Genomic DNA, 1,153,433 nt, shown 5'->3' on the forward strand with positions numbered 1-1,153,433 from the left:
TTTCTTTTAAAAATGGCTTCAAGATATTTATGTTACTTTATTAAGTAATAATTTAATGGATATTTATAAAAATACTCCAAACACTTTTACAAATTTGCTAACACAATCTCTAAATTTGGATGATCACTGGGTAGTTGGATTATCAGATATTTCATTTTCGTTACTGGAAAGAAATAATCAAAATATTGTCAAACGTAGAAAACGAAATACCTCAAATGTCGACACACAACCTACAGTACATGGAAAATCAAAAATAGCAAAGCATAGTGCAAATAATGAATATGAAGGCGTTAAGTTAAAATTTCATGAACTCTTAGAAAACTCTGATGATTTTATGATAGCAAACCCCAATCTGAATCATAAAACAAAAATTTTTAATAAATTAAATGTTACTCCAAAAAGTAATGTATCCACAGAAAAAAATGATTTAGGTGATACAAAATCAGATTCTTTAAATAAGTTAAAGAATGATACCTCACAAACAAATTTTAAAATAGAAAAGAAAGATAATAAACATACTAGTAGACATGAATTGGAAAACGTTGAAAAAGATTCAATTTTAACATCAACAAGCCACATTATGCAAAACTCTTTAAACAAATTTTCAGATAATATGACACATTATTTTACTAAAGCTTTATCACCAGATATAAATGAAATTGTATTTATTTACACTGATATAATTAAACCACGACATGTGGGTAATAAAAAAACTAAATGTTTAAAAATATTTTCAACATCAACATTGAAAAATTATATTCATTTTAATCGAATTGAATATTTTCCTATTGAATCTTATAACATTAATAATATATCTATAATGATCCGTAATGATGAAGCACGAACAATAAATTTGGATGAATTCATACCAGTTTATTGTACTCTGCACTTTAAAAATAAAAATGTATAAAATAAATGTTCAGTAAAATAATAAATCATTTTTATTATAACCATGGATGTGTTGTATACAAATTATTATAATAACCAGTCTGGAAATAATGTGCAAAATATTGGTGAAATATATCATACACCAAGGTTTGTGCAATATGGACATGGTATTGGATCACTGTTTTCATCTCTGTTCTCACACCTAAACCCATTCTTGAGGACAGGATTAAATTATTTAAAAAATAAGTCATTAGATATTGGGAAAGAAATGTTGGAGGAAATCGGAACAAAACCTGTGAAAGATATTCTATTTAATCAGGGGAGAAAAATGATGAATAATATTAAAGAAGCTACTATTGAAAAAATAAAAACAATGCAAAAAGGTAAAGGGAAGCATATACAACTTAAACGTTTAAAACAAAAACCTCATAATAAATCCAAACGTTGTAGAGGAAAGAAGTTCAAAGATATTTTTGGAAATTTAAAATGTCGGGATTTGTAGAATGTATGAAAAGTGAATTGGATTTATTTGAATCTCCCCCAATTCAAACTAGTGTAATTAAAACAGAAGAAATATGTTATAATCCAATTGCTACATTGGACAACTCTAGTACTATTGAATTTGTATCATTGGGGAATGGTGAAACATATAGAGACCTTAATAGTATTTATCTCAGATTAGTCGTTGAATTTAAAGGAAGTGGAGGTGTTGTTAATAACATGTTACATTCCATATTTAGGAATTGTACAGTTCATCTTAATAATAAAAATGTATCTCAGCCTGACAACAATTATCACTATAGAGCATATTTCGAAACATTATTAAACTATGGAAATGACGCTACATCTACACATCTAGAATCGTGTGGTTGGTTTACTGATGTTAATAAAATTAACTCATTAATCGAGAAAGAAAATCCTGGATTAGATAAAAGAAAAAAAATATTTAAAGATGGAAAAAAGGTGGAGCTTTTTGGGAAACTTCATGTAGATGTATTTAATCAGCAAAAGTATTTGCTTAATAATGTTGATCTTAAGGTTACATTAAATTTGGAGAAGCCAGAATTTTATATTTTAGAAAGTGGAGAAAAAAATGAATCTCATCTAAGGATACATGAAGCTAATTTATATATAAATCATCTTACTATCAATAGTAGTATATTAATGGCACATCATAATGTATTACAAACCAAAAATGCTATTTATCCATATAAGAGAGTAGAAATTAAAACCTTCACTTTACATCCAGGAAATCACTCATTAACTCTAGATAACGTTATACTTGGACAACTACCAAACTTTTTAATTTTTGGAATGGTATCTAACAAAGCATATACTGGAGATAGAAAAGAAAATCCATATAACTTTCAACATTTTAATTTACAAAGATTTAATTTGGTTGTTAATGGAGTACAATTTCCCGCACAGCCAATAGAATTTAATTACAACAACGGTGGAATATTAAGCACTCGTGGATATCAAACTCTATTTAAAGGCACTGGAATTCATCATTTCGATAAAGGCCATCAAATTACAAAAGAACTTTTTGATAACGGTTATTTTTTACTATCATTCGATTTAACACCAGATCATAATAATAACTCAAATTGTGGAAATTTAATAAATCAAGGAACTATTCGAATAGAAGGACGTTTTGGAAAACCAATTACGGAGGCAATTACCTGCTTAGTATATTGTGAATTTGACAGTATAATAGAAATTGATAAGTCTCGCAATATAATTCAAACGCTATGAATTCAACAAATATTTTATACACTTTAAATTCAAATATTATAACTCAAAACAAATTTAAAGGTGTTTTTGCATGCAATAAATTACCAACGAAAGCAGTCACAAAACCATCATTCTATATTGCTAATACTGATCCATCTTATAAAACTGGACAACACTGGGTTGCTTTTTACTTTCCTGTAAATAAACTAGCTGAATTTTTTTGTTCTGCAGGTCAACCTCCAATTAAACCATTTATTTAATTTTTAAATCGAAATTCTAAAACATTTGTCTACAATAATATGCGAATTCAAAGTGAAACTTCAATGTTTTGTGATGTTTATTGTTGTATTTTTATTTATTTAAGATGTAAAAATTTAACTTTTAATAAAATTTTAAATATTTTTAATTATTTTAATTTACATGAAAATGATATGTTAGTTTTAAATTTATATAAATATTTTTATTTGTTTTATAGAAAATAAAAAGAAAGAAAAATATATATTATTTTGTTTTTATTTCAAGTTCTTTTTCCACATTTAGTAAAACTTCCAATAAAATTTTATCCTGGCCGTCATGCAATGCAAGGAATAGTGGAATGTCTATAGGTGGCAGTATTAAAATTTCTTGAATTTCAATTTGGTATAATTTGATCCAATTTTAAAGTTGTTGGATGTATCCATAATTCTGAATATGTTTTTTCTTGATGACTGTCTTTTATTTACTAAAATTATTTCTTAAATTCAAAATTTAGAAGAGCCTATCCAAATTTAAAATTGTAGGAAATTGTGAGTCGCATTAGGTTACAATATTATGAGAAGCAGAAGTTAATAACCTGCAATAGTTTGATATTCACATTTCAAAGAAAATATTAAGAAATTGTGTGCTTTAATCAGTTGGTAATAAAAATAAAACAAAGTTTAATGATTTTTATACAACATTTATTTTCAAATCATTTCATTTCTTCAAAATTTACTTATATTCATAAACTATTAGATAATTTTTTTAAAAATAAATACAACTATAAAGTTTTATATACGTTTTGATAACAAATAATATTTGTTCATTATATTCTCTACATTGCATTTTAGTTTATTATACATCATACAACTACAATTATCCGGACCCTCAGTAGCATCATTCCTCGACCATGGACAACTTGTATAATGAACACCATACATTGAATTTATCATCTCATCGTGATTCCGTCTTTTATCCAAAATTAAAAAGTCATCTATCAATTTTTTATGCTCAGGAAAAATGAAATCATCAAAATCATTTAAAAATATAAGAATTTTTTTAAACATTTTTTTGAATTCGACTAACTACTACAATATTTTTAGATTGAATGAACAAATTTTTTATTTAAATTGAATATTTATATAAATTTGTTTACATATATTTACATCTAGAATATTAATTAATTCTAGATACTTTTGCTGCTTCCCAACTAAAAAACGGTTGAGAATTAGGAATGAAAAAGGTTTCATCGAAATCCTTATCCTTTTCAGCGGCGGGGATTGACTCTTCCAATTCTAAAACGTTATTGTTGTTTTCCAACTTCTTCGTTAGTATAAATTTTTCAGTAGCAACTCCTTCAAGCACGCTATCATTCAAATTGTTGTATTGTTTTGGGAGGTATAAAAATACATCTTCAAGTTCTGCAATTACAATGTTTCCATATTTGGTCCTATGACGAAACAATGATAAAACCTTATGTGGTTTTGATGACTGTAAATCTTTAGTGGATATATATGGTTCTGTCTTCAATTTATTAAAAGCCGCAATAATCTCGGCATTTGTAACTTTTGCAATGCTCATATTCGTGGAGTTTTTAGAATGAATGATTACATTTATATATTTGAACTGTGTATTTATATTTTTAAGTTATGATTTCTACTCAAATATTTTCCAAAATATATTTAATTTGAAAAACACTCAAGGAGGTGTTTTACATTAATACATTAAAACAACTCACACTCAAAGAGAGGAAAACAAACCAAACAACACAATTTACAAAAATATGAAACTCAAAACTAAATTTTCTCTCACAAATTCTTGAAAAAAATCATCTTGCAAATTTACAAGTCACACGAAAATTAATCTTCCCTATAATTAAAATTGTATACCCTAATGAAGACTAATTAAAAGAAAATAAACCCTCCTATTAAAACTGCATTAAAAGCCTCTACACAATACTACAACAAAACTAATGAAATAAAAAAACAAAATCAATTCCACACAATACAACACACAAAACATTTTTTTCTACATTAGTCAAATTACCTGAAGCAAGAAAACAAACATTTACAAATTGTCGCTGCCTTTTCTCTGCCAACAAACTCATCTTGCTGGCTTTAATTGAATGGGGACGCAGACAAATTCTGCTACAAACTCATCTTGCTGGCTTCAAATGAATGGGGAAGCAGAAAAATTCTGCCTCCCCATTTCCATACTACTTAAATATATTGGCCCATAATCATAGTCAAACACTAAAGTCGGATCTTTTTAAAAACAACTTTAAAATAAAAACCTGCTTTTTATTAATTTGCAATCATAGTCAAAATTAAAGTATGTTTTAAATTGAACCGTCTTTAACTGGGTGCCACCGCAAATGTAGGAAATGTTTTCATACAATATACAACAAAAAACAGACAAGTGGCAACGCTGAACAGCTGACATACAAAAATAAAAAAAACGTGAACAATAAAAGTAACCGGGACATTTAAAGAAAGAAAGTTGTTTGTTGTGAAAAAATGGAAAAGATAAGATTAATATCATAATTACGATATTGTGATACTAATTTTATTGATAACTGTTCAATAATTGCAAAATCTCTACCAATATCTTGTAACTTAAACATTTTTTACTTTGTGACGAACTTTTTTACTCGGCGAAGAACATCTGATGCTGTTGCTAAACGAGTTAAAAACAACTTCAGTTAGTTTTATATTTAAAGTCGACTTCAGCGCCAGAAGTATACTTTAACTTGTCTATGATAGACCTAAAGTCCACTCTTAAGTAAAGTCGAGTTTAATTCTCTTAAAATGTACTTTATTTTTGACTATGATTATGGGCCATTGTTAAAAACAACAAACATATAAACTAATAGAGGTTATGTCACATGCAATTACATATGTACGTTTGAACATGGAAATTATGAATCGTATGTATAGCGTGAATTTTGACATACACATGGAATTCCATATGTATCGAATACATATCCCAATACACAAGCAATACATGCCATCTGACCCCCCTATTAAAGATGTTACTAAAAGGGGGATCAGACGGCATGTATTGCTTGTGTTTTGTGCCATGTATTGGGACTTTTTCCACATGTAAACATATACATACCGTGTGATCCATATGAAACTTTGTGTATGTAAAGGGAAAATCTGGTAACTCCTGTAATGAGAAGACGTATTTTTTTAAGCGGAAAAATTTTAAAGGAAGATAGAGGAAAATAAATATTTGTCAACCCAATTTGACTCGAATTAATTCGGTTGCAATTGGAGAAGTCTTAGGCATATGGGCCCTATGGAGTGTGATGGTGAAAAGTACGATGCAGCAACGGCTGTTAATAATATTGAAAATGACAACAACAACCTTTCTAAGAGAATGCGAACTGATGGATCGCCTACGAGGTTGGATGTATCCTCGTTGAATTCTGGAGCTATATCAATCCCCTCGACAAATTCCCATAACAGATTTGCTATACTTGGAGACTTAATGATTGAGGGTGATGACGGTGACGGCAGTCGTAACAATAACAGGCGTAGTAATAACAGCAACAACAATATTGGCAGCAACACTGGTAGATTGGAAAACAATTCGTTTTGCCCTCCAATTATTTTGTACGACGTGAACGTGAAGACCTTAGTGGATCAATTGGAGGCAAAAACACCGAAAATACTTTTTAAAATAAAGAATATTAATAGGCATAAGACCAAACTTTTTATTTCAGACATTAATGTGTATACTGAGATGATGGCCCTCTTGAAAGAAGGCAAAATAAACTCCTATTCTTTTACACCAAAAGAATTACGACAACTGTCTTTTGTAGTACGTGGTCTTTACTACAAAACGGAAACCGATGAAATAAAAGCAGCTTTAGATGCAGCAGTGCCAAATGTGATTGCAAAAGTCACAAAGTTCCAAACAAAACATTCATATAAAAATAAAACTGAAACGGGACTGTTTCTAGTTTCATTAAAACCTGGAAAGGGATTAAATGACATTACACACGTAAGATATGTACTGAGCCAAAAAATCGTTTGGGAGAAACCCAAGCGAAATGAAAATGAAATTCAATGCCGTAGATGTCAACTATATGGGGACATATGGCCAAAAATTGTAATCGAGCTTTTAACTGCGTCAAATGTGATAAATACCACGAACCTGGAAAGTGTACCAAAGATAAAGAAACAGTAGCTGATCCCATATGTGTCAATTGCGGACAATCAGGCCACCCGGCAAATTGGAGGGGGTGCCCAGCATATCAAAAATACATTGCGAATAAAAAATCGAAGATTAAAGAGGCACGCGATAGGAAAGATGCAGCCGCTAATAATGTAGGTAGGCTCATTCAATCTTCAACAATACCTGGCAGATCATATGCCAGCCACTTCCATCAATGTTTGAATCCGGTATCGGACCCTAGTCAAACAAGCAATAGGCCGCCAATCATAATGCAGTTTTTGGAGCTTGCCAAGGTTTTTCTGGAATCTGAAAAGAAGACATTGGAACAAGAGATTCAAGAGTTTCTTGAAAATTATTCGAAAATGTCAATGGATGTAGCCAGGTCGGAATTTAAGAGGCTACTAACAAAAGTACAGAAGTCTTATGACCAGTAGAAGTCTCAAGTTTTTAACATTTAATGTTCGCTCGCTTGTTGATACAAGTCGACGCATAGATTTTCAGAATACACTTTTTTACAATAAAATTGATATAGCGTTTGCACAAGAATGCCATCTTCGGCGTAGAACTAACATAAAACTTAATGGCTACAATTTTATCTACGACCACTCCCCAATTGGCGTGGCAGTTGCAATAAAAGAATCAATTTCATATAGTCAATTTATCATAAAAGATATGGATTTTTACTGTTCCTTAATTCAAATTGAAATTATTGTAGATGGTACTCCAAGAAAAATTCTATTGGGCTCAGTCTATATTCCATGCAATTTAAGTGGCTCAAAAATCGAAAATGGTCTGTCTAAAATTTTAAATGCGTCAAGGGGATTTGATGGCTTGTTGCTAGGAGGAGATCTAAATGCAAAAAACCAATTATGGGGTTACCATACGCATAATAGCAATGGAAGATTGCTATATAATTGGCTCCAAGACCACAGCGTCGATGTAGTACGTCTGACAGACACAACACCATCTTTTCCAAATGGTTCTTCGTACCTAGATCATTTTTTAATTAGTGCGAATATGGTCAACTAATTATAAAATCTCCAGCCTTGCCACGTTTTCGGATCATTTCCCCATCATGTTGGAACTAAAGTTTAATGAGCTAGACTTTGTTTTGAGGTCTCCAAAATATTTTACGTCCTTCCAAAAAACCAACTGGCAGCATTTTCGACGTGATTTGGGAATTGCTACGGTCAGCATAATGCCACCAGAAAACCGTAATCTACAAAATAATGAAATTGATAAATTGATAGAAGAATTTACGTCATGTTGCAATACTGTCACAAACCTACATTCAGAAAAAATTGCGCTTGGAAAACATAAAATTTATATTTCAGAAAAAATAAAGAATTTCTTTCGAATAAAGTATAGATGGCAGAAAGACTTAAAGAAAATGTATCACAGAGCTGGTAATAGACTGGGGACAAATTATATCCTACTCTCAAAGCAAATTCAACTACTAAAAATATTAATAAAGGAACTTGTTAATATGGAACAGGCTGACAGATTCAACCATCGACTGGAGAAGATTAAACCAGGCCCATCAGCATTCAGAGAAGTCTACAGTATCATTGGTAATAAGAAATCCACATTTTGTGAGAAACTTTGTGTGGATAATAGAACGATTGTGAACGACAATGAAAAATGTGAGCTGTTTCGTCAACATTATTCAGTTATGTACACCGAAAAACTTCCCGTGAAGCCTGTTTCTGATCATGAGGAGGAAAACTATATGAACATATTTTAAAACAGAAACTTGAAAATGAGTTGACAATTGATCCAGTATCCTGCTTCCAATTTGGCTTTAGACAAGGTCATTCAACTCAGCACGCCCTGTTAAAGTTCCATGGAGATGTGACCCGCAGTCTGAGAAACCAAAAATGCACCGTTGCTGTTTCGCTGGATATTCAGAAGGCTTTTGATACAGCTTGTCACAAAGGCATTGTGTATAAACTGGTTGATTTGGGAATAGATCCGTACTTAGTAAAGTTATTCATCAGCTACTTTTCTGAACGTAAATTTTTTATCCAACTGAATGAGTCATCATCGGAGCTTGGCGTTTTGGCACCATTTTTTTAATCTATACTTACACGATTTTCCACACGAAATAGGCGATTCAAAGGCCATTTTATACGCAGATGACTGCCTTATTTTCACCCACGATGTATCTCCCATCACAGCCCTCAATAAATTCTCAAACCATCTTAAGGCGATCCATGAGTTTTATTATAAATGGGGTATCCAGATTAATACCACTAAATCGGAAGCCATATGTATAAGAAATGCCTCTGGCACGTGTCCAAGGTATGTTGTTCCAGAAAGTAAGTGGATACGACTCTTCCTTAATGGAAATGAAATACCATTTAAACAAAGTATAAAATACCTCGGCATTACCTTTGATAAACTTCTGAAATTCAATAATCACGTAAGAGCAGTATTGACTAAATGCCGAAGAATAGTAGGCATGTTTTCTAGGCTAATGAACAGCCGTTATCTACCACAAAACACAAAGCTTCTTATATACAAAGTGGCCATCAGATCCGTCTTGATGTATGGTTTCCCGATTTGGTTTACGATTTCCCCAATAGTGGCCAAGGAGCTGGAAGTTTTTGAGCGTGGGGTTCTGAGGAGATGTATTAATAGGAATTTTGAGACATACACCAAACGCTATTCCAATAATTACATATATAACAAATCTGCAGTTGTGCCATATTGCCAATATGCCTTCTCACTACAGAAAAACTTCATTGAAAAATTAAATTCCCACGATAATGTTTTGATGAAGGAAATATTTGAATTAGAGAATGACAGAAGCTGGTTACAAACCAATTACCTTTCCCCTGTTGGTATCCTAATGGAGCGAAATATACCTGATCTACAGGCAATGCAGTTACCAGATTTTTATCAAAAATCCACACCGGGAACACATAGGGGATGAGTTCCAGTTTTTGAAGAGGATAGATTGAAATATTTTAAATTACGAATGATGGAATTTAAATTACAAGTAACAAATTGATTGAAGATTTTAGGCATATTTTGATTAATATATATATAACTTTCACGCAATGTGATTTCGACTTTAAAATCAAATATAAATATTTAACTGTCTGTGATAAAATGTTATGTTTTTAATTGTTATACATTGTTCAACATTGTATGTAAATTAGTATTAAGTGTTATTTAGTTTTAGTCTCTTTTTTAACAGATTTACTCTGTAAGATACTGTTAATGTCGAGAGCAAACATTATTTATAAACTTACCCAAGAGTACAAATAGTACAATCGATACAAATTAATTTTTTATTTTGCAAGTTGCATTTCCATTTAAAAAAAATGTTAGAGTAAGACGAATATAGCTCTAAGAATATCATATGTTTTTGACAATTGTGCCTAATTTACTGTTTTCGAAAGTCTCAATAAAAAATATTATTATTATATTATTGTGTATGTAAAATACATGTGTATTACTCGTGACATACATGCCGTCTGAACCCCCTTTAACTCATATGAAAAAACGTGTACATGTGAACCTTAAGCTAAAAAGTAAACAAATCTATGTGTTATGTATTAAACCGCATTGATTTCGCTCTGTTTTAAGTGAGAGTTGTTATTGAAAACAAAGAAGAAGACTTTAGCAATTTAAAAAGTGTTGCCAAAACTTTAAGATCATTTCCCACCAGATTGCACTTAAAATAACGCCAGAAACCACTAAATCTTTAAATAAAACCACTGATTAAAACCGCTAAATTTTTATTTAACGATTTATGAAGCAAAACTGCTTTAAAAACAAAAATAATTAAATTTTAAATTAAAATGTGTGTCATAAACGTTATGTGTGCCAATCCATTAGAAATTATCATTTGGAGTATATTTCTGAGGTACCAATTAAATTTAAAAACATTCTTGAGACTTCATAATCGTAGCAACACTTTTCATGGCGACGAAGGCAATTTTTAATAAAAATTAATTTGATTAAATTAAAATACATCTATTTTGCAAACAAATTCTGAAGTTTGATTTTACAATATTAAGCTGACTAATAACTCGCTCCACTTCCGCATTTGACCATGGCATACAAATAATTTGCGGAATTCTGATACTGCAAAAGCTTAAACCAAAACAATGTAGTATTTGAAAGATTTGTCCAGCTAATAATGTAGATGTTATTGAAAATTGTCTGGACAACATTCAAATTGTTCCAAATATGGAATAACATCTTTTTTTATTGAAATACATTATTTATTGAAAAACTATCTATTTTTGACAAAATGTCTCGGTTTTTAGAAGCAAAAAGTAAAAACAATTACCTTAGAATCAATTGCTTCAACAGCGATATACATACAAAAATTAACAACACATCGTTGTCTTATTTCTGATTCCTTTTCAGACATAATATTTCCATTGCATTTGTATTTTCGTATTTCAGTTTCAAACTGATAACCTAAATAACTATTAGGCTTAATGTAATTTTCAAAACATTCGATTTGGAACTGTCTTTCTGTTAAGTCATTAAAGCGATTCGATTTTTTAGATATGTGCAAAACACCATTTATCGGCAACACAATGAAAAATCGGCATACACTTAAAAAATATTCGTAAAATTTTATTTTTTTAGTTTCGTTTAAGTAAATACAAGATATAAAAAAGAGCTAAAAACCGCCAACTGAAAATATTTTGCAGATAGAAAAACCACTTAGCGGTTTTTTCCGAAAAGTACCCGCTAACTACGAAAAAATACCTCCAGATCTAGTTGAAAAACCACCGTTTTGGCAACACTGAATTTAAAGCAGTGATAAAGGCGAATCTATAAATGTGACGACAGAAGAACAGCTGATTATTTTTTTATTCAGTTGTTTAGACAAGTGAACTGTCAATTCACTTTTGTTTGTTGTGGCGAAAAATACAACAAACCCAAAAGCAAAAACAACCACAGGCAACTTTGACAGTTCACTTATCTTTTTAGAAAAACAAAGTACCTGTTGTTTTTGTATATGTTGTATTTGTTGTAGTTCTGTCGTCACCTTCTATAAATTCGTCTTGGCAGTGATGTTCACGCCATACAACAATTGTTTTAAAAATTTGCACACATTTGTTATGCTCTTTTAAAGACTTTTGTTCATTCATCGCTGAGCATGCGAAGAAAACACATGTGGCGGACCATCGTAAATTTTTTCAGAAATTTACTAAGCATTGTTGTTGGTTGTTTTTGTTCGAAGCATAGTTCAACTCAACACAATAAAGCAAAGTCAAAATTTAAGAGAATTACAATGTACATTTTTCATTTCCTTAAAATTTAAATTACATTCATTTAATAAATTGGTTTTATTTGACAAAAATTCTAAATTTAAACTTTCTTCATTTTGATATTATTTTAAGTGTTTAACATTATGTTTGCTGGGTAGCTCTCTCACCAATACATCTTCATTTTTATTTTTGAACATCAATGACAAGGCGAATTTATACAAGGTGGAGTCAGTCAAACAGCTGATAATTTTTTTGGTTTTAACAACTGTCAAAGCTTGTTTTTATATTTAAATATCTACATATTCTAAGCTTATTAACAAAATATTTATTGTTTACATAAATAAGTAAAGCCCTCACCAAGGTGCATTTAATAAGGTGCCATCGGCAGCACAGCTGATTATAGAAATAGCACGCACAAATGTCAAACTACATATATAAAAAATATCCGCTCGTTCGCCCGTATGTCAAACTCTATATATAAAAAATAAGTGAATTCGCCTGTATTTATTTCAATTCGCCACTGCTGTCACCTTGTTAAATACGCCTTGGCCCTCACTATTTAATTATCTACACTATATTAAGTTTAAATACTTATTTGTTTAATTTTTCATTTTGGTTTTTTGACATTTGTTAAGACCAATCGTTGTTTTTGTAGAACTGACACCACCTTGTATGAATTCGCCTTGATCAATGATTTAAAGCAGTGAGCTGAAGATGTGTTAACAAGGTGGCAGCGTAACTACAATAATACAAGAACAATAGTCATTTTTGTTTGTGTAAAACCGTGTAAAGTGTCAAACAAAAACGCCCTTTTATAAATGAAATAGTTTTTTTTAACACTTTTAAATATTTTATACACATAAAGTGGTGACAAATACTCACTTTTTTAAATATAAAATAATCTTTTTAATCTTATAACAAATTTAAAAATGTTTGTAAACAAGCAAAACACGAGTAGAGCAAAAAATAGTCAGCTGGCGTTACGCTGCCACCTTAAATATTCCTCGAGTGAGCTCTCAAATGAGCTCTCTTGTTTTTGTTTTGACATGTACGAATTTCGTACTACGAAAGCACACACCAAGGTATATTAATTATAAGGTAGTGTTATCAGAACAGCTGATCGTTTTTGGCTACTATGTTCATTTTTCGCCGTAGTGCAGTATAAATGTCAAACTTTGTTTACATTTTGTAAATGTCAAACTTTGTTTTGCTGTTAAATTCGTTTATGTTTTAAGAACAATAATAATACTACACGAGATTAGTTTTATTTTTAAAAACATCAAATTAAATTACAAACAGATTCAAATTTATAAACATTTTTTGTTTGACAAAAATTCGCTTTGATTTATTTGTGAGCTGTTTTTGACATTTTTCGCCTTTAAATGCAGGCACAATGTCAAACTACATATAAAAAAATATAACCAATTCTGAATTCGCCGATGACACTACCTTTTAATTCATTGGTAGGCAAAAAGAGGCATTTAATTTGTGTGCTCTTTTGGGTAAAAAACATCAACAACATCAAGAAACTGAATGAATTGTGTGTATTTTTACGCTCTATTACGCTCTTTTGTTCACATTCGGGTTGTTTGACGAAAATCATCGTAACCTGAACAATATGAACGCCTACCATGGTTTTAATTCATGAATGAAAAAAACAAGATTACGACATCGACAATTCCGTTATTTTAGTGTACTCTTTTACTCTTTTTTCGTGACGTCAGCAATGATTGTTTTCTTATGTTTTGAATGTAAAATACTTACTTTTTATATGAAATTGCAAAACAAATAGTGAAAAATAAATAAAAAAATTAATTAAAAATTAAAATGTGGTGTGCAGTCAAAAATTGCAATAATAACTAGGATCGCCCGGTGGCCGAAATTCGACTACTTTTAAACGCTTTTTACCACTTTTATGGAAAGAATTTAAAAAAATATGACGTTCTGCAAATTTAGAGAAAATAACCTTTTCAACCGTATATGTTTCATTAATATTGGTGGACAATAACATACTTAAAAGTGTACCACAAAAAAAAGTGTGGCCTATTTATATATAATAATAAAAAATCAAAATCGTGAACTAAAATATAGCAAAAATATTGAAAATTAATAAAGTAAAATATGTCTAATAACATAAAACCTAAAATACATTTTATTTTATTAAACATAAATAACTTTTAAATATAATTATTGACTTTTCCATTATAAATCACATACAATTTTCATATAATACAATCAGTTTTAGTCAATGTTGACGTCACTGAGCTTAAGAGAATTTTTTAAGAATTTTTTTTATTTCATTCATGGTTTTAATCAAAGTAAATTAATAAAGTAGACTCAGTAGAACAGCTGACTATTTTTTTTACTTTGGTCTGAACTGTCAATTCACTTGTGGTTGTTGTGGCGAAAAATACAACAAGCCCAAAAGCAAAAACAACAACAGGCAACTTTGACAGCTCAGACCTTAAACCAAAAACAAAATTGCTTGTGGTTTTTGTAAATGTTGTATTTGTTGTAGTACTGTCGCTACTTTATTAATTTACTTTGGTTTTAATTAATATACCTTGGCACACACATTGTATAAAAACAGTCAGTCTCGCATGAACATTGATAGAAGCAGGTTGTGTTACGCTCTTATGCTTGTTTATTTCAGCTATTTGTTTTTGCCAGAGAATAATACTCATACAATATCTAAAAACTGTAGTGGTGTGAATTTGCATTTCGCTGATTTAAAGTCACTTAAAAAAATATATTTTGAAGGTGTTTTTTTTTATTTTATAACTCCCATATGCATAAGCAATTTTTAAATTTATCAAAGGTTTGTAAAACTAAATTTCCATTCAAAATTGTTCTTATAAAACTTTGACAACTTTAAAAACTGTTTATGCATATGGGGATAAATATGTAATTGTACATAAATAACTATAATTGTGACGGTTTTCAAACTTCTTATGAATCAATTTCTTATCACTCCATGAAGTTTAATCAAAAATGGGACGGGTACAAATGGTGAGTTACCTCCCATACAAAGTAAATTGTTATTTCTAAATATTTTGAGAAATATAATTGCAAGATTTTTCAAATTTTGTATAAATAGCTCTTTTATCATTTTGCATAGTTTCACTGAAAATTTTCGGGATTGGAATAGTGGGCGCACCCAATACAAAGTAAATATTTAATTTCGAATATTTGGAGAACTATAATTGTAAAAGTGTTTAAACTGTTTTACGAATTAATTTCTTATTACTGTGCGGAGTTTAGCTGAATATAGACGGAATTAGATTAGAGGGCGTAGCACCTCCCATACAGAGTAAATATTGATTTCGAATATCTGGGGAACCAAAATGGTAGGGGTCGGAAAAGGAGGTGAGTCACCTCCCATACAAAGTAATAATTGCAAGGTTCTTCAATACAAAATAAATATTTAATTTCGAATATTTGGAGAACTATAATTGTAAAAGTGTTTAAACTGTTTTACGAATTAATTTCTTATTACTGTGCGGAGTTTAGCTGAATATAGACGGAATTAGATTAGAGAGCGTAGCACCTCCCATACAAAGTAAATATTGATTTCGAATATCTGGGGAACCAAAATGGAAGGGGTCGGAAAAGGAGGTGAGTCACCTCCCATACAAAGTAATAATTGCAAGGTTCTTCAATCTTTGTCTGCATAGCTCTCTTACCATTTGATATAGATTGACTGAAAATAGTCGGGACAAAGTAAATAATTAATTTTGAATATATGGAGAACTATAATTCTAAAAGTATTTAAACTCTGTATCAATCAATTTATTATCATTCTACGGAGGTTATCTAAAAACTAAAAATTTATTCCTGATTACTGTTCGAAGTTTAGCTAATCATGATCGGCTTAGTAGGAATAACCCCTCCCTTATAAAGGAAAGTTAAAGCAAAACTTGGTATTTACATAAAAGGTTTAAAAATGGGCAGTGGAGTGGTATCTCCAATACCAAATTAGTTAGTTTTTTTTCGAATATCAAGTGAACTGCAATTGAGGGATTCTCAATATTTTAATGTGTACTTAGGTTTTATCAGAAATCCATTCATATTTTTATTTTACTAGGGTAGGGGTAGCGAAGAGCATAATAATAATGCATCCACAACAAAGGTGAAGTGTATATAAGATTTGGTATAGCCGAATATAGCAATATTGCCATAAATTTGTTTAAATATGTAATCGAGGCAAAATACAATAAAAGTTTCCAGATCAACCTTAATAAGAAGAACCTAATATCGTCCACAACACCAATAGCCCAGTAAACGTATTTTTCAAATTCAATTTATATATACTTTTACAGTAAAAAGTATCTTATTGTCATTTTTTATTAAAACTCCATGGTAAAATGAATTTAAATATTTCCCAATATTATTTTTTTTAAAAAATTAGAATTACCATAAATGTTGCTAAAGTATTTTAAAACATGTTGCTGGCAGTATATTATAACGACAGGTTTTACCACCTTATGCTGGGGTAGAGCTCGCGGCTCCCAGGGTTCGTTACAAAAATTTTTTTTAAGCCAGGGGATTAAAAGATAGTTTCTTTTCATACAACGTTATAAATCGTACTTTATTTTCTTACAACACTTTATTATGACGCTAGCCACCTACAGACGGAAAATAGAGCGACCCGTAGTACACTGTTACGGAGAGAGGCACGGTGATAGGCTTCCCGTATTACACTCTCACGGAGAGGGAGGCAATTCGATGACGGGGAAAGGCTTCCCGTATATACACTCTACACGCCTTAAGCCGCAGGGATTCTCTCCGTTGACCGCGGCACCACCACGGGCGTCAACAAGAGGGAGTTGATTGAGTAAGCTGGGCACGGGTATAATAGAAACCTTTAGTAACTCTTTACCAGAAAAAAGGCAAACTAAGAGAGAGGGTATAACCTCTATTCTCTGAGTTTGAGATATTATTTATTTGCCACAGGTATAACCCCTACACATCTAAATAAGATCTTACCTCTTCGCCGGCTGCTGGCTGCCTGACTGTTTATTAACAAATGCCCTTCTTTTATAGCAGATCAACCATGCATACATACACAATAACTAATAACACAGCGGTGTAACTGTCCTATGGTTGCAAACTAAGTGTACTGATATTTGTTTTGTTTTCCCTACTTACTACTAGGTGGCGTTACTTAAACTAACTACAAATAACGTTTTAAACTAATTTGAATAATAACAAATAAAAAACAAACGTTTCGACAAATTTGAATAATACAAATAAAAAAAATTTAATTCATTTATTTCATATATTAATGTGAAGCAAAAACAAGTGCCTACGACTTCAGCTCGTCACATCGTCTCTCTTCTCAAAAAAATAAAACCAATGAACCATTACAGTATGTTGACGCTATAATTTCCAACCCTGGTTATCATAATTCTATATTCAACGCCATTTTCCGCCTAAACAAATTTTAACGCCTGGTTCGGCTTGCGTCTATTAAGAGCCTCTTTGATGGCTTGTGACACCGCACTTGGTAGTTCCAGATGGCCCTGGTTACTTCCTTTATTAGAGTCCGTCACACAATGGATTTCTTCTGATAGACCCGACGATGAAGGCCATGTTGAAATCGTCGATGTTGGAGTAGGAGACGTTGTAATTGGTGATGGTACAACCGTTCTTGATGGAGTCAGTGATGCTTTATTTGTTGACGGTGACGATGATGACGAAGTTGACGATGATGAAGATGACGACTTTGTTGACGATGGCGAGAAGGAAGATGATGATGATTTTGATGAGGATGCTGAAAGGGGAGTGGTCGCTTTTCCAAAATGGCTTACCCTTGGTGGTGTAGCTTCGGTATTTACCAATACAAACTTGGGTGGTGACTCTACCCAGACGTGCGCCCGTGGTGTTGAAGGTTTGGATTGGTATGAGGTTGAGTTTGTCGATTGTGGCGACAGTTGACACTTCTTTAGAGGTGAACGATCTCCGAATGCTAGTGTTGGCGGTTGGACTTCAGAAACCTCAGGAGTTCCTTTAATCTGTGGCCTTATTTTAAACGTTTTTGGCATGGGGACTAAAACTCTTACCCGCACTGTAGTAGTATAAATATGGGGTTTCTGGCGTGATTTAGAGGAATTTTTTTCCTCTAAACTGGCAGTGAAGAGGAATATTGAAAAATTGTTATGAGGAATTTTTGGCAGAGAAGAGGAATATTGAAAAATTTGATGAGGAATTTTTGGCAGAGAAAAAGGCAGCGAAAATTTGATGACGAGGAATTGTTGGCAGAGAAAAAGGCAGCGAAAATTTGATGACGAGGAATTTTTGGCAGAGAAAAAGACAGCGACAATTTGGAAATTTTTGTTTTCTTGCTACAGGTAATTTGAGTAATGTATAAAAATGCTTTGTGTGTTGTATTGTGTGGAATTGATTTGGTTTTTTTATTTCATTAGTTTTGTTGTACTATTGTGTAGAGGCTTTTAATGCAGTTTTAATAGGAGGGTTTATTTTCTTTTAATTAGTCTACATTAGGGTATACAATTTTTAATGGGATAATTTTTTTGTTTTTATTCGCATTTAACATATTCATATCTAGAATACTTTTAAAATTAGTATATGGCTCAATATTTACACAACGAACGTAAATTAACATTCTTCTCAATTTGAAATTACAAAATGAAAATAGAATTTTAAAGCATACGCCACTTAAATTGTACATCATAATGGCAAATATAACCACAAAAATTAAAAATCTCCTCAGTATAACATAAAATCTAAACAATTTTCGTAGAAGCAAATATAACCACGAAAAATCTCTTTATTCAAATAAAAATTTAAATAACTATAACAGGTCTCACTAAGCCTTTAATTCACAAGTCTCCACTCTTTTTTCCACCAATAAAGAGCACAAGTGCAAAAAAATAAACAGAGAATACTCTTTATGAGTTTCTCAAGTGGTAATCATAGTGAGCGCAGGCTTAGCATGAACGGCAGAAATGCATATGTGTTTGTGAATGTTGAAGAAAATTCGAAAGAAAACAAAAATACAAGAGTTGATGACAGCTTGTATTTGACCGCCAAACAAAGTGATCGAGCTCGTTCATTATCCCCCGCTTTGTTTACGAAAGGTGTTTGTACAACAAAAGAAAATTTGCCGTTGACAGCTGTTGATGGAAATATGGTAACCAAAAGTAAACTTTTAGTAGCGCCTGAAGGTATGCTAAATAATTCACCCCCTAAAACAAAAACCTGCACAGTAAGTACAAACCCAATTAACCATAGTACGGGAGCAATACCTAAAAATGTTCAGCCCAAATATAGTGCACAAAAACCACAAATCCAAGTGGGAATTGATAGGTACATTACCGTACTGAAACGAGGACCCAGCCCAAGATCCTCAAAAATCGCATCAACCGCAAAAATTCCTAAAGATAGGGAAATTGATAGGAAAACTACCGAAAACAGATTTTCTATTTTGCAAGATGAAGCAGCTGACCACCCAACATTACCCAAGTCGTCCAAACCCCCTCGTATTTATTTGAGAGAGCAAAATTCGAATGCTCTAATTAAGAATTTAATCTCGTTGGTCGGAGAAAATTCTTTTTACGTTGTACCTTTTAAGCGAGACTAAGATACAGGTAAATCATGAAAATGATTTCCGTAAGGTTGTTACCGAATTTGAAAACAATAAACAAAGTTTTTACACATACCAATTGAAGAGTAGCAAAGGGCTTCAAATTGTTATTAAGGGTATTGACTCTTGTGTAGATCCTGAAGATATAAAGGCTGCTTTGGAACATAACAAGTTTAAAATAAAAAATGTAGTCAACATTAGAAATCGCGAGAAAATTCCCCAACCAATGTTTAGAGTTGAACTAGAACCAGGTGATGTTAATCTCAAGAAAAATGAAACACACCCAATTTACAATTTAAAATATTTATTGCATCGTAAAATTACGATAGAAGAGCCACATAAGAGATCGGGACCAGTCCAGTGTTTAAACTGTCAAGAATATGGTCATACTAGGGCATATTGCAAACTACCCCCTGTTTGCGTGGTGTGTGGAGAATTGCACGGTTCTACCCAATGCGATAAATCCAAAAACGACTCAAAAGTAAAAAAATGCAGCAATTGTGGCGGAAATCACACAGCAAATTACAGAGGATGCCCAGTATATTCTATAGTTAAAAGAACATTAACACAGAAACCCGGTATTTATCCTGTGCAATCAAAGAACCTAGTTGATACCCATTATCCCCAAATCTCGCAAACCATGAATAATAAAGGTTCATACGCTAGTGTTCTAAAAACGAATCCAACTTTTGCTCAAAACCCAGAAGTTCATTTCGAATAAATGGATACGTAATATATGATACCAAAGATCCCAGAGGTAGAGCATGCGGAGGCTCGGCAATTTTAATAAAAGCTCGAATCAAACACTACTTAATGTGTGATCTTTGCGAAGATTATCTTCAAGCTACTACAATCTGTCTTGAAGATTTTCATCGAAACTTAGTGATTTCATCGATATACTCACCCCCTAGATTTTCAATTACAGAAAGTCAATATAATAGATTTTTTAAATCACTAGGCCCCCTTTCCTGGCTGCTGGCGATTATAATGCTAAGCACACATTCTGGGGATCACGACTGATTACCCCTAAAGGTCGTGTTTTGTTTGATACAATTTCTAAAATGGGTTTGAATGTGATTTCGAGCGGATGTTATTGATTTTAGCGTGATGAAAAATATCCCTGGAGAAATGATTCAAGTTGAATCCTCGATGGAACTATCTTGAGATCACTCACCCACTATTGTTACTTTATTGAGCCCCCGAGAAATTGTATCCCCGACTGGTACTTTAGCGATGACAGACACAAGAATTGATTGGCTCAAATATAAAAAATACCTCAGTACACATTGCTCGGAAAACATACCGCTAAGAACACCAGAAAACATCGATCACTCTCTTATCAATTTCGATAAAAATCTCAAACTGGCTGCTCAACATGCTACCCAAACCCCCCGACAAATCAGATATAATAGAATTTATTCTGCAGATGTCGAACGGCTCTTAAATGAAAAAAGAAGAGTTCGAAGAGAGTGGCAATTGCACAGATCCCCCCAACTCAAATCGAAGCTTAAAGATTGTATAAAAAGACTTAAAAAGCTCTTGGAATTTCGAAAAATGGAATCATTGAATAAATATTTAGAAAGCCTGGACGCAACCCCGCAATCGGATTACTCATTATGGCGAGCAACAAAAAGTCTTAAAAGACCTGTCATATGTAAGCCCCCCTTGCGAAATTCAAGTGGTGGTTGGGCAAGAAATGATACTGAAAAAGGGAATCTGTTTGTTAATCATTTGAAAAACGTATTTACACCGAACACATCAAATGAAGCAATTGAGTTGCCACCTGTTGTACCCCATTTTGGAGCAGTCGTGCCCCTACGTTTTGAGATTCGAGAGATCGAAAAGGCTATTGTTGATTTAAACTCCAAGAAAGCACCTGGTATTGATAAAATCAGTAACAAGATGCTTATGGAGCTACCCCGGATAGCAATAAAAATAATTCTTTTTATTTTTAATGCTATATTACGCCTTGAATATTATCCTCCAGAATGGAAGGTTTCACTGGTTACCATGATACCTAAGCCGGGAAAAGATCACACAAAAGTAGAATCATACAGACCAATAAGCCTATTGTCCAATATATCAAAGCTATTTGAGAAGATACTTATGAACAAGTTGCACCCGATGTTAATTGAAAACAATTGTATTCCGAATCATCAATTTGGTTTTAGAAGAAAACACAGTACTATCGAACAAACCCATAGACTTGTAAATATTGTAAGAAAAGCGTTTGAGGAAAAGAAATATTGTTCCGCTCTCTTTATTGACATTTCTCAAGCATTTGAGTCAAAATTTTAGTCAAAATTTACCCGCAAACACACATAAGCTATTGGAAAGCTATTTAACTGGTCGAACATTTAAGGTTAAAGAAGGAGACTTTTTAAGTAGTCCCCAACCCATTGAAGCTGGAGTCCCACAAGGCAGTATCCTGGGACCCTTTTTATATTTGATATATTCGTCTGATATGCCAACTAACAATCGTACTCATACATCAACATTTGCTGATGATACTGCTATTCTAAGCATTCATGAAAACCCTCAAGAAGCATCTCGTTACTTACAAAATCACATATTTGAATTAGAAAAATGGTTAAAACAATGGAAAATTAAAGTCAATGAGCAAAAATATACCCATATAACATTTACATTGCGTAGAGAATCATGCCCCCCTATTCATATCAATAACCAAACAATAATTCAACAATCGGAAGCGAAATACCTCGGAATACATCTCGATCGTCGCCTTACATGGAAAAGTCATATAGATGCAAAGTTGACTCAAATGAAATTGAAATCAATTCAAATTAATTGGCTTATTGGCAGAAACTCCACGCTTAGTTTAGATTGTAAACTTCTACTTTATAACATGATCATAAAACCGATATGGTGTTATGGCATACAGTTATGGGGCACGGCCTCAGCGTCAAATGTAGAAAAGATTCAAAGACGCCAAAACAAGTTTCTAAGAATGATCACAGTTGCCCCCTGGTATATCAAAAACGCGAATATACACAAAGATGCCCATTGTAAAAACTGAAATCTCGAAAAATGTACAAAAATATTTAAAAAAAACTTGAAGTTCACCCAAACCCGCTGGCCCGCAACATATTAGATAACCGTGGTCACACTCGATTAAGAAGGAGGGACACAGCAGACCTAATCTAGAAGGAAGAATGCCAATTTAACCAAAACAACCATGAACACAAATTTTTTTTGTCCGGCACTGGCTGGACTAATTAAATAATAATATTAGATATAAGATTTGAACCACTTATTGTTAGTTCATTAAATAATAAAAGATACAATAAATAAATGATGAAAAAAAAAATAAAATAATCACCACAATAATATGTTGACGGTCTAAATACAAAAACACTGGTTATTATTTAAAAACAGCTGATACGATCTTACGGAGAAACTAACTACAATATAAAAGAATTCAGAACGGCACAGAACAGAAACGTTACAGAACGCAAAGACTAATGGAGCCTTTATTCTCAAAAAACGGTATAATAATAATTTCAATATATGTATATGATCAGAAAATATACAAGAATTGGAGCGACCTACAAGAAGAATAAGAAGTAACTAGTAAAAACATATGATACAAAGAATGTATTTTGTAGCTGGTGGTGAATTTGAAAATATTGTTACGTAATTGTACTTGAATTCAAATATAACGATTTTAACGGCTGATTTAAAAGTAGCCTAATGCTTTCAAATAACAGTACTGTAATAGCAAACTGTAACATAACTGTGGGCATTACACAGTACAACACATGATTTTGGGACTCAATTCTGACAATTGCACGTGAAAGTAGCCCCAAAAATAAGAACTTCTGCATCATTAGTTTTGTCAAGTTGGCTGCCGTATTAATTTAATGGCCATACGAATTGTTTTCCTCAAGGTGGATTTTAGAGTAGTGTAGCTCATGAATGACCTAGTTCAATTGAGCTATTCACTCAACTGAGCGAAGTGAATCATTCATCATACTGAGCGTTTTCATCTCAGCACTGAGCGGTTTTGTTTTATGCTCATGTTTCTCTCAGTACTCATGAAAGAGCTGCACAAGCACATTCATTTGTCACCTTCAATGTTTCACTTTACTCGTCAATTCTGTAACATTCTTTCGCTCACTGACATTGAAAAGTGAGTGAGTATTGTGTCCTACAAAAATAAAACGATCATTCGAATGTAGGTTTGTTATGTATGTATATGATCGTATGCTGCCGCGTATATATTTTTGTTTCAAGAATTATTAGAGTTATTCAAATTGTTTTTGTTTTCATGAAGGAATTTGTATATGTGTGCTATTGAATGAATGTGAATTTATTTATGGTATGGTGATGTAGAATGAAATAAAGAAAGAGTATTGCTACAGTTTTTAAGTAAATTTCATAAAATAATAATGAAAATGGGAAATACATAATTGTTATTGATAAAATAATAATTGTAATTGAAAGTATGTAATTAGTAAAAAAACAAGTAAGAAAATATGGTCGGTCAAGCCCGACATTTTTCATTTAAAATTTCAATAATTTATATTTTTGAGTGATTTGGGCCTTATATGGGGGCTATGACCAATTATGGACCGATCACCCTAAAATTAGGTAGTGTGATTTGTGTCTATATGAAAGTTTACTATGTTGAATTTTGCGATTTATGCACGTTAAAGTGATTTTCGGAAGCGGGTCTATATGGGAACTATGACGAATTATGGACCGATCGTAACAAAATTTGGTGACATGAATTTTGTATATATAAAACTTATTTGGAGCTCAATTTGTGGAGATACATTTATAAATTAAACATTTATGACCGATAGAGTACAATTTCGGAAGGTCATTTGTATGGGGACTAGGTGAAATAATGGACCGATTTCAGCCAGTTTCAATAGGCTTGGTCCTTGGGCCGAAAAAATAATATGTACCAAATTTGATCGAAATATTTTGAAAATTGCGACCTGTACTCTGCGCACAAGGTTTACATGGACAGCCAACCAACCAGACGGACGGACGGACGGACATCGTTTAATCGACTCAGAAAGTGATTCTAAGTCGATCGGTATAATTTAAGGTTAGACTAATATTTTTGGGCGTTACAAACATCTGCACAAACGCAGAATACCCTCCCCACTATGGTGGTGTAGGGTATAAATACTATTTCAATAATACATTAGTGAGATTATATCTAACAAAACACATAATTAAAAAATACAAAGTACTGACATTCTTAATAAAATTAGCAATATTATTTCAATCACTTTTTTTAGAAACCATATATCTTATGCACTTTTTTACTATACATACTTCTACATCAACAGAACATTTGTCAGCTGTCATGAGCGACCTATAGTGGGTTTTACGCTGTTTTTTGGAATGACAGTTTTAAGTTATTTTTTATTTCGTAAAACAATAAAATCTTATTCCTTAAATTCAGAAATTCTATTTATATATTGTTAAATCATAAAATAATTAAGTTAATGTTGAAAATATACAAATTGTATCACAAAACTATTTTTTCTTTCGTATTTTTAGTAGAAATTTTGTTGATCATATATAAGTTGTAAAAGTCAGGTAAAAAATATATATTTTGCCAATTGATAACTAACATTATGTAAATGGGAAAACACCCAAAAAATTGCAACAATATTCATTTTGGTTTAGTTATTGTCACATTTTTATTTTGGATCACAATTATCATATCATCAACATATTTTTCCTTTTTCAAATTCCAGTTAATATCTTCAGTTTTTTGGTAATTTTATTATTTTGTGGTAAAAGAATGTTCTGCTTAACAAATATTGCCTAAACATTTGGTTAGCATCTGAAATTAGAAATAATAAAAAATTAACTCTTTTTTCCGCAAAAATATTAGTTTAAATAAAATACAATTTGATTTTTTAAAATTTTAATCAATTATTTCACGCATAAATCTCTAATTGTCAAAAGACTGTGTGTTTTTACAACTAACAACAGAAATAATTGATTTAATTCACTACAAGCAATTCTCAAAATGAAATGGTCATTATACAACATACTAAGCTAATGAGCTAAAAGAGCTACCTAGTTCATTTCAATGAGCTGAAAAGAGCGGTCACATCACTGAGCTAATAAACCCAACTCTAGTAGATTTGTATCACTTTTTCTATATTTTAGTACGGTTATATATCGTATACCGTACGGAATATCTCCTTTGTGGCTGAAGCAAAGTTGTAGATATTGAATAGTAGAAAAAAAGTACGGAACATACCTACCCGAAAAAGGTGCATCCAGTGCCTTAAAAATCGCAAAAATGCCCATTTTTTTTAAATTTTTTTACCAATTTTTCACCTTTTTTGCTCAATAACTGGATTACAAATCCAATTATGGACTGATCACCATGAAATTAGGTCGTGTGATTTGTGTCTATATAAAAGTTATTTATCATGAATTTTGTATGTATACCATAATTTTTTACAGATTTATGCACTTTAAAGTAGAAAAGTAAAAAAGTAAAAAAAGTAGAAATGTAAAAAATAGAAAAGTAGAAAAGTAGAAAAGTAAAAATTATAAAAGTAGAAAAGCAAAAAATTATAAAAGTAGAAATGTAAAAAAGTAGAAAATTAAAAAATTATAAAAGTAGAAATGTAAAAATGTAAAAAGTAGAAAATTTTTAAACTTGAATTGAATATATTATTCATTAGTTGTTATGCAATTGTAGAAATTTTTAATATTTATAGTTTGAAATATTTTGTAGACCAATTATTTTATGTAGACTTGATGTAAACTTTGAAAATATTGGATTTTTGAAGTTGTGGTTAAAGTTGTTGTTGATTTAATTTTATGTTTTAAAAATGATAAATTTTATTATCTGCTTAATTAGCTTTTTGAATCTAAAATATTGTGTTAGAAATGTGAGATTAAAATTTGTTTGACAAAGTTAGGTTTGAGTGGAGAATTTTATAATAGACTAGCAGACCCGGTGCGCTTCGCCACCCCAATTAGAAGAAAGAAATAGTACTATTAAGTCTCCGTTTGTGAATCTAATTGTAAATGTCTAATTTCATATTTCTGGGTCCATTATTATAGAAAATGCAAAATGTGTTCCTAATTTTAAATTTTTATGTTTATTATTATAAAATATTCAAAAAGTACCATTGCAATAAGGAAATAGTACCATTGATTATCACTTTTAAATTCGCATTCACTAAACCATAACCCGTCAAGTTTGAATTTTAGATTTGTATATCATTTCCTATATTATCAACTAATTTTGTTTCTATAATACTTAGATTTAATAAATTATCACAAAACCGAAACCGATCGGTTTTTAATTTTTTAAAACCGAAACCGTGGTTTTGAAATTCTTCGATTTTTTGGAAACTCTAGGTCCATTATTATAGGAAATTCAAAAAAGTACCATTAGAATATATAAAAAGTACCAAAAATCCCCCACTTGTGGTTTCCCACTCACTCGGGTCCATATAAGCTTAATTTCATGGCTTTAGGTTCATTGGTGTAGAAATTACAAAAAGTACCATTCGAATAAAGAAAAAGTACCAAAAAGTCTCCCCTAGAATTCTAACTCACTTAGGACCATGTAGTATGCTTAATTTCATGTTTTAAGTCCATTGCTATAGAAAATTAAAAAAAAGTACCATTAGATTAAACAAAAGGTACCATGAGGTATCCGCTTGAATTTTCAATCACTTAGGACCATATACGCTCAATTTCATATTTCTAGGTCCATTATGTTATAGAAAATTCAAAAAGTAACATTAGAATATAGAAAAAGTACCAAAAAACACCCACTTGTAGTTGCTCACCCACTCGGGTCCGTATAACCTTTATTTAATGTTTCTAGGTTCATTGGTGAAGAAATTACAAAAAGTACCATTTGAATAAAGAATAAGTACCAAAAAGTCTCCCCCTAGACTTCTCACTCACTTAGGACCATATATGTTTAATTTCGTGTTTCTAAGTCCATTGTTATAGAAAATTCAAAAAAGTACCATTAGAATATAGAAAAAGTACCAAAAAGCAGCCACTTGCGGATTCCCACTCACTCTGGTCCATATAACCTTTATTTCATATTTCAAGGTTCATTGGTGAAGAAATTACAAAAAGCACCATTCGAATAAAGAAAAAGTACCAAAAAGTCTCCCGCTAGAATTCTAACTCACTTAGGACCATGTATGCTTAATTTCATGTTTTTAAGTCCATTGCTATAGAAAATTAAAAAAAAGTAGCATTAGAATAAACAAAAGGTACCATGAGGTATCCGCTTGAATTTTCAATCACTTAGGACCATATACGCTTAATTTCATATTTCTAGTTCCATTATATTATAGAAAATTCAAAAAGTACCATTAGAATATAGAAAAAGTACTAAAAAGTATACACTTGTGGTTTTCCAGTCACTCGGGTTCATATAAGCTTTATTTCATGATTCTAGGTTCATTGGTGAAGAAATTACAAAAAGTACCATTCGAATAAAGAAAAAGTACCAAAAAGTGGCCCCCTAGAATTCTAATTCACTTAGGACCATGTATGCTTAATTTCATGTTTTTAAGTCCATTGCTATAGAAAATTCAAAAAGTACCATTAGAATATAGAAAAAGTACCAAAAAGCACCCACTTGTAGTTTCCCACTCACTCGGTTCCATATAAGCTTTATTTCATGTTTCTAGGTTCATTGGTGAAGAAATTACAAAAAGTACCAATCGAATAAAGAAAAAGTACCACAAAGTGTCCCCATAGAATTTTCACTTACTTAGGACCATATATGCTTAATTTCATGTTTCTAAGTTCATTGTTATAGAAAATTCAAAAAAGTACTATTAGAATAAACAAAAAGTACCAAAAAGTCTCCCCCTAGGATTCTCACTCACTTAGGACCATATATTCTTAACTTCATATTTCTATGTCCATTATTACAGAAAATTCAAAAAGTACCATTCGAATATAGAAAAAGTACCAAAAAGCAGTCACTTGTAGATTCCCACTCACTCCGGTCTTAATTTCATGTTTTTAGGTTCATTGGTGAAGAAATTACAAAAAGTACCATTCGAATAAAGAAAAAGTACCAAAAAGTCTCCCCCTAGAATTATCACTTACTTAGGACCATATATGCTTAATTTCATGTTTCTAAGTCCATAGTTATAGAAAATTCAAAAAAGTACCATTAGAATATAGAAAAAGTACCAAAAAACCCACACTTGTGGTTTCCCACTCACTCGGTTTATATATAAGCTTTATTTCATGTTTCTAGGTTCATTGGTGAAGAAATTACAAAAAGTACCATTCCAATAAAGAAAAAGTACCAAAAAGTCTCCCCCTAGAATTCTCACTCACTTAGGACCATATATGTTTAATTTCATGTTTCTAAGTCCATTATTATAGAAATTTCAAAAAGTACCATTAGATGAACAAAAAAGTACCTATAGTACAGTTCACACATTTTGGTACCTAAATATTATCCCCTATTCCTAACACTAACTTCACTCAAATACATATCAGCTAACTTTAATGTCGATAACTGAAATAATTTAAATTTTAAAAAAGTACCATTAGGAGAAAAGTACCAATTTCCCTTTTCTTACTTGAACACCCCTCAAGTTTGAAATTTAAAAATATTCCATTTTGCCAAAATTGTTTATGCTACAGGCATGTATCAAAATATTAAAATCTGTGTTAATGTGCCCAAGAATAAATATGTTTTAAAAAAAGTACCAAACTGTTTACCCGGATTTGGCCCAATATACACCTTGGTACTCGAGTTCCAAATAACACCCTGTTAGTTAATTTTTGTATGAATCCAGGAACCAACATTAAAAAAAATTATCAAAATTGGCTTAATAATTTCAAATATAATGTATTTTCCCGATTTTATCCCCTTTTTGGTACCTTTTTTATCCCCATTGAGGTGGTACAATTTCATTCAAATAAATTTCTGTAACGTGGTGGGAGCTCATAATAAAATATTCGTATGTCTATGTCAAATTATAGAAAAACATATTTTATGAAAAAGTACCAAAAATTAACACAATTTTTATCCCTTAAAGGTTCGAATTTCCAAAAAGTACCAAACTTATATTTTTTATTTTTTGTTAGTTAAAGAATACGATTTAAAATTTATTTCTATGTTTATTGGTTTAAAAGATACATAGGGTGCAAAAAAAGTACCAAAATACAGTTTTTACCCGTTTTCTCCCCTAAAAGTTTCGAATTTCCAAAAAGTACGAAACACCTGTCAGCTTATTTTTTAAATGGAGTAACATGATATTTTATGTTTTTTTATATCTTTATTAGTTTTGGAGATATAAGGTTACCGAATTTACCCGTTTTTACCCTTTTTTACCCCCTAAACGTTCGAATTTCCAAAAATCCCTTCTTATCGGATCGTTTTGGGGAGGGAGGAACCCACAGTTAAAATTTCGTGATTCTAGCTTCAGCCGTTTGGGCTGTGCGATGATGAATCAGTCAGTCAGTCAGTCAGTAACGTTACTCTTTTATATATATAGATGTTGTGTTGAAAATTCTGGAAAATTCTTTTTGAATCCTTATTATTATTTCGATCATTAATGCTCTTGAGGTAGTTTAATATTAAAATTTATATTTTTGTATTTTGAAATCTTTATTTGATTTTGAATTAAAAATTATTAATCTATTTTTATTATTCTTCATTTCATTAATTGATAATTTTATTTACTTTATAGGGGATTTCATTGATTGTTAAAATTATGTTTTAGTGGAGTTATAATAAGTGGAGACTTGTAATTATTTTTAATGAGACCTTGTTATACATCTAGTATTGTTGTTTAGGGTTTAAAAAGTAATTTCAATAACCAGAATTTTATTAAGTTATTATTATATAGTTGAGATGACTCGACAGGCTATTTGGTAATGAGCTAATCTATCAATTAGGAGGTTGAAAGTTCAATTCCCAAATAAAGACTAAAAACTAAGTTTGAATATAATTTATTATTGATTTGTAGCAGTTAAATAATTGGTAATTGTTTCTTAAATTTTGGATGAAATTTGGATTAAAATATTTATTTTGTGAATTTATTTTTATATCTGAGACCTTGTTCTGAAATTAAAATGTTTGAAATTTGTAAAACTGGTGTAGGGATTTATTTTATATTGTTTTAAGTAGGTAATTCATATTTTTTTCTTAGAATTTGCTTAAAGTAAAGACTTTTATTAACATTTTATTTTCGTTTTAAAGTTATATTTAGTGGAGACTTGTGAATTAAAGGCTTAGTGAGACCTGTTATAGTTATTTAAATTTTTATTTGAATAAAGAGATTTTTCGTGGATTTTAGATTTTATGTTATACTGAGGAGATTTTTAATTTTTGTGGTTATATTTGCCATTATGATGTACAATTTAAGTGGCGTATGCTTTAAAATTCTATTTTCATTTTGTAATTTCAAATTGAGAAGAATGTTAATTTACGTTCGTTGTGTAAATATTGAGCCATATACTAATTTTAAAAGTATTCTAGATATGAATATGTTAAATGCGAATAAAAACAAAAAAATTATCCCATTAAAAATTGTATACCCTAATGTAGACTAATTAAAAGAAAATAAACCCTCCTATTAAAACTGCATTAAAAGCCTCTACACAATAGTACAACAAAACTAATGAAATAAAAAAACCAAATCAACTCCACACAATACAACACACAAAGCATTTTTATACATTACTCAAATTACCTGAAGCAAGAAAACAAAAATTTCCAAATTGTCGCTGTCTTTTTCTCTGCCAAAAATTCCTCGTCATCAAATTTTCGCTGCCTTTTTCTCTGCCAACAATTCCTCGTCATCAAATTTTCGCTGCCTTTTTCTCTGCCAAAAATTCCTCATCAAATTTTTCAATATTCCTCTTCTCTGCCAAAAATTCCTCATAACAATTTTTCAATATTCCTCTTCACTGCCAGTTTAGAGGAAAAAAATTCCTCTAAATCACGACAGAAACCCCATATTTATACTACTTATATTCATGACAATTTTAGACAATTTCTCCTCTTGAAATCACGAAAATTACATGTGTAATTTTGTCTCGTATGTGTAATTTAGGCATGAGGCATGTGTAGTTTATAATTGTCTTGGTGGCAACACTGCATGCAATATTAAGAATCAAGAACATAGTAAAGTCAAACTTTAATAATGGCATTTCAACGGGTATGGTATTATTAGATGTAAAAGCTGCATTTGACTCAGTTTGGCACGATGCCCTTCTATTTAAAATGGGTAATGCAAACTTTCCCACACACCTTATTAAAATAATTAAAAGTTTTCTTAAAAATCGTACATCTAGGAAATTGTTCCTCAAATAAGCTCACTATTACTGCTGGTTGCCCTCAGGGCTCCTGTCTTTCACCCATTTTATATAACATCTACACTTCAGATTTTCCAGAGTTAAATGGTTGCAATACATCCATATTTGCTGACGATACTGCCTTATTATGCTCTGGAGAGTTAGCCGAGGATATAATTAACAATCTAAATTCATCATTAGAAATTGTGCGTAATTATTTAACTAAATGGAAAATAACCATAAACTGCTCAAAAACTCAGGCCATATATTTCACAAGGAGAAGAAAGGAATGCTATACCCCACAGCGATGTATACAATTTCAAACATCTGATATCTTATGGGAACCAAAAGTTAAATATTTAGGAGTATTATTGGATACAAAATTGAACATATTTCTTATACCATCAACAAAATCAATATAGCCACAAGAATATTATACCCTTTTATTAACAAAAAATCAAAATTAAGCTGCGAAAACAAAATTATAATATTTAAAGTTATATTTCACTCAATAATGTTCTACGGTGCTCCAGTCTGGTCAAATATAGCGAAGACGCATATTAAAACTCTACAAATAGCACAAAACAAATTACTCAAAATGATATACAACCTCCCATCAGAGAAGCAAGCCGTCTTATTTTTTTCGGCGGCGGCTGAAGGGGTAGAAATGGTCGGCGGCGGCGGCTTATCGGCTTAACGCCGAGTCTTTACCGGCTTAAATATTTGTTCGGCTGCGCCGACTTTAATGAAACTTTTTTTAATTAGCATGTATTGCTTTTATATAGCAATGTCTATTTTTTACTATTTTATAAAACGGAATTGTTTTCGATATATAATTCGGTTATATACCGAAATTTAGAGACATTTATCAGAGGAAATATTCAATATTAAATCCTGCATATTAATACGGTTGAAAAATAAAACAATATTAAAATCATTCAGTATATCCAGAAATCATCTTCAAAAATATATTTCTCACTGTTTAATAATAACATTTTTATTTTTGCTTTATATTTTCTCCGATACCCGGCAATAGAGAAAATGCAAAGTGTTATAGGAATTTTAATTTGTTCCAAAAATATATATTGTATTATTTCCAGTAATATATATACCAGGTACGGGTGTACTACTAATAATTTTTTCCTGGGATATATAATTATTCCTCTTCTAGCCTGGTAAAATTTAAAATAATTGAAAAAAAAATATTTTAGTATTTTAATACTAGTTGTATTTAGTGATACTAGGATCGCCTGGTGGCCGAAATTCGACCACTTTTAAAACACTTTTTACCACTTTTATGGAAAGAATTTTTAAATATTTTTTTATATTGTGCACATCTAGAGAAAAAACCTTTTAAACCTTTTTTAATCAATATTGGTGGACAAAAACATACTTAAAAGTGTACCACAAAAAAACGTGTGGCCTATTTATATATAAGACTAGGATCGCCTGGTGGTCAAAATTCGACCACTAATAACGAAAATATACAGTTACTTTTGAGTATACACAAAAATATTTTTCACGTTTGTGTACAAATACACGTGTATTTAGATGTGTATAAACATGTTGTTGTTGTTTTTCAAGCAAATTTAAAACGCTTTTTACCACTTTTATGAAAAGATTTTTTTTAAAAAAAAATTATATTGTGCACATCTAGAGAAAATAACCTTTGAAACCATATATGTTTAATCAATATCGGTGTACAATAACATACTTAAAAGTATACCACAAAAAAACGTGTGGCCTATTTATATATGACTAGCTAAAACCCAGTGTGCTTCGCTACCCGTACCGTAAAGATTTACAATATATTTAGTCTATCTAAAATTAGTTTCTGTTCATGTGAAAAAAATGAATTTTCTAGATTTAGTCCGCAAATTTGTTGTTCATTAATTGCCTTACTGTAAGTCGAGTGCCATTACAAATACGCAAACAATCATACAAACAAACACACATTGACTTTATATATATGTATATAAGGGTTTCAAATGTATACATACAAATTTTAACAATTACTTAATATTTTTGGTAGTCCGCGCATTTCTGTACTAAATATTAATATTGATAGCTGCTATAGCTGTCCCTATATATAATTGTTCATCACATCTATGGGAGGTGCCACGCCCACTGTTGCTATTTTGCCCATTTTTGGCGTAAATATGTAGTTCATACACAATTTGAACGCTTTACATACTACAATTATACAGATAGATATGAATTTTAGTATTTAGATTGTTTGGAAGGTGTCACGCCCACTATTTTAGTCCGCCCATTCTTGTCCTAAATATTAAAATTGATGGTAGAATATCCGTACAAAATGTACGGATTCTATCTCTTATTGTATCCCCATATATTAGATTTTTTAAATAATCATCATATGGGAGGTGCCTCGCCCTCTGTGGCTACTACTCCCATTTTTGCCGCAAATATTTAAACAAACAGTGGAATTGCTCATGCAAAATTTGAGGACTATAGCTATTATAGTTTCCTAAATATTTGATTTTTAAAATTAACTTTGTATGGGAGGTACCACGCCCACTTAAAATTTCAAAACAAAAAGTAGCCTATAGCTCCTTCCAGACATACATAAATATACTGTAAAAATTTCAAGCAAATCGGTTAAGCCGTTTACATAAAAGTACTTAAAAATCGACTCAGCCGATGAAATCAGCTAGAAAATAAGCCGCCGATGAGCCGGTAGTTTCAGCGCGGCTCGTGAAAATTTAGCGGCTGCTCGGCTAGCCGCAGGTCGCGCCGTTACGGCTTGCTACTCTGCCTCCCATGGCATTTTTCAACTTGGAGACTGCACAATATAAGAAATGGTAGACGAAAAATTACAACGCATTAAAAACAATTTTGACCAGAGATGTCAGTTTTCTCAATATCAGCATATCAACAATATGATATCACCTTTAATTTAGTTTTTTTTTTATTTCTCCTTTAGGTTTTTAAGTTTTACTTTATAAAATATTTTTTTTGTTTACATTTAAATGGGTGTTTTTTTAATTTTTCCTCTTGATTGAAACTGTTATGTTTTAGTTAGACAAAATACTATTTTAGAGATGAAAAGATTTATATATGTATATCTAAACTCTCTATATTTAAAAATGGAATATTGTATATATATATATGCCTTTGTACAAATATTATTATAAATAAAGAATTGAATTGAATTTATTTAAATAAAGTAAAATTGTAACTAATGTAAGTAACACAATATGTTTGTTTCTATACGATTTTTATATTATACTTGGGCAAGCACACACTTCGCTACTTAATGGTGTAATGATCTATGTAATTTTGGAAAGTGCGTGTTTAAGCCTAGGTATACGCACAATTCCCCTAACTCCCCTCTAGCTTTTCATTTTCCTGTTTTTCAATATCACTTTAAGGTCATTCCAGGTCATTTTATGTCAGGTTCATTATTGTGAATGACACTTTTTACTTTGTCATAAAACGCCACTGCCCTCTGTACGTCATTAACCTTTTGTATAGGTCTCAATAAAAATGTAAACATTTGTGTAGAGTTACATACACGCTGATTCTTGTTTATTTGTTTACTTTGACAAATGAAAATATAAAACTAAAAGTTTTGAAAAAAAATCTTTTTAATGGTAAAAGTGTTAAATTGCTCTATATTTTTAAAGAGGAGACGTTACCGTCACAAAGCCTGCTTTTGTTTCGCAGCCTGCGGAGAAACAAACGTTGGGAACTAGACGAAGTTCGGGAACGTCTTGGTGTACCATAATTATACTGGATGTAAACAAAATTAAACTAAAGAAGTTAACTAAAACGAGACCTTGAACTTGAAACGCTTGTGTACATTAGAGTGACAATCAGTTGTATGTAAAAAATTTTTTATTAAAATTTTGAAGAGTGCCGGGTGGAATATTGTGACACTAGGCCTAAATGTTAAGTGCTGAAAATTTGAGCCAAATCGGGCAACGATTTCTGGACGCGCATCGAGGTCAAAGTTCAGATATATGCAAAATTTTACTGTTAATATGGAATAAATAGGTGAAACTCGCTAACTTTCTGCATTGTTTTCTAGAAATATGTAGATATATTTATATTAATGAATATTACATTAAAAAAAATTTTGGAAATTAACCCTGTATCTCCTTTGGTTCAAAATGACCCAAATACTGTATTATCGCCAAAATTAGAGAAAAATGCAAATTTTTCAGTTTTTGAAAAAATTTTGCTACTAAATAAATACTTTTGCAATTGAATGCAAAAGAATCGAAATATGTACGTAATTATCGTTGTAATGAGATATAAATGACAAAATTTGATTAAAAAATTTTAAAGTTATTACAAATTCGCCATACCATTAACGTGTTTCAGGCCACTTGAACAAAAAATTTAGGAAAACAATTAAGATATTTTGAGAAAAATTAAAATAAAAGCCCATTTTTACTTAAAATATGTCCATATTTACTAGTATATGAGTTTTTGTCTTCGTAGGATACCGTTAACCTATTCGCAGGTATGGCCAAAAAAAAATAATTTTTTTTAACGGCATTTTGAAATTTTTAACAATTTTGTTAAACAAATTTCAGATTTTTGCGATCATCACATTGGGGTTTATTGAGATCAAAATAGGGAATAAAAATATGAAAAAATTATGTCAATACCTCTTACAGTTTTTCCGTACCTGCGATTTAAATTTTGCGTTTTTCAAGAAAAACTAATTTTTTGTCCATATTTAGGCGAATGAGTCCAATTTCCTTACTGTTATAAATTTTAAGTAAAACCTATTCATAATATTATAGTCCTTGTAATTTTAAATATGTTCTGAAAGTTTTACTAAAATCGGAAAACGATAACCTTTGAATCGTGAAGGTCAAAGGTCAAATTTTTCAATATTTGGAATTTCTAATGAAAAGATATATATTTTTGTGCCGATTTTCATGAAACTTGAGGAAAATATATATTGGGGTATAGCATTTACAACAACAGTGAAAAAATGGATTTTAACCTTTAAGAGGACTTGGGGTCAAAATGGATGTGTTTTTCGTGATTTTAAAAGTTGAGGGTAATTTGGACCCCAAGTGCTGCTAAGGGTTAATTTCCATTTTTGTGCTGTTATTTTAAATTCTGGACTTTATGTTATATTTTCCTTAAGTTGCATTAAAATCGTCCCAAAAATATATAACATTTCGCTATCTTTTCATTAGAAATTCAAAATATTGAAAAATTTGACCTTTGACCTTTACGATTTAAAGGTTAACGTTTTCCGATTTTAGTAAAACTTTCAGACCATATTTAAAATTACCAGGATTATAATACTATGAATAAGTTTTACTTAAAATTTATAACAGTGAGGAAATTGGGCTCATTCGCCTAAATATGGACAACAAATTAGTTTTTCTTGAAAATCGGAAAATTTAAATCGCAGGTACGGAAAAACTGTAAGAGGTATTGACATAATTTTTTCATATTTTTATTCCCTATTTTGATCTCAATATACCCCAATGTGATGATTTCAAAAATCTGAAATTTGTTTAACAAAATTTTTAAAAATTTCAAAATGCCGTTAAAAAAAATTATTTTTTTTGGCCATACCTGCGAATAGGTTAACGGTATCCTACGAAGACAAAAACTCATATACAAGTAAATATGGACATATTTTAAGTAAAAATGGGCTTTTATTTTAATTTTTCTCAAAATATCTTAATTGTTTTCCTAAATTTTTTGTTCAAGTGGCCTGAAACACGTTAATGGTCTGCCGAATTTGTAATAACTTTAAAATTTTTTAATCAAATTTTGTCATTTATATCTCATTACAACGATAATTACGTACATATTTCGATTCTTTTGCATTCAATTGCAAAAGTATTTATTTAGTAGCAACATTTTTTCAAAAACTGAAAAATTTGCATTTTTCTCTAATTTTGGCGATAATACAATTTTTGGGTCATTTTGAACCAAAAGAGATACAGGGTTAATTTCCAAAATTTTTTTTTATGTAATATTCATTAATATAAATAAATCTACATATTTCTAGAAAACAATGCAGAAAGTTAACGAGTTTCACCTATTTATTCCATATTAACAGTAAAATTTTGCATATATCTGAACTTTGACCTCGATGCGCGCCCAGAAATCGTTGTCCGATTTGGCTCAAATTTTCAGCACTTAATATTTAGGCCTAGTGTCACAATATTCCACCCGGCACTCTTTGAAATCTAAAAAAAAAATCGGCTGTCACTCTAGTGTACATGTAAAGTGTGTTTATGTTATTTCAAGGTCGTCAAGGAAAATAAACAAAAGGCTAACAGCCGGTGATGCGTAAATAGCTAATATAAATATCGATTGATTTTAATAAATTATGTGAATATTTTATGTGTTTACAGTGTCATTGAACTCAATACTGGACGTTAAAGTATGTTTTGGTTTTCTATTACGGTTATAATAGAACTTGGAAGATGTTGAATAACAGTTGTGGTAAGTCTGAGAAATGTTAACTGATATTTATTTGTCCCTCATACCTAAACAATTTTTCCCTCCATAGATGTTTTTCATATCTTCAACTAACTACATGGCTTGTGACAACACTTTATTGGGTCTATCTATAAGAGTAAAGTACCGAATGAATATATTATTTTACTTACTTTTTCCTTAAAATTTATATATTTACTGAACTAATGAAAATCTTTCACCGGTATCCACACATTTTCGTATAAGATGTCTACGTACGATTTACATTATAGAATCTAATAGCAGCTTTATGAACTGGTGAGTAAATTTTTAAACCAAAATGTTCATAAATAATGTTTAAATTTATTCAGCTTTAAATTATGTATGTTAATTGAGATTGTTTACTCAGTTTAATAGGGTGTTTAGATGATCTAATTATTTTGAAACTATGATATTTTTTTATTGGTACTAGATTAGTTATTGTATTTCTCGAATTGTCCAATTTTTCCTTAGTTGAAATCAATTACCAAATATCTAAATATCTAAAAAAAAATTGTTTCATTTATTTTGTCACCCCATATTCATAAAAAGAAACTTAAACGTAAACAATGTTTTAAAGCAAAATGTCTATACAAAATTTGATTTTAAAACGTTGTTTAAATTTAAAAATTGTTTATGAATAAGGCCTTAAAATGTTTAAGAACAAAATAATGGTGAATAAAAACATATTTTAATTCACTTTATCATCGATTCGAATTAACGAAATATTGTACCATTCAAAGATCGAGTGAATTCTAATTTGATAAAGCAAAATTGTAGAAAGTAAAATATTGGTTTTATGGGATGTATAATAAGTTAGTTACAGTTTGATTGAAATCATACAATCATTTATAAGGTCTTCTAAGTTTTAGCATATTCGATTTTGTTTGTTTGATAGCATGCTAGGAATTTTAAAAGAACTATTGTTATTTATCATTATAATGAAATAATGAGATGGGAAAAATAGTTATTAAACTTAGTTGCCGTAAATTTGGTGGTTAGACTTTACACATTGGTGTATTCTTTTATTTAATCATAAAATCTGATTCTCCCCTTACTAGACCGAACCCACGGAGTTGCTGTTTAGTTTTCTAGCGAGTTTAACGTGATGTAAAATTTTAACTATGTGCCAGCAAAAAAAATTCTAGAAAAATCTAAAAACTAATTTCCTACAGAATTTTTTTTTTATTATTTTGGCCATTTAGGCTTAATATTACAGAAATAAATGAAATGAAAAAATATGAAAATGAATCTAACAAAACTATTTAATATAAAAATTCGAAGAAAAAAATCTTGTATTATTATACCATGTTCACACGACGGCATTATTCGTCATTCACGCTCTCATTCGTCATTCAACCCCCAATTACGAACTGAATTACATGATTCGCCATACAAAATTTCAAGTGCGAATTACCTTGTTCGTACGTAATTCAGTTTGAATTACCTTATGAATTACAAACGAATGACTGTCATCTCTAATTTTTATCGATTATTTATGTATCAAAATCAGCTATCCAAACAAAAATGTCAAAACAAAACAAAATAAAGAAAAATATTTTTGTATTAAATAAATAAATTAAAAGAAATAAAAAGTCTGATTAAAGTTAAATTCATTTGTAGAAGTAGCAGCTCTGCCATTCTTTCAGCCCACACCTGTAATAAAGCCCGCTCGCTGCCCTGGTCCCAATTACTTGCACTTTTTCTTTTTTCTAATAATGAAAATAATAATTAAATTATATTTTTTTAATTAATAATGCTACAATTTTATGTTTTTACTTACCTTTTTTATCCATTGCCAAATTACAAATTTAAAATTCGCACCAAACAAAATAAACAAAAAAACAAAACGTGTAAACAGAAGAAAAAAAAACAAGAAGAAATAAATAAAATGTCAAGCTGAATTACGAATGTTGTTGTGTAAACAGGTTGATTCGCAATCGTAATTCAAAACGCGAATTAAGTAATTCAGACTGCCGTGGAAACATGGCATTAAACGCTTCTATTAGTAAATAAACAAATGAAACAAAAGACTTAACGACCAAGTGTGAAAAAGTTTGATTATTAGGATATGGAAAGAATTATAAATTATAATGGGAAAAAAATTCTAAAATTTTATATAAGAATATTTTCATTAATTCTTATTAAGGGAATATTTAGATTTGAAAAAAATAAAATATGTGTAACGATCATTTTTCAGTCACGTTCGTATAGTTTTTTTTTTTTTAGTAATTTTAAAATCTACTAATAAATTTTAAAAGTTTTAGTATAATTCAATAACAATATAATATGTTAGTTTCGATAAGTGTTATTGTTTATAAATGAATAATTTTCTCATTTTTATACCCTTCACCTTCGTGAGAAGGGTATATATAAGTTTGTCATTCCGTTTGTAATTTCTACATTTTTCATTTCCGACCCTATAAAGTATATATATTCTGGATCCTTATAGATAGCGGAGTCGATTAAGCCATGTCCGTCTGTCTGTCTGTCTGTTGAAATCAGTTTTCTGAAGACCCCAGATATCTTCGGGATCCAAATCTTCAATAATTCTGTCAGACATGCTTTCGAGAATTTTGCGAGAATTTAGCAAAATCGGTCCACAAATGGCTGAGATATGAGGAAAAAACCAAGACAACCTCGATTTTTTACCTATTTTTTTACCTAAAGTGGTGGCCACGAATTTAAGACAAATACTTGAATTTTTTTCATCAACTGAATTTTAAGTGCGATGGAGCCAAAATAAAAGGTCCTCTAAGGGTATGAAATTTATTATTAATGTTTCTAGTTTCTGAAAAATGTTTGGAAAAATCGATACAACATATATGGACAAAGATATGTGGAAATACGTTGACCCACCTCAGCGAACATCCGCTGTTAATAACATGATATGACCGAAACTATTGGAACTAAAAATACGAAATTTGGTCCGAATATTTTATAATAATAAAATTATAATGATATACATGTGAGAAAATATGTTTATTTAAAAAAAAATATTTTTGGTCAAGTTGTAGACAAATTTTATGTGTTCATGGTGAATATGTATGAATTGACACAGTCGAATAAAACACACTTGTGTGTTAAAACAGTCCTCATGCATACATATTTGTGGAAATATTTGAAAAAATAATTGTCAATTACATGGAATTTAGCAAACAATTTTTGTCTTAAATTCCTGGCCACCACTGTATATCTGGATTACTAAGACATTAATATAGACAATATGGATATCTAATGATAGATATTTCAAAGACATTTGCAACGACGTATATAAGACCATAGTAAGTTGGACCTACAATGGGTCAAAATCGGGAAAAAAAATTTTGAACCCGATTTTTTTTTTTTTTTTAAAAAAATTGAAAAAACAAAAAAAAAATTTAAAATTTAAAAAAAAAATTTTTTTTTAAATTTAAATTTAAAAAAAAAAAAATTTTAAATAACAATCGAAAATTTTTTTTTTCCAAAAAATTCAAAAAGCAACTGGTTGATGTAAATCGATGATGATGATACTGGTAGTTTTTTTATGTTTGACTCTTGGGATCAGTTTATTTTTAAATTTTTGTTTCAGTTTTTATCACATTTTTAAATAATATGAAAACTGTATAATTTAAAAAAATATAAATATTATTGGGGTTTTCCTTTGGAAAATTAAATAAATTTTGTTTGCATAGATTGAAAAGATAATGAGTGTTGTTTTCTTATTAGATTTTGCTGTCATAAATGGATATAAACTACTTTCACAGGACAATACAACAGAAAGAAAACTTTTCAAATCTCATCAAAAGGAATTTATTAGAGTCGAAAATAAACTCTAGACATTTAGTCGTATGGTTTACGACATACTTTAACAAAAACATTTAGATTCGACTTGATTAGCTCCTCAATATGTTAATGCTTACAAAATAAACGCCGCAACACAGGCATGGTGTTATAAATATGACACCTTCCGGGACTTGCGTTAATTAAATAAACATTAATATATTGTAAAATATAGCATTTTTTAAAAAATGCTCGTACGTTGTGCGCCAAAATGTGACAAACCTTTACTAAGTGTGGAGATGGCACGCTGGTGGTTGCACGACGCTAGCTCGTCGGATAGGGTAGGTTCTTTCCACAACAGTTTGGTCACATTTAAATTGTTCGTGCCAGATTGAACAAATTAAATAGAAACACATAACACTCACTAGAACACTTAGGAAATGGAAATTCTTTTAATCGGACGGACAAATGACAGCAATGACAGGCAATCTATGCATTTGACTGATCTTTAGAGTCTTTGAAGGAACAGATGTTATGACCTTCACGGGTTGCCCTCCCCTGGTATGACATTTTGCAGTCAACCTTGGCTCCTGTTCACCCGTACATGAAATGCTAGGAACCCCTAATACTAACTTACCATTTCAATTTACATGAATTAATTTAGTTATGGTTGATATTAGATAAATGAAACGAAAATTAGTAAATAATAATATTTAATGTATCACTCTTAAGTTATAGATATATCCCTTTAAATATTTTTAAACAAATTTCTAGCTTTATGCTTGGAAATTTGTTGGGTTTTGTTTTTGCTGTTGTCTTTCAACGGGGTTGAAAGAAATAGAAACCAAAGTTATTTATACGTGTGTATGTATGTACATATATAAATAACTTTGGGAATACAAAAAATGCAGGATGCACTTACTTGGTGTATTGGTTTAACGTAAGTAGGAAAAATAAAAGATTTATGTTTTCTCAAACGTTATAAAAGTTTATTTTGCAAATAGGGGTTGGTTTGTTGCTGCTGATGCTGCCGGTGGTTTTTACAAACTGTAATGGCGCTTAAGCTGATTGACAGGACTTAAATTGTCAACTGTCAATCTTCCTAAGCGCCATTCACAATAGTGCAAAAGAACCAGAGGCATAGCGAGCGAGGGTCACATTATTTATAGGAGAGGCTCCATATCGATGTCAAGTAAGTCGTCATCGCTGGGCTCGTCCTGGGCCTCGACATGCCGGCCCCCTTGCACGGGTGCAACTAAAATGGCTTCGCTTAGGCGGTTCATTGTGGCGACCATTTGACGAAGCAGCTGGTGGGTTGTGGCCTGTCCGACGGCTTGCTGTTCCAATTGTCGCTGCAACATATTAGGCCTCCTTCGTGAGCGCCTTTGCCGTGAGGTTAGAACTTGAAGGGCCTCCGACTCTCGACTGTTGTCACGGGTGCGCTGGTGGACTTCATCGTCAGCTACTCGACGCGCAGTGCGTTGCAACCTCTGCAGTGGTTGAGGTGAAGTTACACGATTATGGATCTGTAGCCGATCTTGGACAGAGCGCCTTTGAGTTGGGGGAACTACATCAGACTCCACACGTCGTTCCTTGTGGAGTAGAGTGTGATGTTTCTGTCCACATCGACCACATGCGGTAGTTGAATTACAGTCCCTTACGTGGTGGCCTTGTGATAGGCAGTTGGAACAGTACCTGTGAACTCTCACACTGTACGCACGTTGACGGACCGAAAACCCTTTAAAGATTCTGCAAGAACCTAGTTGATGGGCTTGAAAGCAAATCAAGCAGATTTCCGCGCGTCTAATGGGGTCCATTTTTATCTGAAAATACACAAAAAAAGGGGAAAACCAAGGAGAAAAAAAAGGAAATTAGGTAAACAATATTTGAAATAGTGATTACATATGAGGACATATAATAGTAAAAACAGAGAAATAAGCTACTTATCCGAGATTGGCAACCAACAAAGTTTTACAATAGGCCTAGTAACCAAACCATATTGGGTTCGAATATCAGCTACTCTCACTCGTTTATCAGATCCATGATAAATATTCTCAATGCGACCCAAACGCCAGTCACTAGGAGGAAGTAGTTCATCCTTTATTATGACGAAATCTCCTACAATCAATTCCTTCTTTGGACAACGCCATTTGTAGCGTTTGTGCAGTTCTTGTAAATAATCTGCTTTCCATCTTTGCGCAAATCGATGGTGAAGAGCCTTTAGTTTCTCCCATCGGTTAAGAAGGGAAATATTTAAGTCATCCTCTGCCATTTCCGGTGGAACCATTATAGGCGCACCTCGTAGAAAGTGTCCGGGAGTTAATACGTTTAAATCCTCAGGGTCCTCGGTCATCGGAGATAAAGGACGAGAGTTAAGAACGCCTTCAATTCTAACTAAAAGAGTAGAGAATTCTTCGAAATTAAATTTTTGATTTCCTACAACCTTCCTAAAGTGAAGCTTGAAGCTTTTAACTCCAGCTTCCCACAGGCCTCCCATATGCGGTGCACTAGGGGGAATGAATTTCCACTCGAAGCCGTGGAGAGCATATCTTTCAGATATGTCCTTTGAAGCTTTCTCTAAGAACATCGCATATTCAGCAAGCAATGCTTTACTTGCGCCTACGAAGTTGGTACCGTTGTCAGACATCAAACGTTTCGGTAACCCTCGTCTTCCGACGAACCTATCAAATGTGGCCAGAAAAGCCTCAGATGAAAGATTAGAACATGGTTCTAGGTGTATAGCCCGAGTAGCAAAACATACAAATATACAGGCGTAGCCTTTCATGTATGGAGAATTTCTCAAATGGCCGGCTTTTATCTGAAACGGACCAGCAAAGTCTACACCAGTAAAGGTAAACGGTAAGGAGAACGTAGTTCTCTCAGCTGGTAAGGCTGCCATTATCTGAGATAAGACTTTCTGTTTATAACGAACGCACGTCAAGCATTTGTTCACGCATTTTTTAACTGCTCTCTTTAGGGCGGGTATATAGAATTGGTATCGCACCATACTCATCATAAGAGAGATATCAGCGTGCATTAGATTCTTGTGCATAAAATCAAGAATCATTTCGGATAAGTTTGATTTGTATGGAATGATTATTGGGAATTTTTCCTCATAGCTCAAAGATGAATTAACTAAGCGACCGTTAACTCTTAGAAGTCCGTTTGAGTCTAGGAAAGGGTTTAATGTTATTAACGAGCTTTTTTTTGAGATAGATTTGAAGTTGGACAAATCTTTATATTCGTCAGCATAATAAGCTCTTTGAGTTAATCGAATTAATGCGATCTTAGATCTATTGAGCTCGTTCTGCGTTAAAGGTTCAGCTCGATTTGTACTCTTGTTGGAGGCTAAACTGCAGAAACGATAAACATAGGCTATCACGCGAAGTGCTCGGTGATATCTTGTGAAACTGTTGATTATATAGAATTCATCACCAATTTCTCTTTTTGCTCGCGTAATCTGACACCTTGAAGGTGGAGATTTGTCATTAGTCAATATATTTTGAGCATTTGAAGCATTGTTGGAAGGCGAGGAATGGACTGAATCGGTTATGCAATTAACTTCTATTCTTTTCCTTTGTTCTGGGGGTTCTTGGAATGGTTGGCTAAAAGTTGGCCAATGTTCTTGAGAACTAAGAAGCCAAATTGGTCCATGCCACCATAATGGATTATTCAATAACTCCTGTGGCTTGCATCCTCTTGTTCCGAGATCGGCCGGATTTTCGGAAGTGGATACGTGTCTCCATGTGGCATCCCCAACATTTTCAATAATTTTAGAAGTTCTATTGGCTACAAAAGTTTTCCACGAAGATGGATGTTTCTGAAGCCATGCAAGAACAATGGTGGAGTCAGTCCACAAATGAACGGATGAACTTGGGAACAAGTTATTAAATAAGACATGCCTTACTAACTTGGAAAGTAGTAAAGCGCCACACAATTCCAAACGTGGAAGACTAAGTTTTTGTAACGGTGCTACCTTGCTCTTAGCCACTAATAAATGTGTGCTTCTATTGTTCGGATTCTCAGATCTTATGTAAAGAGCGGCACAGTATGCTCTCTCTGAGGCATCACAAAAACCATGCAACTGAATAAAGTTTTCAGGTTGAAAATTAACCCAGCGTGGTATTTTTATTTCTTCAATATATTGGGCATTTTCGATAAAAATGTTCCATTTTATAAAAATATGTGACTTAACACTCTCGTCCCACTCGACACCATCTTGCCATAATTCCTGAAGGAGAATTTTGGCTTGAATAATTATAGGCGTTAGCCATCCTGCCGGGTCAAAAAATTTCGCCACGCAAGATAAGATTTGGCGTTTCGTTACCGTATTTCCTATACAAATTTCCTCCATTTTGTAACTAAAAGAATCACTCATAGCGTTCCAACGAATTCCAAGAGTCTTTGTGGAACTTGAATCCTTAAATTTTAAGAAATCGTCATTCAAAAGATTATCTTTTGGAATGTGTTCCAATAATAGTGGATGATTTGCAGTTATTTTCTTCAATGGGAAGCCAGCAGAATTAAGTGCGGTGCACAACTGTCTCTGAGACTCTACTGCTGTTTCCAAAGTATGTCCCCCTGATAACACATCATCTACATATGTCTCATTTCTCAATATTCTTGACGATAAAGGATTATTAGTTTCCGTGTCATCTGCTAACTGTAGAAGTGTTCGAATTGCTAAGAAAGGTGCACAATTTATACCAAAAGTTACCGTAGCTAATTCATAATCTTCTATGTTGCCTGTATTGGTATTGCGGAACAATATTCTCTGATAGGGTTTATCATTAATCATTATTTGACGATACATTTTTTCAATATCACCATTGAAAACAAACTTATACTTCCGCCAATTCAAAATTATAGTCATAAGATCTGACTGAAGAGTTGGCCCACTATATAAAATATCATTTAATGAATATGAACTTTGTGTTTTACGTGATCCATTAAAAACTACTCGGACTTTCGTTGAAGCACTCTCAGGTCGGAAAACTGCATGATGAGGCAAATAGTACGAGAAATATTTACCATTTTCATTTATTTCGGCAGAATTACATTTTTGCATATGACCCAAATCAATATATTCCCTCAAAATGTCATTATAAATATTAAGGTAGGATTTTTTTTCCAAATTCATTTCCATATGAATATATTGCTTCCTTGCTTGATAGCGAGATGAAGCCAAAAATATTGATTTAGGAAACTCTTGCCTGAATGGTAATTTTACCACATATCGCCCATCTTCTCGTCGAAAAGTGGTTTTCTCAAAAAGTTTCTCACAAATTTTGTCTTCTTCGGATAAGACAGAATTATTGGAAATCTCTTCTGTTTCCCAAAATTTCCTAAGCTGAATACCTATATCGATTTCCTCTTTTGCCTTTTCACTTACATCGACCGCAACGAGTGAAAGCGAGTTTATCTTGAATGGGCCATAAATAAACCAACCATAAACTGAGTTCTGTGCAATCATATTTCCCAAAATATTTTTTCGAATTCCCTCAAGCAAAATATATGGTATGACGTCGCTTCCCAATAACAAGTCAATATGAGAAGAAACATAAAATGTTGGATCCGCCAATTTTAAGTCACTAATCTCGGTGAGATTAGGATTAGAAATTGAGGCTGATGGCATCAAACTCGTTAAGTTTGAAACAATCACAGCTTGAGTATCAAGCTTAAAATTATGTTTCTCTGCACATAATGTTATGTTACAAAGTTTCTTCGAATTAGCAACTATTGTACCTCCTAATCCACATATCTCGAAATTTGCAGATTCTGTTTTCAAATTCAACCTATTTTGAATTCGTTCAGTCAAGAAAGACCTTTTCGATGCAGAGTCAATCAGTGCTCTAACCGTAAATTTATCACCCAAATGATTAATTTGCACCAAAGCAGTTGGTAGCAAAATATCGTCATGATTAACCGACAAATGAGTTTGGACATTCGTCGGAGTTGCATTACTGCACGAAGGGCACTGTAAATCAACATCAACATTTCCCGATGTTATATCATTTATCGGTTGTGTTGATTCCGTATGAAACGAATTTACCGGTCTATTTCCACCCTGATTACTTCTTCTAATCTGTTCACTATTATCGTTTTGATTCAAATGTAATAAGCTGTGATGTTTATTTTTACATTGCGTACAGCGGAATATACTCTTACAATCCTTGCTGACGTGAGTTAGTGATAGACAGTTGCTACATATATTGTTCCGTTCTACATAGTCAATTCGTTGTCTGACATTAAAGTCTGAAAACCTTTTGCATATTCTGAGATTATGATTCTCGTTGCATAATCGACAGGAGTTTTGATTATTCGAACCTGATCGCTGAATCGAATTTTTACCAGTATTATTTCTACTAGTTCCCGGTTTCGAATCACTCTTATGACTACTTTCATTCACATGAATTTGCTCACGTGCTCTCTCTATCCTTTCAACTACCCGATGTCTACTTTTTAAGAAATTATCCATCTGAATCCAGGATGGCATTTCGGAATCACTTTCTAAAGATTCCTCCCAGGCAGTAATTGTCTGTATTGGTAATTTACTACTACACAAATATACCAAAATTGGATCCCATTGATCAACACGAATACCATGACCTATTAACATCGCAAGGCAATCACATATAGTTGTCCTTATTCGATTAATATCATTGCTAGTTTCATTAGTAGCGGGCTCTATGTTAAAAAGAGCTTTTAGTTGAATTTCAACCAAAAATTTCTTATTCTCATATCTTGCTTTTAAAGCATTCCAGGCCGCTAAATAATTTTGTTCCGTTAAGGGATATTTTTGTATTATTGCTAAGGCATCTCCAGAAGTTTTATTAAGTAAATGGAAAAACTTTTCAACCTTGGAGACTCTTGGATTAGTATGATAAAGTACTGAAAACATATCCCTAAAGGATGGCCATTCCTCATAACTACCATTAAAAACCTTCATGTCACAAGCCGGTACTCGGACACCAATTTCAGACAGGTCAAATGTAGTATTTGTTGGAAAGAATGTGGAGTTACCCAAAATAGAAGAATGCTGTGGACCGTTCTGTGTATTTACTGAACCCTTTGCGGCCTTCAGAAGGTCGTTCATATTTGCCTTCGTCCACTGATACTTTTCTTTACATTCCCTGAATCTAGTTCGTGCCAATTCCTTAAATTCCTGAGATATTACAGAATCTAAAGTACTATAAATTGTCTCATAGGAAATTCGGATGGTTTTCCAATCCTCTTCTAAGGATTCCAGTTTCGCTTCTACTAAGGATTCTGTCAAATCCTCAACATTCAATTTCGCGAAGTTTTCGCATTCATCAAACAAGTTATCTGTTTCGATGACAAATTTCGAATGAGCTTGACTACCCATATTGATGTATTATGTTATTAATGCGATAATACAATATTTTAAATGATATATAACCGCAATTGCGTTACAAAGCGGAATTTTTGATAATATTATTGCTAAAGATTTTGAAATGTTAGCTGGCTGAGATAGCTTGTAATTGCCACAAATAGTAACAATAAAGCAATGTTTTGTAAACAAAAAAGTGTAATTACTCACTACTAAATAAATGCAATTTAATAGCAATTCTTATTTTTAGTAAACTAAAAAATTATGGAATTAAATTCACGTAATGTGAACTTTAATATTTTATTTTTCCTTTTAAATTTATAAATAAACCGCTGGCACCTTAAATGCGCGGAAATTACTTTTTATAAGTATATTATATTATAAATTATTAATAATTTCACGTAATGTGAACCAAGTTTGTTATTATACCGCTGACAATTTAATAAATTGCGCGGAAATCACAAATAAATATGAATTGTTTAATTTGTTTATATTAACCGCTAGCAGTGAGAATGCGCGGAAATTATAGGTAAGGAAAATAATAAATTAAATAAAATATTTTTATTCACTTTCGCAAATCAACCGCATTAAACAATATATGTTATAAAATTTTATTTAGATTGTTCTTTTCACTTGCTGACAATTTTCACACAGAGTTGCATGAAACCGTACTGTTTTTGTCTTGTTTTGTTACTATAATATGCAACTAATAAAACAACAATACTTATTAATATTTATTTGTGATTTGTATAAATTTATAGTTAAAATTTTGATATTTACAAAAAAAGAAATATAAAAATGTTTATATGTGTTCTAAAATTATTGTATCACTGGTACAATAAAGGTTTAAAAGGGCCATAAACAAATTTCTAGCTTTATGCTTGGAAATTTGTTGGGTTTTGTTTTTGCTGTTGTCTTTCAACGGGGTTGAAAGAAATAGAAACCAAAGTTATTTATACGTGTGTATGTATGTACATATATAAATAACTTTGGGAATACAAAAAATGCAGGATGCACTTACTTGGTGTATTGGTTTAACGTAAGTAGGAAAAATAAAAGATTTATGTTTTCTCAAACGTTATAAAAGTTTATTTTGCAAATAGGGGTTGGTTTGTTGCTGCTGATGCTGCCGGTGGTTTTTACAAACTGTAATGGCACTTAAGCTGATTGACAGCTTAAGCGCCAATGTTATTTAAAATTTATACCCCATATAAATTTTAAATAACATTTTTTTTTTGTAGAAATATAATTTAATTATGACGAATATAATTCTCTTTTTTTAATAATAATTAATAAATATTAGTTTAAAATACTAATAATTTTATATTTAGGTTGTATACGTACAAATATCACACTACACATACAAGTTAACGTACGCTGTGCATTGGGCACACGTTCGTCTCTAAATTTAAATTTAAAATTCACACATTTATAGTTCTGCATTTATTGCACAAAATTCACACATTGGAAGTACTGCATTTGCATAAATTCTGTACATTAATTTCGGGAGTCTTGTTACAGATCTCCTCATTGTGTGCTTTAATGTGATTGGTTGGTTTAGCAATATTTTTGTGTGCGATATTTTGCAGACTCGGCAAAACGTTTTGGGTCTTTTTTTAAGTAATCAAAATTTTAAGTCAGTCTAAGATCAGATTCAGACCCACATAGTGGTGTCGGCGTAAAAAGCTCGTTTTCAACTACTAAAGATTTATAAATAAAAAAGATACAAACTGTTTATAATAAATTACAGTTAAATACTTACAACTCTTAATAAAAAGATACAAACTGTTTATAATTAATTACAATTAAATACTTACAAGTGTTAATAAAAAGATACAAACTGTTTATTATAATTTACAATTAAATACTTACAACTAAGATAATAAACTGAACCAATATCCTGTTTTATATTGAAAAATCCAGACCCACATAGTGGTGTTGGCGTAAAAAGCTCGTTTTCAACTACTAAAGATTTATAAATAAAAAAGATACAAACTGTTTATAATAAATTACAGTTAAATACTTACAACTCTTAATAAAAAGATACAAACTGTTTATAATTAATTACAATTAAATACTTACAAGTGTTAATAAAAAGATACAAACTGTTTATTATAATTTACAATTAAATACTTACAACTAAGATAATAAACTGAACCAAAATCCTGTTTAATATTGAAAAGTGAAAAAATTAATTTGTTTATAATAATTTAGAATTAAATGCTTACAACTGTTAATAAAAAGATACAAACTGTTTTATAAAAGGTGTAATTAATAAGATCATAAACTGAAAAATAAAGAAGATAATAAACTGAACAATTATCCTGTTTTTATTGAAAGGCGAAAAAATTAATTGGCGCCCAACGTAAAAAAAGAATAATTTAAAAAGAAGTCCTCATAGAAGAAGAAAGCTGAGAAAGTGAACGAAGTGGTCCTTAAGATGTCGCAGCAAAGTATGCAGTTGGTCATGTAAGCGATTCTTGCCGTTTTAAATGTATCCTGTTATTTATCTTTTAATACGCTTCTAACATTAACAATAAATTAAGTGAAACTAATTATAAATTAAGTAATTATTAACGATAATTGAATAGAAAAGAGCCAAATATCAATTGAATTAGCTTATGAAGTGTGACATTTTTTTTGTAATCGGATTTGAATGTTGACTCGATTATCTGCCTTGTGAAGCTAGTTTTTAACCTACCGAATACAGTTTGTCTTGACTCGTTTATGATTTCTATTGAGGAATCTATTAGGGAAGCGGAGGACCTCATTGATCGACTAGGAAATCTTAGCATTGAAAGTAGAAACAGTGGCACAATGGATGCTAATACCCTACAGACACTTCTTGCCGCTGCGGTTAGGATGGCGACAGAACAAACCCGCGGTCAGTTTCAGGGAATGGTCGAAGAGCTTAATCGGAAAATTGATGCTCTCCAGGTTGCTCCTGCCGTGGAGGAATATAGGGATATAGAAATTGTTCAGGGGGTTTCATGCGAGGAATCGCTTGACATAGTTAAGTCCGTTCCCGAGTTTAAAGGTGACACTTCTATGTATGTCTCTTGGCGTCAAGCGGCTGTTACGGCCCACAAATTATTTGAACCGTACCAGGGCAGTTCTGGGTATTATCAGGCGGTTGCCATACTTAGAAATAAAATCGTAGGGAGTGCTGACTCTGTTTTGAGCACATACAATACAGTTTTAAATTTTTATGCCATTCTCGCCAGGTTAGATTTTGCATACTCCGATAGGACATCGATATATACGTTGGAACAGGAACTCTCTACTCTAAGGCAGGGCCAAAGGCCAATCATTAACTTTTATGACGACGTCGAGCGTAAATTGACCCTAATTATTAACAAAGTCATAATGTCTCATGAAGGAGATGCTGCATTGATTAAATCTCTGAATCAAAAGTATAGAATGGATGCATTGCGCGTGTTCATATCGGGGCTTAGAAAACCTCTTTGTGACACCCTTTTCTCCTGTAAGCCAACTGACTTACCGTCTGCTTTGGCGTTGGCACAGGAATTAGAAACAAACCAGAATAGGTACAATTTTGCTACAGTTTATAATAACGGACTTGGCAAAGTTCAGCCAAACTATACCTCGCAAACGCATCCGAGATTCACTACTCGCAAAACTGCATTTCCCAATAACCAGCCGTCTGGCAATTATCCAAGACAAGTAACACCAAATTCGCCTTTTAATAATCAAATGCAGCAACCCTCCAACCAGACACAACGATTCTACCCACAGCCTCGTCCGTTCTCCCGGGTAAATGTTCAACCATCAGGTACTCAAGGTTTTGGTTTCCAACCTAACACCCAAATGGTCGATGCAGATGTCAGTATGCGTACGGTCAGATCCAACTTTCAGAGATCCCGCGACTTGAGAGGGGATACTAGATCGGACAGGCAAAATGTTCGTGAAGCGCAGAGAATAAACCAACTTGACCACGAAGAACAGGACCTTGACGCCACCAATAATGATCTTTTACAAGAGGACCATACTTCGGAAAATATACCCTTTGAAGACGAAATTAATTTTTTAGGGGTGGCTCAATTCTCCCCTACATCGAACGAACAATAGGTGACAGAACCATAAAACTTTTGGTGGATACTGGAGCCACTAGAAGTTACATAAGAAATTTCCAGAATCTGAAAGGTATAAAGAAAGTTTCAAAACCATTCCTTGCTAAATCTCTGCATGGTGCCAGCAGAGTCGAACACGCGACTCTGGTAAACGTTTTCAACAAAACTGAAACGTTTTTCTTACTTCAAGACCTGAAATTATTCGATGGCATTATCGGTTTTAACTTCATAAAATCCATTAAAGGTATAATCGACACGGAACAAGACATACTTCATTACGAGGGAGGACATGAAAGGTTAAAGTATTTAAATTTGAATGCAATTAATAATCTGACAGTTGAGGCCATCCCTAGGGAGGTTGAAAACAGGTTTTATGATATTATTCATGCAAATTCAGCTGTTTTTGCTAATCCAAATGAAGCTCTTCCTTACACAACTAATATTTCTGCCACAATCCGAACGAAAGATGAGGAACCTATCTACTCTAGGTACCAATCATATCCTATCAGCATGATTGACTTTGTCAACAAGGAAGTAAAAAAACTTTTAGGGGATGGTATAATTAGGCCATCGCGATCCCCTTACAACAGCCCAGTCTGGGTGGTGGATAAGAAGGGAGTAGATGAAAATGGAAACCAAAATAAGCGTCTTGTGATTGATTTCACTAAATTGAACTCAAAAACTATTTGCGATAAATATCCTATACCAGATCCATCCGTAATTCTGTCAAACCTCGGGAAGGCACGTTATTTCACAACACTTGATTTGAAAAGTGGCTTCCATCAGATTAATTTAAGAGAGCGAGATCGAGAAAAGACAGCATTTAGCATTAATAATGGCAAATACGAATTTTGTCGCTTGCCATTCGGTTTGAGGAATGCGCCTAGTATTTTTCAACGAGCAATAGATGATATATTGCGCGACGAGATAGGGAATTCTTGCCACGTCTATATAGACGACATTATTGTGTTCTCCGACTCTGCGCAGAAACATATTGAGGACGTTGACAGGGTTTTGAGGAAGTTGCTTCATGCGAATATGCGAGTGTCACTCGAAAAATCTAAATTTTTTAGGACCTCCGTCGAGTATTTGGGATTCGTTGTTTCAACTAAGGGCATTAAAACATGTCCAAGTAAAATAGAGGCAATAGTAAAATACGAGACTCCTTCAACCTTAAGGGGTCTAAGATCCTTTTTAGGACTTGCAGGTTACTACAGACGATTCGTGAAGGACTACGCAGCCATCGCGAAGCCGCTGACTAGGTATTTGCGTGGAGAAAATGGACATGTGAGCACCCGACAATCTAAATTGGTGAAAATTCAACTCGATGAAGAGGCTTTGGCCGCTTTTGAGAAGTTGAAGAAGCTCCTTGCTTCTGAAGATATTCTTCTTTTGTATCCTAACTTCGAAAAACCGTTCGATCTTACTGCGGATGCATCTTCTCATGCAATTGGCGCCGTTCTTTCGCAAAACGGGCGTCCAATAACAATGATTTCAAGAACATTGACCCCCGCAGAAGAAAACTATGCTACCAATGAGCGGGAATTATTAGCCATTGTATGGGCACTTAAAACTCTCAGACACTATCTGTATGGGGTCACAAATCTTAATATCTTTACAGACCACCAGCCCCTAACTTTTTCTGTTTCCGAAAGAAATCCTAACTCAAAAATAAAACGCTGGAAAGCATTCATAGAAGAGTATTCACCCTCATTTTTTTACAAGCCAGGAAAAGATAACGTCGTTGCAGACGCATTATCGAGACAGTTTCTACATGTAACCACAGACTCATCGTCCTCTGATTCTATTCAAGCCTGCGCTAGTGAGCTTTCGCTAACTGAGGTTATCCCAACTGTTGAAAATCCGATCAATGCTTTCAAGAACCAAATTATTCTGGTGCAAGAGAATGGTGTGGAAAAGAAAACTAGGATAATTTTTAGGGATCGCATCCGGCATCGCATTTCATATCAAACTATTGAGGATCTGCTTCATTCAATCGAATCCGCAATTAATCCACGAGTCGTGAATGCAATATATTGTGACCTGCACACTTTGGCGCAAATTCAACATTTTTTGATATCCAATTATCCATCAGTTAAGTTCCGTTACACTACCAAATACGTCACTGACGTTTTTAATCCCAGTGACCAGTTGGATATACTTGTCACTGAACATAATAGGGCACACCGATCCATCAAAGAGAATATCACTCAAATCCTTCAGGATTATTTTTTTCCTGATATGAGAAAACAATTAAAGCAAGTAATAGCTAGTTGCAAAACATGTCGAGAGGCGAAATACTCGAGACACCCCCAGAAGCAACGAATATCTGAAACACCAATACCATGTTCTGTTGGAGAGATATTGCACATAGACATCTACACCACGGATAAAAAGTTTTTTTTGACATGTATAGACAAATTTTCAAAATTCGCTATTGTCATGCCCGTCGCATCAAGGGCAATTATTGACATAAAACCTGCCCTTCTGGGAATATTGAATTTTTTTAAGAACACCAAAATGTTGGTATGTGATAATGAAAAATCTCTAAATTCCGAAACAATAAAATCACTCGCCAAGAATAGTTTCGGTACTGATATTTATGCGATCCCACCACTCCATAGCACATCTAATGGACAAATAGAACGTTTCCACAGCACATTGACGGAAATCGCGAGGTGCCTGAAAATAGACGAAATCGCTATTGATGCAGTTGATCTGGTGTTGCTCGCCACCTCAAAATACAATAGGTCGATCCATTCCACTACCGGAATGAAACCAATTGATGTGGTTCATACAATACCAGAGGATCTGAGGGAAACAATTCGCTTGAGAATCACAAACAAACAGGAATCTGATTTGACTTATCACAATAAAAAGACAGTTTCTAGAACATATAATCCAGGCGATAAGGTCTATGTTAAGGCCAACAAACGATTAGGCAATAAATTTAGCAAAGCCTTCGTAGAAAAAGTGGTTCAGCAGGATTTGGGAACTACACTGAAAATTGATAATAGGATAGTTCATAAAGACAATATTAAATTTCTTGTTGCAGTTTGATGACATTCCTGACGACTTGTCGAGCGTCCACCATCCTCAACTACACGGCTTCCGATTACATTCCTTTACAAGATGGGGATGTTGCCATCTTTAATGACTTTGGGGTTTTGGCTCACATAACAAATTTGACCTCATTTGGTGAACTGACGACGGATACAAGAAGACTTTTGGATTTATTCCCTAAGTCTCACATGAAGAAATTGTTGGAGACTGACCTTGACCAGATTGTGAAAATGATGCACAACTACACGGCTTCCGATTACATTCCTTTACAAGATGGGGATGTTGCCATCTTTAATGACTTTGGGGTTTTGGCTCACATAACAAATTTGACCTCATTTGGTGAACTGACGACGGATACAAGAAGACTTTTGGATTTATTCCCTAAGTCTCACATGAAGAAATTGTTGGAGACTGACCTTGACCAGATTGTGAAAATGATGCACACACTTACCGTTCACCACAGGCATGCACGCAGCATAAACTTAATTGGGAAAGCACTGAAATACATTGCTGGAACTCCTGACTATGATGACTTTAGCGAGTTCAGTAACACTCAGGAGAAATTGATCTTGGCAAATAATAAACAATCAATAATAAACACTGAAATTCAGTCTCAAATTAATAACTTGACACGGACTGTGAACTCCTTACTAAAGGATTATAAAGCCCGTGAAATAGATTCAGGTCATCTTTACGATTTATTGAGTATTCGAAATAGAGCCATTATTAGGGAACTGGACAATGTGGCGTTGTCGGTGGTACTAGCCAAGGCTCAGATAATAAATCCCGTGTTGTTGGATAGCAAAGATGTCGAGTTTGTATTGAAATCCGAAGTAGTCTCTGATGTAAGTATAAGTGATATTGTTGCGAACTCGAAGTTGAAAGTGGTCCAAAATAAGGATATTATAGTTTTTTTGATTAAGTTTCCTGTCATTAGATTGCATTGTAAATTACAGAGAATATATCCAGTTGTTCACCAGAACAAGGTCCTATTATTTGAGACAACCAACATCGCTAAGTGCGAAAACGTACATTTTATGTTGAAGAATTGTAAAAAGAGATCCATTGCGTCATTTTGTCAGATATTAGAGGATGAAGAAAATTCATGTCTCAAGGGTTTGCTAAATAATAACACATCTTCATGCAAAACAATTTCTGCGCATGAAATACCATATCTTGTAACGGTTGATGATGGTATAGTCATTATAAATGATCAACCTTCACGCATAAATATTCAAAGGGAAAATAAAACCCTTTCTAAAGGCACATACCTCATTACATTCGAGGAAGAAGTCATTGTTAATGCATCAAAATTCAGAAATAACCGAAAAATAACTTACTTAAAACCAGAATCACCTATTGCATATACGGTTAATTTTTCAGAACATTTGTCAGTTTTATCGCTTCCATATCTTAAGGAATTGAACATTGAAAACAGAAACGAGATTTCACGTCTGCACTCTGGGGTCAGAGGATCCTTTTACACATCTGCCTCACTTTTCGCGCTGGTGATCGCAATCTGTGTTTTGCTTTTGATAGCCAAAAGACGGAAGGCAGTTGAGATCACTAACGTAATTCGCGAGATCGAACAGACGGGGACGTCTGTATCTTAGGGTGGGAGTAGTTAACGTACGCTGTGCATTGGGCACACGTTCGTCTCTAAATTTAAATTTAAAATTCACACATTTATAGTTCTGCATTTATTGCACAAAATTCACACATTGGAAGTACTGCATTTGCATAAATTCTGTACATTAATTTCGGGAGTCTTGTTACAGATCTCCTCATTGTGTGCTTTAATGTGATTGGTTGGTTTAGCAATATTTTTGTGTGCGATATTTTGCAGACTCGGCAAAACGTTTTGGGTCTTTTTTTAAGTAATCAAAATTTTAAGTCAGTCTAAGATCAGATTCAGACCCACATAGTGGTGTCGGCGTAAAAAGCTCGTTTTCAACTACTAAAGATTTATAAATAAAAAAGATACAAACTGTTTATAATAAATTACAGTTAAATACTTACAACTCTTAATAAAAAGATACAAACTGTTTATAATTAATTACAATTAAATACTTACAAGTGTTAATAAAAAGATACAAACTGTTTATTATAATTTACAATTAAATACTTACAACTAAGATAATAAACTGAACCAATATCCTGTTTTATATTGAAAAATCCAGACCCACATAGTGGTGTTGGCGTAAAAAGCTCGTTTTCAACTACTAAAGATTTATAAATAAAAAAGATACAAACTGTTTATAATAAATTACAGTTAAATACTTACAACTCTTAATAAAAAGATACAAACTGTTTATAATTAATTACAATTAAATACTTACAAGTGTTAATAAAAAGATACAAACTGTTTATTATAATTTACAATTAAATACTTACAACTAAGATAATAAACTGAACCAAAATCCTGTTTAATATTGAAAAGTGAAAAAATTAATTTGTTTATAATAATTTAGAATTAAATGCTTACAACTGTTAATAAAAAGATACAAACTGTTTTATAAAAGGTGTAATTAATAAGATCATAAACTGAAAAATAAAGAAGATAATAAACTGAACAATTATCCTGTTTTTATTGAAAGGCGAAAAAATTAATTTACACTACAGTTAACATATAACGTTGTTGATCACGTTTTCCCCAGCCTTGGATTTGTTTGGTGTTGTCTGTGCTGTGTGGTGAATTCAATCGCTTCTATATGTGTTTTTGTCTTGGCTATTTCTCCTTGGTAACCTAACAGTAGATGGCACTGTGACATTGGCAAATTACCTTCATAGGAAACAACAAAATTTATCAATATTTCATATTTTTTTGTTTCGATTGGATAATTTGATTTTATACAAATGTCACAATATAATATTTAACATATAATTATTGAAATAATTATATTAAAAAAAAACATTGTTCAGTTGTATAAAATTGTAATGAACATGTATTATTACATCATACAAAAATGGAACTTAAAAAAAATTTCAAATTCTTTCTTACCTTATCTAAATATTTCACTTATTTAATCACTTAATTAAAAGTATTATGATTTATTTAATCAACATTAAGTTAAAGTTAATATTATAACTTTTAATTTAAATAAAGTAAAATTGTAACTAATGTAAGTAACACAATATGTTTGTTTCTATACGGTTTTTATATTATACTTGGGCAAGCACACACTTCGCTACTTAATGGTGTAATGATCTATGTAATTTTGGAAAGTGCGTGTATAAGCCTAGGTATACGCACAATTCCCCTAACTCCCCTCTAGCTTTTCATTTTCCTGTTTTTCAATATCACTTTAAGGTCATTCCAGGTCATTTTATGTCAGGTTCATTATTGTGAATGACACTTTTTACTTTGTCATAAAACGCCACTGCCCTCTGTACGTCATTAACCTTTTGTATAGGTCTCAATAAAAATGTCAACATTTGTGTAGAGTTACATACACAGCTGATTCTTGTTTATTTGTTTACTTTGACAAATGAAAATATAAAACTAAAAGTTTTGAAAAAAAATCTTTTTAATGGTAAAAGTGTTAAATTGCTCTATATTTTTAAAGAGGAGACGTTACCGTCACACGACATTGAGAAGATGTACCGCCAAATATTAATTCATGAAGAAAACCGTTCTTATCAGTACATTTTGTTTCGCAGTGAGGACGACGAACCCTTAAAAACATACCAACTTTAAACTGTCACGTTTGGCATGAATTGCGCCCCCTACTTGGCGGTAAGAACTCTCCAAGAATTAAGTAAAGATTGTAAAAACACGTTTCCACTAGCTTCAGCTATTTTAAAAGATGAAATTTATATAGATGATATTTTGTCTGGCGGACATTCTCTAGAAGAGGCTAAAATTAAACAAATGCAAGTACTTGAAGCATTAAAATCAGCATTAAAATATGAAAAAAATAACTGCCAATCATAAATGTCTTATTGAAAATGTGCCCCGGGAAGATCTTCTTGATGAAGAATTTTTGAAAATCGATACCTCCAGTACAATAAAAACATTTGCAATGCACACACATTTTGGAATGCAAACACATTTTACTATGTTGTATATCCCATAAAAACTTCAACATAATTGCCAAATTATTTGATCCCATAGGCAGGTTGGGACCAATTGTACCGCATTTATTAATTCGATGGAATACTTTTCTGACAAATCTTCCAGATATTGCAGCAATAAACATACCAAGATGGATAAATTTTTCTCCGCAATACTTGATAGAACTTCACGGATTTTGTGATTCATCTGAAAAAGCCTACTGTGGCTCCGTATATATGCGTACGATATCACCCAATGGACAAACTTATTGGCCCATAATCATAGTCAAAAATAAAGTACATTTTAAGAGAATTAAACACGACATTACTTAAGAGTGGACTTTAGGTCTATCATAGACAAGTTAAAGTATACTTCTGACGCTGAACTCGACTTTAAATATAACACTAGCTAAAGTTGTTTTTAACACGTTTAACAACAGCATCAGCTGTTCTTCGACGAGTAAAAAAGTTCGTCAAAAAGTAAAAAATGTTTATGTTACAAGATATGTGCAAAGATTTTGCAATTATTTAACAGATCAATAATATTACTAGCAAAATATCCTAAATATGATATTAATCTTTTTTTTTCCATTTTTCCACCACAAACAACTTTCTTTCTTTAGATGTCCCTGTTACTTTTATTGTTTACGTTTTTTGGTTTCTTTTTTAATTGTATATGTCAGCTGTTCAGCGTTGCCACTTGTCTGTTTTTTGTTGTATATTGTATGAAAACATTTTCTACATTTGCGGTGGCACCCAGTTAAAGTCGGTTCAATTTAAAACATACTTTAATTTTGACTATGGTTGTAAATTAATAAAAAGCAGGTTTTTATTTTAAAGTTGATTTTAAAAAGAACCGACTTTAGTGTTTGACTATGATTATGGGCCATTGTAATTTTCTAGTGGCAAAAACAAAAGTCGCTCCGCTCAAAAAAATAACCATCCCCAAGTTGGAATTATGTGGAGCAGTGTTATTGATAAAAATATTTAAAAATCTTATCGCTAACTTTAAATTCGAGTATGAAATATTCATGTGGACTGATTCTTCGATTGTTCTTGGCTGGCTTCAAAAATCACCGGAAACTTTAAAAACATTTGCCTCTAATCGTGTAAAGGAAATTGTATGCACAGTCAGTCCCATGCATTGGAAGCACATCAAATCTGAGGAAAATCCCGCAGACCTTGGTAGTCGCGGTTGCTCCCCCCAGGAACTAATCGATAGCAAATTTTGGTGGCATGGTCCATCTTGGCTAATTCAGCCTGTCGAAAACTGGCCCAAACCTAGAACTATCGATCCAACTAATGATGAAGAAAATAGTAAAAGGAACACAGAATCTGAAGTAACTGCAAATTTTCATTTGCAGGAGAATCAAGAGGAATCAAAACAAAACCAAACTAATAAATCAGATTTACTGCCAGTAGATATTCTAGAAGAATTTTCAACATTAGATAAAGCTCTACGAGTTATTACCAATCGATTTCGTTTTATAAACCGAATTTTAAAACGACCATTCTGCACCGAGAACTTCATTACTGCACCAGAAATAAGCATTGTAAAGGTCAGATTGATTTTGATAGCACAAAAAATACACTTTCCAAAAGAATACGTACATCTGCAAGAAAAAATACCGATAAATCGGAATAGTAGACTTCTCACACTTAACCCTTTTATTGACCAAAAAGGCTTACTACGTGTCGGAGGTAGATTAGCCAATGCAGAGTTAAGCTATGACGAAAAGCATCCTATAATAATACCGGATAAATCTAGATTTTCGAATCTTTTTGTTGAATATTCTCATCGCATTCTGCTCCATGCTGAACATCACATAATGCTGCGTGCTGTAAGGCAAGGCTTTCACATACCAAGGGTCTCAAAAATTATACGTAAATGTATCAGAAATTGTGAAACTTGCACCATCTATAAACACAAGACACAACAACAAATTATGGCTTCTCTTCCCCAGAGCGAATTAAATTTTCGTTGCCATTTACATACACTGGTGTGGACTTCGCGGGTCCTTTCTTAATAAAATCATCTATTTTGAGCAATGCGAAACTCATAAAAGGATATGCTGCGGTATTCATATGTTTCTCCACCAGAGCAGTTCATTTGGAAACATGTTCCGACTTCTCAACAGAAGCGTTTCTGGCATGTTTCGCTAGATTTGTGGGGCGTAGGGGCCTTCCAAAAACCGTATTTACCGATAATGGTCGCAACTTTGTAGGAGTAAGTTATTAACTATTGAAATTGCATAACGAATTTCTGCAATCTGCTGAAAAGGCCTTAGTTGAAAAATATAGCATACATGGATTTAACTGGTCATTTATTCCACCATATGCACCCCACATGGGTGGGCTCTGGGAGGCCGTAGTTAAAAGCATGAAAAGCCATTTAAAAAAGCTCGCAAGTAACCTCAATTTCACTTTTGAAGAATTTACAACACTTCTAGTCAAAATAGAAGCCATTTTGAATTCAAGACCCATGTCACCAATGACTCAAAATCCCACTGAACTGCTCCCTTTGACTCCAGTACACTTTCTTCGTGGCGCATCACTCATCGCTCCTCCAGAGGTACTGGAAGAACTACCGCTAAAAAATATAAACTTGATAAAGCACTGGGAGCGTTTGAAATTTGTTCAGCACATGTTTGCACGTATATGGAAAAATTAATTCATCACTGAATTACAACGCAGATCAAAATGGAAATCCGAAAAATATAATATAAAACTTAATGATTTTTTATAATATAAAACTTAATGATTTTGATCCACAATCATCTACCAGATTAAGAAAAACCCAAAAAATAACTTTGCCACAATAAATGCTGATTTCACTTTACATATATCATTCTTTTCTTTCTTTTATCCTTTAGCTTCATCATGATCAGAAAGCCACGTTGTCAACTATGTTTCAACAATCAGCTAGTGAAGTACTGTCGGATATTCATGAACATGACACCTACAGAACGAAACGGGTTCATTCTTCGAAAAGGGTATTGTTTGAATTGTTTGGCCATATCACACGATATTTATTGGTGTGAATCAAAAAATCGAGGTAGCTCAAACTTTCCCAAATTTCAAGAAAGTGATGACCATGGACGGATATGATTATGCAATTGTTGATGACAGTGCCACTTACATTTCCGACAAGCTTCATCCAATTGTTGGAATATGGAAACTAAAAATTGTAGACGATTTTCTATTCAACCTGCCTGTACCCGTTGATGATCCATTGTTACGAGAACACTTCCGACCCATTAAGCCGCTAGCTCACCCGTTCTTTAGTCCATGCCGTGTAGTATATGGAGTTCTAGGAAAATCTACAATAGAAATCATACTAGAAAATGAAATAATTCAGCCCTATCCAGTACCGCAATTCTGTAACTTTTTATACTTTCCTACCGATGTCGTTAAGTAACGAAAACTATCGGTTGCTTTAACGAATTTAATATTCACTATTTGAAGTTAACGATATCTCTCGGTAATAAATTTTAACGACGAATATAGTTAAAAATATAAATGTCAATATTTTTAAAATTGAAAAATCATAAAAATATTTACTATTTTTTCGTGTTTGCAGATAAATTCGTAGTCATGTGAATAAATAATCGCATTTATATATAAAAATCAAGCATCAGCTTACCCAAATATGTTCGCGAAACCGAAAACAAAAGAACAAGAATTTTTTTCTAAAAATAAAAGTAACCCAGTGTAATACATATGTCTATGCCACCACAAGTGATCATTAATTCAGAATTTAGATATGTGTTGTTATAAGGACAGTCGACAAATTCAGATGAATTTCCTTCTTAGAATACTGTCTTTAAAACGATTTTATAACTTTTATATAAGTTTATAATCGTATCACATCGCCAAAAATGGAATTTGAATATAGGGATAAACATTATACACTCCAGACATGTGTTAATTATGGATATTATGCCGCAAATAAAAGTTGCTCTTAAAATTCGAATATTATTTTCTAAAATTAATATAATTGGTCAATTCACAACGTATCTTATCATGTCATATAGTCCTAATATTTCACAGTGGTTTGTATTGCTTTCCAAAATAAATATAATTGGTCAATTCACAAGGTCTCATAATGTCCTAATATTTCACAGTGGTTTTTATTGCTTTTCAAGCTAAAAAAGTCCTAAAATAATACTACTATGTATGCTATGTTTATTGTGTTATCGTAACCAGTCAGCAGAGACCTGCGCCGAATGCCTAAGAGTCGGTTAAGCCGAGCCGCCGAGACGAGATATGTTAGGACATTATGACAATATGACTGATAAGAGACCTGGTGAATTGACCAAATATATGTCCAAATTTATCTTAAAAATATAATTAAAGCATGTTAATTTTTATATTAAAAACCCAAATCAGTCCGTATCAAACAAACACAAAAAAGTTGACCAACCGTACTTTCAAAAAACAACTTATTTCGAATATTTATGTTACAAAACTAACTCCTAAACAATTATCGTTATGGCTTAACTAGAACAATTTATTTGTCGTTAACCTACCGACAAATTTCGTTATCTACTAGGGTATTCAATCGATTAACCGTTAATCGGTTAACCGATTAATTTTGGACGGTTAACTGTTCGAATAATTTGAAATTGCCGATTTTCAAATAACAAATAAACCGATTAATTTGTGTCGATTAACCGATTACCGAAATTCTTTTTTTTTTGCACATTAAATTTTTTTTTGTATTTATTTTTCCATTTCAATTCAAATACAAATTTCAAATTAAAATTAGATATTTTTTGAACATCCAATAAACATGTTTAGTGAGTATGTATAACAACTGACATATTTAATTTACATGTATTTGAAACTTTGTTTGTATTTACATGTATAGACGAAACTTTTTTTTTAAATGAGTCTTTTATCATAACTGAACGAAACTATTAAATTAATCAACATAGACAACAACTAGATAGGTAACTGATAGTCAAAAACCTAAGTCTTTTGTCAAAAACCTAATTCTTGAGAATGTATTGCATGTATTTTGTTATTGTATCACCCGTATGTGTGAAAAGAGAGTAATTTTTCCATATATATTACTCTCTCCTTCCGTTCTATGTGTTTATTCTATGTTAATCAATATCCAAAAAGGAATATTCTTGATTTCTCCAAAATATGCAATCAGCGAGAGAGTTTTTTCCAAGAAAAGTTTTATAAAATCTAAAGAAAAAAATCGTTTAAATTATATTCTTTTTATAAAAGATTATTTCAGAAGATCTCACTAAAACTATAAAAAACTCACACATCGCTCATTTGCTGCAACAACGTCATAATTCAAAAAAAGTCGTTTCGAGAAAAACATCTTTGAATATTTTATGACATTTTACTATTTCTTAAATAAATTTTCAACAAGTCATGCGATTTCAGAAATTTAAATAGGAGATCTTAATATCTTTCTAACCTGTATTTAACCCAAATTTTTACTTATCAAATATACGAGAAAACATGAATTTTTACAATGTTTACAACAACAAAACACCCTCACACAAAAAATAATTTATTTTTTGAAAACTGTTAAAACTATATGAAAGATTAAAGAACAGCGCATATTTTGTATTACTCAGTTCAATAAACACGGATTTTGAGTAATGACGTTGTTGCAGCAAATAGGCGATATGTTTACAAAAATGATCTCAAATACCTTATTTGCCATTTTTTATGTTTTTGTATACAAAATTCGTTGTTGTATTTTCAATTTGAAATGAAAATATAAATTATTCGGTTAATCGAATAATTTCAAATTAACCGATTATTAACCGATTAAATCTAAACCTCGATTAATTATTTGCTCGATTAACCGATTAAACCAGAAACCCGATTAATTGAATACCCTATTATCTACCCACTATTTTTAACGAAAATAATCGGTAAAATTTAATTCGGAATATCTCTTAACGATAAATATTGTTAACTAACGAATTTTGATTACTTAACGACAAAATTTTGTCGTTAAAAAGTTACAGAATTGCGGTACAGATATACCTAGAGCACAGAAAACTATATTTGGATACGTCATTCAAGGTAGTTGGAATGGTTGTCGGTGTAAAACTCATTCTGCCCCGGGAGTATGTTGAACGGTTTTCAAATAGGATTTAAAAGCAACTTCCGCCGAAATGGTGTACGGTCAAAACATAAGACTACCTTTAGAAGTTGTAGTTTCGAACATGGAAGTAACATCATTTAATTTTTTAAATAATTTAAAAGAATATTTTAGAAATGTTCGTTCTAATTTATAACATTACAAAAACAATAATTCAGATGTTATATCCCGAAAGATCTCTTAACTTGCAAATATGTATTTGTAAGCGTAGACCAAAAAAGATCCTTACAACAACCATTTGAACGACCGTACAAAGTAATTGAAAAAGATAAAAAAAATTCAAGTTAGATATGGACGGAAAAATCAGAACGATTTCTATCGATAAATTAAAACCTGCTTACATTGAAAACCCAAATACAGAAAAGACTCAAAATAGAACTAAAAAGAGAGTAACATTCAATTTATTAAACATTAATCTTTGCGAAGGGGGAGTATTGTAGTAGGTCTTTATATATATTTCATATTATTATAAACTTTCTTTCATTTAATTTATTACTCACTGAGATTATGAATTTTGTTAATTATTTAATTGTCATATAAAATATGTAAAATTTTCATTCGAAACTATTTCTCAATGATACAACATTAAAAATATTATTTATAAAAAATTAAAATAATTAATTCTGATTATTTAACATGAAATAAATACCCACAAATCTTATTGTCATGGGTTTCTTGTAGTACACGGCTTCTTAGAGGACTCGCAACACAAAGTTTTCATGGGTTAGGGTCATCATCGTTGATATTACGTTTAAAATGACGATGGTGATTTCGCCACTTCTTTCTTTCGTTTTTCGAGCCAAGGGCACGTATTCGAGATTGGGTCAGTGTTTATAACATTCAGGGTATCACACTAAATGACATAGGGCATCGGCAACGACATTTTGTTTCCCCTTACGATACTGCACGGTAAAATTAAATTGTTGTAATTAGATTGCTCACCGAGCTAGTCGTCCAGTAGGACTCTCGATTGAATTCAGCCACTTTAAAGACAAATGATCTGTTATGATAATGAGTTTATAACCTTCTAGGTGGGATCTCATTTTCCTTACACCCCATATTATGGCTAGGGGATTAAAAGACAGTTTATTTTCTTACAACGTTATAAATCGTACTTTATTTTCTTACAACACTTTATTATGACGCTAGCCACCTACAGACGGAAAATGGAGCGACCCGTACTACACTGTTACGGAGAGAGGCACGGTGATAGGCTTTCCGTATTTCACTCTCACGGAGAGGGAGGCAATTCGATGACGGGGAAAGACTTCCGGTATATACTCTCTACAAGCCTTAAGTCGCAGGGATTCTCTCCGTCGACCGCGGCACCAAGAGGGAGTTGATTGAGTAAGCTGGGAACGGGTATAACCACAGAATCCCACCAATACTCAATTATCACAGTTTTATTAGGTGACAGAGGTATAATAGAAACCTTTACCAGAAAAAAGGCAAACTAAGAGAGTGGGTATAACATCTATTCTCTGAGTTTGAGATATTATTTATTTGCCAGAGGTACACATCTAAATCAGATCTTACCTCTTCGCCGGCTGCTGGCTGACTGACTGTTTATTAACAAATGCCCTTCTTTTATAGCAGATCAACCATGCATACATACACAATAACTAATAACACAGCAGTGTAACTGTCCCATGGTTGCAAACTAAGTGTACTGATATTTGTTTTGTTTTCCCTACTTACTACTAGGTGGCGTTACTTAAACTAACTACAAATAACGTTTTAAACGAATTTGAATAATAACAAATAAAAAACAAACGTTTCGACAAATTTGAATAATACAAATAAAAAAATGTAATTCATTTATTTCTTATGTTAATGTGAAGCAAAAACAAGTGCCTACGACTTCAGCTCGTCACATCGTCTCTCTTTCACACTCCTTTAGAGGTGAACGATCTCCGAATGCGAGTGTTGGCGGTTGGACTTCAGAAACCTCAGGAGTTCCTTTAATCTGTGGCCTTATTTTAAATGTTTTTTGGCATGGGGACTAAAACTCTTACCCGCACTGTTTTCTCATGACACAGAAACCCTGCGCGTTGGTACTTCTGCTCATTCTCCTGCACATAACAGAAACCCTTCCTTTTCGGTGGCTTGGGTGGATCGTAACACTCATCCTCAGAGTCTAACGACGGTGGTGACCTTGGTGGCAATGGTGACGGAGGAGATGGAGGATACTTTTCAATTGTCTGGTCGAAACGACCAAAAAATGTGCGTCGCAGTTCCTCCCCCATACCGCTTTCGAATCCCATTGACTGGAGATAATCGTCGTATTCCGACAGGGTGGGGCTATCTGCTTTCTCAGGTTCACTGTGGCCCGAGGAGTACCTGTCCTGATGTCTTCGGATACCTGGGCTATGGAAGGTCATACCTACGAATTCGACCTCGCTATCCGTGTCGTCTCCTTCGGATTGACTTTGCGGGCCTGCTGTGCTTGAAGCCTTGGTGTTTCGGCCGGCAACTAGGCTGTGGAACATTCCTTTGGTGATTGAAACTCCCCTCACTCATTCTATATACGGGCGTGGGTTTAGACGCTGCCTTACGAACGTTATTTTGTCGCTTGCTAGTGGATGGAATATCGTCGTCTTCTAAGAAAATGGTATGTCTTATTTTACCTTGTTCCCGTTCCCAGAATTTGCGAAACTTCTTGCGGGTTTCTTCGAACTTGTCCGACATGACTAGATTTGAATCAAATTGATAATAGAGAGAAAAAACTATTAATTGATTTAATCAGTAGGTACTACATTAAGTAAATAACATATAAGTTCAAATTGTATAAGGTTTTGATTCGCTAACGTGTGTCCTACGAGGTTCTCTATCTTTACAATTCTCTAATTCTACTATTACGGGGGATACAAATCCTTTAATGAGGTATGGAGCTCCAAATTTCGGGGCCAACTTGGCTGCGAAATTTTCACAAGCTTTAAACAAGGGATGTTGTCGCACCACTATTTCGAAGATTTCTTTCATTCCCTCGTCCCGTACATCGTGGTGTGGGTTAGGGGCACCGGTTCATACCGTAACTTCGTCGTAGAGAGCTTTTGGTAATCGGGGTTCTGGTCCTTGGGTAAGGTATGCTGGAGAATAACCCGTAGCCTCCGATGTGCTGGTGATCATCGCCAACATTATTTCGGGCATTGTTTTTATGGTTCGATTTACACGTTCCGTGAGGTTTTCCTGAGGGCTGTAAGGGGCAGTACATTGCTCTGTCACACCATATTCAGCTAAACATTTCCGGAAAATGTGTGATGTGAACTGCGTACCGTTGTCGGTAATAATGACCATCTTTATATATATTTCATATTATTATTATAAACTTTGTTTCATTTAATTTATTACTCACTGAGATTATGAATTTTGTTAATTATTTAATTGTCATATAAAATATGTAAAATTTTCATTTGAAACTATTTCTCAATGATACAACATTAAAAATATTATTTATAAAAAATTAAAATAATTCTGATTATTTAACATAAAATAAATACCCACAATTGGCGATCCTGCTCTTTGAGAATATAAAAAGTTTTAAATAAGAAACAAACTACTTTTGCTGGATTTGGCTCATCAATTCTCTTCTTACCAAAATATGTATATATTTAAAAAGAAATCATCATCCTGGATATTTCATCAATCAATATTTCACCAATCAATATTTCGTCAATCAATATCGTAAAATATTTTATTCGTCAAGATAACGAATTTTAAAAGCAATTTTCAAGAAGACAAAGTCAAGATCCAGAAACCAATTTCCCTGCCTCAAATATCCTTTTAATAAATCAAATATTTATCATCAAAAGAAAATATATCAAAATAAGTATACTTTCCATAATTCCGTTAGCATCATTATTAAAATATACTACTAAAAAAAATCGCTTAAAATATTTTTTATTGTTACTTGTTTGTTGATTTTTATTATTTGTAAACTTTTTCTTCGGAAATCACCAAGTTCATCTCGTCATAATTCTACAACACAACCCGACATAGAAAACAATAATTCATATAATGTTAATACCGAAACTAGGACCCCATCTGAAATTAACAATCGTCCTTTTTTGACATGTCCTCAATCTAACGTTGAAGTTTGTGCAACCACTATTAAACTTCCCCAATTTTGGACAAATTGTCCAGAAGCGTGGTTTATTCACGCTGAAATGCAATTTGCAACTAAAAGAGTAACACAAGATTTAACTAAATACGAATATATTATTACTGCGTTACCTCAGGATGTTATCATAACTGTACTTGATATAATTCAAAATCCTCCTTCAGGTGACCGTTACGAACATTTAAAGAAAATTCTTATTGATCGTCATTCCATGAGCGAAACTAGAAAATTAGATAAAATCTTATCTGATTCTGAGATCGGAGATCGTAAGCCATCTGAATTCTATCGATATTTAACCTTACTTGCAAATTCAAATTTTAGTTCAGATGTTCTGAAGAAACTGTGGTTAAGAAAATTACCAAAAAGTTGAAATGTTGCCTTGACTGGTTCGAATTTGACAGATAATAACGAACTAACACGTTTAGCTGATAATATATGGGAAGTATTGCACAGTAATAAAATTACTTGTGTTAGAGACGCTACTCCAACACAATCCAATTCATCGAACATAGAAAAAGTAGTTGAGAATCTGGTACAAGCTACTACCAATATTTGTAATAGCTTCAATAACCTTTCATTAGATATCGCCTCAATTAAGAACAGGTTAGATGGACAACAGTATAGACATTCAAATACACGTTTTAGTAGAAGTAGAAGTCGATCTCGTTCTAGATCTAATAACAAAGACTGGGTTTGTAGATTTCATTATAGATACGGAAGTGAAGCAAGAAAGTGTGAACAACCTTGCTCTTACTTCAAACAAAAAGATGATTCAACAAACTAATAAGTCCCATTATCGGAGCGTGGGAATTTGGACTTATCAACACATCGCCCATTTGTATACGACAAAAGCAATAAAAATTTATCATTGCTAATATTGAGAAACCTATAATTGGTGCGGACTTTTTACACAAATATGGACTTTTAATAGACATAAAGAACAAAACATTAATTGATCCCTTAACAAAATTGTCTATTAACACCTTGTCACATTACTGCAAAATTTCTTTGCCATAAATTTTTACTGTTGATGATCAGTACACTAATTTACTTAAAAACTACCCTTCATTAATATCTGAACTTGATTACACAAAACCAGTTAAATGCATTGAACACATTGAAGACAGCAGGCTACACGACTACACGAACACAAATTCTGCTGGCTGGAGTTGTAGTCGTGTGGCAGCTACTGAATTATTTTAAAGACGACAGCTACAAAGTAAACAGTTGATTTATAATTCAGTGGTGCCACTTTAATAAAAAATAACCGTACAAAATTCCAAAGTAATTAAGATTTAAACAATTATTTTGAGTAAACATATATATATGGGGCATTTCACGTCAAGTGAACCAACTTTTGAAATCGATGTCTTCCGATCGCGATGAAATTTGCACCAATGTTAGTTCTATTGGATAGTAATTCGGACACCATTTTTCAACAAGATCGGTCAAGAACTCTCTGAGTTATAGGAGGTCAAAATTTGACATTTTGGCCAAACAGGTGTTTTTTTTATCCATATAACTTATTACCTATTGTTCTTAGCAAAATGTGTCCCAAATAGTTTAGATAGCTATTTATGCAATCTTTCGAAAAAAAAATTAAAAAAATTTAATAAAATATTTTTGATTTTTTTTTTTAAATCAAAAATATTTTTGACTTTTTTTTTCAAAATGGGCCCTTTTTTTTATTTTTTTTAAGAAAGCTTAGGTCTTTTCCTAAGCGACCTATATGGTCGCTTAGTGGGATGCGAGTGGGATATCTATCAAAAAAAATATTTTGTAACTCAAGATTTAAAATTTTTGAATTTTTTTGCAAAATCAAAAACTTTGTTGACTTTTTTTAAAAAAATGGACCCATTTTTTAATTTTTTTTTTTGCTCAGAAGAAAGCTTATGTGTTTTCCTTTAACACCCTTTTTGTCGCTTAGTGGGATGCGAGTGGGATATCTATAAAAAAAATGTTTTGTAACTCAAGACATACAATTTTTTACTTTTTTTTGAAAAATCAAAAACCTTTTTGACTTTTTTTTTCCAAAATGGACTCTTTTTTTATTAATTTTTTTTTCTCAAAAGAAAGCTTAGGTCTTTTCCTTTAAAACCTTTTTGGTCGCTTAGTGGGATGCGAGGAGGCCGACCGCTATTAATTTTCCACCCCCAAAATTTGTCTGAGTTTTGTATCTTGCGGCTTTTTTAGTCAATCCTAGAGGTAGTTTTCAGCGCACGTGATTTTCATTGTTAAAATATCAGGTGCCCCAGAAACAAATTTTTGGAATCAAGTGGAAATTTATTTCTCCGAAGTACCAGTTTATTTATTATTTTATGACATTTGACTTTAAGAAGTGGGTGGAGAGGTAGAAGTTGACAGGTAGGTTATTTATATGGTGGTTTATTTTTATTATTATTTGTAACATTTGGTTAAACTAGGTACTTTAGTATGTAAGCCCTTCTTGACCCTAATAAAATATTTTAGACTCATTCATTAAAACGTACTACCTATATGATCTTAAAAAACTATTTATTGTCATTCTGAAGACATACGGAAATCAGTTTTTTAGAAACAGCGTTAAAGTTAAGACGTGTGTTATTTACATAAATACTTACAAAATTCAAAATGTCTACGACTTCTAAAAATGTTAAGGTTGAAAATGAGATTTATTCGTCTTTTTGTTTTAATCCCTTTAACAAAATGAAGCACAGATCATCAGATATGCGAAATATTTCCGACGGCTTATTAAAAAAATTCCCTACGCTGTCAAAACGATTGAAAATTTGTGGATCATGCATCCCACTAAGCGACCAAAAAGGTTTTAAAGGAAAAGACCTAAGCTTTCTTTTGAGAAAAAAAAAATTAAAAAATGGGTCCATTTTTTTTAAAAAAAGTCAACAAAGTTTTTGATTTTGCAAAAAAATTCAAAAATTTTAAATATTGAGTTACAAAATTTTTTTTTTGATAGATATCCCACTCGCATCCCACTAAGCGACCATATAGGTCGCTTAGGAAAAGACCTAACTATTTGGGACACATTTTGCTAAGAACAATAGGTAATAAGTTATATGGATAAAAAAAACACCTGTTTGTTTCAAAACTCTCAATAACTCAGAGAGTTCTTGACCGATCTTGTTGAAAAATGGTGTCCGAATTACTATTCAATAGAACTAACATTGGTGCAAATTTCATCGCGATCGGAAGACATCGATTTCAAAAGTTGGTTCACTTGACGTGAAATGCCCCATATGGTTATAATTAATTATGTACCTGTTATTAATTTACATCAATATGGTTATCAAAAACTTCTCTTAATTAAGTTAAAACAAAATATTTTTTTTAAGCACTCATTTGATTTACATTTTTTTTATTATATTAGCAACACTATTTCTGCTTTGTAGTTGACAGAAATAGAAATTAGTTTAATTCGGCTACAGCGGCAAAAGCAATCGTGTGGTCGTGTAGCTGTGCTGTCGTCAAAAGAATCGTCTTCATATAAACGTGTGTGTTCTAATTTTGACAGATTGCAGTTGGTAGCCTGCTGTCTTCAATGTGTTCCATGCAAAACACTCAACAGTACATAGATTGACAACTAATGGCCCGCTAACATATAACAAACCAAGAATTTGATTTTCTGGTTAAATCTGTCGACCTTCTAACTCATGTGTAGCATCTGCATTGCATTTAGTTCCCAAAAAAGACCCTAATGATTTGCGACCTTGTGGTGACTTCAGACGATTAAATTGTATTACGGTTCCTGACAGATATCCATTACCACACATATATGACCTCAATATAAACATGACTAATAAAAACATTTTTTCAAAAATTGATTTAGCACGAGCTTACCATCAGATTACGATGGCGGATGAAGATATTTCCATTCGGCTTATTTGAATTTATACGGATGCCATTTGGTTTAAGAAACTCAGCTCAAACTTTCCAGAGATTTATCAATGAAGTTTTTAATGGACTCGACTTTGTTTTCGTTTATATTGACGATGTACTGATCGCTAGCGAAAACGGAGATGAACATATAGATCATTTAAAATTAGTTTTCGATAGTTTAGACGAATATGGTTTAAATATTAAACCGGGAAAGTGCACTTTCGGAGCACCAAATATAGATTTTCTTGGTCACAATATATCTAGAGAAGGGGTTAAACCATCAGAAGAAAAAATATCCGCAATACGGAATTTTGAACGACCAAAGACTGTTAAACAAATGCAAAAGTTTATAGGAATGGTAAATTATTATCATAGATATATTCCAAAGTTAGCAGAATTATCTAGTCCAATCCACACAATGATTACACATGCATTAAAAACTAAATTAGTAGAATGGGACAATGAGAGTTGTAAGGCTTTTGAAAGTATTAAAGATCAATTCGCTTCATTTTAATAACGAAGCTAAATTGACTTTAACTGTTGATGCTTCTAATATAGCAATTGGTGGTGTTCTACAACAAATCCATAATGGATTTCCGAAACCATTATCTTTCTTTTCGAAGAAATTATCTCCACCCGAGACTAAATATAGCACTTTTGATCGTGAACTCTTAGTAATTTATTTAAATATTAAACATTTTAGACATATCTTAGAAGGAAGGTCATTTACAGTTTACACAGACTCATTTGCAGTTTACACAGACCACAAACCACTAGTTTTTGCTCTAAATTCGAAAACAGAAAGAAGTCCAAGACAAACCAGACACTTGGAATATAGTAGCAGATACATTGTCTAGAGCTTTTGAGTTAGATGCATTTCCACATTCAGATATAAATTTTAAACTTTTACATACCGAACAACAGAAAGATGCTGAACTTAAGGAGATTTTGGAAGACAATGACAAACATCTTAATTTGAAACTTGTAAATATTTCATTATTTAATTCAAATTTGTGGTGTGAAATTTCTTATGAGAGACATAGACCTTTCTTGCCTAATATTCTACGAAAAATAATTTTTGAGAAATTACATTCAATTGCCCATTCAGGCAGTAGGGCTACTCGTAGACTGATTTCACATCGTTATTTTTGGCCCAATATGAATAAAGATATCAATCTGTGATCTAAACAATGTGTCAGTTGTCAAAAATCTAAAGAACATAGATATACTAAATCACCTAATATGAAAATAAACATTCCTAAAGGCAGATTCGAACATATACACCTTGATATAGTTGGTCCACTACCTCCATCCCGTAATCATCGATACATTTGCTCGGTCTTCGATCAGTTTTCAAAGAGGATTTAAAAGCAACTTCCGCCGAAATGGTGTACGGTCAAAACATAATTTTTTAAATAATTTAAACAATAATTCAGATGTTTATATCCCGAAAGATCTCTTAACTTGCAAATATGTATTTGTACGTGTAGACCAAAAAAGATCCTTTTTTGAAATTGAAAAAGATAAAAAAATTTCAAGTTAGATATGGACGGAAAAATCAGAACGATTTCTATCGGTAAATTAAAACCTGCTTACATTGAAAACCCAAATACAGAAAAAACTCAAAATAGAACTAAAAAGAGAGTAACATTCAATTTATTAAACATTAATCTTTCCGAAGGGGGAGTATTGTAGTAGATCTTTATATATATTTCATATTATTATTATAAACTTTCTTTCATTTAATTTATTACTCACTGAGGTTATGAATTTGTAAAATTTTCATTCGAAACTATTTCTCAATGATACAACATTAAAAATATTGGCCCATAATCATAATCAAAAATAAAGTACATTTTAAGAGAATTAAACTCGACTTTACTTAAGAGTGGACTTTAGGTCTATCATAGACAAGTTAAAGTATACTTCTGACGCTGAAGTCGACTAATATAAAACTAGCTGAAGTTGTTTTTAACTCGTTTAACAACAGCATCTGCTGTTCTTCGCCGAGTAAAAAAGTTCGCCACAAAGTAAAAAATGTTTAAGTTACAAGATATTGGTAGAGATTTTGCAATTATTGAACAGTTATCAATAAAATTAGTACCAAAATATCGTAATTATGATATTAGTCTTATCTTTTCCATTTTTCCACAACAAAAAACTTTCTTTCTTTAGATGTCCCGGTTACTTTTATTGTTTACGTTTTTTTGATTTTTTTTTTAAATTTTGTATGTCAGCTGTTCAGCGTTGCCACTTGTCTGTTTTTTGTTGTATATTGTATGAAAACATTTTCTACATTTGCGATGGCACCCAGTTAAAGTCGGTTCAATTTAAAACTACTTTAATTTTGACTATGGTTGCAAATTAATAAAAAGTAGGTTTTTATTTTAAAGTTGTTTTTAAAAAGAACCGACATTAGTGTTTGACTATGATTATGGACCATTAATTCTGATTATTTAACATAAAATAAATACCCACAAATCCTATTGTCATGGTTTTCTTGTAGTACACGGCTTCTTAGAGGACTCGAAACACAAAGTTTTCATGGGTTAGGATCATCATCGTTGATACTACGTGGAAAATGACGATACAGTTGACCATTAATAATACTATAATCAGAGTCATTTTTTGGTGATTTCGCCACTTCTTTCTTTCGTTTTTCGAGCCAAGGGCACGTATTCGAGATTGGGTCAGTGTTTGTAACATTCAGGGTTGACGAGATAGGGCATCGGCAACGACATTTTGTTTCCCCTTACGATACTGCACGGTAAAATTAAATTGTTGGAATTCGACTGTCCATCGAGCTAGTCGTCCAGTAGGACTCTCGATTGAATTCAGCCACTTTAAAGACAAATGATCTGTTATGATAATGAATTTATAACCATCTAGGTAGGATCTCATTTTCCTTACACCCCATATTATGGCAAGACACTCCTTTTCAGTGGCAGAATAATTATTTTCTGCTTTATTCTGGTGGCGGCTAGCATATGCAATGACTCTTTCAGCTCCGTCCAGCTCTTGTAGAAGGACAGCTCCGATTCCATAATCGCAAATATGCATCTGTCTGGAGGGTGAATGTTTGATTAAAGTCCGAACATGCTAATACCGGTGCAGTTGTTAGTTTCTCCTTCAGTAGATCGAACGCTGTCTGCTGGGCTTCTCCCCACTTCCAGTGTTTTTCGTTTTTTAATAATTGTGTGAGACGGTGAGAGATCTTGGCGAAGTTTGGCACAAATCTTCCATACCAGGAGGCAACTCCCAGGAAACGTCGGATTTCTTTTATATTTCGCGGAGTTCTTACTATTGGCTTCCAAAGGAATTTGCCAGTAACCATCTTTTAGGTCTAGACTACTAACGTAGTTTGCATTTCTAAGTCGGTTTAAAATTGTATATATTATAGGTAATGGATAAGCATCGGGTACTGACCTTAAATTTAGTTGACGGAAGTCCATGCATATTCTCCAGTTACCATTCTTCTTAGCAAGGGTTATAGGGAAACTATAGGTGCTGGTGTAAGGTTCTATACATCCTTTGGCAATCAACATATTTACTTCCGCATCTATGATAGCTTGCATAGCAGGATTTCTTTGGGCATGTCTGATTTTTATCGGGCGATCATCTTTCATAATCCTTTTAATAAATCAAATATTTATCATCAAAAGAAAATATATCAAAATAAGTATACTTTCCATAATTCCGTTAACATCATTATTAAAATATACTACTAAAAAAAATCGCTTAAAATATTTTTTATTGTTACTTGTTTGTTGATTTTTATTATTTGTAAACTTTTTCTTCGGAAATCACCAAGTTCATCTCGTCATAATTCTACAACACAACCCGACATAGAAAACAATAATTCATATAATGTTAATACCGAAACTAGGACCCCATCTGAAATTAACAATCGTCCTTTTTTGACATGTCCTCAATCTAACGTTGAAGTTTGTGCAACCACTATTAAACTTCCCCAATTTTGGACAAATTGTCCAGAAGCGTGGTTTATTCACGCTGAAATGCAATTTGCAACTAAAAGAGTAACACAAGATTTAACTAAATACGAATATATTATTACTGCGTTACCTCAGGATGTTATCATAACTGTACTTGATATAATTCAAAATCCTCCTTCAGGTGACCGTTACGAACATTTAAAGAAAATTCTTATTGATCGTCATTCCATGAGCGAAACTAGAAAATTAGATAAAATCTTATCTGATTCTGAGATCGGAGATCGTAAGCCATCTGAATTCTATCGATATTTAACCTTACTTGCAAATTCAAATTTTAGTTCAGATGTTCTGAAGAAACTGTGGTTAAGAAAATTACCAAAAAGTTGAAATGTTGCCTTGACTGGTTCGAATTTGACAGATAATAACGAACTAACACGTTTAGCTGATAATATATGGGAAGTATTGCATAGTAATAAAATTACTTGTGTTAGAGACGCTACTCCAACACAATCCAATTCATCGAACATAGAAGAAGTAGTTGAGAATCTGGTACAAGCTACTACCAATATTTGTAATAGCTTCAATAACCTTTCATTAGATATCGCCTCAATTAAGAACAGGTTAGATGGACAACAGTATAGACATTCAAATACACGTTTTAGTAGAAGTAGAAGTCGATCTCGTTCTAGATCTAATAACAAAGACTGGGTTTGTAGATTTCATTATAGATACGGAAGTGAAGCAAGAAAGTGTGAACAACCTTGCTCTTACTTCAAACAAAAAGATGATTCAACAAACTAATAAGTCCCATTATCGGAGCGTGGGAATTTGGACTTATCAACACGTCGCCCATTTGTATACGACAAAAGCAATAAAAATTTATCATTGCTAATATTGAGAAACCTATAATTGGTGCGGACTTTTTACACAAATATGGACTTTTAATAGACATAAAGAACAAAACATTAATTGATCCCTTAACAAAATTGTCTATTAACACCTTGTCACATTACTGCAAAATTTCTTTGCCATAAATTTTTACTGTTGATGATCAGTACACTAATTTACTTAAAAACTACCCTTCATTAATATCTGAACTTGATTACACAAAACCAGTTAAATGCATTGAACACATTGAAGACAGCAGGCTACACGACTACACGAACACAAATTCTGCTGGCTGGAGTTGTAGTCGTGTGGCAGCTACTGAATTATTTTAAAGACGACAGCTACAAAGTAAACAGTTGATTTATAATTCAGTGGTGCCACTTTAATAAAAAATAACCGTACAAAATTCCAAAGTAATTAAGATTTAAACAATTATTTTGAGTAAACATATATATATGGGGCATTTCACGTCAAGTGAACCAACTTTTGAAATCGATGTCTTCCGATCGCGATGAAATTTGCACCAATGTTAGTTCTATTGGATAGTAATTCGGACACCATTTTTCAACAAGATCGGTCAAGAACTCTCTGAGTTATAGGAGGTCAAAATTTGACATTTTGGCCAAACAGGTGTTTTTTTTATCCATATAACTTATTACCTATTGTTCTTAGCAAAATGTGTCCCAAATAGTTTAGATAGCTATTTATGCAATCTTTCGAAAAAAAAATTAAAAAAATTTAATAAAATATTTTTGATTTTTTTTTTTAAATCAAAAATATTTTTGACTTTTTTTTTCAAAATGGTCCCTTTTTTTTATTTTTTTTAAGAAAGCTTAGGTCTTTTCCTAAGCGACCTATATGGTCGCTTAGTGGGATGCGAGTGGGATATCTATCAAAAAAAATATTTTGTAACTCAAGATTTAAAATTTTTGAATTTTTTTGCAAAATCAAAAACTTTGTTGACTTTTTTTAAAAAAATGGACCCATTTTTTAATTTTTTTTTTTGCTCAGAAGAAAGCTTATGTGTTTTCCTTTAACACCCTTTTTGTCGCTTAGTGGGATGCGAGTGGGATATCTATAAAAAAAATGTTTTGTAACTCAAGACATACAATTTTTTACTTTTTTTTGAAAAATCAAAAACCTTTTTGACTTTTTTTTTCCAAAATGGACTCTTTTTTTATTAATTTTTTTTTCTCAAAAGAAAGCTTAGGTCTTTTCCTTTAAAACCTTTTTGGTCGCTTAGTGGGATGCGAGGAGGCCGACCGCTATTAATTTTCCACCCCCAAAATTTATCTGAGTTTTGTATCTTGCGGCTTTTTTAGTCAATCCTAGAGGTAGTTTTCAGCGCACGTGATTTTCATTGTTAAAATATCAGGTGCCCCAGAAACAAATTTTTGGAATCAAGTGGAAATTTATTTCTCCGAAGTACCAGTTTATTTATTATTTTATGACATTTGACTTTAAGAAGTGGGTGGAGAGGTAGAAGTTGACAGGTAGGTTATTTATATGGTGGTTTATTTTTATTATTATTTGTAACATTTGGTTAAACTAGGTACTTTAGTATGTAAGCCCTTCTTGACCCTAATAAAATATTTTAGACTCATTCATTAAAACGTACTACCTATATGATCTTAAAAAACTATTTATTGTCATTCTGAAGACATACGGAAATCAGTTTTTTAGAAACAGCGTTAAAGTTAAGACGTGTGTTATTTACATAAATACTTACAAAATTCAAAATGTCTACGACTTCTAAAAATGTTAAGGTTGAAAATGAGATTTATTCGTCTTTTTGTTTTAATCCCTTTAACAAAATGAAGCACAGATCATCAGATATGCGAAATATTTCCGACGGCTTATTAAAAAAATTCCCTACGCTGTCAAAACGATTGAAAATTTGTGGATCATGCATCCCACTAAGCGACCAAAAAGGTTTTAAAGGAAAAGACCTAAGCTTTCTTTTGAGAAAAAAAAAAATTAAAAAATGGGTCCATTTTTTTAAAAAAAGTCAACAAAGTTTTTGATTTTGCAAAAAAATTCAAAAATTTTAAATATTGAGTTACAAAATTTTTTTTTTGATAGATATCCCACTCGCATCCCACTAAGCGACCATATAGGTCGCTTAGGAAAAGACCTAACTATTTGGGACACATTTTGCTAAGAACAATAGGTAATAAGTTATATGGATAAAAAAAACACCTGTTTGGCCAAAATGTCAAAACTCTCAATAACTCAGAGAGTTCTTGACCGATCTTGTTGAAAAATGGTGTCCGAATTACTATTCAATAGAACTAACATTGGTGCAAATTTCATCGCGATCGGAAGACATCGATTTCAAAAGTTGGTTCACTTGACGTGAAATGCCCCATATGGTTATAATTAATTATGTACCTGTTATTAATTTACATCAATATGGTTATCAAAAACTTCTCTTAATTAAGTTAAAACAAAATATTTTTTTTAAGCACTCATTTGATTTACATTTTTTTTATTATATTAGCAACACTATTTCTGCTTTGTAGTTGACAGAAATAGAAATTAGTTTAATTCGGCTACAGCGGCAAAAGCAATCGTGTGGTCGTGTAGCTGTGCTGTCGTCAAAAGAATCGTCTTCATATAAACGTGTGTGTTCTAATTTTGACAGATTGCAGTTGGTAGCCTGCTGTCTTCAATGTGTTCCATGCAAAACACTCAACAGTACATAGATTGACAACTAATGGCCCGCTAACATATAACAAACCAAGAATTTGATTTTCTGGTTAAATCTGTCGACCTTCTAACTCATGTGTAGCATCTGCATTGCATTTAGTTCCCAAAAAAGACCCTAATGATTTGCGACCTTGTGGTGACTTCAGACGATTAAATTGTATTACGGTTCCTGACAGATATCCATTACCACACATATATGACCTCAATATAAACATGACTAATAAAAACATTTTTTCAAAAATTGATTTAGCACGAGCTTACCATCAGATTACGATGGCGGATGAAGATATTTCCATTCGGCTTATTTGAATTTATACGGATGCCATTTGGTTTAAGAAACTCAGCTCAAACTTTCCAGAGATTTATCAATGAAGTTTTTAATGGACTCGACTTTGTTTTCGTTTATATTGACGATGTACTGATCGCTAGCGAAAACGGAGATGAACATATAGATCATTTAAAATTAGTTTTCGATAGTTTAGACGAATATGGTTTAAATATTAAACCGGGAAAGTGCACTTTCGGAGCACCAAATATAGATTTTCTTGGTCACAATATATCTAGAGAAGGGGTTAAACCATCAGAAGAAAAAATATCCGCAATACGGAATTTTGAACGACCAAAGACTGTTAAACAAATGCAAAAGTTTATAGGAATGGTAAATTATTATCATAGATATATTCCAAAGTTAGCAGAATTATCTAGTCCAATCCACACAATGATTACACATGCATTAAAAACTAAATTAGTAGAATGGGACAATGAGAGTTGTAAGGCTTTTGAAAGTATTAAAGATCAATTCGCTTCATTTTAATAACGAAGCTAAATTGACTTTAACTGTTGATGCTTCTAATATAGCAATTGGTAGAGTTCTACAACAAATCCATAATGGATTTCCGAAACCATTATCTTTCTTTTCGAAGAAATTATCTCCACCCGAGACTAAATATAGCACTTTTGATCGTGAACTCTTAGTAATTTATTTAAATATTAAACATTTTAGACATATCTTAGAAGGAAGGTCATTTACAGTTTACACAGACTCATTTGCAGTTTACACAGACCACAAACCACTAGTTTTTGCTCTAAATTCGAAAACAGAAAGAAGTCCAAGACAAACCAGACACTTGGAATATAGTAGCAGATACATTGTCTAGAGCTTTTGAGTTAGATGCATTTCCACATTCAGATATAAATTTTAAACTTTTACATACCGAACAACAGAAAGATGCTGAACTTAAGGAGATTTTGGAAGACAATGACAAACATCTTAATTTGAAACTTGTAAATATTTCATTATTTAATTCAAATTTGTGGTGTGAAATTTCTTATGAGAGACATAGACCTTTCTTGCCTAATATTCTACGAAAAATAATTTTTGAGAAATTACATTCAATTGCCCATTCAGGCAGTAGGGCTACTCGTAGACTGATTTCACATCGTTATTTTTGGCCCAATATGAATAAAGATATCAATCTGTGATCTAAACAATGTGTCAGTTGTCAAAAATCTAAAGAACATAGATATACTAAATCACCTAATATGAAAATAAACATTCCTAAAGGCAGATTCGAACATATACACCTTGATATAGTTGGTCCACTACCTCCATCCCGTAATCATCGATACATTTGCTCGGTCTTCGATCAGTTTTCAAAGAGGATTTAAAAGCAACTTCCGCCGAAATGGTGTACGGTCAAAACATAATTTTTTAAATAATTTAAACAATAATTCAGATGTTTATATCCCGAAAGATCTCTTAACTTGCAAATATGTATTTGTACGTGTAGACCAAAAAAGATCCTTTTTTGAAATTGAAAAAGATAAAAAAATTTCAAGTTAGATATGGACGGAAAAATCAGAACGATTTCTATCGGTAAATTAAAACCTGCTTACATTGAAAACCCAAATACAGAAAAAACTCAAAATAGAACTAAAAAGAGAGTAACATTCAATTTATTAAACATTAATCTTTCCGAAGGGGGAGTATTGTAGTAGATCTTTATATATATTTCATATTATTATTATAAACTTTCTTTCATTTAATTTATTACTCACTGAGGTTATGAATTTGTAAAATTTTCATTCGAAACTATTTCTCAATGATACAACATTAAAAATATTGGCCCATAATCATAATCAAAAATAAAGTACATTTTAAGAGAATTAAACTCGACTTTACTTAAGAGTGGACTTTAGGTCTATCATAGACAAGTTAAAGTATACTTCTGACGCTGAAGTCGACTAATATAAAACTAGCTGAAGTTGTTTTTAACTCGTTTAACAACAGCATCTGCTGTTCTTCGCCGAGTAAAAAAGTTCGCCACAAAGTAAAAAATGTTTAAGTTACAAGATATTTGTAGAGATTTTGCAATTATTGAACAGTTATCAATAAAATTAGTACCAAAATATCGTAATTATGATATTAGTCTTATCTTTTCCATTTTTCCACAACAAAAAACTTTCTTTCTTTAGATGTCCCGGTTACTTTTATTGTTTACGTTTTTTTGATTTTTTTTTTAAATTTTGTATGTCAGCTGTTCAGCGTTGCCACTTGTCTGTTTTTTGTTGTATATTGTATGAAAACATTTTCTACATTTGCGATGGCACCCAGTTAAAGTCGGTTCAATTTAAAACTACTTTAATTTTGACTATGGTTGCAAATTAATAAAAAGTAGGTTTTTATTTTAAAGTTGTTTTTAAAAAGAACCGACATTAGTGTTTGACTATGATTATGGACCATTAATTCTGATTATTTAACATAAAATAAATACCCACAAATCCTATTGTCATGGTTTTCTTGTAGTACACGGCTTCTTAGAGGACTCGCAACACAAAGTTTTCATGGGTTAGGATCATCATCGTTGATACTACGTGGAAAATGACGATACAGTTGACCATTAATAATACTATAATCAGAGTCATTTTTTGGTGATTTCGCCACTTCTTTCTTTCGTTTTTCGAGCCAAGGGCACGTATTCGAGATTGGGTCAGTGTTTGTAACATTCAGGGTTGACGAGATAGGGCATCGGCAACGACATTTTGTTTCCCCTTACGATACTGCACGGTAAAATTAAATTGTTTGAATTCGACTGTCCATCGAGCTAGTCGTCCAGTAGGACTCTCGATTGAATTCAGCCACTTTAAAGACAAATGATCTGTTATGATAATGAATTTATAACCATCTAGGTAGGATCTCATTTTCCTTACACCCCATATTATGGCAAGACACTCCTTTTCAGTGGCAGAATAATTATTTTCTGCTTTATTCTGGTGGCGGCTAGCATATGCAATGACTCTTTCAGCTCCGTCCAGCTCTTGTAGAAGGACAGCTCCGATTCCATAATCGCAAATATGCATCTGTCTGGAGGGTGAATGTTTGATTAAAGTCCGAACATGCTAATACCGGTGCAGTTGTTAGTTTCTCCTTCAGTAGATCGAACGCTGTCTGCTGGGCTTCTCCCCACTTCCAGTGTTTTTCGTTTTTTAATAATTGTGTGAGACGGTGAGAGATCTTGGCGAAGTTTGGCACAAATCTTCCATACCAGGAGGCAACTCCCAGGAAACGTCGGATTTCTTTTATATTTCGCGGAGTTCTTACTATTGGCTTCCAAAGGAATTTGCCAGTAACCATCTTTTAGGTCTAGACTACTAACGTAGTTTGCATTTCTAAGTCGGTTTAAAATTGTATATATTATAGGTAATGGATAAGCATCGGGTACTGACCTTAAATTTAGTTGACGGAAGTCCATGCATATTCTCCAGTTACCATTCTTCTTAGCAAGGGTTATAGGGAAACTATAGGTGCTGGTGTAAGGTTCTATACATCCTTTGGCAATCAACATATTTACTTCCGCATCTATGATAGCTTGCATAGCAGGATTTCTTTGGGCATGTCTGATTTTTATCGGGCGATCATCTTTCATAATTATTTTGTGTGTTGCTATATTTGACAGCCCAGAAAGTGTACTGAATTTCGGCTGCTCGGTTTCCAGAAAAGATTTAATAACTTGCTGCTCCTCAGGACTATGTTCTGGAATAGTACGATATCCTCCATTTTCGGAATGGGTAATGAGTTCAAGCGGCTGTTCTCCGCTGTCAGAGGGTTCCGTTGAGGTACTTCTAAACTCACAGTTCAAGCTCAATCCAGCACAATTTATCGTAGTATTAAAGGTTCGTAGAAACTCTAGGCCTAATATCATTTCTTCAAAAAGTCTGGCATTATATAAAAAATGTACATTTTTGTTGTATTCCCGAAGGTGACACTAACTTGTACGCCTTCCGAAATTTGCTTTCGTATTCCGTCTGCCAATATTACTTCCAGCTCTTCGTTTACCTTCTTGAGGTCACCTTCAAATTGGCTTAAAAAGTCGGCTCTTTATAAAGTTTATCTATTGTAGAGGTTATCAATTTGTTTTGTATCAAGATTGTCACTATAATACGGTACTCTTCGCAGCGTAGTGCTGTTTTATTTACTGAGGTGGGGTGCTTTGGAGGGACGTTGCGCCTCAGTTCCGTCGCCCTCCGAAAGAGTTTTCCGAATTACTACCATTGTTGGGACATCTTCCAATGTCGTGACCATTAGCTCCGCAAGCTTGGCATCTAGGACGTTGTTGTCTGCTGGAAGCAGCTGCATTTAACCGGCTAGCGTTGTGAGTTCCGGTAGGGATGAAAAATCTTTCCTTTTAATATATAATTGGTAATCTGGATGGCAATTTTTAAATACCCTCTCCAATTTCTGAGCTTAGAGTGCCTCATACGATTTTGTAGGGACAGAAGATTGTCCTTAAATTTTTCGTTTCGTCGTTGTGTGCGACTTTGAATCTCATCTTCTAATTTCTCGTAATATCTTGGTGGGAGAAAAAATTGGCTAAAATCGAGTTTAAAATCATTCCAACTATCCCAAGATTTGTTATTATTTCGGAACCAGATAAGGGCACGATCTCGCAAGAATTCAGGCATTAATTTCGGCAATATGTCCAAGGTCACACCGTATATACTAGGGTATTCATTCGACTAATGATCGTTCGATTAATCGAATAATTTCTTACGAATAATTATTCGAACAATTTAAAAATGGCCATTTTCGAATAACGAATAATTCGAACAATTTTATGTAGAATAATCGAATAAAACGAATAAATGTTCATATATATTTAAACTTATTAAATTGCTTAAAATTTTTCATAATTTCCAATTTAAATAAGTAATAATGACTCACAAAAATTGTATTGTTTCTGAAATTCAACAAATAACTAAAGACAAAGGGACTTTCGATCACTGTAGATGAGTGTTCCGATAGCTCCTTCTATAAATATATAAATATTACTGCAAGAAGTTACAATTCTAAAAACAAATCTTTCAAAATTTTTAACTAAGGACTTGAACCAATGAAAATAAAAGATACGGAATAAAATAATTGTTATTTAGCTGGCGAAATATTAAAAGAATTGCAATTAATAATCAAAATTTTAACTTAGATTTGAAACGGTCGTCGAAAGTGATATTGAGGATGACATTTATAATGATTACATTGAAATAGATGAAGGCAGGCCATGATCTTAAAATATATGTATATAAGTGATGTTATTAACCGCGTACGTAAGTGTTGCAAAATATTTAATAAATCGAATGATAAACACAAAAAAAAACATGGAGTTTGTCTTATACATGATTTTGAACATCGTTTGTCAAACATGGTAGTAGACTTTTTGCGTATTTGTAAATGCGTCAATCATGCACTGCCTGACTTCAAATTAGCCACGTTCACTGAGAATGATATTAAACTTTGGACAGATTCCCTTTAATGTGTAATTCCCCAAAACCACTTTATTAAACAAAGATTCCGCAACCTTGATAGAGCTTGATGTGTACAATATGTTAAAAATAATTTAGAAATAGTGAATAATGAATTTACTAAAGAATTAGTTACTCAATTTAAAACCCGAATTAATGAACGACATAAAAAAGTTCTTAGTACGTTTATATTGTATTTGAATTCAGGATCATGTCCAACTAGCTCAATTTTTTTAAAGCATAGCTCCAAAACGGAAACTAAAGGGTTTGCTAGTAAATTTTTTGTAGATTGTTCGGAGTAAATCTGATCAGAATATTTCTGTTGAAAATTTAATGATGGACTTTGTTTTCGATTGTTTTTATACCCTCCACCACCATAAGTGGTGAATGAGGGTATATATAAGTTTGTCATTCCGTGTGTAACATTGAGAAATATTCATCTGAGACCCAACAAAGTATATATATTATTAATCCTTTTGAAATTCTAAGTCGATTGAGCAATGACCGTCTGTCTGTCCGTCTGTCCGTCTGTGTAAAACACGCTCACGTCCAAAATACGCAAACAAACTTAGTAGAGTTGCAAGCAAAATGTTTATTATTGTCCTAAGCAGTTTGGTATTGAAAATCAGCGAAATCGGTACAGTGGAACCAAAGTTATGAATGAAAATGTGGGACAACCTCAAAAAAATTTATAATTTTCACATATTTTTGGACAGTTTTTGTAAATATATTGCAGCTAATATCATAAAATTTTGCACTCGTTACTTTTATGATAAAAGGAGTAACTCTGGTGAAAATTATAAGAATCGGTTCATGATTTCTCCTAGCCCCCATACAAATTTCTTCCCGAAATATGGTTCTATGGTCTATAAATGCCTACAGAATAGGAATATCCACATAAAATTCAGCAAAAATAAGTTTCGTGGTAAAAGAAATTATATTGCAAAATTTTTCGTGGATCGGCCCATATTTGACCATAGCCCCCATATAAAGTACACTTCCGAAAATCTCTTAAATAAGCATAAATGTCTTATAAATATGGCTATCAAGTTGAAATTCGACATGAATAATCCCAATATATACCAAAATCGCTGTACCTAATTCTATGAAGATCGGCCGATAATTGGTTATAGCTCCCATATAAGGACCCTTCCGAAAAACACAATAACCTACATAAATATCTAAAAAAATATCAATATCAAAACAAAATTTCACACACATCCGTAGTATATATTTAGAAATCATACTACTGGATTTTGTGAATATCGGTCCATATTTGACCATAGCTCCCATATAAGGTCCACTTCCAAAAATCAGTTAAGTACTCATAAATCTCTTACAAATACATTTATCATGCTAAAATTCGACAAAAATTATACTCCTATACATAGATATCACTGTATCAAATTTTATGCAGATTGGCCGGTAATTGGTCATAGCTCCCCTATAAGGCCCATTTCCGATAAAAGATATTAACCTTAAAAAATATTAAAAACATATCGATATCAAAATGAAATTATGCACAGATCAGTAATTTGTATCCAGTAATCATACTTTTGGATTTTGTGAATATCGGTCCATATTTAACCATAGCTCCCATATAAGGTCCACTCCCGAAAATCACTAAAATCCTCATAAATTTCTTACAAATATAGTTATCAGGTTGAAATTCAAAACAAATTTATTCAATATATACTAAAATCGATGTACCAAATTTTATGATGGTAGGCCCATAATTGGTCATAAACTCCATATAAGAACCACTTCAGGAAAACACATTAACTTGCACAAATATCCATAAAAATGTATACTGAACGAACATTTTACACGGATCAGTAATTTGTATCCATGGATCGTACTAGATTTTTTAAATATTGGTCTATAGTTCGGCATAGCTCCCATATAAGGTCCACTCTTGTTAATAGCCTTGTTTATATTGAATTCTACAAAAATAGCCCTTAAATACTTAGGATCATAATAGGTCATAGCAGCCATATATTAAACCAAAATAGTACACAGATCAGTAATTTGTATTCTGAAATCATAATACTGAATTTTGTGAATATTGGTCCATAATTGGCCACAGCTCTCATATAAATACATCAAAATCACATAAAAATATTTTATGACAATCGAATCATAATAGGTCATAGCTTCCACATAAGTTGCACAACCAAATATTTTGAAATTTGTCTAAATATATTTTATACTCTGTTTCTTCACTTGAGGTTAAAAGGGAAAAATGTTGATCCAAACGTATTAACTAATTATTAATTATATAAATTGTTAAATTTCATACGTTCTAATAGGAATTTCAGTTATAAATTGCTGAATTAGATAGAATTTTTTGTACATATGAAATAAAATATCTTCTACGTAAACTAGTCTTTCTAACAATTGTTATATTATTTCAGTTTTTATACCATCATATTTAGGTGGAGGGTATTTAAGATTCGGCACGGCCGAAAAAATAGTACTCTTACTTGTTTAACATTATCAATACTTGAATTGTTAACTTTAACGTTATTTTTTGTTATTCTTTAACAATAAAATATTAAAAAACCGACATCAAAACTTCATTCTTTACTTTATTAAAAAAATTTAAATTATTCGAATAATTCGATTAATTTTAAACGTGTGATCGAATTATTCGAACAAGATAAAATCTCTTGTTCGAATTATTCGTTTTATTCGAACAAGAGAAAAATTGAATAATTCGAATACCCTAGTATATACACTTGAGTTCTTCTGCACGTTCAATGAATTCTAATGGATCACGAGTTCCATCGAAATGTATACCCCACTTCCTTATATTTTCCATTACTTCCATTCTGCACTCCGATTTCGTGGTTCCGACTGCTGCACAGTGGGGGATCTGAAAAAAAAGTGGAAATAAATCTGTAACTTCTAAACGAATAACCCGATTTTAATAAAATGTCCCATGGCTATAGAGGAGGTGTCGATAAGTTTAAGTTTCGAATTTGGGCTTAAACAACCAAGGGGGGCGGAGCCACAATGCCCCAAAGTGGGGCACCTCGGCTATATCAAAAATTAAAAATGAGCCATATATTATCTCTTATAGTTTACGAGTTATTCGCACTTGAAAAGTAAAATTTTATTTTTTTTGCCTACCTTGGTCTGCCTTTTTGCTAATAACGGATCCAATTCTTTCCCGATTTTTAAAAAATATCTACTGAGTCAAAAGTTATGTGCATTCAAACTTAAAAAAAATAAAAAAGTCGTTTTTTTGCCATTTTTTTTTTCGAAAAAAGTACCTACATTAATTTTAAATTATACAGAAAATGAGAAAAAAATAAATAATGTGTTTATATTTTTCTGAAAGATAACATTTCGGGAAATATTATAAAAGCAAAATAATATCAAAATTCGTATTATTGCGTGGTCCAGAGCCTTCCGAAGTAGACCTATTTTTTATGTGAATTTCAACTTTAGACAACACATTCTAAAATCGCATAGCTGCTTTCAAAAAATTAAGACCAGTTTTGTATGTCCCAATCTGTTCTTCAATATCATGCAAAGGGATTTCATAGCCCCGAGCTTGGTACCTTCAATAGATCCAAAAATCAAAAAAATCCCAATTTTGGGATTTTTGAAAAGTTTTTTGGGAATTGTGGGATTCTCAATAACAAATCTAAATCCAAATTTTCACTTTTGCATTCCGACAAAAAATGTCTATATAATTGTAAAATTTAATTAAAAAATATTCATAAACCAAAAAGTTATAGCAGTTTAAAAATTTAAATTTTCAACAAAAAATTAAAAAAAAAAAATTATCTTTTTTTTTGCAAAAACTCTTCTATGAAGTTTTTAATTTTCAATCTATTTAAACATTTTTGAAAAGAAGATGTAATTTCCAAAATATTGATGTATAATATGTCTACCTTATTTTGTCCACGTGTCACAGTAATGAACGAAATATAATGTCTAGTGAAATTTCATCACCAAGTTATTTTCTTCCATAACAACTTCAATGTTAGGTACTTATATAATACATAAGTACAAACATCCCAGTATGCAAAATGATTCGAAGTTATGTCGAAAATGAATCATTTTTTCGTAAAATTTAATCGATATCGACTTCGATATAATGTCGAGAATGTGCGTGTTTTCCTAAGTAGAGTGCAGGGCGATAAAGAGTCGAAAATTATTTATTATTCTGATTCTAATTTTTATCGATATACTATACCTTTTTCGGTATTAAAAATGTTCTAAATTGATTCGATTTCGATTAAATATATGAACAATTTCGTATACTTTATACCATCGAGCAATTTCGTCTTGAAATAATGCATATTCAATACCTTTATTATTATCCAATAATGTTGCGTTAGATGTGTTTTCATTTTCAAATGCAATAAACTCTGCACATATTTCCGATGTTTGCTGATTATGGGATTCGAATTGTCAAAAACAACATCAATAATTGGCTGCGCTTTTCTTTTAAGACGTCTTTGATCCATTTTTCGTATTAAACTATATTTTTATGAATATGTTATTGATAGGATAAGAAATAAAATTTTATTTTCTCACAAATTGATAAAAGAATAATATGTATGTATATGAATTTGTCAATATGTGCAAAAATAAAATTTGACATTAAAAAAAAACTCGAACATTATTCGCCATTTCTATAAAATATTAAAATACGATATTCTAAAAAATGTAGATTGGATAGAGCATCATAATAAATTCATATTTTCGATTTTAATTCGAAATAAGTTCGATATAAAGAACTGACTCGAAATGTTGCATACTGGGATTAAGCGATTGCAACTCTTTTTTAACAATGAATCACAGGTATAATATGAAATACCTGGGATATCCCTAAAACATATTTCATACATAATACTATTTTTTTACTACAGGTAATAGAACAGGTAGATTTCATAGCATACATTTCATGTGAAATATTTGATAAATAAGCAAAATACTAAAGAAACAAGTAAGTTTTTTTGGGAAAATATTTTTTATTTTTAAATTTATAATTAGCTTAATTTAGTAAAATAATCAGAAACAGAGCAATCCATATCTAAAAGATAAAGCAAATCTTTAAAGTCATGACTATTTTCAAACGTCAAACTTCTGTAGCAAATCCAACGTTTCCTCATAGATGATAAGACTGGATCTGATGATAAAATTAGATTATTCAAAATGTCTTCATTTTGAGATTGTCGAGAACACTTTCTGGAGCTGAACTGCTGAACATACTTGAAGTCCCTATTTCTCGATTCTTGGGGTTCTTCTGTAAGTTCTCCTAAGGACAAAATATTATGTTCAATTACGATTTTTCCATGACATAATACTTTATGTATTGTTGGTGTCATTTCTTTCCAAGGGTACAACGATAATAGAAGTTTTGAAATTTCTGTGGAATACTCGCCAAATTTTGTTGCATTCACTTTGTGCTTACTATTTATTGCCATTAAAATAATATTGACTTTTTTCAGTAACTCCATATTAATTCCGGTTATATCTGAGGTTGTTTCAAAATCTTTGAAAAATCGTCTAGCTGTGTTTCCATCATTTGTGCTTCCATATCCTACGAGTGGTTTATCAATGTTTAATCCAATCTGCTTTTTGAATTCTTCTTGAATTCTTCTTTTCTCCGTGGCTCTCATTTTCATCAGTTCTTCATTTTTATTTACTGATTTATTGATATTTTCTGGTATGCTTCTATATTTTAAATCATATGCCAGATGTAGAAAATGTTCAAGAAATCTTATACGGGCATGTAGAGGAGATATTCCGAATTTGAGCACTTCCTCGTTAATTTTTCTTTCCTTGAATATATTCGAAAATTCCGATTTTTTTTCACCACATATGGAACAGTTCCAAGTAGATGATGTTCCTGTTATGGCGTTGCTGACTTTTCCATCGATCATCGTTAGTTTCATATTAAAAGAAACGTTGAAGGAATATTGAGCTATTTGGATTGTAACCGGTACCAAGTCTTTAATTTCAGATTCAATTAAGTTGATCAAATCTTGTGTCGTAATCTTTGTTTCTTTTGTATATTCGAAACATATTGGCCTACAAAAGGCTTTCGATCCAGGAGTTGAATTAATCCATATATCCTCAAAACTAGTTGATGGAGAATCACTGGCAGCATACGTCCGAATTCTTAATGGAACCAATGATGACATAAATACACTTTTATACTCTGATGATGTTTGACTCGATGTAGTTTGCTTATATTCCGAAAGTGATGATAAGCCATCACATCCCCACTTACAGATTAGTTGCAGATCATAAGTATTTATTTTGTTTAGCTGTTCTGTAGAAAAGTCGCAAGCAATCCTTAATGCTGTATTTTCGAGTAGAGTGGAGAGTCCAATTCTAGCTTTCCGATCAGTAACTTCAATAGGTGATGGTATAATACTCTTTTTCTTTTCCTGAATTGAGCCATATGATGGTAACACTTCAACTCCTTTTCCCAACAATGCCTTTCTTAAAGTTATATAATTATCACGGCTTAGTCCCAGCTGCAACATAAGCGCAATAGCCTCTTCTTCGGTAAAAGCAGTATTAGATGATGGTGTAGGTATGCTCTTAACAATTAGTTTTAATCGTCTAGGCGATGCATTCGGAAGAAGATCAGCGGAAAAACAGCTTCCAAAGGCTGTTTTTCTTGCTTTAACATAGCCTTAAATGTATCCGAAACTTCCTCAGTAGACAGGGTTGATAGTGAATCCGATAACCGCTTTTTCTTGGATTTTGGGCACAATTCCATGTATTCCTTACGGGGAGCACCAAAGGCAGACGTGGACACATAAAATTCTATATTTTCATCCAACCAATCACAATATTTGGATTCAAATTTCGTAGCAGAAAATTTTACGGTTTTCCATTTTATGTCAAAGGATTTAACAAACTTTTCGATTTTACATAATTCCGTTTTATCCACTTTATTATTATGCGTACGTTCGATAAATTTCAATATGAGGTTGACTTTATCTTGAAATCGATCAGTTTTATGTTTAAGTAAAATGGAGGACAAAGTTTTTTTTAATGTGATCGTCATCTTTAGCTAATTATAACTGATGTCAATTGTGGATTGAGTATGATTATATATTAATTATTCTTCATGAGTTTCATATAATAGGTTACCTGTAGTCAACGTTTATATTAGTGAAGGTATATTTGGAAATTTACCTGTTCTATTACCTGTAGTAAAAAATAGTATTATGTATAGACTTGCCACCTTTTGAAATTTCCAAAACGGGACACCACTAAATGATCAGAGAACGATGGAAAATGACCTAGCGTGGGTTATAGGACTTGCTGAGTACATTACAAATTGTGTCAAAAAATTTCAGAAACACCTTCAAATTCAGAAGTTATTCTGAAAAAACCGTTTACAGTGATATTTTTCAACTTATCGATTTGTAACTCAGTCAGTTTTTGTTCAATTTTTATTTTTTTAACGTGTTGGGAAAGAAAACTTATTACGCTTCAAAATGACATGCATTTATTGATACATTTGTAAGTTATAAGTGAAAGCTTATAAAAATTTATATCAATGTATAAAGAAAAGTTGTTAATAAAACATGGTTTTAATTTTTCAAATCGGATGAAAACTGTAAAAGTTATTCAACTTTTCATTAATACCTTTTTGAGTATTTCTCCCCCAGCGCATATAAATGTAAAAAAAACCTTTTTCGAAAAAGTTTAATAACTTTTGCAAATATATAAACCGATTTTAATAAGTAATATATCCTTTTTGTCTATATAAAATTGTCTTTAAAGCACTGTGCACTGTACCTACCCTAAAACACTTGTTTCAAAATAACTCAAAATTTTGAGGGTGTTCAAAATCTTTGAAAACGGTTTTAGCATATCCTCACCTAGGCATACAACCTCCATTAGGTCGCTTTTCAAGTTCTGACAAAAAGTGTTATTTTGAAGCAGTGTTATTATCCTACATATTTTATTTATTAAAATCAACAATAACACATTAATTTTAATTGTGTGAAATCTGGAGAACTATTACTGTGAAAGTCTTTGAACTTTATACAGGAGTAAATAGTTATTTTCGAATATCTGGAGAACTATAATTGTGGAAGTCTTAAAATTTTGCCCTAATATCTACATTTTTTGGGTGAAAATGTTATTGTGTTAGTGGGCGTGGCATCTCTCATACAAAGTAAATAGTTAATTTCGAATATCTGGAGTACTATAATTGTGAAGTATTTAAACTTTGTATGAATCAAATTCTTGTCACTATACGGAGATTAGCTGAAAATTGGCGAGACTAAATTTTTTAAAGTAAATAGTTATTTTCAAATATCTGGAGTACTATAATTGTGAAATTCTTCAAACTTTATATGAATCAATTTCATATCACGACATGAAGTTTAACCAAATTGGGAAGAATCGGAACAAGGTTTAAGTCACCTACCACACAAAGGAAAATAAATATTTTCAGAACTATAATTGCGAGATTCTCAAACTTGTCCGATAGCCCACTTATCATTTTACATAGTTTGGCTGTAAAATGGTCGGGATTGGATTAGTGGGAGTGACACCCCCATACAAAGTATATAGTTAATTTCGAATATCTGGAGTACTATAATTGTAATGTATTTAAATTTTGTATGAATCAAATTCTTATCACTGTACAGAGTTTAGCTAAAATAGTCTAGATCGGAACAGTGGGTGTGAAACTTTCCATTCAAAGTACATAGTAAATTTTGAATATCTGTATAATTAAAATTGCGAGATTCTTCAAACTTAGTCTGAAAATTTTTTTTTTATATTTTTACCTAATTTACCTCATTAAAAAAATAGTTTATAAAATCTTTAAAAAAAATTTTATTTTACTACGTAGGAGTAACGAAGCGCAGGGGGTTATTTAATAAAGTTTACCTATTTCAGTCCATAATTTAAAATTTATATTTTTAATCGCTGATAATTTTTATTATTATTTGAAGTAATAAATTCAACAAACTCAGTCCATTTCAATGGACCAACAACTCACCTTTAACTAAAGGTACAAGCATCCTAGAGCGAGTATCGTGCCATTTATTTTTCATGAAAGTTAAATAATGTTTACTAATGAGTTTATTGAAACTCATAGAAGTTAATGCACTAAGTACCTATGTATATTGTTAAATAGTGATATTCAGTTTTTAGAAAATACTATATTTCAGAAAATAAAGCATCCTTGTTTATCGGTATTTCCAATTTTTGATTTTTTTATATTTTTTGTGGTAATTAATGAAAAAGTTATGTTTTTTTTTTAAACGGGGCAAATGGCGTCCCGTTCAGAGTATCGCCGGGACACGGGACATTCGACTCTAAAACTGGTCTGTCCCGTCGAAAACGGGACGGTTGGCAAGTCTAATTATGTATGAAATATGTTTTAGGGATATCCCAGGTATTTCATATTATACCTGGGATTCACTGTTAAAAAAGAGTTGCAATCGCTTAATGTTTGTACTTATGTATTATATAAGTACCTAACATTGAAGTTGTTATGGAAGAAAATAACTTGGTGATGAAATTTCACTAGACATTATAATCATTCGTTCATTACTGTGACACGTGGATCTTTTTTCAGAAATGTTTAAATATATTGAAAATTAAAAACTTCATAGAAGAGTTTTTGCAAAAAAAAGATAATTTTTTTTTTATTTTTTGTTGAAAATTTAAATTTTTAAACTGCTATAACTTTTTGGTTTATGAATATTTTTTAATTACGTTTTACAATTATATAGACATTTTTTGTCGGAATGCAAAAGTGAAAATTTGGATTTAGATTTGTTATTGAGAATCCCACAATTCCCAAAAAAACTTTTCTATTGAAGGTACCAAGCTCGGGGCTATGAAATCCCTTTGCATGATATTGAAGAACAGATTGGGACATACAAAACTGGTCTTAGTTTTTTGAAAGCAGCTATGCGATTTTAGAATATGTTGTCTAAAGTTGAAATTTACATAAAAAATAGGTCTACTTCGGAAGGCTCTGGACCACGCAATAATACGAATTTTGATATTATTTTGCTTTTATAATATTTCCCGAAATGTTATCTTTCAGAAAAATATAAACACATTTATTTTTTTCTCATTTTCTGTATAATTTAAAATTAATGTAGGTACTTTTTTCGAAAAAAAAAAATGGCGAAAACTCAGTAAATATTTTTTAACAATTCTTTCTTAAGATTATTAATAAATTTGTTGTTAATTCAAAAAAATGATACTTCAAGAAAATCGGGAAAGAATTGGATCCGTTATTAGCAAAATGGCAGACCAAGGTAGGCAAACAAAAATAAAATTTTACTTTTCAAATGCGAATAACTCGTAAACTATAAGAGATAATATATGGCTAAAGCAATGTTTTTTGTAGATCTCTTCTAGTACATTCCATATATATAAAAATCTTTCAAATCGGATCGCAAACAAAAATTTGGCATTGTGGCTCGGCCCCCCTTGGTTGTTTAAGCCCAAATTCAAAACTTAAACTTATCGACACCTCCTCTATAGCCATGGGAAATTTTTATTAATATCGGGCTATTCGTTTAGAAGTTACAGATTTATTTCCACTTTTTTTTCAGATCCCCCACTGTGTGCTGTCTGACTAAAACCGGCGGTTTTAATGACTTTGCAGCGGGAGAAACTGCTAGTGTTTCATGTTTCGTTTGAATTTCTATCAGGCATTTCATCTTTGTTGTTCTCCACTAATGAACTTAGCCATCGTTTTCGAAGCTCATCTACAGTACCGGCTGGATAAAGTTGAAATTCACTTAAGTAAGCTGCTAATTCATCCCGTTTAAGGGAGTAGGCCCATGAGGTTTTTCACATCACTACGCACTTTTATTTATTTTTTCTCGGATTATATAATCCTCACACACAGTTTATTTCACAGCTCGTACAGTTTAATTTTTACAAACAATGTTTTACTAAAACATTGCGGCTCCCAGGTTCGTTACAAAAATTTATTTTTAAGCCAGGGGATTAAAAGACAGTTTCTTTTCTTACAACGTTATAAATCGTACTTTATTTTCTTACAACACTATATTACGACGCTAGCCACCGACAGACGGAAAATAGAGCGACCCGTAGTACACTGTTACGGAGAGAGGCACGGTGATGACGGGGAAAGGCTTCCCGTATATACTCTCGCGGAGAGAGAGGCACGGCGATGACGGGGAAAGGCTTCCCGTATATACTGTCGCGGAGACAGGCACGAAGATGACGGGAAAGGCTTCCCGTATTACACTCTCACGGAGAGGGAGGCAATTCGATGACGGGGAAAGGCTTCCCCTATAAAGTGTTTGTGTTTGTAGGTCTGTTTCTTTTATTATTTGTTTTTTTGTTGTTGTTTTAAATGAAACACTTTTTTTGTTTGTTTAGTTTTAGGCCCTAATTGTGTAATTCATTTGCATTAAACGCTTCACCTACGCTGGCATTGCGTATAGTCAACTCCAAAATATTACGATGTCACTTCTATTGTCAAATCTCTACGTAGCCGTGGTTGCCATTGTATAAGTTGATACTAAAATTTAAAATAAAAACATACAAAAAGATGTACTTATATCGTGTTGGCAATGCTGTAAGCCAAACAGCTGTATGGCATTTATTTACTTTTGAATGCATAAAATATTTGTTCAAAGAAGACACAAAAAAATAACAAAATAAATATTAAAAACATAAAAGTGAAGTTTTCTGCTGGGGTAGAGAACGATACTTGTGGAAGCTCAGTACCGGAATTCTGTAACTTTTTAACGACAAAATTTTGTCGTTAAGTTATCAAAATTCATAAGTTAACAATACTTATCGTTAAGAGATACTCCGAATTGAATTATACGCATTATTTTCGTTAAAAATAGTCGGTAAATAACGACATTTGTCAGGTTAACAACAAATAAAATGTTCTAGTTAAGCCATAACGATAATTGTTAAGAAGTTAGTTTTGTAACATAATATTTGAAATAAGCCGTTCTTTGAAAGTACGATTGGTCAACCTTTTTGTGTTCGATAGATACAGACTGATTTGAGTTTAAAAAATATACAAATTAACTTGCCTTAATTATCATTTGCTTTTAAAAAATAGTATTCGAATTTTAAGAGCAACTTTTATATGGGGCATAATATCCTTATTTAACACATTTCTGGAGTGTATATTGTTTATCCCTATATTCATATTTCCTAGTGAGCAATTTATTTAGCGATGTGATACGAGTATAAACTTATATTAAAGCTAAAAAATCGTTTTTAAGACCGTTTTCTTAGAAGGAAATTCATCCGAATTTTTCGACGGTCCATATAACAACAAATATCTAAATTCTGAATCAATGATAACTTGTGGTGGCATACACATATGGATTACACTGGGTTACTTTGATTTTTAGAAAAAAAAACTCTTGTTCTTCTGTTTTCAGTAGGTTTCACGAATATATGTATTTGGGGGAGCTGGTGTTTGATTTTTAAATATAAATGCGATTATTTATTCACACGACTACAATTTTATCTACCAACACGAAAATACATTGAACATTTTAATAAATAACAATTATTTTTTAATTTTAAAAATATTGAAATTTATATTTTTAACTATATTCGACGTTAATATGTATTTGGTAAATTGTTGTCGTCACCAATTAAAAAATAAGTCGATCGTTTAATTTAATAAAAAACTTATATTTATTTAATTTAATTTAAATACAAAAAGGATTTTAAGACGTGTGTTGTCTTTTGGAGGATAAATTGGAATAGAAAAAGTAATAATGTAATAATGGTTATTGTTTTAGTTAGTGTTGCTGAAAACACTAACATTGTACCAGCTACCGGTTTGGTACCAACTAGGTACTGGGTAGTAAAACAGTGATGCCACAACATTCCCCCGGCCGGAGGGAGCTCACCTGAACCTTAGAGGTAGCGTGACCCGTCTACCACTTGTAGTCGTTTGGGGCTGTAGCATTTCAGGTGACGAGTTGACAGCAGGGCTAGGATATGTTGAAGCAAAACTAGAGTTGAGATCATTTTCAGGAACTTGTTGATTACTATTAGGTAAGGTTGTAGCAATATCAGGTGTGTTGTGTTGGGAAACTGAGGTAGGTAACTCATTGAGATCAGAATTTGACACAAAAGCAGGTTTTAAACGATCAATACTGACGTTGCCATGACGACCTCGTATTGAAATTGTAAAATATTTGTCGAATTTTTTAATCACCAAATATGGACCATCATACGGATGTGTAAGTGAAGGTCTGATTGAATTGTTCCGGACGAATACGTGTGAAGATGCTTGAAGATTCTTCGAGATGAATGTTTGAGGTAAAGAATGATGAACTGTATCAGTTGGTCTATCGCTGGTGCTATTCGTTGTTGTTTGTTGAACAAATTCTCCAGGAATTGCTAGGGTTGAACCATAAACTAATTCGGCTGGCGACGCATTAATGTCGGGTTTAAAAGCAACTCGCAATCCAAGTAAAATTGTTGGTAAATGGTGTACCCATTTTGCTGGATTATGACACAAGATTGCTGCTTTAAATGTTCGGTGCCACCTCTCAATAATCCCATTCGATTGTGGATGGTAAGGAGTGGTACGTAAATGCGTAGCACCAATTGTTCTGACCAATTCTGCAAAAACTGACGATTCGAATTGACGTCCACGATCCGATGTTATTCGTGACGGTACGCCAAACCTAGAAATCCATTGAGACAAAAGGGCTTTAACGATGGTATCCGCTGACATGTCAGGGATAGGAACGGCTTCCGGCCATCTTGTAAAACGGTCTATCATGATAAGACAGTATCGTTGTATAATGGAAACGGACCAACGATGTCGATGTTAATATGCTCAAAGCGCTCTTTTGGAGGATCGTATTTGACGGGAGTCAAATACGATCCTCCTTCGCATTCCGGGCCAACAAAATCTGACGGTGAGCAGCTTTGTGGTAGCTCGAACGCCTGGATGCGACAAATTATGGATTGTTGAAAGGATTTGTTTTCGAAAATCTTTCGGAATATAGGGACGAACGTCGTCGTTGTGTCACAAACCAGTTGGTCGTTGCATCCTGTGATTGAAAAATATTTTAATTTCAGCGAATTCATTTGCATACCTGAATTTTGAAGGAATTGTTGAAGCTCTTCATCATTTTGTTGTGCTGCTGCTATGCGAGAGTAGTCCACAACGGTGTTGATCGATTCGATACGAGAAAGTGCATAGGCTGTTGCGTTTTCTAAACCAGGCGTATGGCGAATATCGGTTGTGAATTATCTGATGAAATCAAGTTGACGTATTCTGCGTGGCGAAGCTTTTTCAAGTTTTTGTTGAAATGCGAAGATAAGCGGACGATGGTCGGTGACGATATAACACGATCGGCGTTCAATCATATATCGAAAATGGCAAACAGCTTGGTACATTGCTGCTAGCTCTCGATCATATGTAGAATATTTTTGTTGCGTATTGGTGAATTTTTTGGAGTAAAATCCGAGAGGTTGTAAATCGCCGTTGACTTGTTGATGTAGGGCTGCCCCCACAGCAGTATCGGATGCATCGACATAAATCGCCAAATCGGCTTCAGCAGCAGGATGTGCTAAAAGCGTTGCATTTGCTAGCTCGTTTTTACATCGGTTGAATGCAGCTTCTGTTGAAGGAGACCACACAAGCGGTGTTCGAGCATTCTTTTTGTTGCCGACTATAAGCTGTTGTAACTGAGTTTGATACGAAATTGCATGTGGCAAGAACTTTCTATAAAAGTTTATCATGGCGATAAATCTTTTAAGTTCTTGAGCCACTTTTGGCTTCGGAAAATCTTGAATAACGGCTACTTTTTCAGGTAAGGGACGAATTCCATCGGCGTTGACCAGATGACCAAGAAATTTAATTTCGGTTTTGCCAAATTCGCACTTTTTTAGGTTGATGGCTAGGAGGCGACGAAAAACTTCAGCCAAATCTTGACGATGTTGTTCTATTGAAGACGATGCAACACAAATGTCGTCGATTTATGGGAAAACAAAATCTAGCCCACGTAACACCTCGTTAATAAGCCTCTGAAACGTTTGGGCTGCATTGCAAAGCCCGAACGTCATGAATTTAAATTCGTATAGACCGAATGGAGTGCTAATGGCCGTTTTCGGGACATCATCGGGATGAATTGGCACCTGGTGGAAGGCTTTCTGCAGGTCAATTTTTGAAAAAATTGTCTTACCTCGCAAATTTGTCGTGAAATCGGCAACGGATAACGATCCGGTAAAGTCTGGGCATTCAAGGCACGATAATCGCTGCATGGCCTCCAAGTACCGTCACTTTTCTTAACTAAGTGCAACGGACTGGACCAGTTGCTTTTAGATGACTGACAAATACCGGCTTTTAATAAAAAATCTAATTATTTTTTCGCAGCGGCTAGCTTTTCTGGCGAAAGACGTCGAGGACGACAGAAAACAGGCTGGCCAGTCGTTTCCATTCGATGGGAAATCGTTGATTTTGTCGTTGAACCATATGGCGAAAGTCGGGTGACGTCAGCAAAATTTTTCAAAATGTCGGCGAAAGGTTCTGTCGAATCGAATGTTCTGATTACAGCTGCGGCCGAAAATGTTGATGACGTAAGCTGGGATATAAGACCAGTGATGTTGTCGATAAGACGGTTGCGTCGTAAGTCGATAAGCAAATCGTAAAATTTTATAAAATCGGAGCCGATGATCGGTGACGTAACGTCTGCTATCACAAATGACCAGTGGAAATCACGGCGCAGGCCAAGGTCAAGTTTTATACGCTTCTCCCCTATTACCTTAATTGGTGAACCATTTGCGGCGTACAGCATGACGGCAGTAGGACGGACATCAAAAGACTTCGAAGTCAGTGGCAAGACGGAAACGTCGGCGCCGCTGTCTACCAAAAAAAATTTATTTGTATACTTATCTCTAACTTGCAAGCGAAAAATTTGGCATCGGGTGGAGGAATCTTCGCAGGAATCCTTCACCTGCCCATCAAGTCACTGGCTGGACGATGAAGTGTCAGAAGCAACCACGTGGACGTGACGCTTCTTATGGCGACAGGGGCTTCGACATTTTTTTGCGTTGCGACCATATTTTTTGTGGTACCAGCATTCGTCACCTGTTGCGTTGCTGGAGTAGGCAGGGCGAGATTGCGAACGATTACGTGTCGTCGTTGGTCTACGTGAGCGTGAGCGCGTTGAAAGCTGGTCGAAATTTTTGCCTAATTCGATTACGGAAGCGTGTTGCCAGCGACACGTTTCATCTCGAAATATAATTCGGATGGTTTTTTGTCACCGAGAGGGAGGTCGGATAAAAGGCGGTTCAGCCGACGCTGTTCACGTACTCGTACCTGTCGTTTTGTGGAAGCGTTGCGATTACCTCCGCCAGTTGCGAGATCACATTTGGGTCCAACGCTGCAAGTATAGTGGCCGTTTTTTGCTTGTCTGTCACAATGCCGGATGCCGTGAACCAAAAATCCATTGTTGTAAACCACGCTTCAATGTTGGTATTGAACATCTGTACACAGACAATCTGGCATACACCACCGAAACATTTCCAATAGGTGATGCTGAAATGCACCTATCCGTGCCGGCTAATGTGGTGGCTGCATCTGGTGTGCCACCGTCTTCCATTTTGTTTTAGTGAACAAAATTTATTAAAAAATTGTTGAGCAATTTGCCCAAAAAAGATGGCGGCAAGTGACGCCTGTTGATTGCCGTGCAAAATGGCGGAACACCAGCTCGAAATTCCAATTAGCTAAAAAAATCCTCAATTTGCACGTCTCGGGGTCACCAGTTTGGTAAATTGTTGTCGTTACCAATTAAAAAATAAGTCGATCGTTTAATTTAATAAAAAACTTATATTTATTTAATTTAATTTAAATAAAAAAAGGATTTTAAGACGTGTGTTGTCTTTTGGAGGATAAATTGGAATAGAAAAAGTAATAATGTAATAATGGTTATTATTTTAGTTAGTGTTGCTGAAAACACTAACATTGTACCAGCTACCGGTTTGGTACTGGGTAGTAAAACAGTGATGCCACATGTATTACCGAGAGAAATCGTTAACTTGAAATACTGAATATTAAATTCGTTAGAGCAACCGATATTTTGCGTTACTTAACGACATCGGTAGGAATATATAAAAACTTACAGAATTGCGGTACTGGGCAGACATTTGATGCTAGTCCAAACCTAAAGTAGTTACTAAGTATGTTTATTTCAGAAACAATTATATTTAAAAATGTTTAAATATTTGTTATTTTTTTTAAGAATATTTGACCACTTTTTAAACTAAAGCCTAGTACTCTGTTCATATTTGCGAAAAATCATGGTTTTTTCATGCGAAAAATTTTATATGCTGTTTGACAGCCAGCTGTTGCTTTTAATTTCGTGCGAAAGAAGTGCTGCGTATGTTATTTCGTGTGGAAAAATAAGGTTGCCAGATGTATTTCACATGTTTTCCACAATAAAAACAGAGTACAACTTTTGCGAAATTATTTCGCATATATTTCATTCCAAATATTTTATATGTAGTTTGACAGCATTTCGCACGAAATTTTGAACAGAGTACCTAGCTTAACGCGAAGAAAATTAAAGCGTTAAATTTGACAATCAAAGTGACAAAAAAAGTAAGCGTTGCGTTCTCTAAAATGTACAATTTCAAACAACTGCAATCACAATAACGTAAGAATCAGATATTACAACGCGAGCAGTCACTTGCTTGAACGCAGTGATTTGCAAACTGTAATTTAATGCAACGCAAAGAAAATGGAGGCGTTGCGTTTTATAAAATTAGGACCTTAATTTGTAATATTTGTGTTATTGAAATTCAAGTTTTGTTTTATTTTGTTTAATTCACTGTTTTATGTAGTACAATGTTTTTGGTTAATGTTTTTTGATGTTTAGTATTACACAGTTCAAACTAGAGTGAGTCTTAGTTTTATTAAGAAACAAAAATAATTTAATAAAAGAAAAGGAGAATAAAACAATGAAAAGAAATTATAAAAACCGTTGGTCCAGTGATGCTAACCTTCAGTGCTGGTGGGTCCTGCAAAGGTGTAACCTAAAGCCGTCTTCGTAGCAACCACGTTTCCTATTTCCAATTCAATGGCTCCATCGCGGCGTATAAACGGGAACACATCACAGCCCAATTCCAATTCAATTTGGCTGTTGGCTCGAGGGTCCATGTCAGCAAGGGTGTCTTCTGTAAATTCTTCATATGGATTGTCCTTGATAGGAGCTGAATAGGGTCGACGGGGCAAATCTTCTGTAATGAGAGCTAGTATCTTTTTATAAAATTTTGACCGGTTATTATGAGCTTTCATATGAAATTGAGCGAATCGAGTTCCGTTCTTATCAATTGACGACAGGTTGAGTCTTTTCACTGTAGATACAGCAATTCGTGAAATGCCGAGTGACTGGGTGAGCAAAGCTCTTACAGATGACCAGTTGTCCGACTTTTCTTTGGGGGCGATTCGTACGGTAGCAGTTGGTAAAAACATGTTGGGCCAGGTCACGGGGTCAATTGATGTTGTTTGGGTCATTTGCGGTTTGGTTGTGGTGGAGGTTACTCGTTTGATCTCCGATTTTTTGTAAATGGGTGTGGGTTGAGGCTGCTTAAGATCGTAGGACTTTCTTAGTTGTGGAGCATCGTGCAATAGGGTGTTGTGACGTTTTGTGCAAACTCGACATCCATATTCATTTGGGCAGTTCTTCAAGTCATGGGAACGGGCGAGACAGTTTAAGCAATACCGTTGAAACATGACTACGTCATATCCTGTAGAAAACGTTTGCATGTTCTTAGTGCATGATCTTCCTTGCATAGACCACTTGACCATTTCCATTCTGGGTCTCTGGATTGAATTATAGATGACATAACTAGGGAGTAAAAGACGATAAATTTTGAATTTTGTTAATGAATGATTAATTATGAATCAATTGCTGAATTTACAACAATTTGTGTCGTGTATCTTGTATTAAATACAATTTTTGTTTATTAGTTTGTGAACACCCATTGTATATTGTATGAATGTTTTTGAAAGCGTAGTATGTATAACAAGTAGACCGACTCTCATTTTTTCAAATTACTCTCTCACGTATATGTGTGCTCAGAGAAATTTATAGCTGTAAACCAATACAACTTCTTAAAAACACACAAAATAAAAGTGTATAAGTGTATTTAATTTTTGTATGAAAATTTCCAACAACAAGCTTAAACTATTGTATTTGAATTCAATAATACACTCGATACAATGATACAAGGGGTTTTGTGAATTCAGCAAATACAACGAGTTTTGTAATGGGTCGTGTACATTAGGGTTGCCCATAATAAACGAAAGTTGGATTTTGGCCATTTTCACCCCCCCCCCCCCGGTTTGGTGAACATTAGTAAAAAAATCATCCTGAAAAAAATTTTAGATCAATCGGTTGGGGTTAAGACGTGCCGCAAGCCCTCTGAAGTTTTGAGATGCATTTACAAGAGGAAAAAATACATTTTTTTTCAGTTTTTGTAAAAATTTTGCATTAAAAAAGAAATGTGTACGTAATTGTCGTTCTAATGACACATAAAAACAGAAATTGTGTAACGGACACTCGTTAGATTTAGTTACAATTTGGTCACAAATTTGATTTGGTTCATTACATGACATCCAGTTATATCATTTATTGCCACCTAGATTTTACTACAACTATGTCTCACTTTATGTTATTGCTTACGACATTTAAAAAGTAGTTAAATGATTGACATCTTCACGTATATCAATACTCATTGCGAAATATATATATAAGCTACCAACCAAGGCGTATTAACAAGGTGAGTGCATAAAATCAGCTGTTGTTGCAATTCTTTCGTGTTTTGAAAACAAACTTTTGGCATAAAAATGATTTGTAACTGTAAGGGTATGATCGCACTTGGAATGCTTGAATAGACTTAGCTCGTCGGAACGGGGAGGGTTTTTGATCATCCCAAACACCACTTTGCAACACAACAGAAACTAAAATAATTCATTCCAAGATTTGCCTCGCTATGTGCGTTAATAAAGGACATGCTGTTGATTAAAATGTATACTATATCTAATTAAGTGATCGATGTTAATACCACTATGAACACTATACATAATACAAAACCCGCCCATCTATCACTCAGATACATCAGTGTTCATAAAAAGGATTGTTTTATATCTTCCCTTATAAAAATTTAGTTATTTAACCTACCATCCGGTTTATAAATACTGTCGTCAACATTTCCCAATAATTCTTTTACTCAAACTTATTCATTTTCACAATTCTTGTTTTATTCTCAACAATTTTCTATAATAAAATCTAAATCTATGAATAATCGAAATTTCATTGGGATTTAATATTAATAAAATATTTATAATTAATTGAAATTTAGTTTAAATTTATAAAATTGAACTTTCTTTAAAAAAATTTCAAATGATCCTTCTTAAAACAAAATTAACTAAATTAATTTTATATATATAAATAAATCGATTGCATGTTTAATATTATATTGTATATTACTGACTTACGGTTTTGTTTACAATTGTTTACCCATATTTTCATTTGGTTACTTAATCTATAGCGACGATTTGAGCTCAAATGCATCCACTTCATATAGTATGATCTGTAATTCAGAATGGCGATTAATATTGTTCAAAAAAAAAATAATATACAATAATTTAAACATGCTAAATTAATAATATGTATATAATTTAAATCAATGTTTAAAAATGTATACAAAATATATCAAATAATGTTTTCACATTCATTATTGTTCAATATTTTACAGATATTTTCCAAAAAAAACAAAACATGTAATTAATGTAAACATTGGTTAACTCTTTATATTTATAAATTACTTGTAACAATAAAAGAGAAAACTTTAAAGAGAACCAAAACTTAACAAATTCATTTAGCAGTGATAAATTTAATGTTACTTAATTTATCTGTAAATTACTTGTAACAATAAAAGAGATAATTTTAAAGAGATCCAAAGCTAAAAAATTTTTTTAGCAGAGATGAATTTAATGTTAATTAATTTAATGTTAATTGCTATGTTAAATATTATTTATTATCATGTTAGTAATAGGAGTACTTAACGTTGAGTTTCCAATATCATTATTGGTTGATGACGTCACAGCATAATATATATTTCAAGTTGTTTCTTAACTACAGTGTGACACATTAGCAAATGTACAAATTAAATTTTTGTATGACAGCAAACATTTTTATTGCAATAATTGCATGATGATTTTGGTAGAGTAAATTGATTGTATAATTGTGTCCATGAGTTATGTAAACGATGTATTGCATGTAAACTTTAAAAAAAAATCTTTTGGTAAAAGATTAAGAACTATTATTGAAATAGTTTACAGGTTGTAAATAATTCCACCATATCAAGGAGTTATTGTACATAAGGTTGCTGATGTTGAGGTTTTAATTACATCAAGTTGAATTGTACATTCGTCTTAATGATCATTAGTTTCGGACCACATTTTCAGGCTGATTTCACAGATTTTACCGAATTTTGTTTTTTTAAAGAAATGTTGTCCAACTAATTGTATGACAATTATTAAAACCCTATAAAAAGTGTATAACTTAAAATAGTTTTATCTATCTCCAACAAAATTTGTAACTATAAATGCTTACCAGATTCTGGGTTTTTTTCCACAAATATAAAAAAAGAATTAATGACAAATTAGCTTGAACTTAATTTATCAAATAATTAACCAATCTCATTTAATAAGAGATTATTGATTATATAAAAGTTAGGTTATCTTCAAATTTATATATTAATAGGCAATCTTATCGATGTGAGAGTCAGATGAAAAAGAAAATCAAAATTTACACGCCATTAAAATTGTACATATTCTTATTAGTTATAAGCTATAAGGCAGTGGAGGAGACGTAATTGAATGAAACGTTCATGAAACATAATTGAAAAAAAAAGTGTGTAATGCTGTAAATATCTCACAGTCGTGGCAATAAAATGTGTCTCTTTTGTCATTTCATTGATGTCAATGATTGCTGACATTAGATTTAAAATATGATTTTTGACACTAATTATACCCTTCACCTTCAAGGGTATATATAAGTTTGTCATTCCGTTTGTAATTTCTACATTTTTCATTTCCGACCCTATAAAGTATATATATTCTGGATCCTTATTAGGGATGCCAATCCCGAAATCCCGGGATTTGTGAAAAACAATCCCGGGATTTTGCGAGATTTTTTAATATTTTAGGATGAAACCTAGAAAGCTAAATTTCAGCATACTTATAATACTAATATAAAACAACTAAGAGTGGTATATTCATCTTTTATACCTACCATCAATATGTAGTTTTGGTCTTCTATGGGGACTTGAATCAGTATTTATGAATGAATGAATGAAATTTATGTTAATATCATTATATATAAATTATTTATTGACAATAAAATATTTTCTGATATAGAGGTTATATTATTATGGACTGGCCCTCACAAGAGTTGGTAGAAAGATTAATTTTCATATGCAACTTGTTTATTCAATTTTATCACTATATTAATTATTATAAGACAACTATGAATGTTAAAGTCATTTTCTGAAGGGGACCATGTATGGGGACTAGGGACAAATGTAGCCCGGTTTCCTCAATACTTTATATATATTTTAATTCAATCCATTAGTTTTTGCTTTGTTATATTTCTACTTAGTGTATTAACGAAATAAATAGTTTTTATTGTTGAACTTGATGTTTTTTGACATTTAATTAAAATCCCGAAGTCCCGAAAAATCCCGAAATCCCGAAAAATCCCGGGATCCCGAAAAATCCCGGGGTCCCGAAAAATCCCGGGATCCCGGGATTTACATTTCTAAAATCCCGAATCCCGGGATTTGTAAAACCCAGTCCCGTTTGGCATCCCTAATCCTTATAGATAGCGGAGTCGATTAAGCCATGTCCGTCTGTCTGTCTGTCTGTCTGTCTGTCTGTCTGTCTGTCTGTCTGTCTGTCTGTCTGTCTGTCTGTCTGTCTGTCTGTCTGTCTGTCTGTCTGTCTGTCTGTCTGTCTGTCTGTCTGTCTGTCTGTCTGTCTGTCTGTCTGTCTGTCTGTCTGTCTGTCTGTCTGTCTGTCTGTCTGTCTGTCTGTCTGTCTGTCTGTCTGTCTGTCTGTCTGTCTGTCTGTCTGTCTGTCTGTCTGTCTGTCTGTCTGTCTGTCTGTCTGTCTGTCTGTCTGTCTGTCTGTCTGTCTGTCTGTCTGTCTGTCTGTCTGTCTGTCTGTCTGTCTGTCTGTCTGTCTGTCTGTCTGTCTGTCTGTCTGTCTGTCTGTCTGTCTGTCTGTCTGTCTGTCTGTCTGTCTGTCTGTCTGTCTGTCTGTCTGTCTGTCTGTCTGTCTGACTGTCTGTCTGTCTGTCTGTCTGTCTGTCTGTCTGTCTGTCTGTCCGTCTGTCTGTTGAAATCAATTTTCTGAAGGCCCCAGATATCTCCGGGATCCAAATCTTCAACAATTCTGTCAGACATGCTTTCGAGAATTTTGCTATTTAAAATCAGCAAAATCCGTCCATAAATAACGGAGATATGAGCCAAAAACCCAAGACAACCTCTGAAAATTTCATCAAAAAACACAATGTATTGCATGCTTTGACAAAAATGCAACAAAACGTATGTTTTTGGATGTGCATGCTTTGCGTATTTTGTTTTTTTTTGTGTTTTGTTTCTTTTGGCGTTGTTGTTGTTTTTTATACAACTAACGTTTGTTTGGTTGTGTGTTGGTTTTTTTGACAAAAAAGCAACAAATCGTATGTTTGGATGTTTTTCTTTTGTGTTTTGTTTCTTTTGGCGTTGTTGTTTTTTATACAATTAAACGTATGTTTGGATGTGTGTTGGTTTCATTGGCTTGCGTATTTTGTTTTTGTTTTTTCTTTTGGTGTTTTGTTTCGTTTGGCGTTGTTGTTGTTTTTTGTGTTCTTGATAAATTTGATGCTGTACGCTGAAAGTGGGCAATGTACATACATATATACTAATTATAAAAAATAATAATGCATCCACAACAAAGGTGAAGGGTATATAAGATTCGGCATAGCCGAATATAGCACTCTTACTTGTTTAATGCTCATTTATGTAATTATTTTAATTCCAACATAAATATTTGGGAAAACTGGAAATATAGTAATTTTCATTATGAATGAAATTTTGTTCAAACGATTTTTTCTCTTTTATTCTTTTTTTTGGAAACATGAAAACGAATAGTGTTTGTTGTATTTTCCATATTTGGGAATTATTTTCGCAAACGCCTAAATGTATCAACAACTACAATGGATAACCAAAACAACTTTTGGTAAGAATTAATGAGCTGAAATTTTGTTTAAATAATTAATATTAAAAAATTTTATTTGTTGGAATCATTTTGAAGTTTTTCATGTAAATTTTATAAACTTTACTTAAATAAAAATATTTTTTTGCATAGCTAGATTAATATTGTGTATGTTACGTAACCTTTTCCGTTCGTGATTGGGAATTGTGATGCCGCCTCAACTAGCTCTGCACCGGCGTGGGAACTCAACCCGCATACACAATACCCATGGTTCGTTACAACAAAACCTATCTCATCTACACTTTCTAAACAAACAACAAAAATAAAAACTACCATGATGATTTTCAACTTCGAACATCGATTATATGGGTTAGATGTCATACCCATTTCAGCGTTGCCCACCCTACCATAGTCATTCATATATGAAGACCCCTTTCATTTATGTGCCAACTACTCACCATAACATTAATACTTCACCATTTCGTACAACTATCCTGTAACTAAAAACATAACTTTAGAAACACATATTGTTTTCAAAACATTTATTACAATAAAATTACTAAAAACTAAACAAAACATATAACTTAATCTAAATTGTCTGTTTCATCTTCTATCTTATATACTAAAAAAAATCAATATCCGGTAAAATGTTAATTATTAATGTATATAAACGAATTTGAATTTAGTTATTAACCACTTATTATATTTCCTCTTGTTTTGCTTATTTGGTTTAAAAATTCTGTCTTTCTTATTTTTGTATATTTTCAATTTCTTTCTTCAAGATTCGATTTTTCTTTCTTTTTGAAACAATGAATATTTGGTTATACCGATAAAACTTTAATATCATTGAATCTATTTAATCATTTAGTCACTATCAAATTTCCTTAACCTTAATAATACTTAACACTAACTTTAAACACAATAAAATTAAATAAAACTTATACTAACACATATCTTAAACTCTATACATGATTTCACCAAAAAAAAAAAATAACAACTAAATTCAATATTGTAGGTATTTATTTATTCAATGTAATGTACTCCCTTTCAACTATTTCGTTTTAATCTTATATCTATCAATTCCTAAAGGAGCTCCCTGAAGAATTTTATCTTTTGTATTTGGCTTATTTCCTTTTCACATTAGCGCCTTTTTTTACCCGTTTCTTCACTATATTTTGACTAATTTAGTTGTAACCTTTTACATATAATACTTTAACAACATTAAACTTATTATACTATCAATTTTAAATAACAAACATAATACTACACATAATCTATACTAACTTATACTACCCTATTGTTTTGTTTTGTTATCTCGTCTAATTTGGCTTGACTATTATCATATAAGACAAATATTGGTTTATAACTTAGATTCCTAGTGGATCCTGAGACTCTTTATATAGACTATAGATGGCATTCCATACCTTTATTTATTTATGATGTTGCCACTGTATTAATAGGCCTACACGGTGTTACCTTCTGTTGCATACACGGTGTTGCTTCTGGTGTTATGACTGTTGTTTCTAATATTTTAAATTACCAGTTGGCCTTTATTTTGGGGATCTTAGGATTTATCTTCCTTCAGTTTCTTTTTCATCCACTGGCAATCTTCTTCGCGTCCATGAATTTAATTCTTCGGATCGTCTGATTATTTTAGGGTGTTTGGAACATTTGATCCTTCCTATGCTCCTTTAATTTCTTTCATTTGAAACTGTTTTCTTATGTTTTTCTTTTTTTTATATTCTGTTTTTCATAGTGTTTTTATTGCTAGCCAAATTCAAACTAAACTTCTTTTAACTTTCTTAAATATCCTCTGCCTAAATGTAACGTTCAAAACTAACAGCAGTTTTTTTTCTCTTAACAAACAAAAAAAACTATATATAAAAAAACATAACGTACATAAAACAACATAGACTTGTACACAATAGTGTCAATGTACTTTTGGCCTTAGCCTTGAAAAATTTTTATTTTTGTAATTTGGAAGAGAAATTTTCAATCAAAATTTTTTTAATCTTTCTCTTCAGTTTTAGTCTAGCATCTTTTCAAGCTTTGGTACCACTAATATTATACATACAACTCTGTACTACATACAATCCACATTTTATTTTTGACATTTCAGTATAAACAAAACAGGCATTGGACTTTTATAGTAAACAATTTATTTTTCATTAACATTTAATTTAAATCAACACAAAAAAAACAAACAATACAAAATACATCCAACTATATAAAACATCAAGAACAACGAACATTAAAGAAAACAAGTTTTAAACAAATAATAATTCAACATAATATAAACAACTAAAACAAAACCTGTAATAAACCAAACAAAATTAAAACATCACACAACTCTCGGCCACGTACATGACACAGCGGTGAGACACCAAACAAGAATTGCTTCTGGACTACCTCAACAAAACTCTGGCGTAACCAAACTTGTTGCAGGAACGACAGTGTGAGGTACCTACTATGCCAATGCTTTTACAATCTTCTCAGATATTAGTGCAGCGCCCAACGTAGGCTACACCCACTTTACCTCATCAGAAACATCCAGTGAGTTAGCCGGGCAATCAACTTTAATATTATTAGGGAAATATAATTTATTTTATATGCGTTCGAATTGATACTTTTGTCAAAATTTTCTTTTCTTTTCAGGTACGTGTGGATACTAAGGACATACCAAAACAACAGCTAAAACAAATGTATAATTAATGAACTGAAAATTCAAATATTTACGCCAAAAGACGATCAACTTAACCTAATATTGCACAAATTTTAATTAATTAATATTTTTCTTAAAATCGCTAAGTATGAAATTTCTTTTATAAACCTCTTGGCCAGGAATGAATCTCACTGTTCGTGCTCCTCTGTTGTACCTTAACGCACTTCTTGTGTATACATTATGGAGATTTTCCTTGATTTTTTCTCTGATTAATCTAATTTTATCAGATCTCTCCATATCGATTTCATTGTCCTCTAGTGCTTTTAATTTTTTTGCCAGTTTATAATCAGCTCCACAGGTAAACATGTTATGTCCGAACAGAGCAAAAAATGGACTAACTCCTGTAGCTGAGTGTATGCTAGTACGTAAGGCTAACTCTATAGATGGCAAGTTTATATCCCAGTCTCTGTGGTCATTTTCCATATACGATCTTATAGCAGCCAGAACGCTTTGATTCACTCTCTCTGAAGCGTTTGATTGTGGAGAGTATACTGCTGTCCTTAGATGTTCGATATTATACAAGTCAATCATTTTTTTGAATTCCTTAGAAATGAACTGTTTTCCGTTGTCCGAATGTATGACTTCCGGAACACCAAACTCATGGAAAACCTGTTCTACAAGAAATTTTATTACATTAGAAGCCGTTGCCTCTTTCATAGCCTTCAAAAACACAAATTTTGTCATGTGATCTACTGTAATGAATATATAAGAATTTCCTTTCTTCGAACGTGTGTATTTCCCTAAAAAGTCTATATAAACTTTTTGAAATGGCCGCACTGTCACAACTTCCTTTCCTATTTCAGGCATTAGATTTTTATTAGTTGGTTTAGATTCTTTGCATACCCTACAATTGTTGACAAAATTTCGAACATGTATGATCATATTAGGCCAATAATATTTTATACGCAAACGGTGTAATGTCTTTTTAATACCTCCATGTGATTTATCCTCAGGTTCATGAGCTTCTCTTATTAAAGCATCGGTCAGTGAACTGGGTACCCATAGTTTCCATTGGAATTCATCTAGTTCTAAGTCAGAAATCAATTTATTTCTCTTATAAACTAATCCATCGACTACTTTAATATCCGGCAGTTTATCCTCGTTTTTAGATATTGTCTTAACTAAGTCTTTGTATTCATCGGATTCGAATTCTGTTGTTTCAAAACCTAAAATATCGTCTCTCTCTAATTGTATTTCCTCAATCATTCTAGATAGGGTATCTGCAACTACATTTTGAGCTCCTTTTCTGTGTTCTATATCGAAATCGAATGATTGCAGTTTTAACGCCCATCTGGCTAATCTACCATTTAAGTCTCTTAATGACATGAGCCATTTCAGGCTAGCATGGTCTGTAATTACTGTAAATGGCATTAACTCTACGTACTGTCTAAATCTCTTGATTGCCATCACTGCCGCCAAACATTCTTTTTCGGTGACGCTGTAATTCATTTGTGCGGGGTTTAATTTCTGAGAAAAAAATGAAATTGGTTTCTCATTATCTTCATCATCTTTCTGAAATAAAACCGCACCGATACCATAATTGGATGCATCACACTGAATAAAGAAACTTTTTTTAAAGTTTGGATGTGCTAGGACTGGTGCAGTAGTTAGTGCATGTTTAAGTTTTTGGAAACTATCTATAGCTTCATCAGTCATTAGAAATTTAGTACCTTTTCGTATCAGATTAGTTAGAGGAGCTGTAAGAGTTGAGAAGTTTTGGATGAAACGGCGATACCATCCCGCAGTACCAATAAAACTTCTTACTTCTCTTACTGATTTGGGTAATGGTATATTTTGAATAGCTTCAATTTTATTTGGGTCCGTTTTCATGCAGCCTCCTCCTACTATGAATCCTAGATATTGTAGTTCTTTAAAACAAAACTTCGATTTCTTCAACCCTATAGTTAGATTGGCCTTCTTAAGACAATCTGCAACATTCTGCAATATTTTTAGGTGTTTATCAAAATTTGACGAAATTACCAATAGATCGTCAAGATAGACGAATACATTTGATTTTAATTCTTCAGGAATTACTCTGTCCATTAGCCTACACAGCCTTTGTGCAGCGTTGCACAATCCGAAAGGCATCACCACATATTGGTACAACGGCCGCCCAGGTATTGTGAAGGCTGTGTACGCTCTGGACTTTTTCTCAAGCTCAATTTGCCAAAACGCAAATTTTAAATCTACACTACTTATATAGTGTGTCTCGTCCAATCGACTGAGTATACCTTCTATGTTTTGGATGGGGTAAGCATCTTTGATTGTCTTTTCATTAAGTTTACGGGCATCTAAACACAACCTGTTTTTACCTGGTTTCCTCACTAATGTGCACCTATTGCTCCAAGGGCTTTGACTTAGTTCTATAACTCCCAATTTTAACATCTCGTCAACCTCTGCATATATAAGCTCCTGAACAGCTGGTGAAACAGGCTAATATCTATCCTTACTTGGGGTAGTGCCTTCAACGAGAATGATTTCGTGAACTTCCATTTGTGTCCTCCCTAAGCCATTTTTCTCATACGTACTAAATGATTCCTTGACTTTTTCTAATCGTTCCTGTTGTTCTGCCGAGAGATTATGTTGCTGGACTTTATCCAAGTTCAATGGAAAGTTTTGCATTAATATATCTGGTTCTATCTCTTCTATCTTAAATATTTCAGGTGCTATTTGAAATTGCTTCCAAAAATTTATTCCTAAATATATTTCTTGCAATAAATCTGGACATAAATAAAACTCGATTTCCTTAGATTGGTTCCTATATTCAATTAATAACCGTGTCTTTCCTAAAACATTATAATTTTTTCCACCAGCTGTTTTGACTTCCGTCACAACTGGAATAACTTTCACCTTCATTGCATCAACTAATTCTAAACAATTTTTACCTAGTATGCTAATAGAAGCTCCGCTATCTAGCAGTCCTTTCAAAACTATGTCACCTACTCTAATATTCGCAAATGCCCTAGGATCAAAATAGTTACTATTGGTAATTGCACAACATTTACGGACGGACTCATTTATGTTCTTAAATAATAATTTCTTCTTTTTAAATCTGTCCCTAGTTCGTCTAATTTCTTCTAGTCTATGTAAGTTAAGTTCAGGTCCAAATATTCTTTTCCTTACTTCTCTATAATTATTTTGTCTCTCTTTATATGAACTATTATCTAGTATTTTCTTTCCCTTTTCATCAACTTTATTTAATTCTCTTCTCAAAATAGTTATTCTATCACATTTTCAGTTTGTACTCCTACTTGTCTGAATTCCTTGCATATGTGGCGGATGTTTGTGTCGAGCGCGATTCCGCCGACTTTATCACACTCCTTTCGCGGTTTTCCGAACATATTGGACATGTTGTTGTTATGGCTCCAGATAAACCACATTTGTAACAGAACAAGTTCCGTTGCATCGAGTTACATTCTTTAAACAAATGACCGGGTAAGTGACAGTTCCAACACACACAGCTAATCTTTTCCTTCATCAATGTATTTTCCATTCCTAATTTCGGTTTATTCTTAGGATATACTTCCTCCAAAATTACTTCCTCTTGATCTTCAACTACCATCTCATCTACTTGTCTTCTCTGGTTGTATCTCATTGGTTGTTGAAGTGTAGCGCCTGATTCCCTTCTACAATAGTTTCTCTCTATTTCCTTGCACTCATCCCTTAGATGCTCTACAGAAAATATTTGCATGGGGTATACTATTTGAGAAACATTCTGTCTTAAATTTCTTTTTATGATTCTTATAACTTCATATTCTGGCAATCGTGTTCTCAAACGCGATCTAAGTTTTCGCATTGCCTGAAAATAAGAATCTATAGACTCGCCTGGTTTCTGCCTTCGTTCTTCAAAATCACGCATAAACTCATACTCACTACGATTTGAGCCATATTGTAACCTCAAAGCTTTTTTCAAATCTTCCCAAGTATCTATCGATTTTTGTTGAACTAATAACCAGTACCAGTCCTTAGCATCACCCTTTAGAAGTTTGTGGAATTCGCCACGTAACTCTTTCCACGGACAAGCATGGTATTTTTGTAAGTATTCTACACGAAAAATAAAATCTTCAATATATAAACGTTCAGTAGTTTCGTCGAAGCAAACATCCCATTTGTCCACTCTACATGAATCATAATGTGGATAATGTCTCTGCTGAGCGTTATTTCTGTCGACCGAATTATTTCTCCACTCCTGTTCTGGTAAGATATTTGTTGATAAGTTTATATCACTATTTGAAGACATCTGCTGAAAATCTAATCTTCTTTGTGGGTTATGATGAAGTTCCATTCGCTTCTTTTCTGGAGCCCTAGTTAGATCTGTTATCAATGATTCACTTTCTTCACTAGCTAATGAATTCATTCCCTCTGAAGTTTTCTCATTTAGATTAATTTTCCTTATTTCCCTTAATATTTCAGCGAAACCTTCCTGTAGGCCCTCTTGGATTTTTCGGTCCATGTGACTTTCCAGTTCACTTTTGTATTCCCTGTGAGATTCCCTAATCAGATCCCTAATCAACCCAGAATACGCCCGGGGGCTTTGTCCAATTGACATTCCCTTGTGTAATTGTGGAATTGGAGGTGGTGGTACATTATAATTTATACCAGGTAATGGATTACCTAACTTTGGAATGGCACCAGTTGATTGTCCCGTAGCTACACTGTTAGATGATTTCTGATTTGGTAAGTAAGTATTTGGCGTGTTAATAGTCTCAGACATGTCTATAATATTATCTGTTTCCCTTTCAGTGTTAGTTGGAGTTCTAGGTAATGGCATATTGAATAGATTTATGTTCTTCAATTTCAAACAAAAAAAAAATATTTAAAAAAATTGTATCTATGTAAATCAATTAAACAATTATATAAAATCTAGATTTAAAATAAGCAAATACGTGAACTAAATTAACCAACATATAACTAAATACAACACATTCAATACAGAATACAATTTTCACAAATCACAATAAACATATAAAAGTTACAGGAATAGTAGTTTTCCGATTTAATGGTGAAAGTTTATGGTAGTAGTTGGCATATTAAATTTATCTTTTTAACGCTTTCCTATAATAAACGATGTTCTTTTTAAATTGAAATATCCATATTACATTATTCTGAATTTGCAAACTAAGTACTTTATAATTGTACTTAGGACAATTCAACTAATATTGATAAAAAAAAAAAAAAAAAACTTGAAAATATAAGAGTTACACTCGATAATAAAAAGAAATTAGGATATAATATCAAATCAAAATATGCAAACTAACATATACACAATGCGAGGACAATTTCGATTTGACATTTACTTATCTAATTTAGATTTTTCCTACATGATTCTAATGTTCCCTACATCCATGATTTGATTAGCATATGCAATCTAACAATACTTTCCTTTGTTAGGACATCTGCAATCAGATAATCTAATAGAAATACGCAAACTAAAGTTCTTTCAACTTTAGGACGATTTCTATTCGATTACCAAACAAAAAGATTCTCTTCTGCTTTACATTGGGCGCCATTTATTGTTACGTAACCTTTTCCGTTCGTGATTGGGAATTGTGATGCCGCCTCAACTAGCTCTGCACCGGCGTGGGAACTCAACCCGCATACACAATACCCATGGTTCGTTACAACAAAACCTATCTCATCTACACTTTCTAAACAAACAACAAAAATAAAAACTACCATGATGATTTTCAACTTCGAACATCGATTATATGGGTTAGATGTCATACCCATTTCAGCGTTGCCCACCCTACCATAGTCATTCATATATGAAGACCCCTTTCATTTATGTGCCAACTACTCACCATAACATTAATACTTCACCATTTCGTACAACTATCCTGTAACTAAAAACATAACTTTAGAAACACATATTGTTTTCAAAACATTTATTACAATAAAATTACTAAAAACTAAACAAAACATATAACTTAATCTAAATTGTCTGTTTCATCTTCTATCTTATATACTAAAAAAAATCAATATCCGGTAAAATGTTAATTATTAATGTATATAAACGAATTTGAATTTAGTAATTATATTTACTTTAATCGATAGGTTATTAACCACTTATTATATTTCCTCTTGTTTTGCTTATTTGGTTTAAAAATTCTGTCTTTCTTATTTTTGTATATTTTCAATTTCTTTCTTCAAGATTCGATTTTTCTTTCTTTTTGAAACAATGAATATTTGGTTATACCGATAAAACTTTAATATCATTGAATCTATTTAATCATTTAGTCACTATCAAATTTCCTTAACCTTAATAATACTTAACACTAACTTTAAACACAATAAAATTAAATAAAACTTATACTAACACATATCTTAAACTCTATACATGATTTCACCAAAAAAAAAAATAACAACTAAATTCAATATTGTAGGTATTTATTTATTCAATGTAATGTACTCCCTTTCAACTATTTCGTTTTAATCTTATATCTATCAATTCCTAAAGGAGCTCCCTGAAGAATTTTATCTTTTGTATTTGTCTATTTGGCTTATTTCCTTTTCACATTAGCGCCTTTTTTTACCCGTTTCTTTACTATATTTTGACTAATTTAGTTGTAACCTTTTACATATAATACTTTAACAACATTAAACTTATTATACTATCAATTTTAAATATCAAACATAATACTACACATAATCTATACTAACTTATACTACCCTATTGTTTTGTTTTGTTATCTCGTCTAATTTGGCTTGACTATTATCATATAAGACAAATATTGGTTTATAACTTAGATTCCTAGTGGATCCTGAGACTCTTTATATAGACTATAGATGGCATTCCATACCTTTATTTATTTATGATGTTGCCACTGTATTAATAGGCCTACACGGTGTTACCTTCTGTTGCATACACGGTGTTGCTTCTGGTGTTATGACTGTTGTTTCTAATATTTTAAATTACCAGTTGGCCTTTATTTTGGGGATCTTAGGATTTATCTTCCTTCAGTTTCTTTTTCATCCACTGGCAATCTTCTTCGCGTCCATGAATTTAATTCTTCGGATCGTCTGATTATTTTAGGGTGTTTGGAACATTTGATCCTTCCTATGCTCCTTTAATTTCTTTCATTTGAAACTGTTTTCTTATGTTTTTCTTTTTTTTATATTCTGTTTTTCATAGTGTTTTTATTGCTAGCCAAATTCAAACTAAACTTCTTTTAACTTTCTTAAATATCCTCTGCCTAAATGTAACGTTCAAAACTAACAGCAGTTTTTTTTCTCTTAACAAACAAAAAAAACTATATATAAAAAAACATAACGTACATAAAACAACATAGACTTGTACACAATAGTGTCAATGTACTTTTGGCCTTAGCCTTGAAAAATTTTTATTTTTGTAATTTGGAAGAGAAATTTTCAATCAAAATTTTTTTAATCTTTCTCTTCAGTTTTAGTCTAGCATCTTTTCAAGCTTTGGTACCACTAATATTATACATACAACTCTGTACTACATACAATCCACATTTTATTTTTGACATTTCAGTATAAACAAAACAGGCATTGGACTTTTATAGTAAACAATTTATTTTTCATTAACATTTAATTTAAATCAACACAAAAAAAACAAACAATACAAAATACATCCAACTATATAAAACATCAAGAACAACGAACATTAAAGAAAACAAGTTTTAAACAAATAATAATTCAACATAATATAAACAACTAAAACAAAACCTGTAATAAACCAAACAAAATTAAAACATCACACAACTCTCGGCCACGTACATGACACAGCGGTGAGACACCAAACAAGAATTGCTTCTGGACTACCTCAACATGTATAAAATATGAATGTAGAGAATAAAAGTTTAGAATATTTTAATATTATGTAACAATGTTTTCCGTTAAATTTAAAATTATGTTTTTAATATTTTCATGAGAAAATCTGCAACACTGTTTCTTAATTCGCTGTGGTTTTATGTACACTATATGTCAAACTTTGTTTATGTTTACATTTGTTATTGTAAATAACATAGTAATATTTTAATTCGCCTTGATTTTGACATTTATCGTACATTTTAACAAAAACAATTTGCCTGTTGTTTTTGCATTGTTGTATTTGTTGCCGGGACGCACTCACCTTGTTAATACGCCTTGCTACCAACATTGAAATCAAGGCGTATTTAACAAGGTGACAGCAGTGGCGAATTGAAATAAATACAGGCGAATTCACTTATTTTTTATATATAGAGTTTGACATACGGGCGTACGTGCGAATATTTTTTATATATGAAGTTTGACATTTGATTTCCATTCAAATAATGTATAAATTTGAATGGAAATCAAAGGAAATAATAATGTATCTATTGTGCTAAACTTTATTTAAGGTTGAGAATGTAACCTCAGTACTAAGGATGATTTAGTAAGGGAGAGTTTTCAAAAATTTTAGGATTTAAACTCTTAATGGTTATTTGACTAAAGGTCATATAGCGGGAGGGTCACCTATGGAATCAATACACCTGATTCATTTCACCTAATCCATATATATATGCTGAAAAGAAATTCTTCTTGGTGTCCATCCGTTCAAAAAAACATACATATAATTAACACTAAATGAATATTAAGAACACCAGGCACAATAACAATTTAATGTCAGCGGATTTAAGCGGAAAAAAATCCTCCATTTCCGGCAAGCTTAGCCGCAAACAAACAAAAAAAATACTAAAAGTGCCACCGCTTTAATACCAACCAGTCCGTTACAATTGGTCAAACAATTTTAAAGTTATTAAAAATTCGCCAGGCCATTAGCGTGTTTTAGGCAACTAGAACAATAAATGTAGGTACAAAATTAACATATTTTAAAAATATTAAAATAAAAGCTCATTTTTACTTAAAATATATCCATATATACTTGTGTATGAGTTTTTGTCTTCGTAGGATACCGTTAACCTATTCGCAGGCATGACCAAAAATTAATTTATTTATTTTTTTAACGGCAGTTTCAAAACTCCATTTTCAAATTTTTAAAAATTTTGTGAAACAAATTTCAGAATTTTTTGATCATCTCATTGGGATTTATTGAGAACATAATAGGGAACAAATTATGAAAATATCTCTTATAGTTTTTCCGTACCTGCGATTTAAATTTTGAAATTTTCGAGAAAAACCAATTATTTGGCAATTTTTTTGCGAATGAGCTCTATTTCCTTACTGTTACACACAAAAAAATAATCGAGGCTATATTAACTAAGCTTGCATAGTTAATTTCTTTTGATATGAAAATGAAAAACTAAGTTTTATTATATCTATGCCAATAGGTAATTCAAACAATACTCTTTACCTAATGAACTATGTTAATATAACTATTGGAATTAGTAACATCTTCGAATTTATTTGTACGAAGTTTTTTGTTTATTTAATTGTCAATTGAAAATATTTTTGGTGCAAAAGGGTATGTATATATTAAATTAACTTTAAAAATATGAAAATTTAAATAAATTATATTTTTAGCAATATAATCAAACGCGTGGAGACACGCGACATGTATAGAATGAAGTAAAAGTGTTATTCATGTTGCACAGTGGTATGAGAATAGAAAAAGAGGGAAATAAATCTGTAACTTCTAACTTCTTACGCCGATTTGAATGAAATATCACATGCGCAAAGAGGAAGTGTAGTCGAGTTTTGAACTTGGACCTCATGAGCCCACCAGGAGCGGGACCAGTGGTTCCCAAAGTAGGACACCTCGGGTATGTTCAATTTTTAAAATGATCCTATTTCTTCGTATGTGTTACGATTTAAAAAAAATTACACATATATCTGTGTAATCTCCTCGTAGCTATCAATTATCTCTTATAGCTTAGGAGATATTCGCATTTGAAAATTTAATTTTTACCCACCCTACTCCAGTTTTTTGGTGACCGCGGTTCCAAATATTCCCCGATTTTATCCATTTTTCTTTTATAGAATTAACAATAGATCTATATATCAAATAAAGAATTAATGTTTAAAAATCATGGATGAGTCCAAAGTTATATTCATTTGAATTTAAAAAAAATTAATAAAGGCGATTTTTCGCAATTTTTTTTGGGAAAAAAGTACTTTTATTCTTTTTAAGTTATCTAAAAAATTTCTAACAGGATGTATAATGAATTTGTACTTTTTGAAAAGCTTACTTTACGCCAAATATTTTAAATGAAAAAAAACATTTATAATTTTTGATACCGACGGGAGCAGGTCCATTCAAAAAATGCCTATTTTTTATGTAAAATTCAACTTTAGGGCAAAAATTCTCAAATCGCATATTCGATATCAAAATATAGTAACCTATTTTAGATGGCCCAATAAGTTCTTAATTATTTTGTGAAGGGTTCCGATAACCCCGCCCCTGGTATGGATATTATAGCCAAAACACGAAAAAATCCCATTTTTGGGATACTTGATAACAAATTTCAAAATGTGTTTTCATTTTTGCATTTTAAATAGAAAAATCTACATAACTGTGAAATTTCATTAAAAAATATTCATAAATAAAAATTTAATTTCAATTTGAAAAATTTGTATCTATGCAAAATTCAATAAAAAGCATTTTTTGTCATATTTTTCAAAAAAGTATTCCATGAATTTTTTAATTGTCAAAAGTTATATACATTTTTGAAAAATAGACAAAATCCTCTATCCATTGATATATAACATGTCTGTCTACCTTATGTTTTTTACGTGTCAAATAAATTAGGGAAAACTAAACAACTCGCTGAGAATGGATGTCTTTTTAATAATGTATTTTTTAATAACTTACTTTTTAAGTAGTAAAGTCTAAAAAAACAAAATAAACAAACAAAACAAAAAAACTGTTACTTTTTTGCAATTTGCCCATTTTTTTTTATTCCATGTTTATTTTTAGAAAAACAGAAAAGAATATTGCATTACTGTGTGAAAACCATTATTTGATGTACAATGAAATAACTAAGCAGTGGTGTAGTGAGCACAACGGCAGACTACCAAACAGAAGGTTGCAGGTTCGAATCGGGTCTGCGACTTATTTTTTTTATTTTTATTTTTTTGTGTAAATAAAAATTCTATAAATAACTCTACTAACAAAACAACTTATTTCCTGCCAAAATATAAAGGATTACTTTTGGGACATCGCGAACAAAAATAATGACTTCTTACAGTAGAAAAATAAGTAGTTGAATCGTCAAATTCCCCATATTTTTCGGCTTATTTGTAAGTAAAGTTTTTGCTGTTTAAGTTTATTATTAATAAAACAAAACCTTTAAATCTGACTAATACTGGAACAGATCAAAATATAGAGATGGACAGACATTCCACATAGTAACATTTACATTCATAAGGTTAGATATTAATTGTTTCCAAAATCAATTTTATTTGTAATGTTTTACTCCATTAAGTTTTCATTTTATCAATAAATAAAGATAAATTAAATAAAAAATCAATTTCATTGTCATTAGTAGTAATAGCATAGAAAAAATAGTTAATTTAACTAAACAGATATTATATTACATAGATAATTTACTAAAAATAAAAGTATAAATTAGCTTTGCTATCATTTGTAATTTTGAAAAGTTTATAAGAAAATTTAACAAAAATTTTTGTTGATTTTTCGAACAAGGAAATCAACAAAAATTTTAGGCATATTTACTAAATAACTTTGTAAATGCCATTCTACCCTTGCTCTTAGTTAAATTTATACTATATTTTTAGGCAATATAACCTATAGAATTTTTTGTGTGTATGAATTATAAATAAAACCTATTCAGAATATTATAGTCTAGATAATTCTAAATGTACTCTGAAAGTTTTACTACAATCAGAAAACGTTAAACCTTAAATCGTGAAGGTCAAATGGAAAATTTTTCAATATTTGGCATTTCTAATTTAAAGTTATAGAAATGTTATTTATTTTTGGGTCGATTTTGATGAAACTTAAGAAAAATATACTATAAACTCTAAGGTTTATAATAACAGCACACGAATGGAAATTAAATCTTAATGACACTTGGGGTTAAAATTATCCCAAACTTTTAAAACCATAATTTTTTTTACGGTTTTAGATGTTTAGGGTCATTTTATCCCCAAGTGCTATATAGGGTTAATTTTAATTTATCTGCTGTTTCTGTAAATACTAGTTTATGTAATATTTTTGTTAAGTTTCATCAAAATCGGACCAAAAATATACAACATTTCGCTATCTTTAAATTAGAAATTCCAAATATCGGAAAATTTGAACTTTGACCTTCACGATTTAAGGTTTAACCTTTCCAATTTTAGTAAAACTTTCAGAGTATATTTAGAATTATCTGGAATATAATATTCTGAATAGGTTTTACTTAAAATTCACAACAGTAAGGAAATAGAGCTCATTCGCAAAAAATGGCCAAATATTTGTTTTTTCTCGCAAAAATTTCAAAATTTAAATCGCAGGTACGGAAAACCTATAAGAGACATTTTCATAATTTTTTCACATTTTGATTCCCTATTATGTTCTCAATAAATGAGATGATCAAAAAATTCTGAAATTTGTTTAACAAAATTTTTAAAAATTTGAAAATGGAGTTTTGAAACTGCCGTTAAAAAATTTTTATTTTTTTGTTCATACCTGCGAATAGGTTAACGATAACCTACGCAGACAAAAACTCATATGCAAGTAAATATGGATAAATATTAAGTAAAAATGAGCTTTTATTTTAAAATTTATCAAAATATGTTAATTTTGTTCCAACATTTCTTGTTCTAGTTGCCTGAGACACGTTAATAGCCTGGCTAATTTTTAATAACTTTAAATTTTTTTGCCCAACTTCTGTTTTTTATGTCTCATTAGAACGACAATTACGTACACATTTCTATTCTTTTAAATTAAATTGCAAAAGTAATTTTTTAATGGCAAAATTTTTAAAAAACTCAAAAAAATTATTTTTTTCCTCTTGTAAATGCATCTCGAAATTTCAGAGGGCTTGCGGCACGTCTTAACCCCAACCGATTTACCTAAAATTTTTTCAGGATGATTTTTTTACTAATGTTCACCAAACTGGGGGATGAGAATGGCCAAAATCCAACTTTCGTTTATTAAGGGCCACCCTAGTGTACATGTTCCGTTTGCAGTTCGAATGTGAGCAACCCTAATGTTGTGATCCAATCCGGAGTAAGTATTCGTTACGCGACCTAATTTCCATTCATTGGGCGGTAAATTGTTGTCTTTGATAACGACTAGATCATTCACTTTGACATTTTCCTGTGGAAGCTTCCACTTATACCTTCTATGAAGTTCGCCAAGGTATTCAGTTTTCCATCTTTGGCAAAAGGAATGATAGATAATTTTAAGGCGTTTCCAGCGGTTGACAAGAGTCAAGTTTCCGCTGCTTACATCAAGTTCAGCTGGGGTCAGTAATGGAGTACCAATGAGGAAGTGTCCAGTTGTCATGTCGTTATGGTCATCGCTAGCAGGGCTTAGGGGTCTAGAATTCATTCAAGATTCTATACGGGCTAAAATTGTAGATAAATCTTCAAACTTGACTTTTATATTAGGCAATAATTTTTTCAAGTGCGTTTTAAAGGACTTTACGCCTGCTTCCCAGAGTCCACCCATGTGTGGAGCCCCGGGAGGAATAAATTTCCATTTGATGTTTTGATGGCTATATTGTTGAATGAGTTGATTCTGAAGAGTCTTTTGGAATTCTAAACGATCTTTCTTTAAAAGTTATGCTGCTCCGACAAAGTTTTTCCCATTATCTGAGTACATGACTGCCGGACATCCTCGGCGACCTATAAAGCGAGCAAATGCCGCCAAAAAGGCTTGAGTTGTTAGGCCGCTTACAGCCTCTAAATGTACGGCTTTAGTAGCAAAGCAAATAAAGAGGCAGACATAACCCTTTGTGATGAGGCAGGCTCGACCCGTGAAATTTCGTATATCAAAGGGTCCAGCGTAATCAACACCTGTAACTGTAAAGGATCTCGATATTGTTGTTCGCTCAGGTGGCAGGGAAGCCATGATCTGACTTTGAGTATGTTTTTTTATAAAGTACACATGTTTTTCAGTTATTTATAACCGTTTTTATTAAGAGCTTTAAACGAAAAATCCAAAATTCTGTGCGAAGTACTCGGAGCATAAGTTGGTTTCCACCGTGAATCGTTATTTTGTGTGTGAATTCGGTCAACAATCTGGAAAACGTAGAGTTGTGTGGCAACAAAATTGGATGTCGTTCATTGTATGTGAGCGCTGGTGATTGAACCAGACGTCCGTTGGCTCGGATGACACCTAATTGATCCATGAACGGATTGAGTGTTAAAATACTGCTAGTAGAATAAATCCTTTGTTTGAGTTTCAACTGCTTATATTCGTCAGGAAAGTGTTGTTTTTTTCTTGGTTCTAAATGTGTGTCATCTGGACTTCTGGATTTGGCCATTTATCTTTGGGCAATTTTAGCCATGAAGGTGCAGACCACCATAAGTTGTGAGTTTCTATTTCTTTGGGCGTACATCCCCGACTGGCTATGTCTGAAGGGTTCTCTTTTGATTCTACATGTTGCCATTGACGATTGCCAAATTTATCTACGATTTCTGAAACGCGATTCTCTACGAAGGTATTCCAGGAGCACGGCGGTTTTCTTAACCAGGCCAGTACTATTGTGGAGTCGGTCCAAAAGTAAGTGTAGATTTTTGTAACTTGTAGATTTGGCAGAATTCCTGAGGCTAAATTTGCCAGTAAGAAGGATCCACAAAGTTCCAAACGTGGTAGATATATTTTTTTTTTGTGTAAGTTTCTTTTAATTCTACGTTTGGGGCAGTGAATGTGAATGAGTCTGACGAAATGTTCCATTTGATCCCTAGAGTCTTGGGTCCGTCATTTTTGGATAGATTTAACCAGTCGAGTGATAGTAGAGTCTCACTAGGTAAATCCTGAATGACTTTTGGCTCATTAGAGTTCCATTTCATTAGATCAAAACCGGCTGATTTTAAGACAGCAGCTAATTCTTTTCTTGTTTTAATAGCTTCTTCTATTGTATGGCCCCCTGCTAAGACATCATCCACATACATATTTTGTTTAAGATGAGGGATGAGTCATTTGCACCTCTTCAGCTAACTGCAAAAGCGTTCTTATGGCTAGAAATGGAGCACAATTAACTCCAAATGTGACTGTGAGAAGCTCGTAATCTTCGATGGGGTCATTTGTGGATTTTCTGAATAAGATTCGTTGAAACTTTGTTTGTAATGTCTGCGTTAAATACATTTTGTAATGTCTGCGTTAAATACAAAGCGGAAAAATCTCCATTTTGCTATCAGAAGAACAAGATCTTGCTGAAGAATGGGTCCTGGATATAAAATGTCATTAAGATTATTCTTATTTGACGTTGGGCTAGAGGCATTGAAAACCACTCTAAGTTTAGTGGTCAATCTTTCTGGTTTTATTATTGCGTGATGTCGCAGATAATTATTTGGAGCTTTATCTATATCCGAGGATTCGATTTTTCTCATGTGTCCTAACTCAAGATATTCTAAAATAACTTTGTCATATAATTGCTTTATTTCGGGTTTTTCATTCATGCGTTCCATTCATTCTGAGCCATAGCAATATTGCGTGAAGAGCCTATTTCTTCTGTTTTTTTGAAGGGCAGGGTGACTATATACCGGTACCGTGAAATAGCTCCCAAATGAAATAACTCCCAATGAAATAACTCCCTATGAAATAATTCCCATCAAAAATGAAATAATTCCCAAACTTGAAAAATGAAATAACTACCAAAGGGTAAAATGAAATTACTTCCAATAATCGGCGGTTTCAGAATTTTAAAAATATTAGTCCCAAAAAAGCGAAATAACTCCCAATGAAATAAATCCCAATAGAAATGAAATAATTCCCAATCTGAAGCAATTTATTTAGGTAATCTAAAATAAGGAACTTCAGAAGTGCAATTATTCTTCGCTTACCAAACATTTTTTGCTTTGCGGGCATATGGCGTAGCGCAAAGTTTTACTCCTCTGGGATGTGTCAAAAACTGGCTTCACTCAGAAAAGTATTTTGCATTGCCGGCCTTCGGCCGGGCGCTAAGGTTTTCTCCTCTGGGGTGTATCAAAACTACTTCGCTCTGAAAATTTGTTTGCATTGCCGCCCTTCGGCCGGACGCTAAGGTTTTCTCCTCCGGGGTGTATCAAAATCTGGCTTCGCTCAGAAAAGATTTATTTCATTGCAGAAAGGTTTTATAATATTTCAGAAAGCTGATTTTCATTTCACACCAGATTAAGAAATCGTTGCAACCTGACAAAGGCCGACGATGTAAAAAGAATCTTTTCTGAGCGAAGCCGGTTTTTGATACACCCCAGAGGAGAAAACCTTAGCACCCGGCCGAAGGCCTGCAATGCAAAAAACTTTTCTGAGTGAAGCCAGTTTTTGATATTTATGGGTTCTGATTTTGCAAAGTAGAACCCAACAAAAATGAAATAACTCCCAAATCGGTGAAATAACTCCAAATTCCCAAAATAAAATGAAATAAAACCCAACAAAAAATTCATTGGGAGTTGTTTCATTGGGAGTTATTGCATTATGAAATAACTCCCAACAAAAAATTATGAAATAACTTCCTATTCGTTAGGAGTTGTTTCATAATGAAATAAGTCCTAAGTTGTATGAAAAATTTGTTGGGTGTTATTTCATCTTTTCGTGTGGAGTTATTTCATTTGGGAGTTATTTCACGGTACCCTATATACCTTCCCGTGTCATTTCTACGTATTGTTTGTTTGAAATTGTGTTCCACAATAGTGTCCTCTTCTGACCTCAAAATCTGTTTTGGGGTTTCCTCCACCTCCCAAAAGCGTGTGAGGATTTTGTCAAGGGACGATGTATTTAATAACGAAATTGTTGTTCTGGCTTGAGTAGTTTTTGGAGTTGGTCCTGCAATTTGCAATTTTGCAGTCTCACTGAAGTTTTGCATGTCTAACGTTTGAGGTGGTAAATTAGAGGGAATGGTCTTAAGAACTGGGGCCCAAACTTCTAACTTAAACGATGTGTCCACCCGTGAGCAAAGGTTAAGCAAACATGCTTTGGTTGAGGTTTCGGAAACTGTTTGACTCTAACCAGTAACGTGAACTACATTTCTTTTTGTGGGTAGTTTCAATCGATTTTTTAGTTCGTCTGATACAAATGTTGATTGTGATCCAGGGTCGATGATAGCTCTTGAAGGGTATCTTTAACCTCTAGTTTCTATTTCTACAATGGCAGTGAAAAGCAACGTTTTTTGTTCTGTACGATTTATCGACGATTGGCTATTTTTGCGTAGGGTCAGGGACGTGAGGTTTGGAATACCTGATCTTGTAGTGGACTGTATGTTTTGGGCTTGCGCTGCGGCACTTGTGGTTGGTTGCTCGTCAGCGTTGTTTTGTGGCAAGCTTGTAGGCTGGGTCACCGTTGCCTTGTGCAACAAAGTATTGTGTTTTTGTTTACACAGCCTACAGCTATATTTGCTAGGGCACTCTCTGACGCTATGACTAATCGACAGACAGTTGTAACATGAATTTGTGACTTTTACAATATGGATTCGATCGCTTACATTTTTTTCTAAAAATGTGGGGCATGATCGTAGGGTATGTGACTCTTTACAATGTTGACACGTTATAGGGTTATTAATAAAACTTTTGTCGGTCTTATTTTTGTTATGACTGTGACTCTCTGTTTTCGAAATGTTTGTTTGGAATGAATTCACAATCCTTTGCCGATTTAATATTGCTTACTGATTCTAGGGTCTTAAATTTGTGGGTCAAAAATTTATCAAATTCTTGCCATTTGGGAACTTCGGCGCAATCGTCACGAGAATTTTCAAATTCACGAACAAGTGCCCTGGGAAGTTTTTGTGAGCAAATATAAATTAAAAACGATTCCCATGTTGAAGTGTCAATTCCTAGTATGCCTAATGTCTGCCTACAATCGTGTATTGTCCTATGTAATTTTTTAATTGAGGCTCCAGAGTCTATAGAGGCAGATCCAAAATAATTTTATATTGCTCGTTAGCCTGCATCCATTTTCATACCGGTAAACTAAATTTGTCCAAGCTATGATAAATCCATCGTTCGTTAAAGGGACGTGTGAAATTGCATCTCTGGCCTCTCCCCGGTTTTTTGGGTCAGACAAAAAAGTCTTTCAACGTTGCTAATTTTAGGATTTCTAACGTATATGGCTGTGAACAAGTCACGAAAACTGGGCCATAATTAATAATCGCCAAAAAAGGTGTCGGTGTCGCAAGTAGGGAGTCTTATTGATGAAACCTCTCCTTCTAACGGAGTATTTGACTGGCGTTCAACTTGTTCAATGGTTGTGTCCGTAAGCGCTTGAATTTCAGCATTGACTGACGAAAGGCAATTTTTATATGCCATTATGGCCTTTTGGTATCGCTCCCGTAATTTATTTTTGTCAATTGGGTTATCATTATCCTGATCTAAGTCCCTACATTCTTCGTACTACCTTTTTACTTGTGTCCATATGGAGTCTAATTCTACTCGAATAATTTCCAGCGCGTGTACATTATCTTCAGCGCGCGCTTCTGCTTGAATTTTCTCAAAATCGACTAAATCGATTGTGCAGTTTACGAATTTGTTCAGGGATTTTTTTTTTTTTAAGTTGAAAAAGAGTCAGAATAATAACTAGCGATAAACAATTTGTGTCATAAAAAATTTGAGTCAAATATTGTTTTAATCTTCCCGGTTAATTTTTAAAAATATTAACACAACGGTAACTCAGTTTTTATGTCTGTGAATAGTGATGTCACGGATATTTTATGCAAAAGAATCAAGCAAACATACAAGTAGAAAATGACAAATCTCTTAAATTTTCTCTTTTGTTATTTAAATGTTGTTTTTATTTTCTTCTTGTTTTTTTTTGCTGCAGTAACTTTATGTTCACTTACTTGAGATGCTTGCTTGCGTTGTTATTGCTGTTTTGTGTCTGCTGATTTTGCTGCTACTGATCCAAAGAATTTGGGTCCCGTTATGAGATTTGTATTCTTTTAACAAAACCTTTTTCTTTTTTTGAGGGTCACATAAAACAATTTTTGAAATTTTATTTTTGATCTTATGTTCTTTTTTTTTTGTATTTTCAGGCAGGGTTTAAAATTAGTTAAACGTTTTTTACATTTGACTACCGACTGCGCAATAAATATGAATCGTTTTCATATTAATGTGCACAAATACTGAAAATATACAAACTATAAACCAATGCCATATATGCACAAGCTTCATGGTAGAAATATTTGTCGCAGTTTTTCCAAAAATATTTTGCTTTACAAAATATTTTACGTTGCAGCTAGAAGACAAAATGAAAATTTTTCATTTTTAAAACTTTTGCTGCCTAAATATATGTACAGTGACTCACAAATTTTTATTTAAAAACTTGTTAAAATATAAAATAATTGGGTCAAATAAACAAAATAACTTAACATATTTATTCATTCTTCTATTATGCAAAATAAAAACACAAAAAATTCAATAGTATTAACAAAAATATATAAACATTATATCAAACTTAAAATAACTTCAAAAATTCAGTCTCAAAAGTCATGGTACCTTTCTAAAACTTTAAACAAGTAACACAAATTTGTTTTACCAAATATTGAAACTTTTACTTGTTTAATATTTTGTAGGGTTTCCTTTTAGTTGTATTGTTGCTTTTAACCGGTCTGGCATGGAATGAACAAGCTTTCTGGTCAAATCAGGTGAAATTTTCTTGAATAAGAGCTGCCTTCAAGTCAGATTTGTTACTTTGATGTTTTCTAATCTGTTTTTCTAGATAGTCCCATAGATGTTCTATGGAATTGTGATCAGGACTTTGGGGAGGGGTTTGAAGAATATGGGGAGTATTGTAAATGATCCACATTTTGACGATACCAGCAGTGTGTTTGGGATCATTGTCCTGTTGAAAGTAAAATCGGTCAAGCAGTCCCAGTTTTTCTGCACTTTGGTGTAAATTATTTTTCAGTATGTCCAAATAAACTTCTTTAGTCATAATTTCATCGATTATAACTAAGTTGCCTACACCAGCAGATGACATACAACCCCATACCATCACGCATCCGCCTCCATGTTTCACAGTCTTGCATGTATTCTTCGGATTGAGTTCATCCCCTGCTTTTCTCCATACACGTGGCTTTCCATCAGAGCCAAATATATTGTATTTTGACTCATCTGAAAATATAACGCTGTCCCAAAAATCTATTTCTTTATTTACATACATTTTTGCAAAATGTAAACGTTTTTTTTCGATTTTTTCGTTTACAAGGGGTTTTTTACGAGCTACTCGTGATTGATATCCAGCACTTTTAATAGTCCTGCGAACTGTTTCGGCAGAACCTTTTTGTTGAACGACTTTTCAATATCCAACGCTATTTTAGTTGCCCTTTCAATTGGATTTTTCTTAATAATTGAAGTAACTGCCCGTTTTTCTTTTTCAGTTAGTTTTGCAGGACGTCCACTTCTGGGCTTATTCTCAACTCTCTTCTCGTTTTTGAATCGGTTTATTACTTTCTGAATAGTTGATTTAGATCTTCCAATCATTATAAGATTTACCCTGTTTGTGACTATTTATTATTATCTCACGTTGTTCAATAGTTCTTTTCTAGGTTAGCTTTAGTATATTTGTTTAAAGATTATTCTCACAAATACTGTTAATTAACTTTTTAACTTAATAAAAGACTTCGCCTCAATGTATCATGATGTAAGCGTATGATAACGGTTCAATTCGGTACGAATCAGAGATGTATTCTTGGCAGAGATGTATATATTAGTAAAAGGTACTATGAGTTTTGCGGCGATCATTTGGAGTATCTTTAACTTTTTTTTGCTTATTTATTAAGTTTTTGAAAAAAAAATATCTTTTGCTTATTTATTAAGTTTTTGAAAAAAAATTATCTTTTGAGTATATAATCTAATAAAGGACATACAAAGAAATAATTAACAAAGATTACTTAAATGGTTTCGTCTAATATATGAACAAATTCATGCAAAAACTATTTAAAGTTGGTGGGTACCAAGAGTTTTGTGAATCACTGTATATTTTTGGTTAGCAAAAACAAATGAAATTGCTTGTGTATAATATACAAAAAAATTACTACAAAAACATCATACATGCAAACAAATTGCAGCGTGAAAACCATAAACTGCAAACGATATGCGCAGTGAAAAATTCAAACAATGAAAATATGGAAGATGCTAAAAGTAGACTGCCAAACCATACGAAGTTGAAAAATGTAAAATACGTAATTGTGCAAAGTTAAAAATGTTTAAATCGAAAATGTTTATTTTTAAAATATTTCCGCCGCGTATATGGTTTTGTTTTGCCGCATATAGTCATTGAGTAGAAAAATGTGAAAAAAACTATGAAGTTGATTTGGGTGTACAAAATAAAAAATTGTATTGAAATGTGTGTTAATAAAGAATTTTAGTGCAATAAAATAGAAGTTTTATTTTTTGAGGTATGTAATTGTATGTATTGTGAAAGATAAATTAAATAAGATTCTGGACAAAGGATAGCTAACGGAGGATATTATTATTGAATTTTTTGATTGATTGGTAATAAAAAACAAATACGCACAAAAATCCTTTACAAAAAACAACAACTCAGTGCACATTCCTCGATCTAAAAATAAACCAAAATGTGTAATAAAAAATTATCTGTAACGGTATTCAACAAAAATCAGTTCTACACAAACAATGCAATAATAATATCATCCGCTATCCTTTGCTCATAACCTTCTTGAATGTATTTTCACTGCATTCCTATCCTTCACATACATATTTTTTTTTAGCATTCTATACTTTTTTTATTTTACTCCTGTTACAAACGCTCAGCCAATCATACTCATTTGCATTTCAGATTGCACAAGTTGTTGTTGACTTTTTAATTTTCTACATTAACAGTAAAGAAACAACAAAATGCAATTAATTGCAACGGTACTCCACCACATGTCTAGAAATTCCTTTGCTTTGTATTTGTTCCTATTTTTTGAATGTGTTGTTGTTGCTTTATGCAGCTAGAGGACACACATACAACAGTTGCATTTCAAAATTACTTGATGTAGTAGTTAAGTAGTTGTATTTCCTTTTTCTCCCGCTGCACTCGTGCCTATGTAAAAAATTTGTTGTGCCTTCGTTGCATAATTTGTTCTCTGTTGCTTATTTGTTTTTTTGTTCTCCTGTTAGAAATACTACGAATGAATACATATGAATGAGCATTTAAAAACACAAACAAAGTCGATCATTTACGCTCTCATTTGATATTTGTATACAGTAAAATTTTCTTCATTGCAGAATTATATTTTCAGGACCTTTCTTACATTTCGTATCTCCTGTTATTTATAACCTCTTTGTATTCATTTGTAGTGATAAATTATTCTTGTTTTCATGCATGTGTCCTTCCATAATCTGGTTGTTGCATTTTCTATCCCTTTTTAACTCTTTTCCTTTCTTTTGTTGATGCTTACATTTTCTATCATTCCTCTTTATCCTTTTTTCTCCTGCTACAAAATCACTCACGATCACGATTGAACCTATTTATGTATTTGTTTATGATTTTTGCATAAATTGTTGTTGTATGTACACACATACAACAATTTTATATCATAATTACCTACTTGTGTGTATAAGTTGATGTTGTTGCAGTTAATTTCTTACACATAAAATTGTTCTTCCACAATTATTTTCTATGCTGCTTATTTTTTTGTTTGTTCTCCTGTTACAAATTTTACGAAAGGAAACATTTGAATGTACAACACTTTATTATGATAGATTTTATTCATAAAATGAATGATCCTGTTATTTATGGTATTTGGCTGTTGTTGTCACATTTTGTTGTTGCATTATATATCCTTTTTTAACCGCTTTACATACAAAATTATTTTTTTTCTTACTAATTTTTCTGGACTCCTATTACCACCAGCATGAATACATTTGAATTCGTATTAAAATAGCCAATCAATCAAAAAATTCAATAATAATATCCTCCGCTAGCTATCCTCTTATTTAATTTAATTTATCTTTCACAATACATACAATTACATACCTCAAAAAATAAAACTTCTATTTTATTGCACTAAAATTCTTTATTAACACACATTTCAATACAATTTTTTATTTTGTACACCCAAATCAACTTCATAGTTTTTTTCACATTTTTCTACTCAATGACTATATGCGGCAAAACAAAACCATATATGCGGCGGAAATATTTTAAAAATAAACATTTTCGCTTTAAACATTTTTAACTTTGCACAATTTCGTATTTTACATTTTTCAACTTCGTATGGTTTGGCAGTCTACTTTTAGCATCTTCCATATTTTCATTGTTTGAATTTTTCACTGCGCATATCGTTTGCAGTTTATGGTTTTCACGCTGCAATTTGTTTGCATGTATGATGTTTTTGTAGTAATTTTTTTGTATATTATACACAAGCAATTTCATTTGTTTTTGCTAACCAAAAATATACATATATTTAGGCAGCAAAAGTTTTAAAAATGAAAACTTTTAATTTTGTCTTGTAGCTGCAACGTAAAATATTTTGTAAGGCAAAATATTTTTGGGAAAACTGCGACAAATATTTCTACCATGAAGCTTGTGCATATATGGAATTCGTAAATAGTATTTATATTTTTAGTATGTATACAATGAAATATTATCTTGTTAAATATTTGTTGCAGTTTTCATGTAAAATTATGAATTTTTTTGCAATTTTTTGACTAATATAGTAGTAATTTTAAACTCTGTTCCTATTGCTCTTGTAGAAGATAACGAGTCTTTACAAAGAATTCATAGTGCAGTTACTGACTGTTTAGCTATGCTGGACAATGGATATTTCTGTAAAAGGTTTAGTCAATTTAGTTTATTCAAAATTACCCCACGGAACATTAGCTCAATGGGAACAGTCATTAAATGCCAGTAGAGAGTTACCAAAATGGTCTCAGTTAAGTGATTTCCTTCTAAAAAGATGTGAAGTAGTAGAACGAATTTCTACTATCAAATTTAACAAATCCGCTTTTCATAGTTAAACTGAAACTCAACCTCGAATTCAAATGTATGAAAGTGGAGAAACTCCACTACAAATGCAAAATGTGTGATGAAGATCACAGTTTAAGAATCTGTTCACAATTTCGTAAACTCTCGATTCAAGAACGGGTTGATTTCGTATTCAAGAACCAATTTTGCAACAATTGTTTATTACAATTCCACACTAAGAAAAATTGTTCGAGCAAAAATTCTTGTCTTAATTGTGGTAAAAAACATCACACTTTGCTTCATATGCGCTCCATAAATAAACCCGAAATAATACAAATCAAACGTTTCCAAATGAGAATGCACAACAAAATCGAAACACAAATTCTGAAGCACAAACACAAAATCCCAGAACATTTGAGTTAAATGAAGCTGAAATAAGACCATCGACATCAAATTTTCAAAAAAATTCCCAAGTTCATGCAAATTACGCCACGAACAATACTAAAGTCTTACTCCGAACCGCAATGGTTCAAATATAAAGTAGAAGAGAATTTTTTTCAATAAGAGCTCTTATTGACCCAGGTTCTGAGAGAACTTTCATATCTGAAAAGATTCGAAATCGTTTGAACATCCCACCGAGGAAGTCATACTTCGAAATCGTAGGTGTAGTCGGTCAAAGTCAAGTATCTGAGAAAGAATGTGATTTGACTTTAGTAGCGCGAAAAACCAATTTTCGATTACCCATAACTGTAATAGTTTTACCTAAAGTTACGAACAAAATTTCCTCTGTTTCTTTTAAAATTCCGAACCAGATATTAACCTAGCTGATCCAAATTTGAATATCTCATCCTCAATTGATTTAATACTAGGCAATGATAGCGAACGTTACATAAATCTTGATGGAATTAAGCGAGACGTTTGCGGCTCAGCTTCTGCGTATAAAACCGTTTTCGGTTGGGTTCTGAGTGGTCCTGTTAAAACGCAACCAATATATTCCTTTTCCACATCCGTTAATTCCCCTGAAAACTTCAGTTTGGATGAATTAGTTCGAAAGTTCTGGGAACAGGAAGAAATTCCGTCAGCCCGGCAATTCTCGCCTGAGGATGAATACTGCGAAAAGTTTTATGAACAGACCACAAAGCGCTTACCAAATGGGCGATATATGGTCAGATTACCATTTAGACAGGATTTCCCTGAATCTAGATTTCTCGGTCCATCAAGATTTGTGGCACTAAGTCAATATGCTCGAATGGAACAAACCTTAGCAAAAAATCCGTCATTAAGTACCCAATACAACGACGTTCTCTCTGAATACATGACTCTCGATCATTTGGAAGAAACAACTTCTCGTGAATACTTCGCAGAAAACAAATTCATTCATTCATTTTATCTTCCTCACCATGCGGTCATACGACCAGAAAGTAAATCAACGAAAGTCAGAGTGGTTTTCAACGCTTCCCGCAAAACCAAGTCAGGATTTTCACTAAACGACTTACTACATACTGGTCCCACACTTCAATCTGATTTAATGACAATCATTTTAAATTGGAGATTCTATAAATTTGATTTTTGGTGGTGATATTCAAAAAATGTATCGTCAGATATTAGTACATTCCAAAGACAGGCCTTTTCAATGAATTGTGTTCCAAAAATCCCCCCGGGAGGCCGTTAAAGATTACGAGCTCAAAACAGCATCTGATTCCGAAAATAAATTCCCAAAAGCATCGAACATATTACGCAAAGAAACTTATGTAGATGATATTCTCACTGGAGGTCATTCAATCGAAGATGCTCTCGAATCCCAACAAGAGCTAGTTCAAACTCTCGAATCAGCCGGGTTTCCATTAAAAAAAGTAACATCTAACAACTCCCGTTTGTTAGCTTCTTTTCCCAAAGAAGATCTTTACGATTCGAATTTTCTCAAATTCCATGACACAAGTGCAACGAAAACTCTCGGCATTCGTTGGAACGCACTTACTGATTCTTTCACATATGATTTTGAACCTATATCTCAAGAAACAAAAATAACTTTTTTTTATTTCATATTTTATTTATTGTATCTTCACAAAATAATGTGAACTATCAATAATTTGTTCAAATCTTAAATCTAAATATTATTTTTTATTTACGTCCCACCACAGTTGGACGAAAAATAATGTTTAATTTATAGATCCTATCATCAGCGCAGGTCTGTTGGATTCCTACTTCTTAGTCGGATGTAGCCATTACTTCTCATTAATGTTCGTGCAAGTGGGTTTGGGTGAACTTCTAACTTTTTCAAATATGACTTGTTTTTTTATTTCATTTTTCACCAGGGAACAAAAATAACTAAGCGCCAAATAGTATCATCGGTAGCAAAGTTATTCGATCCAGCGGGTTGGATATCGCCCGTAGTTATCAAAGGTAAAATTCTCATTCAACAACTATGGTTAGAACATATTGATTGGGATAATTTTGTCAGCACCGATTCTCTCCGAATCTGGAACGAAATCATAAGCGATCTCTCGCAAATTAAAGAAATCCAAATCCCACGCTGGATTCAGTTCACTCCCGTTGACACGATTCAAATTCACGGATTTTGTGATGCCTCGAAAATGGCCTATTGTGCAGCAGTATATATTCGAATACAAACACCTACTTCCATAGTATTTTCTCATTTGCCCATTAGCATCTACAACGTTACCTCGATTAGAACTTTCAGGTGCAGTCCTGCTCGCTAAGTTAGTACAACATACCGTATCATCACTCAACCTAAATAATTGTGAAATAGTTCTATGGTGTGACTCATCTATCGTTTTAGGATGGTTAGCTAAACCACCAGCAACATGGAAGGAAATTTATGTTTCTAACCGCATTGGCCAAATTCATAAACTACTTCCCAAGGCAAAATGGCGACATGTTCCCACCCATTTTAATCCTGCAGATCTCGGCTCCAGAGGTTGTAGACCTCAAGACTTAACAAATAACGCTTTGTGGTGGCATGGCCCCACGTGGCTTATTAATCCACCTTCTGAATGGCCACAAAGTAATCCGTTAAACTCATTTAAATCACCCGAAATTAAAATGATAAATCAATCAGAAATCCCGAACTGTTCTCAAACTGTTCCCATCAGTTGCGTTCAAACCACGGTAAATTCGGTGGATGTTCTCCAAAGATTTTCATCATATACCAGAGCATTAAGGGTTCTAGCATATGTTTTTCGATATATACGACGCTTTAAACCGACTTTCGCTAATTCAACAAATCTCTTACCTCATAACGATATTCAACTTAGTCAGCAGGAAGTCAATTCTGTAAAGATTAGATTAATTATGCTAGCTCAGCAACGATCGTATAAACGTGAAAATGAAATGCTCTCTAAACATCCATCTCTTCCCAGAGATAGCTCTTTGGTCACACTTAATCCATTTCTTGATACCACTTGTCTTTTACGAGTAAATGGGCGATTAGCAAATTCATTACTACCTTATAACGAGCGGTTTCCAACGCGATTCTCTCTTTTGTAATTTGTATCTATCTCACTTGCATGAAATGTTAGCCCATGGGGAATGCACATTGATGTGTTGCATGATACAAACTGAGTTTTATATTCTTCGTCTTAAACTCCGGGTTAAAAAGTTGATATTGCAAACCATGTATAATACATAAAAAACAACCTTGCTCTCAAATAATGGCGGCTCTACCAACCGACCGTTGTACACTGTCGTTTCCTTTCCATATCTCAGGTGTTGACTTTGCAGATCCCTTTGAACTCAAAAGTTCTACATTACGGAAAGCATCTATTATAAAAGGGTACGCATGCGTATTTGTATGCTTTGCAACGAAAGCGGTTGACTTAGAACCCTGCTCAAGTCTTTCAGCCCCGCCTTCCAGGCCACATTTGCACGATTTATTGGCCGTCGTTGTCTTCCACATAAACTAGTTTCTGATAATGGTCGAAATTTCGTGGGTGCAAATAGAGCATTACGTAGAGAATTCAATAACTTCATAAGCTCAGTTTCGCAAGACATTGCCCAAAAATACATCACTCACGTCTTCGAGTGGTCTTTTATTCCGGCAAAGGCTCCCTTAGGCCTTTGGGAAGCCACGGGACCCATCCATCCACCAGTGCCACAGGTACCATTACCTACGGTTTTGTAGACGGTTTGTGGCTATGAATTCTACCGAGCGCAATAGAGTAGCAAGAAGACATAATTATTGCGTTAATTGCTTAGCCCGAACACACAATGTGTTCAGCTGTGACAGTCCCGATACGTGTATGTACTGCGGACAGTTACATCACACGCTCCTTCACCCAAACCGGCGTTCACGGGTTTCAACAACACGGCCCAACGTGCACGATCGGCTTGGTGAACGCCGCTTGGTCCTCCATCGTAGCCAACCTCACACTAGGCCAAGATCCAACCACCGTCAACGCACCAGCAAAACAAATGGTCCTCGTCAACGCACCAGCAATACCGATACTCATCGTCATCGTACCACCAGCACTCGCACCACACCACGTATCATCCATCACAGACGCAGCAACAACATCAACTCCAACCAAATACGCACCAGTAGCAATCGTCCCCAACCAGCTACACCCAATCAGCGAATTCTCTCCGAGGCAATCCGGTCGCTAGCAGTAGTCCTGTGCGCTACTTCCCCAAACAATTAGTTTGCACAAGTGCAACGAGGGGCGCCATGTCCAAATTAATATAAAGTTAATTTATTATTGAATTAATTATTGAATTTATTGTTACTATTATTAAGATTATTACGCCTGAATTTTATTATGTATTATTATTATTATTATTATTATATTCCAATTTATAAAAATTAATTATATTTCTGAGTAATTTTGTTAAGTGTACATTTGAATTAATCCACATTTGTAAACCCTTTTTTGTAACTTAACGAAACACTTAAGTTAATCGTTATAACGTTGTTCTAAAAAAGCCTTGATGGCATTGAAACCAAAAATAAAACTCACTTTACTTCCAACAAGCAAACGGTGAGCATTATTAAATAAAATCCCCTTTTATTCATTCAAACACTAATTCCTTGTGATCTTATTTTATTTCTTTTTCCCAATTCCAAAACTTATTTATATTTTCTCAATCCTGAGGAATTATAAATATTATTTATTAATCGAGCAAGATTAATAAATACAAAGGCTTTATGTGCCTTCTATATATGTAAGAAAACCTTTGGGAATAGATGGGGTCTTAAAACATACATTGTACACTGGATGTACACCGCGGTCATAAGACCTATTTTGACCTATGGGGCTCGTGTTTGGTGGAGATTGGTAGATACTAAGACTCACCTTTCTATTCTAAACACGTACAAAGATTAGCTCTCTAAACATCCATCTCTTCCCAGAGATAGCTCTTTGGTCACACTTAATCCATTTCTTGATACCACTTGTCTTTTACGAGTAAATGGGCGATTAGCAAATTCATTACTACCTTATAACGAGCGGTTTCCAACGCAATTACTGGCTCTATGAATTCTACCCCTCAGGCCAGTCTAGAGACCTCCGAGTGAACTCGCTAAATTGCGAGCAACCCACGTAACCTAACCTAAATGCAACATTTCAGGTATTTATAAAGATAATTTTATTTATACATTATATATTAATTTTTTACTACTTACATACATAATCTTTTTCAGGTGAACAATTTTAGTGAAAATAGGTTCGATGGATGCGGTACGTGTAAAGTAAACCTGGAGTTTTGCAGTACAAATCATCACTAGACCCAGGATAGGCTTTAAGCTGCTAGACATCAACCCTCGTCGTCTAAAGATGCCGATTCCACAATTGGTCGAACTTACATGTTTCCATTAGTCGTATCACATAACAGAAACAGAAAAACAGATGGATATGCTGCCACTGATAAATACCCTTCTACACATTTTTTTAAGCATAAAGGTCGTTTAAAATTTATCTGGATCTTGACGAAGAAGAAACTCAATAAAGTTTCACAAAGTAAATCGCAAAATATGATTTTTTACTGTTTTCTTCTTATAATAAGATAATAGTATTATTTTATTTAAAAGTTAATTTTTATATTAAAATTCAACCTAATCAAATATTTACTGTTTTTATATTTGATTAATTATTTGGCTATTGCACTATAGGAAATTTTCCCCATTTTTTGGCCATAATTAATTACAGCCAAACGGCTGGACCGATTTAAATAATTTTTTAGGATTCGAATTTTTGAAGACTCTTAAAAGTCTAAGTCTTAAAACTTTTCCATACACTGAAAAAAAATTTCAAATATAAAAATAAAATTAACTAAAAATTTCTTCCCAACTGTGTTTACCGGGTTGTATCTTCCTGGATCCAGTCCATACCTGTAACTCTTAGGTATTTGCCTAAACTCTTTTCTTCTATTTTGTTTTTTGAGTGTAAACTAACTTTTGATAATAAAACAAACTTAGTTATGTTTAAAATTTTAATTTATTCATCAATTTAATTTTCTAATTCTAAATTATCAACCATAAGACCGCTCGATTCTATTTCTTCATCTTCACTTTCCGATTGCTCTTCATCTGTTTCGTAATTTTCTAAAGAAATGGGATAAGATTTCAGCATATTGATTACTTCTGTAGGAAGCTTAAATTTCTTCTGTTTTTTAATCCGTTTGTTCAGGGAAATAGTGGAAATGAAAGGATCAGATGTATCCAATGCTCTATTAAAAACGTCGGTCAAATTATTCACGCGGCTACTTTTTCGTGCATGCAACAATCTATCAGATTTATATATTTTATGACGCGATTCAGAGGCGTCTTCACCGAAGCATCCAACGGGAAGCACAGTTGATTCAATAATTTGCCTTGAATGCACAAGCCATTCGTGACTGCTCCTCTAAACATTGATTTGGATTTTCTGAACAATCACTTTCATCAATATGTGACAAGAAATATGCATATATAGCAGCTCTTTTTTAATTTTCACCATATTTCTCATGTCATACATTAAATAATTCTGAGTTTTTCACACTGTATTTACCTGAAAAAATGCGTTTTTTGAAAAAGTATGCAAATATATGCAGCTGAAATATGAAAAATTCAGTAGGCAATTGACTGTTCTAAAGAACTGGGGCCTATTTCACTAAGCTACAAGTTCACAATTACAAGTGTTTTTGCCTGTAAAATTGTGAACTTGTGAATAATTGTGTTTCATCAAAATACAATTACAAGTTTGTAGCTACAAGTGAATTTTACAAGTCACAAGTCTACAAGTCATACTTCTACAAGTGGTTTTGTTTCACTAAACTAAATTTGCACTTGTAAACTTGTAGAATTGTAGAAAAAAAGCTTAGGGTCGACGACCCTCAGACAATTTTTTACAAGTTACAAGTGAATTATAAATTGAAATAAAATTTTATTTTTAACTATTTTTTAATAAAAATTAGTTAAAATAAACACAAAATCTAAAAATTTTAATATTAATTAGCATTTGGTTACCTTAATATAGAAAGACCCTAACTCGTGTTTTTTTAAGTCGAAATTTTTATGCTAAATATGATATATGATATTTATCGAAAGAATCAAAAATCTGGGCTTATAAAAAACACGAGTTAGGGCCTTTATATATTAAAGTAACGATTTATTTATTTGTAAATAGAAGTTATGCCACCTAATTTTAAGGCGATTGAAGTAGGGTATCATATGGTCGGGCTTCAACGACTATACTTTCTTATTTTTTTTTGCATTTGGGAATAGCCACTTTGGAAATCTAAAAACATATATAGACAATTCTAAATTAGTACGCAAAATTGCAAAAGTATTTATTTTTTATCAGACCCCGCACATTTTCCGATAGATTGGGTATAAACAAGAGAGATATATTTGGCTGTGCCGAATCTTATATACCCTTCACCAAATTATACTTCAAAATACAAATTTTAAATATATTTAAGTAAACAAAATTTGTTGTTTTTTTAATTTTTTGTAAAAAAATATTTTTCGAATTTTTTTTTTAAATTTTAAAATTTTTGTTTTTTTTAAATTTTAAAAAATTTTTTTGGTTTTTTATTTTTTTTTTGGTGAAAAATAAAAATTCGGGTTAAAAAATATTTTTATACCCTACACCACCATAGTGGGGAGGGTATTATGCGTTTGTGCAGATGTTTGTAACGCCCAAAAATATTAGTCTAACACCCACCTTAAAGTATACCGATCGAATTAGAATCACTTTCTGAGTCGATTAAGCGATGTCCGTCTGTCCGTCTGGTCGGCTGGCTGGCTGTCCATGTAAACTTGTGCGCAGAGTACAGGTCGCAATTTTGAAGATATTTCGATGAAATTTGATACATATTATTTTTTCAAGGACCAAGCCTATTGAAACTGGCTGAAATCGGTCCATTATTTCACCTAGCCCCCATACAAATGTCCTCCCGAAATTGGACTTTATCGGTCATAAATGTTTAATTTATACATGTATATACACAAAATTCATGTCACCAAATTTTGTTACGATCGGTCCATAATTAGTCATAGCTACCATATATACCCGCTTCCGAAAATCACTTTAACGCGCATAAATCGCTTAAAAATGTTGGTAAACACACAAAATTCAACACAGTTAACTTTAATATAGACATTAATCACACGACCTAATCGGTCCATATTGGTCATAGCTCCCATATAAGGTCCACTTCCGAAAATCACTCAAAAATATAAATTATTGAAATTTTAAAAGAACATTTATTTTCTCTTTTACTTAGTGTAGGGTATTATATGGTCGGGCTTGACCGACCATACTTTCTTACTTGTTTATATAAGAAATATTATTGAAATATGTTATATTGCGCTTTTATAGGATATTTCAGCATTTTGAGTAATAATAAGAAATAAGAATTGTAAAATTAATATCACAATATATAGGTACAAGAACTTGTAATTGTAGAAATTGTAGTTTACAAGTGCAAAAAGCTACAAGTGTTGTGAAAATTTTAATGAAACACAATTCATCAGCAATTGTAAGAATTAGACTTGTAATTGTAACTTGTAAACTTGTAGAATTGTAGTTTAGTGCTAACATTTTTTTGTAAGTCCAAATAAAATTCAGTTTCATAATTTTATTATTTCATCGTAAGGTCACTCTAATTTTTCCAATTTAATCGGTCTAATAGCCGAGTTCACCAAGATTTCTCTATATATTAATAAAGTACTCACTTTCAACATTATTTTCCATTTTTTAATTTTTAAAAACTCTATATATTTATTATGAAAATTTTTATTAGAAATTGTATCAAAATTTGCTGCACTCAATCGTTATATGAAAACTTATTTAGAAATCGAACATAAAACAACTGATTAAGTGACAAATAATCAACTTTTTTGCAAAATTTAAAAATATATGTTTACTTTGTTATATTTTTATTTATACTAAAGCATAAAAAATGTATTTTTCAAAAATTTAAATTTTACATTTTGGCCAAGAAATGGGGAAAATTTCCTACAGTGTATTGTACCGAAAAAGTTGAATAATTTTTTTTTAATAATACCGAAATATATTTTGTCAAATCAACTTCTTTCGACTTTTTTTATATTTCAATTTCACAAAACAACTTGTTTTTACATAAGCCTACTCTAATTTAATTAAAACAATTTTGACAAAACGACTTATATGATACAAGCTAATTTGTTTGCTAAAAATACATTTGACAAAAAAGCTTAACATTTTTTGTTGCTGTTTTAAAGAAAACTATTGATTTTTCAAACAAAAGAAAAAGCGTTAATTGTTTATTGGATATTTGTCTATAATGTTTATATATAACATTTCTTTAATTTTCTACACAAAAACTTTTGTTAGTAGTTTTTACAGTTTTTTCGCTCTCCTGAAAAGTTGACGTTTTAGAAAGAAGCCGTTTTGTCAAATGTCCACAGAAATTATATTGTATGTACGTAGTCACAATTATTATACAAATAATGAAAAGCTTACAACTACTAAACTAATTTTGATTTTTTTGAGAAGAAGTTATTTATTTTAATTTATTTTGTATATAAAACATGAAAAACACTATTTATTGCTATTATAATTTTTTTTTTTCCAAAATAAGTAAGCTGTCAAAAACATATGGTAGTTTTATGAAACTTAAATAGAATTTAAATGGCAAAGAATTGGCTGAGAATTTACCTAACATAGAAATTCATAAAAAAGCATGTTGCCTACATAATAACATTTTTATGAATGTAAATAACAGTGCTAGGTAAATTCTCAGCGAGTTGTTAAGTTTTCCCTAATTTATTTGACACGTAAAAAACATGAGGTTGACATGTTATATATCAATAGATAGAGGATTTTGTCTACTTTTCAAAAATGTATATAGCTTTTGACATTTAAAAAATTCATGGAATACTTTTTTGAAAAATATGACAAAAAATGCTTTTTATTGAATTTTGCATAGATAAAAATTTTTCAAATTGAAATAAAATTTTTATTTATGAATATTTTGTAATGAAATTTTACACTTCTATAGATTTTTTTATTTAAAATGGAAAAATTAAAACAAATTTTGAAATTTGTAATAAGGAATCCCGGAATTCCCAAAAAAGTATTGAAAAGTTCCAAAAATGGGATTTTTTTGTTTTTTGGCTATAATATCCATAATAGGTGCTGGGTTATCGGAACCCTTTACAAGATAATTAAGAACTTATTGGGCCATCTAAAATAGGTTACTATATTTTGATATCGAGTATGCGATTTGAGAATTTTTGCCCTAAAGTTGAATTTTACATAAAAAATAGGCATTTTTTGAATGACCTGATCCCGTCGGTATCAAAAATTATAAATGTTTTTTTCATTTAAAATATTTGGCGTAAAGTTAGCTTTTCAAAAAGTACAAATTCATTATACATCGTCTTAGAAATTTTTTAGATAACTTAAAAAGAATAAAAGTACTTTTTTCCCAAAAAAATTGCGAAAAATCGCCTTTTTTAATTTTTTTATATTCAAATGCATGTAACTTTGGACTCAGTCATGATTTTTAAACACTTCTTTCTTTATTTGATATATAGATCTATTGTTAATCCTATAAAAGAACCGCGGTCACCAAAACTGGTGTAGGGTGGGTAAAAATGTTGAAAATTAAATTTTCAAATGCGAATATCTCCTAAGATATAAGAGATAATTGGTTTTATGTAGTGCTCGACGAGGAGATTCTGTAGAGATTTTTTTAAATCGGAACACAAACGAAGAAATAGGATCATTTTAAAAATTGAACATACCCGAGGTGTCCTACTTTGGGAACCCCTGGTCCCGCTCCTGGTGGGGTCATGAGGTCCAATTTCAAAACTTAAACTCGACTACACTTCCTCTTTGCGCATGTGAAATTTCATTCAAAGGGTTCTAAGGGTTTAGAAGTTACAGATTTATTTCCCTCTTTTTTTATTCTCATACCACTGTGCAACGTTGGCCATTTAAGTATCATTTAAAAAAGCACTGAGAAACTCATTTTCGTTTTTAAATAGACCTTCAATATAATTCATATTTAAATACGAAGTCAAAAACTGTCTCTAAGTATTAACCCTTTATTTTTTTTTTGGTCTACAACTCTGTTAGTCTGCTGATCTTTCACATTTCCTTTCTTTTTATATTCTTCTAAACTGACATATCCTAATTTGAATTTTGTTTTATTAGCTTATTAGTGAATCTTAAATTAAACAAAATTTCGATTGCAGACATTTCGTTACCTTAAAATACGAATGTAGCAAAAGTTAACTTTTCAACAGACGGTTTTGAATGTTTAACATTAAATTTCTTCAAAATATTATTGTATTCTCTCCAGTTTTGGATTGAATATAACTGGAGTATTTAATTTTCATAATCCTAAGTCAAATTTATTGTAATTATATTATTAGCTTGTTTGCTTCAGAATACATTTAGCGTATGTTACATTTTTTCACAACAAGTTATTTTCTTTGAATACGACAAAAATCCCACTGGAAATACATAATTTGATAGAGTCAAATTTAAAATTTCGTAATAAAATCTAAATAAAAACCATAAAATCTTAATGAAAACCAATGAATGTGAATAATATTATATATTGGTCAATTAACAAGGTCTCCTATCATGTCATTTGCTTTTCAAGCAAAAAATGTCCTAAAATAATACTACTCTGTACGCTATGTATGTTTATTGTGTTATCGTAATACCATAGATCTGCGCCGAACGAAAAGAGTCGGTTAAGCCGAGCCTCCGAGTCGTGAAATATTAGAACATTATGACAATTTGACATGATAGATGATCTTGTGAACCATAATAATTCACAAACGAAGAAATAGGATCATTTTAAAAATTGAACATACCCGAGGTGTCCTACTTTGGGAACCCCTGGTCCCGCTCCTGGTGGGGTCATGAGGTCCAATTTCAAAACTTAAACTCGACTACACTTCCTCTTTGCGCATGTGAAATTTCATTCAAAGGGTTCTAAGGGTTTAGAAGTTACAGATTTATTTCCCTCTTTTTTTATTCTCATACCACTGTGCAACGTTGGCCATTTAAGTATCATTTAAAAAAGCACTGAGAAACTCATTTTCGTTTTTAAATAGACCTTCAATATAATTCATATTTAAATACGAAGTCAAAAACTGTCTCTAAGTATTAACCCTTTATTTTTTTTTTGGTCTACAACTCTGTTAGTCTGCTGATCTTTCACATTTCCTTTCTTTTTATATTCTTCTAAACTGACATATCCTAATTTGAATTTTGTTTTATTAGCTTATTAGTGAATCTTAAATTAAACAAAATTTCGATTGCAGACATTTCGTTACCTTAAAATACGAATGTAGCAAAAGTTAACTTTTCAACAGACGGTTTTGAATGTTTAACATTAAATTTCTTCAAAATATTATTGTATTCTCTCCAGTTTTGGATTGAATATAACTGGAGTATTTAATTTTCATAATCCTAAGTCAAATTTATTGTAATTATATTATTAGCTTGTTTGCTTCAGAATACATTTAGCGTATGTTACATTTTTTCACAACAAGTTATTTTCTTTGAATACGACAAAAATCCCACTGGAAATACATAATTTGATAGAGTCAAATTTAAAATTTCGTAATAAAATCTAAATAAAAACCATAAAATCTTAATGAAAACCAATGAATGTGAATAATATTATATATTGGTCAATTAACAAGGTCTCCTATCATGTCATTTGCTTTTCAAGCAAAAAATGTCCTAAAATAATACTACTCTGTACGCTATGTATGTTTATTGTGTTATCGTAATACCATAGATCTGCGCCGAACGAAAAGAGTCGGTTAAGCCGAGCCTCCGAGTCGTGAAATATTAGAACATTATGACAATTTGACATGATAGATGATCTTGTGAACCATAATAATTCACAAACGAAGAAATAGGATCATTTTAAAAATTGAACATACCCGAGGTGTCCTACTTTGGGAACCCCTGGTCCCGCTCCTGGTGGGGTCATGAGGTCCAATTTCAAAACTTAAACTCGACTACACTTCCTCTTTGCGCATGTGAAATTTCATTCAAAGGGTTCTAAGGGTTTAGAAGTTACAGATTTATTTCCCTCTTTTTTTATTCTCATACCACTGTGCAACGTTGGCCATTTAAGTATCATTTAAAAAAGCACTGAGAAACTCATTTTCGTTTTTAAATAGACCTTCAATATAATTCATATTTAAATACGAAGTCAAAAACTGTCTCTAAGTATTAACCCTTTATTTTTTTTTTGGTCTACAACTCTGTTAGTCTGCTGATCTTTCACATTTCCTTTCTTTTTATATTCTTCTAAACTGACATATCCTAATTTGAATTTTGTTTTATTAGCTTATTAGTGAATCTTAAATTAAACAAAATTTCGATTGCAGACATTTCGTTACCTTAAAATACGAATGTAGCAAAAGTTAACTTTTCAACAGACGGTTTTGAATGTTTAACATTAAATTTCTTCAAAATATTATTGTATTCTCTCCAGTTTTGGATTGAATATAACTGGAGTATTTAATTTTCATAATCCTAAGTCAAATTTATTGTAATTATATTATTAGCTTGTTTGCTTCAGAATACATTTAGCGTATGTTACATTTTTTCACAACAAGTTATTTTCTTTGAATACGACAAAAATCCCACTGGAAATACATAATTTGATAGAGTCAAATTTAAAATTTCGTAATAAAATCTAAATAAAAACCATAAAATCTTAATGAAAACCAATGAATGTGAATAATATTATATATTGGTCAATTAACAAGGTCTCCTATCATGTCATTTGCTTTTCAAGCAAAAAATGTCCTAAAATAATACTACTCTGTACGCTATGTATGTTTATTGTGTTATCGTAATACCATAGATCTGCGCCGAACGAAAAGAGTCGGTTAAGCCGAGCCTCCGAGTCGTGAAATATTAGAACATTATGACAATTTGACATGATAGATGATCTTGTGAACCATAATAATTCTTCAAAAAAAATTCCGACCACTCTCTGCGGAAATATAGCACATCATGCTTTTTAAATCATTTACTTTGTTGACATCAAGTTTTTTGGTTTTTAATATTGTTAATTTTATTTCAAATATGTTATCCTGTAGTGCGATTCACTAACTTTTAACGAACCGACAATCGTAATGTTTATCGACATAAATAATCGCTTGCAGTAACGATAGTGTGATTCAGTAATTTATTTTTAACGATTGTTTAAGATATGACATCTCTGTCTACAAAATATCAAAATAAGCGAAAAGTAGAAAACCATCATTTGACACACAATGAAATAATTAACCAGTGGTGTAGTGAGTACAACGTTGACTAGCAATCGGAAGGTTGTTGGTTCGACACTTGGCTGCGACTTACTTTTTTTATTTATTTTTTTTAGTAAATACATAATTTTATAAATAATTCTATTAGCAAAACAACTTATTTTCGTCCAAAATGTAAAGGATTACTTTTGGGACATCGCGAACAAAAATAAGTACTTCTTCCAGGTGAATAATTAGTAGTATAATCTTCAAATTCCCCTATTTATCAGCTTATTATTTTATATTTTATTGTAAATATTAATAAGTTAAGTAAACTAAATTGTGTTTCCATTATTTTTACGATAGTTCCAGCTACAAAAGATGAAGATGACCAAGAAAAAATTGCAAATACACTTTATCGATTAAATAAACACAATTTAAATTATTGTCGCTAACATAACGAAAAAAAAACTGCTTTAAGTAACAGCTGACTTCAATCGACAGCGAATGTCGTTAAAAATGTTACTGAATAGCAAATTCGATAAATTTTCGTTATATTTATTTTAACGATACGATTATCGTTATAAAAGTTAGTGAATCGCACTACTGTTATGCTTAGCAAATTTACTTTTTTAACAGTTTTAGAAATCAATTCATCCTTACCAAGCATCAGTCTATAGTCGAATCACAGTGGTCCAAATGTTCAATCTAGCCGGAAAAAAGTCTTTTGAAAAGCCGTATCGACATGAAACTTTGCACGTTTCCATATATATTTCATCAGTATAAACAATCTGAGAAAAAAAAATTTGTTTGGGCATGAATGTGTGTTTTTGTATGTACATTTTTTCTTTGTGGGTTTGTTTGAAGCCTATAAACGGCGAAACAGCTGGACCGATTTTTCTGAAATTTTCACACCGTCTTTCTGTATGTGTGGAAGGAATTAAAGGATACCATCCCAGCGGCGAAAAGAAGTAGTAAGCAGGCCTTCTGGAAGGCCTTATTTATCAGACACAAGGCCTCATTGCTCCATTCCATACTCATATATTTTTTACACACGATGTCCTAGCCAGCCAAGGCCTTCTTCAACAGGCCTGATAGAAGGCCTTCTTCAACAGGCCTGGCAGCAGGCCTTCTTCACAGGCTTGTTTTCAGGCCTTTTGTAAATAAATTTTGTTAAATAAATTGTATCTTTGATTAAGGCTAAACTATGTTTAAAATTTAATAACTTACCCGGCCTAAGCGATATCTTATTTATTTTAATTTTTTTATAATAAAATCCAATAATGACCAAGTAAAAAATTCTCACAACCGCTTTGTTCAAGAATTAAAGCAAAACTATTTTAAGTTTACTTCTTTTTTTCTCTTCACTTTTTGCATTTTTTTGTATTTGTAGTTTTGTCTTTGGAATGTGAGTTTTTAACGGTATTTTCTGCTTGTACTACGTTTGTAGCAACAAAAAGAAGGGAGCAGGTAGGCCTTCCATAAGGTCTTCCTGAGAAGGCAAGCGAGCATGAGTACAGAATCTAAAAAAAGGTCCAGGAAGGTCTTACAGAAGGCCTTATAGCTGAAGGCCTCAAAAATTTCGCCGCTGGGATTCATTTAAAAAATTGAAATGGGCGAAATGCTACGCCAACCTTAAAAATAAAAATATAGCTCCTTCCTTGTAATTGACATGTTAAACTCTAAATGAAATAAAAATCGTTGAGGCAAAAAGTGGCAGCTAATTTTTTACACATTAAAAAGCTACATATACATATATAGATGACGACAACATAAAAACTAAAGCTTAACTATGTTAAATTACCATTTGAAATTCTAATAGAATTTGGACATTGAACAAAAATTTCACATTTAAAACACACATGTACATAATTGCATTTTTTTTCTAAACCTTTTCAAAACGTTTGTTTATTTCCTTTAAATAAACCGGATACTTTTGATTGCAAATAAAAGCCGTTTAGTAGTTTGAAAATTGTAACAACTGTAACAATATTCACTCAATGTTTTTTATACACGTTTATAAATTCGCAGAAATACAGACACACCAGGGATGTTAAAGTTGGTACAATTGTACTTTTTTTGGTACATTTTGACCTTCTAAAGTACCGTGGTACTACCGCGACTCATTTGGTACAATTTAGAAATGTTTTGTATAAACAACTTTTACAAAAACCACAAGCAATTTGTAAACATAATATCAATATTGATATTGTCAAAGAAATTAAAGAAAATGACAAACAATTTTATATAAAATTTTGAGTTTTGAGAACTAAAGTCAACCTTAAAAAGTGTTAATGTGGTTCCTTAAATTTACTCCTTCAAATGTTATTTCAAGTAGTATTATACCTCTACTAGTAAAAATATTCCCGAATGGGAATTGCAAATTTTGATTCAATCAATAACACAGATCAACAGCAAAAAAAGGCGTGAATAACCACTATATAGATTTGATGCACCATAGCTACCTAAGTACAAAAATGGTCAAATATTTCAATTCTATGGAGAGATTTTTTTTAAATTTTTAAGTAAAATTACAAAATTTTGTTAGACATTTCCACACATACTTAATGATAACTCAAAAACAGTTAGTCCGGTATTATTAAAATAAACTCAGAAAATGTTAGATTTACAAATTGAAGCAAACAATTTATTTTTTACGTGAAATAGCAAATTTGTTTGTTTTAAAAAAATTTAAACTTTGAGTGGAAATTTTACATGTGTTTTGTTACTATTTTCACGTAAAAAAATTATTTTTGCTTCAATTTGTTATTATAACTTCGAAACTACTGAGCCGATTGAAACACAATATATATCTTAAAATTTGTACATAGCATGGGGAAAATTATTTCAAAATTCAATCAATCGAAAGAAGAATATTAACTGCTCAATTTTATGTATATCAAACAAAAAACTAAAATTTTGTTGCTATTATAAGTGGCTTTGTGATAAAGCATTAAATTTGAACAATTTCTGCCGTTTTAGATTTTTCACGTAAAAAATATATTTTTTGTTTCGATTTGTTATTATAAATCCGAAACTACTGAGCCGATTAAACGGAATATAGGTTATGTATATTTAAATTTTTCTAAGTTTATTTTGATAATATCGGAGTAACCGTTTTAGAGTTATCATTACTTATGTCGAGAAACATCTAAAAAAGCAAAATTTTTGGTCGGTAGTAGCTAATTTAATTTATTTGTTAAGTTTTGTTTTTTTGTGTACAATTAAATTTTTATGCACTTTTTTGATATTTTAATAAATTAAAAAAAAAAATGGTACCGCGAAGGTCCAAACAGTACAATTTTTTTTTGGAGGGTGGTACAAAATTGGAAACTTCATTTAACATCCCTGAGACACACTTTATAATGTACACGAATTCACTTGAAAAATACAACACACTTTAAGGCACTTAGTTGATGTTTATTCGAAAAGCGTCTCTGATAAACTGACTAACGACTGCAACCTCTGCCAATATTTATAACACTGCATTACCATCTAGAAAGCTCTATTTCTACAATGTTCTTTAACTGAATATTCGAATTCGAATATACGGTCGCAGCAAACAGCGTTGCCAACTTACGATCAATGCACAGTGGTTTAGAAACTTTTTTTTTTTGGAAATAATTCGGTATCTCGGGAACTATTGGAGATATTATTACAAAATTTCACATGGTTAGAGCTGAGGTTTGAGGTTTGAGTTGAATTACATTTGTTCAGCTTCCTAGGGGTAATACGGGCCAGTTTGTGCCCCCTCAAAGTTAGTCACCTCGGGTCTCAAAATTTTTAAAAAAATCCCCAAAAATTCATTTATGATCCGAATGAACTGAAATTTAATATATAAATAGTCCATGAGAAGATCTACAAAAAATACGCTTACATGTGTAGGTTATCTCAGTTGAAGAGATATTTAGGTTTATTTATTTTTTTTTTAATTTTGCTCGATTTTTGTTTGTTTTTTAGATATGGCGGCCCTACGGAGGGTCGAATTTTTTTTTTAAAATATCAGCTATATTGGCAATAAAATTCTAAATAAAATAAAAAAAACTTGGTAACAGTTATCTCGTCCGTGTAAAAAGTTACACGCATCCAAATTTGGAACATGTAAAATGGGCCTAATTTTTTAGGATTTTTCCTAAAAAAGTCCCTATATTTTTTCTTTTGTAGAAACAAATTTTCTTTGGGACTATATACAATTTTATATGTTCCGGAAAGAAAACTTAATGCAAAAGCATGTAAAGTAAAATTGGGCTCACTTAAGCGGACACAGTATCCCCCAGACCTAACCAAACTTGGACAATTTTAAAAAAAATATTTAGGTTTCAGTAAAAAATTCTAAAAAGGCAAAGCACCGATCCTCGAAAATGTTCCGTGCTTGTATAACCCTATATGTTGTTTAAATACTTAGAAAGTTGTTTTACTATCACACGGTAAATAGCGTCACAGTAGGCACTTTTCTAAAAAAACTCAGTTTTTGGAACACATTTTCCCCGTTTTAGGAATTTCGGTATTTGAAAATAAAAAATGTCAAAAATTATAATGTCATTAATTTAAGGACATTTGGATCTAAATTAGTTCCCAATTCTGTTATGATATCTTTAACCGTTAAAATTTTACATTAAATCAAATTTTATATTTTTATTCGTGGAAAATCACCATATGAAATTTTTTTAGTTTTTAAGGTAAATGAAGTCCCAAAATTTTATAAAATTATTTAATGTTACTAAAATATCAATCCTCAGGTCATAATGTTTTCAACAGTATCAAATACTTATATAAAAAGCCTTTATTTACTCCTCAGAAGTTCCACAAACCTTGCCCGCTTTGACAAATTTGTACGTTTTTTCATATAATGCGTGCAAAAATCTGTTACACTAAAATTTCTGTTAAGTCAGTATGTGTTTGAATTCAAAATTTACATTTGATATGTTAATAACATTTTGTACGAATCCCACCCATAGGCCCTGTCTTTGTATGGAAATTGGCTATCTTCTGGCTCCAGCCGTGCTCAGTCTTGGGGTGGTCTTTTTCCAACAAAAACAGATAAAGGATTATCACATAAAAGTAAAATTTTTAAGATAGCTCTTATATTAAGATTAACAGAAGAAAAAATAGGAAACGGAAATAAAAAAAATATAGAACCATTGTGATAATTATTTGACTGTAGATGTCGTTCAGTCACTTCTTTTCCCACCCTCCTATGACAGCTATGATATTAATTGTTGTTGTCCCGAACATAGTTTATCCACTTTTCATATATTGTTATATTGAAAATTCAAATGTTTAAATATTATTGGTTGTTTTTGTTGACAAAAAGTGACTATGATGAAAATTCAAAATTTAAACATTTTGTCAACAGAAATATGTAAAGTATTTTAAAATTTGTATTATTTTTAGAAATTAATAATTTTTGTACTCACATTTACAACTCCAACGTCGGCAAGCGCTTGTTGACAGGAATTTTGCTTCAAAAGTTAAATGTGTATTATGTATGCGTTATGGTATGGTGAGTTGTGGTGAACTTTAGATTTAAATTTTTATAATTTCATTAATAAATATTTTACAAATTCAAAATAATGATATTTTTTTTTTTTTAAAACAAACAAAGAATTTTGATGAATGAATTAGAAAATGATATTACTCATATTGAAAAATATAAATTATGACATTTAGCAAAAATCTGAATTTAAGATTATTTAAAAACAACAAAATTAATATAAATTTAAATAATAGAGGAAAAATGACAATTAAGATATTAGAAGAATTAAGTTTACATTTTTAAATTAATTATGAAATTGATTAAGATTTTAGGGTTTGATTTATAGTGTTAAGTTAGTTTTAAGAATAACTTTGGTTTTAAATTGTTGGTTTTCAAGGTTTTAATTTGTTGTAATTTGGTCTTTAAGTTGATTTTATTTTGTTGTAATATTGGTTTTTAAGTTGAGTTTAATTCGTTGGAATATTGGTTTTTAATTTGATTTTAACTCGTTGGAATATTGGTTTTTAATTTGATTTTAACTCGTTTGTTGGAAAATTTCAAATTTGAAATATATATCGTTCCCTCGAAATATGATGTAATTTATTCGGGTTTTTGTTTCCAAATTCTCCAAACGTAGATATATAAGTAATACAAATAGCAAATTATTGGAATTGAGAGATATGAGATTGATCGGAAGTAGCTGTGGGTATCTTCAATACCCACAGCAATTCTGTCGACAATAATAACAGCTATACGACTTCCCAAAATCACGAATAGTGGAAAATTCATAAAATCCTAGTTTTGAAATCCCAATTTGTAATACAATTTGTGTGCAAATGAAAATGTATTCCTTATATAAATTATATTTTTTTGATAACAAATTGAACGTGTTGTTTGTTTAAAAAAATATTATACAATGAAATTTTTCAAGAAAAATTTTGAAATAACAAGCAATGCTATAAATCAAAGCTTTTAATTAACAAATTGTATTCCAAATACAGGGTCAATAAATCGAACTCACAAAGCAGATTTAGTTCGTTGTCCATCAAAAGAACTAAATCTGAAAAAGGAGATTTATATAATTCATAGATTTTCAAACTAAATCTACAGTCATTTCCATATATCCTTCAAATGGTAAATTGACACGTTCTTTCCCTCTAAATCCTCAAGCTCGTAATAAACATGTCCAACCTTTCTTAAAACTTTCGATCTCACTCCTGTTGGTGCTAGTTTACCACTAAATTTTTTTGCTAAAGAACTTTGAACAAAATTCCTATGGATGACTTCTTCTCCGATTTCGAAATCTCTTTTTCTAGCTCTCAGATTATAAATTCTTTCATTCTTTTTGTAAGCCTTTCTCAACCGTTCTTGAATTGAATCTCTGAGAATAGAAAATTCATCTTGTCGTAACATGCTGTTTACTGACTCTTTTAATAAATTAGTATTTCTTAATAATTTGTAGTCATCACCATGTGTAATCATTGTTTGACCCAAAACAATTTGATATAGTGTTTTTGCAATGGACTGGTGTATACTATTCCTTAAGGCACAATTTATACTACTAATAAATAAATCCCAGTTCTGGTGATTGTCACGTACATATGACCGTAATGCCTCATTTACTGAACGGTTAACCCTTTCGCTGGCATTAGCTTCTGGGCTATGGACAGCAGTTGTTGTATGCTTAACACCAAATTTCTGAAGAAATTTTTCGAAATCCTTACTTCGGAATTGGGAGCCGTTATCAGATACAATTACTTCTGGTACACCATATGTATCAAAAATTTCCGTTTTTAAATATTCGATGATACTAGTAGATGTAAACTTACGTAATGGTTTTAAACAAGTAAATTTTGAAAAGTGATCTAACAAAATAAATATTCCGATATTTCCTTTCTTGGAACGGGGTAATGGTCCTATGAGATCTATATACCACCGTTGAAAAGGTCTGTCTGTTTCTGCCATTTGTCCCAAAGGTGGCCTTAAAATCATAGTCGGTGTTTTAGAAGTTTTGCATTTATCACAACTACCAATAAAATTTTTCACATCAACAGTAAGTCCTGGCCAATAGAAATATCGACGTATACGCTCCAAAGTTTTGGCAATGCCAAAATGTGCTGATTCGGAATATTATGAGCCGTATATAAGACATCATTTCTCAACTCGGAGGGAACTAATAACTTCCACGAATCTGTCTCTACAGTATCAAATGTTGAAAATTCAGTTTTCTTATAAATATATTTTCCTAATATCTTAAAATCTGGAAAGTCAGATTTTGAAAATTGATCTCTTAATCGAGAATATTCAGGTCCATCAAAAGCTTCTGAGTCCATATTAATGGATGGCAATATTTCCAATTCTACTTCCGCTAAAGCATTGTCATCTTGATCAAATGCCCTAGATAAAGCATCTGGCACAACGTTGTCCTTACCCTTTCTATGCTCTATTGTGAAATGAAATCCCTGTAGCTTAAGTGCCCATCTTGCCAATCGTCCCGATAAATCCTTTTGGCGCATAAGCCATTTAAGGCTTGCATGGTCCGTTATGACCTTGAATTCATGTCCCTCAATGTAGGCCCTAAATTTCTTTATCGCTAGAACAACGGTAAAACATTCAAGTTCTGTAACTGTATAGTTACGCTGCGCTTTGTTAAGCTTTTGGGACATAAAAGCTATAGGCCTCTCATTCCCATCATCGTCCACTTGTGCAAGTACTGCACCTACGCCATAAGTACTTGCATCACATTGCAATATAAAGGGTAAATCAAAATTAGCATGAACTAATATAGGAGCTGTAGTCAATTTAGTTTTAAGAGTCTCAAACGCCTTTTGTGCCTCATCTGTCCACTTAAACGATTTCTTTTTCGAAAGTAGTTCTGTTAAGTGAAATGTTATCGTCGCATAATCGTCAATGAACCGCCTATACCAACCGGCCATTCCTAAGAACTGTCTCAATTGGCGAATAGACTTTGGTATAGGAAATTCAGATATAGCTTTTACCTTTCCAGGATCAACACTTAGCGACCCACCTCAAACAACATAACCTAAGTATTGAACCTGTTTTATGGCAAAACTACTCTTCTTAATATTGATTGTTAAACCTGATTTCCTAAGTTGTGTTGCTACTTTATTTAAATGGTCTAAATGTTGGTCAAAGTCCTTCGAAACGATAAGCAAATCATCAAGGTATTTCAAGTCATATGGAATAACGATGTCCATAAGCCTGCACATAGTCTGAGGTGCATTGCACAATCCAAACGGCATCCTAGTGATTTGGTATAATGGCCGGTTTGGAATTGTGAAAGCTGTCTTTGGCCTAGAGGATTCCTCCAGTTTTATTTGCCAAAAGGCATCTTTTAAATCAACTTTGGATATGAAATAAACTGGAGGAAGTCTCGAAATCAGTCCATCGATATTGGGTATAGGATAAGCGTCCTTTATAGTAACAGAGTTCAATTTTCTACAGTCCACGCAAAATCGTACCTTTTCAGGTTTGACAATCAATACTCCAGGTGATGACCATGGAGAACTTGGACACTCTTCTATAACCCCTAAACTTAACATTCGATCAATTTCCTTGCATAAAATTTTCTCTCTCGCCGGTGATATAGGGTAATAACGTTGTTTTATGGGAATGGCATTACCAGTATCTATTTTATGTTGAATTAAAGTTGTACAACCAAGTCCATCTTTTTCAGAATTTGGAAAGGATTTAATTATTAGATCTAGCTTACATTTCTGTATTTCCGTGAGAGGTATTTTATCAGATTCCATTTCACTACACACAATTTCATTAATATCCTCTGAAGTTGAAATTTTTATATCAAATTTGTGCCAAAAATCTATTCCGCAAATAATTTCCTGTTTTATTGAAGGTATTACCAAAAACTCAAATTGTTCTGTTCGATTTCGAAAAGTCACGTTTAAATTAACAGTTCCTGCAATGGCTTGTCTATGTCCATCAGCTGTCCTGACATTACCATGACAACTCTTAAAATCAGTATGTTTCTGAATCTCATTTGCAAGTTTGCCACCAAAAACACTTTTGTTTGCACCGCTATCTAACAATGCAAAATATAATTTATCATTAATAATCAAATTTACAAAAGGCCTATTTTCACCGTCCTTTCTAAAAATGGCAGAAATTTTGTATTTTCTAAATATCTTTAACCTCTTCCAAAAATTCCTCATTCTAACAGTACTTTGCCTAAATTTCTTATCTGTATTCGATATTATATCCGTATGAGTTAGTAGTAGCTGGTTAGTTGTTACATCCGGTAAAGTAAATGTATTTTCATGGTCTATATTTTTGTGCTCAATAGATGAATCTAATTTTTCCGAAGAAGATTGGGATGTCCTCTCTTTTGATGAGGGACATCCTTTTTCAAGTTTCCCTGAATCTTACAATTCGGACAACTAGGCCGGTAAGTATCCTTCAATCCGCACCCATAACAAAAAATCTTCCTTTCCTTCAAACAATTTTTATAACTGTGATCTATTTCATCACAATTCCAACAGGTTAATGGTTTATTTAACGCACAAATATCTGAGTTGGTTTCCTCAACGAAATTTGATTGTTCTGAATCAAAATCTATTTCAGCTACTTGTCGTTTAGAATTAGAATTTCTCATATTATTATTCAATTTTATATCGTTCATAAACCTTTCATGTTTTCGTACCTCTCGTCTTAATTGTGATATTTGAGTTATATTAACGTGTAATAACTCATGTCTAATTTCTGGCTTAAGATTGCGCAATATGGTTTCGCATAGTTCATTGTCAGACATGGGTGAATTCAACTTATCATACAAACTCAATATTACATCTAAGTAATCATCAAACACTTCGTTTGGTCTTTGTCTTCTCTTTCTTATATCCTCGCGAATGTCAAAATCGGTATAATCTGATTTATATTGTCTTCGCAAGGCATTAGTTAAAGAAATCCAATCTATATTATTGTTTTGACGGTGATATCGCCAAAACCAATCTAATGCTTTTCCCTCAAATAGAATATAAACATGCTCACACAATATTCTATAATTTCCATTCAATGTGTTTGAAGCCAAAATATTAACCCTATAAATGAACTCATCTACGTCAATGTCATCAGGACGAGCACTAAATTTGATACGCCAATTTCTAATTATATTTAAAACCTTTTCCGAATTTTCATTAACTGAAAACGTTTCACGATTGGATGGCCGATTGGGCTCCCTTTGAGCTTCAAATTGTCGATTTTCAGCTAATGAATTCTGCGCTTCAGGAAAAGAATTATGCCTAGATCCAGTGTGTGAGGGCAAATTTAAATTTCCTAACATTGAAATTATTTCGCTCGTTATCTCACTTCTAAAACTTTGCAGAGATTGTGAAATAATTTGAAAAATTTGACCATCATCATTAGGGTCTCGAATATCACGATTCGATTCTAATGCTCTTGCCATAGATCTAGTAATTGGACCGGTCAAATTAGGATTCGCCGAATTTCCGATATTAACAAAAAATGAGGTATTAGCCGCACCATCGGTACTATCTGCGGTTAAATCCTCTATACTACGTACAAGTGGCATGGGTAATTCACAACTATCGTTAAAACTATTAATTACAATAAAACTAAAACAAATTAAAATTAATCAAATTGTACCAAACAACCAAATCTAAATATGAATTAAAATCAAATAAACACAAGTAATATGGAATTGACAGATTATAAATATATCAACACTACTCAGTATGAATTGGTGGATAAACTAACTTCAGTTAATAAAGTTATCACAATAACCAGAAATAATAATAATTATAATATTTTCATGAGTGTATGTTTTCGTTTTAAAACAAAAACAAAATTCACCTACATGAAAATATTCAAAGAAATTAAAAAGAAATATGAAGTATAGAGAGAAAGAAAAGAATTATAAATGTATTATTTATGAGTATAGACACAGAGCATTCCATGATCTAAAATTCTCAATTAAATATTATACCCATACAAAAAAAATAAATGGAAAATAAAGTAGAAAATGCATTATTTATGAGTATGGTCACAGAGTTTTCCATGATCCAAAATTCTCAAATAAATATTATAACCTTAAAGAATAATAATAACAAAACAAAATTTAAGTTATCCAAAATTAATAAATTCGTAATGTTTCCATCATGACAGAATCACAAAAACTCGAAATAAATTGAAAATGGACTAATAACGTAAAAAAAATAAAACAAGAGATGAAAAATAAAAGAGAAATGATAGATAAGAAGTAGAAGGAACCTCAACACCAAGATCTAAGTTTGTATTTTACACAATTCTCACAGATACATATAATAACTGGTATGGTGTGCAATGTTGAAGCCCCACGTTGGGCGCCATTAAAAATGTACAAATTTGTCAAAGCGGGCAAGGTTTGTGGAACTTCTGAGGAGTAAATAAAGGCTTTTTATATAAGTATTTGATACTGTTGAAAACATTATGACCTGAGGATTGATATTTTAGTAAAATTAAATAATTTTATAAAATTTTGGGACTTCATTTACCTTAAAAACTAAAAAAACTTTCATATGGTGATTTTCCACGAATAAAAATATAAAATTTGATTTAATGTAAAATTTTAACGGTTAAAGATATCATAACAAAATTGGGAACTAATTTAGATCCAAATGTCCTTAAATTAATGACATTATAATTTTTGACATTTTTTATTTTCAAATACCGAAATTCCTAAAACGGGGAAAATGTGTTCCAAAAACTGAGTTTTTTTAGAAAAGTGCCTACTGTGACGCTATTTACCGTGTGATAGTAAAACAACTTTCTAAGTATTTAAACAACATATAGGGTTATACAAGCACGGAACATTTTCGAGGATCGGTGCTTTGCCTTTTTAGAATTTTTTACTGAAACCTAAATATTTTTTTTTAAATTGTCCAAGTTTCGATAGGTCTGGGGGATACTGTGTCCGCTTAAGTGAGCCCAATTTTACTTTACATGCTTTGGCATTAAGTTTTCTTTCCGGAACATATAAAATTGTATATAGTCCCAAAGAAAATTTGTTTCTACAAAAGAAAAAATATAGGGACTTTTTTAGGAAAAATCGTAAAAAATTAGGCCCATTTTACATGTTCCAACTTTGGATGCGTGTAACTTTTTACACGGACGAGATAACTGTTACCAAGTTTTTTTTATTTTATTTAGAATTTTATTGTCAATATAGCTGATATTTTGAAAAAAAAATTCGACCCTCCGTAGGGCCGCCATATCTAAAAAACAAACAAAAATCGAGCAAAATTAAAAAAAAAAAATAAATAAACCTAAATATCTCTTCAACTGAAGGAGATAACCTACACATGTACGCGTATTTTTTGTAGATCTTCTCAAGGACTATTTATATTTTAAATTTCGGCTCATTCGGATCATAAATGAATTTTTGGGGATTTTTTTAAAAATGTTGTGACCCGAGGTGACCAACTTTGAGGGGGCACAAACTGGCCCGTAATTCAACTCAAAAACACCTCAGCTCTAACCATGTGAAATTTTGTAATAATATCTCCAATAGTTCCCGAGATACCGAATTATTTCCAAAAAAAAAAGTTTCTAAACCACTGTGCAATGGTCAACTGAAAGCTTTTATTTAATAATGCCCACAGATATGTTACAGTTTGCTATTACAGCATTGTTTTTTGAAAGCATTATGCTACTTTTAAATCAGCCCTTAAAATCGTTATATTTGAATTCAAGTACAATTTCGTAACAATATTTTATTATTATTATATTAATTACACCAACAAATTTTTTTTAATTGTTCTTATTATTTTTTGACGACAATTCCACTTGCACTGTTAAATGTCGCTTGAGATATTAATTTTTTAACAAAGTAGCAATTACTTGTTTTTGAAGCAATGTACCAATGCTAGTGTAGCTATTTAAAGAAGAAAAAATATGCCGTTATGTACTATGGACAAATAAATTTTTTGAAACATTTAAAAAAATTTATTTTTTCCGGCTAGATTGAGCATTTGGACCACTGTGCGACTTGATAAAAGGTTGTATTATTATATTCAATATATTTTATTTTACTGAAGGGAATGCATTTAAAATTCTTTGTGTCTGCCTTTATCGAAAAATTTGAAATCATATCTATCCATATGTTCCAATGCCGTTTGACTTGGGATTTCTAAATCTTTTAAATACATCTTTTATCAAACTAAACAGTTGCTTCCTGTATTATTATTTTCTTTATCAGTTATTTTCTTTAATTTTTCATTAAAAAAAATAATAAAATGGTATGACGCACAACAATTTAATATTCAATAGTTGTGTTCGCGTACTTAATAATTAGTAATAATTTGTACAAATTATTACTGGAAGTTACGGGATTCCGTTCGTTTACTTTTAAAAACTTGTAACGAGAGAGCAAGAGAGTGTTAAAAGTGACAGTTCGTATATAGAGAACATGCGTACTTTCCAGTAAAAAATATCCAGTAACTTTATTTGAGAGAGTAAAAATAAATTACTCTCAATCTGAAAAATTACAAAAAAAAAGTACGCGAACAACAATTTGTAAAAATAAGTTGTATTTTACTACAAATCAATTCAAAACGTTTGATTTGTGTTATTTTTCATCTTTTCTTTGCAAACTTGTAAATTGTAATAATTTTGAACTTTTTTTTTGTTTATATTTGCAACCAAAGTATAACAAGTAGTCCAACTCTTTAACAGCAGTACCTAACTATAAGCATGGATTTGTGAAAAAGTACTTAACCCTATACATGTGTTAGTAACAAAATTACACATGTGTTGGTACCTTTTAAATTTTCTCCAGGCAACAGAGTTCTATAAAAATGTTTTAAATTTTAATTTGTATGAATTTTCAATACCAAAAATTGGAACTCTGTCCTATAATTTAAATTCTACAATAACAAAAAATTACATGTCAGAAATTCCAAAAATATGTTTTCTTGATTTGTGCAAAATTGAAACGTTTTAACAATGAAAGTGTGCAAAAAGTGCTTTAAAAAAATAATGAATAATATGTGTTATATAATATGTGTAATAATGTGTAAAAAACTTTATTTTTATCAAAATTTAATAGTTAAAATTTCAAGACATTTCATGGGTTAACATTTCTCTGAACTCACACGTTACCCGTATTTGTGAGAGTAATTTTAAAAAATTGAGAGTCGGACTATTTGGTATACTTTGTTTGCAACCATATGTTTTAAACATATTTTTTATGTTGATATTTTATACTGGAGAAAAAATGTCCAGTAAAAAATATCATGTTCTCTATCTACGAACTGTCACTTTTAACACTTTCTTGCTCTCTCGTTACAAGTTTTTAAAAGTAAACGAAAGTAACTTCCAGTGATAATTTGTACAAATTATCAAGTACGCGAACATTACTATTGTTAGAAATTTTTTTTTTTATTTCATATTTTATTTATTGTATCTTCACAAAATAATGTGAACTATCAATAATTTGTTCAAATCTTAAATCTAAATATTATTTTATATTTACGTCCCACCACAGTTGGACGAAAAATTATGTTTAATTTATAGATCCTATCATCAGCGCAGGTCTGTTGGATTCCTTCTTCTTAGTCGGATGTAGCCATTACTTCTCATTAATGTTCGTGCAAGTGGGTTTGGGTGAACTTCTAACTTTTTCAAATATGACTCCGCTTGTTTTTTTAATTTAATTTTTCACCAGGGAGATACCTTATGAATGTTAATTAAATGTCATTCGTAATATTTTAATTTGGAATCTTTGAATTTTTTCAATATTAGAAGCTGAGACCGTGCCCCATAATTGAATTCCATAGCACCATATGGGTTTTATTATTGAGCTGTACAGCAAAAGTTTGCAATCTAATCTCGAGTTTTTACCAATTAGCCAGTAAATTTGTAGTAATTTTAACTTTATTTGAGTCAATTTCGTATCTATATGCTTTTTCCAGGTAAGAGCTAGACATTTAACTTCAGTTTGTTGAGGTATTATATGATTATTTATTAGGATTGAAGGGCACGATTCTCTACGCAATGTGAATGTGAATGTATACATTTTTGCTCGTTTACTTTTATTCTTTTTTTAACCATTGTTTTAATCACCTTTCTATGTCGAGTATATGGTCTTGTAAAAGTACAGATGCTTCATGGGGGGTTTTCGTGAATGGCTAGTATATCTGTGTCATCAGCAAAAGTAGATATGTGGGTTCGACTGTTTGTAGGCATATCACAAGTATATAGCAAATATAGGAGGGACCCAGTATACTTCCTTGGGGTACGCCTGCTTCAATAGGCTGTGGTGAACTTATGAAGTCTCCCTCTTTAAGAACGAACTTTCGATGACTTAAATAACTTTCTAGAAGCTTGTGTGTGTTCACTGGTAAATATTTGCTGAATTCACAACAATTTGTATCGTGTATCTTGTATTAAATACAATTTTTGTTTATTAGTTTGTGAACACGCATTGTATATTGTATGAATGTTTTTGAAAGCGTAGTATGTATAACAAGTAGACCGACTCTCATTTTTTTCAAATTACTCTCTCACATATACCCGTATATGTGTGCTCATAGAAATTTATAGCTGTAAACCAATACAACTTTTTAAAAACATACAAAATAAAAGTGTATAAGTGTATTTAATTTTTGTATGAAAATTTCCAACAACAAGCTTACACTATTGTATTTGAATTCAATAATACACTCGATACAATGATACAAGGGGTTTTTGAATTCAGCAATTGTTTTAATTTTATCGATAATCCTTCATGCCATACTTTGTTGAAGGCTTGCGAAACGTCGATGAAGAGTGCTGAACAATAGTTTGTCCTTCAAATGTATTGGATATGATTTCTACCAACCTGTGAGTTTGTTCTATGGTGTTATATTTTTCTCGAAATCCGAATTGATGAGTTGGAATACAATCAAAATGATTCACTATCGGCTTTAACTTGTGCATTAACAGTTTTTCGAATAGCTTTGATATATTTGACAATAGGCTAATGGGTCTATATGATTCTACTTTACTGTGTTCTTTTCCCGGCTTAGGTATCATTGTAACTAAAGAAACCTTCCATTCTGGTGGATAATATTCAAGGCGTAATATAGCATTAAAAATAAATAGGATTATTCTTAATGCAATTTGGGGTAGCTCGAGGAGCATCTTGTTATTGATTTTATCAATACTAGGTGATTTTTTGGAGTTTAAATCAACAATAGCCTTGACAATCTCTGAAATCTCAAAACGAAGTGGTTCAGCTGCAGTAATATGGGGTAAAGTAGATGGTAACTCTATTATGTCGTTTGACTCGTTTGGGGAAAATACATTCTTTAGATGACTAACAAACAGGTTTCCTTTTTCAGTATCGTTTCTCGCCCAGCCTCCACTAGAATTACGTAGAGGAGGTCTGCTCATAACAGGTCTTTTTAATTTTTTTGTAGCTCGCCATAGAGAGTAATTTGAGTACTGGGTGGCATCTAAGTTCTCCAGATATTTTTTAATTGAGTCAGTTTTGCGTTTGTGAAGAAGCATACTGAGGCGTTTGCGACATTTTCTAAGCTCCGTTTTATGTTGAGGGGATCTATAGAGTTGCCACTCTCGACGAACTCTTCTTTTTTCAGCTAATAACTGTTCAATGTCTGCAGAATAGTCTATTATATCTTATTTGTTGGGTTATTTGAGTGGCGTGTTCAACAGCAAGTTTTAAGTTTTGTTCAAAATGTTTGAGTGAGATATCGATATCTTCTGGTGTTCTTAGCGATATATTTTCTGTACTGTGTGTGCTAATATATTTTCTATATTTCAACCAATTTATTTTCGTGCTTGATATTGCAGAGTGACCAGTCGGGGATACTATTTCTAGGGGGTTCAATAGAGTAACGAAGGTGGATGAGTGATCCGAGGATAATTCTGAATGAAGATTTAACCTGCATTAGTTCCATTGGTAAATTTTTTGTAACTGCAAAATCAATGACATCGGGTATTTTGCTTGGGTCAGTAGGCCAGTATGTTAGAAATCAATTTAGAAATTGTATTAAACAAAGCGCGACCTTTCGGGGTTACAAGTTTGATCCCCAGTGAGTATCCTTAGCATTATAATCGCCAGGTGTCAGGAATCGGGGTCCTAGTGATTCGTAAAAATGTTCATATTTGTTTTCAGTAATCGAAAACCTTGGAGGTGAATATATCGACGAAATCAATAGGTTTCTGTAGCAATCATCCAAACAGATTGTCGTAGCTTGAAGATAATCTTAATTAACACAATTTACAAGTCTTTCAAAGAAAAGAAGTAAAATAAAACAAAACAAACGTTTTAAATTGATTTATAATAAAATACATCTTATTTTTACAAATTGTTGTTCGCGTACTTTTTTGGATATTTTTTTTCACTGAGAGTAAATGTATTTTTATGCTCTAAATTAAAGTTACTGGATAATTTTTACTGGAAAGTAAGCGAACACACTTAATATGAAAAATCATAATTTTGCATACAAAAAATGTGGTATGTACATACGACAAAATACATGCTCAGGAAGATAAAATTTTGTGACTTAAGCCTAGTACTCTGTTCATATTTGCGAAAAACTGGTTTTTTCATGCAAAAAATTTTACATGCTGTTTGACAGCTAGCTGTTCATGCGAAAGAAGTGCTGCGTATGTTATTTCGTGTGGAAAAATAAGGTTGCCAGATGTATTTCACATGTTTTCCACAATAAAAACAGAGTACTGCTTTTGCGAAATTATTTCGCATATATTTCATTCCAAATATTTTATATGTAGTTTGACAGCATTTCGCACGAAATTTTGAACAGAGTACCTAGCTTTACGATGAAATGCATGTTGAATATCTTGGCACCATTAGAAAGAGCTTGCGAAGTGTATTATAAATTTGTAATAATCTCAAAATCGAAAAATTTCACGACAATCGTATTTTGAGGTAACGATTTATCAGAAATTTTATAATTTTAAAGGTAAGTAAAAGTAATTTGATAATTCGCGGAAAAGGTAAGTAAATGAACATTTAATTATTTTAGTGATTGTAAAACTAATTTTTGTTTTCTTAACTTATACAAGTATATTTGTTAATTATTCTAAAATAAAAACTGAAATCATGAATCTATAAATTTTAAACGTTTTAATTCTAAAGGCAAAGTAGAGTTGAATAGAATGGAATATAGTAGGGATCATCCAGCAATAAATAACATTGGATTATGCATTATTGATGATCATGGTTGGGAGGGCTCTTATTGCAAGTTTAAACCTTATTTGCAACATCGACATTAGATGCAATGAAGTCGCAATTACAGATAATTTCAATTCTTAAAATTTTATGCACTTTTTGCACTTATCTCTTTAATCGAAATAAGTTATTTACCCCACTATTTGAATGCAATTAAATTATTATTCTATGTGGTCTTCATTACAACTCGCGTTAAGTATATTTACCCCCACCCGTTGAAAAGATGTTGTGAGTAAAAGTGAGAATAAAATAAGTATTTGGTTGTAGAAGGGGTCATCAAAGATGTTTAAATTGATGGCAAAAGTTGGGAAAGGGTGACGCAAACAGGGTAAATACATCGTTCCCTGGTATTTTATGTCTTTGTGGTTAGATCTAGTTTTGCAATTTAGTGTGTTAGTTTCTGTTTTTTTATTGTTGTGGTCAATCGTTTGTGAATGCGGGTTGAGAACGCACGCCGTAGGTCTCCTGAGCTTGTCATGGCGGCATCACAAACATCCAAAAGAAAAGGTATCATAACAAACTATTGTAGTATAGTTAAACTTTTTACGAATCAATTTCTTATTACTGTACGGAGTTTTGTGGCTCTCACATACAAAATAAATAATTATTTCAAATATCTGGAGAACTTTTATTGTTAAAGTCATCAAACTTTACATGATTCAATTTCTTATCACTACATGAGGTTTAACTAAAAATGGGGAGGGTCGGAACAAGAGTGAGTCACGTCCCATACAAAGTACAGTCTGGGTAACTAAGATTTCGAAAAAAATTTGTATAATAAATAAAATAAAAAGTGGTACAAAATAGATATTATCAAATATCTACCCTTCACCTTCGTTAGAAGGAATTCTTCCGGCTCGGTTGCTATTTAAAATCGACAAAATCGGTCCACAAATGGCTTAGATATAAGGACCAGGATAACCTCTGACTGGAATTGGTCGGCTGAAATTGGTCGGAATCCGCTATATATTATAGAATCATATAAAGAAAATAGTTATAATTGAATATCTGTTTAATTTTGTTACCATTGTACCCTTAATTAACGAAAGTTGGCCCTTAATAAACATTGGTAAAAAAATCATCCTAAAACATTTTTAGGTTAATCGGTTGGGGTTAAGACGTGCCGCAAGCCCTGTGAAGTTTTGAGATGCATTTACAAGGGGAAAAATGCATTATTTTCAGTTTTTGGAAAAATCTTTCCATTAAAAAAATACCTTTACAATTTATTTTAAAAGAATTGAAATTTGTACGTAATTGTCGTTCCAATGAGACATTAAAAACAGAAATTGGTAAAAAAAATCTTAAAATTATTAAAAATTCCCCAGGCCATTAACGGTCTCAGGCCACTGGAACAAGAAATGTATGAACAAAATTAACATATTGTTATGTTTGAACCTTTTCAAAACCGGATACTTTTGATTGCAAATAAAAGCCGTTTAGTAGTTTGAAAATTGTAACAACTCTTTATTTATTTAAAAATGTACAACAGAATTAAATAGTCACTCAATGTTTTTTTATACACGTTTATAAATTCTCAGAAATACAGACACTTTATAATGTACTCGAATTCACTTGAAAAATACAGCACACTTTAAGGCACTCAGTTGATGTTTATTCGAAAAGCGTCTCTTACTACGTTTATACGTAGCCTATTCGCAAATAAAAATTATTTGCAATTAACTAACTCACTGTTTATAAGTCGGAAAATTTATGTTTTTATGTGATGCCGGATGGTAAACTTTAATAAATTGGTAGTAATGTTTTTGAACAAAATATGATAAATTTTTCATTTTTTAAATGCAAAAATGATAGAATCTAAAATGATAGAATCTAAAATTCATTTTTGTCTAACAATACAATTAATGCAAAAACACAATGAAATATTTAAAAAAAGTCTTAATAAACTAAAAATGTTAAAACATATGGCAATGCTTAAAATCTTATTTGCAAATAGTGTCGTTAATCAGGAATTGTTTTCGTGAGTTAGTTATTCGCAAATAAAAAATTAATTCACTGTTTATGCGGCAAATTTTTCTAAATGCAATATTTTTATTTGCGAATAAGCCGTGCGTATAAACGTAGTATCTGATAAACTAACTAACGACTGCAACCTCTGCCACTATTTATAACATTGCCATCTGCACTCTAGATTTCTCTTTAACTGTCTAGAGGTTTCTAATACATACGCCATCTGTGGTGTACTTTCTACAATGTTCTTTAACTGAATATTCGAATTCGAATATACGGCCGCAGCAAACAGCGTTGCCAATTTACGATCAATGGTCAACTGAAAGCTTTTATTCAATGTTAATAATGCCCACAGATATGTTACAGTTTGCTATTACAGCACTGCTATTTGAAAGCATTAGGCTACTTTTAAATCAGCCTTTAAAATCGTTATATTTGAATTCAAGTACAATTTCGTAACACTGCCCCCCGCTTCAGCCTGTTCGTCCCTTGTCCCTGTTCTAGATGTACGACTTTCATTTTAGATCTCGGGCTCTTATCTTTCTGTATTCTGTACACCACGTCGTTTAATTTCTTAATACAGCAGTATAAGTTGGCCTTCATTAAATCCCTCAGAATTCGCTGCTCGATCGTATCTGGCTTTCATTTTGTCGCTGGTCATTTTTATTCGTCTGCGTACGAATTCGTGAAGTTCGTTAAGGTCATCTTGCTCTTGGGAAGTGTTTTCATTATTTGATGAGGGCTTAATACCGAATTCTAAATCACCAGGCAACTTGAGTTCTGTCCCGAAGACAATTTTTGCAGGTGTTCGAGAGGTCGAGTCATGAACAGCTGACCTGTATGCCAATAGAAATTTTGGTATGTGTTCATCCCAGTCCTTCTGGTGTGCACTGACCACTTTTCTTAAATATTCCTCCAGGGTGTGATTGAATCTTTCGAGCATGTCATCAGATTGAGGATGCAGTGGCGTTGTTGTGGTTTTTCTTATTCCGTATAAATCGCACATTTCCTTGAATACGGCGGATTCAAAATTTCTACCCTGATCCGAGTGCAACTCCAGTGGAACACCATAGCGACACACCCAGTTGTTCACAAATACGCTTACAACCGTTTTAGCTTCCTGATTGGGTATTGCATATACCTATGGCCATTTGCTGAAATAATCCATAACCACTAAAACATAACGCTTTCCAGCATTACTGACAGGGAAAGCGCCTGCTACATTGATCGCAATCCGCTCGAATGGCGCACCTGAGTTATACTGCTGAAGTTGTCCACGACTTCTTCTTACTGGGCCCTTCGCTGCTATGCATTGTGGACAATTGGCTACCAAATCGGCTACTGCTTGCTGACAACCCACCCAATAAAAACGTTGTTTTAGCTTCTCTAAGGTTTTTGTCACACCAAGATGACCACCACTGGTACCGTCATGAAACTCTTTCATTACTTCGTTTATTTTAGAGGATGGTACAACAATTAGATTTGTCACTTTTTTACCGTCAGCACTTTCCCATATACGGTCTAAGCAGCCATTTAACAATTGTAGACTATTCCATAGGGCCCAATATGATTTCATCAGTGTACTTTCGGCCGATATTTCATTGCGGGCTGGCCTTCTGCCTTCTTTTGCCGATATTATTTTTGACAGTATTGAGTCATTTCTATGCGATACAGACCAATCTGCACTGGACTCTATATGCATTAGTCGAACGTCAATGACACATTCCTTTCTCTCGGTTTTTGCGCAATGCTTGCATTCCACGTTGCAAGGCCGTCTTGAGAGCGCGTCCGCATTGCCATGTTTCAAACCCTTCCGGTGCTCGATGCTAAAGTCATAGCTCTGAAGCCGCTCAATCCAACGAGCCAGTTGCCCTTCAGGTTGTTTAAATTGCAACAACCACCTGAGGGCAGAATGATCGGTTCTCAGTTGAAAGTGCTGACCATACAAATACTTGTGGAAATGCTTCACACACTCTAATACTGCCCGGAGTTCACGTCGCGTTACGCAGTAATTTCTCTCAGGCTTGGAAAGTATTCGGCTGTATTAGCCTATGACCTTTTCCGTCCCGTTGATCACCTGCGAAAGCACACCGCCTATTCCATATCCACTCGCATCGCTGTCTAGCACAAACTTCCTTTAACTGAAGGAATGCATGTTCTTGAGATTCACTCCACAGAAACGCTCGCGACTTCTGCGTTAGCTTATGTAGGCTTGCGGCAACACTGGCAAAATTCGATACAAATCGTCGGTAGTACGTGCAAAGGCCTAGAAAACTGCGCAATTCTGCTCTTATTTTATCGTCATCTGTTGATATGCCGTCTGCTGTTACGCGATGCTCTAAATACTTAACTTCTTTCTGGAACAATGCACATTTCTTTACGCTAAGATTTAGTCCAGCCGCAGCTATTCGTTTAAGACTTCCCCATGACAATTATGTCATCGAGGTACACCAAGCATGTCTTCCAGTGAAGTCCTTTCAACACATGTTCCTACGCTCGAATGTGGCTGGAGCATTGCAGAGTCCAAAGGGCATCACATTAAACTGCCATAATCCGTCACTAGCACTAAACGCAGTTTTCTCTTTGTCTTTTTCTGCAATCTCTACCTGCCAATAACCACTTTGCAAGTCCAATGTGGAGAACCATTTTCTTCCAGCTAATGTGTCCAGGGTGTCGTCAATTCTTGGTAGCGAGTAGCTGTCTTTCTTGGTAACGTCGTTCAGCTTTTTATAATCGACGCAAAACCTAGTACTGCCGTCTTTCTTTTTAACTAACACAACAGGTGAGCTCCAAGGACTTGAAGATAGTTCGATTACTCCATCCCGCTCCATTTCGTTAACCAGCTCCTTCACCTTACTTCGTTTTGCTATAGGAATACTTCTGGGCGCCTGCTTTATGGGCCTCGCTTCGCCAGTATTTATTTGATGCTTTACCTTGGCTTTGACTTTTTAAGGCGAAGACCGTGGTATGTTTCTTCAGAAGCTGTTTGGCCTTATTTCTGTCGGGCGGTGCTAATCCTCCTACCCATTTCCTCACATATTCCGCTAGTAGCTCGTGTTCCTTGTGCATCGACCTATTTCGGAATTTGGCTTAACGACTTTTTCAGAGCTGGACAGGTTAAGCACTCTTACAGGAACCATTTTGTCGTTGCAGGGTTTAACGAGGGCTTTTGCTGTTATAAGATCACTTTTTATTTCTGCTGGTTCTACCACCCACAAACCGTTGTCCTCACAATCTCACTCCATACAGGCCCATACTAAAGTTTTTGACTGTGGTGGTAGTCTATGATGCTCGACGGTAACTGGCTTTCTTACTTGAGTCCTATTTTCATATCCGACGTCAAGGGGTATTTCCACATTTCGCCAAATCATAACTTTTTGTCCCATATCCAAAGTAATGCCGTGAGTAATCATGAAATCAGCACCAATGATTACTTCGTCCACAATATCGGCAACAATAAATACATGATTGACGCTAACATTGGCAATGGTTAATTTCACATTTACTTTACCATAGACAGTGGCTGGCTCCCCAGTAGCTGTGCGCAGAATTACCCCACGTAATGGTTCAATTGAGTTCTTCACAAAATCGGGCTTGACGATGGACTGCGACGCTCCTGTGTCTATAGTAAAAATGTGCTTCTGACCGTTTAAGGTGATTCTTGTGACGATTGGTGATTTGACGGCTGGTTGTTTCTTGGAGGCGAAACAGATCTGGTTCGTTTTCTCGGTGCTTTGCAGTTTCGCTGAATATGACCAGATTTACCGCAATTATAACATTTTACTCTGGCTTTGCTATGCTTATCATTAAACGCCTGCAAGACCTTTTTTAATTCGTCGACTATATTTCTCTCGTCTTCAGCAATAACCTCGATATTGCGCACCTTGCATATTTGCGGCTTTGAAATTATTTTCGCCGTTTCTTGCGCCAGTGCAAATGAGACTGTTCCAGCAAATGATGGTTTAGGTGTAGCACAAACTGCGAATGCCATTGACGAATGCCTCTATCTTGATATGGTCCAAAAATGGATTGTTTTCCCCTGGATAAGTGAGCTGTAGCAAACGCTCGATTTCCAACGCAAAATCTTGTAGCGTCTCATTGGGTTTCTGCACTCTACCACGCAATTCCATTCGGTATAATTCTTTTTTATGATCGCCACCGTACTTACGTTGTAGCGCCTCCATTATGTCATCATAACAATTTCTGTTGTTTTCTGACACGCTTTCAAGAACTACTGCTGCATTCCCTTTTAAGGCCTATATCAATTCTATAGCTTTTTCTTCATTGTTCCACATGTTTCTAATGGCAACTGTATCAAACTGGAACTTGAAAACATTAAATGGTGTGCTGCCATCAAAACCAGGGGCCTTTATTCTGCTAGATGCTTCTGAAATAAGACGAACCGGTCCATCTTGGCATTGAAGATTATTAACTTTTATTTGCAGATCGTGCAGTTTATTGTCGACACCAATCTCTAAATCGGAGAGTTTTTTATTGACGTCTATGGCTTGTATTTCTAAACAGCTTTCTAAGTCGGACACCTTTTTCTCAATGCCATCCACTCTGTTGTTTATAACTTCCGATATTTGCTGAAGCTTCTCGTCTGTCGCTCTAGAAGTTTCTTCAAATTTCATTTCCATTATTTTATTTTATTTTCTTCTTTAACTTCAGCAAGAAGTTTCTCGTTGTTTACTTTAGAAGTTTCTTGAACTTCAGCTTTGACTTCAGCTAGAAGTTTCTCGTTATTAGCTCTAGAAGTTTCATTGGCTTCTTTAAATTTCTCCATCATAGCAGCAAACATTGTGGATAAATCCATGCTGCTTGTTGCACGAGTAGAAACTTCCATTTCTTCTTTATACTCAAATTCGTAGGCTCCGATGTCAATATCTCGACGCTTGAATTCATCTATGAGCCTCTTCTGCAACTCTGCTTTGTTACCTGCAGTTAGTAGCTCCAACTTACTCAGTTCTTTCTTGAGTTGTTCAACTTTTAGTTCTTCAAACTTCGTGCTTATTAATTTGCAATCCCACTTCTGACACCAATTGTTACGTTTTAACCTTTTCAAAACGTTTGGTTTATTTCCTTTAAATAAACCTGATACTTTTGATTGCAAATAAAAGCCGTTTAGTAGTTTGAAAATTGTAACAACTCTTTATTTATTTGAAAATGTACAACAACAGAATTAAATAGTCACTCAATGTTTTTTTTATACACGTTTATAAATTCTCAGAAATACAGACACTTTATAATGTACACGAATTCACTTGAAAAATACAGCATACTTTAAGGCACTCAGTTGATGTTTATTCGAAAAGCGTCTCTGATAAACTAACTAACGACTGCAACCTCTGCCACTATTTATAACACTGCCATCTGCACTCTAGATTTCTCTTTAACTGTCTAGAGGTTTCTAATACATACGCCATCTGTGGTGTACTTTCTACAATGTTCTTTAACTGAATATTCGAATTCGAATATACGGTCAACTGAAAGCTTTTATTCAATGTTAATAATTCCCACAGATATGTTACAGTTTGCTATTACATCACTGTTATTTGAAAGCATTAGGCTACTTTTAAATCAGCCTTTTAAATCGTTATATTTGAATTCAAGTACAATTTCGTAACAATGGCGCATATTCATAAATCATATCTAAAGTCGGAACTAGTAAAACAGAAACTAAAAAATAGTTCATAGATAGTTGTAGATCTTATTCACAATTCATAACTAGCTTAGTTACTGCTTTGACATGTTTTATTATTTTCTTTTTGTATACATGTATTAAAATGAAATCAATCAGCTTTTTTTTAATGTATTAGTTAGTTGGCATTTAGTTACAACTTTACCCATGATTAAGTGCTAACTAATTGTGCTGAAAGTAAGCAATTGTGAATAGCTTAAATAGGTACTTAAAAAAGTCAACACTTGGTGATCGTTTATGAATATGCGCCAATATATTGATAAATATTAAAATAAAAGCTCATTTTTACTAAAAAAAATATCCATATTTACTTGTATATGAGTTTTTGTCTTCGTAGGATACCGTTAGGTATGACCAAAAAAAAATTTTTTTTTAACGGCAGTTTCAAAACTTCTTTTCCAATTTTTTAAAAATATTGTTAAATAAATTTCAGAATTTTCTGATCATCTCATTGGGATTAATTGACAATATAATAGGGAATATAAATATGAAAATATCTCTTATAGTTTTTCCGTAATATAAAAAAAATATATGAATTTATGATTATTCATTACAAAAAAATTAGAATATTCTCTTTTGTTAGTTTTTTGAAAAAATTTGTACATTTATAAAATTTTGTGAAAAACAAATATTAGATTTTAAATTAAATTTATACTAATGTAAATACATATAATAAATCATTAATTTATCGCTTTCCATTCCATAAAACAATAATGCGCTTAAAGGGTTAAAAAAAAATTTTAACATTTTTTTTCTAAAATATTGTGTTTTTATGTGCTTATAATAACTCATCAATAAAAAATGTAATATTTTAAAACTACGGCTTCTATGAATTAATCGCCACTTTAGGTACCATTAAACCCACTGTGCTGCGGTTTAAATTTTGAAATTTTCGAGAAAAACCAATTATTTGGCCATTTTATGACTATAATATTCTGAATAGGTTATACTTAAAATTCACAACAGTAAGGAATTAGACCTCATTCGCCAAAAAATGGCCAACTGATTTGTTTTTCTCGAAAATTTCAAAATTTAAATCGCATGTACGGAAAAACTATTGGAGAAAAACTATGGTGAGGGTATATTGGGTTAGTGCTGATGTTTGTAACGTGTAAAAATATTGTCCCAATACCCACTTTAAAATATACCAATCTGCTCAAGATCACTTGCTGAGTCGATTAAGCAATTTCAAAGATAATTGAACAAAATTCTGTACGAGCTCTTCTCTTACCCTCAAGGACGAAGTCTATTAAATTTGGTTAGAATTTTAGTCCATTATTTCTCTTAGTCCCATAAAATAGTTAATATCTCATAAATCTCCAAGTTATATCCAAACCAAATTAAGCAGAAATAAGTTTTATATAAGCTGAACTCGCCTCAACAAATTTTGTGATGATCGGTCCACAATTAGTCATAGTTGCATATAGTCCCACTTCCGAAAATCACTTTAACTAGCATAAAAATGTGGTATTCAAATAAAATTCAATACAAATAATTTATTTATATTCAAAAGTCATATCACTAAATTTTATAACGATCGGTCCATAATTAATCATGGCTCCCATTAAAAGCCCACTTCCGAAAATCATTTTAATTTTTTTTTATTACCTTTATTATAATATTATTCCTGCCTTTAATTTCTAGGCCTTACAATATGTAATTAAATCTTTAAACTAAACAATTATTTTTCTCTCAGTGGAGAATCATATTTGAAAAATTAGATGAGTGGTAAATCAGCTCTACGTAGCCTTGAGCTGTCTTGAGTTACTTTAAGTAGCCTTGCGAGCGGGTTCGGATGATGATGTAAGTTTGATAAATAAGCTTTACGAGTTTTTCTGAATTCATCCTTGACCAAGGGTACATCTAAGTCTCTGTGGATGTTCTCGTTTCTTATGTAGCATGGAGCTCCCGTCATGGTTCTAAGAATTTTGGATTGTGCCCTCTGTATAAGATCTATACTGGTATTGCTTGCTGTTACCCATAATTGGATTCCGTATGTCTAAATTGGTTTTAAGACTGTCTTATACAGGATGACTTTGCAGTTAATGCTTAATTTCGATTCGTGGTGGTGGAGCCAGTGTAAATTAGAAGTTTTTAGTTTCATGTGGATGCGCTTCTATGTGCCGACGCCAAGTAAGACGTCTATCTAAATGAATGCCAAGGTATGTAAAATTTCCTCTCCTAAGTGAAAACGTTATATGCTTGCTTTTGATTTCGTTCACTTGTATTCTCCAATTTTTTTAACCACGTCTCCACGTGCCTGAGATAATTATCAAAGATTCTAGATGCTACATTTAAGTCCACATGAGAACTAAGAATTGCAGTGTCATCTGCATAGGAGGAAATGGTTAATTCTTCGGACTCGGCCAAGTCTGAGGTGTATAATAAGTACAGGGTTGGTCCTAGAACACTTCCCTGAGGTACACACGCATTGATCGCATAGTCGCTTGTCACATAATCGCCGCATTTTATCCTAAACAAGCGATCCGATTGGTAAGACTCTAGTATTTTGTGAGTACTAGAAGGCAACAGGCATTTAATCGTGTGTATTAGACCTTTATGCCATACCTTGTCAAAAGCCTGGGCAACATCTAGAAATATTGCCGAACAGTACTTTTTTAGTTCGAAAGATTTTCATATCTCTCCAGTTAGGCGGTTAATTTGCTCAATTGTTCCGTGATGTTTACGGAATCCGAATTGATGATCTGGCATCATGTTTTGACTATTTAAGAATGTTAAAATTTTCCCTTGGATTATTCTCTCAAATAGTTTAGACAAACAAGGCAATAAGCTAATAGGTCTGTAGGATGATGCCAATGTCAAATCCTTTTCCAATCATTCGGAAATACTCCTAGAGACAAGATCGCATCGAATAATACTGTGAGCACAATAATTGCCACATCTGGTAGGTTTCCTATCATTGAAGGTGTAATTAAATCATAGCCTGGAGATTTTTTTTAGTTTAAGATTGTCATTTATGATCTTCTGAACATCTTCTATACTAACATTGATTAGTTCGGAGTCTGTTTCTATGCGAACAGGTAAATCCCTCAATACAAAATTATTTGATGGGGGGTTTGGTTGGAACACATTACTTAAGTGTTCAGCGAAAACTACGGCTTTATCCTTTGCACTACGTGCCCAGGAACCATCAGATTTTCTTATCGGACTTTGACCCTCTACCGGTGGGATTTTTTAAAAAACGTTGTTATTCAAATAAAATTCAACACATATTACGTTTATAGGCACGACGATTCGCAAATAAATATATTGAAAGTAGAAAAATTAGTCGTATAAACAGTGAATCAATTTTTTATTTGCAAATAGCTAACTCACGAAAACAATTCCTGATTAACGACACTATTTGCAAATTAGATTTTAAACATTGCCATATTTTTTAACGTTTTTAGTTCTTTAAATATTTCATTGGATGGCAAGATAAACAAGCATTTTAAATTCTTTCATTATTGCCTTTAAAAAAATAAGAATTTTCGTAACCAAAGTGACGTATAAACATAGAGTTAGTTAATTGCAAATTATTTTTATTTGCGATTAGGCTACGTATAAACGTAGTCACAAATAGGTTTTATATATACTGAAGTCATGTCATCTAATTTTATAGAGATTGGTGTAGGTTATCATATGGTCGGGCTTGACCGACTATACTTTCTTACTTGTATTTTCATATTTATAATCCCTATTATATTCCCAATAAATCCCAGTGAGATGATCTAAAAATTCTGAAATTTGTTTAACAAAATTTTTAAAAATTTGAAATTGGAGTTTTGAAACTTCCGTAAAAAAAATTTAATTTTTTTGGTAATACCTACAAATAGGTTAACGGTATCATACGACGACAAAAATTCATATACAAGTAAATATGGATATATTTTAAGTAAAAATTAGCTTTTATTTTAATATTATATTATTGTCATGTCGACTGTGATAGAGATTGGACGTGTTCTATTTTTTACTTCGATTTAATTCGTTATCATAATGTTTTTATCGGGAAATAAATATAAATTACACCTGTTTTTTATTAACGCGAAAGGACGCTTATATTTTAATAATATTAAATAAAAAAAAAAAATCAAAACATAAACTAAAAGACAAATAAGTAAAGAAAATTATTTATTTCTTTTTTGAACCTTTTTTGTACATTAACATTAAATAAAGATCAAGAGTGTTAACTAATTTATTTACAACTACTCTTAAATGAGTCTCTTAAACGAAAACAGTGAGCGAAGGTTGAGTGTAAACGGCAGAAATGCATACGTAACAGTTAATGCAGATGAAAAAAATATAAATAAAACAAACAGAAGAATAGATGACAGCTTGTTTTTAACCATCAAGTCTGTTAACCGTGGTCGTTCTTGTTCCCCCGCATTGTCAACAACTAATGATTGTCAAACAAAAGAAAACCCAACACAGCTGTTAATCTGGAGTTACCAAAAAATACAAATACTTTATTTACGCCTGAAAGTATGCAAGCAATATCAGCTTCAGAAACGAAATCCACCACAATTAACTACACTACAATTAAAATTAACCCATTAAGCGGCGCAATACCCAAGATTAGTCAACCATTAAATAAAGATAGTAAATCCCAAATACAGGTTGGAATGGACCGGTATGTTACAGTACTAAAAAGGGCACGAAGTCCCAAGTCTTCGAAAGCGGCACCCTTGGCTAAATTATATAAGGATAGTGAACCTAATAGACTTAATAATGAAAATCGTTTTTCTATACTGGAATGTGAAACAGATGAACCAGTAAATAAAATTACCTCTATAAAACCACCCCCAATTTACTTGATAGAAAATAATTCAAACTCACTGGTTCAGAGCCTGATATCATTAATAGGAGAGAACTCTTTTTACGATATCCCAATCAAGAAAGGCACGATTCATGAAACTAAAATACAGGTCAATAGTGAAAACGATTATAGAAAGGTTGTAACAGATTTTGAAACTCAAAAGAAAAGTTTTTACACTTATCAGCTGAAAGGAAGCAAGGGTCTACAAGTTGTAATAAAGGGTATTGACTGTAATGTTGAACCACTCGAAATAAAGCAAAGCTTAGAAGATAAAGGTTTTAAGACAAAAAATGTGATAAACATTAGAAATCGTGAAAAAAAACCCCAACCACTCTTCCGTGTTGAACTTGAACCCGGTGACATAAGCCTGAAAAAAAATGAAACACATCCCATATATAACCTGAAGTACTTATTGCATCGTAAAATTACTGTAGAAGAACCACATAAACGATTTGGCCCCGTCCAATGTATGAATTGCCAAGAATATGGACACACCAAGGCATATTGCAAATTGCCACCCGTATGTATTATTTGTGGAGAGTTGCATAACACATCCCAATGTAACAAATCCAAGGATGATCCTAAAATAAAAAAAATGCAGCAATTGCGGAGGTAACCACACAGCGAACTACAGGGGCTGTCCTGTCTACTCAATTGTTAAAAAATCACAAAGCCTTAAACCGAAGATTTTCCCCGCTCAGCCATTAAATAACATCAATTTTAACTACCCCCTGTTGCAACAGACATATGACAACAAAGAAACATATGCAAATATACTAAGAAACAACCAAACTCAAACGCAAGTCCGTCAACCACAAAACCAAAATATGAACCCAGAGGTAAGAGAGCAAACGACAATTTTCAATTTTACCAGACTAGAATCTACAATAGAAACTCTTGTGCAATCGGTAAATAACTTTACAAACTCAATGAGTAACATGATGCAAGAAATGCTTAAGATGCAATCAATGTTATTGCAGGCTGTGCTAAACAGACCATGAACTGCCTAAGAATATGTTTTTGGAACGCAAACGGCATTCGCCAACATAAAAACGAACTCGAGTATTTTCTAAAAAGTCATGAAGTTGATATAATGTTAGTTTCGGAAACCCATTTGACGTCTAGAAGTTTATTTAATATAAATGGATATGTTTTTTATGGCACAAATGATCCAAGAGATAGAGCATGTGGATGCTCTGGAATTTTAATTAAAACCCGTATCAAACACCATTCAATGTGTGATATTTGTGAAGATTATCTTCAAGCTACGACAATCTGTTTGGATGATTGCTACAGAAACCTATTAATTTCGTCGATATATTCACCTCCAAGGTTTTCGATTACTGAAAACAAATATGAACATTTTTACGAATCACTAGGACCCCGATTCCTGGCAGCTGGCGATTATAATGCTAAGCATACTCACTGGGGATCAAGACTTGTAACCCCGAAAGGTCGCGCTTTGTTTAATACAATTTCTAAATTGAATTTGAATGTGCTGTCGAGCGGAGAACCAACATACTGGCCTACTGACCCAAGCAAAATACCCGATGTCATTGATTTTGCAGTTACAAAAAATTTACCAATGGAACTAATGCAGGTTAAATCTTCATTAGAATTATCCTCGGATCACTCACCCACCTTCGTTACTCTATTGAAACCCCTAGAAATAGTATCCCCGAATGGTCACTCTGCAATATCAAGCACGAAAATAAATTGGTTGAAATATAGAAAATATATTAGCACACACAGTACAGAAAATATATTTCTAAGAACACCAGAAGATATCGATATCTCACTCAAAAATTTTGAACAAAACTTAAAACTTGCTGTTGAACACGCCACTCAAATAACCCAACAAATAAGATACAATAGACTCTATTCTGCAGACATTGAACAGTTATTAGCTGAAAAAAGAAGAGTTCGTCGAGAGTGGCAACTCTATAGATCCCCTCAACATAAAACGGAGCTTAGAAAATGTCGCAAACGCCTCAGTATGCTTCTTCACAAACGCAAAACTGACTCAATTAAAAAATATCTGGAGAACTTAGATGCCACCCAGTACTCAAATTACTCTCTATGGCGAGCTACAAAAAAATTAAAAAGACCTGTTATGAGCAGACCTCCTCTACGTAATTCTAGTGGAGGCTGGGCGAGAAACGATACTGAAAAAGGAAACCTGTTTGTTAGTCATCTAAAGAATGTATTTTCCCCAAACGAGTCAAACGACATAATAGAGTTACCACCTACATTACCCCATGTTACTGCAGCTGAACCACTTCGTTTTGAGACTTCAGAGATTAATAAGGCTATTGTTGATTTAAACTCCAAAAAGTCACCTGGTATTGATAAAATCAGTAACAAGATGCTCCTCGAGCTACCCCAAATTGCATTAAGAATAATCCTATTTATTTTTAATGCTATATTACGCCTTGAATATTATCCACCAGAATGGAAGGTTTCTTTAGTTACAATGATACCTAAGCCGGGAAAAGATCACAGTAAAGTAGAATCATATAGACCCATTAGCCTATTGTCAAATATATCAAAGCTATTCGAAAAACTGTTAATGCACAAGTTAAAGCCGATAGTGAATCATTTTGATTGTATTCCAACTCATCAATTCGGATTTCGAGAAAAACATAACACTATAGAACAAACTCACAGGTTGGTAGAAATCATATCCAAGACATTTGAAGAAAAAAATATTGTTCTGCACTCTTCATCGACGTTTCGCAAGCCTTCGACAAAGTATGGCATGAAGGATTATCGATAAAAATAAAACAATATTTACCAGTGAACACACACAAGCTTCTAGAAAGTTATTTAAGTCATCGAAAGTTCGTTCTTAAAGAGGGAGACTTCATAAGTTCACCACAGCCTATTGAAGCAGGCGTACCCCAAGGAAGTATACTGGGTCCCTTCCTATATTTGCTATATACTTGTGATATGCCTACAAACAGTCGAACCCACATATCTACTTTTGCTGATGACACAGCTATACTAGCCATTCATGAAAACCCCCAAGAAGCATCTGTACTGTTACAAGACCATATACTCGACATAGAAAGGTGGTTAAAACAATGGAGAATAAAAGTAAACGAGCAAAAATGTATACATCTTACATTCACATTGCGTAGAGATAATAATAAATAATCATATAATACCTCAACAAACTGAAGTTAAATATCTAGGTCTGCATCTAGACCGACGTCTTACATGGAAAAAGCATATAGATACGAAATTGACTCAAATGAAGTTAAAATTACTACAAATTTACTGGCTAATTGGTAAAAACTCGAGATTGAGTTTAGATTGCAAACTTTTGCTGTACAGCTCAATAATAAAACCCATATGGTGCTATGGAATTCAATTATGGGGCACGGCCTCAGCTTCTAATATTGAAAAAATTCAAAGATTCCAAAATAAAATATTACGAATGATAACAGCAGCGCCTTGGTATGTGAGAAATATTAACATTCATAAGGACCTAGGTGTCTCCCTGGTGAAAAATGAAATAAAAAAACAAGCGGAGTCATATTTTAAAAAGTTAGAAGTTCACCCAAACCCACTTGCACGAACATTAATGGGAAGTAATGGCTACATCCGACTAAGAAGAAGGAATCCAACAGACCTGCGCTAATGATAGGATCTATAAATTAAACAAAATTTTTCGTCCAACTGTGGTGGGACGTAAATAAAAAAATAATATTTAGATTTAAGATTTGAACAAATTATTGATAGTTCACATTATTTTTTGAAGATACAATAAATAAATTTTGTTAATAAAAAAAAAAAAAATTTAATATTTCCCAAAATATGTTAATTTTTAATAACTTTAAGATTTTATTTACCAATTTCTGTTTTTTATGTCTCATTAGAACGACAATTACGTACACATTTCAATTCTTTTAAATTAAATTGTAAAAGTAATTTTTTAATGGTAAAATTTTTACAAAAAATAAAAAATTGCATTTTTTCCCCTCGTAAATAAATGCATCTCAAAACTTCAGAGGGCTTGCAGCACGTCTTAACAGCAACCGATTTAAATAAAAAAATTTCAGGATGATTTTTTACCAATGTTCACCAAACTGGGAGGTGAGACTTGCAAAAATCCAACTTTCGTTTATTAAGGGTCACCCTATTATACATATCAAATATAAAAATGGGTGGGATCAGAATAGTGAAGTGCGATTTGTCATTCCAAGTTATATTCGAATATCAAGTGAACTGTAATTGTGGGAGTCTTTAAGCTATGTGTAAATTACGTTGATGCCAGTGTCCTATTATGCCAAAAATTATGGGTTATCGGTACGGATATCGAAATATGCAAAGTAAATACCTATTATTTTCTAACTTTTTATAAATTACTTTCATATCATTGTTAACTAAAAGTTGACTGGATCGAAATTTTTCCACTGTAAAAGCATTTGAAATTTATTTATTTATTTCTGTTTTATAGTAATACAAAGCCATCTAGGCCAAAAAACGTATTACAAAGTATCAAATATTCTGAGTAAATATCAATAAAAAACAATATAAAGCGCATCATACACTATCAAAATACTCATCAAGCACTATGGTAGTATTAGTGAAAATGTGTTTGTATGTGTGACACCGACAACGCTTGATGGAAAATCAAAAACATTTTGATTTTTAGCATGCTTGATGTCACTTTTTGATAGTGTATGGTGTTTTCTCATCAATCACGAAGTCATTTACAAAAATATTTCAAGGCGTTTATATTACATATTTCGCTTATTATTTTGATTTTTTCTTTATTCTCAACATGTTCTCGTTATTGCAATTAAAGTTGCATACGATATTGACATTTTTAAATACATTTTAGTGCAAATAAAAATTAAATATAATTACCGCTATTGGTGTTAACACCACAAAATCGAAAATAAAATGCAGATTGACGAGTCATCAATCAAGTGTACATCAAAGCATCAAATTACACGTACACGAAAGAGACATCAAGCATTTTGATAGTGTATGGTGCCCTTAATATTTATATATCATAATCATTTAAGGGCTCCCCAGCCATTTATAAATGAATTTAATTAAATTTAATTGTAATTAAAAAAAGAGGCAATCGTCCGGATATGGTAACATTTAATTTCAATTGTAAAATAATGGAAATTAATGAAAAGATCTCAAAAGCTTGAGACGAAATACATTATAGCTGTGGGAAAATATACGTAACTCATGCGGAAGACAGTTCCAAGACCTTGCAACTCTTACAACGAAAGACCTTTCAAATAGAGAGTATCTGATTTTAGGTATCAGTATTTGTTTGTTTCTAGTAGATCGAGAAAAAATAAATTTTTTCCACAAATGATTAGGTATGCCACTTTTTATAATACGATAGAAGAGAAATAAGTTACGAAAATTTACAAACTGGTTAAAGTAGCAACCCAAAAAACTCTTAACAAATTCAGAGACATGTTCACGACGTCGCACATTGAATACAAACCTGACAGTAGAATTCACAGTCCGCTCTAATATTTTCAAATTACTAGCAGTAGCACCAGAAAAAGCTTCCAAGCCATACAAAATATGAGGCATCAATTATAGCGCACGTTTTAAGGAAAGAATAAATATTTTTTAAAAACGTAGAATATTTGGAACAAATCAATATTTTCTGTATTGCCGGCCTTCGGCCGTCCGCAGTGACATTAAACTCTGGGGTGTATCGAACACAGGTTTCGTTAAAATCACTATCAAAATTTTCTAACAATATTATTAAACAGTACTATATTATATCTCATATTAAAAGTATTTTGAAGCACTATTCAATGATCAGATCAGATTATTTTCCAAATCAGATCAGATTATTTTCCAAATATTTGAGAAATTTATTATTATATATATTGACTTTAAATTCCTATTACTCTTAAACTAAGAGAGAGCGGACACAACGTTTTTGTGCTTATAATTATGAGAGCTATCAACAAAATTATTAAAATGCAAGCTGTTTCTTGATTTATGTCCTAAACCTGTATAATACACTTTACATCTTCAACCCCTCGCCGACAAACTTCGTCTGTCTGCCTTTCAATTTCTGCATTGTAAAATGGGACTAACATAAGTTACAGTGACGCTGTTCCGTTCCGATATGAATCATTACGGATAGCTAACCCAGACTTTAGTCCTTTTTGCGTGTAACTCATGAAACATGGTAAATGAACTATGAACATTTTGAATCTGCCTGTTAAAAGTTAATGTATGTGCTTGCTGAATACTTTTGTTTTGTTTTTCAGTAGAATTATCAAATGTGTACAAAGTTTTCGGCTAAATATTTTATATTGTTTAATGGAAATTTAATTTTGTGTAAAGTATATATTTTTGGTTAGATATTACAAACATTAGGTGACTTATGTGCATATGAGTATTATTTGGTAAGTGAAGATTTAAAATGTTTGTGAAAATGATTTATCAAAATTTAGTAAGTTTGACATTTCGTCCCCACCGACCAAAATACCTTCATATGTACATATGTATGTATGTACATAAGAAGTTTGCATGTAAATACAACATACCAACATCAGGCACATTGTTTAGTTTTAGGAAACTTTTAAGAGAAGCAAAAACTTTTGAATTTTATGTCGTTGGAGACATGTTTCAATATTAAAAAGTATATATTCTTGGGTTTCTTAACCAATGTGGCGTCTTGTATTCAAATAATTAATTTTAGGATTGTTGAATGAAAACGCATGCACGCAAAAAGTATTGGTACAATGAAAAATCAGCATTTTAATTTTTTAAGTAAAAAATCATATTGCAACCATTTATTACCGTATAAAACAAACACATTTGCAAAAACAATTATAGGCAACTAAGATAAAACTAATTAAAGGAAGCCAGCCGGCTTTATTATATCGCACTCGTTCAAGAAAACTTAACTCAAATTTTTTATTTTTTAGCAAAAAACAATACATAACACTATCTGCAGACTATCTATATAAATGACTTTGTAAGTTTGTTTGTTCCGCAATCACGCCTAAACGGCTAAACCGATTTTATTTAAATTTGGAGTTGAGATCGGTCTTTACTAAATAAAGACTCACGTCAATTGGTTATATCTCCTTTCAATTCTTGAACCAGAAAGGGATAAAAAGGGGGAAAACCGGTAAACGGCTGCACCGATTTGATTGAAACATAGATAGGTATTCCCTTTCTTGGAAGCAATAATAGGCTATATCTTTTTTTCTTAACTGGTCCATAAGGGGATAAAACGGGGCAAAATTTATACAATCCATACAAAGTAAATACAGGTAAGCCTCCATTTACGCGGTACTTTATTTACACGAATTCAATATAACGCGAACTCAAATTAGCAACCATTTTTTTTTACGATTTAACGCGATATTTAGGTCCCAATTTCGTTTTTGTTATGTGACCGATGTATTGTTTTACGCGAAATAAAACAAACCGCCCAACAAACCGCGTAAATGGAGGCTTACCTGTAGTTATTTTCGAATATCTGAAGAACTATAATTGTGGCTATCTTCAAACTTTATACGATTCAATTTCTTAGCACTGTTTGAAGTTTAACCGAAAATGTGACTGATCGGAACAGGGGATGTGATATCTCCCATACAAAGTAGATAGTTATTTTCAAATATACGGTAAACTATAATTGTGGAAGTCTTCAAATCACTTTATATTGTTTGGCTGAAAATGGGCAGTATTGAATTAGTGGGCGTGGCACCTATTATTTCTATTATCTGAAGAACTATAATTGCAATAGTATTTAAACTTTGTACGCTTTAATTTCTTATCAGTATACGGAGTTTGGCTGAAAATGTGCAGGATTGTATTAATGGGCGTGGCACCTATCATACACCGTAAATAGTTATTTTAGAACATCTACCAAATGTAAAAGGCTTCAAACTTCATACATATGAGTTAATTTCTTATCAGTGCAAGAAGTTAATCAAAAATGGGATGAATCGGAACTGGGTGTGAGTCACATCTAGGGTTGCCATATGGCCTGGATTGTCCAGTTTTTTATGTCTTGTCCAGTTTCCAGCTAAAACACAATCTGTCCAGTTAAAAAATAATTTCTTTAATTTTTAAAAAAAAATGTTTTTTTAATTATATTATTTACTAGCTAAAACCCGGTGTGCTTCGCTACCCGTACCGTAAAGATTTACAATATATTTAGTCTATCTAAAATTAGTTTCTGTTCATGTGAAAATCATGGATTTTCTAGATTTAGTCCGCAAACTTGCAAACACTGACGTTGGGCTTTATCAATTGTCATTGCAAATACTAAGCAAATAGGAAACTGTAATCGAATAAAATCAAATGGAATTTCCGAAGTTATAATTCCCAGTTATAAAGGTCGCTCCGATTAGATTGTTCATTAATTGTTCAAATATTTAAACAAACAGTGGAATTGCTCATGCAAAATTTGAGGACTATAGCTATTATAGTTTCCTAAATATTTGATTTTAAAAATTAACTTTGTATGGGAGGTACCACGCCCACTTAAAATTTAAAAACAAAAAGTAGCCTATAGCTCCTTCCAGACATACATAAATATACTGTAAAAATTTCAAGCAAATCGGTTCAGCCGTTTAGCCGTCTATAGATCCCAAACTAAAAATAATAAACACATACATACAGACACACATTCACTTTTATATATATAGATAAGGGTTTCAAATGTATACATACAAATTTTAGCATTTACTTAATATTTTTGGTAGTCCGCGCATTTCTGTACTAAATATTAATATTGATAGCTGCTATAGCTGTCCCTATATATAATTTTTCATCACATCTATGGGAGGTGCCACGCCCACTATTGCTATTTTGCCCATTTTTGGCCTAAATTAGTAGTTCATACAAAATTTTAACGCAATCAAGCAAATCGGTTCAGCCGTTTAGCCGTCTATAGATCCCAAACTAAAAATAATAAACATACATACATACAGACACACATTCACTTTTATATATACCCAGCAAAAAAAGTGAGGAAGAAGATGCAGAATTTTCACAACAAATAGCATGCTTGATGTACTTCCAATTTTGGTGAAAAAGCTATGAATTTTACATCAGTTTGTCATTGGAGGGATGTTGTTCATTTTTGACAACTTTTTACTAAATAAATTCGATGCTTTCGATGCGATTAAATTTCGATTTTAAGGTGTTATTTTAATGTAGGTAGTGGATACCTATATTTTTTGGCATCTTGGATGGAAATATAAATAATAGAAAAAAAGTGATGTAATTGAGCATTTATGAATTGATTTTAATGTAGTTATAAAATTTATGAAACAATGGTTGATTAATTTTAATGATTAAAAAATGTAAAAATTTTTTGTATACCAATTTTTACAGGTTTTAATAAATTTTATAAAATTCAAAAAATGTTGGAAACAATTATATCAACGAAATATTTATAATTCAGTGTCAAATACCCATATTTAAAAACACATCTTCAGAGGTAGAAAAGATTCATTTGCAACTTTAGATGTGATTAAAATGTCATATGTAAAGATGCACTTCCATTATTTTTTGCTGGGTATAGATAGATTAAATAAAATTTTGTACAGAAAAAATTTGTATAGTTATAAAATTGTGAGTGCAAATGTATAGTTAGTTGTATTTTTTCCTTACAGTGATTAGTACCTAGCCAGCAACCGACCAATTAATATATTCTTGGCCAGCAGTAAACTTTCTACTTATTTTGGTTTTTCTGTATCGGCCTGTAGGTTACTATATTCGTATTTGACTGGCCGCCACCAATACGTACATTGCGGTAATGCAAATTCAACGTGTTTACCTGTAACAAGTGGTGTCCCACAGGTTTCAGTTATAGGACCTTTACTTTTTATGCTTTACATTAATGATTTCTTTAATTTACTACAAGGTTTTGAATGTGAGGCTTTTCTCTTTGCAGATGATAGGTATACAACTTTTATTTTCTGGTCATCTTCAGCTTCTTGATGTGTTTCAATATGATATAAATCTTATATTATCTAATGTTTCTGGATGGATGAGAGAAAATAATCTGAAGATAAACCCTGCTATGCTTTTTAAACCGCATGGTTCCGAAGTGCATTTATCAAATGTCTTGGTATTCAGCTGGATAAACATCTAACTTTTTCCCAACATATTAATTTTCTGAGCTCTAAAATTAATTTTACTCTAAGGAAATTATATTCCTTAAATTTGTATTTACCACTTTCTATTCGAAAAACTATTGCACATTCTTTGCTAATGTCTAACCTATTGTATTGTATTGAAGTTTATTCTGGATGTAATGCTCAGGAGTTTAATAAGTGTTTACTACTTTTTAATAGAATAATACGTTATGCTATCAATTAAAAATGCATGATCATGTGTCTGAGTATGTTAGAGATTTCTTGGGTTGCTCTTTTATGAATTTTGTTCAAATCTGTTTGTTATTGTTCTTTTATAAGGTAGTAATAGCTAATTGCCCTGTATATGTTAGAAATACTTTTGAATTTTTGCATTCTGACAGAAATCCTCAAATTCTAATTCCTATAATAAATCGAACCACTTACGAAAGATCTTTTCATGTGCGAGTTGCTAAACATTGGAACTCTCTTCCTCGAGTTCTTAGATGTTTTGTTTTACAATTTACAACATTTAAGACGCAGCTTTTTGAATATGCATCCACTAATTTGATTTAATGTAATTATTACTTTTTTCTTAAAGATTGCAATGAATTTTAAAATTATACAGCGCTAATAGATATTATCATATATGAAGTTATTTACACACACATATGTACATATCGATGGCTTAATATAAAAAAGGCGTAACTCGATTTTTTGTTACTTTACAGGAGAAGGAAAAAACTTAATAAAATCCATAAAATTTTAGATACAAAAAAAGTTTTAATGCAATTTTTTATAAAAAGAGGCAACACATTTTATTTCTCTTTTAATATTTAATTTTGTTTTATTTTAATGAAGTTATCTAATATAGGCCCTTTTTTCATTGATATTTATAAAAAAAAAAATAAGTTAGGGCTTTTTTAAACCTGAAATTTTGAGTTGAAAATATAATATTAAAAAATAATATTATTATAATAATTCAGGTTTAAATAATAAAAGGAAATAATTCATGAAATTAAGAGGATTAAATCAGAAGTGAACTGTGAAAAATTATTTCTTATTAAACCAGTTATCAAAAAAGATGTCAATATGCAGGTAAAAACTTTTCAAATCATGTATCTTGTTTTTTTGGGATTGCTATTTACTGCATATAAAGTGAATCAGGGGGATATATTTAATCACCGACTTTGATCTATGTGGGAGAGATTCGTGACTGACAGTTAAGTCTGTTTTGAAATATATTGATCCTGATGAGTCATACGCCAAGGCTCGTAGAATATTTACAGTAAGATCACCAATACATCTGCTTAAATTTTTAAATTGTGGTTTGAGTACATACATTTCATGAACTTTTATAGTAAGCAATATTTTTACCATTTACGAATCGAAGAGTATCGTTTAGGCATGTTTTCAAAATTTAGAAAAAAAGTCGTTGTGCAAATGGTGAGCTTGTATTGCACAAATTGCAATGGCAAATTCATTTGCTCGTTCCAGTTGAGTATGTCCACTTATTAAAAATGTTTGTTCAATCGTTATTTGAGTTTTCATACTAAAAGCCAACAATGCATTAGAGAATATTAAATTGCGATTTTGGTAGATTTTGGATCTTCACAAGTGTTTAATAACACACTTTGCAAAAACGGAAGATCCTAGACAACATCCATTTGTTTCATCCCAAACATAATTGTCCAATTCGTGTGTTAAAATATTGTATATTGTGAAATTATGTAGTTTTATAAAATGCAGCAAAAATGATAACCAATCAAATACATTCCCACGACAGCCGGTTCTACGCACCGGAATGACCCGAGTTCACTCGGCCAAGGGCTGTCAACTCAGCAAACACTGCTGCTACAACAACAACAACAACCAATCAAATAAAAAAAAATGAGTTAAGGCTTTTTCTTTCAAAAATTCTTTGACTTGACTTAGGGCTTTTTTTGAAATCGTTATAAATCTGTTATTTGCAATAATATCCTCCTGAAATTTTGAGGCAAGGTGCATCTGACATTTGTTTACCGGAATAAACAAAAAACAAAATTTTTAAAAAAAATTTAGTAACGCCTTTTTTATATTAAGCCATCGATATAAGCAATTCATTTTTGTAGTCAGCCTCTTATGTATTAATGAAATTATCTGTAATATTGATTTAAGTTGCCTATTTTAACATATATATTTGCTAGTCTACCAACTATATATGGCCCTATGGGCTCGGTTGGTTTTTCGAAAATAAATAAAATAAATAAATAAAGAGGTAAAAATACCTCTACAAAACGCTTATCGAAAAGATACATGAGAATTTGTTACAATGATGATGATTAATATATGGCTGAAGCTTTGTCAGAGGCATATTTTTATTTTATGTATAACGTAATGCTTAAATTTAGCCCTAGAAAGTGATTCCTGTAGTGATTTGCCTTACAAATCGGTTAAAATATGGAAGTTCTAACTATTTTAAAAAAGATTTCATCTCTCGAAACAAAAACTTTAAAATTAGACGCAAATCAATTTTTAATAAATGATTTTGATAATTTGCCGCAAGATATTTCCAATGCGATAAAAATAACTTACACAATCTATATAAAGGATTGAAATAAGTATTAGTATTATAAATAATCTATACTCATAAGAAAGGAATAGAATGCACTTCGACCTTATAAAGGCTAAAATTTTAATAAGGCTAAATTTTGATGAAAGTTGCAAACATTTTAAAGCAAACGAGTTAGTAAATTCTGTAAATAAAAATACAAAATATATGTGGCAAATAAAATAGTTCTACTTTTTATATAATTTAAATTAATATATGGGGCATTTCATGTCAAGTGAACCAACTTTTGAAATCGATGTCTTCCGATCGGGATGAAATTTGCACCAATTTTTCAACAACATCGGTCGAGAACTCTCTTAGTTATAGGGGGTAAAATTTTGACAATTTGGTCAAACAGGGGTTTTTTCTTATCCATGTAACTTATTACCTATTGTTCTTAGCAAAATGTGTCCCAAATAGTATAGATAGCTATTTCTTCGATCTTTCGAAAAAAAATATTTAAAAAAAAAAATAAAAAATTTTTAATATTTTTTTTCCGAAATCAAAAACTTTTTTGACTTTTTTTTAAAATACGTCCTTTTTTTTTTTTTTTTTTTTTTCTTAAAATAAAGTTTAGATATTTTCCTTGAACACCTACTTGGTCGCTTAGTGGGATGCGAGTGGGATATCTATCAAAATAAATATTTTGTAACTCAAAACATCAAATTTTTGACTTTTTTTGCAAAATCAAAAACTTTGTTGACTTTTTTTTTTCAAAATGGACCCTTTTTTAATCTTTTTTTTTAGGTCAAACAAAAGCTTAGATATTATCCTTGAAGACCCTTTTGGTCGCTTAGTGGGATGCGAGTGGGATATCTATCAAAATAAATATTTTTTAACTCAAGACTTACAATTTTTGACTTTTTTTTTTGCAAATACGATTTTTTTTCCAAATGGTCCCTTTTTTTAAAATTTTTTTTGTAGTCAAAAGAAAGCTTAGGTCCATTCCTTTAAGATATTTTTAGTCCCTTAGTGGGATGCGAGTGGGATATCTATCAAAATAAATATTTTGTAACGCAAGACATACAATTTTTTAATTTTTTTTTGCAAAATCAAATTTTTTTTCCAATATGGGCCCTTTTTTAATTTTTTTTTTGCTCAAAAGAAAGCCTAGGTCCATTCCTTTAAGATATTTTTAGTCCCTTAGTGGGATGCGAGTGGGATATCTATCAAAATAAATGTTTTAACACAAAAATTGTATGTCTTGAGTTACAAAACATTTATTTTGATATATATCCCACTCGCATCCCACTAAGCGATCAAAACCATCTTAAAGGAATAGGCCTAAGCTTTCTTTATAGCAAAAAAAAAAAATTACAAAAAGGGCCCATTTTAAAAAAAAGTCAAAAAAGTTTTTGATTTTGCCAAAAAATCAAAAATTGTATATCTTGAGTTACAAAATATTTATTTTGATAGATATCCCACTCGTATCCCACTAAGGGACCTAAAATATCTTAAAGGAATGGACCTAAGCTTTCTTTTGACTAAAAAAAAATTTTTAAAAAAGGGCCCATTTTGAAAAAAAATTCGAATTTGCAAAAAAAAAGTCAATAATTGAATGTCTTGAGTTACAACATTTTTATTTTAATAGATATCCTACTCACATCTTCCTAAGTGACAAAATAGGTCTTAAAGGAAAAGACCTAAGCTTTCTTTTGAGCAAAAAAAAAATTTTAAAAAAAAGTCCCATATTGGAAAAAAATTTCGATTTTGCAAAAAAAAATTAAAAAATTGTTACAAAATATTTATTTTGATAGATATCCCACTCGCATCCCACTAAGGGACTAAAAATATCTTAAAGGAATGGACCTAGGCTTTCTTTTGAGCAAAAAAAAAAATTAAAAAAGGGCCCATATTGGAAAAAAAATTTGATTTTGCAAAAAAAAATTAAAAAATTGTATGTCTTGCGTTACAAAATATTTATTTTGATAGATATCCCACTCGCATCCCACTAAGGGACTAAAAATATCTTAAAGGAATGGACCTAAGCTTTCTTTTGACTACAAAAAAAATTTTAAAAAAAGGGCCCATTTGGAAAAAAAATCGTATTTGCAAAAAAAAAAGTCAAAAATTGTAAGTCTTGAGTTAAAAAATATTTATTTTGATAGATATCCCACTCGCATCCCACTAAGCGACCAAAAGGGTCTTCAAGGATAATATCTAAGCTTTTGTTTGACCTAAAAAAAAAGATTAAAAAAGGGTCCATTTTGAAAAAAAAAAGTCAACAAAGTTTTTGATTTTGCAAAAAAAGTCAAAAATTTGATGTTTTGAGTTACAAAATATTTATTTTGATAGATATCCCACTCGCATCCCACTAAGCGACCAAGTAGGTGTTCAAGGAAAATATCTAAACTTTATTTTAAGAAAAAAAAAAAAAAAAAAAGGACGTATTTTAAAAAAAAGTCAAAAAAGTTTTTGATTTCGGAAAAAAAATATTAAAAATTTTTTATTTTTTTTTTTAAATATTTTTTTTCGAAAGATCGAAGAAATAGCTATCTATACTATTTGGGACACATTTTGCTAAGAACAATAGGTAATAAGTTACATGGATAAGAAAAAACCCCTGTTTGACCAAATTGTCAAAATTTTACCCCCTATAACTCAGAGAGTTCTCGACCGATGTTGTTGAAAAATTGTGTCTGAGTTACTATCCAATAGAGCTAACCTTGGTGCAAATTTCATCCCGATCGGAAGACATCGATTTCAAAAGTTGGTTCACTTGACATGAAATGCCCCATATGTATCTTCACCTAAAATGCAAAAATTTTTTTCTCCATTCATTCTTGGGAGCATTTGGCTTCCACAAAGCATCTTATACGATTTGTTTTGCAGTTCTTTTTCGCATATTTCCCATGTAAGATTGCACTCCATGTTATTGGAGTATCGTGTGTCTTCATGTACTTCAGACTGTTGTTATTTTTGTATCAGTTTCGTTAAACGGTTGTTGTTCCTGCTAAGTAGGTGATTGGTCTGCTGTAGCGGGTCCAAGGATACATGTAGGATGTTGCCATAAGATCCAGCCTATTGTTATTTTTGCCTTGTGTCAGTTTCGTTAATCGGTTGTTGTTCCAACTATGTATATGATTGGTCTGCTGTAGCTGGCCTAGGATAATGGTGATGCCATCTGTCGTTGCCTACAAACAACGCCCTCTGTGTATTTAGTGTACTGTTGGGGAACCTTGCTAATTTAATTCTTTGATTCCTACCTTTTTCCCAGGGGGTGGCGGGTTGCCTGACCTTTATCATGATGTTATCCTCTTTTCCAGGGGGAGGGGTGGTCAGTTGTCTTCTTGGATGGATTGTTTTAGAGGGGGTTAATTTTAAAAACTCGAAAACCATGATGAAAATTTTTCGTCCTCTGCCAATGATCGAACCTGGGGTGTTTGGTTTTGTAGGCAACACTTTAACCACTACACCATGCCGCCACACAAAATGCAAAATAACGTAACATAATTTTATAGAAAAAAACGTAAAAATATAAAATTAAAACAACTTGTGATATTGAAACAAAATTCTTAAATTAGTATTACAATAAAACAAGAAATATATTTTATAAAAAAGTACACTTTATGATATGCGTCTTACGTTATTTTGAATTGATGTTTTTTTAAAACCAAAATGTATCATCAATATAAATTTGTATGAAGAAATAAAATCTTAAATAAAAAAGGAGTTTTTATAGATACTTATTTAAATTAAAACAAGTAAGAAAGTATGGTCGGTCAAGCCCGACTAAGTAAAAGAGCAAAAACATTTTTCTTTTAAAATTTCAATAATTTATATTTTTGAGTGATTTTCGGAAGTGGGCCTTATATGGGGGCTATGACCAATTATGGACCGATCACCATGAAATTAGGTCGTGTGATTTATGTCTATATGAAAGTTTACAATTTTGAATTTTGTGAGTATACCAACATTTTATTTATTTATTATTCCATATATGTAATATAAAGCCTATAAGGCCAAAATAACATTATTACAAGGTAAATAAAAAATATGCCTTATAATACTAATAAATACAAATTAATCAAAAATTCAGAAAATTCACAAATTTTAATTCACTATTTTTATTTTGTTTTTGTATGGCTCCCCAGCCGTAATGCCAAAAAAAGTACAAAATAATTTGCATTGCAAAATGTTGTAAAAACCTAGACCCAAAATAACAACAAGTGGTAACTGAAATTGATAATTCAAACAAACAGTTAATACCTAATAACACATTGCCACAAAATTAGGATATGCATTTACATATATTTATAAAAGTTTTGACCAATACACCTATAAATCATTCAGGTACTTGAATTCAATAAGTAAGAAATAAGTTTCAATCTGAAAGCATTGTTAGAATGTGAGAAAATACGTAATTCAATTGGTAAGTAGTTCCAACATCGAGCTATCTTATCAAAAACGATCTTTCAAATATTGAGCATGATATCCTGGGGATCCGAATCTGAGGATTTCTAGACGAGTAAAAACAAAAGACCTATATAACGGCAAAGGCATACCCAATCTCATCAGTTTGTAGAATGAAATCATGCAACGAAGCTTAATAAAATTTGGAAAAGAAAATCCCAAAAATCTAGCAACATATTCAGATATATGTTCGCGCCTTTTAACCCCATACATATTAAGCGATTTATGCACGTTAAAGTGATTTTCGGAAGCGGGTCTATATGGGAGCTATGACTAATTATGGACCGATCGTAATAAAATTTGGTGACATGAATTTTGTATATATAAAAGTTATTTGGAGCGCAATTTGTGGAGATACATTTATAAATTAAACATTTATGACCGATACTCCAATTTCGGAAGGACATTTGTATGGGGGCTAGGTGAAATAATGGACCGATTTCAGCCAGTTTCAATAGGCTTGGTCCTTGAAATTGATCGAAATATCTTCAAAATTGCGACCTGTACTCTGCGCACAAGGTTTACATGGACAGCCAGCTAGACGGACGGACGGACATCGTTACACACATCTGCACAAATGCATTATACCCTCCCCACTATGGAGGTGTAGGGTATAAATATAAGGAAACTACCTAAAATAGGGTAAAATACTATTTATTAATTAATTACTCAAAGCGTAAACGTTATTTTGTTTTAGAAAATCATGCACTTGATGATACGTTGTTTGAATTTTGGTTATTTTTGAAAATAAAAGTTTAAATTTTTTACTCATATGTAATGTGATGTAGTGAATCGTAATCAATCAATAATAAAATCAATTTCGTATGGTACCGTAGATACCGATATGTATGTAGGACTGAATTTAATAATTCTTTATGTTTCATGTTATTATTTTGTTTTTTTTGTAAAAAAAAACTTAACTTAAATTTAACTTTTTGGAATTATAAGTGCATTTTTAAATTTTGCAGGTATTTTTTAAAAATCCAGGTAAATTTTTCTGCATTTTTAAATTTTGCAGGTATTTTTTTAAAAATCCAGGTAAATTTTTCTTATGGTCCAGTTATTTGACTTTTGTTATCTGGCAACCCATACAAAGTAATTAGTTATTTCTAAATATATTGAGATCTATAATTGCGCGATTCTTCATACTTTGTCCGAATGTCTTTCTTATTAGTTTACATAGTTTGACTGAAAATGTTCGGGATTAGATTACTGGCACATCCTATACAAAGTAAATTGTTAAATTCGAATATATAGAGAACTCTAATTGTAAAAATAGTTAAACATTTTACGAACATGAGGTGAGTCACCTAGCAAAGAAATTAAAGAGTTATGATTATCTAAGCATCTTGAGAACTATAATTGCTAAAAATTCTTCAAGCTATGTACAGTTGCGAGCATAAAATAGCAACGCTATGCAATGTGATTTTCAACTGCACTGATTTTGCTTAGAAAGGTATCCAATTGTCCACATCTGCTGTTTTTATATTCTTATTGATCATAGGCAATTATTGTATGACATTTTGTTCAATATTTTTGTACGTAAGGATAATTATACAATTTTTAGTTAAAACAGTGGTAAAATTGTGCGAGCAAAAAAAATGGAACTCTACGGAAATTTACTTAATTTTTAAAATTTTGATATTTATCTTAAAGTGAGGGGGATTGTTATTAATGAATAAAGAAGTGGCTACTTAAAATCGGTAAGGATTAAAGCGAGCATAACTTTTAAAGGAAACAACGTACGTTAACATTTTATACATGAAATTAAAGGAAATTTATTATGCTTCAAAAAAACTGTAGGTTTATGTGTCTTTATTGCGAATAAATTTACTGGCTTTTCTTCTTATGCCTCCCATTAATAGCTGCACAACTTTTCTTCCCACTTCTACCGTTATTCCAGCATATTTATTCCACTTTGTTCTCATCAAAATCTGGTTATTTACTGTACCTGCACTCTTTTTCAATTTACGTTTAACAATTGATCAATATATGTATCTCGATTGGACGAAGTTTTGGGCAATGTGTTTAATTGATGTGTTTTGGTATAACACCAATATTATTCTCATTATACCACTTCATAGTTGTATTTGAGTAATGACAACTTGGCTAAAACTTTGTATCAGATGTGTGATGTCTTATAAATGACAGCAATCGAATCGATTTGGCTATCTTATAACACGACCATGTCGGATTTTCTAGATATTTGTGCAAAATTTTTCCATTGTGTCTACATGCATGGCATGGTGCAATTAAACACAAACAAGAAATTTGGTGTTAATTGTATTCATTTACTTTTTTATAAAATCCTTTCCCACTTTTTAATTTTGCTACGATAGTGTAGCAAAGTGCACCGGGTTAAATCTAGTAAAAAAATAAAATGGATATGAATGGATATTTAATTATTTCAAACAGTAATATGATAATAGTTTTTATAAACATTTTAGCATTAAATAGGTATTTTTGCGTTTTATTGCCAATAACGCGTCTCAGGCCACTTGATTAAGAAATATAGAAGAGAAATTAACATATTTTGATAAATATTCAAACGAAATAATGTTTTTACTTTAACTGTATTTACTTGTATATGCATTCTTGTCTTCGTAGCATATCGTTAGCATATTAGGCGTGTTGGTGTACTTTCCAGTAAAAATTATCCAGTAACTTTAATTTAGAGAATAAAAATAAATTTATTCTCAATCTATAAAATATCCAAAAAAAGAACGCGATAAATAATTTGTAAAAACTTGTAAGTTTCTGCTTGTAAGCATTTGATAAGTAATGTTCCCTTCAAAAATACTAAAATTGCTGTTAAAGTTCAAAGAAACAAAAAGTTAATAAAAGTCTGATTTTTGATCAACAAACGCATACAAATAGTAAAAATAGCATTTAAAAGTTATTAAAAATATATTTTTGCTTTTTCGGGTTAAAAAATATGTTTCCCGATTATGATCCGGCTTACTATTTATTGCCTTATATAGACCAAAAATAGGTAAACAATCTAAGTTGTCCTAGTTTATTCATTATATCTCAGCCATTTTTGATTTTCTCTATTTTAAATAGCAACTGAGAGGATATTTTAATGTATGTAAGTACTTTGAGGGGCAAATGAAAAATGTAGAAATTACCAACGGAATGACAAACTTTTATATACCTTTGCCGCTCGTGGTGTCTAATTATGTACATATATGTACATATAAATATATTTTAAGTGTTTTTTAAATATTTTACATTTATTCATTTAAACAATTACATTATTTGTGAAGTTTAAGTTTCATTTTTTTTTGTTTACATTAGAAAATATACAATCATATGTTTTTATCTTAATATTTGTCACTGTATGAAAATTGTCCAATAACAAATATGCAACAAATATACAATATCCATTGAATCTTAATTTAATGAAAATTCCAGAATGCCACCATTATTGACTGAAGATTCAAATTTTAGCCTGACAAATTTTCGAGCTTTGTGACGCGATGTTAAACATAAAGTGGAATGCAATTGGAACTGATGACATACAGATTATTTTTCTAAAATTAATTTTTCCACTAATAAGGTATTTCACATACCTTATATACTCCATCATCACTTCTTCTACGATTCGGCGTAGCTGAAAAATCAGCAGAATTGTGCCAACTCCTAAAATTAGGAATCCGAAAGTTTCATCAGATTATCGACCTATCAGCATTATTCATATATGCTTGTAGATTTTGGATGTTTTACTAATGGAACAGATTTTATTGCGTTTGAACTCAACTGGTATTATATCTCATTTTCAGTCGGGTCTTAGAAGGAATCATGGTATCACCAGTGTTTTATTGGACATTAAGTAGACTATAAGAATTGCTGCAAATAGAGGGGGATATTTCCACATTATTTTGTTGCACTTTCGTTAAGTATTTGAATTAATTGATATAAAAGTTTTGATTGGAAAACTTCTCAATCAGTTTGATTTTAGTTCATGTTGCTGTGAACTTGTCTAGTCTTTATTGACAGATCGTATTCAGTTTATCGAAATTGGTGAGCAACGTATCTTGTACTAGGTTGTTGGAGGAGTTCAAACACTAACATTGCACAGTGGGGCAGAATCAAAAATTTTTTTTTGTTCCTATCCGATTTCAAAGATTTTTTAAATTTTCGGCTAACATGTTTGCGTGTGCTATTTATCTCTTATAATTTCCGAGTTAAAGGCATTTATTTATTTATTCATTTATTTCGTAATATCAAGCCTTCATGGCCAAAAATTGAAATTTTAAAATTTTGCCATACCTTGGTCCGCTTTTTTAAAAATATGGGACGTACTTTTGTACCGAATGGACTCGAATTTTTTTATTAGTTAGACAACTAAATTACGAATAACATACAAAAGATTTCAGAGCAATATCAATTATGGATAAAAAAATAAACGATTTTCAATTTAAGTATTCAAAAAGTTTTTTTTATTAAAAACAACTTTCTTTAAGAACATATAACAAATTTATGTTCACGGAGAACATTTTGATATAAAAAACATGTCCTATTCTTCGAAAATGTCGCGCCTACGCCTTTCGGAATTTGACCTATTTTTTTATCAAAGATGGGATCAGAAAACAAAAAGCAGCTTTGGAAACCTTGTGTGTTCCCTATTTATCGCCAAAGTATTTTCCCAGCCCCAAAGGAAATGTGGACCCTATAGGCAAAATTGTAAAAATACTATTGGTATTTTCGCTAAAATTTTTAGGAATTGCGGGATTGCCTTTCACCTTTTGACAAATTTTTTTACACCTTGTTATTTAAAATGACAAACATAAAAAACATTAAAAATTTCATTGAGTTTTGTTAATAAATAAAGATTTTATTACATATTCATTGAGTTTCTAAAACTAAAATTTTAATAGGATTGCAAATATTAGGAACAATTTGATCCACATTTATTCCGAGCTATATTTTTTGTTTAGATAAGTTAATTTCTGGTCTTACAAAAAAAAATTTCAAGTCAATATCTCAATTAGATTCAAAATATGCCATTTAAAACTCCGTTCTTCAAAAATATTGCACTTTTTCATACTAAATTTTTTTTTTATAAATTTTCTTAATGTGTCCGATTCAGCCCCACTGTACATTTATATATTAGATTTATTGGCGCATATTCATAAGTACCTATTTAGTTATTCACAATTGGTTACTTTCAGCACAATTAGTTAGCACTTAATCATGGGTAAATCTGTAACTAAATGCCAACTAATACAATAAAAAAACAGCTGATTGATTTCCTTTTAATACATCCATACAAAAAGAAAATAAACTAGAGATGTGTTTTTTTTTTGTCAAAAACATTTCGTGCTCTATGTGCCAAAAATGCATTTTGATTAAATCGATGTTGAACTTTAACATCATTTTTCTAAGAAACTACTCGATAGGTTTTTGTGATTTTTATACCATATATTTGTTTTAAAATGATAATTCTAACGTTAATAAAAATCCTGTTTGCTCTATACGATATCTTACAAGCATACCTAAACAAAAGCTGCAAGCGTTTTCTATTTGTAAAAAATTCTCATGCTCAGACAATTTGTATACAGCATTCCGAAATAAAGCCTAGTACTCTGTTCATATTTGCGAAAAATTATGGTTTTTTCATGCGAAAAATTTTACATGCTGTTTGACAGCTAGCTGTTGGTTTTAATTTCGTGCGAAAGAAGTGCTGCGTATGTTATTTCGTGTGGAAAAATAAGGTTGCAAGATTTATTTCACATGTTTTCCACAATAATTACAGAGTACTGCTTTTGCGAAATTATTTCGCATATATTTCATTCCAAATATTTTATATGTAGTTTGACAGCATTTCGCACGAAATTTTGAACAGAATACCTAGCTTAACGAGGCGTTTAATAGTGAAGTTAGTTACAAAACACAATATATGTAAACACATATATACAAAAGGAAAAGCAAATATGCATGAAACTCATTTTTTAAACTTTAATATTTAGTTTTTTTACAAATCACAAAACAAAATTCAGAAACACCAATATTGTAATCGTTTAAATAATCCGGATTATATTTATTTTTTTTGATAACTTTGTTTTTGTTGTTTAACGTACCGTTGACGCTTTTATTTAGTTATGGCCAAGGCAAGGATTTTCATGCACTAATAAATTAAAAATATGCGCTTATAATATGCAGTATAAAGAGAGTAAATATGCACTAAAAATTACAAAAATATGCAATAAAAACAAGTTTTTTATTTGAAATATATTTATTAATACAAGAAAAATATAAATTTCTGGTCACAGTTTCAATATATATGTACATTAGGGTGACAGCCGATTTTTTTAGATTTCAAAGAGTGCCAGGTGGAATAATGTGACTCTAGGCCTAAAAGTTAAGTGCTGAAAATTTGAGCCAAATCGGACAACGATTTTGAGACACGCATTTAGGTAAAAGTTCAGATATATGCAAAATTTTACTATTTATATGAAATAAATAGGTGAAACTAGTTAATTTTCTGCATTGGAGATTAACCCTGCCCAGCAAAAACGTTACTTACTTAGTAAGCAACAAGAATATGTAGCTAAAAAAACAAAACAAAAAATATTGCCTTGTGTGGGAATCGAACAGTCACATTATTTGCTTGTGTTTGATAGTCAAGCTGCTAACTCACTGCTCCATGTACGAGTTATTTTATTGTAAGTTAACAATAGTTTTAACATCAACATATAAATGAATATGATATGAACAAAAAAAGTAATGGCTTTGACAGGTGGCGAACCACTAACCTCCCGTTTTCCAGTCAAACACACTAGATAGCTGTACTAAATACAAAGGTTAATTACCAACCTGTATAAAAATAAGTACTTATTCTAGTAAATAAAAGAATGTGCTGGGTAACCACCACTCATTACAAAATAATGCACATTCCCATGAAGCAACACGAGATGGTGCTTTTAAAAATACTTTTTCCATTCGAAATTAATAAATCTATATCTTCAAATTGAGATCTAATTTCTTCGGCTACTCGATATAAACCATGTGCTAAACATGTTACATGAATAAGTTTTAAATAAAATACCTTTAGACTATTTGCTGCTACAAAAATATATCGAAAGAAAATTAAATATGCACTAAAATGGAAAAATATGCTAAATATATGCATTTAAAAGAAAAATATGCATTTATAACAAAATATGCAAAAATATGCAACAACAAATCGATGCCATTTTGTTTCAAATTCTTCGATTCGGAAAGATAAATTGCCAAAAGTGATTTTGAGTTACTGACTACAAACATGCATTTGCATAGAAATCCTTGCCCTGGTTATGATATTTCAGCGTTAAAGCTAAACGGAAAAAAACGTTCCGCCTTACGCTCTGATTTAGGTAGGCCAGTTAAGCATATCTCCTTGCAAATACATATACATCCCAGCAAAAACTTCGCTTACAAAGCTACAAATAATGCCTTTTTTAATAACATACATTTTAAGTAGTAAAGTCTAAAAAAACAAAATAATCAGTTACTTTTTTTCAATTTGCCCATTTTTTTATTGCATGTTTATTTTTAGAAACATACAAAATAATATTGTATTACTGTGTGAAAACCATTCTTTGATGTACAATAAAATAACTAAGCAGTGGTGTAGTGAGTATTTTTTGTTTGCAAATACAAAATTCTATAAATAACTCTACTAACAAAACAACTTATTTCCGGCCAAAAAATATTGCTTACTTTTGGGACATCGCGAACAAAAATAAGTACTTATTCCGCCGAAAAATAAGTAGTCTAATCGTCAATTCCCCTTATTATTCGGCTTATTTGTAAGCAAAGTTTTTGCTGGGCATAGAGCAAAGTAGCATTAACAAAGCAATAAAACACACATACAAATTTCAGTAAAAAATATATTCATTTACAAAAATCAAAAAATAAAAGCTATTCACAATGTTATGGAATATATCAAAATTATAATAAAAAAAATTAACATCTTAATTTATTTTTTTTGAGAAATATATATTAACAATTTTAATTCAGAATTTTTTTATTTTGAATTTTTTCTGGTAATTGATTCCTGCAATCTTTTTTGAGTTGTTGTTTTTGTAACAGTTCGACTGTGACCGATTGTTCTTTCCTGAAATTATAAGAGTAAATATTTTTAATTATTTGTGTTGTTGTCAGTAGGTGGTAGTGGGATCTGGAGAAACTGCGCCACCTCAGTTGGTCTTAACCACAGGTCTATGGCGCGCAAAATTGTAGACCTGGTGGGACAATTAAATAAGTGCATTGTATCGTGAGGACTTTGATGACAGGCGGGGCAACGGTTTAAAGTGCCAGGAACGATACGTTCTCGGTAGCAGTTGAGGAAACTGCACCAACCGGCTCTTAATTGTGCTAATATAGTTCTTGTGTGCCTTGGTAATTGTCTCTCACAATCCGATATCGCAGGGGGTGTTCATTTAGGACTCTGTTGCATCTGTAGCCATTAATGGCTTCAGTAACCGCCGTTTGATGCAACAATTTCCGAGCACTTGCAATAGACAATCTGTCGACGTCCGATGGTATAACGTCTTGGATGTCGCTGCGAAAGTCCATCCGGATGTGTCGGGGAAGGGGATCCTGCATCAGGATCTGATGGTTGGGGAGACTCGGCAGATGGCATGGCAACAGGAACTGTCTAGTCAACAACACATCATGTTGTCTGACCGACAGTAACCTGGTCTCCTCATGTAGATGATCCACATTCGTCATCATGACACAACCGGTTGCGATCCGGAGAGCATTATTTTGGGCCGTTTGTAAACCTCGCCATTGGGTGTCGCTGAGGAATGATGTCCATACTGGGGCAGCGTAATTGAGAAGAGAGCGACCAATCGCTTTGTATGTCGCTACAATCGTCTCCTTGTTCATGCCCCAAGAGGTGCCAGCTAGAGCTTTAAGGACCTTGTTTCTATTTCTAACCTTTTGGTTGATGTAGGTTGCGTGCCTTGAAAAGTGAAGAAGGCTGTCGAAGACTACCCCTAAAATTTTCGGGTTTTGAACCGACCTTCGACTGAGATGTTGAGCGCCGTCCTTACTTCTTCAGTCCAAGAGGTGAAAAGGGACACCGAGGATTTCGGAGCAGATAACCTGAGTTTGCGTTCCTGAAAAAAGTCTGTTATGGTGGCCAGGTATCGGGTGATTTTGGCACTTATATCGTCGATCTTGACACCTGATGAAATTATAATGCAATCATCTGCATACGACACCATAGAGACATTTGGGGGGGGGTTAAGGAAGATTGGCAAGATATATGTTGAAGAGCATCGGTGATAGTACTCCTCCTTGTGGCACGCCCATCTTTGTCTTGCGGTATTTTGATTTCTGTCCTCTGAACTCGACAAACGCATGTCTTCCACATAGATAGTTGGCTATCCAGCGTTTGACATCATTTGGGAGTGTGGAGTTCACGATGTCATTAATCGAGTGATCGACCGTATCGAATGCCTTGGATAAATCCAGTGCGGCGACGATGGTGAGTTGACACGGTCGTTGCTGATTGAGGCCATTGGCGATCTGGGAGGTTATCTGAGTTAGAGCCGTTGTTGTGCTATGCGCTTCCCTGAATCCATGTTGATGTGTGGCGAGCGGGAAATGCTCTTTCAGGGTGGGTAATAGTAGGGATTCTAAAATCTTTGCTATTGGTGACAATAAGGAGATGGGGCGGTATGATTCTCCTAGGCTAGCTGATTTTTCCGGTTTTAGAATTGGGATAACTCGAGCCACTTTCCAGATATCTGGAATCACCAAATGGTGAATCGAGAGATTCAGAAGGTGGGTGAGATATTCCAGACCTACTATACCGAGCTTCTTTAGCATTACCATTGAGATACCATCCGGACCTAGAGCTTTGGAAGGTTTCGATTTGGAGATAATGAACTCGACTTCACGGGAGGTGAAGGAGCATAGCTGAGGATCTCGAGTAAGATTCATAGTTCTCTGAACTATAGTCCTTTTGGTCCAGTTCTGTGTGGCGGGGTGTTCTATAAATTGCCTGCAGAATTGTGTAGCGCATTTCTTGGCATCTGTATGTTGCAAGTTATTAAACGCAATAGTAGCGAGGTTTTGATTTCGATTATTGTTTCCAGATAGACTTTTGATAGTAAACCATAGCGATTTAGAGTCAGTTGAGCAATGATTCATTTGTTGCGGCGATGTTCGTCGACGATAAAGTCAATTTCAGCCGTCAACTGCTCAATTTGCTCATTAGCTGGGTTGCTAGCACGTAGTTCGCGTTCTTGAGCCAATCGTGCTGCCTGTGATAGAAAATTTGTTATAATATTCGGTATTCTTCCTGCGGGGATAAAGCGCCTTGCCGCCTGAAGGACTATCTTTCTAAATATTGCTTCACCCCTTCTGGCACATGAGGGGCGGCAAGTGACGTAGTGAATCGTCTATGTAGTTCGTAAAGCTGTGCCAGTCAGCTTTGTTGTAGTTAACGAATGTGCGCTTATCTGGCTCCACAAAGTCGCTAGAATTCTTTACTATGATCAAGATAGGGATGTGATCGGAGTTTAATGCCGTTTGGGCTTGCCAGGTGGTATGGACAAGAAGCGACATGCAGACGATGGAAATGTCTGGATAGCTTGAACATCGAGCAGTTATTCTCGTAGAGAAGTCTTCGTTGATTGCAGCGAAGTCCGAGTCGTCTATCTGGTCTGATAATGAAATACCGCGTGGATCGTTTGGTAGCTGGGAGTACCAACTCTCGTGGTGAGCACTGAAATCGCCAAGTATTATTCTGTTATCTCCTTGCAAAATGTGGGCTATGTTGGGATAAGTAGTCCCAATGCTGTTGACGGGTGGAATATATACGTTGACAATTTCTATCTCAATATCTCCAGTTTTTATTGAGATGCTGATTGCTTCCAGGTAGTGATCTGGAGAGGGGAAGGGGGTGGTACTGTCAATGTATAATTGACACTTCGCTTTATTATAAAATCAAGACCACCGCCATGATCACGTTCCCTGTCTTTCCGAATGATGTTGTAATCACTGGAAGCCGAGAGTCTACAATCCCTGGTTAGCTTCGTTTCCTGAATGGCGGCAATGAGAATCCCAGCAAAAACTTTACTTACAAATAAGCCGAAAAATAAGGGGAATTTGACGATTCTACTACTTATTTTTCTACTGAAAGAAGTCATTATTTTTGTTCGCGATGTCCCAAAAGTAATCTTTTATATTTTGGCCTTAAATAAGTTCTTTTGTTAGTAGAGTTATTTATAGAATTTTGTATTTGCAAACCAAAAATAAAAAAAATAAGTCGCAGCCACGAGTCGAACCAAGAACTATCCGTTTGCTAGTCTGTTGTTGTACTCACTACACCACTGCATAGTTATTTTATTGTGCGTCAAATAATGGTTTTTACACAGTAATGCAATATTCTTTTCTGTTTTTCTAAAAATAAACATGCAATAAAAAATGGGCAAATTGAAAAAAAGTAACAGTTTTTTTGTTTGTTTATTTTGTTTTTTAGACTTTACTACTTAAAAAGTAAGTTATTAAAAAAGACATTACTTGTAGCTTTGTAAGCGAAGTTTTTGCTGGGATGTTTGTTATTAACATGCATACAATTGGTGATTTCCACGACCTTATTTCTAAGACAATTACAGTTTGACTGCATGATCTTAAACGATATTTTGGAATCCCCGAAATGCAAAGACCGCCGGGTATGGTGCTGTTGGGGTGGTATATTTAATATACTTGGCAGTTGAGGTGGAGTTCTTGCCGGGGTTTGTTGTTGTAGTAGAGGAAGATGTTGTGGTGTCTGCACAACACTGTGCGGGGTGAATTGCACAGGTGTGGCTGGGGTGGCAACTGTCGCCGGGGGTATGTTTATTCAACAGGGGGCTAAAAAGCTATTACTCCAGTCCTTGTGCGAGCGTAATCCAGAGCATCTTCTCATATGGCACCAATTTTTGCAGCCGTTGCACTGAATTGATGTTATGTTCCTTCTAATTACGTCCTGACAGACAGAACATGTCCATTGATTTGAACAGGGTCTGCTGTGTCCGGGGGGTAGAGTTTGGACTCGGGATTGTGGGATCGTAATTATGGGGGTAGTGCTGGGGTTCTGAGGCTGCGTACTACAACATGATCCTACGAAGCTGGGGTTCCAGTGAGTCCTGAGCACCTTTTCAGGTGACACCAGTTATTACAAACGGTGCATTGTACTGAGGTGGTGTTGTTGACATACTGATCAGAGCCAAATACTGGGACCTGGATTCTGTTCAACGCCGGCTATAATTAAAAGGATTTTGAGGAAAATTGTCGACATATTTTGCTCACCTGGGGAAATAACGTTCGGTTTGTACAGCTGTCGCTGAGTTGACAATCTTTGGCCGAATATGATTTGGGTCGTTCCGGAACGGAGATCCAATTGTCGTGGGAATGATCTTTTTTTAGTATAAATATTTGCTGCAAAATTGAGTTTTTAATTTTATATTGAAGAAATTTTATTTTAGTAAATGGAAGAATCGAAAAATTTAATTAAAATTCTTAAAATGTGAGAATTGCATTTCTACAACCTAAAGTTTTATTTTATTTGTTTTAATTTTTTTCAAATAATTAACGTTCACAAAATACTATGAATTTCTAAACGTTTCAAATATGTGTCTAAATTACTGTGAACGCAATCGATTTATTGGATTTGTGAATGACCAGGCTCAGAAAATATCTGGATAATACTTTTGACCTGTAAATGGTCTGACAAAATTTTAAAAATGCTTTGGACATCATTTGATTTTTTTTTTGGATCACAAACGTAACACTCCACATAACTATATTTTGAATAGTTGGATGTTCTATCATCAGAGTATTTTGTATATACAACTACATATTTCGTTACCTCCATAACTGTTACAAAATTCATCCCAAACGCAACAATAAGTAAATTTTTCCTTATTGAGAAAAATAATTGTATCGGTCATATTGTCAACATTTATTTTGCGAGTATAATAATAAGACAATTCAAAACCTTAGGAAGATTGAAAGCGATTAGCAAATCAAAACATTTAACATTAGAAAAAGATATTATTTTCGGTAATCTACGTCACGTTCTACTTTTGTTTCATTTCTGTAAATATCGAATCTTCAATTTCATCCTCCGTTGGATTATTTTTTATTGAAAATTGTGCGCAACGGTCACATTGGTATTTTCTAGGCTTTGTAAAGGACAAATCAAAATTGAGTTTGAACTGATAGCTATAAAATCCTTCCGAAACTGGGGTGGAGGAATGTTGATCCACGTAAATGGGCAAATGCACGCTAAGGTATTAACCTAAATAAGCGTGTCAAGCATTGACTGAAGCGCTAGAGTTTCTCACTACGAACAAAAAAATTAAAATATGTATACAGTAAGAAATTAGTTACTATATAGCCTAATGCAGCACTTAACGCACCTTTATACAACAGTATTCTATATAAAAGGAAGAACTCTTAACAATTATTTATAACAGAAAAATTTATTGAAAAATATTAGCATTCAACAATATTAATTGCACGTAGAGCAAAATATCCAGCAGTAATCAATTTCACGCCATTGAATGACGAGCAAAAAGAGCAAAATGGCACAAAAAAGTTCCGTATTGAAAGATATAGAGCAAAATGGTTACGATTTATCTCAGCAATGCGACGAGATAGCCGGAAACGGATTGCAGATTTGAAAAACTTTGGGTCGAAAACCTAAGGTGGCATCCTTAGAAATGGCTATTCCAACTGAAAAACTTTTTACTTTTTAAAACTTCGAAGCAGATTTGGGATTTTGAAACATACGAAAGAAAATCAAAAAATCAAGAAAATTTGGATGTTCCTTCAAACGAAGCATTTAAGGCAAAGTATGGTAAAAAATATAAGAATGCAAAGAAACCAGGTATGTCAAAATCGTTGTGGCAAACAAGGGCACATAGCAAAAAATTGTAGGACGTCCGTTAGTAATGATTGTTCTAATGTAGTTAGTTCTAATGGATTCGTAGCCACTCATGAAGTAGTTCAGAATGTTTGTCATAAATCATATTGGTATTTGGACAGTGGAGCTACTTCACATATGACATACGAAAGGAAACTTTTTGAGAATCTTGACACGAATTATACTGGTACTGTGAAACTCGCTGAAGAAAAGGAGATCAGTGTAAAAGGGTTGGGAACTGTGCTGCTAGACGTTATAGTTCAAGGAAAAAGTAAACAGATAAAACTTTTTAATACATTATGGCTTCCTGATTTAGGAAATAACTTGATGTCAACTAGTAAAGCTACAGATGGTGAATGTGTTATAAAAATGGAAGATGAAATGGCACAAGTCAGGTACTAGAATTGATTCATTCGGACATTTGTGGTCCAATGAGGACTGAATCTTTGAGTAGAAGTCTATATTTTGCAACATTTGTAGATGATTTTTAAATTTATGAAATTAAATTTTTAAGAAGCAAATCTGAATATTTTAAAGCGTTTAAAGAATTCAAAGAAGCTGCTGAATTAGAAACCGGTAATCGTATCAAAATGTTAAGAACTGATAATGGTAAGGAAATGATTAGTAGCGAGGTTGGTAATTATTTGAAATTAAAAGGTATAAAACATCAATTGACCGCAGAATATACGCCACAACAAAATGTAGTTGCGGAACGCATGAACCACATTCTTGTCGAAATGGCAAGATGTATAATGTTGGAAGCGAAATTACCTCAGATGTTACGGGCAGAGTTGATATTCACTGCAGCTTATATTCGCCTTTAGGCGGTTAGAGGGTTAAATAATAGTACAACATTGAAATTTGGACTGGGAAAAAGCCAAATGTGAAACACTTGCGTCAAATTGGTAGCAAATCATATGTTTTAAATAAAATCCTGGAAAAGACAAATTTGAGCCTAGAAGTGAAGAATATATTTTAGTGGGTTACTGTGGTAAATCAAAAGCATACACTTTGTGGAAAACTGGTGATAGAAAAATAACTATGAGCCAAGACATAAAAATTTTAAAAGAGAACTTTCCTAAAATACATGTTTCCTCATTAAACTTCAGATAGAATGAAGATTTTGTAGAATTCAACTTAAATTTCAGCCAGAATAATATTCAACAACAAGAATGTAGCAATCAAAACTTAGTAGAAGATGAAATTTTTGAAGATTCTGTTGAGCAACATTCAGATAGTATGGTAGAGCAAAATTCTATGGAAGAGAAAAATGTACAAAGAAACCAGCAATAAAATCAAGTTTAAGATCTTGGAAATTTATTGGCCAACAAAGTGCTCAAATATCTTTTGAAAAAGATACAAAAACATTTAAAAATCAGAGAACAAGAACGAATGGTTAAATGCAATGCAAAGTGAATATAATTATCTGATAAAGAATGGAACTTGGAACCTGTCAGATTTACCACCTGGAGGTTGCAAATTGGTGTTTACCACTAAATATCATTCAGATGGAACTATTGATAAGCGAAAAGCAAGATTAGTTGCCAAGGGGTATTCACAACAGTTTGGTATTGATTATATGGATACATATGCTCCAGTTGTACGTCAAGGTTCCCTAAGATTGATATATGGATCAACCTGATGGTTTTATTGACGACATGAATCGTGATAAAGTTTGCAGGTTAAATAAAGCGATTTATGGCTTAAAGCAAGCTAGCCGACAATGGTTTAAAAAAGATTAATGACGTTTTTATAAAATTTTGATTAATACAGTCGAAATATGATCAGTGCATATACTTTAAACATGAAAATGAAAAACGTATGATTGTAGCCTTAAATGTTGATGACATTGTAATTGCATATAAAGAAGATAACGTTTTTGAATTATTAGTTGTGTTCGCGTACTTGATAATTTGTAATAATTTGTACAAATTATCACTGGAAGTTATGGGATTCCGTTCGTTTACTTTTAAAAACTTGTAACGAGAGAGCGTTAAAAGTAACAGTTCGTAGATAGAGAACATGTCCAGTAAAAAATATCAACATAAAAAATATCTTAGAACATATTGTTGCAAATGTAAACAAAACAAAAAAGTTGAAAATTAACACAATTTACAAGTCTTGCAAAGAAAAGAAGTAAAATAAAACAAAACAGACGTTTTAAATTGATTTATAATCAAATACAACTTATTTTTACTTTTTTGGATATTTTTTTTCATTGAGAGTAAATGTATTTCTACGCTCTAAATTAAACGTTTTAAATTGATTTATAATCAAATACATCTTATTTTTACTTTTTTGGATATTTTTTTTTCATTGGGAGTAACTGTATTTTTACGCTCTAAATTAAAGTTACTGGATCATTTTTACTGGAAAGTACGCGAACACACTTATTGTTTAACACATTGAAGAACAATTTTTACATTAAGGATTTAAAACAACCAAAATATTGCGTTCATTGAATATGGTGATGGACACATTTCTATTTCTCAGCCAGGTTATATAACCAACTTATTTAAAAAGTATAATTTAGAAAGTTGCAAGGAGACAAAGATTCCAATGCAAGTAAAAATAAGTCTGGAAAAGGAACCAAAGATTCCTTGGAGAAGCGGAAAAAGTAGAGGAAGTCAAATACCAAGAACTTATAGTATCGTTATTGCATATTGCGCTATACAGTAGACCAGATATTGCATGTTGTGTAAATATGTTATCTCAATTTTCAACATTGGAATTGCGCAATGCAAATAGTAAAATATTTAAAAACAACTAGAAATAATGTATTAAGCTACAGAAAAACAGGTTTACCAGTAATAGGATTTGTGGACGCGAACTGGGCACAAGACGTAAATGATCGAAAATCACAATCTGGTTTTTGCTTTATACTTGCAGGTGCTGCTATTAGTTGTGAATCTAAAAAACAAAAAGTCATTGCTAGTCAAGTGCAAAAGCAGAATATGTAGCTCTTAGTGAAGCAGCAAAAAAGCTATATATTTGAGATATATACTGAATGAACTGGGATTCAATCCCACTAATGTATACTGTGATTCTCAAAGTGCACAGCACATGGCAAAATTTGGATCACACCAAACAAGAACAAAACATATTGACTACAAATACCACTTTATCAAAGATGTTGTGGAAAATAAAGTTGTAGATATCAAAACTCAAAACTCTTTTTCCTATATTTGTTGTTAGGATGTAGTAGCAAACACTTCAGATAAACAAAAAAAATATTTTGTTTTTACAAACTTCAATTAACCGTTATTCTATGAAGGGAGAAAGTTCAATGTTTTAAGTGCAGTGGTAAACTGAAACACGTGGTGTAATTTTTTGTTTTCTTTGAGTCACATATTACACGAAAATAAATAAACTTTTTAAGTCAGTTAGTTATGGATATTAATGACGATGGAAAGTAGTTAAATTTTTAATAGTGAAATATTCAATAAAAATTATGGTAATAAGAAATTACATAAAAAACTTTCATAACCTAAAAATCAGTGATTTTAACTTTTTATAAAAAAAAATAGTATATAACTTATATAATTTCAACCGATTTCAACCAACCAAAAACGCACAAAATTACAGTGATATTTTGTGCTTTCGAATCATCAATAACTTTCTGCTAGTTTTTGCTTATTTTGAAGAAATCAATTTTTGTTTCAGGATACTTTTACTTCAAAAATTGTGATTTACTCATAATTATATAATGTATATAACATACATAATTTCAACCGATTTCAACGAACCAAAAACGCACAAAATTACAGTGATATTTTGTGCTTAGGAATCATCCATAACTTTCTGCTAGTTTTTGCTTATTTTTAAGAAATCAATTTTTGTTTCAGGATACTTTTACTTCAAAAATTGTGATTTACTCAGAATTTTTTGTAAAAAACAAAAAAAAAATTAAATTATTAAAAACTTAAAAAAAATTATGTTTTTTGTTATTAATTGTATCATTTGTATGAATTTATGTATATAAGTGAATATTTTAGTTTTGGCCAAAAAAAGTGGGTCGCCAGACTTATGTGCATAGTGGGGAGGGTGTAATGCGTGTTTGTGCATGTTTGTAACGCCCAAAAATATTGGTCTAACACCCACCTTAAAGTATACCGATCGACTTAGAATCACTTTCTGAGTCGATTAAACGATGTCCGTCGTCCGTCTGGCTGGCTGTCAATGTAAACCTTGTGCGCAGAGTACAGGTCGCAATTTTGAAGATATTTCGGTAAAATTTGGTGCATATAATTTTTTTTGGCCTGAGGACCAAGCCTATTGAAACTGGCTGAAATCGGTCCATTTTTTCTCCTAGCCCCCATACAAATGTCCTCCCGAAATTGGAATTTATCGGTCATAAATGTTTAATTTATATAGATATCTACACATATTCCGCTCCAAATAAGTTATATATATACAAAATTCATGTCACGATCGCACAGTGGGGCAGAATCGAAATTTTTTGGAAATAAATCTGGCATTTTTAAACGGCTGGTCCAATCGGGAAAAATTGAATTGGGCGTAGCCAAGGGGTATTCAAAGTAGGGTACCTTCGACATGTACAATTTTTAAACACGTGCCGGCTAGATCTTGAAAAAACATGCTTGCGTATGCTATTTATCTCTCTAGTTTCTAGTTATAGGCATTTCAAAATTAAAATTTTGCCATACCTTGGTCCGCTTTTTTAAAAATATAGGGCGCACTTTTGGACCGAATAGACTCGAATTTTTTTTTTGTTAGTTAGACAACTAAATTACCAACAACATACAAAAGATTTCAGAGCAATATCTATTACGAATCCAAAAATAACAGATTTTCAATTTAAAAACTCAAAAAATAGTATATTTTTGCTGTTTTTTGAACAAAAAGGTGACTTAACTCTTTTTTTTATTAAAAAACAACTTCCTTTAAGAACATATAACAATTTTATGTTTTTCTCTAAAGTTTCTTTACGGAGAACATTTTGGTATAAAAAACATGTCCTATTTTTCGAACATGTCGGCCCTACGCCCTTTGGAAATTGACCTATTTTTTATCAAAATTTCAACTTTGGGCCACATGTTCTAAAATCCCAAAGCTGAGATCAGAAAACGTAAAGCAGTTTTGGAAACCCTGATGTGTTCCCTATTTATCCCTAAAGTATTTTCCCAGTCCCGAAGGAAATGTGGACCCTATAGGCAAATACCATTTTTGGGATTTTCGCTCCAATTTTTAGGAATTGCGGGATTCCCTTTGACCTTTTGACAAGTTTTTTTTACACCTTGTTATTTAGAATGAGAAACTTAAAAAACGCTGAAAATTTCATTGAGTTTCGTTAATAAAGAAAGATTTTATTATTGAGTTTCTAAAACTAAAATTTATATCAAAATTTTAATAGGATTGCAAATATTAGGAACAATTTGATCCACATTTATTCCGAGCTATATTTTTTTGTTTAGATAAGTTAATTTGCCACTTTAGAACTCCGTCCTTCAAAAATATTGCACTTTTTCATACTAACAAATTTGTATAAATTTTTTATGTAGCTAGAAAAATCTTATTGCAATTCTAAATGTGTACACTTTTTTCTGACGCGTTAAAAATGGAGTATTTTTGGTTTTGTTGTTACTGTTTTTGTTGCAGTTGAACTAGTTTAGTTTTTTGTTTATATATTGCAAGAGAACAATTTAATGTTTTGTTAAATATACTAGAACTGGAGAACAAATAGTTTTTTAATATGTAAATAAAATGTTTTAAATGTAAAAACTAGTTGTACACTTTCTTTAGACGCTGACTGTAGGTTAACTAAAACATTAATTTCACAAGAATTACAACACAAGTTAGTTTTTATTATTTTCTAAAGATAAAATAAATACCTTTAACTTCAAAATCCATTGAAAATAATTTAATTTTTTAGACTACAGCAATTGCAAGACCGTTTTGAAGTGCACTTTTGCTTTGAATTATTCTTCCAGCGTTTAGCTGCGCTTTGCAAATGAATATTTGCTCATGCTTTCAATTTTATTTTTAAAAAGTCCCGTTAGATTTCCAGTAAAAACCGGTTTGCCATTAAAAATATTTTATATTTAAGAGACAATTTTTTTGCATTTTGTCTAAATATTTTGTGATCGTTTTATTTATTTTTGGCCTATGGGCGGAACCACTGTGCAACGGCTGCAAAAATTGGTGCCATATGAGAAGATGTTCAGGATTGCGCTCGCACATGGACTGGAGTAATAGCTTTTTAGCCCCCTGTTGCATAAACATACCCCCGGCGACAGTTGCCACACCAGCCACACCTGTGCAATTTACCCGCACAGTGTTGTGCAGACACCCCAACATCTTCCTCTACTACAACAACAAACCCCGGCAAGAACTCCAACTCAATTGCCAAGTACACTAAATATACCACCCCAACAGCACCATACCCGGCGGTCTTTGCATTTCGTGGATTCCCAAGTATCGTTTAAGATCATGCAGTTAAACTGTAATGGTCTTAGAAATAAGGTCGTGGAAATCACCAATTGTATGCATGTTAATAACAAACATCCCAGCAAAAACTTCGCTTACAAAGCTACAAGTAATGTCTTTTTTAATAACTTACTTTTTAAGTAGTAAAGTCTAAAAAACAAAATAAACAAACAAAACAAAAAAACTGTTACTTTTTTTCAATTTGCCCATTTTTTATTGCATGTTTATTTTTAGAAAAACAGAAAAGAATATTGCATTACTGTGTAAAAACCATTATTTGACGCACAATAAAATAACTATGCAGTGGTGTAGTGAGTACAACAACAGACTAGCAAACGGATAGTTCTTGGTTCGACTCGTGGCTGCGAGTCGAACCAATACAAAATTCTATAAATAACTCTACTAACAAAAGAACTTATTTAAGGCCAAAATATAAAAGATTACTTTTGGGACATCGCGAACAAAAATAATGACTTCTTTCAGTAGAAAAATAAGTAGTAGAATCGTCAAATTCCCCTTATTTTTCGGCTTATTTGTAAGTAAAGTTTTTGCTGGGATTCTCATTGCCGCCATTCAGGAAACGAAGCTAACCAGGGATTGTAGACTCTCGGCTTCCAGTGATTACAACATCATTCGGAAAGACAGGGAACGTGATCATGGCGGTGGTCTTGATTTTATAATAAAGCGAAGTGTCAATTATACATTGACAGTACCACCCCGTTCCCCTCTCCAGATCACTACCTGGAAGCAATCAGCATCTCAATAAAAACTGGAGATATTGAGATAGAAATTGTCAACGTATATATTCCACCCGTCAACAGCATTGGGACTACTTATCCCAACATAGCCCACATTTTGCAAGGAGATAACAGAATAATACTTGGCGATTTCAGTGCTCACCACGAGAGTTGGTACTCCCAGCTACCAAACGATCCACGCGGTATTTCATTATCAGACCAGATAGACGACTCGGACTTCGCTGCAATCAACGAAGACTTCTCTACGAGAATAACTGCTCGATGTTCAAGCTATCCAGACATTTCCATCGTCTGCATGTCGCTTCTTGTCCATACCACCTGGCAAGCCCAAACGGCATTAAACTCCGATCACATCCCTATCTTGATCATAGTAAAGAATTCTAGCGACTTTGTGGAGCCAGATCAGCGCACATTCGTTAACTACAACAAAGCTGACTGGCACAGCTTTACGAACTACATAGACGATTCACTACGTCACTTGCCGCCCCTCATGTGCCAGAAGGGGTGAAGCAATATTTAGAAAGATAGTCCTTCAGGCGGCAAGGCGCTTTATCCCCGCAGGAAGAATACCGAATATTATAATGTGGGTGAAGTTAGCTACGAAAGTTAGCTCCGTTTTTTAACATTTCTATGTTAATGTATAAACTAACACAGCTCCTACTCAAAGACTGTTAAGTTAACAGAGCTGCTTTATATTACACTCAGTAAACATTTTATCAATAAAAACAAAAAAAAGGGGTTTACCGATCATTCAGCTTTAATATATAATAACATTTTTTTTGGATAAAAAAAAATAAATATTTATTATGAACAATCGTTGATATTTTTGCTTGTACAGTATTATCTCCTTTTGAAATCCGAAAAATTGGCCAAAAATGGAAAGGTGCTCCTTATCTACTTAATGGGGTCGAAAGCCATGTATTCATAGATTTCAGAACTGTATTGCTTATATTCAGAATCAGTATAGCATTTTTGCAGCAGCATTTTCAAAATTATGAAATTGTAAATTATGTCATATAAGGATTTTTTGAAATCCGAAAAATTGGCCAAAAATGGAAAGGTGCTCCTTATCTACTTAATGGGGTCGAAAGCCATGTATTCATAGATTTCAGAACTGTATTGCTTATATTCAGAATCAGTACAGCATTTTTGCAGCAGCATTTTCAAAATTATGAAATTGTGAATTTTGTCATATAAGGATTTTTTGAAATCCGAAAAATTGGCCAAAAATGGAAAGGTGCTCCTTATCTACTTAATGGGGTCGAAAGCCATGTATTCATAGATTTCAGAACTGTATTGCTTATATTCAGAATCAGTATAGCATTTTTGCAGCAGCATTTTCAAAATTATGAAATCGTGAATTTTGTCATATAAGGATTTTTTGAAATCCGAAAAATTGGCCAAAAATGGAAAGGTGCTCCTTATCTACTTAATGGGGTCAAAAGCCATGTATTCATAGATTTCAGAACTGTATTGCTTATATTCAGAATCAGTATAGCATTTTTGCAGCAGCATTTTCAAAATTATGAAATTGTGAATTTTGTCATATAAGGATTTTTTGAAATCCGAAAAATTGGCCAAAAATGGAAAGGTGCTCCTTATCTACTTAATGGGATCGAAAGCCATGTATTCATAGATTTCAGAACTGTATTGCTTATATTCAGAATCAGTATAGCATTTTTGCAACAGCATTTTCAAAATTATGAAATTGTGTATTTTGTCATATAAGGATTTTTTGAAATCCGAAAAATTGGCCAAAAATGGAAAGGTGCTCCTTATCTACTTAATGGGGTCGAAAGCCATGTATTCATAGATTTCAGAACTGTATTGCTTATATTCAGAATCAGTATAGCATTTTTGCAGCAGCATTTTCAAAATTATGAAATTGTGAATTTTGTCATATAAGGATTTTTTGAAATCCGAAAAATTGGCCAAAAATGGAAAGGTGCTCCTTATCTACTTAATGGGGTCGAAAGCCATGTATTCATAGATTTCAGAACTGTATTGCTTATATTCAGAATCAGTATAGCATTTTTGCAGCAGCATTTTCAAAATTATGAAATTGTAAATTATGTCATATAAGGATTTTTTGAAATCCGAAAAATTGGCCAAAAATGAAAAGGTGCTCCTTATCTACTTAATGGGGTCGAAAGCCATGTATTCATAGATTTCAGAACTGTATTGCTTATATTCAGAATCAGTATAGCATTTTTGCAGCAGCATTTTCAAAATTATGAAATTGTGAATTTTGTCATATAAGGATTTTTTGAAATCCGAAAAATTGGCCAAAAATGGAAAGGTGCTCCTTATCTACTTAATGGGGTCGAAAGCCATGTATTCATAGATTTCAGAACTGTATTGCTTATATTCAGAATCAGTATAGAATTTTTGCAGCAGCATTTTCAAAATTATGAAATTGTGAATTATGTCATATAAGGATTTTTTGAAATCCGAAAAATTGGCCAAAAATGGAAAGGTGCTCCTTATCTACTTAATGGGGTCGAAAGCCATGTATTCATAGATTTCAGAACTGTATTGCTTATATTCAGAATCAGTACAGCATTTTTGCAGCAGCATTTTCAAAATTATGAAATTGTGAATTTTGTCATATAAGGATTTTTTGAAATCCGAAAAATTGGCCAAAAATGGAAAGGTGCTCCTTATCTACTTAATGGGGTCGAAAGCCATGTATTCATAGATTTCAGAACTATATTGCTTATATTCAGAATCAGTATAGCATTTTTGCTAGCATTTTTGTATAGCATTTTTGCTATACTGATTCTGAATATAAGCAATACAGTTCTGAAATCTATGAATACATGGCTTTCGACCCCATTAAGTAGATAAGGAGCACCTTTCCATTTTTGGCCAATTTTTCGGATTTCAAAAGGAGATAATACTGTACAAGCAAAAATATCAACGATTGTTCATAATAAATATTTATTTTTTTTTATCCAAAAAAAATATTATATATTAAAGCTGAATGATCGGTAAACCCCTTTTTTTGTTTTTATTGATAAAATGTTTACTGAGTGTAATATAAAGCAGCTCTGTTAACTTAACAGTCTTTGAGTAGGAGCTGTGTTAGTTTATACATTAACATAGAAATGTTAAAAAACGGAGCTAACTTCACCCACATTATAATATTCGGTATTCTTCCTGCGAGGATAAAGCGCCTTGCCGCCTGAAGGACCATTTTTCTAAAGATTGCTTCACCCCATCTGGCATATGTGGGGGGCGGCAAGTGACGTAGTGAATCGTCTATGTAGTTCGTAAAGCTGTGCCAGTCAGCTTTGTTGTAGTTAACGAACGTGCGCTGATCTGGCTCCACAAAGTCGCTAGACTTCTCTACTGTGATCAAGATAGGGATGTGATCGGAGTTTAATGCCGTTTGGGCTTGCCAGGTGGTATGGACAAGAAGCGACATGCAGACGATGGAAATGTCTGGATAGCTTGAACATCGAGCAGTTATTCTCGTAGAGAAGTCTTCGTTGATTGCAGCGAAGTCCGAGTCGTCTATCTGGTCTGATAATGAAATACCGCGTGGATCGTTTGGTAGCTGGGAGTACCAACTCTCGTGGTGAGCACTGAAATCGCCAAGTATTATTCTGTTATCTCCTTGCAAAATGTGGGCTATGTTGGGATAAGTAGTCCCAATGCTGTTGACGGGTGGAATATATACGTTGACAATTTCTATCTCAATATCTCCAGTTTTTATTGAGATGCTGATTGCTTCCAGGTAGTGATCTGGAGAGGGGAAGGGGGTGGTACTGTCAATGTATAATTGATACTTCGCTTTATTATAAAATCAAGACCACCGCCATGATCACGTTCCCTGTCTTTCCGAATGATGTTGTAATCACTGGAAGCCGAGAGTCTACAATCCCTGGTTAGCTTCGTTTCCTGAATGGCGGCAATGAGAATCCCAGCAAAAACTTTACTTACAAATAAGCCGAAAAATAAGGGGAATTTGACGATTCTACTACTTATTTTTCTACTGAAAGAAGTCATTATTTTTGTTCGCGATGTCCCAAAATAATCTTTTATATTTTGGCCTTAAATAAGTTCTTTTGTTAGTAGAGTTATTTATAGAATTTTGTATTTGCAAACCAAAAATAAAAAAAAATAAGTCGCAGCCACGAGTCGAACCAAGAACTATCCGTTGCTAGTCTGTTGTTGAACTATCGTTTGCTAGTCTGTTGTTGTACTCACTACACCACTGCATAGTTATTTTATTGTGCGTCAAATAATGGTTTTTACACAGTAATGCAATATTCTTTTCTGTTTTTCTAAAATTAAACATGCAATAAAAAATGGGCAAATTGAAAAAAAGTAACAGTTTTTTTGTTTTGTTTGTTTATTTTGTTTTTTAGACTTTACTACTTAAAAAGTAAGTTATTAAAAAAGACATTACTTGTAGCTTTGTAAGCGAAGTTTTTGCTGGGATGTTTGTTATTAACATGCATACAATTGGTGATTTCCACGACCTTATTTCTAAGACCATTACAGTTTAACTGCATGATCTTAAACGATACTTGGGAATCCACGAAATGCAAAGACCGCCGGGTATGGTGCTGTTGGGGTGGTATATTTAGTGTACTTGGCAATTGAGTTGGAGTTCTTGCCGGGGTTTGTTGTTGTAGTAGAGGAAGATGTTGGGGTGTCTGCACAACACTGTGCGGGTAAATTGCACAGGTGTGGCTGGTGTGGCAACTGTCGCCGGGGGTATGTTTATGCAACAGGGGGCTAAAAAGCTATTACTCCAGTCCATGTGCGAGCGCAATCCTGAACATCTTCTCATATGGCACCAATTTTTGCAGCCGTTGCACAGTGGTTCCGCCCATAGGCCAAAAATAAATAAAACGATCACAAAATATTTAGACAAAATGCAAAAAAATTGTCTCTTAAATATAAAATATTTTTAATGGCAAACCGGTTTTTACTGGAAATCTAACGGGACTTTTTAAAAATAAAATTGAAAGCATGAGCAAATATTCATTTGCAAAGCGCAGCTAAACGCTGGAAGAATAATTCAAAGCAAAAGTGCACTTCAAAACGGTCTTGCAATTGCTGTAGTCTAAAAAATTAAATTATTTTCAATGGATTTTGAAGTTAAAGGTATTTATTTTATCTTTAGAAAATAATAAAAACTAACTTGTGTTGTAATTCTTGTGAAATTAATGTTTTAGTTAACCTACAGTCAGCGTCTAAAGAAAGTGTACAACTAGTTTTTACATTTAAAACATTTTATTTACATATTAAAAAACTATTTGTTCTCCAGTTCTAGTATATTTAACAAAACATTAAATTGTTCTCTTGCAATATATAAACAAAAAACTAAACTAGTTCAACTGCAACAAAAACAGTAACAACAAAACCAAAAATACTCCATTTTTAACGCGTCAGAAAAAAGTGTACACATTTAGAATTGCAATAAGATTTTTCTAGCTACATAAAAAATTTATACAAATTTGTTAGTATGAAAAAGTGCAATATTTTTGAAGGACGGAGTTCTAAAGTGGCAAATTAACTTATCTAAACAAAAAAATATAGCTCGGAATAAATGTGGATCAAATTGTTCCTAATATTTGCAATCCTATTAAAATTTTGATATAAATTTTAGTTTTAGAAACTCAATAATAAAATCTTTCTTTATTAACGAAACTCAATGAAATTTTCAGCGTTTTTTAAGTTTCTCATTCTAAATAACAAGGTGTAAAAAAACTTGTCAAAAGGTCAAAGGGAATCCCGCAATTCCTAAAAATTGGAGCGAAAATCCCAAAAATGGTATTTGCCTATAGGGTCCACATTTCCTTCGGGACTGGGAAAATACTTTAGGGATAAATAGGGAACACATCAGGGTTTCCAAAACTGCTTTACGTTTTCTGATCTCAGCTTTGGGATTTTAGAACATGTGGCCCAAAGTTGAAATTTTGATAAAAAATAGGTCAATTTCCAAAGGGCGTAGGGCCGACATGTTCGAAAAATAGGACATGTTTTTTATACCAAAATGTTCTCCGTAAAGAAACTTTAGAGAAAAACATAAAATTGTTATATGTTCTTAAAGGAAGTTGTTTTTTAATAAAAAAAAGAGTTAAGTCACCTTTTTGTCCAAAAAACAGCAAAAATATACTATTTTTTGAGTTTTTAAATTGAAAATCTGTTATTTTTGGATTCGTAATAGATATTGCTCTGAAATCTTTTGTATGTTGTTGGTAATTTAGTTGTCTAACTAACAAAAAAAAAATTCGAGTCTATTCGGTCCAAAAGTGCGCCCTATATTTTAAAAAAAGCGGACCAAGGTATGGCAAAATTTTAATTTTGAAATGCCTATAACTAGAAACTAGAGAGATAAATAGCATACGCAAGCATGTTTTTTCAAGATCTAGCCGGCACGTGTTTAAAAATTGTACATGTCGAAGGTACCCTACTTTGAATACCCCTTGGCTACGCCCAATTCAATTTTTCCCGATTGGACCAGCCGTTTAAAAATGCCAGATTTATTTCCAAAAAATTTCGATTCTGCCCCACTGTGCGATCGTGACATGAATTTTGTATATATATAACTTATTTGGAGCGGAATATGTGTAGATATCTATATAAATTAAACATTTATGACCGATAAATTCCAATTTCGGGAGGACATTTGTATGGGGGCTAGGAGAAAAAATGGACCGATTTCAGCCAGTTTCAATAGGCTTGGTCCTCATGCCAAAAAAAATTATATGCACCAAATTTTACCGAAATATCTTCAAAATTGCGACCTGTACTCTGCGCACAAGGTTTACATTGACAGCCAGCCAGACGGACGACGGACATCGTTTAATCGACTCAGAAAGTGATTCTAAGTCGATCGGTATACTTTAAGGTGGGTGTTAGACCAATATTTTTGGGCGTTACAAACATGCACAAACACGCATTACACCCTCCCCACTATGCACATAAGTCTGGCGACCCACTTTTTTTGGCCAAAACTAAAATATTCACTTATATACATAAATTCATACAAATGATACAATTAATAACAAAAAACATAATTTTTTTTAAGTTTTTAATAATTTAATTTTTTTTTTGTTTTTTACAAAAAATTCTGAGTAAATCACAATTTTTGAAGTAAAAGTATCCTGAAACAAAAATTGATTTCTTAAAAATAAGCAAAAACTAGCAGAAAGTTATGGATGATTCCTAAGCACAAAATATCACTGTAATTTTGTGCGTTTTTGGTTCGTTGAAATCGGTTGAAATTATGTATGTTATATACATTATATAATTATGAGTAAATCACAATTTTTGAAGTAAAAGTATCCTGAAACAAAAATTGATTTCTTCAAAATAAGCAAAAACTAGCAGAAAGTTATTGATGATTCGAAAGCACAAAATATCACTGTAATTTTGTGCGTTTTTGGTTGGTTGAAATCGGTTGAAATTATATAAGTTATATACTATTTTTTTTTATAAAAAGTTAAAATCACTGATTTTTAGGTTATGAAAGTTTTTTATGTAATTTCTTATTACCATAATTTTTATTGAATATTTCACTATTAAAAATTTAACTACTTTCCATCGTCATTAATATCCATAACTAACTGACTTAAAAAGTTTATTTATTTTCGTGTAATATGTGACTCAAAGAAAACAAAAAATTACACCACGTGTTTCAGTTTACCACTGCACTTAAAACATTGAACTTTCTCCCTTCATAGAATAACGGTTAATTGAAGTTTGTAAAAACAAAATATTTTTTTTGTTTATCTGAAGTGTTTGCTACTACATCCTAACAACAAATATAGGAAAAAGAGTTTTGAGTTTTGATATCTACAACTTTATTTTCCACAACATCTTTGATAAAGTGGTATTTGTAGTCAATATGTTTTGTTCTTGTTTGGTGTGATCCAAATTTTGCCATGTGCTGTGCACTTTGAGAATCACAGTATACATTAGTGGGATTGAATCCCAGTTCATTCAGTATATATCTCAAATATATAGCTTTTTTGCTGCTTCACTAAGAGCTACATATTCTGCTTTTGCACTTGACTAGCAATGACTTTTTGTTTTTTAGATTCACAACTAATAGCAGCACCTGCAAGTATAAAGCAAAAACCAGATTGTGATTTTCGATCATTTACGTCTTGTGCCCAGTTCGCGTCCACAAATCCTATTACTGGTAAACCTGTTTTTCTGTAGCTTAATACATTATTTCTAGTTGTTTTTAAATATTTTACTATTTGCATTGCGCAATTCCAATGTTGAAAATTGAGATAACATATTTACACAACATGCAATATCTGGTCTACTGTATAGCGCAATATGCAATAACGATACTATAAGTTCTTGGTATTTGACTTCCTCTACTTTTTCCGCTTCTCCAAGGAATCTTTGGTTCCTTTTCCAGACTTATTTTTACTTGCATTGGAATCTTTGTCTCCTTGCAACTTTCTAAATTATACTTTTTAAATAAGTTAGTTATATAACCTGGCTGAGAAATAGAAATGTGTCCATCACCATATTCAATGAACGCAATATTTTGGTTGTTTTAAATCCTTAATGTAAAAATTGTTCTTCAATGTGTTAAACAATAAGTGTGTTCGCGTACTTTCCAGTAAAAATGATCCAGTAACTTTAATTTAGAGCGTAAAAATACAGTTACTCCCAATGAAAAAAAAATATCCAAAAAAGTAAAAATAAGATGTATTTGATTATAAATCAATTTAAAACGTTTAATTTAGAGCGTAGAAATACATTTACTCTCAATGAAAAAAAATATCCAAAAAAGTAAAAATAAGTTGTATTTGATTATAAATCAATTTAAAACGTCTGTTTTGTTTTATTTTACTTCTTTTCTTTGCAAGACTTGTAAATTGTGTTAATTTTCAACTTTTTTGTTTTGTTTACATTTGCAACAATATGTTCTAAGATATTTTTATGTTGATATTTTTTACTGGACATGTTCTCTATCTACGAACTGTTACTTTTAACGCTCTCTCGTTACAAGTTTTTAAAAGTAAACGAACGGAATCCCATAACTTCCAGTGATAATTTGTACAAATTATTACAAATTATCAAGTACGCGAACACAACTAATAATTCAAAAACGTTATCTTCTTTATATGCAATTACAATGTCATCAACATTTAAGGCTACAATCATACGTTTTTCATTTTCATGTTTAAAGTATATGCACTGATCATATTTCGACTGTATTAATCAAAATTTTATAAAAACGTCATTAATCTTTTTTAAACCATTGTCGGCTAGCTTGCTTTAAGCCATAAATCGCTTTATTTAACCTGCAAACTTTATCACGATTCATGTCGTCAATAAAACCATCAGGTTGATCCATATATCAATCTTAGGGAACCTTGATTTACAACTGGAGCATATGTATCCATATAATCAATACCAAACTGTTGTGAATACCCCTTGGCAACTAATCTTGCTTTTCGCTTATCAATAGTTCCATCTGAATGATATTTAGTGGTAAACACCAATTTGCAACCTCCAGGTGGTAAATCTGACAGGTTCCAAGTTCCATTCTTTATCAGATAATTATATTCACTTTGCATTGCATTTAACCATTCGTTCTTGTTCTCTGATTTTTAAATGTTTTTGTATCTTTTTCAAAAGATATTTGAGCACTTTGTTGGCCAATAAATTTCCAAGATCTTAAACTTGATTTTATTGCTGGTTTCTTTGTACATTTTTCTCTTCCATAGAATTTTGCTCTACCATACTATCTGAATGTTGCTCAACAGAATCTTCAAAAATTTCATCTTCTACTAAGTTTTGATTGCTACATTCTTGTTGTTGAATGTTATTCTGGCTGAAATTTAAGTTGAATTCTACAAAATCTTCATTCTATCTGAAGTTTAATGAGGAAACATGTATTTTAGGAAAGTTCTCTTTTAAAATTTTTATGTCTTGGCTCATAGTTATTTTTCTATCACCAGTTTTCCACAAAGTGTATGCTTTTGATTTACCACAGTAACCCACTAAAATATATTCTTCACTTCTAGGCTCAAATTTGTCTTTTCCAGGATTTTATTTAAAACATATGATTTGCTACCAATTTGACGCAAGTGTTTCACATTTGGCTTTTTCCCAGTCCAAATTTCAATGTTGTACTATTATTTAACCCTCTAACCGCCTAAAGGCGAATATAAGCTGCAGTGAATATCAACTCTGCCCGTAACATCTGAGGTAATTTCGCTTCCAACATTATACATCTTGCCATTTCGACAAGAATGTGGTTCATGCGTTCCGCAACTCCATTTTGTTGTGGCGTATATTCTGCGGTCAATTGATGTTTTATACCTTTTAATTTCAAATAATTACCAACCTCGCTACTAATCATTTCCTTACCATTATCAGTTCTTAACATTTTGATACGATTACCGGTTTCTAATTCAGCAGCTTCTTTGAATTCTTTAAACGCTTTAAAATATTCAGATTTGCTTCTTAAAAATTTAATTTCATAAATTTAAAAATCATCTACAAATGTTGCAAAATATAGACTTCTACTCAAAGATTCAGTCCTCATTGGACCACAAATGTCCGAATGAATCAATTCTAGTACCTGACTTGTGCCATTTCATCTTCCATTTTTATAACACATTCACCATCTGTAGCTTTACTAGTTGACATCAAGTTATTTCCTAAATCAGGAAGCCATAATGTATTAAAAAGTTTTATCTGTTTACTTTTTCCTTGAACTATAACGTCTAGCAGCACAGTTCCCAACCCTTTTACACTGATCTCCTTTTCTTCAGCGAGTTTCACAGTACCAGTATAATTCGTGTCAAGATTCTCAAAAAGTTTCCTTTCGTATGTCATATGTGAAGTAGCTCCACTGTCCAAATACCAATATGATTTATGACAAACATTCTGAACTACTTCATGAGTGGCTACGAATCCATTAGAACTAACTACATTAGAACAATCATTACTAACGGACGTCCTACAATTTTTTGCTATGTGCCCTTGTTTGCCACAACGATTTTGACATACCTGGTTTCTTTGCATTCTTATATTTTTTACCATACTTTGCCTTAAATGCTTCGTTTGAAGGAACATCCAAATTTTCTTGATTTTTTGATTTTCTTTCGTATGTTTCAAAATCCCAAATCTGCTTCGAAGTTTTAAAAAGTAAAAAGTTTTTCAGTTGGAATAGCCATTTCTAAGGATGCCACCTTAGGTTTTCGACCCAAAGTTTTTCAAATCTGCAATCCGTTTCCGGCTATCTCGTCGCATTGCTGAGATAAATCGTAACCATTTTGCTCTATATCTTTCAATACGGAACTTTTTTGTGCCATTTTGCTCTTTTTGCTCGTCATTCAATGGCGTGAAATTGATTACTGCTGGATATTTTGCTCTACGTGCAATTAATATTGTTGAATGCTAATATTTTTCAATAAATTTTTCTGTTATAAATAATTGTTAAGAGTTCTTCCTTTTATATAGAATACTGTTGTATAAAGGTGCGTTAAGTGCTGCATTAGGCTATATAGTAACTAATTTCTTACTGTATACATATTTTAATTTTTTTGTTCGTAGTGAGAAACTCTAGCGCTTCAGTCAATGCTTGACACGCTTATTTAGGTTAATACCTTAGCGTGCATTTGCCCATTTACGTGGATCAACATTCCTCCACCCCAGTTTCGGAAGGATTTTATAGCTATCAGTTCAAACTCAATTTTGATTTGTCCTTTACAAAGCCTAGAAAATACCAATGTGACCGTTGCGCACAATTTTCAATAAAAAATAATCCAACGGAGGATGAAATTGAAGATTCGATATTTACAGAAATGAAACAAAAGTAGAACGTGACGTAGATTACCGAAAATAATATCTTTTTCTAATGTTAAATGTTTTGATTTGCTAATCGCTTTCAATCTTCCTAAGGTTTTGAATTGTCTTATTATTATACTCGCAAAATAAATGTTGACAATATGACCGATACAATTATTTTTCTCAATAAGGAAAAATTTACTTATTGTTGCGTTTGGGATGAATTTTGTAACAGTTATGGAGGTAACGAAATATGTAGTTGTATATACAAAATACTCTGATGATAGAACATCCAACTATTCAAAATATAGTTATGTGGAGTGTTACGTTTGTGATCTGATTCTGAATATAAGCAATACAGTTCTGAAATCTATGAATACATGGCTTTCGACCCCATTAAGTAGATAAGGAGCACCTTTCCATTTTTGGCCAATTTTTCGGATTTCAAAAAATCCTTATATGACAAAATTCACAATTTCATAATTTTGAAAATGCTGCTGCAAAAATGCTATACTGATTCTGAATATAAGCAATACAGTTCTGAAATCTATGAATACATGGCTTTCGACCCCATTAAGTAGATAAGGAGCACCTTTCCATTTTTGGCCAATTTTTCGGATTTCAAAAAATCCTTATATGACAAAATACACAATTTCATAATTTTGAAAATGCTGTTGCAAAAATGCTATACTGATTCTGAATATAAGCAATACAGTTCTGAAATCTATGAATACATGGCTTTCGATCCCATTAAGTAGATAAGGAGCACCTTTCCATTTTTGGCCAATTTTTCGGATTTCAAAAAATCCTTATATGACAAAATTCACAATTTCATAATTTTGAAAATGCTGCTGCAAAAATGCTATACTGATTCTGAATATAAGCAATACAGTTCTGAAATCTATGAATACATGGCTTTTGACCCCATTAAGTAGATAAGGAGCACCTTTCCATTTTTGGCCAATTTTTCGGATTTCAAAAAATCCTTATATGACAAAATTCACGATTTCATAATTTTGAAAATGCTGCTGCAAAAATGCTATACTGATTCTGAATATAAGCAATACAGTTCTGAAATCTATGAATACATGGCTTTCGACCCCATTAAGTAGATAAGGAGCACCTTTCCATTTTTGGCCAATTTTTCGGATTTCAAAAAATCCTTATATGACAAAATTCACAATTTCATAATTTTGAAAATGCTGCTGCAAAAATGCTGTACTGATTCTGAATATAAGCAATACAGTTCTGAAATCTATGAATACATGGCTTTCGACCCCATTAAGTAGATAAGGAGCACCTTTCCATTTTTGGCCAATTTTTCGGATTTCAAAAAATCCTTATATGACATAATTCACAATTTCATAATTTTGAAAATGCTGCTGCAAAAATTCTATACTGATTCTGAATATAAGCAATACAGTTCTGAAATCTATGAATACATGGCTTTCGACCCCATTAAGTAGATAAGGAGCACCTTTCCATTTTTGGCCAATTTTTCGGATTTCAAAAAATCCTTATATGACAAAATTCACAATTTCATAATTTTGAAAATGCTGCTGCAAAAATGCTATACTGATTCTGAATATAAGCAATACAGTTCTGAAATCTATGAATACATGGCTTTCGACCCCATTAAGTAGATAAGGAGCACCTTTCCATTTTTGGCCAATTTTTCGGATTTCAAAAAATCCTTATATGACATAATTTACAATTTCATAATTTTGAAAATGCTGCTGCAAAAATGCTATACTGATTCTGAATATAAGCAATACAGTTCTGAAATCTATGAATACATGGCTTTCGACCCCATTAAGTAGATAAGGAGCACCTTTCCATTTTTGGCCAATTTTTCGGATTTCAAAAAATCCTTATATGACAAAATTCACAATTTCATAATTTTGAAAATGCTGCTGCAAAAATGCTATACTGATTCTGAATATAAGCAATACAGTTCTGAAATCTATGAATACATGGCTTTCGACCCCATTAAGTAGATAAGGAGCACCTTTCCATTTTTGGCCAATTTTTCGGATTTCAAAAAATCCTTATATGACATAATTTACAATTTCATAATTTTGAAAATGCTGCTGCAAAAATGCTATACTGATTCTGAATATAAGCAATACAGTTCTGAAATCTATGAATACATGGCTTTCGACCCCATTAAGTAGATAAGGAGCACCTTTCCATTTTTGGCCAATTTTTCGGATTTCATAAAATCCTTATATGACAAAATTCACAATTTCATAATTTTGAAAATGCTGCTGCAAAAATGCTATACTGATTCTGAATATAAGCAATACAGTTCTGAAATATATGAATACATGGCTTTCGACCCCATTAAGTAGATAAGGAGCACCTTTCCATTTTTGGCCAATTTTTCGGATTTCAAAAGGAGATAATACTGTACAAGCAAAAATATCAACGATTGTTCATAATAAATATTTATTTTTTTTTATCCAAAAAAAATGTTATATATTAAAGCTGAATGATCGGTAAACCCCTTTTTTTTGTTTTTATTGATAAAATGTTTACTGAGTGTAATATAAAGCAGCTCTGTTAACTTAGCAGTCTTTGAGTAGGAGCTATGTTAGTTTATACATTAACATAGAAATGTTAAAAAACGGAGCTAACTTTCGTAGCTAACTTCACCCACATAATATTATAACAAATTTTCTATCACAGGCAGCACGATTGGCTCAAGAACGCGATCTCCTACGTGCTAGCCATCCAGCTAATGAGCAAATTGAGCAATTGACGGCTAAAATTGTCTTTATCGTCGACGAACATCGCCGCAACAAATGGTTGGACCACCTGAATAATTGCTCATCTGACTCTAAATCGCTATGGTTTACTATCAAAAGTCTATCTGGAAACAATAATCGAAATCAAAACCTCGCTGCTACTGCGTTTAATAACTTGCAACATACAGATGACAAGAAATGCGCAACACAATTCTGCAGGCAATTTATAGAACACCCCGCCACGCAGAACCGGACCAAAAGGACTATAGTTCGGAGAACTAAGATTAATAAGATAAGATAATTTCATGAAAGAACAATCGGTCACAGTCGAACTGTTACAACAACAACCTGTTCGAACAAAGTGACAGAAAGCTCTATAAAAACCATAATGGATGGGTTTCCAAAAAGGTTCAAAATTTCATCACTAGTGATTAGAACCAGAGAACCAGAACGGAAATAAACAAATCGAAACGTTTGCTATCGTTTTGTTCTTTGCAGTGAGTAAACCAAACATAAACAATGAGAATGATTGTCCCATTTTGTTTTTTATTGTTTTTGCTCATGAGCGCAAACTGTACATTAATATAAACGTACGCAGCTAGAAAAGAAAAGAGTAAGAACAATATTGAAACATTCTGTTAAAAAACGTTTAATAAACGTTTGGTAATTGATTTACTCATTATAATAGAGAACACAGTACAAAAAAAAAAACAAAACGAATAAAAAAAATACGTTTCTCTATCTGTTTTGTACTCAAATGTACGATTGTAACAGTAAATTAAATAATGCAGAATAAAAAAATGCAAATAATTGCTATATATCCCACTCGCATCCCACTAAGCGACTAAATAGGTCTTAGAGGAATAGACCCAAGCTTTCTTTTGAACAAAAAAAAGTTTCAAAAAGGGTCCATTTTGGAAAAAAAATTGATTTTGCCAAAAAAAATCAAAAATTGCATGTTTTGAGTTACAAAACATTTATTTTAATAGATATCGAACTCGCATCTCATTGTCTTTGTAAATTCCCGGGTTCCCGGCTATTCACGAAATATATAATGATAATATAAATTAGGAATATTATAGCCAAAATTCATATAAAAACTTAGTGCTATAATCATCGAATTAATTCTTGTAATTTAATTTGAGCCTTAATCACTGAAATCTTAATTCGTAATTATGAAATGTTAGCCTTTCATTCTAGAAATCCATTCCCATAGTTTTTTTTTGTAAATTAATTATGTAATTCATAACAGAATTCATCCTGTGAATTGTTTTGTTAATTGTAATCTACTATAAATTGAACTAAATTTTTTTCTTCATTCAGTTTTGTTTTGCTTTTAATAATTTACAAAATTAATTGAGAAAAATTTAATCATTCAATAAATTTTTTAAACTATTGTGTAACGGATTTTTAATGGAAATTTAAACGGAAATTTATAATGGTTCAATAAGGGATAAATTCTATAAATAATGAATTCTCAAAGGAATGAATTCAATACACTTTTTAGTTTCACATATTTGAAATTACATACTCAGCAAAAACTTTCATTACCAAGAAATGAGTTAAAATGCAAAATTCTGGCACTTCACTACTTACATAATAGTATATTTACTCATTATTTTATAACTCATTGCTAGTTAGGTCGCGCAGAAGCCGTATCAGTAAAAACAATATGCAAAAGCACGACTCGAAAGTAAGCCGTTATATAACATATAATAAATAAGTCATTATAAGACAATTTCTATATAATGCAGACGGTATGTAATAGTCATTGAAAATTTTTGCTGGAAAATGAAAAAAACAATGTCTGTTGTTATGTAGTAATTGTTTTAAGGGACTACTGTTGGCCTATTTGGCACATATTATGGTGCAATTTATATCAGTACTTCTTTTAATGCCATTTATAGGTATTATACGTATTTTTATGTCTTTTTATCGAAGCATGACCAAAGTGTGTTAATAGGAAATCTTTATTGGTAGTAGGATGTAAATTTAGATGTCCCCGAATGCAGTATTCGTTTGAATCGTTTTTTTCTTTAAAATTTAATTTGTTACTAATATCACTTTTATATATTTTGTATACCAATTTAAATAAAATCAACCAATAATATGACATGAATAAGTTCTTAATATCTATACATTTTTTCATATTCTCAAGTTTTATCGTGCGTTACATCCATACAGTTTATGAACAAATTAATTTTACTTACTGCTTTTTAACCCACACCATGACCGATAAGTGTATTTCTACAATTTTCAAATAGAGTTCTAACTTGTTTTCTTTGTATGTTCGTCAGTTTTTAATTCCCGGGATTCTCGACTATAAATCCCGGGAATCGGGTAGTGAAAAATTTAATTTTTTTTAAATTATTTTTTTTCGAAAGATTGAAGAAATACCTATCTAAACTATTTGGGATACATTTTGCTAAGAACAATAGGTATAGTAAGTAAATATCAAATTTTGACCCCCTGCAACTCAGAGAGTTCTTGACCGATCTTGTTGAAAAATTGTGTCTGAATTACTCCAATAGGTCTAACCTTTGTGTAAATTTCATCCCGATCGGAAGAAATCGATTTTAAAACTTGGTTCACTTGACATGAAATCCCCCATATGTATGTTAAGAATTTCGATCTCAGGCCTTATTGCTAATTAGACCTTAATAGGCTTACGGCACTTTTTGAAAACAAATAAAAAAAACTATCTCACTTTTATCATTATTTTGCTCTTTCGTTAAACGAAAAATAATAATTTGTAGAAACTGTTATAAATTATCAGGTACGCGAATAAAACCATGGTCCGTATAGTGCTCCATGATTGTATGGACGGAAAAAAATTCTCTGGGTACTGGCCGTCCCCCCAATAGAATTGTTCTATGTATTGTAGAAACACGTCATGTAAAATATTATGATGATAGGATAAAGTCAACGCTGAAGTTTTGAGGTGTATTTACAAATGGAATTTTTTTTGTTTTGGTAAAAATTTTGTCATTAAATAAGTGTACGCCATTGTCGTCCTAATAAGATATAAAGGACAAAAAATGCTTATTATCCGTCAAAAAAAGTTATTCAAAATTCGCCAGGCCAATAACGTGTCTCAGGCAACTAGAACAAGAAATGTAGTATCAAAATTAGCATATTTTGTGAAATATTAAAATAAAAGCTCATTTTTACTTAAAATAAATCCATATTAACTTGTATATGAGTTTTTGTCTTCGTAGGATACCGTTAACCTATTTTGGTATAACCAAAAAAAATTAAAAATATGAAAAAATTATGTCCGTACCTGCGATCGAGAAAAACTATTTTTTTTGGCCATATTTTGGTGAATGAGCCGAATTTTCTTACTGTTATGAATTTTAAGTAAAACCTAATCAGAATATTATAGTCCAGGTAATTTTAAATATAGTCTGAAAGTTTTACTAAAATCGGAAAATGTTAACCCAATGGTATCAAAGTGAAGTTTAGAAATAAATTTTGGTTGAGCGTAAAAGTAGATAAAATTATGCATCACTAGCTGTAAAAATCAATCAACTAAGTTGTTTACTTTATTTTCAGTGAGCGGTCAAAGTTAGCAAATTATTGCTGTTTTTAAAAAATGTGAAAAAATTTGACATTTTTAAATTCAAGCGATTATTGTTAGTATTAAATCTATTAAAAGTAAATATTTTATAATGGAAACTTCAACATCAGGTATTAAAGTATATGTATTTTTTTATAAAAACTATGTGTAAATATTTTTAATCACCCCTATCGTGAAAAGCATGTGAAATTTATGTTCCCATGAAATATCTATTTCCCTCGAAGGTAAAATTTATCGTGATATTCCCCTGAACTTTTCATTCACAATAGTTGATTTTGTTCGTAACAGCAGTTTATTGTTTACAAAATTTTATCTAAAAATTTCACAACATGGGGAATTTTTTCACGTGAACAAAGTTTATGAACGAAAAATGGGAAAAGGGAACATATTTTATGTGAAATATTGATTCCCGATATGGGTGATTGATTCGCGATAGGGGTGAATAATTTTGATTAAGAAGGTCAAAAAATGGGATAATTTCCGCTTTTAATGAGCCACAACTATTAAGTTAGTAAAAGTTGAAATTAGTTTTATGGATTTTAGAAAAGTATAGGATATCAGGTTATATTTAAAAAAGTCCAGACAATGCCTGGCCCTTTTTTATTTTAATTTTTGTGTACAAACTCTGGTTGTTATTTATTGAACAAGACCAGCAAATGATAACGATGATGATAATGACGAAAAAGATTATAATAATGAAGATTATGATAGTTGGGATATTTGTGGTGAATTTGATAATTCAGAATAATAAAATATTTTAATATATTTTTTATTAAAAAGGTAAAACGAAACCAAAGATTGTGACAGTCACCTACTTGGACCTAGTTTATAAACCTTTCACTGACTGGGACAGTCCGGTCCAAGTGATCGCCATCTAACTGGAACTGTACTGCGATTCACTAACTTTTATAACGATAATCGTATCGTTAAAATAAATATAACGAAAATTTTTCGAATTTGCTATTCAGTAACATTTTTAACGACATTCGCTGTCGGTTGAAGTCAGCTGTTACTTTATGCAGTTTTTCATTCGTTATGTTAGCGACAATAATTTAAGTTGTGTTTATTTAATCGATAAAGTGTATTTGCAATTTTTTCTTCGTCATCTTCATCTTTTGTAGCTGGAACTATCGTAAAAATAATGGAAACACATTTTTGTTTACTTAACTTATTAATACTTACAATAAAATATAAAAAAAAAATATGGGAATTTGACGATTATAGTACTCTACTAATTATTCAAGTACTTATTTTTGTTCGCGATGTCCCAAAAGTAATCCTTTATATTTTGGCAGGAAATAAGTTGTTTTGTTTGTAGAATTATTTATAAAATTATGTATTTACTAAAAAAAAATAAATAAAAAAATGCAAGTCGCAGCCAAGTGTCGAACCAACAACCTTCCGATTGCTAGTCAACGTTGTACTCACTACACCACTGGTTAATTATTTCATTATGTGTCAAATAATGGTTTTCTACTTTTCGCTTATTTTGATATTTTGTAGACAGGGATATTATATCTTAAACAATCGTTAAAAATAAATTACTGAATCACACTATCGTTACTGCAAGCGATTATTTATGTCGATAAACATTACGATTGTCGGTTCGTTAAAAGTTAGTGAATCGCACTACTGGTGTTGGACCCATTGAAGGTAGAATTACGTTGTCCTTCATTATTGAACACAACATATTGAAAACGACAACTAAAATTTATTTTTATATATTAGGACGATCACGGACACTCACGACAATATGTTTTTTTTTATTAAATAGTTTCAACAATTAGCTACGCGTATTTTAATATTTTTTGCTTTTATTTACTAACTAGAAAATTTATGAAAACGACAATAAAAAAAATGACACTTCTTCTTCATTCTTATACTAAATTCGTAAATCACAGAGAAATGGTAGCAAGACATTCTTGCCAATCTTTAAATTAGATAAAAACAACACAGTTGCAAAAAGTAGTAGTATTCGTCACGTTGAATACTTGACTTTAATATCCTGTAGAGATATTTCTTTTTGGTTATACACCTTAGAGAAAACACGTCGACACACTTGTCTCCTAATATATAAAAGTAAATTTAATTTTGAACAAAGGACATTACTGCGAGGGAACAGTCATAAAATATAAGGGAATTATTTATAAAATAAACCAATTTAAGGACATATGAAAGGGAAATAAAATTTGGACAACAGGTATTCTAATTTATGATTACTGTTACCCACTGAGGGTACAGACGACAATTTCATTATCCATTCTTACTTGTACATATATACACTTCTGGAAAATTCCTCGGGATATTTACGTGAGTATTTATTTATGGTGAGTGATGAGCAGGAATTAAACATTGAGACAACACTGTGTGAAATAATCCCTGGGCAACTCCATCTATCGTCAATCACACACCTCACAAAATATCCCGAGTGAGTATTAGCTAAATTTCCCAAAACAAATAGTAGCCAAGTACAAAACCCAAAAGCTCAACAAAAGGAACAAAATACATTCCACAGTGGGCACTATATAACATATTCAAGAGCTAATGCTAAACATTTACTAATTTTTCTTTATATGATAGATATTTAAAATATATTAACACATATTATTGAAAACCCAACTAACAAACCTAAAATTAATCAAATATAATTGAAATATTAAATGATAATTCAAAATTTAAAATAATTGCATAAGCAAATAATCTTGTGTTGTTACCTAGGTATATATAAAGTATATTAACCAATGTAGATTATCCACGCAATATTAATGTAATATATTAATATATAAATAAACAAAACAAAATACTAAAAATATAGGTATGTATGTATATACATTCATATTTATAACGATATATATTCTAAAATCTGTATATATTAATATATCTGTGTATATATTTGCATACACACATATATAAGATATTAATAAACGTACCAGTTTGTTATTAATAAAAAAAATATAACTTATTCAAATATCTATATATCGTTATAACTACACCTATGTAAATACATACATTTATATACATCTATATAAAAAAAAATCAATAATTAATTAAACATAAATAAGTATATAGGAATACATACAAATAATATAATTAAATACGTAAAATAACACAATAATAAATATAAAACAAATTATATATATATGAATAAATAAACAAATAAATATATCAAAAATACAAATAAACAAACATATGTATATATATAAATAAATATACAATAATATAAATAAATATATATATATATAAGTAAATAAATAAATACATAAATATAACAAAACATAAATTAATAAACATAACATAACACAAATAAATAAATATATAAATAAATATGCATATAAACTAATAAAATAATAATCAAAACTATAAATTAAAACAAACAAATTAATAACATAAACATATACATAAATTTATATAAACACATAGTTAATATAATTAACCTTATGTTTATAAAAATATTATTTTTTTGATAATATATATATGTACATATAATTTAACTATATTAATATTAATTATCTTTATATTTTTTTTGTTATTCTCTTTGTATTTATATTTTTGTATCGTATTTTCTAATATTCATTTTTAGTTTAAGTTTCTTTTTGTATATTAAATAAAACTCGGATGTGAAATTTTGTGAAAACTAATATCGAAATAATGATGTGCTAAATTAATACCAAATGTTGGTCTAGTAGTGAGGTAGAGGTAGGTTGATTTGGGACATCATAGTAAACCTTGAACAAACTAAGATGTCATGGTTGACTGAAATATGTCAATTGGGGAGGGCAGTTTTCAAGGACATCTACATCTCAGTCCTTACTCATAAACTCCAGAATCATATTTAGGCTCAGCTAACTAAACCAAATTTTGGCACGAAAAATTTAAATGTAACCGACTTATTGACAGACACGAATCCACTTATACGACGAGCTAATGCCGCAGCAACCACCAGCGTGCCAAGTCTGTCCATGGAACAAAAAGAGTCGTTACAAGATTCCCCAAAAAGTTTTTATGTATTTATGATTAGTCATTACAAAAATTTAAAATATTCACTTTTGTGGCTTTTTTGAAAAAATTTGTACATTTATAAAATTTTGTGAAAAACAAATTTATACTAACATAAATGCTTTAATTTCCAATTTTATTCATTAATTTATCGGTTTTCATTCCAAGTTACAGCACAAATTGTGAAATATGGTCTTTTTTCCAAAAAAACAAATTCGGAATTTTATTTTTTTTGAGCACTCTAATGGTCATTGAAGCCCTATTATTTTTCAATAAAACTATTTCTAAAAAAACTTTCCAAAAAATTGGTTTAGACTAGTTTTTTAGAACACATATTAGCTCCGTAATAACTTCTTTATGGAACCAATTAAACAACTTAATTTCGTTTTAGAACATAAAATACAAATCCTAATTGAAAAATGTAATATACAATTTTATTATTTAAATACGAAAATCAATTTTGATTTTTTTCACAATATTGATTTGCTGTTGTGGGTTCCAAGCAATAGCTACTGGCTTCGCAAAGGATTATTATTTCGAAGGTTGCAATTTCAAACAAAATTCATTGATCTCAATGCCAAAGAAGAACCAGTACTGGCTGTATTCTAGAATTTGTATAGTTTAATATCACATATACACATCTGCTCAAAATAATAGATACACCAAAATTTATTTTTTAAAAACGAAAAAAAATAATGGTATATTGTAAAATTATAAAAAAAAATCAGTCGATTTTTATTTATAGTTAAAAGGAGAGTAAAAAAATATTTCATAATTAATAATAAATATTATAAAGTAAATTAAATTTCTTAAATTTCGAAAAATTTGGTGCTCATAATAATAGATACATTTTTAAAAATTCTTAATAAATTTTATCTTAAAAAAATTAGTTTATTATTAAAGTAAAGCTAGTATCCAGTATATCCACCTTTGTTTTGTAAAACTTTCTCCACTCTTCTGGGCATACTGGATATCAAGTTCTGACACTTCTCCAATGGAATCTCGTACCATATTTTTTGCGTTTTCTCCCATAAATCGTCTTTATTTTTGAAAACTTCCTTCGAAAGCCTTATCTTTAATTCACTCCACAAGTTTTCTATTGGGTTTAAATCAGGGGATTGGCTGGGCCAGCTTAAAACAGGTACGTTATTCTCCAAGAACCAGTTTTTAACTAATCTTGAACTATGTTTTGGGTCGTTGTCCTGCTGGAATGTCCATATTAATGGCATATTTTCCGATGCATATGGAAGCATTACGTTTTCCAATATGTCTCTATACCCACTAGCATTCATGGTATCTTCTATTCGGAATATCGGACCAACACCATTCCATGAAAAGCAACCCCAAACCATTATGTTTCCCCCGCCATGTTTTACCGTCTTTTTTGTAAATTTAACGTGGAATTCTTTTCCTTTTGGTCGGCGTACATTTCTTTGGCAGTCGTTTCCAAACAAATTTATTTTTGTTTCGTCGCTCCATAAAATATTTCTCCATTTTTTTTCGCCTTCACACCCGGACCATTGTAAGTGCTCTTTAGCAAATTCTAATCTTGTCTTGATATTTTTTTGGCGCATTAGTGGCACTTTTCTGGCAATTCTTCCCGGCAATTTAGCTTGTAAAAGACGACGACGAACTGTTTGTGGACTGATTTCGTTACATAGCTCCGCAGAAATAGCTTTCGATGATATGAAAGGGTCTTTTTTAACCATAAGGACGATCCGCCTATCTGTTTCTGGACTGGTTTTCTTTGGTCTACCGCGAGTTTCTCTTTTTTGTTTTTTAGATAAAGCATTTTGGACAAAATGTAAAGATCTTCCTATGCTCTTTGCTATTTCCCGTAATGATTTTCCTTGATTTCTCATCGTTTGAACAATTTTTTTCTCATCTTCGGTACAATGATGATTTCGTCCCATTTTCTTCAAAAGAGTCCTATTTTTTATAAAATTGTTGCTAAAATTTAAATTATACTTACTGTTTCACGTAAATAGGAACAAAAAATTGCACAAAGAAAAAATTGTATATAAACAAATTACAAATTACTGATGTGTATCTATTTTTATGAGCAAATAAGTTTTTGTAATTCAAATAAATTCGTTTTTAAAAATCAACATGAAAGCAAATAGTTGCCAGATTTTTGACTGACATGACATTGCCAGATAGAAATTTTAATAATATGATGTATTCTTAACGCTTGCGAGGAAATTTTCAATGTTACCGCCATTTAAATTTTTTCCAATTAGGTGTATCTATTATTTTGAGCAGATGTGTATGTATATATAAAAGTGAATGTGTGTTTGTATGTTTATTTGTTGGTTTGGCGTCTAAACGGCTAACCCGATTTGCTATACATTTTTACAGTATGTTCCTGTATGTCTGGAAGGAACTATAGGCTACTTTTTGTTTTGAATTTACAAGTGGGCGTGGTAATTTTAAATATCAAATATATTGGAAACTATAATAGCTATAGTCCTCAAATTTTGCATAAGCAATTCCACCGTTTCTATAGATATTTGAGTCAAAAATGGGAGTAGTAGCCACATAGGGCGTGGCACCTCCCATATGACTTAGTCATATGAGGCACCCGAGACATGGGGTTTAACCGCGTTGACGGTTAGGGCTTTAGCAGCCCTTGGTGGTACTTGGGGAGAAATCCAGAGGTACCTCGCAGCTTTGGTCACTACCAATTATTGCTTTGTGTTTTTTACATTCAGCCAACCTGGGTGCATACAGACTAGTCTGGCCCGGTGTAATCACCTGACTAGCCTGGGTCACAGTAGCACTCGACTCACCACAGCCCGTTACCATCGCTGTGGGAGTAGGGTCCCAGAGATTATGAAGCCCCCGACCGGTTACATGGGGCATGACTTGCGACCTTCCATTGCGTCCATACGGACAAGTTTAGGTTGCATTTTATGCCTGATGTCAGGTGTTGAGTAACTGCCGCCTCACTTACAGACGCAGACCACCAGCCGCCCAATATGGGAAACAGACGCTGGTGGATTTCGGACGGACAATATAGGAGCCCTTTGGGACCAGCCGGACAATAACCATGAAAGCCACCGCTCTCAGTGAGGGGAAAACGCTATCAGACAGAGGGGAGGGTAGTTCTTAGTGTCATGCTCACCGTGTGCCCTTATGGAATGGGAGACCCTAACAGAGACAGCCAACTCAAGTTAAACTGTCCCCTCCAGCATGACCACCACAGATCATCTCATTTAAGCCTCTACATCGCGTCAAAATCGTAGAGGACATAATATATTAAAAAATAGTAAAAAATCACAGGGTAGACATTTACAAAACTGCATCAGAAAATTATGCATTATGAATGGACTTTTATGTTAAAATATCCCTATGTATTTATATAATTTAAAGAGAGCACAACAACATTTCACACAGCTTTACAATATATGATAATTATGCGTTTGTGCAGATGTTTGTAACGCCAAAAAATATTGGTCTAACACCCACCTTAAAGTATACCGATCGACTTAGAATCACTTTCTGAGTCGATTAAACGATGTCCATCCGTCCGTCTGGCTGGCTGTCAATGTAAACCTTGTGCGCAGAGCACAGGTCGCAATATTGAAGATATTTTGGTGCATATAATTTTTCTTTGGCCTGAGGACCAAGCCTATTGAAACTTGCTGAAATCGGTCCATTATTTCACCTAGCCCCCATACAAATGTCCTCCCGAAATTGGAATTTATCGGTCATAAATGTTTAATTTATATAAATATCTACACATATTCCGCTCCAAATAAGTTTTATATATACAAAATTCATGTCACCAAATTTTGTTACCATCGCACAGTGGGGCAGAATCGAAATTTTTTGGAAATAAATCTGGCATTTTTAAACGGCTGGTCCGATCGGGAAAAATTGAATTGGGCGTAGCCAAGGAGTGTTCGAGGGGTATTCAAAGTAGGGTACCTTCGACATGTAAAATTTTTAAACACGTGGCATTTTTTTGTTTCCCATCCGATTTCAAAGAATTTTATATTTTTGGAGAACGCTCGGCTAGATCTTGAAACATGCTTGAGTGTGCTATTTATCTCTTATAATTTTCTAGTTGTAGGCATTTCAAAATTAAAATAATAAAAAAATATACTATTTTTTGAATTTTTAAATTGAAAATCTGTTATTTTTGGATTCGTAATTGATATTGCTCTGAAATCTTTTGTATGTTGTTGGTAATTTAGTTGTCTAACTAACAAAAAAAAATCGAATCCATTCGGTCCAAAAGTGCACCCTATATTTTTAAAAAAGCGGATCAAGGTATGGCAAAATTTTAAAATTTCAATTTTGAAATGCCTATAACTAGGAAATTATAAGAGATAATAAAATTCTTTGAAATCGGATGGGTAACAAAAAATGTTTAAAAATTTTACATGTCGAAGGTACCCTACTTTGAGCCCCCATAGCGCCGCCCCTGGATTATTTGTAGGGCCCATTTTAATAACTTAAACTCGAATACTCCTTGGCTACGCCCAATTCAAATTTTATTCCGATCGGACCAACCGTTTAGAAATGCCAGATTTATTTCCCAAAAAATTCGATTCTGCCCCACTGTGCAATGTTAGGTAAATTCTCTGCGAGATGTTAAGTTTTCGCTAATTAAGTTGCCACCAGTGTTGCCACTACCTCAAAATATTTGTAACCAAGTTTGATTAAAAAAATAACCAAAATGTTAAAAAAGTAACTAAAAAAAAAATTTGCAAACGTCTTTTTAACTTTTTTTAAAAAAAAAGTATGAAATTTAATTTTTTTAATACATTTTACACAGGTTTTTATACTTCAAGTTAAATTTTATGTCAAGATTTCAACATTTAAAATGTTATGAAAATAAATTCTTAATAGCAAAATATTCTGAAAAATCGACAGAAATAATTTTTTTTAAATATGTAAAAAAAATGTTTCCAGTTACTGAATTTTTACTGAATTTAAATCTTTTAATTTTTTTTAAATGTACTTCATTTTATCTAACCTCTACATGAATATCTTTCAAATAGTGGCATAGATTTTCAAATATTACACTTTTGCTGTGGTTTTGCTGAACATTTTTCATATTATCTTATTTGCGTTACTGGCTACAGCAAGAAAACTATTTTATAATTTTTATAAAATAAATTATTAATAAAATTTTTAATATTTGAATTGAAATATCATTGTCGTATACGACATTGGTAGTTTTTATTAGAGTATTTTTAATAAAATCTAAACCAATAGCAAAGGTTGAGCTAAATATTAACAAATAAGAAAGTATGATCGGTCAAGCCCGACCCTACACTAAAAATTTAAAATTTCAATAATTTATATTTTTGAGCGATTTTCGGAAGAGGGCCTTATATGGGAGCTTTGACCAATTATGGACCGATCACCATGAAATTGGGTTGTGTGATTTATGTTTATATGAAAGTTAACTATGTTGAATTTTGTGTGTATACCAACATTTTTAAGCGATTTATGCACGTTAAAGTGATTTTCGGAAGCGGGTCTATATGGGAACTATGACTAATTATGGATCGATCGTAACAAAATTTGGTGACATGAATTTTGTATATATAAAACTAATTTGGAGCGGAATTTGTGGAGATACATATATAAATTAAACATTTATGACCGATAAAGTCCAATTTCGGGAGGACATTTGTATGGGGGCTAGGTGAAATAATGGACCGATTTCAGCCAGTTTCAATAGGCTTGGTCCTTGGGCCAAATACCAATAATATATATCGAAATATCTTAAAAATTGCGACCTGTACTCTGCGCACAAGGTTTACATGGACAGCCAGCCAGCAGACCAGCCAGACGGACATCGTTTAATTCTAAGTAATCAAAATGAAAAATAAATACACATCTACACATCAGGAAAAAAGATAACCAATTTTTGTTATAAAACTGGAGTAGTGTGGGTAAAAATATTGAAAATATAATTTCAAATGCGAAAATCATTGGAGCTATAAGAAATAATTGATAGCTAATTCTTCCTTGCGCATATGAAATTTCATTCAAACTGGACTTATTTTCTCTTTAAATGTCTGCTAGATTTCACTATTCTTTTTGTGTTCGAAAATGGAATTTTTTTAAAAAAAAAAAACATTTAAAACGAACAAACTTAAATATAACTGATACGCTGAACACAGTTGTACGATTTTTTGCTGAACGACAAAAAATAAATTATTTGTTTTGGTTCAGTGTTGCCACACCCTCAAAATATTTGTAACCAAGTTTAATTAAAAAAATAACCAAAATACTAAAAAACTAACCAAAAAAAGTTTATTGCATGTTTTTAACTTTTTTTAAAAAAAATTTGAACAGAAGTATGAAGTTTAATTTTTTTAAATACACAGGTTTTTATTAGGGTGGCCCTTAATAAACGAAAGTTGGATTTTGGCCATTCTCACCCTCCAGTTTGGTGAACATTAGTAAAAAAAATCATCCTGAAAAAATTTTAGGTAAATCGGTTGGGGATAACACGTGCCGCAAGCCCTCTGAAGTTTTGAGATGCATTTACAAGGGGAAAAAATGCATTTTTTCAGTTTTTGTAAAAATTTTGCCATTAAAAAATTACTTTTGCAATTTAATTTAAATGAATCGAAATGTGTACGCAATTGTCGTTCTAATGAGACATAAAAAACAGAAATTGGTCAAAAAATGTTAAAGTTATTAAAAAATCGCCAGGCCATTAACGTGTCTCATACCACGTTTATACGTAGCCTATTCGCAAATATAAATTATTTGCAATTAACTAACTCACTGTTTATATGTCACATTAGTTACGGAAAATTCTTGTTTTTATGAGATGCCGGATGGTAAAATGTAATTATTTGGTAGTAGAGTTATTTATAGAATTTTTATTTACACAAAAAAATAAAAAAATAAGTCGCAGACCCGATTCGAACCTGCAACCTTCTGTTTGGTATTCTGCCGTTGTGCTCACTACACCACTTGTTTAGGTTGCATCCTTTTGGTAATAACTACATTAAACTTATTATACTATTTTTAACAACGTTAGAATTTATTGTTGCTTCCTTTTTTTATGCAACTTTGCTGGAAGTATTTTACTAGATTCTAGCGAGTAAACCGTTAACGGGTCCTTAAATATTGTTTGCCACCAAATTATGCTTGTTATTTTAGCATTAAAAAACACTTGTCAAATTGTCTTCGACATAAGCACTACGTGCATTTTACTAAGAAAACGCAATATATTCCTTCTACGAGGTAATATTTATTAACAATAAAAAGAGATCTTCGTCTCTAATTTAAACTTGAAATTTGTTTGTTTTATTTTTATAACAATTTTGGAAAACTTGGATTGATGCCAAACACCACTGCTTAGTTATTTCATTGTACATCAAATAATGGTTTTCACACAGTAATGCAATATTCTTTTCTGTTTTTCTAAAAATAAACATGCAATAAAAAAAAATGGGCAAATTGAAGAAAAGTAACAGTTTTTTTGTTTTGTTTGTTTATTTTTTTTTTTTAGACTTTACTACTTAAAAAGTAAGTTATTAAAAAAGACATTGTAGATTTGTAAGCGAAGTTTTTACTGGGTATTAGTGGCGGGCCTACGGAGGTTCGATTTTTTTTTAAAACATCTCTTGGAAAATGTAAAAAGTGCCGTATTTTTTAGGTTTTATCCCAAAAAGGCCTATATATATTCCGTAAAGAGAATTTAATGCAAAAGCGTATAAAGTAAATTTTTGCTTAGCGGACACAACACACCCCAGACCTATCCAGACTTGACCAATTTTTTAATAAAAAATTTAGATTTGAGTAAAAAATTCTAAAAAGGCAAAGCACCGAACCTAAAAAAAGCTTCATATTTGTACAAATTTTTTTTACTATCACACGGTAAATAACGTCACAGTAGGCACTTTTCTAAAAAAAACTCTGTTTTTGGAACACATTTTCCCCGGTATAGGAATTTCGGTATTTGAAAATAAAACAAGTAAGAAAGTATGGTCGGTCAAGCCCGACCATATTATACCCTACACTAAGTAAATGAGCAAACAGATTTTTCTTTTAAAATATCAATAATTAATATTCGTGAGTGCTTTTCGGAAGTGGGCCTTATATGGATGCTATGAGCAATTATGGACCGATCACCATGAAATTAGATCGATTGATTTATGTCTATATGAAAGTTATTTATGTTGAATTTTGTATGTATACCAATATTTTTAAGAGATTTATGCACGTTAAACTGATTTTCGGAAGCGGGTATATATGGGAGCTATGAATAATTATGGACCGATCGTAACAAATATATAAAACTTATTTGGAGCGGAATCGGCTCAGAAAGTGATTCTAAGTCGATCGGTATACTTTTAGGTGGGTGTTAGACTAATATAAATACAAACATCTACACAAACGCATTATACCCTCCCCACTATGGTGGTGTAGGGTATAAAAATGTCAAAATTTGTAATATCGTTGTTTTAAGGACATTTGAGTTTATATTAGTTCCTAATTTTGTTATGATCGTTAAAATTTAACATTAATTCAAATTTTATATTTTTCTTTATTGAAAATGACGTAAATGTAATCCAAATAAATGACGTCCCAAAAATTATTTAATTTTACTAAAATATCAATCTTCAAGTCCAAACGTTTTCAACAATATCAAATACTTATATAAAAAGCCTTTATTTACTCCTCAGAAGTTCCATAAACCTTGCCCCATTTGAAAAATTTGTACGTTTTTTTCATATACATATTTCATGCAAAATGTTACTAGTATTGACTTAACAGTTACTAGTGTTGTCTTACTAATATTGACTTAACAGAAAGTTAGGTATAACAAATTTTGCATGCAATATATGAAAAACGTATAAATTTTTCAATTTTCGATATCGTTACGATTGTATATTTAAATATTGAAAAATCTGTCTATAACAACATGTTTTGAAAAAAGTAACCAAAATGAAAAATAAATCCACATCTACACATCAGGAAAAAAATAACCAATTTTGGTTATAAATAATCAAAACGGTAACACTGTTTTGGTTATATGTAAATTGTATGAGAAAACATGAACGCCAACCTTGATTTGGGGCATATCCATTAATTTTGAGTAAATACAGTTATTGCCAATCCTTATTATACATACAGATATTGATAGAAAAATTGTACAAAAGCGGAAAAGTTACAAGTCTTTAAAGTTAATCTTTAAAGACTTTCAGCAAAAACTTAAATAGATTTTGGGACTACCGACGTCCAAACTTTATATCATAACATTTTTATTGCTTACATTTTTGGGTTCTTATTTGTGAAATTGATACATCAACTGCTACTGACAACGACATAACCTCAAAGTTATCTGTCTATAACATAGACATTGATTTTTTAAACAAAATTCTCACAACTTCTAATTATGAAATGCAAATATGTTTAAAGGATTTACAGAAAATATAGATTGTATTGAAATTTTGGCTTAATGTTTTTTTTTTTGAAGGATCAACTTTTCTTTGATTTTTTGCAGAGAATCATGTTAGATTTCTTAAAAAAAGTACGGCAACACCAGAAATCCTAGAAGTTATGTTAAATAACCTATCCAATTTTAAACAGGACGACGTTAACATTGCGCATGCTTATAAATATATATAATAATATTCGATTACCTGTTTCATACATGTATATGAACTGATTTAATTCTTGAATATCATTTTACAACAAAAGTTTAAATGTATTTTTTACAAAATTGTTGATTTAAAATAACCAATTATAAAGATTTTTAAATAGAACATTTGTGTTTTTGAATCAAGTCGAAAATAAAATAGTATAACGTTTTGTGTCATGGGGTGCTTAAGTAGCAAAGACCGTTTAACAAAAGAAGATATGGAATTTCTAAAATCTCATACTCGCTATGATGAAGCCACTATAAAGGAGTGGTATAAAGGATTTAAGGTAAATATTTTAAAGTATGTTATAATATAATAAAAAAAAATATTTACACAGCAAGATTGTCCCAATGGAAGATTAACACCAGCAAAATTTGTGGATATGTACAAAATGTTTTTCCCATCTGGAAATGCAGAGGAATTTTGTGACCACGTTTTTCGTACATTTGATATGGATAAAAATGGATATATTGACTTTAAGGTGAGTGAAAAATGTTACAATTATATTATAATTATTTTGAATTTATTAAATTATCCTTAACCTGCGATTTTAATTTTGACAATCGCCGAAAAATCATACGTTTTTGTAATTATTTGCCAATATATGTAGACTGATAAGTTACATGTCGAATTATTAAAAACAATCATTATACGTATATATGTTGTGTACTTTTGAATGTTTCGTGATTAAAAAAAACAAGTTTTCATATACATATTTACTAACTGAAATGATGAAAAGTTAATACGTATAATTTTATTTATTATCCAGAAAATATGAATAAATTAATCGTCTAATTGTAATTGTCTTGGTTGATGGGTCTCAATATGCTAAGCCTGTTGATACATTTTCACTGACGATGTTAGTGATGAGAGCTTCAGGAAGTTAAGATTATACACAATGGTAATTGGATCACTAACATTAAACTATAATTTATGGGATGTAATTCCATGCAACTCGACTGATGCCTAAAATTTTACCAAACAAATCTATCAATGTAGTGACCAATGGTATACCAAAATTTGGAACTTTTAATCCATATATTTATTAAAAGAAATGCTTAGAAACTTTTGGTTTTGTATACTTTCCTTCAATTTGCATATATAATTTGTACATAGTATTTATTAAATTTTGGATCCAAAAACGTAAAATGACATTGACTCGTATTACCTGTTTGTAAATATTATGGAAATCACTGTTGCGTCACACATAATAAGACAAATAATAGAATTGCAAAAAGGGCGTGTCATCTAACCAATACATGTAAATATTTTGGTTTCTTGGAAATAATTTGTGAATCTGGTAAGGCATGGTTGTGTCACAAATTTGGCTAGGTATGTACAGTAGCCCAATAAAGTCTACATACAGGAATTCAAATTAAATTTCTTTCGATGAAATATATTTGTTAACAAAATAAATTCACACCAAAAAAAATTAAAACAACATCACTTAAGTCGGGTTTAGCAACATTTCCTATCACGTCCAAAATTTCATCGTTATTAGAATTTTTGATTCTGAGTCAAATAACGAATTTTTTTTTAGGTTTTTTGGGCTTTAATGTTCAAAATATTACGAAACTTAATAGCACCGCCCACCCAAAAGTAGGCGTGACCGAGAATAATTTTTTCGTTATTTTACTCAGAATCAATAACTCTAATAACGGTGAAATTTTGGGCGTTATTTGAATTTTTTTTTTTTTGCTATAATCGACATAACCCATGTATTATTATATATCTTACAAAAAAAACTAAAAGAAACTGCTTTAAATTAAAGTAACATAATAATTTTTACTGTATGTAGACTTTCTTGGGCTACTGTATATCTTTAGAGAGAGTGTTCCGCATAACAAATTGGATACAAGTTTAGCAAAATAACTATTTTACAAAAAGTGGGCATGACTACATATAAAGATAAAAAACAGCAGAATAGTTTATTAGTTACTCTCTTACATACACGGGTACATATTCCTATAAACGGACATCACTTTCTTGAAACCATAAAAAATGAGGTTTAAATAATATTTAATGAGCTACAAATATGTTCAATAAATCTTTGTTGAATTCACATTAAAAATTTTAACTTAAACTTCAATTGTAGATTTATAGTTTTTGTAATCTTAATATTACTTGTTTAACCCCAATTTTTAAGGGCGTTTTCCTATAAATGCTCTTTAAATTTTAAGGTATTTTTAATAATGAATTGATTATACATTACTTTGTATCAGTTGTTGGCTAAATTCTTTGCAAAAAAAGGCTAAAAAGTTTCTTAAAAAATTGCTAAAAATTTTTAATTAATAAACACATACATTCTATACAAAAGAACGACTTAAGGCTGGGTTAGCCGACCGTTGATGTAATGTAACCGTAATGTTGACTTAACGTAACACTTTAGTGCGATTATAGAACATTTAAAATGTGTCATATGTTTTTGACATAAACAAACAAATTTTAACAGCTGTTTGAAAGTGTTATCAACAGGATTGTTTTAAATACTGTTCAAGCGATTTTATAATTTTTTTCTGCGATTTTAAAAAAAAATTATTAAACTTTTTTGGTAATAACCGTAAATAAACCGTACACATAATGTATTCATCATCATTGTGAAGAGCTTCGAAGTGACTTCATATATGTTTATATTAACCCATTAGGAGACAATTATAAATATTATTTATTACCTTGTCATACAGACTTTATTTATTAAAGGTCCGATAACTTAAAAATTAATTAATATTGTATTGTACTTTATACTAAGGGCCATTATTACAACTTGCCTTTATGTTCGTAATAGTAATAGTTAACTTTAAGGGTACCTTTTTCTATTGCATAAAGTTTTACCTTCACTATTTCGAACATAAAGGCAAGTTGTAATAATGGCCCTAATTTGTTAATTTAATTTGTGAAACAAAATATTAATTTAATATTTTCAAACTTATTACTTTCGACTATTATTAGTATACATTTTATAAATGCTTGTAAGAACTAATTTGTATAAGTAAATATTACCATAACAATAAAAAGTTTTTTTTTAGTAAGAATTGTGCTAAATTTCCCAATTATTGATAAATTCACTGACATTTATTGTTGTGGGATATGCTAGTTCCTTTGTCCCCTTTTACAATGCAGAAATTGAAAGGCAGACATTTTTCTCATTCTCTTTTGAACTAACCTAAATCTGTGTAATACACACTGTACCTCGTCAACCCTTTTCCCTAAAGGCTTTAGAAAAACTAAAGATATTATACAAATCAAACTATAGAGTGAATGAGAATTACAGACACTCATGCTTTATTTGTAAAAATATCTTAAACAAAACATGTTTTTTATTTATGTATTTACATATATTATTGAAATATTTAAAACATTTTTAGAACATTGAAAATATTGTTAAGCGTTCTGAGCATAAGTATTTTTTATACAAGACTTTTAAAAACAACAAGTTGACAACACCGTTAGTAAATGTCACGTAGAAACGTAAAGAAATTCTGTTTTTAACAGGTTCAGACGTTACAGTTAAGTTACATTTTGTCACTATAACTGCTTTAACTACTTTACACACAATAGAAAGGATCAGCTGTTCCGTTAAGGTTACATTACATTACAGTCGGCTAATCCACCCTTTAAGGTAGGGTCACACATGACCAGTGTTGCCAATTCGTGGTGAACAAAAAGGGCTACTTAGGAAAAAGGCTAAAAAATGCTAAAAAGTGGGTAAAAAAAGGCTAACATTTTTAAATTAAAAAACACATACATTTTAAGCTAGGTACTATAATATCTCTTTATTTATTATTTTACAATTATTATTGCAACACGTTTTTAGTGTTGTCCTTCTTATAATCCGATCTTACAATTAATTAAAACGGAAGTTGTAATTAAATCGATGTTGGTTGCAGTTCGTAACAGCAAAGTGTCATTGACTGACACTTTAGTGTTGCCAACTATCAGACCACTACAATCTCGGCCGACCTGACAAAACAATCGACCTCGATTGTCATTCTTCTTCCATAAATTCATCCTCCAAAAATTCATAATCTTGATATTCAATATCCCCCTTCTCACTTAAACTACTTTTATCTTCTAAATATTGATAATTTTCATATGCTTCCTGTAAATGTTCGGTCAATTCATCTATTATTTCACCGCGCTGTTCTACCCCAAACAGTATCCTAGAAGGTGACTGACCCGTCGTACAGTGAGTCGTATTATTCTCAGAAAATTCTACCTGCGTCAATTTTTCCACCCAATCAGAGTGTTCCATTGGTTCCGTTATTTATTGCTGGTAAAGGACCACAATGGTCCACATGCAATGTGTCAAATGGTACCGGTTTCTTTTCTATACTGTATAAATTTCTCTCGTTTTTTCTATGAGGCGCCGAATAGTATATGCATTTAAGGCAATTTCTTATAAATTGGTTAAGTCTATTTTTAATATTCGGGAATCAATAATTTTTCTTGATCTGATTCATACACTTTTCAATTCCCACGTGTACATATTTCTCGTGTGTCCCCCGCGGCGGAAAACCAGTACATTGCTCATTTCATATCCTTCCACCTCTCTCTCCTCGAATCTAACCTTAATGCGTTGGATGTCCTTGTCCCTACTCTGGGCAATCTGTATATTTACGTCCACATCATAGATATCCACGAAAGCTATCACTGGCGGTGGCGTACGGCTGAGGGCATCAACATGCGACATCAATTTACCCATACGGTGTCATATATCATAATCAAAGTTTTCTAATTCTAATGCCCACCTGGCAATTCTATGGTTAATCGCCTTCTTGTTTAATGTCAATGTTAGTGAGTTACAGTCGGTGACTATTGTGAACTTAATCCCTTCTAAGTATACCCGGAACCTACTTATGGCATATATAATAGACAAAGTTTCCAACTCGAAACTGTGGTATCTTGATTCTGCTCCTGATGTACAGAATAATAAGATACCGGGTGAAACTTCCCATCATCCTGTTTCTGCAGCAGCACCGAAACAAAACCCTTTGAGCTAGCGTCAGTGTGGAGTTCCGTCTCCCGGAGAGGGTCGTACACTACCAGCACTGGTGAACTGACTAGTTTCTCCCTTAACGTCAAAAACGCTTCAGTGCATTCATTTGTCCAAACAAAAGATTTATTTTTCAGTCCCGTTAATGGTTTCGCTATTCTTTAAAAATCAGAAACAAACCTACGAAAAAAGGCCTAAACAGCGTTCCAGCTCTTCATGATTTGACGGTATAGGGTATTGATGTATTGTCCTAACGTGATCGTCGCTCGGACAAATTCCCCTCTGACTTACCTTATACCCTAAGAAATCTAGTTCGTGATAAGCAAATTTACATTTTCTTAAATTCAGTTTCAAACCTGCATCTTTCAGAGTCCGCAAAACTTCACCCAAAATCTCCAGGTGTTCCTCAAATGAGCTGGTAGCAATACTTATATCATCTAAATATACTACTATCTTCCCTTTATCAATGAGGTCCCTTAACACCGTATTGATAAATCTCTGAAAAACTGCGCCAGCATTCTTGAGACCAAATGGCATGTAGCAATATTCATATTGACCGAGCGGAGTCACGAAAGCAGTATATTGAATTGAATCCTCGTGCATAGGCACCTGGTGAAAACTATTTTCTTGGTCAAGAGTCGAAAAATATTTCTTAGCACCTAAGTAATCAAGACAATCTTCAATAAGTGGAAGTGGATAATTATCCTTGAGCGTGATCTTATTTAGTGATCGGTAATCGATGCACATTCTTAGATCCCCATTTTTTCTCTTGACCAATACAATAGGAGAAGCGTAGGGTGACTCACTCGGTCGAATTATTCCCTTATCCATAAGTTCCTCAAGCTTCAATTTAACTTCTGTTCGTTCGCGATAAGAAAGTCTGCGCGGCCCACTATACACTGGCACGTCATTCGTCAATCTAATTCGCATACAATATTCCGTCCGTTTAGAAATAGTTCCCGCTCGTAAAAAATAATTCTCAAATATAAGCGACCTCAACAAATCAGCATCCATTGCAGCCATGTTATTATCTATATTAATGTCGAGCTTTGTCTCAATCGCGCATGCCGTCTGAATTATTTCTTCACATTCAATATTTTCTTCAATAATGTCTAGTTCACTTGTACATAAGACGTCGGCCCCCTCTACATCAAAAGCATTTAGGTTAATTCCGTCCAATTTTTCTATTTTAGATTTTCCCTCCTCAGTGTTCACAATATCTAAATTATTTATAACATTAAATGGCAAAGCTTCTAATACTTCAATATTTTGTTTACTAATTTCTTCCCTCTGATCTCTGTATAGACTAAACGACATAAGCGCGCTGATTACTTTAAAATTCGGTTTGTTTTGTTTTAAATTCATATTCAGTAGTTCACTTTTATTATATATTATTTTTGCCTTACATAAGTAAATATTAAATTTAGATAAAATATCTCGTCCCATCAACATCGGTATCATTGCCTCTTCATCTGGCAGCAAAAATTATGCATTATACATTTGTTTTTAAAATATATTTCCCCTTGAACACAGCCTATGACATTTTGTTCCCGATTCCGCGATACGGCAACACTTTTCCAATACCATCAGGCTCGAATGGGTTGAGAGATTTCTTGACATAACTAATGGGACTACCCGAATCGAGTCAAGAAAAACAATCTATAAGCTCAGTGCGTTTATATCGTTTAGCAAAGGCAACACTTACCATTTGATACACATCTAACTGCTAGTTCTGTCCAACTATGGCCGCAGTAATATTGTTCGTCTTGGGGCAATTCTGGTGGAAGTCACCAACCTCGGCGCACACGAAGCATGAATTGGGTGGCCGTTTCGGCTTTTGGCAGCGACTCTGGTAGTGCCCGAACTGGCTGCAATTATAGCATCGCACGCAAGGCGAATTAATACAAGGTGGTGTCAGTTCTACAAAAACAACGATTGGTCTTAACAAATGTCAAAAAACCTAAATGAAAAATTAAACAAATAAGTATTTAAACTTAATATAATGTAGATAATTGAATAGTGAGGGCTTTACTTATTTATGTAAAAAATAAATATTTTGTTAATAAGCTTAGAATATGTAGATATTTAAATATAAAAACAAGCTTTGACAGTTGTTAGAACCCAAAAGCGAAAAAAAAATTATCAGCTGTTTGACTGACTCCACCTTGTATAAATTCGCCTTGATCGCACGCTGGCATCTGGTGTTTTGGCATCTGTTTTTTCATTCGCGGCGGCCATTTTGTTCTTGTTTGCTGCTGAGTTGATTCCCTTTAAAACTCCTGCACCAGCCTGTCGCCGCTGCTCATACCTGTCCATTCGTTTTATCAGTTCGTCCATAGAGCTAGCCCCGTAGAGGAATGTAATGGCAATGATTATATCGACTAGCTCCTGCTCTTCAATATCCGACTTGGTGGCGATGGACTGCATATCTACTACGTAGCTTAAGCATGTTTCGTTCGGCTTTAATGTGCGCGAACGGAGCTGCCGGTATACCTCTTGCCGTGACACAGTTCGCTTGAAAATTTTAGTTAAGTTTGCCTTCAGTTCATCGCACACAACAAGACCCATACTATTAACATATTTCAGGGCCGTTCCCTCTAGACGGCGAATGCCAAGACACTTTTCTTTAGGGGAGTAGCCGTAAATGTTCGAGTAGTCCTCGAACTGGACAAACCATTTGATGATGTCATGATGGTCGTCCCCACTAAAAGGCGGTATGGCGGCATCGAGCTCTGACAAATCAATTCGCCGTGAATATATAAGTGGTTGTTCACGTGACTCTAGTTCGCGTATCTGTTGCTGCAGCTTTAATACTTCCAAGCGTATCCTTAAATTTTTCAGCTCATTTTCAGCGTCGCAGTCGGCAGCGGAATTATTTGAGCAAGGGACGGCAGACACATTTGTGACATCAGTATGGACGAATAATTGTTTATATATATTTCTGGCAGCAGCAACAGCGTTGGTTGCACTAGCAGCAGTAGCATCGGTTACACTTACAGCAATGGCATCGGTTGCACTGGCAGCAATGCCATCGGTTTCACTTGCAGTAATGGCACATGTTTCACTTACTTCAGTTTTGTTGGCATCGGGGATATTCGCATTAGCCATTTCATTGGCGGCAGAAACCTCGGCACCAGTTGTGGCGACAGCAGCACGTGCATAGTAGGCATATAACTAATTTTGGCGAAATTTTTGGCATATCACCACGTGATGGCCAATGTTGTATAAGTAATGAAAATCATTTTTTTATGTCATTTGGAATCAAAAACATCACGCACCAATACCAATTTCTAAAATAAACCAAACTTTTTTTTCTCTGAAAAATTATGTAAATAATTTTTTTTGCTAGTGTGAGGGATACTTCCCTTTTTTAAAAATTATCGTTTGAAGTATGTCCGCAGTTATTATTAAAATAAAATATATTGTATTTCAAAATTATCGAAAATATTTTATGAAAAACTTTATTGCGTTTGGTGCGTGAACTTTTTTAACAATATATATAGTTATATCCCTAGTGCATAACTAACAATATATATAGTTATATCAGTAGTGCATAACTAACAATATATATAGTTATATCCCTAGTGCATAGGCGCGTTCTTCGTTCCTTTTCATAGCCACCAATGTTTCGTATAATGGCCGCAATTGAATTAACGTGGCAGATTCCGGAAATTGTATTCCTGCAGCCTTTAAAGCATCTGCCATCGCTTGGCGGTTTGGTCTCAAATCCATTTAAAAACTTGTATTGTGTTGTACGGAAGTCGTAACCCACACCTGATGTTATAATGTCTCTTTATTTATTTATTTATTATTTTATAATTATTATTGCAACACGTTTTTAGTGTTGTCCTTCTTATAATCCGATCTTACAATTAATTAAAACGGAAGTTGTAATTAAATCGAAGATGGTTGCAGTTCGTAACAGCAAAGTGTCATTGACTGACACTTTAGTGTTGCCAACCATCAGACCACTACAGTACTCTGTTCAAAATTTCGTGCGAAATGCTGTCAAACTACATATAAAATATTTGGAATGAAATATATGCGAAATAATTTCGCAAAAGCAGTACTCTGTTTTTATTGTGGAAAACATGTGAAATACATCTGGCAACCTTGGAAAAATCTGGCAACCGTGGAAAAATCCACACGAAATAACATATGCAGCACTTCTTTCGAACGAAGTTAAAACTAACAGCTAGCTGTCAAACAGCATATAAAATTTTTCGCATGAAAAAAACATAATTTTTCGCAAATATGAACAGAGTACTAGGCTTTACACAAAAAACAACTTATAATGCAACATTTGGCTATGCCGAATAGACAAAAAAATGTATGTATATAACCAGGGTTTAAAATTAGTTAAATGTTTTTTACATTTGACTACCGAATGCGCAATAAATATGAATCGTTTTCATATTAATGTGCACAAATACTGAAAATATACAGACTATAAACCAATGCCATATATGCACAAGCTTCATGGTAGAAATATGTATTTGTCGCAGTTTTTCCAAAAATATTTTGCCTTACACAATATTTTACGTTGCAGCTAGAAGACAAAATGAAAATTTTTAATTTTTAAAACATTTTCTGCCTAAATATATGTATATTTTTGGTTAGCAAAAACAAATGAAATTGCTTGTGTATAATATACAAAAAATTTACTACAAAAACTCATACATGCAAACAAATTGCAGCGTGAAACCCATAAACTGCAAACGATATGCGCAGTGAAAAATTCAAACAATGAAAATATCTAAGATGATAAAAGTACCATACGAAGTTGAAAAATGTAAAATACGAAATGGTGCGGAGATCAAAATGTTTAAAGCGAAAATGTTTATTTTTAAAATATTTCCGCCACATAGGTATATGGTTTTGTTTTGCCGTGAAAATGTGAAAAAAACTATGAAGTTTATTTGGGTGTACAAAATAAAAAATTGTATTGAAATGTGTGTTAATAAAGAATTTTAGTGCAATAAAAGTTTTATTTTTTGAGGTATGTAATTGTATGTATTGTGAAAGATAGCAATGCAATGAAAATACATTAAATAAGATTCTGGACAAAGGTTAGCGGAGGATATTTTTGTATTTTTTGATTGATTGTTTGATTTTTTAATACGAATTCAAATGTATTCATGCTGGTGCTAATAGGAGTCCAGAAAAATTAGTAAGAAAAAAAATAATTTTGTATTAAAGCGGTTAAAAAAGGATAGATAATGCAACAACAATATGTGACAACAACAGCCAATGAATACCATGTAATAATAAATAACAGGATATAAAAAGAAATAAAATGCAATGAATGCATTTTATGAATGAAATCTATCATATAAAGTGTTGTTGTACATTCAAATATATCCTTTCGTAAAATTTGTAACAGGAGAACAAACAAAAATATAAGCAGCATAGAAAATAATTGTGCAAGAACAATTTTATGTGAAAGAATCATAAAGTCGCCCAAGAAAGTCTACATACAGGAACAATTATTATGTTACTTTAATTTAAAGCAGTTTTTTATGAGATATATAATAATACATGTCTTATGTCGATTTTAGCAAAAAAAAAATTCAAATAACGCCCAAAAGTTCACAGTTATTAGAGTTATTGATTCTGAGTAAAATATCGAAAAATTTATTCTCGGTCACGCCTACTTTTGGGTGGGCGGAGCTATTAAGTTTCATAATATTTTGAACATTAAAGACCAAAAAACCTAAAAAAATATCGTTATTTGACTCAGAATCAAAAATTTTACTAACGGTGAAATTTTGAACGTGATAGGAAATGTTGCTAAACCCGACTGTGAATTTATTTGTTTAACATATATATATCTTTTCTTTTAACTTACAAATACAGCTTTCAGCGAAGGAAATTTAATTTGAATTCCTGTATGTATACTTTATTGGGCTACTGTATATGTAAATGCAAAAAAGGCACAGGTAAAATAAATATAAAAACAAAAATACAACAGGTAAAAAAATGTACCTGCTCTTTACAATTTTATGAATGAATGAAAAAACTAATTTCACCTAAAAATGCCATGTCGACTGTGATAGAGATTGGACGTGTTCTATTTGTTTACTCCGAGTTAATTCGTTATCCTAATGTTTTTATCGGGAAATAAATATAAATTACACCTGTTTTTTATTAACGCGAAAGGACACTTATATTTTAATAATATTAAATAAAAAAAAAATCAAAACATAAACTAAAAGACAAATAAGTAAAGAAAATTCTTTATTTCTTTTTTGAACCTTTTTTGTACATTAACATTAAATAAAGATCAAGAGTGTTAACTAAATTATTTACAACTACTCTTAAATGAGTCTCTTAAACGAAAACAGTGAGCGAAGGCTGAGTGTAAACGGCAGAAATGCATACGTAACAGTTAATGCAGATGAAAAAAATAAAAACAAAACAAACACAAGAATAGATGACAGCTTGTTTTTAACCGCCAAGCCTGTTAACCGTGCTAGTTCTTGTTCCCCCGCATTGTCAACAACTAATGATTGTCAAACAAAAGAAAACCCAACAGCTGTTAATCTGGAGTTACCAAAAAATACAAATACTTTATTTACGCCTGAAAGTATGCTAGCAATATCAGCTTCAGAAACGAAATCCACCACACCGACTACAATTAAAATTAACCCATTAAGCGGCGCAATACCCAAGATTAGTCAACCATTAAATAAAGATAGCAAATCCCAAATACAGGTTGGAATGGACCGGTATGTTACAGTATTAAAAAGGGCACGAAGTCCCAAGTCTTCGAAAGCGGCACCCTTGGCTAAATTATATAAGGATAGTGAACCTAATAGACTTAATAATGAAAATCGTTTTTCTATACTGGAATGTGAAACAGATGAACCAGTAAATAAAATTACCTCTATAAAACCACCCCCAATTTACTTGAGAGAAAATAATTCAAACTCACTGGTTCAGAGCCTGATATCATTAATAGGAGAGAACTCTTTTTAAAATACAGGTCAATAGTGAAAACGATTATAGAAAGGTTGTAACAGATTTTGAAACTCAAAAGAAAAGTTTTTACACTTATCAGCTGAAAGGAAGCAAGGGTCTACAAGTTGTAATAAAGGGTATTGACTGTAATGTTGAACCACTCGAAATAAAGCAAAGCTTAGAAGATAAAGGTTTTAAGACAAAAAATGTGATAAACATTAGAAATCGTGAAAAAAACCCCAACCACTCTTCCGTGTTGAACTTGAACCCGGTGACATAAGCCTGAAAAAAAATGAAACACATCCCATATATAACCTGAAGTACTTATTGCATCGTAAAATTACTGTAGAAGAACCACATAAACGATTTGGCCCCGTCCAATGTATGAATTGCCAAGAATATGGACAAACCAAGGCATATTGCAAATTGCCACCCGTATGTGTTATTTGTGGAGAGTTGCATAACACATCCCAATGTAACAAATCCAAGGATGATCCTAAAATAAAAAAAATGCAGCAATTGCGGAGGTAACCACACAGCGAACTACAGGGGCTGTCCTGTCTACTCAATTGTTAAAAAATCACAAAGCCTTAAACCGAAGATTTTCCCCGCTCAGCCATTAAATAACATCAATTTTAACTACCCCCTGTTGCAACAGACATATGACAACAAAGAAACATATGCAAATATACTAAGAAACAACCAAACTCAAACGCAAGTCCGTCAACCACAAAACCAAAATATGAACCCAGAGGTAAGAGAGCAAACGACAATTTTCAATTTTACCAGACTAGAATCTACAATAGAAACTCTTGTGCAATCGGTAAATAACTTTACAAACTCAATGAGTAACATGATGCAAGAAATGCTTAAGATGCAATCAATGTTATTGCAGGCTGTGCTAAACAGACCATGAACTGCCTAAGAATATGTTTTTGGAACGCAAACGGCATTCGCCAACATAAAAACGAACTCGAGTATTTTCTAAAAAGTCATGAAGTTGATATAATGTTAGTTTCGGAAACCCATTTGACGTCTAGAAGTTTATTTAATATAAATGGATATGTTTTTTATGGCACAAATGATCCAAGAGATAGAGCATGTGGATGCTCTGGAATTTTAATTAAAACCCGTATCAAACACCATTCAATGTGTGATATTTGTGAAGATTATCTTCAAGCTACGACAATCTGTTTGGATGATTGCTACAGAAACCTATTAATTTCGTCGATATATTCACCTCCAAGGTTTTCGATTACTGAAAACAAATATGAACATTTTTACGAATCACTAGGACCCCGATTCCTGGCAGCTGGCGATTATAATGCTAAGCATACTCACTGGGGATCAAGACTTGTAACCCCGAAAGGTCGCGCTTTGTTTAATACAATTTCTAAATTGAATTTGAATGTGCTGTCGAGCGGAGAACCAACATACTGGCCTACTGACCCAAGCAAAATACCCGATGTCATTGATTTTGCAGTTACAAAAAATTTACCAATGGAACTAATGCAGGTTAAATCTTCATTAGAATTATCCTCGGATCACTCACCCACCTTCGTTACTCTATTGAACCCCCTAGAAATAGTATCCCTGAATGGTCACTCTGCAATATCAAGCACGAAAATAAATTGGTTGAAATATAGAAAATATATTAGCACACACAGTACAGAAAATATATCTCTAAGAACACCAGAAGATATCGATATCTCACTCAAAAATTTTGAACAAAACTTAAAACTTGCTGTTGAACACGCCACTCAAATTACCCAACAAATAAGATACAATAGACTCTATTCTGCAGACATTGAACAGTTATTAGCTGAAAAAAGAAGAGTTCTTCGAGAGTGGCAACTCTATAGATCCCCTCAACTTAAAACGGAGCTTAGAAAATGTCGCAAACGCCTCAGTATGCTTCTTCACAAACGCAAAACTGAATCGATTAATAAATATCTGGAGAACTTAGATGCCACCCAGTACTCAAACTACTCTCTATGGCGAGCTACAAAAAAATTAAAAAGACCTGTTATGAGCAGACCTCCTCTACGTAATTCTAGTGGAGGCTGGGCGAGAAACGATACTGAAAAAGGAAACCTGTTTGTTAGTCATCTAAAGAATGTATTTTCCCCAAACGAGTCAAACGACATAATAGAGTTACCACCTACACTACCCCATGTTACTGCAGCTGAACCACTTCGTTTTAAGATTTCAGAGATTAATAAGGCTATTGTTGATTTAAACTCCAAAAAGTCACCTGGTATTGATAAAATCAGTAACAAGATGCTCCTCGAGCTACCCCAAATTGCATTAAGAATAATCCTATTTATTTTTAATGCTATATTACGCCTTGAATATTATCCACCAGAATGGAAGGTTTCTTTAGTTACAATGATACCTAAGCCGGGAAAAGATCACAGTAAAGTAGAATCATATAGACCCATTAGCCTATTGTCAAATATATCAAAGCTATTCGAAAAACTGTTAATGCACAAGTTAAAGCCGATAGTGAATCATTTTGATTGTATTCCAACTCATCAATTCGGATTTCGAGAATAGAACAAACTCACAGGTTGGTAGAAATCATATCCAAGACATTTGAAGAAAAAAATATTGTTCTGCACTCTTCATCGACGTTTCGCAAGCCTTCGACAAAGTATGGCATGAAGGATTATCGATAAAAATAAAACAATATTTACCAGTGAACACACACAAGCTTCTAGAAAGTTATTTAAGTCATCGAAAGTTCGTTCTTAAAGAGGGAGACTTCATAAGTTCACCACAGCCTATTGAAGCAGGCGTACCCCAAGGAAGTATATTGGGTCCCTTCCTATATTTGCTATATACTTGTGATATGCCTACAAATAGTCGAACCCACATATCTACTTTTGCTGATGACACAGCTATACTAGCCATTCATGAAAACCCCCAAGAAGCATCTATACATTTACAAGACCATATACTCGACATAGAAAGGTGGTTAAAACAATGGAGAATAAAAGTAAACTAGCAAAAATGTATGCATCTTACATTCACATTGCGTAGAGAATCGTGCCCTCCAATCCTAATAAATAATCATATAATACCTCAACAAACTGAAGTTAAATATCTAGGTCTGCATATAGACCGACGTCTTACCTGGAAAAAGCATATAGATACGAAATTGACTCAAATGAAGTTAAAATTACTACAACTTTACTGGCTAATTGGTAAAAACTAGAGATTGAGTTAAGATTGCAAACTTTTGCTGTACAGCTCAATAATAAAACCCATATGGTGCTATGAAATTCAATTATGGGGCACGGCCTCAGCTTCTAATATTGAAAAAATCAAAGATTCCAAAATAAAATATTACGAATGATAACAGCAGCGCCTTGGTATGTGAGAAATATTAACATTCATAAGGACTTAGGTGTCTCCCTGGTGAAAAATGAAATAAAAAAACAAGCGGAGTCATATTTGAAAAAGTTAGAAGTTTACCCAAACCCACTTGCACGAACATTAATGAGAAGTAATGGCTACATCCGACTAAGAAGAAGGAATCCAACAGACCTGCGCTGATGATAGGATCTATAAATTAAACATAATTTTTCGTCCAACTGTGGTGGGACGTAAATATAAAATAATATTTAGATTTAAGATTTGAACAAATTATTGATAGTTCACATTAGTTTGTGAAGATACAATAAATAAAATATGAAATTAAAAGAAAAAATGATACCTAACATGTAAGGATCACAAGGTTTCTTATGCCGATTAACAATAAGAATGTGCCAGACTTGGGAAACTTTAACCCCCTCTCAAATGAAATTCAAGTGTTAACTTTCAAAACGCGGATACACGTGTATTTTTTTTTGTCTCCTCTATCAAAATTTATGGGTCGGACCTTGTAATTTTTTTTTGTTGTACAGTGTAATTAGTCATAGCTCCCATATAATGCCCTCTCCCGAAAATAATTCACGAAAATAAATTATAGTGTAGTGTAGTGTAGGGTATTATATGGTCTGGCTTGACCGAAGATACTTTCTGACTTGTTTTTATCATCTTATAACATTTTTATAATTAACATACATGGGCACACTGCATTATATTTATAATGCATTAAGCATTGCAGTATTCAGTAAATTTTGACTGGTATTGAAATTTAGATTACCAGTAAAATTTTACTTATTACTGAAAAACAATCAGTATTCAGTAAAACTTTACTGATTACTGAAAAAAATCAGTATCATTAAATTGAAGTGTATTAAAATTTTATAAATTAATGTTAGGATTTTGAGGATTTTCGACTCACTATTACTAGGAAAGTAAATGAGCAGACCTAAAAAAGAATTAATAATATTTATTTTATTTATTGTTAAAAAAATATTTTTTGATGAAAACAATACCGTCGAAATCAATCAGCTGTTGGAAAATTATTTACTATTTTAAAAGAAAACGTAATACAGTAGAATAGAAAAAAGATAAAACTGTAACTTCTAAACGGTTAGCCCGGTTTGTATGAAATTTTACTTTGAATTTGGACCACCTGGGCTCACCAGGGGCGCGGCCACTGGTCCCCAAAGTAGGACACTTTAGGTATAGTAAATTTTTAAAACGATCCTATTTCTTCCTTTGTGTTCCAATTTCAAAAAGAAATATATAATCTCCTCGTCTAGCACTAGCTATTAATTATCTCTTACAGCTTAGGAGATATTCGCATTTGAAAAATAAATTTTCTAAATTTTTACCCACCCTACTCCAGTTTTTTGATAACAGCGGATCCAAGTATTTCCCGATTTTCTCCAATCTTCCTCTATTGGACTGACAACACATGTACGTGTCAAATTAAAAAGGTGATTTTTCGCTAATTTTTTTTGGAAAAATGTACTTTTTATGTTATCGCAAACAATTTTTAAGACGATGTATAAGGAATTTATACTTTTTGAAAAGCTAACATTTCATAAAATATTTTAAATGAAAAAAAATTTGAAAATTGTTGATACCGAGGGGACCAGGTACATTCAAACAACGACTTTTTTATGTAAAATTCCAGTTTAGGGCAAAAAATCTCAAATAGCATAGTCGGTATCAAAATATATTTACCCATTTTAGATGGCCAAATATGTTCTTAATTATTTTGTAAAAGGTTCCGATACCCATTTTAGATGGCCAAATATGTTCTTAATTATTTTGTAAAAGGTTCCGATAACCTTGCTCCTGGTATAGATATTATAACCAAAAAAATAAAAAATCCCATTTATGATTATTCAACACTTTTTTGGGAATTGCGAGATTCCTGATAACAAATTTCAAAACTTTTTTTAATTTTGCATTTTCAATAGAAAAATCTATACACGTTTTATGCGGATTCAAATTTATGCGATTTTTAAATTAAAATTTTTTTTTATAATTTTAAAAGATTTTGAAAGTTTTGATGGTTTTTAAAGTTTTTTTTTAATTCTTCATTTACATAACCGAGCCCTTAAAGGCCTTACCTTTTTACCATTTTTAAATTAAACCAATTTTGCATCACTGATATAATGGTTATTAGGGTGGGTCAATTTTTTTGACTAATAAGCGTATAGCAAATTCCTAATCTACGGAAAATTCTAAGAACTTTTCCAGAAGAAACCATGGTTCTAAAATCAAAATCGAGCTTCCGCTTTTTTACGAGAAAATTTGGAGCTCAAGACCTCTTTTGCTAGGAGACCTCGGGTATGTTCAATTTTAAAAATAATATTTCTTCGTTTGTGTTCCGAAAAAATTACATATATATAGAATCTTCTCGTCGAGTACTACATTTTTTTTCTATTTTTAATTTATAGGACTAACAAGAAATGTATATATAACATAAAGAAAAAATTGATTAAAAATAATGACTGAGTCCAAAGTTATGCTTAAATTTCAAAAAATTAAAAAGGCGATTTTTCGTTATTTTTTTATTATTATTTTATAATTATTCTTTTTAAGTTATCTAAAAAAAATTCTAAGAAGATGTATAAAGAATATATAGCTACGAGATGTTATATGTAGTACTCGACGAGAAGATTCTATATATATGTAATTTTTTTGAAATCGGAACACAAACGAAGAAATATTATTATTTTTAAAATTGAACATACCCGAGGTCTCCTAGCAAAAGAGGTCTTGAGCTCCAAATCTTCTCGTAAAAAACCGGAAGCTCGATTTTGATTTTAGAACCATGGTTTCTTCTGAAAAAGTTCATAGAATTTTCGTAGATTACGAATTTGCTATACGCTTTACCACGTTTTATGGGCCCGAACAAATTGACCCACCCTAATGGTTATAGTTTGTTTTTTACAAAATCAAATTCTTAATATAGATTCAGATACCGAAAGAGCATTAATGATTCATCGCGGACTGACTGATCTGTTTTCCGGATATCAAGAGTTGCATAAGCAACATAAAAATTCAAAATCGCAAAGTTTAATGACAAATTATTTTGCAAGAAAAGAAGCAATTGAAGTTCCTAAAAATGATATTTTACCATATGTTGACAATATGATTATATCATCAGTGATTCAGATTAATCATGCATACTTTCAGAATTTTCTTAAAAAATGGGTTAGCTCATTTTTTTTCGATCATTGTCACTTTTTCTGTTGTTTATTTTTTTTTTAACGTATTTTGTTTTTATTGTTTAAGTAAATTAAATAACGAATCATTAGTTGTTATATGAAGCTAGAGTATCGTTTTATGCGAATTCAATTTATGCGATTGTTTTTGGTACGCATCGCATAAAACGAGACCTGAGTGTATACATAAATGTAAAATTGCATTAAAAAATATTCATAAATAAAAATTTAATTTCAATCAAAAATTTGTATCTTCGCAAAAAACTCATTAAAAAGCATTTTTTGTCAAATGTTATATATATTCTGGAAAAAAAGACAAAATCCCCTATCCATTGATATACATATAACACGTCTACCTTCTGTTTTTTACGTGGCAATTAATTGGGGAAAGCTTAACATCTAGCAGAGAATTTACCGATTTGCAACAAATTTTTTCAACATTAAACAGTTTACAAACAAACAACTGTTTACTAAATGCAAAAACTGTCCTCTGTCAGGGTTAAATTTTTATTCACATTAGTGTGCTGTTAATGCAAATTAATCATCTGGCATCTCTGCCTCAAAACATAAACATCGTGTTAATCTCACTAAAAAAATAGTTAAATCAATTTAATTATAAAGTTTAATAAACAATTAATTTTTGTGTTAAACCTTTTAATTGGCAATGTCTGCGCAAAAGAGAAGATTGCTATGGGGCAATAGCCCTAAATTCAAGGTGCCTAAAACGTTTGATGGACCCAGCACAAGTACCAACGGATTTCATATTTTATCTGAAGAAGAAGAAGCAGTTGCAATTAAGGAGAAAATGCCTCCTATTATTGTGGATTCAGCCCACAGTTTTTCAACTGTCATTGGAATAATCGGAGACAAGTATTCTTATAAACGTATGTCTTTCGGGACAAACATTTTATCCAACTCGTTATCGCTGTACAACGATGCATTGAATACACTGAAGGAGAGGAAATTCCAGTTTTATACACACGAATTGAAGGATGGTAAAAATTTTAAACTGGTATTGTTTGGCCTACCAAAGCTGGACTCTAAGGTAATCGGCGACGAGTTTGTCAGCTCTCACAATATAAAACCGGTAAGCGTAAAAGAATTGTAAACTAAAAGATCCACTGTTGATGACGCGATTTATCTAATTGAATTTGACCGTCAGCATGTTTCTAAAAGTGAGATCATGAAGATCAGATATTTCTCTAATATTGCTGTATATTGGAGAAAACCGCTAATGGGCAACAAAGGTCCCACTCAATGCGCCAAGTGTGCTATGTATGGTCACGGAGCTAAGAATTGCAATCGCATCATAGTGTGTTCAGCCTGTGCAGTATGTTCCCTTAATAAAGGTAACTGTGAAGGAAATGTAATTTACAAATGCTACAACTGCATAAAAAAGAATCTAAGGAACGTTAATCATCGTGCTGATGACTCAAACTGCCCCAGTCGGCAAGAATATTTAGAGATCCGGCAAAGAATAACTTCTAAAACAAGGATGATCAGCAGAAGAGCTAACGTTTCATACTTTCATGAAGATGAGCATGATTTTCCTCAATTGCCAAGGCAAGAACAAAATAATACTCGTGATTCCCGCGCACATGAAAATCTGTTTTCAGAGGTACTTAAAAACAAAAGTTCCGATAGAAATAATAGTGATGACATTTCAAACGAAAGACTTTTGGAAATATTTTTTGAAGCTGTCGATGCTTTGCAAAGATGTCAAAATAAGTATGACAAACTACGAGTTTTGGGTATAATGCTTAAAAATGCCATATAATTCAATTTGTGTTCAAAATGTTCATGTTATGCATTGGAATGCCCAAGGCATAACAACAGAGTCAGCAGCCGCCCAGCTGGAATACGTCTTGCATAAAAGGAAAATCGATATTATCCTTTTAAACGAGACTTTTTTGAAACCATACCACAAATTTCAACTTGGTGGCTATAAAATTTATAGAGAGGATCGATCTACGCATGGCGGTGGGGTTCTAATTGCGATAAAAGGTAATATTAAGCATATGTTGTTACCGAAAATCAAAACAAGTACTGCTGAGAGCATCTCAATACAAGTTTTGATTAATAGACGCCCACTTATATTTACTTCAGCGTATAATCCAGTTTACTCTACCAACTTCAAAGCTGATTTGGACAAACTTACATCTTTTTCCAACGACTTTTTTATATTTGGTGATCTGAATGCCCAACATACACTTTGGAATTGTATGTCAAATAATTCTGCTGGCAGGGAGCTGTTCAGCCACTGCCTCCAATCCAGCTACTACATATATTATCCAAATGACTTTACCCGCTTCGGACAAAACATCAACGCAGTCCATTCGTCTACAGTATTCTTTTATCAAACTCGTGTCTCAATTTGTCAGTCCTTGAGACACATCCAAACATTTTACAGTCGGACCATATACCAATTTCTTGTGTTATTTCTGGAGATATTCAAAATATGACTTATTCAGTTCCCTTGTATCATCGTGCAAACTGGTCTGTAATCAGAAGCTGGGTGGAAAATGAAGTTAGATGTCAGAACATCGACCAAACTGTTACTAATGCAGGTAATCTGTTTATTTTTTTTATTTTAACAAATTAATATCTATAGTTATTGATGCTTTTAAGAAAATTCCTGTCGGTAGTAAACAATCTTGGCAAAGAGATATCTCTGATACTAGTAAAATGTTAGTCAGAGAAATAAGTACAAACGAAAATATCAAAGATGTAGGGATTTTAATTTGAAAATTGAATTAAAATGTATTCTGAGACTATTAAATAATCTAATTGATTTTCATCTCAATAAAGACCGAAATGAATCTTGGTCTAAATTTATTACAAATTTGCCTCCGGGATCTAAAAATTTTTGGAAATTAACAAAAGCCTTTAAGGGCAATACAGATCTTTTACAGATCTTCATGTAAATGGTGATGTTTTAAAAACTGAAGCTGAAAAAGCAAATTCAAAGGCAGATGTTTTTGAGAATTCACACACCATTACATTAAATAACCCTTCTCCTATGGACAGAGATGTCTCAAAATTCATCTTTGATCTTAATGACAACATTCTTGACAGATCTAGCATAGAACTTACCAATTTATCTGAAGTTAAATCGTGCATATTTTTATTGAAAAATAATAAAGCCCTAGGTTTAGATGGCATAAATAGCATTATCCTTAAGAATATGCCCGATTACTTTTTTGAAATTTTAAGTAAGCTTTTCAATTATTGTTTATTAGAAGGATATTTTCCAACTATTTTTAAGAAGGCTAAAGTAATCCCAATTCATAAGCCAGGAAAGGATCCTAAATTACCGACCAGCTATAGACCAATCAGCATTCTAAGCCTACTGGATAAAGTATTTGTGAAAATAATAAATAAGAGAATTTTGGATTTTTCTAATCTAAATAATATCATTAACCCTCATCAGTTTGGATTTCGTAAGGAGCACTCTACTGTACATCAACTAAAAAGAGTTGTTAATTTTATTGAATGTAACAAAAGAAATCGTAAGAGTACTGGAGTTAATTTTCTTGACATCGAAAAGGCTTTCGATTCTATATGGCACGATGGCCTAGTTTTTAAACTTAATTCCTTCAATTATCCTTTGTATCTGTAAAAAATTATAAAGAGTTTTTTAGAACAACGCTCATTTGTTGTATCTGTCGATAACATGCTATCTAATGATAGACAAATTCCAGCGGGTCTGCCACAAGGGTCGGTATTATCACCTACTCTTTACTCTATTTTTATTTCTGATTTTACTGTTCGTAGATATCATGAAGTAGCTTTCTATGCTGACGATAGTGCTTTTATTTGCAGTGGCAAGGTGTCAAATGCAATAATCAAAAGAATGGAAGATAGTTTAAAATTTTCCCACAAATACTTTGACAAATGGAAAATAAAAGTAAATGATTGCAAAACTCAAGCTATTATATTTCCATATAATAGGTCGCTAAAACGTATTCCTACAAACAATTATATTCTAGGGGTGTTTTAATCCCACTAACAGATAATAACAAATATCTAGGAATCAGTTTAGATACAAAGTTATCGTTTAAACAACATCTAAAATATATTTGTGAAAAAGCAATTGAATGCGGTCGTGCCCTTTATCCCCTACTCAACAGAAGATCTAAACTTAATTTAAAAAACAAGATTCTCATTTACAAAATGTGTATTCGGTCAATTATGTCCTATGGATGCCAAGTGTGGTTTCATAAAGCTGCTGAAACTTATACCAAAAATTGCAAATAATACAAAATAAAAATCTGAAAATAATTCACAACCTACACCCCAGACATTCTACTGATTTACTGCATAGTAACATTAACCAAATAATGTTTAACTCATTTGCAAGGGAACTGAAAAATGCAGAACGTCTACACATGAAATAATAAGAAATTTGCTAAATAACCCCTATATAAAGAGTAATAATTAGTGGTTGTTTTTAAAAACATTTATGTTTTTACAAGGTTTTTTAGACTACTTTTCCTTCATACTGTGATATTAGTAGTTTCTTTATTTAATTATTTAGTTGTTAATTGTTGTAATACTTTTTAGTAAATCCTTAAAACATTGTAACTAATTATTTTATAAAGGTTTCAATAAAGATTTAATAATAATAATAATGCAAATTAACTCTATCGTCTGTCTACGGTATTAGCTTTTCTTAACACCAACATTTCAAAATTTGCGTCACTGAGTTTTTGTCTTCTAGAACGATTTACAATTCCAGCGAAAGAAAATAATCGCTCTACAAGGGCGGACGAGGCCAACGGGGTATTATATTTTAGAAACACATTTTTAATTGCAGTGTGCGTTTTGAAACAGTTTGTTGTTGTTGTTGTTAGACTGTGACCAATTGTTCTTTCATAAAATTACAAGAATATATGTTTTTAATTATTTGTGTTTATGTCAGTAGGTGGTAGTGGGAGCTGGAGAAACTGCTCCACCTCAGTTGGTCTTAACCACAGGTCTATGGGGCGCAGATTTGTAGACCTGGTGGGACAATTAAATAAGTGCATTGTATCGTGAGGACTTTGATGACAGGCGGGGCAACGGTTTAAAGTGCCAGGAACGATTCGGCTCATAATTGTGCTAATATAGTTCTTGAATGCCTGGGTAATTGTCTCTCACAATCCGATATGGGGGGTGTTCGTTTAGGACTCTGTTGCATCTGTAGCCATTAATGGCTTCAGTAACCGCCGTTTGATGCACTTGCAATAGACAATCGGTTGACGTCCGATGGTATGACGTCTTGGATGTCGCTGCGAAAGCATCGAAAGTCCGTCCAGATGTGTCGGGAAGGGGATCTTGCATCAGAATCTGATGGTTGGGGTGACTCGGCAGATGGCATGCCAACAGGAACTGTCTAGTCAACAACACATTATGTTGTCTGACCGACCAGGTTCCTGGTCTCCTCATGTAGATGATCCACATTCGTCATCTTGACACAACCGGTTGCGATCCGGAGAGCATTATTTTGAGCCGTTTGTAAACCTCGCCATTGGGTGTCGCTAAGGAATGAGGTCCATACTGGGACAGCGTAATTGAGAAGAGAGCGACCAATCGCTTTGTATGTCGCTACAATCGTCTCCTTGTTCATGCCCCAAGAGGTGCCAGCTAGAGCTTTAAGTACCTTGTTTCTATTTCTAACCTTTTGGTTGATGTAGGTTGCGTGCCTTGAAAAGTGAAGAAGGCTGTCGAAGACTACCCCTAAAATTTTCGGGTTTTGAACCGACCTTCGACTGAGATGTTGAGCGCCGTCCTTACTTCTTTAGTCCAAGAGGTGAAAAGGGACACCGAGGATTTCGGAGCAGATATCCTGAGTTTGCGTTCCTGAAAAAAGTCTGTTATGGTGGCCAGGTATCGGGTGATTTTGGCACTTATATCGTCGATCTTGACACCTGATGAAATTATAATGCAATCATCTGCATACGACACCATAGAGACATTTGGGGGGGGTTCAGGAAGATTGGCAAGATATATGTTGAAGAGCATCGGTGATAGTACTCCTCCTTGTAGCACGCCCATCTTTGTCTTGCGGTATTTTGATTTCTGTCCTCTGAAACGCATGTCTTCCACATAGATAGTTGGCTATCCAGCGTTTGACATCATTTGGGAGTGTGGAGTTCACGATGTCATTAATCAGCATCGAGTGATCGACCGTATCGAATGCCTTGGATAAATCCAGTGCGGCGACGATGGTGAGTTGACACGGTCGTTGCTGATTGAGGCCATTGGCGATCTGGGAGGTTATCTGAGTTAGAGCCGTTGTTGTGCTATGCGCTTCCCTGAATCCATGTTGATGTGTGGCGAGCGGGAAATGCTCTTTCAGGGTGGGTAATAGTAGGGATTCTAAAATCTTTGCTATTGGTGACAATAAGGAGATGGGGCGGTATGATTCTCCTAGGGTAGCTGATTTTTCCGGTTTTAGAATTGGGATAACTCGAGCCACTTTCCAGATATCTGGAATCACCAAATGGTGAATCGAAAGATTCAGAAGGTTTGTGATATATTCCAGACCTACTATACCCAGCTTCTTTAGCATTATCATAGAGATGCCATCCGGACCTAGAGGTTTGGAAGGTTTCGACTTGGAGATAATGAACTCGACTTCACGGGAGGTGAAGGAGCATGACTGAGGATCTCGAGTAAGATTCTTAGTTCTCCGAACTATAGCCCTTTTGGCCCGATTCTGCCTGCAGAATTGAGTTGCGCATTTCTTGGCATCTGTATGTTGCGAGTTGTTAAACGCAATAGCAGCGAGGTTTTGATTTCGATTATTATTTTCAGATAGACTTTTAATAGTCGACCATAGCGATTTAGAGTCAGTTGAACAATGACTCAGGTGGTCTAACCATTTGTTGCGGCGTCGACGATAAAGTCAATTTCTGCCGTCAACTGCTCAATTTGCTCATTAGCTGGGTTGCTAGCACGTAGGAGATCGCGTTCTTGAGCCAATCGTGCTGCCTGAGATGGAAAATTTGGTCTAATATTTGGTATTCTTCCTGCGAGGATAAAGCGCCTTGCCGCCTGAAGGACCATTTTTCTAAAGATTGCTTCACCCCATCTGGCATATTTGGGGGGCGGCAAGTGACGTAGTGAATCGTCTATGTAGTTCGTAAAGCTGTGCCAGTCAGCTTTGTTGTAGTTAACGAATGTGCGCTGATCTGGCTCCACAAAGTCGCTAGACTTCTCTACTGTGATCAAGATAGGGATGTGATCGGAGTTTAATGCCGTTTGGGCTTGCCAGGTGGTATGGACAAGAAGCGACATGCAGACGATGGAAATGTCTGGATAGCTTGAACATCGAGCAGTTATTCTCGTAGAGAAGTCTTCGTTGATTGCAGCGAATAACTAGGATGATAACTAGTCCCAATGCTGTTGACGGGTGGAATATATACGTTGACAATTTCTATCTCAATATCTCCAGTTTATTGAGATGCTCATTACTTCCAGGTAGGGGTCTGGAGAGGGGAAGGGGGTGGTACTGTCAATGTATAATTGACACTTCGCTTTATGATAAAAGCAAGACCACCGCCATTATCAAGTTCCCTGTCTTTCCGAATGATGTTGTAATCACTGGAAGCCGAGAGTCTACAATCCCTGGTTAGCTTCGTTTCCTGAATGGCGGCAATGAGGATGTTATTAACATACATACAATTGGTGATTTCCACGACCTTATTTCTAAGACCATTACAATTTAACTGCATGATCTTAAACGATACTTGAGAATCCCCGAAATGCAAAGACCGCCGGGTATGGTGCTGTTGGGGTGGTATATTTAGTATACTTGGCAATTGAGTTGGAGTTCTTGCCGGGGTTTGTTGTTGTAGCAGAGGAAGATATTGGGGTGTCTGCACAACACTGTGCGGTGTGAATTGCACGGGTGTGGCTGGGGTGGAAACTGTCCCCAGGGGTATGTTTATGCAACAGGGGGCTAAAAAGCTATTACTCCAGTCCTATTACAACATGATCCTATGAAGCTGGGGTTCCAGTCGCGGTGACTGGTGAGTCCTGAGCACTTTTTCAGGTGACACCAGTTATTACAAACGGTGCATTTTACTGAGGTGGTGTTACGCATTATGCGTTGTTGACATATTTAACAGAGCCAAATTGGTTGGTTGGTTTACGTTGTAGTTCACTACGTGCGAACAATCAAGTAGAGTCGAAGGGACCCCGTTTTGATGAGACCACACCACTCGTCAGATGTAATGTCGTTTACATCGCAATGTAACTAAAATGTGCTAGCTAGACCCAACCTGTAGCTGTGAGATATCTCAGTAGGTCATTGAGTTTAGACCTGGCTACCTCACCAACGTTGGTCAATGTATAATTGCCCATGAATTTATGTCTCTTGACACTCAGGGCTGGGCATTCGCAAAGAAGGTGGAAAATCGTTTCCTCTTTTCCCCTATCCTTAGAACTACGACAGTGGTCGTTAAAAGGGAGTCCCAGGCGATTTGCGTGCATGCCTAACGCCCAGTGTCCCGTTAATACTGCCAGCAACCTTGATATATCCCTTCTATTTCGGGTCATCAGTTGCATAGTACGTTTTTCGTTAAAAGATGGCCACATCAACTTGGCTACTCTACATGTGTCTAAATTACACCATCTATTCTCAGCCTTTGTAAGAAAATGTCTGAAGATGATACCTTTGATAGTCCCCAGTGGAATTGCTACTGAGACCGCATTAGAGATATCTAAGGCAGATCCCATTCTTGCTAGTTCGTCTGCCTGTTCATTACCGTAGTGGTCCGTGTGCGCAGGTACCAAACCAAAGTAATGTCAGATAGACAACCTTGACAGAGAGTTCCTACATTGCCTAACTAGTGAAGATGATGAGAGAAGTGCCGCCTGACTGTCGACAAAAATACCTATATTGCCGCGGGTATTATGATCATGTAGAGTATTACAAGCTGCACTGATTGGAAAAATTTCCACCTGCAAAACACTACACTCATTCGGAAGACGATACGAAGAGCATACCTCAGGTTCTAGGCTTTCAATTTATCACGATATGGTTGCCATGATTTACTGTTATAGCTAGTGTTAAAGGCCCTACGAGTTTCCTTACGTAGTTTAGATAGCTCAGAATTCCACCAAGGATGGAAGCTTTTGTTAGCCTTAGTGACTGGACAGGAAACTTCGAAAGCCTTGACTAAAGTTTTCCTCTATTTTTTCAAGACCAGTGATCGAATCTTCTACAACTGACATATTCTTAAGTTTATGTTTAAGGATCCCATTCTTGGGTTCCAAAATGGTATTTTCTCTGTCGAGTTCTGAAGTCTAATTTCGAAGAGAATCCAGTTATGGTCAGAGAACGACCTTTTGTTGGATACCCTTCACCTATCTACTGATACCATAGACCTATCAGATTCGGTGATGGCGAGGATTAGGCAAGTGTGGCCATCGTTGGGGTTTTGCAGCTTCAAACACTCCACCATCTTATGCGCATCGGATGCCATCTTCGGTAACCAAATACGTGCACGCGGTCTCGTTGGAATTTCTTGAGCAGGGATCAGTTTAAGGCTTAAACCTTCCCATGCACCACTGATCTTAGCGATGCATTTGCTAAGAAAATCCTTTGAGAACTCATCCATGCATTTGATTACCCTGTAGCCCCGGTGAATCTCACCAGAGTCAAAGCGAGGTGCCGTACCAGTCCTATTAGCGAACAAGTGTTCCATAACGAGTTCGGTTAATTTGGACTCGATGGCACCCCATTCTGTTACCACAGGATTGATGGTACCGTCTTTCTCAGTCGCCAGAGCCTCTTTAAAGTCGCCAGAGCCTCGTTAAAGTGATTTTCGGAAGCGGGTCTATACGGCAGCTATGACTAATTATGGACCGATCGTAACAAAATTTGGTGACATGAATTTTGTATATATAAAACTTATTTGGAGCGCTATTTGTGGAGATACATTTATAAATTAAACATTTATGACCGATAAAGTACAATTTCGGAAGGACATTTGTATGGGGGCTATGTGAAATATTGGACCGATTTCAGCCAGTTTCAACAGGCTTGGTCGAAAAAATAATATGTACCAAATTTGATCGAAATATCTTCAAAATTGCGACCTGTACTCTGCGCACAAGGTTTACATGGACAGCCAGCCGACCAGACGGACGGACGGACATCGTTTAATCGACTCAGAAAGTGATTCTAAGTCGATCGGTATACTTCAATGTGGGTGTTAGACTAATATTTTTGGGCGTTACAAACATCTGCACAAACGCATAATACCCTCCCCACTATGGTGGTGCAGGATATATATAAAAAGAGGGAAATAAATCTGTAACTTCTAAACCCTTGTCCGCTTTGAATGAAATTTAACATGCGAAATGAAGAATTGTTGTCAAGTTTAAGTTTTGTATTTTGACCTTATGGGCCCACCAGGGCTGCGTCCAGGGGTCCCCAAAATAGGACACCTTGGGTATGTTAAATTTTTAATACGATTCTATTTCTTCTTCTGTGTTCCGATTTCGTAGCTATCAATTATCTTTATAACTTAGGAGATATTTGAGAATTTTTACCCACCCTACTTCTGTTTTTTTATAACAGCGGGTCCAAATATTCCCGATTTTCTCCATTTTCATTTATTGGACTAACAATAAATGTATATGGCAATTAAAAAAATGAATTGTTTAAAAATCATGACTGACTCCAAAATACAGTGCACTCGCGGTAACGTGAATACTATGGTATTCAAATTATTCGAGTTTTCTCTTGTTCGAATAAGGACTGAGATCGTAAAATTCACGTTTTTCATTATAACTTTTAACCCAAGTATTATTTGATTTTTTTTTTTATCAAGTTACCTTTGTAAAGCATGTCAGTTATTATGTTTAATGTTAATTATGTTCATTTGTTGTTAATCTGATTAAAATGAGTGACCAGAAAAAAGTGCGTACTAAAATCTATATATATAAAAATGGATGTTTGTATGTGGGTATGTGTGTTCCGAATGAACTCAAAAACGGCTAGACCGATTTTGATGAAATTTTCAGGGAATCTTCAGAATAGCCTAGCGGGTAACACTGTAAATTCAGATTTTTAATTTTCGGTCTGTGGGCGGAGGGGCGTGGCAAAATCAAATTTTTACATTATACCGCTAATGCCATCTATACATATATATAAAAAAAGGGTGGACCGATTTTGATAAAATTTTCAGGGAATCTGTAGAATAGCCCAGCGGGTATCACTGTATAGTCAGATTTTTGATATTCGGTCTGTGCGGGGAGGGGCGTGTAAAATCCAGTTTTTACATTATACCGCTAATGCCCAATCTATATATATAAAAATGGATGTTTGTATGTGGGTATGTATGCATGTATGTATGTTCCGAATGAACTCAAAAAAGGCTGGACCGATTTTGATGAAATTTTCAGGGAATCTTCAGAATAGCCTAGCGGGTAACGCTGTAAAGTCAGATTTTGGATATTCGGTCTGTGGGCGGAGGGGCGTGGCATTATCAAATTTTTACATTATACCGCTAATACCATCTATATATATTTAAAAACTGCTGGACCGATTTTGATAAAATTTTCACGGAATCTTCAGAAAAGATAATACTGTAAAGTCATATACATAAATACTTTTTTTTTATTTCCAACGTTCAAACAATGACAATTTTCATTTTCTTGCTTAACATCATTCTAAAAATTAATGATTTGGTGTAAGCGAAAAAAGGAATACATTCCATTCTTTTATATTATCAATCGATGATAAACAATTTAGTTTACTCTTGCAAATTAGGTGCATGATTAAAAAATTTCCATATGAAATCTATTAAAAAAATAATATTTTTAATAACTCTCCGCATATCACTTTTAATAAAAAATAACGGTTTTATTCAAATAAAATTTGTTTTCGAAAGGGCATCTACGTCTAGAGTCACAGAAACGGGAAGAGAACGAGAATCACGGCTTCAGCAAATGCGTCGCAGTGCATCTTCATCGAGTGCTGCAGAAACACCTCAACAGCATATAGTTGTTCACTCCCGAATGGCTCGATCAAGAAAAAGAATCGATTTAAAGTTGCCCGGATTTTATTACAATAAGTATGATGACTACAGGAATCACAAGGATGTACTAATTGGCACAATGAACAAACATTACTTACAATGCAGCATTTTGAAGTTCCATAAGGAATCCCCGGGAATGTGCTTTTCGAACGGTAAAGTTATTCTGCCACCAGTTATTGAGCCTCTGAGCTGCTACTAAGTTACATTTCCGGCGCGAATCCTATTTCCAAACACTTCCTTCAAAATATCCAAAAGTACAACACATGCTTTCAAATGACATCGGCTTGATCCCTCCACAAATTAAATTTCGTTTCCGGACTTCTGCCAAATGCAAATGAATATTCAAGACGTTGTCGACAAAGTATTCCCAAGTCTTACAACGAACTACAACAATTCGGATTGTCTGTGGGAACATGCAATTTTGGCACCAACAAATTATGATGTTAACAAGATCAATAAGCAAATACAATTGAAACTGCCTGGCAAAACAATAAAATACAAATAGATTGACACAGTAATGAACGAAGAACAAGCCGTCGATTATCCTACCGAATTTTTGAATTCATTGGATCACCGGCTTTGTCCGAAACTGTATATTAAAATCTAGATGCAATATAAAACAGATGTTTTCTAAGGGCCAGCAACGCGGACCGGGTTCAGCTAGTTATTAAATATTTTCAACAAAACCCAAGTTGGTCCTACAAAAAGTTGGCCAAACAATCAAAGGTCTGCTATCAAACTGTTTCCAATGTTATTAAACAGTACAGGGAGAACTTGTCCGTTGATATAAAACCTGGTTCAGGTAGAAGGAATGGTCCACATTTCAAAAGAGTTCCCAATACCTCCGGTAGGCAAGCAGCCCGTTTAGGTCAGTACTTGGTACGAAAAGTTAAAGCCAATGCAGGTTTAAAAGCATAAAAGGCTCAAAAAGTTCCTGACAGAAACTCTGCTAAAAATTTAGAGGCCAAAGACAGAGCATGGAAATTGAAGTCAATTTTTATACAAAAAATATACCTGGAAAATATTTCGCAGCATCAATTCAATTTGTTTATGTTGCAGATGCTCAAGGGAATGCTGAAGAAAAGTTTAGGACCCAAAAGCAGACAAAATTTTCCAAAAAGTTCTTGGTATGGCAAGCAATATGCAGTTGCGTCAAAAAAGTCAATCATTTGTTACAAAGGGCTCTATAAATACCGATATTTACATCAAGGAATGTTTACAAAAAAGGATGTTTCCAATCATAAGACTTCTTAATGTGTCCACTTATTTATGGCCTGATTTGGCATCTGTCACTATGCACAGTGCGGCCAAAGGTACCTTTGTCCGGCCAAAAGTCGAAAATGGTACAAAATGATCCCCAAATTTGTATATGGGGGTTTTTGGGGTCGCTGATTACGAATCCGTTATCAAATTCAAAATGGCCGACATAATATGGCGTCATTTCATACGAAAAAAAATTAAATGAATTTTCTAATTGATTGAAAGTTTTGTTTTGATGTTTTGTTTTACAATGGTGAAATGAAATATGGCGATGTTAGAGTGCATTCAACAAATACATGCATACGTATTTGTGTAGCTCTACCTTAGTTCACGTTTTCGAGAGTTTACTGTATATTTCTATAAATGTGGTGCTGTATTTTATGTTATTTCATGTACATTAAAGCGTACCTTACAAGCAAACAAAAAATGCAGCGTAAGTATTTTTGCAAGGTAGTTACCAACAAAATTACATTTTTGCCGAACATAGGGCAACTTGCAATTACTTGCAGCTAACTTTTATTTTATTTGTTAAATAATAATTTGACTTATTACCTCCAATAGGTTAGAGAGCAGGAAAACAAAATTTCACTCAATCACATCAATTTTGTTTAACAAATTTAAAATAAAAAATAATCCTTACATATCACTTTCTAACAATTTACTATTTAGAAATATACATTCAGATTTTGATTTTACGTATTATATTTACCTTCAGCTGTAGAATCCATTTTGTTTCGTTAGATTTGCTTGATTACAAAAACTTTGACATCTGTTTAACGGAAACTCCTTCTAGTCGATCTTTCCTACGGTAGTGTGCCATTCGTGTGAAGGCCTCATTCAAACTGAAATTATGAATGGCATTTGAGGCAAGGGACCTTACTATGATAATTTTTTATCTCCTAGAGCATTTCTTTAACCAACCCAATGACAAAAAACCCCCAACTAAAACATATTTTTTCTACTTTTGGCCGGACAAAGGTGCCTTTGGCCGCACTGTGCTATGGTAAGAAAGGTCTTGAGTGGTACAAGAACAATAATGTGGTATTTGTACCAATAGAGGCAATTCCTCCAAACTACCTGGGGCTGAGGCCACTGGAGAGATATTGAGCTCTTGTTAAAAGAGAATTGAAGCGCACAAAAAAACTGTCCAAAAGTGTGGTAGAATTTAAACGGAGATGGACAACCTGTGCGAACAAAGTGACATAAAGCACTATAAAAACCATAATGGAAGGGTTTTCGAAAAAGGTTCAAAATTTCATCATTAGTGATTAGAACTATAATTTTTTTTTTGTAAATTGTAACAATAATTTCAATCAAATAAAAGAAGATTCAAAACTGTATGTAGGTTCTGCAATTCTTATGAGAAGCAGACATGTTTTTTATTCGCTCCGCGATTTTAGTGGTTTCAGTGAAAATTTAAATAAAAAGGAAAAATTTAGCGATTGGACGCAAAAAAAATAAATATTTCTCTAAGTGTTTAATATAAACAAACAAAAAAAATGTACAATATAACAAAAAAATAGAAATTTGTTTAAAAGTGCTTTGTTTATTTTCTTTTTTCAAATTTCGTTAAATTACTGTGAGCATATGAACTCTCATAATGAGAGTAGACTCAGTTTAAACGGCAGAAATGCCTACATATTTTTGAACGGGGAGGGTGAAAATAGAAGTGCTAACAAAAATATAAGAGATCCAGACTTTAAAAAAAATTATTTAACCGCCAAACCGATTGAGAGAGCGCTCTCTTGTTCCCCCGTGATACAAATACATGAGAACAATATTGCACACACATCATCACCTAGTAATGCTTGTTTAGAACAAAGCATATAAGAAAATAAAAAGTGTACAACAACAAGTACTGCAGTAGATATAACAGAGTCAATAATGATAAATACACAAGCTTATGATAATCCACTAACAACACCTAGTGAGAGTTTTAATGTATTTAACACTGAAAATACCGTGATGGAAGATAATGGTACATCAAGGGGTGCTATACCTAAGGTTGGAAATAAGATAAGTAAAACTAAATCTCCAGTTCAAACAGGTATGCTTAGATATATAAGAATTAATAAGAGAAATTTAAGTCCCCAGAAAAGTTTGCCTTCTGAGAAAAAGCAAAAAATTACTGATAACCCCTTGAAAAGTAACCGTTTTGCTCTCTTGAGTGAGGAAGATTCTAATCATCAAAAAAATGATGATAAATCCATCCGTAAACCGTTAAAACCTCCACCAATATTCCTTCGTGAAACTAGCTCTAATAGCTTAGTGAAATCATTTATTGAACTCATTGGAAAAAATAATTTTCATATTGTTCCAATAAGAAAAGGAGGTGTGCAAGAGACAAAAATAGTTGTATACACTGAGGATTGTTATAGAAAAATCTCTCAACACCTAAATGACAGTAAGAAAAACTTTTATACATATCAACTTAAGAGGTGCAAGGGCTTGATAGTAGTAATAAAAGGTATAGAGTCCAGTGTAGATACAAACGAAATCAAGGAGGCCCTGGAAGAATTGGGCTATCAGACAAAGAATGTAGTCAATATCTGTAATAGAGACAAGGTTCCTCAGCCAATGTTTAGGGTTGAGTTAGAGCCTGATGATGGGAAATTAAAAAAGAATGAAACTCACCCTATATACACTCTAAGATATTTGTTGAATCGTAGAGTAAATATAAAGGAACCTCTTAAGCGTATTCGTCCAGTTCAGTACACGTAATTATTGTACCCTACGCACAGTATGTGTTGCATGCGTAGGCCTGCACTCTTCGTCACAATGTGATATAGTTGAGAATGGTCTCAGTAGGAAATGTGGTAACTGCGGTGGAGATCATTCCGCTAATTATCGCGGATGCCCGGTCTACAAGGAGTTACTAAAAAGATTAAGAGAGAGGCAAAAGCTGTTGAGAGGTGAAATAGTTGAATCAACACCTACAAATTCGGTATCTACATCTAGACCACTAAGCTCTGGAGCAGATTTTTCAAGTGATAAAATAAATGCGGCTCATCCAGTATCACAGGAAAATGGCCAGGGAGCTACAATTAATGCTGGAGCCAGCTCATACGCCAGTATTTTAAAAACGGGTTATCAAAAGCCAAAAGTCCCCCAAAATATGGGAGGGTTGGAAAACCTTATGCAAACACTTACTGAGACTATTTCCTCTCTTAATAAAAATATGACTAACTTCATGTCATCCATGCAAAACACAATACAAGAGCTTCTGAGAGCACAGAACCAAATGATTCAAATTCTATTAACAAGAAAATGAATTTTTTGAAGATATGTTTCTGGAATGCAAAATTTAACATTTTATGTTAAATAAAAGCATCGATGTGATGTCAATTTCGGAGACACATCTTACAAATAGATATAACTTTAATATATCAGGATACTCATTTTATTACACAAACCATCCGGATGGTAAGGCACATGGCGGTACCGGTATCATAATTAGAAACCGATTGAGACACTATGCCCTAGATGCGTTTTCAAAGGATTATATGCAAGCAACATATGAATACCCAGCTGGAGACTTAACTCTGAGCTCTATATATTGCCCACCACGTTTTTCGATGACCAAGGAGAAATTTGAAGAATTCTTTATAACACTAGCAGATCGGTTTCTTGATTTTGTGTCTCCTGGACACCCAACTTATTGACCAACTGACCCTAGAAAAATTCCTGATCTAATAGACTTCGCCATATGCAGAAATATTATTCGGAATGCAATATCCACAGCAATATCCTATGATCTATCTTCTGACCACTCCTGTAATTATTAATTATTGTGAGAGACCCAACATCCCAAGATTTCCTAAGGACTCTTTGTATTTTAACACAAATTGGCTAAAATATAGGAAATATATCAGCAGTCATATCCACACAAATCCTAATTTACAGTGTGAGGAAGACATAGATAGGACCGTCAATGACTTCACGTTATTGATCGTTTCGGCTCTGGAACACTCTAGGTGCCAGATCCCTCCAAAAACTAATACGACTATTTCAAATTCGGATATTGAAAGACTTCTCGAAAAGAGAAGACTCAGAAGAGAATGGCAACATAATAGATCACCTGCTGCAAAGCAGAGGCTGTCCGCAGCAGTACGAAAACTGAAAAGAGCCCTTCATTTAGAAGAGGATCGCATAAACGAAAATTATATTAAAAGTTGGACGAGTACAAAATACAGAAATTTCTCTCTTTGGAAGGCAACGAGGAACATTAAACCACCGGTAGAGGCACAAAGCGCTTTAAGAAAAGCTGACGGAACCTGGGCACGAAGTGCTATAGTAAGAGCCTCAGTATTTGCTGAACATTTAAGTGAAGTATTTCAACCCAACTCCACGGCAAATGAGTTTGAACTAGAAGAATTGCCAGCTTCAACAATGGCTAATGCAGCCCAATTCGATATTAGTCCTGAGGATGTTAATAGAGTAATTAAAAATAAATTAGACTTGAAAAAATCACCGGGATATGATTTAATAACGCCATCAATGATTAAGAACCTACCAAATGTGGCAATAATTGTGCTATCTATATTGTTTAATGCGATCTTGAAACTAGGAATTTATCCAAAAAATTGGAAAATTTCTCAAATAATAATGATACCTAAACCGGGTAAAGATTTAACCCTGGCATCTTCTTATAGACCTATTAGCCTACTCCCTTGTTTGTCGAAGCTATTCGAGTAAATATTCCAGGAAAAGATAATACCTTTTTTGAATGATGGAAACATTATCCCAGTACACCAATTTGGTTTCCGTGAACACCAGGGCAACATTGAACAGGTTAATCGTTTAACTGAAGAGATTAGAAAATCTTTTGAGTTAAAGAAATATTGTTCTGCCGTCTTTTTAAACGTTGCTCAGGCTTTTGACAAGGTATGGCATAAAGGTCTAGTACATAAAATCAAATGTTTACTACCACTATGTACTCATAAATTGCTGGAGTTTTATTTATCGAATAGACTTTTCAGAGTTAAGTGCAATGATTATGTGACGAGAGAATACAAGATTGGAGCTGGCGTTCCACAGGGAAGTGTACTAGGACCTACGCTATATTTGATTTACACCTCCGACCTCCCTACGTGCGATAATCAGTGACCAATCAAAATTAAGCCTTGAATATAAAGTCATCCTGTATAAGACCGTTTTAAAACCAATTTGGACATATGGAATTCAATTATGGGGAATGGCTAGCAACACCAGTATTGATCTTATACAGAGGGCCCAATCTAAAATTCTTTGGACCATGACGGGAGCACCATGGTACATAAGAAATGAAAACATCCACAGAGACCTAGAAGTTACATTGGTAAAGGAAGAGTTCAAGAAAGTCAGTGAGAAATATATTGTGAAGCTGCGAAACCATCCCAATACGCTTGCAAGACAACTTGTGCAGGCCCAAACCCGATCCAGGCTCCGTAGAGCAGATCTACCACCCCGCTAAGATGAGTGACGGTTTACCATTATGGCTCTCTTGTTGAAGAGCAAATAGTTTTAATTAAATTTTTTTAAAAAAGTAAAGAATAAAGTTTTGATGTAGGTTTTTAATATCTTATTTTTAAAGAATAACAAAAAATTACATAAAAATTAACAATTCAGGTATATATTGATAATGTTAAAAAACATTCGAAAACAAAGTCCATCATTAAATTTTCATCAGAAATATTCTGATCAGATTCCCTCCCGAACAATGTGCAAAACAATTGACCAGAAACCCCTTTAGTTTCCGTTTGGAGCTATGTTTTAAAAAATTTGAGCTAGTTGGACATGATCCTGAATTCAAGTACAATATATATAAATTCGGATTTTAAAGTGAGCAACTAATTCTTTAGTATATGAATTATTTACTTTTTCGAAATTATTTATATCAAATTGTATTATACTCGCAAGCTCTATTAACGTTGCCGAATCTTTTTTAAATCACGTGGTCTTAGGGAATTACACAAATCTGTCAAGAGTATGATATCACTGTCAGTGAACGTGGGTAATTTGAAGTCAGACAGTGCATGATTGACGCATTTATAAATACTAGGGTATTCAATTAATCGGGTTTCTGGTTTAATCGGTTAATCGAGCAAATAATTAATCGAGGGTTAGATATATTCGGTTAATAATCGGTTAATTTAAAATTATTCGATTAACCGAATAATTTCTATTTTAATTTAAAATTGAAAATACAACAACGAATTTTGTGTACAAAAACATAAAAAACAGTAAATAAGGTATTTGAGATAATTTTTGTAAACATATCTATTATTTGCTGCAACAACGTCATAACTCAATATCCGTGTTTTATGAACTGAATAATACAAAATATGCGCTATTCTATAATCTTTCATATAGTTTCATCAGTTTTCAAAAAAGTCAATTATTTTTTGTGTGGGAATGTTTTTTTGTTGTAAACATCAAAATTAAAATTCATGTTTTCTCGTATATTTGATAAGTAAAAATTTGGGTTACAGATTAGAAAGATATTAACATCTACTATTTATATTTCTGAAATCGCATGATTTGTTGAAAATTTATTTAAGAAGTAGTAAACTGTCATAAAACATTCAAAGACATTTTTCTCGAAAGGACTTTTTTTGAATTATGACGTTTGTAAAGAATAAAGAACCTGTTGTGTTGTTTAGTGTTCAAAATAAGATTGATCTTCTTTATTTAAATCTTGTTCTTATATACTAATATTTTTACTAATTCTATGAGTGACTTTCTAAACTCACTCAATAACTTAAACTCTACTCAAAACAATTTCAATAAAAGTGCGCTCAATGTATTTTGTTGTACTTGCATTAAACATACACCAAAAGTATTCCAGATGGCACATGTTCTGCATTCCCATTACTTAGGTCAGTTTACAATAGTGACACACTTCAGAAACTGAAAGTATTACTACACAAACAACACACACAAATATAAACAAATATGCGGTTGGTTCAAAGTAACACTTTGTAACAGTTTAGTGCAACCCAATACACTGTATGCTTGCACTTGAACTAAATCAGAGTATGCATTTGTACTCTATAATATGCATACACTACACCCTTACCGCAAAAAAAAAATCTTACAATTTGTTTTGACATATTGTATGATTTCTTGTCTAGGTGGTTAGTGCATTTTCAAGTGGTGTTTTTAATTTGGTTTTTTATATATAAAAAAATAGTGTTTACAATTAATCATATGTATCATAGTGCCTATTAAAAATTTTATGCTTATCTTAAATTTATAAATTTGTTTTTTTTTTTGTATATATTAAAAAATATTGTTTACAATTAGTCGTACATATCATATTACTTAGAAAAAATAACTTATTACATATTTTATTAGTACAAATACTTATAATTGCTTTTCATTATATTTTTTTTATAAATTTTTGTGTACTACTTTGTTTTTGTTTTTGATTTTTATTGTTACATTTAAATTATCAATGAAAATTACTTCATATGGACCTTGGTATGGTGATTCATTCTTTTTTCTATTTCCAGCTTTCGTTAGAACTAAGTCTCCTATTTTAATATCAATGCTATTAGTTTTGTCTAAGGAATCTAAACTTCTATTTTCTTTTACTTTCATAAGTAATCTTCTAGCATTTTCTAATGAATGTTTTAATCTAAATTTCAATTCATTTGCGTAATTTTCATAATTATAAACTGTGTCATTATTCATTATCTGTTCACCTGGTAAGCTAGGTAATTTTCCAAAAATTAATTCAAAAGGTGAATAGTTAGTGTCTATATGTGGAGTTATATTATATGCAAACGAATAATAAGGTACCCACTCACTCCAATTATCATCATTCACGAAAGATAGAAAGTATTCATTTAGAACACGATGATTTCTTTCAACAGTACCTAAGGTTTCATGATGATATGGTGTTGAAAATTTCTGTTCTATTCTTAAAAGTTCACTAATTTCTTTCATCAATTCATTTATAAATTCCGTACCTCTATCAGATTTCAAAATCTTGAATGGTCCATACCTCAGTATAAGATTCTCTGTCATACATTTTGCTATTGACTTAGCTTCCTTTGTCTCCATTGGGGCAGCTATTATGTATATGTAAAAGTCTGCGTTGGTGTATCTGTAACTTGTAATGGTTCTTTAGTGTGTTTTATTTGTTTGTTCCTTTGACAAAGATCACACGTTGATACATGTTTCTTTACCATTTTATACATATTTTTCCATATGTATTTCTGTTTCAATTTTAGTAGTGTTTTACGTACACCGAAATGTCCTCCGCATGGTGTATTGTGATATAACTTTATCAATTCTTGTTTCTGTTCATCATTTGTTATTTGTTGAGGGTCGTTGTATAGAAGAATCTTGACGTCTTTTATTTTACTTTCATTCACTTTATTTTTCATGCTCTCATGGCTTATAATATTGAATATGTTATCACTTCTCTTGAGTGCATAACTCTTGTAATTCAATTTCTCTAGGTTTGATAGAAGTTTCTCCAAGATATTATCTAAATAATATGGATTATCGCTACATATCACCTTTATTTCATTTAGACTTTTGTTGTCTTCAATTTTTATTTCTTTGGTTAACCTTTTTTCTAATACAAATATTAATTTTGTTGCGCGTCTTATATCATTCATAGATGTACAATCCCACATTTTGAGTTGATCAGGCCCAATATGAGAAACATCTTTATTTTCTTCTTTGTTCTGCGTCTCTTTTCTCTTCATTCCTCTTGTTATCACCAGCGTCTTTTTAATTGTTTCATCAATTTTTAAAGGTATCATTTCTTTAAGTAAATCAGAATCTATTTCTATCCTGGATAATGCGTCTGCATTTGTGTTGTTAATTCCTTTCTTGTAAACTATTTGGAAATCATAGTCTGATAATTCCAAACGTATTCTTGTTAGCTTTGAGCTAGGATTTTTATGCGTAAATAGTGCGACGATTTTCTTCCATATAAATATGGGCGAAAAAATTGTATACCCCAGTGTATACCAAGTAATTCCTTTTCTATAACTGCTTTGTTTCTTTCGTGCTTACTCAATGAACGGCTTGCATATGATATTGGTCTGTCTTCACCAATCTCACCTTGTGACAATACGGCTCCTATTGCAAAATCTGATGCATCTGTTGTTAAGATGAAAGGTTTGTCAAAATTTGGATATTGTAAACCTGGTGGACTTATTAGTTTCATTTTAAGAGTTTCGAATGATGTTTGACATTGTTCTGTCCAATCGAATTTTTGACCCTTTTTTAATAATTTGTTTAAATTGTTAGCTATGTCAGCAAAATTTTTAATAAATCTTCTGTAGTAATTACAAAAAGCTACGAAACTTCTGACGTCATCAGCGTTCTTTGGCACAGGATAATTAGTTACTGCTTCAAATTTTTCAGGATCTGGTTTTATGCCATTTGGAGTTATTAGGTGACCAAGATATATTACTTCTGGTTTTAAAAAAACAACATTTATCTGCATTAAGTTTCAGATTATACTTTTGTAACCGATGAAGTACTTTTACCAAATTTGAATTATGGTGTTTCAGGCTACATCCGAAAACAATAATATCATCCACGTAAAGAAATGCTTCAGAATCTAACCCAGACAAAGCAATGGTTAGCATACGCTGAAAACTGTTTGATGATATTTTCAATCCAAAGGGTAATCTGGTATATTGGTAATGACCATTCGGTGTAGAAAACGCTGTACATGGTCGAGATTGTTTTTCTAGCTCAATTTGATGGAATGAACTTGTCATGTCCAACGTTGAAAAATATTTGGCTCTACCCAATTTGTCTAAGACATCTTCAATCCGTGTTAGAGGAAATTTATCGTTTACTATTTTGTCATTTAGTTTCCTAAAGTCAACTACTAATCTCCATTTCTTCAGATCAGTTTGACCTTTTTTCGGAACTAATAGTAATGGTGCATTATATGGACTAATTGATGGTTCTATTATATTACTTTTTAACAATTTCTGAACTTGTGCATTTATCTCATTCGTACTGGTTTGTGGTAAACGGTAATTTTTTATGTATACCGGACTTTTATCGTGGAGATTTATCGTTTGTTTATAAAAGTTGTTAGTAGTTAAGTTTTCATCATCCATATGAAATACTGATTGATACTTATATAATATTTGAAGAAGTTCCTTTCTATAAGCATATTCTAAATCATCCAATTTCAAACGCTCTAATAGTCTATTAAATCGTTCTTCTGCGTTTTTGTTTTCATGATGTTTCATATCGATAGAACATACATCGTAATCTCTCAGTGGAATAGTTTCAATTTTCAAATTTCTAACTATTATAGGTTTATTTGTAACATTTAGTAATTTAATATGTTGATTTCCCTCTTTAGGCACGATTGAATTCGCCAAATATACGCCATTTGTAATTTCTCTGTTTTGTACTACACCGTCTTCATCTAATTTAATCTTAAAAGGTATTATAATTTCGCTTCTTTCTGGTATTCTTACATGATTAACTGAAAATACATTATCATGTATGGGCAGTGTTACAGTATCATTGTTGGTAGTAAATGATAATATATACTTATCATAATCTATATTGCATTTATATTTAGAGAAAAAATCTCTACCAAGAATTCCATCTGTAGTTATTGGAAAATCGTTTGGTACTAGTTGTATTTTATGTTGAATTACATTATTCTCGATTTTAATTTTTATATTTGTGGAACCTATTGATTTAATGACTTCTTTCGAGATTCCAGTCAAGTTACAATAATCATCTGGATCCTCATCATAATGACATACAAAATCTTCCTTACATAGGGATACATCAGCTCCTGTATCTATCATGAATGTTAAAGGATAATTTGTATTCAAAACGTTAAGTTTTACGTAATTTTTGAGGTTAGATGATATATTATAAATTTTTGTTGTAATTACATGTTTTCTTCCGGAGATTCCCGATGTATGGTCTCCGGGCTCAGGTAGTTTCCCTGATCCTCAATATGGTTTATGTAACGATTCCTATTGGATCTATAGTAGTTCCTGTTATTAAAATTTACATTAGTTCTTTGGTTTCGATTTCTGTTGTTGGAATTGTTATTTCTGTTGTTTGAGTTGTTGTTATTAGTATTAGAATTTGAGAAACACATATTGCCGAAGTGATTCAGTTTTTTACATTTGTAGCATTCCTTGCCTTCTGCTGGACACTTATATCCATGTGTTTTTCCACACTTTCCACATTTGTTCAATTCAATGTGCCTGTTTTGATTCGGATTTGAATTTTGGTGAAATACCTGCCTCTGTCTCGTCCTAGATGTGGCATTTTCTGCAATCTCCAGTGCTTCAACGAAAGTTTTGACTCTACTAGCATCAATGGTTGACACTATCTGTGGATCTGAAAGTCCATTTATAAACGTATTATAAGCTATTTTTGCGTTCGAGTTTATGATAGGAATCCTACTCGTTTCGCCTTCCTCAGATATTTGTATTTCATTTAATTCGGATACTAAATTTTCAATCTTAGTGGCAAAACCAATTAAATTATCTCCCCTTTGTTTTATTCCTGTCAATTCGTTCAAAATGCTGTTCGAATTCTTTACTAATTTGTATGCACCCTTCAAGGCATTTATTAATTCTTCTATAGTTCTTGGTATTGAAATCTGCTTTATTCTATTCTGTACTTTTGAATCTAACCTTGAATTGAATATGAAGTTAAAAAATGAATTTTGTTTTTCTACTGGTATAGTTTGTGTTACAATTTCTAAATTTTTTATGAAATTTGTCAATTCATCTTTCTTTCCCGCGAAAATTGGGACCAATTTTATTACTGCTGTCAATTCATTGATTTCCATATTTGCCATTATTATCGCCTTTCTTTTGTCAATGTTAGTTTTCTTATTGGAGTGTTGCTCCAATATGTCTAAAGCTTCCTTTTTCAAATTTTCAAATTCTACCTTCTGATATTCAGTCGGTTGTAGTTTCAAAAAATCGTCTTCCAAATTATTTATTTCTGTGTTCTTTACAGATATTGTGTCTACTGAATATGGTCTATTTAATGATTTCTTCGCATTTGATATTAGTATTAGGAGACTCTCTAATATAGAATCCATACCAATTACCTATGAAGTTTTTTTTTTTTTTTTTTAATGTTTTCTTTTATTTAAATATTTCTTTAATGAAAATATTTTTTTATTGATTCTAAATAGTTATTATTTTCATCTGCAAAGTCTTTTACTTCAGATATCCTAATTAAAAGTGTTTTTTTTATCGAATATTTTATATATTTTAATAATAAAATACACGAGACTACTAAAATTATTATTATTGCCAATTTTATCAAATTTCTACTGAGCATTATACGTATGTATTAATTTCCTTTTTTATCATTCATAATTTATTATATTATTGTATATATTATTATTATTTTTTTTTTTTTATTTGCCACGAGCGACTTCTCGCTTACTGGCCCTCAGAGTGCGGATTAGACGCACTTTTTTTTTTGTAATATTTTTCTGCACCCTTGCTTCTATTGCTGCCTCTATTTCGTCAATCTGGTTCCACATTCTAGTTGCCGCTTCCCATGATGGTGGTGGTGTACTGTTAATGCATCTTAACAATATAGCTTTCCTTCTTTTCAGCTTCTGTGTGTATCCTCATCTTCGTTTGAATCTTCTATTCACTGGCAACTCTTGTTGTTCTTCTTTCGGTTTTGTTCTTTTTTTATATTCCTCTATTGTGAGGGGTTGAGGACCATCCTTCATATTTTTTTTTGACTAATAGTTCTTTGGGTGCTATAGAGCACTCCTTTTTAATTTTTTTTTTTATTTTTTTTTTTTTTTTAGAAAAAAAAAAGGTGCATGTTATTCGAGCACTCTTTAAATTCGCAGGATCGCCATGTAAAGAATAAAGAACCTGTTGTGTTGTTTAGTGTTCAAAATAAGATTGATCTTCTTTATTTAAATCTTGTTCTTATATACTAATATTTTTACTAATTCTATGAGTGACTTTCTAAACTCACTCAATAACTTAAACTCTACTCAAAACAATTTCAATAAAAGTGCACTCAATGTATTTTGTTGTACTTGCATTAAACATACACCAAAAGTATTCCAGATGGCACATGTTCTGCATTCCCATTACTTAGGTCAGTTTACAATAGTGACACACTTCAGAAACTGAAAGTATTACTACACAAACAACACACACAAATATAAACAAATATGCGGTTGGTTCAAAGTAACACTTTGTAACAGTTTAGTGCAACCCAATACACTGTATGCTTGCACTTGAACTAAATCAGAGTATGCATTTGTACTCTATAATATGCATACACTTGCAGCAAATGAGCGACGTGTGAGTTTTATAGGGTTATAGTGAGATCTTCTGAAATAATCTTTTATAAAAATATAAATATATAATTTAAACGATTTTTCTCTTTAGATTTAATAAAACTTTTCTTGGAAAAAAACTCTCTCGCTGATTGTATATGTTGGAGAAAACGAAAGCATGATAAAGAATATTCCTTTTAGGATTGTTTTAGATTTTGATTAATTTAATAGTTTCGTTAGTTATTATAAATGACTCATTTCAAAAAAAAGTTTCGTCTATATATGTAAATAAAAACAAAGTTTCAAAGACATGTAAATTAAATATGTCAGTTGTTATACGTACTCACTAATCATGTTTATTGGATGTTCAAAAAATATCTAATTTTAATTTGAAATTTGAATTGAAAGGAAAAATAAATACAAAAAAATAGTTTAAAGTCAAAAAAAAAAAGTAATTTCGGTTAATCAATCGGTTAATCGACACAAATTAATAGGTTTATTTGTTATTTGAAAATCGGCAATTATAAATTATTCGAACAGTTAACCGTCCAAAATTAATCGGTTAACCGATTAACGGTTAATCGATTGATTAACCTTTTTTTTACCATGTTAGACAAAGTAGTCCAACGATGTTTAACATCATGTACAAGACGAACTCCATGTTTTTCTTGCAACAAAACGTAAGTTTGCAATGTTTTGTGTTTATCATTAGATTTATTAAATATTTTGCAACACTTACGTACTTACTAATAACATCACTTATGTATATATATTTTACGATCATAGCGTTCGTCTATTTCAACGTTATCATTATAAATGTCATCCTAAATATCACTTTCGACGATCGTTTCAAAATCACCTTCGCCATAACTTTCAACACTACTTTAATCTAAGTTAATATTTTGATTACACTAGTTTACAATGTTTTTGCTCATGAATTGAAACATATGGGGATTTGTGTAATTAGGTATTCTAACTTCGGAAAAAATATTAAAAAAAATCCTGGACGTCAAACTTTTGAGATATTTCTTAAAAACGAAACATAAAAATTTACATTAAATTAGTACAAAAAAATTAAAAGTGAATTGTTTAAGTCCTCTTTTTAAAATTATTTTCATTTGTCTCCCTCACGACACTCCCACAGTAGTCTCCTAACATATTCTGATCCCAAAAATCTTGATAATTCGTCTCGAAAATCTTCAAATCTTGATGGAAACGCTCTCCATGTTCGTCACTCATGTGTCCGAGGTTTTCCGGGAAAAAATCCACATGAGAATGTAAAAAGTGAATTTTGAGGGATATATTTACACCCATCAGTTCAAAATTATGTAATAAATTCGCAACAATATCTCTGTAATTTTGACTTTTCTTATTCCCCAAAAATTCTTGAACAACAAGTTTAAAAGAATTCCATGCTGCATTTTCAACGTCGGTTAATAGACACTCAAATTTGGTATCTACCAAAATGTTTCTTATTTGAGGACCCACAAATATCCCTTCTTTTAGTTTAGCCTCAGAAAGACTCGGGAACACGCTGCATAAATATTGAAATGCTGGTTTTGTCTTATCTAAAGCTTTTACGAAATTTTTTAATGTAAATAAGTATTTTTCAGTGTTTGTGTTATAGGAAAACCTTGATTTGACTGAATAATTTTTCCGCAAATAAAACAAAAATGGTTTGGGTTTATTTTACACTTTCTAGAAGACATTTTAAAATAGCTTTTACTTTAGAGTTTTGTATTTAATTTATTAACGTTTATCTACAGGAAATATGTACTTTTAAACAGTATTTATTTTTTTCCCGTTAATTTTTTTTGGAATTTGTCAAAAGAATACAACTCTGAAAGTATCTAGTAGCTTCGCCAGAGTGTTATGTACCCAAAAACGATGTAAATACCTAATTACCACAATTCGGTACACTACAGTATGCATTAGTAGTACTCAGGTCAGGGGAAAAATAAAAACCCATATATCTCAAAATTTGGACATATAGAAGGGAAACAAAAAATGGTCAATTAACTAGCGTCCCTAGCTCTTCTCGAAAATATAAGTTTCATTCCATGAGTAAACAAAAATGTTTGATTTGTAAACTAGTGTTATTAATTGCGATTCTACTAATACTGCGCCAGCATATGTTCATGTTCAGACGCTACAATTTCTGTTTAGAAATCAATTTTAAAATCATTCAGCTTTTTTTACTTAATAACAAATATTTTATTCCGTACCTTTTATTTCATTGGTGGTTCAAGTCCTAAATTAAACATTTTGAAAGACTTGTTTTTAAAATTGTAACATCATGCAGTAATACTTATATCTTCATAGAAGGAGCTGTCGGACAACTCATATACAGTGATCGAATGATTCCCTTTATCTTTAGTTATTTTTCAAATTTCAGAAACAGTAAAATTTTTGTCATTATTACTTATTTAAATTAGGAATTATGAAAAATTTTAATCAATTTAATAAATTGAAATATATTATTCATTTGAATCGATTATTCTACATAAAATTGTTCGAATTATTCGTTATTCGAAAATGGCCATTTTTAAATTGTTCGAATAATTATTCGTAAGAACTTATTCGATTAATCGAACGATAATTGCTTGAATGAATACTCTAGTGAATACCGTCTACCGTGAACACCGCCTAACGTAATGTGAACAAACTCAGAAAGCTCTATAACGTGAACAATTTTTTTTTACTGCATTTGTTTTTTAAGCTGACTGAAACACTGAAATACATACATTAAATTAGATTTTTAAAGTTTTGGGAATCCCCTTATATAAATAATTTGTTTGTATCCTCTAAATGAATTTTTTTTGTATGGCAACGAATGAGTAATTTTATTTGCTATGTAATTTTATTTCAATGTATATTTTCTCGTGATCTGGTTTGTTTTGTAATGCATTATAATCAATAATTTTGGTTTTATATTTTGGCGTAGGCATATTTAGACGACTGTTGTATTTGTAGGCGTAATTATTCATCCAATTGTATCGTGAAAAATGTTCGACTACGCCAGCAAAGTAAAAGAATCATATTGTAAAAGATTACCTATTTTTATTTGATTCTGAAGCAGCCTGTTATAACAACTGATAAAAATCACAGCTGTTTACAAAAATTCATTTAAATTTTATTAACGCGGCATAGATAAAATTTAACTCATTTTTTAAATAAATATGTTGTGTGGGTTTTTATTCATTCAGATGATGATGATTTTTATTACCAGTAACACTATAACTTATTTTACGCCTTTTAGTAGCAGTTTCATCGTTTTCTTCGATTAAAATAATAACCGAGATATTTTGCTTTGGAGAAACACGTAACGGTCGCTTAAGACCGAAAGGTTCTTTGTGTTGTACAATAGTGTGCATAACCAATAAATTTACTGCAGCCTCTTCTAATGGTGATAACATGTTGCATGATTTTCGGCCTTGTGCGCCAGTTTTTTTTTCAACCAACCTTCAACCAACCTTCTCCAGGCTGCTTCAGAATCAAATACGGAATGGTCCAATACAATTTAGGTCGTCTGCGATTTCATTGCACTCTTTTTTATGTTTATTTTATTTAAACCTTTATTAAAACCTCTAGCCATATAATAATAAAAGAATTTCACGTTCAAGAGTGTAAATTTTATATTTTTTCAATGAAATTCGACAATCGCTAACGGGAACAATTTCACTAACATGAACTCCCTTGGTTTTAATTAGTTCACGTTACCACGAGTGCACAGTTTAATTTAAAAAAAGGCGATTTTCCGCTAGTTTTTTGGGAAAAAAAGTCCTTTTTTTTTCTTTTTAAGTTATCTAAAAAATGTATGTATTAAGAATTTACACTTTTTGAAAAGCTAACTTTACATTAAATATTTAAATAAAGACAACTTTGAAAATGTTTGATACCGAGGGGACCAGGTCCATCAAAAAAATCCTATTTTTTATGTAAAATTCCACTTTAGGGCAAAAATTCTGAAATCGCATAGTCGATATCAAAATATAGTATATAGCCAAACATGTTCTTAATCATTCTCCAATTTAAAAAAAACTGTCAAGCGGGGCACCCGGTGGGTTGAACTAGTTCGGGTACGCTGAATTCAGTGGTGCTAACCGTTTTTTTTAGGTTAGCTCGTATTTTCGAGATATACCGTTATTTCGAAAATGGAGGAGGTTGCACAACATATATTCGCGTAACTCAAAATAAAATTACCCTTAAGTAAGGTTCAGCACATTTTTAATCTTCGCAGTCGTTTTAGAAATATAAATTTTGTTTGGCAAAAAAAAATTTAGAAAAATTTAGAAAAAATTACGGTCTTCATTTTTTTCACACATATAGAAAACTAAGTTCCAAATAAAACAAGCCCTAAATGATTAAAATCTGTCCACAACTTTTAATTTTATTCACAAAAGATAAGATACATAACTCGTAGTAATTAGCTACATCGTTGCACTGTTTTCTATGTTTAATACTGCAATAGTCGGCAATGCAGTGTCGTTTTTACAAAACGGAAAGATTCTGTAACTTTATAAAATCAAAAGTTGTAAACAGATTTTAATCATTTTGAGCTTGTTTTGTTTGGAACTTTATTTTCTATAAGAAAAAATTAACAGCGTAGCTTCATTTTTCAATTTTTTATGTCGTTTTAAAAAAACAAAAATTTCGAATTTTAGCTAAAAAATAATTTTTTGTTTGTCAAAACAAATTTATATTTCTAAAACGACTGCGAAGATTAAAAACATGTTAAGCCTTTCTCAAAGCTAATTTTATTGCGGAAGTTACGCGAATATATGTTGTGCAACCTTCTTCATTTTCGAAATAACGATATATCTCGAAAATACGAGCTAACCTAATAAAACGGTTAGCACCACTGAATTCAGCGTACCCGAATTAGTTTAACCCTCCGGGTGCCCCGCTTGACTTTTGACTATATTAAAATTTCCTAGGGAGCAATATAAACCATATTTGGCGATGTAATACGAGTATAAACTTATATAAAAGTTAAAAGTTAAATTTTTAAGACCGTATTCTAAGAAGGAAATTAATCCGATTTTTTTTTATTAATTCTTCATTTACATAACCGAGCCCTAAGGGCCTTATATGGTTAATAAAAGCTACTAGCTATATATAAAAACTACGATTAACAAAAATTTATATATTTAAATTTAAAGTATAGTACATAGTAAATAAAGTACAAAATAAGTAATCATTAAGATTTGAGATCAATAAATAGTAAAAAGTCATAATGAATGCTGGATAAGGTTATTATTGTTTTTCTTTGCTTAACAGTTGATAGTATAGTTTTAAATAATCTTTATATATGTATATGTTACACGTTAAGATAAGCATGCGATTCTGCAAGTTCTAATAATTTTAATTTAAATTGAGGAAGTGTATAAGAAAATTTTCTCAATTCTCTCGGTAAGGCATTCCAAATTTTAGATAAACGAATTTGAAACGATTTCTGAAAGCAGTTAAAGTGTCTAATGGGAAAAATTATCTGAGTGTTTCTAGTCGAGCGAGAAAAATCAAACATGTCAACAATATACCCAGGGTAACCTTTAACAATTTATAAAAAATAATAGCATCCTAATATCAATAAAATCTTCAAAAGACTGTCCTTATAACAACACATATCTAAATTCTGAATCAATGATCACTTATGGCATAGACATATGGATTAAACTGGGTTACTTTGATTTTTAGAAAAAAACTCTCGTTCTTCTGTTTTTAGTAGGTTTCGCGAACATACTTGGGGGAGCTGGTGTTTGTTTTTTATATATAAATTAGTTTATTTATTCACACGACTACAATTTTATCTGCAAACACGAAAAAATAGTGAACATTTTAATAATTAAAAAAGATTTTTTTAATTTATCGAGAGAAATCGTTACCTTCAAAGGCTGAATATTAAATTCGTTAAAGCAACCCATATTTTTCGTTACTTAACGACATCGGTAGGAATATATAAAAAGTTACAGAATTGCGGTACTGGGCAGTCATTTGATGCTGGTCCAAATCTAAAGTATATACATAAGTATGTTATTTACAAATTTATAAGTATTTGTTATATTTTTTTTTGGAATATTTAACTACTTTTTAAACTAACGCCTAAAAAATTTAAGCCTTAAATATGACAATCAAAGTGAGAAAATAATCCAGCGTTGCGTTGTATAAAATGTACAATTTCAAAAAATTGCATTCACAATAACGTAAGAATCAGATGTTACAACGCGAGCAGTCACTTGCTTGACAGCAGTGATTTGCAAACTGTAATTTAATGCAACGCGTTTTATAAAATTAGGGCCTAAATCATATAGAAGGCGCATGTGAACGAACATTAAAATATTTTTTTTAAAAAAATTCATGATTGTCTTCCACCGAAGGGAAGGCAAAAGGGAAAGAAGCACAAACAAAGAGCGTAACAATGCTCTCGTTCTCTCGTTGTTTATGAAATCTTTTAATTCTCATTTATCAGCGTATATGTGCGTGTGTATGTTGTACATTAATGTAATTCGTACAAACTGGGTTTTTACAAATTGTGTTAATATAATTCTCATACAGTTTATTTTTATTTTTGCTTAAGTATACTGATATCCCATGTAACATAGCATGAAGTCAATAGTCACTTTAGTGTCTCTTAGTAACCTATGGTGAAGTCACTTCAAACTTTTTTTGTACTTTATTTTACCCACCAGAAGCGTTGACTACTTTCGATCTGCTATCCGATAGTCGCATTGTAATCAAAAGGGTCAATTGTCCCCTGCTTAGGACATGCACGTGTTAAAGTAACTAGTCAAGTAACCAGTTACAAATCTAGCAAGGTAATGACGCTATGTAACCAGTATGTGAATCCAATGCGTTGCCTACTTTGGACCAGCTATTAGACAGTCCCATTGTAATCAAAAAGAGACAATTGACCCCCTGCCTAGGACATGCCCGTGTTAAAATGACTAGTCACGTGGCTATTGAAGTAACTAGCTCCCACCCTAAATGATGGGTAAAATCACTAGTTCGGTACAGAGAAGCAAGCAGTATCGGCGCGGCTGACGACTAGCCGCTCAGCCAATTTTTTTCAACAAGCCACGCCGCCGCCGAAACACTCGGCTGGTTGGCGGCTCAATTGCTAGCCGATTCTCATTTTTTCTATCGTATTTTATTAAATATTAAGTAACAATTAATTTTTGGTTCTTTTTTAATATCAGTGAATACTAACGAAAATCGGTATTTAATTGAATTAGTGGCAGTGATACCATATATACGCATTTATCTTGTTTTTACTGTTTTGTGAAGCTTAATTAAGATATACATATAAAATCTGAACACATCTATTATTGTCAGGAACCGTAACAGTTATTACTTTTCATAAAAGTTATATTTTTTCACAAAAGAAATATAAAGGGTATTCATTTCCAAAAAAAATACAAATTTTTGTGGATTTTTTTCTTGTGTTTGTTGTGTAAAAGTGTCAAAAAATCAATTTTTTTGAAATGAATACCCTTTATATTTCTTTTGTGAAAAAATATAACTTTTATGAAAAGTAATAACTGTTACGGTTCCTGACAATAATAGATTTATTTGTTTTTTTTTTTTTTTTTTTTTTTATTATTATTATACAATTATAACTGAGCCCAATGGGCCATATATAGTTAACAAATTTTCCACTTTTTTTTAAAAAAAGCTACATTGCAAAAAATTTTTTAATAATAATGATATAATAAAAATTTAGAAAACTTATATCTAATCTTAAAAACTAGGGTATACAAATATTAGACAGAAAAATAAATAGTATAGATAGAGATAAATAAAAAACCAAACAAAAACAAATCTCAATTGCATACTGTATCAATTAGTTATACATAGTTAATAAAAATCATTATTTTCAAGATAATTAAGAATTTTGCTTTTAAAGGTATTATACGAATATTCAAATGTTTTAAGAGAATTTGGCAAACTATTAAATATCCTAGCTACTCGCACATGGAATGAGCGTTCCAAAATTGATGTCAGTCTTGGTATTAAAATTTGGCGATTGCGAATAGATCGACTAAAAGAAAAAAATGAAATCATCCGTGAAATATTTCCATTTCTGAACATGTTATAAAAACAGAATAAAAGTCTAGATTTTATATAGTTTAAAAATGAACATTTTAAAAACCTACAAACATACACCGATACATGAGTACGACGTCGTAAAGAGAAGAGGTAACGAATTACTCTATTAAACAATTTGGTGAGTTTTTTAATGTTATATCCTAAGGTACCACTGTATATTTCAATGCCGTACAAAAATATGGGCATAACTAATGAATGAATTATTATTATTTTTATATACATAGGTAAAATCAAATTAGTATTATAAATCCTTCGTAATGCGTAATTCACCCTGGATATAACAAAATTGATATGTCTGTCAAAATTAAGCTTATTGTCCAACCACAATCCAAGACATTTGATATGATCAACAATTTGAATTGAACTACCATCAATGGTCAGGGAAAATTTCGCCAAAGGTAAACCAAAAACCATAACTTTTGTTTTCAAAGTGTTTACGAGTAACATGTTATTTCGAAGCCAATTACTTATATTAGAAGTAATGTAATTAATCATCTGTTGCGTTACATCAAAAAATTGTCTTTCACCACAAAAAAGAAAAAACAAATCATCTGCATATGCAAATGGAATACAAGACGGAATATTGTCAAAATCTCCAAAAATGTCATTAATTGTAATTAATTTTTAATAAATAAAAATATTTTTATTTTTGGGTATTTATAAAAAGTAGGAATACTGTTGAGACAAATTGACATGAAAATATTTTATAATTTGCTTAAAAAGCTAATTTTATATTGTTTGAATTCGGCTAAGCTGAATTTTTTTCAGCCGGTAGAAAACTCGGCGTAGAGCCGACTAGCCGCCGCCGCCGAAAATTGTTGCTCATAAGCCGCCGCCGAAATTTTTGAATCGGCTTGCTTCTCTGGTTCGGTACTGTCTCCTAGAACTGCTGGGAATTCTGACAAAAAAACAACAATACGTATGTTTGGATGTGTTTTGGTTTCATTGCTTTGCGTATTTTGTTTTTTTTTGGTGTTTTGTTTGGCGTTGTTGTTGTTTTTTATACAACAAAACGTATGGTTGGATGTGTGTTGATTTTATTGCTTTGTGTATATTGTTTATTGGTGTTTTGTTTCGTTTGTAACTTCTACAATTTTTAAAAGTGTTCTTGATATATTTAGGGAGCATAAAAATGCAACGCTATGCAATGTGATTTTCAACAGCACTTATTTTGGTCAAAATGGTATCCAATTGTCCACATCTGCTGTTTTTATATTCTTATTGATCATATGCAATTATTGTATGACATTTTGTCCAATATTTTTTTTACGTAAGGATAATTATTGACTTGATTTTTAAAATTTTGAAAAAAATAATTATAAAAAATTGCTAAAAACTATAATACTGTTACAATATAGTAATTTACTGTTAATACTAATAAATTCAAGGATATGATATCTACAAAGGATAACAGAATTAACGAATGATGCATTTTCTGTTCAATATGGTGTATTTTTCGAAAAACAAGCAAATTTTAAGAATTTTTATTTATTTCTTTACTAATTTAAAATCTTTCGGATATTCTCTATGAAAAAGAAATCAAATAATTGTGGTGGTGTGCCTAAAACTGAGTGTATAAGAGCTCAAGGTCAAAAGGATATGACTAGTTATTGTTAGAAGGATGTTGAAATTCGTGATTACTAAGTTATCGCAATTTTTACTATTTTAATTTAATATTTAAGGGAATATCTCTGACCAGACGGCCTGAGTAACAGATCTAAAAAATTAAATTACGTTGATTGACCTTCCATATCATACGACTGCACTATTTTAAGCATAAAGGAAGAGCATAGGCGCTTAATTTATTTTTGTAAATTATAAATGGTATATTGGATTGGTTTCCCCTTATTATATTTGCATCATTAAATTATCTTTTAGAGGTTGCAATAGTCATAAATGTCCACATGTGTTCGTTTGGGTAGCATCAAATATATGATGTCACCTTCCATGGACCAGGTCACACAGCCATGATTACATCAATTTCTAACATTTTAGTTTTATTTCAATAAAATCCAATTCAAAACTAGCCATCATATTATTTCGGCACTCTTATCATAACACAATTCTTAATTATATAAAATGTTTATCATTTTGAATTTTAAAGTCCTTAAATTTGTTTGCATTAATAGTAAATGATGGTAGTGCAACATTGTTATAGTTTTTAGCAATTTTTTCTATTATATTTTTTTAAAAATTTTAAAAATTAAGTAAATTTCCGTAGAGTTGCATTTTTTTGCTCGCACAATTTTACCACTGTTTTTACTAAAAATTTTATAATTATCCTTAAGTAAAAAATATTGGACAAAATGTCATACAGTAATTGCCAATGATCAATAGGAATATAAATACAGCAGATGTGAACAATTGGATATCTTTTTGAGCAAAATCAGTGCTGTTGAAAATCACATTGCATGGCGTTGCATTTTTTATGCTCGCTACTGTATATACTAATTATTATAAAAAATAATATTGCATCCACAGCAAATGTGAAGGGTATAGCCGAATATAGCACTCTTACTTCTTTTTTCATTTGAAAAATCTACTCCAGAGCTTAGTGGTCTAGATGTAGATACCGAATTTGTAGGTGTTGATTCAATTATTTCACCTCTCAACAGCTTTTGCCTCTCTCTTAATATTTTTAGTAACTCCTTGTAGACCGGGCATCCGCAATAATTAGCGGAATTATCTCCACCGCAGTTACCACATTTCCTACTGAGACCATTCTTAACTATATCACACTGTGACGAAGAGTGCAGGCCTCCGCATGCAACATATTTGTGCTTAGGGTACAATGATTTCGTGTATGTCCAAATTCCTGAGAATTACTACACTGAACTGGACGATTACGCTTAAGAGGTTCGTCTATATTTACTCTACGATTCAACAAATATCTTAGAGAATATATAGGATGAGTTTAATTTTTCTTTAATTTCCCATCATTAGGCTCTAACTCAACCCTAAACATTGGCTAGGAACCTTTTCTCTATCAAATATAATTTTTTTTTTAATTTTCTTTTATTTACTGTATCTTCATTATTTAATGAACTAACAATAAGTGGTTCAAATCTTATATATAATTATTATTTAATTAGCCCAGCCAGTGTCGGACGAAAAATTTTTTTATTCATGGTTGTTTTGGTTAAATTGGCATTCTTCCTTCTAAATTAGGTCTGTAGTGCGATTCACTAACTTTTAACGAACCGACAATCGTAATGTTTATCGACATAAATAATCGCTTGCAGTAACGATAGTGTGATTCAGTAATTTATTTTTAACGATTGTTTAAGATATGACATCTCTGTCTACAAAATATCAAAATAAGCGAAAAGTAGAAAACCATTATTTGACACAAAATGAAAAAATTAACCAGTGGTGTAGTGAGTACAACCTTGACTAGCAATCGGAAGGTTGTTGGTTCGACACTTGGCTGCGACTTACTTTTTTTTATTTATTTTTTTTAGTAAATACATAATTTTATAAATAATTCTACTAGCAAAATAACTTATTTCAGTCCAAAATGTAAAGGATTACTTTTGGGACATCGGGAACAAAAATAAGTACTTCTTCCAGGTGAATAATTACTAGTATAATCTTCAAATTTCCCTATTTTTCAGCTTATTTTTTATATTTTATTGTAAATATTAATAAGTTAAGTAAATAAAATTGTGTTTCCATTATTTTTACGATAGTTCCAGCTACAAAAGATGAAGATGACGAAGAAAAAATTGCAAATACACTTTATCGATTAAATAAACACAACTTAAATTATTGTCGCTAACATAACGAAAAAAAAACTGCTTTAAGTAACAGCTGACTTCAACCGACAGCGAATGTCGTTAAAAATGTTACTGAATAGCTAATTCGATAAATTTTTGCTATATTTATTTTAACGATACGATTATCGTTATAAAAGTTAGTGAATCGCACTACTGGTGTGTCCCTCCTTCTTAATCGAGTGTGGCCACGGTTATCTAATATGTTGCGGGCCAGCGAGTTTGGGTGAACTTCAAGTTTTTATACCCTTCACTTTCGTGAGAAGGGTATTTATAAGTTTGTCATTCCGTTTGTAATTTCTACATTTTTCATTTCACCCTATAAAGTATATATATTCTGGATCCTTATAGATAGCGGAATCGATTAAGCCATGTCAGTCTGTCTGTTGAAATCAATTTTCTGAAGAATCCAGATATCTTCGGGATCCAAATCTTCAATAATTCTGTCAGACATGCTTTCGAGAAGTTTGCTATTTAAAATCAGTAAAATTCATAAATAACGGAGATATGAGCAAAAAACCGGGACAACCTCGATTTTTGATTTATTTTTGATCTATATCTGGATTACTAAGTCATTAATATAGTCAATATGGATATCTAATGATAGATATTTCAAAGTCCATTGCAACGATGTAGATAGTTGGACCTACAATGGGTCAAAATCGGGAAAAATATTTTTTAACCCGAATTTTTTTATCATGAAAAATTTTTTTTTTGTCAAAACTAAAAAAAAAAAAAAAATTTAAAAAAATTTTGAAAAACAATTAAAAAAAAATTAAATTTTGTTTACCTAAAAATATTTAAACAAATTTATGTTAAGGTATAATTTGGTGAAGGGTATATAAGATTCGGCACAGCCGAATATAGCTCTCTTGTTTAAAATATTTATGTACATTTTTCGAAATTTCAGTTTTTACAATGGGCACGTTTAGATCTTTGTGTATATTCTCGTTTTTGATATACCAAGGGGCAACTGTGATCATTCTTAGAAACTTGTTTTGGCGTCTTTGGATCTTTTCTACATTTGAGTAGTGTACAATCTAAACTAAGCGAAGAGTTTCTGCCAATAAGCCAGTTAATTTGAATTGATTTCAATTTCATTTCAGTCAACTTTGCATCTATATGACTTTTCCATGTAAGGACGAACGAGATGTATTCCGAGGTATTTCACTTCCGATTGTTGAATTATTGTTTGGTTATTGATATGAATAGGGGGGCATGATTCTCTACGCAATGTAAATGTTATATATGTACATTTTTTCTCGTTGACTTTAATTTTCCATTGTTTTAACCATTTTTCTAATCCAAAATCAATTATTATAAACAAATTGTAATCTTTTATTTTAATTACACTACTGCATATCAGACGAATGTATCAAATATAAAAAGGTTCCCAGGATACTGCCTTGGGGGACTCCAGCTTCAATGGGTTGTGCAGTACTTAAAAAGTCTCCTTCTTTAACCTTAAATGTTCGACGAGTTAAATAGCTTTCCAACAGCTTATGTGTGTTTGCGGGTATATTTTGACTCAATTTGTATATTAATCCAACATGCCATACCTTATTAAACGCTTGAGAGATGTCGATGAAGAGTGCGGAACAGTATTTCTTTTCTTCAAACGATTTACTCACCATATTTACAAGTCTATGGGTTTGTTCGATAGTACTGTGTTTTCTTCTAAACCCAAATTGATGATTCGGAATACAATTGTTTTCAGTTAACATCGGGTACAACATTTTCGATCTCTCGAATCTCAAAACGTAGGGGTACGGCTGCTCCAAAATGGGGTACAACAGGTGACAACTCAATTGCTTCGTTTGATGTGTTCGGTGTAAATACTTTTTTCAAATGGTTAACAAACATATTCCCTTTTTCAGTATCATTTCTTGCCCAACCACCACTTGAATTTCGCAAGGGGGCTTACATATGAGTAATCCGATTGCGGTGTTGCGTCCAGGCTTTCTAAATATTTGTTCAATGATTCCATTTTTCGAAATTCCAAGAGCTTTTTAAGTCTTTTTATACAATCTTTAAGCTTCGATTTGAGTTGAGGGGATCTGTGCAATTGCCACTCTCTTTGAACTCTTCTTTTTTCATTTAAGAATAACTGTGCGGACTTGTTTATACCCTACACCACCATAGTGGGGAGGGTATAATGCGTTTGTGCAGATGTTTGTAACGTCCAAAAATATTAGTCTAACACCCACCTTAAAGTACAACATTAACTACAATCAGTACAACATTAACTACAATCAGTGTTTGTATTGCTTGCTTGAAATTAGCAAAAGCAACTAATAAAATGCTTTGCTTACAGTTTCAGCAATTGCGTCCAAGTTATAGTCAAACAGCCAAAGTCAAAAAATAAAAAAATGCTTATTAGCTTATAGTGATTCAGTGAGAAGTTATCTGCTTGCGCAGCCAGTCACAGCGATTAAATTCACAAATGCTGTGAACATTTCAGTATTTTTGTTTTTACCTATGCTTTTGCTGTGCTTTTTGCTGCGCTCTTTCACTTACAAACAACTGCTTCATGTTTTTCTTAATGTTCATAAATAATGTACGTATGTGTGTTTGTATGTACATTTCAAAGAGAATGTGCAAACACACATTTAATTTCTGAATACCCAGTCGGACTTTGAGTTAACATAAATCTAACTAATGGTCAATCAGAAATGAGTCACAGGTGACTAAAAAACAAGCTCATTTCCCTTGTAAATCCCTATTCAGTTTTTCCATGTAGTGTCATCACAGCGACAGTACTCACTCACTATGCATAAGTTTCAGCTAACCATAATCTAACTCATTATGAGTTAGCTTGTGGCACAAAAAGTATGAGGGCACTATAAGTTAGCTATGAACTGACTAATTAATGATTAGGTTTTACAAGTTAACTTATAGTTAATTTAAATAAGTCATTCTACATAAGTTTCAGCTAACCACAAGCTAACTCACAATGTGCTAGCTTGTGGTTAGCTGAAATTTTTTTTATCATTGTTTTATTTTACATTTTAATATTAATTTGGTTGGTTTTCATTTTTTCGCTGAATATATAGGGAAATCTAAGTACCCTGAAATTTTGGTTGAAATCGGTCAACCCGTTTCCGCAGTTAGTGTTGACATCAAAGTGTACACTTCCTTTTATATATTAGATTGTACTTTCGTGTGACTACGTTCATTTTCTACTTATCGTATCATTTAATAGATGCAGTTCGAGATAATGTAGAAGAAACCAGGCAAAGTAATTAGAAATGTGCTGAAATTAATAAAAAGCGACATTTTTAAGCCGTTTGCGTATGTCCACCTCAAATTTCTAGACAAACTGATTAAAAATATAAACAAAACAAATATATACAGTTTTAACTGTCATGATCATGAAGAAAAAAAATATAGAACTTATTTTTTCTTATTTGCTTTTTACTCTCTTTAATGCTTCTTTATTTCTGCATCAGCTTTGAGTGAGTCAAAAGTTAGCTTAATACTTATCGATATGAAGTCAGTTGTTATAATAAAATAGCTCATCTATGCACAATTTTGCAGTTATGTTGCTATTTAATCTCGCTACTCTCTTTAATGTTTGTTTATTTCTGCATAGCTTTGAGGGAGTCAAAAGTTAATTGAATACTTATCGAGAAGAAGTCAGATGTTTTAAAAAACAAATAGCTCATCTCTACATCAATATTGAGTTACTTCAGAAGTTAGTTGTAAATGAGTTAGCAATAAGTCAACTTGAATTTGAGTCAGCTCATAAAAGTCCGACAGGGTATTAAAAAAACCTTAAGTAGTTATTTGTAAGTGAAAGAGCACAACAAGAAAGCTTAGCAAAAGCATAGGTAAAAACAAAAATACTGAAATGCTCACAGCAGATAACTTCTCACTGAATCACTACCCTTCCAGCAATTGGAAGTTATATTTTCGATATGTATACTAAAATGTGTCTCTTTTGTGTCGCAAAAATGTTAGTCAGCATATAAAAAACATTTTACAAAAACAAATTACATTACTATCGAATTATGCTCATCTTAATGTACATTTTAGTTATAAACAAAGATCCCTAAAAATTAACTTAATAGGCAATATTAAAAAGTACATTATGATACAAAAACGATCCATTTTAGTATACAAAGGAATATAATTTTTGGTTAGTAACAAATTTTACAATAACAAATTACAGTGGTATCAACTTTTTACTGTTTACATTTTAAAAGAAAGAAGAAGAACATGACAATACTCAGTATATTTATGAATTTTAAAATCATCGGTTGTGTTAAATAAAGTGTGTGTTTTTAACTAAATAAAATTTATAAGTTTTATTAAATAACACCGTGATACAATTTTACATTTTTTTTTGTTGTACTTGAACGACACTATACACATATGAAACCTGAGATCATTAGTTTTTCTTTATATGGATATCAAATGAAAGGGGACAATTTCTAGAAGTAGATAATTTTTTTTATTTTTTACTTTTCAGGACGAAAAGTTGTAAAAAATGTTCTTTGAAAAATGTATCCTTTTATATTCTTGAGAATTTCCAATATATTTTTCTAAAAAAAATATATGTTGAAACCATTCATATACTTTAACACATGCTTAAATTTCGTTCTTATAGCTTTATAAGTTAAGCCTAAACAGAAAAAAACATATTAAGTTCATTATATATATATATATATATTAAGAATTTATTTATATTATAATCAGTGGAGTCGAAGGTCACAGCTACCAGAACTCTCATCCAACTTTATTATATAGTGTCATTTATTGTATTATATAATATTAATAAAATAAAAATAAATAAATAAAATATTAAGTTCATTAAAAAAAATATTTTTATCGATACAGCAATTAAGATTACAAAAATATTAGATAGTACTTTTTGGACTTGAACAAGTCCACATACACATGAAACTGGAGATCGTATATAGTAAATCTGCGTTCTCAGCTTTTAATTTTCTGATCCTTTCTTCTTTTTAAAGGACTTCAAAGTATCAAGGATGTACAAATTTATAAAAAATTAAATAAATATTTTTATAAATGTTTGTCAAATAAAAGAAGACGGTCACCAGAAATGGAAACAATATTTTTTTAATTTTTCAGGACAACAAATTTCAAGGAGAATCCTTAAAACATTTTTTCTTTCATGTCCCAGATAATTTTCCTACTAATTTTAAAAAAGGGTTGAGTCTATTAAAGTTAATTCGTTTTTATTTATCAGGATACATTGTATATAAAAAGTTAAATATCTTATGTAACATCAAGCATCTAGTAGTTTTGAATTGACACGTCAAAATTCTTATAAATAATTTTTAATAAGTGGTAATTTTTAAAAAGGAATATGGAATGTCCTAAAAAAAAATGTTGTGTTGTTTGTGGTTTATTTGTACCTTTTAATAAAGGAAAAAATGTAACAAAGGCTTTTGTGGAAGAGCCTCAAAGGTGTGTTGCTTCACGTAGGTAATTTGTATCCATCAGTGCCAATTATTTATGGTACAGATGTTAAATAAAATTATGAAAATATAAGCGCTATTCTAAAATTAATAAATTATGACCGACATTGTTGCCATTTTAATGGGTTTAAAAAAAGGGTTTGCCAAACACCAATGTTTTTTGTGTCTTTGGGAAGGTCGGCGCAAAGATCTTCATTACACCGACCACAATTGGCAGCCTCGTATTGTTCATCAGCTTGGACAGGATAGCATTGAGAATATTCCGCTCGTGCCGTCATCAAAAATAATACTTCCACCGCTACACATTAAATTGGGACTTATAAGAAATTTTGTTCGTGCACTCGACGTTGACAGTGCAGCTATGGTGCACTTGAAAAATTTTTTTCCCAAATTCAGCGAAGCAAAGATTGACGCCGGTAGGTTCGATTGCTAAATACTTATATTATTGTATTACCCTAAGTAATCTTTTATACTTTAAGGTGTTTTTAATGGACCCCAACTAAAAACATTGTTAAATTGCAAGGAATTTCCAAACCTTCACCCATTGAGAAAAATAGTTGGAGGAGTTTAGATGCCATAATAGAAAATTTCTTAGGTAATAGAAAATCTGAAAACTACGAAGAAATCGTCCGCAATCTCGTTCGCAACTTCGGTGAAATGATTGTGAATATGTCACTGAAAACACACTTCTTAGATAGGCACCTAGATTTTTTCCCCGATAATTTGGGTAATTTTAGTGACGAACATGGGGAACGATTCCACCAGAACCTAGCAATTATTGAAAATCGCTTTAAAGGGAAGAGCACTTGTCGCATGCTCGCTAAATACTGTTGGTCGATATGTCGAGATTCACATACTCCATACAAGCGGCAGAGTAAACGTATTCATTTTTCTCCATAATATATTTTTATATTTCTTCTTTCTTTTATATCTTTATTTAGTATAGCTTAAATATTTTTTTTATTATATAAATTTAATTTTTTTATAATAATTGTTCCTGCTGGTACTAATTGGGAATTTGTTAGAATTATACTAAAATATGAAAGAATAAAATTTAAGTAACTCTTTTGTTTCATTTCCAATGATTGTCTTTTTTTATTTGATACACATATTGACAAACATTTATAAAAATATTTATTTAATTTTTTATAAATTTGTACATCCTTGAAGTCCTTTAAAAAGAAGAAAGGATCAGAAAATTAAAAACTGAGAACGCAGATTTACTATATACGATCTCCAGTTTCATGTGTATGTGGACTTGTTCAAGTCCAAAAAGTACTATCTAATATTTTTGTAATCTTAATTGCTGTATCGATAAAAGTATTTTTTTTAATGAACTTAATAATATGTTTTTTTCTGTTTAGGCTTAACTATAAGAACGAAATTTAAGCATGTGTTAAATTATATGCATGGTTTCAACATATATTGTTTTTAGAAAAATATATTGCAAATTCTCAAGGATATAAAAGGATACATTTTTCAAATACATTTTTTACAACTTTTCGTCCTGAAAAGTAAAAAATAAAAAAAACTTCTAGAAATTGTCCCCTTTCATTTGATATCCATATAAAGAAAAACTAATGAGCAGAACTATTATAATAAATTTTAAGAAATTTGTATATCCTTAAAACTTTGAAGTTCTTTAAAAAGGAGAAAAGATCACAAAATGAAAAACTAAAAACGCAGTTCTACTATATATGACATAAGGTTTCATATGTACAGTGGTGGCCACGAATTTAAGACAAAAATTGTTTGCTAAATTCCACGTGATTGTCAATTATTTTTTCAAATATTTCCACACATATGTATGCATGAGGACTGTTTTAACACACAAGTGTGTTTTATTCGACTGTGGCAATTCATACATATTCACCATGAATACATAAAATTTTTCTACAACTTGACCAAAAATTTTTTTTTTTAAATAAACATATTTTCTCACATTTATATCATTATAATTTTATTATTATAAAATATTCGGACCAAATTTCGTATTTTTAGTTTCATTAGTTTCGGTCATATCATGTTATTAACAGCGGATGTTCGCTGAGGTGGGTCAACGTATTTCCACATATCTTTGTCCATATATGTTTTACCGATTTTTCCAAACATTTTTCAGAAACTAGAAACATTAATAATAAATTTCATATCCTTAGAGGTCCTTTTATTTTGGCTCTATCGCACTTAAAATTCAGTTGATGAAAAACATTCAAGTATTTGTCTTAAATTGGTGGCCACCACTGTATATGGTCCCGTTCAAGTCCAATAATTGCTGTCGCACGGTGTAATAAGTGATAAATTGAAATTAAATTTGTAATTGAAGTGTATGTTAAATGTGTAAATAAAGTGTCAATAAATAAAGTTTTTTTACAAAAGTGTAGAGTTAGTACAATAACTAGTGAATTTTTTAAACAAGGTAAATACGAAATTGGAATTAATTAGTGAAACTTTTTTTATATAATTTTTATATTCTAATTAAAGTCATGTTAAGTTATATCATTATTTTATTTATATTTAATGTAAATAAGTATATGGAGAGTGTTTTCATAACTGGAATGCGATAAAATATTTCCATTTTAATGCAAGAAGCAGAATTGGAAACATTATCTTCTCTCTGGACACTTTTTAGACATAAATTTAGATATAATAATACACTAAATCAGTCATGCCCAAGCCCTATACTCTTGGTACTCTTTTGTTTTTGTAATTGCTCTTAGCTATAGGCTGTGTGTTTTGTATACTCACTAGAGCACTCAGCACCCCAGCAGTTCTAGGAGACAGTACCGAACTAGTGATTTTACCCATCATTTAGGGTGGAAGCTAGTTACTTCAATAGCCACGTGACTAGTCATTTTAACACGGGCATGTCCTAGGCAGGGGGTCAATTGTCTCTTTTTGATTACAATGGGACTGTCTAATAGCTGGACCAAAGTAGGCAACGCATTGGATTCACATACTGGTTACATAGCGTCAGTTACCTTGCTAGCTTTGTAACTGGTTACTTGATCAGCTACTTGACTAGTTATTTTAACATGTGCATGTCCTAAGCAGGGGGTCAATTGACCCTTTTGATTACAATGTGACTATCAGATAGCTGATCGAAAGTAGTCAACGCTTCTGGTGGGTAAAATAAAGTGCAGTACAAAAAAAAGTTTGAAGTGACTTCACCATAGGTTACTAAGAGGCACTAAAGTGACTATTGACTTCATGATATGTTACATGTGATATCAGTATACTTAAGCAAAAATAAAAATAAACTGTATGAGAATTATATCAACACAATTTGTAAAAAAACAGTTTGTACGAATTATTCACAAAACATTTAAAGTGACTACACTCCACATTACTTAGACACTTAAGTGTCAATTGTCTTCACGCTAGATTACTTTGGATGTATAAAGTAACCAATTGTCTTCTCTCTGCACTACAAATTGCACACACGTGTCAAATGACCAAAATATATAAAATGGAGTCAGCCAAGTGATAAGACATTTGTGACAATTACTGTCTTTAAGGGATACATTGACTTCTTGCTTAGCTGCTGGGACTAGCAATACAAAATACACAAAACAACTTTGTCTTATTATTTTTTTTGTCGTTCTTCACTGAATACACGCATGTTGAAAGTAACAACACTTTCGTATGCTTTGCTGGTAAACATTGACGACTGCGATCATCCATGTAGATTTTGTTTTTGTTTATCGTATAATATTTTAAAAATGTGTGTGTTGAAAGTGAGTTTTTTTTCTTTTTTCTTTGTATGAATTGGTTTTAGAAACAACAAATATTGAATAAAAAGTAGCTTTTCTTTAAATGTATTGGTGTTTACTTTTCCATAAGGAACTTGTGGTCACCCCTGCACTAAATGGATAGAATTGGTAGGTATCATATGCGTGGCACGTTTTTTCCCGCACTGTGATACTATTGCGATATGAAAGCGATATCATATTCGATGAGTTTCAACTTCAAGATGATACGTTTGGGACACTTTTTGGATAGTAATTGTTGGCAGGGTATAAGCTAAGAAGCAGTTTTTTATTTTTTGAATTTGCTGTTTGACTTTGCGTGTTTATTTTCTCGTAGTTGTAGTTAAGCAAATAAGTAAAACTGAAACACAGTGAAGCAAAAACAGACTCTGACTACAATTACACCAAAAAATATTTTGTCTTTCCCCTTACCTCAACCAGCAAACACTTTTATTTACTCAGCAAGTACAAATACTTGTTCAACATTTACAACTCAAGCATGCACAACTACAACTACTTCAACATCGTCAAACTCTTTATCAACATCAATCATGTCAACATGTAATTCTCTTTTTATTAATACTCCCACTAACCCTAACAACAATTACTATCCAAAAAGTGTCCCAAACGTATCATCTTGAAGTTGAAACTCATCGAATATGATATCGCTTTCTTATATCTAAATTTATGTCTAAAAAGTGTCCAGAGAGAAGATAATGTTTCCAATTCAGCTTCTTGCATTAAAATGGAAATATTTTATTGCATTCCAGTTATGAAAACACTATGCATATACTTATTTATATTAAAAATAAATAAAATAATGATATAACTTAACTTAATATGACTTTAATTAAAAATTAGAGTATAAAAAATTATATAAAATAAGTTTCACTAATTAATTGGAATACGTATTTACATTTTAAAAAAAAATTCACTAGTAATTGCACTAACTCTATACCTTTAAAAAAAAACTTTATTTATTGACACACTTCTAACAAACACTTCAATTACAAATATAATTTAAATTAATCACTAATTATTTAATAAAACTTTATTTATCACTATTTAATTTGAACATAAGTTAAAACATACACTTTTTATTTAACACAACCGATAATTTTAAAATTCATAAATATACTGAGTATTGTCATGTTCTTCTTCTTTCTTTTAAAATGTAAACAGTAAAAAGTCGTTATTAATGTAATTTGTTATTGTAAAATTTGTCACTAACCAAAAATAATATTCTTTTGTATACTAAAATGAATCGTTTTTTTTATCATAATGTACTTTTTAATATTATCTATTAAGTTAATTTTTAGGGATCTTTGTTTGTAACTAAAATGTACTTTAAGATGAGCATAATTCGATAGTAATGTAATTTGTTTTTGTAAAATGTTTTTTATATGCTGAGTAACATTTTTGCGACACAAAAGAGACACATTTTAGTATACATATCGAAAATATAACTTCCAATTGCTGGCAGGGATAGCATAATAAAAAGAAAACAAAAGTTTAGTTGTGTGGATATATGTATGTAGATGTGTGTAATACACCCCTGCCAACAATTACTATCCAAAAACTGTCCCAAACGTATCATCTTGAAGTTGAAACTCATCGAATATGATATCGCTTTCTTATCGTAATAGTGTCACAGTGCGGGAAAAAACGTGCCACGCATATGATACCTACCAATTCTATCCATTTAGTGTATTATTATTATATCTACATTTATGTCTAAAAAGAGTCCATAGAGAAGATAATGTTTCCAATTCTGCTTCTTGCATTAAAATGGAAATATTTTATTGCATTCCAGTTATGAAAACACTATGCACATACGTATTTACATTAAAAATAAATAAAATAATGATATAACTTAACTTAATACGACTTTAATTAAAAATTAGAGTATAAAAAATTATATAAAATATGTTTCACTAATTAATTGGAATACGTATTTACATTTTTTTAAAAAAAATCACTAGTTATTGCACTAACTCTAAAAAAACTAACCTTTAAAAAAACTTTATTTATTGGTACACTTTTAACAAACACTTCAATTACAAATATAATTTAAATTAATCACTAATTATTTAATAAAACTTTATTTATCACTATTTAATTTGAACATAAGTTAAAACATACACTTTTTATTTAACACAACCGATGATTTTAAAATTCATAAATATACTGAGTATTGTCATGTTCTTCTTCTTTCTTTTAAAATGTAAACAGTAAAAAGTCGTTATTAATGTAATTTGTTATTGTAAAATTTGTCACTAACCAAAAATAATATTCTTTTGTATACTAAAATGGATCGTTTTTTTTATCATAATGTACTTTTTAATATTATCTATTAAGTTAATTTTTAGGGATATATGCTGAGTAACATTTTTGCGACACAAAAGAGACACATTTTAGTATATATATCGAAAATATAACTTCCAATTGCTGGCAGGGAATACACATAATACTACTACACAAACTAACATTAATAAAGAACAAACAAGTGCAGCTCTTAAAATTTATCTTACACTGAATTTAGAAACAACTGATCTTAATACCAATGAGTCGGTAATGGTCGCCTCAAAAGGTGCTATACCTAAAACAACCGAAGTATATTCTAGAAATGGTAATAACAAAACATTCAAAGGGATTGATCGATACTTCACAATATTAAAGCGAAAGCGTAGCCCCAACTCCTCCAAAAATAACCCCACTCCGAAACAAACAAAAAAAGCAGGCACTACTCAAACAATGAGCCAAAATCGTTTTTCTTTGTTAGGTACTAACAATGTCGATGAAGATGCAGTTGAAATTGTTAAGCAGCACAAACCCCCAGCAATTTTCTTACGCGAACAAAACTCTAACATTTTAGTAAATTCAATAACAGCAACAGTCGGAAAAAGTATTTTTTTGTAGAATTTCTGCGCAGAGGAAACGTTCTTGAAACGAAAATTCAGACATTTACAGAAACAAATTTCCGTAAAATTGTTTCTTACCTGGATTCAGAAAATAAAAATTATTACACGCATCAGCTTAAAAGCGCAAAAGGCCCATCAATCATCGTAAAGGGTATTGAAAGCAACGTCCAAATTACTGAAATAGCAAATGCTATAGAAAATGAAGGATACCTTCATTTTCTGTACACAACATTAAAAATAAAAATACCGCAACCACTGTTTAAAGTCGAAATTGCCTTTGAATCTAGCCAATTAAAAGGAAACGAGCCCCATCCAATTTATAATCTTCGCTACCTTCTTCACCAAAGAATTACTGTAGAAGAACCACGCAAACGCAAAGATTATAAAGCTCAATAGAGCTTCTGATACAAACTATGAACAACTTTATATCAAACATGCAAGTCATGATGCAGGAATTGTTAAGAAACCAGGGTATGCTACTTCAAGCATTCGCCTATAAACAATGAACCAGATAAGAATATGTTACTGGAATGAAAACGGCTTAAGCCAACACATTTACATTTTTTTTTAACATTAAAAAACCGTTTTTGAATTAAAGGTTTCTCTATATATGACACAAAACACCCAAGTGGTAAAGCGTGTGGTGGTGCAGCTATAATAATTAGTAATCAAATAAGCCATTTCCCAATGCTGGAATATAAAACGGAACACATTCAAGCCTCATGAATATGCATTTCGGCTATAAACATCACCATATCTTCTCTATACTGTCCCCCAATACACAAAATAACAGATGATCAATTCATAGCGCTTTACAAAACTCTAGGCAGCAAATTTATAGCGGCAGGAGATTACAACGCAAAGCACACGTTCTGGGGCTCACGACTCACAACTCCTAAGGGCAGACAGTTATTTAAAGTTATCTCATCTCTTAAACTTGACGTTATAGTTGACAGCCCACTTATTGGCCTTCAGATCTACAAAAGACTCCTGATTTAATAGATTTTCCAGTCATTAAGAACATCAGCCGCGATCAGCTTTCTACAGTCTCTTTATTCGACTTGTCTTCTGACCACTCTCCCACTATTATATCAATGCTCAATTGGCAAAATATCGAAAAACCTTTTGTTTCCCTAATAAACTTACTAACTGGCTTAAATATAGAAAGTATGTAAGTTCCCACGTATCTCAAAATATTTCACTGAAATCCGACAATGAAATACAAGATGCTATAAACATGTTTTCGGAAACATTATCGACTGCAGAAAAAGTTGCTACACTTTTTAAACGTTACAACGGCTCCAAAAATAATAAATTTTCAACATCCATACAAAACCTTATAAAGGAAAAGAGAAATCTTAGAAGACAATGGCAACTACACCGTTCTCCTACCTTGAAAAGTCAACTAAACCTCTGTCAAAGAACCCTTCGTACTGCACTTATGGAGGACAAACAGTCAACTCTAAAGGCATATTTGGAAGGTCTAGATCCAACAAAATCCACGGATTATAGTCTTTGGAAAGCCACCAAAAAACTTATAAACCCAACTAGATACGAATCTGCTATTCGTTATAGCGATGGTAATTGGGCTAGGTCCCATAAAGATAAAGCCGAAGTTTTTGCCGATCATCTAGTAAGAGTATTTACGCCAAATATTTCTAGCTCAGACATTACTTTACCAGCTATTGAAGACCTTGTTGTTTCCCCAATGAAAATTCGATTCTCGTCCTTAACATCAGCAATTCATTTTCAATTCCATCTTGCGAACTGGTTTCTACCCTAAATCATGGAAAATATCAGAAATAATTATGATACCTAAGCCGCTACCCAAGTGTCATCTTATCGCCCGATAAGCCTGCTTTCAATTTTATCAAAACTATTTGAGAAAGTATTTTTAAACGTATTGAACCCATATATAAAACACCACCACATCATTCCCGTTCATCAGTTTGGATTCCGTAAGGATCATGGCACCATAGAACAGGTTCATCACTGTTATCAGAAAGGCTTTTGAGGACAAACATTGCTCATCACTCTTCATAGACATTTCTCAAGCCTTTGACAAAGTCTGGCATGATGGGCTTTTATATAAAATAGGCTCTGTATTACCCCAAAGTACTCACAAGTTACTTCGGAATTATATATTAGATCGTTCATTTGTAGTAAAGTATAAAGACCACACATCTGACTCAAGAAAAAACGCAGCAGGAGTTCCCTTGGTCCTCTCATGTATATACTTTATACTTCAGATATAACATGATACACACGTCAACTTTTGCAGACGATACAGCGTTTATAAGCGTACATAAAAATCCAGAAATTGCTTCTAGATGTCTGCAGGACATTTCGAGATTAAAGAAATCGAAAAGTGGCTAAACAAATGGAGGATAAAAGTTAATCCAACAAAGTGCGCACATGTTACTTTCACCTTGAGAAAGGGAAACTGTCCCAAACTGAAGATAAATAACATGGATATCCCCGAGCAAAATCATATTAAATATCTTGGAATATACCTTGATCGTCGCCTTACCTGGTCTCAACATATTGAATCGAAATCCACACAACTTAAACTTAAAAAATTACAGCTCCAGTGGCTCCTTTGTTCCCATTCTGCTCTCAACCTAAACAACAAGGTTCTACTCTACAAAGCTATTATTAAGCCAATATTGACCTATGGTATCCAACTATGGGGAACAGCTTCTGCTTCTAATATAGAAAAATTACAAAGACGACAAAATAAAATATTGCGACTAATTACTGGTGACCCGTGGTATATTAGTAACGCGAATATTCATAAGGACCTTAATATTCCATTTGTTCGCGACGAAATAAAAACCTTATGATATGTACGAAAACTGGCAACTCATCCAAATCCTTTTGCACAGGATCTACTCTATTATAATAGACATACTCGACTCAAGCGGGTAGACACATTGGCCCTCGCGGAACAGCATTTATGATGAACACTTTACGCTACGAAAAATGGATTTTCTGTTGCAATGGCAAATACTAGTTAATTTAAGATCTTAATACTTATTGTTATTTTCTCTCATAAGATAGATCCAATAAATAAAAAAATATCAAATTCTGAAAAAAAAATTTAAGAGCCGTTCGACATCTGCAGAATTAATTCTATTATATCTGATTTGTCGGGGGGTTTGGGTAGCATGTTGACCAGCCAGTTTGAGATTTTTATCAAAATTGATAAGAGAGTGATCGATGTTTTCTGGTGTTCTTAGCTGTATGTTTTCCGAGCAATGTGTACTGAGGTATTTTTTATATTTGAGCCAATTTATTCTTGTGCCTGCCATCGCTAAATTACCAGTCGGGGATACAATTTCTGGGGGACTCAATAAAGTAACAATAGTGGGTGAGTGATCTGAAGATAGTACCAGCGAGGATTCAATTTGAATCATTTCTCTAGGGATATTTTTCATCACGCTAAAATCAATAACATCCGGTATTTTTCGTGGGTCAGTAGGCCAGTAAGTAGTTTGGCCGCTCGAAATCACATTCAAACCCATTTTAGAAATTGTATCAAACAAAACACGACCTTTAGGGGTAATCAGTCGTGATCCCCAGAATGTGTGCTTAGCATTATAAACGCCAGCAGCCAGGAAACGGGGCCTATTGATTTAAAAAATCTATTATATTGGCTTTCTGTAATTGAAAATCTAGGGGGTGAGTATATCGACTGGGATCTTTGGTGTCATATAATACATATCCATTTATTCGAAATGAACTTCTGGACGTCAAATGAATTTCAGAAACCAGCATTACATCAATTTGTTGGTTTCTTAAAAAATATTCGAGTTTGTTTTTGTGTTGGCGTATGCCTTTTGCATTCCAAAAACATATTCTTAGGCAGTTCATGGTGTGTTAAGCACAGCCTGGAATAACATTAATTGCATCTTAAGCATTTCTTACATCATATTACTCATTGAGTTTGTAAAGTTATTTACCGATTGCACAAGAGTTTCTATTGTAGATTCTAGTCGGGTAAAATTTAAAATTGGCGTTTGCTCTCTTACCTCTGGGTTCATATTTTGGTTTTGTGGTTGACGGACTTGCGTCTAAGTTTGGTTGTTTCTAAGTACATTTGCATATGTTTCTTTGTTGTCATATGTCTGTTGCAACGGGGGGTAGTTCAAATTGATGTTATTTAATGGCTGAGCGGATAAAATCTTCGGTTTCTGGCATTCTGATTTTTTAACAATTGAGTAGACAGGACAACCCCTGTAGTTTGCTGTGTGGTTACCTCCGCAATTGCTGTATTTTTTAATTTTAGGATCACCTTTGGATTTGTTACATTATATATTGACAACATTTTTTGTCTGATAGCCCAATTCTTCCAGGTCCTCCTTGATTTCGTTTGTATCTACACTGGACTCTATACCTTTTATGACTACTATCAAGCCTTTGGTACTTTTGAGTTGATATGTATAAAAGTTTTTCTTGCTGTCATTTAGGTGTTGAGAGATTTTTCTATAACAATCCTTAGTGTATACAACTATTTTTGTCTCTTGCACACCTCCTTTTCTTATTGGAACAATATGAAAATTATTTTTTTCAATGAGTTCAGTAAAAAGGAAACATAAATTCAAGCCATATGTTTTTTGTTTGAAAAATATTTAATTTTTCAAATATTTTTCAAGTTTTCAAGTTGCATTCAAGTCAAATTCCAACAAAGTGTTCAAGTGCTTGAATTTTTGGGGTTTGGTGCTTACTGGGTTTTGTTTGTTTATTTATATTAACACGTTGACGCTCACCTCAAAATTGACAAATCCACCCAAAAACACACATAACTTTTTTTAGTTAATTATTTAATTTTAAAGGTATTAGATGAAGATTTCATACTTTTATGTTAAAATTTAGCATTTTCTAAAATTTTTTTATAAAAAAAGATAGACGTCTATAGCGTGATTTGTTTTTCATAATAACCATTTCTCTGATATACAAATGACGGCTTTGGACGTCCTGGTACCCAAAGATATTTTTTTTGAAATAACTGAAAAAATTTATTTTTATTAATTTTAATTAAAGTTAATTCATATTTATGTAAAAAATAAAAAGTTAAGTTCAATATATTTCTATTCATATTTAAAGTTTAATATGATTATGATAGTATTTATGTATATTTTATACAGATATGTGAATATTAACATTAAAGTAAGTGATACGGCTCAAAGCATTCGGGGCATAAAGCTGGTTTTTCAGGACATGTTTTACACCTGTATTTTGTATCTTTTCGCAATTTGTTTTTTGTGCAGTTCCTGCAACGGCGAAATGTGTTATCCTTTTAAAGTTTTCTGGTGTCGGAATCTTCTCAATGTAATGTTGATCATTTTAAAAAAGATGTGTTGGATGTCCTTTGTGGTCTGCCATATGTCACATCAATTGCTAGTTGGTTACCATTTAAAATATGTTTTGGTAATCTTATAAGGGATTTTATAAGAGATTCCCTAAACTCAAGGAACTTTACATTTTTATGAAATTTTTTATACAAGTAATACGAATTCCAAACACATAAGTCTAAGATGTGAAAAATTACTTTTTTGTACCAACGGATGCTCTTTCTTGGAGAAGAATAATACGAGACCATTTGATCGCATCTATCTATGCCTGACATGTGGGAATTATAGGCAGCTATGTGATTTGGTTTCATTTTAACTTGATGTCATTTATTTATAGTGGCAATCATAGTTGGATGATACATTGTAGTTATAGAAACTACTTCACGCTTGTCCCTCCATTTGGAAACATAAATATGACCTTTTCTACGCCAAATATGATCGCCTTTTTTTAATTTTTTGGATGTAACGTCTTTCAGGATACCTTTCCTGTTAGCTCGAAGAGTGCATGTCGAATGAGTTTTCAAAAGCAACAGTTGCTTAGACAGTTCAACACTATTGTAAAAATTGTCCATATATAAATTATTTCCTAATTTAATTAGTCTTAAAACAAGGCTATTTGTTTTCGATGACGTGTTAATAGTTCCTGCTTTCCTTGGTATATTTCTAAGTTTAAAACGTATCCGTCACTAGTGGTTAATTCATAAAATTTGATTCCATATTTGGACTTTTTTCCCTTTATATATTTGCGAAAGTTTAATTGGCCTCTGAATAGTAACATGGATTCATCAAGCGAAATATCCTTTTCAGGCGAATAGGCTTTTTGAAAATTTTGTAAAATTGGATTTATTAGTGGAAGAACTTTATGTGGTTTTTCGGCGCTATCTACTTCTTCGTTTTCGTAATGTACGTTCATACACCGAAGTAATTGTTGAAATCGACGTCTTGACATGGTTTTCGGAAATATTGGTGAAAAATATAGAGGGTTCTTGCTAAATAAATGACTTATTATTTTGAGCTTGCAATAAGCACAATCCAAAAAATTTTCTTAATTCTTTTTTGTTGTCTTTTTGAATTTAATTATTTTAGATTTTCTTAAGGTAGGACCCTTTTCGTATAAATTTTGGGCATATTTGTTTGTGGCATCAACAATTTTTTTTAATATATCACTAGTAAATATTTTATTAAACACACCTCTTGGACTTGTCTTAGGATTAATTGTTATTTCAACTCCACATTTTCACTCTTTTTTTTTTAAAAAAAAGAGAAGTAACACTCAGGCAAATAATATGCCTATATATAATTGTGTTACTTTGGAAAGGGGATATAGAGTAGAAGAAAAGGTGGTGAAAGGAGAAGAAAAGCTTTTTAATTGACAACTCTGCAATTGCGCGTTGTTTATTATTAGTGCAGGTTGCAGCGCCTGTGGTGGTGAGATGACGCATTAGTCAAGCCAACAACCTTTATTTAATTAATTTACTTCGGTGGCGTTTTAGTGTTATACCATTCAATTTCATTAAAGTCAAATTCACTAATTGGGGCAGTGTCTTCACGCCATTCACGTTCATTGTCACAATTAAGTTGATAATTATCACTATCGGAAGAATAAACGATAGGAATAATTCTTCGACGATGGGGAACAAATATATCGTCACTTTCATCACTATCAGAAGAAAGATCTTCACTACGATTTTCCCCGCTGGAGTTCATATTGATAAAACGATTTAAAAATAAAAACACAGAAACGCAAAATATACAAAAATGATATGCAAAATTTAAACCTTCCACAATAATACTTGAAATGAGATTAAAGCAAAATAGGTAATAACTAAAAACTTCACTGATATTTAAAAAAATACAGTTAGAATTATCAACAAAACCAAAAACAAACATTTACATTGTCCAAAAGTAAGTCAGACTCAAAGAGAGGCTACAAATAATAAATAAATTATCTACAAAAATTAATAAATCTCATGTTTTGGTGAATTTATTATGTTCATTGCATACACATTATATCAAACATTTGGTCTGATTTGAATCCTAAACTGCTTATACGTCCCTAAATAAAACAATAGTGTATAAGCATAAACACCATTTTTATTGCATAATAAGAGTCTACATAACTGATTCTATATGTGGTCAAAATTTGGTGAAATTCTATTTCCACAAAGTGGGTCAAAAAATCAATTGACATATTACTTTTGTTCTAGATGTCTACTAACACAAAAATTTTAAACTCAATTATTTCGAAATGGCAAACAAATTATACACTATTGTTTTATTAAGGGGACGATATACAATATAAATTCTCTTTCGACATATATTTTTAAGAAATATGTAAACTCATCGCACGAAGGAGGTAAAACTCAACTTAGGCATCATGGTCGACGGCGTGCAAATTCCGACAGTGAACCACCCGAAAATCTTGGGTGTCACTTTTGATAGTCTTTTTACCTGCTCAGCACGCGCCACTGCAATCACGCATAAACTGCGAAATAGGAACAAGGTCCTCAAAGCACTAGCCGGTAGTACTAGCGGTATGGACAAAGATACCTTGCTTGCTACCTACAAGATCAACTATGCTGTTCCAGTGTGGTCGCCTTCGTTGAGTGATACCCAGGGGATAAATATTCAAAGCTGTCAAAATGCAGCCTTAAGGACCGTCACAGACTGCCTTCAAATAACTTCAGAACACCACCCACATGAGGAAACCAAGGTTCTACCGGTCCGGGAACACAACGTCATGTTGACGCAACAGTTCCTACTGGGATGTCACAGGAGGAGTCATCCAAACTTCAACATCACGCAGTTGGAGTCTCCCCCGAGGCATGTCAGACAGGACCTACGGAAATACGAGGAGAGCATACAGTGGTATGTGCAGGATCCATTTGATCGCTGCTCGTATATGACAGCTTTAAACGACATTCACAGAACGCCATCAATTACGCGGTAGCAAGATACCGTATGAATGTCGTACTTGGAGGTCGCCCACCACCGATAGCAGACGCTGAGAAGATTCTGCCGCATAAAACAAGAGTCGTTCTGGCACAACTTAGATCAGGATGGAGCAACAGACTTAATGCCTTTTGGTCCCGAATAGACCGTGCCGTCCTAAACTTATGCCCAGCTTGTGGTCGGGTCTTCATGACACCCTCCACATATTTAACTGTTTAGCCAACCCTACTTCACTACGTCCTATGGATTTATGGACTCATCCTGTTGAAGTAGCACAATTTCTTGGACTTGAACAAAATGCAGAACCCCCAGATTGATTATTGTAAAATTGTTTATGCTGATACAACAACAACAACTAAAAACTAAAAATTTTAAAGCAATGTATACTTTATTGGATATATTACTTTTTTATTTTAAAAAATTTCCTTTCAATGCCGGTTAACCGATTAAACCAGTTTTTTTCGAAGTCGGTTATCCGAAATACCGATTTTCTAAAAAAGGTTACCACCTCTTTATTTAAGTTTCCGGCATTGCGATTATACTGATAATCTAAGTACTCTTCAAAATTTCGTGCGAAATGCTGTCAACTACATATGAAATATTTGCAAAATAATTTCGCAAAAGCAGTACTCTTATTGTGGAAAACATGTGAAATAATCTGGCAACTTTATTTGTTCAACTACGAAATAAAATAAGCAGAAATGAAATGAAATACAAAATGAAAAAAATGCAATGTTAACATATTTTTTCAGTTTCTTTACGGCCGATTTTTGGCCTAATTCGAATATCGAATCGGACTCTAAAGATAATCTATACATGTAAATAACCTTAACTATAAGATTCCACATATAGTAGAAACTGTCGGATCGGATAAAAACATAAAATTGGAATCGTTTTAAATTTTGCATATAATTGAGGTTGCCCAATTTGGGCCTTTGTGATCACGCCCCCTGATTTTCAATAAGGTTTAAATTCAAAACTTAAACTCGGCTGTATCTCTTTTATAGCCTTGGAAAGTTATATTAATATCGGACTATCTCATAAATAAATTTAATATTTTTACTTCACTCCTATGAGATTATAACCTTTCATTTGATATCCATATTGACACTGAAGACTAAAAAAAAATATAAATAAAAAAATCACACATACGAGTGTTGTTTTTGTTTTCGCATTGTTGTTTCTACTAATAGTATTCTCATCACTTAGATTTTTGACAAACTGAGTTAGGTATTTGATATGATAGTTTACGGTCTTGGTATTTTTCTCTACAGTTTTTCATGTGCAAGATTATTATATCAATTATGATAAATAGCTACATGAATGCAGTGTTGCCAATTTAGCCCTTTTTGGGCTAAATTTAGCCCTTTTCAATCTTGTTTAGCCACAAAAAAATTAATTTAGCATTTAGCCATTTTTATTTTCATTTAGCCATATATATTTACTCAAATGAAAATTATATATTTACTCTAATGATCTGAAATTTTTGCTGTTGAAAATTAGTAAAATCAGTTCAAAAAAATTGGTAGGGATATTATGACAAAAATTAACTAAAAATGTTGAACCTATAACAATTTAAGCACATACAAATTGTTGGACCTTCCATACATTAAAAAAATGCCATAACTAATATAGAGAAAATGCACGTTATTTGAATAAAAATTGTTAATAAATATGTTAATGTTTTACGCGCGGGTCCGGGCGTTTATAAAATCATATATAGGGTTAAAGAGAATACTTTTAACTTTATCTGGGCGATGTATTGACGTAAATATAGTACTTTAACAAATATTTTATAACACATGCCATGTAGTATACCGTTTTCAAAGACTACAATCCAACCAATTTAGAAAGAAAAATTCAGTTCATTATCGATAATAATTATTAAGCTATGATCATTTTTATCTGATCAAATATAGAAAATTAACTTTTTTCCAAATTTAAATATTTTGGCTACCTTAGTTTTGATATGTTTACTAACTAATGGCAAAATTTATGTTTTTGCCAATGAAAATCAATTCTGTCCGGCGACGTGTATAATTTTTAGAATATTTTTTTTTCTGCATTACATGAGAGGCATATTTGCCATATATTCACTTATCAAAATATTCTCCATCGAAGTTATCACAAAGGATTACTTTATACATAATTTGTCTTTCATATAAAAAAAAATTGCCTAGAAGCATTTTGCAGGCCAGGTTATAAATACGAGGCTTTAAAAACATCGGCATATAATATACGTGTGGCCCCATATTACGCTATTTTAAAGTTAAGGATCAACATACATATATTCATACATTTTTGTTTGTCTATTCGGCATAGCCAAATGTAACATTCTAAGTTGTTTTTTGTGTCAAATGTATGTATTTTTTTAATTAAAAATGTTAGCCATTTTTTAGCCACTTTTTAGCCCTTTTTAGCCTTTTTTTCTATTTATCCCTTTTTGTTCATCATGAATTGGAAACACTGCATGAATGTGTAGATATTTTTTAAAACGAAGTTTCAGTTGTGAGCAATAATAACAAACAAATATTTTCTATACTGCAATATTTTTTCTAAATAAAATATTTTATTCTAGGAATTTCTTCTTGCCATTGATGTAACATCAAGCGGAACACCAGAAGAAAAATTAAAGTGGGCATTTCGAATGTACGATGTTGATGGTAATGGAGTTATTGATATTCAAGAAATGACAAAAATAGTACAGGTAAGAAATATGTGTATTATTTAGTTAACAATGTTTTTGAAAAACATCGCATGCGATAAAAAAGTGCTCCAAATATTAAATAGGCATATTTGCGTAAAATTTTAAGACTGAATAACATTTTACGAAAAAATATATTACTTAGAGTAAATTTATACTTTCTATAAACATTTTGTTCATAATTTATTTGTAAAAAATTATATTCGTGCTTGAAAATATGACAGTAAAAATTTCTCATAAATGAGTTCTCAGAGGGATCTGGACACTGTGACCAAATCCTACTACCTCAAGTAGGCTTGCCAGATTTGAAATTGTCAAAAAACGTACATCGAAGTTAAAAAAGCAGTACAATTGAGTAAAAAGAAGTACAATTGTTTATTTTCAAAATTTATTTAATTCAATAAAAAAAAACAAAAAATAGTTCGCAACAGTAACAATGAAGAACATAAAAAAAGAGATCATAACTACATATTTCTATTTAATATAAAAAAATTAACTTTAAATTTAATTTAAATCAGTTTTTGTGATTTTAAATCTATTGAATTTATATACGTATATTTCAGACTAGACTAAAACAATGTATATTATGATAGTATTATTGGTTTCTTAATTTAACTGAATAAAAACTCAAAAACAAATTTTCATTGTTTAATTTAATTTTTCATAAATACAATAGGGAAAACTGTTAATGTAGTTTAAACGCACTATTCATTACCTTCATTCCCCACTAGGTTTTTTTTCGTTGAGGTAGTTGGATTTGGTCATAGTGTCCACATCCCTAAAAGAATTCATATCGCTCATTTGCAGCAACAACGTAATAACTCAAAATCCGTGGTTTTTGAACTGAGTGATACAAAATATGCGCCGTTCTATAGTCTTTCATATAGTTTTATCAGTTTTCAAAAAAGTCAATTATTATTTGTGTGAGTGTTTTGGGTTAAATGCAGATTAGAAAGATATTAACATCTAGTATTTAAATCAGGTTTTATTTCTGAAATCGCCACTAAGTTTTATTCCTTGAAGTAGTAGGATTTGGTCACAGTGTCCACATCCCTCAAAGAACTCATAAATTAGGATTTTGTATATTTCACGTTTTCTACCATGAATATAATTTTTCACAAATACAATTGGGAAAAACCGCACTATTCATTACCTGGTTTTTTTTCGTTGAGGTAGTTGGATTTGGTCATAGTGTCCACCAGAGATGTACATTAGTGTGTCCCAAAAAAAATTTTGTTGAGTCTCTAGCATATTTTGAAAACTTGTAGGGTAAAGTATTTTTGAGATTTTTTTCGGAAGAGGTTTAGAGGTCACTTAAGTTGAATTTTTGCCAAAAATCGGGTTTGTCTTTTTTTTTTGAGTTTTCTTCATAAATTTATCAAAGCCCACGATTTTCTTTAATTTCGAGGAAACATTTTAAAAGAAGAATGTCCAAGATTTTTTTTTGCGTGCAAAAACTATTAGTTTTTCTAATGAATTGGCTCGCTAAGGTGCCATACATTAGAATTTTTCGTAATTTTTCCATAAATTTTGTAAATAACGCTTTATAACTTTTAAAACGTTTATGAAAATGAAAAAAACTAACAATGTAGTTTGAAAGATCAATTAATTCTTAATAATGAAAGATCAATTAATTCTTAATAATATTTTTTAATTTCAGATAGGACAATCGTATGGGAGCTAGTAGAAATAATAGCCGATTCTAACCAAATTCAATAGGCTTAGTCCATGTGACAATAGAAAAACTTGTACCAAATTTTATCTTTGAAATTGCGACCTGTAGTTTGATTACACTACGGTGGTGTAGGGTATAATATCATTTTGTGTACATAAAAGTTATCGTATTCTTTATATAACATAAGAACGGTAAAAGCAAATTCAAAAATTGTTGTTCCTAAATTATTAATAATTAATTGATCTTTCAAACTGCATTGTTATGTTTTTTCATTTTCATAAAAAAAATTAAAAGTTATAAAGTGTTATTTACAAAATTTATGGAAAAATTACGAAGAAATGTATTGTATGGCGCCTTAATGAGCCAATTCATTGGAAAAACTAATAGTTTTTGCACACAAATAGAGTTGTGTAGCTCATGAATGACCTAGTTCAATTGAACTATTCACTCAACTGAGCGAAGTGAATCATTCATCATACTGAGCGTATTCAGCTCAGCACAAGGCGAATTTATACAAGGTGGTGGTAGTTCTACAAAAACAACAAATGGTCTTAACAAATGTCAAAAAACAGAAATTAAAAATTAAGCAAATATGTATTAAAACTAAATATAGTGTAGATAATTGAATAGTGAGGGCTTTACTTATTTAAGCAAAATATAAATATTTTGTTAATTAGCTTAGAATATGTAGATATTGAAGTATAAAAACAAGCTTTGACAGGTGTTAGAACCAAACAATCGAAAAAAGAGTAATCAGCTGATTGACTGACTCCACCTTGTATAAATTCGCCTTGGCTCAGCACTGAGCGTTTTCAACTGAGCGGTTTTGTTTTATGCTCATGTTTCTTTCAATACTCATGAAAGAGCTACACAGCACTTTCATTTGTCATCTTCAATGTTTCACATGTTTCACTTTACTCGTCAATTCTGCAACATTCTTTCGCTCACTGACATTGAAAAGTGAGTGAGTATTGTGTCCAACAAAAATAAAACGATCATTCGAATGTAAGTTTGTTATGTATGTATATGATCGTATGCTGCCGCGTATATAAAGAAAAAGTATTGCTACAGTTTGTAAGTATATTTCATAAAATAATAATGAAAAAGGGAAATACATAATTGTTATTTTTAAAATAATAATTGTAATTGAAAGTATGTAATTAGTAAAAAGGATTATATCTACCAAAAAACATAATTAAAAAAATGCAAAGTACTGATATTCATAATTAAATTAGCAATATTATTTCAATCACTTATTTTTAGAAAACATATATCTTATGCACTTTTTTACTATACTGATACATCCACAGAACATTTGTCAGCTGCCATGAGCGAGTGGAATGACAGTTTTACGTTATTTTTTATTTCGTAAAACAATTAATTAAATTAAATTCCGAAATTCTATTTATATATTGTTAGATCATAAAATAATTAAGTTAATGTTGAAAATATTTTTATACAAATTGTATCACAAAACTATTTTTCTTTCGTAATAGTTGTAAAAGTCAGGTAAAAAATATATATTTTGCCAATTGATAACTAACATTATGTAAATGGGAAAACCCCCAAAAAATTGCAAAAATACTCATTTTGGTTAAGTTATTGTTACATTTTTATTTTGGATCACAATTATCAGATCATCAAAATATTTTTCCTTTTTCAAATTCCAGTTAATAACTTGAGTTTTTTGGTAATTTTATTATTCCTGCAATTTATTAATTGTGGTAAAAGAATACGTGTTATACATTTTCCAATTAGAATTAGTAATAATTTAGTCCTTATAGTTAGTGAATGTTCTGCTTAACAAATATTGTCTAAACATTTGGTTAGCATCGGAAATTAGAAATAATAAAAAATTAACTCTTTTTTCTGCAAAAATATTAGTTTAAATAAAATACAATTTGATTTTTTAAAATTTTAATCAATTATTTCACGCATAAATCTCTAATTGTCAAAAGACTGTGTGTTTTTACAACTAACAACAGAAATAATTGATTTAATTCACTATAAGCAATTCTCAAAATGAAATGGTCATTATACAACATACTGAGCTAAAAGAGCGACCTAGTTCATTTCAGTGAGCTGAGCTGAAAATCACTGAGCTTGATTCGCTTTTTTTCTATATGAATGAAATCACTGCATTTGTTGTGTTTTCAATCAACATGTGCAAATTATATTGCTTGCAGTGCTTGCACTCTCACAATTGATTGCCATTTACACAATAATTTTTTAAATGCCGTTAACAATAACAACCTAAAAATGATTACTGTGTTTTGATTTGTATTAAAGGCCTGCACAAGACATTTTGTAGAAAATTTCAAAATTTGATGCTTTGTTTTGTTGTGTCGACGCGCACATCATGTTGTTCAATGTCATCGCGCCGCAAAAACCATGTTGTACCATGAATGAAATTGTACACAACTGCTGAACTGTGAAAATCTGAGAACTATTATTATTTAGCATTATATTTTTTTTTTTTTAAATATTTAGAACAAATAATATAAGGAATTTTAAAAAATATAAATAATAAAGTGTAACACAGGAAAAAGAAATTCATAATTGGAATGAATTTTTTAATAAATATTATTAATCGAACATGAATTTTTTCCAAACTTTTTTCATTCAGAATAAGAACATGTTCATAAATATTATTAATTTGTACATGAAGGAAATTTTTACTTTTTTTACACAAATTTGTTGCTATTTTATAATAAATTGCATTATGTAGTTCAAATATTTTTGTATAATATCCCAATATTGGCCAATATTTCTAAATGTATAGAAAAGTCTGAAACGTATACATATTTTCTCATTGTATAGCTGAAAATCATAATAAAATTAAATATTTTCCAAGAAAAATTTCAAACATTTTTGAATAACATAAAAATATACTAGAAAATTTAAATAATTTTGTTCCAGCCTCCTAGATTTTATTTGAAAACAAAAAATAGGAAAAAAATTCTGTGAAGTTACGCAATAAATGCCCTACACTTTTTCTTCAAATCGTTGGGCAGTTGCTTTTGTTCCATTGGATCATTTTCGTAGATTTATATTTTTGTAGCAATTATGCCGCGAAAGATTCAGAGACACTTCATTAAATTTAAACACGAGTATAATAAACACATTTGTCTTTAATATCATTAAATATATTATAAACTTCACCGTTAAGGATTTATACATTAATTTAATTTTCTTTAATTAAACACCGTCTAATAGGCCAATTGGCTTTGTTCATGAAGTTTTATTTTATTTAGCAACTAGCTGAACCCGGTCCGCGTTGCTGGCCCTTAGAAAACATCTGTTTGATATTGCAAAGATTTTAATATACAGTGTCGGACAAAGTCGGTGATCCAATCTTCAATGTTAATACATGTAGTGGCATTTCGGCTGGTTCCAATGAATTCAAAAATTTAGTATGGAAATTTCTTATTCATGCACCTAATATGCAAGAGTAAACAAAATTGTTTATCACAGACCAAAAATGTTTATGTTACCCAAAAGGCTTTGAAAATTTCATCAAAATTCGTCCAACCATTTTTGAGTCCATACGGAACATTTTTATTAATTTTTATGAAATATAGTGCATTAGAAGTGTAATGTAAAAATTGGATTTCTACATGCCCCTGCCCATAGACCGAATATCAAAAATCTTACGCTGGGCTATTCTGAAGATTCCCTGAAAATTTCATCAAAATCGGTCCAGCCGTTTTTTATACCCTTCACCTTCGTGAGAAGGGTATATATAAGTTTGTCATTCCGTTTGTAATTTCTACATTTTTCATTTCCGACCCTATAAAGTATATATATTCTGGATCCTTATAGATAGCGGAGTCGATTAAGCCATGTCCGTCTGTCTGTTGAAATCAATTTTCTGAAGACCCCAGATATCTTCGGGATCCAAATCTTCAATAATTCTGTCAGACATGCTTTCGAGAATTTTGCTATTTAAAATCAGCAAAATTGGTCCACAAATTGCTGAGATATGAGGAAAAAACCAAGACAACCTCGATTTTTGACCTATATCTGGATTACTAAGACATTAATACAGAGACATAACTGTTATAAGAAATATCTAAAAAAATTTAGCCATAACTGTTATATTGTAGAAATAAATTTTTGTTTCTTTAAGTAATACAATAAGTGTTATTCATAACAAATATTTTTTTTCGTTGCTCATAACTTTTATTTTTGATTTGTATGTTTTTACGTTGCCTTATAAGAGTTATTCATAATAAATATTTTTTTACGTTACTCATAACTTTTATTTTCGATTTATATTTTTTTACGTTGCCAAATAAGAGTTATTTATAATAAATATTTTTTTTTCGTTACTCATAACTTTTATTATCGATTTAACTTCACCTGAAGTATCTCCACTTCAACCAATATCCGATTTTCTGATTGACGAATCGACGAATCTAAATACGTCATCGTTGTTCGGAACATCAATTAGAGTACTTGAAGTGGATTTATCTTCAGAAAATGACAAAGGCAATACATCGCGAGAGTTATTAGCAGCTATAGCTGAAATAGAGAGCTTTAAACCTATGAGACTGGACGTAGAAGCCGATTTGTTGCAATATTAGGAAGAGAAAAATGATACTTTTGCAATTTTTAAATAAATTGGTTCATATGGTCTATACTGCTGGCTAAACGGCTTTCTGTTGAAAGAGCATTTTCTGCTTTGCGTATTTTGTTGACTGAGAAAAGGTGCAACTTGGCGGACAATGCGTTTGCTAAAACATTGATTGTGAAACAAAATTCTTCATAATTAAAAAACACACAATAAAAACCATCAATCTCATACCAAGCTTATTTTTTGCGACTTTAAAGTTTAAATACAATGTATATACTAATAAAATGCAATCAAGGTGACGAAAGAAACTTCTTTTGAGTTGTGAGCATCGAAAAAAATATATTTTTTAGAATAACTCTTATTAGGAAACTTAAAAACATACAAATCGAAAATAAAAGTTATGAGCAACGTAAAAAATATATATTATGAATAAAACTTATTAGGCAACGTAAAAAAATATAAATCGAAAATAAAAGTTATGAGCAACGAAAAAAAATATTTATTATGAATAACTCTTATTTGAAAACGTAAAATTTATTCATAGATTTATGCCTAACTTTTTCAGTCTCAAAAAATTTAATAACAGTTATTTTTGGTCTCTGCATTAATATAGACAATATGGATATCTAATGATAGATATTTCAAAGACATTTGCAACGACGTATGTAAGACCATAGTAAGTTGGACCTACAATGGGTCAAAATCGGAAAAAAAATTTTAACCCGAATTTATTTTTTCAAAAAAAAAATGAAAAAACAAAAAAAAAATTTTTTTAAATTTAAAAAAAAAATTTAAAATAACAGTCGAAAAATTTTTTTTTCCAAAAAATTAAAAAAAACAACCAAAAAAAAATTTAATTTTGTTTACCTAAAAATATTTAAAATTTTTAAGTATAATTTGGTGAAGGGTATATAAGATTCGGCACAGCCGAATATAGCACTCTTACTTGTTATATATATAGATGGCATTAACGGTATAATGTAAAAATTAGATTTTTACACACCTCTCCGCCCACAGACCGAATATCAAAAATCTGAATTTACAGTGTTACCCGCCAGGCTATTCTGAAGATTCCCTGAAAATTTCATCAAAATCGGTGGAGCCGTTTTTGAGTTCATTCGGAACATACATACATACCCACATACAAACATCCATTTTTATATATATAGATAGATAGATAGATAGATGTAATTATTAAATGTCCCGTTAATAATATTCGAGCGGTTGTACCTAAGTCAGGTAGTATTTAAAATATGTATGTGAAACACATTACATTTTTAATTCCATGAAAATTATTGGCATTTTATGGCTTATATTCCACGTATTCCTTTTTAAGTAATAATATAACAGGTAATATTACTAAATATTGTAAAATTTTCCAAAACAACATTGAAAAACCCATTGGTGTACTTTCGTATTTTTATTTTGACCTACTATATAATATAAATATAAATTTTATTATATACCGTTGCCCCATGGTATATAAAAATGCGAATATACATTCATCAAGTGATCATTCTTAGAAACTTGTTTTGGCATCTTTGGATCTTTTCTACATTTGACGCTGAGGCCGTACCCCATAACTGTATGCTATAACACCATATCGGTTTTATGACCATGTCGAGCCCTAACGGCAAAAATAACGTAAGCGAAATTTTTTCAAAATTGACTTTTTAATGAAAATCGATAGAAAACTATCGTGCGCATCAACACCCGAAATAATGAAAATTAAGTGTTTATATATACAGAGATATACAGCCCAATTATGAATAAAAAATTCCGCGGGAGTTTGTTCCCCGGGAGTTTTTTCCCATTGAATTTGAATAGGAAAAATGAGAAAAGGGAAAAAACTCCCGGGGAATTTTTATTCATAATTGGGCTGATAGCAATTTCAATTATATCATAAGCGACACTCACCTTTTTGCTTTACCGCAAAAATAACGTAAGCGACATAAAAGCAAAAAGGGGCAGTAAATGAAAGTAAAGGTAGGGTCAGACTACGCAAATTATTTGACACAAGATGTTTCATGTGTTTGATCAAAACTACATCAAATAATTCATGGGTTGATTTTGTGTTCACACTGTACACATTTATTTGCCATATTTGTTTAATCAAACTACACCGAAATACTATCAAACACACAAAGGGGAAAATATATTTGACTTGTGGTCACATTTATGGTAATATTTGTTCTAAATAATTATTAAATAAAGCTGCAAAACAACTTTAATTTCTTTCATCAATAAAAAAGACATTTCTAGAAAGTAAAATATTACCAGATTTTGCTTTACATTTGAAAGAATTATGAAATTTCAGTACTTTTATTTAAGCGTCAAATATTTTATGTTTCTAGTTTGAACAGAAAATATTTTTGCACTGCAAACAAGAAAACAGCTGAATTTGGTCAAACAAATTTATTTGCCAATATGAAAACATTCTTGTAATGTGACCAATGTGTGACCACTAAACAGCAAATATTTTCCTGCATTTTGGGTATTTTTTTATTTGATCTTGCAATTCATTTGCAAGATCAAACAGCGTCAAATAACAGCTGTTGCATCATGTGTTATCGCAAAAGTAGTGTTGCTATATCTTAAATTAAAAATCGCTAAATAATGAAAACAAATCGCGAAAAGAACACAAGCTTGAACAATTTAATAATATAATTATTAAATGTTTATTTATTAAATTATATTACTATCACAATTCATAATTGAAATTGAATGGAAATGTAATCATCATGGTGTAATGATATACAAGGTGACATTAATCAAACAGCTGATTATTTTTTTGCTCGAGTTTGTTTACAACTTCAATCTTGTCAAAATTTTTTTTTGCTGTAGTTTGTATACATTATGTCAGTTGTTTTTGACACTATAAAAGTTATTTGTTTTTGTATTGTTGTATTTGTTGCCGTAACGCATACACCTTATAATCATTACGCCATGGTAATCATGTTTTATACTTGAAAAATATTTGAAATATTAAATATTTTTCAAACAAAAAACATATGGCTTGAATTTATGTTTCCTTTTTACTGGAGAATGCTATTGAAAGTGTAATACAACTGTAATTCAATTGCTTGACTATAACTCAAGGCTTGAATTACACTTGCTATCAACTCGAATTCCAGTAAAAATGCTTATTGGGTTTTTAATACATATTATTAATCGAACACGACTTTTTCCAAACTTTTTTCATTCAGAATAAGAACATGTTCACAAATATTGTTAAATTTTATGGAAATGTTTACATTTTTTACATAAATTTTTAATTAATTCCAATTCAATCGCATTATCTAAAAATTTATAATAAAAATTTTTGTATGATACTAAAATCAAAAAAGTGAAAAATGCTATTAGACATATTCTTCTTCTGCAGTAAAAACAAAATTAAACAGATCATACTGTTTAAGAATTATTTTTTAATTACAATCAATTCATACTATTTATGTATGTATAAAAAAAAATTTTTCTTTGCTTTTAAATGCAATCTGTATAAAATTTCAGTTAATATTCCATATGTACATATGAGCAATTTTAAATTTTGAAAATAGACAAACTCCATGTATAAATAAAAAATAATCAAACATCAGACTATGTTAAATGTATAAAAATATAAATCGCATAAAATTGCAAAAATCGCAACATAGACTTCATATCTTCAATTAGTTTTTCTCCCAGTATGACATCCTAGGCTGAATGACTTTTATGTGAAGAAGAAGACTTCATTTATTGATGCAATTATTTAGTGAAAATAATTTAAATAACAAATATTCAAGAAATATTGAATATGTTTTTATGTTTAAAAAAAAAATAGTGAATTTGTGTCTTTAATTTAGTACGAAAAATATTTAAATAATCTCCTCTTATTTTTCCGCCATGCTGAGCAAATAATTTTCTGTTTTTTTCTATTTGATCAAACAATTATTTTATGAAAGTGTTGGATATAGTGTGACCACACGGCAAATATATTTACTGATTCTTTTTCGCAGCAGTTTGGTCAAACAAAAAGTGAAAAATTAAATTCAATATATGATAACAAAATTCAATAAATCTCTAATAAAATGATTACTTTACAATTCGAAATAAGTGCTTTAACCTTAAAAATATTTGCAAGATCAAATTATATATTTTTAGGTATTTATGTAGCTAGTGGTCACACTTTGTTCACATTAAGAAAATATTTTGTTTGCCGACAAATAATTTTGTTTGACTAAAATCATCTGTTTTGTTGTTTGCTCTAAATTTTATTTGTGGTCAGATTCAGGCAATGAAATATTTGACGATAAACGTCAAATATTAGCTGTGTGTGACCGTACCTTAAGAGTAGCCGAAGAACTAGAGAGAAAATCAAAAGAAATTGAAATACATAAAGATAGATGTACTAAATATGATCAAGGAAAAAATTAGACAGCAGTCACATCCAAACAGAAGAATTTAAGTTTAAGAATTTTTTTTGAAGGAACAAAAACAAAGGAGGGAAAATGTTTTGTTTTTATGTGCTAGTTTCGACCTTCAAAAAGTTTTGAATATTCCTCATAGTAAAACAAGTAAGAAAGTATGGTTGGTCAAGCCCTACCATATAATACCCTACACTAAGAGAAAAATCATATTTCTTTTAAAATTTCAATAATTTATATTTTTGAGTGATTTTCGAAATGGGCCGTATATGGGAGCTATGACCAATTATGGACCGATCACCATGAAATTAGGTCGTGTGATTTATGTTTACATGAAAGTTATTTATGTTGAATTTTATGTGCATACCAACATTTTTAAGAGATTTATGGACGTTAAAGTGATTTTCGGAAGCGGGTCTATATGGGAGGTATGACTAATTACGGACCGATCGTAACACAATTTGGTGATATAAATTTTGTATATATAAAACTTATTTGGAGCGGAATTTGTGGAGATACATATGGGGCATTTCACGTCAAGTGAACCAACTTTTGAAATCGATGTCTTCCGATCGCGATACCAATTATAGTTCTATTGCATAGTAATTCGGACACCATTTTTCAACAAGATCGGTCAAGAACTCTCTGAGCTATAGGAGGTCAAAATTTGACATTTTGGCCAAACAGGTGCTTTTTTTATCCATATAACTTATTACCTATTGTTCTTTGCAAAATGTGTCCCAAATAGTTTAGAGAGATATTTATGCAATCTTTCGAAAAAAAAAATTAAAAAAATTTAATAAAATATTTTTGATTTTTTTTTTTTAAATCAAAAATATTTTTGACTTTTTTTTCAAAATGGGCCCTTTTTATTTTTATTTTTTTTAAGAAAGCTTAGGTCTTTTCCTAAGCGACCTATATGGTCGCTTAGTGGGATGCGAGTGGGATATCTATCAAAAAAAATATTTTGTAACTCAAGATTTAAAATTTTTGAATTTTTTTGCAAAATCAAAAACTTTGTTGACTTTTTTTAAAAAAATGGACCCATTTTTTAATTTTTTTTTGCTCAGAAGAAAGCTTATGTGTTTTCCTTTAACACCCTTTTTGTCGCTTAGTGGGATGCGAGTGGGATATCTATAAAAAAAATGTTTTGTAACTCAAGACATACAATTTTTTACTTTTTTTTGAAAAATCAAAAACCTTTTTGACTTTTTTTTCCAAAATGGACTCTTTTTTTATTAATTTTTTTTTCTCAAAAGAAAGCTTAGGTCTTTTCCTTTAAAACCTTTTTGGTCGCTTAGTGGGATGCGAGTGGGATATCTATCAAAATAAATGTTTTGTAACTCAAGACAAAGGTTTTTAAATTTGCACTATTTTAATTTTTTTCATATTTGTGTGTAAACCTTAAAAATTAAACTTACGCAGAGAAACTAGACACATTAGCCTTTCCGATGGTATGTAACATACCCAACTAAAATTTCATAGCCTCGATACTGTAATACCCATAATATGTTAACCTCAGGAATAAAAATCACTTTTTTTCTATGGAAATGTTGAATAATTTAATTTTGTTATTTATTTGTAATAATAATTAATTTAATATATAATAATAATAATAATAATTAATTTAATATATAATAATAATAATAATAAAAAGATGAATAATTTAGTAAAATTTAATCTTAATCACAATAGATCAATTTATATAATAACTATTTTTACACTTAATTTATGAAGTTTTTAAATTTTCAAATATCCATACTTTTATCCTCCTTATTTGTCACCTTTATTAGCTGCTTTTTTTTGTCAATCCTTTCTTGGCGTTATTAGATTCAGCTACTGATTTCGCTGCTGGCTTATTTTTTGGCTTTGGAAAGAAATCGCATTGAGTAGATGCAGAAAACTTTTTTAATTTGAGTCTTCCATCGACAAGCGGTATGAAAGCATGGTATTGAGCAGTGACATCGATTGTTACCGCAGCATCGAATCTGCTCTTTAGTGTTTTCAATGTTTCCTCATGATCCTCTTTGCTACTAAAAACTATTTTAGTTTCTTTACAATAATTCTTTGCCCAATGGAATGAAGCAGTCGCATCTAAGATGCGATCTTGATGAGAGCACTGGAGGTTATACTTCGCTGCATTTCTTTTGAGGTTTGCTCCAATACCATCACATGCTCCTTTACCATGAGCAGTAGGATGAAAATGCCACTCAGCTGGCATTCCAAAATCTTTTTCATGAGCTGTAAGATTTGCGAAGCTACTTTTGTTTTTAAAATGTTGACGAGCTCCGTCCGAACCGTAGTATACCTTTTCTACTGTAAATTTTGATTTTAGATAATTTAGTATTATCTTCTGGTACTCATAAACTGCAACGGTGTCATGTTTTAAATCGTCGGATATGATTGCCATACTTTTGTGTTCCAGGTTTTCTTCTCTCATGTAGTAAATAACTACTGTGAATATAGTTGCTTGGTCGTTATTGAAGTGGAATGCTTGTATGGAATCCTGAAGAACATATTTATAGTTCTCTGCGAAATCAAATGAAATAATGAATTCACCAGACTTCAAATGTGTTTTCAAGTCCTTGAAGAATGACCACTGCTCTTTGACTAAAAAGTCATGGGTTCTCAAATTTAGCAATCCTCTACACAGTTCTTCCACAAAATCATCCACATTTAAAATTATGGTTTTCAGTGTGCATCTTTCAGTCTGAAGCCAAGATTCAAATTTTAACTCCTCAATACATTCTCGATCAAAAGAGTTGATTAAATTTTCTTTGATGGATGTGGTTTCCGGGCAATTCGAACATTCACCTAAGTGGCAAGAAGTTGTAGCATTAGGGCACATAGTCAATTTAAGGCAATCGCGGTAATGGTGTAAATCTTCTGATGAATCATCTTTTAAGTAATTTAAGTTGATTTCCTTCAACATCAATTTAACATTTTCATGGTAAATACAAACACATACTGTGTGAGTTCCGCTGCTTCCTGCCAAAACGCAATGTTTTGGTCTCAGTTGTGTAAATTTTGTGAATCCAATTTTGACATCCTCGTATTCAGATTGAAATGTTGCGAATAATTCATTCAGGTTACAGAGAACCATTCTCTTCTGCATTTGAACTTTCTTGCCATCGATTCGTACAGACATCCAGTCTTTCATCCCTTGCATCAGGCGACTCATATCATCTCGCTGATAAAACTGAGATTTAGTATCGCACTCCAAAGTTTTTCCCTTCTTTTTGTTTGGGAGTGTGAGAATCCCATGCTCAGCAACCAACTTTTCGTTGAGACGTTCCAAACTCAGTCATTGTTTTTGCAGAACTCCATGTTCTTGGAGCAAGCGTGAAAAGTTGAATTCTTTCAGCTTCACTCTGTGACGTATTGTATTTCTCTTTTATTTGTTCAAGAACTTCTACTGCATCCTTATGGTATTGGTTTCGACACTCATTCGTTGAATTTGAAAAGTTAGAATAACCATCATCATCAACAGTTCTGTCTTCATTCTCGGAATTACTTTTGTCTTCATCTGGAATAACTTCAACGCAAGGCTCATTACTATTCAAATTCGGTAATTCGTTCAACTTTCCGAGCTCTTTCCTGCATGATCCACAAATTTTCAATCGTTTTGACAGCGTAGGGAATTTTTTTAATAAGCCGTCGGAAATATTTCGCATATCTGATGATCTGTGCTTCATTTTGTTAAAGGGATTAAAACAAAAAGACGAATAAATTTCATTTTCAACCTTAGCCTTTTTAGAAGTCGTAGACATTTTGAATTTTGTAAGTATTTATGTAAATAACACACGTCTTAACTTTAACGCTGTTTCTAAAAAACTGATTTCCGTATGTCTTCAGAATGACAATAAATAGTTTTTTAAGATCATATAGGTAGTACGTTTTAATGAATGAGTCTAAAATCTTTTATTAGGGTCAAGAAGGGCTTACATACTAAAGTACCTAGTTTAACCAAATGTTACAAATAATAATAAAAATAAACCACCATATAAATAACCTACCTGTCAACTTCTACCTCTCCACCCACTTCTTAAAGTCAAATGTCATAAAATAATAAATAAACTGGTACTTCGGAGAAGGGCCATAAAATATTTCCACTTGATTCCAAAAATTTGTTTCTGGGGCACCTGATATTTTAACAATGAAAATCACGTGCGCTGAAAACTACCTCTAGGATTGACTAAAAAAGCCGCAAGAAACAAAACAAAACAAATTTTGGGGATGGAAAATTAATAGCGGTCGGCCTCATATTGCACCCCTCCAGTGGCTATTATCGGTCAGTTGTTATGGTTTTTATTTTTAAGGTTTTAGAAACACTTACACACAAATATGAAAAAAATCAATTTAAAAACATTTGTCTTGAGTTACAAAACATTTATTTTGATAGATATCCCACTCGCATCCCACTAAGCGACCAAAAAGGTTTTAAAGGAAAAGACCTAAGCTTTCTTTTGAGAAAAAAAATTAATAAAGAGTCCATTTTGGAAAAAAAAGTCAAAAAGCTTTTTGATTTTTCAAAAAAAAGTAAAAAATTGTATGTCTTGAGTTACAAAACATTTTTTTTATAGATATCCCACTCGCATCCCACTAAGCGACAAAAAGGGTGTTAAAGGAAAACACATAAGCTTTCTTCTGAGCAAAAAAAAATTAAAAAATGGGTCCATTTTTTTAAAAAAAGTCAACAAAGTTTTTGATTTTGCAAAAAAATTCAAAAATTTTAAATCTTGAGTTACAAAATATTTTTTTTGATAGATATCCCACTCGCATCCCACTAATCGACCATATAGGTCTCTTAGGAAAAGACCTAAGCTTTCTTAAAAAAAATAAAAATAAAAAGGGCCCATTTTGAAAAAAAAGTCAAAAATATTTTTGATTTAAAAAAAAAATCAAAAATATTTTATTAAATTTTTTTAATTTTTTTTCGAAAGATTGCATAAATAGCTATCTAAACTATTTGGGACACATTTTGCTAAGAACAATAGGTAATAAGTTATATGGATAAAAAAAACACCTGTTTGGCCAAAATGTCAAATTTTGACCTCCTATAACTCAGAGAGTTCTTGACCGATCTTGTTGAAAAATGGTGTCCGAATTACTATCCAATAGAACTAACATTGGTGCAAATTTCATCGCGATCGGAAGACACCGATTTCAAAAGTTGGTTCACTTGACGTGAAATGCCCCATATATAGAATTAAACTTATTATCGCTTTAAATCAAAATAAACAAGAAAAATATAAATATCGTAAGCGACAAGTTTTTTCCATAAAAGTAGCCTAATATAAAAAAATATATCGTAAACGCCATAATTAATGCACAATGTGAACAAACTATAACACTAGTTTACAAGGTTTTTGCTCATGAATTAAAACATATGGGGATTTGTGTATTTAGGTCTTCTAACTTCGGAAAAAATATTAAAAAAATTCCAGGACGTCAAACTTTTGAGATATTTATTAAAAACGAAACATATAAAAATGTACATTAAATTAGGACAACAACATTAAAAGTGAAGTGTTTAGTCCTCTTTTTATAATTATTTTCATTTGTCTCCCTCACGACACTTCAACAGTAGTCTCCTAGCATATTCTGATCCCAAAAACCTTGATAGTTCCTCTCGAAAAACTTCAAATCTTGATGGAAACGCTCTCCATGTTCGTCCCTCATGTGTCCGATGTTTTCCGGGAAAAAATCCACATGAGAATATAAAAAGTTAATTTTGAGCGATATATTTACACCCATCAGTTCGAAATTATGTAATAAATTCGCAACAATATCTTTGTAATTTTGACTTTACTTATTCCCCAAAAATTCTTGAACAACAAGTTTAAAAGAATTCCGTGCTGCATTTTCAACATCGGTTAATAGGCACTCAAATTTGGTATCAACCAAATTTTTTCTTCTTTGAGGACCCGCAAATATCCCTTCTTTTAGTTTAGCCTCAGAAAGACTCGGGAACACGCTGCATAAATATTGAAATGCTGGTTTTGTCTTATTTAAAGCTTTTACGAAATTTGTTAATGTAAATAAGCGTTTTGCAGTGTTTGTGTTATAGGAAAACCTCGATTTGACTGAATAATTTTTCTGCAAATAACACAAAAATGGTCTGGGTTTATTTTACAATTCCTAGAAGACATTTTAAAATAGTTTTTACTTTAGAGTTTTGTATTTAATAGCGATTTATTAACCTTTATATACAGGAAAGATGTACTTTTAAACAGTATTTATTTTTTTCCCGTTAATTTTTTTTGGAATTTGTCTAAAGAATACAACTCTGAAAGTATCTAGTAGTACCCAAAAACGATGTAAATACTTATTTACTACAATTCGGTACACTACAGTATGTATTAGTAGTACTCAGGGAAGGTGAAAAATAAAAACCTATATATCTCAAAATTTTGACGTATAGGTGGGAAACAAAAAATGGTCAATTAACTAGCATCCCTAGCTCTTCTCAAAAATATAAGTTTCATTCCATGAGCAAACAAAAATGTCTGATTTGGAAACTAGTGTAATTTTTTTGCTGCCAATAAATAGCTTGAACGAAATTATAATATATCTCACCAAAACATTTTTAATTCTATGTATAAATTTCAAAATAATCAAAAAAACCTGTAAAATTTGTGTTTTGTCGCTTACGATATTTTGGCGCTAAGGGCTCGATATATTTGCTTCGTATTCTAGTGTTACAATGTGTGTACACTGAACCAAATTTCTTATGACAATATCCTTCACTGGCAACACTTGTAAAATAACTCATGTTCGTTTTTTAATTTCGGATGAACAAAATTTGTTATTTGAATATTATAGAAGAAAATTTGAAAGCTAGCGTCACTAATTTGGGCATACAAGACGACTATCAGTTCTTGCACGACAACTACCCAAATCACACTTCTATGGTTGAGCGAGAATGGCTCCTCTACAACGTTAAGAAAGAGGTGCCTCACCCTCCCCATAGGCCAAATTTAAACCCCATAGAACATCTATTAATTATTTTGGAGAAAAAAATTCGGCAGCATAAAATAACTAATAAGCAATTTCTGAAAGGTGCAGAAACTGAAAAACTTGCTTAATCGATGAAAAATCACTTAAGAGACGTAATTGCCGCTAAAGGACACCACATTCAATATTAAGGACATCATACATCATCATAATATGCATTTTATAAATAGATATGTAAATTTATTCATAGGGTACGGAAAATTTTTTGAGTTAATATTTTGGACTGTTTTAATTTTTTTTTGTTACAAAAAAAATATTAATTAGAAATTTTTATAAATCAGGTAATTTTTATTCGAATCAGGTAAATATTTTTCGAATTATAATCAAATATATTTTCAGCTGTATGGGGTACGAATAGAGTTGTCAAATATTCGACATATTCTGAAAACCGGTTTTTGAATAATTCGAAAAAGCTTAATTTTTAAAAACCGGATTTCGGTTTTTTCTATCAGAAAACCGGTTCGAATAACCGGTTTTTAGTAGTTTTTGTCAATTTTAGAATTGAGGTATATTAAATTATTTTTTTATCAAAACAAATTATGTCAAAAGAAAGGATGTATATTATTATAATATTAATAGAATATCAATAGATATTTTATAATAATAATAATTAATTGTATATTTTTCTTTAAATTATTTTTTATTAAAGACGAAACATGGACTAACTGTTAAAATTGCATTGTATAAAAGATTTAATTCAATATTTTTGAAAATTTCTCCAAATAATTAAAATCGCTCGTTGTTGCAATATAAGTTCTTTTGTGTAGATTTTGAACTTCTTTTAATGTTAACCTGAGCTGAGCTTCTAAATTTTGCGAGTCAGTTTTAATATATTCTAAATCAGAGTTTGATGAACTTTCATTTAGTTCTGACCAAAAAGTCAATTAAAAAGTGTTACTGCATACGGTACAACAAGGCGAATTTATTACAGGTGACGTTAAAAGCCATCTGATTATTTTTTGCTCGATATGTTTTCTGGCTTCTATCTGTTAAAGTTTGCTAACATTGGTTTTTTAATTCAAATATAACATTTTTGTGTTAAAATTTGTTTAAAATTAAAAAGGGGAATAGATAATTATTAAAAGTAATCGCATAAAATCTAAAAATTAATTTTAAAAAATATTCGATTTTGTCGAATAATTCGAGACAAAAAAACCGGTTTGTCTAATAACTCGAAAACCGTCCTTTAGTAAAAACCGCTTTAAAAAAACCGGAAAATTGGAAATAAACCGGTTTTTCGAATAATTCGTAAACAGGTTTGACTACTCTAGATACGAACAACTGTTTGAGACAGTGTATATATTTTATAAAAAACAACTTTTATTATTTTATTATATACACACATATTTCATATGTAGATAGCACTTTTTTACTAAGTAATTTGTGTGTTAGATAGCACAATACAAATTTTATGAAAAAAAAGCATTGGAAATATTTTTATCTTTAATCTTCCATATTTTTTAAATGAAGGACATAACTTTCGCACGGGTTTCAAAAAAATATTTATTGACATATAACTTATTGAAATATATGGAAAAACTAAACATAAGTTGGCACATTTCAGAAAAATAAATTAACTAATGCTTCGAAGTTCGATTTTAAGGCGACAAAAATATTCACAGAGTTTCTAATTTTTAATAGGAAAATAGTTTTTTTTAATAGTTTAATGTCTTGTGGAGTAGCCTATCTTTTTAATGACTTGGCATTGAATCGACCAATTTTTGGTGATTTAATGCCAAGACTTACCATTTACTACATCATATTACATATCACTCATTTGCTGCAACAACGTCATAACTCAAAATCCGGGTGTTTTGAACTGAGTAATACAAAACATGCGCTGTTCTTTAGTCTTTCATATAGTTTTTTCAGTTGTAAAAAAATTAATTATTTTTTGTATGAGAGTGTTTTTTGTTGTAAACGTCAAAATTAAAGTTGATTTTTTTGTCACGTGTATTTGACAAGCAAAAATTTGGGTTAAATACTGATTAGAAAGATATTTATCTACTATTTAAATCAGGTTTTATTTCTGAAATCGTATATTTTATTTGACTATAATTTTTAGAATCTTAATTCGATTGGAACAGTTCTAAGCTGGTGTTTTAATACAAGTGTTAGTATTACATCCATGAAAGTAAAAAAGTCTTTTAAGTTCAAGTTTCAAAGAAATTTGGGAAAAAGAGAAAAAATCAAGGTTGGCAACCGAAACGAATAACGGTAACAGTAGCGGTATTAATTTTATTATTATTTCGGTATTATTAGTATCGGTAACGGTATTTAAATTATATCGGTATAAAACGAATATATCGGTATTTATACCGGTATTAAAATTAAATGCATCAAACCTAACAAGCAAAAGAAATAATTCTATTATAGGCTATTCTATTGAGGCATATTTCGGAATTACCAAAATATACTTGAATTTTAAAATTAAGAACATTAAATTTAAATATACAAATTAAATTAACATTGTTAATAATGTTATGTAAAACACTGAAGATATTATGAGAGTATCGTGTGTATCAAGGTACTCACCATCAAATACATAGTATCAAAAAAGTAAGATCGTAATAATGTTGCCATCCCTATCGTCAAGGTTCAAAACTATATTCTACTAGCAGCAAAATTGTTAAATTATGTATTTAATTTTAACCATTTTTCCAAATTTTTTTTTATGATGTTAGTATTGAAACTGGTACGCGAAAATATGTTTAAATAAATAAAATAAATATATTTAAATAAATAAAAAAAATATTGAAGTGCAATTAAAATTATTCTTATTCTTCCGTGTTGGTGTTAGTTTTTTATTTTTCTCCACCTATAAAGAGCACAAGTGCAAACAGAGATTACTCTCTATGAGTTTCTCAAGTACAAATTATAATGAGCGGAGGCTTAGTGCCGATTTACACCATGACTTTTAAGACGTCGTTTTTTCTTAATTCTCTTTTGATATTTTGAGTTTGGGATAAGAGAGGTGGAGTAAAAGCAACTTCAAAAGAGAATTAAGAAAAAACGACGTCTTAAAAGTCATGGTGTAAATCGGCACTTAGTTTGAACGGCAGAAATGCGTATGTGAATGTGGAAGAAAATTCTAAAGATAACACAATTACTAGAGTTGATGGCAGCTTATATTTGACAGTCAAAACAAGTGATCGGCCGCATTGTTTACGAATAGTAAAACAAAGAAAAATTTGTCATTGACAGCAGTTCAAGGAAATATGGTAACCAACAGCAAACGTTCGGTAGCGCCTGAAAGTATGCCAAGTAATTCACCCCCTCCATTAACCCTCCGTTAGTCGCAATCATTTTCAATCGAGACTAGACTATCAAATTGATATCAATGAAGATAAAGCCGCGTTTGAAAATAATCTCAGTACTTTTTATTTCGTAAACATAAAAACGATATTAAATTTAAAGTATTTAAAAGAGTAATATAATTAAAATTGCAGTAAAAATATATTTTTATCAAAAAATAGCTTAAAATTTTACAATAAAAAAATGTTTGTTTGTATCTGGTTGATACAAACAAACATTTTTGCGACTAACGGAGGGTTAAAAACATACACAGTGAGTACGAACCCAATTGACCATGGAATGGAGTAATACCTAAAAATGATCAGCCCAAATATAATTCACAAAAACTACAAATCCAAGTGGGAATTGATAGATACATTACCGTACTAAAACGAGTACGTAAAGTAGCTTCGACCGCAAAAGTACCTAAAGATGGGGAAATTGATAGGCAAAATACCGCAAATAGATTTTCAATTTTGCAAGAAGAAACGGGTGACCTCCCAATATTACCCAAGTCGTTTAAACCCCCTCCTATTTATTTGAGAGATCAAAATTCGAATGCTTTAGTGAAGAATTAAGTTAACATTTCGCACAAAAAAATATCAAAAATCTTTGGATCCATAATTGACATTGCTCTGAAATCTTTTGTATATTACTGGTCATTTAGTTGTCTAACTAACAAAAAAAATAGAGGCACGTGTTTAAAAATTTTACATATCGAAGGTATTGTACTTTTTAATAACATAAACTCGAATACTCCTTGTCTACGCACATATCAAATTTTATCCCGATCGGACCAGCCCTTTAGAAATGCAAGATTTATTTCCAAAACATTTTTATTCTGCCCCACTGTGTACTCCCAAAGTGTTTTTTACCTGGTTACTTTCGCAAAAGTGTGACTATACGATTGAGTATAGTGATGTCGTGTCACAAGTTACTTTTAGTTGAATACCATCAATTGGTACAATTGTTTAAAAATACAATAACAAAATAAATAAACTGTGATCAAGTATAAACAAAACAAATAAAGAGTCTTAACATAAGGAGACCATACGTTTTTTTTAGAGGACAATCATCTATTTTAACTGGCTGTCATCTATAAAATTTCTGTCCTCTATCTGTCATCTTTTTCCATAGTCTGCCATCTTTTGTCATCTTAATTTTTAAAATCAAAACAAATTTTATTTGACGCCGCTCACTGGAGTTTTTTGTCAAATCGTATAGAAAATGTAGTGCCGTGCATGTTCTCTTCACACTCTTACATGTTCTCAGTTCTCTTACTGAACTTTGAAAATAAATGGTAATACTTAAATTCTTATTTTAATACTAGACTTTATGCTATATTTTTCTAAAGTTTCATTAAAATCGGCCTAAAAATATATAACGTTTCGCTATCTATGAATTAAAAATTCCAAATATTGACAAATTAAGGGTTAACGTTTTCCGATTTTAGAAAAACTTGGAGAGTATGTAAAAAATGTAGAATTCAACTTTTTCTTTATGTCATCTATTTTCATTTTTAAAATCTGGTCGCCTTACTTAACAATATTACAACCACTGAATCTGCATATTTTTTTTAAATTTAAATTTCAATTTAAAGCCAAAAATATACAAGTTGAACTCATTAAACTCTTTTTTTCTAAACTAGCTTAAATTAAAAAATGTGTAAGGATTTTATAAAAAAAAATAAATGAATATAAAATAGTGGCCACTTAACCCTTTGTCGACAGACGGTACTTATAAGTACCATAACAATAATAAGCTTACAAAATGAAAACAAAACATATTTAGACCCTTTTTGCCCAAAAGTATTTTGAAGTACACTTTGGAATAATATATTTTTTTTGCTATTGACTTACCCAGAATAACGGTTAATTATTTCATGTTCTCATTGTGGTGTTTATTTATGTTGTAATGATAAAAAATACTGTTTCGTAAAATACCATAAAATAGACTTGTAATAGAAAATGTTATAAAAGTTACAAAACTAATCAATATATTAATAAAATTTAAACAAAAATCTATGAATTTTTTTATCTTTTGGCTGATGCTGACCCAACGGTACCAGGTCCCTTTCGGTTCCTTGCAGGTCCTCCATAAAGTTAAAATTTTGGATATAACTTCCTGAAGTCTTTATTTTCAATATTTCATAAAAAAGATAAAACTTTTTCAACGATTTAAAGTCTTGGTCAACAAGGGGTTAAAATCGGTTCGGATTAAAGCGACCATAACTTTTAAATGAAAAAACATCGAGCCCTTAGCGCCAAATTATCGTATGCGATAAAACACAAATTTTACAGGAGGTTTTTTTATTGAAATGTTTTGATGCGATATAATGTAATTGCGATCAATCTACTCTATTTATCAAAAAAATGTATAACTTTTAAAAATTCATGGAATACTTTCTTGCAAAATGTGACAAAAACTGTTTTTATTGTGTTTTTGCAAAGATACAAAATTTTCAAATTGAAATTAAATTTTTATTTATGAATATTTTTAATGAAATTTTACAGTTATATAGATTTCTTTTGAAAATGGAGAAATAAAAACCAATTTTTAAATTTGTTATCGTGAATCCCGCAATTCCTAAAAAAGTTTTGAAGAATCCCAAAAATTAGATTTTTTTAGTATAACTAGGTCAGTATTTTTAAACAATTCTTTTTTTATTTGACACGTACATTTCTTGCTAGTCCAACAAATGAAAAATGGAGAAAATCTGGTAATATTTGGACCCGCTGTTATTAAAAAACTACAGTAAATTTTAAAATATAATTTTCAAATGCGAATACCTCCTAAGCTATAAGATATAATTCATAGCTGCGACGAGGAACACAATCGAAGAAATAGGATAGTTTTAAAAATTTAACATATGTACCTGAAGTGCGCTAATTAGGGGAACCCTGTCCGCGCCCCTGGTGAGCCCATGTGGTCCAAATTCAACACTTAAACTTCACAACACTTCCTCTTTGCACATGTGAAATTTCATTCAAACCAATCTAACCATTTAGAAGTTAGAGATTTATTTCCCTCTTTTTTTTCTATGCCACTGTGTCGCTTACGTATTATTCATTTAAATTAAAATGTATTTACTATAGTATAGTTTAAAAAATACAAAGTTTAAATGTCATCAGTTTAATAAATGAATACTCCGTTTGATGACGTTAGGATCAGTCGAATAGTCAATAAGATGATAGAAGTTATTGAATTGAGCACTAACTCTACGCATTGGATCAAAGTTTGCATAATTTGAACGGAAATATTGGATCTTAAGTGGGATATAATTCCTTGTTGGTCGATTTGGAACTATGAATTCGATTTTACGAAGTAGGAATTCCGAATTAGTTGTTCCATTCAGTAAATTAATCATGAATGAGATATTCATATATATTCTTCTACTTTTTAGAGTAGGGAGTTTTATGAGTACGATAAAATTAGTTTATTGTAAAATGTAAACATTGACTTACGATAAAATCCTACCCCCTATATTTTTGAAGTTACTAACAATTTTGATATAGTAAAACATCAGTCGGTCCATAACATTTTAATTTCAACAATAAAAAAATTTAGAAAATGTCGCTTACGATAATTTGGCGCTAATGGCTCGATATGTTAACATTTTATACATGAAATTAAAGGTAATTTATTAAGCTTTAAAAAATAGATCACTGTAAGTGTCTTTATTTCGAATACATTTTCTGGCTTCTCTTTTTATGCCTCCCATTAAACGCTGCAGAACTTTTCTTCACACTTCTACAGTTATTCCAGCCTATTTATTCCACTTTGTTCTCATAAAAATCTGGTTATTTACTGTACCTGCACCCTTTTTCTATTTACGTTCAACAATTGCCCATTATATCTCGATGGGACGAAGATTTGGGCAATTTAGTGAATTGATGTGTTTTGGTATAACATCAATATTATTCTCATTATTCCAAATCATAGTGGTATTTGAGTAATGACAACTTGCCAGATCCGGCCAAAACTTTGTATCAGATGTCTTATAAATGACAGCAATCGTTTATCCAAACTCACTTTTATATATAATTATGATGTACTTGTTAAACATGTCAGAAAATATTGACTCTTCAAATCGCAGCTGTGGATTGTCAGCCAAATTAATATTTTTGTATAATTTTACGTATTTATATTTAGTAAAATTTTTGAACTGATATCTGCCGAAAATCAGATTTTGGCTACCTTCCCAGCAAAAACTTTACTTACAAATAAGCCGAAAAATAAGGGGAATTTGACGATTCGACTACTTATTTTTCTACTGAAAGAAGTCATTATTTTTGTTCGCGATGTCCCAAAAGTAATCCTTTATATTTTGTCCGGAAATAAGTTGTTTTGTTAGAAGAGTTATTTATAGAATTTTGTATTTGCAAACAAAAATAAAAAAAATACATCGCAGCCACGAGTCGAACCAATAACTATCCGCTTGCTAGTCTGTTGTTGTACTCACTACACCACTACTTAGTTATTTTAATTCAAAAAATTCTTTTCTGTTTTTCTAAAAATAAACATGCAAATAGAATTTACATTCGGATTGTGCCCTAAAACATTTTGCATTTGTACCAACTAGTCTGTTTCTGTTATCCCAAAGTGTAAATTCATTGCCAAATGCACTTTTTTTTACAAAAGTAATATTATTTGATTCAAAAAATAAATATTTGATGGCAACAAAAATTGTTATTTCCTGCAAATGCAAATCATTTATGTCAACAGCAATTTACAATGTGCCTTTATTTCAGAGGAAAACCTTTAACTACAAAAGTTATTATATTTGCAACAAATAATTTTCCGGTTAAAAAACTTCAAATACTTTCATGTTGTTGCGGTAAAAAAATATTTGAAAATTTCTTGCGACAAAAGGTTTTCAGTTTCTCCAACAAGTTTTTATTCACCCCAAAAATTGTGTGTACCAACAAATAAACAAGCAAACTTAAGATAAGGTCAGACTACGCAAATTATTTTACACAAAATGTTTCATGTGTTTGATCAAAACTACATCAAATAATTCATTTTGTGGTCACACTATACACATTTATTTGCCTTATTTGTTTAATCAAACTGACTAGAATTACTATCAAACACACGAAGGGAAAATAAATTTGTCTTGTGGTCACATTTATGGTAATATTTTTTCTAAATAATTATTAAATAAAGCTTAATTTCTTTCACCAATAAAGAAGACATTTCTAGAAATTAAAATATTACTAGAGTTTGCTTTACAATTAAAATAATTGTCAAATTTTATTTATTTTACTTTTATTTAAACGTCAAATATTTTATGTTTCTAGTTTGAACAGAAAATATTTTTGACGGCAAACAAGAAAACAGTTGAATTTAATCAAACAAATTTATTTGCCGAAAAAAATAAAGAAAAGTTTCTTGTAATCTGACCAATGTGTGACCACTAAACAGCAAATATTTTCCTCCATTTTGGGTGAATTTTTATTTGATCTTGCAATACATTTGCAAGATCAAACAGCGTCAAATAACAGCTGTTGTATCATGTGTAATCGCAAAAGTAGTGTTGGTATATCTTAAATTAAAAATCGCTACATGAAAACAAATCGTGAAAAGAACTCAAAATTGAACAATTTAATAATATAATTATTAAATGTTTATTTATTAAATTATATTAAATTATAGACTTTAAATAAATAAATAAAAAAATTAATTATATTACTATCAACTTATTAAAATTTGTACATAGGTATAATTGTACTTAAAGTCTGCAAAATATCCCTAATATAATAAACAATTTTATTGTATTTGTTTGGATTTTGAACTAAAAATCGCTTTATTCAAACAAAACGAATATTACTATGATAAAATTAACAATAATCAAATAATCGAAATGTTAAAAAGAAAAAATATATTTTTAAAATGTTGAAACCAAAGTATATATGTACAAGTAGTCCAACTCTTTGACAACAGTACCTAACATTATCTTTGTGTTAGTAACAAAAATCTATATTTTTCACCAGCCACACAGAGATTCATAGAAATGTTTTAAATTATAATTTGTTTGAATTTTATATGATTTTCAATACGGAAAATTTAAACTCTGTCAAATAGTTTAAATTCTACCACAAACACAATAAAATTTCAAAAATTAATATGTAAATAAAAATGTTTTTTATATTGTTCATATTGGTCGCGTTTCAGAAATGAAAATGTGCTAGAAGTGTAAAACAATATTATAAAAGTCTGGGTGTTGAAGAATTAACGTTAATTGAACTATATTTAATCTACAATTTTTGCTTAAAATTTCGAGACATTTGATGTGTTTACATTTCTCACAAGGGTGTTGAATTCACACGGTAAAATAGAGAGTAATATTGAAAAATAGAGAGTCGGACTGACTACTTTGGTTAAAAAAAGAAATTCATAATTGAAATGATTTTTATACCCTTCACCATGAGTGGCAAGGGTGTATATAAGTTTGTCATTCCGTTTGTAATTTCTACATTTTTCATTTGCAACCCCATAAAGTATGTAAAAAGAAAACAAAAGTTTAGTTGTGTGTATATATGTATGTAGATGTGTGTAATACACATTGAGTATATTCACCAATTCTATTTTGATTCTTTGTAAATCTTATTCTCTAACAAAATAGAGAGAGTTGTTTATAATGAGTTCTCATATGAGCAGTGTTGCCAAAACGGCGGTTTTTCAGCTAGATCTGGAGGTATTTTTTCGTCGTTAGCGGGTATTTTTCGGAAAAAACCGCTAAGTGGTTTTTCTAGCTGCAAATTTTTTTCATTTGGCTGTTTTTAGCTTTTTTATATCTTGTGTTTATATAAACGAAACAAGAAAAATTAAATTTTTCGAATATTTTTTAAGTGTATGCGAGTATCCATGTGAAAGCGGACAGTAGTCGGATTTACCATCTCCGATTTTAATGAAATTTACCAAATACATAAAATATTCTTCATATCAGTGACTTTTTCAATGGAAACTCATTTCGATGTAAAAATATCGCGATTTGAAATTTGAAAAATTTGTTAAATTTGTCTAAAATTATATGCACATAATTGTGCAAAACTTTGAAACTACTCAAAGACCAGTATAATTTTTTACTCCATTTTAAAGCCAACGATATTGTTCTTAAAATGGTGTGAAAGAAATTGTTTACTATTGTTTTTACATATAAATTTTTTTTATGGTTTATCGATAAATGGTGTTTGGCAAATATCTAAAAAATCTAAGCGCCTTAATGACTTAACATAAATACAGTTCTAAATCGAATGTTTTGAAAATTACATTAAGCCTAAAGCTACGTATACACGGTTGTCACATTCTTACAATAGACAATCTTCAATAACATCTACATTATTACTTAGGTGGACAAATCTTTCAAATACTACATCGTTTTCGGTTAAGCTTTTCTAGTATCAGGATTCCGCAGAAAATAAAACTAGCTGAACTAGCTGATTTTACTTTGCAAATTATTTGTATGCCATGATTAAATGTGGAGCGAGTTGTTAGTCATTGTACAATCTCGCATTGTTTGCTACGAATTTGAAGTTTTTAACTTTAATTGGTACCTCAGAAATATACTCAAAATGATAATTTCTAATGGATTGATCTTAATTAATTTTAATATATAACGGTTTTGGCACACATTTTAATTTAAAATTTAATTATTTTTGTTTTTAAAGCAGTTTTGCTCATAAATCGTTAAATAAAAATTTAGCTGTTTTAATCAGTGGTTTTATTTAAAGATTTAGTGGTTTCTGGCTTTATTTGAAGTGCAATCTGATGGGATATGGTCTTAAAGTTTTGGCAACACTGCATATGAGCAACTCTATCATACGTAAACAGCACAAACAACACCCAATAACAACATTCTACAATGTAGAATGTTTTCAGAATATGAACATGTTCTCAAATATTATAAAATTTTACGGAAATGTTTACCTTTTTTACATAAATTTTTAATTAATTGCAATCAAATTATACTATTTATGTATGTCTAAACTATTTTCATTGATTTTAAATTCAATATGTATAAATACAATAAATATTCAATACATTTAGGCAATTTTAAATTTTGTGAATAGACAAACTCCATGTATAAAAAATAATCAAACATCAAACTATGTGAAACGTATAAAAATAGAAATCGCATAAAAATGCAAAAATCGCAACATAGACTTCATGTCTTCAATTAGTTTTTCTCCCAGTATATCATTTTAGGCTGAATGACTTTTATGCGAAGAAGAAGACTTCATCTATTGATGCAATTTTTTAATGAAAATAATTTAAATAACAAATATTTAAGAAGTATTGAATACGTATTTATTAAAAAAAATAGTGAAATTGTGTCTTTAATTTAGTACCAAAAATTTTTAAATAATCTCCTTTAATTTTTCCGGCATGCTGAGGAAACAATTTTCTGTTTTTGATCTATTTGATCAAACAATTATTTCATGAAAATATTTGATACAGTGTGACCACATGATAAAAAAATCAATTCACTATATGATAACAAAATTCAATAAAACTTTAATAAAATAACTGCTTTACAATTCGAAAAAAAGCTTTAACCTTAAAAAGATTTGCAAGATCAAATTATATATTTTTTTAGCTATTTATATAGCTAGTGGTCACACTATGTTCACATTAAGAAAATATTTAATTTGCCATCAAATAATTTTGTTTGACTAAAATCATCTGTTTTGTTGTTTGCTATAAATTTTATTTGTGGTCAGATTCAGGCAATGAAATATTTGACGATAAACGTCAAATATTAGCTGTGTCTGACTCTACCTTCCGTTTTTAAAAATCATCAAATATTGATAGAATCCAACCAAGGCGAATTTATACAAGGTGGAGTCAGTCAAACAGCTGATATTTTTTTTCGCTTTTTGGTTCTAACAACTGTCAAAACATTTAAATATCTACATATTCTAAGCTTATTAACAAAATACTTATTGTTTACATAAATAAGTAAAGCCCTCACTATTCAATTATCTACACTATATTAAGTTTAGATACTTATTTGTTAAATTTTTCATTTCGATTTTTTGACATTTGTTAAGACCAATTGTTGTTTTTGTAGAACTGACACCACCTTGTAGGAATTCGCCTTGAATCCAACGATGATTTTCATCTCATATTAAATAGCTGCGAAGAGCGGTAACTGTGTATGTAAAGTTACAAAATATTTGGATAAAAAATCTCTTATAGGATGATACTACCACAAAAAAAAAACAATAAAAAAAATAAAAATACTATAATAAATTAATTGTTGATACCCATTAAAATAAAATATACATATGTATATGAGCATTTCCCCTGAATGGCCTACCAGGATCGAAAAATAAAATGTTGATAATCTTCGTGTTTTATTTTTTATAATTATAAAAAACAGTCTAAGGTTTTATAATAGAATGGTTTCATTATTTAATTTTTACTGGAGCCAGACAGAACACATTTTAATTAAGTTCGGTGTCACTAATTTGTAAATAAAAAATAACTTCTGGGTTACAATTAAATAAAGTTTTTTTTTATTTGCAAAATTTCGTACGTAAATTTTTTTCATAAAGAATGGGTTTATTTTCTTAACACGTATCAGAATGATGCATTCGATCTTCTGTGATTTTCTGTGACTCAGAATAACTTTCTGAGTCGATCTGAAACGATGTTCGTCCGTCCGTCTGGCTGGCTGTCCATGTAAGCCTTGTGCGCAAAGTACAGGTCGCAATTTTGAAGATATTTCGATAAAATTTGGTACATATGTATTTTCGACCCAAGAACGAAGCCTATTGAAACTGGCTGAAATCGGTCCATTATTTCACATAACCTCCATACAAATGTCCGTACGAAATTGGACTTTATAGGACATAAATGTTTAATTTATATGGCTATATACACAAATATCGTTCCAAATAAGTTTTATATATCGAGCCCTTAGCGCCAAATTATCGTAAGCGACAAAACACAAATTTTACAGGAGAAGGTTTTTTCGATTATTTTGAAATTTATACATAGAATTAAATATGTTATGATGCGATATAATATAATTTCGTTCAAGCTATTTGTCTATTTTTCAAAAATATTTATAACTTTTGACAACTAAAAATTCATGGAATACTTTATTAAAAAATATGACAAAAAATGTTTTTATTGAATTTTTGCATAGATTCAAATTTTTCGAATTGAAATAAAATTGTTATTTATGAATAGTTTTTAATGAAATTTCACAGTTATGTAAAATTTTCTATTCAAAATGGAAAAATAAAAACGAATTTTGAAATTTATTATCCGCAATTCCCAAAAAAGTGTTGAAAAATCCCAAAAATAGAAATTTTTAGTTTTTTGGCTATAATATCCATACCAGGGTCGGAGTTATCGGAACCCTTTACAAAATAATTAAAAGCATATTGGGCCATCTAAAATCGGTTACTATATTTTGATATCGAATATGCGATCTGAAAATTTTTGCCCTAAAGTTCAATTTTACATAAAAAATAGGTGTTTTTTGAATGGACCTGGTCCCTTCGGTAACAAAAACTTTTAATTTTTTTTTCATTTAAAATATTTTATGAAACTTAGCTTTCAGAAAGTATAAATTCCTTATACACTTATGTACAAAATTCACCGCCATTTCCCTTTTTGGATGTATAAAGGACCGCCACGCTACATTTTTGTAAATTAGGTTAAGTTAAAAAGAGTTATTTTAACTGAAGTATAATTAAAATGAATTATTGTTTTTGTTGAAAAAAATAAAATTTTGTGTTTCAATTATATTTACAACGTGGTAGTCCTTTAAACATTCTAAAAGAAAATGGCGGTGACTTTTGTCCATCAGTGTACATTAGAGTGCTCCAAAAAAATAAAATTGCGAATTTCGACCGTCCCCCCCTCTAGAATTGTTCTATGTATTGTAGAAACACATTGTGTAAAATATTAGGATGATAGGATAACGCTAACTGGTGGCGCAACGACGCTGAAGTTTTGTGGTGCATTTACAAGGGGAAAATATGCAATTTTTTCAGTTTTTGTAAAAATTTTGCCATTAAATAATGACTTTTACAATTTAATTTAAAAGAATCGAAATGTGTACGTAATTGTCGTTATAATAAGATATAAAAGACAAAAATTGGTGAAAAAATGTTAAAGTTATTAAAAAATCGCCAGGCCATTAACGTGTCTAAGGCCACTAGAACAAGAAATGTAGGAACAAAATTAACATATTTTGAGAAATATGAAAATAAGAGCTAATTTTTATTTAAAATATATACATATTTACTTGTATGTGAGTTTTTGTCTTCGTAGGATACCGTTAACCATTCGCAGGTATGACCAAAAAACATTATTTTTTTAACGGCAGTTTCAAAACTCCAATTTCAAATTTTTGGGGATTTATATAATAGGGAATAAAAATATGAAAAAAATATGTCAATACCTCATATAGTTTATCCGTAGCTGCGATTTAAATTTTGCGATTTTCGAGAAAAACTAATTTTTTGGCCATATTTTGGCGAATGAGCCGAATTTCCTTACTGTTATGATTTTTAAGTAAAAGCTATTCAGAATATAATAGTCCATGTAATTTTAAATATAGTCTGACAGTTTTACTGAAATCGGAAAACGTCAACCCTTAAATCGAGAAGGGCAAAGTTAAAATGTTTCAATATTTGGAATTTCTTATGGAAAAATACCGAAATGTTATATATTTTTGGGCCGATTTTGATGCAACTCAAGAAAAATATAACATGATGTCTAGTATTTATAATAACAGCATAAAAATTTAAATTAACCCTTAATAGCACTTGGGGTTAAAAAGACACTCAACTTTTAAAATCACGAAAAACACATTCCAATGGAATGGTGCTAACTTTAATGTTTTTCAGAGTTAAATAAACTCAATCATTAAAATTATTTTTTAAATTTAATAAATCAAAAGCACACTAAAGGGTTAAAATCAATTTTATTATTCAAAAATTCTCAATAAAATATTAATTATGTTATTAAAGCAAAAATCAGGTATAAATACAATATTTTGCCGTTTGAAAAATGTGTTGTCAAAATTGAACTAAATTGTGAACATTTGTTATAATTATGTTTAATTTATAGATCCTATCATCAGTGCAGGTCTGTTGGATTCCTTCTTCTTAGTCGGATGTAGCCATTACTTCTCATTAATGTTCGTGCAAGTGGGTTTGGGTGAACTTCTAACTTTTTCAAATATGACTCCGCTTGTTTTTTTATTTCATTTTTCACCAGGGAGACACCTAGTTCCTTATGAATGTTAATATTTCTCACATACCAAGGCGCTGCTGTTATCATTCGTAATATTTTATTTTGAAATCTTTGAATTTTTTCAATATTAGAAGCTGAGGCCGTGCCCCATAATTGAATTCCATAGCACCATATGGGTTTTATTATTGAGCTGTACAGCAAAAGTTTGCAATCTAATCTCGAGTTTTTACCAATTAGCCAGTAAATTTGTAGTAATTTTAACTTTATTTGAGTCAATTTCGTATCTATATGCTTTTTCCAGGTAAGAGCTAGACATTTAACTTCAGTTTGTTGAGGTATTATATGATTATTTATTAGGATTGAAGGGCACGATTCTCTACGCAATGTGAATGTGAATGTATACATTTTTGCTCGTTTACTTTTATTCTTTTTTTAACCATTGTTTTAATCACCTTTCTATGTCGAGTATATGGTCTTGTAAAAGTACAGATGCTTCTTGGGGGTTTTCATGAATGGCTAGTATAACTGTGTCATCAGCAAAAGTAGATATGTGGGTTCGACTGTTTGTAGGCATATCACAAGTATATAGCAAATATAGGAAGGGACCCAATATATTTCCTTGGGGTACGCCTGCTTCAATAGGCTGTGGTGAACTTATGAAGTCTCCCTCTTTAAGAACGAACTTTCGATGACTTAAATAACTTTCTAGAAGCTTGTGTGTGTTCACTGGTAAATATTGTTATATTTTTATCGATAATCCTTCATGCCATACTTTGTCGAAGGCTTGCGAAACGTCGATGAAGAGTGCAGAACAATATTTTTTTCTTCAAATGTCTTGGATATGATTTCTACCAACCTTTGAGTTTGTTCTATGGTGTTCTGTTTTTTCTCGAAATCCGAATTGATGAGTTGGAATATAATCAAAATGATTCACTATCGGCATTAACTTGTGCATTAACAGTTTTTCGAATAGCTTTGATATATTTCACAATAGGCTAACTGGTCTATATGATTCTACTTTAACTAAAGAAACCTTCCATTATGGTGGATAATATTCAAGGCGTAATATAGCATTAAAAATAAATAGGATTATTCTTAATGCAATTTGGGGTAGCTCGAGGAGCATCTTGTTACTGATTTTATCAATACCAGGTGATTTTTTGGAGTTTAAATCAACAATAGCCTTGACAATCTCTGAAATCTCAAAACGAAGTGGTTCAGCTGCAGTAATATGGAGTAAAGTAGGTGGTAACTCTATTATGTCGTTTGACTCGTTTGGGGAAAATACATTCTTTAGATGACTAACAAACAGGTTTCCTTTTTCAGTACCGTTTCTCGCCCAGCCTCCACTAGAATTACGTAGAGGAGGTCTGCTCATAACAGGTCTTTTTAATTTTTTTTGTAGCTCGCCATAGAGAGTAATTTGAGTACTAATAGGTTAATAGGTTTCTGTAGCAATCATCCAAACAGATTGTCGTAGCTTGAAGATAATCTTCACAAATATGACACATTGAATGGTGTTTGATACGGGTTTTAATTAAAATTCCAGAGCCTCCACATGCTCTATCTCTTGGATCATTTGTGCCATAAAAAACATATCCATTTATCTTAAATAAACTTCTAGACGTCAAATGGGCTTCCGAAACTAACATATCAACTTTATGACTTTTAAGAAAACACTCGAGTTCGTTTTTATGTTGGCGAATGCCGTTAGCGTTCCAAAAACATATTCTTAGGCAGTTCATGGTCTGTTAAGCACAGCCTGCAATAACATTGATTGCATCTTAAGCATTTCTTTCACCATGTTACTCATTGAGTTTGTAAAGTTATTTACCGATTGCACAAGAGTTTCTATTGTAGATTCTAGTCTGGTAAAATTGAAAATTGGCGTTTGCTTTCTTACCTCTGGGTTCATATTTTGGTTTTGTGGTTGACGGACTTGCGTCTGAGTTTGGTTGTTTCTTAGTACATTTGCATGTTTCTTTGTTGTCGTATGTCTGTTGCAACGGGGGGTAGTTCAAATTGATGTTATTTAATGGTTGAGCGGGTAAAATCTTCGGTTTCTGGCATTGTGATTTTTTAACAATTGAGTAGACAGGACAACCCCTGTAGTTTGCTGTGTGGTTACCTCCGCAATTACTGCATTTTTTTATTTTAGGATCTTTGGATTTGCTACATTGGGATGTGTTATGCAACTCCCCGCAAATAACACATACTGGTGGCAATTTGCAATATGCCTTGGTGTGTCCATATTCTTGGCAATTCATACATTGGACGGGGCCAAATCGTTTATGTGGTTCTTCTACCGTAATTTTACGATGCAATAAGTACTTCAGGTTATATATGGGATGTGTTTCATTTTTTCAGGTTTATGTCACCGGGTTCAAGTTCAACACGGAAGAGTGGTTGGGTTTTTTTTCTCGCGATTTCTAATATTTATCACATTTTTTGTCTTAAAGCCTTTATCTTCTAAGCTTTGCTTTATTTCGAGTGGTTCGACATTACAGTCAATACCCTTTATTACAACTTGTAGACCCTTGCTTCCTTTCAGCTGATAAGTGTAAAAAAAATGGCTTCGTAATACTATTTTCTAATACACAACACATGGTTAGAGCTGAGGTGTTTTTGAGTTGAATTACATTTGTTCAGCTTCCTAGGGGTAATACGGGCCAGTTTGTGCCCCCTCAAAGTTGGTCACCTCGGGTCTCAAAATTTTTAAAAAAATCCCCAAAAATTCATTTATATAATAGGGAATAAAAATATGAAAAAAATATGTCAATACCTCATATAGTTTATCCGTAGCTGCGATTTAAATTTTGCGATTTTCGAGAAAAACTAATTTTTTGGCCATATTTTGGCGAATGAGCCGAATTTCCTTACTGTTATGATTTTTAAGTAAAAGCTATTCAGAATATAATAGTCCATGTAATTTTAAATATAGTCTGACAGTTTTACTGAAATCGGAAAACGTCAACCCTTAAATCGAGAAGGGCAAAGTTAAAATGTTTCAATATTTGGAATTTCTTATGGAAAAATACCGAAATGTTATATATTTTTGGGCCGATTTTGATGCAACTCAAGAAAAATATAACATGATGTCTAGTATTTATAATAACAGCATAAAAATTTAAATTAACCCTTAATAGCACTTGGGGTTAAAAAGACACTCAACTTTTAAAATCACGAAAAACACATTCCAATGGAATGGTGCTAACTTTAATGTTTTTCAGAGTTAAATAAACTCAATCATTAAAATTATTTTTTAAATTTAATAAATCAAAAGCACACTAAAGGGTTAAAATCAATTTTATTATTCAAAAATTCTCAATAAAATATTAATTATGTTATTAAAGCAAAAATCAGGTATAAATACAATATTTTGCCGTTTGAAAAATGTGTTGTCAAAATTGAACTAAATTGTGAACATTTGTTATAATTATGTTTAATTTATAGATCCTATCATCAGTGCAGGTCTGTTGGATTCCTTCTTCTTAGTCGGATGTAGCCATTACTTCTCATTAATGTTCGTGCAAGTGGGTTTGGGTGAACTTCTAACTTTTTCAAATATGACTCCGCTTGTTTTTTTATTTCATTTTTCACCAGGGAGACACCTAGTTCCTTATGAATGTTAATATTTCTCACATACCAAGGCGCTGCTGTTATCATTCGTAATATTTTATTTTGAAATCTTTGAATTTTTTCAATATTAGAAGCTGAGGCCGTGCCCCATAATTGAATTCCATAGCACCATATGGGTTTTATTATTGAGCTGTACAGCAAAAGTTTGCAATCTAATCTCGAGTTTTTACCAATTAGCCAGTAAATTTGTAGTAATTTTAACTTTATTTGAGTCAATTTCGTATCTATATGCTTTTTCCAGGTAAGAGCTAGACATTTAACTTCAGTTTGTTGAGGTATTATATGATTATTTATTAGGATTGAAGGGCACGATTCTCTACGCAATGTGAATGTGAATGTATACATTTTTGCTCGTTTACTTTTATTCTTTTTTTAACCATTGTTTTAATCACCTTTCTATGTCGAGTATATGGTCTTGTAAAAGTACAGATGCTTCTTGGGGGTTTTCATGAATGGCTAGTATAACTGTGTCATCAGCAAAAGTAGATATGTGGGTTCGACTGTTTGTAGGCATATCACAAGTATATAGCAAATATAGGAAGGGACCCAATATATTTCCTTGGGGTACGCCTGCTTCAATAGGCTGTGGTGAACTTATGAAGTCTCCCTCTTTAAGAACGAACTTTCGATGACTTAAATAACTTTCTAGAAGCTTGTGTGTGTTCACTGGTAAATATTGTTATATTTTTATCGATAATCCTTCATGCCATACTTTGTCGAAGGCTTGCGAAACGTCGATGAAGAGTGCAGAACAATATTTTTTTCTTCAAATGTCTTGGATATGATTTCTACCAACCTTTGAGTTTGTTCTATGGTGTTCTGTTTTTTCTCGAAATCCGAATTGATGAGTTGGAATATAATCAAAATGATTCACTATCGGCATTAACTTGTGCATTAACAGTTTTTCGAATAGCTTTGATATATTTCACAATAGGCTAACTGGTCTATATGATTCTACTTTAACTAAAGAAACCTTCCATTATGGTGGATAATATTCAAGGCGTAATATAGCATTAAAAATAAATAGGATTATTCTTAATGCAATTTGGGGTAGCTCGAGGAGCATCTTGTTACTGATTTTATCAATACCAGGTGATTTTTTGGAGTTTAAATCAACAATAGCCTTGACAATCTCTGAAATCTCAAAACGAAGTGGTTCAGCTGCAGTAATATGGAGTAAAGTAGGTGGTAACTCTATTATGTCGTTTGACTCGTTTGGGGAAAATACATTCTTTAGATGACTAACAAACAGGTTTCCTTTTTCAGTACCGTTTCTCGCCCAGCCTCCACTAGAATTACGTAGAGGAGGTCTGCTCATAACAGGTCTTTTTAATTTTTTTTGTAGCTCGCCATAGAGAGTAATTTGAGTACTAATAGGTTAATAGGTTTCTGTAGCAATCATCCAAACAGATTGTCGTAGCTTGAAGATAATCTTCACAAATATGACACATTGAATGGTGTTTGATACGGGTTTTAATTAAAATTCCAGAGCCTCCACATGCTCTATCTCTTGGATCATTTGTGCCATAAAAAACATATCCATTTATCTTAAATAAACTTCTAGACGTCAAATGGGCTTCCGAAACTAACATATCAACTTTATGACTTTTAAGAAAACACTCGAGTTCGTTTTTATGTTGGCGAATGCCGTTAGCGTTCCAAAAACATATTCTTAGGCAGTTCATGGTCTGTTAAGCACAGCCTGCAATAACATTGATTGCATCTTAAGCATTTCTTTCACCATGTTACTCATTGAGTTTGTAAAGTTATTTACCGATTGCACAAGAGTTTCTATTGTAGATTCTAGTCTGGTAAAATTGAAAATTGGCGTTTGCTTTCTTACCTCTGGGTTCATATTTTGGTTTTGTGGTTGACGGACTTGCGTCTGAGTTTGGTTGTTTCTTAGTACATTTGCATGTTTCTTTGTTGTCGTATGTCTGTTGCAACGGGGGGTAGTTCAAATTGATGTTATTTAATGGTTGAGCGGGTAAAATCTTCGGTTTCTGGCATTGTGATTTTTTAACAATTGAGTAGACAGGACAACCCCTGTAGTTTGCTGTGTGGTTACCTCCGCAATTACTGCATTTTTTTATTTTAGGATCTTTGGATTTGCTACATTGGGATGTGTTATGCAACTCCCCGCAAATAACACATACTGGTGGCAATTTGCAATATGCCTTGGTGTGTCCATATTCTTGGCAATTCATACATTGGACGGGGCCAAATCGTTTATGTGGTTCTTCTACCGTAATTTTACGATGCAATAAGTACTTCAGGTTATATATGGGATGTGTTTCATTTTTTCAGGTTTATGTCACCGGGTTCAAGTTCAACACGGAAGAGTGGTTGGGTTTTTTTTCTCGCGATTTCTAATATTTATCACATTTTTTGTCTTAAAGCCTTTATCTTCTAAGCTTTGCTTTATTTCGAGTGGTTCGACATTACAGTCAATACCCTTTATTACAACTTGTAGACCCTTGCTTCCTTTCAGCTGATAAGTGTAAAAAAAATGGCTTCGTAATACTATTTTCTAATACACAACACATGGTTAGAGCTGAGGTGTTTTTGAGTTGAATTACATTTGTTCAGCTTCCTAGGGGTAATACGGGCCAGTTTGTGCCCCCTCAAAGTTGGTCACCTCGGGTCTCAAAATTTTTAAAAAAATCCCCAAAAATTCATTTATGATCCGAATGAGCTGAAATTTAAAATATAAATAGTCCTTGAGAAGATCTACAAAAAATACGCTTACATGTGTAGGTTATCTCCTTCAGTTGAAGAGATATTTAGGTTTATTTATTTTTTTTTTAATTTTGCTCGATTTTTGTTTGTTTTTTAGATATGGCGGCCCTACGGAGGGTATTGTTCTACACAAGATTTTCTATAGAAAATGTTGTTCTACACAAGATTTTCTATAGAAAATGTTGTTCTACACAAGATTTTCTATAGAAAATGTTGTTCTACACAAGATTTTCTATAGAAAATGTTGTTCTACACAAGATTTTCTATAGAAAATGTTGTTCTACACAAGATTTTCTATAGAAAATGTTGTTCTACACAAGATTTTCTATAGAAACTGTTGTTCTACACAAGATTTTCTATAGAAAATGTTGTTCTACACAAGATTTTCTATAGAAAATGTTGTTCTACACAAGATTTTCTATAGAAAATGTTGTTCTACACAAGATTTTCTATAGAAAATGTTGTTCTACACAAGATTTTCTATAGAAAATGTTGTTCTACACAAGATTTTCTATAGAAAATGTTGTTCTACACAAGATTTTCTATAGAAAATGTTGTTCTACACAAGATTTTCTATAGAAAATGTTGTTCTACACAAGATTTTCTATAGAAAATGTTGTTCTACACAAGATTTTCTATAGAAAATGTTGTTCTACACAAGATTTTCTAAAGAAAATGTTGTTCTACACAAGATTTTCTAAAGAAAATGTTGTTCTACACAAGATTTTCTATAGAAAATGTTGTTCTACACAAGATTTTCTATAGAAAATGTTGTTCTACACAAGATTTTCTATAGAAAATGTTGTTCTACACAAGATTTTCTATAGAAAATGTTGTTCTACACAAGATTTTCTATAGAAAATGTTGTTCTACACAAGATTTTCTATAGAAAATGTTGTTCTACACAAGATTTTCTATAGAAAATGTTGTTCTACACAAGATTTTCTATAGAAAATGTTGTTCTACACAAGATTTTCTATAGAAAATGTTGTTCTACACAAGATTTTCTATAGAAAATGTTGTTCTACACAAGATTTTCTATAGAAAATGTTGTTCTACACAAGATTTTCTATAGAAAATGTTGTTCTACACAAGATTTTCTATAGAAAATGTTGTTCTACACAAGATTTTCTATAGAAAATGTTGTTCTACACAAGATTTTCTATAGAAAATGTTGTTCTACACAAGATTTTCTATAGAAAATGTTGTTCTACACAAGATTTTCTATAGAAAATGTTGTTCTACACAAGATTTTCTATAGAAAATGTTGTTCTACACAAGATTTTCTATAGAAAATGTTGTTCTACACAAGATTTTCTATAGAAAATGTTGTTCTACACAAGATTTTCTATAGAAAATGTTGTTCTACACAAGATTTTCTATAGAAAATGTTGTTCTACACAAGATTTTCTATAGAAAATGTTGTTCTACACAAGATTTTCTATAGAAAATGTTGTTCTACACAAGATTTTCTATAGAAAATGTTGTTCTACACAAGATTTTCTATAGAAAATGTTGTTCTACACAAGATTTTCTATAGAAAATGTTGTTCTACACAAGATTTTCTATAGAAAATGTTGTTCTACACAAGATTTTCTATAGAAAATGTTGTTCTACACAAGATTTTCTATAGAAAATGTTGTTCTACACAAGATTTTCTATAGAAAATGTTGTTCTACACAAGATTTTCTATAGAAAATGTTGTTCTACACAAGATTTTCTATAGAAAATGTTGTTCTACACAAGATTTTCTACAGAAAATATTATTATAGACAAGATTTTCTACAGAAAATATTATTATAGACAAGATTTTCTACAGAAAATATTATTATAGACAAGATTTTCTACAGAAAATATTGTTATAGACAAGATTTTCTACAGAAAATATTGTTATAGACAAGATTTTCTACAGAAAATATTGTTATAGACAAGATTTTCTACAGAAAATATTGTTATAGACAAGATTTTCTACAGAAAATATTGTTATAGACAAGATTTTCTACAGAAAATATTGTTATAGACAAGATTTTCTACAGAAAATATTGTTATACTCAAGATTTTCTACAGAAAATTAGTTCTACACAAGATTTTCTACAGAAAATGTTGTTTAACACAAGATTTTGACCTATATCTGTATTATGGATATCTAATGATAGATATTTCAAAGACCTTTGCAACGACGTATATAAGACCATAGTAAGTTGGACCTACAATGGGTCAAAATCGAAAAAATATTTTTTTACCCATTTTTTTTTCACTAAAATTAAAAAACAATTTCGAAAAAAAAAATTCCAAAAAATTGGAAAAATAAAATTGAATTTGTGTTTACCTAAAAATATTTAAAATTTTTATTTTAAAGTATAATTTGGTGAAGGGTATTTAAGATTCGGCACAGCCGAATATAGCTCTCTTACTTGTTTATTTTCATTTTTGTGTAATAAATTTGAGAATGCAGAATAATACAAATATTTTAATATATTTTTTATGAAGAAGGTAAAGCGAAACTGTAGTGATGGTCGTTGATTATTACTTTTTTAAACATATATATGGGGCATTTCATGTCAAGTGAACCAACTTTTGAAATCGATGTCTTCCGAAATTTGCACCAAGTTCTATTGGATAGTAACTCACACACAATTTTTCAACAAGATCGGTCGAGAACTCTCTGAGTTATAGGGGGTCAAAAGACATTTTGGTCAAACAGGAGTTATTCTTATCCATGTAACTTATTACCGATTGTTCTTAGCAAAATGTGTCCCAAATAGTTTAGATAGCTCTTTCTTCAATCTTTCGAAAAAGAATATTAAAAAAAATGAAAAATTTTTAATATTTTTTTTTCCGAAATCAAAAACTTTTTTGACTTTTTTTTAAAATGGGCCTTTTTTTCTTAAAATAAAGCTTAGATATTTTCCTTGAACACCTATTTGGTCCTATTTTCCTTGAACACCCACAGATTTTGGGAATCTAAAGGAAAAGAACAAATTGAAACAAATAGAAGTCAATATTCAAGATTATATTGAAATTTCAAGATACTAATTTCACGATCGAGAATCTCCACAGATTACGATAAGTTCTTGCAATTTATACATAACTATTAATTTCAATATAAAACATACATATATATAGATATAAGTTTCATATTTTCACACTTTTTAGAATATAAACATCATAACAGTTTAGTTAAAATATTTTTTTATTATCTACACATTTTTTTTATTATTGTAAACGTCACTACGATAACCAATATGATTCGGTCCCCGGTTAATTCTCCAACACGTTCTAATAACATAAATCATTGGTAGGCAAAAAGAGGCATTTAATTTGTGTGCTCTTTTGCGTAAAAAATAAAATATCCACAACAACATCAAGAAACTGAATGAAATGTTTGTATTTTTACGCTCTCTTTTGTTCACATTCGCTCTCTTTTGTTTACATTCGGGTTGTTTGACGAAAATCATCGTAACCTGAACAATATGAACACCTACCATGGACATAAATCCTCAAGTTTCTGGTAATAGTACTAATAGTTCATCTTTAAATGTTACATCTAATAATTTAAATAGCAATGCACAATTAGAAATTTGCGCTACTTCAGTAAAATTACCTCACCCAGAAGCGTGGTTCATTCATGCTGAAACTCAATTTAACACTAAGGGTATAACTAGAGATAATACAAAATATGAACACCTTATTGCATCGCTTCCTCAAGATGTAATAGTATCGGTTATTGATGTTATTCAGAATCCACCGGATGAAAATCTGAAAACAAAACTTCTTGAACGTCACTTGCTTAGTGAACAAAGAAATCTTGATAAGCTATTGTCAGATTCCGAAATAGGTGATCGTAAACCTTTGGAATTTTACAGATCTTTGATTCAATTAGCAGGGAATAATATTAATTCTGATTTTGCTAAAAGTTTATGGTTACGAAAATTACCAAGAAATCTTAATATTGCGTTGGTAGGGTCTAATGTTGTCAATATTGAGGATTTGCTTAAATTAGCTGATAATATTTGGGAAGTGACAAATAAGGTAGAATTGTGTACCCTAGAACCCAAAGATTCGGTACAGAGTAATTGCAGGTTAGATAAAACAGTGGATAATTTGGTTAAAATTACATCAGCGATGCTTGATAAGTTTACACAACAATCTACGGAAATAGCTGATGTTAGACAATCTTTTCAAAATAGTCGTTCAAGGACACCATTTAGAAATAGGAGTCGTTCTAGGGGACGTTCATCAAATAGTAAATGGCTTTGTCGTTATCATTATCGGTTTGGTGGCAAAGCTAGAAGATGTGAACAACCATGTTCATATGAAGCATCACAACAGGAAAACTAAATTGTCCTATTATCCAGACGGCTGATAATGGACACAATAATTATACACGCCGCACAGAGGGATGGCTTCATACATTTTTTTGCAAAAATTATAAGGAGTGGTCGTAGAGCGCTAAAATTTGGCACCAAGAATTATATGGACCAAACTAAGAAAAAAAATTTTTTATCAAAATCGACCACGCCTAATAGATTTTTTCGCATAAAATTGTTCCTATCCAAGTAAAAGTCTAGAAATTTGGTATAGTATATATTTTCTGAAACAAAAGAAGAACGTGTGCTAAGGCCCTAATTTTGTAAATCACGTCACAAAGTGATATTTATATGGAAAGCAAAAACAAAATTTTAAAAATTTTTTTAAGAATTTGTTTACAAACAAACGCACCAAAATTCAAGCGTTGGTTTGCCTTTCATAATTTGAAAATTTTGTATATAAAACAAAAACAAATTTTTAAAATTTTGTTTTTGTTTTCCATATAAATATCACTTTGGTGACGTGATTTACAAAATTAGGGCCTAAGTTTTATTAAAATCGGCCATGCCCACCGCATACCGCCCATGCAATCCAAATGCAATACATTTTTGTGCAAAAATTATAAGGAGTGGTCGTAGAGCATTGAAATTGGGCAACGAGAATTATATGGACCAAATTAAGAAAAAAATTAAATTTTATCAAAATCGACCTCGACCAACGCCCACGAAACCCATACATAGATAAGAATTTTTTTGATATTTCGTTTATTATTCGACAACAAATTTTATGAATTCATCCTGTTCCGAAAACTTCCGAAAATTATTTTTTTTTTAAATCGAAACAAGACATTCCCTACTTTCATTTTATTAAAAAAACCGCTTAGGGGAAAGTGGGGCACATTAAAAATAAAATAATTTTTAGAGGCTTATAAATATGGCCATATCTTCTTAACGATATCCCCATAATTTGTTTTTTGTATTTATGGAGAAATGGTATATTTTTCAAATATGTTAAAGGTAAATGGTATTATTGGAAAATTATACATAATTAAACCACTGAATTGCGTGAAAATATAAGTAAATTTTTGCTTAACACCCTTGCATGGACTTTACTTCATTTTTTTTTAAAAAAATAAAATTTTTCTTAGAACTATCAGTGTACATTTCATCTTTAAACATTTCTCTACAAAACTGCATCATTTGATTTTTGAAATTAAGTGTTTGAAACTTAAACATTTCTCCACAAAACTGCATCATTTGATTTTTGAAATTAAGTGTTTGAAAAATTGACTTTTTGACACCAAAATCCCTCTGTGCGCCGCACAGTGCACAGTGGTTTAAAAACTTTTTTTTTGGAAATAATTCGGTATCTCGGGAACTATTGGAGATATTATTACAAAATTTCACATGGTTAGAGCTGAGGTGTTTTTGAGTTGAATTACATTTGTTCACCACGGGTCTCAAAATTTTTAAAAAAATCCCCAAAAATTCATTTATGATCCGAATGAGCTGAAATTTAAAATATAAATAGTCCTTGAGAAGATCTACAAAAAATACGCTTACATGTGTAGGTTATCTCCTTCAGTTGAAGAGATATTTAGGTTTATTTATTTTTTGTTTTTTAGATATGGCGGCCCTACGGTGGGTCGAATTTTTTTTTCAAAATATCAGCTATATTGGCAATAAAATTCTAAATAAAATTAAAACTTGGTAACAGTTATCTCGTCCGTGTAAAAAGTTACACGCATCCAAAGTTGGAACATGTAAAATGGGCCTAATTTTTTAAGATTTTTCCTAAAAAAGTCCCTATATTTTTTCTTTTGTAGAAACAAATTTTCTTTGGGACTATATACAATTTTTATATGTTCCGGAAAGAAAACTTAATGCAAAAGCATGTAAAGTAAAATTGGGCTCACTTAAGCGGACACAGTATCCCCCAGACCTATCCAAACTTGGACAATTTTAAAAAAAATATTTAGGTTTCAGTAAAAAATTCTAAAAAGGCAAAGCACCGATCCTCGAAAAAGTTCCGTATTTGTATAACCCTATATGTTGTTTAAATACTTAGAAAGTTGTTTTACTATCACACGGTAAATAGCGTCACAGTAGGCACTTTTCTAAAAAAACTCAGTTTTTGGAACACATTTTCCCCGTTTTAGGAATTTCGGTATTTGAAAATAAAAAATGTCAAAAATTATGTCATTAATTTAAGGACATTTGGATCTAAATTAGTTCCCAATTTTGTTATGATATATTTAAATATCCGTTAAAATTTTACATTAAATCAAATTTTATATTTTTCTTCATGGAAAATCACCATATTATAATTTTTTTAGTTTTTAAGGTAAATGACGTTCAAATACTTACATAAAAAGCATATATCTACTACTCAGAAGCTCCACAAACCTTGCCGCCTTTGAAAAATTTGAACGTTTTTTCATATATTGCATGTAAAATGTGTATACTTACTAGGGTATTCAATCGATTAACCGTTAATCGGTTAACCGATTAATTTTGGACGGTTAACTGTTCGAATAATTTGAAATTGCCGATTTTCAAATAACAAATAAACCGATTAATTTGTGTCGATTAACCGATTAACCGAAATTCCTTTTTTTTGCACATTTTTGTATTTATTTTTCCGTTTCAATTCAAATACAAATTTCAAATTAAAATTATATATTTTTTAAACATAATTAGTGTATATATATAACAACTGACATATTTAATTTACATGTATGTATTTGAAACTTTGTTTGTATTTACATGTGTAGACGTAACTTTTTTTTGAAATGAGTCTTTTATCATAACTAAACGAAACTATTAAATTAAAAAAATCTAAAACAATCCAAAAAGGAATATTCTTTATCATGCTTTTGATTTCTCCAACATATACAATCAGCGAGAGAGTTTTTTTCCAAAAAAAAGTTTTATTAAATCTAAAGAAAAAAATCGTTTAAATTATATTATTTTTATAAAAGATTATTGCAGAAGATCTAACTAAAACCCTAAAAAACTCACACATCGCTCATTTGCTGCAACAACGTCATAATTCAAAAAAGTCGTTTCGAGAAAAACGTCTTTGAATATTTTATGACATTTTACTATTTTTTAAATAAATTTTCAACAAATCATGCGATTTCAGAAATATAAACAGTAGATGTTAATATCTTTCTAATCTGTATTTAACCAAATTTTCACTTATCTTATACTTATACTAGAAAACATGAATTTTAATTTTGATGTTTACAACAAAAAAACTCTCACACACAAAAAATAATTGACTTTTTTGAAAACTGATGAAACTATATGAAAGATTATAGAACAGCGTATATTTTGTATTACTCAGTTCATAAAACACGGATTTTGAGTTTTGACGTTGTTGCAACAAATAGGCGATATGTTTATAAAAATGATCTCAAATACCTTATTTGCTGTTTTTTATGTTTATGTACACAAAATTCGTTGTTGTATTTTCAATTTAAAATGAAAATATAAATTATTCGGTTAATCGAATAAATTTAAATTAACCGATTATTAACCGAATAAATCTAAACCTCGATTAATTATTTGCTCGATTAACCGATTAAACCAGAAACCCGATTAATTGAATACCCTAATACTTACATATTAAATGTAACTAATGAATTCAAACGTATACTGACCTTAAAGAAAAGTTGGTATAATGCATTTTTCGCAGTAAAAACAAATAATATTTATTTTCGTGTAGGTTAATCTTCATTTAGATATATATTATTTGAACATTTTTATCCTTATATTGTAGACCATAATATAGTATTTGGGCCAGTGTGTATTCTATGTAAATTGTTTTTGCAGAGTTATAAAATTTATTGAACACGATTTTTATTTTTTTTAAATGTACCTATCATAATTTCAAAAATTTACAGTGAGTAGTAATGGAACCTATTTTTTACCTACAATAAATTAGTTTATTAGGTAGAATAAAGGTTGCATTTATTCCATAAACTACAGGTGTGAGGTGTCACAGTGGGCACTTTTAGGTGTTAGGTAGGATACACATTATGCCCCTACAATTCCCTATTTAGTTATATGGATTTTCTGTTTTACCTGTAGATTTAACATATGAATGAATTAAAAATATAGAAGAAAATATTATTATTTATTCTACCTATGTGAATATTTTTTAATATATAAATTAATATTTTTTAAAATATTCATCATTATTTTTTAACCGTCATGGCTTTAACATTGCAACATAAAGTACTTTGCTGCGTTTTGTGGGAGACTCCGAAATCTTTGAGAGCCGAAAAAATACAAGCGATAATTCAATATGTTGAAATTGAAAACCAATCGAAAATTGTTAATACCGAAGTATATAAAGTAAATAATTTCATCAAGATATTTGAGTTGAAGATGAAGTCTGTTAACTACAATATACGAAGATTTCAATCCAAATTTGCTACTTGGTTAGAATGTTTTATTGAAATAAAAACAACTAATGCAGGAGCCCCCTGTAAATCATACGAAGACCTGGGAGACAAATCTAAAAAATGAGGCTATCAGATATATTATCTACCCATTCGGATGCTGAAGTCAAGGATTCTTTTAAAGAAGTGCTGAGAAGAAATAAACAACCTGCAGAAGCAACACAAATAGCAGACATTCTTCCTGATGCATCACCGAAACGTCTAAAGCGAATAGTTAAAAGTATTCCAACACCTTCTTCAGAGTCAGAATTTTCTGAAGATGAAGCTATTGCCCTTATGCTGGAACTAGGACTCAGTAAAAATAAATACATTAAACTAAGGAATGCATTATCTGATAAGGGATGTTCGATTCTACCAGGATATAATGCATTATGGGATACGAAGAAGACTATTATACCATCGCCAATTTAAGTAACTAATGATGGAGCAATAGTTGAATTGCCTGCAATCCTGGAAAATACAGCTATAAGACTTCTTGCAACATTTTCGAGAAACCAAGCAAAGGAACTTAATAAATCCAATTTAACACTAATATGCAAATGGGGATGTGATGGCTTATCAACATTGCCGGAATACAAACAAGTATCTGGAACACATACTACTTCTGACTACAAAAGTGTCTTTATGGCATCACTGATTCCACTGCGCCTAAGGAATGATTCAATTGTTGCCTCGACATCAGCCAATAGTATCAACTATGTATGGAGAAACAAAACCCCTGGATCTAAAGCTTTCTGTAGACCAATCAGATTTCAATATCTCAAAGAAAATAAGTCAGTTACAAAAGACTGGGTTGATAGCATTAATCGCTCAATAGAAAATTTGCATCCCCTTTGTATTGAAATTCATGGTTACTATGGGTGAATTCCCAAATGTATGTATGCAATGCAACCTTAAAAAGTCGAGCGATTCTTAAAGCAACCGTGTAAAGTTTGAAAATGTTTCATATCGCAAAATGTATGAAAATGTAAAACCAGGCAGTATGATAAGTTTTTTTTTAAATTTTAACTACGCGTTTGCATGCTTTGTCTTGATAAAGATATGACTGCATTGCATACATACATTTTGGAATTCACCCTATATTAACATACAGTTCGAGCTTCAACTAACGATGATTGATGGAAAAGTATGTAATGCAATAACGGAAACAGATTCCGCGTGGAAATGCTTTTTATGCGGAATGAAAAAATCTGAATTTTCTAAAATTTCTGACGATACCCCAAGTACGACATCAATTAACAAAGATGTACTTCAATACGCTTTTTAGAACACATGCTTCACATTGCATATGATCTAAAATACAGAAGCATACCTGGAAACCAAACGAAGATGGTTAGAAATAACAAAGAACTCATGGAAATGAGAGCAAACGAAAAACGGAGAATTCAAGAAGAGTTTAAAGAGATAACTGGCTTAAATATAGACAAACCACTTATTGGATACGGCACACAGTGGGGGATCTGAAAAAAAGTGGAAATAAATCTGTAACTTCTAAACGAATAGCCCGATTTTAATAAAATTTCCCATGCCTTCAATAGATCCAAAAATCAAAAAAATCCCAATTTTGGGAATTGTGGGATTGTCATTAAATCCCAAAATTGGGATTTTTTTGATTTTTGGATCTATTGAAGGTACCAAGCTCGGGGCTATGAAATCCCTTTGCATGATATTGAAGAACAGATTGGGACATACAAAACTGGTCTTAATTTTTTGAAAGCAGCTATGCGATTTTAGAATATGGCGAAAAAACGACTTTTTTATTTTTTTTAAGTTTGAATGCACATAACTTTTGACTCAGTAGATATTTTTTAAAAAAAAACACCTTTTTTCTAAAATTAAAATAAATATTTATGTTTACCAGCATGCCACACCGGTAATTTCCAATATTTTGACCAAATATTTTGGCTACCTTAGTTTTCATATATTTACTAAGACCCCTTTCACACTAGGCAATTTAGTTGCGCAAGTCTCTTGTGTTTGTAGATGCTAGAGGTAAAGTCGGGTTAAGGAGAAGAAAATTTAGCATGCTGTTTTGTTGTTGGGCAAGAGACTTGCGCAACTAAATTGCCTAGTGTGAAAGAGGTCTAACTAATGGCACTATTGGAAAAATTTATGTTTTGTCCAATGAAAATCAATTCTGTCCGAAGACGTTTATAATTTAAATATTTTTTCTGTGTTACTTAAGCATATTAGCCATATATTCAATTATCAAAATAGTCTCCATCGATTTCGAAGTTATCACAAAGGATTACTTTAGAATTTGGCTTTCATATAAAAAATTAGCATACGAGCATTTTGCAGGCCAGGTGATAAATACGAGGTTTTAAAAACATCGGCATATGATATAGGTGTGGCCACATATTACGTTATTTTAAAGTTAAGGATCAACATACAGGAATAAATATTCTTGTTTTCTTCCATTTGGACGTGTGTTATATTCATACATTTTTGTTTGTGTATTCGGCATAGCCAATTGTAACATTCGGCGACATGAAATAACACCCAATGAAATAACGCTCAATTAGGAAAGTGAAATAAGTCCCAATAAATTAAAACCCAAACAAATTTAATAACTCCCAAATGAAAAAAAAATAATAAGCACCCAATTTCAATGAACTAACTCCCAATTAAAATTACAACGTAATTCCCAATATCGTTAAAAGGTTATTCGGGAATACAAAATTAGTATTTTAGTAAAATTGTTTTATGCTAAATTCCCAATTTTTAATTTGATAAATTCACTGAAATTTATTGTTGGGGGATAAGCTAGTTGTTCCTATGCGCATTTCACTGGTTGCTTATATACGTATATTAAATATAATAACACTATGCGACAAATAGTAGTTTCAGTGATTGGCGGGGGTTCTGTCCACCGGGAAATATTAGATCGGTAAAAAAAAGTTATACGTGTCCCGGCGTTTCGTTGGGTCAGGTCTACGAATCGAGATATATCGATTTGAAATTATTATGTATCGTATAGGAAAAATTTATTTTTTTTTTTGCATTTTTCATGTATTTTGACTAAATGTCCGAATACCGCAAAGTTATGTAATTTTTGGAAAATAATCTAAAATAATCAAAAGTAATCCTTGAAAATAGTCGGATTATTTTTTGATTATTTTCTCGTAATTTCAAGTAATCGTAATCAATTAGTAATCGTGCGAATCGGAACATAAGCGTAATTTAATCATTACTTCACCTTTTGAAAAAAAGTAATCTAATTACTAATTATTTGATTAGTAATCATTATTTAACAGCTATGGTTTCATATATGAATTTATCTAAATTTTTGTGTTTCGGTGTTATTTGTTGACGTAATGCTTGGCAGGATCAAATGTTAATGGAAATACAAAAACAAATTTACATTAAGATTTGAGGGATGACCAATTCTAAGCTTAATTAATGTAACATGTAGAACATGGAGAGCACTGTATTTTTGTATAATGATTTTTTAAGTATAATTGTTGTTCAGTAATAAAATACAACAATTTTCTATTTCCACGGCGACTACTCATAATTTCGTATTCCATTCATAAAAATTAGTTTGATGTCACGTTAAAAAGTTTTTTTTTTTTAATCAAACATTACTGCGAAGCGTTTTGCTTGCTACACCCAGAGTCTCTGGCGGGAATCGAACCCGCAACCCTCAGATTGATAGCCCAACACTCTATCGTCTAGTAGTACAATTATAATGCTATTAAGCTGCATCAAGAATATTTTAAGTCGATCCTAACGGTTTCTAGTTGTAACACAAGTTTTAAAACTCTTAAAAATTTGTCAACAAAATGAAATAAAGCCCAAAAATATTTTATATGAAGTAAACTCCAATTTTTTTTCTTTTTGAAATTACTTCATTTGGGAGTTATTTCATAATGAAATAATTCCCAATTAAAAATAAATTAACCCTTAAAAAAAATGAAATAAAGCCCAATTTTATTTTTTTCCAATTTTATTGGAACTTATTTCATTTTCCTAATTGGGCGTTATTTCATTAGGTGTCATTTCATGTCGCCGTAACATTCTAAGTTGTTTGTCGTGTAAAATGTATGTGTTTTTTAATTTAAAAATGTTAGCCCTTTTTTAGCCTTTTTTCTAAGTATTTAGCCCTTTTTGTTCACCAAGAATTTTCAACACTGAATTAAGACCTGTAGCATATTACAGCCGTTCAACAAGCTCTACGGAAAAGAATTTTCACAGTTACGAACTGGAAACTTTAGCGGTGGTAGAAACGTTAGAAAGGTTTCGTTATTTTGTATATGGTAAACAAGTTAAGGTAATAACAGATTGCAGTGCCGTTAAATCAGCTATGACAAAACGTATAGCTCGTTGGTAGTTAAAAATTCAAGATTTTGATGTGATTTTAGAACATCGAAAAGGTCAATGTATGGAACATGTTGATGCTTTAAGCCAAATGCCAAACGAGACTCCTAATGACATTGATGTTGCTACTCTTAAAATTAATAAAATTAATCTTCATAATGACGACTGGCTATCTATTATGCAAATTCTATAAAAGAAATTATTATAAAACTTCAAAATAAAGATAAGATCCTGTCAAAAGATTACCATTAGAAGAACGGTAGACTATTTCGAAAGAAGAACAACAAAAACTTATGGGTCGTTCCAAAATCTTCGCGATGGAGAGTGGTTGAAGATTGTCACTACAAAAATGGACATCTCGGTGTCGAAAAAACGATGGATAAGCTTTTGAGTTATGTATGGTTCTCAAGAATGAGAAACTTTGTAAAGTCTTATATCAAAGCATGTGCTCAATGTGCTTACAATAACAACAAAGGTGATCGAATAGAAGGTGAATACCATTTTAATGATAGAGAACCTGCACCATTTCATACAATTCACTTGGATCATTTGGGACCGTTTCCAAGATCTAGTAAACGTAATGAACAAATTTTAGTCTGTGAAGAGTACAGCAACGAAATCTTATATATAAATAGGCCACACGTTTTTTTGTGGTACACTTCTAAGTATGTTATTGTCCACCAATATTGATGAAACATTTATGGTTTAAAAGATTATTTTCTCTAGATGTGCGCAATATAAATTTCTTTTTAAAAATTATTTCCATAAAAGTGTTTTTAAATTTGCTTGAAAAACAACAATACAATACACGTGTATTTGTACACAATCGTGAAAAATATTTTTGCGTCTACTCAAAGTAACTGTATAATTTTGTTATTAGTGGTCGAATTTTGACCACCAGGCGATCCTAGTATGTTATAAATGTTTTGAATGGTCATGCTGAAAGAACAAATCGAACATTACTTTCAATGCTTTTACCTACAACACAAAATGATAAACGTTGGGATAAACATTTGATGAACATTCAATGGTCTTTAAACACAATGAAAAACAAAACATCTGGTAGAAGTCCTCATGAGTTACCATTTTGTTATTATCCACGAGATATTTTACAAAACAAGATTCTATTAGCAGTACACGATAACCACAATTTTGACGATGAAGAAATGAAAGCCATATGACAAGCTGCTTCCGAACAAATTAATATAAAACGAAGACAAGCAAAAGATCAATACGTTGTTGGTGATTTTGTACTTGCTGAAAACGAACCTCCGAGTAGTGGCACATCTCGTAAATTAGAACCCCGTTACAAAGGTCCATTTATTATAGTGAAAGTTCTTCACGCAGATTATTTGGGATGTATAAAATAACCAATTGTATTTTCTCTGCACTACAGAGAATACATACGTGTCAGATGACCAAAATATATAAATTGGAGTCAGCCAATTGATAAGACATTTGTGACAATTACTGTCTTTAAGGTATACATTGTCTACTTGCTTAACTGCTGGGTATTGAATAAAAATAAGTTTTTCCTTAAATGATTGGTGTTTGCTCTTCCATAAGGAACTTGTGGGCACCCCGGTCTACATGGTTTTTGGATGTTGGAGAAAAAATATGCATTTGCATATAAATCCGCCAACTGCTTATGAATCAATTAAATTACGTCTGATCAAGTACTTTTACATTTTACTCTTAAAATTCCAATTTTTCTTACACTGATGCAAGTTATAACGCTTTTGCTGGTGTATCTCTTATAAAATATACAATGTTCTTAAGCCAATTTCATATTTTTCTAGAGCGCTGACAAAGTGCACATTGGAAAAAGAGGCTTCTAGCCATAATATTTTGCGTCACAAAATTGAGACAATATTTACTAGGCAATAGTTTAATTTTGAGAATATATCATAAACCATTAACAACTATATTTGGTGATTGCCTATCATGGCATCTGCCCGTATGCAGAGGTGGTCAGTGATCAGTGGGTTTAATTATTCGGTTGAATACATAAAAGGGTATTAGAATACTGCTGATAATTTTTATCGGATGCCAAAACAAACATCACCGAGGTATGTTGCTGAAAGCAACTATATAAACTTTGTAGGCTCTGACAATATGTTGGAGACTAGACGAGATTCAATATTATCTAAAATTTTAGAATCTGTTCTTAGAGGAACTGTTAATGCATTACACAATGAAGAATTTGCACCATATATTGTAGAAATAAAAGTTCCGAAATGTCGGTTGAATATAACTGTCTTTTGTGGGGTAACCGTGTTATTATACCTTCGAAGCTTCGAAAAGTTTGAGATAATAAATAATTTGATCTGGCATCTCCTTCCTAAGAAAATAATTAAGAAAGTAATGTAAAACAAAAACAAAAAAAAAATTATATTATTTATGAACTCACTCAATACACAACAATAATAACACAGCGGACCAGATATTTTGGTGCCCGAAATTTCAACTACATTTTGTACGAGTTTATGAACAATCATTACTATGTTAAATTTTTTTTACATTCAGCTCGCGTTTTCGAAATATCGCGGTTTTTATATTCACACTACATGCCCTATGTTTTGGTGATTTTCTTAAAAATTTTTGGTAATACAAAATTTGGCAAATAACTCGAATTTTAAATCTATTTATATAGTTATTTTATACGTTTTTATGGTTCATCCTGAAAAAATTTTGAAGCCTTTTACCAAAGGTCAAACTTATAAGGATGAAACTGAAAAATGTTAATTTTCAACATCCTTGCGATTTCACCAATACATCCTGGAATTTAGAATAACAAGATTGATGTCAAAGAAAATATAATTTTGTGTAGAATACCAGTACAAAAACGTCTTTTTAATTCTAGTCTCCATTTATGCAATATTGCACAGTGGTGCAGAATGAAAATTTTTTGGAAATAAATCTGGCATTTCTAAACGGCTTATTCTATCTCTCTTATAATTTCCGCGTTATAGGCATTTCAAAATTGAAATTTTAAAATTTTGCCATACCTTGGTCCGCTTTTTAAAAATATAGCTCGGACTTTTGGACCGAATGGTTAGACAACTAAATTACCAATAACATACAAAAGATTTCAGATCAATATCAATTATGGATCCAAAAATTGTTCCTAATATTTGCAATCCTATTCAAATTTTTTTAGTTTTAGAATCTCAATTAATATATAATATGTAATAAAATCTTTATTTATTAACAAAACTCAATGAAATTTTCGACGTTTTTTTTTAAATTGTCATTCTAAATAACAAAATGAAAAGTTGTCAAAAGGTCAAGGAAATCCCGCAATTCTCAAAAAAAATGGGACCGAAAATCCCAAAAATGGTATTTTCTACAATTTTGTCCACATTTCCTTCTGGGCTGGGAAAATACTTTGGGGTTAAATACGGAACACATCAAGGTTTCTAAAACTGCTTCCCGTTTTTTGATCCCAGCTTTGAGATTTTATAACATGTGGCCCTTAGTTGAATTTTTGATTAAAAAAAAAAATAAGTCACATTCCGAAGGGCGCACAGTGGGGGATCTGAAAAAAAAGTGGAAATAAATCTGTAACTTCTAAACGAATAGCCCGATTTTAATAAAATTTCCCATGGCTATAGAGGAGGTGTCGATAAGTTTAAGTTTTGAATTTGGGCTTAAACAACCAAGGGGGGGCGAGCCACAATGCCCCAAAGTGGGGCACCTCGGGTATATCAAAAATTAAAAATTTTTGTTTGCGATCCGATTTGAAAGATTTTTATATATAAGGAATGTACTAGACGAGATCTACAAAAAACATTGCTTTAGCCATATATTATCTCTTATAGTTTACGAGTTATTCGCATTTGAAAAGTAAAATTTTATTTTTTTGCCTACCTTGGTCTGCCATTTTGCTAATAACGGATTCAATTCTTTCCCGATTTTCTTGAAGTATCTTTTTTTGAATTAACAACAAATTTATTAATAATCTTAAGAAAGATTATTAATAAATTTTTTTTTTTACTGAGTCAAAAGTTATGTGCATTCAAACTTAAAAAAAAATAAAAAAGTTTTTTCGCCATTTTTTTTCGAAAAAAGTACCTACATTAATTTTAAATTATACAGAAAATGAGAAAAAAATAAATAATGTGTTTATATTTTTCTGAAAGATAACATTTCGGGAAATATTATAAAAGCAAAATAATATCAAAATTCGTATTATTGCGTGGTCCAGAGCCTTCCGAAGTAAACCTATTTTTTATGTAAATTTCAACTTTAGACAACATATTCTAAAAACGCATAGCTGCTTTCAAAAAATTAAGACCAGTTTTGTATGTCCCAATCTGTTCTTCAATATCGTGCAAAGGGATTTCATAGCCCCGAGCTTGGTACCTTCAATAGATCCAAAAATTAAAAAAATCCCAATTTTGGGATTTTTTAAAAGTTTTTTGGGAATTGTGGGATTCTCAATAACAAATCTAAATCCACTTTTGCATTCCGACATAAAATGTCTATATAATTGTAAAATTTAATTAAAAAATATTCATAAACCAAAAAGTTATAGCAGTTTAAAAATTTAAATTTTCAAAAAAAAAAAAAAAAATGCATCTTTTTTTTTCAAAAACTCTTCTATGAAGTTTTTAATTTTCAATCTATTTAAACAGTTTTGAAAAGAAGATGCAATTTCCAAAATATTGATGTATAATATGTCTACCTTATTTTGTCCACGTGTCACAGTAATGGGATTTTTTAAAAGTTTTTTGGGAATTGTGGGATTCTCAATAACAAATCTAAATCCAAATTTTCACTTTTGCATTCCGACAAAAAATGTCTATATAATTGTAAAATTTAATTAAAAATATTCATAAACCAAAAAGTTATAGCAGTTTAAAAATTTAAATTTTCAACAAAAAATAAAATAAAAATGCATCTTTTTTTTTCAAAAACTCTTCTATGAAGTTTTTAATTTTCAACAAAATAAATACTTATGATCTGCAACTAATCTGTAAGTGGGGATGTGATGGCTTATCATCAAAGTTTTTTTTTTAATGTGATCGTCATCATTAGCTAATTATAACTAATGTCAATTGTGGATTGAGTATGATTATATATTAATTATTCTTCATGAGTTTCATAAAATAGGTTACCTGTAGTCAACGTTATATAGGTGAAGGTATATTTGGAAATTTACCTGTTCTATTACCTGTAGTAAAAAAATAGTATTATGTATGAAATATGTTTTAGGGATATCCCAGGTATTTCATATTATATCTGGGATTCATTGTTAAAAAAGAGTTGCAATCGCTTAATGTTTGTACTTATGTATTATATAAGTACCTAACATTGAAGTTGTTATGGAAGAAAATAACTTGGTGATGAAATTTCACTAGACATGTTAATCATTCGTTCATTACTGTGACACGTGGACAAAATAAGTTAGACATATTATACATCAATATTTTGGAAATTGCATCTTCTTTTCAAAAATGTTTAAATAGATTGAAAATTAAAAACTTCATAGAAGAGTTTTTGCAAAAAAAAAGATAAATTTTTTTTTATTTTTTGTTGAAAATTTAAATTTTTAAACTGCTATAACTTTTTGGTTTATGAATATTTTTTAATTAAATTTTACAATTATATAGACATTTTTTGTCGGAATGCAAAAGTTTGGATTTAGATTTGTTATTGAGAATCCCACAATTCAGAAAAAACTTTCCAAAAATCCCAAAATTGGGATTTTTTTGATTTTTGGATCTATTGAAGGTACCAAGCTCGGGGCTATGAAATCCCTTTGCATGATATTGAAGAACAGATTGGGACATACAAAACTGGTCTTAATTTTTTGAAAGCAGCTATGCGATTTTAGAATATGTTGTCTAAAGTTGAAATTTAAATAATAAATAGGTCTACTTCGGAAGGCTCTGGACCACGCAATAATACGAATTTTGATATTATTTTGCTTTTATAATATTTCCCGAAATGTTATCTTTCAGAAAAATATAAACACATTATTTATTTTTTTCTCATTTTCTGTATAATTTAAAATTAATGTAGGTACTTTTTTCGAAAAAAAAATGGCGAAAAAACGACTTTTTTATTTTTTTAAGTTTGAATGCACATAACTTTTGACTCAGATATTTTTTAACAATTCTTTCTTAAGATTATTAATAAATTTGTTGTTAATTCAAAAAAAGATACTTCAAGAAAATCGGGAAAGAATTGGATCCGTTATTAGCGAAATGGCAGACCAAGGTAGGCAAAAAAAATAAAATTTTACTTTTCAAATGCGAATAACTCGTAAACTATAAGAGATAATATATGGCTAAAGCAATGTTTTTGTAGATCTCGTCTAGTACATTCCATATATATCTTTCAAAAATTTAGCATAATTTTTAATTTTTGATATACCCGAGGTGCCCCACTTTGGCTCGGCCCCCCCTTGGTTGTTTAAGCCCAAATTCAAAACTTAAACTTATCGACACCTCCTCTATAGCCATCGGGCTATCCGTTTAGAAGTTACAGATTTATTTCCACTTTTTTTTTTCAGATCCCCCACTGTGGGGCGTAGGGCCGACATACTCGAAAAATATTACATGTTTTTATACCAAAATGTTCTTCGTAAAGATACCTTACAGACAAATATAAAATTGTTATATGTTCTTAAAGAAAGTTTATTTTTAGTAAAAAAAGATTCAAGTCACTTTTTCGTCCAAAAAAAAAGCAAAAATCAACTATTTTTTGAATATTTAAATTTAAAATCGTTTATTTTTGGATCTATAATTAATATTGCTCTGAAATCTTTTGTATGTTATTCATAATTTAGTTGTCTGACCAACAAAAAAATTCGAGTCTATTCGATCCAAAAGTCCGAGCTATATTTTTAAAAATGCGGACCAAGGTATGTCAAAATTTTTAAATTTCAATTTTGAAATGCCTATAACGCGGATATTATAAGAGATAAATATCACAAGCAAGAATGTTTTTCAAGACCTAGCCGAGCGCTTTCCAAAAATATAAAAAACTTATGTCGAAAGTACCCTACTTTGAGCCCCCATAGCGCCGCCCCTGGATCATTTGTTAGGCCCATTTTAATAACTTAAACTCGAATACTCCTTGGCTACCCCCAAGGAGTATTTATACCGATCGGATGAGCCGTTTAGAAATGCCAGATTTATTTCCAAAAAATTTTGATTCTGCCCCATTGTGTACTAGAGACCAGTACAATAATGTATTATAGAATAATCAACACAATTAAAACCTCCAGTTTTGAAGCAAATGTATTGTATGTGTTTTGGCCCTTAAGAGCTTTACCAGCTAATGTAAATAAAACACAAACATTTTAGTGAATCACTACTTACAACATATGTTTTGAATTTCCGCCATGGTTTTTTTTTTTTTTTTAAAGAGAAGTAACACTCAGGCAATTAATATGCCTATATATAATTGTGTTACTTTCTTTGGAAAGGGGATAGAGTGTAGAAGAAAAGGTGGTGAAAGGAGAAGAAAAGCTTTTTAATTGACAACTCTGCAATTGCGCGTTATGTTTATTATTAGTGCAGGTTGCAGCGCCTGTGGTGATGAGATTTTGTAATAAATATTATTAATAGAATACGACTTTTTTTCCAAACTTTTTTCATTCATATTAAGAACATTTTCATAAATATTATTAATTTGTACATGACGCACATTTTTGCTTTTTTTACATAAATTTAATAATATTTTATAATAAATTGCATTATAATTGTATTGTGTAATGAATTAGTTCAAAAATGTTTGCATAATAGCCATATATTGGCCAATATTTCAAGATGAATCAACAATATCTGAAATTTTAAAAATATCATAAACATCCTGTTAAAAAAAATGTGTCAATTTCGCGCATATTTTTTCATTTTGAAGCTGAAAAACATAAAAAAATTCCAAGGAAATTTTCAAACATTTTTGAACAACATAAAAATATAAATGAAATTGAAATTATATTTTCCAAGCCTTCTAAATTTTGTTTGAAAACATAAAATATGAAAAAAATCATGCTATTTAAGAAAGTATTAATAAATGTTATGAATTGAAATCTATGAAATCAAATCATAATATTTATGTTGAAACTTTTTTCTGTATATAGAACAAGGCGAAATCTAAAAAAAAATTATTCATCTTTTAATCCTCAGTAAATACGTTATTTAATATTATAAAATGCGGTTTTATAACATTAAATAGTGTGCCGATAAAATTAAATAAAAAACACTTAACGTTAAAAAATAAATGAATTATAAGGTACAATTTGTTTTAAAATTTCAAATGTTTCAAATTAAATTGGGGAAATATTTTTAGTATCAAGTTTGTATTGTTCTTTTATTATAATTTTAAAAAATGTAAAACTAATTTTTAATGTTTAACAAAATTACTATTTGACTAAAAAGTATTTATGTTGTATATTTTAATATGTACTTTCAGGCTATTTATGACATGCTTGGAGCATGTTCTTCAAATCGGCCAGCTGATTCTGCCGAAGAACGTGCGAAAAATATATTTTCTAAAATGGATGAAAATAATGATGGTCAATTAACGCAGGAAGAATTTTTAAAAGGCTGTCTTCAAGATGAAGAATTGTCGAAAATGTTGGCGCCCTAAATAATTAATCTCATTTATGTAAACATTACTTTTAAACTAATACTTCTTAATGATAAGCTATGCACAATAAACATGACTACTTAAAACAAACAATTCTGTATGAAAATAATTAAAGCTATAATTGTACTTTCCACTATTTACTTAGTAAGGGTTTAAACGTTTGCCAACACGCTGCAACAACCAAAATCGGAATGGGATGAAACCAAAAGCAAATGAAAGCTTACGTTTTCCATAACAAAATCCTCAAGGCTTTTTTAGTTCAGCGCTAGATTTTTTTACACGCATTTGAAGTTAGTGATTTTGGAACGCTGGCTAACATGAACAAATTTTAATGAAATTTGACATGCGAAAAGAGTAAGTGTTCCCAAAGTTGGACGGACACCTCGGTATGTTAAATATTTAATACAATTTCTTCGTTTGCTCTCTGATCTAAAAGAAAAATACATGTATAGAATCTGCACGTTGAGCACTACAAAAACACTTGCCTTAGCTATCAATTAACTCTTATAGCTATGAGATATTCGCATTTGATAACAGTTTTTTGATAACAACGGTTCCAAATACTTTTTGCCCAAAAAACTAGCGAAAAATTTATTTTTTTTAATTTTTTAAATTCAAATGCATATAACTTTGGATTAAGTAATGGTTTTTAAACAATTCTTTTTTTATTTGACATAAACATTTGTTTTTAGTTCAATAAAAGAAAAAACTGGTGTAGGCTGGGTAAAAATGTTGAAAATTTAATTTTCAAATGCGAATATCTCCTAAGCTATAAGAGTTAATTGATAGCTAAGACAAGGGTTTTTGTAGTGCTCGACGAGGAGATTCTATACATGTATTTTTCTTTTAAATCAGAGAGCAAACGAAGAAATAGTATTGTATTAAATATTTAACATACCGAGGTGTCCTACTTTGGGAACCCCTGGCCGCGCGCTTGGTGGGCCCATGAGGTTCTAATTCAAGATTTTAATTCGACAACACTTACTCTTTTTTTTATTTTTATTTATTTACGAAAAACCAACCGAGCCCATAGGGCCATAGAGGCTGACTACAAAAATGAATTGCTTATATGTACATATGTGTGTGTAAATAACTTCATATATGATAATTAGGGTGGGTCAATTTGTTCGGGCACAAAAAACGTGGTAAAGCGTATAGCAAATTCGTAATCTACGGAAAATTCTATGAACTTTTTCAGAAGAAACCATGGTGCTAAAATCAAAATCGAGCTTCCGGTTTTTTACGAGCAGATTTGGAGCTCAAGACCTCTTTTGCTAGGAGACCTCGGGTATGTTCAATTTTAAAAATAATATTTCTTCGTTTGTGTTCCGATTTCAAAAAAATTACATATATATAGAATCTTCTCGTCGAGTACTACATATAACATCTCGTAGCTATATATTCTTTATACATCTTCTTAGAAATTTTTTTAGATAACTTAAAAAGAATAAAAGCACCTTTTTCCCAAAAAAAATAACGAAAAATCGCCTTTTTTAATTTTTTGAAATTTAAGCATAACTTTGGACTCAGTCATTATTTTTAATCAATTTTTTCTTTATGTTATATATACATTTCTTGTTAGTCCTATAAATTAAAAATAGAGAAAATCAGAAAATATTTGAAACCGCGGTCATCAAAAAACTGGAGTAGGGTGGGTAAAAATGTTAAAAATGTATTATTCAAATGCCAATATCTCTTACGCTATAAGAGATAATTGATAGCTACGAGATGTTATATGTAGTACTCGACGAGAAGATTCTATATATATGTAATTTTTTTTAAATCGGAACACAAACGAAGAAATATTATTATTTTTAAAATTGAACATACCCGAGGTCTCCTAGCAAAAGAGGTCTTGAGCTCCAAATCTTCTCGTGAAAAAGCGGAAGCTCGATTTTGATTTTAGAACCATGGTTTCTTCTGGAAAAGTTCTTAGAATTTTCCGTAGATTAGGAATTTGCTATACGCTTAGTAGTCAAAAAAATTGACCCACCCTAATGATAATATCTATTACCGCTGTATAATTTAAAATTCATTGCAATCTTTAAGAAAAAAGTAATAATTACATTAAATCACATTAGTGGATGCATATTCAAACAGCTGCGTCTTAAATGTTGTAAATTGTAAATCAAAACATCTAAGAACTCGAGGAAGAGAGTTCCAATGTTTAGCAACTCGCACATGAAAAGATCTTTCGTAAGTGGTTCGATTTATTATAGGAATTAGAATTTAAGGATTTCTGTCAGAATGCAAAAATTCAAAAGTATTTCTAACATATTCAGGGCAATTAGCTATTACTACCTTATAAAAGAACAATAACAATCGGATTTGAACAAAATTCATAAAAGAGCAACCCAAGAAATCTCTAACATACTCAGACACATGATCATGCATTTTTAATTGATAGACATAACGTATTATTCTATTAAAAAGTAGTAAACACTTATTAAACTCCTAAGCATTACATCCAGAATAAACTTCAATACAATACAATAGGTTAGACATTAGCAAAGAATGCACAATAGTTTTTCGAATAGAAAGTGGTAAAATACAGGAATATAATTTCCTTAGAGTAAAATTAATTTTAGAGCTCAGAAAATTAATATGATGGGAAAAAGTTAGATGTTTATCCAGCTTAATACCAAGACATTTGATGCATTCAACGAACTCAATAGGTTCATCATCAACTGTAATAGATAAATGCACTTCGGAACCATGCGGTTTAAAAAGCATAGCTTTAGTCTTTGCAGGGTTTATCTTCAGATTATTTGCTCTCATCCATCCAGAAACATTAGATAATATAAGATTTATATCTTATTGAAACATTAAACATTAATTTATATCATTATATTTTAATAATATTAAATAAAAAAAAATCAAAACATAAACTAAAAGACAAATAAGTAAAGAAAATTCTTTATTTCTTTTTTGAACCTTTTTTGTACATTAACATTAAATAAAGATCAAGAGTGTTAACTAAATTATTTACAACTACTCTTAAATGAGTCACTTAAACGAAAACAGTGAGCGAAGGTTGAGTGTAAACGGTAGAAATGCATACGTAAAGGCTGGGTTAGCCGACCGTTGATGTAATGTAACCGTAATGTTGACTTAACGTAACACTCTAGTGCGATTATAGAACATTAAAAACGTGTCATATGTTTTTGACATAAACAAACAAATTTAAACAGCTGTTTGAAAGTGTTATCAACACAATTGTTTTAAATACTGTTCAAGAGATTTTATAATTTTTTTCTGCGATGTTTTTTTTGGTAATAGTACTTACATATAAACCGTATATTTTTACACATATGGTCAATTCACAAGGTCTCTTATCATGTCATATGGTCCTAATGTCCTAATATTTCACAATGGTTTTTATTGTTTTTCAAGCAACAAATTTCCTAAAATAATACTACTTTGTATGCTATGTTTATTGTGATATCGTAACCAACAAGCAGAGACCTGTGCCGAATGCCTAAGTGTCGGTTAAGCCGAGCCGTCGTGTCGTGTTATATTAGGACATTATGACAATATGACTGATAAGAGACCTTGTGAATTGACCAATAATGTATTCATCATCATTGTGAAGTGCTTCGAAGTGAAGTTAATATATGTTTATATTAACCCATTGGGAGACAATTATAAATATTATTTATTACCTTGTCATACAGACTTTATTTATTAAAGGTCCGATAACTTAAAAATTAATTAATATTGTATTGTACTTTATACTAAGGACCATTATTACAACTTGACTTTATGTTCGCAATAGTAATAGTTAACTTTAAGGGTACCTTTTTCTATTGCTTAAATTTTCACCTTTCACTATTTCGAACATAAAGGCAAGTTGTAATAATGGCCCTAATTTGTTAATTTAATTTAGTGGTACGCAAAAAGAGGCATTTAATTTGTGTGCTCTTTTGGGTAAAAAATAAAATATCCACAACAACATCAAGAAACTGAATGAATTGTGTGTATTTTTACGCTCTTTTGTTCACATTCGGGTTGTTTGACGAAAATCATCGTAACCTCAACAATATGAACGCTTACCATGGATTTAATTTGTCTATACAAAATATTAATTTAATATTTTCAAACTTATTACTTTCGACTATTATTAGTATACATTTTATAAATGCTTGTGTGAACTAATTTGTATAATAAGCAGTGTTGCCACCAAGAAAATTATAAACTACACATCCTCATACCTAAATTACACATACGAGAAAAAAATACACATGTAAATAAATTTTCATGATTTCAATAGGACAAATTGTCTAAAACTGTCATGAATATAAAAGGTTTTTCACAGTTTGGACCAAATACGATCACTTTATTGTCAATGTACAATTTTCACTTGCGGTGATTTTAATTTATCCAGGAATTGGATATATTAGGGTATTAAAAGAAGGTTAGCAATCTCTTTTTTTTAATGAACTTTTCTAATTTAATGAATTCTTGAGATCAGTCAAATATGTCAATCCCAAATACGCTTTTAACAAATATTAATCAATGTTCATTCGGAGATTATTGCATTGGAAATTGTTACATTTGTATTAAAAATTTAACAATATTTTAAAAATAGCACACTGTTTGCTTTCGAATTTGAATTTATTCCTATTTTATATAAAGTGAAATACTTTACCAGTAAAATCTTGTAACGTTTATATTTTTAAAATTTGTAGTTATAAATTTGAAATAAAGCTTCCAAAATAGTAAATAGTAAGTCAATTTTATTGTTTATTATTTAAAACACACACCAGGAACCAGACAGACAATAGCATAAACACAAAACAGTTCTTACGGGTAAAAAAATAACTAATAACAATTTGTAAAAAAAATTTTCTCACACAAATTCCTACGTTCTTGTTTTTTTCTGTTAAGATTGGCTAACGTTACCCCGAAATAACTGCAATTACCGTTACCGATATAATAGTTTATATCGTTATCTGTAAATACCGCTACCCTTATTCTATAAACAATTTAAAATTATAAAAATACAAATTTTCGATTTGGGGTTATCTTGAAAATTAACGTTTTTCCAATAACAATTTTTAATAACTTGTAAAAATGTATGGTTATTGAATACTATTTGTTGTTTTATATTTTTTTCATGTTGGAATTAAAAGTCTTTAATATAAACCAAAATTTAGTTTCTATTACCAATATTACGCAAACAAAACTATCAGAAACGGCGAAATGTCCACTTGGAAAACCAAACGTAGCAATCTCCAAATTACTTATCGTATTTTTCTGCAAACCTTAATGTTAATTTAGTTCAAACTAGATTCATATCTTCATACATATAATTCCATTATACTGAGTATAGGAGTAAAATATAGGATAGTAGCTATTCCCTCATATAAACGTACATATTTATTTCAGTAGGTTTTGAAATCTGAACAATCCATAATTCATTCAATTAAAATCCAAAATATAGATAAAAGACACACATTGACAATTTATTTTGGATATAATTGGAATTTAAAATTACACATGAATTACACATTCACTCAATTACAAATGGGATACACATCCAAGTTAAAATTACACACAATATGTGTAATTACACATGAAGTGGCAACACTGATAATAAGTAAATATTACCATAACAATAAAAAATTTTGTTTTTAGTAAGAATTGTGCTAAATTTCCCTATTATTGATAAATTCACTGACATTTATTGTTGTGGGATATGCTAGTTCCTTTGTCCCCTTTTACAATGCAGAAATTGAAAGGCAGACATTATTCTCATTCTCTTTTGAACTAACCTAAACCTGTGTAATACACACTGTACCTCTTCAACACCTCGCCATCAAACTTCGTCTGTCTACCTTTCAATTTCTGCATTGTAAAAGTAGACTATGCGCATTTTACTGGTTGCTTAGGCCAGATCATCAGGAAACCTTTTCCCAAAAGGCTTTAGAAAAACTAAAGATATTATACAAATCAAACTATAGAGTGAATGAGAATTACAGACACTCAAGCTTTATTTGTAAAAATATCAAACCTTAAACAAAAAATCAACAATAAACAGTGAGTTTATCTTTTCTTACATTTTGTTTTTTATTTATGTATTTATATTATTGAAATATTTAAAACATTTTTAGAACATTGAAAATATTGTTAAGCGTTCTGAGCAGAAGTATTTTTTATACAAGACTTTTAAAATCAACAAGTTGACAACACCGTTAGTAAATGTCACGTTGAAACGTAAAGAAATTCTGTTTTTCTACGTTACATTTTGTCATTATAACTGCTTTAACTACTTTAAGGCTGGGTTAGCCGACCGTTGATGTAATGTAACCGTAATGTTGACTTAACGTAACACTTTAGTGCGATTATAGAACATTAAAAACGTGTCATATGTTTTTGACATAAACAAACAAATTTTAATAGCTGTTTGAAAGTGTTATCAACACAATTGTTTTAAATACTGTTCAAGCGATTTTATAATTTTTTTCTGCGATTTAAAAAAAAAATATTAAACTTTTTTGGTAATAGTACTTACATATAAACCGTACACATAATGTATTCATCATCATTGTGAAGTGCTTCGAAGTGACTTCATATATGTTTATATTAACCCATTAGGAGACAATTATAAATATTATTTATTACCTTGTCATACAGACTTTATTTATTAAAGGTCCGATAACTTAAAAATTAATTAATATTGTATTGTACTTTATACTAAGGGCCATTATTACAACTTGCCTTTATGTTCGTAATAGTAATAGTTAACTTTAAGGGTACCTTTTTCTATTGCATAAAGTTTTACCTTCACTATTTCGAACATAAAGGCAAGTTGTAATAATGGCCCTAATTTGTTAATTTAATTTGTGAAACAAAATATTAATTTAATATTTTCAAACTTATTACTTTCGACTATTATTAGTATACATTTTATAAATGCTTGTAAGAACTAATTTGTATAAGTAAATATTACCATAACAATAAAAAGTTTTTTTTTTAGTAAGAATTGTGCTAAATTTCCCAATTATTGATAAATTCACTGACATTTATTGTTGTGGGATATGCTAGTTCCTGTCCCCTTTTACAATGCAGAAATTGAAAGGCAGACATTTTTCTCATTCTCTTTTGAACTAACCTAAATCTGTGTAATACACACTGTACCTCGTCAACCCTTTTCCCAAAAGGCTTTAGAAAAACTAAAGATATTATACAAATCAAACTATAGAGTGAATGAGAATTACAGACACTCATGCTTTATTTGTAAAAATATCAAAGCTTAAACAAAACATCAACAATAAACAGTGAGTTTATCTTTTCTTACATTTTGTTTTTTATTTATGTATTTACATATATTATTGAAATATTTAAAACATTTTTAGAACATTGAAAATATTGTTAAGCGTTCTGAGCATAAGTATTTTTTATACAAGACTTTTAAAATCAACAAGTTGACAACACCGTTAGTAAATGTCACGTAGAAACGTAAAGAAATTATGTTTTTAACAGGTTCAGACGTTACAGTTAAGTTACATTTTGTCACTATAACTGCTTTAACACACAATAGAAAGGATCAGCTGTTCCGTTCCGTTAAGGTTACATTACATTACAGTCGGCTAATCCACCCTTTACACACAATAGAAACGATCAGCTGTTCCGTTCCGTTAAGGTTACATTACATACTACGTTTATACATAGCCTATTCGCAAATAAAAATTATTTGCAATTAACTAACTCACTGTTTATATGTCACATTAGTTACGGAAAATTCTTGGTTTTATGCGATGCCGGATGGTAAAATGTAATTATTTGGTAGCTCTTTTATTGAATAAAATATGATACATTTTTTATTGTTTTAAATGTAAAAACTATAGAATCAAAAATTCTTGTCCGTCTTGCAATCCAATTAATTCAAAAACGCAATGAAATATTTAAAAAACGTCTTAATAAACTAAAAGTGTTAAAACATATGGCAATGCTTAATCTCTTATTTGCAAATAGTGTCGTTAATCAGGAATTGTTTTCGTGAGTTAGCTATTCGCAAATAAAAAAATTAATTCCCTGTTTATGCGGCAAATTTTTTCTAATTGCAATATTTTTATTTGCGAATAAGCCGTGCGTATAAACATAGTAACAGTCGGCTAATCCACCCTTAACAGTTAATGCAGATGAAAAAAATATAAACAAAACAAACAGAAGAATAGAAGATAGCTTGTTTTTAACCGCCAAGCCTGTTAACCGTGCTCGTTCTTGTTCCCCCGCATTGTCAACAACTAATGATTGTCAAACAAAAGAAAACCCAACAGCTGTTAATCTGGAGTTACCGAAAAATACAAATACTTTATTTACGCCTGAAACTATGCTAGCAACATCAGCTTCAGAAACGAAATCCACCACACCGACTACAATTAAAATTAACCCATTAAGCGGCGCTATACCCAAGATTAGTCAACCATTAAATAAAGACAATAAATCCCAAATACAGGTTGGAATGGACCGGTATGTTACAGTATTAAAAAGGGCACGAAGTCCCAAGTCTTCGAAAGCGGCACCCTTGGCTAAATTATATAAGGATAGTGAACCTGCTAGACTAAATAATGAAAATCGTTTTTCTATTCTGGAATGCGAAACAGGTGAACCAGTAAATAAAATTACCTCAACAAAACCACCCCCTATTTACTTGAGAGAAAATAATTCAAACTCACTGGTTCAGAGCCTGATCTCATTAATAGGCGAGAACTCTTTTTACGTTAATCAAGAAAGGCACGATTCATGAAACTAAAATACAGGTCAATAGTGAAAACGATTATAGAAAGGTTGTAATAGATTTTGAAACTCAAAAGAAAAGTTTTTACATTTATCAGCTGAAAGGAAGCAAGGGTCTACAAGTTGTAATAAAGGGTATTGACTGTTGAACCACTCGAAATAAAGCAAAGCTTAGAAGATAAAGGTTTTAAGACAAAAAATGTGATAAACATTAGAAATCGTGAAAAAAACCCCAACCACTCTTCCGTGTTGAACTTGAACCCGGTGACATAAACCTGAAAAAAAATGAAACACATCCCATATATAACCTGAAGTACTTATTGCATCGTAAAATTACGGTAGAAGAACCACACAAACGATTTGGTCCCGTCCAATGTATGAATTGCCAAGAATATGGACACACCAAGGCATATTGCAAATTGCCACCAGTATGTGTTATTTGCGGGGAGTTGCATAACACATCCCAATGTAACAAATCCAAAGATGATCCTAAAATAAAAAAAATGCAGCAATTGCGGAGGTAACCACACACCAAACTACAGGGGTTGTCCGGTCTACTCAATTGTTAAAAAATCACAAAGCCAGAAACCAAAGATTTTCCCCGCTCATTTGTTGCAACAGACATATGACAACAAAGTAACATATGCAAATGTACTTAGAAACTCAGACGCAAATCCGTCAACTCCAAAACGAAAATGTGAACCCAGAGGTAAGAGAGCAAACGCCAATTTTCAATTTTACCCGACTAGAATCTACAATAGAAACTCTTGTGCAATCGGTAAATAACTTTACAAACTCAATGAGTAACATTATGCAAGAAATGCTTAAGATGCAATCAATGTTATTGCAGGCTGTGCTTAACAGACCATGAACTGCCTAAGAATATGTTTTTGGAATGCAAACGGCATACGCCAACACAAAAACGAACTCGAATATTTTTTAAGAAACCAACAAATTGATTTAATGCTGGTTTCTGAAACTCATTTGACGTCCAGAAGTTCATTTCGAATAAATGGATATGTAATATATGACACCAAAGATCCCAGAATTAGAGCATGTGGACGCTCGGCAATTTTAATAAAAACTCGAATCAAACACTACTTAATGTGTGATTTTTGCGAAGATTATCTTCAAGCTACTACAATCTGTCTTGAAGATTTTCATCGAAAATTAGTGATTTCATCGATATACTCACCCCCTAGATTTTCAATTACAGAAAGTCAATATTATAGATTTTTTAAATCACTAGGCCCCCGTTTCCTGGCTGCTGGCGATTATAATGCTAAACACACATTCTGGGGATCACGACTGATTACCCCCAAAGGTCGTGTTTTGTTCGATACAATTTCTAAAATGGATTTGAATGTGCTTTCGATTGGCCAACGTACTTACTGGCTTACTGACCCACGAAAAATACCGGATGTTATAGATTTTAGCGTGATGAAAAATATCCATAGAGAAATGATTAAAATTGAATCCTCGCTGGAACTATCTTCAGATCACTCACCCACTATTGTTACTTTATTGAGCCCCCTAGAAATTGTATCCCCGACTGGTAATTTAGCGATGGCAGGCACAAGAATAAATTAGCTCAAATATAAAAAATATCTCAGTACACATTGCTCGGAAAACATACCGCTAAGAACACCAGAAAACATCGATCACTCTCTTATCAATTTCGATAAAAATCTCAAACTGGCTGCTCAACATGCTACCCAAACCCCCCGACAAATCAGATATAATAGAATTAATTCTGCAGATGTCGAACGGCTCTTAAATGAAAAAAGAAGATTTCGCACTAAAATCGAAGCTTAAAGATTGTATAAAAAGACTTAAAAAGCTCTTGGAATTTCGAAAAATGGAATCATTGAATAAATATTTAGAAAGCCTGGACGCAACACCGCAATCGGATTACTCATTATGGCGAGCAACAAAAAGTCTTAAAAGACCCGTTATATGTAAGTCCCCCTTGCGAAATTCAAGTGGTGGTTGGGCAAGAAATGATACTGAAAAAGGGAATCTGTTTGTTAATCATTTAAAAAAAGTATTTACACCGAACACATCAAACGAAGCAATTGAGTTGCCACCTGTTGCACCCCATTTTGGAGCAGCCGTACCCCTACGTTTTGAGATTCGAGAGCTCGAAAATGCTATTGTTGATTTAAATCCCAAGAATGCGCCTGGTATGGACAAGATCAGCAACAAGATGCTTATGGAGCTACCCCGGATAGCAATAAAAATAATTCTTTTTATTTTTAATGCTATATTACGAATTGAATATTATCCTCAAGAATGGAAGGTTTCACTGGTTACCATGATACCCAAGCCGGGAAAAGATCACACAAAAGTAGAATCGTACAGCCTATTGTCTAATATATCAAAGCTATTTGAGAAGATACTTATGAACAAGTTGTACCCGATGTTAACTGAAAACAATTGTATTCCGAATCATCAATTTGGATTTAGACGAAAACACAGTACTATCGAACAAACCCATAGACTTGTAGATATGGTGAGAAGAGTGTTCCGCACTCTTCATCGACATCTCTCAAGCGGTTGATAGGGTATGGCATGCTGGATTAATATACAAACTGAGTAAAAATTTACCCGCAAACACACATAAGCTGTTGGAAAGCTATTTAACTGGTCGAACTTTTTAAGGTTAAAGAGGGAAACTTTTTAAGTACTGCACAACCCATTGAATCTGGAGGCAGTATCCTGGGACCTTTTTTATATTTGATATATTCGTCTAATATGCCAACTAACAATCGCACTCATACATCAACATTTGCTGATGATACTGCTATTCTAAGCATTCATGAAAACCCTCAACGAGCGTCTCGTTACTTATAAAACCACATATTTGAATTAGAAAAATGGTTAAAACAATGGAAAATTAAAGTCAACGAGCAAAAATGTACACACATTACATTTACATTGCGTAGAGAATCATGCCCCCCTATTCATATCAATAACCAAACAATAATTCAACAATCGGAAGTGAAATACCTCGGAATACATCTCGATCGTCGCCTTACATGGAAAAGTCATATAGATGCAATGTTGACTCAAATGAAATTGAAATCAATTCAAATTAATTGGCTTATTGGCAGAAACTCTACGCTTAGTTTAGATTGTAAACTTCTACTTTATAACATGATCATAAAACCGATATGGTGTTATGGCATACAGTTATGGGGCACGGCCTCAGCGTCAAATGTAGAAAAGATCCAAAGACGCGAAAACAAGTTTCTAAGAATGATTACAGTTGCCCCCTGGTATATCAAAAACGCGAATATACACAAAGATCTAAACGTGCCCATTGTAAAAACTGAAATCTCGAAAAATGTACAAAAATATTTAAAAAAAACTTGAAGTTCTCCCAAATCCGCTGGCCCGCAACATATTAGATAACCGTGGCCACACTCGATTAATAAGGAGGGACACAGCAGACCTAATCTAGAAGAAAGAATGCCAATTTAACCAAAACAACCATGAATACAAAATTTTTTCGTCCGGCACTGGCTGGACTAATTAAATAATAATTATTAGATATAAGATTTGAACCACTTATTGTTAGTTCATTAAATAATGAAGATACAATAAATAAATGATGAAAAAAAATAATATTGAAACACATCAAGAAGCTGAAGATGATCTGCAAAGAGAAAAGCCTCACATTCAAAACCTTGTAGTAAATTAAAGAAATCATTTATGTAAAGCATAAAAAGTAAATGTCCTATAACTGAACCCTGTGGGACACCACTAGTTACAGGTAAACACGTTGAATTTGCATTACCGCAATGTACGTATTGGTGGCGGCCACTCAAATACGAATATAGTAATCTACAGGCCGATACAGAAAAACCAAAATAAGTAGAAAGTTTCCGAATTAAAATAGCATAACTTACATTATCAAAAGCTTCAGATAAGTCAAGTGACATCAATAGCCTACATTACACTTGTCGACTATATGCCTGACAGAATCGGTAAGAGTAATTAAAAGAGAAGTAGTGCTATAATTAGCACGGAACCCGGATTGAAAAGGGTTTAACATTGAATTCGTATTTAAAAATTTCATAATATGCTCTTTTATTATATGTTCTACAATCTTTGACAATACAGGTACTAAGGAGATAGGCCTAAATTGATTTACAGAATCTTTTTTTCTAATGGGTATGACCTTAGTAACTTTCCAATCAGAAGGAAATAGAGACTCTGAAATAATATTATTAACCAAAAGTAAAAGTTGTTCCAGGATAAAAGGGAGGATTAATTTAATAAACTTGAGAGGTAGACCAGCAGATCCGGAAGCATTTTATTTTATTTTGGAAATAGCATTGAGCAAGTCTTCATGATCTATGTTATGAAAGGAGAAACGATTATTAGGAAAAATAAAATCAAAAGGGTCAAAAGAATCAACAGTCCTAAAATCCGAAAATTCCATGTTCAAAACATCAGGATCCAGATCCTCACTATGCTCAGATTCATTCAAACATCCATTTGATCGTAACAATCTCCACATACTTCTTGTATCAAGTCCATTTAATATCTTTATGTGAGCACTGCGTTTAATTTTTCTAATAAGAGATTTTGATTTATTACGTGCCCTACAATAACTTTTCAAGAATAGAAATATTAACATTGTTATAATCTTTAAATTCAATAAACTCATTCCTTGGCCTTAAGTAAATACGTACACTTATAAAAATAAACGAATGGTGCGATATGGCTGGGCATTGCATTTGGCCTGAAACTTCAACTGAGAGCGATGGACTCAGAATTAAATAAACAAGTTTTTTTTTTTTTTTAAATACGTTTATTATAATATTGTTCTTGCCTTTAATGTCTAGGCCTTACAATAAGTAATTTAAATCTTATAACTAAACAATTATTGTTCTCTCAGAGGAGAATCATATTTGATATATTAGATGAGTGGTAAATCAGCTCTTCGTAGCCTTGATCCGTCTTGCGTTACTGTAAGTAGCCTTGCGAGCGGGTTCGGATGATGATGTAATTTTGACAAATAAGCTTCACGAGTTTTTCTAAATTCTTCCTTGACCAAAGGTACATCTAAGTCTCTGTGGATGTTTTCATTTCTTATGTACCATGGAGCTCCCGTCATGGTTCTAAGAATTTTGGATTGTACCCTCTGTATGAGATCTATATTGGTATTACTTGCTGTTCCCCATAATTGGATTCCGTATGTCCAAATTGGTTTTAAGACCGTATTATACAGGATGACTTTGCAGTTAAGGCTTAATTTCGATTGATGGTGGATTAGCCAGTGTAAATTAGAAGCATTTAGCTTCATGTGGAGCCGCCAAGTAAGACGTCTATCTAAATGAATGCCAAGGTATGTAATGTGATCAGACTGTGGGATGTTCACACTGTTTAGTGTCACTGGTGGACAATTTCCTCTCCTAAGTGAAAACGTTATGTGCTTGCTTTTGACTTCATTCACTTGTAAACTCTAATTTTTTAACCACGTCTCCACGTGTCTGAGATAATTATCAAGTTTTCTAGATGCTACATTTAAGTCCACATGTGAACTAAGAATTGCAGTGTCATCTGCAAAGGTGGAAATGGTTAATTCTTCGAACTCGGGCAAATCTGATGTGTATAATAAGTACAGGGTTGGTCCTAGAACACTTCCCTGAGGTACACCAGCATTGATCGCATAGTCGCTTGTCACATAATCGCCGCATTTTATCCTAAACAAACGATCCGATAGGTAAGACTCTAGTATTTTGTGTGTACTAGAAGGCAGTAGGCATTTAATGTATTAGATCTTTATGCCAAACCTTGTCAAAAGCCTGGGCAACATCTAGAAATATTGCCGAACAGTACTTTTTTAGTTCGAAAGATTTTCGTATCTCCCCAGTTAGTCGGTTAACTTGCTCAATTGTTCCGTGTTGCTTACGGAATCCGAATTGTTGATCTGGGATAATGTTTTGACTATTTAAGAATGTTATAATTTTCCCTTGGATTATTCTCTCAAATAGTTTAGACAAACAAGGCAATAAGCTAGTAGGTCTGTAGGATGATGCCAATGTCAAATCCTTTCCTGGCTTGGGTATCATTATAATTTGGGAGATTTTCCAATCATTTGGAAACACTCCTAGAGACAAGATCGCATTGAATAACACTGTGAGCACAATAATTGCCACATCTGGTAGGTTTCCAATCATGGAAGGTGTAATTAAATCATAACCTGGAGATTTTTTTAGTTTAAGATTGTCCTTTATGATCCTCTGAACATCTTCTATACTAACATTGATTAGTTCGGAGTCTGTATCTATGCGAACAGGTAAATTCCCCAATACAAAATTATTTGTTGGGGGGTTTGGTTGAAACACATTACTTAAGTGTTCAGCGAAAACTACGGCTTTATTCTTTGCACTACGTGCCCAGGTACCATAATCAAGTAAGGTAGTAGAAAGACCTGAGGCAACATAGTGCGTTGGTAAGTTATTGTGATGATATGTTAGGCATAAACGACGACAGGTGGAGAGAACAAGATTAGTTTTATCAATATTAAACAAATTCAAATTAAAATAACCCATAATTATGACATACTGGTATTTAACTAACAAGTCACCTAGGCGATTCTCCATTAAATCAATGTTACCATGAGGGAGATAAATAACCCCTAAAAGTAATATTGTGTCAGAGTGACTGATTTCAATAAAAATGGATTCAAATACACCAAAGTCCGTAGATTTAAAAACAACCTTGGCCTTGAACTTATTGGTAATATATAAACCAACTCCACCGCCTCTCTGACCATTGCCTACATTGGTAGGATCAATATCTCCTCGACCTGGCCTGTCACTTCTATAAAAAGTGTAACCAGGAACAGATACAACATTGGAGGATATCTGCGTCTTAAGTAGGGTTGCCAGACGGCCTGGAATGGCCTGGATTGTCCAGTTTTTTGTGTCTTGTCCAGTTTCCAGCTAAAACACAATTTGTCCAGTTAAAAAATAATTTCTTTCATTTTGCAAAATATTTTTTTATTAATAATATTTTTATTAATTAATATTTTGTACAGAAATATTTGAAAATTTATACAATTGTGAGTGCAAATTAGGGATGCCAATCCCGATCCCGAAAATCCCGGGATTTTTCGGGATCGGGATTTCCCGAATCCCGGGATTTGTGAAAAACAATCCCGGGATTTTTCGAGATTAACAAATCCCGAAAATTACGAGATTTTTTAATATTTTAGGATGAAACCTAGAAAGCTAAATTTCAGCATACTTATAATACTAATATAAAACAACTAAGAGTGGTATATTCATCTTTTATACCCACCATCAATATGTAGTTTTGGTCTTCTATGGGGACTTGAATCAGTATTTATGAATGAATGAATGAAATTTATGTTAATATCATTATATATAAATTATTTATTGACAATAAAATATTTTCTGATATAGAGGTTATATTATTATGGACTGGCCCTCACAAGAGTTGGTAGAAAGATTAATTTTCATATGCAACTTGTTTATTCAATTTTATCACTATTTTAATTATTATAAGACAACTATGAATGTTAAAGTCATTTTCTGAAGGGGACCATGTATGGGGACTAGGGACAAATGTAGCCCGGTTTCCTCAATACTTTATATATATATATTAATTCAATCCATTAGTTTTTGCTTTGTTATATTTCTACTTAGTGTATTAACGAAATAAATAGTTTTTATTTTTGAACTTGATGTTTTTTGACATTTAATTAAAATCCCGAAGTCCCGAAAAATCCCGGGATCCCGGGATTTACATTTCTAAAATCCCGAATCCCGGGATTTGTAAAACCCAGTCCCGTTTGGCATCCCTAGTGCAAATGTATAGTCAGTTGTATTTGTATTAGAAAGTGATTCCTTTACTATTATAGAACTGTACAGTGAGTAATCTTTTGAATTGCCTTAAAAATCGGTTAAAATATGGAAGCAAAGTTGTAACTATTTTAAAAAAGATTTCATCTTTCGGAACAAAACGTTTACAATTAGAAGCAAATCAATTTTTAAAAATTATATTGCGTACTTAGAGCCAGTTTTTGACTTCGTATTTAAATATGAATTATATTTAAGTTCTATTTAAATGCGAAAATGAGTTTCTCAGTGCTTTTTTAAGTGATACTTAAATGGCCGACGTTGGTCATTTAAATTCTATTTAAGTTTCATAAACTACCATATGTTTTTGACAGCTGACTTTTGTTGTTTGGTTTTTTTTCACTCTATTGTAGTAAAAAAAAAACAAACAACAGCGTCTTGCTAAAAAAAGCGTCTTGCAAAAACTACAATTCCGATGCGGGGCAATTGGAGCTTCTTTTGTGCATTTTCCTACCAATAATTTTATTGTTTAATAAACTTTTATTTCTTATTGGGCAAAATGTATCAATTTTTGTTTTGGTTGAACAGCTGTTTTAAGCAAAACTATCGATAAATTTTTGATATTTAGTATTGCTACCATACTTTTATCTTATTTAAATAAGACAAATTATGTAGCACTGAAAAACTCAAACTGTATTTAAATACAACTTAATTTTAAGTTAAAATTAACTAAATACGTATTTAAATAACAAGTCAAAAACTGGGCATTAGAGCAATGATATGATTTCGGAGACGAATCGCTTTACAACAAAATTTAATTTTTAAATTTAAAACAATCCCTTTTATCGTGGGATAACTTATCAAAGCTTCCAAAGTTTTAGAAATATCAAATATAATTGACGACATGTTGCTTTTGCCGCAAGATAATGTTTTTTTTTTTTAATTTTTAGCACTGCGATCTTTGATATTTTTTACATTACTACGAAAATTAATCTTTAACCTTTTGAAAGTAAACAATTTTAAGGGCAATATCTTTGCATTTAAAATGGAATCAAACATTATGTTGGATATAATTTTAACAAATTTTTAAATTTTCAAATCCCGATATTTTTGAAGTGGAAAGGGTTTCCGATGATTGATTTGAGGGGTCCTTTGGAACCGTTCTATTGCAACAAATTTATTAAACAATATAAGGAAACTACCTAAAATAGGGTAAAATGCTATTTATTAATTACTCAAAGCATTAACGTTATTTTGTTTATGAAAATCATGTTACGTTGTTTGAATTTTGGTTATAATTTGGTTATTTTAGAAAGTTAAAGTTTAAAATTTTTTACACATATGTAATATGATCTAGTAAATCGCAATCAATAATAAAATCACCTTCGAACTTTTTGACGATATGTTGTTTTGCATTTTAGGTGACGATATGTATGTAGGACTGAATTTAACGTTTCTTTATTTTTGTAAAAAAACTTAACTAAAGTTTAACATTTTTGAACTATAAGCGCATTTTTAAATTGTCCAGTTATTTTTTAAAAATCCAGTTAAATTTTTCTTATGGTCCAGTTATTTGACTTTTGTTATCTGGTAACCCTAGTCTTAAGCCATGTTTCACTCACGCCAACAACATCAAGTATGCAATCTTGTAAAATATTACGAATTTCATCCAATTTAGTAGATCTATGTGACGTATTAAAACTTTGGCAATTAAAATGTCCAATTTTCAAATCATTTAAAGAGAAATTTAGAGCGCAAATAAATATTATCGTGTGACACTGAACCCAAATTAGAGTCATATGACATAATAGAAAATATTACAAAATAAAAATTAGAACTAAAAATAAAATAATGGAATAAATGTTAGTATAAAAAATTTAAATTATGTAAATAGGAACTTTCAATTCAACTGATGAGATTTGTAGGTGTACAACTCCAAAAATATAATATGTAATATGTATTACACTCCAACTTCCGCAAATAACTTCTCACAATCACCATACTCCTTGGTAACGTAGGAGCCATCTTCATAAGAAATTGTAACTCTAGGTATATCAGCGTTGTAAATTTTATATTTTTTAATAATTTTCTTCATCAGCATTTGCTTACACATTTTTTTTCGGTATCTTTTTTCTTTATTGAATCTTTCTTTTTAGAAATTTACAAATAAGTATTCAAACCTTAACCTAAACTAAAACTAAAGTTGTTATTGCCGCTGCAATATCCAACATGAGTGCTCGTTAAATGATTATCTGGCAAGATCCAGTGTTTCCAATCGCCTCAGTCGTCTATGACCCTCAACTGACAGCAACTCCCTGGCGAGGGGGTTTGGATGATCCATTAGTTTTGAAATGTATTTTAGACTGGAGAGTTTGATCTCCTCGCGTATTATGGGGACATTGAGATCCCTATGGATATTACTATTGCCAATGTACCATGGGCACCTGTTATTGTCCTTAACAGTGCTGACTGCTTTCTTTGCAATTTTTCAACGTTAGATGAGGAGGCTGTTCCCCATAACTGAATGCCGTATAGCCATATCGGTTTTATAATTGTTTTGTACAAAAGCACTTTGTATTCCAAGTCTAGAGCAGACCGTGGGCCAATTAACCAGTACAGTTGGACTGACTTTAATTTTATTTGCGTAACCTTGGCTTCAATATGGTGGGACCATGTTAAACGGCGATCAAGATGGATACCGAGATATCGCACATGGCTCTGTTCTGGGATTTTGATATTATTTATCTGTATGGAAGGGCAACTTTCTCGTCTTAAAGTAAAAGTAACGTGAATACATTTTGTTGCATTGACCTTTATTTTCCATTTGTCCAGCCATTTTTCCAAATCGCCGATATGAGACTGGAGTTGTTCAGAAGCTATTATGGGGTTTTCATGTGTACTTAAAAAAGCGGTATCATCCGCAAATGTAGATTTGTGAGTCAGTCCGATCGTGGGCATATCTGCAGTATATAAAATATATAGGAACGGCCCTAGAATACTTCCCTGTGGTACACCAGCGAATATTTTTCGACGTGTTGAGATCACATCCATTGATCTGATTTGGAAAGATCTTTCTTGTATGTAATTTTTAAGCAGTTTATGTACATTCGCAGGTAGTAATCTAGTAATTTTGTGTATTAGTCCATCGTGCCAGACTTTAACGAAGGCTTGAGATATGTCAATAAATAATGCGGAACAATACTGCTTGCTCTCGAAGGTTTTCCGAATAAGTGTAGTTATCCGATGTACCTGTTCGATAGTACTATGTTTCCTTCTGAAACCAAATTGATGGTCAGGTATAATGCAATTTTCGTCAAGGTGCACTATAAGTCTCTCAAGTAACAACTTTTCAAAAAGTTTTGAGAATATTGACAATAGGCTAATGGGACGGTATGATGTCACTTGAGTGACATCTTTTCCCGGTTTCGGTATCATAACTATATCAGATATTTTCCATGAGGATGGGAAATATCCAATACGTAGTATTGAGTTAAATATGAACAAAATAATTCTCAGTGCTGAGTTGGGCAGATTACTTATCATCGTGGTAGTAATTTTATCTATACCAGGTGATTTTCCAGCCTTAAGACCTTTGACCGTCGTCCTCACGGCAGAGAACCGGAATTTTACTGGGGCTGGCACCACATTATTTATGACATTATCTCTAATATATGAATTTGTATCATTAGGGGTAAATACATTCTCCAAGTGATTGGCAAATGCTTCGATTTTTTCTGAAGTATTTTTTGCCCATTCTCCGTTCTGAAGGTATGGGCGTATGGGCGACTCATATACAATAGGGCATTGCATATTTTTCACAGCTTTCCAGAGACTATATTCTGTTTGCTTAGTAGGGTCTAAGTTTCTAAGATAATTTATCAGGTTAGATTCTTTATTAATCTTTAGGGCGACGTAAAGTCTTCTTTGGCACTGATTAAATTTAGCCTTTACGTTCGGATATCGCGATTGTTGCCATTGACGTCTGAGTGTTCTCTTTTCTTTGATAAGAGACTCAATGTTTTTAGGACATTTTGAATATCTGTAATTCCCCAGGGTGACTGGGGGCGTGGACACTTTAACGGCGTTTGTTAAATTCGACAGCGGATTTTATCTCATATTCATTTTTTAATGAGATGTTTTGTGGCAAGTGTGTGCCAACATACATTTTATACTTTAACCAGTTCGTTTTCTTGTTAGGGAAACAAGAGTAAGAGTTTTCCAATTTACTTGGAACTGCTAATAACGTTAAAACTGAAGGCGAATGGTCTGACGAGAGGTCCAGCGAATGGATCACTGAAATAAATTCTCGTTTTATATTCTTGATTACAGCGAATTCAATTAGATCGGGAATCTTATTGAGGTCTGTAGGCCAATAAGTAGGTTGGCCACTAGATATGGCATCTAGTCTGTTAGACGATATTGCTTCTAACAGTTGCCTCCCTCTAGGAGTAATAAGGCGAGAGCCCCAAAATGTATGTTTTGCATTGTAATCACCAGCTGCTATAAATCTTGGACCTAGAGTCCTAAAAAATTCGAGAAACTGCTCTCGATTAATATTATACCTAGGTGGACAATATATTGAAGATATTGTAACTCTACCATCAGGTATATTTATAGATGTGGCCTGGATGTGATCCGTTTTATATTCTGGCATTGGGAAATGCCTAATATCCTTTCTCACTTACACATAAAATTCATTTTGGCTGCCATGGGAGCAAAATGATCATTAAGATATACTCTTGAGTGTACATCACCACTTATTAAATCGCTGAGCTTTAGTGATCTGGACTTATGGTACTCCGCCATTAAATTGTCACGTGTACGAACTCGCTTAAATTTGTCAAGAATCGATTTACTTTTATTCATGAAGCAAACATGTTGAATGTCATTGACATCTATTGATATTCCATAGAAACTGCATAAATCAACAACAATGTTTTCCAAGTTTGAAATGGCAGTAGGTAGACCATTAATTACAATATCTGTAATATTAGCTCTATGGTATATAACATTGGTTATAGCTTCTTGTTCTTTCATTTTATTTTCCACAGAGGTATCCAGCCCTTTGACTTGACTATAACAGCTAACAACATCAGCTTCAATTCTCTCTAATCTTGAAGTAAACTCAGCACTAAGGTTGCAGATTGATGCTTCAATAATCTTTTCAGTTTCAGCCTTATGTTGAGTTAATTGATTTGAAATGGCATCCAACTTAATGTGAAGTTGACTAATTTGCTGACTAAGATCTGTGCTGTTGTTTGGGGCAGTACTACAGTCGATGCACTTAAAGTAAACACCACTTTGTTTAGACATGGAACTGCAAAATAGTTCGGACATTTCAGCACAGCGCAAGTGAAACCACTCCGTGCATTTGTCACATTGTACACTGCCTCCTTTACCAATTTCTTTTTTACATTTTCCACATAAGACTTTTTTACCAGCCATATTTGTTTTGTTTTGAATGACAACAACAAATTATATATGGCAAACAAATAAATAAGGCGCAACCAGTAGCAAGATCAACAGCAGCAACAACAACAAAATTAATGCAAATGGCAGAAATCAGCAACAACAATTTGAAGATAATAAATTTTGTGGCAAAAATATATAAAATACTTATAATTGCAACAGTATTTTATAAAACTCCAATAGAACAGTGTTTAAACAATTGATTTTACACCGAACAGTATTTAATTACGAATTTACATTAAATAAAATAACACCAAAATCATCAGCTGAAGTAATTAGAACTTTACTCTGCCATAGCGTTGCCAGACTTTTCGCATGTCAAATTTCATTAAAATCGGACCAACCGTTTAGAAGTTATAGATTTATTTCCCTCTTTTTGTCTACACCACTGTGCAGCTCCCTCTAGCGTGATTTTTAGGTAAAAATAAATATCAAAAATGGATTCCCCGACCCCAAAAATAGTAAGATACCACAACTTTCCGGGATAATAAAAATAAATAGGCATTGTTTTATCAAATTTTTAATGATTGTTTCTTGTTAGCCAGCGTTCCAAAATCACTAACTTCAAATACGTGTAAAAAAAAATATAGTGCTGAACTAATAAAAGCCTTGAGGGTTTTGTTATGGAAAACGTAAGCTTTCATTTGATTTTGGTTTCATCCTATTCCGATTCGAAAAGTTCGATTTTGTGTCACAGTGTAATCATAACCAATATGTGATTTAATCGAAATTCTGTCCGGTTACAAAAAATTTGTATCAAATAATATTCAAAATTGCGCCACTTTGCCTATAACATTCAATTAATTATAATTTACCCCTTAAATGCATATTGTTGCACTTAATTTTAGATGAACATTAGCTTGAAACTAATTCAGATTCTCCTTCAGCAAAATCAATTGGAGTACGATAGTTTTAGCTAAAGAAATTCTAAATTAAACTAAAGCTATAGGAAATATAATAAATAAAAATCAAATAAATATTTGATACTTTATAGAAAAATTAAAGTAAATGCATGATTAAGGGTGAGAAAATGCACGAAAAAGGGAATAAAGTGACATGTATATTGGGGATTTCATAATCCCCCATCGATATGAAATTTGCACCAAGGTTAGTTCTATTGGATAGTACTTCAGATACAAACAAGATCTGTCGAGAACTCTCTGAGTTAGAGGGGGCCAAAATTTGACATTTTGGTCAAACATGTGTTTTTTCTCATCCTTGTAACTTATTACCTATTGTTCTTAGCAAAATGTGTCCCAAATATTTTAGATAGCTATTTCTTTGATCGGAAGACATCGATTTTAAAAGTTGGTTCACTTGACATGAAATCCCCCATATATTTATTTTGTTCTTTTCATTTACATTTATTTATTGTATATTCATTACTTAATGAACTAACAAAAACTATTTCTAATCTTATATCTAACAATTATTATTTAACTAGTTGATCGCCCGGCTTCTCCCGGTAGTATTTACTAGGGTATTCAATTAATCGGGTTTCTGGTTTAATCGGTTAATCGAGCAAATAATTAATCGAGGTTTAGATTTATTCGGTTAATAATCGGTTAATTTAAAATTATTCGATTAACCGAATAATTTTAATTTTAAATTGAAAATACAACAACGAATTTTGTGTACAAAAACATAAAAAACGGCAAATAAGGTATTTGAGATAATTTTTGTAAACATATTTGATGCAACAACGTCAAACACGGTGTTTTTGAACTGAGTAATACAAAATATGCGCTGTTCTATAATCTTTCATATAGTTTTATCAGTTTTCAAAAAAGTCAATTATTTTTTGTGTGAGAGTGTATATTTTATAAGTAAAAATTTGGGTTAAATACAGATTAGAAATATATTAACATCTACTATTTATATTTCTGAAATCGCATGATTTGTTGAAAATTTATTTAAGAAATAGTAAAATGTCATAAAACATTCAAAGACGTTTTTCTCGAAACGAATTTTTTTGAATTATGACGTTGTTGCAGCAAATGATTGATGTGTGGGTTTTTTAGTGAGATCTTCTGAAATATACTTTTATAAAAAGAATATATGTAATTTAAATGATTTTTTCCTTTAGATTTAATAACACTTTTGTTGGAAAAAACTCTCTAATAGTTTCGTTTAGTTATGATAAAAGACTCATTTCAAAAAATGTAAATACAAAGTTTCAAAGACATGTAAATTAAATATTTATGTCAGTTGTTATACATACTCACTAATCATGTTTATTGGATGTTCAAAAAATATCTAATTTTAATTTGAAATTTATATTTAAATTGAAAGACAAAAATAAATACAAAAAAAATTTTTAAAGTGCAAAAAAAAAGGAATTTCGGTTAATCGACACAAATTAATCGGTTTATTTGTTATTTGAAAACCGGCAATTTTAAATTATTCGAACAGTTAACCGTCCAAAATTAATCGGTTAACCGATTAACGGTTAATCGATTGAATACCCTAGTATTTACTAATGTTAGTTCAAGGCGTATTTAACAAGGTGACAGCAGTGGCGAATTGAAATAAATACAGGCGAATTCACTTATTTTTTATATATAGAGTTTGACATACGGGCGTACGGGCGAATATTTTTTATATATGTAGTTTGACATTTGTGCGTACTATTTCTATAATCAGCTGTGCTGCCGATGGCACCTTATTAAATGCACCTTGTGTTAGTTCTTCAAGTTTCTCCAACCCACTCACACCAGCCTGTTCTTATTTATTTGAAAATAAAATATCTAAATTTGTACAGCATACTTTAGGGAGCTTTTTTATTACAGTTGACTGGACTCACAAAAAAAAGAATTTCCGAGCTTTACCCGGAATTTTTGATTTTTTTTCTTTACAAACCATCTCCTGAAAATTTCGAATCGAATAAAAAAAATCAGCCAAATCGCTCCAGCCGTTCTCACGTGATGACATTACATACATGGACCATTTAATTTTTATATATATGGATTAGTCCAGCCAGTGGAAAATACTTGCAGATTTCTTACAAGTATTTGCAAACGATTTTGCCAACAAGTGTGGAATGTGAAAGATGTTTTTCGGCAGCAGCACATGAAACAAAATTCGTTCCAGAATGGCAAATGAAACCATAGCAAGGTGGTCAATTCCGGCCAAAAATCCATAACATCTTTATTTCTTCATAAAAATGTTTGAAATTTGGTATTTGTATTAACAATAACAATCAAATACAGGGTTTGGCCAAAAATATCAAACAAATTACATGTAAGTGACTAAAATTTAGTCCAAAAAAAAAAGAATAAAATATGTGATCGAAACAAAAATTGGTCATTCAAATTTCGGATTACATATACAGGGTTTGGCCAAACAATCATGGACGTTTTAAAAGTATCGACCAAATTAGGTTATTCATGTAAATGCCTGAAATTTAGTCCAAAAATGAAGAATAGCATAAGTGATTGAAAAAAATGGTCGTACAAATTTCGGAATACATATACAGGTTTGGCCAAACAATCATGGACGTTTTGAAATTATCGGAAAAATTACACTGAGGGAAAAACGACGTTCCAAAATCGACAACGGTTGGTGTCATTTTGACACCATACGGTGTCACGAATCGACAACGCAATGTTGTTAAATTATTCGCAACGTGAGTTGCTTTTTATAAGTGTGTTTTAATTTTATTTACATTAAAAAATTTTAAATATTTTAATAAATAGTGATGCAAATAAATGGTTTAAAAACCAAAATATAAAAGAAAGTGTAATTGTGTTTGACTGCGAATTTGTGTTGATGCAGATGAAGATCCAGGCAGAGAAGACCACCGAATCCAGTGACGACATACAAGTCCAAATGGAAACTTATAGTTTTTATATTTATTTTATATTTAAGTAGTTATAAGTATTGTATTAAAAAAAATTAAAAAATAAAGAAATTGTTATTTATATTAATTACCAAAAAAATAGAAAGGAAAAATTGTCAGGTGTCAAATCGTACACGAATGGTATCAAGTCGACAACTTATGGTGTCAAATTGACAACGGCCTGGTGTCAAATCGTACACGAACGGTGACAAATTGTCAACAGTCTGTTATAAAATCGTACACAAACGTTGTCAAATCGACAACGGATGGTGTCAATTCGGCAACGGAATGGTGTAATTTTTTCGTTGTCAAATTGACACCGTTCGTGTACAATTTGTACACATACGGGGTTGATACACTATTGACACCGAATGGTGTCAAATTGTACACGGATGTGTTAATTTTTTCGCTGGGTGTAGGTTATTCATGTAAATGCCTGCAATTAGTTGTACATTTAAGAACAACACACTTGATCCATCGGAAAAAATATTAGAAATTGCATACAGGGGTTGGCCAAATAAACATTGACGTTATAAAAGTATCGAAAAAAGTATGTAATTTTTGTAAATGGCCGTATACGGCTTCGGCGAGACCTAACTAGCAATGAGTTATTAAATCAATATGTTATTAACCGTGTTTAAATAATGAGTTAAATACTATTGTGTAAGTACTAGGGTATTCGAATTATTAGATTTTTCTCTTGTTCGAATAAAACGAATAAGAGATTTTAACTTGTTCGAATAATTCGATCACACGTTTAAAATTAATCGAATTATTCGAATAATTAAATTTTTTTAAAAAAGGTAAATAATGTAGTTTTGATGTCGGTTTTTTAATATTTAATTGTTAAAGAAAAACAAAAAATAACGTTAAAGTTAACAATGCAAGTATTGATAATGTTAAAAAACATTCGAAAACAAAGTCCATCATTAAATTTTCAACAGATATATTCTGATCAGATTAACTCCCGAACAATCTACAAAACAATTGACTAGCAAACCCTTTAGTTTCCGTTTTGGAGATATGCTTTAAAAAATTTGAGCTAGTTGGACATGATCCTGAATTGAAATACAATATAAACGTAACTAATTCATTAGTAAATTTATTATTCACTATTTCTAAATTATTTATAACAAATTGTAGGGGAGATGGAGGCACGTTTGAACAGGGGCACCTTTGAACAATGTTAATAAAATCTCAGTTAACAATTTTTTCCGACCCTTAACCGAGTTTTTCACATGGCAACCTTGTTTTCTAGCAACGCCAACAACTTTCGCTAGGGTGACCATGTTTTTGTAGTAAATTTAGTAAAATAAATTTATTGTTTTTTATTTTTAAATGTTAATGTTTATGGTTTTTCGTCATAAATAAATCGAATTTATTATATACTAGTTGATCGCCCGGCTTAGTTCTTCAAGTTTCTCCAACCCACTCATACCAGCCTGTTCTTATTTATTTGCAAATAAAATATCTAAATTTGTACTGCATACTTTAGGGATCTTTGACTGTTTTCACAAAAACAGAATTTCCGAGTTTTACTCGGAATTTTTTAATTTTTTCTTTACAAACCATCTCCTAAAAATTTCGAATCGAATAAAAAAAATCAGCCAAATCGCTCTAGCCGTTCTCACGTGATGTCATTACATACATGGACCATTTCATTTTTATATACAGTGGTGGTCAAAACATATGCAACCAGCAACAGAATATTACAAAAGTGATTTAAACTACTTTAAGATGTAAACAAAAATATTCATTTGCTTATAATATTTTTTAATTAATGCTTTAAAAATAAGAATATGAAATTTAATTCAGAATTTTTTGCATTAAAAAGAAAAAAAATTTAAAAAACTACGTATGGGTTGATATTTCATTGGCCAAAACATATGCAACTAATTGCTTTTAAAACATTTCTGTCTATAAAACTTAATATTTCGTGGCAAATCCTATATTTCCAATGACGGCCTTACATCGGCAAGGCTGTGAAGCTATCAAATTGGCAATAAAATTTGCAGGAATAGCGTTCCAAGCATCTACCAATCCTTGAAACATAATATCTGAATTAGTGCAATTTTCGGTGTCGATTCTTTGATTAACGATTGCCCAAATGTTCTCAATGGGATTTAGATCTGGTAATTGTGGTGGCCATTCCATTACCGAAACTCTTTCTTGTGCTAACAACGATTTAACAACATGTGAAGAGTGCTTGGGGTCGTTATAGTGCTGAATAACTCATCCAAGAGGCTTATTATCCTCAGAATTTGGAAGCATTACTCTTTCCAAGATGTCTATATAGATAAATCCATCCATTATTTCATTAATTTAGAGCGATTGGCCAACTCCAGCATCAGAAAAACTGCCCCCATACCATTACGTTGCATCCTCCATGTTTCAGTGTCCTTTTGCATTATGTGCTTGAAGCCGCGTGTTAAGTGGTCGTCTTACGTAACACATGAAATCACTTCCGATGATATTAAATTCGGATTCGTCGCTAAATAGGACAGTAGTCCATTTGTTTTCTGGCCAATTTAAATACTCCATAGCAAACTTCAAACGTTTCTTTTAATATAAGCGGTTTTTGCGCGTAGGGAAATCGTCGGTGAAGCTTGCAGGATGCAACGTAATGGTATGGGGGTTGTTTTTCTGCTGCTGGAGTTGGCCCATCGCTCTAAATTAATGAAATAATGGATGGATTTATCTATAGAGACATCTTGGAAAGAGTAATGTTTCCAAATTCTGAGGATAATAAGCCTCTTCGATGAGTTATTCAGCACGATAACGACCCCAAGCACTCTTCACATGTTGTTAAATCGTGGTTAGCACAAGAAACAGTTTCGGTAATGGAATGGCCACCACAATTACCAGATCTAAATCCCATTGAGAACATTTGCGCAATCGTTAATCAAAGAATCGACACCGAAAATTGCACTAATTCAATATTATTAATAATATTATGTTTCAAGGATTGGTTATGCTTGGAACGCTATTCCTGCAAATTTTATTGCCAATTTGATAGCTTCACAGCCTTGCCGATGTAAGGCCGTCATTGAAAATATAGGATTTGCCACGAAATATTAAGTTTTATAGACAGAAATGTTTTAAAAGCAATTAGTTGCATATGTTTTGGCCAATGAAATATCAACCCATACGTAGTTTTTTAAATTTTTTTTCTTTTCAATGCAAAAAATTCTGAATTAAATTTCATATTCTTATTTTTAAAGCATAAATTAAAAAATATTATAAGCAAATGAATATTTTTGTTTACATCTTAAAGTAGTTTAAACCACTTTTGTAAAATTCTGTTGCTGGTTGCATATGTTTTGACCACCACTGTATATAGATAAAGAAAATAGAACTGTTTATGGTATTTTTGTACATAAACGCTACAAGATAAAAATTGCCGTTCAAAGCTGCCCCGTTTGAACATAATGACTTCATCCATTAAACAAATAAAAAAATATATAAATCGAACTAAAAATAAGTTACTTGTAGACTTAAATTAAAGCTAATTTCCATACATATTAGTTAAATTATATAAAAAGTCAATAATTCAAAACATAAATTGTTATGAGGCGTGAAAACAAAAAGTGTTCAAAGTGCTCTTCTATTATACATCAAGCTCTATCAACGTTGCCGAATCTTTGCTTAATAAAGTGGTCTTGGGGAATTACACAATAAAGGCAATCTGTCCAAAGTTTGATATCATTGCCAGTGAAAGTGGCTAATTTGAATACCCTAGTAATGTCAAAATTTAGTATTTTAAATTTAATTTATAATATTTTTTTTTCATGTATTTATTTGCAATCTATTTTACAATAATAAGCAAATTTCTTAAATATTAATATTAACATAAACTCCAATCCCCATTGGAATTGAAAAAAAATCAAGAAATGTATTTATATACGTTTATAATCTATAAATATATATTTAAATATTTACAAAATCAGTTTAAAATAAAAATTATTACAATATTTACAAAAAACTAGCTTCTGAATGGTAGACATGGTGTCTTTTAAGTCTGTTTAACTCATTACTGTCATCAGGTAAGATAATTGCAATCTGATTGGAATGATTACTAAGCTGGTCAAGGTATCTCGTACTAAAGTTTCTGATTTCCTCCAATTCAATATTCGAGTTACTTGCAGTGAACCAAAGTTGTATTCCATATGTCCATATAGGCTTCAGTATAGTTTTATTAAGTAAAACCTTAATGTGATTTTTTCCATGTTAACCTCAAATCTAAGTGTATTCCAAGGTATTTCACGCAGTCTGAGCAACGAATTATATCATTATTTAAAAAAAAACTTCAGGGCAATTTCCTTGTCTAAGCGCAAATGTAATATGCGTAGACTTTTCAGCATTTACACAAATATTCCATTTTTTAACCATACGGATATATGATTAAGATTGGTTTGAATTCTTCTTCGTTGAGTATTCGTGCTTAAATCCGCTCTGACAACATTTACATAAATCAGTGATATACAATTTTAAATAAAACATAAAAACAATTAGTTCAAATAATATAAATAAAATCAAAGTTGTGTCTACTTAAAAAAGTGTAAATCATACCAATCAAAAATACTCTTATTGTGTTGAAGAATTATCTCACCCCAGTAGCTGTTAATTGCTCACAGTGCAAAGAACCATTGCCTATAACTGTTGAGTACGTTACATTCCAGAGCTGTAAGAACAAATATAATTTTTCACCTTGCACTACTGAGTCAACATACTACAACATGTCGATGGAAATGAAAGCCAACTGGAAATGCCAACAATGCAGAGGAATTATGTCCCCTAATAATCTGTTGTCTATACCGAACAACAACAAACTGGAAAAAACAACGAGATGATAATGATAGTGGAAAACGTTTCAAAGATGCACTTTCATTACAGACCGTAAACAGCAATTTACATGAGCTGAAAACAGATATAAGTTCTTTCAAGTCAACGATCACAAATGAAATAGGTGATATAAAGGTCTGCATTCAACAATTGACGAATAGCTTAAACACTACTCATAATCAACTAAGAGATGGCTGGTGCATTTTCAAAATTAACTGAGGCAATGGCAGGTTTGGCTACACAGGGAAACGAACTGAAGGAGGACAATAAAGAGAAAAACGTACGTCTTCATAACATGGAGTCAAAAGTTAATACTTTAGAACAGCCATGCGCAAAAATAAATTTTCTCACCAATACACTTACTCTCACCAACACATTCAATTCTTTATTTTATTCAGTGCACCTACAAACACACAAATACAAAAACTGAAAAAATAAAGAAAAAGTCATACACCAGTGCTCATGCGTATTCCTAGTTGTCTCGTCTAAAGTTTAGAACAGAAATTGTTAAACAAGAACGTAGAAATAAAAAATGTGAAAAACGATCGCTGCTTCTGTTAAAGTCAGTGTTGCAAATTTAGCCCTTTTCAATCTTGTTTAGCCACAAAAAAATTAATTTAGCCATATATATTTACTCTAATGAAAATTATATTTTACTCTAATGATCTGAAATTTTTGCTGTTGAAAATTAGTAAAATCAGTTAAAAAAAATTGGCAGGGATATTATGACAAAAATTAACTAAAAATGTTGAACCAGTAAACAATTTAAGCACATACAAATTGTTGGACCTTCCATACATTAAAAAAATGCCATAACTAATATAGAGAAAATGGACGTTATTTGAATAAAAATTGTTAATAAATATGTTAATGTTTTACGCGCGGGTCCGGGCGTTTATAAAATCATATATAAGGTTAAAGAGAATACTTTTAATTTTATCTGGGCGATGTATTGACGTAAATATAGTACTTTAAAAAATATTTTATAATACATGCCATGTAGTATACCGTTTTCAAAGACTACAACCAATTTAGAAAGAAAAATTCAGTTCATTATCGATAATAATTTAGCTATGATCATTTTTATCTGATCAAATATAAAAAATTAACTTTTTCCAAATTTAAATTAAATATTTATGTTTACATATTTTGGCTACCTTAGTTTTGGTATGTTTATTAAATAATGGCAAAATTTATGTTTTTGGCAACGAAAATCAATTCTGTCCGGCGACGTGTATAACTTTTAGAATATTTTTTTTCTGCATTACATGAGAGGCATATTTGCCATATATTACTTATCAAAATATTCCCCATCGAAGTTATCACAAAGGATTACTTTATACATAATTTGTCTTTCATATAAAAAAATTTGCAGGCCAGGTGATAAATACAAGGCTTTAAAAACATCGGCATATGATATACGTGTGGACCCATATTACTTTATTTTAAAGTTAAGGATCAACATACAGGAATAAATATTCTTATTTTCTTGCATTCTAACGTGTGTTATATTCATACATTTTTGTTTGTCTATTCTGCATAGCCAAATGTAACATTCTAAGTTGTTTTTTGTGTCAAATGTATGTATTTTTATACCCTCCACCACCATAAGTGGTGAATGAGGGTATATATAAGTTTGTCATTCCGTGTGTAACATTGAGAAATATTCATCTGAGACCCAACAAAGTATATATATTATTGATCCGTATGAAATTCTAAGACGATTGAGCCATGTCCGTCTGTCTGTCTGTGTAAAACACGCTCACGTCCAAAATAGGCAAACAAAGTTGGTAAACTTGCAAAAAAAATATTTATTGTTCTCCTAAGCAGTTTGGTATTGAAAATCAGCAAAATCGGTTCAGTGGAACCAGAGTTATGAACCAAAAAACTTGATAATTTTAACATAGTTTTCGTTATTTGTGCAAATATATTGCAGATAATACCATTAAATTGTACACACGTTATTTTTATGTTCAAGGGACTAACTCTGGCGAAAATTATAAGAATCGGTCCATGATTTCTCATAGGCCCCATACAAATATCTTCCCGAAATATGGTTATATGGTCTGTAAATGCATACAAAATTGCAGTATCCACACAAAATTCAGGCAAAATAAGTTTCGTGCTTAAAAAAAATTACAACTCCAAATTTTTTGTGGATCGGCCAATATTTGACCGTAGCCCCCATATAAAGTTCATTTCCGAAAATCACTTAAATAAGCATAAATGTCTTATAAATATGGCTATTAAGTTGAAATTTGTCATAAATAGTCCCCATATATACCAAAATCGCTGTACCTAATTCTATGAAGATCGGCCGATAATTGGTTATAGCTCCCATATAAGGACCACTTCCGTAAAACACAATAACCTACATAAATATCTAAAAAATATCAATATCAAAACAAACTTTTACATAGATCCATAATTTATACTTAGAAATCATCAGGATTTTGTGAATATCGGTCCATATTTGACCATAGCTCCCACTTCCGAAAATCAGTTTAGTACTCATAAATCTCTTATAAATACATTTATCATTCTAAAATTCGACAAAATTATACTCATATATATAGATATCACTGTACCAAATTTTATGCAGATTGGCCGATAATTGGTCATAGCTCCCCTACAAGACCTTAAAAAATATTAAAACCATATCGATATCAAAATGAAATTACGCACAGATCAGTAATTTGTATCCAGTAATCATACTTCTGGATTTTGTGAATATCGGTCCATATTTAACCATAGCTCCCATATATGGTCCACTCCCGAAAATCACTAAAATCCTCATAAATTTCTTACAAATATAGTTATCAGGTTGAAATTCAAAACAAATTTATTCGATACATAAAAAAAATCGATGTACCAAATTTTATGATGATAGGCCCATAATTGGTCATAACCTCCATATAAGAACCACTTCAGGAAAACACATTAACCTGCACAAATATCCATAAAAATCTATACTGAACCAAAATTTTACACCGATCAGTAATTTGTATCCAAGAATCGTACTACAAGATTTTTTAAATATTGGTCCATAATTCGGCATAGCTCCCATATAAGGTCCACTGTTGTTAATAGCGTTGTTTATATGAAATTCTTCAAAAATAGCTCTGAAATACTTAGGACCATAATAGGTCATAGCATCCATATATTAAACCAAAATAGTACACAGATCAGTAATTTGTATTCAAAAATCATAATACTGAATTTTGTGAATATCGGTCCATATTTGGCAATAGCTCCCATATAAATACATAAAAATCACGTTAAAATATTTCATGACAATCTACTCATAATAGGTCATATCTCCCATATAAGTCCCACAACCAAATATTTTGAAATTTTACCAAATAAGTGGTGAATGAGGGTATATACAGTATTGGCCATAACTAAAGCACCCCCTCAATAGATTTTTTCAAAACATAATTTTTTTTATAAAAAATGCTTTTTTGAATTCTGATTTGTATATATTTTATTAACCTATATTGTTAATGTTCATAAAACATTCATTTAGTAAAAGATAATTTTATGAACAATTAATTTAAAATGATAAATCATATAAAAACACAAAACGCAACGGACAAAACAAAAGCACCCCCTTATAAGATGTTTAAAAATTTGACTATGTTACTGTATAATTGCATTGTGAATTGACGGGACTGTCAACGAATGTATTTAAAAATTCCAGAAGATAAAAATAAAGGAAGGCGTAGTGTGTATAATTTAAGTTTTATACAGTTTATTGTAATAAAAACAATGCCATGGAAAAAGTACTCCAGTGAATTTAAAATTAAAGTTATTGAAGACTGGAAGATGGGTTTATCACGACATGAATTGAGTAAATAATTTTCAATTAACAGATCAGTTTTTTTCAGACTCATTTCAAAGTTTTTGCAGACTGGTCCCATATCAACGGTGCATTGGAGGAAGTCCGCAAAAAAACACGATATTATGATTCCTTGATCAAAAGAGCAATTCAAAAATATCCTATAGCATAATCTAATCAAGTATGAACAAGTTTAAGATTATGCTTTAGCGAAAGAACAATCCGTTGAAGAGCAGTAGAAGTCGGATTATTCAGTTGATGACCAGCAAAAAAACCCATTATATCAGCTAAGAACAAGAAAGCTAGACTGGAGTTTGCCAAAGCGCACATCGACTAGAGTGTCCAAAAATGGATGACAGTACTGTTTACTGATTAATCCAAATACAACTTAAAAAGTTCCGATGGAATAAGGCGAGTACTCAGACCAAAAGGAGTAAGACTGAATCTTAAGTATTGCAAAGGAACAACTAAACATGGAGGAGGCAATGTAATGGTCTGGAGTGTCTTTTCTGGTCAAGGGCCAATTCATAAAATTAATGGGATTATGTATCATTTCATGTACCGTGATATAATGAAAGATGTAATGTTGCCTTATGCCAGTGAAGAGATGCCACTTAAAGGGAGCTTCCAACAGGATAAAGATCCTAAGCACACCTCCAAAATTTGTAAGACTTGGCTACAGAGCAATAAAATTCAAGTTATTCATTGGACTCCTCAATCTCCCAATATCAATCCTATTGAGAACTTGAGGGATATTGTCAATATGAAAATAAAACGTGAAAATTGCCGAAATAAGGATCGGAAATTTTCACGATTTATTCCAAGCCTGGGAAGGAATATTGCAAGACAAGATAAAAAACTTAATATTTTCTATGCCTAAGTGATGTGCTTGTGTCATCCAATGCAAAGGATTTGCAACAAAATAGTAATTAAAATTAGTGTTATATTATATCCATCAAGGGGTGCTTTAGTTTTGTCCGTTTAATTTTCTACCTTAAAATATTTTTTGATTTTATGTTACCACTTATGGAAAGATTAACTTAAAAAGTATTTGTTTATCAATAATAAACATATTAACAAATGAAAATAATACATAATCGAAATTTAAAACTTTGTTTTTATAAAAGAAAATATAATATGAAAAACATTCACTGAGGGGGTGCTTTAGTTATGGCCGATACTGTATAAGTTTGTCATTCCGTGTGTAACATTGAGAAATATTCATCTGAGACCCAACAGAGTATATATATTATTGATCCTTATGAAATTCTAAGTCGATTGAGCCATGTCCGTCTGTCCGTCTGTGTAAAACACGCCCACGTCCAAAATACGCAAACACACTTAGTAGAGTTGCAAGAAAAATGTTTATTATTGTCCTAAGCAGTTTGGTATTGCAAAATCAGCAAAATCGGTACAGTGGAACCAAAGTTATGAATTAAAATGTGGGACAACCTCAAAAAAAAATTGATAATTTTCACATATTTTTGGACATTTTTTGTAAATATATTGCAGCTAATATCATAAAATTTTGCACTCGTTACTTTTATGATAAAAGGAGTAACTCTGATGAAAATTATAAGAATCGGTCCAAGATTTCTCCTAGACCCCATACAAATATCTTCCCGAAATATGGTTCTATGGTCTATAAATGCCTACAGAGTAGGAATATCCATATAAAATTCAGCAAAAATAAGTTTCGTGGTAAAAAAAATTATATTACAAAATTTTTCGTGGATCGGCCCATATTTGACCATAGCCCCCATATAAAGTACACTTCCGAAAATCTCTTAAATAAGCATAAATATCTTACAAATGTCGCTATCAAGTTGAAATTCGACATAAATAATCCCCATATATACCAAAATCGCTGTACCTAATTCTATGAATATCGGCCGATAATTAGTTATAGGTCCCTGTTACGGAACCTCTGACTGCAATGTTCCTCATGAACAGCGGTTGATTTGTTTATCGTCAATTTTATTTGTTAACAGTTTTCTGTGAATGACTGTTTGACACTTGTTTTGTAAGCCGCTCTTTTGTCCTCTTCTTTGAACATATTCTTACTTGTCTATTGCAAGAATTCGAACGCTCATAATTTTCTTATATTTTGTCGAAGAAGGAGGTACAAAACTGCGGTAAGTGTTTTTTATTATTTTATATGTATTCCTTTTAATTTATTTACTTTTTATAGAAATAACTAAATTGTGTTTGTATTTGTTCAACGCAAACCTCCAGTCTTCAGTTGCAGTCAGCGACATTTTTATTTCGCATTTTTTTTTTTGTTGCGAGCCAAGTGTGTGTGTGCTTTTTGTTTTTTTATATGTGCAATTAATATAAAACCGCCAGCCTGCAGCCACTGTGTAAATTAAGGTTAAGTTTTTTTGGAATTTTAAATTAAAAAGATGGCACCACCTGTACGCCGGAGCCCACTTAACCTAAGAAGCACAGCCAGTGCCGACACTGTTACATCTGATCCGCCTGATCATGAACAAAATGTCACAAGTGGCCACAGTGGAAGCACAGCAAACACACCTACAGCCACAAATCAACAAGTGATGCAGCCAGCATCAAACACAAATACAAGTGCTAATGCCGCCAGCACAGAAACGCCTAGAGGAAGCCTCATAGATAAAAATAAGTCATCTGCAAAAAAATCCTCATTGGGACTGTCACCAAGACATCAGACGCCACATGTAAGTCAGCTTCACCAAACATGCAGCCATCGACATCGAAGGACGACACCATCCTACAAGAGATGCAAAAGCAAATGGCTTACTTGAAACGCCAGCTCCATGAGACACAAACACAACTTCAGGAGAGCAGACGCCAATGCCAACAAATGGAAGTTGCCTCATCACAAACGGTAAGTGACCATAACCTCAATTCCTCTGAAATGCCATATAGTTCCGCCATTGACTTTACTACAACAACAATCGAGTCCCGCTATATACCAGCTTCATATACATCGACAACATCAACCCCCATGACACCTATGCAGCCGCTGCTTACTTCTGCCGCCAGCGTCGCCCCGCCGTCGACGCAAGCAGCGACTACTTCGTTTAATACATATGTACCTCTTGTTACAAATAATTTTACGCCGACATCTTTTAATAATATATACTCCAGCCAACAACAACAACCTGTACTCAGCCATTTAAGTCCATACGGAACGCAGTATGTGATGCCGCGCAAACTACAAGATTTGCCAGAGTTTAGTGGTGAACCCGAAGATTGGCCATTGTTTTATACAGCCTATATCCAGTCAACAACTACATATGGATATACAAATTTTGAAAACAACCAGCGATTACAAAAATGTTTGAAAGGTGAAGCCATGGATATAGTCAAGTCGTTACTTATCCACCCTGATAACGTCAGTGCTGTTGTAGATCAACTGAAATTTCGTTTTGGAAGACCAGAACAGCTTATACATAGCCAATTGAGAAAGGTAAAAGAGCTGCCGTTCATAAATGAAAACAATCTAGTTAAATTAGTGCCGTTTTCAACAAAAGTGAAAAATTTATCAGTGTTTCTCAAATCTGTTAATGGCCAACAACATATAGCAAACCCTACACTTCTAGAAGAATTGATTTTAAAGCTCCCCATGAGTAAAAGGTTAGAGTGGGCCAAAATAGCAATAAATATTATTCCGTATCCTACGATTGAACATTTTAGTGATTGGTTAAGCGAAGTGGCAAATTTAATATGCTTGATACAAGATGTTAACAACAATGAACCAAAGCGGAGAGTGCTACATGCAACAGAGAGAGTCCAACAGTGCCCTGTATGTAAAGAAAATCACAAAATATATGATTGTCATAAATTCCTAAATTTTAAAGTGGATGAACGTTGGGCTATGGTGAAAAAGCTTCACGCTTGTTTTTCGTGTTTAAATATAGGACATTCAACTCGAGAGTGCCGTAACAAGAAAATATGTTCTGTAGAAGGATGCCAACGTAAACATAATAAATTGTTGCATGAGCGCACACCTATTGCACCTGTTCCCGTACAACCGAACACTAGTAATACGAGTGAACCTAATCATAATGTCCTAAGCTGCCCCAACGATAATAAAAAGTTGCTTTTTCGTGTACTACCAGTTACATTATATGGTGAAAAATGCAGCATTGATATTTATGATTTATTTGACGATGGGTCCTCTATAACTATGTTAGATAAAGAAATTGCCGACTGCGTTGGTGTACGTGGAAAAAGTAATGATTTGAACATTCAGTGGTTTGGTGGTAGATCAGCACGAGAGCCGTCAATGACCTTCAATCTGAAGGTAAGTGGTGCTGGGAAGAATAAGAGTCACCTTCTTAAAAACGTGTATGCAGTTTCAAATTTGAATTTACCAATGCAAAGCCTGAGTGAGGATGAAATTAAAGTGAGTCTAAAACATTTATCGAATAATTCTATAAAGCCATATACAAACGTAGTGCCAAAGCTGTTAATTGGTCTTGACCATGCCCACCTAGGGTTGCCATCGAGCATAAAAATAGACAATTTATCTGGACCATTTGCGTGCAACACAGAATTAGGTTGGGTCGTATTTGGGCCATTTAAATCACTGTCGCCTGCACCACATTCGTGTCTCTTTGTACATGCTGAAAAAGAGCAAGAGATCTACAAGATGGTTGAAAATTATTTCAATATTGAAAACATAGGCGTACGAGCTGCTCCTCCAATTGAAAGCGATGATGATGTCAGAGCAAAAAGAATTCTTCATGAATCAACAAAGCGTATTGGTAATCGTTTTCAAACAGGCCTATTATGGAAAAATAATAAAATAGAGTTACCAGATAGTTACCAATTAGCACTTAGCCGTCTTGAAGGTATTGAAAAGAAAATGCGACGTGATTTAAACTTTTCTGCAGCCTACAGTGAAGTAATAAATGGATACATAGAAAAAGGTTATGTTCGTAAAGTGCCGCCTGAAGATATCTGCCTGATATCAGAAAAGAAGTGGTATTTACCACATTTTGGAGTAATAAACCTTAATAAAGAAAACAAAAAAATAAGATTGGTTTTTGATGCTGCAGCAAAAGTAAATGGAACGTGTTTAAACGATAATTTGCTAAAAGGTCCTCAATATATTTCGTCATTGACCGCCATTTTATATAATTTTCGAAGCGGAAAAGTTGCCGTCTGTGCAGATATTCGTGAAATGTTTCACCAAGTCATCATACAGCCGAGTGATCGAATATCTCAACGTTTCCTATGGAGAAATGGTGATCAAAGCAAAAAACCAAATGAATATGAAATGTTGGTTATGATTTTTGGAGCCGCATGCTCACCTTGTTCGGCCATACACGTAATGAAGACTAACGCTAAAGAACACAATGATTGTAATCCCAGAGCAATAGAAGCCATATTAGAGCATCACTACATGGATGATTTTGTAGATAGTTTTGACTCAATCGAAGCAAGTTCGAGAAATTCATAAAAATGGAGGTTTCGAACTCAGAGGCTTTATTTCAAACTCGAACAGGGTCTCCCTGGCCCTAGATGGAGCTTCAGCATCCAAAACTATTCCATCCATTAACAACACGGAAAAGGTATTGGGCCTTTACTGGGATCCAGTCTTAGATGCATTTATGTTTAACTTGAAATTAATAAAGTCGATCAAGATGTCATATCTGGAAAGAAAAAGCCTACAAAACGTCAAGTATTAAGCGTTATTATGTCAACGTTTGATCCTCTAGGATTTTTAGGCTATTTTATTGTCGGGGGAAAATTGGTACTACGCAGCATATGGAAACGTGATGTCAGGTGGGATGAGCCGATACCTGATGATATCAACATTGCCTGGGAACGATGGAGGTCACAACTGAAAAATATCTCTAATTTTCGTTTGCCACGATTTTATTACCCCCCTGGTAAGATTAAACAAATCCAATTACACATATTCGTGGATTCTAGTGAAGAAGCATTTGCCGCTGTAGCTTATTGGAGATTTGTTGGCATGGATGGAACTATTGAAGTAAGTTTTATCTGCTCGAAGACCAAATGCGCGCCCTTAAAAAAGATTTCGATTCCCCGCCTAGAATTACAAGCCGCAGTTCTTGGAACAAGAATAAAACAAAATGTGATTAATGAGCATAAAATTGTACCAGAAACGACAGTATTATGGAGTGATTCGACAACAGTATTGAAATGGATATCGAGTAGCCATAGAAATTATAAGTCGTATGTAGCCCATAGAATAGCAGAAATACTAGCGTCAACTAATATTGATAACTAGAAATGGGTCGCCACTAGAGACAACGTAGCCGATGATGCCACTAGAAGTTATAATAATATTGATTTTTCGACGTCATCCCGATGGAAAAACGGTCCAAAGTTCCTGGCACAAAATGAAAACGAATGGCCATGTTATACCATCGAATTGCCTCCCCCTGAGGAACAAGACGAAGAAGAAATTCGTCCCAAAGTTGCACTTTTAGTCATAAAAGATAATTTTATAAATTTCGACAGATTTTCATCATTTACCCGACTGAAGAGGTCGACGGCGTGGATTCTTCGATTTGTAAACCGGTGTCGAAAAAATTGTGATGATTTACAGGATTATGGGCTCACCTCACGTGAACTAGAATCAGCTGAAAAGGTGTTATGTATACAAGTCCAACGACAATCATTTCCAGTTGAATTTGAGTATATCAAAAATGGACAGCCAGTCCAAAAAACAAGTAGTTTGGCACATTTAACGCCTTATGCCGACGATGATGGTATTTTAAGAGTGTATGGACGAATCGATGCAGCTAGTTTTTTGCCTTACAGTTCTCGGAGGGCTATTATATTGCCTAAGGACCACAAGTTTTTCAAGACTCGTGATTTTATATCACCACTGTCTCATGAAACACCAAAATCACGAGGCCACTATCTGTCAAATACGTAACAAGTACTGGATTCCTCAATTAAGGACACTGCTTCGGTCAGTTGTTTCCAGCTGCCAGATTTGTAGAATAAAAAATGCAAATTCGGTTGCACCGCTTATGGGGCAACTGCCACTCGATCGTCTTGAGCCACATGCTGAGCCTTTTAAGTACACAGGACTGGTGGCACTATTTACTTGCCTCACTATAAGGGCCATCCATTTGGAATTAGCTCACGACTTATCAACAGACTCCTGTATAATTGCAATGCGCAATTTTATGAATCGTCGAGGTGTTCCAGCACGAATCCGTTCTGACAATGGGAAGAATTTCGTTGGCGCTGATGAAGAAGCAAAGCGGTTTAGAGAAGTGTTTGATGTGAAACAGATTCAGAACGAGTTGTCTACAAAAGGTGTTGAATGGATATTTAATTGTCCAGCTAATCCCTCAGAAGGTGGTATTTGGGAGAGGATGGTACAATGTGTCAAGAAAGTATTACGCCATACTATGAAAGATGTATCTCCGAAAGAACACGTCCTACAATCTCTCCTGATTGAGGCCGAGAACATAGTTAATTCACGACCATTGACGCACCTGCCTATAAGTCCTCATGAGGAGGAACCACTTACTCCTAATCATTTTATAATTGGAAGAGGAAATGTTGCGGCGACACCTTCTGTAAATGAACCTGGTGTGAAATTCTTCTCCCTGAAGAAACAGTGGCCAGAAGTTTGCGGGATCGATTTTGGAAGCGGTGGATTGCTGAATATTTGCCTACGTTGACTAGAAGAGTCAAATGGTGTGAGCGTACTGCTCCCATTAATGTTGGTGACGTTGTGTTTATCTGCGACCCTAATATCCCACGAAGTCAATGGCGGAGAGGTTTGGTCACTTGCGTTCATCTCGGTGCTGACGGTATTATAAGAAGAGCTGATGTAAAGACTGCATCAGGAAGCCTACAACGGCCTGTATCCAAGCTAGCCGTGCTGGACGTAGATGATGGTGAAGCTGATCGCTCCACGGGGGTGGGGGTGTTACGGAACCTCTGACTGCAATGTTCCTCATGAACAGCGGTTGATTTGTTTATCGTCAATTTTATTTGTTAACAGTTTTCTGTGAATGACTGTTTTTTGACACTTGTTTTGTAAGCCGCTCTTTTGTCCTCTTCTTTGAACATATTCTTACTTGTCTATTGCAAGAATTCGAACGCTCATAATTTTCTTATATTTTGTCGAAGAAGGAGGTACAAAACTGCGGTAAGTGTTTTTTATTATTTTATATGTATTCCTTTTAATTTATTTACTTTTTATAGAAATAAACGTTATTACAAACATAACTAAATTGTGTTTGTATTTGTTCAACGCAAACCTCCAGTCTTCAGTTGCAGTCAGCGACAGTCCCATATAAGGACCACTTCCGAAAAACACAATAACCTACATAAATATCTAAAAAATATCAATATCAAAACAAAATTTCACACAGATCCGTAATTTATATTTAGAAATCATACTACTGGATTTTGTGAATATCGGTCCATATTTGATCACAGCTCCCATATAAGGTCCACATCCGAAAATCAGTTAAGTACTCATAAATCTCTTATAAATACATTTATCATTCTAAAATTCGACAAAATTATACTCATATATATAGATATCACTGTACCAAATTTTATGCAGATTGGCCGATAATTGGTCATAGCTCCCCTACAAGACCTTAAAAAATATTAAAACCATATCGATATCAAAATGAAATTACGCACAGATCAGTAATTTGTATCCAGTAATCATACTTCTGGATTTTGTGAATATCGGTCCATATTTAACCATAGCTCCCATATATGGTCCACTCCCGAAAATCACTAAAATCCTCATAAATTTCTTACAAATATAGTTATCAGGTTGAAATTCAAAACAAATTTATTCGATACATAAAAAAAATCGATGTACCAAATTTTATGATGATAGGCCCATAATTGGTCATAACCTCCATATAAGAACCACTTCAGGAAAACACATTAACCTGCACAAATATCCATAAAAATCTATACTGAACCAAAATTTTACACCGATCAGTAATTTGTATCCAAGAATCGTACTACAAGATTTTTTAAATATTGGTCCATAATTCGGCATAGCTCCCATATAAGGTCCACTGTTGTTAATAGCGTTGTTTATATGAAATTCTTCAAAAATAGCTCTGAAATACTTAGGACCATAATAGGTCATAGCATCCATATATTAAACCAAAATAGTACACAGATCAGTAATTTGTATTTAAAAATCATAATACTGAATTTTTGAATATTGGTCCATAATCGGCCACAGCTCTCATATAAATACATAAAAATCACGTAAAAATATTTTATGACAATCGAATCATAATAGGTCATAGCTCCCACATATGTCCCACAACCAAATATTTTGAAATTTGCCTAAATATATTTGTGTACCCTATTTTATACTCTTTTAACTTGAGGTTAAAAGGGAAAAATGTTGATCCAAAGGTATTAACTAATTATTAAGTATATAAATTGTTAAATTGCAGAATTAGATACAATTTTTTGTACATTTGAAATAAAATATCTTCTGCGTAAACTAGTCTTTCTAACAATTGTTATATTATTTCAGTTTTTATACCATCATATATAGGTGGAGGGTATTTAAGATTCGGCACGGCCGAATATAGTACTCTTACTTGTTTTAATTAAAAATGTTAGCCCATTTTTAGCCTTTTTTTTCTAAGTATTTAGCCCTTTTTGTTCACCATTTATTGGCAACACTGGTTAAAGTTGACATAAATTATAATGACATTAGCAACGCGTACAGAATTAAAAAAAAAACAACAAAATAATTGTCGAGTTCTGCTCGCTTGCTGAAAAAAAGAGAGTTGATGTCCAACATATGTTCGTGGTCATAGAATAAAGGGATATGTATTTGGCAACATTGATAATGAAAACGACTACACCGTATACGTTAATGACGAGTTGACACCGCACAACAGGAAGTTATGGATGGCCAAAACAAAAGCTAGGAAATCTGGTTGGAAATTCGTATGATACCGAAATGGTCATCTGCTTGCCAAGAAAAATGAAAATTCAACTGATGTTCTCATATCAAACTCTTGTGATATTGAAATAATTGCATAAATAAATGGTTATTGTTACTATCATCATCAATTAAAAATTATAAACTATTTATCAAAAACAAATAAAAAATTATATACTTTTTTTCAAATGTAAAAATGTTTATAAATTTGAATCTGTTTGTAATTTAATTTGATGTTTTTAAAAATAAAACTAATTTCGTGTAGTATTAATATTGGTTTTAAAACATAAACGAATTTAACAGCAAAACAAAGTTTGACATCTACAAAATGTAAACAAAGTTTGACATTGATTCTGCACCACGGCGAAAAATGAACATAGTAGCAAAAGACGATCAGCTGTTCTGATAACACTACCTTATAATTAATATACCTTGCTCCATATCTTCATGTAAGTACATTCATAGCAGAGGTTGATAATAAAGACGTGCACAGTTACAACTGTTTGTACAACCCTGCAGTTCATTGCACTAGTTCCGCTACGTCGAATTAGTTAGCCACTGAGAACTACTACTAGTGAGTTTTCAACCCACTCGCAACGTTATTGACTGGTGCATTTAACACGGGGATGTCATTGCAAGTGGCCGATTGGCACACTCTGCATAACACTTCACTATTAAATTCAATAGTTCAAATACTCCTCCTTTGAGAAAAAAAGCAAAAATAATTTTTTCTGAGAGCGGGGTTGAACACATAACCTCTCGTTTTCTAGTCAAATGCTCTAAACCACAGAGCTCTTATTTGTACTGCTCTCTAATTGTTATTAAGAATAACATGTGAGTCTACTCTCTATTTTTGCATTTTCTACATCATCACTGAGAATGAAAACACAAACGGCCACATTCAGCATTACATGTGGCCATCGAAGTGGTATATTTTAGAAGATTTTATTTTTCTTGAATTTATTTCCAAAAACTTATGACAAATATCTGACTATTGATTATTACTGAATATGCTGGTGAAATGTAGTGCAAATGATAACCATTTAACTACCATTTTACCAGCCACGGCGAACTAGTGTGTTGTACAAGTAGTAATATAGCTAGTGAAAGGTTTCCAATTGGCACTTTTCAAACTGCTGGGAAGTTTCTGTGTGTTTACTAAAGTGAGTGAGTATTGATGAGTATTTTGGTGTTTCTGTTATAAGTTCCCAGCAGTTCGAGGAGACAGTACCGAACTAGTGATTTTACCCATCCTTTAGGGTGGGAGCTAGTTACTTCGATAGCCACGTGACTAGTCATTTTAACACGGGCATGTCCTAGGCAGGGGGTCAATTGTCTCTTTTTGATTACAATGGGACTGTCTAATAGCTGGTCCATACATAGCGTCAGTTACCTTACTAGCTTTGTAACTGGTTACTTGATCAGCTACTTGACTAGTTATTTTAACACGTACATGTGCTAAGCAGGGGGTCAATTGACCCTATTGATTACAATGAGACTATCTGATAGCTGATCGAAAGTAGTCAACGCTTCTGGTGGGTAAAATAAAGTGCAGTACAAAAAAAAAGTATGAAGTGACTTCTCCATAGGTTACTAAGAGAAACTAAAGTGACTATTGACTTCATGCAGGGCTGTCAGATGTGGCGATTTCTCGCCAAACGTGGCGATTTTTCATTGCCTTTGGCGACCAAAATTTCCAATTGGCGACATGGCGATTTACAGACTAGTTGGCGATTTATTTGGCGATTTTTAACAAATTATTTGTTTTTCTTGAAATAATTTCATTTCTTTGATATTTATTAACCCAATAATTAATAATTAAAATTAATCACGTATTACCTGATCATATGGATGCAGGTAGCATACACGATCAAATAGTTTGAACAATATTAATTTTTTCTTCTAAAATATTTAAGCCGTCTTAATAACTTAATATGCTCATTAAAATTGGCTATTGGTTCGCCGGATTCTTTTCTCCCATTGGAATCTATCGATTTTGGCACAGAATTTGGAACGGAATTACAAAACATAAAAATGGAGGAATATGATGTAGAAATTTTAAAAGAAAATGGTTTTTTGTACTTAAAAAACTTTTAAAAGAAATGCTTAAACAGTTACCAGAAAATATAACTCTTTTTAAAGTATATAATGAATTTTCAATATTAAAATATGGAAATTTTCGGTAGTTCAAAATTCATTCATTAACTTTATTTAAATCCAAAATTATCTGCAGAGGAATATCAATTGTAATGGTCAAAATTAGCATATATCAATTAAACTTAGATCTTAAAGGTGAAATTTCAACAAATTTGTTAGATTTTTGGCCACAAGTTTACAATTATTGCGATGCAGCTGGAATTGTTAAAAGCAAACTGAAATCTGGGAGTGAATGAATGTTTTGGTGTATTTATTTCATTTAATACTCAAACTCAGACATTTTGGAAATTTTCGGTAGTTCAAAATTCATTAACTTTATTTAAATCCAAAAGTATCTGCAGGGGAATATGAATTGTAATGTTCAAAATTAGCATATATCAATTAAACTTAGATGCGATGCAGCTGGAATTGTTAAAGGCTTAGCATTGGCCGTTCTAAACATGTTAATTTTACCAACCAAATATGTATGTATAATTCCAAAAAAAATATTTTGGCGACTTTTGGCGATTTTTCGTTTAGCTTTTGGCGATGGAGGTAAAAAAAATCTGACAACCCTGACTTCATGATGTGTTGCATGGGATACCAGATACTTAAGCAAAAATAAAAATAAACTGTATGAGAATTATATCAACACAATTTGTATAAAACCAGTTTGTACGAATTACTCACAAAACGTTTAAAGTGACTACACTCCAGATTACTTAGAGACACTTAAGTGTCAATTGTCTTCACGCTAGATTACTTGGAATGTATAAAGTAACCAATTGTCTTCTCTCTGCACTACAAAGTGCACACACGTGTCAAATGACCAAAATATATAAATTGGAGTTAGCGAAGTGATAAGACATTTGTGACAATTACTGTCTTTAAGGGATACATTGACTACTTGCTTAACTGCTGGGTTGGTATTGTTATTATTTGTAGCAGTTATTGTATGAGTGGATAAAAAGAGACTGAGAGTAACATATTGGTTTTCCTATGTTTCGCGCAAGCAAATACAAGTAGATAAAAATGGAATACAATAAGTAACTTATTGTATAATGCAAATAAAAACTCGTGTGTATGATTTATAGAAATTTTACCAACAAATAAGTATGTATGTTTGTTTCTTTATTTGTTTGTGAATTATAGGAGCCTAAACCACTATAAATATATGAAAAAGCATACACTCATAAAAAAAATTGAGTAATCCGTACTTAAATCAATCCGGAGCGGTGTCAATAGTAGGGTAAGTACGGATTTTCTTAAACCGAGTACATAATACTTGATTCAAGTACGGATTCATCAAGCCCAAAAATCTTAATTTTAGCTCTCCCTAAGTACGGCCGAGATTGAATTAATCTTAAAATGAGCTTGATTCAAGAATTCTAAACTTGTTTTAAGCACGAATTCATACTCGATATAATCCAAAAATCGGATTGATTTAAGAATGTCCGAGATTGAATTAATCCCAAAATGAGCTTGTTTCAAGAATTCTAAACTAGATTTAAGCACGGATTCGTACTTGATATAATCCAAAAATAGGATTGTTTTAAGACCGAATTCGTACTTGATGTAAGCCAAACTAAGATTGATTTAAGAAAAACACATTATTTTTTATTTTTAATAAATTTTATTTTGTTTTTTTTTTAATTTTAATTTATTACAATTTAACAATTATTACATTATTTTTTATTTTTAATAAATTTTATTTTGTTTTTTTTTTATTTAAATTTATTACAATTTAACAATTATTACCTTGTTTAAAACTCGTTTGCCACGGAAGTCATCTTCTTCAATTAGCCAGTTGTCAACTTTGGATTCAACAGAAATTGTGTCGTCACCGAAGCCAAACTATAGAATAAGATTTGTTAAAATATATTTGCAAAAATCTGTATTATTAAATTCTTACCTGAATGTTGTCCACTTAAAAGCTTCTTCCTAAATTCGATTTGAAGACCAAGAGGAGGTAGGTATTGCTTCCTTAATGTTTTCACCATTGCAAGCTGTTGTATGTTACCTGAGAAGCTAAAAATGTACAAACAAATGATATAATATGAAAATTATTTATAAATTCATTTAAAATATTAACAATACGATATTAAAGATTTACCCCCATATTCATAAACAATTTTCAAAGGTTTATAAAACAATAATTCTATACAAAATTCGTTTTATAAAACTTTTATAAATTTAAAAATTATTTATTAATATGAGGATAAATCATTAATATCGTATAGTTATTTTTATATTTTTTCTAAGTGACTGTACTTGAATTTTTGCAATAAGAAACATATTTTTCATTTGTGGTACAAAAATACCATCAGTTCATGGACAAAACGCAGTTATTTATAATAATACACAACGACGCAAACAACAAATTGTACACATGTCAATACATATATAGGTGTTTGTGTGCCAAAATATAGAGTCTATAATAGACACACAAACATCAAGCACGAGAATTCTTAAACTAAGAACAAAATGCTTGTATTATTTGTTTACAAGTGCAAATTTTGTTGTTTGCGTCTTAAAAAACCTGATTCTAAACGATATGCGCAACTACATATGTATGTATGTGTGTGTTAGTACAAATGAAAAAATATTTCTTATTGAAAAAAATTGTACGTACATACCACGTTGTACCGTTATTTTGTTTTTAAAGAATTTGTTGCAAATTCAACAGTCTATTTATAAAACACAATATAGTAAGCCAAAAGAAAACATGTAAAAAGAAACTTATCCAAAGTTTTCGATTGACTTGCTGTATTATGTTTTATAAATAGAATAACTGTATTATTTAAAAATAAATCCCAATAATAAATAACTTATAGACTTACCTTTTAAATACCCATAAACACTGGGCTGATGAAACTCCTGGAGAAGCTGGAGCAGGAGGGTGTCTTCTTTGTCCGGAACCACTTCTGCCTCACTCATATTTTTTTCACACAACACAAAAAAACACAAAAGACCGAAAACAATACAGAACAACACGGAACGCACAACACAGACTGATGAAATTGCTTCTTTATTCATGTAACTAACCGACAGCGCGAGTAGAAAATTACTTTGAGAACAGCTCAGAGAGTAAATTTTATACCGCTCTTTTTCTATTATGAATCAATATAAGAATTTTTTTCTTATTTCATGTTATCTTACTCTTAATTTGAAGTTTAAGAATTAACTACTTGATTTAACTTCTCACTTGTACTTAAAACAAGATTTTCTTACTTAATTCAAGAATTTCGTTCTTGTTTTAAGGAAATTTCCGCTTGATTTTTGTAATCAATCCCGTTTATACTTATTCTAAGTACAAATGAGTATGAATCGTACTTAAATTTTTAAATACAATTCTGGCTAAATTTGAGTAAAATAAACTTAAATTTAGAAGTGCTTTTTTCTTTCTGTGTACAAATTTTCCAAAGGGGGCAAGGTTTGTGGAACTTTTGAGGAGTAAATAAAGGCCTTTTTATATAAGTATTTGATATTGTTGAAAACCTTAGGACTTGAAGATTGATATTTTAGTAAAATCAAATAATTTTTTTGGGACGTTATTTACCTAAAAACTTAAAAAAATATAATATGGTGATTTTCCATGGAGAAAAATATACAATTTGAATTAATGTAAAATTTTAACAGTTAAAGATATCATAACAAGATTTGGAACTAATATAGATTCAATTATCCTTAAATAAACCATATTATAATTTTCTTATTTTCAAATACCGAAATTCCTAAACCGGGTAAATGTGTTACAAAAACTGAGTTTTTTGTAGAAAAGTGCCTACTGTGGCGTTATTTACCGTGTGATAGTAAAAAAACTTTGTAGATATTTAAGAAGCATATACGGTTATACAAGTATGAAGCTTTTTCGATGATCGGTGCTTTGCCTTTTTAGAATTTTTTACTCAAATCTAATTTTTTATTTAAACTGGCCAAGTTTGGATAGGTCTTGGCGGTGTTGTGTCCGCTTAAGTGAGCCAAAATTTACTTTACACGTATAAAAATTGTATATAGTCCCGAAGAAAATTTTTTTCTACAAAAGAAAAAAATATATAGGCCTTTTTGGGAAAAAACTTCAAAAATACGGCACTTTTTACATGTTCCAACTTTGGATGCGTTTAACTTTTTATAGGGACAAGTTAATTGTTAGCAAGTTTTTTATTTTATTTAGAATTTTATTGCCAATATACATAGGTGATATTTTAGAAAAAATCTACCCTCCGTAGGCCCGCCATATCTAAAAAACCATTAAAAAATCGAGAAAAATTAAAAATTAATAAACGTAAATAACTCTTCAACTAATAAAGATAACCTACACGTATAGCGTATTTTTTGTAGATCTTCTTAAGCGCTATTTATATTTTAAATTTCAGCTCATTCGGATCATAAATGGATTTTTGACGATTTATTAAAAAAAATTGAGATCCGAGGTGACCAACTTTGAGGGGCAACGCACTGGCCCCCATTAGCGCTAGGAAACTGATCAACTGCAAATTTCGTAGTAATATCTCCAATAGTTCCCGAGATACCGAATTATTTCCAGAAATAAACGTTTCTAAACCACTGCGTGTTGTTCATTTTTAAACATAAATTTTCGCACCAATTCGATCTATTGTGTATACACCTCAACTCACCAAAGTTCACTTGTATATTTGTTTCACCTACAATATTTTATAATACTTGTAGTTACAACAGCTATTTGTGTGCAAAAAAGAAGTTTATGACATACTCAATGCAAAACAATAAATAACTGCTTTTGTTTTTAAGAGTATAGTGTGTGTGCAAAAGCAAAACCATACAACATTAGTTATACTCAATCTCATATTTATACCCATAGTAACAGCTATGTATATGGTATACTTGTTTTGACAATACTTTAAGTTACACTCTTGCACGTCTATAGTTGATAATGTATTGCATAAAATAAATAAACAACAACATGCTATAGTAGTGGGAGATATTAACATTGATATTTTAAGCGAAAATCTAAGCGCGACTCATTATCTAGACATGTTATCATCCAACGGCTTACCACAAAGTATACAGAGGCGTCACGACAAAAAAATATATTTGTCTCTGTTGAGCTGAAAAGCTGGGTGAAGGAGTAAAAGGCTGGATAATTGGAAGAGATGTTCAAACTCTCTTAGCCGAAACAAAATCGTTTAGATTTTGTTACTCAGAACAATTGCACAAATAAATATGGAAAAAAGGAAAGAAATAAAACAAAATAATTAGGATATTTTCGACTTATTTATTCAATTGCTTGAAGGATGGATTCTTACCAAGTAGAAGAAGTAGGAGTAATACAGCGATGTGAACAGGTTAAAGTTTGATTTGTATTCTAGCAAAAAGAAGTATTTACGACTCTACGATTAATTTAGTACTTAATGACAAGTGGAAGTATGCTGCAACATATAACATTCTGCATTTATATATATTGTGGGAAAATAGGAATTGCAGGGATGTGGGGAAAATCGCTAATTGTTGTTTTTGGCGTAAACATTCCGAACGCCTTGCAGTATACAGGTAGGAAGAAAATGGAATACATAGTCGTAAGTACTTGTTTTTGCTATGAGGAAAACTTATAAATTAATATTAGTAATTCAAGAAATTTGGAAATTAGGATTACATTTCAAATGATTAAATAAATAGTACAGTATTATAGAATTCAGTATTATAAATTAAATATATAAAATCAAGGATAACTTCAAGTTAGTTTGTTTTCATTTTGGTTATTGATACTACTAAAGTGCGTTGGAATGGAAAAACTAAATCAGAGAGCTTTGTGTCGTGATTTTCGGTAAATATTATGAGTTTCGTTAAATAGAAAATGAAAACGCAATATTAAGTGAATGGGATAAAGGAATCGAAAAATATGAAATATAGTACGAATTTCACGGAGAAAATAGAAATTCAAATCAGAAATATTTAATTTTGGAAAATATGCAAAATGGATTTTTACATAAGGAATAGTAAAATATTTTAATGGAGTATTGGATGCTATTAAGTGACTGGATCTCTTAATACCATTAGCTATTCGGATATGTAACGCATGACAAAACCCATGGAGTCGGATTTTATCGTTCGGAACAATATTTTCGAGGATTGGAATTCGGATCTCATTATGAATGTAGTTCCTGGATTGGATAATGTGCCATTGCTCTAAGGATTTCGATGAAAAATGCTTGTCCCAAATCATCTGCTTCTGGCTTTCTGGTAGAAACACGATCTTCGATAAAACCTCCTTCCATGAAATACATCGCGGCTTTGCGGTCCTGTTGTCATCACATCTTAGGAAGTTTTTATATAGCGGATGTTTAGGTTGAATGTCCGAAAGAATTTCTTTGGTATTTTTCGACCATTTTCTAATCGAAAATCCAGCAGGAATGTAATCGTTTTTGGATTCTTTCGCTTCTTGGATAGAGTGAGCATCGGCATACATATAACTACGGAGAATATGACTTACTTTTGGATAAATAGCCCTTTGGAGTGAAGTCCGAATAGCTACGAGGAATTAACGCCGAGCGTCACTGCTGATTCGTAATTTTGGACAATTACGTATGGACTGTTATGGAATTGAATTATTTGAATATTAGTATGCTTCGGATAGACTAGGATTTGTCGATCCATTTTTTGGACATCTGCATACTTGGAGAAACGACCATATAGAATTAATAAGTTTAAGCCATTTTGAAGGCTTGGAATAGCATGAAGGATATCATGAGCACTTAAACCATTAGGAATTAGAAATGACTCAGTGCCAGTAGCGCGTAGTTGGGAATATATATCTAAAATGCACTGCGGAAACATTTTGAAGGTATGAACCAAATCAATATATTCTTCAACTAGGCTTTTGTAAATGGATTTCAAGTCAGGAATAAGGAATACAAAACTGGTATATTCTAGAAATTTGGATAATCTGTTTGGAGATTGCTTGGGATTAACTTCCTTAATAGAATGAGAAAGTATAATTCGGCAATTTAAATTACTTTGAGCAGTCTTCAAGTATAGCCTTTCAGAAATTAAAGATTCTATTTCTGCTCTTGCTGTCCCCAGTAAAACCTCTTTATGATTTATGGAAAAACGAGATAGGACCATTTTAGCTCCGGAACTACAAGTGGGCTGTATATTGTTTGAATTGGGTTGAAAGGGAGCTGAATCAATATTAAGATTTGAATTGGAACTAGAACTGGGGGCAGATTGTTATGCCTTTTGATACAATGGATGCAACTATTTTGGCTATAACAGTTTCGGACTGAATGCGTTTTGGAGAAACAATTGAGACACAAACTTTGTCGTTTTATCTCATTGAAGCGCTCAGAATAAGACATTTGCAAAAACTTTGGATATTTGCGTATTAGATGATGTTCGTTGGGACACCATTGACAATAGGACGAATTATTCAACTTTTTAGGATTTAACTCTGAATGTTTGAAAGCAGTTGAACGAATTTCGGAAACGTAGGTCTGTCTTATGAAAGCTGGTGAAAAATCTGTGGAAATTGTGTCACATTTGACTTGAGACCGGACTTGAAAGGTATCAGCCAATTCGGACAACTTCGTGAGAATCTTACAATAAGTAGTATATGTATTTTTGTATTTTTCCCTAAATGTCTCATATTCATTGGCATTGTCGAGTGAAAATGTGTCATATATTGATTTTATGCGACTCCATGTGGACATCAGGTCGGATTTGTGGACCTCAATCGCATGAATAGAATTTATATGATATCGATTATTATTAAAATCAGCATCAAATTCAACAATGCTATCGGCAAGACAATGGAAAAGATTGAGATACATATTGGAAAACGGAAAAATATAACCAGTAGAAAACAAATTCAAGTTTGGAATTTGGACAAAATAATGGAATCAATTGAAATTGGATTTTCTAGAATTTGCGGAACAATTGCAGAAATATTTCAAGAGTTGTAAAAAAAATCAATTAATTGATTAATGCAAGTGGAAAAAATAAATATTTCGGAAAATATTTGTTTAAAGAATTAATTGTTTTACAGAACTGGATTGTTAAAATCAACTGATCACAACTTTTTTGGAAAACAACAACAATGCAATGCAACTAGAATTTGTTTACAATTGTAATTCAATTAACCCTTTGGAGTTCAGAAAAATTAATTAAATAAATTTAAATTGATATTATCTATGTATATGCAGGAATATTGCTTATTTATAGGATCATGGAACAAGGAAGGACAAATAAATTTAAATTTATTTGTTGTATACAAAAAGTAATAGAATAAATTATTTACGGAAATAATAATTATTTATACAAATGTATTCAATTAATTAATTTAACAACAACCGTAAATATTTTCGAGAATTATATCAATTAATTCAAATAATTAATTTTAAACATAAATAAATCATTAAAAAATTTAAAAATAATTTAAACAAGTAAGAGTGCTATATTCGGCTGTGCCGAATCTTATATACCCTTCACCAAATTATACTTCAAAATTTTAAATATTTTTAGGTAAACAAAATTTAATTTTTTTTCCAGTTGTTTTTTGGAAAAAAAATTTTTCGATTGTTATTTTAATTTTTTTTTTTTTAAATTTAAAAAATTTTTTTTAAATTTAAAAAATTTTTTTTAAATTTAAAAAATTTTTTTTTAAATTTAAAAAATTTTTTTTTAAATTTAAAAAATTTTTTTTTGTTTTTTAAATTTTAAAAAAAAAAAAATTCGGGTTCAAAATTTTTCCCGATTTTGACCCATTGTAGGTCCAACTTACTATGGTCTTATATACGTCGTTGCAAATGTCTTTGAAATATCTATCATTAGATATCCATATTGTCTATATTAATGTCTTAGTAATCCAGATATAGGTAAAAAAAATAGGTCAAAAATCGAGGTTGTCTTGGTTTTTTCCTCATATCTCAGCCATTTGTGGACCGATTTTGCTGATTTTAAATAGTAAAATTCTCGAAAGCATGTCTGACAGAATTATTGAAGATTTGGATCCCGAAGATGTCTGGGGTCTTCAGAAAACTGATTTCAACAGACAGACAGACGGACAGACAGACAGACAGACAGACAGACAGACAGACAGACAGACAGACAGACAGACAGACGGACATGGCTTAATCGACTCCGCTATCTATAAGGATCCAGAATATATATACTTTATAGGGTCGGAAATGAAAAATGTAGAAATTATAAACGGAATGACAAACTTATATATACCCTTCTCACGAAGCTGAAGGGTATAAAAATTGTATGTACCCACCGGTCATACATGGGTTAATGAAGATCAGTTGCGTATTGTAAGAATAAAGAGAAAAGGAAAATAGAAAGAAACTGAGTTCTGTTGATGTACATACGCACAAACAAGTGTACTTATGGGAATGATTGTAACCACGCATAAACAAGTGCAATGCTTGTTAAGGTACGGTCAGACACAGCTAATATTTGACATTTATCGTCAAATATTTCATTGCCTGAATCTGACCACAAATAAAATTTAGAGCAAACAACAAAACAGATGATTTTAGTCAAAGAAAATTATTTGTCGACACACTAAATATTTTCTTAATGTGAACAAAGTGTGACCACTAGCTATATAAATTCCTAAAAAATATATAGTTTGATCTTGCAAATATATTTAAGGTTAAATCACTTATTTCGAATTCTAAAGAAATTATTTTATTAATTTTTCACTTTTTGTTTGACCAAACTGCTACGAAAAAGAATCAGTAAATTTATTTGCCGTGTGGTCACACTATATCAAATACTTTCAGGAAATAATTGTTTGATCAAATAGAGAAAAACAGAAAATTATTTGCTCAGTATGGCGGAAAAATACGAGGAGTTTATTTAAATATTTTTTGTACTAAATTAAAGACACAAATTAACTATTTTTTTTTAACATAAATATATATTCAATATTTCTTTAATATTTGTTATTTAAATTATTTTCACTAAATAATTGCATCAATAAATGAAGTCTTCTTCTTCACATAAAAGTCATTCAGCATAGGATGACATACTGGGAGAAAAACTAATTGAAGACATGAAGTCTATGTTGCGATTTATATTTTTATACTTTTAACATAGTCTGATGTTTGATTATTTTTTATTTATACATGGAGTTTGTCTATTTTCAAAATTTAAAATTGCTCATATGTACATATGGAATATTAACTGAAATTTTATACAGATTGAATTTAAAATCAAAGAAAATTTTTTATACATACATAAATAGTATGAATTGATTGTAATTAAAAAATAATTCTTAAACAGTATGATCTGTTTAATTTTTTTCTACTGCAGAAGAAGAATATGTCTAATAGCATATTTTACTTTTCTGATTTTGGTATCATACAAAAATACCCAAAATGCAGGAAAATATTTGCTGTTTAGTGGTCACACATTTTTCACATTACAAGAATGTTTTCATATTGGCAAATAAATTTGTTTGACCAAATTCAGCTGTTTTCTTGTTTGCAGTGCAAAAATATTTTCTGTTCAAACTAGAAACATAAAATATTTGAAGTTTAAATAAAAGTACTAAAATTTCATAATTCTTTCAAATGTAAAGCAAAATCTGGTAATATTTTACTTTCTAGAAATGTCTTGTTTATTGATAAAAGAAATTAAAGTTGTTTTGCAGCTTTATTTATTAATTATTTAGAATAAATATTACCATAAATGTGACCACAAGACAAATATATTTTCTTCTTTGTGTGTTTGATAGTATTTCGGTGTAATTTGATTAAACAAATATGGCAAATAAATGTGTACAGTGTTAATACAAAATCAACCCATGAATTAGTTGATGTAATTTTGATCAAACACATGAAACATCTTGTGTCAAATAATTTGCGTAGTCTGACCCTACCTTTAGTGTGATATACAAACGGACAAACGTATGTAAATTATAGAATTAATAACTATACAATATTAATAAGGAGAATAAATATTGTTTGGAAAGAAACAAAACAAATTGTTAAGAGAAAGGAGTAAAGAAATTTGAAGTGTGTGGAATATTTTTCGATGGGAAAGAATAAATAAACCAAAATCATAAAAGGAATGGAAATGCAATTGAACCAGGAAAACAATAAGAGGAGAAATGAGCTGTAAGATAATGCGCAGAGTTGAAATGGAATATTTATCAAATAAATATATTGGAGAAGAAATGAAATGGAGCAAATATACACGACAAAACGAATGAAATACCCTACGAAGGGTCACTAGAAATAGAAAAATTGTCGGTATATTTTTTCCGTACTACAAATGAAGTAAAAACTCTCGTTAATCTCTCACAGCGTATTCATGTAGTGTAAACCAATGTCGATGTTTACATGTAAATTTTATTTTTATGAAATTCAATTGCCGTCGGCTTTTTGCTTTATTTTTATTTTGGAGAACTATTTTTCACTTCACTAACACTCTTATTTAGCACTTTGTAACAAATATAACCAATGCAAAATATAATGAAAAACAAACTAACCTGTGTTATTGTCAAAGAGAATGGATGGAAAACTATTTGTTGGTAGGAACTCCACAACAACTGAGTGAAATCTCAGAGAATAAGATGAATCTTCCATTGTTAATCCGGTTCGTATTGGACCAAATGTTGAGCTGAAAAGCTAGGTGAAGGGGTAAAAGGCTGGATAATTGGAAGAGATGTTCAAACTGTCTGAGCCGAAACAAAATCGTTTAGATTTTGTTACTCAGAACAATTGCACAAATAAATATGGAAAAAAGGAAAGAAATAAAACAAAATAATTAGGATAGAAGAAGTAGGAGTAATACAGCGATGTGAACAGGTTAAAGTTTGATTTGTATTCTTGCAAAAAGAAGTATTTACGACTCTACGATTAATTTAGTACTTAATGACAAGTGGAAGTATACTGCAACATATAACATTCTGCATTTATATATATTGTGGGAAAATAGGAATTGCAGGGAAGTGGGGAAATTCGCTAATTGTTGTTTTTGCCTCTTTCTCTCGAAACAATTTCAACTGGTTTGGTTTTGTGCTTATTTATATAGTTGTTTGTTTTAACGCACTGTCTGTATTAAACCGCAAATTTGTTTTCTCTTTCTATCGAAACAATTTAAAAAAAGCTGATTTTAGTGTTTTTGAACTGTCAAATTTGAAACCTCTGTATACTTTGTGGGCTTACAATGCACGATTAAAGAATGTACAAGAGAAGACATAAATGGAAATTCACGGACATGCATTGACCATCTCTTTGTCAGTGCCAGTAGCGCGTAGTTGGGAATATATATCTAAAATGCACTGCGGAAACATTTTGAAGGTATGAACCAAATCAATATATTCTTCAACTAGGCTTTTGTAAATGGATTTCAAGTCAGGAATAAGGAATACAAAACTGGTATATTCTAGAAATTTGGATAATCTGTTTGGAGATTGCTTGGGATTAACTTCCTTAATAGAATGAGAAAGTATAATTGGGCAATTTAAATTACTTTGAGCAGTCTTCAAGTATAGCCTTTCAGAAATTAAAGATTCTATTTCTGCTCTTGCTGTCCCCAGTAAAACCTCTTTATGATTTATGGAAAAACGAGATAGGACCATTTTAGCTCCGGAACTACAAGTGGGCTGTATATTGTTTGAATTGGGTTGAAAGGGAGCTGAATCAATATTAAGATTTGAATTGGAACTAGAACTGGGGGCAGATTGTTATGCCTTTTGATACAATGGATGCAACTATTTTGGCTATAACAGTTTCGGACTGAATGCGTTTTGGAGAAACAATTGAGACACAAACTTTGTCGTTTTATCTCATTGAAGCGCTCAGAATAAGACATTTGCAAAAACTTTGGATATTTGCGTATTAGATGATGTTCGTTGGGACACCATTGACAATAGGACGAATTATTCAACTTTTTAGGATTTAACTCTGAATGTTTGAAAGCAGTTGAACGAATTTCGGAAACGTAGGTCTGTCTTATGAAAGCTGGTGAAAAATCTGTGGAAATTGTGTCACATTTGACTTGAGACCGGACTTGAAAGGTATCAGCCAATTCGGACAACTTCGTGAGAATCTTACAATAAGTAGTATATGTATTTTTGTATTTTTCCCTAAATGTCTCATATTCATTGGCATTGTCGAGTGAAAATGTGTCATATATTGATTTTATGCGACTCCATGTGGACATCAGGTCGGATTTGTGGACCTCAATCGCATGAATAGAATTTATATGATATCGATTATTATTAAAATCAGCATCAAATTCAACAATGCTATCGGCAAGACAATGGAAAAGATTGAGATACATATTGGAAAACGGAAAAATATAACCAGTAGAAAACAAATTCAAGTTTGGAATTTGGACAAAATAATGGAATCAATTGAAATTGGATTTTCTAGAATTTGCGGAACAATTGCAGAAATATTTCAAGAGTTGTAAAAAAAATCAATTAATTGATTAATGCAAGTGGAAAAAATAAATATTTCGGAAAATATTTGTTTAAAGAATTAATTGTTTTACAGAACTGGATTGTTAAAATCAACTGATCACAACTTTTTTGGAAAACAACAACAATGCAATGCAACTAGAATTTGTTTACAATTGTAATTCAATTAACCCTTTGGAGTTCAGAAAAATTAATTAAATAAATTTAAATTGATATTATCTATGTATATGCAGGAATATTGCTTATTTATAGGATCATGGAACAAGGAAGGACAAATAAATTTAAATTTATTTGTTGTATACAAAAAGTAATAGAATAAATTATTTACGGAAATAATAATTATTTATACAAATGTATTCAATTAATTAATTTAACAACAACCGTAAATATTTTCGAGAATTATATCAATTAATTCAAATAATTAATTTTAAACATAAATAAATCATTAAAAAATTTAAAAATAATTTAAACAAGTAAGAGTGCTATATTCGGCTGTGCCGAATCTTATATACCCTTCACCAAATTATACTTCAAAATTTTAAATATTTTTAGGTAAACAAAATTTAATTTTTTTTCCAGTTGTTTTTTGGAAAAAAAAATTTTTCGATTGTTATTTTAATTTTTTTTTTTAAATTTAAAAAAAAAAATTTTTTTTAAATTTAAAAAATTTTTTTTTAAATTTAAAAAATTTTTTTTTGTTTTTTAAATTTTTAAAAAAAAAAAATTCGGGTTCAAAATTTTTCCCGATTTTGACCCATTGTAGGTCCAACTTACTATGGTCTTATATACGTCGTTGCAAATGTCTTTGAAATATCTATCATTAGATATCCATATTGTCTATATTAATGTCTTAGTAATCCAGATATAGGTAAAAAAAATAGGTCAAAAATCGAGGTTGTCTTGGTTTTTTCCTCATATCTCAGCCATTTGTGGACCGATTTTGCTGATTTTAAATAGTAAAATTCTCGAAAGCATGTCTGACAGAATTATTGAAGATTTGGATCCCGAAGATGTCTGGGGTCTTCAGAAAACTGATTTCAACAGACAGACAGACGGACAGACAGACAGACAGACAGACAGACAGACAGACAGACAGACAGACAGACAGACAGACAGACAGACAGACAGACAGACAGACAGACAGACAGACAGACAGACAGACAGACAGACAGACAGACAGACAGACAGACAGACAGACAGACAGACAGACAGACAGACAGACAGACAGACAGACAGACAGACAGACAGACAGACGGACATGGCTTAATCGACTCCGCTATCTATAAGGATCCAGAATATATATACTTTATAGGGTCGGAAATGAAAAATGTAGAAATTATAAACGGAATGACAAACTTATATATACCCTTCTCACGAAGCTGAAGGGTATAAAAATTGTATGTACCCACCGGTCATACATGGGTTAATGAAGATCAGTTGCGTATTGTAAGAATAAAGAGAAAAGGAAAATAGAAAGAAACTGAGTTCTGTTGATGTACATACGCACAAACAAGTGTACTTATGGGAATGATTGTAACCACGCATAAACAAGTGCAATGCTTGTTAAGGTACGGTCAGACACAGCTAATATTTGACATTTATCGTCAAATATTTCATTGCCTGAATCTGACCACAAATAAAATTTAGAGCAAACAACAAAACAGATGATTTTAGTCAAAGAAAATTATTTGTCGACACACTAAATATTTTCTTAATGTGAACAAAGTGTGACCACTAGCTATATAAATTCCTAAAAAATATATAGTTTGATCTTGCAAATATATTTAAGGTTAAATCACTTATTTCGAATTCTAAAGAAATTATTTTATTAATTTTTCACTTTTTGTTTGACCAAACTGCTACGAAAAAGAATCAGTAAATTTATTTGCCGTGTGGTCACACTATATCAAATACTTTCAGGAAATAATTGTTTGATCAAATAGAGAAAAACAGAAAATTATTTGCTCAGTATGGCGGAAAAATACGAGGAGTTTATTTAAATATTTTTTGTACTAAATTAAAGACACAAATTAACTATTTTTTTTTAACATAAATATATATTCAATATTTCTTTAATATTTGTTATTTAAATTATTTTCACTAAATAATTGCATCAATAAATGAAGTCTTCTTCTTCACATAAAAGTCATTCAGCATAGGATGACATACTGGGAGAAAAACTAATTGAAGACATGAAGTCTATGTTGCGATTTATATTTTTATACTTTTAACATAGTCTGATGTTTGATTATTTTTTATTTATACATGGAGTTTGTCTATTTTCAAAATTTAAAATTGCTCATATGTACATATGGAATATTAACTGAAATTTTATACAGATTGAATTTAAAATCAAAGAAAATTTTTTATACATACATAAATAGTATGAATTGATTGTAATTAAAAAATAATTCTTAAACAGTATGATCTGTTTAATTTTTTTCTACTGCAGAAGAAGAATATGTCTAATAGCATATTTTACTTTTCTGATTTTGGTATCATACAAAAATACCCAAAATGCAGGAAAATATTTGCTGTTTAGTGGTCACACATTTTTCACATTACAAGAATGTTTTCATATTGGCAAATAAATTTGTTTGACCAAATTCAGCTGTTTTCTTGTTTGCAGTGCAAAAATATTTTCTGTTCAAACTAGAAACATAAAATATTTGAAGTTTAAATAAAAGTACTAAAATTTCATAATTCTTTCAAATGTAAAGCAAAATCTGGTAATATTTTACTTTCTAGAAATGTCTTGTTTATTGATAAAAGAAATTAAAGTTGTTTTGCAGCTTTATTTATTAATTATTTAGAATAAATATTACCATAAATGTGACCACAAGACAAATATATTTTCTTCTTTGTGTGTTTGATAGTATTTCGGTGTAATTTGATTAAACAAATATGGCAAATAAATGTGTACAGTGTTAATACAAAATCAACCCATGAATTAGTTGATGTAATTTTGATCAAACACATGAAACATCTTGTGTCAAATAATTTGCGTAGTCTGACCCTACCTTTAGTGTGATATACAAACGGACAAACGTATGTAAATTATAGAATTAATAACTATACAATATTAATAAGGAGAATAAATATTGTTTGGAAAGAAACAAAACAAATTGTTAAGAGAAAGGAGTAAAGAAATTTGAAGTGTGTGGAATATTTTTCGATGGGAAAGAATAAATAAACCAAAATCATAAAAGGAATGGAAATGCAATTGAACCAGGAAAACAATAAGAGGAGAAATGAGCTGTAAGAGAATGCGCAGAGTTGAAATGGAATATTTATCAAATAAATATATTGGAGAAGAAATGAAATGGAGCAAATATACACGACAAAACGAATGAAATACCCTACGAAGGGTCACTAGAAATAGAAAAATTGTCGGTATATTTTTTCCGTACTACAAATGAAGTAAAAACTCTCGTTAATCTCTCACAGCGTATTCATGTAGTGTAAACCAATGTCGATGTTTACATGTAAATTTTATTTTTATGAAATTCAATTGCCGTCGGCTTTTTGCTTTATTTTTATTTTGGAGAACTATTTTTCACTTCACTAACACTCTTATTTAGCACTTTGTAACAAATATAACCAATGCAAAATATAATGAAAAACAAACTAACCTGTGTTATTGTCAAAGAGAATGGATGGAAAACTATTTGTTGGTAGGAACTCCACAACAACTGAGTGAAATCTCAGAGAATAAGATGAATCTTCCATTGTTAATCCGGTTCGTATTGGACCAAATGTTGAGCTGAAAAGCTAGGTGAAGGGGTAAAAGGCTGGATAATTGGAAGAGATGTTCAAACTGTCTGAGCCGAAACAAAATCGTTTAGATTTTGTTACTCAGAACAATTGCACAAATAAATATGGAAAAAAGGAAAGAAATAAAACAAAATAATTAGGATAGAAGAAGTAGGAGTAATACAGCGATGTGAACAGGTTAAAGTTTGATTTGTATTCTTGCAAAAAGAAGTATTTACGACTCTACGATTAATTTAGTACTTAATGACAAGTGGAAGTATACTGCAACATATAACATTCTGCATTTATATATATTGTGGGAAAATAGGAATTGCAGGGAAGTGGGGAAATTCGCTAATTGTTGTTTTTGCCTCTTTCTCTCGAAACAATTTCAACTGGTTTGGTTTTGTGCTTATTTATATAGTTGTTTGTTTTAACGCACTGTCTGTATTAAACCGCAAATTTGTTTTCTCTTTCTATCGAAACAATTTAAAAAAAGCTGATTTTAGTGTTTTTGAACTGTCAAATTTGAATCCTCTGTATACTTTGTGGGCTTACAATGCACGATTAAAGAATGTACAAGAGAAGACATAAATGGAAATTCACGGACATGCATTGACCATCTCTTTGTTAGGCACAAACATTTACACACACCAATAACTACCCCAACAAACCAAAACTATTTAGAAATAACTTGTAACAAGCTTACCAACATAAGCCTTAAGCTTAGAAAAGTGTTGTGATTACTATTGTAAAAGTCTTATTAAAAATTATTTAATAATGAAAACTGAACACTTGCGATAATATTACTTGTCTGTAGTATATAATAAGCTTACATTCGTAATATTTTTGTAAGCATGGGAATATAACCAAATAATATCTATACTCGTTTTTCATTTGTACTAATTTTTCAGAAATTTATTTATAAATTATTTATTAAGTTTTATTATTTTAATAATTACTTTTTTAAAAGTTTTAAACTTTTTAAAACACTTCACTCTTTGAACAAAACACTAAGACTAAAAACTTCAACAAATAATACTAAATGCACGCACGCGTCATATAACGGGACATCATTCTCAACAACACTTACAAAACTATTGCGTGCATAAGTCACTTGCAATCATAATTGTTAAATTTTTAACTTTTTCTCTTATGATAAGCTTATTCTACAATTTAGTTACATTTTGCTTATGAAATGGTCTGTTGGGTACGTATGTTATCAAAACAAACGTCTCTGACCATTACACTCTCTTATATTGGCTCAGTGAAAACGATGCTGTACAAATAAAAAACAATAACAAAGCAACCCAATATACAAAAATTTGTAATGAGAAAGTATCAAATCAAATATGTACAACCAATTAGCATGAATTAGAAAATATTACAAATCCAGATTAAATATATAATTCAATTTATGAAAAATTTAAAATCATTTATAATAATTCAAAGAAAAATGTGCAAAAGTAGAAAAATAGAGTACCAAATTCATGGATGAACGATACTTTAATAAAAAATTGTGAAATCAGGAATAAACTTTACAAAAAATGGTTATCAAATAAAAGTAATAAATCAAATGAATACCAATACAAGAAATTTAGAAATATTTTAAACAAACAGCAAAATAATTTTAAAAATTCTTATTATAAAAACAAATTATTCGAAAATAGAAACAATATGCGCGTATCTTGGCAAATAATAAACGATATATTAGGCAAAAAATCAAATAATATAGACGATACAATATTAAAAAAATTTCAAAATTTGAATTTACCAGATACAGTGTCGGACAAAACATATTGGACTAAAATAACATTTCATTATTTTGTGAATTTTGTTTTGAATTGTCGATTTAAATTTATAATTTATATTGTAAAAAAACAAAAATATTTTTAAAAAATTTAATTTTTATTGCATTTCTTACTTTTATTATATAAAAGAGCTGAAATTGTATATAAAACATGCGACAAAACATATTGTAAGAAAACGCCGATATTTGGCTGCTAACAAAGGAGGTAGGCCTAGATTGCTCTCTGACGGAGATGCTTGTTTAGTGGAACGAAATATGATAACAAGAAACGCCATAAACGGACAAGAATGTTAAGGCTCGGATTAATTTTTGCAAAACACATAAAAACTGGACAACCAAAGGCTGGAAACGAGTGATATGGTCGGATGAAACGAAAATTAATCGTTTCCAATCTGATGGAATACAATATTGTTGGATGAGGATCGGTGAAACCATTCAACGACACCATGTCAAGCTAACAGTGAAACACGGTGGTGGGAGTCTAATGGTGTGAGGATGTTTAACTTGGTGGGACATTGGTCCTCTAGTTAAAATAAATGGAATTATGAACAACGAGTACTCCGTATTTTGCAGAACAATATGCCCGTTTTTATAGAGGAGTGCGCTTATCCTGCCACAGAAATAACTTTTCAACAAGATGTGGATCCAAAACACACTGCCAAAATTGTGCAAAAAGCCCCAATTTGAATCCCATCGAGAATTTGTGGGCAATTGTCAAAAGAAGACTCTCCCAATACGAACGAGCACCGACCAATTTAGAGGATCTTTGGTCAAGAGTTACAGTAGAATGGGCTAATATTCCACCTCAAACTTTTAAAAATCTCGTGGAAAGCATGCCTACTCGCATAAAAAGTATCTTAAAGAACAAAGGACTTTGGACAAAATACTAAAGAAAAAACGTGCCGAAAATATTCAAATATGGACAATACTGGATAAAAGCGTCACAATTTTCAGTCTTTTTTTTATTAACAAAGCAAAGTGTTAAAATAATAAAAAAAAATATAACTAATTTAAAAAAATTTCATTTAATGTATCCACTTTAGACCACTACTGTATGTCGAGACTGTTTACTAGACAGATTTTTAGTTATTAGCAGGGAAACCGGAAATATGCTCTAAAAAGCGTTTAAGCGCTTTAAATATGCAGTAAAAACTTTAAAATATGCTCTTAAAATTTAAAAAATATGCTCTTAAAAAAACAAAATTTTACATAATTTTTAACCAAAAAATATACTTTTATTTAAAACAAGTAAGAAAGTATGGTCTGTGAAGCCCGACCATATAATACCCTACACTAAGTAAATGAGCAAAAACATTTTTCTTTTAAAATTTTAATAATTTATATTTTTGAGTGATTTTCGGAAGTGGCCTTATATGGGAGCTATGATCAATTATGGACCGATCACCTTGAAATTAGGTCGTGTGATTTATGTCTATATTAATGTTATTTATGTTGAATTTTGTGTATATACCAAAATTTTTAAGAGATTTATGCACGTTAAAGTGATTTTCGGAAGCGGGTCTATATAGGAGCTATGACTAATTATGGACCGATCGTAACAAAATTTGGTGACATGAATTTTGTATATATAAAACTTATTTGGACCGAAATTTGTTTAGATACATATATAAATTAAACATTTATGACCGATAAAGTCCAATTTCGAGAGGACATTTGTATGGGGGCTAGGTGAAATAATGGACCGATTTTAGCCAGTTTCAATATGTCCTTGGTCCGAAAAAATTATATGTACCAAATTTGATCGAAATATCTTCAAAATTGCGACCTGTACTCTGCGCACAAGGTTTACATGGACAGCCAGCCAGATGGACGGACATCGTATAATCGACTCTGAAAGTGATTCTAAGGTGGGTGTTAGAACCATATTTTTGGGCGTTACAAACATCTGTACAAACGCATTATACCCTCCCCACTATGGTGGTGTAGGGTATAAAAATCTATACAATTCATTTCTAAAAAGGTAAAGTAACATAAAATAAACAAAAATAACATGAACTAAAACAAGTATAACAAAAAATAAATACAACATAAAAACAATTGGAACTTAAGCTATGAAAAGGCCTGGAGAGGTATTTTTTGATGATATTTTATATAAATATAAAGTCACTTCTTCAATTAAGGATATTATTGCAATAAATTACAAAATATTGACTTAGATTTTCAAATAAAAATCGTTGTCTATTGGATCCGAAAACATTTTTATACATAGAAAATGTTCTTTCGGCATAAACTGATGTTATAGGAGCAAATTTAAAAGACAATATTTCTTTAACACTTAGAACGGTTAAGTTTGAATTATAACTACAATTTGATATTTAGATGGCGCTATTATTAAAATAGTGCTTATTTTATATTAAAAAAAGCCATATATTTTTCAATTTTGAATTTTAAACAAAGGAAGTAAAAACCTGTAGACAAAAAAATATGACATTAATATGCTCTTAAAACAAATATATGTAAAATATCCAAAAATATGCACTAACAAATCGATGCCAAAATTCTTAAATAGTTCTGAAACGTGTAAATATCTTATCCATGTGCTAACTAGACTCACCAGAAAAAACATGCATTTGCATATTTTGGTTTCCCTGGTTATTAGTAAAGATAATAAGTATGTTTGCGTACTTTTCAGAAAAAAATATCCAGAAACTTTATTTTAGAGAATAAAAATAAATAACTCTCAATCTGAAAAAAAGAGTTTAAAATTACTACTATATTTGTCAAAAAATTGCAAAAAAAAATCATAATTTTACATGAAAACTGCAACAAATATTTAACAAAATAATATTTCATTGTATACATACTAAAAATATAAATACTATTTACGAATTCCATATATGCACAAGCTTCATGGTAGAAATATTTGTCGCAGTTTTTCCAAAAATATTTTGCCTTACACAATATTTTACGTTCAGCTAGAACACAAAATTAAAATTTTTCATTTTTAAAATATTTGCTGCCTAAATATATGTATATTTTTGGTTAGTAAACACAAATGAAATTGCTTGTGTATAATATACAAAAAATTTACTACAAAAACATCATACATGCAAACAAATTGCAGCGTGAAAGCCATAAACTGCAAACGATATGCGCAGTGAAAAATTCAAACAATGAAAATATCTAAGATGCTAAAAGTACCATACGAAGTTGAAAAATGTAAAATACGAAATTGTGCGAAGATCGAAATGGTTAAAGCGAAAATGTTTATTATACCCTTCAGCTTCGTGAGAAGGGTATATATAAGTTTGTCATTCCGTTTGTAATTTCTACATTTTTCATTTCCGACCCTATAAAGTATATATATTCTGGATCCTTATAGATAGCGGAGTCGATTAAGCCATGTCCGTCTGTCTGTCTGTCTGTCTGTCTGTCTGTCTGTTGAAATCAATTTTCTGAAGGCCCCAGATATCTCCGGGATCCAAATCTTCAACAATTCTGTTAGACATACTTTCGAGAATTTTGCTATTTAAAATCAGCAAAATCCGTCCATAAATAACGGAGATATGAGCAAAAATCCGAGACAACCTCTGAAAATTTCATCAAAAAACACAATGTATTGCATGCTTTGACAAAAAAACAACAAAACGTATGTTTGGATGTGCAAGCTTTGTGTATTTTGTTTTTTTTTTGTGTTTTGTTTCTTTTGGCGTTGTTGTTGTTTTTTATACAACTAAAGTTTAGTTTGGTTGTGTGTTGGTTTTTTTTGACAAAAAAACAACAAATCGTATGTTTGAATGTGCATGCTTTGCGGATTTTGTTTTTTTGTGTTTTGTTTCTTTTGGCGTTGTTGTTGTTTTTTAAACTTTTGTTTGGTTGTGTGTTGTTTTTTTTTTGACAAAAAAGCAACAAATCGTATGTTTGGATGTGCATGCTTTGCGTTTTTTTGTTTTTCTTTTGTTTTTGTTTCTTTTGGCGTTGTTGTTGTTTTTTATACAATTAAACGTATGTTTGGATGTGTGTTGGTTTCATTGCCTTGCGTATTTTGTTTTTGTTTTTTCTTTTGGTGTTTTGTTTCGTTTGGCGTTGTTGTTGTTTTTTGTGTTCTTGATAAATTTAGGATGCTGTACGCTGAAAGTGGGCAATGTACATACATATATACTAATTATAAAAAATAATAATGCATCCACAACAAAGGTGAAGGGTATATAAGATTCGGCATAGCCGAATATAGCACTCTTACTTGTTTTTAAAATATTTCCGCCACATATATGGTTTTGTTTTGCCGCATATAGTCATTGATTAGAAAAATGTGAAAAAAACTATGAAGTTGATTTGGGTGTACAAAATAAAACATTGTATTGATATGTGTGTTAATAAAGACTTTTAGTGCAATAAAATAGAAGTTTTATTTAAATAAATAAAGACTAAAATTGGAAATCAAAATTGGGTCATTAAAATATAACAGTTTGGGAAATATTATAAAAGCAAAATAATATAAAAATTCGTACTATTGCGTTTTTATGTGAATTTCAACTTTAGACAATATTTTCTCTAATCTCATAGCTGCTTATTTTGTATGTCCCAATATGTTGTTCAATATTGTGCAAAGGGATTTTTCTGAAATATAACAGTTTGGGAAATATTATAAAAGCAAAATAATATAAAAATTCGTACTATTGCGTTTTTATGTGAATTTCAACTTTAGACAACATTTTCTCTAATCGCATAGCTGCTTATTTTGTATGTCCCAATATGTTGTTCAATATTGTGCAAAGGGATTTTATAGCCCCGAGCTTGGTTGGTGCCTTCAATAGATCCAAAAATCAAAAATCCCAATTTTGGGAATTTTTTTAAGTTTTTTGGGAACTGTGGGATTGCAATCGGATCGCAAACAAAAATTTAATTTTTGATATACCCGAGATGCCCCACTTTGGGGATTGTGGCGCGGCCCACACTTGGTTTTATAAGCCCAAATTCAAAACTGATCAATACCTCCTCTGTAGCCGTGGTAATTTTATTAAAAATTACCACGGCTACAGATTTATTTTCACTTTTTTTCAGTTACAATAGTTTTAACTTACCTGCCTTTCGCTTAAGAGCATTTGGCATATAAGTGCACAAAACTTGTGGTTTGTAAATTTGTTTACCAAACTCCATATAAATTCGTTAATTTAAGTGCCATACATACCTGCACATTTAAGATAAGTGCATAATACTTTTGGAAGCAATAACTGGTTTTCATGAAAAAAATTTCATTTAGCAGCCTAATATAAAATTAAATCAAAACAAAATAAGAATAATACTACTTTGAATACAAAATTATGTTGTAAACTTTTTAATCATTTTAAAAGTAGCTAAAATAGCAAATTTGTCGATATTTTTAGACGGAAACATCACAAAGCTTCATGTAAATTATTTGCCGTTAGCTTTTTTGGGCAGTAAACTTAAATGCATTTACCAGCATCAATACACAAAATATCGTACAAAGTTGGTTGTAGGTAAGTCAAAATTATTGTATAAATAATGTTTCGTAAGTTCTAATTACCATTACCAATTGTTTTAAATAGTTTTATGCCTTAAAATCCGTCAATAAAAATTATTTTACAGTATACATTCACTGTATATATACTGGAACGATCCTAATCAATTAGTAGATTGACTTAGACTATTGGTTGCATCGAAAGGCGCGGGAGGAATTGCAAGAAGCAAATATTAAAAAAAGAAAAATTCGTCAAGTTGTTGGACTTGTGTTGGATAAAAATAATAACATAAATGTTCAAAACAAAAGGATCATAACCCAGCAGTTCTAGGAGACAGTACCGAACTCGTGAATTTACCCATCATTTAGGGTGGGAGCCACGTTTGAAGGTCAAAATTTTTTTCTAAAATTTTTGAAGGCTCAGCGATAAAAATGTGCCAAATGGTGTAGCTAATACAGGTAGGCCTCCATTTACGCCGTTTGTTGGGCCCAAAAAAAGCGTGTAAATCAAATTCGCGTAAAACGAGGTTCTAATTTAGAACGAAATGCGTTTGTGGGGTCAATGATTTTTTATTTCGCGTAAAACAATACATCCGTCACATAACAAACAAGAAATTGGGACCTAAAAATCGCGTTAACCCTTTCGCTACATTGTATCCATATGGATACATTTTAGATTTTTGCACATAACTTCGACATTTATTAATATTTTTAAAAAATAGTTTCTGAGTCTATTTTTGGAATATATTTAGAGATGTTTACAATTTATTTCATTGAATTATCACTATGCGTGTTCGATTGGTAGCAATTTGAAAATGTGTGAAAATAGATTTTTGAATCCAAAATTTTTTTTTCAAAAAAGTTCCTTCGATTTTTTGCATATAAAATTTTTAAAAACTATAATTTTGTAATAAAAATGATATAGAATGCTTAGAAACATATTAGGGAAATACAAAAATAAAAAATATTAAAATAAAAATCACGGGGGGCTTCAGGATAAGCTTCCAGGACTAAAAATTTAATTTGGAATAACGGATAAACCAGGACACGTAGGACCTTAATATTAATATCAGTCAATATGGATATCAATACCAACCATATAATATACTTAAAACATCTATTAACACCTCCAGTTAAAACTTGTAGCGAAAGGGTTAAATAGAAAACACATATGTACATTAGGTATATAACTAATTTTGGCGAAATTTTTGGCATACCACCACGTGATGGCCAATGTTGTAATAGTAATGAAAATAATTTTTTAGGTCATTTGGAATCAAAAACATCACGCACCAACACCAATTTCTAAAATAAACCAAATTTTATTTTCTCTGAAAAATTATATAAATTATATATAAACTTCCCTTATTTAAAAATTATCTTTTGAAGTATGTCCGCAGTTATTGTTAAAATAAAATATATTGTTTTTCAAAATAACTGAAAAAATTTAATGAAAAACTTTATTGCGTTTGGTGCGTGAACTTTTTTAACAACCGCGAAAAAATAATACCGTGGTTTTTCATATTTTTATACCCTCCACCACCATAAGTGGTGAATTATAAGAATCGGTCCATGATTTCTCCTAGGCCCCATACAAATATCTTCCCGAAATATGGTTATATGGTCTGTAAATGCATACAAAATTGCAGTATCCACACAAAATTCAGGCAAAATAAGTTTCGTGCTTAAAAAAATAATAACTCCAAATTTTTTGTGGATCGGCCCATATTTGACCGTATCCCCCATATAAAGTTCATTTCCGAAAATCACTTAAATAAGCATATATACCAAAATCGCTTTACCTAATTCTATAAAGATCGGCCGATAATTGGTTATAGCTCCCATATAAGGACCACTTCCGTAAAACACAATAACCTACATAAATATCTAAAAAATATCAATATCAAAACAAACTTTTACATAGATCCATAATTTATACTTAGAAATCATACTACAGGATTTTGTGAATATCGGTCCATATTTGACCATAGCTCCCACTTCCGAAAATCAGTTTAGTACTCATAAATCTCTTATAAATATCTTTATCATGCTAAAATTCGACAAAAATAATATTCATATACATATAAATCACTGTACTAAATTGTATGCAGATTGGCCGATAATTGGTCATAGCTCCCCTATAAGGCCCATTTCCGAAAAAGATATTAAAATTAAAAAATATTTAAAACATATCGATATCAAAATGAAATAACGCACAGATCAGTAATTTGTATCCAGTAATCATACTTCTGAATTTTTTGAATATCGGTCCATATTTAACCATAGCTCCCATACAAGGTCCACTCTCGAAAATCATTAAAATCCTCATAAATTTGTTACAAAAACAGTTATCAGGTTGAAATTCGAAACAAATTTATTCAATATATACAAAAATCGATGTACCAAATTTTATGATGGTAGGCCCATTATTGGTCATAGCCTCCATATAAGAACCACTTTAGGAAAACACATTGACCTGCACAAATATCCAAAAAAATTTGTACTGAACCAAAATTTTACATCGATCAGTAATTTGTATCCAAGAATCGTGCTACAAGATTTTTTAAATATTAATCCATAATTCGGCATAGCTCCCATATATGGTCCACTTTTGTTAATAGCGTTGTTTATATGAAATTCTATAAAAATAGCCCTCAAATACTTAGGACCATAATAGCTCATAGCTTCCATATATTGAACCAAAATAGTACACAGATCAGTAATTTGTATTCAAAAATCATAATACTGAATTTTGTGAATATCGGTCCATATTTGGCAATAGCTCCCATATAAATACATAAAAATCACGTTAAAATATTTCATGACAATCTACTCATAATAGGTCATATCTCCCATATAAGTCCCACAACCAAATATTTTGAAATTTGACCAAATATATTTGTATAACCTCCACCACCATAAGTGGTGAATGAGGGTATATATAAGTTTGTCATTCCGTGTGTAACATTGAGAAATATTCATCTGAGACCCAACAGAGTATATATATTATTGATCCTTATGAAATTCTAAGTCGATTGAGCAATGTCCGTCTGTGTAAAACACGCTCACGTCCAAAATACGCAAACACACTTAGTAGAGTTGCAAGAAAAATTTTTATTATTGTCCTAAGCAGTTTGGTATTGAAAATCAGCAATCGGTACAGTGGATCCAAAGTTATGAATTAAAATGTGGGACAACCTCAAAAAAAAATTGATAATTTTTACATATTTTTGGACATTTTTTGTAAATATATTGCAGCTAATATCATACTCGTTACTTTTATGACAAAAGGAGTAACTCTGATGAAAATTATAAGAATCGGTCAAAGATTTCTCCTAGCCCCCATACAAATATCTTCCCGAAATATGGTTCTATGGTCTATAAATGCCTACAGAATAGGAATATCCATATAAAATTCAGCAAAAATAAGTTACGTGGTAAAAAAAGTTATATTACAAAAATTTTCGTGGATCGGCCCATATTTGACCATAGCCCCCATATAAAGTACACTTCCGAAAATCTCTTAAATAAGCATAAATATCTTATAAATGTCGCTAGCAAGTTGAAATTCGACATAAATAATCCCCATATATACCAAAATCGCTATACCTAATTCTATGAATATCGGCCGATAATTAGTTATAGGTCCCATATAAGGACCACTTCCGAAAAACACAATAACCTACATAAATATCTAAAAAATATCAATATCAAAACAAAATTTCACACAGATCCGTAATTTATATTTAGAAATCATACTACTGGATTTTGTGAATATCGGTCCATATTTGATCACAGCTCCCATATAAGGTCCACATCCGAAAATCAGTTAAGTACTCATAAATCTCTTATAAATACATTTATCATTCTATAATTCGACAAAATTATACTCATATATATAGATATCACTGTACCAAATTTTATGCAGATTGGCCGATAATTGGTCATAGCTCCCCTACAAGACCTTAAAAAATATTAAAACCATATCGATATCAAAATGAAATTACGCACAGATCAGTAATTTGTATCCAGTAATCATACTTCTGGATTTTGTGAATATCGGTCCATATTTAACCATAGCTCCCATATATGGTCCACTCCCGAAAATCACTAAAATCCTCATAAATTTCTTACAAATATAGTTATCAGGTTGAAATTCAAAACAAATTTATTCAATACATAAAAAAAATCGATGTACCAAATTTTATGATGATAGGCCCATAATTGGTCATAACCTCCATATAAGAACCACTTCAGGAAAACACATTAACCTGCACAAATATCCATAAAAATCTATACTGAACCAAAATTTTACAACGATCAGTAATTTGTATCCAAGAATCGTACTACAAGATTTTTTAAATATTGGTCCATAATTCGGCATAGCTCCCATATAAGGTACACTGTTGTTAATAGCGTTGTTTATATGAAATTCTTCAAAAATAGCTCTTAAATACTTAGGACCATAATAGGTCATAGCATCCATATATTAAACCAAAATAGTACACAGATCAGTAATTTGTATTCAAAAATCATAATACTGAATTTTGTGAATATTGGTCCATAATTGGCCACAGCTCTCATATAAATACATAAAAATCACGTAAAAATATTTTACGACAATCGAATCATAATAGGTCATAGCTCCCACATATGTCCCACAACCAAATATTTTGAAATTTGTCTAAATATATTTGTGTACCCTATTTTATACTCTTTTAACTTGAGGTTAAAAGGGAAAAATGTTGATCCAAACGTATTAACTAATTATTAAGTATATAAATTGTTAAATTTTTAAATTGTTAAATTGCAGAATTAGATAAACTTTTTTGTACATTTGAAATAAAATATCTTCTGCGTAAACTAGCCTTTCTAACAATTGTTATATTATTTCAGTTTTTATACCATCATATTTAGGTGGAGGGTATTTAAGATTCGGCACGGCCGAATATAGTACTCTTACTTGTTTAATGCTCTATTAGACTATGTTATGCCAATTTGCATATTTGCAAAAATTGTCAAAAGTTATATCCCTAATGTACATACATACATACATACATATCATCACCTTAAACGAAATCCGACGTAACTACACAAAAATTCAAAATCGAGTTTTTGATTGATTGAACAATTGCCAAGAATACTCTATTATTATTGATTTATAACGTATCCTGTAAAAACAATAAAAATGTAGTTACGTCCGTTTTCATTTAAGGCTACGATATATACTTTAAGTAAACTTATTTTATTTGTACTTCTAAAAACTTACTTAAAACAAAAGTAAAGTAAAAAAACTCAACTAAAAAAATTATTTCTTATCGAAAATTAAGGAAAAAATGTCAATTCAAACAAAAAAAATATACATAAAATAGATCAAAACATAACAAAAAATTCGAAAATTAACGAAATTTTCAAAAAAGAAATCTGTTATTCGCATGTGTTTTTTTTATTTCTTGTTGTTTGTTGCCACATTATATAAAAATCGCGTAAAAAAAGTAGCGTATTTGCAAAAATGGTTGCTAAAATAAAGTACCGCGTAAATGGAGGCTTACCTGTATGTATCTAAAATTTTATTGCATTATTTTAAGTTTTACTGCCTCCGGATCGCGATTGAATTTTTAGCAGAGATCGAAAATAACTCGTCCATATACCAAAAAACCCAAATTGTGATTTATATTTTTGTGATAAAAATAAATCACTGAAAATAACAGTTAAAAATGTTTTTTTTTTTAAATGGTTTGGTATGACATTTATTCGTTTCTGTTGTTTTTTAATGTTTTGTTGTAAGATAAACAGTTCATTTGTTCTTGTTCTTAATAACTGTTACTTTCTCTTTTATTTACATACAATAACATATTATTAGTAATTTTTGAAAAATTATGAAAATAATATTGTTACGAAATTGTACTTGAATTCAAATATAACGATTTTAAGGGCTGATTTAAAAGCATAATGCTTTCAAATAACAGTGCTGTAATAGCAAACTGTAACATATAACATAACAAACATAACATATCTGTGGGCATTATTAAATAAAAGCTTTCAGTTGACCATTGGTCGTAAGTTGGCAACGCTGTTTGAATTCGAATATTCAGTTAAAGAACATTGTAGAAAGTACACCACAGATGGCGTATGTATTAGTAAGATCTAGAATATTCGAACTTTGACAGTTAAAGAGCAATCTAGAGTGCTGATGGCAGTGTTATAAATAGTTGCAGAGGTTGCAGTCGTTAGTGAGTTTATCAGAAACGTTTTTCGAATAAACATCAACTGAGTGCCTTAAAGTGTGTTGTGTTTTTCAAGTAAATTCGTGTACATTATAAATTGTGTCTGAATTTCTGCGAATTTGCAAACGTGTATAAAAAAACACTGAGTGACTATTTTATTCTGTTGTTGTTGTACATTTTAAATAAATAAATAAATAAATAAAGAGTTGTTACAATTTTCAAACTACTAAACGGCTTTTATTTGCAATCAAAAGTATCCGGTTTATTTGAAGGAAATAAACCAGCGTTTTGAAAAGGTTAAAACGTAACAATTGGTGTCAGAAGTGGGATTGCAAAATAATAAGCATAAAGTTTGAAGAACTAAAAGTTGAACAACTCAAGAAAGAACTGAGTAAGTTGGAGCTACCAACAGCAGGTAACGAGGCAGAATTGCTGAAGAGGCTGATAGACGAATTCAAGCGGCGTGATATTGACATCGGTGCTTACGAATTAGAGTATAAGGAAGAAATGGAAGTTTCTACACGTTCAGCAACAAGCAGCATGGATTTAAGCACAATGTTTGCGGCTATTATGGAAAAGATGGAAGGAATGCAAATGAAACTTCTAGAAACTATTAAAGTAAACAATGAGAAGCTTCTAGCTGAACTTCGAGTAAACAACGAGAAGCTGTTAGCTGAAGTTAAAGAAACTTTCAGAGTAAACAACGATAGACTTCTAACAAAACTTCAAGAATATTCTAGACCCACGGATGGGAAAATTCAGAAGGTGTCTGATGTTATTAACAACAGAGTGGATGGCATTGATAAAAAGGTGTCGGACTTGAATAACGTTCAATGTCAAGAAGTGGCAGTTGTAGAGGCTTTAAATGAGAAACAATGTTATTTTGATAGATATCCCACTCGCATCCCACTAAGCGACCAAGTAGGTGTTCAAGGAAAATATCTAAACTTTATTTTAAGAAAAAAAAAAAAAAAAAAAAAAGGGCCCATTTTAAAAAAAAGTCAAAAAAGTTTTTGATTTCGGAAAAAAAATATTAAAAATTTTTTATTTTTTTTTTTAAATATTTTTTTTCGAAAGATCGAAGAAATAGCTATCTATACTATTTGGGACACATTTTGCTAAGAACAATAGGTAATAAGTTACATGGATAAGAAAAAACCCCTGTTTGACCAAATTGTCAAAATTTTACCCCCTATAACTCAGAGAGTTCTCGACCGATGTTGTTGAAAAATTGTGTCTGAGTTACTATCCAATAGAGCTAACCTTGGTGCAAATTTCATCCCGATCGGAAGACATCGATTTCAAAAGTTGGTTCACTTGACATGAAATGCCCCATGTATATAGTTTTATACACACAAATATTGTTTTTTTTTAATTTAAGTACTATTATTTTAGAGTTAAGAAATAACTATATAAAATATATATTAATACATTTTCAGTCTTTTAAAGATATATGTATAATTATAAAACAGGTATTTCATCATCATCGGAGGAATCAGTACTTGAATTTGCGTAAATATCACATGAGTCTAAAAACTTAAGGATATCATCGGAAATTTCAAAGTCATGGCAACATTTATGTAATCTTTTTAATGAAAATCGAATAGTCAATAATGCATTAAGCATTTTCACTTTAATTCTATTTCTTTGTTTTGTTTTTACAATTTTCATTGTACTAAAAAGCCGTTCAACCTCTGCATTACTTAAAGGAAGTACTAGAAAGTTAAATACTAGATTAACCAAGTCATTAAATGGATTTTCTTGTAGCGCATTTTTAAACTCTCGCACCTCGACCCAAAAGTTGACTGTAGATTCTATATTTGTCCACTTGTAATTTAAAATATTCCGCCATTGAGCCTCAATCTTCGTAATTTCATCAGCAGTATAGTTACATTTTTCACTATCAATGTGAGAGAATATATTTGGTTTTACTATTTTAAGTGTATTATCAACGGATAAAAAATCGATTTTACGAAGGGTTTCCATATTGGCTGGCAATCTTTGTCGCAATTGTTCAATTAGTTTAATTATAAAACTTTGACATTTTTGTCGTATTATTTTTTCAGAATCATCACTAATTAAGCCGTTCTTTATTTTATCTCTCATATATTCTTCAAACGTGTATGAAAAATGTGGCGAAGACATTAAAAAATTTTCAATTGGCGACGATAATGGATCAAATTCTTCGCATTGTATTACAATTTGAAAACACAAACTATGGAGAAGAAACTTTAAATCTGAAAACAGTTTTGTTGGATCCGCTGAATTGCTTTCAAATGATTTATTTACTTTTTGAACTTCGCCCAATACAGGTTTCAAAAAAAGAAGGTACGCCAAATTACCATCAGTATATAAATCATTTAAATTTTTGGCTTTATAGCATTTATTCTTTGACGAGATTAAACCAAAATGGGCTTTTAACTCGAACCATTGATCCACAATACGTTTTACGGCTACTTCAATTGACAGCCATCGAGTTTCGCAAGCTCTCACGAGTTTGTGGGGCTCTTGCCCATTATTTAACGATGAATATATTGTATAATAACAATTTTGTCTTGACGGAGATTTTGCAAACCAATTATAGCTTTCAGATATTAAATACTCTATTTCATTTGGTATACATTTTGAAGCACTGTACTGCCAATTGTACAGAATGGCACACACAAGGCACTAATATAATATTTGGGTTTTTTTGTTTCAATAGTGCTATAACTCCTTTATTTACACCCACCATAGCGTTGGCATTATCAGTACCAAGGCCTTTAAAATTTGTTAAAGTAAGCTTGAATTCATCTAGTGTAATTAAAATTGCTATGGCCTTTGCAGTAGAATCTTCTAATTCAATTAATTTTAACAATGTATTTACAATACTACGGCTGGCTTTACTATAGTACCTTATAATAACACCAAGCTGCTTTTTCACGGATATATCTGTCGATTCATCAATTATTAAACTGAAAAAACTGTCTCCAATATCTGCCCTAAGTTCCTTTTTAAAATACGGACACAATATGTTTTCGATAAGTTTGCTGCATTTGGTTCGTCCCAGTTGCAGATTCCTAGCAATTCCACTATCTGGAAACGTTTTCTTTTGCAGTAGTGTCAAATGGTTGATTGAATTTACTGACGTGTGACAAGCAGTGTATATTGCGTTCTGCAAAGTCGCACGCTTTGTTTCATTATGTGATAAAATAGGACTAAAATTAACAGCTGGCTGCTGTCCAGTGACAAATGGAGCTAAGGCTTTAATATGTTTCTTCCTTTTTAAATGTGCTAAGAGACCAGAAAGTTTTGACTGTAATGTACATAAACAATATTTGCAGCTTAAATTGTCGTCTTTAATAACAAGCCATTTACAAAAGCGTGGGTCATTCAGCCAATCTTTCCGTATTTTTTGTCTGTATAAACTGTAATTAAAATATTTTATAATTCAATAGAGAATTACATTTATTATAATAAACTTGTTACATTTTTTGTGCGGCTTTTGGCTTTGCCACCTCGTTGTCGACTACCGATTCTATGTCATCCAAATCACTGGTGCTCCACTCATCACTTTCGATTTCATCTATATTATTTTGGTCTTGACTTCTAAAATACAATGGTTGTTAATCGTTTATAGATAATGTTAAAATTAATTAAATATTACCTTGTTCTTTTACTAGAACCAGCACTTTCATTGTAATTTTCATCCACAGTCGATTTGGGTATTCTTTTTAAATATCTACTTAATAAAAATACAATATTGTTATACTTATTTATTTAATTAATTTGTCAAGCACTACTTACTTCTCCATTTCATCATTTAATTTTAACAAAATTAAAAAGAACTTGCTGCTGCATTGTTTATGTACAATTTTGTTTTGATTTGTAACATTGAAACAACCCTGTCATTCATTTAACAAAATATACGTTAGTTGATTTTGTTTTAATTTTTTTCCACCACTACATTCTTAGGTTTTATTTATCTAAAACCCAACTGTCAAATTTGTGTGTGAGTTTATTGCAACAATTACAAAAACAAAGCAAAAGTAACAAACTAACACGCAAAAGCTGACAGTTCAGTATCACTTTTTCAAAACAAAATACATATTGTTGTTATTCTGTTATTTGTTCCTTTAATACTGCACAATTTAAACAAACGCTGCCAGATTATTTTCTTGAGTATGTTGGCTTAAAATTGAATTAAAATGTCCCACAAATTTAAATTTAACCTTTTAAAGGCTATTTTTAAATTAAAAAAAGGCTAAAACCAAAATTTCGAGGCTAAAAGGTAAATAAAAAGGCTAAATTTAGCCTCGAAAAGGCTAAAGGGTGGATTAGCCGACTGTAATGTAATGTAACCTTAACGGAACGGAACAGCTGATCGTTTCTATTGTGTGTAAAGTAGTTAAAGCAGTTATAGTGACAAAATGTAACGTAACTGTAACGTCTGAACCTGTTAAAAACAGCATTTCTTTACGTTTCAACATGACATTTACTAACGGTGTTGTTAACTTGTTGATTTTAAAAGTCTTGTACAAAAAATACTTATGCTCAGAACGCTTAACAATATTTTCAATGTTCTAAAAATGTTTTAAATATTTCAATAATATAAATACATAAATAAAAAACAAAATGTAAGAAAAGATTAACTTACTGTTTATTGTTGATTTTTTGTTTAAGCTTTGATATTTTTACAAATAAAGCTTGAGTATCTTTAATTCTCATTCACTCTATAGTTTGATTTGTATAATATCTTTAGTTTTTCTAAAGCCTTTTGGGAAAAGGTTTCCTGATGATCTGGCCTAAGCAACCAGTGAAATGCGCATAGTCTACTTTTACAATGCAGAAATTAAAAGACAGACGAAGTTTGAAGGCGAGGTGTTGAAGAGGTACAGTGTGTATTATACAGGTTTAGGTTAGTTCAAAAGAGAATGAGAAAAATGTCTGCCTTTCAATTTCTGCATTGTAAAAGGGGACAAAGGAACTAGCATATCCCACAACAATAAATGTCAGTGAATTTATCAATAATTGGGAAATTGAGACAATTCTTACTAAAAACAATTTTTTTTTATTGTTATGGTAATATTTACTTATTATACAAATTAGTTCACACAAGCATTTATAAAATGTATACTAATAATAGTCGAAAGTAATAAGTTTGAAAATATTAAATTAATATTTTGTATAGACAAATTAAATTAACAAATTAGGGCCATTATTACAACTTGCCTTTATGTTCGAAATAGTGAAGGTGAAACTTTAAGCAATAGAAAAAGGTACCCTTAAAGTTAACTATTACTATTACGAACATAAAGGCAAGTTGTAATAATGGCCTTTAGTATAAAGTACAATACAATATTAATTAATTTTTAAGTTATCGGTCCTTTAATAAATAAAGTCTGTATGACAAGGTAATAAATAATATTTATAATTGTCTCCTAATGAGTTAATATAAACATATATGAAGTCACTTCGAAGCACTTCACAATGATGATGAATACATTATGTGTAAAAATATACGGTTTATATGTAAGTACTATTACCAAAAAAGTTTAATAATTTTTTTTAAAAATCGCAGAAAAAAATAATAAAATCGCTTGAACAGTATTTAAAACAATTGTGTTGATAACACTTTCATACAGCTGTTTAAATTTGTTTGTTTATGTCAAAAACATATGACACGTTTTTAATGTTCTATAATCGCACTAAAGTGTTACGTTAAGTCAACATTACGGTTACATTACATCAACGGTCGGCTAACCCAGCCTTAAACTGGCAACACTGCTCAGCAGCAATGGAAATAATGCATACATTGTTGTGAGCTCTCCATACAACAATAATAATACAAATGATCCAAAAGATCACAAAAATTATTTAAGTGTAAGAACAACAACAAACGAGAGATCTCCACTCTCTAGTGCCCCAAAACAAAAGAATTGTGTAGAAGACAACATAAAAGAAAATATAGAAAAACAAACAACAACTCAAATGGTTGCTGAAAATAGTAATGCTACTGAGATCAATGTCACAAATAGTAATAATGAAAATATTAACTCTATAAAAACCGGTGATGATAAGCAAAATCAATCGAGTACTACATTAAAAAATACTGGTGACATACCAAAAAATACTCGAAGTATAGTGAAAAATACGGGAAAAATCCTAACAGGAATGGACCGTTACATCACTATAACTAAACGCAAGTCCAGTCCCAGGACATCACAATTGGAATCAAATCCAAAACAGGCGAAGATAAATCATGTAAGTCAAAATCGTTTTGCAATTCTTGACAATCAAGAAAGTAAAAAAATACCCGCAAAGCCTGTAAAAGACTATAAGCCACCTCCTCTATATTTGCGTGAACCTACTACAAATGTCGTCGGTGAACAAATTGTCCCAACTTGTAGGTAAGGAGAATTTCCACGTGGTCTCTGCGTAAAGGAAATATTCAAGATACAAAGGTACAAACTTATTCGGAAAAAAATTTCAGAATGATTGTTGATAATTTCGATTCCGAGAAAAGAAACTATTATATATATCAACTGAAAAGTGCAAAAGGTTTGACAGTAGTCATCAAAGGTATAGATAGTTCTGAGCAAACTGATGATATTAAAAAGGCGCTAGAGTCTGAAGGCTTTGAAGTGAAGTCCATTCACAACATAATAAATAAGAATAAAATTCTTCAACCAATTTTTAGAGTTGAAATCACTTTCAACTCTTCTCAATTAAATAAAAAGGGTGACACTCATCCAATATACGGTTTAAGATATCTTCTTAACCGTAACATAATTGTAGAAGAACCAATTAAGCGCAACGGTCTACCTCAGTGCCTTAATTGCCAAGAGTTCGGTCACACCCGAACATTCTGCAAATTACCTTCTGTATGTGTAAGATGTGGAGATATTCATAAAAGTGAAGAATGTCCCCACTTAAAAACAGATAATATAAGAAAATGTAGTAACTGTGGTCAAAATCACACCGCAAACTACCGGGGATGCCCAGTATTTCTACGCATACAGGAATCAACGAAGGCAAGAAGACCTTTATATGCTCACTATACGGCTTCTAACTTTCCCAGCCTTCCTGATGCTTCTAGTGCTCAATATAGAAGTATCATAAAAAAACAATAATCAAAACAAATCGTATGCCCATACGACAAATGAGGGTTCAGTTACCCAAATGGAAACAAACACTGGTGCTTCTAGTGCTCAATATAGAGGCATCATAAAAAAACAATCAAAACAAATCGTATGACAATACGACAAATGAGGGTTCAGTTATCCAAATGAAAAGAAACCATGGAAATAATGCCCCATACGGAAATTGATGTACTACTCGTTTCTGAAACACACTTTACCATAAAGAACTGTTTCAGAATTAACGGATACTATACTTATGATACAAAACATCCAAGTGGTAGAGCTTGTGGTGGAACAGCTATATTAGTGAGAAACGATATTAGGCATTTCCCAATGCCAGAATATAAAACGGATCACATCCAGGCCACATCTATAAATATACCTGATGGTAGAGTTACAATATCTTCAATATATTGTCCTCCTAGGTATAATATTAATCGAGAGCAGTTTCTCGAATATTTTAGGACTCTAGGTCCAAGATTTATAGCAGTTGGTGATTGCAATGAAAAACATAAGTTTTGGGGCTCCCGCCTTATTACTTCTAGAGGCAGGCAACTGTTAGAAGCAATATCGTCTAACAGTCTAGATGCCATATCTAGTGGCCAACCTACTTATTGGCCTACAGACCTCAATAAGATTCCCGATCTAATTGACTTCGCTGTAATCAAGAATATAAAACGAGAATTTATTTCAGTGATCAAATGATAAAAATTCATATATTAGAGATAATGGCCCATAATCATAGTCAAACACTATAGTCGGTTCTTTTTAAAATCAACTTTAAAATAAAAACCAGCTTTTTATTAATTTGCAACCATAGTCAAAATTAAAGTATGTTTTAAATTGAACCGACTTTAACTGGGTGCCACCGCAAATGTAGAAAATGTTTTCATACAATATACAACAAAAAACAGACAAGTGGCAACGCTGAACATCTGACATACACAATTAAAAAAGAAAAATGGAAAAAAAGATTAATATCATATTTAGGATATTTTGCTAGTAATATTATTGATCTGTTAAATAATTGCAAAATCTTTGCCAATATCTTGTAACATAAACATTTTTTACTTTTTTTTTGTGGTTTATATATTTTTTTTTTTTGCTGTTGTTAAATGAGTTAAAAACAACTTTAGCTAGTTTTATCTTTAGAGTCGACTTCAGCGTCAGAAGTATACTTTAACTTGTCTATGATAGACCTAAAGTCCACTCTTAAGTAAAGTCGAGTTTAATTCTCTTAAAATTTACTTTATTTTTGACTAATAGGCCAATGTCATAAATAATGTGGTACCAGCCCCACTAAAATTCCGGTTCTCTACCGTGAAGACGACAATCAAAGGTCTTAAGGCTGGAAAATCACCTGGTATAGATAAAATTACTACCACGATGATAAGTAATCTGCCCCTCAGCACTGAGAATTATTTTGTTCATATTAAACTCTATACTACGCACAGAGGGATGGCTTCATACATTTTTTTGCAAAAATTATCGTAGAGCACTGAAATTTGGCACCGAGAATTATGTGGACCAAACTAAGAAAAAAATAAAATTTTATCAAAATCGACCACGCCCAACCCCACTGCCCATACAATCCAAATAGAATTTTTTCGCATAAAATTTTTTCTATCCAAGTAAAAGTCTAGAAATTTGGTACATATACATATTTTCTGCAACAAATGAAGGACGTATGCTAAGTTTTATTAAAATCGGCCATGCCCACCGCATACCGCCCATGCAATTCAAATGCAATACATTTTTGTGCAAAAATTATAATGAGTGGTCGTAGAGCATTGAAATTTGGCACCGAGAATTATATGGACTAAATTAAGAAAATAATTAAATTTTATCAAAATCGACCATGCCCAACGCCCACTACCCATACAATCCAGTTTGATTTTTTCGCATAAAATTTTTTATATCCAAGTAAAAGTCTAGAAATTTTGGTACGTACATTTACTGTTCGGTCACGCCCACCGCCCACGAAACCCATACATAGATAAGTATTTTTTTGATATTTCTTTTATTATTCGACAAAAAATTTAAAGTTTTCGTCCTGTTCCGAAAACTATTTTTTTTTGAAATCGAAACAAGACAATCCCACCTTTCATTATATTTAAAAAACAGCTTGGGGGAATGTGGGGCTACATTTTTTTTCTCCATGGAAAATCAAAAATATAATAATTTTTAGAGGCTTATAAATATGGCCATATCTTCTTAACGGTTTATGATATCCCCATAATTTTTTTTTGTATTTATGTAGAAATGCTATATTAGGAAAATTATACATATATAAACCACTGAATTGTGTGAAAATATAAGTAAATTTTTGTTTAACACCCTTGCATGAACTTTACTTCATTTTTTTAAAAAAAAATAAAATTTTTCTTAAAACTATCAGTGTACATTTCATCTTTAAACATTTCTCTACAAAACTGCATCATTTAATTTTTGAAATTAAGTGTTTGAAAAATTGACTTTTTTACACCAAAATCCCTCGTATTGGATATTTCCCATCCTCATGGAAAATATCTGATATAGTTATGATACCAAAACCGGGAAAAGATGTCACTCAAGTGACATCATACCGTCCCATTAGCCTATTGTCAATATTCTCAAAACTTTTTGAAAAGTTGTTACTTGAGAGACTTATAGTGCACCTTGACGAAAATTGCATCATTCCTGACCATTTATTTGGTTTCAGAAGGAACCATAGTACTATCGAACAGGTACATCGGATAACTACACTTATTCGGAAAACCTTCGAGAGCAAGCAGTATTGCTCCGCATTATTTATTGACATATCTCAAGCCTTCGATAAAGTCTGGCACGATGGACTAAGGAGTGAGATCGAAAAATTCTTAACATACATATATGTTTATAAAAAAGAAACCACTAAACTTACAGCTTTAATTTTTTTTTATTTGATTGAAATTATTATTACAATTTACAAAAAAAATTATTTTTATAGTTTTAATCACTAGTGATGAAATTTTGAAGCTTTTTCGGAAACCCTTCCATTAACGTTTTTATAGTGCTTTCTGTCACTTTGCTCGAACATGTAGTCCATCTCCGTTTAAAATCTACCACACTTTTGGACACCTTTTTTGTACTCTTCAATTCTCTTTTAACAAGAGCCCAATATCTCTCCACTGGCCTTAGCTCCGGGCAGTTTGGAGGATTTGCTTCTCTTGGTACAAATACCACATTATTGTTCTTGTACCACTCAAGGGCTTGTTTGCCATAGTGACAGGATGCCAAGTCAGGCCAAAAATAAGTGGACACATTATGAAGTCTTATGAATGGAAGCAGCCTTTTTTGTAAACATTCCTTGATGTAAATTTCGGTATTTATAGAGCCCGTTGTAACAAATGAGTGGCTTCTTTTGCCGCAACTGCATATTGCTTGCCATACCAAGAACTTTCTGGGAAATTTTGTCTGCTTTTGGGTCCTAAACTTTTCTTCAACATTCCCTCGAGCATCAGCAACATAAAATTTTTGACCTGGAAGTTGCGAAAAATCTGCCAGAACATACGTTTCGTCATCCATTATGCAGCAAGAATATTTTTTTATAAAACTTGACTTCAATTTCCGTGCTCTGTTTTTGGCCTCTAAATTTTTAGTAGCGTTCCTGTCAGGAACTTTTTGAGCCTTGTATGTTTTTAAACCTGCATTAGCTTTAACTTTTCGTACCAAATAGTCCGGGCACTGAGCTAACCGGGCTGCTTTCCTACCGGATGTGTTGGGAGCTCTTTTGAAAATGCGTTCTATTTTTTTGGCTTTAGAAACATCATGTGGACCATTCCTTCTACCTGAACCAGGTTTTCTATCAACTGACAAGTTCTCCCGGTACTGTTTAATAACATTGGAAACAGTTTGACGGCAGACCTTTGTATGCTTGGCCAACTTTTTGTAAGACCAAGTTGGGTTTTGTTGAAAATATTTAATAATTTCAGTACGCACTTTTTTCTGGTCACTCATTTTAATCAGATTAACAAAAAAATTAATATAATTGACATTACACATAATAACTGACATGTTTTTCAAAGGTAACTTGATCAAAAAAAAATTCAAATAATACTTGGGTTAAAAAATGTAATGAAAAACGTGTGTTAAGAATTTTTCGATCTCACTCCTTAATACACAAAATTACTAGATTACTACCTGCGAACGTACATAAACTGCTTAAAAATTACATACAAGAAAGATCTTTCCAAATCATATCAAAGGATGTGATCTCAACACGTCGAAAAATGTCCGCTGGTGTACCACAGGGAAGTATTCTAGGGCCGTACCTATATATTTTATATACTGCAGATATGCCTACGACCGCACTGACTCACACATCTACATTTGCGGATGATACCGGTTTTTAAGTACAGATGAAAACCTCGTAATAGCTTCTGAACAACTCCAGTCTCACATCGGCGATTTGGAAAAATGGCTGGACAAATGGAAAATTAAGGTCAATGCAACAAAATGTATTCACGTTACATTTACTTTAAGACGAGAAAGTTGCCCTTCCATGCCCTTCAAACCTATTCATAATATTATAGTCCTTGTAATTTTAAATATGTTCAGAAAGTTTTACTAAAATCGGAAAACGATAACCTTTGAATCGTGAAGGTCAAAGGTCAAATTTTTCAATATTTGGAATTTCTAATGAAAAGATAGCGATTTGGAAAAATGGCTGGACAAATGGAAAATTAAGGTCAATGCAACAAAATGTATTCACGTTACATTTACTTTAAGACGAGAAAGTTGCCCTTCCATGCCCTTCAAACCTATTCATAATATTATAGTCCTTGTAATTTTAAATATGTTCAGAAAGTTTTACTAAAATCGGAAAACGATAACCTTTGAATCGTGAAGGTCAAAGGTCAAATTTTTCAATATTTGGAATTTCTAATGAAAAGATAGCGAAATGTTATATATTTTTGTGCCGATTTTCATGAAACTTGAGGAAAATATATATTGGGGTCTAGCATTTACAACAACAGTGAAAAAATGGATTTTAACCTTTAAGAGGACTTGGGGTCAAAATGGTTGTGTTTTTCGTGATTTTAAAAGTTGAGGGTAATTTGGACCTCAAGTGCTGCTAAGGGTTAATTTCCATTTTTGTGCTGTTATTTTAAATTCTGGACTTTATGTTATATTTTCCTTAAGTTGCATTAAAATCGTCCCAAAAATATATAACATTTCGCTATCTTTTCATTAGAAATTCCAAATATTGAAAAATTTGACCTTTGACCTTCACGATTTAAAGGTTAACGTTTTCCGATTTTAGTAAAACTTTCAGACCATATTTAAAATTACCAGGATTATAATACTATGAATAAGTTTTACTTAAAATTTATAACAGTAAGGAAATTGGGCTCATTCGCCTAAATATGGACAAATAATTAGTTTTTCTTGAAAATCGCAAAATTTAAATCGCAGGTACGGAAAAACTGTAAGAGGTATTGACATAATTTTTTCATATTTTTATTCCCTATTTTGATCTCAATAAACCCCAAAGTGATGATCGAAAAAATCTGAAATTTGTTTAACAAAATTTTTGAAAATTTGAAAATTGAGTTTTGAAACAGCCGTTAAAAAAAATATTTTTTTTTGCCATACCTGCGAATAGGTTAACGGTATCCTACGAAGACTAAAACTCATATACAAGTAAATATGGACATATTTTAAGTAAAAATGAGCTTTTATTTTAATTTTTCTCGAAATATCTTAATTTTGTTCCTAAATTTTTTGTTCAAGTGGCCTGAAACACGTTAATGGTCTGGCGAATTTGTAATAACTTTAACATTTTTTAATCAAATTTTGTCATTTATATCTCATTACAACGATAATTACGTATATATTTCGATTCTTTTGCATTCAATTGCAAGGCGCTACGAACGAAGTCCCCAATGAACAAAGTCCCCAAACCGAAAATGAATTAAAACCCCAAAGTTCTAAATGAAATTAATCCCCAACAAAAAGAACTAAACCCCCAAACCGAAATGAACTAATTCACCAATTGTTTTTCATAACAAAAAAAAAACTTGGAATGAAATAAATCCCCATTTTTCTTATTTTTTTGAAAACAATTAACAAAAATATGCAAATTCAATAAAATTTAAATAAGTTCAAAAGTATAAAAAAATGTACATTTTCAATTAATAAAATCAAAATTAATTATAAATTTGCATTGAATCTTCAACGATTTCTCGGCAAACTGGACAATTATAATTTTGTAAGCCTTTCGATATGGCATCAGCCTGCAGTTTGAGATTGCATTCATCGCAAATTTTTAAATGCTTACATGGCAGGAGCACAATATTTGGGGTTTTATTTCTACAAACAATACATTCATTTTCGTAATTATTTGACGGTGGGTCGTCCAAATCTTCCGACAAATCGTCGTCGGAAGATTCTTCCTTAAAAATATTTTCTTCCGGTATCATGTTTGTACACACACCGTTTTTTATACAGTGTAAGACAAAAATGTGTAAATGATGGTCATATATTTACACTTTGTGACACCATTTTTAAAGTGCAATGTTTATAAAGAAACGTTTTGTGTTTTTTTAAACAATATTTATTAAGGATATTTTAGGACTAAATAAATAAAATATTTCCTTATTTATACTCCAGTAATCTAAAAAAAATAACTGGCACCCATTTACACACTTTTGGCGCAGATTACTAAAGTAACTTTTTTAGTACTTCGAATAACCTGCTTTCGCGTCAATGGCAGCCTGAATTCTGGAGGGCATACTCTCCACCAGTTTGCGACACTCTTCTTGCATTATAGATCCCTAGATATCATGGGAGCGCTCCTAGAGCTGAGTTGTGTTTCTAAATGAATTTTGATAATTATAAACGCGACGTTTTCGCACCAAATTCTCAATCGGATTTAAATTCTGAGATTGTGGGAGTCAATCTAGCAATGTAATTTTGGCGGTTTTTAAAAAATTAAGCGTCTTTTTAGACTTATGTTTGTTGTCGTTATCTTGTAGTATCAAAGTGTTTTCAATTTGTCCACGCCAATCATTCAGACTATCCACATCTGTTGTCTTGATAATGTCTATATACATTTCTGCATTCATATTACTACCAATTTTATGGAGTTTTCCTACACCTTTCGCAGAAAAACAACCACAAAATGGCAATATTCCACCACCATATTTCATAGTCGTCATAAAATCACGGTCTTTTAATGGCGCATTTCGTTTTTGGTAGTCATATTTTGGTCCATCAGTTCTAAAATGGTTAATTTTCGATTCATCTGTACAGATAACTTTTTCCCAATCATCAAAGGTCCATTTCTTAAAAAAATTTACAAATGTTAGTCGAAGAGACTTGTGTCTTTCAGTTAAACGAGGTTTTTTAACAATCTTTATTGCATAAAAACCACATCTTTTGATTTCTCTAAGAGATGCACGTTTTGAAATCTTAATTTGGTAGCATGAAGATAGTTTTGGTTGTACCTCACGGGGACTATTTTCTTCTCCTGATGCAACTAGACGTTATACAGTGAGACCATCTTTTAACAATAGAATTGAATTCCGTCCACAAATTGGTGCTGGAAAAGCCAAACCACATATATTCGCTATGTTCTCAACAGATTAAAAGAAATATTGAATTTGGTGGATATTTTTCGATGGGAGATACCATTTTTCAGCTGCTCGGTAACAGAATTTGCAACTTCGGTGATAATCTTCTTCATATTCAATATTCCTTAAAGAATTGTAAATTGTTAACTAGTAACATGTTTTAACTAACTGTCATTAAAGAAATTGATTAAAATTGTTCTTTTTCTAAATAATAATAAGAAGTTTATTTAACTTTAAAGAAAATGCGACAAAATTGTGTAATTCAGTTTTTAACTTTTTGATATCCTGGTATTTAAATGCCATTACTTGAAATTAATTTTTTTGTATTGCTATACTTCACTAATCATGATCTTCATATTGTGTAAAAAATATTGTCAGATTGGTAAATGTTGAGCATAAAAATTCAAATTATAGATATTTCCATATTTATTTACACATTTGTGTCTCGTACTGTATATACCATTCGGGAAAGGAATGTAGCAACAGTAATATTGCCTTGTTGTAACAAAAGTGCTGCGTCCTTAATTTTATTATTTTTTTCTATGCTGCTCCTTCTCCTTCTTTTTGCAACCGATCCCCCACTTTCGCACATCACTTCAAAATGACGGCTTTTAAAAAACTCTTCTTCTCGAATTACTTTCACGAATTTAAAAAAGTGTCCATTTTTCTCGGCTGAACGTCCAATAACTCCATTATAAGCCTCAACGGCAGATGTCGTCCTTATGTTTTCATTATGCACGCAGAAGTTTTTTGCAGCCAACCTATAAAATTGTGCATATGAAATGAAATACTAAGAAAATTATATCTTTTTACTGTTACCATATTTATCCAATGATTTTCAAAATATTTGAGAAATGGTAGAAAAACGTTGTGGCTGTCCATTAAAAAAATTTGAGGTTTTATATCCTTAAAGGAATTCTTTATTAAATCTGGTGGTAATAACGGTAGTGCTAATACTTTGTGGTAAAGTAATGATGCATTTTTAGAAGATCTTAAAAATTCTTATAGTGGTTTTTGTTTTGTTACGTTTCTCCTAATGGCTTGGCAAAAATGAAACCTAAATTTGTTTAAAAATGTGTTCATTTTAATGCTGCGAATGAATTAAAGGTTTTGGTGTTTGAAATTTTTTCTTATTGTAAGCTTATGAAAATTGTAGTGTTTGAAATTAGATTGTAGTGTTTGAAATTCGCGCGAAATTTTCAATTTTCAACATTTTACACTTCACATTTTTTTCAAACATAAATAATATTAAGACATTAAACTTGAAAAAATATTTTACATTTATTTACATGTATAATATATACTTACCAGCATCCTACAAGCTTACTTCTTGGAAAAACTAAATTTAATGCAGACCTTAAACCCTGTTCGTAGTCGGTTACGCATACTGAAGGATCCATATCAAATATATTTTCTTGAATATATTGAAAAAGTTCTTTATAGGCTTCCTTAGATTTTTTGGTCATCAATATGAAAAATATTGGAAAAATCTAAAAAGAGTTATTACTTAAACCGATATAAAAATATGTTATTTTATCTCCTCAAATTACCTCTTCAAATATTCAATATATATAATAAGTAGCTGCTTAAAGCAACCATATGGTACAATTTTAAAAGTGGCATCAATTAGGTATGCCCTTTTAGTTGGAGGAGCATTTTCTTTTATTAAATCGATCGATTTTAATGAAGAAAACAAGCAGAAGGAGTATCTTTCACCATCAATTGCTGCTGTAAAAAAATGCCTAGGTTTCAATTCGTCTTTCGATAATCCAAACTCGTTCCCCACATTTTCCAGGTTAAATGCTTCAACTACCTGAAGCGCATTTTTAGGGGACGTGATAAGGTTTTTACTTATTATTTTCTGCAGACCTCTTTGCAGTTTAGAAAAAATTAATTTTTTTGTATCTTCCTGATTACTATATACGAAAGTAATTAATATTTTTTATAAAAAACGTTTACTAGTAATTTACTTACCTTTCGCATGTTTTTCTAAATGCATTTCTTATCGTGCTGATATTTGTTTTTGTACCACCGCCTGCCATATCTTGGCAATCCCGCTTTATCGCATTCAGCGCTTTTAGTTCCTTATAAACTTCCTCCTCATGGTCATGGTTATGTTCAATATATTTTTTGGCAAGAACACACCTTCCATCTGGAAGTACATTTACTCTTGCCTTGCACGTTTTTTGCCTACATTCATATTTAATTATATCTTTATACACCGATTTTTTAACATAAATCATTTTTTCACCCGTGGTATATAAAAGTTCACTATTTTTGCGGTAACCGATAATTTTTTCAAAATTCATTTTTTTAGGTCTTCGCACTTACACTTTATATTACAAACTGAATAATTAGTTGAACTCGAGAATGAAGATTGAAAGAAAAAAAATGTTTTCAATAAATCTAACGGTTTCTATACTGAGGTTATAGTATATAATCTCATATTTAAGAAAATGAACTTAGACCCCAAAAATTTTTTAATAAATTTATTTAAAAAAGATGAAAGTGAACTAACGCCCCAAAAAAATTTTGGGGATTTATTTCATTTTCAGAAATTGGGGTGTAATTTCATTATGAATTAAGTCCCTAATTTTAGAAATGAAATAAATCCCCAAAAAATGAACTAAGTCCCTAAATTTCGTTGTTGGTTTTTCCTATATAAACTTTTGGGGCCTTAGTTCATTTTCGGTTTGGGGACTTCGTTCGTAGCGCCCAATTGCAAAAGTGTTTATTTAGTAGCAAAATTTTTTCAAAAACTGAAATATTTGCATTTTTCTCTAATTTTGGCGATAATACAGTTTTTGGGTCATTTTGAACCAAAGGAGATACAGGGTTAATTTCCAAATTTTTTTTTAATGTAATATTCATTAATATAAATAAATCTACATATTTCTAGAAAACAATGCAGAAAGTTAACGAGTTTCACCTATTTATTCCATATTAACAGTAAAATTTTGCATATATCTGAACTTTGACCTCGATGCGCGTCCAGAAATCGTTGCCCGATTTGGCTCAAATTTTCAGCACTTAACATTTAGGCCTAGTGTCACAATATTCCACCCGGCACTCTTTGAAATCACGTCAAGTGAACCAACTTTTGAAATCGATGTCTTCCGATCGCGATGAAATTTGCACCAATGTTAGTTCTATTGGATAGTAATTCGGACACCATTTTTCAACAAGATCGGTCAAGAACTCTCTGAGTTATAGGAGGTCAAAATTTGACATTTTGGCCAAACAGGTGTTTTTTTTTATCCATATAACTTATTACCTATTGTTCTTAGCAAAATGTGTCCCAAATAGTTTAGATAGCTATTTATGCAATCTTTCGAAAAAAAAAAAATTAAAAAAATTTAATAAAATATTTTTGATTTTTTTTTTTTAAATCAAAAATATTTTTGACTTTTTTTTCAAAATGGGCCCTTTAAGAAAGCTTAGGTCTTTTCCTAAGCGACCTATATGGTCGCTTAGTGGGATGCGAGTGGGATATCTATCAAAAAAAATATTTTGTAACTCAAGATTTAAAATTTTTGAATTTTTTTGCAAAATCAAAAACTTTGTTGACTTTTTTTAAAAAAATGGACCCATTTTTTAATTTTTTTTTTTGCTCAGAAGAAAGCTTATGTGTTTTCCTTTAACACCCTTTTTGTCGCTTAGTGGGATGCGAGTGGGATATCTATAAAAAAAATGTTTTGTAACTCAAGACATACAATTTTTTACTTTTTTTTTGAAAAATCAAAAACCTTTTTGACTTTTTTTTTCCAAAATGGACTCTTTTTTTATTAATTTTTTTTCTCAAAAGAAAGCTTAGGTCTTTTCCTTTAAAACCTTTTTGGTCGCTTAGTGGGATGCGAGTGGGATATCTATCAAAATAAATGTTTTGTAACTCAAGACAAATGTTTTTAAATTGATTTTTTTCAAGTGTTTCTAAAACCTTAAAAATAAAAACCACAACAACTGACCGATAATAGCCACTGGAGGGGTTCAATATGAGGCCGACCGCTATTAATTTTCCACCCCCAAAATTTGTCTGAGTTTTGTATCTTGCGGCTTTTTTAGTCAATCCTAGAGGTAGTTTTCAGCGCACGTGATTTTCATTGTTAAAATATCAGGTGCCCCAGAAACAAATTTTTGGAATCAAGTGGAAATATTTTATGGCCCTTCTCCGAAGTACCAGTTTATTTATTATTTTATGACATTTGACTTTAAGAAGTGGGTGGAGAGGTAGAAGTTGACAGGTAGGTTATTTATATGGTGGTTTATTTTTATTATTATTTGTAACATTTGGTTAAACTAGGTACTTTAGTATGTAAGCCCTTCTTGACCCTAATAAAAGATTTTAGACTCATTCATTAAAACGTACTACCTATATGATCTTAAAAAACTATTTATTGTCATTCTGAAGACATACGGAAATCAGTTTTTTAGAAACAGCGTTAAAGTTAAGACGTGTGTTATTTACATAAATACTTACAAAATTCAAAATGTCTACGACTTCTAAAAAGGCTAAGGTTGAAAATGAAATTTATTCGTCTTTTTGTTTTAATCCCTTTAACAAAATGAAGCACAGATCATCAGATATGCGAAATATTTCCGACAGCTTATTAAAAAAATTCCCTACGCTGTCAAAACGATTGAAAATTTGTGGATCATGCAGGAAAGAGCTCGGAAAGTTGAACGAATTACCGAATTTGAATAGTAATGAGCCTTGCGTTGAAGTTATTCCAGATGAAGACAAAAGTAATTCCGAGAATGAAGACAGAACTGTTGATGATGATGGTTATTCTAACTTTTCAAATTCAACGAATGAGTGTCGAAACCAATACCATAAGGATGCAGTAGAAGTTCTTGAACAAATAAAAGAGAAATACAAAACGTCACAGAGTGAAGCTGAAATAATTCAACTTTTCACGCTTGCTCCAAGCATGGAGTTCTGCAAAAACAATGACTGAGTTTGGAACGTCTCAACGAAAAGCAAGAATTGCTAAACAATTGGTTGCTGAGCATGGGATTCTCACACTCCCAAACAAAAAGAAGGGAAAAACTTTGGAGTGCGATACTAAATCTCAGTTTTATCAGCGAGATGATATGAGTCGCCTGATGCAAGGGATGAAAGACTGGATGTCTGTACGAATCGATGGCAAGAAAGTTCAAATGCAGAAGAGAATGGTTCTCTGTAACCTGAATGAATTATTCGCAACATTTCAATCTGAATACGAGGATGTCAAAATTGGATTCACAAAATTTACACAACTGAGGCCAAAACATTGCGTTTTGGCAGGAAGCAGCGGAACTCACACAGTATGTGTTTGTATTTACCATGAAAATGTTAAATTGATGTTGAAGGAAATCAACTTAAATTACTTAAAAGATGATTCATCAGAAGATTTACACCATTACCGCGATTGCCTTAAATTGACTATGTGCCCTAATGCTACAACTTCTTGCCACTTAGGTGAATGTTCGAATTGCCCGGAAACCACATCCATCAAAGATAATTTAATCAACTCTTTTGATCGAGAATGTATTGAGGAGTTAAAATTTGAATCTTGGCTTCAGACTGAAAGATGCACACTGAAAACCATAATTTTAAATGTGGATGATTTTGTGGAAGAACTGTGTAGAGGATTGCTAAATTTGAGAACCCATGACTTTTTAGTGGTCATTCTTCAAGGACTTGAAAACACATTTGAAGTCTGGTGAATTCATTATTTCATTTGATTTCGCAGAGAACTATAAATATGTTCTTCAGGATTCCATACAAGCATTCCACTTCAATAACGACCAAGCAACTATATTCACAGTAGTTATTTACTACATGAAAGAAGAAAACCTGGAACACAAAAGTATGGCAATCATATCCGACGATTTAAAACATGACACCGTTGCAGTTTATGAGTACCAGAAGATAATACTAAATTATCTAAAATCAAAATTTACAGTAGAAAAGGTATACTACGTTTCGGACGGAGCTCGTCAACATTTTAAAAACAAAAGTAGCTTCGCAAATCTTACAGCTCATGAAAAAGATTTTGGAATGCCAGCTGAGTGGCATTTTCATCCTACTGCTCATGGTAAAGGAGCATGTGATGGTATTGGAGCAAACCTCAAAAGAAATGCAGCGAAGTATAGCCTCCAGTGCTCTCATCAAGATCGCATATTAGATGCGACTGCTTTATTCCATTGGGCAAAGAATTATTGTAAAGAAACTAAAATAGTTTTTAGTAGCAAAGAGGATCATGAGGAAACATTGAAAACACTAAAGAGCAGATTCGATGCTGCGGTAACAATCGATGGCACTGCTCAATACCATGCTTTCATACCGCTTGTCGATGGAAGACTCAAATTAAAAAAGTTTTCTGCATCTACTCAATGCGATTTCTTTCCAAAGCCAAAAAAGAAGCCAGCAGCGAAATCAGTAGCTGAATCTAATAACGCCAAGAAAGGATTGACAAAAAAAAGCAGCTAATAAAGGTGACAAATAAGGAGGATAAAAGTATGGATATTTGAAAATTTAAAAACTTCATAAATTAAGTGTAAAAATAGTTATTATTTATATAATCTATTATTTATATGATCTATTGTGATTAAGATTAAATTTTACTAAATTATTCATCTTTTTATTATTATTATTATTATTATATATTAAATTAATTATTATTACAAATAAATAACAAAATTAAATTATTCAACATTTCCATAGAAAAAAAGTGATTTTTATTCCAGAGGTTAACATATTATGGGTATTACAGTATCGAGGCTATGAAATTTTAGTTGGATATGTTACATACCATCGGAAAGGCTAGTTTCTCTGCGTAAGTTTAATTTTTAAGGTTTACACACAAATATGAAAAAAATTAAAATAGTGCAAATTTAAAAATATTTGTCTTGAGTTACAAAACATTTATTTTGATAGATATCCCACTCGCATCCCACTAAGCGACCAAAAGGGTTTTAAAGGAAAAGACCTAAGCTTTCTTTTGAGAAAAAAAAATTAATAAAAAAAGAGTCCATTTTGGAAAAAAAAAGTCTAAAAGGTTTTTGATTTTTCAAAAAAAAGTAAAAAATTGTATGTCTTGAGTTACAAAACATTTTTTTTATAGATATCCCACTCGCATCCCTAAAGACCTAAGCTTTCTTAAAAAAAATAAAAAAAAAATAAAAAGGGCCCATTTTGAAAAAAAAAGTCAAAAATATTTTTGATTTAAAAAAAAAAAATCAAAAATATTTTATTAAATTTTTTTAATTTTTTTTTTCGAAAGATTGCATAAATAGCTATCTAAACTATTTGGGACACATTTTGCTAAGAACAATAGGTAATAAGTTATATGGATAAAAAAAACACCTGTTTGGCCAAAATGTCAAATTTTGACCTCCTATAACTCAGAGAGTTCTTGACCGATCTTGTTGAAAAATGGTGTCCGAATTACTATCCAATAGAACTAACGATCGGAAGACATCGATTTCAAAAGTTGGTTCACTTGACGTGAAATGTCCCATATATACATACATGTGTTGTTAGTCCAATAAAGGAAAACTGAAGAAAGTCGGGAAATATTTGGATACGCTGTTATCAAAAAACTGGAGTAGGGTGGGTAAAAATGTTGAAAATTTATTTTTAAATACGAATATCTTCTAAGCTATAGCAGATAATTGACAGCTACGATGAGGTTTTTTGTAGTGCTCGACGAGAAGATTCAATATATGTAATCTTTTTGAAATCGGAACTCAAAAGAAGAAATATGATCGTTTTAAAAATGTAACATTCCCGAGATGTCCTAATTTGAGGACCCTTGGTCGCTCCCCTGGTGGGTCCATGAGGTCCACGTTCAAAATTTAAACTCGACAACATTTCTGCTTTGCGCATGTGAAATTTCATTCAAACCAATCTAATCATTTAGAAGTTACAGATTTATTTCCCTCTTTTTTTTCTATACCACTGTGTGTTGCTTACGATAAAATTCGTTTACTGTAAAATGTAAACATTAATTTACGATAAAATCTTACCCCCTATATTTTTGAAGATATTAACAATTTTGATATTCTGAGAACGCTAAAACATCAGTCGGTCCATAAAATTTTAATTTCTGCAATAAAAAAAATTTAGAAAATGTCGCTTACAATAATTTGGCGCTAAGGGCTCGATATGTGGGTTCTAAAACATATGAAATATGAATTTAATTTTTCAAATAAAAATTTAGTTTTTTCTTTAGAAAATCATAATAAAAACATTTAAAGGTATGAGAATACATGAATATATGAAATATTTAGATGGTGAAAGGTTGACACCTTTGAAATAATGATGACAAACTTGTTCTTTTATATTGACGGTGATTATCACCATTGAAAAAATAGTAGTTAAGTATGTGTAAGGGTTTTTAGACCTCACAGTTCGTGGTTGCAGTCTGAAACTAGCAATCTAATCTACTTTCAGGTTACCAATAGCCACAGAATTAGTAGACTTGTTCTAGAAGGAAGTCAATTGACTCTTTGGGGACAATAGCTACATTTTGTCGATTGCAAATGGACAATTTACTCTGCATTCGAACCTGTCATAATAGATTGAATAACTGCTTTCTGAAGTATAATACAAAAAAACAAGTGTCAAATTTCCCATCTCTAGATTTCTTAGGACCACTAAAATTACAACTGCCTCCGCCATGCAATACCTCGTCTCCACTCAGCATTACAACGAGTACATTCTTGACGAATGACCCAATACATACAAGTTAGAGTCAACCAGGTGTTTAGACAATAATGATAATTAGTGTAGTTTACGGGTGTATTGAGTTCCTGTTGAAGTACTGGGTAGTGTTAAAGAGTTCCATTCCTCCTCAATTTGTTATTCATTTGTGAAAACTTTACCAGAACCATTATTAAGTTACCATGTTCTTAATAATAGTCATTGAAAAGTTGAATAGGAATAATAAAGTGATGCAGAAATTCCCAATAACGCCATATATTTTTTATATAATGTTTCCTAGACTTTCTCTTCATTAACAAAAATATGATCCTATATTATGGAGACCTATATTTCCATTATTTTCAACATCAAGATACAACTTTAGATCTTATAAATACAGTCCATCTCAGACTTACCACCAGTCTTTTCATTAGTTATTCGAATTTCATTAGACATTATAATATTTTCCTTATCTGATGGAAAATATCTGTGGTTTGCGTCATTATCTTCCTCATCTATTTATAATTGTTAGCCAACAACTGTTAAAACTGTAAGATGTTGAAGAGTTTTCGATAAATTTGTAAATTTTTACCGATATATTATTGAATTTCTTTTACTCTATCGAAAAATGTAACAATATTTTTATCAAGCCAGACTTATGTAGATATATTGATGGTAAATGGTTAACATAACACAACTAGTTAGATATGTGTTTTAAACTTTTCACCATCTGTATGAAAGCTAGGCAGGCGCGGATCCAGATCAACCATTGCACATTGGTCTGGCGAACCACTTTTTTTGGCCAAAACTAAAATATTCACAAATTCATACAAAAGATACAATTAATAACAAAAAAACATAAATTTTATTAAGTTTTAAAAAATTTAATTTTTTTCTTGTTTTTTACTTACACTCTGCCAAACTCTGAGTAAATCACAATTTTTGAAGCAAAAGTTTCCTGAAACAAAAATTGATTTCTTAAAAATAAGCAAAAACTAGCAGAGAGTTATTGATGATTCGTAAGCACAAAATATCACTGTAATTTTGTGCGTAGCCGAATTAGGCTAATTTCTATTTTTGTCAACTACAAAACAGAAATAGTGTTGCTAATATAATAAAAAAATGTAGATCAAATTAGTGCTTAAAAAAAATATAGTTTTTTTACTTAATTAAGAGAAGTTTCTGATAACCATATTGAAATAAATTAATAACAGGTACATAATTAATTATAACCATATATATATTTTTACTCAAAATAATTGTTTCAATCTTAATTACTTTAGAATTTTGTACGGTTATTTTTTATTAAAGTGGCACCACTGAATTATAAATCAGCTGTTTTCTTTGTAGCTGTCGTCTTTAAAATAATTCAGTAGCTGCCACACGACTACAACTGTAATCAGCAGAATTTGTGTTCGTGTAGTCGTGTAACCTGTTGTCTTGAATGTGTTTAATGCATAACATGTGACTCAAATAAAACAAAAAACTGCACTACGTGTTTCAGTTTACCACTGCACTTTAAACATTGAACTTTCTCACTTCATAGATTAACGGTTAATTGAAGTTTGTAAAAACAAATTATTTTTTTTGTTTATCTGAAGTGTTTGCTACTATATTCTAACAACAAATATAGGAAAAGAAGTTTTGAGTTTTGGCCAAAAAATGTGGTTCGCCAGACCTATGTGCATTGGGGGTGTGTGGTTAGTTGTTGGAATTTAAAATTTGTTCTACATTTTTCTCTTTTTTTCCTTTTTATATGAACAATTTTCGGTTTTGGGGGGAGGTAGCTAGGTATTGATCAGAGCTGTAAATGAATCACTCATTTTTGAATTAATTCGCGAATCATTCACACAAAAAAATGAATTGAATGTAATTTGAGTCAATTCAAATGAATTTGGTAAAAATGAATTGCAATTCGTTTCCAATTCAAATGAATTGAATTGATTTTGAATTAATTCAAATGAATTTGGTAAAAATGAATTGCAATTCGTTTCCAATTCAAATGAATTGAATTGATTTTGAATTAATTCAATTCATTTACAATTCATTTGAATTGAATTGATTTTGAATTAATTCAAACGAATTAGAAAAAAAATTAGCAATTCATTTCCAACTCCGAAGCGAAATTCGCAGCATATTTAGCAGATTCTTCAATGTCATTAAGTATGCAGTATAATTAATCGACGGTTAAAAAGTCTTCCTTTAAATATAATGCGCCGTTACCATCGTCAGCTGGTGTTGAAAGATTATTTTCGTACGCCTCTATTCTAAACGTGGATTTCTTTCAGATGATAATTTTGAAAAGCTATTGTTGTTTAAGATGAATGATGCATTCTAATTAAATCTAATTAGCCTTATTTATGAAACTCAATTGTGTTTTGAACGACATACATTGTTATTTTTCCTGATTTTTGATTATTTTTGGAAGATAGTTTTATTTTTTTGAAATAAATATAATATAAATATTAGCAAAAAGTTTATTGTTGGGTGGTCGTGGGTCAAAAAATATCAAAAATTATTAATTGCTTCGTGAATATTAAATATGTTTTGTCGTTCAGTGTATTTCAAAATGAAAATCAGTTCTTCTTGAAGAAATAAACTCCAAACAATATGTTTTCATTGATCAGGCGCGTATACAGGACAAGGCTTTTCAATTTTTGTACTGGATATTTTCATTTTGGTAGGAGAAATCTTTCATTCCCCCTAGAGATCTGCTCTTGAATTTGATTGATTGCAACTCATTTTTGAATCATTCATTTGAATTGCTAATTCTTTTTTCTAATTCATTTGAATTAATTCAAAATCAATTCAATTCAAATGAATTGTAAATGAATTGCAACTCATTTTTACAAATTCATTTGAATTGGAAATGAATTGAAATTCATTTCTGCCTAATTCGTTTGAATTGATTCAAATTTCATTAAATTCATTTCTTCAATTCAATGAATTAATTCAAAATTTAGCTAATTCATAATGAATTAAAATCAAAAAAGAATGATTCATTTACAGCTCTGGTATTGATAAATCCACAACGTAATCATCAAAACATCGAAAAAAATGCGTTAAGGGCTTCCTTTTTCTAAGTAGCTAATTAAAAAAAACATACATTTTAGAACCCATATATGCCGAAGTGGGTAGAAAAATACCCATACCCTGCAGGCTCAGTCAATGCAGATAAAAAAAATTAAAAATATCCACGGCAATATAAATGCCTTAAGTACTGTCTGAATTAAATTTCATCGAAATCGGACAACGGGGGTCAGGCATTAATGGGTTAAGTGTCAATTGTCTTCACGCTAGATTACTTGGGATGTATAAAGTAACCAATTGTCTTCTTTCTGCACTACAAAATGCACACGTGTCAAATGACGAAAATATATAAATTGGAGTAAGCCAAGTGATAAGACATTTGTGACAATTACTGTCTTTAAGGATACATTGAATACATACTTAACTGCTGGGAAATATTTCGTTTCCTACACAAGATAAAGACGCAACAAGATTTAAAAACATTGAATAAACAAAAATATAAAAAAACCTGATGGAAAACTTGATAATATTGATAATTCAATACAAAATATGATATCTCATAGAGAGATGTCTTTAAAAAAGCTCAGCGGTGTCCAGGATCGGTTAATAAAAACACATGTCTTTAGAAAACGTTACAAACTTTTTATTTATACTCTACACTAACTACAGATACTATTTAAACAGGTTCAAAAATACGCCACGTAATTGTGTAGTAGACTCAGAACCAGTGCTCCTGAAATAGCGGGAAATCACCATCCTCTCAACAGCACTCGTTCCTCGTCTCGCGACTGGGGAGCGTAGGAGCAGCACGGGGAAACCACGTGCACTGACCACAATCTCCGGGAATCGCCAAGAATTGTCAGTATCAGCAGAGAAGCCTGCTGACAATACTTCCAATTCCTCCACACTAGTACTTGCACTAGCTATATTACTACTTCTACAACTAACTAGTTCGATGTGGCTGCTAAAGTGGTAGTTAAATGGTTATCATTTGCACTACATTTCACCAGCATATTCAGTAATAAGCAATAGTCAGCTATTTGTCCTAAGTTTTTGAAAATAAATTCAAGAAAAATAAAATCCTCTTCGATTGCCACATGTAATGCTGAATGTGGCCGTTTGTGTTTTCGTTCTCAGTGATGATGCATAAAATGCAAAAATAGAGAGTAGACTCACATGTTATTCTTAATAACAATTAGATAGCAGTACAAATAAGAGCTCTGTGGTTTAGTGGTTAGAGCATTTGAGAGGTTATGTGTTCAACCCCGCTCTCGGAAAAATTTATTTTTTCTTTTTTTCTCAAATGCTGGATTATTTTCACTATTGAATTTAATAGTGAAGTGTTATGCAGAGTGGGCCAATCGGCCACTTGCAATGACATCCCCGTGTTAAATTCACCAGTCAATAACATTGCGAGTGGGTTGAAAATTCACTAGTAGTAGTTCTCAGTGGCTAACTAATTCGACGTAGCGGAACTAGTGCAATGAACTGCAGGGTAGTAACCGGTCTTTAGTAGCTCTTACCTTACTGGCCGCTACGAACCAACTCGCCGCGGTCGACTAAAGGCTCGCCTTTTATACCTTTTGTGTTGTGTGTACAATAGAGTGCTCCAAGATTGTAAGGACGATAAAAATGTTCTAGGTACAGGCCGTCTCCCCCTCTAGAATGGTTCTATGTATTGTAGAAACTCGTTGTGTAAAATATTAGTATGATAGGATAACGTTAACTGGTGCCGCAACGACGCTGAAGTTTTGAGGTGCATTTACAAGGGGAAAAAATGCAATTTTTTCAGTTTTTGTACAAATTTCGGCATTAAATAATTATTTTTGCAATTTCATTTAAAAGAATCGAAATGTACACGTAATTGTCGTTCTAATAAGATATAAAAGACAAAAATTGGTTAAAAAGTGTTAAAGTTATTAAAAAATCGCCAGGCCATTATCGTGTCTCAGGCCACTAGAACAAGAAATGTAGAAACAAAATTATTGTTAAACAAATTTTGTTAAACAAATTTCAAAATTTTTTGATCATCACATTGGGATTTATTCCGAACATAATAGGGAATAAAAATATGAAAATACCTCATATAGTTTTTCCGTACCTGCTATTTAAATTTTGAGATTTTCGAGAAAAACTATTTTTTGGCCATATTTTGGCGAATGAGCCGAATTTCTTTACTGTTATGATTTTTAAGCAAAGGCTATTCAGAATATTATATTCCAGATAATTCTAAATATAGTCTGAAAGTTTTACTAAAATCGGAAGACGTTAACCCTTAAATCGTGAAGGTCAAATGTCATTTTTTTCAATATTTGGAATTTCTCATGGAAAGATAGCGAAATGTTATATATTTTCCGGCCGATTTTGATGAAACTTAAGAAAAATATAACATGAGGTCTAGTATGTATAATAACATCACAAAAATTAACCCTTAATAGCACTTGGGGTTAAAATGACCCTCAACTTTTAAAATCTCGAAAAACACATTCAATATGGATGGTGCTAACTTTGATGTTTTTCAGAATTAAATAAACTGAATCAATCGAGTTATTTTTTAAATCTAATAAATCAAAAATACACTAAAGGGTTAAAATCAATTTTATTATTCAAAAATCCTCAATAAAATATTAAATACGTTATTAAAGCAAAAATCAGGTATAAAAACAATATTTTTCCGTTTAAAAAATGTGTGGTCAAAATTGAACAAAAATGTGAACATTTTTCAAAATGGCTTAAGGTACGTTCAGACACAGCTAATATTTGACGTTTATCGTCAAATATTTCATTTCCTGAATCTGACCACAAATAAAATTTAGAGCAAACAACAAAACAGATGATTTTAGTCAAACAAAATTATTTGTCGGCACACAAAATATTTTCTTAATGTGAACAAAGTGTGACCACTAGCTATATAAATACCTAAAAAATATATAATTTGATCTTGCAAATATTTTTAATAAAGCGCTTATTTGGAATTCTAAAGCTATTATTTTATTAAAGTTTTAATGAATTTTGTTATCATATAGTGAATTTAATTTTTCACTTTTTGTTTGACCAAACTGCTACGAAAAAGAATCAGTAAATTTATTTGCCGTGTGGTCACACTATATCAAATACTTTCATGAAATAATTCTTTGATCAAATAGAGAAAAAGAGAAAATTATTTGCTCATTTTGGCGGAAAAATAAGAGGAGTTTATTTAAATATTTTTGGTACTAAATTAAAGAAACAAATTCACTATTTTTTTTAAACTTAAATATATATTCAATATTTGTTATTTAAATTATTTTCACTAAATAATTGCATCAATAAATGAACTCTTCTTCTTCACATAAAAGTCATTCAGCATGAAGACATGAAGTCTATGTTGCGATTTTTGCAATTTTATGCGATTTATATTTTTATTTTACGTTTAACATAGTCTGATGTTTTATTATTTTTTATTTATACATGGAGTTTGTCTATTTTCAAAATTTAAAATTGCACATATGGAATATTAACTGAAATTTTATACAGATTGAATTTAAAATCAAAGAAAATTTTTTATACATACATAAATAGTATGAATTGATTGTAATTAAAAAATAATTCTTAAACAGTATGATCTGTTTAATTTTTTTTTTAATAGCATGTCTAATAGCATTTTCCACTTTTCTGATTTTGGTATCATACAAAAATTTTTATTATAAATTTTTAGATAATGCGATTGAATTGGATTTAATTAAAAATTTATGTAAAAAAGGTAAACATTTCTGAATGAAAAAAGTTTGGAAAAAGTCGTGTTCGATTAATAATATGTGTTAAAAAACCAATAACCATTTTTACAGGAATTCAAGTTGATAGCAAGTGTAATTCAAGCCTTGAATTATAGTCAAGTAATTGAATTACAGTTGTATTACACTTTATTTCAATAGCATTCTCCAGTAAAAAGGAAACAAAATTCAAGCCATATGTTTTTTGCTTGACAATTACATTTCCATTCAATTTCAATTATGAATTGTGATAGTAATATAATTTAATAAATAAACATTTAATAATTATATTAAATTATATATATATATATGTTAAATTGTTCAAGCTTGTGTTCTTTTCGCGATTTGTTTTCATTATTTATCGATTTTTAATTTAAGATATAGCAACACTACTTTACGATAACACATGATGCAACAGCTGTTATTTGACGCTGTTTGATCTTGCAAATGAATTGCAAGATCAAATAAAAAAATACCCAAAATGCAGGAAAATATATGCTGTTTAGTGGTCACACATTGGTCACATTACTAGAATGTTTTCACATTGGCAAATAAATTTGTTTGACCAAATTCAGCTGTTTTCTTGTTTGCAGTGCAAAAATACTTTCTGTTCAAACTAGAAACATAAAATATTTGACGCTTAAATAAAAGTACTGAAATTTCATAATTCTTTCAAATCTAAAGCAAAATCTGGTAATATTTTACTTTCTAGAAATGTCTTTTTTATTGATGAAAGAAATTTAAGTTGTTTTGCAGCTTTATTTAATAATTATTTAAAACAAATATTACCATAAATGTTTCCACTTTGTGTGTTTGATAGTATTTCGGTGTAATTTGATTAAACAAATATGGCAAATAAATGTGTACAGTGTGAACACAAAATCAACCCATGAATTATTTGATGTAGTTTTGATCAAACACATGAAACATCTTGTGTCAAATAATTTGCGTAGTCTGACCCTACCTTTAGTAATACTATTGTCTAATACACAATACAATGGCCCATAATCATAGTCAAACACTAAAGTCGGTTCTTTTTAAAAACAACTTTAAAATAAAAACCTGCTTTTTATTAATTTGCAACCATAGTCAAAATTAAAGTATGTTTTAAATTGAACCGACTTTAACTGGGTGCCATCGCAAATGTAGAAAATGTTTTCATACAATATACAACAAAAACCAGACAAGTGGCAACGCTGAATAGCTGACATACAAAATTAAAGAAAAATCAAAAAAAAACGTAAACAATAAAAGTAACCGGGACATCTAAAGAAAGAAAGTTGTTTGTTGTGGAAAAATGGAAAAGATAAGATTAATATCATAATTACGATATTTTTGTACTAATTTTATTGATAACTGTTCAATAATTGCAAAATCTCTACCAATATCTTGTAACTTAAACATTTTTTACTTTGTGACGAACTTTTTTACTCGGCGAAGAACAGCTGATGCTGTTGTTAAACGAGTTAAACACAACTTTAGCTAGTTTTATATTTAGAGTCGACTTCAGCGTCAGAAGTATACATTAACTTGTCTATGATAGACCTAAAGTCCACTCTTAAGTAAAGTCGAGTTTAATTCTCTTAAAATGTACTTTATTTTTGGCTATGATTATGGTCCAATATTTTTAAGTTTGTTTCCTATAAAAAGCTATTTTTGATCAGCACTATTGAAATTGACCATTTTTTATGGTTTTAGGAGTTTGGGGTCATTTTAACCCCAAGTGCTATTACTGGTTAATTGTAATTTTTCTGCTGTTTTTGTAAATACTAAAATTTGTGTTATATTTTTCTTAGGTTTCATCAAAATCGGCCCAAATAATATAACATTTCGCTATCTTTCCATGAGAAATTCCAAATATTGAAAAAATTGACCTTTGACCTTCACGATTTAAGGGTTAACGTTTTCCGATTTTAGTAAAACTTTCAGAATATATTTAGAATTACCTGGAATATAATATTATAGCTTTTGCTTAAAAATCATAACAGCAAAGAAATTCGGCTCATTCACCAAAATATAGCCAAAAAACAGTTTTTCTCGAAAATCTCAAAATTTAAATCGCAGGTACGGAAAAACTATATGAGGTATTTCCATACTTTTTTCATATTTTTATTCCCTATTATGTTCTCAATAAATCCCAATGTGATGATCAAACAATTTTGAAATTTGTTTAACAAAATTTTTAAAGTTTTGAAACTGCCGTTAAAAAAATTAAATTTTTTTGGTCATACCTGCGAATAGGTTAACGATATCCTACGAAGACAAAAACTCATTTACAAGTAAATATGGATATATTTTATGTAAAAATTTGCTTTTATTTTAATATTTCTCAAAATATGTTAATTTTGTTTCTACATTTCTTGTTCTAGTGGCCTGAGACACGTTAATGGCCTAGCGATTTTTTAATAACTTTAAAATTTTTTAACCAATTTCTGTCTTTTATATCTTATTAGAACGACAATTACGTGTACATTTCGATTCTTTTAAATTAAATTGCAAAAGTAATTATTTAATGGCAAAATTTTTACAAAAACTGAAAAAATTGCATTTTTCCCCCTTGTAAATGCACCTCAAAACTTCAGCGTCGCAATTTTATTTTTTTGGAGCACTCTAGTGTACAACCATATACACACATGTGTTTTACATATAATCATGATCATACATGCATTAAATATACACACATTTATACATGTGTTGTACTCACAACTTCCCTGAAGGAAACCTGGGGACAAGTGTCTCCAAGTCACCAGTTTTGTCGACAATTTTGGTGACTTTTTAGCGACATTGTCAACGAAGCGTCAACGAAGACGACTCTTCCATCTGATATGAATTCATACCATTTCGTTTTTTAATTTGTTTAATACGACGTCAAATGTTAACAAAATATGCAGTTTCATTATTTACATCTACTTCAGAAAAATACCACAAGTGTAGATTAGAATTACTAAAATGTACTAGTGAATCAGTACATAGTCAATAGTAATATCGTCAGTAGTAGACTTCCAATGACACGCACATGTTAAATGTCTATAGTAAATAGCATTGTCTGGGGTAAAATAAGTCACTAGTACTGGTGACTGTGTCAATAGTAAATCAGTATAGTTTCACTATTGACACTTCCTGCAGGGTTGTTACAAGCATGTGTTTTGTATACGTCACCACCATTGCTGGTAACAATAAGGACTGTTGAGAGCAAAAAGATGCCTGCAGACTTTGGTCGTCACAATACTCTATAAATTTTGACACGGGCGGAATTTTTAATGCGGTTTTTTTTGTTTTATAGGTGTCTTGTTTACCCTTATTTTGGTATATTATTTTGGATATTAGGTTGTGGCGGAATGTAGTTATTATAAGCCATAATTTAAGTAAGAAGTTTTTGATTTGCATATGAAATTTATAACTATTGTAAGCAGAGTTTTTATTGAAGTGAAAAATATTTGATTTAAAAAATATTTCAATATCAAAAACTATTTGATCATAATAACAAAAATAAGTTTTGTTTAAACAAGTACAATACAATTATTAAAAACATAACTCCAACACTTCCCCTTGTTTTTAAATATTATTTCTTTGAAAAGCCTTGAAACCAAACTAGTTCCTTTGCAGCTTCGTTAGCAGCAACTATTTCAGCTTCGGTAGTAGATGTTGATACCATTGCCTGCCTCTGACTTAACCATGATATGGCACCACCTGCATACGCCACCACAACACCAGATGTTGACCGACCAGTAGTAATTCATCCGCCAAAATCAGCATCACTGAAACATTCTAGTGACTTAGGTCCTTTTTTATTATAAACAATGCCAACATCTAAGGTTCCAGCTATGTATCTAAATACACGCTTCACACGTTGCACATCTTCTTTAGTTGGATTCTCTAAAGACCTTGACAAATAACCAACCATCATCTACGTACAACGCAAGTATTATTTTATTTCCATTCTTCTCCCTTACGTACAAACAGGTGTCGGCTGAACTATTTTTAAATCCAAGTTGTTTAATATAATTTGTAGGAAGAAGGAATTTATCCTCTTTCCTAGAAGGGGTTTTGTTGGAAAAAAGGAGTTAATCCTATTTCCTGGGAGTTTTGTTTTTTTTTTATGTTTTTATATATAGATTATTAAGTAAACCCAAGCCAGTCGATAAACGTCAAAGCTGGGTAATACTTTTTATTTATTTATATGGTTAAAGGGACAAATCGGACTATAAAAGTCTTAATATGTCCTCTTTATTTATTATTATTTAAGAAAAACGCCGCTTTTTATTTTTGTTCAACTTGATTAGTCAACAGATCATAAGCGAATGAATTTTATTTTAAACAATATTTATAATAACTAAGGATTAACGGTATTTTAATAAGTAAATGATAGTTGAGTGATTAACATGAGTTATTACAAACATAAATAAAACAAAGAAAAACAAAATAACATTGAGCATCAATTGTATGTACGTATGTAAACAATAATAATTAAACAGTGAGAGTAATGAGTGACAAATTATATAATTAATGAGAAACAATATGTAAATGAGTTGACTATTTAAAACGAGATCAAAGTTACAGTCAAGCATAATTAAATAAATGCACTGATAATAAAAATATATAAATTGAGCAAAAGTTATTTAATATAAAAATAGTAATTTTATAATATTTAAATAATAATGTTGTCTTGCTACAAAATAATAATAAAAATAATGTTGTCTCGCTACACACTCCCCCTCTGACTCATAAATCGTCCCGATTATGGGGCAGCTAATCTCCAAATCTTGTAGGCTGTTTCCTTTTACGATCGGATCTTCTATAAGCTGAATAAGGCGCATTTTTCTGTGTTGCGTTGTTTATTGTTGCATTATCTGCTTGTGATGTATTATTTTGTTGCATTGTTGCGTTGTTTGTTGTTGCATTATCTGCTCGTGAAGTATTATTTTGTTGCATTGTTGTGTTTGCGATGTTTGTTGTATTTGTATTCTCACTTGTTATTTCATCGGAGTTGATTGATTGTGAGTTGTTGTTTATATGTCTTTTCAAACGTCCTCTTCGTTTGATGACATATACTGGCTTCTCAGAATTTCCGCTATATAAAGTCAAATCTGAGGCATGGTATGTTGACAAAGGTATATTAGGGTTATCCACTTCTGCGATAGTATAACATGAGGATCCCTTTTTGTGTATTACTACGTACGGACCATCTCTTCGTGGTACAAATTTTGATGTTAAATTGTTATTTTTCTTACTTAAGATGTGTGTTGAGATAAGTACTCTATCTCCAACTTTAATATTTTCTTGCGGCTTGCGTTTTAAATCAGCATAGATTTTGTTTTTGTCCTGCATTTTTTCTTCTGATTCCTTTGCTAACATTAGGGTATCAGCAAGGCGAAGTAAATGTGGCGTTATCTGTGGAACAAAATTTTCAGCCTTCACAATTGCTCTCAAATCATTTTGAACTTCCATGGGAGTTCTTAGCTCACGTCCAAATGTAAGATATGCAGCAGAATAACTGGTAGTTGCACATTTTGATGTGTTCATTGCAAATCTTATCGAGGGTAACTTTAAATCCCAGGTGGTGTGATCTTGGCCAACACATATAGATAGTTGCACTTTGAGATCTCTGTTTTTTCTTTCCACTGGATTAGCTTCTGGGTGGTAGACTGGTGTGAACGATTGTTGTATTCCAAGACAATAAGTCAGCTTTTGCATTACTGCAGAAATAAATTGGGTGCCATTATCAGAATGAATTCTTCGGGGAACACCATATCTTAAGAAAATTTCGTTTAGTAACGTAAGGGCACAATTTTCAGCTGATGCAATTTTTAATGAAAATAATTCTGTCCAACGGCTACATAAATCCTCCACAATCAAAATCCATTGGTAACCTTGTGGGGTAATTGGCAGTGGGCCAAATAAATCTACGGCTACAATTTCAAATCTACGATTACTGCAAACAGTTTGAAGAAGACCAGCAGGTTTCAAATTGGTTGGTTTGTAACGTTTGCATTATATGCAGGATTTAACATAATCTGTTATTTCAGCTCTCATTTTTGGCCAATAATAGTGAGGAGTTATACGACTTATAGTTCTGTCGATGCCATAATGACCAGCTGTAGGGCTATCATGGTAATTAAATAAAATCATGTTTCGCATAGAATGAGGTACAACAAGTTGTCCATTTTCCGACTCTTCTGAGGAACAAAATCTATATAGAACCCCATCTAACATTATATAACCTCTACTGGTGTATCTAGTTACATTTTCATCATCATTTTCAAATGAATTTATAATTGATTTTATATCAGGATCTTCCATTTGTTCTTTTCTACAATCGGCAGCTCCTTTTCGAGGAAAATCAATATATATTGACATGCATTCACATCTGATATCGTTGTGCGTTTTAAGAAGACATGGAGGTCTTGACAGAGTGTCCGCTACTGCATTTCGATGGCCAGGAGTATATTCAAACTTTATATTATACGTTTGTAGTTGTAACGCCCACCTTGCGAGGCGACCTGTGGGGCTTTTTAAACTAAACAACCATTTGAGGGGTTGATGATCAGTAAGAACTAGGACTTCCGAGCCTTCTATATAACCTCTGAACTTTTGAACCGCCCAAACAACTGCTAGTGCTTCACGCTCTGTTGTGGAGTAATTTCTCTCTACTGGAAGCAGCAAACGACTAGCGTATTCAATTGTATGTTCAGATTCCTTCTCCCCCTGGAATAAAACAGCTCCAATCGCATAGTTGCTGGCATCTGTTTTTATCAGAAAAGACATATTTTCATTTACTTGTTGTAAAATTGGAGGTGATATTAATAGCTTCTTTAAGCAGTTGAAGGCATTTTGATCCTTTTCAGACCATTTCCAAACAGCATTCTTTTTAGTTAAATCTGATAGTGGTTTAGATATATTTGCAAAAGAAGGTATAAATCGTCTATACCATGAACAGGTTTGTAAAAATGAAAGAATTTCTTTTGAATTCCTAGGATTTGGGCGCATCTGTATGGCATTTGTCTTTTCTGGATCAACTTTTAGACCATCAATTGTTAGTATGTGTCCCAAATACTTGACTTTAGGTTTACAAAAAAAAACATTTTTCTCGGTTTAGGTGAAAACCAAATTCTTTAAGTCTTTTAAACGTTTGTTTCAGATCCGAAATATGTGTTTCTAAATCCTTCGAGCAAATAATAATGTCGTCGAGATAAGCCAAAATTAAAATGTTAGGTAATCCATTGCGGAATTTGTCAATTAACCTTTGAAATGTAGCAGGGGCATTCTTTAATCCGAATGGCATTCTATTAAATACGAAAATTCCGAATGGTGTTGTAAAAGCAGTTTTCATTTTATCTTTTTCTGCTACTTTTATTTGCCAGTAGCCAGAACGTAAGTCTAAAGTTGACATAAATTGAGTTGTTTTCGCTGAGTGTAGAAGATCATCAATTCTAGGTAGTGGATATGTATCAGTTGTTGTGATCGCATTCATCAACAACATAATCTCACTGACCCATCCTTTTTAGGTATCATAACTACCGGGAATGTCCATGGCGATTCCATTTCCTCTATTTTTCTTGTTTTAAAACATTTTTCATTTTTGGGGAAATTCTGTATGGAGGATTTGAAATTGGAGCATGTGTACCTGTGTTAATATGGTGTTCTACATTATAAATTGGTATTTCAATGTCTTCAAATATTTCTTTTTCAGAATTTATGGCATCTTCTAAAGTTCTCCTATAATATTCTGATAAATGGGGGGCTTCATATGACCGCAATTTAATTTCAATTGAATTCAATTCTATTGGTTTAAATATGTCATCACAATACTCATCATATTTCACTTTTTTGAGAGGAGGAAAAAGGTTTGAGGTTTTCGGTGACTCCATGTTTTCTGGAATTCAGCTTCCAAAGATTTTCTTGATACCACCTGGCGAGTACTCCTTATTTCCTTTTTCAAACCAGGACAAGAAATCTTTTACCTCATTTGGCATAACATTTTCGGAGAGCGATATATTGTTGATAATTTGTGGTTGGCTTATTTTAAAATCAAAGTTTTTGTGGGGATCGTCTTTAAAATACCATGTGCGCTGGGCTAGGTCTAGAACTATGCCAGTTTCTTCTAAGAAATATATACCGATTCGGGTTCTATTGCCTGTAGCTTTAGGCAGACAGATAAATTTTATTTTCTTTAATCGATTACCAATAATGATATCAACAGTGGTAGAATGAACAATTTCATTGTGTGGAATTCCATCAGCTAAGATAATTTCTGCACACACTTTTTGGAATGTAACACCTTTTTGGATTAACTTTTGATAGAGAAGGAATCCTGCAACACTGGTTCTTGCTGCGGTATCAAAATATGCTCCTCCATTTAAGCCTCCAACATTTATATTCACTACAGGAACATTTCGTCCTACCAAGGAAGTATGGAGTGAATTAAAATCGAGTTTTTCTTCTCTATTATTTGTATTGTCCTTATTACAGGATGGGCAATTTGAGCGGTAAAATCCAACTGCTCCACATCCGTAGCAATTAAGCTTTGTTTCAGATTCTTTAACATGTTTATGTTTTTCAGCCTCAATTTTCTTGAAACAATTTTCAGCTAAGTGGTTTTTCTTTCTGCAGTAAGTGCATCTTAAAACTGAGATTTTCGGATTTTCAAGAGGTTTTCCCTTCTCTACTCTTTCCTGTTTATTTTCTGAAACTATTTGTTCTACTTCTCTGGCTTTATTTAAAAGCTCTTGGAAGTTAGATACACTATCTCGAGATATCTTTTCTCTTAATTGAATATTAAGTTGACCAAATATCATGTTGAGCATTGCTTTCTCTGATAGTTTTTCAGATAATTGAGCAAACAGTCTTCTTTTTCTACACACAAAACTGTCAGTAGATTCAAATATTTTCTGTTTCTCTTGAAAAATTTCATTAAAAATACTCCAATCTGGTTTTGGTGGTGCAAAGGCTTTTCTTAACAGCTCAATTGCATCTTCAAAGATTTTGGCCTCATGTAGAGGCGTAGCCTTCTAAAATTAGTGGGAGACTAATTAGGGCATATGAGTCTGAAATATTCTCTTCTTCTTTGTACACCAGTATTGTAGCTAAAAACAATGTTTGTGGAATTGCGACCACCATTAAAGCGTGCTGTGCAATTGCTAAATGTGGACTTTACATCTTGCCTCATGGCTAGGCCACCTAAAAGTTCCCTGAACTGAACATCTGTTAAAATCATATTAACTGGGGTTTGGGATTGACTAAGGCTTGATGCTGAAATATTGCTTAGAGCCGGTTGAATACCAACGCCATTTTGGATTTGTAGTTCCAGCTAATGATGGATGCGTGTTATTAGGACTATCAGTGACAGTGGAAGTATTACGAAGACTTCGTCTCATTTTAAAAAAGTCCCGTTAAATATTAAAAAAAATGATGTAGGGGATCCTGTTTTTTTAAACAAAATAAATGTGGTTTGGCCTGCTTAGAAACTATTTTGCTCGCAAAAACAACAAAAGAAGTGATTACAAAACAACAACAACAACGATGATGAAACAAATTCAAAACAACAATTGATGAAATGCAACAACGTTGTAGGGTGTATCAACAAATTGATGATGTAACAATCACACTTTATGATTCGTCAAATTCCATATAAAAAATCTTCTCGTAGTCCAAATATTAAATTTACGTTGGGCGCCAGTTGTAGGAAGAAGGAATTTATCCCCTTTCCTAGAAGGGGTTTTGTTGGAAAAGAGGAGTTAATCCTATTTCCTGGGAGTTTTGTTTTTTTTATGTTTTTATATTTAGATTATTAAGTAAACCCAAGCCAGTCGATAAACGTCAAAGCTGGGTAATACTTTTTATTTATTTATATGGTTAAAGGGACAAATCGGACTATAAAAGTCTTAATATGTCCTCTTTATTTATTATTATTTAAGAAAAACGCCGCTTTTTATTTTTGTTCAACTTGATTAGTCAACAGATCATAAGCGAATGAATTTTATTTTAAACAATATTTATAATAACTAAGGATTAACGGTATTTTAATAAGTAAATGAGAGTTGAGTGATTAACATGAGTTATTACAAACATAAATAAAACAAAGAAAAACAAAATAACATTGAGCATCAATTGTATGTACGTATGTAAACAATAATAATTAAACAGTGAGAGTAATGAGTGACAAATTATATAATTAATGAGAAACAATATGTAAATGAGTTGACTATTTAAAACGAGATCAAAGTTACAGTCAAGCATAATTAAATAAATGCACTGATAATAAAAATATATAAATTGAGCATAATAATGTTGTCTTGCTACAAAATAATAATAAAAATAAAGTTGTCTCGCTACAAATTTCCAATTCGTTTATTCCAGCATCTTGGAGCTTGTTTTAGTCCGTATAAGCTTCTCTTTAAATGTCATACTCGATTCGTTCCATCATTAAATCCTTCTGGCTGCTTCATAAATATGTTTTCTTTTAACTCACCATACAAGAATGCTGTAGACACATCAAATTGGGCTAAGTGTAAACCCTCGGTTGCGGCAATACTTAAAATTGAACGAATAGTGGACATCCTTGCCACTGGACTAAATGTTTGATCGTAATCGACACCCTTCTTTTTGTTAAAACCTTTTATCACCAACCTGGCTTTATATTTATCAATCGTATCGTCTGGATTTGTTTTGATTTTATACACCCATTTTCCAGGAAGAAAGCTCTTTGGTAATTCTGTTAGTTCCCAAGTTTGGTTTTCTTTGAGCGAATGTAAGTACAATATCATGATTTATATTATCAATGATAACTGTACGATTACGCAACCGCTTTGTGATAGGCTCATCATTCTCGGAATCTTCTTCACATTACTGCGTTTACTGCTTCGCGTTACGGCATCTTGCACAGCATATTCACTACTACTTTCCATACTTAGGGTTTCATCTTCAGTTTGTTCACTTAGGGTTTCATTTTCTGTTTGTTCACTTAGGGTTTCATTTTTTGTTTGCGCTGCGGCATCTTGCTGCGCATCCTCAAAACCTTCGAAGTCTTCACAATCACTTTGACTATCGTATAATTCTTCTTCGTTGTTTTCTTTTATATTTATAGTTATAGATTTATCATTATTTTTGTTCTTTGTTTTAGTCTTATGTTTAACCTTGTCCACATATTTGCTGCAGTCTGTAACGCTTTCCAAAAACTTAACATCTCTCGACAGTGCAACACTGTTTTTATCTTTAATGTACACGCGATATCTTTCATCTCCATCATAAGCAACAAGAAATCCTTTAATTGCTTTCTTATCTAACTTATTACGTTTTTGACTCGGTATATGAATGAAACATGATGATCCGATAATTCTGAGATGACTTATTCTAGGTTTCTTTCCATGCCAAAGTTCAAATGAACTAACATCTTTGACGGAACTCTTTCCTGTTCGATTTAGAATATAAATAGCTGACTTCACAAATTCATCCCACAGACTATCAGGAAACATAACATTCTTGTTCGAATATTTAAATGTTCGCGCCATCTCTACGATTGTCCTATTTTCTCTCTCGGCCTTACCATTCTGTTGAGGGGTGTATGGAGCAGTTAATTTATGATTAATACCATTCGCTTTGAAAATGTTTTTTATATCATTACTAATAAACTCTCCACCATTATCACTGAGAACTGTTTTAATAGTGTGGCTCTGACTTTTTGCTTTAGCTAGCATTTTTAATAGGGTATCCTTCACATCTGATTTATTTCTTATGATATATCCATACCTGTACTTTGTATAATCATCTTTATATACCACCAGGTATCCTTTAAATGAAGGAGGGAAGGGGCCACAGACATCAGTAGAAATAAGTTCACCAGGAGTTGTTGCTGTCTCACGTCTTCCAAATGGTAACCTGCACGATTTCCCATATACACATGATTCACATACGTCATTATTATATTTAACTTTAACACCAAATTCTTTTTGTATTTTATTCATCACATGTTGCTTATTTTGGTGTCCCCATCTTTCGTGGTATAATTGTAAGATTGAACTTTTATTACGAGCCATGTTCACTTCATTTGTTGTTATTGCAATAATACTTGTTTTGTACAGCGATCCGCCTACTTCACGTTTTCCAGTTAAAACTACTTCATTATTTACTTTAAAATAAAATTTTTGGTGAAACGATTTGAATTCACTTGAAGAACTTTTATCATGTGCTGCCAAAACCGAAAAAAGGTTCCTTGTAATTCCCGGAACATACCAAACATCTTCCAATTTGATCTTGATTTCCTTATTGTTGTTAATTTTCGATAAAAACTCTAGTACCTTTTCCAACAGAATTAAGGGTTTCTTTACCAGCAGCTTGAATAGAGCGTGGTTCCTTGAAGGTTTCATATTCAATGAAAAATTCCGATGAATGTGTCACATGTTTCGTAGCACCATTATCTACCCACCAATCCACTTTAGAAGTCACAGAATTTACTTATTCTGATAGAGATTGGAGAACCACGTTGGAATGTTCAACTTTTTCTTTTTGAAACATACTCGGTCTTCCATCTGAATTCCATTTGCGACATTCTTTCAACCAGTGTCCTTTCTTTTTGCAATAATGACAAATGTCCTCTTTCTTATTATGTGTCTTGAAATTCTTTTTACGATTGAACTCCTTTCTTTGGTTTACCATCAAAGCTTCTTCATTATCACCGCCAGTTTCACTCTTATTTAAATTCCTTTCGAAAAGACACAACTGCATTATTAATTCATCAAGTGTCTTATCTCCGTTTCGGGTAAGCATCATCCAACTTGATTTAAACATCTCAACTGAACTGGGTAAAACATACAGAATTTTGCACACTAATAACAAATCTGGCAACGCATTTTCCTTTTTCAATCTCAAAACGTTATTTATTTCATTAAACAATTTTTTTTTGTGTTCTCTTAGTTGGGCTTCCGTTGACTGACCTTCAAGGGGCTGTGGCTTATCGAGCTTATTCTCAACCACATCTATTGCGCCTTCATAAAATTCATAAAGGTCTCTAACCTTTCTCTTCCATATAGGCCAATTGGTCTCACCAGATAGTTGCTTGATGTTTTTACAAAATTCCATTTTTGAGTCTTGATCTTTCTTGATCTTGAGTTTTCTTGTCTCTTGAATTATCTTGCGTCTTGAAATATCTTAAGTCTTGAATAATTTTTCTTATTATTCACACACAATTATTTTTTAATATTTAAAAAAAATTTCTTTAAATTATTATTTTAAATTTCTAAGACTTCTGGGCACATAACCTATTGCAAGCAGAGTTTTTATATAACTCAACCGAGTTAACATTTTTTACTTTTCTTCCTTTTTTGTAGCACATTTTCAGAAAAAAATTAATTTTAACAAATCTGTGGTGGCCCTAAATATAAGAATTTATGAATATGTTTGTGATTTAGTAAGTTTAGACTTATTCATATTGTAGTTTGTTAAAAAAATTATATTTAATTGAACCATAATGTATTCTCTTTACTTTTAAAATAATTGTAGAGTAACTTCGGGTATTGTGGACTATGCGTCTAATGTGGACCAGTGTCTTTTTTCAGAAACTATTGAAGGTATGATAAAACTGATTTGTCGTACATTTTACAATTTGTTTGAAACGACAATTGCACATTTGCTTTCATGAGTTATTGATATGTTGACTTTTTATTCTTGTATTGAAATTAATGCGCCTGCTCAACATTTTTTTCGGCTCAAGTAAGAAACAAAATTTGGTACAGTTACTTGGTAGAATTTAATGTTTGGTTGTTTTATATAGTTAAAGTGGACACGTAGTTTTGCATATATTTGGTAAGAATTTAAGCACATTTAGATTATTAGGTAAAAATAACTTTTTACCACTGTAACCCAAGTTCGTGTAATGTGGACCACTTAAATTACTTGATTATGTACTACTGGTCCATATTACCCGACAATAACTATGTACTTTGTAAGCAATCTATCTAAGCCAAGAACGCGACTTTTTAGTTTGTATTAATAAAAATATATTGAAATTAAATTTGTTAATCATTCATGATTAGCTGGTTCATGAATTTCATGTATTAAATACTAGTCCACATTACCCTCATATAGTGGTCCATATTACCTTCCAATTTTTTTAATGCTGATTTTTGGGTTCCTTACAATATTTTCACATAAATTTTTTATCCTTTAACGGAAAAAAATTTCAACTGCAAAAACCATTAGAGAATATATTAGCTAATTTATTGCTTCACAACTCTTTTAATATCCATATATATTGTGGCCAAAATTTAGAAAAAACAAAACGGTAGTCCACATTACCCGAAGTTACTCTATATTTTTTTACTTACCTTCTCCACAATTTTAAAAAATTCTTCATTAAATAGAATTTTATTTACACCAATTAATTCAGTTGCATGCAATACTTCTGTACTTAGAGTTTCATTTAAGTCATTTTGTCCACAACTTGGTGGGCTTTCTTCACAAGTAAAGTCTGGATCTTTGATGGAATCATCACTATCAAAATCTGATAAATCACTCATTTCTTATTTTACACTTGGAATTTAACACTTTTAACACTCAAATAGACTTTTGCATGTGATTAAAGAATATGTTTTTACTTTGTAAGTAACGTCCAAAAAATCTAAATTAACCCTTTCACGCACAGTAGTAAACCGCTGTAATTTTTATAGCTATGAGTTCACTACACGCTTTATTTCGACGTACATATATTGATAATTTTTGATGAAAAAAGGAAAAATTGTTTTCGCAGGATATTATCTTTTTGGCAGGCAGTGCCATGAAATTCTTAAAAATAAATTAGTTTTCTTTGGAAATAACCATTTACTGTATCAGTGAACTCAAAATTTCGCTCTATATTGAGAATAATTTAAAGAAAATCTTGGGGCACCGGTGACCGCATACGTGAAAATGTTAATAAACAAAAAATGTAAGTAACAGTTATATTTTGTCAATTGGCTGAATTTTTTTTTAAATATTTTGTTTGAAACGGAAAGGAAACTGTTATTTATATTTAAAAATTTAAAAAATAATTTACATAGAATCAGATAGCTACGCAGTGGTATTGTGGGTAGAACAGTGGACTACAAGATTGACATCGCTGGTTCGAATCCTAGACGTGTTAACTATTTTTTATATTTTTTTTTAAAAAAACTATTTTAAATTTAAAATATTTTATATTCTCAACAAAAACGTCATTTACTATCCTACAATCAGTCATGACAATTTATGACATAATGGATTTCAATTTACTGTTACTGATTTTTTTCAGTATTTAGTAAAAATTTACTGAATACTGATTTTTTTTTAAGTAATCAATAAAAAATTAGTGATTACTGATTTTTTTTTTCAATTTTACTGAATACTGTTTTTTTCAGTAATCAGTAAAACTTTACTGAATACTGAAAATTTTTTCAGTAATCAGTAAAACTTTACTGAATACTGAAAATTTGTTCAGTAATCAGTAAAACTTTACTGAATACTGAAAATTTTTTCAGTAATCAGTAAAAATCTATTTTTACTGATTACTTGTAACATAAAAGCCTTTCTGAGTACATCTTTTTGTCGAATATTTAAAAAATTAAATAAAATGTTGGATCTTTTTATTTGAAATATTTTGTTTTCCAATAAAAAATAATGATAATAGTAGTAAAGAGTTATAATAATAACAAGTAAGAAATTGTGGTCGGTCAAGCCCGACCATATAATACCCTAAACTATGAAAATGAGCAAACATTTTCGTGAATGATTTTCGGAAGAGGGCTGTTGAGTCAGCAACCTACGGCGGAAGCCGATGAGTAGTAAAAGAAACAACACGACTTCTTCGTGTCTATTAGGGAACTAATTTATTTTAACAATATTTTTCTTAAGTACTAATTATACAATTTTTAAAACTAAACTAGACTAAACACATGTTGGAAATGTGTTTGCCTAAAACTATTTATACTTATTATTTACACACACTTAACATAATGATGTGAGGGAAAATAATTTCTGACCTTATCTTTTCCACACACAATATACATTTCACTACCTGCTTGTGTGTGTATGTCAAAGATCGAACATTCTATTAAAAATTAAAGACCAGACTAAGGGCCATTATTACAACTTGCCTTTATAGTAAAAGGTAACTTTAAGTAATAGGAAAAGGTACCCTTAAAGTTAATTTTAACTATAAAGGCAAGTTGTAATAATGACCCTAAAAAGTACAGTTTCACAAAACTGAACATTCTGCCGGCCTTGAAAGATCATACTCTTTATAAATAAATAAGTACAAACATATTTAATAACTACCCTACAAAAGAAGGTAAACAACATCTGCAGCTAGCGGTTGGTTGACACGTTCTGCACAGGACAGTGTTTGATATTGGGATGAATGTAGGGATGGTGACAAGTACTGACATCTTTTGGCACCTTTATATAATAATACAATAGGGTAGATTGGGTTGTTCTACTTTGTATGTTGATATATTTCCAAAGGTTACACTCTTGTATTAATCCATATGAGAAGATTGGTTTGTTCTTCTATGTATGCGATTAGAATTCAGCAACACCTTCTTGCCTTTAAATATAATGGCTTGCAGATATTTTCATGGTTAGGTCATTGTATGCGTTTACCTTTGCATTTGACAATGTCGCCTAAGATCATGTAATCCTTTGCCCTTATGTACCTTCACCGAGTCTTAAGGTAGGGTCACACATGACAAATATTTGACGATAAAGACGTAACCACTAAATAAAATACATTTTAGTTCTTTTATTTATTTCAAAAACTTATTTTACTTAGGTTGATTCAAAACAAAAAATTTAGTTTTATTTTATTTGATGCTGTTTGATCTTACAAAACACTTGTAAGATCAAACACGTCAAACAAATTTGTGCTAAAAAAAGTGGTTACACTTTTTTGACCAATGTTTCCGAACGTTCACCTACTGAATCAACAAATGTCGAAAAAGATTACCCTATATGAAAGTGTTCTGGCGTTAGAACTTCAAAATCATTATCGGACAGAATTTATTTTTTTTCTTTTTGTTAGCGTTATTTAATTTCTTCTTTATTTCTCGAAGGATTTACCACGTGTTAGCTTGTCTTCAGAGACCTTTTCTCTAAGGATTTACCACATTTTGGCTTACCTTCAAAGACCTTTGACATGAACCTAGAGGATTTACCATTCTATTATCACCCTTTGTGAAATATTGGCGTGCCTCCAAAGTCTCCATCTACCTAGAGGATTTATTATTCCTTGATCACCCATTGTGGTATCTTGATTTGCCTCTAGGAGTACTTAATTTTGTAAAAGAACTTAAATTTGACGACCTCCTTATGGACGATCTTTTCACGCTCACTTGCTCATCCTTTGATAGTAACTTTAAAAATGTCATATTGCTCTCTCCTATCAATTTTGCTTTTCAAAATAAAGGAGTATATAAAAAACGGACAATGATGAACCAAATACATCAACAAAAAACAGGAGTTCACAACATCCCCATTCCCTTCTGAGATTAAGGTGCAAACATCTTGTGGTATGCCCTTATTGTCCGAGAAGGTCGTTTCATATCCACCAGTGAGTGTTACAAGTTCCTTACCACTGGTGTGGGGAAAACAGTAACTTCACTGGTGTTTTTTAGGGGTCACCAAATGTTGAGTCAGCAACCTACGGCGGAAACCGATGAGCACATTTCACTACCTGCTTGTGTGAGTATGTCAAAGATCGAACATTCTATTAAAAATAAAAGACCAGACTAAAAAGTACAGTTTCACAAAACTGAACAAGGGCCCTATATGGAAGCTATGACTAATTATGGAACGATCGCCATGAAATGATGTCATCTGATTTATGTCTACATGAAAGTTAATTTATGCTCGTTAAAGTGATTTTCGGAAGCGGGCTTTATATGGTAGCTATGATTAATTATGAAATTGGGTTCTGTGATTTATGTCTATATTGAAGTTATTTGAGTTGAATTTTATGTTTATATCAAAATTGTTAAGAGATTTATGCTCGTTATAGTAATTTTTGGAAGCGGGTCTTATATGGAAGCTATGACTAATTATGAACCGATCGTCATAAAATTAGGTGACATGACTTCCGCATACATAACATTAATTTGGAAAGGAACTTTGTGTAGATACCTATATTAATTTGACATTTATGACGCAGAAAGTCCAATTTCGGGAGGACATTTGTATGGGGGCTAGGTGAAATAATGGACCGACTTCAGTCTGTTTCAATGGGATCGTCCTTGGGCCAAAAAAAAATTTATGTTGCAAATTTTAAGGAAATAAAACTTTGTTTACAAGAATGTATTTATACTATACAACATTTATGGTGTATAGTATAAATAGAGTTGAGTTAAACAAATTTATGAAGCTCAAAAAGAGCAAAAAAGCGCAAAAAGAAATGGATATGTAAATAAAGGACGTACTTTAAAATGGTACTAGGCTTTTTACGAAATATTAGGAATTCTCTAAGGTTCTATTCCATTAAATCTTAAATTTATGTTAAATTTAACACATTTTTAAAAATAATATGGAAACGATATCCAAAGTGGTGGAAACATATAACTCCATTAGAATTAAAGCTATGAAGGCATTTGAACAAAAACCGTTTATTTCATAAAAATGCCTTTAGAAAATTCAAAATTTGAATTTTCGAAATTTGTTACAAAATCATACTTTTCAGTCAGATAATAAAAAGGTGCATATTGAATCACCCTGTTTATAGGGAAAATGTTTACCTGAAATTTTGTCTTCTGAGGTTCTCATGTGTTAACTTTAATGTAACTATTTAAAATTAAAAATTGGCGGCAAAATAAAAAAGACTTTTGGCAGCTATTTCAAAATTAGCAACACGCGTCGCACTGAAAAAAAAAAGTGAAAATAAATCTATAACTTCTAAACGAATTGCCCGATTTTAATAAAAAATGGCTATAGAGGAGGTGTTGATAAGTTTAAGTTTTGAATTTGGGCTTTTAACACCGAGGGGGACCGAGCCACAATGCCCCAAAATGGGGCACCTCGGGTATATCAAAAATTAAAAATGATACCAAATTTTTGTTTGCTATCCGATTAGAAAGATATATGGAATCTACTAGACGAGATCTACAAGAAACTTTAGCCATATATTATCTCTTATAGTTTACGAGTTATTCGCATTTGAAAAGTAAAAATTTATTTAATAAAATTATATCAACACCTCCTCTATAGCCACGGGAAATTTTATTAAAATCGGGCAATTCGTTTAAAAGTTACAGATTTATTTCCACTTTTTTTAGATCCCCCACTGTGCGTCGTTTAAAATTCTTCCTTCAGTCGCGACGGAGAGTAATGAAGGGCATTGATGATTTGTGGCAAGCGGATTTAGTTGAAATGGGAAATTACACTAGTTATAATTAAGGATTTAAATATTTATTAACAGTCATCGATATCTTTTCAAAATTTGCTTGGATTCGACCACTAAAATCTAAAATGGCTATAGATGCTAAAAATGCTATGAATGACATATTTGGTTTAGGCCGTAGACCAAAAAATTTGCAAACAGATGATAGAAAAGAATTTTTCCACAACTTATTCAAAAATCTAATGACAAAATATAAAATGAATCACTATTCTACTTACAGCATTATGAAAGCCTCAATTGTGCTACGTTGTAAATAACATCATGATGAATGGCTTGTTCCAAATATTAGTGGAGGTTTCAAACCCCATTAAGGATACAGTAGAAGCATTAGCCGACATTTTGCTATGACGAACACTCTTTATGAACATCTGTTATCTAAAAATTCTAAGATTTCTCAAAAAATGATTCTTGCAATAAAATGTAAAGTTAATGAACAATATGACAGCAGACTTATGTAAATTTCCTAATAAAATCACAACATAATAAGTTAAATTATAATACAAAAAGGCAATGTTCATACATACGCCTATTTGACCGCAATGTTCCCTCATCAGTTCAAAGCGATGATGATGATGATGTTGATGTTTCCGAAATATAAATGGAGCAAAATTTTAAAAACGGATTAGATTATTCAATCAATAATGAAAAATAAAATCCTAAACATTTGAAACCAAATGCTGAAAGTCGTTTTAAGCGGGAATTATCTTTATTTGAAGCAAGTAGCATTCGGAGAAAAAATTTAGATTGTCTTTTTAATGCTTTATTAACGATAAAACCACCACCTGTTTAAAGCGACAAAGTTTTCTCGGTGTCTGGAAACTTTGAAACTAAAATAAGAAATCATCAATCAAATGCATTTTGAAAACTAAATTTTTTTAAAAAACAAGTAAGAAAGTATGGTCGGTCAAGCCTGACACTAAGTAAAAGAGCAAAAACATTTTTCTTTTAAAATTTCAATAATTTATATTTTTGAGTGATTTTTGGAAGTGGGCCTTATATGGGGGCTATGACCAATTATGGACCGATCACCATGAAATTAGGTCGTGTGATTTATGATGAAAGTTTACTATGTTGAATTTTGTGAGTATACCAACATTTTTAAGCGATTTATGCACGTTAAAGTAATTTTCGGAAGCGGGTCTATATGGGAGCTATGACTAATTATGGACCGATCGTAACAAAATTTGGTGACATGAATTTTGTATATATAAAACTTATTTGGAGCGCAATTTGTGAAGATACATTTATAAATTAAACATTTATGACCGATAAAGTCCAATTTCGGAAGGACATTTGTATGGGGGCTTGGTGAAATAATGGACCGATTCAAGCCAGTTTCAATGGGCTTGGTCCTTGGGCCGAAAAAATAATATATACCAAATGCGCACAAGGTTTACATGGACATCCAGCCAACCAGACGGACGGACATCGTTTAATCCACTCAGAAAGTGATTCTAAGTCGATCGGTATTAGAGATGCTAATCGGGACTGATTTTTAAAAAACCCGGGGTTCGGGATTTGGGAAAGAATACCGAAATCCCGACCCGGGATTTCCGGAAAATCTAAAATCCAGAAAATTATGAGAAACGTACATAATTATGTCTTTACAATTGAAAGTAAATTTTTTATTTAGCAATTAATTTTTATTGGACACTAAAAAGCATAAAATACTTGCATGAGTACATTATATAAGAAGAAATAACAATAAAGTATGTACAATGTACATACGGTAAAAAACAGTACCTTAGTAAAAAAAGTAGTGTTTATTTTAAATAGCTTCTTAAGAATACTATTGCATCTATGGTTTCATCTGTCATTCTGAAACGAATTTTGTTTCCGACATATGCTGTAGGGTTCCATAGCTGAAACAAAAATTCGACTTTTCGACCTTTCAACATTTTCCGTTTTTTAAAAAGTCGACTTTTCGAACTTTTGGTAATTTATGAAATGTCGACTGTTTGACTTTTTAGTTAATCGACTTTGTCCAAAGAAGCTTTGGACCCAAAAAATAATATACTGAAATTTATAAGAAAATTGTAATAGAATTATATCGCTAAAATGCAAAAAAAAATGAATTGTAAACACTATTTAGTACCTACTCGCCACAAATTCCGAATAAGCTAAGTTACATGAAAAACGAAGATACTATCTTATATTAGATTTTATAATTTTTACTTATCCTACAACCGTCCTGGATACCACTTGAATTCAATAAATTGTAATCAAAACCAACCCAAATTATTTGTAATTTTTATCTTCGATTTATTAATCTATATACCGGTAGGTAAGAATCCCTAAACAAGTTAATACAAGAAAAAACAACTCGTCTAATTCCCTTTTCTTTTATTCCCCATAATGATAATTACACTATATGAGTAATTATAATCCTAGAACAAGAAATTATGGTAAATATGGATATATTTTAAGTAAAAATGAGCTTTTATTTTAATATTTATCAAAATATGTTCATTTTGTTCCAAAATTTCTTGTTCTAGTTGCCTGAGACACGTTAATGGCCTGTCGAATTTTGAATAACTTTAACATTTTTTGACCAATTTCTGTTTTTTATGTTTCATTAGAACGAAAATTACGTACAAATTTCTATTCTTTTAAATTAAATTGCAAAAGTAATTTTTTAATGGCAAAATTTTTACAAAAACTGAAAAAAATGCATTTTCCCCTTGTAAATGCATCTCAAAACTTCAGAGGGCTTGCGGCAACCGATTTACCTAAATTTTTTTCAGGATGATTTTTTTACTAATGTTCACCAAACTGGGGGGTGAGAATGGCCAAAATCCAACTTTCGTGAATTAAGGGCAACCCTAATGTGCATATGTGAAAAAAGTGCCATTACAACAAAAAAATTCTAATATTAAAAAGTAAAGAAAAAATTTGTTGTTAAAAAATTAAAATTTTACAGATATTGTTATGTAACACAACACGCACTTATTATACATATATGTATATAAGAAACAAAATTTTCCAACTGAAGAAAAACCCGCTACTTTTTCCCCTATCCACAGTGCACATAACTGCGTACATATATATATATTAGAGTGACAATCAGTTGTATGGAAAAAAATTTTTGTTAAAATTTTGAAGAGTGCCGGGTGGAATATTGTGACACTAGGCCTAAATGTTAAGTGCTGAAAATTTGAGCCAAATCGGGCAACGATTTCTGGACGCGCATCGAGGTCAAAGTTCAGATATATGCAAAATTTTACTGTTAATATGGAATAAATAGGTGAAACTCGTTAACTTTCTGCATTGTTTTCTAGAAATATGTAGATTTATTTATATTAATGAATATTACATTAAAAAATTTTTTTTGGAAATTAACCCTGTATCTCCTTTGGTTCAAAATGACCCAAAAACTGTATTATCGCCAAAATTAGAGAAAAATGCAAATTTTTCAGTTTTTGAAAAAATTTTGCTACTAAATAAATACTTTTGCAATTGAATGCAAAAGAATCGAAATATGTACGTAATTATCGTTGTAATGAGATATAAATGACAAAATTTGATTAAAAAATTTTAAAGTTATTACAAATTCGCCAGACCATTAACGTGTTTCAGGCCACTTGAACAAAAAATTTAGGAAGCAAATTCAGATATTTCGAGAACAATTTAAATAAAAGCTCATTTTTACTTACAATATGTCCATATTTACTTGTATATGAGTTTTTGTCTTCGTAGGATACCGTTAACCTATTCGCAGGTATGGCCAAAAAAAATAATTTTTTTTAACGGCTGTTTCAAAACTCCATTTTCAAATTTTTAAAAATTTTGTTAAACAGATTTTCAGATTTTCAGATTTTTTCGATCATCACGATGAGATGGGACAACTCCAGCAACAGAAAAACTGCCCCCATACCATTACGTTGCATCCTCCATGTTTCAGTGTCTTTTTACAGTATCGTGCTTGAAGCCGCGTGTTAAGTGGTCGTCTTACGTAACACATGAAATCACTTCCGATGATATTAAATTCGGATTCGTCGCTAAATAGGACAGTCGTCCATTTGTTTTCTGGCCAATTTAAATACTCCATAGCAAACTTCAAACGTTTCTTTTGATTACGTTTTGATATAAGCGGTTTTTGCGCGTAGGGAAAACGTCGGTGAAGCATGCAGGATGCAACGTAATGGTATGGGGGTTGTTTTTCTGCTGCTGGAGTTGTCCCATCGCTCTAAATTAATTAAATAATGGATGGATTTATCTATAGAGACATCTTGGAAAGAGTAATGCTTCCAAATTCTGAGGATAATATGCCTCTTCGATGAGTTATTCAGCACGATAACGACCCCAAGCATTCTTCACATGTTGTCATTGAAAATATAGGATTTGCAACGAAATATTAAGTTTTATAGACAGAAATGTTTTAAAAGCAATTAGTTGCATATGTTTTGAACAATGAAATATCAACCCATACGTAGTTTTTTAATTTTTTTTCTTTTCAATGCAAACAATTCTGAATTAAATTTCATATTCTTATTTTTAAAGCATTAATTAAAAAATATTATAAGCAAATGAATATTTTTGTTTACATCTTAAACTAGTTTAAACCACTTTTGTAAAATTCTGTTTCTGGTTGCATATGTTTTGACCACCACTGTATATATATATATATACAAAAAGTCATATATACAAGTGTAAAAATATAAATCACTACTTTTTCCCCTACATCACCGTGCACTTACATATATTTATATATACAAGAAAAATTTATACATATAAAGTGCAAAATATAAACCACTATTTTTTCACCTACCTAATACTGCACATACTTGATACATACATATAGAGTAACTTCGGGTATTGTGGACTATGCGTCTAATGTGGACCAGTGTCTTTTTTCAGAAACTATTGAAGGTATGATAAAATTGATTTGTCGTACATTTTACAATTTGTTTGAAACGACAATTGCACATTTGCTTTCATGAGTTATTGATATGTTGACTTTTTATTCTTGTATTGAAATTAGTGTTTATAAAAAACCGACTTTTTAAAAAACCGGTTTGTCGGTTAACCGAAAATTGGCCTTTTTTAAAAAACCGGTTTTTCGGTTAACCGACATCGAAAAAACCGGTTAAACCGGTTAACCGTCATATATGTGTAAAAACATAAAATGTCCTATAAAGTATACACAGCTTTAAAATTTTTAGTTTTTAGTTGTCAGGAATGGTTAATATAAATAACTATGAATATACAAAAGTGGTAAGTCCATTTTGTTTTGTAAAAATTTCAAAATTATTATCTCAGTCTAATGGAATTGAGTATAAATATTTTACTAACTATATGATACTTGTTTTAATTATTGGTTTATTCATTAAATTTCAACCAAAAAATGTAAATCAATTTTTTAATTAAATATTTGATAATTTTGAAATTTATTATCACCTCGACTTTCTGATATGAAACAGAAAATGTTACAAGTCCCAAAAAAGGACCTATAATATGCAAACGCACTTCTTCTTACTGTTTATTTGTCATTATAAATCATACCAAATATGTAAGTAATAAAACTCCATTATCAGATCTCATAAATATTTCAAATCATGGATTTTAGAACGTTTTTTGTCTCTCCTGTAATATTTCTGAAAAGGACTTTGTACACTAAGCTAACGAAGATTTAGATTAACTTCTAGAATTATGCGGAATTTAATTTTTATAGTTTCATTATGTGCAATTTATTCTGAAAAAGTTTTTAAGAAAAACCCATCGTCCTCTACTATTTAGAATCATTGAAATTCTTAAAAATATCAATCTAAGGGCCATTATTACAACTTGCCGTTATAGTTAAAGTGACCTTAAGGATACCTTTTTCTATTACTTAAAGTTACCTTTAACTATAACGGCAAGTTGTAATAATGGCTCTAAATAGGTTTGTATTGTAAGTCATTAGTTTAGGTTTCAAATCAGACCAATAATGTGTGTACAATGAATATAAAAAATGCACAAAACCATGAGATTTCTTAAGTTTAGACCTACATTTTAAAAACCGGTTAACCGAGTGATAAAAACCGGATAAACCGGTTAACCGAAAATCAACATTTCAAATTAACCGGTTCGCAAAAAACCGAGATTTCGAAGAAAAACCGGTTTTTCGGTTAACCGGTTAACCGGTTTATAAACACTAATTGAAATTAATGCGCCTGCTCAACATTTTTTTCGGTTCAAGTAAGAAACAAAATTTGGTACAGTTACTTGGTAGAATTTAATGTTTGGTTGTTTTATATAGTTAAAGTGGATACGTAGTTTTGCATATATTTGGTAAGAATTTAAGCACATTTAGATTATTAGGTAAAAATAACTTTTTACCACTGTAACCCAAGTTCGTGTAATGTGGACCACTTAAATTACTTGATTATGTACTACTGGTCCATATTACCCGACAATAACTATTTACTTTGTAAGCAATCTATCTAAGCCAAGAACGCGACTTTTTAGTTTGTATTAATAAAAATATATTGAAATTAAATTTTTTAATCATTCATGATTAGCTGGTTCATGAATTTTATGTATTAAATACTAGTCCACATTACCCTCATATAGTGGTCCATATTACCCTCCAATTTTTTTAATGCTGATTTTTGGGTTCCTTACAATATTTTCAAATAAATTTTTTATCATTAAACGGAAAAAATATTCAACTGCAAAAACCATTAGATAATACATTAGCTAATTTATTGCTTCACAACTCTTTTAATATCCATATATATTGTGGCCAAAATTTAGAAAAAACAAAACGGTAGTCCACATTACCCGAAGTTACTCTAATAATACATATATAAAAAACCTGAGACATATACTAAGTTTATACATAGCCTATTCGCAAATAAAAATTATTTGCAATTAACTAACTCGCTGTTTATAAATCACTTTGGTTACGGAAAATTCTTCTTTTTATCAGATGCCGGATGGTAAAATTTAATTATTTGGTAGCTCTTTTATTGAATAAAATATGATACATTTTTTATTTTTTTAAATGTAAAAATTATAGAATCAAAAATTCTTGTACGTCTTGCAATCCAAGTAATTCAAACACGCAATGAAATATTTAAAAAACGTCTTAATAAACTAAAAGCGTTAAAACATATGGCAATGCTTAAAATCTTATTTGCAAATAGTGTCGTTAATCAGGAATTGTTTTCGTAAGTTAGCTATTCGCAAATAAAAAATTATTTTCTAATTGCTATATTTTTATTTGCGAATAAGCCGTGCGTATAAACGTAGTAATAGAAAGTGCAAAAATATAAACCGTTATTTTTTCTCATTCCTCAAATAAAATATGTCTTCAAAAAAAAATCAAGAATCAAATAAAAGTAAAGAATCTCTTTAATTTTAAAGAAGACAACAAACGTAACAACAAGAAATAGAGAAAACAGTAAAAAGGAAAGAAATATTAAGAGAATTTAAAAATTAATAATTGCAATAATATTTGCATTCAGTGCGTTCAAAAAAAAGAAAATAAATACCAACAAATCACATAATTTCGCAGTTACTATGTTTGCATCACAAAATTTCATTCATCAATATCCATGAATGAAATAAACAAGATTGCGCCATCGACAATTCCATTATTTTAGTGTACTCTTTTTTCGTGACGTCAACAGTGCCCCTTTTCTTATGTTTTGAATGTAAAATACTTATTTTTTATATGAAATTTCAAAACAAATAGTGAAAAATAAATAAAAAAATTAATTAAATATTAAAATGTGGTGTGCAGTAAAAAATTGCAATAATAATTATAACTAGGATCGCCCGGTAGCAGAAATTCGACCACTTTTAAACGCTTTTTACCAGTTTTATGAAAAGAATTTTTTAAAAAAATTATGTTCTGCAAATCTAGAGAAAATAACCTTTTAAACCATATATGTTTCATGAATAATGGTGGACAATAACACACTTAAAAGTGTACCAAAATATTGCTATATTTAAATAAAATATGTCTAATAACATAAAACCTAAAATACATTTTATTTTATTAAACATAAATAACTTTTAAACATAATTATTGACTTTTCCATTCTAAATCACATACAATTTTCATATATTACAATCAGTTTAGGGCACTGTTGACGTCACTGAGCCTAAGAGAATTTTTTAAGAGAGTCATGTCGCCATCTGTGTTTATTTCTTTATGATCAAAATCAAAAATGGAAATTATTAACTCTTTGCTCAGCTTCTCTTGATCATACAAGTAATTGGTCTCGTTACCCTTTTATTTTTTCCAAATAAACTTTTTTAAAAAAGGGTATTTATGACGCTTTTTCCACATTGTGTGACACTTTTTGTTAAAACCATGAACATGTTCTTATTCTGAATGAAAAAAGTTTGGGTAAAAAAAGTCATGTTCGATTAATAACATTTATTACAAAATTCATTACAATTATGAATTTCTTTTATCATTTGTATTCTCTTTTTTGATATCGAATAAAATGTATATAAAATTATAACTAGTGGGACAATTTGCCCCCAGAGTATTTCATTAAAATCGTTTTGTGGCCCGGTGATTATGATGATTATTAAAAAGATGTATTTGAAAATGAAATTGTTTTTCTATAAAAAGTTACCTTATTTGGTTTTTTATTGAATTGTTATTTTATTTTAAGGTTTTGTTTACTCCTAAGAAAATAATAAAATAAATAATTTAATTAAAAATTTAAACCCGCCTTTTATATTTAAAGTTTTTTGCTTTTTGTCCTTGTTTTGAGTGCCAATTTTACACTTTTTAGCCGTTTAGAATGTGTTATTTGCAAAGCGAAAAAATAAATTTAAAATTTTTTTTTTGTTAAAATTTTACTTTTTTGGCGCTTTTTACTCTTTTTTTCGTAATTTTTTTACACTTTTTACCCGTTTTTTCTACACACTTGACGCTTTTTTTCATTTCTAAAATAGCAACACTGGTAAGTTCATAATACAATTACGTGCTCTTACACATTTGTTTTTTTAAGTGTTTCTTGAATACTCTTCTTGCAAGTTGCAACCAGCGTTGCCACTGAACAAATTTTATTCCTACCAAATTTTTGTCAAAAAATTACCAAAATCGTTTTAAACCTACCATTTTTTTAAAATTTTTTTATTTAAAAAGTATTTACATATCGTCCCCTCAATAAAACAATAGTGTATATCCATATACAGCATTAATTTTATTGCATAATACGAATCTACACAACTGATTCTATATGTAGTCAAAATTTGGCGAAATTCTACTTCCACAAAGTGATTCAAAAGATCAATTGAAATATTACTTTTGTTAAGATGACCATACGTCCTTTTTTTAGAGGACAATCATCTATTTGATTTCTTGCCGGTCACCGGTTTTTTTGTCAAGTCGTATATTTCTGTTCATTGTTCTGTTCATACTCTTCTGAAATTTGTTAAACAAAATTTGGTATTTGTTTAAGCTTTGATATTTTTACAAATAAAGCGTCTGTAATTCTCATTCACTCTATAGTTTTATTTGTATAATATCTTTAGTTTTTCTAAAGCCTTTTGGGAAAAGGTTTCATGATGATCTGGCCTAAGCAACCAGTGAAGTGCGCATAGGAACTAGCTTATCCCCAACAATAAATTTTATGAATTTATCAATAATTGGGAATTCAGCACAATTCTTACCAAAGTTTTTTTTTAAATTTGCAATGGAGATTTGACACTGCCGTTAAAAAAAATTAAATTTTGTGGGTCATACCTGCGAATAGGATAACGGTATCGTACGAAGACAAAAATTCAAATAAAAGTAAATACGGATATCTTTTAAGTAAAAATATCTTTTATTTTAATATTTCTCAGAATATGTTAATTCTGTTCCTACATTTCTAGTTCTAATGGCCTGAAACACGTTAATGGTGTGTCTGTAAAATTTTGTAACCAGTTTTTGTCCTTTATATCTCATTAGAACTACAGATATGCACACATTTCGATTCGTTTAAATTTTAATTATGATTATGATTAACTTCAAATATTTCATCCGAGCTAAGATTGTTTTCAATATACATACATTTCTGCTTTTATGTATGCCTATACAAATTTTTTGAACTTCAATATGATTATTTTTATTTTTGAAATGAATTTCAATATTATTGTTAATCAGTTCTTTTTTTTTATAAAATTACTTAAAATTAGTAAAAAGTTAGTTTTATACTGGTATATAAATATGACAAACGTGAACTTTCAGAATGAAATTCTTTATTGAGATTATTAATAATATATATGAAGAAAAGCGTCAAGTGTGTAGAAAAAACGGGTAAAAAGTGTAAAAAAATTACGAAAAAAAGAGTAAAAAGCGCCAAAAAAGTAAAATTTTAACAAAAAAAAAATTTTAAATTTATTTTTTCGCTTTGCAAATAACACATTCTAAACGGCTAAAAAGTGTAAAATTGGCACTCAAAACAAGGACAAAAAGCAAAAAACTTTAAATATAAAAGGCGGGTTTAAATTTTTAATTAAATTATTTATTTTATTATTTTCTTAGGAGTAAACAAAACCTTAAAATAAAATAACAATTCAATAAAAAACCAAATAAGGTAACTTTTTATAGAAAAACAATTTCATTTTCAAATACATCTTTTTAATAATCATCATAATCACCGGGCCACAAAACGATTTTAATGAAATACTCTGGGGGCAAATTGTCCCACTAGTTATAATTTTATATACATTTTATTCGATATCAAAAAAGAGAATACAAATGATAAAAGAAATTCATAATTGTAATGAATTTTGTAATAAATGTTATTAATCGAACATGACTTTTTTTACCCAAACTTTTTTCATTCAGAATAAGAACATGTTCATGGTTTTAACAAAAAGTGTCACACAATGTGGAAAAAGCGTCATAAATACCCTTTTTTAAAAAAGTTTATTTGGAAAAAATAAAAGGGTAACGAGACCAATTACTTGTATGATCAAGAGAAGCTGAGCAAAGAGTTAATAATTTCCATTTTTGATTTTGATCATAAAGAAATAAACACAGATGGCGACATGACTCTCTTAAAAAATTCTCTTAGGCTCAGTGACGTCAACAGTGCCCTAAACTGATTGTAATATATGAAAATTGTATGTGATTTAGAATGGAAAAGTCAATAATTATGTTTAAAAGTTATTTATGTTTAATAAAATAAAATGTATTTTAGGTTTTATGTTATTAGACATATTTTATTTAAATATAGCAATATTTTGGTACACTTTTAAGTGTGTTATTGTCCACCATTATTCATGAAACATATATGGTTTAAAAGGTTATTTTCTCTAGATTTGCAGAACATAATTTTTTTAAAAAATTCTTTTCATAAAACTGGTAAAAAGCGTTTAAAAGTGGTCGAATTTCTGCTACCGGGCGATCCTAGTTATAATTATTATTGCAATTTTTTACTGCACACCACATTTTAATATTTAATTAATTTTTTTATTTATTTTTCACTATTTGTTTTGAAATTTCATATAAAAAATAAGTATTTTACATTCAAAACATAAGAAAAGGGGCACTGTTGACGTCACGAAAAAAGAGTACACTAAAATAATGGAATTGTCGATGGCGCAATCTTGTTTATTTCATTCATGGATATTGATGAATGAAATTTTGTGATGCAAACATAGTAACTGCGAAATTATGTGATTTGTTGGTATTTATTTTCTTTTTTTTGAACGCACTGAATGCAAATATTATTGCAATTATTAATTTTTAAATTCTCTTAATATTTCTTTCCTTTTTACTGTTTTCTCTATTTCTTGTTGTTACGTTTGTTGTCTTCTTTAAAATTAAAGAGATTCTTTACTTTTATTTGATTCTTGATTTTTTTTTGAAGACATATTTTATTTGAGGAATGAGAAAAAATAACGGTTTATATTTTTGCACTTTCTATTACTACGTTTATACGCACGGCTTATTCGCAAATAAAAATATAGCAATTAGAAAATAATTTTTTATTTGCGAATAGCTAACTTACGAAAACAATTCCTGATTAACGACACTATTTGCAAATAAGATTTTAAGCATTGCCATATGTTTTAACGCTTTTAGTTTATTAAGACGTTTTTTAAATATTTCATTGCGTGTTTGAATTACTTGGATTGCAAGACGTACAAGAATTTTTGATTCTATAATTTTTACATTTAAAAAAATAAAAAATGTATCATATTTTATTCAATAAAAGAGCTACCAAATAATTAAATTTTACCATCCGGCATCTGATAAAAAGAAGAATTTTCCGTAACCAAAGTGATTTATAAACAGCGAGTTAGTTAATTGCAAATAATTTTTATTTGCGAATAGGCTATGTATAAACTTAGTATATGTCTCAGGTTTTTTATATATGTATTATTAGAGTAACTTCGGGTAATGTGGACTACCGTTTTGTTTTTTCTAAATTTTGGCCACAATATATATGGATATTAAAAGAGTTGTGAAGCAATAAATTAGCTAATGTATTCTCTAATGGTTTTTGCAGTTGAATATTTTTTCCGTTTAATGATAAAAAATTTATTTGAAAATATTGTAAGGAACCCAAAAATCAGCATTAAAAAAATTGGAGGGTAATATGGACCACTATATGAGGGTAATGTGGACTAGTATTTAATACATAAAATTCATGAACCAGCTAATCATGAATGATTAAAAAATTTAATTTCAATATATTTTTATTAATACAAACTAAAAAGTCGCGTTCTTGGCTTAGATAGATTGCTTACAAAGTAAATAGTTATTGTCGGGTAATATGGACCAGTAGTACATAATCAAGTAATTTAAGTGGTCCACATTACACGAACTTGGGTTACAGTGGTAAAAAGTTATTTTTACCTAATAATCTAAATGTGCTTAAATTCTTACCAAATATATGCAAAACTACGTATCCACTTTAACTATATAAAACAACCAAACATTAAATTCTACCAAGTAACTGTACCAAATTTTGTTTCTTACTTGAACCGAAAAAAATGTTGAGCAGGCGCATTAATTTCAATACAAGAATAAAAAGTCAACATATCAATAACTCATGAAAGCAAATGTGCAATTGTCGTTTCAAACAAATTGTAAAATGTACGACAAATCAATTTTATCATACCTTCAATAGTTTCTGAAAAAAGACACTGGTCCACATTAGACGCATAGTCCACAATACCCGAAGTTACTCTATATGTATGTATCAAGTATGTGCAGTATTAGGTAGGGGAAAAAATAGTGGTTTATATTTTGCACTTTATATGTATAAATTTTTCTTGTATATATAAATATATGTAAGTGCACGGTGATGTAGGGGAAAAAGTAGTGATTTATATTTTTACACTTGTATATATGACTTTTTGTATATATATATATATACAGTGGTGGTCAAAACATATGCAACCAGAAACAGAATTTTACAAAAGTGGTTTAAACTAGTTTAAGATGTAAACAAAAATATTCATTTGCTTATAATATTTTTTAATTAATGCTTTAAAAATAAGAATATGAAATTTAATTCAGAATTGTTTGCATTGAAAAGAAAAAAAATTAAAAAACTACGTATGGGTTGATATTTCATTGTTCAAAACATATGCAACTAATTGCTTTTAAAACATTTCTGTCTATAAAACTTAATATTTCGTTGCAAATCCTATATTTTCAATGACAACATGTGAAGAATGCTTGGGGTCGTTATCGTGCTGAATAACTCATCGAAGAGGCATATTATCCTCAGAATTTGGAAGCATTACTCTTTCCAAGATGTCTCTATAGATAAATCCATCCATTATTTAATTAATTTAGAGCGATGGGACAACTCCAGCAGCAGAAAAACAACCCCCATACCATTACGTTGCATCCTGCATGCTTCACCGACGTTTTCCCTACGCGCAAAAACCGCTTATATCAAAACGTAATCAAAAGAAACGTTTGAAGTTTGCTATGGAGTATTTAAATTGGCCAGAAAACAAATGGACGACTGTCCTATTTAGCGACGAATCCGAATTTAATATCATCGGAAGTGATTTCATGTGTTACGTAAGACGACCACTTAACACGCGGCTTCAAGCACGATACTGTAAAAAGACACTGAAACATGGAGGATGCAACGTAATGGTATGGGGGCAGTTTTTCTGTTGCTGGAGTTGTCCCATCTCATCGTGATGATCGAAAAAATCTGAAAATCTGAAAATCTGTTTAACAAAATTTTTAAAAATTTGAAAATGGAGTTTTGAAACAGCCGTTAAAAAAAATTATTTTTTTTGGCCATACCTGCGAATAGGTTAACGGTATCCTACGAAGACAAAAACTCATATACAAGTAAATATGGACATATTGTAAGTAAAAATGAGCTTTTATTTAAATTGTTCTCGAAATATCTGAATTTGCTTCCTAAATTTTTTGTTCAAGTGGCCTGAAACACGTTAATGGTCTGGCGAATTTGTAATAACTTTAAAATTTTTTAATCAAATTTTGTCATTTATATCTCATTACAACGATAATTACGTACATATTTCGATTCTTTTGCATTCAATTGCAAAAGTATTTATTTAGTAGCAAAATTTTTTCAAAAACTGAAAAATTTGCATTTTTCTCTAATTTTGGCGATAATACAGTTTTTGGGTCATTTTGAACCAAAGGAGATACAGGGTTAATTTCCAAAAAAAAATTTTTAATGTAATATTCATTAATATAAATAAATCTACATATTTCTAGAAAACAATGCAGAAAGTTAACGAGTTTCACCTATTTATTCCATATTAACAGTAAAATTTTGCATATATCTGAACTTTGACCTCGATGCGCGTCCAGAAATCGTTGCCCGATTTGGCTCAAATTTTCAGCACTTAACATTTAGGCCTAGTGTCACAATATTCCACCCGGCACTCTTCAAAATTTTAACAAAAATTTTTTTCCATACAACTGATTGTCACTCTAATATATATATATGTACGCAGTTATGTGCACTGTGGATAGGGGAAAAAGTAGCGGGTTTTTCTTCAGTTGGAAAATTTTGTTTCTTATATACATATATGTATAATAAGTGCGTGTTGTGTTACATAACAATATCTGTAAAATTTTAATTTTTTAACAACAAATTTTTTCTTTACTTTTTAATATTAGAATTTTTTTGTTGTAATGGCACTTTTTTCACATATGCACATTAGGGTTGCCCTTAATTCACGAAAGTTGGATTTTGGCCATTCTCACCCCCCAGTTTGGTGAACATTAGTAAAAAAATCATCCTGAAAAAAATTTAGGTAAATCGGTTGCCGCAAGCCCTCTGAAGTTTTGAGATGCATTTACAAGGGGAAAATGCATTTTTTTCAGTTTTTGTAAAAATTTTGCCATTAAAAAATTACTTTTGCAATTTAATTTAAAAGAATAGAAATTTGTACGTAATTTTCGTTCTAATGAAACATAAAAAACAGAAATTGGTCAAAAAATGTTAAAGTTATTCAAAATTCGACAGGCCATTAACGTGTCTCAGGCAACTAGAACAAGAAATTTTGGAACAAAATGAACATATTTTGATAAATATTAAAATAAAAGCTCATTTTTACTTAAAATATATCCATATTTACCATAATTTCTTGTTCTAGGATTATAATTACTCATATAGTGTAATTATCATTATGGGGAATAAAAGAAAAGGGAATTAGACGAGTTGTTTTTTCTTGTATTAACTTGTTTAGGGATTCTTACCTACCGGTATATATATTAATAAATCGAAGATAAAAATTACAAATAATTTGGGTTGGTTTTGATTACAATTTATTGAATTCAAGTGGTATCCAGGACGGTTGTAGGATAAGTAAAAATTATAAAATCTAATATAAGATAGTATCTTCGTTTTTCATGTAACTTAGCTTATTCGGAATTTGTGGCGAGTAGGTACTAAATAGTGTTTACAATTCATTTTTTTTTGCATTTTAGCGATATAATTCTATTACAATTTTCTTATAAATTTCAGTATATTATTTTTTGGGTCCAAAGCTTCTTTGGACAAAGTCGATTAACTAAAAAGTCAAACAGTCGACATTTCATAAATTACCAAAAGTTCGAAAAGTCGACTTTTTAAAAAACGGAAAATGTTGAAAGGTCGAAAAGTCGAATTTTTGTTTCAGCTATGGAACCCTACAGCATATGTCGGAAACAAAATTCGTTTCAGAATGACAGATGAAACCATAGATGCAATAGTATTCTTAAGAAGCTATTTAAAATAAACACTACTTTTTTTACTAAGGTACTGTTTTTTACCGTATGTACATTGTACATACTTTATTGTTATTTCTTCTTATATAATGTACTCATGCAAGTATTTTATGCTTTTTAGTGTCCAATAAAAATTAATTGCTAAATAAAAAATTTACTTTCAATTGTAAAGACATAATTATGTACGTTTCTCATAATTTTCTGGATTTTAGATTTTCCGGAAATCCCGGGTCGGGATTTCGGTATTCTTTCCCAAATCCCGAACCCCGGGTTTTTTAAAAATCAGTCCCGATTAGCATCTCTAATACCGATCGACTTAGAATCACTTTCTGAGTGGATTAAACGATGTCCGTCCGTCTGGTTGGCTGGATGTCCATGTAAACCTTGTGCGCATTTGGTATATATTATTTTTTCGGCCCAAGGACCAAGCCCATTGAAACTGGCTTGAATCGGTCCATTATTTCACCAAGCCCCCATACAAATGTCCTTCCGAAATTGGACTTTATCGGTCATAAATGTTTAATTTATAAATGTATCTTCACAAATTGCGCTCCAAATAAGTTTTATATATACAAAATTCATGTCACCAAATTTTGTTACGATCGGTCCATAATTAGTCATAGCTCCCATATAGACCCGCTTCCGAAAATTACTTTAACGTGCATAAATCGCTTAAAAATGTTGGTATACTCACAAAATTCAACATAGTAAACTTTCATCATAAATCACACGACCTAATTTCATGGTGATCGGTCCATAATTGGTCATAGCCCCCATATAAGGCCCACTTCCAAAAATCACTCAAAAATATAAATTATTGAAATTTTAAAAGAAAAATGTTTTTGCTCTTTTACTTAGTGTCAGGCTTGACCGACCATACTTTCTTACTTGTTTTTTAAAAAAATTTAGTTTTCAAAATGCATTTGATTGATGATTTCTTATTTTAGTTTCAAAGTTTCCAGACACCGAGAAAACTTTGTCGCTTTAAACAGGTGGTGGTTTTATCGTTAATAAAGCATTAAAAAGACAATCTAAATTTTTTCTCCGATTGCTACTTGCTTCAAATAAAGATAATTCCCGCTTAAAACGACTTTCAGCATTTGGTTTCAAATGTTTAGGATTTTATTTTTCATTATTGATTGAATAATCTAATCCGTTTTTAAAATTTTGCTCCATTTATATTTCGGAAACATCAACATCATCATCATCATCGCTTTGAACTGATGAGGGAACATTGCGGTCAAATAGGCGTATGTATGAACATTGCCTTTTTGTATTATAATTTAACTTATTATGTTGTGATTTTATTAGGAAATTTACATAAGTCTACTGTCATATTGTTCATTAACTTTACATTTTATTGCAAGAATCATTTTTTGAGAAATCTTAGAATTTTTAGATAACAGATGTTCATAAAGAGTGTTCGTCATAGCAAAATGTCGGCTAATGCTTCTACTGTATCCTTAATGGGGTTTGAAACCTCCACTAATATTTGGAACAAGCCATTCATCATGATGTTATTTACAACGTAGCTGTCATAGTGGATAGACGTGTTTTAAATCGCTCTCACAATGAAATAACATTGTGAATAGAAATACAATATATATATATATATATATATATATATATATATATATATATATATATATATGGGGGATTTCATGTCAAGTGAACCAACTTTTGAAATCGATGTCTTCCGATCGGGATGAAATTTGGGATATCTATCAAAATAAATATTTTGTAACGCAAGACATACAATTTTTTAATTTTTTTTTGCAAAATCGAAATTTTTTTCCAATATGGGACTTTTTTTTAAAAATTTTTTTTGCTCAAAAGAAAGCTTAGGTCTTTTCCTTTAAGACCTATTTTGTCACTTAGGAAGATGTGAGTAGGATATCTATTAAAATAAAAATGTTGTAACTCAAGACATTCAATTATTGACTTTTTTTTTGCAAATTCGAATTTTTTTTCAAAATGGGCCCTTTTTTAAAAATTTTTTTTTAGTCAAAAGAAAGCTTAGGTCCATTCCTTTAAGATATTTTAGGTCCCTTAGTGGGATACGAGTGGGATATCTATCAAAATAAATATTTTGTAAAAAAAAAAGTCAAAAATTGTAAGTCTTGAGTTAAAAAATATTTATTTTGATAGATATCCCACTCGCATCCCACTAAGCGACCAAAAGGGTCTTCAAGGATAATATCTAAGCTTTTGTTTGACCTAAAAAAAAAGATTAAAAAGGGTCCATTTTGAAAAAAAAAGTCAACAAAGTTTTTGATTTTGCAAAAAAAGTCAAAAATTTTATGTTTTGAGTTACAAAATATTTATTTTGATAGATATCCCACTCGCATCCCACTAAGCGACCAAGTAGGTGTTCAAGGAAAATATCTAAACTTTATTTTAAGAAAAAAAAAAAAATAAAAAAAAATAGCGTATTTTAAAAAAAAGTCAAAAAAGTTTTTGATTTCTGAAAAAAAATATTAAAAATTTTTTATTTTTTTTTTTAAATATTTTTTTTCGAAAGATCGAAGAAATAGCTATCTATACTATTTGGAACACATTTTGCTAAGAACAATAGGTAATAAGTTACATGGATAAGAAAAAACCCCTGTTTGACCAAATTGTCAAAATTTTACCCCCTATAACTCAGAGAGTTCTCGACCGATGTTGTTGAAAAATTGTGTCTGAGTTACTATCCAATAGAGCTAACCTTGGTGCAAATTTCATCCCGATCGGAAGACATCGATTTCAAAAGTTGGTTCACTTGACATGAAATCCCCCATATATATATATATATATAACAAAGATAAGTAACAGCGAATGGACGCTAATCAAATACTTAGTAATATATTAAAAAATTAATTAATTGCCAAGAGTTCGGTCACACCCGAACATTCTGCAAATTACCTCCTGTATGTGTAAGATGTGGAGATATTCATAAAAGTGAAGAATGTCCCCATTCAAAAACAGATAATATAAGAAACTGTGGTCTAAATCACATCGCAAACTACCGGGGAAGCCCAGTATTCCTACGCATACAGGAATCAACGAAGGCAAGAAGACCTTTATATGCTCAATATAAGGCTTCTAACTTTCCAAACCTTCCTGATGCTTCTAGTGCTCAATATAGAAGTATCATAAAATCAAAATAAATCGTATTCCCATGCGACAAAAGAGGGTTCAGTTACCCAAATGAAAAGAAGCAATAGAAATAATGCCCCATTATTTTCATATGCACATGCATTAAAAGAGGGTGTACCAGTACCCGACACTAACTCTCAAAGCTTATTGAAAATTTAATTCAAACCATGAACAGTTCCATGGCGAATATGCAAAATATGTTTCAACAATTGATGCAGAATCAAAGCATGCTCATGCAGATCTTGCTAAAGAAAAAATTAATTCTCTACGAATTTGTTTTTGGAATGCTAACGGCCTTAGCCAACATAAGAATGAAGTACAACAATTTCTTCACCTTCAGGAAATTGATGTACTACTCGTTTCTGAAACACACTTTACCATAAAGAACTGTTTCAGAATTAACGGATGCTATACCTATGATACAAAACATCCAAGTGGTAGAGCTTGTGGTGGAACAGCTATATTAGTGAGAAATGATATTAGGCATTTCCCAATGCCAGAATATAAAACGGACCACATCCAGGCCACATCTATAAATATACCTGATGGTAGAGTTACAATATCTTCAATATATTGTCCTCCTAGGTATAATATTAATCGAGAGCAGTTTCTCGAATATTTTAGGACTCTAGATTCAAGATTTATAGCAGCTTGTGATTACAATGCAAAACATACATTTTGGGGCTCTCGCCTTATTACTCCTAGAGGGAGGCATTTGTTAGAAGCAATATCGTCTAACAGACTAGATGCCATATCTAGTGGCCAACCTACTTATTGGCCTACAGACCTCAATTGACTTCGCTGTAATCAAGAATATAAAACGAGAATTTATTTCAGTGATCCCTTCGCTGGACCTCTCGTCAGACCACTCGCCTACAGTTTTAACATTATTAGAACTTCCAAGTAAATTGGAAAACTCTTACTCTTGTTTCCCTAACATGAAAACGAACTGGTTAAAGTATAAAATGTATGTTAGCTCACACTTGCCACAGAACATCTCATTGAAAAATTAATATGAAATACAATCCGCTTTTTGATTGAGTCTCTTATCAAAGAAAAGAGAACACTCAGACGTCAATGGCAACAATCGCGATCTCCGAACGTAAAGGCTAAACTTAATCAGTGCCAAAGAACACTTCACGTCGCCTTAAAGATTAATAAAGAATCTAACCTAAGAAATTATCTTAAAAACTTAGACCCTACTAAGAAAACAGAATATGGTCTCTGAGTCGCCCATACGCCTTCAGAACGCAGAATGGGCAAAAAATACTTCAGAAAAAATCGAAGCATTTGGCAATCACTTGGAGAATGTATTTACCCCAAACGATACAAATTCATATATTAGAGATAATGTCATATAATAATAATAATGTGGTACCAGCCCCACTAAAATTCCGGTTTTCTACCATGAAGACGACAATCAAAGGTCTTATGGCTAGAAAATCACCTGGTATAGATAAAATTACTACCGCGATGATAAGTAATCTTTTTGAAAAGTTGTTACTTGAGAGACTTATAGTGCACCTTGACGAAAATTGCATTATTCCTGGCCATCAATTTGGTTTCAGAAGGAAACATAGTACTATCGAACAGGTACATAACTACACTTATTCGAAAAACCTTCGAGAGCAAGCAGTATTGCTCCGCATTATTTATTGACATATCTCAAGCCTTCGATAAAGTCTGGCACGATGGACTAATACACAAAATTACTAGATTACTACCTGCGAAAGTACATGCTTAAAAATTACATACAAGAAAGATCTTTCCAAATCAGATCAAAGGATGTGATCTCAACACGTCGACAAATATCCGCTGGTGTACCACAGGGAAGTATTCTAGGGCCGTTCATATATGTTTTATATACTGCAGATATGTTACGAGCGCACTGACTCACACATCTACATTTGCGGATGATACCGCATTTTTAAGTACACATGAAAATCCCGCAATAGCTTCTGAACAACTCCAGTCTCACATCGGCGATTTGGAAAAATGGCTGGACAAATTGAAAATTAAGGTCAATGCAACATATATGCACATAATTGCCAACATTTTTCGTTTTATGTCACACGAAACATCTGAATCAAAGTAGGCTATAGCCTCCTCCGCCAGATACCACAAATGTCTGAAGGGAAGTGTGAGTGAAGTGCTTTCAAAAAGTTGAAGTCCTGATTGGGCGCTTTGACAGCTTCAGTACAGCGATACCAGACTTTCACGTACAGACGAACAATAAACACACAGACATCTCGAATTCCATCCAATTGTGACTTTGCCAGTTTAAATTGTTCTCTGAACATAAATATTTTCAGTGAATAAATTGCTTTAGACATCCATCGTGCGTGGTGAATAGGTATGAGTTCTTTAAACTTATATTCGCCAAAATCGCCTCCAAGGAATAAAACAACTAGTTCCAATAGTTCCTTATAGTCGTTACGACGTTGTCTTTTCTGTAGTTGGACCATGCAAAAAGTAATGATGTCATCTGGAGCAGTAATTAATTTCGAAGCAACGATCTCATCGCTCACTCCAGTTTCGAATGTATTCTGATTGATTTTTTCCCAATTCTGCTGGAAACGGCGAAACATCTTTAGCAAAAGTTTTTCCAATTTTTTCTTCGAACACTGCTCTTAGCACCAATTCATATATGTGATGTCTACATGGAAGATGCATCAAATCTCTCTCTAATAACTGTTCAAGTAAAACTGCAGCTCCTGCAAATTCACCGGTGTTTGATGATGTCGTGTCAAAAGACATGGCTTGAACTCGTTTCGAAAGGTTCCATTCTACCAGTAGTTGATAAACGGCCGCTGCAATATTTTTGCCTTTTCCACAATATAGTTTTGGAACGCCTAATATTTGTTCGATTTCGCCATTTGTTACAATAACCGGAAGGCGATCAATCTTATTCATTCCTGTAATGTCTTCCAGTATTTTACCATCCCAGTGCACTACAAAAAATGCTGTTGCCTTCAACTGTAATAGAATAAAATATTTATATTAGTATTGAAATTAAATTGGTATAAGAAAAGTAACCTTACATGTAAGTTCTCCTTTACAAAATCAGCGATTTTTTGTCGATTTGCAGTACGGTATCTTCGAATTGACGAGCGATTTAATACCAAATTTGATACGTTGTGACCAAGTCCTTCAGCTACTGCAGCCATTAAATGCATTGCATTTCGGTCAGATATCATGCATTTATCCAAAGCAGAAACGATCCGTTCATTGATAAATAACTGTGTTCCTCTTTCAACAACTTCCGAAGCCGACGGTAGAGCGTCCACTTCCAATTCCATTCCACCAGCGCCAACATTGTCTGACGATTCGGTAGATGATGTGAATTGCACTGTACCCATTGCTAAGGTATTACTTTTAGTAGTTGCTCGTAATCGCCGTTCATCTGCCTCTTCTCGTTCCAATTTTCGTTTTTCAATGCCTACAAGAGCCATGTCAATTCCAATCATGCTGCCTGGGCGACCTTTTTTCCTCTGTGCAAGCAAAAACTTTTTATCCTCCTCTATTTTAATCGTGGTGAGTGCATTAACATGAGCAATATCGAAGAGATCGTCTAATTCTTCGACAAACTTATCCTCTTTTACTTTATGCGACGTTCCTCCTCTTGTTGAGCTCTTGTTCAATTTCCTCCACTTCTGGTACAGCTTCTCAATTTGCTTTATGTCCAAAGACTTGTCTCGGGTCGGAATTCGTGCTTTATTCCAGAAAAGGAGCACTTCGTTTGCAGCCATTGTTGTACTTTTTCGCACTTCCAATTTTAGTGTACGAGTGTGAAAAAAAATACACCAAGAACTTCTTTTTTAGACGGCAATTTTGATCCCAACAGCTGCGGAATAACATATTCAATCAAATAAATGTTATGCTGTTGCGATCTCAAATTAATTTTTGTCGTTGATGATGCCATTGCAATTCAAATGCGAACCTGTTCTATTGAAAAATTTAGTTTTTAGGTTTTAGTTTTAATTGTTTTATTTCTTTGTACTCACTTTTTCCAGAACTACTGTTAGTTTTAATTTAAATGAAGAATTATTCACTTTCACAGTTCATAAATTTACTTTAAAATTACAGTTATTTTTTAATTTTTTGTCACAGTTTGTATGTTTTATTTATAAAAGTCATAGAACAACTAAAAGGTCAATACTTTTATGTACATAAAATAAGGTGTATATTTTAAAAAATGTTATGCAAATGTTTCTCAATGAATTTAGGTAAGTTTTTAAAATTCATTGAATATATTTTTACCTATATATAATCTTCGTAAAAAACCAATAAAAATATAACTGAAATTTAAATTTATATATCAGGTCGAAATAATAAACACGAAAGTACATCAATGGGTTTTTCAATGTTGTTTGGAAAATTTGACAATATTTAGTAATATTACCTGTTATATTATTACTTAAAAATTAATACGTGGAATATAAGCCATAAAACAAAAATAATTTTCATGGAATTAAAAATGTAATGTTTTTAAAAATTTTAAATATTACCTGTCTTAGGTACAACCGCTCATTATTAAAGGGGCATTTTATGATTACATTGCTAAATAAAATAAAACTCAATGAACAAGCCAATTGGTCTATTCACTTTTTTGCGTTCTTTGACAATAGAAATGGATGTTTAATTAATGTTAGTAAAATGTGAAGAGTAATTCACGAAATGAAGTTTAGAACATATTTATACTTTGTGTAATTCCATTAATTTTTAATTTGGAAAATTTTCGTGAAAATTCTGTTTTTTTGTATGGGGACCCCCTGAACGGTTGGAGATAGGGGGTATGTTTGTTCTAGAAAAATATTGGGGATACGAAAATAATGGGGGTTGCTCATACATTTTACCTACCTAGGGGTGACTCCTGAGTAGTTATGCACCTTTTTCTATCCATTTACCACCAATTTCGTTCTCACGAACTTTGACCCCCGTGCGGCACGCCAATTTTTAACCGATCGAGCTGAAATTTTTTTCAGATTTTTTTTTATCCTAACCTCACAAAAAACTGCCCTTCGTTTTTGAAACAGATGAGTTTTAAATTTTTTCATACATTGGGGGTCCACCTTAATACATATGTTTGTACAATTGTTTATTGTTACACATATAAATGTGCGTACATACATGCAGGGTTTCGATATTCAGCTCTAGCAACATATTTCTTATATTTGGCTATGCAATAAATATGAAATTATATCATTTCATCACAATCAACTAATATAAATATTCATACTGTTCGTTCGTATTACGTATCGTGCTATAGCACAATTGACATTTCTTCAATAGATGCTATTAGTTGCTGTTATTGCTAAAGCTACGTACACACGGTTGTCAGATCTTACAATATTGTCAGACAAATTTTCAGAAAATGTCTAACAACCGTGTAAACTTACAATTTTTGTCTTACAACGTTGTCAGAAAAAGTATTGTCAGTACATTGTAGGACAATAATATTATCAGACATCTGACAATCGTGTAAACACCTTACGTTGCCATTGCCAGATCATTGTAAGATCATTGTCAGAAACTTTTTATTGTCATATGTGGGAAGTTTATGCATCTGACAATGGCATCATTGTCAGTGCCAAAAACACACGATCATGACCCTATACTCAGTTTGTCCATTTTGGTGAGCAATTTTTGTTTTTATGGGCCAAAGATTTTGAAAATCAGTGGGCTCTCAAAAAATGGTGTCATTAATTTTTGGCCAAAAGCTAATTCAGAATTGGTAATACCGCTTAACTTTATATGGCAATAATATAGCTAAGAGTCCGCCAAACAAATTTTGTTAACATTTTTTTTCCAAAAAATAGATTTTTCGTGCACTTTTTTTGAAAAAAATATAGGAAGAACAATTTTTTTTTTTACTTTTTTTAGAATAACTTCCAGGGACTCCTAATTTGTCACTAACAATATTGAGTAATGTTGTAGCTACGTTAAATCTGAATAACTCTTGTGAACATATCGATGCATTATGAACGTGTCTGTCCCTCTAAATAGCACATTCGTTTTTACTATTTTTTTACTCTAAAACAAAGATTGTTTGTTGAAATAGTATGATCAAGTCCACACTTCTATGTTGTGCTGTATTATTTAGTCGGCACACATTTAAAAAAAAATCGCCAAAATTGATCAAATTGTTCGGAGACCATTCGCAATAAATTATGATACAACTCCGGCTCGTCAGTTCGCAAGTGGATGAGCAATGTAGCGTAAAATCCTTCCTACTGATGGCGAAGTACCCAATCCTTTACCCAAACTTTGCGACGATTTTTTGCTATTTTGCCTTCATCCGTCATGCAATGGCTTTTTTCTGTTCCATAATAATACTTTAAATTTCCAACTTTTTAATAAATACACACAGATGACAATTAATATTGTTTGTAAAAAGATTTGAATTTTCTTCTGACAATGTCTAACAAGAGATCTGGTTACCTTTGCCATACAACAATCTGACAACCGTGTGAACTGACAATTTTTGTTGGCATATACATTTATTGTTTGACAATTGTCTGACAATGAAATTGTAAGGTTTTCTTACAATCGTCTAAACTGACAATTTACCTTTTGGTAATAATATTTCATTGTCAGTACATTGCGAGCACATTGCCAGATCTGACAACATTGTAAAATCTGACAACCGTGTGTACGTAGCTTAAGTGTATAACAACATATCAGTAAACATACCCAATGCACAGTTGGGCAGAATCAAAATTTTTTGGAAATAAATCTGGCATTTCTAAACGGCTGATCCGATCAGGATAAAATTTGACGCAGGCGTAGCCAAGGAATACTCGAGTTTAAATTATTAAAATGGGACCTGAAATTTGGGATGAAATTTGGGATATCTATCAAAATAAATATTTTGTAACGCAAGACATACAATTTTTTAATTTTTTTTTGCAAAATCGAAATTTTTTTCCAATATGGGACTTTTTTTTAAAAATTTTTTTTGCTCAAAAGAAAGCTTAGGTCTTTTCCTTTAAGACCTATTTTGTCACTTAGGAAGATGTGAGTAGGATATCTATTAAAATAAAAATGTTGTAACTCAAGACATTCAATTATTGACTTTTTTTTTGCAAATTCGAATTTTTTTTCAAAATGGGCCCTTTTTTAAAAATTTTTTTTTAGTCAAAAGAAAGCTTAGGTCCATTCCTTTAAGATATTTTAGGTCCCTTAGTGGGATACGAGTGGGATATCTATCAAAATAAATATTTTGTAAAAAAAAAAGTCAAAAATTGTAAGTCTTGAGTTAAAAAATATTTATTTTGATAGATATCCCACTCGCATCCCACTAAGCGACCAAAAGGGTCTTCAAGGATAATATCTAAGCTTTTGTTTGACCTAAAAAAAAAGATTAAAAAGGGTCCATTTTGAAAAAAAAAGTCAACAAAGTTTTTGATTTTGCAAAAAAAGTCAAAAATTTTATGTTTTGAGTTACAAAATATTTATTTTGATAGATATCCCACTCGCATCCCACTAAGCGACCAAGTAGGTGTTCAAGGAAAATATCTAAACTTTATTTTAAGAAAAAAAAAAAAATAAAAAAAAATAGCGTATTTTAAAAAAAAGTCAAAAAAGTTTTTGATTTCTGAAAAAAAATATTAAAAATTTTTTATTTTTTTTTTTAAATATTTTTTTTCGAAAGATCGAAGAAATAGCTATCTATACTATTTGGAACACATTTTGCTAAGAACAATAGGTAATAAGTTACATGGATAAGAAAAAACCCCTGTTTGACCAAATTGTCAAAATTTTACCCCCTATAACTCAGAGAGTTCTCGACCGATGTTGTTGAAAAATTGTGTCTGAGTTACTATCCAATAGAGCTAACCTTGGTGCAAATTTCATCCCGATCGGAAGACATCGATTTCAAAAGTTGGTTCACTTGACATGAAATCCCCCATATATATATATATATATAACAAAGATAAGTAACAGCGAATGGACGCTAATCAAATACTTAGTAATATATTAAAAAATTAATTAATTGCCAAGAGTTCGGTCACTCCCGAACATTCTGCAAATTACCTCCTGTATGTGTAAGATGTGGAGATATTCATAAAAGTGAAGAATGTCCCCATTCAAAAACAGATAATATAAGAAACTGTGGTCTAAATCACATCGCAAACTACCGGGGAAGCCCAGTATTCCTACGCATACAGGAATCAACGAAGGCAAGAAGACCTTTATATGCTCAATATAAGGCTTCTAACTTTCCAAACCTTCCTGATGCTTCTAGTGCTCAATATAGAAGTATCATAAAATCAAAATAAATCGTATTCCCATGCGACAAAAGAGGGTTCAGTTACCCAAATGAAAAGAAGCAATAGAAATAATGCCCCATTATTTTCATATGCACATGCATTAAAAGAGGGTGTACCAGTACCCGACACTAACTCTCAAAGCTTATTGAAAATTTAATTCAAACCATGAACAGTTCCATGGCGAATATGCAAAATATGTTTCAACAATTGATGCAGAATCAAAGCATGCTCATGCAGATCTTGCTAAAGAAAAAATTAATTCTCTACGAATTTGTTTTTGGAATGCTAACGGCCTTAGCCAACATAAGAATGAAGTACAACAATTTCTTCACCTTCAGGAAATTGATGTACTACTCGTTTCTGAAACACACTTTACCATAAAGAACTGTTTCAGAATTAACGGATGCTATACCTATGATACAAAACATCCAAGTGGTAGAGCTTGTGGTGGAACAGCTATATTAGTGAGAAATGATATTAGGCATTTCCCAATGCCAGAATATAAAACGGACCACATCCAGGCCACATCTATAAATATACCTGATGGTAGAGTTACAATATCTTCAATATATTGTCCTCCTAGGTATAATATTAATCGAGAGCAGTTTCTCGAATATTTTAGGACTCTAGATTCAAGATTTATAGCAGCTTGTGATTACAATGCAAAACATACATTTTGGGGCTCTCGCCTTATTACTCCTAGAGGGAGGCATTTGTTAGAAGCAATATCGTCTAACAGACTAGATGCCATATCTAGTGGCCAACCTACTTATTGGCCTACAGACCTCAATTGACTTCGCTGTAATCAAGAATATAAAACGAGAATTTATTTCAGTGATCCCTTCGCTGGACCTCTCGTCAGACCACTCGCCTACAGTTTTAACATTATTAGAACTTCCAAGTAAATTGGAAAACTCTTACTCTTGTTTCCCTAACATGAAAACGAACTGGTTAAAGTATAAAATGTATGTTAGCTCACACTTGCCACAGAACATCTCATTGAAAAATTAATATGAAATACAATCCGCTTTTTGATTGAGTCTCTTATCAAAGAAAAGAGAACACTCAGACGTCAATGGCAACAATCGCGATCTCCGAACGTAAAGGCTAAACTTAATCAGTGCCAAAGAACACTTCACGTCGCCTTAAAGATTAATAAAGAATCTAACCTAAGAAATTATCTTAAAAACTTAGACCCTACTAAGAAAACAGAATATGGTCTCTGAGTCGCCCATACGCCTTCAGAACGCAGAATGGGCAAAAAATACTTCAGAAAAAATCGAAGCATTTGGCAATCACTTGGAGAATGTATTTACCCCAAACGATACAAATTCATATATTAGAGATAATGTCATATAATAATAATAATGTGGTACCAGCCCCACTAAAATTCCGGTTTTCTACCATGAAGACGACAATCAAAGGTCTTATGGCTAGAAAATCACCTGGTATAGATAAAATTACTACCGCGATGATAAGTAATCTTTTTGAAAAGTTGTTACTTGAGAGACTTATAGTGCACCTTGACGAAAATTGCATTATTCCTGGCCATCAATTTGGTTTCAGAAGGAAACATAGTACTATCGAACAGGTACATAACTACACTTATTCGAAAAACCTTCGAGAGCAAGCAGTATTGCTCCGCATTATTTATTGACATATCTCAAGCCTTCGATAAAGTCTGGCACGATGGACTAATACACAAAATTACTAGATTACTACCTGCGAAAGTACATGCTTAAAAATTACATACAAGAAAGATCTTTCCAAATCAGATCAAAGGATGTGATCTCAACACGTCGACAAATATCCGCTGGTGTACCACAGGGAAGTATTCTAGGGCCGTTCATATATGTTTTATATACTGCAGATATGTTACGAGCGCACTGACTCACACATCTACATTTGCGGATGATACCGCATTTTTAAGTACACATGAAAATCCCGCAATAGCTTCTGAACAACTCCAGTCTCACATCGGCGATTTGGAAAAATGGCTGGACAAATTGAAAATTAAGGTCAATGCAACATATATGCACATAATTGCCAACATTTTTCGTTTTATGTCACACGAAACATCTGAATCAAAGTAGGCTATAGCCTCCTCCGCCAGATACCACAAATGTCTGAAGGGAAGTGTGAGTGAAGTGCTTTCAAAAAGTTGAAGTCCTGATTGGGCGCTTTGACAGCTTCAGTACAGCGATACCAGACTTTCACGTACAGACGAACAATAAACACACAGACATCTCGAATTCCATCCAATTGTGACTTTGCCAGTTTAAATTGTTCTCTGAACATAAATATTTTCAGTGAATAAATTGCTTTAGACATCCATCGTGCGTGGTGAATAGGTATGAGTTCTTTAAACTTATATTCGCCAAAATCGCCTCCAAGGAATAAAACAACTAGTTCCAATAGTTCCTTATAGTCGTTACGACGTTGTCTTTTCTGTAGTTGGACCATGCAAAAAGTAATGATGTCATCTGGAGCAGTAATTAATTTCGAAGCAACGATCTCATCGCTCACTCCAGTTTCGAATGTATTCTGATTGATTTTTTCCCAATTCTGCTGGAAACGGCGAAACATCTTTAGCAAAAGTTTTTCCAATTTTTTCTTCGAACACTGCTCTTAGCACCAATTCATATATGTGATGTCTACATGGAAGATGCATCAAATCTCTCTCTAATAACTGTTCAAGTAAAACTGCAGCTCCTGCAAATTCACCGGTGTTTGATGATGTCGTGTCAAAAGACATGGCTTGAACTCGTTTCGAAAGGTTCCATTCTACCAGTAGTTGATAAACGGCCGCTGCAATATTTTTGCCTTTTCCACAATATAGTTTTGGAACGCCTAATATTTGTTCGATTTCGCCATTTGTTACAATAACCGGAAGGCGATCAATCTTATTCATTCCTGTAATGTCTTCCAGTATTTTACCATCCCAGTGCACTACAAAAAATGCTGTTGCCTTCAACTGTAATAGAATAAAATATTTATATTAGTATTGAAATTAAATTGGTATAAGAAAAGTAACCTTACATGTAAGTTCTCCTTTACAAAATCAGCGATTTTTTGTCGATTTGCAGTACGGTATCTTCGAATTGACGAGCGATTTAATACCAAATTTGATACGTTGTGACCAAGTCCTTCAGCTACTGCAGCCATTAAATGCATTGCATTTCGGTCAGATATCATGCATTTATCCAAAGCAGAAACGATCCGTTCATTGATAAATAACTGTGTTCCTCTTTCAACAACTTCCGAAGCCGACGGTAGAGCGTCCACTTCCAATTCCATTCCACCAGCGCCAACATTGTCTGACGATTCGGTAGATGATGTGAATTGCACTGTACCCATTGCTAAGGTATTACTTTTAGTAGTTGCTCGTAATCGCCGTTCATCTGCCTCTTCTCGTTCCAATTTTCGTTTTTCAATGCCTACAAGAGCCATGTCAATTCCAATCATGCTGCCTGGGCGACCTTTTTTCCTCTGTGCAAGCAAAAACTTTTTATCCTCCTCTATTTTAATCGTGGTGAGTGCATTAACATGAGCAATATCGAAGAGATCGTCTAATTCTTCGACAAACTTATCCTCTTTTACTTTATGCGACGTTCCTCCTCTTGTTGAGCTCTTGTTCAATTTCCTCCACTTCTGGTACAGCTTCTCAATTTGCTTTATGTCCAAAGACTTGTCTCGGGTCGGAATTCGTGCTTTATTCCAGAAAAGGAGCACTTCGTTTGCAGCCATTGTTGTACTTTTTCGCACTTCCAATTTTAGTGTACGAGTGTGAAAAAAAATACACCAAGAACTTCTTTTTTAGACGGCAATTTTGATCCCAACAGCTGCGGAATAACATATTCAATCAAATAAATGTTATGCTGTTGCGATCTCAAATTAATTTTTGTCGTTGATGATGCCATTGCAATTCAAATGCGAACCTGTTCTATTGAAAAATTTAGTTTTTAGGTTTTAGTTTTAATTGTTTTATTTCTTTGTACTCACTTTTTCCAGAACTACTGTTAGTTTTAATTTAAATGAAGAATTATTCACTTTCACAGTTCATAAATTTACTTTAAAATTACAGTTATTTTTTAATTTTTTGTCACAGTTTGTATGTTTTATTTATAAAAGTCATAGAACAACTAAAAGGTCAATACTTTTATGTACATAAAATAAGGTGTATATTTTAAAAAATGTTATGCAAATGTTTCTCAATGAATTTAGGTAAGTTTTTAAAATTCATTGAATATATTTTTACCTATATATAATCTTCGTAAAAAACCAATAAAAATATAACTGAAATTTAAATTTATATATCAGGTCGAAATAATAAACACGAAAGTACATCAATGGGTTTTTCAATGTTGTTTGGAAAATTTGACAATATTTAGTAATATTACCTGTTATATTATTACTTAAAAATTAATACGTGGAATATAAGCCATAAAACAAAAATAATTTTCATGGAATTAAAAATGTAATGTTTTTAAAAATTTTAAATATTACCTGTCTTAGGTACAACCGCTCATTATTAAAGGGGCATTTTATGATTACATTGCTAAATAAAATAAAACTCAATGAACAAGCCAATTGGTCTATTCACTTTTTTGCGTTCTTTGACAATAGAAATGGATGTTTAATTAATGTTAGTAAAATGTGAAGAGTAATTCACGAAATGAAGTTTAGAACATATTTATACTTTGTGTAATTCCATTAATTTTTAATTTGGAAAATTTTCGTGAAAATTCTGTTTTTTTGTATGGGGACCCCCTGAACGGTTGGAGATAGGGGGTATGTTTGTTCTAGAAAAATATTGGGGATACGAAAATAATGGGGGTTGCTCATACATTTTACCTACCTAGGGGTGACTCCTGAGTAGTTATGCACCTTTTTCTATCCATTTACCACCAATTTCGTTCTCACGAACTTTGACCCCCGTGCGGCACGCCAATTTTTAACCGATCGAGCTGAAATTTTTTTCAGATTTTTTTTTATCCTAACCTCACAAAAAACTGCCCTTCGTTTTTGAAACAGATGAGTTTTAAATTTTTTCATACATTGGGGGTCCACCTTAATACATATGTTTGTACAATTGTTTATTGTTACACATATAAATGTGCGTACATACATGCAGGGTTTCGATATTCAGCTCTAGCAACATATTTCTTATATTTGGCTATGCAATAAATATGAAATTATATCATTTCATCACAATCAACTAATATAAATATTCATACTGTTCGTTCGTATTACGTATCGTGCTATAGCACAATTGACATTTCTTCAATAGATGCTATTAGTTGCTGTTATTGCTAAAGCTACGTACACACGGTTGTCAGATCTTACAATATTGTCAGACAAATTTTCAGAAAATGTCTAACAACCGTGTAAACTTACAATTTTTGTCTTACAACGTTGTCAGAAAAAGTATTGTCAGTACATTGTAGGACAATAATATTATCAGACATCTGACAATCGTGTAAACACCTTACGTTGCCATTGCCAGATCATTGTAAGATCATTGTCAGAAACTTTTTATTGTCATATGTGGGAAGTTTATGCATCTGACAATGGCATCATTGTCAGTGCCAAAAACACACGATCATGACCCTATACTCAGTTTGTCCATTTTGGTGACCAATTTTTGTTTTTATGGGCCAAAGATTTTGAAAATCAGTGGGCTCTCAAAAAATGGTGTCATTAATTTTTGGCCAAAAGCTAATTCAGAATTGGTAATACCGCTTAACTTTATATGGCAATAATATAGCTAAGAGTCCGCCAAACAAATTTTGTTAACATTTTTTTTCCAAAAAATAGATTTTTCGTGCACTTTTTTTGAAAAAAATATAGGAAGAACAATTTTTTTTTTTACTTTTTTTAGAATAACTTCCAGGGACTCCTAATTTGTCACTAACAATATTGAGTAATGTTGTAGCTACGTTAAATCTGAATAACTCTTGTGAACATATCGATGCATTATGAACGTGTCTGTCCCTCTAAATAGCACATTCGTTTTTACTATTTTTTTACTCTAAAACAAAGATTGTTTGTTGAAATAGTATGATCAAGTCCACACTTCTATGTTGTGCTGTATTATTTAGTCGGCACACATTTAAAAAAAAATCGCCAAAATTGATCAAATTGTTCGGAGACCATTCGCAATAAATTATGATACAACTCCGGCTCGTCAGTTCGCAAGTGGATGAGCAATGTAGCGTAAAATCCTTCCTACTGATGGCGAAGTACCCAATCCTTTACCCAAACTTTGCGACGATTTTTTGCTATTTTGCCTTCATCCGTCATGCAATGGCTTTTTTCTGTTCCATAATAATACTTTAAATTTCCAACTTTTTAATAAATACACACAGATGACAATTAATATTGTTTGTAAAAAGATTTGAATTTTCTTCTGACAATGTCTAACAAGAGATCTGGTTACCTTTGCCATACAACAATCTGACAACCGTGTGAACTGACAATTTTTGTTGGCATATACATTTATTGTTTGACAATTGTCTGACAATGAAATTGTAAGGTTTTCTTACAATCGTCTAAACTGACAATTTACCTTTTGGTAATAATATTTCATTGTCAGTACATTGCGAGCACATTGCCAGATCTGACAACATTGTAAAATCTGACAACCGTGTGTACGTAGCTTAAGTGTATAACAACATATCAGTAAACATACCCAATGCACAGTTGGGCAGAATCAAAATTTTTTGGAAATAAATCTGGCATTTCTAAACGGCTGATCCGATCAGGATAAAATTTGACGCAGGCGTAGCCAAGGAATACTCGAGTTTAAATTATTAAAATGGGACCTACAAATTCCCCAAGTGAGACGCTATGGGGGCTCAAAGTAGGGTACCTTCGGCATGTAAAATTTTTAAACACGTGCCATTTTTTTGTTTCCCATTCGATTTCAATGAGTTTTATACGTTTAGAAAGCGCTCGCCTAGGTATTGGAAAAACATGCTTGCGTGTGCTATTTATCTCTTATAATTTCCGAGTTATAAGCATTTCAAAATTTAAATTTTAGAATTTTGCCATACCTTGGTCCGCTTTTTTAAAAATATAGGTCGTACTTTTGTACCGAACGGGCTCGAATTTTTTTTGTTAGTTAGACAACTAAATTATCAGTAATATACAAAAAATTTCAGAGTAATATCGATTATAGATCCAAAAATAAACGATTTTCAATTTAAGAATTCAAAAATAGTAGATTTTTGCTGTTTTTTGGACGAAAAGGTGAATTAACTGATTTTTTATTTAAAAAAAACATTCTTTAAGAACATATACCAATTTTATGTTTTTCTGCAAGGTAGCTTTACAGAGATCATTTTGGTATAAAAAACATGTCCTATTTTTCGAACATGTCCCCTACGTCCTTCGGATTTTGACCAATTTTTTATCAAAATTTCAACTTTGGGCCACATGTTCTAAAATCCCAAAGCTGGGATCAAAAAACGGAAAGCTGCTTTAGGAACCCTGATGTGTTCCCTATTTATCCCCAAAGTAGTTTCCCAGTCCCGAAGGAAATGTAGACCCTATGGTTAAAATTGTAAAAATACCATTTTTGGGATTTTCGCTTAAATTTTTAGGAATTGTGGGATTCCTTTTGTCCTTTTGATAAGTTTTTTACACTTTGTAATTTGGAATGACAAATTTAAAAAACGTTAAAATTTTCATTGAGTTTTGTTAATAAATAATGATTTTATTACATATTACATATTTATTGAGTTTCTAAAACTTAAATTTGTATCAACATTTTAATAGGATAGCAAATACATGCCCTTAAAAAATAGATTTGCTTTGGATGGGTCTTACTTTGTTCAATAGCAGCTAAAACTAACTACTGCAAAATTTAAGTGCAATCGGATTACTAGAACACGTGCCGGAAATCGATTGAAAGTTGTAAAATTGGGTAAATAATGGTACTTTTTCCGATATCTTAAAAAAAATTCCTATTTAAATACTGTTTTTTAAACATTTGCAATACACCTAAGCTTCTAGAGAAAATTATCTTTCTAACAAGGTATAAAACAATAATTTCGAATGAAAAATAACAAAGTTATACGAGTTTTATCTGACCAAATATTGAGCAAAAAGTGCTAGTTTACTCAAATTTTACTCGCATTTCTATTGTTGACATAGTTGTTTACATAACTCTTGCATACAGTAAGCAAATAATACAAAAATGTCGCTTTTCTTGAATATATGACGTAGGGAAATGCTAATAACTTGGTTATCTCTAACTCGATGTTCATGTTTTATACCTTGTTTATTGAAAATGTTTAAAAACCAGTATATAAATATCAAATTTTTTTAAGATATCGAAAAAGGTACCATTATTTACCCAATTTTACAACATTCAATCGATTTCCGGCACGTGTTCAAGTAATCCGATTGCACTTAAATTTTGCAGTAGTTAGTTTTAGCTGCTATTGAACAAAATAAGACCCATCCAAAGCAAATCTATTTTTAAGGGCATGTATTTGCTATCCTATTAAAATGTTGATACAAATTTTAGTTTTAGAAACTCAATAAATATGTAATATGTAATAAAATCATTATTTATTAACAAAACTCAATGAAAATTTTAACGTTTTTTAAATTTGTTTTAAGTTTTAGCTACTAACGAACAAAATAAGACCCATCCAAAGCAAATCTATTTTTAAGGGCATGTCTAAGATACATATTAGGAACAATTTGATCCACATTTATTCCGAACATTTTTTTAGTTTAGATATGTTAATTTTTGGTCTTACAAAAAAATTCAAGTCAATATCTCAATTATATTCAAAAATATTTACACTAATGAATAATCGTTATTTCGTATTACATACTTGACAATAAAATAACTAGCAGCATCCTAATAGCCAAAAAACAAGAAATATCAATGCAACTATAGCAGAGCAACCAAAGAAATGTAAATTGCTGCCAGAGAAAATTGCTAGCACAACAAAACAAAAACGAATGCTGACGCGCAATATTAGTTCGGCAAAAAAGTGTGTATGCTACTGTAGCACGAATATATATTTTGGTTGTTGTGCTACAATAACGAGTTGACAACTGGTTGTATCTGCTACTAGAAATTGCAAACTAACATTGCAATTTGTATAGTAATATATGAATAGTAACAGCAATTTATATTAGCAGAGTTATACAAAATTATAATAGTAACTATATTTTTAGTATGCAGATGATAAAAATGTATATTTACTGCAATTGACGGCTAATATAGTAGCAATTGTAAACCCTGCATACATGTACATATATTCTGCAGAATTAGGTTTACATAGAAATGTTGGACCATGGAGCCAATTCGAGTCACATAATTGAGATACAGTGCAGTCTCTGGATACTAAATCTGCCGGATTTTGATCTGCAGGAACGTAACGCAAAGAAATGTCCGACAAAGGTTGAGAGTAACGACGAATGACTTCTTATCCAATGTAGGGTAACTTGTGAGTCACACCAGAAGTAGACCTTTGATATAGTATATTTAAAATATTGTTTGATTTGGTTCCAAAATTTAGCAAGTAAATGGGCTCCACATAGCTCCAATCTGGGTAATGTACTAGTTTTAATCGGAGCCACGCGAGATTTGGATGCCAACAGATTTACTGAAACATTGTCGTGTGAGTCCTTACAAACGAAATAAAGACAGCAGCCATAAGCCTTAATAGATGCATCGGTGAATCCATGGATCTCAATTGTTGTTGAATTCGGCATGATTCAAAATATATGTTACCTCACCTTTAATAAGATGTAATGTGGCTAGGTCGTTTGCGCCAGTTATCATGTCGTCCACATATAAATCATTAGTAATGACTGCCTTGCCAACTTCATGACCCTCAGGGTAACGCTCTGCCGCATAATGTAAACTTCGAATGGCAAGATAAGGAGCCGATGCAGTGCCATAAGTTACGGTATTGAGAACGTACATGTTCAAGAGCTTGGAATAGTCATCGCGCTACAAGATGAGTTGTAAATTTCTATCCTCCGGATGTATTAAAACCTACCTGTACATTTTGACAATGTCAGCAGTTAACCCATATTGATGACATCTGAAACGCAATAAAGTTATTAGTAAAGTGTTTTGTATAGTTGGGCCTACCATCATGATCTCGTTGAGTGAAAGCTGTGATGATGATCTGCACGACGCATCAAGAACTACCCGCAGTTTTGTTGAGACACTTTCTGGTTTTAAAACGCAGTGGTGCGGTATAAAATAGTGTGGTTGAGACACGTGTGGGTTTATTTGAGTCATGTGGCCCATCTCCTCATACTCCTTAAGAAATTGGGCGAATTTGACCCACAGACAGAATTGAGAAAAATAACTCCTTTTCCTTTTAAAATAAAACCTTTTCGACGATAAAACTCTGGATCTGCTAGCTCTATGTTAGAGGGCAACTTAAAGTCATGTATTGACATATTCTCATCAGGGTGGTAGCCAGTTATGGAACGAGAGATTAAAAATTCAAGTGACAATTCAAAATTATTTAATGGTGATCTTATGGCGGTCCGAGTTTTATATGGCACTTTTACACCACGTGAGCCAATTCCCACAACATCGACAGTGTTATTAGATTTCTTTAAATTGAATGCATTAGATAAAATTGACTTGAGAACATGAATCCAAAAGCGCTCTTGCCCAATGGTACTTTCCTTCAGAGTCACGAACTAATTCCAATGCAGTTGCCAACATTACTTTGCTCTCTCTAGGCTTCGCATTTTGTTGAAAGGTCCCATGAGCGACTTCAGAACTTGTTGAGGGAACTTCTTCGTCAGGTTGCTTATGCAAAAGCGAGTGATGACGTTGTTTGCAAAACCGACAAGAATAGCGTGAAGGACATTGAGAGTAGATATGCACCTTTGACAAGCAATTAAGACATAAATTTAGTTTTTTTGGCATGGTCAATGCGTTGATCTACATCCAAAACTATAAAACGTTGACATGTCGTAATATAATGGTCCTGTTTTGATCAATGATGGCATACAGGCGATTGGGCCATATTTTTTGTGGTGAAAGAATGTTGTTTTGTATTCGAATCATTATGAGAATGATTCTTTGAATTGGATGCTTGTTGTTCCTTTGTAGCACTTCTACGCTGTGCATCCAATTGTTGACTACGTCTGTCCAACATTGAGCGGCACTCTGACCAAGACGGTAATTTTGTGTAATCGATGAATTCATCCCATTTCTGCTTTGTTTGGTGGTCAACCTTGTTTATAGCCAGATGAATTATGAATGCATCACATATTTGCTGGTATGAACCAAGTTACTTCAACGAAATATACAGAGCTGAAAGAGTGTCCACAATGTTTCTTAATTGGTTCGAAACTGGTTTGGAAGACTTCGGAATATTAAACATTGTAGTAACGGTTTCCAAAAAGATTAATGTATCATTGTCGTAACGGATAGAGAACAAAAATTTTGCATCATTTTTAATTTGTCATATACCGATACACCCCAATTTGGGTTCTTGAGACTCCGCCCCACCTTAGTGTTGAAAGTCCAAATTCAAAACATAAGCCTAACAACACCTCCTCTATAGTCGTGGGAAATTTTATTAAAATCGGATTATTGGTTTACAACTCACAAGTTTATTTGCACCTTTTTTTAATTTTCATTTCCCCCAATGTGACCCAAAATATCGGTTTTAGGTTCTCGCAACCACAATATGAGATTTTGTAACCATCCTCGGATGTAGTTTATTGATAATCTCCTCCATTTGCAAAGATTCATCTTTTTCATTCTTTCCTTTCGAACAATCCCAAACATAGTCAAGTTTCTTAAAACGCTTAATAAAATGTTAGCATATTTAAACAAAAATATAAAATACGAAAGGAAAATTTTCGCGTTAAAAATGGGAAGCTCCATTTTGATTTTAGACACATGGTTTCTTCGGCATACATTCTTAGAATTCATCGTAGATTACGATTTTGATAACCGCTTGTTGCATTTTTTTGGCTCCATACAAATTGACCCACCTAGTGTACATACATGTGTTCTGTAACTGCACACAGTGGTTTAGAAACTTTTTTTGGAAATAATTCGGTATCTCGGGAACTATTGGAGATATTATTACAAAATTTCACACGGTTAGAGCTGAGGTGTTTTTGAGTTGAATTACATTTGTTCAGCTTCCTAGGGGTAATACGGGCCAGTTTGTGCCCCCTCAAAGTTGGTCACCTCGGATCTCAAAATTTTTAAAAAAATCCCCAAAAATTCATTTATCATCCGAATTAGCTGAACTTTAAAATATAAATAGTCCTTGAGAAGATCTACAAAAAATACGCTTACATGTGTAGGTTATCTCCTTCAGTTGAAGAGATATTTAGGTTTATTTATTTTTTTATACCCTTCACCTTCGTGCGAAGGGTATATATAAATTTGTCATTCCGTTTGTAATTTCTACATTTTTCATTTCCGACCCTATAAAGTATATATATTCTGGATCCTTATAGATAGCGGAGTCGATTAAGCCATGTCCGTCTGTCTGTCTGTCTGTCTGTCTGTCTGTCTGTCTGTCTGTCTGTCTGTCTGTCTGTCTGTCTGTCTGTCTGTCTGTCTGTCTGTCTGTCTGTCTGTCTGTCTGTCTGTCTGTCTGTCTGTCTGTCTGTCTGTCTGTTGAAATCAGTTTTCTGAAGACCCCAGATATCTTCGGGATCCAAATCTTCAATAATTCTGTCAGACATGCTTTCGAGAATTTTGCTATTTAAAATCAGCAAAATCGGTCCACAAATGGCTGAGATATGAGGAAAAAACCAAGACAACCTCGATTTTTGACCAATTTTTGGCCTATATCTGGATTACTAAGACATTAATATAGACAATATGGATATCTAATGATAGATATTTCAAAGACATTTGCAACGACGTATATAAGACCATATCAAGTTGGACCTACAATGGGTCAAAATCGGGAAAAAAAATGTTTAACCCGAATTTTTTTTTCAAAAAAAAAAAATTTAAAAAACCAAAAAAAAAATTTTAAAATTTAAAAAAAAAGAAATTTTAAATTTAAAAAAAAAAAATTTAAATTTAAAAAAATTAAAATAAATTTTTTTTCAAAAAATGAAAAAAACAACTAAAAAAAAATTAAATTTTGTTTACCTAAAAATATTTAAAATTTTGAAGTATAATTTGGTGAAGGGTATATAAGATTCGGCACAGCCGAATATAGCACTCTTACTTGTTTTTTTTAATTTTGCTCGATTTTTTTTTGTTTTTTAGATATATTTTTTTTCAAAATATCAGCTATATTGGCAATAAAATTCTAAATAAAATAAAAAACTTGGCATCCAAAGTTGGAACATGTAAAATGGGCCTAATTTTTACGATTTTTCCTAAAAAAGTCCCTATATTTTTTCTTTTGTAGAAACAAATTTTCTTTGGGACTATATACAATTTTTATATGTTCCGGAAAGAAAACTTAATGCACAAGCATGTAAAGTAAAATTGGGCTCACTTAAGCGGACACAGTATCCCCCAGACCTATCCAAACTTGGACAATTTTGAAAAAAATATTTAGGTTTCAGTAAAAAATTCTAAAAAGGCAAAGCACCGATCCTCGAAAAAGTTCCGTATTTGTATAACCCTATATGTTGTTTAAATACTTAGAAAGTTGTTTTACTATCACACGGTAAATAGCGTCACAGTAGGCACTTTTCTAAAAAAAACTCAGTTTTTGGAACACATTTTCCCCGTTTTAGGAATTTCGGTATTTGAAAATAAAAAATGTCAAAAATTATAATGTCATTAGTTTAAGGACATTTGGATCTAAATTAGTTCCCAATTTTGTTATGATATCTTTAACCGTTAAAATTTTACATTAAATCAAATTTTATATTTTTCTTCATGGAAAGTCACCATATTATATTTTTTTTAGTTTTTAAGGTAAATGACGTTCAAATTAATTAAATTCTTTAATTTTATTAAAATATGAATCTACAAGTCCTAAGGTTTTTACCAATATCAAATACTTATATAAAAAGCATATATCTACTACTCAGAAGCTCCACAAACCTTGCCGCCTTTGAAAAATTTGATCTTTTTTTCATATATTGCATGCAAAATGTGTATACTTACATATTAAATGTAACTAATGAATTCAAACGTATACTGACCTTAAAGAAATGTTGGTATAATGCATTTTTCGCAGTAAAAACAAATAATATTTATTTTCGTGTAGGTTAATCTTCATTTAGATATATTATTTGAACATTTTTATCCTTATATTGTAGACCATAATATAGTATTTGGGCCAGTGTGTATTCTATGTAAATTGTTTTTGCAGAGTTATACAATTTATTGAACACGATTTTTATTTTTTTTAAATGTAACTATCATAATTTCTAAAATTTACAGTGAGTAGTAATGGAACCTATTTTTTACCTACAATAAATTAGTTTATTAGGTAGAATAAAGGTTGCATTTATTACATAAACTACAGGTGTGAGGTGTCACAGTGGGCACTTTTAGGTGTTAGGTAGGCTACACATTATGCCCCTACAATTCCCTATTTAGTTATATGGAACATAAGTACATAAGCAACATAAAGTACTTTGCTGCGTTTTGTGGGAGACTCCGAAAACCTTGAGAGCCGAAAAAATACAAACGATAATTCAATATGTTGAAATTGAAAACCAATCGAAAATTATTAATACCGAAGTATATAAAGTAAATAATTTCATCAAGCTATTTGAGTTGAAGGTGAAGTCTGTTAACTACAATATACGAAGATTTCAATCCAAATTTGCTACTTGGTTAGAATGTTTTATTGAAATAAAAACAACTAATGCAGGAGCCCCTGTAAATCATACGAAGACCTGGGAGACAAATCTAAAAAAATGAGGCTATCAGATATATTACCATTCGGATGCTGAAGTCAAGGATTCTTTTAAAGAAGTATTGAGAAGAAATAAACAACCTGCAGAAGCAACACAAATAGCAGACATTCTTTTTAGAACACATGCTTCACATTGCATATGATCTCATTTTCATTTTTTTTTTTTCATTTTTAAATCATCATCTTTATTTACAGTTTTATTTATATATATATTTACAGTTTTCGAGATTTTATTTATATACTACAACGAATTATATTTTTGGTTGATCTTAACAGTTATTTTCTACTTTATAACATTACTTAAAGGAAAAATAGGAAAACCTTTATATGATAAAAAAAAATTACAAATATATTTAGAAAATATATATGTATACAATAGAATTATCATAAGATAATAAATTATATACATATCATTTTCGATTTGGTGAATTATGTTTTAAGGTGCACTCAAGCCGATTCTCTACATTCCCTTATCAGTTGATAAGAAGAATTTGCTATGTTTGTATAATATTTACTGTTTAGTCTTTTTATGAAATCAACAATTAGTTCATAACCCGTTTCGATGTGAAGAAGTTGCGTAGAGTATCTCCAATGTTTGTTATTTATGATCTTTAGACATTTGTTTTGAATTATCTGAAGTTTTCTGAGATGAGTTTTTGCAGCTTTATACCAAATGGGACTTGCATATGTCAAGGTTGGTCTAATCACACTTTTAAATATTAAATTTTTGTTTTTTGCGTTAAGTGTTGAGCGGTTACTTAGTATTGGCAACAAAGCTCTGATAGTTTTAAGAGATTTTTTGCAAATTTCTTCGATGTGTTTTACAAAATTAAGTTTCTTGTCGAGGCACATGCCAAGATATTTAACATCATTTTGAATAATAAGGCTCTCATTTTGAAATCGTAACTGACGGTTTGGTAGTCTTTTGGGAGAATTGTTGTAGGGAAATATAATTGCCTGTGTTTTATTAGGATTTATTTTTATTTTCCACTTATAAAAATATTTTCTACAAGCATCAAATCCTTTTTCCATTTTAGTTAGTAGTGCCTTCGTGAGTTTGCTAGACGTTATGAGGGCGGTATCATCTGCATAGTATGCAACATTCAAGTACGAGGGTGGAGAAAAATCTGAAGTATAAATTGAGTACAATATAGGAGATAATATTGAACCTTGTGGTAAGCCTGCTGTGATTAATTTGGGGGAGGATAATGTACTATTCACAGCAACTACAAATGTTCTTTCCGTAAGAAAATCAGCTATAATCATGCACAAATATTTAGGAATATTAGCCTGGAGCAATTTATATATTAATCCGTTGTGCCAAACAGTATCAAATGCTTTTTCTATGTCTAAAATTATCAGACCTGTAGATTGTTTCTTTCGTTTATTAGACTTTATTATGTTTGTAATGCGATTAACTTGGTGTACTGCACTGTGTTGTTTTTTGAACCCAAATTGCTGTTTAGCTATTATTGACGTATTTTCAATAAAACTCCAGATACGATTTTGAATAACCTTTTCGTATAATTTTCCTAAGTTACTTAATAAACTTATAGGTCTATAACTACTAGGATTGTGCTTAGGTTTACTCGGTTTACAAATCGCAATAATTTTAGCTTTTTTGAAATGTTTTGGAAAGTAGTTAATTTTTAAGCTGCTATTAAAAATAATCATTAATAACTGTCTGGCCTTTATAGGTAAATTTTTAATTAAATTATTCGAAACATCATCTAGTCCAGGAGATTTTGAAGCTTTAAGCGTTGCGATTATTGAGTTAATTTCCGAAATAGATACCAAATTTAAATCCTCCGAATATATTGTTGACTTAAATCTATTGACCTTGTAGTTAACAATTTTATCAATTGAGTGTTTATATGCAGATGTAAGATTATTTGAGGCAGCAAATGTTTCGGACAGCATTTGTGCTTTACCAATATCTGTATTAATTTTTGAATTTCCTTCAGTAAAATGTGGGATTTTTATATTTTGTTTACCTCTTAAGCATCGGCTTATTTTCCAAAAGGATTTATCACCCGGCCTTAATTTTGACAGCATATTTTTCCATTTTTCATTACGATAAATATTTATTTCCTTGTTGATCATAGAGGTTAGGAACTTCACACATTGTACGTAGAAATTAACTTCAGATAATATTGATGTCCGCTGACTTCTTCTTTTAAAAGTTCTACGTGTTTTTATTAGATTAACGACATCTACAGGTAAGCTTGTTTTACCAAAGAAACTCAATTTAGGGGTACAGTGATTTCGTGCTTCTAATATTATTCGAACGAATTTCTCAATTTCTAGGTCAATAGAGGTTTTTGAGCTGTAAATGTCCGTATTTATGTTGATTCTATTGTTAATAATATTTCGGAATGCCATCCAATCCGTATGTTTGTAATCATAATAACTTATATCTAATTCACATGTAGTTGCATTTTGGATTTTACACACAATAGGTCTGTGATCTGACGGAATGTCATATTCAAGAACATCCAAATTAATATTTAATGTACTATTGCTTAAAACCAAGTCAATAACTGAACTATTTCGATTTCTTTGATATGGGAAGAATGTTGGACTGTTAGGATAATATATAAAAAAGTTGTTTGTTTGTTCAAGGTTAAATAGAATATTGCCTGCGGTGTTGTTGTTTATGCAGTGCCATGAAGAATGTTTTGCATTAAAATCTCCTAATATTATAAAATCTTCATTTGATGATGTTAATTTTAAAATATCGTTGGCAAAGCTCCTTTTATATTTTGGCGAGTATGCTGTAAAAATGATAACCTTTCTTCTGTTTATTTCAGTTTCTATTGAAAGGTTTTCTATTCCCAGTGTGTTTGCTATAGGTAGTACTTTATGTTTGACAGATCTGCGGACAACTAGAGCTACCCCACCCCCTCTTGAATCTTGTCTATCATTTCTGTATATTAAATAATTTCTGAAATAGGTTTTATGGTTTTCATTAAGATGTGTTTCGTTTAGAGATGCTATGTGAATATCTTCTCTTTCAAGTAAATTTTCAAATTGAAGTAAGTGTGAATATGTAGTAATGCCATTAGCATTCCAATGAAGAATTTGTATGCCATTGTAATTACCGTAAACCATATGCGTACTTTACCATTGACATTACAACTTGAATTTGTTGTATTTTTGTTGTACATTTTTGCAGATCACTCAACGCTGTTGTAAAAATACTAAAGAGTTCATCTATATTAAAGAGATCGTTGTCTGCTCTTATGCACTCTGCATATGACATGGTGTTAGGATAAGTGTTGTTGTTGTTGTGATTGTTTATGGGGAGATCAGCATTGATGTACTGTGGTAAGTTTTGGCTATTGTTGTATTTACGTGAATTTTTGCTAGTTGCTTTTGCTCTGGTTTCCAAATAAAGAGATCGAAAAGGGCAATTGATATCATTTGCAGAGTGGTCCGTGCGCTCTTTGCCATGTTTTTTGCAGTTGAAACAAGAGAATACTGCTGGTATTTTATTTTGATTCCGTAGTGGGCAATCATTGGTGTGGTGTTGATTGGCGCATAACATACATGCTGAAAGGCGATTACAATGTTCACCTCCGTGACCATACATCAGACAATTCCAACATTGTGTTGGATTATCCTTTTTCTTGGGTTTGTACTTTTTCCAGGATACAATTACATTACATATTGCAGTTACGTTATTTAATGATTTTGGGTTAAAATTTTTCCTTGCAAATTGAACTTTATATACTGCATTGTTGACAGAACTGAATTTTGTATTTATTTCAGTAATGGATGAAGGTGTTAAATTATAACCTAGGATATCATTCTTAATATCTTCAGTACTGATTTTTGGGAGTCCATATAAAAATACTGTATACAGACGATTCTCTTTTGAATTAAAAGTATGAAATTCAATCTTCTTATCCAGTAAAATCTTTTTGCATTTTTCGTAGCTTTCAGTATTTTTCGGAAAAACTTTGGTTCCGATAGATGTGCGTTTATAAATTGAATCTTTTCCGAGTAAATCTTGAAGTTCCTTGAGAGGAATTTTTTCATCGACTACCAATGGAGGAGGTTTACCACTTTTTTCTGCATTTATATTAGATACTGGATCTAATTCCATGTCATTTCGTTCACCTAAAACACTGAACCGATTACTTGAAGTTGAAGGCAGATCGGAAATCAAACCAATAGGAAGTGGTCGGGACAATTTCTGTCTTTTCATTTTGGGTTTTTTTAAGTTTATATTGTTTAATTTGGCCCCTGGGGCCATAGCAGTATTGCTAACACAGCAAGTTAATTGTCACAGGCGCGAGTTCAATAAAAAAAACAGATGACAATTACAATATCAATACTATTTGCGTTATTTGTTTTAACTATGATTTGCTTCTTAATAACAACTAATCCGTACTTATTTAGAGACGACCGTTCTCTTCGAAATTAAGTATCGAACTGCATATGATCTAAAATACAGAAGCATACCTGGAAACCAAACGAAGATGGTTAGAAATAACAAAGAACTCATGGAAATGAGAGCAAACGAAAAATGGAGAATTCAAGAAGAGTTTAAAGAGATAACTGGCTTAAATATAGACAAACCACTTATTGGATACGGCAGTACAAATGATGGGAATACGGCAAGAAGGTTTTTCCAAAATTACGAAATAACATCGACAATAACTGGAATTAATGAGGAACTTCTTCGAAGATGTCATGTTATACTGTCGGCAATAAACAGTAAAAATAATATAAATGGAGATAAATTTGAATCCTATGCCAAAGAAACCTTTAACCTTTTACGTTCCTTGTATGAATGGAGAGAACTTACTCCTACTGTGCACAAAGTTCTTCGACATGGTCGTGAGATTATAGAATCGAATCTTCTCCCACTAAGTGAACTAACTGAAGAGGCACAGGAAGCGAGAAATTCCGATTTTAAACACATACTGTTTTTTAATACAAGAAAGTGTTCCAGGCAGTCGCAAAACGAAGATCTCATAAATTATCTTATGTTGTCTTCTGATCCTGTACTATCTTCAATTAGAAAGAAATGGAGCAGGGACAGAAATTTATCATATGAAAACGAAGAGCTCAAAGAAGTACTAGATCTATTCGATGTAAATGAATATATTGTTGAAATAAAATAAAAAAAAACATATTTAAAAATAAAAAAATTGTGTCTCTAATTAATATCGTATACAAACCATTACATAGAATTCAAACCGGCCCAATTACTGCTAATTTATGGTAGGACCCATATTATGGCCTACAATATAAGGATAAAAATGTTCAAATAATATATATCTAAATGAAGATTAACCTACACGACAATAAATATTATTTGTTTTTACTGCGAAAAATGCATTATACCAACTTTTCTTTAAGGTCAGTATACGTTTGAATTCATTAGTTACATTTAATATGTAAGTATACACATTTTGCATGCAATATATGAAAAAACGTTCAAATTTTTCAAAGGCGGTAAAAACCTTAGGACTTGTAGATTCATATTTTAATAAAATTAAAGAATTTAATTAATTTTTTGAACGTCATTTACATTAAAAACTAAAAAAATTATAATATGGTGATTTTCCATGAAGAAAAATATAAAATTTGATTTAATGTAAAATTTTAACGGTTAGAGATATCATAACAAAATTGGGAACTAATTTAGATCCAAATGTCCTTAAATTAATGACATTATAATTTTTAAAATATTTTATTTTCAAATACCGAAATTCCTAAAACGGGGAAAATGTGTTCCAAAAACTGAGTTTTTTTAGAAAAGTGCCTACTCTGACGCTATTTACCGTGTGATAGTAAAACAACTTTCTAAGTATTTAAACAACATATAGGGTTATACAAATACGGAACTTTTTCGAGGATCGGTGCTTTGCCTTTTTAGAATTTTTTACTGAAACCTAAATATTTTTTTTTAAATTGTCCAAGTTTGGATAGGTCTGGGGGATACTGTGTCCGCTTAAGTGAGCCCAATTTTACTTTACATGCTTTTGCATTAAGTTTTCTTTCCGGAACATATAAAAATTGTATATAGTCCCAAAGAAAATTTGTTTCTACAAAAGAAAAAATATAGGGACTTTTTTAGGAAAAATCGTAAAAAATTAGGCCCATTTTACATGTTCCAACTTTGGATGCGTGTAACTTTTTACACGGACGAGATAACTGTTACCAAGTTTTAATTTTATTTAGAATTTTATTGCCAATATAGCTGATATTTTGAAAAAAAATTCGACCCTCCGTAGGGCCGCCATATCTAAAAAACAAAAAATAAATAAACCTAAATATCTCTTCAACTGAAGGAGATAACCTACACATGTAAGCGTATTTTTTGTAGATCTTCTCAAGGACTATTTATATTTTAAATTTCAGCTCATTCGGATGATAAATGAATTTTTGGGGATTTTTTAAAAATTTTGAGACCCGTGGTGAACAAATGTAATTCAACTCAAAAACACCTCAGCTCTAACCATGTGAAATTTTGTAATAATATCTCCAGATACCGAATTATTTCTCCAAATTCGGTATCTCCCGAGATACCGAATTATTTCCAAAAAAAAAGTTTCTAAACCACTGTGCACTGTGCGGCGCACAGAGGGATTTTGGTGTCAAAAAGTCAATTTTTCAAACACTTAATTTCAAAAATCAAATGATGCAGTTTTGTGGAGAAATGTTTAAATTTCAAACACTTAATTTCAAAAATCAAATGATGCAGTTTTGTAGAGAAATGTTTAAAGATGAAATGTACACTGATAGTTCTAAGAAAAATTTTATTTTTTTTAAAAAAAATGAAGTAAAGTCCATGCAAGGGTGTTAAGCAAAAATTTACTTATATTTTCACGCAATTCAGTGGTTTAATTATGTATAATTTTCCTAATAATACCATTTACCTTTAACATATTTGAAAAATATAGCATTTCTCCATAAATACAAAAAACAAATTATGGGGATATCACAAACCGTTAAGAAGATATGGCCATATTTATAAGCCTCTAAAAATTATTTTATTTTTAATGTGCCCCACTTTCCCCTAAGCGGTTTTTTTAATAAAATGAAAGTAGGGAATGTCTTGTTTCGATTTAAAAAAAAAATAATTTTCGGAAGTTTTCGGAACAGGATGAATTCATAAAATTTGTTGTCGAATAATAAACGAAATATCAAAAAAATTCTTATCTATGTATGGGTTTCGTGGGCGTTGGTCGAGGTCGATTTTGATAAAATTAAATTTTTTTCTTAATTTGGTCCATATAATTCTCGTTGCCCAATTTCAATGCTCTACGACCACTCCTTATAATTTTTGCACAAAAATGTATTGCATTTGGATTGCATGGGCGGTATGCGGTGGGCATGGCCGATTTTAATAAAACTTAGGCCCTAATTTTGTAAATCACGTCACCAAAGTGATATTTATATGGAAAACAAAAACAAAATTTCAAAAATTTGTTTTTGTTTTATATACAAAATTTTCAAATTATGAAAGGCAAACCAACGCTTGAATTTTGGTGCGTTTGTTCTGTTAAGAATTTGTAAACAAATTCTTAAAAAAATTTTTAAAATTTTTGAAATTTTGTTTTTGCTTTCCATATAAATATCACTTTGTGACGTGATTTACAAAATTAGGGCCTTAGCACACGTTCTTCTTTTGTTTCAGAAAATATATACTATACCAAATTTCTAGACTTTTACTTGGATAGGAACAATTTTATGAGAAAAAATCTATTAGGCGTGGTCGATTTTGATAAAAAATTTTTTTTCTTAGTTTGGTCCATATAATTCTTGGTGCCAAATTTTAGCGCTCTACGACCACTCCTTATAATTTTTGCAAAAAAATGTATGAAGCCATCCCTCTGTGCGGCGTGTATAATTATTGTGTCCATTATCAGCCGTCTGGATAATAGGACAATTTAGTTTTCCTGTTGTGATGCTTCATATGAACATGGTTGTTCACATCTTCTAGCTTTGCCACCAAACCGATAATGATAACGACAAAGCCATTTACTATTTGATGAACGTCCCCTAGAACGACTCCTATTTCTAAATGGTGTCCTTGAACGACTATTTTGAAAAGATTGTCTAACATCAGCTATTTCCGTAGATTGTTGTGTAAACTTATCAAGCATCGCTGATGTAATTTTAACCAAATTATCCACCGTTTTATCTAACCTGCAATTACTCTGTACCGAATCTTTGGGTTCTAGGGTACACAATTCTACCTTATTTGTCACTTCCCAAATATTATCAGCTAATTTAAGCAAATCCTCAATATTGACAACATTAGACCCTACCAACGCAATATTAAGATTTCTTGGTAATTTTCGTAACCATAAACTTTTAGCAAAATCAGAATTAATATTATTCCCTGCTAATTGAATCAAAGATCTGTAAAATTCCAAAGGTTTACGATCACCTATTTCGGAATCTGACAATAGCTTATCAAGATATCTTTGTTCACTAAGCAAGTGACGTTCAAGAAGTTTTGTTTTCAGATTTAAATAACGATTTGCATCCGGTGGATTCTGAATAACATCAATAACCGATACTATTACATCTTGAGGAAGCGATACAATAAGGTGTTCATATATTGTATTATCTCTAGTTATACCCTTAGTGTTAAATTGAGTTTCAGCATGAATGAACCACGCTTCTGGGTGAGGTAATTTTACTGAAGTAGCGCAAATTTCTAATTGTGCATTGCTATTTAAATTATTAGATGTAACATTTAAAGATGAACTATTAGTACTATTACCAGAAACTTGAGGATTTATGTCCATGGTAGGTGTTCATATTGTTCAGGTTACGATGATTTTCGTCAAACAACCCGAATGTAAACAAAAGAGAGCGAATGTGAACAAAAGAGAGCGTAAAAATACAAACATTTCATTCAGTTTCTTGATGTTGTTGTGGATATTTTATTTTTTACGCAAAAGAGCACACAAATTAAATGCCTCTTTTTGCCTACCAATGATTTATGTTATTAGAACGTGTTGGAGAATTAACCGGGGACCGAATCATATTGGTTATCGTAGTGACGTTTACAATAATAAAAAAATGTGTAGATAATAAAAAAATATTTTAACTAAACTGTTATGATGTTTATATTCTAAAAAGTGTGAAAATATGAAACTTATATCTATATGTATGTATGTTTTATATTAAAATTAATAGTTATGTATAAATTGCAAGAACTTATCGTAATCTGTGGAGATTCTCGATCGTGAAATTAGTATCTTGAAATTTCAATATAATCTTGAATATTGACTTCTATTTGTTTCAATTTGTTCTTTTCCTTTAGATTCCCAAAATCTGTGGGTGTTCAAGGAAAATAGGACGAAATAGGTGTTCAAGGAAAATATCTAAGCTTTATTTTAAGAAAAAAAAAGGTCCATTTTAAAAAAAAAGTCAAAAAAGTTTTTGATTTCGGAAAAAAAAATATTAAAAATTTTTCATTTTTTTTTTTAAATATTCTTTTTCGAAAGATTGAAGAAAGAGCTATCTAAACTATTTGGGACACATTTTGCTAAGAACAATCGGTAATAAGTTACATGGATAAGAAAAACTCCTGTTTGACCAAAATGTCTTTTGACCCCCTATAACTCAGAGAGTTCTCGACCGATCTTGTTGAAAAATTGTGTGTGAGTTACTATCCAATAGAACTAACCTTGGTGCAAATTTCGGAAGACATCGATTTCAAAAGTTGGTTCACTTGACATGAAATGCCCCATATATATGTTTAAAAAAGTAATAATCAACGACCATCACTACAGTTTCGCTTTACCTTCTTCATAAAAAATATATTAAAATATTTGTATTATTCTGCATTCTCAAATTTTTTACACAAAAATGAAAATAAACAAGTAAGAGAGCTATATTCGGCTGTGCCGAATCTTAAATACCCTTCACCAAATTATACTTTAAAATACAAATTTTAAATATTTTTAAGTAAACACAAATTCAATTTTATTTTTCCAATTTTTTGGAATTTTTTTTTCGAAATTGTTTTTTAACTTTAGTGAAAAAAAAATGGGTAAAAAAATATTTTTTCGATTTTGACCCATTGTAGGTCCAACTTACTATGGTCTTATATACGTCGTTGCAAAGGTCTTTGAAATATCTATCATTAGATATCCATAATACAGATATAGGTCAAAATCTTGTGTTAAACCACATTTTCTGTAGAAAATCTTGTGTAGAACTAATTTTCTGTAGAAAATCTTGTCTATAACAATATTATCTGTAGAAAATCTTGTCTATAATAATATTTTCTGTAGAAAATCTTGTCTATAACAATATTTTCTGTAGAATATCTTGTCTATAACAATATTTTCTGTAGAAAATCTTGTCTATAACAATATTTTCTGTAGAAAATCTTGTCTATAACAATATTTTCTGTAGAAAATCTTGTGTAGAACAATATTTTCTGTAGAAAATCTTGTGTAGAACAATATTTTCTGTAGAAAATCTTGTGTAGAACAACATTTTCTATAGAAAATCTTGTGTAGAACAACATTTTCTATAGAAAATCTTGTGTAGAACAACATTTTCTATAGAAAATCTTGTGTAGAACAACATTTTCTATAGAAAATCTTGTGTAGAACAACATTTTCTATAGAAAATCTTGTGTAGAACAACATTTTCTATAGAAAATCTTGTGTAGAACAACATTTTCTATAGAAAATCTTGTGTAGAACAACATTTTCTATAGAAAATCTTGTGTAGAACAACATTTTCTATAGAAAATCTTGTGTAGAACAACATTTTCTATAGAAAATCTTGTGTAGAACAACATTTTCTATAGAAAATCTTGTGTAGAACAACATTTTCTATAGAAAATCTTGTGTAGAACAACATTTTCTATAGAAAATCTTGTGTAGAACAACATTTTCTATAGAAAATCTTGTGTAGAACAACATTTTCTATAGAAAATCTTGTGTAGAACAACATTTTCTATAGAAAATCTTGTGTAGAACAACATTTTCTATAGAAAATCTTGTGTAGAACAACATTTTCTATAGAAAATCTTGTGTAGAAAATCTATAGAAAATCTTGTGTAGAACAACATTTTCTATATAAAATCTTGTGTAGAACAACATTTTCTATAGAAAATCTTGTGTAGAACAATATTTTCTATAGAAAATCTTGTGTAGAACAATATTTTCTATAGAAAATCTTGTCTATAACAATATTTTCTATAGAAAATCTTGTGTAGAACAATATCTTGTGTAGAACGACATTGTGTAGAACAATTGTTCTACACAAAATTTTCTATAGAAAATCTTGTGTAGAACAATATTTTCTATAGAAAATCTTGTGTAGAACAATATTTTCTATAGAAAATCTTGTGTAGAAAATCTATAGAAAATCTTGTGTAGAACAACATTTTCTATAGAAAATCTTGTGTAGAACAATATTTTCTATAGAAAATCTTGTGTAGAACAATATTTTCTATAGAAAATCTTGTGTAGAACAATATTTTCTATAGAAAATCTTGTGTAGAACAATATTTTCTATAGAAAATCTTGTGTAGAACAATATTTTCTATAGAAAATCTTGTCTATAACAATATTTTCTATAGAAAATCTTGTGTAGAACAATATCTAGAACAATATATTGTGTAGAACAATTGTTCTACACAAAATTTTCTATAGAAAATCTTGTGTAGAACAATATTTTCTATAAACAATCTTGTGTATAACAATATTTGCTGTAGAAAATTTTAAGTATAACTATATTTTCTGTTGACAATCTTGAGTGTAACATTTTTCTATAGAAAATAAAATAATTTTCTATAGAAAATCTTGTCTATAACTATATTTTTTGGACATGTTGTGTATAACAGTATTTTCTATAGAAAATCGTATGAAAAACAGCATTTTCTTTAAAAATCTTGTCTATTATAACAGCATTTTCTATAGAAAATCTCGTATTCAACAGCACTTTCTATAGACAATTATGCGATAACAGACGACTGTTTACAACATAAAGCTACAGTAATATTAAAATTTTAAGTACTCTGGTGATGAAGAAAGTAATTTTTTAATACTATTTTAATACGGAACAAAAATATAATTTTCCATCCCTGTATATAAGATTAAAAGTAAATCTTAAAATAGGAGAACACATATGGAACCGTAACAACAAATCCAATATAGAATCGTTTACATAATCTGTTGAAATTTCATAAAATTTTATAGAAATTGCAAACGGAATGACAATATTACATATCCATATGTATATACATATGGATATGTAATATTGCCTTGCCACTTATGATGAAGGGTATTAAATGAATTAAACACAACAATCGAACAAAAAGCTTTTTCTGAAATGTTTGTTATTTTCTTTCATGTTTAAAAACGGCTAAAAAAATAGAATAACAATATGGGAGTCAAGGCGAATTGTTTAGACAAGTTAATTGTCAATTCACTTGTGATTGTTGTGGCGAATAATACAACAATCCCAAAAGCAAAAACAACAACAGGCAACTTTGATAGTTCGACTATCTTTTAACATAAACAAAGTACCTGTTGTAGTTCTGTCGTCACCTTCTATATATTCGCCTTGCTGGGAGTGATTGCGTTGCTCAATTATTTGTTGACAATACCAACAAACAACAACAAAAATGAAATAAGCGCAAACGCAACGTGCTCAAACAACGTGGTTGTTGTTTTTGTACAATATGTGTTCTGTGCAGTGTTACCATATGTCAAGTTTTCCCTTTTTAGCAAGGTTTTTGAGACGCAAAAAGTTTTATTTAAAAAAAAAAGTTTTTTTGGAAAATTGATATCAATAAGTTGAACCGATGATTTCAAAATGATAGTCCCCAAATTCATTCACTAAATGGGGGGATTGATTTGAATATATTGAAAGTGTCTCCAGCACTAAATTCACATAAATTATCTCAGTTTGATTACATATATGTACGAATTGGGTTTTGTAATTTTAGTATGTACCTACTTAGAAATAAAAAGTTTTCTTCAAAAAATATATAGCAACACTGGTACTGTGTACGCGTGAGAGAGTTGCTCTTTTGAAAACACATTATAAAAAGCTCTCTCTCAAGGCGAATTTATATACCAGGTGGTGTTGACAGCACAGCTGATTAATGTTGTTTCGATGTTTGAGCTGTCAATTATCCTGTGATTGTTGCGGCGAATGCTACAACAAACGTAAAAGTAACAAAAACAACAGGCAAACTTTGACAGCTTAAACCACATAAACAAAAACAAATTGCAAGTGGTTTTTGTAAATGTTGTACTTGTTGTAGAATCGACACCACCTGGTATATAAATTCGCATTGCTGAAGATTGACAAAAAAACACATACATACATACAAATAAAGATTTGTTTGTTATTATACATATACTTGCATGACGTCATGGAAAACAATAACAAAATACATTGTGTTTTGGTTTTTTTGGTTATATCTCAGCCCAGGTCCAACTTACTATGGTCTTATATACGTCGATGCAAAGGTCTCTGAAATATCTATCATTAGATATCCATATTGTCTATATTAATGACTTAGTAATCCAGATATATGTCAAAAATAGGTAAAAAATCGAGGTTGTGCTGGTTTTGTGGGCCGATTTTCTCGATTTTAAATAGCAACCGAGTCGGAAGAATTCCGGATATATTGATATATGAATCATGTATGTATGTTATTTGGGGGCTTCGGAAAGTTGATTTCAACACGCAGACGGACAGACGCTATCTATAACGATCCAGAATATATATACTTTATGGGGTCGCAAATGAAAAATGTGGAAATTACAAACGGAATGACAAACTTATATATACCCTTGCTACTCATAGTGAAGGGTATAAAAAAGGACCGGACATTGTCTGGATTTTTTTTTCTTAAATATAAGATGATATCCTATACTATTTTAAAATCTATAAAACTAATTTCAACTATTACTAACTTATACTTGTGGCCTATTAAATGCGGAAATTATCCCAATTTTGGACCGTTTTTAACAAAAATAATTAAAAATATATACACATAATTTTTAAATAAAAACAAAATTACTCTATAGATTTAATACTAACAACAATCGCTTAATTGTAAAAATGTCAAATTTTTTAACTTTTTTTTCAAAAACAGCAATAATTTGCTAACTTTGACCGCTCACTGAAAAGAAAGTAAACAACTTAGTTGATTTATTTTTACAGTTAGTGATGTAGAATTTTATTTACTTTTACACTATACCAAAATTTATTATAAAAACTTCATTTCTAAATTTCAATTAATCTCCACTTTTATACCATTTGGTTTCACATAGAAACCAAGAGACTTCACATGAAGTTATAAGCCTCTATGTTTCATTGGTTAATCAGTGAGCAATCAAAATTAAGCCTTGAATATAAAGACATCCTGTATAAGACCGTTTTAAAACCAATTTGGACATATGGAATTCAATTATGGGGAAACGGACAAGAAAGTCCGTGAGAAATATATTGTAAAGCTGCGAGACCATCCTAATTCGCTTGCAAGACAACTTGTGCAGATCCAAACCCGATTCAGGCTACGTAGAGCAGATCTACCATATTAAATGTTTATTTAATGGAAATCTAGCATTTTTGAATTCTTTATGCAATTATTTTATATATTTTACGAAATGTTGTCAAATGCTACAATTGTCTATAAAATAAATCAATATTTTTAAAAATGGTATCAAAGTTTTTCTTAAATATGTTTGAATGAGCTTCAGAGGATATATTTCATAAAAACCTGTTAACCGTCATGCAAAAACCGGTTTGTCAAAAACCCGAAACCGGTGGAGTTTACAATGATGAGAAAACCGGTTGACCGGTTTTTGGTTTTGGATACTCTAGTAGTTTCCCCATTTTACTACTACTGGTGTAACCCAAGGACCGAACGGATATCGCCATCCAATAAGAATAAATAATATTCTAAGGCCGGGGCCACGCAATGAGCGACTTGCGGCGAGCGTCAGAGCGATGAGCGTCAAAAAATGAAAACATATGAAATACTACCGCTTAGCCGCTCAGAAATGCCGCTCATTGAATGGCCACTTCAATAGTATTTCATGTCCTCAAAATTTGTTTGACTATGTAAATTTTTGGTCTGTTTTAAATAAATATTTTTTTGGAAATTGTTATGCAAATTCAAATAACTTTTTTATTCAATATCATATTTTTAAATTTAAATTTTTCCTATTTCCATATTATTTCATACATTGTAAATAGTATTCCAATTTTGAATACTATTTACAACAAATTACTCTATACGTAATTATATTAAAAAATTGAGTTGAACATGTCAGAAAATGTATTTTATATCATATTTTTCAATAATCAATATTATTTATAAAAATTCATACTAATATTAAATAATAATATTGATATTTTTACAAATAATGCTTGAGTGTCTGTAATTCTCAAACACTCTATAATTTTATTTGTACAATATCTTTAGTTTTTCTAAAGCGTTTTGGGAAAAGGTTTCCTGAAAATTAAAAAATTGTATGTCTTGCGTTACAAAATATTTATTTTGATAGATATCCCACTCGCATCCCACTAAGGGACTAAAAATATCTTAAAGGAATGGACCTAGGCTTTCTTTTGAGCAAAAAAAAAAATTAAAAAAGGTCCCATATTGGAAAAAAATTTTGATTTTGCAAAAAAAAATTAAAAAATTGTATGTCTTGCGTTACAAAATATTTATTTTGATAGATATCCTACTCGCATCCCACTAAGGGACTAAAAATATCTTAAAGGAATGGACCTAAGCTTTCTTTTGACTACAAAAAAAATTTTAAAAAAAGGGCCCATTTGGAAAAAAATCGTATTTGCAAAAAAAAAAGTCAAAAATTGTAAGTCTTGAGTTAAAAAATATTTATTTTGATAGATATCCCACTCGCATCCCACTAAGCGACCAAAAGGGTCTTCAAGGATAATATCTAAGCTTTTGTTTGACCTAAAAAAAAAGATTAAAAAAGGGTCCATTTTGAAAAAAAAAAGTCAACAAAGTTTTTGATTTTGCAAAAAAAGTCAAAAATTTTATGTTTTGAGTTACAAAATATTTATTTTGATAGATATCCCACTCGCATCCCACTAAGCGACCAAGTAGGTGTTCAAGGAAAATATCTAAACTTTATTTTAAGAAAAAAAAAAAATAAAAAAAAATAGCGTATTTTAAAAAAAAGTCAAAAAAGTTTTTGATTTCTGAAAAAAAATATTAAAAATTTTTTTTTTTTTTTTTTAAATATTTTTTTCGAAAGATCGAAGAAATAGCTATCTATACTATTTGGAACACATTTTGCTAAGAACAATAGGTAATAAGTTACATGGATAAGAAAAAACCCCTGTTTGACCAAATTGTCAAAATTTTACCCCCTATAACTCAGAGAGTTCTCGACCGATGTTGTTGAAAAATTGTGTCTGAGTTACTATCCAATAGAGCTAACCTTGGTGCAAATTTCATCCCGATCGGAAGACATCGATTTCAAAAGTTGGTTCACTTGACATGAAATCCCCCATATATATATATATATATATATATATATAACAAAGATAAGTAACAGCGAATGGACGCTAATCAAATACTTAGTAATATATTAAAAAATTAATTAATTGCCAAGAGTTCGGTCACACCCGAACATTCTGCAAATTACCTCCTGTATGTGTAAGATGTGGAGATATTCATAAAAGTGAAGAATGTCCCCATTCAAAAACAGATAATATAAGAAACTGTGGTCTAAATCACATCGCAAACTACCGGGGAAGCCCAGTATTCCTACGCATACAGGAATCAACGAAGGCAAGAAGACCTTTATATGCTCAATATAAGGCTTCTAACTTTCCAAACCTTCCTGATGCTTCTAGTGCTCAATATAGAAGTATCATAAAATCAAAATAAATCGTATTCCCATGCGACAAAAGAGGGTTCAGTTACCCAAATGAAAAGAAGCAATAGAAATAATGCCCCATTATTTTCATATGCACATGCATTAAAAGAGGGTGTACCAGTACCCGACACTAACTCTCAAAGCTTATTGAAAATTTAATTCAAACCATGAACAGTTCCATGGCGAATATGCAAAATATGTTTCAACAATTGATGCAGAATCAAAGCATGCTCATGCAGATCTTGCTAAAGAAAAAATTAATTCTCTACGAATTTGTTTTTGGAATGCTAACGGCCTTAGCCAACATAAGAATGAAGTACAACAATTTCTTCACCTTCAGGAAATTGATGTACTACTCGTTTCTGAAACACACTTTACCATAAAGAACTGTTTCAGAATTAACGGATGCTATACCTATGATACAAAACATCCAAGTGGTAGAGCTTGTGGTGGAACAGCTATATTAGTGAGAAATGATATTAGGCATTTCCCAATGCCAGAATATAAAACGGACCACATCCAGGCCACATCTATAAATATACCTGATGGTAGAGTTACAATATCTTCAATATATTGTCCTCCTAGGTATAATATTAATCGAGAGCAGTTTCTCGAATATTTTAGGACTCTAGATTCAAGATTTATAGCAGCTTGTGATTACAATGCAAAACATACATTTTGGGGCTCTCGCCTTATTACTCCTAGAGGGAGGCATTTGTTAGAAGCAATATCGTCTAACAGACTAGATGCCATATCTAGTGGCCAACCTACTTATTGGCCTACAGACCTCAATTGACTTCGCTGTAATCAAGAATATAAAACGAGAATTTATTTCAGTGATCCCTTCGCTGGACCTCTCGTCAGACCACTCGCCTACAGTTTTAACATTATTAGAACTTCCAAGTAAATTGGAAAACTCTTACTCTTGTTTCCCTAACATGAAAACGAACTGGTTAAAGTATAAAATGTATGTTAGCTCACACTTGCCACAGAACATCTCATTGAAAAATTAATATGAAATACAATCCGCTTTTTGATTGAGTCTCTTATCAAAGAAAAGAGAACACTCAGACGTCAATGGCAACAATCGCGATCTCCGAACGTAAAGGCTAAACTTAATCAGTGCCAAAGAACACTTCACGTCGCCTTAAAGATTAATAAAGAATCTAACCTAAGAAATTATCTTAAAAACTTAGACCCTACTAAGAAAACAGAATATGGTCTCTGAGTCGCCCATACGCCTTCAGAACGCAGAATGGGCAAAAAATACTTCAGAAAAAATCGAAGCATTTGGCAATCACTTGGAGAATGTATTTACCCCAAACGATACAAATTCATATATTAGAGATAATGTCATATAATAATAATAATGTGGTACCAGCCCCACTAAAATTCCGGTTTTCTACCATGAAGACGACAATCAAAGGTCTTATGGCTAGAAAATCACCTGGTATAGATAAAATTACTACCGCGATGATAAGTAATCTTTTTGAAAAGTTGTTACTTGAGAGACTTATAGTGCACCTTGACGAAAATTGCATTATTCCTGGCCATCAATTTGGTTTAAGAAGGAAACATAGTACTATCGAACAGGTACATAACTACACTTATTCGAAAAACCTTCGAGAGCAAGCAGTATTGCTCCGCATTATTTATTGACATATCTCAAGCCTTCGATAAAGTCTGGCACGATGGACTAATACACAAAATTACTAGATTACTACCTGCGAAAGTACATGCTTAAAAATTACATACAAGAAAGATCTTTCCAAATCAGATCAAAGGATGTGATCTCAACACGTCGACAAATATCCGCTGGTGTACCACAGGGAAGTATTCTAGGGCCGTTCATATATGTTTTATATACTGCAGATATGTTACGAGCGCACTGACTCACACATCTACATTTGCGGATGATACCGCATTTTTAAGTACACATGAAAATCCCGCAATAGCTTCTGAACAACTCCAGTCTCACATCGGCGATTTGGAAAAATGGCTGGACAAATTGAAAATTAAGGTCAATGCAACATATATGCACATAATTGCCAACATTTTTCGTTTTATGTCACACGAAACATCTGAATCAATGTAGGCTATAGCCTCCTCCGCCAGATACCACAAATGTCTGAAGGGAAGTGTGAGTGAAGTGCTTTCAAAAAGTTGAAGTCCTGATTGGGCGCTTTGACAGCTTCAGTACAGCGATACCAGACTTTCACGTACAGACGAACAATAAACACACAGACATCTCGAATTCCATCCAATTGTGTCTTTGCCAGTTTAAATTGTTCTCTGAACATAAATATTTTCAGTGAATAAATTGCTTTAGACATCCATCGTGCGTGGTGAATAGGTATGAGTTCTTTAAACTTATATTCGCCAAAATCGCCTCCAAGGAATAAAACAACTAGTTCCAATAGTTCCTTATAGTCGTTACGACGTTGTCTTTTCTGTAGTTGGACCATGCAAAAAGTAATGATGTCATCTGGAGCAGTAATTAATTTCGAAGCAACGATCTCATCGCTCACTCCAGTTTCGAATGTATTCTGATTGATTTTTTCCCAATTCTGCTGGAAACGGCGAAACATCTTTAGCAAAAGTTTTTCCAATTTTTTCTTCGAACACTGCTCTTAGCACCAATTCATATATGTGATGTCTACATGGAAGATGCATCAAATCTCTCTCTAATAACTGTTCAAGTAAAACTGCAGCTCCTGCAAATTCACCGGTGTTTGATGATGTCGTGTCAAAAGACATGGCTTGAACTCGTTTCGAAAGGTTCCATTCTACCAGTAGTTGATAAACGGCCGCTGCAATATTTTTGCCTTTTCCACAATATAGTTTTGGAACGCCTAATATTTGTTCGATTTCGCCATTTGTTACAATAACCGGAAGGCGATCAATCTTATTCATTCCTGTAATGTCTTCCAGTATTTTACCATCCCAGTGCACTACAAAAAATGCTGTTGCCTTCAACTGTAATAGAATAAAATATTTATATTAGTATTGAAATTAAATTGGTATAAGAAAAGTAACCTTACATGTAAGTTCTCCTTTACAAAATCAGCGATTTTTTGTCGATTTGCAGTACGGTATCTTCGAATTGACGAGCGATTTAATACCAAATTTGATACGTTGTGACCAAGTCCTTCAGCTACTGCAGCCATTAAATGCATTGCATTTCGGTCAGATATCATGCATTTATCCAAAGCAGAAACGATCCGTTCATTGATAAATAACTGTGTTCCTCTTTCAACAACTTCCGAAGCCGACGGTAGAGCGTCCACTTCCAATTCCATTCCACCAGCGCCAACATTGTCTGACGATTCGGTAGATGATGTGAATTGCACTGTACCCATTGCTAAGGTATTACTTTTAGTAGTTGCTCGTAATCGCCGTTCATCTGCCTCTTCTCGTTCCAATTTTCGTTTTTCAATGCCTACAAGAGCCATGTCAATTCCAATCATGCTGCCTGGGCGACCTTTTTTCCTCTGTGCAAGCAAAAACTTTTTATCCTCCTCTATTTTAATCGTGGTGAGTGCATTAACATGAGCAATATCGAAGAGATCGTCTAATTCTTCGACAAACTTATCCTCTTTTACTTTATGCGACGTTCCTCCTCTTGTTGAGCTCTTGTTCAATTTCCTCCACTTCTGGTACAGCTTCTCAATTTGCTTTATGACCAAAGACTTGTCTCGGGTCGGAATTCGTGCTTTATTCCAGAAAAGGAGCACTTCGTTTGCAGCCATTGTTGTACTTTTTCGCACTTCCAATTTTAGTGTACGAGTGTGAAAAAAAATACACCAAGAACTTCTTTTTTAGACGGCAATTTTGATCCCAACAGCTGCGGAATAACATATTCAATCAAATAAATGTTATGCTGTTGCGATCTCAAATTAATTTTTGTCGTTGATGATGCCATTGCAATTCAAATGCGAACCTGTTCTATTGAAAAATTTAGTTTTTAGGTTTTAGTTTTAATTGTTTTATTTCTTTGTACTCACTTTTTCCAGAACTACTGTTAGTTTTAATTTAAATGAAGAATTATTCACTTTCACAGTTCATAAATTTACTTTAAAATTACAGTTATTTTTTAATTTTTTGTCACAGTTTGTATGTTTTATTTATAAAAGTCATAGAACAACTAAAAGGTCAATACTTTTATGTACATAAAATAAGGTGTATATTTTAAAAAATGTTATGCAAATGTTTCTCAATGAATTTAGGTAAGTTTTTAAAATTCATTGAATATATTTTTACCTATATATAATCTTCGTAAAAAACCAATAAAAATATAACTGAAATTTAAATTTATATATCAGGTCGAAATAATAAACACGAAAGTACATCAATGGGTTTTTCAATGTTGTTTGGAAAATTTGACAATATTTAGTAATATTACCTGTTATATTATTACTTAAAAATTAATACGTGGAATATAAGCCATAAAACAAAAATAATTTTCATGGAATTAAAAATGTAATGTTTTTAAAAATTTTAAATATTACCTGTCTTAGGTACAACCGCTCATTATTAAAGGGGCATTTTATGATTACATTGCTAAATAAAATAAAACTCAATGAACAAGCCAATTGGTCTATTCACTTTTTTGCGTTCTTTGACAATAGAAATGGATGTTTAATTAATGTTAGTAAAATGTGAAGAGTAATTCACGAAATGAAGTTTAGAACATATTTATACTTTGTGTAATTCCATTAATTTTTAATTTGGAAAATTTTCGTGAAAATTCTGTTTTTTTGTATGGGGACCCCCTGAACGGTTGGAGATAGGGGGTATGTTTGTTCTAGAAAAATATTGGGGATACGAAAATAATGGGGGTTGCTCATACATTTTACCTACCTAGGGGTGACTCCTGAGTAGTTATGCACCTTTTTCTATCCATTTACCACCAATTTCGTTCTCACGAACTTTGACCCCCGTGCGGCACGCCAATTTTTAACCGATCGAGCTGAAATTTTTTTCAGATTTTTTTTTATCCTAACCTCACAAAAAACTGCCCTTCGTTTTTGAAACAGATGAGTTTTAAATTTTTTCATACATTGGGGGTCCACCTTAATACATATGTTTGTACAATTGTTTATTGTTACACATATAAATGTGCGTACATACATGCAGGGTTTCGATATTCAGCTCTAGCAACATATTTCTTATATTTGGCTATGCAATAAATATGAAATTATATCATTTCATCACAATCAACTAATATAAATATTCATACTGTTCGTTCGTATTACGTATCGTGCTATAGCACAATTGACATTTCTTCAATAGATGCTATTAGTTGCTGTTATTGCTAAAGCTACGTACACACGGTTGTCAGATCTTACAATATTGTCAGACAAATTTTCAGAAAATGTCTAACAACCGTGTAAACTTACAATTTTTGTCTTACAACGTTGTCAGAAAAAGTATTGTCAGTACATTGTAGGACAATAATATTATCAGACATCTGACAATCGTGTAAACACCTTACGTTGCCATTGCCAGATCATTGTAAGATCATTGTCAGAAACTTTTTATTGTCATATGTGGGAAGTTTATGCATCTGACAATGGCATCATTGTCAGTGCCAAAAACACACGATCATGACCCTATACTCAGTTTGTCCATTTTGGTGACCAATTTTTGTTTTTATGGGCCAAAGATTTTGAAAATCAGTGGGCTCTCAAAAAATGGTGTCATTAATTTTTGGCCAAAAGCTAATTCAGACTTGGTAATACCGCTTAACTTTATATGGCAATAATATAGCTAAGAGTCCGCCAAACAAATTTTGTTAACATTTTTTTTCCAAAAAATAGATTTTTCGTGCACTTTTTTTGAAAAAAATATAGGAAGAACAATTTTTTTTTTACTTTTTTTAGAATAACTTCCAGGGACTCCTAATTTGTCACTAACAATATTGAGTAATGTTGTAGCTACGTTAAATCTGAATAACTCTTGTGAACATATCGATGCATTATGAACGTGTCTGTCCCTCTAAATAGCACATTCGTTTTTACTATTTTTTTACTCTAAAACAAAGATTGTTTGTTGAAATAGTATGATCAAGTCCACACTTCTATGTTGTGCTGTATTATTTAGTCGGCACACATTTAAAAAAAAATCGCCAAAATTTATCAAATTGTTCGGAGACCATTCGCAATAAATTATGATACAACTCCGGCTCGTCAGTTCGCAAGTGGATGAGCAATGTAGCGTAAAATCCTTCCTACTGATGGCGAAGTACCCAATCCTTTACCCAAACTTTGCGACGATTTTTTGCTATTTTGCCTTCATCCGTCATGCAATGGCTTTTTTCTGTTCCATAATAATACTTTAAATTTCCAACTTTTTAATAAATACACACAGATGACAATTAAAATTGTTTGTAAAAAGATTTGAATTTTCTTCTGACAATGTCTAACAAGAGATCTGGTTACCTTTGCCATACAACAATCTGACAACCGTGTGAACTGACAATTTTTGTTGGCATATACATTTATTGTTTGACAATTGTCTGACAATGAAATTGTAAGGTTTTCTTACAATCGTCTAAACTGACAATTTACCTTTTGGTAATAATATTTCATTGTCAGTACATTGCGAGCACATTGCCAGATCTGACAACATTGTAAAATCTGACAACCGTGTGTACGTAGCTTAAGTGTATAACAACATATCAGTAAACATACCCAATGCACAGTTGGGCAGAATCAAAATTTTTTGGAAATAAATCTGGCATTTCTAAACGGCTGATCCGATCAGGATAAAATTTGACGCAGGCGTAGCCAAGGAATACTCGAGTTTAAATTATTAAAATGGGACCTACAAATTCCCCAAGTGAGACGCTATGGGGGCTCAAAGTAGGGTACCTTCGGCATGTAAAATTTTTAAACACGTGCCATTTTTTTGTTTCCCATTCGATTTCAATGAGTTTTATACGTTTAGAAAGCGCTCGCCTAGGTATTGGAAAAACATGCTTGCGTGTGCTATTTATCTCTTATAATTTCCGAGTTATAAGCATTTCAAAATTTAAATTTTAGAATTTTGCCATACCTTGGTCCGCTTTTTTAAAAATATAGGTCGTACTTTTGTACCGAACGGGCTCGAATTTTTTTTGTTAGTTAGACAACTAAATTATCAGTAATATACAAAAAATTTCAGAGTAATATCGATTATAGATCCAAAAATAAACGATTTTCAATTTAAGAATTCAAAAATAGTAGATTTTTGCTGTTTTTTGGACGAAAAGGTGAATTAACTGATTTTTTATTTAAAAAAAACATTCTTTAAGAACATATACCAATTTTATGTTTTTCTGCAAGGTAGCTTTACAGAGATCATTTTGGTATAAAAAACATGTCCTATTTTTCGAACATGTCCCCTACGTCCTTCGGATTTTGACCAATTTTTTATCAAAATTTCAACTTTGGGCCACATGTTCTAAAATCCCAAAGCTGGGATCAAAAAACGGAAAGCTGCTTTAGGAACCCTGATGTGTTCCCTATTTATCCCCAAAGTAGTTTCCCAGTCCCGAAGGAAATGTAGACCCTATGGTTAAAATTGTAAAAATACCATTTTTGGGATTTTCGCTTAAATTTTTAGGAATTGTGGGATTCCTTTTGTCCTTTTGATAAGTTTTTTACACTTTGTAATTTGGAATGACAAATTTAAAAAACGTTAAAATTTTCATTGAGTTTTGTTAATAAATAATGATTTTATTACATATTACATATTTATTGAGTTTCTAAAACTTAAATTTGTATCAACATTTTAATAGGATAGCAAATACATGCCCTTAAAAAATAGATTTGCTTTGGATGGGTCTTACTTTGTTCAATAGCAGCTAAAACTAACTACTGCAAAATTTAAGTGCAATCGGATTACTAGAACACGTGCCGGAAATCGATTGAAAGTTGTAAAATTGGGTAAATAATGGTACTTTTTCCGATATCTTAAAAAAAATTCCTATTTAAATACTGTTTTTTAAACATTTGCAATACACCTAAGCTTCTAGAGAAAATTATCTTTCTAACAAGGTATAAAACAATAATAATTGATTGTTGCGGCGAATGCTACAACAAACGTAAAAGTAACAAAAACAACAGGCAAACTTTGACAGCTTAAACCACATAAACAAAAACAAATTGCAAGTGGTTTTTGTAAATGTTGTACTTGTTGTAGAATCGACACCACCTGGTATATAAATTCGCATTGCTGAAGATTGACAAAAAAACACATACATACATACAAATAAAGATTTGTTTGTTATTATACATATACTTGCATGACGTCATGGAAAACAATAACAAAATACATTGTGTTTTGGTTTTTTTGGTTATATCTCAGCCCAGGTCCAACTTACTATGGTCTTATATACGTCGATGCAAAGGTCTCTGAAATATCTATCATTAGATATCCATATTGTCTATATTAATGACTTAGTAATCCAGATATATGTCAAAAATAGGTAAAAAATCGAGGTTGTGCTGGTTTTGTGGGCCGATTTTCTCGATTTTAAATAGCAACCGAGTCGGAAGAATTCCGGATATATTGATATATGAATCATGTATGTATGTTATTTGGGGGCTTCGGAAAGTTGATTTCAACACGCAGACGGACAGACGCTATCTATAACGATCCAGAATATATATACTTTATGGGGTCGCAAATGAAAAATGTGGAAATTACAAACGGAATGACAAACTTATATATACCCTTGCTACTCATAGTGAAGGGTATAAAAAAGGACCGGACATTGTCTGGATTTTTTTTTCTTAAATATAAGATGATATCCTATACTATTTTAAAATCTATAAAACTAATTTCAACTATTACTAACTTATACTTGTGGCCTATTAAATGCGGAAATTATCCCAATTTTGGACCGTTTTTAACAAAAATAATTAAAAATATATACACATAATTTTTAAATAAAAACAAAATTACTCTATAGATTTAATACTAACAACAATCGCTTAATTGTAAAAATGTCAAATTTTTTAACTTTTTTTTCAAAAACAGCAATAATTTGCTAACTTTGACCGCTCACTGAAAAGAAAGTAAACAACTTAGTTGATTTATTTTTACAGTTAGTGATGTAGAATTTTATTTACTTTTACACTATACCAAAATTTATTATAAAAACTTCATTTCTAAATTTCAATTAATCTCCACTTTTATACCATTTGGTTTCACATAGAAACCAAGAGACTTCACATGAAGTTATAAGCCTCTATGTTTCATTGGTTAATCAGTGAGCAATCAAAATTAAGCCTTGAATATAAAGACATTATGTATAAGACCGTTTTAAAACCAATTTGGACATATGGAATTCAATTATGGGGAAACGGACAAGAAAGTCCGTGAGAAATATATTGTAAAGCTGCGAGACCATCCTAATTCGCTTGCAAGACAACTTGTGCAGATCCAAACCCGATTCAGGCTACGTAGAGCAGATCTACCATATTAAATGTTTATTTAATGGAAATCTAGCATTTTTGAATTCTTTATGCAATTATTTTATATATTTTACGAAATGTTGTCAAATGCTACAATTGTCTATAAAATAAATCAATATTTTTAAAAATGGTATCAAAGTTTTTCTTAAATATGTTTGAATGAGCTTCAGAGGATATATTTCATAAAAACCTGTTAACCGTCATGCAAAAACCGGTTTGTCAAAAACCCGAAACCGGTGGAGTTTACAATGATGAGAAAACCGGTTGACCGGTTTTTGGTTTTGGATACTCTAGTAGTTTCCCCATTTTACTACTACTGGTGTAACCCAAGGACCGAACGGATATCGCCATCCAATAAGAATAAATAATATTCTAAGGCCGGGGCCACGCAATGAGCGACTTGCGGCGAGCGTCAGAGCGATGAGCGTCAAAAAATGAAAACATATGAAATACTACCGCTTAGCCGCTCAGAAATGCCGCTCATTGAATGGCCACTTCAATAGTATTTCATGTCCTCAAAATTTGTTTGACTATGTAAATTTTTGGTCTGTTTTAAATAAATATTTTTTTGGAAATTGTTATGCAAATTCAAATAACTTTTTTATTCAATATCATATTTTTAAATTTAAATTTTTCCTATTTCCATATTATTTCATACATTGTAAATAGTATTCCAATTTTGAATACTATTTACAACAAATTACTCTATACGTAATTATATTAAAAAATTGAGTTGAACATGTCAGAAAATGTATTTTATATCATATTTTTCAATAATCAATATTATTTATAAAAATTCATACTAATATTAAATAATAATATTGATATTTTTACAAATAATGCTTGAGTGTCTGTAATTCTCAAACACTCTATAATTTTATTTGTACAATATCTTTAGTTTTTCTAAAGCGTTTTGGGAAAAGGTTTCCTGAAAATTAAAAAATTGTATGTCTTGCGTTACAAAATATTTATTTTGATAGATATCCCACTCGCATCCCACTAAGGGACTAAAAATATCTTAAAGGAATGGACCTAGGCTTTCTTTTGAGCAAAAAAAAAAATTAAAAAAGGTCCCATATTGGAAAAAAATTTTGATTTTGCAAAAAAAAATTAAAAAATTGTATGTCTTGCGTTACAAAATATTTATTTTGATAGATATCCTACTCGCATCCCACTAAGGGACTAAAAATATCTTAAAGGAATGGACCTAAGCTTTCTTTTGACTACAAAAAAAATTTTAAAAAAAGGGCCCATTTGGAAAAAAATCGTATTTGCAAAAAAAAAAGTCAAAAATTGTAAGTCTTGAGTTAAAAAATATTTATTTTGATAGATATCCCACTCGCATCCCACTAAGCGACCAAAAGGGTCTTCAAGGATAATATCTAAGCTTTTGTTTGACCTAAAAAAAAAGATTAAAAAAGGGTCCATTTTGAAAAAAAAAAGTCAACAAAGTTTTTGATTTTGCAAAAAAAGTCAAAAATTTTATGTTTTGAGTTACAAAATATTTATTTTGATAGATATCCCACTCGCATCCCACTAAGCGACCAAGTAGGTGTTCAAGGAAAATATCTAAACTTTATTTTAAGAAAAAAAAAAAATAAAAAAAAATAGCGTATTTTAAAAAAAAGTCAAAAAAGTTTTTGATTTCTGAAAAAAAATATTAAAAATTTTTTTTTTTTTTTTTAAATATTTTTTTCGAAAGATCGAAGAAATAGCTATCTATACTATTTGGAACACATTTTGCTAAGAACAATAGGTAATAAGTTACATGGATAAGAAAAAACCCCTGTTTGACCAAATTGTCAAAATTTTACCCCCTATAACTCAGAGAGTTCTCGACCGATGTTGTTGAAAAATTGTGTCTGAGTTACTATCCAATAGAGCTAACCTTGGTGCAAATTTCATCCCGATCGGAAGACATCGATTTCAAAAGTTGGTTCACTTGACATGAAATCCCCCATATATATATATATATATATATATATAACAAAGATAAGTAACAGCGAATGGACGCTAATCAAATACTTAGTAATATATTAAAAAATTAATTAATTGCCAAGAGTTCGGTCACACCCGAACATTCTGCAAATTACCTCCTGTATGTGTAAGATGTGGAGATATTCATAAAAGTGAAGAATGTCCCCATTCAAAAACAGATAATATAAGAAACTGTGGTCTAAATCACATCGCAAACTACCGGGGAAGCCCAGTATTCCTACGCATACAGGAATCAACGAAGGCAAGAAGACCTTTATATGCTCAATATAAGGCTTCTAACTTTCCAAACCTTCCTGATGCTTCTAGTGCTCAATATAGAAGTATCATAAAATCAAAATAAATCGTATTCCCATGCGACAAAAGAGGGTTCAGTTACCCAAATGAAAAGAAGCAATAGAAATAATGCCCCATTATTTTCATATGCACATGCATTAAAAGAGGGTGTACCAGTACCCGACACTAACTCTCAAAGCTTATTGAAAATTTAATTCAAACCATGAACAGTTCCATGGCGAATATGCAAAATATGTTTCAACAATTGATGCAGAATCAAAGCATGCTCATGCAGATCTTGCTAAAGAAAAAATTAATTCTCTACGAATTTGTTTTTGGAATGCTAACGGCCTTAGCCAACATAAGAATGAAGTACAACAATTTCTTCACCTTCAGGAAATTGATGTACTACTCGTTTCTGAAACACACTTTACCATAAAGAACTGTTTCAGAATTAACGGATGCTATACCTATGATACAAAACATCCAAGTGGTAGAGCTTGTGGTGGAACAGCTATATTAGTGAGAAATGATATTAGGCATTTCCCAATGCCAGAATATAAAACGGACCACATCCAGGCCACATCTATAAATATACCTGATGGTAGAGTTACAATATCTTCAATATATTGTCCTCCTAGGTATAATATTAATCGAGAGCAGTTTCTCGAATATTTTAGGACTCTAGATTCAAGATTTATAGCAGCTTGTGATTACAATGCAAAACATACATTTTGGGGCTCTCGCCTTATTACTCCTAGAGGGAGGCATTTGTTAGATGCAATATCGTCTAACAGACTAGATGCCATATCTAGTGGCCAACCTACTTATTGGCCTACAGACCTCAATTGACTTCGCTGTAATCAAGAATATAAAACGAGAATTTATTTCAGTGATCCCTTCGCTGGACCTCTCGTCAGACCACTCGCCTACAGTTTTAACATTATTAGAACTTCCAAGTAAATTGGAAAACTCTTACTCTTGTTTCCCTAACATGAAAACGAACTGGTTAAAGTATAAAATGTATGTTAGCTCACACTTGCCACAGAACATCTCATTGAAAAATTAATATGAAATACAATCCGCTTTTTGATTGAGTCTCTTATCAAAGAAAAGAGAACACTCAGACGTCAATGGCAACAATCGCGATCTCCGAACGTAAAGGCTAAACTTAATCAGTGCCAAAGAACACTTCACGTCGCCTTAAAGATTAATAAAGAATCTAACCTAAGAAATTATCTTAAAAACTTAGACCCTACTAAGAAAACAGAATATGGTCTCTGAGTCGCCCATACGCCTTCAGAACGCAGAATGGGCAAAAAATACTTCAGAAAAAATCGAAGCATTTGGCAATCACTTGGAGAATGTATTTACCCCAAACGATACAAATTCATATATTAGAGATAATGTCATATAATAATAATAATGTGGTACCAGCCCCACTAAAATTCCGGTTTTCTACCATGAAGACGACAATCAAAGGTCTTATGGCTAGAAAATCACCTGGTATAGATAAAATTACTACCGCGATGATAAGTAATCTTTTTGAAAAGTTGTTACTTGAGAGACTTATAGTGCACCTTGACGAAAATTGCATTATTCCTGGCCATCAATTTGGTTTAAGAAGGAAACATAGTACTATCGAACAGGTACATAACTACACTTATTCGAAAAACCTTCGAGAGCAAGCAGTATTGCTCCGCATTATTTATTGACATATCTCAAGCCTTCGATAAAGTCTGGCACGATGGACTAATACACAAAATTACTAGATTACTACCTGCGAAAGTACATGCTTAAAAATTACATACAAGAAAGATCTTTCCAAATCAGATCAAAGGATGTGATCTCAACACGTCGACAAATATCCGCTGGTGTACCACAGGGAAGTATTCTAGGGCCGTTCATATATGTTTTATATACTGCAGATATGTTACGAGCGCACTGACTCACACATCTACATTTGCGGATGATACCGCATTTTTAAGTACACATGAAAATCCCGCAATAGCTTCTGAACAACTCCAGTCTCACATCGGCGATTTGGAAAAATGGCTGGACAAATTGAAAATTAAGGTCAATGCAACATATATGCACATAATTGCCAACATTTTTCGTTTTATGTCACACGAAACATCTGAATCAATGTAGGCTATAGCCTCCTCCGCCAGATACCACAAATGTCTGAAGGGAAGTGTGAGTGAAGTGCTTTCAAAAAGTTGAAGTCCTGATTGGGCGCTTTGACAGCTTCAGTACAGCGATACCAGACTTTCACGTACAGACGAACAATAAACACACAGACATCTCGAATTCCATCCAATTGTGTCTTTGCCAGTTTAAATTGTTCTCTGAACATAAATATTTTCAGTGAATAAATTGCTTTAGACATCCATCGTGCGTGGTGAATAGGTATGAGTTCTTTAAACTTATATTCGCCAAAATCGCCTCCAAGGAATAAAACAACTAGTTCCAATAGTTCCTTATAGTCGTTACGACGTTGTCTTTTCTGTAGTTGGACCATGCAAAAAGTAATGATGTCATCTGGAGCAGTAATTAATTTCGAAGCAACGATCTCATCGCTCACTCCAGTTTCGAATGTATTCTGATTGATTTTTTCCCAATTCTGCTGGAAACGGCGAAACATCTTTAGCAAAAGTTTTTCCAATTTTTTCTTCGAACACTGCTCTTAGCACCAATTCATATATGTGATGTCTACATGGAAGATGCATCAAATCTCTCTCTAATAACTGTTCAAGTAAAACTGCAGCTCCTGCAAATTCACCGGTGTTTGATGATGTCGTGTCAAAAGACATGGCTTGAACTCGTTTCGAAAGGTTCCATTCTACCAGTAGTTGATAAACGGCCGCTGCAATATTTTTGCCTTTTCCACAATATAGTTTTGGAACGCCTAATATTTGTTCGATTTCGCCATTTGTTACAATAACCGGAAGGCGATCAATCTTATTCATTCCTGTAATGTCTTCCAGTATTTTACCATCCCAGTGCACTACAAAAAATGCTGTTGCCTTCAACTGTAATAGAATAAAATATTTATATTAGTATTGAAATTAAATTGGTATAAGAAAAGTAACCTTACATGTAAGTTCTCCTTTACAAAATCAGCGATTTTTTGTCGATTTGCAGTACGGTATCTTCGAATTGACGAGCGATTTAATACCAAATTTGATACGTTGTGACCAAGTCCTTCAGCTACTGCAGCCATTAAATGCATTGCATTTCGGTCAGATATCATGCATTTATCCAAAGCAGAAACGATCCGTTCATTGATAAATAACTGTGTTCCTCTTTCAACAACTTCCGAAGCCGACGGTAGAGCGTCCACTTCCAATTCCATTCCACCAGCGCCAACATTGTCTGACGATTCGGTAGATGATGTGAATTGCACTGTACCCATTGCTAAGGTATTACTTTTAGTAGTTGCTCGTAATCGCCGTTCATCTGCCTCTTCTCGTTCCAATTTTCGTTTTTCAATGCCTACAAGAGCCATGTCAATTCCAATCATGCTGCCTGGGCGACCTTTTTTCCTCTGTGCAAGCAAAAACTTTTTATCCTCCTCTATTTTAATCGTGGTGAGTGCATTAACATGAGCAATATCGAAGAGATCGTCTAATTCTTCGACAAACTTATCCTCTTTTACTTTATGCGACGTTCCTCCTCTTGTTGAGCTCTTGTTCAATTTCCTCCACTTCTGGTACAGCTTCTCAATTTGCTTTATGACCAAAGACTTGTCTCGGGTCGGAATTCGTGCTTTATTCCAGAAAAGGAGCACTTCGTTTGCAGCCATTGTTGTACTTTTTCGCACTTCCAATTTTAGTGTACGAGTGTGAAAAAAAATACACCAAGAACTTCTTTTTTAGACGGCAATTTTGATCCCAACAGCTGCGGAATAACATATTCAATCAAATAAATGTTATGCTGTTGCGATCTCAAATTAATTTTTGTCGTTGATGATGCCATTGCAATTCAAATGCGAACCTGTTCTATTGAAAAATTTAGTTTTTAGGTTTTAGTTTTAATTGTTTTATTTCTTTGTACTCACTTTTTCCAGAACTACTGTTAGTTTTAATTTAAATGAAGAATTATTCACTTTCACAGTTCATAAATTTACTTTAAAATTACAGTTATTTTTTAATTTTTTGTCACAGTTTGTATGTTTTATTTATAAAAGTCATAGAACAACTAAAAGGTCAATACTTTTATGTACATAAAATAAGGTGTATATTTTAAAAAATGTTATGCAAATGTTTCTCAATGAATTTAGGTAAGTTTTTAAAATTCATTGAATATATTTTTACCTATATATAATCTTCGTAAAAAACCAATAAAAATATAACTGAAATTTAAATTTATATATCAGGTCGAAATAATAAACACGAAAGTACATCAATGGGTTTTTCAATGTTGTTTGGAAAATTTGACAATATTTAGTAATATTACCTGTTATATTATTACTTAAAAATTAATACGTGGAATATAAGCCATAAAACAAAAATAATTTTCATGGAATTAAAAATGTAATGTTTTTAAAAATTTTAAATATTACCTGTCTTAGGTACAACCGCTCATTATTAAAGGGGCATTTTATGATTACATTGCTAAATAAAATAAAACTCAATGAACAAGCCAATTGGTCTATTCACTTTTTTGCGTTCTTTGACAATAGAAATGGATGTTTAATTAATGTTAGTAAAATGTGAAGAGTAATTCACGAAATGAAGTTTAGAACATATTTATACTTTGTGTAATTCCATTAATTTTTAATTTGGAAAATTTTCGTGAAAATTCTGTTTTTTTGTATGGGGACCCCCTGAACGGTTGGAGATAGGGGGTATGTTTGTTCTAGAAAAATATTGGGGATACGAAAATAATGGGGGTTGCTCATACATTTTACCTACCTAGGGGTGACTCCTGAGTAGTTATGCACCTTTTTCTATCCATTTACCACCAATTTCGTTCTCACGAACTTTGACCCCCGTGCGGCACGCCAATTTTTAACCGATCGAGCTGAAATTTTTTTCAGATTTTTTTTTATCCTAACCTCACAAAAAACTGCCCTTCGTTTTTGAAACAGATGAGTTTTAAATTTTTTCATACATTGGGGGTCCACCTTAATACATATGTTTGTACAATTGTTTATTGTTACACATATAAATGTGCGTACATACATGCAGGGTTTCGATATTCAGCTCTAGCAACATATTTCTTATATTTGGCTATGCAATAAATATGAAATTATATCATTTCATCACAATCAACTAATATAAATATTCATACTGTTCGTTCGTATTACGTATCGTGCTATAGCACAATTGACATTTCTTCAATAGATGCTATTAGTTGCTGTTATTGCTAAAGCTACGTACACACGGTTGTCAGATCTTACAATATTGTCAGACAAATTTTCAGAAAATGTCTAACAACCGTGTAAACTTACAATTTTTGTCTTACAACGTTGTCAGAAAAAGTATTGTCAGTACATTGTAGGACAATAATATTATCAGACATCTGACAATCGTGTAAACACCTTACGTTGCCATTGCCAGATCATTGTAAGATCATTGTCAGAAACTTTTTATTGTCATATGTGGGAAGTTTATGCATCTGACAATGGCATCATTGTCAGTGCCAAAAACACACGATCATGACCCTATACTCAGTTTGTCCATTTTGGTGACCAATTTTTGTTTTTATGGGCCAAAGATTTTGAAAATCAGTGGGCTCTCAAAAAATGGTGTCATTAATTTTTGGCCAAAAGCTAATTCAGACTTGGTAATACCGCTTAACTTTATATGGCAATAATATAGCTAAGAGTCCGCCAAACAAATTTTGTTAACATTTTTTTTCCAAAAAATAGATTTTTCGTGCACTTTTTTTGAAAAAAATATAGGAAGAACAATTTTTTTTTTTACTTTTTTTAGAATAACTTCCAGGGACTCCTAATTTGTCACTAACAATATTGAGTAATGTTGTAGCTACGTTAAATCTGAATAACTCTTGTGAACATATCGATGCATTATGAACGTGTCTGTCCCTCTAAATAGCACATTCGTTTTTACTATTTTTTTACTCTAAAACAAAGATTGTTTGTTGAAATAGTATGATCAAGTCCACACTTCTATGTTGTGCTGTATTATTTAGTCGGCACACATTTAAAAAAAAATCGCCAAAATTTATCAAATTGTTCGGAGACCATTCGCAATAAATTATGATACAACTCCGGCTCGTCAGTTCGCAAGTGGATGAGCAATGTAGCGTAAAATCCTTCCTACTGATGGCGAAGTACCCAATCCTTTACCCAAACTTTGCGACGATTTTTTGCTATTTTGCCTTCATCCGTCATGCAATGGCTTTTTTCTGTTCCATAATAATACTTTAAATTTCCAACTTTTTAATAAATACACACAGATGACAATTAAAATTGTTTGTAAAAAGATTTGAATTTTCTTCTGACAATGTCTAACAAGAGATCTGGTTACCTTTGCCATACAACAATCTGACAACCGTGTGAACTGACAATTTTTGTTGGCATATACATTTATTGTTTGACAATTGTCTGACAATGAAATTGTAAGGTTTTCTTACAATCGTCTAAACTGACAATTTACCTTTTGGTAATAATATTTCATTGTCAGTACATTGCGAGCACATTGCCAGATCTGACAACATTGTAAAATCTGACAACCGTGTGTACGTAGCATAAGTGTATAACAACATATCAGTAAACATACCCAATGCACAGTTGGGCAGAATCAAAATTTTTTGGAAATAAATCTGGCATTTCTAAACGGCTGATCCGATCAGGATAAAATTTGACGCAGGCGTAGCCAAGGAATACTCGAGTTTAAATTATTAAAATGGGACCTACAAATTCCCCAAGTGAGACGCTATGGGGGCTCAAAGTAGGGTACCTTCGGCATGTAAAATTTTTAAACACGTGCCATTTTTTTGTTTCCCATTCGATTTCAATGAGTTTTATACGTTTAGAAAGCGCTCGCCTAGGTATTGGAAAAACATGCTTGCGTGTGCTATTTATCTCTTATAATTTCCGAGTTATAAGCATTTCAAAATTTAAATTTTAGAATTTTGCCATACCTTGGTCCGCTTTTTTAAAAATATAGGTCGTACTTTTGTACCGAACGGGCTCGAATTTTTTTGTTAGTTAGACAACTAAATTATCAGTAATATACAAAAAATTTCAGAGTAATATAGATCCAAAAATAAACGATTTTCAATTTAAGAATTCAAAAATAGTAGATTTTTGCTGTTTTTTGGACGAAAAGGTGAATTAACTGATTTTTTATTTAAAAAAAACATTCTTTAAGAACATATACCAATTTTATGTTTTTCTGCAAGGTAGCTTTACAGAGATCATTTTGGTATAAAAAACATGTCCTATTTTTCGAACATGTCCCCTACGTCCTTCGGATTTTGACCAATTTTTTATCAAAATTTCAACTTTGGGCCACATGTTCTAAAATCCCAAAGCTGGGATCAAAAAACGGAAAGCTGCTTTAGGAACCCTGATGTGTTCCCTATTTATCCCCAAAGTAGTTTCCCAGTCCCGAAGGAAATGTAGACCCTATGGTTAAAATTGTAAAAATACCATTTTTGGGATTTTCGCTTAAATTTTTAGGAATTGTGGGATTCCTTTTGTCCTTTTGATAAGTTTTTTACACTTTGTAATTTGGAATGACAAATTTAAAAAACGTTAAAATTTTCATTGAGTTTTGTTAATAAATAATGATTTTATTACATATTACATATTTATTGAGTTTCTAAAACTTAAATTTGTATCAACATTTTAATAGGATAGCAAATACATGCCCTTAAAAAATAGATTTGCTTTGGATGGGTCTTACTTTGTTCAATAGCAGCTAAAACTAACTACTGCAAAATTTAAGTGCAATCGGATTACTAGAACACGTGCCGGAAATCGATTGAAAGTTGTAAAATTGGGTAAATAATGGTACTTTTTCCGATATCTTAAAAAAAATTCCTATTTAAATACTGTTTTTTAAACATTTGCAATACACCTAAGCTTCTAGAGAAAATTATCTTTCTAACAAGGTATAAAACAATAATTTCGAATGAAAAATAACAAAGTTATACGAGTTTTATCTGACCAAATATTGAGCAAAAAGTGCTAGTTTACTCAAATTTTACTCGCATTTCTATTGTTGACATAGTTGTTTACATAACTCTTGCTTTTCTTGAATATATGACGTAGGGAAATGCTAATAACTTGGTTATCTCTAACTCGATGTTCATGTTTTATACCTTGTTTATTGAAAATGTTTAAAAACCAGTATATAAATATCAAATTTGTTTAAGATATCGAAAAAGGTACCATTATTTACCCAATTTTACAACATTCAATCGATTTCCGGCACGTGTTCAAGTAATCCGATTGCACTTAAATTTTGCAGTAGTTAGTTTTAGCTGCTATTGAACAAAATAAGACCCATCCAAAGCAAATCTATTTTTTAAGGGCATGTATTTGCTATCCTATTAAAATGTTGATACAAATTTTAGTTTTAGAAACTCAATAAATATGTAATATGTAATAAAATCATTATTTATTAACAAAACTCAATGAAAATTTTAACGTTTTTTAAATTTGTTTTAAGTTTTAGCTACTAACGAACAAAATAAAGGTAGGATCACACGATTGCCGCAATGAACCAATTTAATACAATTTTTATTGTGCTGAATTGGGGCCCAATAAAGAAATTGTCCCAATCAAATTCTCTGCAGTCACATGATTGCTTCATTTTATATAAATTTGATTGTCGTAAATTGGCGCAAAGCGATTTAGTGGCAATAATTGTCGCATTTCAGTCACACGATTGTTCTAGTTTACGGCAACTCAGAGAAACAGCTGTTGTGCTAGATTTTAAATTTTGTTTTGTTTACATAAATGTAAAAACAATCTATTTTTGAAAAAAATATTTGTTAAATAAAAAAAGAAAATTGCGTCTTCCTTAATTATCATATAAAAAAATTAATAAAGAAATGTTAAAAGATGTATGTGGGTCAGAGAGTGGCTGACAAAAACAATATTTCATTTACAAAAATTAATATTGGCGCTAATTGTCTTCTTTGATTGCCGCACTAGAACACAATAAATATTGGTGTATTTTTAACTTTTTTATTGGTGCATGTTGCCTATCAAGCATTCACATGATTGCCGTACCAGGGTTGCATTTGATTGAGCCAAATAAGCACAATATTGTTGTGGTTTGACATATGAGCCAATAAGTTGTGAAATCACACGATTGACGTATAAAATAGACCAATAATTGGTGCATTGCGGCAATCGTGTGATCCTACCTTAAGACCCATCCAAAGCAAATCTATTTTTAAGGGCATGTCTAAGATACATATTAGGAACAATTTGATCCACATTTATTCCGAACATTTTTTTAGTTTAGATATGTTAATTTTTGGTCTTACAAAAAAATTCAAGTCAATATCTCAATTATATTCAAAAATATTTACACTAATGAATAATCGTTATTTCGTATTACATACTTGACAATAAAATAACTAGCAGCATCCTAATAGCCAAAAAACAAGAAATATCAATGCAACTATAGCAGAGCAACCAAAGAAATGTAAATTGCTGCCAGAGAAAATTGCTAGCACAACAAAACAAAAACGAATGCTGACGCGCAATATTAGTTCGGCAAAAAAGTGTGTATGCTACTGTAGCACGAATATATATTTTGGTTGTTGTGCTACAATAACGAGTTGACAACTGGTTGTATCTGCTACTAGAAATTGCAAACTAACATTGCAATTTGTATAGTAATATATGAATAGTAACAGCAATTTATATTAGCAGAGTTATACAAAATTATAATAGTAACTATATTTTTAGTATGCAGATGATAAAAATGTATATTTACTGCAATTGACGGCTAATATAGTAGCAATTGTAAACCCTGCATACATGTACATATATTCTGCAGAATTAGGTTTACATAGAAATGTTGGACCATGGAGCCAATTCGAGTCACATAATTGAGATACAGTGCAGTCTCTGGATACTAAATCTGCCGGATTTTGATCTGCAGGAACGTAACGCAAAGAAATGTCCGACAAAGGTTGAGAGTAACGACGAATGACTTCTTATCCAATGTAGGGTAACTTGTGAGTCACACCAGAAGTAGACCTTTGATATAGTATATTTAAAATATTGTTTGATTTGGTTCCAAAATTTAGCAAGTAAATGGGCTCCACATAGCTCCAATCTGGGTAATGTACTAGTTTTAATCGGAGCCACGCGAGATTTGGATGCCAACAGATTTACTGAAACATTGTCGTGTGAGTCCTTACAAACGAAATAAAGACAGCAGCCATAAGCCTTAATAGATGCATCGGTGAATCCATGGATCTCAATTGTTGTTGAATTCGGCATGATTCAAAATATATGTTACCTCACCTTTAATAAGATGTAATGTGGCTAGGTCGTTTGCGCCAGTTATCATGTCGTCCACATATAAATCATTAGTAATGACTGCCTTGCCAACTTCATGACCCTCAGGGTAACGCTCTGCCGCATAATGTAAACTTCGAATGGCAAGATAAGGAGCCGATGCAGTGCCATAAGTTACGGTATTGAGAACGTACATGTTCAAGAGCTTGGAATAGTCATCGCGCTACAAGATGAGTTGTAAATTTCTATCCTCCGGATGTATTAAAACCTACCTGTACATTTTGACAATGTCAGCAGTTAACCCATATTGATGACATCTGAAACGCAATAAAGTTATTAGTAAAGTGTTTTGTATAGTTGGGCCTACCATCATGATCTCGTTGAGTGAAAGCTGTGATGATGATCTGCACGACGCATCAAGAACTACCCGCAGTTTTGTTGAGACACTTTCTGGTTTTAAAACGCAGTGGTGCGGTATAAAATAGTGTGGTTGAGACACGTGTGGGTTTATTTGAGTCATGTGGCCCATCTCCTCATACTCCTTAAGAAATTGGGCGAATTTGACCCACAGACAGAATTGAGAAAAATAACTCCTTTTCCTTTTAAAATAAAACCTTTTCGACGATAAAACTCTGGATCTGCTAGCTCTATGTTAGAGGGCAACTTAAAGTCATGTATTGACATATTCTCATCAGGGTGGTAGCCAGTTATGGAACGAGAGATTAAAAATTCAAGTGACAATTCAAAATTATTTAATGGTGATCTTATGGCGGTCCGAGTTTTATATGGCACTTTTACACCACGTGAGCCAATTCCCATAACATCGACAGTGTTATTAGATTTCTTTAAATTGAATGCATTAGATAAAATTGACTTGAGAACATGAATCCAAAAGCGCTCTTGCCCAATGGTACTTTCCTTCAGAGTCACGAACTAATTCCAATGCAGTTGCCAACATTACTTTGCTCTCTCTAGGCTTCGCATTTTGTTGAAAGGTCCCATGAGCGACTTCAGAACTTGTTGAGGGAACTTCTTCGTCAGGTTGCTTATGCAAAAGCGAGTGATGACGTTGTTTGCAAAACCGACAAGAATAGCGTGAAGGACATTGAGAGTAGATATGCACCTTTGACAAGCAATTAAGACATAAATTTAGTTTTTTTGGCATGGTCAATGCGTTGATCTACATCCAAAACTATAAAACGTTGACATGTCGTAATATAATGGTCCTGTTTTGATCAATGATGGCATACAGGCGATTGGGCCATATTTTTTGTGGTGAAAGAATGTTGTTTTGTATTCGAATCATTATGAGAATGATTCTTTGAATTGGATGCTTGTTGTTCCTTTGTAGCACTTCTACGCTGTGCATCCAATTGTTGACTACGTCTGTCCAACATTGAGCGGCACTCTGACCAAGACGGTAATTTTGTGTAATCGATGAATTCATCCCATTTCTGCTTTGTTTGGTGGTCAACCTTGTTTATAGCCAGATGAATTATGAATGCATCACATATTTGCTGGTATGAACCAAGTTACTTCAACGAAATATACAGAGCTGAAAGAGTGTCCACAATGTTTCTTAATTGGTTCGAAACTGGTTTGGAAGACTTCGGAATATTAAACATTGTAGTAACGGTTTCCAAAAGATTAATGTATCATTGTTTCCAAAAAGATTAATGTATCATTGTCGTAACGGATAGAGAACAAAAATTTTGCATCATTTTTAATTTGTCATATACCGATACACCCCAATTTGGGTTCTTGAGACTCCGCCCCACCTTAGTGTTGAAAGTCCAAATTCAAAACATAAGCCTAACAACACCTCCTCTATAGTCGTGGGAAATTTTATTAAAATCGGATTATTGGTTTACAACTCACAAGTTTATTTGCACCTTTTTTTAATTTTCATTTCCCCCAATGTGACCCAAAATATCGGTTTTAGGTTCTCGCAACCACAATATGAGATTTTGTAACCATCCTCGGATGTAGTTTATTGATAATCTCCTCCATTTGCAAAGATTCATCTTTTTCATTCTTTCCTTTCGAACAATCCCAAACATAGTCAAGTTTCTTAAAACGCTTAATAAAATGTTAGCATATTTAAACAAAAATATAAAATACGAAAGGAAAATTTTCGCGTTAAAAATGGGAAGCTCCATTTTGATTTTAGACACATGGTTTCTTCGGCATACATTCTTAGAATTCATCGTAGATTACGATTTTGATAACCGCTTGTTGCATTTTTTTGGCTCCATACAAATTGACCCACCTAGTGTACATACATGTGTTCTGTAACTGCACACAGTGGTTTAGAAACTTTTTTTGGAAATAATTCGGTATCTCGGGAACTATTGGAGATATTATTACAAAATTTCACATGGTTAGAGCTGAGGTGTTTTTGAGTTGAATTACATTTGTTCAGCTTCCTAGGGGTAATACGGGCCAGTTTGTGCCCCCTCAAAGTTGGTCACCTCGGATCTCAAAATTTTTAAAAAAATCCCCAAAAATTCATTTATCATCCGAATTAGCTGAACTTTAAAATATAAATAGTCCTTGAGAAGATCTACAAAAAATACGCTTACATGTGTAGGTTATCTCCTTCAGTTGAAGAGATATTTAGGTTTATTTATTTTTTTATACCCTTCACCTTCGTGCGAAGGGTATATATAAATTTGTCATTCCGTTTGTAATTTCTACATTTTTCATTTCCGACCCTATAAAGTATATATATTCTGGATCCTTATAGATAGCGGAGTCGATTAAGCCATGTCCGTCTGTCTGTCTGTCTGTCTGTCTGTCTGTCTGTCTGTCTGTCTGTCTGTTGAAATCAGTTTTCTGAAGACCCCAGATATCTTCGGGATCCAAATCTTCAATAATTCTGTCAGACATGCTTTCGAGAATTTTGCTATTTAAAATCAGCAAAATCGGTCCACAAATGGCTGAGATATGAGGAAAAAACCAAGACAACCTCGATTTTTGACCAATTTTTGGCCTATATCTGGATTACTAAGACATTAATATAGACAATATGGATATCTAATGATAGATATTTCAAAGACATTTGCAACGACGTATATAAGACCATATCAAGTTGGACATACAATGGGTCAAAATCGGGAAAAAAATGTTTAACCCGAATTTTTTTTTTCAAAAAAAAAAAATTTAAAAAACCAAAAAAAAAATTTTAAAATTTAAAAAAAAAGAAATTTTAAATTTAAAAAAAAAAAAATTTAAATTTAAAAAAATTAAAATAAATTTTTTTTCAAAAAATGAAAAAAACAACTAAAAAAAAATTAAATTTTGTTTACCTAAAAATATTTAAAATTTTGAAGTATAATTTGGTGAAGGGTATATAAGATTCGGCACAGCCGAATATAGCACTCTTACTTGTTATACCCTTCAGCTTCGTGAGAAGGGTATATTTTTTTTTAATTTTGCTCGATTTTTTTTTGTTTTTTAGATATATTTTTTTTCAAAATATCAGCTATATTGGCAATAAAATTCTAAATAAAATAAAAAACTTGGCATCCAAAGTTGGAACATGTAAAATGGGCCTAATTTTTACGATTTTTCCTAAAAAAGTCCCTATATTTTTTCTTTTGTAGAAACAAATTTTCTTTGGGACTATATACAATTTTTATATGTTCCGGAAAGAAAACTTAATGCACAAGCATGTAAAGTAAAATTGGGCTCACTTAAGCGGACACAGTATCCCCCAGACCTATCCAAACTTGGACAATTTTGAAAAAAATATTTAGGTTTCAGTAAAAAATTCTAAAAAGGCAAAGCACCGATCCTCGAAAAAGTTCCGTATTTGTATAACCCTATATGTTGTTTAAATACTTAGAAAGTTGTTTTACTATCACACGGTAAATAGCGTCACAGTAGGCACTTTTCTAAAAAAAACTCAGTTTTTGGAACACATTTTCCCCGTTTTAGGAATTTCGGTATTTGAAAATAAAAAATGTCAAAAATTATAATGTCATTAGTTTAAGGACATTTGGATCTAAATTAGTTCCCAATTTTGTTATGATATCTTTAACCGTTAAAATTTTACATTAAATCAAATTTTATATTTTTCTTCATGGAAAGTCACCATATTATATTTTTTTTAGTTTTTAAGGTAAATGACGTTCAAATTAATTAAATTCTTTAATTTTATTAAAATATGAATCTACAAGTCCTAAGGTTTTTACCAATATCAAATACTTATATAAAAAGCATATATCTACTACTCAGAAGCTCCACAAACCTTGCCGCCTTTGAAAAATTTGAACTTTTTTTCATATATTGCATGCAAAATGTGTATACTTACATATTAAATGTAACTAATGAATTCAAACGTATACTGACCTTAAAGAAATGTTGGTATAATGCATTTTTCGCAGTAAAAACAAATAATATTTATTTTCGTGTAGGTTAATCTTCATTTAGATATATTATTTGAACATTTTTATCCTTATATTGTAGACCATAATATAGTATTTGGGCCAGTGTGTATTCTATGTAAATTGTTTTTGCAGAGTTATACAATTTATTGAACACGATTTTTATTTTTTTTAAATGTAACTATCATAATTTCTAAAATTTACAGTGAGTAGTAATGGAACCTATTTTTTACCTACAATAAATTAGTTTATTAGGTAGAATAAAGGTTGCATTTATTACATAAACTACAGGTGTGAGGTGTCACAGTGGGCACTTTTAGGTGTTAGGTAGGCTACACATTATGCCCCTACAATTCCCTATTTAGTTATATGGAACATAAGTACATAAGCAACATAAAGTACTTTGCTGCGTTTTGTGGGAGACTCCGAAAACCTTGAGAGCCGAAAAAATACAAACGATAATTCAATATGTTGAAATTGAAAACCAATCGAAAATTATTAATACCGAAGTATATAAAGTAAATAATTTCATCAAGCTATTTGAGTTGAAGGTGAAGTCTGTTAACTACAATATACGAAGATTTCAATACAAATTTGCTACTTGGTTAGAATGTTTTATTGAAATAAAAACAACTAATGCAGGAGCCCCTGTAAATCATACGAAGACCTGGGAGACAAATCTAAAAAAATGAGGCTATCAGATATATTACCATTCGGATGCTGAAGTCAAGGATTCTTTTAAAGAAGTGTTGAGAAGAAATAAACAACCTGCAGAAGCAACACAAATAGCAGGCATTCTTTTTAGAACACATGCTTCACATTGCATATGATCTAAAATACAGAAGCATACCTGGAAACCAAACGAAGATGGTTAGAAATAACAAAGAACTCATGGAAATGAGAGCAAACGAAAAATGGAGAATTCAAGAAGAGTTTAAAGAGATAACTGGCTTAAATATAGACAAACCACTTATTGGATACGGCAGTACAAATGATGGGAATACGGCAAGAAGGTTTTTCCAAAATTACGAAATAACATCGACAATAACTGGAATTAATGAGGAACTTCTTCGAAGATGTCATGTTATACTGTCGGCAATAAACAGTAAAAATAATATAAATGGAGATAAATTTGAATCCTATGCCAAAGAAACCTTTAACCTTTTACGTTCCTTGTATGAATGGAGAGAACTTACTCCTACTGTGCACAAAGTTCTTCGACATGGTCGTGAGATTATAGAATCGAATCTTCTCCCACTAAGTGAACTAACTGAAGAGGCACAGGAAGCGAGAAATTCCGATTTTAAACACATACTGTTTTTTAATACAAGAAAGTGTTCCAGGCAGTCGCAAAACGAAGATCTCATAAATTATCTTATGTTGTCTTCTGATCCTGTACTATCTTCAATTAGAAAGAAATGGAGCAGGGACAGAAATTTATCATATGAAAACGAAGAGCTCAAAGAAGTACTAGATCTATTCGATGTAAATGAATATATTGTTGAAATAAAATAAAAAAAAACATATTTAAAAATAAAAAAATTGTGTCTCTAATTAATATCGTATACAAACCATTACATAGAATTCAAACCGGCCCAATTACTGCTAATTTATGGTAGGACCCATATTATGGCCTACAATATAAGGATAAAAATGTTCAAATAATATATATCTAAATGAAGATTAACCTACACGAAAATAAATATTATTTGTTTTTACTGCGAAAAATGCATTATACCAACTTTTCTTTAAGGTCAGTATACGTTTGAATTCATTAGTTACATTTAATATGTAAGTATACACATTTTGCATGCAATATATGAAAAAACGTTCAAATTTTTCAAAGGCGGTAAAAACCTTAGGACTTGTAGATTCATATTTTAATAAAATTAAAGAATTTAATTAATTTTTTGAACGTCATTTACATTAAAAACTAAAAAAATTATAATATGGTGATTTTCCATGAAGAAAAATATAAAATTTGATTTAATGTAAAATTTTAACGGTTAGAGATATCATAACAAAATTGGGAACTAATTTAGATCCAAATGTCCTTAAATTAATGACATTATAATTTTTAAAATTTTTTATTTTCAAATACCGAAATTCCTAAAACGGGGAAAATGTGTTCCAAAAACTGAGTTTTTTTAGAAAAGTGCCTACTCTGACGCTATTTACCGTGTGATAGTAAAACAACTTTCTAAGTATTTAAACAACATATAGGGTTATACAAATACGGAACTTTTTCGAGGATCGGTGCTTTGCCTTTTTAGAATTTTTTACTGAAACCTAAATATTTTTTTTTAAATTGTCCAAGTTTGGATAGGTCTGGGGGATACTGTGTCCGCTTAAGTGAGCCCAATTTTACTTTACATGCTTTTGCATTAAGTTTTCTTTCCGGAACATATAAAAATTGTATATAGTCCCAAAGAAAATTTGTTTCTACAAAAGAAAAAATATAGGGACTTTTTTAGGAAAAATCGTAAAAAATTAGGCCCATTTTACATGTTCCAACTTTGGATGCGTGTAACTTTTTACACGGACGAGATAACTGTTACCAAGTTTTAATTTTATTTAGAATTTTATTGCCAATATAGCTGATATTTTGAAAAAAAATTCGACCCTCCGTAGGGCCGCCATATCTAAAAAACAAAAAATAAATAAACCTAAATATCTCTTCAACTGAAGGAGATAACCTACACATGTAAGCGTATTTTTTGTAGATCTTCTCAAGGACTATTTATATTTTAAATTTCAGCTCATTCGGATGATAAATGAATTTTTGGGGATTTTTTAAAAATTTTGAGACCCGTGGTGAACAAATGTAATTCAACTCAAAAACACCTCAGCTCTAACCATGTGAAATTTTGTAATAATATCTCCAGATACCGAATTATTTCTCCAAATTCGGTATCTCCCGAGATACCGAATTATTTCCAAAAAAAAAGTTTCTAAACCACTGTGCACTGTGCGGCGCACAGAGGGATTTTGGTGTCAAAAAGTCAATTTTTCAAACACTTAATTTCAAAAATCAAATGATGCAGTTTTGTGGAGAAATGTTTAAATTTCAAACACTTAATTTCAAAAATCAAATGATGCAGTTTTGTAGAGAAATGTTTAAAGATGAAATGTACACTGATAGTTCTAAGAAAAATTTTATTTTTTTTAAAAAAAAATGAAGTAAAGTCCATGCAAGGGTGTTAAGCAAAAATTTACTTATATTTTCACGCAATTCAGTGGTTTAATTATGTATAATTTTCCTAATAATACCATTTACCTTTAACATATTTGAAAAATATAGCATTTCTCCATAAATACAAAAAACAAATTATGGGGATATCACAAACCGTTAAGAAGATATGGCCATATTTATAAGCCTCTAAAAATTATTTTATTTTTAATGTGCCCCACTTTCCCCTAAGCGGTTTTTTTAATAAAATGAAAGTAGGGAATGTCTTGTTTCGATTTAAAAAAAAAATAATTTTCGGAAGTTTTCGGAACAGGATGAATTCATAAAATTTGTTGTCGAATAATAAACGAAATATCAAAAAAATTCTTATCTATGTATGGGTTTCGTGGGCGTTGGTCGAGGTCGATTTTGATAAAATTAAATTTTTTTCTTAATTTGGTCCATATAATTCTCGTTGCCCAATTTCAATGCTCTACGACCACTCCTTATAATTTTTGCACAAAAATGTATTGCATTTGGATTGCATGGGCGGTATGCGGTGGGCATGGCCGATTTTAATAAAACTTAGGCCCTAATTTTGTAAATCACGTCACCAAAGTGATATTTATATGGAAAACAAAAACAAAATTTCAAAAATTTGTTTTTGTTTTATATACAAAATTTTCAAATTATGAAAGGCAAACCAACGCTTGAATTTTGGTGCGTTTGTTCTGTTAAGAATTTGTAAACAAATTCTTAAAAAAATTTTTAAAATTTTTGAAATTTTGTTTTTGCTTTCCATATAAATATCACTTTGTGACGTGATTTACAAAATTAGGGCCTTAGCACACGTTCTTCTTTTGTTTCAGAAAATATATACTATACCAAATTTCTAGACTTTTACTTGGATAGGAACAATTTTATGAGAAAAAATCTATTAGGCGTGGTCGATTTTGATAAAAATTTTTTTTTCTTAGTTTGGTCCATATAATTCTTGGTGCCAAATTTTAGCGCTCTACGACCACTCCTTATAATTTTTGCAAAAAAATGTATGAAGCCATCCCTCTGTGCGGCGTGTATAATTATTGTGTCCATTATCAGCCGTCTGGATAATAGGACAATTTAGTTTTCCTGTTGTGATGCTTCATATGAACATGGTTGTTCACATCTTCTAGCTTTGCCACCAAACCGATAATGATAACGACAAAGCCATTTACTATTTGATGAACGTCCCCTAGAACGACTCCTATTTCTAAATGGTGTCCTTGAACGACTATTTTGAAAAGATTGTCTAACATCAGCTATTTCCGTAGATTGTTGTGTAAACTTATCAAGCATCGCTGATGTAATTTTAACCAAATTATCCACCGTTTTATCTAACCTGCAATTACTCTGTACCGAATCTTTGGGTTCTAGGGTACACAATTCTACCTTATTTGTCACTTCCCAAATATTATCAGCTAATTTAAGCAAATCCTCAATATTGACAACATTAGACCCTACCAACGCAATATTAAGATTTCTTGGTAATTTTCGTAACCATAAACTTTTAGCAAAATCAGAATTAATATTATTCCCTGCTAATTGAATCAAAGATCTGTAAAATTCCAAAGGTTTACGATCACCTATTTCGGAATCTGACAATAGCTTATCAAGATATCTTTGTTCACTAAGCAAGTGACGTTCAAGAAGTTTTGTTTTCAGATTTAAATAACGATTTGCATCCGGTGGATTCTGAATAACATCAATAACCGATACTATTACATCTTGAGGAAGCGATACAATAAGGTGTTCATATATTGTATTATCTCTAGTTATACCCTTAGTGTTAAATTGAGTTTCAGCATGAATGAACCACGCTTCTGGGTGAGGTAATTTTACTGAAGTAGCGCAAATTTCTAATTGTGCATTGCTATTTAAATTATTAGATGTAACATTTAAAGATGAACTATTAGTACTATTACCAGAAACTTGAGGATTTATGTCCATGGTAGGTGTTCATATTGTTCAGGTTACGATGATTTTCGTCAAACAACCCGAATGTAAACAAAAGAGAGCGAATGTGAACAAAAGAGAGCGTAAAAATACAAACATTTCATTCAGTTTCTTGATGTTGTTGTGGATATTTTATTTTTTACGCAAAAGAGCACACAAATTAAATGCCTCTTTTTGCCTACCAATGATTTATGTTATTAGAACGTGTTGGAGAATTAACCGGGGACCGAATCATATTGGTTATCGTAGTGACGTTTACAATAATAAAAAAATGTGTAGATAATAAAAAAATATTTTAACTAAACTGTTATGATGTTTATATTCTAAAAAGTGTGAAAATATGAAACTTATATCTATATGTATGTATGTTTTATATTAAAATTAATAGTTATGTATAAATTGCAAGAACTTATCGTAATCTGTGGAGATTCTCGATCGTGAAATTAGTATCTTGAAATTTCAATATAATCTTGAATATTGACTTCTATTTGTTTCAATTTGTTCTTTTCCTTTAGATTCCCAAAATCTGTGGGTGTTCAAGGAAAATAGGACGAAATAGGTGTTCAAGGAAAATATCTAAGCTTTATTTTAAGAAAAAAAAAGGTCCATTTTAAAAAAAAAGTCAAAAAAGTTTTTGATTTCGGAAAAAAAAATATTAAAAATTTTTCATTTTTTTTTTTAAATATTCTTTTTCGAAAGATTGAAGAAAGAGCTATCTAAACTATTTGGGACACATTTTGCTAAGAACAATCGGTAATAAGTTACATGGATAAGAAAAACTCCTGTTTGACCAAAATGTCTTTTGACCCCCTATAACTCAGAGAGTTCTCGACCGATCTTGTTGAAAAATTGTGTGTGAGTTACTATCCAATAGAACTAACCTTGGTGCAAATTTCGGAAGACATCGATTTCAAAAGTTGGTTCACTTGACATGAAATGCCCCATATATATGTTTAAAAAAGTAATAATCAACGACCATCACTACAGTTTCGCTTTACCTTCTTCATAAAAAATATATTAAAATATTTGTATTATTCTGCATTCTCAAATTTTTTACACAAAAATGAAAATAAACAAGTAAGAGAGCTATATTCGGCTGTGCCGAATCTTAAATACCCTTCACCAAATTATACTTTAAAATACAAATTTTAAATATTTTTAAGTAAACACAAATTCAATTTTATTTTTCCAATTTTTTGGAATTTTTTTTTCGAAATTGTTTTTTAATTTTAGTGAAAAAAAAAATGGGTAAAAAAATATTTTTTCGATTTTGACCCATTGTAGGTCCAACTTACTATGGTCTTATATACGTCGTTGCAAAGGTCTTTGAAATATCTATCATTAGATATCCATAATACAGATATAGGTCAAAATCTTGTGTTAAACAACATTTTCTGTAGAAAATCTTGTGTAGAACTAATTTTCTGTAGAAAATCTTGAGTATAACAATATTTTCTGTAGAAAATCTTGTCTATAACAATATTTTCTGTAGAAAATCTTGTCTATAATAATATTTTCTGTAGAAAATCTTGTCTATAACAATATTTTCTGTAGAATATCTTGTCTATAACAATATTTTCTGTAGAAAATCTTGTCTATAACAATATTTTCTGTAGAAAATCTTGTCTATAACAATATTTTCTGTAGAAAATCTTGTGTAGAACAATATTTTCTGTAGAAAATCTTGTGTAGAACAATATTTTCTGTACAAAATCTTGTGTAGAACAACATTTTCTATAGAAAATCTTGTGTAGAACAACATTTTCTATAGAAAATCTTGTGTAGAACAACATTGTCTATAGAAAATCTTGTGTAGAACAACATTTTCTATAGAAAATCTTGTGTAGAACAACATTTTCTATAGAAAATCTTGTGTAGAACAACATTTTCTATAGAAAATCTTGTGTAGAACAACATTTTCTATAGAAAATCTTGTGTAGAACAACATTTTCTATAGAAAATCTTGTGTAGAACAACATTTTCTATAGAAAATCTTGTGTAGAACAACATTTTCTATAGAAAATCTTGTGTAGAACAACATTTTCTATAGAAAATCTTGTGTAGAACAACATTTTCTATAGAAAATCTTGTGTAGAACAACATTTTCTATAGAAAATCTTGTGTAGAACAACATTTTCTATAGAAAATCTTGTGTAGAACAACATTTTCTATAGAAAATCTTGTGTAGAACAACATTTTCTATAGAAAATCTTGTGTAGAACAACATTTTCTATAGAAAATCTTGTGTAGAACAACATTTTCTATAGAAAATCTTGTGTAGAACAACATTTTCTATAGAAAATCTTGTGTAGAACAACATTTTCTATAGAAAATCTTGTGTAGAACAACATTTTCTATAGAAAATCTTGTGTAGAACAACATTTTCTATAGAAAATCTTGTGTAGAACAACATTTTCTATAGAAAATCTTGTGTAGAACAACATTTTCTATAGAAAATCTTGTGTAGAACAACATTTTCTATAGAAAATCTTGTGTAGAACAACATTTTCTATAGAAAATCTTGTGTAGAACAACATTTTCTATAGAAAATCTTGTGTAGAACAACATTTTCTATAGAAAATCTTGTGTAGAACAACATTTTCTATAGAAAATCTTGTGTAGAACAACATTTTCTATAGAAAATCTTGTGTAGAACAACATTTTCTATAGAAAATCTTGTGTAGAACAACATTTTCTATAGAAAATCTTGTGTAGAACAACATTTTCTATAGAAAATCTTGTGTAGAAAATCTATAGAAAATCTTGTGTAGAACAACATTTTCTATATAAAATCTTGTGTAGAACAACATTTTCTATAGAAAATCTTGTGTAGAACAATATTTTCTATAGAAAATCTTGTGTAGAACAATATTTTCTATAGAAAATCTTGTGTAGAACAACATTTTCTATAGAAAATCTTGTGTAGAACAACATTTTCTATAGAAAATCTTGTGTAGAACAACATTTTCTATAGAAAATCTTGTGTAGAACAACATTTTCTATAGAAAATCTTGTGTAGAACAACATTTTCTATAGAAAATCTTGTGTAGAAAATCTATAGAAAATCTTGTGTAGAACAACATTTTCTATATAAAATCTTGTGTAGAACAACATTTTCTATAGAAAATCTTGTGTAGAACAATATTTTCTATAGAAAATCTTGTGTAGAACAATATTTTCTATAGAAAATCTTGTCTATAACAATATTTTCTATAGAAAATCTTGTGTAGAACAATATCTTGTGTAGAACGACATTGTGTAGAACAATTGTTCTACACAAAATTTTCTATAGAAAATCTTGTGTAGAACAATATTTTCTATAGAAAATCTTGTGTAGAAAATCTATAGAAAATCTTGTGTAGAACAACATTTTCTATAGAAAATCTTGTGTAGAATAACATTTTCTATAGAAAATCTTGTGTAGAACAATATTTTCTATAGAAAATCTTGTGTAGAACAATATTTTCTATAGAAAATCTTGTGTAGAACAATATTTTCTATAGAAAATCTTGTGTAGAACAATATTTTCTATAGAAAATCTTGTCTATAACAATATTTTCTATAGAAAATCTTGTGTAGAACAATATATTGTGTAGAACAATTGTTCTACACAAAATTTTCTATAGAAAATCTTGTGTAGAACAATATTTTCTATAAACAATCTTGTGTATAACAATATTTGCTGTAGAAAATTTTAAGTATAACTATATTTTCTGTTGAAAATCTTGAGTGTAACATTTTTCTATAGAAAATAAAATAATTTTCTATAGAAAATCTTGTCTATAACTATATTTTTTGGACATGTTGTGTATAACAGTATTTTCTATAGAAAATCGTATGAAAAACAGCATTTTCTTTAAAAATCTTGTCTATTATAACAGCATTTTCTATAGAAAATCTCGTATTCAACAGCACTTTCTATAGACAATTATGCGATAACAGACGACTGTTTACAACATAAAGCTACAGTAATATTAAAATTTTAAGTACTCTGGTGATGAAGAAAGTAATTTTTTAATACTATTTTAATACGGAACAAAAATATAATTTTCCATCCCTGTATATAAGATTAAAAGTAAATCTTAAAATAGGAGAACACATATGGAACCGTAACAACAAATCCAATATAGAATCGTTTACATAATCTGTTGAAATTTCATAAAATTTTATAGAAATTGCAAACGGAATGACAATATTACATATCCATATGTATATACATATGGATATGTAATATTGCCTTGCCACTTATGATGAAGGGTATTAAATGAATTAAACACAACAATCGAACAAAAAGCTTTTTCTGAAATGTTTGTTATTTTCTTTCATGTTTAAAAACGGCTAAAAAAATAGAATAACAATATGGGAGTCAAGGCGAATTGTTTAGACAAGTTAATTGTCAATTCACTTGTGATTGTTGTGGCGAATAATACAACAATCCCAAAAGCAAAAACAACAACAGGCAACTTTGATAGTTCGACTATCTTTTAACAAAAACAAAGTACCTGTTGTAGTTCTGTCGTCACCTTCTATATATTCGCCTTGCTGGGAGTGATTGCGTTGCTCAATTATTTGTTGACAATACCAACAAACAACAACAAAAATGAAATAAGCGCAAACGCAACGTGCTCAAACAACGTGGTTGTTGTTTTTGTACAATATGTGTTCTGTGCAGTGTTACCATATGTCAAGTTTTCCCTTTTTAGCAAGGTTTTTGAGACGCAAAAAGTTTTATTTAAAAAAAAAAGTTTTTTTGGAAAATTGATATCAATAAGTTGAACCGATGATTTCAAAATGATAGTCCCCAAATTCATTCACTAAATGGGGGGATTGATTTGAATATATTGAAAGTGTCTCCAGCACTAAATTCACATAAATTATCTCAGTTTGATTACATATATATACGAATTGGGTTTTGTAATTTTAGTATGTACCTACTTAGAAATAAAAAGTTTTCTTCAAAAAATATATAGCAACACTGGTACTGTGTACGCGTGAGAGAGTTGCTCTTTTGAAAACACATTATAAAAAGCTCTCTCTCAAGGCGAATTTATATACCAGGTGGTGTTGACAGCACAGCTGATTAATGTTGTTTCGATGTTTGAGCTGTCAATTATCCTGTGATTGTTGCGGCGAATGCTACAACAAACGTAAAAGTAACAAAAACAACAGGCAAACTTTGACAGCTTAAACCACATAAACAAAAACAAATTGCAAGTGGTTTTTGTAAATGTTGTACTTGTTGTAGAATCGACACCACCTGGTATATAAATTCGCATTGCTGAAGATTGACAAAAAAACACACACATACATACAAATAAAGATTTGTTTGTTATTATACATATACTTGCATGACGTCATGGAAAACAATAACAAAATACATTGTGTTTTGGTTTTTTTGGTTATATCTCAGCCCAGGTCCAACTTACTATGGTCTTATATACGTCGATGCAAAGGTCTCTGAAATATCTATCATTAGATATCCATATTGTCTATATTAATGACTTAGTAATCCAGATATATGTCAAAAATAGGTAAAAAATCGAGGTTGTGCTGGTTTTTCCTTATATCTCAGCCATTTGTGGGCCGATTTTCTCGATTTTAAATAGCAACCGAGTCGGAAGAATTCCGGATATATTGATATATGAATCATGTATGTATGTTATTTGGGGGCTTCGGAAAGTTGATTTCAACACGCAGACGGACAGACGCTATCTATAACGATCCAGAATATATATACTTTATGGGGTCGCAAATGAAAAATGTGGAAATTACAAACGGAATGACAAACTTATATATACCCTTGCTACTCATAGTGAAGGGTATAAAAAAGGACCGGACATTGTCTGGATTTTTTTTTCTTAAATATAAGATGATATCCTATACTATTTTAAAATCTATAAAACTAATTTCAACTATTACTAACTTATACTTGTGGCCTATTAAATGCGGAAATTATCCCAATTTTGGACCGTTTTTAACAAAAATAATTAAAAATATATACACATAATTTTTAAATAAAAACAAAATTACTCTATAGATTTAATACTAACAACAATCGCTTAATTGTAAAAATGTCAAATTTTTTAACTTTTTTTTCAAAAACAGCAATAATTTGCTAACTTTGACCGCTCACTGAAAAGAAAGTAAACAACTTAGTTGATTTATTTTTACAGTTAGTGATGTAGAATTTTATTTACTTTTACACTATACCAAAATTTATTATAAAAACTTCATTTCTAAATTTCAATTAATCTCCACTTTTATACCATTTGGTTTCACATAGAAACCAAGACACTTCACATGAAGTTATAAGCCTCTATGTTTCATTGGTTAATCAGTGAGCAATCAAAATTAAGCCTTGAATATAAAGACATCCTGTATAAGACCGTTTTAAAACCAATTTGGACATATGGAATTCAATTATGGGGAAACGGACAAGAAAGTCCGTGAGAAATATATTGTAAAGCTGCGAGACCATCCTAATTCGCTTGCAAGACAACTTGTGCAGATCCAAACCCGATTCAGGCTACGTAGAGCAGATCTACCATATTAAATGTTTATTTAATGGAAATCTAGCATTTTTGAATTCTTTATGCAATTATTTTATATATTTTACGAAATGTTGTCAAATGCTACAATTGTCTATAAAATAAATCAATATTTTTAAAAATGGTATCAAAGTTTTTCTTAAATATGTTTGAATGAGCTTCAGAGGATATATTTCATTAAAACCTGTTAACCGTCATGCAAAAACCGGTTTGTCAAAAACCCGAAACCGGTGGAGTTTACAATGATGAGAAAACCGGTTGACCGGTTTTTGGTTTTGGATACTCTAGTAGTTTCCCCATTTTACTACTACTGGTGTAACCCAAGGACCGAACGGATATCGCCATCCAATAAGAATAAATAATATTCTAAGGCCGGGGCCACGCAATGAGCGACTTGCGGCGAGCGTCAGAGCGATGAGCGTCAAAAAATGAAAACATATGAAATACTACCGCTTAGCCGCTCAGAAATGCCGCTCATTGAATGGCCACTTCAATAGTATTTCATGTCCTCAAAATTTGTTTGACTATGTAAATTTTTGGTCTGTTTTAAATAAATATTTTTTTGGAAATTGTTATGCAAATTCAAATAACTTTTTTATTCAATATCATATTTTTAAATTTAAATTTTTCCTATTTCCATATTATTTCATACATTGTAAATAGTATTCCAATTTTGAATACTATTTACAACAAATTACTCTATACGTAATTATATTAAAAAATTGAGTTGAACATGTCAGAAAATGTATTTTATATCATATTTTTCAATAATCAATATTATTTATAAAAATTCATACTAATATTAAATAATAATATTGATATTTTTACAAATAATGCTTGAGTGTCTGTAATTCTCAAACACTCTATAATTTTATTTGTACAATATCTTTAGTTTTTCTAAAGCGTTTTGGGAAAAGGTTTCCTGATGATCTGGCCTAAGCAACCAGTGAAATGCGCATAGGAACTAGCTTACCCCCAACAATAAATTTCAGAGAATTTATCAAATTAAAAATTGGGAATTTAACATAAAACAATTTTACTAAAAAAAAATAGTTTAGTTCTTATAAAATTATTTTTTTTCAATTCATATTAGTATTTTTAACTGCACAAATTCCCATTATCCTATAATATAATCAATTAGTTTTAGATACTAAAGAATCTGACTCAAACTTTCAGCGTAGTTATACCCTACACCACCATAGTGGGGAGGGTATAATGTGTGTAACGCCCAAAAATATTGGTCGAACACCCACATTAAAGTATACCGATCGACTTAGAATCACTTTCTGAGTCGATTAAACGATGTCCGTCCGTTCGTCCATCTGGCTGGCTGTCCATGTAAACCATGTGCGCAGAGTACAGGTCGCAATTTTGAAGATATTTCGATGAAATTTGGTAAATATTATTTTTTCAGCTCAAGGACCAATCCTATTAAAACTGCCTGAAATCAATCCATTATTTCACCTAGCCCCCATACAAATGTCCTCTTAAAATTGGACATTATCGGTCAAACATGCTTAATTTATATATGTATTTACACAGATTTCGCTCCAAATAAGTTTTATATACACAAAATTCATGTCACCAAATTTTGTTACGATCGGTCCATAATTAGTCATAGCTCCCATATAGACCCGCTTCCGAAAATCACTTTAACTTGCATAAATCTCTTAAAAATGTCGGTATACACACAAAATTCACCATAAATAACTTTCATATAGACATAAATCACACGACCTAATTTCATGGTGATCGCTCCATACTTGGTCATAGCTCCCATATAAGGCCCACTTCCAAAAATCACTCAAAAATATATTAAAACACAAACAAATTTTTAAAATTTTTGAAATTTTGTTTTTGCTTTCCATATAAATATCACTTTGGTGACGTGATTTACAAAATTAGGGCCTAAATTATTGAAATTTTAAAAGAAAAATGTTTTTGCTCTTTTACTTAGTGTAGGGTTATTATATTATATGGTCGGGCTTGAGCGACCATACTTTCCTACTTGTTTTTATACCCTTCAGCTTCGTGAGAAGGGTATATATAAGTTTGTCATTCCGTTTGTAATTTCTACATTTTTCATTTCCGACCCTATAAAGTATATATATTCTGGATCCTTATAGATAGCGGAGTCGATTAAGCCATGTCTGTCTGTCTGTCTGTCTGTCTGTCTGTCTGTCTGTCTGTCTGTCTGTCTGTCTGTCTGTCTGTCTGTCTGTCTGTCTGTCTGTCTGTCTGTCTGTCTGTCTGTCTGTCTGTCTGTCTGTCTGTCTGTCTGTCTGTCTGTCTGTCTGTCTGTCTGTCTGTCTGTCTGTCTGTCTGTCTGTCTGTCTGTCTGTCTGTCTGTCTGTCTGTCTGTCTGTCTGTCTGTCTGTCTGTCTGTCTGTCTGTCTGTCTGTCTGTCTGTCTGTCCGTCTGTCTGTCTGTCTGTTGAAATCAGTTTTCTGAAGACCCCAGATATCTTCGGGATCCAAATCTTCAATAATTCGGTCAGACATGCTTTCGAGAATTTTGCTATTTAAAATCAGCAAAATCGGTTCACAAATGGCTGAGATATGAGGAAAAAACCAAGACAACCTCTATTTTTGACCTATTTTTTACCTATATCTGGATTACTAAGACATTAATATAGACAATATGGATATCTAATGATAGATATTTCAAAGACATTTGCAACGACGTATATAAGAATAAAGTAAGTTGGACCTACAATGGGTCAAAATCGGGAGAAAAAATTTTGAACCCGAATTTTTTTTTTTTTTTTAAAAAATTGAAAAAACAAAAAAAAAATTTTTAAAATTTTAAAAAAAAAAAAATTTTAAATTTAAAAAAAAAAAATTTTTAAAATTTAAAAAAAAAAATTTTAAATTTAAAACAAAAAAAAAATTAAATTTAAAATAACAATCGAAAAATTTTTTTTTTCAAATAATTCAAAAAACAACTGGAAAAAAAATTAAATTTTGTTTACCTAAAAATATTTAAAATTTTGAAGTATAATTTGGTGAAGGGTATATAAGATTCGGCACAGCCGAATATAGCACTCTTACTTGTTTATTATATTAAGTGTCACTCATAATGAGCCTCACTCCTTAAAATGTGTAAAAATTTACGGTGCTTACTTTTATTATTTCTCATTTAAGATTTTACTCGGCATGTGTGCAGAAAATGGGAAAACAAAACAGCAAGCTAAAGCCAGAAGTACTGGAGGATTTAAAACAAAACACAGAATTCACAGGTAAATCAAATAAAACATGTAAGGCAGAACCCAACCTTTTGGTGTTCAGTTTTAACCGAATTGGGGTGTATGCAATCTAAATTTTTTCGTGAACTTATCTAATAATGCCATCTAGCTACCAATTTTTTTTTCATATTTTATTTATTGTATCTTCACAAAATAATGTGAACTATCAATAATTTGTTCAAATCTTAAATCTAAATATTAATTTTTATTTATATCCCACCACAGTTGGACGAAAACTGTTGTTTAATTTATAGATCCTATCATCAGCGCATGTCTGTTGGATTCCTTCTTCTTAGTCGGATGTAGCCATTACTTCTCATTAATGTTCGTGCAAGTGGGCTAGGGTGAACTTCTAACTTTTTCAAATATGACTCCGCTTGTTTTTTTATTTCATTTTTCACCAGGAAGACACCTAGATCCTTATGAATGTTAATATTTCTAACATACCAGGGCGCTGCTGTTATCATTCTTAATATTTTATTTTATAATCTTTGAATTTTTTCAATATTAGAAGCTGAGGCCGTGCTAATTGAATTCAATAGCAACATATGGGTTTTATTATTGAGATGTACAGCAAAAGTTTACAATCTAAACTCAATCTCGAGTTTTTACCAATTAGCCAGAAAATTTGTAGTAATTTTAACTTCATTTGAGTCAATTTCGTAGCTATATGCTTTTTCTAGGTAAGACGTCGGTCTAGATGCAGAGCTAAATATTTAACTTCAGTTTGTTGAGGTATTATATGATTATTTATTAGGATTGGAGGGCACGATTCTCTACGCAATGTGAAAGTCAGATGTATACATTTTTGCCCGTTGACTGTCGAGTATATGGTCTTGTAAAATTACAGATGCTTCTTTGGGGTTTTCATGTGGGTTCGAATGTTAGTTGGCATATCACAAGTATATATCAAATATAGGAAGGGACCCAGTATACTTCCTTGGGGTATGCCTGCTTCAATAGGCTGTGGTGAACTTATAGTCTCCCTCTTTAAGAACGAACTTTCGATGACTTCAATAACTTTCTAAAAGCTTATGTGTGTTTACTGTAGGGTTGCCAATTGTCCCGATTTTCGCGGGATTGTCCCGCTTTTTTTGATTTTCCACATCAAATTACTACTTCATATCTAGTTTTAAAGAACAGTAGATTTTGAATTAGATATTTATTAAATTAAAAAGAAAAATCATTTATTTATAAAAAATTCAATAAATCAAGTAAGTGGAACTGATATGTATGTATATCCCGTGTGTAAATATTTATTCAGATAACAGTTCGTATACTTACAAGTTATTTTTCAATCTACAGTGAGCCTCAAAAGTGAGTAAACAGCAGCGAATTTTTTGATTTTTTAAGATCATGAAAATCATTATAGTCCGACTTAAATCTATATTTTTCACAACCAAAGATATTATTCAAGCCAATCTCTATCAAACCGAAACTTTAAAATTTTAATCATGGATAAATTTTAGAATTTTCATTATCTTAAAAAATATCCAATAATTTTTGGTGTATACTCACTTTTGCGGCTCACTGTATGTTAAATTCTAGAACAGTATTTCTACATACATATGCAAAACTTCCCATATACAAAGGTTTTTTGCCTTGAAATGTCGAATTTTGTGCCAACAAAACTTCATATGAGAGAAGTTTTGCTTTACTTCTTTAATTTGAAAAAAGTTCCGCTGAAGCACACCGATTGCTCAGCAAAGGTGAATATGTTCCATCGGTTTCAACGTTGCGAAGTGGAGATTTTGACACGGAAGACAAATATCGCCCAGTCTAGAGAAAAAAGTTTGAATCCCAAGAAATGGATGCAGTATTACTCCATGAAAATTATTTTCAAACTCAACAAAAGCTTGGGAAATCATTGGGACCTACTCAATCAGCAATTTCAAAACGTTTGCAGGCAGCAGGATTCATCCAAAAGCTGGGAAATTGGGTACCATACGAATTGAAGCTAAGAGACCTTGTAAGACGATATTTTATGTCTGAATTGCTGCTTCAACGCTATAAAAAAATGTTTTTGCACCGTATTATTACTTGCGATGAAAAATGGATCCATTGAGATAACCCGAAGTGTAAGGGATCGTATGTGACGCCCGGCCAATCATCCGAATCGACACCAAATCAAAATATCCATAGCGCTAAGGTCTGTATGTGCTCTGTATTTGGTGGGACCAAAAGGATCCTATCTATTATGAACTGCTGACATCTGACCAGACCACTATAGGGAACCTGTACACAACTGATTCGTTTGAAGCGAACATTGGTCGAAGACATGAAGATGTTATATTCCATTATGACAACACTCGAGCACATGTTGCAGTACCTGTTAAAAACATCTGTTGCCAGAAAGATCGGTAAATGTCATAGCTAACAATGGTCAATTATTTGAATAAATTTATATTGTACAAATGTTTCAAAATAAAAATTTAAAAAAATCCCGCATTTTTTAGCCTTACACCCAATATTTTCCAATATATTTTTTTTATTTTTAGTATGGAAAAATTCCAAATCTAGTTAAAGTAGCAAACAAAACATGTTACGTTTTTTATACAGGACGAACTTTTCTTTTATTTAACTCTATTATAAGATTTGGACATTTATTGCATAAATTTACAATTTGGGGAAAAATCCGTATTAAGATAGTTGAGGTATAATTTATTATATATAAATATTGTTTTATTTTAATAGATAATCCTTCATACCATACTTTGTCGAAGTCTTGCGAAACGTCGATGAAGAGCGCAGAACAATATTTTTTTTTCTTCAAATGTCTTGTAAGTTTGTTCTATGGTGTTATGTTTTTCTCGAAATTGATGAGTTGGAATATAATCAAAATGATTCACTATCGGCTTTAACTTGTGCATTAAGAGTTTTTCGAAATGCTTTCATATATTTGACAATAGGCTAGCTACCAAATGGTAAAAAACTAACGATTGATGTAAAAAAGCAATGCCTATTGGAGATAGTAGCTTTTACTTTGCTGTCATTTGAGATCGTCATTCTATCAACAATATTACCATATTTTTCAAAATTGTGTATTCTTTTTGCTTCTGATTTTTAACTGCAATGCTCAATTTAAATTGTGTTTTTAAGTAGCATGAAACGTCTGTACTAACCAAATTATTTGATTAGCAAATAACGTTTGTCCATAATTTTCAAAATATGTAATTACCAGGGCAACCAGGCAAAAAGTATGCAATATCATATTTTTTACTGTGAGTCGTATAAACATATGAGTTAGTTATTTATCCCAGGGACCGTAACAATTATGACATTTATAATAAAAATCACAACATAATTGTTATTTTCTGAGTTTTATTTTTTTTTGTCAGAAATAATTGTTATTTTCTGATTTTTATTTTTTTTGTCAGAAATAATTGTTATTTTTGATTTTTATTTTTTTTTTGTCAGGAATATTTGTCAGACTTTGAGTTTTATTTTTTTTTGTCAGGAATATTTGTCAAACTTTGAGTTTTATTTTTTTTGTCAGGAATATTTGTCAGACTTTGATTTTTATTTTTTTTGTCAGAAATAATTGTTATTTTTTGATTTTTATTTTTTTTGTCAGATATATTTGTCAGACTTTGATTTTTATATTTATACCCTTCACCACGAGTGGCAAGGGTATATATAAGTTTGTCATTCCGTTTATAATTTCTACATTTTTCATTTGCGACCCCACAAAGTATATATATTCTGGATCGTTATAGATAGCGAAGTCGATATCGCCATGTCCGTCTATTGAAATCAACTGTATGTTGAAATCAACTTTCCGTAGCCCCCAAATAACTTACAAACATGATTGATACGTCAATATATCGGGAATTCTTCCGGCTCGGTTGCCATTTAAAATCGGCCCACAAATGGCTGAGATAACGGGACAACCTCGATTTTTGGCCTATTTTTGATCTATATCTGGATAACTAAGTCATTAATAAGGCATTTTTTTTTACCAAAACATTTTTTTGGTAAAAAAAATTTATGACAAAAAAATTTTTTTGGAAACAAAAAAATTTTTGACAAACAAATTTTTTTGGTAAAAAAAAATGTATGACAAAAAAAATTTGTTGTTAAAAAAAAATTCGGGTTAAAAAATATTTTTCCCGATTTTGACCCATTGTAGGTCAAAGCCTTATATACATACATCGTTGCAATGGACTTTGAAATATCTATCATTAGATATCCATAATGCCTATATTAATGACTTAGTTATCCAGATATAGATCAAAAATAGGCCAAAAATCGAGGTTGTCCCGTTATCTCAGCCATTTGTGGGCCGATTTTAAATGACAACCGAGCCGGAAGAATTCCCGATATATTGATGTATCAATCATGTTTGTAAGTTATTTAGGGGCTACGGAAAGTTGATTTCAACATACAGCCGAATAGACGGACAGACGGACATGGCGATATCGACTTCGCTATCTATAACGATCCAGAATATATATACTTTGTGGGGTCGCAAATGAAAAATGTAGAAATTACAAACGGAATGACAAACTTATACCCATGCCACTCACAGTGAAGGGTATAAAAATAAAAATCAAAGTCTGACAAATATATCTGACAAAAAAAATAAAAATAAAAATTATTTCTGACAAAAAAAATAAAAATCAAAGTCTGACAAATATTCCTGACAAAAAAAATAAAACTCAAAGTTTGACAAATATTCCTGACAAAAAAAATAAAACTCAAAGTCCGACAAATATTCCTGACAAAAAAAAATAAAAATCAAAAATAACAATTATTTCTGACAAAAAAAATAAAAATCAGAAAATAACAATTATTTCTGACAAAAAAAATAAAAATCAAGAATTTAAAAAGCATGTTATTTTATGAAATTATAGTTGAAAACAATCAAAATGGTATGCTTGACTTGACTCTCCGATATTATCCTGTGATGGCTTTTTTCCTTAGAAATTTCAAGAATAATTATTATTTTCGGTCCCTGATTTATCCGTTTCAGATAATTTTACGAATTTTGGCATCGATTTGTTAGTGCATATTTTTGCATATTTTGCTCTTTACTACATATTTTAGCATATTTTGCATTTTATAGCATATTTTTTCATATTTAACTCATAACGGCATATTTTTGTTGCATATTTTTTTTTTCATTATTTTGTTTCCTTGTTGACCTACGCTACTTAAAGAAAAAAATTATAGTATCTGTAATCGACTTATCTTCATTGAATTTTCGTTGACTTAAGGCATCTTAGTTTCCATATAAATATGTATTTGAATTAACCCAATAAGCATTTTTACTGGAACTCAAGTTCAAGGCAGGTGTAATTCAAGCCTTGAATTATAGTCAAGCAATTGAATTACAGTTGTATTACACTTTATTTCAACAGCATTCTCCAGTAAAAAGGTAACATAAATTCAAACCATATGTTTTTTGTTTGAAAAATATTTTATTTTTCAAATATTTTTCAAGTTTAAAACATAATTACGTTTGCATTCAAGTCTATTCAAATTCTAACAAAATGTTCAAGTGCTTGAACTTTTGGGGCTTTGGTACTTATTGCTTATTTAATTTAAATTAAAAATATACAAACACAAATATCAAAATTTAACAAATAATAAAAAATACATAAGGTTGCGTGACAGTTGGGCATTAGTCCCCATCCATACTGTGAAACATTTGCTGCAAAACAATTGAGTTTGATGATGAAAGTGTTCATGAAGTTTTTGTTGAGTATGTCATCCACATTTATTCGTTCGTATTTGTTCTGTACAGAAATGTCAAAAACTGAAAAGCAAAAACTTAACTGTGTGGTCACGAATGCAGTTTCAAAAGAGAATTTAAAAATGTTTTGCAGCAAATGTTCCACAGTGTGGACCGGGGCTTAACAGTTAACCTCTAATATAAGATTAAACTATTCAGCAAATGTTCAGAATATTAATATCCATCGAAAACCTTGAACGCGAGGTTTTTGATAGATTTACAAAAATTGTAACGAATATATTGTTACGTTTCAACCTTTTCAAAACGTTAGTTTATTTCCTTTAAATAAACCGGATACTTTTGATTGCAAATAAAAGCCGTTTAGTAGTTTAAAAATTGTAACAACTCTTTATTTATTCAAAATATACAACAACCACAGAATTAAATAGCCACTCAATGGTTTTTATACACGTTTATAAATTCTCAGAAATACAGACACAATTTAAAATGTACACGAATTTACTTGAAAAACACAACACACTTTAAGGCACTCAGTTGATGTTTATTCGAAAAGCGTCTCTGATAAACTCACTAACGACTGCAACCTCTGCCACTATTTATACCCCTGTCATCTGCACTCTAGATTGATCTTTAACTGTCAAAGTTCGAATATTCTAGATCTTACTAATACATACGCCATCTGTGGTGTACTTTCTGCAATGTTCTTTAACTGAATATTCGAATTCAAACAGCGTTGCCAACTTACGATCAATGGTCAACTGAAAGCTTTTATTCAATGTTAATAATGCCCACAGATATGTTACAGTTTGCTATTACAGCACTGCTATTTGAAAGCATTAGGCTACTTTTATATCAGGCTTTAAAATCGTTATATTTGAATTCAAGTACAATTTCGTAACACTGCCCCCCGCTTAAGCCTGTTCGTCCCGAATAGGCATAGATTCACTTCTCCCATAGGCAGCTAGTCGTTCTAGATGTACGACTTTCACTTTAGATCTCGGGTTCTTATCTTTCTGTATTCTGTACACCACGTCGTTTATAAATCGCACATTTCCTTGAATACGGCGGATTCAAAATTTCTACCCTGATCCGAGTGCAACTCCAGTGGAACACCATAGCGACACACCCAGTTGTTCACAAATACGCTTATAACCGTTTTAGCTTCCTGATTGGGTATTGCATATACCTCTGGCTGAAGTAATCTATAACCACTAAAACATAACGGTTTCCAGCATCACTGACAGGGAAAGGGCCTGCTACATCCATCGCAATCCGCTGGAATGGCGCACCTGAGTTATACTGCTGAAGTTGTCCACGACTTCTTCTTATTGGGCCCTTCGCTGCTATGCATTGTGGACAAATGGCTACCTAATCGAATACTGCTTGCTGACAACCCACCCAATAAAAACGGACTTTATGTTATACTTTCCTCAAGTTTCATTAAAATCGGCCCACAAATATATAACATTTCGCTATCTTTTCTATAGAAATTCCAAATATTTAAAAATTTGACCTTTGACCTTCACGATTTAAGGTTATCGTTTTCCGATTTTAGTAAAACTTTCAGACCATATTTAAAATTACAAGGACTATAATATTATGAATAGGTTTTACTTAAAATTTATAACATTAAGGAAATTGGGCTCATTCGCCTAAATATGGACAAAAAATTAGTTTTTCTTGAAAATCGCAAAATTTAAATCGCAGGTACGGAAAAACTGTAAGAGGTATTGACATAATTTTTTCATATTTTTATTCCCTATTTTGATCTCAATAAATCCCAATGTGATGATCAAAAAATTCTGAAATTTGTTTAACAAAATTTTTAAAAATTTGAAAATGGAGATTTGAAACAGCCGTTAAAAAAAATATTTTTTTTTGGCCATACTTGCGAATAGGTTAACGGTATCCTACGAAGACAAAAACTCATACACAAGTAAATACGGATATATTTTAAATAAAAATTAGCTTTTATTTAAATTTTTCTCGAAATATGTTAATTTTTTTTTTAAATGTTTTGTTCAAGTGGCCTGAAACACGTTAATGGTCTGGCGAATTTGTAATAACTTTAACATTTTTTAACCAAATTTTGTCATTTATATCTCATTACAACGATAATTACGTACACATTTCGATTCTTTTGCATTCAATTGCAAAAGTATTTATTTAGTAGCAAAATTTTTAAAATATCTTGAAAATTTGCATTTTTTCCGAATTTTGGCGATAATACAGTTTTTGGGTCATTTTGACCCAAAGAAGATGCAGGGTTAACTTCCAAAAAAAATTTTTTAATGTAATATTCATTAATATAAATAAATCTATACATTTCTAGAAAACAATGCAGAAATTTAACGAGTTTCACCTATTTATTCAATATAAATAGTATAATTTTGCATATATCTGAACTTTGACCTCGATGCGCGTCCAGAAATCGTTGCCCTATTTGGCTCAAATTTTCAGCACTTAACATTTAGGCCTAGTGTCACAATATTCCACCCGGCACTCTTCAAAATTTTAACAAAAAATTTTTTCCATACAACTGATTGTCACTCTAATATATATATATATATATTTATATAGTGTTTTTGAAACATAATTTAAATGTTAAAAAATAAAGCAAGAATAAGTAAAGAAATCACTATCATTCAAATAAGTAGTATTCTCATAATATTACTCTTATTTTCCAGTCCTAGGAATAAAGATTATGAGTACATTTTTTTGGTACTTTATTTTTTCATTCATAATATTCATTATTTTCTCTTTTTTTTAACTACTTATTTAGTTTTTTTAATTTAAAATATAGCAAGAACAACATTTTTAATGTAAAAAAAATAATGTATGACATGACTTACCAACAAACACGTTCGAAGTTCGATCAAGGCCTTGTTCAAGTTCGATGGTTGTTGTTGTGGGTTTTAGCTGAATTATGAGTTGATTAGAAGGTTTAAACATTTGGTTCTTGGATTAGATCAAATGCATACATACAAATATTGAGCAGAGTCTCACATGTATATATAGTTGGTTAAAATTTTTGGTAGTATTAACACATTTTCTTTTGCTAAATTACTATTTATGAAATTATGTTGTAATTTGACTAATAATTTTATTTACTGTATCTTGTTCACTATTCAAATTTTCTTGGTTTTAGAAAGCACTCATTTGGTTTTTTAACATTAGTTGTTCAAATTTTGACTAAATATAGTGTTTGATAAGTCGACTTTAGCAAATTAATTAAAAAGATCTTGCAAGAATAAATTTATGGTGTTGAAAACAAAACTAAGAATTGAATGAGCATCCAAACGTAAGACCAGTGTAATTGAGATCACTAACATTGTGGTTTTTATTTCTTTTGTACTCATTGGGTTTTTTTTTAGTTAATGATCATTAAAGTTTTTTTTTTTGTTTTTCAAAAAAAAATTTTTTTTATTTCTATTTAAACAAATATTCTTATTTTTGCATGATCGTGTTTTGGATTTTATCCATATGTAATTTGATGTAATAATTGAACTATGTATAATGTCTCGATTTTTCAATTTAGCACCACTATATATATAGATTTTTGATATTATGAAAATTTTATAGATTTCTTTCACTATGCATAAATTTAACTTCTTAATAATGTGGGGCCATCAGGTTCGGTTTTATGATTTGTAGTTAATTAGATGGAGATTATGTAATGTAGAGTGCTCTGCTCAATTGTCGGTCAGAAATGGAATACAGCAGACGATGGAATACAGATGTAATTAAACCTTGATTTTGGAGAAGAAATGTGGTTTTTGAATTGTGTATTGTGTATTTCGAATAGTCCAACCACTCCCAGATCGTCATCCACGGCCGTGGATTATATAAAGTTGTGAACCATGTGGCCGTGGAGGGAAATGTTTTGCAGGTGTCTTCCAGAAATTGTATGGAGCACTGTGCAATTTTATCACCATCAAATTAATTAATTAAATTTTTCAAGAATAATCTACAGAAAATAGCTCCGATAACTAAATATCATTTCAATCAATGTTAAAATATTTAAATGGTCGGATAGATATAGTTTGGTTGCCCATCGGAGGTTTCATGATGAAATTCGGACTTTTTGTGGTTTTGCAAATTTCACATTCTTTAATATATTGCCTGACATCACGAACCATCCCAGGCCAAAAACAATTTCTTCGTATTAGCTCTAGAGTTTACTGAATGCCTATGTTCGCTTCCGTTGGTGAATCGTGATTTCTACGAATAACATCTGTTCGTAGTTTGTTCGGAATCCATAACTTCCACGCTTTTCGGTCCTCTCCTTCATCCCCAGAATAATGTTCAGTGCGAATGTAGAGGTAGTTGTCCACCACTCGTATATCAGGGTATTTGGCTTGGTTTTTCACAATTTTTCTTTTGAGATCTTTATGATCTTCATCACCAAAATGTTCTGACTCTAGATTAACCTCAGGCTCAAGACTTTCGACGGACATGATTGTAGCTTCAGGAATTCTCGACAGCGCATTTGGAACTACATTCTCTTTTCCTTTACGATTAGTTACTGTAAACTTGTACATTTGCAGCTTAAAGACCCACCTAGCTAATCTTCCGCTGAGGTCTGGTTGACGCATGAGCCACACTAAGCTTGAATGGTCTGTCACTACTTCGAACTCCTGCATCTCTAGATAGCATCTAAACCGCTTTATGGCCGCCAATGCCGCTAAACACTCTCTCTCTGTGACACTGTAATTAGGTTGCGCTGAATTTAACTTTCGACTCATGTATGCAATTGGACGTTCTTGGCCTTCATGGTCGAATTGCACCAGAACTGCGCCAATGCCGTAATTACTAGCATCACAGTGGTGGTAAAATTTCTTGCTAAAATCGGGATTGATGAGTACAGGAGCCGTTGTGAGAAGATTTTTAATAGTTTCAAATGCGTCTTGAGCTTCTTTGGTCCATGTAAACTTTTTTTCGTAGATAATACCTCCGAAATGGGAAAAACAATAGTAGAGAAGTTTTGAATAAAGCGTCGGTACCATCCAGCGAGACCAAGAAAACCGCGTACCTGCTTAATATTCTTTAGGATAGGCCAATTATTAATGGCGCTTATTTTATTCGGGTCCGTTGTAATTCCGCCATCGCCAATCACATAGCCCAAATAATTTACCTTAGTGACGCAAAATCTACTTTTAGAGATATTTAATGTCAAATTTGCCTTTTTAAATTGTGAGGCAATGCGAACTAGAATTTCTCTATGCGTTTCAAAATCTTCCGACGCAATGATCAAATCATCTAAGTAGCTAAAGTCGCAATGACGCAGATCAGGTGGAATGATCTCGTCCATTAACCTACACATTGTTTGAGGGGCCTTGCAAAGTCCGAAATGCATCACTACAAATTGATAGAGGGGCCTTCCCAGAACTGTGAATGCCGTCAGTGGTTTAGACTCATCGTCGAGGGCAATCTACCAATAAGCATCTTTTTAATCTAGTTTTGATATTAGGTTGGCTTTTGGAAGTCTTGAGAATATCCCTTCGATACTTGGTAGAGGATAAGCATCCTTTTTCGTTGCTAGATTTACTTTTCTAGCATCTAAACATAACCGGACTTTATTTGGTTTTACAACCAATCTCATTGGTGAACTCCAGGGGGACGTGGAAGGTTCAATCACCCCTAGTGCCAACATTCTTAATTAATTTGGTACGCCCCAACCCTTGTTTTTCGAAATTTGAGAAAAGAGTTATAACACATTCTATGGGAAAGAGGGAAATAGAGATTTTAAGGTAGATTCGGACTTAAGTTCGGACGTTTTTTAATATCGGAAAATTCAGACAGACTATTGGACATTTTGTTATAATATGTAGTATTAGCCGAGCCAATAATCTCGGGAAATAGATTAAAACACTTCCAGAAGTCAATACCTAATATCAACCTCTGTGCAATCGAAGGAATAATAAACAATTTGATCTTGTGTGTTTGGTCTCGAAAAGTAATGTCAACGTCAAACCATCCAATGACATTCAATGAATAACCATCAGCTGTCTTGGCGTATGGCTTGTATTTATAGAAATTTTAATATTTTGAGAAGTCATAACAAGCTAGATCAGAACCTAAGCAACTTACGTTTGCTCCAGTATCAAGTAAGCCTGATTCAGAAAAATAAAGAAAAGAAACTTGAGCATAGTAGCGCATATCGTTCGGGTTTGAAATTATGGAAGAAATTAGAAGTTTGCGAAATATTTTCCAATATTTACGTAAGCGTAGAGTGGACCGTTTTGACTTAAAATTTAAATCTGTAGAAATAGGGCAGACATTAAAAATAGCATTTCTCCTTTTCATATATGCTTCAAAACGTTTATGATAAGGAACAATAGGTCGTAGAAGGTATTAGTGCCGTAGCATGTTCTTTTCAAAATTGTAAATTTTTCAATTGGAAGTTTTTTTATTAATTAATATATTTGTCGAGTTGTCTGAGTATATACAAGGTTTTTTAACGTCTTCGTTAACAGCAAAATTACATAATAAATAAGGAGTTACATTAGTTCCTTTGTTGGAACATTCTTTCGATAGTTTTTTGAAAGATTAGCTTTTTTAGTCAAACATTTTGCACAATTGGGCTTATACATTCCTTTGGCACCGCAGCCATAACAAAATATCTGTCTTTCTCGAAGGCAGTCTTCCCAATGATGACCTAACTCATCACAATTCCAGCATTTGAAATTTACTTGAGTTCCATTAACGGAATTTACTAACGATTCTGATTCAATTGTGGGATCTAAAGTTACCAAATTTTCATCCGCATCTAATTCTACCACCAGCCTACGAGATGCAAAAACCTGTTGACCCCGTGTGATCGTCACTTAAAAAGTTTTCCCTTTTCTGTACTAGCCTACGGAGATCTGAAATAGTATAAATAGATACGTATAGGAGATCCTGCCTTATTTCAGGCCTAAGGTTCCGAAAAGGATTTCAACTAACTCGTTTTCAGGCAACGATGTGGGCAACCTATCCATTATTGAAGAAACATCATCAAAAAATGCATCAAATGTTTTCCCTGTTTTTGTTTTCGATTCCGGATTTCCTCTTGTATCTCAAACGAAGATTTGTAATCTCGATATTTACTACGAATTGCCACACAAAACTCGTCCCATTCTATCGCCTGAACCTTTTTGTGGTAACCCCAAAACCAGTCTCTTGCCTTTCCGGCCAACTGAATATGTAAATTATTGCAAATTATTGAAAAATCACCTCCAAAAGTAGCGTAAGTTAAAGAGCGTACTCTGTATAAAAATTCTTCAATGCGAATACCATTTGAGGATCCGTCGAACTTATAGTTCCAATTCTGTATAATGTTTGTTATCTTATCGGTTTTAAAGAAATTACTAGGTGTAGATTAGGGTGGCCCTTAATAAACGAAAGTTGGATTTTGGCCATTCTCACCCTCCAGTTTGGTGAACATTAGTAAAAAAATCATCCTGAAAAAATTTTAGGTAAATCGGTTGGGGATAAGACGTGCCGCAAGCCTCTGAAGTTTTGAGATGCATTTACAAGGGGAAAAATGCATTTTATTCAGTTTTTGTAAAAAATTTTTTGTCATTAGAACGACAATTACGTACACATTTCGATTCTTTTAAATTAAATTGCAAAAGCAATTTTTTAATGGCAAAATTTTTACAAAAACTGAAAAAATGCAGTTTTTCCCCTTGTAAATGCATCTCAAAACTTCAGAGGGCTTGCGGCACGTCTTAACCCCAACCGATTTACATAAAATTTTTTCAGGATGATTTTTTTACTAATGTTCACCAAACTGGAGGGTGAGAATGGCCAAAATCCAACTTTCGTTTATTAAGGGCCACCCTAGTGTAGATACATTGGAAAACGAAACAGGTTGGTTACTGCGGAGATTATTAAAATGTGTCTCATTTTGTAAATTTGATGGATGTATAAGTAATGGATTTTGAGTATGTGACTGATTAGACGAATTAGGGGTAGTATTATTCCGTGCTGGATTTGGTATTAGATTTAAATTTTGTAACAATTTACTTAAATTATCTTGATCTTGAAATTATATTAGGTATTTGAACAGCTGGTGTGCCCATATCATGGTTAGAACGCAACGAATTTCTATCAGGTATAAACTCGAATTGCCCTTGAATGTGTGGATGCACATTCATTGAAGCAGCTTGTGATTGATTAAATAAATTTCTAATATAGCTTCTGGTATTATAATGTTTCGCCATCGCCCTCGCCCGAGTGTTAGTATGTGTAAACTGCACAGCTTTGGGATGTATATTAAATGATTTCAATTCAGAAAGAGCACAAGGTCTTTTACACGTTGGACATTCTGACGAGGTGGCTAAAAAGTTCTATATACACTTTCTATGATAAGCCTGCGAACATTCAATAATGATAAGACAATCTTGTACCTCCGTCATGACGCTTCATAGACTCATTGCAAATATGACATATTGTTGCTTCATTAGCACAAGCAGATTGAGTTGGTTGAGAAGAAGGTTGTTGATTTGGAGGTTGACTTGAAAGAGCTGTTTGAGGTGAATTAATTAGATGAAAAAAAATTTAGACCAATGGTAGAACCAAATTTCGGTGTATGAAATTTCGTTTAATTATCAAGAGGAATTTTGGTTTAAGAATATAAAATGGAACAAAATGGGCTTACAGTAGGGTATTCAATCGATTAACCGTTAATCGGTTAACCGATTAATTTTGGACGGTTAACTGTTCGAATAACAAATAAACCGATTAATTTGTGTCGATTAACCGAAATTCCTTTTTTTTGCACTTTAATATATTTTTTTGTTTTTATTTTTCCGTTTTAATTCCAATACAAATGTGAAATTAAAATTACATATTTTTCGAACCTCAAAGAAACATGTTTAGTGAGTATAACAACTGTATTTACATGTATTTGAAACTTTGTTTGTATTTACATGTATAGACGAAACTTTTTTGAAAGGAGTCTTTTATCAGAAAATATTAAAAGTATTCAAAATCTAAAACAATCCAAAAAGGACTCCAATGGTATAACGAAGGATTTTATATTCTTAGATAAAACTAAAAAAAAGAACTGAGATATTGGATATTCTTTATCATGCTTTCGATTTCTCCAACATCTACAATCAGCGAGAGAGTTTTATCAAAGTCAAGTTTTATTAATTCTAAAGAAAAAAAATCGTTTAAAAGGAAAACATTTAAATTATATTTTGTTTAAAAGATCATTTCAGAAGATCTCACTAAAATCCTAAAAAAACAGGTGTATACAAAAAGGATTTTAAATACCATATTTGCTATTATTTTTGGTTGAATTGTTATGTTTTGTTTGTTTTTTATGTTTTTGTACACAAAATTCTTGGTTGTATTTACAATTTAAAATTAAAATAGAAATTATTCGGTTAATCGAATAATTTGAAATTAACCGATTATTAACCGAATAAATCTAAACCCCGATTAATTATTTGCTCGATTAACCGATTAAATCAGAAACCCGATTAATTGAATACCCTAGCTTACAGGCAATGTAGATAATTCAATGACAAATTTTACAAAACTTCAGTATAAATTATAGTTCAATGTGTTAAGGGATTTTAAAACCTAAACAAAATTTATTTAAGTTTCCAAAATAATGTCTTATCGATTAGTCGAAAAGAAAAAAATGTATGTCTTCTATAATCAGAATAATATCAATTGTAATCAGAAGGACACAAGAAATATCATATTTTACAGATATTTTTTTAAAACAAGTGATTGAAAATAATGGCAATTGAATAAGGTTTTCTTACTAATGATGAGTGGTTTAAATTCAGTTGACAAAACTATGCGTATAATTTAATAGACATTACAAAACTGGACTATGGAATAAAAATACAGTAAAAAATATCATTGTTACTATAGCAAATCGACTTCAATTCATTTGTGGTACCTCTATGATTGATCTAATCCCCATGGGACATTAAATTACAAGTAGCCAAATTAATGTAAATAATTAAAGGAATAGTTGTCGTAACTCTATCGATTGGTAGCAATGAAATTAAAAACGTTACTTTTACTATACAAGAGATCAACTATAGTATATATCGTTTCACAATCTACAAAAGAATCAAAATAACAATATGGTTAGTATACTCGAACCAATAAACAACCCCAAGTAACTAAAGATCCTATAAGGCCATTATGATTATTTGTAGAAAATTACTCGATAGCTAAAACTTTTAAACTCTATGTCTGAAATGAAATCTACTTACAGAATAGAGCCACTAAAGAACAAAGTTCTTCAGGGCCCCACGTTGGGCGCCAATTATTGTAATGAATACACAGTGATTCGTCGAATATTTTGGAAAAATATCATGTTTTGAATTTTGCAAATTGTCGCAGACAATTTAATTCATAAAATAATCAAGAGTGTAGGACTGCGGGAGCCTTCTTATACTAGCAACAGTCGAGTGGGGGTTCTGTCCTTACTCTAAACAAATTCTGATTCACACTACAATAATAATATATAGACTCCCTTTTTATTTTACCACAAAAGGAAAATTTTAATAAATGGACCAGAAGTAACTAATAAAACAAACAACAAAAATTACTGCCCCAAATTAGTTACTTATTTTTTTAAAATAGAAAGGATTAAACTATACGCTTTTAACATATATGTATCTCCTAGATGTTTTTAGGAGCAATATGCCTCATGACCCTAAACCCAAACCTGTGTTTCAGTGGCAACATTTTAGATCTGAAACCCCTCATCGCAAATTATCAGCGGAATTTAGCCTATCTCATCACTCTTGTAAGAAAACACAAGAAATATTTTAATTCATTTTTGTATTTTGGCTTTATTCAACCCATAAATGCTATTATACGAATTTAAGAATAAAATTAAATACAACTAACTTTATATTGAAATCTTAAGGTAATGAAAAACTGTTAATAAAATTAAATTAACAATATATTAGGATAAAGAATAATAATTTATAAGCACAATTCAATGAAAAAAATAATTTAGAAAATTAAATGAGCGCTTTTATAAACGAAATATATTAATTTTTAAATGTTAAAATTCACGAATACCTATAACTGAGGGTTAAGTGTATTATTTCATTTATTGTAAATCAAAAGAAACAAAACGTAATATTATTAAAAAAAATAAAAAGCAAATCTATCATTAACTCGGAGTAGATTAAGAACAAAAAGCAATAAATTCTCTGGATGTGAGCAAATTCCAGAAAACAGTACAATGTGACAAATTTATGAATGAAAGAATAAGCAGAGATGATAAGTAAAGAGATCACTATCATTCAAATAAGTAGTATTCTCATAAAATTACTTTTATTTTCCAATCCTAGGAATAATGATTATGAGTAAATTTTTTTGGTACTTTATTTTTTTTAACTACTTATTTAGTTTTTTTTGTTTTTATATTTAAAAAAAATTAAAATATAGCAAGAACAAAATTTTTAATGTAAAAAAATTAATGTATGATATGACTTACCAACAAACACGTTCGAAATTCGATCAAGGCCTTGTTCAAGTTCGATGGTTATTGTGAAGGTTGTAGCTGAATTAGGAGTTGATTAGAAGGTTTGGTTCTTGGATTAGATCAAATGCATACATACAAATATTGAGCAGAGTCTCACATGTATATATAGTTGGTTAAAATTTTTGGTAGTATTAACACATTTTCTTTTGCTAAATTACTATTTATGAAATTATGTTGTAATTAGACTAATAATTTTATGTACTGTCTCTTGTTCACTATTTAAATTTTCTTGGTTTTAGAAAGCGCTCATTTGATTTTTTAACATTAGTTGTTCAAATTTTGACTAAATATAGTGTTTGATAAGTCGACTTTAGCGAATTAATTTAAAAGCGGACGATCTTGCAAGAATAAATTTATGGTGTTGAAAACAAAACTAAGAATTGTATGAGCATCCAAACGTAAGACCAATGTAATTGAGATCACTAACATTGTGTTTTTATTTCTTTTGTACTCATTGGGTTTTTTTTTAGTTAATGATCATTAATGTTTTTTTTCTTGTTTTTCAACAATTTTTTTTTTGTTTCTTTTTTTATTTCTATTTAAACAAATAATTTTATTATTGCATGATCGTGTTTTGGATTTTATCCATATGTAATTTGATGTAATAATTGAACTATGTATAATGTCTCGATTTTTCAATTTAGCACCACTATATATATAGATTTTTGATATTATGAAAATTTTATAGATTTCTTTCACTATGTATAAATTTAACTTCTTAATAATGGGGGGTGATGTTAAAATTGTGGGCCATCAGGTTCGGTTTTATGATTTGTAGTTAATTAGATGGAGATTATGTAATGTAGGGTGCTCTGCTCAATTGTCGGTCAGAAATGTAATACAGATGTAATTAAACCTTAATTTTGGAGAAGAAATGTGGTTTTTGAATTGTTTATTTTCTCGAATAGTCCAACCACTCCCAGATCGTCATCCACGGCCGTGGATTATATAAAGTTGTGAACCATGTGGCTGTGGAGGGAAATGTTTTGCATGTGTCTTCCAGAAATTGTATGGAGCACTGTGAAATTTTATCACCATCAAATTAATCCAATTTAGACGTTAGTTCCTTTAAATTGGATACGTAGATAGCTTTTGTTAGCAAAATGACAATATTTTCTTCATAAAAGTATTGCAATGGTTTATATATACCTGGATTTAGAATGTCCACTTCCAGGTTTAAAATTGTTGCTCTTATCTCAATGATCGACAAAATGAAAAGGAAGTTCATAGCTTTTTGCGAACATTATGTAGGTCTTCGTTATGAAGATAGAAAGAAGAAAAGCGAAACTTGGTAAAATGTCATTAAAACACTTGAAAGAGAATTACCCCGAACTGTCGAAGACTGTATTCTACACTAGGAATTGCAGTTTTGATTTAAAGAAGTTTATTAAAACATTCGATTACTGTATGTAGATTGCTATAAGAAAATTATTAAATTTTTCAAGAATAATCTACAGAAAATCGCTCCAATAACTAAATATCGTTTCAATCAAAGTTAAAATATTTAAAGTTTACTAATTATAAAAATTTAGCCGAGACATCAACTAATTGAACAACATTTTGATCTTATGTGTGATGGGCTAACTGAAACCAACACTAATAAAAAATGTTTGTAAAGTAAAAAAGAAATTATCAACAAACTATTTACGTATGTTTATGTACTTAGAAAAGGGGAAAAAATAAAATTTTGTACAATCTATTAATAAGGGAATATTTAAAAGATGTACCCTGAGAGTAAATATTAAATAATTATGTACCATCATAAATAAATTCAAATAATAGATTGTTTGGAAAAAACTTTAAAGTAAACATTTTGATATGTGCCAAAAATTTAAATGTTCACATTTTTTATGCATAAATAAATTAGAAACCGTTGGGTAAAATGACCACTACACAATTGATTAAAATTTTCTAAGAAACACTACGGAAATCTAAAACAAAGATTTAGTTTGAAAATTTTAAAACTTAATTGAACCAAACTATTTTTGTGTAATGCCCAAGTCACCAAAATCGAAATTTAATGCTATAACAACCAATTTTAATTTATGAGCTCAATATTTGTTTTACTTTTTATATATTTTATTTGTACAACTTTAAAATAAAACAATAACCAACTATTTTTAAGCGCATATTTTTATATTTTAAGATTTTTAAGTGCATATTTTATGCGCATTAAACACTTTTTTAGAGCATATTTCTGTTGCCCTGGTAATCACCCTTATCCATCTGATTATATACAAAATTCAAAAAGTTACTTTAAAACAAAGATAAAGTACCTTAAACCCCCACTTGTGGATTCCAACTCGCTCAGGTCCATATAAGCTTTAGTACATGTTTTTATGTTCATTGATGAATAGAATACAAAAATGACCATTCACATAAAGAAAAGGTTGCAAAAGTCTCCCCCTTGAATTCCCACTCACAAAATTCAGAAATTATCATTAGAATAAAGAAAAAGTATTTTGCCCAGACAGGATTTCCACTCGATCGAGTCCATATATGCTTTATTTCATGTTTCTGGGTTCGTTGATGAAGAAAATACAAAAATTACCAGTACAAAAAAGTCGAAGTTTTAATCACCATATATTAGGGTGGGTCAATTTTTTTGACTACTAAGCGTATAGCAAATTCCTAATCTACGGAAAATTCTAAGAACTTTTCCAGAAGAAACCATGGTTCTAAAATCAAAATCGAGCTTCCGGTTTTTTACGAGAAGATTTGGAGCTCAAGACCTCTTTTGCTAGGAGACCTCGGGTATGTTCAATTTTAAAATTACATATATATAGAATCTTCTCGTCGAGTACTACATATAACATCTCGTAGCTATCAGTTATCTCTTATAGCGTAAGAGATATTGGCATTTGAATAATACATTTTTACCCACCCTACTCCAGTTTTTTGATGACCGCGGTTTCAAATGTTTTCCGATTTTCTCTATTTTTAATTTATAGGACTAACAAGTAATGACTGAGTCCAAAGTTATGCTTAAATTTCAAAAAATTAAAAAAGGCGATTTTTCGTTATTTTTTTGGGAAAAAGGTGCTTTTATTCTTTTTAAGTTATCTAAAAAAATTTCTAAGAAGATGTATAAAGAATATATAGCTACGAGATGTTATATGTAGTACTCGACGAGAAGATTCTATATATATGTAATTTTTTTGAAATCGGAACACAAACGAAGAAATATTATTATTTTTAAAATTGAACATACCTAGCAAAAGAGGTCTTGAGCTCCAAATCTTCTCGTAAAAAACCGGAAGCTCGATTTTGATTTTAGAACCATGGTTTCTTCTGAAAAAGTACATAGAATTTTCCGTAGATTACGAATTTGCTATACGCTTTACCACGTTTTTTGGGCCCGAACAAATTGACCCACCCTACCATATATGCTTAATTTCATGTTTCTAGGTTCATTGTTATAGAAAATTAAAAAAAGTACCATTATAATAAAGAAAAAGTTCCATTAAGTGTCCCCTTGCATTTGTACTCACTTAGGACCATATACAGTGGTGGCCACCAATTTAAGACAAATACTTGAATTTTTTTCATCAACTGAATTTTATGTGCGATAGAGCCAAAATAAAAGGACCTCTAAGGGTATGAAATTTATTATTAATGTTTCTGTTTCTGAAATTTTTTTGGAAAAATCGGTAAAACATATATGGACAAAGATATGTGGAAATACGTTGACCCACCTCAGCGAACATCCGCTCTTAATAACATGATATGACCGAAACTAATGGAACTAAAATTACGAAATTTGGTCCGAATATTTTATAATAATAAATATATAATGATATAAATGTGAGAAAATATGTTTATTTAAAAATCATTTTTTTTGGTCAAGTTGTACAAAAATTTTATGTGTTCGTGGTGAATATGTAGGAATTGGCACAGTCGAATAAAACACACTTGTGTGTTAAAACAGTCCTCATGCATACATATTTGTGGAAATATTTGAAAAAATAATTGACGATCACGTGGAATTTAGCAAACAATTTTTGTCTTAAATTCCTGGCCACCACTGTACACTTAATTTCATATTTTTATGGCCATTATTACAGAAAATTCAAAAAGTACCAATATATTACAGAAAAAGTGACATATAAGCTATGTTTCACCTTTCTAGGTTCATTGGTCTCCTCTTTGAATTCTTACTCTCTTATTAGTAGTATTTGTGGATATTCGACTTGAACTTTCCCACATTGAAAATGACAGGAAACACTACAGCGGGAAGTTTTTTCAACATATGTACAGTACGGCTAAAGAATAAATTTTCCCTTTAGTGTGTTGTGCGGTCCACTGGCCAATCGACCACAAAGGGATGTGTTCTTGATAAAAAACGTGTATTACGTAAAAATCTGAGGGCATCAGGAAAAAGTTCCCTAATTTCATCAGAAGACATTCCATTGTAGTACCGATAGAACAGTGAAACGCAACCCACATTGTGACTGTGCTCTAGCGAATCAATAGAGTTGGATACCCTACTGTAACCAATAATCTGCTTCGCCCACTCCTGTACGCGGTCGAGTAGCTCCAAAATAGACTTATCACCATATATGCTTAATTTTATGTTTCTAGATCCATTATTATAGAAAATTCAAAAAGTACCATTAGAATAAAGAAAATCTACCATAATATCCCCACTTGTAGATTTCCTTTCGCTTAGGCCCATTTGTGAAGAAAATACAAAAAGTCTCCCCTAGAATTCTCACTCACTCACTTAGATCTATATATATTGTTACGTTTTAACCTTTTCAAAACGTTTGTTTATTTCCTTTAAATAAACCGGATACTTTTGATTGCAAATAAAAGCCGGTTAGTAGTTTAAAAATTGTAACAACTCTTTATTTATTCAAATGTACAACAATATAATTAAATAGTCACTCAATGTTTTTTTATACACGTTTATAAATTAGCAGAAATACAGACACACTTTATAATGTACACGAATTCACTTGAAAAACACAGCACTCAGTTAATGTTTATTCAAATAGCGTCTCTGATAAACGCACTAACGACTGCAACCTCTGCCACTATTTATAACACTGCCATCTGCACTCTAGATTGCTCTTTAACTGTCTAGAGCTTTCTAATACATACGCCATCTGTGGTATACTTTCTACAATGTTCTTTAACTGAATATTCGAATTCGAATATATGGTCGCAGCAAACAACGTTGCCATACTTACGATCAATGGTCAACTGAAAGCTTTTATTCAATGTTAATAATGCCCACAGATATGTTAAAGTTTGCTATTACAGCACTGCTATTTGAAAGCATTACACTACTTTTAAATCAGCCGTTAAAATCGTTATATTTGAATTCAAGTACAATTTCGTAACAATATGTTAAATTTTATGTTTCTAAGTCCATTGTTGTAGAAAAGTAATTCGCTACATATATTTTTTTATTTAATGAATGAATATATTTAATTTTGAAGAATGATTTTTATATTGTTATTTTTTTTATTTTGTTTATATATTCATGTATAGAATTTATTAATTATTTATAATTCGTTAAAATATTTGGAAATTCATGAATACTATTCTATTTACCGTTACTCAAGGAGAATTATTAGTATAAAGCAGCGAGCTGCAGTGAGCTCTCAAATGAGCTCTCTTGTTTTTATACCCTTCAGCTTCGTGAGAAGGGTATATATAAGTTTGTCATTCCGTTTGTAATTTCTACATTTTTCATTTCCGACCCTATAAAGTATATATATTCTGGATCCTTATAGATAGCGGAGTCGATTAAGCCATGTCCGTCTGTCTGTCTGTCTGTCTGTCTGTCTGTCTGTCTGTCTGTCTGTCTGTCTGTCTGTCTGTCTGTCTGTCTGTCTGTCTGTCTGTCTGTCTGTCTGTCTGTCTGTCTGTCTGTCTGTCTGTCTGTCTGTCTGTCTGTCTGTCTGTCTGTCTGTCTGTCTGTCTGTCTGTCTGTCTGTCTGTCTGTCTGTCTGTCTGTCTGTCTGTCTGTCTGTCTGTCTGTCTGTCTGTCTGTCTGTCTGTCTGTCTGTCTGTCTGTCTGTCTGTCTGTCTGTCTGTCTGTCTGTCTGTCTGTCTGTCTGTCTGTCTGTCTGTCTGTCTGTCTGTCTGTCTGTCTGTCTGTCTGTCTGTCTGTCTGTCTGTCCGTCTGTCTGTCCGTCTGTCTGTCTGTTGAAATCAGTTTTCTGAAGACCCCAGATATCTTCGGGATCCAAATCTTCAATAATTCTAACAGACATGCTTTCGAGAATTTTGCTATTTAAAATCAGCAAAATCGGTCCACAAATGGCTGAGATATGAGGAAAAAACCAAGATAACCTCGATTTTTGACCAATTTTTGACCTATATCTGGATTACTAAGACATTAATATAGACAATATGGATATCTAATGATAGATATTTCAAAGACATTTGCAACGACGTATATAAGACCATATTAAGTTGGACCTACAATGGGTCAAAATCGGGAAAAAAAATTTTTAACCCGAATTTTTTTTTTCAAAAAAAAAATTTTTAAAAACCAAAAAAAAATTTTTTAAATTTAAAAAAAAAAAATTTTAAATTTAAAAAAAAAAAATTTAAATTTAAAAAATTTAAAATAAATTTTTTTCCAAAAAATGAAAAAAACAACTAAAAAAAAATTAAATTTTGTTTACCTAAAAATATTTAAAATTTTGAAGTATAATTTGGTGAAGGGTATATAAGATTCGGCACAGCCGAATATAGCACTCTTACTTGTTTATTTTCATATGTACGCAAGCACACACATTGTATAAAAACAGTCAGTCTCGCATGAGCATTGATAGAAGCAGGTTGTGTTACGCTTTTATGTTTGTTTATTTCATTATTTCAGCTAGTTGTTTTTGTTTTTGCCAGAGAATAATTCTCAACTCATACAACTACAATATCTAAAAACTGTAGTGGTGTGAGTTTGCATTTCGCTGGTATAAAGCAGTGATGTTCACGCCATACAACAATTGTTTGAAAAATTTACACACATTTGTTATTCTCTTTTAAAAACTTTTGTTCATTCATCGCTGAGAATGCGAAGAAACCACATGCGACGGACTATCGCAATTTTTTTGCAGAAATTTATTAAGCATTGTTGTTGGTTGTTTTTGTTTGAAGCATAGCAAACACACGCGTTTCAATTACAATTGAACACAATAAAACAAAGTCAAAAATAAATACAAAATTTAAGAGAATTTCGGACTTACAATGTATATTTTTTCATTTCCTTAAAATTTAAATTACATTCATTTAATAAATTGGTTTTATTTGACAAAAATTCTAAATCTAAACTTTCTTCATTTTGTTATTATTTTAAATGTTTGACATTATGTTTGCTGGGTAGCTCTCTCACCAATACATCTTCATTTTTATTTTTGAACATCACTGGTATAAAGGGTGGATTAGCCGACTGTAATGTAACCTTAACGGAACGGAACAGCTTTATCGTTTCTATTGTGTGTAAAATAGTTAAAGCAGTTATTGTGACAAAATGTAACGTCTGAACCTGTTAAAATAGAATTTCTTTACGTTTCTACATGACATTTACTAACGGTGTTGTCAACTTGTTGATTTTAAAAGTCTTGTATAAAAATACTTATTTTGCCCAGAACGCTCAAAATATTTTCAATGTTCTAAAAATGGTTTAAATATTTCAATAATATAAATAAATACATAAATAAATAAAAAAAAATTAACTTTTTAAGGTATTTATAGATGGCAATACTGTGTACTAATACTTTTCAAAATTAAAATATTATTAAATCCATCCGGTTTGTCAAGAAATTATTTTGAAAAATACATTTCATATGTACACGGTAGTATTCAAAATCTTTTTTTTGTTAATTGTTGATTTTTTTCTGTAAATTTTATATTTTCTTCACAATAATTGTTTGCCTTATTTGTATTTATAAATAGATACCCGATACGTAAGAAAATAAAAAGCTTTTGAATCGTTTTAAAAAAATTATGAATATCGACCGTAAATTAAAAAAATCATTTGTATTTTTTGAAAATCTAATACAATTTTTGTTTAGACTATGAAATTGTATTATGATACATAAGTTTTTGACAAATATTAATACTCAGTATTGTCGTCAGTAAATACCTTTAATGTTATGGTAATATTTACTTATTACACAAATTAATTCATATAAGCATTTATAAAATGTATACTAATAATCGTATTTAAGTTTCAAAATATTAAATTAATATTTTGTATATACAAATTAAGTATACTTAGTATAAAATACAATACAATATTAACTAATAGAACTCAGCTACCTACTACTCTCTTTAATTGTATTTATGGTCTATACCAGAGATGCGCAGCCCGGCGACATGAAATAACCCACCACGAAATAACACCCCAAAAATAAAATGAAATAACCCCCCAAAATTTGGGGCCTTATTTCATATGCAATAAAACCCCAGTTTTGAAAATGAAATAAGACACCAACGAAATGAAATAATTCCCCAAACAGAAATGAAATAACACCCCATTATTGGGGTCTTATTTCATATGAAATAGAACCCCAATTTTTAAAATGAAATAAGTCCCCAAACACAGTGAAGGTGATCAAAAACAATTGGGGGTTTCAAACGGTCTGCTATAAGGTTATATTTTCATAATGTTCGATAGTCTAAACAAATTGTTGTTGTTTTTCAAACAACATTTAACTGGGGCATAAAATAACCCCCCACGAAATAATCCCCCAAAAATTAGTACAGAGAGCAATAAAAACGATTTTTGGGGGTTTATTTCATTTTTTGGGGTATTATTTCATTTTTTGAATTGGGGGATTATTTCATATGAAATAATACCCCAAAAAATCATTATGAAATAAGTCCCCAATATAAATTTTGGGGGATAATTTCATTTTTTAATATACACTGAGCCTCAAAAGTGAGTATACATCAAAAATTGTTTGATTTTTTTTAAGATAATGAAAATACTAAAATCTATCCATCGATTAAAATTTAAAAGTTTCGGTTTGTTGGTTATTGAGTTGAATAATAGATTTGGTTATGAAAAAAAAGATTTAAGTCGGACTATAATAATTTTCATGATTTTAAAAAAATCAAAAAATTCACTGGTGTTTACTCACTTCTGAGGCTGTGTGTATAAAGAAAACTTAAAATCTGTTAATTATTTCCCGATGTATTAACAACCATTTACCATTCACAAAAAAAAAAAGTTGAAGTGATAATTTCGCAGAGTTAAGATCGTGATAATTTCGCAGTGCAAAGAAAGTTGTATAGAATAAAAATTAATTTTGAAATTGAAACTGGGTTCAGAATTAATTTTTTGGGTCAGAATGTCAAAAAGTCGGTATACAATAGTACCAGTAAATAAGAGTACCGGAATAAAACATGCAAGGCAAGAGTAAGTGTGCTAACAGCTGGTAACTGTTTACTTGCCAAGAATTATCTTGAGCACAACCACAAGAACGAAGAAGAATTGTATAAGGAGTTGAAGGTTCTTAATATAATTAAGGACGAATGCGAAGATCTTCCAGGAATATTATGGGCCATACCTCTGCAATGAGCTTAATAAGATTTGATTTGTATGTTAGTAAGTTAAAAAATATTGTTCTATTTCCTATTGTTGCATTCCGAGGAAGCAATTCAATTTATTTCCCACATTTAACCTTCGCTTTCCAAATATCTACCTCACTTGTTAATAACTTACACAGTTTTTATCAACTTTGAAATTGCTTTCAGCTCAGTTATCAAAATTTGCCGATTTTTTAGAAAACAAACAAATAAAAAAAATTAAAGTAAGATTATAGAAGTTTTTTTATATTTTATATTTTTGTGTATATGGGTTTATGAATATATACCGTGGTTTTATTACTTAACTAGCTTTACTTTATACTACCATCAAAAATTATTCAGAAGCTTATCTTAAATACATTCAATTGTTGTCTTGTTAAAAAACACCATCGTATTTTCGGCTCGAGATTTATTTGTGCGATGCAAAGATTTGTACCCAAGGAGTTCAAGAGTAATCTATTGGATATTGAGACTCATGTTTTTTCCGTATCAAAGCCTCCTTTAGTTTTATTGTAAAATTGGATGACTTCAGACTTCTGTTTTTTACCCGAAATATACGAATCACGATGCATAGATGGCTGTAAAATTACTTCTTATAATATGTAGTTTGATATAAAAAATTATTATATAAGGGGCATTTCACGTCAAGTGAACCAACTTTTGAAATCGATGTCTTCCGATCGCGATGAAATTTGCACCAATGTTAGTTCCATTTTTCAACAAGATCGGTCAAGAACTCTCTGAGTTATAGGAGGTCAAAATTTGACATTTTGGCCAAACAGGTGTTTTTTTTTATCCATATAACTTATTACCTATTGTTCTTAGCAAAATGTGTCCCAAATAGTTTAGATAGCTATTTATGCAATCTTTCGAAAAAAAAAAATAAAAAAATTTAATAAAATATTTTTGATTTTTTTTTTTAAATCAAAAATATTTTTGACTTTTTTTCAAAATGGGCCCTTTTTATTTTTTTTTTTATTTTTTTTTAAGAAAGCTTAGGTCTTTTCCTAAGCGACCTATATGGTCGCTTAGTGGGATGCGAGTGGGATATCTATCAAAAAAAATATTTTGTAACTCAAGATTTAAAATTTTTGAATTTTTTTGCAAAATCAAAAACTTTGTTGACTTTTTTTAAAAAAATGGACCCATTTTTTATTTTTTTTGTTGCTCAGAAGAAAGCTTATGTGTTTTCCTTTAACACCCTTTTTGTCGCTTAGTGGGATGCGAGTGGGATATCTATAAAAAAATGTTTTGTAACTCAAGACATACAATTTTTTACTTTTTTTTGAAAAATCAAAAACCTTTTTGACTATTTTTTTCCAAAATGGACTCTTTTTTTATTAATTTTTTTTTCTCAAAAGAAAGCTTAGGTCTTTTCCTTTAAAACCTTTTTGGTCGCTTAGTGGGATGCGAGTGGGATATCTATCAAAATAAATGTTTTGTAACTCAAGACAAAGGTTTTTAAATTGATTTTTTTCATATTTGTGTGTAAGTGTTTCTAAAACCTTAAAAATAAAAACCACAACAACTGACTGATAATAGCCACTGGAGGGGTGCAATATGAGGCCGACCGCTATTAATTTTCCACCCCCAAAATTTGTCTGAGTTTTGTATCTTGCGGCTTTTTTAGTCAATCCTAGAGGTAGTTTTCAGCGCACGTGATTTTCATTGTTAAAATATCAGGTGCCCCAGAAACAAATTTTTGGAATCAAGTGGAAATATTTTATGGCCCTTCTCCGAAGTACCAGTTTATTTATTATTTTATGACATTTGACTTTAAGAAGTGGGTGGAGAGGTAGAAGTTGACAGGTAGGTTATTTATATGGTGGTTTATTTTTATTATTATTTGTAACATTTGGTTAAACTAGGTACTTTAGTATGTAAGCCCTTCTTGACCCTAATAAAAGATTTTAGACTCATTCATTAAAACGTACTACCTATATGATCTTAAAAAACTATTTATTGTCATTCTGAAGACATACGGAAATCAGTTTTTTAGAAACAGCGTTAAAGTTAAGACGTGTGTTATTTACATAAATACTTACAAAATTCAAAATGTCTACGACTTCTAAAAAGGCTAAGGTTGAAAATGAAATTTATTCGTCTTTTTGTTTTAATCCCTTTAACAAAATGAAGCACAGATCATCAGATATGCGAAATATTTCCGACGGCTTATTAAAAAAATTCCCTACGCTGTCAAAACGATTGAAAATTTGTGGATCATGCAGGAAAGAGCTCGGAAAGTTGAACGAATTACCGAATTTGAATAGTAATGTGCCTTGCGTTGAAGTTATTCCAGATGAAGACAAAAGTAATTCCGAGAATGAAGACAGAACTGTTGATGATGATGGTTATTCTAACTTTTCAAATTCAACGAATGAGTGTCGAAACCAATACCATAAGGATGCAGTAGAAGTTCTTGAACAAATAAAAGAGAAATACAAAACGTCACAGAGTGAAGCTGAAAGAATTCAACTTCTCACGCTTGCTCCAAGAACATGGAGTTCTGCAAAAACAATGACTGAGTTTGGAACGTCTCAACGAAAAGCAAGAATTGCTAAACAATTGGTTGCTGATCATGGGATTCTCACACTCCCAAACAAAAAGAAGGGAAAAACTTTGGAGTGCGATACTAAATCTCTAATAACTCAGTTTTATCAGCGAGATGATATGAGTCGCCTGATGCCAGGGATGAAAGACTGGATGTCTGTACGAATCGATGGCAAGAAAGTTCAAATGCAGAAGAGAATGGTTCTCTGTAACCTGAATGAATTATTCGCAACATTTCAATCTGAATACGAGGATGTCAAAATTGGATTCACAAAATTTACACAACTGAGGCCAAAACATTGCGTTTTGGCAGGAAGCAGCGGAACTCACACAGTATGTGTTTGTATTTACCATGAAAATGTTAAATTGATGTTGAAGGAAATCAACTTAAATTACTTAAAAGATGATTCATCAGAAGATTTACACCATTACCGCGATTGCCTTAAATTGACTATGTGCCCTAATGCTACAACTTCTTGCCACTTAGGTGAATGTTCGAATTGCCCGGAAACCACATCCATCAAAGAAAATTTAATCAACTCTTTTGATAGAGAATGTATTGAGGAGTTAAAATTTGAATCTTGGCTTCAGACTGAAAGATGCACACTGAAAACCATAATTTTAAATGTGGATGATTTTGTGGAAGAAAAGATTTTGGAATGCCAGCTGAGTGGCATTTTCATCCTACTGCTCATGGTAAAGGAGCATGTGATGGTATTGGAGCAAACCTCAAAAGAAATGCAGCGAAGTATAGCCTCCAGTGCTCTCATCAAGATCGCATCTTAGATGCGACTGCTTTATTCCATTGGGCAAATAATTATTGTAAAGAAACTAAAATAGTTTTTAGTAGCAAAGAGGATCATGAGGAAACATTGAAAACACTAAAGAGCAGATTCGATGCTGCGGTAACAATCGATGGCACTGCTCAATACCATGCTTTCATACCGCTTGTCGATGGAAGACTCAAATTAAAAAAGTTTTCTGCATCTACTCAATGCGATTTCTTTCCAAAGCCAAAAAAGAAGCCAGCAGCGAAATCAGTAGCTGAATCTAATAACGCCAAGAAAGGATTGACAAAAAAAAAACAGCTAATAAAGGTGACAAATAAGGAGGATAAAAGTATGGATATTTGAAAATTTAAAAACTTCATAAATTAAGTGTAAAAATAGTTATTATATAAATTGATCTATTGTGATTAAGATTAAATTTTACTAAATTATTCATCTTTTTGTTATTATTATTATATATTAAATTAATTAATTATTATTACAAATAAATAACAAAATTAAATTATTCAACATTTCCATAGAAAAAAAGTGATTTTTATTCCTGAGGTTAACATATTATGCGTATTACAGTATCGAGGCTATGAAATTTTAGTTGGGTTGTTACATACCATCGGAAAGGCTAATGTGTCTAGTTTCTCTGCGTAAGTTTAATTTTTAAGGTTTACACACAAATATGAAAAAAATTAAAATAGTGCAAATTTAAAAACCTTTGTCTTGAGTTACAAAACATTTATTTTGATAGATATCCCACTCGCATCCCACTAAGCGACCAAAAAGGTTTTAAAGGAAAAGACCTAAGCTTTCTTTTGAGAAAAAAAAATTAATAAAAAAAGAGTCCATTTTGGAAAAAAAAAGTCAAAAAGGTTTTTGATTTTTCAAAAAAAAAGTAAAAAATTGTATGTCTTGAGTTACAAAATATTTTTTTTATAGATATCCCACTCGCATCCCACTAAGCGACAAAAAGGGTGTTAAAGGAAAACACATAAGCTTTCTTCTGAGCAAAAAAATAAAATTAAAAAATGGGTCCATTTTTTTAAAAAAAGTCAACAAAGTTTTTAAATCTTGAGTTACAAAATATTTTTTTTGATAGATATCCCACTCGCATCCCACTAAGCGACCATATAGGTCGCTTAGGAAAAGACCTAAGCTTTCTTAAAAAAAAATAAAAAAAAAAAATAAAAAGGGCCCATTTTGAAAAAAAAAGTCAAAAATATTTTTGATTTAAAAAAAAAAAACAAAAATATTTTATTAAATTTTTTTATTTTTTTTTTCGAAAGATTGCATAAATAGCTATCTAAACTATTTGGGACACATTTTGCTAAGAACAATAGGTAATAAGTTATATGGATAAAAAAAACACCTGTTTGGCCAAAATGTCAAATTTTGACCTCCTATAACTCAGAGAGTTCTTGACCCATCTTGTTGAAAAATGGTGTCCGAATTACTATCCAATAGAACTAACATTGGTGCAAATTTCATCGGAAGACATCGATTTCAAAAGTTGGTTCACTTGACGTGAAATGCCCCGTAAATAAAAATTCTAACACAGGTAGATACCATGAGTTCACGTAAAAACCTGTCTTCATGAAAGCGAAGGTTAAATAAATAAAAATAAAAATTATATAGATTTTAATTTTAAAAAAGGTCTACTTTTTCATAGGAAATTTGTATATTTTGTCTGCTTTAACTTTTTTAATAAGAGCTATAAGTTTTAAGTTAAAACAAGTTTAGTTGAAAAATTGTGTAAAAAAAAATTGCGCGATTAGAAATTTAAAATAAGTATTAACATCTTAACCTAAACTAAAACTAAAGTTGTTATTGCCGCTGCAATGTCCAACATGATTATTGCCGCTGCAATGTCCAACATGAGTGTTCATTAAATCCAGTGTTTCCAATCGCCTCAGTCGTCTATGACCCTCAAATGACAGCAACTCCCCGGCAAGGGGGTTTGGATGATCCATTAGTTTTGAAATGCCTTTGGGACCATGTTAAACGGCGATCAAGATGGATACCGAGATATCTCATTCTGGGATTTTGATATTATTTATCTGTATGGAAGGGCAACTTTCTCGTCTTAGAGTAAATGTAACGTGAATACATTTTGTTGCATTGACCTTAATTTTCCATTTGTCCAGTCATTTTTCCAAATCGCCGATGTGAGACTGGAGTTGTTCAGAAGCTATTGCGGGGTTTTTATGTGTACTTAAAAAAGCGGTATCATCCGCAAATGTAGATGCGTTAGTCAGTGCGCTCGTAGGCATATCTGCAGTATATAAAATATATAGGAACGGCCCTAGAATACTTCCCTGTGGTATACCAGCGAATATTTTTCGACGTGTTGAGATCACATCCTTTGATCTGATTTGGAAAGATCTATCTTGTATGTAATTTTTAAGCAGTTTATGTACTTTCGCAGGTAGTAATCTAGTAATTTTCTGTATTAGTCCATCGTGGCAGACTTTATCGAAGGCTTGAGATATGTCAATAAATAATGTGGAGCAATACTGCTTGCTCTCGAAGGTTTTCCGAATAAGTGTAGCTATCCGATATACCTGTTCGATAGTATAATGCAATTTTCTTCAAGGTGCACTATAAGTCTCTCAAGTAACAACTTTTCAAAAAGTTTTGAGATTATTGACTATAGGCTAATGGGACGGTATGATGTCACTTGAGTGACATCTTTGCCCGGTTTTGGTATAATAACTATATCAGATATTTTCCATGAGGATGGGAAATATCCAATACGTAGTATTGAGTTAAATATGAACAAAATAATTCTCAGTGCTGAGTTGGGCAGATTGCTTATCATCGTGGTAGTAATTTTATCTATGTCAGGTGATTTTCCAGCCTTAAGACCTTTAATTGTCGTCTTCACGGTAGAGAACCGGAATTTTAGTGGGGCTGGCATAGGGATGCCAGATTCAGATTCGCAAAAAGCTGGACATTGGGTATTAAAAAACCGGACAAATCAAAAAAACTGGACATTAAAAATCGACCGAGAAAATGTTAATTTTGGTTTTGTGTAAATATTTTTTTAAATATATTTATATCCATTGTACACGGGGCTACAGTAAAAAAACTTGGAAAACGACCTACACACAGAGAAAAAATATAGTTGGGCATGGTTACTATAGCCATTTGCATAGTGTTACAAGTTTTTTAACAATATTATAGTCACAGTAACTATTTACATGGTTGTGGTAACCATAATATGGTTAATTTACGTTTCACATGATTGTATCAACCATATATATGGTTACAGTAAACATGTATATGTTTGTGGCAACCATATTTATGATGAATAATTTTATCTAATACTAGCTGACCCGGTGCGCTTCGCCACCCCAATTAGAAGAAAGAAATAGTACTATCAAGTCTCACTTTGTGAATCTAATTGTAAATTTCTGATTTCATATTTCTGGGTCCATTATTATAGAAAATGCTAAATGTGTTCCTAATTTTAAATTTTTATGTTTATTATATAAAATATTCAAAAAGTACCATTGCAATAAGGAAATAGTACCATTGATTATCACTTTTAAATTCGCATTCACTAAACCATAACCCGTCAAGCTTGAATTTTAGATTTGTATATCATTTCCTATATTATCAACTAATTTTGTTTCTATAATACTTCAGATTTAATAAATTATCACAAAACCGAAACCGATCGGTTTTTAATTTTTTAAAACCGAAACCGCGGTTTTGAAATTCTTCGATTTTTTGGAAACTCTAGGTCCATTATTATAGGAAATTCAAAAAAGTACCATTAGAATATATAAAAAGTACCAAAAATCCCCCAATTGTGGTTTCCCACTCACTCGGGAAACACACACACCTAAAGCCATGAAGGCTTTAGGTTCATTGGTGTAGAAATTACAAAAAGTACCATTCGAATAAAGAAAAAGTACCAAAAAGTCTCCCCTAGAATTCTAACTCACTTAGGACCATGTATGCTTAATTTCATGTTTTTAAGTCCATTGCTGTAGAAAATTAAAAAAAAGTACCATCAGAATAAACAAAAGGTACCACTTAGGACCATACACGCTTAATTTCATATTTAGGTCCATTATATTATAGAAAATTCAAAAAGTACCATTAGAATATAGAAAAAGTACCAAAAAGCACCCACTTGTAGTTTCCCACTCACTCCGTTCCATATAAGCTTTATTTCATGTTTCTAGGTTCATTGGTGAAGAAATTACAAAAAGTACCAATCGAATAAAGAAAAAGTACCACAAAGTCTCCCCATAGAATTCTCACTTACTTAGGACCATATATGCTTAATTTCATGTTTCTAAGTTCATTGTTATAGAAAATTCAAAAAAGTACTATTAGAATAAACAAAAAGTACCAAAAAGTCTCCCCCTAGAATTCTCACTCACTTAGGACCATATATGCTTAACTTCATATTTCTATGTCCATTATTACAGAAAATTCAAAAAGTACCATTCGAATATAGAAAAAGTACCAAAAAGCAGTCACTTGTAGATTCCCACTCACTCCGGTCTTAATTTCATGTTTTTAGGTTCATTGGTGAAGAAATTACAAAAAGTACCATTTGAATAAAGAAAAAGTACCAAAAAGTCTCCCCCTAGAATTCTCACTCACTTAGGACCATATATGCTTAATTTCATGTCTCTAAGTCCATTGTTATAGAAAATTCAAAAAAGTACCATTAGAATATAGAAAAAGGACCAAAAAGCCCACACTTGTGGTTTCCCACTCACTCGGTTCCATATAAGCTTTATTTCATGTATCTAGGTTCATTGGTGAAGAAATTACAAAAAGTACCAATCGAAGTAAGAAAAAGTACCAAAAAGTCTCCCCCTAGAATTCTCACTCACTTAGGACCATATATGCTTAATTTCATGTCTCTAAGTCCATTGTTATAGAAAATTCAAAAAAGTACCATTAGAATATAGAAAAAGTACCAAAAAACCCACACTTGTGGTTTTCCACTCACTCGGTTCCATATAAGCTTTATTTCATGTTTCTAGGTTCATTGGTGAAGAAATTACAAAAAGTACCATTCCAATAAAGAAAAAGTACCAAAAAGTCTCCCGCTAGAATTCTCACTCACTTAGGACCATATATGTTTAATTTCATGTTTCTAAGTCCATTATTATAGAAATTTCAAAAAAGTACCATTAGATGAAAAAAAAGTACCTATAGTACAGTTCACACATTTTGGTACCTAAATATTATCCCCTATTCCTAACACTAACTTCACTCAAATACATATCAGCTAACTTTAATGTCGATAACTGAAATAATTTAAAATTTTAAAAAAGTACCATTAGGAGAAAAGTACCAATTTCCCTTTTCTTACTTGAACACCCCTCAAGTTTGAAATTTAAAAATATTCCATTTTGCCAAAATTGTTTATGCTATAGGCATGTATCAAAATATTAAAATCTGTGTTAATGTGCCCAAGAATAAATATGTTTTAAAAAAAGTACCAAACTGTTTACCCGGATTTGGCCCAATATACACCTTGGTACTCGAGTTCCAAATAACACCCTGTTAGTTAATTTTTGTATGAATCCAGGAACCAACGTTAAAAAAAATTATCAAAATTGGCTTAATAATTTCAAATATAATGTATTTTCCCGATTTTATCCCCTTTTTGGTACCTTTTTTATCCCCATTGAGGTGGTACAATTTCATTCAAATAAATTTCTGTAACGTGGTGGGAGCTCATAATAAAATATTCGTATGTCTATGTCAATTTAGAGAAAAACATATTTTATGAAAAAGTACCAAAAATTAACACAATTTTTATCCCTTAAATGTTCGAATTTCCAAAAAGTACCAAACTTATATTTTTTATTTTTTGTTAATTAAAGAATACGATTTAAAATTTGTTTCTATGTTTATTGGTTTAAAAGATACATAGGGTGCAAAAAAAGTACCAAAATACAGTTTTTACCCGTTTTCTCCCCTAAAAGTTTCGAATTTCCAAAAAGTACGAAACACCTGTCAGCTTATTTTTTAAATGGAGTAACATGCTATTTTAAGTTTTTTTGTATCTTTATTAGTTTTGAAGATATAAGGTTACCGAATTTACCCGTTTTTACCCTTTTTTACCCCCTAAACGTTCGAATTTCCAAAAATCCCTTCTTATCGGATCGTTTTGGGGAGGGAGGAACCCACAGTTAAAATTTCGTGATTCTAGCTTCAGCCGTTTGGGCTGTGCGATGATGAATCAGTCAGTCAGTCAGTCAGTCAGTAACGTTACTCTTTTATATATCTAATATGTTGTTCTCAGATTATGATATCCATAAGCCGAGAGCAACATAATATGGTAAGTCCTTCATCATATAAATGGTTGTCACAAACATATACATGTTTACTGTAACCATACATATGGTTGATAAAAATAATGTGAATCGTAAATTAACCATATTATGGTTACCACAATCATGTAAATGGTTACTGTGACTATAATATAGTTAAAAAACTTGTAACAATATTGAAATGGTTACAGTCACCATGTCCAACTATATTTTTTCTCTGCGTGTAGCGAACAACTAAAAACCGTTTTTAGTAATGTTCATCATCTTAATTTTTTAACAGGTTTAGAAAGAACTCGCATAACGTTTTAAAACGTGCATTTTTTGATAAATTTGTATGTTATAAATATCTATATATATAAAAGAGTAACGTTACTGACTGACTGACTGACTGATTCATCATCGCACAGCCCAAACGGCTGAAGCTAGAATCACGAAATTTTAACTGTGGGTTCCTCCCTCTCCAAAACGATCCGATAAGAAGGGATTTTTGGAAATTCGAACGTTTAGGGGGTAAAAAAGGGTAAAAACGGGTAAATTCGGTAACCTTATATCTTCAAAACTAATAAAGATACAAAAAAACTTAAAATAGCATGTTACTCCATTTAAAAAATAAGCTGACAGGTGTTTCGTACTTTTTGGAAATTCGAAACTTTTAGGGGAGAAAACGGGTAAAAACTGTATTTTGGTACTTTTTTTGCACCCTATGTATCTTTTAAACCAATAAACATAGAAACAAATTTTAAATCGTATTCTTTAATTATCAAAAAATAAAAAATATAAGTTTGGTACTTTTTGGAAATTCGAACCTTTAAGGGATAAAAATTGTGTTAATTTTTGGTACTTTTTCATAAAATATGTTTTTCTATAATTTGACATAGACATACGAATATTTTATTATGAGCTCCTCGAGTTATTTGCAACTCGAGTACCAAGGTGTATATTGGGCCAAATCCGGGTAAACAGTTTGGTACTTTTTTTAAAACATATTTATTCTTGGGCACATTAAAACAGATTTTAATATTTTGATACATGCCTATAGCATAAACAATTTTGGCAAAATGGAATATTTTTAAATTTCAAACTTGAGGGGTGTTCAAGTAAGAAAAGGGATAATATTTAGGTACCAAAATGTGTGAACTGAACTATAGGTACTTTTTTGTTCATCTAATGGTACTTTTTTGAAATTTCTATAATAATGGACTTAGAAACATGAAATTAAACATATATGGTCCTAAGTGAGTGAGAATTCTAGCGGGGGACTTTTTGGTACTTTTTCTTTATTGGAATGGTACTTTTTGTAATTTCTTCACCAATGAACCTAGAAACATGAAATAAAGCTTATATATAAACCGAGTGAGTGGAAAACCACAAGTGTGGGTTTTTTGGTACTTTTTCTATATTCTAATGGTACTTTTTTGAATTTTCTATAACTATGGACTTAGAAACATGAAATTAAGCATATATGGTCCTAAGTGAGTGAGAATTCTAGGGAGAGACTTTTTGGTACTTTTTCTTTATTCGATTGGTACTTTTTGTAATTTCTTCACCAATGAACCTAGAAACATTAAATAAAGCTTATATGGAACCGAGTGAGTGGGAAACCACAAGTGTGGGCTTTTTGGTCCTTTTTCTATATTCTAATGGTACTTTTTTGAATTTTCTATAACAATGGACTTAGAGACATGAAATTAAGCATATATGGTCCTAAGTGAGTGAGAATTCTAGGGGGAGACTTTTTGGTACTTTTTCTTTATTCTAATGGTACTTTTTTGAATTTTCTATAACTATGGACTTAGAAACATGAAATTAAGCATATATGGTCCTAAGTGAGTGAGAATTCTAGGGAGAGACTTTTTGGTACTTTTTCTTTATTCGATTGGTACTTTTTGTAATTTCTTCACCAATGAACCTAGAAACATTAAATAAAGCTTATATGGAACCGAGTGAGTGGGAAACCACAAGTGTGGGCTTTTTGGTCCTTTTTCTATATTCTAATGGTACTTTTTTGAATTTTCTATAACAATGGACTTAGAGACATGAAATTAAGCATATATGGTCCTAAGTGAGTGAGAATTCTAGGGGGAGACTTTTTGGTACTTTTTCTTTATTCGAATGGTACTTTTTGTAATTTCTTCACCAATGAACATAAAAACATGAAATTAAGACCGGAGTGAGTGGGAATCTACAAGTGACTGCTTTTTGGTACTTTTTCTATATTCGAATGGTACTTTTTGAATTTTCTGTAATAATGGACATAGAAATATGAAGTTAAGCATATATGGTCCTAAGTGAGTGAGAATTCTAGGGGGAGACTTTTTGGTACTTTTTGTTTATTCTAATAGTACTTTTTTGAATTTTCTATAACAATGAACTTAGAAACATGAAATTAAGCATATATGGTCCTAAGTAAGTGAGAATTCTATGGGGAGACTTTGTGGTACTTTTTCTTTATTCGATTGGTACTTTTTGTAATTTCTTCACCAATGAACCTAGAAGCATGAAATAAAGCTTATATGGAACTGAGTGAGTGGGAAACTACAAGTGGGTGCTTTTTGGTACTTTTTCTATATTCTAATGGTACTTTTTGAATTTTCTATAATATAATGGACCTAAATATGAAACTAAGCGTATATGGTCCTAAGTGATTGAAAATTCAAGCGGATACCTCATGGTACCTTTTGTTTATTCTAATGGTACTTTTTTTAATTTTCTATAACAATGGACTTAAAAACATGAAATTAAGCATACATGGTCCTAAGTGAGTTAGAATTCTAGGGGAGACTTTTTGGTACTTTTTCTTTATTCGAATGGTACTTTTTGTAATTTCTTCACCAATGAACCTTGAAATATAAAATAAAGGTTATATGGACCAGAGTGAGTGGGAATCCGCAAGTGGCTGCTTTTTGGTACTTTTTCTATATTCTAATGGTACTTTTTTTAATTTTCTATAACAATGGACTTATAAACATGAAATTAAACATATATGGTCCTAAGTGAGTGAGAATTCTAAGGGGAGACTTTTTGGTACTTTTTCTTTATTCGAATGGTACTTTTTGTAATTTCTTCACCAATGAACCTAGAATCATGAAATAAAGCTTATATGAACCCGAGTGACTGGAAAACCACAAGTGTATACTTTTTAGTACTCAAGTGGGTGCTTTTTGGTACTTTTTCTATATTCTACTGGTACTTTTTGAATTTTCTATACATAATGGACCTAGAAATATGAAATTAAGCGTATATGGTCCTAAGTGATTGAAAATTCAAGCGGATACCTCATGGTACCTTTTGTTTATTCTAATAGTACTTTTTTTTTAATTTTCTATAGCAATGGACTTAAAAACATGAAATTAAGCATACATGGTCCTAAGTGAGTTAGAATTCTAGGGGAGACTTTTTGGTACTTTTTCTTTATTGGAATGGTACTTTTTGTAATTTCTACACCAATGAACCTAAAGCCATGAAATTAAGCTTATATGGACCCGAGTGAGTGGGAAACCACAAGTGGGGGATTTTTGGTACTTTTTATATATTCTAATGGTACTTTTTTGAATTTCCTATAATAATGGACCTAGACTTTCCAAAAAATCGAAGAATTTCAAAACCTCGGTTTCGGTTTTAAAAAATTAAAAACCGATCGGTTTCGGTTTTGTGATAATTTATTAAATCTTAAGTATTATAGAAACAAAATTAGTTGATAATATAGGAAATGATATACAAATCTAAAATTCAAGCTTGACGGGTTATGGTTTAGTGAATGCGAATTTAAAAGTGATAATCAATGGTACTATTTCCTTATTGCAATGGTACTTTTTGAATATTTTATAATAATAAACATAAAAATTTAAAATTAGGAACACATTTTGCATTTTCTATAATAATTGACCCAGAAATATGAAATTAGACATTTACAATTAGTTTCACAAAGTGAGACTTGATAGTACTATTTCTTTCTTCTAATTGGGGTGGCGAAGCGCACCGGGTCAGCTAGTTATGCATATATTTTATGAAAGGTTAATTTTTGCTTTTCCGTAACTGTTTAAAATTTTGAAATCGATCCAAAAATGTGTGAGTTGTTGTATGTATGTAAATAAAGAATTAAAAGTAATAAATTAAATACTATAAACACTGCCACATTATTTCGTGTTTGAGCTTACGGATTTGGCCTATTCCAAACCTTTAGAGATCTGTAAACAATTTTGAAAATCTAAACATGATTCCTCTAAATTTGATCGTATTAATATTTTGGCTCTAATCAGGTCTAATGACAACCGGTTTTTTTTAGTATAGAGATTGTTTAAAATAGGAAAAGCTCTTTCACATAAACTTACAACTTTTCTAAAATTCTCGAATTCATTCCTTTCACCTTTGGTAAACAAAATAGAACCATATCATTTGACAAATCTCTTGGTATTTATTTATAAGCTCCACGAAAGCAGCAGTAATCGAAACATAGTTCATCGTTATCTATTTTTTCAGATATTTCAAGCTTTGTAAATCTTTCCAAGAAAATAGGACATTTAATAAATTTAAAATGCTATTTTTTAAAAAAGAGGAGTCATCACCAAAGTCGTAACGATTTTCTTAATAGCTAACCGCTGTTTTTAAAAAATTGTCTAATGCCGTCTTAAACGTTTTAAGTTCATTAGGCGAAATTTTTTTCAAAATGGTGTTAACTTTGGTGCCAAGAAATGTGTTAATACATGCACTTTTTGCATAAGTTATTACTGTGTACTAATTAGAGTAAGTAAATTTTCATTTATAGATATTATTGTCGAAAATTTCTATTTAGCTGGATAAATTCAATTTTAGCTTGAAACTGGACAGGCATCAAAAAAGCTGGACAATCCAACCAAGTCCAGCCCGGCTGGCAACCCTAGGCTGGCACCACATTATTTATGACATTATGCCTAATATATGAATTTGTATCATTTGGGGTAAAAAATACATTCTCCAAGTGATTGGCAAATGCTTCGATTTTTTCTGAAGTATTTTTTGCCCATTCTCCGTTCTGAAGGCGTATGGGCGACTCATATACAATAGGGCATTGTATATTTTTCACAGCTTTCCAGAGACTATATTCTGTTTTCTTAGTAAGGTCTAAGTTTCTAAGATAATTTCTCAGGTTAGATTCTTTATTAATCTTTAAGGCGACGTGACGTCTTTTTTGGCACTGATTAAGTTTAGCCTTTAGGTTCGGAGATCGCGATTGTTGCCATTGACGTCTGAGTGTTCTCTTTTCTTTGATAAGAGATTCAATGTTTTGAGGACATTTTGAATGTCTGTAATTCCCCAGGGTGACTGGGGGAGTGGACACTTTAACGGCGTTTGTTAAAATGTCTGTAAATATATCGACAGCGGATTGTATCTCATATTAATTTTTCAATGAGATGTTTTGTGGCAAGTGTGAGCTAACATACATTTTATACTTTAACCAGTTCGTTTTCTTGTTAGGGAAACAAGAGTAAGAGTTTTCCAATTTACTTGGAACTGCCAATAACGTTAAAACTGTACGCGAGTGGTCTGACGAGAGGTCCAGCGAAGGGATAACTGAAATAAATTCTCGTGTTATATTCATGATTACAGCGAAGTCAATTAGATCGGGAATCTTACTGAGGTCTGTAGGCCAATAAGTAGGTTGGCCACTAGATATGGCATCTAGTCTGTTGGACGATATTGCTTCTAACAGTTGCCTCCCTCTAGGAGTAATAAGGCGAGAGCCCCAAAATGTATGTTTTGCATTGTAATCACCAGCTGCTATAAATCTTGGACCTAAAGTCCTAAAATATTCGAGAAACTGCTCTCGATTAATATTATATCTAGGGGGACAATATATTGAAGATATTGTAACTCTACCATCAGGTATATTTATAGATGTGGCCTGGATGTGATCCGTTTTATATTCTGGCATTGGGAAATGCCTAATATCCTTTCTCACTAATATAGCTGTTCCACCACAAGTTCTAGCACTTGGATGTTTTGTATAAGTATAGTATCCGTTAATACCGAAACAGTTCTTTATGGTAAAGTGTGTTTCAGAAACGAGTAGTTCATCAATTTCCTGAAGGTGGAGAAATTGTTGTACTTCATTCTTATGTTGGCTAAGGCCGTTAGCATTCCAAAAACAAATTCTTAGAGAATTCATTTTTTATTTAGCAGGATCTGCATGAGCATTAGAGTGGGTCAATTTTTTTCTCGACAAAGCGGTTATCAAAATCGTAATCTACGATGAATTCTAAGAAGTTTTGCCGAAGAAACCATGGGTCTAAAATCAAAATTGAGCTTCCCATTTTTAACGCGAAAATTGTCCTTTCGTATTTTATATTTTTGTTTAAATATGCTAACATTTTATTGAGCCTTTTAAGAAACTTGACTATGTTTGGGCTTTTTTTAAAAGGAAAGAAAGGCAAAAAAGATGAATCTTTGCAAATGGAGGAGATTGTCAATAAACTACACCCGAGGATGGTTACAAAATCTCATATTGTGGTTGTGCGAGAACCTAAAACCGATCTTTTGGGTCACAGTGGGGGAAATGAAAAATAAAAAAGGTGCAAATAAATTTGTAAGTTCTAAACCGATAATCCGATTTTAATAAAATTTCTCACGGCTATAGAGGAGTTATTAGTGAGCTTAAGTTTAAAATTCAGACTTTCAACATTAAGATGGGGTGGAGCCTCAAGTCCCCAAATTGGAGTGTCTCGGGTATATTAAAAATTAAAAATGATGCCAAATTTTTGTTCTCTATCCGATTTGAAAGATTTATACATATGTAGAATATACAAGACGAGAGTTACAAAACATACTACTATAACTAAATTTTATCTTTTATAGTTTACGAGATATTCACCATTGAAATTTAAAATTTTATATTTTTTACCTACCTTGGTCTGTATATTTGCAAATAGCTGATCCAAATCTCTCCCGATTTTTTTCAAATATATATTTTTTAATTAACAACTAACTTATTAGTATTATAAGGAAAGAATTATTTCAAAGTCGATACCAAGTTAAATTAAAGAAAAATAAAAAGATTTTTTTTTCGCGATTTTTTTAAAAATCCCCAAAAATGGTATTTTTAGATTTTTGACTCTGTTGACGATAGGAGAAAATTTTGCATAAATTTAAAATTTAGATAAAAAATAGGTCTACTTCGGAAGGCTCTTGACCACGCACTTATACAAATATTGAAATTATTGTTCTTCTATAGTACTTCCCAAAATCTTATCGTTGAGAAAAATATAAACGCATTATTTATTTTGTTTTTATTTTCTGTATTACTAAAAATTAATGTAAGTGCTTTTTTCGAAAAAAAATCGAAATTTTTTAAATTTAAGTGCACATAACTTTTGACTTGGTATCGATTTTGAAGTAATTCTTTCCTTATAATACTAATAAATATATTGTTAATTAAAGCATATATATTTAAAAAAATCGGGAGAGATTTGGATCCGTAATTTGCAAAAATACAGACCAAGGTTAGTAAAAAAACATAAAATTTTAATTTTCAATGGTGAATATCTCGTAAACTATTAAAGATAAAATAATGTTATGATTATTAGCTCTCTTCTAGTAGATTCCACATATATACAAATATTTCAAATCGGCTAGAGAAGACAAATTTTGCATCATTTTTAATTTGTAATATACCCGAGACACCCCAATTTGGGTTCTTGAGACTCCGCCCCACCTTAGTGTTGAAAGTCAAAATTCAAAACATAAGCCTAACAACACTTCCTCTATAGTCGTGGGAAATTTTATTAAAATCGGATTATTGGTTTAGAACTTACAAGTTTATTTGCACCTTTTTTTATTTTTCATTTCCCCCACTGTGACCCTAAATATCGGTTTTAGGTTCTCGCACAACCACAATATGAGATTTTGTAACTATCCTCGGGTGTAGTTTATTGATAATCTCCTCCATTTGCAAAGATTCATCTTTTTTGCCTTTCTTTCCTTTTAAAAAAGCCCAAACATAGTCAAGTTTCTTAAAAGGCTTAATAAAATGTTAGCATATTTAAACAAAAATATAAAATACGAAAGAAAAATTTTCGGGTTAAAAATGGGAAGCTCCATTTTGATTTTAGACCCATGGTTTCTTCGGCAAACATTCTTAGAATTCATCGTAGATTACGATTTTGATAACCGCTTGTTGCACTTTTTTGGCTCCATACAAATTGACCCACTCTAATGAGCATGCTTTGATTCTGCATCAATTGTTGAAACATATTTTGCATATTCGCCATGAAACTGTTCATGGTTTGAATTAAATTCTCAATAGAGCTTTGAGAGTTAGTGTCGGGTACTGGTACACCCTCTTTTAATGCATGTGCATATGAAAATAATGGGGCATTATTTCCATTGCTTCTTTTCATTTGGGTAACCGAACCCTCATTTGTCGTATTGGCATACGATTTGTTTTGATAATTATCATTTATAATACCTCTATATTGAGCACTAGTGTTTGTTTTCATTTGGGTAACTGAATCCTCTTTTGTCGTATGGGCATACGATTTATTTTGATTATTGTTTTTTATGATACTTCTATATTAAGCACTAGAAGCATCAGGAAGTCTTGGAATGTTAGATTAGTTCGTTAATTCCTGTATGCGTAGGAATACTGGGCATCCCCGGTAGTTTGCGGTGTGATTTAGACCACAGTTACTACATTTTCTTATATTATCTGTTTTTGAGTGGGGACATTCTTCACTTTTATGAATATCTCCACATCTTACACATACAAAAGGTAATTTGCAGAATGTTCGGGTGTGACCGAACTCTTGGCAATTAAGGCACTGAGGTGGACCTTTGTTTCTTCTACAATTATTTTACGATTAAGAAGATATCTTAAACCGTATATCGGATGAGTGTCACCCTTTTTCTTTAATTGAGTAGAGTTGAAAGTGATTTCAACTCTAAAAATTGGTTGAGGAATTTTATTCTTATTTATTATGTTGTGAATGGACTTCACTTCAAAGCCTTCAGACTCTAACCCAATTTTAAAATCATCAGTTGGCTCAGAACTATCTATACCTTTGATAACTAGAGTAAGTTCGGGTAATGTGGTATACCTATTTTTTATTTGACTATAATTTTTAGAATCTTAATTCGATTGGAACAGTTTTCAGCTAGTGTTTTACTACAAGTGTTAGGTTTACATCCATGAAAATAAAAAAGTCTTTTAAGTTCAAGTGTCAGAGAAATTTGGGAAGAAGAGAAAACACCCATAAACAAGCCATTGAAAAACTTGGCGGGTAATGTGGTACACCATGTTCTTTTAATATTGTATACCAAACCGCAAAACCGATACATAGTATTTTAATTTGTAAATGAGTTGCGTTTTATTTAAATCATCTTTAATGGATGCGGTTAAAGATGCTGATTTTTTACAACTGACTATTTCCATGACCTGCAAAAATGAAGTACACTCACCCAATGTGAATTTTCTGAGATCATAAAACTCTAAAGCTTGGTACCACTACTCCTATGCTCTTAGTTTTAGAGAAAAACAGCTATACCACATTACCCGAACTTACTCTACTGTCAAACCTTTTGCACTTTTCAGTTGATATTTATAATAGTTTCTTTTCTCGGAATCGAAATTATCAACAATCATTCTGAAATTTTTTTCCGAATAAGTTTGTACCTTTGTCTCTTGAATAGTTCCTTTACGCAGAGAGACCACGTGGAAATTCTCCTTACCTACAAGTTGGGACAATTTGTTCACCAAAACATTTGTATTAGGTTCGCGCAAATATAGGGGAGGTGGCTTATAGTCTTTTACAGGCTTTGCGGGTTTTTCTTTACTTTCTTGATTGTCAAGAATTGCAAAACGATTTTGACTTACCGGATTTTTCTTCGCCTGTTTTGGATTTGGTTCCAATTTTGATGTCCTAGGACTGGACTTGCTTTTAGTTATAGTGATGTAACGGTCCATTCCTGTTAGGATTTTTCCCGTATTTTTCACTATACTTCGAGTATTTTTTGGTATGGCACCAGTATTTTTTAATGTAGAACTCGATTGATTTTGCTTATCATCACCAGTTTTTATAGAGTTAATATTTTCATTACTACTATTTGTGACATTGATCACAGTAGCATTACTATTTTCAGCAACCATTTGAGTTGTTGTTTGTTTTTCTATATCTTCTTTTATGTTGTCTTCTACACAATTGTTTTGTTTTGGCGCACTAGAGAGTGGAGATATCTGGTTTGTTGTTGTTCTTACACTTAAATAATTTTTGTGATCATTTGTATTATTATTGTTTATGGAGAGCTCACAACAATGTATGCATTATTTCTGCTGAGCCTCCTTTCACTTGTTGGAGAGTAAGAGAAACTCATACACAAACACTACACTAATTAGGGTTTTATTTATGTTGTTGTTTTTTTTATTACTTTTGCTTTGTTTTTTTCTGATTGTTTGCATTAACAAACAGTTTTTTTTTTATTTTTTTTGGCTGTTTAAATCAATATTTAAATATATTTATAAGTATTTAATAAGCGTCCATTCGCTGTTACTTATCTTTGTATATATATTTTTTTTGTATTCTTCACAATTATTTTATTTATTTATTTGTGAGAGCGATGTAAAAAACGTCTATCCACTGTAAACGGCAGAGAGAAACCGCCGTTCCGCATATGCGACTGTTTTAATGGTGAAATAATGGACCGATTTCAGTCAGTTTCAATAGACTTCGTTCTCGGGCCGAAAAAAAATGTATGTACCAAATTTTATCGCAATATCTTCAAAATTGCGACTTGTACTTTGCGCCAGTCATATGAACATGTAAAATAAAAATAGAAAAAAAAATTGGGAATAATTTCATTCAAATGAAAAAAGTGTTCAACAAACAGGTCAACAAGTATATATGGGCTTAAAGAGGACACTTTGACCTTTCTCCTGGTAGTAAAATTTGTTTAACCCCTTTTGACCCTAAGCACTTTTATTCCACTGAAATTCAAATTTGACTAAATTATAGTACCTGAGAAAAAAATTAATAACACATCAGGTGTAAATGGTGCATTGACAAATCATACCAGTTCTTAAAGACTATTATCCTACCAACATAACAAAAAAAATCATCCAATTATCGATAATAGCTGCGAGTAATGATAATTTACTTCTGATCAAATTTACAAAAATCACATTTTTTATAAAATGACATAAAATATTTGACTTTAACAGCATGCCACGCACACAATTGACAATATTTTTATCCAATTTTTTGGCTACATTAGTTTCAATATGTTTACTATTGAGTGGTATTAAAATTTTTGAAATCGGAGTTAACAAAAAGTTGGACTTTTGGCCGATGAAATTGAGATATGAGCCACCGTGCGGCGTACATATAGATCAATCCCAAGTTCATCCATCGCAGATAGGATGGCGTCGGGCCTAACATTGTTAAAAGCTCCTTCAATATCGAGAAAGGCAACAAGTGAATTCTCCTTATGTGATAGCGACTCTTTAATGGAGCCAACTAACGAATGTAGAGCTGTTTCCACAGATCTGCCCTTAGTGTAGGCTTGTTGGGATTTAGAGATGAGTTTCGTCGGAATGGTCATTCACAGATATACGTCAATCACCCTTTCTAGGGTTTTCAGCAAGAAGGATGCAAGACTAATTGGTCTGTAATCCTTTGGTTTAGTATGAGTCGCCTTACCTCCTTTAGGAATGAAGACTACTCTACATCTAGTCCACCATGTAGGAATATAGGTCCATCTGATACACTGATGTACTGATGTATATATGTTAATGAGCCATGGTATAACTATTTCTTCATTCTTCTGAAGATCAGTAGGAATAACGCCATCCGGCCCAGGGGATTTAAACGGGTCGAAACTTTTGATTGCCCACTGAATATTTTCTCTGTTCATCGGAACAGAGTTATCACATGGAGCAACGAAATCAGCAGCCCCATTCACAGTTTCATCATCGACTGGGAGGTAGCCTGGTAAATTAGTGTCTAGTAGGACCTCAAGTGTTTCCTTACTATTCAGAGTCCATCTACCACAGGGTTTCTGAATATAGCTTGGTACAACCGGAGAGGTTGATAAAATTTTAAGTAATCGGTTAGTCTCAGAGGATCCTTCCACGCCGCTACAGAAGTCCTTCCAGGATTCAATGAGGACTTGTATGCCGGCTGGTTACCCAACCTCTTTGCCTCGTTGAACAGTTTACGACACGTCCTTCTGGCGTGTGCTATTTCCAGATTCCACCCTGGAGGTTTATTCCTACCTCTGCGGGTGATCGGTCTACAGGCCATAGTAGTAGCCGATTGGAACGCTTCTGTAAGTGTCTCAACTGCTACCTTAATATCCTCCCTACTCTCAATAGAGGGCGGGTTTAGTAAAGACCGAGAGAGTACGTCTCATTGCAACTCCCATTTGGTCTTCCTCCTATTAGAATGTTATTAACACTCTTATAAGTTACACTAATATTGAAGTCAATATATTGGTGATCGGAAAAGCAGCAGTCGCTAGTGACAGCCCAATTAGTAATCATGCTGTGGTGCTCAGCACTCACAAGTGTTAAATCTAGCACTCACTTCTGTTTGAAACAATGAAAGTAGGTTCTGAACCTCTATTTGCTACTTCCAAATTACTATTAAGATTGAAACTGAAAAGACCCCAAGTAGCGATAAGAATACTAGTTGCAAGAGGCACATCAATTCTTTTGTTTATGTAATGCATAGACAATTAAGTGAGAGTTAAAAATAGGCAATAAAATATATTCTTATCACTAGTGCTCTTGTTACCCCACGCTGTGATGGAAATATTACCTTGATAAGGTTTAAAGTACACAAGAGTACTTGAGATCTTATATTAGTTCTAGTTAACTTTAAGATTTTTATGTTTAGCTCTTAAGAAGTAAAATTAAATAAATATTTTAATGTCCTACAAACATTCAAAAAGTAAAGACTTGTCTGTTTCTACAAGAATTTTACATTTGGTCCTTTACTTCTTTACTTCTTAAGAAGTAAAATTAAATAAATATTTTAATGTCCTACAAACATTCAAAAAGTAAAGACTTGTCTGTTTCTACAAGAATTTTACATGTACCATGAATAATTTTTACCCTCCTAAGCTCAACACTATTACATGTTTCAGCCCAACACTAATAAAATAGTTAAAAACAAAACGTCAGCTTATTAGGGTTCTACAGTCGATTGTTCGAACAATCGATTTTTTGCTGAAAAAAGTCGAAAAGTTGAAATCGGTTGCTCGGAAAAAAGTCGAACAATTGATTAAGTTATTTCAAAAGTCGATAAAAGTCGAAAAAACTCGACTATTTAGATTGTTCAAAGAATATTTAATTGCAACAGTATACTAAAATTAAATATGCACACAATAACTAAAATAAAATAATAGCATGCAATTTGGTACACTTGAATTTTTTCTAGTGCTTGCAAAAATAAGTAATAAATACACAAAATTCTTCCAAAACTATAAAAACTAAAAGTTTTTAGACATATCGTACATACAGTCAGAGACTAAAGTTTAAATACACCTCAAAAATATTTAAACTTTTTTCTAGTGAATTTTATCGTATTTTTAAGAATTACCGTTATGTTTGCAATGAAATCTATTTTTTTTATTGCATTTTGTTATTTATGAAACTAAACAAAACTGTATACTTTAAGTTTTCCTTAAACATTTACTTTTCTTTAAACAATCAATATTTGAGGTGTATTTAACCTTTAGTCTCTGACTGTATATATATACACGAATTGCAGAAACTTTTCGGAAAGTGTTTTATAATAAACATGCCAAATTAGAAATGTAAATTTGTTTACTATTTACAAATTTAAATCTAACTATTAGAAACAAAATTGATAATTTTATTTAATATATTATCGCCTTGATACATTTCATTTTTATTGCTAAACATTACAAAAGGCGCATCGATAAATGTATTTTTTACAAGAAATGGTAAAAAGTTGAAAATAGTAAAAAAATCGATTTAAATAAAAAGTCGACAATTTGAAAAGTCGTCTTTTTATAAATCTAAAAGGTCGAAAAGTCGACTTTTTGTTTCAACTATAAACCCTACAGCTTATTAGTTTGTTTTTATAGCGACACATACAACAGCTGATTTATAAATAAGAAAATAATAAAGAAATTTATGTTAAAACTTATTTTTTTGTTTAAAATACATCTGTTAAAAAATATAAATTTATACATAGAATGAATTAATACGTATAGTGTGCGTATAGTGTAAACATGGAAAACGACGGGGAAGCTGGGCCATCGAAAAAAGCAAGATATACAACTTTTTCTGACAGATGGAATCAATCACCCGAATATTCCGCATGTATAAAAAAGAAGGATGATTTTACTGCTACGTGCAAATTGTGTCCAACGGAAATCATAATTAAATACGAAGCAACTCCAGAGATAAACACAAGGGCACTAAAAAACATCAAAAAATACTAAATTCTCAAAAATTGTCCATGAGTATTGCCAGTTTTGCTAAACCTAAAGAAATGAACGAAGAAACTCAAATAGCTCGTGCTGAGCTCGTAAGTGTATTCCACAATGTTGTTCATGGCCTTAGCTACAACAGTTTGGATCCATCTACTGTGATAGCAACATCTCGAACAAAATTTCATGTGGGAGAACAAAAGCAGCATCTATAACGCGAAATGTTTTAGCCCCATATGCGCAGCAAAAAGTTGCTAAAGCTTTAAAAGAGAATTGGTACTACTCTGTTAGCAGTGACGCATCAAATATTGGAAATGTAAAAACATATCCTTACGCTGTTCAGTATTTTGATGTCGACCATGGAATATGTAAAAAGATATTGGATTTTTATGTGGATCCAGCAGAAGCATCGAAAGATATTTTCGCCAATATAATACGAATTACTAAAGAAAATGATTTAAAAATTCAGCAAATCTCTTCCTATAGTGCTGACAATGCTGCCGTTAATTGTGGAGTTCGCAATTCCGTTTTTCAAAAATTGACAAATGAAAATGAGCAAATAGTTAAGGCGAATTGCAATTGTCATATCATAAATAATTGTATTAAATATGCTTTGAACGTTTTATCCGTAGATATAGAAAACATTGTAATAAAAACATTTAATGAATTTAGCTCATCTGCTCTGACAACTGAAAAGTTGAAACATTGTTTTGAATTCGCTTTGAACACGTACCGACAAGATGGCTTTCGCTCTTGCCGGCAATAGATCGTTTAATTTATAGTTGGCCTGCAGTTAAAATGTATTTTTTAAAAAAGGGGAAAAGGAATTGTCGGAAAGAGCTATGGGAATTTGTATCCCAAGGAATGTCAGATTCTGAATTGTTAAATGAAGATGAGGAATGTATAGCTGAAGGACTATCTGAGGCTTATTTGTTTTTCATTCATAACATAATGCATGAATTTCATGCATCCATATTGGCTTTAGAAAACGATTCATGCACAATTTTGGATTTACATGGTATAATGGCTAAGCTAATGAATGGTCTAAATCAGCGCATAAATGATGGTTTCTATGGTAGCAAAGCTTTTTTTTATAATTTTTTTTTTTTAAACATACACAAACTGCGAAGCGTTTTGCTTGTCTGCAGTTACACCCAGAGTCTCTGGCAGGAATCGAACCCGCAACCCTCAGATTAATAGTTCAGCACACTATCGACTGGTCTATCGGGGCACCCAAAAAGCAAATGCTATTATAAAAAGACTTTTTTTGAATGAAAAGGAAACTTTTGAGTTAGAAGCTAACCAATTTTTACAAAATGCTGTAAAATATTTAGAAAAAAGATATGATTTTGGAGAAACATCAGTTTTTAAGCAAATTGCTGTTTTAAATATTAAAAACTCGTTGTTGTCATGGAATAATTTAGCAGAGTTGCCAAATATTTTAAAAATATCAAGTTCTATTGATACTGATATGTTGTATGCAGATTACTGCTGCCTTCGGGAAGTTTTTGAAGAATTACCAAAAGACATATCCATTGACAACATATGGGCCCATTTCTTTAAAAAATGTGATAAAAAAAATTTAAATAATTTGTACACCAAAGACAGAAATAGAATGTCGTTTGATCTCATAAGGGCAGAATTAATAATCAGACAAAATTTTGATGAAAATTTTAAAAGTTTTCAGCAGTATTTACTTACACCAGATGCTACGAGTTTGATTAAATCTGTTACTAAAAATACCAAATACATGTGGCAAAATAAATAGATTTAAAATTTAACTATGCTTTAATGATATGCGATGAAGTGACTGTATTTTAAATATTTTTTTTTATTTTTGTTTAGTAATGAAAAGTCTGAATTAAATGTAATTTTATTGTTTTTGTTAATAAAAAGTTGTTTATGTATTAACGTATTTGTATTTTTAACTGATTTATTTGTACAAACACTGAAAAAAGCGTACCAAATTTGTTTAAATTAAATCAAATGAAAAAATTATATAATTTTTCTTTTAATTTAATTGAATTTTAAATTGTCAAGAAAAATCAAGTTTTTTCTTCTGAATGTCAAGAAAAATCAAGTTTTTTCTTCTGAATGTCAAGAAAAATCAAGCTTTTTCTTCTGAATGTCAAGCTTTTTGACGATTTCAAAAATTGGTGTCGCTGCTACCCCATATAATGTGGTGCGAGTTAGCGTCAGCACAGATAAACAAAGGTATCCTGGACTTATTCGCCTTATTAACAGCACTACGGACAGCATCATTTGGCGAATGCACCAAATCAACCATAACAAACTGCCTTCATTGGTTTCCCATGCTGTAATTAGACAGAATGAATATATTCAAAGCGCTTTTAGCCAGTATACAGGACCTAATTTTACCTACGCCTTTAGCGTAGTAGATCTTATAGCACTTCAAACATTGTCCACAGATACAATCCTGATGGTTCCAAGGTTCCGGACCATGACTAGCTCCTCCCCGTTCTTTGCAATTGGGAGGAGCAGTGAAGAGAGTGGTGAAGGTTTATTTGCGTCACCTTCACCATACTCAATTTGTACAACGGTGACGTCGGTGTCCTCCTGGTCAGAATTCAGGAGGGCGTCACGTCCACCGCCTCGTCCATCCGTTCAAAGAAGGTACCAACCAGTTCGGAGACAGAGTTAGCATCTTTAGTGTCGATTGGACCAGCGCATAGAGGTGCCGAATATACTAATTTTGCGGATTAATTGAAAAAACAAATTTCAAGTATCGTGAAAACTGAAAGTACCAGTTTAAAGAGCACAAAATTAATGAGAAATATGAAACGGTATTTTTATAGTCACGTGTTGAAATTACATATTGTGAGAAAAAAACCGAAAAAAGTGATAAAAAAAATTGCGCAAATAAATACTATTTGTAATAAGTAATTTCAACAAATTAATAAATCTAATTATGCAAACATCAAGTTCAGGTATTTATTGATATGTTTTTGTAAAATTTTAATTATTTGTGGCTTTGTTATTAGTTTAATATTGGAAGTGCAAAAAAAATGGATTTTATCAGTTAAAATGGACCTAAAGTTATTAGCTGGGCTCAGCTGGGCAGGGAATTTAATTCAATTTAAAAGCCCGGACAGTTAAGCGTTATTTCAGAAAAAATTAGGTTGCGCATCGCTGCGCCTCATAAGTTATATGTAAATTAGTAACAGATTCACCCGTTAAGTCTACAAACAAAAAGCTCTTTGTGATTCTGATAGACGTTTTATCGCTGTCGCTGTTGTTGTTGTTATTGTCATTGTTTTTCGTTTTATAAGAGATGTGCAAGTGTTGTGATTAATAATACGAGAGTCACGTGCGAGTCAGGCCTGGACCATGCTATATTCTTGTAATATAATGAGATAAACAATAATAAATTTTTACCAATTACTTTTCTTTATTTCAGTTAAGTTTAGTTTTCCATCCGTTGTGTTTCTAATCGCGAATGAATAGCACGCGGGATTTTTACAATTTAACTCTCACGCACTCATGCTTGTTTAAAAGTTTTTTTTGTGATTAATTCGAAGGTTTTTCTTGTGGTTAATACGAAGTTATGCGATAGCAGGCAATTTAGCTTAATAAAAAAATCATGTTATTAAGCGTGATCGCGAGAATTTTAAAGTTTTGTATCGGGAGCCAGTTATCCCTCACGTCCACATCTGTAGTTTTTATATTGTCTCATTTTAAATATTGTGTTATATATATTGTAACGACACGTTTCCGCTGTAAGCTGGGGTAAGCTCAGCTGTGTCCAGGGTCGGTTAATAAAAACACGGGTGGTTAGACAACGTTACAAACTTTTTATTTATACTCTACACTAACTACAGATAATACTTAAAGAGCGGGAAAGCCACTGTCCTCCCAACAACACTCGTTCCTCGTCTAGTCTTGCGACTGGGGAGCGTAGGAGCCATAGAGAAAATATACATAGAGCGGAAACTAGAAAAAAACTCAAACAAAAAAATTACTCAAAAAAGTTATATACGAGTGTTGTTTTTGTTTTCACATAGTTTTTTTACTAATACATTCTCACCACTTAGGTTTTTGACAACTGAGTTAGGTCTTTGACAGCGGAGTTTTCGCTCTATGTGTTCTCTATGGTAGGAGCAGCACGCGGAAAACCAACGCGCACTGACCACAATCACCGGGAGTCACCAAGAATTGTTAGTATAGGCAGAGTACCCTCTTGCTAATACTCCCAATTCCTCCACACTAGTATTTTTAGTAGCCAGTAATTTAAAATATACCAAAGACGTGTACCCACAGCCTTTAGTAGCTCTTACCTTACTGGCCGCTACGAACCAACTCTTTGCTGTCAACTAAAAGCTCGCCTTTTATACCTTTTGTGTTGTGTGTACAACCATATACACACATTTGTTTTACATATAATCATGATCATGCATGCATTAAATATACACACATTTATACATGTGTTGTACTCACAACTTGTTACAAGCATGTGTTTTGTATACGTCACCACCATTGCTTACAACCATGAGTTGTTACAAACATCTGTTTTGCACAGGGCACCACTAGATGGTTTTGATGTAAATCATACTTATCCAGTTAGGAATAGGTGGCGTTACTATACACAAAATATACGTTATATTCAAACCATACAATAATATAAAAGAAAAATATGAAATAGTAGAATACAAGGACTTAAACTAATAATAAAACCAAGCTCAACATTTCAGTCTAGCACTAAATCAACGGTACGTCATAATAAAACAATATAAGAAACAATATCAAAATATAATATAGAATAAAATCACAAATAGCAAATATAAAAATAAGGACTGTTGAGAACAATACGATGCCTGACTTTGGTCGTCACAATATTTCAATGCAATGCTTTAAACTTAGCAGGAACCGAAGTCTTTTAGTGGCAGGTTACATGCATAAATTTAGTGTGTCTCACTGATGTAGTTCTATAGATATTGGAGAATTAATAATTCATTTGTATGGGGGAACCCGATTCCACCCTCGTATACCCTTCCGATTTTGGTGGAACGTGTAGTTTGATTTTTGAGTTACCCACAGCAAATTGTACATAACTATTGTAGTTCTATAGATATAGCACAATTAATAATTATATTATTAGGTGGGTAATTAATAATTATATTATATGGTGGGTAATTGACTTCCCCCTCCTATATCCCTAAAATTTTGTTGCAATGCGCGCATTGGTCTAAGAGCTACACACGTAAAAGGGGCATTTGACCCCACTGTACAGCGGCGTCATTGCATTCCATGCCCTCTTCCGAGAGCATGGGTTTTACATCCTCTGAGGAGGTATCGTCCTTGTTGTCGCTACGGCAGATACGCAGGATGATCGTACCAAATCCATAGTACACCTTCCCTTGTGTCTTCCTTAGCGGCCCCAAGGAGTCCTTGTTCAGGACGACGATCGCCTTTCTGGAAAATTCCTCAGCGTCAGTAACTTTCCAATCGTTAGTTGGAAGCTGTGGGTTACAGCACTGGAAGATCTCCTCCGGGCTAGATGGCTCAGCTGGAATTTTAGCTATGGATCTAGGCATTCGGGGTATCTCACTCACACATACCACTTCAAGCCTAGATCCCGGCCATACTTCACCAAACGATACGACGGCAGTCTTGAGTAGAAACGCTGAGCGTTCATCCACACAAAACATGAGTTTGACGTGACCCTTTTACCAACCAGCATCATCGCATTGAGGAGGCCTGGGTTCTCTTTGAGAACTTTCCAGAACACCCCAGTTTTTGCTTCACCATATCCCAATTTGACAGAGATATGGATCCGTCATTGACACTTCGATCTATAACCGCCCTAACGCGGTTGTCTTTGACAATCTCGGCAAAGGACTTTGCTAGAGATCTTTTTTTTTCAATTTTTATTTTTTATTTATTGAATCTTCATTACGTAATGAACTAACAACAAATATTTCAAATCTTATATCTAATAATTATAACTTAATTAGTCCAGCCAGTCCCGGACGAAAAATTGTTTATTCATTATTGTTTCTTCCTTCTTGTCCTTGGATTAGGTCTGCTGTGTCCCTCCTTCTTAATCGAGTGTGGCCACGGTTATCTAATATGTTTCGGGCCAGTGGGCTTGGGTGAATTTCAAGTTTTTTTAAATATTTTTGTACATTTTTCGAGATTTCAGTTTTTACAAGGGGCACGTTTAGATCTTTGTGTATATTCGCGTTTTTGATATACCAGGGGGCAACAGTGATCATTCTTTAAAACATGTTTTGGCGTCTTTGGATCTTTTCTACATTTGACGCTGAGGCCGTGCCCCATAGCTGTATGCCATAACACCATATCGGTTTTTTTTTTTTTTTTTTTTTTTTAACGTTTTATTGATTTATTGAATCTGTCTATTTTGACCTTACAATAAGTATTTAAATCTTATAACTAAAATTAAAACTATTTGCTCTTCAGCAAGAGAGCCATTATGGTAAACTGTCACTCATCTTAGCGGGGTGGTAGATCTGCTCTACGGAGCCTGGATCGGGTTTGGGTCTGCACAAGTTGTCTTGCAAGGGAATTGGGATGGTTTCGCAGCTTCACAATATATTTCTCACGGACTTTCTCGAACTCTTCCTTTACCAATGTCACTTCTAAGTCTCTGTGGATGTTTTCATTTCTTATGTACCATGGTGCTCCCGTCATGGTCCTAAGAATTTTAGATTGGGCCCTCTGTATAAGATCAATACTGGTGTTGCTAGCCATTCCCCATAATTGAATTCCATATGTCCAAATTGGTTTTAAAACGGTCTTATACAGGATGACTTTATATTCAAGGCTTAATTTTGATTGGTCACTGATTAACCAATGAAAGCTAGAGGCTTTTAACTTCATGTGAAGTCTCTTGGTTTCTATGTGTCGGCGCCAAGTAAGCCGTCTATCTAGATGAATACCAAGGTAGGTGACATAATCAGACTGCGGTATATTAACGTTGTTGAGTGTGACAGGTGGGCAATTTCCTCTCCTTAGAGCGAACGTAACATGTTTACTTTTCAGCTCATTTACCTTTATTCGCCAGTTTTTCAACCATGACTCCACACGTACGAGGTAATTCTGTAGTTGACTAGATGCCATGAGTGGGTTTTCGTCTGAGCTAATAATGGCGGTATCATCAGCAAATGTTGAAATTGTTAGTTTATCGCACGTAGGGAGGTCGGAGGTGTAAATCAAATATAGCGTAGGTCCTAGTACACTTCCCTGTGGAACGCCAGCTCCAATCTTGCATTCTCTCGTCACATAATCATTGTACTTAACTCTGAAAAGTCTATTCGATAAATAAGACTCCAGCAATTTATGAGTACATAGTGGTAGTAAACATTTGATTTTATGTATTAGACCCTTATGCCATACCTTGTCAAAAGCCTGAGCAACGTCTAAAAAGATGGCAGAACAATATTTCTTTAATTCAAAAGATTTTCGAATCTCTCCAGTTAAACGATTGACCTGTTCAATGGTGCCATGATGTTCACGGAAACCAAATTGGTGTACTGGGATAATGTTTCCATCATTCAAAAAAGGTATTATCTTTTCCTGGAATATTTTTTCGAATAACTTCGACAAACAAGGGAGTAGGCTAATAGGTCTATAAGAAGATGGCAGGGTTAAATCTTTACCCGGTTTAGGTATCATTATTATTTGAGAAATTTTCCAATTTTTTGGATAAATTCCTAGTTTCAAGATCGCATTAAACAATATAGATAGCACAATTATTGCCACATTTGGTAGGTTCTTAATCATTGATGGCGTTATTAAATCATATCCCGGTGATTTTTTCAAGTCTAATTTATTTTTAATTACTCTATTAACATCCTCAGGACTAATATCGAATTGGGCTGCATTAGACATTGTTGAAGCTGGCAGTTCTTCTAGTTCAAACTCATTTGCCGTGGAGTTGGGCTGAAATACTTCACTTAAATGTTCAGCAAATACTGAGGCTTTTTCTATAGCACTTCGTGCCCAGGTTCCGTCAGCTTTTCTTAAAGCGCTTTGTGCCTCTACCGGTGGCTTAATGTTCCTCGTTGCCTTCCAAAGAGAGAAATTTGTGTATTTTGTACTCGTCAAACTTTTAATATATTTTTCGTTTATGCGATCCTCCTCTAAATGAAGGGCTCTTTTCAGTTTTCGTACTGCTGCGGACAGCCTCTGCTTTGCAGCAGGTGATCTATTATGTTGCCATTCTCTTCTGAGTCTTCTCTTTTCGAGAAGAAGTCTTTCAATATCCGAACTTGAAATAGGCGTATTAGTTTTTGGAGGGATCTGGCACCTAGAGTGTTCCAGAGCCGAAACAATCAGTGACGTGAAGTCATTAACGGTCCTATCTATGTCTTCCTCACACTGTAAATTAGGATTTGTGTGGATATGACTGCTGATATATTTCCTATATTTTAGCCAATTTGTCTTAAAATACAAAGAGTCCTTAGGAAATCTTGGGGTGTTGGGTCTCTCACAATAATTAATAATTACAGGAGAGTGGTCAGAAGATAGATCATAGGATATTTCTGTGGATATTGCATTCCGAATAATATTTCTGCATATGGCGAAGTCTATTAGATCAGGAATTTTTCTAGGATCAGTTGGCCAATAAGTTGGGTGTCCAGGAGACACAAAATCTAAGCAATTTTTGCGATCAACTAGAGCTTTATACAGCTGTCTACCTCTGGGATTTACCAATCGCGAACCCCAATATGTATGTTTGGCATTGTAGTCTCCACATGCCAGAAACCGATCTCCTAGTGTTATAAAGAATTCTTCAAATTTTTCCTTGGTCATCGAAAAACGTGGTGGGCAATATATAGAGCTCAGAGTTAGGTCTCCAGCTGGGTATTCAAGGCGAATAGATGTTGCTTGCATATAATCCTTTGAAAACGCTTCTAGGGCATAGTGTCTCAATCGGTTTCTAATTATGATACCGGTACCGCCATGTGCCTTACCATCCGGATGGTTTGTGTAATAAAATGAGTATCCTGATATATTAAAGTTATATCTATTTGTAAGATGTGTCTCCGAAATTAACATCACATCGATGCTTTTATTTAACATAAAATGGGAAATTTCCGATTTGTGCTGGTTTAAACCATTTGCATTCCAGAAACATATCTTCAAAAAATTCATTTTCTTGTTAATAGAATTTGAATCATTTGGTTCTGTGCTCTCAGAAGCTCTTGTATTGTGTTTTGCATGGATGACATGAAGTTAGTCATATTTTGATTAAGAGAGGAAATATTCTCAGTAAGTGTTTGCATAAGGTTTTCCAACCCTCCCATATTTTGGGGGACTTTTGGCTTTTGATAACCCGTTTTTAAAATACTGGCGTATGAGCTGGCTCCAGCATTAATTGTAGCTCCCTGGCCATTTTCCTGTGATACTGGATGAGCCGCATTTATTTTATCATTTGAAAAATCTACTCCAGAGCTTAGTGGTCTAGATGTAGATACCGAATTTGTAGGTGTTGATTCAACTATTTCACCTCTCAACAGCTTTTGCCTCTCTCTTAATCTTTTTAGTAACTCCTTGTAGACCGGGCATCCGCGATAATTAGCGGAATGATCTCCACCGCAGTTACCACATTTCCTACTGAGACCATTCTCAACTATATCACATTGTGACGAAGAGTGCAGGCCTCCGCATGCAACACATACTGTGCGTAGGGTACAATAATTACGTGTATGTCCAAATTCCTGACAATTACTACACTGAACTGGACGATTACGCTTAAGAGGTTCCTCTATATTTACTCTACGATTCAACAAATATCTTAGAGTGTATATAGGGTGAGTTTCATTATTTTTTAATTTCCTATCATCAGGCTCTAACTCAACCCTAAACATTGGCTGAGGAACCTTGTCTCTATTAAAGATATTGACTACATTCTTTGTCTGATAGCCCAATTCTTCCAGGGCCTCCTTGATTTCGTTTGTATCTACACTGGACTCTATACCTTTTATGACCACTATCAAGCCCTTGCAACTCTTAAGTTGATATGTATAAAAGTTTTTCTTACTGTCATTTAGGTGTTGAGAAATTTTTCTATAACAATCCTCTGTGTATACAACTATTTTTGTCTCTTGCACACCTCCTTTTCTTATTGGAACAATATGAAAATTATTTTTTCCAATGAGTTCAATAAATGATTTCACTAAGCTATTAGAGCTAGTTTCACGAAGGAATATTGGTGGTGGTTTTAACGGTTTACGGATGGATTTATCATCATTTTTTTGACGATTAGAATCTTCCTCACTCAAGAGAGCAAAACGGTTACTTTTCAAGGGGTTATCAGTAATTTTTTGCTTCTTCTCAGAAGGCAGACTTTTCTGGGGACTTAAATTTCGCTTATTAATTCTTATATATCTAAGCATACCTGTTTGAACTGGAGATTTAGTTTTACTTATCTTATTTCCAACCTTAGGTATAGCACCACTTGATGTTCCATTATCTTCCATCACGGTATTTTCAGTGTTAAATACATTAAAACTCTCACTAGGTGTTGTTAGTGGATTATCATAAGCTTGTGTATTTATCATTGTCGACTCTGTTATATCTACTGCAGTATTTGTTGTTGTACCAGAACACTTTTTATTTTCTTTTATGCTTTGTTCTAAACAAGCATTACTAGGTGATGATGTGTGTGCAATATTGTTCTCATGTATTTGTATCACGGGGGAACAAGAGCGCGCTCTCTCAATCGGTTTGGCGGTTAAATAATTTTTGTTAAAGTCTGGATCTCTTATATTTTTGTTAGCACTTCTATTTTCACCCTCCCCGTTCAAAAATATGTAGGCATTTCTACCGTTTAAACTGAGTCTACTCTCATTATGAGAGTTCATATGCTCACAGTAATTTAACGAAATTTGAAAAAAGAAAATAAACAAAGCACTTTTAAACAAATTTCTATTTTTTTTGTTATATTGTATATTTTTTTTGTTTGTTTATATTAAACACTTAGAGAAATATATTTTTTTTTTTTTGCGTCCAATCGCTAAATTTTTCCTTTTTATTTAAATTTTCACTGAAACCACTTAAATCGCGGAGCGAATAAAAAACACGTCTGCTTCTCATAAGAATTGCAGTTAAAAAAAATTGGTTTTATGATGTTGTAAAGTAGAACTTTATAATCTAAACTAAGCGTAGAGTTTCTGCCAATAAGCCAATTAATTTGAATTGATTTCAATTTCATTTGAGTCAACTTTGCATCTTTATGATTTTTCCATGTAAGGCGATGATTTTTCTAATTCAAATATGTGATTTTGTATGTAACGAGATGCTTCTTGAGGGTTTTCATGAATGCTTAGAATAGCAGTATCATCAGCAAATGTTGATGTATGAGTGCGATTGTTAGTTGGCATATCAGACGAATATATCAAATATAAAAAGGGTCCCAGGATACTGCTTGGGGGAATCCAGCTTCAATGGGTTGGGGATTATTTAAAAAGTCTCCGTCTTTAACCTTAAATGTTCGACCAGTTAAATAGCTTTCCAATAGCTTATGTCTGTTTGCGGGTAAATTTTTACTCAGTTTGTATATTAAACCATCATGCCATACTTTATCAAAAGCTTGAGAAATGTCGATAAAGAGAGCTGAACAATATTTCTTTTCCCCAAACGCTTTTCTTACAATATTTACAAGGGCGACATGAAATAACCCCCCACGAAATAACAGCCCAAAAATCAAATGAAATAACCCCCCAAAATTTGGGGACTTATTTCATATGCAATAAAATCCCAATTTTGAAAATGAAATAAGACCCCAACAAAATGAAATAATGCCCCAAACAGAAATGAAATACCACCCCATTATTGGAGACTTATTTCATATGAAATAGAACCCCAATTTTTAAAATGAAAAGAAAGTTGGCAACCCTTGGAATAAAACGTAATTTTTTCAGTGCTTAAATCGGTATAACCAAAAATATAAAATATAAAAAAACACTTATACAAATATAAAAAACTTTGTAAATAAACAAAACAAAACGTAAAGTGTTGGAAAAAAATAAAATATGCCTAAAAAACAGCTCGTCGCAGTATTGCAAATAAAAAAATTATGTATTGTGATGAATGCGAAAATGAAATCAAAGAAGAAACTGATGATTACATACAATGCGACAAGTGTGCAAAGAACTTTCATGCTCAGTGTTCTACTTTAAGTAGAAGAGAATTTGATAGACTGTTAAAAAATGAAAATGAACTTTTTAACTGTCACTTTTGTAAAGAAGGAGGAGGTGAAATTCGGCAAGAATTAAATACAATTAAAAGAGAACTTAAGAAACTTGATAAACTTGAAAAATTAGATTAGCTGACTGAATCTATTAATTTTATGTCCGCAAAATTCGACGAGTTATTTACAGATGTTGCCGAAAACAAAAAGAAAATAACTGAAATTGTGAAAGAAAACAAAATATTAAAATCAGAAATTAAAACATTGAAATCTTCAGTGAAAATTTTAAACGAACATCGAATTAAAAACGATTGTATTATCAGTGGTTTAAAAGTTGAAGAAAGTACTAGTGCTGTAGAAGCTGTGAAGAATATTTCCAAAGAAGTTGGAGTTTTATTTCAAGACAATGATGTTGAGGATGCTTATTTTCTAAAAAATAAAAGTAAAAATAATGATAAAAAAACAGTTGTGGTCAAATTTGCTTCTAAAATCCAAAAGGAAAAACTTATGTCTATGAAATCTAAGCTTAAAGAAAATGATGAAACAAAAAAAGTATATGTAAACAACTTTAACAGCAAAGAAACCATGAATCTTTTCTCTTATGCCAAAGCCTTGAAATCGATTGGATATCAATTTATTTTTATAAGAAATGGAAGAGTTTTCTGCAAAAAGCGTTTCGTCCATTGAAAAATTTAATAACTTTAAATCGTTGTTAGCTCAATTTCCAAATCTGCCTGATATAATAGCTATTCGTGAGGCCGTGCCCCATAGCTGTATGCCATAACACCATATCGGTTTTATGATGTTGTAAAGTAGAACTTTATAATCTAAACTAAGCGTAGAGTTTCTGCCAATAAGCCAATTAATTTGAATTCATTTCAATTTCATTTGAGTCAACTTTGCATCTATATGATTTTTCCATGTAAGGCGACGATTTTTCTAATTCAAATATGTGATTTTGTATGTAACGAGATGCTTCTTGAGGGTTTTCATGAATGCTTAGAATAGCAGTATCATCAGCAAATGTTGATGTATGAGTGCGATTGTTAGTTGGCATATCAGACGAATATATCAAATATAAAAAGGGTCCCAGGATACTGCTTGGGGGAATCCAGCTTCAATGGGTTGGGGATTATTTAAAAAGTCTCCGTCTTTAACCTTAAATGTTCGACCAGTTAAATAGCTTTCCAATAGCTTATGTCTGTTTGCGGGTAAATTTTTACTCAGTTTGTATATTAAACCATCATGCCATACTTTATCAAAAGCTTGAGAAATGTCGATAAAGAGAGCTGAACAATATTTCTTTTCCCCAAACGCTTTTCTTACAATATTTACAAGGGCGACATGAAATAACCCCCCACGAAATAACAGCCCAAAAATCAAATGAAATAACCCCCCAAAATTTGGGGACTTATTTCATATGCAATAAAATCCCAATTTTGAAAATGAAATAAGACCCCAACAAAATGAAATAATGCCCCAAACAGAAATGAAATACCACCCCATTATTGGAGACTTATTTCATATGAAATAGAACCCCAATTTTTAAAATGAAAAGAAAGTTGGCAACCCTTGGAATAAAACGTAATTTTTTCAGTGCTTAAATCGGTATAACCAAAAATATAAAATATAAAAAAACACTTATACAAATATAAAAAACTTTGTAAATAAACAAAACAAAACGTAAAGTGTTGGAAAAAAATAAAATATGCCTAAAAAACAGCTCGTCGCAGTATTGCAAATAAAAAAATTATGTATTGTGATGAATGCGAAAATGAAATCAAAGAAGAAACTGATGATTACATACAATGCGACAAGTGTGCAAAGAACTTTCATGCTCAGTGTTCTACTTTAAGTAGAAGAGAATTTGATAGACTGTTAAAAAATGAAAATGAACTTTTTAACTGTCACTTTTGTAAAGAAGGAGGAGGTGAAATTCGGCAAGAATTAAATACAATTAAAAGAGAACTTAAGAAACTTGATAAACTTGAAAAATTAGATTAGCTGACTGAATCTATTAATTTTATGTCCGCAAAATTCGACGAGTTATTTACAGATGTTGCCGAAAACAAAAAGAAAATAACTGAAATTGTGAAAGAAAACAAAATATTAAAATCAGAAATTAAAACATTGAAATCTTCAGTGAAAATTTTAAACGAACATCGAATTAAAAACGATTGTATTATCAGTGGTTTAAAAGTTGAAGAAAGTACTAGTGCTCTAGAAGCTGTGAAGAATATTTCCAAAGAAGTTGGAGTTTTATTTCAAGACAATGATGTTGAGGATGCTTATTTTCTAAAAAATAAAAGTAAAAATAATGATAAAAAAACAGTTGTGGTCAAATTTGCTTCTAAAATCCAAAAGGAAAAACTTATGTCTATGAAATCTAAGCTTAAAGAAAATGATGAAACAAAAAAAGTATATGTAAACAACTTTAACAGCAAAGAAACCATGAATCTTTTCTCTTATGCCAAAGCCTTGAAATCGATTGGATATCAATTTATTTTTATAAGAAATGGAAGAGTTTTCTGCAAAAAGCGTTTCGTCCATTGAAAAATTTAATAACTTTAAATCGTTGTTAGCTCAATTTCCAAATCTGCCTGATATAATAGCTATTCGTGAGGCCGTGCCCCATAGCTGTATGCCATAACACCATATCGGTTTTATGATGTTGTAAAGTAGAACTTTATAATCTAAACTAAGCGTAGAGTTTCTGCCAATAAGCCAATTAATTTGAATTCATTTCAATTTCATTTGAGTCAACTTTGCATCTATATGATTTTTCCATGTAAGGCGACGATTTTTCTAATTCAAATATGTGATTTTGTATGTAACGAGATGCTTCTTGAGGGTTTTCATGAATGCTTAGAATAGCAGTATCATCAGCAAATGTTGATGTATGAGTGCGATTGTTAGTTGGCATATCAGACGAATATATCAAATATAAAAAGGGTCCCAGGATACTGCTTGGGGGAATCCAGCTTACATGGGTTGGGGATTATTTAAAAAGTCTCCTTCTTTAACCTTAAATGTTCGACCAGTTAAATAGCTTTCTAATAGCTTATGTGTGTTTGCGGGTAAATTTTCACTCAGTTTGTATATTAAACCATCATGCCATACTTTATCAAAAGCTTGAGAAATGTCGATAAAGAGAGCTGAACAATATTTCTTTTCCTCAAACGCTTTTCTTACAATATTTACAAGGGCGGCATGAAATAAGCCCCCCACGAAATAACAGCCCAAAAATCAAATGAAATAACCCCCCAAAATTTGGGGACTTATTTCATATGCAATAAAATCCCAATTTTGAAAATGAAATAAGACCCCAACAAAATGAAATAATGCCCCAAACAGAAATGAAATACCACCCCATTATTGGAGTCTTATTTCATATGAAATAGAACCCCAATTTTTAAAATGAAAAGAAAGTTGGCAAGAAAGTCGCAGTATTGCAAATAAAAAAAATTATGTATTGTGATGAATGCGAAAATGAAATCAAAGAAGAAGCTGATGATTACATACAATGCGACAAGTGTGCAAAGAACTTTCATGCTCAGTGTTCTACTTTAAGTAGAAGAGAATTTGATAGACTGTTAAAAAATGAAAATGAACTTTTTAACTGTCACTTTTGTAAAGAAGGAGGAGGTGAAATTCGGCAAGAATTAAATACAATTAAAAGAGAACTTAAGAAACTTGATAAACTTGAAAAATTAGATCAGCTGACTGAATCTATTAATTTTATGTCCGCAAAATTCGACGAGTTATTTACAGATGTTGCCGAAAATAAAAAGAAAATAACTGAAATTGAGAAAGAAAACAAAATATTAAAATCAGAAATTAAAACATTGAAATCTTCAGTGAACATTTTAAACGAACATCGAATTAAAAACGATTGTATTATCAGTGGTTTAAAAGTTGAAGAAAGTACTAGTGCTGTAGAAGCTGTGAAGAATATTTCCAAAGAAGTTGGAGTTTTATTTCAAGACAATGGTGTTGAGGATGCTTATTTTCTAAAAAATAAAAGTAAAAATAATGATAAAAAAAACAGTTGTGGTCAAATTTGCTTCTAAAATGCACAAGGAAAAACTTATGTCTATGAAATCTAAGCTTAAAGAAAATGATGAAAAAAGTATATGTAAACAACTTTAACAGCAAAGAAACCATGAATCTTTTCTTTTATGCCAAAGCCTTGAAATCGATTGGATATCAATTTATTTTTATAAGAAATGGAAGAGTTTTCTGCAAAAAAACTGAAATTTCTAAACAGCAGTTAATTCATGACGCGGATGATGTTGATGCAATATTGTTAAACGCAACAACAAACATTGGGGTAGAAGATCTATGGTTATCTCCCGCCCAGTTGAAGTAGAGGATTCGAGTGATGGTGAAGATGGTGCTTCATACGTGTCCCCTTCTTAATATATTTATTGTTTTTTTATATTATAGATTTAAATTTATTCTTTTTGTTATTTTTCATGATAAAAAACCAATATTTTAATAATTTTTCAAATTTTAAAGATTATATTTGTATTAATTGCAATTTCCTTAATATTATCAGTTTTAATATCAGAAGCGTTTCGTCCATTGAAAAATTTAATAATTTTAAATCGTTGTTAGCTCAATTTCCAAATCTGCCTGATATAATAGCTATTCAAGAAACATGGCTCAAACGAGATATTAATCAGATATGTGAAATTCCTGGTTTTGCAAAGATTCATTGTTGTAGAGATGATGGGTATGGTGGTACATCAGTGTATGTAAACAGGAAAATTGATTATGTTGTTAATATTTGTAAAAGTGAAAATTGTGTTGAACTTATAGCCATTACTTTATGTAACTTTATAGTTGAATCCAAACCTTTGCAAATTGTATCTTATTACCGTTCACAAAAATGTAGTGATGAGTGCTTTATTGAACTACTTGATAATTTGTTAGATAAATTAGCCCAAAATCCAATAATAGTAGTTGGTGATTCGAATATTGACCTTTTCAAAAATCCCTCATATGCTGACTTGTCTTTGATGTATCGAAGTTACGACTGTTATAATGCTCATAATCTGATAACAACACCGGAAAGTAAAACTTCCATAGATCATATTTTTAGTAATTTGTATGAGAAACTATATATCGATTCTGTTGAGTGTTCTCTTTCAGATCACAATATATTATCTTGTAAAATGAAAATTAATGTAAGAATCAAAAAATACATTGAAGTATCGAAAACTTATTGTGATTATGACAAGGCTAAAGACCAATTAAGAAATTTATTGCCACGTAATTATTCGTCGTTAAATGTGTACGTTTTGACAAATTCGTTAATTTCTGAAATTGAATCAGCTATAAATAACTCTACTGTAGTTACAAAGTTTAAAAAACCATTGCATTTTGAATTAACTCCTTGGATAAACAAAAATCTGCAAGAGTTAATCTTATATAAACAGAAGTTGTTAAAAATGAGGCGTAAATTGAAAAATAGAGTTTATGTTGAAGATGTTCTAAAAAGAATAAGTAAAATTATTAAAGTGGCTGTAAAAAGATGTAGAAATAATTATTACACTGAAAATTTTAATAGAGCTGGAAATGATTTGAGAAAACATTGGCAATTTATAAACAATACCCTTGGTAGATCTAAATGTCAGGATAACAAACTTATTGATGCGCATGGTAGGAATATCTTAAATGATCAAGTTAAAGCCGATTTATTAAATAATTATTTCCTTTCAGTTGTAAATGAACTTAAACAAAAAATTGAAATAACACCAAGTGATTCTTGTAATTCATTAATGACACTTACTCAAGTAAATTCCCGATTTATTTTAAATGAAATTAATGAAAATGATGTTAGTAATATAGTTTAAATTTTGGATACAAACAAAACTCCAGGCTTTGACAAAATTTCTACTAAATTTGTTAAGGAATGTTTATGTGAAATTTTACCTATTTTAGTTAATATTTTCAACAAAATGATAATAACTTCAGAATACCCCGATGCTTTTAAAATTCATAAAATACTCCCGATTCCAAAAACAATTAGTGCATCTACTGTAGATAAATATCGACCAATTGCAGTACTATCAACAATTGATAAAATTTTTGAAAAAATTATGTGTAATAACCTGTTAGGTTATCTAGAAGAGAATAATCTTTTATATCGATATCAATTTGGATTTAGAAAAGGAGTTAGTACTCAGGATGCGGTATCAAATGTTGTAAGGTGTATTTGTAAAGGGTTGGATGATGGCAGCAGAGGAGTTGCGGGAATGTTTTTGATTTCTCAAAGGCATTTGATCTTGTTGATCATAAGATAATGCTACAGAAGCTGGAATATTATGGTGTTCAAGGTCGTGAACTGTCTTTGTTCAGAAATTACTTTATTAATAGAAAACAATTTGTGCAAATTAACCATTTCAAAAGTAGTCTTGGCACTGTTGAACATGGTTTGCCACAAGGAAGTGGTATTGGACCGTTACTTTTTTCGATTTATTTAAATGATTTAAACAATTTAAATCTTACAGGTCATTTGTTTATGTTTGCTGACGATGTCTGCTTATTTTACCCATTCAACCACGATTTAGTTTTGAAAACAAATATTGAAAGAGACTCAGCTTTAATATTTGAATTTGCTCGTTTAAATCGTTTGCTACTTAATTCCGACAAAACCAAATTAGTTCGTTTTAGAGCCCATTCCGCTAGTTCTAAAAGTAATTTTTCGGTGTGTGTTGATGGAACGTCTGTATGTGAAAGTTACTCAGTTAAATGTATTAGGAATAACATTACAAAGTAACTTATCTTGGAATCTTCACATTAATGAGGTGAAAAATAAAATAGCTCCGGCTGTTGGAATTTTATACAAATTTAAAAATAAACTAAATGTAAAACCAAAATTAATGATTTACAATAGTTTAATATATTCACATCTAAATTATTTAGCAACTGTTTATGCATTCAATAAGAACAATATTGTGCAAAAATCCTTACAACGTATCCAAAATAAAGCTTTAATAATTGTTTATAATCTACCCAGAATGTATTCCACAACACAACTTTATAGAGATATTGTTAAAACTGTTTTACCAATTTCTGCTTTACATGAGCACCAGGTTTTATGTTTGTTTTTAAAAATATGCGGAACACAAATGAATCTACAATAAACTTTTTTCAAAATCAAACTCATTTTAATACAAGAAATGTTTCAAATATTAGAATTCCAAGATGCAAATTGGAAAAAACAAAGCAACGTATTGATTACGTAGGTGGCAATTTATATAATAACTTACCACCTTATTTAAAATCAATTGAGAGAATTTCAATATTTAAATCATTAAGTAAAGATTATTTATATAGTTTAATGGAAACGTTTCTATAGGAATTGCAATAAACATACTATTATAAATTATAAACATATTGGCACATAATCATAGTCAAACACTAAAGTCGGTTCTTTTTAGAAACAACTTTAAAATAAAAACCTGCTTTTAATTGTTTTGCAACTATAGTCAAAATTAAAGTATGTTTTAAATTGAACCGACTTTAACTGGGTGCCACCTCAAATATAGAAAATGTTTTCATTCAATATACAGCAAAATACAGATAAGTGGCAACGCTGAACAGCTGACATACAAAATTAAAAAAAAAAAAAGGTAAACAATAGAAGTAACCGGGACAACTAAAGAAAAAAAGTTGTTTGTTGTGGAAAAATGAAATATATAAGATGAATATCATAATTAGAATATTTTGGTACTAATTTTATTGATAACTGTTCAATAATTGCAAAATCTCTACCAATATCTTGTAACTTAAACATTTTTTACTTTCTGCCGAACTTTTTTACTTGGTGAAGAACAGCTGATGCTGTTGTTAAACGAGTTAATAACAGCTTAAGCTAGTTTTATATTTAAAGTCGACTTCAACGTCAGAAGTATACTTTAACTTGTCTATGATAGACCTAAAGTCCACTCTTGAGTAAAGTCGAGTTTAATTCTCTTAAAGTATTCTTTATTTCTGACTATGATTATGGGCCATTATTTGTACACTTTAAATATGTATCTATATACTTTGCCAACTTGCCTCAAAAATGCCTTCTTGGCGCTGAGGCCAACAATTTGAGAATACAAATATTATGTACTTTGTCTAATAAATAAATAATAATAAAAAAAAAAAATACTAATAAGTCCCCAAACACAGTGAAGGTGATCAACAACAATTGGGCTATTCAATCGGTCTGCTAGTTTTAAACTAAGAAGAATTTTTGTACTATTTTGATTGTTTTATCATAAAATAACAATATTTTTTTTTGATGCGCAAAACCAATTTGTTTAAACTATCATAATATATTAGGACATTGAATCCCCCAAATGTATGTATTTACTTTTGGCAAAATAAAAATTGTTGTTAATACTGTATAGTTTTCTGAACTGTAATCCAACAACATGGACAGTTGTAAATTTGGTTAGCATTTGAAATAGCATCTGCCATTAGCTTCACATCAGGCTTGGCAAAATTGATACCATCGTACTTTTTTTGATACTATTTAATGTTCAAAAGTACCGTGGTACTCCCGAGACTCATTTGATACGCATAAATCATATTGATACCGACATTTCAGAGAAAACTGCCAAAAAATTTATAAAAAGTTTTGTCAAAATTTAAGAGAGCGTTTGGATTTCGATGACGATATTTTGGTCTAGTTTAACAAATTTTCTCCAGAAAATGTTTTGAGTGGAAAAACTAATAGTATTATTCCGTTTTTAATGAAAATGTTTCCAAACGAAAAAAACTCATTTGAGTCAATTAACACTCTATTATAGCATTGGCTGATATAATTGAAATTAAACATTTAGCTAATGAAAATATATGTATGTAATTTTTGGTAAAGGTATCGCGACTAAAAAACGAATTAAATGAATTAGTATTTTAGTCAAATTGTTTTTATGCTAAATTCCCAATTTTATTGATAAATTCACTGAAATTTATTATTTATAAGCTAGTTCCTATGCGCATTTCACTGGTTGCTTAGAACAGATCATCAGGAAACCTTTTCCTAAAAGGCTTTAGAAAAACTAAAGATATTATACAAATAAAACTATAGAGTGATTGAGAATTACAGACACTCAAGCTTTATTTGTAAAAATATCAAAGCTTAAACAAAACACCAACAATAAACAGTGATTTTATCTTTTCTTACATTTCCTTACTACAATTGGTAGGTTTCTTGCCGACACAAACTGTAGTGTGTAAGTGAGTAAAGAAAAAACTAAAATAAAACAACCTGCTTTATTGTTTTCGCAAGAAAATCAAAATAAATTTAATAAATTTATCGTTAAAAGGTTAAAATTAATGTTTTCTGACATTTCTAGAATTATGACTGGAATTTTGGCTATACCTCATTTATCGGATAAGGTCGAAAGAGTATTTTCAATTCAAAACATTATTAAAACAAAAGAAAGGAACAAACTTCATTGCAAAACATTGTCTAATCTTATTCAAAACAAAGATTTACTTAAATCTTTAAATACTTGCTGTTTCAATTTATATGTTTGCAACAAATTACACTATGCAACAAATGAAGACTTTTGGAAAAACACAAGATCATGACAGTATAGGTTCGACTCTACTACCAAAGGGTAGTAAAACCCTATACTCAGTTTGTCCATTTTGGTGACCGATTTTTTTTTATGGGCCCCCAAAGTTTCTGAAAATCAGTGGGGCCTCTAAAAAAGGTGTCATCAGTTTTTGGTTAACAGCTAATTCAGACTTTGTGATACGGCTTAACTTTATGCGGCAATAATATAGCTAAGAGTCCGCCAAATAAATTTTTTTTAAATTTTTTACCAAAAAATAGCTTTTTCGTGCACTTTTGTTGAAAAAATATAGGAAGAAAATTTTTTTTTTTACTTTTTTTAGAATAACGTCCTGGGACTCCTAATTTTTCAATAACAATATTTAGCAAAGTTGTAGCTACGGTAAAGTTGAACAACTCTTGTGAACATATCAATGCAATCCGAACATATCTAGGCATTCTAAATAGCTGTCAAAAATCACTTTGTAGCATACAAATTTTATTTTTTTACTATTTTTTGACTCTAAAACAAAAATTATTTGTTAAAAATTTATGTTCGAGTGTATACTTCTCTATTGTGCTAGAATAACGAAGAATGGGCAAATCATTATCGGTATTGATCACGCAAGACCGGCTTGATGCAAGATATAAAAAAACATTAAAATTTTTGAAAGTGGCCATGGTATGTGAAGCTTCTGAAGAGTAAATATAAGCTTTTTATATAAGTTTTTGATATCGGTGGAAACCTTATGACTTGTAGATTAACATTTTAGTGAAATGAATTAATTTTGTGTTTTTTCGGACGTATTTTACCCTAAAAACTAACAATATTATAAAATGGTGATTTTCCATCAAGAAAAATAAAAACTTTGAATTAATGTAAAATTTGAACAGTTACAGACATCACAATAAAATTTAGAAGTAATATAGATCTAAATGTTCTTAAGTCAATGGCATCACTAATGTTGCCATTCTTTGTTCTCAAACATCGAAATTCCTAAAACGGGGAAAATGTGTTCCAAAAACTGAGTTTTTTTTGAGAAAATAGCCCAATTTGACGTTATTTACAGTATGATAGTAAAAACGTTTTGTATGTGTATAAACAATATATAGGGCTACAAATATGATGAGCTTTTGAGGATCGGTGCTTTGCGTTTTTAGAATTTTTTACTCAAACCTAAAATTTTGTTTCAAAATTGGCCAAGTTTGGATAGGGCTGGGGGCTACAATGTCTGCTTAACTTAGTCAAATTTTACTTTATACGTTTTTGCATTAAGTTCTCTTTCCAGATCATAGAAAAGTCTATATAGCCACGAAGAAAATTAGTTTTTTATAAAAGAAAAAATATGGGGATTTTTTGGGAAAAAACTTAAAAAACACGCGCATAGAAATTCGAAATATATAAAAAGATGTTTCAAATTTGGAAGCGTGTAACTTTTTATAGGGACGAAATAATTGTTATAAGGTTTGTTTTATTTTCTTTAGAATTATATCGCAAATATACGTCATATATTAAAAACAAATTTCGACCTTTCGTAGGCCCATCATATATAAAATACAAAAAAAGATCGAGCAAAATTTAAAAAAAAATTAAACCTTAATATGTCTTGAACTAAAAGAAATAACCTACAGATAAAAGCATATTTTGTAGACCTTCTCAAGGACTATCTATATTTTTAATTTCAGCTCATTCGGATCACAAATGGCTTTTTGGCGATTTTTTTTAAATGTGTGACATTGAGGGTCCACTCACTGATCCCCATTCCGAACACCTCAGCCGAGTAAATAATACAGCACAACATAGAAGTGTGGACTTGATCATACTATTTTAACAAAAAATCTTTGTTTTAGAGTCAAAAAATAGTAAAAACGAAAATTGTTAAGGTACAAAGTGATCTTTATGTGCTATTTAGAGTGACTAGACACGTTCAGAATGCATTGATATGTTCTCAAGAGTTGTTCAAATTTACCGTAGCTACAACTTTGCTAAATATTGTAAGTGAAAAATTAGGAGACCCTGGAAGTTATTCTAAAAAAAGTAAAAAAAAAATTTTTCTTCCTATATTTTTTCAACATAAGTGCACGAAAAAGCAATTTTTTGGAAAAAAAATTTAACAAAATTTATTTGGCGGACTCTTACCTATATTATTGCCATATAAAGTTAAGCCGTATCACAAAGTCTGAATTAGCTGTTAACCAAAAACTGATGACACCTTTTTTAGAGGCCCCACTGATTTTCAGAAACTTTGGGGGCCCATAAAAAAATTGGTCACCAAAATGGATAAACTGAGTATAGGGTTTTACTACACTTTGATAGTAGTGTCGAACCTATATAGTCATGATCTTGTGTTTTTTTCACTGTTGCACTGTGTTATTATCCAAAAATACATAAAAATTGTATATTTGTATTTACATTTACAACTACTTATGATCTCAATTTGTTTTATATCTTTATATATATAATTCTTCTGTACGTGTGTTAGTAACTAAACTCCTCCTTAACGGCTGTGCCGATTTCGATGAAATTTGTTGTGTGTGTTTGAGTGGGTCCCTGGATGGTTTAGATTCACAATTGACCTATATAGGAACAATGAGCATGGCACCTCCCATACAATGTAACAATTTATTATTGCATATGTGGAGTACTATTATAGTGGGAGTCTTCAAACTTTGTGTGTGCTATGGCAGAACAACGTTTGCCGGGTCAGCTAGTTATTTATATAATTTTTGTTTTTATAAAATATGTCTATATGAATTATAAAAGAATATTTCATAAACAAAAATGTTATAATTATAATTAAACATAACTGAATTCAATTTTAAGTTATTATTATTTCTATGCTTTAAATGAATTGTTATACGCTTTTCTTGTTGTTTTGTTGTCAATAAATATTAAAAAAAAATGGTTTTAGTACCCTGTGGTTCAAAAAAGTACTATCAGTAAAATATTTTGATACCGAAAGAAAAAATCATTTACCATCCCTGCTTCACATCGTATTAACTGCGTATTTTGAGATGTTTGCACGGAATAAAAACAATGCTTGTAGCATTCTCTTTTTGTGTTGAAATCTCCTTTAAGACTTTTGGATGAAATAAAAACTATATTTGAATAAGAAATATATTTGGGTTTAATGAGATAAAAAATCGCGCGATTTTTTAGTTTTTACACAATTTTTCGCCTTCGGCGCACAGTGGGTTGAATGGTACCCAAAGTGGCGATTAATTCATAAAAGCCGTAGTTTTAAAATATTATATTTTTTTATTGATGAGTTATTATAAGCACATAAAAACACAGCATTTTAGAAAAAAAAGGTTAAACAAATTTTTTTAACCCTTTAAGCGCATTATTGTTTTTTGGAAAAAAAAAGACCTTAGTTCACAATTTATGCTGTAACTTTGGAATGGAAAGCGATAAATTAATGAATTAATTTGGAAATAAAAGCATACTTAATATGCCATTAAAAAATTAAAAAAAACATATTTTTATTATATGTATTAACATTAGCATAAATTTAACTAATTTTTGTTTTTCACAAAATTTTATAAATGCACAAAAGACAATATTATAAATTTTTGTAATGAACAATCATAAATACATAAAAACACAACTTTAAAAAAAATGTAAGAAAAAAATTGTTTAACCTGTTTTGTATCAGAATATGTTTTTTAGCAAGATGAGTTCTTTCACTATAACTTAAGTAATAAGTAAAACACCTCAATAAACCCGCACGATTTTTTCTGTATATATAAGCTGAAAGTTCATATTTTAAGAGCATTTAATGTAATTTACCCGATCTCGCCCTGAACTTTTTTAAACTAAATCTATATATCGAAAAAACCCCAATAATGGAGCACTTTAAAAAAAAATTTAAAAAATATTTGCAAAACATTTATCTAAACAAAAATTATTTATTTATGTTCTCAATTACCTGAAGTTGATGGTTCCATTTTAATATTTCTACTTTTATCAGATTTAACAAAAAATATAAGCTCTTGAAATACCACAATTTTCAATTTTAACCACAGTTCGCAAAATTTGTAAAAATTATTTGACTTTGAGCGCTCGTTGCCAATAACTTAAGTTACTCACAACTTTAATTTTGGCAGTTAGTGATGTAGAATTTACTTTAATCCAATACCAAACATGACTGTGGCAGATAAAGTTCAGCTTTTGAATTATTCTCCACTTTTGGTACATTTCAACCCTCTGTGCGGCGCACGTTGGGTTCAAATGGTATAAAAGTGGCGATTAATTGAAATTTAGAAATAAAGTTTTTATAATAAATTTTGGTATAGGGTAAAAGTAGATAAAATTCTAGACCATTAACTGTAAAAATAAATCAACTAAGTTTCTTTTCAGTGAGCGGTCAAAGTTAGCAAATTATTGCCGTTTTTTAAAAAAGTGAAAAAATTGGAAATTTTTACAATTCAAGGGATTATTGTTAGTATTAAATCTATTAAAAGTAAATATTTTATAATAGAACCTTCAACATCAGGGGCCTATTTCATTATGCTACAAGTTCACAAGTGTTTTTGCCTGTAAAATTGTGAACTTGTGAATAATTGCGTTTCATCAAAATACAATTACAAGTTTGTAGCTACAAGTGAATTTTACAAGTCTACAGGGGCCTATTTCACTAAACTACAATTCTACAAGTTTACAAGTTACAATTATAAGTCTAATTCTTACAAGTGCTGATGAATTGTGTTTCATTAAAATTTTCATAACACTTGTAGCTTTTTGCACTTGTAAACTACAATTTCTACAATTACAAGTTCTTGTACATATATATTGTGATATTAATTTTACCATTCTTATTTATTATTACTCAAAATGCTAAAATATCCTATAGAAACGCAATATAACATATTTCAATAATATTACTTATTTTTTAGACCCAATCTATCGGAAAATATGCGGGGACTGATAAAAATAAATATTTTTGCAATTATGGGTACTAATTTAGAATTGTCTATATATGTTTAGATTTCCAAAGTACTATGTATTTCCAAAAAAAAAAAAATAAGAAAGATTTTTGATTATTTCGATAAATGGTCCATTCATATATCATATTTAGCAAAAAAATCTCGACTTAAAAAAAACACGAGTTAGGGCCTTTCTATGTTATGGTAACCAAATGCTAATTAATATTAAAATTTTTGGATTTTGTGTTTATTTTATTTATTTCAATTTATCATTCACTTGTAACTTGTAAAATTTTTCTGAGGGTCTCCGTCGACCGATAGACCTCGACGGAGACCCTCCGATAGGCCCCTGGGGCCTATTTCACTAAGCTACAAGTTCACAATTACAAGTGTTTTTGCCTGTGAAATTGTGAACTTGTGAATAATTGTGTTTCATCAAAATACAATTACAAGTTTGTAGTTACAAGTGAATTTTACAAGTCACAAGTCTACAAGTCATACTTCTACAAGTGGTTTTGTTTCACAAAACTAAATTTGCACTTGTAAACTTGTAGAATTGTAGAAAAAAGCTTAGGGTCGACGGAGACCCTCAGACAAATTTTACAAGTTACAAGTGAATGATAAATTGAAATAAAATTTGATTTTTAACTATTTTTTAATAAAAATTAATTAAAATAAACACAAAATCCAAAATTTTTAATATTAATTAGCATTTGGTTACCTTAATAACTCGTGTTTTTTTTAAGCCGAATTTTTTTGCTAAATATGATATATGATTGGACCATTTATCGAAATAATCAAAAATCTGGGCTTATAAAAATTAGGGGCTTTCTATATTAAAGTAACGATTTATTTATTTTGTTTACTATGAAATAGGTTTCATATATACAGAAGTTATGCCACCTAATTTTAAAGCGATTGATGTAGGGTATCATATGGTCGGGCTTCACAGACTATACTTTCTTACTTGTTTTTTTTTGCCTTTGGGAATAGCCACTTTGGAAATCTAAATATATATAGACAATTCTAAATTACTACCCAAAATTGCAAAAGTATTTATTTTTATCAGTCCCCGCACATTTTCCGATAGATTGTATAAACAAGTAAGAGAGCTATATTCGGTTATGCCGAATCATATATACTCTTCACCAAATTATACTTCAAAATACAAATTTTAAATTCTTTTAGGTAAACAAAATTTTTTTCCAAAGTTGTTTTTTTAATTTTTTGTAAAAAAATATTTTTCGAATTGTTATTTTAATAATTTTTTTTTTAATTTTTAAAAAAAAATGTTGGTTTTTTAAATTTAAAAAAATTTTTTTTGATTTTTTAAACTTTTTTTTGATGAAAAAAAATTCGGGTTAAAAAATATTTGTTATATAAGAAATATTATTGACATATGTTAATTGCGTTTTTATAGCATATTTTAGCATTTTGAGTAATAATAAATAAGAATTGTAAAATTAATATCACAATATATATATTAGAGTGACAGCCGATTTTTTTTTTTTAGATTTCAAAGAGTGCCGGGTGGAATATTGTGACACTAGACCTAAATGTTAAGTGCTGAAAATTTGAGCCAAATCGTTACAATCGGCCCAAAAATATTTAACATTTCGCTATCTTTTCTTTAGAAATTCCAAATATTGAAAAATTTAACCTTTGACCTTCACGATTTAAGGTTATCGTTTTCCGATCTTAGTAAAACTTTCAGGCCATATTTAAAATTACAAGGACTATAATATTATGAATAGGTTTTACTTAAAGTTTATAACATTCGGCTAAATATGGACAAAAAATTAGTTTTTCTTGAAAATCACAAAATTTAAATCGCAGGTACGGAAAAACTGTAAGAGGTATTGACATAATTTTTTCATATTTTTATTCCCTATTTTGATCTCAATAAATCCCAATGTGATGATCAAAAAATTCTGAAATTTGTTTAACAAAATTTTTAAAAATTTGAAAATGGAGATTTGAAGCAGCCGTTAAAAAAAATATTTTTTTTTGGCCATACCTGCGAATAGGTTAACGGTATCCTACGAAGACAAAAATTCATACACAAGTAAATACGGATATATTTTAAGTAAAAATTAGCTTTTATTTTAATTTTTCTCGAAATATGTTAATTTTTTTTCCTAAATTTTTTGTTCAAGTGGCCTGAAACACGTTAATGGTCTGGCGAATTTGTAATAACTTTAACATTTTTTAACCAAATTTTGTCATTTATATCTCATTACAACGATAATTACGTACATATTTCGATTCTTTTGCATTCAATTGCAAAAGTATTTATTTAGTAGCAAAATTTTTAAAATATCTGAATTTTGGCGATAATACAGTTTTGACCCAAAGGAGATGCAGGGTTGACTTCCAAAAAAAAATGTTGATGTAATATTCATTAATATAAATAAATCTATACATTTCTAGAAAACAATGCAGAAATTTAACGAGTTTCACCTATTTATTCCATATAAATAGTATAATTTTGCATATATCTGAACTTTGACATCGATACGCGTCCAGAAATCGTTGACCGATTTGGCTCAAATTTTCAGCACTTAACATTTAGGTCTAGTGTCACAATATTCAACCCGGCACTCTTCAAAATTTTAACAAACAATTTTTTTCTATACAACTGGGGCCTATTTCACTAAGCTACAAGTTCACAATTACAAGTGTTTTTGCCTGTAAAATTGTGAACTTGTGAATAATTGCGTTTCATCAAAATACAATTACAAGTTTGTAGCTACAAGTGAATTTTACAAGTCACAAGTCTACAAGTCATACTTCTACAAGTGGTTTTGTTTCACTAAACTAAATTTGCACTTGTAAACTTGTAGAATTGTAGAAAAAAAGCTTAGGGTCGACGGAGACACTCAGAAAAATTTTTACAAGTTACAAGTGAATGATAAATTTAAATAAAATTTGATTTTTAACTATTTTTGAATAAAAATTAGTTAAAATAAACACAAAATCCAAAATTTTTAATATAAATTAGCATTTGGTTACCTTAATATAGAAAGGCCCTAACTCGTGTTTTTTTAAGCCGAATTTTTTTGTTAAATATGATATAATATTGGACCATTTATCGAAATAATCTGGGCTTATAAAAAACACGACTTAGGGCCTTTCTATATTAAAGTAACGATTTATTTATTTTGTTTACTATTAAAAAGGTTTCATATATACAGAAGTTATGCCACCTAATTTTAAGGCGATTGATGTAGGGTATCATATGGTCGGGCTTCATAGACTATACTTTGGAAATCTAAACATATATAGACAATTCTAAATTAGTAACCAAAATTGCAAAAGTATTTATTTTTATCAGTCCCCGCACAGATTGGGTATAAACAAGTAAGAGAGCTATATTCGGCTATGCCGAATCTTATATACTCTTCACCAAATTATACATCAAAATACAAGTTTTAAATTTTTTTAGGTAAACAAAAATTTTTTTTTTTTCAATGTTGTTTTTTTTAATTTTTTGGAAAAAAATATTTTTCGAATTGTTATTTTAATTTTTTTTTTTAAATTTAAAAAAAAAAATTTTTGTATTTTAAATTTAAAAAAAATTTTGTTGGTTTTTTAATTTTTTTTTTTATGAAAAAAAAATTCGGGTTAAAAAATATTTTTTATATAAGAAATAATATAGAAATATGTTATATTACGTTTTTATAGGATATTTTAGCATTTTGAGTAATAATAAATAAGAATTGTAAAATTAATATCACAATATACAGTGGTGGCCAGGAATTTAAGACAAAATTTGTTTGCTAAATTCAACGTGATTGTCAATTACCTTTTCAAATATTTCCACAAATATGTATGCATGAGGACTGTTTTAACACACAAGTGTGTTTTATTCGACTGTGTCAATTCACATTAATAATAAATTTCATACCCTTAGAGGTCCTTTTATTTTGGCTCTATCGCACTTAAAATTCAGTTGATGAATAAAATTCAAGTATTTGTCTTAAATTGGTGTACAAGAACTTGTAATTGTAGAAATTGTAGTTTACAAGTGCAAAAAGCTACAAGTGTTGTGAAAATTTTAATGAAACACAATTCGTCAGCACTTGTAAGAATTAGACTTGTGATTGTAACTTGTAAACTTGAAGAATTGTAGTTTAGTGAAATAGGCCCAAGGGGCCTATTTCGATAAATGGTCCAATCTTATATCATATTTAGCAAAAAAATTCGGCTTAAAAACAAACACGAGTTAGGGCCTTTCTATATTAAGGTAACCAAATGCTAATTAATATTAAAATTTTTGGATTTTGTGTTTATTTTAATTAATTTTTATTAAAAAATAGTTAAAAATCAAATTTTATTTCAATTTATCATTTACTTGTAACTTGTAAAATTTGTCTGAGGGTCTCCGTCGACCCTAAGCTTTTTTTTACAATTCTACAAGTTTACAAGTGCAAATTTAGTTTAGTGAAACAAAACCACTTGTAGAAGTATGACCTGTAGACTTGTGACTTGTAAAATTCACTTGTAGCTACAAACTTGTAATTGTATTTTGATGAAACGCAATTATTCACAAGTTCACAATTTTACAGACAAAAACACTTGTAATTGTGAACTTGTAGCTTAGTGAAATAGGCCCCAGGTATTAAAGTATATAGTAATTTTTTTTATAAAAATTATGTGTATATATTTTTAATAATTTTTTTAAAAAAGGTCCAAAATTGGGATAATTTCCGCATTTAATGGGCAACAATTAATAAGTTAGTAATAGTTGAAATTAATGTTATAGATTTTAGAATAGTATAGGATATCAGCTTATATTTAAGAAAAAAAAAAGTCCAGACAATGCCCGGCCATTTTTTTTTATTTTCATTTTTGTGTAAAAACTCTGGTTGGCATTTATTTAACAAGACCAGTAAATGATAACAAAAATGAAGATAGTAATGATGATAATGATGAAGAAGATTATAATAATGATGATGAAGATAATGATTATAATGAAGCTTATGATAATTGGGATATTTGTGGTGAATTTGAGAATGCAGAATAATACAAATATTTTAATATATTTTTTAAGAAGGTAAAACGAAACCAAAAAAACGCCTAACAGGTTAAACATTTTTTTCCATTTTTTTTAAAGCTGTGTTTTTATGTATTTGTGATTATTCATTACAAAAATTTATAATATTCTCTTTTGGGACTTTTTTGAAAAAAATTTTATATATATTTTTTCACAAAATTCTATATATATATATATATATATATATATATATATATATATATATATATATATAGAATTTTGTGAAAAACCAAAATTAAAACTTAAATTAATTTTATACTAATATAAATACATATAATAAATTTATTATTTGAATTTTTTAATAGCACAATTTTCAATTTTATTCATTAATTTATCGCTTTCCATTCCAATGTTATATCATAAATTGTAAGCTAAGGACTTTTTTCCAAAAAACAATAATGCACTTAACGGGTTAAAACAATTTTTTTTTTACTTTTTTTTCTAAAGTGCTGTGTTTTTACGGATTTATTTTTTTCAGTATCTTTTTTCTTTATTGAATCTTTCTTTCTAGAAATTTACAATAAGTATTGAAATCTTAACCTAAACTAAAACTAAAGTTGTTATTGCCGCTGCAATGTCCAACATGAGTGCTCGTTAAATGATTATCTGGCCAGATCCATTGTCTCCAATCGCCTCAGTCGTCTATGACCCTCAAATGACAGCAACTCCCTGCCGAGGGGGTTTGGATGATCCATTATTTTGAAATGTATTTTAGACTGGAGAGTTTGATCTCCTCGCGTATTATGGGGACATTGAGATCCCTATGGATATTACTATTGCGAACGTACCATGGAGCACCTGTTATTGTCCTTAACAGTGCTGATTGCTTTCTTTGCAATTTTTCAACGTTAGATGGGGAGGCTGTTCCCCATAACTGAATGCCATATCGGTTTATAATTGTTTTGTACAAAAGCACTTTGTATTCCAAGTCTAGAGCAGACCGTGGGCCAATTAACCAGTACAATTGAACTGACTTCAATTTTATTTGCGTAACCTTGGCTTCAATATGGGGGGACCATGTTAAACGGCGATCAAGATGGGGGTTTTCATGTGTACTTAAAAAAGCAGTATCATCCGCAAATGTAGATGTGTGAGTCAGTGCGCTCGTAGGCATATCTGCAGTATATAAAATATATAGGAACGGCCCTAGAATACTTCCCTGTGGTACACCAGCGGATATTTTTCGACGTGTTGAGATCACATCCTTTGATCTGATTTGGAAAGATCTTTCTTGTATTTTTGTGTATTAGTCCATCGTGCCAGACTTTATAGAAGGCTTGAGATATGTCAATAAATAATGCGGAGCAATACTGCTTGCTCTCGAATGTTTTCCGAATAAGTGTACTTATCCGATGTACCTGTTCGATAGTACTATGTTTCCTTCTGAAACCAAATTGATGGTCAGGAATAATGCAATTTTCGTCAAGGTGCACTATATGTCTCTCAAGTAACAACTTTTCAAAAAGTTTTGATAATATTGACAATAGGCTAATGGGACGGTATGATGTCACTTGAGTGACATCTTTTCCCGGTTTTGGTATCATAACTATATCAGATATTTTCCATGAGGATGGGAAATATCCAATTCGTAGTATTGAGTTAAATATGAACAAAATAATTCTCAGTGCTGAGTTGGGCAGATTACTTATCATCGTGGTAGTAATTTTATCTATACCACGTGATTTTCCAGCCTTAAGACCTTTGACCGTCGTCCTCACGGCAGAGAACCGGAATTTTAGTGGGGCTGGCACCACATTATTTATGACATTATCTCTAATATATGAATTTGTATCATTAGGGGTAAATACGTTCTCCAAGTGATTGGCAAATGCTTCGATTTTTTCTGAAGTATTTTTTGTCCATTCTCCGTTCTGAAGGCGTATGGGCGACTCATATACAATAGGGCATTGCATATTTTTCACAGCTTTCCAGAGACTATATTCTGTTTTCTTAGTAGGGTCTAAGTTTCTAAGATAATTTATCAGGTTAGATTCTTTATTAATCTTTAGGGCGACGTGAAGTCTTCTTTGGCACTGATTAAATTTAGCCTTTACGTTCGGATATCGCGATTGTTGCCATTGACGTCTGAGTGTTCTCTTTTCTTTGATAAGAGACTCAATGTTTTTAGGACATTTTGAATGTCTGTAATTCCCCAGGGTGACTGGGGGCGTGGACACTTTAACGGCGTTTGTTAAAATGTCTGTAAATATATCGACAGCGGATTGTATCTCATATTCATTTTTTAATGAGATGTTTTGTGGCAAGTGTGTGCCAACATACATTTTATACTTTAACCAGTTCGTTTTCTTGTTAGGGAAACAAGAGTAAGAGTTTTCCAATTTACTTGGAACTGCTAATAACGTTAAAACTGTAGGCGAGTGGTCTGACGAGAGATCCAGCGAATGGATCACTGAAATAAATTCTCGTTTTATATTCTTGATTACAGCGAAGTCAATTAGATCGGGAATCTTATTGAGGTCTGTAAGCCAATAAGTAGGTTGGCCACTAGATATGGCATCTAGTCTGTTAAGGTAGGATCACACGATTGCCGCAATGCACCAATTATTGGTCTATTTTATACGTCAATCGTGTGATTTCACAACTTATTGGCTCATATGTCAAACCACAACAATATTGTGCTTATTTGGCCCAATCAAATGCAACCCTGGTACGGCAATCATGTGAATGCTTGATAGGCAACATGCACCAATAAAAAAGTTAAAAATACACCAATATTTATTGTGTTCTAGTGCGGCAATCAAAGAAGACAATTAGCGCCAATATTAATTTTTGTAAATGAAATATTGTTTTTGTCAGCCACTCTCTGACCCACATACATCTTTTAACATTTCTTTATTAATTTTTTTATATGATAATTATGGCCGACGCAATTTTCTTTTTTTATTTAACAAATATTTTTTTCAAAAATAGATTGTTTTTACATTTATGTAAACAAAACAAAATTTAAAATCTAGCACAACAGCTGTTTCTCTGAGTTGCCGTAAACTAGAACAATCGTGTGACTGAAATGCGACAATTATTGCCACTAAATCGCTTTGCGCCAATTTACGACAATCAAATTTATATAAAATGAAGCAATCATGTGACTGCAGAGAATTTGATTGGGACAATTTCTTTATTGGGCCCCAATTCAGCACAATAAAAATTGTATTAAATTGGTTCATTGCGGCAATCGTGTGATCCTACCTTTAGACGATATTGCTTCTAACAGTTGCCTCCCTCTAGGAGTAATAAGCCCCAAAATGTATGTTTTGCATTGTAATCACCAGCTGCTATAAATCTTGGACCTAGAGTCCTAAAAAATTCGAGAAACTGCTCTCGATTAATATTATACCTAGGAGGACAATATATTGAAGATATTGTAACTCTACCATCAGGTATATTTATAGATGTGGCCTGGATGTGATCCGTTTTATATTCTGGCATTGGGAAATGCCTAATATCCTTTCTCACTAATATAGCTGTTCCACCACAAGCTCTACCACTTGGATGTTTTGTATCATAAGTATAGTATCCGTTAATTCTGAAACAGTTCTTTATGGTAAAGTGTGTTTCAGATTATTCATTACTAAAAAATTATAATATTCTCTTTTGTGACTTTTTTGAAAAAAATTTTATTTTTATAAAATTTTGTGTAAAACAAAAATTGGATTTTAAATTAAATTTATACTAATATATATTTAATTTTTGAATTTATTATTTTAATTTTTTAATAGCAAATTATGTATGCTTTAATTTCCAATTTTATTCATTAATTTATCGCTTTCGATTCACAAGTTACAGCATATATTGTAAACTAAGGTCTTTTTTTTTTCAAAAAAAAATAATGCGCTTAAAGGGTAAAAAAAATATTTTGTTTTACCTTTTTTTCTAAATGCTGTGTTTTTATGTGCTTATAATAACTCATCAATAAAAAATATAATATTTTAAAACTACGGCTTCTATGAATTAATCGCCACTTTGGGTATCATCGAACCCACTGTGCGGCGCTTGATTACAAAACAATACAGTAATTTACAAATAAATATTTCAACTAAACTTGTTTTAAGTTAACCCTTATAGCTCTTATTAAAAAAGTTAAAGCATACTAAATATACAAATTTCCTATGAAAAAGTAGACCTTTTTCTAAAATTAAAATATTTTTAATTTATTTTATTTATTAAATATGAGGAAATAAATTGAATTGCTTCCTCGGAAAGTATTTTCAACACCATTAGAAATTTAGAGAAAAATAGAAGAATATTTTTTAACTTACTAACATACAACATCAAATCGAATTAAGCTCAATGCAGAGGTATGGCCCTTAATATTCCTGCAAGATCTTCGCATTCGTCCTTAATTATATTAAGAGTCTTTAACTCCTTATACAATTCTTCTTCATTCTTGTGGTTGTGCTCAACATAATTCTTGGCAAGTAAGCAGTTACCAGCTGTTATTAATGTACTCTTATTTACTGGTACTATTGTATACCGACTTTTTGACATTCTGAACCAAAAGAAGTCAGAACCCAGTTATAATCTCAAAATTAATTTGTATTCTTTACAACTTTCGTTGCACTGCGAAATTATCACGATCTTAACTCTGCTAATTTATCACTTCAACTTTTTTTTTGTGAATGGTAAATACAAGTTGTTTATATATCGGGACATAATTTACAGATTTTAAGTTTTCTTTATATATTCAAAAATGAAATTATCCCCCAAAACTTACATTGGGGACTTATTTCATAATTTCATATGAAATAATCCCCCAAATCAAAAAATGAAATAATACCCCAAAAAATGAAATAACTCCCCAAAAATCGTTGTTGTTGCTCTCTGTACTAATTTTTGGGGGGTTATTTCATTTTATTTTTGGGGGATTATTTCGTGGGGGGTTATTTCATGGCGCCATTTACAAGTCTATGGGTTGGTTCGATAGTACTGTGTTTTCTTCAAAAACCAAATTGATGATTCGGAATACACTTGTTTTCAATTAAAATCGGGTACAACTTGTTCATGAGTATCTTCTCAAATAACTTTGATATATTAGACAATAGGCTGATGGGTCTGTATGATTCTACTTTTGTGTGATCTTTTCCCGGCTTAGGTATCATGGTAACCAGTGAAACCTTCCATTCTGGAGGATAATATTCAAGGCGTAATATAGCATTAATAATAAAAAGAGTTGTTTTTATTGCTATCCGGGGTAGCTCCATAAGCATCTTGTTACTGATTTTTCTTGGAGTTTAAATCAACCATAGCCTTTTCAATCTCTCGAATCTCAAAACGTAGGGGTACGACTCATCCACGACTCACAGTGGGGGATCTGAAAAAAAAAGTAGAAATAAATCTGTAACTTCTAAACGAATAGCCCGATTTTAATAAAATTTCCCATGGCTATAGAGGAGGTGTCGATAAGTTTAAGTTTTGAATTTGGGCTTAAACAACCAAGGGGGGCCGAGCCACAATGTCCCAAAGTGGGGCACCTCGGGTATATCAAAAATGATACCAAATTTGGAATGTACTAGATGAGATCTACAAAAACATTGCTTTAGCCATATATTATCTCTTATAGTTTACGAGTTATTCGCATTTGAAAAGTAAAATTTTATTTTTTTTGCCTACCTTGGTCTGCCATTTTGCTAATAACGGATCCAATTCTTTCCCTTTTTTTGAATTAACAACAAATTTATTAATAATCTTAAGAAAGAATTGTTAAAAAATATCTACTGAGTCAAAAGTTATGTGCATTCAAACTTAAAAAAAATAAAAAAGTCGTTTTTTCGCCATTTTTTTCGAAAAAAGTACCTACATTAAAATTTCAACTTTAGACAACATATTCTAAAATCACATAGCTGCTTTCAAAAAATTAAGACCAGTTTTGTATGTCCCAATCTGTTCTTCAATATCATGCAAACGGATTTCATAGCCCCGAGCTTGGTACCTTCAATAGATCCAAAAATCAAAAAAATCCCAATTTTGGGATTTTTGTAAAGTTTTTTGGGAATTGTGGGATTGTCGTTAACAATTCACAAATATCTTTTTCACTTTTGGATTTGCATCGAACGTTTCTTTCTATATAAGTGTAAAATTTCATTAAAAACGATTCATAAACAAAACTTTTATTGCATTTTAAAATTTCCAAAAAAATCAGCTATAATTTTTTATTCGCATATTTTTGAAAAAAGTCTTCAATAATTTGTACATGTTTGAAAAGAGGACATAATTTCCTACACGCTGATATATAATATGTATATCTTTTCTGTTCCGCTAGTCTCATTAATGGCTAAAGGTAGGCAAAAAAATAAAATTTTACTTTTCAAATGCGAATAACTCGTAAACTATAAGAGATAATATATGGCTAAAGCAATGTTTTTTGTAGATCTCGTCTAGTACATTCCATATATATAAAAATCTTTCAAATCGGATTGCAAACCAAAATTTGGCATCAATTTTAATTTTTGATATACCCGAGGTGCCCCACTTTGGGGCATTGTGGCTCGGCCTCCCCTTGGTTGTTTAAGCCCAAATTCAAAACTTAAACTTGTCGACACCTCCTCTATAGCCATGGGAAATTTTATTAAAATCGGGCTATTCGTTTAGAAGTTACAGATTTATTTCCACTTTTTTTTCAGATCCCCCACTGTTGTACCACAGTCGCGACTGGGGTACAACAGGTGGCAACTCAATTGCATCATTTGATGTGTTTGGTGTAAATACTTTTATCAATTGATTAACAAACAGATTCCATTTTTCAGTATCATTTCTTGCCCAACCACCACTTGAATTTACATATGACAGGTCTTTTAAGACTTTCTGTTGCTCACCATACTGAGTAATCCGATTGCGGGGTTGCGTCCAGACTTTCTAAATATTTATTCAATGATTCCATTTTTCAAAATTCCAAGAGCGGTATGTTTGCCGAGCAATGTGTACTGCGATATTTTTTATATTTGAGCCAATCAATTCTTGTGCCTGTCATCGTTAAATTACCAGTCGGGATACAATTTCTCGGGGCTCAATAAATTAACAATAGTGGGTGAGTGATCTGAAGATAGTTCCAGCGAGGATTCAACTTGAATGATTTCTCCAGGGATATTTTCTATCACGCTAAAATCAAAAATATTCTGTATTTTTCGTGGGTCAGTAGGCCAGTAAGTAGTTTGGCCGCTCAAAATCACATTCAAACCCATTTTAGAAATTGTATCAAACAAAACATGACCTTCAGGGGTAATCAGTCGTGATCCCCAGAATGTGTGCTTAGCATTATAATCGCCAGCAGCCAGGGGCCTAGTGATTTAAAAAATCTATTATATTGACTTTCTGTAATTGAAAATCTAGGGGGTGAGTATATCGATGAAATCACTAAGTTTCGATGAAAATCTTCAAGACAGATTGTAGTAGCTGAAGATAATCTTCACAAAGATCACACATTAAGTAGTGTTTGATTCCAGCTTTTATTAAAATTGTCGAGCCTCCGCATTCTCTACCTCTGGGATCTTTGGTATCATATATTACGTATCCATTTTGATATTAGGGTTATTTTCTTTTCCTATTGGTGGGTTTTGAGTAAAATTTTGATTCGTTCTTAGAACACTAGCTTATGATCCTATATTATTCATGGTTTTGCGAGATTTGGGGTAATGGGTATCAACTAGGTTCTTTGATTGCACAGGATAAATACTAGGTCTCCGTGTTTATGTTCTTTTAACTATAGAATATACTGGGCATCCTCTGTAATTTGCTGTGTGATTTCCGCCACTTTTGATTTTTTTTACTTTTGAGTCGTTTTTGGATTTTGCAATATGACCATATTCTTGACAATTTAAACACTGGACGGGTCTCGATCTCTTATGTGGGCTCTTCTAACGAAATTTTACGATGCAATAAATATTGTAAATTGGGTGTGTTTCATTTTTCTTGAGATTAACATCACCTGGTTCTAGTTCAACTCTAAACAGTGGATGAGCAATTTTCTCGCGATTTCTAATGTTGACTACATTTTTTATTTTAAACCTGTTATGTTCCAAAGCAGCCTTTATATCTTCAGGATCTACACAATAGTCAATACCCTTAACAGTTTGGAGACCTTTGCTACTTTTCAATTGGTATGTGTAAACACTTTTTCTATCTTAATCTCGCTTATGTTACCTCGCTTAAAAGGATTAACATAAAAATAATTTTCTCCGACCAACGGAATTTAAGAGAGATTAAGAATTTAATCTCTTAATTAGAGCATTCGAATTTTGCTCTCTCAAATAAATAGGAGGGGATTTGGACGACTTGGGTAATGTTGGGGGTCAGCTGTTTCATCTTGCAAAATAGAAAATCGGTTTTCGGTAGTTTTCTTATCAATTTCCCTATCTTTAGGTAATTTTGCGGTTGATGCAACTTTTGAGGATTTTGGGCTGCGTACTCGTTTCAGTACGGTAATGTACCATCAATTCCCACTTGGATTTGTGGTTTTTCTGCACTATTTTTGGGCTGAAAATTTTTAGGTATTGCTCCCATTCTTTGGTCAATTGGGTACCCGAGACATGGGTTTTAACCGCCTTGACGGTTAGGGCTTTAGCAGCTTTGGAGGTACTTAGAGAGAAATCCAGGGGTACCTCGCCGCTTATGTCACTACCACCAATTGCTTTGTGTTTTTTACATTCAGCCAACCTGGGTTACCAGATTGACCTCCTGCGACACCAGTAGCATACAGAATAGTCTGGCCCAGTAATCACCTGACTAGCGTGGGTCACAGTAGCATTCGACTCGCCACAGCCCGTTACCATCGCTGTGGGAGTAGGCTTCCCGGAGATTATGAAGGTAGTTCTTAGTATTATGCTCACCGCATACCCTTCTGGAATGGGAGACCCTACCGGAGACAGTCAACTCAAGTTAAATTGTCCCCCCCAGCATGACCAGATCATCGCATATAAGCCTCTATATCGCTTCAAGATGACTACCCATCGTAGAGGCTAATATACGTATCGAAAAATTATTTTGATATGACTATATTTATTATTGAGAGAGGTCGCTAAAGTCAGAAAATTTTTCAGGGAAATGGAAGTGCTTTTGAAGATAGATTTACAAAAAAATATTATAAAAAGTTAGGTTTTTAAAAAAAACGTTTTTTGGTTTAATATTTTAAATAACTATGTATACATTCAATAACCAATAAAAATTTTGTTGTGAAATATCCCTCCTAGAATGTCTTTACCTAGCTTTAAAAATTGCATATAAAAAATTATCAAATATCTCACTTTGGTGGGAAATATAAACAAAGTGTGTAAAATGTAGTATTTTTTTGTTATTGTTTTTTATAGTTAATACATTTATTTATTCAAAATAAAATTAACGGAATTTTGCAGCATCTTTGAAATAAATTATTTTTAAAAAATACTTATTATGGGTCATCTATATATATAAAAGAGTAACGTTACTGACTGACTGACTGACTGACTGATTCATCATCGCACAGCCCAAACGGCTGAAGCTAGAATCACGAAATTTTAACTGTGGGTTCCTCCCTCTCCAAAACGATCCGATAAGAAGGGATTTTTGGAAATTCGAACGTTTAGGGGGTAAAAAAGGGTAAAAACGGGTAAATTCGGTAACCTTATATCTTCAAAACTAATAAAGATACAAAAAAACTTAAAATAGCATGTTACTCCATTTAAAAAATAAGCTGATAGGTGTTTCGTACTTTTTGGAAATTCGAAACTTTTAGGGGAGAAAACGGGTAAAAACTGTATTTTGGTACTTTTTTTGCACCCTATGTATCTTTTAAACCAATAAACATAGAAACAAATTTTAAATCGTATTCTTTAATTATCAAAAAATAAAAAATATAAGTTTGGTACTTTTTGGAAATTCGAACCTTTAAGGGATAAAAATTGTGTTAATTTTTGGTACTTTTTCATAAAATATGTTTTTCTATAATTTGACATAGACATACGAATATTTTATTATGAGCTCCTCGAGTTATTTGCAACTCGAGTACCAAGGTGTATATTGGGCCAAATCCGGGTAAACAGTTTGGTACTTTTTTTAAAACATATTTATTCTTGGGCACATTAAAACAGATTTTAATATTTTGATACATGCCTATAGCATAAACAATTTTGGCAAAATGGAATATTTTTAAATTTCAAACTTGAGGGGTGTTCAAGTAAGAAAAGGGATAATATTTAGGTACCAAAATGTGTGAACTGAACTATAGGTACTTTTTTGTTCATCTAATGGTACTTTTTTGAAATTTCTATAATAATGGACTTAGAAACATGAAATTAAACATATATGGTCCTAAGTGAGTGAGAATTCTAGCGGGGGACTTTTTGGTACTTTTTCTTTATTGGAATGGTACTTTTTGTAATTTCTTCACCAATGAACCTAGAAACATGAAATAAAGCTTATATATAAACCGAGTGAGTGGAAAACCACAAGTGTGGGTTTTTTGGTACTTTTTCTATATTCTAATGGTACTTTTTTGAATTTTCTATAACTATGGACTTAGAAACATGAAATTAAGCATATATGGTCCTAAGTGAGTGAGAATTCTAGGGAGAGACTTTTTGGTACTTTTTCTTTATTCGATTGGTACTTTTTGTAATTTCTTCACCAATGAACCTAGAAACATTAAATAAAGCTTATATGGAACCGAGTGAGTGGGAAACCACAAGTGTGGGCTTTTTGGTCCTTTTTCTATATTCTAATGGTACTTTTTTGAATTTTCTATAACAATGGACTTAGAGACATGAAATTAAGCATATATGGTCCTAAGTGAGTGAGAATTCTAGGGGGAGACTTTTTGGTACTTTTTCTTTATTCGAATGGTACTTTTTGTAATTTCTTCACCAATGAACATAAAAACATGAAATTAAGACCGGAGTGAGTGGGAATCTACAAGTGACTGCTTTTTGGTACTTTTTCTATATTCGAATGGTACTTTTTGAATTTTCTGTAATAATGGACATAGAAATATGAAGTTAAGCATATATGGTTCTAAGTGAGTGAGAATCCTAGGGGGAGACTTTTTGGTACTTTTTGTTTATTCTAATAGTACTTTTTTGAATTTTCTATAACAATGAACTTAGAAACATGAAATTAAGCATATATGGTCCTAAGTAAGTGAGAATTCTATGGGGAGACTTTGTGGTACTTTTTCTTTATTCGATTGGTACTTTTTGTAATTTCTTCACCAATGAACCTAGAAGCATGAAATAAAGCTTATATGGAACTGAGTGAGTGGGAAACTACAAGTGGGTGCTTTTTGGTACTTTTTCTATATTCTAATGGTACTTTTTGAATTTTCTATAATATAATGGACCTAAATATGAAACTAAGCGTATATGGTCCTAAGTGATTGAAAATTCAAGCGGATACCTCATGGTACCTTTTGTTTATTCTAATGGTACTTTTTTTAATTTTCTATAACAATGGACTTAAAAACATGAAATTAAGCATACATGGTCCTAAGTGAGTTAGAATTCTAGGGGAGACTTTTTGGTACTTTTTCTTTATTCGAATGGTACTTTTTGTAATTTCTTCACCAATGAACCTAGAAACATGAAATAAAGCTTATATATAAACCGAGTGAGTGGAAAACCACAAGTGTGGGTTTTTTGGTACTTTTTCTATATTCTAATGGTACTTTTTTGAATTTTCTATAACTATGGACTTAGAGACATGAAATTAAGCATATATGGTCCTAAGTGAGTGAGAATTCTAGGGGGAGACTTTTTGGTACTTTTTCTTTATTCGAATGGTACTTTTTGTAATTTCTTCACCAATGAACATAAAAACATGAAATTAAGACCGGAGTGAGTGGGAATCTACAAGTGACTGCTTTTTGGTACTTTTTCTATATTCGAATGGTACTTTTTGAATTTTCTGTAATAATGGACATAGAAATATGAAGTTAAGCATATATGGTCCTAAGTGAGTGAGAATTCTAGGGGGAGACTTTTTGGTACTTTTTGTTTATTCTAATAGTACTTTTTTGAATTTTCTATAACAATGAACTTAGAAACATGAAATTAAGCATATATGGTCCTAAGTAAGTGAGAATTCTATGGGGAGACTTTGTGGTACTTTTTCTTTATTCGATTGGTACTTTTTGTAATTTCTTCACCAATGAACCTAGAAGCATGAAATAAAGCTTATATGGAACTGAGTGAGTGGGAAACTACAAGTGGGTGCTTTTTGGTACTTTTTCTATATTCTAATGGTACTTTTTGAATTTTCTATAATATAATGGACCTAAATATGAAACTAAGCGTATATGGTCCTAAGTGATTGAAAATTCAAGCGGATACCTCATGGTACCTTTTGTTTATTCTAATGGTACTTTTTTTAATTTTCTATAACAATGGACTTAAAAACATGAAATTAAGCATACATGGTCCTAAGTGAGTTAGAATTCTAGGGGAGACTTTTTGGTACTTTTTCTTTATTCGAATGGTACTTTTTGTAATTTCTTCACCAATGAACCTTGAAATATAAAATAAAGGTTATATGGACCAGAGTGAGTGGGAATCCGCAAGTGGCTGCTTTTTGGTACTTTTTCTATATTCTAATGGTACTTTTTTTAATTTTCTATAACAATGGACTTATAAACATGAAATTAAACATATATGGTCCTAAGTGAGTGAGAATTCTAAGGGGAGACTTTTTGGTACTTTTTCTTTATTCGAATGGTACTTTTTGTAATTTCTTCACCAATGAACCTAGAATCATGAAATAAAGCTTATATGAACCCGAGTGACTGGAAAACCACAAGTGTATACTTTTTAGTACTCAAGTGGGTGCTTTTTGGTACTTTTTCTATATTCTACTGGTACTTTTTGAATTTTCTATACATAATGGACCTAGAAATATGAAATTAAGCGTATATGGTCCTAAGTGATTGAAAATTCAAGCGGATACCTCATGGTACCTTTTGTTTATTCTAATAGTACTTTTTTTTAATTTTCTATAGCAATGGACTTAAAAACATGAAATTAAGCATACATGGTCCTAAGTGAGTTAGAATTCTAGGGGAGACTTTTTGGTACTTTTTCTTTATTGGAATGGTACTTTTTGTAATTTCTACACCAATGAACCTAAAGCCATGAAATTAAGCTTATATGGACCCGAGTGAGTGGGAAACCACAAGTGGGGGATTTTTGGTACTTTTTATATATTCTAATGGTACTTTTTTGAATTTCCTATAATAATGGACCTAGACTTTCCAAAAAATCGAAGAATTTCAAAACCTCGGTTTCGGTTTTAAAAAATTAAAAACCGATCGGTTTCGGTTTTGTGATAATTTATTAAATCTTAAGTATTATATTAACAAAATTAGTTGATAATATAGGAAATGATATACAAATCTAAAATTCAAGCTTGACGGGTTATGGTTTAGTGAATGCGAATTTAAAAGTGATAATCAATGGTACTATTTCCTTATTGCAATGGTACTTTTTGAATATTTTATAATAATAAACATAAAAATTTAAAATTAGGAACACATTTTGCATTTTCTATAATAATTGACCCAGAAATATGAAATTAGACATTTACAATTAGTTTCACAAAGTGAGACTTGATAGTACTATTTCTTTCTTCTAATTGGGGTGGCGAAGCGCACCGGGTCAGCTAGTTTTCAATAATTTCTTCATTGGAGTAGCTACCCAGCAAAAACTTCGCTTACAAAGCTACAAGTAATGTCTTTTTTAATAACTAACTTTTTAAGTAGTAAAGTCTAAAAAAGAAAATAAACAAACAAAACAAAAAAAACTGTTACCTTTTTTCAATTTGCCGATTTTTTTATTGCATGTTTATTTTTAGAAAAACAGAAAATAATATTGTATTACTGTGTGAAAACCATTATTTGACGCACAATAAAATAAATAAGCAGTGGTGTCACAGAATATACAGAAGTGTCAAATTTGACGTTTAAAAAACGCCAAATCAGGGCAGTTCTCATAAAAAGAGATAGCAATATATTTTGTACTACAATATCAGTGATGTGTTAAAGCAAAACGCTATATACAACACGAATTTGGTAGACAAAGAAATGTGAACAAAACAAACAAATAAATTTGTAAGACAATTTTTTCGTAGTCTGTGGCACAAAATTTTTAAATTAAAAATGTGTGAATTGTTTACGTGTAAATTTAAATGAAACAAAATTCTTGGTTGTTTTTTACATTTGCAAAATAAAACTCCACATGTACAATGGCAATTAAAAGTGAAATATTACAAAAATAAATGATTGCATCAAACTAAATCGCAAAGAAATTGAATTATTGCGGCAGAAAATTAAGACTAAAACAAAATGAAAAGGGCAGTTACTAACAAGTAAGAGTGCTATATTCGGCTGTGCCGAATCTTATATACCCTTCACCAAATTATACTTCAAAATTTTAAATATTTTCAGGTAAACAAAATTTAATTTTTTTACCAGTTGTTTTTTGAATTTTTTGGAAAAAAAAATTTTTCGATTGTTATTTAAAATTTTTTTTTTTAAATTTAAAAAAATTTTTTTTTTTCAAATTTTAAAATTTAAAAAATTTTTTTTTTGTTTTTTCAATTTTTTTTTTTTTAAAAAAATTCGGGTTCAAAATTTTTTTTCCCGATTTTGACCCATTGTAGGTCCAACTTACTATGGTCTTATATACGTCGTTTCAAATGTCTTTGAAATATCTATCATTAGATATCCATATTGTCTATATAATGTCTTAGTAATCCAGATATATGTAGGTAAAAAAATAGGTCAAAAATCGAGGTTGTCTTGGTTTTTTCCTCATATCTCAGCCATTTGTGGACCGATTTTGCTGATTTTAAATAGCAAAATTCTCGAAAGCATGTCTGACAGAATTATTGAAGATTTGGATCTCGAAGATATCTGGGGTCTTCAGAAAACTGATTTCAACAGACAGACAGACAGACGGACAGACAGACAGACAGACAGACGGACATGGCTTAATCGACTCCGCTATCTATAAGGATCCAGAATATATATACTTTATAGGGTCGGAAATGAAAAATGTAGAAATTACAAACGGAATGACAAACTTATATATACCCTTCTCACGAAGCTGAAGGGTATAAAAATGAAACAAATATAGAACTATATTATTTTCTGTCTCGTGACGCCTCTGTATACTTTGTGGTGGTGTAGTGAGTACAAACGGATAGTTGTTAGTTCGACTCGTGGCTGCGACTTATTTTTTTTTTGTTTGTAAATACAAAAATCTATAAATAACTCTACTAACAAAACAACTTATTTCCGGCCAAAATATAAAGGATTACTTTTGGGACATCGCGAACAAAAATAAGTACTTTTTTCAGTAGAATAGTAAGTAGTCTTATCGTCAAATTCCCCTTATTTTTCAGCTTATTTGTAAGCTAAGTTTTTGCTGGGTAAGTATTGTTTGTAATGTTTATTAATATTTACTATTGTTGTGTTCACGTATAATCTGTAATAATCACCCCTATCGCGAATCATTATTTCACATGAAATATGTTCCCATTTCCCATTTTTCGTTCATAAACTTTGTTCATGTGAAAAAATTTCCCATGTTGTGAAATTTTTAGATGAAATTTTGTAAACAATAAACAGCTGCTACGAACGAAAATCAACTATTGTAAATGAAAAGTTTAGGAGAATATCAAGATAGCAATTTTCCCTTCGAGGGAAATGGATATTTCATGGGAACATAAATTTCACATGTTTTTCACGATAGGGGTGAATTTGTAAAAATTATCACTGTAAGTTACGGGGTTCCGTTCGTTAACTTGTAATGAGAGAGCAAGAGAGTGTTAAAGGAGACAGTTTGTAGATAGAGAACATGATATTTTTTGTCCAGTAAAAAATACACAGAAACAAATTACGACAAATCAATTGTCATATTAATTACTATATTCGCCAATTTTTATACCCTTCACCTTCGTGAGAAGGGTATATATAAGTTTGTCATTCCGTTTGTAATTTCCACAATATAATTTTCCGACCCTATAAAGTATATATATTCTGAATCCTTATAGATAGCGGAGTCGATTAAGCCATGTCCGTCTGTCTGTCCGTCTGTTAGCTGAAATCAATTTTCTGAAGACCCCAGACCGGGATCCAAATCTTCAATAATTCTGTAAGACATGCTTTCGGGAAGTTTGCTATTTAAAATCAGCAAAATCCGGAGATATGAGCAAAAATCCGAGACAACCTCTGAAAATTTCATCGAAAAAAGTCAATTTATTGCATGCTTTGACAAAAAAGCTTTGCGTATTTTGTTTTTGTTTTTTTTTTGTTGTTGTTTTTTATACAACAAAACGTATGTTTGGATATGTGTTCAGCGCTGCCAACTTTGACGATTTATCGTCATTTTGACGATTTTTTAAATCAAATTTATTAAAATGACGATTGACGATTTTTCACTTTTCCCGCGAACAAAAAATACGATTTTTTAAAAGCAAAACATATGGTAACCTTTTTTTCCTAAAATTAAAATATTGTAAGTCCCCTTTTGCAATGTACAAATTGAAAGGCAGACAGCGTCCAATTTTATATTGAATTGGTTTCACAAATTTTAAAACGTTTTGATTTTGACGATAAACTTTTAGAAGGATTAAACTCCATTGAACAAAAAAAATTATTCAATTTTCCAATTGGCCAAACTTATTCCAAATTTATTAAATGGAAAAGAACTTGATAATGAAGTTCGAGAATTACATAATATGAAATTCACCGAACTCCAAACATTGGAAAAATATTTCTATTTTAAAGCGAGTCAATAATGCAAAAGCCTTCCCAATTTTAACACAATTTGTTTCGAGTTTAATGGCACCACCACATTCTTCGGCCAACCTTGAAAGAATTTTTAATATTGTAAATTTAAATAAAATAAAAATCAGAAATGCTTTGTTGGATTCTTCAACATTACAAGGAATATTGTTTTCAAAGGGTTATCTTAAGTTAAATAATTCTCAGTGTTTTAATATAGCAATTAAAAATGACTTAGTAAAGTCACATAATACCAAAATTAAATTAATTATTTTTTTTTATTAAATAATAACTTTATTAACATGTAAATAAAATAAAAATATTTAAAAAGTTAATAAAAAAATGTTTTTGGTATTTTTAACGTATTTTTGTCTTGCCGATTTCTTGACAATATTTTTCTTTTTAACTTGACGATTTTGACGATTTTTTTTTTAAAAATTTACGATTTCTCCAAAAAAAGGTTGGCAGCACTGTATGTGTTGGTTTTATACCATGTTCACACGACGGCTTTATTCGTCATTCACGCTCTCATTCGTCATTCAACCCCCAATTACGAACTGAATTACTTGATTCGCCATACAAAATTTCAAGTGCGAATTACCTTGTTCGTACGTAATTCAGTTTGAATTACCTTATGAATTACGAACGAATGACTGCCATCTCTAATTTTTATCGACTATTTATGTATCAAAATCAGCTGTCCAAACAAAAATGTCAAAACAAAATAAAGAAAAAGATTTTTGTATTAAATAAATAAATTAAAAGAAAAAAAGTCTGATTAAAGTTAAATTCATTTGTAGAAATAGCAGCTCTGCCATTCTTTCAGTCCACACCTCTAATAAAGCCCGCTCGCTGCCCTCGTCACACTTGCTTGCACTTTTTCTTTTTTCTAATAATGAAAATAATAATTAAATTATATTTGTTTAATTAATAATGCTACAATTTTATGTTTTTACTTACCTTTTTTATCCAAATTACAAATTTAAAATTCGCACCAAACAAACAAAAAAACAAAACATGTAAACAGAAGAAAAAAAAACAAGAAGAAGAAATAAATAAATGTCAAACTGAATTACGAATGTTGTCGTGTAAACAGGTTGATTCGCAATCTTAATTCAAAACGCGAATTAAGTAATTCAGACTGCCGTGGAAACATGGCATTATTGCTTTGCGTATTTTGTTTTTTGGTGTTTTGTTTCGTTTGTAACTACTACAATTTTTAAAAGTGTTCTTGATATGTTTAGGATGCTGTACGCTGAAAGTGGGCAATATACATACATACAGTCAGCGTCTAAAGAAAGTGTACAACTTGCTTTTACATTTAAAACATTTTATTTACATATTAAAAAACTATTTGTTCACCAGTTCTAGTATATTTAACAAAACATTTAATTGTTCTCTTGCAATATATAAACAAAAAACTAAACTAGTTCAACTGCAACAAAAACAGTAACAACAAAACCAAAAATACTCCATTTTTAACGCGTCAAAAGAAAGTGTACAGTTTAGGGAAATTAGAAGAAAAAACGTGTTTAGTATTTTATTTGACATCTTTTGGGTTTTAAAACAGTTTCAAGCCTCCTTGGCATTGTTTCTACCAATTTTGAGGTCACCGATGTTGGGATGTTGAACCACTCTTCCTGCAGAATTTCATGTAGAGAGTCATTGCTGGTAATATTTCATTTTCTGATCTGTCTGTCCAAATGCTACCGCAGATGTTCATTGGGATTAATGTTCGGTGACTGTGGGGGTTGTTCCAGTTGTTTCGGTGTATGATACAACAACCATTCTTTAACAAGTTAAGAAGTATGCTTCGGATAGTTGTCCTGTTGGAAGATCCAGGTTCGGTCTAGATTTAATTTTCTAATGATGGGTTCCATATTTTCTATAAGAATGTTTAGGTAATCGGTTTTGCTCATCAAACTATCAATAAATATGAGTTTGCCCATGCCACTTGCCGCCATACACCCCCACACCATCACCTAACCACCACAATGCTTTACAGTGGATAGTACATTTTTTGGTCGAACTCTTGATTTTTGCTTCTCCAAATTTTACTCCTTTTTTATATCCGAAAATCTCAAACTTGCTTTCGTCCGTAAACAGCACATTATTCCAAAACAATTTTCTTGGTTTTTATACCTGTTTGCGAATTCTCGAAGTCGCTCTTTATTTCGTTTGGAAATGTGGGGTTATTCTCTCGGAACTCCACCATATAGAGCATTTGGGTGTAGCGCTCGGCGAACCGTACTGTTACTAACTCTCACTCCAGACGAATCTGTTAATTCTTCGCATAATTTTACTGCACTTACTGTGAATATTTTCTTCACTGTTCTCACAATCGATCGTATTTCAAGGTTGTTAAGGCGTTTTGGTGTTCCGGCACGTTGCTGATCTTCTAAAATTCTAAATTTTTTTGTTTGTCTATAATTTTTTTTACAGTATTATGGCTTCTTCCTATTATAGAGGAGATTTCACATGACGATTTGCCTACATTTTTAAATTTTATGACTTACATTCTTGTTTCAATTGCAGTTTGTTTTCCCATTTTGGTTTTAAAGTTCTCGCGATCAAACAAGAAAAGCTACTATCTTAAAATCTCATGAGACTAGCAGCAAGATCCACAAAAAATTATAATCTAGGCAAAAATAAAGAATAACAATATATTTTTTTATGTAGCTAGAAAAATCTTATTGCAATTCTAAATGTGTACACTTTCTTTTGACGCGTTAAAAATGGAGTATTTTTGGTTTTGTTGTTACTGTTTTTGTTGCAGTTGAAATAGTTTAGTTTTTTGTTTATATATTGCAAGAGAACAATTAAGTGTTTTGTTAAATATACTAGAACTGGAGAAAAAATTGTTTTTTAATATGTAAATAAAACGTTTTAAATGTAAAAACAAGTTGTACACTTTCTTTTGACGCTGACTGTATATACTAATTATTATAAAAAATAATAATGCATCCACAACAAAGGTGAAGGGTATATAAGATTCGGCATACCCGAATATAGCACTCTTACTTGTTATACCCTTCACCATGAGTGGCAAGGGTATATATAAGTTTGTCATTCCGTTTGTAATTTCTAGTGTCCCAAACGTATTATCTTGAAGTTGAAACTCAGCGAATATGATATCGCTTTCTTATCGTAATAGTGTCACAGTGCGGGAGAAAACGTGCCACGCATATGATACCTACCAATTCTATCCATTTAGTGTATTATTATTATATCTACATTTATGTCTAAAAAGTGTCCATAGAGAAGATAATGTTTCCAATTCTGCTTCTTGCATTAAAATGGAAATATTTTATTGCATTCCAGTTATGAAAACACTATACATATACGTATTTACATTAAAAATAAATAAAATAATGATATAACTTAACTTAATACGACTTTAATTAAAAATTAGAGTATAAAAAATTATATAATATATGTTTCACTAATTAATTGGAATACGTATTTACATTTTTTTAAAAAAAATCACTAGTTATTGCACTAACTCTAAAAAAAATAACCTTTAAAAAAACTTTATTTATTGGTACACTTTTAACAAACACTTCAATTACAAATATAATTTAAATTAATCACTAATTATTTAATAAAACTTTATTTATCACTATTTAAATTGAACTTAAGTTAAAACACACACTTTTTATTTAACACAACCGATGATTTTAAAATTCATAAATATACTGAGTATTGTCATGTTCTTCTTCTTTCTTTTAAAATGTAAACAGTAAAAAGTCGGTATTAATGTAATTTGTTATTGTAAAATTTGTCACTAACCAAAAATAATATTATTTTGTATTTTAATATTATCTATTAAGTTAATTTTTAGGGATCTTTGTTTGTAACTAAAATGTACTTTAAGATGAACATAATTCGATAGTAATGTAATTTGTTTTTTATATGCTGAGTAACATTTTTGCGACACAAAAGAGACACATTTTAGTATACATATCGAAAATATAACTTCCAATTGCTGGCAGGGACATTGAGTATATTCACCAATTCTATTTTGTTTCTTTGTAAATCTTATTCTCTAACAAAATAGACAGAGTTGTTTATAATGAGTTCTCATATGAGCTACTCTATCATACGTAAACAATACAAACACCCAACAAAAAAATTGTAGAATGTTGTTGTTGGGTAGAATCTACAATGTGGAATCCCTGCCAGCAATTGGAAGTTATATTTTCGATATGTATACTAAAATGTGTCTCTTTTGTGTCGCAAAAATGTTAGTCAGCATATGAAAAAACATTTTACAAAAACAAATTACATTACTATCGAATTATGCTCATCTTAATGTACATTATAGTTATAAACAAAGATCCCTAAAAATTAACTTAATAGATAATATTAAAAAGTACATTATGATACAAAAACGATCCATTTTGGTATACAAAGGAATATAATTTTTGGTTAGTAACAAATTTTACAATAGCAAATTACAGTAGTATCAACTTTTTACTGTTTACATTTTAAAAGAAAGAAGAAGAACATGACAATACTCAGTATATTTATGAATTTTAAAATCATTGGTTGTGTTAAATAAAGTGTGTGTTTTTAACTAAATATAATTTATAAGTGATAAATTTAAATTGAATTTGTAATTGAAGTGTATGTTAAAAGTGTAAATAAAGTGTCAATAAATAAAGTTTTTTTACAAAAGTGTAGAGTTAGTACAATAACTAGTGAATTTTTTAAACAAGGTAAATACGAAATTGGAATTAATTAGTGAAACTTATTTTATATACTTTTTTATGTTCTAATTGAAGTCATGTTAAGTTATATCATTATTTTATTTATATCACTATGCACGAAATTGACACTTTTTTTTGTCAAGAGGGGCACCCAGCGGCTTAAACTAATTCGGGTACGCTGAATTCAGTGGTGCTAACCGTTTTTTTAGGTTAGCTTGTATTTTCGAGATATACCGTTATTTCGAAAATGGAGGAGGTTGCACAACATATATTCGCGTAACTCAAAAACGGTTTAGTTTATTGAATAAACTGAAAAAACCGAAATTCCCCAACGACCTGTACTCTGCGCACAAGGTTTACATGGACAGCCAGCCAGTCAGCCGACCAGACGGACGGACATCGTTTAATCGACTCAGAAAGTGATTCTAAGTCGATCGGTATACTTTAAGGTGGGTGTTAGACTAATATTTTTGGGCGTTACAAACATCTGCATCCCCCGCCACTATGGTGGTGTAGGGTATAAATATGTTTAAAGCAGAGACATAACTGTTATAAGAAATATCTAAAAAAATTTAGCCATAACTGTTATATTGTAGAAATAAATTTTTGTTTCTTTAAATAATAGTTATTCTCAATGAAAATAAGTTTTGCTTTTCAATAAGTGTTATTCATAATAAATATTTTTTTTCGTTGCTCATAACTTTTATTTTTGATTTTTATGTTTTTACATTGCCTTATAAGAGTTATTCAAAATAAATATTTTTTTACGTTACTCATAACTTTTATTTTCGATTTATATTTTTTTACGTTGCCTAATAAGAGTTATTTATAATAAATATTTTTTTTCGTTACTCATAACTTTTATTTTCGATTTAACTTCACCTGAAGTATCTCCACTTCAACCAATATCCGATTTTCTGATTGACGAATAGAAGGATACTTTTGCAATTTTTAATGAAATTGGTTCATATTGTCTATGCACTGCCGGCTAAACGGCTTTCTGTTGAAAGAGCATTTTCTGCTTTGCGTATTTTGTTGACTGAGAAATGGTGCTAAAACATTGAGTTCACTGTTAAGTGCGAATGGTATTGCATCATTGCAAATGCAAAATTGTAAATGTTTTTGTATGTATTTTGTTATTGGATTACGGTAAAGTTTTGCATTTGCAATGATGCTAGACCATTCGCACTTAACAGTGAATACCGCTATTGATTGTGAAACAAAATTCTTCATAATTAAAAAACACTCAATAAAAAACATCAATCTCATACCAAGCTTATTTTTTGCGACTTTAAAGGATAAATTCAATGTATGTACTAATGAAATGCAACCAAGGAGGCGAAAGAAACTTCTTTTGAGTTATGAGCAACGAAAAAAATATATTCTTTAGAATAACTCTTATTAGGCAACTTAAAAACATACAAATTGAAAAAAAAAGTTATGAGCAACGTAAAAAAATATAAATCGAAAATAAAAGTTATGAGCAACGTAAAAAAATATATATTATGAATAACACTTATTAGGCAACGTAAAAAATATAAATCGAAAATAAAAGTTATGAGCAACGAAAAAAAATATTTATTATGAATAACTCTTATTTGAAAACGTAAAAATTATTCATTGATTTATGCCTAACTTTTTCAGTCTCAAAAAATTTAATAACAGTTATTTTTGGTCTCTGGTTTAAAGCATATGGTTGCAAATGTAAACAAAATTAAAAAGTTGAAAAATGAAGTAAAATATCACAAAACAAACGTTTTAAATTGATTTATAATAAAATATAACATATTTTTACAAATTGTTGCTAGCGTACTTTTTTTGGTTATTTTTCAGATTGAGAGTAATTCATTTTTACTCTCTAAAACTGTGGTGCTCAAACACATACCACAAAGCTTTGGTTGTGTTGGTAAAACAGCGGAGAATAAAAACAACAACAACACCACAACTGATTTGATTTTGTTCTCTGAGATGAAAACAAAGCAACAAACACATGATCATTATAAGACAACCAGTGTTGCCATACATTTTTTGAAGAAAACTTTTTATTTCTAAAAAAAAACTTTTTTTTCAACAAAAAAACTTTTTTTAACTACATACATACTAAAATTACAAAACCCAATTCGTACATATAATTAGACTGAGATAATTTATGTGAATTTAGTGGTGAAGACACTTCAGCTCCTAAATAAATCAATTACCATATTTAGTAAATGAATTTGGGAACATCATTTTGAAATAAACGGTTCAACTTATTGATATCATAAATTTACAATTTTCCAAAAAACTTTTTTTTAAAAAAATAAAACTTTTTGCATCTCAAAAACCTTGCAAAAAAAGGGAAAACTTGACATATGGTAACACTCTAGACAACACACAAGTAAGCTTATAGTGTATGTGTATCAAAGTAACGTCAGCAGAATTTGCTTGCCCTATCTCCCGTGCTAGGAAATTGTGATATTGAGCGACACTGCTCTAAAATAATGTTACTGGATATTTTTTACTGCATAGTACGCGAACACACTTTATAACGCCACTGGTTTTTGTCTCTTAAAAAAATTACTTTAAAATTTGGGAATTTTGTTATAATTGTTCTTGATAATAATAATATTGATTTGTAACTAATAAGTGATGATGTTGTTTGACAAAATTTTAGTTAAATTAGTGCATTAAAGGTCATTGAACTTCTTACAAAATATGTTTCTATCAATATGGTAGTTTTAAATATTTAGACTTGATTGATTGCGAAAAATGAAAATGTGTGAGACATTTTAATGATTATTTTAGCTAAAATGTAATTTTTAATATTCAGGATATATGTCAGATAGGCAAGTCCTTCATTCGATTTTGCTGAAAATTTGTATTTTCCTTATCAATGCAAAAGGGTATGAGTGTACCAAATTTCATATGTCTACACAAGCTACTTTTGTTCATTCGTTATATTGGGACAAAGCATTGTGCATCGCACAGTGTTGTTAATTTTGAAATAGCGACCAAAAGTCTTTTTTTATTTTGCCGCCAAATTTTAATATTAAATACTCATATTAAAGTAATTAAGAGATTTAATCTCGTTAAAGTGCTATGGTCCTCTTTCGAAAATCACATTAATGAGCATATATCTCTTAAAAATGTTGGTATACACGAAAAATTCAACACAAATTACTTTCATATAGACATAAATCACATGACCTAATTTCATGGCGATCGGTCCATAATTAGTCATAGCTGCCATATAATGCCCTCTTCCGAAAATCTTTCACGAAAATAAATTATTGAAATTTAAAAGAAAAATGATTTTGCTCATTTTCTTAGTTTAAGGTATTGTTGGGCTTGACGGACCATACTTTCATACTTGTTATTATTATAATTCTTTACTACTACATATTATCATTATTTATTAAATTTTATTGGAAAATAAAATATTTCTTATAAAACTTTTCTAAAAAAATTCAACATTTTTCTTTAAATTTTTTTAATTATTCGACAAAAATATGGACTCAGAAAGGTTTTTATGTTATACAATACAATAAATAATAAATTTTTTGTTATAAATTTCATATGCAAATTGCAAACAAAAATTCTTACTTAAATTATGGCTAATAATTCTTCAGAAAATAACTATCACTTTTCTAGACATCATAACTACATTCCGCCACAAAAAAAAAATTCCGCCTATCAAAGAAAAAAAACCGCATTAAAAAATTCCGCCTGTGTCAAAAGTTATAGAGTTTTGGCCGCTATTTTTAAATTTGCCACACTGTGCGTCAGCCTTACAATCATAATTTATTTCAATAATTAGATTTATTAAATACATCATACTATTTTTATGTAGATATTGTTACGAAATTGTACTTGAATATAACGATTTTAACGGCTGATTTAAAGTTGCATAATGCTTTTAAAGTAGCAGTGCCTCTCAAACTGTAACATATCTGTGGGCATTATTAACATTGAATAAAAGCTTTGAATTGATCATTGATCAAAGTCACCAGAGATGGCGTGTGTATGTGAAAGCTCTAGATTTCGAACTTACGAGTTTGACAGTTAAAGAACATTGTAGAAAGTTCACCAGAGATTACGTGTGTATAAATAGTGGTCATGGTTGCAGTCGTGAGTTTAGTTTCAAGTGTGCTGTATTTTCAAGTGAATTCGTGTTCATCATAAACGTGTATAAACGGCTTTTATTTGCAATCAAAAGTATCCGGTTTATTTAAAGGAAATAAACAAAGGTTTTGAAAAGGTTAGAACGTAACAATATATTGAAATTAATTGTGATAAAAAAGTGCAATGTACAATTTTAATGTACGTATGTTGTGCCATAGTAACAAAAGTAGAAATTTAATAATAAATTAACCAATTCAATTTCTGAATTCAGTATTTAATTTACTTTTTATTAATTTTTTAATCGATGAAATACATTTTCCAGATGCTGAAATTCAAGAGTGGTATAAAGGATTCCTTAAAGATTGTCCAAGTGGGCACCTATCGGTGGAAGAGTTCAAAAAAATATATGGAAATTTTTTTCCCTATGGAGATGCAAGTAAGGTAAGAGTCAGTTTATATTGATTTATTTAAAAAGTTTATAATTTATACTAACCACTTTTCATCATGAAATTTTATATTTATCAAAGGCTTAACACGTAACAGTCCACAGCAGGGACGTTAAAGTTGGTACAATTGTACTTTTTTGTACATTTTGACCTTGTAAAGTACCGTGGTACTACCGCGATTCATTTGGTACAATTTAAAAATTGTTTCTCCTCTTTGAATTTTTAGTATAGCAAATGATTGAGTCCATTTCATTGCATATGGGTAATTCCATATCATCGTGTGGAATTTCTTTACAATACGTCATATTTAAACAAAAACAATCTTTGGATGATTTTATAATAAATAAAATTTAATATCGTACGTGACATACCGTACGTGACAGATTTTTCTCTTATAATAAAATAATATATATTCTGTAAATATATGTATACAAAAACTAAAAAAATTAATAGAAAATATACTTTGGGTTTCAATAAACAATAGTTTTAACCGCAATTTTAGCATAAATTAAAAAATTAAATATAGTCAGTTTAAACTAATATTTTTGCCAATAAAATGATGTAGTAAGCTCTAAATCAGGGATATCCAAAGCTAAAACTGATATAGTATTGGTTAGAGAAAGAGAGCTGCACTGAAAGAAAAGTTTAGTAAACTAAATAAAAGATGTCAATATTTTAAAGGCTTTATTTGTTAACAATAATCAAGGCAACAATCTTAACCAATTGTCTGCGATATAACATAGCTCATTAATTACGAGTTCGATATTAATAACATTGCTCGGAAAACACACCACTAAGAACAGCAGAAAACATTGATCACTCTCTTATCAATTTCGATAAAAATCTCAAGCTGGCTGCTCAACATGCTACCCAAACCCCCCGACAAATCAGATATAATAGAATTAATTCTGCAGATGGCGAACGGCTCTTATATGAAAAAATAAGATTTCGAAGAGAGTGGCAATTGCACAGATCCCCTCAACTCAAATCGAAGCTTAAAGATTGTATAAAAAGACTTAAAAAGCTCTTGGAATTTCGAAAAATGGAATCATTGAATAAATATTTAGAAAGCCTGGACGCAACCCCGCAATCGGATTACTCATTATGGCGAGCAACAAAAAATCTTAAAAGACCTGTCATATGTAAGCCCCCCTTGCGAAATTAAAGTGGTGGTTGGGCAAGAAATGATACTGAAAAAGGGAATCTGTTTGTTAACCATTTGAAAAAAGTATTTACACCGAACACATCAAACGAAGCAATTGAGTTGCCACCTGTTGTACCCTATTTTGGAGCAGCCGTACCCCTACGTTTTGAAATTCGAGAGATCGAAAAGGCTATTGTTGACTTAAATTCCAAGAAAGCGCCTGGTATTGACAAAATCAGTAACAAGATGCTTATGGAGCTACCTCGGATAGCAACAAAAATAATTCTTTCTATTTTTAATGCTATATTACGACTTGAATATTATCCTACAAAATGGAAGGTTTCACTGGTTACCATGATACCCAAGCCGGGAAAAGATCACACAAAAGTAGAATCATACAGACCCATCAGCCTATTGTCTAATATATCGAAGCTATTTGAGAAGATACTTATGAACAAGTTGTACCCGATGGTCCAACTTTTTAAGGTTAAAGAAGGAGACTTTTTAAGTACTGCACAACCCATTGAAGCTGGAGTTCCCCAAGGCAGTATCCTGGGACCCTTTTTATATTTGATATATTCGTCTGATATGCCAGCTAACAATCGCACTATTACATCAATATTTTCTGATGATACTGCTATTCAAGAAGCGTCTCGTTAATTACAAAATCACATATTTGAATTAGAAAAATGGTTAAAACAATGGAAAATTAAAGTCAACGAGCAAAAATGTACACATATAACATTTATATTGAATAGAGAATCATGCCCCCCAATTCATATCAATAACCAAACAATAATTCAACAACCGGAAGTGGATTACATCGGAATACATCTCGATCGTCGCCTTACATGGAAAAGTCATATAGATGCAAAGTTGACTCAAATGAAATTGAAATCAATTCAAATTAACTGGCTTATTGGTAGAAACTCTACGCTTAATTTAGATTGTAAACTACTACTTTAAACATGATCATAAAACCGATATGGTGTTATGGCATACAGCTATGGGGCACGGCCTCAGCGTCAAATGTAGAAAATATCCAAAGACGCCAAAACAAGTTTCTAAGAATGATCACAGATGTTAAAAGAAGTATTAGCCTGCGCTGAACAGTGTTGTGTCGGGATACCAACGCTTTTAGGAGTTTTACGCTCTTTACAGTTATTCATATGGTCAATTATGAAAAGATCCACACACAATTTTTAGTGTGGATATCAATATATCAATTTGATACATTGTGCTAGTCTCGATTGAAAATGATTGCGACTAACGGAGGGTTAAATAATATTCTTCCTCTGGGTAATGTTATTGGAGTAATAATATAATTTTAATTTAACTATTAATTTTGAAACGAATCCAAATAGCATTTCTCAAATATTTAAAATTTGGTAGGTTTTGGTTGTTTTAATCAGAAATTTGGTAGGAAAAATATTTTATGAGTGGCAACGCTGGTCGTGGTAGTCATTCTCGTGGAATTGTCCATTATGTACAAAAACCTCATGCAATTTGTTTTTGTTGACCAAAGTTTGTATGCATTTACGTTTTTAGTAGTATTCGCAACAAACACTAGTAAATTTTACAGATTTGGCCTCGAAACACGTGAAAAAAAATTTACAGCTGTGCTATAGACATCACATTGTAATAAGTACTCCTTGATATTGACACTTGTTTGTTCTGCTGAGCTTATTAAAATTCTGAAGAAGTGAAAATATTGTTATGTTTCTTGTATTAATAAATACTTTTTATTAAAAAAAAAATGGAAATGGATTTTGATGAAGTTGGATAAGATATTATATGTATATTATCAAGGTATTTGAAAGTTAATTTTATTTTTTTGTAGAACAAGCAAACAGGCAAAACCGTACGTTGTACCATTTCGTGTTATAAAATGGTTAGAAAATGAAAAAGACGGAAAAGGCGAAAGATGTATTCTGTGTAGAGTTCCCATAATTGGTGGTGTTGCCCATATAATAAGACACGTCTCACGGTATGCCCACGTTAAACACATGCCACGAAAACTACCCCGAAACAAGCTGAAGTAAAATGATCGGCGGCGGCGTATATTTTGGTCGCCGGTGGCGGCTTAAACAAGAATATAACGGCGGCGGCTTAAATGTCAAATTTTGTAAATAATGTATTTTTACGACAATATTTATTATTAAAGTCGGATTACCAATGTTAACAAAGTTTTCGGAATTAATTAAGATCGTCAAAACAGCTTGCGTTAAAATGTTGGCTGCTCTCTCTTAGTTTAGTAGTTAGAGGCATTTAAAGTCAATATATATAAAATTTCTCATATATTTATAAATGATCTGATCATTATGTGTATCATTAAATAGGGCTTCAAAATACCTTTTATATGATATATAATTTGGTACTGTTAATTAACATTGTGAAACAAAAATTCCTTTTTGAATTTATATTTTTTAGTACTTCAGAAATTTTTGATATACAGAAAAAGTGATTTTAATGAAGCGAATGTTCAATACACCCCAGAGTTGAAAGTCCATTCGCCCGGCCGAAGGACGGCAATACAGAAAATATGAGTATAAATAGATAAAAATTATGAAAATTTAAACTCTAACTGGGATCTTGATTTGTTCCAAATTTTCAATATTAGGTCATTTATTTATTTAAGTCAATGGATTAAATCCTTACAGACTTTTATGAAAGTATATACATATAAATAATTACAAAACATTTACAAAAATAATTAATCATTTAAAAAAAAGAATAATATTGTGTTTAATTACATCTGTTCTTAGGGAAAAATCAATGAGATGATAAAGATTATTAAATTCGCAGTATAATCTCCTTATTGCATCAGCTTGGGCGTAGTTAGTCCTAACGTTTTTGACATACAGTGGCTTGAAATGACGCGACAAGCGTTGAGGGACGTTAAACGTAACATTATTTACAAGGAATTCGGAGCAGACTACACCATTAATTATATTGATCAAAAATGTTACATTAAGCATAGTTCTCCTACTGTATAATGTAGGCAATTTTATTAATTTAAGTCTATTAATGTATGATGGAAGGTTTATTTCAGGATTCCAACGTAAACCACGTAAACAGAAGAGTAAGAATTGTTTTTGTACAAATTCTATTCGTTGTACATGAATATTATAATAAGGATCCCAGATAATAGACCCATATTCCAATATAGGTCTTACTAAAGAGATGTAAAGTTGTTTTGTGATGTAAGGGTCTCTAAATTCCTTAGCCCAACGTTTTATAAATGCAAGTACACCTCTGGCATTATTTATTTTCATAGTAATGTGCGAAACAAGGTTCAATTTATGGTCTAGTAAAATTCCGAGATCAAGAAAATTTTCAACAGATTCATGTTGATAATTGTCCAAAGTATAGTTGGCAGAAATATAATTACTTCTTGAAAAACGCATAAGTTTACATTTTTTTAAATTTAATTCCATTAAGTTTTGACTACACCAGGAAAAGAAATTGTTGAGATAGGATTGGAGATATAAATGATCCTCATATTGAGAGTAGCTCAAAAAGATTTTGAAATCATCCGCATACATTAGAATATTGCAAAAATTTAAAACATCCGGAAGGTCATTGATGAACACCAGAAGTAACCAAAATATTTTTGGAGTATTTGTTATTGAATTTAACACATTGAGTTCTATCCAAAAGATACGATTTTATCCAGTTAAGCTACGAGAAGTCAAACCCAAAAGGTCCAGCTTAATAAAAAGAAGATTGTGATTTACCTTATCGAAAGCTTTACTAAAATCGGTATATACGGCATCAGTTTGTTTTCCTTGGACAAAGCCTTGGTTTACATGTGTTGTGAAATGAAGGACATTCGTTGTAGTAGAACAACCTTTCCAAAATCCGTGTTGACATGATGACAGTATAGACGATGATTGATGGAACATGTAATCTGTAATAAAGTGCTCGAAAATCTTAGGAATTGCACTGAGTTTAGCAATGCCTCTATAATTGGAGATATCAGATTTAAATAAAGGAATAATGTAGGACGACCTCCAAATTTTAGGAAAATATCCATATTTTATGGATATGTTGAACAACATTATTAATGGTTTTACCAACGATTGAGCACAATAATGTAATATGCAGCTTGGAACACCATCTGGACCATAATTATACGAAATTTTTAGTTTATTTAAACTTTCCAATAAATCAACAGTGTCAATATTCGGAAACGATATAGCACGATTAGTGTATAATGAGTATGGGTAACTATCGGGGACATATTGAGCATCCGAATATGTACTAGCAAAAAAATCAGCGAACATATTACATATGTTAACGTCATCAGAAGATTCACAATTGTTGAGTTTCATTACAGAAGGATATCCATTTGTTTTTCGTTTAGAGTTGACAAAGTTGTAAAACGCTTTCGAGTTAAGCTTAAAATCATTCTTCATTTTATGTAAATATTTATTATATAGCAAATTGTTGAGAGTATTATATTCAGCACGAGAAACAGAGTATTTACCGTAATCAATGAGCGAGCCGGATTTCTTAAATTTTTTATAATACTTATTCTTTAAATTCTTTAGTTTAGTTAACTGTTTAGAATTTAAAGGAGGACCAGTGTGTTGGTAAGAACTGTGTTTTGGAGTGCATTCATCCATGTAGGAATATATTCTATTATAAAAAATGTCAGCCATGCCATCCAAAGTAGAATTGTTTAAGTAAGGGACATACAGTAAATCATTCCAATTGGTATTAGATATTAAAGCATTTAATTTAGCGTAATTTGTTTGTTGAAAATTATAAACTTTCTCGTGGTTTATCTGAATTGCGGATTTATGCGCAGGAGGCAATGTGAAAATAAATTCGAATGTAGGATGAAATCTATCTTCCGGTAAAGTAACAGGATCTGAGCGAGAAATTACGCAATTGCATATATCATTTACAAATAACAAATCTAATAATTTTCCAAATTCATTATAGACGTTATTAAGTTGATAAAGGCAGATATCGAATATATTATTTAAAAAATCATCGTCACATGTATTAGATTTTGTTGGAATTAAATTAGGAGCATCAGGTAATTTTGTCCATGAAATAGAGGGCAGATTACAAAAAAAGCATCATCTGGTTCAGCAAGATCAGCAATAATTTTTATGGCATTTACATGTTGTTGATAAACTAGTTCATTGGAATTAGGAGGTATGTATGAGCAGGTGAGGTCGATTTTTTTATGTTTTAGTTTTATCATTACACTAATGAATTCGGTATTTTCTGAAGGGCTGGACAAAATAGATTCAGAGGCAAAATGACATGAAACTGCAATTAAAACACCACCGCCATTACGCTTATTTCTATTATATCTATAGATCTGATATTTATTGCAGAGAAGTTCAGAATTGAATACATTGTCTTTCAGCCATGTTTCAGTAAAGACAATAACATCATAATTAAAATCGTAACTATTTATAAGAAGGTTTGACATTTTGGTGTTTAAGCCTCGAACATTCTGATAAATAATAGTTAATCGATCAGAAAGTTCACAACTCAGTTTTTTGAAATATCTTTTAATTGGTGAACAGGCGGAAGTACAGCAAAATTCATATTCACGAACCAAAGTATTTTCAGGCCAGAAATCAGAGTTGACTATTAGTTCATAAAGATCGTAGGGAACATTGAGTTTAAAAGATGTAATCCTCCTAGAGAATTTATATGTAGTGAAATCAGCTTCAAAATTTAATTTCGATTTTATATAAAAGTTTATTTCTTCAACGGTAGTATCGGATGCGAAACGGGATATAAAAATTGATTTACTAGGCGGAATAATTTTTAAGCTAATATGTGAAGTTTGATTTGCAGCATTTGAAGTACCAGAAACAAATTTAGCGTTATTTTCTGTATGTGAATATTCAGAATTAGGTATAGTTTTCGACATTGTAGCAATGTTACTGGAGTTACTCGTACTTGGTGTAATTGAATCAGAAACAACAACGTTGGAAACAGAAGCAGAAGCACCAGGACTTTGAGAAGCGTTTGCTTTATTTTTGGTTCTAGAGTATTTACGGCGTTTTGGAGAAGATTGAGGTGGAGAATTAAGACAATTTAATTGTTTAAATTCTTCATATAGATTTTCATAAGATGCTATCTCATAGGACAGTGCAGATAATTTATTTTGAATATTTAAAAATGTGGTTTTTGTGCTTTAAAAAAACCGATAAAATTCAACACCAATTTTTTGACATGCAGTGCAACACCAATGTAAACCTTTAGTTTTACAGACAGCTTCAGCAACCAAACCAGACAATCCACTACACTTAAAATGACACATGCCATGACAAAGCCAACAAACCACTATTCTCTCATCATCACATGATAAAGTACAGCTTTTGTTGAGACACTTATATTGATCTGCCATAGTAATTTCTTTAAGTGTATGTCGATAATACCGATTATTGTTAAAGAATACAACCTGAATAATGCAAGACTTGGCAGCACTGATAAAATTGACAGATTATATTCAGCTAATCAGATGTTTATTTACGAAGAAATGCAATTGCAGTTGTGTGTATTTTTAATGATGATTAAGAATGATTGTATATGTGTTTGTAAACAATAAAATTTACAATTTAATAATGAAAATTATGTATTTAGAGATTATTTAAGACACAAGTGTTACATTCAGCAGAATGCAATTTTATTACAGATCAATTTAATTAACTTTAAATATTTAATTGACAGTTTATAACAAAAATAAAAATTAAAATATCAGGACCGACTATAAAGTACGTGCGATTTTAAGAACGGTTAACTTTTTTTGTGATTATTCTAAAAATAATGTAAAATAAAAATTGTAATTGAAATAGATGCAATTATATCACAAAACTAAAGGCTCAAACAGTCCTATTTCTGCGGTTTTCGAAAGTCATTGAAAACTTATGTTTATTCATTCAAATTAAACACCTGAGAAAAGTGTTAGTAGGTAGTATTGGTTTCTTAAAATAAAATTATACAGATATAAATCAGATTTGTTCAGTAATATGACAATAGAAAACAAACAAAAGAAAATTTTGAAATTCGGCACAACTGATCCTCGTATACATCAGAATCAATGTACGGAATTTTTTGAATATTGGCCTGTAATTGGTCATAGCTCCCTTATAAGTACCTCCCATATAAGGACATATATGTATATATTTTAAATATTTCGATATCGAACTAAAATTGTATACAGATCAATAATTTGTAACCAAAAATCATACTACTGGATTTTGTGAATAATTGACCATAGTCCCCATATATGATCCACTTCCGAAAATCACTTAAATAGCCATAAATCTTTTACAAATATCAATATTAGGTTTAAATTCAACATAACTAATCCTCGCTATTATAACAAAAATTATTGTACTGAATCTTATGACGATCGGCTTACAATTGGTAATAGCTCCATATAAGAACAATTTCTCAAAATCACAACGTACATTTGAAATAAGTTGTATTCTGTTCAATGTTTTCTTTCTAACAATATAGAAAATGCTAATATCGAATAAAATAAACTAACTTAAATACGTATAATTCCATAAATAAAAACACTAAATATGGATATTTTACTTTTTACACAAATGTAGCAGAGTCGCACAGTGGGAGAAATGGCCAATCTGGTGGCGCTGTAATTATATCTTTATAATTACTGATCTGATCTATTACAAATGTTCAGTGAAATTATAGCCAAGGATATGCTCTTTCAAAAAAATTTTTTGGGACATGCCGCTTCAGTACAGTGTGCGCCATTAATGCTGTATCATTCATCATCGACAATTAATATATTTATAGTTGTATGTATGTTTATAATTTTGTATTACATTCGATTTTAAAACTTTTTTTTAAACAAAATTATATTTTAGGCATTATATATTATATTTATTTATTTTTTGGAATTTTACCCTACACTCAGCATGCACCAATAATAGTACTTAAAATCAGAAATTCATGCAAATTTATGAGAACTAAAATAAGAATAATGTGACTGCTAAATTCTACTATGATGATTTTTTTGTAATTATTCTTTTTTCATTTAAAATGTTTTTTTAATTTTTTTTATTGATTTATTGTGGTCTGTGCAAGAAATTGCTAATTTCGCATTGCTTTGTTAATATGTAACTTAAAAAATAGCTAATTTTAAGTATAGTATTTTTTTAAATAAAGCAGTTGTGTTTTATTTTTGTAATTTTATTTTTTTTACTGTTTTTTTTATTTTTCTAATTAAAAAAATTAAAGTAACAAATTCTTGATGTAAATTATGGAATATTTTTTAAATAATAAGATCCTACTTTATATTTGCTCATGTTCTAGAAGAAACTATTTGGAAAATTATTAACTCATACTCATTTAAAAGAAGTAGCTTGACCTCATCATCTATTTCAATATGTTTTTTGAGTACCTTGAGGTACTTTTAGATTTAGATGTAATGAAAGGGTCTGAAGAAACCAACAATGCATGTATTAAGTCCTCCATAGTGTGTAGTCTTCAGGTTTTTCGTGTGTGGTTACGCCTATAGCTACGAAAATCTTTATTTCTTGCCTCAAGTGCTTCTTCTGACATTATTCCTATTGGTAACGAAACATTTTTAATAATATCTGCGCCATGCAATAATATTTTATGAACGGATGGAGGCATGTAGAACCAGGGGTATTCACTTACAAATATATTTGCAGTTTCCAAAGCATATATGCGAAAAGCTTCTGTGTTTACTGTATACCCACAAGCCATTGCGCGCAAAATTATTCCAAATCTTTTAATTAATTCCATTTGTACGCCAGTTACTGTAGAGGCCAAAATCGGTTGCTTAAAAAATATTCTGGCTGTATTTCCCGTGTTTGTGTTCACCGTCATTGGAATGTCCACCAGGATGCCCATATGTTTTCTTAGTTCTAGTTGAATTTTTGTTTCTTGAACAATTTCTTTATTTTGTGCACGAACTTGCCAGGTTTTTATTGGTAGTCTGTACGCGATATAAATTATACACTCAAAGCAGCGAATCCACGCATGGAGTGTTGATAATCCATACTCGTACAAATGTTCTTGTGGTTGTCTCAACTGAATCATATTCAGATTGTTAAACTATTTTGGAGTTGCTCCACAAATTCCGCAAGTCTGTGATGATGACTCCGCTATGGCGTTGAAAACTTTTCCGTCAATCATTGTCAAATGGAATTCATGTTGTATTTTCAAATGATTTAATGTTGTAGGTAAAATTTGAGCAATTTGCCTCTTAACATTTTCAACCACAACCCGATCTAAGTCTGCTGACTCTTTTTCAAAAATTAGTTTAATAGGTCTGCAGAACCTAGTTGAAGAAGGTCGATTATTTTCCCATAGTATTGACGATCCATTTTTTATTAGCAAAGGTACAATACATACAGCAAATAAATGCTGATCAATAGTTCCAGTTTCGGGAACATTAAAGCATTGCCTGTAAGTAGAGTGACCACTGCTTCCATCACAACCCCATTTATAAATGGCTTTTATGCAATCGTTGTTATTGCATTCACTACGAGGTCCTCAAATGCTGCTGGAAAACCCTGTAATATACGTCCAACAGTATGGTTAATAAGAGACTGTAAATTTATTTCTGCTGAACGTTCAGTTACGCGTATGTCATTGGGGTAACACTCTTTTTTAGTTTTAGCTAAAACATCGTAGCTTGGATAAATGTTACAATTTCGCTCTTTGGCACCATATTGCATTAATTTATATGTATTTTTTGAGTAGTGTAATATTAACCGGATCGCCATGTAATATCTTTTATTAAATAAACAAAATTTTCTTTGTTTTAGGAACAGTCGCTTGCGCGACCGTCCCCTTTATTTTTAAAATGTTCTTTTTATTAAATATTTAATTAATTTTTATATATTATTGAGAGCAGCCGCTAATGCGACTGCTCACTTTAAATGTCTATTTATTATTGTTAATTATTACTTCTAAAATATTTCCTAAGCTAAACTTAAATTAAAGTTAAGTACCACACATCGTGTGTGTGGGAAATAGCTGAGCCAGCATAATACATGCTGCCAGCGAAGTGTAGTGTAGACGAATATTTTAAAGGTATCAAGTTGCATACAGAGGGTATGCAACTTAGGTTTGTCAAACACACTACAGTAGTCTCCATCTATATATAGGCCCAAAGCTTCCTCAGGTGTATATGGAATATGTGCTTTTGGCTTAGCATTTACAGTTTTATTCATTTTTGAAGCTATTGTAGGTTCTGAGCTCAATTTCGAAACAACTTGTGAAGCATTCCGTTTTCCAGATTTGAGAAGACTAATGCGCGTTGCTAACATTAACTCTTCTGTTGGCGTCTTATCAACAATAGAAGAAACCATTTTTATTTGAGTTTTAGTTAAGCACTCTGAAAAATTTGTATATTTACGACGATCACTGGCTGGTTCTGGAAAAATAAGATCTCCTTCTAACCATTCTTTATTTCGATCTGCGAATTTTGTCATGATTCTGTGACTAGTTGTCCACAGTTTATTAACAAAATTTCTTAATTGTTGACGAATTTGTTGACATTGCTCTTCGTTATATTTTGATGGATCAATAACATTAGAAAAAACATGATTTTCCACCGCCAAAAACTTTTTTGCTAGTACTGGCTCAGAGTGCCAAATTAAAAAAAGGGTGCGTTTAGACTCCGACATTGCATCTAAAAAACGTAAAAAGTTGCAGCTAATTTTTCACATGGACATAGAAAACAGAACATAGAAACAAATAAACCAAACATTGGAGCGGAATTCGTCGAATACTCCCAACTTTTATTCCGCAGAAGTTTAAGTTACATATAATAAAACACTATTTTTCACAGGTCATTTGTTTACCACATTTAAGAACAAAAACATATAAGCACAAATCACAAACATATTTTTTTATTTAATACATACCTAATAATTTCAATTTAAACATTAATTCGAAAAAATATATATAAAGTAATGATTTTGTTGTGTAAACAAACTTTAACTTTAAAAAAGCGCGAAAAGTATTAATGCACTTGCTAAAACATATGACAAGTTTGAAAGCTCACAGGTGGGCGAATATCGAGAGCAAAACAAAACAAAAATCCGTTGTTTTCTTAGCAGAATTCTAAAATTTAAAATTTCCTTAAAGCGCCACTAGATTGGTCATTTCTCCCACTGTGAGTCGGCTAGAAAATTAGAAATAATGCTCAGTGCATTTGTAGCTGAGCATAACATTGCATTTGCCACATTGGGCCACCACATGATAAAAAATGTTATATTCAGCAAATCGTAACAAATCTAACTGGGCCTGAAAATTCCACTTCGATTTCCAAATTTTGCATTATTTTTGCAAAATTCTTTAGTGATAGACGAAAGTACAGATTGCAGCATTTCTAAAAACTTAGCTATAGTTATTCGAACTTTTGATGGTCATTGCCGAGATAGCTTTTTAGGGATGGTGCAGCTAGAGGACTCTACTACAAATGGTATATATTGTTACGTTTTAACCTTTTTAACACGCTGGTTTATTTCCTTTAAATAAACCGGATACTTTTGATTGCAAATAAAAGCCGTTTAGTAGTTTGAAAATTGTAACAACTCTTTATTTCTTTAAAATGTACAACAACAGAATTAAATAGCCACTCAATGTTTTTTGTACACGTTTATAAATTCTCAGAATCACAGACACAATTTATAATGTACACGAATTTACTTGAAAAACACAACACACTTTAAGGCACTTAGATGATGTTTATTCGAAAAGCGTCTCTGATAAACCCACTAACGACTGCAACCTCTGCTACTATTTATAACACTGCCATCTGCACTCTAGATTTCTCTTTAACTGTGTAGAGGTTTCTAATACATACGCCATCTGTGGTGTACTTTCTACAATGTTCTTTAACTGAATATTCGAAATCGAATACAGCGTTGCCAACCACCCTATGTGGTCCTTTGCAGTGATTCCTTAATTTGGATGACAAACCCTTATTACGTTGTGAGCTATATCTGGTTTTCATTTGGTCATTTATCATTTTAATTCGGCTCCGAACGAGTTCATGCATTTCTTTTTCTGCTGAAGCACCCTCACCCATCTTGGGACCCGGCCTGATGATCTTTTCTCTGCGGGACAGACCTATCACTCCAACAGGAACCATTCTGTCGTTGCCCTGTTCAACGAGGGACTCCATTGTTACATGGCCACTTCTCACATCCGCTGGTTCTAACACCAACAAACCATTGTGTATACAATCCTCCACTTCCTCACGGGCCCATACCAAATCCTCTGACTGCGGTGGCAACCTTTTGTGCTCAACAAAAACTAACTTTCTTACTTGAGACTTGCTCTCATATCCGACGTCAAGAGGTATTTTAACATTTCGCCAATTCATGACTTTTTGTCCCATATCCAAAGTAATGCTGTGACTAATCATGAAGTCTGCACCAATGATTACTTCGTCCACAATATCGGCCACAACAAAGACATGATTTACGCTAATACCACCAATAGTTAGTTTCACATTAACTTTACCATGGACAGCGGCAGGCTCTCCAGTAGCGGTGCGTAGACTTACATTGCAAATTGGTTCCATCGATTCCTTTACTAAATCTGTTCTGATGATAGACTGCGACGCTCCCGTTTCCATAGTAAGGATGTGCTTCCGACCGTTGTTGTACCCACTAGCAGTAAGATTTTTATTTTCCTGCTGCAGTACTGATATGGAGATGGTAGGGCCATCAGGTGTGGGTGTCAGATCCTGTCCCTCAGTGCAAGCTCGCTTTAAAGGTGGCTCCTGTAATGCTTGATGATTCGCCATCTGGTTATTTCTTGATGCTGAAACATATCTGATTCGCTTTATTGGTGCTCTGCAGTTTCGCTGAACGTGATCCATTTTTCCACAGTTATAACATTTAACTTTGGCTTTAGTTTGTCTCTTACTTAAAGCCTTTAAAACTGCATCTATTATTTCACTGACTATATTTCTCTCATTTTCAGCTATAACCTCGATATTCCGTACCTTGCATATTTGCGACTTAGACATTAATTTTGCTGTTTCTTGTGCCAACGCGAATGAAACGGTTTCCGCAAATGTTGACTTCCGTGTGTCATAAACCGCATGTTTTACATCAGGGTCACGAAGCCCATTCACAAATGCCTGAATCTTGAAATGGTCCAATAACGGATGGTTTTCGTCTGGATATGTAAGCTGCATCAAACGTTCGATTTCTGCCGCAAAGTCTTGTAACGTCTCATTAGGTTTTTGTACTCTACCACACAATTCCATTCGGTATATTTCTTTCATGTGTTCTCCACCATACTTACGTTGTAGAGCATCCATTATGTCATCATAGCTATTTCTGTTACTTACTGGTATGCTTTCAAGAACTATTGTTGCGTTCCCTTTCAAGGCCAAAATCAATTCTATAGCTCTTTCTTCATTACTCCATACATTTCTCTTGGCAACTGTATCAAACTGGAACTTGAAAACATTAAATGGTGTGCTGCCATCAAAACTAGGAGCCTTTATTCTACTCGATGTTTCTGAAATAATTCGTACCGGTCCGTCTTGGCATTGAAGATTATTAATTTTCATTTCCAGATCGAGAAAATTATTATCAACTTTTTGGGATTGTTTTTCTAGGCCGCTCTCTAATTCGGACACCTTTTTGTCAACGACATCCACTCTGCTGTTAATAACCTCAGACATTTCCTGAATTTTTTTATCTGTAGCTCTAGAGGATTCTTGAAGTTTCGCTTCCATTTCAGCTAAGTGTTTGATAGTTTCTTTGACTTCAGCTTTAACCTCAGCACGAAGTTTCTCATTGTCGGCAAGAAGTTTCTTGTTGTTGACTCTAGAAGTTTCTTGAAATTTCATTTCCATTATTTTATTTTCTTCTTTAACTTCAGCAATAAGTTCAGTTTTAACCTCCGCAAGCTGTTTCGAATTTTCGTTCATTTTCTCCATCATGGCGGCAAACATTGTGTTTAAGTCCATGTTGCTCGTTGTTGAGCGGGTACATATCTCAGCTTCTTCTTTGTACTCAAATTCGTAAGTACCGATGTCAATATCACGCCGCTTGAATTCATCTATTAGCCTTTTTTGCAATTCTGCCTTGTTACCTGCTGTTGGTAGCTCCAACTTACTCAATTCTTTCTGAGTTGTTCAACTTTCAGTTCTTCAAACTTCATGCTTATTAATTTGCAATCCCACTTCTGACACCAATTGTTACGTTTTAACCTTTTTAAAACGCTGGTTTATTTCCTTTAAATAAACCGGATACTTTTGATTGCAAATAAAAGCCGTTTAGTAGTTTGAAAATTGTAACAACTCTTTATTTCTTTAAAATGTACAACAACAACAGAATTAAATAGCCACTCAATGTTTTTTATACACGTTTATAAATTCTCAGAATCACAGACACAATTTATAATGTACACGAATTTACTTGAAAAACACAACACACTTTAAGGCACTTAGATGATGTTTATTCGAAAAGCGTCTCTGATAAACTCACTAAAGACTGCAACCTCTGTTTCTATTTATAACACTGCCATCTGCACTCTAGATTTCTCTTTAACTGTCTAGAGGTTTCTAATACATACGCCATCTGTGGTGTACTTTCTACAATGTTCTTTAACTGAATATTCGAAATCGAATACAGCGTTGCCAACTTACGATCAAATCAACTGAAAGTTTTTATTTAATAATGCCCACAGATATGTTACAGTTTTACAGCACTGTAAAAAAAGAAAGCATTATGCTACTTTTAAATCAGCCGTTAAAATCGTTATATTTGAATTGAAGTACAATTTCGTAACAATATGAAAGCACCATTAAAGCGCTATGTGAAACAAATATTCCCATTCAAAATATGTTTGACATTACAACGGACAATTGCGCGGCCATGATGGGATCTCAAAATGGAGTTCAGATTAAATTTAAAAATTTAGTGCCTCAATTATTATCAAATGGGTGTATTTTTAACTGGATTGTCGAACAATGGGAGCCACTACAATACTATTTCACCTTAGAAAATTTTGAGGAGGATGTCAGAAACGAAAAATTATTCTCTCTTTCATCAGAATATAAAATTCCTTCTTTTGAATTGCATTTTTTTTATGAAATATGCACTTAAAACCATAAACATTGTAAATTTAGAAATGCATGTATTTTTACAAAAGCTAACTTTTTTTATTCCGACAAGTAGCACCTAATTTCATGAGAAAAAATGTTTTGTTCGTAGACCTTCACAAAAATAACATGCCCATTGAAGAATTTATTGCGGAACAGAAGTGGATTTATAAATTTCTACAAATAATATCAATATTGATAGTGTTACAGAAATTAAAGAAAATGCCAGACAATTTTATATCAAATTTTTCGATGTTTTGAGAACTAAAGTCAACTTTAATAACGAAGTATTAATGTGGTTCCATAAATTTACTCCTGAAAATGTTATTTCACCTCCTCCATTTTCGAAATAACGCTATATCTCGAAAATACGAGCTAACATAAAACAACTCTTGGCACCACTGAATTCAACGTACCCGAATTAGTTAAAGGGGATGGGTGTCCCTCTTGACAGAAAAAAATAGTGTCAATTTAAAAAAGGTACCGCAAAGGTCCAAAAATTAAATTTTTTTTTTGGAGGGTGGTACAAAAGTGAAATTCCAATTTAACATCCCTGGTCCATCGCGGAAAGCGCTTGGAAACCACAGCCCATATGTTGGCTGTTCGCCCAAACAATTTTCAAGCCCACATGTGGTCTTTTGACTCTGAAAGTGATTTATAGGAGATTTTGTTTCATGGAGTCCACATTTAAGATAAGTTCATAATACTCTTGGAAGCTATAACTGGTTTTCATGAAAAAAATTCATTTAGCTGCCTAATACAAAATTAAATCAAAACATAATAGCAGAGTTCACAGAATATTACAATTTTTGTAATAACTGCATACATAGCACAGTGGGGGAACTGAAAAAAGTGGAAATAAATCTGTAACTTCTAAACGAATAGCCCGATTTTAATAAAATTTCAAATGACTATAGAGGAGGTGTTGATAAGTTCAAGTTTTAAATTTGGGCTTATAACACCAAGGAGGCCGAGCCACAATGTCCCAATGGTATATGTCACCACTGGTATATACATTTTTTTTTCATTTATTTATTGTATCTTCATTACTTAATGAACTAACTAAACAAATCTTATTTCTAATAACTATTATTTAATTAGTCCAGCCAGTGCCGGACGAAAAATTGTTTATTCATTGTCGTTTAGATCTTTGTGTATATTCGCGTTTTTTATATAACATGGGGCAACTGTGATCATTCTTAAAAACTTGTTTTGGCACCATAGCTGTATGCCATAACACCAAATCATGTTTTATTATCATGTTATAAAGTAGAAGTTTACAATCTAAACTAAGCGTAGAGTTTCTGCCAATAATTTGAATTAATTTCAATTTCATTGTCAGTTTTACATCTATATGACTTTTCCATGTAAGGCGACGGTCGAGATATATTCCGAGGTATAGGATTGTATTAAAAACAAAAATGTTATTTTTCTACTACTTTGCTAGAGCTAAATTACAGCTCAGAGTTTGTAATGGAGTCAGGCAAACAGCTGATAACGCTTGTATTCTATATCATACACACCAAGGCAAATTCATACAAGGTGGTGTCAGTTCTACAAAAACAACGATTGGTCTTAACAAATGTCAAAAAACCAAAATGAAAAATTTAACAAATAAGTATTTAAATTTAATATAGCGTAGATAATTGAATAGTGAGGGCTTTACTTATTTATGTAAACAATAAATATTTTGTTAATAAGCTTAGAACATGTAGATATTTAAATATAAAAACAAGCTTTGAAAGTTGTTAGAACCAAAAAGCGAAAAAAAAATTATCAGCTGTTTGCCTGACTCCACCTTGTATAAATTCGCCTTGATACACACATTTAAAAGTGAATGAGTATTGTGCGCAACAAAAATAAAACGAATGTGAGTTTGCTATGTATATGATCGTATGCTACCATGCGCTGCACAGTGGGGCAGAATCGAATTTTTTGGAAATAAATCTGGCATTTCTAAACGGCTGGTCCGATCGGGATAAAATTTGAATTGGGTGTAGCCAAGGAGTATTCGAGTTTAAGTTATTAAAATGGGCCCTACAAATAATCCAGGGGCGGCGCTATGGGGGCTCAAAGTAGGGTACCTTCGACATGTAAAATTTTTAAACACGTGCCATTTTTTTGTTTCCCATCCGATTTCAAAGAATTTTATATTTTTGGAAAGCGCTCGGCTAGATCTTGAAAAACATGCTTGTGCTATTTATCTCTTATAATTTCCTTGTTATAGGCATTTCAAAATTGAAATTTTAAAATTTTGCCATACCTTGGTCCGCTTTTTTAAAAATATAGGGGGCACTTTTGGACCGAATGGACTCGAATTTTTTTTGTTAGTTAGACAACTAAATTACCAACAACATACAAACGATTTCAGAGCAATATCAATTACGAATCCAAAAATAACAATTTTTCAATTTAAAAATTCAAAAAATAGTATATTTTTGCTGTTTTTTGGACAAAAAGGTGACATAACTCTTTTTTATTAAAAAACAACTTTCTTTAAGAACATATAACAGTTTTATGTTTTTCTTTAAAGTTTCTTTACGGAGAACATTTTGGTATAAAAAACATGTCCTATTTTTCGAACATGTCGGCCCTACGCCTTTTGGAAATTGACCTATTTTTTATCAAAATTTCAACTTTGGGCCACATGTTCTAAAATCCCAAAGCTGGGATCAAAAAACGGAAAGCAGTTTTGGAAACCCTGATGTGTTCCCTATTTATCCCTAAAATATTTTCCCAGTCCCGAAGGAAATGTGGACCCTATAGACAAAATTGTAAAAAATACCATTTTTGTGATTTTCGCTCCAATTTTTAGGAATTGCGGGATTCCCTTTGACTTTTTGACAAGTTTTTCTACACCTTGTTATTTAGAATGAGAAACGATAAAAATTTCATTCAGTTTCGTTAATAAATAAAGATTTTATTACATATTCATTGAGTTTCTAAAACTAAAATTTATATCAAAATTTTAATAGGATTGCAAATATTAGGAACAATTTGATCCACATTTATTCCGAGCTATATTTTTTTGTTTAGATAAGTTAATTTTTGGTCTTACAAAAAAAATTTCAAGTCAATATTTCAATTAGATTCAAAAATATGCCACTTTAAAACTCCGTCCTTCAAAAATATTGCACTTTTTCATATAAAATTTTTTTATAAATTTTCTTAATATTTTATTCAACACAAATCATTGGTTCTGACTCAGTCACATTAACAAAATTTATACAAATTCTTTAGTATGAAAAAGTGCAATATTTTTGAAGGACGGAGTTTTAAAGTGGCATATTTTTGAATCTAATTGAGATATTGACTTGAAATTTTTTTCGAAAAAAATTCTTAATTTGTCTGGATGTTCCTCATCAAAACTGTAATCTTCACATTCTTCATCACTTTCTGAACTTGTACTGAGTATTTTTTCTAAATCAGTGATTTCAGGTCAGATACTGTCTCTCATTCTATACTCTGTTGTTTTGTTCTGTCGTTGGTTGTTATTGTTCCTCATTCACACTCATTCGTTTTGTAAATAAATCAGTGGTGTTCAAAAATAAAAATGAAGATGAATTGGTGAGATAGCTACCCAGCAAACATAATGTCAAACACTTAAAATAGTAACAAAATGAAGAAAGTTTAGATTTAGAATTTTTGTCAAATAAAACCAATTTATTAAATGAATATTATTTTAATATTTTTAAGTTTTGTGTTGTGTTGTCCACTTATACAAAAAACTGTGATATATTTTATAAATGATGAAAACTTGAAAAAAAGATTATATATAAGTAAATTTGTTGAATATGTAGATTATAATTATTGTTGTTATTGACCAGAATTTCCCTTTTGTATATTTATAATGTTGCCAGATTAAAATAAAATTCAATCCCTGAAGAAGTTGGAAATAATACCAACGAAACGTCGGATTATATTGAAAATGATATAAATAATCTTTTATTTACATCAAATCACTGACCTTGAAAGCCTGTATATAGGAAACTATATAACTATCTATGAAAATTAAAGAAAAGGTCGATTAACAATTATACATATAGAATATAATTTAAATTTTAAGGAAATGAAAGAATATACATTATACGGCCGAAATACTTTCAAATTTTTTATTTATTTTTAACTTTGTTTTTTTTGTGTTCAATTGTAATTGAAACGCGTGTGTTTGCTATGCTTTAGCCAAAAACCAACCAACAACAATGCTTATTGAATTTCTGAAAAAATGAGACATTTATTATGCTCATTAAAAGAGCGTAACAAATGTGTTTAAATTTTTTAAACAATTGTTGTATGGGATGAACATCACTGAAATAAATACCCAACGATCTGAAGTAACTGTTTTGCTGGTGTAGCATAAACCATATGTCAACTATACCGACAGAATATTGAAATGCAAAATAATTAATATCATATTACAGAAACGACAAAACAGTAAACACTTTGTGTGTTGTACTAATCGTTACCTAATTTTTATGTGATTCTTGCGTTCAATGTTCTGTCCAACTGCTACATTCTCCACTTTAGGTTAAAATGCAATGTAAGCATTAATTTAGTATATAATCAATAAAATTTTAATAAATGCACACACTTTGCATTACCAACTCTGAGCTGTAATTTAGCTCGAGCAAAGTGGTATAAAAATAAAACAACTTTTGATTTTCTTCTCTTATATGGCGATCCTGCCAGTCTTTTGGAGTGCTAGAAAATAAAAAAAGCACCCAAAAGCATATTGGCATATTTTTGATCCTGCCTGTCCTTCGGAGTGCTTAATTTTAGAGCACCCAATGAAAAATGTTGTTTACAAATTGTAATATTTTATTTACACCAGTCTTTTGGAGTGCTTAACAAAAAAAAAAAAGAGCACCCAAAAGTAATCTTGTGGTTCCTGGCGGACAGCCAAGTCTCCGCCAGAGGTTCTGTACGGCCAAAGTACAGAATGAGATCGCCTGGCCCAAAGGCGATCACTATAGAAGAAGACAGAAGAAGTCCTAAACCAAAGGAAGATCCTGCCATGTGGTTAAAAATCGACCGGATCGATATCCTTCTAAAAGCCTCATCAAAATAAAATGTATATAAAAAGAAATATAGAAAAAAAATATGTATATAATAAATTTAAAAAAAAAAACTACTGTGCATCCATTTGCACGTATAGGGTCAGTAGGCGTTAACCGCCATTTGACAAAAATTTAACCATTAAAATATAGAAAAAAATAAAATGTAAACTATAATATATAATAAATAATTTTTAAGAAATAGAAATTTATTACATAGTTCTAATTAAGTAAAAAAAAATTTAAGGTCCTTTGAAAAAGATTAGAAAGGATAAAAAAATGCATATTTGCACAGAAATAGTAAATCTTACAAGATCATTAGAAAATGCATACATATCTGACGGTTTGTCATGCGAATTGGCAAGTAAATATTCTACACAGGTTGCCGTAAAGGCACTTGCTAAAAACTGCACCATTGATAAAGTTAAACTTATCATGGAAGCAGGACAGTTTAACAGCATGAATGAAGCTGTCAGTAAGTTTGTAAACAGCTGTACCGAGGCAACAGGTCAGCAGAATGCCATACTATACTATGGCCAAAGACAGAATAATTATGATAGGAGAAGAAACTATAACAGAAATAACAATAACTTTTATGCCAACAATGACTTTAAAAATCCGAATAGAAACGGAAATAATACTAATAACAGCAACAGAAATAGATGGCGACGTGGTAACAACCGCGGAAGTTATGTAAGAGCAGCCAATCTATCTGATAGCTATTCGGAAAGCCGAACTCTCAATAGGATCAGAACAGTGTACAATCTTAACCTCAACTTTAGCATTTTCATAAGACTACAGATTAATCAAACTAAAGAATTATTAACATTGCTATTGCAGACATATCCTTGCTAAAACACCAATATGACTTTAAAAAATTAAATACTAAATATATAACAAAATTAAGTGGAATAGGTGAAGGCAAAATTAGATCTCTTGGTACGTTTTTTTTTATCTAAGATACAAGTAGTTTTTAATACCTCATAACTTTCACGTTGTGAGAGATGAATTCACCATACCATGCGACGATATTATAGAAATGGATTTCATTAAAAATATAACTGCGTTCTTGAATTCAGCCAAGACCAGGATTGTTTTATTTTAAGACCTGAAAATTTTCCACAGCAGATAGAAGTACCAATTATAAGACAGCGATATTACGTTGCCTGCCAGAGCAAAGGTGATTCGTCAAGTAAGATTCACTCATGCTGAACAAGAAATAAATTGTTCCAAATCAGGAGCCCCAAGAAGGTGTATTTAAAGCTAACACGTTGGTTAAATCTGACAATGCCTTTATTAGGATTTTAAATACCAATGAAAAGATAATTATGTTGCTGATGCATTATCACGTATATCCATAAATGACTTGAAAAAAATAAACAATGAAAATAACAATATATACAAAATAAACACACGAGCAATGGCAAAAGAGTCACTTAAAAAGTCTCCAGTTACAATAAACAAACGGCATTTAGAAAATGAAAATGAGAAGCCCAATATATTTGTACCAATTATGAATTCTGACGTCAGAAAATTTTGTAAGCTAAAGATTACCCCACAAAAGTTTTATATTAAACGTGGCAAATCTACATTAGAATGTATACAAATGAATGAATTGTTTATTAATGGGAAATTTGACTTTGGACAATTTTTCCCAAGGCTCGAAGAAGTGGCCGGTAAACTAAACATTAATAAATTACAAGTGGCACCTAGTGAGAAAATTTTCGAATTTATCTCTATTAATGAATTTAAAGAAATGGGCAATAAATTATTAAAATTATTAAAAGTAGCGCTACTTAATGAGGTGATCCACGTAACAAGTGCCAAATTAATAACAGAGATAATGAAACGATACCACGATGATCCAGCAGAAGGAGGACATTCTGGTGTTTCAAGAACTCTTAATAAAATAAAAAGATATTATTTCTGGAAGAATATGACTCGTGATATTACGAAATATGTTAAAATGTGTCAAAAATGCCAGTCGGCTAAAATTACAAAACACACAAAAATGCCATTGACTTTGACAAACACACCGACTAAACCATTTGATACGGTAATAGTGGATACTATAGGTCGACTACCAAAATCTTATAACGGAAATTCTTATGCTGTCACAATAATATGTGACATGACAAAATATCTTGTAACGGTACCCATACAAGATAAAAGCGCAAAATCAGTTGCGAAAGCTATATTTGAACATTTTATTCTTACTTATGGTCCGATGAAGACGTTCATTACGGACATGGGTACAGAGTACAAAAACTCAGTACTTAATGAATTGTGTAACCTTTTAAAAATAGAGAATATTACATCGACTGCTTATCATCATCAGACACTAGGAACTGTGGAAAGAAGTCATAGAACCTTCAACGAATATGTAAGATCATACATATCCGTTGACAAAAGCGATTGGGATGAATGGCGCAAGTATTTCACTTATTGTTTTAATACTACGCCATCTACGGTACATGACTACTGTCCTTATGAGTTAGTTTTTGGTAAGCTTCCTAATGGGTTTCAACAATTTAATGAGGTTCAATCAATAGCTCCTGTATATAATGTAGAAGATTATGCTAAGGAAGTTAGATATAGATTAGAAGTGGCACATAAGAGGGCCCGAGAACTAATTGATAGGTATAAGTTAAAACAGAAATTAAATTATGATAAGACATTGTTAGATTATACATTTAAAATAGGAGATTTAGTTTTAGTTAAAAATGAAGCAGGTCATAAATTAGATCCACAATATAAAGGACCTTTTGAAATTAAAAATATAGATTTAAGAAATAATGTAACAATAATAGATAAGAAAAATAACAAAGAGCAAATAGTTCATAAGAATAGACTTAAGATTTTTAACAATGAATAGAATTAAAATTTTCCATTATAAAGTCTACGTAGACATATTTTAAATTACTTATAAGATATATATTTTGTAATAAAATTTAATATTAAGGTTATTGTAATCATTTGTTAAAGAATGTCCATACACTTAAAAACTGTATGAACATTCTTCCGTAAAAGGGAGGTGTAGCATAAACCATATGTCAACTATACCGACAGAATATTGAAATGCAAAATAATTAATATCATATTACAGAAACGACAAAACAGTAAACACTTTGTGTGTTGTACTAATCGTTACCTAATTTTTATGTGATTCTTGCGTTCAATGTTCTGTCCAACTGCTACATTCTCCACTTTAGGTTAAAATGCAATGTAAGCATTAATTTAGTATATAATCAATAAAATTTTAATAAATGCACACACTTTGCATTACCAACTCTGAGCTGTAATTTAGCTCGAGCAAAGTGGTATAAAAATAAAACAACTTTTGATTTTCTTCTCTTATACTGGTGAATTTCTTGAGTAGCATATGAATGTGCTTGTGCAGCCCTTTATTATATACTAAATAATTGCGTACATTGCATTTTAACCAAATGATAGGTCTGCCTTGAGCGGTCTTATTTCATTTATCCGACTCCAAGGACAAAAATGTAAAAACTTGAATATTAAAACAAGAATTTATGGGTTGATTAATTGTATGTTACTTGTTTGAATGCTTGTAAGGCATTAATATATTTATTAAAATTAAAACTTTAAGAACTAAACACTTTTATCAAACAACTAATCTAGAATACAATTGATAAGAATATTTTACTTAACCATAGAAAAGGGTCTTATTTATCATCTACACCAGAGCTAGGCATTACCTATGCACGCGTGCTTTTCGGCCGTTACTAAATTTACAACAACGTACTCACACGTATTAAAAACTCATTCAGTCTCGTTTGAGCACAAAGTATACAGAGATGTCAAATTTGACGTTTCAAAAATTCAAAATCAGATGATAGGGCAGTTCTCTTAAAAAGGGATAGCAAATATTTTTTACTATAATATCAGTGGTGTGTAATGTAATCAAAACAAAGAAATTAACAAAACAAAACGATGAAAAGGGTAGTTTATAAAGAAAGAGACAAATAGAAAACGATATTATTTTCTGTCTCGTGACGCCTCTGTATACTTTGTGGTTTGAGCGTTCATTGAAGAAGGTTGTGTTGTCGCATGTTTCTTGCTTTTGTACATGAAGCTTACTAATGCAAGGATGGAAAACTTAACATTTTTTAACATCAACGTATGGTGTACGTTTTTATAATTATAAACTTTTGCTAAATAAACATATTTTAATCTAAAATGCTTTCTTAAATCAATATAAGTAAAGAAGTCTAACAGAAATTTTTAATTAAAATACCACCATTCCAAAATTAAAATTTCCATATATTTTTCGCTCTTGCAACAACTGACCAATCGCATGTGTTGCCGGGCTCTGATTTACACACAAGAGATACATGCAAAATTCTATCTTTCACAATAAGGGTTGCTTTTATATTTTACCCTTTATACGCAAATTAAATTGTTTATTTTATATTGTTGTAAAAAAATATATTTTTATTTTCACTTTTTAACACTAAGCATTAGGGTTATATAGCTGAAACAAAAAGTCGACTTTTTCCGTTTTTTAAAAAGTCGACTTTCGACTTTTGGTAGTTTATGAAAAGTCGACTTTTCGATTTTTTAGTTAATCGACTTTTCGACTATTTTCGACTTTCCGACTATTTTCGACTTTTTTCAACTTTTTACCATTTCTTGTAAAAAATACATGGTTTCTACATTTATTGATGCGGCTTTTGTAATATTTAGCAATAAAAATTAAGTTTATCAAGGCGATAATAGTTAGAATAATGTTGTAAGAATTTTGTGTAGAAAAAAGCTTTATTTTATAAACATTTATTTATTTATTATTTACATATATTAGCATACACTACAAAAAATGCAAGTGCAATATTTTTTTTAACAATCTAAAAAGTCGACTTTTATCGACTATTCGACTTTTTTCGACTATTTTCGACTTTTATCGACTATTTTCGACTATTCGAATTTTATCGACTTTTGAGATAACATAATCGATTGTTCGACTTTTTTTCCGACCAAAAAGTCGATTTCGATTTTTCGACTTTTTTCTGGAAATAGTCGATTGTTCGAACAATCGACTTATAGAACCCTACTAAGCATAACAACCGCGTCTTACAACTAACTAACTTTCTTAATTCTAACGGCCATTTTCACAATGTACGATTAAAAGTTAACGTGAACTTTAACCGCAAGTTAGTCTAATATGAATTTCACAATGTAGAACTAATTCTTAACTGACACTATTTAACAACAAAGTTGCTGTTAAATATAACCGAATAAATTTCGCCGGTTAGCATCTTAATTGTAAGAAATATAATAAAAGAACATGGAAAAACATTTATATTTTTGTAATATTTATAATTTTTAAAAGTGTAAAGCGAAGAAAAGTAAATTTTGCATGGGGTTATCCATATACCCCCCGGATATTGCACTTACAAACCAAACAACAAATGTGCACTTTTCCTTGTTTATTTTCAGTAATTGTTGTTCAGTTTGTTCTGTAAATTTTACAGTTAGGGACCTTAATATTTTTGAGTTTTATACGTTTTTTTATTATACCACTAAGCAAACACAAATTATTATTTTTTATGCCGTCTTTTAGACAATTTTTTATATTTCAATCTTTCATTACACTATTTTTCGTAAACAAATGTATGCATTATTGCCATACTTTCTACTGAATGCTTTGGTTAAGTAATCAAATGATGGTGAAACGTAAATCGGTAACCGTTGGTTAAATGGTCCCCGTTAAACTAACCGACAGTTAGTTAATTTTCCGGTTAAAATGAAATAATCGTACATTGTGAAAATGGCCGTAAGTGTCATATTTATACCTAATATGAAGCTCAATCAGCAATTAATTAATAAAAACATATTGAATTGCAACATAATTATTTGTAATTATATTTTTAATGTTCAGCGATTTTATTTGTAAACTTTTTTTTGTGAATATTTTATTAACTGTCAGCAAATAATTTTTAAGTTCAATGAAACTTATTTAAGACAGTTTTATTTAATACATTTTTGTAAATTTGTATAAGAGCATTTTCATGCTGTTTCCATAACTCCCCCTTTTGTTAGTTGAATCGTCCCGATTGAATCATTTTGGAGAATTTGTTTTAATGTTCTAATAACTTGTCTATCTGGCGGATGTGGCGTTGTTGGCTTAGTTCCTTGATTATTGGTTGTAGAATATACTTTGTTGTAAGGATTTTATTTCAAAATTATATAAAAGTCCCTATTTCATTTAAATTATTGTAGTTCTATATTTAATTTCAAAAGTAAACTTATTTTAATTAAACAATCTGCAAAAATATAATGAACGTTCAAACAATTCTTAGTAATTGCGGCCACTATCGCGACCAACAACAACATTCGAATCATAAACTATTCATATACACATACACAAACAACGACAGCTAACGCCATCACGAAGTTTGCATAGAGACAAACCAACCTGCAAAAATAGAATGAGATGCTGTCGTTGAGGATGCTGCTTTTATACAAGCAAGAGCTTTCAATAAAACAAAACGATCGTTAACAAACAAAAAAACTTAACTCAACGAAAAAGCTCTCTCCATTAATGCACTGTTGATTAAAATTGTAACATACAATATGATCTATAGTGTTGTATTTAATTCAAATATCAGTAACGGACAAATATGTGTAGTGTTGTATGTGTCTCAGATATAACTAACGTTGATAATAATGTATATAATAATAATAGTAAATAATATATAAAGGTGTTCTGCTACATTCTCCCCCTTTGACGTACAGGTTCGACTCGAGCAGTGCGTCAACATCTTTCTAGGCTTCTTCATCTACTAGGCTTTTGTATTTCTTCTAGGCTTTTTGTACTTCTTCTACTAGGCTTTTGTACTTCTTCTACTAGGCTTTTCTCGGTCGTCCGCGTCTCTTTATGGGGTGAACTGGAGCTGGATCCTCCCTTGCGTTTGTACCTCTATACAATGTCAATGCCGAAGCATGATAGGTACCAAGTGGTATGGTCATATTGTCTGGCGATGACACTTCATATGTGGATGACCCAATTTTCTTTGTTATGATGTAGGGACCGTCACGTTTAGGCACAAATTTGGATGTTATGCCTTTTCCTGCATTACTCAAAACATGGGTTGTAACAAGTACTTCAGTACCGACTTCAAAATTAGGCTGTGGTCTTCTCCGTTTATCGACATATGTTTTGTTCCTATCCTGGATCTTCATTTCGGTTTCCTTTGCATCTTTAAGAACATTAGCAATTGTCTTCAGATACGATGATATTTCAGGAATGAAACCTTCGGATGCAACGATCAATCTGACGTCATGTTTGACATCATCTCACGTACGTAGTTCTCTACCAAAAGTAAGGTATGCAGCGCTATATCCATTACTCTGACATTTGGCGGTATTCATTGCGAAACGAATGGCAGCTAAACTCTCATGCCAATTGTCATGCTGATTTTGTTCCTTCGTTCTACTGGGTTTGCCTCTGGATGGTAAACGGGAGTAAATTGTTGTTGTATACCAAGGCAAAATGTTACTTTCTGCATTATAGCTGACACGAATTGCACTCCATTATCCGATTTAATTCGTCTGGGTATTCGATAGCGTAAAAAGATTTCATCAATGAGAATTTTGGTTCATGCTTCTGCAGTTGCGTCCTCTAGTTTAAATATTTCAGTCCAGCAACTGGCCACGTCTTCAACGATTAATATCCATCGATAACCTTCTTCAGTTTGTGGCAAGGGACCGAATAAATCTACAGCCACAATCTCAAATCGTTGTTTACTGCTAGTTGTCTGCAAAAGTCCAGCGGTCTTCATATTTGACACTTTAAAACGTTGGCACTCAATACAGCTTCTAACGTATTTCGAAATTTCACTGCGCATTCCTGGCCAGATATATCTACTTGAAATTCGTGCAATTGTCCTTTCAGTACCGTAATGTCCTGCTGTGCTTTCGTCATGGTATGCTCTCAAAATTTCCGGACGTTCATGAGTAGGTATCACCAATTGTGCATCTTCGCAGTCATCGTTAGCATAACAATATAAAATACCATCATTCAGTAAATAGCTTCTATTTAACCAGCGAATAGAGTTTTCATCCTGGTTCTCTAATGACGTAATTACATCCTTGAGGTAGTCATCCTTCATTTGTTCTTCTCGAATCTCACTTACGGTCTTCGTTGGCACGTGAAACGAGCAAAAACAATTATCATCTACACCTTCAGAATCATGACTAGGACACGGTGGCCTAGACAGCATATCAGCAACGGTGTTTGCCTTACCGGGAAGATATTCAATAGTAAAATTATATTGTTGAATTTGCAATCCCCATCTGGCAAGTCTTCCGGTTGGTGATTTCAGTGTTAACAACCATTTTAATGGCTAATGATCATTCAATAATTTGATTTCTTCTCCTTCTATGTAGCCACGGAATTTACTGCATGCCCAAATTATCACCAGAGCTTCACGCTCCGTAGTCAAATAATTGCGTTCAGCACTGCTTAGTAAACGGCTCGCATATTCTATTGGATGTTCCTCCTCACCCTCCCCCTGGAGTAAAACCGCTCCTATTGCATAAGCACTTGCATCTGTCCTTATCGAATAGGACATGTTGTCAACCGACTGTTTTAATACAGGTGAGGTAGTTAAAGCTTCTTTCAGCTCATCGTATGCCCTTATCTCCTCCATACCCCATTTCCATACAGCCGTTTTCCTTATCAGGTTTGTGAATGGTCTCGCGATTTCTGCATACCCATCAATGAATCGCCTATACCAGGAACACGTTTGTATGAAGGATATGAGTTCCTTCACATTTCTGGGTGCCTTGCGTTCAACAATTGCCTGGATTTTACACGGGTCTACAGCTATGCCATCTGGAGTCAAAATATGACCAAGAAATCTGACGTTTGAACAGAAAAATCTATATTTTTGATCATTCAAACGTAACTCGAACTGCAACAACCGCTCCAACACTATCTTCAGGTCATCTAAATGTTGTTGAAAAGTCTCCGAACATATAATAATATCATCGAGATAAGCAAAAATACATATACCAGCAACGCCGGCCTTGAATCGATTTATTAGTTTTTGGAAAGTTGGGGGTGCATTCCGCAAACCGAAAGGCATTCTTCTGAAACGAAAGGTTCCAAATGGTGTAATGAGGCAAGTTTTGTCACGATCTTCCTCTGCTACTTCCACTTGATAATAACCACACTGTAAATCTAATGTTGTCATAAACTTCGTGCTTTTCGCCGAATGTAGCAGATCATACCTGTCGGGAACAGTTATAGAATTCAATTTTCTATAATCGACACAAACACGAATCGAACTTTCCTTCTTAGGGACCATAACTACCGGCGACGACCATGCAGATTCACACTCTTCCATTATGTCGTTTTCCAGCATACTTTCGATCTCGCGTTCTAATTCCCTACATTTCGAATGAAAGACGATATGGGGGTGAGGCAATGGGCTGATGGTTTCCTGATTCTATGGACAGCATACGGCGATGGTTTACCAAGACTACCAAATACAGTCTTATATTCAAATAAGGTTTCATCTAACAGCATTTTCTCCTCTTTAATTGTACTCCATCTGTGGGCTTTAATATCCTATATTCAAAAGCATATAAAGGTGTAAATATTGGTTCATCGTCATCATTCGGCGGTCTATATACCACGCCAGTAAAAAGACCATTATCCTTCGACCTCTCGGGGGTTACTATATCAGTAGGAATTGCATCCTTAAATATTGCCTGAATTGAATGTGGTGAGTAATCATTCTCCTTATTATAATCAGGACCATATGATTCAAAATCTGACACGTAAGTACGGCATACTCTTTTGGGAGTGAAATGAACAGGTTCCGGCAGGATTTCATTGGTAATGCGTTTTGTATTCGTTTCGGCTCACTGAAATCGAATTGTTGTGTAGGGCAATTTTCAAAATACCAATACCGCTGACCCATATTCAAAACAATTCCCGCCTCTTCCATAAAATCAGATCCAATTAAGGTACGGTTGCTCTTTTCCTCGGGAAAAATCAAAAATTGGGTGTTGTGACATCTACCACCAATCTTGCACTTTGTTGTAAGACATTTTCTGGCACAAGAGGTACCATCAGCAAGTGATATGTTGCACATAATGGAATCATACTGACAACCTTTAAAATCCATTATCTTCTTCAAATTTGTGCTCGCCACACTTGTCTTTGCACCTGAATCAAAATACGCCTGTCCAGGAACACCAAACAGTTGAACATTCACCACTGGTATATTCCGGCCAATACATAATCCCAATGAATTAAAACTTACACCCATCGGTGAACTACCATTTACATTCTTGCTACAATTTGGACAATTAGCTGTCACCACACCTGCAGCATTGCATCCATAACACGCAAATTTTGGCTTAGGCACTACTGCTTCATTCTTTACAGGAACTTTAGAAATCATGTCCTGTTTCTTAAAACACGTTTCAGCCGTATGTCCTTTCTTACGGCAAAAGGAACAACGCTTTGGACCGCCTTCAGGACCACTGGTAACATTACCAACTTCAGTGTTCACTGTACTGCGTTCACTCAATACATGCTCAGCCTCACGAGCATCAACCAATAATTCATCAAAAGTTTTCACCTTATGTCGAAAAACACGTTCACGAATCTGCGAATACAGCATAGCAAATATCATATCGAGTTGATCTGACTCGGATGGACAATTAGGTAACTGGGAAAACAAAGCACGCTTTTTACGGATGAAGGAATCTGTCGGTTCATTTTTCTGTTGTTTAGTTTCGTTTATTTCAGCATAAATTCTCCACGCAGGCTTAGGGGGTGAAAATGATTCACGTAGCATACGCACAACATCATCAAAAGTTTGCACATTAGCCTTAACACCACGCCACCATTCTGCAGCGTCACCTTCGAGTAGCATCGGCATACCATTTACTACATCTGGGTCAGGAATTTTCTCCACCAATTTAAATGTATATATTGCAGAAATAAATTCTTCTACCTTGGACGGATTTCGTTCGCCACCATAGCGTGCAGAACAGCTGCTAAACGAGCCACATTTCTCATTAGGCCTACCAACAGCACTTAAAAGTTGTTGAAATTGCTCTGTCGACAACGAAACCATGTTCAATTTTGCCGCGATACGTTCACTTCTTCTCAAATCACTGGAATCCACCGCCACTATTACTCGGAAAAACTTCACAAAATAATTTACAGCTATATGGGCGTTTATCACTGCCTCTAAGTTGGGCGCCAATTTGTAAGGATTTTATTTCAAAATTATATAAAAGTCCCTATTTCATTTAAATTATTGTAGTTCTATATTTAATTTCAAAATTAAACTTATTTTAATTAAACGATCTGCAAAATTAGAATGAACGTTCAAACAATTCTTAGTAATTGCGGCCACTATCGCGACCAACAACAACATTCGAATCTTAAACTATTCATATACACAAACAACGACAGCTAACGCCATCACGAAGTTTGCGTAGAGACTATGAATAGTTGTTCGACCGCACAAACCAACCTGCAAAAATAGAATGAGCTGCTGTCGTTGAGGATGCTGCTTTTATACTCTCAAGCAAGAGCTTTCAATAAAACAAAACGATCGTTAACAAACAAAAAAAAACTTAACTCAACGAAAAAGCTCTCTCCATTAATGCACTGTTGATTAAAAGTGTAACATATAATATGATCTGTAGTGTTGTATTTAATTCAAATATCAGTAACGGACAAATATGTGTAGTGTTGTATGTATCTCAGATATAACTAACGTTGATAATAATGTATATAATAATAATAGTAAATAATATATAAAGGTGTTCTGCTACATTGTCTATTTGTTTCCATATAGTGTAAATAATAATTGTGATTACTGTTATTGAAAGTATTATGTTAAAAGAAAACTCAATTTTTCCTTCGGTTGATCTTAATTCCTGAACATTGTTCAACTGGACTTTTTTCATCATTTGAAGAGAAGGAATTTCTTCAGTATCCGTTTTATTAGATGCTAATTGCAGAATGGGTGGAAGCGGATTCCAATCATGTACTTTCATTGCAAAATAATCAATACGGTTTAAATTAATTGTGGTATTATGGAATTTTATTATAAAACTTCCTGATAAATTGCATAGTTTGGCGTCAGGGATTCTTACAGAACCATTGTATTGATTTAACAGGATTATTTCAGTTTTTATTTCTTCAATGGTTGGAACGTGCTGATTATTTATAAATCTCACAATTGTGATTCTCACTAGACAATAATTTTGGAATACAATTTGTGTTTGTAATATTTAAAAGATTTCTATTGTTACATATTGATAGCTTATTATAGGATTTACAATTAGGCCCTAATTGTCACTTGCGTTAAACGATTCACCTACGCTATTGTGAACGCATAACTAGAAATATCAAATATTATAAATCATTACGACATTGCGTTTAGTCAACGCCGAAATATTACGATGTCACTTCTATTGTCAAATCTCTACGTAGCCGTGGTTGCTACTGTATAAGTTGATACTAAAATTTAAAATTTTTAATGCTATATTACGACTTGAATATTATCCACCAGAATGGAAGGTTTCACTGGTTACCATGATACCCAAGCCGGGAAAAGATCACACAAAAGTAGAATCATACAGACCCATCAGCCTATTGTCTAATATATCAAAGCTATTTGAGAAGATACTTATGAACAAGTTGTACCCGATGTTAACTAAAAACAATTGTATTCCGAATCATCAATTTGGATTTAGAAGAAAACACAGTACTATCGAACAAACCCATAGACTTGTAAATATGGTGAGAAAAGCGTTGAAGAAAAGAAATACTGTTCTGCACTCTTCATCGACATCTCTCAAGCGTTTGATAAGGTATGGCATGCTGGATTAATATACAAATTGAGTCAAAATTGACCGGCAAACACACATAAGCTGTTGGAAAGCTATTTAACTGGTCGAACATTTAAGGTTAAAGAGGGAAACTTTTTAAGTACTGCACAACCCCTTGAAGCTGGAGTCCCCCAAGGCAGTATCCTGGGACCTTTTTTATATTTGATGTATTCGTCTGATATGCCAACTAACAATCGCATTCATACATCAACATTTGCTGATGATACTGCTATTCTAACCATTCATGAAAACCCTCAAGAAGCGTCTCGTTACTTACAAAACCACATATTTGAATTAGAAAAATGGTTAAAACAATGGAAAATTAAAGTCAACGAGCAAAAATGTACACACATTACATTTACATTGCGTAGAGAATCATGCCCCCTATTCATATCAATAACCAAACAATAATTCAACAATCGGAAGTGAAATACCTCGGAATACATCTCGATCGTCGCCTTACATGGAAAAGTCATATAGATGCAAAGTTGACTCAAATGAAATTGAAATCAATTCAAATTAATTGGCTTATTGGCAGAAACTCTACGCTTAGTTTAGATTGTAAACTTCTACTTTATAACATGATCATAAAACCGATATGGTGTTATGGCATACAGTTATCGGGCACGGCCTTAGCGTCAAATGTAGAAAAGATCCAAAGACGCCAAAACAAGTTTCTAAGAATGATCACAGTTGCCCCCTGGTATATCAAAAACGCGAATATACACAAAGATCTAAACGTGCCCATTGTAAAAACTGAAATCTCGAAAAATGTACAAAAATATTTAAAAAAACTTGAAGTTCACCCAAACCCGCTGGCCCGCAACATATTAGATAACCGTGGCCACACTCGATTAAGAAGTAGGGACACAGCAGACCTAATCTAGAAGGAAGAATGCCAATTTAACCAAAACAATCATAAATACAACATTTTTTCGTCCGGCACTGGCTGGACTAATTAAATAATAATATTAGATATAAGATTTGAACCACTTATTGTTAGTTCATTAAATAATGAAGATACAATAAATAAATGATGATAAAAAAAAAAATTGAAATAAAGCATAAAAAATGCATTTAACATTTTCATTAAACATTTTATCCAAAAAACGCCCGTTATAAAAATTTAGATATAATTAAGAATTATGTTATGATTAGAGTGCCGAAATAATTTTGATGGCTAAATTTAAATTGGATTTTATTGAAATAAAACTAAAATGTTAGACATTGAAGTAATCAAGGCTGTGTTACCTGATCCATGGAAGGTGACATCATATATTTGATGCTTCCCAAACGAACACATGTGGACATTTATGACTATTGCAACCTCCAAAATATAATTTAATGATGCAAATATAATGAGGAGAAACCAATTCAATAAACCATATATTAATTACATTAATAAATTAAGCGCCTATGATTTTGGAGGCATGTCAGTAGTATAAATGTGGGATTTCTGGCTTGATTTAGAGGAATTTTTTCCTCTAAACTGGCAGAGAAGAGGAATATTGAAAATTTTTATGAGGAATATTGAAGAGCATTTTCTGAAATTAAGGCAGCGACAATTTGATGACTAGGAATTGTTGGCAGAGAAAAAGGCAGCGAAAATTTGATGACGAGGAATTTTTGGCAGAGAAAAAGGCAGCGACAATTTGTAAATTTTTGTTTAATTGCTTCAGGTAATTTGAGTAATGTATAAAAATGCTTTGTGTGTTGTATTGTGTAGTGGCTTTTAATGCAATTTTAATAGGAGGGTTTATTTTCTTTTAATTAGTCTACATTATGGTATACAATTTTAATTATAGGGAAGATTAATTTTTGTGTGACTTGTAAATTTGCAAGATGATTTTTTTTCAAGAATTTGTGAGAGAAAATTTAGTTTTGAGTTTTATATTTTTTTTGTAAATTGTGTTGTTTGGTTCGTTTTCCTCTCATTGAGTGTGAGTTGTTTTAATGTATTAATGTAAAACACCTCCTTGAGTGTTTTTTCAAATTAAATATGTTAATAGAGAAACTGATATAAAAAGCCATTCTTTAGAATATGTCTATCATTAATCTTGGTAATATAATATAGAATACTTAATAGCATCGTAAGTAGCTCCTTGTTTAAAAATTAATAAGTATAGTATACTAAATAATAAACAATTTTCAGATGTTTGAACAAATTATTAACATCGCATTAGGTATTAAGCCAGAGTATACAAGAATCGACGGCATTCCGATAGAACAGCCTTATAAAATCTTGAGTTTTGAATGGAAAGAAACTTAATATGGATCAAAAGTAATTGCATACTTAGAAAACAATAAATGGTTTTATCTTCCACGAAGAATTACCAAATTTTTAAATAAAGAAGATCCATATTTAAACCAAATGGACTATAAAAAGTGGACAATTATGTACAAAGGTCTTCAATCACCAAATGGTCCTGCAATATTTGAATTGTATTATACCTAACTTTTTTAAAAAATTAAATAAATACACTTTTTTTATATCCATTTAATTACTATAGTCAAATCAAAATTTTATATCAAGAAGGAATTCATCCTCCTCCTCCATAAACTCTTTTTTTTCCATATTATTTAAACTATTAGTATTTACATATGTTTATGTATATTTTTTTTTGTCGCGTGCATTATTAAAGTGTAATTTAAAACACCTTAATATTAAAAAATAAATAAATAATTTAACCTTGAACATATCTGAAAGCGATTCTTCAATGCATTTTCATTGGGTTGTTGACCCGCATTGCGTTGTTTCTTCACTTATTCAATTCAGTTTTCATTTCATATCTTTCGTTTGTTTTGCAATTCCAAATTATTTGAAAATAAAAAATTAAATGGATTTATAAAGAATTTTAAATTGTGGTGTAAGCAAAATTTATTTATCCCATATTATTTTTCAAAAACGTTTCAAAAACGAAGGGCAGTTTTGTGTTAGGTTAATATAAAAAAATGTTGACAAAAGTTTGAGCTCGATTGGTTAAAAATTGGCGTACCGCACGAGGGTTAAAGTTCGTGAGAACATTTACAGGTGCAAAAATGCTGTTTTTCAGTTTTTGTAAAAATGTTGCCATTAAATAATTACTTTTGCAATTTAATATAAAAGAATCGAAATGTGTACGTAATTGTCGTTGTAATGAGATATAAAAAACAAAAATTGGTTAGAAAATTTTAAAGTTATTAAAAATTCCCCAGGCCATTAACGTGTCTCAGACCACTGGAACAAGAAATGTATGAACAAAAATAACATATTTTGAGAAATATTAAAATAAAAGCACATTTTTACTTAAAATATATCTGTATTTATCTGTATACGAGTTTTTGGCTTCGTAGGATACTGCTAACCTAGTCGCAGGTATGATCAAACAAATTTAATTTTTTTAACGGCAGTACCAAAACTCCATAAAAGTTTTATTAAACAAATTTCAGAATTTTTTGATCATCGCACAGGGATTTATTAAGAATATAATAGGGAATAAAAATATGCATAAAAGATGTCCATACCTCCTACAGTTTTTCCGTGCCTGCGACTTAAATTTTGCGATTTTCGGGAAAACCCAATTTTTTGGCCATTTTTTGGCGAATGACACCGATTTCCTTACTGTTACGAATTTTGAGTAAAACCTATACAGAATATTAAAGGCCAGATAATTTTAAATATACTCTGAACGTTTTACTAAAACCGGGCAACTTTAACACTTAAATCGTGAAGGTCAAAGGTAAAATTTTGCAATATTTGGAATTTCTAAATGAATGATAGAGAAATATTATATATTTTTGTGCCGATTATAATATTCTGTATAGGTTTTACTTAAAATTCATAACAGTAAGGGATTTGGTATCATTCGCCAAAATATGGCCAAAAAATAGTTTTTCTCTAAAATCTCAAAATTTAAATCGCAGGTACGGAAAAACTATATGAGGTATTTTCATACTTTTTTCATATTTTTATTCCCTATTATGTTCTCAATAAATCCCAATGTGATGACCAAAAAATTTTTAAATTTGTTTAACAAAATTTTTAAAAATTTGAAAATGGAGTTTTGAAACTGCCGTTAAAAAAATTAAATTTGTTTGGTCATATCTGCGAATAGGTATATCCTACGATGCCAAAAACTCATCTATAAATAAATACGGATATATTTTAAGTAAAATGTGCTTTTATTTTAATATTTCTCAAAATATGTTATTTTTGTTCATACATTTATTGTTCCATTGGCCTGAGACACGTTAATGGCCTGGGGAATTTTTAATAACTTTAAAATTTTTAACCAATTTTTGTCTTTTATATCTCATTACAACGAAGTTACGTGCACATTTCGATTATTTTATATTAAATTGCAAAAGTAATTGCTTAATGGCAAAATTTCTACAAAAACTGAAAAATAAAATTTTTTCCCCTTGTAAATGTTCTCATGAACTTTAACCCTCCTGAACGCCAATTTTTAACCGATCGTTAAGTGATAACTAAAACAGCTGATATCATATATACACAAAACTGCCACCAATATGAAAGCAGTGGTGCCAACATTTTTGAAAGGGAAATATTTATTATTAACAAAAGAATAAAAAATATAATATTTTCAAAAAAACATGGAAATTTAATAAAATAAATATAAATTTCTTTTAATGTATGTAAAAAAATTAGTTTAAATTAAATCATTAACAAAAAATATATGTATGTATTTATAAAAATGTTCACAATAATATGTTGAAGGTCTAAATACAAAAAACACTGAAAATAGTAACAAAATCACCAAGATGGTTTTTTGGTTATTTTAAAAACAGCTGATACGATCTTACGGAAAAACTAACTACAATATAACAGCATTCAGAACGGCACAGAACAGAAACGTTACAGAACGCAAAGACTAATGGAGCCTTAATATTTAAAATAAAAAATTATTGTAGTTAGCAATTTTTTACATACATAGTTTCAACTATTTGTGTAAACCGTTCTGAAAATCGCACGTACTTTATAGTCGGTCCTGCTATTTTAATTTTTATTTTTGTTATAATCAACAGTTTAAATATTGAAAGTTAATTAAATTGATCTGTAATAAAATTGCATACTGCCTAATGTTACACTTGTGTCTTAAATAATCTCTAAATACATAATTTTCATTATTAAATTGTAAATTTGATTGTTTACAAACACATACACAATCATTCTTAATTATCATTAAAATTACGCACAACTGCAATTACATTTCTTCGTAAATAAACATCTGATCAGCTGAACATAATCTGTCAATTTTATCAGTGCTGCCAAGTCTTCCATTAGTCAGTGTTGTATTCTTTAACAATAATCGGTATTATCGACATACACTTAAAGAAATTACTAAGGCAGATCAATATAAGTGTCTCAACAAAAGCTGTACTTTATCATGTGATGATGAGAGAATGGTGGTTTGTTGTCTTTGTCATGGCATGTGTCATTTTAGGTGTAGTGGATTGTCTGGTTTGATTGCTGAAGCTGTCTGTAAACATAAAGGTTTACATTGGTGTTGCAATGCATGTCAAAAAATTGGTGTCGAATATTATCGGTTTTTTCAAAGCACAAAAACCACATTTTTAAATATTCAAAATAAATTATCTGCACTGTCCTATGAGATAGCATCATATGGAAATCTATATGAAGAATTTAAACAATTAAATTGTCTTAATTCTCCACCGCAATCTTCTCCAAAACGCCGTAAATCATCTAGAACCAAAAATAAAGCAAACGCTTCTCAAAGTCCTGGTGCTTCTGTTTCCAACGTTGTTGTTTCTGATTCAATTACACCAAGTACATCAACGAGTAACTCCAGTAACATTGCTACAATGTCGAAAACTATATCTAATTCTGAATATACACATACTGAAAATACCGCTAAATTTGTTTCTGGTACGTCAAATGCTGCAAATCAAACACATAATAGCTTAAAATTTTTTCCGCCAAATAAATCAATTTTTATATCCCGTTTCGCATCCAATACTTCCGTTGAAGAAATAAACTTTTATATAAACTCGAAATTAAATTTTGAAGCTGATTTCACTACATATAAATTCTTTTATGCACAACTTAGGAGGATTACATCTATTAAACTCAATGTTCCATACGATCTTTATAGTCAACTCTGATTTCTGGCCTGAAAATACATCGGTTCGTGAATATGAATTTAAAGACAATCCAAGAAGACATAATTGTTCAACACATCCATAAAATATGGATATTTTCCTAAAATTTGGAGGTCGTCCTACATTATTCCTTTATTTAAATCTGGTAATAAATCTGATATCTCCAATTATGGAGGCATTTCTAAACTCATGTCAACACGGATTTCGAAAAGGTTGTTCTACTGCAACGAATGTCCTTCATCTCACAACACATGTAAACCAAGGCTTTGTCCAAAGGAAACAAACTGATGCCGTATATACCGATTTTAGTAAAGCTTTCGATAAAGTAAATCACAATCTTCTTTTTATTAAGCTGGACCTTTTGTGTTTAACTTCTCGTAGCCTAAACTGGATAAAATCTTATCTTTTGGAAATAACTCAATAAATTCAATAATAAATATTCCAAAAATATTTTTGTTACTTCTGATGTATCTCAAGGGAGCCACCTTGGTCCTATACTATTCTCCCTGTTCATCAATGACCTTCCGGATGTTTTAAATTTTTGCAATATTCTAATGTATGCGGATGATGTCAAGATCTTGTTGAGCTACACTCAATATGAGGATAATTTATATTTCCAATCCGATCTCAACAATTTCTTTTCCTGGTGTAGTCAAAACTTAATGGAGTTAAATTTAAGAAAATGTAAACTTATGCGTTTTTCAAGAAGTAATACTTTGGGAAATTATCAACTTGAATCTGTTGAAAATTTTCTTGATCTCGGAATTTTACAAGACCATAAATTGAACTTTGTTTCGCACATTACTATGACAATAAATAATGCCAGAGGTGTACTTGCATTTATAAAACGTTGGGCTAAGGAATTTAGCGACCCTTACATCATAAAACAACTTTACATCTCTTTAGTAAGACCTATATTGGAATATGGGTCTGTTATCTGGGATCCTTATTATAATATTCATGTACAACGAATAGAATCTGTACAAAAACAATTCTTACTCTTCTGTTTACGTGGTTTATGTTGGAATCCTGAAATAAACCTTCCATCATACATTAATAGACTTAAATTAATAAAATTGCCTACATTATACAGTAGGATAACTATGCTTAATGTAACATTTTTGATCAATATAATTAATGGTGAAGTCTGCTCCGAATTCCTTGTAAATAATGTTACGTTTAACATCCCTCAACGATTGTCACGTCATTTCAAGCCACTGTATGTCAAAAACGTTAGGACTAACTACGCCCAAGCTGATGCAATAAGGAGATTATACGGCGAATTTAACAATCTTTATCACCTCATTGATTTTTCCCTAAGAACAGATGTAATTAAACATAATATTATTCTTTTTTTTAAATGATTAATTATTTTTGTAAATGTTTTGTAATTATTATATGGGGCATTTCACGTCAAGTGAACCAACTTTTGAAATCGATGTCTTCCGATCGCGATGAAATTTGCACCAATGTTAGTTCTATTGGATAGTAATTCGGACACCATTGTTCAACAAGATCGGTCAAGAACTCTCTGAGTTATAGGAGGTCAAAATTTGACATTTTGGCCAAACAGGTGTTTTTTTTTATCCATATAACTTATTACCTATTGTTCTTAGCAAAATGTGTCCCAAATAGTTTAGATAGCTATTTATGCAATCTTTCGAAAAAAAAAATTAAAAAAATTTAATATAATATTTTTGATTTTTTTTTAAATCAAAAATATTTTTGACTTTTTTTTCAAAATGGGCCCTTTTTATTTTTTTTTTTATTTTTTTAAGAAAGCTTAGGTCTTTTCCTAAGCGACCTATATGGTCGCTTAGTGGGATGCGAGTGGGATATCTATCAAAAAAAATATTTTGTAACTCAAGATTTAAAATTTTTGAATTTTTTTGCAAAATCAAAAACTTTGTTGACTTTTTTTAAAAAAATGGACCCATTTTTTAATTTTTTTTTTGCTCAGAAGAAAGCTTATGTGTTTTCCTTTAACACCCTTTTTGTCGCTTAGTGGGATGCGAGTGGGATATCTATAAAAAAAATGTTTTGTAACTCAAGACATACAATTTTTTACTTTTTTTTGAAAAATCAAAAACCTTTTTGACTTTTTTTTCCAAAATGGACTCTTTTTTTATTAATTTTTTTTTCTCAAAAGAAAGCTTAGGTCTTTTCCTTTAAAACCTTTTTGGTCGCTTAGTGGGATGCGAGTGGGATATCTATCAAAATAAATGTTTTGTAACTCAAGACAAATGTTTTTAAATTGATTTTTTTCATATTTGTGTGTAAGTGTTTCTAAAACCTTAAAAATAAAAACCACAACAACTGACCGATAATATCCACTGGAGGGATGCAATATGAGGCCGACCGCTATTAATTTTCCACCCCCAAAATTTGTCTGAGTTTTGTATCTTGCGGCTTTTTTAGTCAATCCTAGAGGTAGTTTTCAGCGCACGTGATTTTCATTGTTAAAATATCAGGTGCCCCAGATATATATGTATATTAGAGTTAATTTAAAAAATTTTATTTGTGGGTATCATCATTTTTCTGAAGGTTTTTGCGTAAATTGAAATAATGGCGTTTTTTTTTTTCGAAAATTTTCACTCCTTGTGGTGGTTCAACGCACCTAAAGACGCGGATTTTGAGCACATTTTTCTGTAGAGCACAAATGGTTGAATATATTGCAAATATGATTTCACTAGTCGAGTCTGCATCATAAATTAATACATAATTGATGTTTTTTGAATCCTTAAAAATAGTTCCAAACACTATTTGATGTAGAATCGACTGGTGAAATCAGATTTGCAATATATTCAACCGTTTGTGCTCTACAGAAAATTGTGCTCAAAATCCGCGTCATTAGGTGCGTTGAACCACCACAAGGAATGAAAATTTTCCAAAAAAAAAAGGACGCCATTATTTTTATTTATGAAAAAACCTTCAGAAAAATTATGATACCCGAAAAACAAATGAAGTGACCTGGTCACAAACGAACTCTAATGTATATACTTTCATAAAAGTCTGTAAGGATTTAATCCATTGACTTAAATAAATAAATAAAAACTATGAGAATTTGTCAAAGTATAAGTTAAGGCAGTGAATATTATTTTGTCTATGTTGTCTATTTTCCCTATTCTCTTTATCTTACTTACTCTTTGATCGTAATTGTTGTTTTATTATTACTTTTAACATCAATTACATTGACTTATAATTTATTGTAAGTCTAAAAGAGAACTGAAGAGGCCCCATGTTGGGCGCCAATTAACTTTCTTTTCTTTTTATTTTAGGTAAAACAATATTTTATTTTAAGTAAAACAAATATTTTATTTTATATTTATTTATAAATTGTCTTTTAACAGGTTCTTGTATTTTATTATAAGTATTTAAATTCACGCTTCTTACTATGAGGATAGCTTACTTATTCAAATCTAAAAATAGACTGACTTAATTCAATTCGAGAGACTTATATTGCTCTCCTCTTTAGTTCTCTTTTAGAATTACAATAAATTATAAATCAATGTAATTGATGTTAAAAGTAATAATAAAACAACAATTACGAACAAATGAAGAGTAAGTAAAATAAAGAGAATAGGGAAAATAGACAACATAGACAAAATAATATTCACTGCCTTAACTTATACATTTACATATTGTGTTTATGTTCAAAGTGTATTAACCTTAAGATGTAACAAAATACTTTGTTTAATTTTGTTGTGTATGGTCAAGGTTAATTTCAAGAAATACTCGAAAACAACACGAATAAAACATAAATGGGTGTAAAACATTTTATTGTTTAATTACCAATTCAATAAATAACAACCAATAAAAATCAAAATGAATACAACTGGAGAAGGCAAAAAAAGAACGTCAAAAAATGATGTCATTGAAATAAGGGAGGTTCTTATCCTTCCCCCATCGATCTTCCACTATTCCTGTCGCTTTATGATGGCAACGACAAAATACTTTTAGATGCCTTATTAGATTTTGAAAGGAAAATGGAAATAAAACCAACATAATATTTATTTATTCATTGTTATTTATTTTTTATATATCTTTTTATCTATAAATATTCTTAAATAAACTTGAATATGTCTAAAATTTTTTAAAAGATATATTTTTACATCTTAAATAAATAAAAATACAACAATAAACACCACATAAAATTGAAGACTCGCTTTGTATTCGTCTTTTATTGCATACTAGCTGAACCCGGTCCGCGTTGCTGGCCCTTAGAAAACATCTGTTTTATATTGCATCTCGATCTCGATTTTAATATACAGTGTCGGACAAAGTCGGTGATCCAGCCTTGAATTTTAATACATGTAGTGGCATTTCGCCTGGTTCCAATGAATTCAAAAATTTAGTATGAAAATTTCTTATTCATGCACCTAATATGCAAGAGTAAACAAAATTGTTTATCACATACCGAAAATCAAAAATCTGACTTTACACTGTTACGCAAAAGTCTTTTCTGAAGATTCCGTGAAAATTAAATCAAAATCCAGCCATTTTTGAGTCCATACGGAACATACATACACACATCCATTTTATGAAATAATAGTTGATCGCCCCGGCTTCGCCCGGTAGCATTTACTAATGTTAGTTCTTCAAGTTTCTTCAACCCACGCACACCAGCCTGTTCTTATTTATTTGCAAATAAAATATCTAAATTTGTATTGCATACTTTAGGGAGCTTATTTATTACAGTTGACTGGACTCACAAAAAAAGAATTTCCGCGTTTTACCCGGAATTTTTTCTTTACAAACCATCTCCTGAAAATTTCGAATCAAATAAAAAAAAATCAGTCTAATCGCTCCAGCCGTTCTCACGTGATGACATTACATACATGGAGCATTTCATTTTTATATATATGGGGCATTTCACGTCAAGTGAACCAACTTTTGAAATCGATGTCTTCCGATCGTCAAAATGGGCCCTTTTTATTTTTTTTTTTTATTTTTTTTTAAGAAAGCTTAGGTCTTTTCCTAAGCGACCTATATGGTCGCTTAGTGGGATGCGAGTGGGATATCTATCAAAAAAAATATTTTGTAACTCAAGATTTAAAAACTTTGTTGACTTTTTTTAAAAAAATGGACCCATTTTTTAATTTTATTTTTTTGCTCAGAAGAAAGCTTATGTGTTTTCCTTTAACACCCTTTTTGTCGCTTAGTGGGATGCGAGTGGGATATCTATAAAAAAAATATTTTGTAACTCAAGACATACAATTTTTTACTTTTTTTTTGAAAAATCAAAAACCTTTTTGACTTTTTTTTTCCAAAATGGACTCTTTTTTTATTAATTTTTTTTTCTCAAAAGAAAGCTTAGGTCTTTTCCTTTAAAACCTTTTTGGTCGCTTAGTGGGATGCGAGTGGGATATCTATCAAAATAAATGTTTTGTAACTCAAGACAAAGGTTTTTAAATTTGCACTATTTTAATTTTTTTCATATTTGTGTGTAAACCTTAAAAATTAAACTTACGCAGAGAAACTAGACACATTAGCCTTTCCGATGGTATGTAACATACCCAACTAAAATTTCATAGCCTCGATACTGTAATACCCATAATATGTATTAATAAAAATAAAATTTTATAAAAATCACTTTTTTTCTATGGAAATGTTGAATAATTTAATTTTGTTATTTATTTGTAATAATAATTAATTTAATATATAATTATAATAAAAAGATGAATAATTTAGTAAAATTTAATCTTAATCACAATAGATCAATTTATATAATAACTATTTTTACACTTAATTTATGAAGTTTTTAAATTTTCAAATATCCATACTTTTATCCTCCTTATTTGTCACCTTTATTAGCTGCTTTTTTTTGTCAATCCTTTCTTGGCGTTATTAGATTCAGCTACTGATTTCGCTGCTGGCTTCTTTTTTGGCTTTGGAATGAAATCGCATTGAGTAGATGCAGAAAACTTTTTTAATTTGAGTCTTCCATCGACAAGCGGTATGAAAGCATGGTATTGAGCAGTGCCATCGATTGTTACCGCAGCATCGAATCTGCTCTTTAGTGTTTTCAATGTTTCCTCATGATCCTCTTTGCTACTAAAAACTATTTTAGTTTCTTTACAATAATTCTTTGCCCAATGGAATAAAGCAGTCGCATCTAAGATGCGATCTTGATGAGAGCACTGGAGGCTATACTTCACTGCATTTCTTTTGAGGTTTGCTCCAATACCATCACATGCTCCTTTACCATGAGCAGTAGGATGAAAATGCCACTCAGCTGGCATTCCAAAATCTTTTTCATGAGCTGTAAGATTTGCGAAGCTACTTTTGTTTTTAAAATGTTGACGAGCTCCGTCCGAAACGTAGTATACCTTTTCTACTGTAAATTTTGATTTTAGATAATTTAGTATTATCTTCTGGTACTCATAAACTGCAACGGTGTCATGTTTTAAATCGTCGGATATGATTGCCATACTTTTGTGTTCCATGTTTTCTTCTTTCATGTAGTAAATAACTACTGTGAATATAGTTGCTTGGTCGTTATTGAAGTGGAATGCTTGTATGGAATCCTGAAGAACATATTTATAGTTCTCTGCGAAATCAAATGAAATAATGAATTCACCAGACAAATGTGTTTTCAAGTCCTTGAAGAGTGACCACTGCTCTTTGACTAAAAAGTCATGGGTTCTCAAATTTAGCAATCCTCTACACAGTTCTTCCACAAAATCATCCACATTTAAAATTATGGTTTTCAGTGTGCATCTTTCAGTCTGAAGCCAAGATTCAAATTTTAACTCCTCAATACATTCTCGATCAAAAGAGTTGATTAAATTTTCTTTGATGGATGTGGTTTCCGGGCAATTCGAACATTCACCTAAGTGGCAAGAAGTTGTAGCATTAGGGCACATAGTCAATTTAAGGCAATCGCGGTAATGGTGTAAATCTTCTGATGAATCATCTTTTAAGTAATTTAAGTTGATTTCCATCAACATCAATTTAACATTTTCATGGTAAATACAAACACATACTGTGTGAGTTCCGCTGCTTCCTGCCAAAACGCAATGTTTTGGCCTCAGTTGTGTAAATTTTGTGAATCCAATTTTGACATCCTCGTATTCAGATTGAAATGTTGCGAATAATTCATTCAGGTTACAGAGAACCATTCTCTTCTGCATTTGAACGATTCGTACAGACATCCAGTCTTTCATCCCTGGCATCAGGCGACTCATATCTCATATCTTGCTGATAAAACTGAGTTATTAGAGATTTAGTATCGCACTCCAAAGTTTTTCCCTTCTTTTTGTTTGGGAGTGTGAGAATCCCATGCTCAGCAACCAATTTTTTAGCAATTCTTGCTTTTCGTTGAGACGTTCCAAACTCAGTCATTGTTTTTGCAAAACTCCATGTTCTTGGAGCAAGCGTGAGAAGTTGAATTCTATCAGCTTCACTCTGTGACGTTTTGTATTTCTCTTTTATTTGTTCAAGAACTTCTACTGCATCCTTATGGTATTGGTTTCGACACTCATTCGTTGAATTTGAAAAGTTAGAATAACCATCATCATCAACAGTTCTGTCTTCATTCTCGGAATTACTTTTGTCTTCATCTGGAATAACTTCAACGCAAGGCTCATTACTATTCAAATTCGGTTAATAGCGGTCGGCCTCATATTGCACCCCTCCAGTGGCTATTATCGGTCAGTTGTTGTGGTTTTTATTTTTAAGGTTTTAGAAACACTTACACACATATATGAAAAAAATCAATTTAAAAACATTTGTCTTGAGTTACAAAACATTTATTTTGATAGATATCCCACTCGCATCCCACTAAGCGACCAAAAAGGTTTTAAAGGAAAAGACCTAAGCTTTCTTTTGAGAAAAAAAAATTAATAAAAAAAGAGTCCATTTTGGAAAAAAAAAGTCAAAAAGGTTTTTGATTTTTCAAAAAAAAATAAAAAATTGTATGTCTTGAGTTACAAAACATTTTTTTTATAGATATCCCACTCGCATCCCACTAAGCGACAAAAAGGGTGTTAAAGGAAAACACATAAGCTTTCTTCTGAGCAAAAAAAAAAAAATTAAAAAATGGGTCCATTTTTTTAAAAAAAGTCAACAAAGTTTTTGATTTTGCAAAAAAATTCAAAAATTTTAAATCTTGAGTTACAAAATATTTTTTTTGATAGATATCCCACTCGCATCCCACTAAGCGACCATATAGGTCGCTTAGGAAAAGACCTAAGCTTTCTTAAAAAAAATAAAAAGGGCCCATTTTGAAAAAAAAAGTCAAAAATATTTTTGATTTAAAAAAAAAAAATCAAAAATATTTTATTAAATTTTTTTAATTTTTTTTTTCGAAAGATTGCATAAATAGCTATCTAAACTATTTGGGACACATTTTGCTAAGAACAATAGGTAATAAGTTATATGGATAAAAAAAAAACACCTGTTTGGCCAAAATGTCAAATTTTGACCTCCTATAACTCAGAGAGTTCTTGACCGATCTTGTTGAAAAATGGTGTCCGAATTACTATCCATCGGAAGACATCGATTTCAAAAGTTGGTTCACTTGACGTGAAATGCCCCATATAGAAGATATGGCATTAGCGGTATAATGTAAAAATTTGATTTTTACACGCCCCTCCGCCCACAGACCGAATATCAAAAATCTGACTATACAGTGTTACCCGCTGGGCAATTCTGAAGATTCCCTGAAAATTCCATCAAAATCGGTCGAGCCGATTAACTCGATTAATGAGTTAATTTTATTAACATCAGTAAACCAACCACACGATTCTAGATGTGTAGATGTAGCGTCATTTCCATAGTTTAATAATGTTTCGAAATATGCTCTATAGTGATAATGTTGTCAGGCTGAGAAACTTTTTTATTGTTAATATGAACTGTACAATTCCTAAATATGGAATGTAACATGTTATTAACAACACCTCCACTTCCTTTAAATTCAACGACTGAGATAAATACTATTAAGGTCTCTCTATGTTTCACCATTCCCCAATAATACAAATTCAATAGTACTAGAGTTGTCCATTGTAGCAATTGGATTATAACATATTTCTTCTGTTTTAATTACACTAGTTTGAATTGGGGGAGATTCAAATAAATCCAATTCACTTATCATACATATGATATATTTCACCAATATTTTGCACATTATTTCCAGACTGGTTATTATAATAATTTGTATACAACACATCCATGGTTATAATGAAAATGATTTATTATTTTACTGAACATTTATTTTACACATTTTTTGTTTTTAAAGTGCAGAGTACAATAAACTGGTATGAATTCATCAAAATTTATTGTTCGTCCTTCATCATTTCGGATCATTATAGATATATTACTAATGTTATAAGATTCAATAGGAAAGTATTCAATTCGATTAAAATTAATATAATTTTTCAATGTTGATGTTGAAAATATTCTTAAACATTTAGTTTTTTTATTACCCACATGTCGTGGTTTAATTATGACAGTGTAAATAAATACAATTTCATTTATATCTGGTGATAAAGCTTTAGTAAAATAAAGTGTCATATTATCTGAAAATTTGTTTAAAGAGTTTTGTATAATGTGGTTTGTTGATGTTAAAATTGAATCTTTTTCAACGTTTTCCAATTCATGTCTACTAGTATGAGAATCAAATTCACTGTAAGATTTGTTTATATGTTTATATGTTTATTATCTGTCTTTTCTATTTGAAAATTTGTTTGTGAGATATCATTCTTTAACTTATTTAAAGAATCTGATTTTTTATCACCTAAATCATTTTTTTCTGTGGATACATTATTTTTTGGAGTAACATTTAATTTATTCAAAAGTTTTGTTTTATCATTCAGATTGGAGTTTGTTATCATAAAATCATCAGAGTTTTCTAAGAGTTCATGAAATTTTAACTTAACGCCTTCATATTCATTATTTGCACTATGCTTTTCTATTTTTGATGTTCCATGTACTGTAGGTTGTGTGTCGACATTTGAAGTATTTCGTTTTCTACGTTTGACAATATTTTGTTTATTTCTTTCCAGTAACGAAAATTAAATATCTGATAATCCAACTACCCAGTGATCATCCAAATTTAGAGATTGTGTTAGCAAATTTGTAAAAGTGTTTGGAGTATTTTTATAAATATCCATTGAATTATTACTTAATAAAGTAACATTAATATCGTCTTCTTGTGTACTTGATGCCATCTTTAAAAGGAATGATTAATATAGTATGTTGTTTGTTATACATATATTATATTCTTTTCCGAAACCAAGCCATTTTACAAATAGTTTTTCTCCTCTTCGCTTTAAAATTTTTTCTATCAAAAAAATTTTCGAAGCTTTTGTTTTTAACAATTCCTCTTCATAAATCTCATAAATCTTCATAATCACATTTGCATAACATTTTTTAAAATATACACCTAATTTTATGTACATAAAAGTATTGACCTTTTAGTTGTTCTATGACTTTTATAAATAAAACATACAAACTGTGACAAAAAATTAAAAAATAACTGTAATTTTAAAGTAAATTTATGAGCTGTGAAAGTGAATAATTCATCATTTAAATTAAAACTAACAGTAGTTCTGGAAAAAGTGAGTACAAAGAAATAAAACAATTAAAACTAAAACCTAAAAACTAAATTTTTCAATAGAACAGGTTCGCATTTGACTTGCAATGGCATCATCAACGACAAAAATTAATTTGAGATCGCAACAGCATAACATTTATTTGATTGAATATGTTATTCCGCAGCTGTTGGGATCAAAATTGCCGTCTAAAAAAGTTCTTGGTGTATTTGTTTTTCACACTCGTACGCTAAAATTGGAAGTGCGAAAAAGTAGAACAATGGCTGCAAACGAAGTGCTCCTTTTCTGGAATAAAGCACGAATTCCGACCCGAGACAAGTCTTCGGTCATAAAGAAAATTGAGAAGCTGTACCAGAAGTGGAGGAAATTGAACAAGAGCTCAACAAGAGGAGGAACGTCGCATAAAGTAAAAGAGGATAAGTTTGTCGAAGAATTAGACGAATTAGGCATTGAAAAACGAAAATTGGAACGAGAAGAGGCAGATGAACGGCGATTACGAGCAACTACTAAAATTAATACCTTAGCAATGGGTACAGTGCAATTCACATCATCTACCGAATCGTCAGACAATGTTGGCGCTGGTGGAATGGAATTGGAAGTGGACGCTCTACCGTCGGCTTCGGAAGTTGTTAAAAGAGGAACACAGTTATTTATCAATGAACGGATCGTTTCTGCTTTGGATAAATGCATGATATCTGACCGAAATGCAATGCATTTAATGGCTGCAGTAGCTGAAGGACTTGGTCACAACGTATCAAATTTGGTATTAAATCGCTCGTCAATTCGAAGATACCGTACTGCAAATCGACAAAAAATCGCTGATTTTGTAAAGGAGAACTTACATGTAAGGTTACTTTTCTTATACCAATTTAATTTCAATACTAATATAAATATTTTATTCCATTACAGTTGAAGGCAACAGCATTTTTTGTAGTGCACTGGGATGGCAAAATACTGGAACACATTACAGGAATGAATAAGATTGATCGCCTTCCGGTTATTGTAACTAATGGCGAAATCGAACAAATATTAGGCGTTCCAAAACTAGATTGTGGAAAAGGCAAAAATATTGCAGCGGCCGTTTATCAACTACTGATAGAATGGAACCTTTCGAAACGAGTTCAAGCCATGTCTTTTGACACGACATCATCAAACACCGGTGAATTTCATACCTATTCACCACGCACGATGGATGTCTAGCAATTTATTCACTGAAAATATTTATGTTCAGAGACCAATTTAAACTGGCAAAGTCACAATTGGATGGAATTCGAGATGTCTGTGTGTTTATTGTTCGTCTGTACGTGAAAGTCTGGTATCGCTGTACTGAAGCTGTCAAAGCTTCAGGACTTCAACTTTTTGAAAGCACTTCACTCATATGCAGACTTGGATAAGAATTTGTAAAAGTAATGGTAACAAAGTTTATCAGACATTTGTGGTATCTGGCGGAGGAGGCTATAGCTCTCGCCTACTTTGATTCAGATGTTTCGTGTGACATAAAACGAAAAATGTTGGCAATTATGTGCATATATGATGGAAAAGAAATCCTTGAAGAAAAAGACAAGGAAGTTCAACTTGAAAAAGATGAAGAAACTGGAGAAGAAGATGATGATTGGGATGAAGATGATGAAAGACCTATCCGAAGCATGAAAAAAATTGCGGTTCATTTTGCAGAAGTAACTGAGCAATTTTTGTCGAATGACTTGAGCGCTTTCGTAACTGTGAAAACTATAAACTTTTTTCTACGCTTCAACTTGCCGCATGAATTTATACGATATCCGCCGGAAACGTGGCCACAGCGCGAAAATTATCAGCAAGCACTAAAAATTGTTGAAAAAATTCACGTAGTAAACGACACCGCTGAAAGAGGCGTGAAAATGATGGAGGACTACAATAAAATATTGTGCAGGAACGAAGAGGAAAAGCAATATTTGATTCAAGTTGTCGGTGATTATCGCAAAAAATATCCGAGTTTTGAAAAAAGAAATTTAATATAGCATAACATAATTATTCATATATAACATCAATAAACTAATTTATTTTATTGTAATAGTAATTGTATATATTTTTTTTCTATATTGGAAAATTTTCGTGAAAATTCAGTTGTTTTGTATGGGGACCCCCTGAACGGTTGGAGATAGGGGGTATGTTTGTTCTAGAAAAATATTGGGGGTACGAAAATAATGGGGGTTGCTCATACATTTTACATACCTACGGGTGACTCCTGAGTAGTTATGCACCTTTTTCTATCCATTTACCCATAATTTCGTTCTCACGAACTTTGACCCTCGTGCGGCACGCCAATTTTTAACCGATCGAGCTCAAATTTTTTTCAGATTTTTTTTATCCTAACCTCACACAAAACTGCCCTTCGTTTTTGGAAAATCGAAAATAAAAAAATAAGGTCCACCTTAAAAAACATAGATCGAGTTATTTGGTGTTTTGCTGAAAAAATAATCTTCCGAGAATTAATAATGTAGAGTTTATTGAAGGTATTCCAGAGAATTTTGCTACTGCTGAAAATGAATTGGCTTTAATAATATTGGATGATTTAATGCTTGAATCATCTAATAAAAAAGTGTGTGAACTTTTTACTAAGGGATCTCATCATAGAAATAAGCTGATCCTAAACTACGAAATTCAATACTAAAACATGTTTATGATGTTGTTATTAAAACAATAAATGAAATACTTTTTAATGTATCAATGAGCATCATAAAATCAATAATTAGTTCTTGACAAAATAAAACCATATAAAAATACAATTAGAAAAGTTTGTTCACCAGAAACCTCAATGAAACAAATTCAAAAAGGAGGATTACCAACATTCTCCTCGACTAACTAAAAATTGTAAAAAGTTAGATTATGAAATAGAAAATGTACAATGGAAAGATATTTAAAAAAAACACATTTAATGATTAAAATATATAATAATGTTTTATTTTACATGATTTTTTTTAAGTTACTTAAAATATTTTAAATTTATTTTTATTAAATTTAAAATTTTTTACTAAGTAAATTACTTTAAGCATTTTGTATTTTTTATACATTTAAGTTCTTATTAAATAAATAGCAATAATTTGTTTGTTTATATAAAAAAATCTTAATATTCTATTTCCATAAAATATTCATCGCAATTTTGATCATTCATGAATGACTGTTTTATTGTATATATTACTTTCAATAAATCATCTTCATCATTCATGAATATTTCTTTGCAATTTTCTTTTGTTTTTTCATCTAAATCTAACACAAAATGATCATCATTATTTATTAAAAATTGTTGTTTATAATGACCCCAATCTAGGGTATTAATATTATTATTGCATATGAAACGTTTATTATCTAAATAACTTAAACTAATTTTATTTATATGTGCTGTGTACAACTCATGTAATTTTGACTTGAAGACAATCATATTGCCATAATATACTTTTTTGTTAAACAAACAATTTTTATATTCTGATAGACTTAAATTTCTAACTACATTGTTTTTGACACCCTTAGTTTTTTTATTTTCTTTTAAATCTTCTGTTTTAAATGAATACATCTTTGCTCTTAAACCCACAAATTCCATCATAATTATGCCATTATTTTCATCCTTCATCATCCCAAACACTTTTTTATTATTTTGTGGGATACCAAATTGGTTATTAATTTCATATTCAGATGTATCGAATCTTGTATCGATATCATTCAATATATCTTTATAGAAATCATCCGTTTCTATTGTATAAATGAATGAATCTGTGTCCATATAATTGAGCTGTGCTTTGGTTTTATATTTAGGCACAATATAATCATAGTGAAAGTCATACATCTTCCACTTTGATAATTCTAAAATTGTAAAACCTAGATAGATTGGTTTATTATAAAATGAATAACTTCTATTCAGTTCGATTGCTAGCATATTTTCTTCAAATACGCTATAGGAATGAAATTCTGGTTTAGCAATAAGAGCACGAGCTCCAAGTTTTTTACCAATTACTGACTATTTTAATGTTTTACGTTTATCAACGTTTTCCATAGACCGCATTATTCATTAATTTAAAGAAATTTTTTTAAAATGTGTTTTTTGCATTTGTCCTATGGAAATTATTTAATGAAATATACTTTTTTAGACCACTGGATTGCTTAAATTTTAATATTCGATGAATTTTACTTAATTTCAAACCATGTTTTAAACATTGCACATAGGGGCAAAGATATGTTAAAAGGGGGCAATAAATCAACCACTGGGTTTTGATGTAAGTTATTGGAAAAGGTAATTTTCTCTAGATTTCAAATATGTTAAAATATTATAACCCACCACAGAAAATAATCTGAAAAATACTGAAATCAAAAAAAATGGATTTTATTTTAATTTTTCTAATTATTTTATTAGTCATTTAAATACATTAAGGCCCTAATTTTATAAATCACGTCACCAAAGTGATATTTATGTGCAAAGCAAAAACAACATTTCACACATTTTAAAAATTTGTTTTTGTTTTGATTATGTCCGTGATATGTATCAAGACTTTGTGTAGTGTTGGAAATATATCGCACTCGTACAACAATACTGCATTAACTCAAAATTTTTAAAAATTCACTTTTTGCAAGAAATCAACGTATTCCGATTACTCTTTCATCTTGAAAACCACATTTGACACCATTTTCGTGATAATTAGTGACTACCTTGTATCAACAAAAAAGTATTATTTTGAGTTAATACAAAAATTTAAATAGAAATACATCGTATATTTTCATAAAAAATGTATTATTTTGAATTGAGCCTTTATTCAAGTTAAAAATAATCAAATTGTTTTATTTAAATTTGGTTGTATTTTGAGTAGATACTGTTTTGTTGATAAAATAATACAAAAAACTATCGAGAAGTTTCAGAAAAATGGTATTAACTCAAAAAATAGATTTATTTAGCAATAATTGCAAAAATTTTAAAGAAAAACAATGTAAATATATTTTCAAATGGAATTTGCTTAATATGATGTGTTCGGATTTTCAAATTCTCTTCAAATGTAATCACAAACAGTTTTTGGCCTTTACTGAACATCTCAAAATTTTGAGTTAATACAGTATTGTTGAACGAGTGCGGAATAATACCATGGATATAAAGAAGTACATAATTTGTCAGTTTTCAAACAAAATTGTTTAAATTCTGAAATTTTAATAGTTTGTTTGCTCGAAATAACAACCAAAATGATATATATGGTGCATTTCATGTCAAGTGAACCAACTTTTGAAATCGATGTCTTCCGATCGGGATGAAATTTGCACCAAGGTTAGTTCTATTGGATAGTAACAATTAGACACAATTTTTCTTTAATTGTTCATTTATTTTGGTTATATCAGATGATATTGAGTAATTTTTAAAAAACCGCCGAGCTGTGTTGCCGTCATTATAGTTCCCCATTCCGGGTTTCGGTTGGTCAATTATTAAACCAGTTTTAATTTTGAACTCCTTCTGTATATTTTTTATTTTCCTCTTTTCAATGACATATCATTTGTTTTGTAACATATCATTTGTTTATCGCCACAAGTCACCATATATGTAGCTGCCCCATCGTGCATTGTTGTACATTTTTAAAGTAAATTACATAATCATATTTATTATTTAAATCAATGAGTAATTTTTTTTTCTTTGGAATTGGGAGAAGTTTTGTTTTCACTACAGAAGGGTAAATTATTTTGATAATCATGGATTTCTATTGGATATATTAAATCAACTTCTAATATGTATAAATATCTGAATCAGTTGGAATTGTTTCCAAAGAGAAATTATCAATATCTGTAACCCATTCAAAATTACCCTCTGGTAAAGCTTCAGACATAGCCCAACCATATAAATTATTTGCATCCAAATATGTTAAATATTTAGATCATAATCGGAGAGATATTTATTGTTGGCTATGAAATGTCTTTGACTATTCCACCCCTAATTCCTTTTTGTATAAATAAAATCATTTCAATGTCAGTAAGCAAATCCAATTTTATGTTTGTTATTTTTAACATAGCATTCAATTAAAATCAAAAGTCAATCGTTCATTATTTTTCAATAATGAAATTTTGCTTATTCAACTTTTTTTTAAATTTATATTTAAGTATTGTGGAAATATGTTTTAAAACCAACTAAGTATATTTTATTAAACAATTACAACACATGTTGTAATGTGAGTCGCATTAGGTTACAATATTATGAGAAGCAGAAGTTAATAACCTGCAATAGTTTGATATTTACATTTCAAAGAAAATAGTAAGAAATTGTGTGCTTTAATCAGTTAGTAATAAAAATAAAACAAAGTTTAATAATTTTTATACAACATTTATTTTCAAATCATTTAATTTTTTCAAAATGTACTTATATTCATAAACTATTAAATAATTTTTTAATAATAAATACAACTATAAAGTTTTATAGACGTTTTGATAACAAATAATATTTGTTCATTATATTATCTACATTGCATTTTAGTTTATTATAAATCATACAACTACAATTATCCGGACCCTCAGTAGCATCATTCTTCGACCATGGACAACTTGTATAATGAACACCATACATTGAATTTATCATCTCATCGTGATTCCGTCTTTTATCCAAAATTAAAAAGTCATCTACTAATTTTTTATGCTCAGGAAAAATGAAATCATAAAAATCATTTAAAAATATAAGAATTTTTTTAAACATTTTTTTGAATTCGACTAACTACTACAATATTTTTAGATTGAATGAACAATATGAATATTTACAATTTGTTTACATATATTTACACCTAGAATATTTTTATTTAATGTAAAATATTAACTAATTCTAGATACGTTTGGTACATCCCAACTAAAAAACGGTTGAGAATTAGGAATGAAAAAGGTTTCATCGAAATCCTTATCCTTTTCAGCGGCGGGGATTGACTCTTCCAATTCTAAAACGTTATTGTTGTTTTCCAACTTCTTCGTTAGTTTAAATTTTTCAGTAGCAACTCCTTCAAGCACGCTATTATTCAAATTGTTGTATTGTTTTGGGAGGTATAAAAATGCATCTTCAAGTTCTGCAATTACACCGTTTCCATATTTGGTCCTATGACGAAACAATGATATATTTATATTTTTAAGTGATGATTTCTACTCAAATGTTTTCCAAAATATATTTAATTTGAAAAAAAAATCACTCAAGGAGGTGTTTTACATTAATGCATTAAAACAACTCACACTCATACCATGTTCACACGACGGCATTATTCGTCATTCACGCTCTCATTCGTTATTCAGCCCCCAAGTGCGAATTACCTTGTTTGTACGTAATTCAGTTTGAATTACCTTATGAATTACGAACGAATGACTGTCATCTCTAATTTTTATCGATTATTTATGTATCAAAATCAGCTGTCCAAACAAAAATGTCAAAACAAAATAAAGAAAATGATTTTTGTATTAAATAAATAAATTAAAAGAAATAAAAAGTCTGATTAAAGTTAAAGCCACGCAGCTCTGCCATTCTTTCAGCCCACACCTCTAATAAAGCCCGCTCGCTGCCCTGGTCCCACTTGCTTGCACTTTTTCTTTTTTCTAATAATGAAAATAATAATTAAATTATATTTGTTTAATTAATAATGCTAATTAATAATGCTACAATTTTATGTTTTTACTTACCTTTTTTATCCATTGACAAATTACAAATTTAAAATTCGCACCAAACAAACAAAATAAACAAAAAAAAAACAAAACATGTAAACAGAAGAAAAAAAAAACAAGAAGAAGAAATAAATAAATGTCAGACTGAATTACGAATGTTGTCGTGTAAACTAGGGATGCCAAACGGGACTGGATTTTACAAATCCCGGGATTCGGGATTTTAGAATTGTAAATCCCGGGATCCCGGGATTTTTCGGGACCCCGGGATTTTTCGGGATACCGGGATTTTTCGGGATTTCGGGATTTTTCGGGAATTCGGGATTTTAGTTAAACGTCAAAAACGTCAAAAACATCAAATTCAACAATAAAACAATTTATTTCGTTAATATGAATAAGAAAAAATATAACAAAGCAAAAACTAATGCATTGAATTAAAATAAATTTAACCGTGATAAATCCATAACAAAATTGAAAATTTTATAACTTTTGTATTGAGTACATATGCCATGTTCATAGCAAGAGGATTTTTAGGAAAGCGTACATTGCCCTTACTATGAGACCAATCGTGTAAAAATTGGTAATGAAGTTTAAAAGTTATTTGCAATTGAAACTGCACAATTTTTGTCGAAAATGTTTGCTCCATCCCTATATTAATATTAAAAATAAAAAGTATTGTTTTATTATATTACAAAAAATGTCGGCCTGTCTGTTAAAAATACGATAGGGCACAAACGAAAGAAGCCAGCTGGCTAAAATTATCCACAAATATAAGGTTTGTTTGGTATTGAAAATGGTCCATGATTTCCCCTAGCCCCATACAATTGTCTCCCGGAATACTGTCTGAGCAGTCATAAATATGTTGAATATGCGCCAATCCTTAAAAAATTGTGCACAAAATAAGTTCTAAGTACTCCGAAATTATACTGTAAAGTATTGCGGAAATCGGGCTACATTTGTCCCTAGTCCAAATTGGCTTATAATAATTAATATCGTGATGAAATTGGTCATAACTTTTCCAAAATATTTTATTGTCAATAAATAATTTGTATATAATGATATTAACATAAATTTCGATATAAGTCATTCATTCATAAATGCTAATCAAGTCTCCATTGATGGTGGGTATACAAGATTCGGCGAGATTAGAATTATAAGTATGCTGAAATTTAGCTTTCCAGGTATTTTAGAAGCTTGAAAAATCTTCCTGAAAATATCAAAAATCTTGTAATATTCCGGGATTCGTTAATCCCGAAAAATCCCGGGATTCTTTTTCACAAATCCCGGGATTCGGGAAATCCCGATCCCGAAAAATCCCGGGATTTGGATTTCGGGATTGGCATCCCTAGTGTAAACAGGTTGATTCGCAATCGTAATTCAAAACGCGAATTAAGTAATTCAGACTGCCGTGGAAACATGGCATCAAAGAGAGGAAAACAAACCAAAAAAAAAAACTCAAAAATAAATTTTCTCTCACAAATTCTTGAAAAAAATCATCTTGCAAATTTACAAGTCATACGAAAATAAATCTTCCCTTTAATTAAAATTGTATACCCTAATGTAGACTAATTAAAAGAAAATAAATTATTATGTATTTCTGCATTAAAAGCCTCTACACCAGCGAAATGCAAACTCACACCACTACAGTTTTTAGATATTGTAGTTGTATGAGTTGAGTATTATTCTCTGGCAAAAACAAAAACAAATAGCTGAAATAATGAAATAAACAAGCATAAAAGCGTAACACAACCAGCTTCTATCAATGCTCATGCGAGACTGACTGTTTTTATACAATGTGTGTGCCTGCGCACATGTGAAAACAAAAACAAGAGAGCTCATTTGAGAGCTCACTGCAGCTCGCTGCTCTACACAATAGTACAACAAAACTAATGAAATAAAAAAACAAAATCAATTCCACACAATACAACACACAAAGTATTTTTCTACATTACTCAAATTACCTGAAGCAACAAAACAAAAATTTACAAATTGTCGCTGCCTTTTTCTCTGCCAAAAATTCCTCGTCATCAAATTGTCGCTGCCTTTTTCTCTGCCAACAATTCCTCATCATCAAATTGTCGCTGCCTTAATTTCAGAAAATGCTCTTCAATATTCCTCATAAAAATTTTCAATATTCCTCTTCTCTGCCAGTTTAGAGGAAAAAATGTCTCTGAATCAAGCCGGAAACCCCATATTTATACTACTCAGGTCCTTTATGCTTAAAATAGTGTAGTCGTATGATATGGAAGGTCAAACATTTTTTCGAGTCTGATAGCTTAGATCTGTTACTCAGGCCGTCTGGTCAGAGATATTCCCTTAAATATTAAATTAAAATAGTAAAAAATTGCGATAGCTTAGTAATCACGTAAGCTAAATATAGGATTCTATGAAATAGGAACACTGTCTAATTTAATATTATTTACAGTTGTCTTCGCTGTTTTGGAATTCGTTTACTTACCAAAATAAATGGATATTTGAATATGATTTCATTATTTGTAATTTTAAAAACCACATGATGTCATATGATTGTGAAAATATTATTTTAGCATTAAATTTCAGCACCCTTCTAACATTAACTCGTCATATCCTTTTGATATTGAGCTCTTATACACTCAGTTTTAGGCACACCACCACAATTATTTGTTTTCCTTTTCATAGAGAATATCCGCACGATTTTAAATTTGTAAAGAAATAAATAAAAATTCTTAAATTTTTTTTGGTTTTCGAAAAATTCGCCATATTGAACAGCAAATGCATCATTCGTTAATTCGTTAATTCTGTTATCCTTTGTAGATTTCATATCCTTGAATTTATTAGTATTAACAGTAAATGATCGTAATGCAACATTGTTTTTAGCAATTTTTTATAATTATTTTTTTCTAAATTTTAAAAGTCAAGTAAATTTTCTTAGAGTTGCATTTTTTTGCTCACACAATTTTAACACTGTTTATACTAAAAATATTATAATATTCCTTACGTAAAAAAATATTGGACAAAATGTCATACAATAATTGCCTATGATTAATAAAAATATAAAAACAGCAGACGTGGACAATTTGATACCTTTTTGAGCAAAATCAGTGCTGTTGAAAATCACATTTTTTATGCTCGCTACTGTATATCGTGTTGGCAATGCTGTAAGCCAAACAGCATCAAAATTCGTTAGTTAACAATATTTATCGTTAAGAGATATTCCGAATTAAATTTTACGGATTATTTTCATTAAAAATAGATAGATAACGACATTTGTCGGTAGGTTAACGACAAATAAAATTTTCTAGTTAAGTGTTCATCACCCTGTGATTGAAATTGGACGTGTTTTATTTTTACTCCGAGTTAATTTATTTTAATGATTCTTTCGGAAAATAAATATAAATTACACCTAATAATATTATTAAATAAAAAAAAATCAAAAAAAAGAACTAAAAGACAATTAAGTGAAAATTCTTTATTTTTTTTCTTTGAACCTTGTGCATTAACTATTAAATATAGATCAAGAGTGTTAACTAAAGTATTTACAACTACTCTTTAATGAGTCTCTTTAAAGAAAACAGTGAGCGAAGGTTAAGTGTAAACGGCAGAAATGCATACGTTACAGTTACAGAATAGATGACAGCTTGTTCTTAACCGCCAAGCCTGTTAACCGTGCTCGTTCTTGTTCCCCCGCATTGTCAACAACTAATGATTGTCACACAAAAGAAAACCCAACAGCTGTTAATCTGGAGTTACAAAAAAATACAAATATTTTATTTACGCCTGAAAGTATGCTAGCAATATCAGCTTCAGAAATGAAATCCACCACACCGACTACAATTAAAATTAACCCATTAAGCGGCGCTATACCCAAGATTAGTCAACCATTAAATAAAGATAATAAATCTCAAATACAGTTTGGAATGGACCGGTATGTTACAGTATTAAAACGGGCACGAAGTCCCAATTCTTCGAAAGCGGCACCCTTGGCTAAATTATATAAGGATAGTGAACCTGCTAGACTACACATTCTATTCTGGAATGTGAAACAGATGAACCAGTAAATAAAATTAACTCTACAAAACCACCCCCTATTTACTTGAGAGAAAATAATTCAAATTCACTGGTTCAGAGCCTGATCTCATTAATAGGAGAGAACTCTTTTTACGTTATTCCAATCAAGAAACGCACGATTCATGAAACAAAAATACAATAGTGAAAATGATTATAAAAAGGTTGTAACAGATTTTGAAACTCAAAAGAAAAGCTTTTACACTTATCAGCTGAAAGGAAGCAAGGGTCTACAAGTTGTAATAAAGGGTATTGACTGTAATATTGAACCACTCGAAATAAAGCAAAGCTTAGAAGATAAAGGTTTTAAGACTAAAAATGTGATAAACATTAGCAATCGCGAAAAAAACCCCAACCACTCTTCCGTGTTGAACTTGACATAAGCCTGAAAAAAAATGAAACACATCCCATATATAACCTGATGTACTTATTGCATCGTAAAATTACGGTAGAAGAACCACATAAACGATTTGGCCCAGTCCAATGTATGAATTGCCAAGAATATGGACACACCAAGGCATATTGCAAATTGCCACCAGTATGTGTTATTTGCGGGGAGTTGCATAACACATCCCAATGTAACAAATCCAAAGATGATCCTAAAAAAAAATGCAGCAATTGCGGAGGTAACCACACAGTAAACTACAGGGGTTGTCCTGTCTACTCAATTGTTAAAAAATCACAAAGCCAGAAATCAATTTGAACTACCCCCCGTTGCAACAGACATACGACAACAAAGAAACATATGCAAATGTACTAAGAAACAACCAAACTTAGACGCAAGTGTGTGATATTTGTGAAGATTATCTTCAAGCTACGACAATCTGTGTGGATGATTGCTACAGAAACCTATTAATTTCGTCGATATATTCACCTCCAAGGTTTTCGATTACTGAAAACAAATATGAACATTTGAATTTGAATGTACTGTTGAGCGGAGAACCAACATACTGGCCTACTGACCCAAGCAAAATACCCGATGTCATTGATTTTGCAGTTACAAAATATTTACCAATGGAATTTACAATGGAATCTTCATTAGAATTATCCTCGGATCACTCACCCACCTTCGTTACTCTATTGAACCCCCTAGAAATAGTATCCCCGACTTGTCACTCTGCAATATCAAGCACGAAAATAAATTGGTTGAAATATAGAAAATATATTAGCACACACAGTACAGAAAATATATCTCTAAGAACACCAGAAGATATCGATATCTCACTCAAAAATTTTGAACAAAACTTAAAACTTGCTGTTGAACACGCCACTCAAATAACCCAACAAACAAGATACAATATACTATATTCTGCAGACATTGAACAGTTATTAGCTGAAAAAGAAGAGTTCGTCGAGAGTGGCAACTCTATAGATCCCCTCAACTTAAAACGGAGCTTCGAAAATGTCGCAAACGCCTCAGTATGCTTCTTCACAAACGCAAAACTGACTCGATTAATAAATATCTGGAGAACTTAGATGCCACCCAGTACTCAAATTACACTCTATGGCGAGCTACAAAAAAATTAAAAAGACCTGTTATGAGCAGACCTCCTCTACGTAATTCTAGTGGAGGCTGGGCGAGAAACGATGCTGAAAAAGGAAACCTGTTTGTTGGTCATCTAAAGAATGTATTTTCCCCAAACGAGTCAAACGACATAATAGAGTTACCACCTTCTTTACCCCATATTACTGCAGCTGAACCACTTCGTTTTGAGATTTCAGAGATTGACAAAGCTATTGTTGATTTAAACTCCAAAAAATCACCTGGTATTGATAAAATCAGTAACAAGATGCTCCTCGAGCTACCCCAAATTGCATTAAGAATAATCCTATTTATTTTTCATGCTATATTACGCCTTGAATATTATCCACCAGAATGGAAGGTTTCTTTAGTTACAATGATACCTAAGCCGGGAAAAGATCACAATAAAGTAGAATCATATAGACCCATTAGCCTATTGTCAAATATATCAAAGCTATTAGAAAAACTGTTAATGCACAAGTTAAAGCCGATAGTGAATCAATTTGATTATATTCCAACTCATCAATTCGGATTTCGAGAAAAACATAACACCATAGAACAAACTCACAGGTTGGTAGAAAATATTGTTCTGCACTCTTCATCGACGTTTCGCAAGCCTTCGACAAAGTATGGCATGAAGGATTATCGATAAAAATAAAACAATATTTACCAGTGAACACACACAAGCTTCTAGAAAGTTATTTAAGTCATCGAAAGTTCGTTCTTAAAGAGGGAGACTTCATAAGTTCACCTGTGAGGTCCATTCATAATCAAAATTATTCATTGGGAAATAAATACTTTTAGAAATTTAAAATATAAATTATTTTACTCAGCTTTGAAAATATATATGAAAAATTTTCATTTGGATTTTGAAAGCATTTCAATAAACATATTTTCTTTGAGAAATTCCGAAAAATTTAGAAAAAATACTAAAAATAAAAAAAAAGGATTTTTAATACAAATCATATAAAATATAAAGGACATTTCTCTATAAGTGGCTATCTTTGAGGATCTGGAGTTTTATAAAAATAATTTTTTTTGGAAAGATTATAACTAAAATATTAATTTTATAAATTTGGTGGTGAGTTATAGTAAAAATATAAATATATCGTTATCAAAATAAAGAAACAAATTTATCTTGTTCAGCTATAAATCCAATTTGTGAGCATTCAATTTCTAGCATCCAATATTCAATTGATTCCAACAATTCAAATTGGATAATATAAAACTGCATCCAAAACATCCAATTTGTGAGCATTCAATTTCTAGCATCCAATATTCAATTGATTCCAACAATTCAAATTGGATAATATAAAACTGCATCCAAAACATACATCCAGAAATCTCAAAGAAGCGGAATTAAGAAGTTTGAATTCAATTCTTTTAATGCAACAGATTGGCATATTTAAAAGCGTGATAATTAAACATTTCAATTTTCAAATAACTAATATCGCAATAATTGACAAACCTAATACTAATACTAACTTAATACTAACTACTATTTACATATAACGATAATTATAATCGTCATTTACCATTTTTTTTATTTGTTTGCTATTTTTTTTGTTTTAAATAATATAAATTTTGTTATAAAATATTGTAATAGAATTTATGTATTCTCATACACATCCAAAATATACTTATTAGAGATGAGCGATCCCGTGACTTTTGAAGAACGTCGTTCTCAGTGAACGTGATTTATAAATCACTGTTCTTTTAAACAGTGACCGTGATCACGTTTTGTCTATTTTAAACAAAATAACAATTATGTTAAGAAGAATATATTATGTATTATTTGCATTCTTAAATCTGCTCGTATGTTAACCAAAAACTAATATTTGCTGATTTAAAAACGTTTTTTTTTAAATAGGAAAATAACAAAATTAAGCAAATGTAACAAAATTTTAAGAGCATTAACTGATATGGTACTTAACATTTTATTTTATACACTGTGTTGGAGATAAATAAAATTATGCGCCTAAAAATAGGCTGTTGTTACCAGTGAATGTTGAAAAATATTAAATGTCGTTAACAGTTTGTTGAAATACTTAAAAGAACGACATTAAAAGTACCTGTTACTTTCTTGTTTTGTTACCAGTGATTTTTTAAAAACGTTACTAATGAATGTTGAAAGATACAAAAGAACGACATTTAACAGTATGTTGAAAAATGTGAAAGAACGATATTAAAAGTACCTGTTACTACAGTTGTTCCAGTGATTTTTCTAAAACGTTGCCTGCGAATGTTGAAGAAAATAAAAGAACAACATTTAACAGTATGTTTAAAAATATAAAAGAACGACTTAATTGTACCTGTTACTTGCAATATTCAGTAACTGTTGTTACCAGTGATTTTTCAATCACAGTGATTAAATCACAGGTATGGAAATATCGCTCATCTCTAATACTTATACACTAATCTCTACACAACAATTCACATACATATATACACTTACACATACATACACATATAAAAAAAAAATAAAAATAAATACAATTTTGTTGATGCTCCAAAATAATCCGTGACATTAACTACATTTATTATTTTGGTTTTATAATTAAAGCTAGATTATTATTAAAATATATTGGATTTTTGGATATTCTCTTAATTGAATTTCTAAACCAAACATTTAATAATAATCATTTTATATAGATTCTTGCTATTTTGTTGAAGATTTTATTCTGGAATATTTCTTAGAATATACTCACATAATAAACAAGCAATTTTGGATAACTTTATTATTTTTGTCAAAATTTGCACATAATTATTGTTATGATAAGGATTTTTGTATCTGATTGATTATGGATACTTACCAATCTAAGAATAATTATGATTTTTATACTAATAAACATTTTCTTATGAGATTTTCTTTTTGAATCTTACCATTTCAAAAATTACTCGAAGAAAAATTTATAAAAATCATCATTATCATTTATTATAATTTTATTTTATTTTTATTTTGAAGATAAGTCAACATTTTTTTTATTAATTTTAACTAACTATTGTAAAAGATTTAACTTAGTAGTGGAATATTTTATTAAATTGAAATTTTAATTCTTAAATATGCCATTGACACGTAGTAGTGACAATTTATTGAATATTGATGAGCCCACTAATGTCAGCTTTACTGTAGATATGGATTCATCGAATGTTCACCAGACTTCTCAAGGACGATTGAATAAGAAAAAAACTACACAACAATCCCAAAACGGTAATACAAATAATTCTAGGACACAGAACGAAGAACAACTTAGACAAATTGTCTCAGAATCTATGAATTCATTACGAACTGAGATGATGAATTTTATTTCCACTGAACTGAGATCAATGGTTCAGGATATTCAAACAATTCAACCATCAGTTAATCAGACTCGACAAGAACCAGATTTTAGAAATAATACACCCAGATCAAACCATTCAGAACAAGAACCTGATTTTAGAAATAATACACCCAGACCAAACCACTCAGAACAAGAACCTTTTTTCGCAGAAAAAGTGCTAAACATTATTCGCAATTGGCGTATAAAATTTACAGGACATGATAACCAAATGACCGTTTATGAATTTATCTATCGTGTTAATATATTGACAACGAATAATCTTCGAGGGGATTTTGATATGTTGTGCAAACACGCTCATAGCCTTTTCGAAGGTAAAGCCCTCGAATGGTATTGGAGGTACCATAGACAAACAATGGACATAGATTGGCATTCATTAACCACGGCTTTACGCAACCAGTACAAAGAGGATTATAGTGATTTCGATATCCTAGATGAAATACGCAGACGAAAACAGAGACTTAATGAAAATTTTGACGATTACTTTGACTCAATTTCGGCTATGACTGATAGACTTAGAACTCCTATATCTGATAGAGACTTGTGCGAAACACTAATTAGGAATATAAAGTCAGAAATTCGACATGAACTGTTACACTTAGAAATTTGCAGTGTTCCCCAACTTCGTCGAGAAGTCAGGAAACATGAAAAATTTATGAAAGATGTTCAATTATATGAGTCTCGCAGAAGTAATAAAGGACGTATTGCAGAGATTGATGATAAAGACAATGAAAATGATTCAATTACAGTACAAGACGAAGTTTGTTTAGTACAACATAATATTAAATGTTGGAATTGTGATAAGGAAGGTCATACATATTTTGATTGTTTAGAACATAGACGTGTCTTTTGCTATGGTTGTGGAGCAAAAGAAATTTACAAACCAAATTGTACAAAATGTTCGAAAAATTTTTCGGGAAACGGACAGAGGGATGTTCGACGGACTCATTAAGGACATCCAACATTAGTAGACAACAACATTTGGACTTTGACTCGGACAATTGTACTGACATTAACAACGTTCACCCTCTGATGAAACCATATCATATACGTTTAGCTGCATACAAAAAGGCTCGTGCTAGAATTTTTGGAGAAAACAAAATTAGTAGGTCATCAAAACGTATTCGCGAGTTTTATCGTAAATTAAAATTGTTCAAAATTTGTATAATTTCCCCAATTATTTCCCGGGAATTACATAATAGACCTTATATCAATCTTAAGGTCAATGATAAATATTATATGACTCTTTTAGATAGTGGCGCAAACAAAGGCGTAATTGGTGGAAATTTATCTTTAGAAATTCAGAATGGACCTTTCTTTAAAAAATGTTTAGGCAATGTACGTACTGCAGACGGACAGCGACAAAACGTTTTAGGAACTGCGACTTTAGATATTACATTTCAAGGCCAAACAAAACCATTTGAATTTTTAATAGTTCCGACAATTCGACAAGACATAATTTGTGGTTTTGATTTTTGGAAAATTTTCGGACTCAAAATTTCTTTGCCTATTATTGGTGAAATTGACTGTGCCGAATCGGACCCTGATAAACTACAATTAACTTATGAACAAAGACAACAACTTGATAAAATTATAGCAACATTCCCTAACTCTGACGTAGATGGTTTGGGCTGCACTACATTAATACAGCATAGCATAGACACAGGAGATGCAAAGCCCATAAAACAACGTTATTACCCAATTTCTCCAGCTGTTGAAAAACAACTTTGCGGAGAATTAGAGCGTATGATTTCTCTTGAAGTGATAGAAGAAGCACCAAGCTCTCCTTGTTGTCAAACCTGGCAAAGTTAGGATGTGTGTGGACAGTCGAAAATTAAATTCCGTGACAGTTAAGGACGCATACCCAATACCAAACGTTGACGGACTTTTGTCGAGACTTCCTCCAGTTCACTGTATTTCAAAAATTGATTTAAAAGACGCCTTTTGGCAAATCAAACTGGAGGAAAGCTCGAAACCAAAGACAGCATTTACAGTCCCTAATCGGCCATTGCACAGTGGTTTCCCTTATATGAACAAGCGGTCAATAATCAATATCTCCAAAACTAAAAATGCTAGGGTCTTCAAAATTTGTCACCTCATAGCATACCCGAAGAACTTAAAGTTTGCAAATTTTTAAGAAAAAATATTAACAACTGTAACCACAGTAGCCCTTTGATCTTTCAAGGGTTAATTGGCTTTTAGATTTTTTTTATGAATTTTTGAAATAAAATATTTCAGTGTGAAAATTCGTTTGTTTTAAACAATTTAAGTAAATTTTTATTCCATTTTAATTCATTTGAATTATACACTGAAAAAAAAACTAAATTAAAAAGTTATACAAAGTTATATAATGCAATATGAGGTATTACTAAGTAATATAAGGTAGTAAGGTAAAATAAGACATTAATATATATCAAATATTAATCAAATTTAAAACTTCTTGACTTAAACAACTTGTTTCCTTTGTTGGTAAGTTTGTCCTCCAGAAATAAATGGATCTGAACTTAAAACAGGCTATTTAAAACTTCTGTATTTGTAGCATTGCACGAAATTTTTCGGGTATGTTGCAATCTAAACTGTTTTATATGCTTATTTTTCGCTTCCGCTGCTTCCTCCGATAATTCACCTATGGCTCCATGGATCAGATTTTTATGTACCGATGCAAAAATAAAACGATGCACAGAGGGATTTTGGTATCAAAAAGTCAATTTTTCAAACACTTAATTTCAACAATCAAATGATGCAATTTTGTAGAGAAATGTTTATAGATGAAATGTACACTTAGAGCTAGTTTCTGGGATAGAGATAATCTACATTCTTCGCTTAAACCTAAATTAAACTAAAAATTGTGTTTCTCACTTATTGTTTATATGCTATATAATCTAGGTTTAACTGAGCATCATTGGTGAGTTAAACCTAAGTATAAAATGCCAAAGCACAAACAGATGGAAAATAAAATAAACAATTCAGCACAGCAGCTCTTTGTTTTTATTTGCTTTATTAACATCAATATAATTTTTAATATACATTTTATATACTTTTATGTCGCTTTTTCTTTTAGAAAGTTAAAATTTACAAAAAAAGTTATGTAACGCGGTTGCTTTTTCTTATAAATGTATAGTATTGCCATATTTATATGAAAAAATTTGAAGAATAAACATGTGATTTGACTGAAAAGTATGGCAATGGTAACAAAATTAATCCACTAGTGAGAAACACAATCATTGGTTAAATTCCGGCAAAATATGTTTCATGATTAATATAACAGCGCGTTAAGCTGAGTTAAACTGACAAGTAAGAAACTAGCTCTTATAGTTTTAAGAAAAAATTTATTTTATTTTTAGAAAATTGAACTAAAGTTCATGCAAGGGTGTTAAGCAAAAATTTACTTATATTTTCACGCAATTCAGTGGTATAATTTTCCTAATAATACCAAAATATAACATTTCAACATCAATAAAAAACAAGTAAGAGTGCTATATTCGGCTATGCCGAATCTTATATACCCTTCACCTTTGTTGTGGATGCATTATTATTTTTTATAATAAGTATATAGGTATGTATGTACATTGCCCACTTTCAGCTTACAGCATCCTAAATTTATCAAGAACACAAAAAACAACAACAACGCCAAACGAAACAGAACACCAAAAGAAAAAACAAAAACAAAATACGCAAGGCAATGAAACCAACACACATCCAAACATACGTTTAATTGTATAAAAAACAACAACAACGCCAAAAGAAACAAAACACAAAAGAAAAACAAAATACGCAAAGCATGCACATTCAAACATACGATTTGTTGATTTTTTGTCAAAAAAACCAACACACAACCAAACAAAAGTTTAGTTGTATAAAAAACAACAACAACGCCAAAAGAAACAAAACACAAAAAAAAAACAAAATACGCACATCCAAACATACGTTTTGTTGTTTTTTTGTCAAAAAAACCAACACACAACCAAACAAAAGTTTAGTTGTATAAAAAACAACAACAACGCCAAAAGAAACAAAACACAAAAAAAAAACAAAATACGCACATCCAAACATACGTTTTGTTGTTTTTTTGTCAAAAAAACCAACACACAACCAAACAAACGTTTAGTTGTATAAAAAACAACAACAACGCCAAAAGAAACAAAACACAAAAAAAAACAAAATACGCATAGCTTGCACATCCAACCATAAGTTTTGTTGTTTTTTTGTCAAAGCATGCAATACATTGTGTTTTTTGATGAAATTTTCAGAGGTTGTCTCGGATTTTTGCTCATATCTCCGTTATTTATTTACGGATTTTGCTGATTTTAAATAGCAAAATTCTCGAAAGTATGTCTGACAGAATTGTTGAAGATTTGGATCCCGGAGATATCTGGGGCCTTCAGAAAATTGATTTCAACAGACAGACAGACGGACATGGCTTAATCGACTCCGCTATCTATAAGGATCCAGAATATATATACTTTATAGGGTCGGAAATGAAAAATGTAGAAATTACAAACGGAATGACAAACTTATATATACCCTTCTCACGAAGCTGAAGGGTATAAAAATTATGGGGAAACCATAAACCGTTAAGAAGATATGCCCAAATCTATAAGACTCTAATTATTATTGTATTTTTGATTCTCCATGGAGAAAAAAAATGTAGCCCCACTTTCCCCCAAGCTCTTTTTTTAATAAAATGAAAGGTGGGAGTGTCTTGTTCCGTTAAAAAAAAGAATAGTTTTCGGAACAGGATGAAAACTTAACATTTTTTGTCGAATAATAAACGAAATATCCAAAAAATTCTTATCTATGTATGGGTTTCGTGTAAATGTATGTACCAAATTTCTAGACTTTTGCTTGGATATAAACAATTTTATGCGAAAAAATCAAATGGGTTGTATGGGCAGTGGGCGTGGACTTTTTTGATAAAATTTAATTTTTTTTTTAATTTAGTCCATATAATTCTCGGTGCCAAATTTCAATGCTCTAGGACCACCCCTTATAATTTTTGCTCAAAAATGTATTGCATTTGGATTGCATGGGCGGTATGCGGTGGGCATGACCGATTTTAATAAAACTTAGCATACGTTCTTCTTTTGTTTCAGAAAATATATGTACCAAATTTCTAGACTTTTACTTGAATAGGAAAAATTTTATGCGAACAAATCTATTTGGATTGTATGGGCAGTGGGCGTGGTCGATTTTGCTAAAATTTTATTTGTTTCTTAGTTTGGTCCATATAATTATCTGTGTCAAATTTCAGCGTTCTACAACCACTCCTTATAATTTTTGCAAAAATATGTATGAATCCATCCCTGTGGGGCGGGTTAGTATATTACAGATTACACGCATATCCGCAAATTTCCGCAACTAACTTCAAGACTTTTATTATCTTAAGAATCAGATTAATACAATGAAAAAGAAACCTATGGGGGAATCTTGGGGGAACACAACTAAAACTTTAAGTAAACATAATGAAGTTTTACAAAAAAGTAACAAACAAATAGGTTAACTAAAATATTAATTTCACAAGAATTACAACACAAGTTAGTTTTTATTATTTTCTAAAGATGAAAATAATTTAATTTTGTAGACTACAGCAATTGCAAGACCGAATTGAAGTGCTCTTTTGCTTTGAATTATTTTTCCAGCGTTCAGCTGCGCTTTGCAAATGAATATTTGCTCATGCTTTCAATTTTATTTTTAAAAAGTTCCGTTAGATTTCCAGCAAAAACCGGTTTGCCATTAAAAAGATTGGATATTTAAGAGACAATTTTTTTGCATTTTGCCTAAATATTTTGTGATCGTTTTATTTATTTTTGGCCTATGGGCGGAACCACTGTGCATTGTATCAATTTACAAGAATGCCGTTTGGACTTTGTAACGCACCGCAAACGTTGTGCAGACTAATGGACATGGTCATTCCGTACAATTTGAAGACTCACGTTTTTGTATATTTAGATGACTTACTTGTTGTTTCACAGACTTTTGACGAACATTTGACACACTTGATGGAGATAGCTATCAATCTTCGAAAGGCAGGTTTGACAATTAACGTTAAGAAAAGTAGTTTTGGGTTAAGCCGCGTCAAGTATTTAGGCTATGTAGTAGGAAACGGGACGTTGCAAGTGGACGAAGAAAAAGTTAGGGCAATACAAGACTTCCCTGTACCAAAATCCATAAGACATTTGAGACGATTTTTAGGCATGACTGGATGGTATAGGAGATTTATACAGGACTATTCGAGTTTGACATTTCCTTTGACCGAACTGTTAACTAAGAAAAAGACTTTCGTTTGGACAGACCAAGCTCAAGAAGCTTTTGAAAAACTGAAGACAAGTTTGACTTCTGCACCTTTACTGATTCATCCAAATTATAATAAACCATTTATTTTGCAGTGCGATGCTAGCACTTATGGGGTGGGAGCAGTATTGGCGCAAAAAGACGACGAAGGAATAGAGAGACCAATTGCCTATATGTCTCACAAACTCAATAGGGCTCAGAGAAACTATACTATTACTGAACTCGAATGCCTAGCCGTGGTAATGGCGATAAAAAAATTTCGTTCGTATATTGAAGGTCTAGAGTTTAAGGTAGTGACGGATCACGCCAGTTTGAAATGGTTGATGGGTCAACGTGATCTCTCCGGTCGTTTAGCTAGGTGGTCATTAAAATTGCAAGGTTTTAATTTCACGATTGAACACCGAAGCGGAAGAGAGAACGTTGTTCCTGATACACTTTCTCGGGTCCATGAAGGTGAAGAGTATTTGAGTTCTATTGAGTTGGAGACATTACCGGCAATTGATCTCGACTCGACAGCTTTTAACACGGACGAATATTCTAAATTACGAGACGATCTAGAAAATTTAAATACACCAGACTTCAGGATTATTGACGGATAGATATACAAAAAGACAGAATTTTCATCTGGCGAGTCGGACGAAACGAACTTATGGAAAATATACGTACCAACAGAACTTAGACGAGATGTAATATATTCAGCACATGACACACCAGATTCGGCACACGGTGGAATAGCAAAGACGCTTGAACGAATACGACGTTACTTTTATTGGCCTAGATTAGTTACAGACGTAAAAGAATACATTAAAAAGTGCAATTTGTGTAAAACTTCGAAAACGCCGACTAATATCTTACGACCACCTTTAGGCCAAATGGTAGAAACCGAACGACCTTTTCAAAGACTGTACATTGACTTGATTGGACCGTTCCCAAGAACAAAAAAAGGACATATTGGACTTCTTATTATTCTGGATCATTTTCCTAAATTCACGTTTCTCAAACCTCTTAAGAAATTTATTTCAAAAGATATAATAAATTATTTAAATTCTGAAATTTTTTGTTGTTATGGAGTACCCGAAATTATAGTTTCCGATAACGGATCACAATTTAAGAGCAAGGATTTTAAGAGCTTTTTATTAAAATATGGTGTACAACACATGTTGACTGCAGTATACAGCCCACAAGCAAATGCTAGTGAGAGAGTGAATCGTTGCATAAACGAAGCTTTGCGATCTTATATCAGAAAGGACCAGCGTGATTGGGATTTGTATAATGATAAAATTAACTGCTCTTTAAGAAATATTATCCATCAAACTATTGGCACGACTCCATATAAAGTAGTTTTTGGTCAGAAAATGATTACTCACGGACAAGATTACAAACTTTTGGCTGAGACAGATATAGAGATAGAACGGCAGGATGAATTTTCGTTAATAAGGGATAAAATAAAAGAACTAATGATGAAGGCTTACAAGAAAAATGAACGATTATATAACCTACGTTCTCGTACTAAAGACTTTGCTATAGATCAAACAGTTTTCAGACGGAATTTTACACAAAGTTCGAAAATTAATAATTTTAATTCTAAACTAGCTCCTATTGGGATTAAAGCTAAAGTTTTGCGTAAAATTGGATTTAATAATTATGAACTACAAGACGTGGACAGTAATAATATAGGTGTATATCATGCAAAAGACATCTGGATGTAATGACAAAAACAAATGAATTTATTTTAATATAGAGACCTTTTCCAGATCCAGTTCTTTTGGCATGTTCAAACATACCAAGTAGCTGTATCTGTTTTGTGAGGTCCATTCATAATCAAAATTATTCATTGGGAAATAAATACTTTTAGAAATTTAAAATATAAATTATTTTACTCAGCTTTGAAAATATATATGAAAAATTTTCATTTGGATTTTGAAAGCATTTCAATAAACATATTTTCTTTGAGAAATTCCGAAAAATTTAGAAAAAATACTAAAAATAAAAAAAAGGATTTTTAATACAAATCATATAAAATATAAAGGACATTTCTCTATAAGTGGCTATCTTTGAGGATCTGGAGTTTTATAAAAATAAATTTTTTTGGAAAGATTATAACTAAAATATTAATTTTATAAATTTGGTGGTGAGTTATAGTAAAAATATAAATATATCGTTATCAAAATAAAGAAACAAATTTATCTTGTTCAGCTATAAATCCAATTTGTGAGCATTCAATTTCTCAGCATCCAATTTCTGAGCATCCAATATTCAATTGATTCCAACAATTCAAATTGGATAATATAAAACTGCATCCAAAACATACATCCAGAAATCTCAAAGAAGCGGAATTAAGAAGTTTGAATTCAATTCTTTTAATGCAACAGATTGGCATATTTAAAAGCGTGATAATTAAACATTTCAATTTTCAAATAACTAATATCGCAATAATTGACAAACCTAATAGTACTAATACTAACTTAATACTAACTACTATTTACATATAACGATAATTATAATCGCCATTTACCATTTTTTTATTTGTTTGCTATTTTTTTGTTTTAAATAATATAAATTTTGTTATAAAATATTGTAATAGAATACATAAAACACATCCAAAATATACTTATACACTAATCTCTACACAACAATTCACATACATATATACACTTACACATACATACATACTTACATAAACAATAATTTAACATACACTTAACATTTTTATATAATTTTGTTATAAAATGAACAAGAACATCAGGCCTGCTGTTATCTTCGAATTAAATTTGGTGAGCTATATTTTTATCTTATTCTAAATTCTCATTTTATTTTTATTATTTACATTTTATCATTTAAAATAATTTCAAATTCAAAATTAACTTTGTTTATTTATTAATATTATTGAGAATCATGTTAATAACATTTCAACCCTTAATTTTTTCATTGTTAAATATTGAATAATTTTCTTTTGAATTTGAAAATTACATATTGAAATAAACAACAAAAACAACAAAAAGAAAACATATACTTACACTATACGATAATTATTAAATTTAACAATTTTTTATTACCAATGTTATAAAACTTTTAATAAATCATGTTATTGTTTATAATGATTAATTAAATTGGTTATTAATTCCCCGAAAAGTTAATCTTCGATGGTTAGTTAAACATGATCGGGCTATCTACTAGAATATTGTATTAAGATAGCATGGTAGGGAGGGTATTAGACCTTGAAGAAATCTCATCCACTTCTTCAGTTAATGTAAGCTACCTATTTTAAATTTAATAGTTGATGGTTTTTAATCGGTTTAAAGGAAACAAGATCTCCACCCAAATATCCCTGAGCACGGCCGGAAAAAGATAGGTAGCATTGATTTCCTTTCATACCGAGCATTATTAGTTTGAACCGTCACACACCACAGCCTATTGAAGCAGGCGTACCCCAAGGAAGTACACTGGGTTCCTTCCTATATTTGCTATATACTTGTGATATGCCTACAAACAGTCGAACCCACATATCTACTTTTGCTGATGACACAGCTATACTAGCCATTCATGAAAATCCCCAAGAAGCATCTGTACTTTTACAAGACCATATACTCGACATAGAAAGGTGGTTAAAACAATGGAGAATAAAAGTAAACGAGCAAAAATGTATACATCTTACATTCACATTGCGTAGAGAATCGTGTCCTCCAATCCTAATAAATAATCATATAATACCTCAACAAACTGAAGTTAAATATCTAGCTCTGCATCTAGACCAGTGATGTTCAAAAATAAAAATGAAGATGTATTGGTGAGAGAGCTACCCAGCAAACATAATGTCAAACACTTAAAATAAGAACAAAATAAAGAATGTTTAGATTTTGAATTTTTGCCAGATATAACCAATTTATTAAATTAATGTAATTTAAATTTTAAGGAAATAAAAGAATATACATTATACGGCCGAAATTCTCTCAAATTTTTTAATTATTTCTGACTTTGTTGTTTTGTGTTCAATTGTAATTGAAACGCGTGTGTTTGCTATGCTTCGTCCAAAGACCAACCAACAACAATGCTTAATGAATTTCTGAAAAAATGAGACATTTCTTATGCTCTTTTAAAGAGAATAAGAATATGTGTGTTGTTACTCAGCGCGAAAGCACAATGAAATGAACATCATTGATCTAGACCGACGTCTTACCTGGAAAAAGCATATAGATACGAAATTGACTCAAATGAAGTTAAAATTACTACATATTTACTGGCTAATTGGTAAAAACTCGAGATTGAGTTTAGATTGCAAAGTTTTGCTATACAGCTCAATAACAAAATATGGTGCTATGGAATTCAAGTATGGGGCACGGCCTTAGCTTCTAATATTGAAAAAATTCAAAGATTACAAAATAAAATATTACGAATGATAACAGCAGCGCCTTGGTATGTGAGAAATATTCACATTCATAAGGACCTAGGTGTCTCCCTGGTGAAAAATGAAATAAAAAAACAAGCGGAGTCATATTTGAAAAAGTTAGATGTTCACCCAATCCCACTTTCACGAACATTAATGAGAAGTAATGGCTACACCCGACTAAGAAGAAGGAATCCAACAGACCTGCGCTGATGATAGGATCTATAAATTAAAGATAATTTTTCGTCCAACTGTAAATAAAAATTAATATTTGGATTTAAGATTTGAACAAATTATTGTACAATAAAGAAAAAATTAAAAAAAAGTCAACGATAATTGATTAGAAGTTAGTTTTGTAACATAAATATTTGAAATAAGCTGTTCTTTGAAAGTACGATTGGTCAACCTTTTTGTGTTCGTTAGATACTGACTGATTTGAGTTTTAAATATACAAATTAATATGCCTTAATTATCATTTTAAGATAAATTTTGGACATAAATTATATTGCGTTTAGAAAATAGTATTAGAATTTTAAGAGCAACTTTTATATGGAGCATAACATCCATATTTAACACATTTTTGGAGTGTATAATGTTTAAATTTCCTAGTGAGCAATTTAAACCATATTTGGAGATGTGATACGAGTATAAACTTATATAAAAGTTAAAAAATCGTTTTTAACCCTCTAACCGGCCAATTTTATTTGAAAAAAAAAAAGAAATACGTTGGAATAAAAACAAACAAAAGACAAGTGCACGTTCTTGTTTATCACAATAAGTAAATTGTTTGTCTCTTTACACATATTTACCGTTATAACGGGAAAAATAACCAAATAAAGCAGCATTACATACATTTAACATACCCGCCTAAAGGCAGTCTTGCCGGTTAGAGGGTTAAGACCGTATTCTAAGAAGGAAATTCATCCGAATTTGTGGACATATCTAAATTCTGAATCAATGATCACTTGTGGTGGCATAGACATATGGATTACACTGCGTTACTTTTATTTTTAGAATAAAAACTCTTGTTCTTCTGTTTTCAGTAGGTTTCGCGAACATACATATTTGGGGGAGCTGGTGTTTGATTTTTATATATAAATGCGATTATTTATTCACACGACTACAATTTTATTTGCAAACACGAAAAAATAGTGATCATTTTAATAAGTAAAAATGATTTTTTTAATTTTAAAAATATTATTAAAATAAAAATTTATATTTTTAACTATATTTGTCGTTAAAATGTATTACCGAGAGAAATCGAAGACTGAATATTAAATTCGTTAAAGCAACCGATATTTTTCGTTACTTAACGACATCGGTAGGAATATATAAAAATTTACAGAATTGCGGTACTGGGCAGTCATTTGATGGTAGTCCAAACCTAAAGTAGATACATAAGTATATTTATTTCAAAATAATTATATTTACAAATTTTTAAATATTTGTAGTTTTTTTTCATTTAAGAATATTGGACCACTTTTTAAACTAACGCCAAGAAAATTAAATTTGACAATCAAAGTGCCAAAAAAAATCCAGCGTTGAGTTGTATAAAATTTACAATTTCAAACAATTGCATCCACAATTACATATGAATCAGATGTGACAACGCGAGCAGTCACTTGCTTGAAAGCAGTGATTTACAAACTGTAATTTAATGCAACGCAAAGAAAATGGAGGCGTTGGGTTTTATAAAATTAGGGCAGTGATGTCTTTACTTATATATGTTTCAAATTAGACTTCTTCACGACTACAACCTCTGCCACTATTGTAGTGTGCACATGAAGTACTTGAAATACAAATGTTCATGGTGCAACACTTGAACATGCGTGTTGTGTGTGTGGTCCCATTTTGCTTGTTGGGATATTGAGTAGCGCGGCTGATCAAGAATTAGATCAACTGTTTGGCGTTAAAATAGAGTTGTGTATTGAACAAAGGGTTTAATCACTCAAAACATTTATTGAACAGTCAGCATATTTGACAATATGCTTTGTTCCAAGCACACACAAAAACACAGACAGGCATGAGTCAATACACCAATGTGTAGAATGTAAACAATGCAAATTGTTACATTGAGTAGAATCTAAGAACCAATAGAAAATAAGATATTGAGTAGATTTAGGAATCACTCAAAAGTAGTGTTTAAGAATTTTAGGCTTAAGAAAATAATTTTTAAAATAAAGAATTAATTATTAATCTGAAACCAAGAAGTCAACTACTATTACAAGAAGTCAACAACTATTACATGGCGATCCTGCCGACACCGATTCCTGGATGGGGGAAATCAAAAGATCCTGCCAAATTGAAAAGCCTAGATATGGAAGGAAGCTAGAAGAAAGGACTACCTCCGGAATAAAAACAAAAGCAAGATATAAGAAACCAAAGAAGTAACAAAATAATAAAATAAGTGAAAAGCAAAAAATGTTTAATAAGATAAAACCAGTAATAATTGTGCTATTTGACCAGAAAATGCATTGGCATGTTTGGCAAATATTAAAATAATAAAAATATTCAAACTATAATTAATTTATCTATGTTTGACTAGAAAATGCATTGGAATGTCTGGCAAATGATGAATTAAGAAAATAAACTAAATTTAAGTAAAAACAAAAAGGGAAAAGATTTTTTTTTAAAATGCGGAAAATGCCTAATAGCATGTCCAGAGAAGAAAATTTTCCAAAATTAACTTAAAAAAAAAATTATAAATAACTTTTTTTTAATGAAACAAAAAAAAGATTAATGAAGTTGAAGCAGCTTCTACAAGTTCACCAAAAGCCGTAAGCGTTAGCATGGAAGTGATCATACTGATGAACACAGTAATGACATTGATTGTAATAATGAAATATCTGAAGAAGTATATAAAAAAAGAAATTAGACGTCAAACCGTTAGAGCTGGCGTATTACACAATTAAAGAAAAAAAAATAATTAGTAAACGAAAAACCATTATTATGTAAACGTATTTTAATAAATATTCGAAATCATGACTTATATTATATATTTAAGAATAATGAAATAACAATATAAATTTAAACTTTAATTTACAGTATTGACAGAGAAAAAATAAACTATAGACAAAATGCCAGAAGAGAGTCTTAACGCTGCCGATTTGGCATCTATTTCTAAACTAATAACAACTATTAGTGGAACAAAGGAAGAATTAAATCCATTTATAGCAAATTTGGAGATTCTGAGAGACACGTTCCCACAAAGTAAAAGAAACTCATTTTTCAACTTTGTATACAAAACAAAGATAACACTTAGGGCCATTATTACAACTTGCCGTTATAGTTAAAGGTAACTTTAAGCAATAGAAAAAGGTACCCTAAAGGTAACTTTAACTATAACGGCAAGTTGTAATAATGGCCCTTAAAGTACAAAATAGGCTCAGACAGACAGAGGTACCAACCTCTATAGACACTTTAATTTCAACATTAAAGGAAGCTTATAAACCAAAAAAGTCACCAAATATAATTCTAAATGAATTGACAAGATTAACACAAACGGACACAATAAGAAGGTTCTCGGATAGAATAGAGCAATTAACAATGGAATTGAATGAAATTCAAATAAGTACTTTGGGAGAAGAAAACAGAAACGTAATAAGTGAAACGAATGCAGTTATAGCATTAAACACATTCAAAAACGGATTAAAAAACCATGACATTATTAGAACCATAGAAGCAAGCAGGGTGAAGAAGCTTAGCGAGGCTATCGAAGTAGCAATAGAAGCTTCAACTGATATAAGACAGAACCAAGTAATGTTCCAGTCTATGCAACCAAGGAACAATTTTAGAAATTTCAATAATAACAACAGAATCAATTTTAACTCTAATTATTCCCGAAATGGAAGTAACTACAATAATAATAACAACATGAATAGGAACACTAATAATAATAACAGATTTAACAATAACAATCAAAATAGAAGCGGCTACAGTGACAGAGTAAACCGTGGTGGAAATAATTATAGAAGAAATGAGAACAATAACAGAAACAACAACTATAACGATAACAGAAACAACAACTACAATAATAACAGAAACAATAATAACTATCGTAATAACAATAATTATCGTAATAACCAATACAGAGGTCGAAATGCATATCATGTACAAGAACAGGGAAACTCGCATGATCCGGAGACCATACGACAACACGGATCTCCGGAGCAGATCGAATAAATTCAAACAAAGTATTTACCATTTCATCTGATTTTAAAAACTATGTCAAATTAAATGTGCTAAACACGCATCGTACACTAACTTTTCTAATTGACACGGGAGCCGATGTCTCTTTGTGCAAAGTGGATTTATTACCAAAATACGATGAAGATCCAGATGATTATTGCTGCTTAACAGGAATCACAAGGAAAGAAATAATATCATTAGGTTCCTCAGAAATATCAATACAAATTGATGAAACAATATTCAAGCATAAAATACATATGGTAAAAGAAGACTTTCCTATTTACACTGACGGTATACTAGGACGAGATTTTCTGTTAAAATACAATTGCAATATAGACTATGAAACATTTATACTAACTATTAATGTTGGAAAAGACATTTTGACATTACCAATACATAATAACACATTCAACAAAACAACAGTAAAGATACCACCAAGAAGTTAAATTATAGTACCATTTAAATTAAACATTGAAGAAGATGGAGTAATATGCAATCGAGAAATTGTAGATGGTGTGGTTCTGGCAAATGCCATAATCCCAATAACAGGAAATAAACATATAAAACTATTGAATGTAACAGATAGAACTATAATAATAGAGAATTTGAAAGTGGAAACTACTCCACTAAAAAACTATGAAATATTCAGAACTAGCGATGTGAAAACTAAGTATAACAGAGAACGATTCAATAGATTATTGAAAGAACTAAACGTAGACAACAATGATGATGTGGCGAAAAGGGAATTATTAAAAATACTTGCGAAAAAAACTGTCAATATTTCATTTAGACGGTGAGAATTTGACATCAAATAATTTCTATAATCAAACCATTCACTTGAATGACGCAAATCCAGTTTACATAAAGAACTATCGTTTACCGCAAACGCATGCCGAAGAAATTAACAACCAACTAAAAGGACTATTAAAACAAAAGATAATAGAACCATCTATAAGCTCCACTATTGTTAGTTCCTAAAAAGGGACAGAACGATCTAAAAAATGGAGATTAGTTGTTGATTTCAGGAAGTTAAATGATAAAATAGTAGTAGATAAATTTCCTTTGACGAGATTAGACGATGTTTTGGATAGACTGGGTAGAGCAAAATATTTTTCTACATTGGATATGATAAGTTCATTCCATCAAATTGAGCTTGACCAAGAATCAAGACCTTTAACAGCATTTTCAACTCCAAATGGGCATTACCAATACACCAGGTTACCTTTTGGATTAACGATATCTTCAAATAGTTTCCAGAGAATGTTAACCATAGCATTATCGGGACTAGAGTCTGAAGCATTTTTGTATGTGGATGACATAATAGTTTTTGGATGTAGCTTAAAACATCACAACAGCAACTTGATTAGTGTTATTGACAGATTGTCTAGATATAATCTAAAACTGAATGCAAGCAAATGTTGTTTCTTAAAAGCAGAAGTTATATATTTGGGACATTTTATAACATCAAATGGTATCAAACCAGACCCGAGTAAGCATGAAGCAATTTTGAAATATCCAATTCCCAAGAACGCTGATGATGTGAGAAGATTCCTAGCATTTTGTAACTATTCTAGACGATTTATCAAAAATTTTGCAGATATTGCAAATTGTTTAAACAGATTATTAAAAAAGGGCACAAAATTCGAATGGTCACAAGAATGCCAAATAGCATTCGAAACTTTAAAAAATAAATTAATTAGTCCACCAATTTTACAATACCCAAATTATGACATTGTCATGTCGACTGTGATAGAGATTGGACGTGTTCTATTTTTTACTCCGAGTTAATTCGTTATCCTAATGTTTTTATCGGGAAATAAATATAAATTACACCTGTTTTTTATTAACGCGAAAGGACGCTTATATTTTAATAATATTAAATAAAACAAGTAAGAGTACTATATTCGGCCGTGCCGAATCTTAAATACCCTCCACCTAAATATGATGATATAAAAACTGAAATAATATAACAATTGTTAGAAGGACTAGTTTACGCAGAAGATATTTTATTTCAAATGTACAAACAATTTTATCTAATTCAGCAATTTATAACTGAAATTCCTATTAGAGCGTATGAAATTTAACAATTTATATACTTAATAATTAGTTAATACGTGAAGAAACAGAATATAAAAAGGGTATACAAATATATTTGGTCAAATTTCAAAATATTTGGTTGTGGGACTTATATGGGAGCCTATTATGATTTGATTGTCATAAAATATTTTAACGTGATTTTTATGGACTTATATGGGTGCTGTGGCCAATTGTGTACCGATATTCACAAAATTCAGTATTATGATTTTTGAATACAAATTACTGATCTGTGTACTATTTTGGTTCAATATATGGAAGCTAACCTATTATAGTCCTAAGTATTTGAGGGCTATTTTTGTAGAATTTCATATAAACAACGCTATTAACAAAAGTGGAGCTATGCCGAATTATGGACGAATATTTAAAAAATCTTGTAGTACGATTCTTGGATACAAATTACTGATCGGTATAAAATTTTGGTTCAGTATAGATGTTTTTTAGATATTTGTGCAGGTTAATGTGTTTTCCTGAAGTGGTTCTTATATGGAGGGTATGACCAATTATGGGCTTGTCTTCCTAAAATTTGGTACATCGATTTTTGTATATATTGAATAAATTTTTTTCGAATTTCAACCTGATAACTATATTTGTAAGAAATTTGTGAGGATTTTAGTGATTTTCGGGAGTGGACCTTATATGGGAGCTACGGTTAAATATGGACCGATATTCACAAAATCCAGAAGTATGATTACTGGATACAAATTGCTGATCTGTGCGTAATTTCATTTTGATATCGATATGTTTTTAATATTTTTTAAGGTTAATATCTTTTTTCGGAAATGAGCCTTGTAGGGGAGCTATGACCAATTATCGGCCAATCTGCATAAAATTTGGTACAGTGATATCTATATATATGAGTATAATTTTTGTCGAATTTTAGCATGATAAATGTATTTATAAGAGATTTACGAGTACTTAACTGATTTTTGGAAGTGGACCATATATGGGAGCTATGGTCAAATATGGACCGATAGTCACAAAATCCAGTAGTATGATTTATAATTATAAATTACGGATCTGTGTGAAATTTTGTTTTGATATTGATATTTTTTAGATATTTATGTAGGTTATTGTGTTTTTCGGAAGTGGTCCTTATATGGGAGCTATAACCAATTATCGGCCGATTTTCATAGAATTGGGTACAACAATTTTGGTATATATGGGGATTATTCATGTCGAATTTCAACTTGATAGCGATATTTATAAGACATTTATGCTTATTTAAGAGATTTTCGGAAGTGTACTTTATATGGGGGCTATGGTCAAATATGGACCGATCCACGAACAATTTTGTAATATAATTTCTTTTACCACGAAACTTATTTTCGCTGAATTTCATATGGATATTCATATTCTGTAGGCATTTATAGACAATATAACCATATTTCGGGAAGAAATTTGTATGGGGGCTAGGAGAAATCTTGAACCGATTCTTATAATTTTAACCAGAGTTACTCCTTTTATCATAAAAGTAACGAGTGCAAAATTTTATGATATTAGCTGCAATATATTTACAGAAAATGTCCAAAAATATATGAAAATTATCAATTTTATTTTGAGGTTGTCCCACATTTTCATTCATAACTTTGGTTCCACTGTACCGATTTCGCTGATTTTCAATACCAAACTGCTTAGGAGAACAATAAACATTTTTCTTGCAAGTTTAACCATTTTGTTTGTCTATTTTGGACGTGAGCGTGTTTTACACAGACAGACAGACAGACAGACGGACAGACAGACGGACATGGCTCAATCGACTTAGAATTTCATAAGGATCAATAATATATATACTTTGTTGGGTCTCAGATGAATATTTCTCAATGTTACACACGGAATGACAAACTTATATATACCCTCATTCACCACTTGTGGTGGTGGAGGGTATAAAAAGGGTATACAAATATATTTGGTCAAATTTCAAAATATTTGGTTGTGGGACTTATATGGGAGCCTATTATGATTTGATTGTCATAAAATATTTTAACGTGATTTTTATGGACTTATATGGGTGCTGTGGCCAATTGTGTACCGATATTCACAAAATTCAGTATTATGATTTTTGAATACAAATTACTGATCTGTGTACTATTTTGGTTCAATATATGGAAGCTAACCTATTATAGTCCTAAGTATTTGAGGGCTATTTTTGTAGAATTTCATATAAACAACGCTATTAACAAAAGTGGAGCTATGCCGAATTATGGACGAATATTTAAAAAATCTTGTAGTACGATTCTTGGATACAAATTACTGATCGGTATAAAATTTTGGTTCAGTATAGATGTTTTTTAGATATTTGTGCAGGTTAATGTGTTTTCCTGAAGTGGTTCTTATATGGAGGGTATGACCAATTATGGGCTTGTCTTCCTAAAATTTGGTACATCGATTTTTGTATATATTGAATAAATTTTTTTCGAATTTCAACCTGATAACTATATTTGTAAGAAATTTGTGAGGATTTTAGTGATTTTCGGGAGTGGACCTTATATGGGAGCTACGGTTAAATATGGACCGATATTCACAAAATCCAGAAGTATGATTACTGGATACAAATTGCTGATCTGTGCGTAATTTCATTTTGATATCGATATGTTTTTAATATTTTTTAAGGTTAATATCTTTTTTCGGAAATGAGCCTTGTAGGGGAGCTATGACCAATTATCGGCCAATCTGCATAAAATTTGGTACAGTGATATCTATATATATGAGTATAATTTTTGTCGAATTTTAGCATGATAAATGTATTTATAAGAGATTTACGAGTACTTAACTGATTTTTGGAAGTGGACCATATATGGGAGCTATGGTCAAATATGGACCGATAGTCACAAAATCCAGTAGTATGATTTATAATTATAAATTACGGATCTGTGTGAAATTTTGTTTTGATATTGATATTTTTTAGATATTTATGTAGGTTATTGTGTTTTTCGGAAGTGGTCCTTATATGGGAGCTATAACCAATTATCGGCCGATTTTCATAGAATTGGGTACAACAATTTTGGTATATATGGGGATTATTCATGTCGAATTTCAACTTGATAGCGATATTTATAAGACATTTATGCTTATTTAAGAGATTTTCGGAAGTGTACTTTATATGGGGGCTATGGTCAAATATGGACCGATCCACGAACAATTTTGTAATATAATTTCTTTTACCACGAAACTTATTTTCGCTGAATTTCATATGGATATTCATATTCTGTAGGCATTTATAGACAATATAACCATATTTCGGGAAGAAATTTGTATGGGGGCTAGGAGAAATCTTGAACCGATTCTTATAATTTTAACCAGAGTTACTCCTTTTATCATAAAAGTAACGAGTGCAAAATTTTATGATATTAGCTGCAATATATTTACAGAAAATGTCCAAAAATATATGAAAATTATCAATTTTATTTTGAGGTTGTCCCACATTTTCATTCATAACTTTGGTTCCACTGTACCGATTTCGCTGATTTTCAATACCAAACTGCTTAGGAGAACAATAAACATTTTTCTTGCAAGTTTAACCATTTTGTTTGTCTATTTTGGACGTGAGCGTGTTTTACACAGACAGACAGACAGACAGACGGACAGACAGACGGACATGGCTCAATCGACTTAGAATTTCATAAGGATCAATAATATATATACTTTGTTGGGTCTCAGATGAATATTTCTCAATGTTACACACGGAATGACAAACTTATATATACCCTCATTCACCACTTGTGGTGGTGGAGGGTATAAAAAGGGTATACAAATATATTTGGTCAAATTTCAAAATATTTGGTTGTGGGACTTATATGGGAGCCTATTATGATTTGATTGTCATAAAATATTTTAACGTGATTTTTATGGACTTATATGGGTGCTGTGGCCAATTGTGTACCGATATTCACAAAATTCAGTATTATGATTTTTGAATACAAATTACTGATCTGTGTACTATTTTGGTTCAATATATGGAAGCTAACCTATTATAGTCCTAAGTATTTGAGGGCTATTTTTGTAGAATTTCATATAAACAACGCTATTAACAAAAGTGGAGCTATGCCGAATTATGGACGAATATTTAAAAAATCTTGTAGTACGATTCTTGGATACAAATTACTGATCGGTATAAAATTTTGGTTCAGTATAGATGTTTTTTAGATATTTGTGCAGGTTAATGTGTTTTCCTGAAGTGGTTCTTATATGGAGGGTATGACCAATTATGGGCTTGTCTTCCTAAAATTTGGTACATCGATTTTTGTATATATTGAATAAATTTTTTTCGAATTTCAACCTGATAACTATATTTGTAAGAAATTTGTGAGGATTTTAGTGATTTTCGGGAGTGGACCTTATATGGGAGCTACGGTTAAATATGGACCGATATTCACAAAATCCAGAAGTATGATTACTGGATACAAATTGCTGATCTGTGCGTAATTTCATTTTGATATCGATATGTTTTTAATATTTTTTAAGGTTAATATCTTTTTTCGGAAATGAGCCTTGTAGGGGAGCTATGACCAATTATCGGCCAATCTGCATAAAATTTGGTACAGTGATATCTATATATATGAGTATAATTTTTGTCGAATTTTAGCATGATAAATGTATTTATAAGAGATTTACGAGTACTTAACTGATTTTTGGAAGTGGACCATATATGGGAGCTATGGTCAAATATGGACCGATAGTCACAAAATCCAGTAGTATGATTTATAATTATAAATTACGGATCTGTGTGAAATTTTGTTTTGATATTGATATTTTTTAGATATTTATGTAGGTTATTGTGTTTTTCGGAAGTGGTCCTTATATGGGAGCTATAACCAATTATCGGCCGATTTTCATAGAATTGGGTACAACAATTTTGGTATATATGGGGATTATTCATGTCGAATTTCAACTTGATAGCGATATTTATAAGACATTTATGCTTATTTAAGAGATTTTCGGAAGTGTACTTTATATGGGGGCTATGGTCAAATATGGACCGATCCACGAACAATTTTGTAATATAATTTCTTTTACCACGAAACTTATTTTCGCTGAATTTCATATGGATATTCATATTCTGTAGGCATTTATAGACAATATAACCATATTTCGGGAAGAAATTTGTATGGGGGCTAGGAGAAATCTTGAACCGATTCTTATAATTTTAACCAGAGTTACTCCTTTTATCATAAAAGTAACGAGTGCAAAATTTTATGATATTAGCTGCAATATATTTACAGAAAATGTCCAAAAATATATGAAAATTATCAATTTTATTTTGAGGTTGTCCCACATTTTCATTCATAACTTTGGTTCCACTGTACCGATTTCGCTGATTTTCAATACCAAACTGCTTAGGAGAACAATAAACATTTTTCTTGCAAGTTTAACCATTTTGTTTGTCTATTTTGGACGTGAGCGTGTTTTACACAGACAGACAGACAGACAGACGGACAGACAGACGGACATGGCTCAATCGACTTAGAATTTCATAAGGATCAATAATATATATACTTTGTTGGGTCTCAGATGAATATTTCTCAATGTTACACACGGAATGACAAACTTATATATACCCTCATTCACCACTTGTGGTGGTGGAGGGTATAAAAATAAAAACATAAACTAAAAGACAAATAAGTAAAGAAAATTCTTTATTTCTTTTTTGAACCTTTTTTGTACATTAACATTAAATAAAGATCAAGAGTGTTAACTAAATTATTTACAACTACTCTTAAATGAGTCTCTTAAACGAAAACAGTGAGCGAAGGTTGAGTGTAAACGGCAGAAATGCATACGTAACAGTTAATGCAGATTAAAAAAATATAAACAAAACAAACAGAAGAATAGATGACAGCTTGTTTTTAACCACCAAGCCTGTTAACCGTGCTCGTTCTTGTTCCCCCGCATTGTCAACAACTAATGATTGTCAAACAAAAGAAAACCCAACTATAATATGCATACACTAGCTTAAGTCAGCTTAAGCAAATGTGCGAATACATATAAAACGTATGTGACAAACTATAATGTACTTAAGAGAGTTTCGTCAAGTTTCGTCGAATTTTATTTGCTTAAGCAAAGTGCGAAGCTGGTCGCACATTCCGTACGGAATCAGCTGTTTATTTATTTTATACAAAGAAAATAAAGAAATAAATGAAAAGGATGAAGAAAATTTATATATTTTGATAAAATAATAAGAAATACGTATTTTTTTAATTGCAAGTTGCACATAAATGTTCAAATGGGGCTAAATAGTTTTGAATGCACGTAAGTACATTATAGCCACCTAAAAGTTTCTTTGAATTTCCTTAAGCATTTGACAGACTTTTCGTTCGGTTTTGACATTACCTTAAGCTAGCTTATGCATATTATAGTTGGGCCTTTAATCTGGAGTTACCAAAAATACAAATACTTTATTTACGCCTGAAAGTATGCTAGCAATATCAGCTTCAGAAACGAAATCCACCACACCGACTACAATTAAAATTAACCCATTAAGCGGCGCAATACCTAAGATTAGTCAACCATTAAATAATGATAGTAAATCCCAAATACAGGTTGGAATGGACCGGTATGTTACAGTATTAAAAAGGGCACGAAGTCCCAAGTCTTCGAAAGCGGTACCCTTGGCTAAATTATATAAGGATAGTGAACCTGATAGACTAAATAATGAAAATCGTTTTTCTATTCTGGAATGTGAAACAGATGAACCAGTAAATAAAATTACCTCTATAAAACCACCCCCAATTTACTTGAGAGAAAATAATTCAAACTCACTGGTTCAGAGCCTGATATCATTAATAGGTGAGAACTCTTTTTACGTTATCCCAAAGAAAGGCACGATTCATGAAACTAAAATACAGGTCAATTGTGAAAACGATTATAGAAAGGTTGTAACAGATTTTGAAACTCAAAAGAAAAGCTTTTACACTTATCAGCTGAAAGGAAGCAAGGGTCTACAAGTTGTAATAAAGGGTATTGACTGTAATATTGAACCACTCGAAATAAAGCAAAGCTTAGAAGATAAAGGTTTTAAGACTAAAAATGTGATAAACATTAGCAATCGCGAAAAAAAACCCCAACCACTCTTTCGTGTTGAACTTGACATAAGCCTGAAAAAAAATGAAACACATCCCATATATAACCTGATGTACTTATTGCATCGTAAAATTACGGTAGAAGAACCACATAAACGATTTGGCCCAGTCCAATGTATGAATTGCCAAGAATATGGACACACCAAGGCATATTGCAAATTGCCACCCGTATGTGTTATTTGTGGAGAGTTGCATAACACATCCCAATGTAACAAATCCAAAGATGATCCTAAAATGAAAAAATGCACCACTTGCGGGGGTAACCACACAGCGAACTACAGGGGTTGTCCTGTCTACTCAATTGTTAAAAAATCACAAAGCCATAAACCGAAGACTTTCCCCGCTCATCAATTTTAACTACCCCCCGTTGCAACAGACATATGACAACAAAGAAACATATGCAAATGTACTAAGAAACAACCAAACTCAGACGCAAGTCCGTCAACCACAAAACCAAAATATGAACCCAGAGGTAAGAGAGCAAACGCCAATTTTCAATTTTACCAGACTAGAATCTACAATAGAAACTCTTGTGCAATCGGTAAATAACTTTACAAACTCAATGAGTAATATGATGCAAGAAATGCTTAAGATGCAATCAATGTTATTGCAGGCTGTGCTTAACAGACCATGAACTGCCTAAGAATATGTTTTTGGAACGCAAACGGCATTCGCCAACATAAAAACGAACTCGAGTATTTTCTAAAAAGTCATGAAGTTGATATAATGCTAGTTTCGGAAACCCATTTGACGTCTAGAAGTTTATTTAAGATAAATGGATATGTTTTTTATGGCATAAATGATCCAAGAGATAGAGCATGTGGAGGCTCTGGAATTTTAATTAAAACCCGTATCAAACACCATTCAATTTGTGATATTTGTGAAGCTTATCTTCAAGCTACGACAATCTGTTTGGATGATTGCTACAGAAACCTATTAATTTCGTCGATATATTCACCTCCAAGGTTTTCGATTACTGAAAACAAATATGAACATTTTTACGAATCACTAGGACCCAGATTCCTGGCAGCTGGCGATTATAATGCTAAGCATACTCACTGGGGATCAAGACTTGTAACCCCGAAAGATCGCGCTTTGTTTAATACAATTTTTAAATTGAATTTGAATGTGCTGTCAAGCGGAGAACCAACATACTGGCCTACTGACACAAGCAAAATACCCGATGTCATTGATTTTGCAGTTACAAAAAATTTACCAATGGAACTAATGCAGGTTAAATCTTCATTAGAATTATCCTCGGATCACTCACCAACCTTCGTTACTCTATTGAACCCCCTAGAAATAGTATCCCCGACTGGTCACTCTGCAATATCAAGCACGAAAATAAATTGGTTGAAATATAGAAAATATATTAGCACACACAGTACAGAAAATATATCTCTAAGAACACCAGAAGATATCGATATCTCACTTAAAAAATTTTGAACAAAACTTAAAACTTGCTGTTGAACACGCCACTCAAATAACCCAACAAATAAGATACAATAGACTCTATTCTGCAGACATTGAACAGTTATTAGCTGAAAAAAGAAGAGTTCGTCGAGAGTGTCAACTCTATAGATCCCCTCAACTTAAAACGGAGCTTAGAAAATGTCGCAAACGCCTCAGTATGCTTCTTCACAAACGCAAAACTGAATCGATTAATAAATATCTGGAGAACTTAGATGCCACCCAGTACTCAAACTACTCTCTATGGCGAGCTACAAAAAAATTAAAAAGACCTGTTATGAGCAGACCTCCTCTACGTAATTCTAGTGGAGGCTGGGCGAGAAACGATACTGAAAAAGGAAACCTGTTTGTTAGTCATCTAAAGAATGTATTTTCCCCAAACGAGTCAAACGACATAATAGAGTTACCACCTATTTTACCCCATATTACTGCAGCTGAACCACTTCGTTTTGAGATTTCATATAGACCCATTAGCCTATTGTCAAATATATCAAAGATATTCGAAAAACTGTTAATGCACAAGTTAAAGCCAATAGTGAATCATTTTGATTGTATTCCAACTCATCAATTCGGATTTCGAGAAAAACATAACACCATAGAACAAACTCACAGGTTAGTAGAAATCATATCCAAGACATTTGAAGAAAAAAAAATATTGTTCTGCACTCTTCATCGACATTTTGCAAGCCTTCGACAAAGTATGGCATCAAGGATTATCGATAAAAATAAAACAATATTTACCAGTGAACACACACAAGCTTCTAGAAAGTTATTTAAGTCATCGAAAGTTCGTTCTTAAAGAGGGAGACTTCATAAGTTCACCACAGCCTATTGAAGCAGGCGTACCCCAAGGAAGTATACTGGGTCCCTTCCTATATTTGCTATATACTTGTGATATGCCTACAAACAGTCGAACCCACATATCTACTTTTGCTGATGACACAGCTATACTAGCCATTCATGAAAACCCCCAAGAAGCATCTGTACTGTTACAAGACCATATACTCGACATAGAAAGGTGGTTAAAACAATGGAGAATAAAAGTAAACGAGCAAAAATGTATACATCTTACATTCACATTGCGTAGAGAATAATAAATAATCATATAATACCTCAACAAACTGAAGTTAAATATCTAGGTCTGCATCTAGACCGACGTCTTACCTGGAAAAAGCATATAGATATGAAATTGACACAAATGAAGTTGAAATTACTACAAATTTACTGGCTAATTGGTAAAAACTCGAGAATGAGTTTAGATTGCAAACTTTTGCTGTACAGCTCAATAATAAAACCCATATGGTGCTATGGAATTCAATTATGGGGCACGGCCTCAGCTTCTAATATTGAAAAAATTCAAAGATTCCAAAATAAAATATTACGAATGATAACAGCAGCGTCTTGGTATGTGAGAAATATTAACATTCATAAGGACCTAGGTGTCTCCCTGGTGAAAAATGAAATAAAAAAACAAGCGGAGTCATATTTTAAAAAGTTAGAAGTTCACCCAAACCCACTTGCTCGAACATTAATGAGAAGTAATGGCTACATCCGACTAAGAAGAAGGAATCCAACAGACCTGCGCTAATGATAGGATCTATAAATTAAACAAAATTTTTCGTCCAACTGTGGTGGGACGTAAATAAAAAATAATATATAGATTTAAGATTTGAACAAATTATTGATAGTTCACATTATTTTGTGAAGATACAATAAATAAAATATGAAATAAAAAAAAATAAAAAATTATGACGAAACTTTCGTTCTGACAACAGATGCATCAGATTTTGCACTAAGTGTAATTTTATCTCAAGGTACGATAGGTGAGGATTTACCAATATCCTATGCAAGTAGATCTCTAAATAAACATGAAAGATGATATAAAGCGCGCAACTAAATTAAAATTTATATTAGAGAAAAGGCATATAGAAAATAAAGAAAAGCTATAATAAATAATAGAAAATTATAAAGATAAAAATGAAACACGTGTTAGATGTAGCGATAATCCAAGACACTTAGGTACTCTTATGGAGAAGCTATCATCTTATTTGAAGAGTTTAAAGAATATGAGTAATAAGAAATTTGCAATCGACATTAATGATGCAATATTTGATGTAATTCCTGCAGATGAATTTAAGGCCAAATACAATAGAAATTGTAAAATAAATAAAGATGATGTAATAATATTGTTATATAGAAAACCTCAAAATATACTAGACGATGAGAGAAAATTAGAATTTCTAAAATTATACCATGATACACCCCAAGGAGGACATTTTGGAGTAAGAAAAACTCTTAAAATTAAAACAAAAATACATGTGGAAAGGCATGAACAAAACTGTAAAAAATTATGTATCGAAATGTGAATTGTGTCAAAAGAATAAACAAATCAGACACACAAAAGAACCACTAAAGGTGACAGATACACCGACAAATAGTTTTAATACTATAGTGATTGACACTGTTGGTCCATTACGTCCAACAAATAACTTCAGATATATGGGGCATTTCATGTCAAGTGAAACAACTTTTGAAATCGATGTCTTCCGATGTCAAAAAAAAATTTAAAACAAGTAAGAGTACTATATTCGACCGTGCCGAATCTTAAATACCCTCCACCTCCAATATGATGGTATAACAACTGAAAAAATGTAACAATTGTTAGAAAGACTAGTTTACGCAGAACATATTTTATTTCAAATATACAAAAAATTTTATCTAATTCTGAAATTTATAATTGAAATTCCTATTAGAACAATTTATATACTTAATAATTAGTTATTACGTTTGGATCAACATTTTTCCTTTTTAACCTCAAGTGAAGAAACAGAGTATAAAAAAGGGTATACAAATATATTTATACAAATTTCAAAATATTTGGTTGTGGGACTTATGTGGAAGCTATGACCTATTATGATTCGATTGTCATAAAATATTTTTACGTGACTTTTATGTATTTATATGAGAGCTGTGGCCAATTATGGACCAATATTCACAAAATTCAGTATTATGATTTTTGAATACAAATTACTGATCTGTGTACTATTTTGGTTTAATATATTAATGCTATGACCTATTATGGTCCTAAGTATTTAAGGGCTATTTTTGTAGAATTTCAAGAGTGGACCTTATATGGGAGCTATGCCGAATTATGGACCACTATTTAAAAAATCTTGTAGTACGATTCTTGGATACAAATTACTGATCGGTGTAAAATTTTGGTTCAGTATAGATTTTTTTTGGATATTTGTGCATGTTAATGTGTTTTACTGAAGTGGTTCTTATATGGAGGTTATTACCAATTATGGGCCTATCATCATAAAATTTGTAACATCGATTTATATATATATTGAATAAATTTGTTTTGAATTTCAACCTGATAACTATATTTGTAAGAAATTTATGAGGATTTTAGTGATTTTCGAGAGTGGACCTTATATAGGAGCTATGGTTAAATATGGACCGATATTCACAAAATCCAGAAGTATGATTACTAGATACAAATTATTGATCTGTGCGTTATTTCATTTTGATATCGATATGTTTTTAATATTTTTTAAGGTTAATATCTTTTTTCGGAAATGGGCCTTATAGGGGAGCTGTGACCAATTATCGGCCAATCTGCATACAATTTGGTACAGTGATATCTATATATATGAGTATAATTTTTGTCGAATTTTAGCATGATAAATGTATTTATAAGAGATTTATGAGTAGTTAACTGATTTTTGGAAGTGGACTTTATATGGGAGCTATGGTCAAATATGGACCGATATTCACAAAATCTAGTAGTATGATTTCTAAATATAAATATACGGATCTGTGTGAGATTTTGTTTTGATATTGATATTTTTTAGGTATTTATGTAGGTTATTGTGTTTTTCGGAAGTGGTCCTATATGGGAGCTATAACCAATTATCGGCCGATCTTCATAGAATAAGTTACAACGATTTTGGTATATATGGGGATTATTTACGTCGAATTTCAACTTGATACCGACATTTATAAGACATTTATGCTTATTTAAGAGATTTTCGGAAGTGTACTTTATATGGGGGCTATGGTCAAATTTGGGCCGATCCACAAAAAATTGTGTAATATAATTTTTTTTACCACGAAACTTATTTCTGCTGAATTTTCTATGGATAGTGCTATTCTGTAGACATTTATAGACCATAGGACCATATTTCGGGAAGAAATTTCTTGCAACTCTACTAAGTTTGTTTGCGTATTTTGGACGTGAGCGTGTTTTACACAGACGGACAGACAGATGGACATGGCTCAATCGACTTAGAATTTCATAAGGATCAATAATATATATACTTTGTTGGGTCTCAGATGAATATTTCTCAATGTTACACACGGAATGACAAACTTATGTATACCCTCATTCACCACTTATGGTGGTGGAGGGTATAAAAAGGGCCCATATTGGAAAAAAATTTCGATTTTGCAAAAAAATTTCAAAAATTGTATTTCTTGAGTTATTAAATATTTATTTTAATAGATATCCCACTCGCATCCCACTAAGGGACTAAAAATATCTTAAAGGAATGGACCTAAGCTTTCTTTTGACTAAAAAAAAATTTTAAAAAAAGGGCCCATTTTGAAAAAAATATTCGTATTTGCAAAAAAAAAGTCAAAAATTGTAAGTCTTGAGTTAAAAAATATTTATTTTATAGATATCCCACTCGCATCCCACTAAGCGACCAAAAGGGTCTTCAAGGATAATATCTAAGCTTTTGTTTGAGCTAAAAAAAAAAATTAAAAAAGGGTCCATTTTGAAAAAAAAAAGTCAACAAAGTTTTTGATTTTGCAAAAAAAGTCAAAAATTGTATGTTTTGAGTTACAAAATATTTATTTTGATAGATATCCCACTCGCATCCCACTAAGCGACCAATTAGGTGTTCAAGGAAAATATGCTATGCTTTATTTTAAGAAAAGTTTTATTTTTTATTTTTTTTTTTTTTAAATATTTTTTTCGAAAGATTGAAGAAAGAGTTGTCTAAACTATTTGGGACACATTTTGCTAAGAACAATAGGTAATAAGTTACATGGATAAGAAAAAAACCCTGTTTGACCAAAATGTCAAAATTTGACCCCCTTTAACTCAGAGAGTTCTCGACCGATCTTGTTGAAAAATTGTGTCTGATTTACTATCCAATAGAACTAACCTTGGTGCAAATTTCATCCCGATCGGAAGACATCGATTTCAAAAGTTGGTTCACTTGACATGAAATGCCCCATATACTAAAGATGCAATGCGAGTTGACAAAGTATGTAGTTACAAAAGAGGCAAAATCAATAGCAAAAGCATTGGTAGAAAACGTAATTCTAAAATATGGACTATTTAGCGTACTCAAATCGGACAGAGGGACGGAATTTACAAATGAATTGATGAGAGAGATATGCAAATTATTGAAAATAGAACAAAAATGTTCAACTCCGTACCACCATGAGACATTGGGAACTGGTGAAAGAAATCACAGGGTACTTAATGAGTATTTTCTATCTTTTGTGGAGGATGATAATTGGGAACAATGGATTCCTTATTATACATTTGCCTACAATATAACTCCTCATGTGGATACTGAGTACTCACCATTTGAACTGATTTTCGGAAAATTACCAAGTTTACTAGGGGATGAAGTCATGAATCATCCAAAGGTTTACAATTTTGAAAATTATGCAAATGAACTAAAGACAAGACTAAGATATTCCTTAGAAAACGTAAAGAAAATAATAGAAAAAATAAAAAACAAAAGACAATTAGATTCATATAAGAAAATAAATAGAATATAATTAGATATAGGAGACTTAGTGTTAGTTAAAGTAGAAAATAGGTAAAGGAATGAACCACCATATAAAGGCCCATATGAAATAATTAATATTGATGATTTAAATGTAACTGTAAAGATAAGTAATAAAACAAAAACTTTTCATACAAATTTTTTTAAAAAAAAATACAAAAAAAAACCAAATGAGTAATAAAATATTGTGATTATATGAAATTTAAACGTCAGCTAATTTATAACTGACCTATACCAAATAATAATCCACTTAAGAAATTTGTAAACGAAAGAAAACAAAAATTTAATAAACAAACTATCACTATATAAGCTATAAATAAGTCTTACCCAAGTTTCAAAATAATTAATAAACAATTTAACTTTATGTAAACATTTGGTCAATTATAAGATTAAGAAAAACAAAACCAAAATAAGCAACATTAATGTTATTTTAAGAATATTAAATTTCAATAAATAATTTGTAAACAATATGAAAACAAAAAAACACTTAAAAATTATCCAATTTCAGTAAACAAAAATTGTAAAATGAAGTACTTGAAATACAAATGTTCATGGTGCAACACTTGCAAATGCGTGTTGTGTGTGTGGTCCCATTTTGCTTGTTGGGATATTGTGTAGCGCGGCTGATCAAGAATTAGATCAACTGTTTGGCGTTAAAATATAATTGTGTATTGAACAAAGGGTTTAATCACTCAAAACATTTATTGAACAGTCAGCATATTTGACAATATGCTTTGTTCCAAGCACACTCAAAAACACAGACAGGCATGATTCAATACACCAATGTGTAGAATGTAAACAATGCAAATTGTTACATTGAGTAGAATCTAAGAACCAATAGAAAATAAGATATTGAGTAGATTTAGGAATCACTCAAAAGTAGTGTTTAAGAATTTTAGGCTTAAGAAAAGAATTTTTAAAATAAAGAATTAATTATTAATCTGAAAGCTAGAAGTCAACTACTTTTACAAGAAGTCAACAACCATTACACTATTTACACACACGTCATCTTTCGTGAACATTCTACAATGATCTTAACTGACAACTACTATGTGAAACATTCGGTGTTGCCATATTTTCAAACAATGCTAACAACCGCATGCTATCAACATTGTTGATATGTAGAAGCTTTTACTGATGGAAATGTTTATAAACAATATGAATGTTGCTAGCAGTTGCTACAGACTGTTAAATTCAAATCGCTAGTGCAAATCGTAACAATATTTTAAATTTGGATTTTTGGAGATTTAAACAAAAAAAATTGAGACTTGGCGCTAAAAAACTGAACTCGAAAACACCTCAGCTCCAGCCAAGTGAAATTTCGTAACAATATCTCCAATAGTTCCCAAGATACCGAATTATTTAAAAAAAAAAACAATGAGATTCGTTTTATTATTGTTGTGCACAACACTCACTTTTCAATGTGTATATGATATAAGAGTACAAGCGAAGGAATTTTACAGCATTTATGAGTGAATTGAAGCATGTAGTTTAGTGAAGACGACAAAATGAATGTGCTTGTCCAGTAAGGTGGGCCGATTTGTAAGGACAAAAAATTGTCAAAATTGTGTCATCGATTTTTTGGCATGAGAAAATAAAATTTTCACTACGACATATCAAAAGGATTATTTTCAGAAAAAGTAAAAAAAAATACTTTTTATTTAAGGTTTTTTTATTACCTACTAAAGAGGACATATTTCTGAAATTTGGGCGCCTCTAAAATGATTTTTTTTAGATATGTCGTAGTGGAAATTTTATTTCCTTTTCCAAAATATGTATAACCGTGATAACCGAACTTTACATCGATTAGAGAAACAAAAACGTTGAAATGGTTTTCATTCGAATTTTACGTCAATTGAATGTTGTAGCTGACATGGCATGCACAATGTGCTCATGCTGAGTAACTTCGTATAACAACAACACATATGTTCGTCTGGCTAATTGTATTGACGCTCTCATATGTTTGAGTAGATGGTTGGTGATAAGGAAAACCACTCCTATATAGTCCTTTCTCGCTCTCCTTTTAATTTACTATAGGTTAAGATTTATTTGACTTATTAGCTATTAAGAGATCATATTTTGAACACTTGCCATCCTATATATAAGACGTTATCCATATCTAAGTAATTAAATATAAATTGTTGTTTCGATCACACCTGATATCTGGAGCCAAACAGACAGATAATGCAAGTTGTTTTTTACAATATGCGGTTTGTAAATGTTGGCAAACGCAATTGTGCAAAAGAAAGTGCTAAGCTAGCAGTGGATGCAGCTATAATTTTTTGGCAACAGGAGCGCATACCAATATGTGATAAATATCTAGATAAATTGCTAAAATTGTACGGCGTTTGGAGAAATGTCCACACACAAAGTGCAAACAGAAGATCGGATACATCAAAATGGAACATTTTCAAAAAAATCTATCTGTTCGAATTGCTAGTGCAAACGCACTGGATGAGATGCGTATACAAGAAAACAAGAAGTTTGTGTTGATGCACAGAAAGGAAGACAGGGTATATGGCAGGCGTTGACAAGAAGTTATACGGTCGAGAAAAGCGATCAGAACAACGAAAGCAAAAAGAAGAATATCGATAGAGAAAATATTCACAACTTGATAATCTTGTAAGTGAAATTATTGAACTGTTTGAATTCTTTAAAACATGAATCATCAACTTGATGATTGATACAGTTTACATTGGGATTGAAGACGAATATGAATTCGATGATAACAGTGCGGCATGCGAAATCCATACCGATGATGACGATGATCACACCAAACGTTCAAGAGGACATTAGTGGATCTTTCCACGTCTTACTGTAGTACTTGATAAGGCCAAAGTTAGCTGTTCAGATGCTATCTATATTTTGATAGCATGATAGCAGATAATGCTATTCAACTCGTGATTGCGTCTTAATTTTTTTTATGTAAATACACATTTCTATAAATAACTCTACTAAAGAATACAAAGGATTACTTTTGGGACATCTCGAACTAAATTTTTTTTCGTCAAATTCTACTTATTTTTCTACCACAAACGAGTAAGTATGAGTGAAAATATATGTAATTATGATATATTATGCACAAATGTATAATAATAATAATAATAAATACGTACGCATCCGTTTTGTACTTGATTCTTGCACAGATGACAATAAATAGAAAGTGAATGAATTTGACATTTCAGTTCGTACAAACATCAGAAAATGTAAATAGTGGGCCACAGTTTTGTATTGAGTTGCTTGAGTTGTTTGTCGTTTAAAACGAAAACGTTCGACATCGTGGGCAAGACGAATAATGTTAGTTTTCACCGACTTCTATTTTCTTTTTAATACGTAGATTAATAGCGTATAGTCATTGGTTATTCACTGCGACGGAAAACTGTTGCCGGACCTGTTTGGCAGAAGCAAAATTGATCGAATAGCAATTCTCGCCAGTTATGAAGGGACATCAACATTTTTAGGCGCCAAAGTTCCAAAGTCCAAAATCTTAAACTAAAAAAATCTATAGGTTATGATTTAATTACACCTTCCATGATTGGAAACCTACCAGATGTGGCAATTATTGTGCTCACAGTATTATTCAATGCAATCTTGTCTCTAGGAGTATTTCCGAATGATTGGAAAATCTCCAAAATTATAGTGATAACCAAGCCAGGAAAGGATTTGACATTGGCATCATCCTACAGACCTATTAGCTTATTGCCTTGTCTGTCTAAACTATTTGAGAGAATAATCCAAGGGAAAATTTTAACATTCTTAAATAGTCAAAACATTATCCCAGATCATCAATTTGGATTCCGTAAGCGTTACGGAACAATTGAGCAAGTTAACCGTCTAACTGGAGAGATCCGAAAATCTTTCGAACTAACAAAGTACTGTTCGACAATATTTCTAGATGTTGCCCAGGCTTTTGACAAGGTTTGGTCTAATACACAAGATTAAATGACTACTGCCTTCTAGTACACACAAAATACTAGAGTCTTACCTATCGGATCGCTTATTTAGGATAAAATGAGGCGATTATGTGACAAGCGACTATGCGATCAATGCTGGTGTACCTCAGGGAAGTGTTCTAGGACCAACCCTGTACTTATTATACACCTCAGATTTGCCCGAGTCCGAATAATTAACCATTTCCACCTTTGCAGATGACACTGCAATTCTTAGTTCTCATGTAGACTTAATTGTAGCATCTTGAAACCTCAGGCACGTGGAGACATGGTTAAAGAATTGGAGAATACAAGTAAATGAAATCAACAGCAAGCACATAACGTTTTCACTTAGGAGAGGAAACAGTGTGAACATACCACAGTCTGATCACGTTACATACCTTGGCATTCATTTAGATAGACATCTTTCAGATTTTTCCCAATTTCAATTTGACAAAACACAAAGCACATTTTTAATAATTATTTTTTGATAAAACAGCTTCTTTCAAAAGAAGTCGTAAAGACAAGTAAATTTTTAAATCAGTTGATCGCGAGTTTTCGTTTTGACAAAACGTCTTGTATCGACCGAGGTTCTTTTACAAAAACGAAAATTTAAAAAAGTTAAGTACATATTATCTTAACATAAGTGGTTTTAAAAAAGAAAAGAAGCTGTTTTGCTACTTAATACTAGAATAAATAAAAATAAATTTAAATTCGTGTAAATGAATGAAGTAAAAAACTTGAGGCTATGGCCAATAAAGTGAAAAAAGAACACGTAAATATGTCTTTGTTTTCGACCAAAGACCATAAAATAGAAAAATCTTTAGCTAAAATATATGGTTCAAGTGATGCAAATACTTTGTTTGCCAAAAATGTCGATCATGTGAATGGATTGACCATACATTTCTAGTTGTGGGTCATACGCATCTTGAGTTTGACACAGTGCATGAGAAAATTGAATTAAGAAAATTCATCATTTTCAATATACCACACACACGACTGGGTAAATTTAATAACGGCTACATCGTTCATGAATTAAACCAAAACTATTTTTTAGATTTTATTGGTCTGCTGAAAGAAAAATACACATGGAGGAAATGCAACATTTCAGGTATTTATAAAGATAATTTTATTTATAGGCTACATTATATATTAACTTTTTACTACTTACATACATACAGTAGCCCAAGAAAGTCTACATACAGGAAAAATTATTATGTTACTTTAATTTAAAGCAGTTTTTTTTGTATGAGATATATAATAATAAATGTCTTATGTCGATTTTAGCAAAAAAAATTCAAATAACGCCCAAGAGTTATTGATTCTGAGTAAAATAACGAAAAATTTATTCTCGGTCACGCCTACTATTTTGAACATTAAAGCCAAAAAAAAACAAAAGAAATTTTCTTTATTTGACTCAGAATCAAAAAATTTAATAACGGTGAAATTTTGGAAGTGATAGGAAATGTTGCTAAACTCGACTTAAGTGATGTTGTTTTAATTTTTTTTAGTGTGAATTTATTTTTTTAACAAATATATTTCACTACTTTTAACTTACAAATACAGCTTTCAACGAAAGAAATTTAATTTGAATTCGTGTATGTAGACTGTATTGGGCTACTGTATATTATTTTCAGGTGAAAAATTTGAGTGAAAATAGGTTCGATGGATGCGGTACGAGTAAAGTAAATCTGGAGTTTTGCAGTACAAATCATCACTAGACCCAGGATAGGAGGGTTTATTGTCTAAGATGCCGATTCCACAATTGGTCGAAGTTACATGTCTCCATTAGTCGTATCACATATGCTGCCACTGATAAATACCCATCTACACATTTTTTAAAGCATAAAGATCGTTTAAAATCTATCTGGATCTTGACGAAGAAGAAACTCAGTAAAGTTTCACAAAGTAAATCGCAAAATATGATTTGTTACAGTTTTCTTCTTATAATAAGATAATAGTACTATTTTATTTAAAAGTTAATTTTTATATTAAAATTCAACCTAATCAAATATTTACTGTTTTTAAAGAAACATTTTTATATTTGATTAATTATTGGCTATTGTACCGAAAAAGTTGAATAATTTTTTTTAATAATACCGAAATATGTTTTGTCAAATCAACTTCTTTCGACTTTTTTTTATATTTCAATTTCACAAAACAACTTCTTTTTACATAAGCCGACTCTAATTTAATTAAAACAATTTTGACAAATTTACTTATATGATACAAGCTAATTTGTTTGCTAAAAATACATTTGACAAAAAAGCTTAAAATTTGTTGTTGCTGTTTTAAAGAAAACTATTGCTCTTTCAAACAAAAGAAAAAGCGCTAATTGTTTATTGGATATTTGTTTTCTACACAAAAACTTTTGTTAGTAGTTTTTACAGTTTTTTCGCTCTCCTGAAAAGTTGACGTTTTAGAAAGAAGCCGTTTTGTCAAATGTCCACAGATATTATATGCACTAAAATCTCAAAAAATACTTTTTATAGAAATATTACAAACAAATTGAAAATATAGTCAAAATATTTCCATTTTATTATTTTTTATTGTATAAAAAAAATAAAATAAAAACTTTAAATTTTTAAGTAAAGTAAATTTCAGAAATTAAAATCTTCTGCAATTTTATTGTGTATTAATATAATTAAAAAACGTATATCGCAATATAACCTAATGTTTTAAGTAATAAACTTAAAGAATAAAATATTAAGTTAAAAAAAAATAAAAAAGTATAAAATAATTCAATATAGAGTATAATTTTTAGAATCTTAATTCGATTGGAACAGTTTTCAGCTTGTGTTTTACTACAAGTGTTAGGTTTACATCCATGAAAGTAAAAAAGTCTTTTAAGTTCAAGTTTCAGAGAAAAAGAGAAAACACCCATAAACAAGCCATTGAAAAAATTGAAAGCTTACCACAAGCTCCTCAATACATTCTTCGCTTCGTAAGAGACATTGAATGACTGATGCGAAAAAATGTCTATTTGTTGTTTCTAATAGCTCAGATAGCGTTCTTCAAATCTTCCGCTGCCCATTTTCATACTTCACATTTCTTTGGCATATTATTTGCTTGAAATTCTTTAGCTATACAACATTAGCCGACCACATGGTTTAATGAAATTATTATAAAATTTAACATATACACTAAATATACTATATTGTTACATATGTTCTTCACTAGTAAAATATTCCCATTTGACTTTAAAATTAAATTAATAAAGTTTAAAACACGTGAATGTAGAAAAAAATTAATTTTTAACAGATCACAAAAAAAGTCTACCATAAGTTAATGCTGATTTTTTACAACTGACTATTTCCATGGCCTGCAAAAATGAAGTACACTCACCCAATGTGAATTTTCTGAGATCATAAAACTCTTAAACTTGGTACCACTACTCCTATGCTCTTAGTTTTAGAGAAAAGCAGCTATACCACATTACCCGCCTATACCACATTACCCGAACTTACTCTAATGATATGTATTTGATTTCCATTAACATTAGTGAATGATTATATTTTTCCACTATCCTGTTAGTGGAGAAAAAAAGTTTTCACTAAGCTGTAAAAAAAAAGGTTTTTCACTACCACTAAATTAATTTTAGTGAAAAACTTTCTTGTACCACTACCAATATTGCTTAGTGAGGCTGTTATTTTTCAACTCACCACTAAATAAGTATTAGTGATAGTGAAAAATGTTGCACTATCACTAACTTTTAGTGGAAACTGCAAATTTAGTGCACTACCCCATCTCTGGAGCCTAGCACGTAGATCACCCAGTGCCGGGCAGTTACAAAAGAAGTGTAGGATGGTTTCTTCCTCTTTCTGACAACTTCTACAGAAGTCATGATAAGGAAACTCAAGTCTTTCGGCATGAGTACCGAAAGTGCAGTGTCCGGTGATCATCGCCACCAAGTTGCTCAGTCGTATTCGTTGTAGCCGAAGTAGATACGACGTGCGTTTACAGTCCAGTCCTTTTTGGACACATCCGTATATATCGATAGCCTAATTTCATTGACAGAGAGATCATCAACAACTCCATACTGGATGGGATTGAGAAACCGAAATTTCTCAGGAAGAAGGGTTTGGGCGTGCAGTAATCAATAAGATCAGGAAGATTTTGTAAGCTTCCTATTATGCAAGCATGTCCATAGGATATAAAATTCTATGCGTTGTAGGCGTTGAGCCTAAAGGCCGTGTTTAGTGTCAGTTTCCTGGCCATTAAATCTACTGGAATCCAATTGAGTAGAGTAAAAAGTGACTTCGTCGCCGTGGTTCGCAATTCCCCTGTTATCAGGACTGCCATTCGTCTCAATACCCTTTCAAATAGTATGCGATTGGAGGCCTTATCCATTGCCTTCCACCAGACAGAGACCCCATAGAATAATATGGCCGTCATGGCCTTAGCTGCTCTTGCCTCCACGTTGAGTTTCCAGGATAATTTCCTGTCAAGTATAATACCCAGGTACTTTGCATTATCCGAAAGCGACAATTCAGTTCCGCACAGTCGGGGTAGCGTAAAGTGGTGGCATTTCACAGTGTCCATTGACATAATGTCCATGGACATGGACATATTATTCTATGGGGTCTCTGTCTGGTGGAAGGCAATGGATAAGGCCTCCAATCGCATACTATTTGAAAGGGTATTGAGACGAATGGCAGTCCTGATAACAGGGGAATTGCGAACCACGGCGACGAAGTCGCTTTTTACTCTACTCAATTGGATTCCAGTAGATTTAATGGCCAGGAAACTGACACTAAACACGGCCTTTAGGCTCAACGCCTACAACGCATAGAATTTTAGATCCTATGGACATGCTTGCATAATAGGAAGCTTACAAAATCTTCCTGATCTTATTGATTACTGCACGCCCGAACCCTTCTTCCTGAGGAATTTCGGTTTCTCAATCCCATCCAGTATGGAGTTGTTGATGATCTCTCTGTCAATGAAATTAGGCTATCGATATATACGGATGGGTCCAAAAAGGTGGATAGAGTGCGCGGGGGCATATACATTCCTGAATTTGGAATAAGAATATCCTTTAGGCTCCCAAATGGATGCAGCATCCTTCAGGCCGAAATATCGGTCATTAGAAGAGCAGCATTCTGGCTCAGATATTACAGTGTATCTGGTAGAGATATCCGTATATATACTGACAGTAAATCCGCAATTAAATCCCTGGTAGGTGTTTATACAACATCGAATAAGGTCCAGGAATTCCGGACATCCTTAAATGAGATGGCGAGACATTCGACAGTTGTACTCACATGGGTACGTGGACACAGGGACAATGAGGGTAATTGTATTGCCGATTATTTGGTGGGAAGAGGAGCCTTGATGTCGGACGACGAAATAGACTTCCTCTGTGGAATTCCGTTATCAACCTGCAAGGAATTGATACATGACGCGTATTACGAACTTGCCCTAGCAAGGTAAATGAACCCACCTGTGCCACTACGAGGATGATCTGGCCTGCGTTGGACTGTAAACGCACGTCGTATCTACTTCGGCTACAACGAATACGACTGAGCAACTTGGTGGCGATGATCACCGGACACTGCACTTTCGGTACTCATGCCGAAAGACTTGAGTTTCCTTATCATGACTTCTGTAGAAGTTGTCAGAAAGAGGAAGAAACCATCCTACACTTCTTTTGTAACTGCCCGGCACTGGGTGATCTACGTGCTAGGCTCCAGAGATGGGGTAGTGCACTAAATTTGCAGTTTCCACTAAAAGTTAGTGATAGTGCAACATTTTTTACTATCACTAATACTTATTTAGTGGTGAGTTGAAAAATAACAGCCTCACTAAGCAATAGTGGTAGTGGTACAAGAAAGTTTTTCACTAAAATTAATTTAGTGGTAGTGAAAAACCTTTTTTTTACAGCTTAGTGAAAACTTTTTTTCTCCACTAACAGGATAGTGGAAAAATATAATCATTCACTAATGTTAATGGAACTCAAATACATATCATTAGAGTAAGTTCGGGTAATGTGGTATAGGCGGGTAATGTGGTATAGCTGCTTTTCTCTAAAACTAAGAGCATAGGAGTAGTGGTACCAAGTTTAAGAGTTTTATGATCTCAGAAAATTCACATTGGGTGAGTTTACTTCATTTTTGCAGGCCATGGAAATAGTCAGTTGTAAAAAATCAGCATTAACTTATGGTAGAGTTTTTTTGTGATCTGTTAAAAATTTATTTTTTTCTACATTCACGTGTTTTAAACTTTATTCATTTAATTTTAAAGTCAAATGGGAATATTTTACTATTGAAGAACATATGTAACAATATAGTATATTTAGTGTATATGTTTAATTTTATAATAATTTCAATAAACCATGTGGTCGGCTAATGTTGTATAGCTAAAGAATTTCAAGCAAATAATATGCCAAAGAAATGTGAAGTATGCAAATGGGCAGCGGAAGATTTGAAGAACGCTATCTGAGCTATTAGAAACAACAAATAGACATTTTTTCGCATCAGTCATTCAATGTCTCTTACGAAGCGAAGAATGTATTGAGGAGCTTGTGGTAAGCTTTCAATTTTTTCAATGGCTTGTTTATGGGTGTTTTTTCTTTTTCTCTGAAACTTGAACTTAAAAGACTTTTTTACTTTCATGGATGTAAACCTAACACTTGTAGTAAAACACAAGCTGAAAACTGTTCCAATCGAATTAAGATTCTAAAAATTATACTCTATATTGAATTATTTTATACTTTTTTATTTTTTTTTAACTTAATATTTTATTCTTTAAGATTATTACTTAAAACATTAGGTTATATTGCGATATACGTTTTTTAATTATATTAATACACAATAAAATTGCAGAAGATTTTAATTTCTGAAATTTACTTTACTTAAAAATTTAAAGTTTTTATTTTATTTTTTTTATACAATAAAAAATAATAAAATGGAAATATTTTGACTATATTTTCAATTTGTTTGTAATATTTCTATAAAAAGTATTTTTTGAGATTTTAGTGCATATAATATCTGTGGACATTTGACAAAACGGCTTCTTTCTAAAACGTCAACTTTTCAGGAGAGCGAAAAAACTGTAAAAACTACTAACAAAAGTTTTTGTGTAGAAAACAAATATCCAATAAACAATTAGCGCTTTTTCTTTTGTTTGAAAGAGCAATAGTTTTCTTTAAAACAGCAACAACAAATTTTAAGCTTTTTTGTCAAATGTATTTTTAGCAAACAAATTAGCTTGTATCATATAAGTAAATTTGTCAAAATTGTTTTAATTAAATTAGAGTCGGCTTATGTAAAAAGAAGTTGTTTTGTGAAATTGAAATATAAAAAAAAGTCGAAAGAAGTTGATTTGACAAAACATATTTCGGTATTATTAAAAAAAATTATTCAACTTTTTCGGTACAATAGCCAATAATTAATCAAATATAAAAATGTTTCTTTAAAAACAGTAAATATTTGATTAGGTTGAATTTTAATATAAAAATTAACTTTTAAATAAAATAGTACTATTATCTTATTATAAGAAGAAAACTGTAACAAATCATATTTTGCGATTTACTTTGTGAAACTTTACTGAGTTTCTTCTTCGTCAAGATCCAGATAGATTTTAAACGATCTTTATGCTTTAAAAAATGTGTAGATGGGTATTTATCAGTGGCAGCATATGTGATACGACTAATGGAGACATGTAACTTCGACCAATTGTGGAATCGGCATCTTAGACAATAAACCCTCCTATCCTGGGTCTAGTGATGATTTGTACTGCAAAACTCCAGATTTACTTTACTCGTACCGCATCCATCGAACCTATTTTCACTCAAATTTTTCACCTGAAAAAGATATACAGTAGCCCAATAAAGTCTACATACACGAATTCAAATTAAATTTCTTTCGTTGAAAGCTGTATTTGTAAGTTAAAAGTAGTGAAATATATTTGTTAAAAAAATAAATTCACACTAAAAAAAATTAAAACAACATCACTTAAGTCGAGTTTAGCAACATTTCCTATCACTTCCAAAATTTCACCGTTATTAAATTTTTTGATTCTGAGTCAAATAAAGAAAATTTCTTTCGTTTTTTTTTGGCTTTAATGTTCAAAATAGTAGGCGTGACCGAGAATAAATTTTTCGTTATTTTACTCAGAATCAATAACTCTTGGGCGTTATTTGAATTTTTTTTGCTAAAATCGACATAAGACATTTATTATTATATATCTCATACAAAAAAAACTGCTTTAAATTAAAGTAACATAATAATTTTTCCTGTATGTAGACTTTCTTGGGCTACTGTATGTATGTAAGTAGTAAAAAGTTAATATATAATGTAGCCTATAAATAAAATTATCTTTATAAATACCTGAAATGTTGCATTTCCTCCATGTGTATTTTTCTTTCAGCAGACCAATAAAATCTAAAAAATAGTTTTGGTTTAATTCATGAACGATGTAGCCGTTATTAAATTTACCCAGTCGTGTGTGTGGTATATTGAAAATGATGAATTTTCTTAATTCAATTTTCTCATGCACTGTGTCAAACTCAAGATGCGTATGACCCACAACTAGAAATGTATGGTCAATCCATTCACATGATCGACATTTTTGGCAAACAAAGTATTTGCATCACTTGAACCATATATTTTAGCTAAAGATTTTTCTATTTTATGGTCTTTGGTCGAAAACAAAGACATATTTACGTGTTCTTTTTTCACTTTATTGGCCATAGCCTCAAGTTTTTTACTTCATTCATTTACACGAATTTAAATTTATTTTTATTTATTCTAGTATTAAGTAGCAAAACAGCTTCTTTTCTTTTTTAAAACCACTTATGTTAAGATAATATGTACTTAACTTTTTTAAATTTTCGTTTTTGTAAAAGAACCTCGGTCGATACAAGACGTTTTGTCAAAACGAAAACTCGCGATCAACTGATTTAAAAATTTACTTGTCTTTACGACTTCTTTTGAAAGAAGCTGTTTTATCAAAAAATAATTATTAAAAATGTGCTTTGTGTTTTGTCAAATTGAAATTGGGAAAAATCTGAAAGATGTCTATCTAAATGAATGCCAAGGTATGTAACGTGATCAGACTGTGGTATGTTCACACTGTTTCCTCTCCTAAGTGAAAACGTTATGTGCTTGCTGTTGATTTCATTTACTTGTATTCTCCAATTCTTTAACCATGTCTCCACGTGCCTGAGGTTTCAAGATGCTACAATTAAGTCTACATGAGAACTAAGAATTGCAGTGTCATCTGCAAAGGTGGAAATGGTTAATTATTCGGACTCGGGCAAATCTGAGGTGTATAATAAGTACAGGGTTGGTCCTAGAACACTTCCCTGAGGTACACCAGCATTGATCGCATAGTCGCTTGTCACATAATCGCCTCATTTTATCCTAAATAAGCGATCCGATAGGTAAGACTCTAGTATTTTGTGTGTACTAGAAGGCAGTAGTCATTTAATCTTGTGTATTAGACCAAACCTTGTCAAAAGCCTGGGCAACATCTAGAAATATTGTCGAACAGTACTTTGTTAGTTCGAAAGATTTTCGGATCTCTCCAGTTAGACGGTTAACTTGCTCAATTGTTCCGTAACGCTTACGGAATCCAAATTGATGATCTGGGATAATGTTTTGACTATTTAAGAATGTTAAAATTTTCCCTTGGATTATTCTCTCAAATAGTTTAGACAGACAAGGCAATAAGCTAATAGGTCTGTAGGATGATGCCAATGTCAAATCCTTTCCTGGCTTGGTTATCACTATAATTTTGGAGATTTTCCAATCATTCGGAAATACTCCTAGAGACAAGATTGCATTGAATAATACTGTGAGCACAATAATTGCCACATCTGGTAGGTTTCCAATCATGGAAGGTGTAATTAAATCATAACCTATAGATTTTTTTAGTTTAAGATTTTGGACTTTGGAACTTTGGCGCCTAAAAATGTTGATGTCCCTTCATAACTGGCGAGAATTGCTATTCGATCAATTTTGCTTCTGCCAAACAGGTCCGGCAACAGTTTTCCGTCGCAGTGAATAACCAATGACTATACGCTATTAATCTACGTATTAAAAAGAAAATAGAAGTCGGTGAAAACTAACATTATTCGTCTTGCCCACGATGTCGAACGTTTTCGTTTTAAACGACAAACAACTCAAGCAACTCAATACAAAACTGTGGCCCACTATTTACATTTTCTGATGTTTGTACGAACTGAAATGTCAAATTCATTCACTTTCTATTTATTGTCATCTGTGCAAGAATCAAGTACAAAACGGATGCGTACGTATTTATTATTATTATTATTATACATTTGTGCATAATATATCATAATTACATATATTTTCACTCATACTTACTCGTTTGTGGTAGAAAAATAAGTAGAATTTGACGAAAAAAAATTTAGTTCGAGATGTCCCAAAAGTAATCCTTTGTATTCTTTAGTAGAGTTATTTATAGAAATGTGTATTTACATAAAAAAAATTAAGACGCAATCACGAGTTGAATAGCATTATCTGCTATCATGCTATCAAAATATAGATAGCATCTGAACAGCTAACTTTGGCCTTATCAAGTACTACAGTAAGACGTGGAAAGATCCACTAATGTCCTCTTGAACGTTTGGTGTGATCATCGTCATCATCGGTATGGATTTCGCATGCCGCACTGTTATCATCGAATTCATATTCGTCTTCAATCCCAATGTAAACTGTATCAATCATCAAGTTGATGATTCATGTTTTAAAGAATTCAAACAGTTCAATAATTTCACTTACAAGATTATCAAGTTGTGAATATTTTCTCTATCGATATTCTTCTTTTTGCTTTCGTTGTTCTGATCGCTTTTCTCGACCGTATAACTTCTTGTCAACGCCTGCCATATACCCTGTCTTCCTTTCTGTGCATCAACACAAACTTCTTGTTTTCTTGTATACGCATCTCATCCAGTGCGTTTGCACTAGCAATTCGAACAGATAGATTTTTTTGAAAATGTTCCATTTTGATGTATCCGATCTTCTGTTTGCACTTTGTGTGTGGACATTTCTCCAAACGCCGTACAATTTTAGCAATTTATCTAGATATTTATCACATATTGGTATGCGCTCCTGTTGCCAAAAAATTATAGCTGCATCCACTGCTAGCTTAGCACTTTCTTTTGCACAATTGCGTTTGCCAACATTTACAAACCGCATATTGTAAAAAACAACTTGCATTATCTGTCTGTTTGGCTCCAGATATCAGGTGTGATCGAAACAACAATTTATATTTAATTACTTAGATATGGATAACGTCTTATATATAGGATGGCAAGTGTTCAAAATATGATCTCTTAATAGCTAATAAGTCAAATAAATCTTAACCTATAGTAAATTAAAAGGAGAGCGAGAAAGGACTATATAGGAGTGGTTTTCCTTATCACCAACCATCTACTCAAACATATGAGAGCGTCAATACAATTAGCCAGACGAACATATGTGTTGTTGTTATACGAAGTTACTCAGCATGAGCACATTGTGCATGCCATGTCAGCTACAACATTCAATTGACGTAAAATTCGAATGAAAACCATTTCAACGTTTTTGTTTCTCTAATCGATGTAAAGTTCGGTTATCACGGTTATACATATTTTGGAAAAGGAAATAAAATTTCCACTACGACATATCTAAAAAAAATCATTTTAGAGGCGCCCAAATTTCAGAAATATGTCCTCTTTAGTAGGTAATAAAAAAACCTTAAATAAAAAGTATTTTTTTTTACTTTTTCTGAAAATAATCCTTTTGATATGTCGTAGTGAAAATTTTATTTTCTCATGCCAAAAAATCGATGACACAATTTTGACAATTTTTTGTCCTTACAAATCGGCCCACCTTACTGGACAAGCACATTCATTTTGTCGTCTTCACTAAACTACATGCTTCAATTCACTCATAAATGCTGTAAAATTCCTTCGCTTGTACTCTTATATCATATACACATTGAAAAGTGAGTGTTGTGCACAACAATAATAAAACGAATCTCATTGTTTTTTTTTTTTTAAATAATTCGGTATCTTGGGAACTATTGGAGATATTGTTACGAAATTTCACTTGGCTGGAGCTGAGGTGTTTTCGAGTTCAGTTTTTTAGCGCCAAGTCTCAATTTTTTTTGTTTAAATCTCCAAAAATCCAAATTTAAAATATTGTTACGATTTGCACTAGCGATTTGAATTTAACAGTCTGTAGCAACTGCTAGCAACATTCATATTGTTTATAAACATTTCCATCAGTAAAAGCTTCTACATATCAACAATGTTGATAGCATGCGGTTGTTAGCATTGTTTGAAAATATGGCAACACCGAATGTTTCACATAGTAGTTGTCAGTTAAGATCATTGTAGAATGTTCACGAAAGATGACGTGTGTGTAAATAGTGTAATGGTTGTTGACTTCTTGTAAAAGTAGTTGACTTCTAGCTTTCAGATTAATAATTAATTCTTTATTTTAAAAATTCTTTTCTTAAGCCTAAAATTCTTAAACACTACTTTTGAGTGATTCCTAAATCTACTCAATATCTTATTTTCTATTGGTTCTTAGATTCTACTCAATGTAACAATTTGCATTGTTTACATTCTACACATTGGTGTATTGAATCATGCCTGTCTGTGTTTTTGAGTGTGCTTGGAACAAAGCATATTGTCAAATATGCTGACTGTTCAATAAATGTTTTGAGTGATTAAACCCTTTGTTCAATACACAATTCTATTTTAACGCCAAACAGTTGATCTAATTCTTGATCAGCCGCGCTACACAATATCCCAACAAGCAAAATGGGACCACACACACAACACGCATTTGCAAGTGTTGCACCATGAACATTTGTATTTCAAGTACTTCATTTTACAATTTTTGTTTACTGAAATTGGATAATTTTTAAGTGTTTTTTTGTTTTCATATTGTTTACAAATTATTTATTGAAATTTAATATTCTTAAAATAACATTAATGTTGCTTATTTTGGTTTTGTTTTTCTTAATCTTATAATTGACCAAATGTTTACATAAAGTTAAATTGTTTATTAATTATTTTGAAACTTGGGTAAGACTTATTTATAGCTTATATAGTGATAGTTTGTTTATTAAATTTTTGTTTTCTTTCGTTTACAAATTTCTTAAGTGGATTATTATTTGGTATAGGTCAGTTATAAATTAGCTGACGTTTAAATTTCATATAATCACAATATTTTATTACTCATTTGGTTTTTTTTTGTATTTTTTTTTAAAAAAATTTGTATGAAAAGTTTTTGTTTTATTACTTATCTTTACAGTTACATTTAAATCATCAATATTAATTATTTCATATGGGCCTTTATATGGTGGTTCATTCCTTTACCTATTTTCTACTTTAACTAACACTAAGTCTCCTATATCTAATTATATTCTATTTATTTTCTTATATGAATCTAATTGTCTTTTGTTTTTTATTTTTTCTATTATTTTCTTTACGTTTTCTAAGGAATATCTTAGTCTTGTCTTTAGTTCATTTGCATAATTTTCAAAATTGTAAACCTTTGGATGATTCATGACTTCATCCCCTAGTAAACTTGGTAATTTTCCGAAAATCAGTTCAAATGGTGAGTACTCAGTATCCACATGAGGAGTTATATTGTAGGCAAATGTATAATAAGGAATCCATTGTTCCCAATTATCATCCTCCACAAAAGATAGAAAATACTCATTAAGTACCCTGTGATTTCTTTCACCAGTTCCCAATGTCTCATGGTGGTACGGAGTTGAACATTTTTGTTCTATTTTCAATAATTTGCATATCTCTCTCATCAATTCATTTGTAAATTCCGTCCCTCTGTCCGATTTGAGTACGCTAAATAGTCCATATTTTAGAATTACGTTTTCTACCAATGCTTTTGCTATTGATTTTGCCTCTTTTGTAACTACATACTTTGTCAACTCGCATTGCATCTTTAGTATATGGGGCATTTCATGTCAAGTGAACCAACTTTTGAAATCGATGTCTTCCGATCGGGATGAAATTTGCACCAAGGTTAGTTCTATTGGATAGTAAATCAGACACAATTTTTCAACAAGATCGGTCGAGAACTCTCTGAGTTAAAGGGGGTCAAATTTTGACATTTTGGTCAAACAGGGTTTTTTTCTTATCCATGTAACTTATTACCTATTGTTCTTAGCAAAATGTGTCCCAAATAGTTTAGACAACTCTTTCTTCAATCTTTCGAAAAAAATATTTAAAAAATAAAACTTTTCTTAAAATAAAGCATAGATATTTTCCTTGAACACCTAATTGGTCGCTTAGTGGGATGCGAGTGGGATATCTATCAAAATAAATATTTTGTAACTCAAAACATACAATTTTTGACTTTTTTTGCAAAATCAAAAACTTTGTTGACTTTTTTTTTTCAAAATGGACCCTTTTTTAATTTTTTTTTTTAGCTCAAACAAAAGCTTAGATATTATCCTTGAAGACCCTTTTGGTCGCTTAGTGGGATGCGAGTGGGATATCTATAAAATAAATATTTTTTAACTCAAGACTTACAATTTTTGACTTTTTTTTTGCAAATACGAATATTTTTTTCAAAATGGGCCCTTTTTTTAAAATTTTTTTTTAGTCAAAAGAAAGCTTAGGTCCATTCCTTTAAGATATTTTTAGTCCCTTAGTGGGATGAGAGTGGGATATCTATTAAAATAAATATTTAATAACTCAAGAAATACAATTTTTGAAATTTTTTTGCAAAATCGAAATTTTTTTCCAATATGGGCCCTTTTTATACCCTCCACCACCATAAGTGGTGAATGAGGGTATACATAAGTTTGTCATTCCGTGTGTAACATTGAGAAATATTCATCTGAGACCCAACAAAGTATATATATTATTGATCCTTATGAAATTCTAAGTCGATTGAGCCATGTCCATCTGTCTGTCCGTCTGTGTAAAACACGCTCACGTCCAAAATACGCAAACAAACTTAGTAGAGTTGCAAGAAATTTCTTCCCGAAATATGGTCCTATGGTCTATAAATGTCTACAGAATAGCACTATCCATAGAAAATTCAGCAGAAATAAGTTTCGTGGTAAAAAAAATTATATTACACAATTTTTTGTGGATCGGCCCATATTTGACCATAGCCCCCATATAAAGTACACTTCCGAAAATCTCTTAAATAAGCATAAATGTCTTATAAATGTCGGTATCAAGTTGAAATTCGACGTAAATAATCCCCATATATACCAAAATCGTTGTAACTTATTCTATGAAGATCGGCCGATAATTGGTTATAGCTCCCATATAAGGACCACTTCCGAAAAACACAATAACCTACATAAATACCTAAAAAATATCAATATCAAAACAAAATCTCACACAGATCCGTATATTTATATTTAGAAATCATACTACTAGATTTTGTGAATATCGGTCCATATTTGACCATAGCTCCCATATAAAGTCCACTTCCAAAAATCAGTTAACTACTCATAAATCTCTTATAAATACATTTATCATGCTAAAATTCGACAAAAATTATACTCATATATATAGATATCACTGTACCAAATTGTATGCAGATTGGCCGATAATTGGTCACAGCTCCCCTATAAGGCCCATTTCCGAAAAAAGATATTAACCTTAAAAAATATTAAAAACATATCGATATCAAAATGAAATAACGCACAGATCAATAATTTGTATCTAGTAATCATACTTCTGGATTTTGTGAATATCGGTCCATATTTAACCATAGCTCCTATATAAGGTCCACTCTCGAAAATCACTAAAATCCTCATAAATTTCTTACAAATATAGTTATCAGGTTGAAATTCAAAACAAATTTATTCAATATATATATAAATCGATGTTACAAATTTTATGATGATAGGCCCATAATTGGTAATAACCTCCATATAAGAACCACTTCAGTAAAACACATTAACATGCACAAATATCCAAAAAAAATCTATACTGAACCAAAATTTTACACCGATCAGTAATTTGTATCCAAGAATCGTACTACAAGATTTTTTAAATAGTGGTCCATAATTCGGCATAGCTCCCATATAAGGTCCACTCTTGAAATTCTACAAAAATAGCCCTTAAATACTTAGGACCATAATAGGTCATAGCATTAATATATTAAACCAAAATAGTACACAGATCAGTAATTTGTATTCAAAAATCATAATACTGAATTTTGTGAATATTGGTCCATAATTGGCCACAGCTCTCATATAAATACATAAAAGTCACGTAAAAATATTTTATGACAATCGAATCATAATAGGTCATAGCTCCCACATAAGTCCCACAACCAAATATTTTGAAATTTGTATAAATATATTTGTATACCCTTTTTTATACTCTGTTTCTTCACTTGAGGTTAAAAAGGAAAAATGTTGATCCAAACGTAATAACTAATTATTAAGTATATAAATTGTTCTAATAGGAATTTCAATTATAAATTTCAGAATTAGATAAAATTTTTTGTATATTTGAAATAAAATATGTTCTGCGTAAACTAGTCTTTCTAACAATTGTTACATTTTTTCAGTTGTTATACCATCATATTGGAGGTGGAGGGTATTTAAGATTCGGCACGGTCGAATATAGTACTCTTACTTGTTTTAAATTTTTTTTGACATCGGAAGACATCGATTTCAAAAGTTGTTTCACTTGACATGAAATGCCCCATATATCTGAAGTTATTTGTTGGACGTAATGGACCAACAGTGTCAATCACTATAGTATTAAAACTATTTGTCGGTGTATCTGTCACCTTTAGTGGTTCTTTTGTGTGTCTGATTTGTTTATTCTTTTGACACAATTCACATTTCGATACATAATTTTTTACAGTTTTGTTCATGCCTTTCCACATGTATTTTTGTTTTAATTTTAAGAGTTTTTCTTACTCCAAAATGTCCTCCTTGGGGTGTATCATGGTATAATTTTAGAAATTCTAATTTTCTCTCATCGTCTAGTATATTTTGAGGTTTTCTATATAACAATATTACATCATCTTTATTTATTTTACAATTTCTATTGTATTTGGCCTTAAATTCATCTGCAGGAATTACATCAAATATTGCATCATTAATGTCGATTGCAAATTTCTTATTACTCATATTCTTTAAACTCTTCAAATAAGATGATAGCTTCTCCATAAGAGTACCTAAGTGTCTTGGATTATCGCTACATCTAACACGTGTTTCATTTTTATCTTTATAATTTTCTATTATTTATTATAGCTTTTCTTTATTTTCTATATGCCTTTTCTCTAATATAAATTTTAATTTAGTTGCGCGCTTTATATCATCTTTCATGTTTATTTAGAGATCTACTTGCATAGGATATTGGTAAATCCTCACCTATCGTACCTTGAGATAAAATTGCACCTAGTGCAAAATCTGATGCATCTGTTGTCAGAACGAAAGTTTCGTCATAATTTTTTATTTTTTTTTATTTCATATTTTATTTATTGTATCTTCACAAAATAATGTGAACTACTTATCAATAATTTGTTCAAATCTTAAATCTATATATTATTTTTTATTTCCGTCCCACCACAGTTGGACGAAAAATTTTGTTTAATTTATAGATCCTATCATTAGCGCAGGTCTGTTGGATTCCTTCTTCTTAGTCGGATGTAGCCATTACTTCTCATTAATGTTCGAGCAAGTGGGTTTGGGTGAACTTCTAACTTTTTAAAATATGACTCCGCTTGTTTTTTTATTTCATTTTTCACCAGGGAGACACCTAGGTCCTTATGAATGTTAATATTTCTCACATACCAAGACGCTGCTGTTATCATTCGTAATATTTTATTTTGGAATCTTTGAATTTTTTCAATATTAGAAGCTGAGGCCGTGCCCCATAATTGAATTCCATAGCACCATATGGGTTTTATTATTGAGCTGTACAGCAAAAGTTTGCAATCTAAACTCATTCTCGAGTTTTTACCAATTAGCCAGTAAATTTGTAGTAATTTCAACTTCATTTGTGTCAATTTCATATCTATATGCTTTTTCCAGGTAAGACGTCGGTCTAGATGCAGACCTAGATATTTAACTTCAGTTTGTTGAGGTATTATATGATTATTTATTAGGATTGGAGGGCACGATTCTCTACGCAATGTGAATGTAAGATGTATACATTTTTGCTCGTTTACTTTTATTCTCCATTGTTTTAACCACCTTTCTATGTCGAGTATATGGTCTTGTAACAGTACAGATGCTTCTTGGGGGTTTTCATGAATGGCTAGTATAGCTGTGTCATCAGCAAAAGTAGATATGTGGGTTCGACTGTTTGTAGGCATATCACAAGTATATAGCAAATATAGGAAGGGACCCAGTATACTTCCTTGGGGTACGCCTGCTTCAATAGGCTGTGGTGAACTTATGAAGTCTCCCTCTTTAAGAACGAACTTTCGATGACTTAAATAACTTTCTAGAAGCTTGTGTGTGTTCACTGGTAAATATTGTTTTATTTTTATCGATAATCCTTGATGCCATACTTTGTCGAAGGCTTTTTTTTCTTCAAATGTCTTGGATATGATTTCTACTAACCTGTGAGTTTGTTCTATGGTGTTATGTTTTTCTCGAAATCCGAATTGATGAGTTGGAATACAATCAAAATGATTCACTATTGGCTTTAACTTGTGCATTAACAGTTTTTCGAATATCTTTGATATATTTGACAATAGGCTAATGGGTCTATATGAAATCTCAAAACGAAGTGGTTCAGCTGCAGTAATATGGGGTAAAATAGGTGGTAACTCTATTATGTCGTTTGACTCGTTTGGGGAAAATACATTCTTTAGATGACTAACAAACAGGTTTCCTTTTTCAGTATCGTTTCTCGCCCAGCCTCCACTAGAATTACGTAGAGGAGGTCTGCTCATAACAGGTCTTTTTAATTTTTTTGTAGCTCGCCATAGAGAGTAGTTTGAGTACTGGGTGGCATCTAAGTTCTCCAGATATTTATTAATCGATTCAGTTTTGCGTTTGTGAAGAAGCATACTGAGGCGTTTGCCACATTTTCTAAGCTCCGTTTTAAGTTGAGGGGATCTATAGAGTTGCCACTCTCGACGAACTCTTCTTTTTTCAGATAATAACTGACCAATGTCTGCAGAATAGAGTCTATTGTATCTTATTTGTTGGGTTATTTGAGTGGCGTGTTCAACAGCAAGTTTTATGTTTTGTTCAAAATTTTTGAGTGAGATATCGATATCTTCTGGTGTTCTTAGAGATATATTTTCTATACTGTGTGTGCTAATATATTTTCTATATTTCAATCTTCCGCTGCCCATTTTCATACTTCACATTTCTTTGGCATATTATTTGCTTGAAATTCTTTAGCTATACAACATTAGCCGACCACATAAAATTAAACATATACACTAAATATGCTATATTGTTACATATGTTCTTCAATAGTAAAATATTTCCATTTGACTTTAAAATTAAATTAATTAAGTTTAAAACACGTGAATGTAGAAAAAAATTAATTTTTAACAGATCACAAAAAAAGTCTACCATAAGTTAATGCTGATTTTTTACAACTGACTATTTCCATGGCCTGCAAAAATGAAGTACACTCACCCAATGTGAATTTTCTGAGATCATAAAACTCTTAAGCTTGGTACCACTACTCCTATGCTCTTAGTTTTAGAGAAAAGCAGCTATACCACATTACCCGCCTATACCACATTACCCGAACTTACTCTAATGATATGTATTTGAGTTCCATTAACATTAGTGAATGATTATATTTTTCCACTATCCTGTTAGTGGAGAAAAAAAAATTTCACTAAGCTGTAAAAAAAAAGGTTTTTCACTACCACTAAATTAATTTTAGTGAAAAACTTTCTTGTACCACTACCAATATTGCTTAGTGAGGCTGTTATTTTTCAACTCACCACTAAATAAGTATTAGTGATAGTGAAAAATGTTGCACTATCACTAACTTTTAGTGGAAACTGCAAATTTTGTGCACTACCCCATCTCTGGAGCCTAGCACGTAGATCACCCAGTGCCGGGCAGTTACAAAAGAAGTGTAAGATGGTTTCTTCCTTTTTCTGACAACTTCTACAGAAGTCATGATAAGGAAACTCAAGTCTTTCGGCATGAGTACCGAAAGTGCAGTGTCCGGTGATCATCGCCACCAAGTTGCTCAGTCGTATTCGTTGTAGCCGAAGTAGATACGACGTGCGTTTACAGTCCAACGCAGGCCAGATCATCCTCGTAGTGGCACAGGTGGGTTCATTTACCTTGCTAGGGCAAGTTCGTAATACGCGTCATGTATCAATTCCTTGCAGGTTGATAACGGAATTCCACAGAGGAAGTCTATTTCGTCGTCCGACATCAAGGCTCCTCTTCCCACCAAATAATCGGCAATACAATTGCCCTCATTGTCCCTGTGTCCACGTACCCATGTGAGTACAACTGTCGAATGTCTCGCCATCTCATTTAGGGATGTCCGGAATTCCTGGACCTTATTCGATGTTGTATAAACACCTACCAGGGATTTAATTGCGGATTTACTGTCAGTATATATACGGATATCTCTACCAGATACACTGTAATATCTGAGCCAGAATGCTGCTCTTCTAATGGCCGATATTTTGGCCTGAAGGATGCTGCATCCATTTGGGAGCCTAAAGGATATTCTTATTCCAAATTCAGGAATGTATATGCCCCCGCGCACTCTATCCCCCTTTTTGGACCCATCCGTATATATCGATAGCCTAATTTCATTGACAGAGATCATCAACAACTCCATACTGGATGGCATTGAGAAACCGAAATTCCTCAGGAAGAAGGGTTTGGGCATGCAGTAATCAATAAGATCAGGAAGATTTTGTAAGCTTCCTATTATGCAAGCATGTCCATAGGATCTAAAATTCTATGCGTTGTAGGCGTTGAGCCTAAAGGCCGTGTTTAGTGTCAGTTTCCGCCGCGTAAAGTTAGGGATCTTATTCCGTAAAGAGAACAATACAAGTTCAGTTTTACTGGAATTTACACTCAAACCACTATCGATGCTCCATCGATTTAGTATTTCGAGTTCCGTCCCCAGTCTTAGTGATATCGTGCCCAGATTAATCCCTTAGACCGCCACCGCTACATCATCCGCATAGGCAACAGTCAACAGTAGTTCAGGGAATCTAATTTTCTGAGCAGACAGTTTAAGGACAAGTTCCACAGAAGTGGAGATAGGACACCCCCCTGGGGAGTGCCTCTTTTGGCAGATCTGGAGATCGTAGTCGTTCCAATTTTAGAACAGTACCTAATGAATCGTTTAAGGCTCCTTCTATGTCCAGAAAAGCGACAAGTGTGTAATTTCGGAATTCGATAGATTTTTCGATATACCCTACTAGTGAGTGATGTGCCGTCTCAACTGATTTTCCCTTCGTATAGGCATGTTGAGGGGAAGATAATAATCCCTGGTCAACTGACATTCTTATATGAGTGTCAATAATTCTTTCCAGGGTTTTAAGCAAAAAGGATGATAGACTTATCGGCCTGAAGTCCTTTGCCTTGGTATGTGAAGCCTTTCCACCTTTAGGGATAAAAGTCACATTGCATTCGGTCCAGCGATTGGGTATGTAGGACCATGAGAGACAGGCTTGGAATATTGTAATCAGCCATGGTGTAACTAATTGTGCATTATTTTGCAGGTCAACGGGTATGATACCATCAGGAGCCGGAAATTTATATGGATCAAAGCTCCGAATGGCCCAGATCCAACTGATTGGGAGTATGGTAAAGCAGTCATTCCTTTGCTATTTTGGCATTGTACTTGGGATTGTTGTCTTGCTGACAGACCCGAGTTCTATCCAAGTCCAATTGTGCCAAGTTAACTTTTAAAATGTTTAGGTAAACTGTTTTTTTGATAGAGTATTTTATGAAGACCAAATTTCATTCACCATTGGCTGCCATACAACCCCACACCACAACCTAACCACCACCATGCTTTACTGTGGACATTACATTTTGCATTGCAAATTAAGAGTTTATTTGTCTCCAAATTTTAACTGTTTTTTTTACCAAAAATTTAAAATTTGCTTTCGTCGCTAAATATCACTTTGTTTCAGAATATATTAGTTTAATTTTCCTACTTTTTAGCAAACTCTCGACGTCGATGTTGACTGATTACAGATTTATATGGTTTTCGTCTTAATTTGACCAGCAAAATGTAATGTCCACAGTAAATCATGGCGTTGGTTCGGTCAAGTTGTGGGGACGTATGGCAGCCAATGGTGTAGGAAATTTGGTTTTCATATAGAAAACTATGAATAAAATAGATTACCTTAACATTTTAAAACATAATTTGGCACAGAGCGTCGAAAATTTAGGCTTGGATAGAACTCGGATCTGTCAGCAAGACAATGTTCCCAAGCACATTGCCAAAATAGTAAAGGATTGACTGCTTTACCATACTCCCAAAAAGTTGAATCATCTTCCCCTGTCAACCCATCGAACATTTGTGGGAGTATCTGGACCGGCAAATAAGAAAAATGGAAATTACAAACAAGAATTCTATCAAATCGGTGATAATGGAGGAATGGCAAAATATTTCCCCCGAAGTAACTAAAACTCTTGTGGGATAGATGCCCAGAAGACTGCAAGCTGTTATAAAATCAAATGGCAATCAAACAAAATCCTAATTCTTTTTTAAATAACATTGTTATTTTAAAACAGAGGTAATGTACAATTACTTTTGACGATGAAGATTTTTTTGTTTTTGTTGTATATTTTTTGTTGTTGTTAGAATTTCGTTTCTTTTCTTTTATAATAAAATGAGAAAGAATAAAATATATTAAATAAAAAATATAAAATGTTTAATCAAATTATAAAATATATTAGGAAAAAAAGTTGTAAATATAATACTTTAAGGTGTACAGTTTCTTTTGACGCTCACAGTATGTTATTGCGATTCCTTTTTGGACGAAACTCATTTTAGCTGAATTTTGTTGAATACGTATATTCTATAAGCATTTATCTACCATACAGCCATATTCCGGGAAAAAATTTGTATGGGGGCTAGCAGAAATCATGGACCGATTTTTACCATTTTCAGCATATTTTGTCCTTTTATCATATGAATAGCGAATGAAAAATTTCATGGTATTCTCTGCAATGTATTTACCCAAAATAAAAACCTGTAAAAATTATCAAAATTGTTGGAGGTTGTATTACACTTCGGTTCATAACTCTGGTTCTACTAATTCGATTATGCTGATTTTCAATACCAAATTGCTTAGAAAACTTTTTGGTATAAATTTCATTAATTTTGCTTATGTATTTTGGACGCGAGAGTGTCATACATAGCACAGAGGTTTAGAAATAATTCGGTATCTTGGGAACTGTTGGAGATATTGTTAAGAAATTTCACATGGCTGAGGTGATTTCGAGTTGATTTACGTTTGTTCAGCTTCCTAGCGATAGTGGGGGCCAGTGCGTGCCCCTCAAAGTTGGTCACCTCGGGTCTCAATTTTTTAAAAAAAATCGCCAAAAATCCATTTATGACCCGTATGATCTGAAATTTTGAATGTTAATGGTCCTTGAGAAGATCTACAAAAACTACGCTTACAAGTGTAGGTTATGTCTATTAGTTGAAGAGACATTCAGGTTTATTGATTTATTTTTTTTAAATTTTGCTCGATCTTTTCATTGTTTTTTATATATGGCGGGACTACGGAGGATCGCCAGTGTCCCCACTATCGCTATGAAGCTGAATATATATCCAATAATTCCCAACATACCGAATTATTTCCAAAAAAAGTTTCTAAACCACTGTGCGTAGAGAGACACAGAGATTAACATAGCTCAGCCGGCTTGCCTTCATAAGGCTGAATAATATACATATATGGGGCATTTCATGTCAAGTGAACCAACTTTTGAAATCGATGTCTTCGATCGGGATGAATTTTGTACCAAGGTTAGTTCTATAGGATAGTAACTCAGACACAATTTTTCAACAAGATCGGTCGGGAACTCTCTGAGTTATATAATTTTGACATTTTGGTCAAACAGGGGTTTTTTCTTATCCATGTAACTTATTACCTATTGTTCTTAGCAAAATGTGTCCCAAATAGTTTAGATAGCTCTTTCTTCAATCTTTCAAAAAAAATATTTAAAAAAAAAATAAAAAATGTTTAATATTTTTTTCCGAAATCAAAAACTTTCATCCCGATCGGAAGACATCGATTTCAAAAGTTGGTTCACTTTACATGAAATGCCCCATATACTTTGTTGGGTCTCAGATGAATATTTCTCAATGTTACACACGGAATCTCAAACTTATATATACTCTCATTCACCACTTTTGGTGGTGAAGGGTATAATTATGTGACCTTATCATTTTAATGCGCCTTAGTTATCACAATAAATAGCTTTGAAAGTGAAATAAAACTGTTCTGATGTCATGTCCTTGAAATTATTATTTTTTTTCTTTTAATTACAGTTTGCTGAACATGTTTTTCGCACATTTGATGCTAATGGTGATGGCACCATCGACTTCAGAGAGTTTCTTTGTGCTCTTAGTGTAACATCAAGGGGAAAATTAGAACAAAAACTCAAATGGGCATTTTCAATGTATGACTTAGACGGAAATGGCTATATATCACGCCAAGAAATGCTTGAAATTGTTACGGTATGTATTGTACTTAAATTAATATTTTTTATTTCTGCTAATTAGATTTATTTCATACTAAAAATTTTTTTATTTCAAATTACATTCGCTAATCAATAGATATAGGTTTCGAAATATGTAATTTATTTATTGAATTTAAAAGCTGAGAAGATTTGAAATAATTTTTTGTTATTATAGTTTTGAATTATCAAAATCAATTATAAGTACATGTTACAAAAATAAATTAAGTGATAGACTTTAAAGACTTCTGTACATTTTATATAATAAAACCAAATCATAAATATAACATAGCATCTCAGTTGTTTGTTTGGGTCATTTGAAAGATGTTATTCAACATTTTTTTTTCATTTTCATTTATTTATTGTATCTTCATTATTTAATGAACTAACAATAAGTGGTTCAAATCTTATATCTAATAATTATTATTTAATTAGTCCAGCCAGTGCCGGACGAAAAAATTCATGGTTGTTTTGGCATTCTTGCTTCTAGATTAGGTCTGCTGTGTCTCTCCTTCTTAATCGAGTGTGGTTATCTAATATGTTGCGGGCCAGGGGTTTGGGTGAACTTCAAGTTTTTTTTAAATATTTTTGTACATTTTTCGAGATTTCAGTTTTTACAATGGGCACGTTTAGATCTTTGTGTATATTCGCGTTTTTGATATATCAGGGGGCAACTGTGATCATTCTTAGAAACTTGTTTTTAGAGTCCTTGGATCTTTTCTACATTTGACGCCGTGCCCCATAGCTGTATGTCATAACAACATATCGGTTTTATGATTATGTTATAAAGTAGAAGTTTACAATATAAACTAAGCGTAGAGTTTCTGCCAATAAGCCAATTAATTTGAATTGATTTCAAATTCATTTGAGTCAACTTTGCATCTATATGACTTTTTTCTAATTCAAATATGTGATTTTGTAAGTAACGAGACGCTTCTTGAGGGTTTTCATGAATGCTTAGAATAGCAGTATCATCAGCAAATGTTGATGTATGTGTGCGATTGTTAGTTGGCATATCAGACGAATATATCAAATATAAAAAAACGTCCCAGGATACTGCCTTGGGGGACTTCAGCTTCAATGGGTTGTGCAGTACTTAAAAAGTTTCCCTCTTTAACCTTAAATGTTCGACCAGTTAAATAGCTTTCCAACAGCTTATGTGTGTTTGCGGGTATATTTTGAATCAATTTGTATATTAATCCAGCATGCCATACCTTATTAAACGCTTGAGAGATGTCGATGAAGAGTGCGGAACAGTATTTCTTTTCTTCAAACAATTTTCTCACCATATTTACAAGTCTATGGGTTTGTTCGATAGTACTGTGTTTTCTTCTAAATCCAAATTGATGATTCGGAATACAATTGTTTTCAGTTAACATCGGGTACAACTTGTTCATAAGTATCTTCTCGAATAGCTTTGATATATTAGACAATAGGCTGATGGGTCTGTATGATTCTACTTTTGTGTGATCTTTTCCCGGCTTGGGTATCATGGTAACCAGTGAAACCTTCCATTCTGGAGGTTAATATTCAAGTCGTAATATAGCGTTAAAAAAAAAAGAATTATTTTTATTGCTATCCGGGGTAGCTCCATAAGCATCTTGTTGCTGACCTTGTCCATACCAGGCGCTTTCTTGGGGTTTAAATCAAAAATAGCATTTTCGATCTCTCGAACGTAGAGGTATGGCTGCTCAAAAATGGGTTACAACAGGTTGCAACTCAATTGCTTCGTTTGATGTGTTCTGTGTAAATACTTTTTTTAAATGATTAACAAACAGATTCCTTTTTTCAGTATCATTTCTTGCCCAACCACCACTTGAATTTCGCAAGGGGGACTTACATATGACAGGTCTTTTAAGTCTTTTTGTTGCACGGCATAATGAGTAATCCGATTGCGTCCAGGCTTTCTAAGTATTTATTCAATGATTCCATTTTTCGAAATTCCAAGAGCTTTTTAAGTCTTTTTATACAATCTTTAAGCTTCGATTTTAGTTGGGGGGATCTGTGCAATTGCCACTCTCTTCGAACTCTTCTTTATTCATTTAAGAGCCGTTCGACATCTGCAGAATTAATTTTATTATATCTGATTTGTCGGGGGGTTTGGGTAACATGTTGAGCAGCCAGTTTGAGATGTTTATCAAAATTAATAAGAGAGTGATCGATGTTTTCTGGTGTTCTTAGCTGTATGTTTTCCGAGCAATGTGTACTGAAGTATTTTTTATATTTGAGCCAATTTATTCTTGTGCCTGCCATCGCTAAATTACCAGTCGGGGATACAATTTCTCTGGGGCTCAATAAAGTAACAATAGTGGGCGAGTGATCTGAAGATAGTTCCAGCGAGGATTCAATTTGAATCATTTCTCTAGGGATATTTTTCATCACGCTAAAATCAATAACATCCGGCATTTTTCGTGGGTCAGTAGGCCAGTAAGTAGTTTGGCCGCTCGAAATCACATTCAAACCCATTTTAGAAATTGTATCAAACAAAACATGACCTTCAGGGGTAATCAGTCGTGATCCCCAGAATGTGTGCTTAGCATTATAATCGCCAGTAGCCAGGAAACGGGGGCCTAGTGATTTAAAAATCTATTATATTGACTTTCTGTAATTGAAAATCTAGGGTGTGAGTATATCGACGAAATCACTAAGTTTCGATGAAAATCTTCAAGACAGATTGTAGTAGCTTGAAGATAATCTTCGAAATGATCACACATTAAGTAGTGTTTGATTCGAGCTTTTATTAAAATTGCGGAACCTCCGCATGCTCTACCTCTAGGATCTTTGGTGTCATATATTACATATCCATTTATTCGAAATGAACTTCTGGACGTCAAATGAGTTTCAGAAACCAGCATTACATCAATTTGTTGGTTTCTTAAAAAATATTCGAGTTCGTTTTTGTGTTGGCGTATGCCGTTTGCATTCCAAAAACATATTCTTAGGCAGTTCATGGTCTGTTAAGCACAGCCTGGAATAACATTGATTGCATCTTAAGCATTTCTTGCATCATGTTACTCATTGAGTTTGTAAAGTTATTTACCGATTGCACAAGAGTTTCTATTGTAGATTCTAGTCGGGTAAAATTTAAAATTGGCGTTTGCTCTCTTACCTCTGGGTTCATATTTTGGTTTTGTGGTTGACGGACTTGCGTCTGAGTTTGGTTGTTTCTAAGTACATTTGCATATGCATCTTTGTTGTCATATATCTGTTGCAACGGGGGGTAGTTCAAATTGATGTCATTTAATGGCTGAGCGGAGAAAATCTTCGGTTTCTGGCTTTGTGATATTTTAACAATTGAGTAGACAGGACAACCGCTGTAGTTTGCTGTGTGCTTACCTCCGCAATTGCTGCATTTTTTTAATTTTAGGATCATCTTTGGATATGTTACATTGGGTTGTATTATGCAACTCCTCACAAATAACACATACTGGTGGCAATTTGCAATATGCCTTCGTATATCCATATTCTTGACAATTCATACATTGGACGGGGCCAAATCGTTTATGTGGTTCTTCTACCGTACGATGCAATAAATACTTCAGGTTATATATGGGATGTGTTTAATTTTTTTCAGATTTAATACACCGGGTTCAAGTTTAACAATGAAGAGTGGTTGGGTTTTTTTTTCGCGATTTCTAATGTTTATCACATTTTTTGTCTTAAAACCTTTATCTTCTAAGCTTTGCTTTATTTCTAGTGGTTTAACATTTGAAAGAAATATTCAGCATCAAATTTGCTGAGTTAAATTTTTGAGTTAAAACATTTATTTTGATATACAGTGGCGGCCAGCCATTTACGAACAAATATTTGAATTTTTGATTGACTGAATTTTAAGTGCGATAGTGTCAAACAAAAGGACCTAGGGGTATGGAATTTAGTATTTATATTTTTAGTTACTCAAATTTTTTTTTTAAAAATCGGTCGAAACAAATGGATCTAAAATTAAGAAATTTAGTCTGAATATTTTCTAATAATCAAAATATAATTATATAAAAGTTAGGAAATATGTTTATTTAATTTTTTTTTCAAGTTGCAGAAAGACCGCAACTTTTCGTGGTGAATATGTATGAATTGACACAGCTGAAAAAACACAATTGTGTGTTAAAACAATCCTCTTGTATAAATGTATATTTGTGGAAATTTTTGAAAAATTAATTGAGAATCACATGAAATTAGCTGGGCAGCACTGTATATCCTACTCGCATCACTAAGCGACCAAAAAGCTCTTTTGAGCAAAAAAAGAGCCTATTTTGAAAAAAGGCAAACAAAGTTTTGATTTTGAAAAAAAAATTAAAAATTTTATGTCTTGAGTTACAAAACATTAGTTATATCCCACTAATCGACCAAAAAGGTCTAAAAGGAAAATAGATTTAGATTTTGCAAAAAATGTATGTCTTAAGTTACAAAACATTTATTTTGATATATATCCCACTCAGCGACAAAAAAGCTCTTAAATAAAAAGACCTAAGCTTTATTTTGTGAAAAAAAAAATAAAAATAGGGTCTCTTAGTAAAATGGTTTTATGCTAAATTCTCAATTTTTAATTTGATAAATTCACTGAAATTTATTGTTGGGGGATAAGCTAGTTCCTATGCGCATTTCACTGGTTGCTTAGGCCAGATCATCAGGAAACCTTTTCCCAAAAGGCTTTAGAAAAACTAAAGATATTATACAAATAAAACTATAGAGTGTTTGAGAATTACAGACACTCAAGCTTTATTTGTAAAAATATCAACGCTTAAACAAAACACCAACATTAAACCGTGATTTATCTTTTCTTACATTTCCTTACTACAATTGGTTGGTTTCTTGCCGACACAAACTGTAGTGTAAGTGAGTAAAGAAAAAATAAAAACAACTTGCTTTATTGTTTTCGCAAGAAAATCAAAATAAAGCGAGTTGCCAGTTTAGTCTTAATGCACAAGCAACTTGCAAATTTATCGTTAAAAGGTTATTCGGGAATACAAAATTAGTATTTTAGTAAAATTGTTTTATGCTAAATTCCCAATTTTTAATTTGATAAATTTACTGAAATTTTGAAAAAAAAGTCAAGTTGATTTTGCAAAAAAAAGTCTTGAGTTACAAGACATTTATTTTGATAGATATCCAGCTCCAATCCCACTAAGCCACCAAAAAGCTGTTCATGGAAAAGAGCCAATTTTGGAAAAAAAAAGGCTGAAACAAAAATTTCAAAACATCATCAGCGCTACCAAAACTTCATCATCGCTACCAAAATCTTCATTATCAATTCGCTGTTAGCTACCCAACAGTTAATCAAGTAGACAATGTATCTCTTAAAGACAGTAATTGTCACAAATGTGTTATGACTTGGCAGGCTCTCTAGTGCAGAGAGAAGACAATTAGTTATTTTATACATCTCAAGTAATCTAGCGTGAAGACAATTGCCTCTTAAGTGTCCGTAAGTAATCTGGAGTGTAGTGACTTTAAACGTTTTGTGAGTAATTTGTACAAACTGGTTTTATATAATTTTATATAATTCTCATACAGTTTATTTTTGCTTAAGTATACTGATATCCCATGTAACATAGCATGAAGTCAATAGTCACTTTAGTGTCCCTTAGTAACCTATGGTGAAGTAACTTCAAACTTTTTTTGTACTACACTTTATTTTACCCACCAGAAGGGTCTATTGACCCCCTGCTTAGGACATGCACGTGTTAAAATAACTAGTCACGTAGCTGATCAAGTAACCAGCTACAAATCTAGTAAGGTAACTGACGCTATGTAACCAGTATGTGAATCGAATACATTGCCTACTTTGGACCAGCTATTAGACAGTCCCATTGTAATCAAAAAGGGTCACTTGCCCCCCTGCTTAGGATATGCACGTGTTAAAATAACTAGTCACGTGGCTATTGAAGTAACTAGTTTCCACCCTAAATGATGGGTAAAATCACTAGTTCGGGACTGTCTCCTAGAACTGCTGGATAGCCACCAAACTTTTTTGCAGTGTCGACGTCATCATTAAACAAAATAATATTTCATAATATACATGGGGGGGCATTTCATGTCAAGTGAACCAACATTTGAAATCGATGTCTTCCGATCGGTATGAAATTTGCACCAAGGTTAGTTCTATTGGATAGTAACTCAGACACAATTTTTCGACAAGATCGGTCGAGAACTCTCTCAGTTAGAGGGGGTCAACATTTGACATTTTGGCCAAGCAGGTGTTTTTTCTTATCCATGTATCTTATTACCTATTATTCTTAGCAAAATGTGTCCCAAATAGCTTAGATAGCTCTTTCTTCAATCTTTCGAATATTTACTTTTTTGACTTTTCTCTAATTCAACCTTGGTGAAATTTGCACCAAGGTTAGTTCTATTGGATAGTAACTCAGACACAATTTTTCGACAAGATCGGTCGAGAACTCTCTCAGTTAGAGGGGGTCAACATTTGACATTTTGGCCAAGCAGGTGTTTTTTCTTATCCATGTATCTTATTACCTATTATTCTTAGCAAAATGTGTCCCAAATAGCTTAGATAGCTCTTTCTTCAATCTTTCGAATATTTACTTTTTTGACTTTTCTCTAATTCAGAGAGTTCTTGACCGATCTTGTCGAAAAATTGTGTCTGAGTTACTATCCAATAAAACTAACCTTGGTGCAAATTTCATACCGATCGGAAGACATCGATTTCAAAAGTTGATTCACTTGACATTAAATGCCCCACATACTAAAAATATAAATACTATTTACAAATTCCATATATGCGTAATCCTCATGGTAGAAATATTTGTCCCTGTTGCATTATCTATCCTTTTTTAACCACTCTACATACAAAATTATTTTTATTTGTATCTTACTAATTTTTCTATACTCCTATTACAAGCAGCAGGAATACATTTGAATTTGTATTAAAAAAATCTATCAGTCAAAAAATTCAAAATAATCCTTTGTCCGGAATCTTATTTAATGTATTTTCACTGCATTCCTATCTTGCACAACACCTCAAAAAATAAAATTTCTATTTTATTGCACTTAAACACTAGGGTGATCAATTCTTCGACATTTTATAGAACCCGGTTTTCGGTTTCTTCGAAAAATTGCAATTTAATATGAACCAGTTTCGGGTTTTTAATAATAACCGGTTAACCGGTTTTTTGACAAAATATTAAAACGCCTAGAAATAAGAAGAAAAATGTTTTATTTATTAAAATAATAGAATATAAAAAGAATATTTATTTATTCAAATATCAAAAAATAAGCATTTTTAAAACGCTTAAATACTTTTTAATTATGATTTTGATTACTTCTTTTAACCTACACAAGGTCTTCAGATAATTTTTGACCCATTTTGAAATTAAAATTTAATTTTTTCTAAAAGTGAGTTGTTGATATTTTTCATATTTTATGAATTTTATTTAATTTCATATTTAACTACATTATTAAAATATCTATAAAATAATCATAATAAATACCAAAGCTATATTTTTCTTATCCTTACCCATTTTGAAAGTAAAATGATTTTTTTCTGAAATGAGTGGTTGATATTTTATGATTTTTATTTAATTTCAAATGTAAACAACTACATTACTTTTTGGCCAAAAAAATATTTATTTTCTATTTAGGTCAAATTTGAACCGAAGGTCGTTAACGTCGGTAAATTTGAAGACCTTATGAAGGTTAAAATAATCTCTTTTGTTTTTATAAAGCTAAACATTAAAAAAGATTTTTCACTTAGTGTACTTGCAGGACATATAGTTAACAAAGCATTGAGTATGTTTTTAAGCTTTCTAGATCGCTTGTGACATTTATCTAAATACAAAAGTCTTCTAAAATAATTGGAGTATTTGTTTTAAAAAAGTTATTTGGATTTTGAATATTTTTAAAGTTTTTAATACACTAAAACCAATAAAAACACACTTTTAGAAAAAACCGATTATTCGATATTCGAAATGTGAGCTTTTCAAAAAAACCGAAACCGACTTAATCAAAAAAACCGGTTATATAATATACATAACTAAAGCACCCCCTCAATAGATTTTTGCAAAACATAAATTTTTTGATAAAAAATGCTTTTTTGAATTGTGATTTGTATATATTTTAACTTATATTGTTAATGTTCATATAACATTCATTTAGTAAAAGATAATTTTATGAAAAATTAATTTAAAATGATAATTCATATAAAAACACATAACGCAACAGACAAAACAAAAGCACCCTCTTATAAGATGTTTAAAAATTTGACTACGCTACTCTATATTTGCATTGTGAGTTAACAGGATTGACAACGAATGGAAGGCGTACTTTGTATAATTTATGTTGTATACTGTTTATTGTGAAAAAAACAATGGCATGGAAGACTGGAAGACGTTCACGACATGAATTGAGTAAAAAATATTGAATTAACAGATCAGTTTTTTCAGGCTCATTTCAAAGTTTTAGCAGACTGGTCGAATATCAACTGCAGGACGTCCGCGAAGAAAACAGAGCAATTCAAAAAGATCCTACAGCATCAGCTAGTCAACTATGAACAAGTTTAAGATTATGCGTTAGCGAAAGAACAATCCGTAGAAGAGCAGTAGAAGTCGGATTATTCAGTTGACGACCAGCACAAAAACCCTTTATATCAGCTAAGAACAAGAAAAATAGACTGGAGTTTGCCAAAGCGCACATCGACCAGAGTGTCCAAAAATGGAAGACAGTACTGTTCTCTGACGAATCCAAATACAACTTAAAAGGTTCCGATGGAATAAGGCGTGTTCGCAGACAAAAAGGAGAAAGACTGAATCCTAAGTATTGCAAAGGAACAATTAAACATGGAGGAGGCAATGTAATGGTCTGGGGTTGATTTTCTGGTCAAGGAATTGGACCAATTCATAAAATTGATGGGATTGATACCGTGATATATTGAAAGATGTAATGTTGCCTTATGCCAGTGAAGAGACGCTACTTATAGGGAGCTTCCAACAGGATAACGATCCTAAGCACACCTCAAAAGTTTGTAAGACTTGGCTACAGAGCAATAAACTTCAAGTTATTCATTGGACTCCTCAATCACCCAATATTAATCCTATTTAGAACTTGAGGTATATTGTTAATATGAAAATAAAACGTGAAAATTGCCGAAATAAGGATCGGAATATTTTCGCTTTAAACATTTTGAACTTTGCACAATTTCATATTTTACATTTTTCAACTTCGTATGGTTTGGCATCTTCCATATTTCCATTGTTTGAATTTTTTACTGCGCATTTCGTTTGCAGTTTATGGTTTTCACGCTGCAATTTGTTTGTATGTTTGCACACAAGCAATATCATATAATGCCAAGAAATATGCATTTAGCATCGTTCAAGGTACAACGAAGTACAATGAAACGGAGTATTACTAAATTGAAGTCAAAGGTAGAAAAAGAAGGGACATCATCTGATTACACAAAAATGTCGACTTCAAATGCTTGAATCGTATTTTACTCAATGAAGTCATATCCAAACGCAAATTGCGCGCCTTGATATAGCAGTCGAATCTCGCTATGCCAAAACATATATGATTTATTATCTAAAAAAAAGCAATTCTAACGATATGGATTTAAGACTTTTAAATACGACAAGCTCATCGTTTCCACACCAAAGTCGATTACCTCAGCTCAAACTTCCTAATTTCAATGGCAAATATTCAGAGTATTCTCGTTTCATAAGTACCTTTAATACTTTGAAGAAGCCTTTCAAATCGTCGAAGAAAATTATCAAAAGGCTTTGGATAGATTGAAAGAAAGATATGACAACAAAACTTTAATATTTGTAGACAATATAAACTCGTTGTTTTCAATTTCACCAATCAACAAACCAATTGCTACAGCTTTACGTTCCATTTTAGATAATGTTGCTGCTCTGAGAAGTTCCTTGCTATCTTTAGGTTCCTAATTAGACAATCAATGTTATTGCAGGCTGTGCTTAACAGACCATGAACTGCGTAAGAATATTTTTTTGGAATGCTAACGGCATTCGCCAACATAAAAACGAAATCGAGTATTTTCTTAAAAGTCATGAAGTTGATATAATGTTAGTTTCGGATACCCATTTTACGTGAAGAAGTTTATTTAAGACTAGCTGACCCGGTGCGCTTCGCCACCCCAATTAGAAGAAAGAAATAGTACTATCAAGTCTCACTTTGTGAATCTATTTGTAAATGTCTAATTTCATATTTCTGGGTCCATTATTATAGAAAATGCAAAATGTGTTCCTAATTTTAAATTTTTAGGTTTATTATTATAAAATATTCAAAAAGTACCATTGCAATAAGGAAATAGTACCATTGATTATCACTTTTAAATTCGCATTCACTAAACCATAACCCGTCAAGTTTGAATTTTAGATTTGTAATCATTTCCTATATTATCAACTAATTTTGTTTCTATAATACTTAATATTTAATAAATTATCACAAAACCGAAACCGATCGGTTTTTAATTTTTTAAAACCGAAATCGCGGTTTTGAAATTCTTCGATTTTTTGGAAACTCTATGTCCATTATTATAGGAAATTCAAAAAAGTACCATTAGAATATGGGGCATTTCACGTCAAGTGAACCAACTTTTGAAATCGATGTCTTCCGATCGCGATGAAATTTGCACCAATGTTAGTTCTATTGGATAGTAATTCGGACACCATTTTTCAACAAGATCGGTCAAGAACTCTCTGAGTTATAGGAGGTCAAAATTTGACATTTTGGCCAAACAGGTGTTTTTTTTATCCATATAACTTATTACCTATTGTTCTTAGCAAAATGTGTCCCAAATAGTTTAGATAGCTATTTATGCAATCTTTCGAAAAAAAAAAATTAAAAAAATTTAATAAAATATTTTTGATTTTTTTTTTTAAATCAAAAATATTTTTGACTTTTTTTTTCAAAATGGGCCCTTTTTATTTTTTTTTTTTTAAGAAAGCTTAGGTCTTTTATTAAGCGACCTATATGGTCGCTTAGTGGGATGCGAGTGGGATATCTATCAAAAAAAATATTTTGTAACTCAAGATTTAAAATTTTTTAAAAAAATGGACCCATTTCTTAATTTTTTTTTTTTTTGCTCAGAAGAAAGCTTATGTGTTTTCCTTTAACACCCTTTTTGTCGCTTAGTGGGATGCGAGTGGGATATCTATAAAAAAAATGTTTTGTAACTCAAGACATACAATTTTTTACTTTTTTTTGAAAAATCAAAAACCTTTTTGACTTTTTTTTTCCAAAATGGACTCTTTTTTTATTAATTTTTTTTTCTCAAAAGAAAGCTTAGGTCTTTTCCTTTAAAACCTTTTTGGTCGCTTAGTGGGATGCGAGTGGGATATCTATCAAAATAGATGTTTTGTAACTCAAGACAAATGTTTTTAAATTGATTTTTTTCATATTTGTGTGTAAGTGTTTCTAAAACCTTAAAAATAAAAACCACAACAACTGACCGATAATAGCCACTGGAGGGGTGCAATATGAGGCCGACCGCTATTAATTTTCCACCCCCAAAATTTGTCTGAGTTTTGTATCTTGCGGCTTTTTTAGTCAATCCTAGAGTAGTAGTTTTCAGCGCACGTGATTTTCATTGTTAAAATATCAGGTGCCCCAGAAACAATTTTTTGGAATCAAGTGGAAATATTTTATGGCCCTTCTCCGAAGTACCAGTTTATTTATTATTTTATGACATTTGACTTTAAGAAGTGGGTGGAGAGGTAGAAGTTGACAGGTAGGTTATTTATATGGTGGTTTATTTTTATTATTATTTGTAACATTTGGTTAAACTAGGTACTTTAGTATGTAAGCCCTTCTTGACCCTAATAAAAGATTTTAGACTCATTCATTAAAACGTACTACCTTATGATCTTAAAAAACTATTTATTGTCATTCTGAAGACATACGGAAATCAGTTTTTTAGAAACAGCGTTAAAGTTAAGACGTGTGTTATTTACATAAATACTTACAAAATTCAAAATGTCTACGACTTCTAAAAAGGCTAAGGTTGAAAATGAAATTTATTCGTCTTTTTGTTTTAATCCCTTTAACAAAATGAAGCACAGATCATCAGATATGCGAAATATTTCCGACGGCTTATTAAAAAATTCCCTACGCTGTCAAAACGATTGAAAATTTGTGGATCATGCAGGAAAGAGCTCGGAAAGTTGAACGAATTACCGAATTTGAATAGTAATGAGCCTTGCGTTGAAGTTATTCCAGATGAAGACAAAAGTAATTCCGAGAATGACGACAGAACTGTTGATGATGATGGTTATTCTAACTTTTCAAATTCAACGAATGAGTGTCGAAACCAATACCATAAGGATGCAGTAGAAGTTCTTGAACAAATAAAAGAGAAATACAAAACGTCACAGAGTGAAGCTGAAAGAATTCAACTTCTCACGCTTGCTCCAAGAACATGGAGTTCTGCAAAAACAATGACTGAGTTTGGAACGTCTCAACGAAAAGCAAGAATTGCTAAACAATTGGTTGCTGAGCATGGGATTCTCACACTCCCAAACAAAAAGAAGGGAAAAACTTTGGAGTGCGATACTAAATCTCTAATAACTCAGTTTTATCAGCGAGATGATATGAGTCGCCTGATGCCAGGGATGAAAGACTGGATGTCTGTACGAATCGATGGCAAGAAAGTTCAAATGCAGAAGAGAATGGTTCTCTGTAACCTGAAAAAATTATTCGCAACATTTCAATCTGAATACGAGGATGTCAAAATTGGATTCACAAAATTTACACAACTGAGGCCAAAACATTGCGTTTTGGCAGGAAGCAGCGGAACTCACACAGTATGTGTTTGTATTTACCATGAAAATGTTAAATTGATGTTGAAGGAAATCAACTTAAATTACTTAAAAGATGATTCATCAGAAGATTTACACCATTACCGCGATTGCCTTAAATTGACTATGTGCCCTAATGCTACAACTTCTTGCCACTTAGGTGAATGTTTGAATTGCCCGGAAACCACATCCATCAAAGAAAATTTAATCAACTCTTTTGATCGAGAATGTATTGAGGAGTTAAAATTTGAATCTTGGCTTCAGACTGAAAGATGCACACTGAAAACCATAATTTTAAATGTGGATGATTTTGTGGAAGAACTGTGTAGAGGATTACTAAATTTGAGAACCCATGACTTTTTAGTCAAAGTCATGGGTTTTCATTCTTCAAGGACTTGAAAACACATTTGAAGTCTGGTGAATTCATTATTTCATTTGATTTCGTAGAGAACTATAAATATGTTCTTCAGGATTCCATACAAGCATTCCACTTCAATAACGACCAAGCAACTATATTCACAGTAGTTATTTACTACATGAAAGAAGAAAACCTGGAACACAAAAGTATGGCAATCATATCCGACGATTTAAAACATGACACCGTTGCAGTTTATGAGTACCAGAAGATAATACTAAATTATTTAAAATCAATATTTACAGTAGAAAAGGTATACTACGTTTCGGACGGAGCTCGTCAACATTTTAAAAACAAAAGTAGCTTCGCAAATCTTACAGCTCATGAAAATGGAGCTTTGGAATGCCAGCTGAGTGGCATTTTCATCCTACTGCTCATGGTAAAGGAGCATGTGATGGTATTGGAGCAAACCTCAAAAGAAATGCAGCGAAGTATAGCCTCCAGTGCTCTCATCAAGATCGCATCTTAGATGCGACTGCTTTATTCCATTGGGCAAATAATTATTGTAAAGAAACTAAAATAGTTTTTAGTAGCAAAGAGGATCATGAGGAAACATTGAAAACACTAAAGAGCAGATTCGATGCTGCGGTAACAATCGATGGCACTGCTCAATACCATGCTTTCATACCGCTTGTCGATGGAAGACTCAAATTAAAAAAGTTTACTGCATCTACTCAATGCGATTTCTTTCCAAAGCCAAAAAAGAAGCCAGCAGCGAAATCAGTAGCTGAATCTAATAACGCCAAGAAAGGATTGACAAAAAAAAGCAGCTAATAAAGGTGACAAATAAGGAGGATAAAAGTATGGATATTTGAAAATTTAAAAACTTCATAAATTAAGTGTAAAAATAGTTATTATATAAATTGATCTATTGTGATTAAGATTAAATTTTACTAAATTATTCATCTTTTGATTATTATTATTATTATTATTATTATTATTATTATTATTATTATTATTATTATTATTATTATTATTATTATTATTATTATTATTATTATTATTATTATTATTATTATTATTATTATTATTATTATTATTATTATTATTATTATTATTATTATTATTATTATTATTATTATTATTATTATTATTATTATTATTATTATTATTATTATTATTATTATTATTATTATTATTATTATTATTATTATTATTATTATTATTATTATTATTATTATTATTATTATTATTATTATTATTATTATTATTATTATTATTATTATTATTATTATTATTATTATTATTATTATTATTATTATTATTATTATTATTATTATTATTATTATTATTATTATTATTATTATTATTATTATTATTATTATTATTATTATTATTATTATTATTATTATTATTATTATTATTATTATTATTATTATTATTATTATTATTATTATTATTATTATTATTATTATTATTATTATTATTATTATTATTATTATTATTATTATTATTATTATTATTATTATTATTATTATTATTATTATTATTATTATTATTATTATTATTATTATTATTATTATTATTATTATTATTATTATTATTATTATTATTATTATTATTATTATTATTATTATTATTATTATTATTATTATTATTATTATTATTATTATTATTATTATTATTATTATTATTATTATTATTATTATTATTATTATTATTATTATTATTATTATTATTATTATTATTATTATTATTATTATTATTATTATTATTATTATTATTATTATTATTATTATTATTATTATTATTATTATTATTATTATTATTATTATTATTATTATTATTATTATTATTATTATTATTATTATTATTATTATTATTATTATTATTATTATTATTATTATTATTATTATTATTATTATTATTATTATTATTATTATTATTATTATTATTATTATTATTATTATTATTATTATTATTATTATTATTATTATTATTATTATTATTATTATTATTATTATTATTATTATTATTATTATTATTATTATTATTATTATTATTATTATTATTATTATTATTATTATTATTATTATTATTATTATTATTATTATTATTATTATTATTATTATTATTATTATTATTATTATTATTATTATTATTATTATTATTATTATTATTATTATTATTATTATTATTATTATTATTATTATTATTATTATTATTATTATTATTATTATTATTATTATTATTATTATTATTATTATTATTATTATTATTATTATTATTATTATTATTATTATTATTATTATTATTATTATTATTATTATTATTATTATTATTATTATTATTATTATTATTATTATTATTATTATTATTATTATTATTATTATTATTATTATTATTATTATTATTATTATTATTATTATTATTATTATTATTATTATTATTATTATTATTATTATTATTATTATTATTATTATTATTATTATTATTATTATTATTATTATTATTATTATTATTATTATTATTATTATTATTATTATTATTATTATTATTATTATTATTATTATTATTATTATTATTATTATTATTATTATTATTATTATTATTATTATTATTATTATTATTATTATTATTATTATTATTATTATTATTATTATTATTATTATTATTATTATTATTATTATTATTATTATTATTATTATTATTATTATTATTATTATTATTATTATTATTATTATTATTATTATTATTATTATTATTATTATTATTATTATTATTATTATTATTATTATTATTATTATTATTATTATTATTATTATTATTATTATTATTATTATTATTATTATTATTATTATTATTATTATTATTATTATTATTATTATTATTATTATTATTATTATTATTATTATTATTATTATTATTATTATTATTATTATTATTATTATTATTATTATTATTATTATTATTATTATTATTATTATTATTATTATTATTATTATATATTAAATAAATTATTATTACAAATAAATAACAAAATTAAATTATTCAACATTTCCATAGAAAAAAAGTGATTTTTATTCCTGAGGTTAACATATTATGGGTATTACAGTATCGAGGCTATGAAATTTTAGTTGGGTATGTTACATACCATCGGAAAGGCTAATGTGTCTAGTTTCTCTGCGTAAGTTTAATTTTTAAGGTTTACACACAAATATGAAAAAAATTAAAATAGGGCAAATTTAAAAACCTTTGTCTTGAGTTACAAAACATTTATTTTGATAGATATCCCACTCGCATCCTACTAAGCGACCAAAAAGGTTTTAAAGGAAAAGACCTAAGCTTTCTTTTGAGAAAAAAAATTAATAAAAAAAGAGTCCATTTTGGAAAAAAAAAGTCAAAAAGGTTTTTGATTTTTCAAAAAAAAGTAAAAAATTGTATGTCTTGAGTTACAAAACATTTTTTTTATAGATATCCCACTCGCATCCCACTAAGCGACAAAAAGGGTGTTAAAGGAAAACACATAAGCTTTCTTCTGAGCAAAAAAAAAAAATTAAAAAATGGGTCCATTTTTTTAAAAAAAGTCAACAAAGTTTTTGATTTTGCAAAAAAATTCAAAAATTTTAAATCTTGAGTTACAAAATATTTTTTTTGATAGATATCCCACTCGCATCCCACTAAGCGACCATATAGGTCGCTTAGGAAAAGACCTAAGCTTTCTTAAAAAAATAAAAATAAAAAAAATAAATAAAAAGGGCCCATTTTGAAAAAAAAAGTCAAAAATATTTTTGATTTAAAAAAAAAAATCAAAAATATTTTATTAAATTTTTTTAATTTTTTTTTTCGAAAGATTGCATAAATAGCTATCTAAACTATTTGGGACACATTTTGCTAAGAACAATAGGTAATAAGTTATATGGATAAAAAAAACACCTGTTTGGCCAAAATGTCAAATTTTGACCTCCTATAACTCAGAGAGTTCTTGACCGATCTTGTTGAAAAATGGTGCCCGAATTACTATCCAATAGAACTAACATTGGTGCAAATTTCATCGGAAGACATCGATTTCAAAAGTTGGTTCACTTGACGTGAAATGCCCCATATATAAAAAGTACCAAAAATCCCCCACTTGTGGTTTCTCACTCACTCGGGTCCATATAAGCTTAATTTCATGGCTTTAGGTTCATTGGAGAAGAAATTACAAAAAGTACCATTCGAATAAAGAAAAAGTACCCAAAAGTCTCCCCCTAGAATTCTAACTCACTTAGGACCATGTATGCTTAATTTCATGTTTTTAAGTCCATTGCTATAGAAAATTAAAAAAAGTACCATTAGAATAAACAAAAAGTACCATGAGGTATCCGCTTCAATTTTTAATCACTTAGGACCATATACGCTTAATTTCATATTTCTAGGTCCATTATACTATAGAAAATTCAAAAAGTACCATTAGAATATAGAAAAAATACCAAAAAGCACCCACTTGTAGTTTCCCACTCAAACTACATTCAAAAAAGTACCATTAGAATAAACAAAAAGTACCAAAAAGTCTCCCCCTAGAATTCTCACTCACTTAGGACCATATACGCTTAATTTCATATTTCTAGGTCCATTATATTATAGAAAATTCAAAAAGTACCATTAGAATATAGAAAAAGTACCAAAAAACCCACACTTGTAGTTTCCCACTCACTCGGTTTATGTATAAGCTTTATTTCATGTTTCTATGTTCATTGGTGAAGAAATTACAAAAAGTACCATTCCAATTAGGAAAAAGTACCAAAAAGTCTCCCCCTAGAATTCTCACTCACTTAGGACCATATATGTTTAATTTCATGTATCTAAGTCCATTGTTATAGAAATTTCAAAAAAGTACCATTAGAAGAACAAAAAAGTACCTATGTTCAGTTCACACATTTTGGTACATAAATATTATCCCCTATTCCTAACACTAACTTCACTCAGATACATATCAGCTAACTTTAATGTCGATAACTGAAATAATTTAAAATGTTAAAAAAGTGCCATTAGGAGAAAAGTACCAATTTCCCTTTCTTCCTTGTATGAATCCAGGAACCAACGTTAAAAAAATTATCAAAATTGGCTTAATAATTTCAAATATAATGTATTTTCCCGATTTTATCCCCTTTTTTATCCCCATTGAGGTGGTACAATTTTATTCAAATAAATTTCTGTAACGTGATGGGAGCTCATAATAAAATATTCGTATGTCTATGTCAAATTATAGAAAAACATATTTTATGAAAAAGTACCAAAAATAAACACAATTTTTATCCCTTAAGGGTTCGAATTTCCAAAAAGTACCCAACTTATATTTTTTATTTTTTGATAAGTAAAGAATACGATTTAAAATTTAATTCTATGTTTATTGGTTTAAAAGATACATAGGGTGCCAAAAAAGTACCAAAATACAGTTTTTACACGTTTTCTCCCCTAAAAGTTTCGAATTTCGAAAAAGTACGAAACACCTGTCAGCTTATTTTTTGAATGGAGTAACATGCAATTTTAAGTTTTTTTGTATCTTTATTAGTTTTTAAGATATAAGGTTACCGAATTTACCCGTTTTTACCCTTTTTGCCCCCTAAACGTTCGAATTTCCAAAAATCCCTTCTTATCGGATCGTTTTGGGGAGGGAGGAACCCACAGTTAAAATTTCATGATTCTAGCTTCAGTCGTTTGGGCTGTGCGATGATGAATCAGTCAGTCAGTCAGTGAGTCAGTAACGTTACTCTTTTATATATATAGATAAATGGATATGTTTTTTATGGCACAAATTATCCAAGAGATAGATCATGTGGAGGCTAAATTCAATGTGTGATATTTGTGAAGATTATCTTTAAGCTACGACAATCTGTATGGATGATTGCTACAGAAACCTATTAATTTCGTCGATATATTCACCTCCAAGGTTTTCGATTACTGAAAACAAATATGAACATTTTTACGAGACCCCGATTCCTAGCAGCTGGCGATTATAATGCTAAGCTTTGTTTAATACAATTTCTAAATTGAATTTGAATGTTCTGTCGAGCGGAGAACCAACATACTGGCCTACTGACCCAAGCAAAATACCCTGTCATTGATTTTGCAGTTACAAAAAATTTACCAATGGAACTAATTCTGGTTAAATTTTCATTAGAATTATCCTCGGATCACTCACCCACCTTCGTCACTCTATTGCACCCCCAAGAAATAGTATCCCCGACAGGTCACTCTGCAATATCAAGCACGAAAATAAATTGGTTGAAATATAGAAAATATATTAGCACACACAGTACAGAAAATATATCGCTAAGAACACCAGAAGATATCGATATCTCACTCAAAAATTTTGAACAAAACATAAAACTTGCTGTTGAACACGCCACACAAATAACCCAACAAATAAGATACAATAGACTCTATTCTGTAGACATTGAACAGTTATTAGCTGAAAAAAGAAGAGTTCGTCGAGAGTGGCAACTCTACAGATCCCCTCAACTTAAAACGGAGCTTAAAAAATGTCGTAAACGCCTCAGTATGCTACTTCACAATCAAAAAACTGACTCAATTAATAAAATTACTCTCTATGGCGACAAAATTACTCTCTATGGCGAGCTACAAAAAAATTAAAAAGACCTGTTATGAGCAGACCTTCGACAAAATATGGAATGAAATATTATCTATTAAAATAAAACAATATTTACCAGTAAACACACATAAGCTTCTAGAAAGTTATTTAAGTCATCGAATGTTCGTTCTTAAAGAGGGAGACTTCATAAGTTCACCACAGCCTATTGAAGCAGGCGTACCCCAAGGAAGTATACTGGGTCCCTTCCTATATTTGCTATATACTTGTGATATGCCAACTAACAGTCGAACCCACATATCTACCAGGATGCACTAAGTAAGGTGAAATCAACAACACAGCTGATTTTTATTTATCTATTTTGAAAGTGCTTGGGTTTTGTCAGACTGTATTTCTTTTGAAAAAATAATAAATTTTATTTTCAAAGAAAAAAATGTTTAAATCAAAAAACATGAATGAAAATGTGAATAAAAAGATTTCATATAATGAAATTTGGATAAAGCACTAGTAAACCGTTGTTCTTTTTCAAATATAAATTAAATTTAACGGCCGTTTTTTTGTTAATATGCAAAAATAACAAAAGCTTTGTGTTTACATTGGTAACGGTTTTGTCAAAGATTATTCACATTGTGTGTTGACATAAAAAATAATAAATTTAAAAATTCTAACAAAAATTAAAATCTTTTTAATTCTGAAAAGCAACATTTTAAAGCAAAATTTTGCTAAAATCAACGTTAATAAAAATTATAAATAAAAGATACGAAATAATCAGGTGAGTATCAATAAAATTGAACGTAAAAATAAACATCACATTAAAAAAATCTAAAAGATGCCAAAATAAAATTTGTTTATTTTTTATTTGACAAATTCAATTTTGACCTATGTACTTTTCAGCAAGAAATATTGTGCTTGTTGTCGAAACGCTCTCACCTTACTTATTACATCATGATATCAACATTTGCTGATGACACAGCTATACTAGCCATTCATGAAAACCCCCCAAGAAGCATCTGTACTTTTACAAGACCATATACTCGACATAGAAAGGCGGTTAAAACAATGGAGAATAAAAGTAAACGAGCAAAAATGTATACATATTACATTCACATAGCGTAGAGAATCGTGCCCTCCAATCCTAATAAATAATCATATAATACCGCTACAAACTCAGTTTAAATATTTAGGTCGGCATCTAGACCGACGACTTACATGGGAAAAGCATATCGATACGAAATTGTCTCAAATGAAGTTAAAATTACTACAAATTTACTGGCTAAGGAGTGAGATCGAAAAATTCTTAACATACATATATGTTTATAAAAAAGAAACCACTAAACTTACAGCTTTAATTTTTTTTTTATTTGATTGAAATTATTATTACAATTTACAAAAAAAATTATTTTTATAGTTTTAATCACTAGTGATGAAATTTTGAACCTTTTTCGGAAACCCTTCCATTAACGTTTTTATAGTGCTTTCTGTCACTTTGCTCGAACATGTAGTCCATCTCCGTTTAAAATCTACCACACTTTTGGACACCTTTTTTGTACTCTTCAATTCTCTTTTAACAAGAGCCCAATATCTCTCCACTGGCCTTAGCTCCGGGCAGTTTGGAGGATTTGCCTCTCTTGGTACAAATACCACATTATTGTTCTTGTACCACTCAAGGGCTTGTTTGCCATAGTGACAGGATGCCAAGTCAGGCCAAAAATAAGTGGACACATTATGAAGTCTTATGAATGGAAGCAGCCTTTTTTGTAAACATTCCTTGATGTAAATTTCGGTATTTATAGAGCCCGTTGTAACAAATGAGTGGCTTCTTTTGCCGCAACTGCATATTGCTTGCCATACCAAGAACTTTCTGGGAAATTTTGTCTGCTTTTGGGTCCTAAACTTTTCTTCAACATTCCCTCGAGCATCAGCAACATAAAATTTTTGACCTGGAAGTTGCGAAAAATCTGCCAGAACATACGTTTCGTCATCCATTATGCAGCAAGAATATTTTTTTATAAAACTTGACTTCAATTTCCGTGCTCTGTTTTTGGCCTCTAAATTTTTAGTAGCGTTCCTGTCAGGAACTTTTTGAGCCTTGTATGTTTTTAAACCTGCATTAGCTTTAACTTTTCGTACCAAATAGTCCGAGCACTGAGCTAACCGGGCTGCTTTCCTACCGGATGTGTTGGGAGCTCTTTTGAAAATGCGTTCTATTTTTTTGGCTTTAGAAACATCATGTGGACCATTCCTTCTACCTGAACCAGGTTTTCTATCAACTGACAAGTTCTCCCGGTACTGTTTAATAACATTGGAAACAGTTTGACGGCAGACCTTTGTATGCTTGGCCAACTTTTTGTAAGACCAAGTTGGGTTTTGTTGAAAATATTTAATAATTTCAGTACGCACTTTTTTCTGGTCACTCATTTTAATCAGATTAACAAAAAAATTAATATAATTGACATTACACATAATAACTGACATGTTTTTCAAAGGTAACTTGATCAAAAAAAAATTCAAATAATACTTGGGTTAAAAAATGTAATGAAAAACGTGTGTTAAGAATTTTTCGATCTCACTCCTTAATTGGTAAAAACTCGAGATTGAGTTTAGATTGCAAACTTTTGTTGTACAGCTCAATAATAAAACCCATATGGTGGTATGGAATGGGGCACGGCCTCAGCTTCTAATACAGTAGTTTTGACTTACCTGCCTTTTACTTAAGAGCATTTTGCATATAAGTGCACAAAACTTGTGTTTTGTATATTTATTTACCAAACTCCATATAAAGTCGTTAATTTAAGTGCATTGTTCATACCTGCACATTTAAGATAAGTGCATAATACTTTTGGAAGCTATAACTGGTTTTCATGAAAAAAAATTAATTTAGCTGCCTAATACAAAATTAAATCAAAACAAATAAGAAAAATACGATTTTGAATGAAAAAATATGTTGTAAACTTCTTAATAATTTTAAAAGTAGCTAAAATATCAATCTGACGTTATTTTTAGAGGGAAAAATCATAAAGCTTCATGTAAATTATTTGCCGTTAGCTGCTTTTTTGGGCAGTAAACTGTAAATGCACTTACCAGCATCAATGAGCAGGTAAGTGCATTGAGGTTAACTGCATTTTTAACTTACCTGCACAAAATATCGTGCAAAGTTGATTGTGCAGGTAAGTCAAAATTACTGTATTGAAAAAATTTAAAGATTCTAAAATAAGATATTGAGAATGATAACAGCAGCGCCCTGGTATGTGAGAAATATTAACATTCATGAGGACCTAGGTGTCTTCTTGGTGAAAAATGAAATAAAAAAACAAGCGGAGTCATATTTGAAAAAGTTAGAAGTTCCCCCAACCCACTTGCACGAACATTAATGAGAAGTAATGGCTACATCCGACTAAGAAGAAGGAATCTAACAGACCTGCGCTTATGATAGGATCTATAAATTAAACATCGTTTTTCGTCCAACTGTGGTGGGACGTAAATAAAAATTAATATTTAGATTTAAGATTTGAACAAATTATTGATAGTTCGCATTATTTTGTGAAGATACAATAAATAAAATATGAAAAAAAACAAAAACTGACGCATTCATCGTCTCTTGTGTGTTTCGTCGCTAATCGTGTCTCAGAAATTGAAAAAAATATTCTGGTTAAAAACATGTCCAAAGCTGGAGTCACCTATGAAAAATTTCAGACCATTCTAATTGAAGTAGAAGCTATATTAAACTCATGCCCTTTAACACCTAGATCTGACGATTCTAATGATTGGGAAGCCCATATGATCATTGGTTAATCTTTGTTGTATATACCGGACAAAAACTTAATAGATTGTAAAAATCTAAATTACTTAAAACGTTGGAAATTGGTGACATATTTAAAACAACAGTTTTATATGCAATGGCTTCGTGACTATGATTTGAATCTTCAACAAAAATCTAAATGGTTCAAACCGTGAGCTAACATTGAAGACGGATGGGTGGTTATTGTATACGAAGATAATTTACCACCACAGCATTGGGTTCTTGCTCATGTAGTAAAAGCCATCCCTGGACGTGATGGAAAAATCTGTTGTGTAGATGTCAAGACTTCAAAAGGCATATATTGAAGTGCAATTCAAAAAATTGCTCCACTGCCGCTTGAAGAAGATGATTGAAAGTACCATTTCAACGGGGCAGTATGTTCGGTCATAATTACATTTATCCTAAATTTTAAAACTATTTTATAACTATTACAATAAATAAAACATAAATAATGATTTGACTATTTTGAAGGACTTTATTACATTTACAATATTGTTACGAATTTGCATTAGCGATTTGAATTTAACAGTCTGTAGCAACTGCCAGCAACATTCATCGTGTTTATAAACATTTCCATCAGTAGAATTTTATACTTATCAACAATTTTGAAATCATGCGATTGATTAGCATTGTTTATAAGTATGGCAACACTAAAGCTTCTAAAATTAATATCGAAAGCTCTAGAATTCGAATATACTAGTTTTGACCGTTAAGAACAATCTAGGCTACTCAGATGTAGATGGCACTGTCTATAAATAGTGGTAGAGATTGCTGTCGTGAATGAGTTTATTATAGGGGCTGTTAGAGTTGACATCAACTGTCTTGAACGGTTTATTTAAAGGAAATAAACACCCGTTTTTAAAATGTAAAAACGTAACAAAATTCTAATATTCGATTACTTTGCTTTCATTTTACACTAACTTGTTTTCCTTTTGTTGAATTTATAACGTTAATTTGTTATTTACACGTTTTTCTAACTTTAGCCATAGCATTAGCATACATAAAATGTAAATTTTCATTCTTTTCATTAAAACTATCAACAACGAAACCTACAAGTGTTTTTATTTTGAGTATAAATATTGTTACATTTTTATCTTTAAAAAACGGGGATTTATTTCCTTTAAATAAACCGGATACTTTTGATTGCAAATAAAAAGCAGTTTAGTAGTTTAAAATTGTAACAACTCTTTATTTATTCAAATGTACAACAACAACAGAATTAAATATTCACTCAGTGTTTTTATACAAGTTTATAAATTCGCAGAAATACAGACACACTTTATAATGTACAAGATAGTTGATGTTAATGCTAATAGCACTTATAATAAACTCATTGACAACTGCAACCTCTGCCACTATTTATACACAAGCCATGTTTCGTGAACCGTAACAATGATCTTAACGGACAACTACTATATTCGCATTCTAGAGCTTTCGAAGTTAATATTTAAACATTCAGTGTTGGCATACTTTCAAACAATGCTAACAACCGCATGCTATCAACATTGTTCATAAGTAGAAGCTTATACTGATGGAAATGTTTATAAACACGATGAATGTTGCTGGCAGTTGCTACCGACCGTTAAATTCAAATTTCTAGTGCACTGTCCCTGTCCCTCACATAAGCCTGTTCGTCCCGAATAGGCACAGATTCACCTTTCCGATAGGCAGCTAGTCGTTCTAGATGTACGACCTTCATTTTAGATCTCGGGCTTTTTTATTTCTGTATTCTGTACACCACGTCGTTTAATTTCTTAATCACCTTGTATGGTCCATCCTAATGGGTTTGTAGTTTGGGAGACAGTACTTTCTTACGTTGTGGGTTATATAGCAGTACAAGTTGGGCTTCAGAATTCGCTGCTTGATTGTATCTGGCTTTCATTTTGTCGCTGGACATTTTTATTTGTCATGAAACTCTTTCATTACTTCGTTTATTTTAGAGGATATTATTTTCGCATATGAAATGACCCCATAATGGCGAAAATAATATCGGCAAAAGAAGAAGGTAGAAGGCAATCCCACAATGAAATATCGGCCGAAAGTCAACTGATGAAATCATTGGGCCCTATGGAATAGTCCACAGTTATGAAATGGCTGCCTATACCTCATATGGGAAAGTGATTACGATAAAACAGTGACAAATATAATTGTGGTACCATTCTCTAAAATAAAGGAAGTAATAAAATAGTTTCATGACGGTACCAGTGGTGGTAATCTTAGTGTGACAAAAACCTTAGAAAAGTTAAAACAACGTTTTTATTGGGTGGGTTGTCAGCAAGCAGTAGCCGATTGGGTAGCCAATTGTCCACAATGCATAGCAGCGAAGGGTCCAGTAAGAGGAAGTCGTGGACAACTTGAGCAGTATATCTCAGGTGCGCCATTCGAGCGGATTGCGATGGATGTAGCAGGCCCTGTCCCTGATGCTGGAAACCGTTACGTTCTAGTGGTTATGGATTATTTCAGTAAATTTATGCTTTAGGCAAGTCCCAATAGTCGCTTGTTACTTTAGCCCAACAGCGTCGTCGTCAGCAGATTTTATCTCAGCACGACTGACTAGTTGCTACCTTGCTTCCCGTGGCTCCACTCAGACAGTTGGCGTTACTCTCTAGATTGAGTTTTTGTGTTATTTGTAAAATTAAAATAAAGTGATACGTATTATAACGTTTAAGAGAACTACGTCTTTTATTCTCTTTACTGAGACGACATAGGAGAACTTTGTGGTTTATCTTCAATCAAGACAACAATACGACCCTGGACTCCGCTGAGACTACCCCGGAAACCAGCGGAAAAACGTGTCGTTACATTGGCGCCCGGGCAGGGACATTAAATTGTCCAACAACCAAGAAGAAAATGCTGAAAGCCTCCTGGGCATACTCCCTAAAACGGGAAGATCTAGTGAAATATCTATCCCAGGTTGGAAAAGATGCCACAGGAAACGTAGATGAATTACGGAAAAGGTTTGCAAAATTCCTGACCACAGATCACACGGAGGACGAGATGAAAGAGCTACTGGAATTGCAGTCAAAACATGATGCTATAAATAATCCAGCTCCACTATCCCCTGGTTCAACATTACAGATACCTGCCGCAGCCACGTACATCCCGCCAACGTCACCAGTAAAAATGGAGACTCCCAATAAAACAGGGGATACATCAGAAGCAGCCATGATATTGCCAATACCATTACCGAGTCATAATGAACCCCAACGAGCACCAAGTGAAAACCGTATTATGGGCGTAGAGCTGGTACGAAAATGGGGATTGAAGTTCGATGGAGGCAGAGATCCATTAGGTTTTATTGAAAGGGCGGAAGACCTTGCCAAAATGTACAACATCGTCCTGGACCAGTTACCACTAGTGCTGCCAGAGCTATTCAAAGAGAAAGCACTGGTTTGGTTACGAAACAATAACCGACACTGATTTCGTCCAGTCACTTTTTAAGAAAGATTTTTATAGATTTTTCCTTCCCACACGCTACTTCGAGAAGCTGGAAGACGAAATACGTAAAAGAACTCAACACACTCGAGAACGGTTTAAGGAATATGTCCTTGCCTTACAAGATTTAATGCGACATGCAGATCTATCCGAAGCGCAGAAACTGGAGAGAATCTTCCGTAATGCCCAGCCGGATTATCAGTGGTATATCCGAAGAAAGGATTTTACTACCCTCGATGATCTCTTACAATTAGCTGATGATCTAGAAAGTATACCTACAGACACACCCCAAAGTCGCAGCGCTCATCATCGTATGGTTATTGAAAACCCATACTCCCGTAATGACGTCACACGATGTAAGGACTTCGAAGTCCAAGGTCACAAAGGTACCATGAACAGCACACGACTTCTCTATGAAGATGAAAAATTAAAGGCCATTGTTTTAATCAAAAACAATTTTGTCACCACCATTATTGACACCGGTGCAACTAGTAGTTTCATAACTCCACAGAAAATACAACGATTTTCCAGCCAACCTGTTTATGTACCAGTAGACATTGATGTACTCCTAGCTGATGGGTCAAAGAAACTCATAAAGGAAGCTGCAAAATTTATGGTTACCTTAGGAAATATTTCAGCAGAATGTAATTTCCTAATTATGGAAGAATCTACAGAAGACATCATCCTGGGGATTGACTTCTTACGAATCTTCAACACCACTCTCACTTGTGCCGGCCTTGAAGTAAACTGTGTAAGTAGAAAACCGGAAAACAACAATATGAACCTCTGCAATAGAAGTCAAGAACTTCAGGTAAGAGAAGTTGTTTATATACCTAAAATTTTATGTACGCCCACTGAATGTGATGAGAAAAAACCGTTGTCACCCGAACAACGGCTACAAGTATCAAAATTCTTGGCGGAAGAACTACCGAAGTTTCAGCAGATTCATAGGCTATCAAATATTGCTACCCATAAAATAATTATGAAAGATGACCGACCGATTAAACTACGTTACGTTAAGGTCTGTACCGGATGCATATCCCCTACCACGAATAGACACCATACTAAGTCGCCTCCGAAATGCCAAATTTATTAGCAGTCTGGACTTAAAAGATGGTTACTGGCAGATCCCTATGGATGAAGAAAGTAAAAAGTATACTGCATTCGCCGTCACCGGAAGAGGTTTATATCAATGGCGGGTGATGCCATTTGGTTTGCACTCGGCTCCCGCAACCTTTCAACGAGCGTTAGACAGCGTAATAGGAGCAGATATGGAACCCCACGCCTTTGCATATTTAGATGACAGTATTGTCATCGGGTCCACGTTTAAAGAGCATTTGGCCAACTTAAAAGAAGTATTTCGACGATTGCGATCTGCCAAATTAAGAATCAACATAGAGAAATGCCAATTTTTTTAACACCGAAACGAAGTATTTGGGTCATGTGGTGACCACCAATGGTATTAAAACTGATCCAGATAAGGTCGCGGCTATTTCTGAAATGCTTCCACCAAAGAATGTTAAGGAAGTCCGTCGTTTTCTAGGTGTCACATCGTGGTATCGACGTTTTGTTCCCGACTTCGCCACAATTTCTCACCCACTGACTCGCCTGCTTAAAAAGGGCCAACACTGGAAGTGGGGAGAAGAACAACAAAATGCTTTTGATCTCCTTAAAGAGAAACTAACAACGGCGCCTGTATTGTCGTGCCCAGATTTTACAAAAACGTTCGTACTACAAACTGATGCCAGTGACTATGGGCTAGGTGCGGTCTTGACACAAACTACCGATAGCACAGAGAATGTAATAGCGTATGCCAGCCGACGTTTGAATGGAGCAGAAAATAATTATTCAGCTACCGAAAAAGAGTGTCTAGCAATTGTTTGGGGTATACGTAAAATGAGACCCTATCTCGAAGGATACGAATTCATTGTCGTGACCGACCACCTTGCGTTAAAGTGGTTAAATTCAATCGACAACCCAACGGGAAGACTTGCACGATGGGCACTCGAACTACAGCAATACAAATTTTCTATTCAATATCGAAAAGGAAAACTAAATATTGTAGCAGATGCACTATCACGACAGCCAGTCGAAGGTATCAACATGGTTCAAACAAAAACCCCCGCTTTATGTCCATGGCTGGAAGCGCGAATGGCAGAAGTACGGGATCAGCCAAATAAATTTGCAGACTATGCCATAATAGGGGACCAACTGTACAAGCACTTTTCACGCCAGTTCAATGATGAAGACTGTACTTCATGGAAGTTATGTGTTGCTACGCCCTTAAGAGAAAAGGTATTAAAAGAAAATCATGACTGTGCAGCCGGTGGTCACTTAGGAATTAGAAAAACCATTAATAAGGTAGCAGGTCGATATTATTGGTCGGGAATGACCCGGGATATAAAACGATATGTTCGCAATTGTGAAATCTGCCAAAAATATAAGGTTTCTCAGCAACAACCCGCCGGAGTTATGCTCACTCGGATACCAGATGAACCTTGGTCCACCACTTGCGCAGATTTTGTGGGTCCATTACCTAGGACGAAGCACGGAAACACCATGCTCTTAGTGTTCTTCGATAACTTTTCGAAGTGGTGCGAACTAGTACCAATGAGAAAAGCAACTTCAGAGGGCCTTGTTAAAGCTTTCCGTGAACGTATAGTGGCTCGCTATGGAGTGCCAAAGATGATGATCACCGACAATGGAACGCAATTCACATCTCGTATATTTAAGAAATATTTGAATGACATTGGTGTGCATCAACAGTTTACTGCCCCATACACTCCACAGGAAAATCCTACAGAGAGGGCAAACCGCACCATAAAAACTATCATAGCTCAGTTTTCGGGTCAACAACATACCACATGGGATGAACTCTTACCAGAAATAATGCTTGCGATTAATACCAGCAGTTCCGAATCTACGGGCTACTCACCGGCATATCTAACGCAGGGTAGAGAACCGCGGCTGCCGAAGGCTCTATATGATGAGGTAACCATAGGAACAGGAGCTCGAAATATAACCCCCGATGAAAGAGCCACCGAGCTAAAAGAAATGTTCAGAATTGTAAGACGAAATCTAGCGAAGGCTTCAGAAAACCAGCAAAAACGATATAATCTACGTCGTCGTCGGTGGAAACCAAATATTGGGGACCAAGTCCTGGTGAGGCAGCATCCACTGTCAAAAGCAATTGATAATTTTGCTGCCAAGTTAGCACCGAAGTACGGGGGACCATATGTCGTTAAGGGATTTGTGTCCCCCGTTATTGCAGAAATCTACGGGATGCAAAACAAAGACATGCGCAAAGCACATGTTAGTGAACTAAAACCTTACTATCAATAATGTCATCAACATCGTCAGCTACGTCATCATCAGCTACCTCATCAACCTCGTCAACTACATCGATCTCATCACCCACATCGCTCTCATCAATGTCACCGACCTCATCAATACCAACATTACTTTTACGGCATCATCACTCATCGACATCACCCACCATTCTACAATCACCAGCGATGTCCACAACACCTCTCATACCGTAAAGCTCCAGGCAAATACGTATGGCGCAGGTTCCCGATCGCCTGAAACGAATTTGTGCGTCCAGAAGTCCCACAAACAACAACGATTGATGGAAATCATTGATGTCAAATGTTATCGAATATTGATGTCTCAAGTACGCTACCTACACGCATACGATCGCTCAACCCGTAATTCCACAAGGGGAAGGAAGGGGATAATGTGACGACAAAAGTCGTAAACTTTTTTTTTGCCACCATTAAATATTAATTTTTATATATATTTTATTTTATGTTTAGTTTTAATCTGATTATTTTATTTGTTTTATGTATTTAAATTTAACGGTTTCATTTATATGAGTACGCCATCTGTTGGTAAATAATAGAGTCAATTTAATATCACTACCCCAAAATACAACCATGCAGAATGTAATAAAAGTACCATAGTACGATCGTTACCAACGATGGTTGTAGTCACTTAGTTGTCCGACACGGGTATAAAAGAAGGCACACTGTGAAATTGAAGTCAGTCTGCCAGCAGGAGGCCAAGCGGTAAGAACCACTCGACGTTAGCGACGAGTAGTACTAACTAATTGGTTAGCTTTAAAAGGCAACTAGTGGGAAACCAGTGGTACATCCAGAGGTTCTACCTTGTAACACTCTTGTCCGACACTTACGACGTTAGCGACGTGGTGTAAACAAGTCCCAATAGAGGCATTTTAAGACTAATTGGCTATTCTAATAGGCACTAGTGGGAAACCAGTGGTACATCCAGAGGTTATACCTCTACTTTGTAACACTCTTGTCCGACACCTACGACGTTAGCGACGTGGTGTAGGCAAGTCCCAATAGTAGCTTATTGATCTAGCTCACCAGGGTACAACTAATTGGCTATTCTAAGAGGCACTAGTGGGAAACCAGTGGTACATCCAGAGGTTATACCTCTATCTTGTGACACTCTTGTCCGACACCTACGACGTTAGCGACGTGGTGTAGGCAAGTCCCAATAGTCGCTTGTTACTTTAGCCCAACAGCGTCGTCGTCAGCAGATTTTATCTCAGCACGACTGGCTAGTTGCTACCTTGCTTCCCGTGGCTCCACTCAGACAGTTGGCGTTACTCTCTACATTAAGTTTTTGTGTTATTTGTAAAATTAAAATAAAGTGATACGTATTATAACGTTTAAGAGAACTGCGTCTTTTATTCTCTTTACTGAGACGACATAGGAGAACTTTGTGGTTTCTCTTCAATCGAGACAACAATACGACCCTGGACTCCGCTGAGACTACCCCGGCAACCAGCGGAAAAACGTGTCGTTACAGTGTGATACCAATTTTGCACCGTTTCATCTCTGTATGGTCCAACTTAAAAAAAAAATATAGTCTATTATTGCTTCCAAGTAAGGGAATATCTATGTTCCATACTTAAATAAAATCGGTGCAGCCGTTTAGTCTTGATTGTTTAAGAACTAAAGGTACAAACTTTACCGGTTTCCCCCTTTTTATCCCTTTCACTTCCAAGTAAAGACCGATCTACGTTCCAAACTTCAATAAAATCGGTTTAGCCGTTAGGCGTGATTGCGGAACAAACAAACTTACAAAGACATTTATATATTTATATGGAATATGGATCATAGAGTAAGTAACGACAGAGAGGCCTCTTTTATGAAAAAACTTAATTTTTGGAACATACATATATTTCCCATTTTTTTCATTTTAAGTTAGTTATTGTCATATCATAATTATTTAAATAACTAACAATAAGTGATTCAAGTCTTACATCTAATAACTATTCTTTAATTAGTCCAGCCAGCGCCGGACTAACAACATTTTTTATTAATGGTTGTTTTGGTTAAATTGGCATTCTTCCTTCTAGTCTTTGGATTAGGTCTGCTGTGTCCCTCCTTCTTAATCGATTGTGGCCACGGTTATCTAATATGTTGCGGGCCAATGGGTTTGGGTGAATTTCAAGTTTTTTTTAAATAGTTTTCTACATTTTTCCTGATCTCAGTGTTTACAAGGGGCACGTTTAGATCTTAGAAACTTGTTTTGACGTCTTTGGATCTTTTCTACATTTTCTGCCAATAAGTCAATTAATTCGGATTGATTAAAATTTCATTTGAGACAACTTTGCATCTATATGTCTTTTCCATGTAAGGCGACGATCGAGATGTATTCCGAGGTATTTAACTTCTGATTGTTGAATTGTTGTTTTGTTATTGATATGAATAGGGGGCATGATTCTCTCTCTACGCAATGTAAATGTTATATTTGTACATTTTTGCTCGTTGACTTTAATTTTCCATTGTTTTAACCATTTTTCTAATTCAAATAAGTGATTTTGTAAGTAAGGCGACGCTTCTTGGGGGTTTTCATGAACGGTTAGAATAGCAGTATCATCAGCAAATGTTGATGTAAGAGTGCGACTGTTAGTTGGCATATCAAATATAAAATGAGTCCCAGGATACTGCCTTGAGGGAACGCAAGTTTCAATGGGTTGCGGAGTGCTTAAAAAGTCACCTTCTTTAACCATAAATGTTCGACCAGTTAAATAGCTTTCCAATAGCTTATGTTTGTTTGCGGGTAAATTTTGACTCAATTAGTATATTAAACCGTCATGCCATATTTTATCAAATGCTTGAGAAATATCGATGAAGAGAGCGGAACAATATTTCTTTTCCTCAAACGCTTTTCTTACAATATTTACAAGTCTATGGGTTTGTTAGATAGTGGTTTGTTAGTTAGATAGTGTTTTCTTCTAAATCCAAATTGATGATTCGGAATACAATTGTTTTCAACTAACATCGGGTATAACTTGTTCATGAGTATCTTCTCAAATAGCTTTGATATATTAGACAATAGGCTGATGCATCTGTATGATTCTACTTTTGTGTGATCTTCTTCAAATGATTAACAAGCAGGTTCCCTTTTTCCGTATCATTACTTGCCCAACCTCCACTTGAATTTCTCAAGGGGGGCTTACATATGACAGGTCTTTTACAACCTTTTGTAGCTCGCTATAGTGAGTAATCTAATTGCGGGGTTGCTTCCAGATTTTCTAAATATTTATTCAAAGATTCCATTTGATTTGAGTTGTGCAATTGCCACTCTCTTCGAACTCTTCTTTTTTCATTTAAGAGCCGTTCGACATTTGCAGAATAAATTCTATTATATCTGATTTCTTGGGGGGTTTGGGTAGCATGTTGAGCAGCCAGTTTGAGATTTTTATCGAAATTGATAAGAGAGTGATCGATGTTTTCTGGTGTTCTTACCGGTATGTTTTCTGAGCAATGTGTACTGAGGTATTTCTTATATAAAATTAATTGGCTCAATAATTTTTATGCCAGCCATCGCTAAATTACCAGTCGGGGATGCAATTCCTCGGGGGCTCAATAAATTAACAATAGAGGGTGAGTGATTTGAAGATAAATCCAGCTAGAGTTCATATTGAATTATTTATCTAGGGATATTTTTTGTCACGCTAAAATCAATAACATCCGGTATTTTTCGTGGATCAATAGGCCAGCAAAGTAGGTTGGCCGCTCGAAATCACATTCAAACCCATTTTAGAAATTTTATCAAACAAAACATGACCTTTAGGGGTAATCAGTCGCAATCCGCAGAATGTGTGCTTAGCATTAAAAATCTATTATATTGACTTTATGTAATTGAAAATCTAGGGGCGAGTATATCGATTAAATCACTAAGTTTTGATGAAAATCTTCAAGACAGACCGTAGTAGCTTGAAGATAATCTTTGCAAAGATCACACATTAAGCAATGTTTGATTCGAGCTTTTATTAAAATTGCTGAGACTTCACTCGCCTCTGGGATCTTTGGTATCATATATTACATATCCATTTATTTGAAATTAACTTCTAGACGTCAAATGAGTTTCAGAAACCAGCATTACATCAATTTGTTGACTTCTTAAAAAATATTTGAGTTCGTTTTTGTGTTGGCGTATGCAGTGTGCATTCCAGAAACATATTTTCAACCAGTTCATGGTTTATTTAATAAGGCTTGCAATATCATAAATTGCATTTTAAGCATTTCCTGCATAATGTTGCTCATAGAGTTGGTTAAATTGTTAACCGATTTTACTACGGTATCTACTGTAGCTTCGACTAAAATTAGAAGATGGAGGTTGGTCTGTTGATTCCACGTTAATATTAGGGTTATTTTCAATTCCCACTTGGTTTGTGGTTTTTGTTCACTATTTTTGGGCTGACCATTTTTAGGTATTGCTCCCATTCCATGGTCAATTTTGTTCGTACTCACTGTGTATGTTTTCAACTTAGGGGGTGAATTACTAGGCATTAGGGTATTCGAATTATTCGATTTTTCGCTTGTTCGAATAAAACGAATAATTCGAATAAGAGATTTTAACTTGTAAGAGATTTTAACTTTAAAATTAAACGAATAATTCGATTAGTTTTAAATTAATCGAATTATTCGAACAATTAAATTTTTTTAAACAAGTAAAGAATGAAGTTTTTATTAAATTTTTTCAAAAATAAACCACTTAACTGCCTAAAATGCAGATGTCAGAGATCATAAACTAGTTTGAAAATTACAAGTGTAAATGCACTATTATGTAATTACACAAATCTGGCCAAAGTTTGATATCATTGTCAGTGAACGTGGCTAATTTGAAGTCAGATAGTGCTTGATTGACGCATTTATAAATACGCAAACAGTTTATTACCATGTTAGACAAAGATGTCCAACGATGTTTAACAACATCACTCCATGTTTTCTCGCAACAAAATGTAAGTTTGTAATATTTTGTATTTATCATTGGATTTATTAAATATTTTGCAACACTTACGTACGCGGTTAATAACATCACTTATATATATTTTAAGATCATGGCCTTCGTCTATTTCAACGTAATCATTATAAATGTAATGCTCAATATTACTTTCGACGACCGTTTCAAAATCACATTCGTCATCACTTTCAACACCACTTTAATCTAAGTTAATATTTTGATATATTTGTACCCTAAAATTTCTGTTTCTAAATAACAAATATTTCGTACCTTTTATTGTCATTGATTTGATTTTAGAATTGTAACTTCTTGCAGTAATATTTATATATTTATACAGTGATCGAAAGACTCCTCTTATTTTTTGTTATTTGACGAATTTCAGAAGCAATAAAATTTTTGTATTTAAATTTGGAATTATGAAATATTCTAAGTAATTCAATAAGCAATTCAATAATTTTAAATATATTTACATTTATTCGTTTTATTCGATTATTATTCTACACGAAATTGTGCAAATTATTCGTTATTCGAAAATACGCATTTTTAAGTTGTTCGAATAATTATTCGAAAGAAATTATTCGATTAATCGAACGATCATTACTCGAATGAATACCCTACTAGGCATACTTTCAATCGCTTTAAGTTGTCAATGACAAATTTTCCTTTGTTTTACAATTATTATTCGTAAATAATGCGGGGGATAATGAACGAGCGCGGTCACTTGGTTTGGCGGTCAAATAGAAGCTGTCATCAATTCTTGTATTTGTGTTATCTTTAGAATTTTCTTCCACATTCACAGACACATACGCATTTCTGCCGTTTAAACTAAGCCTCCGCTCACTACAATTTGTACTTGAGAAACTAATAAAGAGTAATCCAAGGCGAATTTATACAAGCTGGTGGTAGTTCTACAAAAACAACAAATGGTCTTAACAAATGTCAAAAAACAGAAATTAAAAATTAAACAAATATGTATTAAAACTAAATATAGTGTAGATAATTGAATAGTGAAGGCTTTACTTATTTATGCAAAATATAAATATTTTGTTAATTAGCTTAGAATATGTAGATATTGAAGTATAAAAACAAGCTTTGACAGGTGTTAGAACCAAACAAGCGAAAAAAGAGTAATCAGCTGATTGACTGACTCCACCTTGTATAAATTCGCCTTGGAGTAATCTCTGTTTATCTTATTGCACTTGTGCTCTTTATAGGTGGAGATAAATAAAAACAGCACGGAAGAAAAAGAATTTTAATTGCACTTCAATATTTGTTTTATTTATTTAAATATATTTTATGCGTCCATTCACGTTAAAGATATATGTATGTATATACATATATATTTTTTTATATTTATTAAATTTTTATCCGTCAATATCATTAAAAACAAAACAAAATAATTGCGGAGATAGAAAAAACACGTCCGTTTAGCTTAACTACACTAGAGTATTCCATTTCTGAGAGTATTCCCAATTTCTGAATTTCAGTATGTTAGTGCATTTAACATAATCAGTGCTAAGTTGTTTATGAGTTGATAACTGGCAAAAAACGAAAAACTGTAAATACAAATCAAATCAAAAACACTTTAGCACTGATTATGTGAAATTTTATTCAGATATCATTCGTTCACGATCTACCTACGATCTACTATTTCCAAAATAAAAAAATGCTAAACCACTGTGTAGCCTTATAAAATTAGTAAAATCGGTTAATGAACAACAACAAACTTATTCATAATCAATTTTTAATTTTATAAAAGGTTTATAAAACAAAATTTCCATACAAAATTCGTTTAATAAACCTGTATTAAATTAAAAATGTATTATGAATAAGGCCTTTTATCTATGTATATTTATTAATAGAATTATTATTTGCAAGAAAAATTAATAATTTGACATATTTAATGAACACATTTATTTTCAATTTAATTTTAGGCTATATATAAAATGGTTGGATCTGTTATGAAAATGCCTGAAGACGAAAGTACACCAGAAAAAAGAACTGATAAAATATTTAGGCAAATGGATCGAAACAAGGATGGGAAATTAAGTCTAGAAGAGTTTATAGAAGGTGCAAAAAGCGATCCATCAATAGTTCGTTTATTACAATGTGATCCTCAATCACATTAACTTACATTGTAATAGTATAAGTAAGCAATAAATGTTCGGATTATAATAGTAATTAATTGATTTTTTTATTTTTACAAATTTTGTACCCAAATTTTGACTATTTCCTCGCTATAAGTTTGGATGTACTCATCAATATCTGATACTTAATTCATATTCGAAAATTCTTACTCCAAAATCATATCTTACTAGACCATGTTTAAAGACCATGGCCCATAATCATAGTCAAAAATAAAGAATACTTGAAGAGAATTAAACTCGATTTTACTTAAGAGTGGACTTTAGGTCTATCATATACAAGTTAAAGTATACTTCTGACGTTGAAGTCGACTCTCAATATAAAACTACCCAGCAAAAACTTTACTTACCTAGTAGACAGCAAGTAATATTGGAGCAAAGTGATAATTACTTATTATTTGACTGAAACACTACTTACCTTTGTTCGAGATTTTTAAAAAGTTCATGGGTTAAGCTTACAAATGTACTTACATTCAGCACCTGTATAAGTAGTTAAAATCAAAACAAGAATATGTAGCTAAAAAAAACAGAAAAAATATTGCCTTGTGTGGGAATCGAACATTATTTTCTTGTGTTTGATAGTCAAGCTGCTAACTCACTGCTCCATGTACGAGTTATTTTATTGTTAGTTAACAATAGTTTTAACACAACATATAAATGAGTAGAATATGAACAAAAAATGAATGGCTTTGACTGGTGGCGAACCACTAACCTCCCATTTTCCAGTCAAACACACTAGATATCTGTGCTAAATGCAAAAGTTCATTACCAGCCTGTATAAAAATAAGTACCTATTCTAGTAAATAAAATAATGTGCTGGGTAACCACCACTCATTACAAAATAATGCATGTGGTAACTAGTTACCATTACAAAAATTCACAAAATTTTTGCTGGGTAGCTTAAGCTGTTATTAATTCGTTTAACAACAGCATCTGCTGTTCTTCGCCAAGTAAAAAAGTTCGTCAAAAAGTAAAAATTGTTTAAGTTACAAGATTTTGCAATTATTGAACAGTTATCAATTAAAAAAAATTAGTACCAAAATATACTAAATATGATATTAATCTTATCTTTTCAATTTTTCCACTTCAAAGAACTGTTTTTCTTTAGTTGTCCCACCTTTTGTTTTTATACCCTTCACCATCGTGAGAAGGGTATATACATATAAGTTTGTCATTCCGTTTGTAATTTCCACAATATAATTTTCCGACCCTATAAGCCATGTCTGTCTGTTGAAATCAATTTTCTGTCAGACATGCTTTCGAAAAGTTTCTTTTTTAAAATCGGCAAAATCGATCAACAAATGGCTGAGATACGAGGAAAAACCCAGGACAACCTCGATTTTTGACCTATATCTGGAGTCACTAATATAGACAATATGGATATCTAATGATAGATATTTCAAAGACCCTTGACATAACCGAAGTTTTTTTTTTCACCAAAAAAAAAAAAATAAAAAACCAAAAAAAAATTTAAAATTTGAAAAAAAAAAAAATTTAATTTAAATAACCAATTTTAAAATACCAATTCGAAAAAAAAATTTTTGTTTACCTAAAAATATTTAAAATTTGTATTTTGAAGAATAATTTGGTGAAGGGTATATAAGTTGCGGCACAGCCGAATATTTTAAATTAAATTTTCTATGATTTCTATGCCCAGCAAAAACTTGGTAATGACTTGCAATTACTGAACAGCTTACTTTTCAATGACTATTACATACCACTACATTACATATACAAGTAAATACACTTTTAATTTTTGTGTGTTTTCCGCAACTTTTCAGGTGCGACCTTTATTTTTGAATTAAGAAACTTAACTAAACTATTTATTTTAACATTCTTCAAATTAAAATTAATTACTGCTAAATAAGCGATTTTAGTTTTGCATTTTTAAAGTGAAATTAATAGTTGCCAAATAATCGATTTTTTTATTAGTATTTATCACATAATAAATGCTTCTTTAATATTGACACTGCAGTTTTATTATTTTGTAAAAAACAAATAGGTTAACGGACGTAACTTGATACTTATTTTGCAAAGACAACCCAACAAATGTTTTTGTGGTTAATACCTCCCCCTTTAATTACGATCGTCCCCGATCGTAATATTTCAAAAGTATGGAATCTTTGATAACCTTGGTATTTGTTGAGAGTTCGTCAAGCTGATTACTGGCCATTCGGGTTGAGCTACTACCTGTGCTGGTGGTGTTGAAATAACAACCTCGTCCACCTTGACGTGTTGTGTTTTTATTTTCCATATTTTTGCGATTAAAATGATGCAAACCATGAATAGTCCAATGGTGATTATTGAATTCCATCTGTTCTTGGTATCAAGAAGGTCAATATACTTTGTATTATTTAGATTGAGTTCGTTTACCGTTTCCAAGGTTAATACTTCTTCAATAGCAGATCCGGGTAACTTAGCTTGAAAGATCGCAGGTATGGGTTTCGCTTCTGTTAGTTGGAAGTAATTGTAATCTTTATTTGCAACAGTTATCGTAACATTTTGGTATTGCAACAGGTAAGTTCCAATAAGGGTACGTGGCTCATTGTTAATATAAACAGTGCCATTATGTTGATTTAACAGGATTAATCCCGGAGCAATTTCTTCAATAGTGGGTATATGGTTGTTGTTGGTTAACGTACAATTTGCTGTATAACCGCGCAATAAATTTGTTACGCAAGTGTCATTATCAATATTATCTATGTTTTTAATATTGCAGATAGTTAATTTATTATGTGATTTACAAGTATTTTTAATTCCGTAAGTTGAATTATTACACATTAATACATCTTTATAGGATATTTTATTAACAAATTTTCCAGATTTTGTGGGTATTATCAGTACTTTAGAACAAAATTGTTTATCAGTTGTTGGAATGCTTAAAAATTGTTCTATAAATATTTTTTATTGTTACTTTATAAAATCTATTTCTATTCTTTTTTCTTCTCTTTAATTTATTTTTAACAATATGGAGGGTCCCGTAGGAATCGCAGACCGTATCAATGGTTTAAAAGACACTTAAAAATTAAATATAAATTGATTTCTTTTATTTTTTATAAAATTAGTATTTATAAATTCTTCTTATTTTTTTCTAAAAAAAATCTGGCGGGTCCCGTAGGAATCGCAGACCTTATCAAAAGTTTAATAGGACACTTAAAATAAATTATGAATCTTTCACTTTTCAGTAAATATCATTATTTCCTTCAAAATTTTACTTAAAATTATTCTTTTTTTCTTTTAAAAAAATTAACCTTTCCTTTCAAAATTTGAATTTAATTTTTAAATTATTTTTACGTACAATAAAATTTTTATTTTATTTATTTTTATTTGCAATTTGCTTTAAAACTTTTAAATTATTTTCACTCTTTTTTTCTTACACTTTTATTTTGATATCTTATTTCTACACTGTTTCTTCACTTAGCTTAACTTACATTAAGATGGACAGCGACATTCTGGAGCTGGTAGATGGTGTTAATCCTTTTCCTCTTAGTACTCGGGTAGCCGGTCTACTCCAAGATCTCCAGTTCAAATTTAATTATTTGATGATGGTCTGTCCTTGCAGCCTATTGGGTGCTTCGAATTGTCCTTTGGGAATCCTTCATTTTTGCAGCCTATGGGGTGCCTTTGATTTTCCCTTTAGGCCCCACGTTGGGCGCCAGTAAATACACTTTTAATTTTTGTGTGTTTTCCGCAACTTTTCAGGTGCGACCTTTATTTTTGAATTAAGAAACTTAACTAAACTATTTATTTTAACATTCTTCAAATTAAAATTAATTACTGCTAAATAAGCGATTTTAGTTTTGCATTTTTAAAGTGAAATTAATAGTTGCCAAATAATCGATTTTTTTATTAGTATTTATCACATAATAAATGCTTCTTTAATATTGACACTGCAGTTTTATTATTTTGTAAAAAACAAATAGGTTAACGGACGTAACTTGATACTTATTTTGCAAAGACAACCCAACAAATGTTTTTGTGGTTAATATACATAAGTAGTTTAGTAATGGCTGGCATATAATCTTATACATAAGTACTTGTTTATGAGCTAAAGTCTAAAAAAACAAAATAAATAAACAAAACAAATAATCAGTTACTTTTTCTCAATTTGCCCATTTATTTTATTGCATGTTTATTTTTAGAAAAACAGAAAATAATATAGTACTACTGAGTGAAAACCATTATTTGATACACAATGAAATAACTAAGCAGTGGTGTAGTGAGTAGAACAGCAGACTAGCAAACGGATAGTTGTTGGTTCGACTCTTGGCTGTGACTTATTTTTTTATTTTTTGTTTGCAAATACAAAATTCTATAAATAGCTCTACAACAACACAACTTATTTAACTGCCTATTTGTAAGCGAGGGTGGTAAGTACTTGCCTTCAATGACATTGTTAAAATAATGAGTTAAAAAGCTATGGTGCAAGTAGTGAATAGTAGGTATATTAGCTTTTTAACTCATTACTAGGTGCGGATTTATATGCAAATGCATGTTTTTTCTCGAACGTCCAAATACAATGTTCAATTATCTATACGAATCGTAAATTTTGCTGTAAAATGGCATCGATTTGTTAGTGCATATTTTTGAATATTTTATTGAAAAAAACTTGGATAATATGCATATTTTGTTATATTTTACTTCAAAATGCATATTTATATGCATATTATCTAAGTTTTTAATAAAAATATAATTTTTTGTCGACAATAGGCAATATATTGTCTGGACAAAAAGCTGTTTGTCGACTTTGTTATAGAAATAGCATTGAATGTTATAGACTGTGAAGAACCTAAATTCTTGGAATTTAGACCCACATAAATTAATTTGTAAAAACTTAGGAAGCCAAATAAAGAAACTATTATTGTTTTATTGGGTAGATGATGGATGACATCCACCAACGTGGGGCGGATAACATCCGCCAATATTTGGATTTATTCTCATTTTAGATATACGGAGGACGATGGGGTACAGGAGGTCATACGAGCCGTACAGTCAGGGGCAGCTAGTGGGTACAATACTGGCTGCGAAAATAAACAACAAAGTGTCTACAGCAGAATATCAACAGCAGAGAGTGTCAGCAGAGGAGTTTAGAGTAGAGTTCAGCAGAGAGGAGTCAACGGATTGTAAGCAGAGAGGAGTCAACCGAATGTATCAGAGAGGAGTCAACAGAGTGTATCAGAGAGGGTAGTCAAGAGAGAGACAGTCACGAGAAAAGATATTCAGCCGTATACAAGAATACAACAAACACAGGATCAAACAACTGAGATGATTTTAGCAACAACCTCTATCGGTTCACACTTTTGCACTGGCTCAGGACAAGAGTAGTAGATATTTTTCTTGGAAGTAACACAGAAAAATCAGGGACAAGTGTAGATTCTAGAATTACATTCTAGAGTATTTTGAGAGCAGGAACTAGTGGCCAGGAGTAATAGGGCTCCGGTACGCGTCACCCGAGAGTTCACGGGGCAACAGCAAGTTCTCAATAAAGAAGCAGTCAATTTGCATTTGTGGCTCAATAAATATAATTAAGCAATTGAAAACAAAAATAAAGTGTGAAGAGTGAAAAGAAGGCAAAGTGTTTTAAATTTTATGTTAAGGACCCTGGACTAGACTGAGCGCTACCCCAGCTTCAAACCCGGAGTAACCGGAGGTTCCTTACATTGGCGCCCGAGCAGGGACCCTTTTTATCAAAAGAAGAAAGCTAAAACGAAGAACACAAACAAGATGGTGCGTACATCGTGGGCATACACGCTACGAAAAGACGAGCTGGTACAGTATCTGGAGGAGTTCGATTTGAACGCTACCGGCACGGTAGATGAAATGCGGAAGAGGTTGGCGTCATTTATATCAGGCGAACATAAAGGTAATGTTATTACGAGGCTGGAGGGACTAGAAAATAAACATGGTCGCTGTCCCACACCCATAACACCAGGTATAATTACCTTCTGTGTCATATATGTCGTCAAGAACGGGACAACAAGCAGCCACAGGCCACCTGATGTACCCAAACCCACACGACGAACGGAGTTCCCAAAACGTCACACATATACCATATCCGGCTGTAATAGATATAGTGCGGAAGTGGTCAGTTCGCTAAGAAGGCCCCCATTGCTTTTATTGAACGAGTGGAAGAGCTCGCGGAAGTTTATGATCTGAACAAAAATATGTTGCCCCGTACAATACCAGAGTTGCTCATGAAATCGGCGCTCCTATGGTTCAGAAATAACAACCGTCAGTGGCAAACATGGAAAAACTACAAAGACGACTTCTTCCGATTTTCCTTCCACCCAGGTATTTTGAAGGGTTTGACGATCAGATACGCGTAAGACATCAGAAATCCCGTGAATCATTCAAAGACTTCGTGATCGTACTTCAGAATATGATGAGGCACGCGGGATACACCTCAGAGCAGCAACTGGATAGAATATTCAGAAATTGTCTGGTAGACTACCAGATGTACATAAGGCGGAAAGATTTTCAGTCCTTGGAAGAGCTAATTCGAAAGGCCGAAGATTTCGAAGTGATACGGACGAACCATACCGAAGTGAGTAATGATCACCGTGACACCCGACAGACTCACAGCAGAGATGACAGAGCTCGACAGGTAGTTCCGACAGGAGATGAGGCCCCAATCAACCCGACAACCGCCTATAGAAAATGCGGTCAAGAAGGCCACGGCTATCATTACTGCCAAAACGAAAGCGTGTTGTTCTGCTGGCAGTGTGGAAGAAGAGGTGTGAGAACCAGGGATTGCTGCCGGAGAAATGCGGGAAACGCCAGAGGACCGAGCCATCAGCAAGGGGAGGCTGCGGCCCTGAACAGACAAGCCTTGTCCCAGTAAGAGCCTTCCGTCAAACGGAAACTCGGTTGCTGGCCCAAGTACAAATTTAAAACCTGCACAGAGAGGCCACTATCGACACAGGTATCTCGAAAAGTTACGTAAGTTAGCGTGTCGCCGAAGAGTTAAGAAAACAAAGTCAAGTGATTCCCGTTGATAGCCGGATCAGCTTAGCAAACGGTACCACAGTGGAGGTGAGGGAAGTAATCAGAGTAGAGGCGAGATTTGGTGGCAGAAGTAGTCAAATGGAAGTGGGTGTTATGCCGAGCATGCTGGACGAAGTGCTGCTTGGTTTAGATTTTTTAATAGCTGTGGAGTTCGAGATGCAATGTGGTGACCAGAGAGTTAAGTGTATACCTGTTTCCCAACAGGTAATGATGGCAGTGGAAGAGCAGGTGGTGATGGCAAGTGAAGGTTCACTCGGTGAAGAAGAAATAATTGCTAAGTTCCTGGAGAATGAGCTCGACAAGTTCAAAGATGTCAAGTGCCCTACAAATCTGGCTAAACACCAGATAATACTAAAAGATGACAGACCGGTTCGACAAAGGTACGCGCAACGCAATCCCGAGATGCAAAGTAAAATAAATTATGAAATCGATGAGCTGCTGAGAAATGAATGTGTAGAGCCATCAAAGAGTCCCTACAGTGCACCCATAGTCATGGCCCCAAAGAACAACGGAACACTTAGGCTGTGTAATGACTACAGGCAGCTCAATGCCAAAACAGTAGCAGACGCATACCCATTGCCACGAATTAACGCCATACTAGATCGGCTTCACAACGCAAAGTTCATTAGCAGCATAGACTTAAAGAATGCGTATTGCCAAATACCAATGGCAGAGGTCAGCAAGGAGTACACAGCATTCATAGTGGCTGGAAAAGGTTTGTTTCAGAGGAAGGTGATGCCTTTTGGGTTGACATCAGCACCAGCAACATTTCAGAGGACGCTGGACAGGGTGATTGGTGCAGAAATGGAGCCCCATGCATTTGCTTACCTCGGCGACATTGTGGTGCTGGGCAACTCTCTAGAGGAACACATGGCCAACCTAAAAGAGGTGTTTAGAAGACTGCGAAAAGCACGGTTGAAGATAAATCAAGACAAATTTAAGTTTTTCCAAAAAGAAATCAAATATTTAGGACACGTAGTTAATGAGAGCGGAATCAATACCGATCCCGAGAAGATCACCGGCATTCAAGGACTCCAACCCCCACGAAGTGTTAGAGAACTGCGAAGATGCCTCGGTATTGCTTCGTGGTACAGAAGATTCGTCTCCGAATTTTCCCAGGTCGTGCATCCCCTGACCACGCTGCTGAAGAAAGGAAAGCATTTTCGGTGGAACCAAGAGCAACAGAGTGCGTTTGAGAGCTTGAAGAAACTATTGACAGAAGTCCTAGCCTGCCCCGAATTCTCGAGGAAGTTTACTCTTCAAACTGATGCGTGTGACTATGGCTTAGGAGCAGTGTTGACCCAAGAGTTCGACGGACAGGAGAGAGTGATTTCGTACGCAAGCCGCAGACTAAACCCTGCGGAAATTAATTATTCGGCGACAGAGAAAGAGTGTTTGGCGATCAGAAAGCTAAGGCCATACCTGGAAGGCTATCATTTTACTGTAGTGATGGACCATTTGGCTTTGAAATGGCTCAACTTGATTGAGAGACCCTCAGGACGAATTGCTAGATGGAGCTATATCAATATAGTTTTGATATACAGTACCGTCGCGGAAAACTAAACGTAGTTGCAGACGCCCTATCCCGGGAATCGGCAAATGTATTTCAAGTACAAGATAAGCCAGTGGAGTGCAGTTGGTGGCAAAGAAAATGTAAGGAAATAAGCATGGAGCCAGAGAAGTTCCCAGATTTTACGATCTTCGGAGGCCAACTTTATCGCAACCTCCCGACGGCTGATGAAGACGAAGAATGTACCCCATGGAAGCTATGTGTCTCTTCATACCAGCGCCAGCGAGTATTACAGGAAAATCATAACGCCCCGACTGCAGGTCACCTCGGTATAAGAAAAACCATAGCGCTTGTAACTAACCAGTATTATTGGCCAGGAATGTTCAGAGACATTCGCACTTACGTGAGAAATTGTGAAACATGCCAACAGCATAAGCCAAACCAGCAGCTTCCCGTAGGACGAAATTTTTTTTTTTCATATTTTATTTATTGTATCTTCACAAAATAATGTGAACTATCAATAATTTGTTCAAATCTTAAATCTAAATATTATTTTATATTTACGTCCCACCACAGTTCGACGAAAAATTATGTTTAATTTATAGATCCTATCATCAGCGCAGGTCTGTTGGATTCCTTCTTCTTAGTCGGATGTAGCCATTACTTCTCATTAATGTTCGTGCAAGTGGGTTTGGGTGAACTTTTAACTTTTTCAAATATGACTCCGCTTGTTTTTTTATTTCATTTTTCACCAGGGAGACACCTAGGTCCTTATGAATGTTAATATTTCTCACATACCAAGGCGCTGCTGTTATCATTCGTAATATTTTATTTTGGAATCTTTAAATTTTTTCAATATTAGAAGCTGAGGCCGTGCCCCATAATTGAATTCCATAGCACCATATGGGTTTTATTATTGAGCTGTACAGCAAAAGTTTGCAATCTAAACTCAATCTCGAGTTTTTACCAATTAGCCAGTAAATTTGTAGCAATTTTAACTTCATTTGAGTCAATTTCGTATCTATATGCTTTTTCCAAGTAAGACGTCGCACAGTGGTATGAGAATAAAAAAATAAATCTGTAACTTCTAAACCCTTACGCCGATTTGAATGAAATTTCACATAAAGAGGAAGTGTAGTCGAGTTTAAGTTTTGAATTTGGACCTCATGAGCCCACCAGGAGCGGGACCAGTGGTTCCCAAAGTAGGACACCTCAGGTATGTTCAATTTTTAAAATGATCCTATTTCTTCGTTTGTTTTACGATTTAAAAAAAATTACACATATAGAATCTTTAAATTTCAACATTTTTACCCACCGTACTCCAGTTGTTTGGTGACCGCGGTTCCAAATATTCCCCGATTTTATCCATTTTTCTTTTATAGGATTAACAATAGATCTATATATCAAATAAAGAAAGAAGTGTTTAAAAATCATGGCTGAGTTATGAAATATTGAATTGAAATAAAATTTTTATTTATGAATATTTTTTAATAAAATTTCACAGTTATGTAGATTTTTCTATTCAAAATGGAAAAAGAAAAACAAATTTTGAAATTTGTTATCAAGTATCCCGCAATTCAAAAAAAAAATCTTGAAAAATCCCAAAAATGGGATTTTTTGTTTTTTGGCTACAATATCCATACCAGGGGCGGGGTTTTCGGAACCCTTTACAAAATAATTAAGAACTTATTGGGCCATCTAAAATAGGTTACAATATTTTGATATCGAGTATGCGATTTGAGAATTTTTGCCCTAATGTTGAATTTTACATAAAAAATAGGCATTTTTTGAATGGACCTGATCCCGTCGGTATCAAAAATTATAAATGTTTTTTACATACAAAATATTTGGCGTAAAGTTAGCTTTTCAAAAAGTACAAATTCGTTATACATCCTCTTAGAAATTTTTTAGATAACTTAAAAAGAATAAAAGTACTTTTTTCCCCAAAAAATTGCGAAAAATCGCCTTTTTTATTTTTTTTTTAAATTCAAATGAATATAACTTTGGACTCAGCCATGATTTTTAAACACTTCTTTCTTTATTTGATATATAGATCTATTGTTAATTCTATAAAAGAAAAATGGATAAAATCGGGGAATATTTAGAACCGCGATCACCAAAAAACTGGAGTAGGTTGGGTAAAAATGTTGAAAATTAAATTTTCAAATGCGAATATCTCCTAAGTTATAAGAGATAATTGATAGCTACGACGAGGTTTTATGTAGTGCTCGACAAGGAGATTCTAAATGTGCAATTTTTTTTAAATCGTAACATAAGAAATAGGATAATTTTAAAAATTGAACATACCCGATGTGTCCTACTTTGGGAACCCCTGGTCCCGCTCCTGGTGGGCTCATGAGGTCCAAATTCAAAACTTAAATTCGACTACACTACCTCTTTGCGCATGTGAAATTTCATTCACAGAAGTTACAGATTTATTTCCATCTTTTTTATTCTCATACCACTGTGCGTCGGTCTAGATGCAGACCTAGATATTTAACTTCAGTTTGTTGAGGTATTATATTATTATTTATTAGGATTGGAGGGCACGATTCTCTACGCAATGTGAATGTAAGATGTATACATTTTTGCTCGTTTACTTTTATTCTCCATTGTTTTAACCACCTTTCTATGTCGAGTATATGGTCTTGTAAAAGTACAGATGCTTCTTGGGGATTTTCATGAATGGCTAGTATAGCTGTGTCATCAGCAAAAGTTGATATGTGGACAAATGTTGTCACGAATTGCAGGACAAATGTTGTCACGAATTGCAGAAGAGCCATGGGCGATCGTTTGCGCAGACTTTGTAGGCCCGCTACCAAGGTCAAAACATGGAAACTCGATGCTACTGGTCTTTACGGACAAATTTTCAAAATGGTCAGAGTTGGTGCCATTACGCAGAGCAACAGGTGAGACTTTACGAAAAGCCTTTAGAGAAAGAATCTTGGCAAATTTTGGTGTACCGAAGATGATAATCACCTACAACGGCTCCCAGTTCACAAGCAAAATGTTCCGAGAATATCTTAAAGAGATTGGTGTTCATCACCAGTTGACAGCCCCGTATACACCCCAAGAGAACCCCACAGAGCGCGTGAATCGCACAGTTAAGGCCATGATCGCACAATACGCCGGATCCAATCAAAAGACATGGGATGAAGTACTTCCGGAGATACAATTGGCCATAAACACGGCAAAATCCGACACAACGCAGTATAGCGCCACCTTTTTAGTTCAAGGAAGAGAACCGAGACTCCCCACCGCGTTGTATGATGAAGTCACACCAGGAACAGGAACTGCAGATCGCAACCCACAAGAAAGAGCAAATATGTTAAAACACATTTTTAGCCTAGTCAGGAAAAATCTCGTGAAAGCAGCCAAAGACCAAGCGCGTTATTATAATCTGCGACGCAGAAAGTGGAACCCTATGGTAGGAGAACTGGTATGGGTTAAGGAACATCATTTGTCAAACGCAGCTTCAAACCCGGAGTACAAGACTTACTTCTTTCGACATCGAGAAACTGGCATTAAGTTCTTCATTTCTCTATCAGCAGTTGACAATTATCATTTCAAACATTTTGCTTCAAAAAAGTTTAGATTTTTTTCTAAGTATCAAAAATTCATTAAATGTATCGAAAACAGTCATAATTGTTTTCATTGCAATTCCGATTAATAAGAGATTTCGTTATCGAACGATTTTTTAACTCCACACACACAGTTACCGCTCCTTACAGTCATTTCCCTTCAGTTCTAGGATACTGTCCAGAACTAGAGATTTTCCTATAATTTAGGGTGACAACCGGTTACATAACTAGCTATGTGACTAGCATATCGTAAGCTGAGGATTAATTGACCCTTTTGGATAACTTAGAGACAAATGCAGTACACAATTTAAAATGACTACACTATAGATTACTTAGAGACACTTAAGTGACAATTGTCTTTACGCTAGATAACATGGGATGTATAATGTAATAGCACATAAAAAATTACCCAAAATATATAAATTGGAGTCAGCCAAGTGATCAGACATTAATGACAATTACTGTCTATAAGGGAAACATTTACTACTTGCTTAACTGAGATCAAAATTAAGATTGGATCAATATACTGACATTCATTCATACCAAGATTAATTAATATATTTATCGTTTTCTCAGAAGAACAATTATAATTTTAAAAGTTTAGCCATATTAATCCTTGCTATAATTTAAAGAGTCCTATCTGTTGGGAACACTGTTGTGTATTTTTTGTAGAGTTGGGTTTATTAGCTCAGTGAAGTGACCGCTCTTTTCAGCTCAGCTCACTGAAATGAACTAGGGCGCTCTTTTAGCTCATTAGCTCATTTTGAGAATTGCTTGTAGTGAATTAAATCAATTATTTCTGTTGTTAGTTGTAAAACCACACAGTCTTTTGACAATTAGAGATGTATGCGTGAAATAATTGATTAAAATTTTAAAAAAATCAAATTGTATTTTATTTAAACTAATATTTTTGCGGAAAAAAGAGTTAATTTTTTTATTATTTCTAATTTCCGATGCTAACCAAATGTTTAGACAATATTTGTTAAGCAGAACATTCACTAACTATAATGTATTCTTTTACCACAAAATAATAAAATTACCAAAAAACTCAAGATATTAACTAGAATTTGAAAAAGGAAAAATATTTTGATGATCTGATAATTGTGATCCAAAATAAAAATGTGACAATAACTAAACCAAAATCAATATTGTTGCAATTTTTTTTACCTGACTTTTACAACTTATATATATATGATCAACAAAATGTCTACTAAAAATACGAAAGAAAAATAGTTTTGTGATACAATTTGTATATTTTCAATATTAACTTAATTATTTTATGATATAACAATCAGTGTTGCCGTTTTGGTTATTTATAACCAAAATTGGTTATTTTTATTCCTGATGTGTAGATGTGTATTTATTTTTCATTTTGGTTACTTTTTTCAAAACATTTTGTTATAGACAGATTTTTCAATATACGATTAGTGTTTATAAAAAACCGACTTTTTAAAAAACCGGTTTGTCGGTTAACCGAAAATTGGGCTTTTTTAGAAAACCGGTTTTTCGGTTAACCGACATCGAAAAAACCGGTTAAACCGGTTAACCGTCATATATATGTAGAAAACATAAAATGTCCAATAAAGTATATACAGCTTTAAAATTTGTAGTTTTTAGTAGTCAGGAATGGTTAATATTAAATACCTATGAATATACAAAATTGCTAAGTCCATTTTATTTTGTAAAAATTTCAAATTCAAATTGTCAGTCAAATGGAATTCAGTATAAATATGTTACTAAATATATAATATACTTGTTTTAATTATTGGTTTATTCATTAAATTTTTCTGATATGGAATCAGATTTCAAAATATTTCAAATTATGGATTTTGGAACGTTGTTATTTCTGAAAAGGACTTTGTACACTAAGCTAACGAAATGAATAATAAAATTTTAAGAACAAAACACACTAATGAAGTCAAATTGATTGAAAGAAGGTATGCACATCAAATTCAACTTGACGTTTGGTAAAATCATCACTAAGTTTATAATGAATCATTATTAAGATTTTGCTTAACTTCTAGAATTCTGCGGAATTTAATTTTTATAGTTTGATTATGTAAACTCATCGTAAACTCAAGCTTTTAAGTAAACTCATCGTCCTCTACTATTTAGAATCATTTTACTTCTTAAAAATATCAATCTAAATAGGTTTATATTGTAAATCAGCAGTTTAGGTTTCAAATCAGACCAATAATGTTTGTACAATGAATATAAAAAAATACACAAAACCATGAGATTTCTTAATTTTAAACCTAAATTTTAAAAACCGGTTAACCGAGTAATAAAAACCGGATAAACCGGTTAACCGAAAATCAACATTTTAAATTAACCGGTTCGCAAAAAACCGAGTACAGTATTACAGTACTATTTTTTTGTATCAGATTTATTTATACATTTTATTCAATTTATGCAATATTTAACCAATAAGAAGAAACATATAGAATAAACAGAAGAATAACCAAAAATAAAGAAAGTTTTAAAAATAAATGTCCCACATATGTGTTTTCAATTATATTTTTCGCTGCACCAAAATAATTTGTCAATTTTGTTCCTCTGATCGATTCTTTAAATTGAATAAGATTAAAAATATGTGAACAAGAAAGTTTAAATATAATATTTAGTTAGCTAGCTTCAACCTTAGCTATTTGTTTAGAATAATAAACTAAAGATTACGCCTTGCGCACGATTTCCCATTAAATGACGTAGATATTCCATTTTAAGGGTTGCCAAGTCTGTTTCATATGTGAAAATTACAATTTCTGGCGAAACATTTTATGTATTATGTCAGAGTTGGCAACCTTAGAATTACAATTACTTGACTATTAACCAATAGGAACACAGTTTCTTTGAGTTCTACATGAGTAGAAAGATTTAATTATGTGCGCGTGATGGCGTAATCTTTAGTTTATCATTCTTGAAAATTACCAATATCATATGCCACAGGCTGCATGCAGATATTTTTAAAATGAAAAATGTTCAGCAAAACCACAGAAAAAGTGTAATATTTGAAAAGCTATGACGCCTTTCACACTAGGCAATTTAGTTGCGCAAATCTATTGCCCAACAACAAAATATCATGTAAAATTTTCTTCTCCTTAACCCGACATTACCTCAGGCATCAACAAACGCAATATGTTCAAGTCAGATATTTTTAAAAAATTAAAAGATTTACATTCAGTAATAATAATTGTGTAAAATAGAAAAATAAAAAAAAAAATATATATATTTAATTGCAAATTATTCTGGTAGATTTTTCTGAATTTTTTATGATTAAGAACTAATTTTCATAATATTGTAAATGGTGAAATCTTGACATAAAATGTATCTTGAAGTATAAAAACATGACGTTTGCAATAAATTTTTTTTGGTTACTTTTTTAGCATTTTGGTTATTTTTTTAAACAAACTTGGTTACAAAAATTTTGAGGTTGTGGCAACACTGATAACAATATATAAATAGAATTTCTGAATTTAAGGAATAAGATTTTATTAATCTTATTCCTTAAATTCAGAAATTCTAAACTGTCATTCCAAAAAACAGGGAAAAACCCACGATAGGTCGCTCATGGCAGCAGACAAATGTTCTGTTAATGTAGCAGTATAGTAAAAAAGTGCATAAGATATATATTTTCTAAAAAAAAGTGATTGAAATAATATTGCAAATTTAATTAAGTTATGTGTTTTGTATTTCTGAAATAGTATTTTTTACTAATTACATACTTTCAATTACAATTATTATTTTAACAATAACAATTATGTATTTCCCTTTTTCATTATTATTTTATGAAATTTACTTACAAACTGTAGCAATACTCTTTCTTTATTTCATTCTACATCACCATACCATAAATAAATTCACATTCATTCAATAGCACACATATAAAAATTCCTTCATGAAAACAAAAGCAATTTGAATAACTCTAATAATTCTTGAAACAAAAATATATACGCGGCAGCATACGATCATATACATACATAACAAACCTACATTCAAATGATCGTTTTATTTTTGTAGGACACAATACTCACTCACTTTTCAATGTCAGTGAGCGAAAGAATGTTACAGAATTGACGAGTAAAGTGAAACATGTGAAACATTGATGATGACAAATTAATGTGCTTGTGCAGCTCTTTCATGAGTACTGAAAGAAACATGAGCATAAAACAAAACCGCTCAGTTGAATACGCTCAGTGCTGAGCTGAAAACGCTCAATATGATGAATGATTCTCTTCGCTTAGTTGAGTGAATAGCTCAATTAAACTAGGTCATTCATGGGCTACACAACTCTAATTTTTTGGACATTGCGCGAATCATAGTTAATTACTTTGGCCCATAATCATAGTCAGAAATAAAGAATACTTTAAGAGAATTAAACTCGACTTTACTCAAGAGTGGACTTTAGGTCTATCATAGACAAGTTAAAGTATACTTCTGACGTTGAAGTCGACTTTAAATATAAAACTAGCTGAAGCTGTTATTAACTCATTTAACAACAGCATCAGCTGTTCTTCACCAAGTAAAAAATTTCCGCAGAAAGTAAAAAATGTTTAAGTTACAAGATATTGGTAGAGATTTTGCCATTATTGAACAGTTATCAATAAAATTAGTACCAAAATATTCTAATTATGATATTCATCTTATATATATCATTTTTCCACAACAAACAATTTTTTTCCTTTAGTTGTCCCGGTTACTTTTTTTGGTTTTTTATACCCTACACCACCATAGTGGGGAGGGTATTATGCGTTTGTGCAGATGTTTGTAAAATATTAGTCTAACACCCACCTTAAAGTATACCGATCGACTTAGAATCACTTTCTGAGTCGATTAAACGATGTCCGTCCGTCCGTCCGTCCGTCTGGTTGGCTGGCTGGCTGTCCATGTAAACCTTGTGCGCAGAGTACAGGTCGCAATTTTGAAGATATTTCGATCAAATTTGGTACATATTACTTTTTCGGCCCAAGGACCGAGCCTATTGAAACTGGCTGAAATCGGTCCATTATTTCACCTAGCCCCCATACAAAGTCCCCTCGAAATTGGACTTTATCGGTCATAAATGTTTAATTTATCTATGTATCTACACAAATTTCGCTCCAAATAAGTTTTATATATACAAAATTCATGTCAACAAATTTTGTTACGATCGGTCCATAATTAGTCATAGCTCCCATATAGACCCGCTTCCGAAAATCACTTTAACGTGCATAAATCGCTTAAAAATGTTGGTATACACACAAAATTCAACATAGTTAAATTTAATATAGACATAAATCACCCGACCTACTTTCAAGGTGATCGGTCCATAATTGGTCATAGCTCCCATATAAGGACCACAGTAGATGAAGAATGGGGGTGCGACTACGATGAAAACGAATGGGGAGGCAACTACGATGAAAATGAATGGGGAAGCAACTTTTTTTTTTTTAATTTTTTTTAAAACAATGGAATTCGACTTTTACGATGAAAATGAAAGGGGATTCGACTTTTACTATGAAAACTAGAAAATTTTCCATTGTTTTAAAAAATTCTTATCTCACACATTTTTTTTCCACGTTGTTTCCTCTTTGGTCTTATTTTCGTGCCTATAGAAAAAATTTTTAAATGATAAAAAATTATTTTTTATTGTTTAAACTTTAAACAAACATTTTAGAGCATGAAGAGAAATGAATCGAGCATATTTTTTAAAATTTTTTTTTTCAAGCCCGTAGAAAAATTTTTTAAATGTTAAAAAATTATTTTTCATTGTTTTGAAAAATGTTTGTTGTTTTTAAAAATATACTTTAAGAAAAATTTTAAATATATTCTGATTTCTAAAAATAATGCAATATTTTATCGGTTTTTATCAGACAAACCACATCCGTCATTTTTTTTTATAAATTTGACTTAGAAATAATAGATTTAAGAAAAATATGTAGAAAAATGATAACAGAAGGGTAATTTATAGTTTTCAAATAAACTTTAAAAACAAAGAAATAAAAATCTACTATTTCGTAATTTTCATGCTGATAGAAGAAGCCAATAGAAAATGCTAAAAATCTAGTTTCTTAATATTTGAATGCATCCGGCCTTGTAATAGAACACATTTTGTAAACTGATAATTTTTGAATTCTAAAGGCGGCGACAAATTCCCGCTTTATTTTAAGAATCCCTTTATACAGTAACCGTTGTGATTGTAGAAAATAAGATATACTTGTCTGGAATTATAGACGACAACATCACCACATATTGTTTGGTTTTAGGTCTAGAATTGAGTCAGACATCCGGCACAATTGTTTTCTGATTTCTAAAAATAATGCAATATTTTATCGGTTTTTATCAGACAAACCACATCCGTCCTTTTTTTTATAAATTTGACTTAGAAATAATAGATTTAAGAAAAATATGTAGAAAAATGATAACAGAAGGGTAATTTATAGTTTTCAAAATAAACTTTAAAAACAAAGAAATAAAAATCTACTATTTCGTAATTTTCATGCTGATAGAAGAAGCCAATAGAAAATGCTAAAAATCTAGTTTCTTAATATTTGAATGCATCCGGCCTTGTAATAGAACACATTTTGTAAACTGATAATTTTTGAATTCTAAAGGCGGCGACAAATTCCCGCTTTATTTTAAGACTTATCTTTTATTATTATAACTAAATACATATGACTAATAATGCATTATTTTTGAAAAAAGTGAAGGTTTCAATACTAGTTTTTCTTTAAGTACCATTAGTTTGAATTAATACTCAAACTTAATAACATATACATTTATTTGTAATATAATTTTTTGAGAAAAAAAAATAAAATATTAAAAATGGAATCAGCAATGGACAATAATCCTTCCACTTCAACTATCGCAAAATCACCTACATTAAGTGGTTTACTCAACCACAAAAAAAGTTGGAATAAATTAAATGTCTTCCCCTGTGAACATTGTGGACAACATTTTTATAAGAAAGTTTTATTAAAAAAACATATGGACGTCCACCTTGTACATCCAACAATTAATTTGGATTGCTTTATTTGTGGAAAGATCTTTAAAACAGTTCGAGGTTTGGAAAACCATTCCAAAATTCATCAAAGCCTGATGCATTGTACCCAATGCAAAATTAATGTTGGAAGGTTGGATTGGGGTCATCATCTAAGGACAAGACAACATAGAGAAAGCAGCAATGGTGGCACAAATATTACGAAAAATATTTTGTTAAGATCTAGCGACTTCATGGAAAGAGTGGAAATATATACCTACTCAAATCCTAAGGTAGATGTTATATTTGTGGAGGAATTTTTGGGAGAAGCAGAGGAAGAAGTTTTAAAAATATTACAACATTCCCTGGACAAACAAGTAAATTTTAAATGCAATTTTGAGTTAGAATGCGTTTACATTAAGATCTGTGAAGAAACAGAGAAAATCGAGTCAATGTCACATGTGACAAAAATGACTGCTGTTAACCGCTCCCACATCTTAAGAAATATTTATTTGGAGAAGGCTGAAAATTTAAAAAATAAAATGTCTGAGTTCCAGGAACGGGACAGTGGATGGGCATTACTGGAAATAAAATATTTACACATTAATATAAACCAGCACAACATAATTCGAGGATCGAGTTATATTACCCTACCGTACAAACTAATGAAACTAAATGCGTGCATCAATATTAAAAATGATGACGTGTTTTGTTTCAAATGGTGTATTATAGCTGCACTAAAGGCACCAAATAATCCTAAAGAAGCAACAATGTGCTCCTCATACAATATTCATAATATTGAAAACAATATTATTTATGTTAATGAGATGATTCTCAATTTTGAAAATATAGAATTCCCAATGGGTTTAAATGAAATCAATAAATTTGAGGCACAAAATCCTTTAATAAGCATCAACGTATTTGGATTTGATTTAAAGGGAAACCAAATTGTTGGACCTTACAGAGTTTGTCAAAAATATAGGCGAATTCATGTAAGTTTGACGTTGTTGGAGAACGAGGAATGTAGCAAAAGACATTATGTTCTTATTAAAGATTTGTCAAGGTAAGTTTTCACATTTAAGAAAGTTGTTCATTATTATATATTTATTTAATTTTGTTTCTTTCAGATTTCTCAGATCATCATTAACTAATAGCAAAAATAGCCTTAATTTTTGTATGACATGCTTAACATATTCCCAAGATCCTGAAATGGCAATCCGACACAAAGATGGATGTACACAGATGGTGACGACAATGCCTGAAGGTGAAGACAGATATATAGAATTTCAAAATTTCACGAATAATTTAGAAGTGCCATTCGTTGTTTACGCGGACTTTGAATGTTTATTACAAAAAATTAATAATAAGGTTAGTGAGAAAACTATAAATGAACAGAAGCACATCCCCTGTTCATTTAGTTATTACATTAAGTGTAGTTATAATGACAGATACTCAAAATCATTCACTTATAGTGGATTAGATAGCCCCCAAGTATTTGTAAGGGAATTGTTAAAGGACACAACAGAAATTTTTAATATGTATATAAATAAAGTAGTTCCAATGAAAGCCCTTACAACTGAAGAAAATGAGGAATTTAGAAGTTGTATAAATTGTAGACTTTGCGGAAAATCTTTAGATGATGATAGAGTTCGTGACCATTGTCATTTGACTGGTCGCTATCGATCTGCCCTTCACAACCATTGTAATATTAATTACAAAATTAAAAAATTCATACCAGTGTTTTTTCATAATTTATCATCCTATGATAGTCATTTGTTTATAAAAGAATTAGGTAAAGCTGAGGGTACCATAGAAATAATCCCTATCAATAAGGAGACTTATATTTCCATTACAAAAAATGTACCAATAGAAAATGATAGTTTTCAGTTAAGGTTTGTAGACTCATTTAGGTTTATGGCATCCAGTTTAGACGCATTATCCTCTAATTTAGCTTCTGATGATTTTAAAATCATTAAGAAATATTTTCCAAACGAAGCTGAATTTGACTTAATAAGAAGAAAGGGAATATTCCCATATTCTTATATTGACTCATTTTCCAAACTATCTGAAGGAAATCTCCCTGAACGGGAAGAATTTAAAAATTTGTTGACGAACAAAGAATGTAAAGCAGAAGATTACCAACATGCTAAAAAAGTATGGGAAAAATTTAATTGTAAAACATTGTTAGAATATACAGAATTGTATGTTAAAAGTGATACACTCATTTTAGCAGACATTTTTGAAAATTTCAGAAAGATTTGCAAAAGCATTTATGGTTTGGATCCCTGCCATTATTATACAGCACCTGGTTTATCTTGGGACGCCATGTTGAAATCAACAAAAATACGTTTAGAACTTATAACTGATGTTGATATGTATAGTATGGTAAAAACTGGCATTAGAGGAGGGCTTGTTCAATGTTCATTAAGACATTCTGTGGCCAATAATAAGTACATGAGTGATTATGACAGAACAAAGTCATCACAATATCTAATGTACTTGGATGCAAATAATTTATATGGATGGGCAATGTCGCAATACCTACCATATTCAGATTTTGTTTGGTTAAGCAATGAGGAAATAAATTCTCTTAATATAAATTGTATTGAAGATGAGTCCAGTGAGGGTTATATTTTGGAAGTGGATTTAGATTATCCTACTGGACTACATGATCTACATAATGATTTACCTTTCTGTCCTCAAAATAAAGTAATTCCTCCCATGAGGAATGAAAAATTAATAGCAGATCTAACTAATAAGAGAAATTATTCTATACATTATAGAGTTTTGAAACAGTGTATAGAGAATGGTATGATTTTGAAAAAATCCATAGAGTTATAAAATTTAAACAGGCTCCATGGTTAAAGTCATATATCGACTTAAATACTTTTCATAGGACTAGAGCGACAAATGCATTCGAAAAAGATTTCTTCAAGTTACTAAATAATGCAGTTTATGGCAAGACCATGGAGAATGTAGAAAAAAGAAAGAATGTGTACATAGTAATACAGTGGGAATCGGTTAGAAGAAATCATAGGGAAGCAAGAGCTCATATTGCTCAATTGAATTTTCATAGTCTGTCTAGGTTTGGAGATGATATGTTTGCCGTTCAACTTAAACGAGTTAACATTAAATGTAATAAACCGATGTACTTAGGTTTTAGTGTATTAGAACTATCCAAATGGAAAATGTATGAATTTCACTATGGCTATATGAAACCCAAATTTAATACTAGACTTCATTTAAATTACATGGATACAGATTCATTTATATATACCATTAAAACAGAAGATTTCTATAAGGATATCTCAAATGATGTACTTCAACGTTTTGATACTTCAGATTATAACCCTCAAAATAAATTTAATTTACCAATTGTAAATAAAAAAGTTTTGGGAATGATGAAGGATGAAAACTGTGGAGTAATTATGAGAGAATTTGTAGGTTTAAGGGCGAAAATGTACTCAATTAGGAATGAAGATAATGGAGAAATTAAAAAATCCAAGGGTGTGAAAAAAATGGCATTAGATAGAATAACATTAATCGACTACAAAAAGTGTTTATATTCCAAAAATGTGTACAGTGATTCAATGTATACATTTCGAACGTACCGACATCAAATATATACACAAAAAATAAAAAAAGTAGTTTTAAGTCACAATGATGACAAGAGATACATAAAGTTCGATGGTATTCAGACATATGCTTGGGGGCATTATAAGTTAAAAGAGAGTGATTTTGAAATAGATGATATTGCAGAATATTTAATAGAGGACACTTCTAATGTAGAATCAAACATTAATGAATGGTATAATGACGGAAATGACCAAATTTTTTTAGATATAAATTCAAATAATTTAAATGTAGATAATAATTATTTATTGTCTGATGATGACGATGAAATGTTTATGGAGTTGAAATATTAGAATAAAATAATAAAAATAAAAAAATAAAACACATGTGATATTATTTAATAATTTATTTATTTATTTAAATTTTACTTTTTAACAAATTTATTTATTGTTCTATAATTTTAAGTTTAAAAATAATGTTGTTAAATAAACCTATAATTGAAAATATTGAAATTAATACATTTTATTCATTGCGTTAAACAATTTTTTTGACTGAAGCTGTAAGGGGTGAGTATTCGATTAAACGAATCTATTTTATCTGTAGAAAACTCAACTTTTATATCAATTGGGCCTGTTGTGACTGCTTCATTTTGATGACTAACATCAATCACGATTATAGGTGCTTTTTCCTTAAATTCTTCAGCTGAGAGGAGTGGTTGAGCCTCCCTCATATAAAAATTTTGTTGAAATTTAACATACATATCATATAGAATGGCAAAACGTTGATTATCAAATTTAACATTTAAGTCATCATAGGGATATGAGTCTGAATTTAAATGTACTTTAATATTGTTAAGATTTGAATGGGTAAGCTTATTGTTATGTTTAAAAGCAATTAGTACAAAACGTGGACGTTCCCTGTTTGCAGCTAGTTTCACATTCCAAATATGATTTTGTGATGCTGATAGTTGAGGATGATAGTGGCAATCCCAACTACGAAATGCTATTGGCAACACATTTCCACTATTAATAATTTTTATTGTGTTCAGTTTAGCATAATCCGAAAGTTTTACATGCGGAATTCTCCAACTAATATTTTGAATTGTAATTTTTGGTTTTTCAGTAGTTTGATTAGAATTTACAATATTATCATCATTTTTGGTACGTAATAATATTAATTCATGTTTACAATTCAACATAATTTTATTATAATCCTCAGCAAATCCTAATAATGATTTAAGCGGGACATAAAAGTTGAAAAATCCTTCACCAACATCGATGTCTTTGTCATAAGACCAGCTTGCATTCCCCATCATAATACTTTCGCTGTCATTTAGGGATAGATAATTTTTAATTGTGCTAGAAACACCCAAATGTCGAGTGCGATCTATTTCGACGCCATTAAGCTCATAACGAATCTCCTCAAATAAATTGGGTACAAAATTATTTTTCAATTTAAAGTTTTTCGATTTTAGACCACTTGTAGCATCTAACACAGTACCTTCAATATACAAAAAGCTTTCACTCGGTAAAACATATAAATCTTGATTTTGTATTGAAATGCGAATTTCATCATTATTATTAAATGATTGAATATATGGTGTATATGTATGATAATCTTTTTTTATAATTCTTTCATCCATCATTGGTTTTTCTAAAACATTAATTATGTCAGTCATTATTCTTTAAAATAAAATTCAAGGATTTTAGGAATTTTTTATTAGCTTCGGTCAGTTTTGATGCGTTTAAGGTTGTTCTTGCTGATTCAATGTTCAACACACTAATGTCTCTCCTCATTCTAACAACAACGTTTTTATTATATATAATCATTATTGTTTGGGTCGTAAATGAAGGCGAAGAGTAATATTTTCACCACGAAAATTTATAAACTCACTATTTTGATCTACAATAGTGACTGTGATAGAACTGACCTCCTTGGTGTTTAGTGGTAAATAGATTAAGTTTCGTGGAATTTCATCCATTTTATATCCTGGGGAAACATTTATTCCAAATTCATGAATTGTATGTGCCCTTTCTCCATTTATATAAGATCCAACAGCGATATTACAATCGAGACGTATTGTATTCACTTTAAGAATATTTACGGGCAGTTCGGAGAGATAATTGGAACCCCCATTTAAAGTTTTTTTGTTAAAGCCCATTAACTGTCCAATTGTTCTTTTTTTATTGAAATATATTGAATCATGAGAAGTAGCTATTTCAACTCTCATTGTATTGTTGTTGGCTTCTATTTTAATAGATTTATCACCATTAGTCAAATGCTCATATTCACTTTCTAAATAATCTGCAATATCTTCCAGCTCATAGGAACCAATAGGAATTTCAATAATGTTATCCCCAATATGAAACAAATTATTATCCTCATCGACATTGGGTATGCTATTATATGTATGAAAATCTATAAGTGAGCATTCATAATCCTCTTCCAATGCTATGGGTGGAAAATAATTTGCAGTTAAAATTGACGAGTTTCCGTTCAAAGTTAATGTAATAGACATATTGAATACTAAAAATGGAATGAATAAAAACATATATTTTTTTTTTGTTTTAAAATATATTTTCTTTATTTATAAACTTAATAGATACATGAATTTATTACAATATTTCGTTTTTATTAATCCAAGAGTTGTGATCATTTGAAAATCCCAACCATTTAACAAATGCACGATTATTTTTTATTCTTATAACCTTTTCCACAAGATAAGTATTCGGATATCTGGTTGATAGTAGCTCCTGCTCATAGAATCCACCTTTAATAGGATTTCCCATATAGTCTTCTAAAATATATGTCGTTGGATATGTAATTTGAATATGCTTTATTTTAAATATTTCTGTTGTCCAATTTGGAGTATACCCTTTTTCAAAACAATGTTTATATTTGCTGATGCGTACATTGTCACCAATATTAAACTTGTTTTTCTTAAATATTTTTATATGGTTATAAACGGTATTTAATAATAATTTTTCATTAGAAGGATTTACGTCAATAGGAGCCATTTTGATAACTCGATGGATTTTTTTATTATAATCACTAATTAGTTTTTCATACAAATCAACCCAATGATATGAACCATTATAACTGAATTCTTTCCACATCATACCTTTCAGAGTTCTGTTAAATCGTTCTACAATTGAGGCTTTCATAATGCTGAAAGTAGAATAGTGATTAATTTTATATTTTGTCATTAGATTTTTGAATAAGTTGTTGAAAAATTCTTTTCCATCATCTGTTTGCAAATTTTTTGGTCTACGGCCTAAATTAAATATGTCATTCATAGCATTTGTAACATCTAGAGCCGTTTTAGATTTTAGTGGTCGAATCCAAGCAAATTTTGAAAAGGTATCGATGACTGTTAATAAATACTTAAATCCTTTATTATATGTGGAGTAATTTCCCATTTCAACTAAATCTGCTTGCCATAAATCATCCATGCCCTTCATTATTACTCTCCGTCGTTTAAAATTTTTTCTTGCTTGGGAATGAAGCTCAATAACCAACTCTCGTTTTTCATCCATTCTTGAATTATATTAATATTTTATTTTATATTTCTTTTTTATTGGAATTGTACTGCTTGGCGGTTCACTTTTTGTAATTATTGACGTAAAAACAAAATTTTCCAGTCTTTGTACTTTATCTAATAGCGTTTCGATCTGTTCACTAAAATGTAATTTTAAAGACATCTCTCTATGAGATATCATATTTTGTATTGAATTATCAATATTATCAAGTTTTCCATCAAGTTTTTTATATTCTTGTTTATTCAATGTTGTTAAATCTTGTTGCAATTGTCTGATTTCTGTTCCCAAGTAATGTTTATTAACAGCGTCTTTTTCTTGTGTAGGAAACGAAACATTTGTGATCCTTTTGTTTTGAACATTAATGTTATTATTTTTATCCAACACAAGTCCAACAATTTGATGAATTTTTCTTTTATTTTTTTCATTTTTTATAAAATCGTTTTGACTTTTTGAGTGATGACCAAACTTATCAACAGGCATATTTTGTTATCATTTCACTATTTATTTAGGTTTATTTCTTTCTATACAATAATATTTGCTTCTTGCAATTCCTCTAAAATTGAATTAATTTCATTGCGATGATTATTGTGTCCCGCGCCTTCCGATGCAACCAATAGTCTAAGTCGATCTACTAATTCATTAGGATCGTTCCAGTATATATAGTTTGGTCTTTCATTATTGACTTTCATAAGCATTCCGTTTCCTTTATGTGTTTGTGATCTTAATGATCTTTTTGGTGTTACTGAAATTTCATCCTTAAACAATTTTTTTATAATAGTGTTATACTTTTTGCTTTTAGTGCCCTTAATTTGATTTTTGAAATTATATTGTCTTTTGTGCGCATTGGTTTTAATCAAAATATTTTTATAAATATCTAACTCATATGGTTCATAATTTGTTGGTTCTTTATGAAACAATAATTCAACCAAGCCTGGTGTAATGGCCCAATTTTGATTTCCAATGATAATTTTTTCTTCGTTTATTTCAATATCACTATTACCAAACTTCCAAACATTATGTGAGTTTTTATGTGGACCATATGTTGTATCAAGCAATTTATTTTTCTGCAATAATGATAAGTCAATAACATTCGATGAATTATTAGCTGAATTAAATGTCGAATCTACACTGATTGTATCGTTACTGCTTTCATCATCTTTAAGTTGTATGTCTTTCTTAGGGGTACTCGTTTCTACTTTAGACAACATATTATTGAAATCGAAGGAATTGTTTTGAGTGTAAATATTTTCTGCCTTAGGTTTATCATACTGAGTGTTGTTATTTTTCACAAGTTCTTTTAATGGTTCAGTTATTGGCTTAAATGTTTTTTCTAATCTCTCATCGTTTTCAGTCTCACCAACTTTTAAACTTCTATATTTTTTTTTTTAAAACAGATCGAGTCTTTATTAATTCTTTAAGTAGTTGTTCATTCATGTTAATATAGATCTAGGAGATCAATACCATTGCTTGCAAGTTAATAACAGTAATAATGGTGAAACTGTTTTGCACATTCTTTTTATTCAACTATTATCAGCTTTGGATCAACTCATGAACAGCTTTCAACAGCTCATGAACGCCTTTGAACAGCTCATGAACAGCTCATGAACAGCTTTGAACAGCTTTGAACAGCTTTGAACAGCTTTGAACAGCTCATGAACAGCTTTGAACAGCTTTCAACAGCTCATGAACGGCTTTGAACAGCTCATGAACAGCTTTGAACAGCTTTGAACAGCTCATGAACGCCTTTGAACAGCTCATGAACAGCTCATGAACAGCTTTGAACAGCTTTGAACAGCTCATGAACAGCTTTGAACAGCTTTCAACAGCTCATGAACGGCTTTGAACAGCTCATGAACAGCTTTGAACAGCTTTGAACAGCTCATGAACAGCTTTGAACAGCTTTGAACAGCTCATGAACAGCTTTCAACAGCTCATGAACAGCTTTCAACAGCTCATGAACAGCTTTTATAATTGAATAAAGTTATCAAAGAATTTTCTATATCTCCCACCATTCATCTCATTATCTTTGCTAATAACTAAAAAGCCGAATTTGTCTTGCCAACATTCACGACACATATCATAAAATTTTTCAAATGCCATATCTGTTCCAACGTGATCATTATAAACGTGACGCATATTTAATTCATCCTGTTTGAACATAATTATCATATTTGCGTTGTCTCGAATCAAATGTTTAGGAATTCTTGTATATGTTTGACATAAGTAAAAAGAATCAACATTTCTGTGGCGACCCATACAAAAATATGATCGTATATTATTTTGTTTCTCACAAGCAACATCATCGAATATCATTAGTGAATTATTTTTGGCTTCATCAGGCGGTATAACACTCTCATTATCACTAAATGTAAAATATCCCATCCCTGTTATAGGTGCCATGAGTTTTTCCAAGTACTGATATTTTGGTTGATAGAGCGATTTTGAATATAAATATATGTTCTCAAATTTTAGACCATTCGGACTTTCAATGAGACTAAGCATAACATTAGTCTTCCCACAATTAGATGGACCAACAATTAGAGCCCTAATGCTGTTCGGTAATAAACTACTATGACGTAGTTTTGTATTTGCATCAGTAGAAAAGTCCATGTTTCTCACGGAAATATTTTTGTCTTGTTTTATTAAACGCATTTTGATAACTAATCAATTTTGTTTGTTTGTCAAAGTATATATAAGATGTTACACATTAATATTTTATTCATTTCAGAAAAAGTTATGAAAGGACAAGGTATATTAAATAATTTAATCGACCTTTTACCAATAGAGCTTCATGTACCCGGATATCAATTTTGCGGACCAGGAACAAAATTAAAAAAACGTTTAGCTAGAGGAGATAAAGGCATTAATCCATTAGATGCTGCTTGTAAAGAACATGATATAGCTTATTCGCAAAGTAATGATTCAACAGAACGCAGTCAAGCTGACAAAGTATTAACTGAAAGAGCTTGGGAACGAGTTTTAGCGAAAGATAGTAGTATTGGTGAAAAGACAAGTGCATATATAGTGACCAATGCAATGAAGACAAAAACAAAACTTGGTATGGGACTCCAAAACAAAAAACTGCTCTGCAATAAAAAACTGTTTTTGAAAACTATTAAAACTGCTACCAATATGTTGAAGAAAGAGAAACCTCAGGATATACAAGATGCTATTAAAATCGCTCACAAAGTTATTAATAAATCATTTAAAGGAAATAAACATAATGTCATTGTTCCACGGATTATAAAACTTCCCAAAACTGGTGGATTCTTACCACTTATTCCAATTCTAACTGCACTTGGAGCATTAGGCAGTATAACTTCGGGAGCTACATCAATTGCAAAAGCTGTTACCTCTGCTAAAAATGCTAAGAAAAAGTTAGATGAATCTACACGTCACAATAAAGCAATGGAATCTATTGCCATGGGAAAAGGACTATATCTTAAACCATACAAGAGAGGTTATGGTATAATTTGTAAAAATTCAAAAAACTATTAAATATGCTACCCAACAGACCACTCACAGATGCAGATATCATGAAGTTTGCTAATAGAAATATTCATAATTTTAGAGGCGTTTTTATGCGAGATATTCTTCCAAAACGATCTAAACAAGCAGAGTGTGGAATAGTTAATTTGGATTCTTCAACTGGTAGTGGCACTCATTGGGTAGCATATTATAAAAACAATAATGATTTGGAATATTTTGATAGTTTTGGAAATTTACAACCACCGTTGGAAATCATAAAATATTTGGGTAAAAACATCAAATACAATCATGAGCGAAAACAACAATATAATACATTTAATTGTGGACACTTGTGTTTAGAATTTCTATATAAAAAAAATAAAAATAAATAAATACAAAAAAAAATTCTTTTAAAAAGTGTTTTTTATTTAATTTTCATATGGTATAAAAGTATTTTGATAATAAATAATATTTTTTTATTAAGTCTTTAACCATTTTCTTTTGCTTTTCAAAGTTTATTTCATATCGTTCAGGAATCACTTCAGCATCTTCTTGTAAGCAACTTATAAGTCCGCATTTATAATGTAGTATATCATCATTTTTTTCACGTTCATCTATTAACTTTAGAAAATGTTTGATTAATTCCACATGCTCTAAAAAAATACATCCATCAAAATCCTTTAAAAATTGTATAATAGTTATGCGAGACATCATTTCAAAACAGCTATGCTAATAAGAATAGTAAATTTTAAAATTTGTTCTATCTTTATATAAAGAAATAAATTAAAAAACTAAAATTTTTTTGTTTTATATATTTTTAATTATTTCTATTATTATAATTATTATTATTATTTTATAAAATACTATATTCTAATAGAAAATTAATGTTTCGCCTTTTTACTACTTTCCCAGCCAAAGTAGGGTTGTGCGTTGGGGATAAACATCAGATCATCATCATCTGCTTCTATCGAATTTCCATATTCAGCAATCTCTTCTAATTCTATGATATAGTTCCCAGTTATTATATCCGTCTTTTTGCTCAGCAGAAATTGCTCCTCAGAGGTCCCCTCAATAGCAGCATCTTCCAAAGCGTTATATCTTTTTGGAAGGTATAGCATCCACTCCTCTAATTCCGCTATCACAACATTTCCGTACTTGTTGTTATGGCGAAACATCCGAAGAACCTTATATGGCTTACCAGTTTCAATGTCCTTTACGGAGCAGTATTGTTTGCTCCTCAATTTATTAAAGGCGGCTACAATATCCCTGTTCGTCATTCTGGAGGTCATATTTCTTTTTATTTGCAATTGAATGTTTGACTTCTACTGAATAGTTACTGTTTTAAAACACTGTATTTATACATATTTGTTTAAAATATTTAGAAAAAATGTATTATAAGTATGTTGTGATATGAGGATACACTCTATTCTTTCTTTATTTTCTACAATAACAACGGATACAATATACATAATCTTTCTTTAAAACAATTGTGCCGGATGTCTGACTCAATTCTAGACATAAAACCAAACAATATGTGGTGATGTTGTCGTCTATAATTCCAGACAAGTATATCTTATTTTCTACAATCACAACGGTTACTGTATAAAGGGATTCTTAAAATAAAGCGGGAATTTGTCGCCGCCTTTAGAATTCAAAAATTATCAGTTTACAAAATGTGTTCTATTACAAGGCCGGATGCATTCAAATATTAAGAAACTAGATTTTTAGCATTTTCTATTGGCTTCTTCTATCAGCATGAAAATTACGAAATAGTAGATTTTTATTTCTTTGTTTTTAAAGTTTATTTGAAAACTATAAATTACCCTTCTGTTATCATTTTTCTACATATTTTTCTTAAATCTATTATTTCTAAGTCAAATTTATAAAAAAAAATGACGGATGTGGTTTGTCTGATAAAAACCGATAAAATATTGCATTATTTTTAGAAATCAGAATATATTTAAAATTTTTCTTAAAGTATATTTTTAAAAACAACAAACATTTTTCAAAACAATGAAAAATAATTTTTTAACATTTAAAAAATTTTTCTACGGGCGTGAAAAAAAAATTTTAAAAAATATGCTCGATTCATTTCTCTTCATGCTCTAAAATGTTTGTTTAAAGTTTAAACAATAAAAAATAATTTTTTATCATTTAAAAATTTTTTCTATAGGCACGAAAATAAGACCAAAGAGGAAACAACGTGGAAAAAAAATGTGTGAGATAAGAATTTTTTAAAACAATGGAAAATTTTCTAGTTTTCATAGTAAAAGTCGAATCCCCTTTCATTTTCATCGTAAAAGTCGAATTCCATTGTTTTAAAAAAAATTAAAAAAAAAAAGTTGCTTCCCCATTCATTTTCATCGTAGTTGCCTCCCCATTCGTTTTCATCGTAGTCGCACCCCCATTCTTCATCTACTGACCACTTCCGAAAATCACTCATGAATATAAATTATTGATATTTTAAAAGAAAAATATTTTTACTCATTTACTTGGTGTAGGGTATTATATGGTCGGGCTTGACCGACCATACTTTCTTACTTGTTTTTTTTTTAATTTTGTATGTCAGCTTTTCAGCGTTGCCACTTGTCTGTATTTTGTTGTATATTGTTTGAAAACATTTTCTACATTTGCGGTGGCACCCAGTTAAAGTCGGTTCAATTTAAAACATACTTTAATTTTGACTATAGTTGCAAAATAATTAAAAGCAGGTTTTTATTTTAAAGTTGTTTCTAAAAAGAACCGACATTAGTGTTTGGCTATGATTATGGGCCTTTATGTTTATGTACTAAAATATAAGCGCATATATTTTAAGTTTTTAGGTCATATTTTGATTTTTTTGAAGCATATTTTACAATAATAAATGCATGAAAATCCGCCCCCTACTCATTACTTTTCAATGTTAGTTTTTGCTGGGTGGCTTTCAAATGGTTAAATAACAACTAAGAGAGTGTAGCAACTACTACTCTACCATAAAACTACTTGTTTTAAAAAATAAAATATAAAAATAGTTTCATTGAATTTATTAATAACTTTTTGTAGAAAAATATGAAAAAATAAAAAAATATTTTTAGTCTTGAAAAATAAAATATTGAAAAAACATTTTTTTTAAATTGGTGACCCCGAATTCTTCACGCAAGATGCCTAGACATGCTCAAGATTCCGCAGCAGAACCTGTTGTAACTACATCAACGGTAACACTCCGTATTCCACGATTTTGGAAAGAAAATCCAGCAATTTGGTTTGCCCAGTTGGAGGCACAATTTGAGAACCATAACATAGTCAATGAAAACTCGAAATATTTTGCAGTTTTACCGGAACTAGATCCGGAAGTTCTCTCCCAAGTCAGTGACATAATTACTGAACGCCCAAACGATGCCTACACCAAAATAAAACAGCGCCTCATTGACCATTTCTCCATTTCTGAAGAGAAGCGCATAAAAACTCTGCTAAATGAATTACCAATTGGTGACAAGAAACCAAGCTTTTTATTACGAGAAATGCGTAGTCTAGCCAACGGTGGCGTCAAAGACGAGTTCCTCCGCACTATGTGGCTTCAGCGTTTACCTCCTCAGACTCAAGCAATTTTAGCCACTTCCTCAGAAACCCTGGACAATTTAGCTACAATGGCTGACAAGATTGGAGATATTTCTTGTTCATCCTCAAACAATATTGCTGCCATTCAAGGTACAAATGAAATTGGTGAGTTACGTGAACAAATTTCAGCTCTAACAAATGCAGTAAAAAATCTCCAAACTTCTCGAAACCGTCGTTCATCACGCTCTAATTCCCGTAACAGATCACGAAGATCTCGTAGTTCATCAGAACAGGTATGCTATTATCATCGTAAGTTTGGAAATAACGCTAGATGTTGTCGTCAACCATGTTCGTACAATGCTACACATTCGGAAAACTCCCAAGGCGGTCACTAAATACAACTAGTGACCGAAGCCAAGCAACAAATCGTTTATTTATTTTCGATTACCAACTTCAAAAACGTTTTTTGATTGACACTGGAGCTGACATATCAGTTTTACCTTTGTCAAAAGAAAATTTAAAGAAACGTCCAGAAAATTATAAATTGTTCGCCGCTAATGGAACATCAATCAATACGTATGGTGATGCTATCCTATCCCCAACACTTGGTTTAAGAAGAAGTTTCTCCTGGAAGTTTATTGTCGCCGACGTTAATCATCCAATAATTGGGGCAGACTTCTTACAGCATTACGGTTTGCTTGTAGATCTTAAAAAGAAGAAATTAATTGATAACTCCACAGGACTTCATACATCTTTTTTCGTTAAAAAGACAGATCATATCGAAATTAAAACCCTTAACAACAAGATTCCATATCATGATTTGATTGCTTGTTTTCCAGATATTACCAATCCTTCAACAACATCTGTCAAACAAAAGCACAATGTACAGCATATTATTGAAACGAAAGGACAACCTGTAACATCAAAAGCACGACGCATATCTCCAGAACAATTAGAAATAGCAAAACGTGAATTTGCGTTTATGATGGAACAAGGTCTGTGTTGTCCATCCAAAAGCTATTGGTCTAGTCCATTACATATGGTTCCGAAAAAGAATGGCCAATGGCGACCATGTGGAGATTATCGAAGACTGAATGCCATAACAGTTCCTGATAAATATCCGCTGCCACATATCCACGATTTCGGATTTGGATTGAATGGTAAGACAATTTTTTCTACAATAGACCTAGTACGTGCCTACAATCAAATTCCTGTGGCTCCAGAAGACATTCCAAAAACTGCCATTATAACACCCTTTGGGCTCTTTGAATTTCATTACATGACGTTCGGGTTATGTAATGCTGGCCAAACCTTTCAAAGATTCATGCATGAAGTATTGCGTGGCCTTGACTTTTGCTTTAGCTATTTAGATGATGTTCTTATCGCATCCAAGTCGGAAGAAGAACATTACCATCACCTAGAATTAGTATTTCAACGATTCAACGAATATGGTATAGTGCTTAATCTATCAAAATGTCATTTTGGCCAATCAGAAATTCAGTTCCTTGGTCATATGGTTAACAAGGACGGTATATATCCGCTGCCTGATAAAGTAGCAGCGATTATAAATTACCCAAAACCCACAAATGTAAAAGAAGTTCGTCGTTTTGTTGCTATGATAAACTTTTATCGTAGATTTATTCATCATGCTGCTGAAACTCAAATACCGCTTCTTGAATATCAAAAAGGCAACAAGAAAAATGACAAAACTCCAATAGTTTGGACTCCTGAAGCTGACAACGCTTTTAACAAATGTAAAGCAGAATTAGCCAATGCTACACTCCTTTCACATCCAATGGATAACAAACCAATTTGTGTAATGGTAGACGCTTCCGATCATGCTATTGGTGGAGTATTACAACAACAATCCGATGATGGCTGGCTTCCTCTTAGCTTTTTTTCAAGAAAGCTCACAGAAACCCAAAGAAAATACAGCACCTATGATAGAGAGCTTTTGGCTATCTACACTGTAGTCAAATATTTTCGACATATGCTGGAAGGCCGTCATTTCATCATATTTACGGATCACAAGCCCCTAACTTTTGTATTTAAGCAAAATCCTGAGAAAGCTTCTCCCCGACAGTTTCGTCAACTCGATTTTATATCACAGTTTTCAACAGATATTCGTCATATTAGTGGTCATGCAAACACAATTGCAGATACACTTTCACGGATTTCTACCATCGATGTCCCAACATCTATTGATTACGATCAATTAAGCAAGAGTCAAGAAGATGATACAGAGCTTCAATCGCTCTTGAAAGATAATTCAACTTCGCTTATTTTAAAGTCCATAATAATTCTACAGGATAAACCAGCAGTTATTTGTGACATTTCAACAAATAAAGCAAGACCGTTTGTGCCATCAAATTTTCGCAAAATCATATTCAATTCTCTTCATGGCTTGTCACATGGTGGCATTAAAGTAACTACAAAACTAATACAAGATCGTTTTGTTTGGCCGAATATGAAGAAAGACATACACACTTGGACCCAAAATTGTATAGAGTGTCAGCGTTCCAAAGTAACTCGACACACACATAGTCAGGTCGGTACGTATCCCACAATTTCTGAACGTTTTTCCCATATCAATATAGATTTGGTTGGTCCATTACCGTCTGTCAATGGTTATACGTACTTGTTAACTTGCATCGACAGATATACTAGATGGCCCGAGGCCATTCCATTGGAGAATATGACTGCTCGAAAAGTGGCCGAAGCTTTATACAATGGTTGGATATCTCGTTTCGGTGTCCCTACTAATATAACCACTGATCAAGGTCGTCAGTTCGAGTCCAATCTTTTCAAAGAACTCGCACTTATTCTTGGTAGTAAAAGAATAAGAACAACAGCTTACCATCCATCGTCCAATGGCATGATAGAACGATGGCATCGTTCTCTAAAAGCTTCCCTAATGTGTCATAATAACAAAAATTGGCTAGAAGTACTTCCTACTGTACTTATGGGTCTTCGTTCAAGTATCAGAGAAGATGTAAATGCAACTCCCGCTGAACTTGTATATGGTACAACTATTCGTCTACCATGCGACCTACTTCAAAATTCTACAGAATTTGCACCAAATAGTGATTTTGTTCAAAATCTTAAAACTCAAATGAACATGCTTAAACAAGTGGATGTAAAGCATAAATCTAATAAATCCGTATTTCTTCACAAGAATTTGGAAAGTTGTTCATTCGTTTTTGTTCGTAACGATGCTGTAAAGAAACCTCTTCAACAGCCTTATGATGGTCCCTATCGTGTTTTAAAGAAGGCCGACAAATTTTTTACCTTAGACATAAATGGATGCAGTAAAGTCATATCCATAGATCGACTAAAACCAGCATTTATGTTTAATTCGGAAATAATCGAAGAGCCAAAATCTGTTACCATTCTTCAAGTAAGACGAACACAAACTTCCAATACGAATTCAACAGTGCCGATCACAAATAAGTCAAGAATTCCAAAAAGAGTAAAATTTTCGAGAGTTCAATAACAAACTCTCTGGCGGGGGAGTATATGTAGCAACTACTACTCTACCATAAAACTACTTGTTTTAAAAAATAAAATATAAAAATAGTTTCATTGAATTTATTAATAACTTTTTGTAGAAAAATATGAAAAAATAAAAAAATATTTTTAGTCTTGAAAAATAAAATATTGAAAAAACATTTTTTTTAAAAGAGCTATAATTGGCTGTGCCAAATCTTATATACCCTTCACCAAATTATATTTTAAAATACAAATTTTTAATATTTTCAGGTAAACAAAATTTAAATTTTTTTTCAAAATTGTTTTTGAACGTTTTTTTCCAAATTGTTTTTTTAAATTTATTATTGAAAAAATTCGGGTTAAAAATATTTTACCCATTGTAGGTCCAAATTATAATTGATTGAAATATCTATAATTAAAAAAAATCGAGGTTTTCTTATATCTCAGCCATTTGTGGGCCGATTTTCTGGATTTATATATCGTCACCTAAAACGCAAAACGACCTAACTGACAAATAGTGTTTATAAACCGGTTAACCGAAAAACCGGTTTTTCTTCGAAATCTCGGTTTTTTGCGAACCGGTTAATTTAAAATGTTGATTTTCGGTTAACCGGTTTATCCGGTTTTTATCACTCGGTTAACCTGTTTTTAAAATCGAGGTCAAAGTTCAGATATATGCAAAATTTTACTGTTAATATGGAATAAATAGGTGAAACTTGTTAACTTTCTGCATTGTTTTCTGGAAATATGTATACAGAAAAAACTAAAATTCAAATTCAAACAAAAAATTTACAAAGTCAAACAAATTATTTACTGAAATAGGACTTATCACAGAATTTGTAAATTCAAATACTCAAATTTGTAAATTGTTTATTGAAAAAAAAACATTTTTTTTTTTATTAAAATAATATGATATTAATAAAAATGAATATTTGAAAAGCTACACAAATTTCAAACAAAGTTTTTGTTAAAATCAATTAAAAAAAATGAATGATTTTCAACACATACCCAAACAATTTATTATTTGAACCAGTACAATTTTTGTTTGAAAATGAATGGAAATTTCAAACAATTTCATTAATAAAACCAATAAATACAAATAATTAATTTTTGAATAAAATGCCATACATGTTTTTATTTGAACTAATAAAAACAATAATGAAATTATGGTTTAAAATCAATAAATTTTTTTAATAAAACAATTAAAATATTGTTTGATTTTTTTCTTTTTTGTAATAAAAAGTTTGATTGAGCTTTTCCTAGAAATATTCCTACTATTAATAAATATTACCATTAAAAAACTGCAATTATTTTTAAATTTTTATATAAATATTTATTTCAAAAATCAGTTATTGTTTAAATTAATGAAAACACATTAAGAAATAATACAACAGATTATTATACATTAGTAATAATTTTTTAAAATTAGATAATTATAATGATATTATTATATGTACATAATTTAAAGTAAACAAAATTAATAGGATAAAAGAAATTAGGTTACTAAAATACAATGTACATATATACCTTTATCTACCGTTTCAGAAATTTGGAGTTGCTTAGAAATATATGAGTTTGTTATTTTCGTTTTTAACAACAACGTAATTTTATCACCAAACTGTGACCATCTGTCATGAAATGATTTTGCGTTGGGAAATTTTAGACTAAAATCAATATCGATCTGCAAAAATTGTTTAGAAAAAATAAAAATAGTCACTGCCAAACCGGATATTTAACTTACCAACTGGAAACCAGATGGCTTAATGTACTCTGGCCATAAACTAAAAATGTCTGCAGTGTTATTTGTTTCTGATATTTGTTTAAAGCGAAATGCTGCGCATTTGCGCCAATATAGATCGAATTCATCATTGGTTATGGATCCATTTTTAATTTGTTGCATGTAAAATGAACAATCATCTAAATCTATAAAAAAAATAATTTGTAATTATCATTTCTTTAATAAATTTAGAAAACTAACCTGGTTCTATATTTTCATGAGATAAGCATTCGTCCTTCTTTAAAATATCTTTTGCTGTTCTTTTTAAATAGGAAAGCTTGTTATAAATTTTTCCGCGTTTTCCATTGGTGTAAAATTCCCGAAGATATCTGGGGTCTTCAGAAAATTGATTTCAACAGACAGACGGACAGACAGACAGACAGACGGACATGGCTTAATCGACTCCGCTATCTATAAGGATCCAGAATATATATACTTTATAGGGTCGGAAATGAAAAATGTAGAAATTACAAACGGAATCACAAACTCATATATCGATGGCTTAATATAAAAAAGGCGTAACTAATTTTTTTTTTCAAAAATATCAATTTAAAAAGGGTATATTAAATTACTTCATTTAAATAAAAAAAAATTAATTTTAAATGAAAAATATAATGTGATGTCTCTTCTTATTAAAAATTGCATTAAAACTTTTTTTGTGTCTAAAATTTGATGGATTTTATTAAGTTTTTTTCCTTCTCCTGTAAAGTAACAAAAAATCGAGTTACGCCTTTTTTATATTAAGAAATCGATATACCCTTCTCACGAAGGTGAAATTAAAAATTTTTGCAAAATGCATATTTTTTGCTTTAATACCTATAATAATTTTATAATTGGGGGATTCAAACGGTTTGCTATTAGGTCATATTGTCATAATGTCCTAATATATTATTATAGACTAAACAAATTATTGTTGTGCTTGAAACAAAAAGTGTTATTTTATGACAAAACATAGTTCAAAATGTCTTATAAGATTAGAACTTTTTGTTTAAAACACAACAAAAATTTGTTTAATCTATAATATTATATTAGGACATTATGACATTATGACCTAATAATATGATCGTTTGAATCTCCCAATTATAATTCCAATACTAACAGATTATATATCCGTGCGACTACTTTGAGTGAAAATTTTACATGTATTTTGTTTTTGTTACAATAACAAAACTCACTTTAAATTCGACTCAAAGTACTCACACGGGATATAGAAACAGGCAGTAAAATATTTGCAAACTTAAAAATTTGTAAGAGATAATTATTTATTACTTTGCTATATGAAAAATATCATTAACAAAACTAACTTAAGTAAACACTAACTATAGGTCATAGTTTTAGAAATAATTGGGGTTTTTAAACGGTCTGCTATTAAGTCATAATGTCCTAATATATTATTATAGTATAGTCAAATTTTTGTGGTTTCAAACAAAAAAAGTTCTAAACTAATACGAGTTTTTGAACTATGTATGTTTATTGTTAAAAAAGTGTTATTTTACGACAAAACCACAAACAGTTTTTTCGTTTTTGATTGAAACACAACAAATATTTTATTAAACTATAATATATTAGGACATTATGACAATATGACCTAATAGCAGACAATTTGAACACCCCAAATGAATTCAGAAATTAACCAATATTAACACCTATAGTTAGTACTAACTACAAGTTCAGTTTTTATTGTAAGTAAGCCCTAAAAAACTTTGTGGAGGAAGGGCTCAAATTACTTCTGGTCATATGGCTTGACCAGAAGTAATTTGAACCCTTCCGCATTAAAATTAAATGTAAAACACGTTGGAAATTTATTTTCACTTACCTTTTCTTGTGTCCTATATTTGGTTTAATGGTATAATGATGATTTATGTGCTCCAAGCTTTCGATCTAATAAAAATAAACGAAAAAATTAATTTATAAATGGTTTTTAAAAAAAGTAACAAATTCTGTACCTTTTGCAAATTTTCAATTTATTATTTAGTTTCAACAAAATTTTGTTTAAATTCTTCAAAGCTTACACGTACTCTTCGACGATCTAATAGCAAGTAACACCATGCCGCCTATAATTTATTTTTTTAACATCGCAATAGTATACATACATTTTTTTACAGTTAGTTTTTTAAGTTTTTGCCAAAAAAGAAATAAATTAGAATGAGGGATGCAGGCGACACACATAAAACTATAACTTACAGTAGTCTTACACAATATTTTTTAAGCTGCTTTACGCCACCGTTCACAATTGCAATTGTTTGAAAAGTATCAACTAATAGCAATGTTGCCACCCACTCATTTATCAAACACATACCACTGATTCCTAAATTACACATCAGAAAAATATACACATTTTCAATCTTTTCCATCTATATTACATATTATATAATGTACTTATGCTATATTTTATATGATTTAATATTTAATATTTCCTATTAAATCTCTATATGTTGTTACAACTTGATTTAAATTGCAATTTTAAAATTCAATTAAACATTAGGTACACATCGAAATAAAACTTCCAGATTTTATCAGCAATTACTTAGAAATGGCAACACTAACTAAGAGTAAATGTGAGAGTAAAAGTAAATCTATGGCAAATACAAATTGTACCAAGGTGCATCATTTTTTATATACTACACCCGAGAGAGGATTTTTTTGGTGTTTTGTTTGGCTTTGTTGTTGTTTTTTATACAACAAAACGTATGTTTGGATGTGTGTTGGTTTCATTGCTTTGCGTATTTTGTTTTTGTTTTTTTGGTGTTTTGTTTCGTTTGTAACTTCTGACAAAAAAGCAACAATACGTATGTTTGGATGTGTGTTGGTTTCATTGCTTTGCGTATTTTGTTTTTTTTTTGTGTTTTGTTTTGTTTGGCGTTGTTGATATGTGTTGGTTTTATTGCTTTGCTTATTTTGTTTCGTTGGTAACTTCTACAATTTTTAAAGGTGTTATTGATATAGTATTTATTATTAAAAAAAATAATAATGCATCCACAACAAAGGTGAAGGGTACATAAGATTCGGCATAGCCGAATATAGCACTCTTACTTGTTTTTATAAGAAGTTCTTATAAGTTCTTTATACACAAGTTCTTATAAAAACAAGCATCAGTTAGTCTCTTGTAGTCCCCTGCACATATATATTCGAATTGCATTATTAACAACAATAGCCTTAAAAGCCATTTTTTAAAACAAACATTCAATAAATTGAGAGTTTGTAAAAACAAACACAAGTCCAAATTTATAGAAGCTTACAAGGCGAATCTATAGAAGGTGACGACAGAAGAACAGCTGATTATTTTTTTTATTCAGTTGTTTAGACAAGTGAACTGTCAATTCACTTGTGTTTGTTGTGGCGAAAAATACAACAAACCCAAAAGCAAAAACAACCACAGGCAACTTTGACAGTTCACTTATCTTTTTACAAAAACAAAGTACCTGTTGTTTTTGTATATGTTGTATTTGTTGTAGTTCTGTCGTCACCTTCTATAAATTCGCCTTGGAAGCTTAGAACTACATCAGGTAGTTTATTGTTGTTAAAAGATATTAGAACTGTCAAAATTGTTTTTGCAATAAAAAAGTACCTATCAAATTCACTAGTGTTTGTTGTTAATACATTAAACGTAAATGAAACAAAAACTCAGACTTTGCTCCAACAACATAAACAAATTGTATTTTGATTTTCTGTATATTGTACTTGTTGTAGAACTTACTTCACCTAATAATGAATTTGCCATGGTATAATAAACCAGCGGCGTAATTTTTGAGGCCTTCAGCTATAAGGCCTTCTGTAAGACCTTCCTAGACCTTTTTTTAGATCCAGTACTCATGCTCGCTTGCCTTCTCAGGAAGACCTTATGGAAGGCCTACCTGCTCCCTTCTTTTTGTTACTACATACGTAGTACAAGCACAAAACACCGTTAAAAAAATCACATTCTAAAGACAAAACAACAAATACAAAACAAATCAAAAAGTGAAAAGAAAAAAAGAAGTAAACTTAAAATAGTTTTGCTTAAATTCTTTGACAAAGCGGTTGTGCGTTGTGTGAATTTTTTACGTGGTCATTATTAAAGTTTTTATTATAAAAAAATTAAAATAATTTGTAATATGTTTCATTTTTAAAGGTAATTATTAAAATTAACTTTAAAAACGACAGTTTTTTTCAAATAATTGTGACAGCTATTCAAATAATATACAAAAGGCCTGATAACAGGCCTGTGAAGAAGGCCTACTACCAGGCCTGTTGACGAAGGCCTTCTATCAGGCCTGTTGAAGCTTAAGCCATGTGATTTGAATATGTGTATGTATGTTTTTTTCTATATAGAATGGTGTTGACAATTATTCAAGAATGCTACGCCAATTTAAAAACGCTGTTTGTTTTAATATACAAAATTTATGAAATTTTTGAAATTAAAAACGCAATTTTAACTTTTTAACAAGATGTCAACATTGTTATTAGTTAAAATATAGAAATATACAAAATTCAAATAAACACATTTATAAAACCAATTACAAATAATAATAAAAATCAATCTTAATTTCAAACAAACGTTTGTTAGAAAAAAAAATACTCATAATTTTTTCTGTGTAGATTTATTTATATTAATGAATATTACATTAAAAAAAAAGTTTTGGAAATTAACCCTGTATCTCCTTTGGTTCAAAATGACCCAATACTGTATTATCGCCAAAATTAGAGAAAAATGCAAATTTTTCAGTTTTTGAAAAAATGTTGCTACTAAATAAATACTTTTGCAATTGAATGCAAAAGAATCGAAATATGTACGTAATTATCGTTGTAATGAAATATAAATGACAAAATTTGATTAAAAAATGTTAAAGTTATTACAAATTCGCCAGACCATTACCGTGTTTCAGGCCAATTGAACAAAAAATTTAGAAAAAAAATTAATATATTTCGAGAAAAATTAAAATAAAAGCTCATTTTTACTTAAAATATGTCCATATTTACTTGTATATAAGTTTTTGTCTTCGTAGGATACCGTTAACCTATTCGCAGGTATGGCCAAAAAAAATAATTTTTTTTAAAGGCTGTTTCAAAACTCCATTTTCAAATTTTTAAAAATTTTGTTAAACAAATTTCAGATTTTTTCGATCATCACATTGGGGTTTATTGAAATAGGGAATAAAAATAGGGAATAAAAATATGAAAAAATTATGTCAATACCTCTTACAGTTTTTCCGTACCTGCGATTGAAATTTTGCGTTTTTCAAGAAAAACTAATTTTTTGTCCATATTTAGGCGAATGAGTCCAATTTCCTTACTGTTATAAATTTTAAGTAAAACCTATTCATAATATTATAGTCCTTATAATTTTAAATATGTTCTGAAAGTTTTACTAAAATCGGAAAACGATTACCTTTGAATCGTGAAGGTCAAAGGTCAAATTTTTCAATATTTGGAATTTCTAATGAAAAGATAGCGAAATGTTACATATTTTTGGGCCGATTTTCATGTAAAAAATATGTTTTTTGCTTCAATTTGTTATTATAACTTCGAAACTACTGAGCCGATTGAAACGCAATATATATGAGTGGTATAAATATGGGGTTTCTGGCGTGATTTAGAGGAATTTATTTCCTCTAAATTGGCAGAGAAGAGGAATATTGAAAATTTTTATGAGGAATTTTTGGCAGCGAAAATTTGATGAGGAATATTGAAGATCATTTTCTGAAATTAAGGCAGCGACAATTTGATGACGAGGAATTGTTGGCAGCGAAAATTTGATGACGAGGAATTTTTGGCAGATAAAAAGGCAGCGACAATTTGTTAATTTTTGTTTTCTTGCTTCAGGTAATTTGAGTAATATAGAAAAATGCTTTGTGTGTTGTATTGTGTGGAATTGATTTTGTTTTTTTATTTCATTAGTTTTGTTGTACTATTGTTTAGTGGTTTTTAATACAGTTTTAATAGGAGGGTTTATTATCATTTAATTAGTCTACATTAGGGTATACAATTTTATTCAAAGGGAAGATTAATTTTTTGTTGAGTATGGTCATGAATAATTTTGAATATTGTAATAATAAATTAATGGGAGTATTTTTTTTATTCACATTAAACAATATTTACATACGGAAGCTAAATTAAGATTTTCGCAATTTGAAATATTAAAGAGAAATTTGTACAATATTTGAATAAATTTACCATTTTTGTGAAAAGTTTGTTCACCAGAAACCTCAATGAAACAAAAGAGGAAACAACTAATTCAAAAAGATTTCTACCAATTATTATTTCATACATTTTAAGTGGAGTTATTGGAAAAATTTTAGAAAATATTAAATAATTTATCCAAATTAATAGTTCTTAGGGTATACAATTTTATGCAAAGGGAAGATTAATTTTTTGTTGCATCAAATTAAAAAATTGTACATCATAATAGCAAATATAACCACAAAAATTAAATGTTTCCTCAGTATAACATAAAATCTAAACAATTTTCATAGTAGCAAATATAACCACGAACAATAAAAAATCTCTCTATTCAAATAAAAATTTAAATAACTATAACAGGTCTCACTAAGCCTTTAATTCACAAGTCTCCACTAAATATAACTTTAAAACGAAAATAAAATGTTAATAAAAGTCTTTACTTTAACCAAATTTTAAGAAAAAAATATGAATTACCTACTTAAAACAATATATAATAAATCCTTACACCAGTTTTACAAATTTCAAACATTTTAATCTCAGAACAAGGTCTCAAGATATAAAAATAAATTCACAAAATAAATATTTTAATCCAAATTTCATCCAAAATTTAAGAAACAAATACCAATTATTTAACTGCTACAAATCAATAATAAATTATATTCAAACTTAGTTTTCAGTCTTTATTTGGGAAATGAACTTTCAACCTCCTAATTGATAGATTAGCTCATTACCAAATAGCCTGTCGAGTCATCTCAACTATATAATAATAACTTAATAAAATTCTGGTTATTGAAATTACTTTTTAAACCCTAAACAACAATATTAGATGAATAACAAGGTCTCATTAAAAATAATTACAAGTCTCCACTTATTATAACTCCACTAAAACATAATTTTAACAATCAATGAAATCCCCTATAAAGTAAATAAAATTATCAATTAATGAAATGAAGAATAATAAAAATAGATTAATAATTTTTAATTCAAAATCAAATAAAGATTTCAAAATACAAAAATATAAATTTTAATATTAAACTACCTCAAGAGCATTAATGATCGAAATAATAATAAGGATTCAAAAAGAATTTTCCAGAATTTTCAACACAACATCCATTATAAAATTCTCCACTCAAACCTAACTTTGTCAAACAAATAAAAACCACCCATTTTAATCTCACATTTCTAACACAATATTTTAGATTCAAAAAGCTAATTAAGCAGATAATAAAATTTATCATTTTTAAAACATAAAATTAAATCAACAACAACTTTAACCACAACTTAAAAAATCCAATATCAGAGTCTCCAAAATTTTCAAAGTTTACATCAAAGTCTACATAAAATAATATGGTCTACAAAATATTTCAAACTATAAATATTAAAAATTTCTACAATTGCAAAACAACTAATGAATAATATATTCAATTCAAGTTTAAAAATTCTCTACTTTTTACTTTTTTATATTTCTACTTTTATAATTTTTTACTTTTTACTTTTATAATTTTTTACATTTCTACTTTTATAATTTTTTGCTTTTCTACTTTTTTACTTTTCTACTTTTTTACATTTCTACTTTTATAATTTTTTGCTTTTCTACTTTTTTTTACTTTTCTACTTCTACTTTCAACTGTTTGTTTTCTCTACAAACAGACAAGCTCCGCGATTTTATTAAAATTTTATTGTTTTTTAGTGAAATTAGCTTTGAAATTATATTTGGGTCTAGTGATAAATATAAAAATTTGCAAAAGCAATTTTGTTAAAAAAAACAACTGGTTTAAAAAAAATAAAAAGTGTTAATTCCTTTTGTTTGTTTTAAAAGAGCACATGAATTCTCATGATGAGAGGAGGCTCAGTATGAACGGCAGAAATGCCCATAAAGAAATAAACACAGATGGCGACATGGCTATCTTAAAAAAATTCTCTTAAGCTCAGTGACGTCAACAGTGCCCTAAACTGTTTGTAATATATGAAAATTGTATATGATTTAGAATGGAAAAGTCAATAATTATGTTTAAAGTTATTTATGTTTAATAAAATAAAATGTATTTTAGGTTTTATGTTATTAGACATATTTTATTTAAATATAGCAATATTTTGGTACACTTTTAAGTATGTTATTGTCCACCATTATTCATGAAACATACAGTGAGCCTCAAAAGTGAGTAAACAGCAGCGAATTTTTGGAGTTTTTAAGATCATGAAAATAATTATAGTCCGACTTAAATCTAAATTTTTCACAACCAAAGATATTATTCAAGCCAATCTCTATCAAACCGAAACTTTAAAATTTTAATCGATGCATAAATTTTAGAATTTTCATTATCTTAAAAAATATCCAATCATTTTTGGTGTATACTCACTTTTGCGGATCACTGTATATGGTTTAAAAGGTTATTTTCTCTGGATTTGCAGAAAAAATTTCTTTTCATAAAACTGGTAAAAAGCGTTTAAAATTGGTCGAATTTCTGCTACCGGGCGATCCTAGTTATAATTATTATTGCAATTTTTTACTGCACACCACATTTTAATATTTAATTAATTTTTTTATTTATTTTTCACTATTTGTTTTGAAATTTCATATAAAAAGTAAGTATTTTACATTAAAAACATAAGAAATGGGGCACTGTTGACGTCACGAAAAATAAGTAAAAGAGTACCATAAAATTGTGGATGACGCAATCTTGTTTATTTTTTATTCATGAGAAATGCCTACATATTTCTTAACGGGGAGAGTGATCAAAACAAAAAAATAAATGACCCCAGCTACAACAAAAATTAGTTAACCGCCAAACCAGCTGAGAGAGCGCGCTCTTGTTCCCCCGTGATACAATTACACGAACAAAATAATACACAAACAATATCACCAACCAATTTATGTTTAGAACAAAGCATAAAAGAAAATATGAAAAATTTAAATACAACAACAACTATACCAGTTTTAAAAACACAGACAAATACTGTTAATAAACAAGCTTATGATCCACTAACAAAGAATAGTGAGAGTTTGAATGTTTTTAACACTAAACAAACCACAATAAATAATGATGGTACACTGAAGGGCGCTATACCAAAAAAAAAGATAAGTACATTGAAATCACCAGTACTACCAGGTATGCTTAGATATGTAAGTATTAATAAAATAAATTTAAGTCCCCAAAATAATGAAACGTCTGTCAAGAAACAGAAGATAGTTGATAATCCCTTGATAGGCAATCGTTTCGCGCTCTTGAGCGAGGATAATAATAAGAGTATAAAAGATGGTGCTTACGAAAAGAAATCATTAAAGCCATCTGCGTGAGTCCAGCTCGAATAATTTGGTCAAAACATTTGATGAACTCATTGGAAAAAATAATTTCCATATTGTTCCAATAAGAAAAGGCGGTGTGCAAGAGACGAAAATAGTCGTATACACTGAGGATTTTTATAGAAAAATCTCTCAATACCTAAATGATAATAAAAAGAATTTTTATACCTATCAACTGAAAAGTACTAAAGGGTTGACAGTTGTCATTAAAGGCATAGAGTCCAGTGTTGAGACTAATGATATCAATAAGAACTGTTTTTCCCTTTGGAAGGCAACGAAAAATATCAAGCCACCGGTAGAGGGGCAAAGCCCTTTAAGGAAAGCTGACGGTACCTGGGCAGCACGGAGGAAAAGGCTAAAATATTTGCCGATCACTTAAGTACAGTCTTTCAACCAAACTCGCCAACTACTGTTTTTGAACTTGAAGAGCCACCTGTGTCAACATTATCTAATGATGACATATTAGATATAAGCCCAGAAGACATTCACGAAGTAATCAAATATAATATTAAAAAAATCACCTGGAAATAATTCTGTTACACCTACTATGATTAAAAACCTACCGAGTGTGGCAATAATTGTGCTGTCTACAATATTTAATGCGATCTTTAAACATGGAGTTTTTCCGACAAATTGGAAAACTTCTCAGAAATAATGATACCAAAGCCAGGTAAGGACTTGACCGTACCATCTTCCTATAGACCAATAAGCTTGCTTCCTTGCTTATCGAAACTGTTCGAAAAAGTGTTCCAAAAGAAAATCATACCATTTTTAAATGAGAAAAATATAATCCCAGTTCATCAATTTGGTTTCCAGGAACGCCACGGAACAATCGAACAAGTTAATCGTATAACCGGAGAGATAAGAAAATCCTTTGAATTAAAGAAATATTGTTCAGCTATATTTTTGGATGTCGCTCAAGCCTTCGACAAAGTATGGCACAAAGGCCTGGTATATAAAATAAAATGTTTGCTGCCACCATCTACAGTATTTTTTCTGAATCTAAGGTCGTTGAAGTTGTAATTCACATACAGAACACATTAATCATAATGAAATAATCCAGACACTTCGATTACGTGAAAAATTAGGTTTTACATATAAATTTACATATAAAAACATGGGTTTTTATAATACATATTGCTTAACAATTTCTATATTACATATGTATGTACGTATTTGAATAGAAATATTTTTTTATTTTAGACAACTCTGTCACGCCCGACCATATAATACCCTACACTAAGTAAATGACCAAAAAAATTAGGTAACATGACTTCCGTATATATAAAACTTATTTGGAGAGAAATTTGTGTAGAGACCTATAAAAATTAAACATTTATGATCGATAAAGTCCAATTTCTGGTGGACATTTGTATGGGGGCTAGGTAAAATAATGGACCGATTTCAGCCAGTTTTTAATAGGATTCGTCCTTGGGTCGAAAAAAATGCATTTGCCAAATTTTATAGAAATATCTTCAAAATTGCGACCTGTACTTTGCGCACAAGGTTTACATGGATATAAATGAATCAACAACACAAAGAGGGTCAACAACCCAACTCTGTAAAAATGCATTGAAAATTCGTTATCAGATACTATGTTCAAGGTTAAATTCGAAGAAATTTTTATTTTATTTTAAATATTAATGTGTTTTAAATTACAACTTAATACCGGCACAAAAAACTATGCATTCTATGGGAAAATACATTTTGCTTACGCCACAATTTAACATTTTTATAAATCCATTTATTTTTTTTGTTTTTAAATAATTTGGGATTGCAAAAAAATTATGAAATGAAAACTGAATCGCATGAGTGAAGTAACAACACAATGCGGGTCAATAACCAACACGGTGGAAATGCATTAAAGATTCATATTTGAAAATATGTTCAAGGTTAAATTCAACGGAAATGAAAAAATTTGTAAAAAAAATAAACATTTTTTAATTCTTTAATTCCGAAATATAATTTTATTTTGAATTTGATTCTCAAACAAGAAAGAGTTATTTCTATAGAAATAAAAATTGTAAAAAATTGAATAAAATCTTAAAAAAAAAATTTTAAATGAATAAGTTTGTGAATTTCGTTCCTTCAACTAAATCTTTAATGCTGATTTTAAATGAAGATTGTCTAGATAAGATTTTCAAAATCTTACCCTTAAGCGATAAAATTGGTAAGATTTTGAAAATCTTATCTAGACAATCTTCATTTAAAGTTAGCATTAAAGATTTAGAAGTTGAAGGAACTTATTCATTTAAAATTTTTTTTTTTAAGATTTTATTCAATTTTTTACAATTTTTATTTCTATAGATATAACTCTTTCTTGTTTGAAAATCAAATTCAAAATAAAATTATATTTCGGAATTAAAGAATTAGGTATGGTTTTGCTTTCTTGAAAGCAAAATTATGTTTTTATAAAAAAAATGTTTTTTTTTACAATTTTTTTCATTTCCGTTGAATTTAACCTTGAACATATTTTCAAATATGAATCTTTAATGCATTTCCACTGTAATATATTTTACTGATAATTAATATATTACTATTAATACTTAAAATCCTAATATTACATAATCGCAAAATATTGCAACACTTGATTAGAATACCCTGAATTGCAACTATGTAAATATTAGTAATAAGAGTAAATTGAAATAAATATCAGTTTTCGTTACAACCATCATTGCGTGCATTTCAATTCCGTTACGAACACAACATTTGGCGACGAGTGATAAAATTTTTTTTTAAACATGTGAAAAACTATTAATGTTTCTTATTGTGCATAAAAAATATCAAACAAATAAATTTAAAATAAAAGAAAAAAATAAGAAGTCACATTTTGTGCGTGTTTTAAAAGTAAAATCAACGAAACAATGACAACCGACAGCATAGAATTGCTTTCACAACAACAGCAAGAATTCACAAAGAATTTGCTAACACAACAACAATTATGGATGCAATCATTTCTGGACAAAAAACCAGAAGCTGCTCCCGTAGCGAAACTCACTTCTGATCAAATGATGGTACCAGCATTTCAAAAGTTCAATAAGGAACAACAACAGTGGGACTCTTATTTGCAACAATTGCAACAACATTTCGAAGCCTACTCAGTAACGTCGGCAGATAAACAAAAATATTTTTTATTATCATGGTGCGGGGTAGAAGTGTTTGATTTGCTCAAAAATTTGTTTGGCGTAACAAGTCTAGAAAACCAAACATACAAGGAATTAAATGAAAAGTTAACGGAACATTTTTCAGTCAGCCAGCACATAGTAGCAGCACGTTACAATTTTTTTAAAAGGCAAATGAAGGGCTTCCAAACATACAGAGAGTGTATTGCAGATCTCCGTGGTTTAGCGAGACTGTAAGTTTATCTGTAACTCAAATACATGTTCATCAAAATATGTAGATGACATGATACGAGATCACGTAATTGTTAACACACCACACGACGCAGTTCGGTCTGCCGCTTTGCAGAAGCAGAGAGCAACTCTCTCTGACGTAATACTTATTGCAGAATCTTATGAGGCAACAACAAGAACTATGGCTACAATAAAAGAAACTTCTAGTGAAAAAACAATAGACATAAATTTAGTGAAGAAACATTCGTCTGCAAAAGAAAATAAAAAACACAAAAAAGAAAACCAAAAATATAAATCATGTTCAAACTGTTTTAATTCTCATACGAGGGAAGAGTGCAGATTTAAAAACGCAGTTTGCAATAAATGTGGAAAAAAGGGACACATAGCACCCGTGTGTATGTCAAAATCAAAATATGAAAATAAAAAAGTGTATAAAAACAGAAAACAAAACAATAATATTGATGTGGTTGAGACAATTTATGACATTTCAGGTGAAGTGAAAACAGAGAATTTAAAAAGTGTAATTTTTGTCGAAATTAATAATAAAACATTTAAATTTCAAATGGACTCTGGTGCATCAATTTCGGTAGTTAATTTAAAAACATTTGAACTATTAAATAAACCAAAATTATTGAAAACAAAAATAATATTGTACGGTTTTGGCAGGAAAATAATACCAATATTAGGTGAATTGCACATAAATATGAAATGTGGTAATAGTGAGAAAAAAGTTGTTTTAATTGTTGCAAACACCAACGAGGGTGATAATTTGTTTGGTTATGACCTATTTAGCACATTTGGTTTTCAAATTAAACAAGTAAATTCGGTTTCGGAAAAAGACAATAGTCGTGTAAAAGAAATTTGTGAAAAATTTAGTGGTGTTTTTGGACAATCTCTCGGTACGGTTAAAGACTTTAAAGCAAATGTACGTTTAAAACCTGATGCTCAACCAAAATTTTTCAGAAGTCGACCAATTCCGTTCGCACAAATGCCTCAGTTTAAAGAAGAAATAGAAAGACTAATTGAACAAAAAATAATTATTCCGGTAAAATTTAGTGATTGGGCTTCTCCCATTGTTTTGGCAAAAAAGCCGAATAATGCAATTCGTATATGCGGTGATTTTAAAGTAGCTGTCAACTCGCAAATTAACATTGAACAGTACCCGCTTCCAACGCGAGAAAGTTTATTTCATACCATTCGAAATGGTAAATATTTTTCAAAAATTGATTTGAAGGATGCTTATCTTCAAATGGAGCTCGATGATACATCCAAGGAAATAATGGTGATTAATACACCCCTCGGACTTTTTCAGTATCAACGGTTACCCTATGGCATAGCTAGCGCCCCTGCTACTTTTCAAAAGCATATCGAACAACTTCTTCACGGCATAGAAGGATGCGCAAATTATTTAGACGATATTATAATATCAGCCCCAACTTTAGAGGAACATTTCCAGCGAATCGAACAGGTACTTTCCGTTTTATTAGCAAATGGTATACGATGCAAGCAAGAAAAGTGTATGTTTTTACAACAAAAAATTACATACTTAGGCCGTCAAATAAGTTCAGAAGGAATACTACCTGATGAGTCTGGTGTTCTTGCCGTTAAAAATTTGAAACCACCAAAAGATATCAAAGAACTGGAAGCTTTCATGGGCAAAGTCAACTATTACCACAACTTTGTGCCAAACTTTTCAACTGTCGCCGCTCCAATCAACATGTTACGCAGAAACAACATACCTTTTCGGTGGGGAGAAAGTCAACAAAAATCCTTCGAACAGCTTAAATCGCACATAATCAACGCAACTCAGCTTTCACATTTCCAGGACAACTTGCCGCTTATTCTTTCAACCGACGCATCGCCCGTCGGAATAGGTGCTGTCATTTCACACCTTCATCCTGATGGATCTGAAAGGCCAATCGCCTTTGCCTCTAAGACACTGGACAAACATCAATTTAACTACAGCCAAATTGAAAAGGAGGCTCTCTCAATTATTTTTGGTGTTAAACGTTTCCACCAGTTCTTATATGTGCGCAAGTTTATCCTTGTTACTGACCACAAACCATTGGTAAGCATTTTAAATCCTAATAAACACCTACCTACAATGACTGCACATCGTATTCAACGCTGGGCTATAACGCTCATGGCATATCAGTTTGAGATAAAATATAAAAATACAGCGGATCATGGTAATGCGGATGCATTATCGCGTCTACCTATTGGAACAGACGAAAGTTTCGATAGAGAAGATGACACATGCTTTTTAATATCTTTTGATAATATTCCTATGAGGACAGACATCTGCAAAGAATCAAAAGCCGACAAAACATTACGCACTGTTTATTATTTTGTAAAAAATGGTTGGTCAGACCGGCTCAGTCAAGAACAATCAAACCTAAAACCATTTTTTAATCACAGGAATAATTTAACTATATACAACAATTTACTTTGTATACAAACTGACTTTATTCGTGTCATTATACCAGATGCTTTAAAGAATCAAATGCTTAAAATGTTACATGACAGACATTGGGGAGTTATTAAAATGAAACAACTCGCTAGGCAGTACATTTGGTGGAACAACATCGACGCGGACATTACAAAAATGTCTTCTGAATGCGAAATATGTAAAGTTCAGAATCAAGTTCATTCTAAAGTATACGAAAGCTGGCCAAAGTCATCAAAGCCCTGGGACAGGATACATATAGATTTCGCTGGACCTATTTTCAATTCCATGTGGCTCATATGCGTCGATGCATTTTCGCAGTTTCCATACGTTTCAACAATGAAAAATACAACAACAGAAGACACTGTTGCAGCTCTTTCAGCAATATTTTCTATTGAAGGCATACCAAATGCAATCGTTAGCGACAACGGTCCGCAGCTATGCTCTGACAAATTCGAACAATTTTGCGCAACACTTGGTATTCGCCATATTACAACTACGCCGTTTCACCCAGCTTCTAACGGTTTAGCTGAACGTTTTGTCAGAACATTTAAAACTTCTATTCGTAAAAACATCGAAGACAACATGCTGTCCATAAGTTTCTTTCCACTTACCGGTTTATGCCAAACGCCGAAGGTAAATCCCCCGCAGAACTCATACGAGGTAGACCTATACGCACAATCTGGTCTCAGTTTTTAGAAACTTCTAAGGAATATCAACAATTTTCAATTTCACCAAAATATCAAATCAACGATACTGTTTACATCAGAAATTATGGCAAGGGGAAGAAGTGGATACCAGGCACTATACAAACAAAACTTGGTAAAGTAATTTTTACAATAAATACAGAAAAGGGAATTTGCAGACGACATGTCAACCAGATAAAACCTCGCAGTGTTCAAACCATCGATCCAGAGCATCTTAGTGGCAACGACGAATCACAATCACCAACATCTTCAAGTCCATCATCATCGACAACACAGCCATCAATTATTATATCAATTAATATATTACTATTAATACTTAAAATCCTAATATTACTTAATCGCAAAATATTGCAACACTTGATTAGAATACCCTGAATTGCAACTATGTAAATATTAGTAATAAGATGTGGTGAAGTTAGCTCCGTTTTTTAACAATACCTATGTTAATGTGTAAACTAACATACTTCGTACTCAAAGACTGTTAGGTTAACAGAGCTGAATTATTTTCAGCTCATTTAACATTTTATGATATAAAATCAAAATAAAATGGTTTTACCGATCATTCAGTTTAAATATATAATACCAATTTTTTTAAAAATTAGGTAAAAAAAAAATTAAATATTTATTTATGAACTATCGTTGATTTCTTTGCTTTTAGCGTATTTTTATACCAGATACATGAGAGACACATGGACATGAAAAAAAATTAAAAAATTCTAAATTTTGGTAAAACTAGTCATAATAGGGTGGAAAGGCTTGATTTCAGAAATGTACAGTTTATATTCAGAATTTATTTCATATTAATTTAAAAATAGTGAAATTTCACATTTTGTTAAAAGGGCAGATGGAAATTTGTAAAAAATGGTTAAATTTTGGAATTGTGCTCGATCTTGCCCTAATACGGTGGAATGCCACTACTTCAGAGAGTTCAGAACTGTTTAGCATATATTTAGAATTTATTTCAGATCGGAGTAATTTGACTTTTAAAATACTGAAATTTCATATTTTGTTAAAAGGGGCACATTGAAATTTTGAAAAAATGGTTAAATTTTGAAATTGTGCTCGATCTAGTCCTAATGGAGTGGAAAGCCATCACTTCAGAGAATTCAGAACTGTTTAGTTTATATTCAGAATTTATTTCAGATCGGAGATATATAATTTTCCATATAGTGAAATTTCACATTTTTTTAAAAGGGGCACATTGAAATTTTAAAAAAATGGTTAAATTTTGAAATTCTGCTCGATCTAGTCCTAGTGGGTTGGAAAGCCATTACTTCAGAGAGTTCAGAACTGTTCACCTTATATTCAGAATTTATTTCAGATCAGAGTAATTTGACTTTTCAAATAGTAAAATTTCACATTTTGTTAAAAGGGGCACAATGAAATTTTGAAAAAATGGTTAAATTTTGAAATGGTGCTCGACCTTCCCTAATGGAGTGGAAAGCCATTACTTCAGAGAGTTCAGAACTGTTTAGTTTATATTCAGAATTTATTTCAGATCGGAGTAATTTGACTTTTCAAATAGTGAAATTTCACATTTTGTTAAAAGGGGCACATTGAAATTTTGAAAAAATGGTTAAATTTTGAAATTGTGCTCGATCTAGTACTAATGGGTTGGAAAGCCATTACTTCAGAGAGTTCAGAACTGTTCACCTTATATTCAGAATTTATTTCAGATCAGAGTAATTTGACTTTTCAAATAGTGAAATTTCACATTTTGTTAAAAGGGGCACAATGAAATTTTGAAAAAATGGTTAAATTTTGAAATTGTGCTCGATCTTGCCCTAATGGAGTGGAAAGCCATTACTTCAGAGAGTTCAGAACTGTTTAGTTTATATTCAGAATTTATTTCAGATCGGAGTAATTTGACTTTTCAAATAGTGAAATTTCACATTTAGTTAAAAGGGGCACATTGAAATTTTGAAAAAATGGTTAAATTTTGAAATTGTGCTCGATCTAGTCCTAATGGGTTGGAAAGCCATCACTTCAGAGAGTTCAGAACTGTTTAGTTTATATTAAGAATTTATTTCAGATCGGAGTAATTTGACTTTTCAAATAGTGAAATTTCACATTTTGTTAAAAGGGGCACATTAAAATTTTGAAAAAATGGTTAAATTTTGAAATTGTGCTCGATCTAGTCCTAATGGGTTGGAAAGCCATTACTTCAGAGAGTTCAGAACTGTTCACCGTATATTCAGAATTTATTTCAGATCGGAGATATATAATTTTCCATATAGTCAAATTTCACATTTTTTTTAAAGGGGCACATGGAAATTTGGTAAAAATGGTTAAATTTTGGAATTGTGCTCGATCTAGTCCTAAGGGCTTGGAAAGCCATTACTTCAGAGAGTTCAGAACTGTTCACCGTATATCCAGAATTTATTTCAGATTGGAGATATATAATTTTCCAAATAGTGAAATTTCACATTTTGTTAAAACGGGCACATTGAAATTTTGAAAAAATGGTTAAATTTTGAAATTGTGCTCGATCTTGCCCTAATACGGTGAAAAGCCATCACTTCAGAGAGTTCAGAACTGTTTAGTTTATATTCAGAATTTATTTCAGATCGGAGTAATTTGACTTTTCAAATGGTGAAATTTCACATTTTGTTAAAAGGGGCACATTGAAATTTTGAAAAAATGGTTAAATTTTGAAATTGTGCTCGATCTAGTCCTAATGGATTGGAAAGCCATTGCTTCAGAGAGTTCAGAACTGTTCACCGTATATTCAGAATTTATTTCAGATCGGAGTAATTTGTCTTTTCAAATAGTGAAATTTCACATTTTGTTAAAAGGGGCACATTGAAATTTTGAAAAAATGGTTAAATTTTGAAATTGTGCTCGATCTTGCCCTAATGGAGTGGAAAGCCATCACTTCAGAGAGTTCAGAACTGTTTAGTTTATATTCAGAATTTATTTCAGATCGGAGTAATTTGACTTTTCAAATAGTAAAATTTCACATTTTGTTAAAAGGGGCACATTGAAATTTTGAAAAAATGGTTTAATTTTGAAATTGTGCCCGATCTAGTACTAATGGATTGGAAAGCCATTGCTTCAGAGAGTTCAGAACTGTTCACCGTATATTCAGAATTTATTTCAGGTCGGAGATATATAATTTTCCATATAGTGAAATTTCACATTTTGTTAAAAGGGGCGCATTGAAATTTTTGAAAAAATGGTTAAATTTTGAAATTGTGCTCGATCTAGTCCTAATGGGTTGGAAAGCCATTACTTCAGAGAGCTCAGAACTGTTCACCGTATATTCAGAATTTATTTCAGATCGGAGATATATAATTTTCCATATAGTGAAATTTCACATTTTTTTTTAAAGGGGCACATGGAAATTTGGAAAAAATGGTTAAATTTTGGAATTGTGCTCGATCTAGTCCTAATGGATTGGAAAGACATTGCTTCAGAGAGTTCAGAACTGTATAGTCTATATTCAGAATTTATTTCAGATCGGAGTAATTTGTCTTTTCAAATAGTGAAATTTCACATTTTGTTAAAAGGGGCACATTGAAATTTTGAAAAAATGGTTAAATTTTGAAATTGTGCTCGATCTGGCTCTAATGGGTTGGAAAGCCATCACTTCAGAGAGCTCAGAACTGTTGAGTTTATATTCAGAATTTATTTCAGATCGGAGTAATTTGACTTTTCAAATAGTGAAATTTCACATTTTGTTAAAAGGGGCACATTGAAATTTTGAAAAAGTGGTTAAATTTTGAAATTGTGCTCGATCTAGTACTAATGGATTGGAAAGCCATTACTTCAGAGAGTTCAGAACTTGTCACCGTATATCCAGAATTTATTTCAGATCGGAGATATATAATTTTCCATATAGTGAAATTTCTCATTTTTTTAAAAGGGGCACATGGAAATTTGGAAAAAATGGTTAAATTGTGGAATTGTGCTCGATCAAGTCCTAATTGGTTGGAAAGCCATTGCTTCAGATAGTTCAGAACTGTTCACCGTATATTCAGAATTTATTTCAGATCGGAGATATATAATTTTCCATATAGTGAAATTTCACATTTTTTTAAAGGGGCACATGGAAATTTGGTAAAAATGGTTAAATTTTGGAATTGTGCTCGATCTAGTCCTAAGGGCTTGGAAAGCCATTACTTCAGAGAGTTCAGAACTGTTCACCGTATATCCAGAATTTATTTCAGATCGGAGATATATAATTTTCCAAATAGTGAAATTTCACATTTTGTTAAAAGGGGCACATGGAAATTTGGAAAAAATTGTTAAATTTTGGAATTGTGCTCGATCTAGTCCTAATGGGTTGGAAAGCCATTGCTTCAGAGAGTTCAGAACTGTATAGCTTATATTCAGAATTTATTTCAGATCGGAGTAATTTGTCTTTTCAAATAGTGAAATTTCACATTTTGTTAAAAGGGGCACATTGAAATTTTGAAAAAATGGTTAAATTTTGAAATTGTGCTCGATCTAGTCCTAATGGATTGGAAAGCCATTGCTTCAGAGAGTTCAGAACTGTTCACCGTATATTCAGAATTTATTTCAGATCGGAGTAATTTGTCTTTTCAAATAGTGAAATTTCACATTTTGTTAAAAGGGGCACATTGAAATTTTGAAAAAATGGTTAAATTTTGAAATTGTGCTCGATCTTGCCCTAATGGGTTGGAAAGCCATCACTTCAGAGAGCTCAGAACTGTTTAGTTTATATTCAGAATTTATTTCAGATCGGAGTAATTTGACTTTTCAAATAGTGAAATTTCACATTTTGTTAAAAGGGGCACATTGAAATTTTGAAAAAATGGTTAAATTTTGAAATTGTGCTCCATCTAGTACTAATGGATTGGAAAGCCATTGCTTCAGAGAGTTCAGAACTGTTCACCGTATATTCAGAATTTATTTCAGGTCGGAGATATATAATTTTCCATATAGTGAAATTTCACATTTTGTTAAAAGGGGCGCATTGAAATTTTTGAAAAAATGGTTAAATTTTGAAATTGTGCTCGATCTAGTCCTAATGGGTTGGAAAGCCATTACTTCAGAGAGTTCAGAACTGTTCACCGTATATTCAGAATTTATTTCAGATCGGAGATATATAATTTTCCATATAGTGAAATTTCACATTTTTTTTTAAAGGGGCACATGGAAATTTGGAAAAAATGGTTAAATTTTGGAATTGTGCTCGATCTAGTCCTAATGGGTTGGAAAGACATTGCTTCAGAGAGTTCAGAACTGTATAGTCTATATTCAGAATTTATTTCAGATCGGAGTAATTTGTCTTTTCAAATAGTGAAATTTCACATTTTGTTAAAAGGGGCACATTGAAATTTTGAAAAAATGGTTAAATTTTGAAATTGTGCTCGATCTTGCCCTAATGGGTTGGAAAGCCATCACTTCAGAGAGCTCAGAACTGTTTAGTTTATATTCAGAATTTATTTCAGATCGGAGTAATTTGACTTTTCAAATAGTGAAATTTCACATTTTGTTAAAAGGGGCACATTGAAATTTTGAAAAAATGGTTAAATTTTGAAATTGTGCTCGATCTAGTACTAATGGATTGGAAAGCCATTACTTCAGAGAGTTCAGAACTTGTCACCGTATATCCAGAATTTATTTCAGATCGGAGATATATAATTTTCCATATAGTGAAATTTCTCATTTTTTTAAAAGGGGCACATGGAAATTTGGAAAAAATGGTTAAATTGTGGAATTGTGCTCGATCAAGTCCTAATTGGTTGGAAAGCCATTGCTTCAGATAGTTCAGAACTGTTCACCGTATATTCAGAATTTATTTCAGATCGGAGATATATAATTTTCCATATAGTGAAATTTCACATTTTTTTTAAAGGGGCACATGGAAATTTGGTAAAAATGGTTAAATTTTGGAATTGTGCTCGATCTAGTCCTAAAGGCTTGGAAAGCCATTACTTCAGAGAGTTCAGAACTGTTCACCGTATATCCAGAATTTATTTCAGATCGGAGATATATAATTTTCCAAATAGTGAAATTTCACATTTTGTTAAAAGGGGCACATGGAAATTTGGAAAATATTGTTAAATTTTGGAATTGTGCTCGATCTAGTCCTAATGGGTTGGAAAGCCATTGCTTCAGAGAGTTCAGAACTGTATAGCTTATATTCAGAATTTATTTCAGATCGGAGTAATTTGTCTTTTCAAATAGTGAAATTTCACATTTTGTTAAAAGGGGCACATTGAAATTTTGAAAAAATGGTTAAATTTTGAAATTGTGCTCGATCTAGTCCTAATGGATTGGAAAGCCATTGCTTCAGAGAGTTCAGAACTGTTTAGTTTATATTCAGAATTTATTTCAGATCGGAGATATATAATTTTCCATATAGTGAAATTTCACATTTTGTTAAAACCATTTTTGAAAAAATGGTTAAATTTTGAAATTGTGCTCGATCTAGTCCTAATGGATTGGAAAGCCATTGCTTCAGAGAGTTCAGAACTGTTCACCGTATATTCAGAATTTATTTCAGATCGGAGATATATAATTTTCCATATAGTGAAATTTCACATTTTTTTTTAAAGGGGCACATGGAAATTTGGAAAAAATGGTTAAATTTTGGAATTGTGCTCGATCTAGTCCTAAGGGCTTGGAAAGCCATCACTTCAGAGAGTTCAGAACTGTTTAGTTTATATTCAGAATTTATTTCAGACCGGAGTAATTTGACTTTTCAAATATTGAAATTTCACATTTTGTTAAAAGGGGCACATGGAAATTTGGAAAAAATGGTTAAATTTTGAAATTGTGCTCGATCTTGCCCTAATACGGTGGAAAGCCATCACTCCAGAGAGTTCAGAACTGTATAGTTTATATTCAGAATTTATTTCAGATCGGAGTAATTTGACTTTTCAAATAGTGAAATTTCACATTTTGTTAAAAGGGGCACATTGAAATTTTGAAAAAATGGTTAAATTTTGAAATTTGAAAAAAAAATGTGAAATTTCACTATTTCGAAAATTACATATCTCCGATCTGAAATAAATTCTGGATATATGGTGAACCGTTCTGAACTCTCTGAAGTAATGGCTTTCCAACCCCTTAGGACTAGATCGAGCACAATTCCAAAATTTAACAATTTTTTCCAAATTTCCATGTGCCCCTTTAAAAAAAAATGTGAAATTTCACTATATGGAAAATTATATATCTCCGATCTGAAATAAATTCTGGATATATGGTGAACAGTTCTGAACTCTCTAAAGCAATGGCTTTCCAATCCATTAGGACTAGATCGAGCACAATTCCAAAATTTAACCATTTTTTCCAAATTTCCATGTGCCCCTTTTAAAAAAAATGTGAAATTTCACTATATGGAAAATTATATATCTCCGATCTGAAATAAATTCTGAATATACGGTGAACAGTTCTGAACTCTCTGAAGCAATGGCTTTCCAATCCATTAGGACTAGATCGAGCACAATTTCAAAATTTAACCATTTTTTCAAAATGAAAAGTCAAATTACTCCGATCTGAAATAAATTCTGAATATAAACTAAACAGTTCTGAACTCTCTTGAAAAGTCAAATTACTCCGATCTGAAATAAATTCTGAATATAAACTAAACAGTTCTGAACTCTCTGAAGTGATGGCTTTCCAACCCATTAGGGCAAGATCGAGAACAATTTCAAAATTTAACCATTTTTTCAAAATTTCAATGTGCCCCTTTTAACAAAATGTGAAATTTCACTATTTGAAAAGACAAATTACTCCGATCTGAAATATATTCTGAATATAGACTATACAGTTCTGAACTCTCTGAAGCAATGGCTTTCCAACCCATTAGGACTAGATCGAGCACAATTTCAAAATTTAACCATTTTTTCAAAAATTTTAATGTGCCCCTTTTAACAAAATGTGAAATTTCACTATATGGAAAATTATATATCTCCGATCTGAAATAAATTCTGAATATACGGTGAACAGTTCTGAACTCTCTGAAGTGATGGCTTTCCACTCCATTAGGGCAAGATCAAGCACAATTTCAAAATTTAACCATTTTTTCAAAATTTCAATGTGCCCCTTTTAACAAAATGTGAAATTTCACTATTTGAAAAGACAAATTACTACGATCTGAAATAAATTCTGAATATAAGGTATACAGTTCTGAACTCTCTGAAGCAATGGCTTTCCAACCCATTAGGACTAGATCGAGCACAATTCCAAAATTTAACCATTTTTTCCAAATTTCCATGTGCCCCTTTTAAAAAAATGTGAAATTTCACTATATGGAAAATTATATATCTCCGATCTGAAATAAATTCTGGATATATGGTGAACAGTTCTGAACTCTCTGAAGTAATGGCTTTCCAACCCATTAGGACTAGATCGAGCACAATTTCAAAATTTAACCATTTTTTCAAAAATTTTAATGTGCCCCTTTTAACAAAATGTGAAATTTCACTATATGGAAAATTATATATCTCCGATCTGAAATAAATTCTGAATATACGGTGAAGAGTTCTGAACTCTCTGAAGCAATGGCTTTCCAATCCATTAGGACTAGATCGAGCACAATTTCAAAATTTAACCATTTTTTCAAAATTTCAATGTGCCCCTTTTAACAAAATGTGAAATTTCACTATTTGAAAAGTCAAATTACTCCGATCTGAAATAAATTCTGAATATAAACTAAACAGTTCTGAACTCTCTGGAGTGATGGCTTTCCACCGTATTTGGGCATGATCGAGCACAATTTCAAAATTTAACCATTTTTTCAAAAATTTTAATGTGCCCCTTTTAACAAAATGTGAAATTTCACTATATGGAAAATTATATATCTCCGATCTGAAATAAATTCTGAATATACGGTGAACAGTTCTGAACTCTCTGAAGCAATGGCTTTCCAATCCATTAGTACTAGATCGAGCACAATTTCAAAATTTAACCATTTTTTCAAAATTTCAATGTGCCCCTTTTAATAAAATGTGAAATTTCACTATTTGAAAAGACAAATTACTCCGATCTGAAATAAATTCTGAATATAACCTATACAGTTCTGAACTCTCTGAAGTAATGGCTTTCCAACCCATTAGGACTAGATTGAGCACAATTCCAAAATTTAACCATTTTTTCCAAATTTCCATGTGCCCCTTTAAAAAAAAATGTGAAATTTCACTATATGGAAAATTATATATCTCCGATCTGAAATAAATTCTGGATATATGGTGAACAGTTCTGAACTCTCTGAAGTAATGGCTTTCCAACCCATTAGGACTAGATCGAGCACAATTTCAAAATTTAAACATTTTTTCAAAATTTCAATATGCCCCTTTTAACAAAATGTGAAATTTCACTATTTGAAAAGTCAAATTACTCCGATCTGAAATAAATTCTGGATATATGGTGAACAGTTCTGAACTCTCTGAAGTAATGGCTTTCCAACCCATTAGGACTAGATCGAGCACAGTTTCAAAATTTAACCATTTTTTCAAAAATTTTAAAGTGCCCCTTTTAACAAAATGTGAAATTTCATTATATGGAAAATTATATATCTACGATCTGAAATAAATTCTGAATATACGGTGAACAGTTCTTAACTCTCTGAAGCAATGGCTTTCCAATCCATTAGGACTAGATCGAGCACAATTTCAAAATTTAAAAATTTTTCAAAAATTTCAATGTGCCCCTTTTAACAAAATGTGAAATTTCACTATATGGAAAATTATATATCTCCGATCTGAAATAAATTCTGAATATACGGTGAACAGTTCTGAACTCTCTGAAGTAATGGCTTTTCAACCCATTAGGACTAGATCGAGCACAATTCCAAAATTTAACCATTTTTTCCAAATTTCCATTTGTCTTTTTTAAAAAAATGTGAAATTTCACTATATGGAAAATTATATATCGCCGATCTGAAATAAATTCTGGATATACGGTGAACAGTTCTGAACTCTCTGAAGTACTGGCTTTCCAACCCATTAGGGCAAGATCGAGCACAATTCCAAAATTTAACCATTTTTTCCAAATTTCCATGTGCCCCTTTAAAAAAAATGTGAAATTTCACTATATGGAAAATTATATATCTCCGATCTGAAATAAATTCTGGATACATGGTGAACAGTTCTGAACTCTCTGAAGCAATGGCTTTCCAATCCATTAGGACTAGATCGAGCACAATTTCAAAATTTAACCATTTTTTCAAAATTTCAATGTGCCCCTTTTAACAAAATGTGAAATTTCACTATTTGAAAAGTCAAATTACTCCGATCTGAAATAAATTCTGAATATAAACTAAACAGTTCTGAACTCTCTGGAGTGATGGCTTTCCACCGTATTTGGGCATGATCGAGCACAATTTCAAAATTTAACCATTTTTTCAAAAATTTTAATGTGCCCCTTTTAACAAACTGTGAAATTTCACTATATGGAAAATTATATATCTCCGATCTGAAATAAATTCTGAATATACGGTGAACAGTTCTGAACTCTCTGAAGTAATGGCTTTTCAGCCCATTAGGACTAGATCGAGCACAATTCTAAAATTTAACCATTTTTTCCAAATTTCCATTTGTCTTTTTTAAAAAAATGTGAAATTTCACTATATGGAAAATTATATATCTCCGATCTGAAATAAATTCTGGATACATGGTGAACAGTTCTGAACTCTCTGAAGCAATGGCTTTCCAATCCATTAGGACTAGATCGAGAACAATTCCAAAATTTAACCATTTTTTCCAAATTTCCATGTGCCCCTTTAAAAAAAAATGTGAAATTTCACTATATGGAAAATTATATATCTCCGATCTGAAATAAATTCTGAATATACGGTGAACAGTTCTGAACTCTCTGAAGCAATGGCTTTCCAATCCATTAGGACTAGATCGAACACAATTTCAAAATTTAACCATTTTTTCAAAATGAATAGTCAAATTACTCCGATCTGAAATAAATTCTGAATATAAACTAAACAGTTCTGAACTCTCTTGAAAAGTCCATTAGGACTAGATCGAGCACAATTCCAAAATTTAACAATTTTTTCCAAATTTCCATGTGCCCCTTTAAAAAAAAATGTGAAATTTCACTATATGGAAAATTATATATCTTCGATCTAAATAAATTCTGAATATACGGTGAACAGTTCTGAACTCTCTGAAGCAATGGCTTTCCAACCCATTAGGACTAGATCGAGCACAATTTCAAAATTTAACCATTTTTTCAAAATTTCAATGTGCCCCTTTTAACAAAATGTGAAATTTCACTATATGGAAAATTATATATCTCCGATCTGAAATAAATTCTGAATATACGGTGAACAGTTTTGAACTCTCTGAAGCAATGGCTTTCCAATCCATTAGTACTAGATCGAGCACAATTTCAAAATTTAACCATTTTTTCAAAATTTCAATGTGCCCCTTTTAACAAAATGTGAAATTTCACTATTTGAAAAGACAAATTACTCCGATCTGAAATAAATTCTGAATATAAGCTATACAGTTCTGAACTCTCTGAAGCAATGGCTTTCCAACCCATAAGGACTAGATCGAGCACAATTCCAAAATTTAACCATTTTTTCCAAATTTCCATGTGCCCCTTTTAAAAAAATGTGAAATTTCACTATATGGAAAATTATATATCTCCGATCTGAAATAAATTCTGGATATATGGTGAACAGTTCTGAACTCTCTGAAGTAATGGCTTTCCAACCCATTAGGACTAGATCGAGCACAATTTCAAAATTTAACCATTTTTTCAAAAATTTTAATGTGCCCCTTTTAACAAAATGTGAAATTTCACTATTTGAAAAGACAAATTACTCCGATCTGAAATAAATTCTGAATATACGGTGACCAGTTCTGAACTCTCTGAAGCAATGGCTTTCCAATCCATTAGGACTAGATCGAGCACAATTTCAAAATTTAACCATTTTTTCAAAATTTCAATGTGCCCCTTTTAACAAAATGTGAAATTTCACTATTTGAAAAGTCAAATTACTCCGATCTGAAATAAATTCTGAATATAAACTAAACAGTTCTGAACTCTCTGGAGTGATGGCTTTCCACCGTAGTAGGGCATGATCGAGCACAATTTCAAAATTTAACCATTTTTTCCAAATTTCCATGTGCCCCTTTAAAAAAAAATGTGAAATTTCACTATATGGAAAATTATATATCTCCGATCTGAAATAAATTCTGAATATACGGTGAACAGTTCTGAACTCTCTGAAGCAATGGCTTTCCAATCCATTAGGACTAGATCGAGCACAGTTTCACAAATTTAACCATTTTTTCAAAAATTTCAATGTGCCCCTTTTAACAAAATGTGAAATTTCACTATATGGAAAATTATATATCTCCGATCTGAAATAAATTCTGAATATACGGTGAACAGTTCTGAACTCTCTGAAGCAGACTTGGGCGTTGCCAATTACTTTTCAATTACCAATTACATTACATGTAATTGGTAATTGAAAAATACAAATTACCAATTACTAGCAATTAGTAATTGAAATTTGCCAATTACAAATCCAATTACATTTTGTAATTGGCAACCAACAAATACCAATTACAATTACAAGTAATTGATAATTGGCTTTTATCAATTACCAATTACTGTAATTAGTAATTGGTAAATGGCAATTACCAATTACATATAATTGGTAATTGGTAAAGTAATTGCAAGTAATTGATAAAAAAGTAATTCTAATTACATAAAAGGTAATTACATTTAAATTTTTTTCTAAATTTCTAAACAACATTAAATAATAACACTCTGCTACAAAATAACACTTTTTATCAGAACTTGAAAATCGGCCTAATGTGGGTTGTTAGGGCTAAGTTAGGACATACTAAAACCGTTTTAAAATATTTTGAAACACCCTCAAAATTTTGAGTTATTTTGAACAAAACTGTTTAGGTTAGATCCTAGTACTTTAGTACCTAAAGGCAAAGAATTAAGCTTTCATAAATTGTATATTTTATATAACACAGGCAACAAAATCGAAAAAAATTAGAGGCTTTTAAAACCACTACACAATTTTGATGTATTGTGGTTCCAGTAATTATGGTCCAAACTTTAAATTCTATGGAAAAGTTTTTTTTGTAAAATCGTGAATTTTTTTAGACGTTTCTCCACATAATTTATGATAACTCAAAAAGTATTAGTCCGATATTATAAAAATAAACTTAGAAACGTTTAAAGTTACATAACCTTTAATCTGCTATTTATTGCGTTTTAATCGGCTCAGTAGTTTAGGAGTTATAATAACAAATTTAGCAAATTAGTTTGTTTTTAAAAAAATCGAAAACGGCAGAAATTGTTCAGATTTATTACTTTATCGCAAAGCCTCAATTAAGAGAATACACTTATTTTCAGAAAATTGTATTTTAAAATCGTCAATATTTTGATCGAGCTGAAAGTAATAACCCAGCAGTTAAGAAAGTAGTAAATCTATCCCTTATAGACTAATGTTTGATGACTTGATTGACTCCAATTGATATATTTTGGGTCATTTGACACGTATGTGCTATTTGTATTGCAGAGAGATGTCAATTAGTTACTTTATGCATACCATGTAATCTAGCGTAAAGACAATTGTCACTTAAGTGCATCTAAGTGATCTAAGTATTGCATTCATCTCTATGTAATACAAAGGATCAATTAACCCTCTGCTAGTTATGTAACTAGTTGTCACCCTAAATGATAGGTAAAATTACTAGTCTCATAGAACTGCTGGGAAATGACTGCGGTAAAGCTTTGTATCTATGTGAAGTTACAAAATCGTTCAATAACGAAATCTTTTAAAAATTGGAATTGCAAATTGTAATGAAACAATATAACTCTAAACTTTTTTGAAGCGAAATGTTTTGAAATGATAATTTTCAATTGTTCATAGAAATGAAGAAGTTAGTCGACAACGTTTGGAGTTATTTCTATAACAAATTCGACAAATATGTAGCCCATTGAGGAAAAAAAAATCTATTTTTATTAAAAACTTGGATAATATGCACATAAATATGCAGTTTGAAATTAAATATAACTAAATATGCACTAACAAATCAATGCCATTTTACAGCAAAATATGCGATTCTAATAGATAATTAGTCTACATTTTATTTGGACGTTCTAGAAAAAACATGCATTTACATATTAATCCGCACCCTAATAATAATATGTTTGGATTCTATTATTTTGTTTTTTATTTTTTGTATATTGTGTAATGTACGAGTTATTTAATAATTACATTTTTGGTAATAAATACTTTAAAAGTAATCATTACAAATTTGTTATCAATTACTTTCTATTTCAATTAATTTTTACCCATTACATGTAATTTGTAATTGACTATAACCAAATACCAATTACATGTAATTAGTAATTGGCAATAACCAACTACCAATTATATGTAATTGGTAATTGGCATTCACCAATTACAAATTACATTTAATTGGCAATTGGCATTTGCCAATTACAAATTACTTATAATTGGTAATTGGTTATTGCCAATTACCAATTACACGTAATTGGTAATTGGTCCTGTAATTAATTACAAAATGTAATTGGTAGTGCCCAAGTCTGCTCTGAAGTAATGGCTTTCCAACCCATTAGGACTAGATCGAGCACAATTCCAAAATTTAACCATTTTTTCCAAATTTCCATGTGCCCCTTTTAAAAAAATGTGAAATTTCACTATATGGAAAATTATATATCTCCGACCTAAAATAAATTCTGGATATACGGTGAACAGTTCTGAACTCTCTGAAGTACTGGCTTTCCAACCCATTAGGGCAAGATCGAGCACAATTCCAAAATTTAACCATTTTTTCCAAATTTCCATGTGCCCCTTTTAAAAAAATGTGAAATTTCACTATATGGAAAATTATATATCTCCGATCTGAAATAAATTCTGGATACATGGTGAACAGTTCTGAACTCTCTGAAGCAATGGCTTTCCAATCCATTAGGACTAGATCGAGCACAATTCCAAAATTTAACCATTTTTTCCAAATTTCCATGTGCCCCTTTAAAAAAAAATGTGAAATTTCACTATATGGAAAATTATATATCTCCGATCTGAAATAAATTCTGAATATTCGGTGAACAGTTCTGAACTCTCTGAAGCAATGGCTTTCCAATCCACTAGGACTAGATCGAGCACAATTTCAAAATTTAACCATTTTTTCAAAATTTCAATGTGCCCCTTTTAATAAAATGTGAAATATCACTATTTGAAAAGTCAAATTACTCCGATCTGAAATAAATTCTGAATATAAACTAAACAGTTCTGAACTCTCTGAAGTAATGGCTTTCCACTCCATTAGGGCAAGATCGAGCAGAATTTCAAAATTTAACCATTTTTTCAAAATTTCAATGTGCCCCTTTTAACAAAATGTGAAATTTCACTATTTGAAAAGACAAATTACTACGATCTGAAATAAATTCTGAATATAAGCTATACAGTTCTGAACTCTCTGAAGCAATGGCTATCTATATAATATATCTCCGATCTGAAATAAATTCTGGATATATGGTGAACAGTTCTGAACTCTCTGAAGTAATGGCTTTCCAACCCATTAGGACTAGATCGAGCACAATTTCAAAATTTAACCATTTTTTCAAAAATTTTAATGTGCCCCTTTTAACAAAATGTGAAATTTCAGTATATGGAAAATTATATATCTCCGATCTGAAATAAATTCTGAATATACGGTGAACAGTTCTGAACTCTCTGAAGCAATGGCTTTCCAATCCATTAGGACTAGATCGAGCACAGTTTCAAAATTTAACCATTTTTTCAAAATTTCAATGTGCCCCTTTTAACGAAATGTGAAATTTCACTATTTGAAAAGTCAAATTACTCCGATCTGAAATAAATTCTGAATATAAACTAAACAGTTCTGAACTCTCTGGAGTGATGGCTTTCCACCGTATTAGGGCATGATAGAGCACAATTCCAAAATTTAACCATTTTTTCCAAATTTCCATGTGCCCCTTTTAAAAAAATGTGAAATTTCACTATATGGAAAATTATATATCTCCGATCTGAAATAAATTCTGGATATACGGTGAACAGTTCTGAACTCTCTGAAGTACTGGCTTTCCAACCCATTAGGGCAAGATCGAGCACAATTCCAAAATTTAACCATTTTTTCCAAATTTCCATGTGCCCCTTTAAAAAAAAATGTGAAATTTCACTATATGGAAAATTATATATCTCCGATCTGAAATAAATTCTGAATATACGGTGAACAGTTCTGAACTCTCTGAAGCAATGGCTTTCCAATCCACTAGGACTAGATCGAGCACAATTTCAAAATTTAACCATTTTTTCAAAATTTCAATGTGCCCCTTTTAATAAAATGTGAAATTTCACTATTTGAAAAGTCAAATTACTCCGATCTGAAATAAATTCTGAATATAAACTAAACAGTTCTGAACTCTCTGAAGTAATGGCTTTCCACTCCATTAGGGCAAGATCGAGCACAATTTCAAAATTTAACCATTTTTTCAAAATTTCAATGTGCCCCTTTTAACAAAATGTGAAATTTCACTATTTGAAAAGACAAATTACTACGATCTGAAATAAATTCTGAATATAAGCTATACAGTTCTGAACTCTCTGAAGCAATGGCTTTCCAACCCATAAGGACTAGATCGAGCACAATTCCAAAATTTAACCATTTTTTCGAAATTTCCATGTGCCCCTTTTAAAAAAATGTGAAATTTCACTATATGGAAAATTATATATCTCCGATCTGAAATAAATTCTGGATATATGGTGAACAGTTCTGAACTCTCTGAAGTAATGGCTTTCCAACCCATTAGGACTAGATCGAGCACAATTTCAAAATTTAACCATTTTTTCAAAAATTTTAATGTTACCCTTTTAACAAAATGTGAAATTTCACTATATGGAAAATTATATATCTCCGATCTGAAATAAATTCTGAATATACGGTGAACAGTTCTGAACTCTCTGAAGCAATGGCTTTCCAATCCATTAGGACTAGATCGAGCACAATTTCAAAATTTAGCCATTTTTTCAAAATTTCAATGTGCCCCTTTTAACAAAATCTGAAATTTCACTATTTGAAAAGTCAAATTACTCCGATCTGAAATAAATTCTGAATATAAACTAAACAGTTCTAAACTCTCTGAAGTACTGGCTTTCCAACCCATTAGGGCAAGATCGAGCACAATTCCAAAATTTAACCATTTTTTCCAAATTTCCATGTGCCCCTTTTAAAAAAATGTGAAATTTCACTATATGGAAAATTATATATCTCCGATCTGAAATAAATTCTGGATACATGGTGAACAGTTCTGAACTCTCTGAAGCAATGGCTTTCCAATCCATTAGGACTAGATCGAGCACAATTCCAAAATTTAACCATTTTTTCCAAATTTCCATGTGCCCCTTTAAAAAAAAATGTGAAATTTCACTATATGGAAAATTATATATCTCCGATCTGATATAAATTCTGAATATACGGTGAACAGTTCTGAACTCTCTGAAGCAATGGCTTTCCAATCCATTAGGACTAGATCGAGCACAATTTCAAAATTTAATTATTTTTTCAAAATTTCAATGTGCCCCTTTTAACAAAATGTGAAATTTCACTATTTGAAAAGTCAAATTACTCCGATCTGAAATAAATTCTGAATATAAACTAAACAGTTCTGAACTCTCTGAAGTGATGGCTTTCCACTCCATTAGGGCAAGATCGAGCACAATTTCAAAATTTAACCATTTTTTCAAAATTTCAATGTGCCCCTTTTAACAAAATGTGAAATTTCACTATATGGAAAATTATATATCTCCGATCTGAAATAAATTCTGAATATACGGTGAACAGTTCTGAACTCTCTGAAGTGATGGCTTTCCACTCCATTAGGGCAAGATCAAGCACAATTTCAAAATTTAACCATTTTTTCAAAATTTCAATGTGCCCCTTTTAACAAAATGTGAAATTTCACTATATGGAAAATTATATATCTCCGATCTGAAATAAATTCTGAATATACGGTGAACAGTTCTGAACTCTCTGAAGCAATGGCTTTCCAATCCATTAGGACTAGATCGAGCACAATTTCAAAATTTAGCCATTTTTTCAAAATTTCAATGTGCCCCTTTTAACAAAATCTGAAATTTCACTATTTGAAAAGTCAAATTACTCCGATCTGAAATAAATTCTGAATATAAACTAAACAGTTCTAAACTCTCTGAAGTACTGGCTTTCCAACCCATTAGGGCAAGATCGAGCACAATTCCAAAATTTAACCATTTTTTCCAAATTTCCATGTGCCCCTTTTAAAAAAATGTGAAATTTCACTATATGGAAAATTATATATCTCCGATCTGAAATAAATTCTGGATACATGGTGAACAGTTCTGAACTCTCTGAAGCAATGGCTTTCTAATCCATTAGGACTAGATCGAGCACAATTCCAAAATTTAACCATTTTTTCCAAATTTCCATGTGCCCCTTTAAAAAAAAATGTGAAATTTCACTATATGGAAAATTATATATCTCCGATCTGATATAAATTCTGAATATACGGTGAACAGTTCTGAACTCTCTGAAGCAATGGCTTTCCAATCCATTAGGACTAGATCGAGCACAATTTCAAAATTAAATTATTTTTTCAAAATTTCAATGTGCCCCTTTTAACAAAATGTGAAATTTCACTATTTGAAAAGTCAAATTACTCCGATCTGAAATAAATTCTGAATATAAACTAAACAGTTCTGAACTCTCTGAAGTGATGGCTTTCCACTCCATTAGGGCAAGATCGAGCACAATTTCAAAATTTAACCATTTTTTCAAAATTTCAATGTGCCCCTTTTAACAAAATGTGAAATTTCACTATTTGAAAAGACAAATTACTCCGATCTGAAATAAATTCTGAATATAAGCTATACAGTTCTGAACTCTCTGAAGCAATGGCTTTCCAACCCATTAGGACTAGACCGAGCACAATTCCAAAATTTAACCATTTTTTCCAAATTTCCATGTGCCCCTTTTAAAAAAATGTGAAATTTCACTATATGGAAAATTATATATCTCCGATCTGAAATAAATTCTGGATATATGGTGAACAGTTCTGAACTCTCTGAAGTAATGGCTTTCCAACCCATTAGGACTAGATCGAGCACAATTTCAAAATTTAACCATTTTTTCAAAAATTTTAATGTGCCCCTTTTAACAAAATGTGAAATTTCACTATATGGAAAATTATATATCTCCGATCTGAAATAAATTCTGAATATACGGTGAACAGTTCTGAACTCTCTGAGGCAATGGCTTTCCAATCCATTAGGACTAGATCGAGCACAATTTCAAAATTTAACCATTTTTTCAAAAAATTTCAATGTGCTCCTTTTAAAAAAATGTGAAATTTCACTATTTGAAAAGTCAAATTACTCCGATCTGAAATAAATTCTGAATATAAACTAAACAGTTCTGAACTCTCTGGAGTGATGGCTTTCCACCGTATTAGGGCAAGATCGAGCACAATTTCAAAATTTAACCATTTTTTCAAAATTTCAATGTGCCCCTTTTAACAAAATGTGAAATTTCACTATTTGGAAAATTATATATCTCCGATCTGAAATAAATTCTGGATATACGGTGAACAGTTCTGAACTCTCTGAAGTAATGGCTTTCCAAGCCCTTAGGACTAGATCGAGCACAATTCCAAAATTTAACCATTTTTTCCAAATTTCCATGTGCCCCTTTAAAAAAAAATGTGAAATTTCACTATATGGAAAATTATATATGTCCGATCTGAAATAAATTCTGAATATAAACTGTACATTTCTGAAATCAAGCCTTTCCACCCTATTATGACTAGTTTTACCACAATTTAGATTTTTTTTATTTTTTTTCATGTCCATGTGTCTCTCATGTATCTGGTATAAAAATACGCTAAAAGCAAAGAAATCAACGATAGTTCATAAATAAACATTTAATTTTTTTTTTATCTAATTTTTAAAAAAATTGTTATTATATATTTAAACTGAATGATCGGTAAAACCATTTTATTTTGATTTTATATCATAAAATGTTAAATGAGCTGAAAATAATGCAGCTCTGTTAACCTAACAGTCTTTGAGTACGAAGTATGTTAGTTTACACATTAACATAGGTAATGTTAAACAAGTAAGAAAGTATGGTCGTTCAAGCCCGACCATATAATACCCTACACCAAGTAAATGAGTAAAAATATTTTTCTTTTAAAATTTCAATAATTTACATTTTTGAGTGATTTTCGAAAGTGGGCCTTATATGGGAGCTATGACCAATTATGGACCGATCACCATAAAATTCGGTCGTGTGATTTATGTCTATATTAAAGTTAACTATGTTGAATTTTGTATGTATACCAACATTTTTAAGCGATTTATGCACGTTAAAGTGATTTTCGGAAGCGGGTCTATATGGGAGCTATAACTAATTATGAACCGATCGTAACAAAATTTGGTGACATGAATTTTGTATATATAAAACTTATTTGGAGCGAAATTTGTGTAAATACATAGATAAATTAAACATTTATGACCGATAAAGTCCAATTTCGAGGGGACATTTGTATGGGGGCTAGGTGAAATAATGGACCGATTTCAGCCAGTTTCAATAGGCTTGGTCCTTGGGCCGAAAAAGTAATATGCACCAAATTTGATCGAAATATCTTCAAATTTGCGACCTGTACTCTGCGCACAAGGTTTACATGGACAGCCAGCCAGCCAACCAGACGGACGGACGGACGGACGGACGGACGGACGGACATCGTTTAATCGACTCAGAAAGTGATTCTAAGTCGATCGGTATACTTTAAGGTGGGTGTTAGACTAATATTTTTGGGCGTTACAAACATCTGCACAAACGCATAATACCCTCACCACTATGGTGGTGTAGGGTATAAAAACGGAGCTAACTGACGGAGCTAGGGTATTCATTCGACTAATGATCGTTCGATTAACCGAATAATTTCTTACGAATAATTATTCGAACAATTTAAAAATGGCCATTTTCGAATAACGAATAATTCGAACAATTTTATCTAGAATAATCGAATAAAACGAATAAATGTTCATATATATTTAAATTTATTAAATTGCTTAAAATTTTTCATAATACCAAATTTAAATAAGTAATAATGACTCACAAAAATTGTATTGTTTCTGAAATTCGACAAATAACTGAAGACAATGGGACTTTCGATCACTGTAGATAGCTCCTTCTATAAATATATAAATATTACTGCAAGAAGTTACAATTCTAAAAACAAATCTTTAAAAATTTTTAACTTGATCAATGAAAATAAAGGGTACGGAATAAAATATTTGTTATTTAGCTGGCGAAATATTAGTGGAATCGCAATTAATAATGAATGTGATGGAGAATGTGATTTTAAAACGGTCGTCGAAAGTGATATTGAGGATGACATTTATAATGATTACATTGAAATAGATGAAGGCGATGATCTTAAAATATATGTATGTATATAAGTGATGTTATTAACCGCGTACGTAAGTGTTGCAAAATATTTAATAAATCGAATGATAAACACAAATATTGCAAACTAACGTTTTGTTGTAAGAAAAGCATGGAGTTCTTCTTATAAATGATTTTGAACATCGTTGAACATCTTTGTCTAACATGGTAATAAACTTTTTGCGTATTTATTAATGCGTCAATCATGCACTGCCTGACTTTAAATTAGCCACGTTCACTGACAATGATATCAAACTTTGGACAGATTCCCTTTATTGTGTAATTCCCCAAGACCACTTTATTAAGCAAAGATTCGGCAACGTTGATAGAGCTTGATGTATAATACAATTTGTTATAAATAATTTAGAAATAGTGAATAATTAATTTACTAAAGAATTAGTTACTCAATTTAAAACCCGAATTAATGAACGACATAAAAAGTTCTTAATACGTTTATATTGTATTTGAATTCAGGATCATGTCCAACTAGCTCAAATTTTTTAAAGCATAGCCCCAAAACGGAAACTAAGGGGTTTGCTAGTCAATTGTTTTGTAGATTGTTCGGGAGTTAATCTGATCAGAATATTTCTGTTGAAAATTTAATGATGGACTTTGTTTTCGAATGTTTTTTAACATTATCAATACTTGAATTTTTAACTTTAACGTTATTTTTTGTTTTTCTTTAACAATAAAATATTAAAAACCCGACATCAAAGCTTCATTCTTTACTTTTTTAAAAAAAATTTAAATTATTCGAATAATTCGATTAATTTTAAACGTGTGATCGAATTATTCGAACAAGTTAAAACCTCTTATTCGAATTATTCGTTTTATTCGAACAAGAGAATTATCGAATAATTCGAATACCCTATGACGGAGCTAACTTCACACACATAGTAATAAGAGTAAATTGAAATAAATATCAGTTTTCGTTACAACCATCCACCATCCACCATGTTGGTTATTGACCCGCATTGTGTTGTTACTTCACTTATGCGATTCAGTTTTCATTTCATAATTTTTTTGCAATCCCAAATTATTTAAAAACAAAAAAAATAAATGGATTTATAAAAATGTTAAATTGTGGCGTAAGCAAAGTGTGTTTTCCCATAGAATGCGTAGTTTTTTTGTTTGTCGCGTTCCGGTATTAAGTTGTAATTTAAAACACATTAATATTTAAAAAAAATAAAAATTTCTTCGAATTTAACCTTGAACATAGTATCTGATAACGAATTTTCAATGCATTTTTACAGAGTTGGGTTGTTGACCCTCTTTGTGTTGTTGATTCATTTATTGAATTCAGTTTTCATGGCTGGCTGGCTATCCATGTAAACCTTGTGCGCAAAGTACAGGTCGCAATTTTGAAAATATTTCTATAAAATTTGGCAAATGCTTTTTTTCGACCCAAGGACGAATCCTATTGAAACTGGCTGAAATCGGTCCATTATTTTACCTAGCCCCATACAAATGTCCACCAGAAATTGGACTTTATCATTTATACTTTTTTTCTTTCGCTAAGCTTTTACTAAGAGTAATATTGCAAATATTTGTATTTTTTATTGGTCGAGAAAATAGTTGGTTTTTAAAATTATTGGGGACTTTATGATAGATAGAGAGTTTTTCTTCTCAAAATATTCAATTTGTATGTATGAAAATGATAAGATAGAGGATTTTGCATTTTAATAAAATTTAATTATTTTGATTTCATTTATGCCATCTGTCAGATTTTAATGTGATTTATTTAAGATAACGGCTAATAATACAACATAAGATAAAAAAAAAATTAACAATTAATAATATTAAACAAAAAGTTAAAGAAAAAATTTTGTTTTTGATTTTTTAAGTTTTTTTGGAGTTTGTTGATGTAAATTATCGTAAAATAATATATGACACTTTAAAGTAGACACTTTTTTAAGCATACTCCAACTTTAACCATTTATTTTTATACCATGGACATTGTATTTTCCAAATACAAAAGTTAACATATTTTCATGGTAATTCAATTCAGAATCGACATTCGCTATTTTGATAAATGAAATGAAAAATTCATGTTCAGCATGCAAAAATTAGTAAGAAAACATGAATTACAAGAAGAAATTATTCCAAAAAAATATTAGAAAAGTAAAAAATTATAAAAGTAGAAATGTAAAAAATTATAAAAGTAGAAATGTAAAAAAGTAAAAATTATAAAAGTAGAAATGTAAAAAAGTCAAAAGTAGAAAAGTAAAAATTATAAAAGTAGAAATGTAAAAAAGGTAAAAAAGTAGAAAAGCAAAAAATTATAAAAGTAGAAATGTAAAAAATTATAAAAGTAAAAATGTAAAAAGTAGAAATGTAAAAAGTAGAAAAGTAAAAAATTATAAAAGTAGAAATGTAAAAAAAGTAGAAAAGCTAAAAAAATATAAAAGTAGAAATGTAAAAAAGTAAAAAGTAGAAAAGTAAAAAAAGTAGAAAAGCAAAAAATTATAAAAGTAGAAATCGCACTTGATCAACAAGAGGGTATTAACTCAAAATTTTAAAATTTTCAGTAGAGGATAAAAACTGTTTGTGGTTACATTTTAACAGAATATGAAAATCTAAATACATCATAGTATGTAAATTCCATTTAAAAATGTAATTACATTATTTTTCTTTTAAAGTTTTTCAATTATTGCAAAAAAAATCTCAATGCCATTTTTCTGAAAAAATGTGAACAATTTTATTATAAAAAGAGTCACATTTCGAATTAAAATCATAAAATAAAACCAACAAAACAGTAATAACTCAAAATACAACCAAATATAAACTCAAAATAATACCTTTTTTATGAAAATATACGATGGATTTCTATTTCAACTTTTGTATTAACTCAAAATAATACCTTTTTGTTGTATAAAAGTAGTCACTACATTATCACGAAAATGGTCTCAAATGTTGTTTTCGAGATAAAAGAGTAATCGAATTACATTGAAATTTTTACAGTAGATAGATATTGATGTTGTTAGTTGATTTATTGAAAAAAGTGAAAATTTCAAAATTTTGAGATAATACCCTCTTGTTGATCAAGTGCGAAATGTAAAAAAGTAGAAAAGAAAAAAGTAAAAATTTAAAAGTAGAAATGTAAAAAAAGTAAAAAGTAGAATAGTCAAAAAAAAGTAGAAAAGCAAAAAATTATAAAAGTAGAAATGTAAAAAAGTAAAAATTATAAAAGTAGAAAAGTAGAAAAGTAAAAAAAAGTAGAAAAGCAAAAAATTATAAAAGTAGAAATGTAAAAAAGTAAAAACGTAGAAAAGTAAAAATTATAAAAGTAGAAAAGTAAAAAAAGTAGAAATGTAAAAAATTATAAAAGTAAAAAAGAAGAAAAGTAAAAATTATAAAAGTAGAAAAGTAAAAAAAAGTAGAAAAGCAAAAAATTATAAAAGTAGAAATGTAAAAAAGTAAAAACGTAGAAAAGTAAAAATTATAAAAGTAGAAAAGTAAAAAAAGTAGAAAAGTAAAAAATTATAAAAGTAAAAAAGAAGAAAAGTAAAAATTATAAAAGTAGAAATGTAAAAAAAAGTAAAAAGTAGAAAAGCAAAAAATTATAAAAGTAGAAATGTAAAAATGTAAAAAAGTAGAAAAGTAAAAAATTATAAAAGTAGAAATGTAAAAAAAGTAGAAAAGCAAAAAATTATAAAAGTAGAAATGTAAAAAAGTAAAAACGTAGAAAAGTAAAAATTATAAAAGTAAAAAAAGTAGAAAAGTAAAAAATTATAAAAGTAAAAAAGAAGAAAAGTAAAAATTATAAAAGTAGAAATGTAAAAAAAAGTAAAAAGTAGAAAAGCAAAAAATTATAAAAGTAGAAATGTAAAAAAGTAGAAAAGTAAAAAATTATAAAAGTAGAAATGTAAAAAAAGTAAAAAGTAGAATAGTAAAAAAAAGTAGAAAAGCAAAAAATTATAAAAGTAGAAATGTAAAAAAGTAAAAATTATAAAAGTAAAAAAAGTAAAAAATTATAAAAGTAAAAAAGTAGAAAAGTAAAAATTATAAAAGTAGAAATGTAAAAAAAGTAAAAAGTAGAAAAGCAAAAAATTATAAAAGTAGAAATGTAAAAAATTATAAAAGTAAAAATGTAAAAAGTAGAAAAGTAGAAAAGTAAAAAATTATAAAAGTAGAAATGTAAAAAAAGTAGAAAAGTAAAAAAAGTAGAAAAGCAAAAAATTATAAAAGTATAAATGTAAAAAAGTAAAAAGTAAAAAAAGTAGAAAATCAAAAAATTATAAAAGTAAATATATAAAAAATTATAAAAGTAAAAATGTAAAAAAGTAAAAATTATAAAAGTAGAAATGTAAAAAAAGTAGAAAAGCAAAAAATTATAAATGTAAAAAAGTAGAAATGTAAAAATTATAAAAGTAGAAGTAGAAAAGTAAAAAAAAAGTAGGAAAGCAAAAAATTATAAAAGTAGAAATGTAAAAAAGTAGAAAAGAAAAAAGTGAAAATTATAAAAGTAAAAAAAGTAGAAAAGTAAAAAATTATAAAAATAAAAAAGTACAAAAGCAAAAAATTATAAAAGTAGAAATGTAAAAAAGTAGAAAAATAAAAAAGTAGAAAAACAAAAAATTATAAAAGTAGAAATGTAAAAAAGTAAAAAATTAGAAAAGTAAAAAAGTAGAAAGGAAAAAATTATAAAAGTAAAAAAGTACAAAAGCAAAAAATTATAAATGTAGAAATGTAAAAAAGTAGAAAAATAAAAAAGTAGAAATGTAAAAAATTATAAAAGTAAAAATGTAAAAAGTAGAAAAGTAAAAATCATAAAAGTAGAAATATAAAAAAAGGAAAAAGTAGAAAAGCAAAAAATTATAAAAGTAGAAATGTAAAAAATTATAAAAGTAAAAAGTAGAAAAGTAAAAAATTATAAAAGTAGAAATATAAAAAAGTAAAAAGTAGAACATTTTTAAACTTGAATTGAATATATTATTCATTAGTTGTTATGCAATTGTAGAAATTTTTAATATTTATAGTTTGAAATATTTTGTAGACCATATTATTTTATGTAGACTTTGATGTAAACTTTGAAAATTTTGGAGACTCTGATATTGGATTTTTAAAGTTGTGGTTAAAGTTGTTGTTGATTTAATTTTATGTTTTAAAAATGATAAATTTTATTATCTGCTTAATTAGCTTTTTGAATCTAAAATATTGTGTTAGAAATGTGAGATTAAAATGGGTGGTTTTTATTTGTTTGACAAAGTTAGGTTTGAGTGGAGAATTTTATAATGGATGTTGTGTTGAAAATTCTGGAAAATTCTTTTTGAATCATTATTATTTCGATCATTAATGCTCTTGAGGTAGTTTAATATTAAAATTTATATTTTTGTATTTTGAAATCTTTATTTGATTTTGAATTAAAAATTATTAATCTATTTTTATTATTCTTCATTTCATTAATTGATAATTTTATTTACTTTATAGGGGATTTCATTGATTGTTAAAATTATGTTTTAGTGGAGTTATAATAAGTGGAGACTTGTAATTATTTTTAATGAGACCTTGTTATACATCTAATATTGTTGTTTAGGGTTTAAAAAGTAATTTCAATAACCAGAATTTTATTAAGTTATTATTATATAGTTGAGATGACTCGACAGGCTATTTGGTAATGAGCTAATCTATCAATTAGGAGGTTGAAAGTTCATTTCCCAAATAAAGACTGAAAACTAAGTTTGAATATAATTTATTATTGATTTGTAGCAGTTAAATAATTGGTATTTGTTTCTTAAATTTTGGATGAAATTTGGATTAAAATATTTATTTTGTGAATTTATTTTTATATCTTGAGACCTTGTTCTGAGATTAAAATGTTTGAAATTTGTAAAACTGGTGTAAGGATTTATTATATATTGTTTTAAGTAGGTAATTCATATTTTTTTCTTAAAATTTGGTTAAAGTATAGACTTTTATTAACATTTTATTTTCGTTTTAAAGTTATATTTAGTGGAGACTTGTGAATTAAAGGCTTAGTGAGACCTGTTATAGTTATTTAAATTTTTATTTGAATAGAGAGATTTTTTATTGTTCGTGGTTATATTTGCTACTATGAAAATTGTTTAGATTTTATGTTATACTGAGGAAACATTTAATTTTTGTGGTTATATTTGCTATTATGATGTACAATTTTTTAATTTGATGCAACAAAAAATTAATCTTCCCTTTGCATAAAATTGTATACCCTAAGAACTATTAATTTGGATAAATTATTTAATATTTTCTAAAATTTTTCCAATAACTCCACTTAAAATGTATGAAATAATAATTGGTAGAAATCTTTTTGAATTAGTTGTTTCCTCTTTTGTTTCATTGAGGTTTCTGGTGAACAAACTTTTCACAAAAATGGTAAATTTATTCAAATATTGTACAAATTTCTCTTTAATATTTCAAATTGCGAAAATCTTAATTTAGCTTCCGTATGTAAATATTGTTTAATGTGAATAAAAAAAATACTCCCATTAATTTATTATTACAATATTCAAAATTATTCATGACCATACTCAACAAAAAATTAATCTTCCCTTTGAATAAAATTGTATACCCTAATGTAGACTAATTAAATGAAAATAAACCCTCCTATTAAAACTGTATTAAAAACCTCTAAACAATAGTACAACATAACTAATGAAATAAAAAAACAAAATCAATTCCACACAATACAACACACAAAGCATTTTTCTATATTTCTCAAATTACCTGAAGCAAGAAAACAAAAATTAACAAATTGTCGCTGCCTTTTTCTCTGCCAAAAATTCCTCGTCATCAAATTTTCGCTGCCTTTTTGTCTGCCAACAATTCCTCATAAAAATTTTCAATATTCCTCTTCTCTGCCAGTTTAGAGGAAAAAAATTCCTCTAAATCACGCCAGAAACCCCATATTTATACTACTTATATGTAAAAATTTGTATATACATAGCATGGGGAAAATGTTCTCAGAATTCAATCGAAAGAAGAACATTAACTACTCAATTTTATGTATATCAAACAAATAAGTTAAATTTTGTGAAAATGAGCGAATTCACCTAATTGTGAATAAATTCGAAAAGAATCAATCGATTTTTGTCTTCGATATCTCATTTATAATCTGCATACATTTCGGTACATATATCATATATCTAGTTCAGTTCGGACGTGTTTATTTTTACTCCGAGTTATCTCGTTATTTTAATGTATCTATCGGAAAATAAATATAAATATCACCTGTTTATTATTTACGCGAAAGGACGCTTTTATTTTAATAATATTATTAAATAAAAAAATCAAAACAACAACTAAAAGACAAATAAGTTAAAAAAATTCTTTATATTTTTTTTTTAACCTTTTTTGTGCATTGACTATTAAATAAAGATCAAGAGTGTTAACGAAAGTAATTACAAATACTCTTAAATGAGTCTCTTCAAAGAAAACAGTGAGCGAAGGTTAAGTGTAAACGGCAGAAATGCATACGTTACAGTTAATGTAGACGAAAAAAATATAAACAAAACAAACAGAAGAATAGATGACAACTTGTTTTTAACCGCCAAACCTGTTAACCGCGCTCGTTCTTGTTCCCCCGCATTGACAACAACTAATGATTGTCAAACAAAAGAAAATTCAATTCAATCAGAAAATAAAAATATTTTATCTATGCCTGAAAGTATGCTAGCTATATCAGCTTCAGATACGAAATCCACCACACTAACTACAAATAAAATTAACCCATTAAGCGGTGCTATACCCAAGATTAGTCAACCATTAAATAATGATAAATCCCAAATACAGGTTGGAATGGACCGGTATATTACAGTATTAAAACGGGCACGAAGTCCCAAGTCCTCGAAAGCGGCACCCTTGGCCAAATTATATAAGGATAGTGAACCTGATAGACTAAACAATGAAAATCGTTTTTCTATTCTGGAATGTGAAACTAATGAACCAGTAAATAAAATCCATTCTACAAAACCACCCCCCATTTACTTGAGAGAAAATAATTCGAATCCACTGGTTCAGAGCCTGATCTCATTAATAGGAGAGAACTCTTTTTACGTAATCCCAATCAAGAAAGGCACGATTCATGAAACTAAAATACAGGTCAATAGTGAAAACGATTATAGAAAGGTTGTAACATATTTTGAAACTCAAAAGAAAAGTTTTTACACTTATCAGCTGAAAGGAAGCAAGGGTCTACAAGTTGTAATAAAGGGTATTGACTGTAATGTTGAACCACTCGAAATAAAGCAAAGCTTAGAAGATAAAGGCTATAAGACAAAAAACGTGATAAATATTAGAAATCGCTAAAAAATACCCCAACCACTCTTCCGTGTTGAACTTGAACCCGGTGACATAAACCTGAAAAAAATGAAACACATCCCATATATAACCTGAAGTACTTATTGCATCGTAAAATTACGGTAGAAGAACCACACAAACGATTTGACCCCGTCCAATGTATGAATTGTCAAGAATATGGACACAGCAAGGCATATTGCAAATTGCCACCAGTATGTGTCATTTGCGGGGAGTTGCATAACACATCCCAATGTAACAAATCTAAAGATGATCCTAAAATAAAAAAAATGCAGCAATTGCGGAGGTAACCACACAGCAAACTACAGGGGTTGTCCTGTCTACTCAATTGTTAAAAAATCACAAAGCCAGAAACCAAAGATTTTCCCCGCTAAGCCATTAAATAACATCAATTTGAACTACCCCCCGTTGCAACAGACATATGACAACAAAGTAACATATGCAAATGTACTTAGAAACAACCAAACCCAGCCGCAAGTCCGTCAATTCCAAAACGAAAATATGAACCCAGAGGTAAGAGAGCAAACGCCAATTTTCAATTTTACCCGACTAGAATCTACAATAGAAACTCTTGTGCAATCGGTAAATAACTTTACAAACTCAATGAGTAACATGATGCAAGAAATGCTTAAGATGCAATCAATGTTATTGCAGGCTGTGCTTAACAGATCATGAACTGCCTAAGAATATGTTTTTGGAATGCAAACGGCATACGCCAACACAAAAACGAACTCGAATATTTTTTAAGAAACCAACAAATGTATGTAATGCTGGTTTCTGAAACTCATTTGACGTCCAGAAGTTCCTTTCGAATAAATGGATATGTAATATATGACACCAAAGATCCCAGAGGTAGAGCATGCGCAGGCTCGGCAATTTTAATAAAAGCTCGAATAAAACACTACTTAATTTTGTGTGTTTTGTGTGATTTTTGCGAAGATTATCTTCAATCTACTACAATCTGTCTTGAAGATTTTCATCGAAACTTAGTGATTTCATCGATATACTCACCCCCAAGATTCTCAATTACAGAAAGTCAATATAATAGATTTTTTAAATCACTAGGCCCCCGTTTCCTGGCTGCTGGCGATTATAATGCTAAGCACACATTCTGGGGATCACGACTGATTACCCCTAAAGGTCGTGTTTTGTTCGACTCAATTTCTAAAATGGGTTTGCATGTGCTTTCGATCGGCCAACCTACTTACTGGCCTACTGACCAAAGAAAAATACCGGATGTTATTGATTTTAGCGTGATGAAAAATATCCCTAGAGAAATGATTCAAATTGAATCCTCGCTGGAACTATCTTCAGATCACTCACCCACTATTATTACTTTATTGAGCCCCTAGAAATTGTATCCCCGACTGGTAATTTAGCGATGGCAGGCACAAGAATAAATTGGCTCAAATATAAAAAATACCTCAGTACACATTGCTCGGAAAACATACCGCTAAGAACACCAGAAAACATCGATCACTCTCTTATCAATTTCGATAAAAATCTCAAACTGGCTGGTCAACATGCTACCCAAACCCCCCGACAATTCAGATATAATAGAATTAATTCTGCAGATGTCGAACGGCTCTTAAATGAAAAAAGAAGATTTCGAAGAGAGTGGCAATTGCACAGATCCCCCCAACTAAAATCGAAGCTTAAAGATTGTATAAAAAGACTTTAAAAGCTCTTGGAATTTCGAAAAATGGAATCATTGAATAAATATTTAGAAAGCCTGGACGCAACCCCGCAATCGGATTACTCATTATGGCGAGCAACAAAAAGTCTTAAAAGATCCGTTATATGTAAGTCCCCTTTGCGAAATTCAAGTGGCAGTTGGGCAAGAAATGATACTGAAAAAGGGAATCTGTTTGTTAATCATTTAAAAAAAGTATTTACACCGAACACATCAAACGAAGCAATTGAGTTGCCACCTGTTGCACCCAATTTTGGAGCAGCCGTACCCCTACGTTTTGAGATTCGAGAGATCGAAAATGCTATTGTTGATTTAAATCCCAAGAAAGCGCCTGGTATGGACAAGATCAGCAACAAGATGCTTATGGAGCTACCCCAATAGCAATAAAAATAATTCTTTTTATTTTTATATTACGACTTGAATATTATCCTCCAGAATGGAAGGTTTCACTGGTTACCATGATACACAAGCCGGGAAAATATCACACAAAAGTAGAATCATACAGACCCATCAGCCTTGTTTAATATATCAAAGCTATTTGAGAAGATACTTATGAACAAGTTGTACCCGATGTTAACTGAAAACAATTGTATTCCGAATCATCAATTTGGATTTAGAATAAAACACAGTACTATCGAACAAACCCGTAGACTTGTAAATATGGTGAGAAAAGCGTTGGAAGAAAAGAAATACTGTTCTGCACTCTTCATCGACATCTCTCAAGCGTTTGATAAGGTATGGCATGCTGGATTAATATACAAATTGACTCAAAATTAACCGGCAAACACACATAAGCTGTTGGAAAGCTATTTAACTGGTCGAACATTTAAGGTTAAAGAGGGAAACTTTTTAAGTACTGCACAACCCATTGAAGCCGGTGTCCCCCAAGGCAGTATCCTGGGACCTTTTTTATATTTGATGTATTCGTCTGATATGCCAACTAACAATCGCACTCATACATCAACATTTGCTGATGATACTGCTATTCTAAACTTACAAAACCACATATTTGAATTAGAAAAATTGTTAAAACAATGGAAAATTAAAGTCAACGAGCAAAAATGTACACACATTACATTTACATTGCGTAGAGAATCATGCCCCCCTATTCATATCAATAACCAAACAATAATTCAACAATCGGAAGTGAAATACCTCGGAATACATCTCGATCGTCGTCTTACGTGGAAAAGTCATATAGATGCAAAGTTGACTCAAATGAAATTGAAATCAATTCAAATTAATTGGCTTATTGGCAGAAACTCCACGCTTAGTTTAGATTGTAAACTTCTACTTTATAACATGATCATAAAACCGATATGGTGTTATGGCATGCAGTTATGGGGCACGGCTTCAGCGTCAAATGTAGAAAAGATCCAAAGACAATCCAAAACAAGTTTCTAAGAATGATCACAGTTGCCCCCTGGTATATCAAAAACGCGAATATACACAAAGATCTAAACGTGCCCATTGTAAAAACTGAAATCTCGAAAAACGTACAAAAATATTTTAAAAAAACTTGAAGTTCACCCAAACCCGCTGGACCGCAACATATTAGATAACCGTGGCCACACTCGATTAAGAAGGAGGGACACAGCAGACCTAATCTAGAAGGAAGAATGCCAATTTAACCAAAACAACCATGAACACAAAATTTTTTCGTCCGGCACTGGCTGGACTAATTAAATAATAATATTACATATAAGATTTGAACCACTTATTGTTAGTTCATTAAATAATGAAGATACAATAAATAAATGATGAAAAAAAAAATTCGTTACAGTGCTTTCTATGTATAGTGCCGGTCAAAATAATAGCACCACAGAACCTTAAAGCAATTAACATGGGAAATATATTTTTATTTCCATAGTAAATTTAATTAAATATAATATAAGATCATTAATTAATCTCTATTTCTTCTATGAGTAAAGTTTTCTTTAAGAAATATTAACCTTTCAATCAATTATATGGTATTTTTGAAAAATACCCAGTGCTGTCAAAATAATAGCACTGATATATACAGAATATTCATGTTTTTGTTTTAAAAAAATCGGCATAAAATTATAATTTGAATCTATTTATATGGAAATGAATAAAATTAAAAACAAACAAATTAATTTTACTTTTCTAATTATTTTAGTAACAAAAAAAAGTGGTACATGTGAGCTCTAGTTTAAAAAATTATGATTTCTGAACATACAAATTAGCTTAATTCGGAATAAAACTATTTATAGATATTTAGAAATGGTTTTAAAAAACATTGCGTTGAAATAAAAATATATATTTTAGGTTGGGCAACCGCTTATCGCTTTTAATCATAAAACCCATCGTTTCGAAAATCGGGCATTTATGTTCTGCACGGTGGTCAAAAGTGACGACTAGTGTTGCAGTTATTCGCTGACCATTACAATAACAAAATTTAAATTATTTAAATCCTAGAAAAGTTTCACCAATAACAATATAACATCCTCTATTAAAGGTAAAATTTCCGAAGTCGCATTACCATTTTCAACATTCAAGAACCAAAACACTTTTTGTTCAAATAATTAAACAAATTATATTGTATTGACTTCTATAGAAAGTCCTCCGAATCCAGTGTCAACCAAAATTTAAGATAATATATTCATCTTATCTAACAAACACACAGATTTTAAAATTATAGATTGATTGTGGTTTTTCTATTATAACATTCGAAGAATTTATTGAATATGTGGAATAAATAATTCAATCTTATATGATCAAATGCTTGATAAAATCATACTCAGATATAAATCAAGAAATTGTCAATGTCGTGGGACAGGATGCGATATCCCCAAACACAATTTTATTAAAAATAGATGGCCAAAAGTCACAAGAAGGGTAAAAGGAAACCAAAAATATTTAAGAACTAGCTGAACCCGGTCCGCGTTGCTGGCCTTTAGAAAACATCTGTTTTATATTGCATCTCGATCTCGATTTTAATATACAGTGTCGGAAAAAGTCGGTAATCCAACATTCAATGTTAATACATGTGGTTGCATTTCGGCTGGTTCCAATGAATTCAAAAATTCATTGGAACCAGCCGAAATAATTTTTTGATTAAAAGTAGATTTCATATAGAAATTTCTTATTCATGCACCTAATATGCAAAATTGTTTATCACAGATCGAAAATCAAAAATCTGACTTTACACTGTTACCCAAAAGGCTTTTCTGAAAATTTCATCAAAATCGGTCCAGCCATATATACACACATCCATTTTTATGAAATATATGGCATTAGCGGTATAATGTAAAAATTGGATTTTTACACGCCCCTCCGCCCACAGACCGAATATCAAAAATCTGAAAAATCCGTATGGACTCAAAAATGGCTGGACCGATTTTGATGAAATTTTCACGGACTCTTTAGAAAAGCCTTTTGGGTAACAGTGTAAAGTCAGATTTTTGATTTTCGGTCTGTGATAAACAATTTTGTTTACTCTACTTTTAATAAAAAATAACGGTTTTATTCAAATAACATTTGTTTCCGTCTACGTCTAGAGCCGCAGAAGAGAACGAGAATCACTGCTTCACAAATGCGTCGCAATGCATCTTCCTTGATAACTGCAGAGACACATCAACAGCATATGGAAAGGCTAACTAGTAGAGTTGGGTTTATTAGCTCAGTGAAGTGACCGCTCTTTTCAGCTCAGCTCACTGAAATGAACTAGGTCGCTCTTTTAGCTCATTAGCTCAGTATGTTGTATAATGACCATTTCATTTTGAGAATTGCTTGTAGTGAATTAAATCAATTATTTCTGTTGTTAGTTGTAAAAACACACAGTCTTTTGACAATTAGAGATTTATGCGTGAAATGATTGATTAAAATTTTAAAAAATAAAATTGTAGTTTATTTAAACTAATATTTTTGCGGAAAAAAAAGTTTATTTTTTATTATTTCTAATTTCCGATGCTAACCAAATGTTTAGACAATATTTGTTAAGCAGAACATTCTTTTACCACAGAATAATAAAATTACCAAAAAACTCAAGATATTAACTGGAATTTGAAAAAGGAAAAATATTTTGTTGATATGATAATTGTGATCCAAAATAAAAATGTGACAATAACTAAACCAAAATGAATATTGTTGCAATTTTTTGGGTGTTTTCCCATTTACATAATGTTAGTTATCAATTGGCAAAATATATATTTTTTACCTGACTTTTACAACTTATATATGATCAACAAAATTTCTACTAAAAATACGAAAGAAAAATAGTTTTGTGATACAATTTGTATATTTTCAATATTAACTTAATTATTTTATGATATAACAATATATAAATAGAATTTCTGAATTTAAGGAATAAGATTTTATTAATCTTATTCCTTAAATTCAGAAATTCTAAACTGTCATTCCAAAAAACAGGGAAAAACCCACGATAGGTCGCTCATGGCAGCAGACAAATGTTCTGTTAATGTAGCAGTATAGTAAAAAAGTGCATAAGATATATATTTTCTAAAAAAAAGTGATTGAAATAATATTGCAAATTTAATTAAGTTATGAGTTTTGTATTTCTGAAATAGTATTTTTTACTAATTACATACTTTCAATTACAATTATTATTTTAACAATAACAATTATGTATTTCCCTTTTTCATTATTATTTTATGAAATTTACTTACAAACTGTAGCAATACTCTTTCTTTATTTCATTCTACATCACCATACCATAAATAAATTCACATTCATTCAATAGCACACATATAAAAATTCCTTCATGAAAACAAAAGCAATTTGAATAACTCTAATAATTCTTGAAACAAAAATATATACGCGGCAGCATACGATCATATACATACATAACAACCCTACATTCGAATGATCGTTTTATTTTTGTAGGACACAATACGATCATATACATACATAACAAACCTACATTCGAATGATCGTTTTATTTTTGTAGGACACAATACTCACTCACTTTTCAATGAGCGAAAGAATGTTACAGAATTGACGAGTAAAGTGAAACATGTGAAACATTGAATATGACAAATGAATGTGCTTGTGCAGCTCTTTCATGAGTACTGAAAGAAACATGAGCATAAAACAAAACCGCTCAGTTGAATACGCTCAGTGCTGAACTGAAAACGCTCAGTATGATGAATGATTCACTTCGCTCAGTTGAGTGAATAGCTCAATTGAACTAGGTCATTCATGAGCTACACAACTCTACTAACTAGAAGCCAATCGCTCCCGGATTGGCTGTGGGAACGTGGAATTTTGGCATCAACAAATTATGATGTTAACAAGCTCGATGACCAAATACAATTGAAAGTGCCTGGCGAAACAATAAAATACAAATCGATTGATACAGTAATGAACGAAGAACAAGTCGTCAATTATCGTACTGAATTTTAGAATTCATTGGAATCAGCCGAAATGCCACCACATGTATTAACATTGAAGGTTGGATTATCGAAACTGTATATTAAAATCAGATGCAATATAAAACACATGTTTTCTAAAGGCCAGCATCGCGGACCCGGATCAGGTAGTTGGTTGGTTGGTTTACGTGGTAGTTCACTACGTGCGAACAATCAAGTAGAGTCGAAGGAACCCCGTTTTGATGAGACCACACCACTCGTCAGATGTATTGTCGTTTACATCGTAATGTAACTAAAAAGTACTAGCTAGATCCAACCTGTAGCTGTGAGATATTTTAGTAGGTCATTGAGTTTAGACCCGGCTACCTCACCAAGGTTGGTCAATGTATAGTTGCCCATGAATTTATGTCTCTTGACACTCAGAGCTGGGCATTCGCAGAGAAGGTGGAAAGTCGTTTCCTTCTTTTCCCTATCCTTACAACTGCGGCAATGGTCGTTAAAGGGGAGTCCCAGGCGATTTGCGTGCTTGCCTAACGCCCAGTGTCCCCTTAATACTGCCATCAACCTAGATATATCCCTTCTATTCCGGGTTATCAGTTGCATAGTGCGTTTTTCGTTAAAAGATGGCCACATCAACTTGGCTACCCTACATGTGTCTAAATTACGCCATCTATTCTCAGCCTTTGTAAGAAAATGTCTGAAGATGATACCGCATTGGAGATATCTAAGGCAGATCCCATTCTGGCTAGTTCGTCTGCCTGTTCATTACCGTAGTGGTCCCTGTGCGCAGGTACCCAAACCAAAGTAATATCAGATAGACGACCTAGCCTTGACAGAGAGTTCTTACATTGCCTAACTAGTGAAGATGAATTTGTGTAGGCATTCAGCGAGAGAAGTGCCGCCTGACTGTCGACAAAAATACCTATATTGCCGCGGGTGTTATGATCAAGTAGTGTATTGCAAGCTGCCATGATTGCAAAAATTTCAGCCTGGAAAACACTACACTCATTCGGAAGACGATACGAAATACCTATCTCGGGTTCGTCACAGAAGACGCCAGAACCAACACCACAGCTCATTTTCGAACCGTCTGTATATATCCTAGTGTCATATTTGTACACGAGATTACCCATACCCCACTCACTCCTGGAGGGGATTAAGATCTTGAATACCCTATTAAAATCTATATATGGAATAATATAGTCCATGGAAAGTCGTTTCCTTCTTTTCCCTATCCTTACAACTGCGGCAATGGTCGTTAAAGGGGAGTCCCAGGCGATTTGCGTGCTTGCCTAACGCCCAGTGTCCCCTTAATACTGCCATCAACCTAGATATATCCCTTCTATTCCGGGTTATCAGTTGCATAGTGCGTTTTTCGTTAAAAGATGGCCACATCAACTTGGCTACCCTACATGTGTCTAAATTAGGCCATCTATTCTCAGCCTTTGTAAGAAAATGTCTGAAGATGATACCGCATTGGAGATATCTAAGGCAGATCCCATTCTGGCTAGTTCGTCTGCCTGTTCATTACCGTAGTGGTCCCTGTGCGCAGGTACCCAAACCAAAGTAATATCAGATAGACGACCTAGCCTTGACAGAGAGTTCTTACATTGCCTAACTAGTGAAGATGAATTTGTGTAGGCATTCAGCGAGAGAAGTGCCGCCTGACTGTCGACAAAAATACCTATATTGCCGCGGGTGTTATGATCAAGTAGTGTATTGCAAGCTGCCATGATTGCAAAAATTTCAGCCTGGAAAACACTACACTCATTCGGAAGACGATACGAATTACCTATCTCGGGTTCGTCACAGAAGACGCCAGAACCAACACCACAGCTCATTTTCGAACCGTCTGTATATATCCTAGTGTCATATTTGTACACGAGATTACCCATACCCCACTCACTCCTGGAGGGGATTAAGATCTTGAATACCCTATTAAAATCTATATATGGAGTAATATAGTCAGATGGTTGGAGAACGACGAAGGCAACTGGCTCAAAATCCCCGCGTGCCCATATGTTCTCGATCTCCAACAGCCAGATGCTCGAAGCCTCGCTGCGCTACAGGCAGAGGTGGCCATTATGTGAAGGTCTATTGGCACAAGGTGCAATATAGTATTCAGTGCCTCTGAAGGACTAGTTCTTAGTGCGCCGGTTATACCAATGCATGCTGATCTCTGGACTTTGTATAGTTGGTCTACGACATACTTCCTTTTAGTTGCAGTCCACTATACAAGAGATCCGTAAGTAAGAATTGGACGTACTATAGCCGTATACATCCATTTAACTATCCTGGGACTAAGTCCCCATTTTCTACCAAACATCTTACGACAGGTATAATCGGCCACCGTAGCCTTTTTTACCCTATGTTGAGTATTAAGCGTCCATGACAATTTAGAGTCCAGTATAATACCTAGATATTTTGCATTATTTGAAAGGGGGATTTCGCAGTTTTTCAACCGTGGAAGTTTGAAGCTTGGAATCTTGGTCTTTGTTGCGAAAAGTACGAGTTCCGTTTTGCTTGGATTCACCCCAAGACCACTTGCCGTAGCCCAGTTATCGAGCAACCCTAAAGCAGTGGACATAATATCACTGATCACGTCCGGAAACAGACCTGATACGAGTATCACCACATCGTCCGCATAAGTGACAACTTTTATCCCTTTTCTGTCTAGATCAATGAGAATCGAGTTAATAACGATAAGCCACAGTAGTGGAGAGATCACCCCACCCTGTGGTGTGCCTCTGCCAACTTGCTTAGACTTGACGCTATTACCAAGATTTGCTGTAACTATTCTTGATTTCAGCATGTTTAATAAACAGTTATTGATATATTCCTCAACGTCTAGGTCAGTAAGAGCTTGCTGAATTGCAAGAGTGGTAACATTATTGAAAGCACCCTCTATATCCAGAAAGGCTGCCATTGTATATTGTTTAAATTCGAGAGATCTCTCTACAACTCTTACGACCTCGTGCAGAGCTGTCTCTGTAGAGCGGTCCCTAAGGTAGGCATGCTGACTATTAGAGAGCCGTGTCGTACCCTCTAGGCGATGCCTAATGTGAGCGTCAATGAGTCTTTCCAACGTTTTAAGCTGGAAAGATGAAAGACTAATTGGACGAAAGTCCTTCGCCTTCTCATGACTTCTTTTTCCAATTTTGGGAATAAAAACGACCTTAACTCTCCTCCAGTTAACCGGAACGTGATTGAGGGAGAGACAGAGCGTAAAAATTCTATGAAGCCAGGGAATGATATGCCTTTTTGCACTTTGTAGCATCTTTGGCAATATACCATCCGGCCCGGGTGACTTGAAAGGTGCGAAACTGTCAATCGCCCATGATATCCTGTCATAGGAGATGATATAACTATCGATATTGAATAGAGTCCTACCTTCCCTCTCAATATCCGTAGCAACATCCTTACAGCCTGGGAAATGAGTATTCAGTAGGATGTCAAGTGACTCTGCTGAGGATTCAGACCAGGAGTCATCCTTCCTTTTGATATAAGTAGGATTGGATTGCCCCTTGGCTAGAATTCTACTAAGTCTTGCAGAGTCTTTTGTATTATCTATAGATTCACAGAAGCTTCTCCATGAGTTTCTTTTTGCGACTACTATAGCTTTCTTGTAGGCTTTCAATTGATCACGATATGGTTGCCATGATTTACTATTGTAGCTAATGTTAAAGGCCCTACGAGTTTCCCTACGTAGTTTAGATAGATCAGAATTCCACCATGGAGGGAAGCTTTTCTTAGCCTTAGTGACTGGACAGGAAACTTCGAAAGCCTTGACTAAAGTTTTACTAAAGTTTTCCTCTATTTTCTCAAGACCAGTTATCGAATTTTCTACAACTGGCATATTCTTAAGTTTGTGTTTAAGGATCCCATTAAATTTGAACCAATCCTTCCTTCTTGGGTTCCTAAATTGTATTTTCTCTGTCGAGTTCTGAAGTCTAATATTGAAGAGAATCCAGTTATGGTCAGAGAACGACCTTTTTTTGGATACCCTCCACCTATCTACTGATACCTTAGACCTATCATTTATGAGTGTAATATCTAATACTTCCTCCCATCCATTATAGTTGTCCGAACTTGGAAACATGAATGTTGGCGTATTACCAGAATTACATATACTTAGTTTATTGGAATTAATGAAATTAAGTAAAGACTCACCCCTTTCATTTATTTCGCTGTTACCCCAGATTGAATGCCTGGCGTTGGCATCACAGCCCAGGATGATGTCGTCAGATGCCCCAACAGAGGACAGTAGAGCACTCACTTCAACTGGAGGAGCTGTCTTCTCATTTGCCATGTAGCTAGAGGCAATCATGAAGCTTCTGTTGCACGGTAGCTCGACCTTAGCTACTGTAAGGTCTTCTGAACTAAGCTGCGTACAAAGAAAAATGTTAATAGATTTTTTGGCAATAATACATGATCTTGGCCTACCATTGTTTCTTGCATAGAGGATATTATATGCTGAGGCCGGGAACCCCTTCACGTCCAAGTCAGAAGCCCAGGGTTCTTGCATCAGCCCAATGTCCAGGTCCTCTTCGGCTAAGAGTACCCGAAGGTTATCTGTAGCACATTTCGAGTGCTGCAGATTTATCTGCACTATTTTAAGCGCCATTGTTGGTTTTTGGGGGGGGTTCGGAGAGCTTCATTTCTGTGAGCAGAGAGTTTGCAGCTTCAATCTCATCCGCTTCACCGCTACCCGTACCTGTAGGCCTGAACACCTTTACCTTGGCGTCCCTCACTCAGAAGAACAGCTTAAAGCCCGCCTTCTCAAGCTCGACAGAGCCCGATTCGGTGATGGCGAGGATTAAGCATGTGTGGCCATCGCCTTGCTCGGTGCGGATGATGGACCAGTCATCCATGTGGATGTCGGGGTTCTGTAGCTTCAGACACTCCACCAACTTATGCGCATCGGTTGCCATCTTCGGTAACCAAATACGTGCACGCGGTCTCATTGGAATTTCTTGAGCAGGGATCAGTTTAAGGCTTAAACCTTCCCATGCACCACTAATCTTTGCGATGCACTTGCTAAGAAAGTCCTTTGAGAACTCGTCCATGCATTTGATCACCCTGTAGCCCCGGTGAATCTCACCAGAGTCAAACCGAGGTGCTGTACCAGTCCTATTAGCGAACACGTGTTCCATTACGAGTTCAGTTAATTTGGACTCGATAGCACCCCATTCTGTTACCACAGGATTGATGGTGCCGTCTTTCTCGGTCGCCAGAGCCATTAGAAGATGGTCCTTAACCACCTCGTTGAAGGGCCGTCTGGCGGATGTAGTCGTGGTTGATGTGGGTCCTGGAGTGGATTTTTTCTCGACAACCTTTCTCCGTTTAGGCGACTTCTCTCCCTCTGTCTGAGAGCGATTGCGCTTGGACCTCTCTGTTTCTTCGGCTGCTGCCTTTGATGTACTGGGTACGGAATCCAAAACCTTTTGGTACTCATCTACCACAGCCTGGTATTTGGCGCGATCTTCTTCATCACGTTCATGGGGGGCACCGCTGGCAGCATTCTTGTCAATCTTGTCAAGAATGAATATCGCCTTGGCGTAACGGGATTTGAGGATGTCTTTCTCACTCTTCCTCTTTTTTCTTTTCTTCTTCAATTGGTCGCCAGTCTTGGCATCCGATTGAAGAGGTGCATTCGTCAAGTTTTTGGAGGGCAGTAGAGTGCTGTGACGGTCACCCAAGCTGCCTGACATTGCGACCAGAGTCTCTTGACTAGAGGCTAGTAGGTCGTCTTCTGAAGAAGATCCGAGATCATCGGTTTTCTTCAGGGGGTTGTTGTTGTTTGTGTTGTTGTTGTTTATATGGTTCATTTTTGGTCCCACGAGTAGGCACGTAAGGGGATGGACCATCCATGCAGTGACGGCGTACATAGACTAGACAGAGATTACAACCGGCCCGTGTCATAAGCACCGGAGGGGAGCTGTTATCGACAAATCTTCTTTAACCACTAATTTGCCATTCAGGTTCTCGGCACTGCTACCAACCACGTTAACCTTACAAGTGGGGGAAAAGAAAGAGAGAGAGAAAAGACAGAGGGAAAGAACAGAGAGAGGAAAGAACAGAACAGTTTTGGTCCGCGGGTAGTAAAACAAGAAAGATAAATAGAGCACTATCGCAAGGCGACCATTTGATCTAAAATGTATCGCCAGTTATAGCATTACCCTAGCACCAATTATATCCTACTGTGACCATTTGTTAAAAATGTATCACAATATTATATAGTTGGCTATCACAACCCGTTTTACGAAACCTAGCCATATCAATAAGTTTAGACCATTTGTTAGAAAAAGTGTCTCAAGATATTGACATTGCTCGAGCATTTGTCAGGGCTAATGACATGTTGTAGGAAACAGTATCACTAGACTAGGCAATTGCTCCCCCTATCCGCCACCTGGGACGCGTCCGATGGGAGACTGATAACTCCAACACGGACGGATCAGGTAGTAATATATATACTATGTTGGGTGTTAGATGATTATTTCAGAATGTTACATACAGAATGACAAACTTATATATACCCTCATTCACCACTTATGGTGGTGGAGGGTATAAAAATCTATCCATAGAATTAAAATTTTTTACCATTTTTGTACTACAGACAGTGTTGCCATTTAAGCACTTTCAGTGCTAGATTTAGCATTTTGTTTCTTGAAAATGCATTGAAATTTTTAAAAATTATGCTAAATGCTTTTTAGCATAATTTGCTTGATAAAAAAAAATTTTTCTCGAAAAAATTTTTACTTCCAAAAAAAATATTTTACTCCATAAAATGCTTTTGGAGAAATAAAAAATAACTTTTATTAATATTTCAACTAAATTTCTTTCGGTGTTGTAAGTAAATGAAGACAACGCACAAATTTACTTCCTTTTTTTATAACTATGTAATGTGTTACGCATTTTTACAACTGTTTTATATCAGTAGTTTAAAGAAATTAAAAACAAAAGGGAAAATAATAACAGTTATTTTTTTGAAACATTAATAGTAAGATTCTTTTGATGAATTTTTTCTTCCATCGCCGTATTTAGGATATGAATTTGAAAATTTAATAAAGCAAGCGATTAGATTAAAAAAAATTCAATTGAATATGAGAAGAAAATTCGAAATATTTGCATTTTATTTTTAAAAGAACTTGTTAATTAACTAAGAAATCTTTTGCCTAAAAATATTAAAAAATATTTCCATGTTTTCTATACAAAATACCCTAAATCATGTAAAGAGCCCAATAGCAAACATTTTAGAAGAGTTCAAGTATAGTTTAACTGATATACATATTATTCAAAATCAGTGTTCTTATATCTCAAAAAAAGATTGGGATGAAAAATCTGATACAATGATTTTTTGGATTCAAGTATATAATTTTAAAAATTCTGTCGGTGAAAATGTACTTAAAGAATTGTCTATTTTTCTATTGTTATTACTCATTTCACCATTTTCTAATGCCGAAGAATGGCTTTAATTAAAAATAAAATTCGTAATCGAATTAAACCAGAATTGTTTAGTTCAATAATACAAATTCGAGAAGGATTAAAATTCGAAAATGCATGTTGTTACACTTACAATATAACTAATGATATTGCAAATAAAATAAGATCATCATTCAATTAATTATTTTGTATAATCAGTAGGTATTCTAATAGCTTTTGTATCGAATAATATTGATAAATGTATTAATAAATTAAAAATCTTATTTCATTAAAACATGGAAGTTATACAAAATATTTGTTATTTTATTCTTTAAAACAAACACAGAAATTCAATATAAAAGTATATTTATATAAAAGAATATTCAATTCTGAATATAATATATTTTTTAAAAATTAAAATATTTATTTAAATATTTTTGTACAACATTTTATAAAATAACCTACAATTTCTTATTCCCAATTTATTTTCAGAAAAATATAATATAGAAACGCCCTAACTCGTTTTTTTTCCAAAATTTAGTATTTTGCATACTTCGATAGATAATCCCGTAATACACCATTAATAAAATAAAATGTGACAACATTAAATTGGATGAAGACCTTCATAAAATTTTGTGTTAAAAAAAATCACAACTACAGAAATTTAAGTTTTATGAAGTTGTTTTCTTCTCCTGTACAGTAATGAAAATGTTAGTTAGGGCCTTTCTATATTAAGGTAGCGATATGAAATGTAATCTATTAAAACAAGTCAACAATTGCTATGAACAAAATTAGAAAAAACTTTAATTTATATTTGTAACATTTGAAATAAAAATTGCATTGTTACATTGAAAAAATTTAGCACTTTTTTTTTCTTCTGTAGAACATTTTAGCACTTAGTTTTTCAAGTTTTAGCATATTTTGAAATTCATTTTCTGGCAACACTGACTACAGACGACAACTGGAAGTGTTAATGTCATCAGAAATTATCGTTTTACTTATTTTCTTAGTTTTTAATAGAGTAAGTACGGGTAATATGGTATAGGCGGGTAATGTAGTATAGCTACTTTTCTCTAAAACTAAGAGCATAGTAGTAACGGCACCAAGCTTAAGAGTTTCTCAGAAAATTAACATTGCGTGAGTGTACACGAAAAAATATGGTTCGACATGGTTACGACGACTATACTATGTTCGTTGTAACAATATATTGTTGTCGTAAACATATAATTGTTGTTTTTATTTAATTTCAACAATATTTTAGTTACTTAAAAAATAAATTTGCTTTGGATGGGTCTTATTTTGTTCGTTAGCAGCTAAAACTAACTACTGCAAAATTTAAGTGCAATCGGATAACTAGAACATGTGCCGGAAATCGATTGAAAGTTGTAAAATTGGGTAAATAATGGTACTTTTTCCGATATCTTAAAAAAATTCCATATTTGAATAATGTTTTTTAAACATTTTCAATAAACCTAAGCTTCTAGACAAAATTATCTTTGTAATAAGGTATAAAACAAAAAATTCGAATTTATGTGTGTACATAAATTATTCTTGCTTTCATGCATGTGTCCTTCCATAATCTGGTTGTAGCATTTTCTATCCATTTTTAACTCTTTTTCCTTTCTTTCGTTGATGCTTACATTTTCTATCATTCCTCTTTATCCTGCTACAAAATCACTCACAATTGAACCTATTTATGTATTTGTTTCTGATTTTTGCGTAAATTGTTGTTGTATGTACACTAGAGTGCTCCAAAAAAATAAAATTGCGAATTTTGACCGTCCCCCCCTCTAGAATTGTTCTATGTATTGTAGAAACACGTTGTGTAAAATATTAGGATGATAGGATAACGTTAACTGGTGGCGCAACGACGCTGAAGTTTTGAGGTGCATTTACAAGGGGAAAATATGCAATTTTTTCAGTTTTTGTAAAAATTTTGCCATTAAATAATGACTTTTACAATTTAATTTAAAAGAATCGAAATTTGTACATAATTGTCGTTATAATAAGATATAAAAGACAAAAATTGGTGAAAAAATGTTAAAGTTATTAAAAAATCGCCAGGCCATTAACGCTATTCAGAATAATATAGTCCAGGTAATTTTAAATGTAGTCTGAAAGTTTTACTAAAATCGGAAAACTTTAACCCTTAAATCGTGAAGGTCAAAGGTCAATTTTTTCAATATTTGGAATTTCTCATGGAAAGATAGCGAAATATTATATATTTTTGGGCCGATTTTGATGAAACTTAAGAAAAATATAAAATGAAGTCTAGTATTCACAATAACAGTACAAAAATGGAAATTAACCCTTAAGAGTACTTGGGGTCAAAATGAATGTGTTTTTCGTGATTTTAAAAGTTGAGGGTCATTTGGACCCCAAGTACTCTTAAGGGTTAATTTCCATTTTTGTACTGTTATTGTGAATACTAGACTTCATTTTATATTTTTCTTAAGTTTCATCAAAATCGGCCCAAATATTTCGCTATCTTTCCATGAGAAATTTCAAATATTGAAAAAATTGACCTTTGACCTTCACGATTTAAGGGTTAAAGTTTTCCGATTTTAGTAAAACTTTCAGACTACATTTAAAATTACCTGGACTATATTATTCTGAATAGCTTTTACTTAAAAATCATTACAGTATGGAAATTCTGGTCATTCCCCAAAATATGGCCAAAAAATGAGTTTTTCTCGAAAATCGAAAAATTTATATCGCAGGTACGGAAAAACTATTGGAGGTATTGACATACTTTTTTCACATTTTTATTCCCTATTATGTTGTCAATAAATCCCCATGTGATGATCAAAAAATTCTGAAATTTGTTTAACAAAATTTTTAAAAATTTGAAATTGGAGTTTTGAAACTGCCTTTAAAAAAATTTAATTTTTTTGGTCATACCTGCGAATAGGTTAACGGTATCCTACGAGGACAAAAACTCATATACAAGTAAATATGGATATATTTTAAGTAAAAATAAGCTTTTATTTTAATATTTCTCAAAATATGTTAATTTTGTTCATAAATTTCTTGTTCTAGTGGCCTGAGACACGTTAATGGCCTGGCGATTTTTTAATAACTTTAACATTTTTTCTCCAATTTTTGTCTTTTATATCTTATTATAACGACAATTATGTACAAATTTCGATTCTTTTAAATTAAATTGTAAAAGTCATTATTTAAGGCAAAATTTTTACAAAAACTGAAAAAATTGCATATTTTCCCCTTGTAAATGCACCTCAAAACTTCAGCGTCGTTGCGCCACCAGTTAACGTTATCCTATCATCCTAATATTTTACACAACGTGTTTCTACAATACATAGAACAATTCTAGAGGGGGGGACGGCCTGTACCTAGAAAGTTGTTTTCGTCCATACAATCTTGGAGCACTCTAATGTACACACATACAGCAATTTTATATCATAACCCAGCGGGAAAAAGATGCAGTAAAGAGGCCTTCCTAAAGGCCTTCTTTTGCAGACACAAGGACTTCTAGCCGCATTGCAAAATCATTTCAATTTTACACGGCGTGTCATTGCGAGCCAAGGCCTTGCACACTCGCTGCTGTTAGAGGGCTGAGAGAAGGCCTACTTAGGAAGGGGTACTAGAAGGCCTACTTTGCAAGGGCTTCTAGAAGGCCTAATTAGAAAGAGCTATTAGAAGGTCTACTTTGGAAGGGCTATTAGAAGGTCTACTTTGGAAGGGCTATTCGCAGGGCTGCTATATGGTCTCATGCCTGTACAAAAACTTGTTATTGCTGATCTAATGAAAGGCCTGTAGAGGAATGTCATATGTAATGCCTAGAAAGGTAGGAGTACTGCAAATCCTGCAAAGTCTTATTGAAGGGCTACATGAGAAGGCCTAATAAAGTGCCTAAAAGAGAAAAAAGCATTAGAATAAGACATCAAAGGACGGCCTATGAAAAGTCGTGCATTTTCAAGTTTTATAGAACGTCTACCATGGAAGACCTGTTTAAAGTCTTATTAGAAGATCTAAAATAAAAATAAGAATTATAATGAAGTTGTTTGTTTAATTTTCTGAAACATGATAATTTCTGATTACATACTTAAAAAACAACAAAAATAAATAAGAAGCCACATCAAGTAATTTATTGTTGTAAATTTTGTAAAGAGAGTTAATCAAAGAGATGCAGAGTATGTTATTTTTTGATGTAGACTATTTTTATTTAACCACTTGTTATTTGAAGGGGATTCATAGGCCTTCTTGAACACCTTCTAAGAGCAGGCAGTGTGGAATGAGTATCGGATCTTTTAGAATGTGTAAGTATGCCTTTTAGAAGGCCTACAAACTGAAGTCCTATCATTTTTTCCCGCTGGGAATTACGTATTTGTGTGTATAAGTTGATGTTGTTGCAGTTAATTTCCTTTTGCTCCTGTGTACCTTTTTTGCATTTACATATATCTTACACATAAAATTGTTCTAGCACAATTATTTTCTTGCTGCTTATTTTTTTGTTTGTTCTCCTGTTACAAATTTTACGAAAGGATACATTTGAATGTACAACACTTTATGATAGATTTCATTCATAAAATGAAAATGACCCTGTTATTTATGGTATTTGGCTGTTGTTGTCACATTTTGTTGTTGCATTATAATATATTATATCCTTTTTTAACCGCTTTACATACAAAATAATTTTTTTTCTTACTATCTTTTCTAGACTCCTATTACCACCAGCATGAATACATTTTAATTCGTATTAAAAAATCAAAAAATTCAATAATAATAATATCTCCTCCGCTAGCTTTAATGTATTTTCACTGCATTGCTCTTTCACAATACATACAATTACATACCTCAAAAAATAAAACTTCTATTTTATTGCACTAAAATTCTTTATTAACACACATTTCAATACAATTTTTTATTTTGTACACCCAAATCAACTTCATAGTTTTTTTTTACATTTTTCTACTCAATGACTATATGCGGCAAAACAAAACCATATATGTGGCGGAAATATTTTAAAAATAAACATTTTCGCTTTAAACATTTTTAACTTTGCACAATTTCGTATTTTACATTTTTCAACTTCGTATGGCACTTTTAGCATCCTAGATATTTTCATTGTTTGAATTTGTCACTGCGCATATCGTTTGAAGTTTATGGGTTTCACGCTGCAATTTGTTTGCATGTATGATGTTTTTGTAGTATTTTTTTTGGTATATTATACACAAGCAATTTCATTTGTTTTTGCTAACCAAAAATATACATATACAGCAAATGTTTTAAAAATGAAAAATTTTCATTTTGTCTTCTAGCTGCAACGTAAAATATTGTGTAAGGCAAAATATTTTTAAAAAAACTGCGACAAATACATATTTCTACCATGAAGCTTGTGCATATATGGCATTGGTTTATAGTTTGTATATTTTCAGTATTTGTGCACATTAATATGAAAACGATTCATATTTATTGCGCAGTCGGTAGTCAAATGTAAAAAATATTTAACTAATTTTAAACCCTGGTTATATACATACATATTTTTTTTGTCTATTCGGCATAGCCAAATGTAGAATTATAAGTTGTTTTTTGTGTAAAGCCTAGTACTCTGTTCATATTTGCATCGAGGTCAAAGTTCAGATATATGCAAAATTTTACTGTTAATATGGAATAAATAGGTGAAACTCGTTAACTTTCTGCATTGTTTTCTAGAAATGTGTAGATTTATTTATATTAATGAATATTACATTAAAAAAAAATTTTTGGAAATTAACCCTGTATCTCCTTTGGTTCAAAATGACCCAAAAACTGTATTATCGCCAAAATTAGAGAAAAATGCAAATTTTTCAGTTTTTGAAAAAATTTTGCTACTAAATAAATACTTTTGCAATTGAATGCAGAATAATCCAAATATGTACGTAATTATCGTTGTAATGAGATATAAATGACAAAATTTGATTAAAAAATTTTAAAGTTATTACAAATTCGTCAGACCATTAACGTGTTTCAGGCCACTTGAACAAAAAATTTAGGAAAAAAATTAAGATATTTCGAGAAAAATTTAAATAAAAGCTCATTTTTACTTAAAATATGTCCATATTTACTTGTATATCAGTTTTTGTCTTCGTAGGATACCGTTAACCTATTCGCAGGTATGGCCAAAAAAAATTATTTTTTTAACGGCTGTTTCAAAACTCCATTTTCAAATTTTTAAAAATTTTGTTAAACAAATTTCAGATTTTTTGGGGTTTATTGAGATCAAAATAGGGAATAAAAATATGAAAAAATTATGTCAATACCTCTTACAGTTTTTCCGTACCTGCGATTTAAATTTTGCGTTTTTCAAGAAAAACTAATTTTTTGTCCATATTTAGACGAATGAGTCCAATTTCCATACTGTTATAAATTTTAAGTAAGACCTATTCATAATATTATAGTCCTTGTAATTTTAAATATGTTCTGAAAGTTTTACTAAAATCGGAAATCGATAACCTTTAAATCGTGAAGGTCAAAAGTCAAATTTTTCAATATTTGGAATTTCTAATGAAAAGATAGCAAAATGTTATATATTTTTGGGCCGATTTTAATGCAACTTAAAAAAAATATAACATAAAGTCCAGAATTTAAAATAACAGCACAAAAATGGAAAGCAGCACTTGGGGTCCAAATTACCCTCAACTTTGAAAATCACGAAAAACACAACCATTTTGACCCCAAGTCCTCTTAAAGGTTAAAATCCATTTTTGCACTGTTGTTGTAAATGCTAGACACCAATATATATTTTCCTTAAGTTTCATGAAAATCGGCCCAAAAACATATAACATTTCGCTATCTTTTCATTAGAAAAATCTGAAATTTGTTTAACAAAATTTTTAAAAATTTGAAAATGGTGTTTTGAAACAGCCGTTAAAATTTTTTTTTTTTTGGCCATACCTGCGAATAGGTTAATGTTATCCTACGAAGACAAAAACTCATATACAAGTAAATATGGACATATTTTAAGTAAAAATGAGCTTTTATTTTAATTTTTCTCGAAATATCTTAATTTTTTTCCTAATTTTTTTGTTCAAGTGGTCTGAAACACGTTAATGGTCTGGCGAATTTGTAATAACTTTAAAATTTTTTAATCAAATTTTGTCATTTATATCTCATTCAACGATAATTACGTACATATTTCGATTATTTTGCATTCAATTGCAAAAGTATTTATTTAGTAGCAAAATTTTTTCAAAAACTGAAAAATTTGCATTTTTTTCTAATTTTGGCGATAATACAGTTTTTGGGTCATTTTGAACCAAAGGAGATACAGGGTTAATTTCCAAACAATTTTTTTTAATGTAATATTCATTAATATAAATAAATCTACACATTTCTAGAAAACAATGCAGAAAGTTAACGAGTTTCACCTATTTATTCCATATTAACAGTAAAATTTTGCATATATCTGAACTTTGACCTCGATGCGCGTCCAGAAATCGTTACCCGATTTGGCTCAAATTTTAAGCACTTAACATTTAGGCCTAGTGTCACAATATTCCACCCGGCACTCTTTGAAATCAAAAAAAAAATCGGCTGTCACTCTAATATATATAAAAGCTTCTTGCTTTTTCATGTTTTTTTACATTTGTAGAATTGCTAAAATGGCAAAAAGTTTTTAATTTAATTTAATCTTTATTGAGACTTTAAAATATAAATCACAAAAGCAGCTGTATAAAGATAACATTGAATGAAAAAACTTAAAACTATACAGTATTGTTTTAATAAACATTTAAGACATTATAATTTTGAAATAACGCTACATGCTTAGATAAACTGGACGGATACGTTTCACAACAAAGAATAAACATTAAAATTATATTGCTCGAAATATAAAAAAAGTTTACATAGACTGTTGATAGTCAAGTGTGAGATCTTATGGTTAACTTAAAACTAGGACTTAAACTAATACAACATATATACAAAGAAAAACAAACTTTAACCCCTGTTGGAGCCTGTAATTGCATGAGAATAGAACTCAGGTAGATGGTATTCATTTAAGTTATTAAAGGAGTTAGAATCCTCATGTAATATTCCAACTGGCGACATGTAAAGACTGTTAGACCAATTAAATCCAGATTGCGAGTAAAGAACCGTTGTCATTAAATTGTTGTCGTGATTTTCAACTCGATTTATAAAATTACTAAGTAGGACCAGAGCATACGAAGAGATCGGTTGTACATCTGCTCTTCTATAAATTACAGAATTTGAAAATCTTTTGACAAAAGTTTCATAGTTCGCGTTAATACAAAGCCTCAAACAGCTACGTTCCAAAATCTCCAACTCCTTCATAACTGTTGGAGAAATGGAAAACCATATGGGAAATCCATATAACACCGCAGAACGAATGCATACTTTGTAAATTAAAAGCTTGGCCCTTTGACTCAAGTGTCTATTTACAAGTAACTTCATAAACATGCCCTTAATACGCAATCCTTTACTTTTGGAAAGCCTTCCATGTTGGTTAAATTTAAATAGTTTATTGAAAGTTACCCTAAGATACTTTATTTGGTCGTTAAATGGAATAACCGAACCGTGCAAAGAGAGATTCAATGTTTTAGATAGCCTTACTACATTACGTTGACCTTTTCCTGAAGCATTTCGAAAACAAATAGCCACCGATGTGTTGATCTTAATACCCCACTCTCTGTAAAAATTATCAATTACCAATAGATGTCCTTGAACCTTACTTAACGCGATCTCAGGATTCCTGTCGTGAGCATATATGAATGAGTCGTCCGCATATAAAATACTTTTAGAACCGCTACTAATATGGGGAAAGTTATAAACGAGAATGTTATATAACATTGGTGCCAAAATTGCTCCTTGCGGAACACCACAATAAATGCTGCCCAAATCCGATCTTACGTCATTCATTTCCACCAAAAACTTCCGATCCTCAAAATAGCTTTTAAATAACTTTACAAAGACTGAGTCACATCTTAGCTTCATCAATTTAAATATAATACCTAAATGATACGTTCGATCAAACGCCTTTTCAATGTCTAACGAAACGGCAACAGTACATTGCTTCTCCCTTAAATTACAAATTACTTCATTATGTAAATATAACAATGCATCCACAGACGAGTGACCACGTTTGAAACCGAATTGATATGGGGGAAGTAAATCCATTGCTAAGGAAATCTCCAACTTTTCCTTAATAACCCTCTCAAATAATTTTCCAATGTTCGATAGCATAGATATTGGGCGGGAGTTGTTGATTTCAAAGTCATTTGGTTTTTTCAATAAAGGGTAAATTTTGGCCATTTTCCAGACCTTAGGGAAATAAACATTATTCAGACAATTGTTAAAAATAATGACTAAAAACTTTATTGCCGAAAACGGTAGCCACTTAATTAGAAAATTTGACAAATTATCTAAGCCTGCAGATCTTTTGGCATTTAGGGACTTAATTATATCACTAACTTCTGATGAGTTAGTAAAATGGTTACGGTCCAACGAGTTCAATGCACCATATGTATCTGTAAATTGGCAAACAGATTCAGAACAACTATTTATGTAGGAGTTCACTGTGTTCGGAACTTCTACTACATTAGCACTGTCTGGAGCAGTAAATTCATAAATATCTGAAAAATGAAGTTTGAACTGCTCTACTTTATCAACATCATCATTGAAAATGTTATCATTTACAATAAGTTTATCAAAGCCTTTCGATTTTCTATTTCCAATAATACTAAAAACTTCCCTAAAGGCCCTTGGGCCTGGTTTAATTGTCCCAATTCTCCTATTAAACTCCCTTGCCTGATATACTTCAACCTGTTCCTTAATTATAATTTTAAGAAGTTGAATTTGACCGCTCAATAATCGATACTCGTCGGAACTTCAATTCCCGTTCTTTGAGTGTCTATCAACTTCTTCGCTAATAAAATCATTAAACTGCGAAATATTTAAATCAATTTCCTCATTACTGAGGTTTCTGTCAACTGGAGGAGAAATACTTAAAATATCATGGTGAACATCATTACGAAAGTTTTCCCAGTTTGTGTTTTCGAAAGATTTAAAAAATTTTGGAGGCGACATAATCAAATCGAAATCCGAAAATTTAAACACCAATTTTAATGGGTAGTGATCAGAGAAAGTCGGTAGACTATTTATATAAAAGTTACGATTCACCGAGTCTAAAAGAGCTGTACTGATCAGGAAATGATCCAAAAAAGATGGCCCCCCAGGAAAAGTTGGATTTACATCACACAGTCTCGTAAAATTAGTATTCGAATAGCTTAACCAATCAAAGAAGCTTTGGCCATTCAAATTGTCTATAGAAATACACAATGTGTATTTCGGGCGTTAAAATCCCCTCCAATAAATACCCCATCGTAAGACAGTGAAAAATTTTGAATAGAATCAAGACTAGAACTGAAATCATTACGTGAAAGATTAGTTGGAAAGTAAACACTACCCAACAAAAATTTTTTAACTTGACACCCAAAGGAAACATTAAATTCAATGAAACTGTTAGGGAATTTAAAATTTGTTATACTAAGCGAAGAAAACTTAATACTCTTATTGATGAGTATTGCAGTACCTAGACTGGAATAATCTCTAATTACATTATAATTATTGAAAGTAACTCTTGAGTTCACTCGAAAACGTGTTTCCTGTAAGAAACACACATCAACTTTATGAAAGTTAAGAAGCTTGACTAATTCGATACGTCGACTAACGACCTTACATTCATTGTAACAAATATTAAATTATTTCGGATCATAATGAGACATAACTTCATTCATCAAATTACAATACTCTTGCTTGGCCAAACTTAATGGCACTAATTTATAAGAATTAAGAAAATTCAAAATTTTTGATTCTAACGATTGTGGTTTATACTCTCTAAAATATTCACCGAGCTTTATGAATTCCGCCAAAATTGGAGGTAGATTTTTATTACTAACAGCTTGATTACTAACCGCTTGATTACTGACGGGTTGATTTCTATTATCAGAATAAAAAAGACTAGCGAAAGAGGTTCCTTCATTAACCGCTTGACTACTACTTAATGCAGATTTAACGTTCTCCTTAATTGCCTCTCTTCTGTTCTTAACCTTGCCAAGTAATTCTTTCTTATTTTTCAAATAGGTTTTGTACGACGGGCAGCCTCTATAATTAGCAGCATGGCCGGTTTCGTTACAATTGACACACGTTGGGAGAAGATTCTCCTTTTTTAACGGTGCATTTACCAGGTTCGTGATTCAAATTACATTTCACACATTTGAAAATCGAATTACAGTTACGGGCTGAATGTCCCCACGACTGACACCTAAAACATTGAATCTCCCTTTTCTTTGACTTGGGTGATTCCCAAGTAATAGATTGGTTCAAAATATAACGTAATCTACTCACATCATTAATTTTCATCCCTTGTGCTAGAGTAACAATGAATAAACCAGTATCATAATCGTTCTTAGCAGAATACTGCGTGACTAGTTTAGTAACCTTCTCAATAGTATTTGGTAAATCAGCGTTAAGAGCAGTTTCAATTTCAGACACTTCAGTCAAATGGTATAAGCCCCTTAAAATAACTGATACTCTTCTTAATTCTGGCGGAGTAAAAGAGTAAGACTTTATGCTCTGGGCCCTTAGTAGTTCCATCATTTCCAAATGTGCGGTCAAATCTTCGAAATAAATTTTGCTTTTATTTCTAGATGAATTAATAATTTTGTAGACGACTTTCGGCGATCTACCATTTAATTGGTCAACAAGTTTATTAACATTAACATTGTGTAAAATAATAGGTGAACAAAATTTTCTCCTAATCGGCCCACCAGAGTTCCCTTCACCATTCTTGCTTTTGTTTGCATTCTTAGCTGCTTGTCTGCTTGTAGATGGACCATCATTTACTTCTATATTCAGTTTCCCCAATATTTCAAAACGATTTTGTGAGATTACAGTAGACCCAAAACTGGAAACGTCTACATTTGCCTTTATAGCATTCATAACTTGAGTTGGAACTAAATTTTCTCCGTTTACATTTCTTTTATGGCGCTTTGATCTGATTTCCTTGAAATCCTCATCATTGTCAATATCACTGAAGGCGACATCCATGTTGTTATTCTCTTGCTATGTAGGAATTCCACTTTGCAACATCAATTCACCAATAACATTGTTACACGCCGGGTTGTCCTTATCTGCTGACAATTTTATTGTATTAGGTATCGGATCAACCGAACCAGTTAATACATTATCCATATTGCCCATGAAAAATAATTATTCCGTAATCAATAAATTTTGCTCCTTTTTAGACTTTTTGTATTTAATTTCAATAAAATTAAATAAATATCAAAAAAATTCATAAGCTCAGAAAAAAAAGTGATATTTAATGAAGTTTACGTAGAATTCTTAAAATTGTTTGCAATATTTTATCCAAATTGTAGTCACTTTACTTATCAACGAATATTAATAAATTGTTTCTGTTTTGCCGACGAAAATGCAAATAATAAAAATGGCAAAAAGTCTAATAGAAAATAGGTTGTTATAAAGTGGTGACACTACTTGATGTACAACACACATCTACAACAACCACAGGTACTTGTTTTTGTTATTCGACATAATTCTGTCAAACATTGCCTGTTGTTTTTGTTGAAAGTTTGCATTCTGCAGGGTTTAATATTCGCGCCAAAATAAATAGTCTCATCTAACGACTGAACTGAAAAAAGTTTAAGTCTTCAATTTCAATAATTTGCTTACTGAAAACAGTTGACTGTGCACACTAGGGGCCCTTTACTTAAGTCATATTATTTTAGTATATTGAATTTTGTAGAAATTAATCATTACATATTTGGCTATTGAAAAGAAATGTTCATACAATTATTAAAAATATAAAATCTTAAAATCTACACACACTAAATTGTTTTAATAAGATTACTGGCGCAGTCGTATTTTTCGAACTAAACTTTAATAATAAATTATTAAAGAAAGTGAAAATAAAAGAATTTTAAAACTCCTTTTATAAAAAGGCATATTTAAAATCTATGTCTTAAAAACAAAACGTTTTTAAAAAAACATTAATTGACAAATTGAAATTAATTTTGTCGTAACAAAACAATAATAAACTCGTGTTTAAAAAAATATTAACTTTAAAACGTTAATAATTAAATAAAAACACATCACTTTACAAAATTTTAAATCATTTGTAAATAAAAAAAAAACATTATCAAAAACTTGGAAATCTTTTTTGTTATAAAATCGAAAGTTAGAACAATAAAAGTGTGTAAAACAAAAACAAAGTCAAGAAAAAAAAAGAAAAAATCATTTAATTAGCATAGAAATATATACTAATTATTCTAAAATTTGCTCATTTATTGTAATTTTTTCGTATTTTATTTTTATTAATTTTAAGTTTTTTATATCAATTAACATATTGTACAAGTTTATCTTATTAGATGTTGCTGTATTAAAGGAAAACATATCGCATGGCAGTATATGATAATCAAATTAGTTCCTCAGTTTGTACACATACTATGATACGTGTTCTTGGTAATCAGAGAGATGGATTAAAAGTATGCCATTTAAATGCTCAAAGTTTAAGCAAAACTTTCAAATTATTAATGAAATAAAGAAAGCAAATTCGAACTAATTACAACAAACAACATACATAAACAAGAACAATAATCGAAAATAACAACAAAACTTGCATTGACTACAATTTACATAAAAAAAGAGTAAGCAGTGGAAAACAAACAAAAATTAAAGTAAAAACAACAACATACATCATAATAATCATCATCAAAACTGTAACCAAGAATATAGCAAAGAGTGAAGGAGGACCAAGAAGGAGGTACATATCATTCTAAATAACAAGGTGTAAAAAAACTTGTCAAAAGGAATCCCGCAATTCCTAAAAATTGGAGCGAAAATCCCAAAAATGGTATTTTTTACAATTTTGTCTATAGGGTCCACATTTCCTTCGGAGCTGAGAAAATGCTTTAGGGATAAATAGGGAACACATCAGGGTTTCTAAAACTGCTTTCCGTTTTCTGATCCCAGCTTTGGGATTTTAGAACATGTGGCCCAAAGTTGAAATTTTGATAAAAAATAGGTCAATTTCCAAAGGGCGTAGGGCCGACATGTTCGAAAAATAAGACGTGTTTTTTATACCAAAATGTTCTCCGTAAAGACACTTTATAGAAAAACATAAAACTGTTATATGGTCTTAACGAAAGTAGTTTTTTAAATAAAAAAGAGTTATGTCACCTTTTTGTCCAAAAAACAGCAAAAATATACTATTTTTTGAATTTTTAAATTGAAAATCTGTTATTTTTGGATTCGTAGTTGATATTGCTCTGAAATCTTTTGTATGTTGTTGGTAATTTAGTTGTCTAACTAACAAAAAAAATCGAGTCCATTCGGTTCAAAAGTGCGCCCTATATTTTTACAAAAGCGGACCAAGGTATGGCAAAATTTTAAAATTTCAATTTTGAAATGCCTATAACTAGAAAATTATAAGAGATAAATAGCACACGCAAGCATGTTTTTTCAAGATCGCGCTTTCCAAAAATATAAAATTCTTTGAAATCTGATGGGAAACAAAAAAATGGCACGTGTTTACATGTCGAATGTACCCTACTTTGAGCCCCCATAGCTCCGCCCTGGATTATTTGTAGGGGCCATTTTAATAACTTAAACTCGAATACTCCTTGGCTACACCCAACTCAAATTTTATACCGATCGGACCAGCCGTTTAGAAATACCAGATTTATTTCCCCACTGTGCATTGACATATAACATGTCTACTAGACATGCCCTTAAAAAATAGACTTGCTTTGGATGGGTCTTATTTTGTTCATTAGTAGCTAAAACTAACTACTGCAAAAATTTAGTGCAATCGGATGACTAGAACACGTGCCGGAAATCGATGGAAAGTTGTAAAATTGGTAATGGTAGTTTTTTCGATATCTTAAAAAAATTCCCTATTTAAATACTATTTTTTAAACATTTGCTATAAACCTAAGCTTCTTTCTAACAAGGTATAAAACATGAACATCGAGTTAAAAATAACCAAGTTATTAGCATTTCCCTACGTCATATATTCAAGAAAAACGACATTTTTGTATTATTTACACACTGTTTTGCATGCAAAAATTGTGTAAACAACTATGTCAACAACAGAAATGCGCGTAAAATATGCGTAAACTAGTACTTTTTGCTCAATATATGGTCAGATAAAACTCGTATTTTTCATTAGAAATTATTGTTTTATACCTTGTTAGAAAGATAATTTTCTCTAGAAGCTTTGGTTTATTGCAAATGTTTAAAAAACAGTATTCAAATAGGGAATTTTTTAAGATATCGGAAAAAGTACCATTATTTACCCAATTTTACAACTTTCAATCGATTTCCGGCACGTGTTCTAGTTATCCGATTGCACTTAAATTTTGCAGTAGGTAGTTTTAGCTACTAATGAACAAAATAAGACCCATCCAAAGCAAATCTATTTTTTAAGGGCATGTCTAATGTCTACATTATGTTTTTTACGTGGCAAATTAATTAGGGAAAACCTAACAACTCGCTGAGAATTTACCTAGCACTGTTATTTACATTCATAAAAATGTTGTTATGTAGGCAACATGCTTTTTATGAATTTCTATGTTAGGTAAATTATCTGCGAGTTGTTAAGTTTTCCCTAATTAATTTGCCACGTAAAAAACATAAGGTAGACATGTTATATATCAATGGATAGAGGATTTTAACTACTCTCCAATAATGTACATAACTTTTGACAATTAACAAATTCATGGAATACTTTTGTGAAAAATATGACAAAAAATGCTTTTTAATGAGTTTTGGCATAGATACAAATTTTTCAAATTGAAATAAAATTTTTATTTATGAATATTTTGTAATGAAACTTTACATTTATATAGATTTTTTTATTGAAAATGGAAAATTTGTAATCAGGAATCCCGCAATTCCCAAAAAAGTATTGAAAAATGGAATTTTTTCGTTTTTTGGCTATAATATCCATACTTGGGGCGGAACCCTTTACAAAATAATTGAGAACATATTGGGCCATCTAAAATAGATTATTATAATTTTATATCGACTATGAGATTTGAGAATTTTTGCTCTAAAGTTGAATTTTACATAAAAAATTGGCATTTTTGAATTCATTTAAAATATTTTATGTAAAAGTATAAATTCATTATACATCCTCTTAGAAATTTTGTAGATAACTTAAAAAGAATAAAAGTACTTTTTTCCCCAAAATTTTTTTTTTAAATTCAAATGCATGTAACTTTGGACTCAGTCACGATTTTTAACCAATTCTTTCTTTATTTGATATATACATCTGTTGTTAATCCTATAAAAAGAGTGGAGAAAATCGGGAAATATTTGGAACCGCGGTCATCAAAAACTGGTGTAGGGTGGGTAAAAATGTTGAAAATTTAATTTTCAAATGCGAATATCTCCTAAGCTATAAAAGATAATTGATACCTACGACGGGGTTTAGTAGTGCTCGATGAGAAGATTCTATATGTGTAAGTTTTTTGAAATCGGAACACAAACGAAGAAATATGATCATTTTTAAAATTGAACATACCCGAGGTGTCTTACTTTAGGGACCCCTGGTCCCGCTCGTGGTGGGGTTATAAGAAATGTGAAATTTCGTCTTAATTGGACTAAGGGTTTAGAAGTTACAGATTTATTTCCCTCTTTTTTTTCTCATACCACTGTGCGTCGATGATTATGGGCGATGGGGAAGGCATTAATCATGTAAGTATTAATAACCAGATATCAGCGTTACATATTTTTAAAAACAAAATGCCGGAACCAATGAGAACGGTATTATCATGTAGGAATCCTGCTTCCTTGGAGGAAGCTATGGACATATTATTCGAAGGGGGCTACGATAAAGTAGGCAGAAATGGACGAAATAATTACCAGTATCATCGACAGAATAATGTCTCTAACCAAACTACACAGAATCGGAGCTATTATAGAAATGGTGGACAAGATCAACCACAATCGCGAAGATTCTATGAATGATACACAGCAACCACAATTGCAGAATTTTCATGGTAATAACGTGCATCAACCACAATCGTAAAGATTCTATGGTAATAATGCACAACCCAGCAAAAACTTCGCTTACAAAGGCTACAATGTCTTTTTAATAATGTCTTTTTTAATAACTTACTTTTTAAGTAGTAAAGTCTAAAAAAACAAACAAAACAAAAAACTGTTACTTTTTTTCAATTTGCCCATTTTTTATTGCATGTTTATTTTTAGAAAAACAGAAAAGAATATTGCATTACTGTGTGAAAACCATTATTTGATGCACAATGAAATAACTAAGCAGTGGTGTAGTGAGCACAGCGGCAGACTACCAAACAGAAGGTTGCAGGTTCGAATCGGGTCTGCGACTTATTTTTTTTTTATTTTTATTTTTTTGTGTAAATAAAAATTCTATAAATAACTCTACTAACAAAACAACTTATTTCTGGCCAAAATATAAAGGATTACTTTTGGGACATCGCGAACAAAAATAATGACTTCTTACAGTAGAAAAATAAGTTGTTGAATCGTCAAATTCCCCTTATTTTTCGGCTTATTTGTAAGAAAAGTTTTTGCTGGGAACAACCACAATTGCAGATATTTCCTAGTAATAACGTGCATCAATCACAATCGCAAAGGTTTTATAATAATAATGCACAGGGACAAAGATTTTTTTTATTTATACGTTTATTATAATATTATTCCTGCCTTTAATTTCTAGGCATTACAATATGTAATTAAATCTTAAAACTAAATAATTATTGTTCTCTCAGTGGAGAATCATATTTGGAAAATTAGTAGTAAATCAGCTCTACGCAGCCTTGAGCTGTCTTGAGTTACTGTAAGTAGCCTTGCGAGCGGGTTCGAATGATGATGTAATTTTGATAAATAAGCTTCACGAGTTTTTCTGAATTCATCTTTGGCCAAGGGTACATCCAAGTCTCTGTGGATGTTCTCGTTTCTTATGTACCATGGAGCTCCAGTCATGGTTCTAAGAATTTTGGATTGTGCCCTCTGTATAAGATCTATACTGGTATTGCTTGCTGTTCCTCATAATTGGACTACGTATGTCCAAATTGGTTTTAAGACTGTCTTATACAGGATGACTTTGCACTTAAGGCCCATTTTCGATTGGTGATGGATTAGCCAGTGTAAATTAGAAGCTTTTAGTTTCATGTGGAGCCGCTTGGCTTCTATGTGCCGACGCCAAGTAAGACGTCTATCTAAATGAATGCCAAGGTATGAAACGTGGTCAGACTGCGGGATGTTCACACTGTTTAGTGTCACTGGTGGACAATTTCCTCTCCTAAGTGAAAACGTTATGTGCTTGCTTTTAATTTCGTTCACTTCTATTCTCCAATTTTTTAACCACGTCTCCACGTGCCTGAGATAATTATCAAGGTTTCTAGATGCTACATTTAAGTCCACATGAGAACTAAGAATTGCAGTGTCATCTGCAAAGGTGGAAATGGTTAATTATTGGGACTCTGGCAAGTCTGAGGTGTATAATAAGTACAGGGTTGGTCCTAGAACACTTCCCTGAGGTACACCAATATTGATCGCATAGTCGCTTGTCACATAATCGCCGCATTTTATCCTAAACAAGCGATCCGATAGGTATGACTGTAGTATTTTGTGAGTACTAGAAGGCAGTAGGCATTTAATCTTGTGTATTAGACATGTATATCATACCTTGTCAAAAGCCAACATCTAGAAATATTGCCGAACAGTACTTTTTTAGTTCGAAAGATTTTCGTATCTCTCCAGTTAGGCGGTTAACTTGCTCAATTGTTCCGTGATGTTTACGGAATCCGAATTGATGATCTGGGATAATGTTTTGACTATTTAAGAATGTTAAAATTTTCCCTTGGATTATTCTCTCAAATAGTTTAGACAAACAAGGCAATAAGCTAATAGGTTTGTAGGATGATGCCAATGACAAATCCTTTCTTGGCTTGGGTATCATTATAATTTTGGAGATTTTCCAATCATTCGGAAATACTCCTAGAGACTAGATCACATTGAATAATACTGTGAGCACAATAATTGCCACATCTGGTAGGTTTCCAATCATGGAAGGTGTAATTAAATCATAACCTGGAGATTTTCTTAGTTTAAGATTGTCCTTTATGATCCTCTGAACATCTTCTATACTAACATGGATTAGTTCGGAGTCTGTTCCTATCCGAACAGGTAAATCCCCCAATACAAAATTATTTGATGGGGGGCTTGGTTGGAACACATTACTTAAGTGTTCAGCGAAAACTACGGCTTTATCCTTTGCACTACGGGCCCAGGAACCATCAGATTTTCTTATCGGACTTTGACCCTCTACCGGTGGCTTAATATTCTTAGCTGCCTTCTAAAGGGAGAAGTTTGTGTGCTTAGTACTGGTTAAACTTTCAATATAGTTCCGATTTCTGCGATCCTCCTCAGACTGAAGGGCTCTTTTTAATTTCTTGCTTGCAATGGACAGCCTCTGCTTAGCAGCAGGGGACCTGTTGTGTTGCCAATCTCTTCTACATCTCCTCTTTTCGAGGAGGAGTCTATTAATTTCTGAATTAGAAATACACATTTTAGGATTAGGAGGAATTTGGCACTTAGAGCGATCCAAGGCCGAAAAGATTAGAGATATGAAGTCTCTGATACAATCATTGATATCTTCCTCACACTGTATGTTACATTCAGTGAGGATGTGGCTGCTGATGTATTTTCTATATTTCAACCAGTCTTGAATAATGAAGCTTTCGTATGAGACGATTGATATTGGCCGTAATAGTGTAGTATAACGGGAGAATGATCAGAAGATAGTTCATATGATATTTCTGCAGTAATAGAGTTTCTGTTTATATTCCTTGATATGGCAAAATCTATTAGATCAGGTATTTTTCTAGGATCAGAAGGACAATAAGTCCGGTGATATAAAATCTAAGCAATTTTTTCGATCAACTAGAGTCCTGTACAGCTGTCTGCCTTTGGGATTCATTAATCTGGAACCCCAATATGTATGCTTAGCGTTGTAGTCACCACAAGCCAGGAAACGATCTCCTAGTGTATTAAAAAATTCTTCAAAGTGTTTCTTAATCACAGAAAATCGTGAGGGGCAATATATTGAGCTTAGAGTCAAATCTCAAATGATTCGTGGGTCGAAATATAAAACCTGGAATATGAAAATTATATTTATTTGTTAAATGAATCTCCGAGATTAACAATACATCTATATTGTTTTCGTTGATTAAGTGTGACACCTCAGCTTTGTGCTGATTCAAGCCGTTTGCGTTCCAGAAACAAATTTTTAAAAAACTGATTTTCTTGTTCAGAGTATTTGTATCATTTGGTTCTGGGCACTCAAAAGCTCTTGTATGGTATTTTGCATGGATGTCATGAAATTAGACATGTTTTGGTTAAGTGAGGTTATGTTACTTGCAAGAGTATTTAATAAATGTTCTAACCCTCCCGAATTTTGGGGGAACTAGGTTCTTTAATATCAGATTTTAAAATACTTGCATATGAGACGGTTCCAGACTGAACTGGAACCACTTTATTATTTTTATTTGGAGTGGGAACTCCAGAAATTGGCGAATAGGAACTCCAGTTCAGATTTACTGGTTCAACTATTTCGACTCTTAACCACTTTTTTCTATCTCTTAATCTTTTCAACAATACTTTGTAAACTGGGCACCCGCGATAGTTAGCAGAATGATCGCCGCCACAGTTCTTAGTTCTTCGTGTGTCCAAATTCCTGACAATTTCCGCATTGTACAGGATTATTACGTTTGATAGGTTCCTCAACTGTTACCCTGCGATTCAACAAATACCGTAGGGAGTATATTGGATGGACTTCATTACCTTTTAATTTTCTGTCATCAGGCTCCAACTCAACTCTAAATAGTGGTTGGGGAATTTTATCTCTATTGAAGATATTGACCACAATTCGTATACTATAGCCTAATTCTTCCAAGGCCTCCTTGATTTCGTTTGGCTCTACACTGGACTCTATACCCTTAATTACCACTATCAAGCCTTTATTTTTCTTGTCATTATTTAGGTATTGAGAGACTTTTCTGTAATAGTCCTCTGTGTATATAACGATTTTTGTTTCTTGCACACCTCTTCGTATGGGAAATTATTTTTACCAATAAGTTCAATAAGTGTTCTCACTAATTCATTCGAACTGGGTTCGCGAAGGAATATTGGAGTTGGTTTAAATTATTTTCGGCTAGAACCATCATTACGGACCTGATCGCTATTTCCATCTTTACATAAGAGCGCATAACGATTTTTTAACGAGGGATTGTCGTTGGTCTTTTGTTTCTTTAATGAACTTTCCACCTTTTGAGGGCTTAAATTTCTTTTATTTATACTTAAATATCTAAGTATACCTGGTGTTTTTGATTTAACCTTTTCGCCTACAATTTTTGGTATAGCACTCTTTGATGTACCATTGTTGCTACTCGCGCTTCCCAGAGGGTTAAACACTTTAGAGCTCTCACTAGAATTTATTTCTTGTGGTTTATTTAAAGCTTGTGTATGCTTGTTAGTTGTTGTTGTTGTTTTGAGTATGGGCATTGTTGTTGCTTGAGCTGTGATTTTATTTGTGTTTTCTTTTATGCTATTTTCTACACAAATATTGATTGGTGATGTTAGTTGTATATTGTTAGTATTATTTGATGGTAGAGCGGGGGAACAAGAGCGAGCTCTCTCACTAGGTTTAGCGGTTAAATAGTTTTTGTTACAATTTATGTCACTTATATTTGTTTTCATACTCTCCCCGCTGAGAAATATATAGGCATTTCTATCATTCAAACTGAGCCTTGTCTCATCTTGAGAACTCATATGCTCTTTTAATTTAAACTGTCATAATTTATAACAGAACAATAATAACACAAGCAAACAAAAACACTTGTTAATTTTTTTTTTGCAATTTTTGATATTTTTATTTAGAATGTTTTATAGTTATTGTTTTATCAATTTTCTATGTTTTATACACAAATAAAAACTTACAGCCATATGCATAAACATTTACAAAAGATTTATAAACCAATTATAGGAAAATTTTCATAAAGTTGTATTCATAAACGATTAATAGCTTAAAATACCTTTGATAAACAATTGTTAAATGTAAAAATTTTATAGTAGGTTCGACCCTACTTTAAACCTACTTTAAGGAATTCTTTTTACTTTTTATCTTAAAAAACAGGATTTTAAAGATAAATTTGGAATAATAGATGATACTATTGCAATTGCTAAACACAATTTCCACTCCTGGCGATTAAGTTCCATTTTAATAGTATATGATTTTGTTTGATATTCCTCCGGCAGTGAACTATATGAGGTTCACAAGTGAGTTTGATTGGCATTTTTGTCATTTACTTTTAACCTGCAACGCCATATAGTAATAAAATGTGTAAACATTGTGGAAGAAGGTCCACAGAATCTAATATACCCACTCCGGAATTAAAACTATGTGTTTCCACATAGAAATTCATTAAATTTTGTTAAAATTTAACAAAATGTCAATAAAAATAAATTAATAAAACAAATTATATAATTATATAACTGTGATGTTTATTTTATCACAGAATATTCGTCATTCGAATACTTTAAATAATAATTGAAATAAACTATATAAAAAAGTTTGTACATTAATACATTTTAGCTTAATATAAATTTACTAGAATCAGATATACATTTTTTTTATCTAAAAATTAGTTGTTATCTTCAAAAATGTATTATTACTAAAAACAATTAATTTTTTTTTTTTTTTTTTCATCATTTATTTATTGTATCTTCATTATTTAATGAACTAACAATAAGTGGTTCAAATCTTATATCTAATATTATTATTTAATTAGTCCAGCCAGTGCCGGACGAAAAAATTTTGTGTTCATGGTTGTTTTGGTTAAATTGGCATTCTTCCTTCTAGATTAGGTCTGCTGTGTCCCTCCTTCTTAATCGAGTGTGGCCACGGTTATCTAATATGTTGCGGGCCAGCGGGTTTGGGTGAACTTCAAGTTTTTTTAAATATTTTTGTACGTTTTTCGAGATTTCAGTTTTTACAATGGGCACGTTTAGATCTTTGTGTATATTCGCGTTTTTGATATACCAGGGGGCAACTGTGATCATTCTTAGAAACTTGTTTTGGCGTCTTTGGATCTTTTCTACATTTGACGCTGAGGCCGTGCCCCATAACTGTATGCCATAACACCATATCGGTTTTATGATCATGTTATAAAGTAGAAGTTTACAATCTAAACTAAGCGTGGAGTTTCTGCCAATAAGCCAATTAATTTGAATTGATTTCAATTTCATTTGAGTCAACTTTGCATCTATATGACTTTTCCATGTAAGGCGACGATCGAGATGTATTCCGAGGTATTTCACTTCCGATTGTTGAATTATTGTTTGGTTATTGATATGAATAGGGGGGCATGATTCTCTACGCAATGTAATGTGTGTACATTTTTGCTCGTTGACTTTAATTTTCCATTGTTTTAACCATTTTTCTAATTCAAATATGTGGTTTTGTAAGTGACGAGACGCTTCTTGAGGGTTTTCATGAATGCTTAGAATAGCAGTATCATCAGCAAATGTTGATGTATGAGTGCGATTGTTAGTTGGCATATCAGACGAATACATCAAATATAAAAAAGGTCCCAGGATACTGCCTTGGGGGACTCCAGCTTCAATGGGTTGTGCAGTACTTAAAAAGTTTCCCTCTTTAACCTTAAATGTTCGACCAGTTAAATAGCTTTCCAATAGCTTATGTGTGTTTGCCGGTAAATTTTGACTCAATTTGTATATTAATCCAGCATGCCATACCTTATCAAACGCTTGAGAGATGTCGATGAAGAGTGCAGAACAGTATTTCTTTTCTTCAAACGCTTTTCTCACCATATTTACAAGTCTATGGGTTTGTTCGATAGTACTGTGTTTTCTTCTAAATCCAAATTGATGATTCGGAATACAATTGTTTTCAGTTAACATCGGGTACAACTTGTTCATAAGTATCTTCTCAAATAGCTTTGATATATTAGACAATAGGCTGATGGGTCTGTATGATTCTACTTTTGTGTGATCTTTTCCCGGCTTGGGTATCATGGTAACCAGTGAAACCTTCCATTCTGGAGGATAATATTCAAGTCGTAATATAGCATTAAAAATAAAAAGAATTATTTTTATTGCTATCCGGGGTAGCTCCATAAGCATCTTGTTGCTGATCTTATCCATACCAGGCGCTTTCTTGGGATTTAAATCAGCAATAGCATTTTCGATCTCTCGAATCTCAAAACGTAGGGGTACGGCTGCTCCAAAATAGGGTGCAACAGGTGGCAACTCAATTGCTTCGTTTGATGTGTTCGGTGTAAATACTTTTTTTAAATGATTAACAAACAGATTCCCTTTTTCAGTATCATTTCTTGCCCAACCACCACTTGAATTTCGCAAGGGGGACTTACATATAACGGGTCTTTTAAGATTTTTTGTTGCTCGCCATAATGAGTAATCCGATTGTGGGGTTGCGTCCAGGCTTTCTAAATATTTATTCAATGATTCCATTTTTCGAAATTCCAAGAGCTTTTTAAGTCTTTTTATACAATCTTTAAGCTTCGATTTTAGTTGGGGGGATCTGTGCAATTGCCACTCTCTTCGAAATCTTCTTTTTTCATTTAAGAGCCGTTCGACATCTGCAGAATTAATTCTATTATATCTGAATTTTCGGGGTGTTTGGGTAGCATCGAAATTTATCGAAATTGATAAGAGAGTGATCGATGTTTTCTGGTGTTCTTAGCGGTATGTTTTCCGAGCAATGTGTACTGAGGTATTTTTTATATTTGAGCCAATTTATTCCTGTGCCTGCCATCGCTAAATTACCAGTCGGGGATACAATTTCTAGGGGGCTCAATAAAGTAATAATAGTGGGTGAGTGATCTGAAGATAGTTCCAGCGAGGATTCAATTTGAATCATTTCTCTAGGGATATTTTTCATCACGCTAAAATCAATAACATCCGGTATTTTTCGTGGGTCAGTAGGCCAGTAAGTAGGTTGGCCGCTCGAAAGCACATGCAAACCCATTTTAGAAATTGAGTCGAACAAAACACGACCTTTAGGGGTAATCAGTCGTGATCCCCAGAATGTGTGCTTAGCATTATAATCGCCAGCAGCCAGGAAACGGGGGCCTAGTGATTTAAAAAATCTATTATATTGACTTTCTGTAATTGAGAATCTTGGGGGTGAGTATATCGATGAAATCACTAAGTTTCGATGAAAATCTTCAAGACAGATTGTAGTAGCTTGAAGATAATCTTCGCAAAAATCACACATTAAGTAGTGTTTTATTCGAGCTTTTATTAAAATTGCCGAGCCTCCGCATGCTCTACCTCTGGGATCTTTGGTGTCATATATTACATATCCATTTATTCGAAAGGAACTTCTGGACGTCAAATGAGTTTCAGAAACCAGCATTACATACATTTGTTGGTTTCTTAAAAAATATTCGAGTTCGTTTTTGTGTTGGCGTATGCCGTTTGCATTCCAAAAACATATTCTTAGGCAGTTCATGGTCTGTTAAGCACAGCCTGCAATAACATTGATTGCATCTTAAGCATTTCTTGCATCATGTTACTCATTGAGTTTGTAAAGTTATTTACCGATTGCACAAGAGTTTCTATTGTAGATTCTAGTCGGGTAAAATTGAAAATTGGCGTTTGCTCTCTTACCTCTGGGTTCATATTTTCGTTTTGGGGTTGACGGACTTGCGGCTGAGTTTGGTTGTTTCTAAGTACATTTGCATATGTTACTTTGTTGTCATATGTCTGTTGCAACGGGGGGTAGTTCAAATTGATGTTATTTAATGGCTGAGCGGGGAAAATCTTTGGTTTCTGGCTTTGTGATTTTTTAACAATTGAGTAGACAGGACAACCCCTGTAGTTTGCTGTGTGGTTACCTCCGCAATTGCTGCATTTTTTTATTTTAGGATCATCTTTAGATTTGTTACATTGGGGTGTGTTATGCAACTCCCCGCAAATGACACATACTGGTGGCAATTTGCAATATGCCTTGGTGTGTCCATATTCTTGGCAATTCATATATTGAACGGGGCCAAATCGTTTGTGTGGTTCTTCTACCGTAATTTTACGATGCAATAAGTACTTCAAGTTATATATGGGATGTGTTTCATTTTTTTTCAGGTTTATGTCACCGGGTTCAAGTTCAACACGGAAGAGTGGTTGGGGTATTTTTTCGCGATTTCTAATATTTATCACATTTTTTGTCTTATAGCCTTTATCTTCTAAGCTTTGCTTTATTTCGAGTGGTTCAACATTACAGTCAATACCCTTTATTACAACTTGTAGACCCTTGCTTCCTTTCAGCTGATAAGTGTAAAAACTTTTCTTTTGAGTTTCAAAATATGTTACAACCTTTCTATAATCGTTTTCACTATTGACCTGTATTTTAGTTTCATGAATCGTGCCTTTCTTGATTGGGATTACGTAAAAAGAGTTCTCTCCTATTAATGAGATCAGGCTCTGAACCAGTGGATTCGAATTATTTTCTCTCAAGTAAATGGGGGGTGGTTTTGTAGAATGGATTTTATTTACTGGTTCATTAGTTTCACATTCCAGAATAGAAAAACGATTTTCATTGTTTAGTCTATGAGGTTCACTATCCTTATATAATTTGGCCAAGGGTGCCGCTTTCGAGGACTTGGGACTTCGTGCCCGTTTTAAAACTGTAATATACCGGTCCATTCCAACCTGTATTTGGGATTTATTTTCATTATTTATTGGTTGACTAATCTTGGGTACAGCGCCGCTTAATGGGTTAATTTTATTTGTAGTTAGTGTGGTGGATTTCGTATCTGAAGCTGATATAGCTAGCATACTTTCAGGCATAGATAAAATATTTTTATTTTCTGATTGAGTTGAATTTTTTTTTGTTTGACAATCATTAGTTGTTGTCAATGCGGGGGAACAAGAACGAGCGCGGTTAACAGGTTTGGCTGTTAAAAACAAGTTGTCATCTATTCTTCTGTTTGTTTTGTTTATATTTTTTTCGTCTACATTAACTGTAACGTATGCGTTTCTGCCGTTTACACTTAACCTTCGCTCACTGTTTTCGTTGAAGAGACTCATTTAAGAGTATTTGTAATTACTTTCGTTAACACTCTTGATCTTTATTTAATAGTCAATGCACAAAAAAGGTTCAAAAAAAGAAAAAAAATATAAAGAATTTTTTTTTACTTATTTGTCTTTTAGTTGTTGTTTTGATTTTTTTATTTAATAATATTATTAAAAAAAAAGCGTCCTTTCGCGTAAATAATAAACAGGTGATATTTATATTTATTTTCCGATAGATACATTAAAATAACGAGTTAACTCGGAGTAAAAATAAACACGTCCGAACTGAACTAGAACTGAATATGTTGTGATTGAAAACAATTAATGAAAAAAAGAAAATTAACGAATATTTGATCCTAATTGAAAGCAACACTAACAACAAAAAAGTGGAAATAAATGAGAAGCATTGCCAGCTTAGACAAAAATCAGTACATTAGTTATTGTACCTTTATCAAACTTTTATGAATACAATACTTTTATGAATGGTTTTTAAAGCTAAAGTGTTTGTTAACAAAATTGTGTTTTAAATCTACAATAAGGTTTTTTTATGCATATAGCCGTTAATCTTTTTAATTAAAGGCGTCCATGCGCAAGTAAATTTTTTTTTTTTTTTTTTTTGCGTAAACAAAATGTAATTATTCACAAATCAGAACGGAGCGGATTCAAAACACGTCTGTCTCTCGTGAGATGTTACACTTATTTTTCAAAGATGGCATTACAATGATAATGGTTGTAATAGTGGTCAAAACCCTCAACAGCGCACAGTGGTTTCGGTGGTACCCAAAGTGGCGATTAATTCATAGAAGCCGCAGTTTTAAAATATAATACATTTTTATTGATGAGTTATTATAAGCACATAAAAACACAATAAGGGTACTCATTTAAACGCTTAAGTTTCCCATTTGTGCAAATGGGCAAATTTGCGCGACATGTTTCATGAACCCACCTTTTCAATTTTGTGCAAGTTTATACAGAAAATTTATATTTGTCAAATAAAAATACATAAATTCAACAAAAGCTTTAATAATTTTTTTTTCAAATTGTATAAATTTTAATTTTAAAAATGTTGAATGAAAGTTAAATCTTTGGAACAAACGGTGATATACAGAGTTTGCAAGATTTTGTTTATATTCTAGCTGTTGGTTAATGTTTTCATACACAATGCCATTTAATACAATCATTCTGTTCCAAAGTTACACAATTTTCACATGCACAACATTTTTATATTTTATTTGATTTTTATTTCTTATTAATAAAAGTAAACAAAAGCAGCTGATTCATCAAATGCACAATAAATTCAAGTTTGCGAGTCTAAATTGTCGCGCAAACTTATCGGGGTTGTGCAAACGAATTTCCATACATTTTTTGACAGTTCATTTGCGAGAGTGTAAAAATGCACAGATTTCACAGTTTGCGAGGCATTTAAGCGTCTACATGAGGACCCTTAATATTTTAGAAAAAAATATGTTAACCAAATTTTTTTTAAGCCTTTAAGCGCATTATTAAGGGTCCTCATGTAAACGCTTAAATGCCTCGCAAACTGTGAAATCTGTGCATTTTTACACTCTCGCAAATGAACTGTCAAAAAATGTATGGAAATTCGTTTGCACAACCCCGATAAGTTTGCGCGACAATTTAGACTCGCAAACTTGAATTTATTGTGCATTTGATGAATCAGCTGCTTTTGTTTACTTTTATTAATAAGAAATAAAAATCAAATAAAATATAAAAATGTTGTGCATGTGAAAATTGTGTAACTTTGGAACAGAATGATTGTATTAAATGGCATTGTGTATGAAAACATTAACCAACAGCTAGAATATAAACAAAATCTTGCAAACTCTGTATATCACCGTTTGTTCCAAAGATTTAACTTTCATTCAACATTTTTAAAATTAAAATTTATACAATTTGAAAAATTTGTTAAGGCTTTTGTTGAATTTATTTTTATTTGACATTTATATCAAATAGAGAGAAATTTAATGTATAAACTTGCACAAAATTGATAAGGTGGGTTCATGAAACACGTCGCGCAAATTTGCACAATTGAGCAAATGGCAAACATAAGCGTTTAAATGAGTACCCTTATTGTTTTTTGGAAAAAAAAGACCTTTGTTCACATTTTATGCTGTAACTTTGAAATGGAAAGCGATAAATTATTGAATAGAATTGAAAATTAAAGCATACTTAATGTGCTATTTAAAAAATCAAATAATAAATTCAAAAAATTAATATATATTAGTATAAATTTACGGCTATATGCATAAAAAAAACCTTATTGTAGATTTAAAACACAATTTTGTTAACGAACACTTTAGCTTTAAAAACCATTTATAAAAGTATTGTATTCATAAGTCTGATAAAGGTACAACTAATGTACTGATTTTTGTTTAAGCTGGCAATGCTTCTCATTTATTTCCCATTTTTTGTTGTTAGTGTTGCTTTCAATTAGGATAAAATATTCGTTAATTTTCTTTTTTTCATTAATTGTTTTTAGTAATAATACATTTTTGAAGATAACAACTAATTTTTAGATAAAAAAAATGTATATCTGATTCTAGTAAATTTATATTAAGCTAAAATGTATTAATGTACAAACTTTTTTATATAGTTTATTTCAATTATTATTTAAAGTATTCGAATGACGAATATTCTGTGATAAAATAAACATCACTGTTTTATAATTTGTTTTATTAATTTATTTTTATCGACATTTTGTTAAATTTTAACAAACTTTAATGAATTTCTATGTGGAAACACACAGTTATAATTCCGGAGTGGGTATATTAGATTGTGTGGACCTTCTTCCACAATGTTTACACATTTTATTACTATATGGCGTTGCAGGTTAAAAGTAAATGGCAAAAATGCCAATCAAACTCACTTGTGAACCTCATATAGTTCACTGCCGGAGGAATATCAAACAAAATCATATACTATTAAAATGGAACTTAATCGCCAGGAGTGGAAATTGTGTTTAGCAATTGCAATAGTATCATCTATTATTCCAAATTTATCTTTAAAATCCTCTCTTTTAAGATAAAAAGCAAAAAGAATTCCTTAAAGTAGGTTTAAAGTAGGGTCGAACCTACTATAAAATTTTTACATTTAACAATTGTTATCAAAGGTATTTTAAGCTATTAATTGTTTATGAATACAACTTTATGAAAATTTTCCTATAATTGGTTTATAAACCTTTTGTAAATGTTTATGCATATGGCTGTTAATTTACACAAAATTTTATAAAAATACAATTTTTTCAAAAAAGTCACAAAAGAGAATATTATAATTTTTTAGTAATGAATAATCATAAATCCACAATAACACAGCACTTTAGAAAAAAAAATATTTAAAAAAAAAATTTAACCCGTTAAGTGCACAATTTATGCTATAACTTTGGAATGGAAAGCGATAAATTAATGAATAAAATTGGAAATTAAAGCATACTTAATGTGCTATTCAAAAAATCAAATAATAAATTCAAAAAATTAATATATATTAGTATAAATTTAATTTACACAAAATTTTATAAAAATACAATTTTTTCAAAAACGTCACAAAAGAGAATATTATAATTTTTTAGTAACGAATAATCATAAATCCATAATAACACAGCACTTTAGAAAAAAAATATTTAAAAAAAAATTTAACCCGTTAAGTGCACAATTTATGCTATAACTTTGGAATGGAAAGCGATAAATTAAAGAATAAAATTGGAAATTAAAGCATACTTAATGTGCTATTAAAAATATCAAATAATAAATTTATTATTAAATACATAATTTATATTAGTATTAATTTAATTTAAATTTTAATTTTTGTTTTTCACAAAATTTTATAAATGTAAAATTTTTTTCAAAAAAGTCACAAATTATAAATATTATAAATTTTTGTAATGAATAATCATAAATACATAAAAACACAGCTTTAAAAAAAATTTTTATTCTGTTATGCGTTTTTTGTTTTTTACTGTAACTTTTTTTTTTTATTTCATATTTTATTTATTGTATCTTCACAAAATAATGTGAACTATCAATAATTTGTTCAAATCTTAAATCTAAATATTTTTTATTTACGTCCCACCACAGTTGGACGAAAAATTATGTTTAATTTATAGATCCTATCATCAGCGCAGGTCTGTTGGATTCCTTCTTCTTAGTCGGATGTAGCCATTACTTCTCATTAATGTTCGTGCAAGTGGGTTTGGGTGAACTTCTAACTTTTTCAAATATGACTCCGCTTGTTTTTTTATTTCATTTTTCACCAGGGAGACACCTAGGTCCTTATGAATGTTAATATTTCTCACATACCAAGGCGCTGCTGTTATCTTTCGTAATATTTTATTTTGGAATCTTTGAATTTTTTCAATATTAGAAGCTGAGGCCGTGCCCCATAATTGAATTCCATAGCACCATATGGGTTTTATTATTGAGCTGTACAGCAAAAGTTTGCAATCTAAACTCAATCTCGAGTTTTTACCAATTAGCCAGTAAATTTGTAGTAATTTTAACTTCATTTGAGTCAATTTTGTATCTATATGCTTTTTCCAGGTAAGACGTCGGTATAGATGCAGAACTGGATATTTAACTTCAGTTTGTTGAGGTATTATATGATTATTTATTAGGAGGGCACGATTCTCTACGCAATGTGAATGTAATATGTATACATTTTTGCTCGTTTACTTTTATTCTCCATTGTTTTAACCACCTTTCTATGTCGAGTATATGGTCTTGTAAAAGTACAGATGCTTCTTGGGGGTTTTCATGAATGGCTAGTATAGCTGTGTCATCAGCAAAAGTAGATATGTGGGTTCGACTGTTTGTTGGCATATCACAAGTATATAGCAAATATAGGAAGGGACCCAGTATACTTCCTTGGGGTACGCCTGCTTCAATAGGCTGTGGTGAACTTATGAAGTCTCCCTCTTTAAGAACGAACTTTCGATGACTTAAATAACTTTCTAGAAGCTTGTTTGTGTTCACTGGTAAATATTGTTTTATTTTTATCGATAATCCTTCATGCCATATTTTGTCGAAGGCTTGCGAAACCTCGATGAAGAGTGCAGAACAATATTTTTTTTCTTCAAATGTCTTGGATATGATTTCTACCAACCTGTGAGTTTGTTCTATGGTGTTATGTTTTTCTCGAAATCCGAATTGATGAGTTGGAATACAATCAAGAAGCATACTGAGGCATTTGCGACATTTTCTAAGCTTCGTTTTAAGTTGAGGGGATCTATAGAGTTGCCACTCTCGACGAACTCTTCTTTTTTCAGCTAATAACTGTTCAATGTCTGCAGAATATAGTCTATTGTATCTTGTTTGTTGGGTTATTTGAGTGGCGTGTTCAACAGCAAGTTTTAAGTTTTGTTTAAAATTTTTGAGTGAGATATCGATATCTTCTGGTGTTCTTAGCGATATATTTTCTGTACTGTGTGTGCTAATATATCTTCTATATTTCAACCAATTTATTTTCGTGCTTGATATTGCAGAGTGACCAGTCGGGGATACTATTTCTAGGGGGTTCAATAGAGTAACGAAGGTGGGTGAGTGATCCGAGGATAATTCTAATGAAGATTCCATTGTAAATTCCATTGGTAAATTTTTTGTAACTGCAAAATCAATGACATCGGGTATTTCGCTTGGGTCAGTAAGCCAACATGTTGGTTCTCCGCTCGACAGCACATTCAAATTCAATTTAGAAATTGTATTAAACAAAGCGCGACCTTTCGGTGTTACAAGTTTTGATCCCCAGTGTGTATGCTTAGCATTATAATCGCCAGCTGCCAGGAATCGGGGTCCTAGTGATTCGTAAAAATGTTCATATTTGTTTTCAGTAATCGAAAACCTTGGAGGTGAATATATCGACGAAATTAATAGGTTTCTGTAGCAATCATCCAAACAGATTGCCGTAGCTTGAATGTAATCTTCACAAATATCACACATTGAATGGTGTTTGATACGGGTTTTAATTAAAATTCCAGAGCCTCCACATGCTCTATCTCTTGGATCATTTGTGCCATACAAAACATATCCATTTATCTTAAATAAACTTCATGACTTTTTAGAAAATACTCGAGTTCGTTTATATGTTGGCGAATGCCGTTTGCGTTCCAAAAACATATTCTTAGGCAGTTCATGGTCTGTAGTTGTATTTTAGTTTCATGAATCGTGCATTTCTTGATTGGGATAACGTAAAAAGAGTTCTCACCTATTAATGATATCAGGCTCTGAACCAGTGAGTTTGAATTATTTTCTCTCAAGTAAATAGGGGTGGTTTTATAGAGGTAATTTTATTTACTGGTTCATCTGTTTCACATTCCAGAATAGAAAAACGATTTTCATTATTTAGTCTATCAGGTTCACTATCCTTATATAATTTAGCCAAGGGTGCCGCTTTCGAAGACTTGGGCCTTCGTGCCCTTTTTAATACTGTAACATACCGGTCCATTCCAACCTGTATTTGGGATTTACTATCTTTATTTAATGGTTGACTAATCTTGGGTATAGCGCCGCTTAATGGGTGAATTTTAATTGTAGTCGGTGTGGTGGATTTCGTTTCTGAAGCTGATATTGCTAGCATACTTTCAGGCGTAAATAAAGTATTTGTATTTTTTGGTAACTCCAGATTAACAGCTGTTGGGTTTTAACAGGCTTGGCGGTTAAAAACAAGCTGTCATCTATTCTTCTGTTTGTTTTGTTTATATTTTTTTCATCTGCATTAACTGTTACGTATGCATTTCTGCCGTTTACAGTTTTCGTTTAAGAGACTCATTTAAGAGTAGTTGTAAATAATTTAGTTAACACTCTTGATCTTTATTTAATGTTAATATACAAAAAAGGTTCAAAAAAGAAATTATTTGTCTTTTAGTTTATGTTTTGTTTTTTTTATTTAATATTATTAAAATATAAGCGTCCTTTCGCGTTAATAAAAAACAGGTGTAATTTATATTTATTTCCCGATAAAAACATTAGGACGACTCTTTGAAAACAAAATAAGTTTAAATAATAAGTTATTATGTAATATGTATTCCCATTAGTATAAATTTGTATCCAGTTTTTCTTTCACTAAATTCAGTAAATGTAAAATTTAATCTGAAAAAATAAAAAAAATTTTAAAGTTTTGGGGGAATTTTATTTGTATTATTCTGCATTCTCAAATTCATCACAAGTATCCCAATTATCATAAGCTTCATTATAATCATTATCTTCATCATAACTATTATAATCTTCTTCATCATTATCATCATCACTATCTTCATCGTTGTTATCATTTACTGGTCTTGTTAAATAAATGACAACCAGAGTTTTTACACAAAAATGAAAAAAAAAATATATATGGCCGGGAATTGTCTGGACTTTTTTTCTCTTAAATATAAGCTGATATCCTATACTATTCTAAAACCAGACTTGGGCACTACCAATTACATTTTGTAATTAATTACAAGACCAATTACCAATTACGTGTAATTATAAGTAATTTGTAATTGACAATTACCAATTAAATGCAATTTGTAATTGCTGAATGCCAATTACCAATTACATATAATTGGTAGTTGGTTATTGCTAATTACTAATTACATGTAATTGGTATTGGGTTATTGTCAATTACAAATTACATGTAATGGGTAAAAATTAATTGAAATTGAAAGTAATTGATAAAAACTGTGTAATGATTACTTTTAATGTATTTATTACCAACAATGTAATTATTAAATAACTTGTACATTACACAATATACAAAAAATAAATTAATAGAAACCAAATATGTTATGTTATTAATATATAAATGCATGTTTTTTCTCGAACGTCCAAATAAAATGTAGACTAATTATCTATTAGAATCGCACATTTTGCTGTAAAATGGCATTGATTTGTTAGTACAAGTTGTACCCGATGTTAACTGAAAGCAATTGTATTCCGAATCATCAATTTGGATTTAGAAGAAAACACATTACTATCGAACAAACCCATAGACTTGTAAATATGGTGAGAAAAGCTTTTGAAGAAAAAAAATACTGTTCCGCACTCTGCACAACCCATTGAAGCTGGAGTTCCCCAAGACAGTATCATGGGACCTTTTTTATATTTGATATATTCGTCTAATATGCCAACTAACAATCGCACTCATACATCAACATTTGCTGATGATACTGCTATTCTAAGCATTCATGAAAACCCTCAAGAAGTGTCTCGTTACTTACAAAACCACATATTTGAATTAGAAAAATGGTGAAAACAATGGAAAATTAAAATCAACGAGCAAAAATGTACACACATAACATTTACATTGCGTAGAGAATCATGCCCCCTATTCATATCAATAACCAAACAATAATTCAACAATCGGAAGTGAAATACCTCGGAATACATCTCGATCGTCGCCTTACATGGAAAAGCCATATAGATGCATATTTATGTGCATATTATCCAAGTTTTTAATAAAAATAGAATTTTTTGTCGTCAATGGGCAACATATTTGTCGAATTTGTTATAGAAATAGCTCCAAATGTTGTCGACTAACTTCTTCATTTCTATGAGCAATTGAAAATTATCATTTCAAAAAATTTCGCTTCAAAAAAGTTTAGAGTTATGTTGTTTCATTACAATTTGCAATTTCAATTTTTAAGAGATTTCGTTATCGAACGATTTTGTAACTTCATATAGATACAAAGTTTTACCGCAGTCATTTCCCAGCAGTTCTATGAGACTAGTGATTTTACCTATAATTTAGGGTGACAGCTAGTTACGTGACTAGTTATTTTAACACGTGAATGTCCCAAGCAGAGGGTCAATTGATCCTTTGTATTACTTAGAGACGAATGCATTACTTAGAGGCACTTAAGTGACAATTGTCTTTACGCTAGATTACATGGGATGCATAAAGTAACTAATTGACATCTATCTGCAATACAAATAGCACTACGTGACCCAAAATATATCAATTGGAGTCATTCAAGTCATCAAACATTAGTCTATAAGGGATAGATTTACTACTTTCTTTACTGCTGGGTTATTACTTTATAGCGCTATCAAAATATTGATGATTTTAAACGACAATTTTCTGAAAATAAGTGAATTCACTTAATTGAGGCTTTGCGATAAAGCAATAAATCTGAACAATTTCTGCCGTTTTCGATTTTTCAAAAAAAAAAAAAAAAATTTGCTCAATTTCTAATTTTAACTCCGAAACTACTGAGCCCATTAAAACGCAATAAATAGCGGATTAAAGGTTATGTAACTTTAAACTTTTATAAGTTTATTTTTGTAATAACCCTTTTTGAGTTATCATAACTTATGTGGAGAAACGTCTAAAAAATTCACGATTTTACAAAAAAAAAAAATTAAAAAAAAACTTTTGCATAGAATTTAAAATTTGGACAATAACTACTGGAACCACAATACATCAAAATTGTGTAGTGGCTTAGAAAGACTCTAAATTTTTTTCGATTTTGTTCCCTGTGCTATTGTTGAATTTGAAAAATTACGAAAAAAGTATACATTTTATGAAAGCTTAATTCTTTGCCTCTAGGTACTAAAGTACTAGGATCTAACCTAAACTGTTTTTTTCAAAATAACTCAAAGTTTTGAGCGGGTTTCAAAATCTTTTAAAACGGTTTTAGTATGTCCTCACCTAGGCCTACAACCCCCATTAGGCCGATTTTCAAGTTCTGATAAAAAGTGTTATTTTGTAGCAGAGTGTTATTATTTAATGTTGTTTAGAAATTTAGAAAAAAATTTAAATGTAATTACCTTTCATGTAATTAGAATTACTTTTTTAACAATTACTTTACCAATTATATGTAATTGGTAATTACCATATACCAATTACTAATTACAGTAATTGGTAATTGATAAAAGCCAATTACCAATTACTTGCAATTGTAATTGGTATTTGTTGGTTGCCAATTACAAAATGTAATTGGATTTGTAATTGGCAAAATTCAATTACTAATTGCTAGTAATTGGTATTTTTCAATTACGAATTACATGTAATGTAATTGGTAATTGAAAAGTAATTGGCAACGCCCAAGTCTGTCTAAAACCTATAAAACTAATTTCAACTATTACTAACTTAATACTTGTGGCCCATTAAATTCGGCAATTATCCCAATTTTGGACCTTTTTTAAAAAAATTATTAAAAATATATACACATAATTTTTATAAAAAAAAATTACTATATACCTTAATATCTGATGTTGAAGATTCCATTATAAAAGATTTACTTTTAACAGATCTAACACTAACAATAATCGCTTGAATTGTAAAAATTTTTTTCACTTTTTTAAAAAACAGCAATAATTTGCTAACTTGACCGCTTACTGAAAAGAAAGTAAACAACTAGTTGATTTATTTTCACAGCTAGTGATGTCGAATTTTATCTACTTTCACCCTATACCAAAATTTTTTATAAAAACTTTATTTCTAATTTTCAATTAATCGTCACTTTTATACCATTTGAACCCAACTTGCAGCGGTTAGAACCAATGGACATAAGTAAGTGGTAGTGTCTGAACATTTTCGGGAGCCGGCCTCGGAGGCAGGTTACCATTTTTAACAATTGGAACTGGTTGGGATTTGTAAGATTAATTGTAGATACGGGAGCGACAAATTCAATTTTGAACCCAGGAATTTGTCATCCGGAAAGGATTCATTCGACGAATCCTCTTTTGATAAAAAACACTACAACATCGTGTTTATATTAACGAAAATGCCATAGTGCCAATTTTTGAGGAGTTTGACGTTGATGATGCGTGGAGGACACTTGAGTTTTATATATAAAGGTAATGATATATTGAGGCCGTTGAACGCCTGTATAGATTATAAGAATAAGCTGATAACTATCGGTAATAAAACATTGCCGATATTTTTGAGAACGAAATTGCGTGTGGAGATAAGACGAAAGCTCCACCCAATTCAAATTTGGTATATTTCAAGGAGGAAGGTCAAGGTAGAATTTTAAGAGAAGGAATTTTAGAATCAAAAAATGGAGACATAGAGATCAATTTGTTGTCCGAGGCCAATCGTCTGACTACGCAGAAGGTAGATTACGAAAATTTCAGTATAATTGAGGATAGAGATTGACTTTCACATCTGCTATAAAGCATGAGATTAGAAATACTAATAATGAACCCATACATACTAAATCATACCGTTATCCTTACATATATAAGAATGAAGTACAGGCACAAATTCAGGAAGTGCTGGACAATAATATAATTAGACATAGTAATTCTCCCTATTCGGCACCCATTTGGATCGTGGCGAAGAAGGCCGATGCGAGTAGGAAGAATAAATGGAGACTCGTCATCGATTATAGGAAACTTAATGAGGTAACCATAGATGACAGATATCCAATACCAAATATAGACGAAATCCTAGAAGATATCCATAAGACCGCCTTCACTGTGGAATAAATTCTTACGAATGCCGTTTGGGTTGAAGACAGCACCAGCGACGTTTCAGAGACTTATGAACAATGTTCTTGGGGATTACATAAAAAAGATCTGCTTAGTTTATTTGGATGATACTATCATCTTTTCCACCTCTCTTCAGGAGCAAATTAATTCAATCAATCTGATTTTTCGCCGCTTGCAGGAAGCGAACCTTAAGGTACAATTGGACAAATCGGAGTTCCTCAAAAGAGAAACTGAATTCCTTGGCCATATTGTTACGCCTCTTGGAATAAAAGCGAATCCCAAGAAAATAGAATGCGTAAAGAATTTCCCACTTCCGAAGACCCCCAAACAAATAAAACAATTTCTTGGACTAACGGGATATTATAGAAAATTCATCAAGGATTACTCCTTGATCGCAGAACAAATGACCAGGTACTTGAAAAAGGATTCCAAGATTAATATTTTAGGCCCACAGTACTTGGATAGTTTTAATACTCTGAGGACTCTGCTTACACTATTGAAAAGGAATTATTAGCTATCGTCTGGGCTACTATATATATTTCCATCCATATCTTTTTGGACGAAAGTTCATAATTGAGACCGACCATAAACCTCTCACGTGCCTGTTTTCGGTTAAAGAACCAGGTTCTAAATTGGTGCGATGGAGACTCAAGCTCTCTGAATACGACTATGAAATCAAGTATAAAAAAGGAACAAAAAATGGTAACGCCGACGCATTGTCGAGAATGGAAGCCGAATCCACTGATATCAATGCTCTGGAATCCGGGTTCGGCATAAAAGAAACAGAATCACCCATAAATATATTTAAAAATCAAATTATTATTAAGAAAATTTCTTCAGGTGCGGCTAGAATCAAGAATGAGAGAAAATATTTAATAATACTAGAAAAATAATAGGAGTCAAGGAACTCGATATAGAGACCTCAATCTCCTTGTTGAAGAATCATTTCGATTCAAATAAACTGAACACGGTTATTGTGGAAGACATGTTTTTTGACATGATAAGGAATACTTACGAGGAGCTCTTTTCAAACAATGATAAATTTAAAATAATAAGGTGCACTAAGTTGCTCAGGGATGTTAAAGATGAGAACGAATTAACAGAAATTATAGAAAGGGAACATTTGAGTAAAAATCATAGAGGAATACAGGCTGTCTACGAAGAATTGAGAACTGAAATATACAATCCTCACCTTAGATTAGGAATAACACAATTCATCAATAATTGTGAAATATGCACCATTGCTAAATATAATATGAAACCACCGAAGATACCATTTAAGATAACTGAAATTTCTTTTAAGCCTCGGAAAATTGCGCACATAGATGTGTTCTATACTCTAAAAAAAGAACTTTTCATGACTATAATAAACAAATTTAAGAAACATGCAGTCTCATATATGATAAACAGTAGAAGTTGGACAGAGTTTAAAGCTAAACTCTTGCAGTACATTAATACATATGGTAGAATAGAGAAAATAGTTGTGCATGAGTTGGGTTTTAATGCCATTCCGATGCAGGAATTTCTCAAAGAAGAGAAAATAATTATACATTTTACGTTAAATAGCAGCCACACTTCTAATTCGGACATTGAAAGATTATACAACACTATAAACGAACACTTAAAACTTTTAGGCACGACGATAGAAATGAGAATGAAACTACAGAACAGAAAATTTTGAGAATAATAGGATTTTACAATACTACAATACACGGTACAACTAGGATCAAACCGATAGACTTTTTGAGTAAAAAAGTTAATGAAGAGAAATATGATGAGATTCGCAATTTGATAATTAAAAAGAAAGAAGAGTATATAAATAGATTAAATAAGAATAGAACTGACGTAACTTTGGAAGAAGGTGTATACTATATTAGGGAAATTAGAGGTGGCAAAAATCATAGGAAGTACAGAAAAATATATAGTAGGAAAATTGACGAAGAACATATTGAGAACGCTAAGACAGGACACAAGTATTATAAGACACACGTGAGAAAAAATAAAAAAATATCAAGACAAAAATAATCCCAAGATAAAGGCTGGACAATAATTTTTAATGCATGTATCTGATGTCCTTTCTTTTTCAGATGATGTTTTGGATGTTTCTGACATTCGATTTGTCGAATATTCATGGGTATATACCAATTAAAATAAGGGACGAAAAGGAAATATTTGACTTTAGATGGGATTTACTATTTGTGCACTGCAATATCGGACAGGATTTTGAACATCACCAATCATATAAATAGTCAACAAAAGGTCGTTGAGACTTACGTAAATAAGTTCAAGACAGAAGTTCAAAATAGGATCCTTGACTTGGAAGACGAAACATTGTTTTTGCAAAACGTTTTTCGGGTTAATAATGACGTGACCTTGTTAATGGACAATGTGAACGAAATCGGACATGTAATCTTCAATTCTAGATTGGTAATAGTCCCATCAGACATACTGACAAAAGACGAGTTTGAATTCATGGACGGAATCTTATCTTCAAACTTAGGTTTCTGTGACTTATAAAGAAGACGTTATAATCTTGACATTGAGTATTCCATAGTTTCTTAACGAATCATTTTCGGAGGTTGCTTTTGAACACCTGCCTGATGATGAAAATAGAACCCTAATTCTTAAAGAAAATACTGTTTTGATCCATCGGGATAAAATATACAGATCAAACACTTTGGAGTACAGAAAGTTGGAACAAAAGACGATTGCCAGACGAACATTGCAAAGGGTTTAGAACCTAGGTGTAATATGAATGTGACAAAATATCAAGAGGAAAAGGAAATTTACCCTGGTTTACTGATATTTAAACACTATCGGGAGTAAATCATAACGAACTGTAAAAGTCCACACAAGTTAAAAGATTTTAGAACATATCTTGTAAAATTTGAAAATTGTATTATTGAAACAAAATTAAAAACTTACGAAAACTATAAGATAAATGTAAAATAAATGTTTGTATTGGAAAATTTTATTTTAAAAATCGAGAAGGATAATATGTCATTTCCTGATTTAATTGTTAAAGATATACACTTTAATGAGACAATGAGAATTGTTAAACATGCAAGTAATTATTTGTAAGTAGTGAATACGTATTATCATCGAAAAACCACAAAATTTTGTGTGTGTCTACACTATGCGTTGCAAGTTGTAACGTGGTTTTGTCGTCGGCTGAGGCAACTTAGTCGTGTCCAGGGCTTACTTACGGGTCCACAAACCTTAAGTAACAAGACGATTATTATGTACCCTTTTTGGGTTTAATTAAAATAGTACTTTATTGAAAACTTTCTTAATTTTAATTACAATCAATATATTAAATAAATTACGATGGAATAGCTACGTTGATTCAGTCGGGTTAATATCGGCTTTTAAGTTCAGGATCGGGCTGTGAGAACGCTAAGACAGGATACAAGTATTATAAGACACACGTGATAAAAAATAAAAAATATCAAGACAAAAATAATACCAAGATTAAGGCTGGACAATAATTTTTATGCATGTATCTGATGTCCTTTCTTTTTCAGATGATGTTTTGGATGTTTCTGAGATTCTATTTTGCGATTACCAATGGACAGTTCCTTGATATTCAGGATTTGTCGAATATTCATGGGTATATACCAATTAAAATAAGGGACGAAAAGGAAATATTTGACAAGATCCAGAGACTTGAGAAGGATAGGGAGGACACAATGATGACTTTAGATGGGATTTACTATTTGTGCACTGCAATATCGGACAGGATTTTGAACATCACCAATCATATAAATAGTCAACAAAAGGTCGTTGAGACTTACGTAAATAAGTTCAAGACAGAAGTTCAAAATAGGATCCTTGACTTGGAAGACGAAACTTTGTTTTTGCAAAACGTTTTTCGGGTTAATAACGACGTGACCTCGTTAATGGACAATGTGAACGAAATCGGACATGTAATCTTCAATTCTAGATTGGGAATAGTCCCATCAGACATACTGACAAAAGACGAGTTTGAATTCATGGACGGAATCTTATCTTCAAACTTAGGTTTCTGTGACTTATAAAGAAGACGTTATAATCTTGACATTGAGTATTCCATAGTTTCTTAACGAATCATTTTCGGAGGTTGCTTTTGAACCCCTTCCTGATGATGAAAATAGAACCCTAATTCTTAAAGAAAATACTGTTTTGATCCATCGGGATAAAATATACAGATCAAACACTTTGGAGTACAGAAAGTTGGAACAAAAGACGATTGCCAGACGAACATTGTAAAGGGTTTAGAACCTAGGTGTAATATGAATGTGACAAAATATCAAGAGGAAAAGGAAATTTACCCTGGTTTACTGATATTTAAACACTATCGGGAGTAAATCATAACGAACTGTAAAAGTCCACACAAGTTAAAAGATTTTAGAACATATCTTGTAAAATTTGAAAATTGTATTATTGAAACAAAATTAAAAACTTACGAAAACTATAAGATAAATGTAAAATAAATGTTTGTATTGGAAAATTTTATTTTAAAAATCGAGAAGGATAATATGTCATTTCCTGATTTAATTGTTAAAGATATACACTTTAATGAGACAATGAGAATTGTTAAACATGCAAGTAATTATTTGTAAGTAGTGAATACGTATTATCATCGAAAAACCACAAAATTTTGTGTGTGTCTACACTATGCGTTGCAAGTTGTAACGTGGTTTTGTCGTCGGCTGAGGCAACTTAGTCGTGTCCAGGGCTTACTTACGGGTCCACAAACCTTAAGTAACAAGACGATTATTATGTACCCTTTTTGGGTTTAATTAAAATAGTACTTTATTGAAAACTTTCTTAATTTTAATTACAATCAATATATTAAATAAATTACGATGGAATAGCTACGTTGATTCAGTCGGGTTAATATCGGCTTTTAAGTTCAGGATCGGGCTGTGAGAACGCTAAGACAGGATACAAGTATTATAAGACACACGTGATAAAAAATAAAAAATATCAAGACAAAAATAATACCAAGATTAAGGCTGGACAATAATTTTTATGCATGTATCTGATGTCCTTTCTTTTTCAGATGATGTTTTGGATGTTTCTGAGATTCTATTTTGCGATTACCAATGGACAGTTCCTTGATATTCAGGATTTGTCGAATATTCATGGGTATATACCAATTAAAATAAGGGACGAAAAGGAAATATTTGACAAGATCCAGAGACTTGAGAAGGATAGGGAGGACACAATGATGACTTTAGATGGGATTTACTATTTGTGCACTGCAATATCGGACAGGATTTTGAACATCACCAATCATATAAATAGTCAACAAAAGGTCGTTGAGACTTACGTAAATAAGTTCAAGACAGAAGTTCAAAATAGGATCCTTGACTTGGAAGACGAAACTTTGTTTTTGCAAAACGTTTTTCGGGTTAATAACGACGTGACCTCGTTAATGGACAATGTGAACGAAATCGGACATGTAATCTTCAATTCTAGATTGGGAATAGTCCCATCAGACATACTGACAAAAGACGAGTTTGAATTCATGGACGGAATCTTATCTTCAAACTTAGGTTTCTGTGACTTATAAAGAAGACGTTATAATCTTGACATTGAGTATTCCATAGTTTCTTAACGAATCATTTTCGGAGGTTGCTTTTGAACCCCTTCCTGATGATGAAAATAGAACCCTAATTCTTAAAGAAAATACTGTTTTGATCCATCGGGATAAAATATACAGATCAAACACTTTGGAGTACAGAAAGTTGGAACAAAAGACGATTGCCAGACGAACATTGTAAAGGGTTTAGAACCTAGGTGTAATATGAATGTGACAAAATATCAAGAGGAAAAGGAAATTTACCCTGGTTTACTGATATTTAAACACTATCGGGAGTAAATCATAACGAACTGTAAAAGTCCACACAAGTTAAAAGATTTTAGAACATATCTTGTAAAATTTGAAAATTGTATTATTGAAACAAAATTAAAAACTTACGAAAACTATAAGATAAATGTAAAATAAATGTTTGTATTGGAAAATTTTATTTTAAAAATCGAGAAGGATAATATGTCATTTCCTGATTTAATTGTTAAAGATATACACTTTAATGAGACAATGAGAATTGTTAAACATGCAAGTAATTATTTGTAAGTAGTGAATACGTATTATCATCGAAAAACCACAAAATTTTGTGTGTGTCTACACTATGCGTTGCAAGTTGTAACGTGGTTTTGTCGTCGGCTGAGGCAACTTAGTCGTGTCCAGGGCTTACTTACGGGTCCACAAACCTTAAGTAACAAGACGATTATTATGTACCCTTTTTGGGTTTAATTAAAATAGTACTTTATTGAAAACTTTCTTAATTTTAATTACAATCAATATATTAAATAAATTACGATGGAATAGCTACGTTGATTCAGTCGGGTTAATATCGGCTTTTAAGTTCAGGATCGGGCTGTGTAATCGGGATCACTGCTAGTAGCTTCGGGTTGAATAATCAAGATCGGTGCTAACAGGTTCGGGATGAGTATCAGGATCGGCTTAACGCAGATTCGGGTTGAATGTCAGGATCGGCTTAACACAGGTTCGGCGCTCTGCATTCGGGTTCGGGTGCTTTTTGATGGAGATGGTTGGTTTTAAAATATTGCAATGTTTAATTCTTAGTAACCGAAGTCACTGTGAGAACAGACAGTCGAAACCACTGTGAGAACAGACAGCCGAAGCCACTGTGAGAACAGACAACCGAAGTCACTGTGAGAACAGACAGTCGAAACCACTGTGATAACAGACAGCCAAAGCCACTGTAAGAACAGACAACCGTAGTCATTGTGAGAACAGATAGTCGAAACCACTGTGAGAACAGACAGCCGAAGCCACTGTGAGAACATGCAGTCAAAAACCACTGTGAGAACAGACAGCCGAAGCCACTGTGAGAACAGACAACCGAAGTCACTGTGAGAACAGATAGTCGAAACCACTGTGAGAACAGACAACCGAAGTCACTGTGAGAACAGACAGTCGAAACCACTGTGAGAACAGACAGCCGAAGCCACTGTGAGAACAGACAACCGAAGTCACTGTGAGAACTGACAGTCGAAACCACTGTGAGAACAGACAGCCAAAGCCACTGTGAGAACAGACAGCCAAAGCCACTGTGAGAACAGAAAACCGAAGTCACTGTGTAGGTAATTTATCCAATACTCAACCAAATGTCTCGTATTGTTCTAAAAATTTACAACAGGTTTTACTTTCGTAAAGTCTGCCGGCTCTTCAATTATAATATTACAATTTCCGAGACTTGTATAGCGCATTCGTGTCTTGTGTGAACCGCCCCGACAGACTCAACCTTACTTACTTATAGTTATTTTCATCTAAACCGTTTGAGAATTATATTGTTCGATGTTCTGTTGTGAGAACAACATGAACAAAAATGTTTAGTGTGTGTGTGTATGTTTGTGTTTCTTCTATAGTGTTGTGGGAGACAGTGGCGTGTTCATGTAAATGTATAGTGTTGTGAAAGACAGTGGTGTGTTTATGTAAATGTATAATATTATAAAATAATGATAAGAAAATATGTAATTGAAATTGGTAACATAGTTACTATTTCTGTGTTACATCCCCCTCCTTCTTCGGAGAGTGATGCTCTAATCGGTTGTTTGTTTTATTTTTGGTCCGAAGACCCGCACTACATATAAGGTAATATTAACCTTCCGAATGGAAGGCTCGGCCCTTAACTAAAACTATTCTATAGCTTATGAGAAATAATCAGTATATATAAAAAATTAAATGATTGCTGTTGTACAGCTTTGTAATATAAAGTAGAAATATTTATCTTTAAGTTGCTTAACAAATTTGAGAAACTTAAATTACCGCTGTTCTACAGCTTTGTAAAGAAAAATAATATACTCTGTTCTACAGTAATGTTTATAAAAAGAAAATTTTTCCATTCATTTTTTTTTTATATTCTTAAATCTAATTTTTCACCATTTCCACAACTTTGGTGTATCCTTGGCTGCGAATACGAGCAAAGTTTCGGCTGAGTAAGGTTACCTTAATTGGAGGTAACAAGGTACGATTTATAACGTACTGTTGATGTTTGGTGTACTTCTTCGGCTGATAAATTTTTACTCCCTCAAATACCTGCTCCTCGGTGAATCTCGGTCTCTTTGGAATTATCGGCTTCGGCGGGGTTGGGTTTACACTAGGGGTTTTTCTATCGGGTCCCGATCCAAATGCTGCTTTTGAAGTAGTTGGTAACTCTTCGTTGACCGTAGCAGAATTCTTTCCGCTTGTCACAGTGCCGTTATTCGGTGAAGAGATCGTTAGATCTATAGTCGCTATTTGTGTTTCGGACTTGAGGGTTTTATGCACTATTGGTGCAGATTCCAGTTTTACTGGAGGTGTTCTAATTTGTGCGGAAGTGTTCGTCGGTCGGATAGGAGCTGGACTTTCATTCGTGTAGTGTTGTGGGCGAATCTCACACGACGTGGTAAGGGGGCCAAGTAGGCTAAGGGTGGTGGTTGAGAGTGGGAAATGGACCAGAAAACTTTTCTGCTAATTTCTGCGCGGATGATAAACAGCGTTCCTTTTTCCACACCATTTCACCGTCTTTTGGCGTCCAGGGTCGCCTTCGTAGATTATAGTAATTGGCCTGTCGTGCACTACCTTCTTTCTTTCGTCTGGCTACTTCTTTCCAAATATTCCTTTCTAACCGCTTTTCGGTAGAACACATGTGTTCTTTTCTTAGCTGATTGGGGCAATTTGGATTTTTCCCGTACACGATCTCAGCCGGGGTGACTGTGGATGTTTCGTTAGTGGCGGTATTAATTGCAAAAGCAATTTCTGGCAACCTTATGTCCCAGTGGCGATGATCCACAAAGTATACAGAGGCGTCACGAGACAGAAAATAATATAGTTCTATATTTGTTTCATTTTTAGTAACTGCCCTTTTTATTTTGTTTTAGTCTTAATTTTCTGCCGCAATAATTCAATTTCTTTCCGATTTAGTTTGATGCAATCATTTATTTTTGTAATATTTCACTTTTAATTGCCATTGTACATGTGGAGTTTTATTTTGCAAATGTAAAAAACAACCAAGAATTTTGTTTCATTTAAATTTACACGTAAACAATACACACATTTTTATAATTTTTCATTTTAAACAATTTTGTGCCACAGACTACGAAAAAATTGTCTTACAAATTTATTTGTTTGTTTTGTTCACATTTCTTTGTCTACCAAATTCGTGTTGTATATAGCGTTTTGCTTTAACACATCACTGATATTGTAGTACAAAATATATTGCCAACTCTTTTTATGAGAACTGCCCTAACATCTGATTTGGCGTTTTTTAAACGTCAAATTTGACACTTCTGTATATTCTGTGGATGATCCGAGCCAGTTTGTTGTGCAATCATCGTCTTTACCGTGCGGTTTGTTCTTTCTGTCGGGTTTTCATGTGGTGCATAGGGTGCTGTTGTGCAGTGTTGGATACCGGAGTTGGCTAACAGGTCTTGTACGGCCGGACTTGTAAATTGTACACCATTGTCGGATAGGAATACTCTAGGGCACCCGTAGAGCTTTTACAACATCCTTTGCAAGTGCTTGTCGTGTGGGAATTAGCTCGACCCATTTAATTAATAAATCTATTAATACGAGTAGGGCTGTATGACCATTAGTAGAGCATGGCAAAGGACCAACGAAGTCAGCTGCAACGATTTCCCAAGGTCCACTGCATTGCATTGTGTTCATAGACCCATCTTTGTTCGGGCTTGTTGCGAGCACATACCTCACAAGATCGTACATATTGTACAACATCCCTATATAAACCTGGCCAGTAATAGTTTTCTTGGACTCGTTTTACTGTTTTATAAATGCCGAAGTGTCCAGCTTCTGGAGAGTCGTGATTTTCCTTTAGGACACGTATACGATCTTCCGTTGGCACACACATCTTCCATTCAGGTTTAGAATCCATGGCTGATTTGCGTGGTATATGTTTAAAGAGTTGGTTCCGAATAACTTGAAAATCTGGGTATTTATTGCAACCATTTCAACGAATGGTGATCGGTGATGACCGTAAAATGGTAACCTTCCAGGTACGGTCTCATTTTACGTATCCCGTATAGTATCGCAAGGCATTCCTGTTCTGTCGTGGAGTATTTTTTGTCTAGTTCGGTTAAGGTTCGGCTTGCATAAGCAATAACTGACTCTGTACCGGAGTGACGTTGAAAAGAACTACTCCTAAAACATCAAGACTGGCATCCGTTTGAAGGAAGAAGGGATGTTCAAATTTTGGGCAGCCGAGAACAGGAACACGAGTGAGTGTAACCTTCAGTTTTTCAAAAGCTTCTTCTTGTTCCGGTCCCCAATGCCACCTTTTGTTTTTCTTTAACAATTGGTTCAACGGTGCAACTAACTTGGAAAAGTTTTGGACGAAACGACGATACCACGAGGCCACGCCAAGTACTCGTCGTAATTCCTTTAGGTTTGTAGGTGCAGGTAAATCCTTAATGGCTCTCACCTTTTCGGGGTCGGTGCAAATGCCATCTGGAGTAACAACATGTCCTAAATAACGTATACTTTTACGTACGTACACACATTTGTCAAAATTAATCACCATCTCTGCATCTTGTAAGCGGGTGAGTACCTTTTCTAGTATTTGTAGATGTTCCCTGAAGGTACGGCCAAACACGATTATGTCATCGAGGTAGACGAATACGAGGGGATACAGATCAGAGCCGATGATGGAATCTAAGGTACGCTGAAATGTAGCTGGTGCTGAGTGTAGACCGAATGGCATGACCTTCCATTAGAATAATCCTCGTCCAGGGACGGTGACGGCTGTATACGGTTTATATAGCCGTTTTTGAGATCTAGCGATGGTATAAATTTTGCTTCTCGTAGTTGGTCTAATATCGAGTTAATTTGTGGTAGAGGGAGGCATCAGGCACTGTGGCTGCATTCAGCTGTCGGTAGTCAATGCACATTCTCCACCCTACTTGTTTCTTTCGTGCGAGGACAATCGGCGAACTGTAAGGGCTTCGTGACGGCTCAATGCGATCCTCAGCTAGAAGTTTGTCTACTTCGTCGTTAATGATTTCCATCATAGCTGGGTTTCTTGGCATATGCCTCTGCTTGATTGCGTTTCGATGACGTAGGCGAATTTCGTGTGTAGCAACCGTACATAATCATTTTACCATACTGAACTTGGATTTGTTGGTCTCCAACAGAGCAGCAAGTTCGTCGTTTTCTTCACTGGACAGAAAATCACGACTGGTTATCATGTGAAGAGGTTAGGCCTCGTCCGATACACTGGACCTCGTAAGAACTTCTCCGTTTAAGCGTAGCTCAAAATTTAATGCACTCAGGAAATCAATGCCGAGTATCATTGGCTCGGCCAAGGTAGAGATAACCGATGCACGTAATCGTACTGTATTTTCTTTATATGTTACCTATATTGAAAATACATCAAAATAAGTTGCGAGTGATTGATCGGCCAGTTGTACCATACCTTGAGCACTAACAGGGTTGATTTTCATTCTAGTAAAATGTTGCTTCAGAGGTTCTCCGATGTAGGTACGAGATGCTCCGGTATCGATGAGTGCTCGTACTACTCGTCCTCTTACCGTAACGGATATATAATAGCGGCCATCGTTTTCCCAAGTGGGTGGCACCGAACTATGAGATCGACGATTTCGGCATTGACATAGACGAGAGAGTATGCCTCGAGACCACAGTATGAACAGAACAATCTGTGTGGAAGAAGTTAATTCGTTTATGACCGGTTCTTTTGCATCTCCAACATCTCGTACATCGGTTGTAGGCTGATTCGACTACCATGTGCGAAGTCTGTGGGCGTTCTTCGCGTCTCAGCGCTTCGAATTCATCCGTAAGATATATTAGCTCATCTAGGTTCATGAAATCGTTTCGGCAAACATAGTGTCTGTATTCGGTTCGTAAACCGTTGTAAATCCGGTCCAAGTGATTCTGCTTCCGAAGTTGAGGATGTTGTCGTGACATGGTAAGCATCGTAAGTATGTAATCCTTAGCGCGTTCACGTCCATTTAGTTTACGATTATAGAAGTTTTGTTCAAGTTGTGAGAGATAGCGAGTGGGAAGAAAGAGTTTTTCTATCTCCTGCCTAAAAGATGACCATGTGGTAATAGTATCTCGTTTGACTCGGAACCATTTAAGAGCGTTACCGTGTAGCACACTTTATATTGATGGAAGTAAACGATCATATGGTATATGCCCTGACAATTACTATCCAAAAAGTGTCCGAAACGTATCATCTTGAAGTTGAAACTCATCGAATATGATATCGCTTTCTTATCATAATAGTGTCACAGTGCGGGAGAAAACGTGCCACGCATATGATACCTACCAATTCTATCCATTTAGTGTATTATTATATCTAAATTTTAGTCTAAAAAGTGTCCAGAGAGAAGATAAATTTTCCAATTCTGCTTCTTGCATTAAAATGGAAATATTTTATTGCATTCCAGTTATGAAAACACTATGCATATACGTATTTACATTAAAAATAAATAAAATAATGATATAACTTAACTTAATACGACTTTAATTAAAAATTAGAGTATAAAAAATTATATAAAATATGTTTCACTAATTAATTGGAATACGTATTTACATTTTTTAAAAAAATACACTAGTTATTGCACTAACTCTATACCTTTAAAAAAACTTTATTTATTGATACACTTTTAACAAACACTTCAATTACAAATATAATTTAAATTAATCACTAATCATTTAATAAAACTTTATTTATCACTATTTAATTTGAACTTAAGTTAAAACACACACTTTTTATTTAACACAATCGATGATTTTAAAATTCATAAATATACTAAGTATTGTCATGTTCTTCTTCTTTCTTTTAAAATGTAAACAGTAAAAAGTCGGTATTAATGTAATTTGTTATTGTAAAATTTGTCAATAACCAAAAATAATATTCTTTTGTATACTAAAATGAATCGTTTTTTTATCATAATGTACTTCTTAATATTATCTATTAAGTTAATTTTAGGGATCTTTGTTTGTAACTGAAATGTACTTTAAGATGAGCATAATTCGATAGTAATGTAATTTGTTTTTGTAAAATGTTTTTTATATGCTGAGTAACATTTTTGCGACACAAAAGAGACACATTTTAGTATACATATCGAAAATATAACTTCCAATTGCTGGCAGGGTGATAGCTTTCGGCTAATTCCTCAAAACGTTCGATAAATTCTATAAGATCGGTTTCTCCTGAATACGACAAATTCCATCTCCGAATAGATGTCATGATCTCCGCATCGGAAAGGTCGCATTTCGGTGCTTTTGGTGGCACTGGTAGGGAGACAACCTCCTCGCTTACTATCCACTTCTCGGCAGTTTTTATTTCTTTCTCCAATTCTAGAAGTAAGTTTTCGGTCGAAGCTCTCATCCGTTTGGAACGAAGGTGCTGGGATAACTGCTTACGTAGATGTTCAACGGTGTAGCCTGCCGTAGGTATACCAGTATTTCGGCATTGCTCAATCAATTGATCCTTTCGTAGCATATAAATCCAACCGCCTGTGCAGCGCTTGGCTGGTTGATGGGTTATAGTGTTTGCTATGTTGGCCCGATTCCTCCTCGTTGGCGTTGGTTTCTTTTTTTCCGCATTGCGTCTTGGAATCGGGTCCCTGCTCGGGCGCCATTTTGTAACGTGGTTTTGTCGTCGACTGAGGCAACTTAGTCGTGTCCAGGGCTTACTTACGGGTCCACAAACCTTAAGTAACAAGACGATTATTATGTACCCTTTTTGGGTTTAATTAAAATAGTACTTTATTGAAAACTTTCTTAATTTTATTTACAATCAATATATTAAATAAATTACGATGGAATAGCTACGTTGATTCAGTCGGGTTAATATCGGCTTTTAAGTTCAGGATCGGGCTGTGTAATCGGGATCACTGCTAGTAGCTTCGGGTTGAATAATCAAGATCGGTGCTAACAGGTTCGGGATGAGTATCAGGATCGGCTTAACGCAGATTCGGGTTGAATGTCAGGATCGGCTTAACGCAGGTTCGGCGCTCTGCATTCGGGTTCGGGTGCTTTTTGATGGAGATGGTTGGTTTTAAAATATTGCAATGTTTAATTCTTAGTGTCTAAATTCTAAATAATACAATGATTGCTTAAACTACGAGAACAGTGGCCGAAGCCACTGTGAGAACAGGCAACCGAAGTCACTGTGAGAACAGGCAGTCAAAAACCACTGTGAGAACAGACAGCCGAAGCCACTGTGAGAACAGACAACCGAAGTCACTGTGAGAACTGACAGTCGAAACCACTGTGAGAACAGACAGCCAAAGCCACTGTGAGAACAGACAGCCAAAGCCACTGTGAGAACAGAAAACCGAAGTCACTGTGTAGGTAATTTATCCAATACTCAACCAAATGTCTCGTATTGTTCTAAAAATTTACAACAGGTTTTACTTTCGTAAAGTCTGCCGGCTCTTCAATTATAATATTACAATTTCCGAGACTTGTATAGCGCATTCGTGTCTTGTGTGAACCGCCCCTACTGTAACTCAACCTTACTTACTTATAGTTATTTTCATCTAAACCGTTTGAGAATTAAGGCGGGGTTAGCCTACCGTTGATGTAATGTAACCGTAATGTTGACTTAACGTAACACTTTAGTGCAATTATAGAACATTAAAAACGTGTCATGTTTTTGACATAAACAAACAAATTTAAACAGCTGTTTGAAAGTGTTATCAACACAATTGTTTTAAATACTGTTCAAGCGATTTTATAATTTTTTTTTGCGATTTAAAAAAAAATTATTAAACTTTTTTGGTAATAGTACTTACATATAAACCGTATTTTTTATACATAATGTATTCATCATCATTGTGAAGTGCTTCGAAGTGACATCGAAGGAGACAGTGGCGTGTTAATGTAAATGTATTATTGTGAAAGACAAATTTCAACAAAAACTAAAACTTGCATTATTATGATCGGTCCATAATTAGTCGTAGCTCCTATATAAGACCCGCTTCCGAAAATCACTTTAAAGTGCATAAATCTCTTAAAAATGATGGTATACATACAAAATTCATGATAAATAACTTTCATATAGACACAAATCACACAACCTAATTTGATGGTGATCGGTCCATAATTGGATTTGTAATCCAGTTATTGAGCAAAAAAGGTGAAAAATTGGTAAAACAAATTTAAAAATGGGCATTTTTGCGATTTTTAAGGCACTGGATGCACTTTTTCGGGTAGGTATGTTCTGCATTTTTTTTCTCCTTTTCAATATCTACAACATTGCTTCAGCCACAAAAGAGATATTCCGTACGGTATACCGAGATATAACCATGTTAAAATATAGAAAAAGTGATAAAAATAAACCTTGAGCAAGAAAAATTCGTATGGCCATTAAATTATTACGTCAGCCAACTTGACAAAACTAATGATGCAGAAGTTCTTATTTTTGGGGCTACTTTCACGTGCAATTGTCAGAATTGAGTCCCAAAGCAATGAACTGAAAAATGTTGTACTGTGTAATTTTCATAATTATAAGCAATGCCAAAGAAAGAGTGGGAGGGTTATAAAATGAATACAAAAAAAAGGTAAAATTATGCAGAAATAAATATGAAAAATAGCAAAAAAAAAAGAGCATAGATTTAGTTTCATAAAAAGATTGTTAAAATTTTACAGCAGTTTGAAGTGTTTACCTTAAGTAAACTAGATAAATATAGAATTGTTTGCATAATGTCAACAGTGTAAAGAATTCAAAAAGTCTAAAAATATGACAAAAACCATTAAATCTTATACAATTAAAAATTATCTTAATGAATCCATAAAATTTTCCAGAAATTTGTATAAATTTAGCAAGTTATTGAATTTTTGAAATGTAAATAATTTTAAAAATTAAAAATTTCTAATTATTTTGTATAACATTGTTTATAGCATTAAAAATATTGTACAATTTTAATTATTTACATCGTGTAAACAATGTAAATAATTAAAAAAGTCAGTAAATAATGGGTAAAATAAGGAAAAAACTATGAAATTGTTTAGAGTTTAAACACTGACCATAAAATTTACAAAAATTTGCTAAAATTTTTAAAAAATTTTGAATTGTAAACAATGTAAAGAATTGAAAAAAGTCTGGTAAATAATACAAAAAATATGACAAGACCCATTAAATCTTTTATAATTTAAATTTATCTAAATAAATCTCTAAAATTTTCTTGAAATTTGGGTAAATTTTGGAAATTATTGAATTGTTTTCATAATGTAAACAATGTAAATATTTTTAAAACTTCTGAAATTATCACCATTACTTATAACATTGTTTTTTAGCATGAAAAATTATGAAAATTTTTAATTGTTTACATCGTGTAATTAATGTAAACAATTAAAAAATCAAGTAAATAATGGGTAAAATAAGGAAGTATCAATAAAATCTTTTAGGATTTAAATATTTGCCAAGAATTATACATAATTTTATTAAAATTTTTAGAAAATCTGGATAATTTTCAATTGTTTAAATTTTGTAAACAATGTAAAGAATTCAAAAACTCACTTAAATGATACAAAAAATATGGCAAAAACCCTTAAATCTTTTGTGATTTAAATTTATCTTAATAAAAATCTGTAAAATTTATTTGAAATTTGGGTAAATTTTGGAAATTATTAAATTGTTTCATAATGTAAATATTTTAAAAATTTCTGAAATTATCATAATTTTTTATAGCATTGCTTTTAGCTTGAAAAATTTTAATTGTTTACATCGTGTAATTAATGTAAACAATTAAAAAAGTCAGGTAAATAAAGGGTAAAATATGTAAATATCAATAAAATATTTTAGCATTTAAATATTTGCCAAGAATTATGTAAATGTATAATGTTATAAAAAATTTTAAAAATAATGAAAAGAAAATATATAATTGAAATTGGTAACTTAGTTACTATTTCTGTGTTACAAAGTTCATTTTAAAAATGTCGACGACAACGAATGTTCAAGGCGTATTAACAAGGTGAGTGCGTCCCGGCAACAAATACAACAATGCAAAAACAACAGGCAATTTGTTTTTGTTAAAATGTACTGTAAATGTCAAAATCAGGGCGAATTAAAATATTACTATGTTATTTACAATAACAAATGTAAACATAAACAAAGTTTGACATATAGTGTACATAAAACCACAGCGAATTAAGAAACAGCTGATTTTATGCACTCACCTTGTTAATACGCCTTGCGAATGTTCTTGCAAAAATTGCTATGTTGACCGAATTAACACTGCAGCCACACGATCAAGTTTTTCTTGATAGTCTTTTACATATACTGTTTGTCAAAATTTATAAAAATTGAAAGCGGTGACGTAGGCAGCACGCAACTTGAAAACAATTTTAGTACAAATTGGACATAAAAATGTAATCAGCTGTTTTCTTGAATGAAAAATTGAACACCAACTTGAATGTGAAATTGAATGCAAGTTCGTTTCAATTCTTAAAAGTGTGAGTGTATTAGTAAAAAAGTGTGAGTGTATTAAAACTTGAAAGGCAAAACTTGATCGTGTAACCCCCAAGTAAAAGAAAATATTAAGGGAAAGCCAGTATTGCCGTGTTGTCAATATTATAAAATTACTGAAAAAAATATTTTCGTTAATTTTGTTTTAAAAATAAATGAAATTTATTTTTAAAAATATCATTAATATGTGTTCTTGTATATTTGTGTTTTATTTTATTTTTTTAAATACATAGAAAATCTGCAATTTTCTTTTACTAAGTTCTAGTAAATTGATATAAAACTCATTCTAAATTCAGCATAAAATCAATTGCTTGCTTGTTTGTCCACAACATTATGTACAAACATGCATACATACAAACCAAAATACAATATTGCTATCACTAATCGCGGGTCCTCAAGCTTTTTGTTTAAAGTGGAACAATAAACTTCAGATCGATTTCAAAACAATGAAATTAATAAATAAGCATATTTTTTAGACATTTTTCAAAACAATGAAATTATCAAATAAGCATACATATTTTTAGATTTAAGATTGAAGAAAAATAAAATAAAGTTCAGTTTCATACTTACTCTCAACGAAGTAGTTACTCATTACCAGTGTGACCATTTTGGCATTTTTGCAGCTAGATTTAGCATTTTTTAATAATTTGTTTAGCATTTTCTAGCTTCAATTTATTTTTCATTTTTACCCCTGTTACAATTAAAATTTGATTGTGCATAGTTTAATGTTTTAAAAGATAAAAAAAATGCTTATTTTTTATCGTGACGATAAACTGGCAGTTCTCATACAAAAAATGTAAATTGGAGGTTTATCGTTACGAAAAACGATAACCAGATATTGATAAAAAGGGGGTGAATTTTCGGTTTTGAATGTTTTAAAATAAATTTTATTTAAATATTGGTGGGTTTAGGCACATACAATGACAGGTATTAATCGTTGTGTTATCTCCAATTTAAAAGAAAAACCTTGTATTATAACCCCGTGTTTGCCACTCGATACAATTGTCAGTGTCTTCCGCATCGAAAACTCTACCAGAAGATATAGAATATTTGGTGCCGGAAACCTACAACTTGTTTTCAAAATCAACAATTAGACAAAAAAATTATAAACGCATTTACGCTGCAATAAATGACGATATGCAACCATTAAAAATAGTAAGAGCCTGTGACACCAGCTGGTTGTCAATTGAAACAGTTGTAAATCGTATAGAAACTCAATGGCTGGAGCTAAAACCCCATTTTGAAATTGCTGCCTCTTCCGAATCTTGTCATCAAGCTAAAAGAGTTATATACAGATAAAAATTTATTGTATTTAAAGTTTTTAAAGCCTTTATTATCAGATATACACAAAGTAAATAAAATGTTTGAAAGTAACGACGCCGATCCAACGCTCTTATTCTCAGAATTACACATTCTTTTAAAAAATCGTTCATCTCAAATAGTTTTAAAATCTGAATATTTTGATCCTTTTACTTCATCTTTAGACAATTTTTATATACCTACACCATATTTTAATTATGATTTTGAAAATTGAAAACAAGAACAAATATAAATTCTGAAAATGAAAAAGAAATTAGAATAATATGTAGAAATTGCATAGCAAAATCAGAACAAAACTATTGAGTTTTGGATACAAGTTTATGAATACAGGAATGCAGTGAATGAAAATCCCTTCAAGGAATTGTCCAGCTTTTGTTATGAAATTTTTAGTTTTATTAAAAACATAAAATTTCCTCCTCTATATAAGATGTGGATTGAAAAGACTGAATAAATGCTGCCAAAGTTTTCAAATAACCAAAGAATTAATCCAAAAATGTGATACAAATACATATATATGTATAATATTATAACAGAGCCCTCAGAAAGTGAAGAATACACTTTTAATGAAGTATTTAATATGTAGCCAAAAGTTTTTATTTTTGTTTAAACTAATTTTATGACATTTTAGAACATATAAAATACATAAAAGCGGAGTTCAGTATTAAGTGCGAATGGTATTGCATCAATGCAAATGCAAAATTGTAAATGTTTTCGTGTGTATTTTGTTATTGGATTACGGTAAAATTTTGCATTTGCAATGATGCTAGACCATTCGCACTTAACCGTGAATACCGCTAAAGTGTTACATGAATTAATGATCGCTTTTGTCCAAAAATGTTTTATGTATAAAGACTGAAAAATATATATTTTTAATTTTTGTTTTATAATTTTAATTTACGATTCTTCAAGAGAATAAATATATAGAATAAATATAAAACAAATTATAATTTGTTTTAGAGTTCGATGTGGTTTTATTTATTTAATCAAATATAATTTGTAGAAACAGCGGTGGTACAAATATTATTAAAAAATTTTTTAGCATTTTTTTGGCATTTAAAAATCCATTTATCATTGTTTTGGATAGGATTTAGCTGCACAAATTTTTGAGACCTGGTCACCAGAGAAGCAAGCCGTATCGGCGCGGCTGACGGCTAGCCGCTCAGCCAATTTTTTTCAACAAGCCACGCCGCCGCCGAATCACTCGGCTGGTTGGCGGCTCAATTGCTAGCCGATTCTCATTTTTTCTATCGTATTTTATTAAATATTAAGTTACAATTAATTTTTGGTTCCTTTTTAATATCAGTGAATACTAACGAAAATCGGTATTTAATTGAATTAGTGGCAGTGATACCATATATATGCATTTATCTTGTTTTTACTGTTTTGTGTGAAGCTTAATTAAGATATACATATAAAATCTGAACACATATATTATTGTCAGGAACCGTAACAGTTATTACTTTTCATAAAAGTTATATTTTTTCACAAAAGAAATATAAAGGGTATTCATTTCTGAAAACGTTTGGAACGTTATAATTGTGAAGGACCAGAGTTAAAATTCCTAGCCAGTTTCTTCTAAATAAAAGCCCAAGTGGAAATTAATGCTTATTAGAATTCTTTTATTTATTGATGTTTCTTCTTATGTAGCTAAGACTTAACTAATTATTGAGATAATTGTCCCGTCATGACTGTTAGTGTGTAATTCATTTAGTACAACGGATAATAATAGTAATAACAATAACGCCCTCTAGGTTTTAAATTCAATTTGACTATTTAGGGTTTACGTACGTAGACATTTCCGGCCCTCTTGCAATGATTGCAATTAGAACCAGATTGCTTACAATATTAAAACGTATAGGTTTAATTTCATCATATAAGTATAAAAAGATATATAAACTACAATTTAAATCGCATTTAATTCAAATATAGGGAAAGGAAATTCATTGATAATGTACAATATAACTGTTTGAAAATATAATTAGTAAATATATCAAATAATTCAGTCGTCAATTCAATATACATATTTTAAAGGTTAGTATTTGTTCTTCTTAAGTAAATAAATAGTGAACTCATCTGTTTAGAGGGCACAGGAGCCAGACAATACCCATCCAAATATAGTGTCTTGAGCCATGGGTAAACCGTTCTCTCCAGGAATGATACCAGTTTTGAAGATTTTACAATATGAATCATTGCCAAGCACTAAAGAAATTCCGTGAGATATATAGAACTGTTTGTCAGCAAGTATAAGGTGAGATAATTTCTTTATTATTGTAGAGTTTAGAGATGTTGAAGGGGTTTTAATCGGTAACCTTGAAACGATTCTTGCATCTACAGCTAAACGGATTTGTGGGTCTATTTTTGATGTTAATATGAGCTGACAATATGCTTCATTGTCCAGCTTGTATGTATTTAGCCGCAGTTCGTCTACAAGGCGTTTTTCAATGCGACTATATTGAGAACAGGCGTCGATGAGTGCTCTAGATGAATGCTTGTGATTTGCTGCGATGATGGTAACGGTTATGGTGGGTAACAGTGAGACAAAATGTCGGGAGAGAATGGATGACATCGATGATTTTGAGATTGTCAGTGAAGTATTATCTCTATGGATTGGTGTTTTTTCATGTCTATGTATACCACGAAAAGTGCTAGTTGATTCACGATTACTAGAAGATTCGTTGAAGTGCAATAAGGTGTGATGCCTTTTCGAGCAGACGTGACAACCTGTATCATGTAGGCAAGAGTTTCCAGAGTGCACATGTGCTAGACAATTCGGACAGTAGTCAAATAGTAAAACTGCTCTCAATCGCTTCTCCACACTCATTCTAAGGAATGATTGGCATTTTCGTAACGGATGATGTCTTTTACAAATTCTGCACTTAAACAAATTGTGTTGTGTGGAGTTTCTACGAGTTACGACATCTCTGTTACTACGGCTTGACGACATGGTTTCACCTACGGAAAAGAAGTTATTAGTACTGAATGGTAAATGTAAATAGTGTTAGATTTTTGTGTGAAAATGTGGGAATGAATAAGGATTAAGGAAATAATGAAATGAACTTTAGTTTAAAAGAGACAAAATAAAGAAAATAATTATGCGGGTAAAAGAACAAGTTTCACTATAGGCCGAGTTATGGTTCCTCGCTGCGTTACAACATCAGCAACTCTAACTTTTCCGTCAGATCCAGTAAATATTTTGGATATGCGACCTAATCGCCATTCGGTTACAGAAGTGTTGTCATCCTTAATAACAACCATGTCTCCAATAGAAATATTTTGTTGTGGGATTTTCCATTTATTCCTCTTGTGAAGTTCCTTCAGATATTCACTCTTCCAGCGTTGACAACATTGTTGTTGTATCGCCCTTAATCGTTGCCAACGATTTACGATGGAAATTGGCTGATTTTAAATTTTAGGATCGGGTGGCGCAAGTAGAGGACTGCCAGTCAGAAAATGTCTGGGAGTTAAAGCATTCAAATCCATTGGATCTTCGGACATTGGTGAGATTGGCCTCGAATTCAAACACGATTCTATTCTTGCAAGTAATGTTGAGAATTCTTCAAAAGTGTACTTAAAAGGACCAGCTACTTTACGGAAATGAGCCTTAAAACTTTTGACACCCGCTTCCCAGAGACCACCCATATGTGGAGATCCTGGTGGTATGAAATGCCATTGGATATTCTGGTAAGTGAAGTGGTTTGTAAGTTCAGATCTAGATGTTAAGAGAAAATCTTTTGCCATTTGTCTCGAAGCACCGATAAAGGTTGTTCCGTTATCTGAAAATAATGTTAATGGAAATCCACTAGCTACAAATCGATTAAATGCTGCCATGAATGAAGGAGTTGAAAGGTCTGTAGTAGCCTCCAGATGAATGGCCCTTGTGGCGAAGCATACAAAGACGCACACATATCCCTTAGTTAATCGACAAGCTCTACCTGTGAAACTTTTTAAGTCAAATGGACCTGCGAAATCTAGTCCAGTATTGTAAATGGGACGCTGTAATTCAGTGCGCTCTGGAGGCAATGCGGCCATAATTTGTGTTGTTACTTTTCCTTTATGAAGAACACACTGTTTGCAATTATGTATCACTGTTTTAATCAAATTTTTCAATCTTGGAATCCAAAATTGCATTCGAATGAGACGTAATACAAGTTGGTTTCCTCCATGAAGGGAAAGGGAATGAGTAAAACTAACCAATAGTTTAGAAAGTCTGCAATTATATGGGAGAATTAGTGGAAATCGTTCGTCATATGATAATGATGTGGAATTAGCGAGTCTTCCATTGACGCGAATCAGCTTTTTGGAGTCAAGAAAGGGATTTAAGTTTAAGATTGAGCTAGTTTTAGATATGTTCTCGTGATTTTCTATAGCCTTATATTCATTGGGATAGGTAACCTTTTGGGCAATTTGGATGAGACGATCTCGAACTTGGATAACTTCTTGAGGCGATATCGATGTGGATTCATAATGGAAGGATGTTCTATACCTTGGCAATGTTCTATGAATAAACCGAAAGACATAACAAAGTGTTCGTATTGCATTTGGGAATTTTGAAAAACGATCTAGAACATCGTCATAGTTGGAAAAATATGAAAAATTTGCTTTAATTGGTTTTTTCTCTTCCTCAGTTTCCTCGTAGGGTAAATTAGATTTTGGCCATTCATTAGATGGACGTTTCAAACATTTTGGTCCACACCACCAAAGATCATTATTAGCTAATGCTTGTGGATATAGACCGCGAGTCGCAATATCTGCTGGATTAAAATGAGATGGTACATGACGCCAATTGTCACATCCCACAGTCTGAAGAATCCTAGACACCCTGTTCGCAACAAATGTTTTCCAGTAACTAGGTGTTTTTTGTAGCCACGAAAGCACAATAGTAGAATCCGACCATTTGAAAACATTGTGTTCAGGAATCTTTAAAGAAGGAAGTATGGAATCACTCATAATTGAAAGAAGTACGGCACCGCAGAGTTCAAGTCTTGGAAGCGAAATGCATTTAACAGGAGCGACTTTTGATTTTGCCGTTAATAAATGGACATGTACGGATTCATGAATTGTAACTCGGACATAAATGGCCGCTGCATAAGCCCTTTCGGAAGCGTCACAAAATCCATGAACTTCTATTTTGCATTTTGGAGAAAATGAAACCCATCTTGGTATTTTTACATTCTCAATTTCTGGATAGTGTTAAATGAATAGTTTCCAATCATGAAGACAGTCATCCGGTAAACATTCATCCCAATCGGATTTAGATTCCCAAATTTTTCTCATTAAAATCTTGGACAATATAATAAATGGAGAGAGCCAACCAGCGGGATCAAACAGTTTTGATATTTCAGACAACATTTGCCGCTTTGTGATATTTTCTCGATTGGACAAAGCTTTTGCGGAAAAATAAAAAACATCCGATTTCACGTTCCATCGTATTCCAAGAGTTTTAGCATTACTAGTATCTTCAAATTCGCAGAAATCTTCTTGTAAAAGATCGGATTTTGGAATACCTGCAAGGATTTCTGGTGAGTTTGACGTCCATTTACGAACGTTAAAGCCTGCGGAATTAAGAGCTAAGATCAACTGATCCCTAGCCTGGATTGCAGTAGGGATATCAGGAGCTCCATAAAGAGCATCATCAACATACATACTGTTCTTTAACACATCACTAGCTAAGGGAAGATTCTTTTCAACGTGTGATGCCAATTGGATAAGAGTCCGAATCGCGAGATACATACATATCGATGAAATCTCCATTGTAGCAAAAGGATAATAAGATCATTCTGTAGTACCGGCCCAGAATGTAACATATCGTTCAACGAGATTCCATTTGATGTTGGACATGATGCATTAAACACAACCCTAACCTTGGTAGTGGAGCTTTCTGGCTTCATAACGGCATGGTGTGGAAGGTAATAATTCTCAGAATCGTGTACACCTATAGGAGGAGATACTCTTTCCATGTGACCAAGGTCTATTTATTCTAATACCACGGAATCGTAAATAGATTTATGTTCTGGATTTTTGAGAAGTCTTTGTTCGTTGCGATGGAATTGAGCCAGGGCACTATTTCTAGAGTTACCTAACCGTTGCATACTATTCGACATGGATTCTTTAAATGGAAGAGATACTATATATCGTCCGTTATCATGACGTTTTGTTCACAAAATTGATCGGACTGGGAAAGAATTGGCTTTTGTGGAATATCCTCCACCTCCCAAAAACGCATAAGCTGTTTTTCCAGTGAAACTTTTGAAACACATGTAAGAATGCGTGCAGACGGCGATGAAATCTGCTCCAGATTTCCAGATATTACCCATCCAAAAATTGTTTCTCTTGCTTTTAGGCGTCCGCATATATTCCTTTGGAATCCATCAAGCTCAAACTTGTCAATCACATCTTCACCTATAAGAATGTCTATTTGTGAACATTCGAAAAGATTTGGATCTGCCAAAGTTAATTCCGGGATTTTCGAAATGAGATTTGGATCCACGTAACTACTAGGAAGATTTCCCGAAAGTTCTTTAAGAACAAGTGCCTCTATTTCGATTTTACGGTCGCTATAACCATTAGAACCGAGTATAATTTTGCACAGCTTACTTGATTTGGGTATAGGTGGTGCTGAGCGACTGGTTGTCGATGCTGCACTGGCATTAAAAGGATGTGGTCATGAGGTCAGTTTTTTAACGAATCACCATGATCCGAACCACTGCTTTGAAGAAACAAGAGATGGCACTTTAAAAGTGAAAGTCGTTGGAGATTGGCTTCCCAGGAAGATTTTTGGTAGATTTTATGCATTTTGTGCGTATTTTCGCATGTTGTACGCGGCATTTTTTGCATCATTTTTTCTATCTCGTCGTGAACAGTTGGATGTGATATTTTGTGATCAAATTTCCATAGGCATTCCTATATTAAAGTTGGCTAAATGTAGTCCAAAGATTTTATTTTACTGCCATTTTCCTGATCAGTTGTTGAGTGCTGAAGGCGGTTACCTTAAAAGTTTATACCGAGCGCCTATAAACTTCCTGGAAGAAATAACAATAGGTATGACTGATGGCACCTTGGTAAATTCAAAATTTACTTTAAGGGTCTTTCATGAGACATTTAGACGCCTACATACTGTACCAGAAGTACCTTTTTTTTATTATTATTTTTGCTCATCCGGTGGAGAACACAACATTTTCACAGTATCATTTACGTTCATATCTTGAATTAAACCTTCCAACTCATTGAAATGTTCTACATTTTCTACCACACGCTTATCATATCCTCCGGCAATAACTAGGCGACAACGTTTCCAATCACTTGTGCTTAATATATTTTCGAGCTGACAAAAGGCTTTGATTGCTAAAGGGTGGTTTTTCTTACGTTCATATCGATTAATATCAAGAAAAATAAAAGCATTACGTGGAAAGTCCAAATCAGACAACGTGTTTGTTTCTTCTTTGTATACTGCATGCTTGAGATGCATATCATCAAAATATTTGGTATTTATAGAAGTACTACTAGGAAGATTTCCCGAAAGTTCTTTAAGAACAAGTGCCTCTATTTTGATTTTACGGTCGCTATAACCATTAGAACCGAGTATAATTTTGCACAGCTTACTTGATCTTACTTGATTTGGGTATAGGTGGTGCTGAGCGACTGGTTGTCGATGCTGCACTGGCATTAAAAGGATGTGGTCATGAGGTCAGTTTTTTAACGAATCACCATGATCCGAACCACTGCTTTGAAGAAACAAGAGATGGCACTTTAAAAGTGAAAGTCGTTGGAGATTGGCTTCCCAGGAAGATTTTTGGTAGATTTTATGCATTTTGTGCGTATTTTCGCATGTTGTACGCGGCATTTCTTTACAATATCTTTTGCTTCTCCACTAGTATTTCTGTTTAAATAAAATAGTTTTTGAACTTTACAGAGTCGAGGATTATTTATGTATAGCGCAGTAAACAAATCTCTAAACGTCGGCCAGGACTCATAGTCACCCTTAAATATGTCAGTGTCGCAAGCGGGAAGGTGCATTTGATGAAAAGGCATTGGCTCAGAACCGAAGGGTCATGAAATTTGTGGTTCCTGTCTAGCTACTGTGAGCTCCTGAATTCGTGAGTTTAAACGGGATATAAACCTAACATATGTGACGTACGCAGACTGATGGCGGGAGGTAAGTGTTTCTTCATCGGCAGTGAGAGATCGTTCCCTATCATCGCCTGATTTATCTTGATTAAGTTCCCCGATACATTTCTGATAAATGGTTTTAACCCCTTCCCAAATGGATTTCATTTCATCACGATGCACTTCCAGTGAATAGATAGATGATCCCGACATTTGTGATTCATCAAATTCTGCATCGAATCTTATGAGCCCATCGGTAGCTCTAATGTATTGTTGCAAATAAGACATATTTCTAGAGGGAAAAATACTAAATCGATCAACAAGAAACTAGAAATTGGAATTGCTAAACAACTAACAATAACTCGAACCGATGATTTTTATTAATAACGAGGAATAACAAATTATTTTGTATGGAAAAATGGACTTAATAATAAATTAATAATGAGTTTTATGAAAATTATAAGTTGTGTTGATATATGAATATGATTGGAAATGTAAAGTTTAGTTACCAGTGAGATTTTCCTTTGTAACTTATTTATTAATCCGAATGGTACTTGATTGTTGTATTATCTCTGCTTCTACTGAATGGTTTCTCTGAATAGCAATTAACCTTGGTAATTTTCTCACAAATCGGTTTCCTTTAATATATTTCACCACACTTTTTTGGTTTTTTACTTTTAATAATTAAATTTTTTTATTATTTAAGATGATATTGTCCACAATATTAAAGGAAAAATTTTTATTTTGTTGTTTAACTCAATTTATATTGATTTTCGTGTATTGCAATAAAAAAAAATTAATGGTTGGATTGAAATTTTGAAAAATTTAATATTTCCCTTTTTTTTTTGTTAAATTGCTTTTAATGATGGTTAATATTTATTAATATGTATATTGAAATCTGTTGTTAATTTTTCTTGTTAATTTGTTAATTTTTACAAGAAAATCTTTGAATCTTTGTTTAATATTTTGTTTTTGTTTGAATAAAATTATTTGAAGTTAATTTAACACTGAAGTTATTATATTTTCTTCTTCTTTTCGACCACCTTTGTTTTTCTTTTTTTCTATTTATGTTTGTTTAAAAATTGTGTTCTTTTTTTTTATTCAACAAATGTCAATAATAAAGAAGAGATATTGGAAGAAAAAAAGAGAATGCAAAAATAAAGTTATCGTATGATATCGATACAATGTTGATAGAACACTTCTATTTCAATGTCGACTAAATGTTGATCAACTTTATGTAAAACAAAATTGTAAACATAAGAGAGTATGAATATTAATTATGTGTCATGAAATGTTGCTAATCGTTTGACTTGCTCTTACGCACAAAAAACGTTAAGGTCTTATTTTTGTTCGCTCTCTTTGTAAGAGAATGTATTATGTACAAAATTGCAAACGAAGTTGCTCTCTTTGTAAGGGAATGTATTTTATTATGTACAAAATTGCAAACGAAGTTTTATGGAGTAAAAATAAATAACGGACACTTTTTACATAGATTTAATTTTTTATGTATGTAAAAGATTGAATTGTATGGAAAAAAAACTAAATGGACTAACTGTATAATAAGACCTTATTAGCACACTTTTTGCGACTTGGATTTTCTATAGAAAAAAAACTAACGGTACTAGCACACTTTGAACACACTTTTGCGATTTTTTTATTTTATAAAATTAAAATATGATGGTACTAATATACTTATATGATCACTTTTATATTCTTAAATTATACCGTTTTTTATTTTTTATATACATATAATTTTTAAACAAAAAGCTATGCACTTTTATAGTTTTTACTTTCTTAATGCTGTCACTTATTGTATGTTTGTCACTGCACACTTTTTATGTAACTTTTTGTTGTTCTTTTTTATTTTTTGGAGTTCTTGCTTTTGTTAGTTTTTTACCGGCACATTCAACGATCAAAGAATAACTAACGAAATGATACAAAAGAAACATGTGTGTGACTTACAGAAAGGTTTTTGTTGTTTTTCGATTATTGGTTTTTAGAGATGAACTCAGAGTGAATACTTTAATCGAAATATAGATGACACTGCTTTTAATTTAATACAGTAGTGGTTTTTTGAAAAGGATGCTTTTTTTGTAGAATTTTTATTGGATTTGAATCGAATATGGATGGATGTATATCAATAGTTTCGCCGGCCAATAAATCCGGTTCGATTGGATCTGGAAAACGTTTGGAACGTTATAATTGTGAAGGACCAGAGTTAAAATTCCTAGCCAGTTTCTTCTAAATAAAAGCCCAAGTGGAAATTAATGCTTATTAGAATTCTTTTATTTATTGATGTTTCTTCTTATGTAGCTAAGACTTAACTAATTATTGAGATAATTGTCCCGTCATGACTGTTAGTGTGAAATTCATTTAGTACAACGGATAATAATAGTAATAACAATAACGCCCTCTAGGTTTTAAATTCAATTTGACTATTTAGGGTTTACGTACGTAGACAATTTCCAAAAAGGGAAAATTACACTCTGATTGTTTTACACTTTTACACAAACACAAGAAAAAAATTTAAAAAAAAAATAAAAAATTTTGTGGATTTTTTTTCTTGTGTTTGTTGTGTAAAAGTGTCAAAAACTCAGAGTGTAATTTTCCATTTTTTTTTGAAATGAATACCCCTAACTTGGTTTTTGATTTATTTGTTTTGTAATTAATTTTTAATAAATAAAAATATTTTTATTTAAAGTAGCGTTTTTGGGTATTTATAAAAAGTAGGAATACTGTTGAGACAAATTGACATACAAATATTTTATAATTTGCTTAAAAAGCTAATTTTATATGGTTTGAATTCGGCTAAGCTGAATTTTTTTTCAGCCGGTAGAAAACTCGGCGTAGAGCCGGCTGGCCGCCGCCGCCGAAAATTTTTGCTCTTAAGCCGCCGCCGAAATTTTTGAATCGGCTTGCTTCTCTGCTGGTCACCAAGGTTGCCAATTTAGCCATTTTCCGGCTAGATCTAGTGATTTTATTTTCATTTAGCCATAAAAAAATGGCTAGATTTAATCTAGCCGGAAGATTTTGCCATTTTATTTTGTCCTAGCCTTTTTTATTTTAAACTTTTCTTGAAATTTTTTAAAAAATATACCAATATTTTAAATCAAATGACAAAGAAATAGTCTTTTTTAAAAAAAAATCTTACGTAGTGGATTTGATGAGAACAGGCTGCGTAATTGTTTACAAAGCAAACACAGCAGTCATATTCAAAAATCAATTTTGCATTTATTTAATGGATCCGATTTTGTTTATAAGTGCCCAGAAAGTTGTTTAATTTATCAAAAAGGAACCAATTTATATTGATATTACAATTTTTTTAATCTGCTAAGAAATGTAATATTTTATATATTAGTAAATTCGATCTCACTAAATAAAAAGACAATATTTATGAATTTGTATTCAGTCATTTTGGGTTTTAGCCATTTCTAGCCATTTTTAATTCTAAATCTAGCCATTTTCTGAGCTGAAGAGATGGCAACCTTGCTGGTCACACTGCTCATTACAAAATTTTGTATCTCATATAATTTCGCTCACAAATTTTGCAAAGACAATTCGTTGTTGGTTTGTGTTTTCACTTAGTACCAGCGTTGCCACTCATAAAATATTTTTCCTACCAAATTTCTGATTAAAAACTACCAAAACCTACCAAATTTTAAATTTTTCAGAAATGTTATATGGATTTGTTTCTAAATTAATATTTAACTTAAAGCAAAGGAAGCAAATTATTTACTAACACTACAATCATAAAAATATCAGTTTTCGAGGTATTTTCAATTTGAGTCGATGTAAAGATGTCGTTCCGTCCGTCTGCCTGACTGTCCATGAAGACTTGTGCACAAAGTACAGGTCGTAATTTTAAAGATATTTTGATAAAAATTGTCACATGTATTATCTTCGGCTCAGGGATGGTATTATTTCACCCAACCTCCACACAAATGTCCTCCAGAAATAGGTCTTTATCGGTCATAAATGCGTGATTTATATAGATATTCACACAATTTTTTATTTAAAAAATAAATCACACCTAAAAGTTTTGTGCGGATCGATTCATAATTTGCCATAGCTATAGAGTAACCGAAACAGAAAACCAGTTTTTTCATCTTTATAAATTCGACCGATTTCCGGTTTCTTTAACATTTCGGTTTTTTGAAAAACCAGTTTTAGTAAGAAGGTTAACCGGTTTAAATGAAATATATTTTCAAAAGCTCATTTAACCATATTTTTGAAAAACTTTGATACCATTTTAAAAAATATTGATTAATCATATAGAAAATTGTAGCATTTGCAAATATTTCGTAAAATATATCGGTTTTTTTAAAAGATAAAAATTAAAACCGGTTTTTTCAGAAACACAACTTTTCGGTTAAACCGGAAACCAGTTTTTAATTTTGCCGGTTTTTTGGACACTCTACATAGCTATCATATAAGGCCCACTTCCGAAAATCACTTTAAAGAGCATAAATCTCACTCAATGTTGGTAACATTTAACAGAAAAAGGTTTCATACAGAAATAAATCACGCAACCTAATTTCATGGCGATCGGTCCATAATTGGTCAATCAATTATTGAAATTATAAAAGAAGAATGTTTTTGATCATTTACGCAGTGTTGGGTATTATATGGCCGGGTTTTGGCAGACTATACATTCTTACTTGTTTATTTCTGCCAAAATAATCTGAGATTATTTATCACATATTTTAACATGACTACACACGATTTAAATAAAAATCAGGATATGTAAACTAAATTTATAATACGTTAAAAGTTTTAGATGAAACTGAAATCTTGAAATATCAGAAAAATATATTATTAAAAAAGAAAAGTTTTGCGATCCCTTTGGCATTTTTTGAGCACTACTAAATAACTATGTATGTTCATGTTTGAATTACTATACTGCTGGTACTTCCATCCTTGGGTGTCCGTCTTAAGTAATGCCACATTCATCCTTGTGAACTGACCTTGAGAGGGCGCTAGTTTTAATCATACTATTTATGTTTAACTTCTCGTTAAGTTTTTATAACGCCCGTGAACAAAACAACCTGGAGAAAACAAACCGGAAACAGCTGATTGTTTTTTGTTGCTGTAGATGTTTTTATTTGTTTTGGTGTGGTGAATATAAAAAATAAAATTTGTTATTGTAATACTTTGTTAAAATGTCAAAATGAAGTTTGTTACATATGAACAAACCGCAACATAACCTTAAAATAAACTAATCATAAAAAAATTTTAATAACTTTGATATATACAGAAAAAAAATTTGCCAAATTTATTCAAGACGATGGGCATCATATCGGGAAACAGAAATGATAAGTGGACACTCATAGCAATCGAATGGCATACTAACTTCTTTTAGAAAAACTTAAACGTAGGGGGCAGGCGCATTCAAACCTTGATGCCATGAAAAAATGTTTTAAATTGGAAAAAATATTGCTACAATTATATAAGGCCTTGGGCATCATATCTGGGAACGGGAACGATAAGTGGACACCCATAGGAATCGAATGGCATACTAAGAATGTATGGAAAAACTTGAACGTAGGGAGTACGCCCATTCAAACTTTTATGTCATAACCATTTTTCATGAAAAATTTTAAATTAGGAAAAAAATTGCCACAATTATACAAGGCGTTGGGCATCATATCTGGGAACGGGCACGATAAGTGGACACCCGTAGGAATCTAATGGCATACAGAGAATGTTTGGAAAAACTTGATCTTGGGGGGTAGGTCCATTCAAACATTGATGTCATGAAAAAATTTTTCATGAAAAATTTAAAATTAGAAAATATATTGCCACAATTATACAAGGCATTGGGCATCATATCTGGGAACGGGCACGATAAGTGGACACCCGTAGGAATCTAATGGCATACAGAGAATGTTTGGAAAAACTTGAACTTGGGGGGTAGGTCCATTCAAACTTTGATGTCATAAACATTTTTCATGAAAAATTTAAAATTTGAAAATATATTGCCACAATTATACAAGGCGTTGGGCATCATATCTGGGAACAGGCACGATAAGTGGACACCCGTAGGAATCTAATGGCATACAGAGAATGTTTCGAAAAACTTGAACTTGGGGGGTAGGTCCATTCAATCATTGATGTCATAAACATTTTTCATGAAAAATTTAAAATTAGAAAATATATTGCCACAATTATACAAGGCGTTGGGCATCATATCTGGGAACGGGCACGATAAGTGGCCCGTAGGAATCTAATGGCATACAGAGAATGTTTGGAAAAACTTGAACGTGGGGGGTAGGTCCATTCAAACTTTGATGTCATAAACAAATTTTTCATGAAAAATTTAAAATTAAAAAAAAAATTGCCACAATTATACAAGGCGTTGGGCATCATATCTGGGAACGGGCACGATAAGTGGACACCCGTAGGAATCTAATGGCATACAGAGAATGTTTGGAAAAACTTGAACTTGGGGGGTAGGTCCATTCAAACATTGATGTCATGAAAAAATTTTTCATGAAAAATTTAAAATTAGAAAATATATTGCCACAATTATACAAGGCGTTGGGCATCATATCTGGGAACGGGCACGATAAGTGGACACCCGTAGGAATCTAATGGCATACAGAGAATGTTTGGAAAAACTTGAACGTGGGGGGTAGGTCTATTCAAACTTTGATGTCATAAACAAATTTTTCATGAAAAATTTAAAATTAAAAAAAAAATTGCCACAATTATACAAGGCGTTGGGCATCATATCTGGGAACGGGCACGATAAGTGGACACCCGTAGGAATCTAATGGCATACAGAGAATGTTTGGAAAAACTTGAACTTGGGGGGTAGGTCCATTCAATCATTGATGTCATAAACATTTTTCATGAAAAATTTAAAATTAGAAAATATATTGCCACAATTATACAAGGCGTTGGGCATCATATCTGGGAACGGGCACGATAAGTGGCCCGTAGGAATCTAATGGCATACAGAGAATGTTTGGAAAAACTTGAACGTGGGGGGTAGGTCCATTCAAACTTTGATGTCATAAACAAATTTTTCATGAAAAATTTAAAATTAGAAAATATATTGCCACAATTATACAAGGAGTTGGGCATCATATCTGGGAACGGGCACGATAAGTGGACACTTGTAGGAATCGAATGGCATACAAAGAATACTTGGAAAAACTTGAACGTGGGGGGTAGGTCCATTCAAACTTTGATGTCATGAACAAATTTTTCATGAAAAATTTAAAATTAGAAAAAAAAATTGCCACAATTATACAAAGCGTTGGGCATCATATCTGGGAACGGGCACTATAAGTGGACACCCATAGGAATCGAATGGCATAGAAAGAATGTTTGGAAAAACTTGAACGTGGGGGGTAGGTCCATTCAAACATTGCTGTCATAACCATTTTTCATGAAAAATTTAAAATTAGAAAATAAATTGCCACAATTATACAAGGCGTTGGGCATCATATCTGGAAACGGGCACGATAAGTGGACACTCATAAAAATCGAATGGCATACAAAGAATGTTTGGAAAAACTTGAACGTGGGGGGTAGGTCCATTCAAACTTTGATGTCATGAAAAATTTAAAATTAGAAAAAAAATTGCCACAATTATACAAGGCGTTGGGCATCATATCTGGGAACGGGCACTATAAGTGGACACCCTTAGGAATCGAATGGCATAATAACTTCTGTTGCATTCATTTATTAATTTGATTAATTCATTTATTAAAATTCAATCTTTTAAGAAAAATGATCAATGTGTGTTTTACAAGAAACATGAAGATAGAGATGTACAATCAAGTAAGTATTCAGATTAATAGTAATCATATGTAAGTACTTGGTACTTGAATACTTACATGATTTTACATCTCTATCTTCATGTTTCTTGTAAAACACACATTGATCATTTTTCTTAAAATATTGAATTTTAATAAATGAATTAATCAAATTAATAAATGAATGCAACAGAAGTTATTATGCCGTATGATTCCTACAAGTGTCCACTTATCGTGCCCGTTCCCAGATATGATGCCCAACTCCTTGTATAATTGTGGCAATTTATTTTCTAATTTAAAATTTTTTATGAAATTTGTTTATGACATCAAAGTTTGAATGGACCTACCCCCCAAGTTAAAGTTTTTCCAAATATTCTCTGTATGCCATTAGATTCCTACGGGTGTCCACTTATCGTGCCCGTTCCCAGATATGATGCCCAACGCCTTGTATAATTGTGGCAATTTTTTTTATAATTTTAAATTTTTCATGAAAAATTTGTTCATGACATCAAAGTTTGAATGGACCCCCCCCCCATGTTCAAGTTTTTCCAAACATTCTTTGTATGCCATTAGATTCCTATGAGTGTCCATTTATCGCGGCCGTTCCCAGATGTGATGCCCAACGCCTTATATAATTGTGGCAATATTTTTTCTAATTTTAAATTTTTCATGAAAAATGTTTATGATATCAAAGTTTGAATGGGCCTACTCCCTTCGTTCAAGTTTTTCCAAACATTCTTTGTATGCCATTAGATTCCTATGAGTGTCCGCTTATCGTGCCCGTTCCCAGATATGATGCCCATCGCCTTGTATAATTGTGGCAATTTTTTCTTAAATTAATATTTCTATAGCCCTAAACTCTACTCATGAACATCCTATTTACATTCTTATTTAACGATGTGGAACGTATGTCTTGATATAATTTTTGTAAATGCATTTAAAAATTATTATTTGTCATTGTTTGTTTTTTTATTTTAAGGTTATGTTAAGGTTTGATAAAAACTTTCAAACCAACAAACTTTTACATTAACAAATATACAGAATTTTTGTCGCCACTGCGGTTTGTTACAAACCAAAGTAAATTAATAAAGTAGACTCAGTAGAACAGCTGACTATTTTTTTTCCTTTGGTCTGAACTGTCAATTCACTTGTGGTTGTTGTGGCGAAAAATACAACAAGCCCAAAAGCAAAAACAACAACAGGCAACTTTGACAGCTCAGACCTTAAACCAAAAACAAAATTGCTTGTTGTTTTTGTAAATGTTGTATTTGTTGTAGTACTGTCGCTACTTTATTAATTTACTTTGTTACAAACCAACAAACTTTTACAATAACAAATATACAGAGTGTTATATTCACCACATAACAAATAAAGTTGTTGTGTACAACATCAACAACATACGTATAATCAGCTGTTTCCGGTTTGTTTTCTTTTACTTCCAGGTTGTTTTGTTCACGCCGATGTTTTTATATTCCTTTTTTCATTAATTTTTATAGATATACATATTTTTTTGATATTCGTTTTTTGAACTTTGTAGAGTAAAGTTTATTTTTTCTTAAATTTTGAATTATATCGAGTTTTTAATTTGAATTTGTTAATAAAAACCTAAAAATTTTGTACAACATCAAAATAGAAGAAAGCAAAAGGAAAGTGGTTTTTATTTAATAAAACAAAACAATTTATATTGAAATCAACCCTCATTTATTGTTTTGTCAAGTTGTTTTGAGACTTGATAAAAAATTTTACAGGTCCAACAAAAAATTGGCAAAGTTAATTGGTAGCTTAACAATGTACACATTTACCTGACTAAAATAAATATTTAAGATAATGTATCTTCATATTTTACAAATAATTTTATTAAATTGGCTTAACATAGTTTTTTCGTTATATTTTTTATTATTTTGTTCATAAAAATACTTATGTATTCAGAATTATCGTAACCTACCAAATCGCGACAAAAATCGGAACAAACCAACCAAAAGTGAATTTTTTAACTATAAACTGCCAATTTTGGTCCAATTGGACCAAAGGGGCAATGCTGCTTAGTACCCTTTTACAATGCAGACATTTTTCTCATTCTCTTTTGAACTTGCGTAAACCTTTTTTTTTCCTTTATTTATTCCACTTGGTAACATAGGGCTTCTACAATCAAATTCCAACTAATTCTATCATTACAGATTAATTTAATTTCATCAAAAGATTTGTTAACTTTCTCAAGTTCATTGAAAATTGTTCTACGCCATGTATTTTTTGGACGACCGGGGCGCCGACTTCCTTGGGGATTCCATTCTAAGGCGGCTCTCGTAACGCTGCCAATAGGTTTACGGAGAGTATGTCCAATCCATCTCCATTTTCTTCTTGTTATTTGACGAACTATTGGTTCTTCCTTTGTTAGCCTCCAGAGTTCTGTGTTTGTGGTTTTATGTGGCCAAAATATCCGACATATTATACGTAGACACTTGTTTATAAATACTTGGAGTCTCTGTGCTATAGTGTTTGTCATCAGCCAAGTTTCGCTTCCATAAAGCAGTGTAGATTTTACGCAAGCATTGAATATGCGGATCTTCGTGTCCCGTGATAATTGAGGGGCCCTCCACGTTTTATTTAGGCGACCAAATGCTGACCTTGCCTTTTTTAGTCTAGTAGACACATCTTCCTCCACACCACCATCAATTGACATCATGCATCCCAGATAACAAAAGAGATTTACAAATTTAATCATCTGGTTTTGTATTCTGAAATGGTTGTCGGTGTCGTTATTAACTCGCATTGCATGTGTCTTTTCAATGTTTATTTCTAAACCAACGGCCCTTGCTAACTTGATAAATCGTCTACTTTGCTTTGCATGTCGTTGAATTTGTGCGAAATGAGGCAGATATCGTCTGCGAAATCCAAGTCTTCCAGATGTTTGCGAAAGCCCCAAACAATACCCCTTTTCTTTGCGCATAGTTTTAACATAACCTCATCAAGTACCACGGCAAAAAGCAATGGCGAAAGAGGACAACCCTGCTTCACTCCTGCGTTTGTGCTGAAGGATTCACTTATCATCTCATTATGACGCACTTGTAGTGAGGAATTGGTGTACATAGCCTTGATGAGGTTTATTAATTTTAGCTTTTAATGCGTCACGTATTGCGCCACGTCTTATAGAATCGAATGTTTTCTACACTGATGTCTTCAGCGATGTTACTAATGCCTTCGAAGTGTTGTTTCCATCGACGAGTTTGATCTTCTAGGTTGGTAAGTAGCTGACCATTTGTATCCTTTACGGCATGGTAAACCTTTTACTACCGCGAAATTAATAGATAGACAGAAATTTGGCGTTTCCTTTTTTCTTTCTTTTTCGTTGTTGATGCGTATGAATATTTGCATTGTGAAATGCATTTAAACATTGATGTGACAACATGAAAATTGCGAAGAGTGGAAAAGAGCAACAAAAAATGTCTAGTACAGATCAAGGCGAATTCACACAAGGTAGTGGTAGTTCTACAAAAACAACAATTGGTCTCAACTAATATAAAACAAAATGAAAAATTAAACAAATAAGTATTAAAACTTTATATAGTGTTGATAATTGAATAGTGAGGGCTTTACCTATTTATGTAAAAACTAATTCTTTGTTAATAAGCTTAAAACATGTAGATATTTAAATAAAAAAACTGGCTTTGACAATTGTTAGGCGAACAAAAAAAGTTATCAGCTGTTTGACTGACTCCACCTTGTATAAATTCGCCTTGGTACATACTACGTTTATACGCACGGCTTATTCACAAATAAAAATATTGCATTTAGAAAAATTAGCCGCATAAACAGTGAATTATTTTTTATTTGCGAATAGCTAACTCACGAAAACAATTCCTGATTAACGACACTATTTGCAATATGTTTTAACGCTTTTAGTTTATTAAGACGTTTTTTAAATATTTCATTGCGTTTTTGAATTACAAGACCGACAAGAATTTTTGATTCTATAATTTTTACATTTAAAAAAATAAAAAAATGTATCATATTTTATTCAATAAAAGAGCTACCAAATAATTAAATTTTACCATCCGGCATCTCATAAAAACAAGAATTTTCCGTAACCAATGGGACATATAAACAGTGAGTTAGTTAATTGCAAATAATTATTATTTGCGAATAGGCTACGTATAACCGTAGTAACAGATGGTCGTGTACTACACACTCTACCTCTTCAACCCCTCACCAACAAACTTCGTGTGTCTGCCATTCAATTTCTGCATTGTAAAAGGGGACTTAAGGGTGGATTAGCCGAATGTAATGTAACCTTAACGGAATGGAACAGCTGATCGTTTCTATTGTGTAAAGTAGTTAAAGCGGTTATAGTGATAAAAAGTATCGTAACTGTAACGTCTGAACCTGTTAAAAATGGAATTTCCTTACGTTTCTACGTGACATTTACTAACGGTGTTGTCAACTTGTTGGTTTTAAAATAAAAATTCTTATTTTGCTAAGAAAGCTTAAAAATATTTTCAATGTTCTATAAATCGTTTAAATATTTTAATAATATAAATAAACAAGTAAGACTGCTATATTCGGCTATGCCGAATCTTATATACCCTTCACCTTTGTTGTGGATGCATTATTATTTTTTATAATTAGTATATATGTATGTACATTGCCCACTTTCAGCGTACAGCATCCTAAATTAATCAAGGTTGTCTCGGATTTTTGCTCATATCTCCGTTATTTATGGACGGATTTTGCTGATTTTAAATAGCAAAATTCTCGAAAGTATGTCTGACAGAATTGTTGAAGATTTGGATCCCGGAGATATCTGGGGCCTTCAGAAAATTGATTTCAACAGACAGACAGACAGACAGACGGACATGGCTTAATCGACTCCGCTATCTATAAGGATATATATACTTTATAGGGTCGGAAATGAAAAATGTAGAAATTACAAACGGAATGACAAACTTATATATACCCTTCTCACGAAGCTGAAGGGTATAAAAACAAACTATTATGGTTATGGTCAGATTTACTTAGACAAATTATTTCATATAAACATTTATAAAATGTACGAGCACTCATGTTGGACATTGCAGCGGCAATAACAACTTTAGTTTTAGTTTACGTTAAGATTTTAATACTTATTGTAAATTTCTAAAAAGAAAGATTCAATAAAGAAAAAAAGATATAAAAAAATTGGCGTGGCCAATTTTTATTTCAGTATAAACTTAAATTGGATTACTACGATCATTTAAATAAAAAAAATAGCCAAATCGGTGTAGCCGTTTTCCGATTTTAAATAAATCGAAAAAAGTGGGGGTAAAAGTGGACGTGGTAAATTTTTCGTTCCGTAAAAACCTAAGTTGGGCTATGAACAACATATAAAAAAAAATTTGACTAAATCGGTCCGGCCGTTCTCTACTGATGGAATTACCAACGAACGACATTTGATTTTTATTTATATAGAAGAATAAAATGTAAGTATACTAAAGGCCTTATACATAATCAATTTTTAAATTTACCAAAGGTTTATAAAACAGATTTTGTAGGGTAATTTTGTTTTATGAAACTTTTAAAAACTTACATCGATTATGGGGGTTAGTATAAAGTACACAAATTTAAGTTTTAAGATGTCGGACCTTTAATAAACAAAGCAAAAATTATACAGTAATATGATAATAGAAAACAAACAAAAGGAAATGTCAAAATGGTTGTTTGCGGTTTGGAAAGATTGACAAATATATATCATAATAGTTGCATATTGAGAATATTATTTTTTCTCTCGCTCTGCAAACCACGATCATTGACAAATTATCGGTCAAGCCCGACCATATAATACCCTACACTAAGTAAAAGAGCAAAATCATTTTTCTTTTAAAATTTCAATAATTTATGTTTTTGAGTGATTGGAAGTGGGCCTTATATGGGGGCTATGACCAATTATGGACCGATCACCATGAAATTAGGTCGTGTGATTTATGTCTATATTAAAGTTAAGTATGTGGAATTTTGTGTGTACACCAAAATTTTTAAGCGATTTATGCACGTTAAAGCGATTTTCGGAAGCGGGTCTATATGGGAGCTATGACGAATTATGGACCGATCGTAACAAAATTTGGTGACATGAATTTTGTGTATATAAAACTTATTTGGAGCGGAATTTGTGGAGATACATATACAAATTAAGCATTTATGACCGATAAAGTCCAATTTCGGGAGGACATTTGTATGGGGGCTAGGTGAAATAGTGGACCGATTTCAGCCAGTTCCAAATTTGATCGAAATATCTTCAAAATTGCGACCTGTACTCTGCGCACAAGGTTTACATGGACAGCCAGCCAGCCAGCCGACTAGACGGACGGACGGACATCGTTTAATCGACTCAGAAAGTGATTCTAAGTCGATCGGTACAAACATCTGTACAAACGCATTTTACCCTCCCCACTATGGTGGTGTAGGGTATAAACAGCACACAATAAATCGCTTAAAAAATGTTAAATCGTCTGAACAGTATTTAAAAAATTGAGTTGATAACACTATCAAACAGCGATAAGCGCGAAAAATTAAAAAGAAACATTAAATTTAATTATGATAAAATGACGAACAATTAATATTATTGGTGCAGGACAATGCGTGTTTTTATAACAAATATAGTTCCGGCTATAAACTGGCGGATAAAAAGAAAAATTATTTGATGTAAAAAAACAATTGACCGACTGAAAAATATTTTGTTTGTTTATCTCAAAAACATATGACACGTTTTTAATATATCTATATATTAAGGTATTCAATTAATCGGGTTTCTTGTTTAATCGGTTAATCGAGCAAATAATTAATCGAGGTTTAGATTTAATCGGTTAATAATCGGTTAATTTAAAATTATTCGATTAACCGAATAATTTTTATTTTCATTTTAAATTGAAAATACAACGAATTTTGTGTACAAAAACATAAAAATCAGCAAATAAGGTATTTGGGATCATTTTTATAAACATATCGACTATTTGCTGCAACAACGTCATAACTCAAAATCCGTGTTTTATGAACTGAGTAATACAAAATATGAGCTGTTCTATAATCTTTCATATAGTTTCATCAGTTTTCAAAAAAGTCAATTATTTTTTGTGTGAGAGTGTTTTTTTTTTGTAAACATCAAAATTAAAATTCATGTTTTCTTGTATATTTGACAAGTAAAAATTTGTGTTAAATACAGATTAGAAAGATATTAACATCTACTATTATATATCGTATGATTTCTTGAAAATGTCTTAAATTATTCAAAGACGTTTTTCTCGAAACGACTTTTTTTAATTATTTGCAGCAAATGAGCGATGTGTGAGTTTTTTAGGGTTTTAGTGAGATCTTCTGAAATAATCTTTTAGTTTTTGACTAATTTAATAGTTTCGTTTAGTTATGATCAAATACTCATTTCAAAAAAAGTTTCGTCTATACATGTAAATACAAACAAAGTTTCAAATACATGTAAATTAAATATGTCAGTTGTTATACATACTCACTAATCATGTTTATTGGATGTTCAAAAAATATATAATTTTAATATGAAATTTGTATTTGAATTGAAACGGAAAAATAAATACAAAAAAAATTTTAAAGTGCAAAAAAAAGGAATTTCGGTTAATCGGTTAATCGACACAAATTAATCGGTTTATTTGTTATTTGAAAATCGGCAATTTCAAATTATTCGAACAGTTAACCGTCCAAAATTAATCGGTTAACCGATTAACGGTTAATCGATTGAATACCCTACTATATATATAAAAGTGGATGTTTGTATGTGGGTATGTATGTGTGTATGTATGTACCGAATGAACTCAAAAACGGCTCCACCGATTTTGATGAAATTTTCAGGGAATCTTCAGAATATCCTGGCGGGTAACACTGTAAAGTCAGATTTTTTATTTTCGGTCTGTGGGCGGAGGGGCGTGGCATTATCAAATGTTTACATTATACCGCTAATACCATCTATATATATATATAAAAAAAGGGTGGACCGATTTTGATAAAATTTTCAGGGATAGATATCCCACTCGCATCCCACTAAGGGACTAAAAATATCTTAAAGGAATGGACCTAGGCTTTCTTTTGAGCAAAAAAAAAAATTAAAAAAGGGCCCATATTGGAAAAAAATTTTGATTTTGCAAAAAAAAATTAAAAAATTGTATGTCTTGCGTTACAAAATATTTATTTTGATAGATATCCCACTCGCATCCCACTAAGGGACTAAAAATATCTTAAAGGAATGGACCTAAGCTTTCTTTTGACTACAAAAAAAATTTTAAAAAAGGGCCCATTTGGAAAAAAAATCGTATTTGCAAAAAAAAAAGTCAAAAATTGTAAGTCTTGAGTTAAAAAATATTTATTTTGATAGATATCCCACTCGCATCCCACTAAGCGACCAAAAGGGTCTTCAAGGATAATATCTAAGCTTTTGTTTGACCTAAAAAAAAAGATTAAAAAAGGGTCCATTTTGAAAAAAAAAGTCAACAAAGTTTTTGATTTTGCAAAAAAAGTCAAAAATTTTATGTTTTGAGTTACAAAATATTTATTTTGATAGATATCCCACTCGCATCCCACTAAGCGACCAAGTAGGTGTTCAAGGAAAATATCTAAACTTTATTTTAAGAAAAAAAAAAAAAAAAGGACGCATTTTAAAAAAAAGTCAAAAAAGTTTTTGATTTCGGAAAAAAAATATTAAAAATTTTTTATTTTTTTTTTTAAATATTTTTTTTCGAAAGATCGAAGAAATAGCTATCTATACTATTTGGGACACATTTTGCTAAGAACAATAGGTAATAAGTTACATGGATAAGAAAAAACCCCTGTTTGACCAAATTGTCAAAATTTTACCCCCTATAACTCAGAGAGTTCTCGACCGATGTTGTTGAAAAATTGTGTCTGAGTTACTATCCAATAGAGCTAACCTTGGTGCAAATTTCATCCCGATCGGAAGACATCGATTTCAAAAGTTGGTTCACTTGACATGAAATGCCCCATATATAAAAAACTTCTGGAGCGACTTTGGTGAAATTTTCAAGGAGTCTTCAGAATAACCCAGCGGGTAACACTGTAAAGTCAGATTTTTGATATTCCGTCTGTGGGCGGAGAGGTGCGTAAAAATCGAATTTTTACATTATACCGATAATGCCATCTATATATAGCGGATGTTTGTATGTATGTTCCATATGGACTCAAAAACGGCTATACCGATTTTGATAAAATTTACACGGAATCTTCAGAAAAGAATAGCGGGTAACACTGTAAAGTCATATACATAAATACTTTTATTTATTTCCAACGTTCAAACAATGACAATTTGCATTTTGTTGCTTAACATCATTCTAAAAATTAATGATTTGGTGTAAGCGAAAAAAGGAATACATTCCAACACATGCCCGGTACTATAGAAGTTCTTTTATATTATCAATCGATGATAAACAATTTTGTTTACCCTTGCAAATTAGGTGCATGATTAAAAAATTTCCATATCAAATCTATTAAAAAAATAATATTTTGAATAACTCTCCTCATTCCACATTTAATAAAAAATAACGGTTTTATTCAAATATTTGTTTTCGAAAGGGCTTCTACGTCTAGAGTCGCAGAAACGGAAAGAGAACGAGAATCACGGCTTCAGCAAATGCGTCGCAGTGCATCTTCATCGAGTGCTGCAAAAACAACTCAACAGCATATAGTTGTTCGCTCCCGAATGGCTCGATCAAGAGAAAGAATCGATTTAAAGTTGCCCGGATTTTATAACAATAAGTTGATGACTACAGGAATCACAATTCGAACGGTAAAGTTATTCTCCCACCAGTTATTGAGCCGTCTGAACTGCTACTAAGTTACATTTCCGGCAATTTCCGGCGCCAACACATGCTTTTAAATGACGTCGGCTTCATGCCCACCTTTAAAGTTAAAGGCCAAATGTACCACAGATTTGGATCATTGCTCACGCTTCCCAATGACGATACGAAAAATTCCAATTGATCCCTCCACAAATGAGATTTCATTTCCGGACTTCCGTTGTCGACAAAGTATTCCCAAGTCTTACAACGAACTACAACAATTCGGATTGTCTGTGGGAACATGCAATTTTGGCACCAACAAATTATGGTGTTAACAAGATCAATAAGCAAATACAATTGAAAGTGCCTGGCAAAACAATAAATTACAAATAGATTGACACAGTAATGAACGAAGAATAAGCCGTCGATTATCCTACTGGATTTTTGAATTCATTGGATCACCGACTTTGTCCGATACTGTATATTAAAATAGAGATGCAATATAAAACAGATGTTTTCTAAGGGCCAGCAACGCGGACCGGGTTCAGCTAGTGTTCTATAATCGCACTAAAGTGTTACGTTAAGTCAACATTACGGTTACATAACATCAACGGTCGGCTAACCCAGCCTTTAGAGAACTGAAAAAAGCAAAAATCCACATGCATTAATACATACACATGTTTGCGGTTTTTACCAGTGTTGCCACAACCTCACAATATTTTTAACCAAGTTAACCAAACAAATTTATTGCAAACGTCATGTTTTTATTGACTTGTTTTAAAAAGATGAAATTTAATTTTTTTTAATGCATTTTACACAGGTTTTTATACTTCAAGATAAATTTTATGTCAAGATTTAGAATATTATGAAAATAAATTCTCAATAGCAAAATATTCTGAAAAATTTACAGAAATAATTTTTAATTAAATATTTTAAAAATATTTTTTTCCAGTTTCATTGTTTTGCTATTTTTTTATTAACAAAATAAATTAAAAAAATGAATTTGAACAGTAATGAATGGTAAGTAAACACAATTGATATATTTAATGGATATTTTATAAATATAAACATTCAATATTTAAAATTTGAGAAATTAGTGGAACTGATGGAAGAATTTCCACAACTGGTAACCCATCATTTGGTAGCAATAAAGCTTTTGTGGAACACACGTGGGATAGTGTTGCTGAAAAAGTTAATGCTCTTGGTCCCCCAATAAGACATGGGCAAGAATGGAAAAAGGTTACATACCTTTTTCCTTTCTATATAAAATAATTTGAATGCATGTTTGTACTCTCATCAATGATGGGAAGTTTATGTTAGTATTGTGCTCTATATGTGTATAACGTTCAAAAATATTAGTCTGACATCAATTTAAAGTGTATTTGGTTCCAAGAACGAACCGAGATATATTTAGTGGTGTAGTGCTGTGGAATATTATACGGCCTTGACAGACTATAATACTTTCTTACTTGTATTTTTTTAGCATGGCATGACCAAAAGTGTCGGCTTAAAAAAAAAAGATAAGCGGCAACAACAAAAGCCTTCATGAAACTGGAGGTGGTCCATATAGTCAATAATTTGACTGAATTGGAATGTCATATCGATAAAATATGCCACCTTTCGTCAGCAGCAGCACCCGGTGGCAACATTTTGGGTTTCTTAACTGTCAAATTAAAAGCCCGATTTCAATATGAACCAAGTGTAAACATTTTAAGTGTACAATCTATTACACCAACTAGTAGACCCAGTGCTAAAGTTGCTGTTGTAACCCCTACAAATTCAAAAGGAACACAAATACAACAAAATACACAATACGGCGACTTGACTGAAATATTTACACCCAACATTTCAAATACAGTACTTTTCGTTTATAGTCCATTCCGCTTAAAGGCCAAAAACGGATGTAAGCCAAAACAGTCCTATTCACTTGCAGGTTTTTTAAAATTTCATACAAATTATTTGTTCTAAACTCCACTTCGCCTGTAGTCCATTTTCGTTTAAAGGACAAATTTTCTTTGCATGCATAACTAATATTGTATAGAAAAAAATTCGTATAGTTCACTTTGATGACGAACTTATTTGTCATGGAATCTTGAGTGATATATTGGACGATGTGGCTTCGGAAAAATAGAATCATTTATTGTAAAATCTCCTTTAAAAAAAATAATATAAGATTACGGAATTCTTTTACGCTGCGTTTACACATGCAAGTATGTATATTATGGCGTTTTCTTTTCTGGCATAAATGATGCCTTTATTCTACCTTTTACCCTTTTCTGTGTTCTTTTCTAAAAAAAAATTTAGTTTGGTAAGGGTATAACGTGTTCTTTTCAAGTAATGTTGCCCTAAAACCCCGAAGATATGCTACACGTTTCACCCTCAATTTTATCAAAGGGTTAGAAATGCAGCACTTTTTTAAACAGCAAAATGTATAGTTTTACAACATTTAGAAGGTACATAAAAGAAAATTGCATAAATGGTAATGGTTTTTGTTCTATTGTGATCGTTAAAAATGTAAAACATTATGAGGGTATGGGTAATCTTTAATAAATGGTACAAAGTATGTTGGCAACATTTTGTGTCAGAAAAGAAAACGCCATTAGAGTGCTCCAAAAAAATAAAATTGCGAATTTTGACCGTCCCCCCCTCTAGAATTGTTCTATGTATTGTAGAAACACACAGTGTATAATATTAGGATGATATGATAACGTTAACTGGTGGCGCAACGACGCTGAAGTTTTGAGGTGCATTTACAAGGGGAAAATATGCAATTTTTTCAGTTTTTGTAAAAATTTTGCCATTAAATAATGACTTTTAGAATTTAATTTAAAAGAATCGAAATGTACACGTAATTGTCGTTATAATAAGATATAAAAGACAAAAATTGGTGAAAAAATGTTAAAGTTATTAAAAAATCGCCAGGCCATTAACATGTCTCAGGCCACTAGAACAAGAAATTTATGAACAAAATTAACATATTTTGAGAAATATTAAAATAAAAGCTTATTTTTACTTAAAATATATCCATATTTACTTGTATATGAGTTTTTGTCCTCGTAGGATACCGTTAACCTATTCGCAGGTATGACCAAAAAAATTAAATTTTTTTAACGGCAGTTTCAAAACTCCAATTTCAAATTTTTAAAAATTTTGTTAAACAAATTTCAGAATTTTTTGATCATCACATGGGGATTTATTGACAACATAATAGGGAATAAAAATGTGAAAAAGGTATGTCAATGCCTCCTATAGTTTTTCCGTACCTGCGATATAAAATTTGCGATTTTCGAGAAAAACTAATTTTTTGGCCATATTTTGGGGAATGACCAGAATTTCCTTACTGTAATGATTTTTAAGTAAAAACTTTTCAGAATAATATAGTCCAGGTAATTTTAAATATAGTCTGAAAGTTTTACTAAAATCGGAAAACTTTAACCCTTAAAGCGTGAAGGTCAAAAGTCAATTTTTTCAATATTTGGAATTTCTCAGGGAAAGATAGCGAAATATTATATATTTTTGAGCCGATTTTGATGAAACTTAAGAAAAATATAAAATGAAGTCGAGTATTCACAATAACAGTACAAAAATGGAAATTAACCCTTAATAGCACTTGGGGTCCAAATGACCCTCAACTTTTAAAATCACGAAAAACACATTCATTTTGACCCCAAGTACTCTTAAGGGTTAATTTCCATTTTTGTACTGTTATTGTGAATACTAGACTTCATTTTATATTTTTCTTAAGTTTGATCAAAATCGGCGAAAAAATATATAATATTTCGCTATATTTCCATGAGAAATTCCAAATATTGAAAAAATTGACTTTTGACCTTCACGCTTTAAGGGTTAAAGTTTTCTGATTTTAGTAAAACTTTCAGACTATATTTAAAATTACCTGGACTATATTATTCTGAATAGTTTTTACTTAAAAATCATTACAGTAAGGAAATTCTGGTCATTCCCCAAAATATGGCCAAAAAAATAGTTTTTCTCGAAAATCGCAAAATTTATATCGCAGGTACGGAAAAACTATAGGAGGCATTGACATACCTTTTTCACATTTTTATTCCCTATTATGTTGTCAATAAATCCCCATGTGATGATCAAAAAATTCTGAAATTTGTTTAACAAAATTTTTAAAAATTTGAAATTGGAGTTTTGAAACTGCCGTTAAAAAAATTTAATTTTTTTGGTCATACCTGCGAATAGGTTAACGGTATCCTACGAGGACAAAAACTCATATACAAGTAAATATGGATATATTTTAAGTAAAAATAAGCTTTTATTTTAATATTTATCAAAATATGTTAATTTTGTTCATAAATTTCTTGTTCTAGTGGCCTGAGACACGTTAATGGCCTGGCGATTTTTTAATAACTTTAACATTTTTTCACCAATTTTTGTCTTTTATATCTTATTATAACGACAATTACGTACACATTTCGATTCTTTTAAATTAAATTGTAAAAGTCATTATTTAATGGCAAAATTTTTACAAAAACTGAAAAAATTGCATATTTTCCCCTAGTAAATGCACCTCAAAACTTCAGCGTCGTTGCGCCACCAGTTAACGTTATCCTATCATCCTAATATTCTACACAACGTGTTTCTGCAATACATAGAACAATTGTAGAGGGGGGGGGGGCGGCCTGTACCTAGAAAGTTTTTTTCGTCCATACAATCTTGGAGCACTCTAATGTATATTGATGAAAGTTGATAATACGTATTATTATCGAAAATACATCGAAATGTCTACAAGTTGCTTGAGCGTTTACACATGCAAGTAAATGTTCATTTTGTAAATGTTAGCGAAGGAGAATGATGTCTTCAAAATGCCACAAATATAAGAATATTACAGCTAATTTGACAAATAAACCATTTATATATCAGCATTTGTTATTTTTAAGTCCATTTGCTGCTTGAAACCAAATTTTATTATTTTTATTCATAACAATAAAGTGTTATCATGATATTCAAATACAAACATTTCTGGGGAAAATGGTAGGTTAACAATTTTATTTATTTAAACTAATGAAATTGCTATTTTTACGAAAACGATAAGCATTAGTGGCCATTTGTACTATTTTCTTTTACAAAAATACATAAAATAAGTTAAAAATATAATTATTATTTTACCACCTTCTGGAAAATTTTTTAAAAACTATTTATTGGCTACTCTATTTGTCTTCACTTGTATGAAAATGTCGAAAATCATTGTCCACCTAAATTCAGTAGGCAGTGAGCTGCATGTGTGATTGTGTTAGTGCAAAAGTGTGCATGTATTGTGTTTTTCGAACTGTTACTTGCATGTGTAAACGCTAGGTTAAAAACGTTCAACAATTCGCCATTATATGTATATTTCATTTACAAATTGATATCGGTCTTGTGTTTGATTTATTCATCCAAAGACTTAAAATGGATCTCATACTTAAAGTTTTTTTTTGTTTTTTATTACAATAATGTTTTAAAGCATTTGAATTACAATAAATAACACAATGCGCCAAATAGTAGGGTCAGTGATCGGCGGGGGTTCTGCCCAATAGGAAATGTTAGATCGCTAAAAAAAATTTACACGTGTCCCGGCGTTTCGCTGGGTCAGGTCTAGGAATCGAGATATATCTATTTGAAATTATTATGCATCGTATAGGAAAAATTGTATTTTTTTTGTAATTTTCATGCTTTTTGACCATCTAAATGTCTGAATATAGCAAAGTTATATTCAGCAAAGTTTGTTACGGTCCGGTTTGACTGGCGAGGTTTCCAACTAGCTCTTGGCATGTATTGACCTCAGGGAGGTCCCAACCCTCTCACCAGCCGCGAATCCGTACGGTAAACAAAAAAAAGTAAACACTAAACAAAAACTACACTGACAAACTACACCACATGAAGGACGTCCAGGGACAGTTGTTAGTCCCTACATTGCCCACCCAACCATGTCGTAGGCGCATCCGCTTCCCAAGTTTCTACGACCCGACATTCGCTAGACCACTTCTCCACTTACCTTTCCATCATTGCCTGTACCTTGCTAAATTAAGAACCCAAGAATAATTATAAATTTACTACATATTTTTTTTATTAATAATTTTCTTAAACCTATACCAGAATATATAAAATAAACATGTAAACAAAAAAAAACAATATAATTCTTAAAACTAACAAATTATTCTTTTATTTTGTATTTCTCAATAATTCTTTATCTATCTTATCAATTTTAATTTCGTTTACCGTATCAAAATTTCATTATCTTTTCAATATATATATCCTTCTTTATTTCTATATTCACCCTAGGCTCAAGTTCATATTTTTCCAATTATAGGCTATCGACTCTATTTCTCTACTTCTAAAGGAGCTCCCTGAGACGTAGAATATTTGTTTGTCAATTATTGGACACAACCTCTCTTACACGCGTAAATTGGCCTAAGGTAATTTTCACTTTCTTCATACCGGATATATATATGCAACTCTTTTTATTTTCTTTTTACGTGACAAACGAGGATTAGGTGTAAACAAATAAAAGAACGTTACATACACATAAACTATACATTAAACACTTCACTTATAATTTTGATACACAATATCACAACTACACTTAATTTTAACTTAAACTATTGGTCGTTATATTTATTTCCAAATCATGTAATGGATCGCTGCTTATAACGTTGAATATTATCGACGTTGGACTATCTATTCTTATTTTTGAGCAGACGTATTCATTAGTCATATAAAGTTATTACCACAAATTTTCGCTCGTATTTTGTCTTGTTAAGGTATGTTAATGGTTTGTATTTTTGTAATATATAAAATTGGTTACCTGGCTATTTTCCGGCTGTGCGTTTCTGGTCTAGGTATAATTGTAACATTATATATATCACGTGAAAATAGCCAGCTGTAAAAACATATAAATTCAGTTTCACAACAAATTATTTTCCTATTTTGAAAACTTACGATTTTTCTTTTATTATTTTAATTATTTTATTGCCAGAAAATATTTTCTTCACACAGACTTCTTTGTAACTATTGCCGACCACGTCTTTCTCTGCTCACTTTATTCTTGATTATGACAATTTTTACATATTTAACAACTCAAATATTTAATATACCTATTTAGCGGTTCTGTATTTATTTACTAAAAAACTGGTTGCCAATTTTCCTTCGCTATATATATACATAATATATTATAAGTCCGCCGACATCTTACATATTTATGTGTTCCTATTTATTACTTTCCCCGTTTAGATTTTATATGCTTTTGGTGTCGCTTAATGCTCTTCAAAGGGCCTAAAATTGCTTTCCGAGCCCTAACAAATCCTATCTCCAATTATATTCTACCAGGCTCACATAAATTTTAGCAAGTGTAGTATTTCCATTCATAATTTTACTACTTTTAAAATTATTTTCATTCGAATAGTTTTGAATGGAAATACAACACTGTAACATTTACTATTATGGTTACTAAACACAGCCACTACATATTAGTACACACAAACAGCTGATACACACATTTACATATACTAAGTACGACAATGAAGAAGACAACAGACACACATGAACATAAACAAAACAAATGAAATAATTACACAAAAATTAAATAAATGTAAAAAACTAAAACACACATTAAGTGAACAACATAAATACAAAAACTATAAATAAGGCAACTAAAGACATAAAGTTAGTGACATAAACAAGAATACACATTAATGAAACAAAAACATACAAAAAAAATCGGCCTAGGAAATTATTAAAAACGACCCGCAACAAGTTGTTAAGCTCAACGCCGCCTACAACATAGTCAATAAAGAAAAGTGGTTTTTTCATTAAGTGGGACCCTGGAAAATCCGTTTTTCGTAATTTTTTCGTTAGTTATCTTACAAAACTCAATTAAAATCATCTAATGCTATACTCAGAGACTTGTACATGTTTACCTTAACCATTTCATAATTTTTACAAGTATTTTTTTTAACAATGTTATGGTTACTGTAATTATGTATATGATTGAGGTAATCATAATATGTTTAAGTTACCGTTCATATAATTGCACCAATCATATATATGATTGTAGTAATTAAGTATATCGAGCCCTAACCGAGAAAATAACGTAAGCGCCAAGGATTTCTTTGAAAATTAAAATGTAGTCTACTAATGGTATCATACATGCGATAAGGGCATTTTTAAGTTAATTTTGTGAGCAACAAATTTGTTTTGGAGCTTACGTTATTTTTACCGTCTCTATTACAGGCAGCTGAGACTAATTTGTGGCGCATACGATAAATGCTTTACGAAGAAAAAATATTGTCTTAAGTTTCGAAAAAATATATTTTCTTACGGCCATTTTCACAATGTACGATTATTTCATTTTAACCGGAAAATTAACTAACTGTCGGTTTGTTTAACGGGGACCATTTAACCAACGGTTACCGATTTGCGTTTCACCATCATTTGATTACTTAACCAAAGCATTCAGTAGAAAGTATGGCAATAATGCATACATTTGTTTACGAAAAATAGTGTAAGGAAAGATTGAAATATAAAAAATTGTCTAAAAGACGGCATAAAAAATAATAGTTTGTGTTTTCTTAGTGGTATAATAAAAAAAACGTATAAAACTCAAAAATATGAAGGTACCTAACTATAAAATTTACAGAACAAACTGAACAACAATTACTGAAAACCAACAAGCAAAAGTGCAAATTTGTTGTTTGGTTTGTAAGTGCAATATCCGGGTGGTATATGGATCACCTCGTGCAAAATTTACTTTTCTTCGCTTTACACTTTTAAAAATTATAAATATTACAAAAATATAAATGTTTTTCCATGTTCTTTTATTATATTTCTTACAATTAAGATGCTAACCGGCGAAATTTGTTCGGTTATATTTAACAGCAACTTTGTTGTTAAATAGTGTCAATTAAGAATTAATCGTACATTGTGAAATTCAAATTAGCCTAACTTGCGGTTAAAGTTCACGTTAACTTTTAATCGTACATTGTGAGAATGGCCGTTAAAGTATGAAGTCAATTAAACATTTGTTATAAATCATAGTAAATATATAACATAATATAGTAGGTGCTTAGGAAAATCATATGTTTCGTTTAAGGCGTCTTTAATATTTAGGGAATGTTTTAGGCCAATATATTCGTTATGAAAACATTGAGGAATACTAGATCATTGAATTCATGTGATGAAATTTGTAATTCTGTGTTGTATAGCGGAGGAGGTCCACGGACCGTAGACGTATTTAAATTTAATAGTCTTTTCCTCGCTATTGTCTAAATAGCCGTATTTAATTGTAATCACGGTTGTATCAAAAATTGCAGACCGCATCGGGCTTAATTTTATTTTCTTTGAAAGAAGCAGATTAGAAAACATTTTCCAGTTTAGAAAATCAGAGTGCTTTAGTTTTCCGTTCATCTAAAATAAGGAGATATTAGTACATTTCAGTACAAATTTCATTACAACATCGTTTGTCGTCTTTAAATTGTAATACTAGTATTTTCTTGAATAAAACAGTGTAATATTTATACCCTACACCACCATAGTGGGAGGGTATTATGCGTCTGTGTAGATGTTTGTAATGCTAGCACCCACCTTAAAGTATACCGATCGACATCGATTAAACGATGTCCGTCTGGCTAGCTGGCTGTCCATGTAAAGCTTGTGCGCACAGTACAGTTCGCAATTTTGAAGATATTTCGATCAAATTTGGTACATATTATTTTTTCGGCCCAAGGACGGAACCTATTGAAACTGGCTGAAATCGGTCCCCATACAAATGTCCTCCCGGAATTGGACTTTATCGGTCATAAATTTTTAATTTATATGGATATATCCACAAATTTTGCTCCAAATTTGGAAATTTTATTGTGATCGGCCCATAATTAGTTATAACTACTATATAAGACCCGCTTCCAGAAATCACTTCAAAATGTTGGTATACACATAAAATTCAACATAAATAATTTTCATGTAAACATAAATTACACGACCTAATTTCATGGTGATCCGTCCATAATTGGTCATAGCTCCCATATAAGGTCCATTTCGAAAATCACTCAAAAATAAAAATTATTGAAATTTTAAAAGAAAAATGATTTTTCTCTTTTTCTTAGTGTAGGGTATTATATGGTCGGGCTTGACCAAACATACTTTCTTACTTGTTTTACTATGAGGCATATTCAAAACTTGTTGAAGGTCGAAACTAGCAGTTGTTTTACTATGAGGCATATTCAAAACTTGTTGAAGGTCGAAACTAGCACATAAAAACAAAATATTCTCCGTCCTTTGTTCTTCTTAAATTCTTCTGTTTGGATGTGACCGTTTGGATGTGTTTGAGATAATTGATGTGATATTGTTTGTTCTATTGTTGTGCTGATGATTTGTTTTGTGGTTTTGTTGTTGATTATTTTTAAGAGTTGGTGTTTATTTTCGGGTTTAGGGGTATTACCAGTATTAGGGTAAATAACAACACAATTATTTATTTTCTTTTACGTTATAAATCGTATGTATTTATTAACCTTTTCTTTTAAGTATATAATAGCTATATATTAAGTTTTTAGGTAAAGGGTTTATTTATTTATTATTTATAAATTTTAGGGTATAATTCTTTTAATTATTTAGGGTTTAGATTTAGTGTGATAGTTTTTAATTTCAAAGAGTTTTAAGTTTTATATAGCACTTTTTAGTATATAATTTATTTGTATTAATTTTTAAATATATTTATACTTTCACAAGGGTGTTGGGGCTTTCGCTGCTTCTTTAGCTGTTGCTCTCGCTCACTTCTTCACTTAGATTGATGTTTTTATTATTCAACTCTATTTTGAACCACAATCTTCAGTTGAAGTTGGCTGCAGTTGTATTTTTTGCTGTGATGATATTGGGGGCGTCGATATAGCCAGTGTTGGTACATTTTGGTACCTTTTTGTTCACCGTGTGAACATTCTCCCCGCCATGACAGACCTGGAATTAAAATGAACTTTAATTTGTATCCAAATTAAAGGGTAATATGTGTGGGTATTGTGATATAAACAGAATACTTAGGGTTTTAAGTGGGTAATCCTGAGTAAGTCACATTTGGGTTTATCAAATCACATTTCTCTGGACTGGTGTACCTGAAATGATTTTGCCTTTGACATTGGGTTAGTTACTGTATTCTGCAGGTTAATTTTCTGTATGAAGAAAAATCAAACTATTAAAGTCTGTCATGATTGAGTTAGATATAGTGTTAGGGTAAGGGCTAATTAAGAGTTACAAGATGTTAGTTGAAGGGTTATGGGTACATGTTAATAATGGGTGAGTAAATGAAGTTAACGTTAAGATATTGGGTTTTATCACATGCGTTAAACTGCTGTTTCTCTCAGTACCAGGAATGGGATTATCTAGAGAATCCGACGTCCATTCTTTCGGCTGTGGGTTGTCTTGGGTAGTGGTAACTAAATCATTTACTTGAATATTTTTCGTAGGGTATTTAAACTTACATCCTTTATGTAACTGACTTGGGTATTCATTATTTGTTGTAGCATCAATTAAGCTATTGCAGTTCGAAATTTCGCTAAAAGCATTAATTCGAACATTTGTCGTAAAACGATCGGGTGTGGCAACAGCATGATGGTGTAGAACATTCGAAGTCTTTGAAGAACTATCTTTGTGAGATTGGGTGGGTTTCGTGTGACATAGATCAACACATTTTTGAAGTACGTTATCAGCTTTTGTTTGTGGGTTTTTCATGACATTCTTCTCTTTGACATTGACATTGCCTTATGGCGACAGTCTTTTAATTTTAATTTACGGGTACGAAGGTCTTCTTGATAACACACATCGGGTATTTTGGGTAGTGTTTTTGAAAATATCTTCACATTTAGTTTCTTCAACAGACTTACTACGTTCTTCAGTTGAACTTTTATTTTGGGTAACTGAGCTGAAATATGAAACTACTCTTTGGGGTTGGGTTCGAGTATGGTGAGTCTCTTCAACAGGTCCAGTCAAGATCCAACCAAATTTGGTATCTTGAGCTAAAAGTGTGTTAAGAATATTATTCTTAACAACAGATTTTATGATCTGTGGGTAGAAATCACTTCCTATTATAAGGTCGATAGATCTACTTTCGTAAAACCTTGGATCTGCTAACTGAATATTTCTTAAATCATTTATGATATTTGGGTTTATGTTTTGGGTGGGTAACGTTCTAGTTAGCGTTTCGATCACGATCGCTTGTATTTCTAAACTAATCTCTTTTTGGGTATTGGACCTAAGAGTAACTTCACACATTTGGTTTGAACGAGCTGATACAACTTCGTTCAAACCTGAAATTTCAGCTTTTATGGGTTTGGTGGGTAAACGTAATATACGTCTAAAATGATCAGAAATAAACGAGAAATCAGATGCTGGGTCTATAAGTGCTCGTGCGGGTAATAGAGAACCATCAATTTCGATATTCAAAACTGCTGTTCCCAGTAGTTTCTTCCTATCGTCCAATAATGTTTCACTATGATGGGTTAGAGTAGAAAACGATTGTGAAGAGTTCTGAGATGACACCGAAGGCTGTTCATCTGTAGGGTTCGAACTCGTGTTTTGATTGGGTCTGTGAAGGAATGTGTTATGTTTACCTCCACAGAATCTACAAGTGAATGAACTAGTGCATTCCTTGACACCATGAGATATAGCCAAACAATTATAACAACATCCATTATTTTTAACAATATTTATCCGGTCATTTACTTCCATTGAAGTAAATGATGAACAATCTATCAATGTGTGTGTAGCATTACAAAGCGTACATATTGAGCCATTAGGCTTATTAGAGTGTAGGGTAGGAGAGATTTTATTTGGATTGAGGCTTTCTCTCGTCACGGGTATCGTCTTCATGGGTAACATTATTGACAAATGTATTGCCTTTTCGTTGATTCTGATTCGTATTTTCTGATCTATGTTTAGTCTTTGGGTATGGGTTAGAATCTTTGATATCACTAACAGATTCAAGACCTTTGTATTTATTAGTTAAAAATACATTCATTTCAGTCCAAGAGGGTATATTGGAACTGTCTCTTAGGGTTCTTTCGAAATCTTCCAGGGTTTCTTTGGGTAATTTGTACGAACAGAGATAAACGAATATTGGATCCCAATTATCGGTATCTATGTCCAAGGTATTCAGATTGGAAATACAAGTATTAACCATTCTTTGCAATTTACGTATGGCATAACCGCATTGAACATCAACTAAGGGTAGACTGAATAGGGTTTTCAGTTGAGCATTGACCTGCATACGTTTATTCTCATATTGAGAAGTTAGCTGTGTCCAAGCGATAACAAAGCCATCGTTTGTTAGGGGTGCACTATCAACTATTTCTTTAGCCTCCCCCCGGGTCTTTTGTTTTAAGTAAAACAACTTTTCTACTCCACTTAGGCGAGGGTTATTACCATAAATGGCTTTGAACATGTCTCTAAAAGATGTTCAGCATTTATAATCGCCATCAAATTCTTGCATATCGCAGGGTGGAACGCTAAATGAAGAGTTAGCTATAGGGTGGTTTGTGGGAGTAGGAGGGGAATTTTTCAAGGTTTCCCGCCGGGTTGCGTCTGCAAGAGCTGCATCTATGGAAATGATTCGAGTTCTGAAAAGAGACTTGGCTTTAGCGTATTCGTGGGTGAGCTCATCTATGTTGATGGTAGCAGCTTTCTCGGGGTCATCCATGAGTTCAGATTCACGAATCCATTCATATCGGGTGGCAATCTTGTTCCATATTTCCTCCAGTTCTCGTTTTTGGTACTGGATAGCAGCCAGGGTGAGATATTCATCGACTTTCTTCTTATAATCGTCTTCAAAGGAAGATAAATCCACTTGGATATAGCGCATGAAACCTGTGGCCATTGATTTTAATGAGGGCATTTTTATATAAAATGTTTTCAACTCAAAGAATTAAGGTACAAGGGTGAAATTTAGAGAAATAGTTGATATGGGTGATGTGTACCAGCAACTAAATTTCCTATTGGGTGTATTTTACACTGTAAATGCTACTAAAAACGTCAATATGAATTTTTTAAACACTTTAGAAAAAACCTTATGAAAATCTATGAAAAGCGTGGGTGGGTTTACAATAACAGGTTTTTCTACTTAAATGTGTAAAAATTAATAATTTTCAATAAAAATTATATATAAGGAAATTTATGTAAGTTGCAAACAATTCAACTTACCGACTCTGCTGGGGTGTAGGGTACTAATGTGTATGTTGTGTATATACAGTTTGTCAAGAAAATGTTTTGACATAGTGAAAATAATTTTTGTTTTGGCTTTCATTATTAAAAAAACAACATTCGTTTAATTTTTACTATTTTTTTTTATTAATTCATTTTAAGCTATATATTAATTAACAAATAACGGTAAGGAGAAAAAATCACAATGTTAAGATTAAGAAATAGGATCAAAAAACAAAAGAAACTCCAGAATTTTGTTGTCAAGAAAATGTTTTTACATACTAATATAACATGAAAAAAATCTTTAATTGAATGATGATCAATATTTTGTGTGGCCACCATTTGCATCAATCACGGCTTGCAGACGCCGTTTCATCGAATACATTAAGTTTTTCACATATTCTGCTGGTATTTTATTCCATTACTCCAAAATTACAGCTCTTAACTCACTTTGGTTTTTGGGGTGCCTTTTGGCAGTACTTTTTTTCAGATAAGTCCATAAATTTTCAATTGGATTTAAATCCGGACTCTGAGCAGGAGTGTCCAGTACCTTACCGCAGTTGTAGAGAAGCCACGTCCTAACCAAAAGAGCCTTATGTTTAGGGTCATTATCTTGATAAAATTTGAAATTCGGCTTCCTATCAGTATAAAATCCAAATTTATTCGCGCTGTTAACTAAATGATGATTTAATATATCCAGGTATTGATTCGCATCCATGGTGTTCTCAATAAAACACATTTCTCCAACTCCCTTACTAGATATGCACCCCCAAACCATTACCGAAAGTTTTCCAAATTTTACAGTTGGAATTATGTTTCGACTTTCCAATGCTTTTAAGGGTTTTCTCCATACTATATTAGGTCCATCATTATAGAAAAGCATCATTTTGGTTTCGTCGCAAAATATAACACCATCCCAGTAGTTGTCAGGTTTTGAAATATGCGTTACAGCAAAAGATAATCGCCTTTCTTTATGTTGTATTGTAAGCAATGGTTTTTTTCGAGCTACTCTGGATGAATAGTCGTTCTTTTTCAAAACTTTCCTTACCGTTTCGTGAGAGACTGTCACGCTACATTCTTCTTTTAGTTCATATGCAAGCGTCCGTATAGATACAAAAGGGTTTTCGTCTACCTTCCTTCTTAAAACACGTTCTGTTCTTTCCGAAATCTTACGTGGACGGCCAGTTGGGAGCTTCAATGACAGTCTATTTTCGTATTCAGCGCGATTTAAAATATTGTATACTGTTTGCCTTGTTATTGAAAACATTTCAGATAATTCTTGCACAGTTTTTCCAATCTGGTGGTTATAATAAACTAACTGAATCACTTCCATTGATGTTCTTTTGCCAGGCATTTTAAATTCTCGAAAATTTATCGTTTTTAGTAATAAAAAAACAAAACTTTGATTAAGTCAATCAATGGTTACTTGACTAAAAAAAAATAACTTTTTAAAAAATTATATACTAGCGGAAATAAAAAAAAACACACAAAAAAGATATTGTAAAAACATTTTCTTGACAATAAAATTATGGAGTTTCTTTTGTTTTTCGATCTTAATTCTTAATCTTATGTTTTTGGTTTTTTCTCCTTGCAGTTATTTATTAGTTAAAATATAGCTAAAAATTAATTAATAAACAAAAATAGTAAAAATTAAACGGATTTTCTTTTTTTAATGATGAAACTCAAAACAAAAACTATTTTCACTATGTCAAAACATTATCTTGATAGACTGTATGTATATATGGGTGTGTGTGACTTTTTTCCTTGTCGATTCCTCTTTGTGCTGATCTTCCCGCTTTGAGTTGATCGACAAGTACTGTGTTGTTGATGTAATTAATGTTAGTACAATTAATATGTTATATTTTTGGGTAAGTAAATATGTTGTTATTAAATATCTACGTGTGTAATTTTGTAATATTTTTATTTTAAAAAACAGTGTGTGCAAAAAGTTTCGATATATATTTTTTTTGTATAATTTTATTTTGTAATTTTTAATAATTGTTTTGGGTATTTTAATTTAGTGTATCAAATAAAATATATTGTATGTGTGTGATTTAAATACAAATTAGGGTTAAGTATTAAAATTAATTTATTTTTTATAAATAAAATAAATATTTATCAATTTAAATACAAAATAATTTTGGTAGCAAAGTTTTTAGTTTCACTGTAAGTTGTTTTGTTTTATTTGTGTAATGTTGAGTGTTGATTGCTTTAAAAACTGGTTTTAATGTTTTGTGTTGTTTTAGATTATGGTGTTTTTATTTAATTGTTTGTTTTTTTGATTTGTAAACTTTTTGTTTTGCTTATGTTGTGATTATTTATAATAATACACAATTTTAAGGGTGGGTATTTTATATTTTTGTTTTGTATACACACTTTTCTTTAAAAAGTTTTAGCAGATCACTCTATATGTTTTGCAGATATTATTTATTTTGTTTTTTTTTTTGCAAAATTGGGTTTTAAATGTTTATTTTTATGTATTGTTTTATTTAGTGGACTGTATTTTTTTTATCACTTTGACGGTTCGATTGGACCAATGTTTATTTTCGGGTTTAGGGGTATTACCAGTATTAGGGTAAATAACAACACAATTATTTATTTTCTTTTACGTTATAAATCGTATGTATTTATTAACCTTTTCTTTTAAGTATATAATAGCTATATATTAAGTTTTTAGGTAAAGGGTTTATTTATTTATTATTTATAAATTTTAGGGTATAATTCTTTTAATTATTTAGGGTTTAGATTTAGTGTGATAGTTTTTAATTTAGTTTATAATTTATTTGTATTAATTTTTAAATATATTTATATTTTCACAAGGGTGTTGGGGCTTTCGCTGCTTCTTTAGCTGTTGCTCTCGCTCACTTCTTCACTTAGATTGATGTTTTTATTATTCAACTCTATTTTGAACCACAATCTTCAGTTGAAGTTGGCTGCAGTTGTATTTTTTGCTGTGATGATATTGGGGGCGTCGATATAACCAGTGTTGGTACATTTTGGTACCTTTTTGTTCACCGTGTGAACAGTTGGTTTTGTGTGTTTTGAAGCTTTGCGCAATGTGTAGAATTGCCCCAAGCTGTGATTCCATGACGAATTTGCAATTTTTTTATCGCTCAAAAAAATACATTTTTTGAAAAAAAATTAAAAAATTACAAAAGTTTGTTGGAATTTAAAAAAAAAACGTATATAATCGTACACTTTTTTATTTCGTTTTTTCTTAGTATATAGGCCCATAATCATAGTCTAACACTAAAGTCGGTTCTTTTTAAAAACAACTTTAAAATAAAAACCTGCCTTTTATTAATTTGCAACCATAGTCAAAATTAAAGTATGTTTAAATTGAACCGACTTTAACTGGGTGCCACCGCAAATGTAGAAAATGTTTTCATACAATATACAACAAAAAACAGACAAGTGGCAACGCTGAAAAAACGTAAACAATAAAAGTAACCGGGACATCTAAAGAAAGAAAGTTGTTTGTTGTGGAAAAATGGAAAAGATAAGATTAATATCATAATTAGGATATTTTGGTACTAATTTTATTGATAACTGTTCAATAATTGCAAAATCTCTACCAATATCTTGTAACTAAAACATTTTTTACTATGTGACGAACTTTTTTACTCGGCGAAGAACAGCTGATGCTGTTGTTAAACGAGTTAAAAACAACTTCAGCTAGTTTTATATTTAGAGTCGACTTCAGCGTCAGAAGTATACTTTAACTTGTCTATGATAGACCTAAAGTCCAGTCTTAAGTAAAGTCGAGTTTAATTCTCTTAAAATATACTTTATTTTTGACTATGATTATGGGCCATAGTGTTGTTAAAAAGGCTGTGAAAAGATTAGTACCAACTTTTTGCCACAACTTAAAAAACAAATAGGTCTAAATTCTCAATTTTTACTTAAATTTTGTTTATTATAGAGTAATAATGTTAAAGTTATGTTTCAAGATATATGCAATAATATTAATATCTTAAATTTAATTAAAGAAATAGTCAAAACGTATTATATGGAAATCAAATTGTGCATCAAATCTTACCCGGAGTGCGCTAATCTACAGTGGGGAGCTCAAATGAGTACATGTTTCTATTTTGTGCATTTCTTATGGAATAAAAATAAAACTAATAAAGCAAATCCAAAAATTTTTTCTGTCATTTATTTTATGTTTAATATGTAACAAAATGAATTACAATTCAAAACAAAAAACATCCAATTCTAAATAAAAAAGAGACAAAACTAAAATAACTCGCTTGTACTCAATTTTGCACCCCACAATAACTTTAGGGAAGAATTGCATTTTTTAAAAAAAATTTCAAAATCCTTTATTACGTAAATAAAATTACACGCATTGGCATATTTTCTATAAATTTTTCATTAACTTTATTTGGAATACTCTCTCTCTCGTGCTCAATCCGCTGTTAAAGCTCGTACAAATTTGTAGAAGTTAATCGGTATTGTTTCAACCGCCAATTCACGATTCACTAAAAATTCTCAATAGGATTGAACTCAAGACATTGAGCTGATAACTGCATTAATAAGAAATTTTTCTAGGAACACCATTCTTTACGATTTTTTACGTGTGTATTGGGTCACCATCCGAATGAAAAATTACTTCTTCTGCAGGATTTCCTCTTTATATATACAAAAACGTGATGATGAGACTACAAAATCGGTGTGGTGAGTCTGCAAAATACGCAGATGGTTTTCTTTTCCCATTATTTCATTGATTCTTTGCATTTGTCCAAGGTGGCACCATATAAAGCAACCCCATATCATTACCATGTCTTACTGTTTCCTTACTGTGTCACCAATTTTGATAAAATCGGCGATATAATGAGTTAGGAAGACTATCTGCGTATATTGAAGACTAATCATACCGAATTTATAGACTTGCCATTCCGATTTTGTAGATAAGAGCGCCAATCATGCCGAAGAAGTTATTTTACAGCAAGACGGCGAATTAAAGCACTCATCAAAAACTTTTAAAAATGGTTTAGTGAGCAAAATTTCTACCGAAATAGTGTCCAGTTCGATATACCGACCTCAATACTTAATCATCTTTGTATTTTTCACATTCATCTTTGTAGATTATAATGCTTATCCTGCAGAAGAAGTAATTTTTCAATAGGATGGTGACACAATGCACGCGTCAAAAATCGTAAAGAATGGTGTTCCTAAAAAAATTTCTTATTAATGCAGTTATCAGCTCAACGTCCTGAGTTCAATCCTATTGAGAATTTTTAGTAAATCGTGAATTGGCGTTGAAGCAATACCGATTAACTCCTACCAATTTGTACGAGCTTTAACAGCGGATTGAGCACGAGAGAGAGAGTATTCCAAAAAAAGTTAATGAAAAATTTATAGAAAATATGAAAATGAGTGTAAAATTTTATTTACGTAATAAAGGATTTTGAAATTTTTTTAAAAAATGCAATTCTTCCTAAAGTTATTGTGGGGTGCAAAATTGAGTACATGCGAGTTATTTTAGTTTTGTCTGTTTTATTATTTAGAATTGGATGTTTTTTGTTTTGAATTGTAATCCATTTTGTTACATATTAAACATAAAATAAATGACAGAAAAAATTTTTGGATTTGCTTTATTAGTTTTATTTTTATTCCATAAGAAGTGCACAAAATAGAAACATGTACTCATTTGAGCTCCCCACGTATATATATTAGGGTGGCCCTTAATAAACGAAAGTTGGATTTTGGCCATTCTCACCCCCCAGTTTGGTGAACATTAGTAAAAAAATCATCCTGAAAAAATTTTAGGTAAATCGGTTGGGGTTAAGACGTGCCGCAAGCCTTCTGAAGTTTTGAGATGCATTTACAAGGGGATAAAATGCATTTTTTTCAGTTTTTGTAAAAATTTTGCCATTAAAAAATTACTTTTGTAATTTAATTTAAAAGAATCGAAATGTGTACGTAATTGTCGTTCTAATGAGACATAAAAAACAGAAATCGGTCAAAAAATGTTAAAGTTATTAAAAATTCGCCAGGCCATTAACGTGTCTCAGGTCACTAGAACAAGAAATGTAGGAACAAAATGAACATATTTTGATAAATATTAAAATAAATGCTCATTTTTACTTAAAATATGTCCATATATACTTGTATATGAGTTTTTGTCTTCGTAGGATACCGTTAACCTATTCTTAGGTATGAACAAAAAAATAAAAATTTTTTAACGGCAGTTTCAAAACTCAATTTTAAAATTTTTAAAAATTTTGTTAAACAAATTTCACAATTTTTTGATCATCTCATTGGGATTTATTAAGAATATAATAGGGAATAAAAATGTGAAAAAATTATGAAAATATCTCTTATAGTTTTTCCGTACCTGCGATTTAAATTTTGAAATTTTCGAGAAAAACCAATTATTTGGCAATTTTTAGGCCAATGAGCTCTATTTCCTTAGTCTTATGAATTTTAAGCCAAACTTATTCAGAATATTATAGTCCAGATAATTCTAAATATACTCTGAAACTTTTACTAAAATCGGAAAACGTTAACCCTTAAATCGTGAAGGTCAAAAGTCAAATTTTTCAATATTTGGAATTTCTCTTGAAAAGATTTCGAAATTTTGTATATTTTTGGGCCGATTTTGATGAAATTTAACAAAAATATAACATAAACTCTATGGTTCATAGTAACAGCACAAGAATGGAACTTTTAAAATCATAATTTTTTTTATGGTTTTAGAAGTTTCGGGTCATTTTAACCCCAAGTGCTATATAGGGTTAATTTAAATTTTTGTTTTTGTATATACTAGGCTTTGTGTTATATTTTTGTTAAATTTCATCAAAATCGGCCCAAAAATATACAACATTTCGAACATTTCGAAATCTTTTCAAGAGAAATTCCAAATATTGAAAAATTTGACTTTTGACCTTCACGATTTAAGGGTTAACGTTTTCCGATTTTAGTAAAAGTTTCAGAGTATATTTAGAATTATCTGGACTATAATATTCTGAATAAGTTTGGCTTAAAATTCATAAGACTAAGGAAATAGAGCTCATTGGCCTAAAAATTGCCAAATAATTGGTTTTTCTCGAAAATTTCAAAATTTAAATCGCAGGTACGGAAAAACTATAAGAGATATTTTCATAATTTTTTCACATTTTTATTCCCTATTATATTCTTAATAAATCCCAATGAGATGATCAAAAAATTGTGAAATTTGTTTAACAAAATTTTTAAAAATTTGAAAATTGAGTTTTGAAACTGCCGTTAAAAAATTTTTATTTTTTTGTTCATACCTAAGAATAGGTTAACGGTATCCTACGAAGACAAAAACTCATATACAAGTATATATGGATATATATATTTAAGTAAAAATGAGCATTTATTTTAATATTTATCAAAATATGTTCATTTTGTTCCTACATTTCTTGTTCTAGTGACCTGAGACACGTTAATGGCCTGGCGAATTTTTAATAACTTTAACATTTTTTGACCGATTTCTGTTTTTTATGTCTCATTAGAACGACAATTACGTACACATTTCGATTCTTTTAAATTAAATTACAAAAGTAATTTTTTAATGGCAAAATTTTTACAAAAACTGAAAAAAATGCATTTATCCCCTTGTAAATGCATCTCAAAACTTCAGAAGGCTTGCGGCACGTCTTAACCCCAACCGATTTACCTAAAATTTTTTCAGGATGATTTTTTTACTAATGTTCACCAAACTGGGGGGTGAGAATGGCCAAAATCCAATTTTCGTTTATTAAGGGCCACCCTAATATATATAAAAGAGTAACGTTACTGACTCACTGACTGATTCATCATCGCACAGCCCAAACGACTGAAGCTAGAATCATGAAATTTTAACTGTGGGTTCCTCCCTCCCCAAAACGATACGATAAGAAGGGATTTTTGGAAATTCGAACGTTTAGGGGGCAAAAAAGGGTAAAAACGGGTAAATTCGGTAACCTTATATCTTAAAAACTAATAAAGATACAAAAAAACTTAAAATTGCATGTTACTCCATTCAAAAAATAAGCTGACAGGTGTTTCGTACTTTTTCGAAATTCGAAACTTTTAGGGGAGAAAACGGGTAAAAACTGTATTTTGGTACTTTTTTGGCACCCTATGTATCTTTTAAACCAATAAACATAGAATTAAATTTTAAATCGTATTCTTTACTTATCAAAAAATAAAAAATATAAGTTTGGTACTTTTTGGAAATTCGAACCCTTAAGGGATAAAAATTGTGCTTATTTTTGGTACTTTTTCATAAAATATGTTTTTCTATAATTTGACATAGACATACGAATATTTTATTATGAGCTCCCACCACGTTACAGAAATTTATTTGAATAAAATTGTACCACCTCAATGGGGATAAAAAAGGTACCAAAAAGGGGATAAAATCGGGAAAATACATTATATTTGAAATTATTAAGCCAATTTTGATAATTTTTTTAACGTTGGTTCCTGGATTCATACAAAAATTAACTAACAGGGTGTTATTTGGAACTCGAGTACCAAGGTGTATATTGGGCCAAATCCGGGTAAATAGTTTGGTACTTTTTTTAAAACATATTTATTCTTGGGCACATTAACACAGATTTTAATATTTTGAGACATGCCTGTAGCATAAACAATTTTGGCAAAATGGAATATTTTTAAATTTCAAACTTGACGGGTGTTCAAGGAAGAAAGGGAAATTGGTACTTTTCTCCTAATGGTACTTTTTTAACATTTTAAATTATTTCAGTTATCGACATTAAAGTTAGCTGATATGTATCTGAGTGAAGTTAGTGTTAGGAATAGGGGATAATATTTATGTACCAAAATGTGTGAACTGGTACTAGGTACTTTTTTGTTCTTCTAATGGTACTTTTTTGAAATTTCTATAACAATGGACTTAGATACATGAAATTAAACATATATGGTCCTAAGTGAGTGAGAATTCTAGGGGGAGACTTTTTGGTACTTTTTCCTAATTGGAATGGTACTTTTTGTAAAATAGGGGGAGACTTTTGGTACTTTTTGTTTATTCTAATGGTACTTTTTTGAATGTAGTTTGAGTGGGAAACTACAAGTGGGTTTTTCTATATTCTAATGGTACTTTTTGAATTTTCTATAATATAATGGACCTAAAAATATGAAATTAAGCGTATATGGTCCTAAGTGATTGAAAATTCAAGCGGATACCTCATGGTACTTTTTGTTAATTCTAACGGTACTTTTTTTAATTTTCTATAGCAATGGACTTAAAATCATGAAATTAAGCATACATGGTCCTAAGTGAGTTAGAATTCTAGGGGAAGACGTTTTGGTACTTTTTCTTTATTCGAATGGTACTTTTTGTAATTCCTTCACCAATGAACCTAGAAACATGAAATAAAGGTTATATGGACCAGAGTGAGTGGGAATCCACCAGTGGCTGCTTTTTGGTACTTTTTCTATATTCTAATGGTACTTTTTTGAATTTTCTATAACAATGGACTTATAAACATGAAATTAAACATATATGGTCCTAAGTGAGTGAGAATTATAAGGGGAGACTTTTTGGTACTTTTTCTTTATTCGAATGGTACTTTTTGTAATTTCTTCACCAATGAACCTAGAATCATGAAATAAAGCTTATATGAACCCGAGTGACTGGAAAACCACAAGTGTATACTTTTTAGTACTTTTTCTATATTCTAATGGTACTTTTTTGAATTTTCTATAACAATGGACTTAGAAACACGAAATTAAATATATATGGTCCTAAGTGAGTGAGAAGTCTAGGGGGAGACTTTTTGGTACTTTTTCTTTATTCAAATGGTACTTTTTGTAATTTCTTCACCAATGAACATAGAAACATGAAATAAAGGTTATATAGACCCGAGTGGGTGGGCAACTACAAGTGGGTGCTTTTTGGTATTTTTTCTATATTCTAATGGTACTTTTTGAATTTTCTATAATATAATGGACCTAGAAATATAAAATTAAGCGTATATGGCCCTAAGTGATTAAAAATTCAAGCGGATACCTCATGGTACTTTTTGTTTATTCTAATGGTACTTTTTTAATTTTCTATAGCAATGGACTTAAAAACATGAAATTAAGCATACATGGTCATAAGTGAGTTAGAATTCTAGGGGGAGACTTTTGGGTAGTTTTTCTTTATTCGAATGGTACTTTTTGTAATTTCTTCTCCAATGAACCTAAAGCCATGAAATTAAGCACAAGTGGGGGATTTTTGGTACTTTTTATATATTCTAATGGTACTTTTTTTGAATTTCCTATAATAATGGACATAGAGTTTCCAAAAAATCGAAGAATTTCAAAACCGCGATTTCGGTTTTAAAAAATTAAAAACCGATCGGTTTCGGTTTTGTGATAATTTATTAAATATTAAGTATTATAGAAACAAAATTAGTTGATAATATAGGAAATGATTACAAATCTAAAATTCAAACTTGACGGGTTATGGTTTAGTGAATGCGAATTTAAAAGTGATAATCAATGGTACTATTTCCTTATTGCAATGGTACTTTTTGAATATTTTATAATAATAAACCTAAAAATTTAAAATTAGGAACACATTTTGCATTTTCTATAATAATGGACCAAGAAATATGAAATTAGACATTTACAAATAGATTCACAAAGTGAGACTTGATAGTACTATTTCTTTCTTCTAATTGGGGTGGCGAAGCGCACCGGGTCAGCTAGTATTATATAATTTTAAGCAAGATGAGGTAATACTTTATATACCCATCTATTTTTGTGACACATCTCTGTCAATATTTTTCTTATGGATTCAAATTCAACAACAATCTTAAAATTTACAGAATATTGCCATTTTGTAACATATTTTTGTGCACTGTATTGCCGACTACTGCATTACCGAAAATCGGAGAACACAACAAGATGAAGTTAATTACTATGAGTTATGAATTTTGAAGCCATTAATGATACTTTTGGAAAATATAAGATATACATTTATTTATTTATTGAACTTATAATTAAAATTATAAGCTAATATTACTTAAGGGCAATGGCATCATAAGCCTTCAGCTCAAAATTAATATCTTATAACTAATAGTTTGTATAAGTAATAATACATAATTTTAATACTTATTTAGATATTTACAAGTGTATTTTCATATTTCGTTATAAAGCATAGAGTTTTTAAGGAACTTAATCAGTAGCACAAAGTATACAGAGGCGTCACGAGACAGAAAATAATATAGTTCTATATTTGTTTCATTTTTAGTAACTGCCCTTTTCATTTTGTTTTAGTCTTAATTTTCTGCCGCAATAATTCAATTTCTTTCCGATTTAGTTTGATGCAATCATTTATTTTTGTAATATTTCACTTTTAATTGCCATTGTACATGTGGAGTTTTATTTTGCAAATGTAAAAAACAACCAAGAATTTTGTTTCATTTAAATTTACACGTAAACAATACACACATTTTTATAATTTTTCATTTTAAAAAATTTTGTGCCACAGACTACGAAAAAATTGTCTTACAAATTTATTTGTTTGTTTTGTTCACATTTCTTTGTCTACCAAATTCGTGTTGTATATAGCGTTTTGCTTTAACACATCACTGATATTGTAGTACAAAATATATTGCTATCTCTTTTTATGAGAACTGCCCTAACATCTGATTTGGCGTTTTTTAAACGTCAAATTTGACACTTCTGTATATTCTGTGTCAGTAGTGCTATATTGTTATTTGTCGGATTATAAAGAAGATGTAAAGGATCAATGTTCTGGAGTATAGATATTCTTGAAATCTGAGTTTTCGGACAATCACGCAAAAAGTGGGAAGGGTTGGTTGGGAATGATATGTTACAATTGCAGAAGTGTGTCGCATTTGGGTTGAATAATGATCCATGGGTAAGCCTTGAGTGACCTAAGCGAAGTCTTAAAAATTTAATTTGATCCAATCTATTACTACTCTGCTGGTCATTGCTCATATAAAAGTTGATAGTATTTAGGGAATTATTAATCCTTCTATACCAAGTAGAACACTGATCATAAATATGGCTTATGTGCAGTGTATGGTAGGATTTATCTATCATTTTGTTTATGTCCCTTGGGGCAAAGTTCGATGTCAGATGTAGAGGATGATTTGTTGCACTTTTGGCTGCGAAATCCGCAAATTCATTACCCTGTAAAAACCTGTATTTGAAATATTCTGGACTGATTGTAAGGAAGAAAGGGAATCTAAGAATACTACAAATTTTCCACGTTTATCTTTAACAGATAATAAGGCTTCATGTATTGATATCAGTTCGGCAGAATATACGGAGCTATATGAAGGTAGGATTGACAATCCTATTATACGATTTTCCGTAGTTATACTGAATGCTGAAATATTATCTATCCTAGAACCATCAGTGTAAAGAAATTCGTAGTCTCTTAATAAATCTCTCTTAGCAGCAAACATGGTATTGAATTCAGAAGCATTTGTGTCAGATTTTCCGAATTGGTGAAGTGTTGTGTCTACTGATTTGGTCTGGAGACACCAGGGAGGACCCTCTTTCAAGCTATTTCTAAAGTTCGGTATAGTTAGAGGTATGTTTAGTTTCCTGAAATTATTGACTGCCCTTAGTATGGTCGATGGAACTCTAGGTGTTCTTTTACACATTTTTACCTTTTTAAGTATATTTGATATTGAAACATTAGAACCATACAGTAAAGTACGGAATAGTTTCGTTGTAGAGATATCCCTTTGTAAGATTACCGGTCTAATGTTTGCTTCAAAAAGCATGTTATTAACTGGCGTAGATCGCAAAGCTCCCAATGAGGTTCTTATGGCCGAGTTAATTATACAATCAATTTTCCTTAGTTGAAATTTAGGGGCATTGCCGAAAAGAGGCAGACCATAATTGATTTTAGACAGGATAATAGCCTTTGAAATAGATATAAGAGTACTAGTGTTACAATTAAACCTTCTGCTTGAAAGACACTTGATAATATTAAGTCTGTGTGCCAAAGAAGATAATAAGAAATCAATGTGATCGTTCCATCTTTAGCGCTCATTTATAATAAGAACCAAAATTCTTAGTTTCTCAACCTTAGAAATACTAACCGTTGATGACTGAACAACGCATGCACAGTCTCGAAGTCTACAAATATGAATATATTTGCATTTAGTCTCCGAGATGTTAGCCCCGGAAGAATTACCCCACATATTTATATCATTAAAACACTTTTCTCCCTTCCTGATCGAATAATCAGATTAAAATCGTCAGCATAAAATCGGCGAGATATTATCAAGGACAGTTTGTTGTACGCAATAATGAATAAAATATCCGATAATGGAGAACCTTGATGTATACCATTAGAAAGTGGGAAAGAAGAAGAATAACAGTTTCGAATTCGGACTATAATTTTCCTTTTAGTCATAAAATTGGTATATACCCTATGATCTTCAGTCCTACCTTCCATTCCCTTAGCTGCTCAACTATCGAATGAATGCCAAGTTTGTCAAAATCTTAAATTGTTGAGGAATGTAGCTAGAGAATATAATATTATATAGATTGAGAACTCTCATTTTCAAATGGTGTGGTAACATCTGTAACATTTTGTATGAAATTCGATCCATACCGGGAGTTTTCCCCTTTAACCTATTCAGAGTTGAATTGAATTCAATGAAAGTAATATTTTCCTCAATTTTTAGAGCTTCAGAACAAGTTTATACTAATTGCGCATCAGTCAATATGCCTCGTTTCCGTGATTGGAAAATAGCAGAGTATTTTGAATCGGAAGAATTCTCCGACCAAAATTTGCAGAATTCGTTTCCTATTAGCAGTCTGTCACACAGTTTCGTGTCGGGATCATGAACTGTAGAAATACAGTGTATTTCCTGTGTTGATTTGTACCCAGTAAAATTCCTGATGTTCGACCAGAGCCTATCAATTGGAGTTTTTGGGTTAATTGTGGAAGTAAAGGCATTAATAGAATCGGCCTTTGTCAGTTTAACTTTTCTCTTGTACACAGCATTGGCTTTTTTGTAGTTCAATAGGTTAATTTAAATCATATTTCTCTTAAAAAGATGCCACATTCTATTCTTTTCTAATTTCAGTTTATCCAACTCGTTATTCCACCAAGGGACTTTTCAAACTTTATTTCTGGATTGGGGTATGGATATATTTGCCGATTGTAGCAATATTCTGCAAATTTGTGCAGTTTCTTTGTTAAGAAATAGGTCTTTGCAATGCAAGTTCGGTACAATAACTCTGATATTTAGGCCAATTAGCTCTTTTGGTATCGAATTTAGGCTTGCTGAAAGAGCTCCGGGTTACTGCAGTGGCAAATAGTGAAATAATAATAGGAAAATGATCACTACCATAAAGATTATTTTCCGTTTTCCACTCAGCTTGAGAAGCTAAATTAGAAGAACAGAAAGATAAATCGATATGAGGAAATGTTCCATGGGTGTTAAGGTGGGTTGGGGATTTGTCATTCATTAAAACAAAATCAGAACTAGTTATATAATCAAACAATATCGCGCCTTTACGTGAATTGGAATGAGATCCCCAATTTCTGTGTGCGCTGTTAAAGTCACCAGTAATTAGAGCTGAAGTGTTACAGTTAAAAACATTTTCAAGGTTCATGGTAGAAAAATTTGCGTCAGGTGAGATATATGAACTATAGACATTGAGCCTTATTTTCGAAACTATTTCTATGCAGACTGAATCAAAATCGTTATTGATATTAATTTGCCTTTGTTGGAGAGACTTGTGTGCAAGAATGGCAACGCCACCATATCTAGTTGAAGATGTATTAACAGCGTACAAGTTATAATTAATTGGTATTGGGATATTTGATAAAGAATAGAGGTGAGTTTCCTGTATTGATATAATTTTTGGGTTATACAATTTAATGAGAATTTGGAGTTCATTGTAATTATTTAAGTAACCATTGATATTCCATTGGATAATATTTAAAACCATCACGAAAGTTTAAACTGAGAAGATGAAGTAATAATAATTCGAATAAGTACACAGTCCAGCATAAATAAATCAACACCCATAATGTAATTAAGTGGTTGAATATTACAGAGAAATATATAGACTTAGAGCCATTATTACAACTTGCCGTTATAGTTAAAGGTAACTTTAAGCAATAGAAAAAGGTAGTTAAAGGTCACTTTAACTATAACGGCAAGTTGTAATAATGGCCCTTAAAAAAATAATAATAAAGGGAACTAAAAATTACTATGTATTCTTGTGTGGAGGAATAATATGTTCTAATTTGGATAAGAGGGATTTGGATGAATATTTCTGAACAAAAGGTACAATTAAGAGAGTTGTAAAAAACCGTTGTAAAGAGAGAGTAAATATAATTTTGGAATAAAGAGTATATGATCGATATTATTGTATAACTAGCTGACCCGGTGCGCTTCGCCACCCCAATTAGAAGAAAGAAATAGTACTATCAAGTCTCACTTTGTGAATCTATTTGTAAATGTCTAATTTCATATTTCTGGGTCCATTATTATAGAAAATGCAAAATGTGTTCCTAATTTTAAATTTTTTGGTTTATTATTATAAAATATTCAAAAAGTACCATTGCAATAAGGAAATATTACCATTGATTATCACTTTTAAATTCGCATTCACTAAACCATAACCCGTCAAGTTTGAATTTTAGATTTGTAATCATTGCCTATATTATCAACTAATTTTGTTTCTATAATACTAAATTATTTACAACTACTCTTAAATGAGTCTCTTAAACGAAAACAGTGAGCGAAGGTTGATGTAAACGGCAGAAATGCATACGTAACAGTTAATGCAGATGAAAAAAATATAAATAAAACAAACAGAAGAATAGATGACAGGTTGTTTTTAACCGCCAAGTCTGTTAACCGCGCTCGTTCTTTTTCCCCCGCATTGTCAACAACAAATGATTGTCAAACAAAAGAAAACCCAACAGCTGTTAATCTGGAGTTACCAAAAAATACAAATACTTTATTTACGCCTGAAAGTATGCTAGCAATATCAGCTTCAGAAACGGAATCCACCACACCGACTACAATTAAAATTAACCCATTAAGCGGCGCAATACCCAGGATTAGTCAACCATTAAATAAAGATAGCAAATTCCAAATACAGGTTGGAATGGACCGGTATGTTACAGTATTAAAAAGGGCACGAAGGCCCAAGTCTTCGAAAGCGCCACCCTTGGCTAAATTATATAAGGATAGTGAACCTGATAGACTAAATAATGAAAATCGTTTTTCTATTCTGGAATGTGAAACAGATGAACCAGTAAATAAAATTACCTCTATAAAACCACCCCCACTTTACTTGAGAGAAAATAATTCAAACTCACTAGTTCAGAGCCTGATATCATTAATAGGTGAGAACTCTTTTTACGTTATCCCAATCAAGAAAGGCACGATTCATGAAACTAAAATACAGGTCAATAGTGAAAACGATTATAGAAAGGTTGTAACAGATTTTGAAACTCAAAAGAAAAGTTTTTACACTTATCAGCTGAAAGGAAGCAAGGGTCTACAAGTTGTAATAAAGGGTATTGACTGTAATGTTGAGCCACTCGAAATAAAGCAAAGCTTAGAATATAAAGGTTTTAAGACAAAAAATGTGATAAACATTAGAAATCGCGAAAAAAAACCCCAACCACTATTCCGTGTTGAACTTGAACCCGGTGACATAAGCCTGAAAAAAATGAAACACATCCCATATATAACCTGAAGTACTTATTGCATCGTAAAATTACGGTAGAAGAACCACATAAACGATTTGGCCCCGTCCAATGTATGAATTGCCAAGAATATGGACACACCAAGGCATATTGCAAATTGCCACCCGTATGTGTTATTTGTGGAGAGTTGCATAACACATCCCTATGTAACAAATCCAAGGATGATCCTAAAATGAAAAAATGCAGCAATTGCGGAGGTAACCACACAGCGAACTACAGGGGTTGTCCTGTCTACTCAATTGTTAAAAAATCACAAAGCCATAACCCGCTCAGCCATTAAATAACATAAATTTTAACTACCCCCCGTTGCAACAGACATATGACAACAAAGAAACATATGCTAATGTACTAAGAAACAACCAAACTCAGACGCAAGTCCGTCAACCACAAAACCAAAATATGAACCCAGAGGTAAGAGAGCAAACGCCAATTTTCAATTTTACCAGACTAGAATCTACAATAGAAACTCTTGTGCAATCGGTAAATAACTTCACAATCTCAATGAGTAACATGATGCAAGAAATGCTTAAGATGCAATCAATGTTATTGCAGGCTGTGCTTAACAGACCATGAACTGCCTAAGAATATGTTTTTGGAACGCAAACGGCATTCGCCAACATAAAAACGAACTCGAGTATTTTCTAAAAAGTCATGAAATTGATATAATGTTAGTTTCGGAAACCCATTTGACGTCTAGAAGTTTATTTAAGATTAATGGATATGTTTTTTATGGCACAAATGATCCAAGATAGAGGAGGAGGCTCTGGAATTTTAATTAAAACCCCATTCAATGTGTGATATTTGTGAAGATTATCTTCAAGCTACGACAATCTGTTTGGATGATTGCTACAGAAACCTATTAATTTCGTCGATATATTCACCTCCAAGGTTTTCGATTACTGAAAACAAATATGAACATTTTTACGAATCACTAGGACCCCGATTCCTGGCAGCTGGCGATTATTATGCTAAGCATACTCACTGGGGATCAAGACTTGTAACCCCGAAAGGTCGCGCTTTGTTTAATACAATTTCTAAATTGAATTTGAATGTGCTGTCGAGCGGAGAACCAACATACTGGCCTACTGACCCAAGCAAAATACCCGATGTCATTGATTTTGCAGTTACAAAAAATTTACCAATGGAACTAATGCAGGTTAAATCTTCATTAGAATTATCCTCGGATCACTCACCCCCCTTCGTTACTCTATTGAACCCCCTAGAAATAGTATCCCCGACTGGTCACTCTGCAATATCAAGCACGAAAATAAATTGGTTGAAATATAGAAAATATATTAGCACACACAGTACAGAAAATATATCTCTAAGAACACCAGAAGATATCGATATCTCACTCAAAAATTTTGAACAAAACTTAAAACTAGCTGTTGAACACGCCACTCAAATAACCCAACAAATAAGATACAATAGACTCTATTCTGCAGACATTGAACAGTTATTAGCTGAAAAAAGAGAGTGGCAACTCTATAGATCCCCTCAACTTAAAACGGAGCTTAGAAAATGTCGCAAACGCCTCAGTATGCTTCTTCACAAACGCAAAACTGAATCGATTAATAAATATCTGGAGAACTTAGATGCCACCCAGTACTCAAACTACTCTCTATGGCGAGCTACAAAAAAATTAAAAAGACCTGTTATGAGCAGACCTCCTCTACGTAATTCTAGTGGAGGCTGGACGAGAAACGATACTGAAAAAGGAAACCTGTTTGTTAGTCATCTAAAGAATGCATTTTCCCCAAACGAGTCAAACGACATAATAGAGTTACCACCTACTTTACCCCATACTACTGCAGCTGAACCACTTCGTTTTGAGATTTCAGAAATTGTCAAGGCTATTGTCGATTTAAACTCAGCTTCTAATATTGAAAAAATGTAAAGATTCCAAAATAAAATATTACGAATGATAACAGCAGCGCCTTGGTATGTGAGAAATATTAACATTCATAAGGACCCTGGTGAAAAATTAAATAAAAAAACAAGCGGAGTCATATTTGAAAAAGTTAGAAGTTCACCCAAACCCACTTGCACGAACATTAATGAGAAGTAATGGCTACATCCGACTAAGAAGAAGGAATCCAACAGAGCTGCGCTAATGATAGGATCTATAAATTAAACAAAATTTTTCGTCCAACTATGGTGGGACGTAAATAAAAAAATAATATTTAGATTTAAGATTTGAACAAATTATTGATAGTTCACATTATTTTGTGAAGATACAATAAATAAAATATGGAAAAAAAAAATACTTAATATTTAATAAATTATCACAAAACCGAAACCGATCGGTTTTTAATTTTTTAAAACCGAAATCGCGGTTTTGAAATTCTTAGATTTTTTGGAAACTCTATGTCCATTATTATAGGAAATTCAAAAAAAGTACCATTAGAATATATAAAAAGTACCAAAAATCCCCCACTTGTGGTTTCCCACTCACTCGGGTCCATATAAGCTTAATTTCATGGCTTTAGGTTCATTGGAGAAGAAATTACAAAAAGTACCATTCGAATAAAGAAAAAGTACCCAAAAGTCTCCCCCTAGAATTCTAACTCACTTACGACCATGTATGCTTAATTTCATGTTTTTAAGTCCATTGCTATAGAAAATTAAAAAAAGTACCATTAGAATAAACAAAAAGTACCATGAGGTATCCGCTTGAATTTTTAATCACTTAGGACCATATACGCTTAATTTCATATTTCTAGGTCCATTATATTATAGAAAATTCAAAAAGTACCATTAGAATATAGAAAAAATACCAAAAAGCACCCACTTGTAATTGCCCACCCACTCGGGTCTATATAACCTTTATTTCATGTTGCTATGTTCATTGGTGAAGAAATTACAAAAAAGTACCATTTGAATAAAGAAAAAGTACCAAAAAGTGTCCCCCTAGACTTCTCACTCACTTAGGACCATATATATTTAATTTCGTGTTTCTAAGTCCATTGTTATAGAAAATTCAAAAAAGTACCATTAGAATATAGAAAAAGTACTAAAAAGTATACACTTGTGGTTTTCCAGTCACTCGGGTTCATATAAGCTTTATTTCATGATTCTAGGTTCATTGGTGAAGAAATTACAAAAAGTACCATTCGAATAAAGAAAAAGTACCAAAAAGTCTCCCCTTAGAATTCCGAGTGGCTGCCTTTAATTTGTCTTTGAGACTTTTAGAAACATTTTTCGGTAGAATTATTGGTTTGTTTCCATTGTTTGTTAGTGAAGATGAATTAAGATGATCAGTTTCTGAGACAGAATTGTCCATATCGCTTGCCAGGTCTGAGTAATCTTTTATGAAACGGGGTGAGTTTGTTTCTGTCGGTGGGGGCATGACAGAAGAAGACGAGGCGATGTTGCTAATATTTTTTGTTACCGAAGAGTAGGAAATATTTGGTTGGAAGTGACGTTGTCGATATATAGATGCTGCCTTCTTCTTACGAACTTTTTCTAGTGTTGCTATTGCCTGTATTTCCTTTTCTTTTAGGAAAATAGGGCAATTTTTGTCATTAGTTGGGTGTTTTGAGTCTTCTGCGTTAGAGTTTTTGCAATTAATACAAGAGGATGGGAGTTCACATGTTTCATTTAGATCGATCTTAGTATGAAATGCGTTAGAGCAATTAGCGCAGATTTTTTCAGATTTGCAAATTTTTGTAACATGTCCATATTGAAGACAATTTTTGCATTTCAGCGGCAATGGTATGTATGGACGAACTCTTACTTTTTCGTAACCGATGGCTAAGTCGCTTGGCAAGTTAGTGGAGGCAAAAATAATTACAATTAGTCCGGTTTCTTTTAAAGATCCATCAACATTATTTTTTATTTTATTAACGTAAACTACATTTTGATCTTTTAGTTCTGCCAAAATTTCCGAATCGTCGATTTCCGAACATAATCTATAACTTTCTTTATTAAGAATGGAGAGATATGGGTTAGATTTTCAGCACTATTGACCCTTTCCATAACTAAAAATTTTTCTCCGGCTGAAATAATGCTCATTTTTCTTGATTTGTCGAAAGTTATACCAAGTGATGGTGCTAGACCACCACGATCCGGCGGTTGGCTCATAGTGGTTTTAATAAAATTTAAACACGATTTCTCAAAGTTTTATTTGTAATATAAAACGTAAAATGAATAGAACGTAATGGTATGTGATAAAAAACACGCGAGTATTTATTTAATGTGAGCGCAAGTACCGAGTACAGTTTGTTACGTCTGTTCGCTAAGAGAGCGGTCTATAACTGATAAGATATACATATTATATATCAACGTATAGGAAATTGTGTATTCTTTTCAAGAATATATTAAATTTTTAAGAATTAAAAATTTGATAGAAGACTTTTGTCAAAAATATGGGAATCAAAAATGGTAGCTGATTTTTTATAAAATTTTAATATAATAAAAGTTTTGTTTATGAATCGTTTTTATCGAAATTTGAAACTTATATAGAAATTTTTGGTCCAAATGCAAAAGTATGAAAGAAATTTGTGAATTCTTATTGAGAATCCCACAGTTCAAAAAAAAAATGTCAAAAATCCCAAAAATGGTAATTTTTAGGTTTCTGACTTTGTTTAAGAACATATAGGAATGGTGTTGCGTCATTGTACATTATTTATTTATATTTAAATTTTTAATGAATTAATTACTTTAAATCACTGTTAATTACCCTAGCATTTTGACAATTAACTATCTTTGAATTACCTACTCTAATTGTCAGAATGCTTGGGTAATTTTTCTAAACTGTTATATTGTCAAATATTGAAGAAACCATTTTTTAAAAATAAATTCAATCTTATTATATTATCGAAAGAAACCGGTCTTGTAATTTTTATCAACAGAATTTTTTATTAGTCCGTTTATAAGTTTGCTAAAATTGTATATACATACATAAAAGTGCAAACGGTCCTTAAAAAATATTAAGGAATAACATTTTGGCGCCCGAGCAGGGACTGTTTTTAAAAATAAATAAATTCGCGTTTTACTGAGACCGTACTTTTTACAAGTTTCGTTATTAAAACAACCCGGTTAAAATATATTAAAAAGCACTAAACAAACAAACCAATCCACTACACAAACATCACCTACAAGGAATCCATCCATCAGAAGGAAGACCAGATGCCTAATTGCAACTGCATTTTGTGCCAAAAGGAAAGTGCCGAACGTCAACAAAACCCTAACCAGGTATTTAAGACCAAATAATTGTGTCAGACTTTGCATTTTATTTATCTTTCAAATTAAAAAATTAATTAATCTGATTGCCAAAGTTATTTCCACACCTAAAATTATTTGCTCTTCCAATAAATTTCTTATAAATCTCTTAAGTAGTGAAACACACACAAAAATAGTGATAAAGTGCTTTATTGTTGTTTTTTATTTAAATTCAAATATACAAAACTTAATTATTAAGTTAAAATTAATAACACCACATTTAAAATCGCCTCCTCGCTGCAATTAATAGAATAACTTTTCGGTCGTTCTCTTATTATTTTTATCACTCTGACAGTTTTCTTTGGAAAAATAATTAAAGTTTTATTAAAGGTTATTTAATAAAACAGAGAACATAGTTTCGCTGAAACTACTCTTGGTTTCTCAAGTCATCATAGCCGACTTCCAAGTATGAAGTTGCCTAAATTTAGCGGTAAATATGCCGAATATAAGAATTTTATTAGTTTATTCGAGAGTTTGGTAGATAGTGATCCAACTTTAACTGAAATTGAGAAATTTAATCTCGTGCCTATCAGATGAAGCTCTAGGAACTGTGAAAGCTTATCAGATAAGTGAACAAAATTATTCCAAGGCTTTACAAAGTTTAAAAAGAGTTTATGACAATCCGTGTTTAATATTCTTTGATAATATTACTAAATTGTTTAATCTACCGGAAATGTCTAAACCTTCTGCAACTTCCTTGAGGAGCATGATTGATACAGTTTCTGCCATTTATAGCTCACTTTTATCAATCGGAGATGATAAGGCAATTACTAATGCGATAATAATTCACTTAGTAATGACTAAAGTAGATCCAAATGGGAAGAGCAACTTGATTATGAAAAGTTGCCCTTATGGAGTGATTGTGAGGTAGCTTTGAACAAAAGATACCAACATATTTCAGCTGAAGAAGCTTCGAGTTCGAGATTAAAACCTAATACCAATTTTACGAGGAAAAACAAAAGTTTTAGTAAAAAGAAGAAGTCTTCCTTTTCATGCCAAACTGATACACAACAATCAGTAGCTAAATGCTTACGGCTATATGCATAAAAAAACCTTATTGTAAATTTAAAACACAATTTTGTTAACGAACACTTTAGCTTTAAAAACCATTTATAAAAGTGTTGTATTCATAAACGTTTTTTAAAGGCACAATTACTAATGTACTGATTTTTGTCTAAGCTGGCAATGCTTCTCATTTATTTCCCTTTTTATACCCTTCACCATGAGTGGCAAGGGTATATATAAGTTTGTCATTCCGTTTGTAATTTCCACATTTTTCATTTGCGACCCCATAAAGTATATATATTCTGGATCGTTATAGATAGCGGAATCGATATATCCATGTCCGTCTGTGTGTTGAAATCAACTTTCCGAAGCCCCCAAATAACATACATACATGATTCATATATCAATATCTCCGGAATTCTTCCGGCTCGGTTGCTATTTAAAATCGAGAAAATCGGTCCACAAATGGCTGAGATATAAGGAAAAAACCAGGACAACCTCGATTTTTTACCTATTTTTGACCTATATCTGGATTACTAAGTCATTAATATAGACAATATGGATATCTAACGATAGATATTTCAAAGACCTTTGCATCGACGTATATAAGACCATAGTAAGTTGGACCTGGGCTGAGATATAACCAAAAAAACCAAAACACAATGTAATTTGTTATTGTTTTCACGTCATGCAAATATATGTATAATAACAAACAAATCTTTATTTGTATGTATGAATGTGTTTTTTGTCAATCTTCAGCAATGCGAATTTATATACCAGGTGGTGTCGATTCTACAATAAGTACAACATTTACAAAAACCACTTGCAATTTGTTTTTGTTTATGTGGTTTAAGCTGTCAAAGGTTGCCTGTTGTTTTTGTTACTTTTACGTTTGTTGTAGCATTCGCCGCAACAATCACAGCATACTTGATAGCTCAAACATCCAAACAAAATTAATCAGCTGTGCTATCAACACCACCTATTATATAAATTCGCCTTGAGAGAGAGCTTTTTATAATGTGTTCTCAAAAGAGCAACTCTCTCACGCGTACACAGAACCAGTGTTGCTATATATTTTTTGATGAAAACTTTTTATTTCTAAGTACATACTAAAATTACAAAACCCAATTCGTACATATATGTAATCAAACTGAGATAATTTATGTGAATTTAGTGTGCTGGAGACACTTTCAATATATTCAAATCAATCTCCCCATTTAGTGAATGAATTTGGGGACTATCATTTTGAAATCATCGGTTCAACTTATTGATATCAATTTTCCAAAAAAAACTTTTTTTTTAAAAAATAAAACTTTTTGCGTCTCAAAAACCTTGCTAAAAAGGGAAAACTTGACATATGGTAACACTGCACAGAACAAATATTGTACATAAACAACAACCACGTTGTTTGAGCACGTTGCGTTTGCGCTTATTTCATTTTTGTTGTTGTTTGTTGCTATTGAGCAACGCAACCAAATGTACAAAAACAACAGGAACTTTGTTTTTGTTAAAAGATAGTCGAACTGTCAAAGTTGCCTGTTGTTGTTTTTGCTTTTGGGTTTGTTGTATTTTTCGCCACAACAATCACAAGTGAATTGACAGTTCACTTGTCTAAACAATTCGCCTTGACTCCCATATTGTTATTCTATTTTTTTAGCCGTTTTTAAACATGAAAGTAAATAACAAACATTTCAGAAAAAGCTTTTTGTTCGATAGTTGTGTTTAATTCTTTTAATACCCTTCATCATAGAATAAACACATAGAACGGAAGGAGAGAGTAATATATATTGAAAAAATACTCTCTTTTCACACATACGGGTGATACAATAACAAAATACATGCAATACATTCTCATGAATTAGGTTTTTGACAACAGACTTATGTTTTTGGCTCTCAGTTACCTATCTAGTTTTTGTCTATGTTATGAAATTTCTAAACAAATATTTCCAGGAATTCCCGAGAATTTTTTCTCAAACAATTGTTCTACGCAAGATTTTCTATAGAAAATATTGTTCTACGCAAGATTTTCTATAGAAAATATTGTTCTACACAAGATTTTCTATAGAAAATATTGTTCTACACAAGATTTTCTATAGAAAATATTGTTCTACACAAGATTTTCTATAGAAAATATTGTTCTACACAAGATTTTCTATAGAAAATATTGTTCTACACAAGATTTTCTATAGAAAATATTGTTCTACACAAGATTTTCTATAGAAAATATTGTTCTACACAAGATTTTCTATAGAAAATATTGTTCTACACAAGATTTTCTATAGAAAATATTGTTCTACACAAGATTTTCTATAGAAAATATTGTTCTACACAAGATTTTCTATAGAAAATATTGTTCTACACAAGATTTTCTATAGAAAATATTGTTCTACACAAGATTTTCTATAGAAAATATTGTTCTACACAAGATTTTCTATAGAAAATATTGTTCTACACAAGATTTTCTATAGAAAATATTGTTCTACACAAGATTTTCTATAGAAAATATTGTTCTACACAAGATTTTCTATAGAAAATATTGTTCTACACAAGATTTTCTATAGAAAATATTGTTCTACACAAGATTTTCTATAGAAAATATTGTTCTACACAAGATTTTCTATAGAAAATATTGTTCTACACAAGATTTTCTATAGAAAATATTGTTCTACACAAGATTTTCTATAGAAAATATTGTTCTACACAAGATTTTCTATAGAAAATATTGTTCTACACAAGATTTTCTATAGAAAATATTGTTCTACACAAGATTTTCTATAGAAAATATTGTTCTACACAAGATTTTCTATAGAAAATATTGTTCTACACAAGATTTTCTATAGAAAATATTGTTCTACACAAGATTTTCTATAGAAAATATTGTTCTACACAAGATTTTCTATAGAAAAAATTGTTCTACACAAGATTTTCTATAGAAAATATTGTTCTACACAAGATTTTCTATAGAAAATATTGTTCTACACAAGATTTTCTATAGAAAATATTGTTCTACACAAGATTTTCTATAGAAAATATTGTTCTACACAAGATTTTCTATAGAAAATATTGTTCTACACAAGATTTTCTATAGAAAATATTGTTCTACACAAGATTTTCTATAGAAAATATTGTTCTACACAAGATTTTCTATAGAAAATATTGTTCTACACAAGATTTTCTATAGAAAATATTGTTCTACACAAGATTTTCTATAGAAAATATTGTTCTACACAAGATTTTCTATAGAAAATATTGTTCTACACAAGATTTTCTATAGAAAATATTGTTCTACACAAGATTTTCTATAGAAAATATTGTTCTACACAAGATTTTCTATAGAAAATATTGTTCTACACAAGATTTTCTATAGAAAATATTGTTCTACACAAGATTTTCTATAGAAAATATTGTTCTACACAAGATTTTCTATAGAAAATATTGTTCTACACAAGATTTTCTATAGAAAATATTGTTCTACACAAGATTTTCTATAGAAAATATTGTTCTACACAAGATTTTCTATAGAAAATATTGTTCTACACAAGATTTTCTATAGAAAATATTGTTCTACACAAGATTTTCTATAGAAAATATTGTTCTACACAAGATTTTCTATAGAAAATATTGTTCTACACAAGATTTTCTATAGAAAATATTGTTCTACACAAGATTTTCTATAGAAAATATTGTTCTACACAAGATTTTCTATAGAAAATATTGTTCTACACAAGATTTTCTATAGAAAATATTGTTCTACACAAGATTTTCTATAGAAAATATTGTTCTACACAAGATTTTCTATAGAAAATATTGTTCTACACAAGATTTTCTATAGAAAATATTGTTCTACACAAGATTTTCTATAGAAAATATTGTTCTACACAAGATTTTCTATAGAAAATATTGTTCTACACAAGATTTTCTATAGAAAATATTGTTCTACACAAGATTTTCTATAGAAAATATTGTTCTACACAAGATTTTCTATAGAAAATATTGTTCTACACAAGATTTTCTATAGAAAATATTGTTCTACACAAGATTTTCTATAGAAAATATTGTTCTACACAAGATTTTCTATAGAAAATATTGTTCTACACAAGATTTTCTATAGAAAATATTGTTCTACACAAGATTTTCTATAGAAAAAATTGTTCTACACAAGATTTTCTATAGAAAATATTGTTCTACACAAGATTTTCTATAGAAAATATTGTTCTACACAAGATTTTCTATAGAAAATATTGTTCTACACAAGATTTTCTATAGAAAATATTGTTCTACACAAGATTTTCTATAGAAAATATTGTTCTACACAAGATTTTCTATAGAAAATATTGTTCTACACAAGATTTTCTATAGAAAATATTGTTCTACACAAGATTTTCTATAGAAATTTCGAAAAAAAAATTGGAAGAATAATATTGAATTTGTGTTTACCTAAAAATATTTAAAATTTTTATTTTAAAGTATAATTTGGTGAAGGGTATTTAAGATTCGGCACAGCCGAATATAGCTCCCTTACTTGTTCGTTGTTAGTGTTGCTTTCTTTTTTTCATTGACTGTTTTTAGTAATAATACATTTTTGAAGATAACAACTAATTTTTATATAAAAAATGTATATCTGATTCTAGTAAATTTATATTAAGCTAAAATGTATTAATGTACAAACTTTTTTATATAGTTTATTTCAATTATTATTAAAAGTATTAGAATGACGAATATTCTGTGATAAAATAAACATCACTGTTTTATAATTTGTTTTATTAATTTATTTTTATTGACATTTTGGTAAATTTTAACAAAATTTAATGAATTTCTATGTGGAAACTCATAGTTTTAATTCCGGAGTGGGTATATTAGATTCTGTGGACCTTCTTCCACAATGTTTACATATTTTATTACTATATGGCGTTGCAGGTTAAAAGTAAATGACAAAAATGCTAATCAAAGTCACTTGTGAACCTCATGTTATTCAGTGCCGGAGGAATATCAAACAAAATCATATACTATTAAAATGGAACTTAATCGCCAGCGGAGTGGAAATTGTGTTTAGCAATTGCAATAGTATCATCTATTATTCCAAATTTATCATTAATATCCTCTTTTTTAAGATAAAAGCTAAGAAGAATTCCTTAAAGTAGGTTTAAAGTAGGGTCGAACCTACTATAAAATTTTTACATTTAACAATTGTTTATCAAAGGTATTTGAAGCTATTAATCGTTTATGAATACAACTTTATGAAAATGTTCCTTTAATTGGTTTATAAACCTTTTGTAAATGTTTATGCATATGGCTGTTATTTTGTAAAGCAGCGCATTACTTATCGAACTGTCCTTCATTCTCTGCAGTGCCGGTGCAACAGAGATTTGACATTGTCAAGGGCGTTCCCGCCTGTATTAATTGTTTGAAAAAAGGTCATACGGAGACAAAATGTAAATCATCAAAATGTAGAGTTTATCTACGTACACACGGTTGTCAGATTTTACAATGTTGTCAGATCTGGCAATGTGCTCACAATGTACTGACAATGAAATATTATTACCAAAAGGTAAATTGTCAGTTTAGACGATTGTAAGAAAACCTTACAATTTCATTGTCAGACAATTGTCAAACAATAAATGTATATGCCAACAAAAATTGTCAGTTCACACGGTTGTCAGATTGTTGTATGGCAAAGGTAACCAGATCTCTTGTTAGACATTGTCAGAAGAAAATTCAAATCTTTTTACAAACAATTTTAATTGTCATCTGTGTGTATTTATTAAAAAGTTGGAAATTTAAAGTATTATTATGGAACAGAAAAAAGCCATTGCATGACGGATGAAGGCAAAATAGCAAAAAATCGTCGCAAAGTTTGGGTAAAGGATTGGGTACTTCGCCATCAGTAGGAAGGATTTTACGCATTTTATACATTGCTCATCCACTTACGAACTGACGAGCCGGAGTTGTATCATAATTTATTGCGAATGGTCTCCGAACAATTTGATCAATTTTGGCGATTTTTTTTTAAATGTGTGCCGACTAAATAATACAGCACAACATAGAAGTGTGGACTTGATCATACTATTTCAACAAACAATCTTTGTTTTAGAGTAAAAAAATAGTAAAAACGAATGTGCTATTTAGAGGGACAGACACGTTCATAATGCATCGATATGTTCACAAGAGTTATTCAGATTTACCGTAGCTACAACATTACTCAATATTGTTAGTGACAAATTAGGAGTCCCTGGAAGTTATTCTAAAAAAAGTAAAAAAAAAATTGTTCTTCCTATATTTTTTTCAAAAAAAGTGCACGAAAAATCTATTTTTTGGAAAAAAATGTTAACAAAATTTGTTTGGCGGACTCTTAGCTATATTATTGCCATATAAAGTTAAGCGGTATTACCAAGTCTGAATTAGCTTTTGGCCAAAAATTAATGACACCATTTTTTGAGAGCCCACTGATTTTCAAAATCTTTGGCCCATAAAAACAAAAATTGGTCACCAAAATGGACAAACTGAGTATAGGGTCATGATCGTGTGTTTTTGGCACTGACAATGATGCCATTGTCAGATGCATAAACTTCGCACATATGACAATAAAAAGTTTCTGACAATGATCTGGCAATGGCAACGTAAGGTGTTTACACAATTGTCAGATGTCTGATAATATTATTGTCCTACAATATACTGACAATACTTTTTCTGACAACGTTGTAAGACAAAAATTGTAAGTTTACACGGTTGTTAGACATTTTCTGAAAATTTTTCTGACAATATTGTAAGATCTGACAACCGTGTGTAGCTTTTGTAGCTTTTGTAGTGGTTCCCATCATACATTATTACATAAATATGCTGCAAATGATGCACAACTTGATAATGTTGCAAATTCTGATCCTAATGTAGCTTCAACTTCAAGAGCCTTTGTAAATCATCAAATCATCAATTGCGCGTTATGTTTGTTATTAGTGCAGGTTGCAGTGTCTGTGATGGTGAGATGTCAAGCCAACAACCTTTATTTAATTATTTTACTTCGGTGGCGTTTTTAGTGTTATACCACCGAAGGAGGGCGCTGTGATAAATATTAGTTACTAGCTGACCCGGTGCGCTTCGCCACCCCAATTAGAAGAAAGAAATAGTACTATCAAGTCTCACTTTGTGAATCTATTTGTAAATGTCTAATTTCATATTTCTGGGTCCATTATTATAGAAAATGCAAAATGTGTTCCTAATTTTAAATTTTTAGGTTTATTATTATAAAATATTCAAAAAGTACCATTGCAATAAGGAAATAGTACCATTGATTATCACTTTTAAATTCGCATTCACTAAACCATAACCCGTCAAGTTTGAATTTTAGATTTGTAATCATTTCCTATATTATCAACTAATTTTGTTTCTATAATACTTAATATTTAATAAATTATCACAAAACCGAAACCGATCGGTTTTTAATTTTTTAAAACCGAAATCGCGGTTTTGAAATTCTTCGATTTTTTGGAAACTCTATGTCCATTATTATAGGAAATTCAAAAAAAGTACCATTAGAATATATAAAAAGTACCAAAAATCCCCCACTTGTGCTTAATTTCATGGCTTTAGGTTCATTGGAGAAGAAATTACAAAAAGTACCATTCGAATAAAGAAAAACTACCCAAAAGTCTCCCCCTAGAATTCTAACTCACTTATGACCATGTATGCTTAATTTCATGTTTTTAAGTCCATTGCTATAGAAAATTAAAAAAGTACCATGAGGTATCCGCTTGAATTTTTAATCACTTAGGACCATATACGCTTAATTTCATATTTCTAGGTCCATTATATTATAGAAAATTCAAAAAGTACCATTAGAATATAGAAAAAATACCAAAAAGCACCCACTTGTAGTTGCCCACCCACTCGGGTCTATATAACCTTTATTTCATGTTTCTATGTTCATTGGTGAAGAAATTACAAAAAGTACCATTTGAATAAAGAAAAAGTACCAAAAAGTGTCCCCCTAGACTTCTCACTCACTTAGGACCATATATATTTAATTTCGTGTTTCTAAGTCCATTGTTATAGAAAATTCAAAAAAGTACCATTAGAATATAGAAAAACTACTAAAAAGTATACACTTGTGGTTTTCCAGTCACTCGGGTTCATATAAGCTTTATTTCATGATTCTAGGTTCATTGGAGAAGAAATTACAAAAAGTACCATTCGAATAAAGAAAAAGTACCAAAAATCCCCCACTTGTGGTTTCCCACTCACTCGGGTCCATATAAGCTTAATTTCATGACTTTAGGTTCATTGGAGAAGAAATTACAAAAAGTACCATTCGAATAAAGAAAAACTACCCAAAAGTCTCCCCCTAGAATTCTAACTCACTTACGACCATGTATGCTTAATTTCATGTTTTTAAGTCCATTGCTATAGAAAATTAAAAAGTACCATGAGGTATCCGCTTGAATTTTTAATCACTTAGGACCATATACGCTTAATTTCATATTTCTAGGTCCATTATATTATAGAAAATTCAAAAAGTACCATTAGAATATAGAAAAAATACCAAAAAGCACCCACTTGTAGTTGCCCACCCACTCGGGTCTATATAACCTTTATTTCATGTTTCTATGTTCATTGGTGAAGAAATTACAAAAAGTACCATTTGAATAAAGAAAAAGTACCAAAAAGTGTCCCCCTAGACTTCTCACTCACTTAGGACCATATATATTTAATTTCGTGTTTCTAAGTCCATTGTTATAGAAAATTCAAAAAAGTACCATTAGAATATAGAAAAACTACTAAAAAGTATACACTTGTGGTTTTCCAGTCACTCGGGTTCATATAAGCTTTATTTCATGATTCTAGGTTCATTGGTGAAGAAATTACAAAAAGTACCATTCGAATAAAGAAAAAGTACCAAAAAGTCTCCCCTTAGAATTCTCACTCACTTAGGACCATATATGTTTAATTTCATGTTTATAAGTCCATTGTTATAGAAAATTCAAAAAAGTACCATTAGAATATAGAAAAAGTACCAAAAAGCAGCCACTGGTGGATTCCCACTCACTCTGGTCCATATAACCTTTATTTCATGTTTCTAGGTTCATTGGTGAAGAAATTACAAAAAGTACCATTCGAATAAAGAAAAAGTACCAAAACGTCTTCCCCTAGAATTCTAACTCACTTAGGACCATGTATGCTTAATTTCATGATTTTAAGTCCATTGCTATAGAAAATTAAAAAAAGTACCGTTAGAATTAACAAAAAGTACCATGAGGTATCCGCTTGAATTTTCAATCACTTAGGACCATATACGCTTAATTTCATATTTCTAGGTCCATTATATTATAGAAAATTCAAAAAGTACCATTAGAATATAGAAAAACCCACTTGTAGTTTCCCACTCAAACTACATTCAAAAAAGTACCATTAGAATAAACAAAAAGTACCAAAAAGTCTCCCCCTATTTTACAAAAAGTACCATTCCAATTAGGAAAAAGTACCAAAAAGTCTCCCCCTAGAATTCTTACTCACTTAGGACCATATATGTTTAATTTCATGTATCTAAGTCCATTGTTATAGAAATTTCAAAAAAGTACCATTAGAAGAACAAAAAAGTACCTAGTACCAGTTCACACATTTTGGTACATAAATATTATCCCCTATTCCTAACACTAACTTCACTCAGATACATATCAGCTAACTTTAATGTCGATAACTGAAATAATTTAAAATGTTAAAAAAGTACCTTTAGGAGAAAAGTACCAATTTCCCTTTCTTCCTTGAACACCCGTCAAGTTTGAAATTTAAAAATATTCCATTTTGCCAAAATTGTTTATGCTACAGGCATGTCTCAAAATATTAAAATCTGTGTTAATGTGCCCAAGAATAAATATGTTTTAAAAAAAGTACCAAACTATTTACCCGGATTTGGCCCAATATACACCTTGGTACTCGAGTTCCAAATAACAGCCTGTTAGTTAATTTTTGTATGAATCCAGGAACCAACGTTAAAAAAATTATCAAAATTGGCTTAATAATTTTAAATATATTATATATTTCCCGATTTTATCCCCTTTTTGGTACCTTTTTTATCCCCATTGAGGTGGTACAATTTTATTCAAATAAATTTCTGTAACGTGGTGGGAGCTCATAATAAAATATTCGTATGTCTATGTCAAATTATAGAAAAACATATTTTATGAAAAAGTACCAAAAATAAGCACAATGTTTATCCCTTAAGGGTTCGAATTTCCAAAAAGTACCCAACTTATATTTTTTATTTTTTGATAAGTAAAGAATACGATTTAAAATTTAATTCTATGTTTATTGGTTTAAAAGATACATAGGGTGCCAAAAAAGTACCAAAATACAGTTTTTACACGTTTTCTCCCCTAAAAGTTTCGAATTTCGAAAAAGTACGAAACACCTGTCAGCTTATTTTTTGAATGGAGTAACATGCAATTTTAAGTTTTTTTGTATCTTTATTAATTTTTAAGATATAAGGTTACCGAATTTACCCGTTTTTACCCTTTTTTGCCCCCTAAACGTTCGAATTTCCAAAAATCCCTTCTTATCGGATCGTTTTGGGGAGGGAGGAACCCACAGTTAAAATTTCATGATTCTAGCTTCAGTCGTTTGGGCTGTGCGATAATGAATCAGTCAGTCAGTCAGTGAGTCAGTAACGTTACTCTTTTATATATGGGGCATTTCACGTCAAGTGAACTAACTTTTGAAATCGATGTCTTCCGATCGCGATGAAATTTGCACCAATGGGTATTACAGTATCGAGGCTATGAAATTTTAGTTGGGTATGTTACATACCATCGGAAAGGCTAATGTGTCTAGTTTCTCTGCGTAAGTTTAATTTTTAAGGTTTACACACAAATATGAAAAAAATTAAAATAGTGCAAATTTAAAAACCTTTGTCTTGAGTTACAAAACATTTATTTTGATAGATATCCCACTCGCATCCCACTAAGCTACCAAAAAGGTTTTAAAGGAAAAGACCTAAGCTTTCTTTTGAGAAAAAAAAATTAATAAAAAAAGAGTCCATTTTGGAAAAAAAAAGTCAAAAACGTTTTTGATTTTTCAAAAAAAAGTAAAAAATTGTATGTCTTGAGTTACAAAACATTTTTTTTATAGATATCCCACTCGCATCCCACTAAGCGACAAAAAGGGTGTTAAAGGAAAACACATAAGCTTTCTTCTGAGCAAAAAAAAAAAATTAAAAAATGGGTCCATTTTTTTAAAAAAAGTCAACAAAGTTTTTGATTTTGCAAAAAAATTCAAAAATTTTAAATCTTGAGTTACAAAATATTTTTTTTGATAGATATCCCACTCGCATCCCACTAAGCGACCATATAGGTCGCTTAGGAAAAGACCTAAGCTTTCTTAAAAAAAATAAAAAAAAAGTCAAAAATATTTTTGATTTAAAAAAAAAATCAAAAATATTTTATTAAATTTTTTTAATTTTTTTTTTCGAAAGATTGCATAATTAGCTATCTAAACTATTTGGGACACATTTTGCTAAGAACAATAGGTAATAAGTTATATGGATAAAAAAAAACACCTATTTGGCCAAAATGACAAATTTTGACCTCCTATAACTCAGAGAGTTCTTGACCGATCTTGTTGAAAAATGGTGTCCGAATTACTATCCAATAGAACTAACATTGGTGCAAATTTCATCGATTTCAAAAGTTGGTTCACTTGACGTGAAATGCCCCATATATAGATTAGTAAACTAATAATTATTATAAACTGATGTTGTTGATTGGCAGCTGCTGGGAATCGAACCCAGGCCACAAATACCATATCATGCTTAATGATCAAACGCGCTAACCAATTAAGCCACAGCACCCTCATCTTCGGCGAAAGATAATTTAATTTTAGCAACAGCTTTAGTACAGATCAAGAATAAATCTGGTCAGTATGTTTTAGCTAGAGCTCTTTTGGATTCCGGTTCACAAATCAATTTTTTAACCGAAGAACTATCTCAGCGATTACAATTGCAAAAACAAGAAAGAAATCTCAGTCTAATTGGTATTGGTAGAACGAATTCGTCTGCAAAACATAAACTTCAGCCTACAGTGAAATCTCGAATGAATTCCCACGAATTTTCTGCAGAATTTTGGGTTCTTCGATCGATTTCCAATTATCAACCAGATCGTATAATTTCAACATCTGGTTGGAATTTGCCAGACAATATAGAATTCGCTGATCCATATTTTAATAAACCGCAAAGAATTGATATGTTGATCGGCGCTGAGATTTTCTTTGAATTACTATGCGTTGGTCAAATTAAACTTAATCAAAATATCTCAACACTCCAGAAAACTCTTCTAGGATGGATAGTTTCGGGAAAATATAAAGAATTAAAACATTTTAATAAGAATGTATGCCATTTAAGTACACTTACTGAAAACGAAGATTCATTAGATTCAATAGTTCGTAGAAGAAATTCCTAGAGAGGCAAATGTTCTATCAATTGAGCATCAAGAATGTGAGAAAAGCTTTTCGAAATCTGTTCAGCGATTGCCGCGGCATACCGTCGGGCAGATTTAAAGTCGCGCTACCTTTTAAAGCAGATCCAAATACACTGGGTCTATCTTTTGAAACAGCTAGAAGACGATTCTTGTCGTTGGAACGACGTCTGTCAAAAGAACCACAAACAAAAGAGATGTACAATTCATTCATGAAAGAGTACATTAATTTGGGTCATATGTCTATTGCAGATAATAAAGTACCCGATGTTTCTCACTATTTTATACCACATCAATGTGTATTACGCCCGCAAAGTACTACTACAAGTTTTCGACGCCTCTTGTAAAACATCTACACAACTTTCTCTTAACGATCTACTAATGATTGGCCCTACTATTCAAGAAGAATTGTATTCAACACTTCTTCGTTTTCGAATGCATAAATACGCTATTACGGCTGACATTGAAAAAATGTACCGTCAGGTTATAATTGACGAGGCCGATAGAAATTATCAAATAATATTATGGCGTGAAAATCAATCTCAAGATATTGAGATTTATAAATTAAATACAGTGACTTATGGCACATCATCAGCTCCATTCTTGGCAATACGTTGCCTTACTTATGTGAGCGAATTATTTGAAAAGTCATTGCCAATTGGTTCTAAAGTCATAAAGAGAGACTTTTATGTCGATGATCTTTTAACTGGTGCTGACTCAATAGATGATCTAAATATAATAAGGTCCCAAGTCACACAAATATTGCAATCGGCAGGCTTTAATCTGACTAAATGGTTTTCAAATTTTTATGATCAAGATTCGATTACAATTCAAAAATCAAAATTAATCAGCTGTGCTATCAACACCACCTATTATATAAATTCGCCTTGAGAGAGAGCTTTTTATAATGTGTTCTCAAAAGAGCAACTCTCTCACGCGTACACAGAACCAGTGTTGCTATATATTTTTTGAAGAAAACTTTTTATTTCTAAGTACATACTAAAATTACAAAACCCAATTCGTACATATATGTAATCAAACTGAGATAATTTATGTGAATTTAGTGTGCTGGAGACACTTTCAATATATTCAAATCAATCTCCCCATTTAGTGAATGAATTTGGGGACTATCATTTTGAAATCATCGGTTCAACTTATTGATATCAATTTTCCAAAAAAAACTTTTTTTTTTAAAAATAAAACTTTTTGCGTCTCAAAAACCTTGCAAAAAGGGAAAACTTGACATATGGTAACACTGCACAGAACAAATATTGTACATAAACAACAACCACGTTGTTTGAGCACGTTGCGTTTGCGCTTATTTCATTTTTGTTGTTGTTTGTTGCTATTGAGCAACGCAACCAAATGTACAAAAACAACAGGAACTTTGTTTTTGTTAAAATATAGTCGAACTGTCAAAGTTGCCTGTTGTTGTTTTTGCTTTTGGGTTTGTTGTATTTTTCGCCACAACAATCACAAGTGAATTGACAGTTCACTTGTCTAAACAATTCGCCTTGACTCCCATATTGTTATTCTATTTTTTAGCCGTTTTTAAACATGAAAGTAAATAACAAACATTTCAGAAAAAGCTTTTTGTTCGATAGTTGTGTTTAATTCTTTTAATACCCTTCATCATAGAATAAACACATAGAACGGAAGGAGAGAGTAATATATATTGAAAAAATACTCTCTTTTCACACATACGGGTGATACAATAACAAAATACATGCAATACATTCTCATGAATTAGGTTTTTGACAACAGACTTAGGTTTTTGGCTCTCAGTTACCTATCTAGTTTTTGTCTATGTTATGAAATTTCTAAACAAATATTTCCAGGAATTCCCCAGAATTTTTTCTCAAACAATTGTTCTACACAAGATTTTCTATAGAAAATATTGTTCTACACAAGATTTTCTATAGAAAATATTGTTCTACACAAGATTTTCTATAGAAAATATTGTTCTACACAAGATTTTCTATAGAAAATATTGTTCTACACAAGATTTTCTATAGAAAATATTGTTCTACACAAGATTTTCTATAGAAAATATTGTTCTACACAAGATTTTCTATAGAAAATATTGTTCTACACAAGATTTTCTATAGAAAATATTGTTCTACACAAGATTTTCTATAGAAAATATTGTTCTACACAAGATTTTCTATAGAAAATATTGTTCTACACAAGATTTTCTATAGAAAATATTGTTCTACACAAGATTTTCTATAGAAAATATTGTTCTACACAAGATTTTCTATAGAAAATATTGTTCTACACAAGATTTTCTATAGAAAATATTGTTCTACACAAGATTTTCTATAGAAAATATTGTTCTACACAAGATTTTCTATAGAAAATATTGTTCTACACAAGATTTTCTATAGAAAATATTGTTCTACACAAGATTTTCTATAGAAAATATTGTTCTACACAAGATTTTCTATAGAAAATATTGTTCTACACAAGATTTTCTATAGAAAATATTGTTCTACACAAGATTTTCTATAGAAAATATTGTTCTACACAAGATTTTCTATAGAAAATATTGTTCTACACAAGATTTTCTATAGAAAATATGTTCTACACAAGATTTTCTATAGAAAATATTGTTCTACACAAGATTTTCTATAGAAAATATTGTTCTACACAAGATTTTCTATAGAAAATATTGTTCTACACAAGATTTTCTATAGAAAATATTGTTCTACACAAGATTTTCTATAGAAAATATTGTTCTACACAAGATTTTCTATAGAAAATATTGTTCTACACAAGATTTTCTATAGAAAATATTGTTCTACACAAGATTTTCTATAGAAAATATTGTTCTACACAAGATTTTCTATAGAAAATATTGTTCTACACAAGATTTTCTATAGAAAATATTGTTCTACACAAGATTTTCTATAGAAAATATTGTTCTACACAAGATTTTCTATAGAAAATATTGTTCTACACAAGATTTTCTATAGAAAATATTGTTCTACACACGATTTTCTATAGAAAATGTTGTTCTACACACGATTTTCTATAGAAAATGTTGTTCTACACACGATTTTCTATAGAAAATGTTGTTCTACACAAGATTTTCTATAGAAAATGTTGTTCTACACAAGATTTTCTACAGAAAATGTTGTTCTACACAAGATTTTCTACAGAAAATGTTTCAAAGACCTTTGCAACGACGTATATAAGACCATAGTAAGTTGGAGGTACAATGGGTCAAAAATCGAAAAAAAATTTTTTAACCCAATTTTTTTTTTCACTAAATTTAAAAAAAAAATTAAAAAACAATTTCGAAAAAAAAATTCCAAAATTGGAAGAATAATATTGAATTTGTGTTTACCTAAAAATATTTAAAATTTTTATTTTAAAGTATAATTTGGTGAAGGGTATTTAAGATTCGGCACAGCCGAATATAGCTCCCTTACTTGTTCGTTGTTAGTGTTGCTTTCAATTAGGATAAAATATTCGTTAATTTTCTTTTTTTCATTGACTGTTTTTAGTAATAATACATTTTTGAAGATAACAACTAATTTTTTATAAAAAATGTATATCTGATTCTAGTAAATTTATATTAAGCTAAAATGTATTAATGTACAAACTTTTTTATATAGTTTATTTCAATTATTATTAAAAGTATTAGAATGACGAATATTCTGTGATAAAATAAACATCACTGTTTTATAATTTGTTTTATTAATTTATTTTTATTGACATTTTGGTAAATTTTAACAAAATTTAATGAATTTCTATGTGGAAACTCATAGTTTTAATTCCGGAGTGGGTATATTAGATTCTGTGGACCTTCTTCCACAATGTTTACATATTTTATTACTATATGGCGTTGCAGGTTAAAAGTAAATGACAAAAATGCTAATCAAAGTCACTTGTGAACCTCATGTTATTCAGTGCCGGAGGAATATCAAACAAAATCATATACTATTAAAATGGAACTTAATCGCCAGCGGAGTGGAAATTGTGTTTAGCAATTGCAATAGTATCATCTATTATTCCAAATTTATCATTAATATCCTCTTTTTTAAGATAAAAGCTAAGAAGAATTCCTTAAAGTAGGTTTAAAGTAGGGTCGAACCTACTATAAAATTTTTACATTTAACAATTGTTTATCAAAGGTATTTGAAGCTATTAATCGTTTATGAATACAACTTTATGAAAATGTTCCTTTAATTGGTTTATAAACCTTTTGTAAATGTTTATGCATATGGCTGTTATTTTGTAAAGCAGCGCATTACTTATCGAACTGTCCTTCATTCTCTGCAGTGCCGGTGCAACAGAGATTTGACATTGTCAAGGGCGTTCCCGCCTGTATTAATTGTTTGAAAAAAGGTCATACGGAGACAAAATGTAAATCATCAAAATGTAGAGTTTATCTACGTACACACGGTTGTCAGATTTTACAATGTTGTCAGATCTGGCAATGTGCTCACAATGTACTGACAATGAAATATTATTACCAAAAGGTAAATTGTCAGTTTAGACGATTGTAAGAAAACCTTACAATTTCATTGTCAGACAATTGTCAAACAATAAATGTATATGCCAACAAAAATTGTCAGTTCACACGGTTGTCAGATTGTTGTATGGCAAAGGTAACCAGATCTCTTGTTAGACATTGTCAGAAGAAAATTCAAATCTTTTTACAAACAATTTTTGTGTATTTATTAAAAAGTTGGAAATTTAAAGTACTATTATGGAACAGAAAAAAGCCATTGCATGACGGATGAAGGCAAAATAGCAAAAAATCGTCGCAAAGTTTGGGTAAAGGATTGGGTACTTCGCCATCAGTAGGAAGGATTTTACGCTACATTGCTCATCCACTTACGAACTGACGAGCCGGAGTTGTATCATAATTTATTGCGAATGGTCTCCGAACAATTTGATCAATTTTGGCGATTTTTTTTTAAATGTGTGCCGACTAAATAATACAGCACAACATAGAAGTGTGGACTTGATCATACTATTTCAACAAACAATCTTTGTTTTAGAGTAAAAAAATAGTAAAAACGAATGTGCTATTTAGAGGGATAGACACGTTCATAATGCATCGATATGTTCACAAGAGTTATTCAGATTTACCGTAGCTACAACATTACTCAATATTGTTAGTGACAAATTAGGAGTCCCTGGAAGTTATTCTAAAAAAAGTAAAAAAAAAATTGTTCTTCCTATATTTTTTTCAAAAAAAGTGCACGAAAAATCTATTTTTTGGAAAAAAATGTTAACAAAATTTGTTTGGCGGACTCTTAGCTATATTATTGCCATATAAAGTTAAGCGGTATTACCAAGTCTGAATTAGCTTTTGGCCAAAAATTAATGACACCATTTTTTGAGAGCCCACTGATTTTCAAAATCTTTGGCCCATAAAAACAAAAATTGGTCACCAAAATGGACAAACTGAGTATAGGGTCATGATCGTGTGTTTTTGGCACTGACAATGATGCCATTGTCAGATGCATAAACTTCGCACATATGACAATAAAAAGTTTCTGACAATGATCTGGCAATGGCAACGTAAGGTGTTTACACAATTGTCAGATGTCTGATAATATTATTGTCCTACAATATACTGACAATACTTTTTCTGACAACGTTGTAAGACAAAAATTGTAAGTTTACACGGTTGTTAGACATTTTCTGAAAATTTTTCTGACAATATTGTAAGATCTGACAACCGTGTGTAGCTTTTGTAGCTTTTGTAGTGGTTCCCATCATACATTATTACATAAATATGCTGCAAATGATGCACAACTTGATAATGTTGCAAATTCTGATCCTAATGTAGCTTCAACTTCAAGAGCCTTTGTAAATCATCAAATCATCAATTGCGCGTTATGTTTGTTATTAGTGCAGGTTGCAGTGCCTGTGATGGTGAGATGTCAAGCCAACAACCTTTATTTAATTATTTTACTTCGGTGGCGTTTTTAGTGTTATACCACCGAAGGAGGGCGCTGTGATAAATATTAGTTACTAGCTGACCCGGTGCGCTTCGCCACCCCAATTAGAAGAAAGAAATAGTACTATCAAGTCTCACTTTGTGAATCTATTTGTAAATGTCTAATTTCATATTTCTGGGTCCATTATTATAGAAAATGCAAAATGTGTTCCTAATTTTAAATTTTTAGGTTTATTATTATAAAATATTCAAAAAGTACCATTGCAATAAGGAAATAGTACCATTGATTATCACTTTTAAATTCGCATTCACTAAACCATAACCCGTCAAGTTTGAATTTTAGATTTGTAATCATTTCCTATATTATCAACTAATTTTGTTTCTATAATACTTAATATTTAATAAATTATCACAAAACCGAAACCGATCGGTTTTTAATTTTTTAAAACCGAAATCGCGGTTTTGAAATTCTTCGATTTTTTGGAAACTCTATGTCCATTATTATAGGAAATTCAAAAAAAGTACCATTAGAATATATAAAAAGTACCAAAAATCCCCCACTTGTGGTTTCCCACTCACTCGGGTCCATATAAGCTTAATTTCATGACTTTAGGTTCATTGGAAAAGAAATTACAAAAAGTACCATTCGAATAAAGAAAAACTACCCAAAAGTCTCCCCCTAGAATTCTAACTCACTTACGACCATGTATGCTTAATTTCATGTTTTTAAGTCCATTGCTATAGAAAATTAAAAAAGTACCATGAGGTATCCGCTTGAATTTTTAATCACTTAGGACCATATACGCTTAATTTCATATTTCTAGGTCCATTATATTATAGAAAATTCAAAAAGTACCATTAGAATATAGAAAAAATACCAAAAAGCACCCACTTGTAGTTGCCCACCCACTCGGGTCTATATAACCTTTATTTCATGTTTCTATGTTCATTGGTGAAGAAATTACAAAAAGTACCATTTGAATAAAGAAAAAGTACCAAAAAGTGTCCCCCTAGACTTCTCACTCACTTAGGACCATATATATTTAATTTCGTGTTTCTAAGTCCATTGTTATAGAAAATTCAAAAAAGTACCATTAGAATATAGAAAAACTACTAAAAAGTATACACTTGTGGTTTTCCAGTCACTCGGGTTCATATAAGCTTTATTTCATGATTCTAGGTTCATTGGTGAAGAAATTACAAATAGTATCATTCGAATAAAGAAAAAGTACCAAAAAGTCTCCCCTTAGAATTCTCACTCACTTAGGACCATATATGTTTAATTTCATGTTTATAAGTCCATTGTTATAGAAAATTCAAAAAAGTACCATTAGAATATAGAAAAAGTACCAAAAAGCAGCCACTGGTGGATTCCCACTCACTCTGGTCCATATAACCTTTATTTCATGTTTCTAGGTTCATTGGTGAAGAAATTACAAAAAGTACCATTCGAATAAAGAAAAAGTACCAAAACGTCTTCCCCTAGAATTCTAACTCACTTAGAACCATGTATGCTTAATTTCATGATTTTAAGTCCATTGCTATAGAAAATTAAAAAAGTACCATTAGAATAAACAAAAAGTACCATGAGGTATCCGCTTGAATTTTCAATCACTTAGGACCATATACGCTTAATTTCATATTTCTAGGTCCATTATATTATAGAAAATTCAAAAAGTACCATTACAATATAGAAAAACCCACTTGTAGTTTCCCACTCAAACTACATTAAAAAAAGTACCATTAGAATAAACAAAAAGTACCAAAAAGTCTCCCCCTATTTTACAAAAAGTACCATTCCAATTAGGAAAAAGTACCAAAAAGTCTCCCCCTAGAATTCTCACTCACTTAGGACCATATATGTTTAATTTCATGTATCTAAGTCCATTGTTATAGAAATTTCAAAAAAGTACCATTAGAAGAACAAAAAAATACCTAGTACCAGTTCACACATTTTGGTACATAAATATTATCCCCTATTCCTAACACTAACTTCACTCAGATACATATCAGCTAACTTTAATGTCGATAACTGAAATAATTTAAAATGTTAAAAAAGTACCTTTAGGAGAAAAGTACCAATTTCCCTTTCTTCCTTGAACACCCGTCAAGTTTGAAATTTAAAAATATTCCATTTTGCCAAAATTGTTTATGCTACAGGCATGTCTCAAAATATTAAAATCTGTGTTAATGTGCCCAAGAATAAATATGTTTTAAAAAAAGTACCAAACTATTTACCCGGATTTGGCCCAATATACACCTTGGTACTCGAGTTCCAAATAACACCCTGTTAGTTAATTTTTGTATGAATCCAGGAACCAACGTTAAAAAAATTATCAAAATTGGCTTAATAATTTCAAATATAATGTATTTTCCCGATTTTATCCCCTTTTTGGTACCTTTTTTATCCCCATTGAGGTGGTACAATTTTATTCAAATAAATTTCTGTAACGTGGTGGGAGCTCATAATAAAATATTCGTATGTCTATGTCAAATTATAGAAAAACATATTTTATGAAAAAGTACCAAAAATAAGCACAATGTTTATCCCTTAAGGGTTCGAATTTCCAAAAAGTACCCAACTCATATTTTTTATTTTTTGATAAGTAAAGAATACGATTTAAAATTTAATTCTATGTTTATTGGTTTAAAAGATACATAGGGTGCCAAAAAAGTACCAAAATACAGTTTTTACACGTTTTCTCCCCTAAAAGTTTCGAATTTCGAAAAAGTACGAAACACCTGTCAGCTTATTTTTTGAATGGAGTAACATGCAATTTTAAGTTTTTTTGTATCTTTATTAATTTTTAAGATATAAGGTTACCGAATTTACCCGTTTTTACCCTTTTTTGCCCCCTAAACGTTCGAATTTCCAAAAATCCCTTCTTATCGGATCGTTTTGGGGAGGGAGGAACCCACAGTTAAAATTTCATGATTCTAGCTTCAGTCGTTTGGGCTGTGCGATAATGAATCAGTCAGTCAGTCAGTGAGTCAGTAACGTTACTCTTTTATATATGGGGCATTTCACGTCAAGTGAACTAACTTTTGAAATCGATGTCTTCCGATCGCGATGAAATTTGCACCAATGGGTATTACAGTATCTAGGCTATGAAATTTTAGTTGGGTATGTTACATACCATCGGAAAGGCTAATGTGTCTAGTTTCTCTGCGTAAGTTTAATTTTTAAGGTTTACACACAAATATGAAAAAAATTAAAATAGTGCAAATTTAAAAACCTTTGTCTTGAGTTACAAAACATTTATTTTGATAGATATCCCACTCGCATCCCACTAAGCTACCAAAAAGGTTTTAAAGGAAAAGACCTAAGCTTTCTTTTGAGAAAAAAAAATTAATAAAAAAAGAGTCCATTTTGGAAAAAAAAAGTCAAAAACGTTTTTGATTTTTCAAAAAAAAGTAAAAAATTGTATGTCTTGAGTTACAAAACATTTTTTTTATAGATATCCCACTCGCATCCCACTAAGCGACAAAAAGGGTGTTAAAGGAAAACACATAAGCTTTCTTCTGAGCAAAAAAAAAAAATTAAAAAATGGGTCCATTTTTTTAAAAAAAGTCAACAAAGTTTTTGATTTTGCAAAAAAATTCAAAAATTTTAAATCTTGAGTTACAAAATATTTTTTTTGATAGATATCCCACTCGCATCCCACTAAGCGACCATATAGGTCGCTTAGGAAAAGACCTAAGCTTTCTTAAAAAAAATAAAAAAAAAGTCAAAAATATTTTTGATTTAAAAAAAAAAAATCAAAAATATTTTATTAAATTTTTTTAATTTTTTTTTTCGAAAGATTGCATAATTAGCTACCTAAACTATTTGGGACACATTTTGCTAAGAACAATAGGTAATAAGTTATATGGATAAAAAAAAAAAACACCTATTTGGCCAAAATGACAAATTTTGACCTCCTATAACTCAGAGAGTTCTTGACCGATCTTGTTGAAAAATGGTGTCCGAATTACTATCCAATAGAACTAACATTGGTGCAAATTTCATCGATTTCAAAAGTTGGTTCACTTGACGTGAAATGCCCCATATATAGATTAGTAAACTAATAATTATTATAAACTGATGTTGTTGATTGGCAGCTGCTGGGAATCGAACCCAGGCCACAAATACCATATCATGCTTAATGATCAAACGCGCTAACCAATTAAGCCACAGCACCCTCATCTTCGGCGAAAGATAATTTAATTTTAGCAACAGCTTTAGTACAGATCAAGAATAAATCTGGTCAGTATGTTTTAGCTAGAGCTCTTTTGGATTCCGGTTCACAAATCAATTTTTTAACCGAAGAACTATCTCAGCGATTACAATTGCAAAAACAAGAAAGAAATCTCAGTCTAATTGGTATTGGTAAAACGAATTCGTCTGCAAAACATAAATTTCAGCCTACAGTGAAATCTCGAATGAATTCCCACGAATTTTCTGCAGAATTTTGGGTTCTTCGATCGATTTCCAATTATCAACCAGATCGTATAATTTCAACATCTGGTTGGAATTTGCCAGACAATATAGAATTCGCTGATCCATATTTTAATAAACCGCAAAGAATTGATATGTTGATCGGCGCTGAGATTTTCTTTGAATTACTATGCGTTGGTCAAATTAAACTTAATCAAAATATCTCAACACTCCAGAAAACTCTTCTAGGATGGATAGTTTCGGGAAAATATAAAGAATTAAAACATTTTAATAAGAATGTATGCCATTTAAGTACACTTACTGAAAACGAAGATTCATTAGATTCAATAGTTCGTAGAAGAAATTCCTAGAGAGGCAAATGTTCTATCAATTGAGCATCAAGAATGTGAGAAAAGCTTTTCGAAATCTGTTCAGCGATTGCCGCGGCATGCCGTCGGGCAGATTTAAAGTCGCGCTACCTTTTAAAGCAGATCCAAATACACTGGGTCTATCTTTTGAAACAGCTAGAAGACGATTCTTGTCGTTGGAACGACGTCTGTCAAAAGAACCACAAACAAAAGAGATGTACAATTCATTCATGAAAGAGTACATTAATTTGGGTCATATGTCTATTGCAGATAATAAAGTACCCGATGTTTCTCACTATTTTATACCACATCAATGTGTATTACGCCCGCAAAGTACTACTACAAGTTTTCGACGCCTCTTGTAAAACATCTACACAACTTTCTCTTAACGATCTACTAATGATTGGCCCTACTATTCAAGAAGAATTGTATTCAACACTTCTTCGTTTTCGAATGCATAAATACGCTATTACGGCTGACATTGAAAAAATGTACCGTCAGGTTATAATTGACGAGGCCGATAGAAATTATCAAATAATATTATGGCGTGAAAATCAATCTCAAGATATTGAGATTTATAAATTAAATACAGTGACTTATGGCACATCATCAGCTCCATTCTTGGCAATACGTTGCCTTATGTGAGCGAATTATTTGAAAAGTCATTGCCAATTGGTTCTAAAGCCGCGATCGGCAGATATATACTACTACATTTTGCACTTGTATAAGTGTATGAGCGAAAAAACAAGAAATGAGAAATAGTTGTACTCTCATCTTCACTACAAAACAGGAATGGAAAACTGAACATGTTAACTAACCTATTTGTCTAGCAATTATTGTGTATTAAAAAATAATAATTTACAAGAAACTTCTAAAAACCGAATTAAGCATCAAAAGGTGAGAGAAAAAATATTTAAAATAGTTTATAATTCTAAAAACTACTTAATATGTAGTGTAGATGCTAAATAAGGTACAACAATAATATGAATTATCCACCTCTGCATTAACATTTATTCATAAACAAAAGCAAGAAACGAGCGACAACACAACCTTCTTCTGTGACAACTCATATGAGACTGAATTGTGTTTTCTATGCGTGTGAGAAGTCTGTGTAACTTTAGTAACGCCCACAATGCACAGTGCATAGGAGTTGCCGATCCCGGTTCTAAAAGTTATATGTATTTATATAATTTACTAGTGAATACCCCTAATATACATTATGTTATTAGTTACTAAGTGTTTATTTTCATCAATTGCATTCGCAATTATTGCATTTATTTTACTGTTACCAATTGTCATAATTGGGCATGCAGAATCTTATATTGTTGCTATGAGTAAAACAGAATGTTATTATATTAATTCATTAATTTGCTTTCGCTTTTGTGTACCTATTTATATTGTTACTAAGCGTAAAGCAGTTATCATGTTTCGGGCATGCAGCATTTTACATACGTTTGTTATAATAAACAATAATATACGTATGTAAATTCATACACACATGTAGCTACATACATTTGTCATTTGTCTTCCCTACTTACGCACATTGCGTAAGTATGGTGAAGACATGATAGATCATGCTTTTGCTTGCTCGATCATGTTTTTAACTCTTTCAATATATACCTGCATTGATTGCAAATAAGTAGTCAGTATAAATCTATTGGTAGAACCAGACACTTCATTTAACCTACGACATTTTTCAATTGAGTCCTTAAAGTACTTTAATTAAAAAATAAAAACATATAATAAATAAATTTTATTAAAAAACAAAAGAAAGTGTTTTCATTTAAAACGAATAACAAAACTGGCGCAGTCGGTAGGATACCCAAGTATCCTTGTTGTTTTTATATAAACGAATATTATATAAAAAAGGATATTTGACATCTTAATGTCTATTTGGGTATTCGCAAGAAAAAAAATTTAAATGACAATTGTTTAAATAAAAAAAATATATATTTGGAAGAATAAAATATAATAAGTGAAAATTAAATAAAGAATATTTAAAACGAAAACGTTGAAAATTTTAAGAAAAATAACCAAAAACTATTGAATAAAATGGACATATATTTTTTTTGAAAATTAAAACATTTAAGTTAAAATAATATTTAAAATTTAAAAAAAAAAATATCCAAAAACTGTTTGAATAAAAAAGACACAATTTTTTTGAAAATTAAAACATTTAAATTAAAATAAATATCCCTTTTGAAAATTAAACAGACAAATTAAATGTTTTGTGATTTTAAACTATTAAAAAAAGAAAATAAAATGCTAATAATTGATTCTAACAAACATAAAAAACAATAAAATATAAAAATTAAAGAAAAAAAGAATATAAAAACTGCTACTTATACAATAAATTCAAAATACTCAAGGAGCTAAAAAAAAAAAAAATAGATAAGTCGCTGAAACGAAAAATTGCCGTGAAGTAATTGGATATCTACATTAAAGAAGGAAGCAGCGTTTATTGAATTAAGTATTTATTCTCTATTTAAGTATTTTATATACATAATTATCACTTCTTCAAAAATTTAAAAAAAAAATCGTTTATTATAATATTTTGATTAAATTGTGCTTTTTTTACTTTAACAAATCATTTCTCATATAAAAATGACTCAAGAAAGTTTTTCATTTACCCCTATTACTTTAAATCCACTAGAATTTATAGGAAAGTTGCCAGAGTTTTCAGGTGACAAACGAGATTTGTATACATTCATTTCACTTGTGGACAGGATAGATCCCCTTTTTGTTCAATACAATGAACTTACTCAACTCATATTTATTGATTTAATAAAAAGCAAATTAAGGGGTAAAGCCAAAGAAGCTATTGAAATAAATTTTCATGCAAAAACGTGGTCTGAAACTAAAACTATTCTGATTAATTATTTTGGGGAATATCAAAGTGTAGAACAACTCTATGACAACCTTCGGTCTGTATATTTTAAGACAAACACTATAGATTTTTATAATGAGATTAAAGATAAGCTTAGAAGCTTAAATAATAAGACAGTTTCAGACTTAGGCGTCAATTTAAATAGTGAGCAAATTGCTAAGAATAACATGCTTACAGCTCTCAATATTTTTAAGGCAAAAATGCCTGAGCCAATGAGGACAATATTGTCATGTAGAAACCCGGCCACCCTGGAAGAGGCAATGAATATCCTTTTTACATCAGGGTATGCCGATTATGGGGGTAATTCTAAGGATTATTTAAACAATGGAAATTCCAAGCGGTCTCATGTAAACAACAATAATCATAAAGATACTTGGAACAATAGAAACAATCGCCGTGCTCAAAATTCAAATGGGATGGAAAAAAGTTATAACAATGGTTCATACAATAACAATCAATATACCGTTGACAGGCCCAATAATAGCTATCAGCGAAATAATAATAATTTCAATAACCAAAATAGTTACAATCGTAATAACGGTCAAAACTATAGAAATAATTTTTCAAACGATAATAGTCAAAAATATGGAAATAATTTTCCAAACCAATTTGCTAAACCTTTAATTTCGGAACCAATGGATATAAATATCATCCAAGGTTCTAATGCTTCAGCAAATTGTCAAAATATGTCATTACCATATATGGAACCAAAATATAACCTAAATACTAATTTTGTTCATTATTCGGACCAAAATTCTTATTATAAGCCGCATACTACGGAATCAAGCGATAATACTATGCGCCAAAATTCTTATGTTAACTTACAAAAACATTCCTGTAATACAGATTCTGTAAATCTTCCCAAACAATTCCCAAATTCAGACATCCCAAACACTGCAATTCAGAACACCATACCTCAAAATTTTCCTTTTCAGGCCTCTTCGGACAACTACCACATATAGTATTAAAAAATAATTTAAAATTTATTATAGATACTGGTGCCACTCATTCCATTGTGAATCCAGGCCTTTGTAATCCAAAATGGAGAATAAATTCGACAGCCTTAACATTAAAAACACTTCAAAATGATGTTCTGACGAACACAGTCTACCAAGTACCGATGTTTTCTGAATTAGGAAACAGTGATGAAAACCTACTTTTAATTGAATGTAAGTTTCATGATAATTACGATGGCATTTTAGGAAATGATATACTACTCAAATATAGAGCCGTTGTAGATTACAAAAATAAACAATTATGTATAGGTAATAGGATTTTGCCCTTGCTATTTCAAGATATCCGAAAAATTAATTTTATCACTAATGTTGAATGTGGGTTAATTCATATAACGGAACAACGAAATGATACTGGAGAGGTAATTGTTACTGAGGGTATTTATAATGCACAGCATTTTAAGGTTGAGGTAGAAACTTCAGCTCATTGTCCAGATGTCATATACCTTACCGACGATAATTCGTGGCCTGTTAACCGTGAGAATTACCATTTAGTTGATAATAATTTTTTGGAAAATAACAGTCAGGATACTATATTAGGTAGAATAAGAACGGATCATCTCAACGCTGAAGAGAAACTTAATTTAAATGCGATTTTAAACGATTATAGTGAATTATTCCACGAAACGGATTCAAATTTAACTTTCACAAACGCGATCAAGCATAGAATAAGAACCAAGGACGATATTCCCGTATTTTCAAAAACCTATAGATATCCCTATGTACACAGAGACGAAGTAAGGAAACAAGTCCAGGAGATGTTAGCCAGTGGGATAATTAGACCTTCCAATTCTGCATATTCTGCTCCTATATGGATCGTCCCGAAGAAGGATGACGCAAGTGGACTTAAAAAATGGAGATTAGTTGTCGACTATAGGAAATTAAATGAAAAGACTGTAGATGACCGCTTTCCGATCCCAAACATCGATGAAATCTTGGACAAACTTGGTAGGTGTATGTATTTTACTACCCTAGATCTGGCTAAAGGATTTCACCAGGTGGAAATTGATGAACGGGATGTACATAAAACTGCATTTTCAGTGGAAGGGGGACATTATGAGTTTCTTAGAATGCCGTTTGGACTTAAGACCGCTCCTGCCACTTTTCAAAGGCTCATGAACGGAATCCTAGGTGAATTGATAAATAATGTTTGTTTAGTATATCTGGATGATATAATCGTTTACTCCACCTCTATTCAAGAGCACATGAATTCACTGCGTCTTGTATTTGATAAATTAAGGGAAGCTAATTTAAAAATTAAAGTTGACAAGTGTGAGTTTTTTAAAAGGGAAACGGAATTTCTAGGCCACGTTGTCACACAAAAGGGTATAAAACCCAACCCGAAGAAAATTGAGTGTATTGTTAATTACCCTTTGCCGAGGACTCAGAGGCAAATAAAACAATTTTTAGGTCTTAGCGGCTATTATCGCAAATTTATAAAAGACTATTCGAGAATAGCAAAACCAATGACGAAGTTCTTAAAAAATGATTCTAGAATAGATATTAACGATCCCAATTATCTCGAAAGCTTTAGAACCTTGAAGATTATTCTCACCAACGATCCAATTTTGGCTTATCCCAATTTCAATAAGCAATTTGTATTAAATACTGACGCAAGCAATTTTGCGCTTGGAGCCGTGTTATCACAAGATAATCATCCTATTTGCTACGCTAGTAGAACTCTCAACCAGCATGAAACGAATTATAGTACAGTAGAGAAGGAGTTACTAGCTATAATATGGGCTGTAGGATATTTTCGGCCATATCTGTTTGGAAGGAAGTTCATCATCCAAACAGATCACCAACCATTGCAATGGCTTTTTTCCATTAAAGAACCTAACTCAAAATTAATAAGATGGAGGTTGAAGCTAGAAGAGTACGATTATGAAATTGTGTACAGGAAAGGTATTGATAATGGAAATGCGGATGCATTATCCAGAATAGAGCCTCAGATCAATTTTATTCAAGAACCACATCCTGCTATAATATCCATTAGCACTTCTCCACTCAATATTTATAAGAACCAGATTATCATGGAAAAATCGAATTCTAACCTTCTGAAAATAGTGGATAAAATCATTTTTGACAATAATAGAAAAATAATAAGTTCAAATAGTTTCAGTGAGGCAGATATGATAACTATCATAAAAAATAATTTTCATCCTTCCAGAGTTAACGCTATCTTTATAGAAGATATTTTAATTTATGAAATTTTTAAGGAAACGGTTTTGAAGTATTTTTCAGAAAATTCGGGTTTAAAAATAGCAAAGTGCAATAGTTGTTTAGACGATATTTTTGACGATAACGTTCTCCATGAATATATTGAAAATGAGCATAAAAGAAATAACCATCGCGGTATAAATGAGAATTTTGAAGAACTTAGGACAAAAATATATCACCCGAAACTTAAACTGCGAATTCAACAATATATTAACAACTGTGATATATGTAACATGGAAAAATACGATCGTAAGCCAATTAGACAAAAATTTATGATTAGCGAAACTCCTGATGGCCCTGGACAAATAATACATATAGATGTTTTCTATTGCCTGGAAAAAACATTGTTTCTAACAATAATTGACAAATTTTCCAAATTTGCTCAGGCAATAAAAATTCAGAACAGGTCGTGGGTAGAATTTAGGAGGGCCCTAATTCAGTATTTAAGCATTGTAGGCAGTGTGGGGAAGATAATAGCTGACAATGAGTTAGGTTTCAAAGCATTGCCATTGATTGAATTTTTACGACAGAATAATATTGAAATTCACTTTACTTCAAATAACAACCACAATTCAAATTCGGACGTAGAACGCCTTCACAACACTATGAATGAGCACATTCGCTTACTCAGACATGATCCTGATAGAGACATCGACAGTGTTGATGAGAAAATATACAAGGTAATTACATTTTATAACAACACGATTCATTCAACTACAGGTTGCAAACCCACTGACTTTCAAAACGGATTAATAAAGACAGAAGACTAAACAAAAGTAAAGGAGAGAATTCTTAAATTAAAGGAAAGGTCAATATCCAATTTAAATAGATCTCGTGAAGAATGTCAAATTCGAACTGGACAAATATATCTGAAAAGTGATAGAGGTGGAAAAAACCACGCCAAATTTAGACAAATTGTTGTAGACAGACTTGATAATGATCATGTAATAAGTCAAAAAGGGCACAAATATTACAAGTCACACCTAAAAAGAAAAAAATTACATATAAATAATTTTTAAAAATTAAAAACTAAATTTGTTTCCTTTTTTTAAAAAAATATAAAATACAACAAATATAACTAATATGTCATAAAAATATTTTCTAATAAAAAATATATGTATTATCATTTTATATGTAAAAAAAAATATATTGAAAATTACAATGTAAATGTAATGTATTTCTCTTAAAATTCAAATGTTTCTTTTGAAAATTTTACAAAAAAAAAGAAAAATACAAATTGAAAGAAATATTTTACTGTAAATATATATAAAATTAAAAGAATAATTAAAATATGTACATATGTTTATAAATATATTAATTGAAATAAAAAACAATGATTGTATAATGTATAAAAAAAAAATGTATCAAACAAATATGTATATCCAAGTAATCTGTATTACTATGTAAAAAAAAAAAAATAATAATGAATTTCCTCGGAGCGAAAATTTAACTGTGGGGGAGTTATATGTATTTATATAATTTACTAGTGAATACCCCTAATATACATTATGTTATTAGTTACTAAGTGTTTATTTTCATCAATTGCATTCGCAATTATTGCATTTATTTTACTGTTACCAATTGTCATAATTGGGCATGCAGAATCTTATATTGTTGCTATGAGTAAAACAGAATGTTATTATATTAATTCATTAATTTGCTTTCGCTTTTGTGTACCTATTTATATTGTTACTAAGCGTAAAGCAGTTATCATGTTTCGGGCATGCAGCATTTTACATACGTTTGTTATAATAAACAATAATATACGTATGTAAATTCATACACACATGTAGCTACATACATTTGTCATTTGTCTTCCCTACTTACGCACATTGCGTAAGTATGGTGAAGACATGATAGATCATGCTTTTGCTTGCTCGATCATGTTTTTAACTCTTTCAATATATACCTGCATTGATTGCAAATAAGTAGTCAGTATAAATCTATTGGTAGAACCAGACACTTCATTTAACCTACGACATTTTTCAATTGAGTCCTTAAAGTACTTTAATTAAAAAATAAAAACATATAATAAATAAATTTTATTAAAAAACAAAAGAAAGTGTTTTCATTTAAAACGAATAACAAAACTTCTAAAGTCATAAAGAGAGACTTTTATGTCGATGATCTTTTAACTGGTGCTGACTCAATAGATGATCTAAATATAATAAGGTCCCAAGTCACACAAATATTGCAATCGGCAGGCTTTAATCTGACTAAATGGTTTTCAAATTTTTATGATCAAGATTCGATTACAATTCAAAAATCAAGATTAATCAGCTGTGCTATCAACACCACCTATTATATAAATTCGCCTTGAGAGAGAGCTTTTTATAATGTGTTCTCAAAAGAGCAACTCTCTCACGCGTACACAGAACCAGTGTTGCTATATATTTTTTGAAGAAAACTTTTTATTTCTAAGTACATACTAAAATTACAAAACCCAATTCGTACATATATGTAATCAAACTGAGATAATTTATGTGAATTTAGTGTGCTGGAGACACTTTCAATATATTCAAATCAATCTCCCCATTTAGTGAATGAATTTGGGGACTATCATTTTGAAATCATCGGTTCAACTTATTGATATCAATTTTCCAAAAAAAACTTTTTTTTTAAAAAATAAAACTTTTTGCGTCTCAAAAACCTTGCTAAAAAGGGAAAACTTGACATATGGTAACACTGCACAGAACAAATATTGTACATAAACAACAACCACGTTGTTTGAGCACGTTGCGTTTGCGCTTATTTCATTTTTGTTGTTGTTTGTTGCTATTGAGCAACGCAACCAAATGTACAAAAACAACAGGAACTTTGTTTTTGTTAAAATATAGTCGAACTGTCAAAGTTGCCTGTTGTTGTTTTTGCTTTTGGGTTTGTTGTATTTTTCGCCACAACAATCACAAGTGAATTGACAGTTCACTTGTCTAAACAATTCGCCTTGACTCCCATATTGTTATTCTATTTTTTTAGCCGTTTTTAAACATGAAAGTAAATAACAAACATTTCAGAAAAAGCTTTTTGTTCGATAGTTGTGTTTAATTCTTTTAATACCCTTCATCATAGAATAAACACATAGAACGGAAGGAGAGAGTAATATATATTGAAAAAATACTCTCTTTTCACACATACGGGTGATACAATAACAAAATACATGCAATACATTCTCATGAATTAGGTTTTTGACAACAGACTTAGGTTTTTGGCTCTCAGTTACCTATCTAGTTTTTGTCTATGTTATGAAATTTCTAAACAAATATTTCCAGGAATTCCCGAGAATTTTTTCTCAAACAATTGTTCTACACAAGATTTTCTATAGAAAATATTGTTCTACACAAGATTTTCTATAGAAAATATTGTTCTACACAAGATTTTCTATAGAAAATATTGTTCTACACAAGATTTTCTATAGAAAATATTGTTCTACACAAGATTTTCTATAGAAAATATTGTTCTACACAAGATTTTCTATAGAAAATATTGTTCTACACAAGATTTTCTATAGAAAATATTGTTCTACACAAGATTTTCTATAGAAAATATTGTTCTACACAAGATTTTCTATAGAAAATATTGTTCTACACAAGATTTTCTATAGAAAATATTGTTCTACACAAGATTTTCTATAGAAAATATTGTTCTACACAAGATTTTCTATAGAAAATATTGTTCTACACAAGATTTTCTATAGAAAATATTGTTCTACACAAGATTTTCTATAGAAAATATTGTTCTACACAAGATTTTCTATAGAAAATATTGTTCTACACAAGATTTTCTATAGAAAATATTGTTCTACACAAGATTTTCTATAGAAAATATTGTTCTACACAAGATTTTCTATAGAAAATATGGTTCTACACAAGATTTTCTATAGAAAATCTTGTTCTACACACGATTTTCTATAGAAAATGTTGTTCTACACAAGATTTTCTACAGAAAATGTTGTTCTACACAAGATTTTCTACAGAAAATGTTGTTCTACACAAGATTTTCTACAGAAAATGTTGTTCTAAACAAGATTTTGACCTATATCTGTATTATGGATATCTAATGAAAGATATTTCAAAGACCTTTGCAACGACGTATATAAGACCATAGTAAGTTGGAGGTACAATGGGTCAAAGATCGAAAAAAATTTTTTTAACCCAATTTTTTTTTTCACTAAATTTAAAAAAAAAATTAAAAAACAATTTCGAAAAAAAAATTCCAAAAAATTGGAAGAATAATATTGAATTTGTGTTTACCTAAAAATATTTAAAATTTTTATTTTAAAGTATAATTTGGTGAAGGGTATTTAAGATTCGGCACAACCGAATATAGCTCCCTTACTTGTTCGTTGTTAGTGTTGCTTTCAATTAGGATAAAATATTCGTTAATTTTCTTTTTTTCATTGACTGTTTTTAGTAATAATACATTTTTGAAGATAACAACTAATTTTTATATAAAAAATGTATATCTGATTCTAGTAAATTTATATTAAGCTAAAATGTATTAATGTACAAACTTTTTTATATAGTTTATTTCAATTATTATTAAAAGTATTAGAATGACGAATATTCTGTGATAAAATAAACATCACTGTTTTATAATTTGTTTTATTAATTTATTTTTATTGACATTTTGGTAAATTTTAACAAAATTTAATGAATTTCTATGTGGAAACTCATAGTTTTAATTCCGGAGTGGGTATATTAGATTCTGTGGACCTTCTTCCACAATGTTTACATATTTTATTACTATATGGCGTTGCAGGTTAAAAGTAAATGACAAAAATGCTAATCAAAGTCACTTGTGAACCTCATGTTATTCAGTGCCGGAGGAATATCAAACAAAATCATATACTATTAAAATGGAACTTAATCGCCAGCGGAGTGGAAATTGTGTTTAGCAATTACAATAGTATCATCTATTATTCCAAATTTATCATTAATATCCTCTTTTTTAAGATAAAAACTAAGAAGAATTCCTTAAAGTAGGTTTAAAGTAGGGTCGAACCTACTATAAAATTTTTACATTTAACAATTGTTTATCAAAGGTATTTGAAGCTATTAATCGTTTATGAATACAACTTTATGAAAATGTTCCTTTAATTGGTTTATAAACCTTTTGTAAATGTTTATGCATATGGCTGTTATTTTGTAAAGCAGCGCATTACTTATCGAACTGTCCTTCATTCTCTGCAGTGCCGGTGCAACATAGATTTGACATTGTCAAGGGCGTTCCCGCCTGTATTAATTGTTTGAAAAAAGGTCATACGGAGACAAAATGTAAATCATCAACATGTAGAGTTTATCTACGTACACACGGTTGTCAGATTTTACAATGTTGTCAGATCTGGCAATGTGCTCACAATGTACTGACAATGAAATATTATTACCAAAAGGTAAATTGTCAGTTTAGACGATTGTAAGAAAACCTTACAATTTCATTGTCAGACAATTGTCAAACAATAAATGTATATGCCAACAAAAATTGTCAGTTCACACGGTTGTCAGATTGTTGTATGGCAAAGGTAACCAGATCTCTTGTTAGACATTGTCAGAAGAAAATTCAAATCTTTTTACAAACAATTTTAATTGTCATCTGTGTGTATTTATTAAAAAGTTGGAAATTTAAAGTATTATTATGGAACAGAAAAAAGCCATTGCATGACGGATGAAGGCAAAATAGCAAAAAATCGTCGCAAAGTTTGGGTAAAGGATTGGGTACTTCGCCATCAGTAGGAAGGATTTTACGCATTTTATACATTGCTCATCCACTTACGAACTGACGAGCCGGAGTTGTATCATAATTTATTGCGAATGGTCTCCGAACAATTTGATCAATTTTGGCGATTTTTTTTTAAATGTGTGACGACTAAATAATACAGCACAACATAGAAGTGTGGACTTGATCATACTATTTCAACAAACAATCTTTGTTTTAGAGTAAAAAAATAGTAAAAACGAATGTGCTATTTAGAGGGACAGACACGTTCATAATGCATCGATATGTTCACAAGAGTTATTCAGATTTACCGTAGCTACAACATTACTCAATATTGTTAGTGACAAATTAGGAGTCCCTGGAAGTTATTTTTTATATATTTTTTTCAAAAAAAGTGCACGAAAAATCTATTTTTTGGAAAAAAATGTTAACAAAATTTGTTTGGCGGACTCTTAGCTATATTATTGCCATATAAAGTTAAGCGGTATTACCAAGTCTGAATTAGCTTTTGGCCAAAAATTAATGACACCATTTTTTGAGAGCCCACTGATTTTCAAAATCTTTGGCCCATAAAAACTGGTCACCAAAATGGACAAACTGAGTATAGGGTCATGATCGTGTGTTTTTGGCACTGACAATGATGCCATTGTCAGATGCATAAACTTCGCACATATGACAATAAAAAGTTTCTGACAATGATCTTACAATGATCTGGCAATGGCAACGTAAGGTGTTTACACGATTGTCAGATGTCTGATAATATTATTGTCCTACAATATACTGACAATACTTTTTCTGACAACGTTGTAAGACAAAAATTGTAAGTTTACACGGTTGTTAGACATTTTCTGAAAATTTTTCTGACAATATTGTAAGATCTGACAACCGTGTGTAGCTTTTGTAGTGGTTCCCATCATACATTATTACATAAATATGCTGCAAATGATGCACAACTTGATAATGTTGCAAATTCTGATCCTAATGTAGCTTCAACTTCAAGAGCCTTTGTAAATCATCAAATCATCAATTGCGCGTTATGTTTGTTATTAGTGCAGGTTGCAGTGCCTGTGATGGTGAGATGTCAAGCCAACAACCTTTATTTAATTATTTTACTTCGGTGGCGTTTTTAGTGTTATACCACCGAAGGAGGGCGCTGTGATAAATATTAGTTACTAGCTGACCCGGTGCGCTTCGCCACCCCAATTAGAAGAAAGAAATAGTACTATCAAGTCTCACTTTGTGAATCTATTTGTAAATGTCTAATTTCATATTTCTGGGTCCATTATTATAGAAAATGCAAAATGTGTTCCTAATTTTAAATTTTTAGATTTATTATTATAAAATATTCAAAAAGTACCATTGCAATAAGGAAATAGTACCATTGATTATCACTTTTAAATTCGCATTCACTAAACCATAACCCGTCAAGTTTGAATTTTAGATTTGTAATCATTTCCTATATTATCAACTAATTTTGTTTCTATAATACTTAATATTTAATAAATTATCATAAAACCGAAACCGATCGGTTTTTAATTTTTTAAAACCGAAATCGCGGTTTTGAAATTCTTCGATTTTTTGGAAACTCTATGTCCATTATTATAGGAAATTCAAAAAAGTACCATTAGAATATATAAAAAGTACCAAAAATCCCCCACTTGTGGTTTCCCACTCACTCGGGTCCATATAAGCTTAATTTCATGACTTTAGGTTCATTGGAGAAGAAATTACAAAAAGTACCATTCGAATAAAGAAAAACTACCCAAAAGTCTCCCCCTAGAATTCTAACTCACTTACGACCATGTATGCTTAATTTCATGTTTTTAAGTCCATTGCTATAGAAAATTAAAAAAGTACCATGAGGTATCCGCTTGAATTTTCAATCACTTAGGACCATATACGCTTAATTTCATATTTCTAGGTCCATTATATTATAGAAAATTCAAAAAGTACCATTAGAATATAGAAAAACCCACTTGTAGTTTCCCACTCAAACTACATTCAAAAAAGTACCATTAGAATAAACAAAAAGTACCAAAAAGTCTCCCCCTATTTTACAAAAAGTACCATTCCAATTAGGAAAAAGTACCAAAAAGTCTCCCCCTAGAATTCTCACTCACTTAGGACCATATATGTTTAATTTCATGTATCTAAGTCCATTGTTATAGAAATTTCAAAAAAGTACCATTAGAAGAACAAAAAAGTACCTAGTACCAGTTCACACATTTTGGTACATAAATATTATCCCCT

At 31.5% G+C, this 1,153,433-nt stretch overlaps 10 protein-coding genes across 12 annotated transcripts; 2 read left to right on the plus strand and 8 right to left on the minus strand.

The window, feature by feature from the left end:
• Window positions 1-43,583: 43,583 nt before the first annotated feature.
• LOC135955581 (uncharacterized) lies at window positions 43,584-49,786 on the minus strand. The gene is made up of 2 exons (XM_065505935.1): window positions 44,396-49,786; window positions 43,584-44,036 (listed from the first exon to the last, which is right to left on the minus strand). The coding sequence occupies exons 1-2, from the start codon at window positions 49,784-49,786 to the stop codon at window positions 43,584-43,586; spliced, it is 5,844 nt and encodes a 1,947-aa protein (XP_065362007.1).
• A 54,020-nt stretch (window positions 49,787-103,806) lies between these two features.
• LOC135955583 (uncharacterized) lies at window positions 103,807-104,241 on the minus strand. The gene has a single exon (XM_065505936.1). It carries the CDS (start codon window positions 104,239-104,241, stop codon window positions 103,807-103,809), a length of 435 nt encoding a protein of 144 aa, XP_065362008.1.
• Window positions 104,242-191,545: 87,304 nt separating this feature from the next.
• On the plus strand, window positions 191,546-396,681 carry LOC135954437 (neuronal calcium sensor 2). 3 transcript variants are annotated; one of them, XM_065504609.1, is made up of 5 exons: window positions 191,546-191,684; window positions 255,092-255,516; window positions 255,568-255,711; window positions 335,198-335,326; window positions 396,412-396,681. In XM_065504609.1, exons 2-5 carry the CDS (start codon window positions 255,406-255,408, stop codon window positions 396,586-396,588), a joined length of 561 nt encoding a protein of 186 aa, XP_065360681.1. In that variant the 5' UTR covers window positions 191,546-191,684; window positions 255,092-255,405; the 3' UTR covers window positions 396,589-396,681. The 3 variants fall into 3 exon arrangements, with proteins under 3 accessions (XP_065360681.1, XP_065360683.1, XP_065360682.1); XM_065504610.1 differs by having other exon boundaries at window positions 191,549-191,684; window positions 255,375-255,516; XM_065504611.1 differs by lacking the exons at window positions 255,092-255,516; window positions 255,568-255,711.
• On the plus strand, window positions 191,549-897,498 carry Nca (neurocalcin homolog). The gene is made up of 5 exons (XM_065504608.1): window positions 191,549-191,684; window positions 624,168-624,262; window positions 732,693-732,811; window positions 859,902-860,090; window positions 897,252-897,498. The coding sequence occupies exons 2-5, from the start codon at window positions 624,193-624,195 to the stop codon at window positions 897,444-897,446; spliced, it is 573 nt and encodes a 190-aa protein (XP_065360680.1). The 5' UTR covers window positions 191,549-191,684; window positions 624,168-624,192; the 3' UTR covers window positions 897,447-897,498.
• On the minus strand, window positions 573,767-574,633 carry LOC135955584 (uncharacterized). Its single transcript, XM_065505938.1, has one exon. It carries the CDS (start codon window positions 574,631-574,633, stop codon window positions 573,767-573,769), a length of 867 nt encoding a protein of 288 aa, XP_065362010.1.
• LOC135955585 (uncharacterized) lies at window positions 613,604-614,470 on the minus strand. Its single transcript, XM_065505939.1, has one exon. It carries the CDS (start codon window positions 614,468-614,470, stop codon window positions 613,604-613,606), a length of 867 nt encoding a protein of 288 aa, XP_065362011.1.
• Window positions 897,499-985,718: 88,220 nt separating the features above from the next.
• Window positions 985,719-993,258, minus strand: LOC135955586 (uncharacterized). The gene is made up of 4 exons (XM_065505940.1): window positions 993,130-993,258; window positions 992,659-993,018; window positions 992,025-992,493; window positions 985,719-985,813 (listed from the first exon to the last, which is right to left on the minus strand). Exons 1-4 carry the CDS (start codon window positions 993,256-993,258, stop codon window positions 985,719-985,721), a joined length of 1,053 nt encoding a protein of 350 aa, XP_065362012.1.
• A 127-nt stretch (window positions 993,259-993,385) lies between these two features.
• LOC135955588 (uncharacterized) lies at window positions 993,386-994,462 on the minus strand. The gene has a single exon (XM_065505941.1). The coding sequence runs from the start codon at window positions 994,460-994,462 to the stop codon at window positions 993,386-993,388; it is 1,077 nt and encodes a 358-aa protein (XP_065362013.1).
• A 35,871-nt stretch (window positions 994,463-1,030,333) lies between these two features.
• Window positions 1,030,334-1,043,313, minus strand: LOC135955589 (transcription initiation factor TFIID subunit 11-like). Its single transcript, XM_065505942.1, has 3 exons — window positions 1,043,147-1,043,313; window positions 1,042,669-1,043,088; window positions 1,030,334-1,030,472 (listed from the first exon to the last, which is right to left on the minus strand). The coding sequence occupies exons 1-3, from the start codon at window positions 1,043,311-1,043,313 to the stop codon at window positions 1,030,334-1,030,336; spliced, it is 726 nt and encodes a 241-aa protein (XP_065362014.1).
• A 13,527-nt stretch (window positions 1,043,314-1,056,840) lies between these two features.
• On the minus strand, window positions 1,056,841-1,057,176 carry LOC135955590 (uncharacterized). The gene has a single exon (XM_065505944.1). The coding sequence runs from the start codon at window positions 1,057,174-1,057,176 to the stop codon at window positions 1,056,841-1,056,843; it is 336 nt and encodes a 111-aa protein (XP_065362016.1).
• Window positions 1,057,177-1,153,433: the final 96,257 nt, after the last annotated feature.

The sequence above is a fragment of the Calliphora vicina genome, chromosome 3 (assembly GCF_958450345.1).
Source record: "Calliphora vicina chromosome 3, idCalVici1.1, whole genome shotgun sequence".
NCBI lineage: Eukaryota > Metazoa > Arthropoda > Insecta > Diptera > Calliphoridae > Calliphora > Calliphora vicina.

Coding starts and splice junctions, on each gene's coding strand:
- LOC135955586 (XM_065505940.1), bottom strand. CDS start 993,258: ATGGCGCTTAAAATAGTGCAGATAAATCTGCAGCACTCGAAATGTGCT. Junction 992,494..992,658: donor TCATAAATGATAGGTCTAAG/GTATCAGTAGAT, acceptor CACAAACTTAAG/AATATGCCAGTTGTAGAAAA. Junction 985,814..992,024: donor TACGGATATTGAGAGGGAAG/GTAGGACTCTAT, acceptor TTGAACAAAAAG/TGTTTTGGTTCTTGAATGTT.
- LOC135955584 (XM_065505938.1), bottom strand. CDS start 574,633: ATGGACATAAATCCTCAAGTTTCTGGTAATAGTACTAATAGTTCATCT.
- LOC135955590 (XM_065505944.1), bottom strand. CDS start 1,057,176: ATGGCAAAAGATTTTCTCTTAACATCTAGATCTGAACTTACAAACCAC.
- Nca (XM_065504608.1), top strand. CDS start 624,193: ATGGGAAAACAAAACAGCAAGCTAAAGCCAGAAGTACTGGAGGATTTA. Junction 624,263..732,692: donor ACAAAACACAGAATTCACAG/GTAAATCAAATA, acceptor TACATTTTCCAG/ATGCTGAAATTCAAGAGTGG. Junction 732,812..859,901: donor CCTATGGAGATGCAAGTAAG/GTAAGAGTCAGT, acceptor TTTTAATTACAG/TTTGCTGAACATGTTTTTCG.
- LOC135955588 (XM_065505941.1), bottom strand. CDS start 994,462: ATGAACCATATAAACAACAACAACACAAACAACAACAACCCCCTGAAG.
- LOC135955583 (XM_065505936.1), bottom strand. CDS start 104,241: ATGCTGTACGCCGCAAATGGTTCACCAATTAAGGTAATAGGGGAGAAG.
- LOC135954437 (XM_065504609.1), top strand. CDS start 255,406: ATGGGGTGCTTAAGTAGCAAAGACCGTTTAACAAAAGAAGATATGGAA. Junction 255,517..255,567: donor AGTGGTATAAAGGATTTAAG/GTAAATATTTTA, acceptor ATATTTACACAG/CAAGATTGTCCCAATGGAAG. Junction 255,712..335,197: donor ATGGATATATTGACTTTAAG/GTGAGTGAAAAA, acceptor ATTTTATTCTAG/GAATTTCTTCTTGCCATTGA.
- LOC135955581 (XM_065505935.1), bottom strand. CDS start 49,786: ATGGGTAGTCAAGCTCATTCGAAATTTGTCATCGAAACAGATAACTTG. Junction 44,037..44,395: donor GTTTGGTTACTAGGCCTATT/GTAAAACTTTGT, acceptor CGATGTGGACAG/AAACATCACACTCTACTCCA.
- LOC135955585 (XM_065505939.1), bottom strand. CDS start 614,470: ATGGACATAAATCCTCAAGTTTCTGGTAATAGTACTAATAGTTCATCT.
- LOC135955589 (XM_065505942.1), bottom strand. CDS start 1,043,313: ATGTGTTCTACCGAAAAGCGGTTAGAAAGGAATATTTGGAAAGAAGTA. Junction 1,043,089..1,043,146: donor GAACGCTGTTTATCATCCGC/GCAGAAATTAGC, acceptor CACCACCCTTAG/CCTACTTGGCCCCCTTACCA. Junction 1,030,473..1,042,668: donor AAGTACACCAAACATCAACA/GTACGTTATAAA, acceptor TTATTTAACAAG/ACCAGTAAATGATAACAACG.